Here is a 951,721-nt window from a genome sequence, read left to right as displayed (position 1 = left end):
TATCATTGTTGGGGTAGCTACAAGATAATCAGGTCAGACGGTGCCCTTGTCCCACAAAGGGGTGGTTGGGGGAGGGGGGGTAAGGGGAAGTTCATAATCTAAGTATGAGGAAAGGCGGGTATTGAATCCTCATTTCACAGGTGAAAAAACTGATGGTATCCGAGCTCAGTTTCATAAATAAATTCGTTCTGAGGTCTAGCATGAATTTTGCTCTGAAAGTTTTACTTTTAACTCCAGAAAATGTTAATGATTTGCTTTTCTGCAAACTGACACCTCTTATTTTGAAAAGTACAAGTGCTCTGTTGTCTCTCGTCAGTTTGGCTCAGAAAGTTTTACTTTTAATTCCAGATGATGTTAGTGGTTTGCTTTCTGCAATTTGACACCATTTTAAAAGTAAATCTATGAAGACGTCAGATTTCCCAACAAGTATAGCAAACATCAATGATTCTCCAGCCGTCGCTCGATTGCTTTGGCAAGCCATGTTGATCTGCAGCATGTAGTTGACAGTTCATTTTCACAGAGCGACTGGATAGAAATGTCACTTCTGCCCCCACAAAGCATAAGAAATGTGCTTTGCTCGAGACAAGGAGGAAAGTAGTTTTGGATTGAAGGTTGTCTTCCCGGTTTTAGGATGTTAGAAAAAAGACACTGCTCAACAGGCAACAAGCTGACATAAGAGGTCTGTCTAACACTAGCCGAGCTCAGTTGTATCGACTGCACCAAAAATATACAACATTAAAAGCTAGCAGAAAAATCAAAAGATCCCTGCGGTACAATGGATTCTGTCAGCCCAGGGAATGTGTCTGTTCTATTGTTACATTGTACTCTCCCAAGCGCTTAGTACAGTGTTCTGAACACACTAAGTGCTCAGTAAATACGATTGACTGAAACACACTAAGTGCTCAGTAAATACGATTGACTGATTCAAGTGTTATAAATCACTCTGATATTGAATTATTACAAAGTTATGGTGCATCAGCTACCAGACTACTCGATTCATTCATCTATGTCGGTTTGTTATTCATTCATTCATTCAATAGTATTTATTGAGCGCTTACTATGTGCAGAGCACTGTACTAAGTGGTTGGAATGGCTGTTGTGTATTCGTTAACAATTTTTGTGTTTTTGTCTTCCCCCAGACCTTCTGATTTTAAGTTCCTTATGATAGGGACTGTCTCCAATTTAGAACTTCCTGTGTCTGACCTAATTATCCTGTATCTATCCCAGTGTTTAGCACAGTGCATGGCACCTCTTAGGTGCTTCACAGATACCACAATTAATTATTCCTTGTATATTCCCAAAAACCTAGTTTGGCATATGCACGCTGTGGCCCTCAATAAAAGTTAGTAATAATAATGATGATAATAATACACTCAGTTCCAGCTCCCCCACATGCCTGCTGTGTGACCTTGGGCAAGTCACTTTACTTCTTTATGCCTCAGTTACCTCACCTAGCATGTTATTAAGAAGGGAGTGGCTCTCTTTGAGCAAAAGTTCTGTAAGAAATGAGAGACAAAGAGGCAGGAGAGAAAACAGTCCCAGGCATTAAGTATGGCAACATCACAAGGGATGATTTTTTTTGTGGACACAATGAGGCTGTGGCTGCCTTTTTGACCTTCGATCTTTTCATCCGCATTCACACTCATGGATGAACTTCACCATCAGTGGTTTCTTCAAATATGAAGGAGACAATAAACTCGTTATGGGCGGAGAACGTGCCTGCTAATTCCGCTGTATCATACTCTCCCAAGAGCTTAATACTCTGCACATGGTAAGCACTTAATAAATACCAATGATTGAACTATATGCCTAATGTGAGTTTCCACTAAACATTTTTAAAAATAATGTTTGTTAAGCGTTTACTATGTACAAGCGCTGGGGTAGATACAAGCTAATAAGATTGGACAAAGTCCCTGTTATTAATTAATTCATTCAATCATATTTATTTAGCGCTTATTGTGTGCAGAGCACTGCACTAAGCACTTGGAAAGTACAGTTCAGCAACAAAGAGAAACAATTCCTGTCCACAACAGAGGCTCACAGTCTCAATCCCCATTTTACAGATGAGGTATTTGAGGCACAGAGAAGTTAAATGAACTGCCCAAGGTCACGCAGTAGGCAAGTGGTGGTGGCAGAATTAGAACCCAGGTCCTCCTGGCCCCAGGCCCATGCTCTATCCACTAGATTATGCCACTTCTCTATTCTAGCATCTAACAATTCTGACACTGTGGCTAGAAAGCTGTTAGTGTATTAGGGAATCATTGCTTGAGAAAATGAGCCTGTTTGGGGCAGTCATTTGTATGTATGCTATAGCTCCGGCTTTGGTAAGTACTATAATGCAAGTTTTCTTTAATGTGAAGTTTTGCAAGAATGCATCCCTTGCATTTTAGACTGCACTTTAAAGCTTAGCTTCTTAATAATGGCAAGTGTGATATTTGCTAAATGTCTCAGCCTCCTTACTGACTTCCCAGCCTCCTGTCTCTCCCCACTCCAGTCCTACTTCACTTTGCTGCCAGGATCATTTCTCTACAAAAACGTTCAGAACATGTTTCCCCACTCCTTAAGAACCTCCAGTGGTTGCCCATCCACCTCCATCACCTTGCCCCCTCCTACCTCACCTTGCTCCTCTCTACTACAAAAGCCTCATTTGCCCCTTTTCCCTCTGCTCCTCCACCTCTCCCTTCCCATCCCCACAGCACCGTACTCGTCCGCTCAACTGTATATATTTTCGTTACCCTATTTATTTTGTTAATGAATCGTACATCGCCTTGATTCTATTTAGTTGCCATTGTTTTTACGAGATGTTCTTCCCCTTGACGCTGTTTATTGCCATTGTTCTTGTCTGTCCGTCTCCCCCGATTAGACCGTAAGCCCGTCAAACGGCAGGGACTGTCTCTATCTGTTGCCGACTTGTTCATCCCAAGCGCTTAGTACAGTGCTCTGCACATAGTAAGCGCTCAATAAATACTATTGAATACTACAACCCAGCCCACACGCTTTGCTTCTCTAATGATAACCTTCACTGTGCCTCCATCTTGTCTATCTCGCCTCCGACGTCATTCATTCATTCATTCAATAGTATTTATTGAGCGCTTACTATGTGCAGAGCACTGTACTAAGCGCTTGGAATGAACAAGTCACCCACACGTCTCACCCACATCATTCCTCGCTGTGCCCTTCCTCCTTAAATCTGACAGACATTACTCTCCCCGCTTCAAAGGCCTATTAAGGACACATCTCCTCCAAGAGGTCTTCTCTAAGTCCCCCTGCCCCCTTTCCTCTTCTCCCACCTGCAGCACCCTGAATTCTTGCTCCCTTTGTTCTTCCCGCCTCCCAGCCCCACTGCACTTATGTACATATCTCTCATTTATTTATTTATATTAAAGTCTCTCTCCCTCTCCCTTAGACCATTAGTTCGTTGTGGGCAGGAAATGTGTCTGTTTACAGTTGTACTCTCCCAATCGCTTAGTACAGTGCTCTTGCACAGTAAGTGCTCAATAAATACAACTGAATGAATGAATGATAGCTTCATCAGGGAAAGCCTGTTGGAGGGTGTGAGCTTTTAATGAAGTTTAGAAGGTGGGGAGAGTGATCATCTGTCAGATCTGAAGAGGGAGGGTGTTCCGGGCCAGAGGCAGGACGAGGGTGAGAGGTTGGCAGCAAGTTCGTTATGGGCAGGGAATGTGTCTGCTTATTGTTGAGTTGAAGATCTCATCTATCTTCATTCATTCATTCAGTAGTATTTATTGAGCACTTACTGTGTGCGGAGTACTGTACTAAGCGCTTGGGAGAGTACAATACTCTACACACAGTAAGCACTCAATAGATACTATTGAATGAATGAATGAAGATAGATGAGATCAAAGTTCAGTGGGTAGATTGGCAAATCCCGGCTCTGCCCTTGTCAGCTGTGTGACTGTGGGCAAGTCACTTAACTTCTCTGTGCCTCAGTTACCTCATCTGTAAAATGGGGATTAACTGTGAGCCTCATGAGGGACAACCTGATGACCCTGTATCTACCCCAGCGCTTAGAACAGTGCTCTATACATAGTAAGCATTTAACAAATACCAACATTATTATTATTATTATCATTATTAGAGGAGTGAAGTGTGTGGGCTGGATTGTAGTAGAAAAGCAATGATACAAGGAAAGAGAGGGAAGATGATTGTGTGCTTTAAAGTCAATGGTAAGGAGAGGTGGATGGGCAACCACTGGAGGTTCTTGAAGCAAAGCTTGGTCAACATATCAAGCACTTACTACAGTGGCTTTGCACAAAATACTCAGTAAATACGATTGATTGAATAAATATCTCTACTCCTCAATAATAATAGTAATAATGATAATAATGATGATGGTATTTGTTAAGCACTTACTATACGCCAAGCACTGTTCTAAGTGCTGGGGTAAATACAAGGTGATCAGGTTGTCCCACGTGGGGCTCACAGTCTTCATCCCCATTTTACAGATGAGGTAACTGAGGCACAGAAAAGTTAAGTGACTTGCCCAAAGTTACACAGCTGATAAGTGGCAGAGCCGGGATTAGAATCCATGACCTTTGACTCCCAAGCCTGTGCTCTTTCCACTAACCATGCTGCTTAACCCATTTACATCACCTCAAGAAGAAACTTCTTGCCATTGGCTTCAAGGCCTTCTCAACCTTAATTCTCTCTTTACGCACCACTCCCCGGATTTCGCGATTCAGTCCACCCAAGCACACCTTCTCACACTTCTTCACTCTCAGTGATCCCTGCTGCTAGTGTTCCCCTAGCCTGGAAACCCTTCCTCCCCACCAAGTCTGACAGACCACAGCTCTCTCCACCTTCAAAGTCCTCCTAAAAAGCTCCCTGCCTCCAACAAGTCTTCCTCAATTTAACTATTGATACTCTGTGTCAGATTAATCCACCAGTCAATTCCTCATTCACTGTTTCACCTGCTTGGAACTCTTTCCCCTTTCAAATACTCTGAGCCACAAAGCTCACTCTATCTTCAAAGCACTCCTAAAACCCAGACTTCTCTAAGACCTCCTCTAAGAAGCTTTCTCAGTTGATTTGTCATACTTCCGTTCCATCAACATAACACTCACCCGTAACACTGTCATATTTTCTTCCGAGTCCTAGCACTTGGGTGCATATAAGCATGCTCTAATTCTAATTAATTTGCCTATTTCTTTAAACATTCATTATTTATTCAGTATTTTCTCCTGATATATACTTCCCGCCTTATCCTTGCAATCCCTTATGCTCTATTGGTTTATAATCATCTGTCTCCATAATTAGATTGGCAGCTCCTTGAGGGTGAGGAATATGTGCCTCGTTCAATGATTAACATGCTTTAGACACTCAGTGAATACCATTGATTAAGTAATTGCCAGGCGAATGAAATGATCTTGTGATGAGAAACTGCTCTCTTTTCCACTGAGAATAGCATAAAAGAAGTAGGATTAAATGGGTGCAGGTGGAAATAGAGCTAGACATTAGGAGAACCTCTTGAATAGAATTGTGAGGCCCTACCAGGCTTAAGTATGGGAAGATCCCAAACCTTGTCTGTGTAAGTTTTAAGAGTCAGACAAACACATGTTCCTGGAACATTTTAGGTTCAGCAGGATTGGGAAACATTTTGCAATTTCTCCCAGCTTCCTGGGTCGGAGATTGTAAAACATTCAGTGAAGCAGTGTCAACAAGAAGAAAAAGAGTGGTTCAACATCCATATGTACCCCGGAACAGGGAGCATGGTGGACATCAGCGTAAGACAGTGGATAGCATTCGGTTGAAGGATCCAGATGCCTTGGATTTGATGATGATGATTATGGTATTTGTTAAGCTCTTACTACAATAATAATAATAATGATGGTATTTGTTAAGCACTTACTATGTGACAAGCACTGTTCTAAGTGCTGGGGTAGTAACAAGGTAATCAGGCTGTCCCATATGGGGCTCACAGTCTTAAATCCCCATTTTACAGATGAGCTAACTGAGGCACAGAGAAGTGAATGGCTTGCCCAAGGTCACACAGCAGACAAGTGGCGGATCCGGGATTAGAACCCACGTCCTCTGACTCCCAAGCTTGTGCTCTTCCCACTAAGCCACACTGCTTCCAAGCACTGTTCTAAGCATTGAGTAGGATATGAACAAATCGGGTTAGACACAGTCCCTGCCCCATGTGGGGATCACAGCCTCAATCCCCATTTTACAGACGTAACTGGGGCCCCAAGAAGTGAAGTGATTTGCCCAAGGTCACACTGGCTGACTAGTGGCAGAGCCAGGATTGGAACCCATGACCTTCTGACTCCCAGACCCGTGCTCTATCCACTACGCTATGCTGCTTCTCTTCGAGAGGGTGGGGGTAACAGCTGTTCCCCCTCAGACCCACACTAACCGCCAGTTTCCCCTCTCTCCACAACGATGCACTTTGACAGCTCCTTGTGTGAACTAGAAACCTGGAACCTGTTCTGGATCTGCTGCAACTGGATTGCTTGGGTTTTTCCTCACAGAATCTTTCCTCATGAACATTATTCCCTTTCTTTCCCCACTCCGCCGGTGTCAGCCAGGGCCTGGAAACTCTGAGACCGTGGACTGGGCGGCCTCAGTAGCACAGCGGAAGTCCCAAAAAATGTAATAATAATAATAATGTTGGTGTTTGTTAAGCGCTTACTATGTGCCAAGCACTGTTCTAAGCGCTGGGGTAGATACAGGGTAATCAGGTTGTCCCACGTGAGGGTCACAGATAATCCCCATTTTACAGATGAGGTAACTGAGACACAGAGAAGTTAAGTGACTTGCCCACAGTCACACAGCTGACAAGTGGCAGAGCCGGGAGTCGAACCCATGACCTCTGACTCCGAAGCTCGGGCTCTTTCCACTTTCTGGTGGTAGCATACACAAGGGACTAACCTCATACACCTCCCACAGAAGAGATTTTTCCATTTATTTCTGGCTCAGGGTCATCCTGAGCATTTCCAGAGACATCATGACCACTTGCTTGAAAAAGCGACTGTGGGGGCCCGGGAGGCTCTCTCAGATGTCCGGCACCAGGTCTTGTGCTGACACCCCTCAGACCTGCGGACTTCAATTCCATGAGCTTTCTCCAATCAATCGATCGATGGGTATTTTAATAATAATAATAATGGTGTCTGTTAAGCGCTTACTACATGCCAAGCACTATTCTAAGCACTGGGGTAGGTACAGGGTAATCAGGTTGTCTCATGTGGGCTCTCAGTCTTAATCCCCATTTTACCGATGAGGTAACGGAGGCACAGAGAAGCTAAGTGGCTTGCCCAAAGTTAGACAGCTCATGTGGCGGAGTCGGGATTAGAACCCACGAACTCTGTCTCCCAAGCCCGGGCTCGTTCCACTAAGCAGCCATGCTTCTCTGCGCTGTGGTTTTATCGACAACAGCGTTCAGTTCATACCTCCCCACTCCTCAGAAACCTCCAGTGGCTGCCCATCCACTTCCTCAACAAACAGAAAGGCCTCACCATTGGCTTTCAGTTCACTCCATCCTACCTCACCTCTCTGATCTCCTACTCCAGCCCAGCCTGCACGCTCCACACCTCTAGCGCCAGCTTACTCACTGTGCCCCGATCTGGTCTAGCTCATCTCCAACCTCTTTCCCACATCCTTCCTCTAGCCTGGGAGTCCCTCCCCCTCCATATGTGCCCAACTGCCAAAATTTTACTAAGGTCACGTCTCCTCCAAGAGGCCTTACCCAACAGCCCTCTTTTAATAATGATGGTATTTGTTAATAATGATGTTGGCATTTGTTAAGTGCTTACTATGTGCAGAGCACTGTTCTAAGCACTGGGGTAGACACAGGGGAATCAAGTTGTCCCACGTGGGGCTCACAGTCTTAATCCCCTTTTACAGATGAAGTAACTGAGGCACGGAGAAGTTAAGTGACTTGCCCACAGTCACACAGCTGACAAGTGGCAGAGCCGGGATTCGAACTGATTACCTCCGACTCCAAAGCCCGTGCTCTTTCCACTGAGCCACGCTGCTTAGCGCTTACTATGTGCCAAGCTCTGTTCTCTTTTCCCCGGTTCCCTCTCCCTTCTACGTCATCTAAGCTCTTGGATCTCTGACCTTGGGACATTTAATAATCACCGTCCCCTCCTTAACCCCAAAGCACTTATGTACATTGGTTTAAACTATATTATTAGATATAACTTATTCATTTATATTAATGCCTGTCTCCCCTTCTAGACTGTAAGCACTTTGTGGGCAGGGAACGTGACAGCTAATTCTGTTGTACTGTGCTCTCCCAAGCACTTGCTACAGTGCTCTGCACATAGTAAGCACTCAATAAATACGATCGATCGATCGATTGATATTTATTACTTACTGTGGGCACAACACAGAGAAGCAGTGTGGCCTAGTGGATAGAACACGGGCCTGGGTGACAGAAAGACCTGGGTTCTAATTCTGGCTCTACCACTTGTCTGCTGTGGGACCTTGGGCAAGTCGCTTCACTTCTCTGGGCCTCAGTTACCTCATCTGTCAAATGGGGATTAAGACTGTGAGCCTCATGTGGGACAGGGAATGTGCCCAACCCAATTTTTGCTTGTATCCACCCCGCTCTTAGAACAGTGCCTTGCACGCAGTAAGCGCTTAGCAAATACCACTATCATTATTATTATTATTATTAACACTGCAAGGGCTTGGAAGAGTACAGCAAAGTAGAGTTGATATACATGATCTCCTCTCTATAAAGGAGCTTCCAAGAAAGACTCTGCTTAGTACAGTGCTCTGCACACAGTAAGCACTTAATAAATACTATCGCAACTGCTACTAGCAGTCCCCAAGGGGCATAGTTAGACACTAACAAGCCAGGGTCTCCATTCCTCTTCACCTCAACCATCTTGCAACTTTGACTTGCAAGGGAACAGGATGGAGAATCTGACTCAGAGGGAAAACAATTTCATCATATATTAGTTCTCCAAAAAGATCAGCGCCGGCACCCGCCTCGCCCACCCGACTAGCAGGGTTTTCTGTGTTCTTGTTCTTTGAGTTGTTTTGGCCTGTGATAAAGGACGAATTTCTTGGAGGCTCCTGATAGTGGCAGAGTTGAAAGTCAGGTTTTATCCAATGCTCCGAGAAAAATAAACAAACCTCCAATCATAAAGAAGCTTGAACTTACAAAGGTCAGAGAACAGATGGGTATTGTTTAAAGGAAGGTTTTGCACCCCTGAGGAAACCTTTTAGGAATCCAGTGACAGGGACTGTGGATTCAACCACTATGCAAATTTTCTCCAAGAGTTGGAGCAAAAGGGGGTTGGGCTCCATATCGAAAACTTGCACTAGAGGTAGGCTGCAATAAACTTTATACACAGTAGAAGACTTGGAGAATGATTTGAACTTGGCTAAGAAATCTATTTGAAGAGTTAATGGTGATGCATATCATTTACATCGTAAAAACAGCAGAAGCTTATCTGTGCAATCATTGAGAAGCAGCATGGCCTAGTGGGTAGACCATGGGCCTGGGGGGTCAGAAGGACCTGGGTTCTAATTCTGGCTCTGCCACTTGTCCGCTGTGTGACCTTGGGCAAGTCATTTCCCTTCCTCTGTTCCTCAGTTCCCTCATCTGTAAAATGGGGATTAAGACTGTGAGCCCCATGTGGGATATGGATTGTGTCCAACCCGATTAGCTGTATGTACTCCAGAGCTTAGTACAGTGCCTGGCACATAGTAAGCACTTAACAAATGCCATAAAAAGAAATTACAGAAGCCATTCCTCCTCTCTGTCAGTCCAGCCCCAGAAGTAAACCACTGGGATTCCGGAGCGATCAATGAAAAATATTTATTGAGCACTTACTATGTCACTGTACTAAGCACTCGGTAGAACAGAATTAGCGGATGCATTCCCTGCCCATAGCAAGTTACAGTCTAGAGTAGTAGCCAGAACATTCTGTATTAATTCAGTCAATTATTTATTGAGGGTTTACTGGTTGCAAAGCACTGTATTAAGTGCTTGGGAGAGGACACTATAAAAACAGACTCCTTCCCCCTTCATATCCTTCAGTCCACCACTCCCCCCATCTTCAAAGCGCTACTGAAGTCGTATCTCCTTCAAGAAGCCTTCTCTGACTCGCTCTCATTTCCCGATCCTGTTCACCTCCCTTCTGCATCCCCTATGCACTTATCTCTGTACTCCTGAATCACTGTGATACTCACCCGACCCCCAGACTCACAGCACATATCTATTGGAAAAATTCGTTTCTCATCATAAAAATAGGAGAAGCTAGCTTGCGCAATCACTGAGAAGCCACGTGGCCTAGCGGATGGAACACAGGCCTGGGAGACAGGAGGATCTGGGTTCTAATCCTGACTCCACCACGTGTTTGCTGTATGACTTTGGGCAAGCCACTTAACATCTCTGTGCCTCAGTTACCTCATCTGTAAAATGGGAATTAAGATTGCGATCCCCAAGTGGGACAGGGACTGTGTCCAACCCAATTTGCTCAGAACAGTGCCTGACACATACTAAGTGCTTAACAAATACCACAGTCATTATTATTATTATTATCCTTATACTCTGCCACTTCCTTTATTTAGTACAGTGCTTTGCACACAGTAAGTGCTCAATAAATCTGATTATTATTACTACTACTAATAATAATAAAGTATCATTGATTGATTGATCGAAGTAGAAAAACTTAAGTTCTGGAAATTGACAGGTAATATTTCTCCTGAGGTTAATAATAGGCGTAGTGATAGTACTGAGTGTCTTGGAGAAGCAGTGTGGCTCAGTGAAAAGAGCGTGGGCTTCGGAAGCAGAGGTCATGGGTTCGAATCCCGCCTCTGGCACTTGTCAGCTGTGTGACTGTGGGCAAGTCACTTAACTTCTCTGTGCCTCAGTTACCTCATCTGTAAAATGGGGATTATCTGTGAGCCTCACGTGGGACAAACTGATTACCCTGTATCTGCCCCAGCGCTTAGAACAGTGCTCTGCACATAGTAAGCACTTAACAAATACCAACATTATTATTATTATTATTCTTTGTGTGATGCGCTGTACTAGGTGTTTGGGATGTCCGGAATAACCAAGTGTCACATTCCCTGCCCCCAAAGAGCTAATACTCAAATGGGGCTGACATAAAAGATTTACAATTCTATAATAATAATAATAATAGTAATTGTGGTATTTGTTATGCACTTACTATGTGCCTGGCACTGTTCTAGGGCCTGGGGTAAATACAAGATAACCGGGTCGAACACAGTCCCTGTCCTACGTGGGGCTCACAGTCTCAATCCCCATTTTACAGATGAGGTAACTGAGGCCGAGAGAAGTGAAGTGACTTGCCCATGGTGACACAGCAGACAAGTGTCAGAGCCAGGATTAGAACATAGGTCATTCTGTCTCCCGGGCCCAATCTCTATCTATTAGACCACACTGCTTCTCAATGCTATTTTCAGCTCATTTACACATGACCTGTAGACTGTAGATAGTAGACTTAGACTGTAAGCTCGTTATAGGCAGGGAACGTTTGTACCAATTCTGTTGATTATATTCATCCAATAGTGCTTATTGAGCGCTAACTATGTGCAGAGCACTGTACTAAGCGCTTGGAATGTACAGATCAGCAACAGATAGAGACAGTCCCTGCCCATTGATGGGCTTACAGTCTAATCGATTATATTCTCCCAAGCACTTAGTAAAGTGCTCTGTACACTGTAAGTGCTCAATAAATACCACTGACAAAATGCTAAGGTAAGTAGGTTCATAAATTGGAGGAAGGGATGAGCTGGCTTAGAACGCTGGGAAATTAGTCAGGAAAGTCTAGTCAGAGTGGGATTTTAGGTGGGATTTGAATGAAGGGAGAGTTTTGGGCTCTTTGATCTGAAGAAGGAAGGAGTTCCAAACTGGGAGAACAGTGGGAGAGAGGAGATGGAGGTGGGAGAAGTGGAAGACAAGGAGCAGCTTAGATGTGGGTTTATCAAATTTCAGTTCTCATAGAGAAGCAGCGTGGCTCAGTGGAAAGAGCACAGGCTTGGAAGTCAGAGGTCATGAGTTCTAATCCCGGCTCCGCCGTTTGTCAGCTGTGTGACTTTGGGCAAGTCACTTCACTTCTCTCTGCCTCAGTTACCTCATCTGTAAAATGGGGATTAAGACTGTGAGCCCCACTTGGGACAACCTGATCACCTTGTATCCTCCCTAGCGCTTAGAACAGTGCTTTGCACATAGTAAGTGCTTAACATGTGCTATCATTATTATATTATTATATTTTATTCTGATGATTTTGTGTGCATATACCATTTCCAAGAGAACTTTGCAAAATTTCAGGCAGTATGTTCTTATGAGAAGCAGCATGGCCTACTGGAAGCAGCATGGCTCAGTGGAAAGAGCACAGGCTTGGGAGTCAGAGGTCATGGGTTCGAATCCTGACTCTGCTACTTGGCAGCTATGTGACTGTGGGCAAGTTACTTAACTTCTCTGTGCCTCAGTTACCTCATCTGTAAAATTGGGATTAAGACTGTGAGCCTCATGTGGGACAACCTGATTACCCTGTATCCCCCCCCCAGCGCTTAGAACTGTGCTTTGCACATAGGAAGCACTTAACAAACACCAACATTATTATTACTGGAAAAAGCATGGGCCTGGGAATCAGAGGACCCGGTTCTAATTCCCACTTTGTTAAAGGTTTGCTGTGTGACCTTGGGCAAGTCACTTAACTTCTCTCTGACTCAGTTTCCTCAACTGTAAAATGAGGATTAAAACTGTGTGCCCCATGTGAACCATGGAGTATGTCCAACCTGATGAACTTGAATCTACCCCAGCACTTAGTACAGTGCCTGGCTTGTAGTAAGCATTTAGCAAATGTGATTAAAAAAAAGTACTCTTTTATTGCTTTGCTAAGACTCTTGGCAAGGCAGTCTGCACAACTTTCAAGGTAAACTCCTTGTGAGCAGGGAATATGTCTACCGACCTTTTTGGATTGAATTTTCTCCAGTGTTCTGCACACAGGAAACATTTGATAAATACCATGGTACCTTGGATGGGGGAAGGGAGAGGCTGACATGGTCCACTTGAGATGCTATTTCTGCCCGGGAGCTAAGCTCATTTTGGGCGGGCAACGTGTCTGTTTATTCTCTTGCACTGTATTCTCCCAAGCACTTAGAACAGTGTCCTGCACATAGTAAGCGCTCAATAAATAACCGTGAATTGATTGATTGATGTAAACTTGTTGTGGGCAGGAAATGTCTCTTTATTTTTGTATTGTACGCTCCCAAGCGCTTAGTACAGTGAGCGCTCAATAAATACGATCGAATGACTGAATGAGTGAATGAACCAGAGGAACTGCTTGAAGGACAAAGCATTTTACCCTCTTCCTCACATATCAATAGAGAATTGCACTTCAGTGCTGCTTGAGGCCCCTTTTGGCTCTATATTCTCTGATTTTCTCTGTCCTTGCCATAAGCAAATGATAATTTTGAAATCTTGTGATCCTCCTAACTCACAAGTAGAATTTGATACAGCACAAGTCTTACTCCCACAGAGAGCCAAAGGTTAGGCGGAGGAGAATTGTGATTTTTAATAATGTTGGAAGCAATGACTTTATATGGACACAAGACCAATCTAGATAGTAAATAAGATTAGATATTCTTGCCACTAATCTCATAATATCTCTGGAAACTAAAGCAGCGGAGAAGAGAGGAAACAGGTCAACCTCTGCATCTCATCAGAGGGTCCCATGAGTCAGTTATTTCCAGTGTTAGCTTGGCAGCAGTAACTTTAAAAGATCAGCGTCCTCTCCAATTAAGAGACCTGCATTTTCCACTCAGGAAGGAAGCCAACGGTCACAGTGGTGTCCCACATGCCTTCCTTCCGATGACTCCGGGAAAGGTTCGTGCTTTCTCGCCGACAGTGCTCGTCCCGGAAATGCAAAGAGCACCCGGCTCAATCCTAGAGAGAACCCACTGAGAACTGAACGTCGGTTACTCTATTATTTATATTAACATCTGTCTCCCGCTCTAGACTGTAAGCTCACTGTGGGGAGGGGATGTGTCTGTTTACTGTCCTATTGTACTCTCCCAAGGGCTGAGTACAGTGCTCTGCACACGGTAAGTGCTCGGTAAATACCAATGAAAGAATGAAAACTGAGGTACCTATAAACTCTAAACGTGACTTGACTGGGGTTCTCAACCCTAAATAATAATAACGACTGTGGTATTTGTTAAGCGCTTACTAAGAGTCAAGCATTGTTCTAAGCATGCGGGAAGATACAAGATAATTAGGTCAGACATGGTCCCTGTCCCACATGGGGCTCACATTCTAAGTAGGAAGGGAAAGAAGTATTGAATCCACAGCTTATAGTGAGGGAACTGAGGCACAGAGAAGTGAAGGGACTTTTTCAAGGTCGTACCGCAGACAAGTGGCAGAGCTGGATTAAAATTCAGGTCCTCTGACTCCCAGGCCTGTGCTCTATCCTCTAGGCCATATGATCAAAAGAGCTGCTGGAATTCCTTTAGGAGTTTTTAGAACATGGTCAGGCTCTGCTTGGTCTTAAACAATTAATAATAATAATAATTAGTAAGTACTTACTCTGTTCCAAGCACTGTGGTAGATACAAACGGCTATTTTACTGTTACGGGCTCTCATAATCCTGGCTGGATTATTGTGTCAGCCTGCTCTCTGATCTCCCTTCCTCCTGTCTCTCCCCGCTCCAGTTTATTCTTCACTCCACTGCCCGGCTCATCTTCCTGCAGAAATGCTCTGGGCATGTCACTCCCCTTCTTAAAAACCTCCAATGGTTGCCTATCGACCTCCGCACGAAACAAAAACTTCTCACTCTAGGCTTCAAGGCTCTCCATCACCTTGCCTCCTCCTACCTCTCCTCCCTTCTCTTTTTCTACTGCCCACCCCGCACTCTCCGCTCCTCTGCCGCCCACCTCCTCACCGTCCCCCGTTCTCAACTATCTCGCCGTCGACCCCTGGACCACGTCCTCCCGCTGTCCTGGAATGCCCTCCCTCCTCACCTCTGCCAAACTAATTCTCTTCCCTTTTTCAAAACCCTACTTAAAACTCACCTCCTCCAAGAGGCCTTCCCAGACTGAGCTTCCCCTTTTCCCTCTGCTCCCTCTGCTCCCCCTCTACCCTCCCTTCACCTACCCTCAGCTAAGCCCTCTTTTCCCCCCTTTCCCTCTGCTCTTCCCCCTCTCCCTTCCCCTCCCCTCAGCACTGTGCTCGTTCGCTCTATTGTATATATTTTCATTACCTTATTTATTTTGTTAATGAGATGTACATCACCTTGATTCTATTTATTGCTATTGTTTTGTCTATCTGTCTCCCCCGATTAGACTGTAAGCCCATCAATGGGCAGGGACTGTATCTGTTGCCGATTTGTGCATTCCAAGCGCTTAGTACAGCGCTCTGCACATAGTAAGAGCTCAATAAAAATTACTGAATGAATGAATGAATCAGATTGGACACAGGTCCTATCCCTAATGGCGCTCACAGTCCAATAGGAAGAGATAGGATTTAATCTCCACTTTACAGATGAGGTAACTGAGGCACAGAGAAGTTGAATGATTTGCCCACGGTCACATAGCAGACAAGTGGCAGAGGCAGAACTAGAACTCAGGTCCTTCTGACTTCCAGGCCCGTGGTCTTTCCACTAAGCTATGTTGCTTCTTCCAAAAGCCCTCCATTTCTCCCAGTCTTCTAATGCACGTTTTGGGGGCATCCTACTCACTGCTTCCCAAGTTCCCGCAACCCGGTCATCGCCACCACGCTAGAGCGGAAGGCCAGGCATCTCCCCAAAGGCACAGAGTTCATCGGGAACTAGTCTACCCCTCCTGGAGAAGGCCGCGGACAAAGTGCTCCGTCCCATGTCCACGGCTCCCCCAGGTCCACTTGGCTCTCTGGGAGCCGGAAGCTTCTCCTCCAGCCCCTACACAGGCAGACGCCATGATATGAGATCTCCACAATGTCTAATTGTCTCTTAACAAGAGAGAATCGAGACGCAGCATGGTGTAGTGGATAGAGCAGGGGCCTGGGCATCAGAAGGTCATGGGTTCTAATCCCAGCTCCGCCATTTGTCTGCTGTGTGACCTTAGGCAAGTGACTTTGCTTGAAGTAGCCCAGCTCACTGCCAACCCTAAGACCGGCCTCCCTTAGAACTGACTCAGTCTCCAAGCGTCCGCTCCCATTTGAACTGGTCTCTCTCTACTGGTTAGGAAATGACAACACCTTGTACTCTCCCAAGTGTTTAGTTCAGTGCTCTGCACACAGTAAGCGTTCAATAAACATGAATGACTTACTAATTGACCGACTTAGGCCTTCTGGCCTGTTTTTGGCATGGCCCTATGTCCCCATTATTCACAGGGCCTGACCTTGTGACCAAGTAAGCTGATGAGCATCTCCCCAATTCAGGTGGAATCACAGATGCAGATTCCCAAAGAGTAACACAAACAAGAGAGGATAAACAACTGCCTAAGTACAAATCCAGAAGGGTTTTTTATGGTATTTTTTAAAATAGTATTTGCTAGCTGCTTACTATGGGCCAAGTTAATCATGTTGGACACAATCCATGGCCCAGATGGGGCTCACAGTCTTAATCCCCATTTTACAAGTGAGGTAACTGACACCTAGATAAATGAAGTGACTTGCTCAAGGTCACACAGCAGACAAATAGAGGAACTCGGATTCGAACCCAGGCCCCGGGTTTCTGTGTAGCTTTCATTTCACAGTGATCTTTAACAAGTTACCACAATGACTGTAAGCTAGTTGTTGGCAGGGAACATGTCTATCAACTCGAATGTACTTTCCCTAGTGCTTAGTATAATGCTCTGCATAGAGTTAGAGCTAAATAAATATCACTGATCGATTGATTCAGTGGTGGTGAATTTCAGGAAAAATAAACCGCACAAATGGCCCGTAGGATTATGTGAAATATATGGGTGTCAGGGACAAGTGATGTGTCAGAGAGACAGAGCAAGGTCCTAGGAATCAGAAGGACCTGGGTTCCAATCCCAGTTAAAGCACTTGTCTGCTGTGTGAACTTGGACAAGTCACTTCACTTCTCTGTGCCTCAGCTAAATCATCAGTAAAATGGGGATTAAGACTATGAGCCCCATGTGGGACAGGGACTATGTCCACTTCAATTACCTCATATCTGTACTAAATACGATTGAATTTACTTCAGAGCTTAGTACAGTGCTCAGTACATAGCAAGTGCTTAACAAATACCACTATTATTATTATTATTTCTAGAGCAGTGCCAGAAGTTTAGCCTAGTAGAAAGAACATGGGACTGAGAGTCAGGATAGTTATTTTGTTAATGAGATGCACACTGCCTTGATTCTATTTATTTGCTATTGTTTTAAAGAGATGTTCATCCCCTTGATTCTATTTATTGCCATTGTTCTTGTCTGTCCGTCTCCCCCGATTAGACTGTGAGCCCGTCAAAGGGCAGGGACTGTCTCTATCTGTTACTGATTTGTATATTCCAAGTGCTTAGTACAGTGCTCTGCACATAGTAAGCGCTCAATAAATACTATTGAATGAATGAATGAAGGATATCTAGCTTCTAATCTCATCCCCACCACTTGCCTGCTGTATGACCTTCGTACGTCACTTAACTTCTCTGTGCCTCAGTTTCATCATCTGTAAAAAGGGGAGTGAAACATTTCTTCTACTCCCCTATTAGACAGTGATTTTACCTTATGTGGGAGGACTTATACCTTAACTGCCTATACTGTTTCTACTCCAACACCTGGTACAGTACTTGGAACACAGTAAACACCTAACAAGCCACAAATAGCACAATTATTATTATTATTATTACTAGTAATTATTACTAGTAATAATAATAATAATAGAAAAGAGTGCCAACAAATGCATCACCCCTAAGAACTACGGTGCTTCTACCCTAAGAGAGTTTTGGCAATAATAATTAAGCACTTAGTACAGTGCTCTACACACAGTAAGTGCTCAATAAATACAACTGAATGAATGAATAATGGTGAAATTATAAAGATCCCAAATGAAAGGAATAAAATGATTTTAAGAACAGGGCTCTGCTAGGTTAATAATTCACTTTGGATACTTTGACACGGTTTGATTGGCTCCCTGTCCACAGTGACCTTACAGTCTAGAGGAAAAGGAAAAGAGAGGCTGTTGCGTTAACAGGACGTGAAAGCCCAAGCCTTCTTGATCCCTCACACTGTGGTGCGTGCTGAAAGAGACTGCCTGTCCGCTGAGGTGGCTACAGCACGGGCCTTGGAGTGAGAAGGACCTGAGTTCTAATTCTGACTCTGCCTCTTGTCCGGTAAGTGACCTTGGGCAAGTCATTTCACTTCCTCTGTGCCTCAGTTACCTCATTTGTAAAATGGGAATTGAGACTGTGAGCCCCAGGTGGGACAGGAACAGCGTCCAACCCAATTTGCTTATATCCACTCCGGCGCTTAGTACAGTACCCAGCACAGAGTAAGTGCTTAACAAATACAATTATTATAATAATAATTATTATTATAATCTGTGGTATTTTTAAGTGCCTACTATGCGTCAAGCAATTTGCTAAGCGTTGCACTATTCTGCTTCATCAAAAAAAAAAAAAGTAAAGCCCATACCATAGCAATGACATCCCTAGGGCATGTCAGATTCTCAAATAATTTAAAAAATATTAATCATAACACTTTATCTGCCCTCATAATAATTGTGATATTTGTTCAGCACATACTATGTGTCAAGCACCGTACTAAGTCCTGGGATAGATATAAGGTAATCGTGTCTCATGAGGGGCTGACAGTCTAAGAAGGATGGAGAACAGGGATTGAATCCCTACTTTGCAGAAGAGGGAACGGAGACTCAGAGAAATGAAGTGACTTGCCCAAGGTCACACAGTAGACAGGTGGCAGAGCTGGATTAGAACCCAGGTCCTCTGGCTCCTAGACCTGTGCTCTTTCCACTGGGCATGCTGCTTCCCTTGGTAATTTCTGAAAGGACAGTGAAAACAGGATATGAGATCGCTCGGTCTTTGTGTTTAATGACATCTTGGATCGAGGACTTTGGAAACTCTAGGCAGTAATTTTGCTTCTAAAGATATTTAAGAGGCTACATTAGGTATCACGTCAGTGGAGCTCACGGTTGAAGCATTTCATTGGAAATCCAAATAGCTGTTGGGTATCTGCTTACTGTGGTCAGGGAATGTGTCAGCCAACTCTGCTATATTGTACTCTCCCAAGGGCTTAGTACAGTGCTCTGCATACAGTAAGTGCTCAATAAAGATGACCGATTGCTACAGTTTGTTAAAAGTGAGCACATACCTGGTAACATTTGATTCTCGGGGCTTCCTTCTTTCCTTAGGAATATTTTCCTGAAGAAGGTTCACTGGAAAAGAAAGACGGGGAAGCCATTTTCTGTACGTTTCACAAGCAGGTAGTGAATAATATAACTTCAGAGGAAAAATGTTAATACTCATCTGATTAGGAAATTGTTGAACACGAGTATTTCTGGATCCAAAACAGTACCCAGGAGCAACATAGGAAAGGGAGTAATATTTTTTTAATAGTTATCAATCATACAATTGCACATGACTGAAACCAACAGAAAAAATGGTATTTGTTAAGAATAATAATTATGGGTCTTGTTAAGCACTTCCTATGTGCCACATACTGCACTAAGTCTAGAGGTCTTGTCTTGTTTTATGCTGTCGAGTCGTCTCCGACCCATAGTGACGCCATGGACACATCTCTCCCAAGACGTCCCACCTCCACCTGCAATCATTTGGGTAGTAGATCCACAAAGTTTCCCTGGTAAAAATATGGAAGTGGCTTACCACTGCCTCCTTCTGCGCAGTAAACTTGAGTCTCCGCCCTCGATTCTCTCCCTTGCCACTGCTGCCCAGTACAGGTGAGTTTTGACTTGTAGCAGGTTGCCTACCACTAGCTAGCCACTGGCCAATGGACAGGCCTCTGCGTAACTCTCCCTCCCGTACCCGAGACTGGTAGAATACTGGAAATTCTCCAAATGCGACCCTGATAGGAGAAGGGAAGGGATAGATACAAGATAATCAGGTTGAGCACAGTTCTTGTCCCATATGGGGCTCACAGCCTAGGTAGGAGGGATTAGGATTTTTCAGATGAGGAAACTGAGGCACAGAGAAGTTGTGACCTGCCCGAAATCCCACAGCAGACAAGTGGTAGAGTAGCATTAGAACCCAGGTTCTCTGACTTCCAGGACCGTGCTTTTTCCAACAAGCCACGCTGCTGCTCATAGAAACAATCCACTTAGATGAGGATACTGAAGAGGTTTTATAATTTTGTTTATCATTCTTGGCACACAGGCCTAGAGAGTCAATTAACCAAGTAGCCACTTCCAATAAGCAATCAGTCAATGGTATTATTTACTGAGCACTTACTGTATGCAGAGTACTGTACTTACAAACTTGGGAAAGTACAATACAAGGAGTCAGTAGACATGTTCCCTGCCCACAAGGAGTTTACAGTCTAGCAGGGGAGACAGACATGAAAATAAATTCTGTATATGTGCATAAGTGCTGTGGTGCTGAGGATAGGGTGACTATCTGAATAATCTGTTCTTCTTTTCCAACCTTGGGCTTCTAGTCTTGTCAAAGTGACTTCTGACTGAAAACTGGAAAATTCTGGATTCATCCGTCACTTAAGCTCTTAGTACAGTGCTTTGTACACAGTAAGTGTTCAATAAATTTCATTAATAATTAGTAATAATCCCTTCCCACACCCAGCCGCCTGTCTCTTGCCACCCATAACTTTGCTCTGGGGAACAAAGCAGTTTTTCTGAATCCTTGCCCAGCAATCTGTTATGGGTGGAAAGTTGATTGATGAGATATAAGACAGGAAAAAATACTAATAAATAAAATAAATTTAAAAAGGTCATCTTAAAAGAAAGGTTTATTGGCTAGAGATGTTTTTTCTTCTAACAACTCACAAGTATGTAGTTTGATTTTCAGAATGAAATATAGAAATCAATTATTCATTCCACTGAATGACATAACTTGTTTTTAAATTATGTTTAGAGAGGCTGATGGCCTGACTTGCTGAGTTAAGAGCTAGCGTTGCATAACTTAAACAGTTTTGCCATTTCAAAATCCCCTGCACAATGTTAGGAAGGAAGAAATCGCTTTCTGCTCTCCTGGAGGGAGCTCTGTTTAACACTAATATTTGGACAGTAATTCCGACCCAACCCCTTCCAAAAGTACCTCTGATATACACAATGCAGTTCGCAAGTTTTAGGCAGCGTTTTTACTGGAACAGCTCTTGAGAGTTAAACAATAGGATTCTCCTCAAAACACCTGAAGTAATTTAAGCAGAGAAGCAGGAATGCTCAGACTAATGGATTCTTCTTTCCCCGAATAACCCTCCCCTCCCTTTAATCGACTATATTTTTTGAGCACTTATTGTGTGCAGAGCATTTTTTCATTCATTCAGTGGTATTTATTGAGCTCTTACTGTGTGCAGAGCACTGCATTAAGTGCTTGGGAGAGTACAGTACAACAATAAACAGACACATTCCCTCCCCGTAAGGAGCTTACAGTCTAGGGGAAGGGGAGAGAGAAAAACTGTACTAAGTGCTTGGGAGAGTACAATATAACAATATAAGAGAGTAGATAAAAACATTCCCTGCCCACTTTGAGCTTAAAAATGGGCATTTCCTGCCATTACACGCTTTGAAAAGCCCAGCCATCTGGCTGAAGGGTGGCAGGAGGCTGCTTTTCAAAGAGATGGTCCATTCTACCCTTGATTCAGCAGAGAAGAGAGCTCACCTAGAGACACAAGCTTCCAGGTCCACTGCCCTAGGGGCTGAATGAACAGCCACTGTACCTCTTCCCTCAGCTGGGCCTAGTGGAAAGAGCACGGGCCTGGGAATCAGAGGGCGTGGGTTCTAATCCTGACTCTGGCACATGTCTGTTGTGTGACCTAGGGTAAGACACTTAACTTCCCTGGGCCTCAGTTACCTCATCTGTAAAAGAGGGATTAATCTGTGAGCCTCAGGTGGGACAGGGACTGGGTCTAATCTGATTGCCTTCTATCTACCCCAGAGTTTAGAATAGTGCTTCACACATAGTAAGCGCTTGATAAATACCATTATTATTATTATTATCCTGCTGATTTCAGAAATGGAAACCAGTCTAAATTTCAAACACCTTCTCTCCTGAGCAGCATTTCTGCATTCACGGCCTAGCTAGTTCTCAAACAACCTTTAATAATAATAATAATAATATTTGTTAAATACTTACCATGTGCCAAGCACTTTTCTAAGCACTGGGGTGGATATAAGTTAATCAAGTTGGACACAGTCCCTGTCTCACATGGAGCTCACAGTCTTAATCCCCATTTTCCAGATGACGTGACTGAGGTCCAGAGAAGTGAAGTGACTTGCACAAGGTCATAGAGCAGACAAGTGGTGGAGCTGGGATTAGAACTCAGGTCCTTCTGGCTCCCAGGCCCCTACTCTACCTACTAAACCATTGTGCTTTTCCATACATATTGAAACCCTCTAAGAGAGGTTCGGGATGGGGCCTGGGTGTTGGGATAATAAAGAAGTTTTATAAAAAGGAATGAAACTGTGAAATGCCATGGGTGGAAAGTCAGATTTTAGAACTTTTTCAGTGATATTTGTTAAACACTTACTATGTGCCAGGCACTGTACTAAGCACTGGGGTAGATATAAGATAACAATAATTATAATAATATAGATTTAAGATAATCAGAGTCCCACACAGGGCTCACAGTCTTAATCCCCATTTTACAGAAGTAGCTGAGATACAGAGAAGCAAAGTGACTTCTATTACACAGAATACAAGTGGTGGAGCTGGGATTAGGACCCAGATCCTTCTGAGTCCCAGGCCTGCGAGTTTATCCACTGGGTCAGAAGCATTGGAAAAGGGTGTCAAATTAAAATTAACTGGACAAACTGAAGCTACACATGGGTAGACACACCTATTCAAACATATGCTATGCACACACACACACACACCCTACATACTTTCTCTACCTTTCTGTTCTCAATCACTAAATCAATCAGTAGAATTTACTGAGTGCTTATTGTGTGGAGAACTCCTACTAGGCACTTGGGAAACTACAGTACAATAGATTAGTAGACACAATCCCTACCCACAAGGAGTTTACAGACTACAGTCTACACTCTTTACACCCTCAAGGCTTTGCAGATATCAAGAGTTGTAAAAGCTTCTTAATAATGGCAATTGTGATATTTGTTAAAAGTATCAGCCTTCTTGATGACCACCCAGCCTCCTGTCTCTCCCCACTCCAGTCCATACTTCATTCTGCTTCCAGGATTATTTTTCTACAAAAACATTCAGGACATGTTTCCCCACTCCTCAAGAAACTCCAGTGATTGCCCATCCACCTCCAAATCATACAAAAACTCCTTACCATTGGTTTCAAAGTACTCAATCACCTTGCCCCTTCCTACCTCACTTAGCTACTCTCCTACTATATCTCAGCCCTCAAGCAGCGTGGCTCAGTGGAAAGAGCACGGGCTTTGGAGTCAGAGGTCATGGGTTCGACTCCCCGCTCTGCCACTTGTCAGCTGTGTGACTGTGGGCAAGTCACTTCACTTCTCTGGGCCTCAGTGACCTCATCTGTAAAATGGGGATTAAGACTGTGAGCCCCACGTGGAACAACCTGATTCCCCCGTGTCTACCCCAGCGCTTAGAACAGTGCTCTGCACATAGTAAGCGCTTAACAAATACTACTTCTAATATTACTTCTTTTGAGATACTTCTCACTCTACCACGATTCTGTTTATCTCGTCATCGTGCCCTCGCCCATGCCTCTAGCCTGGTACTCTCCTCCTCCTCAAATCTGACAGACATTACCCTCCCCCTCTTCAAAGCCTTATTGAAGGCACATCTCCTCCAAGAGGTCTTCCCTGACTAAGCCCTCCTTTCCTCCTATCCCACTGCCTTCTTTGTCTCACCGTAATTTATTTACATTAATGTCTGTCTTCCCCTCTAGACTGTAAAGTCGGTGTGGGCAGGGAATATGTCTGTTTATTGTTATTTTGCACTCTTCCAAGCGCTTAATACAGTGCTCGGCACTCAGTAAGTGCTCAATACATATGATTGAATAAATGATTACTATGTGCCACAGACTACTAAACCATGTTTAGGTAATTAGGTCAGGTTACCATTCCAGTCCCATATGGAGCTCACCGTCTAAGTAGCGGGGAGAACAGGTATTTCATCCCCATTTTACAAATGAGGAAATGGAGACCCGGGTAGGTTAAGTGACTTGCCAAGGTTACCCAGCAGGCAGGTGGAAGAGCGGGCATTAGAGTGCAGGTCCTCTGACTCCTGGGCCCTTGTTCTTTTCACTGTCACATTGCTTCTCATTTCCAGTGTTTTCCTGGTGTTGGTGAACTCCATGTGGCCAGGAACTGTCACTGTTTATTGTTGTACTGTACCTTCCCAAGTGCTAGGTACAGTGCTCTGCACACAGTAAACACTTAATAAATACATCGCCTTGATTCTATTTAGTTGCCATTGTTTTTACCAGATGTTCTTCCCCTTGACTCTCTTTATTGCCATTGTTCTTGTCTGTCCGTCTCCCCCGATTAGACTGTAAGCCCGTCAAACGGCAGGGACTGTCTCTATCTGTTGCCGACTTGTTCATCCCAAGCGCTTAGTACAGTGCTCTGCACATAGTAAGCGCTCAATAAATACTATTGAATGAATGAATGAATGAAATACGATTGAACGATTGAGTGAATGAATGAATGCTGCCAGTTGCATAACTCTAGGTGACATTTTATGTAGATTCCATAGGCCCCAAAGGTTCCCACCATCCTGAAGATTTCAACTGAAACCTCGATGACCTGAAGCAGCTCACAAAGAAACACTTGTTGTATACACTGACCAATTATGAATTTTCTTATATATTTGTGCTTGACTGCTTTATGCTATACAAATACAAGGAGAGAGAGAGAGAGATGACCTACTTTGTATCTAAGCCCCATGTGGGACAAGGCCTGTGCCTGACCTGATTTTTAAAAAAAAAGGTATTTGTTAAGCACTTACTGTGTGCCAGGCACTGTACTAAGTGCTGGAGTAGATCCAAGCTTATCAGGTTGGACACAGATCCTGTCCCACATGGGACTCACAGGCTTATTCCCCAATTTTACAGATGAGGTAATTGAGGCACAGAGAGGTTAAGTGACTTGTCCAAGGTTACACAGCAGACAAATGGCGGAGCTGGGATTAGAATCTGATTTTCTTGGATCTACTCCAGTGCTTAATACAGTGCTTGGCACATAAATTCTTAACCAAATATGGTTATTGTTACTGTTAATATTTTCATGTGTGGGTGAAGAAGAAAGGCCAATGCATAACCGCCAACATTTCCCTCTTTCTGTAGACTACAATCTGTCAGTCTCCCAAAAGACTCAAGTGGCCTTCTTAGTTCAGTTACATACTTGTCTCCTCATGTATCTTTTTTTTTTAATGGCATTTGTTAAGGCTTTACTATGTGTCAGGCACTGTTCTAAGCACTGAGATAGATACAGGGTAATCAAGTTGGCTACAGTTTCCTGTCCCACATGGGGCTCACAGTCTTAACCCCCCATTTTACAGATGAGGCACCTGAGATCCAAAGAAGTGAAGTGACTTGTCCAAGGTCACACAGCAGACAGGTGGAGGAGCCGGAATTAGAACCCAGGTCCTCCTGACTCCCAAGCCCATGCTCGATCCACTAATAATAATAATAATGATGTTGGTATTTGTTAAGCGCTTACTATGTGCAGAGCACTGTTCTAAGTGCTGGGGTAATAATAATAATAATAATGGTGGTAATTGTTAAGCGCTTACTATGTGCAAAGCACTGTTCTAAGCTCTGGGGGGGGATACAAGGTGATCAGGATGTCCCAAGTGGGGCTCACAGTCTCAATCCCATTTTACATATGAAGTAGCTGAGGCACAGAGAAGTTAAGTGACTTGTCCACAGTCACACAGCCAAGTGGCAGAGCCGAGATTCGAACCCATCACCTCTGACTCCCAAGCCCGTGCTCTTTCCACTGAGCTACGCTACTTCTCTTTATTCTCATACTACAGCAGAATTCAGTGACAACTTCCAGCTTTGCATCATTAATGAAAACCTTCAGTGATGAACAGGTTTTCCCAAGTGCAGGCAGACTCACAATCCCATCTTCTTTAGGCTCAGAACCTGAGTATGCCTCACTGATTCTGTGACCCAATCATCTAAATGTTTTCTTGCATAGGTGTTTCCAGAGCACCATCATCAATTTATAGGGAAGAAGCATGGTCTAGTGGAAAGAGCAAGGGCCTACGAGTCAGAGGACCTGGGTTCTAAACCCCAATTCCACCACCTTCTTCTGAACCTCAGTTTCCTCAGCTGTGAAGAGGGGATTCAATACATGTTCTTCCTCCTCCTTAGCTTGCGAGCTCCCTATGGGATAGGAATCATGTCCAACCCTGATTATCTGGGTTATCTACCCCAGCCTTTAATACAGTGCTTGGCACAGAGTAAGCACTTAACAAATGCCACAATTATTATTATTGTTATTATCATTATTCTTATTAGTCACTCCTTTTTGGCTGATTTAAACATGACCGGCATGACTTTTCATGACACTTGTAACCTGTTCAGATCTGAGACATTCCTGGAGGACTGGAAACATTATCAGCAGCATGGCATAATGGATAGAACATGGGCTTGGGAGTCAGAAGGTCATGAGTTCTAATCCTGGCTCTGCCACTTGTCTACTCTGTGACCTTGGGCAAGTTACTTCACTTCTCTGTGCCTCAGTTACCTCATCTGTAAAATGTGGAATGAGACTGTGAGCCCCACATGGGACAGAGACTGTGTCCAACCCAATTTGCTTGTATCCACCCTAGAACTTAGTACAGTGCCTGGCACAAAGTAAACACTTAACAAATACCATTATTATTATTATTATTCCTCAGGTATGTCAATCTAGAACAAGTTCAATCAGAGCAAAACTATTATCAATGAACAAATCAATGGCATTTATTGAGCATTTAATATGTGCAGCACACTATATTAAACACTTGAGAGAGTGCAATACAATAGAGTTTGTAGACAAAGCTACACTGGTAATAGAGTTCTATAACCATGAAAATTCAGCGGATTTGCAGGAAAAGAGAAAGGAGGTTCTGACAGGAAAGACAACTATATACCCTAGAGTAGGTGCATATAGCTAGGTAGCCCAGGGAGGTAAATAGATGGGGACAGAGAGAATCTCTGGACCAGGATTTTTCTGGAATGGGATAAATATCCCTAAGGAGTATCTCAGAGCATTGAAGGAATGGGTAAATCCTAAGCAGAAAGTGACAGAAGGATAACGATTGAGGTAAGAGCTTGAGAGACTATCTTGGGCCTTCCTCCAGTCAGGCAGGACCACTCACTTCCACCATCTCAACAAGGTGTGATATGAACCTCAGGATGGTCAGCAAGAATGGTGTCATATCCCCAAATTAACCTTCTAGAGGGTAACAGAAAAAATGTATCTAGGTGACCAGAGGTCTCAAAACATAGACAGTCAACTCAATCGTTCATGATTAAAGCATTCATATGGATTAACCAGGCCTTGGTTTCCCATTCTTCTTGCTTTGACCATCCTTTGGCCATTTCACCATGAGTTACTGTTGACATCCAGTAAAGTAATTGAGAATTAATTCAGTTGGCTAAATGGCTAATTGTCTGGCTGATTCACAGGACCATGTCTAATACTCAGCTGTATATTCTTTTCCAGCACTTAGGATGGCACTCTGAAAACTGTAAATGCTTAATAAATACTACTATCTACTACTATTATACATTCATTCACTTGTATTTATTGAGAACTTACTGTGTGCACAGCACTGTATTAAGCGCCTGCGAGAGTACAATAAACAGACACATCCCTGCCCACAGTAAGCGCACAGTCTAGAGGGGGATTCAGACATTAATATAAATAAGTAAATTTCAGATATGTACATAAGCGTTGTGGGGCTGGGGGCGGGGGTGACGAATGAAGGGAGCAATTCAGGGTGATGCAGAAGAGGGAGAAGAGGAAAGAAGAGCTTAGTCTGGGAAGGCCTCTTGGAGGAGGTGTGCCTTCAATAAGGTTTTGAAGCGGGAGAGAGTAATTGTTGTCAGATTTGAGGTGGGAGGGTGCTCCGGGCCAGGGATTGGTGGTGAGATAGACATTAGACGATGTTTTTGGGTTGGGTTATAGTAGGAGAGTAGCGACGTACGGTAGGAGGGTGCAAGGTGGTGGAATGCTTTAAAGCCAATGGTGAGGAATTTTTGTTTGATGCGGAAGTGGACGGGCAACCAATGGAGTTTCTTGAGGAGTGGGAAAACATGGCCTGAATGTTTTTGTAGAGAAATGACCTGGACAGCAGAGTGAAGTATGGATTGGAGTGGAGTGAAGTATGGACAGGAAGCAGGGAGGTCAGCAAGAACTGATACGGTAATCGAGGCGGGGTAGGATAAGTGATTCGATTAATGTGGTAGCCATTTGGATGGAGAGGAAAGAATGGATTTTAGCAATGTGGTGGAGGTGGAATCGACAGGATTTAGTGATAGACTGAATATGTGTATTGAATGAGACAGCGGAGTCAAGGATAATGCCAAGGTTATGGGCTTGTGACACAGGAAGGATGGTAGTGCTGTCTATGGTGATGGAAAAGTGAGGGGGAGGACAGGATTTGGGTGGGAAGATAAGTTCAGCTTTAGACACATTAAGGTTGAGGCGACGGGAGGACATCCGAGTAGAGACGTCTTGAAGGCGGGAGGAAATGCCAGATTGTAGAGAGGGAGAGAGCTCGGGGCAACTATTACTGATTGAATAGCTCTTCCAGCGGGGGCAGGCCGTGGAAGGAAGAGGAGATGAAATTCAAAGTCCTCAATGAATGGTTTAGACAATTCTTCATCTATTTTGGTCAACATTTTAGAGCAATTACCTGTCTGTCAACTATGCTTTTTAGGCTACAGACGCTGCAGTTTTCTATCACACCAGATTATTTTTGAAAAGTCTTATAGAGCGCATTCCTTTCAAACACCTTCACATGCTAATGATTAAAACTTCAATCGTTTCTTCTGTTGATTTTCCTGTGGTTTTCAGCAACCTCAGACCATCTTTCTCCCATTTCCACAAATGAGCAAGAGATGTCTGAAAGTGTTGATGGTTTCAAAGTGTGTCCTGAAGCAAATCGACTGCCAGAACGTACCCGTGGCAGAGGACTCTCTAAAACTAATGGTTGGGGCTGAAATGGAGACCAATATCCTTTCTCCCTCCTATTAAGACTGTGAGCCCCATGTGGGACAGGACTATTATTGAAAATGCACTTGATGATCCAGTTAAAGGGTCTCTATCAGGGCTTAAATCTGCCAGATCCTACTGGATTTCAGAGCTAGTCCATTTTTATTGGGAAGAGTTAGACAAAAGAGTCTAGCTGACAATCCAGAACTCAGGGATAACCTCAAAATGCATCAAAAGTCCAGATTCAGCTACACAAGGATGTGCTTGAGATGAATAGGGTGGTTGAGTCCCACCAAAGCAATCAATGTATGAGGAAAAGTATCACATGCTAAAAACTGCCCTTTGACTCCAGAATCTCAGAGATAATGGCAAGAAAAGTCTTTATTGCTCTCCAGATATTTTTTGAAACAGTCTAGAAGTAAATCCAGTCTAGGAGTAAATCCATGAATGGTATTTATTGAGTTCTTCCTGTGTGCAGAGCAAGACCAACCTAGGTTATGCTAAAAAAAAATAAATAATTAAAAAAAAATCTGGGGTATGGAACAGATTCTTGGAATGTATGCTGGATTCTCAGAAATTTGGTACTTATGGTACTTTTGGTGATTTTCCTTAAGTCTAATGAAAAAAGCTGATGATCTGCAAAGACAATGAGTGCATATATGCTGATAAGGGATGTTATCGTGAACTAGATCTATACTTTAACACCATTTTTGCTTGAAGGTCAATTGCTCGGAATTCAAAGTATGTTTTATTTTTCATCTGGGACTCTCATCTGAGTAGACATTATTTAGTTTAACCAGACTGCCTTCCCCACTTATCCAATTGCAGCAAGATAACCCAATTATGCTTATAAGGAAAGGAAGAAAGGAAAATAACTTAAATTTAAAGTCTACTAAATAATTGGGATGGACTGTTTTTGTTTTCTCTTTTAGAAAAGGAGCTTCTTGAAGGGAGAGTCTGTACATTTAGTATTTTGAATTATACCAAGGATTGCAAAACCACCCAAACCAGCAGCCATGGAAATTACATTTGCGCTAGCCCAATGTTATAGCACCTAGAGAATACCAATTAATGAAGACCACTAGGTAAACAATTCTATTCTTTATTTTAGGGATAAGTAAACTGGGAATGACATAAATTAGGGACATGTCGGAAAAGAATGGGTGAGTATTGCTTTTTGATTCCTCGTCTAACCACTAGAAGGCACTCTAGATAATTAATAATAATCGTGCTATTTGTTAATCGCTTACTGTGTTCCAAGGATCATATTAAGCGTTGGGGTGGATACGAGTTAGGAGACACGGTCCCTGTCCCATACGGGGCTCACAATCTAAGTAGGAGGGAGAACAGGTACTGAGTTCCCTTTTTACAAATGAAGAAACTGAAACACCCAGAAGGTAAGTGACCCATCCAAGGTCACACAGCAGGCAAGTGGTGGAGCAGGAATTAGAACTCAGGTTCCCTGGTAATTATCATTAACAGTAATAATACTACAAATTAATTAAGGATTTATAACACTAAGAGCAATTTTCAGAACACACAAAGATATAACTTCTCATTTTCTTGGAATCTTAATTCTCTTCTTCCTCTTTTTTTGAGTGGTATAGGGTAAGCACTTACTATGTACCAGGCACTGTACTAAGTGCTGAGGTCTTGTCTTGTTTTATGCCATCAAGTCACCTCTGACCCATTGCAATACTACGGGCGCATCTCTCCCAGAACGTCCCACCTCCATCGGCAGTTGTTCTGGTCAGGTATCCATTGAGGTTTCTTGGTAAAAATACGGAAGTGGTTTACCAGTGCCTCTTTCCACATAGTAAACTTGAGTCTCCACCCTTGACTCTCTCCCATGCTGCTGCTGCTCAGCACAGGGGAGTTTTGACTTGTAGCAGACTGACTTCCATTTGTTAACCACTGCCCAAGCTAGGAATGGAATGGACAGGCCTCTGCTTGACTCTCCTTCCTGTACTCAAGACTGGTAGAGGACTGGAAACTCTCCAGGTGCAGCCCTGAGAGGGGAAGTGCTGAGGGAGATAAAGGTTAATCAGCTTGGACACAGTCTCTGTCCTGCATAGGACTCACAGTATTATTCCCCATTTTACAGATGAGAAGCAGAGTGGCCCAGTGGATAGAGCATGGGCCTGTGCTTCGGAAGGACCTGGATTCTAATCCCAGCTCCTCCACTCGTCTGCTGCGTGATCTTGGACAAGTCACTTAACTTCTCTATGCCTCAGTTCCCTCATCTGCAAAATGGGAATTAAGAATATGAGTGCCACGTGGGACAGGGACTGTGTCCAACCCAATTATGCTTATAATAATAATAATAGTAATGGTATTTGTTAAGCACTTACTTTGTGCCAAGCACTGTTCTAACCACTGGGGGTAGTCACAAGGTAATCAGTTTGTCCCACGTGGTGCTCGCACTCTTAATCCCCATTTTACAGATGAGGTAACTGAGGCACAGAGAAGTCGATTTGCCCAAGAGCACAAGGAGACATATGGCAGAGCAGGGAGCCGGGATTAGAACCCAGCTCCTCCTGACTCCCAAGCCCATGCTCTGTACACTAGTCCACCCAGCTTTTCATAGTGCCTCGATATCTCCTGCCCACAAGTTATTATTACAGTTCCTCATGCCTCAAGATTGAAGTTAGAGGCATCCTGTTGGAAAGTTAATACCAATCTCTTCCAGTGCCTCCTCCTTTCTCTTATATAAAAAGAAACATGGTTAACCTTGAAGGTTGTTCCTTAGTTCTATCTGCAATTAGAAGGAATCAATTGTGAACCCAAAGGGCAGCATTTTTCAAACCAAGGTTTATGGATCACTGCAGTCTCTGAGCTGATTTCAAATTGGTAGCCAAAAGATCCCAGGGGAAAAAGTTGTGACAGCTTTCCATTCTTTGTAATGGTCAATTAACTTAAAGATCAAAGTGTATCTTCCCACTTCCCCTTTCCCCTCCATCCTGCTTCCCCACTCTCTCCTCTGGCCATTTTCTTTTTCTTCTCTGTTCTAGAAATAAGAGACGAACAAAGGAAAAAATCCAAGCAAACGAGCCCCAGTGAAGTCAATGGGCAGGGCACAAGTACAAATCCATAGGCAAGATCAGAAAACTGGGAGCATGTTATGTAGAGCCTGCCAATCACTTCTGTCAATCAACCTTATAATCTTTAATCTTCTATCTACGCCAGGTCTTAGTATAGTGTTTGGCACGTTGTAAGTATTTAACCAATACCATAAATAATAATAATAACTGTGGTATTTGTTAAACACTTTTTATGTTTCAGGCACTGTACTATGCACTGGAGTGGATACATGCAAGTCAGATTGGGCACAGTCTCTGTCCCACATGGGGCTCACAGTCTCAATCCCCATTTTCCAGATGAGGTAACTGAGGCACAAAGAAGTGAAATGACTTGCTCAAGATCATTCAACAGGCAACTGGTGGAGCTGGGATTAGAACCCATGACCTTCTGACTTCCAGGACCGTGCTCTTTCCAGTAGGCCAATGATGACATATAGACAAAGGATGTGTGTTTCCAGAAAATGTTTCCCAAGACTCTTCTTACAAATAGCAAATTGGATGCTGAAAGTTGGGATAGACATGGGAAAATTTAAATTAAAAAAAAGACCTTGCCTCAAGCCAACCTAGTAATAACAACAAAAATAATAAAATAATAATAATAGTAATCGTGGTATTTGTTTAACAGTATGTGCCAAGCACTGTACTAAGCACTGGGGTAGACACAGGCTAAATGGGTGGGACACGATTCACGGGGGACTCGCAATCTAAGTAGGAAGGAGAATAGGTTCTTATTCCGCATTTTACAGATGAGAAAACCGAGGCACAGAGAAGTTAACTGACTTGCCCAGTGATTGGTTTTTAAAGGTATGTATCTTTGGAAGAGATCTTGGCAACTGTAGTCTAAAATTTGAAGATCATAAGCCTGCGTCAAGCCAAAGATCCTCTTCAGACATTGAGAGCTGAAAGTTGTCAATGCTTTCTTTTACCTTGGCAGTATACTGACGGAATGATGTTTAATTTAACCAAGAAAGCTGACATTCCACTGGGATATTGACAAACAGGGGAGAAGGGGTCTTCCAACCCACTAGTACCAAACAGCCAGGACTCCACTCCAAGGCTAGATAAGGTGCTCTGAGCATCATCTTGAATCAGTTTCTCACCACTGTTCATGTAGATTTCAATGCCTCAGAGGTGGTGCAAAAAAATCATGAAGGGCAACTGGGATTTGGGAGGTGGTTTTTCTGTTTTGGTTGCATTTTTTTTTTTTTTCACTTTTAAAAACACACAGTGAGCCAATGGAGATTTCAGTGGGTTTGTGGCAACACGCTGCCAAAGAAAAAGTCATTCATATTGTGAAAACAATCCCATGTTTGCCAACAAATGGACCTGGAGAGGGAGGACTCCTCTGGGCCTGTGTGTTGGTTGGGGGACTGAAGCTGGCAAGACAAGATGGTCTCAACGATGGTTGCCAGCTACATTTGCAGGTGCCAGAATGGCTGCAAACTCCCTGCCAGAACAGACTTGAGCAGCTGCTCCGGAGGTTGGCGGTTTGTACTGTGTGCTGTGTACTCACACGCATTCAGTCAGTCGTATTTATTGAGCGCTTACTGTGTGCCCAGACACAAGGACCCGCTGGGTTATTGAAGGCGCATCTCCTCCAAGAGGCCTTCCCAGTCTAAGCCCCACTTTTCCTCCTCTCCCACTCCCTTCTGCGTCGCCCTGACCTGCCCCCTTTCCTCTCCACCTGACCCCCCAGCTCCACAGTTCTTCTGTATATATCTGTCATTTCATTTATTTGTATTGATATCTGTCTCCCCCCGCCCCCAGACTGTGAGCTTGCTGTGGACAGGGATTGCCAATGTTTATTGTTCTATTGTTCATTCAATTGTATTTATTAAGCACTATGTGCACAGCACTGTACTTCTTTCCCAACTGCTTAGTACATTCATTCATTCATTCGATAGTATTTATTGAGCGCTTACTATGTGCAGAGCACTGTACTAAAGCGCTTGGAATATACAAATCGGTAACAGATAGAGACAGTCCCTGTCCCTTGATGGGCTTACAGTCTAATGGGGGAGTGCTAATCGGGGGAGTACAGTGCTCTGCACAAAGTATGTGCTGAGTAAATACAATTGAATGAATGAGAGTGGCACTTTGGCTGCAGCAGTAGCTAGCTCGGTGGCTCTGGACCGGTCGGCATGCCCAGGGGGTGGGTCAAGGGTCCAATCGGAACTGGCCTGAGAGCCATATTAGTGGATTATGTCAGGTTCTCCTATAATAATAATTGTGGTATTTGTTAAGCGTTTACTATGTACCAGGCGCTGTACTAAGCGCTGGGGTGGATACAAGAAATTCGGGCCGGACACGGTCCCTTGCCCCATGTGGGGCTCACAGTCTCAACCCCCATTTTACAAGTGAGGGAACTGAGGAAGTGAAGTGACTTGCCCAAGGTCACACAACAGACAAGGGGTTGAGCTGGGATCAGAACCCATGACCTTCTGACTCCCAGGCCAATGGTCTATAGTATGGCTCAGTGGAAAGAGCCCGGGCTGGGGAGTCAGAGGTCATGAGTTCCAATGCCCACTGTGCTACTTGGTCAGCTGGGTGACCTTGGGCAAGTCACTTCACTTCTCTGGGCCTCAATTACCTCATCTGTTAAATGGGGATTGAGATTGTGACCCCATGTGGGACAGGGACTGTGTCCAACCTGATCTGCCTGTATCCACTCCAACGCTTAGTACAGTGCCTGGCACATAGTTCAGCACTTAACAAATACCATAATTATTATTATTGTTATTATTATTACTATCCACTGAGAAGCGGTGTGGCTTAGTGGCAAGAGCAGGGGTTTGGGAGTCAGAGCTCCATCTCTGCTGTGTGACCTCGGGCATGTCACTTCACTTCTCTGAACCTCAGTTACCTCATCTGGAAAATGGGGATTGAGACTGTGAGCCCCATAAGGGACATGGACTGTGTCCAACCTGATTATCTTGTTTCTACCCCAGCACCTAGTACAGTGCTTGGCACATAGTAAGCATTTAACAAATACCATTAAAATAATAATAATTATCACTGTTATTATTATTACTACCTTTCGGGGACCAGACTGGAGATTCTGGGCTCCCCACGTGAGGGTTGGCTAGCAGATTCTGGGCTTCCTCACATGAAGGTTGGCTATGCACAGTGAGCTGGGATTAAGACAGGGGTAATTTCTCTGGCTCTAGTATTACCAAACCTTTGAACCAGGAATTGCATGGCAAGGAATGTCAATTAATCAAAAATCACAAGGAAACGTCTGTGGATGGTTTGCCGAATCCATGATTCCTAAACAAAGGAAATGAGTTCAGAAGAAGGACTGGAGAGGAAACTACAACACAGTTGGCTGGTTTCACCCATGGCAAACAGATGGCCCCTATACTGGAAAATGTCAAAATCTATAAACACAGAGAAGATCCAGCAAAATGATCAGTTCAGTTCCCCGCCTGGGTAAAGCTGTGAATTAGAGAGACAGGATGAAGTGGGATACTGTTCAATTTATTTCCAGGAGGAACTGAAACATTCCACTACCTTCTAGAGGCTTGAAACCCACAAGGACCTTTAACAGCTTCTGAGGACCACCCTGGTTTTATTTATATTTTACGCCTACCCGTGGCTGTTCAGGCACTGACCATCATAGCCGTTCCTTTTAAGCCAGAGAATTTCTTTCCTGTGTGTGTTGCTCCTGAAAATATTCAGGCATATTTCAAGTAATTAGCAAAAGATAGCTGGGGGGGGGTCGAAAACAAACCAAACCTATAATTAGGGGTGGAGAGTGGACCAGTATTAGCTAATACTGGTAGCCCAGGTATAAGTGAATAATGTGCTCCATGGGGCAAACACTCTTATCAGTCCCTGCTGGACTGAGATTGGCACGGGAGACTAGCGTGGGGGGTGGGAGAGGGTTCTCACCAGGCATTTATCTCAGAGCCCCACAGTCCCCAAAAGAGTGGATAAAGCCCAGGCCTGGGAGTCAGAGGGACCTCGGTCCTGATCCTGGCTCTGTTACCTGTCTGCCGTGTGTCCTTGGGCAAGTCGCTTCACTTCTCTGGGCCTCATTTCCCTCATCTGGACAATGGAGATTAAGACTGTGAGCCCTCTGTGGGAAAGGGACTGTGTCCAACCTGATTAGATTGTATCTACCCCAGTGGTTAGAACACTGCCTGGCGCATAGTAAGCACTTAACAAATACCATAAAATAAAAATGGGCCTTGGATTCAGACATAGATATACACACACATAAGGGAACACACAAAGTACACACACACACACACACACACACACACACACCCCCGAAGTGGATAGATCACAGGCCTGAGAATCAGAAGGGCATGGGTCCTGATCCCGGCTCTTGCCACTTTTCTGTTGCGTGACCTTGGGCAAATCACTTTGCTTCTCTGTGCCTCAGTTACCTCATCTGTAAAATGAGGATTAAGACTGAGAGTCCCATGTGGGACAAAGACTATGTCCAAGCCGATTTGCTTGTATCCGCCCCAGCACTTAGTACAATGCCTGGCACATAGTAAGTGCTTAACAAATATCATCATTATTGTTATTATTATTACCTGGGCCAGAGGCCAGCCCTGACTGCAAACTTCTCCAAGTCAACAAGAGTGCACCAAATTCTGTAACGCCTCTAAAATCCACCCTTTCCTCTCTGTCCAAAATGCTGTCACATTAATCAAGGCATTTATTCTGTCCTGCCTTGATTACTGCATCAACCTCCCTGCCTCCTGTCTCTCCCTTCTCTGGTCATTCATTCATTTATTCAATTGTATTTATTGAGTGCTTACTGTGTGCAGGGCACTGTACTAAGCTCTCGGAAAGTACAATTCGGCAACGGATAGAGACAATCCCTACCCAACAATGGGCTCACTTGACTCCGCTGACCAGATCATTTTTCTGCAAAACCGTTCAGTCCACATTTCCCCACTCCTCAAGAATCTCCATTGGTTGCCCATCCACCTCCGCATTTAGCAGAAATTCCTCACCATCGACTTTAAAGCATTTATTCACCTTGTCCCCTTCCTACCTTACTTCCCTGATTTCCTACTATGACGCAGACCGCACACTTCACTCCTCGAATGCCAAACTACACACTGTAACTCGATCTTGTTTACCTCACTACCAACCTCTCACCCTGCCTCTGGCCTCAAACGCCCTCCCTCTTTGTATCTGACAGACCATCACTCTCCCCACCTTCAAAGACACAAGCCCTCCAAGAGGGCTTTCCGACTGAGCCTTCATTTCCTCTTCTCCCACTCCCCTTATTGTCTCCCTTGCACTAGAGTTTGCACTTTTTCCACCCCTTCCTCAGTGATTTAATTTATATTAATGTCTGCCTCACCCTCTAGAATGTAAACTTGTCATAAGCAGGGACTATGCCTACCAATTCTGTTATATTGTACTCTGCTAATCGTTTAGTACATTGCTGGGCACTGATTGATTGTATGTGTGTAAGTAGATGGAATTGGGAAGGAGTTTTTCCATGAGCAAGGGAGTATCTTAGATTCAGAACAAACATGGGAAGATTGTACCAGGAGCAGCATGGCCTAACGGAGATAGCACAGGCCTGGGAGTCAGAAGGACCTGAGTTCTAATCCTGGTTCTGCCACTTGTCTGCTGTGTGATGCTGGGCGAATCACTTCACTCCTCTGGGCCTCACTTCCCTCATTTGTAAAATGGGGATTAAGACTTTGAGCCCCATATGGGACAGGGACTATATCCAACCTATTCTACTCAATAGTATTCAATAGTATTTATTGAGCGCTTACTATGTGCAGAGCACTGTACTAAGCGCTTGGAATGAACAAGTCGGCAACAGATAGAGACGGTCCCTGCCGTTTGACGGGCTTACGGTCTAATCGGGGGAGACGGACAGACGAGAACGATGGCGATAAATAGAGTCGAGGGGAAGAACATCTCGTAAAAACAATGGCAACTAAATAGAATCAAGGCGATGTACATTTCATTAACAAAATAAATAGGGTAATAAATGTATGCAGTTGAGCAGACGAGTACAGTGCTGAGAGGATGGGAAGGGAGAGGAGGAGGAGCAGAGGGAAATGGGGGGAAAAGAGGGTTAAGCTGTGGAGAGGTGAAGGGGGGGTGGTAGAGGGAGTAGAGGGAGAAGAGGAGGGAGCTCAGTCTGGGAAGGCCTCTTGGAGGAGGTGAGTTTTAAGTAGGGTTTTGAAGAGGGGAAGAGAATCAGTTTGGCGGAGGTGAGGAGGGAGGGTGTTCCGGGACCGCGGGAGGACGTGGCCCAGGGGTGGACGGCGGGATAGGCGAGACCGAGGGACGGTGAGGAGGTGGGCGGCAGAGGAGCGGAGCGTGCGGGGTGGGCGGTGGAAAGAGAGAAGGGAGGAGAGGTAGGAAGGGGCAAGGTGATGTAGGTCCTCAAAGCCTAGAGTGAGGAGTTTTCGTTTGGAGCAGAGGTCGATAGGCAACCACTGGAGTTGTTTAAGAAGGGGAGTGACATGCCCAGATCGTTTCTGCAGGAAGATGAGCCGGGCAGCAGAGTGAAGAATAGACTCACCTGGATATCTTGTATCTACCCGAGCGCTTAGAATAGTGCTTGACACATAGTAAGAGCTTAACAAATACCATCATCATCACCAATATCATAATCTGTTGTATAACATAATGATGTCATGAGTGCCCTGCAGAACTGGGACTCTGGGACTCACCGGGGGATTAATTCCCCCGGTATTTACTGAGCGCTTACTATGTGCAGAGCCCTGTATTAAGATCTGAGAGAGTACAAGCTTCTTCCAGGAGCGGAAGAGCTGGGGTGGGGCAGTGACTAGCACCCATAATTAGCATTTATTTGTGTTAATCACAACCCCGCCCCAGTAGAAGGGTTAAGTGAGGCTAAGGCAGATGTTTCTGCTTCTGAGGTCAGTCAGGCCCATCTCTCAAACTGCCCCATTCCCAGTGCTATCAAGGGCAGTGTCCCCTTCAAAAGCCAGACACACAGGAATGGACTACCTATGTTGTCTTCATAATGCCCCCAGCTGGGGCTTTGCTGGTTAGGGGGTGAGATGTGGGGGCAGGTGGGAGAGACGGGGTGTCAGGTGGGACCCTTGAAAGCCCAAGGCCCTGGGCTTAACCACTTTGAGTTCCTATTTTAATCCAGCCCTGGACTACAACCATGCTCTCCAAATCCCACACTGCTCCAGTCTGGTCCATGTAGCATTATTATTCATTCATTCAATAGTATTTATTAAGCGCTTACTATGTGCAGAGCACTGTACTACACACTTGGAATGTACAAATCGGTAACAGATAGAGACAGTCCCTGCATCATTATTACTGTTATATTTGTTAACCACTTACTCCTTGCCAGCTACTGTTCTAAGTGCTGGGGTGGACGCAAGCAAATCAAGTTGGACACAGTCCCTGATCCACATGGGACTCACAGTCTCGATCCCCATTTTGCAGGTGAAGTAACTGAGGCACAGAGAAGTTAAGCTAAATTTTGGCAGGCCAGGGAGGCGGAGAAAGCAGAGTGGGGAAAGAGGAAAGGAGGAGGCCATAGCCACCAGCCCCTTCGGTTTTGCGGGCTCAGGAGATGGAGACTGCAAGGCAAGACTAGGAGCCTGGCAGTTGGATGGGGTCACCATAATGATAATGGTATTTGTTAAGCACTTACTATGTTCCAGGCACTGTACTAAGAGCTGGGGTGGATACAAACAAATCGGTTTATAACAGTCCCTGTCCTTCGTGGGGCTCCCAGTCTCAATCCCCATTTACAGAGCAGGTAACTGAGGCACAGAGAAGTAAAGTGACTTGCCCAAGGTCACACAACAGATGACTATGTGGCTCATGAAGATGGGAAATTGGTCATATCATCATGGAAACCCCCCTTCTGTTTCTGGGATCTCTGCTCTTTCTATCTATCCTGGCTTTGGATCTTTGCTCAGTGGGTCAACTTTCTAATAATAATAATAACAATAATTATGGTACTGAAGCAGTTACTATGTGTCAAGCTCTGTTCTAAACCCTGGGGTAGATACAAATTAATCTGGTTGGACACAGTCTCTGTCCCACATGGGGCTCACACTCTTAATCCCCATTAAACAGATGAAATACCTGAGAAGAAAAGTGACTTGCCCAGGATCACACAGCAGACAAATGGTAGAGCGGTGATTAGAACCCAGGTCCTTCTGACTCCCAGGCCTGGGCTCCGTCCACTAGGCAACACTGGTTCTAACGTTCACTTATCACCCTCACCCTACCAGAAAACCTCCCTCTGTACACCTCCTTATCAAAACTGAAAAGGTGGGGCCTTTGATTGATTTTGGGGGATTTTCAGACATCTAGCAGCCGGTGCCAGCTTAGATCCCAGCAGATTCAGTCATGTCAGACGGGCTCAGAAGTAGGAGAGCTTCCGGCACTAACCGAGATTAGTCACACCTGGCACTCCGCACCCTGTGACCAAGCCCTGAAGCTTTCTGCTTAGGCAGCAAATGCCTAGTTCAGTTTGGTGATGCCACTCCATCTCCCACCTGTCTCCTGTCAATTCAAAGCTGCGTGGCTTAATGGCAAGAGCAGGGGCTTGGGAGTCAGAGGACGTAGGGTCTAATACCGGCTCCGCCACTTCTCTGATCTGTGACCTTGGGCAAGCCACTTAACTTCTCGGTGCCTCAGTTACCTCACCTGTAAAATGGGGATGAAAACTGGTGAGCCCCAGGTGGGACAACCTGATTACCTTGTACCTACCCTAGAGCTTAGAACAGTGTTTGATGCATAGTAAATGCTTAATACCATAATTATTGTTATTATTATTATCAAAGGGGCCCGAATGGAGGATTGCAAGTCAGTCCCTTAGGCACAAATAGGTGTGGGAGAAGAGAAGGGGAGAGGAGTGGGATGGTTTCATTCACAAAGGAAAGAGGATAATTAAAGGGCAACTTTAATAGGCATTTTTTCACATCTCTGTGGTTCAGTCAGTCATATTTATTGAGCTCTTACTATGCGCAGAGCATTGTGCTAAGTACTGGGGAGAGTACAGTATAACAATATAATAGACACATTCCTTGCCCACAAGCTGGCAGTTTACCACTACTACTGCTAATAATAATAACAGTAATGATAACTGTGGTATTCTCTAAGCGCTTACTATGTTCCAGGCACTATACTGAGCGCTGGAGTGGATATAAGTAAATCGAGTTGGACACAGTCCCTGTCCCACATGGGGCTCACGGTCTTAATCCTCATTTTACAGATGAGGTAAATGAGGCCCAGACAATTTAAATTGACTGCCTAAGGCCACACAGCAGAGCAGTGGCCGAGTGGGGATTAGAAACCAGGACCTTCTGACTCCCAGGCCCGTGCTCTAGCCACTACACCAGTCTAATAATAATAATAATGATAATAATAATGTTGGTATTTGTTAAGCGCTTACTATGTGCCGAGCACTGTTCTAAGCGCTGGGGGAGATACAGGGTAATCAGGTTGTCCCACGTGAGGCTCACAGTTAATCCCCATTTTACAGATGAGGGAACTGAGGCACAGAGAAGTTAAGTGACTTGCCCACAGTCACACAGCTGACAAGTGGCAGAGCCGGGAGTCGAACTCATGACCTCTGACTCCGAAGCCCAGGCTCTTTTCCACTGAGCCACGCTGCTTCCCAGTCTACTTCACAGTCAAGAGCTTAGCATGGTGCTTCATGGTATGGGGCCCACAATAAATGATATTTGGATTCACTTTGACCAATTTAGATAATTCCTCATACTGTATACTCAGCTGCTCTTCCTGCCCTTCGGCCCATTGTCCATTTGCTTGACCCCTCTGGCTCTAAGGCAGCTGCTTCGCACATGAGGTCAACTTCACAGGTGCACAGAGCCTTGCCTGGAGTCCAGGCCCTATTCTTGTCTTCGAGGCTCAGTGACTCCCAAATTGGCTGACACCCATATTCCCAACTTCTCCAATTTAGGACTACTGGTGTGGGGTGAGATACATTCAGGGAGTCCCACTTTAAAACCTCTTGTCACGGCGCTCGTTGTTGTTCTGCTACATTAGAGGGCACGGTGAGGTAGGAAATAATTTACTTTGGAGTCAACATATTATTTTTTTCCTGAACCACTAACAGGCTAACTCTGTTTATATGATTTCCTAAGACAAGCAAATGACCCTCAGGCCCCCTCGTTGAAATACACCAATTACCTATTCCCTGAGCCATAGATCTCCTCAAGTTAGGCTATAATTGGATACGCTAAGAAGAACATTTCGTTATTCACTTCTTCTACCTTGGTTGAATAATTCAGTCTTTCATTTTATCAGTTATTCCAATCATCAATTCACCCATCTCCAAGACATACACCTCATGGCTACCTTACATTACAGATAATCTGCATTTGTGTTGAACTGTAAGCCATATCCGATCTTATCAATCACACTTCCTCGCCAACATCTGACATTCCTGGGAGGCGAGATGAATTTCCATGCTTAGCAATCGTGTGATCACAGGCCCCAGTGTGTGTGCCTAAGTGATGAAGTAAAGCTAGGAGGTAGGCTACGTAAGGATGATAAGGAATGGGAATAGAACACTGGCTAGACCCTTGTGACTGGAAGATGGATAAGGTAAATAATAGAAGGTGAAGGATGTCTGGAAGACAGTCAGAAAATTAAAAGCGGCTCCTGCATCACCACAATGAAATATACAAATACATTTTGTATATACAAATATAGAAGCAGTATGGCCTAGTAGATAAAGCACAGGCCTGGGAGTCAGAAGGACATGAGTTCTAATCCCAGCCCCACCACTTTTCTGCTATGTGACCCTGGACAAGTCACTTGGCTTCTTTGGGCCTCAGTTTCCTCATCGATAAATGGGGATTAATACTGAGACCCATGTGGGACAGGGACTCTGTCTAATCTGATTTGCTTGTATCCACCTCATCATTTAGTACAGTGCCTGGTGCATAGTGAGCACTTAAATACAATAGTTATTTGTCATTATTATTATTACAACAAGGAAAACAGATAACTGCATAGTCTGAGTTACTCTGACTGCCATGCTCTTCTGCTGTCAATCAATCGATCGATGAATCAATTGTATTTATTGAGCACTTACCCATAGTAGTGGGAAATCGGTGTGGTAAGGAAGGAAAGGGAGAGATGATTGAGTGCTTTAAAACCTATGGTAAGAAGTTTCTGTTTGATGAGGAGGTGGATGGGCAACCCAGAGTTTCTTGAGGAGTGGGGAAACATGGACTAAACAGTTTTATAGGAAAATGATCTTTTATAGGAAAATGATCCAGGCAGCAGAGTGAAATAAGGAATGGGGTAGGGAGAGACAGGAAGCAAGGTCAGCAAAGAGGCTGATGCAGTAGTCTAGGTGAGATAAGATAAATTATTGGATTAGTGCGGTACCAGTTTGGATGGAGAATGGTTGGATTTTGCTACTGTAATTTTCAGTGGAAATTGTGAACTAAGAGAACCCTCTATTCAGTATGCTAACATTCAGTAATGGTGGCTATCAATGAGTTTTACCATGATTGGACATACATCATATATTGTGGCCCAAATTAGCAACAGTTTGTCTAATTGGGAGAGGGAAATCTTATGCATATAAAGCAGTACATTACTAGTTAAGAAACAAAGGTCCACGTGGCTCACTATTCGGCCTCAAATAGTGGCGGCACGTTAATACTAATTAAAGTATTTGTTAAATGCTTAGTATCTGCCAAAGAATGCAGATAATCAAATTGGACACAGTCCGGGCCCTACAAGGGAGAGGGAGAACAAGTGTCCCCCGATTAGACTGAAAACCCGTCACTGGGTAGGGATTGTCTCTGTGTGTTGCCGAATTGTACATTCCAAGCACTTAGTACAGTGCTCTGCACATAGTAAGCACTCAATAAATACTATTGAATGGATGAATGAATCTTATCCCCAGTTCTACAAATGAAGAAACGAAGGCACAGAGAAGTTAAGTAACTTCCCAAAGTCACAAAGCAGGCAGTTGGCCAAATTGGGATTAGAACTCAGATCTCCTGATTCTCAGGCTCCCTAATGCTCTTTCAACTAGGCCACACTGCTTCTTGTGGAGAATTTGATGGATGGTTACTTTCCTTGACATTCGTTCTATAATTTACCATCTAATGTCCCCAACTTTTCCTCAACTAACCCAATCTGGCCCCCTCAACCAAGATTTTATCCAAGTTCCTCTTATATTTTGCCTACACATACAAATTCTCTAAGTTCACCGTCTGCTAAGAGAAGAAGGGCTTCCTTTCATTTGTTTGAAATCTATTTCCCACAGACAGCAATGGGTGGCAACTCGTTCTGGCGTGTGATTTGGTGAATAACCATGGTTGAACAGCCATCATAAATTGTGGTCCAAATTAGCAACGGTTTGTCTAATTGTCAGAGTAAAATCTTATGTGTATAAGTGATACACTACTGGTTGAAAAACAGAGGTCCACCTGGCTCACTACTCTGTCTGAGAAGTGAAGGCCCACTCCTCACCCTTTGAGATTTTGTAGACTTCAATCACACATCTTTCTAAGGACTGCACCTTCCCAGACTGACGAAAACCTAACTCTTTTAGCCTCTCCTTACATAGAAGCTTCTCAGGTCCCCCGTAAGATGGGCTACCCTTTCCTGACCCTCCTCCAGTTATAGTACATCTTTCCTATGAGGTGGCAACCAGAAACAGTGTGGCCTAGTGGACTTGGAAGCCAGGAAGACCTGGGGGTCTCATCCCGGCTCCACCACTTGTCTGCTATGTGACTTTGGGCAAGTCACTTCACTTCTCTGTGCCTCGGTTACCTCATCGGTAAAATGGAGATTAAGACTGTGAGTCCAAGAGGGACGCAGACTGTGTCCAACCCGATTAGCATGGACGTACTCCAGAGCTTAATACAGTGCCTGGCACATAGGAAGCACTTAAGAAATACCGTAAAAGAAAAGAAAACAAAAACCTGCTCTCGGCATTTCAGATGTGGGTTTTTATGTGCCCGAGAACCAATGTCTGAAGAACACAGACTTTTCTTTAGGATGGATTTCCCCATTCAGGTTTGGAAAAAGGATGCTTGGAGATGTGCTTATTCCTCAATGGCTTGATTAGGTTTAAGATGATTAAAGATGAGCCAATTTTTTATTCACACTTGTGTAGCACCACACGATAGATGATGAATCTGCCTGTAGTAAATTGGTAAAGGTCATACAGAGCCACCTAGTTTCTTTCAAACATTTTTACTTGAGTCATTGCTTGATGCCAGTGGAACATTCACTCTTTATTTTTTTTTCCTCCCTCTAGAACCCATAGCAGTTACCCTCCCGATCGGTGACTGACTCACAAAATACCAGCCTTTCCTGACATAAACGACATGGGAGTGGTAGGTAGGTTTCAAAACTTCTTCACCTGGCAAGTCGAAAGAAAGCAATCGGGTCATGTAGGGCGAGTTGTTCCTGAATTTATGTTCTTGGAATTGAAAGATCATCCAACTGCCTCCTATTTAAAAGAGATTTGAAATTCTTCCCAAACCCTCTGGAATCTAGCATTCCAGTTCTGCTTTATTAGACAACAAAGGACGATGAGCCAAAGGTGCAGGAAAGGAAAATTCTGAAACCCTAAAGATTGAAAAGAACATTTTTTACCACACATCAAAGAGATATTCATGACAAAAAACCAGCGATGGATCGGTAAAGTATGAGAGCAAAGTCATCCAGGTCATGGAGTGAGAAGAGTCCCGATGTTAATGTTTTTTAATCTTGGCACAGGGGGAGTTAAACAGGAAATTCAGGGAAGAATTCTGAAATCAGAAGACAGACAAGGAAGAAATGAAAAGTAATACTGAACCCACTGGCTAAACAAAGGAATTCGCTAGCCAAGAAGAAGTCAAAACTGAATGAGACAGACTAATTGACAATCCGTCTAAAGAAGAAAATGAACTTTAAAAAAAGGCTTTTTTCCATTAAGAATGTAAAATTCCCACTTTTCAGGATTTGAGGGTATTTAAATGTGACTAGGCTTCCTCTGAAGTAGGTCAGTTTTGGAAAATTTGACAATAACTGTACAGAACACTGAAGACTATCTGGGTACTGTAGGTCAAGCATTGGAAAACTGATGTTACGCTAATTTTTAAACTTAACCAGCAGTGTATTCTATGTATAAATCCCAGGGTACGCTGGAAAAATATTTGAAAGTTAAAGGCAAACAATTTGTTCTGTACTTAGACTGTGTACAAGGGTAACATTACTTGATTGATAATGATACATATTTTAGAATAAGTGTACAGAATATGTTCCCCCCACTGAAAAGTGAATCATTCTGTCGGTAATTTCCTTTCACACAAGAGAAGTGTCTAACAAAGAGGCACTAAAGATGTAAGTCCATCAATGGGCAGGGATCGTCTCTATCTGTTGCCGAATTGTACATTCCAAGTGCTTAGTACAGTGCAGTGCACATAGTAAGCGCTCAATAAATACTATTGAATGAATGTAGCACCCTAAATGCCAGATAAAGTATAAGCAACATCAGCATCAATTTCCCATCCTCCCGCTGATATGGCAAAGTCCCTCCATTCCTTTCTCTTTTTCCCCATCTTGACCTGAAGGAGTCAGTTCAAATCTGTGTGGCTCCTTGAGTAGTGGACGTCTTCCAGTGATAGCTTATAAAGCTTATAAAGTTACAGTCACTCATCATATCCCGAATGGATTACTGCATCAGCCTCCTTTCTGATCTCCCAACCTCCTGTCTCTCCCCCCTTCAGTCTATATTTCTCTCTGCTGCCTGGATTATCTTTCTACAGAAACGCTCTGGGCATATCCCCCCTCCTCCTCGAAAATCTCCAGTGGTTGCCTATCAACCTCTGTATCAAGCAAAAACTCCTCACTATTGGCTTCCAAGCTCTCCATGACCTTGCCCACTCCTACCTCACCTCCCTTCTCTCCTTCTACAGCCCAATCTGTCCACTCCGCTTCTCTGGCACTAACCTCCTCACTGTGCCTCCTTCTGGCCTGTCGTGCCGTCGACCCCTGGCCCACTTACTCCCTCTGTCCTGGAATGCCCTCCCTCCTCAAATCCACCAAACTAGCACATTTTCCCCCTTCAAAGCCCTACTGAAAGCTCACCTCCTCCAGGAGGCCTTCCCAGACTAAGCCACCCTTTTCCTCTGCTCCTCCTTCCCTCCCCCATTGCCTTGACTTGCTCCCTTTGCTCTACCCCTGTCCACACAGCACTTGTATATATATGTACATATTTATAATTATAATTCTATAATAATATATAGGTATATATAGCTATAATTCTTTTTATTTATAATGATGCTATTGATGCCTGTTTACTTGTTCTGATGTCTTTCTCCCTTCTTCTAGACTGTGAGCCCGTTGTGGGCAGGGATTGCCTCTATTTGTTACTGAATTGTACTTCCCAAGCACCTAGTACAGTGCTCTGCACACAGTACTCAATAAATATGATTGAATGAATGATTGAATAAAGGGCCAGTTTAGTGCCGCTTGTGATAGTTTCTACTGTTCTAGGTTGTTTCCAGTGTACAATGACAACCTGAATAAACATAAAAATAATGTCCGTCCTCCTACCCAGATCCACACATGGTACTGTTAGAGTTCATTCGACAGGAGCAAAAAGCTTTGGCAGCCAATCTATTTGGGTGGATTTGGGAAGACATTTGGAAAGGAATACTCTTTAAGAGACTGGAAAGCTGAAACACAAATAGGTAAGTATGCTGAGAGATGTGAGAATGGGAAATGGTGATCGATCCGTTAATCAGCTGTATTTATTGAGGGCTTACTGTATGCAGAGCACTGTACTAAACTCTTGGAGGAGTACAATATACCAGAGTTGAAAGATACGTTTCCTACCCACAATGAGCTTGTAAGAGTGAATGGAAGATTTACTCAACTGAAGAAGTTGAAGGAAGAAGGCTTTCGGGGCCCCAGGTTCACTCTCAAAGCAGGCTGAGCTTGGGTCAGGTTTGGTTCTTGAATCGACCACCTGCCTCTGATGAATAAAATATGTGGGTTTAAAGGTCCGATTTATTGACACTCTTAGTTGGATCCTCTGAAAAATGCCCACTCTGATTCTGTATCAGCCAACCAGGTGATGGTCCACTTCGTAAAAGTTCCAGTTTTTTAAAGTCTTATAGTGGTAAAAGTGATTATTTTCAATCACTTAATCAAGCCCAGTTAATCAGTGGGCTTGATTCAATGCTTATTCTGGTAAGAGGACTGTTCTAAGGGCTTGGGAGAGTATGATAAAACAGTTAGTAGGCGCAATATCTACTCTCAAGGAGCTTACAATTTAGCAGGGCTTCCTCTGATAGATCTTTAGCTATTTCACAAGGGACATCAGCATCCATCCCTAGGAAACAAATTTGGGTAGACTTGATTGTTAGTATAATATTCCCATTTTAGAGATGGAGAACAGGACAGGTTAGTCGGTTGGTAAACTGATATGAGAATGAACTGTTTTGTGGGGTGCTCTCATGCTGGGCTGAATGAACAAATTGCTCAAAGTATAAATCGAACTGAAGCTTCAACAACAACAGAGTCTATTGGATTTCTGAATAAAACAAATTAAAGTACGTTTCTTGAAAAGCTAGAATGCAGCTTCAGTATTGCACTAGAACCAGGATCGGAACTGTCGATTGCTGTGTCCAAAGCTGAAGAATTGTCTCTTTGGACCTTAACCAAAGTTTCCATTCTTCTTTCCCATCACTTGAGTTTCCGTGGTCTCCCTCCACTGAGTAATCCAGCCCCTAGCCCTTATCTCTGGTACAAAAAGAGGAATAGTAGGAAAGGAAGCAAAAAGAGTGGTGGAAGCAGGGGTCGGAAGTGGCAGAAGGAGTGGGCGGTGACAGGAGTAGAAGAGAGTATTAGGGAGTAGTCAGTGGCCCCACTGAAATATAACAACAACAACAGCAAAAATAATAGTACTTGTTAAGTGCTTACTATGTGTCATGCTGGGGTAGATATAAGAAAATCAGGTTGGATGCAATCCTGGCACCCACAGTCTAAAGAGGAGGGAGATCAGGTATTTAATTATCTTGTATTCATTTATTTATTCATTAATTCATACATACACACATTCAAATACGATTGAATGAATGAAAGAAAACAAGATAATCAGGTTGAAAACAGTTCCTGACACCCACAGTCTAAAGGGGAGGGAGATCAGGCATTTAATGCCCATTTTACAGATGAGGTAACTGAGGCACAGAGAAGTGAAATGACTTGCCTAAGGTCACACAGCAAGCAAGTGGCGGAGCCAAGCTTAGGACTCAGGTCCTCTGTCACTTCCCCATCTACAATTAATTTAGTGTCTGTCTGTCTCCCTTGCCAGATTGTAAACCCACTAACTCTGTTGTATCTTAATAATGTTAATAATAATGTTGGTATTTGTTAAGCGCTTACTATGTGCCGAGCACTGTTCTAAGCGCTGGGGTAGACATAGGGGAATCAGGTTGTCCCACGTGGGGCTCACAGTCTTAATTCCCATTTTACAGATGAGGGAACTGAGGCACAGAGAAGTTAAGTGACTTGCCCACAGTCACACAGCTGACAAGTGGCAGAGCTGGGATTCGAACTCATGAGCCCCGAGTCCAAAGCCCATGCTCTTTCCACTGAGCCACGCTGCTTCTCCAAGTGCTTCCCAAGTATCTTCCCAAGTATCCAAGTATCCAAGTATCTTCCCAAGTGCTTAATACTGGGCTCTGTTCATTAAAGCTCTCAATAAATAACACTGATTGGTTGATTAAATCGCTGATATTGGACTAAAATAACCGAATGGATCCAGAACATAATGGCCCCTTGAAATTTGTATTATTAAAGCTGGTGGGATACTGAGGCAATCCATGATTTAACTATTTTCTCTTTAGGGTGATAGGGTATCAACACGTTATTTAAATCTCTAGAATAGCAATACTAGAATGGTGAAAGCTAAAGAATCTTTTTTATACAGCTCTAGGCATTAAATGCTAGTGAAAATATGAAGTTAGCTAGATCTGTGGTTTAATGTGGCTCTGCCATTTCTTTCTAGATTTCCATAAGTGATCACAGATGAGTAATTTTTTTAAGTAGCATCAATATGAATCTATTGCAATCCAAGGAACATGAAAGATTGAATCAGAAACATTCCATGTTATTTATACATCCTGACAAAATACAATTAAAAAAACCAAAACAAAACCCTTTGCTAAGTGGAAAAGACAAAATATTGGAATTAAGATTAAAATGCTGCTGGATCAGAAGACGGCAACAACAAATCCTCCCTAAAGGGGAGAACTCAAACCTCCCTAAACGCTACTGTTTGTGGGATGAAATCCTATGGTTAACCAAATATCCAAGAACAAGTAATTACTATAGCATCCTTCGCGCAGCACATACTTTTCACACACACAATTTGTGGAACAAATCCACAGAGGAGCAAAGGAAACACATTATTTGAACCGAGCCTGAAATATTTTTCCAGCCACAAGAGCTCTCGGATCTCTTTATCTCTCCTCAAAAATTGTTTACCCCAGGAAGGTTGGGATGGACACAACTGAGATTTTTTCCCTCCAAATACATTTCCAATATAATATTCTCTTCCCAAGAAACTCCAACTTGGGCAAACCACTTGGAAAAACTAATGACCCAACAATACCTCAGTCAGGGCCATCAGGCCCTGAGAGATTAACTGTGAAGTCCTCAAGGAGCGGAATTATGTCTTCTCCTTCTTTTGTATTCTCCCACGTGTACTCTGCACACTAGGTGCTTCATTATGATCAGTGATTGAGTCCTGGACTGAATGAGAAAGAGAATTCTTCATGGCCAGAAACTCCCGCCCCTTCCTCCCCATCCAAACTGAGACCTCACTGGTTTGAGCTCAGGCCATATCCCACCTCGACTACTGCATCGGCAGCTCAATGTCCTCCAGCCTCCTCACTCCAGTCCATACTTCGCTCTGTGGCCCGGATCGCTTTTCTAAAAAATTACCCTGCACACATCTCCCCACTAGATTATAAACTCCTTGAGGGCAGGGCAGGTATCTTGTCTTACCACGATTTATTATACTCTCCCAACACACAGTAGAGCACTGTGGCCACCATAAGAACTCAGTAAATAGCATTGATTGATTGACTGATTGATTTAAGGCACTCAATCAGCACTCTAATCAGCACTCCTATCTAATGACACTCCCCTCCCACTACACCCCAACACACATACATACACACTTTGCTCTTCTGATCCCATCCTACTTGCTCGGAACATCTTCCGCCTTCATATCAATCAATCAATCGTATTTATCGAGTGCTTACTGTGAGCAGAGCACTGTACTAAGCACTTGGGAGAGTGTAATATAACAATATCCAAAGGACTAGCACTCTCCCCATCTTCAAAGCCCTACTAAAATCACATCTCCCCCAGGAAATCTTCCTTGACTAACCTTGGCCATTCATTCATTCATTCAATTGTATTTATCGAGCGCTTACCATGTGCAGAGCACTGTACTAAGTGCTTGAGAAGAACAATTTGGCCATAGCTTCCCTCCCTTCCATATTGCCCTTACACCTGGGTCTGTACCTCCAGAGCACTTTGATAGTCACCCACCCCTTCCATCAGTTATGTTCATAGCCTTATACCCTGTTGCTTTTCCTATCATGGCTTAGTGGATAGAGCACAGGTTTAGGAGTCCGAAGGGCATGGGTTCTAATCCTGGATCCACCACATCTGCCATGTGACCTTCGGCAAGTAACTTAACTTCTCTGGGCCTCAGTTATCTCATGTGTAAAATGACGATTAAGACTGTGAGCCCTATGTGGGATAGGGATTATGTCCACCCTGATTAACGTGTATCTAACCCAGTCCTTAGAACAGTGCTTGGCACATAGTAAGCACTTAACAAGTTTCATAATAATTATTATTGTTATCTGGAATTTATTTTAACGTCTCTCACATTAGAGTCTAAGCCCTTGAGGGTAGGGAAGTCATCAATGCTAATGTACTCTTAGAAGAGTGCTCTATGCACAGTAAGTGTTCAATACCACTGACTGACTGAGTACACATCATGGGTCAGTGAAGGATCAGACCCTTAATAGATATAAAAATTATATTATATACATTATGTATTATAACATTGCATATTATAATATATATGTATGCATGTATATGTATATATATACATATATATAAAAGACAAGTGACATGGTCTAGTGGATAAAGCACAGGCTGGGAGTCAGAAGAAACTGGGTTTTATTGCTGGCTTCACCACTTGTTTGCTGTGTGACCTTGGGCAAGTTACTTAAATGTGTCTGATCTGTAAAATGGGAATTAAGCATGTGAGCCCCATGCAGGACATGGAATGTGTCCCAGTTGATTAGCCTGTATCTACCCCAGCACTTAGAATGGTGCCTGGCACATAGTAAGCGCTTAACAAATACCACAAAAAAAGAGAATGCCTTGTCGTGGAAAGCTGTTGTGAGAACAACACCAAAAATTGACCGAGTTTTAACTAACTTTATATAAAAGTTATGCGATGCTATGAGCTTTCAGGCACAGCCACACTGAAGTAAACATCTTCCCATTCCATTTCCACATCCTTGAACCGCTGTATCTCCTTTGGATCTAAAATTAAACAAATGTCCTTGAGTGAGTCCTTGCTGCTAATAGTCCAGCAAGAAAGCAGATTTCGACACTGTCCCCAAATATTTGAGAGATGTTTCGTCAATTACACAAAAGCTTTGAAGATTAGTAAAGAAAAAGAGATGAATGGAAAGAAAAACCAAATTAGAAACACAATATTCTGTGTCCTAATAAAAGAAAAATGAATATTACACATTCCAAAAAGTTCGCATCTGGCCGATCGACTAAAATAGAAATTCGGTGATGCATAGTTTGCTAGCTCTGTCACTGAAACAATCATTTAAGAGTGACAAATAAGCTAGGATGTTAAATAAACAGATGGAAAAGGGTTATCAGTACCAAAGAATAGCCACCTATGAGGAAAGGGTACATGCACTGAATTCCTCACAGACCAAATGACTTTAGCATATGCTAAAGAATGTGGCTATTCATCCTGAGATGAGAGATATTAGGGATGAGGACCAAGATAGATACTAAATTCTACCATTAAGAGTTGTAGCTGCATAAACAGAGTAGTCCATCTTAAGCACTTTTATCCCTAAATACACTGGGGAATTTATTACGGAATGATCTTACTCCAAGGAAATGAATTCTGGGCTCAGGATCATTGTGTGTGTGTCTGTCTGTGTGTGTATTCATTCAATAGTATTTATTGAGCACTTACTATGTGCAGAGCACTATACTAAGCGCTTAGAATGTACAATTCGGCAACAGAAATACACAAACCTGGGATCTGGTTGTGGGTATATAAAAGTCAATGGGATTCAGTGGGGAGGAGGTTGCTGTAAGATAAGGGCCAGAGTATAAAATTTCAAGATTTGAGGAACTCTTGGTAGAGAAGCAGCATGGCTCAGTGAAAAGGGCATGCGCGCGCACTTGAATTTATCTAAACATTTAAAAAATAATGTATGTGTCCATACAGTGAGAGAGAGGGAAAATGAGAGAAAGAGCACACTTGACAGTAAGTGATATGCTTCGTATTTGAGGATGACACCATCGATGGTCAAATTTGCCTGCAGACCCAAATTTGCCTGCAGATCACTATTTCATGTGATTGATTTTGAAAAAAAAGTCCAACTATAAAAAAATACTAATTTGAAAATCTAAAAAAACTGACATCATTCTGTTATGATTTTATGCCTCTCTTTTTGTGAAATCACAAAATATTTTCCCTTCCCAATCAGAGCCAACAGATTCCTTTTAATTGATTTCATTTGAGTGCCGTCAAAGTTGACATGGTTCCTTTTGTTTAACAAATGCAACTTTTTCGCTGTTTTGCAACCAAATGGTTTCATTTAAATGTTGGCATCAATAGTATTGACGCATCTGGGTTGTCAGCCTCTTCCGAGGAAGAGTGGGAACTCGTGCCAACTGCTATCTGATAAACTAAAGTAAGCAAAATGTCACCTGATTTCCACTTCAGGTTTGGGATGCACCTGGCTACAGTCCCTCCCTGGTTTACACTCCCCTCTCTCCCTTCCAGGAAGCCCAGACTTCAAACCCTACAGGCCGTTGCTGCGGATATGTTGTACTGCAACAGGACAAAGAAAGGACCACCCTGGGTCAGACTGACTTTGAAAATCCTTCTGGGAAATCTTGGTTCCCTGGAATGAAAACTGGAGAAGGAGAAACAGCATGAATTAAGGGAGGCAGAAGCTGCATCGATAGAGCAGGGGCTTAGAAGTCAGAAGGTTGTGGGTTCTAACCCCGGCTCCACCACTTGTCTGCTGTGTGACCTTGGTCAAGTCAGTTATAGATACATACACATCATTAATAAAATAAATAAAATAATAAATATGTACAAATATGCACAAGTGCTGTGGGGTGGGGAAGAGGATAGAGCAGAGGGAGGGAGTATGAGCGAGGGGGAGGGGAGGAGGAGCAGAGGAAAAGGGGGGTTCAGTCTGGGAAGCTCTCCTGGAGGAGGTGAGCTCTCAGTAGTGCTTTGAAGTGGGAAGAGAGCTAGCTTGGCAGATGTGAGGAGGGAGGGCATTCCAGGACATAGATAAGACATAGGCCAGGGGTTGATGGTGGATAGGTGAGAATGAGGCAAAGTGAGGAGGTTAGCACCATAAGAGCGGATTGTGCGGGCTGGACTGTAGAAAGAGAGAAGGGAGGTGAGGTAGGAGGGGGCAAGGGGATGGAGAGCTTTGAAGCCAATGGTGAGGAGTTTTTCCTTCATGTGAAGGTTGATAGGCAACCACTGGAGATTTTTGAGGAGGGTGACATGCCCAGAGTGTTTCTGTAGAAAAATAATCCGAGAAGAGGAGTGAGGTATAGACTGAAGCAGGGAGAGGCAGGAGGATGGGAGAACAGAAAGGAAGCTGATGCAGTAATCCATTTGGGATATGATGAGAGATTGTACCAACAAGGCAGTGGTTTGGATGGAGAGGAAAGGGCGGAACTAGTACAGTGCCTGGCACATAGTAAGCACTAAATTACCATTATTATTATTATTATAATTATTACTTTCCAGAGGCTCCTGGTTTAACTCCTCAGCTGCCCCGGCCTCTGGAGTGGCTCAGTTAGGCTCCCACAGGCCTAGTTTATCTCAGTATTCCAGGAGGTCAGTCCAGACCCACCCCGAATCCCTGGCTGCAGCTGGCAGCCCTGCACACCCTCTAGCTTCTCCCCAGAACAATCTGTCCCCTTCCAAACCCCATCTCCTTGGTACCCTGGAATGCTAAATTTGGCCGGAGGGAGGACCTGGGAACAATCGTGTAGAGTGATTCTCCCTGCTTGTTTCATACAAAGCCACCTAGATTCCGGTCTCTGCCTCAGAAGAATTAGGCTCAGAGTGCCTAAGTTTTCTTCGCCTTTTATTTCAAAATAAAGTCCTGTAACCTGCTTCTGTTAGGGATGACGTGAACACTTTCTTAACCTGGAGACAACCTGAAATAAACAGTCAGAATAGTGTCCAAATGTCCCCATTAGATCGGAAGCCCCTGATGACAGTGACCACCCGTCTTCTGCCAGCAGCATGGCTTACTGGGTAGAGCACGGGCCTGGGAGTCAGAAGGACCTGGGTTCCAATCCCGGCTCTGCCACTTGTCTGCTTTGTGACTTTGGGCAAATTGCTTCACTTCTCTGGGCCTTAGTTACCACATCTATCAAATGGGGATTAAGACCGTGAGCCCCACGAGAGACAGGGACTGTGTCCTATCCGACTAGTTTGTATCTGCCTCAGCTTGGTGCCATGCCTGGCCCACAGTAAGTGCTTAACATATACTGTTAGTATTATTATTTCTATTATTCTGGTGCTTCTCCTAACTGGTCATCGCAGTGCTCTGCACACAGAAGGCACTTGACAAAACCACCGATAACTTGATTGAGGTCCCAACTCTGCCATTACCATATGTGACCCTGGATAGGTCACCCCATCCCCTCTCTGCTTTGGTTATCCAATTCTATCTTACCTTATTATATCCCACCTTAACTACTGCTGCAGCCTCCTTGCTGACCTCCCTGTCTTCAGTCTCTTCCCACTCCAGTTCCTTCTTCACTCTGCTGTCTGGATGATTTTTCTAAAAAAATGTTCAATCCATATTTCCCCATTCCTCAAAAACCTCTGGTGGCTGCCCTTCCACCTCCTCAGTGAACAGAAACGCCTTACCATTGGCTTAAAGCATTTAATCACCTGGCCCCCTCCTATCTTACCTTACTCACTGACTTACTGCTATGACACAGAAGGACTCATTTTGCTCCTCGAACATCAGCCTACTCACTATACCTCAGTATCGTCTATCTCACCACCGACCCCTCGTCCACTTCCTGCTTTGGGCCTGGAATTCTCTCCCCCTTCATATCAGACGGACCATCGCTCTCCCCTCCTTCAAAGCCTTCTTTAAAACACATCTCCTCCCAGAGGCCTTCTCTGATTTCCCCAACTACGCTTACATTTCCTCTACTCCCTCCACCATCTGTGTCTGTGGATTTGTAACCTTTATTCACCCCATCCTCAGCCCCACAACCCTTAGGCACTTTATTTCATTTATTTTATCCATAATTTATTTTAATGTCTGTTCCCCCCTCTAGAATGTAAGCTTCTTGAGGGCAGGGACCATGCCTATTAACTCTGTTATAGCGTACTCTCCCATGGAGTTAGTACAGTGTTCTGCACCCAATAAGCACTCAATAAATATGAGAGATTATTATTGTTATTATAATGGTATTTGTTAAGTGCTTACTCTGTGCCGTGCACTGTTCTGAGCGCTGGGGTAGATACAAGGACATTGGGTTGTCTCACGTGGGGCTCACAGTATTAATCCCCTTTTTACAGGTAACTGAGGCTCAGAGAAGTTAAATGACTCGCCCAAAGTCACACAGCTGATAAGTAGTGGGCTAAAGTAAATGATTCTTGTACCCTCAGAAAATGAATATAAAATGAGAAATCCTTTGGTATCGTCCATGTATCTGTATACATTATTCAGCATGGCTAATAAATTAGCTATTTAAAATACTTTGGGAAAAGTCATTAATAAGAATGAGAAGTCCTTTAGTGTATTCTAGATTCAGTAGACCAACCACAAAGTTTCCCAGGCGTTCCTGCCACATGAATGGGTCCCCAAGTTAGATATAGATGGAATGTAAGGCTTCCCAGGGATGGCCTAGCATCAGTTTCTATTTATAAAGAGCCTTTCATCCAAGGATATGAACTTGAGGGACTTATGCCCCCTTCAGAGAATCATTTTAGGAGAATGAGTTGCCTGATGAGATCACCATTGAATACTGCCTGTATCACCCCATCTTGAGTCAGCAGTTGGTAATGCTGTGCAGGATAAACTAATTTTAGTCATCTGTGGGATCCTGGCAAACCCTCCACAGCTCTCCTCGGAAAAATCAGCATGAACTGGCCACCCTGTCCGCATTTCCTGTTGGAAAAAAAGTCCTCCGGGAGTTTTTTCAGGAGACGATGCAGCACAGAACTTTCTAGGTGAACTTCCTTGTTGGGATTTACAAGTATTACTCCATATTCATTCAATAGTATTTATTGAACGCTATGTGCAGAGCACTGTACTAAGCGCTTGGAATGTACAAATCGGTAACAGATAGAGACAGTCCGTGCCCTTTGACGGGCTTACACCATATTCCTAATGGGGACCCAGACCCAGGATTTGAAAGAACTATCCTGCTGTTTCTTCAAACCAATCTGATAGACTTCCCAAGTGACTAAAGATGATCCTCAAAAACACTTTGGCAAATATAAAGGATGAAGCATGCTTAAGGGAAGCAGTGCAGCCCAGTGGATAGACCCCAGGCCTGGGAGTCAGAAGTGCCTGGGTTCTAATTCTGGTTCCACCACTCATCTCTTGTGTGACCTTTGGCAATTCACTTCACTTCTCTGTGCCTTGGTTCCCTTATTTGTAAAATGGGGATTACCACTGTAGTCCCAAATGGGACGTGGACCGTGGTCCAACCTGATTACCTTGGCTCTACCCCAATGCTTAGTATAGTTTCTGGCACATAAAAATAATAATAATAATATTTATTAAGTGCTTACTATGTGTCAAGCACTATTCTAAGCACTGGGGTAGAAACAAGTTAATTGGGTTGGACATAGTTGCTGTCTCACATGGGGCTCACAGTCTTAATCCCCATTTTACACATATGGTAACTGAGGCTCAGAGAAGTGACTTGCCCGAGGTCGCAGAGCAGACAAGGGGCAGAGCCGGGATTAGAACCAGGTCCTCCTGAGTTCCGGTCCTATGCTCTATCTACCAGGCCACACTGCTTTTTAATAGTAAGGGTTCAACGAATATCATAAAAAACAACTGTTGTCTCAATTTTAATAGTAAGCTGCAGAGCTGCTAAGGAGGAAAGGAGGTCCTCAGGCTGGTCAGAGGCCCGGATCGGGTCGGGAGGAGAAGGAAAAAGTAGAGTCCCTAGAAGTTCCCACATTTTGAGTCTGAAAGGCCACCCGGCCAGATCTGCATGCTGAATTGCTCACAGTGGTGGATTTCATGACCCTGAGTTATGTTCCAAACACAGGCACACACTGAATACAAATCACCCCCTAATCCACTCGGTATCTTTTGGATCACTTAAAAAACGTCCGATGACAGCCCCCAACTACTGTTCAGAACAGTCCGAATCTGGGTTTATTATCACAGCTTGGAACGCTTGACCCAGGGATCTGGCTAGAAGGTACATCTGATGCAGACAGCATTCCTTTCAAGACCTTGCATCAAGGTTTCAGGTTTCTATGAAAGATGCTGATTTTGGCTGTATATTTTCAGGAATGTAATAGTCTGGAGGGGGGGATTGGGAAAGAAGGGAGGAAAGAAAGATTCCAGGCAAGTTAAAATGCCTGCTGCTGTCTGTGAGCGTCCCGTGAGCCATGAAGAACGTGAAAGGATTCAGTCCTATGTGAAAGAAATTCCAGTTTTTTCCTCAGCTCTTGGCCCCAGACACCCTGAATCCAGGGTTGTTTTTAACATCTTTGCTCTGATTTGCAAGGAGATATTGTTCAGAAAATACTAGGAGGGAGACAGGGAAAGAGAGAGAAGGAGAGAAAGGGAGAAAGAAAAGGGGAGAGAGAGGGGAGAGACATAAAGAGGGAGACAGAAGGAAAGACTGAGTAAGAGATGAAGAGATAGAGAAGGAAAAAATCAGAGAGATGGGAGAAAGGAAGGAGAAATATGGAAAGCAAGAGAGAAAGAAAAGAGAAGAGCGAGAAAAACAAAGAAGGAGAGAGAAAAAGAAAGATAGAGGATAAGGGAGTGGAAGACAAAAGAGATGTATTTCCAAATATCATTCATGAGAAAGACAGATTATCAGGCTAAGTCATCTAATTGACTCCTTGGATGTTTTAGTAAACTTATTCAGGAAGGGCTCAATAAATACCATTGATGATGACCACTAATGTAAACCATACCAAGAACAACAAACACATATGCAGCTGACTGTCTTGGTAGTGAGATGGCAAATTTCCTTATTCTGTGGTAATTTTAAACCAAAGCTCTCTGTCAATCCTTCATGAAACAGAGAGGCTGCAGACAGGAGGTTTAGAGAAGACTGTCACTGCAGAAAGAATCACCCTCCTAACTCTGAGAAAGAATCAGGCAGTGTGTTCCTGCAGGATCCTAAGTAACCAATCTTTTGAGGGAAGCTGTGCTCAGAAATGTCTGGAATGCTCTGAGGCTGGAAAGGACCAGGAAGCCCTGATGGCCAATGATAAGGAGATGGGCAAGGGAGCATTATTACTGTGTTCAGCAAGACTGGTCCTGATCCGAGAAGGATTAGGATCAAAAAACTACAAGGTTGAGGGATCCGACTGAATCTTCCTCAAACTATCTGTGGGGTTTTAGAAAATCTGCTCAGGTTCCAACTGCATCTTACCAACTATTATCCCCCTGGGTTAATGAAAGGTTGGTTGAGGCTAAATAGCCCCAAAGCAGAGCTGACTCGGTAGCTTTGTACTTATTTATTTATTTATTTTTTTTTTTCAGAGCCAGTTTTACTCCGAGAGAATGAATGGGATACACAGTATAGTACCCAAGTTAAATACCAGCATAATTGCAGTTTTATTCGGCACCATTAAAAAATGCTGTTTTGGAATCAGAAAGGAATGTTTCCAATTACAATTTTCAAAGCATTTTAAATGCATATTTGCAAGTTTTTAATACACAGATCTATGATACATCAACAGACTTTCTGTTTATTACTGCAGGTAAAATATGGCTGAAGGCATTGCAATATGCAGTTAATTATATCTAAAGCTTTATTTTATTGTAGAAAGTAAATGCATGTTAAACATGGATATTGAATAATCCTCATCTCACTTTCCAGATACTTGAATGATTCTACTTACAGAAATACATGCTACCATGTAGTTTAAATACAGTGAAGTGTCCACTAACAATTTTAATATGTGTATCTATTTGCAAAGTGGAATAACCGATGAAATACTGTTTAATCTTCCTGTAGTCTATTTAAAATTTCATTTTAGCTTCTGGGAAGGTCATTTTTAGTAGTAACAGTAATAGTAACACCATAATAATAATGGTGATAGTACATTTGGTTCTGCCATACTGCATGTTTCCACTACACACTTTGGTTAGAATGTTATTGAGAAATTAAAAAATATTCATCTAAAAGGGTGAACCTCTTTGTGTTCAGTATGTTTTGGCTTTGAAAGAAACTGTTTGTGCACATCCGTGTAGCAATGGACACACTGAACATCAACATGTGGTTGATTGGACTTTCAATGTATTTATTCAGATAACCTTATTTGTAAATATCTTTGCATTTTTTATGGTATTTGTTAAGCAACTTTCTATGTGTCAGGCACTGTACTATGTGCTCAGGTAGATACAGGCTAATCAGGTTGGACGTAGTCCTTGTCCCACATAGGGATCACAGCCTTTATCCCCATTTTACAAATGAGGTAACTGAGGCCCAGAAAAGTAAAGTGCCTGCCCAAGATCCTAGAGCAGTCAAGAGGTGGAGTTGAGATTAGAACCTTAGAGTCTTTCTGACTCCCAGGCCCGTGCTCTATCCACTAGGCCACACCGCTTCTCCCATTAGAGTGTAACCTCCTTGTGGGCAGGGAATGTGTCCAATGCACAGTTTATTACAACTCGGGAATGCTCAATAAATACTTTACCTTACTTCCTCTCTAGACTGTAAGCTCATTGTGGGCAGGAAATGTGTCTACCAACTCTGTTGCATTCTCCCAAGAGCTTCGACCAATTCTCTGCAACAGTGGGTGCTCAATAAGTACCACTTATTGATAAATTGATTAACTACTACGATGACTACTACTATGAGAAGCAACATAGTATAACGGATAGAGCAAGGGCCCGGGAGTCAGAAGGACAAGGGTTCTAATCCCCGCTCCACCACTTATCTGCTCTGTGACCTTGCTTGGGCAAGTCACTTCACTTCTCTGTGCCTCCGTTACCTCATCTGTAAAATGGGGATTAAGACCGTGAGCCCTTTGCGGGACAGGGACTGTGTCCATCACAAATTGCTCGTATCCACCCCAGCATTTAGTACAGTGTGTGGCACACAGTAAATGCTTAACAAATACCACAATTATTATTACTACTATTACTGTTACCCGATAAGTATTACCATGAGGGTTTTCTTTAATTTAGGGTTTCGCAAAAATGTAACCCCCAATAAAGGAGTACTGGCTGTATTTATGAAGTGCTTCTAGGTGTCTCTGGGAAGGAGACAATGTAACCATATCAGCCAGAATTCCTGTCCACATGGAGTTCACAGTCTAAGAGGGAGAACGAGCAGGCATCTTATCCCCATTTTACAAATGAGAAAACCGGGGCCCAGAGAGATTAAGTGACTTGCCCATAGTCACACAGCAGACCAGTGGCAGGGCTGGGATTAGAACCTGAGTCTTCTGACTCCCAAGCCCAGGCTTTGCACACTAGGCTCTGTTGTTGCCTCTGAAGAAAGAGTAAGACCATGTAATATTAATGTTATCCCACAGAGTTTCCTTTCTGCCGTTGTTCAACCTTTGTCCTTTTCTTTTAAATTTTTCTACCTTCCTCTTCCTTCCTCTATTTCTGTGGTTTCCTTAAGGACTAACTGTTTACTGGGGAAACCCCGAGTTAGGAAGTTAGGCCGTTTGAAATTCAATACCCAGCTCTTTTATCATTTTTCTTGGATATAATGGGTGAACTATCAATTCTTTGGCCATCAATGTACATCTGCAAGGCAGAGATAACAAGCTGTTATGCTTAAAAAAACCTAATGGAGTTTTGGTGCTTTCCCCCTTCTTATTGTCTTTTTTGGTCTCTGTTCTTCCCTATGCCCATTTCCTGACATATCCCTCTGGGTTTCCCGTCTCTCCCTTCAATTCTCTCCAGTTCCTCTATTTATTGTTCTGCTTCCAGTTGGGATTTCTCTGGGATCGCTAATAACCATGCTGACCCATCCAAACATTGAAAATTCCATACTGGAGTTTTGTCCGGAAACATGAGTCAATTGAATGGCATTAACATCTCTCAAAGCTTTCACGTTTGCCAACAAGTGGCAATGGAGAGATGCCTAGTGGAGGCCCATGAGCAGGTGTGGCTGTTAAATTTGACAAAATGTTGCTGAAGGTGGATGAGGCAACACCAAGTCGCTGACATTTTGAGATGCTGCTACTCTCCCACGGGAGGAGGTGGATGGGCTCGTTGGATCCTTCCCTGCTTGGAATCCCTCCCAGTGAGTGGGACCGAGAGGATGATAATAATAATAATTATGGTATTTGTTAAGCACTTGCTATGTGCCAGGCACAAAACTAAGTCCTGAGATAGACACAAGGTAATCAAATTGGACACAGTCCCTGTCCCATATGGGGCTCGCAATCTTAATCCTCATTCTCCAGGTGAGGGAACTGAGGAACGGAAAGTGAAGTGACTTGCCCAAGATGACGCAGCAGACAAGTGGTGGAGCTGGAATGTGATAATGATTATTAATAGTATTATTAATAGTAATCATCATTATCATAATAAAAATAATAGCGGTATTAAGAGCTTTCTATGTGCCAGGCACTGTGCTAAGGGCTGGGGTGGATACAAGCAAATCGGGTTGGACATGATCCCTGACCATGGGGCTCAAAGTCCTTCCAGCTCTATCCACTAGGCCACACTGGTTGGTGAAGGGGCGGGAGGGATGGAAAGGGGAGGGAGGAGAAGGAAGAGCAAGGGAGGATGATGATCTGTAGGGAAGGGGAACAGTAGGAGGGAGAAGAGTGACCATTTTATGGGGCTAAGGTTCTCTACTGAGAAGTAGCGTGGCTCAGTGGAAAGAGCCCGGGCTTTGGAGTCAGAGGTCATGGGTTCGAATCACAGCTCTGCCACTTGTCAGCTGTGTGACTGTGGGCAAGTCACTTAACTTCTCTGTGCCTCATTTACCTCATCTGTAAAATGGGGATTAAGACTGTGAGCCCCACGCGGGACAACCTGATTCCCTTGTGTCTTCCCCAGCGCTTAGAACAGTGCTCTGCACATAGTAAGCGCTTAACAAATACCAATATTATTATTACTGGATGTTTTGTCCCCCTCCCCAACTCCTTCTGTCCCTCATCTCTCTTCTTCCTTTTGTTCTTCTTTCCCCCATCCTACCTCTACTCAAGAAGGAGTATGGCTTAGTGGATAGAACAAGGACCTGGGAGTCATAAGGACTAATCCCAACTCCACCACCTGCCTGCTTTGTGACCTTGGGCAAGTCACTTATCTTCTCGGGACCTCAGTTCCCTCATATGTGAAATGGGGAATAAGAATGTAAGCCTCATGTGAGGCAAGGACTATGTCCAACCTGCCCAACTTGTATCTGCCCCCAGTGCTTAAAGCAGTGCTCAGCGTGGCTCACTGGAAACAGCGCGGGCTTTGGAGTCAGAGGTCATGGGTTCGAACCCTGGCTCTGCCACTTTGTCAGCTGTGTGACTTTGGGCAAGTCACTTCACTTCTCGGTGCCTCAGTTACCTCATCTGTAAAATGGGGATTAACTGTGAGCCTCACGTGGGACAACCTGATCACCCTGTATCTACCCCAGCGCTTAGAACAGTGCTCTGCACATAGTAAGTGCTTAACAAGTGCCAACATTATTATTATTATTATTAAATGGAGAACCGAAGGGGATCCAGAACTGAACCCTGAGGTTCAGTTAGGGGGTGGGAGACAGAGGAGGAGCCCACGAAGGAGACTGAGAATGAACGGCCAGAGACATGAGAGGAGAACCAGGAGGGGACAGAGTCAGTGAAGCCAAGGTTGGATAACGTTTCCAGGAGAAGGGGGTGGTCCACAGTTTCAAAGGCATTCAGCCTAAGCCCTACAGTATCTGTTTATTGTTATAATTGTACTCTCCCAAGCTCTTAGTTCAGTGCTTTGCACACAGTAAGTGTTCAGTAAATACAATTGACTAGCTGACTGACCAACCAACCCAGGAGACACACACACACACAGAGGAAATCCGAGAGACAGAAAATCCATCCATGCTGGGGTTTGGGCAAGACTAGCTGGGCGGCATTAATGGGAACCAGAGGAAGCAGAGATGCCCCCCACCCCCAGTTTTGATCCTGCCACAACAGACACCCTTTTTGGGTCAGTGAGATTGGCTGTTTGGGTTCCTGGTGTCCTTTATATCTGCCTCACTTAAGCCCCCCCACCCCCAGTTTTGATCTTGCCACAACAGACACCCTTTTTGGGTCAGTGAGATTGGCTGTTTGGGTTCCTGGTGTCCTTCATATCTGCCTCACTTAGGCCTGCCCTCAGGAGGCTGGGCAAGGAGAAGCCCTGCCTGGAAATTGTTCTCAGCCATTAATGTGCAGAGCTCGTTAATCAAAAGTATTTAGTGATCTATAGATCAAAGCACTCAGAGGGGATACACAGCCAAGCGCATAACTGTCGCAGAGGGGATGGTGGATAGTGGAAATGAGGGCTTAGTCAAGGGAGGCCTCTTGGAGGAGGTGTGTTTTGGGAGGGTTTCACAGGTAGGGAGACTGGTGGTCTGTCATATATGTAGGGGGAGAGAGTTCCAGGCCACAGGAGGGATGTGGCTGAGTGGCTAGTGGGGAGATAGAGATCAAGAAATTTTGAGTAGGTTGGTATTAGAGAAGCAGATTGTATGGGTTGGACTGTAGTAATAGATCAGTGAGGTAAGGTGATGGAAGAGAGTTGATTGAGTTCCTGAAAGCCACTGGTAAGGAGATTCTGTTTGATGTGAAGGTGGATGGGCAACCATTGGAGGTTTCTGAGGAGTGGGGAGATACAGAGTGATGCTTTTTTCAGAAAAATGATTCAGGCAGTTGAGTGAAGTGACTGGACAGGGGAGAGACAAAAGACAAGGAGATCCGTGAAGAGGCTGAAGCAGCAGTCAAGGTGAGATGATAAATGCTTGGATCAGCATTGTAGCAGCTTGGATGGAGAGGAAAGGGTGGATTCTAGGGATGATGTGAGGGCAGAACCAACATGATTTTGTTGCAGATTGGCTATGTTGGTTAAATGAGAGAGATGAGTCAAGCATAGCACCAGGATTGTGAGACAGGGAGGATGGTGATGCCAACCACAGTTATAGGAAAGTTATCGGGAGAACAGGATTTAAGTAGGATGATGAAGAGCTTTGTTTTGGTCATATTAAATCTGAGGTATAATAACAATAATAATAATAATGTTGGTATTTGTTAAGCACTTACTATGTGCCAAACACTGTTCAATGGGACAGCTGAGTAGGGATGTTCTGTAAGCAGGAAGAAATGCAAAACTGCAGAGAAGGAAGGGGGTCAGAGCTGGTTGATTTGATGATGATAATAATAACAGTAATAATAATAAAAATAATGAAAGATGATACATGGGGGAATTTTGAGGGTGGTTTGAACTGCTCTAAAATGCAAGGAGAGATTCCTTTACTGCTGGCCAGGTAAACCTCCTGCTGAACTCTAGCTAAACAGAGGAAGAAGTCTTCCTCCAAATAGCACTAGGAACCTTGATCTTGGAAAGAGAAGGAAGAGAAGGCAAAGTGATCTAAACGAGTCAGAGGAGAAAGGAAAACTGAATCAATGAAAAGAAAAAGTTGCTGTAGCAATTGGAGAAAGCTCTGATCATGCCTGAAGCTTTTTATTGGTAAAATCCAGCTGGTGCTTGGAATGAGGATTTGGGATTTCATGCCGGTAAAAAATCATGGGAACCGACAAATCACATGATAATCTGTGAAAGACAGAACAGTTGGGCTTAGGCAACTCAAAGAAATGTTTTTGAGGACACATTACTAAGAAGCCAAAGCCGGAATTGAGGCTGAGATCAGTAGAGAAGCCTTTTTGTTTGATATTTACTGTGCCTGCTACGGTGAGCTTCTCTGTGATGCCTTTCCATCAGAGAGCAGATATTCTGAGTTACTGAAAACCTTTCAAAATATTGCACTGAATCCATCCCTGGGAACAGTCATTCTATAAGAAAGTTATTTTTTTTAAGAGACGGGAATCTATCCAGATGCCACTGTGTGAAAGCCCGAATCCATTTCACCTATGTCTTCAAGGAGGTGAAAACTCTACTCAATCATTTTTTAATGGTACTTTTTAGGCGCTTACTATGTTCTAGGCACTATACTAAGCACTGGGTTAGATAAAAGCTTATCAGGTTGGACACAGCCAATGTGCCACATGAGGTTTACAGTCTTAATCCCCACTTTACAGATGAGGCAACTGAGGTACAGGGAAATTAAGTTACTTGCCCAAAGTCACACAGCAGACAAGTGGTGGAGCTCGGATTAGAACCCATAACCTTCTGGCTCCCAGGCCTGTGCTTTATCCATTAGCCCAAGTTGCTTCTCACATTCCATATGGGACAGGGTCTGATTCTCACCTGAATAACTTGTATCTACTCCAGTGCTTAGAACAGGGCTTGACACCATAGTAAGCACTTAAATACCATTCAAAAAGAAAAAAATGAATGAAGGTGAACCACAAATCTAGCAGCATTTTTGGAAAGAGAAGTCCCTAGCCCAGCTGCATCCTAGTTATCCTCTTCACAAGAAAATCCCACTGGCCACTGCTAGCAAGAGGCAGTGGGGTCTTGTGGATAAAGCTTGGGTCTGGGAGGAGCTGGGTTCTGATCCCAGCTCTACCACATGCCTGCTGTGTGACCTTGGCCAAACCACTTCACTTCTCTGGGCCTCAGTTACATCTTCTGTAAAATGGGGGATAAAAGTGTGAGCCCCAAGTGGGACAGGGACTGTGTCCAACCTGATAAACTTGTACCTACTCTGGTGCTTAGAATACAGTAAGTTCTAACATCATATAATATAGCATAGTAACAGTGCTTGGCACATAGTACGTGCTTTGCTAGTGCCATAATTATTAAGTCAAGGTACACTCTAGGTAACCCTCTCAGGGTTACACCAGAAGAGTTTCCAGTACTCTTCCTGTCTCAACTACGGGAGGGAGAGTCGAGCAGAGGCCTGTCCATTCCATTCCTAGCTTGGCCAGTGGCTAGCGAGTGGAAGGCAACCTGCTACAAGTCAAAACTCACCCGTGCTGGGCGGCAGCGGCATGCGAGAGAGTCAAGGGTGGAGACTCAAGTTGACTGTGTGGAAGGAGGAGATGGTAAACCGCTTCGGATTTTTACCAAGAAAACTCTGTAGATCCACTACCAGAACTATTGCGGTGGTTGTTATTTTTATGTTTGCTGAAGAGTCTGTTCTGTTCTTTTCAACAGAAAAGGGATGTGTCCACGGTGCCGCTATGGGTCGGAGACGACTCGACAGCATAAGAACAGACAAGACCTCAGTGTTTAGAACACAGCAAGTTCTAACATAGTATAGTAACAGTGCTTGACACATAGTAAGTGCTTTACAAGTACCATAATTATTAAGTCAAGGTACAGTCTAGGTTGGGCAATCTGACGAAATTCAATCTTCATTTAGTCACTTACCCCAGCAAAACACAGTTTTTCATTCTGCTGCTTTCCCGAGCTGTAATTTATTTTAGCACTTGGCTCCCCTTTCATTCAATCGTATTTACTGAATGCTTACAAAGCACTGTACTATGTGCAAAGCACTGTACTAAGCACTTGGGAGAGTACAGTATAACATCAGACACATTCCCTGCCCACAGTGAGCTCACAGTTAGGACTGTAAATTCCTTGAGGGCAGGAATCCAGTCTATCAACTCTATTGTACCCTCCCAAGTGCTTAATATAATGTTCAGCATACAGTCAGTGCTCAGTAATTGCCATCAGTTGATTGACTGATCATATGTGTTGCCGTTATCAGGACTTTGAACCCATTATCATATTTTCTAAAAGGTATTTGTTAAGTTGCTCTCTATGTGCCAGGCACTGGATTAAGCGCTATAGTAGATACCAGCTAATCAGGTTGGACACAGCCCTTGCCCACATAGGGCTCAGTCTTAATTACCATTTTACAGGTGTGGTAACTGATGCACAGAGAAGTTAAATGGCTTGTCCAAGGTCACACAGCAGGTATATGCCAGAGCTTGGATTAGAACCCGGGTCCTCCGACTCCCAGGCCCATGCTCTTTCCACTAGGGCACGCTGCTTCTTATAATGTCTTCACAACGTCAAACGGATGCTGTCAAAGTTGGATGGGATCATATTGTTCACCACTTTAGCTCATCAAACCTCCTGAGATGGAGGGGAAAATTTTGGCCCTATTCTCTTCATTCTTCCCGCTCTGTGACGTTACCTTTGAAGCCACCACTGGGGAATAGAGAGTAAGACTAGAAATACTAGAAAATGTTTTGAGGACTCTAGATGAAAGAGGGATCTGTGAGTGTTTTGTAAAATTGTTTATCCTTGGGGAATCTCCTGGATCTGTCAGTTGGAATAAGCTTCAGGAGGGAAAAAGTCTTGAAAACTTAAAATGATACGTGATGGTATGTTGGTCTGGCAGATCTGGCTCTCCATAAAAGGATCATTTTGTAACTGGATAATATGGTGTTTAAAGAAACATGATTCCCCTTCTCAGTGGTTGTTATTTTTATGTTTGCTGAAGATTCTGTTCTGTTCTTTTCCTGTATGTCAGTTCACCCTAGAGCCTCACAAAGCTTGGCATGCCCTGTTTGCTCCCACCAATAAGGATTGTGTTTCCTTCTACCTATTCTGCAGTAAAATATACGCTTTTATGCCATTTTTATGGTATTTGTTAAGTGCTTACTATGTGCCAGGCACTGGCCTAAGTGATGGGGTAGATACAAGTTGATCAGATAGGACACAGTCCCTGTCCCACATAGGGCTCACAGTCTTAATCCCTATTTTACAGGTGAAGGAACTGAGGCCCAGAGAAGTAAAGTTGACTTGCCCAAGGTCACGGAGCAAATAAGTGGAGGATACAGGATTAGAACCCATGTCCTTCTGACTCCCAGGCTTGTGGTCTATCCACTAGACACTTGTAGGATTCCATTTCATATTACTCTTCATAAAGGTTTTTAATGGATTGGATCCCATTATTCAAAATAATAATGATGATGATAATATTTCTTGCACACTGTTCTAAGTGCTGGAGTCGGTACAAGTTAATCAGGTTGCATGCAGTCCCTGTCCCACAGGGGGCTCACACTCTAAGTAGCCTTGGATCCCCATTTTACAGATGAAGAAACTGAGGCACAGAGCAGTTAAGTGACTTGCCCAAGGTCACAAAGCAGAGAAGGGACAGAGGCAGGATTAGAACCCAGGTCCTCTGACTCTCAGGCCCGTGCTCTTTCCCCTAGACCACACTGCTTTGGACAATTAGATGGCAATTTTTGAAAATCACGTTTAGGAAAAGGGAGAATTTGAACTGTTGTGACTCAGATTTGCATTCTTTCTTTCACCTTATTTTGCAAACAAGGGTAAGTGGAGTGCAAATAAAACGTGACATGGCTTTAATGCAGCATTAGATCATCCAGAATAGTTTACTGACACTGGAAGCCATTAACTCAAAAGCCATAGTCTGTTTAAAAAGCAGAAATGGAAAAATACCATTTTCAGAGCTGCTTCTGCAGCTGGAGGGCTATGTCAAGTTGGTAAAGTGGCCTAGAGAGAACAGCACGGACTTGGAAGTCAGAGGACCTGGGTTCTAATCTCAGCTCTGCCACTTGTATCCTCTGTGACCTTGGGTAAGTCACTTCGCTGCTCTATGCCTGTGTTCCCTCATATGCAAAATGGGAATTCAATATCGGTTCTCCCTGCTACTTAGACAGTGAGCCCGTTGTTGAGTAAGGATTGTCTCTATCTGTTGCCGAATTGTACTTTCCCAGCACTTCTTAGTACAGTGCTCTGCACACAGTAAGTGCTCAGTAAATATGATTGAATGAATGACTGAATGAATATGGCACCTGATTATCTTGTATCTACCCCAGCACTTAGTAAAGTCCCTGGCACATAGTAAGAGCATAACAAAAAAACAAAACAAACATGGATGCGTGCACACAAACACACACAAGGCTAATCATAGGTTCCACTTCAGGTGGGCTTGGGAAGAAACCTCTTATCAAAAAACTAAAGACCTAATACTTAGGTCCTGCCTTGCCCAGATTTAGGATCTGGGCGAGGAAGTTTGATTAGCTTGTCTTATCCCACCTTAAGATCCTGGAGTGGGAATGAGTAAACAGTAGGAGTAAATACCAAAGAAAGATAGAGAAGCACACAGTTCCCCGAAAGTAGTTTGAAAAGGCTTGAGGAGAAAAACATCTGTTTACCATTTCACAAATAACAGGGAAGGTTGTGCTTTAGAACCCTCTCAGGATCACACCTGGAGAGTTTCCAGTCCTCTACCAGTCTCAGTTATGGGAGAGAGAGTCAAGCAGAGGCCTACCCATTCCATTCCAAGCTTGGGCAGTGGCTAGCAAGTGGAAGGCCATCTACTACAAGTCAGAACTCAACTGTGCTGGGCAGCAGCAGCATGGGAGAGAGTCAAGGGCAGAGACTCAAGTTTACCTCGCAGAAGAAGGCAATGGTAAATGACTTCTGTATTTTTACTAAGAAAACTCTACAGGTCCCTCACCAGATGGATCCAAAAACGGACCTGCACAATGCAGATGGAGGCGGGGCGTTCTGGGAGAGATGTGGCCATGGAGTCGCTATGGGTTGGAGACCACCCGACAGCATAAGACAAGTTGGTCAGACAGGAGTTCAGAACAGGAGGGGAAATCCGGGGATGTGGAGATGGAAGTCAGTGAGGATTTCAATGGGGTATTAGCCAGGATGGTGAGATTGGTTAGGAGACTCTGTGGGTGAAGCCTTTGGTTCCCACTACCCAAAGAGGGTCACTACTGCTCCTCCTCATTTTCTTTCAGGTGCCAATAAAAAGTCCCTCCCTATTACCCATTTGTCCCCTTGCAGGGTCACACCTGGAGAGTTTCCAGTACTCTACCAGTCTTGTCTATGGAAGGGAGAGTCAAGCAGAGGCCTACCCATTCCATTCCTAGCTTGGGCAGTGGCTAGCCAGGGGAAGGCAATCTGCTACAAGTCAAAACTCACCTGTGCTGGGCAGCAGCGGTACGGGAGAGAATCAAGGGTGGAGACTCAAGTTGGCTGTGCGGAAGGAGGCAACGGTAAACCGCTTCCATATTTTTACCAAGAAAAGTCTAAGGATCCACTACCGGCACGATTGCAGACAGAGGTGGGGCGTTCTGGGAGAGACGGGTTCCCGGCGTCGCTATGGATAGGAGATGACTCGACGGCGTAAGACAAGACAAGACTCCCCATTTGACCTGCGTGCAGTAGTGTGGCTAATGTAAATCTTGTTAATACAAAGAGCACATTTTAGACGGATCGTGCATACCAACTCTGTCGTATCATCCTCTCTCGAGCGCTCAGTACAGTGCTCTGCATGCAGTAAGCGCTCAATAAATATACTGATTGATTCGTTTGGTGCCCTCAGGTTTTTTAATGAGGTCTTGCTGGATGGACAGCGCAGACTATATATGCTACAAAGGGAAACGTGGTGGAAACATTCGATCAGGGTTTCTGGTAGGTGTGGGAGAAAGGTGCTATTATTTTATCCTTGTTAGGTTTCGTACATTCAGAAATTATTTGCTTCTTTCCATTTCTGTCCTATGTGCAGAATCACAAACCCATTCAACAACAATATGTTCCTCTTGTGTAAATGTCTCTTCTAGGCCACATACATAATTAAAATCCTGTTGAGTCAGTAATAAAATCTCAGAACTGAATGTCCAAACTCTATAACTTGCTTCCTTTTCTAACCAGACAGCACAGCTGCCAAGAGATTCTGGGCCCTCTGCCCTTCTCTTCATATATATAATTATTATACATTATATGGTCTATATTCCATTCACAGAGGTTGCCAAAAGTATTCTCTAGGACTACTTATTTAAACCTGGATATGCATACAAGTGACAGAAAACACAGAGCACCAAAGCAAACACACACAAAAAAACTCGCTTTTTGTGAAACCCCAGGTAAATGAAAGCTTTTGGTAAAAAAAAGAATAAAAGATGCTGATTATATTACTGAAAAGAATAATTCCAAATTCACGCAAGGTGAAGAAATACAGGCCAAAATTAGCATGCCTATAAAAGTTTTGACATTTGAAAAATGGAGGAGTTAAATATGCAGAAAAAGGTGTTTCTAAATGCTTGTGAGGCCTGGAATTAAGCATTCGGCATCATACAATTTTAGGGCTAGAAGAAATCTTCAGATATAATATAGTTCATTCTCTTACCCCAGGACCCTATTAGTTACCTCACATAGAAGCATGTGTAACAACTCGCAAATCTTCTATACAGTAAAAGTTACAGGACTTTTTGTATCTGGAAAACTCCATTTTTCAAACTGATGGAGCCTATTTTGTTCTAACAGCAGACAGGCACGCAGGATAAATTTAGCCCATTTGCTTCTCCGATGTTGACAGATAAATAGAAAACTTAATTAGACAAAATAACCAGATACTTTATTTGTGCTGGCTATGATCCTGTAGTTCTCAGATTAGTGGGACTTTTACCATGCTATCTCATAGACCTCCAGAGGAGATTTCAGTATTTCCTTAAGGAACCTATTTCAATGTTTAAAAATCTTCACTGTCAGGAAATTCCACTTTATATCTTACCTAAATCTATTGTGCTACAATTTATGCCTTTTTTTCTTTGGATTGCCTTTAGGAGAGATGAATTTTTTGTTTTTCCAAAAATTATCCAATTTAAAAATGGATAAAGCTAAATGACATTTTAAAAGCTTAAAATACAAACATACTGTTTAACCTTATCTTGGATCATTTTTTCAGACATTCTCCCACTGTCTTTTTTTCAAGTCCATACCAATCATTTTACCTCCGACTCAAGAATTTCGTCTTTCCCAAAGAGCACTGAGCAAGCTTTAAGTCCAGCTAATAATTCCTTGTTTTCAAGGTGTCTTTCCTTGCCCCATTTCTAGTTCCCCTAAATCTTTGGCCCAGATGGTCTAAAAGCCTTTGGACCCCTGACCCTTATAATAATAATAATGGTATTTGTTAAGCACTTACTCTGTGCCAAGCACTATGGTAGATACAAGATAATCAGGTTGTCCCCACGAGGAGCTCACAGTCTTAATCCCCATTTTACAGATAACTGAGGCACAGATAAATTAAGTGACTTGCCCAAGGTCACACAGCAGACAAGTGGGAGAGCCAGCATTAGAATCCACATCCTCTGACTCCCCCAAACCAGTGCTCTTTCCACTAAACCACACTGTTTCTCACCTTCTCTCGTTGCTTTTACACCTTCTCCATTCTTATGGACACCCATGCCCACTGACCGTGCAAATTGCTCCAGCTGTTTTAACTCCCTCCTCAAACTCCCTGTTTCCCTGCCACTCCCATCTCTTGCCCCTAATGACCTGGCCACCTGGTTTATTAAGAAAATTGAAACTGTCAGGTGTGATCTCCCGAAAATCTCCAGTCCCTCCCTTCTCCTGCCCCTTCTTCGACTCTCCCATCTTTCCCAGCAGTATCCCTCAAATTCCACACCCTCCACCCACGCATCTGACTCAATAAATACTACTGAATGAATGAATGAATCTGACTCCATATCTTCACACCTTATCAAAGCACTTGCCCCCTCTCTGTTTCCTTCTCTGACCACCATCTACAATTTTTTGCTCTCCAGTGGCTTCTTCCCCCCAGTTTTGAAATATGCTCTTGTCTCCTCTACCCTAAATAAACCCCTTCCTGACTCCACAGCTCCCTCCAGTCATCGCTCTGTCTCCCTCCTGCCATTCCTCTCCAAACTCCTTGAGTGAGTTGTCTACAATTGTTGTCTCAAGTTCCTCTCCTTCAAATCTCTCCTTGACCCACTCCAATCTGACTTCCATTGCCTGCACTCCATAGAAATTGCCAAATCCAATGGCCTCTATGCCATCAGAGGTCATGGGTTCTAATCCCGACTCTGCCACTTGTCAGCTGTGTGACCTTGGGCAAGTCACTTAACTTCTCTGTGCCTCAGTTACCTCATCTGTAAAATGGCAATGAAGACTGTGAGTCCCACATGGGACAACCTGATTACCTTGTATCTACCCCAGCGCTTAGAACAGTGCTTGGCACATAGTAAGCGCTTAACAAATACCAACATTATTATTCTCCTAATCCTCTTCAACCTCTCATCTACCTTTGACACTGTCGATCATCCCCTTCTCCTGGAATCATTATCCAACCTTGACTTCACTGATTCTCCTCCTATCTCTCTGGTCCCTCATTCTCAGCGTCTTTCACGGGCTCCTCCTCTGCCTCCCATTATCTAACTGTGGGAATTCTTCAAGGATCAGTTCTGAGCCCTTCTATTCTCCATCTACACCCACTTCCTCTATGCGAATGATTCCCAAATCTAAATTTCCAGCCCTCCTCTCTCTCTCCCTCTCTACAGTCTCACATTTCCTCCTGCCTTCAAGACATATTTACTTGGATATACCTCACTTAAACATCTCCAAAACAGAGCTCCCTATCTTCCCACCCAAACCCAGTCCTACCCTGATTTTCCCATCACTGTAGACAGCACCATTCTTGCTGTCTCTCAAACCCAAGGTCTGTGGCTTAGTGGGCTGAGCCCCGTCCTGGGAATCAGCAGGTCATGGGTTCTAATCCCGGCTCCACCATTTGTCTGATGTGTGACCTTTGGCAATTCATTTCACATCTCTGGGCCTCAGTAACCTCATCTGTAAAATGAGGATGAAGATTGTGAGCAACATGTGTGACAACCTGATGATCTTGCAGTCACTCCAGTGCTTAGAACAGTGCTCGGCACATAGTAAGTGCCTAACAAGTACCATCATCATCCTCCTTGACTTTTTTCTTTCATTCAACCACATATTTAATCACTAAATCATGTCATTTCAACCTTCACAATATTGCTAAAATCCGTCCTTTCCTCTCCATCCAAACTGTTACCTCATTAATCTAATCACTTATCCATTCTGCCTTGACTACTACATCAGCCTCCTTGCTGACCTCCCTGTCTTCTTTATCTCCCCTCTCCAGGCCATACTTCACTCTGCTGCCTTGGTCATTTTTCTACAGTGATCTTTCAGGCTATGTTTCCCCATTCCACGAGAACCTCCAGTGGTTACCCATCCACCTCCAAAAACAGAAACCCCTTACCATCTGCTTGAAAGTAATCAATCACCTTGCCCGTTCTTATCTCAATTTTCTTCTAATACAACCCAGTCTGCGAACTTCACTACTCTACTCGATTAGACTGTACCTCAATCTCGTTCATCTCGCCATTGGCCTCTCACCCACATCCTGCCTCCGATCTGGAACACCCTCCTTCTTCAAATCTGACAGACAATTACTCTCTCCACTTTCAGAGGCTTATTGAAGGCAATCTTCTCCAAGAGACCATCCCTGACTAAGGCCTCATTTCTCCTACTCCCTTTCCCTCCTGCGTCACTCTGATTTGCTTCCTTTTTTCACCCCTCCCTCAGCCCCACAGCACTTATGTACGTATCTGTAATATTTTAATTTCTATTATTGTCTGTCTCCCTTCTAGACTGTAAGCTCATTGTGGGCAGAGAATGTGTCTGTTTACTGTTACACTGTACTAACCCATGTGCTAAGTACAGTGCTCTGCACACAGTAAGTGCTCAGTAAATATGACTGATTGATAATAATACTAATTGTGGTATTGTTAAGCACTTACTATGTGCCAAGCACTGTTCTAAGCTCTGAAGTAGATACAGGTTAGACACAGTCTTTGTCCCTCAAGGGGCTCAAAATCTTGATCCCCATATTACAGTTGAAGTAACTGAGGCACAGAGAAGCAAAGTGCCTTGCCCAAGGTCACACAAGGAAGCAGGAAAGCTAGGTCTCAGACAACACGGTGGCCCAGATGAAAACTTGGGGAAGGCAGATGTACCAGCGAGGAGCACTGCAGTGATAAGAAAGGAGCCGCTCTTTTTGAGCAGGAGCTCCCAGGAGGCTCGTCAGACAAAACCAGAGACAGAAACATTAGTTACATGTTTCAAATCCATGAGAAATTTTTCAGGATAAGAAACAGCTGAACACCTATATAGTGACTTTACTTTTGTGGTATAGGTATAGGTGATCAGCTGTTTCTTTGCTTAGATCCAAACTATGAAAAGTATTCTTATATCATATTTTGGGGGAGGACGTGCTGCAATACATGGAAATTTTGTTAATTAGCAATTTGGGGGAGGATCATGGAGTAATTCAAACTGCGCCAACATAAAACTGTGATTGACTTGGTACAGAAGGCATTAATATTGAATACTCTGAGACTTTAAATATTAAACCTCCTTAATATTAAACCCACTACTAAACCTAGATACTAAACCTAAATTTTAAACCTACTAAATATTGACTGACTTTGTATCCAGTCTCTGCAACTACTGAGAAAGTTTAGTTGCTACAGAAAGTTTAGACCCAGCTCTGTCCCACCTCATCTACGATGCCATGCTTGCGGATTCAGTGAAGGACCTGGAAGCTGGTTTTAGAATATGACTCCGATCTTCTGGGAAACTCTTTAATAATAATAAATAATGATAGTATTTGTTAACCACTTACTATGTGCAAACACTGTTTTAAGCCCTGGGGGAGATACAAGGTATTGAGGTTGTCCCACACAGAGGTCACAGTCTTAATCCTCATTTTACAGACTAGGTAACTGAGGCACAGAGAAGTGAAATGACTTGCCCAAAGTCACACAGCTGACAGGCAGCAGAGCCGGGTTTAGAACCCACAACCTCTGACTCCCAAGCCCCTGCTCTTTCTACTGAGCCACACTGCTTTTTTCTCCTCAATAGATGGAGAACATTTTCAAGAATCCCTGATTCAATTACACGGGAGTTTCCGGAAGTCAATGACTGTGCTTTGGAAGCATGCACCCATACACAAACACACAGACCACATACACTCACACGCATAAGCTCGCAAGCAGATGACTTTGAACTACTTCACAGAGTGAGTAATGCACGATTTTCTTGAAGATAACTGACCTTACTGACCTTATCTTCTCTTTAGACTGTAAGCTCATTGGCAGGGACTCTGTCTAGCGACTGTTACACTGTATTCTCCTAAGTGTTTACTATGGTGCTCTTCCCATATTAAGTGCTCAGTAAATGCAAATGATTAATCGGTACAGATGATTGATCAATGGACTGAAGAAGAATGAGATTATGGATTGATTAACAACAGCAAGCCAAGGTGCAACTTCGGCAACGTAGTTAAATGCTGTCTCTGAATTCTGGATAGCAAATTGTCCAGAGATTTAAGGAGAAATAGGGAGGTAGAAAAATGGAACCAAGAAGGCTACAGAAACCTTGGAGAGACTGAATGGCGTGAAGATGCACATCAAACCAAAGATGTTAAGGGTAATTATTATTATTTGTAATAATAATAATAATGATAAATTGAAGTGCTTGCTATTATTAGTGGGTGAGTGAGTTCCGGACAGAAGCGATGTTCTCATCCTCACTGCTCTGGGGAGACTCTGGCCGGCCTCTCTCACCTCATTGTTCCCCTGCCCTCCTGCACCCTGAACTCTCTACCCAACCCAAACTGCCATGAATAGCAGTATGGTATAGTGGATAGAGCAAGGGGCTGGGAGTCAGAAGGTAATGGGTTCTAATCCTGGCTCAGCCACTTGTCTGCTGTATGGGCAGGTCATATCACTTCTATAGGCTTCAGTTACCTCATCTTTCAAATGGGAATTGAGATTGTGAGCCCCACATGGGACAGGGACTGTGTCCTACCCGATTTGCTTATATCCACCAGCGCTTATTCATTCATTCATTCAATAGTATTTATTGAGCGCCTGCTATGTGCAGAGCCCTGTATTAAGTGCTTGGAATGTACAATTCGGCAACAGATAGAGACAATCCCTGCCCATTGACGGGCTTACAGTCTAGACGAGGGAGACAGATGGACAAAAACAAGACAACTTAATAGCAATAAATAGAATCAAGGGGATGTACACCTCATTAACAAAATTAATAGGGGAATAAAAATATATACAAATGAGCACAGTGCTGGGGGGGCGGGGGGAGGGAGAGGAGAGGAGCAGAGGAAAAGGGGGTTTAGCTGAGGGGAAGTGAAGAGGGGGGCAGAGAGGCAGCAGAGGGATCAGAGGGAAAAGGGGAAGCTCAGTCTGGGAAGGCCTCTTGGAGGAGGTGAGCTCTCAGTAAGCCTAGTGCTATGCCTGGCACATAGTAAGTGCTTAACAAATGCCACTATTATTATTACTACTATTAATAATAATAAACCTGTCCTCTCCTCCCTCCAATGATTCCAGGGGGCTGGAGGGGCTGGGAGGGGATGAAGAGGAAAGATTAGTATAGTGCTCTGCCCACAGTATGCGCTCACTAAATACAATTGATTGAATGAATGAGAGAACCAATGCAGTAGGAAAGTGGAGAGAGGTGAGGAGGACAAATTAAAAACATGAAAACCAGTAAGGGAGGGTTGGAGGTGGGGAGAGTGGGGTGAGTAAAACTAAAAATTGCCTACTTGCCCTGAGATGACTGACATAAAGAGTTTCCCAAAGGGAGTGGCAGAGTATCTGGTGAGTTAGCAGGTGTGACCTAGTTCTTGCCCATCCCAGTCACCCCTAGGGGCTAGGGGACACCTGACAACTTTCTGAATCTTAGCACAGTCAAAAGATAAGAGGATACCAGGGAGAAAAACAAAGAATTATATCAGAAGGTAACAAAATGAAGTCAAGAGGCACAGACACGACAGGTAGAAACTGCAGGAAGTGGATGGTGTTAGGAAAGAAATAGGTAAATGAAGTCAAACCGAAGTAGCTTGGGCTAGTGGAAAGAGCACGGGCCTGGGAATCAGAGGTCCTGGGTTCTAATTCTGGCTCTGCCATTTGTTTGGTGCGTGACCTTGGGCAAGTCACTTCTCTTCTTTGGGTCTCAGTTCCTTCATCTGCAAACTGGGGATTCCATACCGGTTCTGCTTCCTACTTTAAACCATGAGCACTATGTGGGACCTAATTACAATACTTGGCATATAGTAAACTCTACAAATACTAAATGAAAACTACAATTATAACTAAAACTGAGGAGTCCAATAAAGAGTCCTCTCACCTATGTATTGAATGTATGTGTGTATACACTTACGTATTCATCAGTGGATTTATGATATATAAAGTATTGATATACACTGTACTAACTCCTTGGGAAAGTAATAATAATAATATTAAGCACTTACTATGTGCCAGGCACTGTACTAAGTTCTGGGGTGGATACAAGTTAAACATGTTGGACACAGTCCCCCGTCCCATGTGGGGCTCACAGTCTCAATCCCCATTTTAAAGATGAGGTAACTGAGGCACAGAAAAGTGAAGTTACTTGCCCAAGGTCACACAGCAGACAAGTGGAGGAGCCAGGATTAGAACCCATGACTCTCTGACTCCCAGGCCTGTGCTCTATCCACTATGCCATGCTGCTTCCCTTCTTAGTTGGGGAAGACCTCTTGGAGGAAAAGTGAATTTTAGGTGAGATACACATTATCATAAATGAAGACTGCAATCAGCACATGTTTTATCAGTGTGTTCCTCAACTAGGAGAGATAAAATTATTTCATGATTGTCATAACTCCTAATTACTCCTGACTGGAGAGTAAGTTCCTAGAAGAAACACTGCTGCAATCATTTAGTTCAGGGCTAAGAGTTCTACAAAGTCTCTTAGACATGAGAATGAAACACTACAAAGAACTTGCTCCTCACTTCGTGGAGTTTTCTCCACAAAGTGAGGAAAACGTAAAGCAATGCCATTCTAAGTCAGGTCAATGATCCATCTTTCCCAGCAGCTGCCCTCTTCTAAAGAAAGTATTCCCTTCGCTTTCTGACGAAGCCAAAATATATATAAGGAAATTCTTAGCAACACAAGACTGAGTCCACTTTTTCAGTTTAAAATATGGGATCCTTGCAAACACAAATAAGCCTGGAGGAAAGTCCTGTATATTGACAGAAAAGCGCCTTTACCCTCTCAGGTGATTTTGTTTCAGGAATGTCACCTAGATATTTTGGGCCCAATTCTGTTATCGCTCAGAATGTTTCATATTCAGTGTTATTTCTGGTGGTGGTGAGTGGTGGGGGGTGGCAGGAGGGTGGTTATGCAATGCATACTTTGTGGGTTTCTGCTAATTCAATGAGGCATCATTAAAAGAGGCTTTCTTTGGGACCCCTAAACTCAAGGTAGGAGTCAAAGGGTGGGAAACTCTGTGTTCCAGAGGAGAGGGCTGTTTAAAGAGAATTTTACAATCCACTCTATTTTTTCATGTCTTTTGCTAAGATCCTATTTATCCCTCTACTGAAAAAAGATAGGTTTGTCAGTGATCAAATGCATAATTGTCTCAGGTAGCAGGATCAATTCCATGACTTAATAATAATAAAAATAATATCTGTTAATCACTTACTATGTCAAGCACTGCTGACACATAGTCAACATAGGACTGCTTCTCACTGCCTAGAGAAGCAGCACAGCTCAGTAGAAAGAGCAAGAGCTTAGGAGTCAGAGGTCATGGGTTCGAATCCCGGCTCTGCCACTTGTCAGCTGTGTGACTGTGGGCAAGTCACTTTACTTCTCTGTGCCTCAGTTACCTCATCTGTAAAATGGGGATGAAGACTGTGAGCCCCACGTGGGACAACCTGCTTACCCTGTATCTACCCCAGCGCTTAGAACAGTGCTCTGCACATAGTAAGCACTTAACAAATACCAACATTATTATTATCTTCTGTAAAATGGGGATTAAGCCTGTGAGCCTCACGTGGGACAACCTGATTACCCTGTATCTAATCCAGTGCTTAGAATAGTGCTCGGCACATAGGAAGTGCTTCTTAGTTTGCCTTTCACTTTCAAGAAGGGAGACAGATAAAAAAGTGGAGGAGGATCATCAAATACATAGTCACTAAGAACGTCCCACACGTTTTTATTTATTATAAAAACATCATCGCTGTTCTAAGCTCTAGGGTAGTTACAAACAAATTAGGTTGGAAAGAGTCCCTTATCCCACATGGGGCTCAGTCTTTATCCCCATTTACAGAAGAGGTAACAGACACAGAGAACTGAAGTGACTTGTCCAAGGTCACACTGCAGACAAGTGGTGGAGCCGGGATTAGAACCCAGGTCATTCTGAGTCCCAGGCCTGTGCTCTATTCACTAGGCCACACTGCTCCCCTTGTCCTGCCAGGTGTCAAGCCCTGATTCAAGAAAGGCACTTGTGGGAAGATCCTGACCCTCCATTTTGTCTCTTCGGTCCCCAGTCTTCACAAAGGCCTTGTGAGGAATAGTAAGAGACCTAATCCCAGAAGGGAAGAGATGCTGGGCAAGATAATGCTAGAGACAGCCATGCTAATCTTTTTCAGCAATTATTCCATAAAATACATTTCTCAGGCCCCCAACAACTTGCAATTCCTCAAATGCCAAAAGGCTTTCACTTTCAAGAAGGGAGACAGATAAAAAAGTGGAGGAGGATCATCAAATACATAGTCACTAAGAACGTCCCACACGTTTAGAATTCAGCCAATTAAAAAAAAACATCTTCATGGCTAGAGGAATCAGAGGGTTTTGTTTTTTCTAAAATTTATGTGATGGATGATCTGGGCTTACCTACACCGTGTGCCCTGGTGGCTCAGAAGATCTTCACGAGTCCCAGCTCAGGGCAGGTAGAGTATCGAAGGGAAGGTGAGGCTCCCTACCAGCTATGTAACTTCATTCTCGGATTCGCAGGGTCAATGATCACGGAGAAGACGATGGGGATGGTGATGAGGAGGATGCAGTTTCCCACTGTGTTTGGCAGAAAGGACAACACTTAATTTATTTCTATTAATGTCTGTCCTCCCTCTAAACTGTAAATTCATTGGGGCCAGGGTACCTGTCTACCAACTCTGTTGTATTGTACATGCCCAAGCACTTAGGCCAGTGGTCTGCACACAGTAAGTGCTCAATAAATGGCTTAGTGGAAAGAGCACGGGCTTAGGAGGCAGAAGAGGTGGGTTCTAATTCCGGCTCCACCATTTGCCTGCTGTGTGACTTTGGGCAAGTCACTTAACTTCTCTGGGCTTCAGTTCCCTCATCTGTAAAATGGGGATTAAAGACTGTAAGCCCCACTTGGGACAACCTGATTATCTTGTATCTACCCCAATGCTTAGAACAGTGCTTGGCACATAGTAAGCACTTAACAAATACCAATATTGAATATAATTCATTGATCGATTGATTGATGATAGCTATGGTGAGGGAGTGAGTAAATTGGGGAAGCACTTCCTCTTCATAGAATCTTGTTTGCTGCTGGGATCCGGAAGCATGGTTAATCCTAAACATGGGGATTAATTTGAGGTCACTGAGGCACAGAGAAGTGAAGTTATATGCCCAAGGTCAGACAGCAGACAAGCTGTAAAGGAGGAATTAGAACCCAGGTCTTTCTGGCTCCCAGGCCCATGCTCCATCAGGGAGGGCTTGAAAGTCCTACATACTCACTGACTACCTAGTTTCTGTACAGATTGTGCTTAATTCTAGCGCCAATGCAGGATATTGTTAAAACCCTCACCACTTTAAGTTCACTTTTTCCTTCTTAGGTATTAGTAGAACAAAGTTATCTGTTAAAGAAGCAATGCAGAGTAGTGGATTACAGGCCTGGGTGTCAGAAGGGTATGGGTTCAATCCCAGCTCTGCCACTTGTCTGCTGTGTGACTTAGACCAGTCACTTTACTTCTCTGGGCCTCAGCTCATCTATAAATGGAGATTGAGACTGTGAGACTCACTTAGGATAGGGACTTTATCCACCCCAATTGCATGTATCTACCCCAGCACAAGCAATTGGTACAAAGAAAGCGCTTAACAAATACCACAATTATTATTTATGAGAGACTCACTGATGCACACATTAATGTTATACATCTAATAATGACTGTGGTATTTGTTAAGTACTTACTATATGCCAACCAATGGGCTAGATACCAGATAATCAGGTCCGACATGAGGTTCACAGTCAAAGTAGGAAGGAGAACAGATATGGAATCGCCATTTGGCAGATGAGGGAACTGAGGCCCAGGAAAGTGAACTGACACACAGCAGACAAGGGACGGATCCAGAATTAGAACCCAGGTCCTCTAATGGTTAGGCCCATGCTGTTTCCACTAGGCCACACTGCTTCTAGCCTGCACAAGACGTCTCCACCACCAGTAAATTACTTACAAAGACAAAAGTTTCTCTACGCGGAGAATCCCTGCATTCTTTCGGGAACAGGGAACATGTATACCAACTCTGTGACGTTATACTCTCATAAAAACTTAGAAAAATACTCCGCACACAGTACGCGCTCCCTAAACACCACTGATTGATAACATAGAGAATCCCATCCATGTGTCTGCAAGTGCAATAAACTCTAAGGAGTGTAGAGTTCCTAGAGGGACAGGGCTCTCATCTTGGCGTAGTGGACGGACCGTGGGCCTGGGAGCCAGAAGGACCTGGGTTCTAATCCCAGCTCTACCGCTCGTCTGCTGTTTGACCTAGGGCAAATCACTTCACTTCTCTGTGCCTCAGTGACCTCAACTGAAAAATGGGGATTAAGACTGTGAGGCTCATGTGGGACAGGGACTGCATCCAAGCTGATAACCTTCTATCTACCACAACACTAAGAACTGTTCTTGGCATATAGTAAGCATTTAAATACCATCATATTTCATATCGAATATATATATGTGCATGTATAGAGAAGCAGCGTGACTCAATGGAAAGAGCACGGGCTTTGGAGTCAGAGATCATGGGTTCGAATCACGGCTCTGCCACTTGTCAGCTGTGTGACTGTGGGCAAGTCACTTAACTTCTCTATGCCTCAGTTACCTCATCTGTAAAATGGGGATTAAGACTGTGAGCCCCACGTGGGACAACCTGATTCCCCTGTCTACCCCAGTGCTTAGAACAGTGCTCTGCACATAGTAAGTGCTTAACAAATACCAATATTATTATTATTATATATATGATGGTATTTGTTAACAGCTATGGGTCCAAGTAGTACTATATATATATATATATATAAATTATACTGAGTCTATTCTTCTCTCCCAAATGGATAGCATAATTGCTCTGCTTACAGTAGGGCCTCAGTAAATTCTATTGACTGATTGATGAGAGCACTTAATATTCTTCCTCCCGACCTCACTGAATACAGGAATTCCCTTCTTCTTGGGAGTATCTGTCACTTACCAGTGCAGATGGGTTTAAGACGTGCTCCTATAATGCTTTCAGTCAAACGTTCAGGAGACTGGAAGAATGGGGGATTTATAAACAAGGTTCATCTGGGGATAAAGAGGCTGGAAACAAGGGTCTGTCAAAGAGAGGCCTCAGAATAGAGATCAGCTGAGGTAAAGGAAGCCTAGAGTCCCAACAGCTGCATGAAGCAGCGTGGGCTAGTGGACGGAGCATGGGCCTGGGAGTTAGTGGGGCCTGGGTTCTAATACTGTTCCACCACTTTTTTATGGTATTTGGTGAGCGCTTACTTTGGGTCAAATACTGTTTTAAGATCTTGGGTAGGTACAAGTTGTTTTGGTCAGACACGGTCCCTGTCCTACATGAGGCTACAGGTTAAATGGGAGGGAGAACAGGTATCTCTACTTTACAGTTGAGGAAACTGAGACACAGAGAAGTTAAGTGACCTGTCCAAGGTCACAAAGCAAGCAGTTGGCAGATATGGGATTATAACCTACGTCCTTCTTACTCACAGGGCCGTGCTCTCTCTACTAGGCCATGCTGCAAGTCACTACACTTCTCTGTGCCTCAGTTCCCTCATCTATAAAATAAGAATGAAGACTGTAAGCCCCATAGTGGCCATGGAATGTCCAACTTGATTACCTGGTAAATATACCAGGAAGCAGAATGAAGGAGCGGATGGAGCATGGGGCTTGGGAGTCAGAAGGTTATGGGTTCCAATCCCAGCTCTGCCACATGTCTGCTTTGTGACCTTGGGCAAATCACTTCACTTTTCTGTGCCTCAATTACCTCATCTGTAAAATGGGGATCGAGACTGGGAGCCCCACATGGGATCGGAACTGTGTCCAGCTTGATTTGATTGTATCTAGCCCAGCGCTTAGAACAGTGCCTGGCACATAGTAAGCCCTTAACAAATACCATTATTATTATTATTATTGTTATTATTATCATTAGCGCTTAACAAATACCATGAAAAAAAAGCAGTGTGCGTTAGGTGAGACGCAGGAGGAATGCAGCCAGGAGCTCATCAATTGAAGAGTTCTTTGCCATTAACATGGAGTTTATTTCCTCAATTAACGTGTGGTTTGAGGTGGAAATACCAGGTTGGGGTGTTTTTTCCGTTTTCCCCCCTCTTCAGTTCACCTAAATATATATTTCAAGGATGCACAAACAAGGACCCTATTAAGCTGATCTGGCCTACGTGATGCCAGAGTTATGTGGAGTGCGCATAAGCACAAGACGGATGAAGTTCTAACCCTAGGGCAACCCTCCAGATTCCTCCTTGTGGACCAACTGACGTTTGTCCAGCTGCACACACACAAACACACACAAGGAATTCAAGCTTGAAGGGGAGGTGGGGGTCGGGGGAAGGGGAATGTTCTTTCCAGGGTTCCTGGCCTCTCTCAGATTCATTCATTCATTCAGTTGTATTTATTAAGCGCTTACTGTGTGTGGACCACTGTAACAAGCACTTGGGAAAGTACAAGACAAGTCCATACTTCGCTCATAATCTAGAGGTGGGGAGGCAGACATCAGTACAAATAAATAAAATTATGTTGCAGGGAGTCATGAGCAGAACCTGGAGACACAAACTACATATCAATCAATGGTATTTGAGGGCCTACGTTGTGCAGGACGCTGTACTAAGTGCTCGGAGGAGCGCAGTACGGTTGGTAGGCACAATCCTTGTCCTCGAGGAGTCTATGGTCTCATGGACGACACTGTAATAATCATCATCATCATCATAATTATGGCATTTCTTAAGAATTTACTATGTGCCGGGCACTGTACTGGGCACTGGGGTGGATACAAGCAAATGGGTTGGACACAGACCCTGTCCCCTGTGGGGCTCACAGTCTAAATCCCCATCTTAAGAGGAGGTAACTGAGGCACAGAGAAGTGAAGTGACTCACCCAACATCACACAGAGACAAGGGTTAGAACCCATGACCTTCTTACTCCCAGGCCCGAGCTCTATCCACTATGCCAATGTTGCTTCTCGCTGTGCCAAGCTGCTTCTCTGCTAGACACTGTGGGTCAGTGGAAAGAGCCCGGACCTGGGAGTCAGAGATCATGGGTTCGAATTCTGGCTCTACCACTTGCCAGCTGTGTGACCGTGGGCAAGTTACTTAACTTCTCTGTGCCTCAGTAACCGCATCTGTAAAATGGGGATGAAGACTGTGAGCCCCACATGGGACAACCTGATTCCCGTGTCTACCCCAGCACTTAGAACAGTGCTCTGCACATAGTAAGCGCTTAACAAATACCAACATTATTATTAGACCGATATCTGCTATATTGTACTCACCCAAATCAATTGATGGTATTTATTGAGAACTTACTATGTGCATAGCACTGTACTAAGTTCTTGGAAGAGTACAATATAACAGTACAGCAGAGTTAGTGGACATGTTCCCTGCTCTCGATGAGTTTACAGTGTAGAGGGGAGACAGCCATTAATATAAATAAAAATACATTACAGATACACGTCAGTGCTGTGGGGCTGAGTGGGGCGGTGAATGAAGGGAGCAAATCCAATGCAAAGGTGTAATGCGGAGGGAGTGGGAAAAGAGGAAATGAGGGCTTAGTCAGGGAAGGCCCCTTAGACAAGGTGTGCCTTCAATAGGCTTTGAAGGGGGGGAGAATAACTGTTTGTCGGATATGAAGAGGGAAGGCGTTCCTTGCCAGATGCAGGAACAGGACGAGGGGTCGGTGGCGAGATAGATGAGACCGAGGTACAGTAAGTAGGTTGGCATGACAGTAGCGAAGTGTGTGTGCTAGGTCGTAGGAGAGCAGGGAGGAGAGGTCGGAGGGGGCAAGGTGACTGAGTGCTTTAAAGCCAATGGCAAGGAGTTTCTGTTTGATGTGGAGGTAGATGGGCAACCACTGGCGCTCCTTGAGGAGTAAACGATTTTGAAGAAAAACGATCCAGGTAGCAGACTGAAATATGAACTGGAGTGAGGAGAGACAGGAGGCAGGGAGATCAGCAAAGAGAATGATAGAGTAATCGAGGCAGGATACGATAAGTACTTAGATTAACCCAGTAGCAGTTTGGATGGAGACGAAACGGCACATTTTAGCAAAAGTTTTGAAGGTTGAACGGAGAGGATTCAGTGATAGATTGAATATGTGGGTTGAATGAGAGAGGAATAAAGGATAACACCAAGATTGCAAGCTTTGGAAATAGGAAGGATGGTAGTGCTGTCTACGGGGATGGGAAAATCATGGGGAGGACAGAGTTCCAGTGGGAAGATAAGGAGCTCTGTTGTGGACCTGTTTAAGTGAGGCGTCAGTAGGACATCCAAGTAGAGATATCATGAAGGCAGGAGGAAGGGCGCGACGGCAGACAGGAAGAGAGATGAGGGCTGCAGATACAGATTAGGGAATCATCCACATAGAGTTGGTAGTTGAAGCCATGTGAGCGAATGAGTTCTCCAAGGGAGTGGGTGTAGATGGAGAATAGAAGCGCTTGTACAGTACTCTGCACATAGAAAGCACTCAATAAATATGACTGACTGATTGATGGATGAATTGATAGAATACAGTAGCTGGCCAACGGGAAACTGCCTGTGGCCTGGTTAGATTCACCACACTGTTTACACAGCTGAGGAAAAGGAAGGTTCTCCCAGAGGCAGATATTTGGCTCCAGAGGATCCCCCCCCCCACGCAGCCCCCAAAGGACCTATTCACCCTTTCACACCCACACGTTTCATTCTCCCATAGATGACAACAGCGGGGTGTTTTTTTCCTAGCTCACCTCAGGCCGTGACTGTGTCTCTCCTTTTCTATTTAAGGGAGAAAAAAGGTTCTACAAAACCCAACATTATTCAGGAGATTTTTCACGAAGTATTTTTAAGCAGTGTCAACAAAGGTCCCCTTTTTGTTTTCACTCACACATTCCTAGGCCGCATTCACCATGTTAAACACTTGCCCCATTGTGTTTAGGCAGGAGGACTTCGATGTGGCCGCAGACAGAGAGAGCTCCTTTCCTAAGTCCGAGGAGGAAAGAGCAGAGAGCCAACAGACCACAGAGGCAGAGAGAAGCAAAGGAAAGCAAAGTTTTCAAAATTCTTTTGGCCTCAATCATCCAAAACTTTACTAGAAGCAAAGAGAAGGAGCCTTTCTGAACTACAGTTTTAATCCGTCGCTGTTCCCTGAAGGATTTTCATGCCTTCATGGTGCTAAAGAAGGAAACCAGATTTTTCTTATAGTCATGGGCAGGAACGGTTCTTGTTTCCTTTTTTTAAGGAAAAGATCAGCATTGATTTGAGTATTTTTTTCTCCTACAGTAGTGCCCTGCGTTTCAAAAGTTTTAACACATTACATCTGTAAATTCAACTGTCCTTTTCCCCAATAATGATGTTCACGATGAAATCCAAAAATGAATAATTTGAACTTTGGGAAGATTGCTTTTGACACTTAGTTGGAATTTACCCTTAATTTCATTCCAGTTTTCTTCTTTCTCCCGGATACCAGGCTAAGCAATGACCATCTTTGCATTAGGTCAGTTGCCTGCCGTGACTTGACTGAACAAAAAAGACCCTTCCTCCACACCCCACTCCCAATCTGCCTCCTAATGGCAGTGAGAAAACCTCCAGAGACTCGTCTAAAGTGGGTATGCTCTGGAGAGGGAGCTTGCCATCATACTAGATTTCTACCACACCCTTCTGTTTCAATTCTGCACTTGGATTTACTCCCTCTTTTCACCTCTCCCTCGGCACCACAGCACCTATGTATACATCCATAATTTATGTATTACTATTAATGTCTGTCTCCCTCTCTAGACTGTAAATTCACTGTGGGTAGGGAGTGTGCCTACCATCTCTGTATATTGCACTCTCCCAAGTGCTCACTAAAGTTCTCTGCACACAGTAAGCAATCAATAAACATGATTGATTGACTATTTTGCAAATGAAAGACTTCCACGGTGATAAGAAAGACCTGGTTTGAAAGACTTTGAATGAGCAGGTCACTTGATAGGTACGATCTGGTTTAACATGATTGAGGTTTTTGCAGCCTGTAGATATCTCCTGTGGATTTTTTAATCTTATTGACAGATTTGAAAATGTACTTATCTAGGCAGTAGTGAAGACCCTATTTATTAGCTAAAATACAGCTGAAAGGTAGGTCAATGGGTGGGATAAATCACGCTTGAAAGGAGAGGGTCTACTTCCCTTAGTTCTGGTATGCAGAGTATCCTTGTTCTGCTCTTTCCTCTGGGTTCAGAGAGAGAGAGAGTGAGCTGTAGTAGAGTGCTCTGCACAGAGTAAGCACTCAGTAAATACCACTGGCTGATTGCTCTGCACACAGCATGAGCTCAGTAAACACCGTTGATGAATAGTCACACGTACAACTATAATCAATTAACCAATGGTATTTGTTGAGCACTTACTGTGTGCAGAGCACTGTACTAAGAGCACTATACTCTGTTGGTAGGCACATTCCCTGCACACAAGGACCTATACTTGTCCTCCAGTTTTTGATTTTTTTATGATATTTGTTAAGCACTTAATATGTGCCAGACATTGTATTAAGCCCTGGGGTAGATACAAGCTAATTAGGTTGGGCACAGTCCATGTCTCACGTGGGGTTTACAGTAGTAATCCTCAATTTACAGATGAAAGAACTGAGGCACAGAGAAGTTAAGTGACTTGCCCAAGGTCACATAGAAGACAAGTGGCAGAGCCAGAATTAGAACCCTGGTCCTTCTGACTCCCAGGCTTGTACTCTATCCACTAGATCACACTATTTCTACAGTTATTTGTATTTATTGAGCACTTACTGTGTGCAGAGCACTGTACTAAGTGCTTGAGAGAGTATTCATTCATTCATTCAATTTATTCAATCATATTTTTTGAGCGCTTATTGTGTGCAGAGTACTGCACTAAGTATTTGGGAGGGTACAATGCAAAATAAACAGACACAATCCCTGTTCACAATGAGATTTCAGTCTAAAGAGGGAGACAGACATTAATATAAATGAATAAATTACAGATATGTACGTAAATACGGTGGGGCTGGGAGCGGGGATAAATGAAGGGACTAAGTCAGGGTGACAGAGAAGGGAGTGGGAGAAAAGGAAAGGAGAGCTCAGTCAGGGAAGACCTCTTGGAGGAGAGGTGTCTTCAAATGGGGGAGAGTCATTGTCTGTTAGATGTGAGAAGGAAGGGCATTCCAGGCCAGAAGCAGGAAGTGGGCAAGAGGTTGGTGACAAGATAGATGAGATCAAGGCACAGTGAGAGGGTAAGCATTAAAGTCACAAAGTGTGTGGGCTGGGTGTAATAGGAGAGTAGTGAGGTGAGATAGGAGAGGGCAAGGTGATTGAGTGTTTTAAAGCCAATGTTCGATGCAGAGGTGGGTGGGCAACAAGTGTGGAAGCAAGGCCTGAATGTTTTTGTAGAAAATTGATCCGGGCAGCAGAGCTGGAGTGGGAGGAGACAGGAGGCTGGGAGGTCAGCAAGGAGGCTGAGACAGTAATCAGGGTGGGATAGGTTAAGTGCTTGGATTAATGTCGTAGCAGTTTGGATGGTAAGGAAAGGGCGGATTTTAAAATGAGTTGTGAAGGTTGAACTGACAGCATTTAGTGATGGATCGAATATGTGGATCGAATGAGAGGAGTCAAGCATAATGCCAAGGTTACAGGCTTGTGACACAGGAAGGATGGAGGTGCCTTCTACAGTGATGGGAAAGTCAGGGGGAGAACAAGGTTTGTGTGGGAAGATAAGAAGTTCCATTTTAGACATATTAAGTTTGAGGTGACAGGAGGACATCCAAGTAAAGATGTCTTGAAGGCAGGAAGAAATGAGAGGTTGCAGGGAGGGAGAGAAATCAGGACTGGAGATGTAGATTTGTGAATCATCCATATAGAGGTGGTAGATTGAAACCATCTGAGCAAATGAGTTCTCCAAGGGATGGAGAATAGCAGGGTACTCAGAACTGAATCTTGAAGGACCCCCACAGTTAGGGGGTGGAGGCAAGGTTGGAGCCCACGAAAGAGACTGAGACAGAGAGGCCAGAGAAATAGGAGGGGAATGAAGAGAACCAGCAGAGGACAAAGTCAGTGAAGCTGAGGTTGGATAATGTTTCCAGGAGAAGGGGGTGGTCGACAGCGTCGAAAGCAGCTGAGAGGTCGAGGAGGATTAAGAAGGTATTCTACTGAGGCCGTTGGATTTAGCAAGAAGGAGATCATCGGTGACCTTTGAGAGGGAGGTTTCTGTAGAATAAAGGGGACCGAAGCCAGATTGGAGGGGGTCAAGGAGAGAACTGGAGAAGAGGAACTCGAGACAGCGGGTGTAGACAGAGTGTGTAGACAACTCATTCAAGGAGTTTGGAGAGGAATGCTAGGAAGGAGATGGGGTGATAACTGGAGGAAACCAGAGGGGTCAAAAGAGGTGGGGTTTTTTTAGAATAGCAGAAACATCGGCATGCTTGAAGGCAGTGGGGAAGAAACCATTGGAGAGCAAACAGTTGAAAATGAAAGTTAGGGAGGGAAAGAGGGAGGAGGCAAATGATTTGATAAAGTGTTTTGAAGGAATGGAGTTGGGCAGAGTTGGTAGACACGTTCCCTGACCACAACACACTTCCTTTTTTCCCATCGTTTTTACTTTGCATCTATTTTCGTCTGTCATAACCTGTTTACTTGTTTTGATGTCTGTCTCCCCGCCTCTAGACTGTGAGCTCGTTGTGGGCAGGGACTGTCTCTGTTTATTGCTGAACTGTACTTTCCAAGTGCTTAGTACAGTGCTCTGCACACAGTAAGCACTCAATAAGTATGATTGAATGACTTCACTTCTCTGTGTCTCAGTTCCCTCCTCTGTAAAATAGGGCTTAAGACTGTGAGGCACATGTGAGAAGCAGCGTGGCTCAGTGGAAAGAACACGGGCTTGAAGTCAGAGGTCATGGGTTCGAATCCCAGCTGACACTTGTCAGCTGTGTGACTGTGGGCAGGTCACTTCACTTCTCTGTGCCTCAGTTACCTCATCTGTAAAATGGGGATTAGGACTGTGAGCCTCACGTGGGACAATCTGATAACCCTGTATCTACCCCAGCACTTAGAACAGTGCTCTGCACATAGTAAGCGCTTAACAAATACCATCATTATTATTATTATGTGGGACATGGATTGGGATTGTCCTCTCCCAAGTGCTTAGTGCACACAGTAAATCCTCAATAAATATCACTGCTCAATTGATTGATTGATTGATCTCTTGATTATCCCTGGATTTAGTGACTTCCATCCGCTCAGTATTGTACACCCTAAGATCATGGCTCATCTCCCCATAATTTCTTTAGAGGTAACTGATTTTTCTTTTACTTAGAATATTAGATTTTTTGGACCATGAACCTAAGGTTGAATAAATGTAAATGTTCCTTTCAAGGATCTGCATTTCCTTCCTTACATTTCTGGGGAACTCATTAACTATGGGTGAGGGAACATGGTCACAGCAATAGCAGTTAACTCCTGTGCAATAAATCAAGAAAAGCATTCCTCTTCCATTGTATCCCAACAATTTCTCTTTGAGGGCCATAATTAAGATCTTTTATCATGATACTAACCTGCTACTGTCTGAATGAGGCATATGTGCTGTGGCATGAATAGGTATTCTTGCTCTCAACATTTTTCCCTGAAACAGAAACTATGCAGTTTAGCTTTCTAAGACAGCGTCTCTGGGGCAAGCTAGCTAGTGCTGTGCTAAATTTTTCCAGATATTTTTTGACTCCACAGCTCTGAGGGATTGTCAGAAAAACAGTCCACAACTGCACTGTGGTTTGCATTAAAAATTGGTTTTGTTGTTGCGAAACCCCCCAAATTTTATCATTTTTCAAAATAGTAATATTGCACATTTCCTGTGTATTCTGCTCTTTTTCATGAGTCAAGTAATAGGAATTATTTCATGTCCATTTGAAAGCCACTGTTATTGAAGTCCTTCGGAGAAGGGTTTTAATTAATCGATCAATCACTTGAATTTATTGAGTGCTTACTGTGTGCAGAACACTGTACTAAGCACTTGGGAGAGTACAATACAACAGAGTGAATCAACTAAGGCCCATGCGGGACAGGGACTGTGTCCAATCTGATTATTTTGTATCTAGTCAGTGCTTTTTTTTTTTTTTGTGGGATTTGTGAAGTGCTTACTTTGGGCCGGGCACTATACTAAGCACTAGGGTAAATACAAGCTAGTCAGATTGGACACAGTCCATGTCCCACACATGGGGCTCACAGTCTTAATTCCCCATTTTACATATGAGGTAACAGAGGTGCAGAGAAGTTAAGTAACTTGTCTAAAGTCACACAGTAGCTGAGGCAGATCTTGGAGACCCAGGTCCTCTGACTTCCAGGACCATGCTCTATCCACTAGGACATGCTTCTTCTCTTAGTACAGTGCATTATCAATAGTATTTATCGAGCACTTACTGTGTGAAGAGTACTGTACTAAGTATTTGGGAGAGTACAATGCAGCAGAGTTGGTAGACACAGTCCATGTCCACAAGGAACTTAGACCCTAGAGAGCAAGGCATAGTAAGTGCTTTAAAAGTACCATTATTGTTTTTATCATCATTATTATCAACGCTAAATGGAAGATGGGTTAGGATCTCCGAAGCTCACAACAACAAAACTAATTTTAATGCAAAACCACAGTGAGGTTGCGGACTGTTTTTCTGAGGATCCCTCAGAGCTGTGGAGTCACAAAATATTTGGAAAATATTAGCACAGCACTAAGCTAGCTAGCCCCAGAGTCGCTGTCTTAGAAAGCTAAATTGCACAATTTCTGTTTCAGGGAAAAATGTTGAGAGCAAGAGAGTTGTCCCTTGCTTATCAATCATTCAATAAATGGTATTTATTGAGCTCTTACTGAAGCCAGAGCTGACATAAGGCGATCTCGCAAACAGGAGCAGCTTCAGAGGGCAAATAAGATAAGCACTGGGCAAGGGATAAGAGGGTAGCAGGGGTGAAGTGATGAGGTCAAAATAGGGAGGGTGGTGGAAGCAGTCGAGGAGGGGAGGGAGGATCAGTAGTAGCAGATAAAAATTTTAAAAGTGCACACACTAAGCCTTACTCTCCTCTTCTCTTAACACCCTTCTGCATCTCCCTGACTTGCTCCCTTTACTCATCTCCCTCCCCCGCCAGCACTTATGTACTGATCTGTAATTTATTTATATATCTGTCTCCAAGATATTTGGCCATAAACTCAAATGTGGGCAGGGAATGTCTGCTATTTTGCTATGTTGTACTTTCCCAAGCGCTTAGTACAGTGCTCTGTACACAGTAAGAGCTCAATAAATACGATTGAGTGAATGAATGAATGAGAAGTAGTGTCTGTGTGAATTGGGATCCGGGAGGGGAATGCAATGATTCTGGAGCAAAAATGATGGTCGGAGGTCTGCCCAGAGAAATGCGATATTTTCAGGCGTGTGAATGGACTTCCATATGACATCATTGCTTATCCTGTGAGCACACTCAGAATAACAGCATGATGCCTTAGTAAGGGGGAGGGGAAGTGAATTCTCTCTGTCTCAGGAGGGACAAATGTCTGAAGTCGGGCCCCGGATACAGATTAGCAGGAACTCACATGTTCAGAGTTCTTCAGCTTTTCTAATAATTATGACACTTATTAAGTGCTTAGCATGTGCTAAACACGGGGGTGGATATAAGATAATGATAATAATGGTATTTGCTGAGAGCTTACTACGCAGGGAATGTGTCTACCAATTGGATCGTACTCTTCCAAGTGCTTACTTAATACAGTGATCTGCTTCCAGTAAGCTCTCAAGATTGATTGATTGATACAAGATCATCAGGTCCCACATGGGGCTCACAGCCTAAGTAGGAGGAAGAACAGTTATTGAATCCCCATTTTACAGATGAGGGAACTGAGGCACAGAGAAGTTAAGTGACTTGCCCAAAGGCACACAGCAGGCAAGTGGCGGAGCCAGGATTAGACTCCAGGTCCTCTGACTCCCAAGTCTGTGATCTTTCCACTAGGCCATGCTGCTTCCAGATCAGACACTGTCCCTTTCCCAAACAGGGCTCACAGTCTAAAAGGGAGACGAGCAGCTATTGTATCCCTAGTTTACTCTGCCTCTTGTCAGCTGTGTGACTGTGGGCAAGTCACTTAACTTCTCTGTGCCTCAGTTCCCTCATCTGGAAAATGGGGATTAACTGTGAGCCTCACATGGGACAACCTGACTACCCTGTATCTACCCCAGCACTTAGAACAGTGCTCTGCACATAGTAAGCGCTTAACAAATACCAACATTATTATTATTATTAGATGAGGGAACCGAGTCACAGAGAGGATTAGTGACTTCCCAAGGTCTCACGGCATGCCAGTGGCCGAGTTGGGATTAGAACCCACACGTTCTGTGCTCTTTCCACTAAGCCATGCTGCTTCCGTCCTTATTTCTATATCTAAACATTTCAGAACATAGTGGGTATTTTGAATACTAAATGCTGTATTTGGAAACCACTGCAATGTTAAGCTTCAATGCTATGGTGTAGTTTACACATCATTTATAAGTGAGAGTTACATGGATCTAATTTTTGTTATTCAGTTACTGTCATAGTAGATAGAGCAACCAGCCTGGGAGTCAGAAGGTCATGGGTTCTAATACTGGCTCTACCACTTGTCTACTGTGTGGCCTTGGGAAAGTCACTTCACTTCTCTGTGCCTCAGTTCTCTCACCTGTAAAAATGGGAATTGAGGCTGTGAGCCCCATGTGGGACAGGGGCTGTGCCCAACCTGATTTGCTTGTATCCACCCCAGCACTTAAGTACAGTGCCAGACACATCGTAAGTGCTAAACAAATACTACAATTATTATTATTATTATTATCATTATTGTAATCCATGGCAGAAAACACATCATTGTGTTCCTCCTACCTCATAGGGCTCCACTCCCCATCTATCTAATCCTGCATTTTGAGGGTTCAGCTGTGTGTGGCCCGCTGGAGAAAAAAAAAGGCAGGGTTATCTCAGTGGAGATTTACTCTTTTTTTGTCTGTGCCAGATCCAGAAAAGAACTACCACTGCTCTTAGCTCTTTGATTGTCATCTCCCTGCATTTAGCACCCTCTCTTTATTCATTCCGCCAGCTTATTTTTGACTTATGATCAAATTTCTTTTCAAGTTGGAAAAGCATCATGGCCTGGTAGAAAGAGCATGGTCCTGGGAGTCAGAGGATCTGGGTGCTAATTCCGGCTCCGCCAATTGCTTGCTGGGTGACTTTGGGCAAGTCACTTCACTTTTCTGTACCCCAGTTTCCTCAACCGTAATATGAGCGTTAAATACCTTTCATTCATTCATTCAATAGTATTTATTGAGCGCTTACTATGTGCAGAGCACTGTACTAAGCGCTTGGAATGTACAAATCGGTAACAGATAGAGACAGTCCCTGTCCTTTGACGGGCTTACAGTCTAATCGGGGGAGACGGATAGACAAGAACAATAGCAATAAATAGAATCAGGAGCAATTCTCCCTCCTGCTTAGACTGCGAGCCGCATGCAGGACAGGGACTGTGTCCAACCTAATTATCTTGTACACACCCCAGAGCTCAGAACAGTCTGTGACACACAATAAGTACTTAATAAATATCATTAAAAAATGAATAGAAAGAACATCTAATAGAGTATATATTAAAGTATCTCCAGGGCAGCAGTTGCTTCACCCAAAGACTAAGTTTCAATATCCACTGCCTCACAAGTTAGAGGTAGGAGGAATATTCGAAAACCCCCATCTCCCAGCTTGATGGTCAAATGGCCCTTCTCTATTTGAAAGGAACAAGTTGAAATTCAAAGTCTCACTGAGTGTTACACAGTTTGGATGGAGAAGGCAAAGATAAACTGCAAGACTTTCAATCCAATTCACTGGAGAAGCAGGATGGCCCAGCGAAAAGAGCACAGGCCTGAGAGTCAAAGGACCTGGGTTCTAATTCCCACTCCACTAGGTGCCAGCTGTGTGACCTTGGGGAAGTCACTTAACTTCTCAGTTTCCTTCAGTTTTCCTATCCGTAAACTGGGGATTCACTACCTGTTCTCCTTTCTCCTTAGACTGTGAGCCCCGAGTGGGACAGAGATTGTGTCCAAACTGATTATCTTCTAATAATGTTGGTATTTGTTAAGCGCTGACTATGTGCAGAGCACTGTTCTAAGCGCTGGGGTAGACACAGGGGAATCAGGTTGTCCCACGTGGGGCTCACAGTCTTAATCTCCATTTTACAGATGAGGTAACAGAGGCACAGAGAAGTTAAGTGACTTGCCCACAGTCACACAGCTGACAAGTGGCAGAGCTGGGATTCGAACCCATGACCTCCGACTCCAAAGCCCGTGCTCCTTCCACTGAGCCACGATCTTCTACCTACTCCAGCACTTAGTGCACTGCTTGGAGCAAAGCAAGTACTTAATAAATACCATAAAAAAGTCCAATGAGTCAAATCACGATAGAGGGTGGTTCACCTCAGCATACACTAGCTGACTAGTTTTAGGATTTTTCCTCCCTTAGTGGAATGTCAAACTATTGTGAAGCAGCATGGACTAGTGGATAGAGCACGGGCCTGGGAGTCAGAGTTCATGGGTTCTAATCTCAGCTCCTCCACTTCCCTGCTGTGTGACCTTGGACAAGCCACTTCACTTCTCTGGGCCTCAGTTACCTCATCTGTAAAATGGGGATTAAGATTGGGAGCCCCCTGTGTCCAACCTGATTTGTTTGTATCTACCCCAGCACAATGTGTTTGGCACAGAGTAAGCATTTAACAAATATCTTTATAAAAATATATTCTCTCGCCAACCTCTATCCTTGAAGAGTACCAGATGGAGATATTTGGGGCTAGTTTCACCAAACATGACAGTTCATAGTCAAATCTACATTTCCCTGGATTTTTCATTCTGTAAGGTGTCTTCTGTGTATTTTTAAAATACATAATCACAAGCAACGCAATTACTGCTGGTACGTGCTATTTCAGTCTGTGGTGCCAAACTGAAAATAGTAATTAGAAGCAGCAGGTGAACCGCATATTAGCGAGATGGAAGAAAAGAGCCTACTGTACAAAAAAAGCACAGTAAATTTAAAATGCACCTCATCTATTACCTTTTGAAAAAAGATCTTATAAGTCCTATCAAAGGAAAGCATTTTGACTAAGAATATATTTAATCTTACTGAACTTTAAGTTATTAGTTTAGAAGCCTGAAATTCAATTTTACTTCTCCATTGATTTTGTTGTTCTCTCTCCAAAACACACACTCATGGATGTAGTTTTATTGACAGTGTCGTGTTCGAAACCAAAGGACAGCTTCAGTCGACAATACTTTGTTTTAAGTTTCTACCTATTTTTATCACTCCTTGCACTGTCCTCTAGGATAAATAGCATCATTTATACTTCACATCTCTTCACATGTGTTTCCTGTGGATTAAATAAATAGAAATATTCTCATTCTATAGAGTCAAGATTTTAAAATGGGGGACTGAGTCACAATGAGCTAGCAAGTGACTTGATCATTTGATTTATTGAATCACTGGCAAACTCATGATTGGAACTCAGAGAGCCGTGACCCTAAATAATAATAATGTTGGTATTTGTTAAGCACTTCTATGTGCAGAGCACTGTTCTAAGCATTACAGGGTAATCAGGTTGTCCCACGTGAGGCTCACAGTTCATCCCCATTTTACAGATGAGGTAACAGAGGCACAGAGAAGTTAAGTGACTTGCCCACAGTCACACAGCTGACAAGTGGCAGAGCCGGGAGTCGAACCCATGACCTCTGACTCCTAAGCCCAGGCCTTCCACTGAGCCACGCTGCTTGGACATGCTTCTGTCATTAATGATGTTAACTCTAGAAGTAAATTTGGGAGGAAGCAGTGTGACCTAGTGGATAGAGCACGGGCCTGGGGGCCAGAAGGTCCTGGGTTCTAATCCCAGCTCTGTCACTTATCTATGAAACCTTGGGCAAGTCACTTAACTGTACCTCACTTACCTCATCTGTAAAATGGGGATTATGACTGGGATCTCCCTGTAGGACATGGACTGTGTCCAATTTGATTAGTTTGTATCTACCTCAGGGCTTAGTACAGTGCCAGGCACATAGTAAGCGCTTAACAAATACTTTAAAAAAGTGCTGAAGAGTTGAATGACTAGCTTGTTGCTCTTTTGGATTCTTAAAATAAAATGAATTGAACTTGAGGAAATACCTATTTAGTGTGTTTTCTCTTTTCTTCATCTATCAAATAATAAGGATTAAATGTACTTAAGTGCCTGATTTTCAACTGTAAAGGAGATACTACTTTTTAGTCAAGTTGAGGATTTTTTTTATTTAGGACCCTGCTGTATATGCAAAATGCTTCCATAGGCCCCAGGTAAGCCCATATGTATATAATTTTATGAGGAAAGAGAAAACACATTAAACAACTGTGCCGAGCACTATACTAAGAATGAACTAGACAAAATGCAGTCAATCAGACACAGTCCCTGTCCCACATGGAGCTCACAGTTTAAATAGGAGAACAAACATTGAATCCCCATTTGGAAGAAGAGAAAACAGAGGTACGCAGAAGTTAAGTGACTTGCCCAAGGTCACACAGCAGACTCTAATCCTGGCTCCATCACTAATCTGCTGTGTGATCTTGGCCAAGTGACTTAACTTCTCGGTGCCTCAGTTACCTCATCTGTAAAATGGGGACTGAAACTGAGTGAAATAGTAGACATGATTCCTACTTCTAAGAATGTACGAATAAATGAATGAATTCCTACTTTTACGAATGGACACTCTATCATCTACCATCCACGGAAGCAGTGTCATCTAGTGGAAAGAACACGGGCCTAGGAGTCAGAGAAGCTGGGTTCCAATTCCAGCTCTGCCAGTGGTCTGCTGGGCAAACTTGGGCGAGTCACTTAACTATCCTGAGGCTCAGTTTTCTCATCTGTAAAATGGAATCATATCCTACTCCCTCCTACTTAGACTGCGACCACCATGTGGGACAGGGAACTGTGATCCCCATGTGGGACAGGGACTCTATCCAAACTGATTATCTTATATCTACTCCAGCACCTAGTACAGTGTTGGGCACATAGTAGACACACAATAAATAGCATAGCTATTACTATTATCATCATCCACAAATATCTAATTGCTTTACCAACAAAAATCAGTTCTCAGAACACTCAAAGTATAATGTTAACCATCAGAGATGGAAAACTTGAGGCATAACAGAGGTTAGAACACACAGGGTGAGTGGCTCTCAAAGACCAAAGACACCTAGGATTGTGATCCATGTGAGAAAGAGACTCTCAGCGATCTTCACAGCTTCACTTGGTCATGAGATCATTACAAGCAAACATTGCTGGAACTTGTTACAGGAAATTATAGTGCAAGCACAACAGAGATTTTGTTTATGGATTGGTGAAGAGAAGAGGGAGGACTCAGGGTTGTAGCCTGAAAGATAGAAAGGATGGGAGTGTTATTAACTATGATGGGAAAATGAGCTGGAGGAGAGGATTTGGGGAGGAAGACGAAGAGTTTAATTTGAGACATATTGCACTTGAGGTAATACAGCCCTGTAGGAAATATCCTGGAGGCAAGAGAAAACATGAGATTACCAAAAGGAGAGAGGAGAAGCAGCGTGGCTCAATGGAAAGAGCACAGGCTTTGGAGTCGGAGGTCATGGGTTCGAATCCCAGCTCTGCCACTTGTCAGCTGTGTGACTGTGGGCAAGTCACTTCACTTCTCTGTGCCTCAGTTACCTCATCTGTAAAATGGAGATTGAGACTGTGAGCCCCACGTGGGACAATCTGATTCTCCTGTGTCTACCCCAGTGCTTAGATGAGTGCTCTGCACATAGTAAGCGCTTAACAAATACCAACATTATTATTAGATAGATTTGGGAGTCAGCTGCAGGAAGGTGGTAGTTGAGGCTGTGGGAGTGGATGAGCTCTCTGTTGGGGGAAGGGAAGCATAAGGCTCTTTTCTGAGTCCCTTTCTTTTCTCAAGGAATCAGAAGAACCTTGAGCTCCTCATCCCTGCACAGAGAGAGGATGAGAGGCAGAGGAAGAGCCAGCTAAAGAGCTGGAGAAGGATCAGCCAGAGAGGAAAGAGAAGCAGGACAGAAGTGGGTCAGAAAAACCAGGATTAAATAGTATTTCTTTTTTTAATGGTATCTGTTAAGCACTTACTATGTGCCAAACACTGTTCTAAGCACTGGGATAGATACAAAATAATCAGGTTGGGCACAGTCCCTGTCCCATATGGGGCTCACAGTCATGATCCCCATTTTACAGGTGAGGTGACTGAGGCCCAGAGAAGTGAAGTGACTTGCCCAAGGCCATACAGCAGACAAGTGGCAGAGCTGGGACTAGAACCCAGGCCCATGCTTTATCCACTAGGCCAGGCTGCTCCTGAAAAAGGGAGAGGTTCACAGTGTTAAAGGCCAGAGAAAGGTGGAGGAGGATTAAGATAGAATAGAGTCCATTCTATTTGTCAAGAAGGAGGATCACTCTGTGATGGAACACAGTAGTCCACAAAACGCAGAGCAGACGGTGAGAATCTTTTTCCCTAATTCCTCTCAATCAATCAATTCTATTTATTGAGCAATTACTACGTGCAGAGGATTGTAGTAAACACTTGGGAGAGGATGACAGAATTAGCAGACATGTTCCCCACCCATAATGACTTTATAGTCTAGAGGGAGAGACAGACATTAATATAGTTTATAATATATAATTTAACAATATGCACAGAAGCAGCATGGCATAGTGTACAGAGCACGGGACTGGGAGTCAGAAGGTCAAGGGTTCTAATCCCGGCTCTGTATTTGTCTGCTGTGTGACCTTGGGCAAGTCACTTCACTTCTCTGGGCCTCAGTTACTTCAGCTGTAAAATGGGGATTGAGACTGAGCGCCCCACGTGGGAAAGGGACAGAGTCCAACCCAATATAATAATAATGTTGGTATTTGTTAAGCGCTTATTATGTGCAGAGCACTGTTCAAAGTGCTGGGGTAGATCCAGGGTAATCAGGTTGTCCCACGTGAGGCTCACAGTTAATTCCCATTTTACAGATGAGGCAACTGAGGCACAGAGAAGTGAAGTGACTTGCTCACAGTCACTCAGCTGACAAGTGGCAGAGCCGGGATTTGAACCTATGACCTCTGACTCCCAAGCCCGGGTTCTTTCCACTGAGCCACACTGCTTCTCATGTTTGTATCCACCCCAGCGCTTAGTACAGTGCCTGGCACATAGTTAAGCACTTAACAAATACCATCATCATCATCATCATCATCATATCCCATTTAGTCCTTCTTCTAACTCTGTAGTGAAGCACGTTATGTAGAGAATTTGAACCTCTCACATTGGGTAGATACAAGCTAATCAGGTTGGATACAGTCCATTTCTCACATGAGGCTCACAGTCTTGATCCTCATTTTACAGATGAGCAAACTGAGGCACATAGAAGCTAGGTGACTGGCCCAAAGTCAGAAAGCTGACAAGTGGCAGATTTGGGATTAGAAATCTGTGTTCTATTCACTAGGCCAGGCTGCTTTCCCATTAAACCTTAAATTATTAATTCTGACTCCATTTCTGCATTACTGAGTTTTTGGATGAGCCCCAAATTCTCTGTTTGTCATCTGTAAAGCAGATCATTCAAGAAGCAGGATGGATTAGTTAGTTAACAACTTTAAATGGAGTTCATAAAAAAAGCTAAACACTCAGGAGGAGTTTGGGCTCAAGATGACAATCTAATCAAGCTAATCAAAGCAATTTCATCAGAATTCCTATTTTGGCAAAAAGTATGCCACCTAATTCAAAGGCAAAATCAACAGAAACTTATTAGTTTTGCTTTTGGGTTTTGATTTAAACAAAAATAAATAAATAAATCCTCAAAGGTAGGTGAAACAAGAAATGAATCAGAAATGCCACAACCCCTTCACCACAGGCACTTAAAACTGGGATGGGTGGTGAACTGGAAATTCTCAAGAAGGGAGTCCTGTATCTAATAATACTCCAAAGGTTTCTACAAGGGCTCTTGGCTGCTTAAATTCATTCCTGTCTGCAGGGATGTCATTGTCTCTAATTATCAGTTTGCTTCTATCAAGCTGGTAATGGGGTTGGTTCAACAGGGCGTGGTGTGATGTGCTGAGGTGATGTTTCTTTCTCTTCAGGAATCTGCTGTTGGGGCAGGCCCCAGCCCAGATGATACCACCCCACCACAAGAATCACACACAGAGGCATGCTTTTATTGGTCCAAAGCAAAATGACCTACCCGACCTTAGAATCTCTGACGAACCTAGCCTAGTCTACCTGGAGTTAAACCTTTTTTAATGCATAGAGATGGATAGATAGATATAGATAGATAGATAGATAGATAGATAGATAGATAGATAGATAGATGGTAGATAGATAGATAGATCCATCTCTATGTATCTCTATGCATTGGGGAAGCAGCATGGCTCAGTGGAAAGAGCCCAGGCTTGGGAGCCAGAGGTCATGGGTTCAAATCCCGGCTCTGCCACTCGTCAGCTGAGTGACCGTGGGCAAGTCACTTAACTTCTCTGTGCCTCAGTTACCTCATCTGTAAAATGGGGATTAACTGTGAGCCTCAAGTGGGACAACTTGATTACCCTGTATCTACCCCAGCACTTAGAACAGTGCTCTGCACATAGTAAGCACTTAACAAATACCAACATTATTATTATTATTAAAGAAGGTAAGTGAACCAAAAAATGAATCAGAAATGCCACAGACCCTTCACCACAGGCACTTAAAACTGGGATGCGTTGCAGATTGAAAATTCTCAAGAAGGGAATATATATATATTCAATAGTATTCATTGAGCGCTTACTTTGTGCAGAGTGTATATAGACATATATACATGAGAGGGGAATATATAATATATATATGAGAAGCAGTAATCCATCTGGATTTGTGGTCAGGGAATGTGTCTACTAACTCTGTCATATTGTACTTTCCCAAGCGCTTGGTTAAATGCTCTGCATACAGTAAGTGCTCAATAAATACAATTGATTGATACTCATTTCTTGAGTATTAGGTAACGACATTCTCCTTGAATATTCTTGTCTCTACACTCTTTTGATACGTGCGTTACATATATGATATATACTGCCTCTCATATATATATATATGTGTGTATATGTTTCTATATATACATACTGCTTCTCATAAAAGTGCGTATGTATTACATATATATAGGAGAAGCAGTCAGGCAATGGTATTTATTGAGTGCTATGTTCAGAACACTTTATTAAGCTCTTGAGAGAGTACAATATAACAATAGAACAAACACATTCCCTGCCCACAACAAGCTTACAGTCTAGAGGGGGGAACAGACATTAGCAGCAATAAATAAATTTCAGATCTGGACATAAGTGCTGTGGGGCTGGGAGAGCGGGGGGAATGAATAAAGGGAGCAAGTCAGGGAGGTGATGAAAAGAAAAAGAGGGCTTAGTCAGGGAAGGCCTTTTGGAGGAGTTATGCCTTCAATAAGGCTTTGAAGCGGGGGAGAGTTACTGTCTGTTGAGTAAGCAGCATGGCCGAGTGGAAAGAGCTTTGATTACTAAATCATCTATCTTGCTGACCTCTCTGCCTCCTGTCCCTCCCCACTTCGGTCCATACTTCACTCTGCTGTTGGGATCATTTTTCTACAGAACCATTCAGTCCATGTTTCCCTATTCCTCAAAACATCCAGTTGTTTCCACCTGCATCAAACTGAAACTCCTTACCATAGGCTATAAAGCACTCAATGACCTTGTACGCTCCCACCTTACTTCCCTGATTTCCTACTACAACCCAGCCTGCACGCTTCACTCCTCTACTGCCAACTTATTCACCGTATTTTCACCTCACCTATCTCATCACTGGCCTCTCGCCCACTTCCTGTCTCTGATCTCGAACTCTCTCCCTCTTTATATCTGGCAAACGGTCACTCTCTCCACCTGCAAGGCCTTATTAAAAGTACATCTCCTCCAAGAGGCCTTCCCAGACTAGGACATAATTTCCTCTTCTCCCACTCCCTTTGGCATCACCTTTCCACTTTGATTGGTACCCTTTATCCACCCCTCCCTCAGCCCCTACAGCACTTATGTACCTATCTGTAATTCAATGTATTTATTTATAGTAATATCTGCCTCCCCATCTGGATTTGTGGTCAGGGAATGTGTCAACCAACTCTGTTATATTTTACTCTCCCAAGCGCTTGGCTCAATGGTATGCACACAGTAAGTGCTCGATAAATACGATTGATTGATTGATACTCAATTCCTGAGTATTAGGTCATGACATTCTTCTTAAATGTTCTTATCTCTGCACCCTTCTGATCTATGTAAGGGCCATTTACAGTGTACAGTTCATTTGTAAGACTGTGAGCTCATTGTGGGCAGGGAATGTCACTGTTTATTGTTGTATTGTACTTTCCCAAGTGCTTAGTACAGTGCTCAGCACACAGTAAGCGCTCAATAACTATGATTGAGTGAATGAATGAAAAAGCCACACCTAATTTTCTGCCTTACATAAACTGTGATGTTTATTTCCTGGGCAGTTAACTGTGCATTGGGTTGTCCATGGGCAAGACTTTCTCTAAGGCAAAATAATGAAGGTGGAAACATGGAGGAATTGGGTTATAATGCATACCTACAGGCAGGAAGCCGTGCACCTCTGACAGACCTGAAGCAGAGACAGAGTATCTCTCACTTAGCATTCATCAGTTAGCACTTGGGCAGAAAAGAAGAGCCAAATACCAAGCAAGGCACATCTAATTCGTCACAACGACTCCTAGAACATAAACTTCTAAGCGTCAGCAATTCTGCCATTGCTGAATTTATCGATCACAATTTTACCTTTCTCACCCTAAGGTTCATGATGTCATATTTACCTTTTCACAGTTGTTTTATGATGACTCAATTCATCAGCCTTTGACAGTAACAATGGAATCTCCCATCATAAACCATAGATGAGCCTTGGTCCAGTCACGAAGACTTCAGGACGGATAATCCGCAGGCTGGAATTGAGTTATACCCTCCCAAGAGTCTAGTACAGTGCTCCACACACAGTAAGAGCTCAATAAATACCATTGATAATGATGATGATGATAATTACAGTACTAGTGATTTGCAAAGCACCACTTATATTTCATCTCCGCCGATCAATGTCCCACTACTATTCATTCATACTATTTATACTATTCATTCCTTCAATCGCATTTGAATGCTTACTGTGTGCAGAGCATTGTACAGAGGACTTGTGATAATTCAATATAACAATAAAGACACATTCCCTCACCACAACAAGCAGTCTAGCGGGGAGACAGTCATTAATACAAATAAATTACAGATATGAATATAAGTGCTATGGGGCTTGGAGAGGGGATGAATAAAGGGAGCAAATCAGGGCAATGCAGAAGGGAGTGGGAGAAGAGCAGCATGGCTCAGTGGAAAGAACACGCGCTTCAGAGTCAGAAGTCATGGGTTCAAATCCCGGCTCAGACGCTTGTCAGTTGTGTGACTTTGGGCAAGTCACTTAATTTCTCTATGCCTCAGTTACCTCATCTGTGAAATGGGGATTAAGACTGTGAGCCCCTTGTGGGACAACCTGATCACCTTATATCCGCCCCAGCGCTTAGAACAGTGCTTTGCACGTAGTATGCACTTAACAAATGTCATTATTATTATTAAGAGGAAAGGGAGCTTAGTCAGGGAAGGCCTCTTGAAGGAGATGTGCCTTCAATAAGCCTTTGAATAGAGGGAGAATAATTGTCTGTAGGATTTGAGGAGGGAGGGTGTTCCAGGCCAGAGGGAGGAAGTGGGCCAGGGGTCAGCGGTGAGGCAGGTGAGATCGAGGTACAGTGAGAAGGTCCTCACTGTATTTGAGGTACTTGAGGAACATAGAAAAATAATGTGTTCTGTCCTGGAAGCAGTGTGTCCTAGGGGATAAAGCACGGGTCTGGGAAACAGAGGACCTGGGATCTAATCTTGACTCTGCCACTTGCCAGCTGTGTGACCTTGGGCAAGTCACATAACATCTCTCTACCTCAGTTCCCTTAACTGAAAAATGGGGATTTAGTACCTATTCTCCCTTCTACTTACACTCTGAGTCCCATGTGGAACAGGGACTCTATCTGATCTGATTAAATTATCTACTCCAGTGCTTAGAACAGCGCTTGACACATAGTGAACACTTTAATAAATACCATAAATAAATGTAATTCTTGCCTTTGAGGACTTCATAAAGCAATGGGGAACATAAGCAAGTATTCTTGACTTCCTCTTCCTGTTAGCATGATGGTAGTTTGGAGGGGATTTGAAATTCTGGCAGTAGTAAAACTTAGCACAAGAATTGCACTGCACAGTTAGTTTCCTCTGTTGAATAATATTCAAGGCTTCTACATCAGCAAATGCACATAGTATTTGTAGTCGTGCTAGTTAGTCCACCTAAAATACTGAACCGATTTTAAAAGTAAAAAGGATGATAGTAAAATGCACCTCTTCTAAATTTAACAATTGTTGAATACATCCCACCACCTTCTCCAATCACAAAATCACAGAGCCTATTAACCAGCAAACTGGCAAATATCTGGAAATCCTAGGAAGCAGGAGATCCCTTTTAGGGATCATCATTCCACACACAAAGTCCTGGAAACTCAGGTTCCAGCATTACCAGCTTTGATATTCTGAAAATTCCTGCTCATTTATCAGATGGCTGATGTAATTTTCACCTTCTTCCCTTTCTGTTTTCCCTTCCTTACTTTCTGCTTTTCTTTGAGTGCCCCAGCCTCAGTTGCTCTGGCCTAGGACTTGTGCCATTCTCTTTGTTGGCTTCTGTCTCTAAGATGATGGTGATGAGGGGAAGGAGGAAATGGAAGGGAAGTAGGAGGAGAAGGAGGAGAAGGGAGAAGAGGAAAAATTCATGAATAGAACGAGTTCTTTGGTGTTTTTCAATAATAATAATATTCAATCATTCATTCAATTGCATTTATTGAGCACCTACTGTGTGCAGAGCACTGTATTAAGTGCTTGAGAAAGTACAATATAACAATAAACAATGACATTCCCTGCCCACATGAGCTTACAGTCTAGAGAATAATTATGTATTTGTGAAGCGCTTACTGTGTGCCAAGCACTGTTCTAAACACTGGGTTATATACAAAGTGTTCAGGTTGGACACAGTCTCTGCCCCACAGGGGGCTCATAGTCTAAATCCCCATTTTGCAGATGAGGTAACTGAGGCACAGAGAAGTTGAGTGTCTTGCCCAAGGTCACACAGCAGGCAAGAGGCAAAGCTGGGATTTGAACCCACGTCCTCTGACTCCCAAGCCCGTACTTTTGCCACTAGGCCATGCTGCTTCACACTCATAATAATAGTATTTATTAAGTACTTACTATGTGCCAAGCACTGTACTAAATACTGGGGTAGATTCAAGATAATCAGGTCAGACACAGCGCCTGTTCCACATGGGGTTCACAGTCTAAATAAGAGGGAGAGCAGGTATTTAATTTCCATTCTACAGATGTGGAACCTGGGCCATAGAAAAGTTAAGTGGCTTGCCCAAAGTCACACAGCAGGCAGGTGGTTGAGAGAGACCTGGGAGAAATCCTGGGAGAAACAGTCAAATACAGAATGTTGCACCTTGGATTAGGCTAGGGACCTTGGGCAAGTCACTTAACTTCTCTGTGCCTCAGTTTTCTCATGTGTAAAATGGAGATTAAATGCTTGTTCTCTTTGCTACTAAGAACTGTGAACCCCACGTGGGCCAGGGACTGTGTCCAATCTGATTGGCATGTAATATCACTTAGAAAGTGATATTACAAATACACAAATACTACAATTACTAATTACTGTAATTTCACTTTCACTTATTTGAACTTCCCCAAACTGAGAGGGAAGGGGAAAGTGAAGACAACTCTTCAACTAGTTATTTTGCTAATTCCGAAATTTTCGGGAACATTTGAAACCACATAGCGTTCACTTGGGAAGGGGTGTTCCATCCGGTAATCATGAAGACACTAAGAAATTTCCTTCTGAATTTACATACTGTACTCTCCCAAGAGCTTAGTACAGTGCTCTGCACATAATCCCCCAATTAGACTGTAAGCGCGTCAATGGGCAGGGACTGTCTCTATCTGTCAAACTGTACATTCCAAGCGCTTAGTACAATGCTCTGCACATAGTAAGTGCTCAGTAAATACTACTGAATATTAAGTGCTCAATAAATACCACTGTAAATGATGATGATGATGATGATGAAGCTCCAAAGGATCCAAGCCAGAGAATACGTTCAGTAACCATGAAACCACCTTATTCTGGAAACAAAATGCTAACCCAAAGCATTATTTCCCTACAAAAGTACTCTTCATTAGGGCTTAAGACTGCAAATAAATCATATCACTCTTCTTTTCTGTGGCACTGCATCTGGAGATTTTGAATGTAAGTGAGACTTTGAATATAAGTCCACGCTGGGATGCTGAGCAGAGTTTACAAGCTTAAAAGAGATAAAAACAAATCAGAGCCGCCTGTATAATGGAGGTTTAATAAAAAAAAAGTGAATTTCAGGCACAACATTAGAAAATTGGTTTGAAAAGTGCCATGTCAACCAGATCAGAGGGATGAGAATGTGTCTAATTTTCACCAGTGTATTCTCTTTGAAAGCTTAATACACTGCTTTGCACAGAGTAAGCACTCTGTATATACTATTACTACTATTATTGCTAGAAAAAATAATATCCCCTTTAAGGTGGTTCCTCTTAATGGACAACACACATCACTCACTAATTCTGGAAGAGAACTGGTGAGTGAGAAGCAGTGTGACCTAGTGGTTAGAGCAAAGGCCTGGGGGTCAAAAGGATCTGGGTTCAAATCCCAGATCTATCACTTGTTTGCTGGGTGATGGTGGGCAAGTCACTTCACTTCTTTGTGACTCAATTACCTCACCTGAAAAATGGGGATTAAGACTGTGAGGCCCACGTGGGGCAGGGATTGTATCCAACCTGCTTGGCTTGTATCCATCCCAGAATTTGATAGTGTGGCACATACAAAAACCATAATTATTATTATTTTTCTGGAATGCAGCCATCCCAAAGTTGAAGCAGTGGACCAATCTCCTGTCACTGTACCCTGTTTGTAGATCACCAGCCAAAGGAAGGGTCATATTAGCTTTAGGTTAAAGTGTACCTGGCGAAGTTCCAGCTCCATCCTGCTGTCATTGTACAATTCCTTGTGAATCCTGGAACTCTTAAAAACATACAAACGGCTATTGTTGTCCAAAAGGAATCCTGAAATGAGGTTAAAGGAACACTCATAAATGCTCGCTGGAAAATACTCTGGCCCCAAAATTGTCTATGACTTCGGAAGATTTCCCAGCATTTGTGTCAGAGTGGGATGGATCACAGAGCTGTCCAGAAATGTTGGAGGAAAGAGATTCCAAGATTTATAGGAAGAGGAAATGGAAGATTTGCTGGAGTCCCACCAAAAGAATTGAGCAATGAAAAATGTGCAGAGCTTTTGAGGTTGAGATTTCTGTGAGTTGTGATTTCTCAGGCTTTCATTTCTCCTCATCCTATTTCTCCCTTGACTAAAAAGGGAATAGTAAGAGGCTGAAAAATCACCATTCTCAGTAAGGGGAATAAGCAGTAGTCTAATAATAATTGTATTATCATGGTATTTGTCAAGTGCTTACTATGTGCCAAGCACTGTACTAAGCACTGGGGTGGATACAAGCAAATCGGGTTGGACACGGTCCCTGTCCCGCTTGGGGCTCACCGTCTCAATCCTCATTTTACAGATGAAGAAAATGAGGCCCAGAGAAGTGAAGTGACTTGCCGAAGGTGATATAGCTGACAAGTGGAGGAACCGGTATTAGAATCCATGACCTAAAAAAATGGTAGACTGACTGAAAGCAGGCCACGAACGTCAATGTAAGTGGGAAGAAACATTGATTTTGTCAAAGCTTTCTGAAACTGACAATGATAACTATAAAGAAATGATGCAAAACCACATAATTTCTTTTGGTATTTTCTCTCGCTACCCCTTCCTCGACCCCACCCCCTGGCTACCTCTGAACGAATTTTCCACCCTGCTTCTCTTCTTGTCCATCCTGTCCTTCGCCTTGATCCCAGAGCCCGGACAGACATCATGCTGGCGGTGGAGTAAGGTTGGGGGTATGTGGAGAGGAAGCCTAGGGCAGGAAGCACCCCAAACTTTCTGGGCAGACCAAATACCCTTCAGGAAACACCCACATGGAAATCCTACTATGGAGCAATCGCTCCAGACTCTAAAGGCACTAGCCAATCAATCAGTCGTATTTATTATTTACTGTGTGCAGAGCACTGTATTAAGTGCTTGGTAGAGTACAATATAACAGAGTTAATAGACATGTTCCCTGCCCACAGGGACAACAAGCTTACAGTAGAGGAGGAAACAGACTTAAATACAAATCAATCAATTATGACTATGTATATAAGTGTTGTGGGGCTGAGGGATGGGAGAATAAAGAGAACAAAATCCCAATTCAAGAGTGATGCAGAAGTTTCTATTTGGCTCTTTTTTTGCCAAAGTAAGTTACATCAGTGATTTTAATTTGCTCCCACAACACCCCTGCAAGGGAGGGGTCAGCTATTATCCCCATTTTATAGATGGGGGAACTGAGGCACGGGGAGGTGAAGTGACTTGCCCAAGGTCACACTATAAACAGATGGCAGAGGCTGGAGTAGAACCAGAGACCTCCGATTTCCAGGGCCGCAGCTCTCCCACTATGTCACACTGTCTCCCCAATGCCTTTAAGGCAGCTGCTCTGATATATAATGCAAAATACTATGGGTGGGCCAGTGCTCTTTTTGCCAACGGGTCATGAGTCTGTTTTTTTTTTTTTTTTGGTATCTGTTAAATACTTAATGTGTGCCAGGCACCGCATTAAGCCGTGGAATAGACACAAGTTAATGAGGTTGGACACAGTCCGTGCCCCAAGTGGGGCTCAATCTTAATCCCCATTTTACAGACGAGGTAAATGAGGTGCAGACTTACCCAAGGTCACATAGCAGACAAGTGGCAGAGTCTGAATTAGAACCCAGGTCCTCTGATTCCCAGGCCTGTGGTCTAGCCACTAGACTAGGTTGCCTCTTAACCCGAGGTTAGGGTTATAATGGGGAGGGAATGTGTCTGCTAATTCTGTTGCATTGTACCAAGGCTTAGTACAGTGCTCTGCACATAGTAAGCACTCAATAAATACCATTGAGTGATTGATTTAGGAAATATCTGTGGACTTTTACTAGTCTGACATTAAGATGGCCCCAGGCAGACACGAGTGATGATTGAGGGCAGGAATCATGTCTACTAACTCTATTGCACTCTCCCAATCACGTAGAATGGTGCTCTGCACAGAGTGAACATCCAATAAATACTATCAGTAATCGATTGCAAATTGCCCATTAACAACTATGCAAACCCAGCAACTATTAATTATCAAGCGAAAGTCGAATGGCTTTCAAAAGAGCTCTGTTTGTACTACAGACTGTACAGCAGTCTGTAGTAGGTTCTAATCTTGGCTCTGCCACTTGTCTGCTGTGTGACCTTGGGCAAGTCACTTCACTTCTCTGTGTCTCAGTTACCTCATCTGTAGAATAGACTGTGAGTCCTATGCGGGCCAGGGACCGTGTCCAACCCGATTAGCTCATATCTACCCCAGTGCGTAGAACAGTGGCTGACATATAAGGAAGCACTTAACAAATATCACAATTATTATTTTTAGTAGTAGTGTAGTAATGGCACTTATTGAGCACCCCCTTGGTGCTTGGAAAGAACAGAACAATGAAGTGACACTTTTCCTACCCACAAGGATCTTACTTTCCAATTGGGGGAATCAAACATAAAAATATTTACAACTAGAGTGGTCAGAATAAATAATTGAACAGGCATGCACATAAGCACTGAAGAGGGATTAAATTAATTCAAAAGGGCTGGAAGGGATCGAGGGGATGACATGGCTCAAAGTGCTGGGAAACTAATTAAGGGAAACATATTGAGGGGGTGGAATTTTAGGAGGGATTTGAATATGGGAAGAGCTGTGTGTGTATTTTTGTCCTGTGTGGAGAGGAAGAGGGTTCCTGGCTGGGAGAGCAGTGTGAGGGAGGGGATGAAGCGGGGAAAGTTGAGAGCGAAGAACAACTAGGAGGCTGCTGGGGAATAGAAGGTGAAACAAGCTGATCCATATTCATTCATTAATTCAATTGTATTCATGGAGTGCTTACTTTGTGCAGAACACAGTACTAAGCGCTTGGGAGAGTACAACAACAAACACATTCCCTGCCCACAACGAGATTACAGTCGAGAAGGGGAGACAGACAATAAACAGATGTAAATAAATGACAAATATATACATAAGTGCTGTGGGGCTAGGAGCGAGGATGAATAAAGGGAGCAAGTCAGGGTGACGCAGAGGGGAGGGAGAGAAGAGGAAAGGGGGGCTTAGTCAGGGAAGACCTTTTGGAGGAGATGTGCCTTCAGTAAGAGCTTGAAGCAGTCGGGGGCCGGGGGAGAAGGATTTGAGGAGGAAGGGCATTCCAGGCCAGAGGCAGGATGTGGGTGAGGAGTAGCCAGTGAGATAGACGAGATGGAGGTACAGTGAGAAGGTTAGTATTAGAGGAGCAAAGTGTGAGGGTCAGGATGTAGTAGGAGAGTAATGAGGTGAGGTAGGAGGAGGCAAGGTGATTGAAAGCTTTGAAGCCAGTGGTGAGGAATTTCTGTTTGATGTGGCGGTGGATGGGAAACCACTGGAGGTCCTTGAGGAGCGGGTTGACATATCCTTAATGCTTTTGTAGAAAAATTAATTGGACAGCCAAGTGAAGTATGGATTGGAGTGGGGAGAGACAGGAGGCAGGGTGGTCATCAAGAAGGTGATACAGTAATCGAGGCAGGGGAGGATAAGTGAGGGGTGAATTGGTGGACAGCCTTGAAGCTGATTATGAGGAGTTTTTGTCTGATGCAAAGAGCTACAGGGAGCCATTGGAGATATGGACCAAGTGATGATCGATGCAGCAGTGGAGAGAGGTTGGAGGCTGATTGCCTCGTGTTGGATGACCTTTGAAGGGTGAAGGGTCATGCTGATTCCAGTTATCTGTTCAGTTAACTCTTCAGGAAATCCAAACTGGAAACACAAATCCCTTGAAAAACTGCAGAGCTCCATTACTTAAGGGGCGGTATTTGAGTGTGCACCCCAGGAACTAAATTTGGAAGGCATGATAGGATGCTTTGTTGTCCAAGTCCAGAATCTAGCTGGGGTTGGGGGTTCGGGGAGAGAATAGATTTGATCCCAGATGTTAAAATCCAGCTCTGCTAAAACTGCCTTGGAATTACTGAAACTGAATTAGATGTAATTCTGGATCTCCGATGATTTTTTTAATGCTATATCCTAGATAATATTAGTGAGTAATCCCTTAATGTTGGAGTTTCAGTTGGGGATCTTATGTCTTCCTAAGCATTTCAGGGTTTGAAAGCTCTTAAGTGATCCAACTTCAATTTTCAACTTCATTACTGGGGTTTGATGGGGTTTGATGGAGTTGAAATCGTCACTGGATTTTTTTTTTCCACTCTCAGGGGAAACTTTGGGATTCAGATTTTTTTCTTTTAATTTTTTTTTAAAGCTAAACTTTTTCAGAGCTTAAAAACATTTGGACTTGTTTCCAGTTTGCAATGAAAGTCTGGGTGGGTCCTTGTTCAGATAAATCTAAACGAGTTTGCCCATCCCCTGAGACAACAGAAGGCAAAGGATTGGTGATAGATGACTCATGAAATGTAGAAGTTCTACTTAACTTTCTAAATGCTAAAATTAACTCAGCCCCCAAAAGGAAAGCTGCCTTAGACTCTGAAAGACAGTACAAATTAATTGTCTAGATTACTAAACCTCTAAATATGCATCTAAATAAACAGTACTTGATTCTTGGTGGTATCACTGCAGTCTGCCTCTTCCTCCAAACTCCAAAATAGCAATAAATGCTATTAAATCATTTCAATTTTAGTATTTGAGTGCTGACTATGTGCAGAGCACTATAGTAGGTGCTAGGAACTTAAGAAAGGTGTAAAAAAGTGAATAAACAGCGTGGCAAAGTGGCTAGAGCTCGGGCCTGGGAATCAGAAGGTCATGGGTTCTGATCCCAGCTCCGCCATTTGTCTGCTGTGTGGCCTTGGGCAAGTCACTTAACTCCTCTGTGCCTCGATTACTTCATCTGTCAAACGGGGATTGAGATCGTAAGCCCCATGTGGGACAGGGACTGTGTCCAACTCGATCTGCTTGTAGCCACCCCAGCACTTAGTACAATGCCTGGCAAACAGTAAGCGTTTAACAAACATCCGTCATTATTATTATTATCCCTTCTGCCTAGGCACTACTGCTTCAGGAAGTAAAACAAATGATTTTTAAGGACTATAAGGTCAGGCCATGCTTTCGGTCCCTTTCCTGGTCCTCTACCTTCAGGATTTTTCATTGGTTTATGGGTCATCAGTGGTAAGCTACATTCAAGGAAATGGAGATACCAACTCTGGGGAAACAGAATGACCAAAGAAGAGAAAATAGACTTGGGGAGATACTACAGTTTCATAATAGCCATTACTCTTTCTATTCTGCTGATGTTCCGCCTGGTTGAATTTGTCCAGTGAATTTATCCCTTCCCTCAGAGGCTAATACACAGCAGGAACTGGCAAAACAGCATCGGGATAAAGTATGAAGCTTATTCTAAGGCAAACATTTGGTACTGAAAGTAAAAAAACACTTTTAATCTTAAAGCCGGTGGCCCCTGCCACCCCCACCGCTCCAGAGGCAAGTGGGATATTGTTGGGGAGATACAGAAAGCGGGGGACAGTCCCAGGGTGTGGAGGCAGAGTGAAATAGGAGAGGCAGGGCCGCAGTTCCTGGGGAGCTAAAGAGTCAGCAGGCTGGGGAGGGCGGTGACCCATCACCCACCCTCACCCCAGAACTCCCGTCCCAGATTTTTCTCCCCTACCAGAGCCATGTTCTGACCGGTTCCAGGTGACTCCAGCACTGCAAACCTTAGAAATGAAAAGGGCAAGGGAGGGCAGGTAAGGAGGGAAAAAGTATAGAAATTGACAGGAGAAAACAAAGAAAACCATCATCTCCTGGACCCGGATCACAGATGGGACTTCTTGCAGGAGGTCTCGATCTTTGATTGAATGTAACCAAAGAAAGGCCATTGCTCACTGCAAAAACTCCAAAGGACCAAGGCGTGGAAAACCTGGGAGGGACTGGTTACAGATCAAGAGAAATTTCTACAGTTCACAAAGCACTAATCTTTTGATGTTCTCTGATCCTCAGACCTTTCACTGAAAACACTAGCTTCAAAGGGGGAAAAAAAATCCGTGTGGGTCCTTCCTACCCAAGAAAGTGTTTAAAACTACCGAACCCTAAAAGGGTGGGCCCATTTGCCCATCTGGTCATCCATAAACATTTATTGAGGGCCCAAGAGTGCATTGCATGTGGTCTTTCCCCTCAAAGAGCTTTATAGTCTATCTCAACTGAGAGATTTTCCTGGCTACATCAGCTGAGCAAGTGAAAAGTTAGGCTAAAGAGAACCAAAAAACCAGAGAAACACAGAGGGGTAACTAGGTGCTAGTTTTCCTCCATCCCCGAAGAGCCCAAAGTCTGCTTTCTATCAACCACATCAGGGCTTCCTCTACAGGGTTCATCATTCATTCAATCATATTGAGCGCTTACTGGGTGCAGAGCACTGTACTAAACGCTTGAAAAGTACAATACAGCAATAAAGAGAGACAATTCCTGCCCACAGCGGGCTCACAGTCTACAGGGGTGGAGACAGATGTCAATACAAGTAGACGGACATCAGTATAAATAGATTAAGTGCTGTGGGGCGAAGAGAGGGGTCTCCAAATCCTCCAGCTCCTCCTGATTCTGGAACAAACCAGGCTGGGGTGGCTTCCCACCGGGTGTCCTCCTGAAGCCCCCTCCAGCCCCAACACTGTTCAATTCCCCCTCAACTAACACTTGCTCTCCTATTCCATACTCTGACCCCGGCTGTCCCCGCAATGCGGCTCAGCCTGGTGTGGCGATGTTTAGCAGTTCGGACAAGGGGCCTGATTATCTCGTCTCTATTCCAGTGCTTAGTACGGTGTGTGGCACTTTGTAAGTGGTTAATAAATACTCCAGTTATTATTCTCTGTCGTGTGTGTGGGATTGCAGGCTGTGGGGACCTGTACCATACATTCTGCCTCAGGTAACACAAATGGTAGATCTAACTGGGTTACAGTAAAAAGTGTTTTTGAACAGGCTTTTTTCCTCTGTTCTGACACATCTCTTGTCCCCGCTGCAGGTCTCAGAGGAAGTTAGGAACAAGCTGAGGCGAGGCCTGCAGGGAGGAAACTTGGATAGCATTTGTGGCTCTCCAGCTCTTTAACACATTCAGTCCTGCTGGCACATATGGAAGCCTAGGGTAACAATAATAATAATAATAAAAATAATAATTATGGTATTGGTTAAGTGCTTACTATGTGCTGGGCACTGTACTAAGCACTGGGGTAGATAGAAGCAGATTGGGTTGGTCGCAGTCCCTGCCCCACGGGGGGCTCAGAGTCTCAATCCCTATTTTACAGATGAGAGAACTGAGGCATGGAGAAGTGAAGTGACTTGCCCAAGATCGCACAGCAGACAAAGTGGCACAGCCAGGATTAGAACCTTTGACCTTCTGACTTCCAGGCTCGTGCTCTATCCACCACAGCATGCTGCTTCTCAATTACAATGGTGCCATTTGTTAAGTACTTACTATGTGTCGAACACTGTACTAAGCACTGAGGTAGACACAAGACAATCAAGTTGGTCATAGGGCTCAGATAGTAAGGGGGGAGGGAGAAGGGGTATTTAATTTCCACTCTACAGCTGAGGAAACTAAGGCATAGAGAAATTATGTGACTTGCCCAAGGTCCTGGAGTAGGCAAATGGAAGAGTTGGGATTACAATCCAGATCCTCTATCAGGCCCATGCTTTTTCCACTAGGCCATGTCAAATCTCTAACCTCATCCACTGAAATGTCACCAAGATGTGAAATTAAAACCATTTTCGGTCAAACAATTGCATTTACTGAGCAGTTACTGTGTGCATAGCACTGTACTAAGTGCTTGGGAGAGTAGCATATAACAGAGTTGGTAGTCATTCTTGATGAATCTGTGGGGAGCGACTAGAAATCCTCCTCTGGCATTTCACCTTGAAAATCCACAAAACCTACTCCTGAGCCCCCAGTAACAATCTTTCAAGTGTTTTGTTTTGGGTTTTTTTTTTAAAAAAAGGAAAAATTAGAGGTACAGGGGAGCTCAGGAGATTGGTTTTAAGAAATCAATTCTCAAAATCTCCAAGCAGAATCCAACCAAATTGGTAGTGACGTAGAACTATTATCACTTAATATTGCTCAATGGACCCCTGGAAGATGGATTGCTGGGTGGGTGGGGAGGGGTGTCTCAGTCATTTCCTAGGAGACATTTCTACGTATCACAAAACAAGAAGTTCTTTAAGGCGAGGGATCGAGCCAGTAATGCCCGGTTTCCTATGGACTCCGGCCAGGAAAAGGAAATAAACAGCCAGATACAGTTCGCATTGGAGACAGATGTCCAGAAAATGTGTCCTGTAAAGTTGCCAAGGTAACGCCAGCTGCTTATGACATCATGGGGAGAGCCTTTGGGGTTGGGAGGGGGTGGCGGTAGGAGGGGATAAGATAAGGCCTGATTGAGGAAAGACATACTACAGCCTGTTCAAAGGTTTGACACTTTGGGATTTTCATTCACCAAGAGCTGAGGTCAGTGCTGGTTCTCAGACAAATAAAAATTAAAAAAAAAAAATTGCGACGGGGAAGTCCGGGAGGATTAGGGAATGGAAACGGGGAGCCTGAATGAAGAAGTTCAGGGTGCTCCTGATTGAAGATTGTTACCATGTGATGCTGGGGGAGAGGAAGGGGCTGCCTCTGCCCTTTCACCACCAGAAGTGGCTCCCTTCTTGGCTAGGAGCAGGAAGGTGGCCTCCGGTTGAATGAGCTAGCCCGGATCCCCTGCTGGGCCCCCAGACCCTGTGGAGGGAGGGGGCTTGGGAGAGTTGGCAGACACAGTCATTTCCACCTTTTCTGTTCCTGAAGCCCTCCCTCTCCCCAAATGCCCTTCAAACAGGACAACGAGGGGACATAAACAATGACAACAGTAAACAAACACTATTGACCAGCGGGGCAGGAGGCCCGAGCTCCAGATGGGCCGTGGAAGGTGGTAATCAATCATTCAATCAATGGCATTTATTGGGCACTTACGGTGGGAAGAGCACTGTGCTCCACTCCTCGGGCTGGTAGCCCCCGGGCCAGTGGGAGCCCACAGGACACCCCCAGGGCCGGGTCGGGCTGGGTTGGGCTGGGTTCCTCCCCCCACGTGTGACTTCCCTCCTGGAAACCCGCAGAACAAACATTTGGTTCCAAACAACTTGGGGAAGAAACCACCTTTCCCTTCCCGGGTAGGGGCATCCAAGCATCCCCATCAATGGTACTTATTGAGCACTGTGCTGAGCGCTGAGCACTGTGCTGAGCACTTGGGAGAGGACACTACAGCAGAGCTGGTGGACACGTTCCCTGAAAGAGAAGATGGTCTGCATGTGTCGGTTGCTTGTTGCACTGTCTTCTCCCAAGTGCTGAGTAAGAAGCAGATTGGTTTAGTGGAAAGAGCCCAGGTTTGGGAGTCAGAGGTCGCGGGTTCTAATCCCGGCTTCGCCACTTGTCAGCTGGGTGACTTTGGGCAAGTCACTTAACTGCTCTGTGCCTCAGTTACCTGTACAATGGGGATAAGACTGTGAGCCCAACATGGGACAAACTGATTGCCTTGTATCTACCCCTGTGCTTAGAACAGTGCTTGGCACATAATAAGCACTTAAAAAAATACCAGCATTATTATTATTAAGAAGCAGTGTGGCTTAATGGAAAGAGCAGGGGCTTCGGAGTCAGAGGACATGGGTTCTAATCCCGGCTCCGCTTGACTGCTGCGTGACCTTGGACAACTCACTTCACTATTCCTCAGTTCCCTCATCTGTAAAATGGAGATTAAGACTGTGAGCCCCACGTGGGACAATCACCTTGTATCCTCCCCAGCACTGAGAACAGTGCTGCTCACATAGTAAGCGCTTAACAAATACTACATCATCATCATTATTATTACCCCAGTGCTGAGAACAGTGCTTAGCACATAGTAAGCGCTTAACAAATACTACATTATCATCATTATTATTATTATTATTACCCCAGCACTGAGAACACTGCTTGGCACATAGTAAGCCCTTAACATAGACTACATCATCATTATTATTATTACCCTAGCGCTGAGAACAGTGCTTGGCACATAGTAAGTGCTTAACAAATACTACATCATCATTATTATTATTACCCCAGCGCTGAGAAGAGTGCATGGTACATAGTAAGTGCTTAACAAATAGTACATCATCATTATTATTATTACTCCAGCACAGAGAACAGTGCTTGGCTCATAGTAAGCGCTTAATACTACATCAGTATTATTATTATTATTATTACCCCAGCATTGAGAACAGTGCTTGGCACATAGTAAGTGCTTAACAAATACTACATCATCATCATTATTATTATTATTACCCCAGTGCTGAGAACACTGCTTGGCACATAGTAAGCCCTTAACATATACTACATCATCATTATTATTATTATTACCCCAGCGCTGAGAACAGTGCTTGGCACATAGTAAGTGCTTAACAAATACTACATCATCATTATTATTATTACCCCAGCGCCGAGAACAGTGCTTGGCACATAGCGCTTAACAAATACTACATCATCATCATCATTATTATTATTATTATCACCCCAGCGCTGAGAACAGTGCATGGCACATAGTAAGTGCTTAACAAATACTACATCATCATTATTATTACCCCAGTGCTGAGAACAGTGCTTGGCACATAGCGCTTAACAAATACTACATCATCATCATCATTATTATTATTATTACCCCAGCGCTGAGAACAGTGCATGGCACATAGTAAGTGCTTAACAAATACTACATCATCATCATTACTATTATTATTACCCCAGCATTGAGAACACTGCTTGGCACATAGTAAGCCCTTAACATATACTACATCATCATTATTATTACCCCAGCGCTGAGAACAGTGCTTGGCACATAGTAAGTGCTTAACAAATACTACATCATCATTATTATTATTACCCCAGCGCTGAGAACAGTGCTTGGCACATAGCGCTTAACAAATACTACATCATCATCATCATCATTATTATTACCCCAGTGCTGAGAACAGTGCATGGCACAAAGTAAGCGCTTAACAAATACTACATCATCATTATTATTATTAGCCCAGCGCTGAGAACACTGGTTGACACATAGTAAGCGCTTAATAAATACGCTTATAATAAATACGTATAATAAATAAATACGTATAATGATGATGATGATGTAGTTTTGTTAAGTACCATGTACCCCATCGTTGAGAACAGTGCTTGGCACATAGTAAGCGCTTAACAGACACCATCATAATCATAATAGAGTGCTCCTCACACTGTCAACTCTGCATAGATCTCCCGGCCTAGGGGTGGCTCTCCCCTCTGGGAAGGAGGGGGCAATTCCCGGTCCGGTGCCGGCCTCTCCTGGATGAGCAGGGATTTAGGAATGAGGCGGGGGGGAGGGGGTGGTGCTTCTGGAGGGAGGACGAGCTGGGCAAGACCTGCTGCAAATAGGAACCGGGGTCCGGGCTCCCACGGGGCCCAGGGGGCTGGACAAATCCGGCTCCGCCCCCCTCGCCACCTGCAGCAGCAGGAGACCACCGGCTGCAGCATTGCAGCTGCAGGAACCCCAGGAGGAGGAGCTGCAGCAGAGACAGGAGCAGGAATTGCAGCAGCAGGAGGAGCTGCACCAGCTGCAGGAGCAGCAGCGGGAACAGGAACTGCAGCGGGAGGAGGAGCAGCAGCATAGGCAGGAGCAGGAATTGCAGCAGGAGCAGGAATTGCAGCAAGAGGAGGAGCTGCAGGAGCAGTAGCTCCAGCAGGAACAGGGGCTGCAGCGGGAGGAGGAGCAGGGGCTGCAGCATAGGCAGGAACAGGAATTGCAGCAGAAGGAAGAGCTGCAGCAGAGGCAGGAGCGGGAATTGCAGCAGAAGGAGGAGCTACAGCAGAAACAGGGGCTGCAGTGGGAGGAGGAGCAGCTGCAGGAGCAGGGGCTGCAGCATAGGCAGGAGCAGGAATTGCAGCAGAAGGAGGAGCTGCAGTAGAAGCAGGAGCTGCAGGAGCAGGAATTGCAGCATGAGGAGGAGCTGCAGCAGCTGCAGGAGCAGCAGCTACAGCAGGAACAGGGGCTGCAGCAGGAGCTGCAGCAGCTGCAGCGTCTTTTCGGTGGAACAGGGGTGGTGGACGGCCTCCGGGGCCTCCCCCGCTGCAGGCCTCCCTCCAACCCCCTAGGGTGGCTTGTCTTTCCCAACCCAAACAGACCCCCCACCCCCTGGAAGAAACCATGCATTTCACTGCCGCAAACACCTCCAAGAAGGCCTGGAAGGCCCGGACCATCTTCCAGCGAAAGCTGGGTGTGCTTCCCTCTAATATTATTCCACATCCTGCCTTCTGGGATCATCATTAGCGGTCTTTATTGAGCTCTATGTGCACCGCACTATACTAGTCGCTTTTTTAAAAACAGAATTTATAAGCGCTTAAGGTGTGCCACGCACTGTATGAAGCGCGGGGGTTGACACCGACTGTGACCTACATGGGGCTCACAGATCGATCCCCATTTTACAGCTGAGGTGACTGAGGCACAGAGAAGTGACTTGCCTAAGGTCACACAGCAGACAGTGCACTGTAAGCACTTTTTTTTAAAAAAAAGTCGCATCTGTTAAGCACTTACTATGTGCCATGCACTGTTCTAAGCGCTGGGATTGAAGCTAATCACGTTGGACACTGCCTGTGTCCTACATGGGGCTCACAGATCGATTCCCATTTTACAGATTAGGTGACTGAGAAACAGGTGAAATGATTTGCCTAGGGTCACACAGCAGACCAGTAACTGCTGAATTGCCCATTCAAGGTACTTAGTACAGTGCTCTGCACACAGTAAGCGCTCAATGAAGGTGATTGAATGAATGAAAGTAAGGGAGCCAGGATTGGGAGAGTACATACGACGGAGTTGGCAGATAGGTTCCTGGCCCACAGTGAGGATGTTTCTGACGGAACCGTCTGCTAGCATCTAGGTTGGACTCGGGGTTTCCTTCTGGTGCAGGCTGAAAGGGACGGGACCACCCCAGGTGGATTTTGGCCACCAGGACCCAGATCTTTTCCTTGGGGGTTTAGAGCAGTACCAACTCAAAAGTGGGTGGTGTGAAATGGGAGAGCCAGGGAGGCGTAGGTCAAAAATAGGTGTTTGCAGACTTGAATTCAAGGTTTGAGATCTTGGTACGAACTCATTCCGATCAGACTCGGTGGCCCCCATCTTCCTGTCGCCTCTCTGGCACGTCTCTGCCAACAGGGCCGGGCATGTAGCGTCCCAGTAGTCTAGTTCAAAGCCGGGAGAGCCACAAGACAACAATGAGTCCCTCTCTGTGGCTCCAGCCCAAGGAAACAAGGCTGCCTGTTATTCCTGCAGTGGCACCGTATGCAAAAGAAGGAAAGAAAGAAGAAAAGAAAGAAAGAGGCAGAGTTAACATCCGAAGCAACACTTACCCATAAACATTTGCACATTTCCCCCCACAATCCGTCAACATGAAATGCTCTTCTCTAACTCTCAGCGGTGGGAATGAGGAGGAGACCAGACGTCTGGGGTTTCTGGACCATCTTTCAGGCGGGATGTGTGGAGCTGCTGTTAGCTCTCCTCAGTGCAAAACCTTTATAGGCAACAGCAGACACAGGACCCACTGTATGGAAATGTCCGGCAACCAGGTTAATGGGAGTTCTCCCCCAAACTCTTCCATCCCCATCATGTCTCACTCCCGTCTGCCCCCTCTCCCTCTCCCCATCCCTCCTCCCCCGATTCCCTCCACTAGCTGCCCTTCCTACTTTTCCTGGGCCACTAGCTGGAGTTGGTTCATTGTCCTCCAGGGTTTCCTTGCTGAAGTAAAGAATCCCACACATTCTGTTAGAAACTATAATCTGATTTTAAAAAAAAAGAATCTGCGGAATGGAACTTGTTTTAAGGCAGATGCATGGCAGTCTGGACTGCTTTGCTTTCTTTCAATAAATGAACAAGCTGTATAAGGCCAGTTGGATCATCCTCTGTAATTTTATTTTAAATCATGATAGACAGATTGCGTGAAAAACAAGGAATTCCAAAGAATTTCCTGCCCTGGGAGCAGAAGTTAAGTCTATATTTAACAACATTCGAAGCTGTCAAGAATGCTTTGTGGTTGGATAACAGAGGCAGAAAAATGTTAAAAACGCAGGCTACTGCTATACCAAATATGGAAATATTGTTACGTCTGGTGTCTGATTCACCATCTGGAAATACTTACGGCCATGAAGTCAAATAGAAAAGACGCCACAACAGAAGCTAGGCGCTTTTCTCCCCACTCTCAATTTTCTCCAACTCCAACTCCGACCTCCCCTGGCCCCATCCCCCACTTTCTCCAGTACACCCTCCTCCAAAGTGTTTAGGAAATATTAAAGAAATCCTCGTGCTAGAGATGAACGTTTTGTCCACACCATAATGAGAGCCAAATCGGAGAGGGTGAGAACCCAGGCCCTCACCTTCAGGGAATCTCAGTAAAACTAGACGCATCTGATGGATTGAACATATTCCCTGTTCCAGTCATTCCAGGGACATGTGACTTGACCTTTGGGGGGGGGGGAGCATAGATGGAAAAGGGATCGTTTTTGTACATGAAACTGAAATAATCACCACTTTAATTGATCATCTCTGAGGAATGGGAAGTGTTGGGTTCATTTCAATAGCTTATCATGGTCTGCTCTAGCGAGGGTCAGGAAGAGTTCGATATTTCGTAGAAACTAGAGCTTTCAAAGCCCTCTGGAGCTGCTCTGCTATATTGGATGGCTTATTTTTCTAAGCAGAAGTCCCTTAATATGAAAAAAAGATTACCTGCTCTTCATTAACATACCAGATAAAGGTAGTTGGCTCAATCAGCCAAGCATGAACCAGATGGGTGACATATTTTCACTGAAACTATGTAGTTGATAACTGAAATCTGGGGAAATAACCATGACTTTCTCTTCAGATACTGATAATGCATTTCTGAAGGTGTCTTTTCTGGAGCAGTTAGAATGTGATCTGCATTTCTGCGACTGGGCTGTCAACATTTTCAATATTTTAAACATTTGCGCTTAGTACAGTGCTTTGTGCACAGTAAAAATCCAATAAATATGATGGCTGGTTGATTTTTTTAAATCAGAGATACTTACATAGTGGCAGTCCAATTAAAATCAATTTCGTTTCCCAACACCACCTTTAAAGGCTATGTTCAGCCAAGGGTCGGAGGAATTCCCTTACAGGCGGAAGTTCCAAAATGTTTCCGGAGCAGTGGGTTAATCATCCTGTTGAAACTTCAACTTTATAGAAAAAGCCTTTCGTGTGGGGGCTAGGGGAGTTTTCCCAGGGAGGTGTGGCCTAGTGGATATTGCTTGATCCTGGGAGTCAAAAGGACCTGGATTCTAATTTCAACTCCACCACTTGTCTGCTGGGCAAATCACTTCACTTCTCTGTGCCTCAGTTACCTCATCATAAAATGGGGATTGAGACTGTGAGCCCCACATAGGACAGGGACTGTGCCTGACTCAATTTGCTTCTATCCACCCCAGCACTTAGTAATAATAATAATAATGATGGCACTTGTTAAGCGCTTACTATGTTCCAGGCACTGTTCCAGTTGCTGGGGTAGATAGAGGGTCATCAGAGTGTCCCACGTAGGGCTCAGAGGTTTCATCCCCATTTTACAGATGAGGTCACTGAGGCCCAGAGAAGTTAAGTGACTTGCCCAAATTCACACAGCTGACAAGTGGCAGAATCAGGATTAGAACCCACGCCCTCTGATTCCCAAGCCCGGGCTCTTTCCACTCTGCCTGGCACACAGTAAGTGCTTAACAAATACCATTATTATTATTATTATTATTACAATACCTGGAGGTGTTTGAAGCCAAAGTTATGAACCAGGTCATAACCTGAGATCCTGGCTAGCTGCTTATCACCTAAAACGAAACACAGGTGTCTAGGAAGTGCTAGGGGAATGTATTCCATAGACTGCATTCTTAGGGAAGTGGGAAAAAAACCCCAGCTTCCCAGAGGAACATTCTGGGTTTTCTTTAGGGCTCCCAACCCAAGCACTGAGCTGGAACAAAAGTGGAAACCTAAAACAAACAAGCAAACAACAACAACAAAAGAAAAAAAACCCAAACTTTGGCCTGTGCAGTTGCCACATCATAGGGAACGGCTTTATTTTTTGCTCTCATTCATAAATGCCACAGAGAGGATCCGCTTTCAATACACACCCTTTGCCTTAACTAGCGCCCTTCACATCCCAACTTTGGGGCTGGATGGGAACGGGGGCATCCCCGGAGCCTCAGCCGGAGTTCCAAGGATCACACAGATCCTTATTCTTCCCTCCCACCCCCGTGACCTTCCTCGTCTAGGCAGTGTCCAGCCTGATTAACTTAGATCCACCCCAGCGCTTAGAGCAGTGCTTGGCACATAGTAAGCGCTTAAAAGCACCAAGGGCTTCTGCACGCCACCTTTCCCCCGTCAACTCCACCTTCTGTGTTTCCCCGGGGTTTTTGGCTCCGGTCTGCTAAAATCACAATCACAAACAACACTGCATTTGTCTCTCCCTGGTGGGCCTTCCCACTTCCACTTCTCCCTCCCTTCTAATATTATTACTTTTTTTGGAGGTGGGAGTACTTATGCCTCCCAATTCCCCTTCCCTGGTGAGCCTTCTCACTTCCACTCTCACTTCTCCCTCCTTTCTATTATTTTTTTTGGGGGGGGGATGGGGAGCCCCTCCACGCCCCAGGTCCCCCCTCCCTGGACAGACTTCCCAATTCTACTCCCACTTCTCCCTCCTATTATTATTATTTTGAGGGGGATAGGAGGGGGTGGGGAGTACCTTCACCTCCCCAAGGTTCCCCCTCCCTAGTCAGCCTTCCCATTTCCACTCCCACTTCTCCCTCCTTTCTAGTATTATTATTATTTTCTTGGGGGGGGGAGTACCTCCACCCCCCAGGTTCCCCCTCCCTGGTCAGACTTCCACTTCTACTTATCCCTCCGTTCTATTATTATTATTTTTTTGGGGGGGGAGAACTGCCCTCCAATTCTCCCTCCCTGGTGGGCCTTCCCACTTCCACTTCTCCCTCCTTTCTATTTTTTGGGAGTGGGGAGTAATTCACCCCCCCCCCCCAGGTTTCCCCTCCCTGGTCGGCTTTCCCACTTCCACTCTCACGTCTCCCTCCTTTCTATTATTATTATTTGGAGGTGGGGGGGAGAGTACCTCCACCCCAGATCCCCCCACATGGGAGCGGTTATTTCAAGTGGAAAAAACGGACTGTTTTCTTGATAGGTCTGGGACAAAAAAAAAAAAAGGTGCAATGGAGTCAGGGGAGGTACTTGGATGAAGCCCGCGCCAAAGAAACATTCCTGGGATGTTTGAGAATTCTGGAACGCTCAGACAATCCCACGTCACTGCAGCCGCAACACGCGCCCTCGCTGCCTATAAAGGGCCCTGGGCCCCGGCTCCTCTTCAGTCGCCCAGAGGAACCCCCGAGGAGAGCATCCCCCCCTCCCCCAAACCCCGGACCCCCACCACCCCCGGCAGCCGAAAACCGCTCCTGAAAAAGCGGACAGCAGCAGCTCCCTCTCCGCCCTTCTTCCCCCGGAGGCAGAGAAAAGAGGAGGAAGAGTCTCCCCCGCTCCAGGATTTTGGACCCCTTCATCCCTTTGCACCCAAAGGAAGACCCGGGACCTGAAAGTTGCGGCTTAAAGAGTCGCCTCTCTGCACCCCCCACCCCGCCCCTCCCCAAGTTTTTTTTTTCCATATCGCGACAGGATCGGGGGCAACCATGCGGTCCCTGATTGCCGGATCGGTCGCCTTGGCTGTTACCCTCCTCCATGCTGCTCGGCTGGTAAGTTTTTAGGGGGTGTTGTCTTTTTTTTTATTTTTCTGTTACTGTCCCTTCCTCTCTTTGACCCCAGGCTCCCTCCCTAGCTCCAAACTTACTCAGCTCAGCTGGTAAGTTTTTGGGGGGTTGTCTGTTTTTATTTCCCTGTTAGTATCCCTTCCTCCCCTTGACCCCAGCCTCCCTCCCTAGCTCCAAACTAGCTCAGCTGGTAAGTTTTGGGGGGGTTGCCTGTTTTTATTTCCCTGTTACTATCCCTTCCTCCCCTTGACCCCAGCCTCCCTCCCAAGCTCCAAACTAGCTCAGCTGGTAAGTTTTTGGGGGGGTTGTCTGTTTTTATTTCCCTGTTACTATCCCTTGCTCCCCTTGACTCCAGGCCCCCTCCTTAGCTCCAAACTTATGCAGCTCAACTGGAAAGTTTTTTGGGGGGTTGTCTTTTCTTTCCCATTACTATTACTTTCTCCCCTTGACCCCAGTCTCCCTAGCTCCAAACTTACGACCCCCAATAAAACCCACCAGTGTCTGGGGGAGTCTTTCCCAACCACCCAAAGGCCCCCCCTCCCCCAGAAAGTGACACAAGGAACAGCCCCTTGTCCCTGGAGTGTGATGTTTCCAAATGCTTTTTTTTCCTCCCCACTTTTGGGGAGCCAGTCTGTGGTTCCCGGGTTCTGATGGGCTTGGGATGTGTCCGTTTCCTCCCGCAGGTCCATTCCACCTGCTCAGCCGCCTGCCAGTGTCCTCTGGCGGTTCCCAAGTGTGCCCCGGGCGTCGGTCTGGTTTTGGACGGTTGCGGATGCTGCAAAGTGTGCGCCAAACAACTCAACGAGGACTGCAGCAAAATGCACCCCTGTGATCACACCAAGGGCCTGGAATGCAATTTCGGCGCCAGTTCCGTTGCTCTGAAGGGAATCTGTCGAGGTAAGATCCCTGTTTTCTATTTTTGGGGGGCCCCCTTTGGAAAAAGAAGAGTCCCCGTAGTCCAGAAGTTTAGTAATTTTGAGTCCATGTACGGTTATGCTTTGTTGTTGGTAGCTTGGCAGAAAGACATATGATTTCAGCGGTCTGGAATGCAATTCAGTATGTCTGGGCTCAACTAAAAGCGCATAAGGAAAAGTGATTCCTGACTAACTTATTGTTCTAGCCTAGAATCTCTAGGGGATTGGAGGGAACTTTACCATAAATTGAATTTAACTGAGCAGAAAATATGTATGAGTTTCGAGCAGAGGTCCTGAATCCCGATTCTCAACTCTTCTTTTTTTTTTTCTTGCTGTTCTTTGCAGCTCAGTCAGAGGGGAGACCCTGTGAATATAACTCCAGGATCTACCAGAATGGTGAGAGTTTCCAGCCCAACTGCAAACACCAGTGCACATGCATTGACGGAGCTGTGGGTTGTATTCCGCTCTGTCCACAAGAATTATCTCTCCCGAACCTGGGCTGCCCAAATCCTCGGCTGGTCAAAGTTTCCGGACAGTGCTGCGAAGAGTGGGTCTGTGACGACGAGAGTGCCAAAGGGCCTGTGGTGGAGATGGAAGGCTTCATCACAAAGGAGTTTGGACTGGATGTTTCAGAAGGGGAGCTAACCAGAAACAATGAACTGATTGCTATGGTGAAAGGAAGCCCATTAAAGCAGTTACCTGGTAAGTGAGGGCTGAGTTATGGGAGACCCATGTCCTCGGTTCGAAAGCTCTCAGATTCGAAACGCGTAAAGCTGTTTACTTTTCAGTGCGTACTGAACGATTGGAAACTTATAAGGGGCCTCTTTTTTTTTTCTCTTCTCCGTAGTTTTTGGATCGGAGCCACGCATCATCTACAATCCATCCTTTGATAGCCAGAAGTGCATTGTTCAAACAACTTCGTGGTCTCAGTGCTCAAAGACCTGTGGAACTGGTATCTCCACCAGGGTCACCAATGACAACCCGGAATGCCGACTGGTTAAAGAAACAAGGATCTGTGAAGTGCGGCCTTGTGGACAAACGGCATATAGCACCCTCAAGGTAAATAAATGACTTTCTAGAGAAGCAAAAATCCACTTCTCTTGGATTTGATGGGGTGGAGGGAAGGCGTCCGAGTCCGGTACCAGCCCCCTTCCAAAATAAATCGCCTCCTCTTCCCCCCCCCCCCTTTTACCTACAGAAGGGAAAGAAATGCAGCAAAACTAAAAAATCCCAAGCCCCCGTGAAGTTTACTTACGCCGGATGCTCAAGCGTGAAGAAGTACCGTCCTAAATACTGCGGCTCCTGCGTAGACGGAAGATGCTGTAGCCCTCAGCAGACCAGGACTGTCAAGATCAGATTCCGCTGTGAGGATGGGGAGACATTCACGAAGAATGTCATGATGATCCAGTCCTGCAGATGCAACTACAACTGCCCGCATGCCAATGAAGCGGTTTTCCCCTTCTACAGGCTGTTCAATGATATTCACAAATTTAGGGACTGAGTTTTTCTTGGGCCGGGTTTGGAGTGGGTGGGAAACCTTGGGAGAGAGTCTGAATTTGCATTAACGAGACAGGGGAGGGGAGGGCGGGTGAAAGAAGTCTATTGTAGAAGTGATGCATTGCTTGTTCCCCAAGCAATCCTAAAGTATTTTGAAACTACACAGTGCAGTGTGTGGACGGACACTAATGCAACCCAGTTTTGAGAATACTTAATGCTTCATAATATTGGAGCAATGTTACTGCTTCATTTTGGAGCTTGGTTTTGTTTATGACATTCTGTTTTCTGTTTGTAAATGATCCGAAGTGAACTCTTTGGGGGCGTTGTTCTTTTTTGGGTCTGTAATTTAAAAGTTGTTATGTGATGAGTGGGATTCCTAAACACTTTCTTCCTTTCGCAAAGTCAAATTGGGAGGAGATTCCAGACCTCTCTGATGCGGCCCACTCTGAGAGTGGGCGCTAGTGGCAGCTACTATGTACCAACCGCATCCTAACTGCAAACAGAAATCAGCTGTTTTAAGACTGAATGTTTTATTTATCAAAGTGTAGCTTTTTGGAAAAAAAATGTAATACTGGAATAAGTTGTAAATGATTTTAATTTTATATTCAGTGAAAAAGAATTTATTTATGGAATTAATCATTAAATAAAGAAATATTTACCTAATTTCAGTCTGGGTTTGGCCACCATTGAATCTCTTGGATTAATCTGGGGGGGAAAAATCCTTCCAGAGTAAAATGTTCACTTGTTACAGAAAGGGGATTGTTGAATGTACGTAGTGGGAAGGACTCAAAAAGCTGTATTTTTTCCTTCGGGCTCAAAGCACAAAATAATTGTGGTATTTGAAGCACTTGCCATGTGCCAAGCAAGGGATTGAATCGAGATGATCGGTTGAGATACTGCAGTCGCACTATCCCACATGGGGCTCCTAGTCTTAAGTAGAAGGGAGAACAGATATTGAATCCCCATTTGCCAGATGAGGAAACTGAAACACACAGAAGTTAAGTGACTTACCCAAGGACACTCAGCAGGCAAGCATGGCAGAGCTGGGATCAGAACCCAGTTCCTCTGACTTCCGGGCCCCTGTTCTTTCCACCAGGCCACGCTGCTTCTCTCCTTGAGTCACTCGGTAAGCTCAAGAGTCAGTCTGAATCCATCCAACTGCTGTCCTTGGCAGTAGAGAGAAATCCTTTTACGAAAAAGCAGCCATTCCAGAACCAGGGTTTTCACTCAGGTAAATTCAGTCTAGTCGATTAGTTGGTGGGGTCACATTTAGAACAACAATTTGTTGCCTATAGCCTCATTCTTTTTCAGGAGGGGAAAAAGCACTTCATTGATATGCAGCAGGAGTCTCCACTTAGCTGAATGATGGGATTAATAGGATAGAGCCATTGTTTTCTATAATAATTTCTTGCAAATTAATAGATCTAGGAAGAAAGGAGAAAGAACCGTGGAGTCTTTAAGAGGCAGTTTGCTTTCACTAAATGAGTTTGAAGCAATGACGTGTTAATTCTAATAATCCAGCGATTAAGTAAACACGCTCTTAGATGGAGAGGAATGCCAGGAATTTCAAGTGCTTTTCCAACAGAGTCAACACCCCCCCTTCTTTTATAATTACACTTTATATTTTGGGGACTTGAATGAAGTTTGGCTATCCAGGGGGTCAAAGGCTGGATGACTGGCATTCTTGAAGAAAAAGACCTGTTTAATCGGTCTATGGAAAGCCGAGGAGGCTGCATCAACATCTGTGAAAATGTTGGTTACCCGTGGCTGAAAAATCTGCATCCCTAGAAAGAGTTAACAATAAACCTTTCATGGAGAGACTTTCCTTTTATCGTGCCTCCGTTCTTGGCTCCGGTTCAATTCTATAGTGAAATATTTCAGCCAGCTCTTAGGTAAGAGAGTGCTTCAGTTTTCAGGTGGCAAATGAAGGTGATCTTTTTGGAGTGGGTGGAGGGAGACGGATTTTTCCAGCAGAGGGTATTGATAGCTATAAGTAGCCCGACAGGAAGCTACTGAATAAATTCCAGGCTTTAAGCCTGATTCAAATCTATGGTGCTTAAGAATAAGCACTAGAAAAATTATGGCCAAAAGCCTTAGCCACTCATGTCTTTTACAGCTAACATCTTGCCTGAAAAAATTACCACCTGTGTCTTCTGAGCTATCCAGTTTTTGCCCAAGGCATTCAAAACTTCACTTATTTTGGAATTTAAGTACCATCTGGCATCAGTCATGAACACAGTTAAACTTGTCCATGCAGCGTAACAGAGTGAACTTAGTGAAGGTGTGGGATTTGGGGGTGCATTCTTGTTAGACATATGTCAAAATCCAGGGCAAATCAAGAAACCTATTCAGAAATGATAACCGTGCTATTTGTTAAGTGCTTACTATGTGCCAAGCACTGTACTAAACACAGAGGTAGATATGAGATACTTAAGTTCCACATGGGGCTCACAGGCTAAGTAGAAGGGTATTAAATCCCTATTTTGCAGATGAGGAAACCGAGGCACAGAGAAATTAAACGTCTTGCCCCAAGTCACCCAGCAGAGATTAGAACTCAGATACTCTGGCTCCAAGGCCGATGCTGTTGCCACTAGACCACACTGCTTCCTGAGGATAGCTGTCCTTTGTTTTTGAAGCTGACACTATGTTCCTAATAACTGTGGTATTTATTAAGTGCTTACTATTTGTCAGCACTGTACTAAGCGCTGGGGTAGATACAAGATAATTGGGTACGACATAGTTCCTATCCACATGGAGCTCACAGTCTTAATCCCTATTTTACAGGTGAAGGTAACTCAGGCACAGAGAAGGTAAGTGACTTGTCCAAGGTCACACAGCAGACAAGTGGCAGACCTGGGATTAAAACCCAGGATCTCTGACTCTCTTGCCCGGACTCTTTCTATTAGGCCATGCTGCTCCTAGCCATGTGGCAAGATAAAGGATAACTAGGTCTGATCCTCTGGTGATTCCGGTTTGAGTTTGGTTAAACAGGCATTGTTAGGGAACTTTTTTCTAGCCCACATCCCATTTGGTGTGGGGGTGGAGGGGATGTGGGGAGGGAGGCCAGGGAGTGGGGATGTCAGTGCATCCCTAAATAAACTAAGCGGTCTTTTCACGAAAAGAAGTAATGTGTCCTAGTGGAAAGGTTGTGGTCTTGTGAGTCAGAGGACCAGGGGTCTAGTCCTGGCTCTGCCACTCGTCTGCTGGGTGACCTCAGACAAATCACTGAACTTCTCTGTGGTTCAGTTTCCACATTTATTAAAGTAAGGTCAATTACCTGTTCTCCTTCCCTCTTAGGCTGTGGGATAAGGATTGTGCCTAACTGCTTACATTGTATCAACCCCAGGGCTTAGTAGAGTGCCTGACGCATAGTAAGCACTTAACAATTACCACGATTAGATGCAATATCCCATAACTTACTTTCACTAAGTAAGCAGATGGTCTTTCCAAGGCCATTTTAACCTCCAGTTAGACCGTTTCTTGCCAAGAGGTGCGATTTTGAAGTGAAATCTGGAAGAACTTGAAGATTAATACAAGTACCGTCACTTCAAATGGAGGCGCATTTGGGGCTTTAAAATGCAGTGCACTGCAGAGTCTAAAAGGATGCTCTACAATACCTGCTTCTGTAAAAAGTGAAGGTGTACAGTTTGTCGCTTAGGCTCAGGAAAAAAAAAAATTATTTTCATTTCACATAGCTATAAGAGAAGAGAGTGGAAAAGGAGAGCAGTTAAGAAACAAAATATGATTGTTAGGAAAACATTGGTTTCATCTGATGCAGAATTCAGTTCTAAGCATGGTGTGGAATTCCTCTAATTCCACCTCTAATAAGGTTGAAAAAAACCCCTCACTTTTCTATCAGAAAACTGGGAAATGATCTGTACAGTAAAGGCCTTGTTTAATTCTTACTTTGCAATTCCGAAACCCCGGTGGTCTCGGTCTGTTTCTTAGCTGAGATTTAAGAGCTGAGAACTGAATGGTGGTCTTAGGTTCTTAGGTCTTGGTGAATTTTGCAAAACATACTCCAGGATATTTACTAGCAGAGTAATAATAGTGCCATAAAGCACATTTTGAGTTACAGTTGCCGTAGTAGACATGCCTGTCCCTGAATAGATTTATTCATACGCTCAGAAAAAGTTGGAATTCAACTGTGGGGATATTGGTTATTGGTGCAATTTAGCTAAATTCTGACTCAGACTGGGATTTTTTTTCATTGTTCAAAAGGCAAATTCTTTTCCACACTCCACCCTCAAATTGTACGTTTTTGATAATGTTCCTTATTCGGACACAGGATAAACACACGCCCATAAAGATCGCCTCATGAAGTAGCAGTCAAGAAATGTATTAAGCCATATCTGTGGAATGGTTTGAGAATTCGGTCAAAGCAAAAGCAGACAGATTGATGGAGAGCAGATGTGTGAAAAGAACAGCTAGAGATGATCACTTCAAAAATCTAGGTTCCTGCTAAAAATAGAGTAATCCCAGAACACCTCCTTTACTACGGAACATTTTAGTAACCCACGCTATGAAAGAAGCTCCATGTTACATGGAGAAATGAAACTGGAAAGGGACAGAGAACACTTAGTTTCAAATTGACCTGTAAACAGTCCTTTTTCTGGCTCTCTTCTAATGATCACATCTCATTTAATTGGGGAGACCTGCTTCACCTAATCCATTTATAGTTGTGTTCCGTTTCCCAAGGGTCTTCCAACTAGGGTCCAGGTAAGTGATTCAAAAAGGTACTTTGCATCTTGAGACTTTTGGACATTTCTGCAAATGACCACTTTCCAGTAGTTTTTAAATTTACTCTGCCCCGTCCTCCAACTGCTGTTAAACAGGGTCCATTATACCCACTTAATAGGACACTCCCACAAGGCCAAAAGGAGATTGAGCAACTTGCCTGAGGCTGTGGAGGTGGTTTATAGAAGTACTGAAAATAATACAGTACCTACAAGATTCCAATTTCTAAACTCATCTCTTGCCAGGATCCATTGTCCAAACCCGGAAAAACATTCAGGTTTGTGCAAAGCTCCAGTGTTTTCCTACGGAGAACGTGACTATTTAAGAAAACGGAAGGTCACCGCTAAAATCAAAGATTCGGTCAATGTGAAGTCATGCCGGGTGAAAAAAGTCAACGCTTCTCCCCTAGCTCAAAACTCTACTGTTAGTTCCCCATCTCTTGAAGGGCCGTCGAGACCAGGAGTACTATGACTAAATATGTATTACAGCTACTTTCAGAACTACAACCCAAGGTAGCTGCAGGATTGAAGATGGAGAGTTCCTGAACAAAAGCCAGCAAATGATTTCCACGTTGTCCAAAATGCTGCTGTGCGTGTCTCTGTAGGTCGTAAGACCCAACAGTTGCACGCGACGGGCCTAACCAGAGTTTGCAACTTGTAAGGGTTGGGCAAGCCTGAATCTCACACTATCTGTAAAAGGGACTATCTGTGTAAATTCCCCATCCTCTTGGAGGAATTAGCCAATTGCTGTTCCCCTCCAGGAAGCAGAGGTGAGGAGAAAAGGCAAATCAGTCAATCAATGGTATTTATTGAGCACTTATTTCATGCAAAGCACTGCAGTAAATGCTTGGGGAAGGATGATAGAGTTGGTAGATATGACACCTACCCACAAGGTGCTTACAGTCTAATGGGAGGGACAGACTGCTAAATAATTACAGACAGGGGAAGGGGAAGATATGCTTATAGGTATTTGGGGGCTGGGAGTACACAAAGTCATATGACCCAGAGGACATTAGGAAAACAGTTCTTTAGTCCTCAAATATTGATCTCCAAATGCTCTGGTCACACATTGAAATATTGGAATTTTAAGGTTTAGAAATAAATGGGGTTCCAATCCCTTTAAAAAAACTCCACAGGAAAGGGAGAGGATTGATTGGTTTAGAGGATTTGACTTTCTAGAGAGATGAATTTTTCTTAAGCCTCTTTCCTCGTGTCACCTTGAGCACATATATGCATGTACAACAAATGCACTGTCTCACAAACTTAATCATCACCGTACACACACACGCACACCCACCCTCACACAAACATACATTCATACATATATTCATCCATTATCTATATACAAATACAGAAATTACAAATTAGAAAACCTAAGATGGGTTAACAGCTCCTAGCTTTCCAATTAGCTGGTAGACTTCCAGTTCATTTCTTGCCTTCTGATTGGTGAGCCCTGGATTTGGGCACTGCACAGGGTGCTAACACCTGTGACCAGGGGAAAGGGGCATCTTTTCACAAATGCTGTACCCTAAGGAGATTGCCCAGAGCCTGCCCACTTGCTCACCCAAACGGACAGACTGGTGAGTCTTCCAGAGAAGAGGTAATTGTGATTAGATAGTAATTGTGGCATCCGTTAAGCATTTACTATGTGATAGGCACACTACTAAGCGCTGGGGTGAATATAATCAAATCAGGTTGGACATAGCCCTGGACCCACATGGGGTTTACAGTCTTAATCCCCATTCTGCAGCTGAGGTAACTGAGGCACAGAGAAGTTAAGAAGCTTGTCCCAGGTCACACACCAGACAAGTGGCAGAGCAGGGATTAGAACCCAGATCCTTCTGAATCCCAGACCCTTGCTCTATCCACTACGCCATCCTCCCCCGTTTAGACTGTGAGCCCGTTATTGGGCAGGGATTGTTTCTCTCTGTTGCCGAATTGTACATTCCAAGCGCTTAGTACAGTGTTCTGCACAGAGTAAGTGCTCAGTAAATACTATTGAATGAATGAATGAATGCTGCTTCACATCTCCTCCAAGAGCCTTCTCTGAGCTCTCATTTCCCCTTCTCCCTTTCCCTTCCACATCACCCTTGCTTTTAGATTTACTCCCTTTATACACCCCTCCGTCAGCCCCACGACACTCAAGTACATATCCAGAATTTATTTATATATTAATGTCTGTCCTCTAGACTGTAAACTCACTATGGGGAGGGAATGTGTCTACAAACACTGTTATACCGTACTCTTCCAAGTGCTTAGTACAGTGCTCTGCACACAGTAAGCGCTCAGTAAATTCAATTGATTGATTGACTGATGATACCTGGGCTCAGGAGCCATGCAGTGGCTAGATCGGTGGCTACCTTTGCTGTGGCTAGTTCAACCTTGCTAGGGACTGAGCCACCGTGGCTTGCCTGAGGACAGGACTATCATGGTTTGTGGTTGCTTGAGAGAACCAGCTGTGAAGGGGCACGTTGAGCTGTCACTGCCATCAACATGGCCATTGCCACCCAAACGGAAATGGCATCTAACCTGGCTCACTGGGCTCATCTTGTGCCGGACGACACGGGGGATAATGGAGGGCAGAAGAGAGCAGCACTGGCAGAGGGTCAATTTCCTCACCAAGCAACATGACCTAGTGGATAGAGCATAGGCCTGGGAGTCAGAAGGTCATGGGTTCTAAACGCCACTTGTCTATGTGACCTTGGGCAAGTCGCTTCACTTCCCTGGGCCTCAGGTACCTCATCTGTAAAATGGGGATTAAGACTGTGAGCCCTATGCGAGACAGGAACTATCCCCGACCCGATTTGCTTGTATCCAACCCAGGGCTTAATACAGTGCCTGGCACATAGTAAGTTCTTAACAAACACCCTAATTATTATTATCATTATTATTATTATTCTTTCTTCCTTGATTTCCCCCTCTTTCCTCCTCTTCTCCATTTTCTCCCTCTTGCTTCCCCTTTCTCTTTTCCTCTCTCTGCCCTCCATCCTATATGCTTCTTCTGTGGAGCATGGCCTAGTGGGAAGAGCACAGGCCTGGGAGTCAGAGGACCTGTGTTCTAATCCCAGTGCTGTCACTTGCCTGCTCTGTGACCTTGGGAACGTCACTTCACTTCTCTGGGCCTCAGTTTCCTCATCCACTAAATTGAGATTCAATGCCTGATCACCCTCTTACTTAGACTGTGAGCCCCAAGTGGGACCTGATTATCTTGTACCTACCCCAGTGCTTAGTAGAGTGTTCAGCACATAGTGAGCTCATTGTGGGCAGGGACTTTGTCATCTTCGTCCCCTTTGAAGTTCTGTCCAGTGGCACCTATGGCCACCAGAGTTCTGAAACATGGACTGTAGCCAGCTCTTGACTGTCTGTGCTGGGCCCATAAAGGAGCAATGGTGAGCACAGAAAAAAACAGAAGACGATACAGGCCCTGACTAGGAAGTGGGCTGAACTGTCTGGACATATCTGTTAAACGCTTACTATGTGCCAGGCACTGTAGTAAGCTCTGGGGTGGATTCAAGCAAGCCAAGTTGGTCACAATCCCTGTCCCATATCTCAGTCCCCATTTTACAGATGAAGGAGCTGAAGCACAAAGAAGTGAAGTGACTTGCCCAAGGTCACCCAACAGACAAGTGGCAGAGACAGGATTAGAACTGTTGACCTTCTAGCTGCCAGGTCCCTGCTCTATCCACTAGGTCCATTAAGCAGAGAGGTAAAAATGAGGCCAATTAGTATCCCGACAACTTGTTTTTGGGGCCCTGGGGTACCAAATGAAAAATCGGGCTGTTGCGGTCAAACAGGTGGCTGGGCCTCCTAGTCTAGGACTCCTGGAGACGGACACTGTCGAGGGGTTGGGAGGTGCCCCATCGTAGGTAGAGCCAAGATGGGCAGGTGGGCCTGCAGCTGCTCAGTCAAAGTCTGCTGCAAGTAATCTGCTTGTCAATAATAGCAGACTAAATGTTCAAGTTCTTTTCCCTCTATACCATTTCAGTAGCTGAGATCAGAGGAAAAGCCTCTGGACAGTTTTATCAGCTGACCTTTTAGAGGCCCCAGGCCCAAGGCTTTCCAGTAACCACCTAACATGCTCCCTCCATCGACTTTATTGGCAGGGAGGCCAGGAGGCCACCCCTCATTCTTTTTCCTGCCCTAAACTGGGATGCAGCATGGTGTAGTGGCTAGAGCACTGGCCTGGGAGTTAGAAGGTCGTGGAATCTAAACCCAGCTCTGCCACTTTTCTGCTGCATAACCTTGGGCAAGTCACTTTACTTTTCTGTACCTCAGTTCCCTCATCTGTAAAATGGGGTTTGAGACTTGTGAGCCCCACATGGGTCAGGGACTGAGGCCAACCCGATTTGCTTGTATCCACCCCAGCACTTAGTATAGTACCTGGCACAGAATAAGCGCTTAACAAATACCACAATTATTATTATTATTATTATTATTATTAATTGCTTGGGGTGTGATCTTGGGCAAGTCCCTTAACTTCTCTGGGCCACAGTTTCCTCAACTGTAAAATGGGGGTTAAATACCTGTTCTCACTCCTACTCAGCCTCATGCAGGATAGGGACTGTGACTGACCTAATTAAATTGTTCTTACCCCAGCCCTTAGAATAGTGTTTGACACAGACTAAGCACTTTAATACCATAAAAAGAGTCTGGACGGGTAAGGGGTTCCCTTGGTGGAGACATTGGGATAAGTACGTCCCTCTCATCTCACTGCAAGAATACAGAGGCTGCTAGGAGGAGAGCCTTAGTAAAGGATTTTCTGGGGAAAATCTCTCTACAATTTTAGAAAGCACTCAATAAATATGATTGAATGAATGAATGAACAAAGGAATCAAAAAAAAAAAATTAAGCCTGAGTGCTTAAATCTAATTTTGTTTTTACTTTTACTCAAAGCTAATTATCCAGAGTGGAGAAGCGATCTAAGGAGAGCTGAAGTATTCAAAGTTAGCAAATTTATCTATTTAGATGGCAGTGTGTCTATATAAAACTTTGTTAAAGCAAATTTTGAATTTACAGACTCTATTGCAGCCGGGCTGCTTTAATCTCTAGGCTAATCAGGCTCAAAGTAGAGAGCTATGCTTTTTTCTTTATCTACTCTGGTAGATGATTAAACCCCCTTCTTGCTGAGGGGAGATTAGCAACCAACTGGGGGTTTAGGAGGAGGGCTCCAGGTGTGACAAGATGGGGGGGTAGGAGGGGAGAGGGAGAGAAAGAGAGACAGACAGAGACAGAGAGACAGTGCCTGATGTGTGTAGAGTGCATCTTTGAAATAAAGACTGTAGCAAGAAACATGGTGACTACTGTAAAATACCTTCTTGTCTTATGCCATTCAGTTGTTTCTGATCCATAGCGACACCACCGAAACATCTCTCCCAGAATGCCCCACTTTCCATCTGCAATTATTCTGGTAGTGTATCCATAGAGTTTTCTTGGTAAAAATACAGAAGCGGTTTACCACTGCCTCCTTCCGCACAGTAAACTTGAGTCTCCACCCTCGACTCTCTCCCATGCCGCCGCTGCCCAACATAGGTGAGTTTTGACTTGTAGCAGATTGCCTTCCACTGGTTAGCCACTGCTCAAGGTAGGAATGGAATGGATAGGCCTCTGCTCGACTCTTCTTCCCGTAGCTGAGACTGGTAGAGGACTGGAAACTCTACAGGTGAGACCTTGAGAGTTGATGGTAAGACACTGGTTGGGGCCAAAATCAGCCCCAGGAAGCTGGGACATGGTTAGAGACAAACAAGGACTGTCACACTGTCATACTTTCAAGACCTGCACCTCCTTCGCCTTGGTTCCCCTCATTTTCCCTTGCCCATCCCACCAGGAGCTCCCCAGTATGGGTCAGAAATTCCTGCAGCAAACCCAGGCGTTTTGGATATCCAACTGACATGCTTGACACTTTAATAGAGGAGCTAGAGTAGATAGATTGCTGCTGGCTTTATTGGCAGATCTCAGGGATGGAGGCCTGCCAGAGGAAAAGCAAATACTACTTCTTGAGCCAGAAGAGACATGGAACTGTTTGGATAAGGGAAGGAAGAGAAGGTGGAGGACTGGATCCTGGTTATAGGCCTGGAATGGACTTTGAGAGGACAGATCCGCAAAGAGTTTTCAAAAATCAAATCAAGTTTTTGAGAAGACAACGGTACAGGGAATTGGTATTGCCACTGCCCATATTGATCAGTGCCAACCACTCTGTCTCTTAGCTCAGCCTTCTGCTTCCTAATACTCCACAGGACACTGTTAGAACATGAGGTTCTGACTGCAGCAAACACTCAGTTTCCCTACAGTTCCATAAAACCAAGTGCAAAGGAAAGAGACAGGAGAGGCAGAGTAGCTTATATTTCTTTTTGGGTCCTCTGCCAGATTCTCGTTAAACCCATCCTGATTTATTATTTTTTTTAATGTTCTGAACACAGGAGCCAATTTTTATTTTCACAGTTCTTTCAACCCCTAATCTTGGGCAGGACACACCTAAACTATCCCAGAAAGATAAAAATCTATTCTGCCCTTCACAACCCCCAGAGCAGGAAACCCAAGATACATTTTTTATCAGAAATTTGAGTTGGTGCTTGAGAAAAGGGAGACAGGTGCTTTCACTTTTCTCTTTTGAATCTTCTTTTTTGTTGTTGCTTTCCTATCCTTATTTCCCTAGCAGAGTTACTTAAGGATTTTATTTCACACTTACTAAATGTTAAGCGTGAGGGTAATAATAATAATAACGGTATTGTTAAGCACTTACTATGTGCCAAGCACTGTTCTAAATACTCGAATAGATACAGGGTTATCAGAATGTCCCATGTGGGGCTCCCAGTCTTAATCTCTATTTTACAGGTGAGGTAACTGAGGCATAGAGAAGATAAGTGACTTGCCCAAAGCCACAGAGCTGACAAATGGCAGAGGTGGGATTAGAACCCATGACCTCTGACTCCCAAACCCGTGCTTTTTCCACTAATCCATGTTGCTTCTCTTAGGGTAGACACAAGATCATCAGATTGGACAAGTCTCTGCCTGCCATGGGGATCACCGTCTGAGAGAGAGGGAGACCAGGTAAGTATCTTATCCCCATATTGCAGATGACGGGACTGAGACACAAGAGGTTAAGTGACTTTACCAACATGCCAATGCCAGAGCTGGGATTAAAACACAAGGACTTCCAATTCCTAGATCCATGTTCCACAAAGTCACTCTGCCTGACACTCTCTCTCTAATCTCCCCCATCTTCCCTCCTCACATTTTCCTTTTCTCCCTTCTACTTCCTTTCTCTTCTTATTCCTTCAGGATTGGTTCCCTGGTTGGAACAGTCCTAGTCTAAATACCCCTTTTTATAGTCACACTGATATTTGAGTCTGTAAACTTCTAGAGACCAATAATAATAATAATGATGATGATAATGATTGTGGTATTTTTAAAGTTCACATTACGTGCCAAGCACTTGAAGAAGCAGAACAATCAGATTGGATACAGTCTCTGTTTCCCATGGGGTTCACAGGCTAAGACGGAGGGAGACCAGGTATTCAATCCCCATCAAAGATGAAGAAACTAAGGCACTGAGAAGTTGTGACTTAAGATGGAGCCAGGATAAGAACCCAGGTCTCCTGACTTCCATTCATTCATTCATTCATTCATATATATTGAGCGCTTACTATGTGCAGAGCATTGTGCCAAACACTTGGAATGTACAATTCAGGAACAGATAGAGACAATCCCTGCTCAAAACAGGCTCACAGTCTAAATGGGGCAGACAGACAACAAAACAAAACAGAACAAAACAAGTAGTCTGGCGACAATATCATCAAGATAAATAGAATCATAGATATATGCACATCATTAACAAAATAAATAGAGTAATAAATAATACGTACAAATATGCACAGTGCTGTGGGGAGGGGAAGGGGGACGAGCAGAGGGCGGGAGAAGGGGGAATGGGGAGGGGAAGAGGAGCAGAGGGAAAGTGAGGGCTCAGTCTGGGAAGGCCTCTTGGAGGAGGTGAGCTCTCAGTAGGGCTTTGAAGAGGGGAAGAGAGTTAGTTTGGCGGAGGTGAGGAGGGAGGACATTCCAGGTCAATGGTAAGATGTGGGCCAGGGGTCAATGGCGGGACAGGCGGGAACAAGGGACCGTGAGGAGGTGAGCGGCAGAGGAACGGAGTGTACTGGGTGGGCAGTAGAAAGAGAGAAGGGAGGTGAGGTAGGAGGGGGCAAGGTGATGTCTCCATGATGTCTCCTTGAAGCCAAGAGTGAGGAGTTTTTGTTTCACATGAAGGTTGATAGGCAACCACTGGAGCTTTTTGAGGAGGGGAGTGACATGCCCAGAGAGTTTCTGTAGGAAGATGATCCGGGCAGCGGAATGAAGAATAAACTGGAGTGGGGAGAGACAGGAGGATGGGAGATCCGAGAGGAGGCTGACACAATAATCCAGTCGGGATACTATGAGAGCTTGTACCAGAAAGGTAGCAGTTTGGATGGAGAGGAAAGGGAGGATCTTGGCAATATTGTGAAGGTGACAGATCCGGCAGGTGTTGGTGACCGATTGGAGGTGTGGGGTGAATGAGAGAGCCAAGTCAAGGATGACACCAAGGTTGCAGGCCTGTGAGACGGGAAGGATGGTAGTGCCGCCCTCAGTGACGGGCAAATCAGGGAGAGGACAGGGTTTGGGAGGGAAGATAAGCAGCTCAATCTTGGACATGTTGAGTTTTAACGTTGGTATTTGTTAAGCGCTTACTATGTGCAGAGCACTGTTCTATGCGCTGGGGTAGACACAAGGGAATCAGGTTGTCCCACGTGGGGCTCACAGTCTTAATCCCCATTTTACAGATGAGGTAACTTAGGCACAGAGAAGCTAAGTGACTTGCCCACAGTCACACAGCCGCCAAGTGGCGGAGCCGGGATTCGAACCCATGACCTCTGACTCCAAAGCCCGTGCTCTTTCCACTGAGCCACGCTGCTTCTCATTGGTGGCGGGCAGACATCCAGCTGGAAATGTCCTGAAGACAGGAGGAGATATGAGCCTGGAGGGAGGGGGAGAGAACAGGGGAGAAGATGTAGAGGTGTGCTAACTATTAGACCATGTTGCCTCTGTCTGCTTTTATTCATTTGTTCATTCAATCATATTTATTGAGTGCTTACTGTGTGCAGAGCCCTGTACTACCTGCTTGGAAAGTACAATTCACCAAAAAAAGAGACAATCCCTAACCAACAATGGACCTTTATGGTTTAGCACCCATCAAAGTGTCAGCTGCCTGAGAGTGCTGCATAAATAACACCTGACAAAAATCAGGCTGGTTGTGGTCTAGAAGAATCCAGTAGCAGCAGGTTCCCTGGAGATGGGTGTAATTCAAGGTGTCTACCCTGGGGGTAAATCCCCCCAACTCTCCCCCACCGTGGCCAGTGATCCGCTGGCTGGTGATCTGCCTAGTGCTAGCCACCCCTGAGGCTCTAATCGGGCCACTGAGCCCCCCCCCATCCCTGCTGAGCCCCAAGTGAGCTGAGAGTCACGGAAGCCGTCCCAGGAGCTCGGGCTAGTGCTGTGACTCACCCTGGCCCTCAGCCACCATTCGGGGAGCAGTCGGCTAGGGAAACTGAGGAGCTTTTTAAACACTTCCTCCAGACCTAGAAAACTACAACCTGTTACCTAAAACCTCAACTTATTAACTTGCCCGTTCGGTTTGCATGTGAAAGTAAGAATGATAATAATAGCTTGCATTTATATAACTCCCATATTTTCCCAAGACCTTGGTTCTAAACCCAGCTTCACCACTTGCCTGCTGCATGTGGCCTTGGCCAAGTTGCTTCATTCATTCATTCATTCAATAGGCTTCACACCTCCGTGCCTCAGTTTTCTCAACTACAAAATGGGGATTTGATACCTGTTCTCCCTCCTACTTGGATTGTGATAAACAGGGGACAGGGACTGTGTCTGACCTGATTAACTTGTATCCACCCAGGCATTTAGAATAGTGATTAAGACATAGTAAGGGCTTAACAATCAGTCAATCGTATGTATAAAGTGCTTATAGTGTGCAGAGCACTGTATTAAGTGTTTGGGAGAGTATATTATAGCAACATAACAAATCCATTCCCTACCCACAGTGAGTTTTATGTGCTAGAGAGACATATTGATATAAATAAAATTACACCTCCAAATGGGCCCCCATAAGAGCCTAAGAGTCTTCCTGAACTGTTTCTGACAGTTTCTTCACAGGCCTTCACAATATCCTTGTGAGTCAAGGAAGAGTAAAAAATATTCCCAATTTACAGGTAATGAAACAGGATCAGGAAGTTGAAATGACTTGCCCAAAGTCACAAAGGACATGAGAATAGAACCCAAGCTTGATGACAGCCAATTCTGTGCTCTTTCCATTTGCCAATTTTGTCCCCCAGAGAGCTCTGTTGAGGCTGTAAGGTGAAAAGATACTTTGAAATAGCCCCATCAGTGGTTCTGGGTTTGCCCATATTTGAAATATGCAGAGGATGGTTGGGGAGGGGCTTGTCCTCTGCTTTATGACCAGGAAACCTTAGGACTCCATTTACTCCAAGTCAGAAACTGTCAGGCACTTAACCCCAGGAGCCTTCTGGCTCAGCACTCCCCACAGCGGGTGGAGGAGGGAGGATAAAGAGAGAGGAGAGGATAGATATTTGTTTTATGCCCCACTCACCAACTTTTTTAAATAGTATTTGTTAAGCGCTATGTGCCAGGCACTGTACCAAGCACTGGGTTAGATACAAGATAAACAGGTTGGACATAGTTCATCTCCCATACAAGGCATATAGTCTTAATCCTTATTTTACATAAGAGGTTTCTGAGGCACAGAGAAGTCAAGTAAGTTGCCCAAGGTCACACAACAGACAAGTGGCAGATCTGGGATTAGAACCCAGGTCCTCTGATGGCCAGGCCCATGCTGCATCCACTAGGACATTCTTCAGCTCTGTATTACAATCAACTTTTACTGTACTATCTTCCACATTTCTTGGAGGAAACACATTTCCACAGCAAAGGTGATGGACAGGCTGCTGTTTTTCTTCATTAATTTATGTGTGCTGTCTAGCGTGGCTCAGTGGAAAGAGCCTGGGCTTCAGAGTCAGAGGTCATGGGTTCGACTCCCGGCTCTGCCACTTGTCAGCTGTGTGACTGTGGGCAAGTCACTTCACTTCTCTGTGCCTCAGTTACCTCATCTGTAAAATGGGGATTAACTGTGAGCCTCATGTGGAACAACCTGATTACCCTGTATCTACCCCAGTGCTTAGAACAGTGCTCTGCACATAGTGTTTAACAAATACCAACATTATTATTATTCAGATTATGAGTTTCTTGAAGGTGGTTCCTTTTACTGTTCTCTACACTTAGTAGGCGCTCAATACTACATCACCGTTGTATTGCTTGGGCCATTACTATCAATCTTGCCCCCCAGAGAGCTCTGTTGAGGCTGAAAGGTGAAAAGACATTTTGAAAGAGCCTAATCAGTGGTTCTGGTATTTCTGGTATTTTTTGAGAGCTTACTGTGTGCAGAGCCCTGCGGTAAGTGCTTGGGAGAGTACAGTATAATAGAGTTGGGAGGCAAGTTCCCTGCACACAAGAAGCTTACAGTCTACATATTAAGCAGTGGGATAGATTCTGTACAATCAGATCAGAGCAGTCCCTTTCCTCTATGAGGGCTCTCAGAACAAAGGGGAAGGAGACTAGGTATTCAAAACCTCATATTACAGATAAGGAAACTGAGGCACAAGTGATTTGCCCAAGGTCACACAGCAGGCAAATAGTAGAGCTGGGATTAGAACCCAGGTTTCTCTCCACCAGCATACGCTGCTAATATTGGTATGTTTGCACTAGATTTGGGACCTTAGAATTCCAACTTTCCTAGCTACTTTTTTGTCCTAAGATGATGTTCATCACTCTAGTTAGCAATCTCACTCCTTGACTGATGGATGGAGGACAGAAGGGAGGCAAGCTGGAATTCTGGAGTTGCTAGAAAGGGAATCCAATCTGAAGCCGCTGTTGTCATCTCAGCTTTCCTATCTCTATGGGGTAGTTAATGATGGTGACCCTGACCCTTTTTCAGAAGATTCTCCACAGTTGCTGAGATAAAATGTGTGAAGTGCCTTTGAAGGAAAGTACTCTTGACAATCCATGATACTATTATGATTTATAGCCAACAGGGCCCTAAAGCAAACATACCCTATCTTGGCCGGCTTAGGGAGTATGATGGGTTTTAGGCAGGGCAGCACAGGTGCTTAAGAAGAGGGTCATGAACTAGGGGATGGGGTGAAATTGGAGGTGGGGGGACTGAAGTCTCAGCAACAGGTTTTACAAATCCTGAAGGGGAAGAACTAGGCAAACAGAATTGTTTACATAGAACCATTACTCACAGAGTGGTCTAGTGGTTAGAGCCCAGGACGGAGAGCCAGAGGACCTGGGTTCTAATTCTGATTCTGCCACTTGTCAGCTGTGTGATCTTGGGCAAGACACTTGACTTCACTGGGCTTCCATTCCCTCACCTGCAAAATGGGGATTCAATTCCTTTTCTCCTTCCTACTTAGACTGTGAGCCCCTTGAGGGACCTGATGAACTAGTATCTATCCCAGTTAATAATAATAATGTTATTTGTTAAGCTCTCACTACACGTATTGAGCACTGGAGTGGATACAAGCAAATCGAGTTAGACACTGTCCCTGTCCCACTTGGGGCTCACAGTCTCAACCCCCATTTTAGAGATGAGGTAAATGAGGCACAGAGAAGTGAAGCGACTTGCCCAAGGTTACACAGGAGACAAGTGGTGGAACCAGGATTAGAACCCATGACCTTTTGACTCCAAGGCCTGTGCTCTATCCACTAGGTCATGCTGCTTCTCTGAGAAGCAGCGTGGCTCAGTGGAAAGAGCACGGGCTTTGGAGTCAGAGGTCATGAGTTCGAATCCCGGCTCGGCCACTTGTCAGCTGTGTGACTGTGGGCAAGTCACTTAACTTCTCTGGGCCTCAGTTACCTCATCTGTAAAATGGGGATTAAGACTGTGAGCCCCATGTGGGACAACCTGATTCCCCTATGTCTACCCCAGCGCTTAGAACAGTGCTCTGCACATAGTAAGCGCTTAACAAATACCAACATTAATTAATTAGTTCTTAGTAGAGTACTTGGCACATAGTAAGCTCCTAACAAAAACCACCATTATCATTATTATTATTATTACTCTCTGAAGCTTAGAAGATGGAGGTTTAGAACAAAGGGAAACAGCATTCAGTCCATGTCTTTCCACAAAATCAATCAATCGGTCAAAATTATTGATCCCTTCCTGTGTGTAGAGCACTGTACTGAGTGCTTGGGAGAGAACAATACAACAGAGTTTGTTGACATGTTCTCTGCCCACAAAGAGCAAACTACTCGAAAACTTTCAGTGGATGCCCACCCACTTCCGCATCAAACAGACACTCCTTAAATTCAGCTTTAAGGCGCTCAACCAGTTCTCCCCCTACTCTTTGACCTCCTCCATTTCCTACTAATACCCGGCCTGGGCATTTGGCTCCTCTAACACCACCGCTACCCTCTGAACCGTCATCTTGTCTATCCTGCCTTTGACCCCTTGCCCACACCCTCCCTGTGGCCTGGAACTCCCCCTTCATATCTAACAGTCCACCACTCTCTCCAGCTTCAAAGCCTCTCTAAAATCACCCTGCCTCATTTCCCCTATTTGCTGATCCTTTTGCGTCATCTTGAATGCACTTGGATCTGTGCTCCTTAAGCACTTCTGATATTCATTCCACCCCCAGACCCACAACACTTTAGTGGCTTAGTGGACAGAGCACGGTCCTGCGAGTCAGAAGGTCATGGGTTCTAATCCCGGCTCTGCCACATGTCTGCTGTATGACTTTGGGCAAGTCACTTCACTTCTCTGTGCCTCAGTTACCTTATCTTTAAAATGGGGGTTGAGACTATGAACCCCATGTGGGTCAGGGACTGTGTCCAACCTGATTAACTTGCATCTACCCCAATGCTTAAAACAGTGCTTGGGAAATAGTAAGCACTTAACAAGTACCATAATTATTATTCTTTACCTTGCCCTTTAGCCTATCTGTAATTTATTTTAATGTCTGTGTCTTCCTCTGCACAGGAAGCTCCTCTGGTCTGAAACTGTATCTATCAACTCTGTTGTATTGTATTTGCCCAAGTGCTTAGTACAGTGCTCTGAACCCAGTAAATTCCCAGTAAATACCATTAATTTACAGACTGATACTTCTTAAGCACTTATTTTGTACCAAGCACTATACTAAATGCTGGGAGAGATAGAAGATAATCAGGGCAGGCACAGTCCCTGTCCCACCTGGACCTCACACTGTGGAGGTGGAGAAGAGATATTGAATCTCCATTTTACAGATGAGGAACCAGACCCCCAGAGAAGCTAAGTGACTTTCCCGAGTCACACATTGGGCAAGTGGCAGAAATAGGATTAGTACCAGGTCCTCTGACTCCCAAGTTTCAAAACAGTGGGTGGTAAGCATATGGGATTTTTTTTTTATTACCACAGGGCATGTTATATACCAAATATATAGGCAAGTTTAAAAAGGATTTGGATAAATTTGTGGGTTTGTGTGAAGACTATTTTAGATTCTTAGAAGGAAAAGTTAGGGGTTGGTAGAAAAAGAAAAATTCAATATCAAGAATGTATCCAGTCTGTTGTTTAACAAATGCTGTAATGATGATACTAAAGATTGGTCACCATCGTGTAGTCATCCAAGGTGCCATTGCCCTTGTTCAAATCCCGGTTTGGCTGGATTATCAGTTTTATGATATTCTCTAGTTAGAGTAGTTGCTATCCCTCATCACCCACATTCATGCCCTGGACCACCCCTGGAAGACATTGTTATTTATATTAATGTCTGTCTTCCCCTCTAGACTAACGAACTTAGTAAGGGGCAAGGAACGTTCCTGCCAACTCTTTTATTTGGTACTATCTCAAAGCTGAGTACATTGCTCTGTGCATGGTAAGCGCTCAATAAATAGCACTGATGATTATGATGATGAAGACACGAGATGGTAAAGAGATCATCTAGATGGTCTTCCCATTCTGAGTGCCCTTGAACAGGTCAGGTCTGTTCTGGGGTTTGAAAATACTCTCATTTTCACCAGGCTCTGAAGTCATTCTAAAAATGACTCGAGTAAATAGTTCTCTTCACTGTGCTTAAAGCAACATGAAATTCCCAAAGTCCCATATTTCCTTTATTATGTCTTATTCAAACATTAACCCCACATGAGTCAGGGATGTAGATAACAGGAAGAAATCCAAATAGAGGTTAATGATACATTTTTCATCAAGATGTGAAGGAAGACAAAGAGCTGAAGAAAGACATGAGACAGCTGCTCTGGGCACTAGGCCTTGAGTGCAGAGAAGAACGAAAAAGATGGAAAGTAGGAAAAATAAGCAAATGTTTAATGTGCAAAGAACACTGGGAAAGGTACGGGTTGCTATGAGGCCAGTCTGACACGGTTCAACTGGAGCCTGAAATGAACAACCTGTGGAATTTCTGATTTCTAGACCTCTTGGTAGATGTGAGAAATGGACATACAAGAGATGGTATTTGTTAAGCACTTACTATCAGCCAAGTTCTAAGCACTGGGGGAGACACGAGATAATCAGGTTGGACACAGTCCCTGTCCCACATAGGGCTCACAGTCCTAATTCCCATTTTATAGATGAGGTCACTGAGGCACTGAGAAGGGGCTTGCCTGAGATCACACAGCAGACAAGTGGAGGATCCAGGATTAGAATACAGGTCCTCTGGCTCCCGGGCCTGTGCTCTTTCCATTAGACCGTGCTGCTTCAATTCATTCATTCCTTTCTTCCTTCATTCATCTACTTAGGCCAGACAGAACATTGTATTTTTTTCCCCTAGTGCTTAAACAGGGTCCCAAGCGATCAAAGGAGGCTCTCAGATGAGAGAAGTGGCAAAGGACAAGCAAAGAAAAGTTTAAATCATAATAAAAATATCCAAACAACATAACAACAAGAACCAAGAATGAGTAATTCACAACCTTCAACAAGAATCAAGAATGAGTAATCCCTATGAGGTCCAGGATCCTGCCTACCAACTCTACTGAATTGTACTCTCCCAAAAGCTTAGTCCAGTGCTCCACACACAGGAAGCGCTCAATAATTGCCAGTAATTGAACAGTGTTAATGAACAATTAGGGCTAATGGAGGTGTTTGGGAGCTCGTAGCCATCTCAGGAGGCTGGTCCAAAGTCCAACAGCTCCCTTCTTCCAAGCAAACACACACTTGGATATATTTCCCTTTTTCATCCCTCCCTCAGATCCACAGCACTTATGTACCTATACATAATTTATTAATTTGTATTAATATGTTTCTACTCTAGAGTGTAAGTATATTGTGGGCGAGGAACATGTCTGCCAACTCTCTCATCTATAGTCTGTCTGCTGGGTACCGCTGCTGTTTCTTCCTGCTCCGGTACAGTGGAATGGGCTGGGTCCCTTCTGGGAGGGCTTGGAGGTGTGAGGCAGACCCTCACCCAGGAAGCTTTGTTCTGTGCTCAGGTAGAGGAAGAGCGGCGGAGACCATGTGCCCCAGATTCCTCATTTGTAAAATGGGGTTTAATAATACTGATGATGTTAATAATAATGATGGCTTTTGTTAAGCACTTACCATGTGCCGGGCACTGTTCTAAGCACTGGGATGGATAGAAGCAAATCGAGTTGGACGCAGTCCCTGGGCCATGTGGGGCTCACAGTCTCAATTCCCATTTTACAGATGGGTTAACTGAGGCACAGAGAAGTGACTTGTTCAAAGTCACACAGCAGACAAGTGGCAGAGCCGGTTAGAACCCATGACCTTCTGATTCCCAGGCCCGTGCTCTATCCACTACACCATCCTGTTTCAAGGCCTGTTCTCCCTCCTACTTAGACTGTGAGCCTCATATGAGGTAGGGGACATAACTGAACAGATTGTATTACCTCTCCCTCAGTGCTTAGTACAGTGCTTGGCCCAGAGTAAGTGCTTAACAAATGCTATGGTTGCTTTTATTAACCGCTATTGCTTCTCGCCCACCTCTGGTGAGATGGGCTGGGATACTGGGCTGTGTCCTGGATAATAATAATAATAATTATAGTACTTGGATAAGCACTTACTATGTGCCAGGCACCGTATGTACTAAGCGCTGGGGTGGATACAAGTAAATTGGGTTGGATGGCGTGGTTGGGAGGGCCAGAAGGAGGCATGGAGGTCAAACAGCATCTCTCCCAGGTGGCCCAGCTCAGCGCTGAGGGGAAGGTAGAGTGGCTAAGGCCACACGTTGCTGTGGCTGCTGCTGGAAAAGTTTCACCTCTTCTCCCTTGTGTGACCTTGGACAAGTCACTTGACTTCTCTGTGCCTCAAGTACCTCATCTTTAAAAATAGGGATTAAGATTGTGAGCTCCACGTGGGACATGGACCATGTCCAACCCGATGAGCTTGTATCTCCCTCCGCTTAGTAGAGTGTCTGGTACATAGTAAATGCTTAACAAATGACATGAAAACAAACAAAAAAAATTCTAGGGAGCTAGGATATTGTTGGGGCAGAGAGAAGAAGTGTGTAAATGAGAAACTGTCAAGATTCCGCTGAGGAAAGAGTTGGAGTGGGGGTGGCCAAAGAGTCAACACATAATTCACACACTACAGATGGTCGAAGAAAAGGAGAGGACAGAAGATGAAACATATAAATAGATTAGGGATAGGGGAAATATTGATTAAATTAAATGAATGTCACATCCTGCTTGATGAAAGGTATCTGAAGACTGACACGAGGGAAGGTCGACAGATTCCTTTCTATTATTGCAATCGATTTTCTTTTTAACAAAGTATCTTCCACTTGCCAAAGGCACTTGTGTTTGCTGCAGGCATGTGACCACCATATATGCTGCAGTCTTCCTGCTTAATAGGATTGTATGGTTTCTTTCAACCTCTTCCTTCTTTTCCCAAGTTGGTGGTTCAAAAATGGCTCTTGAAAATTTCCACATCCACGTCGCCAAAGTTCACCTCAGGATGAAACTGAACAGGAGAAATTATAGCCCCCCTGAGGGATCTGTGGAGAAAGTTCTATAGCAGTGAAAATAGGGATTAGAATGAAAAGCTTCCTTTCTTCATCAGCCTCTTCACTACTGTGACTCAGTAATCAGTTCCCAAACAGATTTCATAAGGTCTCTGTCACATTCACTCATTCGAGAGCTCAGATCTTCACTCCAGAAAACACTAGGAATCATGACAAAGCACTGTTCTGCGTTCCCTTTTAAATTGTAACTCTCTGAAATCGAGCAGTCGTAAAGTCTCGCTGAAGAGCAAAACAGCTCTAACTAATATTGCCAAACAAAGGGGCTAAGAGAAAACCTAAATACTGGTAATGTATTCCATGTGTCTGGGAAGCATTCTTTTGCCACAGAACTCAGAGAAAACACATTTGGAAAAGAAGAATACTAGGTAAGCGGGACAGCATCAAAATCTTCATACCTCTCTTAGTTGTCCTTGTGCCATTTTCAAAAATCAAACTGGAAAATTAATTTTTTCCTCATTTTGGCAGTCACGGGAGTATCCATTTTCCTATATAAACTGTTGAGCAGAAGGATAATTCCATGCATGCATGTGGGTACCAATCATCTGTGCCCTGATTGGCTCATTAGGCACAAACATAATTACATTTTTGTGGTTCTCCTTCCAGGCAGACCTTACCCAGAGACCCCAGGCTTCCTTGACTAGGAAAGTCTAGCAGATGCACAGGGAAGGGAGGTAAGGAAAGGAGGTTGAAAGGGGAACAGAGGGTAGGAGGAGGGGAGAGAGGGTTGGGAAGAAGGGAGAGGATGTTGTGAAGAATGAAGGAAGGTGGTGGGAGGAGAGAGGGAGTTGGGAGGAGAGGAAGAAGCAGTAATTGTCTAGGGGATAGAGCATGAGCCTGGGAGTCAGAGGACCTGGGTTCTAATCCCTGTTTTGCCACTTGTGTTCATGGGACCTTAGGCACTTCCCTGCGGATCAGTTACCTCCTCTATAAAATAGGGATGAAATACCTGTTCTCCCTCCTTCGACTGTGAGCCCCACGTAGGGGAAGGACAGTGTCTGATTTGCCTATAATGTAGCAATCCCAACGCTTAGTACAGCACTTTGCACATACCACAGTACTAATAAAAAGTATTATTATTTGGGGAAAAGAACTAAGAGGAGAGAAAGTAGGAGAAGGGGAGTGGGGTTTGGGTTGAGGGAAAAGGCATTGGGAGGATGGTAGAAGAGTTGGAAGGAGGGAAGGGGGAAGTAGGAGAAGGGGAAGAGGAGGAAGGAAGAGATGGGGGGAATTGGGGGAGAGGAGGAGAAAGAAGCTGGGGGAAGAGTTGGAGTGAGGGAAGAATAGACCACTATGCCAACGTGTTCTGAGAGCCATTTGAAGTATGTGATCCCTGTTTTGCCATCTGAAAAGACTGAGGGAAGCCTACTTCATCTAAGCAAAATTTAATTTAAGAAAGATTCAAATACACCCCATAAAAAGCTCAGCAGTTGCATAGCGTTTAGTTCAGTATTTTCTAAAGACTTTAAAAATCCATTATCAGTTCAGAAAACCAATGAGGTTGGAAAGCATCGTGGCTTAGTAGACAGAGCCCGGGCCTGGGAGTCAGAGGGTCATGGGTTCTAATCTGAACTCCACCCCTTGTCTTCTGGGTGACCTTGGGCAAGTCACTTCATTTCTCTGGGCCTCAGTTATCTCATCTGTAAAATGGGGATTGAGGCGGTGAGCCCCAAGTGGGACAGGGACTGTGTCCAACCTGATTAACTTTACCTCAGTGCTTAGAATAGTGCTTGGCACATAGTAAGCGCTTAACAAGTACCATCAATGAGTCAGAATTAGCTCAGAGACTGATCTCACTTGGAGCAGGTGTTACTGTTTCTATGAACGTTATCCATTTGACAAGACCACTGAACTCTAACTGGAGTAAATATTTGTAAGCAGCAAACTGCCCTAAATGGACCACTTTACAGTCCTCGAGACTGTAAGCTCATTATGGGCAGGGAAATTGTGCTAATTCGGTTGTATTTTACTCTTCCAAGTGCTCTGCACATAGTAAGCTCTCAGTACCATGATTTGTTAGTACTCTGTGTTTCAAACCACTGAACAATAAATAGGTAATACTACCTTGCCAGATTGTTGGCCATTTTACGAAACTAGCACAGGGGAGATCTGGCGTTCCTCAGATGGGGTACTGGGAAATATCTTAGGACAAGTTTACAGCTATCGATTTCAAAACAGTCCCAAAACTCAATTGGTTGAAATCTAAAAAGAACCTGGAAGTGGCATTTGAATTAATCCCATCAGAGAGACGTGATAGAAGACAGGAGTCATTGTTAACACTTACGTATTTGTTTATATCCATCTTCAAAACTTTTGTTTATACTTATATTCAACTGCACATTCAATAATCACTGATTTTGATTATTCTATTTGCAAATACTCTTTTTATAGGTGTTTGTTAAGTGCTTACTATGTGCCAGGCATTTTACAGAGAAGCAGCATGGCATAGTGGATAGAGCACAGGGCTGGGAGATAGAAGGTCATGGGTTCTAATCCCGACTCCACCACTTGTCTGCTGTGTGCCCTTGGGCAAGTTACTTCACTTCTCTGTGCCCCAGTTACCTCATCTGCAAAATGGGAATTGAGACTGTGAGCCCCACATGGAACAGGGACTGTGTCCAACCCAATTTGCTTGTATCCAACCTGTGCTTAGTACAGTGCCTGGCACATAGTAAGCGCTTAACAAATACCACAATTATTATTATTTTATTATAGTCACGCTTGAGAAGCAGCATTGCTTAGTGAGAAACAGCATGGCTTAGTGGAAAGAGCACGGGCTTGAGAGTCAGAGGTCATGGGTTCTAATCCCCGCTCTGCCACTCGTCAGCTGTGTGACTTTGGCCAACTCATCTCACTTCTCTGTTCCTTCATCTGTAAAATGGGGATTAAGACTGTGAGCCCCCCATGGGACAACCTGACTGCGCTTTATCTCATCCAGCGCTTAGAACTGTGCTTGGCACATGGTAAGTGTTTAACAAATACCATTATTATTATTATTATTATTTTTGTCACTAAGTGCTGGTGGATAAATGCTTATCAAGTTGGACACAGTCCCCATTTTACAAATGAGGTAACTGAGGCACAGAAGTGAAGTGACTTGCCCGAGGTCACACAGAAGAAGTATAACTGCCTCTCCCATTAGAGTATAAGCTCCTTATGGGCAGGGAACATGGTATTGTTTTGTTTAGTACTTCCAGGTGCTTGGTACAGAGAATTACACCAAGTGGGAGCTCAGTAAATATTATTACCACGGGAAAATGTGATGTGCTGAAAAGGACCAAGCAGTATTTCTTGGGGGAGAATCCCTCTGCCCCTGGGCCTTTGAAATGGACCTATGATTAAGTAAAGCTAACAGGACTGCTCAGTGGAAGAGAAGAATGTGTATTACGAAAGGGGTGACTCTCAAAGGCTCAGCGGAGGAGCAAATTCCAAGATTCAACAGTAGCCGGCAGCAGACACCCTCGTCTGGACGTTCTGACTGCAGGTGCCCAACGGCCCTGTTGTGTTTGCATTTTCTGGGTAAAGTAAATTCGGAATGCAACCGAGGGAAAGAGAATCCCCCAACCAACCAACATTTGCCAGGACTGAAGTGGCATCTGCAGGTTTTAAAACCAACTGGATCCAGATGTTGGAAACATATCTCTAGGCCTCCATTTTCAGCAGTCCTGTAGGCCGGACTCGAAGATTATTGATTTCCGAGAAGTATTGATTCCAAAGCACAGTTCTTGGGCAATAATAATAATGGTATTTGTTAAATGCTATGTGTCAAGCACTTTCTAAGCGCTAGGGTAATAATAATGTTGGTATTTGTTAAGCGCTTACTATGTGCAGAGCACTGTTCTAAGCGCTGGGGGAGATACAGGGTCATCAGTTTGTCCCACGTGAGGCTCACAGTTAATCCCCATTTTCCAGATGAGGTAACTGAGGCAAAGAGAAGTTAAGTGACTCGCCCACAGTGACACAGCTGACAAGTGGCAGAGCCGGGAGTCGAACCCATGACCCCTGACTCCGAAGCCCAGGCTCTTTCCACTGAGCCACGCTGAAGCTATTCCCACTGTCCCCGTCCCAAATGGGGCTCACAATCTTAACCCCCATTTTCCAGATGAGGTAACTGGGCCCAGAGAAGTGAAGTGACTTGCCCTAGGTCACACAGCAGATGTGTGGCAGAGCCGGGATTAGAACCCAGATCCTTCTGACTCTGCAAGGCCACACTGCTTCTCAAAACAAATTCAACTTTATTGACCCCTTTTAACACAACCTCTTTAAACATGGTTCCACTTCCCATTTATAAAACAGGGTTGAAAAGGCATTTGTTCTGCTATTTGGAGTGTAAACAAATATGGTTTCCATACTTCAAGAAGCCCTACTATTTCAGCAAGAATGTCGCTGGGCTGATCCCCCCTGTGGAGAAATTTATATATCAGAACTCCATAGGCCACTTCCACCTCACTTCAAAATTCAGCTCTTAACCAAGAAGCCAACTTTTTTATTTTATTTTATTCATTTATTTATTTTCCCTCAGAACCACATTTCTTTCAAATGGCCCACATCAAGAGTTTGGCAAGTGCTGAAAAAGAAGGTCGATTTCCTAGTTCCATGAGCGGTTTCTTCAGGAAAGCCACAGAACATTTGGAATGTCAATTTTAAATGAACACAAACTAATTAGCAGGTTACACTAACTGGTATTCGTTTGGATTTACAGTGGCTTGAATTCTTCCAATCAATCAAGGGTATTTACTGAGCACTTAACAATAATAATTTTAGTATTTGTTAAGTGCTTACTATGTACTGGGCACTATACTAAACGCTGGGGGTAGATACAAGCAAATCGGGTTGGACAGAGTCCCTGTCCCATGTAGGGCTCACATTTTCAAATGAGGCACAGAGAAGTTAAGTCACTTGCCCAAGGTCACACAGCAGACAAGTGGCAGAGCCGGGATTAGAAGCCATGACTTTCTGACTCCCAGGCCCATTGTTTACCCACTATACCATACTGCTTCCCTGAACACTTACTGTGTGCTGAGCACTGTACTAAGTTCTTGGGAGAGTACGATAAAATGGAGTTGATAGATATGATTCCAGTCCAAAAGGAGTTTAGATCCCAGAGCAGAAGTCAGACTACTAACTGCTGGCTAGCTAGGAAAGTTTATTGCCATTTTTCTTTGCCATCAATATAAGGACTCAGAACCGAATGTGCCGAGAATGCTATACGGTATCGCTTCCAGGGAACAAGTCTGCTAATTCAATCATATTTATTCAGCACTTACTGTGTGCAGAGCACTGTACTAAATGCTAATTCTGTTGTATTATACTCTCCCAAGTGCTTAGTACAGTGCTCTGAAACATACTAAGCACTCAATAAATACCACTGATTGATTGACTCCACTGTAGTAACTCTCTGAGGTCTGCAAGGGTGGGATTTCCTGAAATCAAACAATCAGTGGTATTTAATGAGCACTTGTTGGGTGCAAAACACTGTACTAAGCTTCTGGGAGAGTTAGAATGAAATATCATGGGTAAAAACAATCCCTGCCCAAAAAGAGTTTATAGTGTGGAGAAGGAGCTTGCAGTCTGAAGGAGGCACTTACAGTCTGGAGGAGAATTGTACTTTCCAAGCGCTTATTACAGTGTTCGGCAAACAGTAAGCGCTCAATAAATACGATTGATTGAATGAATGAATGAACTTATCTTCCCATGTAAACCCTGTCTTCCCCTGACTTTCCCATCACCGTAGACAGCACCGCCATCCTCCCTGTCTCACGAGTTCGCATTCTTGGTGCTATCCTCAACTCATTTCTCTCATTCAACCCACATATTCAATCTGTTACCAAGTTTTGTGGGTTCAATGTTCACAGCACGGCTAAAATCCGCCCTTTCCTCTCCATCCAGACCACTCCCGCTTTAATCCAGGCACTTAGCCTAACCCACCTTGACTACTGCCATCAGCCTCCTTGCTGACTTCTGTCTCTCCCGCTCCGGTCCATAGTTCGCTCCGCTGACCGGATGATTTTTCTACAGAAATGTTCAGTCCGTGTTTCCCCATTCCTCAAGAACTGCCAGTTGTTGCCCATCCACTCCCACATAAAGCAGAAACTCCTTACCATTGGCTTTAAATCACTCAATCACCTTGCCCCCTCCTACCTTACCTCCATTTTCTACTACTACCCAACCCTCACATTTCGCTCCTCTAACGCCCCGCTATTTACTGTACCTCAGTCTCATCTATCTCGCCACCGACCTCTCACCAACGTCCTGCCTCTGGCCTGGAACGTCTTCATTCTTCACTTTCTACACACAATCCCTCTGCCCACCTTCGAAGCCATATTAAAAACACATCTCCTCCAAGAGGTCTTCCCCGACTAGGCCCTCATTTCCTCTCTCACACTCTCTTCTGTGCTGCCCTTGATTCTGGATTTGCACCCTTTAGCTCCACAGCAATTATGTACTTATCCATTATTTATTTATATTAAATGCCTGCCTCCACCACTAGATTGTAATAGTAATAATAATAATTATAATGATGGTTGGTATTTGTTAAGCACTTACTATGTGCCAACCACTCTTCTAAGCACTGGGATAGATACGAGGTTACGCGGTTGGTCCACGTGGGACTCAGAGTTTAAATCCCCATTTTACAGATGAGGTAACTGAGGCACAGAGAAGATAATGACTTGCCCAAAGTCACACAGCTGTCAAGTGTCAGAGGGGGGTTTCCAACTCACGACCTCTGACTCCGCAGCCCGTGCTCTTGCCACTAAGCCACACTGCATCTCTGCTGCTGCTGTAAGCTTGTTGTGGGCAAAGAATGTGTCTACCAACTCTGTTATACTTAACTCTCCCAAGCGCGTAGTACAGTGCTCTGCACACTTACCTTGTAAACAACTTACAGCCTAGAGGAGGAGCTTCAGTCTGGAAGACTGTTAGCTAAAACTGAGCAACAACAAAGCCAATTCCACTCCATTTTCTCACCCCAGTGGCTTGGTGTCAGATGAGCATGAGATAATACATGAGAATTTTCTCTCTAAATGAGATAATGCATATTATATCACCTTATATTCCTTTCAAAATATCTCTACATCTATTCTTTGTGGAGCCAATGAACATAGTCCATGTTTTGCTGAAAAAGCACGAACAGCTAATCTTTTAAAATAAAGAGAGAAAAATTATTCATTTTCTAAGTAGCTGACAAGATTTAATTTTTGGCTGAGGCAAACAAAAGTGTTGGACGTTTTCTTTTTAAAGTGAATTTAGTCCTTCTGTGAGATACCTATTATGCCAGAGTGATGTCTTAAGTCCCCTACGTGTCAAAGGATATATAGAATCAACCAGATCAAGCAGAGACTTATTCTAGGTGAGCACTACGAGATGTGAAGTTCATCTTTTTCAATCTTATTTTTTAAGTATTTGTTAAGCGCTTATTATGTGCCAGGCACTGTTCTAAGTGCTGGGATAGATACAAGATACTGAGGTTGGACGCAGTCCCTGTCCCACATGGAAACTTATTCATATTCCTCATTTTACAGATGAGATAACTGAGAACCAGAGAAGTGATTTGACTTTCCCAAGGTCACACAGCAGACAAGAGACAGAGCCAGGATTAGAACCCAGATCTTTCCCAGGCCTGGGCTCTATCCACTAGGTACCCTAGATACTAGGGTATCTACCTAGGGTATCTATCTATCTAGGGTATCTATCTAGGGTATCTACCTAGATACTAGGTATCTGTGGGCTGTGTGACTGTGGGCAAGTCACTTCACTTCTCTATGCATCAGTTCCCTCATCTGTAAAATGGGGATTAAGACTGTGAGCCCCACGTGGGACAACCTGATTACCCTATATCTACCCCAGCTCTTAGAACAGTGCTCTGCACATAGTAAGAGCTTAACAAATACCAACATTTTTATTATTATTACCCTTCTGGCAATCATATACAACTGGTAATCTTAAATGGCAATTAAATTATACTCAAAAAATATCATTTTTAGTGAGGGTTTATTGCTAGAAAATATACTGACTGTATGATCATTGTGCCTCTCTCAAGTTCTTGTGGTTAACTGCACTTTCATTTCTAAGGAATGCTTACTCTGTGCAGAGAGTACAGTATAGCAGGGTTGAGAGAAATGTTCCCTGCCCACTGTGAGCTTCCAGTCTCATGGTGGAGACAGACATTAATATAAATCAATTAGGGGATTCCACCTCAGGGCTTAGTACAGTTCTTGGCACTTAGTAAGCACATAACAAATGCAATAATAATAATAATAATATTCATTCAATCATATTTATTGAGTGCTTACTGTGTGCAGAGCACTCTACGAAGTACTTGGAAGAGTACAATAGCAATAATAATACTGTGGTATTTGTTAAGCACTTACTACATGTCAGGCACTGTGTTAAGCTATCCTCAGAACTCCACTGTCTCCCTGTGTCACTTCACAACAAAGGATGGGGAAGCAGCGTGGCTCAGTGAAAAGAGCCTGGGCTTCGGAGTCAGAGGTCATGGGTTCGACTTCCGGCTCTGCCACTTGTCAGCTGTGTGACTGTGGGCAAGTCACTTCACTTCTCTATGCATCAGTTCCCTCATCTGTAAAATGGGGATTAAGACTGTGAGCCCCACGTGGGACAACCTGATTACCCTATATCTACCCCAGCTCTTAGAACAGTGCTCTGCACATAGTAAGAGCTTAACAAATACCAACATTTTTATTATTATTACCCTTCTGGCAATCATATACAACTGGTAATCTTAAATGGCAATTAAATTATACTCAAAAAATATCATTTTTAGTGAGGGTTTATTGCTAGAAAATATACTGACTGTATGATCATTGTGCCTCTCTCAAGTTCTTGTGGTTAACTGCACTTTCATTTCTAAGGAATGCTTACTCTGTGCAGAGAGTACAGTATAGCAGGGTTGAGAGAAATGTTCCCTGCCCACTGTGAGCTTCCAGTCTCATGGTGGAGACAGACATTAATATAAATCAATTAGGGGATTCCACCTCAGTGCTTAGTACAGTTCTTGGCACTTAGTAAGCACATAACAAATGCAATAATAATAATAATAATATTCATTCAATCATATTTATTGAGTGCTTACTGTGTGCAGAGCACTCTACGAAGTACTTGGAAGAGTACAATAGCAATAATAATACTGTGGTATTTGTTAAGCACTTACTACATGTCAGGCACTGTGTTAAGCTATCCTCAGAACTCCACTGTCTCCCTGTGTCACTTCACAACAAAGGATGGGGAAGCAGCGTGGCTCAGTGAAAAGAGCCTGGGCTTCGGAGTCAGAGGTCATGGGTTCGACTTCCGGCTCTGCCACTTGTCAGCTGTGTGACTGTGGGCAAGTCACTTCACTTCTCTGTGCCTCAGTTACCTCATCTGTAAAATGGGGATGAAGACTGTGAGCCTCACGTGGGACAATCTCATTACCCTGTATCTCCCCCAGCGCTTAGAACAGTGCTCTGCATATAGTAAGCGCTTAACAAATACCAACATTTTTTTTCCCAGTCATCTTCAAGGCTGTCCACCATCTGTTTCCCTTACCTATCTGCACACTTGTGGCAAATTCCCCAACTTGCTGCCTTTGCTCTTCCTTAGCCAACCTCCTAGCTGTACGTCTCTCTCGACTCTCCCGTCTCCGTCCCTTCCCTCAAATGATCCAGTCAATCCATCTGTCAACTGAATTTGTTGAGAGTTTACAGTATGCAGAGCACTGTAGTAAGTGCTTGGGAGACTTCAATACAACAGAGTTGGTAGACACGTTCCCCGCTCACAAGGAGCTTAACAGTCTAGAGGGGGCAATAGGTATTAATATAAATAATTATGGACATGAACAAAAGCGCTGTTGAGTTGAGGGTGGAGTGAATATGAAGTGCTTAAACTGCTTACTCCATTAGCTTGGAACCCCCTTCCTCCCCACATCAGACGTACCACAGCTCTCCCTTCATTCAAATCCCTTCTAAAATTCCACCTCCTCCAACAAGCTGTCTCTAATTAATTCTCCGCCACTTTGAACCACATCGATCAATGACATTTATTAAGTGCTTCCAGGAACTTAGAGTCTAAAATCATAACATCCCTTCAGCCAACTCTAACACTTATGAACTTATTTACATCCTCCTTAGCACTCATGTACATGTCTGCTAAATTGATTTGTTTTTGTCTCCTCTTGTAAATACTTTTATGTCCATTTCCACTGTTTAGAATGTAAGCTCCTTGGGGGCAGGGAACAGGTCAATTCATCATTCTGCACTTGCCAAGCGTCTAGTACAATCCGGCTCTGCCACCTGTCTGCTGTGTGACCTTGGGCAAACCACTTAACTTCTCTGGGCCTCAGTTCCCTCATCTGTAAAATGGGGATTGAGACTGTGAGCCCCATGTGGGACAGGGACTGAGTCCAATCTATCTTGTATCTACCCCAGTGCTTAGAACAGTGCCTGGCACATAGTAAGCGCTTAACAAATAACACTAGTAGTAGTACAGTACACCGTATTCAGTAAGTATTTCCACAACTACTAGTTCTTCTTCTTAGAGGTCATCCAAAAACAGACCTCCTCCAGAGGTATTCTCAGATTTCTCTCTCCATAGCGTTCCTAGACACCTTAGCAATCCTACCCCAAGTTAAAGGTCTATAAAGCCGTTGCGTGTGCCCAATTTTCTAGATGATTAGAAAACCTGGGGCCAATAAAGAGGACAGCTGTCTACTTGAACAGTTCCACCAGTGTCACCTATAAACCACACTTGGGATCAAGTGGCAAGACAAGATAACCAACAACAAAGTCCTAGAATAAGTCCTCGAGAAGGAGCGTGGCCTAGTAGATAGAGCACAGGCCGGGGGGGTCAGAAGGACCTGGGTTCTAATCCTGACTCCCCCTATAGACCGTAAACTCTTTACGGACAGGGAACGTGTCTGCTAATTCTGTCGTACTGTACTCCACGCATAGTAAGTTCTCAGTAGACACCACTATTGACTGGCTCTGCCACTTGTCTGCTGTGTGACTTTGGGCAAGTCGCTTCACTTCTCTGTGTCTCATTTACCTCAGCTGTAAAATGAGTATAAGATTGTGACCTTCATGTGGGACAGGGACTGAATCTAATCTGATTAGCTCCTATAAACCCCAGTGCTTAGTAGAGTGCCTGGCACATATTAAGCGCTTAGCAAATACCATTAAAAAACAAACAAACCACCAGCATTGAAATCATGCTCAGAGCAACATGGTTCCTTCTCCCGGGCAGAACTCGTGAGGAGAACAGACACCAGACACCCGAACAACTGCCAGATGGGTGAACTGAAAGAGGGCACATCCCTGATGGGCCGAATCAATCAGTCAGTTGTGTTTACATCTGTAATTTATGTTGGTATGTATTTATCTATGTATTGATTTATATTAATACCTGTCTCTAGACTGTGTATAGAGTCTAGACTGTGACTCTAGACTGTCTCTAGACTCTAGACTGTGAACTCTTAATCCCCATTGTACAGATGAGGTAGCTGAGGCACAGAGAAGTAAGGTGACCTGCCCAAGGTCACACAGCAGACAAGTTGAGGGATAGCGGCTCTTTTAGGGAAAATAGCGGTGAATTAACTGGAGATTTAGAACAGACCCAGAAGGCCACGGTCTCCACTTCCCTGGTCCGCCCCCACGGCCAAGGCGAACCTGGTCCCTTCCTCCTGGTTCGGTTCATGCCTCCCTTCGTCGGTGGTGTGGAGTTTGGTCGTTCTGTTCAGCCTTGAGTCGGTACCGTCATCCTCCAGTAAACGATAGCGGCTTAGGAATTAAACACTTAGCCTTGTTAACTAAGCCAAGGATAATGTTTGCATCTAGATGGTTCCTCATAGGGGAGGTGGTTGAGTAAGCTGCTTGTGGACAGAGGACAGTCTACCATCTCTGTGTTGTATGCTCACCCAAGGTCTTAGTACGGTGCTCTGTACACAGTAAGCACTCAATAAATACCACTGATTGATTGTTCGATTGGAGACCGACCCCATGTAAGGTCTACACTAACGATGTACCACTTGGACGATGCCCAGGATGGCCTCCATCTCCTTGGGCTTCCGTTTGCTTTGCTCACTTGTGTGTGCGAGGAAAGATGAACGTAACTAACTCCTATTAGGGATTTGAAGACATCTCTCTCTCTTCCGCTCTCTCCTGTCTCTTCTTCCTCTCTCTTCCCCTCCCTTTTCTTCCTCTCTCTTTTCTTTTTCTCTCTCTCATTTCTCACTCACACACACTCTCTCTTCCTCTCTTTTCTCCCCCCACTCCACACTTCTTCTTCTTCTAGAAGCAGCGTGGCTCAGTGGAAAGAGCACGGGCTTTGGAGTCAGAGGTCATGGGTTCGAACCCCGGCTCTGCCACTTGTCAGCTGTGTGACTGTGGGCAAGTCACTTCACTTCTCTGTGCCTCAGTTACCTCATCTGTAAAATGGGGATGAAGACTGTGAGCCCCACGTGGGACAACCTGATTCCCCTGTGTCTACCCCAGCGCTTAGAACAGTGCTCGGCACATAGTAAGCGCTTAACAAATACCAACATTATTATTATTATTAACTCTTTGTGAGCAGGGAATGTGCCTGTTACATTGTACTCTCCCAAGTGCCTAGTACAGTGCTTTGCACACAGTAAGCACTCATTGAGTACTACTGATGATTGAAAGGTTATTCAGAGCTTACTAAAGAGATGGCAAAGTGTGATCCCAAGCAATATGAATTAGCTGGGGGATCCCTGCAACAGACAAACAGGTGGACAGGAATTAGGAGCAACGTTGCTGTTTTGGAGCAAAAGCTATGTGAAGATTGGAATACCAGGAAGCAGACTCAGAATCACCATATGGAACCTGTGCGTTGGTTTCCTAGAGAAATGCTCTGGGCACGTCACTCCCCTCCTCAAAACCCTCCAGTGGTTGCCTATCAACCTCCGCATGAAACAAAAACTCCTCACTCTTGGCTTCAAAGATCTCCATCACCTTGCCCCCTCCTACCTCACTTCCCTCCTCTCTTTCTACTTCCCACCCTGTATATTCTGCTCCTCTGCCACTCACCTCCTCACTATTCCCCGTTCACGCCTATCCCACTGTCGACCCCCGGCCCCCGTCTTACCGCTGTCCTGGAATGCCCTCCCTCCACACCTCCACCAAACTAACTCTCTTCCCCTCTTCAAAGCCCTACTGAGAGCTCACCTCCTCCAGGAGGTCTTCCCAGACTGAGCCTGTTCCCCCTTCCCTCCCCTCACCACCCTCTGCTCTTCCCCCTTCCCCTCCCCTCAGCACTGTGCTCATTTGTATATATTATTTATTACCCCATTTATTTTAATGAGGTATACATCTCCTTGATCCTATTTATCTTGATGAAGTTCTCTTGTTTTGTTTTGTTCTGTTTTGTTTTGCTGTCTCCCCCGTTTAGACTCTGAGCCCATCATTAGGCAGAGATTGTCTCTATCTGTTGCCAAATTGTACATTCCAAGCGCTTAGTACAGTACTCTGCACATAGTAAGCGCTCAATAAATACTATTGAATGAATGAATGAATCACATTAATGTAACAAGAAACAATCTTTAAAGGAGCACTATACAAAAAGAAGTATCAGTTACACTTTTTTCGGTCTTTATCACACATGATTATCATATGAAGTTCTTAGTAGGTGCAAAAGCACTGAATTAAGTGTGAGGTAGATACAAGCCACCTCTTTCATTCATTCATTTAATAGTGTTTATTGAGGACTGCACCTGGAGAGTTTCTAGTACTCTAGTAGTCTCGACTATGGGAGGGAGAGTCAAGAAAGGCCTGTCCATTCCATTCCTAGCTTGGCCAGTGGCTAGTGAGTGGAAGGCAATCTGCTACAAGTCAAAACTCACCCGTGCTGGTCAGCAGCAGCGTGGGAGAGAGTCGAGGGCAGAGACTCAAGTTTACGGCATGGAAGGAGGCAATGGAAAGCCATTTCCAGATTTTTACCAAGAACACTCTGTGGATCCACTACCTGAACGATTGCAGATGGAGGAGGAACGTTCTGGGAGAGATGTGGGCTTGGAGTCATCGTGGGTCGGAAACGACTCCATAGCGCAAGACAAGATACAAGATGATCATACTGGACACAGTCTCTGTCCCACATCAGGCTCACACATGTCAGGATCATATTGTCGATAGTGTCATCCTCACAAACGCTCATCTCTCTCCCCTCTCTCCACCTTCCCCTCCCCCCTCCTTTTCCCCAGCCCCAACACGAATATTTTTCCTCAAGCTGCTCTTACATTGCACTGTGCCCAGAAAGCTCCCAATAAATACAGGTACTGATATTATGTAGCACATGATTTGCTCCTCTTCAAATCAAAGCATACTTTCCTGAATTCCGAAATATTGGTAGCATAATGTAGAAGTAAAGTCCTTGCTGTATGCATCAGTGCCATAATGGGGCATAATAAAATGCTAGTGTAATGGTCTTGAAAAAAAAAAAGACGCTGAAACAAAGAACCCAGTACAGAAGTACATCTCATCTGGGATGTCATTCTGAATTTCGTTTTAAATTATTTTCAACTGCCCTTTCAGTTTCAATATTTATTTGGAGGCCTATTTTCTGCAATTTATTTTTTGTTTGTCTTGCATACATATGACTTCCTTCAATTTTACCACAAATTTCCACCAAATTAAACCATATGCACTACCATAGCAACATTATAATACAAACATAGTGTAATCTCTGTCCACCAGAGTACACAGTTTAGGTTTTTTTTTTTAACAGAAACTGCATCTGCATACAGTTGAACCAAATTCCATAGCAACAATACAAATATAAACTCATGTTTTGTGTGTCTTTCTTTTCCCCCTTTTCTTTCAGGGTAATAGCTCAGAACTTCTAAAACTGAGCTGCAACATTTTTGACCAAGCAAAGATTGAATTAAGTAACTCCATTAGCTGTCAGTTTGGCTCTCCTCCGGCATCTGTATAAATCCAGCAAGGATAAATGCCATAGGCCGTCACAAACGCGAGCCATCGTGGGGGGTGGGGGGGGAAGGGGGAGGTTTAAAGGTCCCTAACGGGGTTCCTTGAAAACTGCTTTTTCCACTTGACGCAGTCTGAAGCCTCAGGGCCACGGGGCCTTGACCTTGTGGAAATGGAAAGCGGCTCTGGGAAGGAATGGAGCCATGAGCAGTCTAAAGGAGGCTACTACAGTTTGAAACTTGGTTGGTCTGACACGATTCCCTCTGTTGCAAATCTGGCACGGCAATACCCCTCCCCTGAAGTCTCTTTGGGGTTCTCAATCAAATCAGTCAATCGATCAATGACATTTGTTAAGCGCTTAACTATGTGCCAGTTGCTCTACTGAACAGTGGGGTAGATCCAAGCCAATCATGTTGGACACAATCCCTGTCCCACAGGGAGCTCACAATCTTAATCCTCATTTTACAGATGAGGTGACTGAGGCACAGAGAATAATAATAATGATTATGGTACTTCTTAAGCGCTTACTATGTGTCAAGCACCATTCTAAGCGCTGGAGAAGATACAGGTTGGACGCAGTCCCCGTCCCACATGAGGCCCAGAGAAGTGAAGTGACTTGCCCAAGGTCACGCAGAAGACATGTGGTGGAGGCAGGATTAGAACACAGGTCCTTCTGACTCTCAGGCCCATGCTCTATCCCAAAAGCCAGGCTGTTTCTTATCTGTTTCTTGCCTAAAGTCACACAACAGAAAAGTGCTGGGGGGGTGGGTCTATCAATCAGTGGCATCTATTGACCCTTTACTATGTGCAGAGCACTGTACTAGCTTTTGGGAGGGTACATCACGGAGGAATTAGGGGGCACATTCCCTGCCCATAACGAGCCTATAGTCTAGAGGGGGTTTCCTTTCAGCAGAGTGTCTTCTCTTGCCTTTATCCTGCTAAAGTTTCCTCTTTCCTCTCCCTCTTCCTTCAGTTCTTACCAGACCTTTGGCTCCGTTCCATTTCCTCCCAAGCCCCTCCTCTGTCTGAGGTGCCAAGCAGGCTGGAGAAGGCTCTCCATAACCAGCACCGCATTACCTCTGCCCGAGACCCAGAGTCTGAGGAGAGAGCTTCACGTGGTGCTTTAGAATGTCTAATGAGAATCCCTGCTCCGGGGGGGTGGTTCATGTATCGCATTCTATGTGAATGAAATAACCTGAATTCATTAAGATTCTTCCAGGGCAGACATTCTGCACCGCTATATTAGGACAGATTGGAATTCAGGAAAACAGATTGTCAGTCGTCGATTCATTTCCCCCCAAGCACCTTTCTCTCCTCCCTCTATTAGACGGTTCGATAATTCCTTCGCTCCTTTCCCGAGAAGCCACAAATTTGGAGTCATCAGCCCTCAAGCCAGTTGCCAAACGGGGAGAGTCCGTTTAAATCATCTAAGGATCCGAGCACCTGGAGAGGCCACGGGCGGCTTGGGTTTGACAGGCATTTCCCTTTCATGCCAAGTCAGTGATTACCTTCCAGGACGTCTAGCTCACAGGCAGTAGTTTTGAAACGGGCCGAAAGGCACAGTCTCACGCTGGAACAATGTGGATTTCTGGTTTTCATATTCAATAAAGCTGATGAAGCGTGTTTACCACCAGGGGCTTAAAACCTGATGAATATTCAAACGGCAGACTGTATCAGATCCGACTGCGTCGATTCCGCCTCAGGGTTTAGCACAGTGCTGGGTACGTGGCAAGCGCTTGACAAATACAAGATTATTAATACTGCTATTATTATTTGACGTATTTCCATGATAGTGAACAGCCTGGCCCAGTGAAGAGAGCACCAGCCTGGGTTCCAAACCAGGCTCTGCCACTTGTCTGCTTGTTGTGACCTAGGACAAGTCACTTCACTTCTCTGTGCCTCAGTTACCTCATCTGTAAAATGGAGATTAAGACTGTGAGCCCCACGTGGGACAGGGACTGTGTCCAACCCGATTAGCTCACATCTACCCCAGCACTTAGTATCCTGTCTGACAAATAGTAAGCACTTAACAAATATGTGAATGAAATAACCTGAATTCAGTAGCATATAGTGTCTTAACAGATACATAAATGAAATAACCTGAATTCACTAAGATTTAAATACTAAAGTTAAATACTACACTTATTACTATTATTATTATTATTATTATTACAGTCAGGCCTTGTGGCACAAGGCCTGAAAATAAGAGAAAGGGCATTTGCCAAGCACTTCTGCTTGAGGTAATATTAATAGTGGCAATAGTGAGGTCACAGAGGTATTAATTAAGTGCTTACTGTATGTAGAATGTTGTTCTAGGGTCTGGGAAAGAATACAGAGGTGGGAATTAGACCCGGCTCCTTTCCCTTGAGGGGCTCATGATTTGAAAATAAAAAGGGGGAGAGGAGAAAGGTGACACACCCACAAGGAGAGACGAAACAGCTCACTGTGGGCAGGGAATGTGTCTGTTAGTTGTTCTATTCTACTTTCTCAAGTGCTCGGTACAGTGCTTTGCACACAGTAAGCGCTCAATAAATACAATCGAATGAATAAATGAATGAACACTAAGACAACATGGAGACAAAAGTCAAAATAGGTAGGGCACCATGGCTAGAGGAGCAGAATTTCAGACTCCTTGCGACTCAGAGTACAGTCCTAACTGTGGTTACAATGAATGCTCTGGGAAAAATAATAATAATGATGCTATTTGTTAAGCTCTTACTATGTGCCAAGCACTGTTCTAATCACTGAGGGCAGCCATCGCCGGTCTTCGCGATGTTCAGTGGAGGTGGTGCTTTCTGTGCCACTACATTAGGACAGACTGGAATTTAGGAAAAGAGACCGTCACTTGTCAATTCATTTCCCCCTAAGCACCCTTCTTTCCTTCCCCTATTAGCTGGTTCGATAATTCCTTCGCCTCTTTTCCCGAGAAGCCGTAAGTTTCAAGTCGTAATCACTCTGCTGGGATGGTGCCCAGCCAGGCTGGAAAGGAGGCAGACAGAGTGGTACCCAAGCCCAATTATTAATAATAACTTTAATAATAATAATAGTAATTATAGTATTTAAATGCTTAGGGTATACTAAGCACTGGGATCAATATGAGATAAAATTAGGTCCCCCATAGGGCTCACAGTCTAAGTAGGAGGACGAACAGATATCGAATGCCTTTTTGCAGATGAGGGAACGGAGGCCCAGAGAAGTGAAGTGACTTGCCCAAGGTCACAGAGCAGGTCAGTGGTGGAGTTGAGGTGAGAACCCAGGTCCAAATGGGATAAGTAAGATGACTCTTACATGGGCTCATAGGGGCAACACTTTTCCACAGAGAGAAGGTCGTGTGGCCCAGTGGACAGAGCACCGGCTGGGAGCCGAAAGGACCTGTGTTCTAATCCCGGCTCGGCCACTCGTCTGCTGTATGACCTTGGGCAAGTCACTTGGCTTCTCTGGGCCTCGGTTACCTCATCTGTAAGATGAAGACCGTGAGCCCCACGTGGGGCGGGGACTGCGTCCAACCTGATAACCTTGTATCTACCCCAGTGCTTAGAACCGTGTTTGGCACATAGCAAGTGCTTAACAAATATCATGACTATTATGATTAGGGGATCTGCGAATAAATGGGAACCCCCTGATTCATCCTGAAGAGAACCAAGATGGGGCAGCCCAGCCTACTCAACCCGCTGCGGCTTGTTCACTGCATGCGAAGTGTAAGGGAGCCAGTCTGGCTCACTCTGCTTCCTCAAAGTACTTGGCCAAAGACACTTGGGTGCTCTGCCCCCCTGCAGATAAAAGCTCTCCCCACCAGCAGCCCATTAGGACATTCCACTGAGGAAGCTGCTGCGCTGGGCCTGCTCCGAAGACACATTTTGAGGGACCGTGTCCTTCCGGGGAGGGCGAAAGGCCGATGTCAAGTGCCAAGTCATTCTTCTATAAATGTAAAGAAGCATCAGGGCTGGTATGTGCGCAAAAGCTGGTCTGAAGATGCACAGATGCTGTTTTGGCCCGGCTGCAATTGGAATGATCTAATGCTTTCTGGCCTCTCCTTGCTATGCTTTTATAATTTGGTTGGAATATTTGCATTGCTGTAGGGTTTTTTTTTTCCCGTACGATTGCTGTCTGGCTTTTTTTTTTTCGGTTTCAGTTGGGTCATTTCCCTCCCTGGCCGAAGGGACACTGAAAACTTCAGAAAGGTTCCATCTCGTAAGGGGCCACTTTCCATCCTTCGTCTGTCATCGCCGAGTACAACACATTCGACCTATGCAAACACTGTATCTCCGCAGTTTAATCTAGGTCATCCAACTGAGTGGAAATAACGACAGCGTCCCTTTGTAATGGTGGGTTAGAACATCTTGATCCTATCAAATGCAAAGTTTAGGGCTAGCCCGTTGACCTAATATAGCATTGCAGAGGCCGAATCTGGGCTTAATCTCGCTACGCTAGATGTAGGATTTCTGCTTTCTACCCCTTTTGCCCCGCAGGCCTTTGGAAGTTCTGCACTTCATCATCGTGGGAATACGCTAGATCTCATCTCTAGACAAATATTTCATCTCTAATCCCACCAACTCCAGCTGACCACAAAGTCCTGACCTGCCATCACATAATAATAATAATAATAATGATAATAATTGTGGTATTTGTTGCCAGGCACTGTTCTAAGTACTGGGGTAGATACAAGCTAATCGGGTTGGACACAGTCCCTGTCCCACATGGAGCTCACAGTCTTCATCCCCATATTACAGATCAGAGAACGGAGGCCCAGAGAAGTGAAGTGGCTTGCCCGAGGTCACACGGCAGACATCTGGCGGAGGCAGGATTAGAATCCAGATCCTTCTGACTCTTAGGAGCGGTGCTTCTCACCACTCCCTTTACCTCCAAACTCCGCCCACACTTTGCTCTGTGACTCTGATTTTTGGATCCAGTCAACCTGCCTGAGGTCAAGTTGATAATGATGATAATAACAATGGTATGTGTTCACTCATTCATTAATTCAATCCTACTTACTGAGCACTTACAGTGTGCAGAGCACTGTGCTAAGCGCTTGGGACAGTACAACAATATACAGACGCATTCCCTGCCCACAGTGAGCTGACAGTTTACTATGGTCCAAGCACTATATTAAGTGCTAGGGTAGATTCAAGATAGGTTAAGTGCAAAACAGCATGGCATACTCGATAGTCAGTCTACCCTACCATGGAGTCAAAAGGTCATGAGTTCTAATCCCGGCTCCTCCACTTGTCTGCTGTGTGACCTTGGGCAAGTCACTTAACTTCTTTGAGCCAGTTACCTCATTTGTAAAATGGGGATTGAAATTGTGAGCCCCACAATGGGCAAGAGACTGTCTCCAACCCAATCTGCCTGAATTCACCCCAGTGCTTAATACAGTACCTGGTACATAGTAAGCACTTAACAAATACCATCATAGAGAAGCAGTATGTCTTAGTAGTCAGAGCACGGGCTTGGGAGTCAGAGGTCGTGGGTTCTAATCCCAGCTCCGCCACTCGTCTGCTCTGTGGCCTTGGACAAGCCATTTAACTTCTCTGTGCCTCAGTTACCTCGTTTGTAAAATGGGGATGAAGATGTGAGCCCCACGTGGGAAATCTGGTCACCAGCGCTTAGAACAGGGCTTGGCACATAGTAAGCGCTGAACAAATACCGTCATCGTCAACATCACACAGGGATCTAAGTAGGAGGGAGAACATGCATTGAATCCCCATTTTATATAAGAGGCAACTGAGACATAGAGAAGTTGCTCAAGGTCACACCAGACAAGCGGCAGAGCTGAAATGAGACCTCAGGTCTTCTGTCTCCCGGGCCTGTGTTCTCTCCACTATGACACATTGCTATCCCACCCCTCCCCGACTCCCTTCTAGCCGTCCTCTCTCATCACACCTAAGATCATGTCTCAATTCTGATCTGTCCCCACTCCACTGGCACTCTCGCCCCCCACCAAAATTCGCTTCCTCCACTCAGGTCATTAAGCACTGCTGGTAAAAATCCAGGCCTCGCTCTGAATTCTGCCACTTCGAATTCAATCCTTCAAGCTCTTTCTTTTAATCGAGAACATCCTATTCTTTGCACATCGTCTCCCAGAATGAGAGTTGTAATGACGCAACCCTCATCAACCATCCCAGACCTTCAACTCTTCCTTTAATTCCCCAAAGAATCCACTACCTTCCCCTAATAATAATAGTGGTATTTGTTAAGCACTTACCCTACGCCAGCTGCTGGGGTAGATACAAGGTAATAACAACAGTATCTGTTAATCACTTAATAATAATAATAACGTTGGTATTTGTTAAGCACTTACTATGTGCAGAGCACTGTTCTAAGCGCTGGGGTACATACAGGGTAATCAGGTTGTCCCACATGAGGCTCACAGTCTTAATCCCCATTTTATAGATGAGGGGACTGAGGCACAGAGAAGTGAAGTGACTTGCCCACAGTCACACAGCTGCCAAGTGGCAGAGCCGGGATTCGAACCCATGACCTCTGGCTCCCAATCCCGAGCTCTTTCCCCTGAGCCACGCTGCTTCACGCTGCTGTCACTTACTAGGTGCCAGGCACTGTACCAAACGCTGGGGTGGATACAAGCATATTGGGTTAGATGCAGTCCTTGTCCCACATGGGGCTCACAGTCTCAATCCCCATTTTACAAATGAGGTAACTAAGGCCCAGAGAAGTGAAACGACTTGCCCAAGGCCACGCAGCAGACGAGTGGCGCAGCTGGGCTTAGAACCCACGGCCTTCTGGCTCCCAGGTCCGTGCTCTATCCACTATGCCATGCTGCTTCTCTTCAGGTTGAATACGATCCTGTCCCACATAGGGCTCACAGTACAGTCTCAATCCCCATTTTACAGATGACATAACTGAGGTAATGATAATAATAATGATGGTATGTTAAGCATTTACTCTGAGCAAAGCACTGGGGGGGATACAAGGTCATCAGGTTGTCCTGTGTGGGGCTCACAGTCTTCATCCCCATTTTAGAGATGAGGGAATTGAGGCCCAGAGAAGTGAAGTGACTTGCCCAAAGTCACACAGGTGACAAGTGGCAGAGCACAGGCCTGGCGGTTGTCTGCTGGGTGACCTTGGGCAAGTCACTTCACTCCTCTGTGCCTCTCAGTTACCTCATCTGTAAAGTGAGCATTATGACTGTGAGCCCCATGTGTGACATGGACTGTGTACAACCTGATTACTTTGTATCTACCCCAACTCTTAGAACAGTGCCTGGCACTTAGTAAGTGCCCAACAAATACCTTAAAAAAAATAAATCCTCAGGTGCACACTTCCCCAAATCCCTCCAACTCCTTCAAGTCACTCTACTACTACTACTAATAATAATGATTATGGTATTTGTTAAGAGCTTACTCTGTGCCAGGCACTGTACTAAATGCCAGTGTGAATACAAGCAGATTGGGTTGGACACAGTCCCTGTCCCACTTGGGGCTCACAGTCTCAATCCCCATTTTACGAATGAGGTAACTGAGGCACAGAGAAGTAAAATGACTTGCCCTAGGTCACACAGCTAAGTGGTGGAGTCAGGATTAGAACCCATGCCCTTCCCGCTATGCCATACCACCCCCACCTTCTCATTTCTTCCTTCTGCTCTCTCCCACTGGCTCTCTAAATCTATTCCTCTCCCTGCCCCTCGGACCCCATTTTCTACCATTTCTTAAAACACTTTCATTCTCCTCTCCCCTTCCTTTCTCTTATCTTCAATCTCTCTCCCATTCATTCAATCACATTTATTGAGCACTTACTGTGTGCAGAGCACCTAACTAAGCATTTGGGAAAATACTCTCTCTAGATCTCTCTCAGATGGCTTCTCTCCCTCTACCTGCAAGCATGCTCAAGTCTGCCCTGTATTAAGAAAGCCTTCTTGGTATTCCACGGTCCCCCTGCTAGACTATAAACTCTTTGTGGGCAGGGATCATGCCTACCAACTCTACTGTATTGTACTCTCCCATGTGCTTAGTGCTTTATTTATTCATATTAATGTCCATCTCCCCCTCTAGACTGAGCTCGTTGTGGGGCAGTGTTATATTGCATCTCCCAAGCACTTAGAACAGTGCTTTTCCCACATTAGGCACTCAATAAATACAAGTGAATGAATGAACGCTCTGCACACAGTAAATATTCAATAAATACCATTAATTGACCATCAGCCCAATTCCCATTCCTGCCTGGTCTTCTAGAATGGGTTTTTCACCACTGCATTCACACCCTATCCATCATCTCTCTCTCTCTCTCTCCTGGATCACTGTGACTGTCAATCTAGCTGTTATATGGCAGCAGAAAGAAACACTGTAGTTTTCTGCCCCGGTCATGAGGGGTGGAACATCTGTAAGATCTTTCGGCCAATCTTCGAAGAGCTGACGATAAGCATCGGTTGGGGTCTAGCTTATCCCAAGGAGGAATCAGATAAAGGGGAGGAGAGAAGAGGTTATAAACCAGAGATAGAGAACCTATTTCTTTCTGACTTGCTGCTCTGGAAACTAAAGGGGTGGGTGGGGGTGTTGTTCATCACCATCCTTGTCCCACATTGGGCTCACCGTTTAATGGGGAGGGAGAACGGATTTTGAATCCCCATTTTATGGAAGAGGAAACTGAGGCCCAGAAAAATGAAGAGACTTGCCCGAGGACTCGCAGCAGGCAAGTGGAGGAACTGGGTTTAGAACCCAGGTCCTCTACCTCCCAATCTCTTTCCACTAGGCCATACTGCTGCCCTTTGTTTTAAGGCTTCAGAAACATCAAGGCCCAGACAGTGTTGCCTCCAAGTTGAGAGCTGCATGTCAGCGGCTGTTCTTAGATCAGCAAGGCGTTCTGTCATCTTTTCCTTTTTTTCTTTATGGTATTTCCTAAGCACTTACTATGAGCCACCCCCTGTTCTGAACACTGGGGTAGATAAAAAGTAAGCATGTTGGACACAGTCCCTGTCCTACATGGGTCTCACAGTCTTCATCCCCATTTTACAGCTGAGGTAACTGAGGCCTAGAGAAGTGAAGTGTCTTGCCCAAGGTCATACAGCAGACAAGTGGGGGTGGTGTCAGGATTAGAATTCAGGTCATCAGTCTCTCAGGCCTGTGCTCTATCCACTAGGCAACGCTGTTGGAGGTGAGGTCAGGGAGCCCGGAGACAAGGTCAGACTGAGTGAAGGAGACCAAGATGTCTTCATATGGTCAGAACTGAGGTACGAGGCCCCTTCAGGAATGAAGATGGGAACTGCCTGAACATCCAGTCATGGTGGGTCTGGGGTTGTTGATGGTGTGACTGGTAAGAATGGGCACAACCTGTGGTGGCCAGATAATAAAAATAATAAAATAATGGTATTTGTTAAGTACTTACTACATGCCAGAGACTGTACTAAGTCCTGGGGTGAATACAACAAGCAAATTGTATTGGACACAGTCCCCGTCACATATAGGGCTCACAGTCTTACATTTTACAGATGAGGTAACTGAGGTTCAGAGTAGCTAAGTGACTTGCCCAAGGTCACACAACAGATAAGAGGTGGAGCTGGAATTAGAACCCATGCCCGCTGACTCCTAGGCCCGTGCTCAATCCACTATGCCATGTTGCATTCATTCATTCATTCATTCATTCATTCATTCGTATTTATTGAGCACTTACTGTGCTTACTATGTGCAGAGCACTGTACTAAGCGCTTGGAATGGACAATTTGGCAACAGATAGAGACAATCCCTGCCCACTGACGGGCTTACAGTCTAATGGGGGGAGTCAGAAGGACAAAAACAAGACAACTTAATCTCAATAAACTGAATCAAGGGGATGGACACCTCATTAACAAAATAAATAGGGTAATAAAAATCTATACAAATGAGCACAGTGCTGAGGGGAGGGCAAGGGAGAGGGGGAGGAGCAGAAGGAAAGGAGGGAAAGGGGGTTTAGCTGAGGGGAGGTGAAGGGGAGAATGAGGCACCCATATGAGGTGGAAGCAGGGGAATAGGCAGAACGGAAATCCAAACTGGGTCAGAAATGGGATTTGGAGAAAGTCGGGGCACGCTTTTGCAATGATGGATGGACACACACAAGGAAATACAGCATGGAATCCAGTCCATTAATCAATCATATTTATCTAGCGCTTACTATATGCAGAGCACTGTGCTAAACACTTGGGAGTGTACACTAGAACGATAGCACATTCCCCGCCCCACAACAAGCTTACTCTTTAAAGGGGTGGTGGGAGGAGGGGAGGGATATTATCTATTGTTTTTCCCCCTAAATTTAATCCACACTCTCCTTTGGTGCAGATCTTGCCCGGTGCCTGTGAGAAGCTTGACAGTCGTACCCCTCTGGGATCAGGGCCCTCTCCAGAACGGCTTTGGCATCTGGTTACGACGAGCCGAGGAAGTAACCTTCTACCTTAAAGAGGTCATGGAAAATACGCTTCCGTCCCAGTGGGAAAAACAAGGCTGGAAAGCATGCATGACGTTCAGGAGTTAGGCATGGGGAGGGGAGAGAAGCTTCTGCTCTGCTGACCTATGAAAGAGCTCAGACTCCCTTCTCTGGGGTTTTAGAAAGAGGAGAGGCCGGAGTCTGACGCACCAGTGGATAAGAAGTAAGAGGAGTACCCAACATGAGGCAACAACTTTAAAATGCAATTGCATTACATCAGCAAAAGAGAATCCCCCAAGGAGGACATAAACAAAGGGTATCGTATTATAGAAAAATACATGAATCTCATCCCATGGTCTCTGACATACACCACTGTGGAAACAAAATTATGTCAAAAATGACTGCGGTTGAACTTGAAACCACTTGATAGGCGTTTTAGAAAATTCCGAAAGGGAAGGTAGAGATTCTAACTAGGCCTCCTCCTTCTTCAGATGATCGCTCGGAAGCAAGTGACCGAAGCTCCTAAAGATGGAAGGCAGCATTTTCTTAGTGATCTATTCCAGTCCCTTTATTTTAAATGCATTAAATATATTCGATTAAATATACTGGAAAAGATACTGCAAGGGTTTCACAGTGATATTCCAGGTCCCCAATGTACCGGCCTTTAACTCTCCTGAATTATTTATGCTCAAACTACTCAACCCAACCAAACCAAAAAAAACACGTTTTCAGGTTACAAAATGAAATCCCGCTTAGATTTGTGACCGTGAGCACTGGAGATTTTAATGACTCCTGCAGGGACTGTTAGAGTTGAAGCGACTCCAAACTTACTCCAGAATGAATACAACACCAAAGTAGGAAACGCCACCCTTCTCGAGAGCAATTCAGAGGATGGAAAAGGTGAGGTTTACATGAGAAGCATTTTTGAAGTATTTTCCCCTTCGCATCAGCATACCATAGTGTTTAGAGCACAGTCCTGGAAGTCAGAAGGTCGTGGGTTCTAACCCTGGCCCCGCCACTTGTCTACTGTGTGACCTGGGGTGAGTCACTTCACTTCCTCTGTGCCTGAGTTGTAAAATGGAGATTGAAACTGGGAGCCCCATGTGGGACAGTGACTGTGTCCTACCTGATTCGCTTGCATCCACCCACCCCAGTGCTTAGTACAGTGCCTGGCCCACAGTAAAGCACTTAACAAATACCACTGTTACATCATCTATGCACTTGGATCTGTGACCCTTGGACATTTGCTTTGTCCTGCCCCGACCCCAAAACAGTTAACATTAGATTGTATATAGCATGAATTATTTATATTAATGTCTGTCTCCCCCTCTACACTGTGAGCTCACTGTGGGCAGGGAATGTGTCCACTGATCCTGTTGGATTGTCCTTTCCCAGATGCTCAGGACAGTGCTCTGCAAATGGTAAGCATTTAGTAAATTCCACTGACTGATTTAAAATGAATTATGGGGATTCCCAGTGCAGCCCACTGATCAGGCCAGAGAGGAAAGTGTTACGAGTGATCTACCAGGATCCCTGGAAGAGAGTCCCCTTCCCCTTCCCCGAGTCCCCTCAAAGGCCCAACCCACCCCACCTTCCCAGCAGTTACCTCAAAAACAAACTCATTCATGAGGGGCATGAAGCGATGCCGTTTTCTGGAGCAGGTGTGTGGAGAACGGCCACCCAACACTGATACCCTGACGTATGATCTTCTTGATCCGCAGAGAAGGTTGAGAAGTGCCACAGTTATGAAGAAGCATGGCCATGTGGATAGAGCATGGGCCTGGGAGACAGGAGGTCTCCCAGCTCTACCACTTGGTGGCTGTGTGACTGTGGGCAAGTCACTTAACTTCTCTGTGCCTCAGTTCCCTCATCTGTAAAATGGGGATTAAGACTGTGAGCCCCACGTGGGACAACGTGATTCCCCTATGTCTACCCCAGCGCTTAGAACAGTGCTCTGCACATAGTAAGCGCTTAACAAATACAAATACCAACATTATTAGGAGGTCATGGGTTCTAATCTCCACTCCACCACTTGTCTGCTGTGTGACCTTGGGCAAGTCACTTCACTTCTCTGGGCCTCAGTTACCTCAACTGTAAAATGGGGATGAAGACTGCGAGCTCCACATGGGACAGGGACTGTTTCCATCCCGATTTGCTTGTATCCACCCCAGCTGTTAGTACAGTGCCTGGCACATAGTAAGTGATTAACAAATACCAACATCTTCATTATCACCACCACACTAATACCCAACATCCTGCACTTTTTCCCTTTCTGCCCCACAGGTGGGTCTCCCCATCTCTGACATCATTTCCTGGGTGGTCTGGGCTGTTTCCCAGCTGAAGGTCATCAAGGATTTGGCCAGGGACCTTTCATCAACTCACCTGGCTCAGTACCTTTTAGATACCTTTTACAGAGAAGCAGTGTGGCTCAGTGGAAAGAGCACGGGCTTTGGAGTCAGGGCTCATGAGTTTGAATCCCAGCTCTGCCACTTGTCAGCAGTGTGACTGTGGGCAAGTCATTTAACTTCTCTGTGCCTCAGTTCCCTCATCTGTAAAATGGGGATGAAGACTGTGAGCCCCACATGGGACAACCCGATTCCCCTGTGTCTACCCCAGCGCTTAGAACAGTGCTCTGCACATAGTAAGTGCTTAACAAATGCCAACATTATTATTATTATCATATATATATACAGTATTTTTAAGTGCTTAATATGTGTCACGCACTGTACACAGAGAAGCAGCATGGCTCAGTGAAAAGAGCAGGGGCTTTGGAGTCAGAGGTCATGGATTCAAATCCCAGCTCCACCACCTATCAGCTGTGTGACTTTGGGCAAATCACTTAACTTCTCGGTGCCTCAGGTCCCTCATCTGTAAAATGGGGATGAAGACTGTGAGCCTCACGTGGGACAACCTGATTACCCTGTATCTACCCCAGCGCTTAGAACAGTGCTCGGCACATAGTAAGCGCTCAATAAATACTATTGAATGAATTGAATGAATACCCATAGTGACGCCATGGACACATCTCTCCCAGAACGCTCCACCTCCAATCGTTGTGGTAGTCTTATCCTTAGAATTTTCTTGATTAAAAATACAGAAGTGATTTTTCACTGACCCCTTCCACACAGTAAACTCAAGTCTCCACCCTCGAATCTGTCCCTTGACTTTGCTGTCCAACACAGATGAATTTTGACTTGTAGCAGATTGCCTTCCACTCGCTAGCCACTGCCCAAGCTAGGAACGGAATGAGTAGGCCTTTCCTTGACTCTCCCTCCCGTAGTTGAGACTGGTAAAGTACTGGAAACTCTCCAGATGCAATCCTGAGAGGGGCCCCATATCTTTATACTCTACTATATTCCCTCCACGCAATGGATTTTAACGTCAGTCTTTCCCTGCAGACTTACTGTAAGCTCCCTGTGGGCAGAGATCATTATCTACCAACTAGTGTATTATCCTCTCCCAACCACTTAGTAATCATAGAAATAACTGTGGCATTTGCTAAGTGTTTACTATGTGCCAGGCACTGTACTAACTGTACTAACTGCTGGGTTGGATACAGTCCCTGTCCCACATGGGGCTCACGGTCTCAATCCCCATTTTACAGATGAGGTATCTGAGGCCAAGAGAAGTGAAGTTGCCCAAAGTCACACAGCTGATAAGTGGCGGAGCTGGGATTAGAACCCATGACCTCGGACCCCCAAACCCAGGTTCTTTCCACTAAGCCACGCTGCTTCTAACAGATATGAGAGACAAGTTCCCTGCCCACAATAAGCTTATAGTCTAGAGGGGGTTATAGATGTTAACATAAATAAATCAATTTCAGCTATATAGGTTTGTGCTGTGGAGCTGAGGGAAGGTGGGATAGAGGCTACAAATTCAAGTGAAAAGGCGATGCAGAAGGGAATGGGAGAAGAGGAAATGAGGGCTTACCCTGGGAACGTCTCTTGGAGGAGATGTGCGTCGTCCTGACTTGCTCCTTTTGTTCACCGCCCCCCCCCCCGCCCTTCCCAGCCCACACCACTTATGTACATATCTTTCATTTATTGATTTCTATTAACGTCTGTCTCCCCTCCTCTAGACTGTAAGCTTGTTGTGGGGCAGGGAATGTGTCTGTTCAATAATATTGGTATTTGTTAAGCGCTTACTATGTGCAGAGCCCTCTTCTAAGCACTGGGGTAGATACAGCATAATCAGGTTGTCCTAATGAGGCTCACAGTCTTAATCCCCATTTTACAGATGAGGTCACTGAGGCACAGAGAAGTTAAGTGACTTGCCCACAGTCACACAGCTGGCAAGCAGCAGAGCTGGGATTTGAACTCGTGACCTCTGACTCCCAAGCCCGTGATCTTTCCACTGAGCCACGCACTGTTGTAGTGTACTCTCCCAAGTGCTTAGTACAGTGCTCTGCACACAGTAAGCTCTCACTAAATATGATTGACTGACTGATTGACACTGTACTAAGCGCTTGGGAGAGTACAATTACAGGGGAGATGGTAGACATGTTCCCTGCCCACAGCACACTTAAAACCTACAGAACGACTGTCCTCCTGGTCGCACGATTGTGAGTCCAACTCAGGATGGGTTTCTTGGCCAGCAAAGGGCAACTTCAAAATGGTTCAAGCTTGAACAGTCGCTTGTAAGCAGTAGGGGCTAGACAGAGAGGGGCCCCCCAAAAAGCACACCCCTCTCACCTCTATCATTTCTATTATTCTTCAGCCTGAGCATGGGAGAATGGGGCCAGAAGTCTAGACTGAACATTTTTAAAGCAGGCCCCCTGGGTAATTTGGTTTTGAAAGACTGAACTTCCCCTTTCCTCTGGGGGAGAAGAGAGGGAGATCTTCCACTCTTCTCCTCACATATCATACTTCTTTCTCACAATCGTCTGCAGCAATCAGTCTCTACAGTAAACTATTTCTCTTCCCCTCTTCAAAACCCTACTTAAAGCTCACCTCCTCCAAGAGGCCTTCCCAGACTGAAATCCCCATTTCCCTCTGCTCCCTCCCTACCCCCCTTCACCTCTCCTCAGCTAAGCCCTCTTTTCCCCCCTTTCCCTCTGCTCCTCCCCCTCTCCCTTCCCCTCCCCTCAGCACTATACTCGTCCGCTCGACTGTATATATCTTCATCACCCTATTTATTTTGTTAATGAGATGTCCATCACCTTGATTCTATTTATTTGCTATTGTTTTAATGAGATGTTCATCCCCTCGATTCTATTTATTGCCATTGCTCTTGTCTGTCCGTCTCCCCCGATTCGACTGTAAGCCCGTCAAAGGGCAGGGACTGTCTCTATCTGTTACCGATTTGTACATTCCAAGCGCTTAGTACAGTGCTCTGCACATAGTAAACGCTCAATAAACACTATTGAATGAATGAATAACCTTTCTTCATTCCTTCCTCTGGCCACAGAGGTGAATGGTCACGGGGTTAAATTGACTCTGTCTACTGATAACAAAACATAAAACTCTGTGTGTGTGTGTGTATGTATAGGGAGGCCTTTCTCCTTAGAGATCAATCAATGATTATGGAACTAAGTGTAGTAAGTGCTCACTCTGTGCTAAGCACTGGGATACTCATTCAATCATATTCATTCAATCATTTAGAGTGCTTACTGTGTACAGAGCACAGTACTAAGCATTTGGGAGGGTACAACGTCAGAATGGCCACAGTTCCTGTCCCACATGGGCTACAGAATCTAAAATGAGGTCTCCTCATTTTACAGATGAAGAAACTGAGGGCCAGAGAGGTTAAATGACTTACCTAAAGTCACGCAACAGGTCAGTGGCTGAGCTGGGATTAGAACCTGGGTGTCTTGACGTTGTCCTCCGGGCCAGGCTGCCTCCCTAAATACTTACTTCTACACAGGAATTTCATGGAAGGGAGCAAAATTGGCTCCACACACACACCTGCCATTGAAAGCCATGCATAATTTTATTAATGGGCGAAGTTGAAAACGTTGGCAAAGACCAACTCTTTCAAACTGCGCCACCCCCTTTCCAGCTGCCAGTTAGTGCCAGGAATTGCTGGACCTGAACGGTGTCATTTGCTCCTCCACTAAGGCTCCCTGAGTCTGAGGGAGTCCTAATCATTTGAAGCTTGGCATAGAGGGTAGAACATGGGCCTGGGAGTCAGAAAGTCATGGGTTCTAATCCCAGCTCTGCCGCTTGTCTGCCGTGTGACCCTGGGCAAGTCAATTCGCTTCTCTTTGCCTCATTTACCTCATCTGTAAAATGAAGATTGAGACTGTGAGCCCCACATGGGACAGGGACTGTGTCCAACTCGATTTGTTTGTATCCACCCCTGTACTTAGTACGGTGCCCGGCACATAGTAATAACAATGTTGGTATTTGTTAAGCGCTTACTATGCGCAGAGCACTGTTCTAAGCGCTGGGGGAGATACAGGATAATCAGGTTGTCCCACGTGAGGCTCACAGTCCCCATTTTACAGATGAGGGAACTGAGGCACAGAGAAGTGAAGTGATTTGCCCACAGTGACACAGCTAAGAGGCAGAGCGGGAATTCGAACCCGTGACCTCTGACTCCCAAGCCCGTGCTCTTTCCACTGAGCCACGCTGCTTCTCTCATAAGCACTTAACAAATACCATCATTATTGTTATTAGGGCCGTCCTGAAATGACACACTCTCTCCGTTGTGGAGACAGGATGCTTCCTGGGATAGATAGTCGACCTGAGTGAGCTGTCTTTTCCTGCCGAGGTGGGCTTTCGGTTCTCGGAGAGCAAGGTTTTCCGGGAGGGTCAGCTTGGCGGCCAAGTTTCCCCACGCCAACGGTGTGAAATCAAACGGCAACCCTCATTTGTTTGATTTAAATCGAGAGAAATTTCACTCCCGCCCCCGATCCGTCTGCTTCGCTCTCCCGAACACAGAGAGGCTGTGTTGTTTTTGTTTTTTTCAAATGCTCATGACTCCAGCTAGGCAGGGAGCACAACCACAGCAATTTTGAAGGTTTGGGCTCTGAAGAGGAAATGCCATCCAAAGTTCTGGCAGCCAGGCTGGGCAGCCCGAAAAGAGGTATGGAGAATTAGGGGACAACCAAAGAAAGGACAGATGGAGAAGGCAGGCAAAAGCCAAAAAGAGAAGACAGAAGCAACATGGACTAATGAAAAGAGCCCGGGGCCCGTAAGTCAGAAGGACCTGGGTTCTAATCCCGACTCCGCCACTTCTCTGCTGGGTGCCCTTGGGCAAATCACTACGCTTCGAGGAAGGAAATGTTTCTTTCGTAGGGGATGAGTGCCACCTGTTTGTTGTGTGACCTTGGGCAAGTCACCTCACTTCTCCGTGCCTCAGTTACATCTGTAAAATGGGGATTGAGACTGTGAGCCCCACGTGGGACAGGGACTGCGTCCAATCCGATTTGTTTGTATCCACCCCAGCGCTTAGTACAGTGCCTGGCACATAGTAAGCACCTAACAAATACCAGGGTTAGTATTATTATTATTGTTTACACCACCCTCGTGGGTGGCTACGGTTTTCACCACCCCTGGTAGCCGGCTGTTTCTCGGGATTCCTACTGGCTCTGTCTACTCGGGCACTGCCGTGGGCGGTTCATCAGTTGGACACCTTCGCCCCCAGCGAAGGGGCCCCAGCAGAAAGCACTGACATTAGAACCCAGGACTCCTGAGTCATTCATTCAATCGTATTTATTATGTGCTTACTGTGTGCAGAGCACTGTACTAAGCGCTCGGGTAGTACAATACAGTAGTAAAGAGAGACGATCCTGAGTCTCAGAGCAGGGCTCTTCCCATTAGACCATCAGAGTCAGTCTCAGCCTGTAAACTCTGCACGGGCAGGAACCCTGTGTAATAATAATAATGTTGGTATTTGTTAAGCGCTTACTATGTGCAGAGCACTGTTCTAAGCACTGGGGTAGACACAGGGGAATCAGGTTGTCCCACGTGGGGCTCACAGTCTTAATCCCCATTTTTACAGATGAGGTAACTGCGGCACAGAGAAGTGAAGTGACTTGGCCAAAGTCACACAGCTGAAGAACGGTAATAATAAAATTTATAATAAGTATATTTGTTAAGTGTTTACAATGTGCCAGGCACTGTTTTCAGAGCTGGGATGGATACCAGCAAATCGAGTTGAGCAGAGTCCCTATCCCATGTGGGGCTCACAGTCTCACATCCCCATTTTACAGATGAGGTAACTGAGACCCAGTGAAGTGACTTACCCAAAGTCACGCAGCAGACAAGTAGCGGAGCCAGGACTAGAACCCATGACCTTCTGACTCCCAGGCCCCTGCTCTATCCACTATACCACGTTGCTTCTCAACCAACCCTACCAACTACCAACTCTATTGTAATGGACTCTTCTAAACATTTAGTTCAGTGCTCTGCGCACTGTAATAATAATTATAATTATGGTACTTGTTAAACACTTACTATGTGCCAAGCACCGTTCTAAGTGCTGGGGTGGATACAAGTTAATCAGGTTCGACACTGTCCCTGTCCCCCACTGGGCTTGCACTCTTGATCCCCATTTTTTACAGATGAGGTCACTGGGGCACAGAACAGTAAAGCGACCTGCCCAAGGTGACCCAGCAGACGGGTGGTGGAGCCTGGATTAGAACCCATGACCTTGTGACTCCTAGGCCCATGCTCTATCCTACTACACTGTGCTGTTCAATAAATACGACTGCCTGGGGTGGGCAGAATTGTGTATTTATAATGATGCTACCGATGCCTGTTTACTTGTTTTGATGTCTGTCTCCTCCCTTCTAGACCGTGAGCCCTTTGTGGGCAGGGATTGTCCCCGTTGCCGAATCGTACTTTCCAACCGCTTAGTACAGTGCTCTGCACACAGTAAGCGCTCAATAAATACAATTGAATCGAATGAATGAATTTACCTGGCGCTGTCAATATGGATAGTCCCTGAAGAAAGCTCTGAATGCTAATAGAAAACGAGTTTGCGTCAGACACCATGATGTGGGCAGGGAATGTGTCTGTTATAGAGTTATACTGTACTCTCCCAAGGGCTTAGTACAGTGCTCAGGAGACAATAAGTGCTCCATAAATATGATTGACTAACACTCAAGACCAGCTGGACACAGCACATCACAATATTAGAAGGAAACAGATTGTGCACCTGAGACTTGTTTCATAAGGGGAGTATACTGAAAAAAAATTCTCCTCAATGTAGGCTTTGAAAAAAAGCAACGTGGCCTAGTGGAAAGAGCACTGGTAGTCAAAGGACCTGGGTTTTAATCCCAGCTCCACCATTTGTCTGCTGTGTGACCTTGGGCAAGTCACTTAGCTTCTCTGTGCCCGTGTTCTCATCTTAAATGGGGATTAAATCCTACTTTCCTCCTTCTTAGACCGTGAGCCCCATGTGAGACTGGGACTGTGTCCAATCTGATTATCTTGTATCTACTTCAGCGCTTAGTAGAGTGCTTGCCACATAATAAGTGTTTTAAAAATACCACTAAAATAATAAAGAATAAAGGCAGCTTCCACAATATAGGAGGAGGAGGTGACACATTTACTAAGCATTGCCACGTGCGAGGCATCGTATTGAGCTCTTGGGACCGTACCATAGAAAAAATAGATTTAGCCCCTGCTCTTGAGGTACTGACAATCCAGTGGAGGAGTTGACCAGCCAACCATCGCTAAAGTCCGCCCTTTCTTCTCCGTGCAAACTGCTAGGATACCGATCCAAGCACATACTCTCTCCCTCCTTGACTGCTGCATCTGCCTGCTCGCTGACCTCCTGGCTGCCTGTCTCTTCCCCCTCCTTTCACTCTGCTGCCGGATCATTTTCCAAAAACCAGTTCAGTCCAAGTTTTCCTGCTCCTCAACAACCTCCAGTGGTTGCCCATCCACCTCCACATCAAACCGAAACTCTTTACTATCGGCTTTAAAGCACTCATCTTTAATAATAATAATAATAATAATGGTATTTGTTAAGCACAGACTATGTGCCAAGCACTGTTCTCAGCGCTAGCATAGATACAAGGTAATCATGTTGTCGCACGGGGACCTCACAGTCTTCATCACCATTCATTCATTCATTCATTCAATAGTATTTATTGAGTGCTTACTATGTGCAGAGCGCTGTACTAAGCGCTTGGGATGAACAAGTCGGCAACAGATAGAGACGGTCCCTGCCGTTTGACGGGCTTACGGTCTGATCGGGGGAGACGGACAGACGAGAATAATGGCGATAAATAGAGTCGAGGGGAAGAACATCTCGTAAAAACAATGGCAACTAAACAGAATCAAGGCGACGTACAATTCATTAACAAAATCACCATTTTATAGATGAGATAACTGAAGCACAGAGAAGTTAAGTGGCTTGCCCAAGGTAACACAGCAGACAGGTGGCAGACCCGGGATTAGAATCCACGTCCTCTGACTCCCAAGCCTGGGCTCTTTCCACTAAGCCAAGCTGTTTCTACCCTTCCTATCTTACCTCCTACCTACGCTGTGCCCTGATTTTGCGTATCTCATCACCGACCCCTTTTCCACATCCTCACTTTAACCTGGAACTCCCTTCCCCTCCACATATGTCAGACCACCACTCTCTCTACCTTCAAAGTCTTATTGAGGTCACATCTCCTCCAAGAAGCCTTCCCCGATTAAGCCTTCTTATCCCAGGCTCCCGCTCCCCAGTGCATCATCTGGGCGTTCGGTATGCTCCCACAGCACAGCAAAGCTAACTCTCACGGCACGTATGTACATATTCATAATCCATTTATATTAATGTCCGCCTTCCATTCTAGACTGTAAGCTCACTGTGGGAAGGGAACCTGTCTACCAATTCTTGTCCTGTACTCTCCCAGTCGATCAGTACAGTGCTCTGCCCACCAAGGCGTCCGATAAGCTCCGCTGATTGACTGACAGGTGTTATTGGGAAAAACCGATTTGAAATGGAAGGGAAAAATAATAACAGGCGAATCGTTCCAATCACAAAGAGGAGAATGTACGCACCTCTAAGCTGGCTTGAACCTTTGTAGGTCTATCGGAAGATTTTAATAGCTGGGTTACAGCTGCATTAGCAATGGGACGGTTGGGAAAATATGAATATCATGAGGGGAGGGAGGGCATGGGCAAGGGGTCGATGTCACAAAGTCATTCATATTTATTGAGCGCTTACTGTGCGCAGAGCACTGTACTGAGCATTGGGGAGAACACAGTAAACAATATAGCTGACACATTCCCTGCCCGCAGAGAGCTTCCAGTCTAGAGGGGCAAAGGGCATGTAGATGATGAGACTGTACGATTAGACTGTAAGCCAGTCAATGGGCAGGGATGGTCTCTGTTGCCGAATTGTCCATTCCAAGCGCTTAGTACAGTGCTCTGCACATAGTAAGCGCTCAATAAATACTATTGAATGAATGATAATGATAATGTTGGTATTTGTTAAGTGCTTACTATGTGCCGAGCACCGTTCTAAGCGCTGAAGGAAGGGAACAGAGCTGAAAAGAGGCAGACTTTCTCCTATATTGCAAAGGAGAATCCACACAGCTTTTCAGCCTGGGCCAAAGGCAACTCTTCAGTGTCAATGATTCCTGCAGGTTTGCTAAAAGCCGTCATGAAAAGGACAGAGAACAAAAGCCACCTATTTCCACAGGGCAGAGCTTCAGGGGAAAACCAGGTGTTTTCCGGATTTTTAAGAATCTGGGATTTAATCGGAACTTCCCCCAGCCACCCCACATGAATCCCCACCCAATTTTGGCAAGCCCAGTGCTCGAAAGCAAAATCCCAAGAGAGCTGTGCCTGCCCAGACAGATTTTCCAGGCAATTCCTTCAAAATCACTAACATGCTGAGGTGGGTGCTGAGGAGCAGCTGGTGAAATGAGATGAAGCACTCGCTCCTCAACACTCCAACTCCAGTCAACGAAACAGTGGGACTGAGGTGTTCCTGTGAAGAAATAATAATAATAATAATAATGATTGTGGTATTTATTAAGCGCTTACTATGTGCCAGTTACTCTTCAAAGCACTGGGGTAGATACAAGGTAATCGGGTTGGACACAGTCCCTGTCCCACATAGGGCTCATATTATCAATCCCCATTGTACAGATGAGGGAACTGAGGCACAGAGAAGTGACTTGCCCAGGGTCACGCAGCAGACAAGTGGCAGATCCGGGATTAGAACCCATGACCTTCTGACTCCCAGACTCATACTCTATCCACTGGGCCATGCTGCTCTGTGAGGCAGGAGAGGCAGAAGCAGCGTGGCTTAGTGGAAAGAGCATGGGCTTGGGAGTCAGAGGTCGTGGGTTCTAATCCCGGCTCCTCCACTTGTCTGCTCTGTGACCTTGGGCAAGTCATTTAACTTCTCTGTGCCTCAGTTACCTTATCTGTAAAAATGGGGATTAAAAAATGTGAGCCCCACGTGGGACAATCTGATTACCCTGTAGCTACCTCAGCGCTTAGAACAGTGCTCTGCACATAGTAAGCGCTTAACAAATACCATCATTTTTAATTATTATTATTATCCCTATTCTGTAGGGGTAAGGGGCCACAGCTTTCACTCATTCATTCATTCGATCACATCTATTCATTCATTCAATCGCATTTATTGAGTGCTTACTGTTTGCAAAGAACTGTACTAAGCACTTGGGAGAGTACATGCTTACTGTGTGCAGAGCACTGTACTAAGCACTTGGGAGAGTACAATATAATAATCAAGAGACACATTCCCTGCCCACAACGAGCTTACAGTCTAGTGGGGCCCACGGCTCAGTACCCACTGCCCACTGGATTGCGCCCATGCTGGGGGTGGGATGGGGGCAGAGATGTGAAGCTATTAGTTTTTAGTTACTAGTTCGGAAGCAGCGTGGCCTAGCGGAAAGAGCACAGGCCTGGAAGGCAGAGGCCAGGGGTTCTAATCACAGCTCTGCAACATGTCTGCTGGGTGACCTTGGATAAGTCACTTAACTTCTCTGTGCCTCAGTTACCTTATTTGTAAAATGGAGATCAAGACTGTGAGCCACATGTGGGACAGGGACTTTGTCTGACCTGATTACCTTGTATCTATCCCAGCACTTAGAACAATGTTTGGCACATAGTAAGTGCTTAACAAATACCACTATTACTATTATTCAAACTGCCCTCCCCATTCCCAGCTGAGAAGACTTGGAATTGTGACAGGACTCCTGGCTGGGGTTCTATGGCCCCAGCCCAGAAGGGCTTTCTTGCCCTTTATGCCAGTGCCTAGCAGAGTGCTTGGCATAGAATAAGTGCTTCAGAAATACCATCATTATTATGTAGTTCATTCGATGTAAATCTGCTTATCGAAGGATTTAGAAGACAGGGATTATTCAAGAGAAAACCTATGTTGGTGGTGGAATAATTTATCACAGAGATAAGCACATTTGGAAAAAAAATGTGAATTGTAGAATGAGAGAGTGCTTTGATTACTCTCCAAATGAATCTCCTCTGCCAAGGATTTTTCCCTAATGTCCTCACTCTTGCTTATCATTTGTGGGACCCTACTTAACCCTTCCTTTCAATTCGTGAGATATTTATTTTCAAATACTTGTGGACTGTCCCTCAGCCACTGAAGAGTACAAGGACAGGTTCAACTATAGCCCATTTAGACTGTGAGCCCGTTATTGAGCAGGGATTGTCTTTATCTGTTGCCAAATTGCACACTCCAAGCGCTTAGCACAGTGCTCTGCACACAGTAAGTGCTCAATAAATACTATTGAATGAATGAATGAATGAATAATAATGATAGCATTCGTTAAGCGTTTACTATGTGCCAAGCACTGTTCTAAGCACTGGGGAAGATACAAGGTAATCAGGTTGTCCCCTGTGGAGCTCACAGTCTTCAACGCCATTTTACAGTTGAAGTAACTGAAGCACAGAGAAGTTAAGTGACTTGCCCAAAGTCACACGGCTGACAAGTGGCGGAGACGGGATTAGAAACCCATGACCTCTGACTCTTAAACCCGTGCTCTTTCCACTAAGCTACGCTGCTTCTCCTCTTTGGGTTGGGAACAAAGTGAAGGGGTTGAGAAATACCTCCATAACTGGCATAGAATGGACTAGTAATAGTAGTAATAATAGTATATTTATATTAATGCCTGTTTCCCCCCAGACTGTAAATTCATTGTGCTCAGAGAATTTCTCTGTTTATTGTTATACTGTATTCTCCCAAGCTCTTAATAAAGTGTTCTGAACACAGTAAGCGCTCAATAAATACGACTATTTTTTTTACTGGTATTTGTTAGGTGCTTATTATGTATCGCACACTGTACTAAGCAAGGGAGTAGATAAGAGCTAGTCAGGTTAGACACAGTCCATGTCCCACATGGGCTCACGGTGTTAATCCCCATTTTACAGATGAGGGAACTGAGGCAGGAGAAGTAAAATAACTTGCCTAAAGTTTCACAGTGGCAGAGCTGGGTTTAGAACCCCGATCCTTCTGATGCCCCGGCCTGTGCTGTATTCATTAGGACATGCCGCTTCTCATTATTCACTGCATCTCGGTATTTTTTAAGCACTTATTGTGCATAAATTCTGGGAAAGGCTCCCCGGGTGGGAATTGGACATTGTGCCTGGCTTCTGCTTGGATGTCCTTTCACTTCAAGCTTAATATGTTCAAAACAGAACTCTTTATCTTCCCACCCAAACCCTGTCCTCCCCAACTTTCCCGTCACTGTAGATGGGTCACCATCCTTCCTGTCTCACAAGCCTGTAACCTTGGTGTTATCCTTGACTCCTCCCTCTCATTCAACCCATGTATTCAATCCACCACTAAACTGTCAGCCCCACCTTCAAAATATCACAAAAAGCCGCCCTTTCCTCTCCATCCAAACTGCTGCCATCTTAATACAATCATTCATCCTATCCCACTTGGATCGCTGCATCAGCCTCCTTGCTGACCTCCCAGCCTCCTATCTCTCCCTACTCCAGACCATACTTCACTCTGCTGCCCAGACCATTTTTCTACAGAGATGTTCAGGACATGCCTCCCCACTCCTCCCGGAACTCCAGGGGTTGCCCATCAACCTCCAAACAGAAACTCCTCACCATTAGCTTTAAAGCATTCAATCACCTCGCTCCTTCCTACCTCACCTCACTACTCTCCTACTACAACCCAGCGTAAGCACTTCGCTCCTCTAACGTTAATCTTCTCACTGCGCCTCGATCTTGTCTATCTCGCCGCCAACCCCTCGCCCACATCCTGCCTCTGGCCTGGAATGACCTTCCTCCTCAAATTCTCCCCCCTGCTTCAAAGCCTTATTGAAGGCACATCTCCTCCAAGAGGTCTTCCCAGACTAAGCCCCCTATTTCTTCTTCTCCCACTCTCTTCTGAGTCTCCCTGACTTGCTCTCTTTGTTCATCCCTCCCCCAGCCCCACAGAACTTATATACATATCTGTAACTTTATTTATATTGATGTTTGTCTCCCCTCCTTTAGACTGTAAGCTCGTCGCGCGCAGGGAATGTGTCTGTTTATTGTTGTACTCTCCCAAGTGCTCGGTACAGTGCTCTGCACACAGTAAGCGCTCAATAAATACGATTGCATGAATGAATGAATGAATGAATGAATGAATGAATGAAAGGTCCTCATAAGGTAGAAAAGCGGAGAGAGGGGACTGGAGACAGATGCTAAAGCAACGGAAGTTGTGAATATGGACTCTGGTGGCATAATTGGGTTGAGGTATGTGGGGGAGCTTAACCCTTGAAAAGTGATGCTCCGACACTTTAATAATAATAATAATAATAATTGTGGTATGTGTTAAGGGCTTACTATGTGCCAAGTACCATACTAAGTGCTTGGTGGACACAAGTAAATCGGGTTGGACGCAGTCCTTGTCTCACGTGGGGCACGGTCTCAATCCCCATTTTACAGACGAGATAACCGAGGCACAGAGAAGTGAAGTGACTTGCCCAAGGCCACACAGCAGGCAAGTTCAGAAGACCCTCACCAGCTAGGGTAGAAGGGAAAACCCACGTCCCAATATTTTCTCCTTTAGAAATGTCCGGCTGCAAGCTACTACGACACAGCGGCTGCATTCTCACCCACGGGCTGTCCATTCAACTATACCTGTGAGAGTAAATGCACGTTCTCATTCAGCTCTGCTTGCGGTCTGGATTTTTCCCTTTCCGGGGCTGAGAAACTTCGACTGTCAAGGTCCGATGCGACAGAAAGGATTTACAAGCTTCTGAACGATGTAGGTCTGAAAGGCCATTGGCTGAGCAGCTTATCCAGGGAGAGGTTTGGAATTCAGAGCCACGATAGAAAAACTCCCTCCCGGTCTGCCTGGGCTATGGAATGAACTTCAGGCTATTCTGGGCTGCAGAAAGCCCTCACTGCACAACATCATCAGCAGTGGTTAACCATCTATCAGAGACATCTATGCTATTTTCTTCAGGCACACCCACGGTACAATAAAGAGAAGGACCACAAGCTCTGTGAAAAATAATAAGTTATTGGACTTCGGGGACTTTTTTACCACAGCAAATTGAGACCATATGGGCCCTAATGGTACTAACTGTCCAAGGAACAAAAAAAGAAAAGCAGTTCACAGTCACCGAGCGTGGTGGTGCTAATCACCGACATGATTTTTCCCTTCCTCTCTTGCCTGCTCCTACCTCCACCCCCTGAGCAAGATAGTAAAGCACTTTTAAAGAAAATATAACTTACTTGTGGACGGTGAGATTCTCATTCCTAAAAGACCATGGGGATTAAACACCCTTTCTCTCTCCTCATTAGACTGTGAGCCCTGTCCGGGACAGGGATTGGGTCTGAGCTGATTGTTGTGTATCTTTCTCAGGATTTAGCACAGTGCTTGCCACACAGTAACCAATACCCAAAATTATTATTACTCTTATAGATCTGAAGAGAAATTCTCATTCTCTAATTCCAGGCCTTCTTTAAATCCAGACTATCTCTCTTCCTTGGCCCTCCTGTCCCTTTGCTCCTCTAGTAATAGGCCAAATATGTTACTTAGAAACCTCTCTTTTCAGGTGGAAAGCTCTTTCCCTTCCACTAAACAGCTTCTAAAATTCCATCACCCTGTTAAGGCCTCTTCAAACCTTTCATTCTGCTCTCCCCACCCCTTTGTCATCAATCGATCAACCTGTAATTTATATAATTTATTCATATTAATGTCTGTCTCCCCCTCTCGACTGTAAGCTTGTTGTGGGCAAGGAATGTGTCTGTTTATTGCTATATTATACTCTTCCAAGCGCTTAGTACAGTGCTCTGTACACAGTAAGCACGCAATAAATACGATTTACTGACTGTGACTGATCAATCAGTCAATCGATGGCATTTATTGAGCTCTTAATGTGTGCAGAGCACTGGGGAGAGTACGATATAACAATATAACAGAGTTGGTAGTCATGTTCCCTGCTCACTACGAGCCTCTCTTTCCCTGGATACTTTCTGACTGGGATGTCTTGGAAAAAAAGCTCCAGAACGGGAACGGAGAGCCTGGAATCAACTCCCCACTCTGTCCCTCCTCTGCTGCATTACTTCAGGCAAGTCGCTCAACCTCTCTGCGTTTTAGCTTCTTCCTCTGTAAAATGGGATAATAAAACCTGCTTCTCCCTTCCTCACAAGAATACCGTAAAGACGAAATAACATTAAATAATAATGGTGAAAGCATTTAGGAAAAATAAAGTGTTCTACAAATTCAAGCTAGTCGTTTCTGCTATAACACGGGGGCTATGTTCCTGACAAGACCTGTGCTGAGGAAAACTCACATTATTATTTACGCACTCCTTAACCGATGCCGGAACATAGACACAATCACTTCTTCTGGCACTCCAATTTAACTCCACAGACAGGTCTTGTTGGAAGAATATGGCCTAATTCCCCAACAGAGTTCCATCCCAAACCCGGGAGAACCGATGGTATTATTATTACATAAAATATATTAGATAAATATTGAAGATCAGCACAGTTTCCCTATGTCACAATACCCTTCATGTATTTGTCCACACCAGAGCTTCCAAGAAGGCTACCGAAAGGTAGGGCTTCTGGTCTACCTAACTCAGCTCTGTTGGATGCTCAAATATCTTTGATGATGCTCTGATTCATTCTTTCAAGTAATCCAAGATCAACCTTTGAAAGAACCCTCTGTACTATTTAAACAATGGATAGGGGTTGGTGCATGAAGCAGTTGTACGGCAGATGTTAAAATCATCGGAAGGAAACCAGGGGTGAAGACCCCAACAACAACAACAACAAAAACCTCAAAGAAAGGTTTCCCCAGGCATCCAGATCCCTCCCTTCCGATTCTTCAAATAAAGGGGATCAGACAAAAACAAAATTACCACAGTCACCGCCAACATTCGTTCGGAATAACAACTGTTCCGTGTACTAAAGCCAAGCCATCAAAAGGTGTAGAATACCTCTGTAACATCGGGTGAGGCGGGCAAAGCAGATTTTGAATGGCTTCCATCTCCGAACTCTGATCTGAGCCCGTAGAGCTGTGTTCAAAGACAAACACAAATTCGTAAAGAAAATGGTGACTAAAGCAGCATAGGGTATTCAAACCTTCACTAAATCCTGTGGGTCCCACCTTCACATCACTAAAATCCTCCCTTTCCTCTCCTTCCAAACTGCTACCGTGTTTATGCAATCCGTCATCCTATCCCCCCTGGATTATTACATCAGCCTTGCTGACCTCCCATCCTCCTGTCCATACTTCACTCTGCTGCCCGGATGATTTTTCTACAGAAACATTCAGGACATCACCTCGCTCCTCAGAAAAGTCCACTGGCTGCCTATCTGCATGGCTCAGTGGAAAGAGCCCGGGCTTGGGTGTCAGAGGTCATGGGTTCGAATCCCGGCTCTGCCACTTGGCAGCTGTGTGACTGTGGGCAGGTCACTTCACTTCTCTGTGCCTCATCTGTAAAATGGGGATTAAGACTGTGACCCTCACGTGGGACAACCTGATTACACTGTATCTCCCCCGGCGCTTAGCACAGTGCTCTCCACATAGTAAGCGCTTAACAAATACCAACATTATTATTACCTCCGAATCAAACAAAAACTCCTCACCTTTGGCTTTAAAGCAGTCCACCACCTTGCCCCCTCCTACCTCACCTCACCATGCTACTCTCCTACTACAACCCAGCCCGCACACTTGGCTCCTCCAATGCTAACCTTCTCTTTTTACCTCGATATCTCCCATCTCATCGCCGACCCCCGGCCCACATCCTATCTCTGGCCTGGAACGCCATCCCCGCTCAAATCACCCCCACTGTTCCCCACATCAAACACTTATTGAAGGCACATCTCCTCCAGGAGGCCTTCCCTGACTAAGCCCCCTCTTCCCTCATTCTCTCTGCATTGCTCCCTTTGCTCTTCCCCACCTCCCCTGAGCCGCACAGCACTTATGTACAGATCTGTAATTGACTTATTTATATTAATATCCGTCTTCCTGCTTCTAGACTGTCATCTCGTTGCGGGCAGGGATTGTGTCTGTTTATTGTTGTACTGTACTCTCCCAAGCCCTCTCAGGGCCGTACCTGGAGAGTTTCCAGGACTCTACCGGATTCGACTATGGGAGGGAGAGTCAAGCAGAGGCCTACCCATTCCATTCCTAGCTTGGGCAGTGGCAAGCCAGGGGAAGGCAATCTGCTACAAGTCAAAACTCACCCGTGCTGGGCAGCGGCGGCCTGGGAGCGAGTCGAGGGCAGAGGCTCAAGTTGACTGCGCGGAAGGCGGCAATGGTAAACCAATTCCGCATTTTGACCAAGAAAACTCTACGGATCCACTACCAGAACGATGGCAGTTGGAGGTGGGGCGCTCTAGGAGAGATATGTCCATGGTGTCGTCATGGATCGGAAGTGACTTGACAGTTTAAGGTGAGACTCTCCCAAGTGCTTAGTACTTAGTACTCTGTGCCCAGTAAGCACTTAATGAATACGACTGAATGAATGAATGGATGAAAGAGCAGGAAGCTGGGAGTCAGAGCACCTGGGTTCTATTACCGGCTCTGTCACCTGTTTGCTGTGTGACCTTGGGCAAGTTATTGGGTAGTATCTCTGTGCCTCGGCTTTCTCATCTGTCAAATGGGGATTAAATCCTATTCCTTCCTATTTAGACTGTGAGCCCCATGTGGGACAGGGCCTGTGTCCAATCTGATTTTCTTGTACTTGATGTCTTGAATCTCCTTAAAACATCCAACCTTGGTTTCGCTAACACTCTTCTCTCCTGATTCTCCTCCTATCTCTCTGATGGCTCCTTCTCAGTTTCATTTGCAGGCTCCTCCTCTGCCTCCCACTCCTACAGTGGGGAAATCTCTCAAAGGGTCAGTTCTGAATTCCCCTCTACTCTCCATCTATACCCAGTTCCTTGGAGAACTTGTTTGCTTCCATAGCTTCAGCCTTCCTTACGTGGATGATTCCCAAATTTACTTCTTCATCCCTGACCTCTCCCCTTCTCTGCAGTCTTGTATTTTCTCCTGCCTTCAGAGCATTTCTATCTGGGTATATGTTGTCATCTCTAACTATGTCCAAAACAGAACTCCTTATCTTCCCTCCCAAACCCGATCCTCCCATCATCTTTACAATCACTGTAGACAATACTATATCCTCCCTATCTCACAAATGCACAATCTGGACATTATCCTTGATTCATCCCTCTCATTTTTTTTGGGTGTTTGTTAAGCGATCGCTATGTGCCAGGCATGGTAACCAGCACAGAGATACAGTCGTAGATACAAGCCTAATCAGGTTGGATACAGTCCATGTCCCACGTGGGGCTCAGTCTCAATCCCCATTTTACAGATGAGGTAATTGAGGCCCAGAGAAGTTAAGTGACTCGCCTAAGGTCGCTCAAAAGACAAGTGACGGAGTCAAGGTTAGAACCCAGGCCCTACTGACTTCTGGGCCCGTGGTCTATGCACTAGACACCGCTGCTTCTCAACCCACGTATTCAATCTGTCACTAAATCCTGTCGGTTCTACATTTACAACATTGCTAAAATTCTCCCTTTCCTTTCCATCCCAATTGCTACTATGCTGATTCAAACACTTATCCTACCCCACCCTGACTACTGCTTCGGGCACCTCGCTGAATTCCCAGCCTCCTGTCTCTCCCCACTCCAATCCATATTTCACTGTTGCCCAGATCATTTTTCTACAAAAGTGTTCTGTCCATGTCTACCCACTCCAGAACTTCCAGTTATTACCCACCCACCTCCACATCAAACAGGAACTCCTTACCAACATCTTTAAAGCCCTCGGTGAGCTCTCCACCTTGTACTTTTCCTCACTCACTTCCTACCACCGTGCCTATTTACCGTCCCTTAATCTCGTCTACCTCATCACTGACCCCTTACCCGAATCCTCCCTCTGACCTGGAACTCCCTCCCCCTCCATATATGCCTGACCACCACTCTCTCCACCTTTGGAACCTTAGTAAGGTCACATCTCCTCCAAGCAGCCTTCCCTGATTAAGCCCTCTTTTCTCCCACTCCCTCTCCCTTCTGCATTGTCTGTGCATCTGAACTGTACCCAGAGCATAGATACATATCCATAATTTATTTATATTAATTTCTGTCTTCCCCTCTAGACTGTAAGCTCATTATGGGCATGAAACATATTTACCGACTCTTTTATACTGTATCTTCCCAAGTTCTTTACACAGTGCTCCGCATCCAGTAAGTGCTCAGTAAATATCACCGACTGTTCTACACTAGCACTTAGTAAGCATTTAGCAAGAACCATTAAAAGAAAAGCAAGGCCTTTTTCTTTGTAGTTAATGGATCATCCTTCCCTCTTACCGGTGTGGAACAAATTCTCCAATTATAAGAATCTTTAGTTCAGAATGCTGACCGAAGAATGAATCCTGGAACGTGTGGGTGTGTATCTTTTTTTAATGGTATTTGCTAAGCGCTTACTCTTTGCCATGCACCGTACTAAGCAATGGGATAGATACAACATTGGATTGGACACACTGGGCTCACGGTCCTATTAATTCCATTTCATGATGAAATAACTGAGGCAGAGAAGTTGTGACTTGCCCGAGGTCACATAACAGACAATACAAAAAGCGATAGCCACCCCCACTCCACTCTAAGAAAATGTGCTTGAACCACAGCCTTTTTCAAAAAATATATGTTACCCATGCCTTGGATTTCTTCCACTCCTCACAAATTTTAGGAGTTCCTTTGAAATGGAGTATTGAATCCCAGTGATTTACATAAGGGAGTGTTTTTTTATTTGCCTTTAAGTGGTCTTCATTCTGGAGGATGTTTTGCTCAGTGGGGCTCAGATTTCAAAATAAACAAGCTTCTCCGGCATTGATGAAACTGGAAAAAAATGCTTTCCAACTTGTGATGGAAAAATTTGGTGCCATGAGTAACCGTTCAGACCAGTAGCGACATTATGCCAAGCATAAGTGGAAAGGATTAAAGTAAAGGAAGCCCAGAAGGAAAACTCGAAACAGCTATAAGCCAGAATTCTGATCTGTATTTGGTTAAAGCCTTGATGATTTGCAGGTAACTCCAAATTTTACTCGTAATCACTTTAAGAAGTATTTCTAACCGTAAGAAAATCTTTCGCCGCTTTATTTTATGCCAGTAAATTATTTGCTTCATATAAAATCTATGTACCATTTTCAGCATATTAAATCAGTTTCTGGAGGAATCATTCAATAAAAGGGAGACCCATGAAAATAATTCATCTCTAGCCAGTGAATTAATGAAAATTTAGATGAGGAGAATAAAAAGCAGGTGGGAGATTCAACGCGTCACTGAAACCTCATCATAAAATTTTAAATGAGGCATGTTTCCATTAGAATTGCTTTGTACACCGATACTTTGCATTTTAATTTCCAGAAAGAACTTTAAATCATTGTATCTGTTAGCGGTTCAATTCAATTCAATTCAATTGTATTTATTGAGCACTGTGTGCAGAACACTATACTAAGCGCTTGGAAAGTACCATACAGAAATAGAGACAGAGGTGAAACAAAAGGACTGTGAACTCAGGTGTGTAATCAGAATATCTGTTCAAATGATCATCTGAAGATCTTTAATTTCTATTTATAATCAGAGCAGGTGTGGGACTTGTTTTCAGTAATTTGTGGCTATTAAGCCTATCTGTAATAATTAGCGATTATGAAAAAGCTACTTCTGCTTTGAGCTCCTTGTTTATAAAAACATTGAAAATTCAGTTGGCCTCCTTTGGTGGTTTGGATGTGATTCATGAATGAGATGCAGTATGCAAAGTTTGATGGGGATCAATGAGAATTTGATGAACGGGACCAGTTAAGGATCCAAAAATGGGCTGGGGGGGGAAATGAAGGGCAAAAATATTAACAATAGCTTACAATAGCTTATAAAAACCCCCAGCCCTGATAATCTGCTATTCATCCAGTGTGAATTCCCCAAAGCATCAAGTGCTTTTTCTCTCTCTCTCTCCACTATATATCTTCACTCCTTTCCCCAGACTTTGTTCCTCTCATCTATCGCACCACCAACCTCTTGCCCACAACCTGCCTCTGGCCTGGGACTCCCTCTCTCTTCATATCTTTCATTCATTCAGTCGTATTTATTGAGCGCTTACTGTGTGCTGAGCACTGTACTGAGCTCTTGGAAAGTACAGTTTGGCAACCGATACAATTCCTACCCAACAACAGGCTCACAATCTAGAAGGGGGGAGACAGACAACAAAACGGAACAAAACAAGTAGACAGGAATCAATATAAAGAAAAAGAATTATAGACATACACACATTAATAAAATTAATAGAATAATAAATGTGTACATATTTGTACAAGTGCTGTGGAGCAGGGAGGTGGGTAGCAGCGTGGCTCGGTGGAAAGAGCACGGGCTTTGGAGTCAGGGCTCATGAGTTCGAATCCCAGCTCTGCCACTTGTCGGCTGTGTGACTGTGGGCAAGTCACTTCACTTCTCTGTGCCTCAGTTCCCTAATCTGTAAAATGGGGATTAAGACTGTGAGCCCCACGTGGGACAACCTGATTCCCTTATGTCTACCCCAGCGCTTAGAACAGTGCTCGGCACATAGTAAGCGCTTAACAAATACCAACATTATTATTATTATTAGAGCAGGGGGAGGGAGTTGGGGCGATGGGGAGGGGAGGAGGAGCAGAGGAAAAGGGGGGCTCAGTTTGAGAAGGCTCACAGACAATTACTCTCCCCCTTCTTCAAAGCCTTATTGAAGGCACACCTCCTCCAAGAGGCTTTCCCAGATTAAGCCCTCCTTTCCTCTTCTCCTTCTCCCTTCTGTGTCACCCTGACTTGTTCCCTTTATTCATCCCCCATCCCAGATACACATTACTTATGTACATATCTGAAATTTATTTACTTCTATTAAGCTCCATATCACTTTTGTACATATCTGACATTTATTGCTATTAATATCTGTCTCTCTCTCTGGACTGTAAGCTTGTTCATTCATTCATTCGATCATATTTATTGAGCAAATCATTGTACTAAGTGCTTGGAAAGTACAATTTGGCTGTGTGCAAATCACTGTACTAAGTGCTTGGAAAGTACAATTTGGCTGTGTGCAAATCACTGTACTAAGCGCTTGGAAAGTACCATTTGGTGAAAAAGAGAGACAATCCCTGCCCACACCGGGTTTACAATCTAGGAGACAGATATCAAAACAGGTAAATGGGCATCAATATAAATAAATAGAATTATAGATATGTACCTTCCTACCTCTCCTCCCTTCTCTCTTTCTACCGCCCACCCTGCACGCTCCGCTCCTCCGCCGCCCACCTCCTCACCGTCCCTCGGTCTCGCCTATCCCGCCGTCGACCCCCGGGTCACGTCCTCCCGCGGTCCCGGAACGCCCTCCCTCCTCACCTCCGCCAAACTGATTCTCTTTCCCTCTTCAAAACCCTACTTAAAAATCACCTCCTCCAAGAGGCCTTCCCAGACTGAGCTCCTCTTCCCCCTCTACTCCCTCTGCCATCCCCCCTTTACCTCTCCGCAGCTAAAGCCTCATTTTCCCCTTTTCCCTCTGCTCCTCCACCTCTCCCTTCCCATCCCCACAGCACCGTACTCGTCCGCTCAACTGTATATATTTTCGTTACCCTATTTATTTTGTTAATGAATTGTACATCGCCTCGATTCTATTTAGTTGCCATCGGTTTTTACGAGATGTTCTTCCCCTTGACGCTGTTTAGTGCCATTGTTCTTGTCTGTCCGTCTCCCCCGATTAGACCGTAAGCCCGTCAAACGGCAGGGACTGTCTCTATCTGTTGCCGACTTGTTCATCCCAAGCGCTTAGTACAGTGCTCTGCACATAGTAAGCGCTCAATAAATACTATTGAATGAATGAACATATATACACAAGTACTGTTGGGGATGGGGAGAGGTGGGAGAGCAAAGGGAATGAGTGAGGCGACACGGAGGGGAGGGAGAGCTGAGGAAAAGGGGGGCTTAGTCTGGGAAGGCCTCTTGGAGGAGGTGAGCCTTCAATAAGGCTTTGAAGGGGGAAGTGTGCTAGTTTGGCAGATGTGAGGAGGGAGGGCGTTCTAGGCCAGAGGCGGGACGTGGGCCAGGGGTCGATGGCAGGACAGTTGAGATGGAGGCACAGTGAGAAGTTTAGCCCCAGAGGAGCGGAGTGTGCGGGCTGGGCTGTAGAAGGAGAGAAGGGAGGTGAGGTAGGAGGGGGCGAGGGGATGGAGAGCTGTGAAGCCAAGAGTGAGGAGCTTTTGTTTGATACGGGGATTGATAGGCAACCACTGAAGATTTTTGAGGAGGTGGGTGACGTGCCCAGAACGTTTCTGTAGAAAGATAATCCGGGCAGCAGAGCAAAGTATGGACTGAAATGGGGAGAGACAGGAGGTTGGGAGGTCAGAAAGGAGGCTGATTCATTCATTCAATAGTATTTATTGAGCGCTTACTGTACTAAGTGGCTGGAATGAACAAGTCGGCAACAGATAGAGACAGTCCCTGACGTTTGACGGGCTTTACAGTCTAATCGGGGGAGACGGACAGACAAGAACAATGGCAATAAATAGAATCGAGGGGAAGAACATAAAAACAATGGCAACTATATAGAATCAAGTGGGCAGGGAATGTGCCCATTATATTATTATATTGTACTTGCCCAAGTGCTTAGTACGATGCTCCGCACACAGTAATCAAGCACTCAATAAATAGGATCGTCTGACTCTCATGTCAACCTACTCAAAGTGCCTCGATCTCACCTCTCTCTCCGCTGACTTCTTGAGGATGCTCTCGCTTCTGTCTAGAACCCTCTCCCGCTTCACAGCTGGAAGACCACTGCTCTCCTCATTTTCAAGATCCTTTTGAAATCTTACATCTATCTCCTCCAGAAGCCCCTTCCTTGATTAATCTCTCACTGCCTATTCTATTTCCACGTAACAGCCACTTCAGCACTTTTGGGCTACCTGAACACTCGGGTACTTAGTTGAACCGTCATACGTACCTTCAAACTTTCATGCTTTTTATGGTATTTGTTAGGTCTCTACTATGGTTTGAGCATTGTTCTAAATGCTGAGGTAGTTACAAGTTAATCAGGTCAAACATAATCGCTGTCCTAAATGGGGCTCACTGTCTAAGTAGGAGGGAGAACAGATATGCTCACCTCCATTTTACAGTTGAGGAATCCCTATTTTACAGTTGAGGAATCCCCATTTTACAGTTGAGAAAACTGAAGCACAGAACACTGGAGACAAATGGCAGAGTTAGAAGTAGAATTCAGGTCCTCTCACTCCTTGTCCTAAAATGTCCAGGGCTTAGAACAGTGCTTGGCACAGAGTAAGCGCTTAACAAATCCCATCATCATTATTATAACTATTAGTCATCTCCAACCCATAGCGCTACCACGGATCCATCTCTTCCAGAACGCCCCACTTCCATCTGCAATCGTTCCGGCAGTGGATCCATAGAGTTTTCTTGGGAAAAATCCAGAAGCGGTTTACCACTGCCTCCTTCCACCCAGTAAAATTTGAGTCTCCGTCCTCGACCCTCTCCCATGCCGCTGCTGCCCAGCACAGGGGAGTTTTCACTTGTAGCAGATTGCCTTCCACTCACTAGCCACTGCCCAAGCGAGGATATAATAATAATAATAATGTTGGTATTTAAGCGCTTACCATGTGCAGAGCACTGTTCTAAGCGCTGGGGTAGATACAGGGTAATCGGGTTGTCCCATGTGAGGCTTACAGTTAATCCCCATTTTACAGATGAGCTAACTGAGGCACAGAGAAGTTGTGACTTGCCCAAAGTCACAGAGCTGACAAGTGGCCGAGCTGGGATTTGAACCCATGACCTCTGACTCCCAAGCCCGGGCCCTTTCCACTGAGCCAGGCTGCTTCTCTGTTCTACCCCGGTGCTTAGAACAGTGCTCGGCACATAGTAAGTGCTTAACAAATACCAACATTATTATTATTTTTATACTAAGCACTTGGGAGAGTGCAATACAATTTAAGTGATAGACACGTTCCCTGCCCTGATGGAGCTTACAGCCTAGAGGGGGAGGTAGACATAAAATAAATGATAAATAAGTAAATTATGGATATATACGGATACAAGTCGTGACTTGCTCAGGTTAAGTGACTTACCCGAGGTCATGGAGCGGGCAAATTAGCAGCGCTGGGATTAGAATCCCTGGGAAACTGATTCCCAGGTTTGTGCTCTAACATGGCTGCTGATTTAACATCGCTAAAATCCGCCCTTTCCTCTCCATCCAAAATGCTACCACATAAATGCAATCACTCATCCTATTCTACCTAGATTACTACAGCAGCCTCCTTCTTGACCTCCCAATCTCCTGCCTCTCCCCACTCCACTCCATACTTCACTCTTCTGGCCGGATTATCTTTCTACTGAAACGTTCAGATCATGTCACCTCCCTCCTCAAAAATCTCCAGTGGATGCCCATCCACCTCTGCTATTTGTTTTGATGTCTGTCTCCCCACCTCTAGACTGTGAGCCTCACTGTGGGCAGGGATTGCCACTCTTTACTTTTGTATTGTACTTTCCCAGGCGCTTACTACAGCGCTCTGCACACAGTAAGTGCTTAATAAATATGATTGAATGGATGAATGAATGAATTTTGAAAAAAAACACACAAAAACAGGTAGCGGCCAGAGCGAATGTGCTCCTTCTTCCCTTCGCACCTGCCCGTCCCGGTGACCCTCCCGTTTCCCAGACGGCCTCTCCAGACTCACCCTCTGCTCACCCACTCCCTCCCACCCTGAAAGAGCAGCTGGGATGGGCAGGGTGGGGAGGGGGCTGATTCATCCTAATTTTAAACCGGATTTAGATCCAGAGAGGCCGATGCGTCACCTGACCACGTCCCTATAATCTCCTCCCTCTCTCTGATCAATCCATCCCTGCCCTTGCTTCTTCCTAGCACCCACCCTATCCCTCTCCATCCAATCCCTCCCCACCATGTTCCATCACAGGCAGTCAATAATATTTATTGAGCACTTACTGTGTACTAATGCTTGGGAGAGGAAAGTATAACACTAAAACACATTCCCTGCCCACAACCAGTTTACAGTCTAGAAGGGAGGAGACAGACATGAATATAAATGAATTATGGCTACGTAGATAAGCGCTGTGGGGTTGGGAGGGGGATGAATAAAGGGTGCAAGTCAGGGTGACTTTCTCATTCCTATCTTTCTTTCCCAACTCCTTCTTTCCCCCACCTCTCCCAGCCTGGGCCCTTGTCACCTCACGCCCAACCAACCTCTCCCTACCCTACACGGTCCCCCCACTTCGACCCAGTCCCAGCTGGTGGAAGCCCCTCTCTATCTTGGCAAAGTTTCCCTTCATCCTTAACCCCTTCCTGACTCAGTCATTGCTTGTCCTTGCCATCGCTGAAACACCATCGCTTTCCCCTCGTGACACTATCTCCCCTGTTGCCCCCTCATCTGCCGCTCGTTTCCTCCCCCTCAAGCCCACTGACCACCCAGCTGTCCCCCGACCTCGCCCACTCGCCAATTTGGACACACACTCAATCTCATCATCGTTAGTCACTGTATTATCTCTACCCTCATCAACTGGGAAATCCCTCTATCCAACCACAACCTCCTCTCCCACTCACCCGCTCCCCACGAAACTGTGTCATTCTCCCTCGGGGACTCCAATCTTTTCAGCCCCTCCAATTTTCTAAAGTCATCATGCCCCGATTGGCCTCCCTACCCCAACTTCCTTCTCTTGACGCATAAATCGACGCCCTCGAACTGCCCTCTCCATTGAACTCAACTCCCTCGCTCCCCTCTCCCTTTGTCGATTTTGTGCCAATAAGGCGCAGGCCTGGATCCCCTCCACAGAACACTTCCTCCTCTGCTCCTGCTCATGAGCTGCAGAGCGCTGATCAGCGGAAATCCAGACATCAGACTGACTTCATCCACCTTGAATTCTCCTCACCTGCTTTAATTTTGTCCTCCTCACCTGACATTACTTCCCCATCCTTATTGACTCCCATACCCACTGCCTGCACCTGCCTGTTCCAGACATTTAACTATCTCCTCAACCCCCCTCATAATAATAATAATTACGGCATTTGTTAAGTGCTTCCTATGGGCCAGGCACTGTACTAAGCGCTGGGGTGGACACAAGCAAAATGGGTTGGACACAGTCCCTGTCCCCATTTTACAGATGAGGTAACTGAGGTCCAGAGAAGTGAAGTGACTTGCCCAAGATCACACAGCAGACAAGTGGCAGAGCCGGAATTAGAGCCCATGACCCTCTGACTCTCAGGTTTGTGCTCTTGCCATTACGCCATGCTGCCGCTCACCCCCTCCATCTCTTCTTGCCCCTAATGATGTAGCTACATACTTTATGGGAAAAAAAAGTGAAAAACCATGAGGTGTGATCTCTCTAAAATCTCCCCATCTCCTCTCCAGTCCCTCCCTCCTCCTGCCCCTTCTTTGACTTTCCCATCTGTCCCGACAGTATCTCAAGAAACCTCCTTTCTCCTCTCAAAATCTACTCCCTCCTCTTGAGCTTCTGAGCCCCTTCCTTCTTCCTTTCCTGATCATCATCTTCAACCTTTCACTTTCCGATAGCATCTTCCCCACTGCTCTCAAACAAGCTAAAGTATCCCCTATCCTAAAAATACCCTCCCTTGACCTAACAGCTGGCTCCCTCCTCCTCCGTCCAGTTATCACCCCATCTCTGTCCTAGCCTTCCTCTCCCATCTACTTAAGCGCGTTGATTACACCCAACTCTGCCTCCACTTCCTTGCCTCCAATTCCCTCCTTGAATCCCTCCAGTCTGGCTTCCACTCCCTTCACTTCACGGAAACTGCCCTTTCTAAAGTCATCAGTGAATTTCTTGCCAAATCCGATAGGCTCTATTCCATCCTAATCCTCCCAGGCCTCTCGGCTGCCTTCTATACCGTGGACCACCCTCTTCTCCTGGAAGCATTATCTAATCTTGGCTCACACCCTGACACTGTCCTCTTCTGGTTCTGGTTTTCCTCCAATCTCTCATCCCCAGTCTCTCTCACGGGCTCCTCCTCTGCCTCTCACCCCCCATCTATTCTGGATCACTTCTCAGTTCTGGGTCCCCTTCTATTCTCCACCTACACTCATTCCCTTGGAGAACTCACTGGCTCCCACGGCTTCAACTACCATCTTTAGGCGGATGATTCCCAAATCTACCTATCCGGCCCTCACTTCCTTCCTTATTTCCAGTTTCACATTCCCCCCTGCCTTTAGGACATCTCTACTTGAATGTCTTTTTGACCCTTCAAATTTAACACATCCAAAACAGAACTTACCTTCCCAAGCAAACCCTGTGTCCCCTTGACTTTCCCATCACTGTAGACAGCACCACCATCCTCCCTGTCTCACTAGCCTGTAACCTTCGACTCATCTCACGCAGCCCATATATTAGATGTCACCAAATCTGTCAGGTCTAATTTCATAACGTGGTTAAAATCTGCCCTTTCCTCTTCATCCAAAATGAGACTATGCTGTTCCAACCACTTGTCATAACTGCCTTGACTACTGCATCAGCCTCCTCGCTGACCTCCCTGCCTCCTCACCCCACTCCAGTCCTTACTTTCCCTCTTTCTTCTCCCTTGTGTCACCCTTGCATCCGACTTGTACCCTCAAGGAACTTGATATTCACATTCTTAGCCCCATGGCACTTATGTACCCATCTGTAATTTATTCTAATGTCTGAGCAGCGTGGCTTAGGGAAAAGAGCACGGGCTTGGGAATCACACTTCCCCCTGCCCCCTTCAAAGCCTTATTGAAGGCTCACCTCCTCCAGGAGGCCTTCCTCGACTAAGCCCCCTTTTCCTCCGCTCCTCCTCCCCTCCCCATCGCCCTGACTCACTCCCTTTGCTCTCTCCCTCTTCCCACAACAGCGCTTGTGTATATACGTACATATGAGAAGCAGCGTGGCTCAGTGGAAAGAGCACGGGCTTTCGTCAGAGGTCATGGGTTCGAATCCCGACTCGGCCACTTGTCAGCTGTGTGACTTGGGGCAAGTCACTTAACTTCTCGGTGCCTCAGTTACCTCATCTGTAAAATGGGGATTAAGACTGTGAGCCCCACGTGGGACAACCTGATTCCCCTGTGTCTACCTCAGCGCTTAGAACGGTGCTCGGCACATAGTAAGCGCTTAACAAATACCAACATTATTATTATTATTTATAATTCTATTTATATTAATGATGTGTATGTATCTATACTTCTATTTATTTGTATCGATGCTATTGATGCCTGTTTACTTGTTTTGATGCCTGTCTCCACCCTTCTAGACAGTGAGCCTGTTGGTTAGGGATCGTCTCTGTTGCCGAATTGCACTTTCCAAGCGCTTAGTACAGTGCTCTGCACACAGTAAGCGCTCAATAAATACGATTGAATGAATGATTCGGGCTGTTTCCCGTTCTGACATGGTGAAGGGAGGGTGAAGGGAGGGCCGGCCCTCTGGTTCAGCTTTGGTCTCTACCCTGGTGCTTAGAACAGTGCTTGCCGAATTGTACTTTCCAAGTGCTTAATACAGTGCTCTGCACACAGTAAGCGCTCAGTAAATACGACTGAATGAATGGCACATGGTAAATGATCATCAAATACCATAATTATTATTATTACTAGACTAAGCTCCCGGTGGGCAGGGAACGTGTCTACCAACTCTGTTGTATTGTACTCTCCAGGGTTTAGTACAGTGCTCTTCACGCTGTAAGCACTATTACACCCATAACTGACTGAATGCAGAGCACTGTACTAGGTGCCTGGGAGAGTACAGTACAATAGTTTGTAGACGAGATCCCTACCCTAAAGGCGTTAACGGTCTAGTTGAGGAAACAGACATTCAAATAAGCTACAGATAGGGAAAAGAGCAGAGTAGAAAGTTAAATGCACGGGAGCTGGGAGTGGGGTAAGCATAGGAGGGTTTAAAGGTGCAGACCCAAGGGCGTAAGCGATGCAGAGGCGAGGAGGAATAGGGTGAGGAAATGAGAGCTTAGTCAGGGAAGTCTTCTGGGAAAACCCCCCCGGATAGAATTCTTGAAATGAGAGACGACAGACATGTATTCATCCCTAGAATCCGGGTCATGTTACCGAAGATGAAGCACACCTTTTGCTGCTGCTGGAAGTGGAAAATCACTTCTCCGGTGGTGGACTGCAGGGCTTTAATTTATTTATTCCAAAGGCCTCCTCAGAGGTGTTCACCACATTTGGAAACATTCCATGATTCTGTTTTTGACTGTGGTTTTTGTTTTTTTTTAATATTGGTTATGTGCCAGGCACTGTACAAAGCACGGGGGGAGATCAGGTTGAACTCAGGCCATGTTCCACTTGGGGCTCACAGTTTTAATCCCCATTTTACAGATGAGGTAACTGAGGCGCAGAGAAGGGAAGTGACTTGTCTACGGTCACATGGGGGACAGGTGGTGGAGCCGGGGTTAGAACCCAGGTCCTTCTGACTCCCAGGCCCGTAGTCTTTCCTTAGGCCATGTTCCCCTGACCCTCCTTGGGCTCAGGCACCTTGGCAGAGCGGTAATAATAATGATAATTCTGGTATTTGTTAAGCGCTCACTATGTGCCAAGCACTGTTCTAAGCGCCGAGGTAGAGACAAGGTAATGAGGTTGTCCCAGGAATGAATGAATTGAATGAACATCAAGTAGAGATGGAGGAAATGCAAAACTGCAAAGGAAAGGGATCAGGGCTGGAGATGAAGGTTTGGGAATCATCCGCACAGACATGGCAGTTGAAGCCTTGGGACTGAATGAGATCTCCAAGGGAATCGGTGTAAATGGACAATGGAAGGGAATCTCTCAATTTTTTTAACTATTTCCATTTTCAACTATTTATCAGCTCGCCTTTGCGACCGAGGCAGGGGATCACAAACCGCGGAAGGCGTCGCCGGCAGGAGCAGTCGGGACAGAAGCAGCAGTCAGTCCATCCCATTTATTAAGCGTTTACTATGTGCAGAATACCGTACTAAGTGCTTGGGAGAGTACAGTGAAACAATACATTCATTCATTCAATCGTATTTATTGAGCGCTGACCGTGTGCAGAGTAATAATAATAATAATGTTGGTATTTGGTAAGCGCTTACTATGTGCAGAGCACTGTTCTAAGCGCTGGGGTGGATACAGGGTCATCAGGTTGTCCCACATGAGGCTCACAGTTAATCCCCATTTTACAGATGAGGTAACTGAGGCACAGAGAAGTCAAGTGACTTGCCCACAGTCACCCAGCCGACAAGTGGTACTGTTCTAAGCGCTTGGGAGAGTACAACAGACACGTTCCCTACCCAGAGCAGTGGCTAAACAATGGAGTCGAAGAAAAGAAAGAAAAAGTTGAAGAGGAGGCACGGGGGAAATCGGTGAGACTCAAGCAAATTTGGGATACAGAAACTGTGAGGGGGCGGTGTGCTTACATACCTCGACGGGAAACAGGTTGTTTCTCTTAGCTGCACGAAGTCCCTGTGCTGATGAGCGTCTCTTTCCTCTTCTTCCTTCCACCTGGACGCTCCTTAGATGTGGCTCCACACGAGTCTCGTTGGAAGTTTCTTTCCCCTCTCCCTTTCCTCACCCAGCCCGGCTGACAGGGCCTGAACAGTTGGCAGTGAAAGAGCCCCATCACCCCCTTAGGAAGGGCCGAGAAGGTCCCTGGCCCCACGTCAGTGCGGCCACGCGCATCCACTCGGGAACGCTGCTGCCTTCCCCCCCCGCCGCCCAAGGTCCCGACTCCCGACGGGCTCTGCTGCCCTGGGCGTCCCCTGACCCCGACAGCCCCACTGGTCCCCCAGGAACCTGCGCCAACCCAGGCCATCGATCGAGGAGCTTCGATCCCACCCTCCCTTCCACCATCCTGACAGGAACGGGAAAAGTACCCGTAGCAAGAGGCCTCCGCACAACCGCGGAAAGACCGGTGACTGCCCTAACGGTTGCTGTCGCTACGGTTGTACCTTTGACTCCTAACCTCGAGGGGCCTGGAATTCTGCTCTCCTGCTACCGCACCCTCATTTTGATTGTGTCTGTCCTTGTCTGGAATGCTGCTTTAATCGACTGAAGCATCTACTGTGTGCAAAGCACCGCACAACGTGCTTGGGAGATACAATACGACAGAGTTAGCAGACACATTCCCTGCCCTCAACGAGCTTACAGTCCAGAGGGGGAGACGGAGACTTAGTGTTTTCTTGTTCTATCTCTTCCCCTGCATCTTTCACCGCTCCTCTTTTACATTCTCAGACTCTAAGCCCCTTGAGGGACGGAGACTCTAATTCCCACCTCTGTATACTTTTCCAGTATTAGGTACGATGCTCCGCACTGACTCTGACTCGGGCCGGAAACCTCCTTCCCGCTCACTGTCTACAGAAATAAGCTTGCGGATGCAATATGGAGATTACCAATTTTTTAATTGACAGAACCATTTGGAATGCTAGAAATGCTAGTAAAATGAAGAAAGGCGCAAGTATAATCTTTAGGCCTCCTGAGACGACATAAAACTTTCACATTCACATATAGAAATATGCATGGAACTTTTCCAAGGAGTCCAAAGCCCCACATATGTATACAACACCCCGCTTAGGTAGGCAAAGAGGCTGGGATAAAACACTCGAGAGTCCCTGTAATTCGGAAGCAAGGTCTGGCGCAGAAATCAAACTGGCATTCATGACTCGTCACATGCATTAGCTGCTGCTATGCCTGACCTTCTAGAATGATTTGATTTTATCTTCCTGGTCATCAGGTACTTAATGAGTGACCGTGATGGGCTTCTGGGTGCTGAATAGGAGATTCTGCCAGCCATGTGTCCTCCAGATTGGTGCAGGCAAGCAAGAAATCCTCTCCAGGCCAACCCATGCGAGGCTGGATTCCTTGTGCCAAGTGATCCCTCCGGGTGAGATACCAAATCGTGGGCGTTTTGGGGCTGTCAGAATGTGACTTTTGGGACTCATTCTATCGTGATGAAAAGATCCCAAGAAGGACCAGACTGTTATTTTCAATGTGCTACATTAAGCACTTCGAGGGATAGAGATTAATACGAGAACCGGTGTCGGGAAGAGTAAGTTACGATGACCGTCGTGCCTGTGAACCCTGCCAATAATATTTCTCAAGAAACGTCGGCTGGAAAGAAGACGTTCTTGCATTAAAGACATTTCCGAAGTTGAAGATGAAAAGACGCACATCCGAACACCCGGGTGCCTTCTGGCTCCCGGTCGAGGTCAGCTAATGGAGAGTTTTCAGGAATACTTGTGAATTTCACCCTCTTCCTCAGAAGAAAGCGCTGGCTGCTCGGTGCTACAATTTGCATCACATCTGCTTCTTTCTGGAAAAACAAGCACAGACACAGTTAAGTGCTTTCACTGCTTTTGGTTTAGCCTGGCCTGTCACTTGGTCTCCAACGTCTTGGGCTCCCTGGAGCCCGGCAGCTGGGATTCACGGTTTGCCCGCAGTCCACTGGCCGGGGTCCGCAAGTGGCAATTATTCTGTGAGGTAACATCCTTTCTGACTACGTGGAGCGCTTTCACTTCGGAGTGTGGTTATGATCCCATGTTAGTGGCATCGAGCACATCGCTATTATTATATCGAACCCTGAACTACGGTTGGAATAAATGTTTCCATGACTTATTCCTTCTCCCTTACAGACCAAGTTCAGTGCAACCCGAAGAACGAGAGTATACTTAGCCCCTAAGTCGTCCAACGCTTTCCACTCATTGATTCAACCGTATTTATTGAGCACTTACTGTGTGCAAAGCACCATACTAAGCGTTTTTTCACGACAAAGACAGCCAGCAGCAGTTGGGTAACCCCAACCTCGCCACACACAAAGAGAATTAGGTTGAGGATCCCAGTGGCCGAGGATTCTGCGGCTTTAGAACCAGCGGAGGAGGCGGGGAGGAGTGGGCCCCGTCTGTTGTTGAGTTCTGGGTAGGGGAGAAGACACGTTGGAGGCAACCTGTCCTCCAGATGGTTGTCCCTGTGATGTCACAGGAGGATGCTCAACTTAAAGGAAGTGTCAGGGCTGGGCACAGAGCAGCTGCTGTGGTTCCGTGGCATCTTCCCTACTTTCAAACATCCAGTTTTTGACTTGAATGATCGCCCCCCCGTTTTGCTATTGGGATAGAAGGGTTGGGAGGCTTTCGGGTTAACGGTACTTCTGCCTGTTTGCACGGTGGTTTGGTTGAGCACATTTCCACGGAGTCTCCGTACATTCTCTCTCTCTCTGTCCCTCTCTCCTGAGGTTTTCCAGCTTCTCTTTTTAATTGGCCTCAGTCTATTTTCCTGGCTTGCTTTATCAGGACAAAATGTGGCACGCGATTACTAAACACACTTAAGACCCTTTACTTTTGCCAAATAGGGCCGAAAGAGTACAACATAAAAACCCAAACCACTTCTTCGTTCAGTTGTTTTTCATTTCACATACATCCTGAAAGGCTGTCCGGGCCACGCTGTATTTGACTAACGTCCCTTTCAATGGTTACTTTCTCTCTCTTGGTTACAAAGAAGAAAAAAAAAAATCCATTGCTTTAATAGGGCCACTCAATAAATGCAGAAGTTTCAAAAGAAAACTATGACAATGTATGATCTTAATAAACATCGTAACAACAACAAAGTGTGAAAGCCACTGGATCCCAGCCCAGAAGCACATTCCCCCCCCCCCCCCCCCTTGAACTAGCCAGGGTGAAACTGAAGAGAGACACCTTGTACTGCAAACTCAACACCAACAAACTGGCATTTTGTCTTAGAAGAGAGGAGGAATTCTAAAGAGCCTCCAAAGAAAATGACCTGCCTCTCTAAGGCTCCCAAGTTCCAGTCTCGGGGCCACTGGCAGGAATGACGTGATTCATTTAAAGCGGCGAGGTCTAAACACCTAGACCAAACATTCTCCCGGAGAATGGGCCGCCTCCACGTTAAAATGGCCACCACTGTCCCGCTGTCCATCTGTGCCCGCGGCGGAGAGCTGATTTGCAAAGACCTGCCTGGCAGGGAAAGGTAGCCAGTTCCCTCTGCCGGCTCCTGCTCTTCATTCATTCATTCAATAGCATTTATTGAGCACTTACTGTGTGCAGAGCACTGTACTAAGTGCTTGGAAAGTACAATACAGCAATCAACAGAGACAATCCCTGCCCACCAGGAGCTCACAATATGGCAGGGGGGTGAGAAGACAGACATCAGTACAAGTAAACAGGCATCAATATAAATAAAGGTACAGATATATACATAAGGGACTACGAGGCGGGGAGAAGGGGGAAGAGCAAAGGGAGCGAGTCAGGGTGACATGGAAGGGAGTGGGAGGTGAGGAAAAGCGAGGCTCAGTCTGGGAAGGCCTCTCGGAGGAGATGCATCTTCAGCAGGGCTCTGAAGGAGGGGGAGAGCGATTGGCAGATTTGAGGGGGGAGAGTGTTCCAGGCCGGAGGTAGGATAATAATAATACTAATGATGATGGTATTTGTTAAGCGCTCACTATGTGCCACGCACCGTTCTAAGCGCTGGGGTAGAGACAAGGTAATGAGGTTGTCCCACATGGGGCACAACAGTCTTCGTCCCCCTTTTACAGATGAGGTAACCCAAGCACAGGGGAGGTGAAGTGACGTGCCCCGAGTCACACGGCGGATTAAGTGGCGGAGCGGGATTAGAACCCACGACCTCTGACTCCCAAACCCGGACTCTTGCCACTAAGCCACGCTGCTTCTCAAGGAGGTGAAGCACGTGGAAGGATGTGGGCCAGGTGAAGCTGGGGCAGCTCGGAGAAGTCTCGGGTCCATATTTCCCTGCCAGACCTCACTGGCAACTGTAAGCCCGTCACAGGGCAGGGATCGTCTCTATCGGTTACCGATTTGTCCATTCCAAGCGCTTCGTACAGTGCTCTGCACATAGTAAGCGCTCAATAAATACTATTGAATGAATGGCAAAGGGAAGTATCCCTCCAATTATTTGAAATGGCATTTGTTAACCGCTTATTATATGCCAGGCATCCTTCTAAGCACTGGGGTAGATACAGGGTAATCAGATTGGACACACTCCATGTCCTAATCCTTTTTTTTTTTTACAGATGACGTGACTGAACTGAGTTGCCCAAGGTCACACAGTGGCGGAGCTGGGATTAGAACCCAGGTCCTTCCGACTCCCAGGCCTGTGCTCTATCCGTTACGCCGCACTGCTTCTCAGTGGTCCCCTGCCTCACTCTGACGATCACCCATGACTCGATCTGGAAGTCTCCCTTCGGACTGCGTCTACCAACCCAGTCAGTAGAATTTATCGAGTGCTTACCGTGGGCAGAGCACTGTACTACACACTTGGGGGAGTACAATAAGTCACTCGATATAAAAGACACCATATTCCCAGCCTACAGTGAGCTTACATTCTAGAGTATTGAGGAGAGAAAGCATGTTGTAGTGGACGGAGAACGGGCCTGCTGGTCAGAAGGTCGGGGTTCTAATCCCGGCTCCGCCACTTGTCTGCTGAGTGACCTTGGGCAAGTCACTTCACTTCTCTGGGCCTCAGTCACCTCATCTGTAAAATAGGAATTGAGACTTTGAGAACCACGTGGGACAGGGGCTGTGTCCAACCTGATTTGCTTGTATCCACCGCTTAGCAGAGTGCCTGGTACATAGCAAGCGCTTAACAAATACCATCGTTATTACAGTAAGCACTTAGTCTAGTTCTCTCTCTCTGCCCCCAGCAAGCGCTCAACAAATACTCCCGATCGATCGACTGACCGACGGAACGGAAGCATCTACACGTACGAAAGAGCCGTACCAGAGGTTCGGCAGAGCCGGATTCCACGCTCAAGGGCTGGGGGTGGGGTAGGGACAAGGGCAGGCTGAGAGGGACCCTCGTTCTAATAATGTTAATAATGTTGGTATTTGTTAAGCGCTTACTATGTGCAGAGCACTGTTCTAAGCGCTGGGGGAGATACAGGGTCATCAGGTGGTCCCAGGTGAGGCTCACACTCTTAATCCCCATTTTACAGATGAGGTAACACAGAGAGGTTAAGTGACTTGCCCAAGGTCACACAGCTGACAAGCGTTGGAGCCGGGATTCGAACCCATGAGCTATGACTCCCAAGCCCAGGCTCTTTCCACTGAGCCTTGCTGGTCTGGGGCTAGTGACTTTTGTTAATGATGATATCTGCTAAGAACTTATTTTGTGCCAGCACCGTACTAAGCGCTGAACCAAAGGGCCAGCTATCCCTTCGCCCTCCCCTCACCGTGTCCCAAGGGGGCACAGCCCGAGTCACTCATTCAATCGTATTTATTGAGCGCTTACTGTGTGCGGAGCACCGAACTAAGCGCTTGGAAACTAGAGAAGCAGCATGGCTCAGTGGAAAGAGCCCAGGCTTGGGAGTCAGAGGGCATGGGTTCGAATCCCAGATCAGCCACTTGTCAGCTGTGTGACTGTGGGCAAGTCACTTCACTTCTCTGTGCCTCAGCTACCTCATCTGTAAAATGGGGATTAACTGTGAGCCTCAAGTGGGACAACCTGATTACCGTGGATATACTCCAGCGCTTAGAACAGTGCTCTCGGCACATAGTAAGCGCTTAACAAATACCAACATTGTTATTATTATTATTTCGATCTGGCAACAAATAGAGACAATGGCCTCACCAGGTTGGTCCCAAGGACGCTAGCCCTGAAAAGATGCTGACCGGAGGGCTAAATCGGGGGCGCCTCTCCTCGGGCCCAGGCTAAGCTGCGATTTCATTCGTTCAATAGTATTTATTGAGCGCTTACTATGTGCAGAGCACTGTACTAAGCGCTTGGAATGTACGATTCCGCAACAGATAGAGACCATCCCTGCCCACTGACCGGCTTACAGTCGAATCGACACCATCAAGCATCATCCCCTAGGCTGTAAACTCGTTGTGGACAGGGACTGTGTCTGTGAATGTGAATGAATGAATCGATGGTATTTATTTTATTTTTACACGGCATCTTTTAAGCACTTACTAGGTGCCAGGCGCCGTATCAAGCGCTGGGGTAGGCACAAGCTAATCAGGTTGGACGCAGTCCTTGACCCACGGGGGGCTCACAGCCAATCCCCAATTTACAGATTAGGGAACGGAAGTGAAATGACTTGCCCGGGGTCACAGAGCGGACAAGAGGTGGAGCCGGGATTAGAACCCAGCTCTTTCTGGGGGCACGTTTCATGGACAACACTGTATGGGGGAGTACTATACAAGAGAGTTGACAGACACGCTCCCTGTCCACAACGAATTTTCAAACCGGAGGGGGGGGACAGACATTAACAGGAATAGTTTTTTTTATATATAATTTAAAGATATATAGAAAAGTGCCGTGGGGTTGGGAGCGGAGCGAGTATCGGATGGCCAAGGGTCAGAGATCCAAGTGCGTAGGTGATGCAGAAGGAAGAGGGAGCCGGGGGAAAGAGAACTTAATCGGGGAAGGCCTCTTGACGGAGCTGTGATCTTAGGTACAGGAAGTGGCCGCGCTACCTACGTTCCCAGCTCCTCCCCGCAAACCGGGTGCTTTGCACAGAGTAAGCGCTCAATAAATACGAGTGAATGAATTAATGAACGAATAAGTAATAACAGCAATGTTGGTATCTGTTAAGCGCTTACTACGTGCAGAGCACTGTTCTAAGCGCTGGGGGAGATACAGGGTCATCAGGTTGTCCCACGTGAGGCTCACAGTCTTCATCCCCATTTTACAGATGAGGTCACTGAGGCCCAGAGAAGTGAAGTGACTTGCCCACGGTCACACAGCTGACAAGTGGCAGAGCCGGAATTCGAACCCGTGACCTCTGACTCCCAAGCCCGGGCTCTTTCCACCTAGCCACGCTGCTGTACCACGTAGGCGGCTTGGAGGAGTTGTCCAATGCAACAGAAATAGGTAGTGCCCTGTGCTCGTCCCCCTCTAATCTCAATAGAGTCTTCCTCCTTAAAATTATCTCAACGCTTCGCCAGGTGAAGCGCCGGTACTTTTGCTACTTGTTCGGAAAGAGGGAAAAATACTGGATCCGTTAGTTGGCTGTAGAAATAAGCTGCTTCCCAGGCTGAGCCGTAGTCAAAAACTATTCACCAAAGGCACTTGGAATGAAATCTGGAATAGCATTTCTTTGACAAAATTTGGTTGGGGGTAAGTTTCTCATGAACTTCGGCTTATCTCTTTTTCCCCCCCAAAAGCATTCTAAATAAGAAGGGTTAAATTCCCATGAAAACTCTCCTGAACTTTTGTTTACTTCAAATATAAACACCTCACTACGCTGAAAGCACAGGACTCCATTTCTTCTTCCGAAGTAAAGGACCCCCCAGGAAAATTCGTGACTCATACCTCTGAGGTTACATCTAGAGAAACTTTTACTACAGAAGTGATCTTTCATTTTCACATAAAACCGTACTTCAGTGTTGGTTCCAAAACACGGTGAAAATAATTACGAATGCTGCGTTGGTTTATTTAGACAGCGTGTGGGCCGGTTAGGCAACCCACATTATTGTAGCAGGGCTTCAGCCCGCATTTAGAAAGAACGGCCTGGAACTCCCTCACCTATCAGAGTTGTGAAATCACACCCCTTCCCACTTTTAAATATCTCCTTAAAAACCCTTCCTCCAGGAGGCAAGCTGGGACTGAGCCTCACCTACTCCGCTCAAGACATCCCATAAGTCATCCGAGCAGCCGCGCTCAGGGGAAAGAGCCCGGGCTTGGGAGTCAGAGGTCATGGGTTCTAATCCCGGCTCCGCCGCTTGCCAGCGGCGTGACTTCGGGCAAGTCACTTTACTTCTCTGTGCCTCAGTTACCTCATCTGTAAAATGGGGATAAAAACTGTGAGCCCCACGAGGGACAACCTGATTACCTTGTATCCCCCCCCCCAGCGCTTAGAACAGTGCTTTGCACATAGTAAGCGCTCAACAAATACCAACATTATTACTATTACTTTAGTTTACTCATTTATTGCTCAGTTTGGCTTTTGTAGTTACTGTTTGTATTTATGCTTTCCCTTAGTTTCCATCATTTAATACGCCATCTATGTCTATTTCCCTATTTAGATTGTAAGCCCCCCCGGGGCAGGGACAGTGTCTTTCCTAAATTTCTAATACGGCATTCTGCCCAGATCCGATTCTCGACGAATGCGGGAATAATTACAAATCGTAAAGTACCACGATTCCGCCGCAACGGGCACTTCCCATCTGGTTTTTAAACAGAACACAATTAGGAAATTTTCCTGCGATACCGTGATCCCATTCGGGCCTGCTGCGTTATCCAAGAGCTTGGGCACACGGATGGGTTGGTGATGGGAAGCAGCGTGGCTCAGTGGAAAGAGCCCTGGGCTACGGAGTCAGAGGTCATGGGTTCGATTCCCGGCTCTTCCACTTGTCAGCTGTGGGACTGTGGGCGAGTCACTTCACTTCTCTGGGCCTCAGTGACCTCATCTGGAAAATGGGGATGAAGACTGGGAGCCTCACTGGGACAACCTGATGACCCTGTATCTCCCCCAGCGCTTTGAACAGGGCTCAGCACATAGTAAGCGCTTAACAAATACCAACATTATTATTACGGGGTGTTCTCAAATACGAGATTTTGCAAGACAAAACCCTCAGGGGACTGGAGAAGGGGGGGAACCCTATATTATGACTGAAGGTATGTCGACATGACACTGGCTGCTTGAAGCTGTAGTTATTACACACACAGCATTTGATGGAGGATTAAAATAATAATGTTGGTATTTAAGCGCTTACTATGTGCAGAGCACTGTTCTAAGCGCTGGGGTAGATACAGGGGAATCAGGTGGTCCCACGTGAGGCTCACAGTCTTAATCCCCATTTTACAGATGAGGCAACTGAGGCCCAGAGAAGTGAAGTGACTTGCCCACGGTCACACAGCTGACAAGTGGCAGATCCGGGATTAGAGTCTCTCTTCAGAGGGTAGGGTACATGTGTACCAGCTCCCATATACTCAGGATAGTGCTATGTACACAGAAAGGTTCAATAAATACCAGTGATTAATCAAACTAGCTCTCTTCCTCCCTTCAAAGCCCTACTGAGAGCTCACCTCCTCCAGGAGGCCTTCCCAGACTAAGCCCCCCTTTTCCTCTGCTCCTACTCCCCCATCCCATCACCCCCTTCCCCGCCCTACAGCACTGGTGTATATTTGTACATATTTATTATTATTCTATTAATTTTATTAATGATGTGTCTATATCTATAATTCTATTTCTTTATATTGACACTCTTGATGCCTGTCTACTTGTTTTGTTTTGTTGTCCGTCTCCCCCGTCTACACTGTGAGCCCGTCGTTGGCTAGGGCTTGTCTCTATTTGTTGCCAATTTGTACTTTCCAAGCCCTTAGTACAGTGCTCTGCACCCAGTAAATGCTCAATAGATACGACTGAATGAATCGACTGTATTTATTCATTCATTCAATAGTATTTATTGAGCGCTTACTATGTGCACAGCACCGGACTAAGTGCTTGGAATGAAAAAGTCGGCAACAGATAGAGACGGTCCCTGCCCTTTGACGGGCTCACGGTCTAATCGGGGGAGTCGGGCAGACGAGAACGATGGCGATAAACAGAGTCGAGGGGAAGAACGTCTCGTAAAAACAATGGCAACTAAATAGAATCGAGGCGATGTACATCTCATTAACGAAATAAATAGGGTAACGAAAATATATACAGTCGAGCGGACGAGTACAGTGCTGAGGGGAGGGGAAGGGAGAGGGGGAGGAGCAGAGGGAGATGGGGGGAAAAGAGGGTTAAGCTGCGGAGAGGTGAAGGGGGAGGGGCGGTAGAGGGAGTAGAGGGAGAAGGGGAGCTCAGTATGGGAAGGCCTCCTGGAGGAGGTGAGTTTTAAGTAGGGTTTTGAAGAGGGGAAGAGAATCAGTTTGGCGGAGGTGAAGAGGGAGGGCGTTCCAGGACCACGGGAGGATGTGGCCCGGGGATCGCCGGTGTGTGACTACCTATAAAAAGACTTTTAAACTCAGCATGTGCAATTTTTTCAAACAGTAAGGAACTAATAAATACAGAAGGCAAACATTATATAAAAAAAATTCCCTTTATAATGAACAAGAGACCACCCGGATTTATTTGTTTATTGTCTCTACCTGGATACTGGAACTTAGAAGTTGCAGTTGGTTGGATTCTGGCCACCGAACAGAACTAGCAGTGTGGCCTAGTAGAAAGTGCACAGGCCTCGGAGTCAGAGGATCTGGGTTCCAATCCCGGTTCTACCACTCATCTTGTGTGTGACCACGGGCAAGTCACTTCTCTGTGCCTCAGTTACCTCATCTGTAAAATGGGGAATAAATCCTCCTCCCTTTGAATGTGAGCCCTGTATGGGATAGAGACTGCGACCAACCTGATTAACTTGTATCTACCCTGGCGCTTAGAACAGTACTTGCCATATTTTAAGCACTTAACAAATACCATTTAAAAAAAAATACTCAAGCTTCTTTCAGCAATTCTACCTGGATGCTGCAGAAGTCAATTTCTCCTGGTTAAGTCAGGTTGCCTACTCCAAAATGGGCAAACAGAAAAGGCTTCAAAACACCTGGTTCTGAGATCCCAACCGGAAGCAGACTTGGATGGGGTTTTTCTTGTACTTCATTTTCACTTGGTTGCCATTTAGTCATTTATTTCTCTGACGGCAGAACTGGAGAAGGGAGGAGGACCGCAGCACCATCATCCAATCAATGGTATTCAAGGATGCTCGCTCTACCCGTACTATGCGCTCGAGTACGATACGCTAAAATTAGTCTGACGCTTCCTCCAAGAGGCCTTCCCTGACCGAGCCCTCATCTGCTCTTCTCCCACTCTCTTCTGCATCACCCTGATCTGCTCCCTTTAGCCATCGCTTCCTCAGCCCCACCACAGTTACATCCATAGCCATAATTTACTTTTTATAATCATGTCCGCCTCCCCCTCTAGACTGGAAGCTTGTGGGGTGCCTACCAACTCTGTTTTATTACTATATTGTACTCTTCCAAGCGCTTAGTAGAGTGCTCTGCACACGATAAGCGCTCGATGAGTGCGATCAATTGACGGACTTCAGGAAACCATCCTCCTGTCCCCCTCCTCTAGGGATAGAGGGTGAGGGGGGCCAAGCACAACTTTTATAGCTGAGCCCCGCGAGTATGAGCTAGCTGACGTGGCTTCTACTGTAACCACCTCTGGAGGGCTGTTATGGGTAAGCAACCCTGGCAAAGGTTAGAAAAGGGTGAATCCTTTGGGGATTGGGGAGAAATCAAAGAGAGGGTGGGAAAGAGGAGCTTTGGGGGGTACAAAAAGGACGGGGTGTCAGGTGGGGAGAGCAGAGTGGTCCTACCGACCATGAAAGTGGGCGGCTATCTGATTTTTTTTTTTAATCCAACACAGTCTTCAGAATGAGCCGCTTTGCGAAGCTCTACATTTCGGCATAAATCATGGAGCTCTGCATGCCTCGGAATACCCCATTCCGAGCTGTGACTTCAACAGGAAGACTGACAGATGGGAGTTGATTAATAAGGCAGAGTAGTCCCTGCCCTTTAATACAGAAAGATTTCTGCACTCTTAGCACATAAATGCTTACCATTCAAATGACTAAACAGAAATGGAAAGATCGCTAGGGCAGGAGACGTGGAAGAAAAAGAACTGCTTAGTTTGCGTGTTAGAGAAAGGGGAAAGGAATTCCAGAGGACCAGTGAGTTAAACAGAGTGGGCAGGTAGTTTTTGATGTTTCTTAGGGATGTGGCTGCTTTTTGAACCCCTTAGGTCCCTGGACCCAGTTTGGGCTTGGCTCCAGGGGGGTAGATTTTCATTGCCACCTGGCAACCGAATTGAGAATTAACCAAATCAACCAAGAATAATTAATTCATTCAATAGTATTTCTTAAGAGCCTCTTGTGTGCAGAGCACTGTACTAGCGCTTGGTAAAGTCCCTTCAGGCTCGCATCTCCTCCTGCCTCCAGAATGTCTCCACCTGGATGTCGGCCCGCCATCTAAAACTCAACATGAGCAAGACTGAGTCCTCATCTTCCCTCCCGAGCCCGGTCCTCTCCCAGACTTCCCTATCACCATGGATGGCACGACCATCCTTCCCGTCTCTCGGGCCCGCGATCTCGGTGTCATCCTTGACTCGTCTCTCTCGTTCACCCCATGCGTCCTATCCGTTACCGAGACCTGCTGGTTTCACCTTTACAATATCGCCAAGATCCGCCCTTTCCTCTCCACCCAGACGGCTACCTTACTGCTATGGGCTCTCGTTATATCCCGGCTAGACTACTGTGTCGGCCTTCTCTCTGATCTCCCTTCCCCCTCTCTCGCCCCGCTCCGGTCTATTCTTCACTCCGCTGCCCGGCTCGTCTTCCCGCAGAAACGCTCTGGGCATGTCACTCCCCTTCTTAAACACCTCCAGTGGTTGCCTATCGACCTCCGCTCCAAACGAAAACTCCTCACTCTAGGCTTCGAGGCTCTCCGTCACCTTGCCCCTTCCTACCTCTCCTCCCTTCTCTCTTTCTACCGCCCACCCCGCACGCTCCGCTCCTCCGCCGCCCACCTCCTCACCGTCCCTCGGTCTCGCCTGTCCCGCCGTCGACCCCTGGCCCATGTCCTCCAGTTGACCTGGAACGCCCTCCCTCCTCACCTCCGCCAAACTCATTCTCTTCCCCTCTTCAAAACCCTACTTAAAACTCACCTCGTCCAAGAGGCCTTCCCAGACTGAGCTCCCCTTCTCCCTCTACTCCACCGCCCCCCCTTCACCTCTCTGCAGCTTAACCCTCTTTTCCCCCCATCTCCCTCTGCTCCTCACCCTCTCCCTTCCCCTCAGCACTGTACTCGTCCGCTCAACTGTATATATTTTCATTACCCTATTTATTTGGTTAATGAAATGTCCATCGCCTTGATTCTATTTAGTTGCCATTGTTTTTACGAGATGTTCTTCCCCTCGGCTCTATTTATTGCCATTGTTCTCGTCTGTCCGTCTCCCCCGATCAGACCGTGAGCCCATCAAACGGCAGGGACCGTCTCTATCTGTTGCCGACTTGTTCATTCCAAGCTCTTAGTACAGTGCTCTGCACATAGTAAGCGCTCAATAAATACTATTGAATGAATAAAGTGTAATACAACAATAAACAGTGACATTCCCTGCCCACAACAAGCTCACAGTCTACAGTGGGGAAGACAAACGTCAATACAAATAAATAACACTACAGAAATATGCACAAATGCTGTGGGGCTGGAAGGCGGGAAGGGCAAAGGGAGCAAGTCAGGGTGACGCAGAAGGGCATGGGAGATGAGGAAAAGTGGGGCTTAGTCTGGGAAGGCTTCCTGGAGGAGATGTGCCTTCAATAAGGCTTTGAAGGGGGGGAAAGTAACTGTATGTCAGGTTTGAGGAGGGAGGGTGTTCCAGGCCAGAAGCAGGAAGTGGCCCGGGGTGGGAGGCGAGACAGGTGAGATGGAGGTGCAGTGAGAAGGTTAGCACCAGAGGAGCGGAGTGTGTGGGCTGGGTTGAAGAAGGAGAGAAGTGAGTTGAGGTAGGAGGGGACAAGGGGATGGACTGTTTTAAAGCCAATGGTGAGGGGTTTTTGCTTGACACGGACGTGGATAGGCAAGCACTGGAGAGTTTTGAAGAGAAGGGTGACATGTCCTGAACGTTTCTGTAGAAGTATGGACTGGAGTGGGGAGTGATGGGATGTTGGGAGGTCAGCAAGGAGGCTGATGCAGTAATCTAGGTGGGATAGATGGCAAGGCATCTAATCACATGGCAAGGCAAGATCCCCGACCAGGAAAGTCTAAGGGAGTCAGTCTATCGGCCTGGAGGCAAAATTTAGTGCAAAAAGGTTTTTCTGGGGAAGAATGGGTGAAGGGAGGAAGGCCAAGTGCTCCTGACACATGGTGAGTTGAAACCTGGTAAGGAAGGCTGAATAAACTTTAGAAACACACAAACAAGATAGGGAAGGATAAATGTTTTAAAGACAGAGCGATGTCTAGGACTTAATATGAGGTGATAAAGCAGTAATAAGAGGCTTGGGCCAGTGCATTTTGAGGTTTCCTCTCCCCGAGCAAAGGCTCAGGGAAAGCAAGACAGAGGACGCAGAGGAGGCAGAGGAAGGAGAGGAGGCAGATCACGGGGACCAAATCGCATGCAGACAACGCTTCAGCGTGGTCAAGGCCTCTCCTCATGTGCAGAGTGTGTGGAATGGATTGTCAGGCACTCACGGATCTTTCCTGTCATCCTCCTGCCTGGACACGGTCTCATCGAACGAGTGCCTTATGGGAAGGACTCTTTTCCCTCTAGACCGTAAGCTCGTTGTGGGCCGGGTATGTGTCTGCTCATTGTTATACTGTACTCTCCCAAGTGCAGAGTACAGTGCTCTGCACACAGTTAGCGCTCAACAAATATGATTGAATGAATTCTACATAAAGGCTCCAGGCAGTTGTCAGTCCATCGTATTTACTGAGTACTTACTGTGTGCAGAGCGCTGTACTAAGCACTTGGGAGAGTACAACGGAACAGAGTTGGTAGACAAGTTCCCTGCCCACAACAGGCTTACAGGCTAGAAGAGAATTGCTCGGTTGGGAAAGAGAACTTAACTCTTCTTCCCTCTCATCTCTCTCCCTTGATCAATGCCTCTCTGAAAAGAACTAAGGGATTGCAGCACAAAACATCTTCACTAGAATGACAGTTCCTGCAGATGTTTATTTGGCACTGGAGGTCTGTTTTGCCCAATAGGGAATCGGGTCAAAAATGGTTATTTCCACCGGAAAAATCCTTTTAAAAAATATGCCAATCCCATAAGACTCAAACACAGGGCCATCTTATACAAACTGAGGTATTTCCTTGGAGCAGACTACTAATGTTCCAGTGTACTTTATTGAGATCTGGCTCTGTTTTTTTTTTTTTTTAAAAAAAACCCCTCAAAAGTAGAATTTTAAGAAAATTCCCAAAAGTAAGTTTTATTTTTGTGCCATTAAATTACCTAGTAGCTTAAAAAATTCCTCTAAAAAAAAAATAAGATCCTCTGACATATGGGCAGTTTTTATAGATTCTAGGTCTCTGAAAATTATAAGTACCGTATAAATCATTAAGATTGCAAAAGAACAAAGAGAAGACTAGGAAATCTGTCTAACCTGCTTGTTCTAAAGTGCAAATAATTACTATTAAGCTTCCTGAAGTTATCCGTTTTTATTTTGAGAATTTAGTTGCTAATGTATTTAGTCATTTCAATCGATTATGATTAAAAAATCATTTTAATTAAATTGACACCGGGCAAAGATTGTATTAGGATCCTGACTAAAACCACAAAACCCATTATAATTCATTCAAGTTAACGGACTGCTTAGAATCAAGAACATGTGCTGAAAGATTTAGTATATTAACACTGGAGATGATTCTATAGACACGAAGCCAAACTAAACCATATTCAAACTACTGTTTTCAGAATCCCACTTTGGAGAGCGTTGAATATGCTAAAATTACACAAAACCCAAACACCCTAAATCTCTCCTAGAAGGCAATGTATTTTTAGAGTTAAGAGATTTGAAAAAAAAAATTGTATTTCAAACAAATAACCACCTAAGGACATGCTCATAAATCTGAAAATTGAGGGTTTGCTTCACCTTATCTTTATGAAGCTCTGAAAAGATAACAAAAACAGTATTACTTATAGGACGTTACGTTGCCGGTAACGATACATTTCAAAACCAAACTTAACGTCTTCCCTCCTATACTTACACTTCCTCCCAACATTTGCATCCCGCCTGCCCTTCAACTCCTTGCAACTTCAACTCCTCATTGTCTTTCAACTCTCCCTTCCCAGCAACAGCGCTCTGCACACGGTAAGCGCTCAATAAATACGGCTGAATGAATTAACTGCTATACCGTGCTGATTTTCGCTACATGATACCTTCCGCATTCACCCTGTCCCACCACCACCTTGGTTGAAAGTGCTACACCTGACCCAGGCTACTGTACTAGACACCTCAAAGGTCTCTCTGCCTTCAGACTCTCCCCACTCTAATATACACTACTCGCTCCTGCCGAGATCATCTTCCTTAAGCGCCACTCATCTTACATCTCCCTTCTCTTCCAAGCCCCGATGGCTTCCTCAGGTCCCGCCGCTTCAAGGAAAAACTCCTCAGGACTAGGTTCGAACCCCTCCACCACCTCTCCCTATTTTCTACATCAGAATGCAACTCCTGCTTGCTCTCATCATTCCCCCCACGCTACGCTTCTAGATCTACCTTGGTCTCAACACTGTTGCCTCAGTGCTCTTTTTCATACTGGTCCTCCAGCCTGGAAATCCCTCCCAACTCTCATCCAGCAGATCACAGCCTCTCCCAAATCCGAAGGTCCCATAAAATCCCATCTCTTCCACCAAGGCTTTCCCAAATAACTGCCAAAATCCCACTTCACATCGACCTGTCAACCACCTCTAACACTTCCGTGTTCATTATATTTCCAGTCCTTAGGTATGATCAGTGCTACTTTGATAACCCCACTGATAAATATTTTCAGACCTGTCTCCTCCCTTAAAGAGTGTAAGCTCCCTGTGATCAGGGATCATGTCCTGCATTTGAAATAACCCTCTCTGCCAAGAATTTGGGCAGCGTCGCTTAGTGGAAAGAGCCCGGGCTTGGGAGTCAGAGGTTGTCGGCTATGTGACTTTGGGCAAGTCACTTCGCTTCTCTGGGCCTCAGTTCATCTGGAAAATGGGAATGAAGACCGAGAGCCCCAGTGAGACAACCTGATTACCTTGTATCTACCCCAGCGCTTAGAACAGTGCTTGGCACATAGTAAGCGCTTAAATACCACCATCATTATTATTATTATTAATAAACCCCATCGTGTGAATTACTGTGAGCTCCTTCCGAGAAAAACTTCAACTTGGCAACGCTTTTGTACTAAATTGGTGTGATAGATCTTTAAGCACGTCAACGCTACTCCAGAAACTGAATTTAAGGCTCCAAACTACCGGCCAAGAAAAAACTCAAGGCCAGATGGTAATACCAAAAAATTAAGGATTGGGGGCGGGGGGGGAGGGGAGGGGATATTTCAGTTAAGCAATAGAGGGCTTGAGAAATTCTGAGTTGAAAACAAAAACAATCATGCCTTGTGTTTGGCACAAAGGGAAAGTGAAGCATTAAAGCTAGTAAGGAATCCCTCAAAGTTAGCTATGAAAAGGAATTGGACAAGATCAAGTGCATTCACCAAAAGATATCCAACAGTCAGTGTCCTTCCAACATAAAACCTAGCTGAACCCAAACAAACTTATTACACAGACATTTTAAGCGTTGCATGAACGAGAGCAACGGAAGAAGCTGAGTTCTAGAGGTCCTGCTCTAGACTGTACTCTCACTGTGGGCAGGCAACATGCCAACCGACGCTGTTACGCTGTACTTTCCCGAGATCTTAGTCCAGTGCTCTACACCCCTAAGTGCTCAACCAATACAGTGGATGGATTGACGGATTATGTGCCTACCAATGCCTCTCTCGGTCTACCCTGTCATGAAAGCCATTAAACCTTCTGAACTTGTGTGTCCTCACGCCTAGGTTGGGAGAGCTGACAGACACGACTGTTTTACCTATTAAGGAAAGGAAGCCCTCTTTCATCCCCACGATTCTTTCGTTCATTCACTGACTGAACTGGAGAGCACTGAATATGCTAAAATTAAACACCCCCCCCAAATCTCTCCTAGAAGGCAAAGTATTTTTAGAGTCAAGAGATTTGAAAAAATTGTATTTCAAACAAATAACCACCTTTGCTCTCCTAAGGACATGCTCATAAATCCGAAATTGAGCGTTTACTGTGTGCAAAACACCTAGCGCGTGGGAGAGCAGAATCTACTCCCGCCGTCTAAACCACCGTCTGAGAAGCAGCGTGGCTCAGTGGAAAGAGCACGGGCTTGGGAGTCAGAGGTCATGAGTTCGAATCCCGGCTCTGCCACTTGTCAGTTGTGTGCCTTTGGGCAAGCCAATTCACTGCTCTGTGCCTCAGTTACCTCATCTGTAAAATGGGGATGAAGACTGTGAGCCCCAAGTGGGACAACCCGATTCCCCTGTATCTACCCCAGCGCTTAGAACAGTGCTCGGCACATAGTAAGTGCTTAACAAATGCCAACATTATTATTATTATTATTAATAAACACATACCCCACCTTCTCCTTACTCTTTTCTTCACCGTGGTCACCGCTAGCCTAAAATCTGCCCTGGCAGTGTTGGTGGAGAAATAATAATAATAATAATGATGGTATTTGTTAAGCGCTTACCATGTGCAGAGCACTGTTCTAAGCGCTGGGGGAGATACAGGGTCATCAGGTTGTCCCTCACGAGGCTCACAGTCTTAATCCCCATTTTACAGATGAGGTAACTGAGGCCCAGAGAAGCGAAGTGACTTGCCCACAGTCACACAGCTGACAAGTAGGGGAGCCGGGATTCGAACCCATGAGCTATGACTCCCAAGCCCAGGCTCTTTCCACTGAGCCAGAGAAATGGACATCTTTTTGAGAAAGCTGAAGGGATTTCCTTCAGATTTCCACTACCGTGGGCCCGACACAGCCTTAATCTGACCTTGCTCCCAGCTGGTAAATGGGATTAACTGGTAAGGTTACACATATTCAGAAAGGTCACAGAGGATATCAAAACGGGCCAGGGCAGTGGACCCGATGTTTAGGAGGATACTCTAGAAGCAAAAGAGACCAAAAGCTCGTTGAGGGCAGGGAATGTGTCTGTTACATTGTTATATTGTACTCTCCCAAGCTCTTAGTACAGTGCTCGGCACACAATAAGCGCTCAATAAATACGATTGGCTGGTTGACTGACATAGATAGTCCTGCCCTCAGGGAGCTTATGATCCGACTCTGACAGTAGCTACAAAGAATGATTGGAGGGACAAGTTAGGGTTGCCCTACTTCGCCCCATCCAAATAATTATGGATGAACCATCTAACATCCCTAACTTTTCTTCATAATAATAATAATAATTACTATTATTTTCCTCTACAGATTTACTGTCCTTGGACCTACGCCAGCCCTTATTGAGCCTTCTAAAATTCTTAACTTCATCTACCAACCTGTTATGAAAACAACGATGAAAATATGTTAACATTAAAGTTTCTCCACAGTCTTACCCCTCTAAAATACATTCCACTCAGTATTAAATTTGGATATAGATTAAATTTAGGGGCTAAAGTGGAAAAATATATGTATTAAGAGATTAGAGAAGATATTTCACTGCTGTGGTTACAGTACACAAATATACCAAGAAGTAGAAGAGTAGAAAAATATACAGCACACATTGAGGTCATATATACTTAATAGAATTATTGTAGAATACTCACAAAATCCGCAACAGATTTTTTTTTGGCAACACTCATCCAGATTTTAAAGGCAAATACAAAACATGCCGTATATTCTTGGCATTAATAAGGGGTGTACCCTTAATTATTGTTTATTTAGCTAAACTATCTAAGTAAAGCATAACAGGAACTAAACTCGTACTTACCTTGGCCAAGAACCACCATGTCATTCTTGGATCCCTTCAATACCACGTGCAATGTTGGGTACTCAATTACCACTTTATTTTTCAAATTGTCGAGGAGACTTTTACTAGAATCCAGTTCACAATACCTTAAAAAGAATATAAACAATTAAAAATACATTTCTGAAATCAGGTATTTGGATATAAAACAAAAACTCTGGGTCCAAAACCTCCAAACTGTCTTATTTTATATTAAGACACAGCTCGTTTTCATAATAAAAGCCGGATGACAATGACCACAGATGGAGATTATTGTTCTTAAATATTAATATTTCAGAGATCAAGATGCTTGCTATTTTCAACATCAGACTGACAGCCTCTCTGTGCCTCAGTTACCTCATCTGTAAAAACGGGGATTAAAACTGTGAGTCCCACGTGGGACAACCTGATGACCTTGTAACTACCCCAGTGCTTACAACAGTACTTCGCACATAGTAAGCGCTTAACAAATACCATAATTTTTTTTTAACAAGCATACCAATCTCATTAGGGTCCAGGAAATCTTCAGAATATTAGGAAAGTAGTGTGGCTTAGTGGAAAGAGGACGGGTTTGGGAATCAGTTGTCGTGGGTTCTAATCCCAGTTCTGCCACTTATCAATTGTGTGACTCTGGGCAAGTCACTTAACTTCTCTGTGCCTCAGTTACCCCATTTGTAAAAATGGGGATTAAGACTGTGAGCCCCAAGTGGGACAACCTGATTACCTTGTATCTTCCCCAGCACTTAGAACAGGGCTTAGCACATAAGTAAGTGCTTAACAAATACCATAATAATAATATTATTATTATTATTATTATTAACAACCCTATTAATATTTAACACAAGCTCCACAATGGATCATGGAATGCTAAAACGGTCCTCAATAATTGATCAATTAATCAAACAACGGTAAATGAGCATCCAGACCAACCAAAGATCAGTTAGTTTTGAATCTTTTCTCTTGCTATGTTAAACAAAGATGTTAAAACTCCTGGATAAGGGCAGGGAATTTCAGTTTAATTATTCAAAGGCATAATTATGAATTTCCTTACATTTAATACCAGGAGTTGTCTTTTTGCTATTTCAGAAAGTCGGAGGCAGACATGTCATTTGTAAAATACCAGGGAAGCAGGACGGCCTACTTGAAAGATCATGAGCCTCAGAGTCAGAAGGCCCAAGTTTAATTCCATTTCCACCACTCGCCTGCTGTGCGATTTTGGGCAAGTGACTTAACTTCTTGGTGCCTCAGTGTCCTCATCTGAAAAATGGAGAGTCAATACCTTTTCTGCCTCCTACTCAGACTGCGAGTACCATCTGAGACAGGTACTATGTCGGAGCTGATGACCTTGCATCTACCCCAGCAGTGAGTACAGTGCTTGGCACATAGTAATTAACAAATACCACTACGATTATTATCACCATAATCTGTTTTGAGTAATCCACGTTACTTACTGCATATTGATTGGAGAATTACAAAAACATCCCCCAAAACCTAACAACAGCATCTTTATGTTTTAAGTGAAGAGAGCTGGGAGGAGCTTTAAAAACCAGAAGTGTGCCTACCTTTGCCTGAGAAGATACAGGAGGGAAAAGCTTTTGGGGTTAAATTCCTTATTATAAAATTAAATGTTCAAGTGGTTTCCCTAACCAAATGCTCTTCATACCCATACGAAATTCTACCTCCATACAGATTCTACCTTCTTTCTAATGGAATACAGATGTGCTTATAAAGTAACACATTTAGAAATGTTTTTCACAGTTCAGATCGCATCTCCTCCAAGAGGCCTTCCCTGATTAAGCCCCCCTTTCCCCGACTCCTCCTCCCTTCTGCATCAAGTATGTACTTGGATCTATACCTTCTGGGCATGTGGTATTCACGCAATCCCCAGCCCCACGACATTTATGTACGTAACCGTAATTTATGTATTTACACTGATGTCTGTCTTCCCCTCTAGTCTGTAAGCTCACTGTGGGCAGAGTAAAATCTCCACCAATTGTCGTATTGAACTCTCCCAAGCGATTAGTAATCAGCCGATCGATCGTATTTATCGAGGGCTTACTGTGAGCAGAGAAATGTACTGAGCATTTGGGAGAGTACGATATAACAGTCGCACAAGGTAGGCACTGAATAAATACTACTGACTGATTGATTTACACACGCTTCACATCGTTTTAACTAAACAGCTGCCTGTCTCAACATCCCACACAGGAAAAAAAATAAAGGGCAAAAGGGAGTTAATGTTATCTTGATTAAGAAATTAAAATGTACCTTAGGGTCCCGCAATTTTTCTTTGAGAGATCACACCATGTGGCGCGAGGCCTCGGTTACAAACAGCATCCCAGTAAATATTTCAATTTAGTCACGAGTAGTCCAACTGGGATCGCGTGACTTAAGTCATTAATTAACTGTGGTATTTGTTAAGTGCTCACTATGTGCCGGACACTGTAAATTCCCATCCCACATCAGGCTCACAGTCGTAATCCCCATTTTACAGATGAGGAAACAAGACGCCGAGAAGCGACTTGCCCGAGGACACACAGTAGACAAGTGGCGGAGCTGGGATTAGAAGCCAGGTCATCCTGATTCCCAGGCTCGTGTTCTTGAATTAGTAGACCTTTCCCATATGGGGGGTATATTTTAAATCTCCTTCAATTTCTAGGAAGGACATTCAAGTTTGCTGATTTATGAAAAACATACTTCCACAGTAAAGGATAATTTACCCTAAATTTAAATCTAAAAAGCAGCTTCTCTATATTACCAAATTAAAAAACAGAAATAAAAGGATAGTGACAGATGTTCCAAAGCCACTTGGAAGATAATCCCCATATTCTTGACAATTGAATCTAATTTGGGTTCTTAATAGAGAAGTGTTCATAGAGGATGATGTCTTATTTTTGATTTCCATTCAACAACCATTCTACGGCTCCTCTTGCGCCAAACTAATTCATTTAAAACATGCAAAGATCAAATCCCACTAAAAGCAGATAAATATTATGGGAGTTCTTCTTTTCCCTTTGTGGCATGACTCTGAACTACCGTTCTTTGTCCGTGACAACAGAGCAATGCAGATAAAACATTCTTATTTAACCAGTGACAATACATGATTGATAATGTTAGAGCATAAAATTTGTTGCACAGAAAGCACAACAAGGATAAACAGGAGCTCTACCTTCCGGGTTTAAAGGATATTTAAACTAAAGCAAAAGCCCTTTATCCTTCTCATTCTGCTTAATCATCGAGAAAACATCTGGTTTCATGTTTCTCTCAACCAAAGTAATTACAACCTGTTCTTACAGAAACTCTTTAGCTAAGGAAAAAACCACATTTAACTTTTTAGTCTATAAAGGACATGAAAAACTCAGGCACTCATTATAGGAAAAACACACATTCGACGCTTTATATATTTTGAGCGTGGCTCGATCGTCCTTTTCGCAAGGACTTCAAACCCATATTTTTCCTTCGCATTTACCACCGCGAGGCTAAAAAGTAATTCAAATGCCATGTTACTCTTTCCATTATCTCATGTTTTAGACAAAACATTTTTACGGGGTCCAGCTTGGCATGGCCTAAAACACTTGTGCCTCAACTGCTTTATAATAATAAATGATTAAACCATTAGGTCATTGAATCAGCTTTATCTTCTTGAAATTTCTGGGAACCCTGCAGCTTCGATGAGTGTGAGGCAAACCACTCGGGTTTAGAACGCTGGAGATTCCGACAAATCCTCCTCTCCTCCGTGTGCCTCTGCTCTGATTTGTCCTTCCTGTAATTTTGGGTTTCCCTCTCCAAGTTAGTTAGTTGTCACGGTTCCAGGTAACTGCGGACATCAGCAGTGTAGGCAGTCACCAGGTTCTCTGGTGCCCAGAGGTCTGTAACCACAACCTTCCCATCCGTGGGCGTGTCTCCAACTCTGGCAAACCATCACCTTTCTCCTTCAGGGATTTAAGCTTAGGCTGCCTCCTGGCATTTGGAAACAACCTCTGGGGGAGGAGAGGACACTGCCATTTCGAAAAGCGGGTGTGTACATAAGCGGAAGGGTGCGCGAGACCCTTGGTGAGCAAGAGTTTCTAACAACAATAATAATGTTGGTATTTGTTAAAGTGCTTACTATGTGCCAACCAGTGTTCAAAGCACTGGGGTAGATACAAGGCAATCAGGTTGTCCCACATGGGGCTCACAGTCTCAATCCCCATAGATGAGGTAACTGAGGCAGAGAGAAATTAAGTGACTTGCCCACAGTCACACAGCTGACAAGTGGCAGAGCTGGGATTCGAACCCATGACCTCTGACTCCCAAGCCTGTGCTCTTTCCACTGAGCCTCGCTGCTTCTCAAGAGTTCTAGCCTACTTTCTTTCTTTCTAGGCCCTCACCTCCTTACTGGCTGAGAGGAGGAGGAGCTCTTTTTTTCACTCCCCGCCTCCCTCCAATCTGCTTTGAATAATGAGGTGAGTGGAGGGCTGGAAGCAAGGAGACCGGAGAGAAGCCTGTCATCGCCACATCCAAAATATCCCCCATCACCTGCCCTCCAAATTCAAAGCTTTCGCCCCTGGTGAAAAGCAATATTTATAATGGTGACCTAGAAACTCAGGGTGAGCTTCAATCTTGGCTCTATTATTACATTCTTGAAAGACTTTGGTAAAATGACTTAATCTCTCTCCTCGTTTGATTCATTTTCAACTGTGGTTGGTTTTCTTTCCCAATTCATGGCGTGGCTGGGGACACAATTTCAATGACATGTAAAGCACTTCCATTTCGATTTTGCCTACTCTGACAAACTACCGAATACTTCTTTCTGCCTCTGATCTGAGGTAGTATCTCTAGCCACTCGCTCTGAATACGGTCCTATTACTTGACCGAGAAGCAGAATGGCATGGGGGAAAACTCACCTCCTCCAAGAGGCCTTCCCAGATGAGCTCCCCCCTCTTCCCTCTGTTCCCCCTCCACCCTCTGCTCCCCCCCCTTCCCCTTCACCTCCCCTCAGCTGAGCCCCTCTTCCCTCTGCTCCCCCTCCACCCTCTACTCCTCCCCCTTTCCCCTTCCCCTCAGCACTGTGCTCATTTGTATATATTATTTATTACCCTATTTATTTTGTTAAGAAGGTGTACATGCCCTTGATTCTATTTATCGTGATAATGTTGCTTTGTTTTTGTTTCGTTCTGTTTTGCTCTGCTGTCTTTCGCCGCCGATTAGACTGTGAGCCCATCATTGGGCAGGTGAATACCCACCCTTAATGCTATTATTAATTAATAATACTACTAATAAATACTATTGAATGAAATCCTAGGATACAGGCCTAGGAGTCAGGAGACCTAGTTCTAATCCCAATTCTATTTTATTAATGAAATGTACATCGCCTTGATTCTATTTATTTGCTATTGTTTTAATGAGATGTTCATCCCCTTGATTCTATTTATTGCTATTGTTCTTGTCTGTCCATCTCCCCCGATTAGACTGTAAGCCCGTCAAACGGCAGGGACTGTATCTGTTAACGATTTGTACACTCCAAGCGCTTAGTACAGTGCTCTGCACATAGTAAGCGCTCAATAAATACTATTGAATGAATGAATGAATGAATGCTCACTTGCTCTGCAACCTTGGACAAGTCAGTTCGCTTCTCTGACCCCGATTCCTCATCTGTAAAATGAGGATTAAATGCCTGTTCTCCCTTTCCCTTAGACGGTACCCCATGTGGGACAGGGACTCTGTCTGACCTGATTTTCCTTCTATCAACCCAAGCAATTAGCTCAGGGCTTGGCATGTAGTGCCGCTTAACAAATACCACAACTCTTATAATTACTGATCAAGATTTCTGAGTTATCATCTCTCTCGACTAGAAAGCACCCAAAGGAGCCTCAGCTCCTTCCTCCTTCTTCTGACTAAATGAGAGACAGTTTCATTCATTCAGTAGTATTGATTGAATGCTTACTATGTGCAGAGCACTGTACTAAGCGCTTGGAATGTACAATTTGGCAACAGATAGAGACAATCCCTGCCCAATGACGGGCTCACAGTCTAAACGGGGGAGACAGACAGCAAAGCAAAACAGAACAAAACGAAACAAGACAACATGACAGTTTCTACACTGAGGTTTAACCAATATAACCAATAAACTGTTAGCAGAAAGCAGATATCTTGGAAAATCTGGAGTCTTTAGGACAGGGAGGTAAACAGTGCCCTAACATCCACTGCCTGAACCATGATTTAAATCAGGGTAACACGCCAAGAGGATAGATGATCTATCGCTCACATAAAGAAAAGATTAGTCAAACCTGCTTGCTCTAGAAGGAAAATTAAGTAGACAAAAATGGTTAAGCTCAACTGGCCTAGATGTTGGTAGAAGAAAGAAGGAAAACAGACTGTATCCAAAGACAAAAGTAGGAGAGAGCACATTTGGTTAACTACTAATCGAAACAATATAAAATAAAACTAAATGCAGAAGAAATAGGTCAGATGCATTTTTCATTAATCTGTTCCAAAACTGGGGTTTTTTTTTCCCTCTACTTTGTCTAAAATCCCTACACTCCTGTGACAATTTTTGGAACTCATAATATCCAATGCATATTAGAAACAGATCTAGTCTTGGAGCAAAGCTAGAATTCTTCTTAACCCATCTCTTTTGTATTCCATTTCTTAAAACGCAATGATTTGATTAGCGATTTGCCTCATTTTTTATTTTTGGATTTTTTCTTGATCACGTAACCACTATTACACACATGTTTAACAGGGGACTTCTGAAGCAAAGCTTTTCCTCATGACATTTGGTTGAGCTCAAGCAGGAAAATGAAAAAAGTTGGAAAGTCAACTTTTTCCACTACTGTCATTTTTAAGCTGCAATACACTACATCGGATCTAAGTGCCTTAACTTACTTTAATAGGACCAAAGAAACAATGTAGCATTTAAAAGATAGAGCATCTCTTAAAGTCACCAATACTAAAGCCCATTGGCAGTCTCCAATTCCTTTCATTCATTCAATCATATTTATTGAGCTCTTACTGTGTGCAAAGCATAAAGCATAATTGTGATATTTGTGAAGCGCTTACTATGAGCCAAACACTGTTCTAAGTACTGGGGTAGATGCAAGGTAATCAGGTTGGACACAGTCCCGGTCCTACATGGGGCTAACACTCTTAATCCCCATTTTACAGATAAGGTAACTGAGGCACAGAGAAGTTAGGTAATTTGCCCAAGATCACACAGCAGACTTGTGGTTGAGGCAGCATTAGAACCCACATCTGATTCCCTTTTTTCACTAGACTGGCTGCTGCTCTAGTGGAACTGCACTGTACTAAGCGCTTGGGAGAATACAATATAACAAGAAACAGACCCATTCCCTACCCTCAATGAGCTTACAGTCTAGAGGGGGAGATAGACATTAATATAAATGAACAAACAACTGGTTTTACTGCCTCAGTTTTTAAATTTCTTAAAACAAATTATTTTAAAATGTTACGTACTGGGTCTATAACACTCGGGAGACTTTTGTGGCAACCGATCACAATATTTCTGACGTGCGGTCCTATCAGAAACTTACCATATTTACCAATGCCTATCTTCCTTGCTCAGATTTCACACAGTGTATAAAATCTTACTCGATACTGAAAGTTTTCTATAAGCACATTACTCCAGGTCATTAATTTTCTGGCCTTGTGAATTTGTCCTACCATCACATGGAGTCTGCATTCCGTTTACCTCTAAAATGGAAGAAAAAATCCCCTTTCATGGTCATAATTCCTTGCTATTTCAGTAAGTGCGTTAACAACTGCTTTGAGAGTAATCCTAGAGATGTGCTAACTAGCAAGTTACAGCTCCTGCCTAGAGGTGAGTGCTCAATTCTTACCATATAACCATTTCAAGGAGAATATTTGGACATGCTAAATCCAAGCCATCGCCGGATGGTGGCCCACCCCAAGGAGGACAAAGCCTTTACTAGGCTGGGTAAAATGTTCTTTAACGCAATGCAAAGTGCTTCAAAACTCCTCCTTTTTGTACCTTGTTAAAAGACCTGATCCGGGCTAACTACAAATAACTATATTGATTTCACTTTATCTTCACTTCTGATAATTACTTTTCCCCCCCGAAGATCTCCACGGGACCCTCTCCCCGAGGGGATCCAACCCCATCAATCTAACAGTGGCCTAAACCATTCCACGGTCTAATTCAACGTGGTCTGTAAGGGACTCATTGGATTGTAAGCACCGTGAGGGGCAAAAGTAATGTCTATTACGCTGACTGTATTCTCCCCTTAGAACAAGCCCAAGCAATAAATGTTCAATAAATACAACTGATAGTTTGATTGATGCCTCCCCCAGCTGCCATGAATGGGCTCTAAGCCAAACTGATTCAGGAGGCCTTCCCAGATTGAGCCCTCCCTTTCCCTCTGCTCCTCCTCCCCTCCCCATTGACCCTATTCCCTCCCTCTGCTCTACCCCCTTCTCCTCCCCACAGCACTTTTATATGTCTGTACATATTACCCTATTTATTTTATTAATGATGAGTATATATCTATGATTCTATTGATCTATTTTGATGGTATCGATGCCTGCCTCCTGGTTTTGCTTTGTTGACTGTTTCCCCCTTCTAGACTGTGAGCCCGTTGTTGGGTTGGGGTTGCCTCTATCTGTTGCCGAATTGTACTTTCCAAGTGCAGTGCTCTGCACACGGTAAACGCTCAATCTGTCTGACCCTACTTAAAGCTCACCTCCTCCAAGAGGCCTTCCCAGACTGAGCTCCCCTTCTCCCTCTACCCGCCCCTCACCTCTCCGCAGCTAAACCCTCTTCTCCCCCCTTTCCCTCTGCTCCTCCCCCTTCCCCTCAGCACTGTGCTCGTCTGCTCAACTGTATATATTTTCATTACCCTATTTATTTTGCTAATGAGATGTACTTCACCTTGATTCTATTTATTTGCTATTGTTTTAATGAGATGTTCTTCCCCTCGATTCTATTTATTGCTATTGTTTTTGTCTGTCCGTCTCCCCCGATTAGACCGTAAGCCCGTCAAAGGGCAAATCTGTTGCCGATTTGTACATTCCAAACGCTTAGTACAGTGCTCTGCACACAGTAAGTGCTCAGTAAATACTATTGAATGAATGAATGACCCCGTAGATTGTAAGCTCCCCATGGGGAGAGAGCATATCTACCAACTCTATTGCACTGTACTTTCCCAAGCGCTCGGTCCAGATATCCGCAGGCAATAAGCACTCAGTAAATACTATTGTACTCTCCCAATCGTTTAGTACAGTGCTCTGTACACATTAGGCACTTAATAAAAAATGACTGACTGATTCAAGACCATGCTACTGGAATGTTATTTACACCAGGTCTCATTTTAAGTAGCCAATATGAAACCCCAGTAAGATCTTTCCTATTTAGCACATTCATTTTAAAATTAGAAGTCTCACGCTTTACAAGTATTGGAAGTAGTGTGGCCTCGTGGATAGAGCACAGGCCTGGACGTCAAAAGGACCTGAATTCTACTCCCAGTTCTGCCATCCGTCTGCTGCGTGACCTTAGGCAAGTCACTTCACTTCTCCGGGCCTCAGTTACCTCACCTGTAAAATGGGGATTAAGACTGTGAGCCTTATGTGGGCCAGGGACTGCGCCCACCCCGATTAACTTGTATCTACCCCAATGCTTAGTTCGCTGCCTGGCACCAAGTAACAAATGATACCATTTTAAAAAAAAAAATCTTTGATGTCTTCTGAAACACAATTTTTCTTTTAATAATACATCACTGTAAATATGAATGGCATATTCCGAGAAGGCTAGCTTTATCCTAAAAATACAGGCGGAATTTCAGAAACAAGCGTAGCCTGAACATTCTTTGGATTTTAAAATCCCAGCTATTGACTTCCAAAATGATTACAGGCCCAATCCCACTGGTGGGGGAGAAGGGGGTCCCTTCCATCCCCCCCCCAAAACCCAAAACTTCATGTGAGGTTTGGGAACGGGACTGGCAAATCACCGGAAAGAAGTCCCGCAGAGCTGGCTCAGCGGGGCTTGCTCATTTCCTCGCTCACCTCACCGACTGCTATAATGAGTGAGACTCAATCCAAACGCAGGTTATCTTCAGCCAGAGCCTGAGGAGGGGGCAAGGACAGATCCCACAGAAACGAGCGGCACGAATAACGAATGCGACTTCCATCGACGACTAACCTGACCCTATTAGAAACTGAAAGGTTGTTAGGGAGAGGAAATGAGAAATGGGGATAGGAGTTGAGAACACCCTTCACAGGGGTCAGAAAGGCAGCCCGGCTCAGCAGAAAGAGCCCGGGTTTGGGAGTCAGAGGACGTGGGTTCTAATCCCGCCTCCGCCACTTGTCGGCTGTGTGACCTCGGGAAAGCCACCTAACTTCTCTGGGCCTCGGTTACCTCATTTGTAAAATGGGGAATAAGACTGTGAGCCCCACGTGGGACAACTCGATTACCTTGTACCTCCCCCAGCACTTAGAACAGTGCTTGGCACGTCGTAAGTGCTTAACAATTACCATCATTATTACTAGTATTATTATAAAGGCAAGAGGGACGTTGAGGTGAGCCAGGGATAGTTAAGACGCAGCACGGCCTAGTGGATAGAACACGGGCCTGGGAGTCGGAAGGACCTGGGATCTAATCTCGGCTCCGCCACCTGTCTGCTGTGTGACCTTGGGTAAGCCACTTAACTTCTCTGGGCCTCAGTTACCACATCTGTAAAATGGGGATGGAGACTGTGAGCCCCATGTGGGACAAGCTGATTACCTTATATCCACCCCAGTGCTTAGAACACTGTTTGGCACATAGTAAGCACTTAAATACCATTATCATTATTATTATTATAAAGGCAGGAGGGACCATGAGGTGAGCCATGGGTAGTTAAGAAGCAGCATGGCCTAGTGGATACAGCACAAGCCTGGGAATCAGAAGAACCTGGGTTCTAATCTTGGCTCCGCCACTTGTCTGCTGTGTGACCGCGGGAGAGTCACTTCACTTCTCTGGGCCTCTGCTACCGCATCTGTAAAATGGGGATTATGACTGAGCTCCATGTGGGACAGGGACTGTGTCCGGCCTAATTAGCTTGTCTCCGCCCCAGCACTTAGCACAGTGCCTGACACATAGTAAGTGCTTAACAAATGCCATTAAAAAAATTCCTTTGTATTTAATTCTAGAACCTGGTTTTCGCTCTTACGCAATTGGCAACCTGGAAAAAAAAAGAAGTCAATTCATTTTTAGCAAAGTAAAGATGGTGAGAGAAAAAAAATGAAAATAAAACGAGTTTGGATCGCCAAAACTGAAGTTGCTGCCTATCCTAACTCCAGTTTCCCCATCTCCAGATCCACCTGGGACTTGGGCTTCCCTTTAATTCCCAAGCAGAACTGCAAGAGGGAATCTCCTCATTCACAGATACGAAGCTATTGTTTCCCTGAGTCTTACTTTAGGCCGATGCTACTGTAAATACCAGGCAAATATATATAGGATGTGGAACAATGCTTTTTTTTATTTAACAACACGCCCCAACTTTACCTCCAGCACTACACAGCTACTTTGTCGCAGTTCAACTTTCTGATGACGACAGTAATAACAATAATAATAATTCTGGTACTTGTTAAGCGCTTACTGTGTGCCAAGCACTGTTCTAAGCGCTGGGCCGGATACAAGGTAATCAGCTTGTCCCACGTGGGGCTCACAGTCTTCATCCCCATTTTACAGATGAGGGAACTGAGGCACAGAGGAGTGAAGTGACTTGCCCAAGGTCACACACAGCAGACAAGTGGCAGAGGCGGGATTACAACCCACGTCCTCTGACTCCCAAACCCGTGCTCTTTCCACTAAGCCACGTTGCTTCTCATGAAGCACTCGATATTCTTCCCAGCCTCTGGCATACGGCACTTACATACGTGTCCAAATTCTCTTCCATTTCATCTACCTTTGCTTTATTTCCAAGTCTATTTCTCCCTCTAGGCTCTAACCAAGTTCTTTGTGGGCAGGGATCATATCTACCATCTCTATTGTACTGTACTCTCCCAAGTGCCTCGTACGGTCTTCGGCACACACTAAGCGGGCAATGAATAAACGATCAATAAATAGCCCCCCGCTGATTACTGATCGAATATTATCGATGAGCTGCTATCCAGCTCATTTCTCCTGAACGTTGTCCGTGCACCTCGCCCCATGCCTTCGAAACCTCTGTTTCCCAGTCCTCTCCACATCGAGCAGAAACTCTCAACCACTAGACCTACGGTACCCGATCGCCTCTGCTTCCCCACCACGCCCCAGCTCACACACTTCATTCCCCTCAAGCCAACCTACTCACTCTGCCTTGTTCCCATCTCTCTTGCTCACGTCCTCCCTCCTACCTGAGAAGCAGCGTGGCTCTGTGGAAAAAGCCCGGGCTTGGGAGTCAGAAGGCATGAGTTCAAATCCCGGCTCTGTCACTTGTCAGCTGTGTGACTGTGGGCAAGTCCCTTAACTTCTCTGTGCCTCAGTTCCCTCATCTATAAAATGGGGATTAAGACTGTGAGCCTCACGTGGGACAACCTGATTACCCTGTATCTACCCCAGTGCTTAGAACAGTGCTCTGCACATAGTAAGTGCTTTACAAATACCAACATTATTATTATTACCTGGAAATCCCCACCCCTTCACAGCCAGAGACCACTGTTCTCCCCCTCTTCAAAGCCCTTCTGAGAAACCACACCTGCTCCAGGAAGCTGTCCCTGATTAACCTCTCATTTCCCTGTCCTCCGTTCCAGTGCCGCTTTGGTACTTTTGCATGATCTACGCCCTTGGGTACTCAGATGCGCGGCGCTTACATGCATATAATAATTAATGATAATGTTGGTGTTTGTTAAGCACTTACTATGTGCCAAGCACCGTTCTAGGCGCTGGCTAGATACAAGGTAAACATGTTGTCCCACATGAGGCTCACAGTCTTAATCCCCATTTCACAGAGAAGTGAAGTGACTTGCCCAAAGTCACACAGATAAGTGGCGGGGGGCCGGGATCAGAACCCACGACCTCTGACTCCCAAGCCCAGGCTCGTTTCACTGAGCCACGCTGCTTCTCTTGCATCTTATAGCTTTATATTCTACTATTTCCTCTTATCAGTGATTACTTGAGTAATTTTAGTAATTTATTCCCACTAGACTGTGAGCTCATTGTGGACTCTCTTATACTGTGTACTCTTCCAAGCCCTTAATACAGTGCTCTTAGCACAGTAAGATAATAATAATAATACTGGCATTTGTTAAGTGCTTACTATGTGCAGAGCACTGTACTAAGCGCTGGGGTAGATAGAGGGTAATCAGGTTGTCCCACGTGAGGCTCATAGTTAATCCCCATTTTACAGATGAGGTAACTAAGACCCAGAGAAGTGAAATGACTTGCCCACAGTCCCACAACTGACAAGTGGCAGAGCCGGGATTTGAACCCATGACCTCTGACTCCCAAGCCCGGGCTCTTTCCACTGAGCCACACTGCTTCTCAATAAATACCACTGATTGATTTAGTGTCGACCTCCCCCGCTAGCTTCTAAGCTCTTTAGGGGCAGGGTTCGAGTATTAATTCCACTGCCCTCTCCCAAACACCTGACGCTGTCTTCTCCACGCAGTAGGTTGGTCAAGAGTCAGTCGTATTTACTGAGCCCTTACTGTGTGCAGAGCACTGTACTAAGCGCTTGGGAGTGTACAATGAAACAGAGTAACAGCCATGGGCCCTCAATACATACTATTAATTAATTCCTATAGCGGCTTCTTTCTGTTTCTCATCCTACCGTTCTTAATGTTCATTCATTCATTAGTATTTATTGAGCGCTTACTATGTGCAGAGCACTGTACTAAGCGCTTGGCATGTACAAATCAGCAAAAGATAGAGACAGTCCCTGCCCTTTGACGGGCTTACAGTCTAATCGGGGGAGACAGGCGGACAAGAACAATGGAAATAGAGTCAAGGGGAAGAACATCTCATTAAAACAATGGCAAATAAATAGAATCAGATTAGAATAATGTCTCCTTTGCATCCATTTTCTGGACTTTCCTTCTTTCCTTCCTCCTCTTGCCTAAAACTGCCTCACAGTCTCTGGGTTAGTTACTCAGGCGATCTGCCTCCGACTCCCTACTTTTCAGTCCCCTTTACACATCCTGGGGTGTTGGGCAGCGGCGTGGCTTAGTGGAAAGAGCCCGGGCTTGGGAGTGGGAGGTCATGGGTTCGAATCCCGGCTCTGCCACTTGGCAGCTGTGTGACTGTGGGCAAGTCGCTTCACTTCTCTGGGCCTCAGTTACCTCATCTCTAAAATGGGGATTGACTGTGAGCCTCACGTGGGACAACCTGATTCCCCTGTGTCTACCCCAGCGCTTGGAACAGTGCTCTGCACATAGCGAGCGCTTAACAAATACTAACATTATTATAATCCCCGTTCCTGGGCCCCTGCCTCACCCACTCATCGTGGCTTTTCCTGAGCGAGCTGGCCTCTGGTGTTTTTGGTTTGCCTGCTCTCTTCAGAACTCCAACTGCCCTGCCACGCTGCCAGCTGAATGCTAATTTGTCTGCCTCCTGCCCTTTCATCAATCCTCTACCTTCAAAAGTTGAATAGAGTCCGGAGGCCTGCTCGGTTCCCAGACAGCTCAGCATTTAGGCCAGTCTAGCAACAGCGGCGACTCCAGAATACGCAGGCTGATTGGCACGGGAGAGGAGTTAAGGGAAGTATGGGAAAAATAAGAGGGTAGAGGTCACCGGGTGAGGGAAACAGGAACAGAAGACAGAGGCAGAGGAGAGACGACGGCAGGACTCTCCCACATACATTAGAGAAGCGGCGTGGCTCAGTTGGTATTTGTTGGTATTTGTTAAGTGCTTACTATGTGCCGAGCACTGTTCTAAGCGCTGGGGTAAACACAGGGGAATCAGGTTGTCCCACGTGGGGCTCACAGTCTTAATCCCCATTTTACAGATGAGGGAACTGAGGCCCAGAGAAGTTAAGTGACTTGCCCACAGTCACACAGCCGACAAGTGGCAGAGCTGGGATTCGAACTCATGGGCCCTGACTCCAAAGCCCGTGGTCTTTCCACTGCGCCACGCTGCTTCTCTGTGGAAAGAGCCCGGGCTTGGGAATCAGAGGTCATGGGTTCTAATCCCGGCTCCGCCACTTGTCAGCTGTGTGACTCCGGGCAAGTTACTTCAGGGTGCCTCAGTTCCCTCATCTGTAAAATGGGGATGAAGACTGGGACAACCTGATCACCTTGTATCTCCCCAGCGCTTAGAAGAGTGCTTTGCACATAGAAAGTGCTTAACAAATACCATCATTATTATCATTATTATTATTAACGACTACGCTTACATACTTGAAAATTTTGGGTACAAAAAAGCAATCGATTCCCCAGTTTCCCTGGATTCAGTGATCTGTAGGAAGTGATATTGCCATTGTTCTTGTCTGTTTGTCTCCCCCGATTAGACTGTAAGCCTGTCAAAGGGCAGGGACTGTCTCTGTTACCCATTTGTCCAAGCGCTTAGTACAGTGCTCTGCACATAGTAAGCGCTCAATAAGTACTATTGAATGGATGAATGAATTTTCAAAGACTCGGTGTACTCCGGGAAGCATACCTACAATACTACTTGGTATATTCATTTAATAGTATTTATTCATTCAATAGTATTTATTGAGCGCTTACTGTGTGCAGAGCACTGTACTAAGCGCTTGGAATGAACAAGTCGGCAACAGATACAGTCCCTGCCGTTTGACGGGCTTACGATCTAATCGGGGGAGAGGGACAGACAAGAACAATGGCAGTAAATAGAGTCAAGGGGAAGAACATCTCATAAAAACAATGGCAACTAAATAGAATCAAGGCGATGTACATTTCCTTAACAAAATAAATAGGGTATACTAGTCTACGAGATTGGAGTCGCTTTCAATTGTTCCGAGATGTCACGGAGGACAAGGAAAAAGCCATCTGTAGATGTAGTAGAAAATAATTCCCCTAGACTCATGCAGACTTTCAGATTTTTGTCAATGGCAAACCTGACTAGGGTGAGGCCTGAACACCGTTAGTTCTTTTCAAGGACCTGGGAGTCAGAAGGAGCTGGGTTCTGATCCCGGCTCCGCCACCTGTCTGCTCCGTGACCTTGGGCGACTCGCTTCACTTCTCCGGGCCTCTGGGATTGAGACTTGCGAGCCCTACGTGGGACAAGGACGGTGTCCAACCTGATGAGCTTGGATCTACCCCAGTGCTTAGTACAGTGGCTGGAACCAACAAACGGCACACTTACTACTATTAAATTAGGCTTCCAGCCGTGGTTCTTAGAGTTTACATTTCAACAGTGTGCACATGATTTTCTTGGACTGAACCCATGGTCACATGTTAATTATTACGATTGCTTAGAAAACAATGGGCAAAATCCTACGGGTCTGACTTTTTATTTTTCAAAGACAAATAACAATTGACCCTCAGACTACTGAAGTGGAAAACAGCTTTTCCTAAACAGTAATAATAATAATAATATTTGTTAAGCGCTTACTACGCGCCAAGCCCTGTTCTAAGCACTGGGATAGATATAAGGTTATTGGGTCGTCCCATGTGGGGTTCACAGTCTTAATCCCCATTTTACAGATGAGGTAACTGAGGCACTGAGAAGTGAAGCGACTTGCCCAGAGTCACACAGCTGACAAGTGGTGTAGCCGGAATTAGAACCCATGACCTCTGACTCCCAAGCCCGGGCTCTTTCCACTGAGCCACGCTGCTTCTCTAAATGAAAGATTGATAACTTTGAACATGTACAGAAGTCTAATTTAGGCAAACCAGTAAAGCCATTTTAATAATAGTGCCTTCCCTCTCCCCTAGGGATTTCACGCTGCTTATTTGAAGGGAATTCCGACCGCTTCGCTCTGGTCGTAACCCAATTTCCTGACCTTCAAGCACACTGCACGGTTTAGGTTTTTAATGGGAATTGTCTGGTAGGGTGTTATTTTAATGTTTTTAATACTGGATCTCATTTGCTGCTGTCCTAATTAGTGCTGGGTGACATTCTAACTTCGTACTTGTCCTCTAAGGTAATTTGACAAAAGTGCCATTTTAAAAAGAGATACAAACTAAAACATAAAAAAGCATAGTTCACAGAAATAGCATCAGACAATAAACATCCAGCTAAAGACCTAGAAAGCCGGGCTTTTGCAAAAAACCAGATATCCATTACCTGACTAAATTCTGCTGCATATTTTCTATCTTCATTAAAATCTGTATATCTGCCTGAGACAAAGTGTAGGCTTTCAATCTGAAAGACAAAATGCAACATCGGAATGCTTAATGAAACCCTGTCACATGGAGAAACCGAAATCTGACTTCTAGTTGCTTTTATGGGGGAAGACTATGCCTTCTGCAGCTGCCGATAAAATCATCAACCTGGTCACGTGGATACCTCCTGGCACCTCGGGAGGCAAAAGCAGTAGCGTAAAACCGGGGCCACATTGTCTACTCCAGAACCTTGATTAAAAAATATCTTTCTCTTCACTGTCGCATTTTAAAGCTTCCCAATTTTGCATCTTAAAAAGATACACCGATTCAACCCACCGGTGACTTCGTTAATCGTTCCGATTCTCTCCGAATCGCTTGAGCCTTCTAGGTTTGGCTGGGATTGGAAGGTTTCCAACCCAAGGCCGGTTGCCGGCAAAACGGTCTGTTTTTGCTCCGTAAGCCACCTGGGTCCCGGAGTGAGGGTCGGGCACGGCTTGGGGAGAGGGCCCGTCTGCTGACCCTCCAAGCCTGTAGCCGGTGACACGGCCGACTGGGACGTGGGGTGGTGAGGGAAGAAGCCAGAGGAGGAGGACTGCTGACCTAAGTAAGGAGCGGATCCTAGATACGGGGCAGAGGGCCGGGCTGAGCTGGTATGAGAGGATGGATGAACTCAGCAGAAGGGGACCATATTAAAGAAGGTCTAAAGCGGGCCCCGAAGGTACGTTTTTCTCTGCCGTGTATTTACTGTACCGAAGCGGAAGGCAGGGGAAGCGGGAAGAGTGCACGGAGGATCTGTGGCTGCTTGAGGGGAGGCCAGGGTGGGCCGGGATGGGGGGTAGGGATTGAGAAGCAAAATCGAATCCCAGAGAGGTGGGATGGGCAACGGCGGTCGTGGCTGCCGGTTGACATGCAGGATAGAGAAGATGGCCTCGAGAAGCAGCGTAGCGTAGTGGATAGGGCACGGGCCCGGGAGTCGGCAGGTCATGGGTTCCAAACCCAGCTCCGCCACTTGTCTGCCGTGTGGCCTTGGGCCAGTCACTTCACTTCTCTGAGCCTCGGTTACCTCATCTATAAAATGGGGATTAAGAATGTGAGCCCTATGCGGGACAGGGACTCGGTCCAACTCGATTTACTTGTATACACCCCAGCGTTTAGTACGGCGCTTGGCCCACAGTAAGTGCTTAACATCATTATTATTAATATTAATGGTCTAAGGGACAATCTTCTGTCAAGTGGGCCGAGTTTGCTACCCTAGATGGGAGAGCCCTCAGATGGAGAAGAATTAAGGAGGTGACATATCTAGTTATCTTGGCCGATAAGGATACCAGGAGATTCATTCATTCAATCCTATTTATTGAGCGCTTACTGTGTGCACAGCACTGTACTAAGTGCTTGGAAAGTACAATTCTCATGAGCCATCACGTCGAGTTATTGAAAATGGCTTAAAATTGAATTACGGTGGGTTATTCGATTTTTCTTTTATTTTGCACTTTCTTCATTGTTAGTGATTCTTTTAAAGCAAGATGACCTCCCACATACGTGGACTGAAGAAAATCTTCCCTTTGATTCCATTCTAAGGGTGGAAGGTCACACTACCTTCCGCCTCCCCTAAATGTGGTCAAATGAAACGTGCATGGGGCTGAGAATCCCAGCAGCCTCCTAGTTGTCTTGGGTAGGCGTCGGGATAACCCACGCCTCTCCCTACCTCACGAAGGGAGGTGGTGAGCGAGTACAAGGAGATAACTGAGTTGAAAGCGCTCTGGAAACCGGAAAGCACTAGGCAAAATGAGATCATGGTAGCAATTCTTTCAGGACGGGGCCAGGTCTTTATTTTGATTACATTCTGAAGCACTTAGTCCAGTGTTCTTCAGAGAATCGCCCTCAATGGTAGAGTCAAAGAGGCAGAGGCAGTCGGGGGAGAAATGGCAAGGGGACAGGGAAAATTCAGGGGTGGAGAGGTGGCGGCCGCACAGACCCCCTCCCACCTGACTTGCTCCTCCTCCTCCAAGTTCTGTTGGTCTGCTTCTCCCTCTCTGCCATTTTTCCCTCTCTGGTTTCTGCTTTCTCTACCTGAGGCCCTTTCCCCTCCCTTCCTTTTCCATCCCCTCTCTCCTCCCCTTTCCTCCCTCCCCGCACCTATCACTAGGTTTTCAAGAAGCGGGAAGCCCTTGTGTCTTGAACCTGACTGGGAAGAGGTACACAGCAGGTTCAGCCTGCAGCCTTTTGCTTTGGGGAAGACCTGGCCGTCAAATAAAAATCTTATAAAAAAAAATTAAAGTTGCCAGACCCAAAGGTACCATAAGTGGAGAGCACAGAACGGGGTAAAGCTCAAATCGTTCTAAAATCTATTAAAGTAGGAACTCCAGCCCCAATATAACCTGACCCGCTGTAATCTTCGAGTTTTGGGTATGGCTGTCAATGGCTGAACGGTAGCAATGGGAACGCCTTGATTAACGAGCGTCATTGTACCCTGAGACGACGAATACTGTGCCGATTGGAATGCTAAAATAGATTAATGCCTAGGATTGAGGTGAAATTAGGCTGCCATTCAGCATAAAATCGGAATGGAGCAGAAGTCAGAGAAGCTAGTTTCAAAGCCACGGTAACTAAGAGTGAAAGGTTTGGAATCATACCTCTGACGGATCACTGGATCAGATTTTTCAGGATCAATGTAGGTCCTTAGGATTTCATGAAGCGTTTTATCTTCGGGCACTCTGTTCCCCCAAGGAGAAAAAGACAACAGAGATCATTTATGATCGTCTTTTAAGGATACTGCATTTAGAATTCATTTAAATTCTGCGATTCTGAAGCTGGATCTCAAACATAGATCTTAAGGGGTTTGAATTAGTTTACTTTTAGCAAAGTGCCACATCCTGTTTCTAAGAAAACATATTTAGAAAAAGAAGTCTTAAAGCATCAACATGATCTTTCCAAACTGTGTTTTGACAACTTCACGGTAAACAAGCCAGAAAAATACAGACCGAGTTTCTCCTGAAGCACACCTGGGCTTTAAAGTGAAAGGAAACAGAGCAAGACAGAATGAAATTTGGAGTCTGCTGAAGCCAGGTCATTTGAAAAATGGTTTCAGATGATGCCCAATGAACCCAAAACAGAGCTAGAATGTATCCACTCCAACTGCCAGGGCCAGATGAAAGAATTACTACTCACTTCCTCGTAAGTCTGTTTCTCAACTTTTTATGGCCTTAACAAAAGTCTTACAAGTTTCCAACTTGGTCCACATGTGTGTACATGATTTGAAACCGCAAAGCTACTGAAGCAAACGCTTGAGACAAGTGCTCTGGAAAAATGACTTTTCTCGATTTCTTTTCGTACATGCCCACGGTTTGTGACTGTGTACCTATGCACGCAGAATATTTACACAGTTTCTCCCCACTGAGCTGAGGTTTGACTTCAAATAAAAGCAAGTTCGAACAAAGTCCTTGGCAGAAGCTGAAGTGGTCCGATATGCCCAGCAACTACCGGACACACTCTCGGAGGCAGTGCGATGCCGTTTTCCGGAAGAAATGTATCGATTTTCAGAGTCCCATTATGCCCACGTGTGACTGTGGGCAAGTCACTTAACTTCTCTGTGCCTCAGTTCCCTCATCTGTAAAATGGGGATTAAGACTGTGAGCCCCATGTGGGACATCCTAATTCCCCCGTGTCTACTCCAGCGCTTAGAAGAGTGCTTGGCACATAGTAAGCGCTTAACAGATACCAACATTATTATTATAATATAGGATACGGAGGAATGGAGGGGCCAAGGAGAACACAGCTTCTCTGCATCCCACTCTTCATACACTGGCTGAGGCAGGGCACATGCTGGTATACGCTGGTAAGTGCTGAGAAGCAGCGTGACCTAGTGGATAGAGCACGGGCCTGGGAGTCAGAAGGACCTGGGTTCTAATCCCGGCTCCGCCTCTTGCCTGCTAGGTGACCTGGGGGCAGGTCGCTTCACTTCTCTGGGCCTCAGTTCCCTCATCTGGAAAATGGAGATGGAGACTGTGAGCCCCATGTGGGACAGGGACTATGACCAAACCCATTTGCTTGTGTCCACCCCAATACTTTAGTACAGTGCCTGGCACACAGTAAGTGCTTACCGTATACTACAATTATAATAATAATAATGTTGGTATTTGTTAAGTGCTTACTATGTGCAGAGCACTGTTCTAAGCGCTGGGGTAGATACAGGGTAATCAGGTTGTCCCACGTGAGGCTCACAGTTAATCCCCATTTGACAGATGAGGTAACAGGCACAGAGAAATTAAGTGACTTGCCCACAGTCACAGAGCTGACAAGTGGCAGAGCCGGGAGTCGAACCCATGACCTCTGACTCCGAAGCCCAGGCCCTTTCCACTGAGCCACGCTTTTGGGCTCTCCGTTCTGTGGGAAAGCGTGCAAAGCACGGGCTCAGCCATATTCCCAAACTCCGGGGCCAGCAGGTCTGAGTGTTGTAGGGCCTCAGGGGTTCAGAGCCCCGTAAGGGGAGAGAAGGTTCTAGAATCCTCCCAGATTCCCCTGTACGGAGCCATGCTCCATTCCTGCAGGCCCCCTGAGACGGGCATTTTTTTAAAATGGTATTTTTTACGGTATTTATGACCGTGTACCTATGCACGCAGAATATTTGGTCTTTGGAAGGCCAAATAACTCGATTTAGATCATCACATTTTGGACATACAAATCAGAAGGACTAACTCTCTGGAGAAGACACTAATGCTAGGAAAAGTCTGGGGAAAATGTGGAAGAGGCAGACGGGCAGCTTCACGGATAGAGACCCTAACGATAACGGAAGAATCGTTAGAAAGGTTGCGGATTATGGCAGAAGACAGGATGTTCTGGAGAAAATATATCCACAGGGTCGCTATGAATCGGAAACGACTCGATGGCCCTTGATAATAATGATAATTATTTATTAAGCATTTACTATGTGTCAGGCACTATACTAGGCACTGGGGTAGATATAAGCTAATCAGGTTGGACCCAATCCAAGTCCCACATGGGGCTCACAGCCTTAATCCCTGTTTTACAGATGAGGGAACTGAGGCACTGAGAAGCAAAGTGTCTTGCCCAAGGTCACGCAGCAGATAAGTGGCGGAGCCGGGATTAGAACCCAGGGCCTCTGACTCCGCCCCTTCGGCCAAGTGTTTTTCACATGCTAAATAAGCTGGAGAGCGCAATGGGCTTCCAAGAGGGGCCGAGGAAGGCCCGACTGGTGTGCCATCCCCAGACCCAATGACACCCGCTTCCTCCCCAAAAGCCCGTCCCTTTTTCAGCCCTGCCCTTCAAAAAGAAAAGTTGGCCCTTATACCTTGGATACCCTGCCTACGACGAGTCCTCCTCCTCGCTGAGCTGCTTTAAACATTCACAGCCTTCTCAAGTGCTCTCACCTTTCTCTGGCCTCTGTCCTCCTCTTCACCCGGCCACCGGGCACCCCACCCGCCCCGCCAATTCTTCCACGCACCTGCCAGAGTCCTGGGCGCTGCTTTCTCGGAAGGGATACTCTCTGGAGCGCTAAGGGGTCCGGCCTGGTCCGCCCATATAGCGGGAGCACAACCGAGCCAGCGGCTCCACCTCTATTCCTTCCACAAACGGTCCTGATGCCGCCGGGGGGAACGCCACGGGCCCGGTGAGGGTCTGGGGCCAAGTTTCTCGCCTTGTGGTCACTGAGGGGGCCTCCTCTTTGGGGACAGATACCTTAAATCCTTCTCTATTCCCACCTCGGTGGGGGGAAAAAAGGATGCAATCTTCTACAGAACTGCACTTCCCATAGGAAGAAGAATGCAAATAAGAAGCTTGCCGGTGCTCGGGAAGAGCCAATATATTGCTTCTTGTTTATAAAAAATAAATGGGCTGAGGAACTTGAAGTCTCTGCTGCTTTTGAGGATGACAGCTTCTCTCTCTCTCTCCCTTTTCTCTTCCTCCCTCCCTCTCATCAAACGTATTGAGTGCTTACTGTGTGCAGGGCACTGTATTAAGCACCGGGAGAGTACAGCACGACAATATAATAGACACATTCCCTAACCAAAATGAGTCCTTCTCCTCCCTGAGCTGCTTTAACCATTCACAGACTTCTCAAGTGCTCTCACCTTTCTCCAGCCTCGGTCCTTCTCATCACCCATCCGCCATCCCGCCCCCACCCTCCTGCCCCCGCCCCACCCCCGGATAATTAATTAATTCAATCGTACTTATTGAGCACTTACTGTGTGCCGAGCACTGTACTAAGTGCTTGGAAAGTACAATTCAGTACTAAAGAGGAACAATTCCTGCCCAAATGGGGCTTACAGTCTAGAAGGGGGGAGACAGACATCAGAACAAGTAAACAGGCAGCAGTATAAATAGAATTTCAGTTATATACATATATACCTAAGTGATGTGGGGAGAGGGAAGAGCAAAGGGAGCGAGTCAAGGTGATGCGGAAGGGAGGGAGAGGTGAGGAAAAGGGGGGCTTAGTTTGGAAAGGCTTCTTGGAGGAGGTGTGCCTTCAAATACGGCTTTGAAGGGGGAAGAGTGATCGTTTGGCGGATTTGAGGAGGGAGGGTGTTCCAGGCCAGAGGTGGGACGTGGGCCGGGTGTCGACGGTGGGGCAGGCGAGAATGAGGCACAGTGAGAAGGTTAGCACCAGAGGAGCGGAGTGTGTGGGCTGGGATTGAAAAGGAGAGAAGGGAGGTAGGAAGGGGCAAGGTGATGGAGCGCTCTGAAACCAATAGTGAGGAGTTTTTATTTGATAAGGAGGTGGATAGACAACCACTGGAGATTTTTGAGGAGGGAGGTGACACGCCCAGAACGTTTCTGTAGAAAGATAATCCGGGCACAAGAGTGAAATATGGACTGAAGTGGGGAGAGACAGGAGGTTGGGAGGTCAGAAAGGAGGCCGATACATTAATCCAGTCGGGATGGGATGCTTCTAGGTCCCGCAGCTACCCCACCTCTCTTCTCAGTGTCCCGCTCACACCTGCACACTTTCTTTCCCCCTTTTCTCCTCTCCACTGCCCTTACTACTATTAGGGTAGGAGGTCGGCTTTGCTGGCGGGATTCGGCTTGGAGTAGGAACTGGGGTCACACGGAAAACCACTCACTGCCGGTAAAGAGTTCCCGAAAGTGACTCGGCCCACACCTGACCACCAATAAGCTGCAGGGCCTTCAGGAAACAGCTCTTTCTCTGTGCAGAGAAATGACGTTATTTATTGTCGCTCAAGACTCTGAATGTGGTAAATCTTCATTTTGGAGCTTCAGCAATACTAACCCTCCCCACCACCACACACACACTGTTTTACAACTAATTTAAGTTGAGAGGATGGAATTGTTTTTGGCCAAATGCAAAATCGGCCTCAAAGCTCAAATGAAATTCATTTTTTAAACACAGACCGTCTCGGGGGCGGGGAGGTGTGTCTGGTACGGTACCTTTTTTCTGTGTATTCAGCATTACTCTGAGGAAACAGGAGCTTCAAGTGCCAGTAGAACCGCTGCTCCCTAAACAGAAGAGAAACAGGGTTGCTGTTAGAGAACCTAGGCAGGCAACGACTCCACTTTAAGCCTGATGTCAAAACAAAACCCCTGGATTCTGCATTGAAAATCTTAGTTCTTTCTTCTCTTCCAAGATATTTATACGCTGGAGCCTTTTCTGTGCTTTTTATAAAAGAGATTTTTATAAGAAACAGGAAATTTAAAATGAGACACTCTCCAATTCCACTAAAAGACCTAACGTTCCTGAACTAGAAGACAACTTCCTGGAATGCTGGGGCTTTTGAGAATCAGTTTGCAACTTCGAGAGACATGGGAATCTTTGCAACAACCAAGACCGGGAGCAGTTTTTTTTTCTAAAAAAAAAAAGAACACACACAAAAGTCCTGATATTAGGATTCAAAACAATGAGCTGATGTCTAGGGGAGCTAGTCTGGAAATACGACAGTTGAAATATTGTCCAGTTGGGTCCAGCTGGATGGAGATGGATTTCTCAGGCATGTGTACATGCAACCAGTAGTAAAACAGTAGACAACAAATTGGTTGCTAAGTACCATTAACTGGATTGGAGTTGTCCTCTGGACTCCTGAATTTAAAATGCCTACTGAAATAATCACTGGCGATTATTGAAGCAAGGCACTTATTTAGCAAGGTTATAGGTCCAATTAAAAGTATTCCCTAGTTCTCGCTCTTTCTCTCCCTCTTTTTTGAAAAAAGACACTTCACGGAACCATCTGTATTCACTGAGCACTTATCAGCAGGGCATTGTCCTAGATGCTCAGGAGCACTTAACAGATGCTATTATTATTATTATTATTATATAATCAAAGCTCCCACCTAGAGGAAAGAGCACAGGCCAGGGGGTTAGAGGCCCTGGGTTCTAATCTCGGTTCTGTCACTTGTCAGCTGTGTGACCTTCACTTCTTTTTACCTCAGTTTCCTCATTTGCAATCTGGGGACTGAATACCTGTTCTCCCTCCTACTACTCCCTCCTCCTCCTCCTACATGGGGACTGTGAGCCCCCATGCCCGATTACCTTTTATCTATTCCAGCGCTTTAGTACAGTGCTTGGAACATAGCAGGCGCTTAATAAATACCAGTATTACTGTTGTTGTCATTAAAACAGAAGGCCCAGACCCTGCCTTCCAAATTGTACTTTCATGACCCTGATACTTTCCAACATGCTTCCATCCTCAGAATGAATTTCTAACACCGTGACTACTCAGGCTTAACGCAGCATCCTTCACCTGCAATGCATTTTGGCAGGCTCGGGGTCCTCGAGGTCAGTCTGTAGCAAGAAAAGTTGCTGTACAATACATGGCCGATCATTTTCCACCACAGTCTGTGCTGGCAGGACTTCCTCTACTTTCATTTATATGTTCGGGTCTGATCCGCGATGGGAGATATGTTTACGAAGCACTAATAAAGTTGAGCGATTGAGCAACCAGGGTTGAAATTCTTCCATGCCATTAAGCCACCACAGATCTCCACTTGGTAGTTTGCTTGAATACCAAGTCAGTGACTTGATGGCTTTGGATAAAGACACCATATTTTTTCTTCATGTCAAAATGGGCAAACGCGCTAACCATGCCAGAAAGGATCATTTCAATTGCACATCTTAGGTTTTCGTTACGGATATAATAAAACCTACTCGTGAAACCGATTCCACCAAATGTAGTCGAAGACAAATGCCTAAGACCGTCTTTTACCTCAAATGAGACACTACTTTCTGCTGTAAAAACTTTCAAAGGCAAACTCAACGGTCGCTAGCTTTAAACAAACAAAAACATTCTTTCAGGAGGCGACTCTGCAAAATAACTAACTGCATAAAGGCCGTGGCAGCAAGAATGCTGAAAAATGGTATGCGAAAAATAAACGTTTGGGCAATTCCACATGATAATTATGGTATGTGTTAAGCGCTTACTATGTGCCCAGTGCTGGTCTGAGCACCGGACGGATACAAGCCGATCAGGTTGGATACAGCTCCAGTCCCACATGGGGCTCAGAGTCTCAATCCCCATTTTACAGATGAGGTAACTGAGGCACAGAGAAGTGAAATGACTTGCTCGAGGTCACCCAGCAGGCACGTGGTGGAACAGGGTCGCCGGGGCCTGTGCTCTTTCCACGAGGCCACGCTACGCTAATTGAAAATTTAGGGTTTGAGCTCTTATTCCCTTCATCTGAACTCCAAAATAAATCTCCATCAGATGCCTGTTTTTCCAAACCGAAATGTAGGAAAGGGGTTCCCCCTGCCTATCCTCTCCTGGAATGATAAGACACACTCAGTTACTACTTGGATCATTTCAAGAGCCTCTAGCCTGAAGCTCTTAACACTCATCAGATCCTAATCACCTACTGAGAGCACTTCAAATTCCAGAGAGGTAGAAAGAAAGGGAGGGAGTCCTTGGAAATGAATACTGTTGGCTGGGGTTAAATACAGTTAACGTTATAGAGTAAGCAGCCCTTATCATTTGGCTTCGGTTTGCTCTTAGCCTTCTGGATTAGGACTGTGGGGATGAAGCTGACCTTCGCTTTCCGTTCTTTAGGTAGTTTTTAGGAACAAGAGTGCGTGGGAATGATTCCGATCCCCGTTCCTTACAGGGGAAGCGGCGTGGCTCAGTGGAAAGAGCCTGGGCTTCGGAGTCAGAGGTCATGGGTTCGACTCCCGGCTCTGCTGTGTGATTGTGGGCAAGTCACTTCACTTCTCTGGGCCTCAGTTACCTCATCTGTAAAATGGGGATAAGCCGTGAGCCTTACGTGGGACGACCTGATTACCCTGTTATCTCCCCCAGCGCTTAGAACAGTGCTCTGCACATAGTAAGCGCTTGACAAATACCAACAATTATTATTATTATTATAAAGAACCGATAATTTTCTGTTTGTTTCGTGCGTAGTGCTACATCAGAGCCCGGGCTTGGTAGTCAGAGGTCATGGGTTCGTATCCCAGCTCCACCACTTGCCAGCTGTGTGACTGTGGGCAAGTCACTTCACTTCCTCTGTGTCTCAGTTACCTCATCTGGAAAATGGGGATTAAGACTGGGAGCCTCGTGTGGGACAACCTGATTACCCTGTATAATAATAATTATAATAATGTTGGTATTTGTTAAGCGCTTACTATGTGCCGAGCACTGTTCTAAGCGCTGGGGTAGACATAGGGGAATCAGGTTGTCCCACGTGGGGCTCACAGTTTTCATCCCCATTTTACAGATGAGGGAACTGAGGCACCGAGAAGTTAAGTGACTTGCCCACAGTCACACAGCCGACAAGTGGCAGAGCTGGGATTCGAACTCATGAGCCCTGACTCCAAAGCCCATGCTCTTTCCACTGAGCCACGCTGCTTCTCCTGTATCTCCCCCAGTGCTTAGAACAGTGCTCTGCACATAGTAAGCGCTTAACAAATACCAGCATTATTATTCACTTCACTGTGCCTCAATTACTCATCTGTAAAAATGGGGATTAAGACTGTGAGCCCCATGGGGGACCGGGACTGTGTTCAACTCGGTTTATTTGAATTCCCCCCCAGGGTGTAGTACAGTGCCTGGCACATAGCGCTTAACAAATACCACAGTTGATATTATTATTGTTAGATGGGAAGAGTTGGAAGAGAGTGCTCTGAAGTTGATGGGGAAAATTTTTCCTGCTCCTTGTGAGCAGGGATCGTGTCTACCAAACCTAGTGTATGTACTTTCCCATGGGCTAGTAAAGTGCTCTGCACACAACGGGTACTCAAAATATACCATTAATTGATATGGAGGGAAATGGGAAGTTACTGAAGGATTTTTAGGAGGGGAAAAGAGGAGATGAGCAATGCTTCATTCATTCATTCAATAGTATTTATTGAGCGCTTACTATGTGCAGAGCACTGTACTAAGCGCTTGGAATGGACAAGTCGGCAACAGATAGAGACGGTCCCTGCCCTTTGACGGGCTTACATCCTAATCGGGGGAGACGGGCAGATAAGAATAATGGCAATAAACAGAGTCGAGGGGGAGAACATCTCATTAAAACAATGGCAACTAAATAGAATCAGGGTGATGTACATCTCATTAAACAAAATAAATAGGGTGATGAAGATATATACAGTTGAGCGGACAGTACCGTGCTGAGGGGGTGGGACGGGAGAGGGGGAGGAGCAGAGGGAAATGGGGGGAAGAGAGGGTTAAACTGCGGAGAGGTGAAGGGGAAGGGAGATAATCTGCACAGTAATCTGTCCTGTAGAAGGATAGGGACCAGATCTAATTCTCATGGGTGCATTTTTCCCCAGTATTTAGTACAGAAAGCAAATGCTTAATAAATACTACCACTACTAATTATGGTATTTGGTATGCGCTTACTATGTGCCAGGCCCCGTACTAAGCGGTGGGGTGGAATACAAGCGAATCGGGTTGGACACGGTCCCTGTCCCGCATCCTACGTGGGGCTCGCAGTCTCGATCCCCATCTTACAGATGAGGTAACTGAGGCACAGAGAAGCAAAGTGACTTGCTCAAGGTCACACAGCAGCTAAGTGGCAGAGCCGGGATTAGAACCTGAGTCCTTCTGACTTCCAGGTCCGTGCTCTATCCACTCCACCACGCTGCTTCTATCACTATCTTCATCACCCTATTTATTTTGTTAATGAGATGTACATCACCTTGATTCTATTTATTTGCTATTGTTTTAATGAGATGTTCTTCCCCTCGATTCTATTTATTGCCATTGCTCTTGTCTGTCCGTCTCCCCCGATTAGAGTGTAAGCCCATCAAAGGGCAGGGACTGTCTCTGTCTGATACTGATTTGTACTTTCCAAGCGCTTAGTACAGTGTTCTGCACATAGTAAGCGCTCAATAAATACTATTGAATGAATGAACTACTCTTCTACCATGACTATTCCTTCTATTATATTATTATATTATAGACTGGAAATAGCAAAGGAGGCTGACAAAGCAGAGCTGCAACGTGACTATAACTTGGACTAAAGAAGAACGGCCAAACTGTTCACAGAACACACGCCTCGGGCTTCCGTCCTACTTTTCAAGCACTGTGCTAAGCGCCGGGGTTGATACACGACCATCAGATACGGCACAGTTCCCCCTCCACACGACGCTCACAGTCGAAAAAGTGTGGGCGAGTCGGTAACTCTATTCCCATTTAACAGATGTGGAAATTAAGGGACTTGCCCAAGGTCATACAGCAGGCATGAGGCAGAGCTGGGACTAAACCCCATGTTCTTTCCATTATCCCGGTGCACTGTGCTTATTTGCAAGCGATACAGAGCTTTATTTCCAGGTTACTGCTGTAGCTTGAGTCTAGTTTTATTGATCTGAAAAGTAAATTATAATAACCTCTCTTTCCAAAAGAGTGATTAATCTTGGCTAAAGGTTCAAGCATTCAATACTCTATCACATCAAACCATCAATGTTCTTGACTGAGTGCTTTCTGTGTGTAGAGCATTGAACTAAGTGCTTGTAAATGTTCTGAAAAAGGTAATTCTCAATATGGAAAACTAGTTTAATAAAATTTTGGATCTTATTACCAAAACATATAACGAAACAGGATATAATAATAATAATAATTATTATTATTATTATGGTATTTGCTTGCTCTTACTATGTGCCAAGCACCGATCTAAGCAAGGTAATCAGGTTGACCCACGTGGGGCTCACGATCTTACTCCCCATTTTACAGATGAGGTAACTGAGGCCCAGAGAAGTTTAGCGGCTTGCCCAAGGTCACACAGCGACAGGTGGCGGAGCTGGGATTAGAACCCACGTCCTCAGATTCCCAAACCCCTGCTCTTCCCCCTAAGCCACGCCGCTGCTCTAAGACTGCGGCTGAAGATAAAAAGGCATTGGAACCACCCAAGCTATTTAGTGCTGCGGTCGCAAGGACAAATCCAATCATATTCTGCGGCTACACACCACCTTTACATGAACATTAATAATAATGTTGGTATTTGTTAAGCATTTACTGTGTGCCGAGCACTGTTCTAAGCGCTGGAGTGGATACAGGGTAATCAAGGTGTCCCACGTGAGGCTCACAGTCTTAATCCCCATTTTACAGATGAGGTAACTGAGGCACCGAGAAGCGAAGTGACTCGCCCGAAGTCACACAGCTGATAGGTGGCGGAGCCGGGATTAGAACCCATGACTTCTGACTCCTAAATCCATGCTCTTTCCATTGAGCCACACTGCTTCTCTAAGGATTAAGGATTCCCATCCCTTTAATTACACCCGAGGGTCTTCCCTAGCCCTCTATCACTTTTAAGTCGTGGTCTCGCTCAGGTGATTTAGTCCATCAATCAACAGCATTGAGTGCTGACTGTGTGCCGAGCATTGTACTAAGCACTTGGGAGAGTACAGGGTAGCTTGGTTCAGTGGAAAGAGCCCGGGCTTGGTAGTTGGAGGTCATGGGTTCTAATCCCGACTCCACCACCTGTCAGCTGTGTGACTTCGGGCAAGTCACTTCACTTCTCTCGGCGAAAAGACCGCGAGCCCCACGTGGGACAACCTGCTTACCTTCTATCTGCCCCAGCGCTTAGAACAGTGCTGGGCACGTAATAAGCGCGAAGCAGCGTGGCTCAGTGGAAAGAGCGCGGGCTTGGGAGTCAGAGGTCATGGGTTCGAATCCAGATCTGCCACTTGTCAGTTGTGTGACTGTGGGCAAGTCACTTCACTTTGGAGAAGCAGCCTGGCTCAGTGGAAAGAGCATGGGCTTTGGAGTCAGGGCTCATGAGTTCGAATCCCAGCTCTGCCACTTGTCGGCTGTGTGACTGTGGGCAAGTCACTTAACTTCTCTGGGCCTCAGTTCCCTCATCTGTAAAATGGGGATTAAGACTGTGAGCCCCACGAGGGATAACCTGATTCCCCTATGTCTACCCCAGCGCTTAGAACAGTGCTCGGCACATAGTAAGCGCTTAACAAATACCAACATTATAACAAATACCATTATTGTTATTATTACAATACAGAAGAGTCGGTAGATACGTTCCCTGCCCGCAACGAGCTTACGGTCTACAGAGGCCACTAAATCTTCCGATACACTTCTGCTTTTCTTAAACGAGACTCGAAAAATCAATCGCGCAATGATGGCGGTTGAGGAAACGCACTGAACGTTGTAAGTCCCGCGGTCCCGGAACGCCCTCCCTCCTCACCTCCGCCAAACTAATTCTCTTCCCCTCTTCAAAACCCTACTTAAAGCTCACCTCCTCCAAGAGGCCTTCCCAGACTGAGCTCCCCTTTTCCCTCTGCTCCCTCTACCCCCCCTTCACCTCTCCGCAGCTAAACCCTCTTCTCCCCCCTTTCCCTCTCCTCCTCCCCCTCTCCCTTCCCTCAGCACTTTACTCGTCTGCTCAACTGTATATATCTTCATCACGCTATTTATTTTGTTAATGAGATGTACATCACCCTGATTCTATTTATTTGCTATTGTTTTAATGAGATGTTCTTCCCCTCGATTCTATTTATTGTTACTGTTCTTGTCTAGACCGATTAGACCGTAAGCCCGTCAAAGGGCAGGGACCGTCTCTATCTGTTACCGATTTGTCCATTCCAAGCGCTTAGTACAGTGTTCTGCACCTAGTAAACGCTCAATAAATACTATTGAATAAATACTATTGAATGAAAGTCCTTCCCATACGCCCCGCCACAAGGAAAGCTTTACCGAACCAGCTTCCTCCCAGGGCTCGCCGAGAGCTGAATGACGGTTCCCATTTACAGTAGGGGTTTTTGTAAAGCCCACAGATCTGCTAACAGCACTAACCAGGAAGAAATACCTCAAAATGCACTTACGGTTTAACTACTTTTATAAGTTTCCAACACTGCCAGGTCTTTATGTACATTTCCACAGACCACTGGTTTCACTGAATCATTTTAATTAACAGTTTTCTACTGTGTTCGGGGAACAAAAGGGCATTCGATCAGGCCTTCGGGCGGACAAATAGGATTCAGTGTTGCCGTTTTAATATCTCCGCAGAAAAGCCGGGAAACTAGGCACCTTTTAGTAGACATAATAACTGTGGTATTGGTATTTGTTAAGCGCTTAATATGTGCCAGGCACTGTACTAACCTCTGGGGTGGATACAAGCAAATCGGGTTGGGCACAGTCCCCTTCCTACGTGGGGCTCACGGTCTCAACCCCGCTATACAGATGAAGTAACTGAGGCCCAGAGAGGTTTAAGCGACTTGTCCGAGGCCTCAAAGCAGACAAGAGGCGGAGCCGGGATTAGAACCCGTGACCTTCTGACTTCCGGGCCCGTGCTCTCTCCACTACGCCATACTGCTTCTCAGGGAAGACACGATTTTAACTGTACACTATGTTCTCAGTCGATCAATACCCATCACTCATTACTTATCATTCTTACTTTCACTTATGCTACATTACATTGCAGAGAAGCACCATGGCTCAGTGGAAAGAGCCCGGGCTTGGGAGTCAGAGGTCATGGGTTCGAATTCCGCTCTGCCACTTAGCTGTGCGACTGCGGTCAAGTCACTTAACTTCTCTGGTGCCTCAGTTCCCTCAGCCAAAATGGGGATGAAGACCGTGAGCCCGACGTGGGACAACCTAATAATGCTGGTATTTGTTAAGCGCTTACTATGTGCAGAGCACTGTTCTAAGCGCTGGGGGAGATACAGGGTAATCAGGTTGTCCCACGTGAGGCTCACAGTTAATCCCCATTTTACAGATGAGGTAACTTAGGCACAGAGAAGTTAAGTGACTTGCCCACAGTCACACCGCTGACAAGTGGCAGAGCCGGGAGTCGAACTCATGACCTCTGACTCCGATTCCCCTGTATCTCCCCCAGTACTTAGAACAGTGCTCCGCACATAGTAAGCGCTTAACAAATACCAACATTATTATTATTCCCAATTAGACCGTAAGCCCGTCAGAGGGCAGGGACTGTCTCTATCTGTTACCAATTTGTACATTCCAAGCGCTTAGTACAGTGCTCTGCACATAGTAGGTGCTCAATAAATACTATTGAATGAATCTGCACAACCTATCCCTAAACACTACGATCAACCAATTGAAGGTATCTGAGAACTTATTGCGAGCAGAGCATTCCTTGGAAAAGTACAAGAGCCTAGGTAGACGTGATCCCCGTCCACAGGGACCTTACGAGAAAAGGGATCCACGTTCATTCACTCAATCGTATTTGTTGAGCCCTTACTGTGTGCAGAGCACTGTACTAAGACTTCAGGACTGAGAACCTGTGCAGTGCTCTGCACCTAGTAAGCGCTCAATAAATACTACTGAATGAATGAAAAGGAGATGATTATATCGGGGTAGCCGCTAATGAATAGTCAGAAATGAATCTTCCAATATGGGACAGAAACGAATTCAGCAACAGCACATTATTAAGAAGCCTCCGCTTCAGTGACTCGCTTCACGTTTATGACCGTCAGTTCTCCGAGAACTTCAAAAACCCCCCCAGCACGGAAAAGTCACGTCACGCTATTCACCGGAGTCTGCCGCTAACGCACAGTCGTTTCCCCCCCAACTGCACTGGCTCGATTCGGACAGCGGCACACAGTGAGCACGCAATAAATATCTTTAACGGAAATGTAAACTGTCAGGGGAACGTTTCCTAATTCAGCCCAAAACATGTAACTGAAACACGTGTTACGGACGACCTGGCTTATATGAGCACCTCAAGTTTTTTTTTGCTAAGGAACCGACAAGTCCGACGTGAAGTGGAATTGGGGGACCAGTCAAATTTAAAGGCATCCATTAGGAGTATTCACTATCTTCAGGGTGGAATGGTAAGGATAGGAAAAGTTGTCTGGGGCGATGGACACACACGACATCAAGTATTTTTGGTATTGAGGAGTGTGCAGAGAGCACTGTTCTGAGCACTTGGGAGAGTATGATATAAAAGAGTTGGTAAACATGTTCCCTGCCCGCAACGAGCTAGAGAGGGAGACAGATATTAATATAAATAAACGAATATCTGTCTTCATATCTGACAATTACTCTTCCTTCCTTCAAAGTCTTACCGAAGGCACATCTCCTCCAAGAGGCCTTCCCTGACTAAGCCTTCTTTTCCTTTTCTGCAACTCCTTTCTGCACCACCCTGACCTGCCCCCTTTTTATTCATCCCCCTCCCAGCATCACAGCACTTGGCTACGTATCTGTAATTTATTTATATTAATGTCTATCTCCCCCTCCAGACTGTAAGCTCGTTGTGGGCAGCAGGGAATGCGTCTGCTCTATTACGTTGTACTCTCCCAAGCACCTAGTAAAGTGCTCTGCACACAGTAAACGCTCAATAAATATAACTGACTGACAAGTACAACAAGATGAACTTCTAAAACTAAAATTACATTGTTAATCATAGAATAGTCTTTTTTTTAGCCTCTTCAAAGGAGGCCGGTACAATTTAACTAGTGTACCATGACGCTGTGTCACATAGAGAGAGGTTACGGAAATACAGCAATGTTACCGTAATAAGCCTTCAAGTTTAACCTATCCTCAAAGATTATTGCTCGCCAAATTTTCACGTTCGAAAGCAGAAATCAGTCAGTCGTATTTCTGCCTCGCTCCCTGCCTCTTCCTAACTGGGAGCCAACTGCCCTCCCTATCTTCAAAGCCCTTCTGAAATCCCATCCCATCCACCTGATCTCCCTTGGTATCACCCGATATCCGCTCCCCTCGTTGCCACTTTGGTATTTCCACATCACTTAAGCTCTTGAGAACACCTCCTCCCATCTCGCACAGCTCTTACGTGCAGATGGTTAAACACAGTTGCTTTCCCGACTTGTAATTTAGTGTCTGTCTCCCCCAGTAGATTCTGAAGGGCAGGGATTGTCTCTATCTGTTACCCATTAGTACATTCCAAGCGCTTAGTACAGTGCTCTGCCCATACTAAGCGCTCAATAAATACTACTGAATGAATGAATGAGCTACTTGAGGGATGTAATGATGTTTATTCATTCATTCGTATTTATTGAGTACTTACTGTGTGCGGAGCACTGTACTAAGCGCTTGAAAAGTACAATTCAGCAACAAATAATGAAAGAGGAGATGAAGCAGCATGGCTGAGTGGAAAGAGCACGGGCTTGGGAGTCAGAGGTCATGAGTTCGAATCCCGGCTCTGCCACCTGTCAGCTGTGTGTCCGTGGGCAAGTCACTTAACTTCTCTGTGCCTCAGTTACCTCATCTGTAAAATGGGGGATTAACTGTGAGCCCCACGTGGGACAACCTGACTCCCCCAGCGCTTAGAACAGTGCTCGGCACATAGTAAGCGCTTAACAAATACCAACATCATTATTATCTGCAAGAAACCAATTTTTCCTTTTGATTAATTCTACTTTTGTAATAGCACTTATTAAGGACTTAATGTGTGCAGAGCACCGTGCTGCGTGCTGGGAAAGAGTATACCAGAAGAAATTACACAAGACCCTGTCCCTTGAGGGGCTGAGAATCTATGACGCTAATAGAATGGTCAAACTGAAGGATATACGCACTTGTCAGGCATATTCTATTGACCGATCTTGATGGATCTTCGGGTTTGCAAAGTGTCGAACTTCCAACCAAGAGGTAGGATGAGCTGCCTTCAAAGTGCCCAGTCCCTGCCCCAGCCGGACCAAGGGCGTTGGGGGACCAGCTAGGATGTGATGCGACGGTGAAAGGATGAATAGGGAAATAAGAACTGTGCCACCTGCTAAGCACTTACAATTTGTCCAACACCGTCCTAAGCACTGGGAGATGATATCTTTAAATTATATATTATAAATCATTTATTTCCTCATCTTAAAGCCTGTCTCCCCCTCTTGATTATAAGCCGGGCAGGGATGGGCAGGGAACATGTCTGATTAGCTTGCATCTACCTCTTCGCTTAGAACAGTGTTTGACACACAGTATGCGCTTAACAAATACCATCATTAATAATAATAGTAGTAATAATAGTAACGGCATCTGTTAAGCACTTACTACGTGCCAGGCACTGTACTAAACTCTGGGGTAGATACAAGGTAATCAGGTTGTCCCACGTGGGGTTCACAGTCTTAATCCCCATTTTACGGATGAGGGAATTGAAGCCCAGAGAATAATAATAATAATCGTGGTATTTGTTAAGCGCTTACTACGTGCAAAGCACTGTACTAAGCGCTGGGGGGATACAAGGTGATCAGGTGGTCCCACGTGGGGCTCACAGTCTTAATCCCCATTTAACAGATGAGGTAACTGAGACACAGAGAAGTTAAGTGACTTGCCCAGAGTCACACAGCTGGCAAGTGGCGGAGCAGCGACTTGCCCGAGGCCACACAACAGGCAAGTGACGGAGCTAAGATTAAAATCCACGACCTTCTGACTCCCAGGCCTGAGCTCTATCCACTACATCATGCTGCTTCCCATTATTTTCATTATTATTATAACTCCCAAGTCTTGACCCTATATGCCCAAGGTTTTTCACCACCAAAACATGATTACCGATCAATCCATAGCATGTACTGAGTGCTTATCGCACTAAGCATTTAGGAAGTACAAAAGAACTGACAGACACGATCCCTGCCTTCCAAGAGCTTACAGTCTAAAGGAGGAGCTTCCGATCAAAGCTGGGAATGCCAATCAACTAATAACTAATAAAAACAACTGATGCATTTGTCCATTCATCTTAAACACAGCAGTGTGGCCTAGTGGGTAGAGCTCGAGCCTGGGAGTCAGAAGGACCTGGGTTCCAATTCTGACTCCGCTCCCTGTGTGGGACCTCTGTCAAGACACCTAGCTTCTCCGGGCCTCAGCTCCCTCGTCTGTAAAAATGGGGTTTAAAACTGTGAGCCCCACGCGGGACAAGGACTGTGTCCAACCTGATGAGCTCGCGTCTACCCCGGCGCTTAGTACGCTGCCTGGCACATAGTAAGCACTTAACAGATGCCATTTAAAAGAAAATAAGTAAAGGAAATGGGTTAACTTGCCCTTTCGCTTTTCCTGTGAGACGCAGCCTGCTGAATCGCTTGCTGTTTCAGAACGGTCGGCAGCTGACCAGTTTAGATCCTCCCTCGGCCTCGAAGCGGAACCTGGTTCCTCCCTTGGGTCTGAGGCCTCAGCTGTCCACTCGGCCCAAGTCGAACCCAATCGACATAGGCAGTGTTTCCCCCACTGCACCCCGGTTAAATCGCTGATTTTCAAACGTTCATTCATTCAATCGTATTTATTGAGTGCTTACTGTGTGTGAAACACTGTACTAAGCACTTGGGAGAGTACGCTATAACAAACAGACACATTCCTGCCCACAACGAACTCGCAGTCTAGAGGGGGAGACAGACCTTAATATAGATTAATAAATAAATTGCATGTATATACATACGTGCTGTGGGGATTGGGGGGGAGGATGGATGAAAGAGCAAGAAAAAGCGGAGAAGGGAGCGGGAGAAGAGGAAAGCGGGGGCTTAGGCGGGGAAGGCTTCTTGGAGGAGATGTGCCTTCGATGAGGTTTTGAAATGGGGGAGAGCAGTTAATAATAATAATAATAATGTTGGTATTTGTTAAGCGCTTACTATGTGCCGAGCACCGTTCTAAGCACTGGGGTAGACACAGGGGAATCAGGTTGTCCCACGTGGGGCTCACAGTCTTCATCCCCATTTTACAGATGAGGTAACTGAGGCCCAGAGAAGTTAAGTGACTTGCCCAAAGTCACACAGCTGACAAGTGGCCTAGCCGGGATTCGAACCCATGACCTCTGACTCCAAAGCCCGTGCTCTTTCCACTGAGCCACGCTGCTTCTCTGATTAAGACTGTGAGCCCTATGTGGGTCAGGGACTGTGTCCAACCTGGTTATCTTGTATCGACCCCAGTGCTTGAACAGTCCCTGCCACAGAGTGAGTACTTAACATACACCACAATTATTAAGTGATTCTATTTATTTGCTATTGTTTTAATGAGATGTTCTTCCCCTCGATTCTATTTATTGCCACTGTTCTTGTCTGTCTCCCCCGATCAGACTGTAAGCCCGTCAAAGGGCAGGGACCGTCTCTATCTGTTACCGATTTGTCCATTCCAAGCGCTTAGTACAGTGCTCTGCACATAGTAAGCGCTCAATGAATACTACTGAATGAATAGTATTAACAATCTTTCTACTCAATAACCAGCACGGTTCACTAGTTTTCATTTATTGCAGGACTCTATGTGGTCTTTCAGAGGCTTTTTGCAAGCTAACCACATTCTTAGAGGCTGAGCACCCAATGAGTTACAGGTGAGGAGACTGGAGGACAGGGGAAAAAAAAAGCCCTTCATGATCAGCAGCCTTGAGAGAAAGATTCCCTTCTTACAGATCTCTTTCACTCAATCATTCTTCAGGTTTCAATTTTTGTTTGGGGTTCGGGGAGAGGAAGGGGGCGATGAGTGGGTGGGCGTGTCTGTGTATTGATTAATCAGGAGTGAACTTAATTCCTGGTGATGTTCTTATTTAGGAAGAGGGGACGGAGGGATCAGAGTTGACTCAGTGAAGTTCTAACTGAACCGTATTTTAGGTATTGACATTAAAAGGACTTGCTAACGGCATTTTTAAGAGTCACCACTCCAACTTGGCTGTCCCCCTCTAGACCGTAAACTCCTCGTGGGAAGGAAACATGTCCATCAAATCTGTTATACTTTACTCTCCCAAGTGCCCCACTAAAGTGTGCAACCACACGGTAAGTGCTCAGTGATAGGATTGACTACTTGTGTTCCTGGTTACTACGAGGTCCAGGTGCTTAGCTGAAGAAGGAGAGGTTTTGGGAGCAGGGTTTCCCAAGGAGAAAGGGGTGGGGAACGAGGGAACGAGGGAACGCGGAAGGGATTCCGGCTAGGCGAGCCGGGCTTCAGTGGAGGGGCTGGGAAGGATTCATTCATTCAATAGTATTTATTGAGCGCTTACTATGTGCAGAGCACTGTACTAAGCGCTTGGAATGAACAAGTCGGCAACAGATAGAGACGGTCCCGGAGGTTTGACGGGCTTACGGTCTAATCGGCGGGACGGACAGACGAGAACAATGGCAATAAATCTCCGCCCGAAATGGGTGGGGAAGAGAATTTACTTTCAAATGAATGCCTTCTCCCCCAAGAAAAAAAATCCCTAGGGGCTCTGGGGTCTCATGAGGGCTTCTGGCACCTGAAAATCGTCTTTTACAAGGTGGGCAGCCCCACATCTGGACTGAGGTGGGCTGCAGGGCAGGAGGATACTGCTGAATTGTACTTAATGCTTAGTACAGTGCTCTGCACACGAAGAGCTCAATAAATATGATTGAATGAATGACCACTGCTTCATCCATTCATGCATTCATTCGATCATATTTATTGAGGGCTTCCTGTGTGCAGAGCACTGTACTAAACGCTTGGGAGAGTACAATTCAACAATAAACAGATTTCCTGCCCACAAAGAGCTTACAGTCTAGACTGGAAGAGACAAGTATCAGTACAAATAAATTACAGATACGGGTTGCGGGGGTGGGAGCGGGGAAGAACATTCATTCATTCAATAGTATTTATTGAGCGTTTACTATGTGCTGAGCACTGTACTAAGCGGTTGGAATGGACGATTCGGCAACAGATAGAGACAATCCCTGCCCACTGAAGGGCTCACAGTCTAATCGGTGGGTGCAAGTCAGGGTGACACAGAAGGGAGAGGGAGAAGAGGAAAGCGGGGGCTTAATCTGGGAAGGCATCTTGGAGGAGACGTGCCTTCAATAAATCCTGACCTTCCAGCTTAGCAGTCCCAAGGCCCAGCAGCACAAATGACACGACCTGACAGATGAAATATAGTACTTGGGTGACAGAAATTTCTCTGTACCTTGGGTCTAGACCCATGGGAGGCAACAGGGATAATAAAGCTCACCTCCTCCAAGAGGCTTTCCCAGACTGAGCTCCCCTTTTCCCTCTGCTCCCTCTACCCCTCCTTCACCTCCCCTCAGCTAAGCCCTCTTTTCCCCCCTTTCCCTCTGCTCCTCCCCCTCTCCCTTCCCCTCCCCTCAGCACCGTACTCGTCCGCTCGACTGTATATATCTTCATCACCCTATTTATTTTGTTAATGAGATGTCCATCACCTTGATTCTATTTATTTGCTATTGTTTTAATGAGATGTTCATCCCCTCGATCCTATTTATTGCTATTCTTGTCTGTCCGTCTCCCCCGATTAGACCGTAAGCCCGTCAAAGGGCAGGGACCGTCTCTATCTGTTACCCATTTGGCCATTCCAAGCGCTTAGGACAGTGCTCTGCACATAGTAAGCGTTCAATAAATGCTACTGAATGAATGAATTACGCAGAGGACAGCGTGGGGGGCGAGGAGATACGGCGTGAGTATGGCGAGAGAGAACGAGACAACTGTGAAGATGGTGGAGGGAAGGTTGCATAATGTGAATTTTTGTAAACCGGGTATCAGAGTTGGATTAGATGCTATAGTCCCATCCTGAAACAAGGTGGCCGTTCAGAAACGTTCTCAACGCCGACTGTCATAACTCAGACTTCCTGGAGTACTCGTCGTGCTTGAAGCCGGGCAAACGTGCACAAATCGTTCCTTCCCAAACGGGGGCCCACCGTACAGGCCCGTGTTATCGGACAAACGGTCCCTAATTCCCCAACGGCGTTTTATCCCTCCAAGTGAGGCAATGTTTGTCCGTCTCCCCCGATTAGACCGTAAGCCAGTCAAACGGCAGGGACTGTCTCTATCTGTTGCCGACTTGTTCATTCCAAGCGCTTAGTACAGTGCTCTGCACAGAGTAAGCGCTCAATAAATACTATTGAATGAATGAATGAATGAATGAATGAGTCGGGAACTACACTCGCATCCGGGGTCTCATCGACAGAACCGTGCCTGGTGCCGGAGCACGCTAAAGGATCGATTACCCAACAAGCCGTTCAGAGAAGCCTTTGCTTTGAGTCACTTAGATGATGAGTCCATGAGGACCGTGTCCAGCCCGGATTAACGCGGCTCTACAGTTAGTTAATCGTATTTATGAAGCGCTAACTGTGCGCAGAGCACCAATTCCACATCCCCTGCCCACAGCGAGTTTACACCCTAGCACTCTACCCCAGTGCTCCCAACAGTGCTTCACACATAGTAAGCACTTAAGTATTAGCGTGGCTCAGTGGAAAGAGCCCGGGCTTGGGAGTCAGAGATCGTGGGTTCGAATTCCGGCTCTGCCACTTGTCAGCTGTATGACTGTGGGCACGTCACTTCACTTCTCTGTGCCTCAGCTACCTCCTCTGTAAAATGGGGATTAAGACTGTGAGCCTCACGTGGGACAACCTGATCACTTTGTATCCCCCCAGTGCTTCGAAGAGTGCTCTGCACATAGTGAGCACTTAAACACCGACATTATTATTATTATCATTATACCCCACAGGCATGGTCACGTCGAGCTCCACGCCAGGTTCTGACACATGACCTGTGCTATCGAATCAAACACAGCGCAAGCCAAATATTAATATTCTATTTCTGACAGCTCTAGGATTTCATTCATCCAAACCAATTTATTAAGCGCTTACTGTGTGCAGAGCACTGTACTAAGCGCTTGGGAAAGTACCATACCACAGTGAAGAGTGACAATCGCTGCCCACAACGAGCTCGCAGTCTGGGGAGGGATGGGGGGTTATAAATCGATGCTGCTGGAGTGAGAATGGCATTGTTTGATATTATAAATTAAATTTATCGTTTTGCAAAACATCTGCTAGTTCTTTACAAGAGGGACACCTAGTGGATTGTTTGCAGAAACTGACAAAGGGGGAGGTTATCTTGGGATGTCTTCCCAGGACTTTCCTCAAAAGGGGAAATTCTGAAGGCATACTCTTCACAGGACTTTCCTCAAAATACGAAATATCGAAGGAATCCTGAAGGCACCACCATCTTCAAAAAACACAAAAAAACCCAACCAAACCAAAAACCGCCCCCGAAACAGGGAGAAAACTGGTTGAGAGGGCTACTAACCGTCCTCTACTGCTGGCGATCTTCCGGAACGTATTTGTTAAGCGCTTACTGTGTGCCGAGCACTTTTCTAAGCGCTGGGGTAGATACAAGGTTATCAGGTTGTCCCACCTGGGGCTCGCAGCCTTCATCCCCATTTTACAGATGAGGTGACTGAGACACCGTCCCGGGTTCTCGCCTATCCTGCCATCGACCCCCGGGCCACGCCCTCCCGCGGTCCCGGGACGCCCTCCCTCCTCACCTCCGCCAAACTAACTCTCTTCCCCTCTTCAAAACCCTACTTAGAGCTCACCTCCTCCAAGAGGCCTTCCCAGACTGAGCTCCCCTTTTCCCTCTGCTCTCCCTCTACCTCCCCCTTCACCTCCCCCAGCTAAGCCCTCTTTTCCCCCCTTTCCCTCTGCTCCTCCCCCCTCCCTTCCCATCCCCTCAGCACTGTACTCGTCCGCTCAACTGTATATAATTTAATTACCCTATTTATTTTGTTAATGAGATGTACATCACCCTGATTCTATTTATTTGCTATTGTTTTAATGAGATGTTCATCCATCCCCTTGATTCTAACACTGTCAGCTTGTTGTGGGCAGTGATTGTTGTTTACTGTATTATACTCTTCCAAGTGCTTTGCACACCGTACGCGCTCAATAACAGCGTGGCTTAGTGAACACAGCAAGGGCCTGGAAGTCAGAAGGCCCTGGGTTCTAATCCCGGCTCTGCCAGGCGTCTGCTGTGTGAACTCGGGCAAGTCGCGTAACTTTTCTGGGCCTCAGTTACCTCATCCGTAAAACGGGCATTAAGAGTGTGAGCCCCGTGTGGGACGGGGACTGTGTCCAACCCGATTATCTTCTATCTACCCCAGCACTTAGAAGAGTGCTCGGCACACAGCAAGTGCCTTACAAGTACCGCAAATATTTATTATTATTACGACCGAACTGATGAATGGTATGTGGATGTTGTGGATATTAAACAAGCAGGGCTGCTCCATGATGTTCACCAAGTTTGCTGACTCTTCGGCCAACACTAGAGATAAGTGCTTAGTAATAATAATGATAATGATGGTATTTAAGCGCTTACTATGTGCAAAACACTGTTACCCCGCACACAGTAAGCGCTCAATAAATACGACTGAATGAACCCAGATGCTGGAGATCAATTTTGCTTCTGATTCACCGAGAGTTCTTCCAACTGAAAAGGCTACTGTCTCACAAAAAGTTCTTGAGGCGATTACCCAGGAGCTGCTGTGCGCTAATGCCCGTCCTCGTGGAAGAAAACGAGCAAAATAATCCATCCCAAACCGTCTGGCATGTTCCCCGCGATGCTGAGGCAGATTCATATATTAATATGAAAATCACAAGGAATCAATTCATCGTATTCACCGAGTGCTTACGGGGTACAGAGCACTGCACTGTTCGGGAGAGCAGGCTGTGAGAGTCGATAGACCCTTTTCCCCTCCCCAGAGCGAGTTTACAGCCTAGACCGGGAGACGGACATTAATGTGAATAAATTAGACGTGTTGTGTAAGTGCTGAGGGAGGGAATAGAGCGATAATTTATTTATAACTTATAATTAAGGAATAAAGGGAGCAAATCCAAGTGCAAAGGCGACACCGAAAGGGAGTGGGAGAAGAGGAAATGAGGGAAGGTCTCTTGGAGGAGCCCTGGCACCATAAAGTCAGTCCGTCGGTCAAGCGTATTTATTGAGCGCTTTCTGTGTGCAGAGCACTGTACTAAGCGCCTGGGATGGTACACTAAAACACACACATTCCCTGCCCACAGCGAGCTCACGGGACTGAGGGAAAAAGTCATTCTATTCCGAATAATTCGACAGCTACCTCACAAGTCTTTAGAGAGGAGACTCAAAACTCGCACTCCTTGTCTTGGTTGGACAACATACTTCTCCATCCATTCAACAGTATTTACTGAGCACTTGCTATGTGCAGAGCACTGTACTAAGCGCTTGGAATGTCCAATTCGGCAACAGATAGAGACCATCCCTGCCCACTGATGGGCTTACAGTCTAATCGGGGGGAGACGGACAGACAAAAACAATAGCAATAAATAGAATCAAGGGGATGGATGAACATCTCATTAAAACAATAGCAAATAAATAGAATCAAGGTGATGTACATCTCATTAACAAAATAAATAAGGGAATAAAAATATATACAGTTGAGTGGACGAGCACAGTGCTGAGGGGAAGGGAGGGAGGAGGAGCAGAGGGAAAGGGGGCTTAGCTGAGGGGAGGTGAAGGGGGGATAGAGGAGGAGCAGAGGGTAAAGGGGAAGCTCAGTCTGGGAAGGCCTCTCGGAGGAGGTGAGCTCTCAGTAGGGCTTTGAAGATATCCTTGTCCTCTTTGCAGCTCTCCTCATCTGGCCTAAAACCCCAGTGCCCGTGAGCTCTTGTGGCCAATCAATCAATGGCATTTATTGAGTGCTTAATATGTGCAGAGAACTGAACTAAGCACTTGGGAGAATGCATCAGAATTAGCAGACACGTTCCCTGCCCTGAGTTCACAGTCTAGTGGGAGTATATGCGTGCAGGAAGCAGCATGGCCTAGTGGATAGAGCACAAACCTGGGGGTCAAGAGGCCCTGAGTTCTAATCCTGGCTCTGCCACTTGTCTGCTGCATGATCTCGGGCAAGTACGTGAGTCATTTAACTTCTCTGTGCCTCAGTGACCCCATCTGTAAAATGGGGATTACGACTGTGAGCCCCACATGAGACGTGGACTGTGACCAACCTGATTAACGTGCATCCACCCCCACGCTTAGACAGTGCTTGACAAAGTCTCAGTGTTTAACAAATATTCATTCAACAGTATTTGTTGAGCGCTATGTGCAGAGCCCTGTACTAAGCACTTGGAATGGACAAATCAGTAACAGACAGAGACAGTCCCTGCCCTTTGACGGGCGCACAGTCTAATCGGGGGAGAATAATTCGACAGACAACTCACAAGTCTTTAGAGAGGAGACTCAAAACTTGCAATCCCTGTCTTGGTTGGACACATACTTCTCATTCATTCAATAGTATTTACTGTGCGCTTACTATATGATAACTATATGATTACTATATGATGGTATACAAATACCACCATCATTAGAGAAGCAGTGGGGCTTAGTGGAAAGAATCCTGGCTTGGGAGTCAGAGGTTGTGGGTTCTAATCCCGGCTCTGCCACTTGTCAGTTGGGTGATCTTGGGAAAGCTACTTCACTTCTCTGTGCCTCAGTTACCTCACTTGTAAAGTGGGGATGAAGACAATGAGCCCCAAGTGGGACAACCCGACGACCTGGTATCTACTCCGGTGCTTAGAACAGTGCTTGGCACGTAGTAAGCACTTAACAAATACCAACATGTTATTATTATTCATTCAATCATATTTACTGAGTGATTAGTGTGTACAGAGCACTGTACTAAGCGCTTGGAAGAGTACAATATAATAATAAACAGACATTTCCTGCCCACAACAAGCCTACTCTCTAGAGAAAAAAGCCCACGTGGCCCGTATGGGGAAATGAACCCATGACCTTGGAGTTACTGGCACCAAACTCTAACCCACTGAGCTGTGTCTCACTCAGTTGGGAACCTTTGACGGTGTGTCCATATTTATGTGACTATCTACGGGAGGCGTAGAGAAGCAGCATGGCGTAGTGGAAAGAGCACGGGCCGGGGAGTCAGAAGGTCATGGGTTCTAATCCCAGCTCTGCCACTCGTCTGCTGGGTGACCTTGGGCAAGTCACCTCACTTCTCCGTGCCTCAGTTACATCTGTAAAATGGGGGTTGAGACTGCGAGCCCCAAGTGGGACAGGGACCGGGTCCAACCCGATTTGCTTGTATTCACCCCAGGGCTTAGTACAGTGCCTGACACAGAGTAAGTGCTTAACAAATACCATTATTATTATTATTATTTTTTAAAAAGGGAGTGCTGAGGTGTCAATCCTCCCCTCATAGACTAGCCAGGGGATTGAGAAGCCTGGATAGCTCTCATTCTCCGGCCCACTTCTCGCTCTGGCAAAGTTTCAAAGCTCCAAGGTCAACGGCAAGGTGACAGGTGTGTTAAGTAAATGTATGCCTCCCCCTCTAGACCGTAAGCTCTTGAGGGCAGGGAACCTGTCTACCAACTCGGTTACACTGTACTCTCCCGAGCGCCCAATACAGTGCTCTGCACACAGTAAGAACTCAATAAATACCATCCATCGGAAAAGAGTGGAAGGCAGGAAAGGTCGTGGAAGACGGGAAAGGTCGTGGAAGACTAAGGAGAAATGGGTACTCAGGATTTTTCCACCCCTGACTGATGAGTCAATTGGGCAGGTAAAAGAAAATTCTAGCTTTATAGAATTTAAGCTGCAAAGTTAAGTGCAATCAATCGGTGGTATTTACTGAATGCTTCCTATGTGCAGAATACTACACCACTTCTCCATTTCTAAGCACTGAAAAATGATATATGCTGGAAAAATCCTGACTACACATTCCTCCTTAGTCTTCCACAACCTTTCCTGCCTTCCGCTCTCCCAATCAATGATATTTATTGAGCGCTTACTGTGTGCACGGCACTGTACTAGGTGCTTGGGGGAGTACAGTGTAGCAGAGTTGGAAGACACATTCCCTGTCCTCAACAAGCAGCGGGAAGCAGCGTGGCTCAGTGGAAAGAGCCTGGGCTTTGGAGTCAGAGGTTATGAGTTCGACTCCCAGCTCTGCCACTTGTCAGCTGTGTGACTGTGGGCAAGTCACTTCACTTCTCTGGGCCTCAGTGACCTCATCTGTAAAATGGGGATTAACTGTGAGCCTCACGTGGGACGACCTGATTACCCTGTATCTACCCCAGCGCTTAGAACAGTGCTCTGCACATAGTAAGCGCTTAACAAATACCAACATTATTATTAACAAGCTTACAGCACATCCCATTCTATCCAGACAGACCCCCATTGTTGAAAGAGGTTTCCTTAATTCCACAGCTGTGGTTCGTCCTACTCATTTTAGATTATTACGGGTGATGAGAGACCTGCTGGACAACCTCAAAAAACAACGGCCCTCGGCCCCACCGGAATGATAACAACAACAATGTTTGTTAAGCATTTACTATGCACCGTTTTAAGCACTAGGGGAGATGCAAGTTAATCAGGTTGTCCCACGTGGGGCTCGCAGTCTTAATCCCCATTTTACAGATGAGGGAACTGACAGAGAGAAGTGAAGTGATTTGCCCAAGGTCACACAGCAGACAAGGGGCAGAGCCGGGATTAGAACCCAAGTCCTCTGACTCCCAAGCCCGGGCTCTTGCCACTAAGCCACGCTGCTTCTCTCAAGCAGCAAGTGCTGCTCCTGATACCGACAGGGATGTATGAGGAAAAAAAAAAACATTGGGAGGCAGGTGGTCTGGTGGAGAGAGCCCTGGACTGCTTCGCTGTCCTCCCGATACAACCCAACCCACACATTCCACTCTTCTATTGCCAATTTCCTCCCTACACCTCCATCTCGTTTCTCCCACGACTGAGCTCTGGCCCCCATTCAATCATTCATTCAATAGTATTTACTGAGCGCTTACTATGTGCAGAGCACTGTACTAAGCTCTTGGAGTGTACAAATCGGCAACAGATACAGTCCCTGCCCACTGACGGGCTTACCGTCTAATCGGGGGAGACGGACGGACAAAAACAATGGCAATAAATAGAATCAAGGTGAGGTACATCTCATTAACAAAATAAATAGGGGAATAAAAATATATACAATCATTCAATTGTATGTATTGATCGCTTATGTGTGCAGAGCACTGTACTAAGCACTTGGGAGAGTACAATATTGTGGGCAAGTCACTTAACTTCTCTGTGCCTCAGTTACCTCATCTGTAAAATGGGGATTAAGACTGTGAGCCTCACGTGGGACAACCTGATTACCCTGTATCTACCCCAGCGCTTAGAACAGTGCTCTGCACATAGTAAGCGCTTAACAAATACCAACATTATTAATAAACAGACACATTCCCTGCCCGGAATGCCCTTCCCCTTTATGGCTAACAGCCTACCACTTTCTCCACCTCCAAGATTCTCCTGAAATGACATCTCCTCTAGGAGGGCTCCCCTATTCCCTCCACGCCATGTCGACTACGTGCTTGGCTTTGTAGCCCTTGAGTATTCTGTCACTCACCCCAGCCTCTCAGCACTTATATATTCCTCTACTCTTTCCCTTATCCATAATTTATTTTTATGCTAATCTCCCCCGTAGACTGTAAGCTCGTCGGAGGCGGGCGATATGTCCACCGACTGTTATACTGTACTTTCCCAAGAGCTCAGTACAGCGCTCCGCACTCGGGAAGCACTCGATAAATACCGTTCATTCATTCAATCGTATTTATTGAGCGCTTACTTTGTGCAGAGCACTGTACTAAGTGCCTGGAATGTACAATTCGGCAACAGATAGAGACAATCTCTGCCCAGTGACGGGCTCACAGTCTAAACACTGACTGCAAGGGAGGATTGAGGCCAGGATGGGTGAGGAGGGCCTAATAAATGAGCTAAAAGGCCAAGCAGACAAGTAGAGGAGTCTGTGCTCTGTATTTTGGTCAGAAAGAACAACTTGAGAGTAATGATGATGATGGTCACTTGTTAAACTCTTACTATGTGCCAAGCACCGTTCTAAATGCTAGGACAGAGAGAAGTTTATCAGGTTGGACACAGTCCCTTTCCCGCATGGGGTTCACATTCTTAATCCCCATTTTATAGAGGAGGTAAAGGAGGCCCAGGGAAGTGAAGTGACTTGCCCAAGGTCACGTGGACAAATGGCAGATCTGGGATTAGCACCCATGTCCTTCTGACGGCTGGCTCTAAGAGAGACTTGTGGGTGGTGTGACCACTGAGAAAGGGAGGGAAGTCCGCCAAAGGAAGCCGAGAAGCGTTATGTGGAGCCAAATATTGCGGGCTCGTTCATTCATTCATTCAGTAGTATTTATTGAGCGCTTACTATGTGCAGAGCACTGGACTAAGCACTTGGAATGGACAATTCTGCAACAGAGACAATCCCTGCCCAACGACAGGCTCACAGACTAAGCGGGGGAGACAGACGGACAAAAACAAGACAACATAATCACGATAAATAGAATCGAGGGGACGGACACCTCATTAACAAAATAAATAGGGGAATAAAAATACATACAAATGAGCACAGTGCTGAGGGGAGGGGAAGGGAGAGGGGGAGGAGCAGAGGGAAAGGGGGCTTAGCTGAGGGGAGGTGAAGGGGGGTTAAAGACGCGGTTTAGTTTGCAATCGCTCCAAGATCTGGTCTGAGACTTGAGCTGGCCAAACGGCTGTTGTGGAAGCCTTGGTACCAAAATACATTCAGTTCTTACAGAACAGATGTTTTCACTACATGCTTTGGGTAGAACATTTTAGGGAAAAATTAAGGAATGTTCTTCCAACAACCCTATCTGAGGGAAAAAAAAAAAAAACCCACTATAATAATGGTGTTATCTGCTCGGCACATATCACGCGCTAAGGACTGTACTAAGCAGCCGAGGTACCGACAGATTATCAGGTTGGACAGAGGCCCCGACCCACGTGGGGATCGCAGCCTAAACCCGACGCAAAAGATCTACGAAACCCCCCGTTTTATAGATGAGGGAACTGTAGGCCTGGAGAAGTTAAAAGTTCAAGGTCACACAGCAGGCAAGAGGAGTCAGAATTAGAAACCAGATCCTCTGAGTTCCGGGCCCGTGCTCTTTCTCCTTGGGCCCGTGTTGTCGGGAAAAATGGTTGTGTGCTCTCACAGCCTCCTAGCCGTTCCTTAACGGTTGGGGGTGGGGAGGGAAGGAAGGGGAGAAGAGTGGAAGTGCACACGCTGCACCTGAAGGATCTGTACACTGATCCACAAATACACATGTACGTACTAGCTAACACACACTTTCATTCATTCATTCACTAGTATTTACTGAGCGCTTACTATGTGCAGAGCACTGTACTAAGCGCTTGGAATGGACAAATGGGTAACAGAGACGGTCCCTGCCCTTTGACGGGCTCACGGTCTAATCGGGGGAGACGGACGGACAAGAACGACGGCGATAGAATCGAGGGGAAGAGCATCTCATTAAAACAATAGCAAATAAATAGAATCAGGGTGATGGACATCTCATTAAACAAAATAAATAGGGTGATGAAGATATATAGAGTCGAGCGGACGAGTTCAGTGCTGAGGGGAGGGGAAGGGAGAGGGGGAGGAAGAGAGGGAAACGGGGGAGAAGAGGGTTTAGCTGCGGAGAGGTGAAGGGGGGGTAGAGGGAGCAGAGGGAAAAAAAGGGGGGAGCTCAGTCTGGGAAGGCCTCTTGGAGGAGGTGAGCTTTAAGCAGGGTTTTGAAGAGGAGAAGAGAATTAGTTTGGCGGGTGCCAATAATCATAATGGTACTCGTTAAGCACTTACTATGTACCAAGCACTGCTCTAAGCGCCGATGTGATCCATATACCGGGAACCCGGCCGACTCCCAGAGAAACAGTGCGGCCCACTGGAAAAAGTGCGGGTCTTGGAGTCGGAGGACGGCTCCACCAGTCGCCTGCCGTGTTACCTTGACGGCTCTGCCCCTCAGTTTCCCCACCTGCTCTCCCTCCTACTTTAGGTCGAGCCCCACGTGGGACGGGGAGGGTGTCCAACCTAATCAGCGTGGCTCAGTGGAAAGAGCCCGGGTTTGGGAGTCAGAGGTCGTGGGTTTTAATCCCGGCTCCGCCACCTGTCAGCTGGGTTACTTTAAGCAAGTCACTTCACTTTTCTGTGCCTCAGTTACCTCATCTGTAATAATAATAATAATGTTGGTATTTGTTAGCGCTTACTATGTGCAGAGCACTGTTCTAAGCGCTGGGATAGATACAGGGTAATCAGGTCGTCCCACGGGAGGCTCACAGTCTTCATCCCTATTTTACAGATGAGGTAACTGAGGCACAGAGAAGTGAAGTGACTTGCCCACAGTCACCCAGCTGACAAGTGGCAGAGCTGGGATTCGACGGGCATGAAGAGTGTGAGCTCCATGTAGGTACCCCAGTGCTTAAGACAGAGCTTGGCACATAGTAAGTGCTTAACAAATACCATCATCATCATCATCATTATTATTATTATTATTATTAATCACTTTGTTTCTATACCAGTGCTCGGGGAAGCAGCGTGGCTCAGTGGAAAGAGCCTGGACTTCGGAGTCAGAGGTCGTGGGTTCGACTCCCGGCTCTGCCACTTGTCAGCTGTGTGACTGTGGGCAGGTCACTTAATTTCTCTGGGCCTCAGTTCCCTCATCTGTCAAATGGGGATGAACTGTGAGCCTCACGTGGGACAACCTGATTCCCCTGTATCTCCCCCAGCGCTTAGAACAGTGCTCTGCACATAGTAAGCGCTTAACAAATACCAACATTATTACAGAGCTTGGCATATAGTAGGCACTTAAATGCCACAAGGCGTGATTATTACTATGATTATTTCTATTGAAAGGAGCGGGTTGGGCATTGGCATTCCCTCCCAGAGCCACTGTGGGCCCTGCTGGGCACAGGACTGGCCAGCTGAAACCCAACGGGCTTCCCACGCCTTCCCAGGGGACAAATCTGAAACACAGGGGAGAACGGCAGCAACCAAGGAGCCTTTGGAGGAGTAGAGACTTTTTTTTAAGGTATTCGTTAAATGCTTACTACGCGCCACCTTTGTCTTAAGTGCTGGAGTAGACGCAAGCTAAATCGGGTCGACCCAGTCCCTGTGGAAGCTCGGTCTTAATCCTCATTTTACCGATGAGGGAACTGAGGCCCAGAGCGGCAGCGAGGCTCAGTGGAAGGAGCACGGAGTCAGAGGACGTGACTTCTAATTCCGCTCCGCCACTTTATAATAATATGAGCGACCTGCTGGACAACCTCAAAAAAATAAAATCAGTGGTCCTCAGTCTCACCACAATAAAAACAACGACAGTATTTGTTAAGCGCTTCCTATGTGCCAAGCACTGTTCTAAGCGCTGGGGGAGATACAAGGGAATCAAGTTGTCCCAAGTGGGGCTCACAGTCTTAATCCCCATTTTGTAAAGGAGGGAGATGAGGCACACAGAAGTCAAGTGGCTTGCCCAAGGTCACCCAGCAGACAAGTGGCGGAGCCGGGATTAGAACCCACGTCCTCTGACTCCCAAGCTCGTGCTCTTGCCACTAAGCCATGCTGCTTCTCACCTGTCTGCTGGGTGACCTTGGGCAAGCCACTTCACTTCTCCGTGTCTCAGTTACCTCATCTGTAAAATGGGGATTAAGCTATGGGCGCCATATGGGACAACCTGATGATCTTGTATCTACCCCAGTCTCTAGAAGAGTGCTAGGCACATAGTAAGCGCTTAACAAATACCGTAATTATTATTATTATTATTATTATTATTAACCAGAGAGGTGAAGTGACTTGCCCGAGGTCACAGAGCAGTCGATTAGACTGTGAGCCCATCACTGGGCAGGGATTGTCTCTGTTTCCGAATTGTACATTCCAAGCGCTTAGTACAGTGCTCTCCACATAGTAAGCGCTCAATAAATACTATTGAATGAATGAATGAATAAATACGATCGAAATACTATTGAAAGTGGCGGAGCCGGGATTAGAACACAGAACATTCTGACTCCTAGGTCCGTGCGCTATCTACTAGACCACACCGATTCTACATTACTGATGATGTGGAGACAACGGGAAGCGCCGAGAGTCATTGTTTTTTCTGTTTGGCTCTGCCGTCCATCTCATTCAATAGTATTTATTTAATGCAATAGTATTTATTGAGCGCTTACTATGTGCAGAGCACTGTACTAAGCGCTTGGAACGTACAAATCGGTAACAGAGACAATCCCTACCTTTGATGGGCTTACAGTCTAATGGATGGGCTTAGTCTAATCGATGGGCACCGATTAGACTGTGAGCCCGACGTTGGGCAGGGATGGTGTCTATCTGTTGCCGAATTGAACACTCCAAGCGCTTAGTACAGTGCTCTGCACATAGTAAGCGGTCGATAGATACTACTGAATCAATGAATCCCTTCAGTGACTGTGCAACACTGTGCACAACACCCTCCAAAGAGGGCCGGAATTTTCCCCTCACAAAAGGAGCTTGGACAGACTTCATGTTAATTAATTAATTAATGTTGGTATTTAAGCGCTTACTATGTGAAGAGCACTGTTCTAAGCGCTGGGGTAGACACAGGGGAATCAGGTTGTCCCCCGTGAGGCTCACAGTCTTCATCCCCATTTTACAGATGAGGTAACTGAGGCACAGAGTAGTTAAGTGACCCAGCTGACAAGTGGCAGAGCTGGGATTCGAACTCATGACCTCTGACTCCAAAGCCCGGGCTCTTTCCACTGAGCCCCGCTGCTTCTCTAGTAATGCCCGATTAAATGGAGGCGGCATCTGGCTGGGGATATTTTTATCCGGCTACTAGACTAGCAACTTTCACCGCTCAACCCAATCGCTAGCATCTGTTCAGTGCCCACTGGGTGCAGAGCTCTGTACGTGGCGCTTGAGAAATTACGAGACCTAAGAGGCACGATCCCTGCCTTCAGAGAGTTTACAGTCTAGCAGGGGAGACAGACTCTTTAAATTACAGACAGGGAGGAGAATAGAATATATAAACTATGTATGCTACGGGTACTGTGGGAACTTAGGGATTTTAGTGCCTAGGTGGGCCGAAGCAGCGGTTGAGGGACGTGCGGTCGGGAGATTAAAGATTAACCCTAGAAAGCCTCTCGAGACACTTCCTTCTCCTGTCTAAATTCTTTTTGGAACACTGAAAATGCCTTTAGCAGAGCCCGCTTGACTTCATAAGGAAAAAATGCAAGATGTCGAAGGAATCCAGATTCTCCGACCGTAAATACGGGGTTTTTTAAAAACGATTATTTAGAATGGGATTTCTGATGAAATGCAAATGTTCCGCAATGAATTTAACATCCTCTCGGCGCCCCCGCACACTCGAACACGCTCTCTGGAGTTGACATGCCGCTCGGCTCTCAGATCGCCTCATATCGTACTCCCGCAAGCGCTTAGCCTTGCACACAGCAAACGCTCAGTAAATATCGATCGCGGGCAATCGCGTTATGGATCTTCTTCCTTTTTAAATCTCTTGAACATAGTCTAACTTTCAAGTAAATTAACCAAATCTATAGGAATGTACAAATCCGTTAGCCAGGTTTAAACTCTAGAATTCTTATTTCAGGTACTCAACACAGTGATCGAGTTTCGCTTCACACGAATCGGGAATACTCGCGGCGTTCTCATAACCTTCAGGTTCTGAATTATTACAGCGTTTTGGCATCGGCCTGTTGAAACCGAACGGGCAACCTTAATCATAAGCAACTTCCACAGCTAGTTGAACTCTTGGGGAATCCCGTCCGTTCACGTATTTGAGATAAAGGGATGTTCTGATAGTCTCGGGGATTCCCATTTCGAAAACTGCTTCACGCGACGTGATCGATTCATCTCAGGCCAGAGGCCGGGCCATTTGTCGCGTGGGCGGCAAAGGGTGGCAGGTCATGCCATCCTGACTGAAACAACAGTCTCTGGGCAAGGTGAAGATCGTCATTTTCTGTTTGGGGCAGCCACCCCCCTCCCTCTCCGTTCCCTATTCTCCCCTTTACAGATCGGCACGTTACCGGTGCCGGTCTGAAATCGAGCGACCAGAAATAAAAGTGTCCAAATGAAAAGAGCAAAACTTCAAAAAACTTACTTCTTATTGAACATCGTTGAATTCTCTCTCCTTTTGGTGAACCCAACAGGTAAAATTTTCAGGTCAATGTTGAGCCTTCGGGCCCGGTTTTTCATATAATTTAACTAACAGTTTAAAAAAAAAAAAAAAAGAAAAAGAAGGGTTGAAATACTAATTTAAATGAACTCAAAATTGAATGATAACTCCAGTTATTTAATGCAGGTGCTCTACACACAAACACACATCCATTAGGTGCAGAGGAAGGAAAACAAAAAGAAGTGAAAGTCCAAGTTAATTGTCAATTTGGGGCAGTTCTAATAGAAGCGATGATGGAAGATAAGGTTGAAACTATTGGCTGAGCAAAATTATGTTTCCAGCTAACCCTGGATCCCAACTGTGCACAGCCCCAAGACAGAAAAGACATGGCTGCACAATACATTGTGCTTTCAAGTAATTCACAGAAATAGGTGGCTGGGCAGAAAGCAACAATTCCTGATTTTCATCATTCTACTCCACCATCTGCAGAATTTAATAGAAAATAATTGCAAAAGACAAACCTAGAGCTTCTTATTTGTACTCATGACAGCTACCAGACGGAAACACAGCAGCAGTCACACACAATGGCTGGAAATGGGGAAAAAGTCGTGTGGAAGTGGGATGTGGTATTTATTAAGCGCTCATTACGTGCCAGGCAGCGTGGCTCGGCGGAAAGAGCCGGGGCTTGGGAGTCAGAGGTCACGAGTTCGAATCCCGGCTCTGCCACTTGTCAGCTTTGTGACTGTGGGCAAGTCACTTAACTTCGCTGTGCCTCAGTTAACTCATCTGTAAAATGGGGATTAACTGTGAGTCTCACGTGGGACAACCCGATTACCCTGTATCTAGCCCAGCTCTTAGAACAGTGCTCTGCACATAGTAAGCGCTTAACAAATACCAACATTATTCTTACTAAGCGCTGGGGTGGCTACAAGAAAATTGGGTCGGACCCAATCCCTGTCCCACCTGGGGTTCACAGCCTCCACCTCCATTTTCCAGATGAGGTAACTGACGCCTAGAGAAGTGATCAGTGGAAAGAGCCCCAGGCTTAGGAGTCAGAGGTCCTGGGTTCTAATCCCGGCTACGCCGCTTGTCAGCTGTGTGACTTTGGGCAAGTCACTTCACTTCGCCTCGGTTACCTCATCTGTAAAATGGGGATTAAGACTGTGAGCCCCACGTGGGACAACTTAATCACCTTGTAACCCCCCAGTGCTAAAAACAGTCCTTTGCACACAGTAAGCGCATAACAAATACCATCATTATTATTAAGGTCACACAGCAGACAAGTGGTGGAGCTGGGATTAGAACCCAACGCCCGACGCCCGGGTCTGTGCTCTTTCCACTAGGCCACGCTGCTTCTCAAGGCTTCTAAAATAGACATTGTGGGAGAAGCCGGTGCTGTAGGCGCTCAAGGAAGCCTTAGATTTAATCCCATAAAATGACAAACTCCCGGTGTCGCCAGGACGAGAAGCTACGACACCTGGAAGACTGTCTCAGTTGAGGATTCCACTCTCTTTGGAGTACACGGCACTTGTGTACATATCTGTAATTTATCTGATGTCCGTGTCCACATCTAGACTGTAAGCTCTTTGTGGGCAGGAAATGTGTCTGTCATACGGGTCTACTGTATTGTCCCCTAAACGCTTAGTATCTTACTACGCACACAGTACGCGCTCAGTAAAAACCACCGAGCGATAACCACGATTCACTCTAATGTCTGCCTCCCTCTCTAGACTGTAAGCTCGTCATGGCCAAGGAATATATCTGTTATATTTGTTCTACTGTACTCTCTCAAGCGCTCAGTAGCGTACTATGCACACGGTAAGCGTTCAATAAATACCACTGATAGCTACGATTCATTCATTCATGTCTGGTTCGCTCTCTAGACTGTGAGCTCATCGTGGACAGGCATCAAATATACAAATTCTGTTGTACTGTACTTTCCCAAGCGCTTACTAGAGTGCCCTGCATATAGTTTGCACTCAATATTATTGATCGATTTGGGAGAAAGATAAAAGCTGCCTTGGGAAATGAAAATTAGGAAAGAGTCCTTTCCAAATAGTGTGCTGTACTCTTCCAAGCGCTTAGAACAGTGTTCTGCATTCAGTAAGCGCTCAATAAATACCAATGATGGACTGATTTTAGGGTTTTTTTTTTAGTTGTAATAGTATTTACTGAGAGCCTGGGTGCAAAGAACTACGTTAAGCGTATATTTTGAATACTAAGAGTACATCTGCTCTTTTTTTAGGCCACTGGTTTGCTGAGAAATCGTAAGACCCAAAAGTAACTAACTAGTGAATTTAAGTAATTAAGACATGGACCACCTCTCTCCCTTGCTAGACCAGCCAACACTAAGACGGTATCTATGATTTCAGAACACTTATTTAGAAAGATTGACTGAATATACTGATGAAATTCTTTTTATAATAATGTTGGTATTTGTTCAGTGCTTACTATGTGCAGAGCACTGTTCTAAGCACTGGGGGAGATACAGGGTCATCAGGTTGTCCCACGTGAGGCTCACAGTTAACCCCCCACTTTACAGATGAGGGAACTGAGGCCCAGAGAAGTGAAGTGACTTGCCCACAGTCACCCAGCTGACAAGTGGCAGAGGTGGGAGTCGAACTCAGGACCTCTGACTCCCAAGCCTGGGCTCTTTCCACTGAGCCACGCTTTGAAAATTTAAAAGTCATTCTTACAGATAAGCCGTCATTTTACACAGCCTCTAAGGAAAAACTTGAAAAAACTGTTTGAGTGTACTACATTTATATTCCGATAACGTTATTACTTCTGCTCAAATCAGTCTAAAAGCTCACAAGCTAATAACCGGAATGGAAACTTACAAATTTGTGTGTTGACGGTCTTCTCAAGAAAATATCTCTAGCAGCACAGTCAGCTGACCTTCCGGCATCTTCCAAAAATCGATAGTCTGAATTTGAAAAACAAACCAAGAATCATTCACCATAAATCAAAGCGGAGGTAGGCTGAAGCACCTATAAAAAGAAACTATTACTCTCTTACCACTCAGAAGATTCATATCAGTGAATTCCTTTTTGGAAACAAATGCAGTCTTATCTCGAATTCCACTGCATACGAGGTCTGTTTTATGTTTCTTCACGCAGGCTAAACTAAAAAGACACACAGAAGAATTAGCATTCAGGTGTTGAGGTCGGTAGATAATGAGAGGGGAAAATAACAACCTTAAGGGAAATATCATACCTGCAAGAACATTTTAAACAACGGGGACATCTATATTTCGCTTCTTCTGAGCCACAAGTTTCACAGCTTGAGAAAACAAAAGAAGAGACATTAATTACATTAATAATGTTGGTATTTGTTAAGCGATTACTACGTGCAGAGCACTGTTCTAAGTGCTGGGGGAGATACAGGGGAATCAGGTTGTCCAATGTGAGGCTCACAGTCTTCATCCCCATTTTATAGATGAGGGAACTGAGGCACAGAAGAGTGAAGTGACTTGCCCACAGTCACCCAGCTGACAAGTGGCGGAGCCGGGATTCGAACCCATGACCCCCGACTCCCAAGGCCGGGCTCTTTCCACTGAGCCACGCTGCTTCTCTGCTAGAGTCATTCCTCTCTATAAAGGTACAATAATGTTGGTATTTGTTAACGTTTACTATGTGCAAAGCACTGTTCGCTCCTCTTCTCCCTCTACTGCTCCTCTTCTCCCTCTACTCCCTCTGCCAGCCCCCCTTTACCTCTCCGCAGCTAAACCCTCTTTTTCCCCTTTTCCCTCTGCTCCTCCACCTCTCCCTTCCCATCCCCACAGCACTGTACTCGACCGCTCGACTGTATATATTTCCGTTACCCTATTTATTTTGTTAATGAATTGTACATCGCCTCGATTCTATTTAGTTGCCATCGGTTTTTACGAGACGTTCTTCCCCTCGACTCTATTTATCGCCATCGTTCTCGTCTGTCCGTCTCCCCCGATTAGACCGTAAGCCCGTCAAACGACAGGGACCGTCTCTATCTGTTGCCGACTTGTTCAACCCAAGCTCTTAGTACAGTGCTCTGCACATAGTAAGCGCTCAATAAATACTATTGAATGAATGAACTGTTCTAAGCGCTGCGGGGAGAGTACAAGGTGATCACGTGGTCCCTCATGGGGCTCAGTCTTCATCCCCATTTTACAGATGCGGTAACTGAGGCCCAGAGAAGTGACCTGCCCAAAGTCACACAGCTGATAAGTGGCGGAGCCAGGATTAGAACCCATGACTTCTTACTCCCAAGCCCGGGCTCTTTCCACCGAGCCATGGTTGCGCCAACATCTTCTCTATGAATTTCAGACATTATTCCTAATTAAAGTAGTAATTCATATGAACGCTCTTTCGATCCCTCCTCTGGAAAACCTTCCCCGATTAATAAAGATTTCACCAAAGATTTCTAAGAAGCCTAAGCTCATTGCGTGCAGGGAACATGGCTACCCATACCGTAGTAATGAACTATCCCAAGCGCTCAGTATAGCGTTCTGCACTCAGTAAATGCTCCATAAATTCCACTGGAAGTGAGATTGCTCCTCACTTTCAGTTATCCATGCTTAAATTCCTAGGTCACTCACCTACTTTTTAAACTTAGCACTCCTGGTCATCCTTCAAGTGACCCTCCTCACAAACCCATACTATCAACTGAAGGGGGTGGGAACTGTACTCGTCCGCTCTACTGTATATATCTTCATCATCCTATTTATTTTGTTAATGAGATGTCCATCACCCTGATTCGATTTATTTGCCATTGTTTTTAGGAGATGTTCTTCCCCTCGACTCTATTTATTGCCATCGTTCTTGTCCGTCCGTCTCCCCCGATCAGACCGTAAGCCCGTCAAAGGGCAGGGACTGTCTCTATCTGTTGCCGATTTGTCCATTCCAAGCGCTTAGGACAGTGCTCTGCACATAGTAAGCGCTCAATAAATACTACTGAATGAATGGATGAAAATAAAAACGGAGAGATGTCTCATAAAAAGGTGAAGGCCTGCGCTCTTTGTCCCTCCTCCTAGCACATGCCCAGCCAAGGTCAGTGAAGCAGAGCTAAACTTGTTCTCCCAATCCCATGCCAAAACTGGAAGTACGGATCCTTTGAAAGAATAAATGTAACATCAGCCGGATTGGCCCAGAATTCTCCTCGAAAGCAGAATCGGGAGATACTTGGAAGAACACCTTGATCTCAACGAGGTTGTCCTCATTGACATCCTGCTCCATGATTGAGGTTACACCACTTAAATCCCCAATTTTTCACCGTAATTCAAAGGTGGACAAATATATGATGATGATGGTGGTATCTGTTAAGCGCTTACTATGTGCAAAGCACTGTTCTAAGCGCTGGGGGATACAAGGTGATCAGGTTGTCCCACGTGGGGCTCACAGTTTTAATCCCTATTTTCCAGATGAGGTAACTGAGGCACAGAGAAGTTAAGTGACTTGCCCAGAGTCACACAGCTGGCAAGCGGCGGAGCCGGGATTAGAACCCATGACCTCTCATTCCCAAGCCCAGGCCTTTTCCACTGAGCCACGCTGCTTCTTAATAAATAAGAAGCTGCTTCTTAATAAATAAGAAGCTGCTTCTTAATAATGAAGAGTATCCCGGGGCAGCCTCTGGTCGCACCGCGTGACTCTAGCCAGCCCATTTCTATGTCCACCAAAGGAAAAATCAGATCGTTGGTGGTTATAAATCTTGCAAGTTTGTGGGGAAAGCATACGGAGGATTTTTAAAATCATAAATGCAAGAACTATTTTAAGAGGCACTATGAAAACCGAAGAATTTGTGTCCAGCCCTCAACAAAATAATGGCTCACCCTGTTAGAATTCTTAATCACGGGAGGTGCTCAATAGCATGGATTGATAAATTTTATTGAGGAGTCTATTCTTGTACTTTCCTAAAAATCAATCAATGGTTTGTACCTAGTGCTCACTGCATGCAGAGCGTTGTGCTCAAGCCCTTAGGGTAGGACGGTATTCCACAGTGTGATCCAGCGTGGCTCAGTGGAAAGAGCGCGGCCTTGGGAGTCAGAGGTCACGGGTTCTAATCCCCGCTCTGCTGCTAGTCAGCTTCTCCCTCTCTTCTCCCTCTACTCCCTCTACCACCCCCCCTTCACCTCTCCGCAGCTAAATCCTCTTTTCCCCCCATCTTCCTCTGCTCCTCCCCCTCTCCCTTCCCATCCCCTCGGCACTGTACTCGTCCGCTCGACTGTTTATATCTTCATTACCCTATTTATTTCGTTAATGAAATGTACATCGCCTCGATTCTATTTAGTTGCCATTGTTTTTACGAGACGTTCTTCCCCTCGACTCTATTTATCGCCATCGTTCTCGTCTGCCCGTCTCCCCCGATCAGACTGTAAGCCCGTCAAATGGCAGGGACCGTCTCTATCTGTTGCCGACTCGTTCATTCCAAGCGCTTAGTAGAGTGCTCTGTACATAGTAAGCGCTCAATACTATTGAATGAATGAATGAATCAAGAAGGAGAGCTGCGGTTGGTCCTGTTTGCCCTGAACACAGCAGACTTTCACCTCCGGCAAAATGCTGCGCACTGCTAGGAGAAAAAGGAAATCTGTGGGCCTGGCCTCCGGACGTAGGGGTCCAATATACGGCCCCCCTCCAAATATACAAAAGTGTTCATTCATTCAATAGTATTTATAGAGCGCTTACTCTGTGCAGAGCACTGTACTAAGCGCTTGGAATGGACAATTCGGCAACAGGTAGAGATCATCCCTGCCCAATAACGGGATAACCCAGAGGTTCACAAATACCTCAGCCCACAAACACCCACACGTGATCTCACGCTGGAAAAAGAGACACGGAAAAAGGCATGTTATAACGTGAGCGGGCGCCCGTACGCAAACACGCAAATGTTCACAAGAAAATAAACCGACGAGAGGGAAAGCGACGTGACCCAGAGGAAAGAGCACAGGCCTGGGAGTGAGAGGACCTGGGTTCCTATCCCGGATCCGCCACCTGTCCGCTGTGTGACCGTGGTTATGTACTCACTTCCATCTGTAAAATGGGGATTAAATGGTATTTCTTAAGTGCTTACTAGGTGCTGGGGTGGATACAGGGTCATCAGGTTGTCCCACGGGAGGCTCACAGTTTTAATCCCCATTTTACAGCTGAGGTAACTGAGGCCCAGAGAAATGAAGTGACTTGCCCACAGTCACACAGCTGACAAGTGGCAGAGCCGGGATTCAAACCCATGACCTCTGCCTCCGAAGCCCAGGCTCTTTCCACTGAGCCACACTGCTTCTCCAGCGGGTGAGCTGTGAGCCCCATGTGGGACAGAGACCGTGTCCCACCTGATTATCCAGTAGCTACTCCGGCACTCAGTACAGCGCCTGCCTCAGAGTAGATGCTTAATAAGTATCATTTTAAAACCCCATTGTTGGGTCAAACCAAAGGTTTTTCAAATTCAGCATTGGGCCTCTTGACAAAGCAACAACAGGGGCGAGCTGGAAAGCTACAGGGATGCAGTATGGCCTAGTGGATAGAGCCCGGGCTTGGGAGTCAGAAGGCCATAGGTTCTAATCCCGGCTCCGCCACTCGTCTGTGTGGCCTTGGGCAAGTCATTTCACTTCTCTGGGCTCTGTGACCTCATCTGTAAAATGGGGATTGAGACTGTGAGCCCCACATGGGAGCTCCCCGCCCCCTCCACCCCAGGCCCCTAGCGCTTAGAACAGTGCTTGACAAATAGTAAGCGCTTAACAAATACCATCATTATTATTATTATCAATATTATTATTATCAATAATATTATTATTACCACCCTCCATTCCCAAGGCTTTGACCCCTAAAATGCCACCCTGACAAGCTTCTCAATGGGTCCAGATCACCAGCTCCCCCAAACCCCACTTATTCCCATGTTCCCCAGTCCCAGGTGGCCATCTACTAAATAATGATGGCATTTGTTAAGCGTTTACTATGTGCCAAGCACTGTTCTAAGCACTGGGGGAGATATGAGGTAATCAGGGTGTCCCATGTGGGGCTCACAGTCTTCATCCCCATTTTAATCATAATAATAACGTTGGTATTCATTAAGCACTTTACTATGTGCCGAGCACTGTTCTAAGCGCTGGGGTAGATACAGAGTCATCAGGTTGTCCCACGTGAGGCTCACAGTCTTCATACAGATGCGGTCACTGAGGCCCAGTGAAGTGACTTGCCCACAGTCACACAGCTGACAAGTGGCAGAGCTGGGATTCGAACCCATGACCTCTGACTCCCAAGCCCGGGCTCTTTCCACTGAGCCGTGCTGCAGATTTTCCAGGTGAGGGAACTGAGGCCCAGAGAAGTGAAGTGACCTGCCCACAGTCACACAGCTGATAAGGGGCAGAGCCGGGATTCGAACCTACAACCTCTGACTCCCAAGCCCGGGCTCCTTCCACTGAGCCACGCCGCTTCGCTACAGCACAGGCCCGGGAGCGAGAAGGACCCGGGTTCTAGTCCCGGCTCCGCCGCTTGCCCACTGCGCCACTTCCCGGGCCTCGGTTTTCCCATCTGTCAAACGGGGATGAAGACCGCGCGCCCCACGTGGGACGGGGACTGCGTCCAGCCCCAATCTCCGTCATCGACCCCAGCGCTTGGCCCAGCGCTCGGCGGGCAGTAAGCGCTGAAGAAGTTCTCTCGTTCTTCCTATTGCCGCCGGTTGTGGTGAGCCCACCTGGTCAGGGCCATTTTCCTTTTGCCGTTGGGCGGGGGCTCGGGCTTCGGCCCGTGGGCCGGGCCGCCGTCTTCTGCCACCTCGGTCGGTCCTTCTTTCGCCCGGCCACGGCCGCCGGCCCCCTCGGCCTGCCCCCGGGGGGCTTCTCCTCCCGCCCCGCCGCCTTCCCCGCCCTTCGACGCCTCCATCCGAGGCCCCGGGACCACATCTTCTTCCCCGACCGCCCTGTCCATCCTTCTCCCGCCCCGACCTTTCCTCCCTCCTCTGCCCTGCCTCGACTCCCTCGCGACGCGCTCCCCTCACTGGCTCTTCTCTCTTTCCAAGCTCTTCCCCCTCGGCGCTCTTTCCTCACAGACTCTTCTCTCCCAGCACGCTCTCTTTACAAGCTCCTTCCTCACAACGCTCTCCCTTTATAAGCTCTCCCCTCACAGCGATCTCCCTTTACAGCGCTCTCCCTTTACAAGTTCTCCCTGCACAGCGCTCTCCCTTTATTAAGCTGTCCCCCGCACAGCGCTCTCCCTTTATAAGCTCTTCCTTCACAGCGCGCTCCCTTCAGAGTCTTCCCTCACAACGCTCTCCCTTTACAAACTCTTCTCTCACCACGCTCTCCCTTTACAATCTCTCCCCCGCACAGCGCTCTCCCTTTACAAGCTCCCCCCCGCACAGCGCTCTCTCTCCCCTGCACAGCGCTCTCCCTTTACAAGCTCCCCCCCGCACAGCGCTCTCTCTCCCCTGCACAGCGCTCTCCCTTTACAAGCTCCCCCCCCGCACAGCGCTCTCCTCCCCGCTCAGCGCTCTCCCTTTACAAGCTCCCTCCCCGCACAACGCTCTCTCCCCCGCACAGCGCTCTCCCTTTACAAGCTCCCCCCGCCGCACAGCGCTCTCCTCCCCGCTCAGCGCTCTCGCTTTACAAGCTCCCTCCCCGCACAGCGCTCTCCCCCCCCGCACAGCGCTCTCTCTCCCCTGCACAGCGCTCTCCCTTTACAAGCTCCCCCCCCCGCACAGCGCTCTCTCTCCCCCGCACAGCGCTCTCCCTTTACAAGCTCTCCCCGCTCAGCGCTCTTTCCCCCCGCACAGCGCTCTGCCCCTCCCCCCCGGCGCCTCCACGTGCAGCCCCCGCCGGCAAAGCGCTGGGGCCCAGCCGTAATCCAAGCCGCGGCGGCCGGCTCGCACGCACGCCGTTTTACGACGCCGAAAGTCTTTACGGCGCCGCCCCCTCTGCTGGCCGAAGGCGGAGGGGAGGGAGGGGTGGAGCGTGATTACGTCACAGGGGGCGGGGCTACGTCGCAGAGGGGCGGGGCAAGAGCGAAGCTGCCCCCCCCCCCCCCGCCGCCGCCTTTCTCCCTTCTGCGCCTGCGCCGTGGCCCTCAGGCCTTGGGCCTGGGCCCCAATGGTTAGAGCAGGGGCCTGGGAAGCAGGAGGATCTGGGTTCTAATCCCGCCTCTGTCACTTGTCTGCTCTGTGACCAGAGCCAGAGAAGCAGCTTGGTGCCCTGGAAAGAGCCCGGGCTTGGGAGTCAGAGGTCAGGGGTTCGAATCCCCGCTCCGCCACTGAGTCACTTCGCTTCTCTGGGCCTCAGTTATCTCATCTGTGAAATGGGGATTAATGATGATGTTGGTATTTGTTAAGCGTTTACTAGGTGCCGAGCACTGTTCTAAGCGCTGGGGGAGATACAGGGTCATCAGGTCGTCCCACGTGAGGCTCACAGTTAATCCCCATTTTACAGATGAAGGAACTGAGGCCCAGAGAAGGGAAGTGACTTGCCCACAGTCACCCAGCTGACAAGTGGCAGAGCGGGAATTCGAACCCATGACCTCTGACTCCAAAGCCCAGGCTCTTTCCACTGAGCCACGCTACTTCTCTAAGACTGTGAGCCCCATGTGGAACAACCTGATGACCCTGTATCTACCCCAGCGCTTAAAACAGTGCTTTGCACATAGTAAGCGCTTAACAAATACCATCATCGTCACTTCACTTCTCTGGGCCTCAGTGACCTCATCTGTACAATGGGGATTAACAATAATAATAATCATTCATTCAATCGTATTTATTGAGCGCTTACTATGTGCAGAGCACTGGACTAAGCGCTTGGAATGGACAATTCGACAACAAAGACAATCCCTGCCCTATTACAGGCTCATAGTCTATAATAATGATGGCGTTTGTTAAGCGCTTACCATGTGTGAAGCACTGTTCTAAGCGCTGGGGGGGATACAAGGTGATCAGGTTGTCCCACGTGGGGCTCACAGTCTTAATCCCCATTTTCCAGATGAGGGAACTGAGGCCCAGAGAAGTGAAGTGACTTGCCCAAAGTCACCCAGCTGACAAGTGGCAGAGCTGGATTAGAACCCACAACCTCTGACTCCCAAGCCCGGGCTCTTTCCCCTGAGCCGGCTTGCCTCTCTAAATACAAAAGCAGCATGGCTTAGTGGAAAGAGCACAGGCTGGGGAGTCAGAAGTCATGGGTTCAAATTCCAGCTTCGCCACTTGTCAGCTGGGTGACTCTGGGCAAGTCACTTCACTTCTCTGGGCCTCAGTTAGCCCCAATTAATAATAATAATAATGTTGGTATTTGTTAAGTGCTTACTATGTGCAGAGCACTGTTCTAAGCGCTGGGGGAGACACAAGGGAATGAGGTTGTCCCACGTGGGGCTCACAGTCTTAATCCCCATTGTACAGATGAGGTAACTGAGGCACAGAGAAGTGAAATGACTCGCCCACAGTCACACGGCTGACAAGTGGCAGAGCAGGGATACGAACCCATGATCCCTGAATCCAAAGCCCGTGCTCTTTCCACTGAGCCACGCTGCTTCTCTGTAAGCAGAGAAGATTAGACTGTAAACCCGTCAAAGGGCAGGGACTCTTTCTATCTGTTACCGATTTATCCATTCCAAGCGCTTAGTACAGTGCTCTGCACATAGTGAGCACTCAATAAATACTATTAAATGAATGAATGAATAAATTGGAGATGAAGACTGTGAGCCCCACGTGGGACAACCTGATCACCTTGTATCCCCCCCCAGCGCTTAGAACAGTGCCTGGCACAGAGTAAGCGCTTGACAAATACCAGCATAAAGCGGCTCATGGGGGATTTGAACCCAGGATCTCTTGCACCTGAAGCACGAATTGTACCTCCTAGACCGACGAGACCGTCAACGACTGTACCTCCCTCATCCTACACATGGTTAAGACCGTGAGCCCCACGGGGGACAACCTGATTACCTTGTATTTACCCCAGTGCTTAGAACAGTGCTTGGCACATAGTAAGCGCTTAATAAATACCATCATTATTATTATTTCCTTGTGACCTTGGGCAAGTCGCAGCCGACCCCTGGCCCACATCCTACCTCCATCCCGGAACGCCCTCCCTCCTCAAATCCGTCAAACGATCACACTTCCCCCCTTCAAAGCCCTACTGAAGGCTCACCTCCTCCAGGAGGCCTTCCCAGACTGACCCCACCCGAGAAGCAGCGTGGCTCAGTGGAAAGAGCCCTGGCTTGGGGGTCAGAGGTCATGGGTTCGAATCCGGGCTCTGCCACTTGTCAGCCGTTTGACTGTGGACAAGTCACTTCACTTCTCTGGGCCTCAGTTCCCTCATCTATAAAATGGGGATTAAGACTGTGAGCCCCACGAGGGACAACCTGATTCCCCTGTGTCTACCCCAGCGCTTAGAACAGTGCTCTGCACATAGTAAGCGCTTAACAAATACCAACATTATTATTATGAGTTCGAATCCCACCTCCGCCACTTGCCAGCTGTGTGACTTTGGGCAAACCACTTAGCTTCTCTGTGCCTCAGTTCCTTCATCTGTCAAATGGGGATGAAGACTGTGAGCCCCACGCGGGACGATCTGATCACCTTGTGTCCTCCGCAGTGTTTAGAACAGTGCTTTGCACATAGTAAGTGCTTAACAAATGCCATCATCATTACTATTATTATTATTAATCCCAGCTCCTCCACTTACCAGCTGTGTCACTTTGGGCAAGTCACTTAACTTCTCTGTGCCTCAGTGATCTCATCTGTAAAATGGGGATTAAGCGTGAGCCCCAGGTGGGACAACTTGATTACTAAGCAAGCGCTTAGTACAGTGCTCTGCACATAGTAAACGCTCAATACATACTATTGAATGAATGAATACCTGGTATCTATCCCAGCGATTAGAACAGTGCTTGGCACATAGTAAGAGCTTTACAAATACCATCATTATTATTATTATTTTTCTCTGCCCCCCCTTCCCTCCTCCTCATCATCCTGAATCTCTCCCTCTGCTCTATCCCCTCACCACAGCACTACGCTCATATCTGTAATTCTATTTTATTTCTATTAATGCCTGTTTACTTGTTTTGATGTATATATATCTACAATTCTATTTATTTATATTGATGCTATTCATGCCTGTTGTTTTGATGTCTGTCTCCCCCCTTCTAGACTGTGAACCTGTTGTGGGCAGGGATTGTTTCTCTCTTATAGAAACAACGTGGCTCCGTGGAAAGAGCCCGGGCTTTGGAGTCTGGGGTCATGAATTCAAATCCCAGCTCTGCCACTTGTCAGCTGTGTGACTGTGGGCAAGTCACTTAACTTCTCTGGGCCTCAGTTCCCTCATCTGTAAAATGGGGATGAAGACTGTGAGCCCCACGTGGGACAACCTGATTTCCCTGTGTCTACCCCAGCGCTTACAACAGTGCTCTGCGCATAGTAAGCGCTGAACAAATACCAACATTATTATTATTTGCTGCTGAATTGTACTTCCCGAGCACTTAGTACAGTGCTCTGCACACAATAAGCGCTGAGTTCAATCATTCATTCAATCGTATTTATTGAGTGCTTGGAATGTACTGTACTAAGCGCTTGGAATGTACAATTCGGCAACAGATAGAGACAATCCCTGCCCAACGATGGGCTCACGATCTAAACGGGGGAGACGGGCAACAAAACAAAACAAGTAGTCAGGCGTCAATACCATCAAGATAAATAGAATCATAGATCTATGCACATCATTAATAAAATAAATAGAATAATAAGTAATATATGTAAATATACCTAAGTGCTGTGAAGAGGGGAAGGGGGAAGAGCAGAGGGAGAGAGTAGGGGGGATGGGGGAGAGGAGGGGCGGATTGAATGAATGAATGAATGAATGAATGAATGAATGAATGAATGAATGAATGAATGAATGAACTTCTATGGTCCTCCCTGAGCCCCACGTGGGACAACCTGGTTACCTTGTATCTCCCCCAGCGCTTAGAACAGTGCTTGGCACATAGGAAGCGCTTAACCAACACCACAATCACCATTAGAGTCACTATCATCGCTGCTTCCAGAAGCAGCCTGGCCTAGTGGATAGAGCCCGGGGGCCTGGGAGTCAGAAGGTCATGGGTTCTAATCTCCATCTGCCACTTGTCAGCTGCGTGCCCTTGGGCAAGTCACTTCACTTCTCTGTGCCTCAGTTATCTCCTCTGCTTTGCGCACAGTAAGCGCTTAACAAATACCACCAGGATTATTAAAATGGGGATGAAGACCGTGAGCCCTACGTGGGACAACCTGATCACCTTGTATCTACCCCAGCGCTTAGAACGGTGCTGAAGTGGGTCGGGGGTTCTAATCCGCCACTTGTCTGCTGTGTGACTTTGGGCAAACCAGTTAACTTCCCTGAGCCTCAGTGACCTTATCTGTAAAATGGGGATGAAGACTGTGAGCCCCACGTGGGACAACCTGATTACTGTCTATCCACCCCAGCACCTAGAATGGTGCTTGGCACATAGTAAGCGCTTAACAAATACCATAATAGTAATTATTATTACTATAAGGTAATCAGGTTGCCTCACGGTCCCGGTCCCCATTTTACAGATGAGGTAACTGAGGCCCAGAGAAGTGAAGTGATTTGCCCAAGGCCACACAGCTGACGAGTATAGACTGCGAGCCCGTCGTTGGGCAGGGATTGTCTCTACCTGTTGCCGAATTGTCCATTCCAAGCGCTTAGTACAGTGCTCTGCACAGAGTAAGCGCTCCAAAAATACGATTGAATGAAAGGGGCAGAGTCGGGATTAGAACCCATGATCTTCCACCTCCCAAGCCCGTGCTTTATCCAGTAGGCCGTACAGTTTCCCTGTCTGAACTGATCTGCTTAGGTTGAATCCACCCCAGTGCTTGGCACAAAGCGAGAACTTAAATCCGATTATTATTATTAAAATTCACAATCACATACAAATACGAAGCTTATTTGGGCTTCATATCCACAACAGTTCCAATCTGGGGGCTCATTCTGCCGCTTTATACTCTCCCAGGCGCTTAGTACAGTACTCTGCACACAGTAAGCGCTCAATAGATATGATGGATTGATTGATTTTCATTCCAATGTAGTTAGTGAAATGTTTGTCTTTTCCATTCATACACAAAAAGTCCCACTTTAAGAACCCTCTGTGCTAAGCGGGGCTCACCACACCCTTTCCTTATCACCTCATTATGGTACCTGAAAACAATTCACATTTCTTTCACAATTACCATGTTTTCAAACGGTTTGGATGGGAGTAAACACGGCCTCTAACACGGTAACAAGTCGATGTCATTTAAATTCATTCATTCAAAAGCATTTATTGAGCGCTTGCTATGTGCAGAGCACTGTACTAAGCGCTTGGAATGGACAATACGGCAACAGATAGAGACAATCCTCGCCCAATGACGGGCTCACAGTCTAAAAGAAAAGCCAAGCAAAACAGAACAGAACATCACAAGATAAATAGAATCATGGCGATATATACCTCATTAACAAAATAAATAGGGTAATAAATAATATATACGAATTCATTCACTACAAATAAGCACAGTGCTGAGGGGAAGAGGAGTCGAGGAGGAGCAGAGGGAAAGAGGAGGCGCTCAGTCTGGGAATTTAAATAATATATTTAATATGTGATTAGCTCTTTGGGACATTTGACCGACACACATTTTTTGGTCACTAACTTCCTGTGCGTAATAATAATAATGTTGGTATTTGTTAAGCGCTTACTACGTGCAGAGCACTGTTCTAAGCGCTGGGGGAGATACAGGGTCATCAGGTTGTCCCACATGAGGCTCACAGTCTTCACCCCCATTTTACAGATGAGGGAATTGAGGCACAGGGAAGGTAAGTGACTTGCCCACAGTCACACAGCTGACAAGGGGCAGAGTCGGGAACGGGGTAATAATAATGTTGGTATTTATTAAGCACTTACTACGTGCAGAGCACTGTTCTAAGCGCTGGGGAGATACAGGGTCATCAGGTTGTCCCACATGAGGCTCACAGTCTTCATCCCCATTTTACAGATGAGGGAACTGAAGCACAGAGAAGTGAAGTGACTTGCCCACAGTCACCCAGCTGACAAGTGGTGGAGGCGGGATTCGAACCCATGATCTCTGACTCCGAAGCCCAGGCTCTTTCCACTGAGCCACGCTGCTTCCCCAGGGACATGACCTGGAGAAAGCGAATGCCTTTGTTTCAGTGCAAGAAAAGGCCTTCAAATTTTGTTACATTGGTGTTGAGCTGTTGAAAAAACAGCAGAATATTTAAAATGTGGGAAAATACGAGATGCCTTAAGATTTGTAATATTAGCGTGGGTGACGGAACAGAAGTTAATTAATTTCCCTGACCGTCCTACATAAGATCGGAAGAAACGTTTGCTCTGTGTTTTTGAAAGACAGTTGCTTCCACGCTTCACTTCCACACAAAAGCTTTTATCTTCAACCATTCTGGTCACCCTGCTTAATCTTATTTCTATTTCACTTGCTATTTCTTTCCATTTTTAAATGGTGATTTTATTCATTCATTCATTCAATAGTATTTATTGAGCGCTCACTATGTGCAGAGCACTGTACTAAGCGCTTGGAATGGACAAATGGGTAACAGATAGAGACGGTCCCTGCCCTTTGACGGGCTTACGGTCTAATCGGGGGAGACGGACAGACAAGAATAGCAATAAATAGGATCGAGGGGATGAGCATCTCATCACCTTTTACTTAGCTCTTGAATTTAAAATGTCTGTAAATAGGATCCGAGGGAATTTCTCGCTCCATTTAACATTAGGATACATTATAAATATTTTCCTCTCGAAGATTCATGTCTTCTTTTGCAGCAGTATGTTGTTTAGTTGTTAGTCGTTATTAACGTACATTTTCTGACATTTGCACGGATAGTCATCCAGATGCTTGGAAATGGCTCAGGCCCGTTATAGTAAATCAATAATAATAACAATAATAATAATGGTATTTGTTAAGCGCTTACTATGGGCCAAGCACTGTTCTAAGCGCTGGGATAGCTACAAGGTGATCAGATTGTCCCACGTGGGGGTCCCGCTCTTAATCCCCATTTTACAGATGAGGGAACTGAGGATACTGAGGTAATTGAAGGTACTTTTGGGGTCAGGAAAGATAGTTTGGCAGGAGTATGACTTCTTATTTCTCATCATTCACTGCTTCACACAGTCAAGCCTGAATAAAGCTCCCTTTTGCAATGGCAAAATAGTGCTGCCCGTTAGCGGGCTTTATTTTGAGTGGGAGTAAAAAATGGTGATGTATAATGATGATAATTATAGTAATAATAACAATAATAATAGTATTTGTTAAACATTTAGTATGTGCCAAGCACTTCCAAGCGCTAGGGTGGATACGAGCTAATTATTCAGTCATTCATTTGATTGTATTTGTTGAGTGCTTACTGTGTGCAGAGCACTGTACTAAGCGCCTGGAAAGAACAATTCAGCAACAAAGAGAGACAATCCCTGCCCACAAAGGACTCACGGTCGAGAAGGGGGGGGACAGACATCAAAACAAGTAAACGGGCATCGATATAAATAGAATTAGAGATGTATCTACACATAAGAACAAGTAAAACAGGCATTAATATTAATAAATAGAATTATAGATATGTACATATATACACAAGTGCTGCGGTGCAGGGATGGGGGCGGATAGAGCAAAGGGAGCCAGTCAGGGAGGGAGGGGGGAGCTGAGGAAAAGGGGGGCTCAGTCTGGGAAGGCCTCCTGGAGGAGGTGAGCCTTCAGTAGGGCTTTGAAGGGGGGAAGAGAGTTAGCTGGGCGGAGGTGAGGAGGGAGGGCGTTCCAGGCCAGAGGTGGGATGTGGGCCGGGGGTCGACGGCGGGGCAGGCGAGAAGAAGGCACAGTGAGGAGGTGAGAGGCAGAGGAGCGGAGTGTGCGGGGTGGGATGGAGAAGGAGAGAAGGGAGGTGAGGTAGGAAGGGGCAAGGGGATGGACAGCTTTGAAGCCAATAGTGAGAACTGCTAGGCAAGATTTCTGCCTTCACGGAATTTACAGGCTAGTGCTTATTCCAATGATAATAATATTGTTGGTATTTGTTAAGCGCTTACTATGTGCAGAGCACTGTTCTAAGCGCTGGGGGAGATACAGGGGAATCAGATTGTCCCACATGAGGCTCACGGTCTTAATTCCCCATTTTACAGACGAGGTAACTGAGGCACGGAGAAGTGAAGTCACTTGCCCACTGTCAGCTGACAAGAGGCAGAGCCGGAATTTGAACCCGTGACCTCTGACTCCCAAGCCCGGGCTCTTTCCACCGAGTCACGCTGCTTCCGATGAGGTAACTGAGGCCCAGAGAAGTGAAGTGACTTGCCCACAGTCACACGGCTGGCAAGCGGCGGAGCCGGGATTCGAACCCATGACCTCTGCCAAAGCTGGGCTCTTTCATTCATTCATTCAGTAGTATTTATTGAGCGCTTACTATGTGCAGAGCACTGTACTAAGCGCTTGGAATGGACAAATCGGTAACAGATAGAGGCGGTCCCTGCCCTCTGACGGGCTTACGGTCTGATCGGGGGAGACGGACAGACGAGAACGATGGCAATAAATAGAATCGAGGGGAAGAACGTCTCATTAAAACAATAGCAAATAAATAGCTACAGTAGAGTCGGTGGACACAACCACTGCCTTCTGGGAGTCTACAATCTAGGCTGCTGCATTCTCTTGGACAGGCCATTTAGCTACCCTATGCCTCAGTTCCCTCATCTGTAAAATGGGGATTTAACACCTGTTCTCCCTCCCCCTTAGAGCCTGACATAGGAGAGGGACTGAGTTCTATTCGACTAGATTGTTTGTATTCCAGATCTTCAAACGCTTAGTACAGTGCTCCGCACAGGGTAAGCGTTCTAATAAACACGACCGATTGAATGAATGAACGAAAGCAAGCGCTCAACCAATACCCCCGATGATTGCTCTTACCATTCATTCAATAGTATTTATTGAGCGCTTACTATGTGCAGAGCACTGTACTAAGCGCTTGGAATGGACAAGTCGGCCACAGATAGAGACAGTCCCTGCCCTTTGACGGGCTTACAGTGGTACTTGGCAAATAGTAAGCGCTTAACCAAACACCAGTTAAAAGGATCGATGGATGAATGGAGAAAAATGACAATTTCTAAGCAAGAGATCGTTGTGAACGAGCTCCTGTGGGACCGGGAGAAGAAAACTGAGGAAATAATAACAGTGGAGAGAACAACCTGCAATACACAAGTGAAACGGTGTGGCCTAGTGGAAAGAGCTCTGGCTTGGGAGTCAGAAGATGTGGGTTCTAATCCCGTCTCTGCTACGTGTCTGCTGGGTGATCTTGGGCAAGTCACTTAATTTCTCGGTGCCTCAGTTACCTCATCTGTAAAATGGGGATTAAGACTGTGAGCCCCACGTGGGACATCCTGATTCCTCTGTGTCTACCCCAGCGCTTAGGACAGTGCTCGGCACATAGTAAGCGCTTAACAAAGACCAACATTATTATTATTATTATTCTCTGGGCCTCAGTTCCCTCTTCTGTAAAATGGGGATTAAAGCTGCGAGCCCCATGCGGGACAGGGCCTGTGTCTGTCCTTATTACCTCGTATCTACCTCGGTGCTTAGAATAGTGCTTGGCACATAGTAAGCGCTTAACAAATACCACAGTTCAAAAGCAAGTTGCTCTTCCCGGAGGAGCCTAGGTCTGTTGCCCACCAATGATCCCGGCTCACGAAAGGCCCCAATTTCCCCCGATGTGTTAACGTTTTCCCTTCGTTATGGTGAAAAAAATAATCCGTCGATCAATGTTAATAAATGTCCATCTGAAACTTGAAACCCCTCTGATTGCCTCCATATTCTGGTTACTCACTTGAAGGAAACGCTAACACCGAATGTAAAGTTGATATAGCTGAAATCATTTTTTTTACTTCCCCAGTTGAGTCAGCTCCATGTCCCTTCATGCAAAATATCCTTTTCATAAAACTTAAGTTTCTCAGTGTTCTCCTGTAAAAAGAAAAAAAAAAGGAGACGCTTTCTTACATTTTAGGTTCTAAATTTGTCATGAATGGGACACGTAGTAAAATTATTTTTTTAACGGATTGTTACTATGATTTTTCGGTACCGTTGTGCCGACAGAAAGGTTCCACCGCTGGGAACTGCCGGGGCAGCAGCTCGGGTTTCACATCAGTTTCTGCTCTCTCTAGATAGCAACACTGGGGCCATTTTTCAAACCTGGCTTGGAAACACCAGGGACTCTGAATCCAAAGAACACAGATTGCATAATTGTATATGCAAAAGTAGGTGACCGGGACTTTATGACACCCAGGGCCACCACCAACCTTTAAGGTCATGAGGAAAACGTTAGACTTTTAGCCTTTCAGAGGAACATGGGGGAACTAACCCGCTCCTTGTTACAAGTGCCATTGGTCTGGGATGGGAGTGGTAAATTACATTTTTTTAAAAAATCAGTCTGTTTAGAATATGAGCTGCGTCCGCATATCTGCTGCTTCTCGTCCTTCTGCTCTTCAGTTTCCTGTGGTTGCCCTCTAGACAACTTGGTTCGCAACATAATCCGACTCCTCTGCCTCGGCAGGAAGCGTCTTAAAAAGATTAGGAAAGAAGCCCAATCCATGCTATATTTTCACTTTGTGGACCAGCGCTGGATTTTGTTCCTCCTTGGATGCTCTCTTTCACGGTCTCATTTGCCAGTAGGAAAAGATTCTACGGGATAGTCTGCCAATTTGGATTTCTTTCTTGGACGATCGCTCTTTAGTGTCCTGTTATTTGGCTTAGACGTGTTTGCCAGTACAGACATTTTGTAATTTTGTCCCGGAGAGGATGCTTTGTGGTGATACAGTCGGAGTCAGCCTCTCTCGACCCTGAAGCGCCACGCTGTCCATGAGCCACTTGTAGATCGATGCGCAATCGGGAATCGATCGATAGATCAAGGATATTTACTGAGCTTTTACTGTGAACAGAGCACTGTACGAGGCCTTCCCAGACTGAGCTTCCCCCTTTTTCCCTCTGCTCCCTCTACCCCCCCCTTCACCTCTCCGCAGCTAAACCCTCTTCTCCCCCCTTTCCCTCTCCTCCTCCCCCTCTCCCATCCCACCCCCTCAGCACTGTACTCGTCCGCTCGACTCTATATATCTTCATCACCCTATTGATTTTGTTTAATGAGATGTCCATCACCCTGATTCTATTTAGTTGCCATTGTTTTATGAGATGTTCTTCCCCTCGACTCTATTTATTGCCATCGTTCTTGTCTGTCCGTCTCCCCCCATTAGACTGTAAGCCCATCAAAGGGCAGGGACTGTCTCTATCTGTTGCCGATTTGTCCATTCCAAGCGCTTAGTCCAGTGCTCTGCACATAGTAAGCGCTCAATGAATACTGTTGAATGAATGAATGAATGAATGAATGACTTGGGCGAGTACAAGACAGTAGAGTTGGTAGCCACGATCCCTACCCACAAAAAGCTCACCGTCTTGAGGAAAGAGGGTCCTTTCATTTGCAAGCATCGCCAATATCCAGAAGATTTTTTTCCAGGTGATAATGTCAACATAGCACTTCTCACACTTTTTCACCCGGCAAATCCATCAAACCTCCAGAACTTCATCAACAGTATTTGAATGTCTACGTTGAATTTTTATCCTTTAAACTGGAGGGGCTAGGAAATGGAAAATCCACTTTCCTCAGCCTTCGTGATGCTGGGCATTTCCTGTGGGGAATTTGGACCCATAATTAATTTTTTTCATTCATTCATTCATTCATTCGTGTTTATTGAGTGCTTACTATGTGCAGAGCACTGTACTAAGCCGTTGGAATGTACAAATCGGTAACCGATAGAGACAGTCCTTGCCCTCTGGACCCATAATTAATCTTTTCATTCATTCATTCATTCATTCAATAGTATTTACTGAGCGCTTACTATGTGCAGAGCACTGTACTAACCGCTTGGAATGTACAAATCGGTAACAGATAGAGACAGTCCCTGGCCTCTGATGGGCTTACAGTCTAATCGGGGGAGACGGACAGACAAGAACCATAGCAATAAATAGAATCAAGGGGATAAATATCTCATTAAAACAATAGCAAATAAATAATAATAATAATGTTGGTATTTTTTAAGCGCTTACTATGTGCAGAGCACTGTTCTAAGCGCTGGGGTAGACACAGGGGAATCAGGTTGTCCCACATGGGGCTCACAGACCTAATCCCCATTTTACAGATGAGGTAACTGAGGCACAGAGAAGTGAAGTGACTTGCCCACAGTCACACAGCTGACAAGTGGCAGAGCTGGGATTCGAAGCCACGACCTCTGACTCCAAAGCCCGTGCTCCTTCCACTGAGCCACGCTGCTTAGAATCAAGGTTATGTACATCTCATTAACAAAATAATAGAATCAAGGTAAGTTACATCTCATTAACAAAATAAATAGGGTAATGAAAATATATACAGTTGAGCGGACGAGTACAGTGCTGAGGGAGGGGAAGGGAGAGGAGGAGGAGGAGACTCGTTAGGGGCAGGGAATGTGTCTGTTGATTCTGTTGTGCTTTTCCAAGCGCTCAGTACAGTGTTCTGCACACAGTAAGTGTTCAATAAATACCATTCGTTGATGAGTTGATTAATAATGTTGGTATTTGTTAAGCGCTTACTATGTGCGGAACACTGTTCTAAGCGCTGGGGCAAATACAGGGTAATCAGGTTGTCCCACGTGAGGCTCACAGTCTTAATCCCCATTTTACAGATGAGGGAACTGAGGCCCAGAGAAGTGAAATGACTTGCCCACAGTCACACAGCTGACAAGTGGCAGAGCCGGGATTTGAACCCATGATCTCTGACTCCCAAGCCCGGGCTCTTTCCACTGAGCCACACTGATGTCCCACTGCAGTGGGAGGGGGTATAGGAAGGCGAGAGCACATTTGACCAAGTCCGTGCAGGCCTAGTGTTGGCGAATTACAGATTCGTCCTTCGTGTTTGAAGAAGCTACCAGTGAGTGAAATTCCACTATGTGCATTTGTATGACGGAACAGGCCAATGCAAAACCCACAGTTATGTGTTACCAGCTTAGTATTTTCCACATCCTGGAGTAGATGCAGAATAATCAGGTCTGGGACACTTTTCTCACATGGGAATCATAAGTCTAAGAAGGAGGAAAACAGATATTGAATGCCCATTCATTCATTCATTCATTCATTCAATAGTATTTATTGAGCACTTACTATGTGCAGAGCACTGGACTAACCGCTTGGAATGTACAATTGGGCAACAGATAGAGACAATCCCTGCCCAGTAATGAGCTCACTGTCTAAATGGGGGAGACAGACGGCAGAGCGAAACAGAACAAAACAAAAACGAGACGTCATCAAGATAGATAGAATCATGGAGATATACACCTCATTGACAAAATAAATAGGGTAATAAATAATATATATAAATATGCACAGTGCTGAGGGGAGGGGAAGGGGGAAGAGCAGAGGGTGGGGGGTGGGAAGGGGAGGAGAGGGGAGGAGCAGAGGGAAAGGAGGGCTCAGTCTGGGAAGGCCTCCTGGAGGAGGTGAGCTCTCAGTAGGGCTTCGAAGAGGGGAGGAGAGTTAGTTTGACAGATGTGAGGAGGGAGGGCGTTCCAGGCCGGCGGTAGGATGTGGGCCAGGGGTCGAAGGCGGGATAGGCGTGAACGGGGGACCGTGAAGAGGTGAGCGGCAGAGGAGCAGAGTGTGGCAGTGGAAAGAGAGAAGGGAGGTGAGGTAGGAGGGAGCAAGGTGATAGAGCGCTCTGAAGCCATTTTGAATGCTTCGAAGCTTTGAATGCCCATTTGACAGATGAAGAAACTGAGGCACGGAGACATCACCTGACTTTCCCAAGGTCACACCACTCACCGATCCCGGTGTTGCGTGAATTATCAATATGCTAAAGTCCATCACTTTTTTTTTTAAATCACCAAATGAGGTTTGCTGCATTTAAATGAAGTAAAACTCTGAGCTCTAGTCTTCACTGTGGGCAGGGGACGTGTCCACCAACTCTGCTATATTGTACTCGCCCAACCTGTTAGTACAGTGTTCTGCACCCAGCCAATGCTCAATAAATATGACTGATTTGAACTGTGGTACTTGTTAAGTCATAATGTTGGTATTTGTTAAGCGCTTACTATGTGCCGAGCACTGTTCTAAGCGCTGGGGGAGATACAGGGTCATCGGGTTGTCCCACGTGAGGCTCACAGTCTTCATCCCCGTTTGACAGATGAGGGAACTGAGGCCCAGAGAAGTGAAGTGACTTGCCCACGGTCCCACAGCTGACAAGTGGCAGAGTTGGGATAAGTGCTTACTAAGTGCCAGGCACCGTACTAAATGCTGGGGTAGATACAAGCAAATCAGATTGGACCCAATCCCTGTCCCATATGGGGGCTCAGTCTTTATCCCCATTTCACAGATGCGGTAACTGAGGCCCAGACAAGTGAAGTGACTCGTCTAAAATCACTCAGCAGACAAGTGGCAGAGCCGGGATTAGAACCCAGGTCTTTCTGACTCCCAGGCCTGTGCTCTATCCACTAGGCCACGCTGTTGCTGAATGAAACAGAGAGGCAGCGTGGCTCAGTGGAAAGAGCACGGGCTCTGGAGTCAGAGGTCATGGGTTCGAACCCCTGCTCGGCCACATGTCAGCCGTGTGACTCTGGGCAAGTCACTTAACTTCCCGGCGCCTCAGTTCCCTCATCTGGAAAATGGGGATGAAGATTGTGAGCCCCACGTGGGACAACCTCATTCCCCTGTGTCTCCCCCGGCGCTTAGAACGGTGCTCGGCACATAGTGAGCGCTTAACAAATACCGACATTATTAATGAAAACCACACAGGAAATACTCTCGATAAAAAAAGTAGTGCGGTACATAAAACTCCAAAATTGGGGTAGAAAGGAACGTTACCATATTCGAGATATTTAACGGGAGGTGCGAAAGCCGCTCTGAAGCCACGTCCCCGGTTTCGCCTTCAGAGGGGAGGATGGGCCGGGAAGCTGAGGGAGAAGGATTTCTTCAGAAAAGTAGTCTTTGGGTCAGCCTGGGTGGAGGAAAGGCCAGATCTTTCACTCCCGCAGAACAGAGCTGGAATGATAGCAAGAAGGATGAATACCACAGTGTCAGGATGATAAATAGAGCCCCGCCGGCTCCACGCTCGTTAAAATCACGTTAAATCTCGTCGTTAAAAGATCGATGAAATCTTTCGTGGGACCTTGTCGCTAAGACAAAGTGTCAGTGGGGTGGGGGGCAAGGAGCCCGGGGGGGCATTTAAATGGGGGTGAAGGCTGGGGCTGCTTTCCTTCTATAACGATGTTGGTATTTGTTAAGCGCTTACTATGTGCAGAGCACTGTTCTAAGCGCTGGGGGAGATACAGGGTCATCACAGTCTTCATGCCCATTTTACAGAGGAGGTAACTGAGGCACAGAGAAGTGAAGTGACTGGGCCACGGTTCTATCCCTCTCCTAACCGTGGAGCGAGGCCGTGCTGGCGCTCAGCTCCGAGTCGAGTGTGACGCCGCCCTGACACGTACGTGCCGGATTGGTCCGCGGGGAGCCAGGAGGTCCCGGGTTCTAATCCCGGCTCCGCCACCTGTCTGCTGTGTGACCTTGTGCGAGTCACTTCACTTCTCTGGGCCTCAGTTACCTCCTCTGGAAAATGGGGATTGAGACCGCGAGCCCCACGTGGGGCAGGGACTGTGTTCAACCCGATTCGCTTGCGTCCACCCCAGCGCTTAGGACAGCGCCTGGCACGCAGTAGGTGCTTAACAAACACCCTCGTTAATATCATTACTATATTCACAGTATTTGGCGGGTGTTCATGCGATCACTCGTTTGTATTTAGCGAGTGCTTACCGTGTGCAGAACACCGTGTGCAGAACACTGTGCTAAGCCTCTGGGAGAGTACAGTACAACAGTGAGCAGACACGTTCCTTGCCCATAATGAGCTTACAGTCTAGAGGGGGAGACGGACGTTAATATAAATAAATAGGGGCTGTTGTGTCTGTGTTGTGGGGGACAGTCAGGTTCGCACTGTAAAGCCCATTCCCTCCAGATTGTGAGCTCGTTGTGGGCAGAGATTATCTCTCTTTATTAATAATGATAATAATAATGTTGATATTTGTTAAGCCCTTACTATGGGCAGAGCACTGTTCTAAGCGCTGGGGGAGATACAGGGTCATCGGGTCGTCCCGCGTGAGGCTCACAGTGAATTCCCATTTTACAGAAGAGGTAAATGAGGCCCAGAGAAGTGAAGTGACTCGCCCACAGTCACCCAGCTGACAAGTGGCAGAGCCGGGAGTCGAACCCATGACCTCTGACTCCCGAGCCCAGCCTCTTTCCGTTCACTCATTCATTCAATAGTACTTACTGAGCGCTTACTATGTGCAGAGCACTGGACTAAGCGCTCGGAATGGACAAATCGGCGACAGATAGAGACGGTCCCTGCCCTTTGCCGGGCTCACGGTCTGATCGGGGGAATTCCACTGAGCCACGGTATTGTACTCTCCAAGTGCTTAGTACAGCGCTCCGCACACAGCAAGCTCTCGTTAAATTCGATGGAATGAATTTCCCTCCCACTGATTGAGGGCTGCACACTGTACTAAGAGCCGAGCGGATACGAGCTAATCAGGTTGGACACAGTGTGTGACCAACCCTCCCTGCCTTCAAGGAGTTTATAGACTAGATTAGGAAGCAGCACGGCCTAATGGCGGGAGCCCGGGCCTGGGAGCCAGAGCAGCGTGGCCCAGGGGAAAGAGCCCGGGCTTGGGAGTCGGAGGTCGTGGGTTCGAATCCGGGCTCTGCCACTCGTCTGCTGTGTGACTTTGGGCAAGACACTTCGCTTCTCTGGGCCTCAGTTACCCCACCTGTACAATGGAGATTAAGACCGTGAGCCCCACGTGGGACAACCTGATCACCTTGCATCCTCCCCAGCGCTTAGAACGGTGCTTTGCACATAGTAAGCGCTTAACAGATGCCAGCATTATTATAGAGAAGCGGCGTGGCTCAGGGGAAAGAGCCCGGGCTTGGGAGTCAGAGGTCGTGGGTTCGAATCTGGACTCTGCCACTTGTCTGCTGTGTGACTTTGGGCAAGTCACTTTGCTTCTCTGTGCCTCAGTTCCCTCATCTGTAAAGTAGGGATTAACTGGGAACCTCACGTGGGACAACCTGATGACCCTGTATCTCCCCCGGCGCTTAGAACAGTGCTCTGCACATCGTAAGTGCTTAACAAATACCAACGATATTATTCTAATCCCGGCTCCGCCGCTTGCTGCCGTGTGACCTTGGGTAAGTCACTTCGCTTCTCTGGGCCTCAGTTATCCCATCTATAAAAGGGGGATGAAGACATGGGAGCCCCATGTCGGACAGGGACCGTGTCCGACCCGATTAATAACGATAATGATAATGATAGCGGTGTTTGTTAAGCGCATACTACGTGCAGAGCACCGTTCTAAGCACTGGGGTAGATGCAGGGTAATCAGGTTGTCCCACGGGAGGCTCACAATCTTCATCCCCATTTGACAGATGAGGGAACTGAGGCCCAGAGAAGTGAAGTGACTTGCCCACAGTAACGCGGAGATCGAACCCATGACCTCTGACTCCCAAGTCCGTGGTCTTTCCACTGAGCCACGCTGCTTCTCTAGTTACTAATACTAACGGAGGCATCTATCAAATACTTACGGTGGGCCAAACATTGTCCTAATCCCTGGAGTGGAAAACTGCAAGCTCACTGTGGGCAGGGAATGTGTCTATCTTGCATTTTCCCAAGCACTTAGCAGTGCAGCTTAGCGGATAGAGCAAGGGCCTAGGAGTCATAAGGACCTGGGTTCTAATCCCTGCTCTGCCACATGTCTTCTGTGATCTCTTGGCAAGTCACTTCACTTCTGGTGAAGCAGCATGGCTCATGGAAAGAGCATGGGCTTGGGAGTCAGAAGTTGTGAGTTCTAATCCCGGCTCCGTCACTTGTCAGCCGTGTGACTTTGGCCAAATCACTTCACTTCTCTGTGCCTCAGTTACCTCATATACAAAATGGGGATTAACTGTGAGCCTCACGTGGGACGACCTGATTACCCTGTATCTACCCCGGCGCTTAGAACAGTGCTTGGCACATAATAAGTACTTACCAAAGCGGCGTGGCGCAGTGGAGAGAGCACGGACTTGAGAGTCAGAGGTCATGGGTTCGAATCCCGGCTCCGCCACTTGTCAGCTGTGTGACTGTGGGCAAGTCACTTCACTTCTCTGGGCCTCAGTTCCCTCATCTTAAAATGGGGATTGAAACTGTGAGCCCCACGTGGGACAACCTGATCACTTTGTATCCTCCCTAGCACTTAGAACAGTGCTCTGCACATAGTAAGCACTTAACAAATGCCAACATTATTAACAAATACCATTATTATCATTATCCTCTGCACCTCAGTTACCTCATCTGTCAAATGGGGATTAAGAGTGTGAACCCCACATGGGTTAGGGACTGTGTCCAATCTGATTAATTTGTATCCACACCAGTACTTAGAATAGTGCTTGGCACAGAGTAAGAGCATAATGGCTACCATAATTATTATTATTATTATTAATACGGTGGTCGGAACACAGTAAACACTCAATAAATACCCGTGACGGACTGACAACGCAATCAGGTCAGACACAGCTTGGGTTCCACAGGGGGCTCACAGCGTAAAGAGGAGAGAGAACAGGAATTGAATCCCCATTTGAAGAAGCAGAGAAGCAGCGTGGCTCAGTGGAAAGAGCCCGGCCTTGGGAGTCAGAGGTCATGGGTTCGAATCCCGGCCCCACTACTTGTCACCTGTGTGACTGTGGGCAAGTCACTTCACTTCTCTGGGCCTCAGTTCCCTCATCTGTCAAATGGGGATGAAGACTGTGAGCCTCACGTGGGACAACCCAATTCCCCTGTATCTCCCCCAGCGCTTAGAACAGTGGTCTGCACATAGTAAGCGCCTAACAAATACCAACATTATTATTATGAAGCACAGAGAAGTTGTGACTTTGTTTTAATGGTATTTTTTATGTGCTTACTATGTCCCCGGCACAGTCTTCCCCATTTTCTAGGTGAGATAACCGAATTACGGAGATGTGAAGGGACTTGCCCAAGGTCACACAGCAGACAAGTGGGGGAGTCGGAAGTAGAACCCAGATCCTTCTGACTCCGAGGCCCGTGTTCTTCCCATTAGGCCTCGCTGCTTCTCCACGTTTCTTGCCTCCCAAACTCTTAGAAGACATTCAGTCCTGAAAGAATAAGAGCGTCGAGTGAAAGGCCCAGGATGTTTTGTAAAAATGAAGTATTTTTTTTCTAAAACCACCACTGAGCCTTCTGTTTTGAGAGCAATCTACTTTTTTTGATTACATTTCCAGTACAGTAGCCAATTCTGTCCAGAAATGATTGCAATATAATTAGTATGGTCCAGGATTTAAAACCTCTTGTCAGAAGAAGCAGGTTTGGACAACATCTCTCACTACCCTCCCAGTGGGATTCCTTTATTTTATGGTATTTATTAAGCTCTTGCAATGCGCCAGCCGCTGTATTAAGCAGTGGATGGATACAAGCTAATTAAGCTGGACACAGTCCCCGTCCCACAGGGGGCTCGGACTCTTAATCCCATTTCACAGATGAGGTAGCTGAGGCAGAGAGAAGTTGAAGTGACTCGTCTAAAATCACTCGGCAGACAAGTGGCGGAGCCGGGATTAGAACCCAGGTCCTTCTGACTCCCAGGCCCGTGCTCTATCCACTAGGCCACACTGCTTTTGTAGTTTTAGTCTAGACTGGACAGATGTGCATGAACCCTGCGGACTCCCATGCTGGATGCCAGATAATAATAACAATGTTGGTATTTGTTAAGCGCTTACTCCGTGCAGAGCACTGTTCTAAGCGCTGGGGGAGATACAGGGTCATCGGGTTGTCCCACGTGAGGCTCACGGTCTTAATCCCCATTTTACAGATGAGGGAACTGAGGCCCAGAGAAGTGAAGTGACTTGCCCACAGTCCCACAGCTGACAAGTGGCAGAGTTGGGTTAATAATAATAATAATGATAATATTAGTGATAATAGTGATGGTATTTGTGAAACGCTTACTATGTGCAAAGCACTGTTCTAAGCGCTGCGGGGGATTCAAGGTGATCAGGTTGTCCCACGTTTGGCTCACAGTCTTCATCCCCATTTTACAGATGAGGTAACTGAGGCATAGAGAAGTTAAGTGACTTGCCCACAGTCACACAGCTGACAAGTGGCAGAGTTGGGTTAATAATAATAATAATAATAATATTAATATTAGTAATAATAGTGATGGTATTTGTGAAACACTTACTATGTGCAAAGCACTGTTCTAAGCGCCGGGGAGGGATTCAAGGTGATCAGGTTGTCCCACGTTTGGCTCACAGTCTTCATCCCCATTTTACAGATGAGGTCACTGAGGCAAAGAGAAGTTAAGAGACTTGCTCAAAGTCACATAGCGGACAAGCGGTGGAGCCGGGATTAGAACCCATGACCTCCGACTCCCAAGCCCGGGCTCTTTCCACTGAGCAGATCTTTGCAGTCCAGTGCAACTAAAACTGACTCACTTGTTTTCTTTCTTGTTTTTTTTATGGTTTTAGTAATGATAATAATGAAAATGGTAGTATCTCTTAAGCGCTTACTCTGTGCCAAGCACTGTTCTAAGCGCTGGGGTAGATACAAGGTAATCAGGTTGACCCACGTGGGGCTCACAGTCTTAATCCCCATTTTACAGTTGTAAATTGGAGAAGCAGCGTGGCTCAGTGGCAAGAGCTCGGGCTTGGGAGTCAGAGGTCGTGGATTCTAATCCCGGCTCTGCCACTTGTCTGCTGTGTGACCTTGGGCACGTCACTTAACTTCTCTGAGCCTCAGCGACCTCATCTGTAAAAATGTGGATTAAAAAAAAAAAATGTGAGCCCCACGTGGAACAATCTGACGACCCTGTATCTACCCCAGTGTTTAGAACAGTGCTCTGCACATAGTAAGCGCTTAACAAATACCATAATTATTATTATTAAAATGATTCTCAGATTCTCTGAGGCACAGAGGAGTTTAGTGACTTGCCCAAAGTCACACAGCTGATAAGTGGCCGAGCTGGGATTAGAACCCACGACCTCTGACATTTCTTAAGAGCTTCCTATGTATCAAACACTGTTCTAGGTAATAATGACAATAATAATGTTGGTATCTGTTAAGCGCTTACTATGTGCAGAGCACTGTTCTAAGCGCTGGGGGAGATCGAGGGCAATCAGGTCGTCCCACGTGAGGCTCACAGTTAATCCCCATTTTACAGATGAGGGAACTGAGGCCCAGAGAAGTGAAGTGACTCGCCCACAGTCACACGGCTGACAAGTGGCAGAGCCGGGAGTCGAACCCATGACCTCTGACTCCGAAGCCCGGGCTCTTTCCACTGAGCCCCGCTGCACTGGGGTAGATACTAGTTTATCATGATGGACATAATCCCTGCCCCACATGGGGCTCACAGTCTAAACAGGAGGGAGTAGGGTTTCATCCCCATTTTACATTTGAGGAAACTGAGGCACAGACAAGAGAAGTGACTTGCCCAAGGTCACACAGCAGACAAGTGGTGGAACGAGGATTAGAAACCACGTCCTCTGACTCCCAGTCCTGGGCTCTGCTCACTCTGGGCAGGGAATGTGTCTGTTATACTGTTGAGTTGTACTCTTCCAAACGCTTAGTACAGCGCTCTGTGCGCTCAAAAAAATACAACTGATTGATTGATTGATTGATTGATTTCCACTCGGTCCCACTGCTTCTCCTCTCTCTCTCTTGAGCTTGTAAACCCAAGATGAGCAGTGTGTTTGAAATGTTGGGCCCAACAAGTTGGGAATTTGATATTCACCCCGCCCTCAACCCCTCGGGCCTTAGGTACATATCTTTATTAATAATAATTGTGATATTTACTAAGCACTCTCTGTGCGATAAGCACTATTCCTTGCGGTAAACTTGAGTCTCCGTCCTCGACTCTCTCGCGTGCCTCCGCTGACCAGCCCGAGTTAATAACGTCGGTATTCGTGAAGCGCTTACTATGCGCCGAGCACTGTTCTAAGCGCTGGGGTAGATACGAGGTCATCAGGTTGTCCCACGTGAGGCTCACAGTCTTCATCCTGTGAAGCATTCATAGAGAAGCAGCGTGGCTCAGTGGAAAGAGCCCGGGCTTTGGATTCAGAGGTCATGGGTTCAAATCCCGGCTCGGCCATTGGTCAGCTGTGTGACTTTGGGCAAGTCACTTAACTTCTCGGTGCCTCAGTTACCTCATCTGTAAAATGGGGATTAAGACTGTGAGCCCCATGTGGGACAACCTGACTCCCTTGTGTCTACCCCAGCGTTTAGAACAGTGCTTGGCAGATAGTAAGCGCTTAACAAATACCAACATTATTATTATTATCCCCATTTTACAGCTGAGTTAGTTTACTTGTAGTAGCTCTTAAGAGATTCTACCATTTTCATTATCATCATTACTAAATACCATAAGAAAAAACAACAAAAAAGAAAACAAGTGAGTCGATTTTAGTCGCACTGGACTGCAAAGATCCGCTCAGCGGAAAGGGCCCGGGCTTGGGAGTCGGAGGTCATGGGTTAATGTTGGTATTTGTTAAGCGCTTACCATGTGCAGAGCACCGTTCTAAGCGCTGGGGGAGATACAGGGTCATCGGGTTGTCCCACGTGAGGCTCACGGTTAATCCCCATGTTACGGATGAGGTAACTGAGGCCCAGAGAAGTGAAATGACTTGCCCACAGTCACCCAGCTGACAAGCGGCAGAGGCGGGATTCGAACCCACGACCTCTGACTCCCAAGCCCGGGCTCTCGCCACTGAGCCACGCTGCTTCTCTAATGGGTTCTAATCCCGGTTCCAACGCTTGTCGGCCGTGCCACTTTGGGCGAGTCTCTTCTCTTTGCTTCGGTTCCCTCATCTGTAAAATGGGGATTAAGACTGCGAGTCGAACGCGGGACAACCTGATCACCCTGGATCCCTCCCCGGCGCTTAGAACAGTGCTTTGCACACAGCAAGCGCTTAACAGATACTAATCTAGGAATGGAATGGACAGGCCTCTGCTTGAGCTTGACTCTCCGTCCCATGGCCGAGCTGGGCAGAGGACTGGAAACTCTCCAGGTGGCATCCTGAGAGGGGAAAAGAAGAATTCTTCCGAAGGAAGAATGTGCTCGCTATCGTGATGCGCCATCCCGTATTCGACGCAGGCGAGGCTTTCGCCTCAGGAGAATGATTAGACCGTAAGCCCGTCAAACGGCAGGGACCGTCTCTATCTGTTGCCGACTTGTTCATCCCAAGCGCTCAGTACAGTGCTCTGCACATAGTAAGCGCTCAATAAATACTATTGAATGAATGAATGAATGAAATCAGGGCCACTCGGCTGGATATTCCCAAATTTGGGCTGACATTAGCCATCCTGCAGTAAGGGCTCCTGAGAGAAGATATGAACTCCGGGAGCAGCGTGGCTCAGTGGAAAGAGCCCGGGCTTGGGAGCCGGAGGTCGTGGGTTCGACTCCCGGCTCTGCCGCTTGTCAGCTGTTGTGACTGTGGGCAGGTCACTTCACTTCTCTGGGCCTCGGCTCCCTCGTCTGTAAAATGGGGATTAGCTGTGAGCCTCACGTGGGACGACCCGATGGCCCTGTATCTCCCCCAGCGCTTAGAACAGTGCTCTGCACATAGTAAGCGCTTAACAAATGCCAACATTATTAACTTCAGTCAGGATCCAGTTGTTAGGTCTGTGTAGGCTCTTGTGTTGCTGAACCTGATTCCAACCCAAGATGATGACCAGTCCTCTAAACTGGAAGCTCACTGTGGGCAGGGACCACGCCTTCCAACCCCAAGTGCTCAGTACAGTGCTCCGCACAGAGTAAGTCGCTGATGACGGCGATGATGGAAAGAGCCCGGGCTTGGGAGTCAGAGGTCATGAGTTCGACTCCCGGCTCTGCCACTTGTCAGCTGGGTGACCGTGGGCGAGTCACTTGACTTCTCTGGGCCTCAGTTCCCTCATCTGTAAAATGGGGATTAACTGTGAGCCTCACGTGGGACGACCCGATTCCCCTGTATCTCCCCCAGCGCTTAGAACAGTGCTCTGCGCAGAGTAAGCGCTTGACAAATACCAACATTATTATTATTATCAGGATTTAGTGGAAAGAGCACGGGTCTGGGAGCCAGAGGACCCGGGTAGTGATCCCAGCTCTGCCATTCGTCTGCTGTGTGACCACGCGCAAGTCACGCAATGTCTCTGGGCCTCGGTTTCTTCATCTGTCAATGGGGGCATTAATAATAATGATGGCATTTGTCAAGCGCTTACTATAGGTCAAACACTGTTCTAAGCACTGGGGTAGAAACAGACTGATCAGGTTGGACACAGCCCTTGCCATTCATTCATTCAATCGTATTTATTGAGCGCTTACTGTGTGCACAGCACTGTTCCACATGGGGCTCACAGCGTTCATCCCCATTTTATGGATGAGGACACACTGAGGCCCAGAGAAGTGAAGTGACTTGCCCCGGGTCATTCCTCTTCCCCTCCTTCTTAGACTGTGAGTCCCACGTGGGACCTGATTATCTTGTATCTACACCAGCGCTTAGTACAGTGCCTGGCACAAAATAAGCACTTAATAATAATCATGGTATTTGGTAAGCGCTTACTGAGTGCCAGGCACTGTACTAAGCGCTGGGCCACAGTCATTATTATCACTACAAGCTGGAAAAGATCCCAACCGAAAATTCAGAGGTAGAAGTTTTCAAGGCAATATTCAAGTCACTGAAATTCAAATTGAGGATCTGTTAACAGAAGCCAGACACTGAGTGCTTCGTCGAGGGTGAGGCTGACCTAAAGCCTAGCTCGGAGAAAACATCGGAAATAAGATTTGCCTAAAATAACCTCCGGATAATAATAATAATAGTAATGTCGGTATTTGTTAAGCGCTTACTATGTGCCGAGCACTGTTCTAAGCGCTGGGGTAGATACAAGGCAATCAGGTTGTCCCACATGGGGCTCACAGACTTCATCCCCATTTTACAGATGAGGGAACTGAGGCCCAGAGAAGTTAAGTGCCTTGCCCAAGGTCACCCAGCTGACAAGCGGCAGAGCCGGGATTAGAACCCATGACCTCTGACTCCCAAGCCCGGGGTCTTTCCACTGAGCCACCATGATACAGTCATTCATTCAATAGTATTTACTGAGTGCTTACTATGTGCAGAGCACTGTACTAAGCGCTTGGAATGGACAAATCGATGACGACCAAATTCACTTACCCTAACTTCCTTTTAACTCTAGGCACAGTTCAAGTAGAGAAGCCGAGAAGCAGCTTGGCTATAGAGAAGCAGGGTGGCTCAGTGGAAAGATCCCGGGCTTGGCGATCGGAGGTCGTGGGTTCTAATCCCGGCTCCGCCGCTTGTCAGCTGTGTGACTGTGGGCAGGTCGCTTAGCTTCTCGGTGCCTCGGCGACCTCATCTGGAAAATGGGGATGAAGACTGCGAGCCCCACGTGGGCCAACCTGATCGCCTTGTATCTCCCCCAGAGCTTAGAACAGTGCTTTGCACATAGTAAGCGCTTAACAAATACCATTATTATTATTATTATTATTAGAGAGAAATGAATCCCTCTTCTGGTGGGTCTGGGGAGAGTAGGCTGGAGCCACACAGCACAGTCAACAGGAAGCTTCAAAGTACCTTGCCCTCTCCTTCCTCACCTCACTACTCCTCTACTCCAACCCAGCCCACACACTTTGCTCCTCTAATGCCAACCTTCTCACTGAACCTCTCTCTCGTCTCTCACCGCCGACCTCTCGCCCACTTCATTAATTAATTAATGTTGGCATTTGTTAAGCGCTTACTATGTGCACAGCCCACTTCCTACCTCCGGCCTGGAACGCCCTCTCTCCTCGTAGCCGACAGCCGACTCTCCCCTTCAAAGCCTTATCGAAGGCCCACCTCCTCCAAGAGGCCTTCCCTGCCTAAACCCTCCTTTCCTCTTCTCCCATTCCCTTTTGCGTCACCCTCTATTCATCCCCCCGACCCCCAGCCCCGCAGCACTTACGTAATAATAATAATGCTGGTATTTGTTAAGCGCTTACTAAGTGCAGAGCACTGTTCTAAGCGCTGGGGTAGATTCAGGGGAATCAGGTTGTCCCACGTGAGGTTCGCAGTTAATCCCCATTTTACAGATGCCCAGAGAAGTGAAGTGACTTGCCCACAGTCACACGGCTGACAAGTGGCAGAGCCGGGAGTCGAACTCATGACCTCTGACTCTCAAGCCCGGGCTCTTTCCACTGAGCCACGCTGCTCTACGTATCTCTTACGTATTTATTTATATTAAATGTCTGTCTCCCCTTTCAGACTGTAAGCTCATTGTGGGGAGGAAAGGTTATGTTATTATATTCTTGTTATATATTATTATTATATATATGTCTGTTATTATATCGTACTCTCCCAAGCGCTTAGTACAGTGCTCTGCACAGAGTAAGCGCTTGCTAAATTGGACTGACTCCAACTTCTGACTTCCCCTTGCTGTCCTCAGGAATCACTTGGTCTCGTCCCCGGGGAGGAGAGAGCTTTCCTACTACTTAATAATAACGTTGGTATTTGTTAAGCGCTTACTGTGTGCCGAGCACCGTTCTAAGCGCTGGGGTGGACGCAGGGGAATGAGGTTGTCCCACGTGGGGCTCACAGTCTTCATCCCCATTTTCCAGATGAGGTAACTGAGGCACCGAGAAGTGAAGCGACTTGCCCAAAGTCCCACAGCTGACAAGTGGCCGAGCCGGGATTCGAACCCATGACCTCTGACTCCCAAACCCGGGCTCTTCCCACTGAGCCACGCTGCTTTTCAACTTGCAGAGGAGAGCAGCCTCCCACTCCTAGAATGCCTCAGGGAGGCTCCGCAGGGGAAGTGAGAGGAGGTTCCCCTCCCTCGCGTCTGCACTCTTGCTCCCTAATAACGAGAGAGGGTCACAAGCATCGGAACACATATTTTGATGCGCTAACGAAAGAGGAAGAACAAACTAGAATGGTTTGAATCGCTTTTCCTTTTTTTTATTACAGTTGGGTAAGTGTGATTTGCTGTGGCTTAATGTATGTCCAAAATGTATGAGCACATTTTTTCCAAACACAGAGAGGTTATAATCTTTTTTCTGGTACCGCTGAGTGAACATTTCTTCTGACAAGGCTTAGGGCTCGCTTAGCCTATTTTTGAATGGTAAGAACCTTCCTTTCCCTGGACGCTGCTTAAAAAAGCCGGAGACTTGGAAACTTTTAGGCCCAAAAGCCTTAAATAATAATAAAAAAAAAAGTGAAATGGAATCTTCTCATACAAAGAAAACACGGACTTTCTAATATGCTGAAGTATTTATGGTGGTTATAATTTAAAACAGCAGCAATTCAAAAGTTATGCTATATTAAAATCTTCAAAAAGTTACAAAATATATATACAAAACATCATCTCAGATGACCACGAATGTTTAAAACAGTCAACTCTCTCCCAGTCGCTACAAACCCAAATCTACTACTGCCAAGAAGCGGTTCTACAACAAATTTCTGCAACGATTAAAAAAGTAACCTTAACCGAAAAACAAACCGTGCTGTGTATCAGCACCAGATACAACGTGCTGACTTTTATTCCACGCCCGCAAAAAGAAAATAAAAAAGAACAAGGGCTTCACATAAATAATGTTTTACTGATAATGAATTATGTGACCAAACAATTTAAAATAAGTTCTCGAACAACCCAAACGTATCTCGATGTAACCAGTACATACAGCCTTAAAGAACGACAACGACGAAAAGGGAATCAAATACTTTCTACCAATGCCACAGAGCACCGCATATCAGGAGGAGCACCAAGCGAACACAAACAGGCGACACGTAAGAGGTAGTGTACCGTCGGCTAAGATGTACTTGCCCGCGAGGGAGCGGGATACAGCTTAGTATTTGGGGGAAAAAAAGATGTACTGAACTGTGGCTTAATTTTTTCTCAGACAGAAGCTATTGCACATTTGGGAGCACTAACCAGTATGCTCCAGAGTACTGCACGTCTCTAGCTGTCTGTAGGGTGTCTTGGATAGCGCTGAAAAATAGGTTCAGGACCCACGAGATCTTGGAGGATTCCACTTGCAAGACGCGGCTCTCAGTTCCAGGATATTCTACCGATCGATATCAAGCACCGATCAATATTTAAATACTTTATCCACGTTACGGTCCTACTTTTTTTTTTTTTAAAAAAAATGCCATTTCTCCTTCTTAGGAGGAAGTCTTTTTCTTCCTGAGATACTTTGAAGATTTCGCCTTCGCTCATTTTCCACAGTTCCATAACGATGACGCTGTCAGGTTTTTCTTTTTACTCAACTTGATTAGACACCGCAGCAGTTCCCCAATCATGGCAGGGAATCCCGACCCGGTTCGGAAATCTCACAGAAAGCACACAGAACTGCTTTCAACGTAGTTCCGCTGTCCTGCTTTGAGATGAGGAATTTTGCGCACTTCAGTAACTGGGAGTTGTTGAGGGTCCTGAGTGTGAAAAAGAAATTTTGCCTTACGCCAGCTGCCGTCTTGGATCTGCAACGCACAGAGGGAAATGGTTTCTCGTGAAACGGCTTTATTGACAGGTGTGCTTACATGGCAGCGCGGCTCAGTGGAGAGAGCCTGGGCTTCGGAGTCAGAGGTCATGGGTTCGACTCCCTGCCCTGCCACTTGTCAGCTGTGTGACTGTGGGCAGGTCGCTTCACTTCTCTGGGCCTCGGTTCCCTCATCTGTAAAATGGGGATTAACTGCCAGCCTCACGTTGGACAACCTGATGACCCTGTATCTACCCCACCGCTTAGAACGGTGCTCTGCACGTAGTAAGCGCTAAACAAATACCAACATTATTATGGTGGAGAGGGAATAATTTTAGGTCATTTTGTTAGGATAGCTTACATCAACTCGGATCCGAATAACAAAACTGTGAGTTTTATTTTTTCTCTGCCAGAGTTTCAAAGTAACAGTGACCGGGAAGCTGCTGCCTAGTCCATATTCTCACCTGCTTCTAGATCAAAAGGCCTGATTTCTTGACTCTATGACGACGCCATGAGAAGGTCACCTGGCCACCAGATCGCACTTTAAAGGCAGCAGGGTTAATTGCTCTCTTCCACCCTATCTCCCTCTTGCTCTTTCTCCCTCCTGCTCTCTTCTCCCTGTTTCCCCTTCTGTATTTTGCCGTGGGGAATGTGGCATTTGTCACCGGCTCACAATCCTCGACCTCGTCGTTCCCTTAATTATAACAGGAATAATAACCGTAACGATATTAAACGCTCACTATGTTCCAGACACTGTTGTAAGCACTGGCATAGATACAAGCTACTCCCCATTTTACAGATGAGGTAACTGAATCGCAGAGAAATTCATTCATTCATTCAATCGTATTTACTGAGCGCTTACTATGTGCAGAGCACTGTACTAAGCACTTGGAATGTACAATTCGGCAACAGATAGAGACAATCCCTGCCCAACGACGGGCTCAGAGTCGAAACAGGGGAGACACACAACAAAACGAAACAAGTAGTCAGGTGTCAATACCATTGAGATAAATAGAATCCTCGTTATATAGACATCATTAATAAAATAGAGTAATAAATAATATATACTAATATGCACAAGTGCTGTGGGGAGGGGAAGAGGGAAGAGCAGAGGGAGGGAGCAGGGGGAATGAGGACGGGAGGAGGAGCAGAGGGAAAGGGAGGGCTCAGTCTGGGAAGGCCTCCTGGAGGAGGTGAGCTCTCAGTAGGGCTGTGAAGAGGGGAATAATAATGTTGGTATTTGTTAAGCGCTTACTATGTGCCGAGCACTGTTCTAAGCACTGGGGTAGTCACAGGGGAATTAGGTTGTCCCACGTGGGGCTCACAGTCTTAATCCTCATTTTACAGATGAGGTAACTGAGGCACCGAGAAGTTGTGACTTGCCCAAAGTCACACAGCTGACAAGTGGCCGAGCCGGGATTCGAACCCATGATCTCTGACTCCAAAGCCCGTGCTCTTTCCGCTGAGCCACGCTGCTTCTCGAGAAGAGAGTTAGTTTGGCGGAGGTGAGGAGGGAGGGCGTTCCAGGTCAACGGGAGGACGTGGGCCAGGGGTCGACGGCGGGATAGGCAAGAACGGGGGACGGTGAGGAGGTGGGCGGCGGAGGAGCGGAGCGTGCGGGGTGGGCGGTAGACAGGGAGAAGGGAGGAGAGGTAGGAAGGGGCAAGGTGACGGAGAGCCTCGAAGCCTAGAGTGAGGAGTTTTTGTTTTGAGCAGAGGTCGATAGGCAACCACCGGAGGTGTTTAAGAAGGGGAGTGACAGGCCCAGAGCGTTTCTGCGGGAAGATGAGCCGGGCAGCGGAATGGAGAATAGACCGGAGCGGGGAGAGACAGGAGGATGGGAGATCAGAGAGGAGGCTGATGCAGTAATCCAGTCGGGATATTATGAGAGCTTGTATCAGCAAGGTAGCAGTTCGGATGGAGAGGAAAGGGCGGATCTTAGTGATGTTGTGAAGGTGAGACCGGCAGGTTTTGGTGACGATATGGATGTGTGGGGTGAACGAGAGAGCAGAGTCAAGGATGACACCGAGGTTGAGGGCCTGTGAGACGGGAAGGATGGTGGTGCCGTCCACAGTGACGGGAAAGTCAGGGAGAGGACAGGGTTTGGGAGGGAAGATGAGGAGCTCAGTTTTAGACATGTTGAGTTTTCGGTGGCGGGCAGACATCCACGTGGAGACGTCCCGGAAGCAGGAGGAGACATGAGCCCGGAGGGAGGGGGAGAGAACAGGGGAGGAGATGTAGATTTGGCTGTCATCTGCGTAGAGATGATAGTTGTAGCCCTGGGAGCAGATGAGTTCACCTAGAGAGTGAGTATAGATGGAGAACAGAAGGGGGCCCAAGAAATGACCCTTGAGGAACCCCTACAGTTAGGGGATGGGAGGGGGAGGAGGAGCCCGCGAAGGAGACCGAGAATGAACGTCCAGAGGATAAGATGAGAACCGGGAGAGGACGTAGTCCGTGAAGCCAAGGTTGGATAAAGTGTTGAGGAGAAGGGGATAGTCGACAGTGTCAAAGGCAGCTGAGAGGTCAAGGATTAGGATAGAGTAGGAGCCCAAGGTCATACAGCAGACAAGTGGTGGAGCCGGGTTTAGAATCCAGGCCCTTCTGACTTCTAGGCCCGTGCTCTATCCACTAGGCCATGTTGCTTCCCTGCTTCACGGCAACCTTTCCCCAGTAGCTGATGCTCAGACCAGAGTATTTATAGCAGAGAAACAAGTCTGCTTGGATGGACATTCTTTACAGAAAGAGCAGGCACTGAATGCCAAAAAAAAACCCAGATTTGTGGTTTCTGTGACACTCCTTTGAAAAGATTACATGAATAGTTCAACCTCTTGAAGGTTCGGTTTCTCCTCTCAAAAGCTTCCGTGATTCTCCTCATCTGGAAACCTCGCTCTCATGGATCACACAAAAGCCGACACAAGACAAACACCAAGGCTCAGACTTCATATTACATTATTTGCTCTCCTCTACCGTCAGCTCACACCTGAACTCTTTAACGTGAGCAATTCCAAAAATGACATTCATTCATTCAATAGTATTTATTGAGCTCTTACTATGTGCAGAGCACTGTACTAAGCGCTTGGAATGAACGAGTCGGCAACAGATAGAGACGGTCCCTGCCGTTTGACGGGCTCACGGTCCGATCGGGGGAGACGGACAGACGAGAACGATGGCAGTAAATAGAGTCGAGGGGAAGAACATCTCGTAAAAACCGATGGCAACTAAATAGAATCGAGGCGATGTACAATTCATTAACAAAATAAATAGGGTAACGGAAATATATACAGTCGAGCGGATGAGTACAGTGCCGTGGGGATGGGAAGGGAGAGGTGGAAGAGCAGAGGGAAAAGGGGAAAAAGAGGGTTTAGCTGCGGAGAGGTAAAGGGGGGGGTGGCAGAGGGAGTAGAGGGAGAAGAGGAGCTCAGTCTGGGAAGGCCTCTCGGAGGAGGTGAGTTTTAAGTAGGGTTTTGAAGAGGGAAAGAGAATCAGTTTGGCGGAGGGGAGGAGGGAGGGCGTTCCGGGACCGCGGGAGGACGTGGCCCCGGGGTCGACGGCGGGATAGGCGAGACCGAGGGAGGGTGAGGAGGTGGGCGGCGGAGGAGCGGAGCGTGCGGGGTGGGCGGTGGAAAGAGAGAAGGGAGGAGAGGTAGGAAGGGGCAAGGTGATGGAGAGCCTCGAAGCCTAGAGTGAGGAGTTTTCGTTTGGAGCGGAGGTCGATAGGCAACCACTGGAGTTGTTTAAGAAGGGGAGTGACATGCCCAGATGGTTTCTGCGGGAAGATGAGCCGGGCAGCGGAGTGAAGAATAGACCGGAGCGGGGCGAGAGAGGAGGAAGGGAGGTCAGAGAGAAGGCCGACACGGTAGTCTAGCCGGGATATAACGAGAGCCCGTAGCAGTAAGGTAGCCATTTGGGTGGAGAGGAGAGGGCGGATCTCGGCGATATCGTAGAGGTGAAACCGGCAAGTCTCGGTAACGGATAGGACGCGTGGGGTGAACGAGAGAGACGAGTCAAGGATGACACCGAGATCACGGGCCCGAGAGACGGGAAGGACGGTCGTGCCATCCACGGTGATAGAGAAGAATGGGAGAGGACAGGGTTTGGGAGGGAAGATGAGGATACGGCTTTACCTTGCATTCGTTGAAAAGCACCTCTGGTTCAAGTAGACTGTTGGCTTCAAACATCTGACCATTCCATCCCTTGAAGCTTACAGACATTCCCGGAGCACTCGCCCTCTTGGTTGTCCAGACTGATGTGTTCAGGCAGTGAATGGTGATGGCATGGATCGCTTCCGAGCTCAGTAAATGAAGGAAATTCATCTGAACTCTTCCAACTCCAAACTCCAACTGATTTCACAAAACAACACACATTGCGTTATAGGATGTGGAAACCGAGTAATCTGCAACATTACAAGCAGGGCTTTTAAGAAGTGTCTAAGGACAAACCCTGCCTTCTGAGGATATTATTCATTCAAACCTATTTTTTGAACGCTTATTATGTACAGAGCACAGTATTAAGAGCTTGGGAAAGTAAAATACAACAATAAGCAATGACATTCAGCATGGCTCAGTGGAGTCAGAGGTCATGGGTTCGAATCCCAACTCTGCCACTTGTCAGCTGTGAGACCGTGGGCTTCACTTCACTTCTCGGTAACTCAGTTCCCTCATCTGTAAAATGAGGATGAAGACCGTGAGCCTCACGTGGGACAATCTGATTACCCTGCATCTCCCCCTGCGCTTAGAACAGTGCTCTGCACAGAGTAAGCGCTTAACAAATACCAACATTATTATTATTATTATTCCCTACCCACGACCAACTCACAATCTAGAGTGGGGGAGAAGACATCAATATAAATAAGTAAAAGACAGATATGTACATAAGTGCTTTGGGGCTGGGAGGGGGGAAGAGCAAATGGAGCAAGTCAGGGCGACATGAAAGGGAATGGGAGTTGAGAAAAAGCGGGGCTTAGTCTGGGAAGGCCTCTTGGAGGAGATGGGCTTTCAGTAAGGCTTTGAAGCCGGGGAGAGTGGTTGTCGGTTGGATTTGAGGAGGGAGGGCATTCCAGGACAGAGGCAGGACGTGGCCTAGGGGTCGGCGGGGAGACGGGTGAGACTGAGGCACAGTGAGAAGGTTAGCACTAGAGGAGCGAAGTGTGTGGGCAGGGTTGGGTCACTGCATATTGAAAGTATTGTACTTTCCCAAGCGCTTAGTACAGTGCTCCGCCCATAGTAAGTGTTCAGTACATACCACTGACTGATTGATTGACTTGATCTTGAAGATGACTTCCCCATATCTACGACTTGAAATGTTAAAACGCTCACATCTGGACGGTGAGCGGCCGTCTGCCTCATAAGTTTACAGTTCATCTTTGCGTCCGCGATTACGTTCCGAGCCGGGTTGCAGTTAAGTTGAGCAATTGTTGACCGATTTGCCAATTGACCTGTGCTGTAATTGGGATGGGGGTGGGGGTTGCACAGATCTCATCCAAGTATGACGAGGGAGCGGAAACCATCTTTGGAAAAAAGGGCTGAGCTCTGGTTGAGAACTATTCTTAATCTGTTTTTCTGCAGCCCGATTTAAATTGGAACCAGGCCATAAATCAGTGGACATCCCTGTAAATCTTGATCATGAATAAGTTGTGTAGGAGGGGACCCCAAAGTCGGGTAACAAGAAATGGATATTTTGACTGGGGTGCATAGTGCTGGAACGGTCATGGTTCTCTCCGCCTTTGTGTACAGTAGCAATCAAGATCTTGAGCAGGAAGTCAACAAGTGTGCTTGGGGGGCAAGAGACAGCAAAGGAGCAGGTGATGTTCATCCAGGTGCTTGTATATTCCAGAAGGAAAACAAGGTTTGATAGACGTAGCAGAGCCTAGTGGATAGGGCCTGGGCCTGGGAGCCAGAAGGACCTGGGTTCTAATCCTGCTTCGCCATTTTGAGGTAACTGACTTAGCCTCGGGCAAGTCGCTTCACATAATAATAATTTCTTTTTTAAAAGTGGCATTTGTTAAGCACTTATTATATGCCAGGCACTGTATGGATACAAGGTAATTAGGCTGGACCCAGTCTCTGATCCATATGGTGCCTAGAGTCTTGATCTTCCTTTTACAGATGTTGTAACTGAGGCACAGAGAAGTGAAGTGACTAGCCCAAGGTCCCACAGCAGATGTGCGTGCTCTCGCCTATCCCCCGCTCTCGCCTATCCCGCCCTCGACCTCTGGCCCACGTCCTCCCGCTGTCCCGGAACGCCCTCCCTCCTCACCTCCGCCAAACTCATTCTCTTCCCCTCTTCAAAGCCCTATTTAGAGCTCACCTCCTCCAAGAGGCCTTCCCACACTGAGCTCCCCCTTTCCCTCTGCTCCCTCTGCTGCCCCTCTACCCCCCCACCTCCCCTCAGCTAAGCCCCCTTTCCCTCCCTTTTCCTTCTGCTCCTCCCCCTCTCCCTTCCCCTCAGCACTGTGCTCGTCCACTCAATTGTATATATTTTTATTATCCTATTTATTCTGTTAATGAGATGTACATCGCCTTGATTCCATTTATTGCTACTGTTTTAATGAGATGCTCATCCCCTTGATTCTATTTATTGCTATTGTTTTTGTCCGTCCGTCTCCCCCGATTAGACTGTAAGCCCATCAATGGGCAGGGACTATCTCTATCTGTTGCTGATTTGTACATTCCAGGCGCTTAGTACAGTGCTCTGTACATAGTAAGCGCTCAATAAATACTATTGAATGAATGAATGAATGAATGTGGCGGAGTTGGGATTAGAACCCACATCCCCCGGCTCCCAGGCCCGTGCTCTTTCCACTAGACCATGCTGCTTCTCTTTGCCTCAGTTACCTCAACTGTAAAATGGGGATTAGGACTGTGAACCCCTTATGGGACATGTACTGTGTCCAACCTGATTAGCTTCTATTTTCCCAAGAGCCTAGAAATAATAATAATAATTGTGGTATTTGTTAAGCACTTACTGTGTGCCAGGCACTGTACTGAGCACTGGGGTGGATAGAGAAGCAATGTGGCTCAGTGGAAAGATCCCGGGCTTGGGAGTCGGAGGTGATGGGTTCGACTCCCGGCTCTGCCACTTGTCAGCTGTGTGACTGTGGGCAAGTCACTTCACTTCTCTGGGCCTCAGTTACCTCATCTGTAAAATGGGGATTAACTGTGAGCCTCACAAGGGACAACCTGATTCCCCTGTATCTCCCCCAGTGCTTAGAACACTGCTCTGCTCATAATAAGCGCTTAACAAATACCAACATCATCATTATTATTATTATTATACGCAAATCGGGTTGGACGCAGTCCCTGTCCCACATGGGGCTCACAGTCTCAATCCTTATTTTCCAGATGATGTAACTGAGGTCCGGAAAAGTCGGGTGAGTTGCCCAAGGTCACACAGCAGACGAGTGGCGGAACGGAGATTAGAACTCACGACCTCTGACTCTCAGGCCTGGGCTCCAGGCACTATGCGATGCTGCTTCTACAGTCTCTGGCACATAGGAAGCACTTGACGCCATTTTTTTTTAATAAAAGAGGGCAGGGGAAATCCTTATGGTTATGTTCTTGCTTTGGGATCTAATAGTGACATTGTATCTTCAAGAACAGTGAGTGGAGCCCATGTATCAGGACTGGCACACAGAATGATGCTCGTTGTGGGCAGGGAATGTGCCTGCTTATTGTTATATTTTACTCTCCCAAGCACTCAGTACAGTGCTCTGCACACAGTTAGTGCTCAATAAATACGACTGACTGAATAAATAAATACGAGGAGATTAATCAGTCTTAGACCTTGCACACCGAAAGGCGGTTGGGGAGGACAGAGGAAAAGAAGGAGAAACGGACATGGTTTGAATGTTTCTTTTGAGTTAAATGCCACATACCTTCACACTATTGTGCTCATCTTCTAAATGATTCCTTGGATTCGTATCGACTAAGCCGCGTGTCCCAGGAAAGCACTAAAAAGGGACTTGTATGGTATCTGTTAAGTGCTTGTTATGTGTCAGGCGCTGTACTAAGTACTGGGTTAGATACAAAATCATCAGGATGGACACGGTCCCTGACCCCATTTTACAGATGAGGTTACTGAGGCACAGAAAATTGAAGTGACTTGTCCAAGGTCAAACTTTAGAAAAGCGGCAGAGACGTGATTACAGCATAGGTCCTTTGATTTCCAGGTCTGTGCTCTACCTGCTCTGGTTCTCAGTTTTTCTAGTGAGAAACCCATAGTTATAATAATGTTGGTATTTGTTAAGCGCTTACTATGTGCAGAGCAGTGTTCTAAGCGCTGGGGGAGATACAGGGTAATCAGGTCGTCCCATGTGAGGCTCACAGTTAATCCCCATTTTACAGATGAGGTAACTGAGGCACAGAGAAGTGAAGTGACTTGCCCACAGTCACACAGCTGACAAGTGGCAGAGCCGGGAGTCGAACTCATGACCTCTGACTCCGAAGCCCGGGCTCTTTCCACTGAGCCACGCTAGTTATGCCAAGACTGATCTGTGATAAAAGCCCAAGAGTCCATTTTATTCTCTTCAAGCAAGAGATGTATTAGATGAATACTCAATGTGGAGTAAACTTTCAATTTCATAAATAGTTTTAAAACAGATGAAAAGATAAAGATAAAGGAACCTCCTGGGAGATATAACCTTTATTATATGAGTTATAAGAAGAAATATATTAATGAAATATTATTTAAAATGGACATGTCTTCAGTGAGACCGAAGGAAAGCCATCTTAAACCTGTTTGTCGAAGTCAACATTTAAAAATATTGTGTTATTTGTTTTGCTTATTATGAAGATTTTTAGAGGATTTTCTCGTACAAACCCGTTGGATAATTAAATAAGCAAATATAAACTTCACTGGCAGAGCAAGCAAAAGTTAAATGATGTTCAAGTATCACATGAACACCGTGATACTTGGACGAGACGTTGCCCTAACATATTTTACTACGTATGTCTATCACACAATAAAGTATTGTCGCATTTACAAATTTCGAATTTCAAGTGATGTGTGAATGTGCTAAGTAAATTCACTGATTTTTGAAGTGAGCATAGAAATATATTCTAAAGAGTATCACCGTCATTTATTTTTATGTCTGCCTTCCCGATGAGACTGTAAGCTTCTTGAGGAGAAGGATTGTTTACCAACTCTACTATAGTGTATCCTCCCAAGCTCTTAGTACAAAAGTACACAAAGTAAGTACTCAATAAATAGCACTGAATGATTGATTCAAAAAAATACACACCTTTGTCACTGATACAGGAGATAGGCAGGTCTGACCACCGGCACTAAAATTGCAGAAAACTTCAATGGCATCTGAAGGACATCCAAGATTTGGATCAATCCAGTATTTCCCTATAAAGTTATAAAGGAAGTAAAAGAGTTTTAAATCCAGTATCAAATATTTTTGAAAAATTCTTGCAGATCTCCTCAAATGTATTATTGTTTCGCATTATTACATTTCTGCTCTTGGAAAGTCTACATTCCACTCCCCAAGCTAAGAGGTTTATAAATTCTATCACTACTAGCTAGAGATAAAAACTTGCCAATATTTTTAAAAAGGGATTTTCCTTGAATTCTGTCTTTTAGTAACATGGCCTAGTGGATAGAAGGCCTAGGAGTTAGAAGGACCTGGGCTTTAATCCCAGCTCTGCCACTTGTCTGCAGTGTGATCTTGGGCAAGTCACTTGAACTCTCAGTGCCTCAGTTCCCTTATCTGTAAAATGGGGGTTAAGACTGTGAGCCCCATGTGTCCCACCTGGTTTGCTTGTATCCACCCCAGCGCAGAGTACAGTGATTGGCACATAGTAAATGCTTAAGCAATACCCCAATTATTATCGTTATTATTTTTGGAAAGAATACAGGACTTGGAGTCAAAGGAGTTGGGCTCTAGGCCCAGCTCTGCCACTTGCCTGCCATATGTATATATCTTCATCACCCTATTTATTTTGCTAACGAGATGTACTTCGCCTTGATTCTATTTATTTGCTATTGTTTTAATGAGATGTTCTTCCCCTCGATTCTATTCATTGCTATCGTTTTTGTCTGTCCGTCTCCCCCGATTAGACCGTAAGCCCGTCAAAGGGCAGGCACTGTGTCTATCTGTTGCTGATTTGTACATTCCAAGCGCTTAGTCCAGTGCTCTGCACATAGTAAGCGCTCAATAAATACTATTGAATGAATGAATGAATATGACCACAGGCAAGTCACTTCATTCTCTGTGCCTCAGTTTTCTTAACTGTAAAATGGGCATTAATTAACCAATCAATCATATTTGTTGAGTGCTTACTCTGTGCAGAACACTGCACTAAGTACTTGGAAGAGTACAATATAACAGAGTCGGTAGACGTTCCCCGCCCACAAGGAGCTGACAGTCTAGAGTCTATTATTCATTCATTCATTCAATTACATTTATTGAGTGCTTACTGTGTGCAGAGCACTGTACTAAGTGCTTGGAAGAGTATAGTATAATAATAAACACATTCCCTGCCCACATCCAGCTTACAGTTTAGAGTGCTTAGTATAGTGCTTGGCACATAGTGAACTCTTAACAAATTATTCTTCCAGTTATCATCATCATCATCATCATTTTATTATGAGGAAGAAGGTATCTGCCTTGTGTAGATTTAATGGAAGGTGCTTCAACCTCAAAAGCTCACTCTAATATCTCGCGATATACTTCCCTCCTGGACCCACTCACCCACAGATCATTGGAAAAACAAGAGCGATAATGAGGAGGAGGGATTAAAAGAACGATGCTAAGGGGAAATACACCTCTCAGGGTCACATCTGGAGAGTTTCCAGTCCTCTACCAGTCTCGGCTACAAGAGGGAGAGTCAAGCAGAGGTCTGTCCACTCCTAGCTGGGCCAGTGGCTAGCGAGCGGAAGGGAATCAGCTCCAAGTCAAAACTCCCCCGTGCTGGGCAGCAGCGGCACGGGAGAGAGTCGAGGGCGGAGACTCAAGTTTATCCCGTGCAAGGCGGCGACGGTAAACCACTTCTGTATTTTTACCAAGAAAACCCTATGGATAAGCTACCAGAATGAATGCATATGGAGAGCAGGACGTTCTGGGGAGAGATGTGGCTCAGTGGAAAGAGCCCGGGCTTGGGAGTCAGAGGTCATGAGTTCGAATCCTGGGTCCGCCACTTATCAGCTGTGTGACTGTGGGCGAGTCACTTCACTTCTCTGGACCTCATCTGTAAAATGGGGATTTACTGTGAGCCCCATGTGGGACAACCTGATGACCCTGTATCTACCCCAGCACTTAGAACAGTGCTCTGCACACAGTAAGCGCTTAACAGATACCAACATTATTATTATTGTTATGTGTACGTGTTGTCACTATGGGTCTGAAACGACTCGATGGAATAAGACAAAGGGGAAATAAGGAGAGATACAAGAGGAGAACGAAAGCATCAGAAAGAAGGGTTAAGAGTAGAGAGATAAATAAGGTAGAGAAAACAGGTGAAGGCCAGAGAAAGTGAGTCACAGCACAACAAAAATGTAGAAAAGGAAAAGGGGAGGAAATACAGAAAGCTTGAGAATCACCATAGTGTAACCGAGGGAAGTGAAAAAAGGGGAAGTAATATGGCCTGGTGAAAAAAGCATGAACCTGGGTCTCAATCCCAGCTCAGCCACTGGGATTTTAGGTGATCTTGGACAAGAAACCTGACCTCACTGTACCTCAGTTCCGTCATCTGAAAAAAGGAGGTCTAATACTTATCTCCCTCGCTTAGAACATGCTTGACACATAGTAAGTGCTTAACAAGTATCGTAATCATTATTATAATCTCTCCCCTTAGTTTCTGAGCCCCCGTAGAACAGAGAATGGTTCTGATCTGATTTTCTTATATCTACGTCGGTGCGTGGGACTTGGTAACATTTAATAAATATGATGATTCTTATTCTAAATATAGCAAAGGACCAGGAAATGGGGGGTTGAAGAAGGAGGAGATGAGAGTCAAAAAGTACCCAGGAATATATCGAGAAACAAGGAGAGAGGAGGGAAGAGGACGAAGAGGAGAGGAAAAGGAAGAAGGAAGAGATAGATGAGTAAAAAGACATTACAAAAGATACAAAACTACAGAACAATGTGCATAGCAGAGAGTGAAAAAGAAAAGAAGACTAGGGGAAAGATGAAAGGAGGAACAGAAGGACAGGGAGAGCAGGAGAGAACGAAAGTATCAGAAGGAAGGGTTAAGAGTAGAGAGAGAAATAAGGTAAACAGGTGAAGGCCAAAGAAAGTGAGTCATAGCACAACAAAAATGTAGAGAAGAAAAAGGGGAGGAAATACAGAAAGCTTGGGAATGACCATAGTCTAACTGAGGGAAGTGAAAAAAGGGGAAGTAATGTGGTCTGGTGAAAAGAACATGAACCTGGACATCAGGAGACCTGGGTCTCAATACAGCAGCAGCAGCAGCAGCAAGACCTTTGCCTAAGTTGACCTGGGCAAAGATCCTATATTTCTTCAAGTAATCAAAGAGCCTGGATTTATTTCGGTAATCAGTCGATCAGTGGGATTTTTTGAGCACTTACTGTACCCAAAACACCATACTAAGAGCTTGGGACAACACAGTAGAGCAAAGCAGCTAGACATGTTCCCTGCCCACCTTGAGTTTACAGTCTAGAAGGAGCTTACGATCTAGAATTTAGAGTTTAGCTCTTTGCAGTACTTCCAAGCCTGCAACCTTGGTGTTATCCTTGACTCATCTCTCTCTTTCAGCCCACATATTCAAACTATCACCAAATCCCGTCAGTTCAACCTTCACGACATTGCTAAAATATGTCTACTGCTCTCCTTTCGAACTTGTCTTACGCCGTCGAGTCATCTCACCAAATCCCGTCAGTTCAACCTTCGCAACATTGCTAAAATATGTCTTTTCCTCTCCTTTCGAACTTGTCTTGTCTTATGCCGTCGGGTCATCTCCGACCCAGAGCGACACCGCGGACACATCTCCCCCAGAACACCCCACTCTCCATCTGCAATCATTCTGGTAGCGTATCCATAGATTTTTCTGGCTAAGAATCCGGAAGCGGTTTACCATTACCTCCTTCCGTGAAGTAAACTTGAGTCTCCACCCTCGACTCTAGTCCATGCTGCTCTAGCCCAGCAAGGATGAGTTTTAGCTTGTAGCAGATTGCTTTCCACTTGCTGGCCACTGGCCGAGCTAGGAATGAAGTGGACAGGCCTCTGTTTGACTCTCCCTCCCCTAGCCGAGATTGGTAGAGGACTGGAAACTCTCCAGGTGCCACCCTGAGAGGGGCCCTTTCGAACTGGTACCATGTTAATCCGAGCACTGATCCTATCCCACTTTGATTATTGCATCAACCTCCTTGCTCACCTCCCTGTCTCCTGTTTCTCCCCACTTCAGTCCATACTCCATTTTGCTGCCAGGATCATTCTTCTACAGAACTGTTCTCTGCGTGTTCTGTGTTCCTCCACTCCTCAAGCACCTCCAATCTTTGTCCATCCACTTCCACATTAAACAGGAACTCCTTATCATAGGCTTTTAAGCACTCAATCGACTTTCCCCCTCCTAATTTAGCTCACTGGTTTCCTACTACAGCCCAGCCCTCACACTTCACTCCACTAACGCCATCCTACTCTTTGTACTTCGACCTCATCTCTCTTGTCACTCTCCCCCTTGCATCCTGCCGCTAGCCTGCAATAATAATGTTGGTATTTGGTAAGCGCTTACTCTGTGCAGAGCACCGTTCTAAGCGCCGGGGGAGATACAGGGGAATCAGGTTGCCCCACGTGAGGCTCACAGTCTTCATCCCCATTTTACAGATGAGGTAACTGAGGCCCAGAGAAGTGAAGTGACTTGCCCACAGTCACACAGCTGACAAGCGGCGGAGCCGGGATTCGAACCCATGACCTCTGACTTGCAAGCCCGTGCTCTTTCCACTGAGCCACCACTCCCTCCCTTGCCTCCCCCCACCCCGCTTCATATCTGATGGACGATCACCCTACCCACTTTCAAAGCCTTATTAAAATCCCATCTCCTCCAAGAGGACTTCCCTGACTAAGCCCTCCTTTCCTTCCTGTCCCACTCATTCATTCATTCATTCAATAGTATTTATTGAGCGCTTACTATGTGCAGAGCAGTGTACTAAGCGCTTGGAATGGACAAATCGGCAACAGATAGAGACAGTCCCTGCCTTTTGACGGGCTCACGGTCTGATCGGGGGAGACGGACGGACAAGAACGATGGCAGTAAATAGAATCGAGGGGAAGAACATCTCAGAGAAACAATGGCAAATAAATAGAATCATTAAACAAAATAAATAGGGTGATGAAGATATATACAGTTGAGCGGACGAGTGCAACACTCCTTTCTATATCACCCTTTCCCTTGGATTTGCAACCTTCATTCACCTTTCCTTCAGCCCCACAGCTTTATGTACCTCTCTGCAATTTATTAATTTATATTAATGTCTGTCTCCCCATTTAGACAGTGAACTGTTTGTGGGAAACTTAGCTACTACCTCAATTATATTGCACTCTCCAAAGCGCTTAGTACAGTGCTCCGTACATAGTAAATACCACTGACTGATAATAACAATGTTGGTATTTGTTAAGCGCTTACTATGTGCAGAGCACTGTTCTAAGCGCTGAGGGAGATACAGGGTCATCAGGTTGTCCCACGTGAGGCTCACAGTCTTCATCCCCATTTGACGGATGAGGGAACTGAGGCCCAGAGTAGTGAAGTGACTTGCCCACGGTCACCCGGCCGACAAGTGGCAGAGTGGGGATTCGAACCCATGACCTCTGACTCCCAAGCCTGTGCTTTTTCCACTGAGCCAAACTGGGAAGCAGCATGATAAATTGATACATTGTAGATTGATAAATCGGATTGGCAGGAGATCGTTTCCAGAGCACATGCTGATTTCGTGACAGCAGGTAAAAGGGTTGGAAATGGGAGACGGCCTCCATTAGGCTGGATCAAGCAATGAATCGATCAGTTATTCAGTTGTATTTATCGAACACTTCACGCAGTATAACAGTCGGTAGACGCATTCCCTGCCCACAGTGAATTTACAGTCTAAAGTGGCATCCACATGTCGTCTTCAAGCTGGTGTGTTCTGTTGACTTGAGTCCCCTGAGCGCAGTAAATGCTCAATAAACATCTTTGATCGATGGATTGTTTTACAGCGCTGTTATTTTTTCCCAAAGGGATTTCACATGTATTAGCTCATTTTTCACTTAGAACATCTCTCGGGGTAGGGAGAGGCCGGGATTATTATCCCCATTTTGCAGATGAGGAAACTGAAGGTCAGAGAGATTAATTGACTTGCTAAAGCAAAACTAGCAGAGCAGAGGCAGAGTTGGGACTAGAATCCAGATCTCCTGCTGTTCGGCCCCATCTGCTTCCTCTTAGATCACATCAGACTTGACTTGGTGTAGCCCCGCGGGAGGTAAATGGATCATGTGGAAATGATAAATGAGAGGACGGAACTGGGGAAGAAACTCTAGACGGTTTAACTGGAAACTGGGAAGCAACGTGGCCCAGTGGAAAAAGCACGGGCCTGGGATCCAGAGGACCTGGGTTCTAACCCCGGCTCTTCCACTTACCTGCGACCACGGGCAAGTCGCTTCACTTCTCTGTGTCTCAGTTTTCTCGTCTGTAAAATGGGGACTAAATACTTGTCGTTCATTCATGTACTCGCTCATTCGTATTTATTGAGCCCTTCCTGGGTGCAGAGCACTGTACTAAGCGCTTGGGAGAGTTCAATCCAACGATCAACAGCCACATTCCTCCTTCGTACAAAGACTGTGAGCCCCAAAGAGGGACTGAGTCTGACCTGGTTATCTTGTCTCTATTCTAGTGCTTATTATACCACTTGAACTATGCAAGAGCTTAATAAATTCAACCACCGTCATTATTATTCCCTACCTGGTCCCTTCTAAGACTGAGCTCCGTCTCGGCCTTTTCTTCAAAGCTTACTTTGCACGCCGAATAGACAAATGATTCAGAGGTGGGGAAAAAAGTGGACCTCTTACCTCATATCGACCACCTCGCTCACTTCCTAGGGGCTCGAAATGTCTGACTAAACCGACCAACGTGGGAGTGTGGGAAGAAGAGGAGAATTCCCGCCCAGACAATATTGAGCAAAAAAGAGTCCTATTGATAGACATTGTGTGAGGACCCAATCTTGCTAATAATAATGTTGGTATTTGTTAAGTGCTTACTATGTGCAAAGCACTGCTCTAAGCACTGGGGGGATACAAGGTGATCAGGTTGTCCCTCATGGGGCTCACAGTCTTCATCCCCATTTTACAGATGAGGCAACTGAGGCCCAGAGAAGTTAAGTGACTTGTCCACAGTCACACAGCTGACAAGTGGCGGAGCCGGGATTAGAACCCACGACCTCTGACTCCCAAACCCGGGCTCTTTCCACCGAGCCACGCTGCTTCTCTAGATCTTCCTGCAGAAACGATCTGGGCATGTCACTCTCCTTCTTAAACAACTCCAGTGGTTGCCTATCGACCTCCGCTCCAAACAAAAACTCCTCACTCTAGGCTTCAAGGCTCTCCATCACCTTGCCCCTTCCTACCTCTCCTCCCTTCTCTCTTTCTACCGCCCACCCCGCACGCTCCGCTCCTCTGCCGCCCACCTCCTCGCCGTCCCTCGGTCTCGCCTATCCCGCCGTCGACCCCTGGGTCACGTCCTCCCGCGGTCCCGGAACGCCCTCCCTCCTCACCTCCGCCAAACTGATTCTCTTTCCCTCTTCAAAACCTTACTTAAAAATCACCTCCTCCAAGAGGCCTTCCCAGACTGAGCTCCTCTTCCCCCTCTACTCCCTCTGCCATCCCCCCTTTACCTCTCCGCAGCTAAAGCCTCATTTTCCCCTTTTCCCTCTGCTCCTCCACCTCTCCCTTCCCATCCCCACGGCACTGTACCCGTCCGCTCAACTGTATATATTTTCGTTACCCTATTTATTTTGTTAATGAATTGTACATCGCCTTGATTCTATTTAGTTGCCATTGTTTTTACGAGATGTTCTTCCCCTTGACGCTGTTTAGTGCCATTGTTCTTGTCTGTCCGTCTCCCCCGATTAGACTGTAAGCCCGTCAAACGGCAGGGACTGTCTCTATCTGTTGCCGACTTGTTCATCCCAAGCGCTTAGTACAGTGCTCTGCACATAGTAAGCGCTCAATAAATACTATTGAATGAATCTTAGAAGTCACCACTTTTTGAAGACAAACATTTCTCATCCCAAACGTGCCGATAACCAGAGGGAATAAGACATTTACGAGTGGAGGAAATCAGCCACGTACCGTCCGACACTTTGCGTTCACAGTTGAGCAAATCCCTGCAGATACGTGCCGGGTTTTCTCGAGTGCCTAGCGGGTTCTTGATACTGTGCAGTAAGTTGCTCAGGTAGTGCAGGGTTTTGACTATCTCAGCACTGTGGTCGAATAAAGTCACTTCGGTATTCTGGTAGGCCTGCCAACGTGCCACAGAAAATCATATTTTAGCAAGGAGAAAAATACAAGCGTTTTCCAATGCCCAACCGAGATCATACTCCGTGCGTAGTATTGGTAGAAAACCTAGAAGGCATTAAATCATTAAAATTTGTATGCCATGGTGAACAAATTTTTTCCATTTTTACCTCCAAGAAGTCAGACTGTGAAACCTGCTATGTCTGCTGCGTGACCTTAGGCAAGTCACTTCACTTCCCCGTGCCTCAGTTACCTTAACTGTAAAATGGGGAGTAAGACTGTGAGCTCCACGTGGGACAGGGAGTGTGCCCAACCTGATTAGCTCGAATCTACTCCGGCACTTAGTACAGTGCCTGGCACATAATAAGTGCCTCACGCATATCATTTAAGAAAAAAACACAAACGTATGTTGGGATAGGGACGATAAAGTGAAGCAACGCGGTTCAGTGGAAAGAGCGCGGCCTTGGGAATCAGAAGTCTGCGTTCTAATCCCGGCTCTGCCACTTGTCACCTGTGTGACTTGGGGCAAGTCACTTAACTTCTCTGGGCCTCAGTTCCCTCAGCTGTAAAATGGGGATGAAGACTGTGAGCCCTATGTGGGACAACCTGATTACCTCGTCTCTACCCCAGCGCTTAGAACAGTGCTCGGCACATAGTAAGCTCTAAACAAATACCAACATTATTATTATTATTATCGGTTCCAATTATTTTGTATCTACCCCAGTGCTCAGCACAGTGCTTGGTAATTAAGAAGTTAGGTTAAAATTACTGTCAAAAAACAAATGCTAAATTTCATGTTGACAGGAATTTTAAGGAAACAAAGAGACAAAGGAGAAATTGTGAATCTAATGCTGAAGTTCTATTGCTTTGGCATGGTAAGAGAGATGACTTTATTGTTCGATATTTTTCTCACTGCAGTATCGCTCCCTATAATGACTGAATATGCTTCTTTTATTCTGTTCTACTGATTTTCTTGGAAATGAATCATAGCATAACATAAAGCTTTAAATTTCTTCCTTCAAATGCATCCTCTGATTCAATTTATGTTTAATCATACTCAAAATGCTTATTTTTTCTTTGGAAAGCACATATTTCAGTCTCTTGAATACAATCTTTGTGACGAAGCCATATCATGGCCCTCAAAAGCCTCTAGAATTTGTAAACTTTTATGCCAACGTAAACGAAGCAAAATATTTTACCTCCATCTGTAGTGCAGCATTTGATTTAATCAAGGCTTGAATAGCAGCATTGATATCCATTTGTTTCTGTATAACACAAGACCGGTTTCAGATCAGCGACAAGATCAACACTGAGTGCCCTAAAGTGAAGATTGTAAATTCTAAAAGCATTGCCGTAAAATGATCCCAACCATATCACCTGGTGAGAGACTTGTGCCTTTCTCGGCTATTACGCATCTCACAGGACTGCATAATTTTCTGGAAGAACAAAACACGCCCTTCACCCAAATCTCAGAGGTCCCCTAATTATTATAGTAGCAAAAGCACAGTCCTTGAAAGAAAAAACCTGTTTGTATCTCTGCTGTAGGAAAGAAGAAAAATTCTTTATTCAAATGCAAGATGAATGAAACGTGACCCCCGCCCCCCTTATTTTAATGAATTATAAAGTGAAGAATAAATAACTAGAGTGACTTAACAGCTACGTCCTTGGAAGGAAAACGGAATAAAATACTACTGTCCTGAGGTAGTCACCACACTAGTAGAATCTGATACTTCTGTGGTCTCGGGAACGATTTATGTGTGAGGGAAAATGTGCCATTTCTCCCAAAAGAAATAATTCAGAAAAGAACTCGATCTACTCCTGCATTTAATAAAGGATATTTTTAGAGAGAGACCGTAGCAAAAAGTAAGCCCTTCCAGCCTGTCTTAATCGGCTCAGAAACCAAGATGGTAATGAAAGAGCTGGGAGGTAGAACGGCATTCCGTAGGCACGCGCTACTGAAGAGATTAGAAGCAGCGTGGCTCAGTGGAAAGAGCCCGGGCTAGGGAGTCAGAGGTCATGGGTTCTAATTCCGGCTCTGCCACTTGTCAGCTGTGTGACTGTGGGCAAGTCACTTCACTTCTCTGGGCCTCAGTGACCTCATCTGTAAAATGGGGTGAGCCCCACGTGGGACAACTTGATTACCTAGTATTCCCCCCCACCCCATTGCTTAGAATGGTGCTTGGCACATAGCGCTTAACAAATACCATGATTATTATTACTATTATTATTAGATCAGCTGTGCGATTTTGTTTTAGATCGACGGTACTTCTCGGGTGTTCATGGTGAATGTCGTTTTACTGTTTTCTGCACAGTAAGCATCAGGTAAAATGTTTTCATTTATGACTCTCCCATATCCTCTGTCGAACCGTGTCTCTCCCTCTTTATAGACACTGCTCAAGAATTTCTTTCGCAGACTATTTGTGTACCACTGCACTGGGTTACGTACATATTCAATTTTATTATACATATGTACTCTGCTTTTTGGTTGGTCTTTTCTATTTTCTTTTTTTTTAAATGTTATTTGTTAACTGCTTAGTATGCTCCCGGCCCTGTTCTGGGTCCTGGGGTAGATACCAGGTAATCAGGTTGGACACAGGCCCTGTCTCACACGGGGAGCACAGTCTTCATCCCCATTTTACAGATGAGGTAACTGAGGCACAGAGAAGGGAAGCGACTTGCCTAAGGTCCATAGCAGACGGGTGGCAGAGCTGGGATTAGAACCTGTGTCCTCTGACTCGCGGGCCCGTGCTCTTTCCACCAAGCCATGCTGCCTCTGTTTTGTGTGGGCAGGGGTTGTGTCCACCAGCAGCGTGGCTCAGTGGAAAGAGCCCGGGCTTGGGAGTCAGAGGTCATGGGTTCGACTCCCGGCTCTGCCGCTTGTCAGCTGTGTGACTGTGGGCAAGTCACTTCACTTCTCTGTGCCTCAGTTACCTCACCTGTAAAATGGGGATTAACTACGAGCCTCACGTGGGACGACCCGATTACCCTATATCTACTCCAGCGCTTAGAACAGTGCTCGGCACATAGTAAGCGCTTACCAAATACCAACATTATTATTAGTCTCCCAAGCACTTAGTACAGCGCTCTGTACACAGTAAGCATTCAGTAATTACGATCGATTGATTGATTCACCGTCGGAGGTTACCCTCACACTGCAAGGCTCAGTAAACTACCCTTTTTGGGAGGTTCCCCGATATACGGTGTGTTCTGACTGAACCTAAGCAAAATTTACTGTCAGAACCTAAAACACAGTTTTTCCGTCGGAACAGAGGTTGCTTGTGGGCAGATGTGTTTTTCTAAAGATGCACTGGACCTCCTTGTCAATCGATCGATCGTTCAATCCATCTTATTTACTGAGGGCTTACAGTGGACAGAACACTACTAAATGCTTGGGAGAGTACAGTGCGATAGAGATGGTAGACACGAACCCTGTCATTCATTCATTCCTTCAATCGCATTTACTGAGCGCTTACTGTGTGCAGAGCACTGTGCTAAGCACTTGGGAAGTACAGTTCAGCAACAGATAGAGACGATCCCCGCCCTCCAGCCTATAGCTAAAAATCTAGTTCGGATGGGCACATTTGGTCTTAGAGTATGTCCCAGTGAAGGTCTTCATTCAGGGAGCCCAGTTTGGGTTAGCGTTAAAAATTGAAAAAGTAACTTTGTTGATTTAATAAACACTCATATTTTGCAGCCTGCTTCCAGGGTTTGTATGAAGGAACCTTGGCCTGTGAACTCCGATGAGAGGTAGTCATTCATTCAATCACATTTATTGAGTGTTTACTGTGTGCAGAGCACTGTACTAAATATTTGGAAAGTACAATCACCAACAAATAGAAACAATCCCTGTCCACAACGAGCTCACAGGTATTCTTTATGAGGAGTTGTTTTCTCATCAGCAGGTATGTATGTGCATCAGACAAGAGAGGCGTGGTCATTTTACATCGTACAAACGTGACCTGTGAATGACGTTTCATCCTGAATGAAATCTAGTGTGTCCTCATTTGTATTTTGGCTAAGACAACACGTGCAAAGTTTCCTGAGACAGGATGGAAACCCCAGAATGCCAGCATTTCAGAAATCCTAGTTCCCGTCGGACACCTCTCTTATTTGCTAATGATATATGGTCCCTTGGAACTTGTTTTCTCTCTGATGTGAAATGAGGATATGTAACCAACTCGGTATACGATGGGAATGCAACCCCGTAAGGAATTCACGCTCCGACGATTGTGCTCACGAACTGGGCCAGGTGAGGCACACTGCGAAAGTCTCAGCAGAAGTCGTAAAACAAGAACAGCGTGCAAATTACACAACAGCCATGAAACTCACTCTTGGACCACGTGCTCCCGGTGGGCCCTAGACAAAAGAAGAGATTCTTGGTTGACACTGAAGATTTCTCAAACCAGGAATGTACGCAGTACCTTTTATTCCCAAAGTACCTCAACGTGACTTAGAATATTTCTATTCCCACAACATTCTCGTCGTGAAGGGAAAGCCACATATTATTATGCCCACTTTGAAGGTGGGGAAATAGGGAATGAAGAAGATAATGCTAATCATCATCATCATCATCATCATCATCATCATCATAATAGTGAAGTGCTTACTGTGTTCAAGCACTATACTAAGCACAGGGTTAAATATAAAATCATCAGGTCCCACAAAGTAGGAGGGAGAACAAGTTTTGAATTCCCATTTTGCAGAGGAAGGAACTGAGGCACAAAGAAGTTAATGACTTGCCTAAGGTCACACAGCAGCTAAGTGGTAGAGCCAGGATTAGAATCCAGGTCCTCTTCCTCCCTGGCCCACGCTCTTTCCGGTAAAATAAATGGATAATCCGAAGCCACTCTACTCTTACCCAGATGGACTCGATCATAAATAGAACTTACCGGAGGTCCTGGATGACCTGGAGGTCCTTGTGGGCCCTGGGAAGGAAAGAGACAAAAGCACAACATGAAGAACGCATTTTTGCTTTGGAAAAAAAGCAAAGAATAAAGATTCAACCTCTGCCTCCATTTCTCTCCCTTGCAATTGTAAGAAGAATCGAGAGGAAAATCCAGTACTATGAAATATTGCATTTACACATCTTCGTTGATTTAGCTTGAGTCTCTCCTATTTTGAAGGGCGTGTTAAATCCAGCTTCACGGGGCTGAATGTGGAAAGGACATGTAAACACAAATTCCTACTGGGTTCTAGTCTGCGACCCTCGAGTCGCACATAATTCTGAGCCCAAAATGGGAAGGACACCTAGATTCTTCCGGAGGGCCTGAAAGTCGTTGTCACCCTTCACGAACAATGTAAAAATCTTTTGAGGTGGGCAAGAGACCACGAAATCATAAGAGCTAGAAAAGGGCTAAGAAATGGCTTGACTCCCCAGGTGGTGGAGGGACAATAGGGATAATAATAATGTTGGTATTTGTTAAGCGCTTACCATGTGCAGAGCACTGTTCTAAGCACTGGGGTACAGGGTAATCAGGCTGTCCCACGTGAGGCTCACATTCTTAATCCCCATTTTACAGATGAGGGAACTGAGGCCCAGAGAAGTGAAGTGACTTGCCCACAGTCACCCAGCTGACGAGTGGCAGAGCCGGGATTCGAACCCATGACCTCTGACTCCCAAGCCCGGTCTCTTTCCACTGAGCCAAGCTAGGGATCAGTTAGACCGCTCTATCTGCTCGGCCTCTACACTGTAAGCTCGCTGTGGGCAGGGAATGTGTCCGTTTGTGGTTCAACTGTACTCTCCCAAGCGCTTGGTGCAGCGCACTGCACACGGTAAGCGCTCAATAAATACGACTGAACGAACGAATGAATCGCCTCTCTGATTTTTCACACCGAGCAGGTGGGGTTCCATGACAGTGTGGCCAACTTCAATTAATCAATCTTATTTATTGAGAGCTTACTGTGAGCAGAGCACTGTGCTAAAAGTTTGGAAGAGTATAGTATAACAGAGTTCATAGACAAGTTCCCTGCCCACAGTAAGTTTACAGTCCAGAGGGGGAGACAGTAATATAAATAAATAAGATGCGGCACCTAAAGTGCAGTGGATAAATGCTGTGGGGCTGATGGAGGGGTGGATTCATTCATTCATTCAGTAGTATTTATTGAGCGCTTACTGTGTGCAGAGCACTGTACTAAGCGCTTGGAATGGACAAATCGGCAACAGATAGAGACGGTCCCTGCCCTTTGACGGGCTTACGGTCTAATCGGGGGAGACGGACAGACGAGAACGATGGCAGTGAATAGAATCAAGATAAATGGAATAAGATAAATAGAATCAAGATAAATAGCATCAAGACTGAGGGGAGCAAATCTGAATCTTTCTACACAAAGGGAAATTATTGGGTCCCCATCCGTGCTGGGAAGCAGCCTGGTGTAGTGGGAAGCAGCATGGTGTAATAGATAGAGCCCGGGCCTGGGAGTCAGAAGGTCATAGGTTCGAACCCCGCTTCTGCCACTTGTCTGCTGTGTGACCTTGGGCAAGTCACTTCAATTCTCTGGGCCTCAGTTACCTCATCTGTAAAATGGGGATTAAGACTGTGAGCCCATCTGGGACAGGGACTGGGTCCAATCAGATTAGACTGTATCTACCCCAGTGCTTAGAACAGGGCTTGACACATAGTAAGTGCTTAACAAATACCGTCATCATTATTAATATTAGGAGAAAGCAGAGCCAAGGTGGACCTCAGTACTACATATAGGACCTTGTCTACAGCTAAGTGCAATGGAAGGTTTTCTCATTTTTGGATTTTTTCCTTTTTTTATCTAAACAGACTCAGATACAATGGCAGGTATTCAACTAGGTCTCAACTAGGTTTTACGTGATATTTCCCATAATACACAGGTGACATAGTTCATCCATTTATGAGGATTTCAGATTTATTGCAAAAACTATTCTGCCATTCTTTCTTTTCGACGGTGTTTTTTCAGTGTGTTAGACACTCTACTGAACTCTGAGATAGACATAAGATAATTGGGGTGGACAGAATTCCTGTCCCACATGGGGTTCCCAGTCTTCATCCCCATTTAACAGATGAGGTAACTGAGGCACAGAGAAGCGAAGTGACTTGCCCAAAGTCTCACAGCTGACAAGTGGCAGAGCTACAATTAGAACCCACGTCCTCCGACTCCCAGGCCTGTGCTCTTTCCATCAGGCCGTGCAGCTTCGTTTTAGAATGTCTAAAATGGCCGTGTCATTTTTCCTTTTTCAAAAACGTTTTCCAGAAGAGGAAGAAGTTTTTGCTGCTAACAGTGTCACTGTTAGGTAGCACCATTCCTGCCACCACCAAACTGAAAAATATTTACTAGACAAGATAAGATTAGGCAATACTTTCTTCCTTAGAATGGGGGAAAATTAAGAAAAACAAAATACGATTTTGATAATAAATCACTTCTTCTCTCCATCACACCAGCAATGAGTAATTCACTCATGATACTAAGAATATTCTAATTTCTACTCAGATCAGTAAGTAATGCCAAATTACAGGAGGTTTCAACATCTTGAGTTATGGAAGTCTCACATTTGGTGGGAACTGTCACTTCAAGAATTCCCTAGTTTCTCTCAGATCCACCTTGTGATTTATAGATCCAAGTCATTTTGGGCCAAGAGAGTCTGGCATGTCACTGTTTTTAACATGTGGGAAAAAAGCACAAATCAAACCTCAGAGCATACGAGGCTTTGACCTCATGAAAAGGCAATTTTGATTCAAATTCTGGGGTTTTCTCCACATCTCTGCATCACAACTGAGAATCCGTGTCGAAGGATGAGAGGAACGGGAAGTTATACCTGATTCATTTCTGGATTTTCCTCCTTGATTTTAAATGAAGCAGTGAATTGCAGTGTGGCTGAGTGGAAAGAGCATGATTCTGGAAGTCAGAGGACCTGGGTTCTAATCCCAGCTCTGCCACTGGTGTGCTGTGTGACTTGGGGCAAGTTATTTTAACATCTCTGCACCTTAGTTACCTCATCTGTAAAATGGGGATTAAGACTGTGAATTGCTTGTATCCACCCCAGTACTTAGTACAGTCCCTGGTACATAGTAAGCGCTTAACAAACACCGCAAACGCTATTACTAGCAGTAGTAGGAACAGCAGATGTCCCTATAGTGAAGTCCCCAAACAAATACTGTATTTGCATGTTTTCAATCTACACTGAAAGTAAAATTCATTTACATTTCGTGTTGTAAAGTTTTCTAAATTTCGAGTTTGGACTTGAGAGAACTGCATCTGGAGAAACGCCATTTTGTTTTTTAAATGGCAATTGTTAAGTGCTTAATACGTCTCAGGCACTCTACCGAGTTCTGGGGTAGGTACGGGATAACTGGGTTGGACACAGATGAGGTAACTGAGACACAGAGAAGTTAAGTGACTTGCCCAAGGTCTCTCAGCAGACAAATGGGACTTGTCAGCAGTAGCATCTTGCCAAATGCCTCTAGTCCAGCTGCCTTCAACCTTGACCTCTCAGCTGCCTTCACAACGGTGGACCACCCTTTTCTCCTGGAAACAATTAGCCAACCTTGGCTTAACTGACACTGTCCTCTCCTGGTTCTCTTCCTATCTCTCTGGCTGCTTTTTCTCAGTCTCTTTCATGGGCGCCTCCTCTGCCTCCCGCCCCTTAACTGTGGGGGTCCCTAAAAGTTTAGTTCTGGGTCCCCTCCTATTCTCTATTTACATTCACTCCCTCGGAGAAGTCATTTGCTCCCGTGGCTTCTACTACCAACTCTGTGCAGATGATTCCCAAATCTAGGTCTCCATTTGCAGTATCATATTTTCCCCTGCTTTCAAGACATCTGATGATGTTGGTATTTGTTAAGCGCTTACTAGGTGCCGAGCACTGTTCTAAGCGCTGGGGTAGAGTCAGGGTAATCAGGTTGTCCCACGTGAGGCTCACAGTTAACCCCCATTTTACAGATGAGGTAACTGAGGCCCAGAGAAGTGAAGTGACTTGCCCACAGTCACACAGCTGACAAGTGGCAGAGGCGCGGTTCGAACTCGTGACCTCTGACTCCCAAGCCCGGGCTCTTTCCACTGAGCCACGCTGCTTCTTGGATGTCCTCCCGTGACCTCAAATTTAAGATGTCTAAAGCTGACACTTATCTTCCCACCCAAACCCTGTCCTCCCCCTGACTTTCCCATCACCGTTGATGGCACCACCATCCTTCCTGTCTCACAAGCCCGTAACCTTGGTTTTATTCTTGACTCTTCCCTCTCATTCAACCCACATATTCAGTCCATCATTAAATCTTGTCAACTGCACCTTCGCAACATCTCTAAAATCCGCCCCTGCCTCTCCATCCAAAATACTACCACATTAATGCAATCACTCAGACGGGATTACTGCATCAGCCTCCTTGCTGACCTCCCCAGCCTCCTGTCTCTCCGCACTCCAGTCCATACTTCACTCTGCAGCCCGGATCATTTTTCTACAAGAACGTTCAGTCCACGTTCCCCCACTCAAGAAAGTCCAGTGGTTGCCCATCCACCTCCACATTAAGCGAAAACTCCTCACCACTTACTTAAAAGCAGTCAATCGACTTGCCCCCTTCCTACCTCACCGCTCTCGTACTACCGTCCAGCCCGAACACTTCACTCCTCTAAAGCTAAACTTCTCACTGTACCTCAATCCCGTCTATCTCGCTGTTAACCTCTCGCCCACGTCCTAACTCTGGCCTGGAACTCCCTCCTACTATACCAGGAAAATCCTCCTAGTATCTCTCCCCCTTCTATGCCTTATTGAAAGCACATCTCCTCCAAGAGGCTTTCCCTGACTAAGCCCTCTTTTCCTCTTCTTCCTCTCCCTTCTGTGTCACCCTGACGTGCTCTCTTCATTCATCCCCCCACCTCCCAGCCCACAGCATTTATGTAATAATAAGAATAATGTTGGTATTTGTTAAGCGCTTACTATGTGCAGGGCACCGTTCTAAGCGCTGGGGGAGATACAGGGTCATCAGGTTGTCCCACGTGAGGCTCACCGTCTTCATTTCCATTTTACAGATGAGGGAACTGACGCACAGAGAGGTTGTGACTTGCCTACAGTCATACAGCTGACAAGTGGCAGAGCTGGGATTCGAATCCATGACCTCTGACTCGCAAGCCCGGGCTCTTTCCACTGAGCCACACTGCTTCCCCTATATTATATCAATGTCTGTCTCCTCTTCTATGCTGTAAGCTCAATTGTGGGCAGGGAATGTGTCTGTTTACTGTCATAATGCACTCTCCCAAGCACTTAGTACAGTGCTCTGCACATAGTAAGCACTCCAATATGTTGAATGAATGATTGCATGAATGAATCCAGATATTTCTAACTCCAAGGCCTGTGCTCTTTCCACTAGGCCAAACTTCTTCTCCACACTACGACTAGCTCCTACATTACCTAAGTTTCCCTTTTAATGGTTAAATCACTTCTCTTCCTTTCTCAACTTTTTAAGATTAGAAGGTCTAATTTGGGAACTGTGCATTCTCGGAAGTTGAGTCTTAGCCTTTTGATCTTCAGGTTCATCTGCCAGCATCAACCCCCCTCTCTGATTTACAAGTCTTATTCTCTCCCGTTTCATCTCCATTTATATTAGAAAATTCTTGGCCCTGACTTGAGAAGAGATGAAAGGAGAGTATAATTATTACTAAATTTAGGGAAATGATATTATCCTACATATCTGCTTCATCTTCTCTATGGAATATTTTTTAATTGAATATCCAAAAATCTGATCCCCAGTTTTACTGGGGCTGAATTGCCTCGTTTCATTCTCTGCTTACCGCAAGACTCGGGAAAATCATATCAGATGATATAGAATTTCCAAGACATCCATTCTCAGAGATGATGCTTGAAAAAGCACCTGCTGACATCGACTGAACAGCAACTATAAAAATTCAACGGCAAAATATACTTATCTCTGCTGTGATGGTTTCTTCTTTTATTTTCCCCCCATTTACGCATCTATTTTTAACCACTTCAGGTTTTCCAGTTCTCTTCCCTGATAACTGTGAAATAAATCAGTCCCGGCCGATAACACTGTTTTCTGTTTACTAGGTTAAATTTCACGTTTCTTATTGCTACTGTATCTTTCATTTCTTTTGCAGCGTGGCTCAGTGGAAAGAACACGGGCTTGGGAGTCAGAGGTCATGGATTCTAATCCCGGCTCCTCCACTTGTCAGCTGTGTGACCTTGGGCAAGTCACTTAACTTCTCTCTGCCTCGGTTACCTCATCTGTAAAATGGGGATGAAGACTGTGAGCCCCGTGTGGGACAACCTGATTACCTTGTATCTACCCCAGTGCTTAGAACAGTGCTTGGCACATAGTAAGTACTTGAATGCCAACGTTATTATCATTATTATTATTATTGAAAGTTCCATCAGTGTTAGATGTAGGCATTACCCCATGCCCTGTGGACGCTGAACCGCGGATGCATATTAAGCTGTGAGCTTACATTTTTTTTAAAATGATATTTCTTAAATGCTTATTCTATGCCAAGCACTGTTCTAAGCGCGGAGCAGTGATCTAAGCTTGTAGACTGTCACTCTTCAACGAACTCAGAGGTCTAAGGTGATGCCTTAAAACATGATTAAATGCTCCCAAGGCCTGCCCCAGTTCCCACTTTACCGTCAGAAAGTATGTCATGGGCCTGGGAGTCAGAAGGTCATGGGTTTGAATCCTGGATCTGCCACTTATCTGTTGTGTGACCTTGGGCAAATCACTTAACTTCACCGGGCCTCAGTTCTCTCATGTGTAAACTGGGGATTAAGACTGAGCCCCGTGCGGGATGGGGACAGTGTCCAACCCAATTATCTGTATCTACCCAGAACTTAGAATGGTGCCTAGCACATAGTAAGCGTTTAGCAAATATTATTATTAACAATGATGATGGGATTTGTTAAGCGCTTATTGCGTGCCAAGCAATGTTCCAAGCACTGGGGTAGCTACAAGATAATTGGGTTGTCCCACGTAATATTATTATGATGTCACCAGCTTCCCTCTTAGTGGGACTGACTATGTCATATCCAGGAATGAGGCCTGGCTGTGGCTCACTCTAAGCCTCTCATAGGTTGAGCAAAATTTTTGATATGGCAGATTATCACAGTAATAATCGTCATCGTAATAATTGTGGTTTTTGTTAAGTGTTTACTATATGCTGAGCACTGTACTAGGCACTGGGGTAGACACAAGATAATCATGTCCCACATGGGGCTCACAGTCTAAATAGGAGGGAGAACAGGTATTGAATCACCATTTTGGCAGATAAAGGAACTGAGGCACAGAGCAGGGAAGTGGCTCACCCAAGGTCACACGGCAGCTAAGTGGAGGAGCTGGGATGAGAAACCAGGCTCTGACTTAATCAAGGGTATTTATTGAGGACCTACTGTGTGCAGAAAACCGTACTAAACGCTAGGGAGAGCACGGTATAACAGAGTTGGTAGGCACGTTCCCTGCCCGCAAAGAACTTTCCACACCTGTGCCCTTCCCACTTGGCCATGCTGCTTCCTGTGGATATAACGTTCTGTGGAGGCTTTTGTGAAGCTGCAGTGGCCATCATCCTGTCCTTCTCCCACTCAACCGGCAATCTTTGCTTGCCACAGTATTTGGAAGAGGGGCAAAGGATATTTTACTAGGTACTTTTCATTCATTCAACAGTATTTATTGAGCGCTTACTATGTACAGAGTACTGGACTAAGCGCTTGGAATATACAATTCGGCAACAGATAGAGACAATCTCTGCCCAACGACAGAAGCAGTGTGGCTCAGTGGAAAGAGCCTGGGCTTGGGAGTCAGAGGTCATGGGTTCGAATCCTGGCTCCGCCATTTGTCAGCTGTGTGACTGTGGGCAAGTCACTTCACTTCTCTGGGCCTCAGTTCCCTCATCTGTAAAATGGGGATTAACTGTGAGCCTCACGTGGGACGACCTGATTCCCCTGTATCTCCCCCAGCTCTTAGAACAGTGCTCTGCTCATAGTAAGCGCTTAACAAATACCAACATTATTATTATTATTATTATTAACGACGGGCTCACAGTCTAATCGGGGGAGAGGTACTTCCAGCACCTCTCTAGCATTTACCAATAGCACACACATGCTTTTTTTTTAAATCTACAGTTTAATTTTTTTATGGCATTTGTTCAGCCCTCACTATATGCCAGCTAGTGTACTAAGGGGTAGGGCAGATACCAGCTAATCCGGTTGGATACAGTTCCTTTTCCTCATAGGGCTCACAGTCCTAATCCCCATTTCACCGATGAGGTAACTGCGGCACAGAGAAGTAAAGTGACTTGTCCAAGGTCACACAGCAAACAAGTGGCTGAGCTAGGACTAGAACCCAGGTCTTCCTGACTCCCAAGCCCGAGCTTCCTCCTTCAGGCAATGATACTTCTCAATTTTCTATTACTATTACTACTGCTATTTCAGTTTGACGCTCAGTTTTCGATTACTTCCATCAACCTGTAATTTATTTTGGGGTGTGTGTCTGCCTGTGTCCGTGTATGTGTGCGTGTTTATTTCCCAATCGATGGCAAACTTTTTGAGGACAGGGAAAGCGTCGACTAAGTCAGTTGAACTCATTCGAGCGCTCAGTGCCCCTCTAGACTCTACGCTCGTTGTGGGCAGGGAATGTATCTGTTTTTTGCTATAACGTCCTCTCCCAAGCGCTTAGTACAGTGCTCTGCATACGGTAAGCGCTCGAGAAATACGACTGACTCAATACGGCGTTCTGCACCCAACAGAGCTCAATAAGTACGACTGATCGATGGAATCCAGTATAAAAGGAGGCTTGTGGGGAGTTTTCGTGCTTTCGATTGTATTTATTGAGCGCTTACTATGTGCAGAGCACTGTACTAAGCGCTTGGAATGGACAAATCGGTAACAGATAGACAGTCCCTGCCCTTTGACGGGCTTACGGTCTAATCGGGAGTTTTGTGTGCTTGTGTGGGGTAGAGTGGAGGCCTACTCCTTCGAGCGTCTCTCGGTAGGAGCTTATTTCATTTCATAGGCAGGAAGGAGCTTTAGCAAACAATCGGTGGTATTCACTGAAAGCTTACTCTGCACAGAGCATTGTCCTCTACGCTAGGAAAAAACCAATATAATACATTTGCCAGACCCGCTCCTGGACCATAAGGAGCTTGCAGTCCACGGCAGGAGACTGACATGAAAATCACACGTAGGGGAAATAGTACAGGGTAAGGATAAATACAAGAGTGCCGTGTGTCCGGGGTGATTATCAAGTTGCTTAGGGGGTAGTTCTTTAAGTAGAGAAACAGCATGTCCTCGCGGAAAGAGCACCGGTCTGGGATTTAGAGGACCTGGGCTGTAATCAGTAATCCTACTGCGAACTCACCTCCTCCAGGAGGCCTTCCCAGACTGAGCCCCCTTTTCCCTCTGCTCCTCCTCCTCCTCTCTCCCGCCCTCTGCTCTCCCCCCTTCCCCTCCCCTCAGCCCTGTGCATACTTTTATATATTATTTATTACCCTATTTATTTTGTTAATGAAGTGTACATCCCCTTGATTCTACTTATTGCGATTAGGTTGTCTTGTTCTGTTCTGTTTCGCTTTGCTTTTCGTTTAGACTGTGAGCCCGTCATCGGGCAGGGGTTGTCTCTATCTGTTGCCCAGTTGTCCATTCCAAGCGCTTAGTACAGTGCCCTGCACATAGTAAGCGCTCAATAAATACTATTGAATGAATGAATAATCCCACCTCTGCCACTCACCCACTGTGGGACTTGGGGCAAGTCATTTCACTTCTCTGGGCCTCAATTTTCTCATCCATAAAATAGGAATTAAATATCTGTGTCCCTTCCTTCTAAGAGTGTGAGCTCCATGTGGGGCAGGCACTGTGTCCCACCCGATTAACTCGGATCTATCCCAGGGCACAAAACAACGCTGGACACATAGAAAGCGCTTAACAGATGCAATAATAATCCTTAGGAGCTTAGAAAGCCCTAATTCAATAGTATTCAATAGTATTTATTGAGCGCCTCCTATGTGCAGAGCACTGTACTAAGCGCTCGGAATGGACAAGTCGGCAACAGATGGAGACGGTCCCTGCCCTTTGACGGGCTCACGGTCTGATCGGGGGAGACGGGCAGACGAGAACAGTGGCGATAAATAGAGTGGAGGGGAAGAACGTCTCGTAAAAACAATGGCAACTAAATAGAATCAGGGTGATGGACATCTCATTAAACAGAATAAATAGGGCGATGACGATATATAGAGTCGAGCGGCCGAGTACAGTGCCGAGGGGGGTGGGACGGGAGGGGGGGAGGAGGAGGGGGGAAGGGGGGAGAAGGGGGTTTTAGCTGCGGAGAGGTGAAGGGAGGGGTAGAGGGAGCAGAGGGAAAAAGGGGGGAGCTCAGTCTGGGAAGGCCTCTTGGAGGAGGTGAGGAGCCTAATGCAGGTCAGGGTGCGCTGAATGGTTGTAAACTCTCTAGAGTCACGCTTCTTTGAACAAGCCAGTCAGAGAAATATCCCTAGAAGGAAAAGCAGAGAAGCAGCATAGCCTAGTGAATAGAGCACAGGCCTGGCAGTCAGAAAGATCTGGGTTCTAATCCTGCCTCCGCCACTTGCCTGCTATGCGATCTCGGGCAAGTCATTTCACTTCCTCTCTGGTTCAGTTACCTCTTCGGTAAAACGGGGATTGAGTGTGAGCTCCATGTGGGGCGGGGACTGTGTCCTACCTGATTAGCTTGTATCTACTGCAGCGTTCAGGACAGCGTCTGGCATGTAGTAAATGCTTAACAAATGTTATAAAAGAAAACAAGGAAAAAAACTCCCAGGGGCACGAGATCCAGAAGTTCTAAATACCGCTTCCCTTTCATTCGATCAGTTGTATTTACTGAGTGCTTACTTTGTGCGGAATACTGTACTAAACACTGGGGAGAGTACAATGGAACGACGTCAGAGAAGCGGCGTGGCTCAGTGGAAAGAGCACGGGCCGGGGAGTCAGAGGTCATGGGTTCTAATCCCGGCTCTGCCGCTTGTCAGCCGTGTGACTTTGGGCGAATCACTTCACTTCTCTATGCCTCGGTTTCCCTCAACTGTAAAATGGGGATGAAGACTGTGAGCCCCACGTGGGACAACCTGATCACCCTGTATCCTCCCCAGTGCTTAGAACAGTGCTTTGCACATAGTAAGCGCTTAACAAATGCCATCATTATAATTATTAATATAATAGAGTTGGTAGACACATTCGCTGCCCACAACAGATTTATAGTTTGGAGGGGAAGACAGACATTAATATCAATGAATAAATTACAGGTATGTACGAAAGTGCTGCGGGGCTGAGGGAGGAGTAAGGAAATAAAAGGAGCAAATCAGGGTGATGCAGAAGGGAGTGGAGAAAGAGGAAATGAGGGTTTAGTCAGGGAAGGCCTTACTCTCCCGTCTGTGGATTAAAATATTTATTAAAGCATTTGAAACATTATCTCATTAACGCATTATCCTTATCCAGCATGGGCTCCTCCCACAAGCACGGGATTTTGTCAAACCAACGGAACTGTCGCCTGGCGGCAAGATGTGTTTGGGATTTCTTGAGCACCTATGGGGTACAGAACACTGTAATGTTAATGTTGGTGTTAAGCGCTTATCATGTGCCGAGCACCGTTCTAAGCGCTGGGGTAGACACAGGGGAATCAGGTTGTCCCACGTGGGGCTCACGGTCTTAATCCCCATTTTCCAGATGAGGGAACTGAGGCACCGAGAAGTGAAGTGACTTGCCCACAGTCACACAGCTGACAAGTGGCCGAGCCGGGATTCGAACCCATGACCTCTGACCCCAAAGCCCGTGCTCTTTCCACTGAGCCACGCTGCTAATCAATCAAGAGAAGCAACTGAGCACTTTGTGCAGATTAATGTACTCGACATTTGGAAAAGTACAGGAGAATTAGTAGACGCATTCCTGCCTGCAGTTATCTTACAGTCTAGCAGAGATGCAGACACTAAAATAAATTAGTAGAGAGAAGCAACAGAGTTTAAAAGACATATATAATTGCTACAGGAATGATTACCCAAGTGCCTACTCGATGCAGAAGTGTTCAAGTGGCAATAGTGAGAGAAATACAGTGAGGAGATGAGTGATTAATCAGGGAAAGCCTCCTGGAGGAGGCATACTCTCCCTAGCGACTCGGTGGAAAGAGCCTGGGCTTCGGAGTCAGCGGTCATGGGTTCGACTCCCGGCTCTGCCACTTGTCAGCTGTGGGACTGTGGGCAGGTCACTTCACTTCTCTGGGCCTCGGTTCCCTCATCTGTAAAATGGGGATTAACTGCCAGCCTCACGTGGGACGACCCGATGACCCTGTATCTACCCCCGCGTTTAGAACAGTGCTCTGCACATAGTAAGCGCTTAACACATACCAACATTATTATTATTAATCCCTTGGCAGAGTATAATAGAGTCAGAAAAAAGCCCTCAAGGAGCTTAGAGTCTACCAGGAGAGCCGGAGGAAAAAATAATTTACAGATAGACTGCAAATCTGTGAGGCCTACCATATTTTTAGTGTTAATAAAATCTCTTCCGCGACATCTTCCTTAAGGAAGCCCTCATTTCCTCATCTCCCTCTATCTTCTGTGTTGCCCTTGGATTTGGATCTGTACCCTTTAAGCACTTGATATACGCGCCACCCTGAAGCAGCGTGGCTCAGTGGAAAGAGCCCGGGCTTGGGAGTCAGATGTCATGGGTTCGAATCCCAGCTCTGCCACTTGTCAGCTGTATGACTGTAGGCAAGTCACAACCTCTCTGTGCGTCAGTTCCCTCATCTGTAAAATGGAAATGAAGACGGTGAGCCTCACGTGGGACAACCGATTACCCTGTATCTATCCCAGCGCTTAGAACAGTGCTGTGCACATAGTAAGCGCTTAACAAATAGCACCACCATTATTATTTTTTTTTAAATGGCATTTCATTCAATAGTATTTATTGAGTGCTTACTATGGGCAGAGCACTGTACTAAGCGCTTGGAATGCACAACTGGGCAACAGATAGAGACCATGCCTGCCCAACGACGGGCTCACGGTCTAAACGGGGGAGACGGACGGCAGAGTCAAACAGAAAGAAACAAAAACAAGACAACATCATCAAGATAAATGATAATGTCGGTATTTGTTAAGCGCTCACTATGGGCAGAGCACTGTTCTAAGCGCTGGGGTAGATACAGGGTAATCAGGTTGTCCCACATGAGGCTCACAGTTAATCTCCATTTTCCAGATGAGGGAACTGAGGCCCAGAGAAGCGAAGTGACCTGCCCACAGTCCCCCAGCTGACAAGTGGCATTTGGTAAGCTCTTAGTATATGCGAGGCACTGTACTAAGTGCTAGAGGAGATACATGTAAATCAAGTCAGACACAGTGCCCGCCCCACACAGAGCTCACAGACTTCATTCATTCATTCAGTTCTATTTACCGAGCGCTTACTGCGTGCAAAGCACTTCACTAAATGCTAGGGCGAGGTCAATACAACGACAAACGGACACATTCCCAGCCCACAGTGAGCCCACGGACTCAATCCCTGTTTTACGGATGAAGAAACTCAGGCAGTTAAGTGACTTGCCCGGGGTCACACAGGAGACCCGTGGTGGAGCCGGGATTAAGACCCGTGGCGGAGCCGGGATTAAGACCCGTGGCGGAGCCGGGATTAAAATTCAGGTCCTTCTGACTCCCAGAAGGAGTTCTATCTCTTGGGCAACTCTGCCTCTCTGGGGATAGGTATGCTTATGTACCTATCCGTATTTATTATTAAATTAATGTCTGTACACTAGGCTCCTTGTGGACAATAATAATTGTGGTATTTGTTAAACACTTACTATGTGCAAAGCACTGTTCTAAGCGCTGGGGGATACAAGGTGATCAGGTTGTCCCACGTGGGGCTCACGGTTTTGTTTTTTTTAATCCTCATTTGACGGATGAGGTAACTGAGGCCCGGAGAATAATGATGTTGGTATTTATTAAGCGCTTACTATGTGCAGAGCACTGTTCTAAGCGCTGGGGGGGATACGGGGTCATCAGGTTGTCTCACCCAAGGCTCACAGTTTTAATCCCCATTTTACAGATGAGGGAACTGAGGCACAGAGAAGTGAAGCGACTTGCCCAAGGTCACCCAGCTGACTAGCGGCGGAGTCGGGATTAGAACCCGTGACCTCTGACTCCCAAGCCCGCGCTCTTTCCACTGAGCCACCCTGCTTCTCTGTGGTAGAAACCTATCTACCGACTCTGTTGTACTGCACCCTCCCAAGAATTTACCACAGGGCTCTTCATCCGGTAAATTATCATCGATTGACCGATAGACGAGAAAGGAAAAAACGGTTGCTGGTAAGCGCTTAAGCAGTAGGGATGTAAGTCATCGTGTACGGGAGTGGTGAGGTTGGATTTGGAGTACGTAAGTGCATATTTGCTGCAAAATACATACATCTTTCTGCTTTGGATATAATTCAGGATTAATAATAATAATAATAATGTTGGTATTTGTTAAGCGCTTACTATGTGCCGAGCACCGTTCTAAGCGCTGGGGTAGATACAGGGTCCTCGGGTTGTCCCCCGTGAGGCTCACAGTCTTAATCCCCATTTTACAGATGAGGTAACTGAAGCACAGAGAAGTGAAGTGACTTGCCCACGGTCACACAGCCGACAAGTGGCAGAGGCAGGATTCGAACCTATGACCTCTGACTCCCAAGCCCGGGCTCTTTCCATTGAGCCACGCTGCTTCTCGATTAAGAGCTGGATTAGTGGAAGGGGAATTTTCCTTCTGTTTTCCATGCGTTCGCCTCTGGATCGAAGCAGCACAGACCTTGAAGGATCTTCAAACGTGTTAACACCGTTTCCTCACGGAGAAGAGATTCCCGAACTTTTCCCGAAATCACTTGGCCGATAATCCTGCCCGTTCAAAGAACTGTCTAGATATTTCTAGAAGCAGAGAAGCAGGCTGGCTCAGAGAGGCAGCGTGGCTCAGTGGAAAGAGCACGGGCTTGGGAGGCAGAGGTCATGGGTTTGAATCCCGGCTCTGCTCCCTGTCAGGTGTGTGACTGTGGGCGAGTCACTTTACTTCTCTGTGTCTCAGTTGCCTCATCTGTAAAATGGGGATGAAGACCGTGAGCCTCATGTGGGACAACTTGATTTCCCTGTGTCTATCCCAGTGCTTAGAATAGTGCTCTGCACACAGTAAGGGCTTAACAAATACCAACATTATTATTATTATTGTGGGCTCTAATCCCGGTTCTGCCACTTATCGGCTGTGTGACTTTGGGCAAGTCACTTCACTTCTCTGCGCCTCAGTTACCTCATCTGTAAAACGGGGATTAAGACCGTGAGCCCTACGTGGGACAACCCGATTACCTTGTATCTACCCCAATACTTAAAATGGTGTGCTTGGCAAATAGGCACTTAACGAATACCATTATTATTATTATTATCATGATTATTCTTGTAATAGATATTTTATGCAAGTTTTTCTGGGTGGTCACTTGACTGCCTAGAAACAAGAAAGGGAATGTCTGTCTCTGCGATACACACACACACATACACACACACACACAGGCATTTATACATACATACATATGGACATATGTAGTATATAACATTTTATATACATATGATATCGCTTCCAGAGACTCGTTTTCCAAGAAAGCCGACAGGCACGTTCAGAGTCGAAAGGAAGAGAATACTTTCCAAAGATGAGGAAAGGAGGCAAGGATATTAATGATGGAAAAGTCCCGTTCTGGATCAAGATTAGGTTCCACAAATGTCAAATTGGAAAAGGTGTGAAGCTTCGTTGGTTTCTATCCAAAACCCCCCAAATTTCCGACGAATGGGTGCTTTCGTCTAGAGGGCACTGAGCTAGAATTTTCACTGTATTTTTCATGTCACATTGAATCATACCGATGCCTCATTTGGCATGTACGACACAGATGTTTTATAAATCTTATACATTTAGCAAAATTGTAAAAGCTGTATTTATAAAACACGATTTAACGAAACACTGACATTTCGATGCATTTAAATGTTCTCCAAGGGGGTGATGTTTCTCAATTTACCTTAATTCAGGAGTGTTTTGGCTAAAAATGAAAATCAATTGCATTTGAAAAAGTCAACCGGTTGAACTACTGTCTATGGCAGACCCCACTCAAACTGGGGAGTCATTAGTCAGTGATTTTCCTGTTTCAAATATAACAAATTTATTGTATTGTACTCTCCCAAGCACACAGTACAGTGCTCTGCACACAGTAAGCGCTTAATAAATAGCTTTGATTGATGGACAAGTGACAATCCCTACTGGGGCCCTAGTGCCTTTTCAAGGAATCACATTATCCAGTCCAGAAGCTCGTTTTATGCCTGCAAAATATTCACCGGAAATATACTGAGTAACCCGCGTGACCCTGTTTAAACTGTTACACAATCAAAGGAATAGAGTTGAGACAAGGCTGTGTAATGATCATTAAAGTAGGAGGTTAAATTCATTGTTTTGTGTCCTCATTAATCCTTTTAAGCAGCTAATTAAAAACAAAAGGCTCAAAACCCGAAGAACTCCAACCCTGTGGTTCCTCATTCCTTCCAGAGGTTTCTTAATGGAAACCATTATGTCTAACAGCTGAGGGAAAAGCCTAACAAAATGAAAAAAACCCCACAATTGTACTTCTTTTTTTTAAAAAATGGTATCTGTTAGGCCTTTACTCTGGGCCAGGCACTGTACTAAACTCTGGGGTTCATTCAAGCTAATCAGGTTGGACACAGTCTCTGTGCCATTTGGGGCTCACAGTCTTAATTCCCATTTTACAGATGAGGAAACTGAGGCAGAGAGTAGTAAAATGACTTGCCCAAGAGTTGAAAAGTAGCCGAGCTGGGATTAGAACCTAGGTTCTTCTGCCTCCCAGGTCTGTGCTCTATCCACTAGGCCATGCTCCTCTTCTTGGACTCGTTGAAGGTGGGGAGAGTGAGAGACAATTTGAGCAATTTGACAATTTGCACGGAGTAAGGGCTCGATCAATGGGTCATTTATCAGTGTTGGTATTTGTTCAGCGCTTACTATGTGCCGAGCACTGTTCTAAGCGCTGGGGTAGATACAGGGTCATCGGGTCGTCCCCCGTGAGGCTCACAGTTAATTCCCATTTTCCAGATGAGGGAACTGAGGCACAGAGAAGGGAAGTGACCTGCCCACAGTCCCACAGCTGACAAGTGGCAGAGCCGGGAGTGGAACCCATGACCTCTGACTCCCAAGCCCGGGCTCTCTCGAGCACTATGTGCAGAGTACTGTACTAAGCACTTGGAGGAGTGCAATACGCACGATTCGTTGGACGTGTGGGTGTTCTTGGAAAACCGTGAGCTTTTTGTCTAGTTATACAATGGTGATTAGTGGAAGATGATTTCCCAACTTTCACAAACAATATCCAAGCCAGCTTCCTGGGGATTAAGTACCAAAGTCAAGAGGTCTCAGCACAGAAAATTACATCTCTACTCCCAAACAGCCTCTTTCCAGCGACAGAGACTTCCTAATAATTATCATAATAATGATGGTCCCTGTTAAGTAGTTACTAAGTGCCAAGCACTGTTCTAAACCCTGGGGTAGATTTAAATTAGATTGGACACAGTCCCTGTCCCACATAGGGCTCACAGTCTTAATCCCCATTTTACAGATGAGGGGACTGAGGCACAGAGAAGTGAAGTGACATGCCCAACGTCACACAGCAGACGTAATAATCTTGGTATTTGTTAAGCACTTACTACGTGCCAAGAACTGTTCTAAGCGCTGGGGGAGGTACAAGGTCATCAGGTTGTCCCACGTAGGGCTCACGGTCTTCACCCCCATTTTACAGCTGAGGTCACTGAGGCACAGAGAAGTGAAGTGGCTTGCCCACGGTCACACAGCCGACAAGTGGCGGAGCCGGGATTAGGACCCACGGCCTCTGACTCCCAAGCCCGGGCTCTTTCCACGGAGCCACGCCGCTTCTCATGTAGTGGAGGCAGGATTAGAACCCACGACCTTCTAACTCTCAGGCCCGTGCTCTATCCATTAAGCCACGGTGCTTCTCCGCTTCCCGTGCATATCCTTGCGTAGAGCCTGAGCCCGCTGTGGAACAGGGCCTGGGTCCAATCTGATTAACTCGCTTTTACCCCAGGGCTTAGAACAGTGCTTGACACATAGTGAGCACCTAAGAAATACCATTACTAGGATCATTAACTTTAATAGTAAAAATCATATCCTCAGTAAAACTATCAGCTGGGTGTGGAGCTTGAGTTGAAACTGATGATAATAATAGTATTTGTTAATAATAATGATGGTATTTGTTAAGCGCTTACTTTGTACCAAACACCATTCCAAGTTCTGGGGTAGATACAATAATAATGTTGGTATTTGTTAAGCGCTTACTATGTGTAGAGCACCATTCTAAGCGCTGGGGTAGATACAGGGTAATCGGGTTGGCCCACGTGGGGCTCACAGTCTTCATCCCCATTTTACAGATGAGGGAACTGAGGCCCAGAGAAGTGAAGTGACTTGCCCAAGTCACACAGCGGCCAAGTGGCCGAGCCGGGACTAGAACCCAGGCCCTTCTGACTTCCAGATCTGTGTTCTGTCAACTAGGACATGCTGCTTCTCAATAAATATCAATGATTGATTGACTGAGTGATTGCAAGACCAGCTCTGTCTCTTCTGTCAATTCAAAAGTATTTATTGAGCGCTTACTATGTGCAGAGCACGGTACTAAACGCTTGGAATGTACAAATAGGCTCGCCCCGCCAAATGGCTTCCCTTTCTTCTGTCAAACTAACCGGCGACTTCACCGATTTCTTCCCCTCAAAGAGAAGTTTCTTCCTGAGCTGGTATGGGACAAACCCATGACCGTAATAATAATGTTAGTATCTGTTAAGCGCTTACTATGGGCAGAGCACCGTTCTAAGCGCTGGGGTAGGTACAGGGTCATCGGGTTGTCCCACGTGAGGCTCACGGTTAACCCCCATTTTCCAGATGAGGTCACTGAGGCACAGAGAAGTGAAGTGACTTGCCCACGGTCGCACAGCTGACAGGTGGCGGAGCCGGGAGTCCAACTCATGACCTCTGACTCCGAAGCCCGGGCTCTTTCCACTGAGCCACGCTGCAGGATATAACGATAGTGGTATTTGTTAAGCGCTTACTATGTGCCAAGCATTATACTAATCGCTGGAGTAGAGATAAGAGAGTCAGGCTGGACCCAGTCTTTCATGAAGCTCACATTCTAAGTCGGGGCGGGAAAACAGGATTGAATCGCAGATGAGGAAACTGAGGCACAGAGAAGTTGAGTGACTTGCCCAAGGTCCCACAGCAGGCCAGTGGCGAGGGAGAATTAGAACCCAGGTCCTCTGACTTGCAGGTCCATGTGCTTTCCACAAGGCCGTGCTCTTCCTCTAATCAGTCGATCAAACGATCGTATTTATCGAGTGCTTATTATGTTCAGAGCACTGTACTAAGTGCTTGGAAGGGTACAGTTTAACGGTTGTTCATTCCAAGCACTTAGTACAGTGCTCTGCACATAGTAAGCGCTCAATAAATACTATCGAATGAGTTAGTGGACATGTTCCTTGCCCACGATGAGCTTACAGTCTAATATAATTGACATGATACACTCTGGAGAATTTGGGAAGCTTGGACAATACGGTGTAATTTTTTTCCACCTACGTTTATACAGTATTTAATATTCGAAGTTATACTCCTAAATAAGATTTAGGGGCACCAAATACGAGATCATACCGAAGACCAATGGACTGAGAAATAAACTTACAATTTCACCCCTCTGGCCTTTTTCACCTCTGGGTCCCTGAAAGGAAATAAAGAGAAGATGTAGATGAGCCTGTAGATTTCAGCTCCTATTGTTGCAAAAGACATTACGGGACCTTTACAATACTTTTGGGATTTCTGCTAGTTTGATATCTTTTCATTAGACTGTGTCAATTTTCGGTGCTTAGTCTTTTTTTTTTTTTAAGTTAACTGTTGCAACGCCTCAGCCTCCGGTTGCATATTTAACTTAACTCCTGTAGTTTACCTTGCAATTGCAGGAGTGGGTGTGCAGAAGATAATCTCGGAGATCAAATTTTCCTCCTCTCTCTCCCTCCCCCCCTCCTCTACTTTTGAACTTCCACTTCAAAGGCAGCTTTTTCTTACGAAGAATAAATAAACTACCGGAGAATTGTCTCGGAGAAAGCCTATCTGATTTCACCACCACATAATTTGTTTAAAGACGCATATGCTTAGTATTATGAACGCGTATCGGTCCTGTAAGCAATGGCTGCGAGCGGAATTTAGCAGATTTATCTTAATCGATTGATCATTTCTTCGTGGCATTTTCTTGGTCAATTAAGGATTTCACAATTCCCGGGAGAAGGGCAACCTTTCAGTAATCAGTCCGGCACGTAGACAACTCTTCCATTTCTTCGGCGTGATGAACGGGCATCTCCCCAGACAATGCCTTTTAAGTGGGGAAGGCTAAGGAGTGTTAGAGAGGGAGGGTCCGGGGATAAAAATGATTCGAGAATTGGAAACAAGGCCCCGTGATGAAAGTTTGAAGGGATCGCTGTTCTTTCACCTACAGGAGAGAAGACTAAGGGATGATTTAATCATTGTCTTATCAGAGGATGTTCTGCACGTCTCCTTGAGTACCAGACACGAGGAAATGGACTTGAATGTACAACAGAATAGGTTGTTTGGGCATAAAGAGGAATTTCTAGGCCCTTGGGGTGATAAAACACTGGAACAGGCTCCCGAGGGAGGTGGTGACGTTCCTATCGCTGTAGATATTTCAGGGCAGACAGACACCATCAATCCTGAATGATTTAGCTATCTACCTGTCCGGTGGTGGCTGGAAAATAAACAGATGGTCTCGCGAGAATCCTGCCTATGATTCTAAGATTCCACGATTCTGATGTTGGGTTGGTTTTCTGACTGCAAATTCACTCATTCATTCATTCGGTGATATTTCTTGAGCACTGACTGTGTGCGGAGCACTACACTAAGCGCTTGGAAAAGTACAGTTCAGCAACAGAGACAATCTCTACCCAACGACGGGCTCACAGTCTAGAAATTCCCCTATTTCAATGTGGCACCCATCTTTTCTTTTCAACAAACGACAGAATGACTTCTTGAACTCTAGAAGCATTCTTTTCTCCTTCTTCATACTATATGCCCTCTAATTAAAAATTAAAATCCACTCTAAATGATTCCCCCAGACCATAAGCGATGCCATTTGTAATGGTGTTTGTTCAGTGCTTACTATGTGTCAGATACCGTACTTAGCGCTGGAGTAATAGCGATGGTATTTGTTAAGCGCTCACTACGTGCAGAGCACTGTTCTAAGCGCTGGGGTAGACACAGGGGAATCAGGTTGTCCCACGTGGGGCTCACAGTCTTAATCCCCATTTTCCAGATGAGGTCACTGAGGCCCAGAGAAGTGAAGTGACTCGCCCACAGTCACAGAGCTGACGAGCGGCGGAGCTGGGATTCGAACCCATGACCTCTGACTCCAAAGCCCGGGCTCTTTCCACTGAGCCACGCTGAGTAGACACAAGCTATTTGGGACGGGCACAGTCTGTGTCCCACGCGGGGCTCAGTCTTATTCCTTACCTTACCCATGAGGTGACTGAGGTGCAGAGAAGTTAAATGACTCTCCCAAGGTCACACAGCAAACTAGTGGCAGAGTCGGGATGAGAACCTTAGTTCCGTCTCGCTCCGGGCCTGTGCTCTATCTACTAGACCACATTGCTTCTCTACTGAGGCAGTCCAATATTCTGTTTCCGACAGTGGCCCCTGGACCAACCAATCAGTTGTATTGATTGAACGCTTACTGTGTGCAGAGCACTCTACTGAGATCTTCGGAGAGTGCAACACAGTAAGAATGTTGGTATTTGTTAAGCGCTTACGATGTGCAGAGCACTGTTCTAAGCGCTGGGGGAGATACAGGGTCATCCGGGTTGTGTAGACACATTCCCCTCCTACAACAAGCCGGATGGTCGTCTCCCTGATGGCGGCGGATACGCCGCCTCTCATTCGAGGGTTTTCCCCCTAAATCTCAAACTTTTTCTCCATTTTCCCATTATGGACTTATATTTGTCCAAATCCCTGACACTTTCAGGCTCAGAACTTCCCACGCGAACACATTCCGTATGCTCACATCCCGTGGTGATCAAATGTTTCCTTTTGTTCCAAGTTATTAACTGTGAGGCTGTGAATCCCTTGCTGGGCAGGCACTGTGTCCATCTCGATTTGCTTGTATCCATCCCAGTGCTTAGTACAGTGCCTGGCACGTAGTAAGTGCTTAATAAATACTATTATTAGTAGTAGTATTAGGTAGACATTGAGAAGCAGCATGGCTAGGGGCTAGAGCTTGGGCTTGGGAATCAGAAGGACCCGGGCAGCGTGGCTTAGTGGAAAGAGCTCGGGCTTGGGAGTCAGAGGTTGTGGGTTCTAATCCCGGCTCCGCCGCTTATCAGATGTGTGACTATGGACTAGTCATTTCATTCTCCGTGCCTCAGTTACCTCCTCTGTAAAATGGGGATGAAGACTGTGAGCCCCACGTGGGACAACCTGATTACCTTGGATCTCCCCCGGCGCTTAGAACAGTGCTCGGCACATAGTAGGCACTTCACAAATACCAGCATTATTGTTGTTATTATTATTATTATTATTATATGAAACCTGGCTCTGCCACTCATCTGCTGTGTGACCTTGGGAAAGTACCTTTACTTCTCTGTGCATCAATTACCTCATCTATAAAATGGGGATTAACCTAGTAAGTGCTTATCCAATAATAATAATGTTGGTATTTGTTAAGCGCTTACTATGCGGTAAGCCCTGTTCTGAGCGCTGGGGTAGATACGAGGTAATCAGATTGTTCCACGTGGGGCTCACGGTCTTCACCCCCATTTTAGAGATGAGGGAACTGAGGCACAGAGAAGTTCCCGGCTCCGCCACTTGTCAGCTGTGTGACCTTGGGCAAGTCACTTCACTTCTCTGTCCCTCAGTTCCCTCATCTGGAAAATGGGGATGAAGACTGTGAGCCCTAAGTGGGGCAACCTGATTACCTCGGATCTTCCCCAGCGCTTACGGACAAGTACACAGACAAGTGATGGAGCCGGGATTAGAACCCATGACCTCTGACTCCCAAGCCCGGGCTCTTTCCACTGAGCCACGCTGCTTCTACAACTCTAACTGCCTCCACCCAAAACAAAGAGCCCACAGTGTCCATAATATTGAATTTTGTAGGTGTGCGGAATGTGTATAGCTGATTGTCATGCATGATAGGCGTGGTCTGGTGGAAAGAACAAGGGTTTGGGAGTCACAGGACCTGGATTATAATCCTGGCTCTACCACTTTCCAGCTGTGTGACTTTAGACAAGTCACTTAGATGCTCTGTGCCTCAATTTCCTCATCTGTAAAATGGGGATTATACAATACCCATTCTCCCTCCAGAGAATGTGAGCCTTAGGTTGGATGGGGACTGTGTTTGCTCTCTGATTATCTTGTATCAGGTGTGATCCGGATCTCAGAACGGGACTCGGCGCTTAGAACGGCGCTCAGTGCTTAGAACAGTGCTTGGCACATAGTAAGCACTTAACAAATATCATTATTATTACCTAAAATCTCCCCTGCTCCTCTCTAGTCCCTCCTTTCTCCAACCCCTTCTTCAACTCTTCCTTCTTTCCCTGCAGTATCTCAACACTTTCACTTACGCCTCTGACTCCATCCTCCCACACCTTAACGAAACACAGCTCCTCCCCTCTTCCCTCCCTGACCGCTATCTTCAGCTGTTCACTCTCCAGTGGCTTCTTCCCACAGCTTTAAAACACGCTCATTTATTCCCTATATTAAAACAAAAATAACCTCCCTTAACTCCATGGCGACCTCCAGTTATCGCCTCATCCTTCCTCCTGCCATTCCTCTCCAAACTCCTCGGGCCAGTCGTCTACACCCACTGTTTTAAGTTCCTCTCGTCCAATTCTCTCCTGGACCTCCTCCGATCTGGCTTCCCCCCCTTTCGTTCCACCGAAACTGCCCTCCTAAAGATCACCAATGATCTCCTTCTTGCCAAATCCAACCGCCTACACCCCATCCTACTCCTCCTCAACTCCTCGGCTGCCTTCGACTCTGTCGGCCACCCCCTTCTCCTGGAGACATTATCTGGCCTCGACTTCGCCGACGCTTCCTTCCCCTGGGTCTCCTCACCTCTCCGGCCTTTCATTCTCAGTCTCCTCCGCGGACTCCTCCTCCCCCTCCCGTGCCCTAACTGTGGGGGTCCGTCAAGGGTCGGTTCTTGGTCTCCTTCTGTTCTCCATCTACACCCATTCTCTTGGAGAACTCATTCGCTCCCTTGAATTCAACTATCATCTCTATGTGGATGATTCCCAAATCCACATCTCCAGGCTCCACCTCTCTCCTTCTTCACAGTTATTCATCCCCTTCTGCCTTCAGGACATGGCTACTTGGGTGTCCCACTAACACCTCAAATTTAACACGTCCAAAACAGAACTCCTCGTCTTCCCACCCAAACCCTACCTCCCTCTGACTTTCCCATCACGGTAGACAGCACCACTGTAGACTTTCCCTGTTTCACAAGGAGTTACACTTGACTCATCTCATTCAAGCCACATATTTAATATCTGACCCATTTCTGTGATTTCATCCTTCACGACGACTCTAAAATCCACCTTTTCCTCTCCATCCTGCTATCACATGAATCCGAGCACCTCTCCTCTCCTGTCTTGATTACTGCATCAGCTTCCCGGCCAACCTCTCTGCCCTCTGTCTCTCCCCGCTTCAGTTCAGACACTGTTCTGCTGCCCGGATTATTCTGCTACGGATCCATTCGGTTCATGTCTCCCCACTCCTCAAGAACCTCCAGTGGTTGCCCATCCATCCCTGCGTCAAACAGAAAGTCCTTACGGTGGGCTATGAAACGCTCAATCCTTCCTTCCTTCCTTCCTTCCTTCCTTCCTTCCTTCCTTCCTTCCTTCCTTCCTTCCTTCCTTCCTTCCTTCCTTCCTTCCTTCCTTCCTTCCTTCCTTCCTTCCTTCCTTCCTTCCTTCCTTCCTTCCTTCCTTCCTTCCTTCCTTCCTTCCTTCCTTCCTTCCTTCCCTCCTTCCTTCCCTCCTTCCCTCCCTCCCTCCCTCCCTTCCTTCCATCTTCCCCTCTAGACTGTAAGCCTGTTATAGGCAGGGAACATGTCAACCAACTCTGTTATATTGTACTCTCTCCCAAGTGCTTAGTACAGTGCTCTGCACACAGTAAGTGCTCAATAAATATGATGGATCGATTAATTGATTGTATCCACCCAAGCCCTCAGTAGAGTCCTTGGCATGTATTTAGTGCTTAACAAATACTATTATTGTTATATTATTATGAATAATAATGATAAATTGTCAGTTTAAATGCAGCGGGGTTGGGAACGAATGACCACGGGCATCTTCTCAAGACTCATTATCACACTAAATATTGGTGAAAGAATAAAATTTTAAGAATTCCCATCTGCCAGATTGTTCCCATGTCATGGCAATCAATTTCCCCAGACTTTATCTCTGTCCTGTCAAAGAATCGCCCTCTTCTCTTTTCATTTTCCAACTTCCAATGTCTTAGCAATATCTCTATACAATTTGGTTTGGAAAATGACTTTGCTGTAAAAGTGACATTTTATATATATTCAGCTTAAGGCGACTAGCGATAAACACCCTCTGCCCTTCAACCTAGGAAGTCCACGGGGATTTTCCCTATCTTGCTGCGGGTCAGCTTTAAGAATAATAATGATGGTATTTGTTGAGGGCTTACTATGTGCCAAGCACCGTCCTAAGCGCTGGGCACCGTTCTACGAAGCCCTTCACTGTTCCCTGCCTCAGATCTGAGAGGTGGGTTGGATTCTTGGCGGAGGTGGCGTCGTTGGCAAATTTTATCCGGCCCGGTCTGCGAGGACAACTTCAGCCTCCTACTCGGCTCCTCGGAAAAAGCCAGGTTAGCCGAAGAGGCACAAGAAAACGAGAAAGAAGATGGCCTCTCCTCGTCCTTCCCACCTCTTCCCTCCTCCTCCCCACAACGTTCTGATAGGGCAGCTGCGGAGGTATAGACGAGTCCTATTTATACTTCATCCGGCCCAGCGAAAGTGTATTGGACAACGTATCGACTTCATCCAACAGAAATTGGATTCGGGGAGAAAAGAAAAAGGGAAAGAGTGAGTTGAACTTACAGGTTTTCCTACTGGGCCTATGAAGCCTTCTCTTCCAGTACGACCAGTGTATCCCTGTGAGGGGAAAAGAAGTAACAGAGTTCGATTTTAAACTGTGAAAATCTCTGTGGGAAAACACTGACGATTAAATGAGGGATCGGTTTTGTACTTTTACTACTCCAAAAGTGGGGAGAAATGGAGTGTCTTTAGTCCCCGAATTTGACACGTGTATTGTGAAATGCGTCTCCCCTCGTAAGAACAGGACAGATATAATGTATCGTCGCCGAATGCGCCTCCCAAACCATGGGGTTTGCCCGGGGCAGGCTGGGAGCGATGAAGTGATGCCATCAGCACTGCAGCTGGGCGAATTTTTCTCTGCCACACTCTTTCAGTGTGGTTCTGGGTTGAGAGACTATCCATCTATCAATGGTCAGTCAGCGGTATCTATTGAGCGCTTACCGTGGACTGAGCACTGTACTATAAGCACTTGAGCGAGTACAAGCAGCGTGGCTTAGTGGAAAGGGCCCGGGCTTGGGAGTCAGAGGTCGTGAGTTCTAATCCCGCCTCCACCACTGATCAGCTGCGTGACTCTGGGTAAGTCACTTCACTTCTCTGGGCCTCAGTGACCTCATCTGTAAAATGGGCATCATGACCGTGAGCCCCACGTGAGACACCCTGATTTCCCCGTATCTACCCCAGAGCTCAGAACGGTGTTCGGAACACAGTAAACGCTTCATACCACCATGATTGTTATTATTATTACAGTATAACAGAGTTGGTAGACATGTTCCCTGACCGCGACAAGTACCTAAGTGCTGTCGGCTTGGGGGTTTGCGGGGGGAAGCGTGTAACAATGAATAAAGGGAGGAATGAATAAAGGGAGCAAGTCAGTGTGATGCAGAAGGGAGTGGGAGAAGAGGAGAGGGGAGCTTAGTCAGGGAAGGCCTCTTGGAAACTATTGATTGCTGACAGTGTGAGGAGAACTATAATAATAATAATAATAATAATGTTGGTATTTGTTAAGCGCTTACTATGTGCAGAGCACTGTTCTAAGCACCGGGGGAGACACAGGGTGATCAGGTTGTCCCACGTGAGGCTCACAGTCTTCATCCCCATTTTCCAGATGAGGTAACCGAGGCCCAGAGAAGTGAAGCGACTTGCCCACAGTCACACAGCTGACATGTGGCAGAGGCGGGATTCGAGCCCATGAGCTCTGACTCCTAAGCCCGTACTCTTTTCCCTGAGCCACGCTGCTTAGAGTATAATAATGATGTTGGCATTTGTTAAGCGCTTACTACGTGCAGAGCACTGTTCTAAGCGCTGGGGTAGACACAGGGGAATCAGGTTGGCCCACGTGGGGCTCACTGTCTTCATCCCCACTGTACAGATGAGGTAACTGAGGCACAGAGAAGTGAGGTGATTTGCCCACAGTCACACAGCTGACAAGCAGATAATAAGCACTGTGTCCAACCTAATTAACTTGCATCTATCCCGGCTCTGAGAACAGTGTCTTATAGACAGTAGCCTTTAACAAATAACATTTTCAAAAAAAGAAGAGAGAGGATCGGCGGGGCATTATTCCGTTCAATTGCTTCAGTGGCAAGAGAGCAGGAGTTGTAGGGAAGAGGGGAGGAAAGGGAGGGAGGAAGAGGGGGAGGGAACTTCCAATTGAGTGCAAGCTTGTATGGGCTGAGAACGTGTCTCCCAACTCTGTTATACCCTACTCTCCCAAACTCTTAGTAATGCTCTGCACAGTGTTAAGCGCTCCGTAGATACGACTGATTGATTGCAGCCCCGAAGGACCTGATTTTGAAGATACGCTCTTGGGTTGTATGACATCGTTACCTCATCTATAAAATGGGGATTGAGATGGTGAGCCCCACGTGGGACAGGGACGATGCCCAATTTGAGTTGCTTGTATCCACCCCAGGGCTCAGTACAGTGCTTGGCACATAGTGAGCGCTTAGCAAATACCATAATTATTATTATTATATCCTGCTTCTCGTTAACTGATTGCAGGAGTGCAAGCTAAGCTGATAGAGGGCAGGGAATGTTTATGTCTATTGTTATATTGTACTCTTCCAAGCGCTTAGAACAGTGCTCTGTACATAGTAAGCGTTCAGTAGATACAACTGAATGAACGAATGAATGGCTTTGAAATCCAAATGACTGGGATTGAATATCTTCAGTGAAAAAATTCCTCGTTTTTTTTCGAATCTCTCATTTTGGAGAGATAAATACCCTTCGGACTCCCATCTAAATAGTAATTCTAATAAACAAAGGGGGGCAGTATGGTCTAATGGAAAGATCTGATTTCTAATTCCTGCTCTTCCACTGGCCTGTTGTATGACTTCAGACAATAATAATGTTGGTACTTGTTAAGTGCTTACTATGTGCAGAGCACTGTTCTAAGCGCCGGGGGAGATACAGGGTAATCAGGTTGCCTTATGTGGGGCTCACAGTCTTAATCCCCATTTTACAGAGGAGGTAACTGAGGCACAGAGAAGTGAAGTGACTTACCCACTGTCACACAGCTGACAAGTGGCAGAGCCGGGATTTGAACCCATGACCTCTGACTCCCAAGCCCGGGCTTTTTCCACTGAGCTGCTTCTCTAAGTCACCTGCCCTCTCTGTGCCTAAGTTTTCTTCTCTGTAAAATGGAGATAAGATACCCTCTAGACCGTAAACTCCTTGAGGGTAGGAATGGTGTCTACCGACGCAACTGGACTGGGTTTTCCCAAATGCTTAGTACAGTGCTCTGCACATAGTAAACCCTCAATAAATATGATTGATTGATTGAAAATACCTCTCTTCCTATCTCTGAAAATGTGACCCCAGGCTGAAACATGGATTGCCTCCCATCTGACTGTTTTCTTTACCCCAGGACTTAGTGCTGTGCATCACGCATAGTGAGGCCATCAGGGAAGTCCAAATTATTATAACAATACATAAAATTTAATCGTAGTTATTATAATTATAAAGATCAATAACTACCTCAGCAAACTTTTGATTCTAAAGAATTTCAAAATTGTGTTTGTCTGCCAAGGAGAGACAATTATAAGAGATTTTCATATCGTAAATGATTTTAGATATTCAATTCAATTGTATTTATTGAGCGCTTACTGTGTACAAAGCACTGTACTAAGCACTAAGGAGAGTACAGTATAACGATAGACAGACACATTCCCTCCCCACAACGAGCTTACATCCTCGGGGTTCATTAAATGAGAATTTACTATACAAACCAAGGGTCTATAGCCAATGTGAAACGAATCGAACGGAATTTCCCAAAATGAAAAATTAAAATTACACTTACCATTTGGCCATTAGGACCTTTAGGACCTAATATTCCAACTAAACCAACATCTCCATCGGGACCCTGGAAATACATTTTAAAAGACACGCAACAATCAAGTGGTTGACGAACACCGGCGTACGAAACAATGTCACTACTCCCGTTAGAAACGAGTTCTTCAGAGATAGATCGGGCAATAGTTTTTTTTGCTGTTTTTGAGGCTATTATTTTTATAAAAGAAAAGGTGCTAGGATCAGGTCAGTGAACGTATTTTTTAAGCTAGGAGGATTTCAAAGTCAAGTTCCATGGGAAATGGCGTGAGGTAGCACTTTTAACCAATTAGCATTAAAATGGATTCAACACGACATTTTCAACATCTTTTTTTCCTCCACATTCTAGAAGACCGGTAGAAAATATGCACACATACTTTCGGTCCCGGGAATCCTGGAAAACCCATCAAACCTTGATCACCAGGGTCCCCCTGCAATGCGAACAGACACACGACGGTTATCATTCCGCTCCGACGCTAACCGGTGGCTGGGACGTGGGCTGAGGGCAATAGCGAGTTCAAACACACCGGTTGCCCTCTCAGTCCAGGATCACCACGCAGTCCTTGATCTCCTGGTGCTCCGGGATGACCACGCTCACCTTGCTTCCCAGGGTGTCCCGGCAATCCTTGCTCACCCTGCAGACCAAGGGGGAACCTTATTTAGTCCTATTAACGTCTGTCTCCCCGTACTAGTCTCTAAACTCATCGCGGGCAGGGACCGTGTCTACTATTCTACTGTACTCGCCCAAGTGCTTTAGTACAGTGCTCTGCACACAGTAAGTGCTCAATAAATACGACTGAATGAATGAATCCAAATCCACGACCAGTGTGACTCAAATAATATGGGCCAGTCACCACCTTGTGGATAATGAAGTTCAGCTATATTATACTCTGGGCTCCTTTGACGTAAACGTTTCCTCTTTCACTTGTCGTGAACTGACTTTCGGAATATAATCAAAGTCTTTTAAAATATCGAGAAGCCAGGTGGACTAGAGGATAGGGCACGGTCTGGATGTCATAAGGACCTGGGTTCTAATCCTGGCTCTGACACTTGTCTGCTGGGTGACCTTGGGCAGGTCATTTCACTTCTCGGGGGCCTCAGTTACCACATCTCTAAAACGGGGATTAAATTCATTCAATAGTATTTATTGAGCGCTTACTATGTGCAGAGCACTGTATGGAACTGAGGCACGGAGAAGTTAAGTGTCTTCTCTGTGACTCAGTTCCCTCATCTGTAAAATGGGGATTAAGACTGTGAGCCCCACGTGGGGCAACCTGATGACCCTGTATCTACCCCAGCGCTTAGACCAGTGCTCGGCACATAGTAAGCGCTTAACAGATACCAACATTATTATTATTAGAACAGTGCTCTGCACATAGTAAGCGCTTAACAAATACCAACATTATTATCTGTGAGGCCCAAGATGGACATGGATTGGGTCCAACCCGATTACCTTGTATCCAACTCAGTGCTTAGTACAGTGCCTGGTACGTAGTAAGAGCTTAACAAATACCCTAAAAAAAATCCAACCTGATACTTCTTAACTTTTCTAGACTGTAAATTCATCCTCTAGATTGTAAGCTCGCTGTAGGCAGGGGACGGGTCTGTTTACTGTTCTATTGTACTCTCCCCAGTGCTTAGTACAGTACTCTGCACACAGTAAGAGCTCAATAGATACAACTGACTGACTGACTGACTAAATTGGTTCGGGGGGAGGCTCAGAATTCTGTACACTGCCAAAGTCCCAAAGGGGAGAGAAGGAGCAGAATGGGTCGGTGGGATGTGGGACCATTGCGGCAGTTTCGGCCGGGATTATCGCGATGCTGTCGCTGGCTGAGAGAACTTGGCTTGCTTTAGATCTTATCCCCGATGCCTGCCAGGGCTAAAAACGGTGGTGGGGAGGGACCACTCTATCTGTTGCCGACTTGTTCATCCCAAGCGCTTAGTACGGTGCTCTGCACATAGTAAGCGCTCAATAAATACTATTGAATGAATGAACCACTGGTGGAAGATGGAGGCCCTGGCTCTACTAAGGTTTCCTCACCCCTCAAGAAACTCCAGGGGTTGCCCATCCACCTTTGCATCAAACAAAAACGCCGCACGGTTGGATTTAAAGCGCTCATTCACCTTGCCCCCTCTTACCTCACCTTGCTGCTCTCCAACCATAACCCAGCTCACACTTCGTTCCTCTAATGTTTAGCTTCTCTCTGGACCTCAGTCTCGTCTATCTCGCCACCGACCTCTCCCTTATAATCTGCCTCCGGCCTGGAACGCCTTCCCTCCTCATATCCGAGAGTCAATTTCTCTCCCGCACTTCAAAATCTTGTTGAGGGCACATCTCCTCCAAGAAGCCTTTCCTAACTAAGCCCTCTTCTTCTCTTCTCCCACTCCCTTCTGTGTCACCCAGATCTGCTCCCTTCATTCATCCCCCTTCCCAGCCCCATGGCCCTTATGTATATACATGTAATTTATTTTGTTATTAATTTGTTTATTTATAATAATGATGGTATTTGTTTAAGCGCTTACTATGTGCAAAGCACTGTTCTAAGCGCTGGGGAGGATACAAGATCATCAGGTAGTCCAACAGGGGTCACAGTTTTAATCCCCATTTTATAGTAATAATAATGTTGGTATTTGTTAAGTGCTTACTATGTGCCGAGCACTGTTCTAAGCGCCGGGGTAGACACGGGGGAATCGGGATGTCCCACGTGGGGCTCACAGTCTTAATCCCCATTTTCCAGATGAGGTCACTGAGGCCCAGAGAAGTTAAGTGACTTGACCAAAGCCACACAGCTGACGAGTGGCGGAGCCGGGATTCGAACCCATGACCTCTGACTCCTAAGCCCGGGCTCTTTCCACTGAGCCACGCTGCTTCTCTACTGATGTCTGTCTCTCCCTCCTCACTGTGGATAGGGAATGTGTCTGTTTATCGTTATAGCGTACTTTCCCAAGCTCTTAGTACAGTGCTTTGCACACAGTAAGCATTCAATGAATACGAACGAATAAATGCGTGAATGAACAATTTCCGGGCCCGGGGACTCGGTGCTGGCAGAGAGAGGGTGGCTACATGAGCCCAGGACTCCTGAGCCAGTTTTCTGGGAAGCCAAATCTCCTTCCCTCCTCCCTTTTCCACTCCACAGAGAGGGAGAACAGAGCCAACATGAGAGCCAGATAGAACGTGGGCCTGAGAGTTAGAAGGACCTGGGTTCTAATTCCACCTCTGAAGCAGGAAGCAGCGGGAAGCAGCGTGGCTCGGTGGAAAGAGCCCGGGCTTTGGAGTCAGAGGTCATGGGTTCGAACCCCGGCTCCGCCACTCGTCAGCTGTGTGACTTTGGGCAAGTCACTTAACTTCTCGGTGCCTCAGCGACCTCATCTGGAAAATGGGGATTAAGACTGTGAGCCCCACGTGGGACAACCTGATTCCCCCATGTCTACCCCGGCGCTTAGAACAGTGCTCGGCACATGGTAAGCGCTTAACAAATACCAACATTATCATTATCATTATTATTATTATTACTGGTCTGCTGTGTGACCTCGGACAAGTCACTTCACTTCTCTGTGCTGCAAAATGGAAACTAAGACCGTGAGCCCCATGAGGGCCCGTGTCCACCCCAATTTGTTTGTATCCACCCCAGCGCTTAATACAGTGCCTGGCGCACAGTAACTGCATAACAAATACCACAGTTATTATTGCTATTGTTATGAGATAATCATAATGATAATTGTGGCATTTGGTAAGCGCTTATTTGGTCCAACTACATTACTAAACGCTGGAGTCTTTTCCTGTTTTAAGCCGTTGAGTCATTTCCAACCCATAGCGACACCGCAGACACATCTGTCCCAGAAGGCCCCGCTCTCCCTCTGCAATCGTTCTGGTAGTGGATCCGTACAGTTTTCTTGGTAAAAATCTGGAAGTGGTTTACCATGCCCGCCTTCCCCGCAGGAAAACTGAGCCTCCACCCTCGACTCTCTTCCCTACTGCTGCTGCCCAGCATGGGTGAGTTTTGACCTGTAGGAGACCGCGTTCCACTCACTAGTCACCGGCCAAGCTACGAACGGAACGGACGGGCCCCTGCTTGACTCTCCCTTCCGTGGCCGAGACTGGTAGAGGACTGGAAACTCTTCAGGTGCCACCCTGAGAGGGGTAAATCCTGGAGTAGATCCAAGTTAATCAGCTCAGAGAGAGATGCAGACACATCCTGGAACTTTTAGGACCACCTCGCCGACATCAGGACCAGTAATAATAATAATGATGTTGGTATTTGTTAAGCACTTACTATGTGCAGAGCACTGTTCTAAGCGCTGGGGTAGGCCCGGGGGAATCAGGCTGTCCCACGTGGGGCTCACCGTCTTAATCCCCATTGTACAGATGAGGTAACTGAGGCCCGGAGAAGTGAAGTGACTTGCCCACAGTCACACAGCTGACGAGTGGCAGAGCCGGGATTCGAACCCATGACCTCTGACTCCAAAGCCCGGGCTCTTTTCACTGAGCCACGCTGCTGCTGGGCCGGCACTTTGCTGCATGACTCTTTCCCTTTGGCTACCGTTGCCTGCTGCTCTCCAGTAGCCCCCGTGACCGTCAGATCCCATCCGTCCCCCACCCGTCGACAACGGGACTCTAATGGGACCCAGTGGGCATCTCCCTGGTGTCAGGGCCGAACCCGTAGCACAGTGGATAGAGCACAGGCCTGGGAGTCAGAAGGTCACGCGTTCTAAATCTGACAGGGCCACTTCTCTGCCACATGACTTTAGGCAAATCACTTCACTTCTCTGGCTCTCAGTTACCTCCTCTGGAAAATGGGGATTGAGACCGTGAGCTCCACATGGGCAGGGACCGCGTCCAACCCGATTCGCTTGAATCCACTCCGGCGCTTAGTACAGTGCCTGGCGCGCGGTAAGGGATTAACAGATACCGTAATTATTATATTAACCCTCATTCTGTGTCTGTTCCTCTCAAGCTGGTTATCCGGTCCACGACTGCCCCAAAGATTTCAATTTTCAAATTGGCCGAAGCTGGCCTGGCGAGATGGCAGCCCTAAAAAACCTATCGGGGAAATCCACCTGCTGCTGAGTGAATTCTAACCTGAGACGAGCTCTTCGCCCCATCCCTAAGAAATCATTTAGGTGGCATTCTCTGTTATTGGTCCAAATAACCTGCTGCTTGTATTCAGGTTGGAAAGAACAGGATGTACTCCGGAGGAGATGGACCTTACGAAGTCTTTGAAAAATTCAGTCAACAAGTCCCTGAAACAGGACAAGATTACCTGTCTGGGGAGGCTTGAACGGATTACCGAGGATTAAATCACGAACTGTGTTTCCAGCCTCGGAGCACGCATCGCAAAGAGGATCAGCTAATGGCCTCTGGCACAGGCAGGCTGAGGTATTTCTTTCGGCCCCTCCCCGAACACGTTTTAAATCTTAAATTTATACAACCGAAGGAACAGTAATCGTATCCAGGCTATCTAGTTCTTTCCTTTCTAAAGCCACTTCGCTTCAAAGCGCCAGTAATATTCCAATCGTTGATCCTATTATCCCGTGATCTGACCATTAATTGTGCGAACAGTCGGAGTGGTCTGCGATTCTCATCAGATGGAACAAAACTGCAAAGTACCTTCAGTCCTGGGGCTCCGGTGTTCCCTGGCACACCGGATAATCCCTTCGCTCCCTGAGGCCCTGGAGATCCAGTCAGTCCGGCTCTTCCAGTGCTGCCTTTGTTGCCCTAAAAAGAGCACGCAACAAAAGGATTAAAACCGACAGTCCCTGGAACCGGTCCTAGTCGTCCCAAATCCCCCACTGGGGCAGCCCGACCACATATTTGTGTTTTCTTTTGCATGCAGTTGTGCCACAATCAGGAATGCGCGAATCAAAGCCGTATCAGGCCACAGTTCCTCCCTTTCTTTCACATTTCATTATTTCCTCTATCACCATGTGATCACCATCTTTTCATTTCTGAAGTTCTTCCCTTATTCGCATGAGTTCTTTTAAACGCAATTGAAAAATGACTTTCAGGAGGCAGAACTCACTCATGAATGCATCCCCGACTCGATTGAATCAATCAGCGAGCGTGCCCATTTCCAAATATCCATGTTTTGTCGACGTTTACAAGCAGGTCAGACTCTAAGGGCCATACGGTGATCGGCCTAACCCCTTTTTAAGAGATCATCCTGCCGTCGGTTCATTCGAAAGAGTCTTGTTCTGGGAATCAGGCTCTGACTTCAATCAATCAATCAAGCAAGCAAGCAAGCAATCAATGGTATTGAGTTCTCACTACAGGTAGAACTTTGTACAACTGAACTGCAACACTTCGGGGAGAACACAAGGATTCTTAGACCTGAACCTTATCCTCAGTGAGTTTCCAATCTGGTGGGGAATCAATTCATCAATGGTATCTATTGACTACTTACTGCGACTAGAGCAATGTACTAAGTGCTTGGGGATAACAATGTACGATATAACAAAATTGGTAGACATGTTTCCTGCCCACAATGAGCTTACAGTCTAGAGGGGAAAGAAACTAGACTGTAGTCTAGGCTGTAAGCTCCTCTGGTCTGTAAGTTCGTCGTGGGCAGGGAAGCTTCGGTTGGTCGTTATATTGTACTCTCCCAAGTGCTTAGTACAGCTCTCTGCACACAGTGAGTGCTCAGTAAATGCATCAAACCAATGATTGAGAAACACTGAGATAAATTCCTAGTAGTCCCCTAGTCGAGGAGGTTGACTAGTCACCGCTCTGCCAATAGCTGGTAATATAATAATTATGGTATTTGTTAAGCGCTTAACTGTTCTAAGCGCGTGGGTAGATACAAGCTAATGAGGTGGGACACAATCCAAGTCCTACGTGGGGCTCACGGTCTTAATCCCCATTCTACAGATGAGGTAATGAGGCACAGAGAAGTGAAATGACTCGCCCAAGTTCACACAGCAGACAGGTGGCGGGGCCGGGATTAGAACCCATGACCTTCTGACTCCCAGGCCTAGGCTCCATCCACTGTGCCATGCTACTTCTGGCAGTAAGCTGCACCTTTGGCCATTCACTGTACTCTGTTCCCCAGCGGGTATATGACCGGCAGGGCCCAGAGCGTGTGAGTGACACAGTGCAGGGCCTTAGGGCTCTAATTAATTCCTCTCGGTCCTCTAATCTCAGGACTGAGGCTCATCAGTTGTTCTTGATGGAGGTCTCCATTAATTTAAAGTATCGGTTTGTTACCATCTTAAAAATAGCGCCGTTGTATTTGGCAAAGAATGGCCTTCAGTATTCTCCGCCTCCCAAGAATCTGGACTGTTATAGAAGTCAGTCAGTCAGTCGTATCTATTGAGTGCTTACTGTGTGAACTTATTTATTGAGTGCTTTCTGCGGGAGAGCATGATGCAAGAAGAGACTGACACATTCCCTGCCTACAAAAGCTTACAGTCTCAGGCTGTTATTATGTTACAGGACCTTATTTTCCATTTGGTGTTTTCATTTCTCCAAAAAGGTTTTCATATGAATGATTCATATCTATACCTATCCATAATTGATTTTAATGTCTATCTCCTTCTCTAAACTATAAACACCTTACAGTGATGACAATACCCTATTTTTCATTTGGTGTTTTCATTTCTCCAAAAAGGCTTTCATATCAATGATTCATATCCATACCTATCCATAATTGATTTTAATGTCTATCTCTCTCTAGATTGTAAACACCTGGTGGGCAAAGAACAAGTTTACTTAGTCTTTTATATTGCATGTACTCTCCCAAGAGATTAGTTCAGTGCTCTGTACACAGTATGTGTTCAATAAATACCACCCTCATGTAGCCACCCTCACTCTGCCAGCACTGAGTCCCCGGGCATTTATTGAAAATAAATTAATTTTCCCCTCATGATAAAAGTTATTGTGTGTCAAGAACCGAACTAAGTACTGGGGCAGATACAACATAATGATAATTATACTGTGGTATTTGTTTAGTGCTTACTATGTGCCAGGCACTGTAATAAATTGGAGTGGGTACAGGAAAATCAGGTTAGACAGAGTCCCTGTCCCACGTGGGGCTCACTGTCTCAAACCCCATTTTACAGATGAGGGAACTGAGGCACAGAGAAGTGAAGTGACTTGCCCAACTTAACCAACATAACCAGGTTGGACACAGTGTCTGTACCAAATGAGCCTCCCAGGCTAGAAGGGAAAGTAAAAAAGCATCAAATCCTCATTTTACAGATGAGGAACCCAAAGCACAGAAAACTCAAGTTACTTGCTCAAGGTCACACCCTGCAGACAAGTGATAGAGCTGGGATTAGAACCCGGATCCTCTGTACTCTTTCTATTAGGCCTTGTTGCTTCACAAATCCCTGCAGAGGTAGGGAGAGACAGCTCTCTTAATTCACATTTAAAAGATGCAGTAACGGAGGCCCACAGGGATTAAGTGACTCGCCGGAGGCCAGACAGTAGGCCAAGGGCAGAACCAGGATTAGAACCCAGGTCTCCTGATTCCCAGCCCCCTGTCCTTTCCACTAGAAGGACCTGACTCAGAAACAGAGACCTTCTACTAAAAGACCAACAAAATAGGAGACAGATCAAGAACACAAGGTACATTTCCAGTATATTCAGTAATTCTCTATATTCAGTTTAATTTATTGTACACTCGTTGTATAGTGGACACTAAGTAAGGTAGGGAGCTACAAAGGAAGAATCAGACAAAGTCCCCGTCCTCAATGGACTTGAAATCTAAGGGGCTGTTCCCGAGGATAGCGCCCAGTTGTACGTGATTTTTGAATAACGGGTTGAGAAACCGCAGAGGGTCTAGAAGAAAGAAATTAAAACCGATCCATGTGTTGGAAATCATGACCTATCAGGAAAACACAACACGTCAATATTATTTAGTTAGGAAGAAAGGTTTATAGATTGATTGCTAATTTTGAAATCTATGCAGGCTTATTATAAGACAGAAATAGCCATTTCCATCACTGCTGGAGGACAGAACAGGAAGATATTAGCGGGATAGCAGCAAGAACAATTTTCAGAAGATGTAAGTCAGACACAAGAAATTTCTGACTCTAAAGAAGAGAAATGGACCAATCAATCAACTAAAGAGCAGGGAATGGGTGAGGTGAAATGTTATTTGATTTCTTCCAATGCGTTCTATTTCTATGCAATTTACTTCAGATGGAGATTTATAAATCTCAAAAAGGGACAATTCAGGGAAATCTACTTCAGAGAATCATAATCCCGTAGCAAACAAGTCTTTTCCTAGTTTTAAATTTATATGTGGGGAAATCCCTCACCCATCCTGCTTCTCCCAATAATGGGAGAAAGCTTTATTGCGTTGTGAGTTTTCATAAACAAAGGCAGAGAGGATACTTTTTTCTTTTAATGGTATTTATCAAGTGCTTTCTATATGCCTTACTGAGGTAGATAATACATGGTAATAAGTTTGGACACAGTTCATGACCTACATGAGGCTCACAGCTTTAATCCCCATTTTACAGAGGAGGGAACTGAGGCCCAGAGAATAATAATAATAATTATGATGATGATAATAAGCCTGGACCTGGGAGTCAGAGGACCTGGGTTCTAATCCCACCTCTACCAACTTGTCATTCACTCATTAATTAATTAATTAATTCATTCATTCAATCATATTTACTGAACACTTATTGTGTGCAGAGCAATGTACTAAGTGCTTGGAAAGTATAATTCAGCAACAAAGAGAGACGATCCCTGCCCACACCTGGCTTACAGTCTAGAAGCGGGGGGGACGGATATGGAAACAAATAAACCGGCATCAATATAAATAAGTAGAATTATAGATATATACACATCAAAACAAGGAAATCGGCATCAATATAAATGAATAGAATTATAGGTAGGTACATATATACATAATAATAATAATGTTGGTATTTGTTAAGCGCTTACTATGTGCAGAGCACTGTTCTATGCGCTGGGGGAGATACAGGGTAATCGGGTTGTCCCACGGGAGGCTCACTGTTAATCCCCATTTTACAGATGAGGGAACTGAGGCACAGAGACGTGAAGTCACTTGCCCACAGTCACACAGCTGACAAGTGGCAGAGCCGGGATTCGAACCCATGACCTCTGAACCTCTTTCCACTGAGCCACGCTGCTTCTCTAGCATAAGCACTCTAACATAAGTGCTGTGGGGTGGGGAGAGGGGGGTAGAGCAAAGGGAGAATGTTGGGGCGATGCGGAGGGGAGGGGGAGCTGAGGAAAAGGAGACCTTAGTCTGGGAAGGCCTCTTGGAGGAGGAGAGCCTTCAGGAGGGCTTCGAAGGGGGGAAGTGTGATTGTTTGGCGGATTTGAGGAGGGAGGGCATTCTAGGCCAGAGGTGGGACGTGGGCCGGGGGCAACAGTGGGACAGGCGAGGACGAGGCGCAGTGAGGAGGTTAGTGGCAGAGGAGCGGAGTGTGCGGGCTGGGCTTTAGGAGGAGAGAAGGGAGGTGAGGTAGGAGGGGGCGAGGGGATGGAGAGCTGTGAAGCCAAGAGTGAGGAGTTTCTGTTTGATACGGGGATTGATAGGCAACCACTGGAGATTTTTGAGGAGGTGGGTGACGTGCCCAGAACATTTCTGTAGAAAGATAATCCGGGCAGCAGAGCAAAGTATGGACTTAAGTGGGGAGAGACAGGAGGTCGGGAGGTCAGAAAGGAGGCCGATGCAGTAATCCAGTCGGGATAGGATGAGTGATGGTACTAACGTGGCCGCCGTTTGGATAGAGAGGAAAGGGCGGATCTTGGCGATGTTCCGAAGGTGAGACCGGCGGGTGTTGGCGACGGATCGGATGTGTGGGGTGAATGAGAGAGCGGAGTCGAGGATGACACCGAGGTTGCGGGCTCGTGAGACGGGAAGGAGGGTTGTGCCTGCTGTGTGACCTTGGGCAAGTCACTTGACTTCTCTGTATCTCAGTTGCCTCATTTGTAAAATGGGGATTAAGACTGTGAGACCCGTGTGGGACATGGACTCTGCCCAGCTCAATTCGTTGTATCCACCCCAGCGCTTAGTTCAGTGCCAGGCACACAGTAAGCACTTAACAGAAACCAGAATTATTATTATTATTTGTTCAGTGCTTTCTATGTGCCAGGTACTGGGATAGATTCAAGGGAATTGGGTTGGACCTAGCCCCTGTCCCAGAGGGGACTCACAGCTTTAATCTCCATTTCACAGAGGAGGGAACTGAGGCCCAAAGAGGCAAATTTACTTACTCAAGGTCACAGAGCAGACAAGTGGAGGAGCCAGGATTAGAAGCTAGCTCTTCTGACCCCCAGGCCCCCACTTTTTCCACCAGGTCACGCTGCTTGAAATGCTATTTGCTTGGCTGGGAATCCCTGCCTGGTGTATGAAGCCATTTTAATTGATTCCTGCGGGTCGATATTCCACAGTAACCGTCCTGGACCGGATAGCGTTCCCACTGAGCAGGGTGTTTTATATCATTACACGTTCCCCTAAATGAATTCACCGTGCCCGCAGCCCAGGGTGGATTGGCTGCCCTTTAAAGATGGGTTGCGACATGACTTAACCTGGGCTTGGCAATGTAGTGAGGGGTCTGCCAGCCTTTAAAAGGGAGATTGGGAATTTGGAGAGGGAGAAGGGGTGTGATAGCAATCAGAGAGAGGGAGAGCCTGGTCATTAAAAGACAAAACCTGACCTCTTTGTTTCTTCGCTGAAGGACCAGGCTGGGAGCTACGGTGAAGGAGAGAGGCTGAGGAGATCAGATCCTCATGAGGGGTGGTGGGAAAGGAGCAAAAAAAATGAGCCAGTAACAGGGCGTGCTGAGGCTAAGAGGAGCTTAGTTGCTGTTGCGGTTACACTTTGGCTACCACCGCTCTTCTGATGCTGCAGCTGTCTGGCTAAATACAGAAATGATGGAATGGAAGTCCTTTAAGAGGCTTATAAACTTGGTCATTTATAAATGTGTACTATATGCCTTTGCCTGTGCTCCTTCTCCAATTTGAACCACTAAGCCAGTTCCATTTTACAGTATCCTTTTCAGTCTGTCACAAAATATACATTAATTCTTTTTTTACCCCTGACTTACCTTTGCCTGAGGAAAATTGTTTGCAAATCGTCGGGCGTAAAGATCTGAAATGGTTTTGCGATTAATAGTCGCTGATTTTCAGGTGGAACTCAAAATCCTTTTTATTCAGGGAGTTTTTCTTTCCTCTGGCATGGAGACACCTTATACCCTAAAGACCATTCTCTAGACTGTAAACTCCTCTCTAGGCTGTAAGCTTATCGTGGACAGGGAATATGTCTGTTTATTGTTATACTGTCCACTCTTAAGCGCTTAGAGAAGTGGCACGGCTCAATGGAAAGAGCACCGTCTTGAGGGTAGAGGTCATGGGTTCTAATCCCGGATCCACCACTTGTCAGCTGTGTGACTTTGGGCAAGTCACTTTTAACTTCTCTGGGCCTCAGATACCTTATCTGTAAAATGGGGATTAAGATTAAGCCCCACGTGGGATAACCTGATTACCTTGTATCTACCCCAGCACTTAGAGCCGTGCTTGGCATGTAGTAAGCGCTTAACAAATACCATCATTATCATTATTATTATTAGCATAGTGCTTTGAACACAGAAACAGTTCAATAAATATGATTGAATGAATAAATGAACTAGATCAATCGATGGCATTTATTGAGCTCTTACTGTGTGAACTCCATAATAACAAATAATAATTATGGTATCTGTCAAGCGCTTACTACGTGCCAAGCACTGTTCTAATTACTGGGGTAATCAGGTTGGACACATTCCCTGGTCCCACATGGGGCTCACCGTCTTAAATCCTCATTTTACAGATGAGGTAACTGAGGCCCAGAGGAGCTAAGTGACTTGCCCAAAGTCACTCAGGAGTCAAGTGGAAGAGCTGGGCTTAGAACCCACGTCCTCTGACTCCCAAGCCCACGCTCTATTCACTAAGCCAAGCTGCTTTCTTTACTAAGTGCTAAAGAGAGTCCCTGACAATCAATCAAACACTTGTACCTAATGGGTGACTACTGTGTGCAGAGCACTGCATTAAGTAGTTGGGAGAGTCTAACACAACAATATAAAAGACCCGATCCCCGCCCAGGACGTACGTACAGTCTAGATTGAACCTTAGTCCCAGAACCTCCTCCTCCTCGTTCCATTTGGAAAGTCTCAGAGATTGCGGGTGGGGAGGGAGGACGGAAATATACAGAATGAAAATGCTCAGACCCGATATCGGGGCTATAAACTAGCACACATGTCCAGGCCAAAACACATTTTAACTCATGCGGCCTCTGTTTCCCTTGTCTCCTCTCTGAAAGGTTTTCAAGAAAATTCGTGTTTGGAGAAGCTCTGGGTGGATCTAATGTGGAGCAGTGTTCTTTCGGCCAGCGTTACGGGGTCAGCGAGAGGGTGTCACGATTGGAAGGGGAGGGAAGAGGGGTTGGAAAGCATGAGCAAGGTCAATGTGACATTTCTGGAAGCCTGACACTATTTTCAAGGTAGCTACCCACAGGCGGTAAAGCAAAGTCAGATCAAATTTCGAGTAGTCGTGCAGTAATATTAAATTAGAAGCAGCATAGCCCCGTGGCTAGAGCACAGGCCCGGGAGTCAGAAGGACCTGGGTTCCAATTCTGGCTCCTCCCCTTGTCTACTGTTTGACCGTGGGCGAGCCACTTCACTTCTCTGTGCCTCAGTTACTTCATCTGTAAAATGGGGATTGAGACCGTGAGCTCATTAGGGACATGAACTGCGTCCAACCTAATTAGCTTGCATCAACCCTGGCATTTAGTACAGTGCCCGCCACATGGTGTTTAAACAATATCATAAAAATATATATTATTGACCTTCAAATGATTCCCACTGTCTTTTCTTTCAAAATACAGATGCCAATTCATCTACTAAAAATATGAGAAAATACAAAATGATGGCACTAGGGATAATTGAGATGTACAATGACACCTAATAATGCTAACGATAACTACGGAACTTGTTAAGCGCTTACTAAATGCCAAGCACAGTTCTAAGCACTGGGGTGGATACAAGCTAATGAAGTTGGATACAGACCCTGTCCTGTATGGGGCTCTCACTCCTAATCCCCATTTTACAGATGAGGTAACTGAGGCTCAGAAAAGTCAAGTAACCTGCCCAAGTCACACAACAGACATGCAGCGGAGCCGGAATTAAACTCAGGTCCTTCTGACTTGTAAGCCTGTGCCCTATCCACAAAGCTACATTGCTTTTCTAGCACCTGCACACCCATTTAATTCTGAGGGAAATAGACAAGCATCTCAGTCTTCAAGATTCTTCAGTCCTCATCTTCATCGCATTTATTCAATCGTATTTATTGAGCGCTTGCTGCAAGCAGAGCACTACTCTAAGGGCTTGGATGAGTACAAGATAACAATATACAGACACATTCCCCGCCCACAACGAGCTTGCAGTCTAGAGGACAAGTTTTCAGGCTGGAGGACGAGCTTTTTTTTTTTTAACGTATTAATATCTTCCAGGAAAGAGCCGAACTTCACTATTGTCGGTAGAAACCCCACAGGGTCCAGATAATTTTACACCATCAACAGTGACTTTAGTCCCACTGTTTTGTCTGCCAGCAGAACGCCCCACGGGGGTCAAGGGGAACTGTCGCCAGGGTACGAACCCAAGGCGCGGCCCTGTTCGTGTGTGCTGGAGACGTTCATTTTACCCGTGGTGCCGTTTGAAGTTTTATCCAGCAGGATGAATGTGTTCCAAGTCATCTGCTGCCGAATCTGGTTTCTCACAGCTGAGGGAAACTTGAAGAAAAGTAGCAAAATGTTCTGGACAAAATTCCAAACAGTGCTAGGGGCAAGAGCAAACATTTCTGATGGAGAACTCAGTAGAAGAGGAATTTTGCTTTCAAGAGAAACAGCCAAACTGAAGACAGAACAAATTGTTAACCCCCTTGGCATGGGACAATACATTTTTTCACTCTGTTAGAACACTTTCTTAAATAACCAGGATAAAAATTCTAAATCACTTCAGTATTTGTAGGAAAAATAAAAGATGTAAGGACAATCACTTAAAATTCTTTCAAGAATAATTAGACACATAAAAACCTTGTTTTATATATATATATATGTGTGTGTGTGTGTATATATATATACATATATATGTATATATAATTGTTTCAGTAATGGTTTTACCATGTTAATCTTTCTCACTCTCTACCTGTATAATCATACCCTTAATAAGAAGAAGCACTGTGGCCTACTGGATAGATCACCGGCCTGGGAGTCAAAAGACCTGGGTGCTAATCCCAACTCCACCATGTCTGATTTGGGAACTTGGGAAAGACACTTAACTTCTCTGTGCCTCAGTTCCCTCATCAGTAAAAAATGGAGATTAAGACTGGGAGCCCCATGTGGGCTACAGACCGGATGCCGTGGTGACCCCACAACAGGCTGCCTTGTTAGAGACTGTTTGTGATCCCATAAACAACAACAAGGAACAGACTTTGCGAAGCCACCGATGCGCTCTACCTGAGATAGGGGATTCCTGGCCTGTGGGAGGGGAGCGGGGAGGGAGGTGGGGTCTTCTCTCCTTGTTCTCCCCAGTTATGGGCCTGGACCAATCAGTGATTATCACATAGGGACACAGATGCCATGCCTAAAGCAGATAAAAGGTGTTCATTTTGAATGGGGGAGAGGGCATCTGGAGGCACCTTCTGAGGCATGTTGAGCTGTGGAGAGAAGCAAGCATTAGAGCTGCAGTTGGAGGCCGAAAGAAGAAACATTGGCAGAATGGGCTCCTCTGACCACAGGCGGGTACTGGGCCCTTGGCATAGTGGAGTGAAGTGAGTGTGTGTAAATGTCACTGGTAAAACTAAGTAAAGACCTTTCCACGTTAACCTTGGTAATCAGAGGTGTGGTTTGATTTCTACTATGTGTCACTGAGGCCACCCCGGTCCTGGTTGGTACTAATCGGGGGCTGGTGACAGATCCAACTTTAAAAGCTTATGTCCACCCCAGTGTTAAGTACGGTGCCTGGCACACAGTAAGAGCTTAACAAATACCATTAAAGAAAATGAAGGACCGCAACTGCTGTTCTGTAATCAAAAACTTGGTAAAATAGCAAGTTAAACCTTGCAAAAGAATTCTAACAAAACTTCTTGGATGTGACTACTGATCCTGAACAATGAAAATGCCATGTTCTTTTACAGATCCAATTATTCATGAAAACAGCAGCTAAATTCCCATAAGTGGTATTTTCCTTAAAATGTGATTGTGGAAGTTTTCTAAATGACTAGTTCTTTGGTTAGTCATCCTGAGGCAAAGTCTCTTCATTATTTGAACCATCTGTTTTAAAGCACTCAATCATTTTGCCCCCTCCGACCTCACCTCCCTACTCTCCTACTAAACCCAGCACTCACCTTTTGCTCCTCTAATGCCAACTTACTCACTATCTCATCTATCTCACTGTCAACCTCTCGCCCACAACCCGCCTCTGAATTGGAATGCTCTCCCTCTTTTTATCTGACAATTACTCCCCAAGGTTTCAAAGCCTTATATTGAGGGTCTATCTCCTTCAAGAGGTCTTCCTTGACTAAGCCCTCCTTTCCTTTTCTTCCACTCCTTTCTGTGTCACCCTGACTTGCTAAAACTCACCTCCTCCAAGAGGCCTTCCCAGACTGAGCTCCCCTTTTCCCTCTGTTCCCTCTACCTGCCCCCTTTCACCTCTCCGCAGCTAAACCCTCTTCTCCCCCCTTTCCTTCTGCCCTTCCCCCTCTCCTGTCCCATCCCCTCAGCACTGTACTCATCCGCTCAACTGTATATATCTTCATCACCCTATTTATTTTGTTAATGAGATATATATCACCCTGATTCTATTTATTTGCTATTGTTTTAATGAGATGTTCTTCCCCTCGATTCTATTTATTGCCACTGTTCTTGTCTGTCCGTCTCCCCCGATCAGACTGTAAGCCCGTCAAAGGGCAGGGACTGTCTCTATCTGTTACCGATTTGTACATTCCAAGCGCTTAGTACAGTGCTCTGCACAGAGTAAGTGCTCAATAAATACTATTGAATGAATGGATCAATGAATCCTCCACCCCCCCCCCCCAGCTCCACAACACTTTGTGTACATATATGTAATTTGGTCATTCATTTGATTTTATTTAGTGAGCACTTACTGTGTGCAGAGCACCATACCATGGTGTATGGAAGAGTATAATGCAACAATAAATGGACGTATTCCATTTATTTATATTAATGTCAGTCTCCCCCTCTAGACTGTAAGATCACGGTGGGCAGGGAATGTGTCTGTTATTTTGTACTTCCCAAGTGCTTAGTATAGTGCTCTGCATACAGTAAACCCTCAATATATGTGATTGATTGAAAGCGAATACAGTTGGGTAGCTGAAATTTTATTCAGCATTCGCACTGGGGCAGCTGCCTGAAGCACCCTGGCCTCCTCCATTATTGACTCCGCTTTTTTCTCCGCATCCTCTGGGAGTACATCATCATGTTACTTACGGTACTGAAAAGATAAAATAGTAAACTCTCCCCCAAATTTGGGTCAGTATGACTGTCAGTAGATCATTTTTCTACAGAAATGTTCAGTCCATGTATCCCCACTCTTCAAGACCCTCCAGTGGTTGCCCATCCAACTCCACATCAAACAGAAACTCCTTACCAATGGCTTTAAAGCACTCAATCATCCTGCCCCTCCTACCTCGCTTCCCTAATTTCCTACTACAACCCACCCCACAGTCACCCCATAAGGCCCCACTATCCTCTCTGTCTTCCAAGCCTACATTATTATTAAATTTAGTAAGTACTATGTGTCAAACACTGTCCTAAGGGCTGGGTTGGATCAATTCAAGCAGGTTGGATACAGTCCCTGTCCCACATGGGTCTAAGTAGGAAGGAGGACAGAGATTGAATCCCCATTTTACAGATGAGGAAACTAAGGCGGAGAAGTTAGTGATTTGCCCAAGATCATACAGTAGGCAACTGGCAGAGCTGGGATTAGAACCCAGGTCCTCTGACATCCAGACCTGGACTCTTTCCACTAGGCCCCTATGCTTCTCAGATCCTGGCATTATCCTCAACTCATTTCTCTCACTGAATCAATGAGTCAATCAAGTGGATATATTGAACGCTTACCTTGTGCAGAGCACTAAACCAGGCACTTGGGAGAGTTTAATATTATAAGAGTTATTAGACATATTCCCTGCCCACAAGGGGCTTTCTATCTACGGGGGAGGCCGAGATTAAAATAAATTAGGGATACGTACAGAGGTGCTGTGGGGCTGAGGGTGGAGTGAATAGTAAGTGCTTAAAGGATACAAATCTAAGTGCAAGGGCGAAGCAGAAGGGAAGAGAATAGGGCGAATGAGGGCTTATTTGGGGAAAGCCTCTTTGGTTTTAGTAAAGCTCTGAAGGTGGGGAGACTGGTCTGTTGGATATGCAGGGGAGGAAGTTACAGGCCAGAGGCAGGACATGGGTGGCAGTTGGTGGTGAGAGAGATGAGATCAAAGTAGAATGAGTAGGTTGGCATTAGTGGAACAAAACGAGCACGTGTCTGTCTGTTGTTACATCGTACCCTCCCAAGTGCTTAGAATAGTGCTTTGCCCACGGTAAGAGCTCAATAAATACAACTGAATGAATGCTAGGTTGTACTAGGAAATCAGTGAGGTAAGATAGGAGGGAGCAAGGTGATTAAATACTTAACGCATATACTATCTATTACCAAATACTATCGGTTCAACCTTCACAATGTTGCTAAAATCTGTCCTTTCCCCTCCATCCACAAAGCTAATATGTTAATCGAAGCACACATCCTATCGCTCTGCCACTTGTCAGCTGTGTGACTGTGGGCAAGTCACTTAACTTCTCTGTGCCTCAGTTACCTCATCTGCAAAATGGGGATTAGGACTGTGAGCTTCACATGGGGACAACCTGATTACCCTGTGTCTACCTCAGCGCTTAGAACAGTGCTCTGCACATAGTAAGCGCTTAACAAATAACAACATTATTATTATCGTTCTGCCTTGATTATCGTATCAGCCTTTTTACTGACCTCCCTACCTCCTGTCTGTCCTCACTCCAGGTCATACTTCACTCTGCTGCCTGGATCATTTTTCTACAGAAATGTTCACTCCATGTATCCCCACTCTTCAAGAACCTCCAGGGGTTGCCCATCCAACTCCACATCAAACAGAAACTCCTTACCAATGGCTTTAAAGCACTCAATCATCTTGCCCCTCCAACCTTGCTTCCCTAATTTCCTACTACAACCCACCCCACACACTTCGCTCCTCTAATGCCAACCTACTCACTGTACTCTCATCTATCTCGCCTCCAACCTCTCGCCCACATCCTGCCTCTGACCTGGAATGACCTCCTTCTTCGTATCTGACAGATAATAATAAGAATTATGGTATTTGGTAAGCACTTACTATGTGCCAGGCACTGTACTAAGCTCTGGTGTGAATACAAGCAAATCGGGTTGGACATAGTACCTGTCCCACGTGGGACTCATTCTCAATCCCCATTTTATTCATTCGTTCAATCGCATTTATCGAGCGCTTGGGAAATACAGTTCAGCAGATGAGGTTACAGATGAAGTAACCGAGGCACAGAAGAAGTATAGTGGCTTGTCCGAGGTCACACAGCAGACAAGTGGGGGACCACATAGAGATGATCTTTGAAGCCATGGGAGCGAGTGAGTTCTCCAAGGGCTTGAACTGTGCCATGAGAGACGCCCCCGGTTAGGGGGTGGGATGCAGAGGAGGAGCCCACAGAAGGGACTGAGAATGAGTGATCCAAGAGTTGGGTGGAGAAACAAGAGAGCAGCGTGTCAGCGAAGCCAAGGCTAGAAAATGTATCCGGGAGAAAGGGGTGGTTCACAATATTGAAGGCAGCTAAGATTGAGGAAGATTAGGATGAATAGAGGTATTTGGATTTGGCAAGAAAGAGGTCATTGGTGACCTTTGAGAGGGCAATTTCTCTGGAGGGAAGGGGGTGGAAGCCAGATGGGAGGGGGTCAAGGAGAGTACTGGAGGAGATGAAGTGGAACCCGACGTGCTTGTATTCACACCAGAGCATAGAAGAGTGCCTGGCACTTAATAATTTCTTGTCTGTCCGTCTCCCCCGATTAGACCGTAAGCCCGTCAAACGGCAGGGACCGTCTCTATCTGTTGCCGACTTGTTCATCCCAAGCGCTTAGTACAGTGCTCTGCACATAGTAAGCGTTCAATAAATACTATTGAACGAATGAATAATGGTGGTATTGGTTAAGCGCTTACTATGTGCAAAGCACTGTTCTAAGCGCTGGGGGGATAGAAGGTGATCAGGTTGTCCTACGTAGGGCTCACAGTTTGAATCCTCATTTTACAGATGAGGTAACTGAGGCACAGAGAAGTTTAAGTTACTTGCCCAAAGTCACACAGCTGGCAAGCGCTGGAGCCGGGATAAATAATAATAACAATGTTGGTATTTGTTAAGCTCTTACTACGTGCAGAGCACTGTTCTAAGTGCTGGGATAGATACAGGGGAATGAGGTTGTCCCACGTGAGGCTCACAGTCTTCACCCCCATTTTACAGATGAGGGAACTGAGGCCCAGAGAAGTGAAGTGACTTGCCCACAGTCACACAGCTGACAAGGGGCAGAGTCGGGGTTCGAACCCACGACCTCTGACTCCCAAGCCCGGGCTCTTTCCACGGAGCCACGCTGCTTCTCCGCTGCTTCTCCATATAGTAAGTGCTTAACAAATACACACCAGAGCTTACTGACACATAGTAAGTGCTTAATAAATACCATTATTATTATTATTATTATTATCTGTCGGATATAAAGATCAGTCCAGGTCAGAGGCAGGATGTGGGTAAGAGGTTGGAGGCGAGATAGATGAGATCAAGGTACAGTGAGTAGGTTGGCATTAGAGAAGTGAAGTGCATGGTGTTGGGTTGTAGTAGGAAATTAGGGCCACGCTGGTTTGTATCCCTTAAGCCCTTTGATTTTTACCCCACCCTCACAACACTTATGTACACATCCATCTGTAATTTATTTTAATGTTTGCCTTGTATCTACCTACTCTATTGTATTTTAGTCTTCTCTCATGATTGATACAGTCCTCTGCTCACAGTAAGCTCTAAATAGATACCACTGATGGAGTCATTAAAAAATATCAAGCAAATTCTGTTATTTTGAAATATCTTAATGGGTAGAGTTTTCAAAAATCTGCTTTTCCAAGTAAGTTGAAGAAAGAGATTCTAAATTAGAATGTAAATTTTCCTCTTGAAAGCATCTCCTGGGCTCTCTTAAAAACTTCTGGAGTAAAATGATCAGGAGAACTAAGTTTAGGGATCTGACTAAAGAGGTCATGGGTCCGAATCCCGGCTCTGCCGCTTGGCAGCTGTGTGACTGTGGGCAAGTCACTTTACTTCTCTGTGCCTCAGTTACCTCATCTGGAAAATGGGGATGAAGACCGTGAGCCCCACGGCGGACAACCTGATTACCCTGTATCTACCCAAGCGCTTAGAACAGTGCTCTGCACATAGTAAGCGCTTACCAAATACCAACATTATTATTATTAATTTTGAGGCTCCATTTCCTCTCTCCCCGCCTGGCATCCACCAAAATTCTGGGGTGTCCTCTGAATCAGCCCAGGCTAAGTCCAAAGTATCGGGGGAGTCAATCCCTGACTGACCTTTGTGACTGAGCCCAACACAACCTCCTGGTGACAGGCAGGTTTATACCCAAGAAAACCTCTAATACAAACACGGTACCTTTCTCTGGCACCCGGATGGAGGTCGAGGCAGCAGGAACCTGGTCACTGTGTTTGTTCATTTATTCATTCAATGCTACTTATTGAGCTCTTACTGTGTGCAGAGAACTTGGGAGAGTACAATATAACAATAAATAGACACATTCCCTACCCAAAAGGAGCTTATAGTCTAGAGGGGGAGACGGACAGTAATATAAATAAATAAATTACAGATATGTACATAATTCCTGAGGGACTGGGAAGGGGGGTTGAATAAAGGGATCAAGTCAGGGTGACGCTGGGGGAGTGGAAGAAGAGGAAAGGAGGGCTTAGTTAGGGAAGGCCTCTTGGAGGACATGTGCCTTCATTACGGCTCTGAAGGGGACGAGAGTAACTGTCTGTTGGATTTGAGGAGGGAAGGCGTTTCAGGCCAGGGGGAGGATGTGGGTGAGGGGTCTGTGGCGAGACACCTGAGATTGAGGTTCAGTGAGAAGTTTAGCATTAGAGGAGCCAAGTGTGTAAGCTGGGTGGTACTAGGAGAGTAGTGAGGTGAAGTAGGAGGGGGCAAGGTGATTGAGTACCTTGAAGCCAAAGGAGGAGTTTTTGTTTGATGCAGAGGTGGATGGGCAACTTTTTTGAGGAGTGGGGAAACATGTCCTGTACGTTTCTGTAGAAAAATGACCTGGGTAACAGAGTGAAGTATAGACTAAAGAAGGTAGAGATCAGAAGCAACTCAGAAGTGAGGGTGCATTTAATGTTTGTGTAAGTACCGTGCATGTTTGTGGCAGCCTGTATCTGCAATTCATCATCCTTTCAATACTTTGAAAATAGAAAATGTGGTTGCATGTGGTTGCCGCTTGAGCAGCACGGCTTAGTGGATAGATCACGGGCCTGGGAGTCGGAAGGACCTGGCTCCTAATCTCAGCTCTGCCGTATGTCTGCCCTGTGACCTTGGGCAAGTCGCTTCACTTCTCTGGACCTCAGTTACCTCATCTGTAAAATGGGGATTAAGATGGTGAGCTCCATGCGGGACGGGAACTGTGTCCAAACTGATCCATTTGCATCTATCCCAGTGTTTAGAACTGTGGTTGGCACGTAGTGAGCATTTAACAAGTACCATTAGTATTATTATTGTTCTCCCACTCTTCTACTCCATCTACTTGTCACTGCGCTTTCCTAGGCGAGGTGGCAGTGACTCTTTACTTTTGGGTTGGCAGGAATCCTTTCCAAACCCTCCACCGTCCTGCTGAGGACTTGTGGGTAGGTTCTGCAATCCCTAGACCTACAGCCGCCCCAGCGCGACGACATACACTAAAAGGCAGGGCGGGAAGCAATCGTTATTTGCAAATATCTGCAACGGGGTTGAATAATTTTCCTGGACCTAAACAATGATCCCTGGGCTCGTGGCCACATCATAAAAACGATGACTGTGGGAATGTCTCTTTGTCTATCCATGTCTCTGGCGCTGACGTTCTACTCCATTGTCTAAAGAGCAGCTGAGTTGTTTGTAGAAGAACCAGTGGATTGTTGATAATCTCAAATTTAGCCATGTAATTACTACCACACTTCATCTGCGCAATCTGAGCTTTGGCACAGGACCGACAGGGAATAGCTAACTCATGGGCCGTATTAGCTCATGCTAGAAATTGTGCATTAGTGGAGACCCCGAGTATGACGATTACCAAAAACTGACTTCCAGATTCTCTATTTTGAATTTTTTTACAGCTCCTTTCAAGGAACACAAAGAGCTTTCACATTTACTAGTTCACTGCTATTGATTCCTGGGGAGTAGATAGGAGTGGCTACTGTGATTCTACATTTTGAATTTTTTTAATAGTCCCTTTCTTTCAAGGGATTCAAAGGGCTTATTGTCTGGTCTTATGCTGTCGTGTTGTCTCTGACCCATAGCGACTCTATGGACACATCTCTCCCAGAACGCCCCACCTCCATCTGCAATCGTTCTGGTGGTGTATCCGTAGAGTTTTCTTGGTAAAAAATATGGAAGTGGTTTACCATTGCCTTCTTCTGCTCAGGAAAATTGAGTCTCTGCCCTCGACTCTCTCCCGGGCCACTGCTGCCCAGCACAGGGGAGTTTGGACCTGTAGCAGATTGCCTTCCACTCGCTAGCTACTGGTCAAGCTAGGAATGGAATGAATAGGCCTCTGCTTGACTCTCCCTCCGTAACCGAGACGGGTAGGGTCCTGGAGACTCTAGGTGCGATCCTGAGAGGGGTCCTTCATTTATTAGCTCATTGCTATTCGTGTCTGTGGAATAGATAGGATTAGGTACTATAATTCTCATTTTACAGGTGACGAGAGTGAGAGATTGAGTGACTACTCAAGTGGCATTGGATGACAGAATTAGAAACCACCTCAAAAGACTTCCGGCCCCAACCCCTAGGTGATACAACCCAATCCCCCTATTGGATTATTTTACCAGCAAAGATACCAAGTAGCTAAGATTTGAGCTTCTCATCCCCACCCTCTGTTAGAGAACAAAAGTACCCAGCAGGCAAGCAGAAGGAGGCAAGGAAGTGGAAAGGCAAGAAGCCCGGGTAATTGACACTGTGGCTAATGGCTCCCCGAATAATCAAGAATCAACTGTGTTTACCTAGCATAGGACTGGCCAAAGCAAACAAGTTTCTTTTCCAAATACTAGCTTGAAAAAGAGACTGTTTTTTCTCAGAAACCGAGTTTGCCCTAGTGTTACGATTCCTGTTTTTCAGTAAGAGGACAAGCCCATCCCTGCTGGGATGCACGATTTTTGTGTTCCCGATAGATGCTTGCACGGTGGTCCCGCTATTCCATTTGAAACAAGCCAAGTGCATGTAGCGCGATGATGGGCTTACCCCCTGCGCACAGCCTGGATGGACTCCAAAATGCAAAAATTCAAGATTTCCAAGATTCCCTTAAGATGAGCAGCGTATGTGTGGCAATGCTCCTGCCTGGACTCACAGGACAAAGTAATTAATCTGCGAAGTGGGCATGTGACTGAAAAACCTTGCCGAAGGTCAAAGAGTAAACTTGTCCTCCCAGTAAGTTTTATTAATCCCTGCAAGAACAGACCCACCATTCCTGGTCAACCTTAATTTTGGATGACAAATGTATTTACGATCCTTCCTAAAAAAAAAAAAAAATGCTGTTTTTGTTTTCATTAGGCCTGGGAACTCCAGAGATCGTGAACATATGAAAAAGCCACTCATTTCAATAAAAACAGCATGGCAGCCTTATTCACTGCAGATGTGCTAAAATGATTGCCCGGCCTCAAAATGCTCATTTACGAGGAAGAAAATCTACATCGGGCAGTGATTCTCTCAATCCTACCCTTTCAAAAGCCGTAGCGTGGCGACGTTCCTATAGCCAGATCTGTAAAACCACTGTCACTACTTCACAAATATGTCAGGGAATTTTTTCATTCGTTGGCCACATCAAAAAAGGGGAGAACATTGTTTAGGCAAATAGACCAGTTTCATAAGGCTGGAAACCTTAGAATAAATATTTGTCTCAGTGGAAAAATCCAACAGCGTCTCAAGGTAAGCCAGAGAACACGGCCATAAGCTGTGAAAGGATGAACCGGTAGAAACCAACTGAGGGCATTCCAGGGAATTTAAGGAGTAAATACAAACTGCAGTTTCCCCTCCTGGCCATTTTGTGTTAGCTTAGAAGGTTTCAAAATTGTTCCTATTATATTCACTTTTTTAAAAGAAATTATTTCCTATTTCAACTCTCCTCTAAATTAAAAACAACTGAGTATATTTAAGCTCACTCATTTCAGTCCCCAATACAGCGCTAATTTTCACTTGCAAAAAAAAATAAAATCCACATTCACTGCAGTTTTCAGTGGGTAAGCTTAGGGTTTGAAAGCCCCAGTTCTCACAATCACCTGAAGTACTTTTGTACCTATCAGTGTTCATTCAATCGTATTTATTGAGTGCTTACTGTGTGCAGAGCACTGTACTAAGCGCTTGGGAGAGTACAGTGCAGACACATTCCCTGCCCACAAAGAGCTTACAGCCTGGGGATCCAAACTTTCCCCAGTGAATTCCAATACCCCAAGCCGCCTCCAGCATTTCTTTATTCTTTGGTATTCATCTTCGCCCCTGAGTACCTATGTAAATTTAATTGTCTGTTTAAATATTTATTTTGTAACCACTATTTGCAACTATGTTTATGTCTTTCTATCCCTTTAGAGTGTCAACTCCTTATGGAAAGGGAATGTGTGTTATGTTTGACTTCACTTTTTTAAGTACTTAATAAAAAATCGTTCAAATAGCATTATTACCATTTTTGAACTCTATTATTGAAGACTTTATCTATGCATTTAGCTTCCCATTCCCTTTTATCTCCTCATAAGGATTAATTTTTTTGTGACTGCCTTCCATTAGATTGTATTCATGATGTCAGCGATTGTGTCTTTTTCCTCTGGTTTTCTCACCGATACCATTAGAAGCAGCATGGCTTAGTGGAAGGAGCCCGGGCTTGGGAATCGGAGGTCATGGGTTCTAATCCCGACTCGGCCACTTAGCAGCTGTGTGACTTTGGGCAAGTCACTTAACTTCTCGGTGCCTCAGTTACCTCATCAGTAAAATGGGGATTAAGACTGTGAGCCCCGAGTGGGACAACCTGATTATCTTGTACCTACCCCACCGCTTAGAACAGTGCACGGCACATAATAAGTGCTTAACAAATGCCATTATTATTATTATTTTTTAAATGCTTAGAACAGAGCACTGCACACGGTGGGCACTGAGTCTAGATGGGGAAAGAGTTTGTTCTTCTATAGGATAGAGGTCGTTTGACCAGGATAAACACAGATGCAAAAGTTATCTGACCTGCTTTCAGGTGTTAATTCCATAGCAGACATTAATTTAGATTGAGTTAAATGATTATCAATAGCCATATCAAAGGAAGGTTTGCTTCTGGACTCGAGGAAAGAGGCTGCCAAAAATATCAAACATTTTGTATTGATTCATTTTCAGGCTCTTTCCGAACCAACTAAATCCCAAAACCTTACTGCCCTACATAAACCCGGGACACTGTCGACCTATGTGCCTTTATGTCTGTAAAAAGAAAACAGCCGACACAGTGTGGCCTAATGGGTAGAGCCTGGGCCTGGGAATCAGAGGGACTTGAGTTCTAGTCCTGACCCTGCCAATTGTCTGCTCTGTGACCTTGAGCAAGATACTTCACTTCTCTGTGCCCCAGTTACCTCATCTGTAAAATGGTGATGATGACTTTAAGCCCCATGTGGGACATGGACCGGGTCCAACCTGATTACCTTTTATCTACCCCAGCACTTAGATCAGCGTCTGACACATAGTAAGCGCTTAACAAATACCATTTAAAAGAAATGGCAGGGAGAGGTCAGAAAAAGGAGCAGTGTAGCGTCTGATGCGCTACTGCCTTATTGTTTATTGTCGAAAATTGTGTGTAGATGTCTGTATAGAGTAATTAGCACGCACTGGGGCTGTGTCATAATAATAACAGTAGTAATGGTGTTTACTGAAAGTCCACTGGTGCAATGCATTCTAGTAAGTGCTTGGAAAAGAGCCACAGAAACACAGACATGATCTTATTCCTTCCTGGAACTCTCTCCCCTGATCTACCAGACCACAAGTCTCCCTGGGTTCTTCTGAAATCTCACCTCCTCCAGAAGGCCTTCCTCTCCATTTTCTTAACCCCCTCCATCACATCCTCCCAACTCCTCGCTCAACACTTTGGTGCCACCTTTGTCCTCGTGGCACTTCCGATGACTGCGACACTTCTCTAAATTTATGTCAGTGTAAATTGTGCTTCCTTCATGCTCATGTGCTCACAACCACTTCTGTAAATTTAGCGCGTCTATTTAAGTGCTTCTTTGCCCACATATTCCTTTTTTTCCATTACCTTCTTCCTCCTTTCTGTAAATTATTTTGTGTCTGTCTCCTCTGCCCCTGCGTTACATTGTAAGCTCACTGAGAGCAGGAGTCGTGTGCGATAATAATGATAATAATCAAGTCGGTTATGGTACTGGTTAAGCAGTTGCCAGTTGCCAAGCACTCCACTAACTGCTGAGTTAGATACAACATAATCAGGTTCCACTTGGGGCTCGCAATCTATGTAGGAGGAAGAACAGGTATTAAATCTCCATTTTGTGAAGATGGAACTGAGGCATGGAGAAGTGAAGTGACTTGCCCACAGTCACACACCAGGGATTAGGACCCAGGTCTTCTGACTCCCAGACGCGTGCTCTTTCCACTAGGCGCGCTGCTCCTCTACTCCGCTGTATTCTCCCAACGACTTTTCGGTCAGTAATGATCAATACCTACTTTTGATTGAAGACCTATTCCCTACCCATCAAGAGTTTACACTCTAATGGAGCTAACAGTCAGAACAATACTTAAACAGTGGAATCAAAATAGACTACAAGGAGATTAGAATTTTAACGATATAATAATTATGGTATTTTTTAAACACTGCATGTCAAGCACTGTACTAAGCACTGGGGGGGATACAAGCAAATTGGGTTGGACACAGTCCCTGTCCCACGTGGGGCTCTGTCTCAATCCCCATTTTACAGATGAGGAAACCGAGGCCCAGAGAAATGAAGTGATTTGCCTAAGGTCGCACAGCAGACCAGTGGTGGAGGTGGGATTAGAACCCATGACCTTCCGACTCCCAGCCCCATATTATGATAGTCTGAGGATGGGGGTAAATAGATGCATGATTGCTAGGGGTAGAGCGTGGCTCAGTGGAAAGAGCCTGGGCTTCGGAGTCAGAGGTCATGAGTTCGACTCCCGGCTCTGCCACTTGTCAGCTGTGTGACTGTGGGCAAGTCACTTCACTTCTCTGTGCCTCAGTTCCCTCATCTGTCAAATGGGGATTAACTGTGAGCCTCACGTGGGACAACCTGATGACCCTGTATCTCCCCCAGCGCTTAGAACAGTGCTCGGCACATAGTAAGCGCTTAATAATAATAATAATGTTGGTATTTGTTAAGCGCTTACTATGTGCCGAGCACTGTTCTAAGCGCTGGGGTAGACATAGGGGAATCAGGTTGTCCCACGTGGGGCTCACAGTCTTGATCCCCATTTTACAGATGAGGGAACTGAGGCACAGAGAAGTTAAGTGACTTGCCCACAGTCACCCAGCCGACAAGTGGCAGAGCTGGGATTCGAACTCATGAGCCCTGACTCCAAAGCCCGTGCTCTTTCCATTGAGCCACGCTGCTTCTCGCTTAACAAATACCAACATTATTATTATTATTATAATGTGGGTTCCTTACACATACTAGTGTAAATAGATGAGCTGATGATTTCGGGCTTCAATATCTACCCTCTTTTTTTTAAGGTTAATTGTTCATTGCTTACTAAGTGCCAGGCACTTAGTACACTAAGCGTTGGGGTAGATACGAAATAGGTTGGACACACTCCATGACTTACATGGGGCTCACAGTCTTCATCCCTATTTTTACTGATGAGGGAACTGAAACACGGAAGTTTAGTGACTTGCCTAAGGTCACACACCAGACAAGTGACGGAGCTGGGATTAGAACCCAGGTCCTTTGACTCCTAGGCCCGTGCTCTATCCATGAGGCCACACTGTTTACTTTTTCCAGAAGAAGAAAGTAGCTATGTTGACTGACCAGTCCACTTAGAATGGCACCTTGGAGAGAGTCCAGAAGATCCTGATTTATTGTGTGATTTAGCTTCAAGGGCCAGGGAGACATAACAGAGGAGCAGCGTGGCTCGGTGGAAAGAGCCCAGGCTTGGGAGTCACAGGTCATGGGTTCCAATCTCAGCTCCGCCGCTTGCCAGCTGTGTGACTTTGGGCAAGTCACTTAACTTCTCGGTGCCTCAGTTACCTCATCTGTAAAATGGGGATTAAAACTGTGAGCCCCGTTTGGGACAACCTGATCAACTTGTATCCCCCAGCGCTTAGAACGGTGCTTTGCACAGAGTAAGCGCTTAACAAATAACAACATTATTATTATTATTATAACTAACGCAGAGACACTTCCCATGGTCCAGGAGCCTTGGAAATGCAGTGTTATCCTCTACGGAATCATCACCCTTCTCTCTGGTGAGCTCTTCCTTTGAAATCCGGAGCTGCTGAAGCAGAGATGGTGGGCTTTTGGAAAATACTTGTTTATTTGCAACTGTTATACCATTAGGAAATTAAATCTAAGTCACATCTCTGCTTTCATGAGAGAGAAAACATTTCACACTTAAAAAAATCCCAATCAGTGCTTTCTTCCTTCAGTCATTTTCGATTCTTTTCCTGAGAGTTTCCAGATATTATTCCCTGCAAGGAAGACGTTTCTCACAGTGAACTCTCCCAAGACCTTATGTGGTAAATGGTAAGACATCATGGGGTAATTTACTACCCGGTTGTGTGGGTGATGTTCTTTTGAACGTCCCATGTACTAGGTCTCTCAAATTTTCATTCGGCACATAAAATATGTTTAAACGGCATCCTGTTTTCCATTGTGCATATCGGAATGCATATCCGGAATGTACTCTCAAAGTCCTAGTTGGAGAAAATGCCATTTTCTAACACTGGTAATAAAATACATTCATTTCCTCCTATTAACAGCTGAAATTCACATGTGCACCATGAATAGAATCAATCATACTTATTAATCATTATGGTATTCGTTAAGCGCATACTACGTCCCAAGCAGTGTACTAAGATCTGGGGTAGATTCAAGATCGTCAGGTCCCACGTAGGGCTCACGTTGTGAGCAGGAGAGAGAACAAGTATTGGGAAGTAGGGAAGCAGCATGACCTTGTGGATAGAACACAGGCCTCGGAGTCAGAAGGTCTTGGGTTTTAATCCTGGATCTGCCACATGAATGCTGTGTGACCTTGGTCAAGTCACTCAACCTCTCTGTGCCTCAGTTCCCTCATCTGTAAAATGGCGATTAAGACTGTGAGCTGCCTGCGGGACATGAACTGTGTCCATCCTGTTTACCCCAGCACACACTACAGTGTCTGGGACATAGTAAGGGCTTAACAAATACTATAAGAAAAAAAAGAGAACCCCCATTTTACAGATGAGGGAACTGAGGCCCAGAGAAATTAAGCAACTTGCCCAAGGTCAGACAGCAGACAGGAGACAGAAGCAGGATCAGGACCCAGGTCCTCTGACTCCCAGGCCTGTGCTCTTTTCACTAGGCTGCGGTGCTTCTCAATTAATTCACAGCACTGAACTAAACTCTGGGGACAGTATGGTGTAACAGATACGTTCCCTGCCCACAAGAAGCTTACAGTCTAGAGGGACACATGCATATGCACGAACCGATGTCCAGCAGCAAGAAAATATAATACTGTGGAGGAAAATAAAGAGCAAATTCCCTATTTTCATCCCTCAAAAGAATTAGGGGACAGCTGGACGGAATGGAATATAATGACGCGGTAAGCAGCGTGGCTCGGTGGAAAGAGCACGGGCTTTGGAGTCAGAGGTCATGGGTTCGAATCCCGGCTCCGCCACTTGGCAGCTGTGTGACTGTGGGCAAGTCACTTAAGTTCTCTGTGCCTCAGTTACTTCATCTGTAAAATGGGGATTAAGACTGTGAGTCCCACGTGGGACAACCTGATTCCCTCGTGTCTACCCCAGCGCATAGAACAGTGCTCTGCACATAGTAAGCGCTTAACAAATACCAACATTATTATTATTCTGTCCACTTTCCTTGGGCAGAGGGAAGCTTTCTCCACTCAAGTCAGAGTGGCCCACACTGAGCTCTTAGGTCGCCAAAGATCACGGGGTCTCAAACAAAATTATCTTCCATCCAGATGATTATACTACCTATAGTTTGTTCTTCTTAGTTGTATTTGTTAGGCGCTGTACTAAGCATTGGGGTAGACACAAGATAATCAGGTTGGATACAGTCCATGTCCTCCCGGGCCTGACAGTCTTAATCCCCATTTTACAGATGAGGTAACTGGGGCACTGAGAAGTTAAGTGAGGGACAGTGTCACACTCTCACCTGCGTATTTTTTTCCCAGCAGGTGTTTAATAAATACTACTACTATTGTCTAATAACCCAGAGCAAATAAATCTATTAGAATCTGGGATCCTTTTTTTTTTTTTAATATACTAAGCACTGCATTCGGTACAACTTAATCCTCTTGGACACACTTCTTGTCCCACGAGGGGCTCACAGTTTTAACTCCCATCTTACAGAGGACATAACTGAGGCACAGAGACGTCAAGTGAGTTGTCCAAGATCCCACAGCAGACAAGTGGCGGAGGTTCGATTAGAACTCTCAGGCCCATGCTCTTTCCACTAGGCCGCCCTGCTTCCTGACTCCCAGTTCCATGCTCTTCAATCAATCAATCATGTAGCGGTTTGGTGTAGTGGATAGAGGACAGGTCACAGGTTCTAATTCTGATCTGCCACTCTGCTGTGTGACCTTGGGCAAGTCACTTCACTTCTCCGTGCCTCAGTTACCTCATCTGTAAAATGGGGATTGAGACTGTGAGCCCCACGAGGGACAGCGACTGTGTCCAACCCGATTTGCTTGAATCCACTCCAGTGCTTAGTAGAGTGCTCGGCACATAGTAGCTGCTTAACAGATACCATTATTATTATTATTATTACTATTAAGTTCTTACTGTGTGCAGAGCACTGTACTACGCTCTTGGGAGAATAAAATACAACAGAGTAAGCAGACTTGTTCACTTAATCCCACTTGTCAGCTGTGTGACCGTGGGCAAGTCACTTGACTTCTCTGGGCCTCAGTTCCCTCATCTGTAAAATGGGGATGAAGACTGTGAGCCTCACATGGGACAACCTAATTACCCTGTATCTCCCCCAGCGCTTAGAGCAGTGCTCGGCACATAGTAAGCGCTGAACAAATACCAGCATTATTATTAATCACCTCGCCCCCTCCTACCTCACCTTGCTACCCTCCTACTACAACAGAGTCTGCACTCTTCGTTCCTCTAACAACAACCTTCTCACGGCACCTCAGTCTCATCTATTTCACCGCCAACAACTCAGCCATGTCCTATCTCTGGCCTGGAACATCCTCCCTCCGACAGACAATCACTCTCCCCACTTTCAAAGCCTGATTGAAGGCACATCTCTTCCAAGAGGCCTTCCCTGACTGAGTCCTCCTTTCCTCTTCTCTCACTCCCTTCTATGTCACTCTGATTTGCTCCTTTTATTCATCCCTCCATCCCAGCCCCACAGCACTTCTGTACTTATCTGTAATTGTATTTAATTATATTGTCTATATCCTCCTCTAGAGTGTACCGAAGAAAGTGTTCAGCTTATGGCTAAAAAAAAGACAACTTAATTTTTAATAAGGAAGAAAAAAGGAGTACAACGTCTCCTGTACAGCCAAATGGCAGGAATTTGTTTCTTGAGTTCTTGAAAGAAAACTGGACATTTTCCTGGAGGGCATAAGTTTCCCAGTTCATCCTCATTTTTATTGGGAAGATGGTGCTATGAATGCAAGTTGAAGAGTGACAGAGAAAACAAAGATGAGAGATTCTTATAAAATGAAATATGCATTTCACATTGCTTCGCCTATCAGAGAGACAGGGCTCATAGGAAAAATGTAAGGCAGAAAGGAATGTTTTCAAAGAGTAAGAGGACAAGTAAGGAGCTAATTTTCAGAGTCTTCAAGTAGCACAGGAGCTGTGAAAGTTAAGGGAAGATGATTTTTGGCAGAACCTACTTTGAATTTTGGCCAAGGCCTAAATGTTCTAAAAGTAGTTGAAGATATTTGATAACTCCCTCAAAAACCAGCCAGAATCTGTTGCCTTTAAATTGCTTCTTTACAGTTTTTTTACTCCAAACCCTTCATGCGAGCCAAAGGCTTTCAGTTATTTACCTTGCCCGTGTTTCTAGCTACAAAATATCCAGGAGAATGTACCTAAAGACACCCTCCAGAAAGCAACTTTACCTTAGCTGCGACAGGTTTCCAGAAATAACCCTTAAAGGAACGATCAGTGAAATCTGAGACAATGCCAAAGCAAAGAAAACCATACAGTATGTCTATGTTCTCACAGTGGAATGTTTGTACAGAAGCTCTTAATGCTGAAATGAAGGACAAAGTGGTATCTAAACAACTCACGGGGAGTCCTGGGCTTCCTGGAAGTCCAGCTTTTCCAGGATTTCCTGGGAGGCCCTCTGCTCCGGGGTAGCCTGGTGTGCCTTTCTGTCCAGGTGGGCCTGCTAGTCCCTTAGAAATTTAAACAGAGTCGGAGGTTACAGACGGGTACCGTGCAGATGATCACGTCCCTTTTAGTTCACGAAAGAACACAGGACCATCCCCTTATCCCCAAGAATCAGAATTTGGAAATTACACAGTCCATCCCACCGATCAGTTCGCCGTCTTTCAATATTTCCCGGACCTAGACGGGGCTAAACCGATGATCGACTTGGTCACTGTTTCCTCTTGGGTACAGCAGGGCTGACACTGTCCCTCTCACATATTTTACTCAGCTGTGGAGAGAATGTCAACAATGTGCCAGAGTCTGTCTGGGCTGTCAGCAGGCATTCATTAATTGCAGAAATGCTACTCTGAGCAGCTGGTCAAACAAAGCCATGAATCAAACTGTGGGCCTACTCCTTGCCTGCCTTTTGAATCAACCACAGATCCAGATGGAATAACATCCAGAAGGACAAGGCCAAGCCATTTTTGCTTTTCCTCTAGAATAACTGGGACTTTTTTTCCTGTGGCTAGATCCAGTCCTTCCTAGCCATTCCCGGGCTCTGCGTCACTTTCTCCGTTATTTATAAAGAGCTTCTTTTCCACCAGGCCACCCACTGCAGCATCAAACCGCTGGCTAGGGGTGCGACTGGAAGGAAATCAACCCACATCTGCTCGGACAAGAGAGTTTACTGATGGTTGATGTGAAAATCACCTTCTGTCCTGAGAGATAGCCACTGATTTTTTTCCAAGCTCTCTTCTCTCATCCTTGGATCAGTATGTTTCTTTCTGGATAGTACCACTAGCACTTTGGGTACTGAGCGCTACATTCACTGAATTCTGGCCTTCCCCTGAGACTTCTCTGGCGTTTCGCCCAGCTCTCTGACTTCCCCGGGGCCTCTCTCTCCCTTCAGGTCTTATGGCTCATGGAGCAGCCTTAGTCGTGAGGGCACTCTAGATGGGGAGCACTGGGGCCTTGGGTCAAGTAGTCCCCATGTGTGAGGAATAATACAATTAGGAATGGCTCCTTGCTCTCCTACCCTGGGTCAACTTGCCTTGGCCCAACTGGAACAAGTCTGTGGGGACTGCGATCCCCTTTGAATCTAAAAAGTACTCAGAAGTAAGGACTTCTTCCCTTTCTTTCTTATCTCCCCCTTCTCAGAAAACCCTGTCCCTTTTTCACCATTCCCTCAACTCCCTCTTACCTCTTTATTCACTACTCTTTTCTCTGACCCTTGTTCTATCTCCCACCTCTAGCCTCTCTCCCCCCTCCATTATCCCGAGCCTCTCCTGAGCAAGCGTCTCTTCCGTGTCTCCCACCCTCCCCATCACTCCGTCTTTAAGCCTCTCTGCTCCTTCTCTTGACTCCATCTCGTCTCCTCAAGTTCCATCCAGAATACCATGCAACAGGCATTTGCCTTTTCTCCTAAAAATACCAAGGCTTTACTCCACTGAAGCGCTCATTTAAAAGAAGAACAATGCGAAGACAATCCCTGGTCTTTCCATGTGGCTGTTTATGTCACCTGTTCTTTTATTGCTCCTAGTTAAGAAGACCCCTTTCTTGAAAGTCGTTTCTCTGGATTGTTTGTCTGCCCTGGAAGGGATTTTTTCCGGTGTCCAGTCAACTGGCCTGAGACCTGATACTAAGTGCAAATGTTCACTTACTCAAAGGCAGGACTTGATTCAAATTTAGTTCCTTGGTTGAAATGATTGCAAGAGCAAGATATGTGAACACTCTGGTAAGCACACCTGTGGACTCAACAAGGAAGTTTGCAAGCAGGAATCATAGATGTCTTTCCATGGGTTGCTGGTTAATGAGAAATCTGGGGAAATCTCTTGGCTGAAATTACATTTATCTTCCCTGAGCAGAGGGGAGGTCTCCTCCACTCAAGTCAGAGCAGAGAATACTAAGCTCCAAGGATCAAACGTCCACCTTCAAGAAGAGATCACCTCTGTCCTCCATTTTGTGCTCCAGGGTGACATGAGAGTTACTTAATTTATCACATTTTTTAGTCTATCTTTAAGAATGACATTAATTAGCAGCAAAAAAACTTTCCTGCAAGCCACTAGCTCGTCTTGTGCAGTTCATAAAGAGAAAGGAAATGGGAAAACTGTATTACTTACGGGACTTCCACGTTTTCCTGGGGGACCACTTGCTCCTTTCTTGCCTTTAGGACCCTAGAAATGTCAAAGGGAGTTACGATTTGGCCAGTGTAAACACAATCAAAGGGAGGACATTGAAGACAAAAGAAATTCAAAAGGCAGGAAAGGCACCTGAGTTCTTAATTTAGCCTCTGGCCTTCAAATAGATTAATTTCTTTCTTTCTGTCTACTTCGTTGTGATTCAGAGAAAAGACTGGTGTTGTCATCCACCTAGCTCTTTCCTGAATCAAATGAGCAGCACTTTTGTTTGTTAGGAAATTTGGGTTCCACTATCCTTGTTAAAAAGAAAATCATTTTTATTGTTTTTTGAAGTAGGATGGGGTGAGATTAATGAAAATGAAAACGGGGATTTTTAAAAAAATCCTGCTTCTTGGAATCGCAGTCAGTCAATCAATCACTCAATCTTCTTGAATCCTCAGTTCAAGGAAAACAATTATTGATGAACTGCTGCCCCGACATGGGCTAAGTGTGATTTGTTTTGTTTTCATGATATTCGTTAAGCGCTTTCTATGTGTCAAACATGGTTCTAAGCACTGAGGTAGGTACAAGTCCCACATGGCGCTCGCAGCCTAAGTAGGAGGGAGAACGTGTATTGACTCCCCACTTTACAGTTGAGGAAAATGAGGCACAGAGAAGGAAAGTGATTTGCCCAAAGGTCCCCCAGCAAGCATTCAGCAGAGCCATTGGCAGATCTGGGATTAGAACCCAGGTCCTCTGACTCCCAGGCCTGGCTCTTTCCACTAGGTCACGCTGCTTCTCACGTGGGATAAGTCCAAAACGGCCTGCTCCTAAGCTCCGCGTCTGAGACCCGCCATATCACTTTGTCTTCAAAAATATTTGCATTCCTCTCCCTGTTTGCATATGCCCTGATTCATTTTAGCAGAACCAAAGATATTTGAATATTCCGTTGTCATTCTTTCTCCTCACATGTCCCACCCGGTAAAACTGGATCGCTCTGAGCCTCCCAACTGGTGAGCTCACTGTGTTCCAGGGCCCTATTGTTGATGTTCCTATTTGGCTTATAGGTGATACTGATGTAATTGCTTAAGAATCCGGATGTGCCTTCTGTGTTCATTCCAGGACACTTAGAAACATAAAAAAAAAGATTGGACAGCCCTACAGCTTTGTTAATCTTTAGTTTGGTATAAAGCTGATGCCCCGTGGTCACCAAACTTTGTCAGTCTTCCAAAGGAAGCATTCTTGGTTTAGTTTTCTACTTTGTCTAGGATAACAAAAAATGATTATTGGGCAGCAGGACAGTTCAAAAGTTTGTTCAGCACGTAGGGAAAACATGGTCTCTGCTGATCTCTAGAGGTTAAGATCAGAAAGAGAAGTACTATCCTTTTACCCAAATTACAGTCGAGATAATGAAGGGCAAGCTAGCTCCAAAGTTAATCTCTGAGGTGGTGATAGCTCCAGGTCAGGAGAAGTAAAGCAACATTCATAATGTGGTGAAATATCTTATGATAAGCATAAATATTAGCTGGTGCCAATGAAAATAAATAAAAAAGCACCGTCCAAATGAAGAAAAAAATGCAAATAGAAATGTTAGGGGCAGTCTGTGTTTCTTGTAAACTTCTTTTGGCACATTAATATTCTCTCAAAATATGCACACACCATAAATACACAGGAAAAACTTGTTGATCTCCAAAACTGACGGGGAGAGGACTTGGGGAAATATCTGGAGGAGTTCATTTACTGTATGTGAAATTGTGCTTATGTTTTCGGAGCCTAGATTTGAAATGTATTAAGTGCCAAAGCCTACATACAAAAGTCTTATTGAAAGCCTTATTTTTGTGGCACGGTTACTTTCAGTAAGGTCAGCCTGTGGCAATACTCATCTCATTTTTTCAGTTACCAGCCAAGTTTAGTTTTGCTTTTTCACTACTCATCCTCTCCACCACCACCAACTTAATGGGATTTAGCTTTTGGCTACTAATGGGTAATAAGCAGCTTCAACTTGGGAACACTCTTTTCTGGAAGATAAATCTCATTCTGTCATTATTTTCAAGCAGCTTCAAATGTCTCGGCAGTTATTCTACCACATATTTAAGACTGGGATCCAACTGAGATCTCATGTAACCCTAAAGAATTCTGTGTAAATTCAGACATACCACTGAGAAGCAGTGTGGCCTAGTAGATTCATTCATTCAATAGTATTCATTGAGCGCTTACTATGTGCAGAGCACTGTACAAAGCGCTTGAAATGTACAAAGATAGAGCCCAGCCAGGCCTAGGAGGAACTGGACTCTAAGCCCGGCTCTGCCACTTGTCTGCTGTGTGACCTTGGGCAAGTCACTTCACTTCTCTGGACCTCAGTTACCTCATCTGGAAAATGGGGGTGAAGGCTTTGAGCCCATGTGGAACAAGGAATGATCTGCTTATAGTCACCCCAGTGTTTCGTACAGTGCCTGGAATGTAGTAAGCCTTAACAAATACCACAATTATTATTATTATTATTATTAACGGTAACCAAATCAACCCCAAAACCAAACATATAAGTACTTTTCTTGGGCCATTCAAGGGCATTTTTTACTTGGTGACTATCATCTAAGTATTTTAGAGAAGTAGTAGTTTTTCTTAAAAATGATTTTTTGCTACCTCTATTTAAAAAAAATACAAATCTATCAACTCCCTGACAGCCCAACTTTTCTGTATCAGATCATTGCCAAATTGTGGTCATTTCTATATAGCACATTCAATTTTCTTCCCCCCAAAATAATCAGAGGAAAGCACTTCATTTTTCTTTTGACAGTTTCTGACTTGGGATTGAAAGACCAGGAAGCTTAACGACACCTCCTGGCCCCGTGAAAAGACAAGAAAAACAAACCTAACCCACCTACCATTATATTTCCCTTTATCCTACTCATTTGTATATATGGGTCTATAAAGATGGATCTTGTCCTTGACCCAGATAACTGGGTTCATTTGAACCGGGAGGGTAGAGAACGTGTGGAGTCCAGTCTTCTGCTGAACAAATCCTGGAAATGCTGACCTGGTCTTTCCTGCCACAAGAGCAGACCAGGTTAGAGTAAAACTCCAAGGTAACTAAATCAGATTTTATATTCTTCATCAGGCATCTTCATTAAGATTCTTAAACTGTGGTATTTGTTAAGCGCTTACTAAGTGTAAAGTACTGTATTCAGCGCTTAGATAGATATGAGATAATCACGTCCACATAGGGCTCGTTTTCTAAGTAGGAGGGAGCACAGGTATTGAATCCCCATTTTGCAGATGAGGAATCCGAGGTGCAGAGAAGTGAATTGTCAAGGTCCCCAAGCAGGTGAGTGGTGGAGCTGGGAGCTCGTTGTGGGCAGGGAATGTGACTATTTATTGGGATATTATACTCTCCCGAGCACTTAGTACAGTGCTCTGCACACAGTAGTAATAATAATAATTACGGTATTTAAGCACTTTCGATGTGCCAAACACTCTTCTAAGCGCTGGGGTAGTTGCGAGGTAATCAGGTTGTACCACGTGGGGCTCACAATCTTAATCCCCATGTGACAGATGAGGTAACTGAGGCATAGAGAAGTTAGGTGGCTTGCCCAAGGTCACACAGCTGACAAGTGGCAGAGCTGGGATTAGAACCCATGTCCTCTTACTCCCAAGCCCGTGTTCTTTTCACTAAGCCACGCTACTTCTCACAGAGCGCTCAGTAAATACAACTGACTGACTGTCTGAACCAGATCCTCTGACTTCCAGGACCACACTCTTTCCACTAGGGCAGACTGCTTTCCCAGAGGCCAAATCCAGATGTAAAAACTATCTATAATATTTATTTATAATAATAATAATAATAGTGGTATTTAAATGCTTATTATGTGCCAAGCACTGTACTAAGCGCTGAGGTGGATACAAGCAAATTGGGTTGGACAGAGAGTCCCTGCCCCATGTGGAAGTTCACAGTATTAATCCCCATTTTACAGACAAGGGAACAGAGGCACAGAGAAGCATAATGACTTGCCCAAGGTCACACAGCAGCCAAGTGACTAGAACCCATGACCTTCTGACTCCCAGGCCCGTGCCCTATCCACTATGCCACGCTGCTTCTCCATATACCAAGCTGATCACATTTCCATATGATCTGCATATATTTCACGGGTGACTCCTACCGTACTGCCTTTTCTCAAGCAATTTCAAGGTCAATTGTTTGCAACCTAATCACTTTTTCTTCTCGTTTCCTTCTCACCCTCCTACTAGCATAAACCAGTTCTCCTTCAGAACTGCAGAGCTGAGAGAAGTCAATCGTATTTATTGAGCGCTTACTGTGTGCAGAGTGCTGTACAAAGCGCTTGGAAGAGTACACTACAACAATACAAATAGACAAATTCCCTGCCCACAGCGAGCTTAAAGCCGAGAAAAGTGGCCTCTCTCAGAACCAGGAAATGTAGAATGGAGGGGTGGGAATGACTAACATGATCTGTAGAAGCAGCGTGGCTCAGTGGAAAGAGCCCGGGCTTAGGAGTCAGAGGTCATGGGTTCTAATCCCGGCCCCGCCACCTGTCAGCGGTGTGACTTTGGGCGAGTCACTTGACTTCTCGGTGCCTCAGTTCCCTCATCTGTAAAATGGGGATTAAGACTGTGAGCCTCAAGTGGGACAACCTGATTACCCTGTATCTACCCCGTGGCTTGGAACAGTGCTCGGCACATAGTAAGCGCTTAGCGAATACCAACATTATTATTATCTGTAGAGCTAGAATCTCACCGTTCAGAAAACTCTGCTCTGAAACAACATCCCCAACTGAGCTTTAAAGCCCAGAGGGAGTGTCTGATGGATCCAAAACCAGAGTTATAATGTGCTGCCTAGGCTCATGCCTGAAGTGTGCTCTAGCAGAAGTTTCCAGGTTGTCTTCCAGCCTTGGAAATGACTACAGTGAGAACTCTTTGGAGGACTGGGAGAATGTGGTCAACTCTGCGTCTGAGAGGAGAGGTATCAATCTCGGAGCCAGTAAAGCATATGGAAAAGATATTCCAAGGCTCGGCTGTATGTTTGGTGCTTGGGAGCATTTGTGGAAACAGGGACATCCTCACTTTGCAAAGGTCAATGGAAAAGGAAAAACATCCTCCTTAAAGGAACCATCGGAAAGTGTTGGGTTGAACGTCTTTTCCCAGTGAGTTTAGAACTCCATCATCGATCGGTCAATCGGTCGTATTTTTTGAGTGCTTACAGTGGGCAGAGCACTGAGCTCTCGGGAGAGTAATAATAATGCTGGGATTTGTTAAGCGCTTACTATGTGCAGAGCACTGTTCTAAGCGCTGAGGTAGGGGTACAGGGTAATCAAGTTGTCCCCCGTGAGGCTCACAGTTAATCCCCATTTTACAGATGAGGGAACTTAGGCCCAGAGAAGTTAAGTGACTTGCCCACAGTCTCACAGCTGATAAGTGGCGGAGCTGGGATTACAATATAGTAGGGTTGGTAGACACATTCCCTGCTCACAATGTGCTTACAGTTTAGCGGGAAGACACTAGAGTATAAATTGGCTATTATCACCCTGACAAAATTAAGATAACACAAATCTCCCAATTCTCTACTCCAGGATCCTTTTTTTTTTTTTTATGGTATGTGTTAAACTCTTACTATGTACCAGGCACTGTTCTAAGTGCTGGGGTAGACACAAAGTAATCGGTTGGACACAATCCACGTGAGGCTCACAGTCATAATCCCCATTTTACAGATGCAGTAATCGAGGCACAGAGAAGTGAAATGACTCGCCCAAGGTCACACAGCACACAAGTGGCAGAGCCAGGACTAGAACCCTGGTCCTTCTGACTCCCAGGCTTGTGCTCTATCCATCAGGCCATGTTGCTTCTAACGGATCCTCCTTCTATTCTCCGTTCTTGTTATTATTCTTATCGTCGTCGTTATATTAAACTTGTTAAGGGCTGACTACGCCAAGCACTGTAGTAAGCGCTGGGATAGTTAAAAGATAATCAGATTGGACACAGTCCCTGTCCCACACATGGTTTACAGTGTAAGGAGGAGGGACTTCCTCTTAACTCAGCACATTTCCACCTGGGAGGTTCTTAAAAAATGGCCTTTATTTGATCAGGGATCAAGGGAGAATCCTCACACAAAGAATTAAAGTAAATGCAGAACTAAGCCTCATCCTAAAAGTACTGTCCGATTGGCCCAAGATTCCTTTCTAACCCCTTCCGTGGCCTACACGGCCTTTTAAAGGAGAAGTAATCAGTCAATAAGTCAGTCGTATTTTACTGAGCGCTTACCGTGTGCAGAGCACTGTACTAAGCGCATGGGAGAATACAAAACAATAAACAGATACATTTCCCGCCCGTAATGAGATTAGAGTCTAGAGGAAGGACCAAGCCCAGTTGTCCCAGAAGCCGTTCTTTCGAGCCGTAGGTGGAGAGGGGACACATTTCAGAGATCTCTTTGTACCCCCAATATGCACGAAACTGAACAGGATTGAAGAGAAATAGAGCCAGGGTTCCAAGAGTGATTGAATTTCTCTTTCCCCGCCACGAGAAACAGCATGGTGTAGTGGATAGAGCAGGGACCTGGGTGTCAGAAGGTCAGGGGTTCTAATCCCAGCTCCGCCGCTTGTCTGCTGGGTGACCTTAGGAGGCTACTCACTACTTTTCTGGGCCTCAGTTCCCTCATCTGTAGAATAGGGATTGAGACTGTGAGCCCCACGTGGGACAGGAACTGTGCACAACCCGATTTGCTTGTTCCACCCCAGCGCTTAGAACAGTGTCGGCCTCTTAGAATGTTGACCTCTGGCCCACATCCTACCGCTATCTTGGAATGCCCTCCCTCCTCACCTCCACTAAACTAACTCTCTTTCCCTCTTCAAAGCCCTACTGAGAGCTCACCTCCTCCAAGAGGCCTTCCCACACTGAGCTTCCCCTTTTCCCTCTGCTCCCTCTCTGCTTCCCCTTCACCTCCCCTCAGCCAAGCCCCCTTTCCCCCCTTCTCTCTGCTCCTCCCCCTCTCCCTTCCCCTCCCCTCAGCACTCTGCTCATTCTGTATATTTATTTTGTTAATGAGGTGTACATCCCCTCGATTCTATTTATCGTGATTAAATTGTCTTGTTTTTGTCCGTCTGTCTCCCCCATTAGACTGTGAGCCCGACACTGGGCAGGGATTGTCACTATCTGTTGCCGAATTGTACGTTCCAAGCGCTTAGTACAGCGCTCCGCACATAGTAAACTCTCAATAAATACTATTGAATGAATGAATGAACAGGGCCTGGCACATGGTAAATGCTTAACAAATGCCACCATTATTATTACTAAAAAGGAGAAAGCATTAATGATGCAAGTGCTCTGCCAGGAAAGGAATCTGCCCTGCCACATAGTTGGTGCATAAGCTATGTTTGTTTTTCAGGGTAATAAATATCACAAAATCAGTCATGCAAATATAAAGATGCCCACACGCCTAAGGCACTTAGGTTGTTTCTTTTCTCCCTCGATGCCTCTGGGCCCTATCCTGTTGCTGCAGACACAAGAAGGAAGTGGAGGGAAGAATGCTGGCCTGGGCTTATTCTCCTGTCAATCTGTGAGATCCATCAATCGCATTTATTGAACACTTACTCTGCGCAGAGTAAGTGCTTAGGAGAGTACGATATAACAGAGTCGGTCAACATGTTCCATGCCCGCAAGGAGTTTACAATCTAGAGGGAAAGGGAAGAATGTTTGGTGGTTGCATGAGAGAGGGGCTGAATGGCTCTCAGGGCTGGCAAGTGGGTGCGTTCTTGTTCTTTGGCTGCTTTTTTCTCAGTGGGGGAAATTTGGGTTCTTGGGCTTCTGATTGAAGTCCTCTGATTTCCCGGGAATGACTCATTTTGTGTATCTAGGGGGTTAAGAAAGTGTTGATCCCCTGACAGCTGGGATAGATGGGAGCATATTAGCCTTGCCCAGTCTTCTGGAAAAAGGCAAAAAGGAAGCAACATTTCTGTAAGCCTGAATCCATTTTTTCCCCCCTTCTTTATGATTCCCTAAGTGTTCAGATGGCCATCTTCCCAGCCACCGCTATAACAAGCTACCTCTTCGGAATGGCAAATGTCTGGGTCAGGAACTCTAATCTGTTAAGTGAATAGAAAAGATTCCCGACAGATCTTTGTACTAAACTCCATAAGTACTAATAAGTACTTAACTCAAATGGATAGAGCACTGGCCTGGGTGTCAGAGGGACCTGAGTTCTGATCCCAGCTCCGCCACATGCCTGTTGGGTGACCTTGGGCGAATCACTTCACTTCTTTGTGCCTCAGTACCTTATCTGGAAAATGGGGATTAACACTGTAAGCTTCAGTGTGGGACAGGGACTGTGTCCAACCTGATTTGTTTGACTCCACTTCAGCACTTAGTACAGTGTTCGACATGGAGTAGGCATTTAAATGCCACAGTTATTACTATTACTGATATTATTAGTGCATTAGGCAGAGTAAGATACAGCAGAGATCAAGGCTGAGGAGCGTGAGGAGTGATATTCTGTTTCCTGGCTATGGATTGTGTCTTAAATACCAGTGACCTCTCTAGCAACATGTCTTGGTAAACCTAAGGGCCCAGGGAAGAGATGGTGGAAGGATCAGAACATCCCAGCCCTACTCTTAATAATAATAATTATAATCTTACTTGTTAAGCAGTTTCTATGTGCCAAATACTGTTCTAAGTGCTGGGGGAGATACAAGTCGATCAGGTTGGACACAGTCCCTGTCCCACACTCTTAATCCCCATTTTACAGATGAGAGAACTGGGGCACAGAAAAGTTCGGTGACTTGTCCGAGGCCGCACAGCAGACAAGTGGCGGAGCCAGGATTAGAACCTAGGTCATTCTGACTCCCAGGCCCGTACTCTACCCTTTCAGCCACGCTGCTTCCAACAAGACCAGTGCATTTTATACCGGTATTTGGGGAGCCACTAAGCTACCATGAACAAAAGCGGCATGAAAGTATGTGGGCCAAGACATTGTTTTAATTGATTATTGAAGAGTCAGAAAGAATATTCAGTAACTGCTTGGATGTTGAACTGTGCTTTTTGGGAAAGTACTGCTCCCTCCTAATGGGGAGAGAACTAGGAAGGGGATCGTGTCTGATCATCTTTAACTTTGCTCTGTCACAGTCAGTAGACAACTATCGCTTAGAAAATATCTGGATACTACACTCTAGACCGGAAGTTCGTTGTGGGCAGGGAAAGTATCTGTTGATTGTTGCATTTTGCTCTGCCAAGAGCTTAGTACAGTACTCTGCCCCTAGTAAGTGCTCAATAAACATGACTGATTGATTGAGATATCAGTAGGTTATGAAATGATGAGCCAATCATCACTTGAAAAGGAGAACTGCACTTTGTCCGTTTGATCTGATCAGACATGGAATTAATAACCCAGAACTGAGCAAAATCGGATTTTCTAATGATGCAGTTAACAGAGGCAGATGCTGGGTCTTTTCGGGAAGTTACCCCACTTCAGGGTGACTTCCTTTGGCCAGTGGATTTAAAGTCAATGGATTTTGTCTCGTGTCTCCCAAATATGCCTAGAGGCATAACAGAGTGTACCCATCAGTGTAACAATAGATGACATCTATGTGTCCGTGTCTGCTGCTCATGGGTTCTCATCCCGGCTCTGCCGCTTGTCTGCGGTTTGGCCTTGAGCAACTCACTTCACTTCTCTGTGCCTCAGTTACCTCATATGTAAGATGGGGATTGAGTACTCTCTCAAGCTCTTAAAACAGTGCTTTGCACACAGTAAGCGCTCAATAAATGTAATTGAACGAATGAATGAATGTGGGATAGGGACTGGATCCAACGCAATTTGCTTGAATCCACCCCAGCACTTAGTACAGTGCCCGGCACATAGTAACCGCTTCACAAATACCACAATTATTATTATTAATAGATTGTGGCTCACATTTTAGCCTTTTCTGATACATTTAGCATCATTAATATCTAACTATCAGCAACAATGTCAGGACAGTGAATCCCAAATTGACCATTTAATAACGATAATAATAATAATGTCGGTATTTGTTAAGCGCTTACTATGTGCAGAGCACCGTTCTAAGCACTGGGGTAGATACAGGGTCATCAGGTTGTCCCACATGAGGCTCACAGTTCATCCCCATTTTCCAGATGAGGTCACTGAGGCACCGAGAAGTGAAGTGACTCGCCCACAGTCACACAGCTGCCAAGTGGCAGAGCGGGGATTCGAACCCATGACCGCTGACTCCAAAGCCCGGGCTCTTTCCACTAAACCACGCTGGTGAGAGGCATTTAAGACATGCCTCTCCTCTACTCGCTCCCCCGTAGGTGAATGCTGCTATTTTATTCCTTTGGGCACTTGGTATTCACCCTACCTTCAACCTCACGGTACTTATGTACACATCTATAGTTTATTTATATAATGGCTGTCTCCCCTTTTCAGACTGTAAATTTGTGGGGAACAGGGAACAAGATTACCAACTCCACTGTACTCTCCTGGACCGTACAGTGCTCTGTTCACAGTAAGCATGCAATAAATGTCACTTATGGATGGATTGATCATTGGCATCTTCATCGAGTTCATACACATTCATTTATTTAATCTATTTATATTCCTATCTGTCTCGCTCCTAGACTGTGAGCTAGCTGTAGGCAGGAAGGTGACTGTTTGTTGATATATTGTATTCTCCCAAGTGCTTAGGGCACTGATTTGCACACAGTAAGTGCTCAATAAATATGATTGATTGAATGAATGAATGACTACATGCCCTGACTCTACTACTCACCTTGCCTCACTTCTCATAGGGAGAAAACTGAGTGGTGGAGTTGGAGAAGAGTGAGTTGGTAAGAGTTCATTCATTTTATTTGTATGAATGTAAAAAAGAACAATGAAACACTGTGAAATTGTTTTCTTTCCACTGTGCCCGACCAAAAGGTGAATAAAAATCAAATTGGTTCCAAGTGGAAAAGAACAAATTAGTAGAGCAAGGAATTGTGTTGTCAAGCTTCTAGAACGTAATTCCAGACTCAGATACAGGGCACAACAAATGGGAAAAAAAAACACCTAGCAGAAGAAGATCGCATTAAACAATAAACAATTTATAAAGTAAATTATTTAATTCATTTAAGAGTATCTTCATTATCTTTTAAATACGGGAAATAAAATTAATAAAGGAAGCATATACTGAAGATTTCCAGAGTATGTATTACGAGTAACTAGAACGCTTTCTACTAAATTTTCCTTTAAGAAATTCTTAGAACAATGAATCTATTTGTGCCAATTTATTAATGACCCATTATGGAAAACAGATTTAATAATAATAACGGTATTTGTTAAGCACTTACTATGTGCAAAGCACCGTTCTAAGCGCTGGGGTTGATACAAGGTAATGAGGTTGTCCCACGTGGGGCTCACAGTCTTAACCCCCATTTTCTAGAGGAGGTAACTGAGGCACAGAGAAGTGAAGTGACTTGCCCAAAGTGACACAGCTGACAAGTGGCAAAGCTGGGATTAGAACCCATGACTTCTGACTTCCAAACCAGTGCTCTTTCCACTAAGCCACGCTGCTTCTCTATGAAAGAGTGAAGAATAAAGCTGCATAACCAGCCAGTAAAAAGATCCATTTGACCCATTAGTTTTCTTTGCATTCTTCTCTACTTTCAGGATAATAATAATAATAATAATGTTGGTATTTGTTAAGCGCTTACTATGTGCAGAGCACTCAAGGGTCTTCTTAAAATGAACACTAGGCAGTCTCTGAGAAAATATCCATTTTAAATTGCCACCAACCAAACCTATCGCAAATCGGCACCACGACCCAGGGTGCGGCAGGATGATGGAGTGGAGGACAAGTGGCTTTCATTAAGTCAGTGGGATCCTGAATCTGTTATCTCAGGAAACGCAGCCCTCTGAACTCGTATTTCACGTCAACGTGGCAGTAATGACAATTTTGTTTTCTGGCAAAAATCGATGGCCAATGCAGAATTTAAAAAGTGGCCCGTTTCAGAACTCTCAGTGAAATAGAGATTTCCAATTTAGGGTTCAACAACAAAAAGAACGATTAAATGTTTAAAGTTGGAAACTTTCTACTTACTTGAGATCCTCTCTCCCCTTTCAGTCCTGGTTGACCCAGATCACCTGGTTCTCCCTATGACAGAAATCAGACAAGAGTCACTTGTGTGTTACAAGGGCCAAGCATTTTCTTTTTCAAATAGAAAATGCTAGAAGACAAATACTTGTCATCGCTTTCAGCACTTACTGGTGGGCCTTGCTGTCCAATGGCCCCTCTGTGTCCTGGCACACCTCTGTGACCCTTGGAACAGAAAAGGTTATAGCACCTTAGTAAGTACGGAATGCAAAAGTGAACTTGACTGACTGTGATTCCTTCAGAATTAAATGTCCTGAATTGTCTCATTTAGTTTTTTTTGTCAGCAAGCAATTCTGTGACCTGTTCCGCAGGATAGTAAGTCAGTCGGTCAATTGTATTTATTGCAGAATGGTGTACTAAGTGCTTGGGACAGTACAGTGTAACAATAAACTGACACATTCCCTGCCCAGAAGGGAATTCTTTCATTCGATTGCATTTGTTGAGCGCTTACTGTGTGCAGAGCACAGCATGACTTAGTGGAAAGAGCTTGGGAGTCAGAGGATGTGGGTTGTAATCCCGGCTCTGCCCCTTGTCTTCTGCGTGACCTTGGGCAAGCCACTTAACTTCTCTGGGCCTCAATTACCTCGTTTGTAAAATGGGATTAAGACGGTGAGCCCCACGTTGGACAACCTGATTATCGAGGCACATGGTAAGCGCTTAACAAAACCCATTATTATTATTACTAAGCTCTTAGAAAACACAGTTCAGCAATAAACACAATGAGATGTCCACTGACCCTCCATTCAGCCATGTTATTTTGAGAGTGGACTTGAAGGAGTAAATAATAGAGCAATACCTGACACCTACGAAGGATTAATTTTCACATTTCCCCTTTCCCTTCGCACTCCGCTCTTCTGCCTCGACTTCGTCTACCCCACGATGGACTCCTTGCTCAAGTTCTCCCTCAGGCCGGAAACTCCTCCCTCTTCCCCACCCCTTCGTGGCTCAGTGGAAAGAGCCCGGGTTTGGGAGCCAGAGGTGATGGGTTCGAATTCCGGCTCTGCCACTGGGCAGCTGTGTGACTGTGGGCGAGTCACTTCTCTGTGCCTCAGTGACCTCATCTGGAAAATGGGGATGAAGACCGTGAGCCTCACGTGGGACCACCTGATGACCCTGTATCTACCCCAGCGCTTACAACAGTGCTCGGCACATAGTAAGCGCTCAACAGATACCAACATCATCATTACTATTATTATTATCTGACAGTCCACCCCTCTTCCCAGCTTCAAAGTCCTCCTGAAATCACATCTCTTCCAAGAGGCCTTCCCTAAGCCCTTTATTTCCCCTACTGTCCCTCCCCTCTGGGGGACTATGAACTTGGCTGCGGACCCCTTTAAGCATTCTGATACTCACCCCAGTCCCACTGCACCTACGGAAAAATTTCGATACTCCATTTCTCCTGCCCCTCATCTATTTTAATATCTGTCATCCCCTATAGACTGAAAGCTCCTCCTTGTGGTCAGGGATGGCCTCTACTAACTCTCTTGAATTTATTTTCCCCGGTTCTTATTATGTTGGTATTCGTTAAGCGCTTACTCTGTGCAGAGCACCGTTCTAAGCGCTGGGGTAGACACAGGGGAATCAGGTCGTCCCACGTGGGGCTCACAGTCTTAATCCTCATTTTCCAGATGAGGTAACTGAGGCCCAGAGAAGTGAAGTGACTTGCCCACAGTCACACAGCTGACGCGTGGCAGAGCTGGGATTCGAACCCGTGACCTCTGACTCCAAAGCCCGGGCTCTTTCCACTGAGCCACGCTTCTTAGAACAGTGTTCTGCACATAGCAACTACTCAATAGATATAAGCTGATTCAAGAAAACAGGTGTGAGGATTCTCTCATTTCGCCCTAATGATGATAATCTTTATTAAATACTCTGTGCCAATCATGGTGCTAAGCACTAGGGCAGCTAGACTATAATTAGTCCTTGTCTCACATGAGGTTCACAGTCTGAGCGAACAAATATCTACCTGCATTTTACATATGAAGAAACTGAGGCCCAGAGAAGGGAAATGAATTGACCAAGGTCACACAGAAGGCAAGTGGTGGAGCCAGGATTAGAACCAGGTCTCCTGACCCCCGGTCCTGTGATCTTTCCACAAAGCCACGCTGCTTTCCACCACAATAATAACGTCGGTATTTGTTAAGCGCTTACTATAGGCAGAGCACTGTTCTAAGCGCTGGGGTGGATACAGGGTAATCAGGTTGTCCCACGTGAGGCTCACAGTGTTAATCCCCCATTTTACAGATGAGGTCACTGAGGCACCGAGAAGTGAAGTGACTTGCCCACCGTCACCCAGCTGACAAGTGGCAGAGCTGGGATACGAACCCATGACCTCGGACTCCCAAGCCCGGCTCTTTCCACTGAGCCACGCTGCTTCACAACAGCCAACTCAACTCCTTTCTTCCTCCTCCCAAGTCTATCTGCCAAATCAACCCGGGGAGTATTTTAGCAGGAATCATAGTATTCATTTAGTTTCTGCTACGCGTTTTCTTTCATTTGGGCTGAGGGAAGAGGAAGTAGGTAGAGACCTGAATATTCTCACGGGAAGCAGTGTGGCCTAGCGAATAGAGCACGGGCCCGTGAGTCAGAGGACCGGGTTCTAATTCCAGTTCCTCCACTTGTCTGCTGTGTGACCTTGGGCAAATCACTTCACTTCTCTGGACTTCTGTTACCTCATCTGTAAAATGGGGGTTGAGACTGTGAGCCCAATGGGGGGCATGGAATACGTCCAACCTGATTAACTTGTATCTACCCCAGTGTTTAGTAAAATGCCTGGCATATAATAATAATAATAATAATGGTATTTGTTAAGCACTTACTCTGTTCCAAGCACTCTTTTAAGCGCTGGGATAGATACAAGGTAATCAGGTTGTCCCACTTGGGGCTGACAGCCTTAATCCTCATTTTACAGATGAGTTAACTGAGTAAGCGCTTAACATATACCATTAAAAAATTTTAATCTGGGGGTCCCGCATGATCTGCCTTTCACAAAGCAAGCTTGTGCTTCTCACCCTGACTTTGAACTTCCTGATGTAGAAATCAGCGTGATGACTTAAGTTACCAAGTGCAGACAGGAGCCAGGAAAGAAAAACCTAGTCACGGGCCCGTTAGGGAGGCGGTTAGATCCACATACATTGCTGGATGTCATGTGGCACAACAAAGGTGACACGTGAAGAACAGGGTCAACCCATATTGGAAGAAGCGCAGGGGGACTTTGATATTGTGAATCACCCTCCCCCCTAAAGGATATCTGGAAGAACAGTCCAAGCCATCCAGGAAAATAATAATAATAATGGTATTTATTAAGCACTTACTATGTGCCAGGCACTATACTAAGCGCTGGGGTGGATACAGCAAATTGGGTTGGGCGCAGTCCCTGTCCTACGTGGGGCTCACAGTCTCAATCCCCATTTTACAGATGAGGTAACTGAGGCACGGAGAAGCGAAATGACTTGACCAAGGTCACCCAGCAGACACGTGGCAGAGCCGGCATTAGAACGCATGACCTTCTCACTTCTAGGCCTGTGCCGGAAAGGACTGCCGGAGGGAACTCTGCAGGAGCAAAGTGACGGAGGAGAGTCAGGGTGGCATCCAGACGGTGGGAAAATGAGTGGAAACTCACATCGTAGTTCTCCTGCTGGGTGACCTTGAAAGGGTTCATTGACCTCTAGGGTTTGGTCATTTGGAAATGGCCTAGGACTTATCCCAAAGGACCGCATTAAGGACAAACCGGCAAAAAACACATAAAAATGTTTGGGGAACGTTATCCAAATAGAAAAGGGCTGACAAAAATACGAATAAAATCCACTCTGGGAACTAATGAGCACAATGCCCAGAGAAAAACAAAGTAGTTACAAGATCACCCACGAAAGGCCAGAGGCTACAACAGGACCTCAAACGTAAAAACAGCCGTACCGCCCGCTCAGACTCTCCCCTCCGAATTCGACTTGTGCTTGGCTGAGAGACGGCCCTGCTCGCCTCCCGCCTTTCTGATGTCAGAGCAGTAAAGTCAACGGCCCGGCGGTCAGTCAGCTCTCTGAAGCGAGGCCACCGGTAAACAGAACGAAATGGGCACCAGAACCGAAGAGAAGGTGCAGCAAGGTCGTGTGGGTTGAGCGAATCCCTGAAATGCCACCGAGGATCCAAGATGGAATGCCGCCAGATGGCAACCAGAATGAAGAATGTTGTGGCAGGGGCAGACTCCAGGGTGGCTTGGTGGCCCCAGATGATAAATGTCAGACCTTGTGGAGTCAAGAAAAGCAAAGAGGTTTGATAATAATAATGTCGGTGTTTGTTAAGCGCTTACTATGTGCCGAGCACTGTTCGAAGCGCTGGGGGGAGATACAGGGTAATCGGGTCGTCCCACGTGAGGCTCCCAGTTAATCCCCATTTTCCAGATGAGGTCACTGAGGCACCGAGAAGTGAAGTGACTCGCCCACAGTCACACAGCTGACGAGTGGCAGAGCTGGGATTTGAACCCATGACCTCTGACTCCAAAGCCGTGCTCTTTCCACTGAGCCACGCTTAGGTTCATCCCAGGTGACATTTTCAAGGATGGTCGAAGGGAGAAGGATTTCTTTTTACCCAAAACTAAATACAAATAGAAATTTGATATGCCTTCAGTTTGAGAAATCTAAATTGTTACCCAACTCTCTCTCCATCTACCTCCTTCTTGTTCTACATAGCCCTTGTCTGACACATTTAAGTTTTGGTTTTTAGTCACCAATCCAGAAATTTTACTGCCCATCTGCTAGGTAGGGGATCTGGGGAATGCCATCAGCTGGATTTAATAACGTTGGTATTTGTTAAGCGCTTACTGTGTGCGGAGCACTGTTCTAAGCGCTGGCGTAGACACAGGGGAATCAGGATGTCCCATGTGGGGCTGACAGTCTTAATCCCCATTTTCCAGATGAGGTAACTGAGGCACAGAGAAGTTAAGTGACTCGCCCACAGTCACACAGCTGACAAGTGGCAGAGCTGGGATTCGAACTCATGACCTCTGACTCCAAAGCCCGGGCTCTTTCCACTGAGCCACGCTGCTTCAGCACCTGGCATTGCAAAATGAGAAGGAAGGTAATGACAGGTATGGAAAATTTCTCTTGACATTTGGGTTTCTGCACAAGATGGGATGACCAAGGTTAAATGTGTTCAACACAACTCGTCCCATGGCAGAGAAGCAACCGGGCTCAGTGGCAACAGCACCGGCTTGGGAGTCAGAGGACGTGGGTTCTAATCCCGGCTCTGCCACTTGTCTCTGTGTGACGCTGGGCAAGCTGCCTAACGTCTGGGCCCTCAGTCCCCTCATCTGGAAAATGGGGATGGAAACGGTGAGCCCCATGTGGAACAATCTGACTACCTTGAATCTACTCCAGTGTTTAGAATAGCGCTTGGCACACAGTAAGCACTTAACAAATACCATTATTATTATTATTATGAGGTATGTTTTCTCCAAAGGTGGAACTCGTTCAGGAATGTCACCTCTGTGGGCGTGTTTCTGAGTGTACGTAATCGCAGTTAGGTCTAGGCTAGTTAGAGGCAGTTGGGAGGAGATTAATCCATCCTGCAATCAATGGCATTTATTCAGTGCTTACTGGGTGCCGAGCACTGTACTAAGCATTTGGAAGAGTACAGTGCAACAGAGTTTAATGGTCAGAGAAGCTGCCTCACATCTTAATGGCCCCTGCCATTAGTGTACCTTACTATTCTATTTATTAATGATGTGAATCCTATTTATTTATATTGATGCTATTGATGCCCATCTACTTGTTGTCTGTCTCCCCGCTTCTAGACTGTGAGCTCGTTGTTGGGTAGGGATTGTCTCTAGCTGTTGCCAAATTGTACTTTCCAAGTGCTCAGTACAGTGCTCTGCACATAGTAAGCGCTCAATAAATATGATTGAATGAATGCTGAGGAGGACTGAATGGGCAGGTATGAAAATCCTGCCTCTTAGGCGGTAAATCCCCGCCACACCCATTGGTGAATTGCTAATAATAACAATGTATTATGATATATTATTTTATTATAATATAATAATGATAAATCATTTTTGTTAAGCGCTTACTGGGTGTTCTAAGTCTTCTGAACTATGTGTGTACTATGCACTCCGCATTTTGTCTTGTGTGTTTGTTCTGTTCTATGGATCGCTGTTCTAAATACTGGGAAGATACAAGATAATCAGGTGGGACCCAGTCCCTGTCCCACCCAGGGCTCACAGTCTAAGTAGAGATATTAAACAGATATTGAATCCCCAATTTACAAATGAGGTAACCGAGGCACAGAGAAGTGAAGTGACTTTCCCGAGGTCACTCAGCAGACAAGTGGCGGACCCAGGATTAGGAGCCAGGTCCTCTGATTCCCAGGCCAGTTCTCTTTTTCTAGGTCACATTGCTTCATCTCTGGAGTTGAGATAGGGGAGTTGTGCTCACCCCATTCCAGGTTTTCCCGCCCAGTTTTGGCCGATGCAATGTTTCTCATGAATTGTTCCAAGCCCGTTATTGGGCAAGGATTGTTCCCGAACTCCAAGCGCTTAGTACAATGCTCTTCCCTCCTTAACTTCTATTTTTAACCGCTCACTCTCCAATGGCTTCTTCCCCTCTGCCTTCAAACATGCCCGTGTCTCTCCCACCCTAAAAAACCCCTCTCTCGACCCCACTTCCCCTTCCAGTTATCGCCCTATCTCCCTCCTACCCTTCCTTTCCGAACTCCTAGAGCGAGTCGTCTACACTCGCTGCCTTGACTTCCTCAACTCCGACTCTCTCCCGGACCCCCTCCGATCTGGCTTCCGTCCCCTCCACTCTACCGAGACTGCTCTCTCAAAGGTCACCCGTGACCTCCTTCTTGCCAAATCCAACGGCTTCTACTCGATCCTTATCCTCCTCGACCTCTCGGCTGCCTCTGACAATGTCGACCATCCCCTCCTCCTCCACACCTTATCTCACCTTGGCTTCATGGACTCCGTCCTCTCCTTATCTTTCTGGCTGTCCATTCTCGGGCTCCTTCGCGGGCTCCTCCTTGGGCTCCTCCTTCCGCTCCCATCCCCCCTAACTGTAGGGGTTCCTCAAGGGTCAATTCTTGGCCCTCTTCTGTTCTCCATCTACACTCACTCCCTTGGTGAACTCATTCGCTCCCACGGCTTCAACTATCATCTCTTTGCAGATGACACCCACATCTACATCTCCTCCCCTGTTCTCTCCCCCTCCCTTCAGGCTCGTATCTCCTCCTGCCTCCGGGACGTCTCCACGTGGATGTCTGCCCGCCCCCTAAAACTCAACATGTCCAAAACTGAGCTCCTTATCTTCCTTCCCAAGCCCCGTCCTTCTCCTGGCTTCCCTGTCACTGTGGACGGTACGACCATCCGTCCCGTCTCTCAAGCCCGCAACCTCGGTGTCATCCTTGACTCGGTTCTCTCATTCGCCCCACGCTGGGGTAGATACCAGGTAATCAGGTTGTCCCCCGGGGGGCTCGCAGGCTTAATCTCCATTTTACAGATGAGGGAACTGAGGCCCAGAGAAATGAAGTGACTTGCCCAAGGTCACACAACAAGTGGCAGAGGCGGGATTAGAACCCATGACCTCTGACCCCCAAGCCCGACTGGACACTCTGCTAACCGCTCAGCTCAAAGTTCCCTCGTCGCTCAAATGGGGAGGAAGACTGTGGGCCTCACGTGGGACAACCTGCTGACCCTGTGTCTGCCCCAGCGCTGGGAGCAGTGCTCGGCACATAGTAAGCGCTTAACAGATACCAGCATTATTATTGTTATTATGAGAAGCAGCGTGGCTCAGTGGAAGGAGCCCGGGCTTTGGAGTCGGAGGTCATGGGTTCGAATCCCGGCTCAGCCACTTGTCAGCTGGGTGACTTTGGGCAAGTCACTTCACTTCTCAGTGCCTCAGTTACCTTGTCTGTAAAATGGGGATGAAGACTGTGAGCCCCACGTGGGACAACCCGATGACCCTGTATCTCCCCCAGCGCTTAGAACAGTGCTCGGCACAGAGTAAGTGCTTAACAAGTACCCACGTTATTATTAGTGGAGAGAGCAGGGGCTTTGGAGTCAGAGGTTATGAGTTCGAATCCCAGCTCTGCCACTTGTCAGCTGTGTGACTGTGGGCAAGTCACTTAACTTCTCGGTGCCTCAGTTCCCTCATCTGTAAAATGGGGATGAAGACTGTGAGCCCCACGTGGGACAACCTGATTCCCCTGTGTCTACCCCAGCGCTTAGAACAGTGCTCGGCACATAGTAAGCGCTTAACAAATACCAACATCATTATTATTATTATTACATCCGGGCCGTCACCAATGCCTGCCGGTCTCACCTTTACAATATCGCCAAGATCCGCCCTTCCCTCTTCATCCAAACAGCTATCGTACTGGTTTAAGCTCTCATAATATCCCAGCTGGATTACTGTGTCAGCCTTCTCTCGGATCGCCCTTCCCACTCTCTCGCCCCGCTCCGGTCTATTATTCACTCCGCTGCCCGGCTCATCTTCCTGCAGAAACGCTCTGGGCATGTCACTCCCCTTCTTAAAAACCTCCAGTGGTTGCCTATCGACCTTTGCGTGAAACAAAAACTTCTCACTCTGGGCTACAAGGGTCTCCATCCCCTTGCCCGCTCCTACCGCATCTCCCGTCTCTCTACTGCCCACCCCACACGCTCCGCTCCTCTGCCGCCCACCTCCTCACCGTCCTCCGTTCTCGCCTACCCAGCCGTCGACCCCTGGCCCACGTCCTCCCGCTGTCCCGGAATGCCCTCCCTCCTCACCTCCGCCAAACTAGCTCTCTTCCCCTCTTTAAAGCCCTACTGAGAGCTCACCTCCTCCAAGAAGCCTTCCCAGACTGAGCTTCCCCTTTTCCCTCTGCTCCCTCTGTGCTCCCCCCCGCCCTCTGCTCCCTCCCCTTTCCCCCCTTTACCTCCCCTCAGCTAAGCTCCCTTTCCCTCTGCTCCTCCCCCTCCCCTCAGCACTGTGCTCATTTGTATATATTTTTATTACCCTGTTTATTTTGTTAATGAGGTGTCCATCCCCTTGATTCTATTTATCGTGATTATGTTGTCTTGTTTTTGTCCGTCTGCCTCCCCGGATTAGACTGTGAGCCCATCGTTGGGCAGGGATTGTCTCTATCTGTTGCCAAATTGTCCATTCCAAGTGCTTAGTACAGTGCTCTGCACATAGTAAGTGCTCAATAAATACTACTGAATGAAGGAATGCTCTGCACATAGTAAGTGCTCCATAAATACTACTCACTGAATAATAATAATGGTACTTGTTAAGTGCTTACTTTGTGTCAAGCACTGTGTTGCCCTTTCCTTTCCATCCAACCTGCTACCAGGTTAATATAGTCACTCATCCTATCCCGCCTGGATTCCTGCATCAGCCTCCTTGCTGTCCTCCCAACCTCCTGTCTCTCCCCACTCCAGTCCATACCTCACTCCGCTGCCCGGATCACTCTTTCTACAGAAACATGCAGGGGATGTCACCCCTCTCCTCAAAAAAATCCAGCTTTTGCCCACCCACCTCCGTATCAAAAAACTCTTCACCATTAGCTTGAAAGCACTCCATCACCTTCTCCTAATTCCCCTCACTTCTTTCCTTCTACAACCCAGCCTGCACACGTCTCTCGTGCTAACCTTCTCACTGTGTCATGATCTCGCCTGTTTCGCCACCGACCACTGGCCCATATCCTGCCTCTGGCCTGGAATGCCCTCCCTCCTTCCTCAGATCTGACAGACAATGACTCTCCCCCCGCTTAAAAGCCTTACTGAAAGCCCATCTCCTCCAAGAGGCCTTCCCAGACTAAGCCCCACTTTTCCTCATCTCCTACTCCCTTCTGCGTCACCCTGCCTTACTCTCTTCGCTCTTCCCTCCTGCCAGCCCCACGGCACTTAGATGTACATATCTGTAACTTTATTTGTATTGATGTCTGCCTCCCCATCTCTAGATTGTAAGCTCTCTGTGGGAAGGGAATGTCACTGTTTATTGGTGTATTGAACTTTCCCAAGAGCTTAGTACAGTACTCTGCACACAGTACGCACTCAATAAATACAATTGAATGAATGAATGAACTAAAGAGTGGGGTAGAATCAAGATAATCAGGGTGTACACAGTCCCTGTCCCACATGAGGCTGAGTGAGAATTACTTACCATAGGACTTCAAAGTTGTTTGATACAATTGCTGAAATACTATAGAACACTTGGGTAAAAAGTATGATTTGGCATTTTTTAACAGCTGAAGCACTATCACATCTACGTACAATTAGACATAATTGATGCATTACCTTATAGCCCTCGTCTCCATGATCTCCTCTGTCTCCTCGTTCGCCTATTGGACCCTATGGAGGCCACACACAAAATTTGGTTTACAGCAGATCTCGTTATTATTGCCCTCACGGGTTGCGTTCAGGGCAGTTTTCACTTAACAAAAATATTAAGAAGTTCATACTGCACATGTTTAGGAATCTGTTCAAACCCACTCCATCAAAGTGGAACTGTTCTAAAATAATAGTTTTCAATGAGGCAGAAAACAGCATTTAAAATATGGGAAGCACCAATTCAAATAAAGAACGGAAAGTTGAAGAAAGAGAAAATTCTTATAAGCAGTGTGCCAGGATAAAGAAAACCAGAGGAAATGAGACTCGATTAAAAAGCACGGACCATCAGATAGGCAGTATTTCTGCACTTGGAAGTTTATATGTGTAACAAGATCAAAATAATTTGAAAGTACACTAGCAGAATTATGTCCAGCAACTAAGCAAGGAATTCCCTGCGGTCACAGAATGGTGCTTTTTTTTTTTAGGAATTTCACAGTTGGTCTTTCTTTATCGTTCTGACCCATCAATGCTCCTGTTTGCGCTCTAGTAGCTAGGAGTTTTTTGTAGAAGACATTGATTTTAAATCTTTCCGGGCACAAAGATAATAAGTTTCATTCCTATGAAACACTTCTCAAGTATTTCTGTCAGCTACCTTTAAACGTGACAATTTCCTTCAACATAGTATCAAACATCTCCGAATTATCAGCTATGATATGCTTATATTGTCTACTTTGAATGGTGAATGAGTACTGAGGATGAAGCCAGCTGTAATTCAACATAAAGTCTCAGCTGACAATTTTTAACTGACACCAATGTAAAGTCACCATAACCGATAGAGCTCAAAGAGGAGTGGAGTGGCTTGGGGGAGGCTTATGAAGGGCAGCAAGGCAATGATAGGAGAAGCCAGTAATCGGAGATTACGGGGAGAAAATGGCAGGAAGGGAAGGTGGAGCAAGACAGAGAAATAGGAGAAGAGACAGAGAAGAGGACTAGCTAGAAATTAAATGGGCTGGGGAAGAGACAGAGAGAGAAAGAAGGAAGGGAAAGTGGAGCAAGACAGAGAAATAGGGGAAGAGACAGAGAAGAGGACTAGCTAGAAATTAAATGGGCTGGGGAAGAGAGAGAGAGAAAGAGAGTTTAAACAGCTAGAGAGAAGACCTATCCAGCACATGTCCACATTCCCACCCACCCTTGACCCTCTTTCCTAGTCATAAACACACACACGCACACATACAAATGGGACCACCAGAAAATCTTTCTGAATGGGACAACCAAGCTAAACAGAAAGCCCACCACGCCCGTGTGGCTGCTTCTCTGTCTCTAGACTGTAAGGCCGCTGTGGGCAGGGATTGTGTCCGTTTACCATTGCGTCGTGCTCTCCCAAGATTTTAGTACAGTGCCTTGCACGCAGTTGGCGCTCAATGAATACGACTGACCGATCTGGCCAGCGGGCCTGTCTCTTGCCAGCCTGTTGCCTAGAAATGGGGGCTGTCCCACGGAGGGTCTTGTCCCCTCCCTCCGCTGCTTATGGCTTCCTGATGCCACAGGCTCCGGGTAAATGGCCACAGATACCAAAGTTCCTCAGGTTGGGGTGGCTGGAGCAGCATCAAGGAAGCCGGGACCAGTGTCCAGCAGCTACTGCTAGCAATCAAATAATCAGTCGTATTTATTGAGTGCTTGCTGTGGGCAGAGCACTGTATTCATTACAGTTGTTGGATGGACCATTGGCTCTGTTCGCTATGTTTTTCACTCAAGCCCACGTTATCTGAAATCATTCCAGGATTTAATGTGTACAATCAATCATTCAAATGTATTTATCGAGCGCTTAGTGTGTGCGGAGCACTGAAATAAGCACTTGGGAGAGTACACGATAGTAATAAGCAGGCACATTCCCTGTACTCAACGAGCTTCCAGTCTGGGGGCGGGGGCATTCCGAAAAGGGGGTAAGATTAGATAATCTAGAGATCCCTTCCATCTCTATGGTGCTATGAATAAAATGGGAAATCTTATCCAGTTAATAGGGGACCTCAAAAATGTTGATTCTTTTTGTAACTTCTCTTAGATTCTTCTGCTCGACTTTAAATTCCTTGAGGGCGGGGATCACATCTACCAACTCTACTGTGTTATATCTCCTAAATTCTTAGTACAACACTCTGCACTCATTTCCTCTTCCCCCACTCCCTAATGCACCACCCTGGCTTGCTCCCTTTGCTCTTCCCCCCTCTCAGCCCCACAGCACTTATGTACATATCTGACACTTATTTATTTATATTAACATCTGTCTCCTCCTCTAGACTTTAAGCTTGCTGTGGGCAGGGAACGTGTCTGCTAATTGTTATATTGCACTCTCCCGAGCACTTAGTACAGTGCTGTGCACACAGTAAGCGTTCAATAAATCCGACTGAATGAATTGAACGAATGCATTAAGTGCTTAGTAAATACAATTGATTGACTGATTCATAAATCCGATTGAATGAATTGAACGAATGCATTAAGTGCTTAGTAAATACGATTGATTGACTGATTCACAGGATCTTTTGGTTCCTGTACTTAATGAGCTCAAATATTCCCTTTATGCCCTGTGTGAGCTGTGAGTATGTACAATAATAATAATAATGTCGGTATCTGTTAAGCGCTTACTATGTGCCGAGCACTGTTCTAAGCGCCGGGGTAGATACAGGGTCATCAGGTTGTCCCACGTGAGGCTCACAGTCTTCATCCCCATTTTCCAGATGAGGTACCTGAGGCACCGAGAAGTGAAGTGACTTGCCCACAGTCACACAGCTGCCAAGTGGCAGAGCAGGGATTCGAACCCATGACCTCGGGCTCCCAAGCCCAGCCTCTTTCCACTGAGCCTCGCTGCTTCTCTACGCAGGCAGAGCAGGCCTATGGAAGTCCAAACTGGCAGGGCCCGGTGGGATTATGTCGGGGAGAAGAGGGAGCAGATAAGAGGGTCGGAAAGATTACGGGGTAACTGGCTGCCCATCCACTTCAGTAGCAAACGCAAACTCCTCACCATTGGCTTTAAAACACTCCATCACCTCGCCTCACTTCTCTCCTTCTACAACCCAACCCATCTGGTACACTTCGCTCTCCTAATGCTAACCTTCTCACTGTGCCTTGATCTCATCTATCTTGCCGCTGACCCCTCGCCCGCATCCTCCCTCTGTCCCGGAACGCCCTCCCTCCTCAAATCGGACAGACTCGCTTCAAAGCCTTATTAAAGGCCCATCTCCTCCAAGAGGCCTTCCCAAACCAAGCCCCATTTTCCTCTTCTCCCACTCCCTTCTGTGTTGCCCTGACTTGCTCCCTTTGTTCATGCTTCCTCCCAGCCTCACAGCACTTATGTACATATCTGCAATTTATTTATTTATGAATATTAAAATCTGTATCCCCCTCTATACTGTAAGCTCGTTATGGGCCAGTAATGTGTCTGTTTATTGTTATATTCATCTCTCCCAAGAACTTTGTACATTGTTTGATTGAATGAATGAAAGAATTGCTTCCTGTCATCTAGCCTGATCAGTAGCAGTCGGCCTAGAGAAGTGAAGTGACTTACCCAAGGTCACACAACAGACATGGGGCAGAGCCTGAGTCCAGTCTCTTTTGCTGTGGCCTGGGCAGAACTCTTCTAGCCAGGATACCTCCATTATGAAACTTTTTAAAAATCACCCCTTCACAAGGCACTAGTGGGTTTTTATTTTAAATCAGACATAAACCCCACAGATTATAGCTCTAAAATTTAATTTGGGAATTGCTTTTGGATTTGCACCCTTTATATTCCCCCACAGAATTTATGTATATACCTGCAATTTATTTATACTAATGTCTTTTTCCTCTTTAGACTGTAAGTTTACTGTGGGCAGGGAACCAGTCTACCAACGTATTTTTCTTTACTCTCCCAAGCACAGTAAGTGCCCGATAAATACAACAGATGAAGCATGGTGTAGTGGCTAGATCATGGGCCTGGGTTCTAATCCCGGCTCCACCACCTGTCTGCTGTGTGACCCGGGGCAAGCTACTTAACTTCTCTGGGCCTCAGTTTCCTCATCTGTAAAATGGGGATTGAGACTGTGTGCCCACGAGGACTGTGTCCAACCCAATTTGCTTATATCCACTCCAGCGCTCAGTACGGTGCTTGGCACATAGTAATTGCTTAACAAATACCATCATTATTATTCCAGTGCTTAGTACGGGGCCTGGCACATAGTAAGTGTTTAACAAATACCATTATTATTGTAGATTGATTGGAATTGTCAATATTTAATACATTGGTTTAGATGTTCTAAGATAAAAAAACTCCTTCTTTATTCATAACTTTTGTACAGGGACTGTACTAGCTAGTTATAAAGTTGATTTGGGAAAACATCCTTGTAAACCTTGTACTGAGCAATAAATCAATATCAGATTGCATTTCAGACCCAACTCTGAAAACACATTTGACATGGTCTATTAAGGTGATTTGATGTCACCACATTCTAGTGGGACAGTTCTGAAATTGAACAGACTGTCTCCATTGTCCTTTTTTAGGTTTTCCTGGAAATACCAGATAAATACCTGTGCCTAGGTAATAAGCTTAGCCAGCACAACCATAATAGCTGAGGGGAAGGGTGATGTAATAGAGAAATGTGGGCCTATTCAGCATGCATCCCCGTCATTCAATCTTATTTATTGAGTGCTTACTACGTACAGAGCACTGCACCGAGCAGTGCTCTGCACCTAGTAAGCGCTTAACAAATGCCAACATTATTATTATCACTTACTATGTGCAGAGCACTGTACTAAGCACCCGGGAGAGTAAAATACAAAAGAATGAGCAGCCACATTTCCAGACCATGATCCCCATAGGGGACAGGGACTGTCTCCAACCTAATTAACTTGTATCTACTCCAGTGCTTAGAACAGCGTTTGACACATAGATAAGCACTTAAAAAATACCATCAAAAGAAAAACAAGAACAACAAAGGAATACAAGCTTACAGTCTAGCGGACTCCCTTGGGGGAACAAAAGCAGGAAGAGGAAATAAAAAGACAAAGCTTGAATGAGGGCTGGAAGGGAAGAAGGGGGATCATGAAACCAGGAATCGGAATTGCAGCTACCACAAGCACTGGCCCAGTGTGGAGCTGGAACTGGAGCCCAGTAGGAGAGCGAGAGGGTCATGTCCTTATAGGCTCGGGCTCAACTTCCACATCCGTCATGAATCCAAAGCCCATGGAGGCCAAGAGCTGAGGCAGAAAGATGGCGGAAATAGAGCTTGTCTCCTCCCCCAAACCACCATTACCCTTACTTCTGTGAATTCCCCCTCTGCCTCATCTCACCTCTCATATCTCCACACTTCATATCCTCATTCTAGCCAGTAATGTCTGGAACTCATTCTCAAGAGTCATTAGACGACGATATAAAATTACTGTTGACACCCCATCCGGCCCCGGGAAGGCTACAGAGGTTGAATTGCATTTTATTTTGATGCATTAAGAAAAAAAGACCTACTGGTTCACCTAGAGCCCCAGGTGGTCCCCGTGATCCGCTGTCTTCTCCCGGGAAACCCTAGAATAGAAATGACATGACAAAAATCCTTCGTGGGCGGAATAAAACCTAGTAGGGTTTAGGGGCCGGGGAAATGGCACAATCTGGTTTGCTTTTAAGCACAGGTAATTTTATTTAAACAATAAAGGGCACATACCACTGTGTACGGGGTCTTCATGTGAACGTGTTTGGCATTAAACCTGTTAGATTTGCTCCAGTTACAGAGAAGGTAGGCAGCGGGGATGCTGTCAGTGAAGTGTCAGGTTGCTCAAACTGTCGTAAATCAATCAACTGTACTACTGTGGTTATCCCAAATGATCAGAAATCTCTGCTGTTACTGCACTGAAAATAACTTTGCAAGTCAGATTTCTGCAGACATTACTTGGTCTAATTTACTCGTGAAACTGTTCTGAATTCGTTTTGAAAAGGAGTTAGTGACTCACCATGTGCCTTTAATCCCAGCAATGGGATGATGCATGCACCTAAAATATGACCCACTGTACGTTACAGAAGGTTTTACTTCAGAGCAGTGAACAGGCATTCCTAGCTTTATTCCAAGTATATATGTTCTGCATTTTATGGTTTCTTTCCTCTCATATGTGAAATTCCTTAGTAATAGGAAAATCAGCCCCCATCCTTTTCTCTTTTGATGCTGCTGACACTTTGGGGAGATAATTTACGAATTCTCTGCCCAAACTCGACCATTTCAGAGACGAGATCTAGAAACAAAACGGAGACGAACATACTTTTTCTCCTTTAGGTCCTGGCAAGCCAGAAGGTCCCGGTTGACCCTGGTGACCCTAAGAACGAGAAAACAATTGAATGAAAATTCACATATCCCCCCTGGAAATGTCCAGTATGAGGAGAAGTAGAGCATAATACCGCAGTGGTTTAACATGTCATTAACAATAACAAAAAAATGGGACTCATTTCAATTGTGTCTTGGCTACTGCACTCGAAGAAGGATGTGGAGAAACCAGAGACAGTTCAGAAGAGAGTAACAAAAATGTTCAAAGGTTGGACAATATATCTTCTGAGGAAGGATTAAAAGACACCAAGTCAGTAAGTCAAGTGGTGAGAAGAGGAAAACACAAATAGAGAAGTTCAAAACCAGAGAGATAAAGTTCTCCTAAACAGTCCCCTTCCTTTGCTTTTTGCTATCATCCCCTACTGCTTCCTCAGGAACCTCAGGAATCCCGCCTACCAACTTTATTGTATTGTTCTCTTCCAAGTCCCCTCTCAGGGTTCTACCTGGAGAGTTTCCAGTCCTCTACCCGTCTCGCTACGGGAGATAGAGTCAAGCAGAGGCCTACCCATTCCATTCCTAGCTCGGCCAGTGGCTAGCAAGGGGAAGGCAATCTGCTACAAGTCAAAACTCAGCCATGCTGGGCCGCAGCGACATGGGAGAGTCATTCATTCAGTAGTATTTATTGAGCGCTTACTATGTGCAGAGCACTGTACTAAGCGCTTGGAATGGACAATTCGGCAACAGATAGAGACCATCCTTGCCCACTGACGGGCTCACAGTCTAATCGGGGGGGGTGCAAGTCAGGGCGACACAGAAGGGAGAGGGAGAAGAGGAAAGGGGGGGCTTAATCTGGGAAGGCATCTTGGAGGAGACGAGCCTTCAATAAATCCTGACCTTCCAGCTTAGCAGTCCCAAGGCCCAGCAGCACAAGTGATATTACGCAGAGGACAGTGTGGGGGGGCAAGGAGATACGGCGTGAGTATAGCGAGAGAGAACGAGACAACTGTGAAGATGGTGGAGGGAGGGTTCGAGGGCGGAGACTCGAGTTTACTGCGCAGAAGGCGGCAGTGGTAAACCGCTTCCAGATTTTTACCAAGAAAACTCTATGGATCCACTACCAGAAAGATTGCAGATGGGAGCGGGCGGCTCTGGGAGAGATGTGTCCATGGGGTCGCTATGGGTCGGAAACGACTCGACGGCGTAAGACGAGACAACTCTTCCAAGCACCTCGATTAGACTGTAAGCCCGTCGATTAGACTGTAAGCCCGTCGAAAGGCAAGGACTGTCTCTATCTGTTGCCGACTTGTTCATCCCAAGCGCTTAGTACAGTGCTCTGCACATAGTAAGCGCTCAATAAATACTATTGAATGAATGAATGAATGAACCTCGTACACTGCTCCGCACACAGCAAGCGTTCAATAAAAACCATCGATTGAGTGATTGATAGCACTCTTTCCCTCCCTCACTGCTTCTCACCTATTCCCCTATGTTAGCTTCACTACCCACCCACTTCCCACTTCTTTCTCACCCTTATTCACCATCCTTACCTCCCCCCATCATCTCCAGCTTCATTTACTCTTTACCCCGTGGCTCAATCAATCAGTGATATTTATTGAGCGCTTACTGTGTGCGGAGCACTGAACTAAGCACTTGGGAGTACAATACCACTGAATTAGCAAACACATTCCCTGCCCATAACCAGCTTACAGTTTACTGGGGAGACAGATTTAAATATTGATAAATGAGTATATATAATTTAAAGATACGTGCATAAGAGTTGTGGGTTTGGGGGTGGGAAAAACAGCGAATGCCCAAAGGCCACGGATCGAAGTACGTACACAATGCAGAAGGGAGACTGAGCTGGGGAAAAGACGGCTCACTCAGGGTCAGCTCCCAGACTTCACTTTCTTTCATTCGGTCATAATTCTTGAGTGTTTACCGTGTGCAGAGCGCTGCACTAAGCTCTTGGGAGAATGCAACAATAAACAGACATGTTCCCTGCTCGCAACAAGGTAATAGTCTAGAGGGGGTGAGACAGGGTATTAATATAAATAAATAAATTACAGATATGTAAATACGTGCTTTGGGTCTGGAAGGGGGGATAAGCAAAGGGAGCAAGTCAGGGTGGTTCAGAAGGGAGCGGGAGAAGAAGAAAGGGGGCCTTCATCAGGGAAGGCCTCTTGGAGGAGATGTTCTTCTGAGCAACCTCCCTATTTCACCTTGTGGCTTTATTTTCCCCTCACCCATCTCTAGGCTCCCCTCTCTTACTACTCCCCCAAAACTTACTCCCTTCACTCTCTACTCACCTCTCGGCATTACCTTCCATTCACCCCCCGCCCCTCCACTCCCTTCCTTCTCACAGCCTCATCCTCCCATTATCCTGACCCACACAATTGCTCTCCCTCCTCCTTCAGCACTTGAAGTCACCTCAAAATAGCCAAGGTTATTATTGGCACTGCTCTAAATGAGAAACCTGATTTTCTTTAAAGCAAATGGTTTGGGCCATTTGTCCACTGACCTCAAAGGAAAACCATCTCTTTGCTCGAAGAATGGGATGGGGTGGTATTTGCAGGAGAGAGGTAAAGGAGAGCCAGAGAGATTTGCCTAGGTTCACCCGGTAACCAAGCGGCGGAGCTGGGATGAGAACCCTGGTCCTTTGGACTCGGCCTGGGATCTTTCCACTAAGCCACACTGCTTCTCCAATGTAGCACAGTGCTCTGCACACAGTAAACGTTCAGTAAATACCATTGATCATTGTCAGCCAGATAACTACCTCTTCAGCAGTGACACAGAAGGCTTATGGTGACTCCTTTATTCAAGACCCTCTAGAACTGTGAGCTTGTTGTGGGCAGGGAATGTGTTTATTGTTATAGTGCATTCTCCCAAGAGCTTAGGAATGTGCTCTGCACACAGTAAGTGCTCAATAAATAAGATCGAGTGAATGAAAAATACCATGGGGAAATCATCTATATGTAGCCATGCAGCAAAGCTGCGTGGCCTAGTGGATGGAGCAGGGCCTGAGATTCAGAAGGCCCTGGATTCTAGCTCCAGGTCCACCATTTGTCTGCTGTGTGACCTTGGGCAAGTCATATCACTTCTCTGTGCTTCCGTTCCGCCATCTGTAAAATGGGGATTAAGACAGTGAGCCCCATGTGGGACTCAGTCACCTTGCCCCCTCCTCCTTCACCTCGTTACACTCCTACTACAACCCAGCCCGAACTCTTCACTCCTCTAATGTTACCCTTCTCGCCGTACCCCAATCTCACCTATCTCCCCACTGACCTCTCGCCCACCTCCTGCCTCTGGCCTGGAACACCCATCCTCCTCACGTCCGACAATTACTCTCGTCTCCTTCAAAGCCTTACTGAAGACCAAGAGGTCTTTCCTGACTAAGCCTCCATTTCTCTTCTCCACTTCTGTTTCATTGCCCTGTCATGCTCCCTTTACTCATCCCCACTTCTAGCCCCGCAGCACTCATGTACATATCTGTAATTCCTTTATTTTATTTATTCATATTAACGCCTGTCTCCCCGTCTAGACAGCAATCTCATTGTGGGCCAGGAATGTGTCTGTTTATTGTTATACTGAACTATCCCAAGTGCTTAGTATAGTGTTTTGTACACAATAATCACTCTATAAATATGATGGAACGAATGAATGACAAGGGCTCTGTCCAACCTGATCAGCTTGTGTCTACCCCAGCATTTAGTATAGTGCCTGGCACATAGTAAGCATTTAATAAAAACCATAAAAAAAATATGACCAGACCTTCCTCTTGTTTAAAATTTCAAATGGATTCTAATGAGGATTTCATGGGGCCCATACAAGTCGTTTATTTAATAGTGAAATTTTGTCCTTATGTTCCTTTCTAGGGCAGAATTACAAAAGCAAAACAATAAAAAAAAATTGGGAGAGGGAATGAACACATTGGAAATGTCAATGGATATTTCAAATCTTCATTTTAAAATAGCCACATCTATTCATAGATATTGAATAAGAATAATCTCTACCTGTGAAATTATTATTAATATCCTTTTTAAGTTCATAAATATTCACTCACTAGTTTGTAAATTTATGATAATAAAAATACTCACCCCATATCCTGGAATTCCTGGTTCTCCTTCAGGACCCATCGATCCTAAAGGCCCCTGTGAGGCAAAGTGAAAAATCAGAGCCCCATCAATACCGTTTAACTCCTCACAGAGAGTTGTCAACTCTTTTATAAAAGGTTATTTTTGAACTTTTAATGGCTTGGGATACCTACTCTGAATTGTAAAAACAACATTAATTCTTCCCCTTCATTCTTAGTTGGCAAACACTAGTCTTCTCTTCCTCCAGGGGCCAAAAAATGAGCTTTTTTGTTTACCTCTTGGGAAAATAGTATTCCGGCAACATTTTAGAATTATGGGTCTGTATGTTTCTTAAAAAATCAGATATTCCTCCATCCACAGGTTAGCAACAGCCCACGTGATTCAAACACTTTAGGGGCATGTTTTTAAGAAAGTCTTTAGGAGAGAATATTCCCTTCAAATAGTGTGTGTCCAACCGGATTTGCTTGTACCCATCCCAGCGCTTTGTACAGTGCCTGGGACGTTGTAAAGTGCTTAACAAATGCTATTAATATTATTCTTATTATGCCTTCCTAAATGTTCATTATTCAGACAGAGGAACAATGTGGAGTCATGTCTCTCCCTGTGCTAGTTGATACATTTAGTGGTGCTGTTTTTAGGGAAAATAAGATTACAGCCAAATGAAATAACTTCACAGTGATTTACAAAATACAGATACCACGTTGCTCGCTGCAAAAAAATTGAAAGAATGAAGCGTTGAGTGTGGAAGGGCCTTGGCCAAAGACATTCAGGACTTATAAGAAGAGTCGCAAGCCCAAGATAGGAAAGAAAAAGTAATTTCGGGTATAAGAAGGTATAATGCTTTGAATGTAATTTGAGATGACTCTATTCCATTACATAATGATCACTGGTGTTTAATGAAAACTTCGGAGCAAAAGCCAGCGATGTTTTGGAGAGTTTTGGAATGTTAAATGGGCCTTACCTTGTAGGCTTTCAGTCTCTCCTTCTGAGTGTATGAGCAGGGATAGGCCCGCTGAAACTGTAATACTGATTTCCGTTACCGGAGTTTAAAGGTGGATTTGAATTCTGTTGAGACCACTCGACAATAACCCCAAGAAAATAGACTTGGAGCCAAAGAATCAGGAGAAACCAGGGGTGTCGACATTTTTATATCAAGGTACGGTAGCCAATGAGAGCGCACGGCTTTTCCGACGATACTAAGATCCGTTCGTTCATTCAATCTTATTGATTGTGCACTTACTGTGTGCAGAGCACTGTAACTGAGCGCTTGGGAGAGTACAACAATAAACAGTCACATTTCCTGCCCACGGTGAGCTTACAGTACAGTGGGGAAGACAGACATTAAAATACATAAATAATTAAATAAGTGCTGTGGGGCGGGGAGGGGGGATGAATAAAGGGAGCAAGTCAGGGTGACGCAGAAGGGAGTGGGAGAAGAGGAAAGGTGGGCTCAGTCAGGGAAGGCCTCAAGATAACTCCTCTCTTAAGCCGATACTCATACTCGTGCCTCTTTCAACGTGGAATAGATCTAATTGTGTTTTACCTTAGTTTGTATTTTATTTTAAATTTTCTGAGGGCGTTCTGTTCCTTCTGCTTATCACCACCCAAAACGACTAAGCCACAGAAATAGTAAGCTAGGCGCCCAGAATTCTCAATGCCACAGAGGGGCTAATGCAAGCAGTGGAAAGACTGCCTTCCCTGCAAAGTTCATCAAGGGATGTGTTCTGGGGAGTTGGACGCACATTTTCTTTTCCATCTGTGGCTAGAGATACGCCACCCTGGAAAGTAAACACATACTAACCGCAGGGCCCCTAGTTCCTCTGGCTCCTTTTGGACCGCCTTCCCCAAGCTGGCCAGGAGGTCCTGTGCTTCCGACTTCCCCGGCTGGTCCCATCTGGCCCTTTTCTCCCTGTTTGTGCCGTTAGAGAGGGGAAATGAAAAGCGAGGAAAGATCCGTCTGTGAGTTCGAAAGCTGTTTGTATCGAGCTCCTGAATCGCTTCAGAAGATATTCCATTAATGACAATTTTATAAATAGCATCTTTGCTCTAACTCTGCTTTCAAGCACTCCCTAAAGGCAGATCAATGAAAATTCATTTGGGCAAAGCAAAGCCAGGGATGTTTGCCTGTCATTTTATTTCCAAACGGTTTTCCTGTTGCCACGGCGGTCAGGCTGCGATGGCCCCTCTTGGGTGAAGGAAAATCACATACCCATTGAGCCCTTTCCTGCAGTCACCGAGATGGACTTAATACAAAGGGATCAATTTTTCCCCAATTCGCATTCACCGATTCATTAGTCATGGGCGGCAGTGTCATCGAAGGGTTTAATGAAGGCTATTAGTGAATTCTTTCTAAAACGTTACTCATGTCATTTTATATCCCTCTGATAAATCCAGGTTCCCTCTGTTTTTCATAATGGTTTCCCGGTGTCTTGCCTGAAAATGAGACCACTCTTAGAGAGACATAAATGACGCTATTAACCTCCTGGCAGTGGGGCTCTTCCTAGCCCATTGTTGGTAATGGAATTAATACAAAGAAAAAAAATCAGAATTGGCATCAGGCAGCCGAGTAACATACAGTAGTCTCAAGCCCAGAGAGCTGTAAATCATTTCCTTTTGGATGCTGACCACAGTTTCTTTTTCCTAATCTGGCTGATTTAGGGTGCAGGCCGACTATGCTGACATTATTGGTTTCACCGCTCTCAAACGCAAAAGTACTTGGGGACTGAAGAGATCACTCATTGGTGGGGATTATTTTTCAGATTAGGAAGAGAAATTTGTTCAAATATTGGCAAGTGTTCTTTGACAGATGGGTCTAGGAAGTTAAGGGCTCCAAAAACACTGGAGATGTTCCGCCGGTGGAAGGGATACACAGCTATCCTCTTCACCAACCCACGATACCAGTAACCTAAACTTCTGGCAACATCTTTTCTAGGGCCAGTCAAAAATGCTAAAACCTAAAGCCCCTGATCCTTCTCTGAGAGATGAATTTTCATTATGGTGTCTTGAGAATAACTACCGAGCACATATGCAGATGTTATTCTTTCACCAAGTAAATGTCAAATGAGTTTAAACGTAGAGAAAAGTTCATCTGGTCTCCGTTCGGCTTGTCACCGCATGGTAAAGAGACGATTAACTTGATTAACTCCAGAGCATCTGGATGAGGAAAAATGGAAGTCATTTAAATTTAGAACTAATCCTCAAGCCTTTTTAGAGCTAACCTTATTGTCTACCAAACCTCTGAACGGGAGCAAATCGGCCAATTATTAGTATTAGCGAGTGCTTGCTCTGGGCAGAGGACTCTACTAGGTGTCTGGGAGAGCCCGGTAGCGTTAGTAGACACAGAATGGATTGATTTTAATTTAACTTTTTTCTCCCGTTCCAACCCATGCTGTGAAGGAGTTATTAGCAAGGGGAGAAATTCCCCAAAGAGGCCACAAAGAAGCACCGTGGCCTTTTCATTCATTCAATCTGGGAGTCAGCAGGACCTGGGCTCTAATCCGGGCTCTGACTCTCGTCTGCTGTGTGACCTTGGGCAAGTCCATTCATTCATTCAATCGTATTTATTGACTGCTTACCGTGCGTGAAGCACTGTCCTAAGCATTTGGGAGAGTACAATATAATACAATAAACAGACACATTCCCAGTTCCCAACGAGCTGACAGTCTGGAGACGAGCTTACAGTCAAGTCACTCAACTTCTCTGTGCCTCAGTTCCCTCATCTGTAAATTGGGATTAAGACTGTGAGCCTCATGTGGGACATGGTCCATGTTCAACCTGATTTGCTTATATCTACCACAGCGCCTGGCACACAGTAAGAGCTTAACAGATACTATTAAGAAAAGCAAAATCCCACACCCAACCCCGACTGCCCTGGCGGACATTGGACAAGGAAGTGCCCATGATGTCTCACGCTCTATTCCGGGAATGCGGAATAACATAATGACATCATTAGCACCATTATATAGCAGCCCACGCCAAGCCATATTTCTCCGGGGAGACCCTGTGCCCCCCGCTTTGCTTCAGGGACCTTGCATTCCCTTCCCAGATCCCTCTGCATAGGGGCAGCGTGTCCAAGCAGCAGAACCTGGCAGGCAACAGAACAGGATGGAGGTTTGGCACTGAAAATAAAAATCCTGGATATAAAGACCTCTGGGGCTGTAACCCTACCATCAGGGGACCAACCAGCTGGGAACCAGACTGCTTGCTGGCTGGCTACTCCGTAGGCAACAGGAGGGAATTGTCAAGAAGGGCAAATGCTGGATAAGCAGCCTCTGGAGGAGCAAAAATTAGCCCATCATCTTTAATTCCCATTAGCCCTACCAGGAATTAAACAGTCATCTACCTGCTTATTTGCCCAAACCTGCCTGGTTGGTTTTTTTTATGGTATTTGTTAAGGGCTTACCACGTGCCAGGCACTGTACTAAGCGCTGGGGTAGACACAAGCTAATCAGATTGGACCCAGTCCCTGTCCCACCTGAAGTTTACAGTCTTTATCCCCATTTTACCGATGAGGTAAAAGAAGCACAGAGAAGTTAAGTGACTCACTCAAGGTCACGCAGCAGAGAAGTGGCAGAGGCGCGATTAGAACACAGGTCTTTCTGACTCCAAGGCCCGTGCTCTATCCCCTAGGCCATGCTGCTTCCATGGGCATTCTGTGTCTACCAATAATTGTTTTCGCCTGGAATTGGTGTGTCTTTGCTTGAATGGTAAAACGTGTAGCACTCAGACCGAAAGACCAGGAAGGTGAGAAAGACATTACCTTTCTTCCTGGCCGGCCCCTTTCACCTGGATTTCCCGGGGTTCCTTCAGAGCCCTGTGAAAGGAAGAACAGATAGCTGGGATCTGATCTGAACTGCTCGCTACGATACCGAAGAAGTCCTCTTCAAGTTGTCCATCTGGAAGTCTGAAAGTTTGCTGGAAAATTTAAAAAGGGAGTCAACTTGCGGGAGAAATTTACTCAAATCGAATACCAACTCCTATCGTTGGGTCTCAAGGCATGCCACCTCACCGGACTGGCGTCATCTCATGATACGACTTACCATCCACTTCTCGCTCAATCCAGGCTCACCTTACTTGCCCTCTCCAACACATAATAATAATAATTACGGTATTTGTTAGGCACTTACTATGTGCCAAGCGCTGTTCTAAGCACAGGGGTAATAATAATAATAATGTTGGTATTTGTTAAGCGCTTACTATGTGCAGAACACTGTTCTAAGCGCTGGGGTAAACACAGGGGAGTCAGGTTGTCCCACATGGGGCTCACGGTCTTAATCCCCATTTTACAGATGAGTGAACTGAGGCACAGAGAAGTTAAGTGACTTGCCCACAGTCACACAGCTGACAAGTGGCAGAGCTGGGATTCAAACTCATGAGCCCTGACTCCAAAGCCCGTGCTCTTTCCACTGCACCACGCTGGGTAGATACAAGGTGATCAGGTTGTTCCACGTGGGGCTCACAGTCTCAACCCCCATTTTACAGATGAAGTAACTGAAGCACAGAGAAGTTAATAATAATGTTGGTATTTGTTAAGCGCTTACTATGTGCAGAGCACTGTTCTAAGCACTGGGGTCTATACAGGGTAATCAGGCTGTCCCACGTGAGGTTCACAGCCTTAATCCCCATTGTACAGGTGAGGTAACTGAGGCACAGAGAAGCGACTTGCCTACAGTCACACAGCTGACAAACGGTGGCGCCGGGATTAGAACCCATGACCTCTGACTCCCAAGCCCGGGCTCTTGCCATTAGGCCACACTGCTTCTCTGTAATCATCTGCTCCTGAGCGACTTATCGGAAAGCAACTATTGCACCACCGTCATCATCGTCACTGATGGTATTTATTGAGCATTTACTGTGTGCGTGGTACAAAGTGCTTGGGAGAGTCCAGTACAACAGAGCTGGTTTACAGTCTAGAGGGGGAGACGGACACTACTGTAATTAAATGAATTACGGATTATGGGCATAAGTGCTGTGGGACTGAGGGGCGAATGAAGAGACGCGTCTGTCCCAGAACGCCCCACCTCTATCTCCAATCCTTCCGGTAGTGTATCCACTGAGTTTTCTTGGTAAAAATCCAGAAGTGGTTTACCGACGCCTGCTTCCGCGCAGGAAACTCGAGTCTCCGCCCTCGACCTTCTCCCACGCCGCCGCTGCCCAGCATAGGGGAGTTTTGACTCGTATCAGATGGCCTGCCACTCGCTAGCCACTGGCCAAGCTAGGAATGGAATGGACAGGCCTCTGCTCGACTCTCCCTCCCGCAGTCGAGACGGGTAGAGCACTGAAAACTCCCCAGGTGCGACCCCGAGATTACTGAGCAAATACGATTGCCTTGAAAAGACCGTCAGCGCCCTGTGACTATTTCACGATGGCACGGTTGGCTAGGACAGAGCAGCGTTTGCCGGCCCATTCCATTCTATTTTGGCAGTAAAATAAAGCAGGGATGAGTAGCGCGTGCGGATCTGCTCAATTTATTCTAGGCAGTCATGCTGGAAGATGCAACAAGAGACCTGGATCCATGAGCACCCCTGGGAAACTCTTTCAACTCGGCAGACCCTGAGCATCATTCAAAGCCCTAGAAAGAATCATACAAATGACTGCACCCCAGTGGCACCCAATCAATCAATCAAAGCTACTGATGGAACATTTACTATGGGCAGAGCGCTGTACTAAGCATGTGCCAGACTACAATGCAACAAAATTAGCAGACACGTTCCCTGTTCATGATGAGCTGGATATTTGCATTTATCATTTGCCATTTGGGTCACACCCCCATTCTCCCCCTCTTCAGGGCTCTACGATACCTTTCCCGGAAAAGCTTCCCTGATTACGCTGGTTCACTCATTCGATCGTATTTATCGAGTGCTTACTGTGCGTGCAGAGCATTGTACTGAGCATTTGGGAGAGTATAATATCGGAATGTGTTGGTATTTTGGTATTTGGTACTCTCCCAAGTACTTGGCGCAGTGCTCTGCCCACAGTAAGCACTCAATAAGTGCAATTACTTGATTAACTTCTCACCCCCCTACCCTATTTTCTCTACCTTCTGCATAGCCTCGTGTCCACACCCCTCTAAGCACTTTGATACTCACCCCACCGCTGCAATGCTCCTTATACTCGGTTGCGTCCCATCTCTGTAATTTGCTTTAAACAGTGTTTTAAACAGTGCTCGAATGTCTGCCTCTCCAACTGGACTGTAAGTTCCTTGGGAGCGTGGATCATGTCTGCAAAGATTTAGTACAGTGCTCCGCACAGAGTAAGTTCTCCAAAAATAGCACTTATCGATTAATAGAGAATTAATCGAGAGACTAGAACACTCTCAGAGGATGGTGGCTGTGTAATATCAGTTTCCAGGCCTGCTGTTCCATGCTGACACAGCATAATAATAATAATAATGTTGGTATTTGTTAAGCGCTTACTATGTGCAGAGCACTGTTCTAAGCGCTGGGGGAGATACAGGTAATCAGGTTGTCCCACATGAGGCTCACAGTCTTAATCCCCATTTTACAGAGGAGGTAACTGAGGCACAGAGAAGTGAAGTGATTTACCCACAGTCACACAGCTGACATGGGGCAGAGCCGGGATTCGAACCCATGACCTCTGACTGCCAAGCTCGGGCTCTTTCCACTGAGCCACGCTGCTCCTCTAATGGCCTAGTGGATAGAGAAGGGGCTTGGGAGTCAGAAGATTATGGGTTTTAATCCCAGCTCTGCCACTTGTCTGCTGCGTAACCTTGGGCAAGTCATTTCACTTCTCTGGGCCTCAGTTCCCTCTTGACTAAAATGGGGATTGAGACTGTGAGCCCCACGTGGGACCGGAGACTGTTTCCGGCCCGATTTCCCTGTATCCGCCCCAGTGCTTAGTCCAAGGCCTCGTACATAGTAAGCGCTTAACAAATACCAGAATTATTAATGATAATAATAATAACAATGATGGTATTTGTTAAGCGCTTACTACTTGCAGAGCACTGTTCTAAGCGCTGGGGAAGATACAGGGTAATCAGGTTGTCCCACATGAGGCTCACAGTCTTCATCCCCATTTATTATCATTACAAAACTAAAGGTCGGCAGAAATAGAATGCTTTCTAACCTCTTTGACTGCGAGACGCGGAACCCACACGGGTGCCGTATCTTACTTCTTGAACTGTTTCATCAGGGTCATTTGTGGGCTTTACTCAACATCAGTGGCAAAATGGGACAATGCAGTTCTGCTCTGAAGACGGTCACTTCCACACAATTACCCTGAAAGAGACCTGGGAGGAGAATGAATAACGGCAGGATACCTAAATAACAACTCTATGGAGAGTTGAAATTGGGGAAATGAAAGCCGGGTGGGTAGAAAAAATGGTCAGCAGAGGGACGTATAATGATAATAATTATTGCATTGGGTCAGTGCGTACAGTGAGCCAAGCACTGTGTTAAGCGCTGGGGTGGATACAAACAAATCGGGTTGGACACGGTCCCTGTCCCAGGTAGGGATCACAGTCCTGATCCCCATTTTCCAGTTGAGGGAACCGAGGCCCAGCGAAATTAAGTGATTTACCCACGGTCACACAGCAGACAAGTGGCAGAGCTGGGATTAGAACCGCGATTAAAACCTTCTGACTCCCGGGCCCGTGTTCTTCCAAGAAGCCAAGCTGCTTCTCATAGCGGCACCCTGCTATCGAGAAAGGTGTGGCTCCTGAGCCAAAATTTGAAGGAAAGAGAGACAAGGAGGTAGAAGATGAAGTAGTACCGGGCACTGGAAGCATCGAACACAATAACACAACAGTGGACCCTCTTTTTGTGCGATACTATGGCCCGGCGCTGGCTTTTTCAATCACACAGAAATCCATAGGTGAATTCTACCACTGTCGTCATTTCTTCATTCTATTTATTGCTATTGTCTTTGTCCGTCTGTCTCCCCCGATTAGACGGTAAGCCCGTCGGTGGGAAGGGATCGTCTCTATCTGTTGCCGAATTGTACATTCCAAGCGCTTAGTACAGTGCTCTGCACACAGTAAGCGCTCAATAAACACTATTGAATGAATGGATTTCTTCAAATAAGGACAACGATAATAATAATGGAGGCATTTGTTAAGCGCTTACTATGTGCAAAGCACTGTCCTAAGCGCTGGGGGGATACAAGGTGATCGGGGTGTCCCACGTGGGGCTCACAATCTTAACCCCCATTTTCCAGATGAGGGAACCGAGGCCCAGAGAAGTGAAGTGACTTGCCCACAGTCACACAGCTGGCAAGCGATGCCACTCCACATCATGGATAGCAAAAATTTTCACTGGGATAGCAACTATGCTACCGAGTAATTTGTTAATTACTTCCTCTTGTCTGACTCGTGGCTCAGTGGAAAGAGCACGGGCTTGGGAGTCGAAGGTCATGGGTTCGAATCCCGACTCTGCCACCTGTCAGCTTTGTGACTGGGGGCAAGTCACTTCCCTTCTCTGGGCCTCAGTTACCTCATCTGTCAAATGGGGATGAAGACTGTGAGCCTCACGTGGGACGACCTGATGACCCCGTATCTCCCCCAGCGCTTAGAACAGTGCTCTGCACATAGTAAGCGCTTAACAAATACCAACATTATTTTTATTAACATTAAGTCGGATTCCCAATTTGAACATTAACATCTGAAGATCTGGATTCTGAATCCTTAGCGTTAGAATTGCCCTCTAGACTGTAAGCTCCTTGTGGACACTCTCCAAGCACTCTTCCAAGCAGAGAAGCGGAGTAGGCTCAAGGGTAGAGCATAGGCCTGGGTGCCGGAAGGACCCGGGTTCTAATCTTAGCTCCATCACTTGCCCGCCGTGTGACCTTGGACAGGTCACTGGTTCTAATCCCGGCTCCGCCGCTCGTCAGCTGGGTGACTTTGGGCAAGTCACTTCACTTCTCTGTGCCTCAGTTACCTCATCTGGAAAATGGGGAGTAAGACTGTGAGCCCTGCATGGGACCTGATTACCCCGTATCTGCCCCAGCGCTGAGAACAGTGCTCGGCACATAGTAAGCGCTTCACGAATACCGACATTATTATTCTCTGTGCCTCAGTTACCTCATCCGTAAAAAGGGCATCAAGACTTTAAGTCCCGTGTGGTACCTGATGATTAGAACACTGTGGGGCAAATGGCAAGCGCTTAACAAATACCACGAAGGAAACATGAAGGAGAATGTTCTGGGCACAGTAAGTACTCAATAACTACCACTGATTGATTGATTAGCTGATCCTGGATGTCAGCACCCATCTGTCCGTGTAAAGAAACAAGCAACTCCCTATGATCTGTGCTAATTTAGAAAACAGGACTCAGGCTACTCCTATGCTACGTAGTCTTTAACGAACAACTTAAAAATCTCATATAAAATAGTTGGCTTCTCAGGGTGCTTACGGCTCAAGAACGGGAAGGGGTTGGTGGGTTGATTTTTGAAGAAAGATCCATGGAAATGGCCCTGTTCTCTACAGAAAAGGAGATCACGTGGAAAACAGCTCGATATTTGCGGGCTGAGATTGCTAGGCTAACCGGTCCACGCTTTTACTGGTGCCAAATCATCCCAAGGCAAAAATCCTCCAATCGGCAAGCTCAGAATGGTGCCTGGCTTCATTCTTCCGTGCAAAGACCTCTTCTCCAAAACAATTTTTCCCTTTGGTGTTCTGCCAGAACAAAAACATTCCGATCTTCAGGTCCAAGGCACATCTGCTTTGTTTAGTCTTCGCTTGATTTTATGTGTGGGGTTAGGCCGGTTCGTTTATTTTAGCGATTGCCCAGCTTCATGAGCAAATCAGCAAGTGACATTTTGCTTGGAGGTGTGCTGCTGTTTAATTTAGTGTTAACCAGGGCCAGTCATCTACACATTTGGGGAATTTACATTTTATATGTGTGTTGTGAAGATCGCCACAGTTTCTACCTCTTAGGGGGCTGAATAATTACAAAAATAAATGTTTGCAGAAACCTAATGAAAGGTGAACTATGATGCGGTGGCATTGGAGAAGGGAGTTTCCGCCACTGCTATCGAGAAATCTATAGCGTGGCTCAGTGGAAAGAGCACGGGCTTGGGAGTCAGAGGTCATGGGTTCGAATCCCGGCTCCCCCACCTGTCAGCTGTGTGACTTTGGGCGAGTCACTTGATTTCTCGATGCCTCAGTTCCCTCATCTGTAAAATGGGGATTAAGGCTGTGAGCCTCATGTGGGACAATCTGATTACCCTGTATCTACCCCAGCGCTTAGAACAGTGCTCTGCACATAGTAAGCGCTTAACAAATACCAACATTTTTATTATATTATTACTTCAATCAGTTGTATTTATGGAGAGTTTACCACGTGCAGGGCACTGTACTGATCCCTTGGGAGAGTACATTACAATAATAAACAGACACATTCCCTGCCCACAATGAACTTAAAGCCTAGAGAAGGGGGACGAATGAAGGGAGCAAGTCGGGGTGATGCAGAAAGGAGTGGGAGAAAGAGGAATAATAATAATAATGATGTTGGTATTTGTTAAGCGCTTACTATATGCAGAGCACTGTTGCAACTGCTGGGGCGGATGAGGTAGATGAGAACCAGATGAGGTAACTGAGGCACAGAGAAGTTAAGTGACTGGCCTACAGTCACACAGCTGACAAGTGGCAGATCCAGGATTCGAACCCATGACCTCTGACTCCCAAACCCGGGCTCTTTCCACTGAGGCTTAGTCGGAGAAGGTCTCAGCTTTGAAGGCCTATGGGGATAAGTTCTCCCCCGATTAGACTGTAAGCCCCTCAGTGGGCAGGGATTGTCTCTATCTGTTGCCGAATTGTACATTCCAAGCGTTTAGTACAGTGCTCTCCACATAGTAAGCGCTCAATAAATACTATTGTTGAATGAATAAGTTCTTCGGGAAGAACTGACGGACAATAGGCAAGCAGAATTTTTTTAGATAGATAATTCTCTTGCTGTTATATTCACCCATAGAAAACTTTCATAATCTTTTCATCACTCTGTAGTCTTCCTTTGTCCCTCAGGGCTAAATTCTCTGAAATAATAATAATAATGATGGTATTTGTTAAGCGCTTATTAAGCGCCAAGCACTGTTCTAAGCGCTGGGGTAGATACAAGGTGACGACGATAGTATTTGTTGAGCACTTACTATATGCCAAGCACTGTTCTAAGCTCTGGGGTAGATACAAGGTAATCGGGTTGTCCCACATGGGGCTCACAGTCTTCATCCCCATTTTCCAGATGAGGTAACTGAGGCCCAGAGAAGTTAAGTGACTTGCCCAAAGTCACACAGCTGACAAGTGGTGGAGCTGGAATTAGAACCCACAGCCTCTGACTCCCAAGCCCGTGCTCTTTCCACTAAGCCACGCTGCTTCTCTGAAACTCAAGACGGGAATGGAGGAGAGGAGTCGATGTTCTCGGATTGGTGCTCTTCTCTTGAAGAATCCTTTCCCAAAAGATTCATTTATCCGCTGATTTGGCAGCAGCCCACACAGTGATGGAAAGGGAAAAGTAGAGTGTAGAGGCAAAAAAAGGGCAGTGATTTTAGGGGAGATGAGGATGGGGTGGGACCAGGTTTCACTGAGCAAATGCTCCAGAAGAGCCAGCATTTTAGGGCTTGTTAGCCTTGATTAGAAACTCTCAGGTCTTAATAATAATAATAATAATGTTGGTATCCGTTAAGCGCTTACTATGTGCCGAGCACTGTTCTAAGCGCTGGGGGAGACACAGGGGAATCAGGTCGTCCCACGTGGGGCTCACAGTCTTAATCCCCATCTGACAGATGAGGTAACTGAGGCGCAGAGAAGTGAAGTGACGTGCCCACAGTCACACAGCTGACAAGTGGTCTTGTCAGAGGCCTGGGATTGGCAGGTCTAGGAGCCTGACTGAGAGACCTGGCCAGAGTGGGAGGAAACTGCTACTTACAACTCCACGGAAGAGGCACCGAGGCAACCTCTGTGTAGAAGAGCAAACAGTATGAGTAGGGAGGCGGAATCGCTTCTGGATGAGGATAGACTGAAATGTTAAATGTCACACGGGCCTTGTATCTGTATGTGAATCATTCGACGTCAGATAATACATCTGGGAAGAAGTGGTTTGGCGACCAGACCTACCCAATCAATCGATGCTATTTATTGAAGCCCTATCGGGAGCTCACCTCCTCCAGGAGGCCTTCCCAGACTGAGCCTTCCCTTTCCCTCTGTCCCTCCTCTCCTCCCCATTCCCCCTACTTCCTCCCTCTGCTCTCCCCCCTTCCCCTTCCCACAGCACTTGTGCATATCTGTATATATAATAACGATGGCATTTGTTAAGCACCTACGATGTGCAAAGCACTGTTCTAAGCACTGGAGGGGGTGATGCAGGGTGATCAAGTTGTCCACGTGGGGCTCATAATCTTAATCCCCATTTTACAGATGAGGGAACTGAGGCACAGAGAAGTTACGCGACTTGCCCAAAGTCAAACAGATGACAAGCGGTGGAGCTGGGATTAGAACTCATGACTTGTGACTCCCAAACTCGTGCTCTTTCCACTGAGCCACGCTGTTTATTTATTACTCCATTTATTTTACTCATGATGTGTATATATCTATGATTCTATTTATCTTGATGGTACTGATGCCCGACTACTTGTTTTGTTTTGTTGTCTGTCTCCCCTTTTTAGACTGTGAGCCCGTTGTTGGGCAGGGATTGTCTCTGTTGCCGAACTGTACATTCCAAGCACTTAGTATAGTGCTCTGCACACAGTAAGCGTTCAATAAATACTATTGATTGAATGAGTTGACAGCTTACATTGGACAGAGCACTGTAGTAAACGCTTGGGAAGCTACAGTACAACAGGGCCGGTAGACACGATCCCTACCCATATAGAGCTTACAGTCCAAGGGGGAGACAGATTTGTGTGGCCAAGTGGCAAGGGCACGGGCTTGGGAGTTAGAGGTCGTGGGTTCTGATCCTGAATCCGCCACTTGTCTGCTCTGTGATTTTGGGCGAGTCACGTAATTCTCTCTGATCCCCCTTCCTTTCTCTCTGATCTCCCTCCCTCCTCTCTCGCCCCGCTCCAGTCTATTCTACACTCTGCTGCCCGGCTCATCTTCCTGCAGAAACACTCTGGGCATGTCACCCCCCCTTCTTAAAACACCTCCAGTGGTTGCCTATCGACCTCCGCACGAAACAAAAACTTCTCACCCTAGGCTTCGAGGCTGTCCATCACCTCGCCCCTTTCTACCTCTCCTCCCTTCTCTCTTTCTACCGCCCACCCCGCACGCTCCGCTCCTCCGCCGCCCACCTCCTCGCCGTCCCCCGTTCTCTCCTATCCCGCCGTCGACCCCCGGGCCGCGTCCTCCCGCGGTCCCGGAACGCCTTCCCTCCTCACCTCCGACGATCTGATTCTCTTCCCCTCTTCAAATCTTTACATAAAGCTCACCTCCTCTGAGAGGCCTTCCCAGACTGAGCTCCCCCCTTTTTCCCTCTGCTCCCTCTACCCACCCGCTTCACCTCTCCATGGCTAATCCCTCTTCTCCCCCCTTTCCCTCTCCTCCTCCCCCTCTCCCGTCCCACCCCCTCAGCACTGTACTCGTCCGCTCGACTCTCTATATCTTCATCACCCTGTTTATTTTGTCTAATGAGATGTACATCACCCTGATTCTATTTATTTGCCATTGTTTTTACGAGACGCTCTTCCCCTCGACTCTATTTATCGCCATCGTTCTCGTCTGCCCGTCTCCCCCGATTAGACCGTAAGCCCGTCAAAGGGCAGGGACTGCCTCTATCTGTTGTCGATTTACTACTGAATGAACGAATTCTCTGTGCCTGTCACCATAACTATAAAATGGGAATTAAGACAGTGAGTTTTGTTTTGCTGTCTTTCTCCCCCGTTTAGACTGGGAGCCCTTTGTTGGGCAGGGATTGTCTCTATCTGTTGCCGAATTGTACATTCCAAGCGCATAGTACAGCGCTCTGCACACAGTAAGCGCTCAATAAATACGACTGAACGAATGAATGGACAACCTGATTATCTTGTATCTACCCCAGTGCTTAGAACAGTGCTTGGCACATAGTAACTGCTTAACAAAGACAATCATTATTATTCACAGTGTGGAAAGGTGAAGTCTGGGGACTGGGACATGATTGCAGGTAGCAAAATCATGAAGGGTGCGGACACGGGGAGCATGGAACTGTTGCTCACTGACTCTGATGACATGAGAACTAAGGGTCACCCATCGAAGCTTGAAAGGGGAAACGAATATAAAGCAACACTTTTTCACACAACAGGTGATGAAGGTGGAATTTGTTACCACAGAAGGTTGTGCAGGTCAAAAATGTCAGCATGTATAAGAAGGGTTGGAATACACTTACGGACAAGAGGTGGACGACGGATTCCTAGAGATGGAGGGGAAATGGTTCGAGTTGATAAGTGGGCTACACCAAGATAATGAGTTACATATCAAAGAGGGCAACAATCACACTGCTCTTCCAAGGATCTTACTGCCCTTTGGGGGGATCCAAATCTGGGCTAAAAGAGACCACTGATCTGACTCAATAAAAGGACTTAACGATCATGGATTCTTAAGGGAGACTCAAAAATCTCCCTTGGAAAACCAAATTTTCAGTCTCATAAAAGTAGTTGTTTTCTCTCTTCACCTCATTTGAACAGAGGCAAATAACTGTTCCTACAGCACCTTGTCTATAAAGTCAGTGAATCAGCAATCATATTTATTGAGTGCTTACTTTGTGAAGAGCACTGTAGTAAGTGCTTGGGAGAGTACCATGTAACAATAAACAGACACGTTCCCTGCTCACAGTAAGCTTACAGCCTAGCCGGGGAGACAGATATTGATATCAATGAATAAATGACAGAAACGGGGCCGGTACAGTATCGGAAATAATTTTCTTTTCTTTCATTCCTCTGGTCGCTCTTTTGGCTGTAATCTGCTATGCCCTTGGGCTCATAGCTATGGGGCTGGCAAGGGGATGAATTCATTCATTCAACAGAGAAGCGGCGTGGCACGGTGGAAAGAGCCCGGGCTTGGGAGTCAGAGTTCGTGGGTTCGAATCCCAGCTCTGGCGCTTGCCAGCTGTGTGACTTTAGGCAAGTCACTTAACTTCTCTGTGCCTCAGTTACCTCATCTGTAAAATGGGGATTAAAAAACTGTGAGCCCCACGTGGGACAACCTGATCTCCTTGTATCCACCAGCGCTTAGAACAGTGCTTTGCACATAGTAAGCGCTGAACAAATACCACCATTTTAGTATTTATTGAGCGCTTACTATGTGCAGAGCACTTTATTAAGTGCTTGGAATGTACAATGCGGCAACAGATAGAGACAATCCCTGCCCACTGACGGGCTTACAGTCTAATCGGGGGAGACGGACGGACAAAAACAAGACGACTTAATCACGATAAATAGAATCAAGGGGATGTGAATGAAGAGAGCATGTCAGGGTGATGCAGAAAGGAGTGAGAGAAGAGGAAGAGAGGGCTTAGTCCGAGATGGCCTTTTAGGTTTTAAGGCCTAGGGAGATAAGTTCTTCAGAAAGAACTGATGGACAGTAGGCAAGGAGAAAATTTTTTGGTGAGGAACATTCAATTTCAAACTAGCACTGCTCATTTAAGCAGAAAGACCCAAAGCTGAAAGAGGCACCAAGCTGCATTATCCTGCCTTTCTTCTGCATTATCCTGCCTTTCTTCCTTCCATAAAGAGCTCTCTAAAGCCACACTGAGAATCGTAGGGCAGTGTGGAAGCTTTGCCTTGATAATAATAATAATAATACTGGGATTCGCTAAGCGCTTACTATGTGCAGAGCACTGCTCTAAGCGCTGGGGGAGATACAGGGTCATCAGGTTGTCCCACGTGAGGCTCACAGTCTTCATCCCCATTTTACAGATGAGGTAACTGAGGCACAGAGAAGTGAAGTGACTTGCCCACAGTCACACAGCTGACAAGTGGAAGAGCCGGGATTCGAACCCGTGACCTCTGACTCCCAAGCCGAGGCTCTTCTCCACTGAGCCACGATGCTTCCCTACGTTGATGTTCTGCAGGCTCCCGACTTCACTCCAGCCTGCAGCTCTATCAGAAGTACATCTCTCATTAACACTTTTGTCTATAAGGCTGTGAAACAGAACACATTGTGTCTTCACTGGAAGGTCCAGAAGACGCGTAAAGAAAGTCCGGTTTTTCGCTCCTCGATTAAGCAACAGTTCCCTGGCTCGAGACAACCTTCCCTTAAAACAATCAAATCAAATAAAAACAAACAAAAAACCCCATGGTATTTTTATTGACTTCATGAGCCCAGGGGCGTAGCAAATTGCAGCCAAAAGAGCAACCAGAGGAATGAAAGAAAAAAAAAATCACTCATGTGATTGTACCGGGACATCGAGATGGGTGTTAAGCATAGAAGGGTGAGGGGGGTTGGATCCCAAACACCACAAACCTGTGAAGGGGCAGATCCCGGTGGCAGCACGCCCCAATCAACATTCATTCATTCAATCGTATTTTCTGAGCTCTTCCTGTGGGCAAAGCACTGTACTAAGCACTTGGGAGAGTACAATGTAACAACAGACAGACATATTCCTGCCCACAACGAGCTTCCAGTCAGAGCCACGTGCTCAGACACGCCTACCCAATGGGCTTCTGGATGTTCTGGCCTTGAGGGGCTTCAGGGAATTCCCATCTTGGCTGCTAGGCCTGCTTTCCTCTTCTCCCTCCCCCTTCTGCGTCACCCTGACTTGCTCACTTTGTTCATCCCCCCTCCCGGCCCCCCAGCACTTAATCTGTAATATATTTATTTATTCATTCATTCAATAGCATTTATTGAGCGCTTACTATGTGCAGAGCACCGTACTAAGCGCTTGGAATGGACAAATCGGTAACAGATAGAGACGGTCCCTGCCCTTTGACGGGCTTACGGTCTCATTGTCTGTCTTCCCTTCTAGACAATAAGCTCATTGTGGGCAAGGAATGTGTCTGTTTATTGGTACATTGCACTCTCTCAAGCGCTTAGTATTGCGCTGAGCATACAACAGGCATGAATGAATGAATGTTGCATGCCCTGAGCTGTGGGAAAGTTGTGGGAAAACCACAGCTTCCACACCCTGGACTTCTTGAGGCTGTGAGGAAGTACAATGGGAACTGGAAAGAACATCCTGTCACGTGTCCCTCACCTCACCTGAGAAAGCTCCCTGAAGGCAGGGATCTTGTCTACCTACTCTACTGAACTGTACTCTCCTAAATATTTAGTGCCGTGCTCTGCACACGGTAAGAGCTTGATAAATACCACTGATGGATCGATCGAGCTGACTCTGGCAGCCCAGTGAAGGGGCAGAGCTGGCATTTCCCAGCAACCTCCTCATAGTTCACGGGTAATTTCATTCTGCTCCCCGGATTATTTTTCTACAACAATGGTCAGGCCACGTTTCCCCACTCCTAAAGATCCTCCAGGGGTTGCCCATCCACCTCCTCATCAAACAGAAACTCCTTACCATCGACTTTAAAGCACGCAATCCCCTTGCCCACTCCCACCTCACCTTGCTACTCTCCTACTACAGTTCAGCCCGTACACTTCGCTCCTCTAATGCCAACCCATTCGCTGTATCTCCAACTCCTCTATCTCACCACCACTCTCTCACCCATGCCCTGCCTCGGGCCCGGAACTCCCTCCCTCCTCATTGCCGACGGACAATTACTCTCCCCTCCTTCGAAGCCTTATTGAAACTCCCAGAGACCTTACTTGACTGTCAGTTTATCTCCTGACTGGATTACGCCAATTTCGACAATACTGTGAACTGCTCCAGGTTACTCAGGATACTCAGGGAGATATTACCTGTATCAGGGCCCATTAAATCACTGTCAATGTTTCCAACCCATCTCTGTTCACTGCAGCATTATTTTCACAAACAGTGTCTAACTCTCATTTTCTCTTTTCTTTTCCTCTGGGGACCCCCCAATGGGGAGTCACTTCTCTCTCTCTCTCTTTTTCTTTTTTTTTCTTTTCCTCTTTTCCTTTTCTTTCACTCTCTTCTGGTTGACCCTGACTTGCTCCCTTTATTCATCCCCTCCTCCCAGCCCCACAGCCTTTACGTACATATCTGTAATTATATGAAAAGAAGCAGCATGGCATCACGGATCGAGCACTGCCCTGGGAATCAGAAGGTCACGGGTTCTTATTCTGGCTCCGCTGCTCGTCTGCTGTGTGACCTCGGGCAAGTCACTTCACTTCTCGGTGCCTCAGTTACCTCATCTGTAAAATGGGGATCGAGCCTGGGAGCCCCACGTGGGATAGGGACTGTGTCCAATCCAATTTGCTTGTATCCACCTTAGTGTTTAGTACAGTGCCTGGCACACAGGAAGGGCTTAACAAATACCCTAATTATTATTATTAATTTATCTATTCATTAATATTAATGTCTGGCTTCCCCTCTAGACTGTAAGCTCATTGTGGGCAGGGAATGTGTCTGTTATAGTGTACTCTTCCAAACTCTTAGTATAGTGCTCTGCCACAGTAAGCGCTCAATAAATATGATTAAATGAATCAAGGAAAGGGAATGTGGTAAAGGATGAGGCTAAGATAAGGATAATGGGACACAGCGGGATATGGACAAAGAACACTGATGGGTTTGTCTTTCAGGGAAGCAGTGTGGCCTAGTGGAAAGAGCACAGGCCTGAGAGTCAGAGGACCTGGGTTCCAATCTCCACTCTTTCACATATCTGTTCTGTGACCTTGGGCAAGTTGTTTAACTTGTCTGACCACCAGTTCTCTCATCTGCAAAATGGGATTCAGTATCTGTTCCCTCTCTGATGTAGACTGTGATCCTCATATAAGATCTGATTATCTTGTATCTACCCCAGCACATCTGCCCATGTCTCCCTGATCCTAAAAAAACCCTTTCTTGACCCCACTTCCCCTTCCAGTTATCGCCCTATCTCCCTCCTACCCTTCCTTTCCGAACTCCTAGAGCGAGTCGTCTACACTCGCTGCCTTGAATTCCTCAACTCCGACTCTCTCCCGGACCCCCTCCGATCTGGCTTCCGTCCCCTCCACTCCACTTTGAGAGACTGCTCTCTCAAAGGTCACCCGTGACCTCCTTCTTGCCAAATCCAATGGCTCCTACTCGATCCTAATCCTCCTCGACCTCTCATCTGCCTTTGACACTGTCGACCATCCCCTCCTCCTGCACATTTTATCTCACCTTGGCTTCACGGACTCCGTCCTCTCCCAGTTCTCCTCTTATCTCTCTGGCCGTTCATTCTCGATCTCCTTCGCGGGCTCTTCCTCCCCCTCCCATCCACTATCTGTAGGGGTTCCTCAAGGATCAGTTCTTGGCCCTCTTCTGTTCTCCATCTACACTCACTCCCTTGGTGAGCTCATTCTCTCCCACGGCTTCAACTATCATCTCTACGCAGATGACACCCAAATCTACATCTCCTCCCCTGTTCTCTCCTCCTCCCTCCAGGCTCGTATCTCCTCCTGCCTCCGGGACGTCTCCACGTGGATGTCTGCCCGCCACCGAAAACTCAACATGTCTAAAACTGAGCTCCTTATCTTCCCTCCCAGACCTTGTCCTCTCCCTGACTTCCCCATCACTATGGACGGCACGACCATCCTTCCCGTCTCACAGGTCCCCAACCTCGGTGTCATCCTTGACTCTGCTCTCTCATTCACCCCACACATCCAATCCGTCACCGACACCTGCCGGTCTCACCTTCACAATATCGCCAAGATCCGCCCTCTCCTCTCCTTCCAAACTGCTACCGTGCTGGTACAAGCTCTCATAATATCCCGACTGGATTACTGTGTCAGCCTTCTCTGTGATCTCCCTTCCTCCTGTCTCTCCCCACTCCAGTCTATTCTTCATTCCGCTGCCCGGATCATCTTCCCGCAGAAACGTTCTGGGCACGTCACTCCCCTCCTCAAAAACCTCTAGTGGTTGACTATCAACCTTCGCATGAAACAAAAACTCATCACTCTTGGCTTCAAAGCTCTCCATCACCTTAATAATAATAATAATCATGACATTTGTTAAGCGCTTACTATGTGCCAAGCACTTTTCTAAGCACTAGGGTGATACAAGGTAATCACATTGTCCCATGTGGGGCTCACAGTCTTCATCCCCATTTTACAGATGAGGTAACTGAGGTCCAGAGAAGTGAAGTGACTTGCCCAAAGTCACACAGCTGACAAGCGGTGGAGGTGGGATTAGAACCCGTGCCTTCTGACTCCCAAGCCCGGGCTGCTTCTCCTGACCTTGCCTCCTCCTACCTCACCTCCCTTCTCTCTTTCTACTGCCTACCCCGTACGCCCCGCTCCTCGGCCGCTCAACTCCTCACTGTCCCCTGATGGCTCCTGTCCCGCCGTCGACCCCTGGCCCACATCCTACCACTGACCTGGAATGCCCTTCCTCCTCACATCTGTCAAACTACCTCTCTTCCCCTCTTCAAAGCCCTGCTGAGAGCTCACCTCCTCCAGGAGGCCTTCCCAGACTGAGCCCCCCTTTCCCTTTGCTCCTCCTCCCCTCTCCATTGCCCCCCTTCCACCCTCTGCTCTTCCCCCTCCCCCTCCCTTCAACACTGGGCATATTTGTATATATTTTTTATTACTCTATTTATTTTGTTAATGATGTGTACATCTCTATGATTTTATTTATTTTGATGATGTCTGCACCGGACTGCTTGTTTTGTTTTGTTCGGTTTCGCTTTGCTGTCTGTCTCCCCCGTTTAGACTGTGAGCCCACTATTGGGCAGGGATGGTCTCTATCTGTTGCCGAATGATACATTCCAAGTGCTTAGTACAGTGCTCTGCACATAGTAAGCGCTCCATGAATACTATTGAATGAATGAATACTTAACAAATACCACAATTATTATTTCGTTCTCTGTCTCTGTATCTCTCTCCTCGTCTCTCTGTCAGGGTCATCACAATTACTCCCACTCTGCTTCTCCAAATCATTCAATCTATGGGGTTCTTGGCAGGACCAGAGAAGAGCAGAAGATGGTGATGGTTAAGAGAGCTTCCATCCATTACCTTTCCTTCAGTTGCCTTTCCTCCTATTCCCTTTTTTTATGGCATTTGTTAAACCCTTATTATGTTTCAACACTGTCAAGCTAAACAGGCCAGATACAGTCCCTGGGGTTCATAGTCTAAGTAGGAGAGAACAGGTATTGAATCCTCGTTTAACAGTTGAGGAAACTGAGACATAGAGATGTGAAGTGAATTGCCCAACGTCACAGAAGGCAAGTGGGTGGCGTTGGGATTAGAACCCAGATCCTCTGACTCCCATATTCCCTGGTCCATGCCGCTTCCTATTCCTCACACCTTTTGAGTAACTAGGTGCTCAAACTTCATTCTAGGTCCCCTCCAGTCTCTCTTCAATCAATCGATCAATCATATTTATTGAGCACTTACTTGGTGCAAAGCACTGTATTTGGGAGAGTCCAACACAGCAGAGTTAGTAGACACATTCCCTGTCCACGGTGAGCTTTCAGCCTCGATCAAGTGACAAACAAATCTGACTGTTTCCACGCTGCCTAGACCCTTGACCCCAGGGAGGAGGAGAAGAGGAGGAGGAAGAAAAAGGTAGAACATGGCTTAACTCCTTCAACACCCCATTTTGGGGAGGAGAGTGCTGAAGGATGGTGGAAGGGAAGGGGAAGCCAGAAAATGGCAGCTTCCCCACCTTCAGTGCCCCTGGTCTGGAGAATGGAGCCGTCACTTTGGGGGATGACCAAACCTCCCTTTACCTGGGAAGCAGCGGGGCCTGATGGAAAGAGCACAGGCCCGAGATCTTGGTTCCAGTCCCGGCTGTGCCACTTGTCTGCTGTGTAACCTTGGGCAAGTCACTTCACGTCTCTCATCTTGTATCTACCCCGGCACTTTAGAACAGTGCCTGGCACTTGGTAGCGCTTAACAAATACCACGATTATCATTATTGCTCTCCGTACCTCAGTTTCCTCATCCGTAAAATCGGGTCGAATCCTCCTCCCTCCAACTTAGACCGTGAGTCCTATGTGGGACAGAGACTATGTTCAACCTGATTATCTTGAATCTGTCCCAGAGCTTAGTACAATGCCTGGCACATAGAGTTTAATGAATACCATTAAAAAACTAAAAATAAAACTACCCTGCCATGTACTCTTAGGCTCACGCACTTGCTCTCCCTCTCTTTCTCTCTTCCCCCTTGCCAGACTGCCACTAGTTACTGAGCTTTTCCAGTTGCTCTGGGCAGGGAATGTGACTACCAAATTCTCTTGTGTTGTACTCTCTCAAGCTCTTAGTACAGTGCTCTGCACACAGTCGGCGCTTAATAATCTTGTATCGGTCAGAAAATGTGTCTGCTTATTGTTATATTGTACTCTCCCAAGCACGTACTGAGTGCTCTGCACACAGTTCGGACTCAGTGAATACGAGTGAATGAATAATAATAACATCAATGATAATGGTCATAATAATGGTATCTATTAAGCACTTACTATGTACTACTCTAAGTGCTTGGGTAGATACAAGATAATCAGGTTGGACGTAGTTTCTGTCCCACATAGCGCTCACAGCCTTAATGCCCATTTTACAGATGAGGGAACTGAGGCCCAGAGAAGAGAAGTGACTTGCCCAAGGTCACACAGCAGACAAGAAGAAGAATTATGGTATTTGTTGAGTGCTTATTATGTGCCAGGCACTGTACTAAGCACTGGGGTGGTTACGAGCCATTCGGGTTGGACCCAGTGCCTTGTCCCACGTGGGGCTCACAGTGTCAATCCCCATCTGACAGATGACGTAACCGAGGCCCAGACAAGTTAAAAGACTTGCCCAAAGTCACCCAGCAGACAAGTGGCGGACCTGGGGCTACCACCCATGACCTTCTGACTCCCAAGCCTGTGCTCTAGCCACTATGCCATGCTGCTTCTCTCAATAGATATGATTGATTGATTGTCCTCCTCTCTGTCTCCCGCACGTGGTCGGACCCATCCAGGCTCCCTGGGCAGGCCACGGGGCCCGGCGCTCAAAATGCACTGGTGTACAAGTCCAGTCTAAGGCAGAAGGGGCACTTGTGTCCAGATTCAAAACTGCTTTAGTTGACGTTTAACTTTACTCACTGGGAGGCCTATTATGCCAGGTCCACCCGTTGGTCCCGAGATCCCTGGAATTCCCATCTCTCCTTTGTCTCCATCTTCTCCAGGAGGCCCTCTGTCTCCTGCATTCCCCTGCAACCCAAGAGAAGAGGAAATCGTCACTAAAGAAAGTAAAAATTGACCCTTGGCCCCACAATGCATTATGGAAGTATTCAGGAACGTTTTTCCTTTACTCAATTTCATTTCATCAGCGGGCACGACTAATTACATTCAGTGCACATGGAAAATAGATGTTATGCTTCAGCAGATAGAATCGCGCCTTGAAACAAAATTTTATATATATATATATTTGCTAAATATGTAAAGGGCAAACTACCTTAGATCCGTCTTTCCCTTGATGACCATCTTCCCCTGCTGCTCCCGGTTCACCCTAATTTAGGGGAAGAAATCATTAATAATACAAGAAGCTGATCTGCAATCTCTTTAGGGACATGGTTTTCATTTGGTGCACAGTTCCCGCTCCAAGGAGTGTGCGGGGAGGAAGAATTTGGCAGATTCGAGTAGCTTCAGTTTAAATCCACTGCGTTCAGACACATTTTATGCTGCGGTGAGAAAACTTTTATTTGTCTCAACTGCGCTACACTATGTCTCAGGAGTGAGAACACTGCAAACTCCAAACCCAGTGGATTCCCAGAAGAATGATGTCATTTCGAACAATTAAAGGTGATGTAATGCTTGTTTTGTAGCTCCCGGCACTGCTGCGGATCTACCTGGGTCCGTGTTCACGTGATTCATTACTATTCTCCATAAAGTTTGATTATTTTAGCTTAACGCATTAATGCAGTAGAGAATTCAATAAGGGTCCTCAGGCCCACTTTTTATGAGTCCAGAGAAAGACAGCAGAGGCAGGGAGTGGAGACGGTAAACGACTGAATCGAAGAAGCCTTTGTGCACAGAGCTATGAGGAACAATGTATCCAGTAACACAGTCTGTCTGTCTTTCATAATAATAATAATGTTGGTATTTGTTAAGCGCTTACTATGTGCAGAGCACTGTTCTAAGCGCTGGGGTAGACACAGGGGAATCAGGTTGTCCCACAGGGGGCTCACAGTCTTCATCCCCATTTTCCAGATGATGTAACTGAGGCACAGAGAAGTGAAATGACTTGCCCACAGTCACCCAGCTGACAAGTGGCAGAGCCTGGAGTCGAACCCATGACCTCTGACTCCAAAGCCTGGGCTCTTTCCACTGAGCCATGCTGCTTCTCTTAATAATAATGTTGGTATTTGTTAAGCGCTTACTATGTGAAGAGCACTGTTCTAAGTGCTGGGGGAGATACAGGGTAATCATGTTGTCCCACGTGAGGCCCACAGTTAATCCCCATTTTCCAGGTGAGGTAACTGAGGCACAGAGAAGTGAAGTGACTTGCCCACAGTCACACAGCTGACAAGTGGCAGAGCCGGGAGTCGAACTCATGACCTCTGACTCCGAAGCCCAGGCTCTTTTCCACTGAGCCACGCTGCTTCCTTTTCATCCTCCTGGAGTGTGTGGTTCAGCCAGTAGTCTGAACCAGTAGCCACTGGCAGGATGTGGGAGGGCACCAGTTTTGACAATCTAATTGGAATTTGGGAAAAGAAGGAGAGATCGGGGTAGGAGAAGTATCTGCAGCTTGAAATGGGAATGAACAGATTTCATCCTTTAGACTGTAAGCTCTTTGTAGGCGGGGAAGATGTCTACCAACTCTGGTATTCTCCTAAGTGCTCAGTACAGTGCTAGACGTGCAGGAAGCACTCAATAAATACCGCCGATTGACTGGTTGATTGGAAGCTCTTTGTGGGCAGGGAACGTGCTTACCAACCCTGTTGTACTGCACTCTCCTAAGAGCTTAATACAGTGCTCTTCACAAAGTAACTGCTCATTAAATGCCATTGATGGATTGGTTGGAAGCTTGCCGTGGGCAGCTACTCTGTTGTATGGCACTCTCCCAAGCGCTTAGGACAGTGCTTTACACACAGTAAGCACTCAGTAAATACTATCGATTGGGGAATATGGTCCCCTGGGTTCCAAGGCCCGGAGGATTTCAGGAATAAGGCAAGAGCTGCTCTGTCTCCCTTCAAAGTCTGTGGCTTGAGGGCTCTTTTCTCCTTCACTAGACGGGGGCAAGTTAGGACCCCTGGGGGAGTCTGGAGCCAGCTGGGAACTTTCTCTGCCCTCAGTGGATTCCCAGTGGGTCACTCTCCTCTTCGATTCTGTCTCCCTCTCTGCGTCCTGTCCCTCAGAAACCTCAGCCCTAAGCCCTATCCCCAAATCCCCCTTGCCCTCAAATAGAAAAGTTGGCACCTAAGCATAATCCTAAATGGATATGGCCTGTCTCGAATTTATGGCTTAATCGAATGAGTTTAATGGGGATACTAGAAAATGGGGCAAAGGGAACTAGAAAATGAAGAAATTCTACACAGCCCACTGGAATTTAATAGTCGTGGCTGCAGAGAAAAACAATGCAAATGAAACAGTTATAATTTAAATACCTATTGCTACAACTAGGATGTGTATTATGTACTGCCTCAGGCTACATTACCAACAAAATGATGTAGTGCTCACGCATGCACTTTTTGTTTCATTTTCCATTAATTGTTGCAGGCCTGTTTAATATCTAGCATCAATTTGGAGTTATTCAGGAGCTGGTTAGACAGATAAGGATGATAATGTTGATATTTGTTAAGCGCTTACTATGTGCAGAGCACTGGTCTAAGCGCTGGGGTAGATACAGGGTCATCAGGTTGTCCCACGTGAGGCTCCCAGTTAATCCCCATTTTACAGATGAGGTAACTGAGGCACGGAGAAGTGAAGTGACTTGCCCAGAGTCACACAGCTGACAAGCGGCAGAGCCGGGATTCGAACCTATGACCTCTGACTCTCAAGCCCGGGTTCTTTCCACTGAGCCACGCTGCTTCTCATGACCTAGGCCTGTTGCTGCTTCTCCTTCCTCCTCTGTTGGCCCAACTCTTAGTTATTCCTGGGCCCATTCGCACGGTCCTCAGGAAGGAGGCCCGAGAAAATCGAGGCTTAAATGTTTACAGAAGCAGCGTGGTGTAGTAGATAGAACACGGGCCTGGGAGTCAGAGGTCAAGGGATCTAATCGCGGCTCCACCATCCTTCCTGTCTCTCAGGCCCGCAATCTCGGTGTCATCCTTGACTCGTCTCTCTCGTTCACCCCACGCGTCCTATCCGTTACCGAGACCTGCCGGTCTCACCTTTACGATATCGCCAAGATCCGCCCTTTCCTCTCCACCCAAACGGCTACCTTACCGCTACGGGCTCTCGTTATATCCCGGCTAGACTACCGTGTCAGCCTTCTCTCTGATCTCCCTTCCTCCTCTCTCGCCCCGCTCCGGTCCATTCTTCACTCCGCTGCCCGGCTCATCTTCCCTCAGAAACGCTCTGGGCATGTCACTCCCCTTCTTAAACACCTCCAGTGGTTGTCTATCGACCTCCGCTCCAAACGAAAACTCCTCACTCTAGGCTTCGAGGCTGTCCATCACCTTGCCCCTTTCTACCTCTCCTCCCTTCTCTCTTTCTACCGCCCACCCCGCACGCTCCGGTCCTCCGCCGCCCACCTCCTCGCCGTCCCCCCGTCTCGCCTATCCCGCCGGCGACCCCCGGGCCACGTCCTCCCGCGGTCCCGGAACGCCCTCCCTCCTCCCCTCCGCCAAACTGATTCTCTTCCCCTCTTCAAAACCCTACTTAAAACTCACCTCCTCCAAGAGCCCTTCCCAGACTGAGCTCCCTCCTCTTCTCCCTCTACTCCCTCTACCACCCCCCCTTCACCTCTCCGCAGCTAAATCCTCTTTTCCCCCCATCTCCCTCTGCTCCTCCCCCTCTCCCTTCCCATCCCCTCGGCACTGTACTCGTCTGCTCGAATGTATATATCTTCATCACCCTATTTATTTTGTTAATGAAATGTACATCGCCTCGATTCTATTTAGTTGCCATTGTTTTCACGAGACGTTCTTCCCCTCGACTCTATTTATCGCCATCGTTCTCGTCTGTCCGTCTCCCCCGATCAGACCGTGAGCCCGTCAAACGGCAGGGACTGTCTCTATCTGTTGCCGACTTGTTCATTCCAAGCGCTTAGTACAGTGCTCTGCACATAGTAAGCGCTCAATAAATACTATTGAATGAATGAATGAGTGAATTTATCTGCTGTGTGACCTTGGACAAGTCACAACTTCTCTGTGCCTCAGTTACCTCATCTGTAAAAAATGGGGATTAAGAATGTGAGCCCAATATGAGACAGGGACTGTGTCCAACCTGATTCATTCAATTCATTCATTCAATCGTATTTATTGAGCGCTTACTCTGTGCAGAGCACTGTACTAAGCACTCGGAAAGTATAATTCGGCAACAGATAGAAACAATCTACCCAGTCTATCTCTGAACTCTTTTATGGTCAGGGATTAGGCCTACACCTGGAACTTTCAAGGCCTTAATCATTTTGTACTGCAGAAAAATACACTGCATTACTCTTTCACCCCCAAGTCTGTCAACGTGAATTTTTCTGTCCCTTTACTCTGAGCTCAGAGAAAAAGTAATCAAATCTAAAACCCGTTCTAGATCCTGAAAATTCTTCTGTATTTAATCCCAATAAACAACATCATAAGGATTAGAGCATTTCAAAATATGTGACTGAAGGTTCCTAAAACATGGATGTGTACTTCCAAGTTTGCTTTAGGCAAAACAAGTTAAAAATAGCATCCAAAAGGAAACCCAAATGAAATTTCTTCACAATGGCATAATGACCTCAAAATGGAAATAATCAATATCACCAAAAATATTTATTGAGTGCCTATGGGTAGAACACCATACTAAGCACCTGAGATCGTACAATAAAATCCATTCACCTAATTCATGGCTGTAAAGGGGTTCAAAATAACCCTCTACTTTGAGGAAATTTGAAGATTTAGCTCTCTGCTCAGTAAAAATAAAGAGGAGGCTTTATGGAATTAGGGTACTCATCTTCAATAGCCATTAATGACCTTAAAGTTGTTTCCTATTTAATACACAATACACATTTCTGAAGCAGCGTGGCTTAGTGGAAAGAGCCCGGGCTTGGGAGTCAGAGGACGTGTGTTCTAACTCGGCTCTGCCACTTGTCCGCTGTGTGAACTTGGGCAAGTCACTTCATTCATTCGATCATAATTTTGGAGCACTTACTGTGTGCAGAGCACTGTACTAAGTGCTTGGAACGTACAATTTGGCAACAGAGACAATCCCTGCCCGACAATGGGCTCACAGTCTAAAACTTCACTTCTCACAGTCTAAAACTTCACTTCTCTGTGCCTCAGTTATCTCATCTTTAAAATGGGGATTAAGAGGGTGAGCCCCACCTGGAACAATATGATTACCTCGTATCTACCCCAGTGCTTAGAACAGTGCATAGCACATAGCAAGCACTTAACAAATATCATAATTATTATGATTATTATCATGCAAAGTAATTATATCTTCCCCAGTACAGCCTTAAATAGACTGAGGACCTACGAACTAGGTTACTTGGATCATTGGTGCCAAAACGAAGAGCATGAGGGCCATTCTGCGAGGGGGCATAAGGGTGAATTTATCTCCACTTAAAATAGTTTCCTACGACCTTCTTTTTTATGATACAGGCCAGGACAATCTGTGATTTGTCCAGTGTTTGTTCTCTGTTCTCTCAATTGTATCCCTCTGGCTTTTCCCAGGAGACAGTCCAACCAGATCTCAAAAGGTACAGAAATCTCCAGAGAGAGAGGGGGTCTGTTGTTTCCCAAGTTACTACATATATGGCAAAGGACATAATCAATCCATCAAATTTATTGAGCACGAACTGTATACTCCGCACTTGGCAGGGATTAAACAATGTTGGTAGACATGTTCCCTGCTCACAAGGAACTAAGAATTTCTTCATAAGAATAAGACACAAGATACAAGACATAAAAACTCCTCCATTTCCTTTGAGTGAACCGTAGAACTCAGGCATTTGTCTGTTTGTTCTGCTTTTGTTTTTGGTTTTTTAATGGTGTTTTTTAAAACGGCATTTGTTAAACAGTTACAGTGTATTAGACCCCGGGGTAGATGCAAGCTAGTCAGGTTGGACATGTTCTGTGTCCCACATGGGGCTCATAGTCTTAATCCTCATTTTCACAGATGAGGGACCTGAGGCACAGAGAAGTTAAGTGACATGTCCAAGGTCTACACAGCACACAGGTGAGCCATGAAGCATCAATTTTAAGGTCATAAAAATCATGAGCACTATGTACACCTCCATAATTTATTTATATTAATGTCTCCCCCTCTATAAATTTCTTCTGGCAGAGATTGTGTCTACCAACTCTGTTATAATGTACTTTCCCAAGTATTCAGCACAGTGCTCTGCACATAGAAGCACTCAATAAATATGATTGATTGATTGAACCATCACAGAAATCCAGAGAGAAAGATTTGGAAATTTACCACAGCAGCAAACCGAGGAACAGACCTTCCTTTTATTCTCAAAAGGTCAGTAGATCATCTAGTATACAAATAAGATTTCAATTCAGCACTCACCCTCACTCCTGCTTCTCCCGGACCTCCGATACCACCTGCAAGTCCAACTTCTCCCTGGAGCACCGAATAAAATCATTTTACTCACTTTTAATGATAGAAAATCACTTAGAAGACAGCCTGCTATCAGTTCTGGATCATTTAAGGATTACTTTAATCCTGAACATCTACTTAATAAGACAAGACACCAATTTTTCGACTCCAGTGAAATATTTTTCAGTGCAGTAGAATAATTCAGAGATAGCAATATGTAATAACTCTTACTGTAGACACAACACTTATGTAGAAATAAAAATACAGAATGGTAATCACAAATGTTAAGAAGAAGAAAAAAAGGTCACTTCTGGGGTTTGCACAAGCAACTTCAAGTCATCAAGATTTTGCTCCTTTCATTTGGCCAACTGACCTTAAGTTTGGCCGGCAACAGTTTCTGCACCTTATTTCAACTCAATTTTGTCACGTTCTACCAAGAGCCTTGAAAAGAAGGGGCAAAATAGCACCCTTCTCATTTTGAGAGAGAGAAACAGATCCAGAAAGAGCCAATGACCCAGGCTGGTACCTTACAGCTTCAGAGCTCAATCTTGAAGAGCCTAACTCTAGCGGAAAAGCCTTTTGTGTTGGCTGTTCTGTTCATTTTTTGGACTCAGCTCAGGGCCCTTTGTGACTATGACTCCTATCCCCCTTCCCCTCCCCACAGCACTTATGAATATTTGTAAATATTATTTATTACCCTATTTATTTTGTTAATGTGTATATATCTATGATTCTATTTATCTTGATGATAGACTACTCGTTTTGTTTTGTTGTCTGTCTCCCCCGTTTAGACTGTGAGCCTGTTGTTGGGCAGGGATTGACTCTATCTGTTGCCCAATTGTACATTCCAAGGGCTTATTACAGTGTTCTGCACATAGTAAGTGCTCAATAAATACAATTGAATGAATGAATGGTTTCGCTGGAATTTGAAAGCCAAGTTGGCTAAGAGTGATGCACTTTGGGTCAAAGGGGAAGGGAACTGATAGACTGTCAACTGTCAAAGGTGTAGGCAATTCAGAAACCCAGTTCCTTTATTTTCTCCGATTAGCCTTTCCACGCTTAGCGACACCAGTCCAGTGGAGCGGCATGACGTAGCAGATAGAGCCCGGGCCTGGAAGTCAGAAGCTCATGGGTTCTAATCCTGGCTTCACCACTTGTCAGCTGTGTGACCTTGGGCAAGACACTTCACTTCTCTGGGCCTCAGTGACTTCATCTGGATAATGGGGATTGAGACTGTGAGCCCCAAGTGGGGCTGTGTCCCAATCCGCAGGGACCATATCCAACCCGATTTGCTAATATCCACTCCATTGCTTGGTACAGTGCTTGGTGCATAGTAAGCGCTTAACAAATACCACAGGTATTATTCTTATTATTTTGATTCACCACAAAAGCCTGAAAATGGAGGTCCCAAATTGAGGAGGTTCTGTCAAACATGGCGAACACAGTGGTGATTAGGTTTCTCTTGTTTTACCAGAGTTTCTTCTCAACCTGCGTCACCCAGGCAGCAGCACATGCCTCAGTGACCCCCACCAGATGACTCTCGCTATCTTCTCTGCCAATAGTGGTGAAAACTATTTTCGCCCATGTCCCTTTTTTTAAAAAAATTGGTATTTATTAAGCACTTTCTCTGCTTTGTCAAATGCTTTCTAAGAGCTGGGGAAGGTACGTACCACTTGGTCATTTGTATTTATTGAGTGCTTGCTGCATTCAGAGCAATGTACTAAACACTTGGGAGAATAGAATATAACAATATGATAATAATGTTGGTATTTGTTAAGCGCTTACTATGTGCAGAGCATTGTTCTAAGCGCTGGGGGAGATACAGGGTCATCAGGTTGTCCCACGTGAGGCTCACAGTCTTCATCCCCATTTTACAGATGAGGGAACTGAGGCCCAGAGAAGTGAAGTGACTTGCCCAGAGTCACACAGTTGACAAGTGGCAGAGCCGGTATTCAAATCCATGACCTCTGACTCCCAAGCCTGGGCTCTGACACATTCCCTACCCACAACGAGTTTACAGTCTAGAGGACAAGTTAATTGGATTGGACACAGTCCCTGTCCCGCCTGGGGCTCACGGTCCAAGTAGGAAGGAGAATAGGGATTTAATCCCCATTTTACCATTGAGGAAACTGAGGCACAGAGAACCCCCTTGCCTAAGTTCACACAGCAAGCTAATGGAATAGATCCCAGTTCCTCCGACTCCCAGACCTGGGCTCTTTCAACAAGGCCAGAGTTCCAGGTTCAGCTAGACCTCACTGCACACGAGAAATCCTCATGTAGGGAATCTCTATAATCTCCCCACCCCCCGCCCACCACACTCCGGTTAGCTTTTGGGAATTGTTTACTCGGGGAACAATCCATGGAGATGCCAACCCCTATGGGGAAAGATTCAGATTTCTTGCTTTTCCTCTTTGTCTCTTTGGGATAAATTACCTTTGCACCAGGCTCCCCTTGAAGACCAGCTTCTCCCTCAATGCCAGGGGGACCCTGAAAGAGAATGTTTGACAGCCCATTGAATAGATAATAATCATAATCACATGACATCTGTTAAGTGAAGTAGCATGGAGTAGTAGATAGACCACGGGACTGGGAGTTGAAAGGTTATGGGTTCTAATCCCAGATCCGCCAATTGTCTGCTGTGTGACCTCGGGCAAGTCACTTCATTTCTCTGGGCCTCAGTTCCCTCATCTGTAAAATGGGGATTGAGACTGTGAGCCTCATGTGGGACAGGAACTGAATCCAACACAATTATCTTGTATCTACTCCAGCCCTTAGAACAGTTCCTGGCACATAGTAAGCGCTTAACAAATACCATAATTATTATTATTATATGCCAGGCACGGTACTAAGCACTTGGGTAGACACAATTTCACCCCCTGCCCCACAGCTCCCATCCCACAGTCTATGGGAGAGAAAGAGAGGGTAACTTTAAAGATAGTAAACTGAGGCACAGAAAAGTGAAAAGACTTGCAAAGCAGGCAAATGACAGAGCCAGCATTAGAACTCAGTTCTCCTGGCTCCCAGGCCCTGGGCTCTATTTCCTCAAGCACAAGAAGGTAACAATAGAGAGACCTATTGTTAAATGGGACAAGTTGTTAGCCACAAAGATGCAAACAAGTTGCCCTTTAACTTCAGCCAGTCCAGCAATGACCATACAGTTGATATCTCCACTTCCTCAACATTGTGGGTAAATGAACCCAAATGGGTCCAAATCCAGCCTCCCCGGGGTAATTTACAATCTCGACTGCGTCCAACCCGATTTCCTTGTGTCCATTTCAGTGCTTAGTACAGTGTCTGGCACGTAGTAAGTGCTAACAAACACCACAATTATTAGTACTTTAGACTGAGAATGTCTTGTGGGCAGAATCATGTCAGCCAACTCTACTGTATTGAGCTCTCCCAAGCACTTAGTTAGTTCAGAGAAGCAGCGTGGCTCAGTGGAAAGAGCCCGGGCTTGGCAGTCAGAGGTCATGGGTTTGAATCCTGACTCTGCCCCTTGTCAGCGGTGTGACTGTGGGCAAGTCACTTCACTTCTCTGTGCCTCAGTTTCCTCAGCTGTAAAATGAGGATGAAGACTGTGAGCCTCACGTGGGACAACCTCATTCCCCTGTATCTACCCCAGCGCTTAGAACAGTGCTCTGCCCGTAGTAAGCGCTTAACAAATACCAACATCATTATTATTATTATTATTATTCAGTGCTCTTCGTACAGTGCGCACTCAACAAATACCATTGATCGAGTGGTAGTTGCCTCTTGCAAGAGCCAAGGGTTGACTGAGGAAAATTAACTTAATCTAACAAAGCATCGAGCCTTTAACAGGAATATCTGTGCTTGATTGCTACTCATCCTTTAGAATATCCAGTTCACTCACTGAAGAGTAACACGATGATGTATTTCCGCTGTATATGATAATGATGAACTAAGAAAACCGGGGTATAAAAACTTACTTCAACTCCCATTTCTCCTACAGGACCAGCATCTCCTTGTTGTCCCCGGGGTCCCTACATTTAAAATACAAATAAAATATGTGAGCCATCATCACTCACATAATTTTCAACACATCCATGATATTCAATATGACATGTTTAATAAAGTTTATTCTACTAACTGAATTAGATCTTTGTAACACCAGTGCTTTTGATGCGTGTTTGCTCTTAAAATGTTAATGGACCTTGAGATTTGGTTTCTTATTTATTCAGAGTGAATGTTTAACTATTACCAGGGTAAGAAGCAAGTGGGATCTGAACTGGAGTAACCGAGACAGGTCCAATTAATAATATTTAACTGTCTTTTTGGTTTGTTGGGTAGAAAAATACTTACCTGACAAATGCTTGAACTGAACAATTTCTCGGTCTCATCCATAGATTTAGTAATATTTTTACAGATTATGAAGGTGCAATGAACTGCATACTGGAGTCTTTGGGGCAAAAGCAATAACTGCGCTTCTAAAGAGTATTCTTTTAAGATAATTGAAAAACATTAAGGGGTATCAATTTTGCTACTTCAGTTCCTTACATATCATTTTTATGGATTAAGTGTTTTTTATTCTCAGCAATACGCAAAGGACAAATCAAAGCAGAGGACATAATTCCTATTCTCTAAACACTTATACTCAATTCAGGCAATGAGAAGAGCAAACATTTTCAAACAGCATTTTCAAAAAGTTTTCCCAAGAGTTGAAAGACAAATGTGGAAAGGTGATCAGTTGTTTTCTGAGGAAAATGGAAATGGTTCAGGCCAATTGATTAGGGCATGCTTCCTGGAGCGGAAAGTCAGTCAGTCCGTCAGTCAGCCAATTGTACTTATTGAGTGCTTACCGTGTTCAGAACACTGTACTAAGCGCTTGGGAGAATACAATGTGAGAATATTATAGATGCATTCCCCACCTACAGCAAGCTTACAGTCTAAAGGGAAAGGTGACTTTTAAAAAAATAAGCATATTTATAGAGTTATGTCTTTCAGAATTAATCTCTGAAAATGCAACAATTTTCTTTTTTCTCTGGTAAAAAATAAGTTTAGAATAAAATGACCCTTAATTGTAAATATACACTGTGGTCCATATTCCCACTAAAGTCTCCTTTAATAAGCTTGTTTCTTGCTTTCCATTTTACCCATCTCCTATTCTGAGTATAAATATATAGATTTTTTTGTTCTGACTTGTAAAGATCCGAATGATAATAATTGTGGTACAATAATAATTATGGTACTTGTTAAGCACTTACTATGTGCAAGCACTGTTCTAAGCAATGGGGTAGATACAAATTTATCAGTGGGTCACAGTCCCTGTCCCACGTGGGGCTCACACTCTTAATCCTCATTTTAGAGATGAGGTAACTGAGGCACAGAGAAGTGAGGTGACTTGCCCGCATTCACACAGCAGACAAATGGCGGAGCTGGGATTAGAATCCATGTCCTTCTGACTGCCAGGCCCATGCTCATGCCTGTCTCTCAAGGAAGCTGCGATTGCCAGGAGGATTTTGCAATGGGTGCAGCCTGAAATTCCAGCCCTGATTAACTACCAGACCCAAAGAATACCTTTGGATTATAACGATGATTTCAAAGACTGAGCTCCCCAGACAGAAATGACAGTCTCCTCAGAATATGAGAAACAGTGCCAAACAGTGGGTCCTGTTCAGATCCATTGTCATGAAATACAATGTGACTCATAAGTCTAACTTTTCTCAATTCTGTTTTCTAGCAGTCGGGGCTGCCAAAACGGCAACACAACTCACTGTTCTCAAACCTTCACAAAATGCCTGACAGTACCAATCCAGCAGCTTTTAAAACATCAGAGTAAGAATCAATTCCATGCCTGTCTACGTGTTTTGAGGTCTGTCACCCCCCACTAGACTGTAAACCTGTTGTTGGGTAGGGATTGTCTCTATCTGCTGCCAAATTTTACTTTCCAAGCGCTTAGTAGAGTGCACCGCACACAGTAAGCGCTCTATAAATACAACTGAATGAATGAATGAACAACTCACCATCCAGGCCTCATGCAAATGTGTTCGGCTAAAGATCAATTCTATATTGTGTGATGATTTCAAATCATTTGATAAGTTCAAGGTTTGCAGTTGAGAAAAGTCCCAGAAATCCACTCTCCTCTTCCCGAGACCCCAAGGTATTTCCAAACTCTAAATTAAATTTCATTCACGATCTTCTCTCATGACTCCTACCATATATGCCTGTCTTTCTAGATGAACTCTGGGGAAAAAAATCATGCTTTTAAAGTGTAATGCTTGGGCTAAAGTATATATATGTGGTGGTATTTGTTAAGTGCTTATTTATGTACCTGGTACTTTGCTAAGTCTTGGGGTAGATACAAGATAATCAGGTTGGACACAGACCATGTCCCACATGGGAGTCACTGTCTTAATCCCTATTTTTTTTCCACAGAAGAGATAACTGAGGCACAGAGAAACTAAGCGACTCGCCCAAGGTCATGCAGTCCCAAGTGGTGGAGCTGGGATAAGAACTCGGGTCCTTCTGACTCCCAGGCCTGTGCTCTATCCACTAGGTCACTCTGCTTCTCAAATGCAAAGAAATAGAATGGAACTGTTGAAATCAGGCAGGGAAGCTCAAGGGGTTAATGACAGGGAAAATGGACCGACTACCTCTGATATTATTTTCGGTGGAGGTGAAATGTTACGCTTTAAAGCCGATGTCCCTTCTTCTCATCTGGAGAATGCACTGACGGATTTCGTAGAATAAATGAATAGAAGAGAAAAACGAGTGCAAAATGGACCAAGAATAGTTATTTGGCCGATGGGATTTTTCCAAAGGGCAGTAAAATAATTTCTGCAATGCCACCAGGAAACTTTTATCTCAGTGATGACTAGCCCAGGCACTTGAAAGGCTACCTTGTATTTCAAATCTTGGAAGTACATTTCACGACTGATACAGTATATGTGAGCTGAAGAATGATTTCATACGCAATAAAGAACAAAATAAATAAGTCTGTCACGCATTTACCCTTTCAAAAATATCACGGCCTTCTCACAATCAGTCTTTCCAAAGAAACTCATATTACTCCATAACATATATGAAATTATGATGTAAGTTTTTGTGTTACTGATGTGACCGTGTTCTTGTTGGGTTTGCACGTTTCAAGTCATTGTGTACTCGCCCTGACTTCTCTAAACGGTCTCCTGTTAGAGTGGTAGCCACATAAAAGTCTGTGTGGCGACGTAGTAGTAATAAGAACAGCAAGCTATTCAGAAAAAAGAATTTCGGAGGTTTATGGAAACAGACCGCTCTTTGTTGTAACAGTAACACACCTAGAATGTAGTTCAGGACTACAGTACAAAACCTGGCTGTTAAATGGCAAGAAGGCACTGTTACCCTTCCAGTAAAACAGCTGCACAATGCAATTAGCTGTTGAGCACATCGCCTATGATGTAGGCTACATTTAATTACGTTTGAAAAATTTCAGGCCCCGGCAGAGTGGAGCCTATGATACCTGAAATATAAATACTGTCCATTATGGGGGGAGAAAAAGAGGTGTGTAGGAAAGTCTGTGGATAACTTACTGGTTCTCCTGTAGGCCCTCTGTCTCCAGTGCTTCCAGGGGGGCCTTGTAAACCCTTAAAAAAAAAAAAAGTGAAAGCTAGAGTAAAGTGTTGCTTCAGATTCTTTCATAAGTATTTCTCCATCCTTCCATTTTCCCTGCGCGCTCCTACGTCTAGCCCTGACTTAATAGAGCTGAATAGCTACTATTCCTCTGTAGGGAAGTTGGACCTTCTATAATGAATCATTTGTATTTATTAAGTTGGTCAGACAGTCAATTGTATTTATTGAGTGTTTACTGGGTGCAGAGCTCTGTATTAAGTGTTAGGGAGAAGACATTGTAAAGGCCACATTCCCTGCCCACGGTGAGCTCACAGTCAAGCGGGAGAGACAGATATTGATATAAATAAGATAAATTACAGATATGTACAGAGTGCTGTGCAGCTGGAAGGGGGGGATGAATAAAGAGAGCAAATCAAGGCGATGCAGATGGTGGTGGGAGAAAAGGAAAAGAGGCCTTGGTCAGGGAAGCCTTCTTAGAGGGGATGTGCCTTCAATAAGGCTTTGAAGGAGGGAAGAGTTAATGTCGGTTGATTATGAAGTGGGAGGGCGTTCCAGGCCGGAGACGGGATGTGAGTGAGTGGTGGGATATGAGATAGCTGAGATCGAGGTACTTTGAGTGGGTTAGTATTAGAGGAGCAAAGCGTGTGGGTTGGGTTGTAGTAGGAGAGTAGTGAGATGAGGTAGGAGGGGACAAGGTGATTGAGGGATTTAAAGCTGAGGGTGAGGAGTTTCTGATGCAGTGGTGGATGGGCAACCACTGGAGAAACATGGCCTGAACATTTTTCCAGAAAAATGCTCCAGTCAGCAGAGTGAAGTAAGGACTGGCGTGGGGAGAGACAGGAGGCAGGGAGGTCAGAAAGGAGGCTGATGAAGTAATCAAGGCAGGATAGGATAAGTGCTTGGATTACATGGTAGCAGTTTGGATGGAGAAGAAAGGGCAGATTTTAGCTGTGTTAAAAATCTGCCCCTAGTAAGCAACTTTGTGCTCAGTGTGCCCTGCCCCCAAGGAGCTTACAGTCTGGGGAGTTGGACTTCCCAGGAGCTACACTGAAAGGTCAGGGGCCGATGGGATGGTCACTTAATCTTGCTTTGTCTAAACAGGGGCAAGGGCTGGAGCTGGAGGGCCGGGGGAGGCCAAAGGGGTTGATTGCAGCTTTGTTACTTTGTTTCTGAATTGAAATTTCATTTTTTTGTTAACAGTATTTGTTAAGCACTTACTATATGTCAGAGACTGTACTAAGCGCTGCGGTAGATACAAGATAATTGGGTTGGATAGAGTCCCCGTCCCATATGGTGCTCATAATCTAGTATTCAGTACTAGTCTCAGACAGTTAATATTTATGAGTTACCTAAGCCCTCCTCTCCTCCCACTCCCTTCTGTGTTGCCCTGACTTGCTCTCTTCGTTGATCCTCCCAGCCCCACAACATATATGTATATATCTGTAATTTATTTATCTATTTATTTATATTAATGTCTGTCTCCCCCTCTAGACTGTGAGCTCAGTGGGAGCGGGGAATGTGTCTGCTTGCACTGGTAATGTACTCTTCCGAGTACTTAGTATAGTGCTTTGCGTACAGTGAGCGCTCAATAAATACAACTGGATGAATGAAGGAATACCTACTGGCTGTAAAGCACTGAATTAGGAGCCTGGGAAACATATATACAGAAACTGCCGACTGTTGACTTTAAAACACGCAATCCCCCTGCCCTCTCCTACCTTACAGCTCTGATTTCCTATCACAACCCAGCCTGCTCAGTTCACTCCGCTAACGCTAACCTACTCGCTTTACCTTCATCGTGTCTATCTTGCTGCCAACCTCTCACCCGCATCCTGCCTTTGGCCTGGAACTCCCTCCCTTCCTCAAGTGAGCAATGGTATTTGCTGTGTACTTCCTACGTGCAGAGCACTATACTAAGTCCTCCCTACCCCTTCAAATCCAAAAGATGAACACCGTCCCCACCTTCAAAGCCTTATTCAAATCCTATCTCCTCTAAGAGGCCTTCCCCAATTAAGCCCTCCTTTCCTCTTATCCCATTCCCTTTGGAGTTGCTCTTGCACTTGGATTTGTATCCTTTATTGACTCCACCTTCAGCCCCACAGTACTAATGTATGCAGCCAAAATTAATTTACATTAACTATTACATATGAACAATATGAATCATATCATTATTTGTATTATTATCCCCCTCTAAACTGTAAGCTCTCTGTAAGCAGGGACCGTGTCTACCAAATCTGCATATTGTACTACCCCCGGTGCTTAAGTTTGCTGTTATATTGTACTCTCCCAAGTGCCTAGTACATTGCTCTGCACACAGTAAGCACTCAAAAAAATACTATTTATTGATCGATTAGTAGAGTCCTTTGCACACAGTAAGTGTTCAATAAATACAATTGATTCCATAACCATACATTCCTCCCTGCTCTATATAGGGCTTCATGCACTGTAGGAATATAATACATAGAGAAGCGGCGTGGCTCAGTGGAAAGAGCCGGGGCTTGGGAGTCAGAGGTCATGCGTTCGAATCCCGACTCTGCCACTTGGCAGCTGTGTGACTGTGGGCAAGTCACTTAGCTTCTCTGTGCCTCAGTTCCCTCATCTGTAAAATGGGAATTAACTGTGAGCCTCACGTGGGACAACCTGATTACCCTGTGTCTACCCCAGCGCTTAGAACAGTGCTCTGCACATAGTAAGTGCTTAACAAATATCAACATTATTATATTAGTATGGACCATTTTTTTCTTTTATTAATCCAAAAACAAGATGAAAACATGTGTATCTATGGTACTGGACAATTTACAATTCTGATATACAACCAATAGTCATCTGCTGGGGAGAAACTGATTCTTTTTTTTAAAAAAAACCTATTTGTTAAAGCTCTTATTTTGTACCAGGCACTGTACTAAGAACTAGAGTTTGTACAGTGTACTCACGTTGGCAACAGTCTCTGTCCCACGTAGGCTTCACTTTAGGCCGCATTTTAAGGATGAAGTAACTGAGGTAAGTTAAGAGATATGTCTAAGGTCACACAGCAGACAACTGGCGGAGCTGGGATTAGAACCCAGGTCCTCTGACTCCCAGGCCTGTGCTGTTTCCACTGGGCCAGGCTGATTTTCTTTCCAGCTTTAAAAATTTAGCCACTAAGTCCCTTTCCCCCTCTTAAGGTTAAACCTGGGCAGGTCCCAGTACTCTACCAGTCTCAGCTATGGGAGGGAGAGTCGGCAGAGGCCTAGCCATTCCATTCCTGGCTTGGCCAGTGGCTAGCGAGTGGGAGGCCTTCTGCTACAAGTCAGAACTCTCCTGTGCTCTGAACATGGAAGAGAATGGGAGAGAATCAAGGCCGAAGACTCAAGTTTACTGCCGGAAGGAGGCAATGGTAAACCACTTCTGTATTTTTACCAAGAAAAGTCTATGGATCCACTACCAGAATGATTGCAGGTGGAGAGCGGGGCGTTCCGGGAGAGATGTGTCCGTGGCATCGCTATGGGCCGAAGACGACTCGACGATATAAGACAGGACAAGGTCCCTTTCCAGGTCACTGACCTGCCGCTGTGCCCTCTCCAGGATGGGACATTTTCTCTTCTTGCAATGTCCCAGAACATACTAGAGAAGCAGCACGGTGTAGCGGATAGAACACGGGCCTGGGAGTCAGAAAACTATGGGTTCTGATCTCAGCTCCGCCACTTGTCTGCTGTGTGGCCTCGGGCAAGTCACTTCACTTCTCTGGGCCTGTTACCTCATCTGTAAAATGGGGATTGAGACTGTGAGCCCCACGTGGGGCAGGGACTATGTTCAAGCCAATTTGCTTGTATCCACCCCAACGTTTAGTACAGTTCCTGGCACATGGTAAGCGCTTAATAAATACCATGACTATTATTATTTATAGAACACTTAAACCACCACTTTGCTGCATTAGGGAATCATAGCCCATCATACTGTGCAGGAGACAAGGGTGAAAATTATCTTGTGTCTACCCCAGAGCTTATTACATCCCTTGGCACATAATAACTGCTGAACAAATACCACTGGGAAAAAAAAAATATTTTTTTCAGTCATTCTGTCGACTTTTAGCCTGAATACACTATGCTGAATGCATCCAGTAAATGCTGAAATTTTTTAGAGTTCAACTAACAGTTGCAAAATGTTTACTAGAATATTTTGGATTAAATAGAGCCTTTCGTCCCACAATAGCAAAAACGTAGACTCCACCACACAAAGAACTGACTCAATTAATGGCCAGAAAACAAAGGAAAAAGCCTTCAGGAACTTTCCCAAAGTTACACCCTGAGTGACAGATTCACAAATGAATCTCTATTGAAGAGTTTGTCCTTCCAGTTTGGAAGTCCGATAACCCAAAGCAACCATTTTATTCTGTTTGAAAAACAAAGTAGTTAGAATCTGCAGAATATTTGGGTGAAGTGAAAATCTGAATAATAAATATCCAGACCCCGTGGTACGGGCACTGTGGAGGATTTCTCGTTAAGTTGTGTTTTGCACACACATTTCCCTTTTTCACTGAGAACTGCTCTTTTTCTACTCTTTTCATCCCTGATTGGGATGACTGCGATGCTACGGTGTGAAATAACTGGTAGAGGGCAGCAGACTTCTAGAGATGACCAAGTGAGACTGGAAAATATTAGTTTAGGTTGCTTTGGCAGTCAACATTTCTGCCTATATGGTTCCGATTCCTCACGGAACAGGGTGTCTATACATCCCATTTCCTACTACCTTCACTCTTATTTTCCCTCTCCTTCAGCCCTCAGAAACGTCATCCACTGTTCACATTATCCTAACGAGGAAAACGATTCTTTCATGGAATTAAAATCGGATTTTCTCATAGGAATTCGTGTTGGTATTTGTTAAGCGCTTACTATGTGCCGAGCACTGTTCTAAGCTCTGGGGTAGACATAGGGGAATCAGGTTATCCCACGTGGGGCTCACAGTCTTAATCCCCATTTTACAGATGAGGGAACTGAAGCACAGAGAAGTTAAGTGACTTGCCCACAGTCACACAGCCGACAAGTGGCAGAGCTGGGATTCGAACTCATGAGCCCTGACTCCAAAGCCCGTGCTCTTTCCATTGAGCCACGCTGCTTCTCAGGAATTGGCTTCAAGGCTTTCGCATCACAGTTACCAGCCATATTTTTCTATAAGAATGACAGAGAAAGTGTCCTGGTTTGTAAAAAGCGATAACATTTTTTCAAATAAGGAGAGTGTGTATGTCTGTGAGTATGTCCCAGAAGATAAGGAGAGGATAGAAAAACCTTTCTAGAAATACTACTGACAAGTTTTCCTGCCCCATTTATGAGCTGGAAGGAAGAGATTGTGGGGCTAGTGGGGCTAGTGGGTCTGAATGACATTGGATAATGAGGATGGGAATGAAAAAAAATTTAGTGGACTGAAAAGAATTTTTCCAGGGGTAATGATTGCAACCAAACTATGTAACCTCTTAGAAGCACTTTGAATTGAAAGGTGTCCAAGCACTACATGGGTTTGAGTTATTAATGACATATTTCTTATGCTTTCCACTAGGCAATTTCCAGTGACAATCCACAAATCTACAGCCAGTAAAGAGAGCAGGTTCTCAGTGTATTATCATTAGCTGCATCCTTACATCTTCTAGACAGTTGAACCATAGCAACAGACTTCCTTATGAATCAATCAATTACATTTATGTTGCTCTTACTGTGTTCTGAGCACTGTACAAAGTGTTTGGGAGAGTATGAAATAGCAGGCTTAGTAGACATGTTCCCTGTGCGTAATGACTGGACAGTAGAGAGGGGAAGATAGACATAAATACGTATAAATAAATTATGGATATGAATGTAAGTCCCTTGGGGCTGAAGGAGGGGTGAGTAAAGGGAGCAAATCCAAGTGCAGAAGGGAGTGAGAGAAAAGGAAATGAGGGCTTAGTCAGGGAAGGTCTCTTGGAGGAGATGTGCAGGGAATGTGTCTATCAAACTCTGTTACATTGTCCCCTCCTATGTGTTTATTATAGTGCTCTGCACCCAGTCAGTGCTCAATAAATATGATTGATTGTTGCGCTTTCAATAAAGCTTTGAAAGTGGCCAGAGTGATCCTCAAATATACCGATCGCACCTGTTACTGAATAAACATTGCCCTAATGGGTTTGTCCTATCCAGAGTTTGCTCTAAGATAGCTGACTAGATGCAATGACCATAAGGAGGGGAGTTTAATCAGAGAATGCATCCATCAACCAATCGATCAACCACTGGTATTTAGCACTTACTATGCGCAGAGCACTGTACTAAGCTCTTGGGAGAGTAAATACAATAGAGTTGATAGACACCTTCCCTGCCCTAAAAGATCACTGAGGAGGTCACCTTGTACAGTGACTTCGAAGGAGAAGAAAGTTAAGAACTGAAAAGTTAAACCGACTTCACTCTGCCTTTGCTAAAATCGTCTCTGCTAAATAGAGCTCAGTTGCTTGGAGCTTTCCTTTCAATTCAGTGTTCTCTTGCTAAAACAAGCCTGAAAATCAATTATATTTATTGAGAGCTTACTGGGTGCAGAACAATGTACTAAGCTCTTGGGAGAGCAAGGGAGCTTACTGCCTAGAGGGGGAGGGAGACATGAAAATAAAATCAATTACAGATATGTACACATAAGTTCTTTTGGACTGATGAGTAAAGGGTACAAATCCAAGTGCAATGGCGACATGGAAGGGAGAGAAAGTAGAGGCAATGAGGATTTAGTTGGAGAAGAGATCTTGGAGGAGATATTTTAATAAGTCTTTGAAGGTGGGTAGAGTGATGGTATGCTGTATATGAAGGGGGAGAAAAGTTCCAGCCCACAGGCAGGATAGGGGTGAGGGGTCGGGGGCAAGGTAGATGAAATGGAAGTAAAGTTAGTAAGATTATATTGGAGGCAAGGTAGATGAGATGGAGGTATAGTGAGTAGGATGATATTTGAGGAGCAAGTGACCATACCGGGTTGAAGTAGGAAATCAGCGAGATAAGAGGGGCAAGATAACTGAGCGCAAGGTAGAAGTTTCTGTTTATTGCAGAGGTGGATGGACGACCGCTGGAAGTTCTTGAAGAGTGGGGAAACACGGACTGAATTTTTTTTAGAAAAATGATTCAGGCATCAGAGTGAAGTATAGACTGAAGTGGGGTGAGGCAGGAGGGGCAGTGAGGCTGATGAAGTAGTCAAGGTGGGATAGGGCAAGTGTTTGGATCAACATAGCAACAGTTTGGATGGAGAAGAAAGGGTGGATTTTAGTGATGTTGTGAGGGTAGAACTGACAGGATTTGGTGACAGATTGAATTAGTAGGTTGAAAGAGAAAGATGAGTCAAGGGAAATGGTGAAGGTATGGGAGGATGGTAGTGCTGGCTAAAGCAATGGGCAAGCAGGGAAGCAGCATGGCCCAGTGGATAGAGCATGGGCAGGGGAATCAGGAGAACCTGGGTTCTAATCCAGCTCCACTACTTGCCTGCTGCTTGATCTTGGGCATATCACTTCACTTTTTTGTGTCTCAGTTACCCCACTGCTGAAATGGGAACTAAGACTGTTAGCCCCATATGGGACAGGGACTGTATCCACCCTGATTTGCTTGTATCACCCCAGTGCTCAGTATGGTGCCCGACACATAGTAAGTGTTTAACAAATACCACAGTTATCATTATTATTATTTATTTGGGGGAGGACAGGGTTTGGGTGGGAAGATAACAGGTTCTGTTTTGGACATTTTCAGTTTGAGGTGTTGGCAGGACATCCAAGGAGAGACGTCCTAAAGGCAGGAGGAAATATAAGACTGCAGAGAAGGAGAGAGATGAGGGCTGGAGATGTACATTTGGGAATCATCTGCATAGAGATGACAGTTGAAGCCATGGGAGTGAATGAGTTCTCCAGGGGAGTGGATGTAGATGGAGAATAGAAGGGGACCCAGAACTGAACCTTGGGCGAACCCCACAGTTAGGAGGTGAGAGGCAAAGGAGAAGCCCACGAAAGAGACTGAGAAGCAACGGCTGGACAGATAGGAGGTGAACCAGGAGAGGATTGTGTCTGTGAAGCCAAGGTCGGATAATGTTTCCGGAGAAAGGGGTGGTCCATAGTGTCAAAGGCAGCTTAGACATCCAGGAGGATTAGGATGGTGTAGAGGCCATTTAATTTGGCAAGGAGGAAATCCTCGGTGACTTTGAGAGGGCAGTTTCTATGGAGCCAAGGGGATGGAAACCAGACTGGTGGGGGTCAAGGAGAGAATTGGAGAAGAGGAAATGGAGGCAGTGGGTGTAGACAACTCACTCTAGGAGTGTGGAGAGGAAAGGTAGGAGGGAGATGGGGCGATAACTGGTAGGAGCTGTGGGATCAAGGGAGGGTTCTTTTAGAAAAGGGGAGACATGAGCATGTTTGAAAGCAGCACGGAAAATGCCACTGCAGAGTGAATTGTTGAAGATGGTGGTCAGAGAGGGAAGAAGGGAGAAGGCCAGGAACATTTGATCAAGGTGCAAAGGGATAGGGTCTGCGGCACATGTAGAGGAGGTAGATTTTTAGGGGAGACAGGAGAGCTTCTCTTGAAATACTGCTGGGGAAAGGTGGGAAACTCAAGGGGTAGGAGGAGGGAGGGACTCGAAAGGAGCAGGGTGGATTTGAGGGAGATCGTGCTGGGTGTTTCAATTTTATCAATAAAGTTCATATCCAGGTCATTAGGGGCAAGAGATGGGGGGCAGGGGACAGGAGTTTGAGGAGGGACTAAACATCTTTTTAGACTAGTGAGGGCAATGGGCATAATAGTCAAAAAGAATGGAAAAATAATGTTGTCGGGCCGGGGAGAGGGCAGAGTTAAAGCTGGCGGGGATGAATTTGAGGTTCATTCATTCATTCAATAGTATTTATTGAGCGCTTACTATGTGCAGAGCACTGTACTAAGCGCTTGGGATGAACAAGTCGGCAACAGATAGAGACGGTCCCTGCCGTTTGACGGGCTTACGGTCTAATCGGGGGAGACGGACAGACGAGAACGATGGCGATAAATAGAGTCGAGGGGAAGAACGTCTCGTAAAAACCGATGGCGACTAAATAGAATCGAGGTGATGTACAATTCATTAACAAAATAAATAGGGTAATGAAAATATACACAGTTGAGCAGACGAGTACAGTGCTGTGGGGATGGGGAGGGAGAGGTGGAGGAGCAGAGGGAAAAGGGGAAAAAGAGGGTTTAGCTGCGGAGAGGTAAAGGGGGGCTGGCAGAGGGAGTAGAGGGAGAAGAGGAGCTCAGTCTGGGAAGGCCTCTTGGAGGAGGTGAGTTTTAAGTAGGGTGGACAAGGTGGGTCTGACATCTGGATTTCCATCAGCAGCGCTCTGCCACTCAAGCACAGCAGTGAAGAGATCGGACTGAAGAAATGATCTGAGGCTGTGAATTAGTGGTACAGGATTGGCGAAGGGACAGGAGAGCGAGTGAGGTGATTTCAGTAGAGAGGGTGGTGCTGAGGGGGTCTATTTGTGCATCAAGGGAAGGCAGGTTGCGTATGAGATTATATGGGGCATGATGACTTGAAAAAATTGGTATGGGTCAAAAGACTGGAGAGGTCTGTTGGGTAACAGGGATCTGCATCAGCCTCCTTGCTGACCTTCCTGTCTCTCCCCACTTCAATCCATACTTCACTCTGCTGCCTGGGTGTGTTTTTTTGAACAAAACCATTCAGTCCACGTTTCCCTAGTCCTCAAGCATCTCTGGTGGTTTCTCATCCACTTCCGCATCAAACAGAAACTCCTTACCATTGACTTTAAAGCATGTAATTACTTTGTCCCCTCCTACGTCACACCTCTGATTTCCTATGATCCGGCCCACACCTTTCACTTCTCCAATGCCAGTCTACTCACTGTACCTCAATCTCATCTATCTCACTGTCTACCCATCGCCCACATCCTGCCTTTAGCCTGGAGCTTCCTCCCTCTTCATATTCCTTCATCTATTCGACTGTATTTACCGAGCGCTTCCCGTGTGCAAGGCACTGTATTAAGTGCTTGGGACAGTACAATATAGCAACAGACACATTCCCTGCCCACAACGAGCTTACGTTACTGATATGGGCATAAGTGCTGTGGGACTGAGGGAGGGGTGAAAAAAGGGAGCAAATTCAAGTTGTTGTATTGTACTCTCCCAAACGGTACAGTGCTCTGCACACGGTAAGTGCTCTATAAATGATTGAATGCTCAATAAATATGATTGAGTGAATAAATTAATGAAAGTGCACTAGGCATCACTGGGGAGCTTCGGGGAAGCCAGTTTTCCTTCAGAAACCCCAAGGAAGCGTTGAGGAAACATCTCCCCTTTTCCCACTGCATGTCAACTGGAAAAACCATCAGCTCTTCTGCCCCAACCCCTGCCATCAAGTCGGCCTTTCCAAAGCTCCTTCTCTGGCTGGAGTCTCAGGCTCCATCCCTGACAGGCCCTGGACAGGGATGGTATCACAATCCCTACCTTCAAAGTCTTTCTGAAGGCACAACTCTTCCAAGAGACCTTCACTAACTAAGCCCTCATTTCCTCTTCTCCCACTCTCTTCTGCATCATCCTTGCACTTGGATTTGTTCCCTTTATTCACCCCACCCTTAATCCCACAGCAGTAAAGTACACATCGATAATGTATTTATTTATATTAATGCCTGTCTCCACCTGTAGACTGAAAGTTCCCCGTGGGCAGGCATCGAGTCCACCAACTCTATCATATTGTACTCTCCCGAGCACTTAGTACAGTCCTCTGCACACGGTAAGCACTCAATAAATGTGACTGATTAGTTGATTGAACAGGATCGATTTGTGGGAAAGGAACATATGAGAAGATAGGTGAGGAAGCTGTGAGTGGATAGTGGGATTTCAGAGGTGGTGAAGGTAGAGATTCATATCTTTAATACCCTATTTATATCTCATAAGTAACTGTTGTCTATAAAGAGGGAACTTTGGAAACACTAATTTATTAGTTGTACTCGATTATGTTATTTTGGAAGTTTTATTAATTCTGCTCTGTATGAAGGCAGGGGACAAAAATGGGAACAGATGCAAATCACCATCACGTTCTTGTTTCTGACGTCTTCATTCTACTCAACGTAGTGCATTTGGATGGCCGTGCTCTTTGAAAGGAGAAGCAAGATCATCCGAATTAAACTACCCCAACTCCTTAGAGGCAATTCTTAGGTAACAAGGAGCATGGGGGAGATGATCTCCCAGGGGACAATGGGCCTTCTCATTAGGTCCACGAACCTTACTTGATTTTTAAACCCACTAGATAAAAGCTGCTGTTCTTGGGGATAGTTTGTGAATCCCTGAGGAATGGGTTCTAATTCCAACCTGTGTATTCTCTCCCAGCCCTTCAAAAACTCTATTTTGCATTTTACAGGCACCTAATTTTTTGAATTACTTACAGGTTTTCCTTGAGCACCTCGTTCTCCAGGGTTCCCAGCTTTGCCCTAAATGACCCCCCATCAAAAAAGGCAAAGAAAAGATTGAGACAGGCACAGACCACATAAGCCCAAATTGTGAACGTCAGTGCTGCGGGTGAAACATACATCTCGTTACTTACGATAACTCCGTGAAGGCCTTTTTTCCCTTGATCACCTCTTTCTCCCTAACAAATAAACATTGTTTATTTTTTTAGAAACAGAATGCAAACCATACTCAGATCCAGAAAATAAAAGGTTTTGTGCACTGGAGGTAAACACGGCTACTTGAGACAGAAATAGTGTCTCCTTGGAAGGGAACTTGATGTCAGCAAGTTCTCCTCTTTGGAAAGGAATTCTGAATGGAATTAACCTCAGAGAGTGTATCACCTTTCTAGCAGTCAGAAATATGTAGGTGGGGACTTTAGATATCACCAATATGAGGAAATCCATTTATTACCTTACAGCCCTGTATGCCTTGCTCTCCTGGGAGACCATCAGGACCTCTTGGCCCCTGAAAATAAAAACAGAAGGCAAAAATTTTTCTGTTGCTCATTAGAAAACATCCCTTTTCGTGGATTAAAGCTGCAACGGAGGCTTCCTCTAGGTGAAAAATTTCCCCATTAGAGGGTGTCAGAACTAAAATACAGCCAAAGATAAGGCTGAGTCTGTGCAGGGCCAACCTAAGGGTAATATGACCAATTGCCTTGATTTCAGTGATTGTCCTGATTTCTATGATTGTCCTGATTTCACTGATAGTCCCCAGATTTACTGCGTCACCTAGCGGAAAGAGCAAGGGGGCCGGGAGTCAGAGACTGTGGGTTCTAATCCCGGCTCTGCCATCTGTCCGCTGTGTGACCTTGGGCAAGTCACAGACTCACAGTCTCGATCCCCATTTTAGAGATGCGGTAACTGAGGCACAGAGAAGTGAAATGATTTGTCCAAGGTCACCCAGCAGACATGTGGCGGAACTGGGATTCGAACCCATGACCTCCTGACTCCCACGTCTGTGTTCTATCCACGATGCCATGCTGCCTCTCTCCTGAAGCCCGTCCTTCTGGACCACCGCTGGAGCTTGAAAGCACGTCGGCTTCAGCTTCAACACATGAGTCTGTGATACTAATAATAATGATAACGATATAAAGACAAGAGAAGAAAGACTGACAATACTTCGGGAACTCCTGAAAAATAAACCACTCAGTCTGTTGGCTGCCTATTAATCACTGGCTAAACAGGTAACATTGCCCAGGTAGCACCACTAATCCAAACTGAGTGATAAAATGCTAATTTAAAACCCATCACTTATTAAATAACGATGATTGTGGTATTTCCTAAGCCTTACTGTGAGTCAAGCATTGCGCTTAGTGCTGGGGTAGATTCAGGAAAATCTATCGGACCCATCCCTATTCCTCATGTTTAAGGGGAGGGAGAACAAGCAGTTAATTCCTCCTCCTCCTCATCTGTAAAATGGGGGTTGAATACCTGTTCGACCTCCTACTTGGACTGTGGGACAGGAGCTGTGCCCAACCTGATTAACTTGTTTGTATCTATCCCAGTGCTTATAACATAGAAAGTGCTTAATAAATACCTTATTAATAATAATGATGATGAGGAAGCTGAGGAACAGAGCAGTTAATTGACTTGTTCAAAATACACAGCAGGCAACCGACAAAGTCAGGACTAGAAACCAGGTCTCCCGAACCTCAATCTTGTCCTCCGTCCAATAGGCCACACTGCTTCGGTAATAAAAATAGTAATAATAATTGTGGCATTGGTTAAGCGCTTAGTACGTGTCGGGCATAGAGCTAAGCTCTGGGGTAGAAACAGAGCTGTGACACTGTCTCTGTCCCACAGGGAGCTCACGGTCCTAATTCCCATTTCACAGATGAGGTTACTGAGGCACTGAGAAGTTAGGTGACTTGCCCGAGGTCACATAGCAGACAAGTGACAGAGCCAGGGTTAGACCCCAGGTACCTTTCTTGTGCGGGCCCGTGCTGTATTCACTAGGCCACGCTGCTTCTCCATCTCATCAGCATCTCTACTGGACCCAATTTTAAGAAGGAGGAGGGCCTACGGACCCAGAGAAGCGTAAATGCAGACAATACTAGTGCTCTGAGGAGCGAAGGCCAGGGTTTTGTCTTGTTTGCTCAGCACTAGGCTGCGTCCTCAGCGATTGCTTCAAGGGGCCCCCCATGGATGAGATTAACAACATTTTTCCTTAGTCTCTGTGAAACTGCCCTCTGTGGGTGGGAGGCCAGTGCGAGGGGAGCGGCTGCTGGTTTTGGAAGAAGTTTAAGAAGCAGTGTAGACTACAACGAGCATATGTCTGGGAGTAAGAGGACCGAGGTTTGCCAATTGCCTGTTGTGTGGCCTTGGGCCAGTCATTTAACTTTTCGGTGCTTTGGTTTCCTCATCTGTAAAATGGGGATACAATACCTGTTCTCCCTCCCACTTAGAATGTTACCTCCATGCGGGACAGGGACTGCGAATAATAATGTTGGTATTTGTTAAGCGCTTGCTATGTGCAGAGCACTGTTCTGAGCGGTGGGGGAGATACAGGGGAATGAGGTCGTCCCACGTGAGGCTCACAGTCTTCATCCCCATTTTACAGATGAGGGAACTGAGGCACAGAGAAGTGAAGTGACTTGCCCGCAGTCACACAGCTGACAAGCGGCAGAGCTGGCATTCGAACCCAAGACCCCCGACTCCCAAGCCCTTGCTCTTTCCACTGAGCCACGCTGCAGATTACCTTGCGTTTTACTCCAGTGCTTAGAACAGTGCTTGGCACACAGTAAGCACTTAATGCTTATTATTTTTTTTTTTATAGTTTCTTTCCAATCAGGATGGATTTAAACAGAGGCTCATATTGCACAAATTACACCTTGCCTTAGACGTCTAAGACTGAAAACTCGTTGTGGGGAGGGAATGTAACTATTGTAACACTGTGCTCTACTAAGCACTTAGTACAATGTTTTGCACACAGTAAATACTCAATAAATGCGATTGAGCGACTGACCCGTGAGTGAAATCACTACTTACTGTCATCCCTGTTGGCCAACACTTCAAGAGGACACCAGCCCCTGTTTACTGAATGAATATCTTTATAGCTTGGAGCCTAAGGGTCTTCATATTCTCTTTTGGAGAAGCAGTGTGGCTGAGTGGACAAAGCACGACCCTGAGAGTCAGAGGACCTGGGTTCTAATCCCAGCTCTGCCACTTTGCTGTGTGACCTTGGGCAAGCCGCTTAACGTCTCTGTGCCTCGGTTCCCTCATCTGTAAAATGGGGATTTAGACTGTGAGCCCCACTTGGGACAAGCTGATTACCTTGTATCTATCCCAGAGCTTAGAACAGTGCTCGGCACATACATAGTAAGCACTTAACAAATACCGACATTATTCTTATCATTAATCACACACAGCATAGTTTTCTACCTGAATTGTGCAGACACTAACCCTAACCAGGTTAAAGAAGGAACTTTTCGATCCTTTATCTTCAGAATCCTGGTCAGGAAAGACCCTACTCAACACCTTGGTCCCAAGGAGCCTAATGGCAAGAGCACGGGCTTGGGAGTCAGAGAATGTGGGTTCTAATCCCAGCTGCTGTGTGACCTTGAGCAAGTCATTTAACTTCTCTGTGCCTCGGTTACCTCATCTATACAAAGGAGATTAAGACTGTGAGCCCTTCGTGGGACAACCCAATTACCTTGTATCTATCCCAGCACTTAGACCAGTGCTTGACGCATAGTAAACGCTTTACAAATACCATAATTTTTAACTATTATTATTAAGCATATAGAATACCGTATAGGCAAATATATATACCAATACCATAATTTTTAACTGTAATCATTATTAAGCATTTGAGTAGCCTGAAAGCAGGGTGAGAGTTTCCAATTCTAGTGCTTGTTATCAATCAATCACTTGTATTTCCTGAGCACTTACTACGTGCAGAGCACTGAACTGAACACTTGTGAGAGCATAACACAGCAATACAACAGTCCCTGCTCAAAACGAGCTAACAGCGTAGAGGATGAGTTTACAGTTTTCTTTTCTCTGCTTCGGGGCCCCAACCCGGGGGGGACTTAGTGGGGAGGAGGATTCATCCTCTCACGAGAGGGGGGCCTCTTCCACAGGACCTCTTTAGGGGCCTGAATTACCAAAGAAGGAAGAGGAGCGGATGGGAAGAAGGGAATGTCTGCGGTCTTGTGGGTGGGAGGAAATGGGTGGGGTGTGGAGCAAAGAGGTGGGACTTCTGGGATCGGAAGTAAGAGGTGGAACAGGGAGTTGAAAGTGATCAGGTGTTCCAAAAGGTTAGGAGGTGTTAAGGGAGCAGAATGGCGGAAATAAAGGGGGAGAGATAAAAGAGGGAGGGACCGAGTGGGGAAAATAAGGACTATTAGAGGACAAAATCGAGTGGGAAAGTGAGGGGGAAGAAAGGGAGAGGGAAATGAATTAGCAAAATAATTATAATAATGTTGGTATTTGTTAAGCGCCTACTATGTGCCGAGCACCGTTCTAAGCGCTGGGGTAGACACGGGGGAATCAGGTTGTCCCACGTGCGGCTCACAGTCTTCATCCCCATTTTACAGATGAGGGAACTGAGGCACCGAGAAGTTAAGCGACTTGCCCAAAGTCACACAGCTGACAAGCGGCCGAGCGGGGATTCGAACCCATGACCTCTGACTCCAAAGCCCGTGCTCTTTCCACTGAGCCACGCTGCTTCTCTAAGTAGCGGTAACCCATCACTCTTATTAGGCTCTTCAGGACACTCTTATTAGGCTCTTCAGAACACATTTATGTGTGTTCTGCCAGCTCGGCCACTTGTCAGCTGTGTGACTTTGGGCAAGTCACTTCACTTCTCGGTGCCTCAGTTCCCTCATCTGTAAAATGGGGATGAAGACTGTGAGCCCCACGTGGGACAACCAGATTCCCCTGTGTCTACCCCAGCGCTTAGAACAGTGCTCGGCACATAGTAGGCGCTTAACAAATACCAACATTATTATTTATGTCCTGAAAAAGCTAATTATTATCAGGGAAGCTGCTATCCTGTCAAAAATGTTCCGCCGAGATACACGATCCAGGGCAGGGGATGCAGACAGAGATCAGAAACGCGGACGGAGAAGCAGCATAGTCTGGTGGGCCTGGAAGTCAGAAGGACCGGGGTCCTAATCCCAGCTCTGCCACTTGACTGCGTCATTTCCCTTCTCTGTACCTCAGTCACTTCACCTGTAAAATGGGGTCAAGATAGTGAGGACCAGGTGGGACATGGACTGTATACAACCAGGCTAGCTTGTATCTACCCCAGCGCTTAATACGGTGCCTGGCACATAGTAAACACTTAACGAATACCTAAACAAAACAAAAAAGTGGCTTTAAATGTTCATTGTAAATGACCAGCAGAGAGAACAGGGAAATTCTGGGGTCGGCTTCCTTTCTCTTTCAGCTTTGAACCTTTCTGCTTTTAAACAGGATACTGTTGTATGGCACTCTCCCAAGCACTCAGCACAGTGCTCTGCATACAGTAGAAGCACTGTATGAGAAGCAGCGTGGCTCAGTGGAAAGAGCACGGGCTTTGGAGTCAGAGGTCATGGGTTCGAATCCCCGCTCGGCCGCTTGTCAGCTGTGTGACTTCGGGCAAGTCGCTTAACTTCTCGGTGCCTCAGTCACCTCATCTGTAAAATGGGGATTAAGACTGTGAGCCCCACGTGGGACAACCTGATTCCCCCGTGTCTCCCCCAGCGCTTAGAACGGTGCTCGGCACATAGTAAGCGCTTAACAAATACCAACATTATTATTACAGTAAAAACTCAATAAATACCACTGATTGAGGGATTGATATCCTTCAGGGGGTGGGAGGGACAAGGGAAGGGATGTCTATGAACTCCTTGTCCTCCAAACAGATTCCTTGGGTTGTCTGGAGCAGGAAGGCAGGGATGTGGCCTAAGACTCGCTGAGGCGACAGCCTCCCTGGACCCTGGAGGACAACGAGTGGTTCTGTCACCTGCATTTGGAGACTCTTCCCGCTTTCTGGAAGGTCTGGAAACAGAGCCCTAGTCAGGTTATGTCCCAGCTTCATCTGCTTTCATCATTTGGGTTTAATCTCTAAGTCGCTCCCCGGCAGCCTGGGAGTCAGAGGTCATGGGTTCGGATCCCAGCTCCGCCATTGGCCGGGTAATCTCAGGCAAATCACTTCCTCTCTCTGTGACTCAGTTACTTCATTTGTAAAATGGTGGCTGAGACTGGAAGCCCCATGTGGGCAGGGACTGAGTCCAACCCGTTTTGCTCGTAGTCACCCCAGTGCTTAGTACAGTGTCTGGAATAGTGAGTGCTTAACAAATACTATAATCATATATATCATATTATACATATTGTAATATATATATTATAGTGGCGTTAAAGCACCACATTCCTCTAGACTCTAGAGAAGCAGCGTGGCTCAGTGGCAAGAGCTCGGGCTTGGGAGTCAGAGGTCATGAGTTTGAATACCGGCTCTGCCGCTTGCCAGCTGTGTGACTTTGGGCAAGTCACTTCACTTCTCTGTGCCTCAGTTCCCTCATCTGTAAAATGGGGATTAAAACTGTGAGCCCCACGTGGGACAACATGATCACCTTGTATCCCCCCAGGGCTTAGAACGGTGCTTTGCACATAGTAAGCGCTTAACAAATACCGCCGTTATCATTACTATTTGACTGAAAGCTCCTTGTGGGAAGAGAATGTACATACCAACTCTGTTATAGTATACTCTCCCAAGTGCTCAGTACAGTGCTCTGCCCACTGTAAGTGCAGATTGCAAATGGGAGCTCCTTGTTCTGATGATCCAGAGCCCAGAGGAAGTCCCCAAGTACAATATCCACAGAGTCCTGGAACCGTGAAACATCAGTCAATCAATCACTCAGTAGTATTTACTGAACGTTTACGCAAAGCACTGTACTAAGCACTTGAGAGATTGTTACAGGGAAGGCTCTGGAGAGGGAGCCACACAATCATATTTACTGAGCACTTACTGTGTGCACAGCACTGTGTTAAGTACTTGGGAGAGTACAACAATAAACAGACACATTCCCTGCCCACAGTGAGCTTACAGTCTAGAAAACTTTCAGAAAACTTATCATAGTTTCTACTTCCCCTGTTAGACTGTAAACCCGTCACTCTTACTGCTACAGGCTCTCGTTATATCCCGGCTAGACTACCGTGTCAGCCTTCTCTCTGACCTCCCTTCCTCCTCTGTCGCCCCGCTCCGGTCTATTCTTCACTCCGCTGCCCGGCTCATCTTCCCGCAGAAACGCTCTGGGCATGTCACTCCCCTTCTTAAACACCTCCAGTGGTTGTCTATCGACCTCCGCTCCAAACGAAAACTCCTCACTCTAGGCTTCGAGGCTCTCCGTCACCTTGCCCCTTCCTATCTCTCCTCCCTTCTCTCTTTCTACCGCCCACCCCGCACGCTCCGCTCCTCCGCCGCCCACCTCCTCGCCGTCCCTCGGTCTCGCCTATCCCGCCGTCGACCCCTGGGCCACGTCCTCCCGCGGTCCCGGAATGCCCTACCTCCTCACCTCCAACAATCTACTTCTCTTCCCCTCTTCAAATCACTATTTAAAGCTCACCTCCTCCAAGAGGCCTTCCCCCTTTTTCCCTCTGCTCCCTCTACCCCCCCTTCACCTCTCCGCAGCTAAACCCTCTTCTCCCCCCTTTCCCTCTCCCATCCCACCCCCTCAGCACTGTACTCGTCCGCTCAACTGTATATATCTTTATCACCCTATTTATTTTGTTTATTTTGTTTAATGAGAGGTCCATCACCCTGATTCTATTTAGTTGCCATTGTTTTTATGAGACGTTCTTCCCCTCGACTCTATTTATCGCCATCGTTCTCGTCTGCCCGTCTCCCCCGATTAGACCGTAAGCCCGTCAAAGGGCAGGGACCGTCTCTATCTGTTGCCGACTTGTCCATTCCAAGGGCTTAGTACAGTGCTCTGCACATAGTAAGCGCTCAATAAATACTATTGAATGAATGATTGAACGAGCAGGGATTGTCTCTATCTGTTGCCGAATTGTACATTCCAAGCGTTTAGTACAGTGCTCTGCACGTAGTAAGCACTCAATAAATACTATTGAATGAATGATTATAAACTCCTTGAGGGCAGGAATCTTATTTTCTAACTCTACTGGACTCTCCTAAGCACAGTACAGTGATCTGCGCACAGTAGGTGCTTAGAAAATACCATGAATTGTCTGATCCTGCTCCTTCTCCCTCTTCTATCTGGGAATAATTGACTTTCTTGCTGTAGCAGTCACTGTGACTGCTAAGCAGCGTGACTCGGTGGAAAGAGCCCGGGCTTCGGAGTCAGAGGTCATGGGTTCGACTCCCGCCTCTGCCACTTGTCAGCTGTGTGACTGTGGGCGAGTCACTTCACTTCTCTGGGCCTCAGCTCCCTCATCTGTAAAATGGGGATTAACTGGGAGCCTCACGTGGGACAACCCGATGACCCTGTATCTACCCCAGCGCTTAGAACAGTGCTCGGCACATAGTAAGCGCTTAACAAATACCAACATTATTATTATTATTAAACTGGCCCGTCTTGGGCTCTTTATAGCAACGTCTGGCCTAGGCAGGACACCTTACCTGCTGTACCACAGACACTGGTTCAGGATGGGCCACTTCACTCCCCTTCCTCTAGACTGTAAACTCACTGTGGGCAGGGAATGTATCCACTAATTTTGTTGTATTGTACTTTCCCAAGCGGTTAGGACAGTGCTCTGCACACAGTGCTCAATAGATACCACTAATCGATTGATTGTTAGCAGAGTGGAGCTAGTTGAAAGAGCATGGGCCTACGAATCAGAAGATCAGGGTTCTAATCCCAGCTTTGCCACTTGACTGTTATATGAACCTGGGCAAGACACTTCGGTTCTTTGTGTCTTTCCTCAACTGTAAAATAAGGACTCATTTCCTATTCTCTCTCCTACTTATATTGTGAGCTCCATTAATCAATCATATTGATTGAGTCCTTACTGTGTGCAGAGAACTGCACTAAATGCTTGGAAGAGTAATAGAGTTAATAATCATAATGATGACGGTATCGATTAAGTGCTTATTATGTGCAAAGCACTGTTCTAAGCCCTGGGGGAGATACAAGGTAACCAGGTTGCCCCACGTGGTGTTGCAGTCTTAATCCCCATTTCACAATGAGGTAACTGAGGCCCTGAGAAGTAAAGTGACTTGCCCAAAGTCACAAAGCTGACAAGTGGCGGAGCCGGGATTGGAACCCATGTCCTCTGTCTCCCAAGTCTGTGCTCTTGCCACTAGGCCATTCATTCATTCAATAGTATTTATTGAGCGCTTACTATGTGCAGAGCACTGCACTAAGCGCTTGGAATGGACAAATGGGTAACAGACAGAGACAGTTCCTGTCCTTTGACGGGTTTACGGTCTAACTGGGGGAGAGAGACAAAACAATAGCAATAAATAGAATCGAGGGGATGAACATCTCATTAAAACAATAGCAAATGAATAGAATCGAGGTGCTGTATATCTCATTAACAAAATAATAGGCCATGCTGCCTCTCATTCATTCACTCATTCATTCAATCAATCGCATTTAATGATTGCTTACCGTGTGCGGAGCACTGTACTAAGCACTCGGGAGAGTACAACAGAACAATAAACAGATACATTCCCTGTCCGCAACGAGCCGAAGACCGGCTTCAGTGGAGCTTACTGGGAATCCAGGACGGACAGGAGTTGGCCAGGCCAATTTCTGGCATGTTTGGTGGGGGCCAAACCTGGGCTGGACCGGAGCGTTTCAGGTTGTCTTGGGCTCCACCCAGCCAACGTGCCTTGAAAGTAAACCCGTTGCAGACTGGGACAACCTTGCTAGCTCCGTTTGAATCGCCGTTTCACGCACGATACTGAGCTGGGTTAAAATTAAATCACAAACCTAAAATTGTTAGGAAGGCAGTGCTCTTTCAGGCACAGAGTCTTCTGAGTCCTTCTAAACTCAACCTCCTTTTTTTGCTTTTAATGGTGTTTTTGAGCGCTTACTATGAGCCAAGTACTGTACTAAGTGCTGGGGTAGATACAAGATAACCAGGTTGGACACAGTCCCTGTCCCACATGGGGATCACAGTCTAAATAGGAGAGAGTAGGATCAATTTTAGAGATGAAGAAGCACAGAGAAATTAAGTGATTTTCTCGGTCATATAATAAACAAGTACAGAATGGGGATTAAAATCCATGCCAATCAATCAATCAATGATATTTATTGAGTACTTACTGTGTGCAAAGCACTGTATCAAGTGCTTGGAAGAGTACATCATCTATTGATTGATTGATTTGAGCCTGAATGGCTTCCTTTGAAACTTTTACAGTGTGAATGTGGGGAACTCTCTCTCATCAGTCAGTCGGTGATATTTATCGAGCACTTACTGGGTGCAGAGCGCTGTACTGAGCGCTTGGGAGAGTATAATACAACAGAGTTGGTAGATACTTTACCTGCCCACAATGAGCTTACGGGCCTTCAAAATTAGTTGATTCTCCATCCATCTCTGTCCTCTTCTAGACTCTGATTGATTCAGCTCTGTGTTCCCAAGAGGATTGATTTTGATTTACCCAGTGATGGAGGCCTTTCCAGTAGGTTAGTTTTACGAATAAGCCGCTGAAGCAGCGAGATACAATGGATAAAGCATGGCCCTGGGAGCCAGAAGGTCATGGGTTCGAATCCCAGCTCTGCCATTTGCCTGCTCTGTGACTTTGGGCAAGTCACTTCACTTCTCTGGGCCTCAGTTACCTCGTCTGTAAAATAGGGTTTGAGATTGTCAGCCCCATGTGGGACAGGGACTGTATCCCACCTGATTTGCTTGTCTCCACTCCAGCGCTTAGTACAGATACCACTAGTATTATTATTATTATTATTACAATCCACACGAAACAAAAACTTCTCACTCTAGGCTTCAAGGCTCTCCATCATCTTGCCCCCTCCTACCTCTCCTCCCTTCTCTCTTTCTACCGCCCACCCCGCACGCTCCGCTCCTCCGCCGCCCACCTCCTCACCGTCCCCCGTTCTCGCCTATCGCGCCGTCGACCCCTGGCCCACGTCCTCCCGCGGTCCCGGAACGCCCTCCCTCCTCACCTCCGCCAAACTAATTCTCTTCCCCTCTTCAAAACCCTGCTTAAGGCTCACCTCCTCCAAGAGGCCTTCCCAGACTGAGCTTCCCCTTTTCCCTCTGCTCCCTCTCTGCCCCCCCCTTCACCTCCCCTCAGCTAAGGCCCTTTTTCCCCTTCCCTTCCCTCTGCTCCCCTTTCCCCTCCCCTCAGCGCTGTGCTCATCTGCTCATATGTATATATTTTTATTACCCTATTTATTTTGTTCATGAGATGTACATCCCCTTGATTCTATTTATTGCTATTGTTTTTGTCCGTCTCCCCCGATTAGACCGTAAGCCCGTCAATGGGCAGGGACTGTCTCTATCTGTTGCCGAATTGTCCGTTCCAAGCGCTTAGTACAGTGCTCTGCACATAGTAGGCGCTCAATAAATACTATTGAATGAATGAATCAATATTATTAATAAATGAAGCAATAATGAGGTCTGGCATCTTTCAGGTCGATATACTGTCTCTATTAAAAATTCTTGTGAATTTTGTCTGACTCGCAGTAGTCCACGAACTCTCTCACTTCTGCTTGCTTTACACCGTGTCTCATTAGCATTCATCCCAGACTCTTCAGAAACAATTTCATGAACAAACATATCCATTTCAAAAACCTAGGACAAACATGCCACTGCTCTTTCTCTTTGCTAAATACAAATTGCTTCCAGCTGCAAGCTTCCAAACAGTCTTTCAGTTAAAAAGTAACATCTGAGCATGAGGAATCAAGAGAGCTGCTCTATTAATCATTTCCAGGTGGTCTTCCCGGTGCTAAAACTTCACGACTGGAGGTATCTGGGAAGTGGAAAGATAAGGAGCCTTCCCCCTTTCAGGGGATCTGGGTTCTAATGCCCGCTGCTGTGTGACCTTGGGCATGTCACTGGCACTTGTCTCAGCTTCCTCATCTGTAAAATGGGGATTTAATACCTGCTCTTCCTCTTTCCTAGACCGTGCGTCCCCCGTGGGACAGGGGCTGTGTGTCCGACTTGATTATCTTGTATCTACCCCAGCGCTTAGTACAGGACTCGACACGTGGCTCAGTGGAAAGAGCATGGGCTTTGGAGTCGGAGGTCATGGGTTCGAATCCCCGCTCTGCCACTTGTCAGCTGTGTGACTGTCGGCAAGGCACTTAACTTCTCGGTGCCTCAGTTCCCTCATCTGTAAAATGGGGATGAAGACTGTGAGCCCCACGTGGGACAACCTGATTCCCCTGTGTCTACCCCAGCGCTTAGAACGGTGCTCGGCACATAGTAAGCGCTTAACAAATACCAACATTATTATTATAGTCAGGGCTTAATCAATTCCACTATTATGATTATTTGCGTTATCATTATTATTATACAAAGTTCAACTCATTTTCTCCATAATTAAATATCAAGTAGAAACTGGGATTTGAAAACAAATAGTGATTTTTCTTTTTAAGGAAGAGAGCTAAGAGTTGTCTACTGTCTTTTTGTTATTTTTATTGGGAGTGAGAAAGGAAAAGTTATTGTCGTTATCATGGGCAAGTTACTTAACTTCTCTGAGCCTCTGTTACCTCATCTGCAAAATGGGGATTAACTGTGAGCCTCAAGTGGGACAACCTGATGACCCCGTATCTACCCCAGCGCTTAGAACAGTGCTCTGCACATAGTAAGCGCTTAACAAGTACCACCATTATTTATTATATCATCAATTCTGTTACTGAATTTTCTAGGGTGGGTATTTATCCCTTAGCCACTGGCTTCTTCTTTGAGTATCTGCAATGTGGTTTAAGGGGAGCCAATAATAATAATAATAATAATTGGTATTTGTTAAGCGCTTACTACGTGTCAGTCACTGGGGAGGATACGAGCAAATCGAGTTGGATGTAGTCCCTGTCCCACGTGGGGCTCACAGAACTTAATCCTCATGTTATAGAAGAGGGAACTGAGGCCCAGAGAAGTGAAGTGACTTGCCCAAGGTCACACAGCAGACAAACAGAGGAGCCCCAGCCCCGTGCTCTATCCACTATGACATGCTGCTTTTCATTGCGTTTGCTTTGGCCATTCTGGTTATTTCTCCTAAATGCTGCACATTGAGCATTTATCTTATTGTTACACATCTTACTGGGACAAAACACGGGTGTTCTGTGAAATAGGTAGAGCTTGTCCAGGTGATCCAGGGAATCTTTGGCTAGGGAAAAAATTCTATCCCAAACTCAAAAGTTCAGGTTGCCATAACTCCCCAGGCTATGGAAAATGCATAGTTTTGGTAAGATAACACCATTTCATTAAGGATTACTATTTTACAAATGCACACTCCTCATTCAGGGTGTGTTTTCCCTTTTTTTCTTTTGGCTACAATGGAAGAAGAAATATAGGGAGTGTTTATCTGACAATCCCAGCCTGATAGGGTGCAGCACAACTGGAAAGAGCACGGGCTTTGGAGTCAGGGCTCATGAGTTCGAATCCCAGCTCTGCCACTTGTCGGCTGTGTGACTGTGGGCAAGTCACTTAACTTCTCTGTGCCTCAGTTCCCTCATCTGTAAAAGGGGGGGCTAAGTCTGTGAGCCCCACGTGGGACAACCTGATTCCCCTATGTCTACCCCAGCGCTTAGAACAGTGCTCGGCACATAGTAAGCGCTTAACAAATACCAACATTATTATTATTATTAACATGATGGAAAAAAAACTTTGAGCACCTGCACTGTTGTGGGGGACTTGGGGAGTAGTTCAGTGCAAATTTCCCGTAACGTGAGCTTTTAGAAGATTGTGTTCTGGAGAAGTGAGTGTACTTAATATATCACAAAAGCATGATATTTTTCTCTGGAGATTTTCTTGAGGGAATCCAATATATTACAGTTTTATTCCATTCCATCTGGTTTGAATAGAGTGCAAAGGATTTTTTAGTCTACATCTACTAGTCTATTTCCTATAGACCATTTGGCAAACGATTTTCAATATTAACCTTTTCTTCAGTTAAACACAAAGTTGAAATCAAAAGGAGAGAGGAACTGTTGAAGCCCAAATGTTTCATCTTACCGAAGAATTTCTTTTTTCAATTTCCATAAGCATAGTCAGTTTGTGCCCAGTTGTTAAAGAATAAACAACTTGTCAGCTTACCAAGGAGTAAAAACCGTATGCATTTTCTTCTGCCCGGGCTAGAATAACTTACGTTTTCCATCTCTGTCTCCTATCATTCTCTCTGCTATTGTGTGCATTCTGAGTCTGACCCTTATATCTCTTTAATTGGACTAAAACCTTGGTTCTCCAACTTTCCTGTAATACACTTCTTATGTTTTCTAAGCAAACCCCTCCCACAGTATAATTGGAAAACTCTAATAACCAACTATTTTTTCGTTATGACAGACTTTGAATAAATATTGATATTCTCATTTCAATTAAGCATGGAAATGTAAACTACCCATTTCTGTTTCCATTTATTTTCAAAGACTAATTTGAAGGCAAATAATAATGTTCAAAATCATGGGTCACAAGAAAGGATATGAAGTAAAGAAAAATGTTCTGAGCAATTTTATTTCTCTTAGTGAGACACATGGAACTGAGGAAATTTATTGCTGTCTTTTAACCAAACCCACTCCTATGGTTTTTTTTTTAACCTACCTGTAACCTTTTCCTACTGGTGACAGAAAATTGTACAGGATCAATTTTAAAAGAAAGAGAAGAAAAGAAGAAAAACATACCACACTCCAAATCTCTATAACTTTTCTGAATGCACCCCTCTAGACTTTGTACTCCTTATAGGCAGGGGCCATGTCTAACTCTATTGCATTGGAGTCTCCCAAGTGTTTAGTACAATGCTCTGCACACGGCAAACTCTCACTAAATACCATTGACTGAATTGACTGATTTTAAATTGAGGTGGATGCCAGTGAAACTGAGATCTGATGAGCTAATTGTGGGTAGGGAATGTCACCATTTATTGTTGTATTGTAGTTTCCCAAGCCCTTTGTACAGTGTTCTGCGCACAGTAAGCGCTTAATAAATAAGATTTAATGAAAGATCACACAAATATGCTAAAAGAAATTAGGCTTTGATGACAGACCAACACATTTGTGTCCACTGTTACATAAAAGTGGAAGTCCCTGTTTTAATCTATTCTAATTATGTAGATTTATTTGTTAATTAGGTTCTCACTATGCCATTTACCTGTGTGTTAGTTTGATGTCCCTGTTACATCCCAAGGCTAAAGCCTCATTTTTCTGGTCCTCTAACCCACTGAACTGCCAAACTACAGTTGTGGATCCTCTAAGGGTTGCACCTAATTAATATCCATTCAATCAAATTTATTGAGCACTTACGGTGTGCAGAGCACTGTATGAAGCACTTGGGAGAGTACGGGAAAACACTGAACAGATACATTCCCTGCCCACAACGAATTTACAGCCTAGACGGCCGAGCGTAGAGAGACCTCCTGCCTAAATAGGATATGACCTCCCCTCCCCCCCCGCAAAAATTCACTCTGCATACATAATACATATTTCAATATTCTAGGGACAGTGCTTGGATGTAACTATACCTTCTAATAAGAATAATATTTAAGTGCTTACTATGTGCCAGGCACTGTACTAAGCGCTGGGATGAATACACGCAAATCGGGTTGGACCCAGTCCGTGCCCCACATGGAGCTCACAGTCTCAATCCCCATTTTACAGAAGAGGTAACTGAGGCACAAAGGAAGTGAAATGACTTGCCCAAGGTCACACAGCAGACAGGTGGCAGAGCCGGGATTAGCACCCATGACCTTCTTGACTCCCAGGCCGGTGCTCTATCCACTATACCATGCTGCTTCTGGTCCTTACTGGTCTCCTAATGAAATACCACCCAAGAGATTCACTCTTTTGCCAGACCTTTTCCTGAGTAGGGAGCAAATTGATTTCCTGGAGTTTTTCAACTTCCCTACATTTGCACGTGAGGGCACTGGGGGTAGAGAAAGAATCGATAGAGCTCTCTTTGTAACAGGGGAATTCGGGATCATGGAGATGAAAAATGATGTCAAGTTAGATATTCTTTACATTTTCATTGTTTGCTCCATTTTAGTTAATACATCTAGAGTCCAGGTGCATAATGAAGCCTAAACTGGAAATATTTAAGCACAGGGGCGGGGGTTGAAGGATCTTGGGTAATTTCCCTCCCAGATTCTTGATAATAACAGTAGTAATAATAATAATAATAGTATTTCATATAAGGAAAGCACTGCTCTAAGCTCCGGGGTAGATACAAGTTTAACAGGTTGGACACAGTCTCTGTCCCAGATGGGGCTCATAGTCCAAGAAGGAGGGAGTTAGATTTAATACCTATTTTACAGATGAGGTAACTGAGGGACAGCGGAATGAAGTGACTCTCCCAAGGTCACACAGCAGACATGTGGCAGTGCTAGGGTCCTCTGAATCCCAGCTTCGTGCTCTTTCCACTAGGCCACATCACTTCTTTGCTTTAGGCTGGGGAGTAGCAGAGCAGCGTGGCTCAGCGGAAAGAGCACGGGCTTGGGAGTTAGAGGCCGTGGGTTCTAATTCTGCCTCCGCCCCTTGTCTATTGTGTGACCCTGGTCAAGTCACTTAACTTCTCTGTGCCTCAGTTACCTCATCTGGAAAATGGGAATTGAGACTGTGAGCCCCACGTGGGACAACCTGATTACCTTATCTCTACCCCTGTGCTCAGAACAGTGCTTGGCACATAGTAAGTGCTTAAATACCATAACTGTTACTATTATTATTAAAATAACAGAAATTTCATGCTAAATGGACCCCCTTTTCCCCTCTCTTTGACTATTCTTATAGAACTCTGGAAGCCCAGACCCCGTACTTGGTTGGACCCAATCTTCTTGGTTTATGGGATTCCGGGGAGCTGGTGCTGGGAGGGATGGTGGGGGCGGGAGTTGGGGGAAGGGGTTAATTGGGCTTCCATTGACTCCGGAGCCTGATCCTCCCTCTTCCCACCGCTCAGCATGGCAGCTGCGCTCCGAGGGTGGAGCCCCCTCGGCCATGGAGTTGGCCTTCCTTAGGATGGAGGCCTTGGATATACGATCTCGTCTCATCAATGAAATTAAAAAAAAATTGTGGTATTTAAGTGCTTACTTACCCTAGCACTGCCACATGCCTGTTGTGTGACCTTGGGAGAGTCACTTCACTTCTCTGTCCCTCAGTTACCTCATCTGTAAAATAGGAATTAAATCTAATTCCCTTCTACTTGGACTATGAGCCCCATATGGGACAGGGACTGTGTCCAACCTGCTAAATCTGTATCTACCCCAAAGCTTAGAGCAGTGCTTGCCACATATTAAGTACTATTATTATTATTACTCTTAAAGAATCTGGGAGGGAAATACCCTAGATCCTTCAACCCCCACCCCTGGGCTTAAATATTTCCAGTTTAGGTTTCGTTATGCACCTGGACTCTAGATGTATCAACTAAAATGGATCAAACAGTGAAAATTTGAAGCCCTGGGATAGTTTAAAGATAATCAGGTTGGACACTGTCCCATGGCTCACATGGGGGTCACAGTATTAATCCCCATTTTACGGAGGGGGTAACTGAGGCAGAGAGAAGTGAGGGAATTTGCCCAAAGTCACACAGCAGACAAGTGGCAGAGCTGGGATTAGAATCCACGTCCTTCTGACTCCCAAGCTGAGAATTTTACTATGGCTGAAGCAGTTTTCTTATTCCAGAGCTACTTACTCTCCGCCCCTTGGGACCTTGAATGCCTGGAGGTCCTCTTACTCCTACGTGACCCTAAAATAAATAAAGCAGTATATCAATCAATCAATTAATCATATTTATTGAGTACTTCCTGTAGGCAGAGCACTGTATTACCTCATCTGGAAAATGGGGATTAAAACTGTGAGCCTCACGTGGGACAACCTGACCACCCTGGATCTACTCCAGCGCTTAGAACAGTGCTCTGCACATAGTAAGCGCTTAACAAATACCAACGTTATTATTAAGCACTTGGGAGAGTACAGAACAACAGAGTTGGTAGACAGGTTCCCTGCCCACAGTGAGCTTGCAGTCTACATTTTTACAGCCAAGCAAGGAATTTTGTATTGATTTTTAGAAGTAATAAGTGATAACACTGCCTATCTGACTTTTTTTTCACAGGCATTCCAGAAGAAGTCCATCAGTTTCCTTCCTATTTGAGATCCGAACAACAGAGTGTAACCAAACTGCTTCTGCCCTAAAAGAAATTAAAGAAACTATTACTTGCTGTGAACTAAAAGGTTCTGTTCACCCTCGTTCTAGCTGTCCTTCCGTGATACGAGTTCTCTTCACCACCAGAGCCATCTCCTCGAATTTAAATTGTCACACATCTCCTCACCCACGAGGAACCACAAGAAAAACCACTTATATGTGCCATTTAAAATGGAAGGCCTGGAAGGGAGGCTGAATTGGTATCAAGTCTGAGACCAGTTAAAGTCAATTTCCTGGACTTCAGGTGACAGGCTTAATAGAACAAATGAAAAATGAAATATTGGACAGGATTAGCCCTGGGTTTAAGAAACCCAGGCTGACGTCATGAAGATCTCCAATCTGAAAAACTGTCGTGTGGGCCAGTGAAGAAAAGGCTGGACCTGTGTCCCTGATTAGTTTAGGGAAAGGAGATTTGCCGTTCCCTTCATCTGTTAGACTGTAAACTCCTTGAACGGCGGTATCTTTTAATTGTACTTATCCAAGTGCTAAGTACAGAGTGCTGCATACGGCAAGTACAGTCGGTTCTCCTATAATGTTGAGGATATGTTCCCCATGGCCCCCCATTAAAGAAAATCAAGAAGCAGTGTGGCCTAATGGAAAGAGCACGGGTCTGGGAGTCAGGAGACCTGGTTTCTAATCCCAGCTCTGCCACTTGTATGCTGTGTGACCTTAGATAAGTCAGTTAACTTCTCTGGGCCTCAGATACCTCAGCTGTAAACTGAGAATTAAGACCGTGAGCCTCATATGAGGCGTGGACTGTGTCGCCCTGATTATCTTGCATCTAATCTCAGTGCGTATTACAGTGCTTTGCACGTAATAAGTGCTCAGCTGCTACCAGAAAAAAAAGAAAACTCATGTTAAGCTGCATGAACTTTGACCAGATCTGCATTTGTGGAAATAATAATGATGAAAATGGTAATTCTTAAGTGTTTTCTTTCGGTCAAGTCCCGTACTAAGAGCTGGAATAGATACTCTTTAAGTGGATTAGACACGGTCCCTTCCCCCATGGGTCTCACAGTCTAACTGGGAATGAAAAGTATTTAATTCCCATTTTCAGATGAGGAAAGTAAGGTACAGAGAAATTAAGTGACTTGCCCAACATCCCACAACAGTCGAGGGGCAGAGCTGGAATTGGAACACAGTTCCCCTGATTTCCTCATCCGTTTCTCTTTCCTCTAGGCTACAGTGCCCTGAGTTCTATCCAGACGGATGTGCGTTGTCTGAAGAACACTGCTTAATTCCCCAATAACATTCCTTCCAAATGTCTGGTGAAAAATACCTGTTTTGGGAGAACTCGGTATTTAACAGGTGGGAGTTGACATAGAAGAAGGGGGCAAACTAGAGGTCTTTCTCCTCCAAGAGGTCTTCCCAGATTAAGTGCCCCCCTTTCCTTTTCTCCCACTCCCTTCTGCATCACCCTTTCTCCCTTTGCTCTTCCCCCTTGCCCAGCCCCACAGCAGTAAGATACATATCTTTCATGTATTTGTATCGATGTCCATCTCCCCTCCTCTAGACTTTAAGCTTGTTGTGGGCAGGGACTGTGTCTGTTTATTGTTGTAACCCTCTCACTGAGGCTCAATCTCGCCTGTCTCACCCCCGACCGCTGGCCCACGTCCTACCTCTGTCCTGGAATGCCCCCCCTCCTCAAATCCAGCAGACAATTACTCTCCCCCCGCTTCAGAACCTTACCGAAGGCCCTTCTCCTCCAAGAGGCCTTCCCAGACTAAGCCCCACTTTTCCTCCTCCCCCACTCCCTTCTGCATCACCCTGACTTTGCTCTTCCCACCCCTCCCGGCCCCACAGCACACATGTATATATCTGCAATTTGATTTATTTGTATTGATTTCTGTTTATTTGTTTTGGTGTCTGCCCTCTCCCGGTCCAGACTCCGAGCTCACTGCGGGCAGGGACTGTCACTCTTAATCGTTGTCGTGCACTTTCCCGAACGCTCAGTACAGTGCTCTGCACACAGCAAGCACTCAATAAATACAATTGAATGAATGAAGAAATCTTAGGTGAAAGCCGATCTCTACTTACAGGAAATCCAGGAGCACCTAAGGGTCCTGGAACACCTGGAGGACCTGGATACCCCTGCCATGGAAGTGAAAGAGGGAAAACCATTAAACATGTCAGACTCAGCCATTTGGGAATTAAGCAATTCACTGAAGACCCCAGATGACCAGAAATTGGCAACGGGGACACAGTGATTATCTGGCAAAAGACTTCCTTCTCAGGTGCCAGATTTTAGCAAACATCAAGAGAGATTCAGAGAGGCTACCGCAGCGCAGAGAATGACACATACACGGAGCGAGCGCTATGGCAGGGCGAGGCCGGAAAAATGTCAGCTAAGCATCATAATGCTATGTGCCTCACTTTCATTCATTCATTCAGCAGTATTTATTGAGCGCTTACTATGTGCAGAGCACTGGACTAAGCGCTTGGAACGGACAGTTCGGCAACAGATTGAGACAATCCCTGCCTAATGACGGGCTTACGGTCTAATGGGGGGAGACAGATGAAAACAATAGCAATAAATAGAATCAAGGGGATGCACATCTCATTAACAAAATAATTAGGGTAATAAAAATCTATACACATGAGCACAGTGCTGAGGGGAGGGAGAGGAGCAGAGGGAAAGGGGGGAAAAGGGGGCTTAGCTGAGGGGAGGTGAAGGGGGGGCAGAGAGGCTGCAGAGGGAGCAGAGGGAAAAGGGGAAGCTCAGTCTGGGAAGGCCTCTTGGAGGAGGTGAGCTCTCAGTAGGGCTTTGAAGAGGGGAAGAGACTCACTTCAAAGACTTCAACCCATTTTGGTGCTTGTTATTGAGAAGAGGGGTGCTCCGCTAAGGACACCGGTCTTAAAAAGCTCAGAAAGCAGTGACTAGGTGTCAGTGGGCTTGTTAAAGGGTTGGAAGAACCCCAGGATGTGACTGAGAATTGTTGTCTCTTGGTCACATGGATGATCATTGAACCTGATAATAATAATTGACAATAATTACAGTACTCATTAAGCACTAGCTAAGTGCCAGTACCAAGTGCTGTTCTAAGCGCTGGGATTGTTATAAGTTAATCAGGTTGGCTATAGTCCCTGTCCTACATGGAGCTCATATCTAAGTAGGAGCGATTTATCTATTTGTTCATTTATTTATTTTAATGTCTGTCTCCCCCTCTAAACTGAGAGCTCGTAGTGGGCTGGAATGTGTCTGTGCGTTGTACGACGTACTCTCCCAAGAGCTTAGTACAGTGCTTTGCCTTCATTCATTCCATAGTATCTATTGAGCGCTTACTATGTGCAGAGCACTGTACTAAGCGCTTGGAATGGACAATTCGGCAACAGATAGAGACAACAGATAGAGAGACGGGCTCACAGTCTAATCGGGGGAGACGGACGGACGAAAACAAGAGAACACGGTCATGATAAATAGGATCAAGGGGATGTACACCTCATTAACAAAATAAATAGGGTAATAAAAATCTATACAAATGAGCACCGTGCTGGGGGGAGGGGACGGGAGAGGGAGAGGAGTAGAGGGAAAGGGGGCTTAGCTGAGGGGAGGTGAAGGGGGGAAGGAGGAGGGAGCAGAGGGCGGAGGGGGAGCAGAGAGGGAGCAGAGGGAGCAGAGGGAAAAGGGTAGCTCAGTCTGGGAAGGCCACTTGGAGGAGGTGAGCTCTCAATACACTCTGTATCACACAATGCACACAGTAAGTGCTCAATAAATACGACTGAAAGAATGAACGAACGAGTAGGATTTAATCCCCATTTCACAGATGAGGTAACTGAGCTACAGAGAAGTTAAGTGACTTGCCCCAGGTCACACAGCAGGCCCATGGCAGAGCCAGATTTCAAACGTAGGCCTCCTGGCTCTCAAGGCTGTGCTCTTTCCAGTAGGGCACGTTGCTTCTCTATCTGATTTTAGAGGCTCACCATCTTTCTCAGCTAACAGCATAAGTGGGCATCTAGCTAGGGTTTTGCTGACTTACTGGGAAATTACTTCTGACATGAAAGAGGAGCTGCCTCTTTGGACAGAACGAGAGGTCGACCGATCCCATTTGAATATCTCATCTCGGGGACTTTATGGGAAACACCAGAGTCCAGTTTGCACGCTCTCTGGGAATCCCAGTATAACCTAGTATAAAGTCCAAACAAGAGAAACCAGAGGGGCACCATCTGATTATATTCTCTGGGTTCTTTTCTAGGTCCAAAGGATGGCATAGAGATTGCCGCTTAGTACGGTGCTCTGCACATAGTAAGCGCTCAATAAATACTATCGAATGAATTTCCAACTTCTCCACGGTGGTCTGATGAAACAGAGTCCTCTTCCATCTGGGGACTTGTACACTAGTATTAATGAGCATTCATTCATTCAATAGTATTTATTGAACGCTTAATACGTGCAGAGCACTGGACTAAGCACTTGGAATGTACAGTTCGGCAACAGATAGAGACAATCCCTGCTCAACAATGGGCTGACAGTCAAAAACCAACAAATAGATGGTTTTCCCCCAAAGGTAATTGGTGTATTGAGTAGGGATGCAGACCTACTTTTCCCCTAATTCATTCATTCATTCATTCGTATTTATTGAGCGCTTACTATGTGCAGAGCACTGTACTTTTTGTGAAGCATAAAAGCACGGGCAACTTGGAAAGCAGCATGGCCTAGTGGAAAGATATCAGGCCTGAGAGTCGGCAGACCTGGGCTCTAATCCCAGCTCTGACACTTGTTTGCTAAATGACCTTGGGAAAATGGCTTAATTTCTCTCTGCCTCCGTTTTCGCAGCTGTAAAATGGGAATTCAACGCATGTTCTCTCTCTTACTTAGACTATCAGCCCCATGTCGAAGAAGGATGGTGTCCAACCAGATTAACTTGTATCTCCCCCAGTGTTAAGAACAGTGATTGTCATATAGTAAGCCCTAAACAAATTCCATTATCATCATCATTATTATTATTATTTGTGTCATGTGTTAAGAATTACTATGTGCCGGGCACTGGACTAAGTGTCGGGGTAAATACAAGCTGATCAGGTTGAACACAATCCACGTCCATTAAGGGGCTCAAAGAATTAGTCCCCATTTTACAGATGAGGTAAGAGAGGCCCAGAGAAGTGAAGTGACTTGCCCCAAATCACACAGGAGACAAATTAATTAATAATGTTGGCATTTGTTAAGCACTTACTATATGCAGAGCACTGTTCTATGTGCTGGGGTAGATACAGGGTAATCAGGTTGTCCCCACATGAGGCTCACAGTCCTCATCCCCATTTTCCAGATGAGGTAACTGAGGCACAGAGAAGTGAAGTGACTTGCCCACAGTCACACAGCTGACAAGTGGCAGAGCCGGGATTCGAACCCATGACCGCTGACTCCCAAGCCCGGGCTCTTTCCACTGAGCCACGCTGCTTCCGGCAAAGCCTACATTAGTCCCCAGGTCCTTGTGACTCCCAGGCCTGTGCTCTATCCACTAAGATATACAGCTTCTCAATATTATTATTATTATTATTATTATCATTACTATTATCATCACTGTTTTATCCTCCCTCTCGGCCCATCAGTGGTGCTACAGTTGTCAAGCCTGAGGGTCAATTGAAGACCGGATCTGCCAGCCGACTTTGTCTAGGCAATCCCATAGGGGAGGCAAGCTGTAAAAGTCTTACTCCCATCGCACAGGGTCTACACCATGCTGGAATAACTAACTTGATAATAATAATAATGATAATAGTATTTGTTAAGCACTCGCTACATGTCAAGCACTGTTCTAAGCGCTGGGGTGGACACAGTCCCTGTCCCACATGGGGCTCACACGACCCAGGTAACGTGACTCACCTGTCAATCCTTCGTTCGTTCAGTTGTGTTTATTGAGTGCTTACTGTGTGCAGAGCACTGTACTAGGCGCTGGGGAGAGTACAATACAATAATAAACAAATTCCCCGCCAGAAATGAGCGTTATTTGATCCAACGTGCAAAGAGGACAGAACAGAGCTGGCTACTTACCGTGACGCCTTTTTCTCCAGGGGGACCCACTGGGCCCGGGCTTCCCCGCTCTCCCTTCGAGGCACAAAACGGGGGGACGACAAGGTGGCGTGTTAGTTATGACTGCAGCAGTCAGTCAATTGTATTTATTGAGCGCTTACTGTGTGCGGAGCTCTGTACTAAGCACTAGGGAGAGTACAATAATAACAATCAACCGTCACATTCCCTGCCTACAACAAGCTTAGTAAGCTCTCACATCTCAGAGTTTCTGGACCACAGTTTTCATGATACAATTTCCAAATGTAAAAATGGGTTTTTTGGTTTTTAAAAAAAGAAGGAGCGAATTTGAATGAGGGATCAGTTAGATCGGGAGAAGCAGCGTGGCTCAGTGGAAAGAGCCCGGGTTTGGGAGTCAGAGGTCGTGGGTTCTAATCCCAGCTCCGCCGCTGGGCAGCTGTGTGACCTTGGGCAAGTCATCTAACTTCTCTGTGCCTCAGTTCCCTCATCTGTAAAATGGAGATGAAGACGGTGAACCCTACGTGGGACAGCCTGATGACCTTGTATCTACCCCAGCGCTTAGAACAGTGCTTGGCACGTAGTAAGCGCTTAACAAATACCAACATTATTATTATTATTATTAGGGAATGGAAATGACATATATAAAGTTGGAATCCCCTAAATAGCAATGGGTCACATGAGAACACCTTGCTTTATAGAGTAGAATGCGCCCAATTCTACATCGCAGAATTGTACATTCCAATCGCTTAAGCCCGTCAGTGGGCAGGGACTGTCTCTATCTGTTGCCGAATTGTCCATTCCAAGCGCTTAGTACAGTGCTCTGCACCACAGTAAGCGCTCAATAAATACTATTGAATGAATACAGTGCTCTGCACATAGTAAGCGCTCAATAAATACTATTGAAAGAATGAATGAACGCAGAACGTGGGTTCTTGCGAAATCTGCATTAAAGAAATTTGTGTTGTAGTACTCAGCACATCCACTGCCGAAGGCAGACGCAAAGGCTCTCAAACAATTTTTTCCCACACCCCACTGCCTGTTTGCAAACAGGCTCGCATTTTCAAAGGAATACACTCTAATTCACTAACAGCGTTCTGGCCAAAATGCAGGCTGAAAACGCACATCATGGCAGAACTGAATGGATTTAAAACATAAAAGTGAGTGCGCAAAGCTCCAAAGGATGCAGACAGGACCACAAGATGGCCTCTGGGCTTGCAGTGTGTAATAATAACTGCGGTATTTCATTCAGTCATTCAAAAGTATTTATTGAGCGCTTACTATGTGCAGAGCACCGTACTAAGCGCTTGGAATGGACAATTCGGCAAGCGCTTACTATGTGTTCAGGCACCGATAAGCAGCGTGGCTCAGTAGAAAGAGCACGGACTTGGGAGTCAGAGATCGTGGGTTCTAGTCCCGGCTCCGCCACTTGTCAGCTGTGTGACTTTGGGCAAGTCACTTCACTTCTCTGTGCCTCAGTTACCTCATCTGGAAAATGGGGATTAAGACTGTGAGCCCCATGTGGGACAACCTGATTATCTCGTATCTATCCCAGCACTTAGAACAGTGCTTTGCACATAGTAAGCGCTTAACGGATGCCAACGTTATTATTACCTCAGAGCTTAGAACGGTGCCTGGCACATAGTAAGCGCTTAACAAATACCACTGTAAGTGCCGGGATGCATACAAGCAAATCAGGTTGGACACAGTCCCTTGTTCCACACGGGGCTCACAATCTCAATCCCCATCTGGGGTTCACAGTTTCAATCCCCACTTTACAGATGAGGTAACTGAGGCATAGAGGAGTGAATTGACTTGCCCAAGGTCACCCAGCAGACATTTGGCGGAGCCAGGATTAGAACCCATGACCTTTCGATTCCCAGCCCCGTGCTCCATCTACTGCACCATGCTGCTTCTCTGTTATGGGCAGGGAATGTGTCCGCTAATTCAGTTGTACTCTCCCAAGCACTTAGTACAGTGCTCTGCACATAGTAAGTGCTCAATAAATCCCATTCATTGATTGAATTGACTCTAAGAGTTTTCCTTCACTGAAAGAATCACATTAGTATCACAGGATCATTTTAATCCTTTTATTCGCTATCATTTTAATGAGATGTTCATCCCCTCGATCCTATTTATCGCTATTGTTCTTGTCCGTCCGTCTCCCCCGATTAGACCGTAAGCCCGTCAAAGGGCAGGGACCGTCTCTGTTACCGATTTGTACACTCCAAGCGCTTAGTACGGTGCTCTGCACGTACTAAGCGCTCAATGAATACTATCGAATGAATGAATGAATCCTTACGTCGTCCTCATCCACCGCTCAGTTAAATAACAAAGATGAAACCTATGATTTATTCCCATCCTCAGCCCTTTTGATGCGTGTCTATTCAATTGGGCATTCAATTGAGTACTCTTTTGAAAATACTTTAATGTCTGTCTTCCCCATTAGATTATAAGCTCTTAGAAGGCAGGAAGGTAAGGACTCTTTTGTTTGGAACCAATCTATCAGCGGATCAGAGGTATTTAGTATAATATATTGAGTATTTTCTGGGTACAGAACACCACGCGCTAAGTGTGTGGGCAAATAGAATCCGAGTTGGTAGATGTAATCCTTGCCCGAAGTCCAAAGGGGAAGCCAGACATTGAAATAACAACTTTCCAAGTGATCTGTACAGTGCAATGCACGTAATAGGTGCTCTATAACTACTACTATCTGTGCTAAATTTCCATAATTTAATAATAATAATAATAATGATGTTGGTATTGGTTAAGCGCTTACTCTGTGCAGAGCACTGTTCTAAGCGCTGGGGTAGACACAGGGGAATCAGGTTGTCCCACGTGGGGCTCACAGTCTTAATCGCCATTTTACAGATGAGGTAAATGAGGCCCAGAGAAGTGAAGTGACTTGCCCACAGTCACGCAGCTGACAAGTGGCAGAGCTGGGATTCGAACCCATGACCTCTGACTCCAAAGCCCGTGCTCTTTCCACTGAGCCACACGTGGCAGTCTCATACGGCATTTCGTATCACGCTGATTTCCAGTACCAATGAAATATCGCTCACTACCTCGTATCTCCACAGAGGCCTGTGGGCCAAAGATTTCCGTGCCCTGGCTTTTAACCGGAAAGTCCATAATGAAATGAAGGTCAAAGGATAGCAAAAAAAAGGAAAGATTCTGCTTCTGTCAGCCCTAAATGAAGAATCCCTCTTGCATCACTTTATCTCTTAAATCTGGAATGCTTATGGAAAATAATTTACAGGGCCAGAGTTTCTGAGTCTTTGGGCCAAACGATAGTTTCCATAACCAGAACTCATTTCACTCAAGAGTAACTGTCTTCTAATGGAAAGAAAGGGAATGTCACAAGATTACTTTTGTGACAAGTGTCCGCGGGCAATTCTCTCTTTGTGGGCAGGGATCGTTACCGTTTATTGTTTTACTGTACTTTCCCAAGCGTTTAGTACAGTGCTCTGCACACAGTAAGCCCTCAATAAATACGGTTGAATGAATGAGTTTTTCCTCACCTCATTCCAAATAATCTCAGACTCCAGACCCTTCCAAAAGCCCATGTGGTGATTCCTTTTCATTCAATTCAGTTGTATTTATTGAGCGCTTATGGTGTGCAGAGCACTGTACTGAGCGTTTGAGACAGTACAGTATATGGTACCCACCCATAAAGCTTGACTAGAGAAGCAGCATGCTGTAGTGGATAGAGCAGGGGCCTGGGATTCAGAAGGTTGAGGTTGTTCTAATGCCCACTCCACCATTTAATAATGATGGCATTTGTTAAGCATTTACTATGTGCAAAGCACTGTTCTAAGCGCTGGGGGGATACAAGGTGATCAGGTTGCCCCACTTGGGGCTCACAGTCTTCACCTCCATTTTACAGATGAGGTACCTGAGGCTCAGAGAAGTTAAGTGACTTGCCCAAAGTCACACAGCTGACAAGCGGTGCAGCCGGGATTCGAACCCATGACCTCTGACTCCCAAGCCCGGGCTCTTTCCACTGAGCCACGCTGCTCCACCATTTGTCTGCTGTGTGACCTTGAGCAAGTCACTTTACTTCTCTCTGCCTCAGTTACCTCATCTGTTGAGACTGTGAGCCCCACGTGGGACAAGGACTGGGTCTTCGCCGATTTACTTGTATCCATCCCGGCATTTACTCCAGTGCCTCGCACATAGTAAGCGCTTAACAAATGCCACAATTATTAATTGTGATTATCCTCCACTCGAGGTCTTTCCTCTTCTTTGCAGCAAAACTTAAGAGATTAACGTACTGTCGTACATGTGCTTCGTCATAATGAGTCTTTCTTTTCATTCATTCATTCATTCAATAGTATTTATTGAGCGCTTACTATGTGCAGAGCACTGTACTAAGCGCTTGGGATGAACAAGTCGGCAACAGATAGAGACGGTCCCTGCCGTTTGACGGGCTTACAGTCTAATCGGGGGGGACGGACAGACGAGAACAATGGCAATAAACAGCGTCAAGGGGAAGAACATCTCGTAAAAACCGATGACAACTAAATAGAATCGAGGCGATGTACAATTCATTAACAAAATAAATAGGGTAACGAAAATATATACAGTTGAGCGGACGAGTACGGTGCTGTGGGGATGGGAAGGGAGAGGGGGAGGAGCAGAGGGAAAAGGGGAAAATGAGGCTTCAGCTGCGGAGAGGTAAAGGGGGGATGGCAGAGGGAGTAGAGGGGGAAGAGGAGCTCAGTCTGGGAACGCCTCTTGGAGGAGGTGATTTTTAAGTAAGGTTTTGAAGAGGGAAAGAGAATCAGTTTGGCGGAGGTGAGGAGGGAGGGCGTTCCGGGACCGCGGGAGGACGTGACCCGGGGGTCGACGGCGGGACGGGCGAGACCGAGGGACGGCGAGGAGGTGGGCGGCGGAGGAGCGGAGCGTGCGGGGTGGGCGGTAGAAAGAGAGAAGGGAGGAGAGGTAGGAAGGGGCAAGGTGATGGAGAGCCTCGAAGCCTAGAGTGAGGAGTTTTTGTTTGGAGCGCAGGTCGATGGGCAACCACTGGAGTTGTTTAAGAAGGGGAGTGACAGGCCCAGATCGTTTCTGCGGGAAGATGAGCCGGACAGCGGAGTGAAGAATAGACCGGAGCGGGGCGAGAGAGGAGGAAGGGAGGTCGGAGAGAAGGCTGACACGGTAGTCTAGCCGGGATATAACGAGAGCCCGTAATAGTAAGGTAGCCGTTTGGGTGGAGAGGAAAGGGCGGATCTCGGCGATATTGTAGAGGTGAAACCGGCAGGTCTCGGTAACGGATAGGACGTGTGGGGTGAACGAGAGGGACGAGTCGAGGATGACACCGAGATTGCGGGCCCGAGAGACGGGAAGGACGGTCCTGCCATCCACGGTGATAGAGAAGTCTGGGAGAGGACCGGGTTTGGGAGGGAAGATGAGGAGCTCAGTCTCGCTCATGTCGAGTTTTAGGTGGCGGGCCGACATCCGGGCGGAGACGTCCCGGAGGCGGGAGGAGATGCGAGCCTGAAGGGAGGGGGAGAGGACAGGGGCGGAGATGTAGATCTGCGTGTCATCTGCGTAGAGATGGTAGTCAAAGCCGTGAGAGCGGATGAGTTCACCGAGGGAGTGAGTGTAAATGGAGAACAGAAGAGGGCCGAGAACTGACCCTTGAGGAACTCCAACAGTTAAAGGATGGGAGGGGGAGGAGGCTCCAGCGTAGGAGACCGAGAATGATCGGCCAGAGAGGTGAGAGGAGAACCGGGAGAGGACAGAGTCCGTGAAGCCGAGGTGAGATAAGGTATGGAGGAGGAGGGGATGGTCGACAGTGTCAAAGGCAGCGGAGAGGTCAAGGAGGATCAGAATGGAGTAGGAGCCATTGGATTTGGCAAGAAGGAGGTCACGGGTGACCTTAGAGAGAGCAGTCTCGGTAGAGTGGAGGGGACGGAAGCCAGATCGGAGGGGGTCTAGGAGAGAATGGGAGTTAAGGAATTCTAGGCATCGATTGTAGACGACTCGTTCTAGGATTTTGGAAAGGAAGGGTAGTAGGGAGATAGGACGATAACTGGAGGGGGAAGTGGGGTCAAGAGCGGGTTTTTTTAGGATGGGGGAGACGTTCTTATACACCGTTTCACGGCTTAGCATCTGGGAGCTCAGTAAAGACCGAAACAAGATCTCAGGTAGTTTTCTCTGGTGACAAATAGCTGCAAATGATCTTACCTTTTCACCCGGGTTTCCAGTTATTCCAACTTCTCCAGTTAAGCCAACAGGTCCCTGTTGGGGGAAAATAATAGGACTTAAAGTTTCTTTCAGTGGCTAAGGCCGGGACTACATTTGACTCTGCTCACATGTCTCACTCATTATCCGACGGTTTAAAGAGGAGATGATATTTTTTGCCTTGTACACCCCATCAATCATGTTTACTGAGCGCTTAGCGAGTGCGGAGCACTATTCCCCTTTTCCCTCTGCTCCCTCTCCGGTCTTCCCCCTGTCCCCTTCACCTCCCCTCAGCTAAGCCCCCTTTCCCTCTGCTCCTCCCCCTCCCCTTTCCCCTCCCCTCAGCACTGTGCTCATTTGTATAGATTATTTATTACCCTATTTATTTTGTTCATGAGGTGTAGATCCCCTTGATTCTATTTATCGTGATAATGTCTTGTTTTTGTTTCGTTCTGTTTTACTCTGCCGTCTGTCTCCCCCGATTAGACTGTGAGCCCATCACTGGGCAGGGACGGTCTCTATCTGTTGCCGAATTGTAATAATAATAATGATGTTGGTATTTGTTAAGCGCTTACTATGTGCCGAGCACTGTTCTAAGCGCCGGGGTAGACACGGGGGAATCAGGTTGTCCCACGTGGGGCTCACAGTCTTAATCCCCATTTTACAGATGAGGGAACTGAGGCACAGAGAAGTGAAGTGACTTGCCCACAGTCACACAGCCGACAAGTGGCAGAGCCGGGATTCGAACCCATGACCTCTGACTCCAAAGCCCGGGCTCTTTCCACTGAGCCACGCCGCTTCTCCAAGTGCTTAGTTCAGTGCTCTGCACATAGTAAGCGCTCAATAAATACTATTGAATGAAGTGCTTGGAAGACTACCCTGTAATAGAGTTGATAGACATGTTCCCTGCCCTCAAAGAGCTTATACAGTCGGAATCATGGGGTCTGCAGTGGCCTTTTCATTCATACACATTAACAGTTGAATTTCAACACCAGTTATATTCTCAAATACAACAAACAACTACGCACACATATATGCGGAGATTATAGGCTTCACTCACTCTAGGCTTCGAGGCTCTCCATCACCTTGCCCCTTCCCACCTCTCCTCCCTTCTCTCTTTCCACCGCCCACCCCGCACGCTCCGCTCCTCCGCCGCCCACCTCCTCGCCGTCCCCCGTTCTCGCCCGTCCCGCCGTCGACCCCCGGGCCGCGTCCTCCCGCGGTCCCAGAACGCCCTCCCTCCTCACCTCTGCCAAACTGATTCTCTTCCCCTCCTCAAAACCCTACTTAAAGCTCACCTTCTCCAACAGGCCTTCCCAGACTGAGCTCCCCTTTTCCCTCTGCTCCCTCTATCCCCCCCAACCTCTTCGCCTCTCCGCAGCTAAACCCTCTTCTCCCCCCTTTCCCTCTCCTCCTCCCCCTCTCCCGTCCCACCCCCTCAGCACTGTACTCGTCCGCTCGACTATATATATCTTCAATACCCTATTTATTTTGTTAATGAGATGTACATCACCTTGATTCTATTTATTTGCTATTGTTTTAATGAGATGTTCTTCCCCTCGATTCTATTTATTGCAATTGTTCTCGTCCGTCCGTCTCTCCCGATTAGACCGTAAGCCCGTCAAAGGGCAGGGACCGTCTCTATCTGTTACCGATTTTTACATTCCAAGCGTTTAGTACAGTGTTCTGCACATAGTAAGCGCTCAATAAATGGTATTGAATGAATATAGTAATTTCCAAATCTGAACATCTTGGAAGACTATTGGATTGTTTCTATTGAAAAGTACCTTTAAAATCTGACCATAATTTAGATTGGCGGTACCTCTTTCTGAAAATCCGAAGACACGTTTCCTTCCTTCTCTCCTACTTAGATGGTGAGCCTGATTTGGGATGGAGACCGTGTCTCACCTGATTAAAATGTATCTACTCCATGACTTAGAGCAGTGCTCGACCCACGGTAACTTCTGAACAAATACCATAATGACAAGAAGTACTATTATTTATCTTTTCCTTAGTTAAACATGAGCTCTTAGTTCAGTTGGAATGTCTCGTCTTGTCATATGCCGTCGAGTCGTCTCCGACCCGTAGCGAGACCATGGACGCATTTCTCCCAGAACGCCCGGCTCTCCATCTGCCATCATTCTGGTAGTGGATCCATAGAGTTTTCTTGGTAAAAATACAGAAGTGGTTTACCATTGCCTCCTTCCGTGCAGTAAACCCGAGTCTCCGCGCTCGAATCTCTCCCTTGCCGCTGCTGCCCAGCACGGGTGAGTTTTGACTTGTAGCAGATTGCCTGCCACTCGCTAGCCACTGCCCACGCTAGGAATGGATTGGACAGGCCTCTGCTTGACTCTCCCTCCCGTAGCCGAGACTGGTAGGGTGCTGGAAACCCTCCAGATGTGACCCTGAGATGGGGTAATGTCTCGTAGTGATATCTAATTGTGCCGCTCTATAATTCTCATGTTCTTAGAAGGGCCCTGTTCGTGTTAATAAAAAATGTGTTTTCACGATCAGGATGATAAAGGAATCGTTCACGGCAAAGGGATAATGGAATGAACAGAGAGTAAAACATCTGATTTTAGGTTAAAGGGTATATTCTTTGTTTGAATCTGTTCATTAAATCTTCTCGTATGACAGTCTTTTATAGTTGTAGAAGTATTTCTTGGTCCAACTAGAATGTTTTGATAGCATCTTCCACAAACACTATAAAGCTTCTCGAACGAATTACTCACGAAAAATAAGTCTTTCTGATGTAACCTCGGTTGCTAAGCGTCTCTCTGAAGTTTCAGAATCAATTATGCCGCAACAACTATTGGGTGTTTATTTTATGCAGAGAGCATTGCCATACACACTTGGGAGCACATGGAAGCAAACGATAGAGTTAATAGAGTAAGGGACTTACAATCCAGCAGAACAACTCATATTTCAAGTTGAGAAGAAACTATTATCCCATCGTTTTGTAAGTTTTTTGCTTTTTCAATTTTTGATGATATTTGTGAAGTGCATGCCATGTACCATACATACATACATTGTGGTATTTGTTAAGCGCTTACTATGTGCAAAGCACTGTTCTAAGCGCTGGGGGATGCAAGGTGATCAGGTTGTCCCACGTGGGGCTCACAGGTTTAAGCCCCGTTTTACAGATGAGGTGACTGAGGCACAGAGAAGTTAAGTGATTTGCCCAAAGTCACACAGCTGGCAAGTGGCGGAGCCGGGACGAGAACCCACGACCAGGCATTATACTAAGCACTGGGGTAGATTAAAGATAATCGGACTGGACACATTCCCTGTCCCACAGAGGGCTCACAGTCTTAATCCCCATTTTACAGATGAGGTAACGGAGGCACAGAGAAGTGAGGTGAAATGACTTGCCCAAGGTCACACAGCGGACAAGTGGCAGAGCCGGGATTAGAACCTCGGTGCCAACCTTGACTCCGCTCTCTCATTCACCCCACACATCCAATCCATCACCAACACCTGCCGGTCTCACCTTCACAACATCGCCAAGATCCGCCCTTTCCTCTCCATCCAAACGGCTGCCACGTTAGTACCATCACTCATCCTATCCCGACTGGATTACTGCGTCGGCCTCCTCTCTCATCACCCATCCTCCTGTCTCTCCCCGCTCCAGTCTACACTTCATTCCGCTGCCCGGCTTATCTTTCTACAGAAACGCTCTGGGCATGACACTCTCCTCCTCATAAACTCCCGGCGGTTGCCTATCAACCTTTGCACGAAACAAAAACTCCTCACTCTTGGCTTCAAAGCTCTCCATCCCCTGGCCCCCTCCTACCTCACCTCCCTTCTCTCCTTCTACAGTCCACCCCGTCCACTCCGCTCCCCTGCCACCACTAACCTCCTCACGGTGCCTCGTTCTCGCCTGTTCCACCGTCGACCCCCGGCCCCCGTCCTCCCGCTGACCTGGAACGCCCTCCCTCCTCGCCTCCGCCAAACTAACTCTCTTCCCCTCTTCAAAGCCCTACTGAGAGCTCACCTCCTCCAGGAGGCCTTCCTAGACCGAGCCCTCCCTTTCCCTCTGCTCCTCCTCCCCTCCCCATTGCCCCTATTCCCTCCCTCTGCTTTACCCCCTTCCCCTCCCCACAGCACTTGTGCATACTTATATATATTATTTATTACTCGATTTTATTAATGATGTGCATATATCTATGATTCTATTTATCTTGATGGTATTGATGCCTGACTACTTGTTTTGTTTTGTTGTCTAGCTCCTCCTTTTAGACTGCGAGCCCATTGTTGGGCAGAGCTTGTCTCTATCTGTTGCTGAATTGTACACTCCAAGCGTTTAGTACAGTGCTCTGCACACAGTAAGTGCTCCATAAACAAGATTGAACGATTGAACGAACCAAGGTCCTTCAGATTCCCTGGCCCATCCTCTATCCACTACGCCATACTACTTCTCAGTTTTACCAAGATCTGCACAGGTTGCTTTCAAAATCTCTACTGGATGTACTAGCCCTTCATACAAGCTGGGAGAACAAATTTCTTTCCTAGGCACACCCCTCTGCTCCAGAAGGTTTTTAAGACTTCAAAAAAGAGGTATGGCCGCAAGGGACTGATGAGAATCAAATGAGCTTTCTTTCAAATGGGAAGTAGCAAGGCCTAACGGAAAGATCGTGGATAGAGCCTGGGCCTGGGAGTCAGAGGTTCTGGGTTCTAATTCCAGCTCTGCAACTTGCCTGCTGTGTACCCTTAGGCAAGTCGCTAAACTTCTCCCTGCCTCAGGTCCTTAATCTGCAAAATGGGGTTTTAAATACCTATTCTTCCTCTTACTTAGATTGTGAACCCCATGTAGATTGTGAACCCCATCTTGTCTCTACCCTAGTGCTTCCTACAGTGCTTGACACACAGTAGGTGCTTAAGAAATATTAGCATCATCATCATTATTGTTATTATTTGAATTCACAAGGCGGCAGATTTAGCCTGTTCTTTCAGGGCCGGCACACCTCTCTGCTGCAGAGCTTTGCTGTTCAGCTGGGGCTCTCTTTCAGTCACACCCTTTATTACTAACTGCACTAGGATTTAAACATGTCCAGGCAGGATGGAAAAGGCCTCTGCAGAACCTGCAACCTAAAAAGCATCTCTTCTATGCCAACCCTTAAAGCGAAATACTCACCTATGAAATGTTTTAAAAAAAAAACTATATTACAAAGCAGAAACACATAGAAGAAAAGGATCTGGGCATCATGGAGAGATCCATTGCATTCACTTAATCCTGGAGTCCAAGGGTTGGAAAGGATGGAGAGGAGTCCACCTCTGCCTTCTGGCATGGCACATCCGCACACGGCAGGCAGGTGAAGATCCATTTGGACATCTCTTTGAAGGTCCAATTAGATGGTCACCAAAAGGCATTTCAATTAAGAGCACATCCAGTTGTCTTTTAATTTTACTTGATAGAAAGGAAAGGGCATCGCGAGAACCTTATATAAGGGGTGAATTAGATAGCAACGGACTATCTGTTTCTCGAGATTGTCTTTTAATTTTTACTTGATAGAAAGGAAAGGGCATCACGAGAACCTTATATAAGAGGTGAATTAGACAGCAACGGACTATCTGTTTCTCGAGATTGTCTTTTAATTTTTACTTGATAGAAAGGAAAGGGCATCGCGAGAACCTTATATAAGAGGTGAATTAGATAGCAACGGACTATCTGTTTCTCGAGATTGTCTTTTAATTTTTACTTGATAGAAAGGAAAGGGCATCGCGAGAACCTTATATAAGAGGTGAATTAGACAGCAACGGACTATCTGTTTCTCGAGATTGGCCTTGTCTTGTAAACCGCTGTCCATCTCTGTTCGGGGTGAGGCGGAGAGGACAATACCCACTCCGAGTTATCAATACTCCATTGTTTTTTCAGTCAACAAAGATTTCAGAATAAAATAAGGACGGTTTCTTGCTGTACTTGGTATTCTATTGGAATGAGATTGAGAGGAACGGGGTCTTGGTGTCTGCAGAGGGAAGAAAGAACTGGCATGTAAACTAGAATGTCAGTTCGCTTACGGGCAGGGATCCTACCAACTCTTTTACTGTCCCAAGTGCTTAGTAGAGTGCTTGGCACGTAGCAAATGCTAACAAAATACCACTGATGGATTGACTGACACGGGTAACTGAGAGTGGGAGTGGTGTGGAAAGGAGGGAATTGGTGTTCTAACTGGGCAGAGAGGCCGGAGACGCGGAACCTAATGCTTCTCCCGGGAACTGGCTGTATGACTTGGCACAAGGGCATTTAAATAATAATAATTATTATGGTATTTGTTAAGCGCTTACTATGTGCCAAGCGCTGTTCTAAGCGCTGGGTAGATACAAGATAAATCAGGTTGGACACAGTCCCCTGTCCCGTATGAGGCTCACACTCTTAATCCCTCATTTTACAGATGGGGTAACTGAGGGACTTGCCCAAGGTCACACAGCGGACAAGTGGAGGAGCCAGGATTAGAACCCACACCCTCTGACTCCCCAGCCCGTGCTCTTGCCACTAGGCCATGCTGCTTCCCATATTTAAATTGGCGTCATCTCTCTTGGAAATGATTCTTAAGGGATGAAGATACAAAACTACAAGACGCTGCTAAAATTCTGAAGATTTTTTTCCCTCATTTTTCAGAGTCAAAGAAGCCTCAGAGGGATCGTTGGTTTTGAAAAATGGGATCCCTTTCCTGACACACCCGATTTACTCTAATATGAATAATGTCAATATTCATAAAGTGCTTACTCTGAGACGAACCCTACGCTAAGCACTGGGCAGCGTGGCTCAGTGGAAAAGAGCCTGGGCTTCCGAGTCAGAGGTCATGAGTTCGACTCCCGGCTCTGCCACTTGTCAGCCGTGTGACTGTGGGCAAGTCACTTCACTTCTCTGGGCCTCAGTTACCTCATCTGGAAAATGGGGATTAACCGTGAGCCTCACGTGGGCCAACCCGATGACCCTGTATCTCCCCCAGCGCTTAGAACAGTGCTCTGCACATAGTAAGCGCTTAACAAATACCAACATTATTATTATTACAAGCAAGTGAGGTCTGATGCAGTTCCTGTCCCAAAAGGGTCTCACAGTCTTAAAGGGAGAGAGAATAGGTATTTTTTTTTGTTTTTTTATAGTCCCTTCTAGACTGTAAACTCACTGTGGGCAGGTAACATGTCTGCCCACTCTTTTATATTGTACTCTCCCATGGACTTAGTACAGAGGTACACAGTAAGTGGTCAATAAATGAAATTGATTGATTGATGGATCCCCAGGCTACAGATGAAGAGACTGAGGCTGAGAGTGGAGAAATTGATTGGCCAAGGTCAGCCCGCAGGTGAATGGCAGAAGCAGGATTAATTCACCCGTTTCCTGACCCTCAGTTCCGTGCTCTTTTCAACCAGGCCACACTGTGATTTATTCATTCATTGATTTAATAGCATTTATTGAGCGCTTACTATGTGCAGAGCACTGTACTAAGCGCTTGGAATGCACACTTTGGCAATAGATAGAGACAATCCCTGCCCAATGACGGGCTCACAGTCTAATCGATTTACTCAGTATAGGTGGGGCAAACAATCTATGTGAACTCAGAGAGAATCAGTATGGCCTAACGGCAAGAGCACGGGTGGGGAATCAGAGGATCTGGGTTCTAATCCCGCTCTGCTTTGTGACCTGGGGCAACTCACAGCTTCACTGTACCTCAGTTACCTCAACTGAGAAGCAGCGGGGCTCGGTGGAAAGAGCCTGGGCTTCGGAGTCAGAGGTCGTGGGTTCGAATCACAGCTCTGCCACTTGTCAGCTGTGCGACTGTGGGCGAGTCATTTAACTTCTCTGTGCCTCAGTTACCTCATCTGTAAAATGGGGATTAACCGTGAGCCTCACGTGGGACAACCTGATGACCCTGTATCTCCCCCAGCGCTTAGAACGGTGCTCTGCACATAGTAAGCGCTTAACAAACAAAATACCAACTGCAAAATGGGGATTAAATACCTGTTCTCCCTCCTGCTTAGACTGTGAGCCTCAAGGGGGACAGAAACTGTGTCCAAACAGAATAACTTGCATCTCTCCCAGGGCTTAGAACTGTGTTGACACATAGTAAGAGCTTAACAATCATTAAGTCATATTTATTGAGTGCTTACTGTGTGCAGTACAGTGTACTCACTCATTTGTATTTATCGAGGGCTTATTGAGTGCAGGGCACTGTGCTAAGCCCTTGGGAGAGTAAATTTCCTGCCCACAATGAGCTTACAGTCTAGAGGACTAAGCACTTAGAAGAGTAAAACAGAAGAGAGCTGGAAAGAGCACGGGCTTGAGAGTCAGAGGACGTGGGTTCTAATCTCTGCTCCGCAGCGTGGCTCAGTGGAAAGAGCCCAGGCTTGGGAGTCAGAGGTCGTGGGTTTGAACCCTGGCTCTGCCACTTGTCAGTTGTGTGACTGTGGGCAAGTCACTTCACTTCTCAGTGCCTCAGTTACCTCATCTGTAAAATGGGGATAAAGACTGTGAGCCCCACGTGGGACAATCTGATAAGCCTGTATCTACCCCAGCGCTTAGAACAGTGCTCTGTACATAGTAAGCGCTTAACAAGTACCAACATCATCCTCACTTGTCTGCTGTGTAACCTTGGGTAAGCCACTTCACTTCTCTGTGCCTCAGTTATCTCATCTGTTAAATGGGGATTGAAAATGTGAGCCTCACGTGGGACAGCCTGATTACCCTATATCTACCCTAGTGCTTTGCACGTAGTAAGTGCTTAACAAATACCATCATTATTAGACACGTTCCCTGCCGACCAAGAGTTTACAATCTCCAGCCTACGGTCTTAACAAATATCATCATCATAACTCATTTTTTCTGACCTTTTCACCTAGCAGGAGCTGCGCTTATGCAGCCGGGTGACTCGTTCATTAGAACAGAAGTGGAGCTTGGACCACCAGGCGCCAAACACGCAAGAACACGGAAAGTTGGCCAGGGCAGACGGCCCCTGACTCCGTTCCAAGTTGGAGCCTTGCTTTTTCTTTGGCAGCTAAACTGAATCATGGACGCTTGATCCATCCGCGGAAAAAGATTCCGCATCAGTAATAACGATAATAGGGACGATAATAATAACGTGGTATCTGTTAAGCGCTTACTATATTCATTCATTCGTATTTACTGAGCGTTTACTATATGCAGAGCAGCGTATTAAGTGCTTGGGGGAGTACAGTACGGCAATAAACGGACACATTCCTTGCCCACAATGAGCTTAAGTCTAGAGGGGAAGACAGGCATTAATATAAATAAATTACAGATATGTACAGATATGGGCTGGGATGGGGGATCAATAATAATAATGGTATTTGATAAGTGCTTACTATGTTCCAGGAACTGCACTAAGTGCTGGGTTGGAGATAAGTAAATCGGGGTGGACACAGTCCCTGTTCCATGTGGAGCTGACAGTCTCAACCCCCATTTTCAGATGAGGTCACTGAGGCCTAGAGAAATGGAGTGACTTGCCCAAGGTCTCACAGCAGGGCAACATAGAAGTGGGTGGGCGAAGGGGAAAGGAGGGTTTAGTCAGGGAAGGCTTTGAATGTGGGGAAAGTAAGCACTCTATGAAGCACTCTATTAACCGCTGGGGTAGATGCAAGATTCTAGTTGGTACACAGTCCCTGCCCCTCACAGTCCAAGTAGGAGGGAAAATAGACGGTGAATACCCATTTTACAAATGAGGAGACTGAGACCCAGAGAAGTAGTAAAGATAGTAATAATGGTATTTTTTTAAGCCCTACTGTGTGCAGAACATTGTGCTGAGTGCAGGGGAGAGAATACACAGAGTGACTTGCCCAAGACTGGGCAGAGCCAGGATTAGAACTCAAGTCCTCTGATTCCCAGGCCCGGGCTCTTTCCACCAGGCCACGCTGCTTCTCCGAAGCATCGCCGAAGCGCTATGCTTCTGCCTAGGTGAATGGAGAACGATGCTTCCGAAATGATTCCTTAGGATGAGGCATCTCTATGGAAAGAAGCTGGAAAGAAAACATTTTGGTACTTAGCTGCCTGGCCTAGTGGAAAGAGCCCAGACCTGGGAATCAGGAAACCTGGGTCCTAAGTCCTGCTCTGCCACTTGCCTTCTGTGTGACCACGGGCTAGTCACTTCAACTTCATTCATTCGATAGTATTCAATAGTATTTATTGAGCGCTCACCATGTGCAGAGCACCGTACTAACCGCGTGGAATGTACAAATCGGCAACAGAGACAGTCCCTGCCCATTGACGGGCTTACGGTCTGGGGCGGCGGGTCTCCTTCTCGGATTATTCAATACCTGTTCTCCCTCTTACTGAGACTATAAGCCCCGTGTAGATCCTGATCATCTCTATCTACCCCAGTGCTTAGTGCCCTTAACAAATGCCACAATTATCATTATCATTGGCTTGGATAGCAACCGACAGCAACCTCTTCTACTTCCAGAAGAGTTCAACTGCTACATGGATTCATTAGGATAAAAATGAATAGTAATAATAACGTTGGCATTTGTTAAGCGCTCACTATGTGCCGAGCACTGATCTAAGCGCCGGGGTAGATACAGGGTCATAGGGTTGTCCCACGTGAGGCTCACAGTCTTCATCCCCATTTTACAGATGAGGGAACTGAGGCACAGAGAAGTCAAGTGACTTGCCCAGAGTCACACAGCTGACAAGTGGCAGAGCTGGGATTCGAACCCATGGCCTCTGACTCCCAAGCCCGGGCTCTTTCCACTGAGCCACGCTGCTTCTCAAGCAATGAAGATCCCAAGGGCTCAGAAAGGGAATGATACATTCTACCCGGGACCAACTGATCAACGTTTACGGGCAATTCAACTGCGGAGTTAACAGATTGAGATAAACCGGGGTTCATTTTATCTTCTGAGTGGGAAAGGGTTTCTGTGGCTTTTAGAGAAACCAGCTTTGGTTTCTAAAAAGACCCTCCCTTTTGTTTTCCTTTCTATCAAATACCTGGTCTAGAGTGAAGCCTGCTATATATACATATATATATATATATATATATATATATATATATATATATACAGAAATCATTGGAAGGAGGATTTTATTGGATGTTTATTCCTGAAATAGAAGGAATATATTTTAAAGGAGAAAAATGCATAGCAGGGTCCCAGTGGATTAACTGGTGGCATCTGAATGTTAAAAAATTGAGTATTTTGTTCCAAATTTATTCAAGAAAACCACAAATCAGCAGATTAAAGATAGTCTCCCCATCACGAGAATGTCTGCTTGAACAGCCTCAAGATCAATACATCACTGCAAATTACATTTTCCTGGAAACATATGAGACGAGACCCCATTTCTAGGATTTTAAAGAACATTTTGACCTGGATTCATGCGTCGCGTTAGTAGCTGGACTATAGTCCAGTAATTGAAAACACTCATACGCTTCTTGCAAAAGTAGAGATGGTCTATTCTAAGACTTGGCCAGCTCAAAATGGCTCCGTAGTGAGCTTCCAAAACTCTAGTGTGCAAGGAATCACCTGCCAGGAGCTTAGAAACACTTTCCAGAAAGTCAGTGAAAAAAACCCTCGCTCTTTCATCGAAACTGTTCTCACACCTCGTTTTATTCCCTGGGGATTTTGGTTCAAAGCAAACTCTTCATCTACCTCTCAAATCCTCACCTCCACCTAACTGGATTCCTTTCTCTTTTTCAACCCTTTCATCCAATACTTCTGTCAGTTTTTCCTCAAAAACGTTCCCTGGATCTCCCCATCCTCTGTCAGTTTTTCCCCAACAACATTTCCCGGATCTTTCCATCCTTCTCGGATCAAATGGTCACCAAACTGGTCGGTCATATCTTGGCTTGACTACTGAGGTGGCACACTCCTCAACTGGACACACTCCCTCCAGCCTCTACTTTCTCCAGTTCAAACAGCAGTCTGCTGTTCATATCTATCAATCATATTTATTGAACGCTTATTGTGTGCAGACCATTATACTAAGCGCTTGGAAGAGTACGGTAAAACAGAGTTGCTATATATGTTCCCTGCCCAGTGAGTCATTCGGCATACATCTCACCACGTCAAAAACCTCCGATGTGCTTTTGCATCAATTCATCTTTTCACCAAACAGAAATTCCTGGCCATTAGCAATCCACTAGCCCTCTCCATTTTACCTATCCACCGTCTTCCACTACAATCCATTCTCACTCTCTGTTCTCCCAGTTTCATCTCACTCTGCCTTGTTCTTGACTCTCCCGCATCACCCCTTTCCTCCCGGTTGGAACTCCGCCTTTCTTTCAATCTGCCACATCCCAGTTTCCCCATATTCCAAATCCATTTGAAAACCCACCTACTCCAAGAAGGTTTTACTTTTGCACCGCTTAGTCCTCTCCTATGACTCAATGTCTTATCGTTGGCAGGAGAGTTTGCATACGCTGATGAAGCTTAGAGCTATTCCATATACAGTTACCCAAAATGGTAAGGTCTAAGCCGAAGGGTCAGGCAAAGTCACTTCTCCTGGGCTGGGCAACAGCGGCATGGGAAAGAGAAGCAGCGTGGCTCAGTGGAAAGAGCCCGGGCTTTGGAGTCAGAGATCATGGGTTCTCTGTGGATACATATACCAGAAAGACTCTGTGGCAGACGTTGGGAGATTCTGGAGAGGGGGTGTCCGTGGCGTCGTTATGGATCAGAAACGAATCCACGGCATTTGAAGAAGAAGAGCATTTTGGCACTCACTACTTCTTGTTTCATTTTTAAGACACATCCTTTTACATATCCTACCATCTCCCCTGCTAGATTGTTCTTGTGTCCAACCTTATTATCTACCCCAGTACTTAGTAGAGTGCTTGGCTCATAGTAAGTGCTCAAGAAATATTGCAATTATTATTATTACTATTAACGGCAGGAAAACTGTATAGAGGGATTGTGCTACTTGTTTTATGGCATTTGTTAAGCGCTTACACCGTGCCAGGCACTGTACTAAGTGGTGGGGTAGATACAAGCTAATTAGATTGGACACTGTTCATGTCCCACATGGGGCTCACAGTCTTAATCCCCATTTTATGGATGAGGTAACTGAGGCACAGAGAAGTGAAGTGACTTGCCCACAGTGATGCAACAGACAAGCGACATAGCTGGGATTGGAACCCAATCCTGGCTCTTTTATTGAATTTGCCCTTGTACATAGCAGAGGGCTCCGTAGGCGCTCGGTAAATATTATCGATAGATAGTGAAGTGGTCCCTGGAGAGCCCTGGTGGATCAAAAATCCATAGTTTCTTTTATCTTTGGTCTTCTCAGTGTTTTCTCACTCCTCCCATCAGCACACCCAGTCTTTCTATCAGCAAGCATCTGAGTGAGCAGGTGAGCAGACAAGAACCTATGAAGTCAGGGTCTCCCATCCACATCCCACCACGAATATCTCCCCTCTGCGACCTCCCTTCCATTGACCGACACGCATTTCCATGAAATGAGTTGACTGCCGCCCCGCCTCCGAGGCCTGGAAGCGATGGAATTCGAACGTCTGGAATTTCTGCTGAGCAGATGCTTCTGATCATATTTATGTTAAGGGAAGCAAAGGAGCAGAAAGGCAGATGGAGCTCAGCTCTCTCCCCTGGAATCCACCTGGCACGGCGTTCCCGTTCTCTGCTCCTTTGAATTAGCCCCGTAGAAGTAAATCAAAGGTGATTATGCATGTCAGCACAGGGCTACCACCTACCTCTTCGTTCAGCTTCTTTATGGTCTACTGCTTCATTTAAAAAAATAATAATAATTTGAAACAGAAAGAAGCACTACTCTGGTAGCGTGGGTCTTGCAGTTTTCAAGCAGCATGCGTTAAAGGGAGGAATCGGTGCTCTCAGCAGTACTTTCTCCATATCTCAGGGGTTAAATTAACCCAAGCACCCACAGGGCAGAGAACTTCTCAGACATTCAGGCCTCTTTTTACTTGTTAAGTGCTTACTATGTGCCAAGCACTGTTCTAAGCACTGGGGTAGATACAAGGTAGTCGGGTTGGACACAGTTCCTGCCCCACGCAGGGCTCATACTCTTAATCCCCCTTTTACAGATAAGGTAACCCAGGCCCAGAGAAGTGAAATGACTTGCCTGAGGTCAGGCATTAGGCATGCGGCGGAACTGGGATTAGAACCCGTGACCTTCTGACTCCCAGACCCATGCTCTATCCACTAAGCCGTGCTGCTTCAACCTGATTACCCTGTATCTCCCCCAGCACTTAAAACAGTGCTCTGCGCAGAGTAAGCGCTTAACAAATGCCAACATTATTATTATTATTCTTCTTTATGAGGAAGTGGGGCAGGCTGGTGGAAAAGACACAGACTGAGAGCCAGATCTTCTAATCCAAGATCCGCCACTGGCCTGGTGTGTGACCTGTGACAAGTCATTTACTTTCTCTGGGCCTCAGTTTCATTCATACATTCATTTGTATTTATTAAGCACTAACTGTGCGCAGAGCACCGTATTAAGCACTTGAGAAAGTACAAAATAGAGTGACATTCCTTGCCCACAAAGAGCTCACAGTCTAGAGTGGGGGAGAAAGATATCAGTACCAATAAATAAAATGACAGATTTATACCTAAGTGCTATGGGACTAGGGAGGGGGGTGGAGGGAAGAGCAAAGGGAGCAAGTCAGGGCAACGCAAAAGGGAGTGGGAGATAAGGAAAAGTGGGGCTTCGTCTGGGAAGGCCTCTTGGAGGAGGTGTGCCTTCAGTAAGGCTTTGAAGGGGAGGAGAGTAATTGTCAGATTTAAGAGGGGGAGGACGTTTCAGGCCAGAGCCAGTACGTGGGCCAGGAATCGGCGTCGAGACAGGCGAGATGGAGGCACAGTGAGAAGGTTAGCACTAGAGGAGTGAAGTATGAGGCTGGGTTGTAGAAGGAGAGAAGCGAGGAGAGGTTAGGAGGGGGCGAGGTGATGGATCTGTAAAATGGGGATTCAGTACTTTTTCTACAATCCCCTTATACTGTGAACCCCATATGGGCCAGGCACTGTGTGCAGTCTGATTTAACCGTATGTACCACAGTGCTAGGTTCAGTAAGAACTTCAAAAAAATACCACACTTACTATTTGTGCTCTTAATAATGTTGGTATTTCTTAAGCGCTTACTATGTGCTGAGCACTGTTCTAAGCACTGGGGAGAGGCAGGGTCATCAGGTCGTCCCACCTGAGGCTCACAGCTAATCCCCATTTTACAGATGAGGTAACTGAGGCCCAGAGAAGTGAAGTGACTTGCCCACAGACGCCCAGCTGACAAGTGACAGAGCCGGGAGTCGAACCCATGACCTCTGACTCCAAAGCCCGGGCTCTTTCCACTGAGCCACCCTGCTTCTCTTGTGTTTTAACTATCTCTATTTTGCCTTATATGTCTGTCACCATCTCACTTCCACCATTTACAATTAGATTATGAGCCTGCTGGGGACCAGGACCTGTGACTACTTCCTATCGTGATATTTTTGCCAGTTCTAAGTGCAATGCTTTTTTTTTTTTATGGTATTTGTTAAATTCATTCATTCAATAGTATTTATTGAGCGCTTACTATGTGCAGAGCATTGTACTAAGCTCTTGGGATGTACAAATGGGTAACAGATAGAGACAGTCCCTGCCCTTTGACGGGCTTATGCTCTGTGCCAGGCACTGTACTAAATGCTGGAGTAGATATAAGCTAATCAGGTTGGACACAGTCCATGTCCCACACGAGACTCACAGTGTTATTCCCATTTTACAGAGAAGTGAAGTGCCTTGCTCAAGGTCACACAGCAGACAAGTGGCAGAGCCGAGATTAGAACTCATGACCTCCGGCTCTATCCACTATACCGTGCTGCTTCACTGTGCTTTTCACGCAGTGTTCAATAAATGGATGAATAAATGAATGGGTAGATGGAGCCCCAATATGGAAGGATAGAGATCTTGGCTGGGTAATAGGAAAAAAAAGGCCCAATTTGGTCAAGCTGAATTATGAAATTTGCAGTGGAATGGAGCAACTCCAAATACTTCCCCTCTGGGCACACACTCATGTAAGTGGATTAGTGGATAACGACATCTACACATTATGTGAAAAATCAAAGATTCTGGAGACCCCTAAGTGTCAGTGTTCAACTACGGAACCAAACCTCAGTCATGGGATGGTCACAGCTATTAAGAGAGGGAAGTCAGTCACAATTAGATGGCTAACAAGTCAGCTGAAGTAGCCTGGCCCAGTGGAAAGAGCACTGACCTGGGAGTTAGAAGGACTTGGGTTCTAATCCCGCCTCTGCCACTTGTCTGCTGTGTGACCCTGGACATGACATTTAAGTTTCCTCTGCCTCAGTTACCTCTTTTGTAAAATGGGGATTAAGACTGGGAGCCCCATGGAGGGCAATGGACTGTGTCCAATTTCATCACTTTGTACCCACACCGGCACTTAGAACAATAATAATAATAATAATGGTGGTATTTGTTCTGACTTAATCTGTGCCAGGCTGCTGAACTAAGTGGTTACAAGCAAATTAGGTTGGACACAGTCTCTGTCCCACATCTCAAAATCTCAACCCACATTTTACAGAACAGGAAACTGAGGCATAGAGAAGTGAAATGACTTGCCCAAGGTCACCCAGCAGGCAATTGGCAAATTAGAACACACGACCAACTGATTCCCAGGCATGTGCTCTATCCACTACACCATGCTGCTTCTCAACAGTGCCTGGCATATAATTAGCACATTAAAAAGTACCATAAAAAAAGAGACAGCATGGCCCGGTGGAAAAACCTGGGAGTCAGAGGACCAAGATTCTCATACCACTTCGGTCAACTGTTTGCTCTGTCTCTTTGGGTAAGTCACTCCTCTTCTCTATGCCTAATTTTCCTCATCTGTAAAATGAGGATTAAATACCTGTTCTCCCTCCTAATTAGATGGTGAGCCCCATGTGGGACAGGGACAATGCCCAACCTGAATCACTTCTATCTACCCAAGCACTTAAAACAGTGTTTGATATATACTAGGTGCTTAACACATACCATTAAAAAAAAAAAAAGGCCAGAAAGGAAACCAAGAGGGGAGAACATGCTTAAACCAAGACCGGATGATGCAAACCAAAAAGAAATCTAGGTTGTGAAAATCGTTCTCTTCAATAGCTTAAATTACAGAAGAGGGATTGAGTTAAGTTGCTCAGTGAAAACCACTGGGAAGATGGGAATGTTGCTTCAAAGGAAGTTGACCCCGAGGTCCTAAGAGGTTATGAAAGCAAAGGGACTGATCTACAGAAGAACGAGGAAAGATTTATAGCTATCAACTGAGAAAAATTAAGCCAACAAAAACATGTAGGTTTTAGGGAAAAGGTAAAAACGAGACAAAGATGATAAATGAGACTATCCTATCCAATTCTGGTGCTGGCTGAAAAGCGAGTAATGTTGACAGTATCGAGGGGAAGAAAAAGGGAAGGATAAGAAACTTTAAGAAAATGGACTAGAGTCAGGGAACAACCCGAAAGTCTGAATGAAACCGTTTAAATTCATTAAAGAAAACCTTAGAAATATAGAAATTCTAAGGGAAAAGGTAAAAACAAGACCAAGATGATAAATGACAGTATCCTATCCAATTCTGGTGTTGGCTGAATAGCAAGTAATGTTGACAATATTGAGGGGAAGAAAATAGGGAAGGATAAGAAATTTTAAGAAAATGGACTAGAGTCAGGGAACAACTTGAAATTCTGAAAGAAGCCATTTAAATCCATCAAAGAAAACCCTTAAAATATAGAAATATTCATATTTATATTAAATAAAGAGGTTTTGGGATAGTAGACTTACTCTTCCAAGCGCTTAGTACGGTGGTCTGCACAATGCAAATGCTCAATAAACACCATTAATTGACCGGTTGATCAACTGCTTACAGGAGATAACGGAACACAAAATTCAAGCCACAGATCAAAGCATGATACAGTAACACTTGGAAATAATTAGATCCCACAAATGACCGAGTTGTTTCAATGTATCTACAGAGGCTGGTTTCCTTCTCAGTGAAAATTCTCATCACCCAAGCCTCAACGTAAACTGTGGATTTTCCATATCGCCGGAAGTCTATAATCCAGTTAAGGGGCGTGAGGCTGCACTATTTTGATCCTTTGAAAACTGTCAATCGATCAAACAGTTTTATTTATTGAGCACTTACTATGTGCAGAGCACTACTTCCGAAGAATTAACAGGAATTAACTATAAGAATTAACTTTGATTTATAGAAGCAAAATACGGGGTCCCCCTGGGCCCTATCTCACCTCTATACCCTAATTCGTTGCCAGTCAAGGATAGTTCAATGCTGTAATAATATTAATATTAATTATAATAGCAATTGTGGTATTTGTTAAGCGCTTACTATGTGCCAGGCACTGTACTAAGTAATGGGGTGGAAGCAAAGAAATCAAGTCAGACACAGTCCCTGTTCCACATGTGGCTCACAGTCATAACACCCATTTTACAGATGAGGGTACTGAGGCAAAGAAAATCATAATGATAATAATGTTGGCATTTGTTAAGCATTTACTATGTGCAGAGCACTGTTGTAAGCGCTGGGGGAGATACAGAGTAATCAGGTCGTCCCACGTGAGGCTCACAGTTAATCCCCATTTCACAGAGGAGGTCACTGAGGCACAGAGAAGTGAAATGACTTGCCCACAGTCGCACAGCTGACAAGTGGCAGAGCCGGGAGTCAAACCCATGACCTCTGACTCCAAAGCCCGGGCTCTTTCCACTGAGCCACGCTGCTTCCCAGCTTGAAGTGAGGTGAAAAGTGAAGTGACACAGCAGACAAGTGGCAAAATCAAGATTAGAACACAGATTCTCTGACTCCCAGGTCCATGCTCTATCCACTAGATCACGCTGCTTCTCTATGTACTGCTGCCAGTGTATTAGTCCTGAAAACAGTTAGCGTAGTTTCACAATCCCCGAAAACCAAATAATTAAAAATCACTTTATTTCTAGCTGTAGTCAATGGAAAAAGTCTGTAGCCTTAGAAAATTTGGCAGACAAACTACATGCTAGCAGTAGCATTTTGATGCTGTGAAATTGAACTGGAAGATAATTTAAAAATCACGCATGAAGAATTGGGGCTGCTGAGTTGTTTTGCTTTTTCTTTTTTAAAAAATGTGTGGTTCTCAAGTGCTTCTTACTAAGTGTGGTTATCCCCAGGTTTATTCCAAATTATCCCCGGAGAGTCCGTTACACAGTCTTAGGAGCAATAAAACACGAGCCAGCATTGATTAAGGTCTTGTTATTCACGACCTTCCTGCTTCTTTCTGAAATCTCCTTTTCTGCAATTTACTGTTTATTATCACCTCTGCCAGAGGATGGACGGAGGAGAAAAATAGACTGTAAAACTCCCAACTGCCAAGTTCGCTACTCAGCAGCTCTCAGTAAAAGGCTTGAGGCCACCAATTAATCAATCATATTCATCCTCTAGACCGTAAGCTCGCTGTGGGCAGGGAATGTGAATGTATCTGTTTATTGTTGAATCGTACTCTCCCAAGCGCTTAGTACAGTGCTCTCCACACAGTAAGTCCTCAATAAATACGACTGAATGGATCCCTCGCTGTGTGCAGCACACTGTACTAAGCTCTTGGGAGAGTACAATGTAACGGAGTTGGTAGACACATTCCTTTGGAGAAAGGTTGCAAATATTGGTTGAAGTAGAATTTTTAAATTATTTAGGAATTTCAATAATGTCTGCCCACCCTCTCATTACCACAATCACAGAAGCCAGCTATGTTACTTTGCTCTGATTTAAAATTTTCAAATGTTTGGAGGATTTGGACTCTTCGAAGAGTCTACCGTTTGCTTTCCGATACCCTTTCCATACCTAACCTCCTTTGCACCTAGATTTGTACCCTTTATTCACCCTACCCTCCCTAACTGGCGGAGCCTTCTTGGTGCTGTTTGAGTCTCTTTCCATTCGTTCTCTCTTCAGTGGAATAGAGAACATCTGCTCGCCGTCCCTGAGTAAGAGTCATTCGTACTGTCCTGAAGGCATTCTCGCCGGCGGCCTTCTCTTCCTCACGTATCGTCTCGGTTCTTCCCATTTCTTGCAAGGTCTATTTTCAATCCTTTATCTCACTGCCTCCAACCCCCCCTTGAGTCTTTAATAGCCCACGTGAGATACAGACCTTAGTATTCGAGGAAGGTTCTGAGCAGTGCTGATGGTATTAGGAAGAGGAATCACAAGTAAGGAAATGGCTTCATTCACAGAAAATCTAAGGGGTCTCCAATCAATCCATCAATATCCTAGCCCTTCCCCAAGGGAAGGTCTTACGAGCACCGTGGCAAGAGACAGAGAGAGATCCAACCTCGGGAAGCTGGGCTTCCTCACTGCTCACGGACTCTGGATCAGAGAAGCAGCGTGGCTCAGTGGAAAGAGCCCGGGCTTGGCAGTCAGAGGTCATGGGTTGGAATCCCGGCTCTGCCACTTGTCAGCTGTGTGACTGTGGGCAAGTCACTTCACTTCTCTGGGCCTCAGTTACCTCATCTGTAAAAGGGGGATGAAGACTGTGAGCCTCACATGGGACAACCTGATTACCCTGTATCTCCCCCAGCGCTTAGAACAGTGCTCGGCACATAGTAAGCACTTAACAAATACCAACATTATTATTATTATTACCTCTCTCCCAAGGTGGGAAAACAGAGCTGGGCTCCCTTAGTGATTTCCTCCCGTCTTGCCTGTCCTAGGCTACCACGGCTGCCATCGCCAACTCCTACAACCCCAGCTTAGGTTGTCAACACCACCACTGTCTATCCGCATTAGAGTGTGAGCGGGGAATGGGTCTACAGATTCTCCCGACAGTGCTTTTGTGGACAGTAAAACTGAACTGAAACTGAGCTTATCTTCCCACCCAAACCTTAACCTCCCCGTTCCCTTTTTCATTACCGTCGACACCTCCACCATCCGTCCCGTCTCACAAGCCCGTAACCTTGGCATTACCCTTATCGTTATCGTTCCACCCACATATTCAAGCCATCGCTAAACCCTGTCAGTTCTACCTTCACAACATCGCCAAAATCCGCCTCTTCCTCTCTGGACAAACTTCTACCATATTAGTACGAGCGCTTACCTTATCCCGCCTTGAATATTGTATCGGCCTCCTTGCTGACCTCCCTGCCTCTTGTATCTCCCCACTCCAGTCTACACTCCATTCTGCTGCCCGAATCATTTCCCTTCCAAATGTTCAGACCATGTGTCCTCATTCCTCAAGAAACTCCAGAGGTGCCCATCCACCTTCACATCAAAAACTCCTCACCATTGGGTTTAAAGCACTTAATCACCTTGCCCCCACCTACCTCCCCTCGCTACTCCCCTACTACAACCTAACCTGCACACTTGGTTCCTCTAATGCTAACCTTCTCACCGCACCTTGATCTCATCTATCTTGCCCCCGTCCTCTCACCCGCATCCTGCTGCTGGCCTGATAACGCCCTCCCTCCTCATATCAGGTAGATAATTGCTCTCCCCCACATCAAAACCTTATTGAAGGCACACATCTGCTTCAAGAAGTCTTCCCTGACAAATCCCTCCCTTCCTCTTCTCCCACTCCCTTGTGTGCTCCTCTTACTTGCTACTTCATTCATTCTAATAATGTTGGTATTTGTTAAGCGCTTACTATGTGCCGAGCACTGTTCTAAGCGCTGGGGTAGACATAGGGGAATCAGGTTGTCCCACGTGGGGCTCACAGTCTTCATCCCCATTTTACAGATGAGGGAACTGAGGCACAGAGAAGTTAAGTGACGTGCCCGCAGTCACACAGCCGACAAGTGGCAGAGCTGGGATTCGAACTCATGAGCCCTGCCTCCAAAGCCCGTGCTCTTTCCACTGAGCCACGCTGCTTAGAGGCTCCCTCCCATCCCCACAGCACATATATTTATATCCATACATAGCTGTTTGATTTATTTATTTATTTAATTTATTTACTCATTCATTTATATTTATGTCAGCCTCCCCCTTTACCCCATGAGCTCACTGTGGGCAGGAATGTGTCTGTTACTATATTGTACTCTCCCAAGCGCTTAGTACAATGCTTTGCACACAGTAAGTACTCAATAAATCCGACTGAATGAATGACAGTAAGCTCTCAATAAATACCACTGACTGACTGATTGAAAGCTCTTTGGGAGCAGGGAACCTTGTTTTCGACTTTTATTTTATGCTCCCAAGGGCCAGTTATAGTGCTCTGCACACATATCAGGTGCCCAGCAATAATATAGCCTTCTTCCCCCAGACCTTCATCAGTGCCTCCTCTCTCTGACCAACAAATCTGCTGTCGCTCTTCCCCTTCTGTCTGTCTCTCTCTCTCCCCCGGACACAAGTGGGAGCCATGTGGTCTAGGAAAAAAGAGCACGGTGTGGGAGTCAGAGGACCTAATCACATCACTTGCCTGCTGTGAGAACTTGGGCAAATCTCCTAAGTCCTCTGGGCCTCGGCTGTAAAATGAAGATGAAATCTTAGTTCTCCCTCCTAATTAGACTGTAAGTCCCAGGTGCGACAGAGGCCGTGTCTGACCTGATTATCTTTTATCTGCCCCGATGTTTGGTACAGTGCCTGGTGCGTGCTAAACTTTTAACAAAAAACACAATTACCAGCATTATTACTACTGAGCTTCCCTTCAACCCAGTCTAGCATTTCCTGAGGCCATTTTCTAGTTCAAGTGAATGGTTCCAGCCTCTGTGAATTCCTATGGTACAAACTGATGCTTAGAGTCACTTTGAATCGCTATGCCAGTTTTCAAAACAAGTTTGTGCCCAACATTTAGAAAATGTATTCAGTAATATTATGTTGCATTGTACTCTCCCAAAGCTGTGCACACAGTAAGCGCTCAATGAACATGATTGATTGATTGGTTGGTGGTATCGGGCCCCGATAATGACCTTAGGACAATTGTTTACTGAACGTGAAAGTGTCTGCATAGGATTGGAGGGGAGTTGATCTGTGGAAAATATTCAATTATTTGAATACTAAAATGCCTGAGAGGTTGTCTCAGTCCCATATTTTGACCACTGCAAACCCATTAAGTATTTTCTATGAAGTGGGCTAACAAGGAAAATAAATAGAGCACCTCACCCGCTACTGTTAGTCCAACAGAAACTGAACTAATAAAAGAGAGTCACGCTTACAAAAATTATCTTTAAAGAATGCAACTGCTGTGGCTCTGGCTAAATAAGAAACAGATTTCTCTTAATGATTTTTCCTAAAATCCAAAGCAATAAGAGAGTTAATTGGCTCCACAAATCCTTTTCCACCATGTGAGCAAAGGTTGTGGTGCCGTCTGTTGGATATAAGAAGACTGAAACAAAACAGATTGCTAAATGAAGTTGTAAACGGGATGGCAAATGCAATTCAAATGAGATTCCTTTCGAGTATTTGCCAAAGCCTGAGAAAAAGAAACTTCATTAAAATGAAACAATGGGAAGCCTAGAATATTCATGCACTAAATTGGATTCAGGGAAAATCTGTACACTATCTAGAAAATGTCCTAGTAAGCAGGTTGAGAACGGTATTCGCTGGTTACACTCTGTGTTTTTGAAGGAACAAACGATTACTTCCAGTAAAATAGTTTTGGAAGTGTTTGCGTTCTGCAATCAAACACAAAGTCAATTCGCATAATTTGCACAAAATGAACAAATGGTAGCAAAAACTACCTAAGTAGTCCCTTTTCGAAGAAGACACCACTGAAGGTGAAACGTGACGAGAAAGATCCGCAGCTCTGGCCAAAGTGCAATCAAAATAGCTGCCCCTTATGTTGTTTTCTTTAGTGTTTGTAGTACCTGGCGCTGTTTTCTTTTTTGCTCTTTGCTTTGTCTCTCCATATGAAGTTTTTGCTCTGAGAGATCCACTCTCTTCTAGGTGACAGTGCACCGAACAATACGCCCTCAAGAAATTGATTCTCAGTTTTCATCTGGTATGGAGCATTGTCTGAGGATTTATTTACCGAGTCCTTAAAAATTTTTCTCCTCCCCCTTTAATTTCTGCTTCCCAATTTCAGCTCTTTAGACTGTTCGGGTTTCCTGCCGTCACTCGCTCTCCTCACGTGTTCCACCAGGCATAGCTGCATTAGGGTTAGCGTAGTTTTGCTGCAAGGAGACTATGTACTAGAACTTCACCGGTACATGGAGCTGTCTTGTGATTTCATGGCGGGCATGACCCCAGACAGTTCGCGCAAATACCACCACTACTATATACTAGAAGCAGGCAGTCAGGAAGTCACGTAGTGCATGACCAACCAGCAGGCCGCATTAGAATCCCCTAAGTGATAGAATATTTTAGATGAGAGTTTGAATGCGCGCAAACCTATTTTAGCTTCGTTCACATCAGGAGGACTCTGACTCTTGATCATCCGCTCCTTTTAGGAGCTTCTAGTCTAGACATGTGCCTTATCTCTCTCTCCCAATCTCTGTTTCTCTCTTTCCTGACTCTTTCTCCCCTGATCCTGTTCCACTGTTTCTACCCTTAGAGATACTCTGCCCACCATCGCTGAATCTGCAAGGAATTAGTGATCAAACCCCTTTGCTTATTAGATTGCCTCGAGCTATTTCATGATCATTTATTAGGTTGCTCATTATTTTTTTTTAAAAAAACCTACGTATTGTTACTTTATGAAAGGACCACCTAAGGGACCCGTTGGCAGTAATGACTGTCGTTTGTCCTAAATTCCGGTGACCTTCTCTGATAAACGATTTAAGTAGCACCGCACTGACCCTTGGGACCTTCCCTAGATGTAATTTAGGAGACATCTGGATGATTCAACTTCATTTTTCATTGGCACGAATTTTAGTTTGGCCATTGTTAGCTGTTAATCTGGAATTGGCTAGTCACAACCCAGAAGATGAGTGACGCAGAAATAGCAGCTGTTAAGATGGTCTTGAGGCATTCTAGAAAATGTCACGCGTACCATTTATCCATATGCATAATTTACTTGAATGCTTTTCTATCTCCTCTTCTAGACTGTAAACTTCTGATAGTCAGGGAACATGTCTCCCTACTCTCCCAAGCACTTCTGCACACAACAAGCACTCAATAAATACCACTGATTGATTGATATGCCTTATTCAGTCTCTCCACATCTGTATGGACTTATTTTTTTAGACCACAATTTCCTTTATCCTTTGGTATTTTCAATTTGATCCTGATTTCCCTCTCGGGTTTCTAGAGGCTATATATACAGTTTAGTGAAAAGTATACCTCTTTTGGCAATACCTTTTTATAGACTTTCCCCCCCAAACTATGCTGTAAAAAACCCACTGAGATGCAGCAAGGACTTAATGGTTAAGGGCAAGAATTTAGGAGTCAGTGGACATGGGTTCTAGTCCTGGCTCTAACACTTTCCTACTGTATGGCCTTGAATAATTCACTTAGCTTCTCTGGGCCTCAGTTTCTTCATCTGTAATATGGGGATTCAATACCTGCTCTCCTTCCTTCTTAGACTGTGAGTGCTGAGAGGGACAGGGACTGTGTATAATAATAATAATAATAATAATGGTATTTGTTAAGTGCTTACTATAATAATGTTGGTATTTGTTAAGCGCTTACTATGTGCAGAGCACTGTTCTAAGCGCCGGGGTAGATACAGGGTAATTAGGCTGTCCCATATGAGGCTCACAGTCTTCATCCCCATTTTACAGATGAGGCAACTGAGGCACAGAGAAGTCAAGTAACTTGACTAAGGTCACACAGCTGACAAGGGGCAGAGCTGGGATTCGAACCTATGACCTCTGACTCCGAAGCCCGTGCTCTTTCCACTGAGCCAGGCTAAATGAAACTACTCAAATCTGGAATTCGTGGCGTGAAGCCAGACCCCTTTTTGCTGGCACCCAAATTTTTAAATTATTCACCCCAGTGCCCAGGCCATGCCGACCGAAATGGGAGGACTCAAATCTGGGGTTCGTGGCATGGGGCCGCTACCCTTTGTGCCAAGCACTGTTCTCAGCATTGGGGGGTGGAGATAGAAGGTAATCAGGTTGTCCCACGTGAGGCTCACAGTCTTAATCCCCATTTTACGGATGAGGTAACTGAGGCAAGGAGAAGTTAAGTGACTTGCTCAAAGTCACACAGCTGACAAGCGGAAGAGCCGGAATTGGAACCCACGACCTCTGACTCCCAAGCCTGTGCTCTTTCCACGGAGCCACGCTCCTTCTCTGGCCTGATTATCCTGCATCTATCCTAATGTTTAGTAGAACAACTGGAACTATTAAATCCTGTCAGTTCCACCTTCATAACATCACTAAAATCAGCCCTTTCCTCTCCATCCAAACTGCTACAATTTCAATCCTATCCTGCCTAGATGACTGCATCAGCCTCTCTGCTGACCTCCCAACCTCCTGTCTCTCCCCACTTCAGTCCATACTTCACTCTTCTGCCCAGATCATTTTTCTATAAAAATGTTTAAGAAATGTTTCCCCGCTCATCAAAAAACTCCAGTGATCACCCACCCACCTCTGCATCATACAAAAACTCCTCACCATCGGCTTCAAAACACTCAATCACTTTGCCCTCTCCACAGAGAAGCAGCGTGGCTCAGTGGAAAGAGCCCGGGCTTGGGAGTCAGAGGTCAAGGGTTCTAATCCCGGCTCAGCCGCTTGTCACCTGGGTGACTTTGGGCAAGTCGCTTCACTTCTCTGGGCCTCAGTTATCTCATCTGTAAAATGGGCATGAAGACCGTGAGCTCCACGGGGGACGACCTGAGCACTCTGTATCCTCCCCAGCGCTTAGAACAGTGCTTTGCATATAGTAAGCGCTTAACAAATGCCATTATTATTATTACTTCATCTCGCTTCTCTCCTTCTACGACCCAGCCCGCCCACTCCACTCCTCTGGTGCTCACCTTCTCACTGTACCTCCATCTCGCCTGTCTCGCCACCGACGTCCGGCCCACGTTCTACCTCTGGCCCGGAACACTCTCCCTCCTCAAATCCGACAGAGACGTACTAACCCTCGCTTCAAAGCCTTACTGAAGCTCCGTCTCCTCCAAGAGGCATTCCCTAACTAAACCCCATTTTTCCTCTTCTCCCGCTCCCTTCTCCACTGCCTCTTTTCCCCCCATTTCCCTCTGCTCCTCCCTTCCCCTCCCCTCAGCACTGTACTCGTCTGCTCGACTGCATATATTTCCGTTACCCTATTTATTTCGTTAATGAATTGTACATCGCCTCGATTCTATTTAGTCGCCATCGTTTTTACAAGACGTTCTTCCCCTCGACTCTATTTATCGCCATCGTTCTCGTCTGTCCGTCTCCCCCGATCGGACCGTGAGCCCGTCAAACGGCGGGGACCGTCTCTATCTGTTGCCGACTCGTTCATCCCAAGCGCTTAGTACAGTGCTCTGCACATAGTAAGCGCTCAATAAATACTATTGAATGAATGAATGCCCTGATATGCTCTCTTTAATCTACTGCAGTCGCAGTCCCAAAGTGCTTACGTACATATCCTTAATATATTCATTTATATTAAAGTCTGTCTCTCCCTCTCTGGACTGTAAACTCACTGTGGGCAGGGAATGTGTCCATTTACTCTTTTATCATACTCTCCTAAGAACTTAGTACAGTGCTCTACACACAGTAAGCACTCAATAAATACGACTGAATGAATGAGAAGCAGCGTGGTTCAGTGGAAAGAGGCCGGGCTTCGGAGTCAGAGGTCATGGGTTCGACTCCCGGCTCTGCCACTCGTCAGCTGCGTGACTGTGGGCGAGTCACTTCACTTCTCTGTGCCTCAGTTACCTCATCTGTAAAACGGGGATTGACTGTGAGCCTCACGTGGGACAACCTGATTACCCCGTATCTCCCCCAGCGCTTAGAACAGTGCTCTGCACATAGTAAGCGCTTAACAAATACCACCATTATTATGGACATAGTAAGAGTTTAACAAATATCAACATTATTCTTATTGCTATTTAAGAGTGTCTATTGTCTTTCCTCCACGTTTCCATAACTCAAAACTAGAACCACACGATGCAAATTCACTCTCGGAAAATACTTGATGGTGAGAATGATGAGGATGGTGGTGAGAAGCTGCAACGAAAGCATTATCATTTAGACGCTGCGGTCTGTCCCCTTCCTCTTAGAATAGGGTCTCATCTTGGTTTTGCCACCTCCGCAATCTTCGGGGTCCCCTCTCACATCTCTGACTGTTCCTTCCCGTTTTCACATCCCTCCCTATAGGGATGGGTATTTTTCAGGACTCTGCACTGAGTCCTCTACTTTTTCCTCTCTGTCCCTATCTTTTGGGGACCTCATCTCCTCCAGCCCCATCTCTACGTCCCAAGGGCCCAGGAATCAGAAGGCCATGGGTTATAATCGCAGCTCCGCCACTTGTCCGCTGTATGACCTCGATCCAGTCGCTTCACTTCTCTATGCCTCGGTTAACTCACGTATAAAAATGGGGATTGTGACTTGGGAGCCTCTCGTGGGAAAGGACTTTGTCCAACCCGATTTGCTTGTATCCACCCCAGGGTTTAGTACAGTGCCTGACACAAAGTAAGTGCTTAACAGATACCATAGTTATTATCAATGATGATTATTATGATTCACAAATCATAACAGATCATGAGAAGCAGCAACGATCCTGAAGAAGCATGACTGTGAGGAATCATGACGATCATGATCATGAAGCATGAAGAAGAAGATCGAGAGAAGCAACAAATACCATAGTTATTATTGATTATCATTATTATGATTCACAAATTAAAATGGATCAGGAGAAGCAGCTTGGCTTAGTGGAGAGAGCACGGGCTTGGGAGTGAGAGGTCATGGGTTATAATACTGGCTCCACCACTTAGCTGTGAGACTTTGGGCAAGTCACTTAACTTCTCTGTGCCTCAGTTACCTCAACTGTAAAATGGGAACGAAGACTGTGAGCCCCATGTGGGACAACCTGATTACCTTGAATCTACCCAGCGCTTAGAATAGTGCTTGGCCCATAGTAAGCACTTCACAAATACCATCATTATTACTATTATTGTTATTATTCAATCTACCTCTCCATCTTAACCTCCCACCTACTAGCCAATTCCCCAACTCTTCTTGCCCCCAGGACATCTCCAGTGGATGGCCTGCCAAGAGCTGTGCGACTGTGGGCAAGTCACTTGACTTCTCTGTGCCTCAGTTCCCTCATCTGTAAAATGGGGATGAAGACTGTGAGCCTCACGCGGGACAACCTCATTCCCCTGTATCTACCCCAGCGCTTAGGACAGTGCTCTGCACGTAGTAAGCGCTTAACAAATACCAACATTATTATTATTATTACCTAAAACTCAGCATATCCCAAACTGAATTTATAAGCCCTCTTCCTCATCGCCACTCGCTTCCCAAGTTATCTTGAGTTCAATTGGCTCGCCAACTTGTCCGCTTTGAGGTATCTGAGCCAGGTGCTTTGTTTTGAGACTCTCTTCCACTAGACTGTAAGCTTTTCATAGGTAGGGATCATTTCTACCAATTCTATTTTACTCTCTCGAGCACATAGTCCTGGGCTCGGCACGTGATAAACGCTCAATAGATATCAATTAAAGATATTTACTGAGCACTCACTCTAGGCTTCAAGGCTGTCCATCACCTTGCCCCTTCCTACCTCTCCTCCCTTCTCTCTTTCCATTGCCCACCCCGCACGCTCCGCTCCTCCGCCGCCCACCTCCTCGCCGTCCCTCGGTCTCGCCCGTCCCGCCGTCGACCCCCGGGCCACGTCCTCCCGCGGTCCCGGAACGCCTTCCCTCCTCACCTCTGACAATCTAATTCTCTTCCCCTCTTCAAATTCCTACTTAAAGCTCACCTCCTCCAAGAGGCCTTCCCAGACTGAGCTCCCCCCTTTTTCCCTCCGCTCCCTCTACCCCCCATCACCTCTCCGCAGTTAAACCCTCTTCTCCCCCCTTTCCCTCTGCTCCTCCCCCTCTCCCGTCCCACCCCCTCAGCACTGTACTCGTCCGCTCAACTGTATATATCTTCATCAGCCTATTTATTTTGTTTATTTTGTTTAATGAGATGTACATTACCCTGATTCTATTCATTTGCCATTGTTTTTATGAGATGTTCTTCCCCTCGACTCTATTCATCGCTATTGTTCTCGTCTGCCCGTCTCTCCCGATTAGACCGTAAACCCGTCAAAGGGCAGGGACCGTCTCTATCTGTTGCCGACTTGTACATTCCAAGCGCTTAGTACGGTGCTCTGCATGTAGTAAGCGCTCAATAAATACTATTGAATGAATGAATGAATGTGCAATAAAATGAGTGGAAAATTGTATTGGCCTCCTCGCTAGTCCCCACTGCTTCCGGGATCACACTGCTTCGATCCATCCTTCACGTTGCTGCTTGGATTATCTTCTTGAAACATCACTCGGCACTTCTCCCCTTTCATCAACCCCCTCCAGTGGTTACCCATCTCCCTCTCCACATCATCAGAAGCCCCTTACGGCTCTCCGCCGACTCTCTGTTCCCTGATCAGCTGATAATAATAATAATGTTGGTATTTGTTAAGCGCTTACTCTGTGCAGAGCACTGTTCTAAGCGCTGGGGTAGACACAAGGGAATCAGCTTGTCCCACCTGGGACTCACAGTCTTAATCCCCATTTTACAGATGAGGGAACTGAGGCACAGAGAAGCTAAGTGACTCGCCCAAAGTCACACAGCTGACAAGTGGCAGAGCCGGGATTCGAACCCATGATCTCTGACTCCCGAGCCCGGGCTCTATTCCACTGAGCCACGCTGCTTCTCGCCCCTTCAGCTCTCTTCGCCCCTCCTCCCCTACCCACACTCTTCACTCATTCTAAGCCCATCCCCTGGCCAGTCCCTACTCCCACTTGGTTTGTCTCCATAATAATAATGATAATTGCATTTGTTAATCATTTACTATGTGCCAGGTACTGTACTAAGCGCTGGGGTGGATACAAACCAGATTGGACACAGTCCCTGTCCCACGTGGGGCTCACAGTCTTGTCTCTATCTGTTGCCGAATTGTCCATTCCAAGCGCTTAGTACGGTGCCCTGCACATAGTAAGCGCTCAATAAATACTATTGAATGAATGAATGGATTTTACAGAGGCACAGAGAAGTTAAGTGACTAGTCACACAGCTGACAAGCGGCGGAGCCGGGATTAGAACCCATGACCTCTGACTCCCAAGCCCGAGCTCTTTCCGATGAGCCGCACCGCTTCTCTACTACTATCACCGCTCTTTTTTATCACGTCGCAACTTCCGGTTCAAAAAAATGGCGAATGCCGGAGACAGAAACCAAAAACCTTATGTTAAAGCCGCATTCGAGGAAAAGCAATCCTGCAAACCTCTGGGGGAAGGATGTGCACAGACCAAACTCTTTCAATTACCGTTGGGAATTCTTCACATCCCCTTTGCAAAGGAACGTTCCACTTCCGTGCTACAGCTGGAGCTCAGTGATAGTTGGATTTTTTTTTTCCTTTTAATCGTGTTTCCCGCAGCTTGTCTGCTCACAGTCAAGGATCTTTCCTGGTGTCTCACACACTTGGACGATGTCAAAACTCCTCCTCATGGCGCCTTGCCTTTTGCTATTGCCACCAAATTACACCCCCTTCTTAGGGTTGTAACTCCATGGACAGCCATACAGGAGAGGAATTCATTCAGGGTGGCTCGACTGTCTGAAAATCGAGTGCTATCAACTCATGAGAAGCAGCATTGTATAGCGGAGAGAGCACGGGCCCGGGAGTCAGTAGGACCTAGGTTTTGATCTCGGCTCGGCCACTTGCTTGCTGTGTGACCTTGGGCGAGTCACATAACTTCTCTGTGTCTCAGTCACCTCATCTGTAAAGTGGGTGTTAAGACGGGAGCCCTGTATGTTCCTTGAGGGCAGGGATCAGATCTATTTACTCTATTGTACTCTCTCAGGCTCTTAGTGTAGCCAGAACTCAATGAACAGGATGGTGATGATGATGATACTATTTGTTAAATGCCTACTATCTGCCCCAAACCGTATTAAGCTCTGGGGTAAATACAAGCTAATCAGGTTGGACAGAGTTCCTGTCGTGGCTCAGTGGAAAGAGCCTGGGCTTCGGTGTCAGAGGTCATGGGTTCGACTCCCGGCTCTGCCACTTGTCAGCGGGGTGACCGTGGGCAAGTCACTTCACTTCTCCGTGCCTCAGTTCCCTCCTCTGTAAAATGGGGATTAACCGTGAGCCTCACGTGGGACAGCCCGATTACCCTGTATCTCCCCCAGCGCTTAGAACGGTGCTCTGCACATAGTAAGCGCTTAACAGATACCAACATTATTATTACATGAGTCTCACGGTCTAAGTGGGAAGGAGAACAGCTATTGAATCCCCACTTTACAGATGAGGAAACTGAGGCTCAGAGAAATGAAGGGACTTGCCCAACGTCACACAGTAGGCAAGTTATGGATCGGGGGTTAGAACCAGGTTTTGGGACTCCCAGGCCCAAGCTCTCTCCACTAGGCTACCTTGCTTTCCATTGACTGATGGAAAAATATTGGAAAGGGCAGAATTTGATCTGTCACCACTATCCAACCCCAGCTGTCTACCCCAGCGCTTAGAACAGTGCTCGGCACATAGTAAGCGCTTAACAAATACCAACATTATTATTATTATTATTATCCCTGAACGGGTGTTTACCCAGAGCCTCCTGTGCCCTTGGAAGCTCAGAAAAGGAGAGCTGAACCTAATCAATCTAATTCTTATCTGGTGCATTCCAACGGCTTTTGATTTTTTTCCACCTTCTGAAAATATTTTCCTGTTTCCCATTCCAAATACAATAGTGTCTAGTTATTAGGCTCCTCTAGAACTGAGGAACCAATAACATTTGATAATATGTTATAATTTAATGACCAAATCTCACAGCTTGTTGGCTCAACTTGAAGGACACCAGGAAATTCTGTTCCTCTCCTTTCCAAAATATTTGCCCTAATGCCACTTGAACTGGCTAAAGGATACATATTGCAGAGGCATTATTAAGAGAGAGTCTGGATTTAAAAAAATATTTAATGTTGGTATTTGTTAAGCGCTTACTATGTGCCGAGCACTGTTCTAAGCGCTGGGGGAGATACAGGGTAATCAGGTCCCATGTGGGGCTCACAGTCTTAATCCCCATTTTCCAGATGAGATAACTGAGTCCCAGAGAAGTGAGGTGACTTGCCCCAAGTCACACAGCTGAGAAGCGGCGGAGCCGGGATTAGAACCCACGACCTCTGACTCCTAAGCCCGTGCTCTTTCCACTGAGCCACGCTGCTTCTCTAAGGGCTTACTATTTGCTAGGCACTGTTCTAAGTGCTTGGGTAAGCACGAGCTAATCGGGTTGGACAAAGTCCATGTCCCTCAAGGGGTTGACAGTCTCAGTCCCCATTTTACAGTTGCGGAACTGAGGCCCAGAGAAGTTTAGTGACCTACCCAAGGTCACACATTCACTCATTCAATAGTATTTATTGAGCGCTTACTACGTGCACAGCACCGTACTAAGCGCTTGGAATGTACAGATCGGTAACAGATAGAGACAGTCCCTGCCCTTTGACGGGCCATACATTAGACAAACGGTAGAGTAGAGATTAGAACCCAGGTCTCCGACTTCCTAGTCTGTGCTCTTCCCACAGTAATGGTAAACAAAATACCACTTAAAAGGTCTATATTGGGCAAATTGCTATCGGTAGTTATACCGATGGTAAATTCCTCCTGGTGATAGCGAACGATAATACAATTCTTCCCCAGTCCCCTCCTCCATTCAACTTGTCCATCACAATACTGCACACCGACCATGGTGCACAACTCCGAGGCCCCCAATCTTGACATTAGCAAGCGAAACATCCATCTACGGTATTTACTGAGAGCTTACTGTGTGCAGAGCACTGTAGTAAGTGCTTGGAAGAGTACAATAAAAGTGAGTTAGAAGACATTCTCTACCCACGACGAGCTTACAGTTCTCCATTTCTTGTTCTCCTTCAACTCTCCCATTGGGTCTCATTGAATCCTAGCAGTTTTTGTGTGGAGACATGATATTTTGTGGATCTGTCCTTTCTACTCCATCCACACGGCCGAGGTCCGGGCACATATAACCTTGACTATCAGTGTCCTCATCGATCTTTATGCCTTTATTCTCTCCCTTCTCCAGTTCATACTTCACTCTGCGGCTTGGTTCACCATTCGATAACAATTCTGCACGTGTCTCTCCACTCTATTAAAAACCCTCTCTTTCCATAAAAATTCCTCTCTACATCAAGCAAAAACTTCTGACCGTTAACTTTAAGGAATTCAATCAGCGTTTTCCTCTTACATACAGTAATAATTATGACATTTAGTAAGCATTTATTATTTATCATTCATTAGGTGCTAAATGCTAAGCATTTATATAATTGTATAATTTATATATTTATATAAGTGTATTATTATAAAATATATACAATATATAATAACTGCGGTATTTGTTAAGTGCTTAGTTTGTGTCAGGCTCTGTACTAAGTGCTGGGGTAGATACAAGCAAATGGGGTAAGACACAGTTCATGTAATAACGATAATAATGATGGCATTTGCTAAGCGCTTACTACTGTTCTAAGCACTGGGCTTGATATAAAGCAATCAGGTTGTCCCACATGGGGCTCACTCTTAATCCTCCTCTTACAGATGAGGTAACTGAAGCACAGAGAAGTGAAGTGACTTGCCCAAAGTCACACAGCTGATAAGTGACGGAGTTGGGATTAGAACCCACCACCTCTGACTCCCAAGCCTGCTCTTTCCACTAAGCCACACTGATTCTCTAGGTGCTTACTATGTGCCAAGCACCCATCTAAGCACTGGGGTTGATACAAAGTAATCAGGTTATCCCACGTGGGGCTCACGGTCTTAATCCACATTTTACAGATGAGGTAAATGAGGCCCAGAGAAGTAAAATGACTTGCCCAAGGTCACACAGGAGAGAAGTGGCAGAGCCGGGATTAGAACCCAGGTCTGTCTGACTCCCAGGCCCACGCTTTATCCACTAGACCATGTTACGTCTCACCTCAGACCCAGACTCTGTCCCTCACGAGGCTCGCTATCTAGCAGAAAGGATCTGAAACCGGCACATCTCCTCCAAGACGCCGTCCCTCACCAGGCCTTCATTTTTTTCCCACTCCTTTTTGTGTCACCCTGACATGCTCCTTTTATTCACCACCCCCCGCCCTCTGCCTCCAGCCCCATAGGACTTACGTACATATCCGCGATTGATTTATATTAATGCCTGCCTCCCCTCTCAGAGTCACACCTGGAGAGTTTCCAGTCCTCTACCAGTCTCGACCGTGGGAGGGACAGTCAAGCAGAGGCCTGTCCCTTGCATTCCTAGCTTGGCCAGTGGCTAGTGAGTGGAAGACAATCTGCTGCAAGTTAAAACTCCCCTGTGCTGGGAGAGAGGCGAGAGTGGAGACTCAAGTTGACTCTGTGGAAGGAGGCAGTGGTAAACCACTTCCATATTTTGACCAGGAAAACTCTAGGGATCCACTACCAGAACGATGGCAGATGGAGGTGAGGCGTTCCGGGAGAGATGCGTCCGTGGTACCGCTGTGGGTCGGATACGACTTGACAGCATAATACGTAAAATAAAAAAATAAATGGTGGTATTTGTTAAGCGCTTACTATGTGCAAAGCACTGTTCTAAGCGCTGGGGGATACAAGGTAATCAGGTTGTCCCACGTGGGGCTCACAGTTTTAATGCCCATTTTACAGATGAGGTAACTGAGGCACAGAGAAGTCGAGTGACTTGCCCCAAGTCACACAGGTGGCAAGTAGCGGAGCCGGGATTCGAACCCACGAACTCTGACTCCCAAGCCCGCGCTCTTTCCACTGTACCACGCTGCTTCTCTACATACATCAACAACAGCAATGTCCACCCCCCCCCCCCGGTAAACCGTAAGCTCGTTGTGGGCTAGGAATGTGTCTATTATGTGGTTATATTGTACTCTCCCAAAAGCTTACTACAGTACCCTGCACACAGCAAGCGCTCAATAAATACGACTGATTGAATGAAACTGAAGTTCAGAGAGATGAAGAGATTTGCCCAAGGCCACATCAGCAGACCAGTTCATTCGTTGATTTAGTCATATTTACTGTGCGCAGAACACTGTACTAAGTGCTTGGGAAAGCACAATACAACAATAAAGTGATATTCCCTGCCCACAGTGAGCATACGGTCCAGCGGAATGGGAGACAGAAATCGATACAAATCAATAAAATGACAGATATATACGTAAGTGCTGTGGGGCTGGGAGAGGGGAAGAGCAAAGGGAGCAAGTCAGGTGATGCAGAAGGGAGTGGGAGATGAGGTGAAGTGGGGCTTAGCCTGGGGAGGACTCTCGGAAGGCACGTGCCTTCAGAGAAGGCTTTGACGGGGGGAGAGTAATTGTCTGTTGGATTTGAGGAGGGAGGGTGTCCCAGGCCAGAGGCAGGACGTGGGCCAGGGGTCGGTGGCCAGACAGGTGAGATCGAGGCACAGTGAGAAGGTTAGGACCAGAGGAGCAAAGTGTGCAGGTTGGGTTATAGAAGAAGAGAAGTGAGGTAATAATAAGAATAATTTTTATTCTTATGGCATTTGTTAAGCGCTTACTATGTTCCAAGCACTGCTCTAAGCACTGGGGTAGACACAGGATAATCAGGTTGTCCCATGAGGGGCTCCCAGCTTTAATCCCCATTTTACCGATGAGGTAACTGAGGCACAGAGAAGTTAAGCGGTTTGCCCAAGGTCACACAGCAGACAAGTGGAGGAGTTGGGATTAGAACCCACGTCCTCTGACTCCCAAGGTGGTGGAGTGCTTTAAAGACAATGGTGAGGAATTTTTGCTTGTTATGAAGGTGGACAGGCAACCACTGGAGATTTTGGAGGATGGGGGGTGAGTTGTCCTGAATGTTTTTGTAGAGAGACGATCCGGGCAGCAGAGTGTAAAGTATGGACTGGAGTGGAGAGAGACAGGAGGTTGGGAGGTCAGCAAGGAGGCAAGATGGGATGAGTGACTGCATGAGCGTGGGAGCAGTTTGGATGGAGAGGAAAGGGCAGATTTTAGCGATGCCGCGAAGGTGCGACCAACAGGATATGGTGATGGACTGAATACGAAGGTTGAATGAGAGAGAGAGGGGTCAAGGATAATGCCAAAGCTTGAGAGATACGAAGGATGGTGGTGCCGACTACAGTGTTGAGAAAGTTAAGGGGAGGACAGGATTTGGGTGACGGGAGGACATCCAAGTAGAGATGCCTTGAAGGCAGGCCAAGATGCGAGACTGGAGAGAGGGAGAGAGATCGGGACCGGAGATGTAGATTTGGGAATCGTCCTCATCGAGGTGGTATTAAAGCCATGGGAGCGAACGGGTCCTCCAAAGGAGTGGGTGTAGGTGGAGAATAGAAGGGGATCAAGAAGTGAGCCTTGAGGCACCCCCACAGTTAGGGGGTGGGAGGCAGAGGAGGAGCCCATGAAAGAGGCTGAAAATGAATGGCAAGAAAGATAAGGGGAGAACCAGGAGAGGACAGAGTCAGTGAAGCCAAGTTGGGATAACATTTCCGGGAGAAGGAGATGGTCCACGGTGTCATGGGCAGCTGAGAGGTGGAGGAGGATCAGGATGGAATAGGAACTGTTGGATTTGGCAAGAAGGAGATCATCGGTGACCTTTAAGAGGGCCGTTTCTGTGGAGTTCGGGGGATAGAAGCCAGATTGGACGGGGGGCCAAGGAGAGAATTGGAGGAGAGGAAGTAGAGACAGCTGGTGTAGACAACTTGCTTACGGAGTTTGGAGAGGAAGGGTAGGAGGGAGTTGGGGCGATAACTAGAGGGATCCAATGGCACAGTTGGTACCGGAACCCAGATCTCCCAACTCCCAGTCCTGGGTTCCTCCCACAGGGTCACAGTGTCTCCCAATTATCTAGTTATATTCTTTGCACGGTATTTGTTAAGCGCTTTACTATGTGCCCGGGTCTGTTCTAAGCCCTGGCGTAGATACGAGGCAATAAGGTTGGACACAGTCCCACAGGGGGCTCACAGCCCTAATTTCCGTTTTACAGATGAAGGAACTGAGGCACAGAGATGTTAAGTGACCTGCCCAAGGTCACGCAGCGGACAAGTAGCAGGTCCGGAATTAGAACGCAGATCCTTTTGATTCCCAGGCCCGAGCTCTTTCCACTGCCTTTCCTTTCTTCCTCCTCCACCGTCTCCCTCCCCCTTCCATTGCTTGTCTGGACTCAAATGCATTTTCCACCAGAATGGGAAGAGGATGGCAAAGATGGTGAAATTCCGATCAGTCTGCTATCTGTCGGCAGCTAATACTTGGGAGGTGATGAGTTCGACAGCACAGATAAAAATGAAGTTTTAAAATGATCTCTGTTGACTATATCTTTGTCATTTCTCCCCATTAGCATGACACTTTCCTGCATCTCCCTTATTTTATATTATTTTACAGTGTGAAACTCAGTTCAGGAGTATCCCGGGGTTAGATTCAGTCACGCTTGGGAAGATATCTCAGGCGATCATTCATTCAGTCATGCAATCTTAATTATTGAGTGCTTACTGTGTGCAGAGCGCTGTACTAAGCACCTGGGAGAGTACAATATAGCAGTAAACAGGCACATTCCATCCTCCAAGAGGCCTTCCCGGACTAAGCCCTGCTTTTTCTCATCTTCCACTCCCTTCTGCATCACCCTGACTTGCTCCCTTTGCTCTTCCCCACTCCGAGCCCCACAGCACCAATGTACATATCTGTAACATTATTTGTATTGATTTCCGTTGCCCTGCCTTTAAACTGTAAGCTCGTTATGGGCAGGGAATGTATCTGTTCATTGCTATATTGTATTCTCTGAAGCACTTAGTACAGTGCTCTGCACACAGTTAGCGCTCAATAAATATGACTGAATGAAGGAACGAGTGAATAAATGAGCTTACGGTCCCTCCACCTCCACCAAATAACCACAAGTGTTTGGACTCTGACTACGATTCTCCTCCCCGCCTCAGGAGGTTTATGGGGAGGGCCTAGGTGGACAACACTAGTTGGGGAAGCAGCGTGGCTCGGTGGAAAGAGCCCGGGCTTCGGGGTCAGAGGTCATGGGTTCGACTCCCGGCTCTGCCGCCTGTCAGCTGTGTGACCGTGGGCGAGTCACTTCACTTCCTCTGTGCCTCAGTTACCTCATCTGTAAAATGGGGATTAACCGTGGGCCTCACGTGGGGCAACCTGATTACCCTGTATCTATCCCAGCGCTTAGAACAGTGCTCTGCACATAGTAAGCGCTTAATAAATACCAACAACCCGTGTTGAGAGGGAATTCCTAATGATAATAATAATAATAATTATGGTATTTGTTAAGCACTTACTATGTGCCAGGCACTGTACTACTAAGAGCAGGGTGGAAACAAGCAAATCGAGGCAATGATTTCCTCAGAGATGTTTTGAAATCCGGAGGGAAAATGAAAAGAGTCAATTCCCAAACCACAAGTCCAGGCTCTTGTTTTCCCTGACCTACCCTTCCCACAGAGCAGTAATAAGGTCATTTATTCATTCACACATTCATTCCTTCATTCAATCATATTTATTGACAACTATGTGCAGAGCACTGTACTAAGCGCTCGGGAGAGTACAACATAACACTAAACAGAAACATTCCCTACCCATACCGAGCTTTAATCTAGAGGAGGGGGGAAGACGGATAAAATTACAGATATGACTATAAGTGCTGTGGGGTTTAGGGGAGCGGGGAAATGGGGATTAAGACTGTGAGCCCTACGTGCGACAACCTGATTCCCCTGTGTCTACCCCAGCGCTTAGAACAATGCTCGGCACATAGTAAGCGCTTAACAAATACCAACATTATTATTATGTGAACAAAGGGAGCAAGCAAGGGTGATGTAGAAGGGAGTAGATTCCCAGGCCCGAGCTCTTTCCACTGCATTTCCTTTCTTCCTCCTCCACCGTCTCCCTCCCCCTTCCACTGCTTGTCATTTCTCCCCATTAGCATGACACTTTCCTGCATCTCCCTTATTTTATATTATTTTACAGTGTGAAACTCAGTTCAGGAGTATCCCGGGGTTAGATTCAGTCACGCTTGGGAAGATATCTCAGGCGATCATTCATTCAGTCATGCAATCTCATGAATTGAGAAAGAAGGAGAAAGAAGGAGAAAGGGGGAAAGATCAGTCTGTCATGCGGGCTAGGCTGGACCCAGGACAAGGAGGGGCAGATGCCAACACTCAGGACCTTCAGCTAAGAAAGAGGAAGGCTAGCCTTTCTATTCAAAATCTGTCCCCGTGCACGGAACAATCCCTTTGCTTTTCGGGAAATGCCATTCAAATTCCTTTTTTCTCTACAGTTCCTAAACCCACCTTGAAAAATAGGTCTGACTGGCTCTTTAAAAAAGCAGCACAGCCCGACCACCCTGCAGTATGTGTGTATTTCTCTTCCCCTCAAGACTGTGAGCTCTTTGTGGCCAAGGATTGTCTTTCTTTATTGCTGTATTGTACTTTCCCAAGCACTTAGTACAGTGTTCCGCACACGGTAAGCGCTCAATAAAGATGACTGAATGATGTATGACCGAACATATTGTGCAGTACTTATGAAGTCTTCCTCCACCTTAGCCAAATTCAGACAGAATCAGGCCTAGAACCAAAGCCTACGGGATTTTCAGAGCAGTACTCTTTCCACTGGACCAAGAGTAGGGCTATGCTCAAGATTCCATCAGCAGCGTGGCTCAGTGGAAAGAGCCTGGGCTTCGGAGTCAGAGGTCATGAGTTCGACTCCCGGCTCTGCCACTTGTCAGCCGTGTGACTGTGGGCAAGTCACTTCACTTCTCGGTGCCTCAGTTACCTCCTCTGTAAAATGGGGATTAACTGTGAGCCTCACGTGGGACGAACTGATTGCCCCGTATCTACCACTTGTCAGCCGTGTGACTGTGGGCAAGTCACTTCACTTCTCGGTGCCTCAGTTACCTCATCTGTAAAATGGGGATTAACTGTGAGCCTCACGTGGGACGAACCGATTACCCCGTATCTACCCCAGCGCTTAGAACGGTGCTCTGCACATAGTAAGTGCTTAACAAACACCAACATTATTATTGTTATTTATTGAGTACTTACTGTGTGCAGGACACTATACTGGGGGAGTACAATACAATAAAGTTGGCAAACTGCAAATCTGACCACCTAGTACGGAATTTGATCAAGGGTAAATGAGGTGTGAAACGGTAAAGGAGGTGATAATTGAGGTTGTTTAGGGGAAAAATCCACACAGTAGCTAAGCAGTATTTTCCTCTAGTCTCCTCTCTAAATGGGGCTTCCTGTGAAAGAAATAGGTCGTATATAAGACAGTATCTTAAATTGATATATTTAATAAGAATTAATAATTATGTCCTTTGTTTAGCACTTATGTGCCTGGCATTGTAGTAACCACTGGGTTAGATACAAGCCAATCATCACCTCATGAAACTCGTAGTCTAAGAAAGAGAGAGAACGGGTATTTAATTCCCATCTGACAGATGAGGAAACTCAGGTACAGAGATGTTAAATGACCTGCCCAAGATCTCACATCAGGCAAGTGGCAGAGTCAGGTTTAGAATCCAGGTTCTCTGAGATCAAAGGTGGCATTAGAAGTGCTGAAGTTAGTTGTTAACATCATTGCAAAATGGTTCCAATCAGTGACTATAGAAAACAGGCAAAAATTGAAAATGAGCTTACTGCTTCACCAATTTTTCCAAGGTTTCCTTGATCTCCTGCTTCTCCCTGAAACACGGAAGACAGAAAATACAAATATTGATAAATGGTGCTTTCAGTGTGACTCTCATCTTTCCATCTTCTTAGGCATTTTATCATTTCATAAATTACACTCCACATAGGCCATCTATTTACACTGGAAAGGCAAGAGAAATCTTAAATATTTTGTTCCAGTGAATTTTGGTCTTTATTACCCTTAAGTGCATAACTTTCCTTCAGCGATACATACTTCAGTGAAATGCTGTATTCCCTCTGACTCACTGTTTTATGAATGGTTAAAAGCATGTTTTTCTGGTGAATACCCTGTGTAAAGCCCTTCCCTATGCATTAGATATGTTGCAACACATGTTCTCGCTTGATTCTGCATCCCTTGAAATGATATATTAGTTGGGGATGTGAGTAGCTGCTGGTAGTTTTCTAAACAGTTTTTTACTTGAAATATGATGTTGATAAACTGAACCGATTAATATCTTCCAGCTCTTGAATTTATTTAAATGATTCTTCGGAGACACTTCATAGAACATGTCTCACTAAGGCAATGCCTTCTGACTGTTTTGCAATTTAGGGTTAAAATCTTGGTCCATCTTGAGCTCTGCTAATTGTAATTTAGCTCTATAAATTGAAATATCAATAAGACAGACAGCGGTCTCCATTCATCTGCGGGCCCTGGCCTACTTACCTGAAAGGAAGACTTACTATGTGGCCTAGTGGAGAGAGCACAGGCCTCGGAGTCCCAGGACCTGGGTTTTAATTCCAGTTAAAGCCATTAGCCTGTGCCTTAGTCTCCTCATCTTTTAAATGCAGATAAAATACATTTTCTCCCTTCCCTTAGACTGGGAGCCCCATGTGGGATAGAGACTTTGTCTGAACTGATTATCTTGTATCTGCTCCAGTGCTCAATAATGCAGTGCTTGGCACACCCATTCTCCCCCTTTTAGACTGTGAGCCCGTTGTTGGGCAGGGATGGTCTCTATCTGTTGCCGAATTGTACATCCCGAGCGCTTAGTACAGTGCTCTGCACAGGGAAAGCGCTCAATAAATACGAGCGAATGAATGAAAGGGATAACCACCTAACGGATATCACAATCGCCTCAGTCTCGCCTATCTCACTGCCAACCTCTCGTCCACGTCCTGCCTCTGGCCCGGAATGCCCTCCCTCTTCATATCTGACAGATAATTACTCTCCCCACTCTCAAAGTCTTATTAAAGGCCCATCTCCTCCAAGAGGCCTTCCCTGATTAAGCCCTCTTTTCCTCTTCCCCCACTCCCTTCTGTATCACCCTGACTTGCTCTCTTTATTCATCCCCCACCACCCAGCCCCACAGCACTTATGTGCACAGCCATAATTTTATTTCTTTTTATTATTGTCTGCCTCCCCCCAGGCCGTAAGCTCTCTACAGGCAGGAAATGTGTTTTTTATATTCTTATATTGTACTCTGTTCAGGGCTTAGTACATTGCTCTGCACATAGTAAGCACTCAATAAATACGACAATTATTCATGGTTCATTCAGTGGAATGGAGAACCATTCAGGCACAGGGAATATGAGAAGATGTTGGCTGCATCCAGATTCCATGTTTTCTACTTCACTGCTACAGCATTTTTAATCTGAGCTGTCAGGGCTCTACCATCAGGGAGTGGCAGCCAGAGAGTATGTCCCTCAGAATATATAAGACTAATAATACTAATAACAATTATTATTGTTTTTATGGTATTTAATAATTCTGGTATTTAGTAATGTTGGTATTTGTTAAGCGCTTACTATGTGCAGAGCACTGTTCTAAGCGCTGGAGTAGATACAGGGTAATCAGGATGTCCCATGTGAGGCTCACAGTTAATCCCCATTTTACAGATGAGATAACTGAGGCACAGAGAAGTTAAGTGACTTGCCCACGGTCACTATTAAGTGCTTACTATGTGCCAGGCCCCGAACTAAGCACTGGGGTAGATACAAGCAAATCAGGTTGGACACAGTCGCTTGTCCCACGTGGGGCTCACGTAATCCGAATTGATCGGTCAATCAATTAATGGTACTTACTGAGTCCTTGTGTGGAGAGTAGTAATGATAATAATGGTATTTATTAAGCACTTACTATGTGCCAGGCACTGCACTACGTGCTGGGGTGGATAGAAGCAAATCGGGTCGGACACGGTCCCTTTCCCACATGGGGCTCACAGTCTTTATCCCTATTTTACAGATGAGGGAACCGAGGCATAGAGAAGCGAAGCGACTTGCCCAAGGTCACAAAACAGACAGTTGGCGAAGCTGGGAATAGAACCCATGACCTCATGACTCCCAGGCCCGTGCTCTAACCACTAAGTGCTTGGGAGAGGCCATTACCAGAGAGTTGGTGGACACATTCCCTGCCCTTGCAGAGTTTATAGTCTTACTGGGGTAGAGAAGCATTAAAATAAATTATGGATCTGTAATAATGATAGCGGTAATTAATATTTTGGTATTTATTCAGCATTCACTATGTGCCGAGTACCGTTCTAAGCGCTGAGGTAGATACAAGGTAATCGGGTTGTTTCCTGGGGGCGCGCACAGTTTTAGCGTTACAGATGAGGTAACTGAGGCACGGAGACGTCAAGCAGCTCGCCCAAGGTCACCCAGCAGACAAGTGGCGGAGCCGGGATTAGAACTCACGTCCTCTGACTCCCAAGCCCGTGCTCTTGCCACTAAACCAAGCTGCTTCCCCACTGTACAGTGCTGTACATAAGTGCTGTGGGGTGGGGTGAATATTAGGGGCTTAAAAGGTACGAGAATCCGAGTGCACAGGAGACGCAGAAGGGAGACGGAGTAGGGGAGATAAGGGCTAGTCGGGGAAGACTTCTTGGAGTCGGAGGAGGAAGGAGAGAGATCTGGGCTTCTCAGATGGGATTTGTGCTGGGGAAAGAGCAATTCCTAAGGCGGGAAATGCAGTTGAAAGTGGAGTTTGCTCAGCAGTGGAAAGATCACTAGGAGATCACTAGGGGGTTGATCTGCCGTGTGACCCTGGACGAGTTATCTAAACTCTCTCTGCCAAAGTCATAAAGTTATACAGTTATTTATGTCTCATCTGATCCCTGCTGGGTGGTGGGGGATGAATAAAGAGAGCAAGTCAGGGTGATGCAGAAGGGAGCGGGGGAAGAGGAAAAGAGGGCTTAGTCGGGGAAGGCCTCTCGGAGGAGATGGGCCTTTAATAAGGCTTTGAGAGTGGGGAGAGAAATTACCTGTCAGATATGAAGAGGGAGGGCAGTCCGGGCCAGAGGCAGGACGTGGACGAGAGGTTGGCAGTGAGACTGGGGTGACTGTGGTATCCATTAGGTGGTTATAATAATAATAATAATGATGTTGGTATTCGTTAAGCGCTTACTAGGTGCAGAGGACTGTTCTAAGCGCTGGGGGAGATACGGGGTCATCGGGTTGTCCCACGTGAGGCACACAGTCTTCATCCCCATTTGACAGATGAGGGAACTGAGGCACAGTGAAGTGACTTGCCCAGACTCACACAGTGACAAGTGGCAGAAGCGGGATTCAAACCCATGACCTCTGACTCCCAAGCCCGGGCTCTTTCCCCTGAGCCACGCTGCTTCTCTATCACTTTCATTCATTCACTCATTCATTCAGTCGCATTTATTGAGCGCTTTCTGTGCGCGGAGCACTATACTAAGCGCTTGGAATTTACAATTCGGCAACAGATAGAGACCATCCCTGCCCAACAGGTTAAGAAAGACAGTACTCATCCTACGAGTCACGTTTTCCCATTTCATTGAAATTTTAACCGGCTCACGTCAGGGCTTCTTTGTGGTCTTGTGCTACTGCTAATCTCCGTGATTATCACAGCTGCTTCCAAAATGCATCTAAGTCCAAGTAGGTTGGAATCGATAGTTTTACCTTCAATCCATCTGGTCCTGGTTCACCGGCATAGCCCTTCCGGCCTGGTTTTCCCTAGAATTGGAAAAAGGACGGAAAGGTGGAAGAAAGAAAGGAAGTGGAGGGAGGGAAATATGTGAGAGAGCAAGAAAGAGAAAGAGAAATATTTTAGACTAAATTTTTAAATCTCGAGTTTAGTGCATTTGAACTACAATCGGATATCTCTCACCATCTCCGAAAGCTTCTTTTTGAGGTGTACACACAGATTTTTCTTGGTGAGGTAGCTAGAACGTCGCAAATGCCGTCGATTGCATTTGCATTAGGCGGTGAGTGTTTCCGTGCGGACCGACCACCGTTTTACGCCCGATCAAACCACAGAATTAAAATCACAGCTTTGGCATTTCCTTAAGAAAACTTCCCCACTCAACAGGGAGTCTGGAATAATACATGAGTGCTCAGTGAGATGTTGGGGCCGCATCGAGTCAGTCGTCTTAGGATGCAAGTTTTTTCGAGAACCTCTATTCTGTAGTTCATCCAGAATAAAAGAATATAATAATAATAATAATAATAATGTTGGTATTTGTTAAGCGCTTACTATGTGCCGAGCACCGTTCTAAGCGCTGGGGTAGACATAGGGGAATCAGGTTGTCCCACGTGGGGCTCACAGTCTTCATCCCCATTTTACAGATGAGGGAACTGAGGCCCAGAGAAGGGAAGTGACCTGCCCACAGTCACACAGCTGACAAGTGGCAGAGCGGGGATTCGAACTCACGACCTCTGACTCCAAAGCCCGTGCTCTTTTCACTATATATTTTCATTACCCTATTAATTTTGTTAATGAGATGTACATCCCCTTGATTCTATTTATTTGCTATTGTCTTAATGAGATGTTCAGCCCCTCGAGTCTATTTATTGCTATCGTTCTCGTCCGTCCGTCTCCCCCCGATTAGACCGTAAGCCCGTCACAGGGCAGGGACCGTCTCTGTCTGTTACCGATTTGTCCATTCCAAGCGCTTAGTACAGTGCTCTGCACAGAGTAAGCGCTCAAGAAATACTATCGAATGAATGAAAATGGAGCGATATCTGTTTTCAGATGTAAAATTAGCCTGCCTACAATATATCTGGACCTGAAATGTTTTCAGATAGATGGGCAGCGACAGCATTCACAAAAAATAGGCCCCCAAAGGTACTAGAAATCGCGTACATTCCTCCAGCGCGCAATGCGACATGTTGGCATCCTAAAGATGCCTTGTCTGTGAAAGTATTCCCGATTCCACCCGAACCCCAAGCGATTATCCTGCATCTTCTGAGTTTCCCAACTGCTTCAGAGCCATCAAGACGCAGCAGCCGGGCTTAGTGGACAGAGCACGGGCCTGCGAGTCAGAAGGTCATGGGTTCTTTCGTTCATTCGATAGTATTTATTGAGCGCTAACTACGTGCAGAGCACTGTACTAAGCGCTTGGAACGGACGAATTGGCCACGGATAGAGACGGTCCCCGCCCTTTGACCGGCTTACGGTCTAATCGTAATGTTGGCATTTGTTAAGCGCTTACTATGTGCCGAGCACTGCTCTAAGCGCTGGGGAGACGCGGGGTGATCAGGTCGTCCCACGTGGGGCTCACAGTCTTAATCCCCATTTTCCAGATGAGGTCGCTGAGACCCAGAGAAGTGAAGTGACTTGCCCACAGTCACACAGCTGCCAAGTGGCAGAGCCGGGATTCGAACCCATGACCTCTGACTCCCAAGCCCGGGCTCTTTCCACTGAGCCACGCTGCTTCCCGGGTTCTAATCCTGGCTCCCCGCCGCATGTCTGCTGTTTGACCTAGGGCAAGTCACTTCACTTCTCCGGGCCTCAGTTACCTCATCTGTAAAATGGGGATGAAGACTGTGAACCCTATGTTGGTCAGAGACTGTGTCCAACCTAACTTGTGTCTATCCCAGAGTTTAGAACAGCGCTTGGTATACGGTAAGCGCTTAACAAGAACCATAATTATTATTATTCATTATTGTCAAATTCTACTCTCAGGTCCCTCTAAACACAAGCTGCCGATTCTAGGATTGAGAAGCAGCGTGGCTCAGCGGAAAAAGCCCGGGCGTCGGAGTCAGAGATCGTGGGTTCGAATCCCAGATCTGCCACTTGTCGGTTGTGTGACTGTGGGCGAGTCACTTCACTTCTCTGGGCCTCAGCGACCTCATCTGCAAAATGGGGATGGAGACCGTGAGCCCCACGTGGGACAACCTGATTCCCTTGTGTCTACCCCAGCGCTTAGAACAGTGCTCTGCACAGAGTAAGCGCTTAACAAATACCAACATTATTATTATTAGGATGCTGAACTCTGCCACGGAGCAGAACACCAGAGATGCTAGATGATTGAAAGTAAACACTTGACAAATACCGTAATTATCATTATTATTATTGAGAGATGATTACGGATTATATATATTCATATACATGTATACGTAATGTATATTATTATATATATTACAGATGATTATATCAACAGAGATGCCAGATGATTGATCAAGGCATCCGGGATCGAATTCCTTTCTGGCAGGGTCAGGCCAGCTTGAAAAGTAGGCAGATGGCCACCCTACCTCAGAAACAGTTTCACCTGCTCGAGGAAAAGTAAGTTCATTAAGGGCAGGGAACGCGTCTGCTGATTCTGTTGGAGAGAAACAGCGTGGCCTAATGGGTAGCGCGCAGGCCTGGGAGTTAGACGATCCTGGGTTCTAATGTGGCTCTGCCCCTCGTCCGCTGCGTGACCTTGGGTGAGTCACTTCACTTCTCTGTGCCTCAGCTACTTCCTCTATAAAATGGGGTGGGGATTAAGACTGTGAGCCCGATGCGGGGCAGGGACTGTGTTCGACCCAATTTACTTGTCTTTACCCAGTGCTTACTACAGTACCTTGCATAGAGGAAAGCACTTGGGAAGCAGCATGGCTCAGTGGAAAGAGCCCGGGCTTCGGAGTCGGAGGTCATGGGTTCGACTCCCGGCTCTGCCACTTGTCAGCTGTGTGACCGTGGGCGAGTCACTTCACTTCTCTGGGCCTCAGTGACCTCATCTGTAAAATGGGGATTAACTGGGAGCCTCACGTGGGACCACCTGATTATCCGGATTACCCTGTATCTCCCCCAGCGCTTAGAACAGTGCTCTGCACATAGTAAGCGCTTAACAAATACCAACATTATTACTTAACGAATACCATAATTATGATTTTTTATTATTATACTCTCCCAAGTGGTTAGTACAATGCTATGGCACGTAGTAAGTGCTCAAAAATACCATTGATTGATTGATTAAGGACAGCTGGCCCCAGACTATTTCAAAGATTAAGATCGGTCCAGATTTCTTGGGATTAGCTCTTGTTTCTGGGTACTATTTATGATAATTATGGTATTTATTAAGTGCTTACTATGTGCCAAGCACTGTTCTAATAATGTTGGCATTTGTTAAGCGCTTACTGTGTGCCGAGCACCGTTCTAAGCGCTGGGGTAGACACAGGGGAATCAGGTTGTCCCACTTGGGGCTCACAATCTTAATCCCCATTTTACAGATGAGGGAACTGAGGCACAGAGGAGTGAAGTGACTTGCCCAAAGTCCCACAGCTGACAAGTGGCCGCGCCGGGATTGGGACCCATGACCTCTGACTTCAAAGCCCGGGCTCTTTCCACTGAGCCACGCTGCTTCTCTAAGCACTGGGGGAGACTCAAAGTCATCAGGTTGTCCCACGTGGGGCTCATACAGTCTTAATTCCCCATTTTACAGATGAGGTAACTGAGGCTCACTTCTCTGAGGCTCAGAGAAGTGAAGTGACTTGCCCAAAGTCACACAGCCGACAAGTGGCAGGGCCGGGATTAGAACCCAAGACCTTCTGACTCCCAGGCCCGTGCTCTACCACTACGTCACGCTGTTTCTCTAGACACCGGGTATAATAATAATAGTAATAATAATTATGGTAGTGGTTAAGCACTTACTATTTCCCACTCACTGTTCTAAACACCGGGGTAGATAGAAGTTAAAAAGGTTGGACAAAGTCCCTGTCCCACATGGGGCTCAAACTCTTAATTTGAATTTATTGTTTCCCGTTAATTATTTCCCATTAATCATTTCCCATTAATCTCAATGGGAAGCAGCATGGCTCAGTGGAAAGAGCCTGCGCTTCGGAGTCAGAGGTCATGGGTTCGACTCCCGGCTCTGCCGCTTGTCAGCTGTGTGACTGTGGGCGAGAAGCAGCGTGGCTCAGTGGAAAGAGCATGGGCTTTGGAGTCAGAAGTCATGAGTTCGAATCCCAGCTCTGCCACTTGTCAGCTGTGTGACCGTGGGCAAGTCACTTAACTTCTCTGTGCCTCAGTTACCTCATCTGTAAAATGGGGATTAAGACTGTGAGCCCCACGTGGGACATCCTGATTCCCCTGTGTCTACCCCAGCGCTTAGAACAGTGCTCGGCACCTAGTAAGCGCTTAACAAATACCAACATTATTATTATTATTACTTCACTTCTCTGGGCCTCAGTTACCACCTCTGTAAAATGGGGATTAACTGTCAGCCTCACGCGGGACAACCTGATGACCCTGTACCTGCCCCGGCGCTTAGAACAGTGCTCTGCACATAGTAAGCGCTTAACAAATCCCAACGGCATTATTCATTCCCATTCTAGAGATGAGGGAACTGAGGCACACAGAAGTGAAGTGACTTGTCCGAGGTCACACCGCAGAGAAGCGGCAGAGTTGGGATTAGAACCCAGGACCGGTGACTCCTAAGCCCATGCTATTTCCACTGAGCCACGCTGAGCCACGGTAATCATGGCATCTGTTAAGCGCTTACTATGTGCCGAGCACTGTTTTAAGCACTTACTATGTGCCTCACTACTTGTTTTGTTTTGCTGTCTGTCTCCCCCTCTTAGACTGTGAGCCCGTTGTTGGGCGGGGATTGTCTCTTATCTGTTGCGGAATTGTACATTCCAAGCGGTTAGTACAGTGCTCTGCACACAGTAAGTGCTCAATAAATATGATTGAATGAATGAAGGAACCCAGGTCCTTCTGATTCCCAGGTTCGTGTGAGACCGGATGAAATTTGGAGACTGTGAACTCCCTGTGGGCAAGAAATGTGTCTGTTGGTTGTTGTATTGTATCTTCCCAAGCTCTTAGTACAGTGCTCTGCACACAGTAAGTACTCGATAATAATAATGATAATAATTATGGTATTTGTTAAGTGTTTACTATGTTCTAAGCCCTAGGGTAGAAACAGGGTAATCAGGTTGGACACAGTCCCTGTGCTACGGGGGGCTCTCAGTCCCAATCCCCATTTTATAGATGAGGGAAACAGAGAAGTGAAATGACTTGCCCAGGGTCACACAGCAGACGAGTGACAGAGCTGGGATAAATACGACTCAATGAATGGACTGCAGTCTCAGCCCAGCAGAAAGATGCTGCCCTTTGGGGGAAAACAAGCCTTACGTCTGTAGCGTATTCATTCATTCAATAGTCTTTATTGAGCGCTTACAATGTTCTCAGCGCTTGGAATGTACGAGTCGGCAACAGATAGAGACAGTCCCTGCCCTCTGACGGGCTCACGGTCTGATCGGGGGAGACGGGCCGACGAGAACGATGGCGATAAATAGAGTCGAGGGGAAGAACGTCTCATTAGAAAAAAAAGGCAACTAAATAGAATCAGGGTGATGTACGTCTCATTAAACAAAATAAACAAAATAAATAGGGTGATGAAGATATATACAGTCGAGCGGAAGAGTACGGTGCTGAGGGGGTGGGACGGGAGACGGGGAGGAGGAGAGGGAATGATATCTTGTTAATGCCTCCAATAACAGAGGTGTTGGAAGCAGAAGTCGAATCTATTGGCTAAATGAGGTTTCTGTTGATTAACTACAGGTAGCAATCCCTCATCCTACTGAAAACAGAAAATTCAGGCTTGTCAGTCCAGGTTTGTTATCCACAGTCACTCTGAGGGAAGTTTTTCGTAAGCAAGAACTAATACAGAAGTTAATTTTCAAGGCAACTTTTTCACACCTTCAGGTAATTTATATGAAGGTGTGAGTTCGAGTGGAATGCCGCGAAAAGGTTATTAGATGCTTTATCAGTGACTTCTAAAATTGAGAATTTCCTGGAGAAATTGGAAATCTCAGTGATTTCCTAGGATTTGAGGTGGGGTAATGCCAACTCAAATTTCTTCAAAAATCTAAATATAACTTCAAAACCAAGTCTTCATTCTTCACAAATGAGATTCCATGAAAAAAGAATGGCTCAAATGTGTCTCGTTTCTCTAACATTCATTTTGGGCCATTCTTAAAAAAATCTGGAGTCCCAGCATACTACAGAAATCGCCAAAGAATTTGGCATCTTAGAATCTCTGGAGTGTTGTCAGATGTGATTTGTACAAATTACGACAGTTAATAAAGAAATAGATCAACAGCAAGCATTTTCTCTTTTAATACGTCTCTCAAGAATTCCAAATTGATGTCTTCTATTTTGATTTGTCCTTCATCGCCCCAGGCCGAGGTCCGTGATGGTTTTCGGCACTCCACTGTGAGTTATCATCATAAGGCTCATTTTAAATCTATCGGGTATTTTTGCTCTGGGAGACCCTCTTTGATTTAGGAGATACGTACCGTTGGTCCCAAACCTCCAGGTGTACCCACTGGACCTTCTTCTCCCTAAAAAAAGAAAATCAGAGCTTGCCGTGACATGCGAAAAAAACCAAACCAAAAAACCTAGAGATGAGCAAACTAGAATTCTTCCCGGTTGGAGTAAATTTTGGAAATTGTTCAGCTTTCTGGACAGCATGCTGAAAGAGGCATCTGCACTGATGGGAGACAGATTTGATAATAATATTAGCAATTATGAGGGTATTTATAAAGTGCTTACTATGTGCCAGGCACCGTATTAAGCGCTGGGGTGGATACAAGCAAATCAGGTTGGACACAGCCCCTGTCCCACGTGGGGCTCACAATCTCAAGCCCCATTTGACAGATGAGGGAACTGAGGCCCGGAGAAGTGAAGTGGCTCGCCCAAGATCCCACAGAAGACACGTGGCGGAGCCGGCATTAGAACCCATGACCTTCTGACTCCCAGGCCCCTGCTCTCTCCACTATACCATGCTGCTTGATCAAGGATCCACGTAGGCAGAAACCCGGACTGCAATGTTGGTGCACCGAAGACACGGTGGATATTTGCCTTAGTACCTGAAGGCCCGGAAACTCACTATGAGCAGAACGGTCACGTTAGTAGAACGTCACCAACTCGGTTATTTTTTTTAACGGTACTTGTTAAGTGCTTCCTGTGTGTCAGGGACGGTACTAAACACTGAGGTAGATGCAAGATAATCAGGCCCCTAGCCCACGGGGGACTCATAGTCTAAAGTGGAGGGAGAAGAGTTTAATCCCCATTTTACCGATGAGGTAACGGAGCCTCAAGGAAATTAAGTGAATTGCCCCCGGTTCATTCATTCAATCGGATTTACTGAGCGCCTGCTGTGCGCAGAGCGCTGTACTGAGCGCTTGGAAAGTGCAACTGGGCAACGGAGACAATCCCCGCCCAACAACGGGCTCACGGTCTAGAAAGCAGTGGAGCTGGAAGTAGAATCTAGTCCTGTGCTCTTTCCACTACGACATAGCGCTTCTCAGTTTCAAGTGGAATCGGGCTAACAGAGAAGTTTCCTAAGGCCTGAAATGCACTGGGCCTCAGACTCATCTGTGACCTCTAAATAGTTGGGCCGCATCCACACTTTAGAGCTTGTTCTCTTCTTCTGTCCCATCCTCATTTTTGGTGACTGCGGGGTAAAAAAGGGAAATCCTCTCTGCATATGGTAAAGCGCTCAATAAATACTACTGAATGAATGAAATCCTTCAGCAAGAAACCGGAAGGAGTCCAGGCCTGAGACTCAGAGGTTAAAAATGATGAATAATTATTATTATGGGAAGCAGCGTGGCTTAGTGGCAAGAGAAAGGGCTTGGGAGTCAGAGGTCGTGGGTTCTAATCCCGGCTCCACCACTTGTCTGCTGTGTGCGCCCTTGGGCAAATCGCTTCACTTCTCTGTGCCTCAGTTCCCTCATCTGTAAAATGAGGATTAAGACTGTGAGCCCCACATGGGACAACCTGATTGCCTTGCATTTATCCCAGCGCTTAGAACAGTGCTTGGCACATAGTTAGCACTTAACAAGTATCATAATTATTATTATTATTATCATTATTAATTACAGCACTTACTACGTGCCAAGCACTGTTCTAAATACTGGGGTAGATACAAGTTAATCAGGTTGGACACAGTCCCTATATCACATGGGGCTCACACTCTTCACCCCCACTTTACAGGTGAGGAACTGAGGCTCAGAGAAGCCAAGTCACTCCCCCAAAGTCACACAGCAGACATAATAATAATGTTGGTATTTGTTAAGCGCTTACTACGTGCAGAGCACTGTCCTAAGCGCTGGGGTAGACACTGGGGAATCAGGGCTCACAGTCTTAATCCCCATTTTACAGATGAGGTGACTGAGGCACCGAGAAGTGAAGTGACTTGCCCAAAGTCACACAGCTGACAAGTGGCCGAGCCGGGATTCGGACCCACGACCCCTGACTCCAAAGCCCAGGCTCTTTCCACTGAGCCACGCTGCAGACGTGTGGTGGAGCCGTTCTAATCCTATCTCTGCCAAGTGCTTGCTGTGTCACCTTGGGCCAGTCACAACTTCTCTGCGTCTCGATTTCCTCAGCGATAAAATGGGAATTAAATCCTACTGCTTCCTACTGCGAGCCCTGTGTGGGACAGGGACCGTGTCCAACCTGATTAACTTGTATCTACCCCAGCGTCTAGAACAGTACTTGACACATGGTAAGCACTTAATATAATAGTAACAATAATAATGATGATAATAATAATGAGGATGAGAAGGGGATCCGGAAACTTTCCTATTCATTTTTGGCCTTTAAAAATGAAAATATCAAGCATCCCATCATTATATTGTTAAATGCTCTGATTCTATTATTTTGAATTTGGATTTATAGTTCCTTACATTTGAAAGATATAGTTAGAACACAGCTCAACACTACCTAATCAGTTAGCTTATTTGATTTACAGGCATTTTTCTAAAACTAATGAACAAACATCGAGCCATAATCACTAAACGGTCAATAATACTTAACGCAGGGATTTAGATGAGATTTGGGCCCAAATTCCTGAGACCTTCCAGGGAGACCACCGAAATAAATCACTTGATAAATGCAGAGTGCTGCAAAATGAATCAAAACTCTACTCAACACCGGCCAAAATCAAATGGAAACTTGAAATCTTCCGTGGCAAAAATTGTCCATACGATTTTTAAGCAAAAGTTGCTTATGGAAAGGGAAAATCTGAAGAGAAATTGTTGAGTTGACATGATTTCCCTCATACCTCAGTTCCCTTGGGGCCTGGCAGTCCTGGAGGGCCTCGGCTACCCAAAAGTCCCTGAAAAAGAAAACATGCATCCACAGTGAAGTTTAGATCAATCGATCGATCGTTGGTATTTATTGAGCACTTACTGTACAGTCTAGCTTACGGCCTAGAAGGAGAAACAGACGATATAAATGAAAAAATGACAGCTCTGCACTTATATACGTCATGGGGCTGGGGGTAGGGTGAATACCATTCATTCATTCATTCATTCAATTGTATTTATTGAGCGATTAATATGTGCAGAGCACCGTACTGAGCGCTTGGAATGGACAAATCGGTAACAGATAGAGACGGTCCCTGCCCTTGGACGGGCTTACGGTCTAATCGCCCAAAGGGTGGGGATCCTAGAATGTAGATGGCACAGAAGGGAGCGCTCTCTAAACAACCACCTTCTCTTCAATCGGGTTTGTTTCATCTTGTTTCTACCTCTAGAGAGCTGAAGCAGCGGAGGAGAAGACACCGTTTTCCGGGTTTAATTAATAATAATAATTATTATGGTATTTGTTAAGCGCTTACTCTTTGCCAGGCACTTTATTCATTCAATAGTATTTATTGAGCGCTTACTAGGTGCAGAGCACTGTACTAAGCGCTTGGAATGAACAAGTCGGCAACGGATAGGGACGGTCCCTGCCGTCTGACGCGTTTACAAGTCTAGTCGACGGGCTTCCGGTCTAGTGAGCTCTGGGGCAGATACAAATTGGGTTGGACACAGTCCCTGTCCTTCGAGGGTCTCACAGCATTTTAGTAGAGAAACAGCACGGTGCAATGAAGTGGCCTGGTGTAGTGGATGAAGCCTGGGCCCGGGAGTCAGAAGGTCATGGGTTCTAATCCCGGCTCCACCACTTGTCTGCTGTGTGACCTTGGGAAAGTCACTTCACTTCTCCGGGTCTCAGTTACCTCATATGTGAAAAATGGGGATTAAGACTGTGAGCCCAATCTGGGACAGAGACTGTGTCCAACCTCATTAACTTGTATTTAACTCAGTGCTTAGAGCAGCGCTTGGCACAAAGTAAGTGCTTAACAAGTATAATTATCAGTAGTAGCATTTAGTGGGCAGCAACCCAACCGGGTGAGACGCTCTGTTTAGGGCCCTCGGTGTGGAAGACATCTTGGGGTTTGTGGGCTTATTCTTCCCGTGGCTCAGTGGAAAGAGCCTGGGCTTCGGAGTCAGAGGTCACGAGTTCGACTCCCGGCTCTGCCACTTGTCAGCTGTGTGACCGTGGGCGAGTCACTTCACTTCTCTGTGCCTCAGTTCCCTCATCTGGAAAATGGGGATTAACTGTGAGCCTCCCGTGGGCCGACCCGATTTCCCTGTATCTCCCCCAGCGCTTAGAACAGTGCTCTGCACATAGTAAGCGCTTAACAGATACCAACATTATTGTTATTAATCAATCTCTACCTCCCTAGGTCATGTCATACCTTCAGCCACGCTTAGCCCGGGTGTCCGTATCACTTTACGCCATCCTTCTTGAATCTTCACTCATTCAATCCTATTTATTGAGCGCTTACTGTGTGCAGAGCATTGCGCTAAGCATTCGGGGGAGTGCGATGCAAAAATGATAGACGCGTTCCCTCCCTACAGTGAGCATCAGTCAATTGTGTTTATTGAGCGCTTACTGTGTGCAGAGCACTGTACTAAGCGCTTGGGAGGGAACAATATAAAAGAAACCTTCCCCGCCCATAGTGAGCTTACAGTCTAGAGGGGTAGACAGAGCTGAATATAAATAAATGCAGATATGTATAGAAGTGCTGTGGGGATGGGAAGGGGATGAATAAAGGGAGCAAATTTTATTTGTGGCTATTGTTCTTTCCAATTGTGTCTTTTTTACTGAAAGCATCGGATTGGTCTCTCGCTCTCCGCCTCCTCCATCAGTTGGAAGTCTCATTATGCTCCCCCAAGAGCAGGGGGGTGTATCATTTGTGTACATATCTATAATTTTATCTATTTTGATGCTATTGATGTCTATCTACTTGTTTTGTTTTGTTGTCTCTCTCCCCCTTCTAGACTGTGAGCCCGCAGTTGGGTAGGGATTCTATCTGCTGTCAAATTGTACTTTCCAAGCGCTTAGTACAGTGCTCTGCGCACAGTAAACACTCAATAAATACGACTGGATGAATGAACGTTCAATTTGTACGTTCTTGGGCACCTGGTAGAGAGCTCTGCACCCAGTAACCATAATAATAATAATTATGGTATTCGTTAAGCGCTTACTAGGTGCCAGGCACCGTATTAAGCACTGGAATCGATTCATTCATTCAATAGTATTTATTGAGCGCTTACTAGGTGCGGAGCACCGGACTAAGCGCCAGGAACGAACAAGTCGGCAACAGATAGAGACGGTCCCCGCCGTTTGACGGGCTCACGGTCCGACCGGGGGAGACGGACAGACGAGAACGATGGCGAGAAATAGAGTCGAGGGGAAGGACGTCTCGTAAAAACGATGGCGACTAGATAGAATCGAGGCGATGTACATCTCATTAACGAAATAAATAGGGTAATGTAAATAAGTACAGTAAATAGAATCAAGGGGATGAACGTCTCATTAAAACAATAGTAAAGAGAATCAAGGCGATGTACATCTCATTAACAAAGAAGCAGCATGGCTCAGTGGAAAGAGCACGGGCTTGGGAGTCAGAGGTCATGAGTTCGACTCCCGGCTCTGCCACTTGTCAGCTGTGGGACTGTGGGCGAGTCACTTCCACTTCTCTGCGCCTCAGTTCCCTCATCTGTCAAATGGGGATTAACCGGGAGCCTCACGTGGGACAGCCCGATTACCCCGTATCTACCCTAGCGCTTAAGAACAGTGCTCGGCACATAGTAAGCGCTTAACAAATGCCAACATTATTAACTGATGGGCTTCTACTGGAGTGGAGAAAGTGTTTGGAGTCGAGGAACCAACAGTTGTTTTACACCTTTCTCCACAAGAGCAGGTCTGGTCCTTAACCGTCCCTTTCTGACTGCTTCCGAGCTTGGTCTGAGGGAGGCCGCGGTCGCCGAAGCTGAGAGAGCGTCGCACCAAGCACCTCTGAATAGCACAGGGTGAGAGGCGGGGATCCCTTAAAGCAAGGAGTTCTCGACTGTTTTCCTCTTTGGGTCATCGGACTTTTTGGCGAGCCTGTCTGACCCTAGCATTTGTTTCCCGTGTGACTCTGCATCTATTTTATTCCCGCCAAATGAGGTTTACACTGAGGAATGTAATCAGTAAACCCGGCATGATCTGTAGCGATTCCCTTCGAGAAGGATCATGGAATGCCCAGGCTTGTAAACTTGTTGTGGGCGGGGAATGTGTCCGTTTATTGTTATACTGTACTCGCCCCATAGAGAAGCAGCGTGGCTCAGTGGAAAGAGCCCGGGCTTGGGAGTCAGAGGTCATGGGTTCGAATCCCGGCTCCGCCACTCGGCAGCCGGGTGACTGTGGGCGAGTCATTTCACTTCTCGCTGCCTCCGTGACCTCATCTGTAAAATGGGAATTAACTGTGAGCCTCACGTGGGACAACCCGATGACCCTGTATCTACCCCGGCGCTTAGAACAGTGCTCTGCACATAGTAAGCGCTTAACAAATACCGACATTATCACAGTACAGTGCTCCCCCCACGGTAAGCAGTCAGTAAATAGGACCGACTGACTTACTGAATGCATTTGTCTTTTAATAATGACGTGGGTATTTGTTAAGCGCTTACTGTGTGCCGAGCACTGTTCTAAGCGCTCGGGCGGACACAGGGGAATCAGGTCGTCCCACGTGGGGCTCACGGTCTTAATCCCCATTTTACAGATGAGGGAACCGAGGCATAGAGAAGTGAAGTGACTCGCCCACAGTCACCCGGCTGACGAGTGGCAGAGCTGGGACTCGAACCCATGACCTCGGACTCCGAAGCCCGTGCTCTTTCCACTGAGCCACGCTGCTTCTCCACCTATCACTCCATCCAGCCCCGCAGACACTCACACAGTGCTGCTGCTCAACCATGGGCTGAAGTTCTGCTGTTGAGATCCGACCTCAAATCAGGCTTTACCTAGAAATCTTTCAGAGTCATCCCAGATGAGGTGACACTTTCATACTGGAGCCAAGCAACAACAGAGAATTTAAGAGCAATAAATGATACCCCCGTTTCCTTCAGAGCAGAATGTACTGAATACTTTCTGCCATAATTCATCAACAATGCAGTTTCTTATTAAATAACTGCGTGATATTCAACCTGACTTTACAGCTCTGAACATCTTTAGATGTATCCAAGTTTAGCTAAAAAAATAAAAGAGTCCTAGACTTCAAAATTAATAGATTAATTCTAGTTTCCCTTCCAATTTTGAGGTTTTGGTTCCATGAACAGAAAATTACGGTCTTCTTTCGTGCGTCGCCAAAGTGTCCTGGAAAAAATTCCGCGTGTCTGTAAATGGGTTACCCTGAATCTGTGACACAGTATATACAATTTCCCCAGTGATTCCCTTGTCCAAGCTCAGTAGAATTAGTAGAACTCTACAAAAATTTACACTCAGTACTAGCCAAACTACTTCTTAGCGGGTGAAGGATGTCAGGATATTTCCACGGTTCACTATATAGAACTAAAGAAACCATCTTGATAATAATGTGTCCAGGATGTCTGCCTCATTTTTTGAGTCCATTTCAATATTACCGTTCTGAAGGCTAACGTGAAGGGGAAAAAACCAAAAACTAGGACAAAACAATTGCTTCACCTCTTCCAAAACCAAAAGCATATTAACTCCAATTTCATTATGCAACAGCCTTGTTACATTGACATGTGGGACAGGATCAAAATCAGGGTTGCTACTTTAAAGTTTCATACGGTTTCGCAGACCGATCACCGTAGTTCTTAAATGGATTGATTTTAGACGGGCCGGGAATCCAGAGGGGAGAGCCCGGTTCTGTGAATTCGGGATCCTAGTTCCACCGAATCACAGAGGATATCGCCGAGGGCAGGGAATGTGTCTGTTTATCGTGACACCGTGCTCTCCCAAACACTTTGTGCAGGGCTTCGCACAGAGTAAGTGCTCATTAAACACGACCGAATGAATAATATGTGGCGAGGTGGACGGACACAGCCGGACTCCTGAAAACTGGTTGTCCCACGTGGGTGCCATTACTACGACGACGGCCTTCTTTTTCATCTTCTGCTGCAGCAGTGTCAGCAAAATGTCAGGATTGCTTTGGCTGTAGATGAGTCGTGAGCATGGAAACTATAAACGACTGTGTACCCACTGGTGGGGTGAAAAGCGGCATGACCTAGTGGAGATAGATTACGGTCCAGGGAGTCGGAAGGGCCTGGGTTTTAATCCCGACTCCACCGCTGTGTGACCTTGGGCAAGTCACTTGACTTCCCTGTGCCTCGGTTCCTCATCTGTAAAATGGGGACAAAGCCCGTGAGCTCTATGTGGGGCATGGACTTGGTCCAACCCGATCAGCTTATGTAATAATAAGGTTGGTATTTGTTAAGCGCTTACTACGTGCAGAGCACTGTTCTAAGCGCTGGGGTAGATACAGGGTCATCAGGTTGTCCCACGTGGGCCTCGCAATCGTAATCCCCATTTTACAGATGAGGTCACTGAGGCCCAGAGAAGTGAAGTGACTTGTCCACAGTCACAGAGCTGACGAGTGGCCGAGCCGGGATTCGAACCCATGATCTCTGACCCCCGAGCCCGGGCTCTTTCCACTGAGCCACGCTGCTTCTCTGCTCTTCTCTTCTCCGCTCCTCTTCCCCGCTTAGAACAGTGCCTGGCACATAATAAGGGGTTGTTATTATTATTCCTTCTCCTTGCACTCCACATTCCAGCAAGAACAGCAGGATGGGACAGTGTGAGCGGCGCTGCATCACTATAATTCATTAATTCCTTTGTGCACGCTCTCAGCACCGAAGTCTCAGACCTGAGGCTCATCCCTGGTTTCTAATGGGAGTCCTCCATCAACCTTGGAGCTCACTGAATTCAGTTCAACCTCGGTAATTCAAGTTAAATGTGAATCAGTGGAAATGCATCTTGTTAAAATTCTGTGAAGAAAGACGGTGGGGTGGGGTGAGACTTGGGGGCTGAGGACTCGGGTTGCGTAAGTGATGCGGTAACGGGGGAACCAGGATGGGGGAGTGACGGATTAATCAAGTAAGGTTTCCTGGAAGAGGTGTGATTTTAGTAGGGGTTATTTTAGTTGGGCTTCTTTATATTCTCCTGCAGTTGGTAAAAGAGGTTATATCTGTTAACCTCAGCACGGAAGAAAAGTTTCCTTCTTCAAACCAAGTTTCTTTCATTTGCCATTTGTAAAGAAAGAAGAGAGAGGAACCAAGGATATAATATCTCCTCTGTAAACTTGTTGTGGGCAGGGAATGTGTCCGTTGTATTGTTATAGTGTACTTTCCCAACCGCTTAGCACAGTGCTCTGTGCACACACAGCAAGCGCTCAATGTCAGCTGTGTGACTGTGGGCAAGTCACTTCACGTCTCTGTGCCTCAGTTACCTCATCTGTAAAAGGGGGATTAAGACTGTGAGCCCCACGTGGGACGACCTCATTCCCTTGTGTCTACCCCAGCGCTTAGAGCAGTGCTCTGCACATAGTAAGCGCTTAACAGATGCCAACATCATTAAATACGATTGACCGACCGACTGCACTAGCACAAATTCCAGATTAATGAAGTCCCAAGAACTGGCAGGCATTGGCTCTTGAGTGATTCTGGTTTATTCTTTCAGCTAGCTTTTCAACAATTGCACGATGATAAATGAACTATTTTTTCGTGTATTTCCGATCAGCTGCGTCATTTGAAACATTTCCAAAACCCAGATCGTCAGTGATTATTCTGAAAACTAACTGCTTACATCTCTTTGCTTCAATTCACGGGGCCGAAGTGAACGCTAGGATAAAACGAACAAAAACCCCAAGAGTTGAGGCAGAAATACAGAGTTCTATTCTGGCCGAGGCCCCCAGCTCCTACTGACTGGCTCTGAAGAGGCTAGAGACTCTGTGGAACAGTCCTTTGCACCAGAACCCGGCTTTTCTGAGGAACTCCTTTAACTCCTTTAACTTTAACTCCTTTAACTGTTGGAGTTCCTCAAGGGTCAGTTCTCGGCCCTCTTCTGTTCTCCATTTACACTCACTCCCTCGGTGAGCTCGTCCGCTCTCACGGCTTCGACTACCATCTCTACGCAGATGACACGCAGATCTACGTCTCCGCCCCTGTCCTCTCCCCCTCCCTTCGGGCTCGCATCTCCTCCCGCCTCCGGGAGGTCTCCACCCGGATGTCGGCCCGTCACCTAAAACTCGACATGAGCGAGACCGAGCTCCTCATCTTCCCTCCCGAACCCGGTCCTCTCCCAGACTTCTCTATCACCGTCGATGGCACGACCGTCCTTCCCGTCTCCCGGGCCCGCGATCTCGGTGTCATCCTTGACTCGTCTCTCTCGTTCACCCCACGCATCCTATCCGTTACCGAGACCTGCCGGTTTCACCTCTACGATATCGCCGAGATCCGCCCTTTCCTCTCCACCCAGACGGCTACCTTACTGTTACGGGCTCTCGTTATATCCCGGCTAGCTTACCGTGTCAGCCTTCTCTCTGACCTCCCTTCCTCCCCTCTCGCCCCGCTCCGGTCTATTCTTCACTCCGCCGCCCGGCTCATCTTCCCGCAGAAACCATCTGGGCCTGTCACTCCCCTTCTTAAACAACTCCAGTGGTTGCCTATCGACCTCCGCTCCAAACGAAAACTCCTCACTCTAGGCTTCGAGGCTCTCCGTCACCTCGCCCCTTCCTACCTCTCCTCCCTTCTCTCTTTCCACCGCCCACCCCGCACGCTCCGCTCCTCCGCCGCCCACCTCCTCGCCGTCCCTCGGTCTCGCCCGTCCCGCCGTCGACCCCCGGGTCGCGTCCTCCCGCGGTCCCGGAACGCCCTCCCTCCTCACCTCCGCCAAACTGATTCTCTTTCCCTCTTCAAAACCCTACTTAAAACTCACCTCCTCCGAGAGGCGTTCCCAGACTGAGCTCCCCTTCTCCCTCTACTCCCTCTGCCATCCCCCCTTTACCTCTCCGCAGCTTAACCCTCATTTTCCCCTTTTCCCTCTGCTCCTCCACCTCTCCCTTCCCATCCCCACAGCACTGTACTCGTCCGCTCGACCGTATATATTTTCGTCACCCTATTTATTTTGTTAATGAATTGTACATCGCCTCGATTCTATTTAGTCGCCATCGGTTTTCACGAGATGTTCTTCCCCTCGACTCTATTTATCGCCATCGTTCTCGTCTGTCCGTCTCCCCCGATCAGACCGTGAGCCCGTCAAACGGCGGGGACCGTCTCTATCTGTTGCCGACTTGTTCATCCCAAGCGCTTAGTACAGTGCTCTGCACATAGTAAGCGCTCAATAAATACTATTGAATATTTTCTGAAAGGAATACGCTGGTTCCTAGAGAGGGAGTTAGGGTACAGACTGACATCCGTCCCCTCGCCTCTGTCTATGCGGCTCATTTCCCCAGTGAAGTAAATGACCAGTGGAGTCACTGTGAAACAGTAGGGCCTAGTGGATAGAGGACGAGCCTGGAAGTCTTACGGACCTGGTTTTAATCCCGACTCCGCCGCTCGCCTGCTGTGGGACCTCGGGGAAGCCACTTCCTGGGCCCCAGCTACCTCATCAGAAAGTGGGATTAAGATGGCGAACCCTATGTGGGACAGGGACTGTGTCCGACATGGCGGGTCTGGGAGTCAAAATGTCTCCCAGCAGGAAATAGGAAATGTCTCCCACTTGTCTGCTGCGTCGCCTTGGGCAAGTCATTTCACTTCTCTGGGCCTCAGTTACCTCATCTGGAAAATGGGGACTGACACCGTGAGCCCCATGTGGGACAGGGACCGGGTCCAACCCAATTCATTTGCACCCACCCCAGTGCTGAGCACAGTGCCTGATACATAGTAAGCATTTAACAAATACCATAAAAAAAGAGGAAAGGATTACAGTTGCTGACCTCACAATTGGGAGGCTGTAATTCACATGCCTTCAAGTCCTGCATTCCTAGAAATTCAGGTCCACCCTGGTTTCTGATTGAATTGGCTCAGTTCCAACGCTATTTGACCGCACTGGGCTCCTAGTGCCTCTGAATTTACTCCTCTTGGAGCTAGAAGCAGTGTGGCTTAGTGGATAGAGCACAGGCCTGGGAGTCAGAAGGACCTGGATTCCAATCCTGGCTTTCTCTGCTGTATGACATTGGGCGAGTCACTTCACTCCTCTAGACCTCAGGTACCTCATCCAGAAAGTGGGGATTAAGACTGTGAGCCCCATGTGGGACAGGGACAGGGTCCAACGCAGTTACCTTGTATCTACCCCAGCGCTTAGTTCAGTGCCTGGCACAAAGTAAGCACTTAACAAACACCCCAGTTATTATTATTATTATTATCACCACCATGCATGCCCAATTTCTTGGGACCCTCTCGGTGGAAGAGACACTGGAAATGGTTCTCATGTAATCCCAAATTTAGCCATTTCTAGTGTGGCATTTCCTCTTCCTCCACTAAAATAAAAGGGAAACAGAGATTGGACGAAATCACCCTTCACCTGGCCCAGATGGCTTTGTGCTAACCCTGACCAGAGTCTAAGGGTTCCATATTTGGGGTACTTGAATTAAGAGACTTCCAATTTATCATCCAAAATCTGGCGGGCAGGACCCCTAAAAGTCCTTCTTTCAGCCAGCAGAGGTGTCAGGGAAGTGATGGTGGTTAAATCTATTTTTTACTCCTCTGTCGCTCACTGTCATTAATGCATAGTGAGTGCTTAACGAAAACCATAATTATTATGATCACGACTATTATTGTAAGCACAACCATCTTTAGGATGGAAGGTCAGGAGATCAGTGAGATGGATCTAGTCAATTTGCCACTACATCCCAGATCACACGCTTCAGTCCACTCAAGCCAAACTGCTCACGTTCCTCATTCTTGTCACCTTCCCTCCTGCCTGGAGCACCCTCCCCCTTCACATAGGGCAGAACACCGCTTTCCCCATCTTGAGAGTCTTCCTGAAACCGCATTTCCTACCAGACCTTCCTTGACTAACCTCTCATCTCCCCGCCTATTTCCTACCCGTCGCCATCTCAGCACTCGGGTACGGACATTCCCTTTCTCCCCCTTTCCCGCTGTGCCCACCAATTGCACTTTATATTCTGTTGCTTTTGCTACCGCTAATTCTCCCACTAGATCTTTAAACTCTCATGTCTACCAACTCTATTTCACTCTCTCAGGTGCTGAATACAGTGATCCACACAGAGCAGACGCTCAATAAATACTACCGCTAGACCGAAACTATTTTTTTCAAGAGGTGTCAGTCTAGCAATCTTGTCCTCCATATTCATTTCCGTCGATATCGTCAACGGTATTTGTTAATCGCTGTGTGCAGGGCACTGTGCTCTGCCCTTGGAAGAGTGCAATGTAACAGAGCTGGTAGATCCATTACCTTCCCACAGAGAGTCATTTTCTGATTCTGTAATGAATGGCGACTCGTTCTTTTAAAGAAAACTTTCTCTGTGGAAATAGCAGACAGGTGAGGGGAAAATAAAGAGAAACCAAGTGATAGAGAATCAAAAGTGAACCCAAGTCAAAACTTTTTCCAAGCCTGTGGTCTGAAACAGCTGGATTCTCGCATTTCCAGTCTCAAGCAGTCTTGCTCTCCCCGCTGTAATGAGCTACATAAGGAAGCTTTTGTATTTTGGTAACTCTCCATCTCAAATGTAAGCTACCAATTTTCCTTGATTAGCCTGGCCCGCTCTCTGCTGCAACTGAAGAAGTCAGTGAGCTATGGAGAATGTGGAATCCTGGAAAGTTACATGATTCTTTTATCAGATGAATCCTGGAGACTCTCAACGTCTGCAAGCTTCTTAGAATTTTCGTATTACTGTTATTTTTTTGGTCTGGGGAGATAATAGCTTTCCTTTTCATTGAAATGGAAGAAACAGGGATTATCGGCAAGGGTTTGGGTCTGAATGAGGAAATCTGGGTGTCGTGGCGGATGATATTTTGACCTGTCATTTTCCACCTCGGGGCCAGACTTGAGTCATTCATTCAGCCGTTATTTATCGAGCCCTTACTGCGGGCAGAGCACTGTCCTAAGCGCTTGGGAGAGGACAATGCAACATTAAACATATTCCCTGCCCACAGTGATTTTACAGTCTAGGTGATGCCCTGGGGACATTACCTGATACTCCAGGGACGTATTCGCCGGGCAGCTCCATTTCCTCCCCAGGTGAATACCGCCCCGATGTCTGCCTCTCAGTGTAAAAGACAGGTGATGCTCGGGGTCTTAAGCGGCCCACCTGCTAGATTCCGGCCGCCCCATTTCCTACTCTGGCCCCACTCTTCACATGCCAGCAGCTAACTCAGTTAGTTACTCTGTCGCTTGGCCCAACTCCATCTTCCCACCCGAACCCTGTTTCAGTGCTCAGAACACTGCCAGCGCTTAGATCGGTGCTTGGCACAAAGTGAGCGCTTAGTAAACACCATCGTTATTATTATTATTCTACCCCTGAGTTTACCATCGCTGTAATAGTAATAATAATCATATTAATAATGGTATTTGTAAAGGGCTTACTACACGTGCTAAGCACTGTTATAAGCTCTGGGGTAGATACTAGGTAGGTTGAACCCCGTTGGGCTCACGGTCTTAATCCCCATTTTACAGATGAGTAAAACATCATAAAACAAGTACGGGTCACACGGCAGGCAGATGGGGGAGCTGGGATTAGAATCCATGTCCTCTGACTCCCAAGCCTCTTTTCCCTAAACTATGTCCCTTCTCTGTAGACACCACCACTATTCTTCTCATCTTGTCACTTGTCACTCTCATTCAACTCAAGCATTCAACGCGTCACCGAATCCCGTCGGTTCTACCTTCACAATACCACTAGAAACTGCCCTTCCCTCTCCTAAATTGCTGCCACACTGACCCAAGCACTTATTCTACCCAGCCTTGACTACTGCCTCAGCTTCCTTGCTGACCTCCTTGCCTTCTGTCTCTCCCCAGCACAGCGTGGCCTAGTGGCTTAGAGCATGGGCCTGGGCATCAGAAAGTCGTAGGTCCTAATCCCGGCTCTGCCCACTTGTCTGCTGTGTGACCTTGGACGAGTCACTTCGCTGGGCCTCATTTACCTCATCTGTAAAGTGGGGGTTGCGACCGCGGGCCCCAGGTGGGACAGGGACTGTGTCCAACCTGATCTGCTTGTATCCACCCCGGCACTTAGTACAGTACCTGGCACATCGTAAGCGCTTAACAAATACCAGAATTATCAGTAATATTGTTGGTTGAGTGAAAGATTGGCGACTTCTAACGAACTATCTCTCTTTGTGTCTCGAAAGGATTTTCGTGAGAACTCCTTTAAGGGAACAGGGCTGCTAATACTTGGACCAAATCACTGGGGAGTATTACCCTGGGTTATACACACCTCTGTGTCTCCTCCCAGCTCTTAGTACAGTGCTCTGCGCACAGTAAGTGCTTAATAAATATTATTATTACTACCAAGAGCCCCATACCTAGATAGCGCAAGCCTGAAGGAATGATATATTTGGAATTCAGTCTCCACATGGAGATAATGCACAGTGCTGGCATGCAGAGTTTAAGGGTGAGGAGGTGCACTCCTCACTGTTTTACCTCATCAGTCCTGCGGCTCTCTACTGGTTTTGAAAAGTCTACTGTCTAAAACGAGGTGCCTTATAAAGAATGAACAAGTTTAACAAAGGTCTCACCACTGTATTTTTTAAGGTATTTTTTAAGCGATTATTATGTGTCAAGCACAGTTGTAAGCCCTGGTGTAGGTCCAGGTTAATTAAGTCAGACACAGGCACATCTCCTCCAAGTGGCCTTCCCTGACTAAGCCCTCCTTTCTTCTTCTCCTCTTCCTCCTCTTATGCGTCACCCTGACTTGCGTTATCCCCCCTCCCAGACCCATAACACCTATGTATATATCTGACATTTATTTTTTCTATTTCTATTCATGTCCGTCTCTCCCTTTAGACTGTAAGCTCACTTTGGGTAGGGAATGTGTCTGCTTATTGTATCATACTCTACCAAGTGCTCAGTTCAGTGGTCTGGACACAGTCAGCGCTCACTAAATACGACTGAATGAGTCCCTGTTCCGCCTGGGGTTTACAGTCTATGTAGGAGGGAGAACAGGTATTTAATCCCTATTTTACAGTTGAGGAAACTGAGGCACAGAGAAGTTAAGTGACTTGTCCAAGATCATACAGCAAGCAACTGGCAGAGCCAGGATTAGAACCCATGACCTCTGACTCCCCGACCCGTGATCTTGCCACTGAGCCACGCTGCTCCAATCTTCCTACGCCTCAGACCCACCTTCCGCCTTTCCACTGTCGAGCCCCCTCCTTTCTTTCCACAACTTTTCCTTTGCTCTGCATCTTTCCCTTCCCCCTGTTTTCCATTCCAGCCGGCCTCTGTACAAATCATCTGATGGTACTTTTTGAGCACTTACTGTGGGCAGAGCATTGTACTAAGCATTTGGGAGAGTAATAATAATATTTGTTAAGCACTTACTATGTGCCAGGCACTGTACGAAGTACTGGGGCGGATACAAGCAGATCTGGATGGACACAATCCCTGTCCCACGGAGGGCTCACGGTCTCGATCCCCATTTTACAGATGAGGCAACTGAGGCACAGGGAAGTGAAGTGACTTGCCCAAGGTCACACAACAGACAAACGGCAGAGCTGGGATTAGAGTACAAAAAATAGAGTTGGTAGGCAGGATCCCTGCACTCAAGGAGCTTACAATCAACAGTATCTACATCTAGATCAAGAGCCAGATTACTATTTAATAGCGTATTAAGCGATTGATAGAAGCTCAAGTGTTAACGTAGTTCATATTCTGATATTTCCGTCCGAGATGGAGTGATCAGAACTCCTCCTTTAAGCATCTGGGGCATCATTTCTTTTACGTTTCACACTGGAGGCCTAAGGAGTTTTTTGTGCGGGACGGCAGGGGGGCTACACATTTTTCCCTTTACGCAGGCGCCGAGAGTTCCGCTTCTCTGTGCCTCAGTCACCTCGTCTGTAAACTGGCGATTAAGACTCTGAGCCCCATGTGGGACAGAGACTGTGTCCAACCTGAAAACTGTGTATCTACCCCAGTGCCTAGAACAGCGCTTGGAACGTGGTAAGCACTTAACGAATCCCATAGTTATTATTATTATCCTCTTCCCTGAAATGGGCCGGGTGAGCCCGCCTCAGAGAATCTCCGCTACCTATCGGTTAGCAGAGCTGACGGGGTGGAATAGACAAGTGGGGAGAGGGAGAGAGATATTTTGTAGTTCCAAGGATCCCTGCCAAGGAACAGTAAACAAAATCTGGCCTGAATTGCCCCAGTCAGAATGCATTCCTTCCCCATGTCATCCTTTCTTTCCCCCAAATGAGGAAATGAAAAGGCAAATCCCTCAAAAGTCCCACAACCCTCTCCAAACCCCTCCAGATTTTTTTTACTGCTAGGTAGCCCCTCCAAATCCCCTTCTTCCCAGATGTGCGCATCGCAGGAGCCAAGAATATCAAATTAGGGGAATGAAAAAGGGCGTGTCTGCTTCCCCGTTGGTAGACTCCCCCCAAGACCCTCCATCTTTTAGCACTGACATCGAGGCGGAACCTGTTTTAAACCAAGTCTGGTGCCCCAGTGTGGATGTTTATTCGATTTTCAAAACTGTCTCCTCATCTGTAACGCTTTGGGATTAAAGAGAACTAGTGCTCACAATTTTGCAGCAATAACTTGCTTTTTAGATGTTTTCCTTCCATCTCTTGAGACCATCCAGAGTGGAAGTTTATCTCTTTTTTATTTTACAAACATGGCCAATCTCCTGACACCACGTGAAACCAGGAAAAAAAAAATATTCAATTAGCTGATTTTTTTTTCAATTTACAATATTTTCTAAACAGAGGGGAGCCAGCGAAGAACCAGACTTTCAAAACATTTCCTGACCATCTTGAAGCAAGCTGTACGAGGTTTGGTAAATTGTTCGCAGACGTGGCTAATCTTCCAGTATGTAAAGGGGCACTTTATCCATCCTTCAGGAATCCAAAACCCCTTCACTTTTTACGTGTCGAGAAAAATGTATAATTTTTTCTTTTACCTTTGGACCTTCAGGACCGTTCTGACCGGGAACACCAATATCTCCTGGAAAACCCTAAAGGAAAGAAAATAAGCAAATAGTTTCAACCGTACAGCAAGCACTTTGAAAATAATTTTAGTAGTATTATTTATTGAGCACCCTCTTGGTAAGGCACACTGCATATGGTGCTTGGCAGGTACAAAATAAAGAAGTGAAATCTTCCCTGCCCACAGAGAGTTTATACTCTAACAGGCAAGACAAAGAGAATTCCTAATATTGTGCTGCTTTTCACTCAGACTGTTTTAGAGCCGGGCTTGGGAGTCAGAGGTCATGGGTTCGAATTCCGACTCTGCCCCTTGTCAGCTGTGTGACTGTGGGCAAGTCACTTCACTTCTCTGTGCCTCAGTACCCTCCTCTGTAAAATGGGATTGAAGACTGTGGGCCTCACGTCCTTGGTATCTACCCCAGCGCTTAGAACAGTGCTCTGCACGTAGTAAGCGCTTAACAAATAGCAACATTAGTAAGGAACTTTTCCAGTTGAAAACATACTGTTTAGGTCTCATTAATGCCTAGATCTGCACTTGTTAGACACCAGGGGAGAAAATGTCTCGAAATACAATCCAGCTCGTTGAAGGGTTAATAATGTTGGTATTTGTTAAGCGCTTACTAGGTGCCGAGCACTGTTCTAAGCGCTGGGGGAGATACAGGGTCATCAGGTTGTCCCTCGTGGGGCTCACACACTTTTAATCCCTATTTTACAGATGAGGGAACTGAGGCACAGAGAAGTGAAGTGACTTGCCCACGGTCACACAGCTGACAAGTGGCAGAGCCGGGAGTCGAACTCATGACCTCTGACTCCGAAGCCCAGGCTCTTTCCACTGAGCCACGCTGGGTTGATCATCGTCCTCTAGACCCAGCGAACCTTCTCTGGTTGCGAGTTGGAGCATGGCCTGGTGAATACAGCATGGAAGTGGGAGTCAAGAGATCTGGGTTCCAATCCCGACTCTCCACTTACCTCCTCTGTGACCTTGGGCATGTCTCTTATCTTCTCTGTGCCTTGGTTTCCTTATATGTAAAATGGGGATGAAATACCTGTTTTTTCTCTCCCTTTCATCGGGAGCCCTTTGTGGGACAGGGACTGTGACTGATCTGAGTATTTTGTATCTATTTTAGTGCTTAGCATTGTGCTGGGCCCATGGTAAGAGCTTAATGAATATCGAAATTACTACTATTGCCATGCCACCGTAATAATAATAATATAATAATAAATAATATCTGAGGTAAGAGAAGCAGCGTGGCGCAGTGGAAAGAGCACGGGCTTTGGAGTCAGGGCTCATGAGTTCGAATCCCAGCTCTGCCACTTGTCAGCTGTGTGACTGTGGGCAAGTCACTTAACTTCTCTGGGCCTCAGTTCCCTCATCTGTAAAATGGGGATTAAGACTGTGAGCCCCACGTGGGAGAACCTGATTCCCCTGTGTTTACCCCAGCGCTTAGAACAGTGCTCTGCACATAGTAAGCGCTTAACAAATACCAACATTATTATTATTATTACTTGATAGAAGCGGTGTGGCTAGTGGATAGAGAATGGCCTGGGAATCAGAAGGACCTGGGTTCTAATCCTGACTCTGCCACTTGTCTGCTGTGTGACCTTGTCACTTCTCTTCTCTGGGCCTTAGTTACCTCATCGGGAAATGGGGATGAAGACCGTGAGCCCCACGTGGGACAACCTGAAAACCTTGTATCTACCCCAGCGCTTGGAGCAGTGCTTGGTAGATAGTAAGCGCTTAAGCAAATGCCATCTCTAGACTGTGAGCTAATCATGAGCAGGGAATATGTCTGTATACTGATGTATTGACTCTCTCAAGTGCTTAGTGCCTTGCTTTGCACACAATTAGAGCTCCATAGATGCAACTGAATGAATGATTGAATGGACCATCATTACTAGTAAGCGCTTACTATATTGGTATGTAAGCGCTTACTATGTGCAGAGCACTGTTCTAAGCGCTGGGGTAGATACCGGGTCATCAGGTTGTCCCACATGAGGTTTACAGTCTTCATCCCCATTTTACAGATGAGGCAACTGAGGCACAGAGAAGTTAAGTAATAATAATAATGTTGGTATTTGTTAAGCACTTACTATGTGCAGAACACTGTTCTAAGCGCTGGGGTAGACACAGGGGAATCAGGTTGTCCCACGTGGGGCTCACAGTCTTAATCCCCATTTTACAGATGAGGTCTCTGAGGCACAGAGAAGTGAAGTGACTTGCCCAAAGTCACCCAGCTGCCAAGTGGCAGAGCTGGGATTCGAACCCGCGGTCTCTGACTCCCAAGCCCATGCTCTTTCCACTGAGCCACGCTGCTTCCCTGTGATGACGTGCCCACAGTCACACAGCTGATAAGTGGCAGAGCTGGGTTTCGAACCCATGACCTCTGACTCCCAAGCCTGTGCTCTTTCCACCGAGCCACGCTGCTTCTCTGTGTGCCAAACACTGGGGTAGAAACAAGATAAGCATGTCTTGCAGGGGTTCACAGTTTAAGTAGAAGTGAAACAGGTGTCGTATAGTACCGTACTGAACCATTCAGTGGGGAGAATACAAGCAACTCAGTTTGGACACAGTCCCTGTCGCACGTGGGGCTCACAGTCTCATTCCCCATTTTACGGAGGAGGTAACCGAGGCACAGAGAAGTGAAGTGACAGTGTCGGAGCCGGGATTAGAACCCATGACCTTCCGACTCCCAGGCCCACGCTCTGTCCACTATACCATGCCATTGCCGGGAAGAGGCTAGAGGGAAGGGAGAGGAGGCTGCTTTAGGGGCAGGGAGTGGATGACGACTCCCATGACTTTTGAAATGATCCTTTGGTTACCGCGAAGAGGTTCCATTCGATGTCATCCTGGCAGTGAGGTGAATGCAACAAGTTACACCAGGGCCTAGCCGCCATTGCTGGGGAGGGCAGGCCATTTTCCTCCCCCAGAGGTCTCCCACTGCTGCGATTTCATGGGAGAGGGGAGAGGGAGAAGAAGCTGGCCCTTCCACAGAGGGAAAGAAAGAAAAATCCTCCTTCACACTGCCCCGATACATATGCAACCATTCTGCCTAGCAAAACAGGAGACGGTCATCGGCTAACCAAGGCCGCAAAAAATCTCTGTTTCAAATAGCCCCGTTAAAGAGAAGCACGACAAAGGACAGCAGCCTCGAAACCGTCCCAGATGAAGCCTTTGAAGCTTGAAAAGAAACCTCAAACTGTCTGGTTCGTGTTCCCTTTTAAAAATCCCAAACCTAAAATGTTGAATTTTGTTTAAAAAGAAGAAAATCACTTCCAGTCGAAGTCTCCGGATGCCAAATTTTAGCCTGAGTAGGTATTTTACTCAGGTTGTAAACTCATTTAATGAAAATATTAGCTTAGCAGAAACAACGGCAGCGGGGTGGGTAAAAGGAGTTTCCTGAAACCAGTAAACCACTACTGGTTAAAGGACCGGTCGTCACAATCCCCGCTATCGTACCTGATTTTTTTTCTTTCCTCTGTTCCGGGAGGAGAGATGGTGCTGCCGTTTACTTCCCAATAAACTGACAGTCCAGATTCTCTGGGGCCGTCACAGAAAAATAAGACCGTGCAAAGGGAGAATAAACCCAATTTTCTTTGGGAAACACATTATCCTTACCGAAGGGCAGACCAGATCTTAATAATAATAACTGGGGTTTTTGCCAAGCGCTTACTATGTGTCACTTGGGGCTCAAAGTCTAAGTAGGAGGGAAAGCAGGTATTGAATCTCTACTTTGCAGATGAGGTAGCTGAGGCCCAGAGAAGTTAAGTAACTTGCCCAAGGTCACACAGCAGACAAGGGGCAGAATTAAAACCTAAGTCCTCTGACTCCCAGGCCCACGTGCTTTCCATTAGACCTTGCTGCTTCTCAACTGCTAGAAAACTTAAGTCTGTAGAACTGCATTCACTTTAGAAAATCGATGCATCAGTAGGTTCTACACAAGCAAAGACTTATAAATTAGTTTTGTTCCCCAGAGGAAATCTGATTTATGGGTTTGAGAAGGAACAAGAAGGCCAGTGGGACCTAATCGGTCAGTTAGTCAGAACAAGCACAGGACAGGGGCGTCTGAAGACTCGGGTTTTTGCCCTAGCTCTAACACTTGTCTGCTGTGTCACCTTGGACAAGCCACTTAACTTCTCTGGGCCTCAGTTTCCTCATATGTAAAAATGGGGATTCAGTGCCTATCCCCCCCCCCCCCCGTCAAAGCAGCGTGACTCAGTGGAAAGAGCCCGGGCTTGGGAGCCAGAAGTCATGGGTTCGAATCCCAGCTCTGCCACTTGTCAGCCGCGTGACTGTGGGCGAGTCACTTCTCTGTGCCTCAGTTCCCTCATCTGTAAAATGGGGATTAAGACTGTGAGCCTCATGTGGGACAACCTGATTATCCTGTGTCTACCCCTGCGCTTAGAACAGTGCTCTGCACATGGTAAGCGCTTAACAAATACCGACATTATTATTCAAACACTGAGTCGAGCCCCACGTGGGATAGGGCCTGGGTCCGAGCTGATTATCTTCTATCTATCCAGTGCTTGACACATAAGTATTTATCATGTACTACTGTTAAAATCAATATTAACTCACAAATTATAAAATTACTGTGAAATGCCAAAGTGGAAATTAGAAATATGACTCTTCCAAAGAGCTGAGTTGATCATATTTTACTTTTATCTGTCTTCCTAATACTCCCTGTTGAGAAGTAGCATGGCCTAGTGGAAAGACCATGAATCTGGGAGTCAGAGGATCTGGGTTCTAATGTCAGCTTTGCCACTGCCTGCTGGGTGACCTTGGGCAAGTTACTTAACTTCTCTGGGCCTCAGTTTCCTCCTCCGTCAAATGGGGATAAAGTACCTGTTCTCCCTCCCGCATGGACCGTGAACGCCATGTGGGATAGGAACAATGTCTGATCACCCTGTATCTATCCCAGATCTTAGTAATACCATTAGTACTTTATCGTCATTATTATTATTACCGTAAGTCCAAGTGGTGGAAAATAGTTAAGCTATTTTTACCCTCATTTTAAAGGTTGCTAAATTGAAACACATGAAGACAAAGAGCCCTTGCCGGTGACTTAAATAATTCCATGTCAGAGTCAGTGTCCTAGCGGCTCTCAGAGAAGTATTCTACGCAACGTGTCGCCTGCCGATTAATCAGTTTAGAATTTCAGAGTCAGAGGAATATTATATATCAAGAGGTCTCCCCTTCTGGCATTTGAGTTCCCTTGGAAGACAAAACAACTCGGAATAAATAAAAATGATAATGATGGTATTTGTTAAGCACTTTCTACGTGCCAAGCACTTGTTCAGAGAAAATCAGTTGAGAGGAGTACTCGTCGCTTTATTAGTATGAACAGAAATACAGTAATCATTTATGACTAATTAGGTGTAAATTCTACGAGATTAATTACACTCCTTTAGACAGAGCCTCAAAAAAATTAGAGGGGGTTTTGTTTTTTATGAGTGGGCAGTGGCACAGTGTGTCTTAGCAACCACACATTAATTTGACATCATTCAAATGAAGAATACAATCAAAACAAAAACCAAGATGTGTGACAAGTTTCTTATATAAATGTTAACCAGAACTGGATAACGGGGGAGCATTTAAACAATGAGTGAATAGTTTCAGAACAAAAGACGGGTTTGTTCAAAGTCCCCCTACAGAGGATTTAAACGCTAATATGGTCCCTTTATTTGAAAAAGTCATCCAAAAGTCAGGACATGCAGATAGAAGTCATCCCAAAGTTCAACTTTGACTCTCCACTCTTGTTTTATGTCACAATGAAGCCTTTTGTGAAAGATATCAACATGCACATGGTATGAATAGACACAACATCTCAAATAAAGTTTTTCAGAGCAAATATTGGGCCGTTTTTTCAAAGAACAGAAAAAACCCCCCAAATTTAACTGTTTATGCCCATCCTCATGCTAGTGGTAGAAAATAACCCACCGTCTTCTACAGTTTCAAGGCTGATATGCTAATCTATTAGCATATCCATGGATGAGAGGAACAGAATCAATCAGTGTATAGAAGAATCTGGTCTGTTGCCTGCTGAATCAGTTTGCAGTTAATGGTTCCAAGACTGATTGGCACTTTTTTCTTTACAATAATAATAATAATGATTATGTTGGTATTTGTTAAGCGCTTACTATGTGCAGAGCACTGTTCTAAGCACTAGGGTAGATACAGGGTAATCGGGTTGTCCCACGTGAGGCTCACAGTGGGCTCAGTGGAAAGTGCCCGGACTTGGGAGTCAGAGGTCACGGCTTCGAATCCCGGCTCTGCCACTTGTCAGCTGTGTGACTGTGGGCAAGTCACTCTACTTCTCTGGGCCTCAGTTACCTCATCTGTAAAATGGGGATTCACTTTGAGCCTCACGTGGGACAGCCGGATTACCCTGTTTCTACTCCAGTGCTTAGAATAGTGCTCTGCACATAGTAAGCACTAAACAAACACCAAAATCATTATTATTATTATTATTATTTGTTAAGCGCTTACTATGTGCCAAGCATTGTTCTAAGCGCTGGGCTAGTTACAAGGTAAACAGTTTGTCCCACGTGGGGCTCACAGTCTTAATGCCCATTTTACAGATGAGGTAACTGAGGCACAGAGAAGTTAAATGACTTGCCCAAAGTCACACAGCTGAAAAACGGCAGAACTGGAATTAGAACCCATGTCCTCTGACTCCCAAGCCCGTGCTCTTTCCAAAGCCATGCTACCCTTCGCAGCACGCAAGGAACAGGCTGCCTAAACCTATTGTACAAGCATTTCACTTCATAATCCTGTAGAGGAGGTTAAAAGCATAGCCCAGTAGGTGTTCAATAAATAATCAACTGGCAAGAGAGGGATGCAGAAGAGCAACTGTAGAGGCTAGAAAATGTAAAAAAGTACAGGAAGGGAGGATTTTAAAATGTAGACATAACCCTTGTAACAGCTCTTCAAGTTCCATTCTCTGGAACTTGGATTAGGAGCTCCATGTGAGACAGGGATTGTATCTCACCAGAAGAACTTTTATCTACCTCAGCACTTGGAACAAAGAATTTAACAAATGCCATAAAATAAACAAACAACAAACAAAAGGCCAAGTCCATTACAGAGTTTTAAACATTCCACACTTGGATTTCTTGTCTTCAAAATCAAGTTTAGACCTAGAAATTGACGGTTCTTGAAGATTTTTGGGGGGGGGCATTGAGAAAAAACTGATTGATATAGTTCTAATTCTACGATACCATATGTGTCTCAAAAATTTAGGAGCGAATTAAAGATCCTCAGAATATTCAGCCAGTGTTTTGTGAACTCCTCTCAAGTGAAGGTCTCCTTGAGGACTTGTGAAAATTCTACTCAAGAAATGACTTCTGGTTATAAGAAATATACCAATATCTATTTCCACTAGAAGAGTAATGGAGAGCAAAAGACATGATGCGAAGATACTCACAGAAATAGACTCTGGCACGATTGTTAATAGGTGACACAGCTGTATTTGTTTCCCACAAGAGACTAGCTCAGAAGCTTGGCCAAAGAACAAAATTTCACTAGATTTTTTTTTTTTAATTCATAAGGATGGGTGCTGGTAGACATTTCCTAGTCTAAATGGTAAATTTTGCTAAAGTTTGCTAAGAATCGTCATTGTGAAGGTATCAACTTTAATGATGACATCATTTTGGACTCTCACATTTAAGGTTCGATATGTAATCTAGGTCAGGCTAAGGGATGGTCTATGGTTGCATCGGTGTCACTGAAAAAGCTTTGAAGAAACACATTTTTCAACAAGTGAACACTAAAACTGAACACTCTGCTCCCTCTACCCCTCCCTTCACCTCTCCGCAGCTAAACCCTCTTTTCCCCCCATCTCCCTCTGCTCCTCCCCCTCTCCCTTCCCCTCAGCACGGTACTCGTCCGCTCGACTGTATATATTTTCATTACCCTATTTATTTGGTTAATGAGATGTACATCGCCTTGATTCTACCATTTTGTTAATGAGATGTACATCACCTTGATTCTATTATTTTGTTAATGAGATGTACATCACCTCGATTCTATTTATTTGCTATTGTTTTAATGAGATGCTCATCCCCTCTATTCTATTTATTGCTATCGTTCTTGTCCGTCCGTCTCCCCCGATTAGACCGTAAGCCCGTCAAAGGGCAGGGACCGTCTCTATCTGTTACCGATTTGTCCATTCCAAGCGCTTGGTACAGTGTTCTGCACATGGTAAGCGCTCGATAAATACTATTGAATGAATGAATGAAAGGGCAGCCTTATTACTTATCACATAACAGGAGTGAAATATTCCTTTGCCTTCTGCACTGGGGTGACTCGGCAATCTCACTCCCAATCCCTTCTACACCCAGGCTCAGGGAAAGTAGCAGAGGACTCCCAGGCTGCCCACATCCTACCTCTGGCCTGGAACACCCTCCCTCCTCAAATCAGACAGATAATTGCTCTCTACCATTTCAAAATCTTATTCTCCTCCAAGAATCCTTGATGATGATAATGATGATGGTACTTAAGTGCTTATTATGTGCCAAGCACTGTTCTAAGATCTGCGGTAATAATAATGATAATGGTGCTATTTGTTAAGCGCTTACTAGGTGCAGAGCACTGTTCTAAGCCCTGGGGTAGATACAGGGTCATCAGGGTGATATTATTAATAATAATGATAATGTTGGTATTTAAGCGCTTACTATGTGCAGAGCACTGTTCTAAGCGCTGGGGTAGATACAGGGTGATCAGGTTGTCCCTCGTGGGGCTCACAGTCTTCATCCCCATTTTACAGATGAGGGAACTGAGGCACAGAGAAGTGACTTGCCCACAGTCACACAGCTGACAAGTGGCAGATCCGGGATTCGAACTCATGACCTCTGACTCCCAAGCCCGGGTCTTTCCACTAAGCCACACTGTTCTTCTCTTCTTCCTCCCACTGCCTTCTGGAACACACTTACTTGCTCCTTCATTCATCCTCCCCCCCAACCCCATAGCACATATCTGTAATTTATTTATCTATTTATTCATTTATATCGTCTACCTCCCCCTCTAGACCGTGAGCTCGTGGTGAGCAGAAATGTGTCTGTCTGTTGTAATATTCTCCTCTCCCAAGCGCTTATTACTGTGATTTGCACACAGTAAGCACTTAGTAAATATGATTGAATAAATGAATGAATGAAGGACCTGGATTTCGATCCCAGATCTTTCACTTGCCTACTGTGCGATTTCGGACAAGTGACTTAACTGCTCTGTGTCTCAGTTTACTCAACTGTAAAATGGGGATTCCATAACTTTGGGGAGGAAAGTTTCACTGATTTGAAAATGTTTTCTGACTAGAATTTAAATCTGAGCCTTTTGCCAAGAAACTCATTGCATTTTTCATTTTTTCTAACTAGCTTTACTTCAGGGCAGATAGGAAGGTTATTATAGTCCCTGAAAATTCCACTTTTTCTACCTTTCATCTTGAGGGCTGTCAGGGAAGCCCTGGTTAGACATTTCCGGAAGGAAGCGAACGACCAGCGTCAAAGGCAGGTGAGAGGGGGAGGAGGATGAAGATGGAGCAGTGGCCGACAGACTGGCAAGTCACCGATGACTTTAGAGGGCACTTTCCTTGCAGTGAAGGGGGTGGAAGCCAGATTGGAGGAGGTAAAGAGGAGAATTGTAAAAGAGAGAGAGTGGAGGAGGTTGGGGTGGACAATTCTCCCTCAGGATATCTCTACGAGATGGTAATATGAGCCCTCTTTCGATGAGGAAACCCCACCTTCTGTCTGTGCACCTTTCTCTCCTCTTCCTTTTCTTAAATACTAGTAAGCTTGAGAAGCAGTGTGGCTCAGTGGAAAGAGCCTGGGCTTGGGAGTCAGAGGTCATGGGTTCGAATCCCAGCTCTGCCACTGGCCAGCTATGTGACTGTGGGCAAGTCACGTAACTTTTCTGTGCCTCAGTTCCCTCATCTGTCAAATGGGGATGAAGACTGTGAGCCCCAAGTGGGACAACCTAATTACCCTGTATTTACCCCAGCACTTAGAACAGTGCTCTGCATATAGTAAGCGCTTAACAAATACCAACATTATTATTATTATTATTGATTATCAAAGGCACAACTCCTTCAAGAGGCTTTCCCTGACTAAGCCCTCCTTTCCTCGTCTCCCGTTCCCTTCTGCATCGCCTTGACTAGCTCCCATTATTCATCGCCTCCCCCCAGCACTTATGTGCTTATCTGTAACCCTATTTATTTATATTAATGTCTGTCTCCCTTTCTGGAACTTAAGTTCATTGTGGGCAGGGAATGAGACTGTTAAACTGTACTCTCCCAGCATTTGGTATGGTTCTCTGCACATAGCAAGCACTCAATAAATGCAACTGACCGACGGGTTAGTAATGATAATAATAATTGTGATTTTTGTTAAGCACTCGCTATTTAAAAAAAGCTATGTATTTTTATGCTTTTGGCCGGACAGATTGATTTGCCTCCCATTCTATTTTGAATAATGAAGCAATAAACTATCTCTGATTTGCCTTTGGCAGGAGTTACCTACCAGCTCTGGCCCTCAGCTCATACCAGCTCTGGGAATAAGGGCCAGACAACATATTTAGTCTGTAAATCCTGAGATACAAGGGCCGGGCATATTTCTGAGTTTTGAAAAGTGTCTGGCCCACTCCTGAGGCTCAGGTTTATCCAATTCAGGGGTTAAAGACAAGAGTAACTTGACCGCTTTAAGCATAAGGAGGCAAACTGGATCTGTGTTGTCTGTTCAGTGAGTTATTTTGACACAGATAGTCCAGAAATTCACCGTCAGCTGAGAATTTAGATAGTGTGAACTCCACTCTGTATCACTTGGGTACATATCTTTAAACTCTGTTATTTTCTTTTTTAAGATATTTGTTAAACACTGTGTGTCAAACACTCAGATACAAGTCAGTTAGGTTAGTCACAGTCCCTGTTCTTCATGGGGCTCAGTTTAAGTAAAAGGGAGAACAGGAAAAAGGAGCCACAGAGAAGTCAAGTGATTTGCCTAAGGTCACTCAGTCAGTAGTATTTATTGAGCGCTGTGTGCAGAGCAGTGTACTAAGTGCTTTGGAGAGTACAATACAACTTTCCCTGCCCACAAAGAGCTTAGAGTGCAGAGGACCTTAAGAGGTCACATGGCAAGCATTTGGCAGAGGTGTGATAAGAACCCAGCTACTCTGAGTTTCAGGCCTGTGCTATTTCCATTAGGCCGTGGTGCTGTTACCCACAACAATTCATTTTAATAATAATAATAATAATGTTGGCATTTGTTAAGCCCTTACTATGTGCGGAGCACTGTTCTAAGCGCTGGGGGAGATACAGGGTAATCAGGTCGTCCCACGTGAGGCTCACAGTCTTCACCCCCATTTTACAGATGAGGTAACTGAGGCACAGAAAAGTTAAGTGACTTGCCCAGAGTCACACAGTGACAAGTGGCAGAGGTGGGATTCGAACCCCTGACCTCTGACTCTCAAGCCCAGGCTCTTTCCACTGAGCCACGCTGCTTCCCTAGTGTCTGTCTCCCTCAGTAGATGGTTTGCTCCTTTGGGAGTCTTGTGTCTAACGCTATTGTACTCTCCCAAATGGCCAGTACACTGCTCGTCCAGACAGACGATTAGACCGTAAGCCCGTCGAACGGCAGGGACCGTCTCTATCTGTTGCCGACTTGTTCATCCCAAGCGCTTAGTACAGTGCTCTGCACATAGTAAGCGCTCAATAAATACTATTGAATGAATGAATGAATGCTCTGCATAGAGTATGCGCTCAATAAATCGACCGATTGATTCCTATATCACATGCTTTGTCAAATAGTTCAGAGTAGAAACACTCTGATTGGTACTGTCTACCGCTTTTTATCATTTTGTTGGTACAGACATTCCAGCTATGAATTCCCTGATATCGTGGGAATCCTGCAAATAGCAAGAACTAAATTGGGCTTTACTTTATTCCCTTAGAGTGGTTTTAAAGGCCTAAAATATAGCAGTCGATTAGACCGTAAGCCCGTCAAACGGCAGGGACCGTCTCTATCTGTTGCCGACTTGTTCATTCCAAGCGCTTAGTACAGTGCTCTGCACATAGTAAGCGCTCAATAAGTACTATTGAATGAATGGATAATTAGCCTTAGTAAGTCTTCTATCTAGGTTATTTGAAAACTCTGTGATACAGAATGATACAGACATTCCAGCTATGAATTCCCCGATCTCATGGGAACCTTACAAATAATGAGAACTAAACTGAGCTTAAGGTTATTCAATTAGAGAAGCAGCATGGCTTCATGGAAATAGCATGGATTTGGAGCCAGAGGACGTGGGTTCTAATTTTGCCTCTGACGCTTGTCTCCACTTGTCTCCTATGTGAGCGCTGCGTCAATTAGACAAGCCAGTTAACTTCTCTGTGCTTCAGTTCCCTCATCTGCAAAATGGGGATCAAGACTGTGAGCCTCACGTGGGCCGATGAGACCGTAAGCCCGTCAAACGGCAGGGACCGTCTCTATCTGTTGGCGACTTGTTCATCCCAAGCGCTTAGTACAGTGCTCTGCACATAGTAAGCGCTCAATAAATACTATGGAATGAATGACTATTTTGATGCTACTGATGCCTCTCTACTTGCTTTGTTTGTTGTCTGTCTCCCGCTTCTAGACTGTGAGCCCATTGTTGGGTAGGGATTGTCTCTATCTGTTGCCAAATTGCACTTTCTAAGCGCTTAGTACAGTGCTCTGCACACAGTAAGTGCTCAATTCATACGACTGAATGAATGAATGAACAACCTCATTACCTTGTATCTACCCCAGTGCTTAGAACAGTGCTTACATGGTAAGCGCTTAACAAATACTGTAATCATTATTATTTTTGTTATCGTTAAGAGTGGTTTTACAAGCCTAAAAATGGAATTAGCCTTAGTAGTCTTTTATCTAGCCTATTTGAAAACTGCTGAACATTTCAAGTTTTCTGGAGGAACAAGGATTATTTTTAATTAGTCCATCGATAGTTTTTATTGACTGCTTAGTGTGAGCAGAACACTGTGGTAAATGCTTGGGAGAAGCAGTGCATGAGTCTGAATTCTTCATGATATAACTGTTGACGGTCAGTGGTAAATGACTAATCTCTTCTGGCATCAGTGGTCTCCAGACACAATTCTGTGGGCAAGGTAGTGGCCACCATTTTGATTACAACATGGTGTAGGGGCCAGAGCACGGGCCTGGGACTCAGATGGTCATGGGTTCTAATCCCAGCTCTATCTCTTGTCCACTGTGTGACCTTGGGCAAGTCACTTCATTTCTCTGGGCCACAGTTACCTAATGTGGAAAACGGGGATTGAGACTGTGAGGCCCACATGGGAGAGGGACTAGGTCCAATCTCTCATGCTTGTATCCACCCCAGTGCTTAGAACAGTGCCTGACACATAGTAAGTGCTTAACAAATACAATCATGATGATGATTATTATTATTATTATGTCTCCCCCTTTAGACTGTAAGTTCCTTGTGGGCAGGGAATGTGTCCATTTATTGTTATACTGTATTCTCCCGAGTGCTTAGTACAGTACTCCGGGGAAGCAGCGTGGCTCAGTGGAAAGAGCCTGGGCTTCGGAGTCAGAGGTCATGGGTCTGACTCCCGGCTCTGCCACTGGTCAACTGTGTGACTGTGGGCAAGTCACTTCACTTCTCTGGGCCTCAGTTACCTCATCTGGAAAATGGGGATTAACCGTGAGCCTCACCTGAGCCTCACATGGGACAACCTGATGACCCCGTATCTCCCCCGGCGCTTAGAACAGTGCTCTGCACATAGTAAGCGCTTACCAAATACCAACATTATCATTACTCTGCACACTGTAAGTGCTCAATAAATGAGAAGCAGCGTGGTTCAGTGGAAGGAGCACGGGCTTTGGAGTCAGGGCTCATGAGTTCGAATCCCAGCTCTGCCACTTGTCGGCTGTGTGACTGCGGGCGAGTCACTTAACTTCTCTGTGCCTCAGTTCCCTCATCTGTAAAATGGGGATTAAGACTGTGAGCCCCACGTGGGACAACCTGATTCCCCTATGTCTACCCCAGCGCTTAGAACAGTGCTCGGCACATAGTAAGCGCTTAACAAATACCAACATTATTATTATTATTATTACGAATGGACAATTGACCGATATTAAAAAGGCAGGGTAGATTCAAATAAATCGCGTTGGACGCATCCCTCTTCCACACAGAACTAACATGGTCAAAAGAAAGGAGAGCAGGTAACGAATCCCCAATTTACAGATGAGGAAAAGGAGGCACCTCAAAGTTAAGTTTCTCAACCAAAGTCACACAACAGACAGGTAGTGGATCCGGGATTAGAACCCAGATCCTCTGTTCCCGGGCATGAGCTCTTCCCACTGTCATGCTGCTTCACAAAATCTAGGGCAGAAATGTTGGGAAGAGCCCAAAAGGCATCTTTATTTGGTCTTGTCTTGTAAGCTGTCGATTTATCACTGACCCATAACGACACCATGGGCACATCTCTCCCAGAACACACCCCTTCCATTTGCAATCATTCCAGTGGTGGAGCCACAGAGTTTTCTGGGTAAAAATACAGAAGTGGTTTACCATTGCTTGCTTCCTTCCGCCTGGCAGACTCGAGTCTCCACCCTCAACTCTCTCTATTGCTGCCCAGCACAGGAGAGTTTTGACTTGTAGAGGATCGCCTCCCATTTGCTAGCCACTGGCCAAGCTGGGAATGGAATGGATAGGCCTCTGATTGACTGTCCTTCCATAGTCAAGACTGGTAGAGGACTGGAAACTCTCCAGGTGCCATCTTGAGAGGGGCTTTATTTGGTACGCATTCCAAATAAGTGCTCAAAAGAAGCAGACCCTCAAGAAATATCACGGCGTGACTCAGTGGAAAGAGCCCGGGCTTGGGAGTCAGAGGTCACAGGTCCGAATCCTGGCTCTGCCACTTGGCAGCTGTGTGACTGTGGGCAAGTCACTTCACTTCTCTGTGGCTCAGTTACCTCATCTGTAAAATGGGGATGAAGACTGTGAGCCTCACGTGGGACAACCTGATTACCCTATATCTCCCCCAGCGCTTAGAACGGTGCTCGGCACATAGTAAGCGCTTAACAAATGCCAACATTATCATTATTATTACTTCTGCTATTAACAGTACTACTATCACTACTAGTCCTACTCCTAAATCTGACATCGCCAGTGGACTACAAACAATTAATTTCCTTTTGGCTCAGGTTAACCAAAAACAATCAATCAATCCTATTCAGTGTGTGCAGAGCACTGTACAGCACAACAAAATGACAGACACATTCCCTGTCCAAAATGAAACTTGTATCTACCCCAGCACTTAGAACGATGCTTGGTACCTAGTAAGTGCTTCACAGGTACCTAATTATTATTATTATTATTATCATTATTATGAAGTCCCATCTCCTCCAAGAGGCCTTCCCAGATAAGCCCCAATTTTCCTCATCTCCCGCTCCCTTCTGTGTCTCCCTGACTTCCTCCCTTTTCTCTCCCCCTGCCCCAGCCCCACAACACTTATTGTGATTATGGTGTCTTGTTTTTGTCCGTGTGTCTCCCCCGATTAGACTGTGAGCCCGTCATGGGGCAGGGATGGTCTCTATCTGTTGCCAAATGGTCCATTCCAAGCGCTTAGTACAGTGCTCTGCACATAGTAAGCGCTCAATAAATACTATTGAATGAATGAATGAAAGTATCCACAGCAGGCCTAAAGATCGCCTCTTTTAGGTCCTCAATGACCAGAGCCTGATTACGGGTCACATCTTCAGAAGGTTATTTTTTCGTAGGAGGATCTCGTTTGCTTGGGTAATTAAACTTCCAAAACACATATTTTCTGATGTTTGTCTGCTGAGGGCTCCAGTTCTTGTAGCCGCTGAAGCCAGGACTGTAAACTTGCATAAGCCAGTAAGAATGGATTTATTTATTTGAAGCTTCCCCAGGCCAAAGGGAGCATTTGGTTGGAGAAATGTCAGAACTCCCAGGACACAGTTGCAGGACTGTATTCTCTGGCCTTTGTAGAAGCGCCTGCCATGTCAGTAATGTGCTGAATCCAAATAGGAGAGCGATAAAAAAAGATTTAAAATGACCTTTTCTGAGGGAAGATAATCCATCCATTAGTCCATGCCAAAAATTCTAAAAAGGGCAGTAGCAATAAATTCATTTTCCCATTAACTTTAATACCCAGGCTGTGGAAAGGGACTTGAGCTCATTGTTGGGTAGGGATTGTCTCTCTCTGTGGCTGAATTTTACTTTCCAAGCGCTTAGTACAGTCTTCTGCACACAGTAAGGGCTCAATAAATACGACTGAATAAATGAATGAATGACTTCAGCCAGAGGGGTGTTACATCTCAGATACCAGACTGACAGAATGAGGAGAACGTGAATATCAGTGCTTATCCAGATCTCTGAAACTAAAGATCCCATTGATCTTTCATGACAAAATTAAAAAAAAAATTCCCATGCTTCTAGTGCATTTGAAAAATTTCAATTTTCTCCCAAATTATCAGTTTCTTCTGAGAGGCAGTAAGGTCTAGGGGCAAGAGCCCGGGCTTGAGAGTCAGAGTCAGAGGATGTGGGGCTCCACCACTTGTCTGTTTTGTGTCCTTCTTCTCTGTGCCTCAGTTACCTCATCTGTAAAATGGGGATGAAGACTGTGAGCCCCTCATAGGACAACCTGATTACCTTGTATCTACCCTAATGCTTAGAACAGTGCTCGGCACATAGTAAGCACTTAACAAATACCATGATTATTATTATTCTGTGTTCTCTTGAAAACCTAGGGTACTGTTTTGGGTTTTAGATGGATTTTTGAGGGTGTCGGGGGGGGGGTGTGTGGGCGGGGGGGGGGGGGGGCGGCTGGGGGGAACATATTGAGAAAGCCCTGGTTTTGAAGGGCCAAATTTTTCATGTTCCTGAGGGAGAATGCATTCCACATGGACTCCACCAACTGAAAGTGTCACTGCCATCCAGAGAACAAGAAATTATAATAATAATAATAATAATGTTGGTATTTGTTAAGCGCTTACTATGTGCACAGCACTGTTCTAAGCACTGGGGTAGACAGAGGGGAATCAGGTTGTCCCACATGGGGCTCACAGTCTTCATCCCCATTTTACAGATGAGGTAACTGAGGCCCAGAGAAGTGAAGTGACTTGCCCACAGTCACACAGCTGACAAGTGGCAGAGCCGGGATTCAAACCCATGACCTATGACTCCAAAGCCCGTTCTCTTTCCACTGAGCCACGCTGCTTCTCCAACAGTTCAAGAGACTAGCCCGCCTCTGCTACATGTCTGCTGTGTGAGCTGGGACAAGTTACTTAACCTCTCTGTGCCTCAGCTACCTCACCTGTTAAATGGGGATTAAGGCTGCGAGCCCCATGTGGGACAGGGACTGTGTCTAACCCAATTTGCTTGTATCCACCCCAGCATTTAATACAGTGCTTGGCACACAGAAAGACCTTAACCAGTGTCACTTTTATTATTATTTCTATTGCAGCTAAAAGACGTGGATAGCAGCAGATGGTCGCTTTCATGTTTTCTTGTCCGTGAGCCCCTTCTCCTATATGAGGCTCCCAAGGGTGCAGAGATTCCCGAGAGGAGACAGCTTCTCAATCCCTTGCTCACTCTCTGTTTGAAGCAGGGCCACCGTTGCTTCAAAAAGAGAATCCTTTTGGGGCACCCGTAGTTTTCCACTTAAGCCAGTTAATTCTCCCTCTCTAGGACTCTCTGGATCCACGACCAGAGCGACTGCAGATGGAGCTGGGACGTTCTGGGAGAGATGTGTCCAGGGAGCCGTCGCGGGTCGGAGACGACTCGACAGCGGAAGACAAGAACAAGCAAAGTGAAGGCTTTCTGCCAGAACATGCTCATGCATTTCAACAGCTTTTCTTTCGGCTATCTGTCCCAAGTACAGCAGCATGAGAATCACCTTGGCCTAGTGGATAGAGCAGGAGCCTGGGAGACAGAAGGACCTGGGTTCTAATCCTGGCTCGGCCTCTTGTCTGCCATGTGACCTTGGCTAAGGCACTTAACTTCTCTGTGCTTCACTTAACTCATCTGTAAAATGGGGATTAAGACTGAAAGCCTCATGTGGGACATGCACTGTGTCCAACCTGATTAGCTCGTATCTTCCTCAGTGTTTATTTAATACAGTGCCTGGCACCTAGTAAGTGCCTAACAAATACCATATTTTTAGAAAAAGTACAGACTTGGTGCTCAATAAATACTATTTCTACTACTATCCTCCTCCTTCCTCAAATTGAATAATAATAATAATAATGTTGGTCTTTGTTAAGCACTTACGACGTGCAGAGCCCTGTTCTCAGCGCTGGGGGAGATACAGGGTCATCAGGTTGTCCCACCTGGGCTCACAGTTAATCCCCATTTTACAGATGAGGTCACTGAGGCACAGAGAAATGAAGTGACTTGCCCACAGCCACACAGCTGACAAGTGGCAGAGCCGGGATCCGAACCCATGACCTCTGATTCCCAAGCCCAGGCTCTTTCCACTGAGCCACGCTGCTTCTCATGGCTCATAGAAACCTGAATTCTACTGTCTTTGTCTTCTGAGCTTCTCCACAGCAACCAGACTTGATGCCCGGGGACAGAAAATACACAAAACCTATCCTGGGTTTTCCAGACCTATATCAGATGTCCGAGAAAACCAAATCAGGCACAGTCAGTAATTTTGCTTAACAGATGTGGAGCTTCGGAAAGCTAAAAATCCGACACCGATTGATTCCATTGTTTGATATCATCTCCTATCATCATGGGATAAACTGAATACAACAAAAAAAAAAATCCTCTATTCTTCGATCACGACTTAGGAAAATGCTTGTAGTCTGTCAGTATTATCCAGTAGATTTCCTCCCGTACATTTATACCCCGAAACACTTCCACATGTATACCTTCCTGAAATTCAGTCCAAACAACCCACAGATGATGGTGAAATTCCATATTACATGTGACTTCTAACTACCCACATGTCATCTGTTTATGTGTACTCTTTAAGGAACATCTGAAGTGAATTCTGAAACCGAAGTCACAGCTGAAGTCCAAATTCGGTTAAAAAGAATTCACCCCTTTGGGTGTTGTAGCCCAAGATATACCTGAAATTGACCACAGGGTAACTCAATTCTCATTTTCAAACTTATTTGAGAAGCCTGGGTCACACAAGGAGAAGCCTAACGCCCACACATGGTTGGAAACACATGGTCCACTGTCTAGATCATGTGGGGAAACTCGGAGCCAAGAAGATGCTGCTGCTGAGGAGAGAAGGCCCATTCGTTCATGCATTCGTTCATTCATTCAATCGAAATCGTATTTACTGAGCGCTTACTGCGTGCAGAACACTCTACTAAGCGCTCGGGAGGGGACAATATAACAATGAAGAGACAAATTCCCTGCCCAAGGCGAGCTTACAGTCTTGAAGGCGAACTCGCAGTCCAGAGGACTAGCTTCCAGTCTAGACCACTGACTCAGTTGGAATAAGTCTCTCTGGGCAGTTCTCTAAGCAGAGTTCAGGGCTTCCCACGGTTTTGCCTGAGGCTACATCCCCAAATAAGCCTCTAGACACCAAGCTTCCCTCTACCCCTTAAAGATGTCCCGGGCTATTCCTTCCGTTCAGTGTGTTGCCCACCACTTGCATTTTCAGGTCCCTCTGTCATTTCAGAGCAATACTTGCTCTCCTCTATTCCTTTGGTTTTCCTCCATTTCTTCCCTACTGCCTCTGTTTTTCCACTATTAAAAATGATCCAAACACCACGGTCAGTAAGAAAGAAGCTGGCTGATGAGATCCAGAAGCTGGCTGATGGGATCCTTGGGATGTTTCAAAGCAAAGAATAATCTGCTACTCTTCCTAATAAATTCTATGGGAGGGACACCAGTTGTAATCTCAGAATTTAGGGTGGGAGGAGTTTAAGACGGGGTACTGGCTTCTTGGGGTGCGTCTCAGTGATGGAGGGGACCAGGTGGAGAGGGGCAGGGGTGCAGAGAAAGCCACCACCCTCAGCTTTTTCTGGGGTTTCCTTACTTCTGGAGTCAGAGGCCCTCCTTGAAGAGTTGCCATAGCCACCCCTGGTCCTGCCACAAGTTCTCAGCCCATAACATTCACTCCTCTGATGTCAACCGCCTCGTCTTGTCTTACGCTGTCGAGTCGTCTCCGACCCATAACGACGCCACGGACACACCTCTCCCAGAAACCCCCACCTCCATCCGCAATCGTCCTGGTAATTCATCTAGAGAGTTTTCTTGGTAAAAATCCGGAAGTGGTTTACCACTGCCTCCTTCTGCGCAGTAAACTGGGGTCTCCTCCCTCGACCCTCATGCTGCTGCTGCCCAGCACGGGTGAGTTTTGACTCGTAGCAGGTTGCCTGCCACTCGCTAGCCACTGCCCAAGCTAGGAATGGAACGGACAGGCCTCTGCTCGACTCTCCCTCCTGTAGTCGAGACGGGTAGAGGACTGGAAACTCTCAAGTTACATCCCTGAGAGGGGCTCAAACACCTCACTGCACCTCGGTCTTTTCTATCCCACCGTTGACCTCTCGCCCACGTCCAGACTCTGGCCTGGAATGCCTTCCCCCTTCATATCCGACAGATGATCCCTCTCCTCACCTTCAAAACTTAATTCAAAGCACGTCTCCGTCAAGAGCCCTTCCCCAACTCTTTTCCTCTTCTCCCACTCCCTTCTGCATTGGCCCTTGAACTTGGATTTGCACCCTTTATTTCCCCACCCTTCAGCCCCACGGTATTTATGTTCAAATCCATAATTTATATTAATGTCTGTCTCCCCATCTAGAGTGTAAGTTGCTCTAGGCAGGGAATGTGTCTACCAACTCCGGATATTATACTCTCCCAAATGCTTAGGACAGTGTGATCTGCACACAGTAAGCATTCAATAAATGAAAACAGTGATAATAGACCTTGTTAAGCACTTACTATGTATTAAGCACTGTTCTCAGGACTGAGGTAGATATAAATTAATCCGGTTGGACACAATCCCCGTCCCACATGGAGCTCACACACTCAGTGGAAAGAGCCCGGCCTTTGGAGTCAGAGGTCATGGGTTCAAATCGCGGCTCTGCCACTCGTCAGCTGTGTGACTCCGGGCAAGTCACTTCACTTCTCTGTGCCTCAGTTCCCTCATCGGTAAAATGGGGATTAACTGTGAGCCTCACGTGGGACAACCTGATGACCTTGTATCTCCCCCAGAGCTTAGAACAGGGCTCTGCACATAGTAAGCGCTTAACAAATACCAACATGATTAATATGGGGCTGACATTCTTAATGTGGGATCTTAATAAATAAGACCGACTGACTGATGACACGATGGTGCCACTGTGGTTATGGAAGCCTCATCTATGACTTGAGACACTTTGGACATCCCACCCCGGGATCGAGAATGCTTTTATTTTGACATTTCTTGAAAGTGTCCTCTTCAGCTAGCTCTCCTTTGTTTACTTCATTCTCTACCCTCCGTGGTTTGAAATTCCTCTGTTACCCATAAGGCAAATTGTGGTTTGTGTCCAAAATCATCAAGTCCCTTGAATTTCAATTTGCCAGAAGTTCAGTAAAAGATTTCATAATTCTTTCACAGTTAAACCATATTTTCCTAGGACAACACATTGAAGAGGGATCTATATTTCAAAGGAAGACCAATTTTGAACATTACATTAGGGGCTAAATTAACCTCTAATGAAATGAATTGCATTTGTTCATAGGGAACTGAATAAAAAGTATAACAAAGCAAACATTATTTATGCTTGTCTAAATCAAAATTTCACTAGTCTCCTCCCTTTAGTACTTCTTGCCTCAACCCCAACCTTTCCTTCCCTGTCCAACAACCTATTTTATCAACAAAGTCGCCTAACACCCGCAACAATCTTGTGCATCCTGGTGGAGGTCAATAAACCCTTGTTGAGGATGATGATGATGATGTAGTAGGAAACATTCATAAAACCAGCAGGACCTTTTGTCTCTTTCCTTTATCATTTTGTGCATTAAAATGAAATGTTATTTTATGCTATCTGCTTACTACAGTGCTGAGCACATAATAATGATAATGTTGGTATTTAAGCGCTTACTATGTGCAGAGCACTGCTCTAAGCGCTGGGGTAGATACAGGGTAATAATAATGTTGGTATTTGTTAAGCGCTTGCTATGTGCCGAGCACTGTTCTAAGCGCAGGGGTAGACACGGGGGAATCAGGTTGTCCCACGTGGGGCTCACAGTCTTAATCCCCATTTTACAGATGAGGTAACCGAGGCACCGAGAAGTTAAGTGACTCGCCCAAAGCCACACAGCTGACAAGTGGCCGAGCCGGGACTCGAACCCAGGATCTCTGACTCCAAAGCCCGTGCTCTTTCCACTGAGCCACGCTGCTCAATAAATACCCCTGATCGATTGATGTCTTGCTAAATGTCTTTATGACTATTCAAAGTAATGTGGTCAGTGAATCAATCAATGAATTATCTTGATGGAGTAAGAACAGTACTTAGGACATAGTAAGCGCTTAATAAATACCATCATTATTATTATTATTAAGTGCTTGGGAGAGTAGCCCCCAACCTGCCTCTGGCCTGGAACGCCCTCCCTCCTCGTATCATTCAGACAATCACTCTCCTCCACTTCAAAGCTTTATTGAGGGCACACCTCCTCCAAGAGGCCTTCCCAGACTAAGCCCCTCCTTTATTTATGAAGCAGCATGATCTAGCGGGAGTCAGAGGACGTGGTTTCTAATCCCCTCTCTGCCACCTGGCTGCTGTGTGAACTTGGGCAAGTCACTTCACCTCTCCGTGCCTCAGTTACGTGGCTCAGTGGAAAGAGCCCGGGCTTCGGAGTCAGAGGTCATGGGTTCGACTCCCGGCTCTGCCACTTGTCAGCTGTGTGACTGTGGGCAAGTCACTTCACTTCTCTGTGGCTCAGTGGAAAGAGCCCGGGCTTCGGAGTCAGAGGTCATGGGTTCGACTCCCGGCTCTGCCACTTGTCAGCTGTGGGACTGTGGGCAAGTCACTTCACCTCTCTGTGCCTCAGTTACTTCATCTGTAAAATGGGAATTAACTGTGAGCCTCACGTGGGATGACCTGATTACCCTGTATCTCCCCCAGCGCTTAAAACAGTGCTCTGCACATAGTAAGCGCTTAACAAATACCAACATTATTATTATTATTACCTCATCTGTAAAATGGGAATTAAGACTGTGAGCCCCATGCGGGACAACCTGATTACCTTGTAGCTACCCCAGTGCTTAGAACAGTGCTTGGCACATAGTAAGCACTTAACAAATACCAACATTATTATTCTTATTATTATTATTGTTGATTGATAGTGTGCATTATCTAATGGGAGAGGAGAATGCCTCCCCTTTAGTGGTCCCGGAATAGCACTGAACCTGGCTATATCACATTTGTGCGGTCTCTAGGATACAGGTCCCAAAGGCATAGGGGCTGGAGTATACACAAACCCTGCATTCTGTATTTTCGTGGCTCCCTCTCAAGGCTTGAGCAGAAGGCCGTTTCAAACACCCAAAATGTGTGAATAGAGATGACTTTTGCGCCAAGACATCGGACATAAGCCAGGATCTCAGCGGACTCCTACACTCCTGGCACCCAAAGTCAGAAGGAGAGTTAAAGAGGCTCTTTTCTGCAGCAAACTCAGGGAATGTGTGATTCTTGGAGTGAAGGGGATAATTGTGAGGAGTATATTAGGCTTGGGAGCACTTGAGACAGTTTACTTTTCAGAGAAGGGATGTTAGAGAGCAGTGGTGGGCTGGAAAACCACTTGAAGACTTTTACTCGTCTATGGAGCACCGCGCTCAAACTTCTCTCAGCTATCTCACCGTCTCCCTGATCCACACCATTTATTTAAATTGTATTTAATAAAGACGGTATTTGTTGAGTGCTTACTATGAGCCAGGCACTGTACTAAGTGCCGGGGTCAATACAAACTTATCACGTTGGACATAATCCTTGTCCCACATGGGGCTCACAGTCTCCATCTCCGTTTTCAGAGGAGGTAACCGAGGCACAGCAAATGAAGTCACTTGTCCAGGGTCGCATAGCAGACAAGTGGTGGAGTTGGGATTAGAACCCAGGTCCTTTGACTCCCTGGTCTGTGCTCTAGACATTAGGCCACAGTTCCTCAACTGGTTTGCCCCAGTTCTCTCTCCCCTGCCTCCAGCCACTCCTAGAGGTCTTTCTCAACTAAACCCTCATTTCTTCTACTCCATCTCCCTTCTGCGTTGCCCTGGCACTTGGATTCGTATCCTTTACTCCCCCCACCCTCAGCACCGCAGCATTTACGTCCATAGCCGTCATTTATTTTAATGTCAGCTTCACCTCTGGATAGTAAGTGCCTTAAAAAAAATTTTTTTTATGGTTTTTGTTAGGTGTTTACCATCTGCCCAGCACTGTTCTAGTGTGGGGTAGTTACACAGTTGTCAGGTTGGACACAGTCCTTTTCCCGCATGAGGCTCACAGTCTAGGTAGGGGGGAGTAGGATTTAATTCCCATTTTATAGCTGAAGAAACTGAGATGCAGAGAAGTAAAGTGACCTGACACACAAAAAACAAATGGCAGAGCCAGGGTAAAAATCCAGGTCCTCTGACTCCCAGGCTCGTGCTCCTTCCACTAAGCCACACTGCTTATCCTTGTGGACGGGGGACGTTTCTACCAACTTGGTTAATATTGCACTCTCCCAGATGCTTAGTAGAGGGCTCAGCACACAGGAAGCACTCGAGAAATACGATCGATTGATTACTAAAGTGCTGAGCTATTAGTTGGGCAGATGTTATCTGGGAAAAAAGAAGCGTTGGAGAAAGCCTCCGTTAGGAGGAGGAATTTCAGAATGGCACTGAAGATGGGAAAAGCGGTGGCCTGTCAGTGTGAAGCAGGAGGGACCCACAGGCTCCTTTTGAGAATTCATTTGCTCCCTAGCTTCAACTACTGTCTCTGTGTAGACGGTTCCCAAATGTACACCTCCAGCCCTGGCATTTCTCCTTCTCTGCTGTCTTGTATTTCCTCCTGTCTTTAGAACATCCGCATCTGGATATCCCACCAACATCTCGAACTCCTCATGTCCAAAACAGAACTCGTTTCCCCACCCAAACTCTTTGCCTCCCCCGCCCCCAATCACTGATTTTCCCATCTCTATAGACTTCGCGATCATCCTTCCTTGTATCACGAGCCCATAATCGTGGCATTGTCAATGGCTCATCTCTCTCATTCAACACACATATTCGACCCGTCACCAAACCCGGGCGGTTCCACCTTCACGCATCACTAAAATCCACGCTTCCCTCGCCGTCCAGTCTGCTGTCAGGTCAATCCAAGCACTTGTCATATCCCACCTTGATTATTGCATCGGCCTCCTTGCTGACCCTCCCAGCCTCTTGTCTCTCCTCACTCCCATCCCTACTTCACTCTGCTGTCTGGATCGTTTTCCCACAGAAACGTTCGGCCCATGTTTCCCAGCGCCTCACGAACCTCCAGGGATTGCCCATCCACCTCCACATCAAACAGAAATTCCTTACCATTTGCCATAATACACTCAATCATCTCATCCCCTCCTATCTTATGTTGCTGATTTCCTTTTTCAACTCAGCAAGCTCTCTCTGCTACTGTAACGCCAACCTACACAGTGTTTCTCAATCTCCTTTATTTCACCGCCGACCCCTGGCTGAAATGCTGCGTGTGGCCCGGGACTCCCTCCCTCTTCATATCTGACAGACCATCACTCATCCCACCTTCAAGCCTTTTTAAAATCACATCTCCTCCATAAATCGTTCCCTCAGTCCCCATTTTCCCTATTCCCTCTTGCTTCTGTATCACCTTGAGCTTGGATTTGTACCTTTTATTCACCCACCCCACTTATCCCAGCATGGCTCAGTGGAAAGAGCACAGGCTTAGGAGTCAGAGGTCATGGGGTCTTATCCTGGCTCTACAACTTATCAGCTGTGTGACTTTGGGCAAGTCACTTCACTTCTCTGGGCCTCAGCTACCTCATCTGTAAAATGGGGATTGAGACTGTGAACCCACATAATAATAATAATAATGTTGGTATTTGTTAAGCACTTACTATGTGCAGAGCACTGCTCTAAGCGCTGGGCTAGACACAGGGGAATCAGGTTGTCCCACATGGGGCTCCCAGTCTTAATCCCCATTTTACAGATGAGGTAACTGAGGTGCAGAGAAGTGAAGTGACTTGCCCACAGTCACACAGCTGACAAGTGGCAGAGTCAGGATTCGAACCCAGGACCTCTGACTCCAAAGCCCGTGCTCTCACAACCTGATTACCTTAGAGCTTAGAACAGTGCTTGACACATGGTAAGCACTTAACAAATACCATCAACATTATTATTATTGTTATTATTAGACTGTAAGATCCTTGCGGGAGGAGAACAATTCTCCCAACTTTATTACGTTGTACTTTCCCAAGTGCTTAATACAATGCTCTGCACATAGTAATCTCTCAATAAATATGATTGATCAATTGATTGAGGTACATTGAGAATGAAAGTGACATCAAATTGCCAAAAATAAGATTGGAGTCATCAACCACAAAGATGGCCTGCATTTGGACAAATCTGTTACTGCTGCAATAAAATTATTTCGCATTACTTTGTCATGCCCCGCTGCACAAATCACGAGCACAGTGATCAATTCCTTCACAGCTGTTTATGTTCTTGAAGTATGTATAACGGTGCCAAGACTCATCATTTAAATGGAAAACTCCCTCATCAATTCAATATCAGGAGGAAATGGCACCTTTTTTGATGTTGTTAAGAAAGAGGCTGTGGAAATTGGTGAATTGAAACCATTATTAATGCTGGCCATTAATCCCAAATTGATTGAAAGAATACATCAGTTGTTAGGGGAAGGTAGTGTGAAAGCTGAAGAGGCATTCGAAGACTTAAGGGACTTTTGTCTTGCTAAAATACTGATCTTCAAAGAGACTACACTGCAGCAACACATGCTCAAAGGAACATATCACTAGCTTTAAAGGAACCATTTAAAGAACTTATTAAAAATGAAAGAAATAATAGAGGAAGCATAAAGATAAGTGGAATGAATTTATTCATTAATACCGGGAAGGTAAATGAATGAATGATTAGATTGTGCGTGGACCCCAAAGAACTCTGTCAATCCAAAGTATGTATTCTGGATGCAGAACGCTCTAGTAAGGAACTGGGGGGGTACGATGAAGTTAGAAGACACAATCTTTGGTCTCGGAGAACTTAAATCTAGTACAAGAGATGGGCCCAAAATAACCAGATAGGAAGAAGAGAACGGTGTTCATCTTTAAAGCCCTATGAAGACGTGAGCTCCACGTGGGACAACCTGATTACCCTGCACCCCCCCCCAGAGTTTAGAACAGTGCTTGGCATATAGTAAGCGCTTAACAAATGCCATTATTATTATTACTAAAATCATAGCTCCTCCAAGAGGTCTTCTCCAATTTAGCCTTCGCTTCTCCCTCCTCTCTGCGCTGTCTGTGCACTTTTTTCTAAAGTCCTAAGCATTTTGATATTCACCCCACTCTCAGCCCCATGGTACACATATGGATATCCATCTTTAATTTATTTTAATATTTGTCGACCACTCAAGTCTTTAAGCTCGCTGTGGGCAGAGGGTCATGCCTACCTACTGCATTACACTGTACTCAGGAGAAGCAGCATGGCTTAGTGTAGAGAGGAGGGGCCTGGGAGTCAGAAGGTCATGGGTTCTAATTCTGGCTCCACCACTGCTCCACTGTGTGACCTTGGGCTAGTCACTTCACTTCCCTGGTCTTCAGTTACCTCATCTGGAAAATGGGGATTAAGAGTGTGAGCTTTATGTGAGACAGAGGCTGTGTCCAACCCGACTACCTTGTATCTACCCCACCGCTTAGAACAGTGCTTGGCACATAATAAGTGCTTGACAAGTACCATAATTATTACTCTCCCAAGCACTGAATACAGGGCTGTGCACACAGTAAGCACTCCGTAAACGCACTGATCGATTCGATGATTAAGTGCTTAAATAGTAAACTATGGAAGCCTGAAAGTATAGAAGTGTTACTCGTGGTTGTGAATACATAAATGAGGAAATGGCACCAAAATACTGAGGTGATAGTTGGGAAGACATGCATGACCTGAGGAGAAGAAAAATTCATCAGGGAAAGCTTTTTGGGGGAAGTGAAAATTCAGAAAGGCTTTGAAGCACTTAGGTACATATCTTTAAATTATGCATTATAAATTATGTATTTATAGTAATGTCTGTCTCCCCCCCCATCTAGACTGTCAGCTCGTTGTGGGCAGGGAATGTGAATGTATCTTTTTATTGTTGTACTGTAGTCTCCCAAGTTGTTACTAAAGTGCTCTGCACATAGTAAGCACTCAATGAATACAACTGAATGAATGAATCAATCAATCATCTGCACAAAGTAATTAATAATCATGTTGTTTATTACGGGCTTACTATATGCCAGGCACTGTCCTAAACACTGGGGTGGATACAGGCCAATCAGGTTGGGCACAGTCCCTGCCCCACGTGGGGCTCACAGTCTCAATCCCCATTATACAGATGAGGTAACTGAGGAACAGAGAAGTGATTTCCCCAAGGTCACACAGCAGACAAGTGGCAGAGCCCGAATTAGAACCTTTGACCTTCCACTGTGCCATATTAGTGCTCAGTAAATATCACCGATTGATTGACTGAAGTTGAGGAGAACTGAAGAAGGGTGAGAGAACAGGGACGGGGGCAATACCAAATAAGGATATTCAAAGGAAACATTTTCCTAAATCCGAGAAACATAAGATTTTGAATTCAATACGGAGACTGCATATTTAATAATGTCGGTATTTGTTAAGTGCTCACTATGTGCCGAGCACTGTTCTAAGCTCTGGGGGAGATACAGGGTCATCGGGTTGTCCCACGTGAGGCTCACAGTCTTAATCCTCATTTTACAGATGAGGTACCTGAGGCACAGAGAAGTTAAGTGACTGGCCCAAGGTCACACAACTGATAAGTAGCAGAGCATATTTCTCTCCAGTTACACATTCAGGCTCCTGGCAGAGTCCTTTGGAAGAAACTTGTCTGCTGAAGTGCACATTCAATATGCCATTTGAAACGAACTGTTTCCCAACTGTTTAGGTCGTTTTCTGCAACTGATACTTGCCACCAAAGCGTTCGACAAGTATTTTAGGATGAATTACCCATTTGCATCTCCGCGTGACATCTTGCTTTATGGTGCTAGAGGTGCAAGAGAAGGAGTTTTGAGCGAGAGAATGACGAGCAAGCAAAGTAGACAAGAAACTGAACCCGAGTAAATGTAAAGTGAGATGGATAAAACTGCAGATTTAGGAGAAAAAACTGTCAACGGGGAGTCTAGAATACAAGTGATTATGAACGTGACTGTGCCGAGTTGCACAAAAGGGTTACCGAAGGCAATAGGAATGTTGGAGCTCTCACCGCAAATGTGGCCCAAGATACGAGATGTTTAAGGTCTTTGGTGAAAAATACGCAGTAACGTAGGAAAGGCCTTTGATAAGCTGAGACAGTTGTGTAAACTGCACCAACAACTGAGATGACTTGATCCTGAGAGAAACCAAAATCTCAACTGCTGCTTCAGAACAAGGGCTAGGAGCGAGACTCCCATAGAAATATGATTCAAATAAGACCCGTCATCATCTAAATCTATAATCATGTCATCGAATACACAGGAGTACACTTCTAGAGAGAAGAAGGCATTAGCACTGGTCACTGCATGTAAAAACATTCATTTCTTTTCTGTGGAAGCCCATTCCTTGCAGAAATCCACCACAAATCATTAGGATTGGCCTACCTCAACAGTTAATAATGTTGGTATTTGTTAAGCGCTTACTAAGTGCAGAGCACTGTTCTAAGCGCTGGGGTAGAAGGTTAGTCTTACTACTAAAGTGGATGAGTAAATGAAGCAGCGTGGCTCAGTGGAAAGAGCCCGGGCTTGGGAGTCAGAGGTCATGGGTTCAAATGCCGGCTCTGCCACGTGTCAGCTGTGTGACTGTGGGCGAGTCACTTCACTTCTCTGGGCCTCAGTTACCTCATCTGTAAAATGGGGATTAACTGTGAGCCTCACGTGGGACAACCTGTTTACCCTGCATCTACCCCAGCTCTGCACATAGTAAGCGCTTAACAAATACCAATATTATTATTATTATTATTAAAGTTTGTAATTGCAATAGCAACAGCAGCAGAGTAGGAGACATGTTTCCCCACTCCTCGAGAAACTCCAGTGGTTGCCCGTCTGCTTCCTCCTCAGAGAAAAACTCCTCACCATTGGCTTTAAAGCAGTCAATCACCTTGCCCCCTCCTACCGCACCTCGCTACTCTCCCACTACAATCAAGTGACTGTACTTGACTCCTCTAATGCTAACCCTTTCGCTGTAGCTTCATCTCATCTATCTCGCCACTGACTCCTCGCCCACATCCCCCCTCTGCCCTGAAACACCCTCGCTCCTCAAATCTGACAGACAATTCCTCTCCCCACCTTCAAAACCTTGTTGAAGGCACATCTCCTCCAAGACGCCTTCCCCGACTAAGCTCTCCTTTCCTTTCATTCGTTCAATAGTATTTACTGAGCGCTTACTATGTGCAGAGCACTGTATTAAGCGCTTGGAATGCACAAATCGGCAACAGATAGAGACGGTCCCTGCCCTCTGACGGGCTTACGGTCTAATCGGGGGAGACGGACGGGCACTTTCCTCTTCTCTCACTCCCTTCTGCATCACCCTGACTTGCTTCCTTTATTCATCTTCGTCTCCCAGCCCCGAAGCACTTATGTATATATCTGTAATTTATTTATTTACATTAATTGTCTGTCTCCCCCTCCATTCATTCAATTCGATCCTATCTATTGAGCGCTTACTGTGTGCAGAGCACTGTACTAAGTAGCTGCAAGTACAATTCGGCAACAGATAGAGACAATCCCTATCCAACAACGGGCTCACAGTCTAGGAGGAGGAGACAGACGACAAAACAAAACAAGTAGGCATCAACAGCATCCAAGACTGTAGCTCCAGCCTGTAAGCTCACTGTGGGCAGGGAATGCATCTGTTTATTATTACGTTGCAATAATAATAATGGTATTTATTAAGCACTTACTATGTACCTAGCACTGTTCTAAGCGCTGGGGTAGATACAGGGCAATCAAGTTGTCCCAGTTGGGGCTCACACTTTTGATCCCTATTTTACAGATGAGGTAATGGAGACACAGAGAAATGAAGTGACTTGCCCAAGGTCACACAGCAGACAAGTGGCAGAGCTGGGATTAGAACCCATGTCCTCTGACTCCCAAGCCCTTGCTCCTTCCACTAGGCCACGCTGCTTCTCTCCCCAGCCCTCAGTACGGTGCTCTACACATAGTAAGTGCTCAGTAAATAATAATTATGGTACCTGTGACGAGCTTACTATGGGCCAAGTATGATGAATGAGTAAAGAGCAGCAATAGTAGAAGTAGCTGTAGAAATACCGGCAGTAGTAATAGCAGCGCGGCTCAGTGGAAAGAGCCCGGGCTTGGAGTCAGAGGTCATGGGTTCGAATCCCAGCTCCGCCACCCGTCAGCTGTGTGACTCTGGGTAAGTCACTTGACTTCTCTGGGACTCGGTTACCTCATCTGGAAAATGGGGATGAAGCCCGTGAGCCTCACGTGGGACAACCTGATTCCCCTGTATCTACCCCAGTGCTTAGAACGGTGCTCGGCACATAGTAAGTGCTTAACAAACACAAACATTATTAACAGCAGCAGTGGGAGGAGTAATAGCTGCAGTAATTCGGTGCCTGGCACATAGTAAGAGCATAACAAATACAATAATACTAAGAACTACTAACTATTCTCAAGGGTCACACGTGGAGAGTTTCCAGTCCTCTACCCGTCTCGACTACGGGAGGGAGAGTCAAGCAGAGGCCTATCCATTCCATTCCTAGCTGGGCCAGTGGCTAGCAAATGGAAGGCAATCAGCTACGTGTCTAAACTCCCCCGTGCTGGGCAGCAGCGGCACGGGAGAGAGTCAAGGGCCGAGACTCAAGTCTACTGTGTGGAAAGAGGCCGTGGTAAACCACTTCCGGATTTTACCCAGAAAACTCTATGGATCCACTACCAGAACGACGGCAGATGGAGGCAGGGTGTCCTGGGAGAGATGTGTCCATAGTGTCGCGACGGGTCGGAGACGATTCGACGGCATAAGACAAGCATTACCTGATGGAGTGCACTCTCCTCGTGTGCTTAGGAAGAACAGAATGAGAAGCGAAATGCTCCCTGCCCAGTCCAGCAGGGGAGACAAACATCAAAATATTTGTGACCCAAAACTTTATTCATCTTTTATTAGAGATGCACTACTTAGAACGTTAGAGCCAAGGGTTAAGAATGCAAGCCCAAATTAGACTCTGCAGGCAAATAGATTCAAATTATGACTATTCAGAGTCAAATCGCTCTACCAATTCTGGCGTATTGCACAGTAATCATTCAATAAATAGGACTGTTCGACATACCATCGACTGATTAATTTGTGATGAGGTAAGATATTTGTGGAGGCTACACCTGACCACCGAAAAAGTGATAAATTTAATTCATTTGGGAAGCATCACAAAGAGAATATTGCTGCCCCTTCAGGGTTTTAGTCTAGACTGTAAGCTCGTTATGGTTAGGTAATGTGTCAGCCAAGGCTGCTGTATTGTGCTCTCCCAAGTGCATAGTACAGTCCTCCTTTCCCAAGCGCAAAGTACAGGATTCTGCACATAGGAATATGACTGCGCTAAATATGATAAATTGCAGAGATGCCAACCACCGTGAATTACATATCAGGTGACTATTTGGGGGTCCACTGAGTGTGGCAAATAATAAGAGATGAGTAAAAAATAGAATTAAGAAATGCTATGCTTTGTAATGACCACAAAATAGAAAAAAGTAGAAACTCGTGAATAACGTGAACTCGGACAACCATTAATCGTGGATCCAGAAGTACTGAGACCTTGGCCAAATGCAGGGATTGAATTGGTAGTGGATGGTGGGAAAACCTGCAGTTATGAGTCAAACCCTCCAGAAATTGACATATTGAATGATTTACATCAATAAAAGTGACCACTTAAATTGATTCTCAATTTGTGAGATGTGATAAACTTTCTAACATTATCTCATACTGGGGAAGAACCTAGTACAATTGAATTATGAAATTCATACTGGAATACAAATTCCTATATTTCATTTCTAGTCCATGATATTTTCCATTAAATGGGTTAGCACAAAATGGAAATATTAACCAAGGCAAATGACTGAACCACAGCCATGGCAGTTGGGTTAATGCCAACTGAGTTACTTCTTGCTGAAGGCCTCATGGCAAGAGCGTGGAACTAGAAGTCAGGGGACCTGGAAACTCATTTCTGCTCTACCACTTGTCTGCTCTGTGACCTTGGACAGGTCACTTAACGTCTCTGTGCCTCAGTTACCTCATCTGTACAATGGGGATAAATACCTGTTCTACCTCTTCCTTACACTGTGAGCCCCGGTGAGGCAGGGACTGGTCTGATCTGCTTATATTGTACTTACTCCAGAGCTTATTACAGTGCTAAGCCTATGGTCACTGTTTAACAAACAGGATGATGATGATGATTTCCTGGTCTGAAAAGAGTGGGGAGAGGGCATTTAATAGACACCGGATGATATGAAAACAACAACAACAAAAAAACTATGATAACCCAAGTATTTTCATAGTTAACCTGATTAAAGAATCTTGATATAGTTAGGTTTTTTTAAAAGAAGACACTGGGAGAATAAGAATGTTGCCTTATTGGAAATGGCCTCAATATAGCAGTTTAAAATGAAAATAGGACCAATCCACAGAAGGAATAGGATACATTTGAAGCTAAGACTAGCTGAGGAAAATAAAGCAGTAAGTGCAGGTCAAAGAATTTGTAAAACCAGTCAATGGAAGATACACTAAGATATTCTATACAATACTGGTGTAAGGGTGAGAGCATCAAGAATAATTCAAAATTAGAAATGAGGGCATGCAGAATACTTTAATGGGATTTAGATGGTGCTGTAAGATTGACTGAAAGAGTTTAAAGACCTGAAAATGATACTACTGTTAGAAAATAAAACCCAAGAATATTTTTTTTAAAGTGTTACCTTCAAGACAGCAGATGCCAAAGACACAAGAAATCCAAGAGGATTTAGTATAGAAAGGCGAGGCGAGTAGGGTACACGAGTTCATTTGTAAACTGCTAAATTTCATGACTAGACAATACTGTTCCCAAATTCTCAAATGACTACTCAGCACCCAACTATATCTTTTAGATTATTGCCTGTGTTTTTTCCCGAACCACTAATTGAAAAATAATGACAATAATTAAGGTACCCTTTAAGCACTTACTATCCGCCAAGCTCTGTTCTGCATGCTAGGGTAGATACAAGTTAAGCAGGTTGCAAAGAGTTCCCGTCTCATATGGGGCTCACACTCTTAATCCCCATTTTACAGATGAGGTAACTGAGGCCCAGAGAAGTTAAGGGACTTGCCCAAGGTCGCACAGCAGGCACGTGGCAGAGCCAGGCTTAGAACTCAGGTCCTTCGGACTCCCAGGCCCCTGCTCTATCCACTAAGACATGCTGCTTCCCATATTCTCAACAAGCTAAAGATGAAAATGTGCAACGATGGGAGCAGAATACATTTTGCTTTCATTTAATCTCCTGCTCTTTCTTTATGTACTGACTAGATAGAATTACCTCAGTCATGGTACCAGATGTAGAGATCAGTGTTACTAAGAGAAGAGAAGCAGCGTGGCTTAGTGGAAAGAACACGGGTTTGGGAGTCAGAGGTCATGGGTTCTAATCCTGGCTCCACCACTTGTCAGCTGTATGACTTTGGGCAACTCACTTAACTTCTCGGTGCCTCAGTTCCCTCAACTGTAAAATGCGGATTAAGACTCTACGCCTCATGTGGGCCAACCTGATAGATAACCTTGTATCTACCCCAGAGCTTAGAACAGTGCTTGGCACGTAGTAGGCGCTTAACAAATACCATCATCATCATCAAGAGTCTTATCTTTGACAGTTTAGCAACCTAAGTGAAATGAGATGGAAGCCTCGATCCATTTGCTAGTAAACAGCGGTCCACATTTACAAAGGACACCATTCAGAAGGAAAGTATTTGGCCAGCTTTCTAACTCATGGACAGTAACAGCTGCATCAACATGCAGACTGAATTGTTCTCCCACCTCTCTGTACACAGACCCCTCCAAAACTGGGAGAGGTCAAATGCTGGGGCCTTCTAGAGAAGCGCAGGGCTCCTATCCGTCAGTCAGTCAATCGTATTTATAATAATTATAATTATAATTATGGTATTTGTTAAACCCTTACTATGTGCCGGGCACTGTACTAAACACTGGGGTGGATACAAGGAAATTGGGTTGGACACAGTCTCTGGCGCATTTGGGGCACAGAGTCTCAGTCTCATTCCCCATTTTACAGATGAGGTAACTTAGGCACAGAGAAGATATATATAAATGTATATAAATATATATAAATATATATATATATATGAGGTACATAATATTCTATATATCATGGTAGTTAAGGGCTTACTGTGTGCCAAGCACCGTTCTAAGTGCTGGGGTAGATACAAGGTAATCACATCGTCCCACGTGGGGCTCCCAGTCTTAAACCCCATTTTTACAGACGAGGGAACTGAGGCACAGAGAAGTACAGTGACTTACCCAAAGTCACACAGCTGACAAGTGGCAGAGCAGAATTAGAAAGCACGACCTTTGACTCAGCCGCTTGTCAGCTGTGTGACCTCGAGCAAGTCACTTAACTTCTCTGTGGCTCAGTTACTTCATCTGTAAAATGGGGATGAAGACTGTGAGCCCTACGTGGGACAACCTGATTACCTTGTATCTACCCCAGCGCTTAAAACAGTGCTTGGCACATAGTAAGCGCTTAACAAATACCAGCATTATTATTACTCCCAGGCCTGTGCTATTTCTATTATGCCATGCTGCTTACTGTATGCTTACTGTGTGCAGAGCACTGTACTCAGAGCTTGGGAGATTGTACTATAACAATATAACAGACGCAATCCCTGACCACGACGAGCTTACAGTCTGTTTGCTGCCTGTACAACAGAAACATAATAGATCTGAATGTCTGTTTCAATCCGTTTTAATATAGTACCTTGATGAATTTCACTTCTTGCTTCTACTTTACCGTATAGCATGAAATTAATCTGCCTACACTAAGCCAAACATTTGGAAGCAGAAATGTTCCGGGGAAGTAGCGTGACTCAGTGGAAAGAGCCCTGGCTTCGGAGTCAGAGGTCATGGCTTCGACTCCCGGCTCTGCCGCTTGTCAGCTGTGGGACTGTGGGCAGGTCACTCACTTCTCTGTGCCTCAGTTACCTCGTCTGTAAAATGGAGATTAACTGTGAACCTCACGTGGGACTACCTGATTACCCTATATATACCCCAGCACTTAGAACAGTGCTTTGCACATAGTAAGCGCTTAACAAATACCAACATTATTATTATTATTACAAGATTCTGAAGTGTTATTTGTTCAGAGATTTTATAGAGACGGTTATTCAGAGGACTCTACCATGGTCAACAGTCTCTCTTGAATCCTGCTGACCCAAAACCACGTGTTCTAAGATTGCACCCAAATGTTTGAAGTTTCTTTGAAAACTCAACTCTTTCTATCATTCCACGAGTGGTGCAGACTGAAATGATTTTCGATTGTTTTCTATTATCACTGCAAAATCCCAGTCACTGAGAAACACGGTCTTTTCAGACGACTGGACCTTACCCAGTCCAATCTGAAACCCAAGTGTTATGGCCCTCCAGGATGCATGACTACTAAATATAAGCCCGTCAACGGGCAGGGACTGTCTCTATCTGTTGCCGATTTGTAGATTCCAAGCGCGTGGTACAGTGCTCTGTACATAGTAAGCGCTCAATAAATACTAGTGAGTAAATAATAATAATTATTGTACTTGCTAAATGCTTACTACATGCCAAGCACTGTTTTAAGTGATGGGAAAGATACACGGCGTTTGGACTGTAACACGTGGGGATCACAGTCTCATTTTACATATGAGGTAACTGAGGCCCAGAGAAGTGAAGTGACTTGCCTAAGGTCACACAGGAGACAAGTGGCGGAGCCGGGATTAGAACCCACGTCTTCTGAATCCCAAGCCTTGGCTCTTTCCACTAAGCCACTCTGCTTCTACAGGAATCTGTGGGAATTGGTACACCTTATCTTCAGGTTTTTCTCCATACGTCTTTGTACTAGCTGCTCATCTTCGTACTAGCTGCTCACCTTCGTCAAACCCTTTTTTTTCCCCCTTTTAGCAGACAGATAGTTGCTCTCCCCCCACTTCAATACCTTACTGAAGGCACATCTCCTCCCAGAAGCCTTCCCTGACTAAGCCCTCCTCTCCTCTTCTCCCACTCCCTTCTGCGCTGCTTTTCTTTGCTCCTTCATTCATCTTCCCTCCTGTCCCCACAACACATATGTATATACATGTTATTTATTTATTTATATTAATGTCTGTCTGCCCCTCTAGACTGTGAGCTGGTTGTTGGCAGCAATGTGTCTGGCTGTTGTTTTAGTGTAGTGTCCCAAACGTTTAGTACAGTGCACTGCACTCGGTAGGTGCTCAAAAAATACGATTAAAAGAATAAATGAACTTGCCCTTTTTTCAAATGAGTTTTAAGAATATTCTCTTCAAATGTGCAATCACACAAGATCCCAAATGCAACTTCTCAGAAGCTTAAATTCTGTGTAGGCATCCAGAAAGTTAAGCAGTTCTTAATCCAACAAACAAGCCTAATTTAAGGATGTTTTATGTTCTGGTTTTTCAAACAAAGCTGACCTTGCACGGCTCCCATGATTGTATTTTTCCCAGAACATGGATAACACATGTACAGATGTACCTCAAGCCTTTGGACTATTTTGACAGTAAACATTCTTCGGGGTTGGAGCTCAGAAATGTGATTTGTGCTCCAAAAGTGCTTCGGATGGAATGTAGATTTAAGTGTGAACCAGTCAAGGTTAACTCTGTGAAACAGATCGTCCCACTAGCAGCCACTGAATAACAAAGTCTTAGAATCTCTGATATTCCTGTCTGTTTCATCAAGTGCTTAGTACAGTGCCCTGAACACTCGAGAAGTGCTCAATAAATACCACTGATTGATTGAAAATGCTAACATTCAAAATGCAGAGAAGTCAAATCACAACCAGAATGCTGTTCAACCTCCCTGTGTCAAATCTGATCAATCAATCAAAAAAAAAAATCACCTTGATCTTTAGACTGTGAGCATGTTTTGGGCAGGGAATGTGTCCGTTGTTGTATTGTACTCTCCCAAGTGCCTAGTACACTGCTTTGCACACCGTAGGTGCTCAATAAATACAAATGAATGAATTTTACCTCCGGTCCTGGAGTACCAGGTGGTCCTTGGGGGCCGGGATCACCTACTTGTCCCTAAAATCAGGAAAAGAAAATGAAGTGTAAGAATTCACACAATAAATGCCATTTTAGAAAGAAACAGATTCATTGTCAGCTAGCATTTCTTAGTGAAATTCTGTGATTTAATGCAGCATTACTTTTCCATTTAAGCAAGGATGCAATACAATTTCCACACTAGGCAAATGTAGTCCATCGGTTAGCACTATTTTTTATAAACTTTTTATGGTTTATAGTATATGGAGCTCCCCTTCTCCCCCTACTCCCTATACCGCCCCCCCCTTCACCTCTCCGCAGCTAAACCCTCTTTTCCCCCCATTTCCCTCTGCTCCTCCCCCTCCTCCTTCCCATCCCCTCAGCACTGTACTCGTCCGCTCAACTGTATATACTTTCATTACCCTATTTATTTTGTTAATGAAATGTACATCACCTTGATTCTATTTATTTGCTATTGTTTTAATGAGATGTTCATCCCCTCGATCCTATTTATTGCCATTGTTCTCATCTGTCCGTCTCCCTCCATTAGACCGTAAGCCCGTCAGAGGGCAGGGACTGTATCTGTTACCGATTTGTACATTCCAAGCGCTTAGTACAGTGCTCTGAACATAGTAAGCGCTCAATAAATACTATTGAATGAATGAATGTATTGTAATAATCACAGTAATACACTTCTGTAGTAATATAGAATGGCGGGTCCAGGAATTAGGATCATTTGGGAGACAATAAGTCACGTGAAAGACAAGAAGAAGAGATGACTTTGGCACTGAGGCATGACCTTCAGACCTATATTAAGGTCTGTAATCACTTCTGTGAGCGATTTAGCTTACGCACCACTTGATGGAGCAAAAGATTTTGAGAAGTAGTGGAGACTCAGTCCGTCAATAGCATTTACTGAGCGCTTACTGTGTGCAAAGCACTGTACGAAGTGCTTGGGAGAGGACAATATAACAATATAACAGACACTTTCCCTGCCCACAACAAGCTTACAGTCTTGAAGACTACAGAAAGAGGAGGATGGTGAATGGAAGGAAATGGGCCCACTTAACTCCCATCTTTGTTAACCTTCTCCTTCATCTCATGCCGTCCTCCTCCTCCTTCTGCTTCTTTTACCCTCCTTGATCCTTCCTGGTATTCTAGGACTAGGCTCAGCTCTGAAGGGAAGGGACTAGAAAGGGGAAATGGGAGGAGTGTGAAATTCAAAATATCAGAGCGATGAGGGAAGTATTTGGAGAAAGATGGTAAAACTTCAGGTAAGGGGGAGCCAGCGACGATGGGGAAGATTCAGAGTACTCTTCCAGGTGAGGAGGGGCTGGACAATGGGTAAAAATTGGGGGGACAGAAAGTGTGAGACCCTGGTTCCTCTTCAGCATTTTCCCCAATCTGACGCTTATTTGGAGAAGTCAAAATATCAATCCTTGCAATAGTGTACATTTTCTGGTTCGGAAATATTTGGCTCAAATGAGAGCTTGCATATAATACATTATCCAGGGAAATACCACAAGCCTCCAAAGCCTTTAGCTTTGTCTGGGGGAAGAGTGTATGGCATGTGAGTTGAGTTCTTGAGGGATTAGCTAACTTTGAAAGAGTATAGAAAAGATGGAACTGGTCAGACTGTAACGTTCTCACTTCTGTAGGTACCAAAAGCATTAACTGCCTCGTGCCGTGATACTCACTGCTGGTGTAATTGGAAAAAAGTAGAGAATGGCTCAGACTTACATTCATTCATTCATTCAATCAATCACATTCATTGAGCACTTACTGTGTGCAGTGCACTGTACTAAGCAGTTGGGAGCGTACAATACTTACAGATGGTCCCATTTTTCCCCGCATCCCTGGTGGCCCTGGCAAACCAATGCTTCCCTGAAAAGAGAAAGCAATTTGAGAAAATCTGCAAATACGTTATGCCATAATGACCCAAAAAACTTTCCTGCTTATGATTTAAGACATTCGTGAAAAATTTAGGAAGACTCGAGACATAAAAGTCTCACCCAGATGTTAGATCATGCAATACTCCAAAACCGTAGTTTGAAGAAAGCAATTTGAGAAAATCTGCAAATACGTTATGCCATAATGACCCAAAAAACTTTCCTGCTTATGATTTAAGACATTCGTGAAAAATTTAGGAAGACTCGAGACATAAAAGTCTCACCCAGATGTTAGATCATGCAATACTCCAAAACCGTAGTTTGAAGAAAGGTTTTGTGAGAGCAAAATACAATAAAAATGCCATCGATGCATCAAGGTATTTATTATTTAGATTGATTAGTGAGTCAATCGTATTTATTGAGCGCTTAGGGTGTGCAGAGCACTGTATTAAGGGCTTGGGAGGGTACAACAGAACAATACAGTAGACACATTCCCTGCCCCAAACCGAGGCATTAATCTAAATAAATCAATTACAGATATGTACATAAGGGCTGTGGGACTGGGAGGGGAAATGAATAAAGGGAGCAAGTCAAGGTGTCACAGAAGGGAGTGGGAGAAGAGGAAAGGAGGGTTTAGTCAGGGAAGGCCTCTTGGAGGAGATGTGCCTTCACTAAGGCTTTGAAATGTCGGTGGGGCATGGAGAGCAGCTGTCTGTCGGATATGAGGACAGAAGGTATTCCAGGTCAGATTAATAATTTCATATATACATCAACCTGACTTCATTTTTTTTCCCTCAGAATTTTCCCATGATATTTCACTGGCTTTTCTCTGTTTTGTTGTTGAGAAGGTCTGTTAAAAAGGTACCTTGTCTCCGGGATACCCAAGGTCTCCTGGCTCACCGATAATTCCTTGTTCCCCCTAAACAATACATCGTTACATATAGGCAGACTTCAATTGGAAATGGTGCATCTTTAAAGGTGACAACTTTATAAGACAAATGTTATTTTAAATAGAAGTGAAAAACATTGCATTTGGGCCATACGGCCACAATGCCATCTAGCAGTCTATTTGCTTAAAAAAAATGAAACAAGCATCTGCGATGTAAAAGCAAAAAAAAAAAAAGCAGTAAGATTTGAGCAGGAATGAATTAACTCTATGATAATGGAAATATTCAGATCACCTTATCACCTTTGTTTCCTGGTGGCCCAATATTTCCTGGAACACCCTAGATTGAGAAACGTTTGACGATTAACGGTGATATCACAGCAGGCACTGATGCTTAGACAGACAGCAGTAACAAGCATTTTAACAGAACCTTACCATCGACCCAGGAATCCCAGGAGGTCCGCTCGGTCCTACGGGGCCAAGAATACCCTGGGTGACAGGAGAAAAGATTCATTCATTCAATCGTATTTATTGAGCCCTTACTGGGTTCAAAGCACTGATTTAAGCTCTTGGAAAGTACAATTCAGCAATAAAGAGTAACAATCCTTGTCCACATGGGGCTTACAGTCTAGAAGAGGGCAGACAGACATCAGAACAAGTAAACAGGCATTCATATAAATAAATACAATTATAGATATATACATATATACATAAGTGCCATGGAATGGGGAGATGTGGGGAAGAGCAAAGGGAGCGAGTCGGGGTGATGCGGAAGGGACGGGGAGCTGGGGAAAATTGGGGCTTAGTCTGGGAAGGCCTCTTGGAGGAGGTGTGCCTTCAGTAGGGCTTTGAAGGGGGAGAAGAGTGATTGTTTAGCAGATCTGAGGAGGGAGGGCGTTCCAGGCTAGAGGTAGGATGTGGGCCGAGGGTACACGGCCGGACAGGTGAGAACGAGGCACAGTGAGTAGGTTAGTGGCAGAGGAGAGGAGTGTGTGGGCTGGGCTGAGGCGGAGATACCGGAGGTGAGGTCAGAAGGGTCAAGATGATGGAGAGCTTTGAAGCCAACGGTGAGGAGTTTTTGTTTGATACGGCGGTGGAGAGGCAACCACTGGAGATTTTTGAGGAGGGGGAGGTGACATGCCCAGAATGTTTCTGTAGAGAGATAATCCAGGCAGCAGAGTCAAGTATGGACTGAAGTGGGGAGAGACAGGAGGTTGGGAGGTCAGAAAGGAGGCTGATACAGTAATCCAGTCGGGATGGGATACCTCTAGGCTCCACAGGTACCCCACCTCCCTTCGCAGTGTCCCACTTTAGCCTGCGTACTTTCTTTCTCTCTTTTCTCCTCCTCTCCACTGCCCTCACTACTAGCAGGGTAGGAGGTCGGCTTTGCCGGCATCATCCGGCTTGCAGTAGGAACTAAACAGAGGTCACGTGGAAAACCATTCATTGCCAGTAAAGAGTTCCTGAAAGTGACTAGGTCCACACATGGCCGTCGATAAACTGCAGGGCCTTCAGGAAACAGCTCTTTCTCTGTGCAGAGAAATGACGTTACTTATTGTCACTCGAGACTCTGAATGTGGTACAGTTTCATTTTAAATCCTCATTTTGGATCTTTAGCAATACTGATCCTCCCCACCACCACACACACACTGTTTTTCAACTAATTTAAGCTGAGAGGATGGAATCGTTTTGGGCCAGATGCAAGATGGGCCTCAGAGCTCAAATGAAATACATTTTTTAAACACAGACTGTCTCGGAGTGTGTGTATCTGGTAGGGTACCTTTTCTTCTGTCTATTCGGCATTACTCTGAGGAAATAAGAGCTTCAAGTGCCATTAGAACCGCTGTGTAAAGTTTCTCTATCTGCCTACCAACTCAGTTGTATTGCCCTCTCCCAAGCATTTAATACAGTAAGACCTCAATAAATACCACTGATTGATTGAATCGCTGATTACATAGAACACAACGATTTGTTTCTTTGTCACTTTGAGCTCGAATACAGAGGCAGCGGGGCGGAAAGAGCGTGGGACAGGGAATCAAGAGACAAGGGTTTTAGTGTTGACTCCAAAGCTGGGTACCTGAGATAAGTCACTGAACTTCTCTGGGCCTCAGTTTCCTCATCTGTAAAATGGGGGCTAACCACTTCTTCTTTCTCCCAGTTAGATTCTGACCTCCATCCAGGTTGGGTCTATGTCTGATCTGATTATCCTGTACCTACCCCAGTGCTTAGCACATGATTGCCTATCAACCTTGGCATGAAACAAAACTCCCCACTATTGGCTTCAAAGCTGTCCATCCCCTTGCCCCCTCCTACCTCACCTCCCTTCTCTCCTTCTACAGCCCAGCTGGCACACTCTGCTCCTCTGCCACTAACCTCCTCACAGTGCCTCGTTCTTGCCTGCCCCGCCATCGACCCCTGGCCCACGTCCTCCCTCTGGCCTGGAATGCCTTCCCTCCTCACCTCTGCCAAACCAGCTCTCTTCCCCCCTTCAAAGCCCTACTGAGAGCTCACCTCCTCCAGAAGGCCTTCCCAGACTGAGACCTCCCTTTTCCTCTCTTCCTCTTCCCGTCCCCATCACCCCTACTCCCTCCCTCTGCTCTACCCCCTTCCCTGCCCCACAGCACTTGTGTATATTTGTACATATTTATTATTCTATTTATTTTATTAGTGATGTGCATATATCTATAATTCTATTTATTTTGACGCTATTGATGCCTGTCTTCTTGTTTTGTTTCGTTGTCTGTCTCCCCCTTCTAGACTGTGAGTCCGTTGTTGGGTAGGGATTGTCTCTATCTGTTGCCACATTGTACTTTCCAAGCTCTTAGTACAGTGCTCTGAATAAATAAAGTTCAAGAAAGTAAGTGCTGAATAAATGATTGAGTGAATTAATGTAGTGCTATAAATACCATCATTTCTCTTACTATGATTATTAACATTATTATCATGATTCTTCCATAACATGGCAGTTGAGTTCTTGAAGAACCTCATGCTAGGAGAAAATTGTACTATCAGAACATTAAGTCAAGGGGAATGAATGGTTTGGAAGTAAATGGCTTGACACTTTGAGATACACATTTTGATGCTATTTTTATGTCCATTTTTAGTAAAATGTTTTATACCCTTAGCATTCACTGGAATTTCACTTTTTAGATGTAAAATTGCAAACAATTCAGATCCATCAGTGGTGTCGTGTAATCAATCCATCAGCGGTATTTACTGAGCACTTGGAAGAATGCAATACAACCGACTTGGTAGTCATGTTCCTTACACGGTGAAGTCAAGATGGTAAAGAATAATCAGACCGAGGCCAGGAGGCACAACATTATCACGTCTTGTCTGAGTCTCGCACGTGTGCCCAAACATTTCCATCTACACTGAACCTACTTGCTCCAACTAGTGGATCCGATGTCCAGGACAGACTTGGTTTTGTTGCTTTTTTTAATATTTCCACTGTGCTGTGAGGAAGCAGTGTGCTCTAATAATAATAATAATGTTGGTATTTGTGAAGCGCTTACTATGTGCCAAGCACTGTTCTAAGCGCTGGGGTAGATACAAGGTAATCAGGTTGTCCCATGTGAGGCTCACAGTCTTCATCCCCATTTTCCAGATGCGGTAACTGAGCCACCGATAAGTTAAATGACAGTCACGCAGCTGACAGGTGGTGGAGCCGGGATTAGAACCTGTGACCTCTGACTCCTAAGCCTGTGCTCTTTCCACTAGAGGCCGAGGATCAAAGGTCCTGGTTTTTAATCCCAGCTCCACCATTTTTGGACTGGTTGGCCTTGGATAAACTTCTCTGAGCCTCAGTTTTTTCATCTGTGAAATGGGGATTCAAAAACTGTTCTCCCTCCTAACTAGACTGAGCAACTCACGTGGGTCCTTATTATCTGAGCTTATCCAGCTCTTAGAGCTGTCCTTGGCGCGCAGTAAGCTCTTCACAAATTCCACAACTATTACTATTATTATCTCCAAATTGTGGGTATGGTGATAAGAGAAAGGACTGCAAGTCCTGTTCTGGGAAGAAAAGATCCCTAATTCCAAAAGCAAAGGCAGAAGTAAGTCCTTCAGGATCCCTTCAGCTCTTCTGATTTAAGCAGAATTTAGACGTAGAAGCTTAATAGAAATAGATTCTACCACATTAATCCTCCAGCTCCTTAATCTTCGCTGACTGGGTCTGTACTGCAAGGGTGATGGGATTAAGGTGCCAAGCATAATAATATCCGCAGGAGAGCTGAATATTTTCTGTCCCTTTTTTGTGAATGAATAACAGTAATCCCCAGCACTATATATGGAAGAAAAGTGTTAATCTTAAAGCTGAAAAAGAAAAAAAGTTGCAAGCAAACCAGCCTCGCCTCCAGAAACAGAGAACTATTTTAACTCTGTATACAATAGAGTAATTCTCCTCGTCTTTAATTACACGAGACAGTGTTGAAGTATGGAAAACCTGACATATGTATTGAGAGAGGCCAACATAACTATGTCTCTAGTTGAGTTTTAAAGGCTGTGAAATAAAACCAAGACAGAGTGTTCCCAACATGTCTAATCCTGAACTATCTGTGACACCAGGAAGGAAGAAGGTAATAGTTTCCAGTTTGCTTTAACAATACCTAACTGAACTAACAATAGATACATTATATTAATTTATCGCTGCTGGTGACTCCAAATTTTCTCAATAGAATCCTTGTGTTCATGAAATTACAGTAGCTAGTTCATTCACAGTCCAGAATGCTTAGAAACTCGTATATTTAAATTGAAGGGAACTGAAGAAAAACAACTGCAAGCCTCCTGTTTGGAAACAAATTGGAATGCCACTCATATAAGGCTAGAAGGAAAATGTTAAGGCCATTTTAGAAAAAAAAAAATGTTTTCTCTCCCCCATTTTACTGCCTTCAGAGTCAAAACAAGATTTTTCATTTGGGTTTTACTTGGCACTATGCATAAATCAGGAATATTTAGCTCAAGGTATGGTGTTTGGGGCCTCCCCGTGTACAGTTTGATTTGTTCATTGGAACCAGGCTGTTTGCAAGAAGATGGAGAAGTTGATAGGAATAGAAGTAGCTGGTTCGAAATGGGTAGGGTCTGGACTGTAGCTGGAAACTAGCTGGGCTGTAGGGGAAGCAGCCTGGTTTAGCGGAGAGAGCAGGGGCCTGGGAGTCAGAAGGTACCTGGGTTCTAATCCTGGCTCCACCACCTGTCTGCTGTGTGACTTTGGCTAAGTCACTTAACTTCTCTAGGCCTCAGTTACCTCATCTGGAAAATGGGGATTGAAACTGTGATCTCCTTGTGGGACAATGACTGTGTCTAACCTGATTAACTCGTATCTTCCCCAGTGCTTTAAAACAGTACTTGGCACATAGAAAGCACTTAACAAGTACCATTATTATTATTATTACTAAACACACAGCAAAAGGAGGTGGAAATAAGGGGCACCACTTCAGTGAGAAAGATGTTTCTGGGATATGTAGCTGCAAGCGAACTGGATGGTTTCACTAGGACTGCTCTTCCCTGAAATTTGCGGGGGAGACTTCAAAGATAATAATAGTAATGATGGTATTTGTTAAGCACTTACTATGTGTCAAGCACTGTTTTAAAGTACTGGGGCAGATACAATCTAATCAGGTTGGACACCGTCCCTGTCTCACATGGGAATCACTGAGGCCCAATCTTAATCCCCATTCCACAGATAATGTAACTGAGACACAGAAAAGTTAAATGACTTGGCCAAGGTCACACAGCGGACAAGTGGTGGAGCTAGGATTAGAATCCAGGTCCTTCTGACTCCCAGGCCTGTGCTCCGTGCACTAGGCCATGCAGCTTCTCTACTGCTTCTCAGTTCATTCTTTACTGTCTTTTCCCTTTTTTTCCTCTCCCCACTCTTAAATCTTTCTTATGGACTTCACAACCGCTCACACAGACATGACTTAGTTACAGTAAATAAATGACAATAATTACGGTATTTCTTAAGCACTTACTATGTGCCAAGCACTGTTCTAAGCACTGGGGTAGATACAAGGTAATCAAGTTGTCCCACTTGGGGCTCACAGTCTTAATCCCGATTTACAGATGAAGTAACTGAGGCTCAGAGAAGTTAAGTGGCTTGCCCAAGGCCACATAGACAGTGGTAGAGCCGGGATTAGAACCCACATCTTCTAACTCCCAAGCCTGAGCTCTTTCCACTAAGCCATGCTGCTTCTCTAAAGGATCTGATATTCTCAATCTTTGGTAATGCTTAATGGAAGGGCATTGACAATAGGAGTCAAATGACTTGCCCAAGGTCACACAGAGCAGACAAGTGGTGGAGCTGGGATTAGAACCCAGCTTCTTCTGACTCCCAGGCCCGTGATCTATCCAGTAGGCCACACTGCTTCTATTTGAGGTTCCTCTGCCACACAAAGTTGTAATCTCGCCCAAGAAGACATGCCAATGATTGTAAACTGCTTCACGGAAACAGCCAGCCATTTCATGCTGTCTATAAGTTGGAAGAAAATCAAAATGATGGATCAGTCTGCACTTAGAAAACCATACACACAACCAAAAATTTAAATTGGAAACATAGATGTAATGCCGTTGCAGAATTCTGTTACCCACCCAGCACAGTGGCCAGTGATTCAGTGGTAGACAGTGAAGTAGAAAACCAAATCAAGAAGACCCTCACATGCTTTGGGAGAAAGTGTGGCCTAGTGGATAGAGCATGGGCTTGGGAGTCAGAAGGGCCTGGGTTCTAAATCCGGGTTCCACCACTTGTCTGCTGTGTATGACCTTGGGCAAGTCACTTCATTTCTTTGTGCCTCAGTTCTCTCATCTGCAAAATGGGGATTACGACTGTGAGCCCCATGTGGGACAGGGACCGTGTCGAACCTGATTAACTTGTACCTACCCCAGCACCTAGAACAGTGCCCAGCACATAGTTAGCACTTAATCAATACCATAAACAGAACAACAAAAACAACAAAACAGAGATGTTCAGGAACAAAGTCGGGTTCCAAGCCCTGAACTCAACACAGCTACTCTGAGTGGGAGAATTAAAGAGAACGAACGGAAGCACGATACCCCGGCAACCCACTGAATGGCGAGTGAAAATGGGAAAACTGGTAGCAAGGAGAGGAGAAGAAACACGTTAAGGAGAGAAGAAACACGTTAAGGACATGGTAAAACAAAACTTCAGACAATGCTGCATCCCATCTAAAACCAGGTGGTCAATGTCCAAGCCAAAACATGTATGGTGTACTGCTATGTAGGAAGAAATGGCTCTTAATAAATACCCCAATTATTATTATAATTATTATTTAAAATAATTATTATTTAAAGGCTTTGTAAGGAAACAGAGATAAGGAAATCCACTTTTTCCTCTCCATCCAAATGGCCAATCCAAGCACTTATCTTGCCTTATCAATCTCCCTGCCGACCTCCCTGCTTCCTGTCTCTCCCATCTCCATTCCCTACTTCACTCTGCTGCCTGGATCATTTTTTCAAAAAAAGCAGGTCAGTCCACATCTTTTCACTCCTCAAGGACTCCCAGTGGTTGCCTATCCACCTCGCATCAAAGAGAAACTCAGCTTTAAACAGTCAATTCGTTCCCTCTCTGCTATCTTACCTCACTGATTTCCTATTACGACCCAAACTGCACACGTTGCTTCCCCTACACCAACCTATTCCCTGTACCTCAGTTTCACGTATCTTGCCGCCGGCAGCTTGCCCACATCTTCCCTCTGGCCTGGAATTCCCTTCCTCCCTCTTCGTATCTCACAGATCACCACTTCCCCACTTTCAAAGCCTTACTGAAATCACATCTCCTCCAAGAGTCCTTCCCTAAGCTCTCATTTCCCCTACTCTCTCTTTCTGCTTTGTTCACTCAATCATAGCGCTTATTGTGTGCAGAGCACTGTACTAAGCGCTTTCTATACACTTGGATCTGGGCTCTTCAAGCACTTGATATTCACCTCACCCTCAGCCCTACAACACTTATACACATATCCGTAATTCATTTTAATACTTGTCTCACTCTCTAGATTGTTTTGTTGTCTATCTCCCCCTCGTAGACTGTGAGCCCATTATTGGGCAGGGATTGTCTCTATCTGTTGCCGAACTGTACATTCCAAACACTTAGTACAGTGCTCTGCACACAGTAAGTGCTCAATAAATACGATTGAATAAGAGACTCTTGGGCAGGGAACATATCTAACAAACTCAGTTGTGTTGTACTATCCCAAGCACTTAGTACAGTCCTCTGTACCCAGTAAGTGCTCAATAAATACCAATGATTTATTACAAAAAACAGAGCCAGGCGCTGCCAGCATTAAACAAAACCACACGACAAGGGACGGCCTTGTTGTAAGTGTACAACATGGCTGAAACTGTGGTTGCTGCATTAGGCTTTTTCATCACAAAGTCACTCATAGGTGGACTTCAAAATCAGTGGTGTCTTTTAATATAGAGGACAACTATGCATTTATATAATGTAACCATTAAGCATCACAGTTTAAAATATGAATGTATCCACGGTATTTTGTTATGGCGAAAGATCGTGTTTTTGATCACGAGACACTGTTGCTCAGGAAAGAGGGAATGGGAAAGGAAATAGAGATGAAACTAAAAAAAAAAAAAAATAAGCATAGATTCGGGCTATTGAGATTTGTTGGATGTGAAGGCTACTACTATTGAAATGATCAGAATTAAGATCTCAGAGATCTCAGCTTTACAGTTCACAGGCGTCTCTTCACTGTGGTAAATTCCGTGGTCCCTGCGTCATGGTTCTTGGCGTGGGCAAACAGCAAAACCATCATCAGTCCATAAATCCATGGTATTTATTGAGCACCTACTGGGTCCAGAGCACTGTACTAAGCACTTGATAGAGTACAACAGAGTTGATAGACATGTTTCTTGCCCACAACGAGCTTACACTCTAGAGGAGATAATCAGGTTGGACACAGTCCCTGTCCGACGTACAGTCTAAATAAAAGGGAGGAGGACTGAAGCTCCATTTTACAGATGACAAAGCTGAGGCCCAGAGAATTGAAGTGACTTGTCCAAGGTCACACAGCAGACAAGTGGAGGAGCTGGGATCACAACCCAGATCCTCTGACTGTCAGGCCCGTGCTCTTTCCAATGCTTTTTGCGGGGAGGGGTTGTCTCTATTGCTGTATTGTACTTTCTGAGCACTTAGTACAGTGATCTGCAGACAGTAAGTGTTCAGTAAATATGATTGAATGAATGAATGAATACTGCTATCCTTTAATGGCAAGCAATTCAAAGCTACAATTCAAAAAGCAGACTTGAGGGCTCCCTGTAACCTTGGGAGCCTGAGAGGCCTGTAGGGCTGGGAAAATGGCAGCAGTAGGGGAGGATTTTAAGCCCACTGTTACAATAAGGTGGAAATTCCTGCTGGTTATGGTTCTGCCCCTTCCTCCTCCCCCACAAAGAATTTATGATGAATCTAGTTCCAGATTCATGTCAAAAAGCTCAACTTTTCAAATTCTGGAAACACTCGCTTGGCATTGCATTAATAACTTTCTGAATAAAAAACAGGCCATTCTATGGTGATTTTAGAAAATGTGTGAATGGCAAAGGCTAGGGTTGAGGAAAAAAAAAGTTGGCATCAATCCAGTTGTGAGAAATGGAGAAAATAATGCTGTTCTTCATCACTGCTTTAGATTATACAGGAGAGGGATAACAGGAAGTAAAGGATTTATGAGAATAGTTCACAGAGGATGTTTGAACAGTCAACCTCAACCTGGAAATGGTTCCTATTTAAAAACACACTGGGCTTATTTGTATAACAGACACATTTCCTTTAGACTAACTGAAGGTTTTTTGTTTAAGAAAATTCATTTTGGAATGGGAATATTAAAAATTTTGACTTGATAGTGTTTTTTTAAACCTAGGTGACAGGTTTTTTCATGAATCATTACATCAACGCAAATATGCCGTTCATTTTAGTGACGTTGGCAAATTCTAACTTGGCCTATTTCAATACCACTCTTTCAGTTTCTTCAGGATGGTTCACTTCCCCCCAGTGATTCCCAAAAAAGCCTACTTCCAGCTTGTTCTAAATGATTTCTGAAATATTGGAAGATAGTCTGATAATGGGTCCATTTGAATCCTTTTGATCCCACCCTCAGTTCTGATCATCTAATGTTTCATTCAGTTTTTCGTTTTTGAAAGTACTGAGCTGGAAAGTTAACATGGTACTGTGGAAAAGGCATAGGCCTGGGAGTCGGGAGACCTGGGTTCTAATCCCATCCCTCTTACCTGTTGTGTGACCTTGGGCAGTCACTTCTTAACTTGTCCGTGGCTTGTCTGTACAATGGTGATTAAAAAACCGTTCTCGCTTCCCCCTTAGACTGTGAGTTTCACGTGGGGCAGGGCTTAGTAAAGTGCTTGGCACATATTGTAAGCACTTAAGAAATCCCACAACTAACATAAATGTAAAATCTTGGATGAGACCATGAATTATGAAAAAATATACTTACTCTTAGTCCAGGAAACCCAGGAGGACCAACGCCACCAACAATTCCCTTTAAAAAGAAATTTAAAAAAATTAATTTACCCTCATTGTGGGTAAATTCATTATTATCATTTACTTCAAATGATAATAGAAAAGACCTGCCCACTCTGACACTGTCAAATTTTAATGTTTCTGTCTGGCTTCTTTCGAAAACACAAAATGTCTCCTCATTTATTTATTTTTTTTAAATGTGTAAGAAAACAGTCAGTCAATCACATTTATTGAGAGTTTACTGTGTGCAGCGCACTATACTAAGCCCTTGGGAGAGTACAACACTACAATAAAACAGACACGTTCCCTGCCCACAATGAGCTTACAGTCTAGAGTGGGAGACAGAAATTAATATATATAAAATTACAGATATATACATAAGTGTTGTGGGATTGGGAGATCATAGATAATACTGTCTAGTCTGAAGTTGGGCTGATCTCCTGGGATTACTGACCAGTAATTTCTGTAACTATTATTATTATCAAGTGCCCTGGAGTCATTTGCGATTCATAGTGATTCCATGGATATACTTTCTCCAGAAGGTCCTGTCCTCTGTCATAATCCACAACCTTTCCTAACAGTTCTTCCGCTATCGTTGTTATGGTCTCTATCTAGCTGCTGGTCTGCTTCTTCCTTGTTTTCCCTGGACTTTTCCTAGAATTAGTGTCTTCTCCAGAGAATTAGTCCTCCTGATTACGTGTCCAAAATATACACATCTAAGTTGGGTTATTTGGCTTTCCAAGGATCACTTTGGTTTAATTTGCTCTAAAATCCAATTGCTTGTTATTCAAATTTCTGTATCTTCATAGAGGTAAATCGATACTATGTAAAAATCATCGAATTAAATTTAACGGAGTTTTCCACGGAAATTTCCAGCTTCATTATCCTCCTGACAGAAGTGGGGTGGTAACTAATGTTTTGTTTTACAAAAATGCAACCAGCTATGCTAGAAAACTTTCATCTGGACTCCTACAGACCAGACAGGGCTGCAGAGGTTCTCGAGATTTGCTGGCTTGAAGTGCTATATTCTCGACCTGGACCTGGTTTGACTGACACCTACAACTACGTCCTTCTTCCTCTTGCCACCAGCTTGTGTGGATTTGGTAAACTCTCTTTCATTCATTCATTCAATTGTATTTACTAAGGGCTTACTGGGTGCAAATCACTGCACTAAGCACTTGGGAGGGTACAATATAACAACAAATAGATACATTCCAGCCCACAGTGATTTCACAGTTTGGAGGGAGAGACTCCAAATTAAATTAAATAGATTAAATAAATGCCACTTCTATTTAGAAATACTACTATTATTAGTATTATTATTATAATACTACTGCAAAAATATACTTTATAATAGTATTTAATAATACTATATTAATAATAGTTACTATAATCCTCTCGTTACACTGCTCTGAACAAAGTAAGTGCTCAATAAATATTATTGATTGATTAAAAAACCAATATTCTATATCTAATCATAACTTTAGATTAGTTTGTAAAACTCAAAGAAAAATGCCATTATTATTATTAGTACTACTAGTTCAGGTATTTCCCTAGTGTCCTTTGTCTACGTGGCTCATAACTAATAATAATAATAATAATAATGATGATGTTGGTATTTGTTCAGCGCTTACTGTGTGCCAAGCACTGTTCTAAACACTGAGGTACATACAAGGTAATCAGGTTGTTCCACTTGGGGCTCACAGTCTTCATCCCCATTTTACAGATGAGGTAACTGAGGCACAGAGAAATTGAATGACTTGCCCAAGGTCACACAGCTGACAAGTGGCAAGACCAGGTTAGGACCCATGACCTCTGACCCCCAAGCCCATGCTATTTCCACTAAGCCACACAATAATATTAACTGGATTCTTAGTCTTGCTGCAAACTTCAGTGAAAATAGAATTTTCTTCTGAAAAATGATTTAACAGGGAGCATTTGTCTCATGCAGACACAGTTTGTATGTGGCTTGATTTATTCACTGGTCTCTCTTCAGAAAATAGCACTTCCCAAGTGTGAAAGTCATCAGATTGATTGCTAGTTATGATGATACACGCATGATGAAAGGAGATGAGAGAACCCTTTCTCCAGGCTCGCATCTCCTCCTGCCTTCAGAACATCTGTACTTCGATGTCCTCCCGCCACCTCAAATTCAACATGTCCAAGACGGAGCTCCTTATCTTCCCTCCCACACCTTGTCCTCTCCTGAATTTTCCCTTCGCTTTAGACGGCACAACCATCCTTCCCGTCTCACAAGCCAGGAACCTTGGTGTCACCGTTGACTCCGCTCTCTCATTCACCCCACATATCCAATCTGTCACCAAATCCTGTCAATCTCACTTTCACAACAACCTAGCTACATGATAAGGGAATCAATGAGTCCATCACTGTATTCACTGAGCGCTGTACTAAGCGCTTAATAAATACCACTGATTGATTGGCTGATCCACTGGGCAAACCTGAAAAAAGGGGCTTAACACCTCAGTGAGGAGTCCCCAGACCAGTTTTTTCCCAGTTGAAATTTCTTGTCACCAGCAGTAATATAGGGAACTGAAATTTGTAGCTCTGTTTCATAAGGAATGCTCTGATTTTCTCAAAAAAATGGAGAAACTATGACTATTGATGGTAATTAAATGTAGCTTCTGAAATCACTGCTTCCCATACTACTGTCCACACTTCACAAGAACCTTCTCCCAAAGCATTTTGTTGTTGAACAAGATCACTATAAAATGTGTAAATGATGAAATTTACCTTTTCTGCTCAAAGATCAGTTCTAATTTTCTATACCACAAATAAATGTTCTATCTCGTCTTATGTTAAGTGAGGAGAATTTTCCAGTGGGTTGGATACTTACTGTAAATCCAGATCTCAAGAGCCTTTTCTAAGGCCGAGAAGGAACAGCTACACTTTATTCTGATGGGAGGGGCAAAAGAAATCAAAACGGTCTCCTTCAACTCTGATTTGACAGTGATACCGTTATGTTGCAGCAATAGCATTTAGCGGTGTGCCTCAGGGGAGCCAGTGTTGCTTTACTGTTGCCAAAATTCAGCAAGCTAATGGAGAAGCAGCGTGGCCTAGTGAACACAGCACAGGCCTAGGACTCTGAAGGACTTTGGCTCTAATCTTGGCTCTACCACTTGCCTGCTGTGTGACCTCGGGGAAGTCACCTAACTGCTCTGTGCCTCAGTTCCCTCACACGTAAAATGGGGATTAGGATTGTGAGCCCTATGTTGGACAAGAACTGTGTCCAACCCAATTATCTTGTATCTACTCCAGTGCTTAATACTCAGTAAGCACTTAATAAATGCCAATTTGTTTTAGAATGACAAAATCTACCTAAACTCTATGAAAACGGTATGGAGGCAATGGAGTTGCTTCTTGACCTTCCGTATCCATCTTCAGGCAAAGACCCTGCAAAGGTCTGTTAGGATGTCGAGACAGAAAAATCTCCTCCCGGATGTAGATGTTTGTAAAAATGCTCACAAATTTGGATGATTTTAAATTTTTCATGGCTTTAACTATGATGCGAACTTCCTCAAGAGTTGACCCCTTTGGCACACTGCTTTATTTTGGTGGGCCCAAATATTTCGCGGACCTCTTCCTCAAAAGGGGAAGCAGCGTGAAGCAGCAGAAGCAGCGTGGCTCAGTGGAAAGAACACGGGCTTAGGAGTCAGAAGTCGTGGGTTCTAATCCCGGCTCCGCCACCTGTCAGCTGTGTGACTTTGGGCAAGTCACTTCACTTCTTGGTGCCTCAGTTACCTCATCTGTAAATGTGGGTGAAGACTGTGAGCCTCACGTGGGACAACCTGATGACCCTGTATCTACCCCAGCGCTTAGAACAGTGTTCGGCACATAGTAAGCGCTTAACAAATACCAACATTATTATTATTATTATTATTAAGGGGAAGGGGCCTACAGAAGGTTAGTAAAGCGTTGAGGCCACAGCTGCAGGATTAGATCCTCAGGTGCAGCCGTCTGCAGAATTCAGTTCCTCTATGGCAGTATGACTGAAGCCATGTAGCTTCTTCGACGATGAGTCGACATCCTCGTTTGGATGCGATAAGCAAAGCTTTGAATCTCTCCTCGCTGGCATTCCATCATTGACCGTATGTGTTTCTTAATTTGCATGTCTCATTGCAGGGATCTAAAGATCTTCCTTGTACCCTGAGCAAGCAGAGCGCAAGATGCAACCCACACTTCTTTTGCAGTAAGGAATTTTTTTAGTACTGGAGATATCTGATGGAAGCAAATCATAGTGGTGATGTAGCCTCCCAGTTTTTCTTGCAACAAATGGCGGTTTCCAGATTCAAACGAATTGGACTCCCATTGTTGTGCGGGAAAAGAGAGAGGGGCACTCAAAGAATAGCAAGCATTGGGTAGTGTAGCTCCTCAATATCGATCCTTTACATTTTAAAACAATTACTTTAGAACCCAGTTCCCCCATTTTGTTATCATCTACATTTTGAGGGGAAGGTTCTACTCTGCCTTTCATTAAATAAAACTTTGGTAAAATAGGCTTATTGTGGGTAGGGATTGGGTCTACCAACTCTAATGTATGGTACTCTCCCAAGTGCTTAGGACGGTGCTCCACATACAGCAAGTACTCAATAAATACCACTGATTGATCGATTCTCCAATGGACTTGGTCATTAATAGGGAAACACACTTCCCATTTTCCCAGAGCACTGAAGAGAAACCGACTTCTAATTTACTTCTATTTAAATGTATTCGTGACTTGCCTAAGTCTTCATGGCTAATGATTTTAGTTTAGACTGGAAGGACCTTTCACTTTTATCTCAACTCTTCTGAAAAAGGTGGTCCTTGGCAGTGGTATTGGGCAATTTCTTGACAGGCCTGGGAGGCAGTCAAATGATTTACAGAGTATTTTGATCCTGTACCAAATGATTATTTCCCGAAAGTTTGATTTTAAAGTAGAATTCAACTGAGTTCAGCATGAGACCTATTAGACTGTCGTTTGATATTTCAGCAATCTAATTAATGTTTGGCAGAAACTACTTGGTGACGCTGATTTACTGAAGAGGGCGCTATAGCCCAGCTGATAAATTTCTTCTCAATTACGTAGGCGAATGACAGGTCTAAAACTGGTCAGCAACCAATGAGAGGTCAAAATAGTCATACAGCTATTCCTGTATAATTCAACTAACTAGAAAAATGTCATTTCAAAAACCCTAGATTCATAGTCACAGCTTCAAGAAAATTTTAGATTTCTCCATGTAGCGGAGAGCATGTAAGAGCTCAATGAATACGACTGAATGAATGAACCGCTTCATTCAACAGGCCGTAGTCGTAACTGACTGTGATCAGGTTTATTTAACTGATGCTGCACTGCAAGGCTACCAAAGAGCACACTGGCATCACAACATCAGCCTTCTCCCAGACCTCCCTGCCTCCAGACTCTCCCCCCTCCAGGCCATACTTCACTCTGCGGCCTGCCTCATTTCTCTAAAACATTGTTTCTCCATCTCTCCATTCCTCAAAAATCCTCCAATACTTTCTCATCCCTTTTTTGCATCAGGCAAAACTCCTGACCATTGGCCTTCGGACATTTAATCAGGTCTTCTTCCCCTATTTAATCTTGCTCTCTTTCCACTTCAGTCCAGTTCACATTTCACCTTTCTATAGCCAAACTACCCACGGCACCTCATCTTCGTCTCTTTTGCGGTCACCCCCTTGCTTACCTCCTCCTTCCTGCTTGGAACTTCATCCACTTTCACATCCAGCAGATCCCAACTAGCCCCATTTCCAAACCCTTTCTGAAATTGCACCTTCTCCAAGAAGTCTTCCCCGATTAACCTCTCATCTTGATCCTATTTATCTCCAGATTGTCACTTCAGCACTTAAGCATCTGGGTAGTCAACAGCTCCTCACCGCTTTGTAGCACGCATGTTCATATCTTCAAACTCGGTTGCTTGCCCTCTCCCTATAGATCTTTAGATCCCTCAGTGCAGGGATGGGGTCTACTAATTCTACTGTACGCTCCCAAACGCTCAGTACAATATTCTTGCACACAGTAATCAGCCAGTAAATATCATCACTTGATTGGCAGGTACTTACCGGGCTGCCGTCTGGCCCAGGGAGACCTCTGTCCCCAAAATCACCTGGGAATCCCTAGGATGGAAAGGAGGAAAATTGTATGTCAGGCTTAAGAGAGGTAATTGGTAAGAATTTGATTCTCAAAAACTGTAGTGAGAATTTTCTTATGAAATAATAGATTTAATCCTATGAATATCAGTGGGGAGGGCGTCTTTTTTTTTTTTTTTAAAGTAACAGGTCAAACATATTTCCTCCTGGAAACCATCTTGGATTTATCTTTCATTCCCCTTCCCTATTACCTTTCCTGTGATTTAGTGCCACCCCTCAGCATTTAGATGCTTGCTTCCATCCCCACCCTCCAACAGCACTTATATATAGATCCTTCTTCTCGCTTCCTTCCCTTACTTGCAATTTCTTTTTTTAATATCTGCCTCCCCCATTAGGCTGCAACCTCCTTGAAGGCAAGGATCGTTCTATCAACTGTACTGTACCCTCTCAAGCACTTTCTATAGTCTTCTGCACAAAGTAAGCACTCAGTAAATACCACTGATTGATAGATTGACTGGCAAGCTGGGTCTCTCGGCTTTGTCTCCCTCCCAACCCTTCTTCACCCCCCCCTTTCCACCCCAATTTCATCACTGCTACTTGACATTTAAGGTTCTTTTCGTTCTTTTAATACAAAAGAAACGCAAGAAATTCATGAGTTAGCAAAGAAACACTGCTTCCTACTGTGCTTGTTTCACATCATTTTTTTTTTAAATGACAAATTCACGAACCTAGTTCACACTTAAATTTCTTCAAGCAATTTTCCAGGTACTGCTCTTGCAGGAGATTAGAAGGGTGGAGGATAGAGCTTCATTTAAAATTCCATCCCAGGAAATTCTGGAAAAGCAACTTTTGCATGCCAAAAACCACCCCTAAATTTTCATATGTACTACAATGCCATCCTCTTATTTTCCCATTACATTTCCAGAGAAGGGGCTCTGACATAACCATAAAAAATTGGATTAAACATCACTGCTTTCTTTAACTTCCTGACAAAGCAGTTTGGCTTCCAAGGACAATGAAGGCGAGATGCCTGAACCACACAAATACGTAGGAGACACTGCTTTCAGTATGTTTGACTGCACACATGGTTTTCACATTATCTTCAGATTACCGAACAAGACAAAACACCGTGAGTAAAACATGTTTCCACTACTATTTTGACCATGTTATTGAAACATCACCGGGGCAGATGAAAGAGGGTTAGCTCTCCATTTATAAAACCACCTTTCATACACAACTTCTTAGTATCGTCTGGATAAGAACTGGAATAGACATTGCTTTTAGATCCAAGACCCTGCACATTGCTTTAGCTAGCTTGAATGAAAACTGGGCGACGTGTGATTTTTAGAAAAAAATAGCCTTCGAATAGTGAATTGCTCTTCAAGTACCAAACGGAGTTCATTATATGTGTTCCACGTAAGGATGGATGGACTCTACCATCAAGGGAAGCAGTGTGGCTTAGTGGATAGAGCACGGGCTTGGGAGTCAGAGATAGAGCACGGGCTTGGGAGTCAGAAGGACCTGGGTTCTAATCTCAGATCCACCTTACGCCTGCTATGTGACCTTGGGCAAGTCACTTACTTCATTTCTCTGAGCCTCAGTTATCTCATCTGGAAAACGGGGATTAAGAGTGTGAGCCCCAGTGGGCCAGGGACTGTGTCCAACCTGATTAGCTTGTATCTATCCCAGTGCTTAAAACGGTGCGTAGAATAGTGCTTGGCACAAAGTAAGCACTTAACAAGGGCCATAATAATACGAATAATAATAAGAAGAAGAAGAAGGACAGATAAACCTCAGTCCTGAGACTTCAGGACCAAGAACGTGAGAGGAGGAATTAATTGTAGTGTTAGTGGCTTGCCCAGCTCTGCTTGTTATGGGCAGGGAATGTGTCTAGTTATTTTTGTATTGTACAGCAGCGTGGCTCAGCGGAAAGAGCAGGGGCTTTGGAGTCAGAGGTCATGAGTTCGAATCCCAGCTCTGCCAGTTGTCAGCTGTGTGACTGTGGGCAAGTCACTTAACTTCTCTGGGCCTCAGTTCCCTCATCTGGAAAATGGGGATTAAGACTGTGAGCCCCACGTGGGACAACCTGATTCCCCTCTGTCTACCCCAGCGCTGAGAATGGTGCTCTGCACATAGTAAGCACTTAACAAATACCAACATTATTATTACTCTCCCAGGTGCTTAGTACAGTGCTCTGCACACAGTAAGCACTCAGTGAATAAAACTGACTAACTGACTCACTCACTCATGCCCTCTCAACCCTGACAGTCACGTTTCTGGGGGAACAGAAGACAACAGGAGAGCAGGGAGGCACTGGAGAGCAGCACTTTGAAAAATGCATTTGCGGTCTTTGCTCACGTTGGCCAGCTACAGGCAGATCCCAAACTAGAACTCCAGGCTCCCTTTCCAAGAGCAGGGTTCTTTCCAACTGGACCAACAGCAAGGTTTATATAAAATACAGACCAAGTGTAAGTAAACATTGAAAAAAAAATAATCACTAAAGACAGAAAATTAGCGAGTCCTGAGGAAAAGCTTGTTGTGGGCAGGGAACATGCCTATCAGCTTTGTTATACTGTACTCTCCCAAGTGCTTGTACATTGTTCTACACACAGTAAGTGCTCGATAAATGCCATCACTTGGTTGATTGATTGAAACACAGTTTAAATGAAATAGATTATACAGCCTCGGCTTCCCCGTGTTCCTTACTAAGACACATTTTTACTTATATCCTTCATGGTCGACAAAGCAGAACCTTTTGTATATTTTGGCTTCGCTTTATAGTCCATTTCCACATCTGGCAGTTCCAATGTTCAATGGCGCAGCCTAATCTACTCCTGGTGTTTTCCTCAAGTACCCAGTTGGACTCCTGCCAGACATCTCCTTGACCTCGATCCACCTCCCTTCTAGGACTTGTACTAAGCCAGGTCTTGGGCTTTTCTATATTTAAGGTCTTTCCTTCACATTTTACCTTAAAAACTGCTTCACTAATTTTATTTTCAGTACCAGATGCCTAGAGTTTTTTCGATGAGTTGGTGCTCAGCACTATGGGACAATTTCCACTGTCCAGAAAGTAAGTTCTCCCACTTCCTCTCTGCCCCACCTTCTGACCCCCTGGACCATTTCTTGTTTCTATCAGATAGAATCAGTATGGCCTAGTGGCTAGAATTCAGGCCTGGGAATCAGAAGGACCAGGGCTCTAATCCCAGTACCACCACTTGTCTGGTGTATGACCCTGAGCAAGTCAGTTAACTTCTCTGTGCCTCAATTACCTCATCTGAAAAATGGGGATTAAGAGTGTGAGCACCATGGAGGAAAAGGACTGTGTCCAACCTGATTGTCTGGTATCTACCCCGGTGCTTAGTACAGTGCCTGGCTCATGGAAGCACTTAACAAATACCATAAAAAATAGAGCGTAAAGGATGATTTTTAGATTAAGCGTTGCCCACGACTGAATTAAAACAAAATTTTCTGTATAGAATAACTGATGAGATTCAAAGAATGAGCAGTTGAAAACCATCATTGATTCTAAATGGAAAATTTCAGGAGGACATCCAGCTCAGTGGGGCTAGATGAAGCAAGCAACAGTATTCACTGAACATTTTTTGTGCGCAGAGCATTGTACTAAGCGCTTGGGGAGTACAGTAGAGTTAGTAGAGTCTCCTTGCCCTCGAGAGTCTTATCATCTAGTATGGGAGGCAGAGACTAAAATAAATGATTTAACTTTAAAGAGAACTCAAATGTGATCAAAGTCGCTATAACATTCCTCAATCTGGAAGATTTACCTAACTGAAAAGTAACTTTGTTAAGCCACAGCTAAATTTTATCACTTCATACTTTATCTCTGTCTGGGCTGTAATTTCATGAAAAGAACAGTGCATACCTATTAGAAGTGTCAGTCATTGGGAATAATCAAGCTGTTTGACTAGATTCAGATCACTGTTATTTTGAAGTATGAAAGTAGTTTGACCAAAAGCAGTAAAATGCTTAGGAAATATGTTAGTTGCAGAAAAAACACACATTTTCTTTCACTTTCAGAGAATCTTGATTTCAGGTACGTTAGGACAGACTGTAAATCACGTTGAAGAGCATTAAACTGATTTATAATCTACCTCCATGGAGGAAATACTCTAGCATTAAGCAGCAAATAGTTTAGCTTGGCAAAATTTATTCCCCTCTATTTTTTGTATCGGAAAATATAAGAAGCTGCAGCTGAGTTGTCTGCAGGCCAGTGTCTGACTCTGGCCCCTCATAAATCCCTCGAATCTAAATCTGTGTTGTATTACTATTCATTTAAAAATATATATTTTTGTCTTTTTCTAGGACTTTTCAGTCCTGGGCAGTGAGAACCAGGACTTCCTCAATTGTTAAATCAACCAACCGAACCAATGCCCTATGGATTTTTTTCACTTTAGGATCTGCAAAAATGTCAGATTTTGCTAACATGCCCACAACTACCTGCAACCTAGAGATCAATCAGTGGTATTTGTTGAGAGCTTACTCTATGCAGAGCACTGTGTTGAGCTGTGGGGAGAATCCCTCTAGACTGTAAGTTCGCTGTGGGCAGGAAATGCGTCCCTTATATTGTTCTATTGTACTCTCCCAAGTACTCATTCGCTCCCATGGCTTCAACTATCATCTCTACACAGATGACACCCAAAGCTACATCTCCTCCCCGGTTCTCTCCCCCTCCCTCCAGGCTCGTAGCACCTCCTGCCTTCAGGACGTCTCCACCTGGATGTCTGCCCGCCACCTAAAACTCAACATGTCCAAGACTGAGCTCCTTATCTTCCCTCCCAAACCCTGTCCTCTCCCTGACTTCCTTGTCACTATGGACGGCACTATCATCCTTTCCATCTCACGGGCCCGCAACCTTGCTGTCATCCTTGACTCTGCTCTTTCATTCACCCCACACATCCAATCTGTCACCAACGCCTGCCGGTCTCACCTTCACAATATTGCCAAGATCCGCCCTTTCCTCTCCATCCAAACGGCTATCATACTGTTACAAACTCTCATAATATCCCGACTGGATTATTGTTTTAGCCTCCTCTCTGATCTCCCATCCTCCTGTCTCTCCCCACTCTAGTCTATACTTCACTCCACTGCCCTGATTATCTTTGTACCTAAATGCTCTGGACCTGTCACTCCCATCCTCAAAAACCTCCAGTGGTTGCCTATCAACCTTCACATGAAACAAAAACTCCTCAGTCTTGGCTTCAAAGATCTTCATCACCTAGCTCGCTCCTACCTCACCTCCCTTCTCTCCTTTTACAGCCCACTCCGTACACTCCGCTCCTCTGCCACCGCTAACCTCCTCACTGTGCGTCGTTCTTGCCTGTCCCGCCGTCGACCCCTGGCCCTCGTCCTACCTCTGGCCTGGAACGCCCTCCCTCCTCACCTCCGTCAAACTAACTCTCTTCCCCTCTTCAAAGCCCTATTGAGAGCTCACCTCCTCCAGGACGCTTTAGCAGACTGAGCCCTCCCTTTTCCTCTGCTCCTCCTCCCCTCCCCATTCCCCCTATTCCCTCCCTCTGCTCTTCCCCCTTCCTCTCCCCACAGCACTTGTGCATATTTGTATATACTATTAATTACTCTATTTATTTTGTTACTGATGTGTATATATCTATGATTCTATTTATCTTGATGATATTGACACCAGACTACTTGTTTTGTCTTGTTGTCTGTCTCCCCCGTTTAGACTGTGAGCCTGTTGTTGGGCAGGGATTATCTCTGTTGCTGAATTGTACATTCCAAGTGTTTAGTACAGTGCTCTGCACATAGTAAGCGCTAAATAATACGACTGAATAAATGAATGAACAATAAGCACTCAAGAAATACAATTGACTGAATACAGTGCAACAGTGTTCGTAGACTTACTCCCTGTCCTCTAGTAGCTTACAGTTTAGAGGGAGCTTACACCCAAGGAGGACAGTAAATGTACTAAAAACTGTCCGACATGGAGGCACTCCATATTTAAACACATTTTTAATGCTTTCAAAATATAAAAATACTTGCATTTGGACTTATTTAAACTGCCAGTAAGCCAAGAAATGTAGCAGGAGAGTTACCTGTCTCCCCTTAAGGCCTTTCTTTCCTCGTAGTCCAGAAATCCCCTGGAGAAGAGATGACATTAAATGTTACATTGTAGACTTAGTGTAGCCTAAGAAACTATGAGCCCCACGTGGGGCAACCTGAATACCTTGTATCTACCCCAGTGCTTAGAACAGTGTTGGACACATAGTAAGTGCTTAACAAATAACATTATCATCATCATAAAGTCCTAGGCTGCAGTAATTGCCCAAAGAAAATAGTAGAAACAACCAAATAGAAAATAATTTTCATATTTTATGTTTTAAAGGTATTCATTTGGCCTGGATATCTGGTTTCCTTCCATATCCATAACAATACTGACAGTAATAATAACTAGTTTCGTTGAGTACTTATTCTGCGCCACACACTGCACCAAGCATTGCAAGAGATGAATCTCTTCAGTAAGATAAGACACAGTCCCTTTCCCACATGGGATTCATAGTCTAATAAGGAGTGAGAACTGGTATCTCATCCCCATTTTACAGATGAGAAAGCTGGGGCACAGAGAAGTTACGTGACTCATCCAAAGTCATTCGGCAGGCAAGTGTCGGGGCTGGGTTTAGAACTCTTAGAAACCCTGTTGGGATGTTCTGATAAATCACATGTATCTCTGTGGATTTGGTTGTTTTAGACTCCTAGTCCTTCCCAGACAAAACTGAAAAGATTGTCGACATGAGACGATCCTTTACAAATTTAAGCTTCTGGGAAAGGTAAATTTTGAATAGTAACTGACAGGGATGGCATGCTTGATTCCTTTTTCTAAATTGCTTCCCAACATAAAAGCACATATAACTGAGTGGCCCAAGTTACACAGGCCCAAGTGGGTACACCGATAATTTTAGACATGGGGTCCAGAAACACAATGAAACTCAGCAACCGCTGCAGTGAGTTTGGAACAATGTCAACCAGATTTTCCGAGTCAGAACGGTTTATTTTTGGTCTAGCCTACATGATTGATGAGTGAAATTAAGTAACGGTTGATATCTCATCCTACAACTCACAAAGCAATAGAAACCAGAATGAAACCTCCCTTCAGATTCACACATATTTATAACAGAGCTTGATCTTCCATGGACATTTCCCTTTTGCTTTCTAAACTCCTTCAGTCTGCTCTGAGACGAAGAAGTATACAGAAAATCTTTGAGAATTAGCGGAGCTTCTTTTGGGATTAAATATAATCTCTTCCATTAGAGACATTTATTGGGTCTCTACTTTGATTGTGAGATTAAATATAATCTCTTTCATTTGGAGTTCACCTTTATTGGGTCTCTGAATAGATTGTGAGTCCCTGCCTGGACTGCCTTTAGAATACTTTTTAGCACAAAGTTCTTAATAAACCTCATAGGTACAGCTTTCCAGACTGTTTTTGGTTTGGTGTATCCTTGAAATAAAGAAATGATAGACTGGTAGTAATTGAGGAGCACTATTGCCTAGTGGATAGAGCCCGGGCCTGGGAGTCAGAAGGTCATGGGTTCTAATCCTAGCTTCGCCACCTGTCTGCTCTGTGACCTTGGGCAAGTCACTTTAAGTCTCTGTGACCCAGTTATCTCATCTGTAAAATGGGGATCGAGACAGTGAGCCCCAAGTGGGACAGGGACTGTGTCCAACCTGATTTGCTTGTATCTACCCCAGTACTTAGTGTAGTGCCTGGCAGGTAGTAAGCACTTACACACCACAATTATTATTATTAATAATGGACTGTAGTAGTGTTTGAACCATTCAACGATGCAGCTTTTAGCCACTATGCCTTTATACCTGTATGTTGGGACTGGGATAAATTGCATGATTATCAGAATTGATCAGGATTGCCAATTATCTAATTGGGCAGCCATCAACTCAATTCAGTAATATGAATTTCAGCTTTACTTTTTATTACATTGTATGTAAAATATAACACTTTCCTGTATTAGAACTCATTTAAGTGTATTTCTCTGGTCACCTGGATTTTCTTGCATCCAGAATATAACCAATCTCTACTGATCTGGATATATAAGATTGTACTGTACAATCTTACAGTACAATACAGTTCAGTAAAGAGTGTACTTTATACCTGTATGCTGGGACTGGGATAAATTGCATAATTATCAGAATTGATCAGGACTGCCAAGTATCTAATTGGGCAGCCATCAACTCAATTCAGTAATGCAAATTTCAGCTTTACTTTTTATTGCATTGTATGTAAAATAAAGCACTTTCCTGTATTAGAACTCATATAAGTGTATCTCTCTGGTTACCGGGATTTTCTTGCAGCCAGTATATAATTAATCTCTACTGATCTGGATATATAAGATTGTACTGTGCATTAATGTAATCACAAACATTTGCTTTTATAAAATATTATCAACGAAAATAGATCCCTGTATATATCTTGCATCGATACATACCTGTACATTTATGTGATCGTCACAAACATTTGCCTTTTTGAAATTAAAAATATAAATAGATCTCTGGATATCCGGATTTTCTTGCACCTAACAAATATCTAGTCTCTACTGACCTGGATATATAAAGTTGTAATATACATTAACATGAACAACACAAACATTTGCTTTTTTGAAATGAAAAATGCAAATAGAACTCTGGATAGCTGGATTTTCTTGCACCCAGCATATATTTAGTCTATCGCTCTGGATATACAAAGGTTGTACTGTACATTAATGCGATCATCACAAACATTTGCTTTTTTGAAATGAAAAATGAAATAGATGAAAGAATTAAACCTACTCTTTCTCCTTCGGGGCCAGATTGTCCAGCCAGTCCGGGAGAGCCAATGAAACCCTTAATGAATAGAAATTAAAAGTAAGTCATTTCATTCACACTTCTACCCAAAGAGCAAAGCCAGAATACCCATTTCTCTTATGATAGCATCGTAATACTGGGCTATTCCAGGACGAATGATGCTGGATTTTTACCATGAACTGCCAGACTGCCAACTGTAATGTATTAACCTATGGGTGAGGTTCTTCCTGCCTCCAGAAGAACTGTCACAAGGCCGCTGAAGGGACGGGTGAACCACTAAGCTGAAAATCAAGGTTTTGCTGTCCACTTCATGCAGGTCAATTCTAATAGAATCAGTTACATCGTTGACTCAATCCTCACTGTGGTGGCTGGTTTGAAGGTCAGAAGAAAGGGAATGTGTTTTGGAGACATGCCTGCAGTGGTGGAGGTTGTTGACTTCAGAAACACTTTCAGTATCTACTTTGAATGACAGCGTTGTGGGGAATACTGAAAATGGCTTGCTATCACGGGTGGCAAAGGCCACATCAGCTACCGAGCTTGCTAGTCTATGGCACCGAGGCATCGCATCGGCACCTTGGAGTGGTGACTTTGGATATAAAACTCTTTTATACGTAAAATTTTTTAATGCCCTGGAAAATGTGCTGCACATCTGCCTCCTACTCGCTTGCGACATTCCATCCCACAGTGAATATATGTTTGACAAAGGAGAGAGAAAGCAAATGTCATGGGCAAATCTCTATCACGGTAATGAGGTAACCTGCAGGCAGGTTCTCGATCCTGTAAACTTCAGGCCAGGACCGAGGTTCACCTGTCATTTATAAAGGGAGTTGGCATCACCCGTCTCCCCCTTCTAGACCGTGAACCCGTTGTTGCATAGGGATTGTCTCTATCTGTTGCCGAATTGTACTTTCCAATCACTTAGTATGGTGCTCTGCACACAGTAAGCGCTCAATATATACTATTCAATGAATGAATGAATGAATGACCATCATGATCTCTGAACACAATGAACCAGATAAATGATTTTTCAATCCGGTCTTTCCTACTATTTTTCTCTTTACCACATTAATAACAAAATCTGTGGGGGATCCAGATTTTTGTTAGAAGCAGTTTTGGAAGTCCTGCATTTTCTTGCAGATGACTGCGATAACTATTCAGCGAACTGAAGAAATAATTTCTCATCTCAACTCTATTGACCTCAAAAAAACTAAAGCAGCTTCTAAAATTGCCTAATGTCAATAGAATCTAAGTTTTTTTCTGTTTGTTTGTTGGTAGCTTTTTACTTACACCACGGGTTTTGTTCCTGTAGAAATACCCTGCGACAATATTTTTATACCTCCGTTAATGGAGGCGGATACAAGTACCACAGACATATCAACAGTCAACAGCGATGGGAGAGCAAACATCTAAGTTAAGAAAATTTCACTGGTGGGAAGTTTCTTCTTCGTTCATTTGTTTGTTTTTGTGGTCCAGGGACTGTATCTGACCTGATTAGAGTCTATCTGTCCTAGCATTTAGAACAGTGCTTGACATATTCATTCAATAGTATTTATTGAGCGCTTACTACTGAACTAAGTGCTTGGAAGCACTTAACAAATACTATATTATTATTATTATTTGAACTCGGCAGAGACTAGAGTTGAGTGGCTCTGAACGGTGGCTTAGTGATTCTGGAAACTGAGGGGTCGAGAAGTAGAATAACTTGGTCAAAGTAATGTATGCTCTTCAAATCAGAGACGAAAGGGAATGAGAAAGCTCATGAAATTCAAAAGCAGCATTAGACTTCAATGCCTAGCAATACCATAGCAAACAACAGCCAGGGATGGAAATGGAAAACAGAAGAGGTTGACAGGAATGAGCGCAAACCCTAACAAATCCAACTTCCATTTCCTGTTTCTAGCTGGAGAACGGCCTCTGGATGTTTTGTTCTTTATGTTGCATAGCAAGGTCTTTCTTTTATTTCCCTGGATTTTCCCTTTAGTGATAATCTCAACTCCCCAAACTTTTGCTTTAGGACACTCATGTCTCCTCAGAGGTACATGCCGATAGGATGTGGCTACTTTATGGGTGGGTGGCGGATTAATCTTTTGCATATAAGGGAGGTCGCAAATAAATACTTGGGGGTGATGATGATGTTAGGAGAGATAGCATAAATGAGAGGAACTGCATAGACCAAGAAACTGGCAAAGTTTGCAATTATTGCTAAATTCTCTAGACTGTAAAATAATTGTGGGCAGGGAATGGGTCTGTTTATTGTTGACTTGCACTCTCCCAAGCACTCAGCTCAGTGCTCTGCACATATTGAATGAATTTGCAAAACATGCTGCAGCGAGGTCTATCATGAAGAGTCCCCACAAGTTTGAACCTTGAACAAACTCACCACTCTTCCCTCTGCTAAAGCACTATTCTTTTGACACTAAGAAGTCAGATAAACAAGTCTAATTGATTAATGGAATTTATTTAGCACTTACTGAGTACAGAGCACTGTACTAAGTGCTCTGGAGAGTCTAATGCAATAGAGGTGGTAGGCATGATCCCTAGCCCTCAAGGAATTTGCAATCTATTGAGGGAAATAGACTCTAAAATAAACTGCATAGAGGAGAAGCAGCAAGGTATGAGGCTATGTACGCAGGCGCTTTGTGACCGGGGTGAGTGCTTAGGGGCTACAGATCTACGCGCGTGTCGGATACAGAAGGGAAGGATAATAGAGTAGGGAGTTGAGAGGCCAGTCGAGGAAGATTTCTTGGAGGAAGTATGGTTTTAATAGGGCTTCGATGATGAGGGGAGTGGTGGCCTGTGGGATACGCAGGGGAAGAAGTTCCAGGCAGGGGGGAAGATGTGAACAAGGGGTAACCAGAGCCCAGAGAGAGACAAGATGGAGGCCCAGTATATTAAAGGAGTTCATTCATTCATTCAATAGTATTTATTGAGCGCTTACTATGTGCAGAGCACTGTATTAAGCGCTTGGAATGAACAAGTCAGCAACAGATAGAGACGGTCCCTGCCGTTTGACGGGCTTACGGTCTAATCGGGGGAGACGGACAGACGAGAACAGTGGCAGTAAATAGAGTCAAGGGGAAGAACATCTCATAAAAACAATGGCGACTAAATAGAATCAAGGTAATGTACATTTCATTAACAAAATAAATAGGGTAATGAAAACGTATACAGTTGAGCAGGCGAGTACATTGCTGAGGGGATGGGAAGGGAGAGGGGGAGGAGCAGAGGGAAATGGGGGGAAAAGAGGGTTTAGCTGCGGAGAGGTGAAGGGGGGAGGAGGTTCTTGAGGAGTGGAGAAAAATGGACTGAATTTATAGAAAAATGATCCAAGAGGCAGAGGGAAGTATGGACTGGGAGTGGGGAGAGACAGGAGGCGAGGTATTGCTTTAATGAGATGTTCATCCCCTTGATTCTATTTACTGCTATTGTTCTTGTCTGTCCGTCTCCCCCGATTAGACTGTAAGCCCATCAGAAGGCAGGGACTGTCTCTATCTGTTACTGATTTGTACATTTCAAGCGCTTAGTACAGTGCTCTGCACAAAGTAAGTGCTCAGTAAATGCTATTGAATGAATGAATGAATGTCCATCCACCTCCACATAAAACAGAAACTCTTTACCATTTAAACCACTTAATCTCCCTCGCTACTCTCCTACTACAACTCAGGCCCCACATTTGGCTCCTCTAATGCCAACCTACTCACTGTAATTGATTTTGTGTATCTCACCTCCAACCTCTCGTCCACAACCTGCATCTGGCCTGGAATGGCCACCCTCTTCATATCCAACTGACAGTTACTCTCTCCACCTTCAAAGCCTTACTGAAGGCACATCTCTCTTAGAGGCCTTCCCTGACTAAGCCCTCATTTCCTCTTCTCCCACTCCCTTCTTCATCACCCTGGCACTTGGATTTTTTCCCTTTATTCACCTCCCCCTCAGTTCCGTAGCACTTATGTACATATCTATCATTTATTTATATTAATATCTGTCTCCCCTCGAGACTGTGAGCGGGGAACGTGTTTACAGACTCTGTCATATTGTACTTTCCCAAGCTCTTAGTACAGTGACCTGAGCACAGTAAGTGCTCAATAAACATGATTGATTAATAGATGGATGGATTGACTGAAATAGAAGTTTCTGTTCAATGTAGTGATGGATGGGTAACCGTTGGGTTTTTTGAATAATTGAGTGCTATGCAACGAGTCATTTTTAGAAAAATGATCTGGACAGCGAAGTGAAGTATCGGCTGGGGTTGGGAGAAGCTGGAGGTTGACAGGTCAAAGAGGAGGCTCCTGCAGTAGTCAAGGTGGGATGTGATAAGTACTTGAACCAGCACAGTGGATTCAATAGTATTTATTTATTTAGTATTTATTGAGCGCTTACTATGTGCAGAGCACTGTACTAAGCGCTTGGGATGAACAAGTCGGCAACAGATAGAGACAGTCCCTGCCGTTTGACGGGCTTACAGTCTAATCGGGGGAGACGGACAGACAAGAACAATGGCACTAAACAGCGTCAAGGGGAAGAACATCTCGTAAAAACAATGGCAAATAAATGTTGTGGCGGTTCAGAGGTATAGGAAGTAATGAATTCTAAATATGTTCTCAAAGTAAACCTGACAGGATTTGGTGACCGAATTCATAGCTTACTGTGGGCAGAGAATAAGTCTGTTTATTGTTACACTGTACTCTCCCAAGGGCCCCTCTAGTCTGTAAGCTCACTGTGGGCAGGGAACGTGTCTACCAACTGCGTTATGTTGGACTCTCCCAACCGCTTAGTATAGTGCTCTGCGTACAGTTAGCACTCAATAAATATGATGCATTAACGGTGAGGAGCTCAGTTTTGGACATACTAAGTTTGAAGTGTCAGCGGGACATCTGAGTAGAGATGTCTTGAAGGCAAGAGGAAATGCAAGATCCTAGAGAAGGAATGAGGAAATCTACCTTAGTCATGTATATAGAGATGGTAGTTGAAGCTCAGGGATCGATATATATTCTCCAAGGGAGTGGATGTAAATGGTCAAGAGAAGGGGACCGACAACTGAGTCTTGAGGGACCCCTCTTGCCTTTGGATGTCAGGTAAAAATGAATATTGGAAACGTAGGTGACCTAGCACAGGGACCAATGAACAATGGAAACCTGGGTGTCTGTGGCATAGGGATAATTGTGGTCACCCGCCCCACAGTTTTCAGTCCGAATCCCAGACTTGCTCATTCCAGGACTTTGATCAGATCTGAGATTTTCTAATTGGGTTAGAAAATGGAGCTCTCCAGACCTGTTAACTCATTAAAGCTTGTCATCTCCCAATCCTCACACCTTGTCCTATTCCTGTCCTTGCTTAGTCTTCAATGAAAAGTTTGAATGCCTGGTTCAAAATGCACAGTCACCGAGCCAATCTTCAGAGTAACCTAAGTGACAAATACTGACTCCTTCACCAAGAGCTCAACTGACAGGTCAAATGACTTTGATTGGTCCTAAATTCTGTAAAATACAGTGACCTCTGAGACAAAAAAACCGAGTTTACTTACTCTAACACCTTTAGGGCCTTGGTTACCCTCTGGTCCAGCTAAACCCTAGATCAAAGGCAAAATAAATAGAAAAAGATATTATTGTTTTTCCTTCTCTTTACATATTTTGTATTCTACAAAGAGACCTGTATGGAGACTGGAGGCGTACTTATCACAACTTACGCCTTATGTTGCATCTGTGCAAAGAACAGTCATAACATGCACCTAATATGGAGTGAAATGTCTGTCCCACATGGGTCTTTTCAACCTCAAAGATGCACAAGATGAAACGGTAACCACTGGCAGTGTTAATTTCTAAAATCAAAGGATGTCATACCTTGTCTCTTCCATTTATGACTTTTTTTTTTTAATCATACGTGTTAAGCACTTACTATGTGCCAGGCACTGCACTAAGCCCTGTGGTAGATACAAGATATTTGGGTTGGAAACAGTCCCTGTCCCACATGGGCCTCATCATTTTAATCCCCATTTTACAGATGAGATAAATGAGGCAAGGAGAGGTGAAATGACTTGCCCAAGGTCGCACCGCAGACAAGTGGCGGGGCCGGAAATAGAACCCAGGTCCTTCTGACTCCCAGGCCCACGTTCTATCCGTCAGGCCAGGCCGCTTCTCTTCCTGTCCCTCCCCTTCTCGTCACCGCTTCCCACTTCCACATTCTCCCACTCGATCGATCATATTTATTGAGCGTTTACTGTGTATACAGCACTGTACTGAGCACTTGAGAGAGTATAACGTAACAGAGTTGGTAAACATATTCCTTGCCCATCCTCAGGCAGGGTCCACTTGTCTGCCAATCACATGCCGGGGTTGTCACCGGTATTAACCTAGAGTTGCCGGGAAGGCTGAGGGGAGTTCTGGCATGATGGTTGGGGGAAGTGAGGCCACATTTCAATTGGTCGTGCTTTAGGGCAGCTTTGTCCGTGCTGATGATGGAGGCAACGGCAAAGCATGTGACTGGGAATAATACTAATAATAACTGTGGTATTTCTTAAGCGCTTACTATGTGCTAGGTACTGTACTAAGTGCTGGGGTAAGTATGGAGAAGCAGCGTGGCTCGGTGGAAAGAGCATGGGCTTTGGAGTCAGAGGTCATGGGTTTGAATCCCGGCTCTGCCACTTGTCAGCTGTGTGACTGTGGGCAAGTCACTTCACTTCTCTGGGCCTCAGTTACCTCATCTGTAAAATGGGGATTAAGACCGTGAGCCCCACGTGGGACCACCCGATTCCCCTGTGTCTACCCCAGCGCTTAGAACAGTGCTCTGCACATAGTAAGCACTTAACAAATACCAACATTATTATTATTATTATTACAAGCAAATCGGGTTAGACACAGCCCCTGTCCCACGTGGGGCTCCCAGTCTCAATCTCCATTTTACAGTGGAGGGAACAGAGACCCAGAGAAGTCAAGTGACTTGCCTAAGGTCACACCACAGACAGGTGGCAGGGCTGGGTTTAGAACCCATGATTTTCTGACTCCTAGACCCGTACTTTATCCACTATGTCATGCTGATTCCTAGGGAAACAGCCCTAGGCCACTAGAGAACTGTCCTGGGTCATGTTTGCTCCCTTTCCTAACTTCACTTTCTCTCCCTTCCACCTGTACGGAGCCCGTGCAACACCCCGGCCCTGAAAGTTGGGAATAGGGGTCCCACATTGGTCTCTTCAGCTCCCACAGGGGAATTTCACTCTGAATTCATCAGAGGCATCTTCAATCATGAAGGACACAAAATAATACTAATAATTACGGTACTTGTTAAGCACTTGGCACGGTTCTAAGCTCTGGGATAGATACAAGTTAGTAAGGTTGGACACGGTCCTTGTCCCATATGGGACTTACACACATCCCCATTTTACAGATGAGGTAACCGAGTCACAGAGAAGTTAAATGACTTGCCCAATGTCACACAGCAGATATGTGGAAGAGCCACACTTAGAACCCAGATCCTTCTGACTTTCCGGGCCCATGCTCTATCCACCGAGCAATGCTGGCTCTTTCTAGGAACCTAACAAAATCAAATGACCCTCTGTATAGCCACATGAAGTAGTGGACACTACATAATAAATGATTCAGTGAATATATTTTCTTTAAATTGCTTCTCTCAGGGACTATGTCTATGTCCTTCTCAAATCCCTACAACCAGAAGGAATGAACTTTTAATAAATATGAGTATAAAAACCTCTTTTCCTCATATCATTTCATAAATTACGCGTCCCTCAAGGCACAGGGTTCATGACTAATGGCAGCCTATGCTAATTCCCACCTGTGCACTCTTTCCCAGCCCTTAGTACAATGATGTGCACAGAATAATTATTGAACATTTATTCTGTTACTTTCAAAATTCCTCATTTTCAAAAAACCTTCAAAGCTTTATCATTTTATGAACTTTGAGATTGGAATCCACTAAGAGTTCATATGAAACATTTCTTTTAACTTCAAATTGTACTAAACATGTCCTCAATAAAGTGACAATAAAGAATACTTTCGTGCACAACAGTATCCTTCTGCATTTTTATCTCTCATTACTGTAAACAGAAAAAGCAGGCTTTGGAAATACTCTCATTCACTAAAGCTAATGAGACCCTAATTGTGTAGGCAGATAAAAAGCAAAGCATAAATAGGTAAAATGCAACATTATCTATTTGCAGTTGCTACAGAATATTAGCACTGAAAGGATATAAAATGTTAAATGAAAGTTTATCTCAATTTCAAAGAATATTTAAGGGTTGGTGCTCTAGTCAAGCTTAATTATTTGGGCATTAGCTAGTCAGCATCAGTGAAACACTTCTGGTTCTTCATTCCTTGGATAAAAACCACAAAAAAGAGTAACAGTCTTAATTCTCATCACCATAAGAAGCAGCGTGGCTTAGTGGAAAGAGCATGGGCTTGGGAGTCGGAAGTCATGGGTTCTAATCCCAGCTCCTCCACTTGTCAGCCATGTGACTTTGGGCAAGTCACTTAATTTCTCTGTGCCTCAGTTGCCTCATTTGTAAAATGGGGATTAAGACTGTGAGCCCCACATGGGACAACCTGATTACCTTGTATCTACCCCAGAACTTTGAACAGGGCTTGGCACATAGTAAGTGCTTAACAAATACCATCATTATTAGAGAAGCAGCGTGGCTCAGTGGAAAGAGCACGGATTTAGGACTCAGAGGTCATGGGTTCTAATTCCGGCTCCGCCACCTGTCAGCTGTGTGACTTTGGGCAAGTCACTTCACTTCTCGGTGCCCAAGTTACCTCATCTGTAAAATTGGGATTAAGACTGTGAACCTAATGTGGGACAACCTGATTACCCTGTATCTACCCCAGCGCTATGCTCATGCCCCTAAACCATTATTTTCTCCAAGAGATTTACTTGAATCAGCTTGCAGATGGCGTTTACCCCAGAACAGACCTGTGTTCCTCCATCATGTTGTACCCAAATCGTGAAATGGAAACACATATTATCATCAGACTGTATGTACCTTAAAGGAAATCCCCTGATCGGATGATTACTTGAAAATTGACTCCAGAGAGAATACAGTCAAGGCCAAAGACAACTCACTGCAGTGAGGCACTGAGAGAAGAGTGTAAATCCAGAGTATAGTTTACTGCACCTGCCTGCCAGGGTAACCGGGGGATCCCGCACTGCCAGTTGTTCCCGGAATTCCCTAAATTAGAAAAAAAAAAAAGAACAACAAAAAAACAAAACAACAGAATGCTAAAAACTAGGAAAAACGATCAATGTGCTTTTATACACTGAGAAACATCACAAAGCGCTTTCCGTGTTAGTCCAGCAATATAAGTCCAGTCCCATGCCTACCCTCTAGAAGGGAATGTGTCTGTTTATTGTTATATTGCACTCTCCCAAGTGCTTAGTACAGTGCTCCGCACAAAGTAAGTGCTCAATGAAACCACTGATTGACCCACGCATCTCCAAAACCCTCTAATCGGTCTGCCACAACACAGTTCCTACCAGGTGGAAAATGGGACCATAGTTCAAAAGCCCCAGAAGGGGCCGTGGTTCTTATTAATAATAATAATTATGGTACTTAAGTGCTGTACTAAATGTTGGGATGGATACAAGCAAATTGGGTTGGACACAGTGCCTGTCCCCCATGGGGCTCACAGTCTCAATCCTTATTTTACAGATGAGGTAACTGAGGCACAGAGAAGTAAAATGAACAGACAAGTGGCAGAGCTAGGATTAGAACCCATGACCTTCTGACTCCCAGGCCCATGCTCTATCCACTATGCCAGGCTGCTCCTCTACGCCCTGCTGCAGCACTTCATTCCAAATGAAGAGCAGTGAATTAGCCTAGGGTCTTTTACTCAGGAAAATCATGGATTGACATGGCCTGTGCCCTCCTGTCATATAATATCTGGCTCAGTGATGTTTGCTAAGGAGCAACAGAGCCGGGGCGTTCAAGTGTATTCTCTCCCCTCTTGAATGGATAGAAAAACACAAAGACACGGTGAAAGTCACTCGAGAAATTGGGCATAGTTAGTAGACTTTGATTTACTTTAGAGTTAAATCAATGCCTAATTTACTCCAGAGTTAAATCAATCTCTCTGGCTCTCTCCAAAACATTAAAATTCTGGGATTCATTTTCCAGTGACAGAGACTCACCTAAGGCTATTTCTCTAGAGAAAAGAGCTGACAAACCAAAGAACTCTCAACAAGCAGGCATTTGCATGTTGCTTCCCAATGTTTCCTCATTTAAAATATGAGGTGATTTAGTTACTTCCCCAAACTGCCAAAGTATTAGATTATTTTTCAGCTCGGAATCTGCTCCCTAGGTACTATATTTTTTTTTTTTAACAAAAACACTTCTCTCTCCACTGAAAATTAGTTGTAGACTCTCAAAATAATATGACACAGAACACAAAAATATTTACTTTAACAACATTGGCCACTGAGATTATGCAGACAAGTTGTCACTGGCCTGAGAGACATCGAGTTGTCTTCGAACGGAATCGACTCTTTACAGCTCTTTGAGCCAAAGTTATACTGGAGCAGTGATTTTTCCTCTAAGTTCCCATTTTCCCTGGTGTGCTTTTCCCACCGTAATTCAATTGCTTCTCAGCACTTGTGTTTTCCTCTGTCATTATGGGAGAGGCAACCACCTCCAACATGTCTGAATCCACTGCTTCTGATAATGAGCAACGTAAAAATTGATCTCCAGGAATTAAACAGACTTCTAGTCACAGTTCACTTGAGATCTTTGTATCCTCAGTTTTGAATCCATCTTTTACATTCCCTTTTTGGAAACCCATACAATCCCAGAAAAAAAAAAAAAATCAATGCATTCCCAGAATTAGGATATTCATTGATGTGTGACTATGGCAGAGCCAGAAAATTCCTGTTCCAGTTGCTACTTTGGGATGGGATCGAAATAATCCCCCTGTAGCTCAACTCAAGGCCCAAATCAAGAGGAGTAACTGATTCCCCTGTAGCTCTAAACTCCTGGCAGTGGGACTCTCAAACTTACCTGCTCACTGGATGTGTGACTCAGTGTTTGCTTTTCTGAAGAGAATAAGGGGGCTATTCTAATTTTAGTGGCCTATTGTGTCTCTAGCTTGGGTTCTTAGTCTAAATGATTCTCTACAAAAACTGAGAACAATGGCACTCTTCCGGGAAAGCTTTCCTCCTCTCCCTTTTTGCCTTGACCCTTTCCATACACTCCTCTGCCTCCCAGCAGCGGATTCAAGCTTCATATTCCATTTGGTCATATTTATTGAGTGCTTACTGAGGGCAGACCACTGCCCTAAATGCTTGGGAGAGTACAATATAGCAATAAACAGACAAAATCCCTGCCCACGACGCGCTTATTCTCACACACGATCCTGAAAATATCCTCTCTCAGGACACGGGAGGTTCTTCTCCCACTTGTATACCAGACTGTAGAGCAAAAGGGATGGGAGAGTCAGCAGCTGACCTGGAGAAACTCCCAATATTCCAAATAAGCCCATCAGGTTATGTTGTGAGCTCAGAGTGTTGCATGAAGAGTCACGTATGTCTGAGCATCCAGCAAGTGCCACCATGTGCCACTCTCCCCAAGACACAGTCAAGCAGCAAGGCATAGTGGATAGAGCACAGGCCTGCGAGTCAGACGGTACTGGATTCTAAACCCGCCTTCACCACTTGTCGGTTGTGTGACCTTGGGCGAGTCACTTCACTTCCTCTGTGTTCAATTACCTCATCCATGAAATAGGAATCGAGACTGTGAGCCCCATGTGGGACAGGGACTGCGTCCAACCCAATTTGCTTGTATCCACTCCAGCGCTTAGTACAGTGCCGGACACATAGGAAGTGCTTATCAAATACCATTCACTCATTCATTCAATTGTATTTATTGAGCACTTACGGTGTGCAAAGCACTTTACTAATCACTTGGGATCGTAGATTCTAACAATAGACACATTCCCTGCCCACAAGAAGCTCACATAATTGTATATTATAGTCATATATGTATTTGTATGAATACAAATAATACAGAGAAGCAGCGTGGCTCAGTGGAAAGCGCACGGGCTTTGGAGTCAGAGGTAACGAGTTCGAATCCCGGCTATGCCACTTGTCAGCTGTGTGACTGTGGGCAAGTCACTTCACTTCTCTGGGCCTCAGTTACCTCGTCTGGAAAATGGGGATGAAGACTGTGAGCCCCACGTGGGACATCCTGATTCTCCTGTGTCTACTCCAGCGCTTAGAACAGTGCTCGGCACATAGTAAGCGCTTAACAAATACCAACATTATTATTATTATTTGTCCCGGAAAAACACCCTGGAAAATCAACAGTGGTACTCATCCAAAAGGAAAACTTCTCCAAGGACTGCTCTATTGGACATGGGTTAAGAATATGGGCATCAGGAGTCTATGGCTGCCATACTTACTTGCTCACCTCGTAGACCCGGTGGTCCTGGATAACCCTTGGGACCCTGCATTTGAGAGAGATGAAAGATGCTGTGAAGAAAAAAAAACTTAGATGTGCCAAGAGCATGGCCAATTCAGTTAGAGAGCTTGCATTTCCTTTCTTCTTTCCTCAGCAAATACATGCTTCAGAGCCACGCAAGTGATTTTCTTTTAATAGTTCAAGTGTTCGTACTCACAGGGCTAGGCGAGAAAAAATACTGCTCAAACCCTTTCTCCACTCAAGCCCTGCCTTTGGAATTGAAAGCTTGATAGCTTGCTATGGGCTTATGTTGGCTGGATTTCATCGAAGATTTGTTTTGGCTCAAATATCTTGTAGATAAAACCCCCTTCAGCCACAATCTGTTTGTAATTATTGCAAAACTGGATCCCATCCAAGGAGTTCCCCTAGGCCAAATCTATGTCAAAACACACCCCTGCACAAGCCAATGTTAACGCACTGGCACTATTGCAGGGTCATTCCAAGAGACCCTTAGAAGTTCTCTAGGAAATAAGCGCTAAAAAGTAAAATATTTTCTCAATCACATTGTTAAAAAGAAATTAACATCTGTACTTATAGCATGATGGTACAAAGTTGGTGACAGTCAATAGTATTTAACTCAGGCTAAGGAAAACTTTCACCACTTGGAAAAAATCTTTCAGAGAAGCAGAAATCACTGGGGTGTTTAGGGAGGCCTGGGCAGCTTGATTTTCCTGCCTACTACTGAAGCCAGTAGTATCCGGTGGACACCGAAAAATCGAATTAGGGATGGAAATTATGACAGTCATTAAAAAATGCTAATAATAAAGTGGACTGCAAGAGTTCTTCAAAGGTCAACACTCCATTCCCCTGCCTCCAGTTAGGAATGCATCCAAACCAGCCTTGCAGTTACTGCTTTGGTCATAGAATCTGCTCAAACTTCTTTATTTGACCAAGTTTTTACATGTAGTCTCACATTCTAACACTGTATCTTCCCAACTCTTCCTGGTAGTCTCTTTTTCATATTCATCACCCTCACTATCATCCATGCCATTTTAAAATCATGTCGTCCTCTAGTCTTTCTGTCTTAATCACCTCTGCATCGTCACCACCGACAAAAATGAGAACGGCGTGGCTCAGTGGACAGAGCACAGGCCAGGGAGTCAGAAGGGCCTCTGTTGTAATTCGGGTTCGGCCACGTGTCTGCTGTGTGACCCTGGCCCAGTCACTTACGATTCTCTGTACCTCAGTTACCTCCTCTGTAAAGTAGGGTTTAAGACTGTGAGCCCCATGTGGGACAAGGAATGTGTCCAACCCGATTAGCTTGTATTTACCCCAGTACTTAGTGCAGTGCCTGCCACATAGTAAGGGCTTAACAAATACCATAAAATAAAATCAAAACCAGTCGGTATCTGTTAGGTACCTACTTTGTGCTGAGGCAGAGATATGGGAACCAAGAACAAATGTTCTTTCTCCGTTGCTAGCTTTTCCATCCTCTCATGTACACCCACCCTTTCTCTTCACCCCACCCATTCTTCCTCATGCCTACAAAGGCAGAGGGGGCAAATGGTTTTAGCAGCCCAAGAAGCAGCTGCAGCAGGGCAATACCAATTTTGGCAGCTTCAGGTTTTGACATCTCATCCCATTTTTCATTCATTACTAGCTGCTCGGCAAGTGCAAATCCTAATTTATTCCCAGAAGGTGGAAGCATTCCAATCTGCTCTAGTTTTTAACGAACAAGGCAATGGAAGCAGAATAATGGATAGAGCATGGGTCTGGGAGTCAGAAGGATCTGGGTTCTAATCCTGGTTCCACCATTTGCCTGCTGCGTGATCTTGGGCAAGTCACTTCTCTTCTCGGGGCCTCAGTTACCTCATCTGGAAAATCAGGATTAAGACTGTGAGCCCCATGTGGGACAGGAACTGTGTCCAACATGATTAGCTTGATTCCTTCCCAGGGCTTAATAGAATGGCTGACACATAGTAGGCATTTAACAAATATTTTAAAAGAAACCAAAAAACTATCAAGTTTTTCTCTGGTATCTATTAAGTACTTACTATGAACCAAACACCGTTCTAAGCATTGGGTGGGTACGAGGTTATCAGATTGGACCAAGGGCAAATATGAGGCACATTTCACCCACATGTCAATCTTACACAGGGTGTTCAAGATGACAAAAATTCCACAACAACAGAGCCTTCTCTCTCGACTGTCAAAGAAAAGCCCCAGTTTCTTGACATTTGCCCACAGGATGGCCGAGGTGGTCTGCCAGCAATACCATGGCAACCCATGTGGAGTTTATGAGGGCGTAAATTAATAGTTGGCCACTCGCTGTATTCAACGCAAAACGCTTCAGTACCGTCGTACGAAATTCAAGCCAAATCGAGCCTGATGTCTCAAAGCCTACGAAAAGGCCAAGTGTCGAATCCTGCGGAAGGTAATGGCTGGAACAAAAACATAAATCGTGTGAATTAAGCCTACTCCTTATGACGCTAATCTTGCGGTCCTCAAATGCTGGATCTTCCCCACAGACAATACCACAAACACCGCAAGACAGTGTACAGACCAGATCCTACATTTTCACCCAATGACACATGCTTCTGAAACGTTTCACTCAGCTCAATATTAAATGTGAGCCTGGGAAGTCTGTAAGTAATCAAAGTCTTCAGTTCTTAAATCTGTCACTGATTTTCCCCAAAGTCAAGTTTCTTATTTTCACTCCATCACTCTCCCTTTATTTGCAGTATCTACCCCCAACCATTTCTGGCATCGATTATTCATGATTTATCAGTAGTTTCATATAATAATTACATAATGATGATCATGATAATACTCGTAGGTTTTTAATGGTATCTGTTAAGGGTTTAGTAAGTGTCAAACCCTGCTGTGATCTCTGGGGTAGGTACAAGTTAATTAGGTTAGACACGGTCCCTGACCCGCACGGCGTTCACAGTTTAAGTAGGAGGGAGAACAGGTATTTAATCCCTATCTTGCAGTTGAGGAAACTGAGGCGCAGAGAAGTTAAGTGCCTTGCCCAGGTTCACACAGTGAGCATTTGGCAGAGCTGGGATTAGAGCCCAGGTCTTCCGCCTCCCAGGCCCGTGCTCTTTCCACTTTGTGCCAGCCACTGGTCTAAATTCAGAGGTAGATACAAGATAAATGGCTACAAGATAGAGACAAGAGCCAAAGGAGGCTCACAGTCTAAATAGGAGGAATAACAGGTTTTGAATCCCTATTCCACGGAGGAGGGAATTTAGAAATTAAGTTTCTAAGAAATTAGAAATTAAAGAAATTAAACAGAGAAATTAAAGGATTCGAGCAAGATCACACATTAGGTAAGTGGCAGAGCCGGTATTAGAACCCAGATTCTCTGATTTGCAGGCCCGTGCTCTTTCCATTAGGACACGCAGGTTTTATATGGAATTTAAGTGCTTACTACGTTCCAGACACTGTTCTAAGCACTGGGGTGGATACAAGAAGATTGGGTTGGACACAGACCCTGTGCCACATGGGGCTCACAGTCATAATCCCCATTTTACAGATAATAATAAGGATAATAATGCTGGTATTTGTTAAGCACTTACGATGTGCCAAGCACTGTTCTAAGCTCCAGGGTAGATAGGAGGAAATCAGGTTATCCCACGTGGGGCTCACAGTCTTCAACCCCATTTTACAGATGAGGGAACTGACAAAGAGAAGTGAAGTGATTTGCCTAAGGTCACACAGCAGGCAAGTGGCAGAGCCGGGATTAGAACCCAACGTCCTCTGACTCCCAAGCCCGGGCTCTTTCCACTGAGCCAAGCTGCTTCTTACAGATGAGGTAACTGAGGCACAAGGAATTTAAGGGATCTCCCCAAGGTCACACAGCAGACTAGTGGCGGAGTCGGGATTAGAACCCAGGTCCTTCTGACTCGCAGCGTGGTGCAGTGGAAAGAGCACGGGCTTTGGAGTCAGGGCTCATGAGTTCGAATCCCAGCTCTGCCACTTGTCAGCTGTGTGACTGTGGGCAAGTCACTTCACTTCTCTCTGCCTCAGTTCCCTCATCTGTAAAATGGGGATTAAGACTGTGAGCCCCATGTGGGACAGCCTGATTCCCCTGTGTTTACCCCAGCGCTTAGAACAGTGCTCTGCACATAGTAAGCGCTTAACAAATACCAACATTAATTAGTCTATCCAGTAGGCCATGATGCTTCTTGAGAGAAGCATCAGAATACATCAGAGAAGCACGATATAATAATGTGGGCATTTGTTAAGCGCTTACTATGTGCCGAGCACTGTTCTAACCGCTGGGGTAGACAGAGGGGAAATAAAGAGAAGCCCCAGAATACTGGGTAGTTTCAAATTCGAGAAGTTGGATCTCTAGGAAAACAAAATTTTCGCAATGGGTGACCAAACCTGTTGTTTTATATGATATTTGTTAAGCACTCACCATGTGCCAGGCACTGTACTAAGCTAATCACATTGTCCCTCATAATAATAATGATAATGATGATGGTATCTCTTTTTTATTTGTTAAGCGCTTACTATGTGCAGAGCACTGTTCTAAGCGCTGGGGTAGATACGGGGTAATCAGGTTGTCCCACGTGAGGCTCACAGTTAATCCCCATTTTACGGATGAGGTAACTGAGGCACAGAGAAGTTAAGCCCACAGTCACACAGCTGACAAGTGGCAGAGCTGGGAGTCGAACTCATGACCTCTGACTCCAAAGCCCAGGCTCTTTTCCACTGGGCCACGCTGCTATTTCTTAAGCACTTACTATGTGCCAAGCACTGTTCTCAAAGCACTGGGGTAGATACAAGGTAATTAGGTAGTCGCACTTGGGGCTCACAGTCTTAATCCCCATTTTACAAATGAGGGAACTGAGGCACAGAGACGTTAAGTGACTCGCCCAAAGTCACACAGCTGACAAGTGGAGGAGCCGGGATTAGAACCCATGACCTCTGACTCCCAAGCCCGTGCTCTTTCCACTAAGCCACACTGGGACTCACAGTCTTCATTCCCATTTTATGGAGGAGATAACTGAGGCACAGAGAAGTGAAGTGATGTGCCCAAGGTCACAAAGCAGACAAGTGGAGGCGTCAGGATTGGAACTCAGGCCCTTCTGACTCCAGGCCTGTGCTTTATCCACTAGATGTTACTGCTTCTTGTGGTTTTTCTGAGATTGTGAGGGAAGCAGCGCGGCTCAGTGGGAAGAGCCCGGGCTTCGGAGTCGGAGGTCATGGGTTCGAATTCCGGCTCTGCCGCTCGTCAGCTGTGTGACTGTGGGCAAGTCACTTCACTTCTCTGGGCCTCAGCTCCCTCATCTGTAAAATGGGGATAAACTGTGAGCCTCCCGTGGGACGACCCGATGGCCCTGTATCCCCCCCAGCGCTTAGAACAGTCCTCTGCACATAGTAAGCGCTTAACAAATGCCAACGTTATTATTCTGGCTAAAACTTTCACGCCTAACTGAAAACCTGGGAACGCATAATCAACTTGCAGAAATAATAAAATTTAGGAACGCATATGTGTAAGTGTGTGTGTGTTGGGTGAGGGAACAGGGGGTTGACATCTGATGAGTGGAATTCACAGACGAAGACAACTAGCTGACTTTGGACTCCAGGGAAATGTCCCCATTACTTTTTGCTTCAGTATTTTTCACGAGACCTTTCGGTCATTTTGTACATGATTTCAATGCTTCATTCATTACAGAAGCAGCGCGGCTCAGTGGAAAGAGCCCGGGCTTGGGAGTCAGAGGTCATGGGTTCGAATCCCACCTCCGCCACTTGGCAGCTGTGTGACTGTGGGCAAGTCACTTCGCTTCTCTGGGCCTCGGTTACCTCATCTGCCAAACGGGGATGAAGACTGGGAGCCTCACGTGGGACAACCTGATGACCCTGTATCCACCCCAACGCTTAGGACAGCGCTCTGCACATAGTAAGCGTTTAACAAACGCCAACATTATTATTATCTGGTTTTACTGGAGTGAGATCGCAAACAGCCCTTGGTTCACCGAAACAACCTAGCATACTCCATAGGGCCTGAAAGACATATTAATTCTAAAAACTTACTGACTTTCAAGTACTGGATTTTGTCGAAAGTCAAGGCAGCATAGATCATCTCTACCGAGTATCTACAGTTGCAGCTCATTCTTTTGCAGACGAGTCCAAAAACTTCCATTCTTTCCGATATTAACAACAAATTGCCTGCAATTAAATGCAGGAAAATTCTCTCTTAATCCTTCATATAGACTGTCAATCAATGTAACATGAGGGGGAAAATGAATGAAGCGGGGAAACTACATAATGTGGCAGTAACATGTGGAACTCCCATGAGCTTAATCCTGGCAAGGGTATTTATGGCCACACAGTTTAATCACTCCAACATGCTTTTTGCTGGAACTTTCCTGGCAGATAAGTGCATTCACCATAACTGATCCTCATTTCATTTGTCTTGAGGCAAAATCTGTTTCCCAATTTCTGAAGTTCAGAGAGTATCTTCCCTCTGTCTACTCTACGTACCGATCCCATCTGGACAGTGGGCCGTGCCGGCGTGTTCCCTGTAGAAAACTGGCTGAGGAGCGGCTAAATAATAATAACGATTATGGTATCCGTCAAGCGTTTACTATGCGCTAGGCACCGTACTAAGCACCGGGGTAGAGATAAGAAACAGCGTGGCTCAGCGGAAAGAGCCCCGGCTTGGTAGTCGGAGGTCGTGGGCTTTAATCCCGGCTTCCCCACTTGCCAGCTGTGTGACTTTGGGCAAGTCACTTGACTTCTCTGGGCCTCAGTCATCTCATCTGTAAAATGGGGATGAAGACTGTGAGCCCCACGTGGGACAATCTGATCACCTCGTATCCCTCCAGCGCTTAGAACGGTGCTCTGCACATAGTAAGCGCTTAACAAATACTGACGTTAGAGAAGCAGCGTGGCTCAGTGGAAAGGGCAAGGGCTTGGGAGTCAGAGGTCATGAGTTCGAATCCCTGCTCTGCCACTTGTCAGCTGTGTGACTGTGGGCAAGTCACTTGACTTCTCTGTGCCTCAGTTCCCTCATCTGTCAAATGGGGATGAACGGTGAGCCTCACGTGGGACGACCTGATTCCCCTGTATCTCCCCCAGCGCTTAGAACAGTGCTCGGCACATAGTAAGCGCTTAACAAACACCAACGTTATTATAGTAAGCGCTTAACAAAGACCATCGTTATTATTATTATTGTATGAGCAAATCGGGTTGGACACAGTCCCTGTCACTCACGGGGCTCACAGTCTCAATCCTCATTTTATAGAGGAGGTAACTGAGGCACAGAGAAGTAAAATGATTTGCCCGGGGTCGCACAGCAGACAAGTGGCAGATCTGGGATTAGAACCCACGACCTTCTGACTCCCAACCCCATGCTCTAGCCACTACACCATGCCGCTTCTCAGGCTTATATTTACCCCAGCACTTAGTACAGTGCCTGGCCCGTAGTACGTGCTTGACAAACACCATAGTTATTATTACGATTATTATGTAGCCGATCCGTAGCCAATCTTCTACGAAGAGTATGCTGCCGTGGCCCACGGTCTGAATGGAATCGGTACACAGAGTAGACAGAGGGATCATACCCTCTGAATTTTAGAAATTGGGAAACAGATTTTGCCTCGAGACAAGCGAGATGAGAATCAGTTACGGCGAATCTGTCCAGGGCAGACCTATTTGCTAAATACCAATTTCACGCCGGAGGGAGAGTTGCGCCACTCAAACAAACGTAACGTGGAGACACTCGTGTTCACCTGGGCATGTCGCACTGCCAACAACCGTTACGTTGACCGATGTGTTATTTCAGCCCGTACAATCCTTTGGGACGGGGATCGCGTCTACCGCCTCTATTGTACCGTACTCGCCCAAGCGCTTAGTACAGCCTGGCGTAGTGGCTAAAGCACGGGCCCGGGAGTCAGAAGGTCATGGGTAGTCGGTGAGCCCATTATTGCCTCCCACCCGTTGCTGACTGTACTTTCCAAGCACTTAGTACAGTGCTCTGCACACAGTGAGCGCTCGATAAAAGTGAGAAGCAGCGTGGCTCAGTGGAAAGAGCTTGGGCTTTAGAGTCAGAGGTCATGGGTTCGAATCCCGGCTCGGCCACCTGTCAGCCGTGTGACCGTGGGCAAGTCGCTTCACTTCTCTGTCCCTCAGTTACCTCGTCTGTAAAATGGGGACGAAGACTGTGAGCCCCACGTGGGACAACCTGATTCCCCTGTGTCTACCCCAGCGCTTGGGACAGTGCTCTGCACACAGTAAGCGCTTAACAAATACCAACGTTATTATTATTATTATTATTGTTAATAAAAATGGTTGAAAGAATCCCTGCTCTGCCACTTGTCTGCTGGGGGACCTTGGGGCAAGTCACTTCACTCCTCTGGCCCTTAATCATCTCAACTGTAAAATGGGAATTGTGACGGTTGGTCCCACGGGGGACAGAGACCGTGTCCATCCCAGGACTTAGGACCCTGCCTGGCACATAGTAAAAGCTCAAGAAGTACCACAGTTACTATTATCATTAGAGTGCTTTGCAGTCAATCACGTTTACCGAACGTTTACGGTGCGCAGAGCAATGTACTGACTGCTTGGGAGGGTCCAACGCACCGCTAGAGCGGCCACGTTCCCCGCTCAAAATGAGCCTATGTCTCTCGGTAAGTATCATTGATTAATTCAGGCTTTTTCATCGACAAGCCCCTTCTCTGCAGACTGACCCCCCTCCTTCTCTGTGGACAGAAGACTCCAACCTGAGAGTCCTCAGAATACCTACACCTGCAGACCATGTGCAGAGCACTGTACTAAGCGCTTGGGATGAACAAGTGGGCAACAGATAGAGACGGTCCCTGCCGTCTGACGGGCTCACGGTCTGATCGAAGTACTCTCCAGTCACTGAGCAGTTTTTCTCCAATCTCTGAGACAGGAGAAGGATCCAGAGCAGATATAGAGCCTCTCATCAACTGGGAAGGGTTTGGAGATGGATCCAGTAAGGCAGAATCCAACTGGGGACCAGATGGTGAAAAGAGCCCCATTTTCTTCATTCGTAATGAAGAGCTTCCAAAGTTCCTGGCCAGAAACTATCAACTAGCAGCTTTCTAGTGTTCACTCGGAACACTCATTCTCAACGCAAACAATCTCTGACTGAACCCTCCCAATCGATCAGTAGTATTTATTGAGCACTTACTGTGGGCAGAGCACTGTTCTAAATGCTTGAGAGAATAATGAAGCGGCGTGGCTCAGTGGAAAGAGCCAGGGCCTGGGAGTCAGAGGTCATGGGTTCGAATCCCTGCCCTGCCACTTGTCAGCTGCGGGGACTGTGGGCCAGTCACTTCACTTGTCTGTGCCTCAGTGACCTCATCTGGAAAATGGAGATGAAGACTGAGAGCCCCACGTGGGGCAACCTGATGACCCTGTATCTCCCCCAGCGCTTAGAACTGTGCTCTGCACATAGTAAGCGCTTAACAAATACCAACATTATAGAGAAGCAGCGCGGCTCAGTGGAAAAAGCCCAGGCTTGGGAGTCCGAGGTCATGGGTTCGAATTCCGGCTCTGCCACTTGTCAGCTGTGTGACCTTGGGCAAGTCACTTCACTTCTCTGTGCCTCAGTGACCTCATCTGTAAAATGGGGATGAAGACTGTGAGCCTCACGTGGGAAAACCTGATCACCCTGTATCTACTCCAGCGCTTAGAACAGTGCTCTGCACATAGTAAGCGCTTAACAAATACCAACATTATTATTATTATTATTATACAATATAACATTATAACAGAACATAATTCTCTTTCAGGTTACTGTGCTGAGTTGAAACTCACGGTTCTAGTATCAAATCTCCATAGCATAACTGGCAGAGTCCTTTTCTTTAAGTCTGCTTAGAGTATTCCGTGAAACTTTTCAATTTATGCCTTCCCCTAGATATAATAATAATAATAATAATAATAATAGTATTTGTTAAGCGCTTACTATGTGCCAAACACCGTTCGAAGCACTGGAATAATCCTAATGAGGGTATTTGTTAAGGGCTATGTCCCAGGCACTGTATTGAGCAAATTGGGTTGGACACAGTCCCCGTCCCACATGGGGCTCACACTCTCAATCCCCATTTTACAGATGATGCAACTGAGGCACAGAGACATGAAGTGACCCATCCAAGGTCGCACAGCAGACAAGTAGCGGAGCCAGGATTAGAACCCATCACCTTCTGACTCCCAGGTCCGTGCTCTATCCGCTATGTCATAGAGAAGCCATAAGGGTCTGACTTCTAAACCTGGCTCTGCTGCTTATCGGCTATGTGACCTTGGGCAAATCATTTAACTTCTCTGCACCTGTTTCCTCATCTGTAAAACAGGGATCGACTCCTCCCTCCTACCTGGACAACGAGCTCTGTGCAGCAGAGGGACTTGGTCCTATCTAATAATGTTGGTATTTGTTAAGCGCTTACTACGTGCAGAGCACTGTTCTAAGCGCCGGGGTAGATACAGGGTCATCGGGTTGGCCCACATGAGGCTCACAGTCTTCATCCCCATTTTCCAGATGGGGTAACTGAGGCCCAGAGAAGTGAAGTGACTTGCCCACAGTCACCCAGCTGACAAGTGGCGGAGCCGGGATTCGAACCCATGACCTCTGACTCCCAAGCCCGGGCTCTCTCCACTGAGCCACGCTGCTTCCATCTGGTAACCTTGTATCTGTACAAGGCTTAGAACAGTGCCTGGCACAGAGTAAATACTTACCAAGTACTATATAAATGGGCAATGAAATGAAGAAATTACAGTTGAACAACTTCATAACAATAGACAACATCCTTCCGGGGTCAGGTCAGTGGTCTAGCCAGTCCCATACTGTGTCTTTGTCAGTGGCCCCAAAGGTACATCTGCCTTCCATAATAATAATCATAATAATAATGATAATAATAACGGTAGTTAAATGCTTACTATGTGCCAAGGACTGCCCTAAGCACTGGCGTAGATACAAATCAATCAGGTTGGATACAGTTCCTGTTCCACGTGGAGCTCACAGTCTTAACCCCCATTTTACAGAAGAGGTAACTGAGGCACAGAGAAGTGATAAGACTTGTCCAAGATCACAGAGCAGACATGCGGAGGAACTGGGATTAAAACCCAGGTCTTTAGGACTCCCAGGGCCTTGCTCTAGCCACTGTACCGCACCGCCAGACGTAGGGTTAGAGACTTTCCCAAACTTGGAGTCCAGTGCATTGCACTCAGGAGGAGGTTATTAAATACCATCATATTCTTCCCTACCTTTTCCCTCCACTCACCAATTATCAACCTATCATGCAAGAATTTATCAAAACTTTTCTATTTTCTGATTGGGCAACGTTTTATGATATGGATTCTATATGTTCGACCCCAGCTGATGAAGTTGGAATTTATCACTTGGAAGCTTCTAAAATATCTTTGCCTTAGTACAGTGCTCTGCACATAGTAAGCGTTCAATAAATAGATGGAATGAATGAATGAAAATGTTTTAAGCCCGTGATAATTTTCAGAATATCCAGCCAAAGTGTGTCAAGAGGAGGAGTTACAAATGGTCCGTTAGGGAATTGGTTCACGTTAGTCTAGCCTCGGTTTCTCCACAATGACCCTTTAGAAATTCCTCACTGCTTTCCTGGGATATTTTTCAAGAGGCACTTTTTTACTACTTCCACATCAAGCTGATTTTTCAGGAAGCGCTGTGCACATCTCGTGGCATTTAATAAAACTTCTGGAATGATGTTTCCAGACTCTTTTCTTTGGCAGAGTTGGCTCGACAGAAGTTCTTAAAGTATCTGTGACTTAAGTATTGAGTTAAGTCCTGTAGGTCTCCTGAGAACCACTAGTGACACTTCCTCCCGGGGCTGAATCATTGCCCTTCGGGAGCAATTTCAATTTTATTTTTGAAAAAAAAAAAGGCATATGCATTTGGCCGTCGAGAGTTAAACAGGCCAACGATTCCTTGGCTGCCAGCCTTTTTGGTGAAAATTTTGAAAGTCCAGGATTTATTTAGATTTGGCTAATTTCTAAGAGTTTGGCATAAGAACACCGCTTTGAGTTTCTTGAGAGATTCAAAAATCTAAGAGGTCACAAACATTTTCACGAAATCTGCAACTCCTGTATCTGCCTCATCTATATTTACAAATGCCATTCATTACTACAGCTTCTCATTTTTAAAAAAAATCTCAGTGAATATGAGCATCCACTAAAAGATGATACATTTGAGAGCCCAGAAAAATGGTAAGAAAGTCACCCAAGAGATAAACAGAGAGGTGAGCTTAGAACACGGTGGACTCTCACACTGAGGGTTTTTGCAAGGAACTGACCCAGTGTCAGTTCTATCATTACATTGTAATTAGATTATAACTTCTCAGTTTATCTTTTACAAATTTGCATCCAATGTGGTATCACAGTCTTCTCTCAAAATTGAACTCGGTATAATTTTTGGACACGCAGCGTGGCTCAGCGGAAAGAGCCCAGGCTTGGGAGTCAGAGGTCATGAGTTCGAATTCCGGCTCTGCCACTCGTCAGCTGTGTGACTTTGGGCAAGTCACTTCACTTTGCTGTGCCCCAGTTACCTCATCTGTAAAATGGGGATTAACTGCGAGCCTCAGGTGGGACAACCCGATTACCCTGTATCTACCCCAGCGCTTAGAACGGTGCTCTGCACAGAGTAAGCGCTTGACAAATACCAACATCATCATCATCACACTGAGGGGAAGCTTGAATAGAAGGCAATGAGGAGCTTGTGCTAGAGTATTTTGAAAAGGGCAAATGGCTTGTAAATTTGAAATTCACAACTTGGAAGTGCAAGAAACAGTGTGGCCCAGTGGCAACAGCACAGGCCTGGGAGTCAGAGGATCTGGGTTCCAATTCTGGCTCTGCCATTTATCTGCTGTTTGGCCTTGGGAAAGTCGCTTAACTATTCTGTGCCTCAGTTCCCTCGTCTACAAAATAGGGAGTAAATACCAGATCTCCCTCCTAGAGTCTTGTAGCTAACGAGTGCTTAGTACATCGCGTAGTGTTTAACAAATGGAATACCACAACTATTAATAATAACATTGATAATTGTGGCATTTGTGGAATAATAATGACGATAATAATAATTACGGCATCTGTTAAATGCTTATTATGTACCAGTGGCTATAGTAAGATCTGGGGTGGATACGAGCAAACCAGGTTCACAGTCTCAATCCCCATTTTACAGATGAGGTAACTAAGGCACAGAGAAGTGAGGTGACTTGCTTAAGGGCACAGCAGACAAATGGTGGAGCCAAGATTAGAACCCATGACCTTCTGACTCCTAGGTCCGTGCTCTATCCGCCACGCCATGCTGCTTCTCATAAGCATCCCTTCCCCGAACTGCACGGTAAAGGTTCTACATAACAGGTGGGGAGATAATAATGATAATGTTAATAATATTGGTATTTATTAAGCGCTTACTATGTGCAGAGCACTGTTCTAAGCGCTGGGATATACAGGGTAATTAGGTTGTCCCACATGAGGCTCATGGTCTTAATCCCCATTTTCCAGATGAGGTCACTGAGGCCCAGAGAAGTGAAGTGACTTGCCCACAGTCACCCAGCTGACAAGTGGTAGATCTGGGATTCGAACCCATGACCTCTGACTCCCAAGCCCGGGCTCTTTCCACTGAGCCACGCTGCTTCTCTAAGATGGGAGAATGAAGACGGGTAACTCTTCCTTTCCATCCACTGGGCTTTAAGGCATAAGTGTAGGTTTTTCTTCTACAGAAAGTGTCCCAGGGAATACGGTCCACTCCTCAGACAGTGGGCAGCGTGCTGCCGCAGGCTGGATAATACACTTTATTATCTGTTAAACACACCGGGGCTCTGCCAAAACACTTCCTCTAGGCCTTCAGCCAACCGCCCAACCGTACCAACCCACTTTTTTTTTTTTTTTAACTGTATAGAATTACGGCATGCTCCTTTTATAGTCCCTTCACATATTCTGTCTCTCACGATTTACTGCCGTGTTTCAAACCTCTTAAATCATTTTGAGCTAAAAGCGAACATAAAGCAGTAGCCAAAATCTGACAGTTTGATCATTTTATGAATTTTTAATACTATGCGAGACTTGGGAGGAAAACTAATAGGGAATTTGCATTTTTCCATTCACCTGAAGCATGACATTAATCCTCAGTTTTTCGATATCGAAAAGAGTGCATAGAACTAGGTGCCCTATCTTAACCTTCGTCAAAGATTTCCAGGCGATAACACACACAACTGGTCGATTCCATTGCAAATGCAGGTCATGTGTGTGTCACTAAATGTTGAATTTTGAGATTCTATATTTGAACTGGAAAAAAAAAAACACCTGACTTGATTGACAATTAGATGGAAGGCACACATTTCTCATCAAAGTTACTCATCGTTTCTTGCTTCCCTCCCCATCTCCATGTTTTCATTCCCCCAAAGCTATAATGATAGTGATAATAATGATTATGGTATTTATTAAGTGCTTACTGTTTGCCAGGCACTCTACTTATTGCTGGGATGGATACAAGCAAATCAGGTTGTACACAGTCCCTGTCCCACTTAGGGCTCACAGTCTTAATCTCCATTTTACAGATGAGGTAACTGAGGCACGGAGGAGTGAAGTGACTTGCCCAAGCTCACACAGCAGACAAGTGGTAGAGCTGGGATTAGAGCCCAGGTCCATCCTCTATCCACTAGACCATACTGCTTCAACAAGCTTAGGGCTATTACCTTCTAGATCACTACCATTTAACTGCACCTTATTAATAATAATAATAATAATAGTAAAAATAGTAATGATATTTCTTAAGCAGTTACTATGTACCAAGCCCTGTACTAAGCGCTAAGGTAGATGCAAGATTAACCAGTCCCACATGGGACTCACAGTCTACATAGGAGGGAGACAGGTATTGAAACCCCATTTTGCAGATGAGGGAACTGAGGTACACAGAAGTTGGGTGACTTGCTCAAGGTCACACAGCAGACATGATGATTAGTATAGAGAAGCAGCATGGCTCAGTGGAAGGAGCAAGGGCTTGGGCGTCAGAGGACATGGGTTCTAATCCCAGTTCTGCCACTTGTCAGCTGTGTGACTGTGGCCAAGTCACTTCACTTCTCTGTGCCTCTGTGACCTCATCTGTAAAATGGGGATTAAGACCGTGAGCCTCACGTGGGACAACCTGATGACCCCGTATCTACCCCAGCTCTTAGAACAGTGCTCTGCACATAGTAAGCGCTTAACAAATACCAACATTATTATTATTATTACACGTGGAGCTGGGATAAGAACCCAGGTCCTCTGACTTCCAGGCCCATTCCAGGCCCAAGTGGTCATTCCACTTGGCCGTACTGCTTTTACAGACTGTTATCACCTGTTGGCTCTTAACCACTGGTAGCTGATCAACGTTTAATCCAAACAGCACAAGTCAGAAAGGGTGCCTACTGTATTTTCATACCCACGATATGTACGTGAGGGATTTTCAGTGTGAAACTCACACCCATGAATGCGATCTCATCAGCAGCAGAGTCCTCTTCTGACCAGCGGATAACTCCCTCTACATGCCCCAGCCCGCATTATCTTTTGTAATCTTTCTGACACTGCCTTCATCCTGTCCTCTCTCTTTCTGCCTCTGAGGTGCAAGCCAACCCTTCTGCACAGAACAACCTTTCTGTTCCTGATTACACGGCAGTCTCCTATCTGCCATGACCTCACAGCTCGATTTTCAGCGGCTGAGAGTTGGCTGACGGTGGGGAGAAAGCTTTCCAGAAAGGGATCAAGAGAGGCAAGTAAACTGATAATCACCTCTAATTATTTAGAGAAACAGCGTGGTTTAAAGGAAAGAGTACGGGCCCGGGGCTCAGCCGACCTGGTTCTGTCACTTGCCTGTTGTGTGATATTAGGCAAGTCACCCGCCTCTGTGAATTGGTTTCTTTAAAGATATGGATAAAGGCTGTGAACCCTGGGTGAGACAGATATTTTTTCCAACCTGATTATTTGTATCAACCCCAGCATTTAGTACAGCGTTTGGAAAATGGTACAGCACATAACAAATATTACAATTATTATTATCTCCAATTGCTTTCAGAGGATGTCTAATTCTAAAAGAGCCTGATAGAAGTTCAAATCAGAATGTTCCATTGGGCATAATTTCTGACTGTGTAATCAATCAATCAGTCAACTGTATTTATTGAGCACTTATTGTGTGCAGATCACAATACAACAGAATTTGGTAAACATCTCTCTCTACGCACAGCAAGCTTACAAAAGCGGCGTGGCTCAGTGGAAAGAGCAAGGGCTTGGGAGTCAGAGGTCACGGGTTCGGATCCCAGCCCTGCCCCTTGTCAGCTGTGTGACTGTGGGCAAGTCACTCCACTTCTCTGTGTCTCAGTTCCCTCATCTGTAAAATGGGGATTAACTGTGAGCCTCACGTGGGACAACCTGATCACCCTGTATCTCCTCCAGTGCTCTGCACATAGTAAGCGCTTAACAAATACCAACATTATTACTGTATATATTTTCATTACCCTATTTATTTTGTTAATGAGATGTACATCCCCTTGATTCTATTTATTTGCTATTGTTTTAATGAGATGTTCATCCCCTTGAGTCTATTTATTGCTATTGTTCTTGTCTGTCTGCCCCGATTAGACCGTAAGCCCGTCATAGGGCAGGGACTGTCTCTATCTGTTACCGATTTGTTCATTCCAAGCGCTTAGTACAGTGCTCTGCACAGAGTAAGCGCTCAATAAATAATACTGAATGAATGAATCTAGAGGGGGAGACAGACATTAATATAAATAAACTCAGCATATGTACAGAAGTGCTTTGGAGCTGAGGAAGGCGTGAAATAAGGGTGCATAAACAAGCACTTTATAAGCTCTTGGGAGAGTACAACTTAACAATAAACAGACACAATCCCTGCACACAATGAGCTTACAGTCTAGAGGGGGACAGACATTAATATGAAAAAAAGTTACATATATTATTATTACTAATCGTATTTATTGAGTGCTTACAGTGTGCAGAACACTGTACTAAGCACCTGGGAGAGTACAATATAACATCAAATACATTTCCTGCCCACAAGGAGCTCCCATTCTAGACGGATTGGTACATAAATGCTGAGGGGCTGAGGAGGTGGTGAATAAAGGGAACAAGTCAGGGTGATGCAAAAGGGAGTGGAAGAAGGAATGAAGGCTTCCTCGGGGAAGGCCTTTAAAGGATTTCTAATTCTAAAAGAGTCTGACAGAAGTTCAAATCAGTTTGGCAAGGCTAGAATTTGCACAGCTGACTGCAAGTGCAGTACTGCTAGGCTTTCTCACCCGATGATTTCGTGATTCAAATCCCGGAGGAGCCGTAACGTAGGTAGCCTGCATTTCGCCCTCTGTGCCAGGGGAGTCTGGGTCACAAGGGGATGGAAACCCTGAGTTTTGCCCAAAGCTGTAGTGGAGGAGGCATTAAGTTGAAGACTATTACGTACCCATGAACATTTTCTTCTTTCCTGCCATTTAGATCTTGGCCAATGCTCTCACTGCCTTTGCTGGAACCAGCATCCCATTGTATGTCTCTCTTCCCTTCTCTCCACCCAGCTAATCATTCTTGTCCTTCTTTTCCTTTTCACCAAGCCCACCCAGACAGCATGGCAGGTGAAGTGAAAGAGATGCTGGGGCATTTTGTTTTGCCTGGGTGGATCCAACAGGGGGGCTGTTCCAGTCTATCTACCTGAGATGTATACAAGGTTGGCTCTCCACTATAGTCAATTTTATCCAAGCCTTCTCTGACATGGAAAAATGGTCCTCTGTACAAGATCTTGGCACCAAAAATTGTACTTCGATACATTTAACTCTGTCAAATATGCAATCAGTGAAGCTGTCCACAAGAGGAATTCATAGACAATCTAGACTGTAGACTCCCCCTTTCGCTTGTAAGCTCATTGTGGGCAGGGAATGTGTCTGCTAATTTTGTTGTATTGTACTCCTCCAAGCATTTAGTACAGTACTCTGCAAATAGTAAAGATTAAATATGATCGATTAATTAGCAGATGAACACAAACCCCCATAACAAGAGGTACAAAGGAAACAAAGTTGATAGTCAATGTCTATTACGTGTCTGAGGATTTTAATAGCTACAGTCAAATGTTTATCCTGGGAGGTGCTTATGCTTTGGCTGGGAAGAGACTCGAGGATAATGACAAGCAGCGTGGCTCAGTGGAAAGAGCACGGGCTTGGGAGTCAGAAGTCACGGGTTCGAATCCCAGCCCTGCCACTTGTCAGCTGTGTGACTGTGGGCAAGTCACTTCACTTCTCTGTGCCTCAGTTACCTCACCTGTAAAATGGGGATTAACTGTGAGCCTCACGTGGGACAACCTGATTACCCTGTATCTACTCCAGCGCTTAGAACAGTGCTCGGCACATAGTGAGTGCTTAACAAGTACCAACATTATTATTAATATCCTAGATCCCATTTTTTTTACTTACATTTGTTTTCCTGGAGGCAGGCCACTAGGCTTCCCGAATGTGAAATTCGGTCAGTCGTATTTATTGAGCATTTAGTCTGTGCAGAGCATTATGCTAAGCACTCGGGAGAGTACAATACAACAATAAACAGAGACATTCCCTGCCCACACCTCTAACGCCAACCTACTCACCGTACCTCTTCCTCATCTGTCTTGCTGCCGACCTCTCGTCCACATCCTGCCCCTGGGCTGCATCACCCTCTCTCTTCATATCCTACAGACGATCACTCTCCCCACCTTCGAAGCCATTTTAAAAGCACATCATCTGCAAGAAGCCTTCCCTGACTAAGCCCTCCTTTCCTCTTCTCCCACTACCATTAGCATCACCCTCACTTGCACCCTTTATTCATCCCCCCTCCCAGCCCCACAGCCCTCGTGTACATATCTGTAATTCATTTATTTTTCATATCGACGTCCATCTCCCTCTCTAGACTGTGAGCTCACTGTGGGCAGGGAATGTGTCCACTTATTGTTATATTGTACTCTCCCAAGTGCTTAGTACAGTGTTTTAGACACAGTAAGTGCTCAATAAATATGACTGAATGAACTCCTTTCTGCCTCTCCCTTGCACTTGGATTTGCACCATTCGTTAACCCCTTCCTCAGCCCTAGAGCACTTATGTACGTGCCACAGTTGAATTTGTTTCTATTAATTATTATTATTAATCTGTCTTCCCCTCTAGACTGTAAACTTGTTGTGTGCCGGAAACATGTCTACCAATTCTTTTATACTCTATGTGAGGAGCAGCATGGCATAGTAGTTAGAGCCCGGGCCTGGGAGTCAGAAGGTCATGGGTTCTAATCCTAGCTCCGCCACTTGTCTGCTGTGTGACCTGGGCAAGTCATTTTACTTCTCTGTGCTTCAGTTACCTCATCTATAAAATGGGGATTGAGACTGCGAGCCCCACATGGGATAGGGACTGTGTCTAACTCGATTTGCTTAGTACAGTGCGTGACACATAGTAACAAATACCATCATCATTATTATTATTACTTCCCCTAGTGCTTAATACAGTGGTCTGCACACAATAAGTGCTCAATAAATGCAATTGAATGATTTATTACACAGTCAGAAATTATGCCCAATAACCTTTAGCCTCCGATGAATGTTTATAGTGTTGTCCAACAGAACAGATAATGGGAAGATTTTAGATTGATAGTGAAATGCCACTCCCTCAATTCCTTCCATCCTGTCCCACTTTCCACGAGATCCCTGCCTTTCCTTGGTCCCTACAGTTCTTTTTTCTGTGAATCTTTAAACTCTAAAACAATTCCATAACGCTGGCCATCTATCTCTGAAGTTGGTTTACAGAATCAATAGTAGAAGGGCCCTGATGAGGTTAAAGTCCTAATGTACCCCTATAAAGTGTGGGGGTTCAATACCTGTTGTCTTTTCTACTTTCACTGTGAACCCTATGTGGAATGGGGATTGTGTTTAGCTTAATTAATTTGTATCTGTGCCAGTGCTTAGAAAATGCTTGACATGTATTAAGCACTTATCAAATATCCTACTACTACTAAAGATGATAATGGATTTTAAACTTCTGTGATATATGTTTTTTTAAATGGTATTTTTTAAACACTTACTATGGGCCTGGCCCTGAACTAAGTGTTGAAGCAGATTGAAGCTAATCAGGGTGGACCCAGTCCGTGTCCCACATGGGGCTCACAGTCTTAATCCCCATTTTACAGATGAGATAACTGAGGCACAGAGAAGTTAAGTGACTGGCCTAAGATCACCCAACAGGCAAGTGGCGGTGGCAGGATTAGAACCCAGGTCCTTCTGACCCCTAGACCTACGCTCTCTCCATTAGGTCATACTCTCTTCGGAGCGCAACATATCCTACAAAATAGAATCAGGAACCACTTAGAGTTGATCTGGGAACAAATTATGCTATTCAAAGATCTCCCAAAACTATGGTAAGGTAGAACATCTCAATATTCAGGAAAGTCTTCTTAAATTTCACTTACGAAGTTTTCTATTTTCTCTTTAGCATCGTATTACTTAATAGGTTTAAGTTTTACATTCTTGTTGAAATGTTCTTAAGTGTTTCCATCTGGATTGCTCTCTTGACCTAAACAAGCTGTGTCGTTTGGGCCCTATTGTTAAGATTCCCGTGAATGGACATGGCAGACTTCTAATATACTAGCTGATGAGCTGCAAGTTACCAACCAAATTCAATCCACATTTAATTGTTCTTTTCCACCTGGACTCCAAACCTCAGATTGAGATGCTTGTACAAGATCCAGGCCATAATTCCTATTGGATCCTCCTCTTGTTCTTAGTGGCAAACTTTCAGTTTATCCCTCTAAAAAGCAGGACACAGGTCAGATGCACAAATTAGTGAATAGCCAATTTTCAGCACTTCGCTGGCAGCCCCAGGCCTGGAGGAAACTTTGAGGACCCTCCAGCTCTCACTTAGTAAAGTTCAATCCCGATATTATATTCTCCTAAGCGCTCATTGCAGTGCTCTGAACACGGTAAGCACTTAATCTATACCCTTGACTGACTGAAGAATTTTCTGGTAGAAATAATAGAGCATTTATTGAGAACTTACTGTGTGCAGAACACTGGGGGAGAGTACACAAGTGGGGATACGTTGATTATCAAGTGATTTCCCTTCTCTCGTCCCCATCCTGAGGAGACATTTTCCTCACCTAACACGTTGAGGGGACACCTCAGGGAAGCAGACAACAAAAACATGTATAGTAGCAATAATGATAATAGCGGTGTTTGTTAAGAGCTCACGTGTGCCAACCACTTGACTAAGCACTGAGCACAGGTAAACTGTTCCATATCTTTCTGGGATAGGTTTGATAAATTGGCAAGAAAGATAAACACTGACAAAAAGCATACAAGAAGGAGGAGAAAATACCCAAAATCTTGATCATCTAGTAAAGAAGGTTTTTCTTTCGTTCTCACTCTTTCCCCGCTTCTGGTTTTTGTGACTTTATCTGGCTTCGCCTCCCATCCACTGCCTTTTTCCCAATATTTGAGATTGCCTTGCACGCTCCATGTAACTCTCAATGTTTTAATGCTTCTTTTACTATGGTTCGAGACAGAATCACTCTGCATTTCCACAAAAATGTTGTTACGCTCCCCAGAGTCAAAAACTAACGAGGTCAAGATTATCTGGCATCTTATAACAGTATTTGTTTTCCTTGGCTTTCAGGCCAGTGCTCCTCTGGCACAAGACCTCGAGACACATCCAGTTTTGTGGTGCTGAAAGACTGAGCTCTAACTTCAATCCTGAATGACCGATTCAGCGAATGAATGGGATAATGAAGAACGGACTCAAAGCAAGTAGTTCCGCAACTGAGAATAACTTCGCGTTACCTGTCAAAGAAAGTCTCCCTCCAGTCCTAGTCAGTATAAGGCAGAATCAATGCTGACTTCCCAGAAGAAAAATTTAGAACCAGAAGTTTCTTTATCAGATCACATTTCTGGCTTCATTTCAACGGCACCAATGAGGGATGGAAAAATGGTCATAATGATAATTGTGGTATCGGTTACACAAGATAATCTGGTCCCACACGAGGCTCACAGTCTAAGGAGAGAGACAGGCATTGAATCCCTACTTTTAAGGATGAGGGAGCTGAGGATCTGAGAATTTAAGTTACTTATCCATGGTCAAAAGCAGACAGGTGGTGGAGTCAGGATTAGAACCCAGGGCTTCTGACTTCCAAACCCATGCTCTTTCTACTAGACTTCATTGGATTTCATGATAGATTAACAGTGTGGGTTGAATGAAAGAGATGAGTTGGGGATCAGGCCAAGGTTGCCAGTGCCAGTATTTTCATAAGTGTCTTACAATGCGCTCAGCTGTTTTTCATCTTGAATAAATATCCAAACCCCTAAACAACTGTCCACGCTACTTTCCCAACCTGGAACACTTTCCCTCCCCCTTCTCCAAACATCCAGGAGCAGCGTGATCTAGTGGAAAGAGGCCGGCCCTAGAAATCAGAGCACCTGGGCTGGAATTCTGGCTCACCACCTGCTTGCTGTGACATGATGCAAATCTCATAATTCCTCTGTGCTTCGGTTTTCTCATCTGTAAAATGTGGATTCAAGCCCAGTTCTCCCTCCTTCTTCTACTGTGAGCCCCATGTAGGATAGGGACTGTATCCGACTTGAATAAATTGTATCTAACTCAGAGTTTAGAACAGTGCTTGACACACAGTAAGCTCTTAGCAAAACCGTAACAATTATTATCATCAAACACCAAGTGTAGTGAGCACTCTAATGAGATGCAGTATAGCCTAGTGGATAGAGCAGGGGCCAGAGAGTCAGAGGACCTGGGTTCTAATCCCAGCTCTGTCCCTTGTCTGCTGTGTTATCTTGGGCAAATCCCTTAACTTTTCTGTGCCTCGGTTACCTCATCTGTAAAATGGGGATTAAGACTGTGAGCCCCATGTGGGATATGGACCGTGTCCAACCTAATTAGTTTGTTTCTAGCCCAGCATTTAGCACAGTACCTGTAGCCCTTACCAGTCCCATCAAAATAGACCATTACTTCTGTTACTCACCTTTCCCCTCCTTCAGTGCTCTACCCAAATTCCTCCTCTCTGAAGCTTTTTCAGATTTATTTTCCTTTGCACCCACCCTGGATGTATTAATCACTCCAGATACCTCTACATATCTTCTATAAATATTTTTATTATTTATATTTTTCCATTAAATCCCTCCATACATGTATTTTTTTAGTCTACTTCATCTCTCCTGTCTCTGCTCTTGATGTATGCATCTAATAGGAGAGACTGTCATTTCCATAGTTTTCCACAGCACCTCATACGGTGCTCTGCACAAAGAGGATGTTTAAAATATGGGATTCATGTCGCATCATGTTAGCAAATCCCCTCTTGGCCATATTAAGTTAGCATCAGTTGTTTCCCATTCCAGAACTGCAAATCTAGGAAACAACCTGAATAACTGAGGAAAAAAATCAGGCACGGCTGAGAGATTTCACTAAGGTTCCTTGAGAGAACAGTCGTTAGATGGTCTTTTTCTAATAAAAACTGTCATGGTTTAAAAATCAACCATTACCTCTTGAATCCCCCAGGGACAATAGCAACTTAATGCAGATTAAAAAATTCCCATGGAGCCTTTAAATAACTTATCAGTGTGTAGGCACTATTCAGTTTTCAAGGAACACGCTTCATAGCACTTGTTACAGTAATAATCATAAAAATAATGGTACTTGTTTATCGTTCAATCGTATTTATTGAGCGCTTGCTGTGTGCAGATTACTGTACTAAGAGCTGGTAAAGTGCAATTCAGCAATAAAGAGAGACAATCCCCACCGACACTGGGTTTACAATTGAGAAGGAGGAAGCACTTGTTTACCACTTAATGTGTACTAAGCACTGTTCTAAGCCTTGGGGTAGATGCAAATTATTTAGGTTGGACACAATCCCTATCCCACATAGAGCTCACAGTCTTAATCCCCATTTTACAGATGAGATAACCAAGGGCTAGAGAAGTCAAATGACTTGCTCAAGGTCACACAGCAGACACGTGGCCGATACGAAATTTGAACCCAGATACTTCTCATTCCTAGGCCCGCGGTCTATCCACTAAGCCACTCCTTTTCATGATTGTCTGTCAGACTTACTGTAGCCAGATATTAATTCCTTTGTGGATTTCTGTCCCCACAGAGGTCATCCTCAACCTCAGGGGAGTCACCAGCTCTTAGCTATTGCCCAATCCGATTGGAAATAAAATAATGTTGGCATTTGTTAAGCGCTTACTATGTGCTGAGCACTGTTCTAAGCGCTGGGGTAGACACAGGGGAATCAGGTTGTCCCACGTGGGGCTCACAGTCTTAATCCCCATTTTACAGATGAGGTAACTGAGGCACCGAGAAGTGAAGTGACTTCCCCAAAGTCACACAGCTGACGAGTGGCTGAGCCGGCATTCGAACCCACGACCTCTGACTCCAAAGCCCGTGCTCTTTCCACTGAGCCACGCTGCTTCTAATACATGAAATAAAATACATGTGAAGAAATTCACTGGACATACGCTCGAAGAATTCTTCAATGTCAAAAGCCTGGATCCGGTATTCACTGAACTGTGGAGTGAAAACTACAAATCGTGAAACAATCCAACTCTGGAATGGGTGCTGCAGGCCCTCGAAAGACCGAGTAGAAATGGGAACAAAATCTTACCTTTTCACCTTGAAACCCGGGGGGACCTATTAATCCGAAGTGTCCTGGATCACCCTAAAAAACAGACATAGAGGTTACCCTTCCTCTATTCTTGTGAAAGAATATTGTGTTTTGACAATTGCACATAGGATGAAATGATAAATTCCCTCTAGTTTGAATTCACACCTTACATAGTGTCCTCTCCATGGAAGGAATTGGAAACTGATGAAATAAATACTAACTTTTCAGGAAAACCAGAAACTTCTAAAACACCATGTGTTCACTTGGCACCCTTCCTTTGAGGAGGTCGGAGGAGTTCACAGGATGATTTTATTAGTTTTGAAATCTCTGCTAAATAGGGAGTAAATGTTCTGATATCAACTTGATTGCAGAGGACAGTAAAGGGATGGACCTAATTAGGTAGGGTCAGGATCAAAATTAGAATCCAAGTGTCTCCTCTCTTATTCCCATTGAAAGACCCATGGGGTCTCCCTCCAGAGAATGCTTGGTCATGCCTTAATGCCACACAGAATTGCGTTGAAACAAAACTTGCATTTTTAGACTTTGTTTACTAATTAGGGGGAAGTCAAAACAGTTTCTCTGCAATTTTTTTCAACCCTCACCACACTGGAAATACATGTTTATAAGTTTAATTTCTGCCTTAAGTCTTTTTAAACTTTATCAACTTCTAAATATTAGCACATTTCTCCTAAACTGTATTAACCAAAATCAGTAGATGGGTAAGTCAAAAGTCAGGAGGAAGCAGCATGGTCTAGTAGGTAGAGCTGCCATTGTTTTTACGAGATGTTCTTCCCCTGGACTCTATTCATTGCCATTGTTCTTGTCTGTCTGTCTCCCCCGATTAGACCGTAAGCCCGTCAAATGGCAGGGACTGTCTCTATCTATTGCCGACTTGTACATTCCAAGCACTTAGTACAGTGCTCTGCACATAGTAAGCGCTCAATAAATACTATTGAATGAATGAATAGAGCACAGACCTACAAATAAGAAGGAACTGCTTTCTAATTCCAGCTCTGCCACTTGTCTGCTGAGTGACCTTGGGTAAGTCACTTCACTTCTTTTTCTCATTTATCTCATCTGTAAAATGGGGAATTAGAGTGAGGACCCCTTGTGGGACAGGGACTCTGTCCAACCTGATTAACTTGAATCTACCCCGGGGCTTAGAACAGTGATTTTACACATAGTAAGCACTTAATAAGTACCATCTTCATCATCATGATCATTCACAATCCTCCAAATCTTGACATACCAGGAGAATCACGCTATATTTCGTGCCTCCGGAAATACCCAAGGAAAACAACTGATTTAAGTGTGGATGCTAACACACCACGTACTCTATTTTCAACAACAGATTTGACCACCTAGAATGGACTTCTCTAAGTTCCACGTTGTAAGGAAGAGGGTAAACTATATTTAAATCTCTAAAGAGAGCTCTTCTGTTTTTGACTGTGCAGATCAGCTGCATATGTGTGAGGAATGAAGCTTCAGAAATACACATCCATTCTCTTTCCCAAGTAGTCCAAGCTCGAGTTCATTACGACTAGGAAAATACAGTTCTTAAATGCCAGAAAGGAAAATTTGGTCTTTGGGAATTGCAGCTTTTTGAGGTGAATCAATAGACTCTACTAAGTCTGTTGTATTGTTCTCTCCCAACCGCTTAGTCCAGTGCTCTGTACACAGTAGTGCTCAATAAATACCACTGACTGATTGACTGAGTCCTTAAAAGGAAGTGAAATGCTGATCACCTGGTTTAAATGTAGACATTATGAAAATGTTTTTCTGCTGAAAGATCAATTTCCTGAAAGAGCAAACATAAACTCCTTCTAGAATATGGAACACATGAAATCCTGGTTTAAATAGACCAAGGTCCTCTAAGTGTTCTTTTAACAGAATCCAAATTTAAAATCATTTGATTCAACTGGGGGGGGGGTTTAGCCCATTTTCGCCAAAGGGCCAGATTTGTTCAGTCAGTCGTATTTACTGAGCACTTACTGTGTGCAGAGCACTTTACTAAGTGCTTGGGCGAGTTCAATACAACAATAAACAGACATACTCCCTTCCCACAACGAGCTAACAGTGTGTTGTACATTCCCTAGCGCTTAGTAATAATGTTGGTATTTGTTAAGCGCTTACTATGTGCAGAGCACTGTTCTAAGCGCTAGATGTGCCCTGCACCCAGCAAACTCTCAATAAATATGATTGATTGATTTGCACCCCAGGGAGGGTCGCAGAGCCTTCACCCCTCTCTGATCACCTTCTCGAAGTCCCAAGCCTCTTCTCTCCCTGCTTCAGCAGCAAGCGTGCCCGCTTCCAAGAGTACCAGACTCTCCTTCCTTGGCCCTGCTTTTGGATGGCACAGCTGGCAAAGTCCAGAGCGCTTCGCCTGGTGGGAACGTGTCTGTTTATCATTCTGTCGTACTCTCGCAAGGGCTTAGTACAGTGCTCTGCACACAGTAAGCGCTCAATAAATACGACTGAATGAAAACCAGAGGTTGAGTGCTCTGGGACTACCATCAAGGCTGCCATCCAGCAGAGGTTGGAGCAGCTCCATGAACAAATCAGCTGGATTATTTGTTCAACCCATCACTTCACTTGGGCAGGATAAGCTGTGGAGAAGACCAGCTGTTTGTCTAGCTACAGTGCTTAGCACACAGTAAGTTCTTAATGAACACCGTCATTATTATTACCCCCAGGGCGGAATTTGGAACAAGACATGGAACACCATGCCAGTGAATGCTCATACTCTATTATTTCCCCCTCCCTATTTTTATGACTGTTTACCCCTGTGGACTGTAAATTTCTGATTCATTCAATCGCATTTATTGAGCACTTACTGGGTGCAGAGCACTGTGCTAAGCAGCAAAGAGAGACAATCCCTGCCCCCACTGGGCTCGCAGTCTAGATGATGATGATGGTATTTGTTAAGCACTTACTATGTGCCAAGCACCGTTTTAAGCGCTGGGGTAGATACAGGGTAATCGGGTTGTTCCACGTGGGGCTCACAGTCTTAATCCCCATTTTACACATGAGGGAACTGAGGCACAGAGAAGTGTTGTGATTTGCCCAAAGAAACACAGCTGACAAGTGGAGGAGCAGGGATAGGAACCCATGACCTCTGATTCCGGAGGATCACATCTACCAACTCTGTTGTATTTTCCTTTTCCAAGTGCTTAGTAAAGGGCTCTGCACATAGGAAGTGCTTCATAAATCACACTGATTGACTCAGGGATTGCTGTGAAGGGGGTACAGAGTTGGTAGATGGCTGTCACCTGCCTGACTCCTGGGTCCACACCAAATAAGACAGTAGAGTCGTGCAGTGTACAACAGTGAGCCTGCCTTAGGGATATCTACCCCATCCCTGAGCCAAGATATATAGCAAGGAGGAGGAGAAGGGGTGTATCTGGCAGACATTCCTTGCAGAATATGAGCATTCGCTATACTCCCACAAGCACGTAACCCTGGCACTGTCAATCACTCATCTCTCTCAGCCTGTAACCTTGGCATTATCGACTCATTTCGCTCATACGCCCCACATATTCAATCTGTCACTAAATCCTGTTAATTCTGCCTTAACGTCGCTGAAATCCGTCCTCTCCTCTCCATCCAAACTGCCTCCTCGCGGGCCTCCCTGTCTCTCCCCACTCCCGTCCTGTCTCTCTCCACTCCAATCCAAACTGTAGACCGTAAGCCGGTTATGGGCAGGGGATGTGTCATTTCATACTCTCCCAAGAGCTCAGTACAGTGCTCTGCACAGAGTAAGCGCTCGATAAATACCATTGAATGAATGAACGGGTGCCGGCTTTCCTATTCAGCCACATAGAGGGAACAGTCTGCCTCGCCTTCGGAAGGTAAAAGGGGCTTGTTGCATTTTCATTATCTGATTATGTATTTTAATGTCTTACACAATATCTGGTAATTCTTCTATCTGGGACGTACAAAACTAGAATAAAAGAGGATAAATTAAAACTCGAACAAGCGCATCATCACCCAGTTCTTCTCAACCAAATTCAAGCATAGTAACGTCTTGTTCCCAAAAGGAGAAAAATGATGCTGAAAGACTTTGGTAGATATATATACGTATACACATATATTTAGTCACAAAGAAGCATTTACCTTTTCTCCAGGAATTGCTTGACCAGGAGATAAACCTGGGTCTCCTTTAGGACCCTAATGCACCAAAAAAAAAAAAAAAACCAATTAAAAAAAATTAACACAATGCAGAATGATATACATGGGGCGGCAATGAGGGATGGTGTAAAGAGTATGAGGCTACAGGGCAAAGGAGAACCATCTTCTAGTTCCAGCACTGCCTTTCATTTGACAAGTCACTTATAAACTTTCTGGGCCTCAGGAGTCCCCATTTGTAAAACAGGATAAGATCCCTGCTCCTTCTACCCCTTACATCGCGGACCTCGTCGGGGACAGGAGTGGTATCCAATCCGGTGAAACTGTATCTCTCCCAGAGTTTAGCACAGTGCCTGACACACGATAGGGACTTGATAAATGCCATCATCATCACTGTATCACCAAACACTGAGCAGCGTAGCCTAGTGATTGATAGTGAGAAAGAACAAGGGTCCTCGAGTCAGGGGACCTGAGTTCTAATCCCACCTCTGCCACGTGCTTGCTGTGTGACCTTGGACAAGTCACTGAACTTTTCTGGGCTTCAGTTTCCTCATCGATAAAAAGGGGATTAAACCTTAATGCCTCCAATTTAGACTGTGAGATCCGTGTGGGACAAGGACTGTGTCCAACTTGATTATCTTGTATCTACCACAGCACTTAGTACAGTTTCTAGCACGTAGTAACCACTTAATAATATATATAATATATATATAAAATGTGTATATATTATGTAATTTTAATTTTGTAAAATGTAAATTCTTGTAAAATTTTGTGAACTTAATTGTGTAATTTTTAATAGTAATTCAATATATGAATTTAATATTGTGCTGAGATTTATTTTCAAGAGTGAAAGCGCTTTCCTGAAATATTTAGCAGTGATGGTCAGTTATAACTTTCCATTCGTACGATCGTACTCTATTTCCAGGGGAAGCAGCGTGGCTCGGTGGAAAGAGCCCGGGCTTCGGAGTCAGAGGTCATGGGTTCGACTCCCGGCTCTGCCACTTGTCAGCTGTGTGACCGTGGGCAAGTCACTTCACTTCTCTGGGCCTCGGTTACCTCATCTGTAAAATGGGCATGAACTGTGAGCCTTCACGTGGGACAACCCGATGACCCTGTATCTACCCCAGCGCTTAGAACAGTGCCCTGCACCTAGTAAGCGCTTAACAAATACCAACATTATTATTATTATTCCATTATCCACAAATGGATTTTTCCACTTTGAGTATCTACAGATGTTTCTAAACTATCACCAGGCGCACCCGCCTCTAGCATTCTCCTCACCCATAGTCTGTATCAGTTCCCAGTTACCTAGGAAGTCTCTCCTCAGTCATCTCTCCGCTACCCAGTCATCACCCAGTCTCCTCCAAGAGGCCTTCCCAGACTAGTGGAAAGAGCCGGGGCTTGGGAGTCAGAGGTCGTGGGTTCTAATCCCAACTCCACCACCTGTCTGCTATGTGGCTTTGGGCAAGTCACTTCACTTCTCTGGGCCTCAGTTACCTCATCTGGAAAATGGGGATTAAGACCGTGAGTCCCACGTGGGGTAACCCGATCACCCTGTATTCCCCCTGCCCCAGCGCTTAGAACAGTGCTTTGCACATAGTAAGCGCTTAACAAACACCACCATTATTAGGCCTCACTTTTCGTCATCTCCCACTCCCTTCTGCGTCACCCTGACTTGCTCCCTCTGCTCTTCCCCCTCCCAGCACCACAGCACTTATGTACAGATCTGTCATTTTATTTATATTGATGTCTATCTCCCCCACTGTAAGCCCATTGTGGGGAGGGAATGTGACTGTTTATTGCCGTATTGTTCCCTCCCAAGCACTTAGTAAAAATAATAATAATGGTGGTATTTGTTAAGCGCTTACTATGTGCAAAGCACTGTTCTAAGCACTGGGGGGATACAAGGTGATCAGCTTGTCCCACGTGGGGCTCACAGTTTTAACCCTCATTTTACAGATGAGGGAACTGAGGCCCAGAGAAGTAAAGTGACTTGCCCAAAGTCACAGAGCTAGCAAGCGGCGGAGCCGGGATTAGAACCCATGACCTCTGACTCCCAAGCCCGGGCTCTTTCCACTGAGCCACGCTGCTTCTCTGCACACAGTAAGTGCTCAATAAATACGATTAAATGAATGAATAACGCTCTATCGGTGAATCCTCTACCTGCACCCCTTCGTTAATACAGAAAATCGGAAGCTGGCTCAGTTTCTCAGTCCTGAGAGGGCAGCAGCAGGGTAACAAGGAAGTAAGGGCAGGAGGAGGTGTCACTTCAGACCTTCTCAAGTGGGGTGAAGCTGGTCTACGCGGCTCCATTGCCCCCTGCCACCCCCCAGAAACTTTGCCAGCCTAAATTTGGAATTTCCACCTCCATGGTCCACCTCCACAGCCTCAGGTCCCTGCTGCCTCCTTGTGGGATCTGCAGCAATTAGGCAAGTGATGATACCCGATTAGCAGCCCAAAACCTTTGAGGTTGATGGGGGCTCCAGGCGGGCTCATTTGTTCGTTCAGTACTATTTATTGAGCGCTTACTACTACTAATAATAATGTTGGTATTTGTTAAGCGCTTACTACGTGCAGAGCACTGTTCTAAGCACAGGGGGTAGACACAGGGTAATCAGGTTGCCCCACGTGAGGCTCACAGTCTTCATCCCCATTTTCCGGATGAGGTAACTGAGGCACGGAGAAGTTAAGTGACTTGCCCAAAGTCACACAGCTGACAAGTGGCAGAGGTGGGATGTGCAGAGCACTGTACTAAGTGCTTGGGAGAGTACAATACAACAATAAAGAGACACATTCCCTGCCCACAGCAAGCTTACAGTCTAGAGAGGTGGGAGGCAGACGTTAATATAAACAAATTATTCATTCATTCATTCGATAGTATTTCTTGAGCACTCACCATGTGCAGAGCACCGTACTAAGCGCTTGGAATGTACAAATCGGTAACAGATAGAGACGGTCCCTGCCCTTTGACGGGCTCACGGTCTGATCGGGGGAGACGGACGGACAAGAACGATGGCAATAAATAGAATCGAGGGGAAGGACATCTCATTAAAACCATAGCAAATAAACAGAATCAAGATGATGTACATCTCATTAACAAAATAAATAGGGTGACGAAGATATACACAGTTGAGCGGACAAGTACGGTGCTGAGGGGAGGGGAAGGGAGAGGGGGAGGAGCAGAGGGAAAGGGGGGAAAGGGAGCTTAGCTGAGGGGAGGTGAAGGGGGCGTTAGAGGGGGAGCAGGGGGAGCAGAGGGAAAAGGGGGGAGCTCAGTCTGGGAATTACAGGTACGTGAATAAGTGCTGTGGGGCTGAAAGGGCGGAGGAACAAAAGGAGCAAGTCTGGGTGACTTAGAAGGGAGTGGGAGAAGAGGAAAGGGGGACTATCAGAGAAGGCCTCTTGGAGAAGCTGTCTCCTTTACGTTTTAGATGCTCCCCCTCCCACCCTCCCGGCCCTACTTTAAGGAAGAGATCTCATACGTTCTCACAACATTACGGTGAAACCATTTACAACAGTTGATCAATCGATTATATTTATTAAGCACTTCCTGTACACAGAGCACTGTAGCAGCATGGCTCAGTGGAAAGAGCATGGGTTTTGGAGTCAGAAGTCATGGGTTCTAATCCCACCTCCACCACTTGTCAGCTGTGTGACTTTGGGCAAGTCACTTAACTTCTCTGGGTCTCAGGTACCTCATCTGGAAAATGGGGATTAAGACTGTGAACGCTTCGAGGGACGGTCTGATTAGCTTGTTTCTACCCCAGTGCTTAGAACAGTGCTGGGCGCATAATAAGCGCTTAACAAATACCATCATAATAATAATAATAATTATAATGATAATAAACTCTTGGAAAGTACAATATAAGAGCTGGTAAATATGTTCCCTGTCTACAAGGAACTTACAGTCTAGGGTGGAGTTTATGGTCTAGAGTTAGTGAGCTGGTAGAGCTGATGGACACAGTCCCTGCCCTAAAGGATGTTATAGTGTAGAGGAAGAGTTTATGGTCTAAAAGGATAAAAATACATGTCCTCTCTCCTTTTTAGACTGTGAGGCCCATGTTGGAAAGGGACCATGTATAATCTGCATGTACCTAGTACAGTGCCTGAACTGTAGTAAGCGCTCATCAGAGGTCAGAGGTCGTGGGTTCTAATCCCGGCTCCGCCATTTATCACCTATGTGACTTTGGGCAAGTCACTTCACTTCTCTGTGCCTCAGTGACCTCATCCGGAAAACGGGGATGAAGACTGTGAGCCCCACGTGGGACAACCTGATGACCTTGCAACTACCCAGCGTTTAGTACAGTGCTTGGCACATAGTAAGCATTTAAATACCAAAATTATTATTATTATTATCAGATACTACAATGATTTCTTGGTATTTTTAAATGGTTGGAAGATCTTAACAACCTTCCTTTTCTCCCTTCCCTTCATTAATAATAATAATAATGTTGACATTTGTTAAGTGCTTACTATGTGCAGAACACTGTTCTAAGCACTGGGGAAGATACAGGCTAGTCAGGTTGTCCCACGTGAGGCTCACAGTCTTCATCCCCATTTTACAGATGAGGGAACTGAGGCACGGAGAAGTGAAGTGACTTGCCCACAGTCACACAGCTGACAAGTGGCAGAGCTGGGATTCAAACCCATGACCTCCTATTCCCAAGCCCGGGCTCTTTCCACTGAGCCACGCTGCTTCTCTAATCAGTCAGTGATATTTACTGAGCCCTTACTGAATGCAGAGCACTGTACTAAGTACTTGGGAAGCAGTGTAGACTAGTGGAAAGAGCACAGGACAGGGAGCCAGAAGACCTGGGTTCTAATCCTGGGTTTACCACTTACCCCCTCTTTGGTCTAGGGAAAGTCACTCAGCTCTCTATGCCTCAGTTCCCTCATCCTCAAAATGGGGATTCAATACCTCTTCTTCCTCTTACTTAAGCTGTGAGCACCATATAGGATCTGGTGGTCTTATATTTACCTCAGCGCTTAGTACAGTGCTTGGCACATAGTATGCACTTAAGACAAACTAGAATTATTACTGGGAGAGTACAGTGCCACTGAGTTGGAAGACCCATTCCCTCTTGGAGATAGGGGAGATAGGCAATAAAACAAATTATGTAACCATGCACATGAATGTTGAGGCTATCAATCATTCAATCGTATTTATTGAGCACTTACTGTGTGCAGAACACTGTACTAAGCACTTGGGAGATGCCCTGAAGGGTAATAATAGTAATGATAATGATAGTATTTGTTAAGCATTTCCTATGTGCCAAGCATTGTTCTAAGTGCTGGGGTAGATACAAGGTAATCAGGTTGTCCCACTTGGGGCTCACAGTCGTAATCCCCATCGTACAGATGAGGTAACTGAGGCACAGAGACGTTAAGTGACTTAACCAAGGTCATACAGCAGACAAGTGGTGGAGCGGGGATTAGAACCCACGTCCTCTGACTCCCAAGCCTGGGCTCTTTCCACTAAGCCACGCTGCTTCTCAGATCCAAGTGCATAGGCAGTGCAGAAGGGAGAAGGAATAGGGGAAATGAGGGCTCAGCAGGGAAGGCCTCTTGGAGGAAATGTGATTTTAATAAGAGAAGCAGCGTAGCTCAGTGGAAAGGGCCCTGGTTTGGGAATTAGAGGTCATGGGTTCTAATCCTGTCTCTGTTACTTGTCAGTCGTGTGACAAAGGTAAGTCACTTAACTTCTCTGTGCCTCAGTTACCTCATCTGTACAATGGGGATTAAGACTGTGAGCCCCATGTGGGACAACCTGATTACCTTGTATCCCCCCCCCCCCACTGCTTAGAACAGGGCTTGGCACACAGTAAGAGTTTAACAACTGCCATCAATATTATTATTAATAAGACTTTGAAGGTGGGAGAGTGGTGGTCTGTCGTATCTGAAGGGGGAGGGAGTTCCAGGCCAGCGGAAGGATGTGGACAAGAGAACAGCGATGAGATTGATGAGATCGAGTTCCGGGGTGGAGTTGGAAGACCAAAGCATGAGGGCTGGGTTGCAGTAGATTCGTGAGGTGAACTAGGAGGGGTCAAGGTGACCCAGTGCTTTGAAGTCAATGTAAAGGACTTTTGATTGGATGCTGAGCTGTGGGAGGGAATGAGTTCTCCAAGGGAGGGGGTGTAGGTGGAGAAAAGACGGGGACCCAGAAGTGAACCTTGAGGGACCCCCCACAGTTAGGGGATGGGAGGCAGAGGAGGAGCCCTTGAAAGAGACTGAGAAGAAGTGACCAGATTGATAGGAGGAGAACCGGGAGAGGACAGTGCCAACGAAGCAAATGTGACTGGTTTCCAGAAGAAAGTGTGGATGGGCCACGCCCTCCCGCGGTCCCGGACCGGCCTCCCTCCTCACCTCCGCCAAACTCATTCTCTTCCCCTCTTCAAAACCCTACTTACAGCTCACCTCCTCCAAGAGGCCTTCCCAGACTGAGCTCCCCTTCTCCCTCTACTCCCTCTACCACCCCCCCTTCACCTCTCCGCAGCTTAACCCTCTTTTCCCCCCATCTCCCTCTGCTCCTCCCCCTCTCCCTTCCCATCCCCTCAACACTGTACTCATCCGCTCGACTGTATATATTTTCATCACCCTATTTATTTTCTTAATGAAATGAACATCGCCTCGATTCTATTTATTTGCTATTGTTTTAATGAGATGTTCATCCCTTCGATTCTATTTATTGCTATTGTTCTTGTCTGTCCGTCTCCTCCGATCAGACTGTAAGCCCGTCAAGGGGCAGGGACTGTCTCTGTTACCGATTTGTACGTTCCAAGCGCTTAGTACAGTTCTCTGCACATAGTAAGCGCTCAATAAATACTATTGAATGTAAATGTAAGGTAGCTGAGCCATCTGAAAATATATACAGTTGAGCAGATGAGTACAGTGTTGAGGGGATGGGAAGGGAGGGGGGAGGAGCAGAGGGAAATGGGGGGAAAAGAGGGTTTAACTGCGGAGAGGTGAAGGGGGCCGGTAGTACTGAGCTTAGTACAGTGCTCTGCACATAGTAAGCGCTCGATAAATACTATTGAATGTAAATGTAAGGTAGCTGAGCCATCTAGGGGGATTAGGACGGAGTAGAAGCCGTTGGATTTGGCAAGAGGGAGATCATTGGTGACCCTAGAGAGCGTAGTTTCTGGAGAGCGGAAGAGGCGGGAGCCAGATTGGAGGAAGTCAAGGAGAGAGGACCCAGTTCAACAGAGTTCCAAAAATGATTTTTTCCATCTACAGGGAGTACGACATGGCACCGTTTCCTTTCACACATTCGTAGTTGTTTAAAAATAGACCTGACTCTTGGGCTAATGGAAGAGAGAAAGCAGAGATAAATTTAGCACGGCCCACAAGAGACCCCAAGGTTACTTTCCCAGTTTAGGAATGAGTCACTGCTGGCATGGAATCCCATCTTCTAGAACTAAACAAAAGGGAAAATGATTTTTTTCTAACCTGACCTCTTACTCTCCACAACCATCACCACTTTTACCACCAAGGGTATAATTTAAGATCATTAGTTCCATGACTTTTTGACCTCAAAAATTGCTCCTGAAATTTGATTTACCTCCCAAGATTCCCATTCTTACCTAAGAAGAGATCATTTAGTTTTATACTGTTAAAAAAAAACCCGCTAAAACGCAGCATGCTGAGTGGAAAGAGCATGGACTTAGAAATCAGAAGATGTGGGTTCTAATCCCGGCTCTGCCACTTGTCTGCTGTGTGACCTTGGGCAAATGACTTTACTTCTCCGTGTCTCATTTACCTCATCTGTAAAATGAGAATTAAGACTGGGAGCCCCACGTGGGACAACCTGATTATCTTGTATCAATCTCAGTGCTTATAACAGTGCTTGGAACATATTAAGTGCTTATAAGATACTATTATTACTATTATTATCATCATTATTATGCGGAGAAAAACCTCATTAATCTGGACCTCACTGAAACTCATTATAATTGTGGTAGGACATTTACCTTTATCATCTATATAGCGGCTGCAAGATTTAAAACAGAAAGGTTTTATTTACCCTGCAGTTAGCAAATCCTCAGTCAACCTTTAAGACCTACATTCTGCAGACAATATGCAGAGGTGAGGGAGAGAGACCCGGACTAATTCCTGTCAATCTGGCTGCAGTCCAGACAGATTTTAAAAGAAAGCCAGAGAAAGAATCATTATTAGCAGCAGCAGCAGCATCTGAGTTGGTTTGTTTGTTTGATGGGATTTGTCAAGCACTGTTCTAAGTGCTAGAGCAGATACAAGTTTATCAGGTTAGATGCAGTCCTTGTCCCATATGGGGCTCACAGTTTAAATAAGAAGAACAGTTATTGAATCCCTATTTTACAATTGAGGAAACTGAGGCATAGAGAAATTAAGTCACGTGCCCAAGATCACACAGCAAGCAATTGGCAGAACCCAGATCCTCTGACTCCCAGGCCCATGCCCTTTCCATTAGGCCACACTGCTCCCGAGTGCTTACTATGTGCACAAAACCTACTGGGAGCATGGGGAATATATGACAGAAGTCAAAGTTTTGGTGACTAAGGTGATGGCATGATTGTGAAGGTGGGAGAATAACTCATAGCATTTTTTATGTGCATGCCATTTACTATGCTTCGTATTTGCTCATAAACCTGATACATGCGCACTGATGATCCAGATTTCAGATTACTGGATGTAGTGAAGGGCCAGATAGCCTGACTCTGTGAGGAAGATGTTGACACCAAAGTGGATTTGCCCAGTTTGTGTTAACAAGGACTTGCACCTGCTCTTATCTGACTGTTTTGGGGACTCTGCATTCCTAGCAAGTGGCCTGCATGTAGATTAGACTTGAGCTTTGTATTTTTTCCTTCTGTGCTAGTTCTAGAGCTGCAGGCCAAGAACCACCTTGGGATAGTTTCATGCTGCCACATCTATCTCAAAAATACGATGGGTGGGTCCAGCAGTGTGGCCTAATGAAAAAAGCATCATTATTACCATATCGCCAGGCAGTGAACAGTATAGTGGTATGTGCAAGGGACCAGGAATCAGAAGACCTGAATTCTAAACCAGAATCTGTCACTTCTCTGCTGTGTGATCTTGGGCGAGTATATAAACTTCTCTATGCCTCATTAGTCCTCTGTCAAATGGGAATTCAATACCTGTCCTCCCTTTTATTTACAGTGTGAGCCTCAAGTAGGACAGGGACTTTGTCCAAACTGATTATCTTGAATCTAACCCACTGCCTAATACAATGTTTGGCATATAGTAAGTGCTTAACATATATCATTATTATTATCATTATTATTATTATCATCCTCATCCTACCCCCGGCTTAAAAACAAATGAACCATAACTCAAGGTATTTTTTATTACACTCTTTGGTTAAAAAACTGTTAGAGAGCTTTGGAACCCTCTTCTGATAATGCAAGCCTGTTGGGAAAGAGCTTATTTAGTAATAATAATGATAATGATAATTGTGGTATTTTTAAGCCCTTTTCATGTGCAGTACACTGTACTAAGCAGTGGGGTGCATATGGCAAAGAGACTGTGGGGGCTCACCGTCTCAATTCCCATTTTACAGATGAGGTAATTGAGACCGAGGAAGTAAAGTGATTTGCCCAAGGTCATACAGCAGACTAGTATCAGAGCCAGGATTAGAACCCATGAACTTCTGACTCCCAGGTCCTTGCTCTATCCATTACGCCATGCAGCTCCTCCTGAACACGTGTAGTGTGTTCTTAGTGTGGGACATAGTTTGGTACTGAAACTCGAGCTTTCCTTAACAAGGGGCTTTGCAAAAACACTCTTCCTTCTTTATAAGAGAACTAGGGGTACATGTTCAATTGAATATACTGAGACAGAGGGAGCTAGACCCACAAAAACCCGAGAGGTAGAGCTCTCTTCAACTTTCAAACGTGAAGATACAAACTCACATCCTATCCATGAGTGAAAAGATCTGTGCCTGAACATGAATCCATTTCAGAAAGTGAGGATACAACGGCAGCGTCTTGCTCTGATGCGTCACTGTCACTCGAGGGCCTACTGGATCTGGCTAATGGAATACGGACCCATCTAAAGTCTCTATTTGGGGAGACCAGTTCAACTTCCAGTTGCTGTGTGCCACCCTCGTCTGTCTACCTCTGTTGTCTCCCAGCACTCAGCTACTTTGGCATGAGACCTAATGAAAGTACAATTATTTTTCGGGGAATTCGGAGTTTGTGCGTAGTAAAATGTAATTCCCAATGACTTGGACATGGTCATTTCTCTTATCCATCATTAATCAATTAATAGTGTTTATAGAGTGTTGATTCATTATCAGGAATCGTGCCCATCAACTCTGTCGTACTTTTCCAAGCGCTTAGGACAGTGCTCTGAAAACAGTAAGTGCTCAATAAATACCGCTGATTGATCAAAAGAGTTAAATGATACAATACCAACTTACCAGGAATTTACAAACTTTGGGGGGGGGGAGTTTTAATAATTATTATATTATTAATAATATTGTTATTGATACTATTAAGATTGAGGATTATAATAATAATGATATTTGTTAGGCATCTACTATATGCCAAGCACTGTTTTAAGCACTGGGGTAGATAAAAGGTAATCAGTTTGTCCCACGTGGGGCTCACAGTCTTAATCTCCATTTTACAGATGAGGTAGCTGAGGCCCAGAGAAGTTAAGTGACTTGCCCAAAGTCACACAGCTGACAAGTGGCGGAGCCGGGATTAGAACCCACAATCTCTGACTCCCAAGTCAGTGTTCTTTCCACTAAACCACGCTGCTTCTCGAAGCCACGCTGAGGTGGGAGAAGTTGTTTTAATGCTAACCTATTCACTGTACCTCACTTCTGTTTCTCTTATCGCTGACCCCTTTTCTCCTGCCCTGTCTCTTCCCCAAAACTCCTTCTTCCTTAACCATCCAGCAGATCACTACTTTACCTTCAAAGTCCTACTAGAATCACATCTTTTCCCAGAGGGCTTCCCTGACCATTCTCTCATCTTCCATATTTAGGGAGTTCCAGGCACGAGGAAAGATGTAGGAAGGGGGTTGGTGACGAGCTTGTACTCGCCCAAGCACTTAGTAGAGTTTTCTATGCTGAGTAAGCTTGCAAAAAATACCATTGTTGAATTAAAAGACAGCAAAGATATGCACTTATGTTTGGTGGGGGGTTAGCAGCGATATGATTGGCAGTTTTTCCACATATTCACTCCTACAACCTCCCCTCAGCATTTAAGATTTTGGGAGACATCTCTGTTGAACAGAAATGAAGGGGAAGTTTCTGAATGATATCTTTTAAAAAATGCTTTGGTAACTCTATGACCTTAGCCCCCCCCCACCCCCAATCACTCACACTTTTCCATTGCTTCTGGAGCACACACCTTCTTCTGAAAATCCATTTTCATTCCAGACCGTGTTTGAATTAAAAAGCTTTTAAGTCCTGACCTTTTCGCCTGTGACAGCTATCAAAGTTGATCCACGCCCTTCCGGTGGTCTTTCTGATCGCTGAACAACTCAAGTTCCTATAAACATTTGGTTCAAATTTTGAAGTGGCAGGTCTTCAATTTTAAGTAGAATTTGGATTCAACTCAATGGGTCAGGCATGGTTTTGGAATGGAAGAGTTTTCCAAATTTAAAGTCAATTCCTACCTGATGTTATATAAGGGCCAGCTTAACTTTGAAGAGATGAAATCGATCTCTGGAGAGTATTCGGCGACTCTCAGTTGACACAACAGAGCACTGTCCTTTCAGAGTGAGTTCAAGAAAATCAAGAGACAGTTGGACTGTTTAGCATAAAGAATAGCAATACCCTACTGGAAGAAGCAGACCATATGTGACCTATTTTTTCCCCAGCCAATCGTCTGGACAGAAACATTGCCCTTCAACATGATTGAATGCAAGTGTTGTGTTCAGAAATTTGAATTATATGTGGGAAATCAATAGGGTTTTCCTTTACCCTATTTAAATCAATAATTTTGAAGAAATGTCACTACATAAAATTTAAATGACCTGTGAAACGATGGAGTCATTACATCAGCAAATGCTAAACATCTCCTACTTTATCTTCTAGATTCATTATGATTCTAGTGATTGATTCATCAATAATAGTGGTTATGATGATGAGAGCTGTGGAATTTGCTAAGTGCTTATTATGTGCCAAGCTCTGAACTAAGCACTGAATATATACAATAGAACAATGCTTGGCACAAAGTAAGCACCTCACAAGTACCAATATTATTAATCAGAAATAGTCCTTGCCCCTCATGTTGCCCGTTGTCTAAAAGGGAGAGAGGATAGACAACTTAGCCCAATTTTACAGATGATACAACTGAGTCTTAAAGAAATAATAATAATAAATAAGGTTGGTATTTGTTAAGCGCTTACTATGTGCAGAGCACTGTTCTGTTAAGCGCTGGGGTAGACACAGGGGAATCAGGTTGTTCCACGTGGGCCTCACAGTCTTAATCCCCATTTTACAGATGAGGTAAAGAAATGAATAATAATAATCATAACGTTGGTATCTGTTAAGCACTTACTATGTGCATAGCATTGTTCTAAGCGCTGGGGTAGATATAGGGTCATCAGGTTGTCCCACATGAGGCTCACAGTTAATCCCCATTTTCCAGATGAGGGAACTGAGGCACAGAGAAGTGAAGTGACTTGCCCACAGTCACACAGCTGACAAGTGGCAGAGCTGGGATTTGAGCTGGGATTGAAGACGACTCGTTCTAGGATTTTGGAAAGGAACGGTAGTAGGGAGATAGGGCGATAACCGGAAGGAGGGGAAGTGGGGTCGAGAGCGGGTTTTTTTTAGGATGGGGGAGACGTGGGCATGTTTGAAGGCAGAGGGGAAGGAGCCACTGGAGATTGAGTGGTTAAAAATAGAAGTCAAGGAAGGGAGGAGGGCAGGGGCGACGGTTTTAATAAGGTGAGAGGGAATGGGGTCTGAGGTGCAGGTGGAGGGGGTGGCACTTGCGAGGAGGGAGGAGATCTCCTCTGAGGATACTGCAGGGAAGGATGGAAAAGTCGGGGAGAGGGTTGGTTGGGGGGTTCATCACTACTCCCTCCACTCCCTCTACCGCCCCTCCCCCTTCACCTCTCCGCAGCTTAACCCTCTTTCCCCCCATCTCCCTCTGCTCCTCCCCCTCTCCCTTCCCATCCCCTCGGCACTGTACTCGTCCGCTCGACTGTATATATTTTCATTACCCTATTTATTTCGTTAATGAGATGTACATCGCCTCGATTCCGTCTAGTTGCCATTGTTTTTACGAGACGTTCTTCCCCTCGACTCTATTTATCGCCATCGTTCTCGTCTGTCCGTCTCCCCCGGTCGGACCGTGAGCCCGTCAAACGGCAGGGACCGTCTCTATCTGTTGCCGACTTGTTCGTTCCAAGCGCTTAGTCCAGTGCTCTGCACATGGTAAGCGCTCAATAAATACTACTGAATGAATGAATGAATGAATGAATGAACCCATGACCTCTGACTCCCAAGCCCGGGCTCTTTGCGCTGAGCCACGCTGCTTCTCTTGTGACTTACCCAAGGTCACACAGCAGGCAAATGGAAGAGCCGGGATTAGAATCCAGTAATCCTGACTGTCAGGATCAGGCCCTTTCCCCTCTGCCTCGATCTAGGAAGCAAAGCCTAAAAGGGCCAGCCTCAACCCTGGTTTTGCTCTTGGTCATCATTTCCAAAAACCTCTGACGTAAACAGAATTTAACCATACGTTCCTTATGGGAAGGGAAGATTTCTGTTGTAATAATAATAATAATGATGTTGGTATTTGTTAAGCGCTTACTATGTGCAGAGCACTGTTCTAAGCGCTGGGGTAGACACAGGGGAATCAGGTTGTCCCACGTGGGGCTCACAGTCTTAATCCCCATTTTATAGAAGAGGTAACTGAGGCACAGAGAAGTTAAGTGATTTGCCCAGAGTCACACAGCTGACAAGTGGCAGAGCCGGGATTCGAACCCAAGACCTCTGACTCCAAAGCCCGGACTCTTTCCACTGAGCCACGCTGCTTCTCCAACTGTACTCTCCCAAGCACTTGGGCTCAGTGGAAAGAGCCTGGGCTTCGGAGTCAGAGGTCATGAGTTCGACTCCCGGCTCTGCCCCTTGTCAGATGCGTGACTGTGGGCAAGTCACTTCACTTCTCTGTGCCTCAGTTACCTCATCTGTAAAATGGGGATTAACTGTGAGCCTCACGGGGGACGACCTGATTACCCTGTATCTACCCCAGCGCTTAGAACAGTGCTCTGCACATAGTAAGCGCTTAACAAATACCAACATTATTATTATTACAGTGCTCGGCACACAGTGAGTGCTCAATAAATAGGACTGATTGATTGAGTGACACACACTGGGGAGTGGGAGGACCATACTCTTTGTAATCACTGCCGTTGGGCTATTTGGGGCTTCCCCAGTGGTTGGGTAAGGAGGAAGGTGTGAAATGGAGAATAAAAGTCAAAGGTTTTCACCTTCCTTACAGTGGGGATGCGAGAATAATGGAGGACACAAGTCCACTGAGCTTAGAAATGTGGTTGTGCATCAAGATAAGAATATTAATTCATTCAATAGTATTTACTGAGCGCTTACTATGTGCAGAGCACTGTATTAAGCACTTGGAATGTACAAATCGGTAACAGAGACAGTGCCTGCCCTTTGACGGGCTTACGGTCTAATCGGGGGAGACGGACAGACAAGAACGATGGCAATAAATAGAATCGAGGGGATGGATGAACATCTCATTAAAACTAATAGCAAATAAATAGAATCAAGAGCAAATAAATAGAATCAAGAGCAAATAAATAGAATCAAGAGCAAATATGGGACAGCACTTTACCAGAGCCGCACAAAACTTAAGTACATGTCTTTAAATTATATTTTATAATGAGAAACAGCATGGCTCAGTGGAAAGAGCCCGGGCTCGGGCGTCAGAGGACATGGGTTCTAATCCCGTCTCTGCCACATAGCTGTGGGACTTTGGGCAAGTCACTTAACTTCTCTGTGCCTCAGTTACCTCATCTGTAAAATGGGGATTACGACTGTGAGTCCCATGTGGGACAACCTAATAACCTTGTATCTACCCAGTGCTTAGAACAGTGCTTGGCGCACAGTAAGCGCTTAACAAATACCAAAAATATTAATTATTATTATTATTATAAATTATTTACATTAATGTCCATCTCCCTCTCTAGACTGTAATCCCACCGTGGGCCGGGAAGGTATCTGCCAACTCCATTTGATTGTACTCTCCCAAGCGCTGCCACTTGTCTGCTGTGTAACTTTGGGCAAGTCACTTCCCTTCTCTGTGCCTCAGTTACCTCATCTGTAAAATGGGGAGTAAGACTGCGAGCCCCACTTGAGGCAATCTACTAACCTTGTATCTCTCCCAGCGCTTAGAACAGTACTTGGCACATAATAAGCACTTAACAAATAACATCATTATTATCATTATTAAAATGTGGATTAAGAGTGTGAGTCCCACGTGGGACAGGAATTGAAAAACCTGATTAACTTCTATCTACCCCAATGCTTAGAAGACTGCTTGGTACATAGTAAGCATGTGACAAGTACGTGGCTCAGGAGAAGCAGCGTGGCTCAGTGGAAAGAGCACGGGCTTGGGAGTCAGAGGTCATGAGTTCGAATCCCGGCTCTGCCACTTGTCAGCTGGGTGACTGTGGGCAAGTCACTTCACTTCTCTGTGCCTCAGTTACCTCATCTGGAAAATGGGGATTAATACCGTGAGCCCCATGTGGGACAACCTGATTCCCCTGTGTCTACCCCAGCGCTTAGAACAGTGCTCTGCACATAGTAAGCGCTTAACAAATACCAACATTATTATTATTATAATTATAATTATTATTACTCTGCAGGCAGTGAATGCTCAATACATTTAATTGATTGCTCTCCTCTACTTGCTTCTCAGGATGGCTTCTCCTTTTCTGACTCTCCTCTCGGATGCCCAGAGAAGACTAAGCCATTTATTTTGGTCTACCTGTTCAATGCTCCTCATTCTGGTGACGAGATTGCGAAGATCACGAAATAAGTTTCCATTCCTTTTTTCTTTTTTCTGGAATACCCCAAGAAAAACATAAAGAGAAGCAGGCTGGCCTAGTGGATGGAGCACAGGCCTGGGAGTCAGACGGTCATGGGTTCTAACCCTGGATCTGCCACTTGTCTGTTGTATAACCTTGGGCAAGTCACTTCACTTCTCTGGGCCTCAGGGAACTCACTGGTAAAATGGGAATTAAGACTGTGAGCCCCATGTGGAACAGGGACTGTGTTCACTCTGATTACCTTGTATTTACCCCAGAGCTTAGAACAGTGTCTGGCACATAGTAAGTTGTTAACAAATACCATTATGATCATCGTTATTATTTAGAGCTCTAAGGAAACAAGTGTATTTGACTTTCAATGCTCCAAGACTTACTGTAATACTTATCATTTTGGTGAATTTTTTAGGGGTTTTTTTTTCACCCTGCTCCCCAGACATGAGGACACAGCTGGCCCAGTGTGATATCATTAGCGAGAACCAGCATCTGGACCTCAGAAGATCCTTGTTATTACAAAATAGGAGGGCTTTTTTTTTTTTGCCTCAAAGGAATATTTTCTGGGAGTGAGAGTGAATGGGATCAAAACCAGAGGCTGGGGTTTGCCAGAAACTCAGAAATAATAATTTCCATCACATCACTGGAAGGAAACCCAGAAGTACTATAGTCCCTGCCTCATAATTGATCTACATAAAGCCATTGGAAATTCATTCATTCATTCATTCATTAGTATTTATTGAGAGCTTACTATGTGCAGAGCACTGTACTAAGCGCTTGGAATGTACAAATCGGCAACAGATAGAGACAATCCCTGCCCGTTGACGGCTTACAGTCTAATCGGAGGAGACAGACAAAAACAATAGCAATAAATAGAATCAAGGGGATGTACATCTCATTAACAAAATAAAAAGGGTAATAAAAATATATACAAATGAGCGGACGAGCACAGTGCTGAGGGGAGGGGAAGAGGGGGAGGAGCAGAGGGCAAGGGGTGGAAAAGGGGGCTTAGATGAGGGTAGGTGGGGGGGGTAGAAGGGGAGCAGAGGGAAAAGGGGAGCTCAGTGTGGGAAGGCCTCTTGGAGGAGGTGAGCTTTAAGTAGGGTTTTGAAGAGGGGAAGAGAATGAGTTTGGCGGGGATGAGGAGGGAGGGCGTTCCAGGACCGCGGGAGGATGTGGCTCAGGGGTCGACGGCGGGATAGGCGAGAACGGGGTACGGTGAGGAGGTGGGCGGCGGAGGAGCGGAGCGTGTGGGGTGGGCAATAGAAAGAGAGAAGGGAGGAGAGGTAGGAGGGGGCAAGGTGATGGAGAGTCTTGAAGCCTAGAGTGAGTAGTTTTTGTTTTGTGCGGAGGTCGATATGCAACCACTGGAGGTTTTTAAGAAGGGGAGTGACATGCCCAGAGCGTTTCTGCGGGAAGATGAGCCGGGCAGCGGAATGAAGAATAGACTGGAGCGGGGAGAGACGGGAGGAAGGGAGATCAGAGAGAAGGCTGACATGATAATCCAGCCGGGATATTATGAGAGCCTGTAACGGTAAAATAGCCGTTTGGGTGGAGAGGAAAGGGTGGATCTTGGTGATATTATAAATGCTATTCAACATTATTTTTCATGGTCATGGAAGTTTGCTGAGCAACAATATTTTGTAGTGAACTGGATTAAACTAGAAGAAAACTTTGTTTCTGCAGTGGAAGATGTGTTTAGATTAAGTTTTCATAAATAAGCATTTTTTTTTTTTTTTAGTCCATAGCTTTGTAATGGCTATAATTGCCCCGAACAGTAAGCACATGTCAGGTTAATGATGCCATCCCTGAATCCAGTCCTCATCTTCAAAGGACACCACAGAACTACTTGTGTATTTCACGAGCAGCAATAAAGATGATTATCTCTCTAAAAAAGAAACAAAATTCCCAAGAGCCCATATCCTATTTGGTGGCATCAGCAAAATGACTGGGAAGCAGCAAATGAAGACAGTATTTTTATTCTCAGCCTCCTGATGGGAGCTCTGAGACCTGATAATGAGACAAATGATCCCTCATCTCCATTATTTCACCTGATTCACGATTGAGAACATTGCTGGATGCTTCTAAGACCACGGTACGGTACTTTGATCTCTCCTATTCTTTAAATAGTTTAAAGACAGAGGGGACTGAAAGATGACTCATTCTAGTCTTTGCTTAAATTGTAAGTTTTCATGTGAAATCCAGAATGAGCAGATCCTAAATTGTCCCTAAGTGGTGACCTTGCATTTTCATTGTTGCTCCTCAACACACCACAAGCCTATTCATTTTGAATACATGTCTCATTGTTTTTTTTAAGGGCACTTGTTAAGCGCTTACTATGTGCCAGGCACTGGACTAAGCTTTGGGGTAGGTATAAACTAATCAAGTTGGACACAGTCCATGTCCCACAAGGGGCTCAAAGCCTTAATCCCCATTTTCCAGATGAAGGTACTGAGGCACAAGGAAGTAAAGTGATTTGCCCAAGGTCACACAGCAGACATGTGGTGTTGACTGGATTAGAAACCATGTCCTCTGATTCCCAGTTGTGCTACAAAAATGTTCAGGATACGTCACTTCCATCCTCAAAAACTCCAGGGGTTGCCCATCCATCTCTGCATCAAAGAAAAACTCCACCACTGGCTTTAAAGCGGTCCACCACTTTGCCCCCTCACCTTGCTTCTCTCCTTCTACAACCCAGGCCACACAATTCGCTTCTCTAGTGCTAACCTTCTCACTGTGCCTCAATCTCACTGCCGAACCCAGGCTCACAACCTGACTCTGGCCTTGAATGCCCTCCCTCCTAAAATTCCACAATTATTCTCCCCACTTCAATGCCTTATTGAAGGCACATCTCCTCCAAGAATTCTTCCCAGACTAAGCTCCACCTTTCCTCACCTCCCACTCCCTGAATTGTTCCTTTTGCTCTTCCCACTTCCAGCCCCACAGCACTTATCCACATATCTGTAATTTTATCTACTTGTATTGATGTCTGTCTCCCACCCTCTAGACTGTAAGCTAGAAGGCATCTGTTTATTGTTGTATTCTCCCAAGAACTTAGTACAGTGCTCTGCACATAGTAACGCTCAATAAATACGATTGCCTGAATTTCACACCAGATAAGCATGGTGATGAATGAATGAAGGGCCTGTACTCTTTCCTCTAGGCCGCCCTGCTTCACCGTAGGTGTATAAATCAAGCATAAGGTTCGATCCCAGCCATCCTCTATAAGTTCCCTGTGAGCAGGAAACATGTCTGCCAACTCTGTTGTATTGTCCTCTCCCAAGGGCTTAGTGCAGCGGGAGAAGAGGTAAGGAGGGCTTAGTCAGGGAAGGCCTCTTGGAGGAGATGTGTCCTCAATAAGGTTTTGAAACGGGGGAGAATAACTGTCTGACAGATATGAAGAGGGAGGGTGTTCCAAGCCAGAGTCAGGATCTGGGCTACAGTTTGTCGGCAAGAAGTTGCCGGCGAGACAGAAGAGATGGAGGTACCGTGAGTATCTTCCCAATAGAGGAGTGGTACGTTGGCATTAGAGGAGTGAAGTGTGCGGGCTCTTTTGTAGTAGGAGATAAGTGAGGTGAGGTTGGAGGATGGCAAGGGGATTGAGTGATTTAAAGCCTATAATAAAGAGTTTCTGTATGATGCTCAGGTGGATGGGCAATATGCCAATACCAGCAATCAATCCAACTGTTACCCAAATTATAGTTGAAATGCTAATAGAATTATACCTAAAATTAGGATTAGGAGCATTAGAACGGGGACCCTCTGGAGGGATGAAATTTGGAGACCTTCCCAGACTGAGCCTTCCCTTTCCCTCTGCTCCTCCTCCCCTCCCCATTGCCCCTACTCCCTCCCTCTGCTCTACCCCCTTCCCCTCTCCACAGCACTTGCATATATCTGTATATATTTATTGCTCAATTTGTTTTATTAATGATGTGCATTTACCTATGGTTCTATTTATTTTGATGGTATTGATGCCTGTCTACTTGTTTTGCTTGTCTGCCTCCCCCTTCTAGACTGGGAGCCCATTGGTGGGTAAGGATTGTCTCTATCTGTTGCCGAATTGTACTTTCCAAGGGTTTAGTACAGTGCTCTGCGTACAGTAAGCACTCAATAAATACGATTGAATGAATGAATGAAATCAGCCTAGAGTATAGCATTGTGAAAGGCACAAGCAGAGACTTCATTACACTGATGTCACCAAAGGGAGACATGAAAACAGGAACAGGCATCTGTGCAAAAACACACTGAGTGCTGGAGCAAATCATAATCACTAAGTTGACAAAGAGTGGGCTGAACTGTTGGTCAAACAACTTTTTGCAGCCAAACACACACTTATTGGAGAGGATCTCATCATTTAAAAGAATCACTTTCAGATAAAATTACAACTGGGGATCAGGGATCAGGCTTACCAACTCCACTGTATTATAATAATGATACTAATACCTATGGTATTCGTTCGGGGTTTACTGCATGCCAGGCACCGTTTTAAGCTCTGCAGTAGACGCAAGACAGTCGAATTGGACAGAGTACCTGTCCCACGTGGGGTTCACAGTCTTAATCTCCATTTTACAGATGAGGAAACTGAGGCACTGAGAAGTGAAGTGACGTCCAAAGTCACACAGCAGAAAGATAATGGAGCTGGGATTCGACCCAGCTCCTTCTGACTCCCAGGCCTGTGCTCTATCCACAAGGCCGTGCTGCTTCTACTTGTATTTTCCCAAGCACTTAGCACAGTGCTCCGTACACAGTAAGTCCATAAATACCATTGATTGATTGATTATAAATATATATGTATATATATATGATGTATACGTAATAATAGTGATTGCCATATCAAGCACTTATTATGCGTCAAACACTGTGCTCAGCATTTGGATAGGTAAAATACAATATCATTTGTCACATGGGGCTCTCAGATAAAGAAAGAGGGAAAACAGGTAACTCATCCCCATTTTGTCTTGTCTTATGCTGTCGAGTCGTCTCCGACCCATAGTGACGCCACGGACACATCTCTCCCAGAAGGCCCCACCTCCATCTGTAATTGTTCTGTTAGTGGATCGATAGAGTTTTCTTGATAAAAATAAGGAAGTGGTTTACCATTGCTTTCTTCTGCAGAGTAAACTCGAGTCTCCTCCCTTGGCTCTCTCTCATGCCTCTGCTGCCCAGCACAAGTGAGTTTTGACTTGTAGCAGATTGCCTTCCACTCGCTAGCCATTGCCCGAGCTAGGAATGGAATGGGCAGGCCTCTGCTTGACTTTCCCTCCTTTGGTCGAGACTGGTAGAGTCCTGGAAATTCTCCAGGTGCGTCCCAGAGAGGGGCATCCCCGTTTTACAGATGAGGAAACTGAGGCCCAGAGAAGTTACGTGGCGGGCGCATGGTAAGCGCTTAACAAATACCATAATTATTAAAAGTGGAGTTGGGATTAGAATCCAGGTCTTCTGCCTCCCACTTCCCTGCTTTGTCCACTAGACCATGTTGCTTCTTTACAAGTACTTTTCAAAGGTTTCGGCACCTTGAAAGAGCTTAATAAAAAATTGTTGACACCCTGGTAAAAGTCATATGGTGGCAGTGGGACCCAGAAGTAGGTCCGAGTTTATCAAAGGCGGTTTTAAACATTTCTTTGCCACTAAAGCTATTAGAAAACCACCGCTCTCTGTCTCCATGTAGGCATTTAGTAGAAAACAGGGTTAATGCTAGATTGTCAACTCCTTGAGGGCAGGCATTATGTATATTAATTCCATCGTACTCTTTTAAGTTCTTAGTACAGTACCCTGTACGATTAATTCAAGTGATGGATTTCATCTCTTGAAAATAGGTTCATTCATTCATTCAAATCATATTTACTGAGCTCTTACTGGAAAGTATAATGCAGCAACAAATCGAGACAATCCTTCTGAAAAATGGGCTCACGGTCTAGAAGGGGGGAGACAGGCTTCAGAACAAGTAAACAGGCATCGATAGCATCAATATAAATGGAATTGTAGATATATAAACATCATTCATATAAATAAAATTATAAATATGCACATATATACATACACAAGTGCTGTGGGACGGGGAGGAGGGGTAGAGCAAAGGGGGCAAGTCGGGGTGATGGGGAGGGGATGGGGATCTGCAGAAAAGGGGGGCGCTTAGTCTGGGAAGGCCTCCTGGAGGAGGTAAGCTTTCAGTAGGGCTTTGAAGGGGGAAAGTGGGATTGGTGTATTTGAGGAGTGAGGGCTTTCCAGGCCAGAGGTAGGATGTGAGCCAGGGGTCGATGGCGGGACAGGTGAGAACAAGGCACAGTGAGAAGGTTAGCACCAGAGGAGCGGAGTGTGCAGGCTGGGCTGTAGGAGGGAAGGGAGGTGAGGTAAGAAGGAGCAAGGAGTTGGAGAGCTTTGAAGCCAATAGTGAAGTTTGCTCCTGTACCAGGTTGGACATCAATCCTGTTTTCCTTATCAACAGCTACTTCAAATACTTTATGTGGGGCTCACAGTCTAAGTAGGAGGGAGGACAGGTATCGAACCTCCATTTTGCAGATGAAGGAACTGAGGCACAGAGAAGTTAAGAGACTCATTCAAGGCCACCCGGCAGGCAAGTGGCAGAGTCGGAATTAGAACCCAGATTCTCTGATTCCCAGGTCAGAGAGGTCCCAGGTCCCAGCTCTTTCCACAAGACCACTCTGCTTTCAACATCCTCTGGATCGTTCCCTTCCCTCTAATAATAATAATAATAATGTTGGTATTTGTTAAGCACTTACTATGTGCAGAGCACTGTTCTAAGCACTGGGGTAGATACAGGGTAATCAGGTTGTCCCACGTGAGGCTCACAGTTAATCCCCATTTTATAGATGAGATAACTGAGGCACAGAGAAGTAAAGTGACTTGCCCACAGTCACACAGCTGACAAGTGGCAGAGCTGGGATTCGAACCCATGAGCTCTGACTCCCAAGCCCGTGCTCTTTCCACTGAGCCATGCCGCTTCTTTACACTTTAAATAGCTACCACCCAGGCCCAAACCCCTCAACAGATCATGGGTATATTTAATTAATAATAATAATAATAATAATGTTGGTATTTGTTAAGCGCTTACTATGTGCCGAGCACTGTTCTAGGCTCTGGGTTAGACACAGGGGAATCAGGATGTCCCACGTGGGGCTCACAGTCTTAATCCCCATTTTACAGATGAGGGAACTGAGGCCCAGAGAAGTGAAGTGACTTGCCCACAGTCACACAGCTGACAAGTGGCAGAGCTGGGATTCAAACTCATGACCTCTGACTCCAAAGCCCATGCTCTTTCCACTGAGCCACGCTGCTTCTCAATCAACCTCCTTGCTGGTTTCACCGCCTCTGACCCCTCCCCAGTCCAAATGACACTAAACACTGTTCTGCACAGATCATCTTCTTGACTCATCATTTAACATATACCTTTCTTCAAATGCTTCACAACCTATGCTCTTTCAGTTCTGTTTCATATAAATATTATCAGAGGGCTCTAGATATTATGGCATTTGAGTTTTCTAGTAGAACTGTGCATGATAACAGGGCAACTTTCAAGCCCCAGATCATTTAGTTCCACAAGTCAAACACCGTATGCTTTATTTCATATAATTCATGCCTGATGGTAGAGTTTAACACCTGCCATTGAAGATCAGATTCCCGCCACAAGGAATCACTGTTAAAACAAATGAATCCCAGTGTTGACTTGTCCAGAGAAAAGATCAAACTGTTAAACTAAATATGAGTCGAAGGTATTTCACAACAGCAGAGATCTGTCCGAAAGTATTAAAGTGGACTCTTCCCCAGATTCAAAAGATTAGCCTACTTGAATCTGCCTAAGTGCTTAGCTCTACAACTAAATAAATAGAACAGATAAGCAAAGGCAACATGAACTTTTCCTTCATGGGCCAAACGAAGGCCCAATAGTTAAAGTCAGAAGAAAATCTTCAGTGAAACGTAGAAAGCTGCTTTCTTGGTCCCACCCGAAGGTGTGCTCAAGTGATCAGCTTTTTCTTGGGTGGGCTACTATTTTCATTTGATCAAAATATAGTTCTATAGCTTTTAATAATAATAGTGATTATGGTATTTGTTAAGCACTTACTCTGTACCAGGCACTGTTCTAAGCGCTGGGGTGGATACAAGCAAATCGGGACGGACAGAGTCCCTGTCCCTCGTGGGGCTCACATTCCCAATCCCCATTTTACAGATGAGGTAACGGAGACCTCGAGAATAATAATGTGGGTATTTGTTAAGCGCTTACTATGTGTAGAGCACTGTTCTAAGCGCTGGGTAGATACAGCGTAATCAGGTTGTCCCACGTGGGGCTCACAGTCTTCATCCCCATTTTACAGATGAGGGAACTGGGAACTGAGGCCCAGAGAAGTGAAGTGACTTGCCCACAGTCACACAGCTGACAAGTGGCAGAGCTGGCATGCGAATTCGTGACCTCTGACTCCCAAGCCCAGTCTCCTTCCACTGAGCCACGCTGCTTCCAAGTAGAGAAGTGAAGTGACTTGCCCAAAGGTCACACAGCAGACAAATGGTGGAGCCAGAATTAGAACCCATGATCTTCTGACTCCCAGGCCAGCACTTTATCCACTATTCCACTCAATAGTCTTTTCATGAGTAAACATTCAATGTCTGGATTCTAGGATAAAGATATTTAAACGACAGCATGTTTCTTTGCTTTACATCACTGTGATTTCCAGGTGCTCTTAGAACATTTTAAATGTTAACGATGCTGAAAGAGTACGCAGGGCTGGTCTGATGTCAAGCGAAGGAGAACGCAACGTTCTAAAACCCAGATATGGGGGAAGCCCTCGGGAAGAAATTCCCTAAGTCCAGACGGGAGTCTCTCAGCTCTTTATCCCTATCCTCCCTCTATCGGCTAACTGAGAGATTGGGCAAACCCTTCCATTTGTCTGCCCTCTCCCCAAACCATGAGGTCGGATGGGGACATTCTAGACCCCCGCCTTGCCTCTACACTGGCCTTGGATGCTGCTCTTCCTCATTAGAGCCCGATACTGGGGCGGTGCTTTTGAAGTCACGGGAAAGTCAAGTGATTCTTGTGCAACAGACTCACTCACCTTCAGACCGGGGGGTCCTGGCAAGCCGGGATTCCCATGTGGCCCCGGTATTCCCTGCAAAGATGGAAAGAGCCACGTTATTCATTGAACTGACCCGATACTTTTCATATTTTCCTGGGCAAATGAACTGCTGATTAATAATGATGATGATAATAATAATTATGGTATTTGTTAAGCACTTATTATAAGCCAGGGACCGTACTAAGCGCTGGGGTAGATACAAGATCATCGGGTTGGACACAGTCCTTGTCCCACATGGGGCTCACAGTCTCAATTTCCTTTAGTTGAGGAAACTGAGGCACGGATGTGAAGTGACTTGTCCAAGGCCACACAGCAGACAAGTGGCGGAGTCAGGATTTGAACACATGACCTTCTGATTCCCAGGCCCGTGCTCTCTCCACTATGCCATGCTGCATCTCAGGAGAGAGCCAGAGATAGGGCTGAGTGCAGTTTTCTGTACAGACGCTAGAATGATATAAAAAGAGTCCAACTGGAGGCCCTGCCTAATGACCGAGCTGTTAGCGAGTTCTATTTTGGTAGAAATGGACTTCATAATCTAGTCTTTCATCTACTGCTACCGTGATCATGATGTCACTGAAACTCTCAACAGATTTCTAATTGCCTAAGGAGAGACAGGCGTGGTCAGAAAGAGTGGGGTTAGAGAGAGAGAGAGAGGTAATTATGATGATAATAATAATGATGGTATTTGTTAAGCGCTTACCACGTGCCACACACTGTACTAAGTGCTGAGGTGGACACAAGCAAATATGATTGGACACAGTCCTGGTCCCATGTGGCGATCACAGCCTCATTCCCCATTCTACGGATGAGGTAACTGAGGCACAGAGAAGTAAAGTGACTTGCCCAGGGTTACATAGCAGACAAGCGACGAGCTAGGTTTAGAACCTCTGACCTTCTGACTCCCAGGCTCGTGCTCTATCCGCTTCATCGTGCTGCTTTGGGAAGGAACAAGGGAAAGGAAAAAGGAGAATAAGTGAGGCTAAAGAAGGGGCTTGAGCCCTCCAGCCAAGAGGGTTAGATTGCTTGAGGTCCCTCGGAGGATTGCCTACCATAAAATAAAACTTAAGTCCCACCCACCCACAGGAGTTCAGGAAGGTGGAACAGTGATTGGCATTTAGGGTAAATTTTCCTCTTCCTCTATTTCTCTCCCCCCGTCCACTCCTTATTTCTTCTTTCTTTTCCTTCTTCCTCCTTCATCCTTCTCTCTATCTTCTTCTTCATCTCTCCCCCACCCTATTTTTCCATCCATTTACCTTGTCCACCTTGGCTCCCTGCCCCAGGTCTCTATCAGGTCCTTTGCAGGTCACATTCCTTGGAAATTTTATGGAGGTTGACCAGAAATCTGGTCACTTTACCCACACCTGACGCCCATTCTTCCTTCCGTTCATTCCACCTTCTTCCTGGCCCATCTCGGACTCAAATCAGACTATGGCCCTATAGTCCAAAGTTTCACTTAGGTCACATTAGGCAGGAACAGATATTACTGTCTTGGCTTCACTGACACTGTCCTCTCCTGGTTCTCTTCTTATCTCGCTGGCTGCTATTTCTCAGTCTCCTCTGTGGGCTCCTCCTCTGCCTCCCACTCCCTAAATTGGGAGTCCTTCAAGTCTCAGATCTGGGTTCCCTCCTATTCTCCATCTACACCCATTCCCGTGGAGAACTCATTCGGTTTTATGGCTTCAACTACCATCTCTATGAGGACTACTCCAAAATCTACATCCCTAACCCCGATCTCGCTCCTCCTCTGCAGTCTTCATTTCCTCCTGCCTACAGGACAGCTCTACTTAGATGTCCCACCGACCCCTCAAACTTAACACGTCCCAAACGGGACTCCTTATCTTCCCATTCAAACTCTAACCTCCCTTTGACTTCCATTCATTCAATAGCGTTTATTGAGTCCTTACTGTTTTGCAGAGCACTGTACTAAGAGCTTGGAAAGTACTGCAGAGAGCACACCATCTTCCCTGTCTCACAATCCCACAGCCTTGGCATGATCCTTGAATCATCCCTCTCATTCAACCACATATGCAATCTGGCACCAAATCCTTTTGACACGACCTTTACAACTTCACTAAAATCCACCCTTTCCTTTCCGTCCAGACTGCTACCGCATGAATCCAAGCACTTATCCTATCCTGCCTCGATTACTGTAGAAGCAGCGTGGCTCAGTGGAAAGAGCCCGGGCTTTGGAGTCAGAGGTCAAGGGTTCGAATCCCAGCTCGGCCACTTGTCGGCTGTGTGACTCTGGGCAAGTCACTTAACTTCTCGGTGCCTCAGTTACCTCATCTGGAAAATGGGGATTAAGACTGTGAGCCCCACGTGGGACAATCTGATTCTCTTGTGTCTACCCCAGTGCTTAGAACAGTGCTCGGCACACAGTAAGCGCTTAACAAATACCAACATTACTATTATTATTACTGTATTAGCTTCCTTGCTGACCTCCCTGCCTCCTGTCTCTCCCCACTCCAGTCCATACTTCACGCGGCTGCCGGGATGATTTTTCTATGAAACCATTCAGTACATGATTTCCCATTCTTCAAGAACCTCCAGTGGTTACCCATCCACCTCCGCATCAAACAGAAACTCCTTACCATAGGCTTTAAAACATTCAATTATCATAACCCCTCCTACCTTAGCTCCCTGATTTCCTACAACAACCCAGCCCGCACACCTCATTTCTCTAATGCCAGCCTACTTACTGTACTTTGATCTCATCTCCCTCACTGACAATCTCTCACTCACAACCTTCCTCTGGCCTGGAATGCCCTCCCTCTTCATATCCGACAAATGATCATGCTCTCCACATTCAAAGCCTTATTGAAGGCCCATGTCTTCCAAGAAACCTTCCCCTCTTAAGGCCTCGTTTCCTCTTCTCCTACTCCCACCTATGTCACCTTTGTACTTGAATTTGCACCTTTTATTTACTCCCTCCCTCAGCCACTCAGCACTTATATACATATCCGTAATTTATATTAATGTCTGTCTCCCCCTCTATTCATTCATTCATTCGCTAGTATTTATTGAGCGCTTACTATATGCAGAGCACTGTACTAAGCACTTGGAATGTACAAATTGGCAACAGATAGAGACAGTCCCTGCCCACTGACGGGCTTACAGTCTAATCGGGGGAGACGGACAGACAAAAACAATAGCGATACATGGAATCGAGGGGATGTACACCTCATTAAATAGCAATAAATAGAATCAAGGGGCTGTACATCTCATTAACAAAATAAATAGGGTAATAAAAAATATATACAAAGGAGTGGATGAGCACAGTGCCGAGGGGAGGGGAAGGGAGAGGGGGAGGAGCAGAGGGAAAGGGGAGGGGGAGAAGGGGTTTAGCTGAGGGGAGGTGAAGGGAGGGTTGAAGGGCAGCAGAGGGAAAAGGGGAAGCTCAGTCTGGGAAGGCCTCTTGGAGGAGGTGAGCTCTAAGTAGGGCTTTAAAGAGGGGTAGAGAATGAGTTTGGCGGAGGTGAGGGGGGAGGGCGTTCCAGGACCGCCGGAGGACGTGGCCCAGGGGTCGACGGCGGGATGGGCGAGAAGGGGGGACGGTGAGGAGGTGGGCGGCAGAGAAGCAGAGCGTGCGGGGTGGGCGGTAGAAGGAGGGAAGGGAGGAGAGGGCAAGGTGATGGAGAGCCTTGTAGCCTAGAGTGAGAAGTTTCTGTTTCGTGCTGAGATCGACAGGCAACCACTGGAGGTTTTCACTGTGGACAAGGAACGTGTCTAACAACTCTGTTATACTGTACTCTCCCAAGCACTTAGTACAGTGCTCTGCACATAGTAAGCAGTCGATAAATGTGACTGATTGATTGAGGCAAGTTTCTGGGCTATGCAGGGTTTCACTCTCTACTGCCAATCCTTGGCTGATTAGACACGATAGAAAAAGTTATATAGAACATCTGGAATTCTATATTTGTTCTTTTAAAGTAAAGGAATGAAGAGTATTTTCACAGACAAAATATGCAATCTTACTCTCTTAGAATTGCTGGTTAGAATGAGACTGCATGAGTTGTCCACTAAGGATAGGGTTTGCATTATAATAGACAAGATCCCAGAGGGGAGGAATAACAAAACTGGAATAGCATCCTGTGTTTCCGACCTCTAGATGACTTTCCTTAAGCTCTCACCTTGCCTTCTGAGCTACCACACGATTCTTGCATTAGTATCTAAATTGTTTCCTGGACCTAAGACCAACGCTGTTCAAGCCTTCAAGTAAAAATGCTGAAGCCTCACACACTTTGGGAGTTCAGGTAATAACGGGGGGACTCTTCACCATGGGCTTAAAAGAAAACCGGCGTTGGCTCAGTGGAAAAAGCACGGGCTTTGGAGTCAATGGTCATGGGTTCGAATTCCGGCTCCGCCACTTGTCAGCTGTGTGACTGTGGGCAAGTCACTTCACTTCTCTGGGCCTCAGTTACCTCATCTGTAAAATGGGGATTGAGACTGTGAGCCCCACGTGGGACATCCTGATTCCCCTGTGTCTACCCCAGCGCTTAGAACAGTGCTCGGCACATAGTAAGCGCTTAACAAATACCAACATTATTATTAAAACCAAAACCAACATTTCAGAAGTTTCGTTTGGAAATGCTCTTACCTTAACCTAGCTGCCATTTTTAACCACTCGTAGATTTCCCTTCACAACTCCATCCCCAAACAACAGCAAACACGCCCAATGGAGTATGGTGTAGGCAGCTGACATGGCAAGGAGACAGGGAGACCTACCTCAAAAGTTTAATCGAAGGACATTTTCCTGGCTGCCTTAAGAGCAGACAGTTCCTACCAACGTCGGGCCTTCTCTGGTCCATCAGTGGGTACAAAGTGTCCCTCACAGAGATATTGAGCAATTAATCAATGGTACTTATCGAACACTTATTGTACTTACTGCTTGGGAGAATACGACAGGGTTGATAGACACAGTCTCTGACCACAAAGAGATTATCCAATCTCTTCCTTACTCTCCCTCTTCTTCTTGTCTTAGAATTCCTCTCAACAGCCTCCCTTTCTCTCCTCCTTCAACACAACTCCATTTCTTTATTAAAATGAAATATCTCCGTTTCCTTAGTGACATTAAAACCAGGTTTGGCTGCAGTCTCACCTTTTCAAGGGAAAGGATTGCAGAGAATTTACCTAATAACATTCAAGGGGAATCGCAGAGTCAGAGTTTGAGGTCACCTTGGGAGGTGACCCCTTTTGTTCTCACCATCCCATCCCAGGCAACAGAGAACACGCCCTAGTTTGAAAAAAACTCCAGAGTTGGGAAAATCTACAACCTACCCTTGGGAAAGCAATCTAATATTAAATCATTTTGAGGATTGAGAATTTAAAGAGAAAAATATTAAAAAGCTGCAAGTTGCATTCTTAATAATAAACAATACTTTCTTCAATCTTTTCAAAATAAAAATAACCCAGGAAAGGGGCTAATTGTAGAAAGGTAAGACTCCATATTGTAATTTTCCATGAAATTACAGGGAGAGTTTGCGACTCAAACCTCAGATACTACGCCACCACAAATAACTAGGTTAAGAATGAAGTCATTTCTTTAAATGATAATCTAAATTATTTGCCCTTCACTGTATAAATGATACCCTCAATTAAACAAACCTTGTGTCATCCTAGTTTTTTTTGTTAATCTGAAAGTGTGATAAATTAGAGTTATTTTATCTGAATTACCACCATTTCTTTTAAAATACCCTCAAGATTAAATTATTTTACTGCATATTCCAATTAGTGTTAGCTTTTTGAAGAAGGACAAAATACTATTGAGGCACCTAAGCCTTGATTTCCTCATCTGGGTCACTTGAATTCTCAAAATTCAGGATCACAGCTATCGTCCACTTTTTTTGTTGAAGGATCGGTTAAATACCTATGGAAGGGATAATTCATGCCCGAGCTTCCACCCTTGCTATTTTATAACTCTGTTATAGTTATAGGGAAGCCAGGCTGTAATTTGTTCTCTATTTTGTTAATAATAGTAATGATGGTATTTGTGAAGCACTTACTATGTGCCAAGCACTGTTCGAAGCACTGGGGTAGATACAAGGTAATCAAGTTGGCCCACTTGGGGCTCACAGTCTTAATCCCACTTTACAGATAACTGAGGTACAGAGAAGTTAAGTGACTTGCCTTAAGTTGCACAACTGATAAGTGGTGGGGCTGGGATTAGAACCCACAACCTCTGACTTCCAAGCCTGGGCTCCTTGCAATAAGCCATGCTGCTTCTCTAGTGCAAGGGGCTAGAAATTCCGGTTGAGGTTGTCACAACTGTGGAGTCGATCTCACCGTAACAGTATTGTCCTCCCACAAAAGGACAATTCTATATTTTTATAGTATTTGTCAAGGGCTTATTATGTGCCAGGACCTGCACTAATATTTGGTTCCTAATTGAGGGTTGGACAGCAAAAGTGGAGCCTAAGTTATATACGTGGATTTAATTCATCTAAGTTATTCTTTCCCTCATTACCATAAATGGTTGAGACTTGGCTGTAAAGCGGTCGTTTGTAGCTTTTTTTTAAAAAAAAATTCAATGGTATTTATTGTTTACTACATGCCAGGCATTGTCCTGGGAGTCAGAAGGTCACGGGTCCTAATCTTGGCTCTGCCATTTGTCTGCTGTGTGGCCTTGGGCAAGTCACTTCACTTCTCTGTGCCTCAGTTACCGCATCTGTAAAATGGGGATTTAAACTGAGCCCTAAACGAGACCAGGACCACGTACAACCCAATTTGCTTGTATCCACTCCATTCGTTCATTCAAGAGTATTTATTGAGCGCTTACTATGTGCAGAGCACTGTACTGAGCGCTTGGAATGTACAAATCGGCAACAGACAGAGACAGTCCTGCCCTTTGACGGGCTTACGGTCTAATCGGGGGAGAGGTTTAGTATGGTGCCTAGCACATAGTAAGCGCTTAACAAATCCCATAATTATTAATCATTTTAACTCAGCACTGGGTTAGATACAAACTAATCAGGTTGGACACAGTCTATGTCTTACGTGGGGCTCTCTGGCTTAATCCCCATTTTACATATGAGGTACAAAGAGAATTAGAATTTAAGTGACTTGCCCAAGGTCTTATAGACAAGTTGTAGGGCCAGGGTTAGAACCCAGATCCTCTGACTCCCTGGCCTGTGGTCTATCCACTGGACCACCCTGCTTCTCATGCTATTTGGAGCATATATTGAAAAGGGACCGATATTTTCAGGGAAGGCAAAATTGAAAAGAGCCAGTTCTAGCAGCACAATCAATCTTTGGTCGAATGAGTATAACGTGAGAAATGACTGCTTAATTCCCAGGGTACTTTCTTTTTCCTGTTTAACAGTCAATATTCATGTTCCAATATTTTCCACTCAGTGATCCAGAAATGCACTGTTCTAGGCAGCCCAGTCCACTCGATTCCAAAATCCAAACGAACCAATCTTGGACGCACGTGCTGCCGATGAGATCATGTTGAAGCCAAGAAGAATGTATCAAGTAGCAAGAGAGCAGTCATGCTGCAAATCAGATAATATTCCTCGGACTTGCTCGCACGGAATGCCTCCGTGGGATGTTTTCAGTCCAACAGACAGTGCACTACAAGTTTCTGAGCCTATTTTGATTTGGCCAGACTTGATTGACTTTAAAGATACAGGTTGTTTCATCGGGACACGTACCATAAATACACAGGAAAAACACAGCAGAAAGTGACAGTGGATATGAAATAATTCTTGTACAGACGAGGAAGTTTGATCTTCCTACTCACCCTTGGGCCTCTCTTCCCCGAGGGACCAGGGACACCTATGGGACCTGGTGAACCCTTGAAAGAAAGAAATCAAAGTTCAGTGGAATTGTTAAACACTCTTTTCAATTTTTTTTCAATTTTTCAATTTCTTTCCACTGGTATTTGTTAATTGCCAACTACGTGCCAGGCACCGTACTAAAAGCTGAGGTAGATACAAGATCATCAGGTCGAACACAGTCCATGTTCCACAGGAAGCTGAGAGTCTTAATCCCCATTTTACAGATGAGTGGCATGGAGAAGTGAAGTGACTTGCCTAAGGTCACACAGCAGGACCAGAACCCAGGTCCTTCTGACTCCCAGGCCCACGCGCCGTCCACTAGGCCACACTGCTTCTCTTCACAGATCTCCACATGAGTTGAATTTTGCGGTAGCCTTTTTGCTGGTTTGTAGCTCCCAAATGATGGTGACAATTTAATAGTAACAGTAGCCTTCTCACCCTGCAGAGCAGGAGCAAAAGTTCAAACTACGATGTTGCTCTGACTCTGGTCAAAAATAACGGTATGGAGTCCATCACTTATGGTTAAAGCTACTTGGTTTGGTATTTGCAAGGATGTGTAACCAGTTGTTTTGTGGCACACTTTTTACGTAAATTTACTTTTAAAACAGAAGAAAAAGACCCAATTAGGGTTTGGATACAAACAAATGTGGGCTTGTCAAATAGTTCAAAATGCGACTGCTCTTTCACAATGCTAGAAGTCTATACACCAATATGAACTGGTTGCGTTCGCTTGTGTTCAGACCAAAAATATTACACCCTTAAAAGCTACCTCACAGGAGTCAAAGTGAAGAATCAACAAAGATTTGAATTTGTGTGAGTTCTGTAAATCTTACCTTTTTTCAAAAAAGGAAAATCAACAATTATACAAAGCCATTTTAGGAAGAACCACCGTTGTCATTTTAGAAGGAGCTATTGCACCCTGTGCATTTTATTGCATGAAAAATTTCCTAAACAGTAAGATGATGATGGCAATTGTTACGCACTTACTATGTTCCGGGCACAGGCACAGTATCGCTGGGGTGGATACAAACAAATCAAGTTGGACAATAGTCCTTGTCCCCTGTGGGGGCTCACAATCTCAACCCCCATTTTACAGATGAGGTAACTGAAGACCAGTGAAGTGACTTTCCTAAGGTCACAGAGCAGACAAGTGGCAGAGTCAGGATTAGAACTCATGACCTTCTGACTCCCAGGCCCGTGCTCCATCCATTATGCCGTGCTGCTTCCAAATCTTTTCAGTGACATCGAAATAGCTTTTAGCTACTCGATCTTAAAATCTGTTAATAATTTGCAGGGAGCCTAAAGTCTTGGTTTTCCTTCATTTACTCAACCTGCCCTGTGGCACCCCTGCCTGGGGTTGTCTGTGTTTTCCTTTTTCTCTTCTGGTTCCCAGTTCCCTAGATTCCTGGACAGCTCTGCTGCTCTTCCTCTATCTTTCCTCCTCTGTTTTTCTTCTCTCGCCTGTAGTTCTCTGGAAAGAGACCTCTCTCACAGCTTCCAGACCCTCTTATTTCTCAGGTGCTGCTTAGAAAAGCAGTGTGGCTCAGTGGAAAGAGCCCAGGCTTGGGAGTCAGAGGTCATGGGTTCGAATCCCGGCTCTGCCGTTTGGCAGGTGTGTGACTGTGGGCAAGTCACTTCACTTCTCTGTGCCTCAGTGACCTCATCTGTAAAATGGGGATTAACTGTGAGCCTCACGTGGGACAACCTGATCGCCCTGTATCTACCCCGGCGCTTAGAACAGTGCTCTGCACAGAGTAAGCGCTTAACAAATACTAACGTTATTATTATTAGTTCTTTTAGAGTCACCCTGAACAGTCTTTCTTTCTCAGTCCCTCCAGAGATCTCCAGATGACAGGTGGGGGGGGGAGGGACTTTTTTTTTTTTTAAATGTTACTACGGGCAAGGCACTGTACCACTGCACAAGGGAAGATACAGATAATTGGGTCGGACATAGTCCTTGTCCCACATGGAGTTCACCATTTTAAAGACGGGTAACTGAGGCACAGAGAAATGAAGTGACTTGCCCAAGGTCACACAGCAGACAAGTGGCAGAGCTGGAATTAATACCCGGGTCCTCTGACCGCCAGGCCTGAGGTCCTCCTACTAGGCCATGCTGCTTCTTTCAGCTCCTCGTCTCTCTCTGGACAAGAAATTTCTTAGCCACTGTTCTAGTTGTCTGTCTTCAGGCTTTCTTGGCCACAGCCAGGCACAATTTTCATTCCCCCATATCTTCTCAACGAGCCATCTGGTTCTCTTCCTGTTACATCACACACATTGATATTTAGAGAGACAACTATTAAGGTGTATCATTCATTTTTCAATTTTCTAGTCCTTCCATTTTCACCTCTGACACCATCCCTGGAACCAGCGTGGCTCAGTGGAAAGAGCCCGGGCTTGGGAGTCAGAGGTCACGAGTTCGAATCCGGGCTCTGCCACTTGTCAGCTGTGTGACTATGGGCAAGTCGCTTCACTTCTCTGGGCCTCAGTTACCTCATCTGTAAAATGGGGATGAAGACTGTGAGCCCCGCGTGGGACAACCTGATTACCCTGTATCTACCCAGCGCGTAGAACAGTGCTCTGCACATAGTAAGCGCTGAACAAATACCAACATTATTATTAACAAAACAACTCCTCCCTCCCTATCCCCCTCCCTGGCCCACAGTCTACTCTCTTTTCAACATCTCCTTTCAAACATGCTCATGATTTAGCTAGCCTTAAAATCTCTCCCTCGATCCCGTGACTCCCTCCAGTTAGCATGGTGTAATGGACAGATCGTGGACCTGAGAGTCAGAAGGTCATGGGTTCTAATCCCAGCTCTGCCACTTGTTTGCTGTGTGACCTCGGGCAAGACACTTCACTTCCCTGTGCCTCACTTACCTCATCTGTAAAATGGAGATTAAGACTGTGAGCCCCATGTAGGACAGGGGCTGTGTCCAACCCGATTTATTTGTATCCACCCCAGGGCTTTGTACTGTGCTTGGCACATAGTAGGTGCTTAACAAATACCATTATCATTATTATTATTACTATTTTGCCATCTCCCTTTCACCATTCCTCATGGAGGGCATTCCTATAATCACTGCCTCTCTTCCTATTCTCTCCTTGACCTCCTGCAACCTGGCTTCTGCCCTCTTGCGGAAACAGCGCTCCCGAAGTCCGCAGATGATCTTCTTTACTCGTTTCTACCCTACCCTAATCCTCAACTTTGCTGCTGCCTTCAACACTGTGGACCACTCCTCTTTCCTGGAGACCTTATCTAACTTTGACTTTACTGACGCTTCTGGTTTTCCTATTTCTCTGGCCACTCCTTCTAAATCACTTTCTCGGGTCCTTCTTCTGCCTTCCACCCCTTTACTGTGGGGGTCCCGTAAGGCTCAGTTCCGTGTCGTCTTCCATGTTCCATCTACAGGCAGTCCCTTGGAGAACTCATTCGCTCCCACTGCACCAAATGGGCCTTCGGTCACTGGTACTACTAGTAACGCTCTAGTAACACCAATAGCTCACCATCACCTTACCCCCTCCTACGTCACCTCCCTTCTCTCTTTCTACCGCCCACCTCATACACTCCACTTCTCTGCCGCGCTCACCCCCTCACTGTCCCCCATTCACGCCTATCCCACAGTCTACCTCTGGCCCACTTCCTACCGCTGTCCTAGAATACCCTCCCTCCTCACCTCCGCCAAACTAATTCTCTTCCCCTCTTCAAAGCCCTACCGAGAGCTCACCTCCTCCAAGAGGCCTGCCCAGAGCTCCCCCCTTTTCCCTCTGCTCCTCCCCCTTCTCCCCTCCCCTCAGCACTGTGCTCAATTGTATATATTATTTATTACCCTATTTATTTTGTTCATGAGGTGTACATCCCCTTGATTCTATTTATCGTGATAATGTTGTCTTGTTTTTGTTTCGTTCTGTTTTGCTCTGCCGTCTGTCTCCCCCGATTAGACTGTGAGCCCGTCATTCGGTAGGGATCGTCTCTATCTGTTGCCAAATTGTACATTCCAAGCGCTTAGTACAATGCTCTGCACATAGTAAGCACTCAATAAATACTATTGAATGAATGAATAACACTACTCTTCAGACCTAAAATATGATCATTGGTTTTCCCTGGGATGTCTTTGGTAACTTCACAACTTTCAACCACTTTCTGTAATTTACACCAAGAAAACTGTTGCATTCCTTTCCTTCATGCCTTCTCTTCTCCCATTTTACGAAAGCAATCCTCATAATTAAATCAATTTCTTGAAACTTCCATCTGTAGTTTGGCAGCGCAAAAAGAAAAAGCAAAATACACAACTCTCTTTTCTTCTGGATCACATGAAGGGAAAATTATGGAAATGTGGTAATTAAAAGAAAAAGCTGCTTTTAGGAAAGAGGCCTGAAATTCATTCTTGTAGCAATTTTTCTCCACAGGAGACACGATAGCAAACTAGAAAACCTATTTTCTGGATCATTTCAGCAAAAGCAATTCTGATTCTGGAAGAATACAAGTGACTCAGATTTCTCTTTGCAGTTGAGAACGCTTTAAATCCTGTTCAATTTAAGATGACTCAGTTTTGTAATTTCTTTTCTTCCAGCGTCATTCAGCTAACGCTCTCCCAGATCCTCAAAGTGGCTGGATCAGTACACTAACTATCACCTCTTCCAAGAGAATCTTGGTTTGGTGCAACCAAAAGAGGCAACCACTTCTGGAAGTCTGGTTCTGCTTACTAGGCTTATAACGGACATCAAGGATTCAAATCATTGTTGGCTAAACAAAGTAGGAAAAGTGGAAAAAATAATTAGTTCATTTATCATTGTTTGGAATAAAGGTCTGCAGCATTTCACAAATGTACACCACAGTGACCGAATTCATTTTCTTACAGAGATAGTAGGGGAGTTAATGGCTTGGATATAGACCACCAAGAATCGATAGAAATTACGTTTGAGGGGAAGAAAAGACATGGATTAAATAAATAATGGCATTTGTTAAGCACTTACCTTGTACCAAGCACCGTTCTAAATACTAGGGTAGATACAAGATAGTTAGGTTGGACACAGACCCTGTTCCCACGTGGGGCTCACGATCTTAATCTCCATTTTACAGATGAGGTAACTGAGGCATAGAGAAGTGAAGTGACTTGGTCACCCAGCAGAGTTCCTCTGACCCCCTGGCCTGTGCTCTATCCAATAGGCCACATTTTCAATTATCTGCAATACTAATTGAAGTGTTTGGAAGCACTAAACTAAGCACTGAAGTGGTACAAGATGGGATGGGAAGCAGCTTGGCCTATTGACCAAAGGCCGGGAAATCGGATGACCTCTGCTGGGTCGAGAAGCAGCGTGGCTCCGTGGAAAGAGCACGGGTTTGGGAGTCAGAGTTCAGGGGTTCTAATCCCGGCTCCGCCACTTATCAGCTATATGACTTTGGGCAAGTCACTTCACTTCTCTGTGCCTGTTACCTCATCTGTCTAAATGGGGATTAAGACTATGAGCCCCATGGGGGGCAATCTGATGATCTTGTAATCCCCAGCGCTTAGAACAATGTTTGGCACACAGTAAGTGCTTAACAAATGCCATTATTATTATTATTCTAATCCCAGCTCTGCCACTTGTCAGCTGTGTGGCCTCGGGGAAGTCACTTAACTTCTCCGTGCCTCTGTGCCTCTCGTCTGTAAAATGGGTATTAGGAATCAGAATTGATTGGCACCTCTCAGACTTTTCTTGCACTGTTTTAAGAAGTTTATTCCCATTCATTTATTCAATAGTATTTACTGAGCGCTTACTGTGTGCAGAACACTGTACTAAGCGTTTGGAAAGTACAATTCAGCAATCAAGAGAGAGAATCCCCAACCACAACGGGCTTACAGTCTAGAGGACGTACAGGATCTAGTCTGAGAAGAAGTGTGGCATAATGGATAGGGCACAGTTTTGGGAGTCAGACGGACCTAATCCTGACTCTGCCACTTCTCTGTTTTGTGACCTTGGACAAGTCACTTACAACTGTGAGCCCCATCTGGGACGACGTGGAATATGTCAAACCTGATCAGTTTGTATCTACCCCAACACTCAGTTGGGGATCATACCTGGATTGTGGTAAGCACTTAATAATAATAATATTGGTATTTGTTAAGCGCTCACTATGTGCCGAGCACTGTTCTAAGCGCTGGGGTAGATACAAGGAAATCAGGTCCCACGCGGGGCTCACAGCCTTAATCCCCATTTTCCAGATGAGGTAACTGAGGCACAGCGAAGTTAGGTGACTTGCCCAAAGTCACAAAGCTGACAAGCGGCAGAGCTGGGATTAGAACCCATGACCTCTGACTTCTAAGCCCGTGCTGTTTCCACTGAGCCACGCTGCTTCTAACGCTGCTGCTAACAAATACCATAAAAAAACAATCCTACAGAGAAGCAGCATGACCTACTGGAAAAAGCACTGGCCTCGGAGTCAGGTGGCCAGGGTTTTAATTCCAACTCCATTTCTTGCCTTCTGTGTGACTTTGGGCAACTCACTTTACATTGCTGTATATGAGTTTATTCACCTGGAAAATGGGAATGAAGCTATTCTTCCCTTCTCCTTAGATTGTGAATGCTGTGTAGGACTGGGACAATGTCCTCGTCCGAGGGCCTGTCTTGGATCTATGCCAGTGCTTACACATAGTAAGAGCTTAATAAATACCATTATAATTCATCTTTTCTGTCCTTTAACTAGACTACCCAAACGTTTTAAAGGCAATGACCACATATTCTTTTGGACAAGCAACAGCTCTTTCAGGAGCCTTTTGAACTCTCTGGAAAAACTGAGATTCAAAGAGACAAGCGGGACTTTTGTCTGCCACTAGATATGTATGAAAGGAAGAATTGAAATAGGACTTTTTTTTCACTGTTTTCATCTTCCTGGGAAAACATTAACCTGGCACATTACTGGGTCAAGATTTCTGTTTGCACAATTAAGCCCTAAAGAAAGTTTCCCCTTTCCATGTGCCCAATTAATCCCACAAATCTTGAGGAAGCAACCTCCTTTGTAGCTGAAAGACAGGAGGTTTTGCAACTGGTTATTTCGTCATAGCTTCTTCCAGATGTACTGAAAGTTGATTATCGGGTGCAAGCGGATGTGGATTTTACCCTGGTGATGAGGGGCTCAGATAGGCCTCTTCATTGGCATTTAACCGCTGCAGCCCAGGAAGGATTGCTGGGAAGTCTACAGTGGCCTCCTCATCCTTCTAGTAGCCTGACTGAATGTGGGGAACTACCATCGCCACGGGCATATCCCCGGAAGCAGCATGGCACAGTGGGTAGACCACGGACCTGGGAGTCTGAAGGTCATGGGTTCTAATCCTGGCTCTGCCGCTTGTCTGCTGTGTGACCTCAGGCAAGTCGCTTCGTTTCTCTGGACCTCGGTGACTTCATCTATAAAATGGGGATTGAGACTATGACCCCCATGTGGGACAGGGACTGTATCCAACCCCACTGGTTTGTATTCTACCTCAGTGCTTAATACAGTGCCTGGTACATAGTAAGTGCTAAACAAATACCATAATCATTATTTTAATTTTATTATTTTATATCATGAATTTCAACAGGGAAAATTGGATGCCTAATCGGCATTAGTGGGGAAAATAAACGGGTATAATGAGTAGAGATACTGTGGAGAAGCATAATGGCTTAGTGGATAGAGCCCAGGCCTGGGAGTCAGAAGGTCATGGGTTCTAATCCTGCCTCTGCCACAAGTCTGTTGTGTGACCTTGAGCAAGTCACTTCACTTCTCTGGGCCTCAGTTACCTCATCTGTAAAATGGGGATTAAGAGTGTGAGGCCTATGTGGGACAGGGACCGTGTACAACCTAATTTGTATTCACCGCAGCACTTAGAACAGTGCTTGGCACATAGCAAGCGCTTAACAAGTAACATACTTACCATTATTATTATTACCATTAGCCTGTCACATGGCCAGGCTACCAGAGGATAGAATTGACTGGGTACTGGGATTGTTCAAAATGCTAACTGGTCTATGGCAGATGTGCTACCATCAGCATTCCTGCAGCAGTGCCATGGTAAAGACTAGTGAAACAAGGCTAAACAAACATTAATGATAATAGTTGTATTTGTTCAGTGCTTACTGTGTGCCAGACTCTGTACTAAGCACTGGGATAGACACAAGCAAATCGGGTCAGAGTCCCCGTCCCAGATGGGGCTAACAGTCCTAATCTCCATTTTACAGATGAGGTAACTGAGGCCCAGAGAAGCAGGTGACTTGCCCAAGGTTACACAGCAGTCAAGTGGCAGAGCTGGAATTAGAAACCGGTCCTTCTGACTCCTAGACCCGTACTCTATCCACTAAGCCATGTTGCTTCTCCGTTATGCCTTTTTAGTCATTGTACCTCTTTAATAATGTTGATATTTGTTAAGCGCATACTATGTGCAGAGCGCCGTTCTAAGCGCTGGGGTAGGTACAGGGTAATCAGGTTGCCCCTCGTGAGGCTCACAGTCTTCATCCTCATTTTACAGATGAGGTAACGGAGGCACAGAGAAGTTAAGTGACTTGCCCACGGTCACACAGCTGACAAGTGGCAGAGCCGGGAGTCGAACCCATGACCTCTGACTCCGGAGCCCAGGCTCTTTCCACTCCCCATAAATGCTGATTAGGCACCGAGTGTCATATTTTCCCTGTGCAGATTCATGATATGAAAAGGATATTCCCATGGCAGCTTCACTCTCCGCCTCCTATTTTCTCCATACATGCGTTCAGTCAGTCAATCATATCGGTTGAGTGTTTATTGTGTGCAGAACACTGCACTCAGCACTTGGGAGAGTACAATGTAAGAGGTGGTAGACACACCATCCATAAGTAGCTTACAGTCTAGGGGGACGGCTGGAGAAAGCCAGAACTAATTGAGATCCTGGCAGAAATCTGGCACAAGGGTAGGCGGTTGCGTATGGTATGTGGATATCGAGATGACCTTCGACCTTCAGTTGTCACTACTGGCCTCAACTGGGTAGGAATCTGACTCACTTTTATCCATAATTATTAAACATGATAAAATTTCCAACTCGCACCCCACCCTCTGGACAGCCACAGGCCTTCTCAAATAAACATGGAATCCAACGGTATAGTCCACTAACTGTGCTCTAGTCAGATGCATTCTGCTGTCCCCAGCGGAAGAGATGCAAAGGAATCTCATTGGTGGGAAGGAACCTGCTGTTGGAATCACCCTGATACTCCCACACAGATTGAAATAATAATAATTGTGCTATTTGTTAAGCGCTTACTGTGTGCCAAGCCCTGTACTGAGTGCTGGGATAGATGATCAGGTCCCACATGAGGCTCACAGCCGAAGTAGAAGGGAAAACAGACATTGGCTCCCCATTTTGCAGATGAGGGAACTGAGCACAGGAAGGTTAAGTGACTTGCCTTAGGTCAAACAGCAGGTAAGTGGAAGAGTTGGGATTAGAACTCAGATCCGCTCACTCCTAGGCCTGTGCTCTTTCCACTAGGCTAAAGCCAAAAGGTGTTCATGAACTCCTGAACATTAGCTTTAGGGCTCTCGATCAACTCTCTCCTTCCTATTTATCTACTCTCTTTTCCCATTACACCCCAGTTCACACTTTGTATTCCTTTCTAGCTAATCTACTCATCACGACTCGTTCCTGTCTCACCCTCGACCAATCTCTCGCTTATGCCCTTCCCTCTCCAAATCCTACAGGCCTCTGCCCTCCACATCTTCAAAGCCCTTGTGATATCACATTGCCTCCAGAAGGCCCTCCCTGATTAATTTCTAAATTCCCCAATATTCCCCATCTGCCGCTTCTGCACCAAATAATCAGAAATTCATGGCCTCTGGAAGCATTTATGTACATAATTTATAGTTTTCACTTAAGCACTAACTCCTTAAGCGTTCCCTTTTCCTTCTTTCTCCCATTTGTAAATTAGTTTGGTGACTGTCTTCCCTGCTAGATTATAAGCTCCTTGAGGGAGCGATTATGTCTATTAATTCTAGCAAACTCTCCCAATTGTTTTGTACAGTGCTCTGCATGCAGTAGGCACCCAGAAAGTATGACTGATGGCCTGATTCACTGCCTTTTTCCCCTCATCACTTAAATGGCTGTGCTTTTCCTCCCATTTTTAGAAGGGGAGAAAGGTTAGGCCCTTTCTAGCCTTTCTAGAACTGGAGTTCTAGAACTGGGTTATCCAACGATAAGAATAGTACAATAATAAAGGCATCTGTTAAGCACTTACTATTTGCCAGGCACTGTACTAAGCACTGGGGAGGGTACAAGCTAATCAAGTTGGCCACAGTCCCTGTCCTGTGTGGGGCTCACAATCTCCACCTCCATTTTACAGATGAGATAACTGAGGCCCAGAGAAATGAAGTGACTTGCCCGAGGTCACACAGCAGACAAGTGGCGGAAGAGGATTAGAACCCATGACCTGGTGACTCCCAGGCCTAGGCTCTATCGACTATACCACGCTATTTATCCATAAAACGGTGCCACTAATTCAGAGCCTTCCGGGGAAGAGGTGGATTCAATCCCAACATCATTCCTTAATTCCTTTCTCTCACAACTGGTTTTCCAAGAGTGAGAAAGATGGATTCTGCAGGAATAGCAGCCTAATGGAAAAGCCTATATATAGCCTATATATAGCCTTCTTCACCTTTTCTCCATGGCCAACAGAAGCTTTCCTTAACCTCTGTCATCCCCAAACAAGGCAAGGGAGGACGGCAATTGTCAAAGCTTCATTCAGAACGTCTACTGAAAAAAGCAAGTCTAAAATTATTCTGAAAGAATAAGATAGTTTTCTCCAAAACTGGACTCATTTTTCTTCTAATGTGCTATTGGTTAAAGAAGGAACAAACTTGAACACTGCTTACAATCCATTTTTATGGTGCGAAGTAGAATTTAAAGTCTACTGAATCTCTCAGGCTTTTAACTGCAGTTCAGTTTGTCATCTGCTAAAAAATAAAAATAAACTATATTGGCAAACTGAGGACCCTTCTGAGGAGCAAAATAGTAGGTCTACTGAAGGGTGGGTAAAAACAGTCATGTGTATTTTTAAACCGGCTCAGAAATGTAATCTACAGCATATGGTTCATATATTATACTATGTATTTATTGTTACTTTTCTCGGCCTCAAGTAATTGCCACTAACCATGTTACTAGAAAAACTTTCAAGAAATAATGTGTCTCAGCTGATCACATTATCCTTTTTAGAAGAAAGTTGACGATTTATTAATTCTTGTACTCCCTTTTCATGCCAGCAGAATCTTCACATACTCAAACTTCTGACAGAACACAGTTACTGGGTCCAGCCTGATTAACTTGAATATACCCTGGCATTTAGAACTGTACTTGACACATAGTAAGGGCTTAACAAATACCATAATTATTATAATTATCATTATGGTCTACAAGGGAGTTGGTCACAAATTACAACTACAAAAATCCAAATAAATGGAAACGATATTCCTGGATTTTAATTTTTTTCTTAGTTTTCTTTCCCTGGTTACTAAGTAATAAAAGTGAAGAACCCTTTGTGGGGGGAAATGGACAAAATCTGAGATACCTTTTAATACTTTTTAAATACATGAAAATGTTCTTAGCTTTTGACTCTTACTTGAATTGTCCATTAGTATCAATTTTTTCAGTTGCTGATGACTAGCTTTGAGAATAGGTTTTTCTTGTACTAGTAACACACAGAAAATTTGAAGGCATATACAAACCTATATTAAGGCTTTCTCAATACGGATCAAATGTCTTTCCAGTAATAACCACAAAAAAACCCCAAGCTAAGTGGCATCATCCTCTCCCTTCTGTGGTTTCTGGAACTGCCCCAAAGACTCAAAAATGTGTCAACTAGCATATTTTTCAAACAAATAGAGCATCTTAGTATATGTTGTCCATCTAAATTTAGAGGGGAAAAACCAAGTTTCTGTCTCTAAGTGGGGGTTGAATGAATAAATCCATCAATCGGCAATATTTACTGCCTACTTATTAAGTGCGTGGGAAAGTACAATAGAAAGAAAGAATACAATCCCTACCCTTGAGGAACCTCAATCTAACTGGGGAGACAAACATAAAATTGTTTTTAGTAGGAGAGAAAGGAGGAAGGAAAGATAGAGTGAATAAAGAAGTGCTGAGACAAAGAATGTAAACTGATAAGTATCGCATGTGACTGTAGCATATCATATATCCTTGAAAACTGCCTATACCACAAATCCATAATTATCTTTTATAGAATTTGTTGTCAGGGGAAGAGGAGGCAAAAGAGAACACCGCAGTGAGGAAAGTTAATTCATTATAATGTCTTCAGCACTTGGGAAGGTTCAGTAGAAATAATAGAAATAGTAGAAATAATGATAATAATAATGATGGTATTTGGTAAGTGCTTACTATGTGCCAAGCACTGTTCTAGATCCCCTGACTCTGGGGTTCCCTCAAGGTCAGTTCTGGGTCCTCTTCTATTCTCCATCTACACCCACTCCCTTGGAGATCATTTACTTTCATGGCTTCAACTACCATCACTATGCAGATGATACCCAGATCTATATCTCCAGCCCCGATCTCCCTCCCTCTCTGCAGTCTCACATTTCCTCCTGTCTTCAAGACATCTCTTCTTGGCTGTCCTCCCATCATCTCAAGCTTAACATGTCCGAAACAGAGTTCCTTACCTTCCCATCCAAACCCTACTCTCTCCCTGATTTTCCCATCACCCTAGACGGTACCACCAACCCTCCTGTCTCACAAGCCCCTAACCTTGGCATTATCCTTGGCTTCCCTTCCTCGTTCAACCCACATATTCAATCCATCACTAGATCCTCTCGGTTCCAAATTCCCAACGTCGCTAAAATCCACCCTTTCCTCTCCATCCAAACTGCTCCCACCTTAATACACTCATCCTATTCCGCCTAGATTTACTGCATCATCCTCCTTGCTGACCTTCCAGACTCCTGTCTCTCTCCACTCCAATCCATACTTCATTCTGTTGCCCAGATCATTTTTCTACAAAAACTTTCAGGACACGTTTCCCCACTTCTCAAAAAGTTCCAGTGGTTGCCCATCCAACTCCACATCAAATAAAAACTCAACATTGGCTTTAAAGCAATCTGTCACCTTACCCCGTCCTACCTCACCTCGTCCCTCTCCTACTACAAGCCAGTGTGCTCACTCTGCTCCTCTAATACTAATCTTTTCGCTGTGCCTCCATCTCAACTGCCTCGCCACCGATCTCTAGCCCACATCCTACCTCTTGCCTGGAATGCTATTCAAATAGGACAGACAATTACTCTCCCTCTCTTCAAAGCCTTATTGAAGGCACATCTCCTCCAGGAGGCCTTCTCTTACTAAGCCCCCCTTTCCTCTTCTCCAATTCCCTTCTGCATTGCACTGTCTTACTACCCTTGTTCTCTCTTGCCCCCAGTCCCACAGCACTTATGTACATATCTATAATGTATTTATTTTATAGTAATATCTGCCTTCCTCCCCCCCCCCACCTCTAGACTGTAAGCTCGATGGGGGGAGGGAATGTGTCTTTTTACTGTTATTTTGTTATAACTGTTATTACTACTGTTGGTTTTTACTCTCCTGAGCACTTAGTACAGTGCTCTGCCCACAATAAGCGCTCAATAGATACAACTGAATGAATGAAATAAGAGATTGGAGTCTTAAATGACCTCTTACCTTCCTCTTCCTTCTTCCCCCACAGACTACAATCTTCAGCTATTAACTTTCCAATGTCTCCTCTTCGCTGCTTTCAAACACGTCATGGTAACCCATCCTAAAACACCCTGAAATTATCATCCCTTTTGCCTCTTATCATTACTCTCCAAACTCCTTGAGCTCATTGTCTACACCTGCTGCTTCTACTTCCTTTCCTCCAATTCATTCCTGGACCCCTTGTAATCTGGCTCCCACCTCACTCCATGAAAACTGCCCTAAGGTACCTAAGGACCTCCCTCTTGTCAATGGCCTCTCCTCCATCCTTATCATCATAATCAATATTTATTGAGCACTTACTATGAGCAGAGCACTGAGCATAGGAAGCAGCATGGCCTAATGGATGGACCTTGAGCCTGGGAGTCAGAAGGACCTGTCTTCTAATCCCGGCTACACCGCTTGTCTACTGTGTGACCTTGGCTAAATCACTTCACTTCATTGGGCCTGTTACCTCTGTAAAATGGGGATTGAAACTGTGAGCCCCACATGGGACAGGAACTGTGTCCAACTTGATTTGCTTGTATCCATCCCAGCACTTAGTACAGTGCCTGGCACATAGCACTGAACAAATACCACAATCATTCATTGTAGTAAGCGCCTGGGAGAGTACACCACAGCAAGTATGCAGGCCAGAAGGGGAGCAGATGCCCTAGAAAGTGTTTAACAAATATCATTTAAACAAAAACAAAAATGATCTTGAAGTCTAGAGAGGAAGAGAAACATTAATATGTATAACCAATTGAAAATATATAATTCAATTAAATTTAATTCCTCCTTCAACTCTCAGGTGTCTTTGACACTGTGGACTACCCCCTTCTAGAGGAAATATAAACAAACCTTGTCTTCGCTGACACTTTCCTCGCCTGGTTTTACTATCTCACTGGTAGCAACTTCTAAATCTCTCCCAGCCCTTAACTGGGAAGGTCTTTCAAGGTTCAGTTCTCTCTTTACACCCCTCCTTTGGAGAACTCATTCGATCTCTCAGCTTCAACTATCATCTCTGTATGGATGATACCCAAATCTTCCTCTCCAGCACTGACCCCTCTCCAGGACTGACCCCTCTCTTCTGCAATCTTGCATTACCTTCTACCTTCAGGACATCTCTACTTGGATGTCCCGCTGACATCTCAAACTTAACATGTCCCTAAAAGAATTCCTTATCATCCCACCAGAATCCTGTCCTCCCACTGACTTTCCTAACTGTAGACACCACCGCCACCCACCCTGTCTCGCTATCCCATAAGTTTGGCATTCTATTTGACTCATCACTCTCATTCAACTTCTACCATGCCGATAGAAATATTTATCATACACTGCCTTGACTGGGAGTGGGGTGAGGAAAGAATGGTCAGCCTGCCTTTGGTTAGCTGATCGAGAGGCTGGGATCATGGGAGGCTAAAAGATTGGAGACTAAAGATGTCCAGTGGAAATCCATAAAGAAAGAGAAGGAGGAAGAGGAGGAGGAAGAGAAGGAGGCAGAGGGGGAGGAGGCGGAGGGAGAAGGGGTAGAGGGGGAGAAGAGGAGGAGAGAAGGAGGAAAGGGCAGAGGGAGAGGAAGAAAAGCAAGCAGAAGGGGAGGAGGAAGAGAAGAAGGAGGAGGAGGGAAGAAGAGTGGGAGGAAGAGAGGAGGAGAAGGAGCAGGATGAGGAGGAAGAGGATGAAGAAGAAGAGGAAGAAGGAAGATGAGGGAGGGGAAGGAAAAGGAGAAGCAGGAGGAGGAGGATGAAGAAGAGGAGGAAAAGGAGGAGGGAGGGGAAGGAAGAGGAGGTGGAGGAGGAAGAGGAGGAGAGATGATTAGAGTCATCCAGGATGGTGAAGAGACATGGAAAGTGGCAGGAAGAGATATTAGATGGTCCATGGCTGGCAGGTATAACATGAGGACACCAAGGAGGCAGGTGAGAAAAACAAGCACCCACCAGGACAATAAATAGAGCTTTAAAGCAGCATCTGGGAAATGAAAAATATATATGAGGAAAATAAGGACAGCTGAGCAAAAGAAAAGGGGAAGGAGAAGGTCAAAACCAATTAAAGGGAGATGAAAAGAGCATAAGAAGAGGGGAGAAATCACACATGGATTGAAAATGGTACCTAATGAAGTTTTTAATCTGACCATTTTAATTTGGAAAGCATTGTTCAGCTGAAAAGATATCACTTAATTAAAAATCTAATTGACTTTACCTATCACTTTACCAGAATTGGGCAGTTATATGCTCTTAGGTAATTACCTTTTTTTTTTTTTTTTAACAAATTCAGAATCTATTTCTATCACACATTTGGTTTAGTCTGCAGGCTCCTGCCAAAGCTCTGTCCTAAAAGCACGCTTGGTTCATTAACCCCCTAGACCAAAAGCTCACTGTGGGCAAGGAATGTGTTTATTATATACTCTCCCAAGCGCTTAGTACAGTGGTCCACGCACAGTAAACACTCAACAAGTATGACTGACAATGAATGAGTGAATAAGTCACACTACAAAGATAACTTACGGGTGGTCCAGGGTCTCCTTTGGGTCCTCTCCATATCTCCATTTCGAGCATTGCATTAAGATCCTCATAATAATGATAATCATAACTCTCAAGTTCAGTTTCATCATAATTTCCGGTGTGAAATGTATCATCAGTCTCCCAATCCCCTTCCTTCTGTGAAACAAGATGATTATGCTCTCCAGATGGTTCAGGTGTAGCCCTGTTCAGTGTTGAATTGAAACCCTGTTGCGCTTTCACAAATTCTTCCTTCTGGTGATTTGCCGAGACATCCTTCCTTTCATGTTGAAATCTAACTAACGTTATGGGAGGGAGATTAGAGGGCAGCTTATCGTGAGGCTGAGGGAGATGGACAGCACCATTGGCATCTTCGGCGCCAATGGATGAAACATTTTGGAGGGAATTTGATTTCTTTTCGGTCACCATCCTTGTCTCACTGAGTATGAGGCGGGGGACAGACAGGTTCAAATTTGGCTCGGTAGGTGATCCAGCTTTAATTTCCACGTCCCAAAATCCATTATCTTCAAGGTTTACAGAACTGGCATTTCCCGAGGAAACTGATGTACCTGGATGGTTCGATTTCCAGGGCTCCTGCACTAAATGTGTTAAACCCTGATCATTCCCAAAAAGGTTTGCATTCCCTTTTTCCTTCAAAAATGGTGTGTGTTCAGGTCGGGTTTCTTCATCAAACTGCTCGCTAGATGGAGAATTTTCCAAGACCAGGGCTGCCAGAGTTGTTGTGTGGGGAGGCTGAGATCGGTAAGTGTCGGCTTGACGACACTGCTGTTTCACATATCTACAATAGTTTGCGGAGGCTTCTGCTGAAGGAATGATATCCAGCTGACATATTACTCCTTCAAAATGGACAGAATGAGAGTGCATGCTTCCTAAAGTAAACACCCCATTGAAATCCAATGTCTGCACTTTGGAAAATATTTCCCTGCTGAAATGCTTCTTTCCACACTCAGCAAACATGGAGACAGTTGTCTCCCCGATGTGAACGGCGAACGAGTGCCACTGTTCATCATAAACACTGTAATTAAAATACGTAGGCTGTTTTCCTCCGACATATACTCCAACCTTCTTTGGCAGCAGCTGGACTCCGAGCTGCAGTCTATTTTTATTTCTAATGCTGAAGAGAAAAGCATTGTTTATTTGGAAAGAGCGCAACCCGATTATTATTGTGAAATGCTGCCCCAGACTGGGTGGTAAAATCCTCCCGACAGGTAACTCGATATGAGCATTGCTTGTTAAAATGATTCCCTGTGCTGTGATCCACAGCCCTGAAGGCGCTGGTGTAGAAGACCATGGTCTGGCGGTCATCGATGATGAATACCTTACATCGTTGCCTCCAAGGAGAAGTTGTTGAAGGACATCTATACCTAGAAAAGAAAGAAAAAGAACGTGACTAGAATATTATCCTGTTGAGTTTTTACAGTATTCGTTAAGAGCTTATTATGTGCCAGGCAATGAACTAAGTGTTGGGGTAGATAAGCTGATCGGGTCGGACGCAGTCCATTTTCCTCATGGTGCTCGAACTCCTAATCCCCATTTTACAGATGAGGTAACTGAGGCACGGAGAAGTGAAGTGCCTTGCCCAAGGTCACATTGCAGATAAGTGGCAGAGCTGGGATGAGAACCCAGTTCCTCTGACTCCCAGGCCTGTGCTCTGTTCACTAGACCACACTGCTGATGATGCAGGTAGTATAGAAGTATCAAGACCAATGCCCCCTCAACTGTTTACTTCACACAACAGAAGGTGAACTGCGATGGCCAACAGAAGGCACAAAGATTACATCATTCGATTACTCGACTACAGAATTTTGACCCACGTAAACCCAGATTCGGCTAAAGAATAAATCAGGTCCTTTATCTTTTCAAATCAGAAAATAAAATGCTTAATACCTCTGAACACCTGCTTGTGGTTTCCCAGTAAGTAAGAATTCATCAGTAGATGTACAGTTGAAGGCCAAATTCCAAATGTTTATATGCCTTGGAATGCCCTTAAGATCACTGAGTTCACAGTGTTTTAAAAGCAATTGATGGCCTCTTGCCATACAACCTCCCAAGATCACTGTTTATTACAAAAAAAAATTTCCGTCATTCAAGATAAAATGCTCTGATCCTGAAAATACATTCACTGCTCTGCTTGACATGCAACAATTACAAATTTTGCTTTGAAATTAATAGGTACATGGATGAGTTTGTATACTTAGGAACCAAAGGAAACCCCATAAATCAGGATGGGTAAAAGGTGAGTGGAAAAAGTAGAAAAATATCCGAAGGTCAACGTAGAACACAAGTCAAATATGCCTCAGCAACATAGTATAGCTGTTTAAAATTCTAATGAGGTACTTAGATGTGTGATCAAAATCATGATATGCAAGAGCATGGAAATAACCTTTCCAGCCTGTGTTTGTGTCTTAATGAAATACTCTGTCCTGCTAGGTAATCACACTTGAAAGCAGATGTAGAGAAACTGGAACAGATCCAGAGATGAACAACGAGGTGAGTAAAGGGGTACATTTCCATTGAGATGATTTAGTAATTGTCTTTGAGTGTCTACAGGGTTCTCCAGGGAGGGATCCGAGCAGTCATTCTCTGTGTTCACGGAAGAAAGACAAAGAGGAAATGTGCTGACATGGTGGTAAGAGTGAATTAGTGGGACGGAAGGAAAATCTTTCCGACTGTTAAGGTAACGAAGTACTGCGATAAGCTGTTGAAGGAGGTTGTGCAGTTTTCATGCCAGGAGAGCTTTAAGGAAAGAATAGAAATCCACCCGCTCTGGAGATTTTATTCTGCCTAGAGATCAAATTCAACATCTCAGGAAGCTTCCAACTCTGCATCCTGCGAATCCTCTGAGGGGAGTTTTGGAAGGCCATTTTTATCATTTTAAAATCATGCAAATTCATTTCTATTCTCGTTACATTTAGTACTTATTGCTAAAGTACTCATTACAGTGTTTGGCACCTAGTAAGCACTAACAAATCCCACAGTTATTATTATGACTATTGCCTAACCTCAGGGAATAAATTCAGTCTGAGTATTCAATTCTCAATTATCTAGTTTGTGAGATAATGCAGAAAACTGTTGCTTTTCCTTTCATTCAGCCCTTTTGGCCAGTTTATGGTTCACTGGTGCCTCCCCTAAGGGGTGAGCATGGGAGGGGGTCATCATGCTCTTCATACTAGGTCCTTTGAAAACTAGACAGGGAGAAATCCAGCAATTAACCATATTTATTGAGCACTATGTGCAGAGTACTGTAATAAGTGTTTTATTGAGCACTTCTATGTGCAGAGCACTGTAATAAGTGCTTGGGAGAGTACAATACCACAGAATTAGTAAACATGTTCCCTGCCCACAATGAGCTTACAGTCTAGAGGGGTGAATGTCTATTAAGAAGCTTCAGTATTATCTGAGGATTTCACTTATCCATTCTCTGCCTCTACTCAACTTCATCAAATAGTCGTGTAAGTGGGCATTACACAACACAAAATGTTTTGGGTTTTTTTCATTTGGTTTTACAAACCACTGCATATTTTCAGCTTTCTCCTTTTCCATATGCTTCGAATGTGATGTGAAGAGTTCCCAGGTTATGTAATGACAGGCAGAGAATTATTCACAAATACCATAACTCCCATTTGTGAGAAATGAACCATCGTTGTCTAAAATGATAATCTGAAACAGCTTAGTCGATGAACATCGGAGACTTGTTCTTGAGTTAGGAGCTCCCCTTTTGAATGCTGGGTTTCAAGCCTGGGTTTAATCTCTTTAACATTAAATGAATAGCTTAATGAAGCTCATTCAAAACCCTGATTGTGATGCAGGAACAGAGGCCAAAATCTTGAATGAGTGAAGGTTTTGAAGTATGCCAGGAGAAAGAGATCTTTTTTCTTGCTTTAGATTTTTCCGTCACAATCCCTAATAGTGTAGAGATATCCGAATTCTCACTCTCAACCAATGGCAAGGAGATATGTCGTCAGTCATCACAGTTCATCGGTGGATCTCTCCACACAGAAAGGCATTCGCTGGAATGTAGTTTAGGCATTATCTCTTCAAATATAATAATGATGATAATGTTGGCATTTGTTAAGCGCTTACTACGTGCAGAGCACTGTTCTAAGCGCTGGGGGAGATACAGGGTCATCAGGTTGTCCCACGTGCGGCTCACAGTCTTAATCTCCATTTTACAGATGAGGGAACCGAGGCACAGAGAAGTGAATCGACTTGCCCACAGTCACACAGCTGACAAGTGGCGGAGCTGGGAGTCGAACCCATGACTTCTGCCTCCCAAGCCCGGGCTCTTTCCACTGAGCCACACTGCTTCAAATCTTAAATCTTCTGTGATGCTCTGTTTCCATTTTGAGAGCCCTAAGTATTAAGATACTCTGGAATGTTTTACTAGGACCTTTTATATACATTATTCTGTCTCTCTTTTCTGCCAGCAGCTGGAGGATCTGGAGAGTGACAAAGAACCTTAAGTGAGCATGCTGGGCTGAGAAGAAGAGTTTGGAGGAGACGGAAGACCACAAAAAGAAGGCTCTGTGGGGTGAGGAGACCGAGAAGGGGGTTCTAAAGGATCAAGACGGAGACCTCCAAAGAAATGGGAAGGCCAGTAAGACTGTGACACAGAAAAAGAGCCGACAATGAGTAAGAAAAGCACTTTACAGTGGGCAGTGAATGTGTCTCTTTATTGTTGTATTGTACTCTCCCAAGCACAGAGTGAAGTTCTTTGCACACAGCAAACGCTCAATTAGTGCAAGTGAATAAATACAGTTGAATGGAATAATGAAATGGAGAGAGAAGCAAGGTGGCCAGTGGAAAGGACATAGACCTGGGACTCGGGGAACCTGAGTTCTGAACCTGACTCTGCCACTTGCCTGAGGTATATGACCTTGGGCAAGTCACCTAACTTCTCTGGGCCTCAATTTCCTCATCTGTAAAATGGATTTCAGTAGAGAAGCAGCGTGGCTTAGGGGAAAGAGCTCGGGCTTGAGAGTCAGAGGTCGTGGGTTCTAATCCCAGCACTGCCACTTGTCTGCTGTATGAGCTGGGGCAAGTCACTTAACTTCTCTGTGCCTCAGTTACCTCATCAGGAAAAATGGAGATTAAAAAATGTGAGCCCCACGTGGGACAATCTGATTACCCTGTGTCTACCCCAGCTCTTAGGGCTCTGAAAATACTAAGTGCTTTGCAAATACCATAATTATTATTATTATTACTTGTGCTCCCTCTCATTTGGACTGGGAGTCCCATGAGGGATGGAGACTGTGTCTGACCTGATTATCTTATATCTACCCCAAATACTTGGTGCAGTGCTTGACATATAGTAAGGGCCTCATAAATACCACTATTATTATTATTATTACTGTTTTTATTATTATTATTAGGAAGAGAGTGGGGTTGGAGAAGAGAGAAGAAGGGGGGAAGTAAGAGCACTAAAATCTTATATTGTCCACATCTATTGGTAATGGAGAAATTAAAGAAATAGCCTAATCATTTTTAAAATCATTCTATGTTTTTAAGACAATTCTTAAAACACAAAACAAGTATATGGTGAAAAATGAAGGATTTTCTAATGTATTTCCACTGTAGGCATCCTAAATCTAACCATTTTCTAATGCGACTTTCCATTGGTGGCATCCTAAAGTATAAATACCAACATTATGTCATCTTTTCCAAGGAAACATCTGTGTTTACTCCAGCATTTGATGATCAACAAGAAGGGTAAATGGCTATTTTTCACAATAATCAAGAAGTATTTTCAAATCTGGACTATCACCTGTCCTAGACCTGTAATTTAATTTAATGTGTGCTTAAAGTTCCTTTGTATTAGTATGGGCCTCTCTTTTGAGACATGTGATTGAAGATGTATGAAAGCTAAATATGGTTGTAAAGTGATGGCTTACTGTTTTATCAGGCTTCAGACAGCGTCTGCTGTGTTACCTTAGGCAAGTAACTTAACTTTGCTGTGCCTCAGTTACCTCAGCTATAAAATGGGGATTAAAGACTGTGAGCCTCAGGTATGACACAGACTGATACACTATTATAGTGTATCTACCCCTGTGCTTAGTACAGTCGGGCACATAGTAAGCGCTTAATAAATGCCATTTTTTTTAAAAAAAGAAGAATTTCTTCCCTTATTAGAAATTCAGTACAACCAGAAGATGACGCAGCCTAAAAGAGGAGGTAAATTAAATCAGCCTCTGATTACCAGATTAAACAAAACTGCACCATCCATCCTCCTGCTTATGCTTGTTCCACCAGCCCAGAGCTCCAGCAGGACCGAGCCCTGCCTGTGTGCAAAACCCTCCTAAAATCCCCCCTCCTCCCTGATTCACTCCCAAATCATGAATCATTATCAACCCAAAAGCCACTTCTCCCACCAGTTTCCATCTCTGCACTTCTGTTTGTGTATTTAGTTATGCATCCAACTTTTTATTCTGATTATTTTATTTTAAATATTGTTTACGTCTGTCTCCTCTGCTGGAATATATATTCCCTGTCCAGAAACGTGTCTCATGATCCCATTGTACTTTCCCAAGGGCTTAATAGAGTATACATCATCCAGAGGATATTCAGTAAAAGTCATTATTCTTACAACCTCTATGCTAAAATCTGGCCCATCTTCCATTGCATGTGACTCTTGCACTCAGTCTTTGCTAGAACACTTAATTGTGGTGTTGTGAAGCACTTACTATGTGCCAAGCACTGAATTAAGCCCCCACCTAGATACAAGACAATCAGGTTGGACACAGTCCCTGTTGCACTTGGGGCTCACAGTCTAAGTGTTGATGTTGGTATTTTTTGTTAAGCGCATTTCTATGTGCAGAGCACTGTTCTAAGCGCTGGGGGAGATACAGGGTAATCAGGTTGTCCCACGTGGAGCTCACAGTTAATCCCCATTTTACAGATGAAGTAACTGAGGCACAGAGAAGTGAAGTGACTTGGCCACAGTCACACAGCTGCCAAGTGGCAGAGCCGGGATTCGAACCCATGACCTCGGACTCCCAAGCCCGGACTCTTTCCACTGAGCCACGCTGCTTCTCAGTGGGAGAACTGAGTGGGAGAACAGGTGGTGAAGCTCCATTTAACAGATGAGAAAACAGAGTCAAAGAGAAGTTAGGTGTCTTGTCCAAAGGCGCAGAACAGATGAGTAGCAGAGCCGGTATTAGTACCCAGTTCAGGAGGCAGCATGGCTCAATGGAAAGAGCCCGGGCTTGGGGAGTCAGAGGTTTGGGCAAGTCACTTCACTTCTCTCTGTCTCAGTTACCTCATCTGTAAAATGGGGATTAAGACTGTGAGTGCCACGTGGGACAGACTGAACAACTTGTAACCCCCCCCTCAGCTCTTAGAACATAGTAAGTGTTTAACAAATGCCATCATTATTATTATTATCTGACTTCCAGGCCTATGCACTTTCCACTAGACCATACTGAGGGGTGGGATGAGTAAGGGTAAGGGGTGAGGAATTGGGGGATTTATTAAGCCAAACCTCCTCTAATTCCCAAAGTGAGTGCTGAAGTGCCCCGAAGTAAAGTCCACTCCCATCTACATGGATTGGCTCCTACACATCCACGCACCTGAGAGGTGCCAGGACTCTGCCCAAAAGAGCCAGGACTTTAGTGCTAATCACAGGGCTTTCATTCATTAGTATTTATTGAGTGCTTACTATGTGCAGTGCCTCCAGGTGCTCTACAAGGGCAAGCTCTGGAACTCTGGCAGGGAAGACCTTGATCGCCTGTGTCTATTTGACTTAATGTGGGAGAACTGGTCTCTTTCTACGAAATACTGTGCTTTGTAGGGGATTTAAGGTGAGATGAATAAACAAGCATTCTTTGTCTCACCACGGTGGGTTATGGCTCTACTGGAATCTAAACCTCCTAACATTAAAACTGGAAGGATATCAAGACCGGGACCCAAGAGACCGGGGTTCTGATCCAGGCTCCACCACTTGTTTGCTCTGTGTCCTCGGGCAAGTCACTTGACCTCTCTGTGATTCACTTCGCTCATCTGTAAAATCGGGATTAACATCTGTTCTTTCTCCCCTTTATACTGCGAAAACGTAGGCTGTCAGGTTTGGATCTTGTTTTGACCTCAGCACTTAGCTTATAGTAAGTGCTCGATAAATATCACAGTTATTATCGCTGTTTACTAAGGCCGAGCTAGAATTGGAAGATCTTGAAGGAAATGGGCCAGGGATTACAAACCAGGGCAGTAAAGAACCTGAAGTATTTGGAAAGTAATAAAAAACTGGGGGTTGATAGGATGTAAACTTTCTAATTTATGAGGAGGTGAACTTGGATTAGAAAATTGAAATGCAGCTCTTGAAATATAGTTAGTTGTCAAAGACAGATCTGGTCTAAGAGTTTAGGAAGCACTCAATCAATGGTATTTGTTGAGCACCTATTTTATGGAGAATAATATAGTAAGAGCTTGGGAAAGTTCAGTACAACGGAGTAGGTAGATGTGACCCTCAATGAGCTTTCAGTGTAAAAATGGAGATCACATTAAAAAAAATTATGGTGAGGAGAAATAATAGCATCTGTGGCTGTCTTTTTTTTAAATGGTATTTGTTAAATGCTATGTGCCAGGCACTGAAATAAGCTCTGGGATAGAGCCAAGTTAATCAGGTTGGACACAGTCGCTGTCCCATATGGAGTTCACAATCTTAATCCCCATTTTGCAGATGAGGGAACTGAAGCACAGAGAAGTCAAGTGACTTGCCCAAGGTCACACAGTAGACAAGTAGCAGAGCAGAGATTAGAACCCAGGTCCTCTGACTCCCAGGCCTGGGCTCTATCCATTAGGCCAGGCCACTTCTCTAAAAATGAAGTCAATTTGACTTTATTTCTAAAGTAAATATCCTCCAAATCACCCAAAGAGATTGTCAGAGAGTAGGAGCCTAGCTGTTCCTCACATTGCCCAGCCCTGGACATCGTATTAAGGGAATTTGCAGTAGTGCCAAGTTTTGGTGGCTTCCAGCCAATCATCACAGAGAACCTTGGAAAGTACATTATTGGAGAAAAGTATAGAAATGTGCCAATTCCTCAGAATACTCAGTCTCAAAACAATCCATTTACCTAAGCATGAAAACAGTCATCTGTCACAAATCAGTAGCCAAAACTTACTTGGAAAACAATGACAAAAATTTGTACGTCTGTTAATAAAGCACTATTTTTCAAGCCATTATGAAATTGCTCTCTCTAAGCATTTGTCTTGGATGAGAATGGTTTATAGGAACAGTTACTGAAGCGTCTCATTCAATAAACCAATCAGAAAGCAAACATAATTTAGTAGGACTCTGGAAAAATCTAACTTTAAAGGGATTTGAAGCTTTAAAAATATGGCATCGTCGTTTGTGGTGAATGCCGAATTATCCCAGTAGCCAGGCAAAAAGATTCTAAATTTCTTCTGAAATCCTTTCCCTAATCTTATGATTCGTAACTGCTAAACAGGCCACTGATCCTTAGCGAATGATATCCCAGAAAACCCTTAGTATCATTATATTAGGCAAAGAAAGAAGTCAAAAAGATTCCAGCCCACTCCTATCCTACTCTCACTGGTTTCCTCCTTCAACCCAGCTTACACATTTCGCTCCTCCAACGTCAATTCACTCACTGTACCTTGATCTTGTCTCTCTCACTGCCGACCCCTTGCCCAAGCCCTCCCTCTGACCTGGAATTCCCTCTTCCTTCATATATGACAGATCACACCTCTCTCCACTTCCAAAGCCTTATTAAAATCACACCTCCCCCAAGAGGACTTCCCCTCATTTTCCCATTCTCTCTCCCTTCTGCTTCACCTATTCACTTGGATCTGGACCCTTTAAGCACTTGATGTTCACCCTACCCTCAGCCCCACAGCACAAAGGTACACATCCATAATTTCATAATTTAATGTGCCTCCCCCTCTAGAATGTTAAACTCCTTGCGGTCAGGGAACGTGCCCACCAACTCCGTTATTTTTTACTCTCCCAAAGCTTAATGACCCTCTCGGGGTCACAGCTGGAGAATTTTCAGTACTCTACCAGTCTCGGCTATGGGAGGGAGAGTCAAGCAGAGGCCTACCCATTCCATTCCTAGCTTGGGCAGTGGCTAGAGAGTGGAAGACAAGCTGACACAAGTCAAAACTCACCTGCGCTGGGCAGCAGCGGCATGGGAGAGAGTCAAGGGCAGAGACTCAAGTCTACTGCGCGGAAGGAGGCAATGGTAAACCGCTTCCGGATTTTTACCAAGAAAACTCTCTTGATCCACTACCAGAATGATTGCAGATGGAGGTGGGGCGTTCTGGGACAGATGTGTCCATGGGCTCGCTATGGGTCGGAAACGACTCAAAGGCATGAGACAGGAGCTTAATACAGTGCTGTGCACCCAGTAAGTGCTCAATAAATGTCTTTCATTGATCGAATGAGTTTAGTAACCAAATGATGGGCATGTATCTTCTACCATTAACATCTTGGCAGCATTTTAATACTTGTGTTTCCTTACTTTGCAAATGCCTAAGCTATTAGGTTGATAAATTCAGGTACACGGGTTCATTTGGGACGAAAGTGTCAAAAACTAGAATATAATGGTGATTTCTGTAGGCTAAAAAACTCTTCAAAATAGAGAAAAAATCATGAAATTGTTTAGGTTTCATTTACTTATTTATTTTTTGCTAAGCCTTGAGGCATTCTGCCTTTCCACAAATTTTAGAAAGTCAAATTAGGACTTTGCAGTGGAGGAAAGCTAAAGGTCAAAGGGGAAATACAATGTCTCTATTCTACTGCCTTTTTTCTTGTTCTGTGCTTCGAAGATCTTCATTTAAAAAAACCCACAAAATTTAGCTTAATCCACTGAGGTTTAAACTGCCTGAGGAAAACAAGATGTTTCATCCCTTTACCCCTTTATTTAAACATCCCTTCCCTTCCTCACCGCCATCATCAACAGCTCACTCTCATGACTCTGTTCTCTCTTTTTAACATGATCAAGTCCCAACAATCCTCAAAAAAACCCAAACAACCTTTCGTTCCCACTGCACCATCCAGCTATTTCCCCATCTCCCTCCTACCATTCTTGTTCAAACTCCTCAAATGGGTTGTTTTCAACTGCCGTCTTTCCTTCCTCTCGTCCCACCCTCTCTCTTGACCCTCTATAATCCAGTTCCCACCCCCTCCAATGTTTCTCCGAGACAACCAACAACATCAGAAAAGACATCCTGAAGAAGATGCCATTTTAGAAGGGCTCTGAAGATGGAGAGAGCAGTGATCTTTCGGATGGGATCGGGGAAGGGACTTCCAGGCCCAAGGGAGGAAGTACACAAGCAGTCAGGGGTGAAAGATAAGAATGAAGCACAGTGAGTAGGTCGGCTTGAAAGGAGCACACTTCCTCGTGAAATCCAAATGTAGCTACTCTATTTTAATCTTCCTGAACCTCTCAACAGACAAGCCACTTGTGGTTCCCACCCATTTCCTGGAAACACTATAGAACTTTGATTTCTCCGTCAAGTCTTCTTCTGGTTCTTCTCCTACCTCTCTAGCTGCTCCTTCTTGGTCCCTTTTCAATGGGTCGTCTTCTGCGTTCCACTCCCTTGATTTGTCCCTCAAGGTTCAGTCCTGCGTCCCCTTCTGTTGTCAATCTACACTCTCTTCCTTGAGGAGTTCTTTAATTACAACCTGTATGTGGAAGATGACTCCGAAATCTACCTCACTAGCCCCAGCTTCTCTGCATTCTTCCTTTTCTTCGTTCATTCATTCATATTTACTGAGCTTTGACTGTGGGCAGAGCACTGTACCAAGCGCTTGGGAGAGTACAGTAGAGCAGAAAACAGACCCATTCTCTGCCAACAGTGAGCTTACAGTCTAGAGTTTCCAGAGTTTCTTCCTGCGTCCAGAACATCTCTCCAGGAATGTCCCGCTGGCACCTCAAGCTCAATATGTCCAAAACTGTACTCCTCATCTTCCCTCCCAAGCCCTTTATATCCTAACTTTTCAATCGTTGTTGACAATACCATGATCCTGACTGTCTCTCCAGCCCACAACCTTGTTATTATCCTTGACTTCTCTCTTTCGACCCCTCTGTTCAGTTCCAAACCAAGTCCTTTTGTTTTTTTTCTTAACAACATTTCCAGAATCAGTCCCTTACTTTCCACTGAAGTTACCATCATGCAAGACCAGGTACTTCTAATATCCTGCCGTGATCCCCACATCAAATTTCGCTCCTCTCCTGTCTGTACTTCAACTGCAACCTGGATTATTTTCCTAAAACATCTCCCCGCTTCTCAAAATCCACTGACCATTCCTCTCTGCATCAAGCAGATACTCCTAACCACTACAAACCAGTTTGTACTCTTGTCTCCTCTCAAGCCAACTTACTCACTTTGCTTCATTCTTATCTTTCACCACCGCCCTCTCGTGAACTTCCTCCCTTGGGCCTGGAATTCATTCATTCAATCGTATTTTTTGAGCGATTACTGTGTCCAGAGCGCTTGGAAGGTACAATTCAGCAACAGATAGAGACAATCCCTACCCAGCAACAGGCTCTCAGTCCCTTCCCCCATCCCATCTGAAAGATCACTGCTCTTTCCATAATAATAATAATAATAATAAAGATAGTACTTGTTAAGTGCTCACAATATGCCAAGCACTGTACTAAGCGCTGGGGGAGATACAAGGCTATCAAGTTGTCCCAGGTGGTGCTTACACTCCTAATCCGCATTTTACATATGAGGTAACTGAGACCCAGAGAAGTGAAGTGACTTGCTCAAAGTCACACAGCTGACAAGTGGCGGAGCCTGGATTAGAACCCACGACCTCTGACTCCCAAGCCCATGCTCTTTCTGCTAAGCCAAACTGCTTCCCATCTTCAAAGCTCTTCTGAAGGGACATCTCCTTCAGGTCTTCCCTCACTAAGTTTCCATCCCCCTACCCTAAGGGCAGAGAACTGAGTCACTTCACTTCTCTATGTCTCAGTTACCTCATCTGTAAAATGGGGATCAAAACGGTGAACCCCACTTGGGACAGAGACTGTCCAACCTGATTTGCTTGTATCCGCCCCAGCACCAAGTACAGTGCCTGGCATATAGTAAGTGCTTAACAAATACCAGCGTGGCTTAGTGGAAAGAGCCTGGGCTTGGGAGTCAGAGGTCATGAGTTCGAGTCCCAGCTCTGCCACTTGTCAGCTGTGTGACTGTGAGCAAGTCACTTAACTTCTCTATGCCTCAGTTACCTCATCTGTAAAATGGGGATTAACTGCGAGCCTCACGTGGGACCACCTGATGACCCTGTATCTCCCCCAGCGCTTAGAACAGTGCTCTGCACATAGTAAGCGCTTAACAAATACCAACATTATTACATTATCCTTTTTATTATTATTATTATCACTGAGCTAGGTTCTTTTCATTAAAATGGGGAAAAAAAGCCATACTGATTTCAGAATTACAGCTGAGGGTTAACTTGCAAACAGCATTTTAGATTGCATGATTGGTGCTTGGCAGAATTAGCATTAAAATTTCTCCTGCTGGAATATTAATAGTCTCCAGATGCTAACATATTTTAAAGGGTACCATCAGGACAGGATTGTAGCCAGTCTAACACCTGAGATAACTGTGCTAATAATGATAGTATTTGTTAAGTGCTACTATGTGCCAAGCCCTGTTCTAAGTGCTGAAGCCATTAGAATTTCTTTGGACTTGTCACACAGTTAGCCTGCTGATAGTGAGCTGGAATAGATAACTCCTCAAGCTACTTAAAAAAAGACTAAATTCCAAGTTACGTCATAAGAGCCTTCTTTAATCATTTATGAAATTTGTAAAAAGAAATTATGGCCATCTTTTAAAATACCCAGGGATATTTACAGAAATGTCAAGGGGCTCCTACTGAATAAGTGTTCGGGGACAGTGCATTTGGCATGTAAAAAGGGCATCACTCTATCATCATCATCATCATCAAACGGTATATATCGAGCACTGACTGTGCAGAGCACTGTAGTGAGTGCTTGGGAGAGTACAATACAAAAGAGTTGGTAGACATGACCCTGCTCACACTGAGCTTAAAGTCACTTCTTCGGGCCTCACATTTCTTCAGTTTAAACGGGCTTTTAGTTAAAACTCTTTCTGGTTAAAAAGGAGAAGAATAAGTTGTGTAAATTCCTATATTTGCTTATTACTCTTTCCACCTTGAACTCCTGAAAGAAGGGAAGGACCACAGATGCTAATAGAATGCAGGAAAAAGAACTCTTTATGTCAGTAGATTGGAGTGAAAGGTAATAGTCAATGTCGAGATGCTTTCCAAACTGAAGAGCTCTTTATTTTCTAGTGGCAGAGAAAAATTCCTCTTTAATGGCCAAATGGAGTAAGCCGTATAACTAGAGAAAACCCTTAGGAGTCTTTTGTTTACCCTGTCACTCGAGGTTCCAAAGTATTCTCCCTCTTAGAATCAGGTGCTTACACTTTAGGTTGAACATTTCCATGGGCTCAACAGATCATTACACAGTTAGATTGTAAATCCCACGAAAGGCAGAGACCGCATTTAATTTCCACCTACGTATCTTCTCCCAGTGCTTAGTACTGGGAGAAACTTGCTTAATAAATGCTATTATTATTATATAAGGTAACAACAACCTCCCTCATAGTTTCAGGGAGGAAAGGATGATTACTAAGATTGGAGCCTTTTTTACCTTATTAATAGAGTCATTTTTACCAAATGACAGGAAGGATCTGGCACCAGGACAAGTTTCTCCTTATCATTCATTCAATCGTATTTATTGAGCGCTTACTGTGTGCAGAGCACTGTACTAAGCGCTTGGAATGTACAATGCAGCAGTAAAGAGAGACAATCCCTGCCCACAATGGCCTTACAGTTTCATCAATACAATGGCATTTAAGCTAGCCTAGTGAAAAGAGCAAGGATCTGGGAGTCAAGAGATCTGAGTTCTAATCCTGCCTATGCCACTTCTGTGCTATGTGAACTTGGGCAAGCCAATTAACTTCCTTGAGCCTTAATTTCTTCATCTGTAAAATGAGAATTCTATAACCATTCTTCTTCCCACTTAGATTGTGAGTCCCATGGGGAATAAGGATTATGTCCGATCTGTTGACCTGGTAACTAACCCAATGCTCAGTGTAGTGCTTGGCAGCTAAAAAGTGCTTAAAAATATAACAGTTATTATTATTATTATAGTTGTAATTATAATTATTATCTCCAAAACACCTCCTGTGTGAAGAACCCTGTCCCAGGCTCTTCTAGTGGGAATAAAAGGAATTTACACTCTAAAGGGGAAGATAACTGGGCATAAATTGCCAAATTTACCAGAAATAAAAGAGTACAGAACATCCACCTTCAGCTTTTTCAAACCACATAATAATAATTACTGTAATATTTAAGCACTTACTATGTGAGATGCACAGTACTAAACACTGGGGTGGATACAAGCAAATTGGGTTGGACACAGTCCCTGCCCCTGATGGGGCTCCACAGTCTGACTCCCCATTTTACAGACGAAGTAACTGAGGAACAGAGAAGCGAAGTGATTTGCCAAGGTCGCACAGCAGACAAGTAGCAAATCCAGATTAGAACCCACCACCTTCTGACTCCCAGGCCCCTACTCTACCGCTCCCTCCCCACCTCACACATCTTAAAAAGTCATTTCTTCCAAGAGGCATTTTCTGACTGCCTATTTTTTGATCATGCCAACTCACCAGGCACCTCTGAAATCATGTATACACTGGTTTATCTGTTCCATCTTTATTATCTTATTTGTGTTTTTTCTTCTCTTCAGGCTACTGAAGTCAAAATCCAACACTTCCTGCTATTCTAGAGATACATCGAGCAATCAGGGGAGAAAGAACTGTAAGAATAAGAATGTACTACAGAACTCAGGGATGAGGAATTCTCTTGATACCCAACACTCTCCTGGGGCAGTGCTAAGGGGCAAGAACAATACAAATCATCATCATGAACAATGGTACTTATAGAGTGCTTATAATGTGCCTAGCACTGTACTAAGCGTCTGGGAGAGTACAATACAGCAGATTTGACAGACATGTTCCCTACCCATAACCTGCTCACAAGGCTAGAGAGGGAGAAGGACATTGAGAAGCAGCGTGGCTCAGTGGAAAGAGCCTGGGCTTTGGAATCAGAGGTCATGGGTTCGACTCCCAGCTCTGCCACTTGTCAGCTGTGGGACTGTGGGCGAGTCACTTCACTTCTCTGGGCCTCAGTTACCTCATCTGTAAAATGGGGATTAACTGGGAGCCTCACGTGGGATGACCTGATGACCCTGTATCTACCCCAGCCCTTAGAACAGTGCTCTGCACATAGTAAGCGCTTAATAAATACCAACATTATTATTATTGATATAAGAAATAATAATATATAATCTACAAATCAATGCAGCACCCAGCTAGTCTCTAACCAATCACATCTATTTTTAAAAGCCCCTAAAATGCAAATTGAGTGTATTAATAATGCAAATCTAAACTGAGTACTTATTATGTACTTGTGTCTTCCCAAGAAGTGCAAAGGTAATTCAGTTACAGTTTACCACCCCCAAGAACACCCACTTGCAGTGAAGTCACAATCAAAGCCTTTTCACTGTACAAGACTTCTCTTTTACAGAGAGCTTGCTTAAAAATGTAAGCAATTTCACAGACAGAAGATCTGAGTAATTCTCAAAGGTCACTTTTTTCCCCAAAAGTGGGTCCTTTACCCTTACATTCACAATGTACTCTATGGGATTTTGGATTGTTCTCTATGGCAAAGCTACATTTAAAGTCTGGATGATCAAAAGCGCTTTCCTTTGTTGTCTGAGTAAACGATTTGTTCAAACTGTGAAGAAAGAGGGTTTCTCACCTTGCTCCTGCACATGTACAACTCCCACAGCTATGCATAATGCAATAAGAAGGAAGAGATTTTTCCTGAAAATAAAAAAAAAGAACAGTAAAAACAGTAGCCTTGCTTAATGATCAGCACCTAAATGCCATATGGAAAATAAACTTTGTTCAGAAAATGCATTCAGCAGTAGAACAATGAAAATATACTATTGGACATAGTATTCTCAATAGCATTTCTTACAACGTAACTAAATGATCAGATGCGGCCGTGATAGGGGTGCAATTTGCATTTTAATATTTTATTTTTCAAATAATTTCACATCGATTCTATCGTTTCTCTTCTAGACATTGTTGAGAGGTGGTGGGGGTAAATGTTGATGTTTCTATTATACAGATGAAGAAACAAAGCACCAGATGGCTGAATGACTTGTCCAAGGTGATACAATAATAATAATGATGATGTTGGTATTTGTTAAGCATTTGCTACATGCACTGTTCTAAGCGCTGGGGTAGAGACAGGGTAATCAGGTTGTCCCATGTGAGGCTCACAGTTAATCCCCATTTTACAGATGAAGTAACTGAGGCCCACAGAAGTTAAGTGACTTGCCCACAGTCACACAGCTGACAAGTGGCAGAGCCAGGATTCGAACCCATGACCCCTGTCCCCCTAGCCCCGGATCTTTCCCCTGAGCCACACTGCAATAAATGCATCAGACGAGATGCATTTATCTAGGTCTTTAGTACTTCCCACTAAACTATCTTGCCTCACTTACTATCAGGGTATTCAATATTCCCCCCTATGTTCAACCCCTCGGCACTTAGGTACATATCTATTTATTACATATTGTAAACAATGTATATTAACATCTGTCCACCCCTCTAAACTGTAAGCTCACTGTGGGCAGGAAACATGTCTCATGTCTATCAACTCTGCTGCACAAGTTACTTCATTTCTCCGTGCCTCGGTTACCTCATCTGTAAAACGGGGATTTAGACTGCGAGCTCCACGTGAGACAGGGATGTGTCCAACTCGATTTGCTTGTATACACCCCAGGGCTTAGTACAGTGTTTGGCACACAGTAAGCACTTAACAAATACCATTTACTCTCTCTCATGTACTTAATACACTGCTCTTTGTAAACAGTGGGCAATCAATAAATACCACTTATGATCATGATTCTTTGCATACGATCCATCCAGAGATAATGTTTTGAGATGAGTCCCTCATGGCTCAGTTTTGGGTCCTCTTCTATTTTTCTTCTACACCTGCTCCCTTGGAGAGCTCATTCTAATTCGGGCTCCACCATTTGTCAGCTGTGTGATTTTGGGCGAGTCAAGTAACTTCTCTGTGCCTCAGTTACCTCATCTGTAAAAATGGGGTTTAAGACTTTGAGCCCCAAGTGGGACGACCCGATTACCTTGGATCTACCCCAGAGCTTAGACAGTGTTTGGCGCATAGTAAGCATTAACAAATACCATCACCATCAACTTCACCTACCATCTCTACATGGATGATTCCCAAATCTATCTCTCCATCCCTAAACTCTCCCCTTCTCTGCAGTCTCACTCTTCCGCCAGGCTTCAGGCTATTTCCATCTGGATGTCCTCCCGTCACCTGAAACTTAACATGTCGAAAATAGAACTTCTCACCTTTCCACCCAAACCCTGCCCTTTTACATCACTGTAGACATCACCACTAATCATATTTATTGTGTGCTTACTGTATGCAGGACACTGAGCTTGGAAGGACATGTGTGCAGGACATGTGCTTAGAAGAGTTCAATATACCAATGGAACAGAGTTGGTAGACAGGTTCCCTTCCTACAGCAAGCTTATGCTCTAGAGGGGATGACAGACATTAAGAAATACATCAAATATGGTTATGTACCAAAATATGGTGGGGCTGATGAAGGAGTGAATAAAGGGAGCAAATCTAATTGCAAGGGTGACACACAAGGGAGAGAGAGAAGAGAAAATGAGGGTTTACTCAGTGAAGGCCTCTTAGAGATGTGTCCTCAATAAGGCTTTGAAGGTGTTTGTTGGATAGGAAGAAGGAGGGCAATCCAGGCCAGAGGCAGGACTTGGGCTGGAGGTGAACAGATAGATGAGTTTGAGGTAAAGATAGTAGGTCGGCATTAGAAGAGTGCAGTGTGTCGGCTGGGTTGTAGTAGGAGAGCAGTGAGGTGAGGTAGGAGGGGGCAAGATGAGTGAGTGCTTTAAAGCCTGTGCTAAAAAGTTTCTGTTTGATCTGGAGCTGGATGGACAACCACTGGAGGATCTTGAGGAATGGGGAAACATGGGCTGAGCATTTTGGTAGGAAAATGATCCAGGCAGCAGAATGAAGCATGGGCTGGAGTGGGGAGAGACATGAAGCCGGGGCGTCAACCAGGAGGTCGATAAAGTAATCAGGGTGGGTTAAGATAAGTGCTTGGATTATCGCGGTAGCATCTTCCTTGCCTCACAAACCCACAACCTTGGCATTATCCTTGACTCATCTCTCTCATTTAACCCACACATTCAATCCACACCATCAATGAAATGTGCCCTTTATCCCTCTTCCAACTATGCTTAAACTGATCCAAGGGCTACATTTGTATGCTGCCCAAACTACTGCACCATCCTCCTCAATCAATCATTCAATCATATTTACTGAGTGTTTACTGTGTACAGAACAAGGTATTAAGTACTTGGAGGAACACAATATAGCCAAGCTGGCAGACCTCCCTGCCTCTTTTCTTTCCCCCCTCCCGTCCATACTTCACTCTGTTGCACAGATCATTTTTCATAAAAAAAAAAAAGCTCTGTACATATCTCCCCTCTCAAAAAACCTCCAATGGTCACCCATCACAACTGAATCAAACAGAAACTTCTTATTCTCGGCTTTAAGATGTACAGTTGGCTCCCCTCCTCCTTCCTTACCTCGCTGATCTCCTACTACAGTTCAACCCGCTCACTTTACTCCTCTAATGACCACCTTCTCGCTGTACCTCAGTTTCGCCCGTCTCGCCATCGACATCTCTCCCTCGTCCTTCCTTGGGCCTGGAACTCTGCCAACCTTCAAAGCCCTTCTAAAAACTCAACCCCTCCAAGAGGCCTTCCCACACTAGGTTTTCATTTCCCCATATTTGCCCTCCCTTCTACATTGCCTATGCCCCTGGCTGGATCTATACCCTATAAGCACTTGATACTCACCTCAACCCCTGCCTTTGGGAACTTATCCTCACACTCTACCATTTCCCTTATCTGTAATTTAAAGTTTGTGACCCTCTTTAGACTGTAAGTCCCATGTGGGCAAGGATCATGTCTGCTAACTCTACTGCACTGTTCTTTCCTCACCACGGGGTGAGGGCATGGTGTGGTGGATAGAGCCTGGGAGTCAGGAGTTCATGGGTTTTATTCCCTTCTCTGCCAACTGTCTGCTGTGTGACCTTGGGCAAGTCACTTAACTTCTCTGTGCCTCAGTTCTTTCAACTGTAAAATGGGGGTTAAGACTGTGAGCCTTATATGGAACCGGGACTGTGTCCACATGATTATCTTGTATCTACCCCAGCGCTTGGAACAGTGCCTGGCATACAGTAAGCACTTAACAAATACTACAATTATTATTATTATTTTTATCTAATACAGTGCTCAGCACACCGCTATGAGCCCCATATGTGGGACATGGACTGTGTCCATTCTGATTATCTTGTATCTACCCCAGTGCTTAGTATAATGTCTAGCACATAGTAAGCGCTTAACAAGTACCACAATTATTATTACCAATGATTGATTTTAGACTGACTTACCATTCAAAAGTAGGTACTTTGCCTTAAATATTACTGTTGGAAGGATTATATTTCGATCAGCAAGAAGAATCGTAAGGACAAGATACCAGTTTTCCCATCTTCCACCTAATCACTTACATCAATTTCATATTTTTACTGTTACCACTTCATATAGCAATCAATCAATGATACTTATTGAGTGCTTCTGTGTGCAGACCACTGTCCTAAGCATTTGGGAAAATAGAATAGATTAGGTAGACGGTAATTGGGTGTTTTACATTTTGGGTACTTCCCCAATAGCTTGTTGGTAGGTATGTGGGGTCCCCGACTTAGTAGAAAGAGCATGGATTTGGGAGTCAGAGGAAGGGTGTTCTAATCCCTGCTCTGCCATTTGTCTGCTGTGTGACCTAGGGCAAGCCACTTAACTTCCCTGTGCCTCAGTTACTTCATCTGTAAAATGGGGATTAAGGCTGTGAGCCCCACTTGGCTCTGTATCTACCCCAGCACTTAGAACTGTGCTTGGCACCTAGTAAGCGCTTAACAAATACCATCATTATTATTATTATTCTGATTTTGTGGGTCGGTACAACTGTAAGGTCACTGTGGGCAGGGAATGTGTCTGTTGATTGTTGCACTGTGTTCTCCCAAGCGCTTAGTACAGTGCTCTGCATACAGTACATCGCTCAATAAAAATGATTGGATGAATGAATACTGACTTTGCCTTTGGGGGAAGGATCTGTATTCAAGTACAGTCTATGTAAGTGTCCAGGCTGGGTTTGTGTGAGTGTATGAGAGTGTGTAGAGGCCAGGCCTATGTGTGTGTGTACTTGTGTATGGGGGTTGTGGACACGTGTTCGTGTGTGTGCTGGTTATGTTCTGGGTTGTGTGTGTCCTGTGGAATTCTTATCTGGTGCTGAACTTGGCTTTGGCAGTAGGAATTTGTGTATTCGATTTGTACTGGGGGTATGAATCCACACATGGAATTAATGTATATACATGAGGGCCTATGGAACAATGAGAGCAAGAGAAGGATAAGTGATAAAAACACGTAATTCTTTACGGAATGAGATATAGAACAAAGGAATCTGATGAAGAAAAGGAGGGAAACAGAGAGAAACGATCAAAAGGAGCGAGACCGAAAAAGGACAAGACAACATGGTGGGGAATAATCTGGATATGGGAAAGAGAAGCGGCTTGGCTTAGTGGAAAGAGCCTGGGCTTGGGAGTCAGAAGTTGTGGGTTCTAATCCCAGATCTGCCCCTTGTCAGCTGTGTGACTTTCAGAAAGTCACAACTTCTCTGTGCCTCCTTTATTTCATCTGTAAAATGCAGGCATGGGACAACCTGATTACCTTGTATCTTTCCCAGTGTGTACAACAGTTCTTGCCATACAATAAGCACTTAACAAATGCCATTATTATTATTATTATTCTTAAAAGACTTTAAACAGGGAGGTAAAAAGAGGAGATGAGAGAGAAAACATAAAAATTCCCTAAATTGCTGTTTCTCAGCTGGGAAGTGCATGTATGTTGATGGATACAAGTGCAGCCTAGATCAGAACAGAGCTCGGTCAATTCAGAGCTCCCAAGCATGCCAATAAAATTCCACTGATTGACTGATTGATTGATGATTGACTCCCCATCAAAAATATTTATTCAGCACCTACTGGGTGCAGAGCAGTGAACTAGGTGTTCGGGAGGGCATACTACTCTATCCTAATCCTCCTCGACCTCTCAGCTGCTTTTGACGCTGTTGACCGTCCCCTCCTCCTCAACAATTTATCCCACCTTGGCTTCACAAACTCCATCCTCTCCTGGTTCTCCTCTTATCTCTCTGGCCGGTCATTCTCGGTCTCCTTCGCGGGCTCCTCCTCCGCCTCCAATCCCCTAAGTGAAGGGGTTCCTCAAGGGTCAGTTCTTGGTTCCCCTTCTATTCTCCATCTATACTCACTCCTTTGGTGAACTCATTCACTCCCGTGGCTTCAACTATCAACTCTACGTGGACGACACCAAAATCTACATCGCCTCCCCGGTTCTCTCTCCCTCCCTCCAGGCTATTTCCTCCTGCCTTCAGGACATCTCCATCTGGATGTCCACCCGCCACCTAAAACTCAACAAGACTGAGCTCCTTATCTTCCCTCCCAAACCCTGTCTTCTCCCTGACTTTCCCCTCACTGAGGACGGCACTACCATCCTCCCCGTCTCACAGGCCCACAACCTGGGTGTCATCCTTGACTCTGCTCTCTTTCACCACACACATCCAATCTGTCACCAACGCCTGCCGGTCTCACCTTTACAATATTGCCAAGATCCGCCCTTTCCCCTTCATCTAAACTGCTACCGTGCTGGTACAAGCTCTCATAATATCCCGAATGGATTATTGTGTCGGCCTTCTCTCTGATCTCTCTCCCTCCCGTCTCTCCCCGCTCCAGTCTGTTCTTCACTCCGCTGCCCGGATCATCTTCCTACAGAAACGCTCGCGGCATGTCACTCCCATCCTCAAAAACCTCCAGTGGTTGCCTATCAAGCTTCACATGAAACAAAAACTCCTCACTCTTGGCTTCAAAGCTATCACCTTGCCTCCTCCTACCTCACCTCCCTTCTCTCCTTCTAGAGCCCAACCCATATACTCCGCTCCTCGGTCGCTAACTTCCTCATGGTGCCTCGTTCTCGCCTGTCCCGCCGTTGACCCCTGGCCCACAACCTACCACTGACCTGGAACGCCCTCCCTCCTCACATCTGCCAAACTCTCTTCCCCTCTTGAAAGCCCTACTGAAAGCACACCTCCTCCAGTAGGCCTTCCCAGACTGAGCCCTCCCTTTCCCTCTGCCCCTCTCTCCTCCCCCCTCCCCATTGCCCCAACACCCTTCCTCTGCTCTTCCCCCCTTCCCCACCGCTCAGCGCTTGTGCAGTTTTGTAATATTATTTATTACTCTATTTTATTAATGATTTGTATATATCTCTGATTCTATTTATCTTGATGGTATTGATTCCTGACTAATTCTTTTGTTTTGTTGTCTATCTACCCCTTTTAGAGGTGAGCCCATTGTTGGGCAGGGATTGTCTCTAACTGTTGCCAAACTGTACACTCCAAGTGTTTAGTACAGTGCTCTGCACACAGTAAGCGCTCAATAAATACAACTGAATAAATGAATGTGTACAACAGAATTAGTACGGCAGAGCAGTCCTCCGCTCAGTACCAGCAATATCTTCATCTCACGGGAAAGCACGGTTGAAATATTAGCCACTTGCAAACACTCAGAGAATCCCACACCAACTCAATGATTATTCCCCCGCTAAAGACCAAAATAAACTAAGTACAAAACGCTTGCAGGATTTGATCGATCATCCAGTGAATTCAAAGATTTTCCTTATGACCTCAAGGGCAGAAAAATAAAAAATAAAGACAGGTTCTTTCTACATAAACAGACAGGCCCATTACAGGCTCCAAGCAATAAAAACTGAAACTGTCATATGTCTGCCTGGCTTGCCTGACCCAGGTGATTTCACAGAATTATGGAAAGTCAGCCAGGCCAAGCCTTCTGTAAGTGCACGTCGGGGCTGAGTCTGATGACTAATGGAGACTAGAGACAAGCGTGGCTTGTGGAAAGAGCACGGGCTTGGGAGTCAGAGGATGTGGGTTCTAATAATGATAATAATGTTGGTATTTGTTAAGCGCTTACTATGGGCTGAGCACTGTTCTAAGCGCTGGGGTAGACACAGGGGAATCAGGTTGTCCCACATGGGGCTCACAGTCTTCATCCCCATTTTACAGATGAGGCAACTGAGGTACCGAGAAGTGAAGTGACTTGCCCAAAGTCACACAGCTGACAAGTGGCCGAGCTGGGATTTGAACCCATGACCTCCTCCGCCACTTATGAGCTGTGCAAGGCACTTAACTTCTCTGTGCCTGTTACCTCCTCTGTAAAATGGGGATGAAGACTGTGAACCCCACCTGGAACAACCTGATCTTCTCTGTGCCTCAGTTACCTCATCTGTAAAATGGGGATTAGACTGTGAGCTCCATGTGGGACAATCTGATTACCTCATATCTGCCCCAGTGCTTAGAATAGTGCTTGACACACGCTTAACAAATATCATAATTGTTACTTTTTATTATTATGTCACCCTCCCTTTCCTCTTTCGTGCCAGAAATGCCCGAGACCAGACAACAGAAGGAAAGAGGCCATAAACCAGACGCGGTCTCTGGAATAATATCTTTCGGGAAGTTGCTGCCCCTCGACCTGCTCTATTTCAACCCTCGGGATCACTCAAACTAAACACGGGCAACTCCTATAGTCCCTGGGAGCAGAACAATAAGAATTCTAGAGGACCTGATCTCAAAGGAATGGTTCTCTGACTCAATCCCCACATTGGTGCCCTTCTTTCCAGCCCTATGGTGAAGCTGCTGAAAGGTTTTTCTCAATTGGGCAGGGAATGTGTTGGTTAAATTGTAGTCTTCCATTCCCTAAGTACAGTGTTCTGCAAACAGTAAGCATCAATAAATATGATGGATGGACCGAATTGAGGATTCACACCTCAGACTAAAGAAATTCCTAATGAAATCATTAACTTCCTGAAGAGCCCGAATTTATGACTTTGAGACTCTGACATATGCTGTCAATCAATCAATAGTATTTATCTAGCACTTACTATGTGCAGAGCACTGCTAAGTGCTTGGGATGGCACAGTAGAACAGAATTAGCAGACCTGTTCCCTCCATACCATACCGACCTCACTGTGTAGAGTAAAAATTTAAGAATCTAATCTTCAAAATATGACTGATTCTTCTTAACTACAATTTTGCCTTAATCTGTTAGACGTGAAACATAATAATAATGTTGGTATTTGTTAAGCGCTTACTATGTGCAGAGCACTGCTCTAAGCGCTGGGGTAGACACAGGGGAATCAGGTCGTCCCACGTGGGGCTCACAGTCTTCATCCCCATTTTACAGATGAGGGAACTGAGGCCCAGAGACGTGAAGTGACTTGCCCACAGTCACACAGCTGACAAGTGGCAGAGCTGGGATTCGAACTCATGACCCCTGACTCCAAAGCCCGTGCTCTTTCCACTGAGCCACGCTGCTGCCATCTACCTTGATGGAAGTCATGAGAAGGATAGGGTAAGGGTGGAAAGGTAAGGAGCTCTGGAGCCAAGTGTCAGATTCTCAAGACCTGCCGCCCACTCCCGTGCCGAAACGGAGCCAACACCCGTACTAGCTGTCCGAAGGGAAGGTGGCACGGGGTGGAGGTCGGGGGGTGGCGTCTGTGTATGTGTGATGGGGTTAGCTTTTAAAACTCCATACTGAGCCTATGCTTTAAACTAAATAATGATAATAACTGTGGTATTTGTGAACTGCTTACTATGTGACAGTCACTGTACTAAGCACTGGGGTGGACACGTGGCTCAGTGGAAAGAGCCCGGGCTTGGGAGTCAGAGGTCATGGGTTCGAATCCAAGCTCTGCCACTTGTCAGCTGTGTGACTTTGGGCAAGTCACTTCTCTGTGCCTCAGTTACCTCATCTATAAAATGGGGATTAAGACTGTGAACCTCACGTGGGACAACCTGATTACCCTGTATCCACCCCAGCACTGAGAACAATGGGATGGATACAGTCTCTGTCCCACAAAGGGCTCACAGTCTTAATCCCCATTTCATAGATGAGGAAACTGAGGCACAGAGAGGTAAAGTGACTTGCCCAAGGTCATGCAGCAGATAGGTAATGGAGCCGGGATTAGAACCCAGGTCCTCTGATGCCCAGGCCCATGGTCTTTCCACTAGGCCATGCTAAATTCCATAACCAGCCTTATATTTAAAGTTCTTCTTATGTTCTAGAGCATGCAGGATACAAATCAATCTCTCCAGAGGCTACCACATGCTCTCGAATCCTCTCCACTGTGGTTGAGCAAATCATCCACAATAACTGCAGCCTGCCCTCCGCCACTGAAGAATTCATTCATTCAACCGTATGTATTGAGGGCTTACTGCGGGCAGAGCACTGTACTGAGCGCTTGGAATGTACAATTCAGCAACAGATAGAGACGATCCCTGCCCAACAATGGGCTCTCAGTCTACAAGGGGGAGATAGACAGCAAAACAAAACAGGTAGACAGACATCAATACCTTCAAAATAAATAGAGTCATAGATACATACACATCATTAATATAGTAATAAATGATACAAATATACACAAGTGCTGTGGGGAAGGGAAGGAGGTAGAGCAGAGGGAGGGAGTAGGGGCAATGAGGAGGGGAGGAGGGGCAGAGGGAGGGGGGATCAGTCTAGGAAGGCCTCCCGGAGGAGGTGAGCTCTCAGTAGGGCTTTGAAGAGGGGAAGAGAGCTCGTTTGGCGGATGTGAGGAGGGAGGGCATTCCAGGTTAGTGGTAGGACGTGGGCCAGGGGTCGACGGCGGGACAGGCGAGGACGAGGCACGGTGAGGAGGTTAGCAGTGGCAGAGGAGCGGAGTGTATGGGGTGGACTGTAGAAGGAGAGAAGGGAGAGGAGGTAGGAGGGGGTAAAGTGATAGAGAGCTTTGAAGCCAAGAGTGAGGAGTTTTTGTTTCACGCGAAGTTTGATAGGCAACCACTGGAGGTTTTTGTGGAGGGGAGTGACGTGCCCAGAGCATCTGCTTCTGGTGTGCTTTGTGAGCATTGGGCCGAGGGTAAAACTGGCCCAAAGAGCTCTCGTTGCCCCCTCCGCTGGACAGCCAGCCACACTCTGTCCCCCCACGCCACTTCTCCTCTGTGACATCAAAAACAAGTCATCCCGTCCCACCACTCTCCCGGAGGGAAAAAGAAAAACGCCCACAGCATGAGGCCTCCAAAATCTCCAGGAAGGCTGGGGGCTGCTGCAGTGGTCTCTGTGGCTATGGGCATGTCCTCATTTCTCAGCCACAACTGCTCCTGATTTTGTTTTTATTTGGGGTATTTTTCTGCGTCGTGTTTATTGTTTCATCTCACTTTACGTGTCTGTCTTCAGTCCCTTTTCCCAGTCACACTTTAGACTGTGAGCTCCTTGAAGGACACGGGTCAGATGACTAATTCTCACCTGAGCAATCTCTCTTTGAGTTACAATACTATCTGGGCTTCCACCACCACCAGCGTTTCATTCATTCATAATTTTAGTTATTGAGTGCGCTGTAGTTATTGAGTGCTTTGCGTTGCAGTTATTGAGTGCTTACTGTGTGCAGAATAATGAACTAAGTACTTAAGAGAGTGCACGATAACAATAAATAGAAACATTCCCTGCCCACGACGAGTTTACCATTGCCCGGCTGATGCTTTAACTGTGGCTCTACTGAAGCTGAAGTAACCATCGCTGTTGGCTGTGATTCGCAAGGCATGGAAGGGGTATGGCGGCCTTGGATAGCTCCCTGATCTGATCAAGGGCAGCTTCCAGCTATCATATTTATTATTATTATATACAGATGTTCTGATAATAAATAAATATGAGGTGGCTGTTGGGATGAAATGACATGGGATTTGGGGAATTAATCAGCAAAGTATTCCTGGAGAAGCCAGGATTATTTGGAAAGAGCTTCAGCTGTGGGGAACAGATGTGGGGAACTGAGCCTAGCAGATCTGTAAGGAGAGGGTAGTACACAAAGAGGAAAGAGCATGAATATGGTGTCAAACAATGATAATAACAGTACCTGTGAGGCACTTACTATGTGCCAAGCAATGTTCTAAGCACAGGGGTAGATACAACTTAATCAAGTTGGACACCATCCCTGTCCCACATGCATCTCACCCCATAGATGAGGTAACTGTGGCCCAGAGAAGTTAAGTGACTTGCTCCAGGTCACACAGCAGACACGGGGCAGAGCCGGCAATAGAACCCAGGCCTTCTGACTCTCAGGTCTGTGCTTTATCCACCAAGCCATGCTGCTTCAAAGACAGGAGATGCAGGTGCAAGGATTAGAATTAGAAGGTGAGCTGGGAAGCAGTGAAGAGTGTGAACAGGAAAATTGTGGATGAGCAGACCTAATATGCAAAATGGCAAAAGCCAGTAGAGAATGCTGAAGCCAAATGCTAAGGCATTTCTGCTTCCTGTGGAAGGAAATGGGATAGATTGTAAGCTCCCTGGGGACAGGGATCATGTCCATCAACTCTGTGTATTGTATTTTCATAAGCACTTAGAACAGTGCTCTGTATGCAGTACTCAATTAAAAAAAATGTTTGAAAGATTATGGAGATTTTGAAGAGTAGAGAGACATCTGAGGGATGGTTAGAAAGGAGATCCACTTAGCAGTGTGTAGGTATTGACTGAAGGGAGAGATTGTGAGGAGAGAGGCTAAGTCTGGGAGATCATCAGGAAGGTTAAATGGTAATCAAACTATAAAAAGATGAAAGCTCAAACCCCGGAGTGGTTGCTCTTGGATATATAGGAGAGGGTGAATCCAGGAAATGTTTTGGAGGAAGAACCAGAAGGATTTAATGGTTGGTTTACTACTAGGGCTGAAAGGAAGTGTAGAATGTAGTATCTTTAGTAATTACAGACGGGAAGCAGCGTGGCTCAGTGGAAAGAGCCTGGGCTTCGGAGTCAGAGGTCATGGGTTTGACCCCCAGCTCTGCCACTTGTCAGCTGTGTGACTGTGGGCAAGTCACTTAACTTCTCTGTGCCTCAGTTACCTCATCTGCAAAATGGGGATTAACTGTGACCCTCACGTGGGACAACCTGATTACCCTCTATCTACCTCAGCGCTTAGAACAGTGCTCTGCACATAGTAAGCGCTTAACAAATACCAACATTTTTTTTTTACATAATTCCAATCAATGGAATTTATTGAGTACTTACCATGTGAAAAGCACTGTACCAAGCGGTTGGGAGAGGACAACAGAACTAAGAGACACATTTTCTGGCCATAACAAGCTTACAGTCTAGAGTGACTGTAAAAAGATCATCACAAAAAATGTTGGACAATAAAACTGTCATCTATACATTCACTCAACCTATCCCACCTGGATTACTGCATTCGGCCTCCTTACTGACTTCCCAGGCTCCTGTCTCTCCCCACTCCAGTCCATTCTTCACTCTGCTGCCCAGATCATTTTTCTACAAAAACGATCAGGACATGTCACCCCGCGCCTCAAAAAACTCCAATGGTTGCCCCTCCACCTCCGCATCAAACAAAAACTCCTTACCCTTGGCTTTAAAGCAGTTCACCACCTTGCCCCTTCTACTTCACTTCATTTCTCTCCTTCTACAACCCAGCCCACACACTTTGCTCCTCTAATGTGAACCTTCTCACTATGCCTCGATCTCACCTGTCTTGCCACTACCCTCACCCACATCATGTCTCTGGCCTGGAAGGCCCTCCCTCCTCAAATCCAAAAGACAATCACTTTTTCCCCCGCTTCAAAGTCTTATTGAAGGCACATCTCCTCCAAGTGGCCTTCCCAGACTAAGACTCACTTTTCCTCATCCCCCACTCCCTTCTGCATCACCCTGACTTGTTCCCTTTGTTCTTCCCCCATCCCAGTCCCACAACACTTACGTACATATCTGTAATTTTATTTATGTGTATTGATGTCTGTCTCACCCTCCTCTAGACTGTAAGCTCACTGTGGGCATGGAATGTCACTATTTATTGTTGTATTATACTCTCCAAAGTCCTTAGTACACTGTTCTGCACACAGTGAGAGCTCAATAAATATGACTGAATGAATCCAATCTGGGCCAAAATTTAATGCCCCAGCGATACTATGACACTAGTTCTGACTCACACCAGATGATCTGATTTAGTTTCCTACCTCTTTTTCCTCTCCTTGTAATATTGGGTAGCAGGCTATGCCAAGAAACAGAATTTAACAGAATTCAGAGATAGTATTCAGCCCTGAGCCAGGGATCGAGAGGCATGGTTGTGGTAAAGTTTCTCAGATGTGGGCTGGTGTTCATTCTGAGTGCTCTTCAGATGATTTATACTGAAAAATAGGTTACAGTCACCTGTATGTCTTTGTATAACGACTGTGGTACTTGAGTGATTTTTTAAGGGTATCTGTTGAGTGCTTACTATGTGTCAGGCATTGTAGTAAGCGCTGGGGTAGATTAAAGCTAATCAGTTCCCACATGATGCTCACATCAATTTAGTAGGGAGAAGTATTTAATCCCCATTTTGCAGATGAGGGAACTGAAGCACAAGGAGGTTAAAGGACTTGCCAAAGGTCACACAGAAGGTACATGGCCTAGCTAGGATTAGAACCCAGGTCCTCTGACTTCCAGGCCCATACCCTTTCCACTGGGCCACACTGCTTCTCTATGTGAACGTGCATTTGCAGAGCACAGTAAATAGTATATTGAACACCTATGTCAGTGATTCAAAGACTTTTAAGGATGCTCTTAGCCTGTTGAGCTGAAAGAATTGAGTTGAAAGATATTCTGACACCAGTTTCCAGATTCTTAATTGTGTTCTTGAACTCAGCTCACAATCACCAGTGCAGCTTTTCATTTATTGAACAAAAAAAACATATCTTGGAATATTCCCAGTTTCTCAGTAGTGTCACCTGATTAGACACTGGACTGAAATGCTCAATAAATGCCATTGATTAATTGATTCCAATCCCAGGTTGATTTGTGCCTCCCATCTCCTCCTCTAGACTGGAAGCTGATTCATTCATTCATTCAATAGTATTTACTGAGCGCTTACTATGTGCAGAGCACTGTACTAAGCGCTTGGAATGTACAAATCGGTAACAGATAGAGACAGTCCCTGCCTTTTGACGGGCTTACAGTCTGATTGGGGGAGACGGACAGACAAGAACAATAGCAATAAATAGAATCAAGGCTCACTGTGGGCAGGGAAGTTGTCTACCAACTCTGTTGGATTGTACTCTCTCAAGCATATAGTATAGTGCTCTGCACACAGTAAGATCTCAATAAACACCATAGATGGACTGATTGATCCCCGCGTGATATATTCCAAACTTTCACCAACGCTAAAGCCGATATTCCCTCCAGAATGTCAATCTCCTGAGGAATGAAGAACCATAAAAATCTTTATTCTAACATCACTAGATCTATCAGGATAAGAAACAGTATCTACCTTTACCACTGTGATCATGGTTGGGGTATCTCTAAAGGAAACTTCACTGGGCAACCTTTAAAACCTTTTCCAGCATGAAATATTAAACTGGTTTGAATATAATGACTCATGGTCAGAAAGCTACTTGCAGCCAACAAGCATTTTATTAACACCTCCTTGAGATCCTCACAACTCTGACAAAATCATTATTATTGAGTTCTTTCTTGACCCTCCCTTGACCATGTGGTTCCCTTGAGTTATTAGCCCATCTCCCTCCTACCATTCTTCTCCAAATTCCATGAGTCAGTTGTCTACAACCGTTGATCCAATTGCTCTCCTTGACCCCTCCAATCTGGCTTCCGTCCCCTTCACTCCACAGAAACAGCCTTCTCAAAGGTCACCAGTGACCTCCTTCTTGCCAGATCCAACGTCCTCTACTCCATCTTCATCTTCCTCAACGTCCCAGCTGGCATCGCTGTCGACCATCTTCTCTTGGAATCATTATCCAACCCCAGCTTCGCTGACACTGTCCTCTCCCGGTTCTCCTCCTATCCCTCTGGCCGCTCATTCTCAGTCTCTTTTATGGGCTTCTCCTCTGCCCCCCCAGACCTAACTCGGGGGCTCCTTCAAGGTTCAGTTCTGGGTCCCCTTCTATTCTCCATCTATACCCACTCCCTTGGAGAACTCATTCACTCCCTCGCCTTCAACTGCTATCTCTATGCAGATAATTCCCCAAACTACACCACCAGCCCTGATCTCCTTCTCTGTAGTCTCATATTTCCTCCTGCCTTTAGGACTTCTCTTCTTGGATGTCCTAAAACTTTACATGTCCAAATAGAACTCTTCAGATTCCCACCCAAACCCTGTCCTCACCCTGGCTTTCTCATCACTCTAGACAGCATCACCTTCTTTCCTGCCTCACTTGCCCATAACCTTGGAGCTATTCTTAACTCTACTCTCTCACTCACCCCACATATTCAATCTTTCATCAAATCCTGTCAGTTCTGCCTTCATGACATTGCAAAAATCCTCCCTTTCCTCTCCATCCAAACCGTCACCATCTTCATTCACACATTTATTTTATCCACCTTGATTACTGCAACAGCCTTCTTGCTGACCTCCCTGCCTCATGCCTCTCCCCATGACATTCCATACTTCACTCTGCTGTCCACATTCTTTTTCTGCAAAAATGTCCAGTCCATCTTTCCCCACTCCTCAAGAACCTCCAGTGGCTGCCCGTACACCTCCGTATCTTACCATAGACTTTAAAGCTTGAAGCACTGAATCACCCTGCCCTCTCTTACCTTACTCTCCTACTCTGCTGCTACAACCCAGCCTGCACACTTTACTCCTCTAATGCCACCCCACTCCCTACACCTCGATCTCCCCTATCTCACCCCTGATTCCTTGCCCAGGTTTTAGCCTCTGGCCTGGAATGCCCTACCTCTTAAAATCTGTTAGATGATCACTTTCCCCACCTTCAGCACCGTTTTGAAAGCACATGTCCTCCAAGAGACCGTCCCTGACTAAGCTCTTATTCCCTTCTGCAGTGGTCTTGCACTTGGATTTGCACTCTTTATTCACTCCCTCAGTCCTATAGCACTTCTGTACATATCCGTTATTCATTTATTTGTTTATATTTACGTCTGTCTCTCCCTCTAGACTCTAAGATCATTGTGGGTATGGAATGTGTTTCCCACCTGTATGATATTGTACTTCCTCAAGCACTTAATAGAGCATTTTGCACACAGTAAGTGCTCAATAAATACAACTGATTGACGAATAAAAGCAAACGGAGTACAGAACGATCTCAAAATTTTGTGTGACAGGAGGTGGGACGTCAAAGCTGTTGTGAGACGAAGTTATGCGGCGCTAAAAAAAGGTTAATACTTCTGGGCATCACTGAAGAGCACATATAGGTCTACAGAATGACTGAAGAGTAGAGGTAACTTCATCCTCATCGCAAAGATGGAATCTTAAAAACATGGCAACTCTCCTCAATCGATCTGGGAAACTCACCTTCTGCTACTGAGGATAACACTCTATAAAGAGGAGCTCCCTCTAGATTGTAAGCTCATCGTGGCTAGGGAAGTGGTCTACCAACTCCGTAATATTCTACTCTCCCAACTGCTTAGCACAGGGGTCCACACACAGTAAGTGCTCGATAAATTCCACCGATTGAGTTGCCCGACAAGATATGAAGATATGGATTTACTCAAATACCTAATGAACTACCCAGATGACGTGTCCAACGACGCAATAATGGACAAGGAAATAGAAAAGTGAATCAAGGAAGCCAGCAGACCCTTTGGGAGACTGTCAAATAGAGTGTGGGGCTACACTCTAATCCCTCTGAGATATAGACCACCCAGTTAAAATAATAATAATAGTGGTATCTGTTAAGTACTTACTATGTGCCAAGCACTGTACTAAGCGCTGAAGTAAAAACAAGATAGTGAGGTTGGATAATCAGGTGCCTCTTTAAAAGAACAGTTCAACATCACTTTTGGGCCATATTCGAGATCAGTCCATCAGTCAATAGTATTTACTGAGAGCTTACTAAATGCAGAGCACAACATCAAATGACAGAACTATTTGACAAACAGTGAACTCTTGGAACAGACTCCTAGCATCTAAGCCTGCTCAACTGTATACATTTTCATTACCCTAATTATTTTGTTAATGAAATGTACATCGTCTTGATTCTATTTATTTGCTATTGTTTTAATGAGACGTTCATCCCCTCCATTCTATTTATTGCCATTGTTCTTGTCTGTCCGTCTCCCCCCGATTAGACCGTAAGCCCGTCAAAGGGTAGGGACTGTCTCTATCTGTTACCGATTTGTACATTCCAAGTGCTTAGTACAGTGCTCTGCACATAGTAAGCGCTCAATAAATACTACTGAATGAATGAATAAGCCTAACGTAACCACTCTGGGGGAGTGGGGAGGTGAACATTTGAAAAGAATGAGCGACAGCAGGATTCCCAAACAGATGCTCGCGTGGATGGCTGAAATTGGAAAAGAGAAAGCAAGGAGGGCAGAGGAAGTACTTTCAGGATGTGGTAAAACAAAGCTGCATCAGACAATGCTGTATCCAAACTGAAAACTGGGAGTCAACTGTTGAGGACAAACAAGCATAACGCATCAAGAAGAGAGTGACTCTCTGAGTAAAATCCTTGTGTGGGAAGAGAGAAAAGGAGGTAAAAGAGGAAACAGGGCCAGGTGTTACAAACATTAAGAAGTAGCATGGGCTAATGGATAAAGTATGGGTCAGAGTCAGAGGACCTGGGTTCTAATCTCTGCCACTTGTCTGCTGTGTGACCTTGGGCAAGTCTCTTAACTTCTCTGTGTCTCACTTATCGCATCTGTAAGGTAAGGATTAAGACTGTGATTCCTTTGTGGGACCTGGACTCTGTCCAACCTAACTTGTATCTACTCCAGCGCTGAATACTGTGCCTGCAACATAGGAGGTGCTTAGCAAATATCATTAAAAAAATTAAATAGAGCAATACAAGGGACAACCTGTTTGTGTGCCCAGTGTGACTGGGAGAGTGGATCCCACACTGGCCTTTTCAGTCACACAAACTCACACACACAAACATCATATTTTTTTCAAATGCAGAGTCGTGTGTGTATACATATCTGTGTGTCTGTATGTATATGTGTATGTATATATTATGTGTGTGTATATATATATATATATACACACACACAGACATACACACACGCATGTGTACATAAATACTTGTGTATATACACACACTTAATGAACACCATTATAGAGCTTGAAGAAGGACAAAATTCCACAGTCTGATGGAATACAAGCTGGTCTCTACAAACAGTGATGGGGGGTGCTTCTTCATCATCATCACAGCTGCTTCCTCAATATACAGAATACTGAGGATATCAAACAGGATTTCAAAGATGTCAGTGTTATGACCTTCTTCAAGAAGAAAGAAGAGGTAAGTGACCATAGAAAGGATGGTGGAATCTCATTGCTCTCAAGATGCAACCCAGAGTCCTCCTGGGCTGCTGAAGAATATCCAAGAAGCAATGTATTTCTGGACTCAGTGGACACAGAAGAAATGATCATTGTGGTGCATGAAATAAAGAAATGTGGGGAATCACTTTGAGACCTCCATCGTCTCTATCAAGACACCACCTTCCCGGTCTCTCAAGCCCTTAACTTTGGCCTTATCCTCAACACTCAATCACACGTATTCTGTCCGTCACCAAATCCTGTTGGTTCTATCCTCACATCTCTAGAATCTGCTCTTTCCTCTCCATCCAAACTACTACTGTGCTTATCGTATCCTGCACCGAATACTGCATTAGCGTCTTTCCCGACCTTCCAGCCTCCTGTCTCTCCAGTCCATATTACAGTCTGAGGCCTGGATGATTTTTCTCAAAAAATATTCGGTCCTTGTCGCCTCATTCCTCAAAAACTTCTGTTTGATCATCTGTCTCCGTATCGGAGCACTCATTCCCTCCTCCCTCCTCATTCCTTACCTAGGTGATTAGCTACGATCTGCTGATCTACTATACACTTCTCTACCCCAACGTCACCGTACACTTTGTAACTCAATAAGATCTGTCTGACCACAGACCCCTTAACTACTCCCTCCCTCCTTCATATCTGACAGACCACCACTCTCCCCTTCTTCAAAGCCCTTCAGATATCACATCTCCTTCCAAAGGCCTTCCCTGGTTAAGTCAGCACACAGTACAGTGCCTGACACAAAGTAAACACTTAACAAATACCATAAACCAAAACAAAACACACAAGTCCTTAATTCATTCAATTGTATTGATTGAGCACTTACTCTGTGCAGAGCACTGAACTAAGCACTTGGAATGTACAGTTCTGCAACGGATAGAGACAATCCCTGCCCAGTGATGGGCTCATTCCCCTTTTGGCCTTCTTTTCTGTGTTGCCTGTGAACCTCAACTCTCTGCAGCCCCACAACACTCATCAATTCTTCATCAGATGTATTTATTGAGCACTATGTGCAGAGTACTGTACTAAGCGCTTGGGAGAGTACAATAAAACAAAGTCGGTAGACACATTCCCTGCCCACTATCAGCTTACAGTCTGGAAGGGTGCAAATTTACTCATGTAAATTTCCTTACACTCTGTCAGTTCCCCTATCTGCAATTTATTTTGTTTTTCATCTTACCCTCTAGGCTGCAAGCTCCTTGTGGGAAGGGATCATGTCTACATCCTACCGCGCTGAACTCTGGCACACACTCAATTCAGTGCTCCGCATGCAATAAGAGCTTAACTACTAGGATTGATTGATAGATTAGGAGTCCAAATGTCTGCTCCTCTTGACTCAGTTCCTTTTTGCTTTATTTTACTTTTGTATTTATCCCTGTCCTTTTTATTTAGGTTGTTTCTGTGGTCTGCTTAATTTATCTTTCCTTATGACAGTCCCCTCCCCGCATATTTTTAAGACTGTGTTCCCCTTGAAGGCTAGAAATCATATTTGTCAACTTTGTATTTTTTCCAAGGGATTCGCTCCCATAACTCACGACTGCCTTCCAAGCTCTTTCAGAATCAAAGAAACAGCGTGGCTCAGTGGCAAGAGCATGGGTTTGGGAATCAGAAGGTATGCGTTATGAGAAGCAGCTTGGCTCAGTGGAAAGAGCACAGGTTTAGGAGTCAGAGGTCATGGGTTCGAATCCCGGCTCTGCCACTTGGCAGCTGTGTGACTGTGGGCAAGTCACTTCACTTCTCTGTGCCTCAGTGACCTCATCTGCAAAATGGGGATGAAGACTGTGAGCCTCACCTGGGACAACCTGATTACCCTGTATCTACCCCAGCGCTTAGAACAGTGCTCTGCACATAGTAAGCGCTTAACAAATACCAACATTATTATTATGTGTTCTAATCCCAGCTCCGCCACTTGTCTGCTGTGTGACCTTAGGCAAGTCACTTCACTTCTCTGTCCCTCAGGTCTCTCGTCTGCAAAATGGGGATTGAGACTGAGCTCCATGTGGGACAACCTGATCACCTTGTATCTACCTGAGTGCTTAGAATTGTGCTTGGCACATAGTAAGCGCTCAATAAATACTGTAATTATTATTATTATCCTTTGCACACTGCAAGTGTTTAATGAATGCTTTTACTATCAGTCAGTCGTATTCACTGAGCGCTTACTGTGTGCAAAGAATTGTACTAAGTGCTTGGGAGAGTGCAACAGAACAATGAACAGACACATTCCCTTCCCACAAGCAGCTTACATCTTACTATGTTGGTATTTGTTAAGCGCTTACTATGTGCCGAGCACTGTTCTAAGCGCTGGGGGAGACACAGGGGAATCAGGTTGTCCCACGTGGGGCTCACAGTCTTAATCCCCATTTTACAGATGAGGGAACTGAGGCACCGAGAAGTAAAGTGACTCGCCCAAAGTCACACAGCTGGCAAGTGGCAGAGCCGGGGTTTGAACCCATGACCTCTGACTCCAAAGCCCGTGCTCTTTCCAGTGAGCCACGCTGCTTACTACTATGACGACCACCACTATTACACACTACACGCTATTGAGCACCCGTACCAGAAACCAAACTCCCACCACCAATTAACAGGTGGCAATCTAAATATACTCCCCCATTCCAATGCAAAGATGGAAGTGGGGAGGAAAGGAGAGACTTGAGGAAGGTCTATCCCAGGCCAAAAAATGAGTCCTGCGTCCCCGATTATTTGTTTGACTTGGCTCTCCTCGGGGCCAAGGGGGAGCTCCGCATTAGCAAAAGTGAGAAACCCCTGAGGATTCTGTTGGTCTAAACTGTAAAAGTTACTTGTTCATTAGCAAATGCCTGAATGATCACCAAAGATTATTAAACTATTCCAGGATCCATAGATTTGGAGAGTTTGTGTATGTTTTGCTTGGATTAGCATCCAGCTTGGAAACTTGCCCCAAACCCAGGAAAAGGTCTCAATCCAATACATTTGTCCCTTGTCTGCTTCACTAAGGAGAAGAGGAGCAACTAGGTAACAGAAATTGGAGTGGAGTAGGAATGTGTTCGTTATTTCCTTAGAATTGATTCTTCTGGCAAAGGGCTAACACACACAGTGTACCCAAACCTGATTTTTTTCCCCTCTTTTAGCCCCAAAGTTTAACAAGTCATATCTCTAATTATTTTCTTGCTTTCAATCTCCTATTTCCTCTGTCCCTGATTTTCACGTGCTCTCTCACAGCACTCCTTCCAAACCTGGATCACATAAGCATCACACTCTGTTGCATGAATTAGCTCGTTGTGGGCAGGGAATGTTTCCGTTGATTGCTGCATTATACTCTCCCAAGCTATAGTACGGTGCTCTGCACACAGTAAGCGCTCAGTAAATGCAATTGACTGATTGACAAAGACCCCCTCCACTCCCAGTGTTGTTGTTTTTTTATGGCAAAAGCGAGAACCATACTCAAAAAAGCATAAAGCCAGGGATTGCATCCATAACCCTGCTGGGTCCTGGGCAATGATTTACCTTTCAAATGAAGTGATTCCCTTTCTGGCTCACCACCTCTTTGGCATAGTTCTTTACACTGAATAGGATAAGACAAAATCCTTGCTAAACTACTAATGACAAACACAGTCTCTCTCATGGATGGCCTAAACAAAAGTCAACGCCAGCGCCAGGGTACGACCTTGGCCAGCTGTGTTGCACTAAACCCAGCTAGGCCCGGGGGACTGGCACAATTTGACCCCAATCTGACTCTCCATCTCTGACACATTGTTCTGGGCCTTTTTCCCATACGGAGCTCCATCATCACTCCAAATTCACACTGAGAAGCAGCCTGGCTCAGTGGAAAGAGCCCGGGCTTGGGAGTCAGAGGACGTGGGTTCTAATTCCGGCTCCGCCACTAGTCAGCTGTGTGACCTTCGGCAAGCCACTTCACTTCTCTGTGCCTCAGTTACCTCATCTGTAAAATGGAGATTAAGATTGTGAGCTCCATGTGGGTCAATCTGATTACCTTGTATTTACCCCAGCGCTTAGAACTGTGCTTGGCACATAGTAAGCGCTTAAACAATACCATAATTAATAATAATGTTAATGTTGGTATTTGTTAAGCGCTTACTATGTGCAGAGCACTGTTCTAAGCGCTGGGGTAAACACAAGGGAATCAGGTTGTCCCACGTGGAACTCACAGTCTTAATCCCCATTTTACAGATGAGGGAACTGAGGCACAGAGAAGTGAAGTGACTTGCCCACAGTCACACAGCTGACAAGTGGCAGAGCTGGGATTCGAACTCATGAGCCCTGACTCCAGAGCCCGTGCTCTTTCCACTGCGCCACGCTGCTTCTCAGTATTATCCCTCCCCACTTTCACGTCCTCAGCTGTCTTTAGCCCTCAGAGGTACAGTTGTTCAATATTTACTTTTTCTTTGTACTGATCTCATCCTCTAGACTGTGAACTCAATGGGGGCAGGCAATATATCTGTTATATTGCACTCTCCCAAGCGCTTAGTACAGTGCTTTGCACAAGTGCTCAATAAATACGATTGAATGAACGAATGAATATTAAGAGTCTACAGAGTGCAAGGTGCTGAACTAAGTGCTTGGGATAATACAATGAAACCACAAGATACATTCCCTGCCCAAAAGGAGTTTACAGTTTAACAGGGGAGTTGGACATAAACATAGATTACAAACAGTGGAATCTGAATAATGGTCCATTCAATTGAATACACATAAAGAGAAGTACTGAGAATCACTATAATTAAATGCTAGAAGGAGCTTTTGGGTTGTTATTATTATTATTATTGTAAACAGTCAAAATATTTGACATAACAGTCATATTTGTTAAGTGCTTAACATGAGCCGAGCACTGTAGTAGTCACTCATATCTATTGAGTGCTTACTATGTGCAGTGCACTGTATTAAGCGCTTTAGGAAGTATAATGTAACAATAATAATAACAATAATAATTGTGGTATTTGTTAAGTGCTATGTGCCAAGCACTGTACTAAGCCCTGGGATAGGTTCAAGCAAATTGAGTTGGACAAAGTCCCTGTCCCGTAAGGGGCTCCAGTCTCAATCTCTATTTTACAGATGAGGGAACTGGGCCATGGAGAAGTGAAGTGACTTGCCCAAGGTCACACAGCAGACAAGTGACAGAGCCAGAATTAGATCCCATGCCCTTCTGACTCCCAGGCCCGTGCTCTTTCCACTAGGCCATGCCGCTTCTCACAGTGCTCCTCCCTGCCCACAATGAGCTAATAGTCTAGGAGGAAGAGAAAGGCAAGTGAGAAAGGAGACCTGGGGTCCCAGCCCTGTGGCTCAACCTGTAGATCAACCTGCTTTTAAGTCTGACTCACAATCAGTGACTCCATAGAAACATCTGTCCCAAAACACCCCACCTCCATCCGTAATCGTTCTGGTAGTGGATCCAGAGAGTTTTCTTTGGTAAAAATAAGGAAGTGGTTTACCATCGCTTTCTTCGGCAGAGTAAACTCAAGTCTCCTCCCTCGACTCTCTACCTCGCTGCCGCTGCCCAGAAAAGGTGAATTCTGACTTGTAGCAGATTGCCTTCCACTCGCTAGCAACTGCCCAAGCTAGGAATGGAATGGAAACGCCTCTGTTTGACTCTCCCTCCCAAAGCCAAGACTGGTAGAGCACTGGAAACTCTCCAGGTGCGATCCTGAGAGGGGTGACCCACAATTTAGAAAGACACATTTCTGGGTATTGATACAACTCAAGAGTGTCGGGATTTAATTGTGAAAGATTTTCTGCAAGAGACGGGATCTTAGGAGAGCTTCAGAGGAGGAGAGAACTGAGATCTAGAGGATTTCTGGGGAGACAGAGACTCAAGCCTGGAAAACAGCATGAGCAAGGGATCAGAGATCAGAGAGCTATTAGAAAGCTACTGCTTTCTCAGTATCTAATGATGATAATAATAATAATAGGGATATTTATTAAGTGCTTACTAAGCACAAAATGCTGTACTAAGCACTGGGAAAGAACACACTGGTGGGAATTAGATCTGGTTCCTTTCTCTCTCTAACAGTGGAGGTTCCTCCAGGTCTTCTTCTCTTCTCTCTTGATGCTCACATCCTGAAGGAGTTCTCACACTATCTCTGGGAGGCTGACTTTGAAATCTACTTTGCTAAACCCAACATTGTACCTCTCTCAGAGATTCCAATCTCTCATTGCCAGTCCATACTTCACTGAACCAGATGATCAACCTGCAGACATGTCTCTTCAAAAAACCTCAGTGGTTGTCAATGCTTCTCTGCATCAAAGTCCTGACCACTGGCTTTAATCAATAACATCTACTGAACACTTGCCGTGTGCAGAGCATTTGGGTGAGTATAATATAACAGAGTTGGTAGACATGCTCCCTGACGATGACTAGCTTACAGCTAGTAGGGGGGACTTCCAAATTATGGGTATGCACAAAAATGCTGGGGGGATGAGGGAATGGTGCAAATCCAAGTTCCGGAACTACACAGAACGGAGTGGGAGAGAGGAAATGAGGGCTTAGTCAGGGAACGCCTCTTGGAGGAGATGTGCCTTCAGTAAAGCTTTGAAGGTGGGGAAAGTGAATGTCAGATATGAAAAGGTAGGAATTTCCAGGCCAGAGGCAGGATGTGGGCAAGGAGTTGGCAGTGAGAGAAATGAGACTGAGTTGCAATGAGAAGGTTTACATTAGAAAAGAGAGGTGTGCAGGCTAGGTCGTAGTAGGAAATCGGGGAGGTAAGGTAGGAGAGGCCAGGATTATCAAGTGCTTAAAAGCCAATGGTAAGGAGCTTCTGTTTGATGCAGAGGCGGACGGGCAACCACTGAAGTTTACTGAGGAGTGAGGAAGCATGAACTGAACGATTTTGCAGAAAAATGATGTGGGAAGCAAAGTGAAGTACGGACCGGAGTAGGAAGAGACATGAGGCAGAGAAGTCAGGAAGGAGGGTGATACAGTAATGAAGGTGGGATAAGATAAGTGCTTGGATTAATTTGGTAGCAGTTTGGTTGGAGAGGAAAGGGTGGATTTTAGCGATATTGTGAAGGTAGAACTGAAAGGATTTGGTGACACTGAACATGTGGGTTGAAAGAGAGAGATGAGTCAAGGATAAGACCAAAGTTATGGGCTTGAGAGAAAGGAAGAATGGTAGTGGGAAGCAGGGTGGTCAGGTGGCTAGAGCACGGGCCCGGGAGTCAGAAGGACCTAAGTCCTAATTCTGGCTCTGCTACTTGACTGCTGTGTGACCTTGGGCAAGTCTATTCCCTTCTCTGTGCCTCACTTCCCTCATCTGTAATTTAGAGATTAAGACTATGAGCCCCAGGTGGGACAGGGACTGTGTCTCACCTGATTAGCTTGTATCTACCCCAGTGTTTAGACCAGTGCTTGACACACAGTAAGCGCTTAACAAATACTACAATTATTATCAGTAGTGTAGTAACGCTGTCTATAGTGACGGGGAATTCATGGGGAGGACAGGGATTGGGTGAGAATATGAGCAGTTATGTTTTGGGCACGTTAAATTTGAGGTGTCAGCGGGACAGACAGGTGTAGATGTCCTGAAGGCAGGAGGGAATACGAGACGGCAGGGAAGGAGAGAGATCAGCGTTCGAGAGGTAGATTTGGTAATCGTCAGCAGAAAAATGGTAGTTGAAGCCACGAGAGTGCATGAGGTCTCCTAGGGAATGGGCTTAGATGGAAAATAGAAGGGGACCCAGAACTTAGCCTTGACGGATTCCGAGAGTTAATGATAATGAAAATAATAATGATAATAGTAGTATTTAAACGCTTACTATGAGACAAGCACTGTTCTAAGCGCTGAGGTAGGTACAAGGTAATCAGGTTGAATACTGTCTCTGTCCCATATGGGGCTCACAGTCAATCCCCATTTTACAGAGGAGGTAACTGAGGCACAGAGAAATGAAGTGACTTGCCCAAGGTCAGGCAGCAAAGTCACAGGGCCAGTATTAGAACCAATGCCCTGATTCCCAAGCCTGTGCTCTTTCCACTATGCCGTGTTGGGTGGGAGGCAGAGGAGAAGCCCATAAAAGAGATTGAGAATGAGCAGCCAGAGACACAGGAAGAGAACCAGGAGAAGACAGTGTCAGTGAAGCACTCTGTCAGCTCCCTCACCCTTACCTTGCCACTATTCTACTACAGCCCAACTCACTCTATTTCTCCAAAATTCACCTCTGTGTCTTCAATTTGACTCTCCCCCGCATCCCCCTTTGGTCATGTCCCACATCCTCATTCATTCATGCATTCAATTGTATTTATTGAGTGCTTACTGTGTGCAGAGCATTGTACTTAGTGCTTGGGAGAATACAAGACAACAATTAGACACATATCCTGCCCACAATAATAATGTTAATAATGTTGGTATTTGTTAAGCGCTTACTATGTGCTGAGCACTGTTCTAAGCGCTGGGGTAGACACAGGGGAATGAGGTTGTCCCACATGGGCTCACAGTCTTCATCCCCATTTTACAGATGAGGGAACTGAGGCACAGAGAAGTTAAGTGACTTGCCCACAGTCACACAGCTGACAAGGGGCAGAGCCGGGATTTGAACTCATAACCTCTGACTCCAAAGCCTGTGCTCTTTCCGCTGAGCCACGCTGCTTCTCTGAGCCACGCTGTTAGTCTAAAGTAATTCCCAGATCTGAAATCCAGCAGACCTCAGATCTCTCTCCATCTTAATATTCCCCCATCAACTCCCCCTCCCTCAATTCATTTTCCTTCTCCCGAGTCACATCCTCCCACAGACCATCTCAGTTCTTTGCAATCACCTAAGTAATTTATGCATATAACCTCATGTCACATTTTAATCCATACCAATCCACATAATCTATGCAATCTACTATTTTACTGGTAAATTATTTGGTCTGTTTGCCTTGTTGGATTGTAAGGATTAATGGGTAGGGTTAATGTCTTCTACCTAGAGAAGCAGCGTGGCTCAGTGGAAAGAGCCCGGGCTTGGGAGTCAGAGGTCATGGGTTTGAATCCTAGCACTGCCACTTGGCAGCTGTGTGACTGTGGGCAAGTCGCTTCACTTCTCGGTGCCTCAGTTACCTCATCTGTAAAAGGGGTTTGAGACTGTGAGCTTCACGTGGGACAAGCTGATTACCCTGTATCTACCCCAGCGATTAGAACAGTGCTCTGCACATAGTCAGCGCTTAACTGATACCAACATTATTATTATTACCTTTATTGTACATTCTCTCCCAACCACATAATACAGTACCCTGTACACAGAGGGCACTCAATAAATACTGTTGATGGATTGTGAGTTTGGGAGGGGAAGAGAGTGTGAACTGGACATTATGAAAGCAGGAAGCCAATATGTCAATAAAATAAGGTCGTGGAGAGTCCCGGTTCGAATCCCGGCTCTGTCACGTCAGCTGTGTGACTGTGGGCAAGTCACTTACTTCTCTGTGCCTCATTTACCTCATCTGTAAAATGGGGATTAAGACTGTGAGCCTCATATGGGACAACCTGATTACCCTGTATACCCCAGCGCTTAGAACAGTGCTCTGCACATAGTAAGCGCTTAACAAATACCAACATTATTATTATTATTATTATTGTTAAGAACAAGGCAAATGAAAGATGGGCAGGTATTGGAGGATTCTGAGGACTGGACAGTGACATTTCAGGAAAATGACGATGATCCGGGTGCCAGTCTGTACAGTTGCCGGAAGTGCGGAGGGATCAGAGAAAGACAAATCAGTGAGGAGGCTCATACAGTAGTCTAGCCATGATACGGCGACGGCTTGAACCAGAGTGGATCTGGAAAATGTTTTAGAGGAAGAATCAGCAGGTTGTAGCTGTTGACTGGGTATGAGAGCTGAAAGACCATGAGGAATTAAGATGACATCAAAGGCGCGTGCCTCAGAGTCAGAATATATGGTGGTGGTGCAGGAGAAGGGAAAGCTGGGAGTCAAGGAGGATTTAGAAGAGAATATGCGAAGTTCCATTTTGGGACAAGATGAGCTTGAATGGTATTTCATTTACTTCTGACTTTCAGTCTTGCAGCTTCCATTCACTAGTCAGTCACACCTACACAAATAACACCTTCTGGCTTCCAAGGAGAAGTTTCGAAAAGGCTATCCTGAACACTTGCCTGGGTGGCTGAATAGAAATCTTTAAGGAAAATAAACCTTTCCTTCACCAGAGAGTCACCACAAAAGGAAGGGAAATCAAACCCCTCCCAGTTGTGATAAGGTCTCGAGGCTTGACCGGATATTATCTTCGGCGCTCCTAGTTCCCTGTGAAAACATCCCTTTCCTTCTTTGAGAAGACTGGATGCTTTTTGCCTACACGGGGGACTGCCCAACTCGAGCATCCTACCTCTCTCCTTTGTAAAACAAGGCGTGTGGGGCCGAAACATTTGAGATGACGTTTGCTCATCCTCTGCTCTAACCCTCCCGCTCTCCGAGCTGCATATAAGAAATGCATTTGGTGGCTGAGCCCGCCACAGGCTGTTTCTTCTGCTGCTGGTCCAGAACTGGAGAGCTGAAGAGGGTGAAAGAGGCAGTGAACTCATTGAGAGCCTCCTCACTCCTACTGCCATGCCCATTCCAGTTTCTTCCACTTGTCCATGCTTGGGCTAATGTCTGACATACTTCCCCCCCAACCCTCCCGCATCTTCCCTCTCAGATGTCCTCCGGTGAAAATTCAGCTTTTTCTCCTGCTTCCCCCACCCTCATCTGGACCCAATTTGCAAAAAACCCCAAACTGCCCAGGAATTTATTCGGGGCCTTTTCAGGGCGAGTCTGGGAGGGGAAGCCAACACCAGACGAGAGACACTGGGACCAGGAGAGGCTGATTTCTTCTGTGAAGTTGGTTCTGGCTACTCGGGGGGAGTGCTGGGTAGCAAATGAGAGAGAGCGAGGAAGGGGTAGGAGAAGAGGAAGAGGAGGAGGACAAAGGGAGGTGCTCCGACACCTGAGATAAGGTGATCCCTGGAGATTAGGGAGAGAGGTGGGTGGACCTTGCCAACAGAAGAGAAAAACTCTTGTGGGACAAGGTGGGTTGGGGCAGAGCAACTGATATGGAAACCACTATTGAAGCCTCCAGCTGTCTGTCTGATAAGGAAGCCAGATTTACCTTCTGCGACCATGCAGCCACAGAACTGCCTTGGCCTTATCAGGGCACCCTTCAGTAGCCTCCCTTTTTCAGTGAAAAGAGGGAATAAAGGCTCAAATCCTGAGAAAATGCACTTCCCGACAAATGCATACATACAGGGACGAGCAGCAGGGTTATCACGGTAATAATGATCATGATAATAATGGCATTTCTTAAGTGCTTACTATATGCCAGACCCTGTACTAAGCACTAGGGTGGATACAACCAAATTGTATCCCTTGTCCCACATGAGGCTCACGGTCTCAATCCCCATTTTACAGACGAGGTAACTGAGGCCCTGAGAAGTTAAATGACTTGCCCAAAGTCACCCAGCAGACAAGTGGCAGAGCTGGGATTAGAGCCCATGACCTTCTGACCCCCAGGCCCATGCTCTTTCCGCTATACCATGCTGCTTGTCTGCCATCACTGTTTGTCCATGAACTCAGGGCCAAGAAATGTTACTGCACAAAACTACCTAAGAAATCACTTGAATTTGCTCAGTTAATCGCCTGGAATCAGATTGGATTCGGATCTTGGTAGGTTCCTCCACTCCGGGTCTCCCACCTTTGACGGTAGCCAGGCCTGTTCGAAGCTCTGTTATATTATACTTTCCAAAGCGCTTAGTACAGTCCTCTGCTCACAGTCAGTTCTTAGTAAATATGATCAAGTGACCACCCTCCCCCTTCCAACAGCAGCCAGGCCTGTTTGAAGCTCTGTACTCTCCCAAGTGCAGCGTGGCTCAGTGGAAAGAGCACGGGCTTGGGAGTCAGAGGTCATGGGTTCGAATCCCAGACTCCGCCACTTGTCAGCTGTGTGACCGTGGGCAAGTCACTTAACTTCTCTGTGCCTCAGTTCCCTCATCTGTAAAATGGGGATTAAAACTGTGAGCCCCACGTGGGACAACCTGATCATCCTGTATCTACCCCAGCGCTTAGAACAGTGCTCTGCACATAGTAAGCGCTTAACAAATACCAACATTAATACAGGGAGCCTTCAATAAATGATTAATTGATTGATTGAAGCTTTCCTGCAGCCAGCTGTCTCTCCCCACCCCCAATGCACCCTTCCTACTCCCCCTGACTCCAATCCTTTGCTTAATAATCCTCTCCGTCCTTGCTCTGCTCCTTCCCATCATTCCTTGATAAAGCCACACAGACAATGCACGGCTGCAACTTCTCTTTCAGAACATTTGCTCACTGGACCGATTTACGGTGTTCGAGAGAGTGCATCGACAACAGTTTCGACTCCTTTTTCTTGCCTCTGCCTCTGTTTCGGCACGAATCCACAAGGCCAACTCTGAATCATGTCTTCCTCCTCCTGCCCCTCAATCTAAGAACTGTCAGTTGGGGGGTTGCAACTGTCACCAAGCCATTTTTGAATGAACCCATCTCCCAGAGGAGCAGCTTGAAAGGGAATGGGAAGTTCCCATTGATTTATTCCCCTCAGGTTCATTCATTCATTCAATAGTATTTATTGAGTGCTTACTATGTGCAGAGCACCGTACTAAGCGCTTGGAATGTACAAATCGGTAACAGATAGAGACAGTCCCTGCCCTTTGACGGGCTTCCGGTCTAATCGGGGGAGACAGACAAAAACGATAGCCATAAAAAGAATCGAGGGGATGAACATCTCGTTAAAACAATAGCAAATAAATAGAATCAAGGTGATGTACATCTCATTAACAAAGTAAATAGGGTGATGAAGGTATATACAGTTGAGCGGAGGAGTACAGTGCTGAGGGGAGGGGAAGGGAGAGGGGGAGGAGCAGAGGGAAAGGGGGGAAAAGAGGGCTTAGCTGAGGAGAGGTGAAGGGGGAAGTAGAGGGAGCAGAGGGAAAAGGGGAAGGTCAGTCTGGGAAGGCCTCTTGGAGGAGGTGAGCTTTCAGTAGGGTTTTGAAGAGGGGAAGAGAATCAGTTTGGCGGAGGTGAGGAGGGAGGACGTTCCGGGACAGCGGGAGGACGTGGCCCGGGGGTCGACGGCGGGATGGGCGAGAAGGGGAGACCTTGAGGAGGTGGGCGGCGGAGGAGCGGAGCGTGCGGGGTGGGCGGTGGAAAGAGAGAAGGGAGGAGAGGTAGGAGGGGGCAAAGTGATGGAGAGCCTCGAAGCCTAGAGTGAGAAGTGTTTGTTTCGTGCGGAGGTTGATAGGCAACCATTGGAGGTTTTTTAAGGTGAGTGACATGCCCAGAGCGTTCTCACTCACTGCTACACCCTCACAGCACATGTGCATATCTCTACCCTGGGTCACTTCCCCCTACCTGTAATTTATTTTGGTGTCTGTTTCCCCTGTGATATAGCAAGATTCTTGATTGACTGCAAGATTCCCCAGAGCACTTAGATACATATCTGTAATTTTTTTTTATTAACGTCTGTCTCCCCCTCTAAACTGGAAGCTCCTTGTGTACAGGGAATATGTCGACCAACTCTGTCATAGCGTGCTCTCCCAAGTGATTAGTACAGTGCCCTGCATGCCGTTAGCGCTCAATAAATACCAACATTATTATTAATAAATACAATTGATTGATTCTTGAGGACAGGGATCAGGTCTGTCTATTCTAATGTAAGGTACTCTCCTAAGCATTTAATACAGTGCTCTGCACATAGTAAGAATTCAGTGAATACAATTGATCCATTTTCTCCCTCTCTCCCTTCTTCAGTGTCCAGCCCCATCCCAGCACACACACACACACACACACACCAAACACCCTCTCCTCCTTCAACAAATTCCGGTAGCACAGACCCGGGTGCTTATGCTGGGTGCTTAAGAAAGCAGCGTGGCTCAGTGGAAAGAGCCTGGGCTTTGGAGTCAGAGGTCATGAGTTCGAATCCCAGCTCTGCCACTTGTCAGCTGTGTGACTGTGGGCAAGTCACTTAACTTCTCTGGGCCTCAGTTCCCTCATCTGTAAAATGGGGATGAAGACGGTGAGCCCCACGTGGGACAACCTGATTCCCCTGTGTCTACCCCAGCACTTAGAACAGTGCTCTGCACATAGTAAGTGCTTAACAAATACCAACATTATTATTATTATTATTATTATGCTCCTGGGTACAGAGAAGGAGATGAGAAGGGAGGAGGAGGAAGAGAAGGAAGACTAAGCCCCCCTTGTCCTCTGCTCCCACTCTCCTCCCTTTGCTCTACCCACCCTTCCCCGTTCTACAGCACTAATATATATATATGTACCTATTTATAATTATTATTCTATTTATTTTTATTAATGATGCATATATAATCTATCATTCTATTTATTTATAATGATGCTACTGATGCCTTGTTACTTGTTCTGATGTCTGTCTCTCCCCCTTCCTGACTGTGATTAGGCCGTAAGCCCGTCGATTAGACCGTAAGCCCGTCGATTAGACCGTAAGCCCGTCAAAGGGCAGGGACCGTCTCTATCTGTTGCCCACTTGTACATTCCAAGCGCTTCGTACAGTGCTCTGCACATAGTAAGCGCTCAATAAATACTATTGAATGAATGAATGTGAGCCCACCGTGGGCAGGGATTGTCTCTGTTGCTGAATTGTACTTCCCAAGTGCTTAGTACAATGCTCCGCACACAGAAAGCTCTCGATAAATATGATTGAATGAATGACAGGAGGAAGAGGAAAAGGAGGAGAAATAGGCAGGCAGTGACGGAAGGAGGGGAAAGGAGGAAGAGAGATGGGCAGGTGCGGGTAGGGAATGTGTCTGTTATACTGTTCTGTTGTACTTTCCCAAGTGCTTAGTACAGTGCTCTGCATACAATAAGCGCTCAATAAATATTGTTCTATTGTACTTTCCCAAGTGCTTAGTACAGTGCTCTGCATACAATAAGCACTCGATAAACACGACTGACCCATTGACGGGGAGGGAGAGGGGAAGGGGAAAAGGGGAGGCGGGGAAGAAGAGGAAAGAAGAAGAGGAGCAGGCATTCATTAATTCCCTCGTCTTTATTGAGCGCTCACTGTGCTCAGGACCCTGTACTAAGCACTTGGGAAAGTACAATACAGCAATATAGACACAATCCCTGCCCACAACGAGCTCCCAGTCTGGAGGAGGGGGGAGGCAGACATCAGTACAAGTAGGGAAGGAGAGGAGGGATAGCACCCACTTTTTCCTGCGCATGGCTTTAACATAAATTGTGGGAGTGAGACCCTCCGGAAGGAGACTCGCTTTCAAACACGGTTTTTTACAGATTCCCTTGGCAGAGGCAAGGGGATAATAAAGATGGGGGAAGCAGCGTGGCTCAGTGGAAAGAGCCCGGGCTTCGGAGTCAGGGGTCATGGGTTCGACTCCCGGCTCTGCCACTTGTCAGCTGTGGGACCGTGGGCGAGTCACTTCACTTCTCTGGGCCTCAGTTCCCTCATCTGTCAAATGGGGATTAAGACTGTTAGCCTCAAGTGGGACCACCCGATTCCCCTGTATCTATCCCAGCGCTTAGAACCGTGCTCTGCACATAGGAAGCGCTTACCAAATACAAACATTATTATAAAGATGGTATTTGCTATGCGCGTATTATGTGCCCAACACTGTTCTAAGCACCGAAAAGAGAGTCGACCAAGCATCCCCCCAGTGAGGATGCCTAGGGCAAGGCCCAGGGCACGGGGCCGGCCCCGATTACTTCTGTTGCCGACTTGTTCATTCCAAGCGCTTAGTAAGGTGCTCTGCACATAGTAAGCGCTCAATAAATACTATCGAATTGATCACTTACCCTTCTGCCGCGGGGGAGACCTTTCCTCGCCTTGTCCTGGGGGCTCCTAAATGCATTTGTATGCATCTGTCCGAGCAGCGAAGCGCTAACCGAAAACAGAAGCCGACTCTGCCCCGCTGGAGGTTCAGGTTCCGCCCCGTGAAAAGGAAAGAATAAAAAAAGGAATCATAATAACGATCACAGTAATGATAATAGAGCCACGGAGAGGTCTCGGCCCTCCCGGCTAAGCAGGGTGGGAAAGGAGCGGGGTATTAAAGAAGCGGGGTGGCAAAGACACAGGGTGGCAAAGAAGCAGGGTGGAAAGAAGCAGGGTGGCAAAGGAGAACGGTGGCAGAAGAGCTGGGTGGCAAAGAAGCAGGATGGGAAAGGGGCAGGGTGACAAAGGGGCAGGATGAGAAAGAAGCAGGGTGGCAAAGGGGCAGGGTGGGGAAGAGGCAGGGTGGCAAGGGAGCAGGGTGGCAAAAGAGCAGGGTGGCAAAAGAGCAGGGTGGCAAAGGAGCAGAGTGGCAAAGGAGCAGGGTGACAAAAGAGCAGGGTGGCAAAAGAGCAGGGTGGCAAAGGAGAAAGGTGGAGAGAAGCAGGGTGGCAAGGGAGCAGAGTGGTAAAGAAGCAGGGTGACAAAAGAGCAGGGTGGCAAAGGAGAAGGGTGGCAAAGGAGAAGGGTCAAAAGAAGCAGGGTGGCAAAGGAGAAGGGTCAAAGGAAGCAGGTTGGCAAAGGAGAAGGGTGGAAAGAAGCAGGGTGACAAAGAAGGGTGGAAAGAAGCAGGGTGACAAAAGAGCAGGGTGGAAAGAGGCAGGGTGGCAAAGGAGAAGGGTGGCAAAGGAGCAGGGTGAGAAAAGAGCAGGGTGGCAAAGGAGAAGGGTGGCAAAGGAGCAGGGTGAGAAAAGAGCAGGGTGGCGAAGGAGCAGAGCGGCGGAGGCGGAGGGTGGCAAGCAGGCGGGTGGAGGGCGGCGGTGGGCGCGGGGGAGAGAGGAGGGCCCGGCGGGAGGGTCGGCAGGGTGGGCAGGGCGGCCCCGCAGCGGGCCGAGGGGCAGCCCCCGGGCCCCGGCCCACACGCAGCCCGCCCACACCGGCCCGGACCAGAGGGTTGGGGCCCGCTGCGAACCGCTGGGCGCCGCCGACTGCCTCTCGCCCGGGAGAAGGGGAGCCAGGGCACAGCCCCGGCCGCTCGGTGTTAAATTTCACCGCGCAATGACATCACCAAACCGCCCTCCTCCTCCTCCTCCTCCTCCTCTCCTCCTCCTCGTCCTCCTCCTCCAAACCCCCTAATCCGTTCAGTCGGATTTAGCGGACGCTGGCTTTCATTCGTTCGGTCGTAGCGACCGATCAGTAAGTAATCAAGAACCGGTGGCACTGGTTAAGCGCTCGCTATGGGCGAGGCGCCGTTCCGAGCGCCGGGAAGGAGGCAGCCGTCGGGTCCTTCCACGTGGGGCTCACGGTCTCCGTCCCCGTTTTACAGACGAGGAGACTGAGGCGCAGGGACGCGGAGTGACTGGCCCCAAGTCACACGGCTGACCGGCGGGATTAGAACCCACGACCTCCGACTCCCAAGCCCGGGCTCTTGCCGATGAACCACGCTAATGATCATGTTGGTACTTGTTGAGCGCTTACTCTGTGCCCGGCACTGTTCTAAGCGCTGGGGGAGATACGGGATCATCAGGGGGTCCCACGCGAGGCCCACCGGGTGCAGAGCAGGGGACTAAGCGCTTGGGAGAGTCATAATAATAATGATGTTGGTATTTGTTAAGCGCTTACTATGTGCAGAGCACTGGGGTAGGTACAGGGTTGTCCCACTTGAGCCTCCCAGTTAATCCCCATTTGACGGAGGAGGGAACTGAGGCCCAGAGAATAATAATAATAATGCCGGCATTTGTTAAGCGCTTACTATGTGCCGAGCACTGTTCTAAGCGCTGGGGGAGACACGGGGGAATCAGGTTGTCCCACGTGGGGCTCACAGTCTTCATCCCCATTTTACAGGTGAGGGAACTGAGGCCCGGAGAAGTGAAGTGACTTGCCCACAGTCACCCAGCTGACGGGGGGCCGAGCCGGGATTCGAACCCATGACCTCTGACTCCCAAGCCCGGGCTCTTTCCACTGAGCCACGCTGCTTCTTCAGCAATGCAGAGACGATTCCCTGCCCAACGACGGGCTCAGCGCTTAGTACAGGGCTCCGCACAGAGTAAGCGCTCAGTAAGGACCATTGAGTGGGTGAAGGAATAGAAGGGGGGGGAGACAGACAGCTAGACAGAACAAGAAATAGGATCGTAGATTCACATCATCGATGCGATAAAGTAATAAATAATATATACAAATCATATTCATTCAATAGTATTTATTGAGCGCTTACTCTGTGCAGAGCACTGTACTAAGCGCTTGGAATGGACAAATCGGCAACAGATAGAGACAGTCCCTGCCCTCTGAGGGGCTTACGGTCTAATGGGGGGAGACAGACAAGAACAATGACAATAAATAGGATCAGGGGGAAGAACATCTCATGAAAACAATAGCAAAAAAATAATCATGATGGCATTTGTTAAACACTTACTATGCGCAAAGCATTTTTCTAAGGGCTGGGGGGGGGGGGGGATACAAAGCCATCAGGTTGTGCCACGTGGAGCTCACAGTTTTAATCCCCATTTTACAGATGAGGTAACTGAGGCACAGAGAAGTTAAGTGACTTGCCTAACGTCACACAGCTGACCAGTGGTGGAGCCGGGATTAGAACCCATGACTCCGAATCCCAAGCCCGGGCTCTTGCCACTGAGCCACCCTGCTTCTCTATGCACAATAGGCACAAGTGCTGTGGGGAGGAGAAGGGGGAAGAGCAGAGGGAGGGAGAAGAGGGAATGGGGAGGGGAGGAGAAGCAGAGGGAAAGGGGGTGCTCAGACTGGGAAGGCCTCCTGGCGTGCAGAACACTGTGCTAAGCGCTTGGAAAGTACAATTCGGCAATCAAGAGAGACACTCCCTGCCCACACCCGCTTATAGGCAAGAAGGGGAGAGACATATCATTCATTCGATCGTATTTATTGAGCACTTACTGGGTGCAGAGCACTGTACTAAGCGCTTGGAAAGTACAATTGAGCAATCAAGAGAGAGACGATCTCTGTCCACAAAGTGCTTACGGTCCAGAGCGGGAGAGACAGACATTCATTCATTCATACATTCATCCATCGTCATATTTATTGAGCGCTCACTGTGTGCGGAGCACTGTAGTAAGCGCTTGGAAAGCGCAATTCGGCAATCAACAGAGACAATCCCTGACCACACCGTGTTTACAGGCTAGAGGTCGGGGGGAGACAGACATCATTCATTCGATGGTATTTATTGAGCACTCACTGTGTGCAAAGCACCGTTCTAAGCGCTGGTACAATTCAGCAATCAAGAGAGACAATCCCTGCCCACACCGGGCTTACAGTCTAGAACGGGGGAGGCAGACATCAATACAGATTAGACCGTAAGCCCGTCAAACGGCAGGGACCGTCTCTATCTGTTGCCGACTTGTTCATTCCAAGCGCTTAGTACAGTGCTCTGCGCATAGTAAGCGCTCAATAAATACTATTGAATGAATACAGATAAACAGGCAACAATATAAATAAATAGAAGAGGCCCTCCAGACTTATCCCCACTTCTCCTCAACTCCCCCTCCTTTCTGCGTCACCCTGACTTGTTTCCTTTGCTCTCCCCCCGTTCTCCCAGCCGTGCAGCACTTAGGTCTATATTTGTCACTGGACGCAGCATGGGCCCGGGAGTCCGTAGGACCTGGATTCGAATCCAGGTTCCACCTCTTGCCTGCTGTGTGACCTTGGGCAAGTCGCTTTGCTTCTCTGGGCCTCGTTTCCCTCATCTGGAAAATGGGGATTGAGACTGCCGGCCCCACACGGGAGAGGGACTGTATCCAACCCAATTTGCTCGTATCCACCCCAGGGCTTAGTACAGTGTCTGGCACATAGTAAGCACTTAACAAATACCATGATCTTTATTACGACTTATTTGTACTGATGGCCGTCTCTCCCTCCCTCTATCCTCAGACTGTGAGCTTCCTGTGGGCATGGATTGTCACTCTTTATTGCCGCATTGTACTCTCCCACGTGCTTAGTACAGTGCTCTGTACGCAGTAAACACGTAATAAGTACGATTGGATGAGTGAATGAAAGAGGGCAGCAATGCCCTCCCTTTGTCCCCGCACCGTCTCCCTCTCTCATTCCCATTCCTCCCGTTCCACACCCTCTCCTTCCTTCTACACCTTCCCCTTGCTAAGAGAGGGTCAGCAGGGAACGTGTCTACCAACTATGTTGCATCGTATTCTCCCAAGCGCTTAGTGCAGTGCTTTGCACACGGTAAGCGCTCAGTAGGTACGACTGACTGATCGTCGGCCCACTGCAAACGCCAAAGGGATGTGAAGAAGATCTTTCGTTGCCAGCGGTGGAGAACCTGACTCCCTCGGCCTCTTCTCCTCGTCTCCTTTCGTCTCCTAGCCTCCTTTCATTTCTCTTTCCCTCGGTCCTTCCATCTCCTTCCCTTCCCAACACTCCTTTTTGACCCTCTTCTCTATCTTTTCACCTCCGATTTCCATTGCTCAACACGCTGGCACCAATTATCCAAGAAGAGTGAAACACAGCCCTTATAATAATAATGATAATATTCATAATAATAATGGTATTTAAGTGCTTACTAGGTGCCAGGCACTGTACTAAGCACTGGGGTGGGTACAGACAAATTGGGATAATAATAATAATAATAATAATAGTGGTGGCATTTGTTAAACACTATGTGCAGAGCACTGTTCTAAGCACTGGGGGATACAAGCTGATCAGGATGTCCCACGTGGGGCTCACAGTTTTAATCCCCATTTTACAGAAGAGTTAACTGAGGCACAGAGAATAATAATGTTGGTATTTGTTAGGCGCTTACTATGTGCCGAACACTGTTCTAAACGCTGGGGTAGACACAGGGGAATCAGGTTGTCCCACGGGGGGCTCACGGTCTTAATCCCCATTTTCCAGATGAGTTAATAGAGGCCCAGAGAAGTGAAGTGACTTGCCCAAAATCACACAGCTGGCAAGCGGCAGAGCGGGGATTAGAACCCGTGACCTCTGACTCCCAAGCCCGGGCTCTTTCCACTGAGCCACGCTGTTTAGACGCGGTCCCTGCCTACGTGCAGCTCACAGCCTCAATCCCCATTTTAGAGATGAGGTCACTGAGGCCAAGGGAAGCAAAGTGTCTTGCCCAATTTCACACGGCAGAGAAGTGGCAGATCCGGGGTTGGAAAGCATGACTTTCTGACTCCGAGACCCGGGCTCTCTCCACTATGTTGCGCTTCTTCTCTACCTACTTTTCCTTTGCCTTCTTTCTCCTGACCCGCTTCGGGTCAACCCAGGAGGCCTTCCCAGACTGAGCCCCACTTTTCCTCCGCTCCTCCCCTCCCCATCGCCCCGACTCCCTCCCTCTTCTCTACCCTCCTCCCCACCCCACAGCACTGTGCATATATGTACATATTCATTATTCTATTTTTTCTGAATGATATATTTATCATTCTAATCTTTTATTTTGATGCTATAAATGCCTGTCTCCTTGCTCTGTTGTCTGTCTCCCCGCTTCTAGACTGTCAGCCCACTGTGGCCACCTATTTCCTCACGAAAATCAACACGATCAGGTCTGAGCTCCCCAAAGTCACCCCTCCGCCTCTCCCCTCCCCCCCACCAACCCCCTCCCCTACTTTCCCATCCTTCCCCGCAGTATCCTCAGAGGAGATCTCCTCCCTCCTCGCATGTGCCACCCCCTCCACCTGCGCCTCGGACCCCATTCCCTCTCACCTTATTAAAACCATCGCCCCTGCCCTCCTACCTTCCTTGACTTCTATTTTTAACCACTCAATCTCCAAGGGCTCCTTCCCCTCTGCCTTCAAACACGCCCACGTCTCCCCCATCCTAAAAAAACCCGCTCTCGACCCCACTTCCCCCTCCAGTTATCGTCCTATCGCCCTACTACCCTTCCTTTCCAAAATCCTAGAACGAGTCGTCTACAATCGATGCCTAGAATTCCTTAACTCCCATTCTCTCCTAGACCCCCTCCGATCTGGCTTCCGTCCCCTCCACTCTACCGAGACTGCTCTCTCTAAGGTCACCCGTGACCTCCTTCTTGCCAAATCCGATGGCTCCTACTCCATTCTGATCCTCCTTGACCTCTCTGCTGCCTTTGACACTGTCGACCATCCCCTCCTCCTCCGTACCTTATCTCACCTCGGCTTCACGGACTCCGTCCTCTCCCGGTTCTCCTCTCACCTCTCTGGCCGGTCATTCTCGGTCTCCTTCGCTGGAGCCTCCTCCCCCTCCCATCCTTTAACTGTCGGAGTTCCTCAAGGGTCAGTTCTCGGCCCTCTTCTGTTCTCCATTTACACTCACTCCCTCGGTGAACTCGTTCGCTCTCACGGCTTCGACTACCGTCTCTACGCAGATGACACGCAGATCTACGTCTCCGCCCCTGTCCTCTCCCCCTCCCTTCGGGCTCGCATCTCCTCCCGCCTCCGGGACGTCTCCGCCCGGATGTCGGCCCGCCACCTAAAACTCGACGTGAGCGAGACTGAGCTCCTCATCTTCCCTCCCGAACCCGATCCTCTCCCAGACTTTTCTATCACCGTGGATGGCACGACCGTCCTTCCCGTCTCCCGGGCCCGCGATCTCGGTGTCATCCTTGACTCGTCTCCCTCGTTCACCCCACGCATCCTATCCGTTACCGAGACCTGCCGGTTTCACCTCTACGATATCGCCAAGATCCTTCCCTTTCCTCTCCACCCAGACGGCTACGTTACCGCTACGGGCTCTCGTTATATCCCGGCTAGACTACTGTGTCAGCCTTCTCTCCGACCTCCCTTCCTCCTCTCTCGCCCCGCTCCGGTCTATTCTTCACTCCTCTGCCCGGCTCATCTTCCCGCAGAGACGATCTGGGCCTGTCACTCCCCTTCTTAAACAACTCCAGTGGTTGCCTGTCGACCTCCGCTCCAAACGAAAACTCCTCACTCTAGGCTTCGAGGCTCTACGTCACCTTACCCCTTCCTACCTCTCCTCCCTTCTCTCTTTCCACCGCCCACCCCGCACGCTCCGCTCCTCCGCCGCCCACCTCCTCCCCGTCCCTCGGTCTCGCCCGTCCCGCCGTCGACCCCCGGGCCGCGTCCTCCCGCCGTCCCGGAACGCCCTCCCTCCTCACCTCCGCCAAACTGATTCTCTTCCCCTCTTCAAAACCCTACTTAAAAATCACCTCCTCCAAGAGGCCTTCCCAGACTGAGCTCCTCTTCCCCCTCTACTCCCTCTGCCGTCCCCCCTTTACCTCTCCGCAGCTAAAGCCTCATTTTCCCCTTTCCCTCTGCTCCTCCACCTCTCCCTTCCCATCCCCACAGCACTGTACTCGTCCGCTCGACTGTATATATTTTCGTTACCCTATTTATTTTGTTAATGAATTGTACATCGCCTTGATTCTATTTAGTCGCCATCGGTTTTTACGAGATGTTCTTCCCCTTGACGCTGTTTATTGCCATTGTTCTCGTCTGTCCGTCTCCCCCGATTAGACCGTAAGCCCGTCAAACGGCAGGGACCGTCTCTATCTGTTGCCGACTTGTTCATCCCAAGCGCTTAGTACAGTGCTCTGCACATAGTAAGCGCACAATAAATACTATTGAATGAATGAATTAGGTAGGGATTGTCTCTATCTGTTGCCGAATCGTACGTTCCAAGCGCTTAGTACAGTGCTCCGCACACGGTAAGCGCTCAGTAAATATGACTGAATGAATGAATGAGTGAGGGTCACGACCCAGGCAGGCTTCAGACTGCCAAGGGTACCGTCCCTCGTTTTCATCGTCAATGCTATGTATTAAGCATTTATTCGGTGCAGAGCCCTGTACTTGGCACTTGGGAGAGTGCAATATAACAGAGTTGGTAGACCCATTTCCTGCCCATAACAAGTTTACAGACTAAAAGGGGACAAAGTTATTAATATAAATAAATCATTCATAATCCGCCCAGGTTTGCCTCTCAGCCGCTCGCTTCACATATGAACTTGACGTGAGGAGCGGCGTAGCCGAGCGGAGAGAGCACGGGCCTGGGAGTCAGAAGGATTCTAATCCTGGTTCAGCCACTTGTCTGCTGGGTTACCTTGGGCAAGTCATTTCACTTTTCAGTTCCTTCATCTGGAAAATGGGAATTAGGACTGTGAGCCCCGTGTGAGACAGAGACTGTGTCCAACCCGATTTGCTTGCGTCTACCCCAGCGCTTAGTACAGTGCCCAGCTCATAGTGAGCCCTAAACATACCACAATTATTATTATAAGTCTAGTGGACAAATGCCAATCACGTCAGTAGTATCTCTTAGAGCTCGGGCACTCCCTGGGCTCGTCTCCCAGGGATAAATTGGTTTCCTCCCCGAGTACTGGAAATGTGTCCCTCAATGCTGTAACACTGTATTGTCCAGTCCAATTTGCTTATATCCAACCCAGTGCTAAGTACAGTGCCTGGCACATAGCAAGCGCTTAACAAATACCACTCGGTACAATACTCTGCCCATGGTAAACGCTCAGTGGTTACCACCGATTGATTGACTATAAATTAGGTTCTCCAGGCAATGTATTGACTTCTAGACGGCTTAGCGTCGGCCAATCCCAAAACTAACATTAAATGGAACTTTAATGGATTCAATCAGTCATGTTTCTTGACTGTTTACTGGGTGCAGAATACTAAATGCTTGGGAGAGGATAGTATAACAGAGTCGGAAGAAATATTCTGTGCCCACAGAGATGGCAATCATGTGAACAGCAATGAGTCAATCAACAGTATTGTTAAATGCTTACTGTGGGCAGAGCCTATACAAAGCACTTAGGAAAACACACTATAATAGAATTGGTAGATATGATCACTACCCAAAGGAAATTACAGTGTATAGGAAGAGACAGACAATAACATAAATTAGAACAATTCCATGGTCACTAAAAGTCGACAGTATCATTCATGTATGTTTCTCCCAGCCGAGGTTCTTTGACACTGCCCCATGCAACATTTTCCAACGATATGACCTTATGGAACTACATAGTTAACCAGAAGACAGGAGGAATCATGATACAGACATCCTAGGTTTGATTTCTGGATTTGGTGAGGAGGACCGTGGTCTATACTGTTAACGAGAAGTACGGTATGTGTTAAGCGCTTACTATGTGCCAGGCACTGTTCTAAATTTAGAACATATTAATGATGTGTGGATATCTATAATTCTATTTATCTATTTTGATGCTACTGATGCACGTCTACCTGTTTCGTTTTGTTGTCCGTCTCCCCCTTCTAGACTGTGAGCCCGTTGTTGGGTAGGGATTGTCTCTATCTGTTGCCGAACTGTACTTTCCAAGCATTTAGTAGAGTGCTCTGCCCACAGTAAGCGCTTAATAAATATGATTGAATAAATTCATTCATTCAATAGTATTTATTGAGCGCTTACTATGGGCAGAGCACTGTACTAAGCGCTTGGAATGAACAAGTCGGCAACAGATAGAGAAAGTCCCTGCGGTTTGACGGGCTTACAGCCTAATCATGAATGAAACCCTGGGGTAGATACAAGATATTTAGATTGGACACTGTCCCTGTCCCACATAGGGCTCACAGTCTTAATTCCCATTCTACAGATGAGGGAACTGAGGCCCAGAGAAGTTAAGTGACTTGCCCAAGGTAACACAATACCCATGTGATGGAGCCAGAATAAGAACCCATGACCTTCTGACTCCCAGGTCCATGCTCTATTCACTAGGCCATGCTGCTTCTCACTAGACCAAGCTGTTCCTCCAGGTCTACATAGGTGACAGATGGACAAGAAGATGCGTCTCCTACCCGAAGGGGGCATTACTGACTTGATATCTGTAACAGCTGTGGGAAAATATTTTGATATTACAATGGATATTTGATAAGAAACCAAACTCCCATAGACACACAAAGTTTGTACTACCAATAACTAACTTGGTTGTTTTTCTGACCTGCAGTGATTCCTTCAGGTTAAGGAGTTTTTTGTTTGTTTTTGATGGGGGTGGGGGGCGGCGGGGCACTTCTTAGTTGGGTAACGGGATTGCAATCAGCCTATGAAAGAACTTTGACCAGGATCTACAGTTAAAACTTAGTGAACAGCTATTGGCTGAATATTTCCCGAATTTAGATGGTGGATGGCCAGAGGTAAGGAGACAAGAGGGGGAAAATGAAAGATAGGAGAAGCCAAGGGAAAAAAACTGGAGGTGTGGAATTTCAAGAGGAAGAGGGACAAAGACCTCAGAAGCCTCTCTTTAGAAAATATAGATGTGACATGGGAGCATCAGAAAGCCAACCAAAATAGCGTGTGTCTTTCTTATTCCATTATGCCTCTGGTTCCATTTTTGGAGTTTTCCAACCTGTGGTCAATGACAACTTTTTCCACATATTCCATTTCATACAAACGATTGCAAAATGCTTTGCAGACTTTTTAACATTAAGGGAATCATTCATAAAAGTGGTGCAATGGCAGGGCAGGACTCCTTTAAGCAACAATTTATTAGAGCACAAGACTGGGATTCAGAAGGTCATGGGTTCCAGTCCCTGCTTCTCCACTTGTGTGCTCTGTGACCTTGGGCAATTCACTTCACTTCTCTGTGTCTCAGTTACTTCATCTGGAAAATGGGCATTGAGACTGTGAGCCCAAAGTCAGATAGGGAGTGTGTCCAGCTCGATTTGCTTGAATCTACCCCACTGCTTAGTACAGTGCCTGGCACCCAGTAAGCACTTAACAAATACCATCAGTTTTTTTTTTGGAGGTGGGGGAGAGGGGCAGATAAATTTTGCCATCCTGAGCCTGGGTAGGAGAATGTTCCTTAGCTATTGTGATTCTCCATCAAGCCCCTGAGCAAGAGATTCTCCAAATCCTACTGGATTTCATGAAAAAAAATGGCTATAAAAATACTATGAGTAGCCCAAAAGGTTGGGCATCCCTTGCATTTATACTTCTCAAGGGCAATCTCAAAGACAGAGACTTAGAAACAGAAAGCAAACACGGAGACCAGATGTTTTGAGATGTAAGGATAGAAAAAAAAAATCCAAATTATAGTATCTACCAAAGGTAGGATTTTGCAACAGTAATGGCAAGTGATGCTGCTTTAAAAAAAGATCACCCCTTAAACAAAGAGTAGAGGACGGCATGTTTGGGTTGAAGAGTTTAAGCTTCCACAACAATTTTGCCTATTCCCAGAAATGAGTGAATATCCAGTTGAAATAATACTGTATACCCCCAGTCTTTTGATTTGTTCCTCTTTTTTGAAGGAAGGGACAGCTGCCCAAGTTTGCTGCTTTTGCCTAGATTTCTCATATTTAGAAATAAATGTTAAAGGAAACTAAAACATGGCAATAGGGATGTTTGTTACAATGGACATTATGCCTGTCTAATAATAGACAGAGACAGAGGGGAATCAGGTTGTCCCACGTGGGGCTCCCAGTCTTCATCCCCATTTTACAGATGAGGTAACTGAGGCACAGAGAAGTGAAGTGACTTGCCCACAGTCACACAGCTGGCAAGTGGCAGAGTTGGGATTCGAACTCATCACCTCTGACTCCAAAGCCCGTGCTCTTTTCCACTGAGCCACGCTGCTTGATGACTTTTAGGGCTTAAAAATCAGAGCTCCAAGATTTTTGTTTGAGAAGCACGACAGGAAAATTAAAGCATTCTACCTCCAATTTTCCTGTTTTTTTTCCTCATTTGAAATCTTAGGACTCTTGACAAAGAGTAGGATAAAAGTTATTATTAGTATATATGGCAGAATTTAAGCTTAACTGATTGGACAGTTGAACCCTATGTCGCAATGGATCGATTTGTAGGGGATTTAGTCTTGAGATTCCACCTATTCTAAAGTACCCAATTTCGATCATTCTACTTTTATTCTATTGTCTTCACTTTTTCACTTTACATGAAATTCCTGGGTACATCTAAATCTTCAGCTCTCTTAATAAGGAGTACCTTGGTATGATGTTTAAAAGACCCCAGTTTATTAGTCTACAATCAATCTACTTTTATTGTAGGCCATACTAATTCATTGAATCTTAGCACTGCATGGAGTGACAACACTAAATTTATTTTAATCAAACTCCAAAATTGATATTATACTACATGAATTGCAAAAATTGCCCAGAACAGGAGGAAATTCAATGTCACCCATTGAATAATATAGAATAAAAGCATTATTTCCACTCCGGAAATACCTTTTCATTTTTATTCGGTTATCCTGTAATTTATGGTTCTTCTATTGGGTGGGGAGATTAAAAAGTCAGGAAAAAGATCAATAGTATTCTTCCTAAATCCAGGCAATTTCAATATGTCACTTCAACCGCGGTCAGCATCAAACTGGAAATTAAAAGTTCTTGAGCAGTTTTACTAACTGAGGGCAAAATTCTGAGCACACTCAAATGTGGGCTTCAACATTGTCATTTTAATTTAATTTTATATGTTCATAAGAAAACTAGTGGATTTACTGTAATTTTTGGAATTTGGGCAAAGAGGGTTTAGCATGGAGATCCAGACAGACTTTTAACTTCGGCAAATTGAATCGCACCACTAGAACGCTACTAGACTACTACTAGACTACTACTACTAGAGAAGCAGCGTGGCTCAGTGGAAAGAGCACGGGCTTTGGAGTCAGAGATCACGAGTTCGAATCCCGGCTCGGCCACTTGTCAGCTGTGTGACTGTGGGCAAGTCACTTCACTTCTCTGGGCCTCAGTTACCTCATCTGTAAAATGGGGATGAAGACTGGGAGCCCCACGTGGGACAACCTGATTCCCCTATGTCTACCCCAGCGCTTAGAACAGTGCTCCGCACATAGTAAGCGCTTAACAAATACCAACATTATTATTATTATTATTATTAACAAACTCAAAGACACAGAAAGAGAAAATGAATTCTCTCCCAATTCTGAGGACTCCTTGCTGTATGGCAATCTATCTCCTCATAGCAAACGTTCTTCTTCAGTCTCTCTCCTGTCAAGAACCGGCTTGCTTCCTGGCACCGTTGCACCTTCACTCCACCCGGAGAACATATGTGCCAAATTCTTCATATATGAAGTGATACATCTGGGAGAAATCCGATGGCTATTACCTAACTCATTCTGGTGGAAAGGACTACTAGCGGGAACAAAAAATGGCCACCCGGGCTTCTGCAGAAAAATTGCAAGTGACCGAGACAACCTGGGAGTCGGGAAGGACACAGAAACCTATTTAGATAGTTATTGACTTGAGGACTTGGGAGTTATGATAAATGACACTCACCGTTTCTAAGTGTACGCCGTATTTCAGCTTCAGTACACAGGGGTTTCTATTGTATAACTAGCCTCTTCTAAGGTAGTAGATGCCTCTTATCCACTCTCCTTTACCGCCTCACCCCAGCTCACGTCCTTCATTCTCGTCTAGTTAATGATTTAAATTGTGAGCCCCATATGGGACAGGGACAGTGTCTGACCTGGTTAACTTGTATCTCTCCCTACACTTGGAAAAGTGCGTGGCACATAGTTAGCGCTGAACGAATGCCATAATATTAGCACTCCACTCTCATACTCACCATTTATTCATTCAATTGTATTTATTAAGTGCTTACTGTGAGCAGAGCACTGTACTAAGTGCTTGGGAAAGAACTATACAACAATAAACAGTGACAATCCTTTCCTACAGTGAGTTTGCAGTCGAGCCTCTGAGTCCATGCTCACATCTTTTCTGCTTCCATAAATCCCGTCTTCCAAGCCCTTTCGAAAATCAAAGAAGTAGCGGGGCTTAGTAGAAAGACCATGAGCTTGTGAGTCAGAGGACGTGGGTTCTAATCCCAGTTCTGCTACTTGTCTCCTGTGTGATCTTAGGCAATCTATTTAACTTCTCTGTGCCCCAGTTACCTTATCTGTAAAACGGGGATTAAGACTGTGAGCCTCATGTGGGACAACCTAATTACCTTGTATCTACCCCAGAGCTTAGAACAGTGCTTGACACAAAGTGTTTAACAAATACCATTATTATTATTACTAAATGCACTGCTGAAGGTTCCCAGGGCTGTCTGCGGATATTTGGCCACGCTCAGGAGGAGAAAATTGTGTTGGCTTGATCCCTTCTGTTCAGTGTGCTAATAATAATCATAATTATAGGAATTATTAAGTGCTTACTATGTGCCTAGCACTGTTCTAAGCTCTGGGGTAGATACAAGGTCATCAGGTTGTCCTAAGTGGGGTTCATGGTCCTAATCCCCATTTTACAGATGAGAGAACTGAGGCAAAGAGAAGTTAAGTGGCTTGCCCGTGGTCACACAGCAGCCAAATGGCAGAGTGGGATTAGAACCCAAGACCTTCTGATTCCCAGGCCCGTGTTCTTTCCACTAGGCCATGCTGCTTCTCTGATCATGCCATGCTGATGTCATGTTATACTGCATGCAATACTCCAGGAATGTGGTGTAAGTCGTGCGAAAGTCTGCCCCAACGCTTAAACTGTTATATTGTCATATTGTACTCTCCCAAGCGATTAATACAGTGCTCTGCACAAAGTAAGTGCTCAATAAACACGACTGACCGACTGATTGGGAGCACATGGAGGGTTGGCAGAGCTCCATGGGTATGGGCTGGAGACAGGAGCCACAAATTGGGTTCATTCATTCAATAGTATTTACTGAGCGCTTACTATGTGCAGAGCACTGTACTAAGCGCTTGGAATGAACAAGTCGGCAACAGATAGAGACAATCCCTACCCACTGATGGGCTTACAGTCTAATCGGGGGAGAAAGACAGACAAAAACAATAGCAATAAATAGAATCAAGGTGATGTACATCTCATTAACAAAATAAATAGGGTAATAAAAAATATACACAAATGAGCAGATGAGCACCGTGCTGAGGGGAGGGAGAGAGGGGGAGGAGCAGAGGGAAAGGGGGGGAAAAGGGGTTTTAGCTGAGGGGAGGTGAAGGGAGGGTAGAGGGGCAGCAGAGGGAGCTGAGGGAATAGGGGAAGCTCAGTGTGGGAAGGCCTCTTGGAGGAGGTGAGCTCTAAGTAGGGCTTTGAAGAGGGGAAGAGAATGAGTTTGGCGGAGGTGAGGAGGGAGGGCGTTCCAGGTCAGCGGGAGGACGTGGGCCAGGGGTCGACGGCGCGATAGGCGAGAACGGGGGACGGCGAGGAGGTGGGCGGCAGAGGAGCGGAGCGTGCGGGGTGGGCGGTAGAAAGAGACAAGGGAGGAGAGGTAGGAGGGGGCGAGGTGATGGACAGGCTTGTAGCCTAGAGTGAGGAGTTTTTGTTTCGTGCGGAGGTCGATGGGCAACCACTGGAGGGTTTTAAGAAGGGGGGTGACATGCCCAGAGCGTTTCTGTGGGAAGATAATAATAATGTTGGTATTTGTTAAGCGCTTACTATGTGCAGAGCACTGTTCTAAGCGCTGGCGTAGATACAGGGTAATCAGGTCGTCCCACGTGAGGCTCACAGTTAATCCCCATTTTACAGATGAGGGAACTGAGGCACAGAGAAGTGAAGTGACTTGCCCACAGTCACACAGCTGTCTAGTGGCAGAGCCAGGAGTCGAGCCCATGACCTCTGATTCCGAAGCCCAGGCTCTTTCCACTGAGCCTCCAGATGAGCCGGGCAGCGGAGTGAAGAATAGACCGGAGCGGGGCGAGAGAGGAGGAAGGGAGATCAGAGAGAAGGCTGACACGGTAGTCTAGCCGGGATATAACGAGAGCCCGTAGCGGTAAGGTAGCCGTTCGGGTGGAGAGGAAAGGGCGGATCTTGGCCATATTATAAAGGTGAGACCGGCAGGTCTCGATGACGGATCGGATGTGTGGGGTGAACGAGAGAGCTGAGTCAAGGATGACACCGAGGTCACGGGCTTGGGAGACGGGAAGGATGGCCGTGCCATCCACGGTGATAGGGAAGTCTGGGAGACGACCGGGCTTGGGAGGGAAGACGAGGAGCTCGGTTTTGGCCAGGTTGAGTTTTCGATGGCGGGCCGACATCCAGGTGGAGACATCCCGGAGGCAGGAGGAGATACGAACCTGAAGGGAGGAGGAGAGGAAGGGGCAGAGATGTAGATCTGTGTGTCGTCTGCATAGAGATGACAGTTGAAGCCGTGAGAGCGAATGGGTTGGAAGTTGGGGGTCATTGAGAAGTTTACAGCAGGGTTACTGAGTCTAAAAACAGATCCTGGGGGCTGAGGAGAGGGAAGGGAGACCGTTATCTGGAGAAATTACAGGGGACGTTTGACAAAGAAGTGATTGATTTATCTTGTCTGTCTCCCCCTTTAGAGTATAAGCTCGTAAAAAGGTAAGCAGGAAGTGTCTACCACCTCTGCTGTATTGTACTCTCCCAAGTGCTTCATAATAATAATAATTAATGGAACATGTTAAATGCTTACTATGTGCCAAGCACTGTTCTAAGCATCGGGGTAGATACAAGTTATTAAGGTTGGACACGGTCCCTGATCCGCCCAGGGCTCCTTATCTTCTAGATGAGGTAATTGAGGCCCTGAGAAGTTCAGTGACTTGTCCAAAGTCACACAGCAAACAAGTGGCAGAGTTGGGATTAGAACCCATGTCCTTCTGACTCCCCAGACCTGGGCTCTATCCACTAAGTGACACTGCTTCCCGTGCTCTGCAAACAGTAAGTGCTTAGTAAATACTACTGATTGATGTCCGTTTCACCTCCGCCGGCAAATAGTATTAAGCATTGCTTTAAATAATGATCAAGCTATCAAAGTTGACTGAGAAAATCCGGGAAATGTAATAAATAGTATGAATCACAATTTAGTATGTCCTTCAACAACAACTGATTACATTCAGGGAGAGATGGGAGTTTTCCCTAAATCTAGTTTTAACTCCTAGCTTGAAAGTAATGCAAGTGAAACAGAATTTCCCTGGGTTTCAAGACTTACCCTTGAACATTTCAGCACTCAAAAATGTGAAATCACAAATTCTTCAGCTCCTGCTTCAAAAGAGCACATGGAATGTGATTTATGCAGTATTAAAGCATGCCTCATAGCAAAATTCAAGCTGCTGGGCTTATCATGCAAAATCAACTTTTTTTTTTTTTTTTTGCCAACGGAGGATATAAAATTCACCTAGCTATTTCAGCCTCACAAAGAAGAGCAGTGTCAGAACTCTGAGAGAAAAATCACCCGTATCCGCAACGTTTCACGAAAACATCTTTAGATTTTAAGCAGCTCTGTTTAAGGAGCATGCTGTGCTGGTGTCAAGTGCACTTAACTTAATCTCTAGATAATTTAGGCAAATCATCACTCCTTACAATGTCTGCCAAACATACATGCTCATGTAGAGAATGTAATTCAGGCTTGATAAATCATGCTTATGCAATAAATGAAATGAAGATATTTCAAACTTGGGCCGTTTTAGCCAGTGAATAGAATAGAATCCATCTCTCAATCACTGGTATTTATTGAGTGCTTACTGTGTGCAAAGCTTTGGAGAGTACAGTACTACTGAGTTGGGAGAAACATTTCCTGCCCATGTAAATCAAATGTCTAAAGTTGTAAACTGATTTTAAATTTCCTGTAGTCCACCTGTCTCTCCCCAGTATTTTTTTTTTCATGTAGACAGACACAGAAGTGATAGTGGAGCTATGATTGGAATGTGCATGAGGAAGAAATGTAATGATTGTCCTGTCTACACAATTTCAAACTGTTTGTTTCGAGGCCTTATGCCGAGAACACACCATCATTATCTGGCCAACAAGTTGCACACCATTAGCACCCTGGTGAAATCTGTTCCATTTCCTGTTAGACTAGCCCAAACCTAGCCAGGGAAGTGAAGGACTGGAAAAAAAAATGGGTGTAATCGTCCTCATCCATCTATTCATAAATCAATCCATGGTATCTATTGAGCTCTTACTATGTGCAGAGCAATGTACTAAGTGCTTGAGAAAGTGTAATCTAATAGAGTTGGCAGACCGATCCTTGTCAACAGTCAATGGGTCGTATTTACTGAGTCCTTCCTGTGTGCAGATCACTGCGCTAAGCACTTGGGAGAGTAACAATAACAACAACTACGGAATTTGTTAAGTGCTTACTATATGCCAGGCACAGTTCTAAGCGTTGGGGTGGATACATGCACATCAGGTGGGACACAGTCCATGCCCCATATGGGGCTCAGTCTCAATCCCCATTTTACAGATGAGGCAACTGAGGCTAGGAGAAGTGAAGTGACTCGCCCTGAGCCACATGGCAGACAAGTGGCGGAACTGAGATTAGAAACCATGACCTTCTGACTTCCAGGCCCATGCTCTATCCATTCGGCTGAGTTAGTAGACATATTCCTCACAGTCTAGAGGGGAAGAAAGACATTAAAATACGTTGGGAGACGTGTTCCCTGCTGCACGAAAAGCTTATGGACTAGACTCCAAATTACTTTCGGAAAATCGGTTCTCTCGCAGGTTAATTCCTCTTTGCCAGTGGATCAGCCTCACCTAGGATGGGGGTCTTTTAGAGAAGAAAAACAAGCACGGGAAATGTGACCATCAAATCATTGCACCCAATTAAATTTCGCATTTTATTATCTCAGCCCAGATTAGAGCATGGACTCTGATAGACATGGGAAGAGGCTTGCCGGAAGAACCTTATCACATAATTTAGTGTTCACCAGCAACAGACCAGGGCAGCTTGATGTATTGGTAATCCTGTGCACAACTGGGGAAATTTCTGGTTTAGGACAGACATTCCCGAGTAACACAGAGACAATATACTTTAGAAAGGGATTAATGTGATTCATACAGCGTGGCTCAGTGGAAAGAGCACAGGCTCGGGAGTCAGAGGTCATGGGTTTCAATCCCGGCTCTGCCGCTTGTCAGCTGTGTGACTGTGGGCAAGTCACTTCACTTCTCTGGGCCTCAGTTCCCTCATCTGTCAAATGGGGATGAAGACTGTGAGCCTCATGTGGGACAACCCGATGACCCTGTATCTCCCCCAGCGCTTAGAACAGTGCTCTGCACATAGTAAGCGCTTAACAAATACCAACATTATTATTATACATCCACCCTACTTTTTGCAAGGCAGTTCAGCAGCAGTGGGTTAGTAGGTAGGGGAGAAAAATTTTCAGCTGAATTTATGGTTTTGGATGAGACAAGCAAACATTTTTCTCACTGTTAGACTTAAGGGACAGGAGAGCACATCTATGAAAGTAATCAATCAATGGCATATAACATCATCATCATCGATGATATTTATTGAGAACTTACTGTGTGCAGATCACTGAACTAAGCTTAACCTCGGTAAGGAATGTGTTTGTTATATTGAATTATATATATATACGTGCATGTGTGTTTGGTATATTGAATCAATAAATGAATGAATATTGTTGTGCTGTACTCTCCCAAGCTCTTAGTACAGTACCCTGTGCCCCGGGAAGCAGCATGGCGTAGTGGATAGAGCATGGGTTCTCATCCCGGCTCCGCCAACTGTCTGCTCTGTGACCTTGGGCAAATCACTTCACTTCTCTGGGCCCCAATTACCTCATCTGTCAAAAGGGGACGAAGACTGTGACCCCCACGCAGGACAGGGACTGTGTCCAACCCGATTTGCTTGTCTCCACCCCGGCACTTAGAAAGTATCTGGTATATAGTAAGTGCTTAATAAATATCATCATTATTATTATTACCCAGTAAACACTCAATTAAATATGACTGATTGATTGATGAGCCTGGGAGAGTTCAATATAACAGAGCTGGTAGACACGTTCTCTGCCCACAAGCAGCTCACAGTTTAGGGGGAGAGAAAAACACTGCAGTAAATTAAAGCTATGCCCATTAATTAAGGCTATGTAGGGGTAAGGGTGGGGTGAATATCAAAAGGTCGTTGTGGGCAGGAAATGGGTCTGCTTATTGTTATATTGTATTTTCCCGAGCCTTAGAACATTGCTCTGCACATGGTAAGCGCTCAATAAATAGGACTGAACAAATATCAAGTCAGTTCTGATCAGCTGGAGCTCTTACCTATTTAAAAAATACTCGGCTTCAGCTGTCAAACTGAGCCTTTGCTTCTTGTTCTGAATCGCTCCGCAGCGTGCGGATTGCTTGCTGGTTGCTTTAACTCAGTTTCACATGACTAAGAGATGACATGACTTTCCTTCTCATGTCTAGTGGCAGGAACTGGGAAATGTCAACTGAGCGTATTCCTGCCCTTAAGCAACAAGCGATAACAAATATTAAGTGTAGAGAATTATGATGACTACTGGCTGCTTGGAATCCAGAAAGAGTAATTAACTTGAACTGAAACAGAAGGGATGTGAATTAGAGATAAAAAGTAGAATCTCTGCCTAGAAGGATTGTTAAGCACTTGAATGGATTTCAGGGGGAGGCTGGGGAATCTCTCTCCCTAAGGGAGAGTTGCTTCTCTGCTAACGTTTGTTTTGACAGAGACCAGATTCATCACCTTCAATGACAGAGCGGCTGCTGACTACTTACTGAGTGTCTACTGTGCTGCTTCATCACCTTCAATGACTGACTGGCTGCTGACTACTTGCTGAGTGTCTACTGCAGCGTGGCTCAGTGGAAAGAGCCCGGGCTTGGGAGTCAGAGGTCATGGGTTCGAATCCCAGCTCCGCCACTTGTCAGCTGGGTGACTGTGGACAAGTCACTTCACTTCTCTGTGCCTCAGTTACCTCATCTGTAAAATGGAGATTAACTGTGAGCCCCACAGGGGACAACCTGATTACCCTGTATCCACCCCAGTGCTTAGGACAGTGCTCTGTACATACTAAGCGCTTAATAAATACCAACGTTACTGGGGTACCATTCATTCATTCAGTCATATTTATTGAACGCTTACTGTGTGCAGAGCACTGTACTTAACACTTGGGAGAGAACAATACACCAATAAAGGGACACATTCCCAACCTTACAGTCTAGAGGATCATATCTCCCTTTGGCGGAGGAACTTGAGTTTTTTCTGTCCATTCCTATAAAGAAAAAAAACTGGATATATTCAAGCCTGTGGTTAGAGGAATGGACTCAGGGTTGTATGAGGATTCCTTGAGTTTACGCAAGGAATGCGTCTAGCAACTCTGTTGTATTCTACTCTCCCAGACGTTTAGTACGGTGCTCTGCACTCAGTAAGCACTTAATAAATAGGATTGATTGACTGATCAATTAGGGATTCTCCCTTAGTGTTGAGAGGCAGTGCTACCAATGACAAGTGCATGGGAGCAGAAGCTCTGTCACTGGCCTGCCCTGTGACCTCTGGGCAAGTTATTTAATAATTGTGGCTTTTGTTAAACGCTTCCTATGTTCCATGCACTGTAATAATAATAATAATAATGTTGGCATTTGTTAAGCGCTTACTATGTGCCGAGCACTGTTCTAAGCGCCGGGGGAGATACAGGGTAATCAGGTTGTCCCACGTGAGGCTCACAGTCTTAATCCCCATTTTCAGATGAGGGAACTGAGGCGCTGAGAAGTGAAGTGACCTGCCCACAGTCACACAGCTGACAAGTGGTGAAGCCGGGTGGAGCTGACAAGTGGTGGAGCCCACGACCTCTGCCTCCCAAATCCGTGTTCTTTCCACCGAGCCACGCTGCTTCTCAGTGCTCACTGTACTGAGCACTGAGGTGGATATTGATAATAATAATTGCGGTATTTGTTAAACGCTTACTATGGACTAGATACTGTATGAGTGCTGGGCCGGATACAAGCAAATTGGTTTGGACATAGCCCTTGTCCCACCTGGGGATCACAGTCCTAATTTTACAAATGAGGTAACTGAGGGACCAGGACGTTCAGTGACTCGCCCAAGTTCACTCAGACAAATGGTGGAGTAGGATTAGACCCCAGGCCCCTCTGACTCTCAGGCCTGTGCTGTTTCCACTAGATCATGCTGCCTCTTCTTAACCTCTTTGGGCCTCAGTTTCCTCATCTGTAAATTGGGCATAAACTAATGAGCCCCATCCGTCCCTGGCCCTGTGTCCAATCTCATAACTTGGTGTTTACCCTAGGACTCAGCACAGAGTAAATGCTTAATAAGCACCATAATAATGATTAGAAGAGTATTCCAGTGCTTAGGACAGTGTTCCAGTGCTTAGAACAGTGCTTGGCACATAGTAGGCACTTAAACGCCATTACTATTACTATTATGATGATTATCATTCCATGCTTGCATTATTTTTTAATGTGGCTCAGGGTTCTTAAACCACAAACAACTTATTATTGGATTGGGAATTCTATAGACCGAGAAGATAGGATAATATGAAATAATAATTTTTTTTTTTAAATCCTACAGTCAGATCTAATTCAGCAGACATTCAGTAAGAGCCTTTTATGTGTGGAATGGCATTTTTGCCTTGCTGTTTAGAGAAGCAGCCTGGTGCAGTGCATAGAGTACAGCCTGGGAGTCAAAAGGTTATGGGTTCTAATCCCCGCTCCACCACTTCTCTGTTGTGTGACTTTGGGTAAGTCAGTTCACTTACCTTTGCCTCAGTTCCTTCATCCGTAAAATGGGGATTGACACTCTGAACCCCTTTTGGGGGGACTGTGTCCAACCTGAGAGGTCGAGAAATTTTTTTTGATTTTTCTAACGTGGTAACGCTTGATCTGACTTCATACTTGTGCTTTACTCAGGTTTCCTAACGGCATTCATTTGCACCAGAATTTCATCTCAAACTACTGGTCCTAGTTGTTCACTTCAGTGTTTCTGCACTGCATTTTAGACCACTTTATGTCTCTGAAATGTCAGTGATAAACACACCATAACTACCACCCAAAACTGTTGTCAAATTCACTGGGAATGCTGAATAAATAGAGTTAAAGGGGTGGGTACTGAATTCCTTTAACACTATTAATTCTGCATTCCAAATACGTTTGACATTGGTTTCGCTGGAAAAGCTCAATTTTTTTCCTCAGACTCTTATAGGTAAAGAGCACATTAGTTTGCTTGCAAACCAAAAAAATCAGATTGTGTCAAAAAGTGACAGCTTTGCAGGCTGCCAAGCAGCAAGCGCTGGTAAACTGTTCCTTGAATAACTTGTGCACTGAAAGGCTCATAGGACCATAAGATGAGCTGGCAAAAGACCACGTACTGCAAACAACATAACTGATAACACAAGAGACTGCATGTGAAAAGTTGGGACTGTGGATCACCATTGGTCTGTTACTAACACATACAGACGCTCTCTCTCATTTCACAGTGTCTTCTCACATTTGCTATACAGTGATTCCGAAAGTGCCAGCCAATGTTCTTTTCCCCAGCATTTAGAACAGTGCCTGGCAATATAGTAAGTGCTTAATTAATCCCGAAAAAAAAAATGGCTCTTTAAAGGAAAATCTAAATCAGTAACTCTTTGTGTTTAATCCTTCTCTCTACCAAAATTCCTGTTGCATGGTGTTTTTTTTAGCAAAATTTGCCCAAGAGAGAGTCTCAGCTCTGACTCTTACCTGCTATGGAATCTTGTGCAAGTCATTTCTCTGTGCCTCAGTTCCCTCAGAGGTAAAATGGGCATAAAATGTCTGCACTCTTTATCTCAGACTGTGAGTCCCATAAGCACAGGTGTCTGAGCCCAATTTTTTCCTCTTGTGTGGACCCCAGCCCTCAGCACCTAGTAAGTCCTTAAAAAATTCATAATTACCTATCATTCCAGGCAATGTCAAAGTCTACTGCGTTGTGAGCACAATTGTTTAATCATCCATCAGGCTTATTTCTGTTTCTCCCAGTGAAATAATTGGCGGATAAATTATTAATGAGTTGAAATTTTAGGCTGCCAAATCGATGATTCAGTAGTAAAAGCTTTGGTATTTTCTTTAGCTGCCAAACTTGCTCTTTCAACGTTTAAGAAATGCTCTGCTTTGTGTTTGAGTAATGCCTCATCTATTTTTTCATTGTCATTACAGAGTATGTGCATCAGTTTTAGTCCCCTTAGCGCCAGACAAGAAGCATCCCATGTTTCAAAACTGGGCTACTCCACTTAACTAATAATAATGATAATGGTATTTATTAAGTGTTTATTACATGCCAAGTACTGTACTAAGCACTGGGGTAGATACCGCATATGCGGATTAGACACAGACCTTGTCCCACATGGGTTTCAGAGTTTAAGCAGGAGGGGGACAGATATTTAATCCCCATACTAGACTGTATGCTCACTGTGGGCAGGGAATATGTCTCCTTATTGGTACATTATACTCTCCCAAGTTCTGCATACAGCGCTCTGCACACAGTAGTTGCTCCATAAATGTGATTGAATGAAAGAGGCACAGAGAAATTGTGTTACTTACCCAAAATAACACAACAGGCAAAGGGCAGAGCTGTAATTAGAATCCAGATCTTCTGTTTCCCAAGTCTGTGTTCTTTCCATTAAGCTGCTTCCCAAGTCACTCCTAAACATGACCTTTTTTTTTAAAAAAAATATTTGTTAAGCGCTATGTGCCAAACACTGTTCTAAGCACTGGAGTAGATATAAAGTAACTAGGTTGGATACAGTCCATGTCTCACATGGGGCTCACAGGCTTAATCCCATTTTACAGATGAAGTACCTGAGGCCCAGAGAAGTTAAGTGACTTACTCAAGGTCTCACAACAGACAAGTGGAGGAGCAAGAATTAGAATCCAGGGCCACCTGACTCCCAGTCGCTTGCTCTATCCACTAGGCAATGCTGCCTCTCTGACTCAATCTAGATAGTTGCCTTTTAGATGGGGAGAGGTTCAAGTCTATACTGCACTGTACTCGTCCGCTCAACTGTATATATCTTCATCATCATATTTATTTAGTTTATTTTGTTTAATGAGATGTACATCACCCTGATTCTATTTATTTGCCATTGTTTTTATGAGATGTTCTTCCCCCTGACTCTATGTATTGCCATTGTTCTTGTCTGCCTGTCTCCCCCGATTAGACTGTAAGCCCGCCAAAGGGCAGGGACCGTCTATCTGTTGCCGATTTGCACATTCCAAGCGCTTAATACAGTGCTCTGCACATAGTAAGCGCTCAATAAATACTATTGAATGAATGCATGAATTGTTGTTTTAATGGAATGAGGTCCTGATCACAGGGTAATTTTTCTAAGATCCATTCATTCATTCCATCAATCGTATTAACTGAGTACTTTCTGTGTGCGGAACCCCGTCCTAAGCGATTGGGAGAGTGTGATGTAACAATAAACGGACACATTCCCTGCCCACAGTGAGCTTACAGTCTAGAGGGGGAGACAGACACTGATATAAATGAATTGCAGATATGATAGCTAAGTGGTATTTGTTAAGCGCTTACTATGTGCAGAGCACTGTTCTAAGCGCTGGGGTAGATCCAGGGTCATCGGGTTGTCCCACGTGAGGCTCACAGTTTTCATCCCCATTTTCCAGATGAGGTAACTGAGGCACAGAGAAGTGAAATGACTTGCCCACAGTCACACAGCTGACAAGCGGCCAAACCGGGATTCAAACCCATGATCTCTGACTCCCAAGCCCGGGCTCTTTCCACTGAGCCACGCTGCTTCTCAATTATGGTATTTGTTAAGCGCTTACTTTGTGCCAAGCACTGTTCTAAGCGCTGGGATTGATCCAAGGTAATCAGATTGTCCCACGTGGGGCTCACACTTAATCCCCATTTTCTAGATGAGGTAAATGAGGCACAGAGAGGTTAAGTGGCTTGCCCAGGGTCACACAGCTGACTAGTGGCAGAGCCAGGATTAGAACCCACGTCCTCTGACTCCCAAACCCGGGCTCTTTCCCTTAAGCCACGTTGCTTCTCTGAGTTTTTCTCTGAGATAAATTACAGATATGATTACATCTTTGGATGTAGGGGCCTTCCCAGACTGAGCCCTCCCTTTTCCTCTGCTCCTCCTCCCCTCCCCATTCCCCCTACTCCCTCCCTCTGCTCTACCCCCTTCCCCTCCCCGCAGCACTTGTGTATATCTGTATACATTTATTACTCTATTTTGTTAATGATGTGTATATATCCATGATTCTATTTATGTTGATGGTATTGACACCTGACTACTTGTTTTGTTTTGCTGTCTTGTCTCCCCCTTTTAGACTGTGAGCCCATTGTTGGTCAGGGATCGTCTCTATCTGTTGCCGAATTGTACATTCCAAGCGCTTAGTACAGTGCTCTGCACACAGTAAGCGCTCAATAAATACGATTGAATGAATGAATACTGCTGATTAGAAAACACCTCATTTGGAGACTGACTCTCCTGGAGATTTCAGTTTTATTTTCCCCACTTTGAGGATTCTGAGCACAGAAGCACATAATCCAGAGTGACTTTCCTATTTCCCCTCATACACTGGAATGATTCTCAGGAGAAACTGTCAGCTTGAACAGAGTAGTTCATTTCCCATAGCTTTTAGATGAGATTTCCTGATTCCAAACAACTTTTTTTTACCCCAGTTTCTTTCTGAGAGGAAAGAGCTCTCGGAGGTTGGCTCCTTGATTTAGCTTTTTTGAGATAACAAGGTCCACCTGCCCCAGTGTAGTGCGCTGACGTGCGCAGCTGCTTTTCCTCAGACAGCTTGGAGAGGGACAAACTTCCATCTCCCCTGCCTTCGGGCCTTCGGCTCCCAGGGCACAAGAAGGCTGGGATTCAGATCAGAAATGAATCTTAAACCCACACAAATCCCCTAGGAGCGGTAACCGGCTTCCCAGAAAACTGCTGGTAGTCTGGGAAACATCTCCATGTGGTAAACATGGCAGAGGAGAAGCACCGTGGCCAAGTGGAAAGAGCATGGGCCTGGGAGTCAGGAGGGTCTGAGTTCTAATCCCATCTCTGCCACTTGTCTGCTGAGTAGTGACCCTAGGCAAGTCTCTTTGTTTCTCTGTGCCTCAGTTTCCTCATTTGTAAAATGGAGATTCATACCCTGTTCTCCCTCCTGCTTAGACTGTGAGCCCCATGTCAGACAGTGAGTCAGTCGTATTTATTGAGCACTTACTGTGTGCAGAGCACTGAAGTAAGCACTGGGGAGAGTACAATGCAATAAACAGACACATTCTCTGCCCACAACAAGCTTACAGTTTAGAGAGGCTCAGATGGGGTTCACAGTCTTAATCTCCAATTACAGCTGGAAGACACAATCCTTGTCCACTATAAAAAGTATTGCTAGCGGTTTAAGTTCTAAAATGGCTTATCTCAATATAGAGGTGTGTAAAGAAAAGCTTTCTAACGACAATTCTGTCTTGACATGCTTCATAACTGTGGTCCCAGTCTTTCCCTGTATTGATGCTTTGTTTACCTAAATTAAACCAAGTTTATATTTCACATTCTGTTTTGTAAACTACAAAAATACTAAATCACAGTGTTTAAATTCAATTTAGCCCTATCTTTGTCCTGCATTGGCATGGAAACTTTCCTTCTAAATCTTAATAGGAGACAACATAGATGTCAAAAATAGGATCCAAATTTATTTCATTCTTCATATTTATAATCCCTAATTTTTTCCATGTCACTCAAAATAGCAAAGCCACTTCAGGATAAAACTAGGTTAAGACTAATAGTTTACTCCAAGCTGTATTATCTAAAGCTTGTATAACTCGGAGATATTTTCAAATCAAAATGAAATCTTCAATTTGAAATGATTTGAAGAATACTACAAGACAATTCCCCTCTTAGGGGTGCACCGGGAGAGTTTCCAGTTCTCTACCGGTCTCGGCTATGGGAGGGAGAGTCAAGCAGAGGCCTGTCCATTCCATTCCTAGCTTGGGCAGTGGCTAGCGAGTGGAAGGCAATCTGCTACAAGTCAAAACTCACCTGTGCTGGGCAGCAGCGAACATGTGAGAGAGTCAAGGGTGGAGACTCAGGTTTACTCTGCAGGAGGAGGAAATGGTAAACCGCTTCCATATTTTTACCGAAAAAAACTCTACGGATCCACTACCTGAGTGATTGCAGATGGAGGTGGGGCATTTTGTGTCCATGGCATCGCTATGAGTCGGAGGTGACTCGACAGCATGAGACAACACCACCAAAATCACATCTCCTCCAAGGGGCTTTTCTAGATTAAACCGTCCTTTCACTAAGCCCTTGCTGTGTCACCTATGCATTTGGCTCTGTCCTCCTTAAACACACTGATATTCCTCCACCCCACAGCACTTTATGTGCATGTCCATCTATAATTTTATTTTAATAGCTATGTCACTGTCTAGCCTGTAAGCACCTTGTGGGTAGGGATCATGTGCACTTACTCTTTTGAATAGCACTCTCCCAAATGCAGTTCTCTGCACGGAGTAAGTGCTCAACTGATTGACTGATTGATTAAACGAATGAATCTCATGGTATTTCCTTGTCAAACGAGTAAAATGTTGGTATCAAATATCTGGTGTACTGGGGAATTTACCAACTGGATGTATTTAGCCACTGACATGATATTCCCCAACACAAGCACGATTTACTGGATAGACTCCAGGCCTGGGAGGCAGAAGGTCATGGTTTCTAATCCTGGCTCCGCCACTTGCCTGCTGTGTGACCATGGGCAAGTCACTTCACTTCTCTAGGGCTCAGTTCCCTCATCTGTAAAATGGGCACTGAGACCGTGAGCCCCATGTGGGACAGGGACTACATCCAACTCGATTATCATGTATCTCTGTGCCTCAGTTACCTCATCTGTAAAGTGGGGATTGAGGCTGTGAGGCCCATGTATGACAGGGACTGTGTCTAACCCAATTTCCTTGTATCCACCCCAGCACTAAGTAGAGTGCCTGGCACACATAGTAAGCACTTAACAAATACCACAATTATTATCATTAGATTTGTTGAGTAGATCCTTCTCGGGCAATCCGTACTAAGAAGGAGGGGTTGGCAATGACCAGAATGCATTTGGCACTTCTCCTGAGCTAGGGAGAAGATGGATAAAGTCAATCCAGCTTCCCTAAGAACCTCTAGGAGTGTTGTCTAAAGGGTCCTAGAAGTAGCAGTAATAGCACGCATTAAGTGCTTACTACGTGCAGAGCACTCTGAATTAAACACCGTTCCTGTCCTTCAAAGGCTCACGACAGGCTGCTATAGGCAGCCAGGGGTAGGGAAGCCAAGTTTGCCTGTCTCCGCCTTCTAGACTGTGAGCCCGTTGTTGGGTAGGGATTGTCTCTATCTATTGCCAAATTGTACTTTCCAAGCACTTAGTAGAGTGCTCTGCACACAGTAAGCCCTCAATAAATATGTTTGAACATATGCATGATGCCTACCAATTAAGATTTAATCAATTATTCACATATATTGATTTACGAGAAGGAGTGTGGTCTAGTGGAAAGAGCACGGGCTCGGGAATCCAATGACTTGGGTTCTGACCCTGGCTTCCTCACTTTTCTGCAGTGTGACCTTGGGCAGGTCACTTTACTTCTCTGTGTCTCAGTGTCCTCATCTGAAAAATGGGAATTAAAACTGAGTCCCATGTAGGACAGGGATTGTGTCAACCTGATTATCTTGTATCCACCCCAGGATATTGCTTGGCACATCCTAAGTGCTTAAAGAATACTGCAATTATTAGAACTATTATGAAGTGATGCAAATTCTATGACCTGTGAACTTTTGACCTCCCTCCAGGCACCTCCTGATTTTCTTGCGAATCACAGTCCACCCCAGGAAGCTCCTTCCTGCCAGTCACACATCACCATGTTTCCACAACATTCCTTACCCCAGTGTGGGGCCGAATAGGACCACTGAAAACACCTAGAAGGCAAAAAATGCATCACTTTGCTAAAATGAAGTAGTTATGTCTTACAATTCAACTTCCTGATAATCTCTTCAAAACTCAGAAATACAAGAAGAGTTTACTCACGATTGGCTGTGAAACTAGTAGAATGAGAATGTGGTGGAGTGGTATCCAGATGATGTCCATTCCATGAGCTTTACTTTTGAGGTGTGGGACTTTATTTTCTTTTTTCCCTCTGGGAACCAAATTCTTTACCCAATTATAAAAACTTATCAAACTAGAGTTATTACACGTCATCAATATGGACCTAACCCTATCTTTGAATACACCGTCGCGGTTTTCTCATAACTTTGACAAGCACTGTGGCCTTGTGGAAAGAACATGGACCTGGGAGTCAGGGGATTTGGGTTCTAATCCTGGCTCGGCCATTTGTCTGCTGTGTGATCTTGGGCAAGTCACTTTACTTCTCTGTGCTTCAGTTCTGTAAAATGGGATTAAGATGATGAGCCCCATGGGACACGGACTGCGTTCAACCTGCTTAACTTGTATTACCCCAGCACTTGATACGGTGCATTACGCTTATCGAATACCATACCCAAAAGACCGCCAAACCAACCTTCATTAAATCTTCCAAAGGCACTGTATCTACACATCTACAGAGCTAGTCGTCCTTCATCCTGAAGGAGTGGCAATTTGGGAACCTGTGATTCAGATCAAGAGCAGCAGGCCTAAACTAGAAATAATTTTCTAAAACTGTTCCAGTCGGTCATGAAGATTTCCTGTTCTAGCTCAGCCCGCACATTTTGCCAGCAATGATCACCGTGCCTCAATCTCTTCTATCTCATTGCTGCTGACTCCTTTCTCTCAGACTGTCTCTGATCAGGAACTTCTTCCCCATCTGTATATTGCCAGGGCCAGCACTCTCCTCACTTTTAAAGGCTTACTAAAATCACATCTCCTTCAAAAGGCCTTTCCTGCTTATGCCCTCATTTCCCCTATTCCCTCTCCCTTCTGGGTAGCCTTGGATTTGTACGTTTTAAGCACTTCATATTCATGCCACCCACAGCTCCACAGCATATCCATAATTTATTTTAATATTGCTTCTCCTCTAGACTGTAAACTACAGGAAATATGTCTATCAACCCTGTGCTACTCTCCCAAGCACTTAGTCCAGTGATCTGCGTAAGGTAAGCTCTCAATAAATACCACTGATTGATTGATAACCCTTGCCTCCATGTGACAAATATATAGACACAAGAATATTAAACTAAGTCATCATTTAATCAAAGGTCTTGTTACCCTCCATTAGACTAGAATTGTTAGTGACTAACATTTCCTTGGGTGAAACATGTCTTTAACTCTAGTTTTCTGCAAACTGAAATCAGTTTGCTTTCTGCATTTCCAAAGTATTTGGGGAGATAAGAAGCAGTTTCTTTGGCAGTAGTTCAAAATATAGAGAGGTCCATCTGGCTAAAACTTCTGCATAGGGAAAATGGATTGCCAGCTAATCAATCAATAACAACATTTATTAAGCATTTATGATGTGAAAAACACTGTAGTAAACATTGAGAAAAACACATGGACATTAAATTCAGCAGGGTTCCCAGCTTTCTAGGCACTCCCAATCTAAAAGTAGGGACCAACACAGGAGAATATTAAGAAAAAAATAATAGATTCAAAACATGTCAAACATAACAGTTCCTTCATAGTATCCTCACCGGCTCCAGCCTATTCCATCTCATTCAAGATTTGAATTTTCTAGAACCACTTGAACTGTGAGTTGCTTCACTTCTCTGTGGTAAATTAGACACGGACAGGTGGTAATTCACAGAAAAAGGGTGGTAGAAAGAACATGAGCCCTAGATTCTAAACCAGGCTCTGTCACCTGCCTGCTGTGTGACCTTGGGCAAGGGACTTTACTTCTCCAGACCTCAGTTTTCTCACCTGCAAAGTAGGGATTTAGATAAAAGGTCTCCCTCCCACTTACCCTCTGAGCCCTGTGACGACAGGGACTGTGACTGACCCGATTATGCTTTATATATGATGGTGCTTTCTCAGCTCCGCCACTGGTCTATGAGATCTGGGACAAGTCATTTCACTTCTCTGTGCCTCAGTTCTCTCATCTGTAAAATAGGATTAAGACTGGGAGCCCTATGTGGGACAGGGACTGTGTCCAACTCTATTAGCTTGTATCTACCCCAGTGCTTAGAACAGTGCCCGGCAAATAGTAAGCACTTAACGGATACCACAATTATTATTGTTATTATATACTAAGTACTTAGCATATACCATGATCATTTATTATTAACAACAATTACAATAAAAATGATAATTCCAACCATTAGAAATGCCTATTCTAATTTAAATGAGGTTTCTTTGCTGACATTATATGTGAATGAGGCATGTGCAAAAATATCCTGATAAAAGAAAATTGGATCAAGAGAACCATTGCTCATGTATGGAGAGTTAGGAGTGGCCAGTTGACATGGAGAGAATGTGTCTAATATGGTGGTGTTTAAAATATTGCTTAGTAGAGGTTCTGTATGCCTTTGAGATGTAAAGACAATAAGCCTTAGAGGTGATCTTTAAATTTCACGGATCCAGATCTATTAAAAAAAAAAGCATCTGAACAATCAGTTATTAACCTTAGTGGTCAATAAATACCATTGGTTGATTGATATTTGTCCTCTCTAGTAAAACAGTTCATTTTTATATAGCTATAGTTACCCAAGCCAATTCTAGGGCATAATCAAAATGTTCTTATCATGCCTGTTCTTAGTATGCAGTTCAAGTCATTTCTTCAACTAGTGTATCCCCATTCAGTCATGACTATTGCCCTACAACAGTCAGTCCATGTTTCCCCGCTCCTCAAAAACCTCCAGTGGTTTCCCATCCATATCAAACAGAAACTCCTTACCACCAACTCTGAAACACCTTGTCCCCGCCTACCTTAACTTACTGCTCTCCTATTACAACCCAGCCTGGGCACTTCGAGGTACAGTGAGTAGGTTGCCACTAAGGGAACAATCTCATTTATCTCACTGCCAAAATCTCACCCACATCCCACCTCTGGCCTGGAAAAATAATAATAATAATAATAGCATTTGCTAAGTGCTTACTATGTGCCAAGCACTGTTCCAAGCACTAGGGGAGATACGAGGTATTCAGGTTGTCCCACGTGGGGCTTACAGTTTTAATCCCCATTTTACAGATGAGGTAACTGAGGCCCAGAGACGTTAAGTGACTTGCCCCAAGTCACATAGCTGACAAGTGGCAGAGCCAGAATTAGAATCCACAACCTCTGACTACCAAGTCCGTGCTCTTTCCATTAAGCCATGCTCCCTTTTCTTAGCTGACAATTACTCTCTCCTCCGTCAACGCCTTATTTCCCATCTCCTCCAAGAGGTCTTCCCTAGCTAAACCCTCATTTCCTCTTTTCCTACTCCCTTCTGTTTCACCCTGATTTGGTCCCTTTATTCATCTCTCCCTCAGTCCCACAGCACTTTTGGATGTATCATTCATTTCTTCATTCATATTAACGTCTGTTGGCCATGTTTACCAACTCTATAGTACGGTACTACCTTAAGTGTTTAGTACAATACTCTGCATATAATATATATAGCATATATATACTCTGAATATATGGTATAGCCCAGTAAATATGATTGATTGACTGACTGAATATTCTAACACCTCCATTAAGGCCTCTAACTGCATTGTTGAAAAGGTCCAGGCCGCCTAAAAATCCCTGCTTTACTCAGTCAGTCAGTCAGTTGAATTTACTGAGAGTTTACTGTGTGTAGAGCATTGTAAGAAATGCTTGGAAGAGTACAATATACCAGTAAACAGACGTATTCTCTGCCCACAGAGTTTACAGTTTAGAGGGAAAGACCGGCATTAATATAAATAAATTACAGATATGTACCTAAGAGTTATGGGACTGGGAAGGGGAATGAATGAAGGGAGCAAGTCAGGTTGATGGCAGAGGGAGTGGGAGAAGAGGAAAGGAGGGCTTAGTCAGGGAAGGCCTCTTGGAATTGACAATGAAGAATGGCTCCGACAGATCACCCTTGACTCAGTCCAGGCCAGCCGTGTCATCACGATTATTATTGTTATGGTACTTGTTAAGTGCTTACTATGTGCCAAGCACTGTTCTAAGCACTGAGGTAGATAGAAGGTAATCAGGCCTCTCTCGGGGCTCATGCTCTTAATCCCCATTTTAAAGATGAGGTAACTGAGGCACAGAGAAGTTAAGTGACTTGCCCAAAGTCACACAGCTGACGAGTGGCGGAGACGGAATTAGAACCCACATCCTCTGACTCCCAAGCCTACGCTCTTGCCACTAAGTCCCTCTGCTTCATCTTGAATCTTGTCTCAGACCTGAGTAACTATTCTGCATAGCTCAGTTTGCTTAGTAGTTTCGAGAATCCAGGTCTGCTGATCATGACAGCAGATAAGACAGAATTCACTTTCACGTCTCTGCAAAATTCTTCCATCTCAAAAGACAAGTGCTTTGTTTACAAGTTCTGGAAAGAGTTATTCAAGAATTACCCCAGAAGCCCACATCTAGAGAGCTGTGTATCTGACTGTAAGCCGCTCCTCTGAATCACCCAGGCTCTCCAACCTGACAAATCAAAAGAAAACTGAAGCGATGCACCATCAATCAATCCATGAATGATCTTCACTGAGCACTTCCTACATTCAGAGAACTTTTGGAAAAGTACATTACAACAGAGTTAGTGGACAGGTTCCCTGCCCATAATGAGCTTAGGGCCTAGAGGGATCCGAACACACAACCCAAAATCCATATTGGCAATACAGGATTAAAAGTTGTCACTCCCATCGATGAGCTCATTAGCACAAGGAAATAGAAAAGAAAATCAAGGAGGCCAACATATCCGTTGAAGGAATGACAATCGGTATGGAGGCAGCATAGTATCAGTTTTCAGACCAAACTAAACATCCACAGAGCCGTGGTGTCGTTCAACCTCCTCCTCACTGTGAGAGCTGGATCCTATACGGGCTGTATTCATTCAATCTCATTTATTGAGCGCTTACTGCGTGGGAAGCCCTGTAGGAAGTGCTCGGGAGAATACAATGCCATAAAAAAACAGACACGCTCCCTGCCCACAAGGAGCTCCACAGCCAGCTCCTTAAACAGTTCCATTTAAAAACAATTCTCAATATCAGATGACAAGATTAGGTCACGAACAGTGAAGATCTAGTCCATAATCAAACCCCCAAACATCGAAACAATGGTCGTCTTAACACAGTTACTCTGAGAGGAGCAGAAGAGGAAAATGAGCGACAGCAGGATACCCAAACAGCTGCTGTCCCTAAAGCTGAAATTGGAAAACAGAAAGCAAGGAAGGGAGGGGAAGCTTTTAAGGATGTGGTAAAACCAAGCCTCATTGCACTGCTGCAGCCAAGCTAAAAATTGAGAGTAAATTGCTGAGGGCAGACTAGTTCAGTGCATTGTCATCAAGAACGGAGTGGCCCTCTCAGAGACAAGGAGGAAAATGAGAAGATAACACCACTACAAACATTAAGTAGAACAACACAACAGGGATATTTTTTTCGTATGCCCAATACGGCTGGAGATGCAGGTCCCACATTGGTCTTTTCAACTACATCTGCACCTTATAGAGGAACTTCACCGTTAGTAGTGTCTTCTTCAAATCCAAAGGACAACTATATCTATATAGACACATATAAAATTATAGATAAAAAGGGCAAGGGGGAGGGAGAGAGCAGAGAGAAAGGGTGAGGGAGAGAAAGAGAGAGAAGAAAAAAAACCAGCAGCTCAGGGGAGTTTGAGAAATAAGCGAGCCAACATAAACAGGCCAGGTATGTCCTAAATCTTATTTTATTTGATTGGGAAGAAGAGAAAACATAGGAAGTCTGTGAGTCCTACATGGGACAGGAACCGTGTCCAACCCGATTTGCTTGTATACCCCCGAGAGCTTAGTACATTGCCTGGCACATAGTAAGTGCTTAACAAATACCACTGTTACCATTACTATTATTATTAGGAAGCATGGCCTATTAAAGCTGAAATCCAACAGCTTAACCTTCAGTGCCATGGTACACCTTTTGTTTGCCATCAGCTAAAAGTTTTAAGAACATCGTGTTATGTCTGGAGTGGGGATGAATTTCTGTTAAACATACTTAGGAATGGATTGAATCTTCCTGACTCTAAGAATAGGGTTTGTCGGCGTGGACATTAAATTTGATTTTTGAAATCTAAATGCTTTTTTTTTTTTTGAATTACTGAACTATGAGATGACAACCGTACCAAAAGGGGTATTTAAACATGAGGATATATTTAAGTAAGCAATACTGGTCTTTAAAGGAGGATAGCTTATACTCCTAACACTGGGAAACTTTTTTATAATGTTTGCCAGGAGGCCAGCGTTTTTGAACACTTTGTGCAGGAAACCATTATATAGGGAAAGTATGTGCATTGCTGCCTGGAAATTAGAATATAAATCTTCATTGTGGGAAAACACCAAAGTCAGAGCTAGAGGTCTGATGGCAGAGTTGAGAGGGTGCTTATGCCATAAGAAAGGAATACAGTTTGCATTCTGTTGTAATGTGCTCTCATAGGCACTTAGTAATAATAATAATGTTGGTATTTGTTAAGCGCTTACTATGTGCCGAGCACTGTTCTAAGCGCTGGGGTAAACACAGGGGAATCAGGTTGTGCCACGTGGGGCTCACAGTCTTCATCCCCATTTTACAGATGAGGGAACTGAGGCACAGAGAAGTTAAGTGACTTGCCCACAGTCACACAGCTGACAAGTGGCAGAGCTGGGATTCGAACTCATGAGCCCTGACTCCAAAGCCCGTGCTCTTTCCACTGCGCCACGTACAGTCCCCTGCATACAGTAAGCACTCAGTAAGTACTGTTGATTGATTTTAAATAATTCCTCTTTTCCTGCCTTTATTCACTCTTTACCACAATTAGAATACTTTGTGTTTGAAATGTTTCTCTCATCTGGATGTTAACATTTTGTAATTAAAACTCAAAGCACCTTGAATGATATATGTCTGTAATATAATGATGATATCTGTTAATGATGGTATTCGTTAAGTGCTTACTATGTGCCAGGCACCGTACTAAGCGATGGGGTGGATATAAGCCAATTGAGTTGGACACAGTCTCTGTCGCATTTGGGGCTCACAGTCTCAATCTCCATTTTACAGATGAGTTAACTGAGGCCCAGAGAAGTGAAGTGACTTGCCCAAAGTCACACAGCAAAGTGGCAGACTAGGGATTAGAACCCATGACCTCGGGCGCCCAGACCTGTGCTCTGTCCACTACACCATGCTGCTTCTCTTATCAATAGAGTACTTTTGTTTCCTTGGAAAATGTACCGTGTTGCAATACTTACTTCCCCTTACTTACAGAGAGATTTCTACCCTCTCTGTGTCAGTGAGGAAGCTGAAAAACTCCCAGTAGGCAAGAAGAGACTAAGAAATGGTAAGTAGGGGAGGGTGGTTTTTTAAAAAGCAGCCCACTCTTATTTCCACATCTTCCAAAAAGCTGCTCAGAGACTTCACTGCCAGGCTTTGGGAGCAACATTACCAAGGAGTTTTCCCCCTCGGTCCTCCCCATTCATTCAATAGTATTTACTGAGCGCTTACTATGTGCAGAGCACTGTACTAAGCGCTTGGAATGAACAAGTCGGCAACAGATAGAGACGGTCCCTGCGGCCAATTTATTGCTATACTCTACTCTCCCAAGTGCTTAGTAATGTGCTCTGCACATAACAAACACCCAATAAATACAATTGACTAAGTGACTCTAACCTAACTTCAGAGTAAAACTGAAGAGATCACGCCCTTCCTTGTGCCCCTAACCTCATCTCTCTCATTTTCTAATAACCACTTAGTCTCACCTTTCTTTGCTCCCTGGCTTCATAACATCATTTAAATCCTTAATCTATGTATTTGTATTAATGTCTGTCCCTCTCCTAGACTACTAAGCTTTTTGTGGGCAGGAAACATTTCTACCAACTCCATTATAGTGTACTCTCCCGAGTGTTCAGTATAGTGCTCTGCGCATCGTAAGCACTCGGTAGATGTCAGTGGTTGATTGAATGATTAATGAGCAGCCATCTTCAACCATCCAGTCTCTGGTGCCTCCTTTTACTCTGCCATCACACATCTTAAGTCTCCCCTCTATTACAAATGCCTTCTCTGAATCTTACCACATTTCCAGCTGCCTCCTCCTATTCAAGCTCTGATTCCCTTCTAAATAATAACGTTGGTATTTAAGCGCTTACTATGTGCAGAGCACTGTTCTAAGCGCTGGGGGAGATGCAGGGTCATCGGGCCGTCCCACGTGAGGCTCCCAGTTAATCCCCATTTTCCAGATGAGGTAACCGAGGCACAGAGAAGTGACTCGCCCACGGTCACACAGCTGACGAGCGGCAGAGCCGAGAGTCGAACTCACGACCTCTGACTCCGAAGCCCAGGCTCTTTCCACTGAGCCGCGCTGCTTCCCCAACACAAGTGTAGACTCACTGTAGGCAGGGGACATGTCATTCAACAGTATTACACAGTGCACACAGTAAACACTCAATAAATATGTTTCCACTCTTCTCCATCCAGTTCCCTTCTTGCTCCCTACCTTGGGTCTCCTCCCTTTTCGCTCCACCGAGACGCGTCTCCCCAAAGTCACCGATGACCTCTTCCTTGCCAACTCTAATAGGCTTAAACTGTTCTAATAGCTCTCGGCCCGTTGGCCGCCTTTGACCCCACGGATCACTGCCTCCGCCTGGAAACAGGATCCAACCGTGTCTTTCTTCTTAGTTCTCTTTTTCCCTCTCCTCCATCTCTTTTGCTGACTCCTCTTCTACCTCAAGGTAGGTGTCCCTCAGAGCTCTGTTATGGGTTGCCTATTCGTCCCACTCATTCTCACTCCCTCAGGGAGCTCATGTGCTACCTTGCCTTAAAGGTACCTCCACAGAGATGATATTTTCTCTGAATGGTATTTGTTAAGTGCTTAAACTAGGCCAAGCCTAGTACCAGGTGCTGGGGTAGATCAATCAACCTGTAGATCAATCGATCAGTGGTATTTATTGAGCGCTTACTGTGCGCAGAGCACCAGCGTGGCTCAGTGGAAAGAGCCCGGGCTTCGGAGTCAGAGGTCGTGGGTTCGACTCCCGGCTCTGCCGCTCGTCAGCTGTGCGACTGTGGGCGAGTCACTTCACTGTGCCTCAGTTCCCTCATCTGTAAAATGGGGATTAACTGTGAGCCTCACGTGGGACGGCCCGATGACCCTGTATCTCCCCCAGCGCTTAGGACAGGGCTCTGCACATAGTAAGCGCTTAACAAATACCAACATACTAAGCACTGGAGAGTACAATTTAACAATTAGTGAACACATAATCTGCACATAACCAGGGATACAAGATACTCTAGTTGGACACAATCCCTGCCCCACTTGGGGCTCACAGTCCAAGCTGGAGGAAATAAGGTAACTAAGAGAGAGAATCAGAGAAGTTCATTCATTCATTCGATCGTATTGCTTGAGCACTCACTGTGTGCAGAGCACTGCACTAAGCACTTGGAAAGTTCACTTCAGCAACAAAGAGAGTCAATCCCCGCCCACGGCGGGCTTAACTGAAGGTCTCACCGGCACACAAGTGGTTTATCTGAGATTTGAACTCAAGCCCTCTGACTCCCCAACTCGTGCTCTTTCCACTAGACCCTGCGTTTCTCCGATGACTTTTATCACCAAATCCCATCGCTTCAACCTTCACTACTTCTCTAAAATCTTCCCTTCCTTCTCCTTCCAAGCTGCGATCACGTCGATCCAAGCACTTAACCTCTCCCGCCTTGATTACTATATCAGCCCCCTGGTTGGCCTCCGGTCTCCGGAGGAGCACGTAGCAATACACAGGCGGGAATTAAACACTGACCCTGTCTTCCGTGGAGCTCACAGCCTAAAGGTTTCAACTGGGAGAAGAAACCGGATGAAATTTCCCACCTTAGTTGATATACCACCGTCCTTCTGGTCTCAGTAACATCAGCATGGCTTACTGGAAAAAGCGCGCGTTTGGGAGTCAAAGGACCTGGGTTCTAGTCCCAGCCCTGTCACTTGCCTGCTGTGTCACCTTGGGCAAATCACGTGGGCAAAGCACTTCAGCAATTCACTCCCCTTCTCTATGCCTCAGTTACCTCATCTGTAAAATGGGATTGAGACGGGGAGTCCTGTGTGGAAGAGGGACTGTATCCAGCCCCATCGTGGCTCAGTGGAAGGAGCCCGGGCTTGAGATTCAGAGGTCGTGGATTCTAACCCGGGCTCTGCCGCTTGTCAGCTGTGTGACCTTGGGCAAGTCACTTAACTTCTCTGTGCCTCAGTGACCTCATCGGTAAAATGGGGATGAAGACTGAGCCCTACGTTGGACAATCTGATTACCTTGTATTTACCCCAGAGCTTAGAACAGTGCTTGGTTCATAGTTAGCGCTTAAATACCTACATTATTATTATAATAATAATACAGAGAAGCAGCAGAGAAGCACTGTGGCTCAGTGAAAAGAGAACGGGCTTTGGAGTCAGAGGTCATGGGTTCGAATTCCTGCTCTGCCACTTGTCAGCTGCGTGACTGTGGGCAAGTCACTTCACTTCTCTGCGCCTCAGTTACCTCATCTGTAAAATGGGGCTGGAGACCGTGAGCCCCACGTGCGACAACCTGATTCTCCTGCGTCTACCCCAGCACTTAGAACAGTGCTCTGCACATAGTAAGCGCTTAACAAATACCAACATTATTATTATTAATTAAATAATAATATTCATTATTTAATTAACTAATATCAATATTATTATTATTGTCTCCACCCCAGAGCTTAATACAGTGCCTGGCACCTAGTAAGTGCATAACAAATGCTTAACCTCTCTGTATCAGTGACCTCATCTGTAAAATGGGGATTACCTGTGAGCCTCATGTGGGACAACCTGATCACTCTTTATCTCCCCCAGCGCTTAGAACAGTGCTCGGCACATAATAATAATAATGTTGGTATTTGTTAAGCGCTTACTATGTGCCGAGCACTGTTCTAAGCGCTGGGGTAGACACAGGGGAATCAGGTTGTCCCACGTGGGGCTCACAGTCTTCATCCCCATTTTACAGATGAGGGAACTGAGGTCCAGAGAAGTGAAGGGACTTGCCCAAGGTCACACAGCAGACAAGTGGCAGAACCGGGATTCGAACTCAGGACCTCTGACTCCGAAGCCCGGGCTCTTTCCACTGAGCCACGCTGCTTCTCTAAGCAGCTTAACAAATAGTAAGCGCTTAACAAATACCAACATTAAATACCATAAAAAAATTAATCAGTGCTTGCTTCAGCTCCCCCATTCAGTCTAACGCTAAACCCAATCCGTTACTCCATCCCAACGTTTCCTGGATTCATTCAATAGTATTTATTGAGCGCTTACTCTGTGCAGAGCACTGTACTAAGCGCTTGGAATGGACAATTCGGCAACAGATGGAGACAATTCCTGCCCAATAACGGGCTCACAGTCTAAACAGGGGAGACAGACAGCAAAACAAAACAAGTAGTTCACTCTTTCTCTCCATTCAAAGGGGGCAACCACCTTGGTACAGGTGGTTTTTATATCCTGGGAAGAGTACGGTATCAGCCTCCTCCCTGGCGCGTAACGTAGTCCAGCAGAGCCTCACCCACAGCTCCCTGTAGTTCTAGAATGAGCGTCCAAGACGGAGCTTTTGGGGCCAAGCAAACACCAGGGGATCCTATTTAGACAAGAAAGTGAAGCTTATTATATATCCATTGAATTGTATTTATTGTGTGCTTACCGTGTTCAGGGCACTGCACTAAACGCTTGGGTTAAAGCAGCGTGGCCTAGCGGAAAGAGCCCGGGCTTGGGAGTCAGAGGCCGTGGGTTCTAATTCCCGGCTCCGCCACTTGTCTGCCGTGTGACCTTGGGCAGTTCACTTAACTTCTCTATGCCTCAGTTACCTCATCTGGAAAAATGGGGATTAAAAAATGTGAGCCCCGCGAGGGACAATCCGATCACCCTGTATCTACCCCAGCGCTTAGAACAGTGCTCTGCGCATAGTAAGAGCTTAATAAATACCGTAATTATTGTTATAGCAATAAACAGACACATTCCCGGCCCACAGTGACCTTAGTTTACTGAACAGTTTCTCACCCTTCTCTTACCCTCACAGCTCTTCCGAACATATCTTTGTTTCACGTTCATTCAATTGTATTTATTGAGCGCTTACTGTGTGCAGAGCACTGTACCGCGCTTGGAAGAGTACACTACAATAAGAAACAGTGACATTCCCTGCCCACAAGGAGCTCACAGTCTAGAGTGGGGGAGACAGACATTAACACAAATGAATAAAATGACAGATATGTACATAAGCGCTCTGGGGTCGGGAGCGGGGAAGAATTAAGAGAACAATGCGTAATGTGTAATTCTCCTAATGTGTAATTTATTTTGGTGCCCCTCACTCTAGGATGGGGGTCATGTCAAATGACTCTACCGTACCTGGGCTTCGGAGTCAGAGGTCATGGGTTCGACTCCCGGCTCTGCCACCTGTCAGCTGTGTGACCGTGGGCAAGTCACTTCGCTTCTCTGTGCCTCAGTTACCTCATCTGTAAAATGGGGATTAACTGTGAGCCTCACGGGGGACGACCTGATTACCCTGTATCTCCCCCAGCGCTTAGAACAGTGCTCTGCACATAGTAAGCGCTTAACAAATACCAACATCACTTTCAATGAGTGGTATTTATAGACTGCTCACTGTGTACAGAGTACCGTACTAAGTATAGTACAGATACGGTGGACACTCACCTGTCAAAGGGCAGGGACTATCTCTGTTACCGATTCGTACATTCCAAGCGCTTAGTACAATGCTCTGAAACATAGTAAGCGCTCAATAAATACTATTAAATGAATTTACTGCCCACTTTTCCAAGCACTCAAGACAAATGCTATGCATACACTAAATATTCAGTAGATCTACTGATTGATTTTTCTCCTACCTCTTTTGCTCTACAGGAAACTGGAGGTAGAATGGAAGGGAAAATGAGACACCTGTGCTCTAAACGCTATTTTCCCCCATCTACAGTTTTTTTTTCCTCATGTCTTTCATGGCACAGACAGATTCAATTTAGTTCACTATATTTCATTCATTGTGAACAGAAGCAAACCACAAATGCAGATCAAGAACATCCTGTTAGTAATTCAATTTATGTGACTTACTCTAGATAATTAGTGAGAATTCAAATAGACTACAGACTGATTCTGGTTCACATGTTTGAAGTGATTATCAAAGAAGCAACACTAGCCATCCATTTTCTGGATATTAAAACACCGAATGACGTTCATGGCTCATCACTATATGAAGCATCTTACTCCTCTTCAAAAACGTTATCATAAATCTCTGTGTTCCTTGTCAATAACAGAGAATCAACAGCACAGAGCTTTTGTGGGGAGATTAAAAAGAATTAATGAAGGAATCGATAGAGCCTCATGAGAAGGACTTCTTTTCCGGGAGTTTCTGTTGGAGGTCACAGGTTTGTTTTTGTTTTGTTTTTGTTTGGTATTTTTTGCAGTGGGAGAGAGATCAAAGATGCTTTATATCAAGAAAAGCCAACTCATCCCAGCTGGGAATCCCTGTGGTCAAGCTTTTTTTAATTTTCTCTCAAGAGTTGTTTGTAGAGAATCTGAAGATAACCAGAAGGATCTTAGAAAATGACAAATTCTTTTTCTGTGGTTCCACCCCTACTCCTTGCCTAGTGAAATTTTCCTTCCTAAGAACATCCGAACCGAGGGAAAATGTAGTCTGGCAAGACTGGGCTCAATTGGCAAAATAATGAAATTAATAATGATAATAACAATAATGATAATTGTGATATTTGTTAAGCTCTTACTATGTGCCGGGGACTGTACTAAATACTTGAATAGATATGAATTAATCAGGTCAGACACTGTCCACATGGGGCTCAAAGTCTTAGCAGCGTGGAGAACAAGCATTTATAGCCTATTTTCTAGATGAGGAAACTGAGGCACAGAGAAACTAAGTGCCTAGCCCCACGTCACACAGCAGGCAATGGGGCAGAACTGGGATTAAAAACCAGGTCCTCTGCCCCCGAGAACTGTGCTCTTTCCACTTGGTCTTTATGTCTCCAAATTTTAAAAATAAACAATTATGGAATTGGTTAAGCGCTTACTATGTGCCAAGCACTGTTCTAAGCGCTGGGGTAGGTACAGGGTAATCAGGTTGTCCCACGTGGGGCTCACAGTCTTAATTCTCATTTTACAGATGAGATAACTGAAGCACAGAGAAGTTCAGCAACTTGCCCAAGGTCACCGCAGACACGTGGCAGAGTCGGGATTAAAACCCACATCCTCTGACTCCCAAGCCCATGCTCTTTCAACTAAGCCATGTTGCCTCCCTCCAGCCGACTCTTTCCTAGCCCAGATCATCACTCTCTCGGCCCTCTTTCCCTCCCCAGCCCAGTGATTATCCATTTCACAGGCAGCGGGCAACACAGTCGACACTGAGCATTCCACTCTAACCCCGGCATTTCACTCTCCCTTCTCGGAGTCCTGAACTGACGCCCTGACTCTTTAGGATCAAAATCCGACTTCTGAATATAGCCTCCAAAAGTTTCCACAAACTAGTTCCCATTTTCGATCCCACAGACTTCATCTCCCACCACTCCCCATTCCAACTCTAACTTCCTCATCATTACCCTCTCTTCCACCTCTAAACCTGTGAGCAATCCATCAGACATTAGATCTGGGCTCTCCTGTTCTCGATAGCGCATCCCAAATCTGACCCTCTCCAGATGCTCAAACTATCAATGTCAGTCAGTCAATCGTACGTATTGAATACGATAATACGGGGGAAGCAGCGTGGCTCAGTGGAAAGGGCCCGGGCTTCGGAGTCCTAGGTCATGGGTTCGACTCCCGGCTCTGCCACTTGTCAGCTGGGTGACTGTGGGCGAGTCACTTCACTTCTCTGTGCCTCAGTTCCCTCATCTCTAAAATGGGGATTAACCGTGAGCCTCACGTGGGACAACCTGATTACCCTGTATCTACCCCAGCGCTTAGAACAGTGCTCTGCACATAGAAAGCGCTTAACAAATAGCAACATTATTATTGAGTACTTACTGTGTGCAGAGCACTGTAGTAAGCGCTTGGGAGAGTACGATATAACAATATTAGCAGACATTTCAGGCCCGCAGTGAGCTTACAGTCTAGAGGGAGAGACAGACGCTAATAAGAAAAAAATAAATTACAGATATCTACATAAATGCTGGGGGGCCAGGAAGGGGATGAAGAAAGGGAGCAAGTCAGGGAAACAAAGAAGAAAGTTGAAGAAAAGGAAAAGAGGACGTAGTCAGGCAAGGCCTCTTGGAGGAGATGTGCCTTCAATAAAGGCTTTGAAGGTGAAGAAAGTAACTGTCTGTCAGATATGAGTGAGCAGAACACTCTACTAAGCGCTTGTACAATGCAATACTATCCCTAACTTCTTTGGTGCCTTTAATCCAGCTCTATCTCCAAGTGTCTGGTGTGTTCATATGTTTGCGCACATCTATAGTTCTGAGAACAGTGGCAGAGCCCGGGCTTCGGAGTCGGAGGTCATGGGTTCGGCTCCCGGCTCTGCCACTTGTCAGCTGTGGGACTGTGGGCAAGTCACCTCACTTCTCTGTGCCTCAGTTACCTCATCTGTAAAATGGGGATTACCTGGGAGCCTCACGTGGGACAACCTGATTAATCTGTATCTACCCCAGCGCTTAGAACAGTGCTCTGCACATAGTAAGCGCTTAAATACCAACATTATTATTATATGTTAATGTATCTCTACTTAGGTGCCGATATACTCTTTTCACTGAATCTGGTTTCATTTCTGTTTTTTCTGCTTCCTTTTGTTCGCGAACATGTTGAGGAGCAGCATGGCATAGTTGATAGAGCACCGGCCTGGGAGTCTGAAGGTCACGGGTGCTAATTCCTGCTCAGTAACTTGTCCCCTGTGTGAACCTTGGACAAACCACATCACTTCTCTGGCCCTCAGTTACCTCATCTGTAAAATGGGAATTGAGACCGTGAGCTCCAAGTGGGGCAGAGGCTATGTCCAACCCGTTTGCTTGTATCCACTCCGGCGCTTAGTACAGTGCCTGGCACATAATAAGCACTTAATATCACAGTCATTATTATTATTATGTGATCTCAACACTCTATAAATCAATGTTTTTTTGTTTCTGTGCAGAGAACTGTACTAAATTCTTAGGAGAGCATAATACAATCCCTTTCTCCAGGAGTTTACAGTCCAGAGGAGCAGTTTACAATCTAGAAATCTTTAAGCAGCATGGCCTAGAGGAGAGAGGATGGGGGTAGTCAGAGGACCAGGGTTCTAATTCTGGTTCTGCCAATTGCCTGCTGTGTGACTTGAGCAAGTTGCTTAATTTCTCTGTGCCTCAGTTTCCTCAACTGTAAATCGGGTATTAAATGGCTGTTTTCTCCCGTACTTAGACCGTGACCCCTATGTGGGACAAGAACTGCACCCAACCTGATTGACTGTACCACCGCAGCACTTAGAACAGTGTTTGATGCATAATAAGTGCTTAGCAATATCATAGAAAAAAAGAACTTGGCTCCTAAGGAGCGGCCATGCAAAAAAAAAAAAGTTAATAAAGATGAAAATATGACTTTGAACTCATGAGACTAAATGAAACCTTCAATTAATTTGCAGAGCAGTGCATAGATTAAAACAGAAGTGCTATCATTTGAGATATTGAATTGGTAACAGACACATTTTAATAATGTTGGTATTTGTTAAGCGCTTACTATGTGCCGAGCACTGTTCTAAGCGCTGGGGTAGACAAAGGGGAATCAGGTTGTCCCACGTGGGGCTCACAGTCTTCATCCCCATTTTACAGATGAGGTAACTGAGGCACAGAGAAGTTAAGTGACTTGCCCAAAGTCACACAGCTGACAGGTGGCCGAGTTTATGGTTTCCTATTTATGATGTGGTATTGAAAGATTGTTTGCAAAACTGAAATAACAAGCAATTCTTGAGCCATTAAGGCACAGTTATGTAGACTGTAAACTTACTGAGATCAGGGATTGCATCTAATGGCTTTATTGTACTTTCCCAAGTACTTATTGTTCTGCGCACAGTAAATGCTAAAAAAACCCCCACTACTAATATAGTTTTGATATATACTTTTTTGTGATCATCATTTTTTCTTATTTTACATGCATCTTTATCTTGCTACTTTAGTGGGGAATTAAGTTCTTCAAAAACTTCTTTTGAGATTATGAATAAGCTTGTGAAAAAATGGCACATATTTCCTCCCGACAGTGAGGGTTTCCATCAAGGTCCAAAAAATCTGATGGGTCATCACTAATCCTTTTTCTGTGAAGTTTACTTAAAATCTGCCTATTCTTGTATTTTCCACTTCCTCCCTGTGGTGTCTGGCACTGTCTTTGATTATACCATCATCTTTCCAGTCCTTTCTCTAAAAGAACCATCTCATTTCTCTCACCCACCTCCAATCTATACAACACAGTGCTGCTCAGATCATCTTTATGAAGCCTCCCACCCCGACATCTCTCCTCTTCTCAAACACACCCCTGGCTTCCTATGTCCCTTTGCCCCCCGAAATAAAAATTCCTCACAATCATCTTCGAGTTCCTCCATCTGGGCTCCCTTTATTCATTCATTCAATCATATTTACTGAGCACTTACTGTGTGCAGAGCACTGTACTAAAGCACTCGGAATGAGAAGCAGCGTGGCTCAGCGGAAAGAGCACGGGCTTGGGAGTCAGAGGTCATGGGTTCGAATCCCAGCTCTGCCACTTGTCAGCTGTGTGACTGTGGGCAAGTCACTTCACTTCTCTGTGCCTCAGGTACCTCATCTGTAAAATGGGGATTAACTGTGAGCCTCGCGTGGGACAACCTGATGACCCTGTATCTACCCCAGCGCTTAGAACGGTGCTCGGCACATAGTAAGCGCTTAACAAATACCAACATTATTATTATTTTTATTACAATTCGGCAACAGATAGAGACAGTCCCTGCCCAGCAGTCAAAAAGCGGGGGAGACAGACAGGAAAACAAAACAGGTTTTATTCTATTATACCATTTGCTAATCACTTACTATGTGTCAAACACTGTTCTAAGGGTTGGAGTTAGAGAAGCAGCGTGGCATAGTGGATAGAGCACGGGCCTGGGAGTCAGAAGATCATGGGTTCTAATCCCGGCTCCACCACTTGTCTGCTGTGTGACCTAGGGAAAGTCACTTCAGTTCTCTGTGCCTCAGTTACCTCATCTGTAAAATGGGGATCGAGAATTTGAACCACACGTGGGACAGCGACTTAGTAATAATAATGATGGCATTTGTTAAGCGATTACTATATGCCAAGCACTGCTCTAAGCGCTGATAATGATGGGATTTATTAAGAGCTATGTGCCAAGCACTGTTCTAAGCTCTTGGGGGAGATACAAGGTAATCAGTTTGTCCCACGTGGGGTTCAGCACGGCTCAGTGGAAAGAGCATGGGCTTAGGAGTCAGAGGTCATGGGTTCTATTCCTGGCTCTGCCACCTGTCAGCTGTGTGACTTTGGTCAAGTCACTTCACTTCTTGGTGCCTCAGTCACCACATCTGTAAAATGGCGATGAAGACCATGAGCCTCACGTGGGACGACCTGATTACCCTGTATCTACCCCAGCGCTTAGAACAGTGCTCGGCACATAGTAAGCGCTGAACAAATTCCAACATTATTAGTAGTAGTAGTAGTAATCACATCTTACAGATGAGGGAACTGAGGCCCAGAGAAGTGAAGTGGCTTGCCCAAGATCACGCTGCAGATGAGTGGCAGAGCTGGGATCAGAACCCATGTCCTCTGACTCCTAAACCAGGGGTCTTGCCACTAGGTCACACTGCGACTGGCACGGAGTTAGTGCTTAACAAATATCATAATCATTATCATCATTGTTAGACAAGATAATCAAGTTGGACACAGTCTCTGTGTCACAATGAGGCTCAGAATATAAGGATGAGTGAGAACAGATAGTGAATTGCCATTTTATGGATGAGGAAACTGAAGCACAGAGAAGTTAAACAACTTGCCACAAGTCACATAGTAAACAAGGGTGGAGCTGGAATTGGAACCCAGGTCCTCTGACTCCAGTCTCGTGTCCTTTCCACTAAGCCATGCTGCTTCCCGTTACTCATTTACTCTCATCTCTCACTATTCCCCAGCAAATTATCTAATCCTGGCTCCTCCACCTGTCTGCTGCGTTACCTTGGGCAAGTCACTTCGCTACTCCATGTCTGTTACCAGATTGAGCTCCCCCCTTTTTCCCTCATGCTCCCTCTACCCCCCCCCCTTCACTTCTCCACAGCCTAAACCCTCTTCTCCCCCCTTTCCCTTTCCTGTCCCACCCCTCAGCACTGTACTCGTCCGCTCAACTGTATTATCTTCATCACCCTATTTATTTTGTTTAATGAGATGGACATCACCCCTGATTCTACTTATTTGCCATTGTTTTTATGAGATGTTCTTCCCCTCGACTCTATTTATTGCCATTGTTCTCGGCTGTCCGTCGCCCCCGATTAGACCGTAAGCCCGTCAAAGGGCAGGGGACTGTCTCTATCTGTTGCCGACTTGTCCATTGCAAGCGCTTAGTCCAGTGCTCTGCACATAGTAAGCACTCAATAAATACTATTGAATGAATGAATGAATCTGCAAAATGGCGATTAAGACTGTGAGCACCCTCGTCGGGCAGGTACTAGGTCCAACCCAATTTGCTTCCTATACACCCCAGTGCCTTAGTACAGTGCGTGGCACACCAGTAAGAACTAAACAAAATACATAATTATTAATTATTTTATCTTCATTCCTATTTTCTAGCTGTTCTTGTGCTTGACTCTCCTGCCACATTTCCCTCCTCACACTATTTCCCTGCTTGAACTTCCCTCTTTTTCACAACAGACAACATGGCTCTCCCCAGATTCTTATCTTTCCTAAAATGCTACCGTCCCCTAAAAACTCTTCAAGCAATATCAGCCCTTCAGCCGATTCAATCAATCATGTCCAAAACAGATCTCCTTATCTTCTCATCTAAACCCTGTTGTTCCTCTGATTTTCCCATCACCATACACAACACTAATAACCCTTCCTGTCTCACAAGCCCATAACGTCGGGGCTACCCTCGACTCATTTCTCATTCGACCTAAATAATTCAATCTATCAATAAATAAATCCTGTCAGTTAAACCTTCACACCTCACTAAAATCTGCCTTTTCCTCTCCGTTCAAACTGCTACTAGGTTAATCCAAACGCATCCCGCTTTGCGCGTCCTAGCTGGCCTCCTTGCCCTCACGTCTCTCCCGACTCCAGTTCATATTTCACTCTGCTGCCCGGATCATTTTTCTACAAACATAGTTAGTCTGTTTCCCCACTCCTCAAGAGCCTCAGGTGGTTTTCCATCCACCTCCTCATCAAATAGAAACTCCTTACCATCAGCTTTAAAGCACTTTAAAGTCAGTTTGCCTCCTCTTACCTCACCTCACTGCTCCCTACTACAACCTAACCTTTACACTTTGCTCCTCTCATGTTAACCTCCTCACTCATTCGTTCGTTCAATGGTATTTACTGAGCGCTTACTATGTGCAGAGCACTGTACTAAGCGCTTGGAACATACCATTCGGCAACAGATAGAGACAATCCCTGCCCGATAACGGGCACTGTACCTCGATCTCATCTATCTCACTGCTGACCTCTCGCCCACATCCTGCCTCTGGCCTGGAACATTCTTCCTCTTCATATCCAACAGACAATTCCCCATTTTACAGATGAGCTAACTGAGGCAAAGAGAACTGAAGTGGCTTGCCAAAGTCACAGGGCAGACAAGTGGCGGAGCCGGGATTTAGAACCCACGTCCTCTGACTCCCAAGCCTGCGCTCTTTCCACTGAGCCACAATGTATGCAAATATGTATTATATTAGACATATGTTTAGGCTTATATATGAATACTGAAAAAGATATAAATAAGTTTAATTTCAGCTCACCAAATAGTAATCAATGATTGAGATATCTTCTACCTTTAAAGCTGTACTGCAATTAGCACTGATGATCCTCAAAGGACACGCTGGACCCCTTGAATCAGTGTTTTAACAGTAGTAAAACTGTTCGGTGGAGCAGTAATAGTAGGAGCAGAAGAAGCATTTATTGAGTGCCCGGTTGGTTCGGTGCACTGTACTAGGGAAGTAGAGAACAACGAAATGCAACATTCCCTACCGACAAGAAGATTTCACTCTAAAGGGGGAGAGTAATAGAAATGTTAATTAGATTTTAATAATAATAATAATAATGTTGGTATTTGTTAGCGCTTACTATGTGTAGAGCACTGTTCTAAGCGCTGGGGGAGATACAGGGTGATCGGGTTGTCCCACGTGAGGCTCACAGTCTTAATCCCCATTTACAGATGAGGTCACTGAGGCACAGAGAAGTGAAGTGACTTGCCACAGTCACACAGCTGGACAAGTGGGCAGATATGGGATTCGACCCACGACCTCTGGCTCCCAAGCCCGGGTTCTTTCCACTGAGCCGCGCTGCTTCTCTATTTTACCTATTCATACACCATCTGAAGGTGTATCGTTCTGGTAGCAGAATGCAATGGCTAGTCGGCTCCGTAGCCTCAATTGAAGAAGCCGGTGATTATTGGGATCTGATGCTTCTTTACGCTTACTGCTTAATATGCGGTGTTTTTCTGTTTTAGCACAACCACTTAGGCGTTGTGCGGGCTTCCAGAAACACAGGTACCAGCGCCAAGTTAGCTCCTGCAGGTAAGATTCGAGAAGTTACGGTGAAGCGAGAGTTTGTGGATCTGTAGGGTTCTCAGAGAGACACGCACATCCTATAGGCTAAGTCTTGTGGTCGTTTGTGTCTGCGAGCACAGATGCAGAGAACAGCTTGAGAAAGTCAAGACCTATTGCACAACTGCATAATTCAGACGGGAAGAAGGAAGGAAAATTTCTTGACCTCCACCTAATGTGGGATGACTGGTTACATTAGCTTCGATCCTGGATGACTGTAAGGAAAGAACCTCTTCTATGACTGCTAAATTATTTATCCCTTGACTCTTTTCCATCCTCCCTCTTCTCTGTTTTTCATTCATTCATTCGATAGTGTATCTATTGAGCGCTCACTATGTGCAGAGCACTGTACTAAGCGCTTGGAATGGACAATTCGGCAACAGATAGAGACCGTCCCTGCCCAGTGATGGGCTCACAGACTAAACGGGGGAGACGGACGGCAGAGCAAAACAGAACAAAACAGAAACAAGACATCATCATCAAGATAAATAGATAAATGTACACCTCATTAACAAAATAAATAGGGTAATAAATAATATATACAAATGAGAACAGGGCTGAAGGGAGGGGAAAGAGGAAGATCAGAGGGGGGAGGAGAGGGGGAGCAGAGGGAAAGGGGGGGGCTCAGTCTGGCTTTTCGGCCGTCACCCCTCTAGCTCCCTTCCGGTCACCTACAGCTTTCTCTGGATCAATTCACCAAAAGTCTGGGGCTGGGTGAGACATGAAGTGAAAGCGTGGTACAGCTGAAAGAGCGTGGGACTGGGATTCAAGGGCTCTGGGTTCTAATTTAATGAGAAGCAGCGTGGCTTAGTGGAAAGAGCCCAGGGTCTGGAGTCAGAGATCATGGGCTCGAATCCCAGCTCTGCCACTTGTTAGCTGTGTGACCGTGGGCAACTCACTTCACTTCGCTGTGCCTCAGTTACCTCATCTGGAAAATGGGGATGAAGACTGGGAGCCTCACGTGGGACCACCCTCTATTACCTTCTGTCTACCCCAGCGCTTAGAACAGTGCTCTGCACATAGTAAGCGCTTAACAAATACCAACATTATTATTATTATTATTAATCCCAGATCCATCACCTGCCTTCTGTGTGCCCATGGGCAAGTCATTTTACTTATCTGTCTCCTTGTCCTCATCGTTAAGTGGGGAATCCGAGGATCAAGTCCCTGTTCTCCCTCCTACTTAGACTGCGAGATCTATGGGAGACTGAGGTCTGTATCCCACCTGAATATCTTGCATCTTACCCTGGGGCTTAGTACGGTGCTTGACGCGTAATAAGTGCTTAACGAGCGCCACAGTTATTATTACTGCTATGCCAAACATACCAGAGACCATGGTTCCAGTGGAAGTTTATTATTATTACATTATTATTAGTTACTATTATTATATTGCATTTTTTAAGCACTTACTATGGGTCAAGCATTTTTCTCAGCCCTGGGGTAGATCAATCAATCAATCAATCGTATTGACTGAGTGCTTACCCTGTGGAGAGCACTTTACTGAGTACTTAGGAGAGTACATACAACAGAGCTGGCACATTCTCTGCCCACAGGGACCTTACAGTCTAGAGGGGGAGACGACAGACATTCATCCATGCGTTCAATCGTATTTATTGAGCGCCTACCATGAGCAAAGCACTGTTTTAAGTGCTTGGGAGAGTGCAGTATAACAATAAACAGGTACATTGCCTGCCCGTGATTAAAAAATATGTACTTGAGTCCTGAGGGTTGAGGGTAGAGTGAATATCAAATGCCCAAAGGTTAGAGATCCAAGTGCATAGATAGCACGGAAGAGAGAAGGAGAGCCTTGGGAAAAAGAGGCTTAGTCAGGGAAGGCCCCGTGGAGGAGATGTGATCTTAATAATGCTTTGATGGTGGAGAGAGTGGTGGTCTGGCAGTGGAAAGAGCCTGGGCTTCGGAGTCAGAGGTCATGAGTTCGACTCCCGGCTCTGCCACTTGTCAGCTGTGTGACTGTGGGCAGGTCACTTCACTTCTCTGGGCCTCAGTTCCCTCATCTGTAAAATGGGGATTAACTGTGAGCCTCACGTGGGACAACCTGATTACCCTCGATCTCCCCCAGCGCTTAGAACAGTGCTCTGCACATAGTAAAGCGCTTAACAAATACCAACATTATAGATGCAGGGGGAGGGAGTTCCATAGCGGAGATAGGGAGGAGAGTGGTACTGTCTATAGTGGTGGAAAGGATAAGGGGAGGACAGGGTTTGATGGGAAGATAAAGAGTTTGGTTTTGGAAATGCTCAGGTGGAGATTTGGGAATCATCCTCATAGAGGTGGTAATTCAAGCCTTGGTAGCGAATGAGTTCTCCAAAGAAGTGGTATAGACGGAGACCAGAAGGGGACCCAGAACTGAGCCTTGAGGGACTCCCAATATCAAAGAGTGGGAGGCAGAGGAGGAACCTACAAAGTAGATTGAGAAGGAGCAGTCAGAGAGATAGATATAACTTAGAGAAGCAGCGTGGCTTAGTGGAAAGAGCACGGGTTTGGGAGTCAGAGGTCATAAATTCTAATCCCAGGTCCGCCACTTGTCAGCTGTGTGACTTTGGGCAAGTCACTCAACTTCTCTGGGCTGGAGATTAAGACTGTGATCCTCATGTGGGACAACCCGATCACTTTGTATCCCCCCGGCGCTTGGAACAGTGGACTGCACATAGTAAGCGCTTAAAAAATGCCATCATTATTATTATGCAGTAAAAGAACAGAAACTATGTCAATAGAAGATTTGGGAATCATCCTCATAGAGGTGGTTAACAAATACCAACATTATTATTTATCAGGTTGAACACAGTCCCTTCATCAAACGGGGCTCACAATCTAAGTAGGAGGGAGAACAGGTATTTAATCCTCATTTTACAGTTGATCAAACTGAGCCACAGGGAAGCTAAGTGATTTGCCCAAGGTCACCCAGCAAGCAGTCAGCAGAGTCGGGTTTAGAATCCAGGTCCACTGACTCCTAGACACCTGCTCTTTCCACTAAGCCATCCTGCTTCTCTACTGTATTAAAATGTTTATTGTATTTAAATTGGAGGTTGAGGAACATTTCATCCTTCACCTAAGCTGAGTAGAGGGGGAACACCTGATTGGACTGGAAAGAATGACAGAGTGCAAGTGACAGTCTTAATCCCCATTTTCCAGATGAGGGAACTGAGGCACAGAGAAGTGAAGTGGCTTGCTCAAAGTCACACAGGAGACAAGTGGCAGAGCAGGGATTAGAGCCCACGTCCTCTGACGCCCAAGCCCGTGCTCTTTCCTCTAAGCCACGCTGCTTCTCTACAGCCTAGGTTTCATAAAATGTTACAGACAAGGACGCAAAGACTATGAGCCGGTTGTGGGCAGCGATTGTCTCTGTTGCTGAATTGTACTTTCCAAACACTTAGTACAGTGCTCTGCACACAATAAGTGCTTAATAAATATGATTGAATGAATGAATGAATGAAAGTAAACAGCTCCCAGAAGAGCAAACATTAAAAATAACACAACGGAGGGCAACCTTTTGGTGTAACACCGCCTAGACTTGGGATTCCACATTGGTCTTTTCAGCCACACGAGCACTCATGAGAATTTTATTCTCAGTGATGGCTTTTTAAAATATGAAGGACGACTATACATTCTAACTTACTGTCTCACTTGGGCTCTTCTGGAGATAGCTCTGACATCAGTTTCATTGTTTTCTTCCATTAGAGTCTTCCATTGCTCTTAGTAAGCTTGTTATGGGCAGGGAATGTGTCTGTTTATTCATTCATTCAATAGTATTTATTGAGCGCTTACTATGTGCAGAGCACTGTACTAAGCGCTTGGAATGGACAAATCGGTAACAGATAGAGACGGTCCCTGCCCTTTGAAGGGTTTACAGGCTAATCCGGGGAGACAGACAGATAAGAACAATGGCAATAAAGAGAATCGAGGGGAAGAACATCTCATTAAAACAATAGCAAATAAATAGAATCAGGGTGATGTACATCTCATTAACAAAATAAATAGGGTAATGAAGATATATACAGTTTATTGCTATTAATAATAATAATGGTAATAATGGTAATTATTAAGCGCTTACTATGTGCCCAGTGCTGTTCTAAGCACTGGGGTAGATACAAGGCTATCAGATTGGACACGGTTCCTCTCCCACGTGGGACTCTTAGTCTCAGTCCCCATTTTACAGATAAGGTAACTGAGGCACAGAGAAGTGAAGTGACTTGCCCAAGGTCACAGCAGACAAGCGGCAGAGCCAGGATCAGAACCCATGACCTTCTGATTCCCAGGCCCAAACTCATTCAACTATACCATGCTGCCTCTCTCTCAATATTGTTATATTGTACTCTCCCAAACCCTTAGTACAGGGCTTTGCACATAGTAAATGCTCAGTAAATATGAATAAATGAATTAGCATTTTTTCAATTTATTTACCAAAGATTAAGGATGATGATGATGATAGTAGTATTCGTTAAGTGCTTGCTATGTGCCAAACACTGGTCTAGACACTAGGGTAGATACCAGTTAATCAGATTAGAGTCAGTTCTTGTCTTAAAGGGGACTCATAATCTAATCTAGAAGCAGCGAGGCTCAGTGGAAGGAGCCCGGGCTTGGGAGTCAGAGGTCGTGGGTTCTAATCCCGACTCTGCCACTTGTCTGCTGTGTGACTTTGGGCAAGTCACTTCACTTCTCTGGGCCCGTTACCTCATCTGTAAAACTGGGGATTCAAAAAATGTGAGCCCCACGTGGGACAATCTGATTACCCTGTATCTACCCCAGCGCTTAGAACAGTGCTCTGCACATAGTAAGAACTTCAATACCATAGTTATTACTAAGTAGGAGGGAGAACATTTTACAAGTGAGGAAACTGAGGCACAGAGAAATTAAATGGCTTGCCCAACGTCATACAGCAAGCAAGAGGCAGGGCCAAAAATCAAACCCAGGTCCTCAGGCACCCAGGCCAGAGGTCTATCTACTAGACCACCTTGCTTCTTTAGGAAATGAAGATAGTTACAGGAGTTAGTGCTTAAGTAATGGAGTCCTTAGGATGTGCACATAAGTGACCCCCCCCAAAAAAGGGCAGAAGCCCGGGGGGTAGCCAGACTGTGCCCACTGACCCCCGCTCTCTTCTACACATACAGGGGGGCTCTGCCTCCTACTTTAGATCCCTTCACAGATCAGATTCAGTGGTTGCCAAGAGCTAATTAATAGGATCAGTCTATATGTAAGGAACATGATTCTAGCCAATGTGCGAGGGCCATCTCGTTTATCTTTGGTTTGTGCCAGAACTTGCTAATTTCATTTGGCCTTCGGCCCGATGTTGGCTCTGGAAATCACCAACATCTGTTTCACATCGCTGCTCATTTAGTTACATTCCACACAATCCATCACTGAGAAGCAATTAATCAATTCCTCTATTTTTCAGGCACAAAATGCACCATATAAAGGGTTCCTTATGATGCAAGGCAGACCCAGTCTTGGTGGGTCTGAACTGTCTGTGATGTCTCCCGCGATTCCCTAAGTTTCCCAAGTTTCCCTTGGCCTTCAGCAATTGTGAATGATGACTCCTTGAACAGTAATAGTAACAATGATAATAATAATAATGGTATTTGTCAAGCTCTTACTATGTGTCAGGCACTGTTCTAAGCACTGGGTTAGGGAGAAGCAAATCAGATTGGACACAGTCCCTGTCCCACATGGGGCTCACAGTCTCAATCCCATTTTACAGGTGAGGTAACAGGCACAGAGAAGCGAAGTGACTTGCCCAAAGTCACACAGCAGACAAGTGGCAGAGCCAGAATTAGAACCCATGACCTTGTGACTCCCAGGCCCTTGTTCTAGTCACTACGCCACACTGCTTCTCTTGAAAAGGAAGGTAGAAGTCAAATAGATTGCCTTGTCATCTTCTCAGTCTTCTTGATACTTAACGTGTCTCCCTAAAGTTACTTTTCTTGGATCAGGATCACTGATCTGTACGATTACTTTTTTCCCCGACGGATGAGGGGTGGTCGTTAGGAGGACAGGTTAGATTACTCATTCAGGGACCAAGATTAGGCTGATCCCCCTTTTGGGTCCTAACCGATCCTCAGTTTCCCCATCTGAAAAGGACTTCTGCAACCATTCACCCTGAATAATGGTGGGGCAAATTTCATTTCAAGGGTCTCAGATACAGGCATTGGAGAATTGACTGACTACAGCAGTCATTAAGCGCTGACTACATGCTAAGTACTGGGTGACAAACAAGGTTATGAGATTGGACACAGTCCCTGTCTCAATGGGAGCTCACAATCTTACCCCGGTTCAGTGGAAAGAGCCCGGGCTTGGCAGTCAGAGATCATGGGTTCGAATCCCGGCTCTGCCACTTGTGAGCTGGGTGACTGTGGGCGAGTCACTTCACTTCTCTGAGCCTCAGTTACCTCATCTGTAAAATGGGGATTAAGACTGTGAGCCTCATGTGGGACAACCTGATTACCTTGTATCCCCCCCAGCGCTTAGAACAGTTGGAGAAGCAGCGTGGCTCAGTGGAAAGAGCACGGGCTTTGGAGTCAGGGCTCATGAGTTCGAATCCCGGCTCTGCCACTTGTCGGCTGTGTGACCGTGGGCAAGTCACTTCACTTCTCCGTGCCTCAGTTCCCTCATCTGTAAAATGGGGATTAAGACTGTGAGCCCCACGTGGGACAACCTGATTCCCCTATGTCTATCCCAGCGCTTAGAACAGTGCTCGGCACATAGTAAGCGCTTAACAAATACCAACATTATTATTAACAGTGCTCTGCATATAGTAAGCGCTTAACAAATACCAACATCAAAGAAGCAGCGTGGCTCAGTGGAAAGAGCCCAGACCTGGGAGTCAGAGGGCATGGGTTCGAATCCTGCCTCTGCCACTTGTCAGCTGTGTGACCGTGGGCAAGTCACTTAACTTCTCAGTGCCTCAGTTACCTCATCTGTAAAATGGGGATTAACTGTAAGGCTCACATGGGACAACCCGATCACCCTGTATCTACCCCAGCACTTAGAACAATGCTCTGCACATAGTAAGCGCTTAACAAATACCAACATTATTATTATTATTCCCATTTTAGAGGATAAAACTGAGGCCAGAGAGGTTGTGACATGTCTAAGGTCCCATTGTAGCCAGAAGGAGGGTTGAGACATGAACGCTGTCCCTGCCCCGTGCTCCTTAATAATAATAATAATGTTGGTATTTGTTAAGCGCTTACTATGTGCCGAGCACTGTTCTAAGCGCTGGGGTAGACATAGGGGAATCGGGTTGCCCCACGTGGGGCTCACAGTCTTCATCCCCATTTTACAGATGAGGTAACTGAGGCACAGAGAAGTTAAGTGACTCGCCCACGGTCACACAGCCGACAAGTGGCAGAGCTGGGATTCGAACTCATGAGCCCTGACTCCAAAGTCCGTGCTCTTTCCACTGAGCCACGCTGCTTCTCCTTCCACTAGGCCTTGCTGTTGCTGGTAATAACATTTATATTATTATTCTGAGCTTTGCTTTCACGTCACTCATTTTAGTCAGCAAACAGCAGTGATTTAGTAATCACTCAATGCAGTTTCTAAAGGAAGAACAGCGTGGCCTAGTAGATAGAGCACAAGCCTTGGAGTCGGCGGACCTGGGTTCTAATCTAATCTGTCACTCGTCCGCTGGGTGACCTTGGGTAAGACACTTTATTACTTTGGACCTCAGTTACCTCATCTGTAAAATGGGGATTACGACTGTGAGCCCCATTTGGGACAGGGACTATGTCCGACCCGATTATCTCGTATCCACCCTCGTGCTTAATACAGTGCCTGGAACATAATAAACGCTTAACAAAAACCAATAAAAAAATATGAAAAGGACGCTGCAGTTCTCTCCCACTGGAAGGAAATAGAAGGGGGAGAAGCAGCCACTGTAAATGTAATTCAACCTTCAGTCATATCTCTGAAGTGAAGTGATTTCTACAGAGACTGCTTCTATGCAGGCGTGGCAGAGCAAATTATTGGCAAAAGCACTGTGTAATATGGTTCATTTCATACCAGCACGGGGAATTAATAGCATGGGTTGTGTGGTGGCCGATTTTGTTTTTCAGTTCTGTTATTAGGTTGGATTTTGTTGTATAGAATTTAATGAAGGAGTGAATCTGATTTTACGAGGGCCAACTTTTCATTTGGAGTAGAGAGGCAAATTTAGGGTGGGGCATTTAGTGGTTGAGGAAGAGATGCAGGGAGGAAGGGGAACAAGAGAGGGTAAAATGGGACGAGGAAAGGGAAAGGAAAAGAGGGGAAGAGGAAAGTGGGACTACTCGAAAACAGGGAATTTTTAAAAAATGGTATTTGTTAAGCACTTACCACGGGCCAGGCACTGTACTAAGTGCTGGGGTAAACACGGAATAATCAGGTCTGACACAGTCCCTGTCCCACATAGGGCTCACAGTCTTAATCCCCTTTTTTCAAATGAGGAACTGAGGTACAGACAAGTTAAGTGACCTGCCCAGTGTTACACAGCAGACCAGTGGAGCCAGCATTAGAACTCAGATCCTCTGACTCCCAGGCCTGTGCTCTTTCCACTAGGTCGAAGTGGCTATGGCTCCTATTTCTATTATACTCCCCCATGCAGCAAATACAGTTCCCTGCACCTGCAGGCATCCCATGAATAAAGGAATGTCAGCGCTGGGCAGCCCTGTCTTACCCTCATTTTCCTTCTCTTCTGCTTCTCTGAGCCTCACCGGTTCCCCTTTCCGCTGGCCCCGAGGGTCAGAAAGAAGAGCAGTTGAGGGGCCCTGAACGGAATAGTTTAGGGAGAAGCAGCATGGCCTAGTGGAAAGAGCCTGAGCTTCGGAGTCAGAGGTTGTGGGTTCGACTCCCGGCTCTGCCACTTGTCAGCTGACCGTGGGCAGGTCACTTAACTTCTCTGTGCCTTAGTTGCCTCATCTGTAAAATGGGGATTAACTGTGAGCCTCACGTAGGACAACCCGATGACCCTGTATCTACAGCGCTTAGAACAGTGCTCGGCACGTAGTAAGCGCTTAACAAAAACCAACATTATAATAGTTTCTGCCCTCCCTCTCACCCGCTAAACCAGTGCCCTCTCCTGGGTCACCACCCTCATCCACCAGGGAAAAGCAGCAGTTTTGGGGCTGGCCAGGGAGCGTTTCCGTTCAGGAGTTGCCTGGGACCAAGCCAGTGGCTCTGCCTACTGTGGAACCAGGACCACCGTCTCCCTAATAATAATAATTATGGTCTTTATTAAGCACTAACTACGTGCCAGGCACTAAACACTGGGGTGGATACGGGCAAATCGGGTTGGACAGGGTCCCTGTCCCACATGGGGCTCACAGTCTCAATCCCCATTTTCCAGATGAGGTAACTGAGGCCCAGAGAAGTGATTTGCCCAAGGTGATACAGGAGACAAGTGGTGGAGCCAGGGTAAGAACCCATGACCTTTTGACTCTCAGACCCAGGTTTTATACACTATGCCGTGCTGCTTCTCAGTCAGCATCTGTGACTGGTGGACACGTGGGACCCCCTTGGTCCCTCCCAAGAGTAGAGACTAGTTTAGGGTTTAAAAATCCAGTACATTGTCTAAAGGTCTTTCAAGTGCAATTTGCACAAGGAATCAAAGGCATTTAAAGGGCTATTTGAAAGAATCGGCTGTGGGGAGCTAATGATTGGATTAAGAATCACACAGATAAGTAAACCCCACTCTACAGGCAGCCCCTTTCTAAGTAGCACATTTCAAAGGAACCTCGGACTTCAAGTACAATTGCATCTGACCTTTAGTTGGAGACCACATTTTACTAGGCAACCAAAATTTGCAGGCCCCCTGATAGTTCTTTCGACAGGTTTTAGCGGTAAAGTATATGATTGGGAGCTTAAAAGTCTAGACAAAAGCCAAGAATTTTCTGGTTTCTACTGTGGAAAGAATTCACTCTTGAGTCTCGTCTCAACACCAACCCAACGCTCCAACATGCTGATATTCTGAAAATGAAATCCTCAGAAGAGAAGAGTGTATGACAGGGAGCTCCTAACCCGTTTCTCACGCTCAAGGAACAGCAACGGAAAGAACGTAATTTCAGAAAACTTCAACTTTAGAAATTCTAAGGTAATTTAGAAATTAGGAGCCCCGAAATGGATTCAACAAAGGAAGATGATGATAATGATAAAAAATATGGCATTTGTTAAGTGCTTATTATGTGTCGGGCACTGTTCTAAGTTCTGGGGTAGAAAATAATAATAATTAAAGTATTTGTTAAGCACTTACTATGTTGCCAGTCGCTGTACTAAGCGCTGGGTTGGATACAAGCAAATCAGGTTGGACTCAGTCGCCATCCCACGCGGGGCTCATGGTCTCAATCCCCATTTGCCAGATGAGGGAACTGAGGCACAGAGAAGTGAAGTGATTTGCCCAAGGTCACACAGCAGACAAGTGGCAGAGCTGGGACTAGAACCCAGGTCCTTCTGTCTCCTATGCCCGTGCTTTATCCACTAAGCCATGCTGCTTCTCATGCTTATGTAATTATAATAATCATGTTGTATCTGTTAAGCTCTTACTATGTGCAGAGCACTGTTCTAAGCGCTGGGGTAGAGACAGGATAATCAGGTTGTCCTACGTGAGGCTCACAGTCTTAATCCCCATTTTACAGATGAGGTCACTGAGGCCCAGAGACGTGAAGTGACTTGCCCACAGTCACACAGCTGACAAGTGGCAGAGCTGGGACAGAGGTGAGATGTATGTCCTGCGAGAAGAGTCAAAGAACCTGGTTCTTATCCCAGCTTCACCATTTGTCTGTGGCTTGACTTTGTGCAAGTCACTTTTCTCTTCTCTGTGCCTCAGTTCCCTCATTTGTAAAATGGGGATTCAATGCTCATTCTCCCTTTTACTTAGAGTGTGAGTCCCATGTGGGACCTGATTATCTTGTGTCTACCCAATGCTCAGTACAGTGCTTGGCACATACTAAACTCCTAAATACCAGAGTTAGAATTGCTGTTTTGGCCCATTAATCAAGAAATCAGATCATTCCTTCATTTATTCATTCATTCAACAGTATTTATTGAGTGCTTACTATGTGCAGAGCACTGTAATAAGCGCTTGGAATGTACAGTTCGGCGACAGATAGAGACAATCCCTGCCCAGTGACGGGCTCACCCGTTAGCCGGCTTTTAAAAAAGTGTCAGAGTTAGAAGACTTATGCGAAGCACAAGTGGCTTGGGAGTCCGAGGCCGTGAGTTCTAATCCCCGCTCTGCCACTTGCCTGCCTTGTGAGCTCGGGCGAGTCCCTTAACTTCTCGGTGTCTCAGTTACCTCATCTGTAAAAATGGGGATTAAAAAATGTGAGCCCCGCGTGGGGCAATCTAATTACCCTGTGTCTATCCCAGCGCTTAGAACAGTGCTCTGCCCATAGTAAGCGCTTTACAAATACCGTAATTATTTTCTCGTTTATTATTAAGACTTTTCCTTTAAGGTCTTAAAGGTGATGATCCCCCATCCTTTGAGAATTTCTGATAATGTCAAATTGATCAGGTATAGAATTTTCAGTGAATGTCCTTGATTGTCTAGTGTTGGCTTTGCTCTTTCAGGGATTTCGGCCAATAATTCCAGCAGGGGGCAGCAGGGGAAGTTCTTCTGAGCAAAGGTTTGCGTTCCTAGAAGACCTCGAAGGCCACAACTCTCCCTACCAACTTCCTTACCCTGCTCTCTCCCCAGTTCTCCTAAAATGTTCTGCACACAGAGCTCAATAAATACCACTGATTGATTCATTTGGATGGGTTAAACCACCACCGCGGCAGAAAAAGGCCTGGGAGTCTTGGACAATTCTAGCTGTGTGTGAAGCGGCGGCGTAATACCGATATTTTAAAGGTCGGCATGGGATATAATCATAGGAGTGTGTCTTTCTGGAGTCTGGAAATAAACTTTGCTCTACTCCACACTGGAAAGCCCTCTATTAGAGAAGCAACATGGTGTAGTGGATAGAGTATGGGCCCGGGAGTCAGAAGGGTTATGAGTTCTAATCTCCGCTCCACCACTTCTCTGCGGCGTGACCTTGGGCAAGTCACTTCACTTCTCCGGGCCTTAGTTACCTCATCTGTAAAGTGGGGATTGAAACTGTGAGCCCCACGTGGGACAGGGGACTGGGTCCAACCTGATCACTTTGTATCCATCCCAGTTCTTAGAATAGTGCTTGGCATATAGTAAGCTCTTAACGAACACCATAATTATTATTATTAGAATCGTATTGAATTTGGGCCCCTATATTTTTAAAGAATGCTGAGGTAATGGACCAAGTTCAAAATAGAGTAACCAAATCCCCCTCCACCCCCCTTCACCTCCCCTCAGCTAAGTCCTCTTTTCCCCACTTCCCCTCAGCTCCTCCTCCTCTCCCTTCCCCTCCCCTCAGCACTGTACTCATCTGCTCAACTGTATATATTTTCATTACCCTATTTATTTTGTTAATGAGATGTACATCACCTTGATTCTATTTATTTGCTACTGTTTTAATGAGATGTTCATCCCCTCGATTCTATTTATTGCCATTGTTCTTGTCTGTCCGTCTCCCCCGATTAGACTGTAAGCCCCTCAGAGGACAGGGACTGTCTCTATCTGTTACCGATTTGTACATTCCCAGCGCTTAGTCCAGTGCTCTGCACATAGTAAGCGCTCAATAAATACTATTGAATGAATGAATGAATAAAGGGATAGAAAATAGGCCCTTTGAGACAAGATTAAGGAAGTGTGGCTATTTAGCCTAGAGAAGATAAGACGTAAGGAGTGACTCAATAGCTGACTTCAAGTATAGCTCAAGTTAATATAGGAAACAAGGAAATGTCTTTATTAATAACTGTGGCCTTTGTTACTTACTTTGTACTTGTATTTCGTATTTGTACTTACTAAGTACCAAGAGCTATATATTCTATTGATCCCAGTGCTTAGCAATCACAGTGGGATAGAGTCTCGCAATCTAAAGGGGAGGGAGAACAGATATTTGATCCTTCTTTTACAGATGAGGAAACTGAGGTACGGAGGAGTGATTTGCCCAAGGTCTCACAGCAGGCGAGTGGCATAGCCAGTATTAGAACCCAGTTCTCCTGACTTTCAGTCCAGTACTCTTTCCACTAGACCATCCTGGAGAAGCAGCATGAAAAAGCCCAGGCCTGGGAAGCGTAAGGAACTGGGTTCTAATTCCTACTCCAACACTTCTCTGCTGTGTGACCTTGGGCAAGTCACTTCAGCTCTTTGTGGCTCTATTACCTCATTTGTAAAATGGGGTTTAAGACTGTGAACCCCATGAGGAACATGGATTGTGTCCAACTTGATTACCCTGTATCTACCCTAGTGCTTAGAATGGAATTCATTACCTGTTCCCCTTACACTGTGAGCCCCATGTGGGATAGGGATTGTATCTAATCCGATTAACCTGTATCTACCCTAATGCTTAGTTCAGTGCTTGGCATAGAGTAAGCACTTAAATATGGGGAGACCAGGAGATCTCTTGAAGTTTCTTCCAGATCTAGGATTCTTAGAGATCTCCTCACTAGAATGTGAGCTCCTAGAGGTTAGCAATTATATCACTTAACTCTACTATAATCTGACAAGTTCTTTGTTTAGTGTTCTACACACAGTCTAATACCACCAAGCTGTAGCACTGGATCACCTCTGTAGCACACTTCCTCCGTTGTTGTGTCTGAGCTGTGGAGCACTCTTGGCAGAATCCAGGCACCGGTTCTACCTTGTCCATCATGACTTCATCCTTGCCTGCTTTCATTCTGCCCTCTTTTCAGACCGGCAAGAATAGTTCTCCATCCTCTGAGCCTATTGCCCAGGCCGGCTGTTTTAGATATTCCTTCCTCCAACTCCTCATCCCTCTGCCTCCCCGATCTTTTTCCCTTAATGACTTGGCCACATATTTTATTGAGAAAACTGAATCCAACAGGTGCGATCTCCCTAAAATTCCCTTGCTCCTCTCCGGTCCCCTCCTCTTCCTGCCCCTTTTTTGTCTCATCTTTCTCAGCAATATTTCAAGAGAAGATCTCCTGCCTACTTTCAACTCCTACATTCTTCACTTGAACATGTGACCCCATCCCTGCTCACCTCATCAAAGCAATTTCCTCCTTCCCTCCCCGATTACCGACCTCAACGGTTCCCTTTCCAATGATTTCTTCCTAACTGATTTCAAATATTCCCATGCATCTTCATCCTAAATGTGCCCTCTGACCCTACAGCATTCTCTGGGCATTACCCAATCTCCCTCCTACCATTCTTCTCTGCCAATACCTCAAACTTGATATGTCCAAAACTGAATTCCTCATCTTCCCACCCAAACCCTCTCCTCCCCCTGCTTACTTTCTTATCACCGTAGACAGCCCCATCCTCCCTTTTCACAAGATCATAACCTTGGCATGGCATTATCCTAGACTCATCTATCACATTCCACCCACACATTCAGTTTGTCATGAAATCCTGTTGGTTCTGTCTTCACGCATCTCTAGAATCTGCCTTTTCCTCTCCATCTAAATTGATAGCACACTGATCCAAGCATTTATCATTTCCCACCTTGACTGGAGCATCAGCCTCCTCACTGACCTTCCTGCATTTTGTCTCTTCCTTCTCCAGTCCAAAGTTCAGTCTGTTGCCTGGACACATCATTTTTCTGAGGAAAAAAAAAAGCATTCAGGCCATATCTCCCCACTCCTCAATAACCCCTCCACTTTTTAAAAAATGATATTTCTTAAGCACTTGGTATTTTCCAGGCCCTGTACTAAGCACTATTGTGGATACAAGGATATCAGGATGGACATAATCTCTATCCTTCATGAGAATAAAAATTGTAACCCATTTTACAGATAAGGTAACTGAGGCACAGAGTAGTTCACTGTGGACAGGGGATGTGTCTGTTTATTGTTGTATTGTACTCTTCTAAGCACTTCGTGCAGTTCTCAATAAATATGATTGAGTGAATTGTATGAATGGTATTTACTGAGCGCTTACTATGTGCCAAGCACTGTTCTAAGCACTGGGGCAGACACCAGGTAATCAGGTTGTCCCACGTGAGGCTCACAGTCTTAATCCCCATTTTACAGATGAGGTAACTGAGGCTCAGAGAAGTGACTTGCCCAAGGTCACACAGCAGGCAAGTGGCGGAGCTGGGATTTAGAACCCACGTCCTCTCACTCCCAGTCCTGTGTTCTTTTCACTAGACCATGCTGCTTCAAACAGAAACTCCTTACCAAACTCTCCTAAAAATCACATCTCCAAGAATTCTTCCCTGACTAAGCCCTCATTTCCCCTATCTGCCCTCCCCTCTGCACCACCTATGCCCTTGGCTGTGCAGCTGTAAAGCACTTTGATACTCATCCCTACCTCACAGCATTTATGTAAATATCCTTAATCTCTACTCTTTCATCTATCTGTAATTTATTTTAATACAGCAGCTTGGCCTAGTGGGTAGAGGACAGGTTTGGGGGTCAGAAGAAGCTGGGCTCTAATCCCAGTTCCACCACTTGTCTGCTGTGTGACCTGGGTAGATTCACTTCATTTCTCTGGGCCTCAGTTATTTCATCTGTACAGTGAGGATTAAGACTGTGAGTCTCAGGCGGGAGATGGCCCGTGTCCAACCTGGTTAGTTTGTATCTACTCCGGTACTTAGTACAGTGCTTGACACACAGTAAGTGCTTAACAAATATCATTTGAAGAAGAGATGTGAGAAGGATCATTCCCTGCATCATGAGATTGGCTTTTTCCCTTTTCCACTAGGGACAGAAAAGACAAACCGACAAGGACCTGAGTTAGATATTAGGAAGAATGCTTTGAATTCTGTTAGGAATAACTGTTAGGGAACTGTGGGAAGGGAGAGGCTATCACAAGGGAGAGATACTTTTCCATTTGTGTACAATCTTCCCCAGAGGCAGAGGGATGATCTAGATGACCTCTGACATTCCCACTAGCCCTAGAATTCCTTGAAAGAGAATGATAACAATGATAACTATGGTATCTGTTAAGCGCTTGCTATGTGCCAGGCACTGTAATAAGGGCTGGGGTGGATACAAGCAAATTGAGTTGGACACAGTCCCTGTCCCTGGTGGGGCTCACAGTTTCAATCCCCGTTTTACAGATGAGGTAACCGAGGCACAGAGAAACTAAGTGACTTGCCCAAGGTGCACACAGCAGACAAGTGGTGGAGTAGAGATTAATAATAATAATAATAATAATGTTGGTATTTGTTAAGCGCTTACTATGTGCAGAGCTCTGTTCTAAGAGCTGGGGTAGACACAGGGGAATCAGGTTGTCCCACGTGGGGCTCACAGTCTTAATCCTCATTTTACAGATGAGGTAACTGAGGCGCAGAGAAGTTAAGTGACTTGCCCACAGTCACACAGCTGACAAGTGGCCAAGCTGGGATTCGAACCCATGACCTCTGACTCCAAAGCCCATGCTCTTTCCACTGAGCCACGCTGCTTCTCCAGTAAGTATGGAGAACAAGTCCATAAGTCCATAAGTATGGAGAACAAGTCACATCTTAATTCTAGACTTCCCAAACCCTTGACCCACTGCGCTGCACTGAGTGGACATTCAGTAAATATCACTAGTAGTAGTGGGGAATGTGTCTGTTTATTATTATATTGTACTCCCCCAAGCCCTTAGTACAGTGCTCTGCCCACGGTAAGTGCTCAATAAATACAATCGAATGAATGAAGTTGAGAGGCAAGACATATGAATCTAAGTAGTTAATAACAATTCATAATAATTATAGTATTTGTTAACCGCATTCATTCATTCAGTAGTATTTATTGAGCGCTTACTATGTGCAGAGCACTGTACTAAGTGCTTGGAATGTACAATTCTGCAACATATAGAGACAATCCCTGCCCAACGACGGGCTCACAGTCTAATCGGGGGAGACAGACGGACAAAAACAAGACAACATAATCACGATAAATAGAATCAAGGGGATGGACACCTCATTAACAAAATAAATAAGGTAATAAAAATCTATACAAATGAGCACCGTGCTGAGGGGAGGGGAAGGGAGAGGGGGAGGAGCAGAGGGAAAGGGGGGGAAAGGGGCTTAGCTGAGGAAAGGTGAAGGGGGGCAGAGAGGCAGCAGAGGGAGCAGAGGGAAAAGGGGAAGCTCAGTCTGGGAAGACCTCTCGGAGGAGGTGAGCTCTCAGTAGGGTTTGAAGAGGGGAAGAGAGTTAGTTTGGCGGATGTGAGGAGAGAGGGCATTTCGGGACAGCGGTAGGATGCGTGAATGGGGGACAGTGAGGGGGTGAGCGGCAGAGTAACGGAGCGTGCGGGGTGGGCGGTAGAAAGAGAGAAGGGAGGTGAGGTAGGAGGGGGCGAGGGGATGGAGAGCCTTGAAGCCCAGAGTGAGGAGTTTTTGTTTCGTGCGGAAGTTGATAGGCAACCATTGGAGGTTTTTAAGGAGGGGAGTGACATGCCCAGAGCGTTTCTGCAGGAAGATGAGCCGGGCAGCGGAATGAAGAATAGACCGGAGCGGGGAGAGACAGGAGGAAGGGAGATCAGAGAGAAGGCTGACACAATAATCCAGCCGGGATACATACTATGTACCAGATGCTGCACTAACTAATAATAATAATAATAATAATAATAATAATAATGTTGGTATTTGTTAAGGGCTTATTATGTGCCGAGCACTGTTCTAAGCACTGGGGTAGACATAGGGGAATCAGGTTGTCCCACGTGGGGCTCAGTCTTCATCCCCATTTTACAGATGAGGGAACTGAGGCACAGAGAAGTTAAGTGACTTGCCCACAGTCCCACAGCCGACAAGTGGCAGAGCTGGGATTCGAACTCATGAGCCCTGACTCCAAAGCCCATGCTCTTTCCACTGAGCCACGCTGCTTCTCTACTGGGTGGATACAAGCAAACTGAGTTGGACACAGTCCCCGCCTCACGTGGGACTCACAGTTTTAATCACCACTATACAGATGAGGTAGCTGAGGCACAGAGAATTTAAGTGATTTGCCCAGGGTCACACAGCAGACATTGGCGGAGCTGGGATTAGAACCCTGGTCCGTCTTATTCCCAGGGTCGTACTATATCCACTAGGCCACGCTGCTTCTCTGGGTGATGATGATGATTATGGTATTTGTTAAGTGCATACTATTTGCCAACAACTGTTCTAAGCACTGGGATAGATACAAGGTAATCAGGTTGTCCCACGTGGGGCTCACAGTCCTAATCCCCATTTTACAGGTGAGGTAACTGAGGCACAGAGAAGTTAAGTGACTTACCCAAGGTCACACAGCAGACATGCGGCAGAACTGGGATTAGAACCCATGCCTTCTGACTCCCAAGTCCGTGCTCTTTCCACTAAGCCACGCTGCTTCTCTTAAACCCGAAGCCCTGGATTTAAACCCAGGCTCCCTTGTCCTAATCTGACCCTGCTACTAGAAGACACGATTTCTGCCCCTAAAGAATTTACAGCCTGCTGGGGGAGACAGACAAAAATTAATATCAGAAAGAAGGAATATGGAAATAGCAAGAAAGAGATGTGGAAGAGTAAGTCGCTTACACAGTAAAGTACGTAAATCAAAAGGTACAGAAGGGCTGTGGGAAGTTGGAAGCGTCCTCTAGACTGTAAGCTCCTTGTGGGCCGGGAATGTGTCTGCTATAGTGTTAGAGTGTACTCTCCCAAGGGCTTAGTACAGTGTCCTGCACACAGTAAGCTTTCAATACCAGCGTGGCTCAGAGGAAAGAGCCCGGGCTTGGGAGTCAGAGGTCATGGGTTCGACTCCCGGCTCTGCCCCTTGTCAGCTGTGCGACTGTGGGCAAGTCACTTCACTTCTCTGTGCCTCAGTGACCTCATCTGTAAAATGGAGATTAACCGTGAGCCTCACGTGGGACGACCTGATGAACCTGTATCTACCCCAGCGCTTAGAACAGTGCTCTGCACGTAGTAAGCGCTTAACAAATACCAATATTATAAATACAGTTGATTGATACATGTAGAGGTGCAGCAAAATTACTAAGTTGGTAGTGGGCTGCTGTTAAGACCTGGTGTTTTAAGGAAGTTTTTCCAGATGTTACTGGTTGATTTAGAAGGTGTCTGAGGAAATACTAGAGTAGGCACAAGGAGGCTTAGATTTTACATTGAAAAATGAGAGATAGATATATAGATGTAAGCTCGTTGTGGGCAGGGAATATGTCTGTTATATTGTATTCTCCCCACTGCTTAGTACAGTGCTCCACACAGTAAGAGTTGAATATGATGATTTAATTTCACTTAAGTATTAGCAGGTCTCTTTTTTTCCTATCTAAAGAACACATAACTACTGACTTCCAGGTCCAAGTCTGAAATTTGAAACTGAAGGGCAGAAGGAGAAATCTCCCATTGAGGCTGGTGCTAGAAATCAGAGGAGGGGTTAGGGGAAGCTGGGTTGGGGAGGCGTGATGGGGGCGGGAGGGGGAAGGGCAGCATTGGCTTTTAAAGACGCCCTTCCCCCATTTACCCATCCCTTGCCTAGGGTTCACTCTCTTGTTCTGGACCGTCAATGGGTAGGGATTGTCTCTATCTGTTGCCGAATTGTACATTCCAAGCGCTTAGTACAGTGCTCTGCACATAGTAAGCGCTCAATAAATACTATTGAATGAATGAATGACTGTGAGTGTCTGCTGGATGTTCCTCACTTTCCCTATTAACCAAATTACTAGCCAGTGCATTCGTAGAGAAACAAGGTTGAAGCAAGTGAGAAATAATTATTGGCTTAACAAATACCACAATTTTCATTTCTATGCCTTTTTTCTATGCTTAAGTTGCATCCTGGGACTAATGACACATGTCCTGTGCTCTTGGACTTATTAATGTCCGCCTACCCTCTTGATGTAAACTCGTTGAGGTCAGGGAATGTGCCTGTGTGCAGAGCACCGTACTAAGTGCTTGGCAGAGTACAATATAACAATAAGCGGACACATTCCCTGCCCACGGTGAGCTTACACCAATATGCTTACACTGATATATTCATATCGCACCCAAGAGGTTCCAAAATAGGGTAGCCGACTTTCTTCGTTGGAAATGAAATGGGTACCCCCACCTCCCAGTGGATCAAGGCATCCCACTCTTCCCCATACTCGCCTGCCGCACTCTCTTTAAACTCTCCCCTCTCTATTGCCCTCACTCAGTGCACCATTTAAAATGATTCCCCTTTGGCTTCTCCCCTGCACTGTCCCAACCCACATACCCAGCCTAATTCCAAAAAGGAGGCTTGGTGCTGAAAAGTTACAACCCACATGTGGCAAAACTGAAACGGATGTAAATTTAGAAACAAAAATACCAGTCACTGTGACTAGAAAATGTCTCGAGTACTTCCTAGATTTCCTCTAATGACTGGCTTGTTTTAGGTAGCGCAGCTGCAGTCCTTTTTGCAGGAAACATGTTGAAGGGACTTCAAGATAAATGGAGCAGATCATTCCACATGCACTCAGCCAGAGCTGTAATTGTGAAAGGAGAGAAGACTGCATTTTGGGCTAACCCTTCCTGATTCCGCCTTCTCGTGTCCTTTGATTTATGTCCTGCCACTAGATCCATAAAGTTCAGGATTCTTTTGCTTGTCAATCAGTCCGGGTTCACCTATGCTAAATAAAAAATATCAGTGAAGAGGGATAAAATGAAGTGAAAAGTTACGCTCCAGGTGAGCAAGTAGATGGACCAGCTGAGAAGATTTAATGATGCTAATGAGATGGGAAAGATAAAGCTATCTCTCTCTTGATTTGCTTGCAAACTCCATGAGTGAAAATAATCGAACAGAAAGTTTGGATCTCTTTTCATTCAAAGGAAAACACTGAAAGAAGCAGTCATGTTTTTACAGAAGACATTTGTTTTTCTATAATATTAACTTTTACAAATCAAATACCTTCTGATTGGACTCCGGGAACCATGTCTCACCTAAAACAAGCAACCTTTCTATAAATCGTCTTCTAGACGAATTAAAGAGAAAGTGATCATGTGATCGAAATTGAGAATCATATAACAGCATATTTTTTCCTTAATGTGGACTGACTTCACACGATGTATTTTTTTTGGCATTTGGACAACAAAACCAGTCTTTTGTAATCTAACAATGTTTCCTGGTGAATCAGGAAGAAACTTTAGCATTGAGGGGACAAAAATGATTGCAAAAGAGCATTAACCTTGAAGGAGATATCCAGGAAAATGGCAGTGAAGTTGTCAAGGTGCCAAGGATTGTAAAATATGAATTTATGCCTTGAACATGGCCATATGAAGTCTGAGACTGTATGAATGACTGGGAACATTTTCCCAGCATGAAACAAAAAGAGGAATTCTGTTGCCTCTGGGAAAGACCAAATCATGTTTGGTGATAGGTAGAAAAGTGATATCTGGGGAAAAAGAAAGCAGAAAATTAGCATAGTGGAAAGACCACAGAAGTGGAAATCAGGAGACCTGGGTTCTAGTCCTTGCTCTACCTCTTGCCTCCTGTGACACTTTGGGCAAGTCACTTAATTTCTCTGTGCCCTCATTTTCCTCATCTGTAAAATGGGCATAAATTACCCATACTAACTCCTTCGGACTGCAAACCCCATGTGGCAGAGAGACTATTTGTGCTGATGATTTTATATCTATTCCAGCCCTCAGGGAGAAGCAACATGACTTAGAGGCTAAAGCACAGGTCTGGGAGTCAGAAGGACCTGGGTTCTGATTCTGGCTGTGCCACCTGTCTGCTGTGTGACCTTGGGTGAATCACTTATCTTCTCTGGGCACCAGTAACCTAATCTGTAAAATGGGGAATGAGACTGTGAGCCCTAAATGGGACAGGGACTGTGTCAAACCTTAGTTGCTTTGATCTTTCGCCCAGGCTTACAACAGTACTTGGCATATAGCAGTGGCTTAATGATTTACCATTATTATCATTAGTACAGTGCTTGATATACAATAAGCACTTAACATCATTATCATAATTTATAAAGTACCTATGGGACATATTTTAAGTATTATTTTAGGAACCAAACTTACACATTTAATTCTCATTCACTTTTGAATTGGGGTTATTTCATTTTGATTTCTTTTACTTGAAATTTCCTTCCCTGTTTCTATCCCTAAAAAGCAATCCAAGAAATTGTTTTTTTTTTCTTCCTGCCATCTGCAATTTTGTTCATCGTTCCACAGGTCTCTACAACATCTGTGGGGGCAAAGTTCATTTTACAAAATAAAATTATTTCAGGGTGCATTTTATTATATCATAAAAACCTATATTTTTGAGTTGGTAGGAAAATCTACTTGAAGAGCAGATGTTAGCTTCTAAAGTAGGTGCTTTGTACTTCATAGAAACTTCTTTCCTAGTAATTCCCTTACTACCTGTCCAAACACTGCTTGGAGTTTTGATTATTTATAAGACTTCCATTTGTTACATTACTTTTGCTTCTTGATAATGTAACAATTCAGGACATATTCCATTCACTGGAATTATACAACCCATAGTATTCCTTCTTCGGCATTAGCTAATGGCCCTTCTCTCTCTAGAGATTTTTTCTGTTCTGTTTTGTATCCTATGTTTTTCTTTTTTTTCCATTACGGCATGCCTTTCCCATGCTTCCTGTTTAAAGCATATGTAATTATTGAAAATCTTCCTGAATTTCTCAAAATCCTTCCAGTGCTAATTACAAAACCACCACCAGTGTCCATCCTCAAATAAGTGGTAAAAGAGAAGCTCTGTCAACTTCCAGTCAGGGTTTTCTTTAAACCATGCCAGAGAACTGACATTTTTTCCACGTCCTTGAGAGTGGTTGAGGTTCCACGGTTTGCCGATAGCCTGCTCCACCCAGGGAACATTTAAAGAGATAGTAATAACTGTGACATCTGTTAAACACTTACTATGTTTCAAGCACTATTCTAAGCACTGGTATAGATACAAGTTAGTCAGGGTCCACACGAAGCTCACATTCTTAGTAGGAGGGAGAACAGGTATTAAATCCCTATTTTGCAGGAGAGGGAACTGAGGCACAGAGAAGTTAAAAGACTTCCCCAAGATCATACAGCAGCCAGATGGTGGAGTCGGGATTAGAACCCAGCTCCTCTGACTCCCAGGCCCTTGCTTGGTCCACTAGACCATGCTGCTTTCCAAAGAGGTCCCTCGCTGTGAGGACTCATTTGCTAGCTTTAAGCAAACAAAAACCAAAGGCAGCAATTTCGGTTTGGCTTCTGGTTGTCACGATCTCACAGTATGAGAAACAGTGGGACGATTAGAACCCAGCTCCTCTGACTCCCAGGCCCTTGCTTGGTCCACTAGATCATGCCGCTTTCCAAAGAGGTCCCTCGCTGTGAGGACTCATTTGCTAGCTTTAAGCAAACAAAAACCAAAGGCAGCAATTTCGGTTTGGCTTCTGGTTGTCACGATCTCACAGTATGAGAAACAGTGGGACGATTAGAACCCAGCTCCTCTGACTCCCAGGCCCTTGCTTGGTCCACTAGATCATGCCGCTTTCCAAAGAGGTCCCTCGCTGTGAGGACTCATTTGCTAGCTTTAAGCAAACAAAAACCAAAGGCAGCAATTTCGGTTTGGCTTCTGGTTGTCACGATCTCACAGTATGAGAAACAGTGGGACGTTGCGTATAGAATGCGGGCCCGGGAGTCAGGAGGACCTGGATAACCCTGTCTCTGCCACATGTTTTGTGTGTGACCTTGGGGAAGTCCCATAACTTCTTTATGCCTCATTTACCTCATCTGTTAAATGGGGATTGAGACTGTGAACTCCAGGTGGGACAGAGTCTGTGATGAACCTGGTTATCTTGAATCTACTCCAGCACTCAGTACAGTGCTTGGCACAGAATAAGTGCTTAATAAATAGCACTGATACAAATAAACAAACAAGCAAAACTCTCCTAAAACACCTAGGATCCAATCTTAATTGCTCAACACCAGGGTGTCGCCACAGCTGACCCCGCTTCCCACTTTTCCACACCTCGGTACATTCTCTGCGGTTCCTTCTGTATTTTTCCTTTGTGGCTCTCCTCTCTCAGTTCCCCTCACAGCAACTAGGTCATTCCCCTCTCACCGACTGATCGGTGACAGGACAGTCAGTGAGAGTTGCTTTAATGGATGGTTGTCACATCCTGTAGTTTATGATTCAGACTTGCCCTTCGATGCTACGGTTCAGCAAGCAAGAGACACAGATGGAACTGTTCTGAAAGTCAGATGTGGCTTCAGGGCTAAATTCAGGCGCTCAGCTCTATACAAGTTGGACTCTACAGTGGCTTCCTGGAAGTCCTTCCCCCTTCATATATGACGGACGTTCAGTCTCCCCACCTTCAAATCTTTAACAAAAATCACATCTTCTCCAGTCAATCAATTGTATTTACTGAGCACTTACTGTGTACCTAGCACTGTACTAAGTGCTTGGGAGGGTCCCATACAACAACAGACACATTCCCTGTTCGCAACAAGCTTACAGTCTAGAGACGGGGTCCAAGAGGTCTTCCCCAACAAAGCCCTCATTTCCTCTTCTCCCTCTCCTTGCTGCGTCGTCCTTCGCGTTGGATTTCCACCCTTTATTCACCCCTCCCTCAGCCCCACAACACTTATGTACATATCCATCATTTATTTGTCTGTCTCTCCCTCTAGACTGTAAGTTCCTTTTGGACAGAGAACGTACCAACTCTATTGTATTCACTTTCCCAAGAACAGCATGGCATAGTGGATAGAGCACGGGCCTGGGAGTCAGAAGGCTATGGGTTCTAATCCTGGCTCCGCCACTTGTCTGCTGTGTGACCTTGGGCAAGTCACTTCACTTCTCTGGGTCTCAGTTGCCTCATCTAGAAAATGGGAATGGAGAACGTGAGCCCCAGGTGGGACAGGGACTGGGTCCAACCTAATTTTCTGTATCCACTCCAGTACTTAGTACAGCGCCTGGTACACAGTAAATACTTAACCAATACCATAATTATTATGTTAATAGTACAGTGCTCTGCACACAGTAAGTGCTCAATAAATACCACTGATTAATTGCTCAGCTTCAGGTGAAGCTTAATGCTATGCTGGTGTGTGAGGCTCCCATATGACATTCTACCCATCTTGATTCAGGTTTTTAATAATAATAATGGTATTAGTTAAGCATTTTCGGTGCCAGGCACCGCGCTAAGCTCTGGGGTAGAATCAATCCAATGTGATCCAACAGTCCCACATGGGACTCAGAGTCTAAGGGGGAGAGAGAAGAGATATTTCATCCCCATTTTATAGATGTGGAAACTGAGGCCTGGAAAAGTTAATGAGTTGCCCAAGGTCGGTGTGACCTTGGTGTCTTTGCTCCCAGGCCTGTCTTCTTTCCATTAGGCCATGCTACTTCCCACTCTTTTACTTTGCCTTTTTTCACACCACTGGACAAGATGCTGTTTCATCAGTATGTGCAGATGTGGTATAAATGGATAGTCTACTGTACTCTCCCAAGAGCTTAGCACAGTGCTCTGCACACAGTAAGCATTCAATTTGATTGTTTGATTTATTCAATAATGAAATCCTTTCCTGACTAATTATTTCCCCACAGCACTCTGCTGATTCTAAAAAGTAGTTCAAATTCACCTACAGGTTTTCTTGTGTTCCAGAGCACAATTATAGAGGATTGGGATTTTTAATTAGGCCTTTAGCGTTTTGAGCTGGAAGAGAAACACACTACAGTAATCTTCTTAGTCACCACTGACGATGAAGGGTTATGAAGAAAACTTAACTTGGCAACGTACGAAGATGTGGCCTTCACTGAATCAATCAAGCAATGGCACTCACTGAGCCTTTACTATGTGCAGAGCTTGGGGGAATACAACAGAGTTGGTAGACACATTCCGTGCCCATGATGAGTTTCCAGTTTGCAGTGCTATCATCATCACCGTCTTCAAAAAGAAAGGTAAACTCGTGGCATCTCACAGCTTTCTATTTCTGAAAGGATCTCAGAGTCCTCCAGCGTTAAACATTGGAGAATATCACTAACATGCCCTCCTCAAATCCTACTTCCAGAGGGGGAAAACAGACTTGATTTTACTGCCTCAGTCTCCTCACAGACCTCTCTACCTCAGGTCGCTAGCTTTTGTGTTCTGTACTTCACTCTGCAGCCCTGATCATTATCCTGAATCATCATTCTGCACAATTTCCCCCATTCCCAAAACACTTCGGTCGTTGTCTTGCATTACGCAGAAATTCCTGACTGTTGGCTTTAAAGCACTCAAGCTTTCTCCCCAGTCAATCCTATTTATTGAATGCTTACTGTGTGCAGTCTACTGTAATAGTAATGATAATAATAATGGCATTTGTTACGTGCTTACTATGTGCCAGGCACTTTACTAAGTGTCAGAGGGATTCAAGCAAATTGGGTTGGATACAGCCCCTGCCCCACATGGGGCTCACAGTCTTAATTCCCATTTTATAGGTGAGGTAACTGAGGCACAGAGAGGTTAAGTGACTTACCCAAGGCCACCCAGCAGACAAGTGGCGGAGCAGGGATTAGAACCCCAGACCTTCCGACTCCCAGGCTCGTGCTCCATTCGCTACACCAAGCTCTTTCTCAGTTGGGAGAGTACAATATAATAGAGTTGATAGACCTGTTCCCTGCCCACAATGAGCTGATGGTCTAGAGGATGAGACAGACATTAATATAAATTACAGATATGTACATAACTGCTGCTGGGCTGAAGAAGGGGTGAATAAAGGGTGCAAATCCAGGTGAAAGGGGGATACAGAAGTTAGTGGGAGAAGGAGAAATGTGGGTTTAGCTGGGAAAGGCCTCTTGGAGATGTGCTTTTAGTAAGGCTTTGAAGGAGAGCAGAATCAACGTCTGTCGGATATAAAGCGAGAAAGTGTTCCGGACCACAAACAGAACATGAGTGAGGGCCGGCGACACAGACAAGATCGAGGTACAGTGAATAGGTTGGTATTAGAAGAATCAAGTGTGCGTGCTGGATTTTATTTGCTAAGATACAAGGAGACAAGGTGATTGAGTGCTCTAAAGCCTGTGGTAAGGAGTTATTTTGGTGTGGAGGTGGATGGGCAACCAGTGGAGGCTCTTAAGAAGTGGGAAAAATTGCACTGTTTTGTAGAAAAATGATCTGAGCAGCGGAGTGAAGTACGGACTCAAGTGGAAGAGACCGAAGGCGGGGAGGTCAGCAAAGAGGCCGATCCTGTAATCAAGACCGGAGAGGATAAGTGCTTGGATTAACTTGGTAGCACTTTGGTTGGAGAGGACAGGACTGATTTTAGCGAGGTTGAAAAGGGTGAACCGACAAGATCTGGTGACAGAATGGATATGTGGGTTGAATGAGCGAGATGAGTCTAGGATAACGCCAGGTTTACAGACTTGTGAGAAATGGAGGATGGTGATGCTGTCTACAACGTTGGAAAGTCAGGTGGAAGACAGGATTTGGAAAGGAATATACTCACTCCTTCCCCACTGCCATCCTACCTCACTCCTCTTATGCCAATTTTCTCAGCATGCCTTGATCTCATCACTCCCACTGCTGACCTCTTCTGACCTGGAACTCTTTCCTCCATTCATATCTTCATTCATTCATTCAGTCATATTTACTGAGAGCTTGCTGTGTGCGCAGCACTGTATTAAGCGCTTGGAGAGTACAATTCAGCAATAAATAGAGAATCTCTGCCCACAACTGACTTACAGTCTGGCAGGTTACTGCTCTCCCTAGCTTCAAAAGCCATTCTGAAATCACATCTCCTCCCCCAGGCTTCCTTCCCTGAATAGTCTCCCATATCTCTACCCTATTTTCCCTTCCAACTTCCACTTCATCACTTCCACATCACCTGAGCGAATATGTCTGTTACAGCGTACTCTCCCGAGAGCTTAGAAGAGTTCTCTGTATACAGTAAGTTCTCAATAAATATGATTGACTGACTGACCAAAACCAAACTTCTCTCCTTTTTCCTAGCATGCTTTAGCTCCTTCCAAATAGGAACTTGTCCCCGTAGAGGTTTCCCACTCATTTTTTTATGGTATTTGTTAAGGTTCATTAAGTACCACGCTTACTGTACTAAGCACTGGGGGAGATTCATTCATTCAATCGTATTTATTGAGCACTTACTGTGTGCAGAGCACTGTACCAAGTGTTTGGCAGAGTACAGTATAACAGTGAACAGACGCATTCCCTGCCCACAACAAGCTTACAGCCTAGAGGATATAAACTAATCAGGTTGAACACGTTCCATGTTCCATATGGACGTACAGTCTGAATCCCCATTTTACAGATGAGGTAACTGAGGCCTAGAGAATAGACAGGCTGCTCAGAGAAAATTCCAAACAATTCTTAGGGAAGCTAGTCACCTTACCAGGACTGTGACTCTGGATAATTTCCTCTAGGCCACAGTCTTCCAACTGTAAAATGGAGACAATCATTCTATACAGTTACTCCACCCTCTAATTACTTACACTGACACCGTGAAGAGAAACGGGAGGATATTCAGAAGAATAGAATCAATCTGAAGAAAAGAACTTTAACACATGAAGGAGTTATGATCACCATCACCAGTGATCCAGATGACCTGCTTTAAGAGCACGGGCTTGGGAGTCAGAGGTTGTGGATTCTAATCCCACCCCACCACTTGTCAGCTGTGTGACTTTAGGCAAGTCACTTAGCTTCTCTGTGCCTCAGTTACCTCAGCTGTTAAATGGGGTTCAAGACTCTAAGTCCCACAAGGGACAACTTGATTAACTTGGATCTAACCCAGTGCTTCGAACAGTGCTTGACACATAGTAAGTGCTTAACAAATACCATCATCATCATCATATCAAAATACTCAGTTATACTTAATTCTGAAATGCAAGTTTGGAGACATGAGGTTGGCATGAGGTTTGGACACATGAGGTTGGTTGGATATATGAGTAAAGGGATAATGTAGTAATTTTTGTGCCTGCACCACCTCAGTCATTTGTAATCCTGGCAGAGATTAATTTATATTATCTTCAAAATAATAGTAGTAATATTTATTTAGTGCCCACTGTGTGCAAAGAACTGCGCTATGCAAAGAGAAAAAAATACACAGTGGAGATTTAGAAATGTCCCTGATCCTCCTGGGACATTTCTTAATAAGTAAAACCTATTCAATGAATTGTATTTCCCGAGCACTTCCTGGATGCCGAGCACTTACTAGGCAGTTGGGATATTACAGTACAACAGAGTTAGTAGACGAGATGCCTGCCCACAAGGATTTTACAGTTTATGAGGGGAGATGGATATTAAAATAGCAGAGTTGCCTAGTGGATAGAGCTCAGGTCTGGGAAGTCAGAAGAACCGAGGTTCTAGTCCCAGCTCAGCCATTTGTCTGTGTGACCTTGGGCAAGTCACTTCCGCTACTTCCACCTGCACATTTGACCCCACTTCTTCACATCTTATCAAAACACCTGCCCCATCTCTTCTTCCATCCCTGCCATCTTCAGTTGTTCACTCTCCAATGGCTTATTCCCCTCTGCTTTCAAACATGCCCACGTCTCCCCTATCCTAAAAAGAACGCTCTCTTGACCCCACGGCTCCCACCGGTTATCACCCCATTTCCCTCCTACCATTCCTCTCCAAACTCCTTGAGTGGGTTGTCTACACCCGCTGTTTCAAATTACTCTCCTCCAGTTCTCTGTTTGATCCCCTCCAATCTGGCTTCCATCCCCTTCCCTCCACAGAAACTGCCTTCTCAAAGGTCACCAATGATCTCCTTCTTGCCAAATCCAATGGCCTCTACTCCGTCCTGGAAACATTATCCAACTTCAGCTTCACTGATACTGTCCTCTCCTGGTTCTCCCCTATCTTTGTGGCCACTCATTCTCAGTCTCTTTCATGGGGTCTTCCTCTGCCTCCCATCCCCTAACTGTGGGGGTCCCTCATGGTTCAGTTCTGGGTCCCCTTATAATCTCCACCTGCACCCACTCCTTTGGAGAACTCATTGGCTCCCGTGGCTTTAATACCACCTCTACGAGGACGATTCCCAAATCTACATCTCCAGCCCTGATCTCTCTCCCTCTCTCCAGTCTCACATTTCCTCCGGCCTTCAAGACACCTACACACGAATGTGCTCCCATCAACTCAAGCTTAACATGTCTAAACAGAACATCTTCCCAACCAAACCCAATCCTCCCCTTCACTTTCCCAACACTGTAGATATCACCACCATCCTTGCTGTCTCACAATCCCCTAACCTTGGCGTCATCCTTGACTCCTCTCTCATTCAACCCACTTGGTCAATCCATCACTAAATCCCGTCGGTTCGAACTACACAATTTCGCTAAAATCTACCCTTTCCTCTCCATCCAAACTGCTACCGCGTTAATCCAAGCACTCATCCTATCCCACCTTGATTACTGTAGTAATAATAATAATAATGTTGGTATTTGTTAAGCGCTTACTAATAATGTTGGTATTTGTTAAGCGCTTATTAGGTGCCGAGCACTGTTCTAAGCGCTGGATGTGCCGAGCAGTGTTCTAAGCACTGGGGTAGGTACAGGGTAATCAGGTTGTCCCACGTGAGGCTCACAGTGAACCCCCGTTTTACAGATGAGGTAACTGAGGCGCAGAGAAGTGAAGTGACCTGCCCATAGTCACACAGCTGACAAGTGGCAGAGCCGGGATTCGAACCCATGACCTCTGTCTCCCAAGCCCAGGCTCTTTCCACCGAGCCACGCTACTGTATTAGCTTCCTTGCTGACCTCCCTGCCTCTTGTTTCTCCCCACTCCAGTCCATACTTCACACCCTCTTGCCTGCATCATTTTTTTACAAAAACATTGTCCACTTCTCAAGAAACTCCAGCGGTTGCCCATCCACCTCCGCATCAGAAACGCCTCACCGCTGGTTTTAAAAGCACGGCCTCCTGCCTCACCTCGCTACTCTCCTACTACAGCCCAGCCTGTACACTTCGCTCATCTAATGCTAACCCTGTCACGGTACCACGCTGAAGAAGCAGCGTGGCTCAGTGGAAAGAGCCTGGGTTTAGGAGTCAGAGGCCCTGGGTTCTAATCCCAGCTCCGCCACTTGTCAGCTGTGTGACTTTGGGCAAGTCACTTCACTGTGCCTCAGTAACCTCATCGGTAAAATGGGGATGAAGACTGTGAGCCCCATGTGGGACAACCTGATCACCTTGGATCCCCCCCAGTGCTTAGAACAGAGCTTTGCACATAGTAAGAGCTTAACAAATACCACCATCATTGTTATTATTATTACCTCAATCTCATCTCTCTCTCCACTGACTTCTCAACCACATCCTGACTCTGGCCTGGAATTCCCTCCCTCCTCATATTTGACAGATTATTACTCTCCTCTCCTTCAAAGCCGTATTGAAGACACATCTCCTCCAAGAGGCCTTCCCTGATTAAGTCTTCCTTTACTCTTCTCCCCTATTCCCTTCTGCCTCACCCTGAATCGCTCTTTTTATTCATTTCCCCCTCCCAGCCCCGAAGCACTTCTGTACATATCTGTAATTTATTTATCTATATTATTGTCTGTCTGCCCCTCTAGACTGTCTGCTCACTGTGGTCATTCAATAGTATTTATTTATTGAGCGCTTACTATGTGCAGAGCACTGTACTAAGCGCTTGGGATGAACAAGTCGGCAACAGATAGAGACAGTCCCTGCCGTTTGACGGGCTTACGGTCTAATCGGGGGGAGACGGACAGACAAGAACAATGGCAATAATTGTGTCTGTTTATTGCTACTTATACTCTCCCAAGGTGCTTAGTATAGGGCTCTGCGTAGAGAAATCGCTCAATAAATACAATGACTGATGATCTGCTGAGCATAACAGGCTGGACCACCATTCCTCTAGTCCACTGGGCAACCCACTCTTCTCCATGTTGGCTTAGTCCAACACTGCTCACTGGAAAAGCCTAGGTATGCAGCGTGGCTCAGTGGAAAGAGCCCGGGCTTGGGAGTTGGAGGTCATGAGTTTGAATCCCGGCTCTGCCACTTGTCAGCTGTGTGACTGTGGGCAAGTCACTTAACTTCTCTGGGCCTCAGTTACCTCATCTGTAAAATGGGGATGAAGACTGTGAGCCCCACACGGGACAACCTGATTACCCTGTATCTACCCAGCGCTTAGGACAGTGCTCTGCCCATAGTAAGCGCTTAACAAATACCAAAAAAGAAAAAAAGGCCTGCTTGCAAAGCAGGAGTTCATTCTGGAGGGTTCCCACTATCGTAACAAATGGATGTAAAAGGGAAACAGGAAAGCAATCCATTTGATTCCTACAGGAAAATATTTGAAGCATAATTAAAAGTGTCCAATTCTGCAAGCAACCGATAATTTGTGCCAGCGACCAACCTATTTTTATCCTTTCAACCCAGTATTAGGAATCCTCTTCCTCATGATCATCTACAGTATTTACTGAGAATCGATGTGGCAAGCAATCAATGTACTAGCCACTTGGGGAATCTTCAGAAGAATGAGACATCATCCCTGCTCTTGAATGAATCACTACTGAGTAACGCTACAAAAGAAATACACCAGTAAACATCCTGGTATGACTTAATGTAGATTACATTTACGAAGGAGAAACAGAAAAATGTACCAAGCAGCAAAGCAACCAGAGTGTACGTCGAGGAGTCAAAAAGCCACCACACAAAATATCTGGTGGAACGTGGACAGTAGAAATGACTTTTCCATATCATTTCCTGATCCAACCCTTTTTGAGTTATTTAACATCTTTAAAATGAACAAATTTGTCTTCTTGATGACTTTTCCAGCTTTCGGTTTTAAAAGAGGAAATGGAAAAGACTGTGGTTCAGGCATAAAGAAAGAAGGCTGTGGAAGCTACTCTTTTTTTATTCAGAGGAGGGTAAACTCAGCCGCCCCTCATCCCGTAGGTGGCCCTTGGGGAAAGTCTCATGAGAATTGACCAGACTGTAGCCTGTAAATATGCTTTCCTGGATCACTTAGGGACAACGTTCTTCCCCAAAATGTATTCTCTCTCTGACGGGGCCCATCATTAAGAAAACTGATGCAAAAGGACCTCGGTTATTCTGAGGCAGTCATAAATACAGTCTTCGCTTTTCTCTAAAATTAAGCAGAATCTGTCCATTTAAATGCGATTTTAATACATTTTGAGTGCCCGTTATTTTCTCTTCCACACATTTTCTCCCTTCATCTTCACAATCTAATAGTTTGTTGAGAAAGGAACCTGAGGGCAGAGAGCAATCTACCTTCGAGTTACGGAGAGAGCAGATGACTTTGTAGGAGCTTACTTTCAGTAATAATGCTCACCGAGTGAGAAGCATCCAGGAGCAGCATGAACACGAGCCTGTGGACTAGAATCCTTGGGTTCTATTGCTGCCTTTGAATCTCTGATTCCGAGTCAGCCCCTTAAATGACTCTACCTCAGTATTCAGCTCTGGGAAATGGTTTTGGGAAGACTCTTCCAAGCCTGTCACCATGTGAAAAGCTACCCTTGAAAATTCCATAGCTTTTCTGAATCATCTGTTCTACGCACTTGGATCTGTACCCATTAAGAATTTGATACCCACCCCACCCTCAGCCCCACAGCACATGTCCATGTCCTTTATTTAAACTAATGCCTGTCTTCCTCTCTAGACTGTAATTACTTTCATTCATTCATTCGATAGTATTTATTGAGCGCTTACTGTGTGCAGAGCACTGTACTAAGCGCTTGGGAAGTACTTTTCAGCAACAGAGACAATCCCTGCCCACAATGGGCTCACATTCTAGAAGGGGGAAGACAGGCATCAAAATAAGTAAACAGACATCAGTAACATCATTATAAATATAATTATAGATATATACACATCATTAATCAAAATAAATAGAATTATCATTATTTCCTTGTGGGCAGGGAGAGGGTCTACCAATTCTGTTGTATTTTACTCTCCCAAACACTTTGTAATAATAATAATGTTGGTATTTGTTAAGCGCTTACTATGTGCAGAGCACTGTTCTAAGCGCTGGGGTAGATACAGGGTCATCAGGTTGTCCCACATGAGGCTCACAGTTAATCCCCATTTTACAGATGAGTAACTGAGGCACAGAGAAGTGAAGTGGCTTGCCCACAGTCACACAGCTGACAAGTGGCAGAGCTCTGCCACTCTGTTAGTACTCAATAAATACCGCAGACTGATTGAGCTCACATCTACATCCCAAATGTTTTTTTTCTTCTTCTTTACACCCACACCTGAGCCCTCGTGTCCCACTAGGATCCAGAACCCTTCTTACCCCCAGGAAAGAGACCCAGACACCCAGACACTATCTCCCTTCCTCCTCTCTCGCCCCGCTCCAGTCTATTCTTCACTCCGCTGCCCGGCTCATCTTCCTGCAGAAACGATCTGGGCATGTCACTCCCCTTCTTAAACACCTCCAGCGGTTGCCTATCGACCTCCGCTCCAAACAAAAACTCCTCACTCTAGGCTTCGAGGCTGTCCGCCACCTTGCCCCTTCCTACCTCTCCTCCCTTCTCTCTTTCCACCGCCCACCCCGCACGCTCCGCTCCTCCGCCGCCCACCTCCTCACCGTCCCTCGGTCTCGCCCATCCCGCCTTCGACCTCCGGGCCACGCCCTCCCTCCTCACCTCTGCCAAACTAACTCTCTTCCCCTCTTCAAATCCCTACTTAAAGCTCACCTCCTCCAAGAGGCCTTCCCAGTCTGAGCTGCCCCTCTCCCTCTACCGCCCCCCCTTCACCTCTCCGCAGCTTAACCCTCTTTTCCCCCCATCTCCCTCTGCTCCTCCCCCTCTCCCTTCCCATCCCCTCGGCACCGTACTCGTCCGCTCGGCTGTATATATCTTCATCACCCTAATTCTTTTGTTGATGAAATGTACATCGCCTCGATTCTATTTAGTTGCCATTGTTTTTACGAGACGTTCTTCCCCTCGACTCTATTTATCGCCATCGTTCTCGTCCGCCCGTCTCCCCCGATTAGACCGTGAGCCCGTCAAACGGCAGGGACCGTCTCTATCTGTGGCCGACTTGTTCATTCCAAGCGCTTAGTACAGTGCTCTGCACATAGTAAGCGCTCAATAAATACTATTGAATGAAAGAACAGAGGCCATTATGGGGCAATGTGTTTTTCAGTGAAATTTTCTACACGGGGAAGTTCCTTCCAGCAAAGCCAAACTTCTGCGTTAAACTCAAGTTAGCACTGAGACTCTCCACCCACAAGAAATATTCACTTAACTGTTCTGTGTTTCAGTGTCCACATCTGGAAAATGGGAATTCAATCCCTGTTCTTCCTCCTACTTAGCCCCATGGCGGGCAGGGATGGTGTCCAGCTTGATTATCTTCTATCTACTCCATTTAGTACAGTGCTTGGTGCATAGTAAGCATTTATCTACCACAGTGATTATTAATTTGACAAGGTTGTTAATAACAACTCGAAATCCCCTCATATGTGAAGCAGCATGGTGTAGTGGATAGAGTAGAGGTTTGGGAGTCAGAAGGTCATGAGATCTAATACCGGCTCCACGACTTGTCTGTTGTGTGACCCTGGGGAAGTCGCAGCTTGGCTCAGTGGAAAGAGCCCGGGCTTGGGAGTCAGAGCTCGTGGGTTCGAATTCCAGTTCTGCCACTTGTCAGCTGTGTGACTGTGGGCAAGTCACTTAACTTCTCTGTGCCTCAGTTACCTCATCTGTAAAATGGGGCTGAAGACTGTGAGCCTCACGTGGGACAACCTGATGACCCTGTATCTACCCCAGCGCTTAAGACAATGCTCTGCATAGTAAGCGCTTAACAAATACCAACATTATTACTATTACTTCACTTTTCTGGACCTCGGTTACCTCATCTGTAAAGTGGGGATTGAGACTCTGAGCCCTATGTGGGACAGGGACTGTGTTCAACCCGATTTTTTGGTACCCACCCCCGTACTTCCCCATCCGACTCGTGGCTCAGTGGAAAGAGCCTGGGCTTCGGAGTCTGAGGTCATAGGTTCGAATCCCTGCTCTGCCTCTTGTCAGCTGGGTGACTGTGGGCAAGTCACTTCACTTCTCTGGGCCTCAGTGACCTCATCTGGAAAATGGGGATGAAGACTGTGAGCCTCACGTGGGACAACCTCATTACCCTGTATCTCCCCCAGCGCTTAGAACAGTGCTCTGCACATAGTAAGCGCTTAACAAATACCAACATTATTATTATTATTACTTAGTACAGTGCTCGGCACGTAGGAAGCATTTTAATTAATACCACAATTATAACATCTCAGTGGAGAAGCAAACCCAGTTAGCAGATCAGGAGAGTGTGGAATGGAATATTTTGGAGTTTTCCTTTCTCTGTTGGAGATCATAAGCTTCTTGTGAGCAGGGACCTGACCACTTCTCTGGTTTGTACCTCCCCAGTGTAATATATTGCATCCAATGGGCACTCGGTGAATACTATTATTACTTTTACTTCTATCTCTCAGGGTGGGGAATCCTGAGCATGGTTTCACCCACACAGAGCTGAGAGGGCCAGAAATAGCCCTGTAATTGCAATGATGGCAGAGATGTGTTTCTAATTGAACACCTTGAAAAGGCACCTACATTTACTACGTTTACAAGCTGAGAACACTGCAGGTCTCAACAAGGGTGAAGCAGATGAGAAAGCAAACGCTGGGAACTAAACATCTAATCAATTTTGATTTACCCTTTCTTTAAAATAAAATGGTATTTGTTAAGCTCTTACTCTGTGCCAGGCACCGTATTAAGCGCTGGGGCAGATACAAGCTAATTAGGTTGGACACCATCCGCGTCCTACATGAGGCTCACGATGTTAATCCCCATTACGTGGATGAGGTAACTGAGGCACAGAGAAACAAAGTGACTTGCCCAAGCTCACACAGCAGACAAGTGGCAGATCCAGGATTAGAATCCAGGTGCTTCTGACTCCCATGCCCATGCTTCTTGATACCTGGGGGCCAGAACTGTACATCCAGATCGGAGAAGGCTTGAGCTTCTTGGGAGAAGCAGCATGGCCTAGTGACAAGAGCACGGGCTTCCGAGTCAGAGAACTTGGGTTCTAATCCTGGCTCTGCTGCTTGTCTGCTGTGACCTTGGACAAGTCACTTAACTTCTCTGGGCCTCAGTTACCCCATCTGTAGAATGGCTTTGAGACTGTGAGCCCCACGTGCAACGGGGATTGTGTCCGGCCTGATTATCTTGTACCTACCCCAGTGCTTAGAATAGTGCTTGGCAGATAGTAAGCGCTTAACAAATACCATAATTAAATGCCATTATTATGATGATTAGTAGTAGTAATATTATTTAGGCTTGGAGAGGGAGGATGTCTCACTTGTGCTTGAGGAAAGTTGCAGTGGATGCAGCCCAGATAACCTCCAGAGAAGGGATCAAGCCAGAATTTAGCAGGTGCTTCAGATATCCTATGGGGCAGGCTGGGATCTTTGGGATTTTGAAACTACACGAATCCAACCTGAGGATCTCCTAGGGTAACCCTGACTCTGGTTCTCACCAAGTCAAACCCACATCCCCAGCCATATTTTGATTGTTAACTCCTCTAGGAAGAAACGAGTCTTTTATGTATATTGAATGCTCACGAGCAATCAGAAAAGAACTGGTGTTTAATCCATTCTACTGAACCTGACTAACCCAGCACTAGACTAGGGGAAAAGATCATCATTCGCCAGGAAATTTGGAGCCTTGTTGGATCTGAAAAATAGCCACCTGAGGCACTATCGCAGGGTTGGGCCGATTAGACCGTAAGCCCGTCAAACGGCAGGGACCGTCTCTATCTGTTGCCGACTTGTTCATCCCAAGCGCTTAGTACAGTGCTCTGCACATAGTAAGCACTCAATAAATACTATTGAATAAATACTATTCAATGAAATAGCTCCAAACCCTACCTAGGTCTGTCATGGTCAGAAATGAGAAATAGTAGGAAGGAGGCAGAGAAGCCAGAGGAAATCACCACCTACCCATTCTTTGCAATAAAATAACGGTGGTGGTTTTGGTCCGGGAACAGCTTTATATTTACTCTTCGTGGGTGTGATTTATGCCACTTTGTATAATGGAAGTATCCTTCTCAGTGCTTTATTTTTTCTTCAAAAGAAAAAAAATATATCCAGAACTATCGGCGTTGGGTCCTGAACGCATCTTGGAGAATCATTCAAACAAACAATGGCATTTACTGAGTACTTATTATATGAAGAACCGTGTATTGAGTGATTGGAAGAGTACAAAAGACTTGGTAGACACAGTCCTGCCCACAAGGAGCTTACAGTCTAGAGAACTGGACGGTATTACATTTCCTCCGTAACACTGGGTGAATTTGAACATCGCTCCTGGGAGTCTGTTACTTTTCTGGTTGCCTTAAAGATTGTACTCAATGCCCACACTCCCTCCTACTTCAACTGTGATCCCCATGGCCCAGTGGAAAGAGCATTGGTCTGGGAATCAGAGGACCTGGGTTCAAATCCTACCTCTGCCACATGTCTGCTGTGTACCTTTGGGCAAATCACTTAATTTCTCTTGGCTTCAGTTACTTCAACTGTAAAATGGGGATTCAATACCTGTTCTTCCTACTTGGATAGGAAGCCCTTTTGGACAGGAACTGAGTCTAATATGACGACCTTATTAATAATTAAAATAATAATAATGATAATTGTGGTATTTTAGTGCTTACTATGTGCCAGCCACTGTATTAAGTGCTGGAGTAGGTATAAGCAAATTATATCGGACATGGTTTCTGTCCCACATGGGGCTCACAGTCTCGATCCCCATTTTACAGATGAGGTAACTTAAGCACAGAGAATTCATTCAATAGTATTTATTGAGCACTTCCTATGTGCAGAGCACTGTACTAAGCGCTTGGGATGAACAAGTCGGCAACAGATAGAGACGGTCCCTGCCGTTTGACGGGCTTACGGTCTAATCGGGGGAGACGGACAGACGAGAACGATGGCGATAAATAGAGTCGAGGGGAAGAACATCTCGTAAAAACCGATGGCAACTAAATAGAATCGAGGCGATGTACAATTCATTAACAAAATAAATAGGGTAACGAAAATATATACAGTCGAGCGGACGAGTACAGTGCTGTGGGGATGGGAAGGGAGAAGTGGAGGAGCAGAGGGAAAAGGGGAAAATGAGGCTTTAGCTGCGGAGAGGTAAAGGGGGGATGGCAGAGGGAGTAGAGGGGGAAGAGGAGCTCAGTCTGGGAACGCCTCTTGGAGGAGGTGAGTTTTAAGTAGGGTTTTGAAGAGGGAAAGAGAATCAGTTTGGCGGAGGTGAGGAGTGACTTGCCCAAGGTGAGCAAGGTGACTTGCTTACAGCGGACTGTAAGCTTCTTTAGACTGTAATCCTGTTGTGGGCAGGGAATGGATCTCTTTATTGTTGTACTGTAGTCTCCCAAGCTCTTAGTACAGTGCTCTGCACACAGTAAGCACTCTATAAACGCGATTGAATGAATGAATGAAAGTGGTGGATCCAGGATTAGAACCCATGACCTCCTGAATCCTAAGACTGTGCTCTACCCGCTATGCCATGCTTTCCCAGTGCTGAGACCAGTGCTTGCCACATAGTTAGCACTTAAATATCACAATTATCATTATTGCTATTAGTAGTAATAGTACAATACTTGGCACATAGTAAGCACAGCTGATAAGTGGAAAAGCCAGCATTAGAACCCACCACCTCTGACTCCTCAGCCCTTGCCCTTTCCACTAGGACACGCTGCTTCTCTAACAGCCGCAGCTTTTGGCAACTGACCAAGAGACGACCCGGCAGTGGCAGTCGAGACTGGGGTTCCCCCCATCCCTGCCCCCGGGCGATCAGCTCCAGGTTTTCTGGTTCGGAGAAAAGTGGGTGCGTCCTTGTCCCTAGATCACTCCCCCTCTAGACCGTAAGCTCGATGTGGGTAGGGAATACGTCGGTTATATTGTTATATTATATCCTCCCAAGCTCCAAGTACAGTGCTCTGCAATTAATTAATTAGTGTTCAATAAACTGAATCCCCTAGCATGAATTTCTTCCTCCTGTGGAGCTTCAAGGACAGTCCTGCCTCCCTCTTCACTGGTCCTGTCCCTACTCTGGCGATTGGTTGACCTAGGGCCTTCAGCTATAAGATCAGTAGCCACTATTAAGTCCCTGTTTGTCATAGCATCTTGAAGGATTGCACCTGAGCATGGGCAGGGAATCTGTTTATTGTTATATTGTACTCTCCCAAGTGCTTAATACAGTGCTCTGTACTCAGTAAGCACTCAAAAAATATGATTGACTAAAATGTGTCAATCCGTCACTGACCGTGCTGAATAAATGTCATAATGTCATAGATTGTGAGCCCCATTAAAGGAGAGAAGCTACGTAATTCTCACCTGCTTAATACAGTGCTCTGCAGACAATAAACTTATAGTCTAGAAGGGAACAATTCTCTTCTAGACTCAAAGCTTGTTGTGACCAGGGAATGTGTCTGTTATAGAATTATCTTGTACTCTCCCGAGCACTTTGTAAACTGCTCTGCACACAGTAAGCATTCAATAAATACAATTGACTAAGCACTTAATAAATATGTTATTACCGATTGTTGTTCACCAAAGATGATTGCACCTATTTTTCAAGAGATACTTTTTACATATTGACTTTAAGTGATTCATTTTTCAGCATCACCTCAGCCACCACACATGTGGTTTTCTCAAGAAAGAGGGGGGAATCACTCCACCCGTGAGCACCCTAATTCTACAAGGAGCAGCAACTGAGGAACGTCCTAACAGGAGGTACCCAGCCACTGCTTACATTTCAAGAAGCAGCGTGGCCTAGTGGATAGAGTCCAGGCTTGGGAGGCAGAAGGTCAGGGGTTCTAATCCTGGCTCCATCACTTGTGTGCTGTGCGACTTAAGCCCAGTCACTTCACTTCTCCGTGCCTCAGTAATCTCATCTGTAAACTGGGGATTAAAACTGTGAGCCCCGTGTGGGACAGGGGCCGAGTCCAACCTGATTAAGTTGTATCTACCCCAGAGCTTAGAACAGTGCCTGGCACATAGTAATGCTTAACAAATACCGTTAACTTAAAAAAAGAAAATGACTCCCCTTCAAGTCGGTCTCCCACCAGTCACCTACCCCATAGTCCTGTTTCACGGGGTGAGGGAAGGGAGGAGGAACTGAAACGGTACCATTTTTCTCTACCTCAGCTTTAAAACAGAAACTAAGCTCCATCGACCTCCCTCCATTTGCAGCTTGATTCACACAGACACCGACACGAGGCTGAGGAGGTCCTGTCAGAGGTAATGACTTCAGAAAAGAATGAAATGGCAGCCTCTCAAAGAGACCCGAGTCCCTCAGAGCTTCATCTTCCGGTGTCAGGAAACCAAACAAGACGGTTCCGACCGTTAGCGTTATGACAGAGACGTGGGGCTCGAGAGAATAAGTGGTTGGTTGTGTGAATTCGGCACACGAGGGAGTCTCCAAACCCTCGTACTCTGCTTTTTCTACGCGTGCTCGACCCGTAGTTTCTCTTCTATCCATTTCTATAGTAGAGGAGCCAAAATTCCCAGCTAGAGGCTGAATAAATGTGGGGCTCTCTGCCAGAAATCTTTACCCATGCTTAGAATAGTTAACCACATGACTGTGGACCACAGAATGCCTGCTTCCCATGGCCCAGACTTTAGGTCCTGAAAAAACATGTCAATCCAGGATTTTTCAAGTAGTAAAATCCCAAGCAGTGGTGTAAGGAGATATAAGCAAGTTCCCAGGAACATGGAGAAAAGGAGAGGAGAGAAAAGAGAATTTTCAAGCAATCCTGAAGGGAAGATGCAGCCACCGAAGTAGGGTACACTGAACATAAGGTGCTTAATTGTGGTAGGTATTAAGCAGTTATTATATATATGTCAAACACTGGGGCATGTGTGCGACAATTAAATTGGATATGGCTCCTTTCCCAGATGGGGCTCAGAGTAAGGGATGAGCTTTTCTTTATTTTTTTTCCTTATTTTTCTCTTACTTTTCATTCATTCAATCATATTTATTGAGCGCTCACTGTGCGCAGAGTACTGTACTCAGCACTTGAGAGAGTACAGTACAACAGTAAAGTCACATTCCCTGCCCACAACAAGCGTACAGTCTAGACTGGGGAGACAGTCATCAATACAAATAATAAAATTACAAAGATAGGTACATAAGTGCTGCGAGGCTGGGGGCAGGGAGAACAAAGGGAGCAAATCAGGGTGAAACAGAAGGGAGTGGGAGAGGAGAAAAAGTGGGGCTTACTCTGGGAAGGCTTCTTGGAGAAGATGTGCCTTCAACAGGGCTGTGAAGGGGTGGAGAGTAATTGTTGGATTTGAGGAGGGAGGGTGTTACAGGCTACAGACACTTCAGCTTGATTTAGGAACAGAGCACACACAATACTCTACAGATATATGTCTTGCCCACTACATCCACTCCTAATCCAAGGGTGTTTCTGACTCAGACATTAAAAAGAAGGTGAGCAAATGCCATGGTGACCGCGAAGCCATTTTAGCAAACACCTTAGTCAAAGCATCGTTTTCACTGGAGCTATATGGAATTTTTCATAACAGACAAATTCTAGATTGTGAGTTCCTTGTGGGCAGGGAACATGTCTACCAATTCTGTTATTTTAATAATAATAATAATAATAATGTTGGTATTTGTTAAGCGCTTACTATGTGCCGAGCACTGTTCTAAGCGCTGGGGTAGACACAGGGGAATCAGGTTGTCCCACATGGGGCTCACAGTCTTAATCCCCATTTTACAGATGAGGGAACTGAGGCACCGAGATGTTAAGTGACTTGCCCAAAGTCACACAGCTGGCAAGTGGCAGAGCCGGGATTCGAACCCATGACCTCTGACTCCAAAGCCCGTGCTCTTTCCAGTGAGCCACGCTGCTTCCCAAGCACTTAGTACAGTGCTCTGCACAGAGCAAGCACTCAGTAAATACGATCAATTGATCAGAAGTGAAGAGGAATTAGCAGATTCATATGTTTCACCGCATTTCCCGGGCTACCGTATCCTTCAGGGGATCCTTGAAAGGGATGGTAGATTCAAAGCTCCTTATGGGCAGAGAATGTGTCTACCAACTCTGTTGTATTGTACTTTCACAAGCTCAGTGCTTAGAAAAGTGCTTGACACATAAGTGCTAAGTGCTTAATGGATAGATCACAGACCTGGGAGTCAGAAAGACCTGGCTTCTAATCCCAGTTTCGCCACTTGTCTGCTGTATGACCTGGGGAAAGTCACTTCATTTCTCCGTGCTTCAGTTTTCTCATCTATAAGATGTCAAAGGCAGGGCAGCCCGAGGCTCTCTCTCCATCAGGCAGCCACATGATTCCCCTGGTAATTTGGTCACACCTCCCCCTGTCCCTGCAATATCCTGGTTCCCAGGCCTCTGGCATTCTCCCGTACCAGACCACCACACGGCTTCCCCACGATCCCACGCCAGCTGTCCTCCATGCGTCGAGGAATTTCCATCCCAACCTGCCTCACACGCTGAGCCCGGTGCCACCTCCACAAAATCTCGGGGAGATTGAGAAGGCTGCTACTGTGACAGTCACTGTGGACGCAGATTTAAATGCTGTGATTTTCGTTTTTGTCTTTGTGCCTTATTTCATCTTCCCTTATGAATCTGTTGCCAGCCCCCACCTAACTCTTTAATTTTGAATTGTGAGCCCTCTGAGGGACAGGGACTACGTCTGATTCACACCAGTATATTCTCCCCCAGTTACGCGTACACTGCTCTGCTCATTTCAGCGTGGCTCAGTGGAAAGAGCTTGGGCTTCGGAGTCAGAGGTCATGGGTTCGACTCCCGGCTCTGCCGCTTGTCAGCTGTGTGACTGTGGGCAAGTCACTTCACTTCTCTGTACCTCAGTTACCTCATCTGTAAAATGGGGATTAACTGTGAGCCTCACGTGGGACAACCTGATGACCCTGTATCTACCCCAGCGCTTAGAACGGTGCTGGGCACGTAGTAAGCGCTTAAGAAATACCAACATTATTATTATTATTACTACTAACATCTCACAGTTGTTAAAAGTAGCCAAGATTCAGACAACTCTCTGAAGTCTCACTCAGAAACCTTGCAACAGGCAAGCTAATATTTGGGTAGACGTTTTGCTCTCCTCCTCCAGACTGGGTTGCCCGATCTCTTTGTTTTTTTGTGGTATTTGTTAAGAACTTAGCTATGTACCAGAAACCGTACTAAGTACTAGGGTAGATACAACATAATCAGGTTGGACAGAGTCCCTGTCCCAAATGGGGCTCACCGTCTCAATCTCCATTTTACAGATGAGGAACCGAGGCACAGAGAAGTGAAGTGACTTGGCCAAGGTCAGACATCGGACAAGTGGAAGGCAGAATTAGAACTCAGCTACTTCTGACTCTCAGGCCACTGGGCATTGCTGCTTCTCACCTTCCTCTGAATAATGCCAGTGCTGTTAATGGAGTCTGTCAAGGAGTAAACACAGGTGCTTGAGTAAATGTGACCAAATGAATCTCCACATCCCCCACACCCAAGCCATAACCACATTGGATCTGAAGAGGTGGGGGAGAGAAAGATTCCATCCTTCCTAGGTGTCTCCTTCCTTCTTTTGAAATCCACCTTTTCCATCTTCACTTCTGACCCCCAACTGCTAGCATTTTTATTAATTTGCCTCTTTCCTCCTTCACTTCCATTTTGAACTGCTCACTCCCCAGTGTCTTCACCTCTGTATTAAAGCATGCTCATTTATTCATTCAATTCTATTCATTCATTCATTCAATCGTATTTATCCAGCACTGTACTAAGAGCTTGGGAGAGTACAAAATAACAATAAACAGACACATTCTCTGCCCACAACGAGCTCACAGTCTAGAAGGGGAGAGAGACACCACTATGTCTCTCCTATCCAAAAAAACCTTCTCGACCACATTGTCACCCTCCAGTTATTAGCCCATCTCTCTCCTAATGTTCCTTCCAAGCTTTCTTTCCAAGCTCCCCAAATGAGTTCTTTACACCCTGTCGCCTCCACTTCCTTTCCTTGACCCTTTGTCATCTGGCTTCCACCATCCTCCACTCCAGAGGAGCGGCCTTCTCCAAAGTCACCAGTGATCTCCTTGTTGCCTAATCTAACGGCCGCTACTCCATCCTCATCCTCCTCAACCTCTCAGCTGCCTGCCACCACCTTCTCCTGGAAATGGAGTCTAACCTCAGCTTCACCGACACTGTCCTCTCCTCTTCTTCTTCTGTCAAGGTGGACGCTCCATGCCATTCTCTTTTGTGGACTTCTCGTCTATGTCTCAACCCTTAACTGTGTGGGAGGATCCCCTCAAGGCTCAGTTTTGAGTCCCCTTCTGCTGTCTCCATCTACAAACACTCCCTTAGGGAACTGATAGGCAGAGAAGCAGCATGGCCTAGCGGATAGAGCATGGGCCCATGAGTCAGAAGGACCAGGGATCTAATTCCAGCTCTGTCACTTGTCGGTTGTGCGACCTTGAGCAAGTCATTTCACTTCTCGGTGCCTCGGTTCCCTCATCTGTAAAATGGGGACTAAGACTGTCACCCCCATGCAGGACAGGGACTGTGTGCAACCCGACCACCTTGTATCTACCCCAGTGCTTAGTTAGCAAGTGTTTAACCAGAACCACCATTATTATAACAAATACCATAAAAAAAAACCCAAAACCCCAACAGCTACAAAAAATGTATTTTCTCCCACGGGTCCAACTACCATCTCTAGATGGATGACTCCCAAATATAACTCTCCAGTCCATATTTCTCTCCTCCCCTATGGTGTCACATTTTCTCTTAGGAATAATAACGATAATTACGGTATTTGTTAAGCTCTATGTGTCAAGCTCTGATATCAGTGCTGGGGAACATATAAGTTAATCAGGTCGGACCCAATCCCTGCCACACATGAAGCTCACGGTCTAAGTAGAAGGGAGAACAGGTATTGAATCTCAACTTTAAAGTTGAAGAAACTGAGGCACAGAAAAGTAAAGGGACCTGGCCTAGGTCACACAGCAGTTAAATGGCAAAGCTGGGATTAGAATTCAGGTCTTCCGGCTCCCAGATCCACGTTTCTTCCACTATGCTATGATTCTTCCTGAGTTCAGGTCATCTCTTCCTGGATGTCCTGCCAACAGCCACACCTACAATGTTCCAAACAGAACTTCTCATCTTCACATTCAAACCTCCTCCTCCACAAACTCTCTCATCACTGTAAACAGCACCTCTAGTTTCCCCATCTCGCAAGCCCGAAATTTTGGTAGTATTCCTGATTTATATCCCTTTTCTTCAACTCACATATTCAGTCAACAAATCCTATCAGTTCTACCTTTACATCACCTCTAGAATCCACTCCATCCTCTCCATCCAAACTGTTAACACATGTGGCGGCGGGAAAGGGGGGTGAGTGAGTTGAGATGAGTAGAGAGGGTGGAGTTGAGAGCGGTAACCTGATCATCAAGAGTGGGAAGAGATGATAGGGAGGCAAGGTGGGGAGAGGTGCTTTTGGAGAGATGGATGGGATCAAGAGAGTGGAGGTCTCTGTGGGGGAGTAATACAGATTTGCACGGGGAGAGAGAGTGAGAGGTGCCTCAACTTCTGGATCAGTTGCTTCTCTGCCCTCCCTGCCTCCAGGTTCTCCCATCTCCAGGCCCTACTTCACTTTCTACCCAGATCATTTTTCTAAAAGAAATTATTCTATTCACCTCTCCTACTCCTCCAAACCTCCAAGAGTTACCCACCCATCTCTCTATTAGATGCCTCATTATCTGCATCTCTCTCCTCCATGCCATCCTCACTTCTCTTCCAAACTGCACACTTCTCTCTTGTAACCCCAATCTACTCACCATCTTCTTTTTCAGTATCAATCCCTTGCTTACACCCTCCATTCTGTCTAGAACTCCCTCCTTCATTCATGTCCAGACCACCACTCTCCCTCTCTACAAAGCCCTACTAAAATCGTATCTCCTCCATGAAGCCTTCCCTAACTTAACCTCTCATCTCCCTCCCTTTTGCATTACCCATGCACTTTTTTTAATGATATTTGTTAAATGGTTACTATGTGCCAGGCACTAAAGTAAGCGCTGGGGTAGATATAAATTAATCAGGTTGGACTTAGTCCCTGTCCCACATATGGTTTACAGTCTTAATCCCCATTTTACAGATGAGGTAACTGGGGCACAGAAAAGTTAAGTGACTAGCCCAAGGTCACAAAGCACACAAGTGGCAAAGCTGAGATTAGAAGCCAGTTCTTTGGACTCCCAGGCCCGTGATCAATCCACTAGAACCTGCTGCTTCTCACTTGGGCTGTATCCCTTAAGCACTTTGCTACCCCACCCCAACAGTATTTGTGTACACCTCAGTTCCTCCTCCTACTTCAATTTAATTCACCCCTAAACCTAAATTTAAGAAGGAGTCAAGCCTATTGCTAACCTTCTCACTGTACCTTGATTTCATCTGTCTCACCACCGGCTTCTTGCCCACAATCTCCTTCTTTGCCTGGAATGCCCTCCTTCCACATAACTGACAATTAGTCTCTCCCTATTCGAAGCCTTATTGAAGGCACATCTCCGCCAAGAGGCCTTCCCTAAGTCCCCCCTTTCCTCTCCTCCCACTTCCTACTGTGTCTCCCTGACTTGCTCCCTTAATTCATTCCTTTCCCAGCCCCACAGGATTTATATACATATCTGTAACTTATTTATATTAATGTCTGTCTCCCCCTCTAGACTTTAAACTCACTGTGAAGAGGATGTGTCCACTTCTCATAATATCCCTACTGGATTACTGCATCAGTCTCCTTTCTGATCTCCCAGCCTCCTGTCTCTCCCCATTGCAATCTATACTTCACTCCACTGTCCGGATTATCTTTCTGCAGAAACACTCTGGACATGTCACTCCCCTCTTCAGAAATCTCCAGTGGTTGCCTATCAACCTTCGCACGAAGCAAAAACACCTCACTATTGGCTTCAAAGCTCTCCATCACCTCGCCCCCTCCTACCTCGCCTCTCTTCTCTCCTTTCATAGTCCAGCCCAGACACTTCACTCCTCTGCTGCTAACCTCCTCAATGGGCCTCATTCTTGCCTGTCCTGCCAGCGACCCCTGGCCCACGTCCTACCTCTGACCTGGAATGCCCTCCTTCCTCACATCAGCCAAACTAACTCTCTTCCCCTCTTCAAAGCCCTACTGAGAGCTCATCTCCTCCAGGAGGCTTTCCCATTCTGAGCCCTCCCTTTCCCTCTGCTCCTCCTCCCCTCCCCATTGCCCCAATTCCCTCCTTCTGCTCTACCTCCTTCCCCTTCCCACAGCACTTGTATATATTTGTACATATGTATTGCTCTATTTTATTAATGATTTGCATTTATCTATGGTTCTATTTCTCTATTTTGATGGTAGCTTTGCCTGTCTACTTGGTTTTTCTTTGTTGTTGCCTGTCTCCCCCTTCTAGACTGTGAGGCCGCTGTTGGATAGAGGTTGTCTCTATCTGTTGCCGAATTGTACTTTCCAAGATCTTAGTACAGTGCTCTGCATACAGTAAGTGCTCAATAAATACAATCGAATGTATGAATATTGTACTCCCCCAAGCACTCAGCCCAGTGCTTTGCACACAAGTGTTCAATAAATACGATTGAATGAGTATTGTACTCTCCAGAGCACTTAATATAGTCCTCTGGACAGGGGGATAGCTCATTAAACATCAAGGATTGACCTATTGAATAAAGTTGGGAAGGAAACAAAGTTTGTCTTGTTTGAACAGCTGGGAATCAACGAGGGAGAAATTGGCACCTTTGGCTTGAATGAAGAAAAAGACACTGATGGTGGCTTCGTAGATTTTCCTGGGTGGATACAAATCTGTCAATCCATCAGTGGTATTCTCTGAGCACTTACTGGGGGTAGAGCACTGGACTAAGCCCTTTGAAAAGCACAAATTCAGGGACACCCTCAAATCTCGAAGCTTTTGCAATGGGCCTTCTTTAGCTTTCCCCCTTTCACTTTTAATATCATTTTCTCATCCCGGTATTGAAATACTCTTCATTCTCACCCAGTCTCTCTCTAATGACCATCTGCTGAGCAAAAGCTGCCGTTTCAGTTCCAGTTCTGTCAGCTGGTTCGACCCTGGCCACCTGTTCATAATGAACATGTGGCTCTGTTTATGCAAAGTGAGAGGCAGGACAGGTCAGTTGCTTTTGGAGGGAATTGATTCAGGGCTGAGTTTGCATTAGCTGACTCATTTGTTTCAAAAATTCAGCTTCAACACATCAGAGAGGGCCAATTTATTCAGCATTGCTCCTGCCAGCCCACTTTGTTGGTTGGACAATATAAAAGAATCTATTGAAAATGACATTTCCTATTTGGATAGGCAGAAGACCAGCCTGATTGGATTGATGCAACAGCCATGGACAAACCTAAGTCAGACCTTTAAAATGCAGCTAGAAAGAGACTCTCTCTAAAAACCTAGGCTTTTCTATAAAACTGATATTGTCAATCAAGTCAATCATCAGTGGTATTTACTGAGCGCATACTGTGTGCAGAGCACTATATTAAGCACCTGGGAGAGTACAATAAAACCGAGTTGGCAGACACAGTCCCTTTCACCACAAGATTGCAGTCTAACAGTTGGTATTTATTGAGTGCTTATTGTGTGCAGAACAGTCAATCATAGTTATTGACCATTTACTGCTGAGCGTTTTACTAAGCTCTTGAGAGAGTACAATATAAGAGAGTTGGTAGACACATTCTCTGCCAAAGAGTTTACAGTCTAAAAAAACGTGCTAAGTTCTTGGGAGAATACAGTAGATTTGGTTGTCTCCAAACCCTATCCACAAAGAGATAATGATTTAGATGGGGAGACAGTACCCGAAATACAGTGCTAATATTCAGTGTAGTGTCCATTTCCCTATCAAAATAACAGTTAGCTGGATATGATTAAAAACAGTACATCCTCCCTGGGACAATCTCTTGACCAGCTCCATTTGGAGAAGCAGTGTTGCTTTGTGGAAAGATCACAGGATTGGGAGTCAGAGGTCACGGGTTCTAATCCCAGCTCCGCCACTTGTCTATGTGACCTCGGACAAGTCATTTAGCGTCTCTGTGGCTCAGGTCCCTCACCTGTAAAATGGGAATTAAGACTGTGAGCCCCACATGGGACAACCTGATTACCTTGTATCTACCCCAGCCCTAAGAACAGCGCTTGGCACATAGTAAGTGCTTAACAAATACCACCATTATTATTATTTATTTTCATAGTATTAGAAGCACACTGATCAGTGAACAAATCCAACTTTGGTAGGTAGTAAACAACTCATTCATAGGTGGTTTGCAAAATAAACTCCAACCAACATTCATTCACTCAATTGATTGAGCACTTACTGTGTGCAGAGCACTATACTAAGCTCTTGAACCTGAAATTGACCCTACTTTAAGTTAGTCTAGACTGTATGCTCATTCAATCAATAAATCAATGGCATTTATTGAGCCCTTATGGGCAGAGCACTCTACTAAGCTCTTGGGTGAGTACAGTACAGTTAACGGATATATACCTGGCCCATAATGAGCTTACAGTCCAAAGGGCCACGCAGACAATATGAATGAATTAGTAACTTATAACATAGCATTTAAAGATATAGCATTTAAAGATAATAATGTTGGTATTTGTTAAGTGCTTACTATGTGCAGAGGACTTTTCTAAGTGCTGGGGTAGATACAGAGTCATCAGGTTGTCCCACGTGAGGCTCACAGTCTTAATCCCCATTTTACAGATGAGGTAACTGAGGCACAGAGAAGTTAAGTGACTTGCCCACAGTCACAGCTACCAAGTGGCAAAGCCAGGATTCTAACCCCTGACCTCTGACTCCCAAGCCAGGGCTCGTACATCCTTGTGAGCAGGGTATATGTCTACCCACTCAATTTTATTGTACTCTACCCAGCTGTTAGCACAGTGCTCTGCAGCGACTTAGCTCTCAATAAATACCACTGGCTGATTGAACTATTAGGGAAAAAAATATGTCAAATATAAATTCAAATGCAAACCAGTTGGTTCCCCTGTGAATGGGGTCTATTCACCAGTGAACTGGTGGACTGTATGAACTAAGAATAGAGATGTGAATCCCATGACACCAGGCACCGGCATACTCTCTGGCTTGTTATACACTAAAGAGGATCACAAATCTTTGTTGAATTAGCATCTTAATCAAAACAAATTTAAGAAATTTGCTTGTCTATGATATATGTTGTGGGCTTGTGACTGCCATAGCATAAGGAACCACTTACTGGGCTCTTGTCGTTTGTTTTTTTTTTTTGTTTTTTTTTTTTTAAATTCCATATGGCAAACCCTAGTCACAGAGATGAATCTCTTAGAGAGACTCCCTCTAGAGCAACTCCTGCTTACAGAATAATGGAGAAGAATGATCACAATCAATAGCACTTATCGAGCACTTCCTGGGTGCAAGAGTACTGTCCTAAGAGATTGGGAGAATACAGTTGAGTTAGACATGATCCCTGCCTTTAAGGATCTTATATTATAGTAGGGGAGACAGATGCTGAAATAATTTATAGAAAGGAAGAGAGAGGAAAAAAGGGGATACAATAATGAAATAGTGCTTAAGTGAGAGGGTGTGTAAGACATTGGCATGAGTGTTACAAGAGGTTGTGAGTTCACACTTGTTCAAAGTTGCTGAAATGACAGCTCATCTTCAATTCCTTTTTTCACTGAAAAAATAATAATGATAATAATGTTGGAATTTGTTACGCGCTTACTATGTGCAGAGCACTGTTCTAAGCGCTGGGGTAGATACAGGATAATCAGGTTGTCCCACTTGAGGTTCACAGTCTTAATCCCCATTTTACAGATGAGGTAACTGAGGCCCAGAGAAGTTAAGTGACTTGCCCACAGTCACACAGCTGACAGGTGGCAGAGTCGGGCGTCGAACCCATGACCCCTGACTCCCAAGCGTGTGCTCTTTCCATTGAGCCATGATGAAGAAACTCTTATTCATTCTTCCCGCTGATTGAGGCATACCCCAAATCCACCCAAACAAGGATCTTATGCAAGACGGTGGTCCAGGAGATTCACTCTTCCTGCTGATGGTGGTACACTTCATTCAATCGTATTGAGCGGTTACTGGGTACAAAGCACTGTCCTAAACACTTGGAAGACTACAATACAACAACAAGCATAACAAACCCATAATGAACTCACAGTCTAGAAACAAGGTCACAGTCCCTAACTTTACCCACACAAGGGTCTTAAGAAAGATGGGGGTCCTGGATATTGGTTGTTCAATTGCTGTAGAGCAGCAGGGATATTCACTCATTCAATCATGTTTAATGAGTACTTACTGTGTGCAAAGCACTGTACTAAGCACTTTGGAGAGTACAATACAGCAACAAACAGACACATTCCCTGCCCACAATGAGCTCAATCACAACGTAGAGCATCTATAGACCAAAAAGGAATTCTATGCCAGTGAAAAACACCCTCGCAGCAATCTTCTAGACATGTTTCCCCCCGCTCAAGAAACCCTTAAAAATCAGAGAAAATTGGCTAAAACCTAGAGCTATGGCTTTAGATAATTATTTCCGTTGGCAAAAACACAAAAATTGGTAAACACCTGGATCTTGGGGCAGTGCTCCAGAAATCTGCAAACAAGGAGGGGACCCAAGCCTCAGATCTCAGCACACGCCCTTCCTTGACACCCGAAACTGTGAGGAAATGCCTTGGGAATTTCAAAAATGCCATCGTAATCATCAACTTCAAGAAGAACGTGGAGAGTTCAGATTGTGGAACTCTTGAGGTGTGTCTTTGCTGCATGATTTATTGGAATCTTTCCGGTCAGGCTACTGAATTGCACTGCAACACAGTCACTACTTGAAATGCAATGTGGCATCGGGTCAACAAGCAGCACAGGTAATATGTTTTGGGAAGCAACAAAAGGAGAGCAGTTCAGGGAACACCAGCAAAAGCCCCCCCCCCCCCCCAGTTTTTGCTCACAACTCAGCCAGGAAGACAGACATTAAATAAATTACAGGTTCAAGGAAGAAACATGATATAGAGATGTGAATATGAGTGCTAAGAGTCGGGGGGAGTACCCAAATGCTTAGATAAGGTACACAGGGCAGTGACTATTGAGGTGGATATTAACGATTAATCAGGGAAAATCTGGAGAGGTTGGCAGCATGGAATAATGGATAGAGCACGGGCTTGGGAGTCAGAAGGTTACGGGTCATAATCCCAGCTCTACCACCTGTCTGCTGAGTGACCTTGGGCAAATCACTTTACTTCTGTAGGCCTCAGTATCCTCATCTGTAGAAGGACACAGTCCTTGTGTCCAACTCAATTTGCTTTTATCTACCCCAGCACTTAGTACAGTCCCCTGCCCATAGTAAGTGCTTAACAAATGCCATAATCATTATTATTATTATTTCAGAAGCTGGGGAGAGCAGTGTCCTGTCAGATGAGCCATTTGTGGGCAGGGATTGTCTCTCTTTATTGCTGTATTGTACTTTCCAGCTGGATTGGGGAGAGACAGGAGGCAGGGCGGTCAGCAAGGCGCCTGAAGTAGTAATCAAGGCTGGATGGGATAAATGCTTGGATTAATGTGGAAGCAATTTGGATGGGGAGGAAAGGGTGCATTTTAGCAACGTTGTGAAGATTAAAGTGGAAGGATTTAGTGACAGATTGAATGTGTGTGTTCAATGAGACAGATGACTTGAGGAAAATACCAAGTTTAAAGGCTTGTGAGACAGAAAGAATGGTGGAGCTGTCTACAGTGATGGAAAATTCTGGGGAAGGGCAGGGTTTGGGTGGGAAGATAAGGAGTTTGGTTTGGGACATGTTAAGTTTGAAATGTCAGCCGGGCATCCAGAGAGAGTTGCTCTGAAGGCAGGAGGAGATGCGAGACTACAGAGAGGATGAAAGATGAGGGCTGGAGATTGAGATTTGAGAATCATCCTCGTAGAGGTGGTAGTTGAAGCCACGGGAGCCTGTGAGCTCTCCAAGGGAGTGGGTGTAGACGGAGAATAGATGGGGATCCAGCAGGAGGCAGAGGAGAAGCCCCCGAAAGAGACTGAGCATGAGCGGCCGGAAGGGTCAGCAGGGTTCCACGACTTTTTTCCGGACGTTTTCCGGACGATGATATGCTAATGAAGCGTGAGCTTTTGAAATGATCGCATTAATCAGCTGTTTATGGAACCACCCCACCAAATGTCAGCCAAGTTTAAATTACGAGTTCGTCAGACTTTCCAAGCAAGGGGGTGACACCGGAAAAGAGGGAAGTGGGATTCTGAGCTGAAAGTCGTGTGATGTGATGCAGACTGTCTCAGGTCCCAGAGAGAGGTGAGTCTCTTTACTCTGACTGTTTCCAGGAGAAGGGGATGATGGTCAGTGTCGAAGGCCGCTGAGAGGTGGAGGAGGATCAGGACGGAGTAGAGGCCGTTGGATTTGTCAAGAAGGAGATCACTGGGTGGTTTCTGAGGAGCGAAGGGGACGGAAGCCAGATTGGAGTGGGGGTCAAGGAGGGACTTGGAACAGAGAAAACTGAGAAAACACATGTAGACGACTCGCTCAAAGAGTTTGGAGAGGAATGGTAGGGAGACGATGGGGGCGATAACTGGAGGGAGCCGTGGGGGTCAAGGGAGGGTATTTTATGGGTGGGGAGACATGGGCGTGTTTGAAAGCCATGGGGAAAATGCTATTGGAGAGCAAACAGTTGAAGACCGAGGTTAGGGAGGGAAACTAGTGAGGTGATAATTTTAATATCTTTTTAGTATGTCATTAATAATAATGTGATAAAATTTAATATAGCTCAGTAAGATGTGAATACTCCTATTTCTAATTTATCTTAGTATCTGTCTTCCCATTAGATTATAAACTCCTTAAGGGCAAGAGTCATGTAATTTCATTGTACTTTGCGCTTAGTATAGTGTTTGGCCCACAATAAGTAACCAATGCATATTACTGATTGATTCCTTGATGTGAGCTCACACAGTAAACCAGTGAGTGGCAGAGCTGTGGTCAGACTGGAGGCCTCCTGGTTCCCAGTTCCGTCAATCATATTTATCAAGCACTTGCTGTGTGCAAAGCACTGTACTAAGCACTTGGGAGAATATAAGATAACAGACACATTCCCTGCCCACAGTGAGCTTACAGTCTAGAGAGTTCCATGCACTGTCATTCCCTTTTTCTGTTTTCTAGGACCTTCTCCCCCATTAGCCTGCTGGGTGACTTTTGGGCCTCAGTTATCGCATCTCAAAAACAGATATAAAATGCCTGTTCTCTTTCCTTCCTAGTCACCATCTCTTTCCCATGTGGAATGCACAGCCTAACTGAATTGTATCTATCCCAGTTCTTAAAACATAGGTGCTGAACAGATACTCCAATGACTATTATTTCATTATTAAGTTATTAATAGTTATTTGGTAATAACTGATATTTCTTTGAGACGCAGTATTGCTTCTCAATTTGAGAAGCAGCGTGGCTGAGTGGAAAGAGCAAGGGCTTGGGAGTCAGAGGTCGTGGGTTCTAATCCCTGCTCTGGCACTTACCAGCTGTGTGATTTGGGGCAAGTCACTTAACTTCTCTCTGCCTGTTACCTCATCTGTTAAAGGCCCCACTTGGGACAACCTGATTACCCCAGGGCTTAGAACAGTGCTTCACACATAGTAGGCGCTTAACAAATATCATCTTTATTATTATTATCATTAGTGGATAGACCACTGGCCTGGGAGTCAGAAGGACCTAGATTGATCCTCAGCCATTTACCTACTCTGTGACCTTGGGCAAATCATTTCACTTCTCTGTGCCTCAGTTACCTCATCTGTAAAATGGGGATTGAGACTTTGAGCCCTATGTGGGACAGACATTGTACCCAACTTGATTAGCTCGTATCTACCCAGTGCTTAGTACAGCGCCGGGCACATAAGTGCTTAATGAATAATGTAAAAAATTATCATTATTGATGTTTGATGTTCCCAGAAATCTTGGTGAGCAACTTTTAGAAAACTCTCCTTAGGCATTAATGGGTATTCTTCTGACACCGGGATAGGGCTAGCAATAAAGATGAGGGATGGCTAGGGTCAGGAGGGTGACATCAGCCAGCCTCAGTCAGCCCAGAGCAGAAAATGTATTGATTTAGATGTTGTAAAAACTACTTTTAGGACTGGTCTCATTGTTCTACCATCAACTGTAATAAGGATTGTCTGGGTCAGAGCCCAGCTTTCTCTCTTCCCAAGAGAAAACGCTACCAAATACAATCTACTGATTCATCAGTTCGGCATTTCAAAATACCTGATGTTCTTAAGAAGACCTTGCTTTATTCTCATTTTAATGAGAATAGCTGACCTGATTACAACACTGGATTGCAACTCCAAGAGGCAAGCTCCAGGGAAAGGGGAAATAAAGAATATCATTCCTTGGGACAATGCAATCATTTTCCATGGACCCAAACATTTCTTAGTTTTTTCACTGATAGGAGTTCTGTTCAAGATCTCGGGATCAAGAAAGGAAAGTAGAATTTTATCCTGGGAAACAATTTGTAGCTCAGGACAAATAAAGTATATCTAACTGTCCTAAGCCAAAGGTCTTATCAATTGATCAATCAATGGTATTTATAAAGTGCTTACTATGTGTAGAGCGCTGTCCTAAGAGCTTGGGAGAGTATAGTACAACAGAATTAGCAGACACGTTTCCTGCCCTTTTGGATGATCACCATCAAATACAGCTCTGTAGAGAGTTTTGCATACAGTAAGCAATCAATAAATATCATTGATTGCCTGATTGATCACTAGTACATTCCAATGAAGACAAGTCACCTAGGTGATTCTATCACAAATCATCAAACAAGAAAGTGTGACATCTAGATGATCTACAAGCAGCATAGCCTAGTAGAAAGAGCACGATCCTGGGAATCAGAGGACCTGGGTTTTAATTCCAGCTCCTCCACTCGACTACTGCGTGACCTTATGCAAGTCATTTCACTCCTCTGGAACTCCATGCCCTCATCTACCGAAGGGAGATTCAATATCTGTTCTCTCTCCTGCTTGGACTGTGAGCTCCATGTGGGTCTTGATGATCTCGGATCTACCCCATTGCTTTTGTACACAAGTGCAGTGATGCTGAGGGAGGGGTGAATGAAGGGACCAATTCAAAGTGCAAGGGTGATGCAGAAGGGAATGGGAAAAGGGGAATTGAGCCCTTAGGGAAGACTTCTTGGAGGAGATGTGCCTTGAGTGATTGTCAGATATGAAGAGAGAGGGCATTTCAGGCCAGAGGCAGGATGGGAGTGAGGAGTCAGCAGCAAGATAGACAAGATCCCAGTACAGCTGGCTTTAGAGAAGTGAACTGTGTGGATTGGGTTGCAGCAGAAAATCAGGGAGATAAGGTAGGAAGGCACAAAGTTATAGAATGCTAAGGAGCATCTGTTTATTGCAGAGGTGGATGGGCAAACACTAGAGGCTTTTAAGGAGGAGAGAAACATGGACTGAATGTTTTAGTAGAAAAATTATCAGTGCGGTAGAATGAAGTATACACTGGAGTGTGGCAGGAAGGTCAGCAAGGAGGCTGATGCAATAATCAAGGCAAAATAAGGTAAGTATTTGGATCAGGTAGCAATTTGGATCAAGAGGAAAGGACTGATTTTAGAGATGCTGTGAAGGATGAACCATCAGGTTTTAGTGACAGATTGAATACGTGGGTTGAACGAGAGAGATGAGTCTAGGACAGTGCTAACATTATGGGTTTGTGAGACAGGAAGGATGGTGATATTGTCTACTGTGACAGGAAAGTCAGGGGGAAGACAGGGTTTGGGTAAAAAGACAGAGTTCAGTTTGCTACTCAGAAAATATTTCTATAAACCATTCAGTCCATGTTTCCCCACTCCTTAAGAACTTCTAGTGGTTGCCCATCCACTTCCACATCAAACAGAAACTCCCTACCATAAACTTTAAAGCTTCAGTCAGCATGCATCCCGCCTCCAACATCTTACCTTCCTGATTTCCACCCAGCCTGCACACTTTACTCCTCTAACTATTCGTTATATTCGTTGTACTTTGATCTTGTCTGATCCCTCACCCCCATTCTGCCCCTGGCCTAAAACTCGCTCACTCTTCATATCTGACAGACATTCATTTTCTCCATCTTCAGATCCTTATTAATTAAAAGCACCTCTGCCCTCTCCTTTCCATCCAAACTGCTACCTTGCTGGTACAATCTCTCATAATATCCTGACTGGATTATTGTAACAGGCTCCTTTCTGAACTGCCATTCTCTTCTCTCTCCCTGCTTCAGTCTATACTTCAGTCTGCTGCCCAGATAATCTCTCTTCATAAATGCTCTGGACATGTCACTCCCCTCCTCAAAAACCTCCAGTGGTTGCTTATCAACCTTCACATGAAGCAAAAACTCCTCACTCTTGGCTTCAAAGCTCTCCATCACCTGGCCCCCTCCTACCTCCACCTCCCTTCTCTCCTTCTACACTCCGATCCTCTGCCGCTAACCTCCTCACGGACCCTCGTTCTCGCCTTCCTGCCGTCGACCCCTGGCCCACGTCCTATCACTGACCTGGAACGCCCTCCCTCCGCACATCTGCCAAACTAACTCTCTTCCCCTCTTCAAAGCCCTACTGACAGCTCACTTCCTCCAGGAAGCCTTCCCAGATTGAGCCCTCCCTTTCCCTCTGTCCCTCTTCCCCTCCCCATTCCCCCTCCTCCCTCCCTCTGCTCTACCCCCTTTCCCTCCCCACAGCACTTGTGTATATTTGTATATATTATTACTCTATTTTATTAATGATGTGTATAAATCTATGATTCTATTTATCTATTTTGATGGTATTGATGCTTGAGTACTTGTTTTGCTGTCTGTTTCCCCCTTTTAGACTGTGAGCCCGTTGTTGGGCAGGGATTGTCGCTATCTGTTGCCGAATTATACATTCCAAGTGCTTAGTACAGAGTTCTGCACATAGTAAGGGCTCAATAAATACTATTGAATGAATTTCTTCTTCTCCCACTTTCTTTTGCATCACCATTGCACTAGGATTTACATCATTTATCCACCCCCTCTCAGTTCCACCACACTTCTGTACATAGCCATAATTTATTCATTTATATTAATGCCTGTTTCCCTTCTAGACTGTAAGCTTGTTGTGAGAAAGAACCATGTCTTTCAACTCTGTTATAATACACTCTCCCAAGTGCTTAACATAGTGTTCTGCATACAGTAAGTGCTCAGTTACTATAACTGACTGATGTCAATGGGTAAAACCCAAAAAAGCAGCTTCATGATTTCAAACTTAAAAAAAAAATCCCTTCCCATTTGACATCTTATTCTTTCATAGAAAAGTGGAGCTTGGATTTCCAGCAATGCTCTCCATACAACACTCTGCAAGCTTTGTATTCATTACGTCATCTGACGTACATCTTTGACCTAGGCATCCAGTCATTAAAACTTTATTTGTTTACTTTCTAAACTGCTCAAATCCAAAACACAAATATAAACCTCATTGTATTTCCCCTTAAATGATTCCAACTTTGTGTCTAGGGCCACTTGGGGAAGGGAAGACTGAGCCTTCTTTGTCTCACAGTCTGAAAGTCACCAGTCTCACATGGGCAGGAGAAAGCTAGCCAAGAAGCTCCTGTGGGCCACTCACCCCATGCATTCATTAATGAATTAATATTAATGAATATTCAGAAAGCACAAGCTGTTTCCACAGAGAACCACAAACGTGACTGGAGATTCCAAAGCTGTTTAAAACAAAACATGTTACAGTCAGTATGCTCATCCAAATGCATAATGCCTGGTTCGGGCCAAATTTTATCCTTTCCCGGGAATGGAGACACAAACCCGGTAAAAGTTTGACTTGGCAAAAGGAGCAGACTAAATGCCCCAGCTGTGTCCAATACAGCAGGTGACAGGAAAACAAATACATTCTTCTCATTTGAGTTTAGAGTCCTCTGCTCCACCTACTCATATAGGATTAGAAAAAAGAGAACCTCACGCCTTGTTCCACTTGGCTCCATAGCTATGCAATTACCACATAATAATAATGTTGGTATTTGTTAAGCGCTTACTATGTGGCAGAGCACTGTTCTAAGCGCTGGGGGAGGTACAGGGTCATCAGGTGGTCCCACGTGAAGTTCGGAGTTAATCCCCATTTTACAGATGAGGTAATTGAGGCACAGAGAAGTTAAGTGACTTGCCCACAGTCACACAGCTGACAAGTGGCGGAGCTAGGATTAGAACTCATGACCGCTGACTCCCAGGCCCAGGCTCTTTCCACTAAGCCACGTTGCTTCTCTTTCTCGCTGCTCCTTATGGACAGGGGATGGGAACCTTGTTTCCCAGGGCTTAGTAAAGTGCTTTGCACTAAATACATACTTAATAAACCCCAGTGATTGTCATCTCTTGAAGCTCATAGTTGGCAGGGAATGTTTCCGTTACATAGATACACCGAACTCTCTCAAGTGCTTAGTACAGTGCTCCGCTCAAAGTAGATACTCAATAAATACGATTGACTGACTGCTTTGAGCCGACAGTGCTCTGGAAACCGGATGAGGCTTGGCCTCCTGGAAAAAGCACCAGCTCGGGAGCCAGCGGATCTGGGTTCCGATCCCAGCATTGCCACTCTTTCTGGGTGTCCTTGGGGAAGACACCTTCTCTGTGCTTCAGTTTTCGAGATTGCGAAATAGGAAATCCATACCTATTTTCCCACCTACTTAGACTGTGAGCCCCACCTGAAACAGGGACTGTATCTGGCATGATCATCTTGTAGCTATCCTCAAGACTTAGAAAAATACTTAGCATATAGTAAGCGCTCAAGTACCATAAAAAAAGTCATCAGAGATTTATCCCAGAACCATGAACTGGAAGTGGATGAAAGGAGTCCAAGAATGAATAATAATAATAATAATGATAATAACAGTGGTATTCGTTAAGCACTTACCATGTGCCAGGCACTGTACTAAGCGCTGGGGTGGACACAGCAAAATCAATTGGACACAGTCTCTGTTCCCCGTGAGGCTCACAGTTGCAATCCCCATTTTCCAGATGAGGTAACTGAGGCCCAGAGCTGTGAAGTCACGTGCCCAAGTTCACACAGCGGACAAGTGGTGGAGTCAGCATTAGAACCCATGACCATCTGACTCCCAGGCCCATGCTCTATCCACTACACCATGCTGCTTCTCTCTCTGCTTCTCTAATTCCAGGTAGTACAAGTAACAGAGCATATGGATATGAACAATAATAATAATGTTGGTATTTGTTAAGCGCTTACTATGTGCAGAGCACCATTCTAAGCACTGGGGTAGATATAGGGTCATCAGGTTGTCCCACATGAGGCTTACAGTCTTAATCCCCATTTTACAGATGAGGTAACTGAAGCACAGAGAAGTTAAGCGACTCGCCCACAGTCACCCAGCTGACAAGTGGCAGAGCCGGGAGTCGAACCCATGACCCCTGACTCCCAAGCCCGGGCTCTTTCCACTGAGTCACGCTGCTTCAACTACTCCTGTGGGACTGGGATAAGGCCAGTATCAGAGTGTTTAAGCTACCCAGAAGGGAAATAAGCGATATGCTAGGGAATCGCTTCTTGGAGGAGACATTCTTTTAGGAAGGCTTTGAAGATGGGGAGAATGGTGGTCTGTCATATGAAGAGGGAGGGAGGTCCTGTTCAGAGGCAGGCTTTGAGGAATGACTCAGCGGACAGAGAGAAGAAATAAAGGTACAATGAGTTAGTACAATCACTTATCCTATCCTGACTGGATTAATGCATCAGCCTCCTTTCTGACCGCCCAACCTCCTGCCTCTCCCCACTTCAGTCCATACTTCACTCTGCTGCCCGGATTACCTCTGTACAGAAATGCTTTGGGTACATCACCACCCGCCCCACTCAAAAATCTCCTGTGGTTGCCTATCAATCTCCATATCAAGCAAACTCATCGCTATCAGCTTCAAAGCTCTCCATCATCTTGCCCCCTCCTATCCAACCTCCCTTGTCTCCTTCTACAGCCCACCCAGTACAGTCCGCTCCTCTGCCGCTAACCTCCTCACTATGCCTCGTTCTCTCCTGTCCTGCCATCGACCCCTGACCCATGTCTGACCTCTGGCCTGGACCGTCTTCCCTCTTCAAATCCACCAATCACACTCCCCCTCACCCTACCCTCAAAGCCCTCCTGAATAATAAGAAGAATAATGATAATGTTGGTATTTGTTAAGCGCTTACTATGTGCAGAGCACTTTTCTAAGAGCTGGAGTAGACACAGGGGAATCAGGTTTTCCCACGCGGGGCTCACAGTCTTAATCCCCATCTTACAGATGAGGTAACGGAGGCACAGAGAAGTTAAGTGACTTGCCTACGGTTATGCAGCTGACAAGGGGCAGAGGTGAGATTCGAACTCATGACCTCTGACTCCCAAGCCCGTGCTCTTTCCACTGAGCCACGCTGCTGAAGGCTCACCTCCTCCAGTAGGCCTTCTCAGACTAAGCGCCACTTTTCCTCTGCTCCCCCTACCCCATCTCCCTGACTTGCTCCCTTTGCTCTACCCACCCAACGCCCCCCAAGCACTGGTGTAAAATATCTACCTATCTATAATTCTACTTATTTTTATAAATGCCCATTTATTTGTTTTGATGTGTATATATAATTTTACTTAGTTATATTGACATCTGCTTATTTGTTTTGATGTCTGTCTTCCCCCTTCTAGACTATAAGCCTGCTGTGGACAAGGATTGTCTCTTTATTGCTGAATTGCACTTTCCAAGCACTTAGTGCAATGTTTTGTACACAGGAGGCACTCAAATACGATTGAATAAATAAATGAATGAGTAGGTTGATGTTAGAGAATTGGAATATGTGGACTGGGTTATAGTAGGAGATCAGAGAGAAGCTAGGAGGGGGAAAGTTGATTGAAAGCCTTAGAGCTTATGGTAAGGAGTTTTATTTTGATGAAGGGATGGATGAGTAACCACTGGAGGTTTGTGAAGAGTGGGGAGATGGACTCAATGTTTTGGGGTTTTTTTCCCAAACTGATTAGAAGAGCAGAGTGATGTACGGGTTGGAATGTGTGTTCGGGTTGGCGGAGACTGGGAGGCTGATTAAGTGGCTGAGGCAGAAGGAAAAGGAGATTTTGAAGGTGTATTGGCCTTCTCTTCCAGGAGACCTTCTCTCCAACTGCCACTTAAGCACTTCTGCATCATCTAAGCATCGTTTCCCTACCTTCCCTCCCTCCCCACCTGGTAACATGTTCTCATCTTTGAGAAGCAATGTGACCTAGTGGAGAGACCCTGACCCCGGGAGGAGGACCACCTCGATTCCAAACCCTGCTGTTACCTGCCTGCTGTGGGACCTTACACAGTTACTTGCCTCTTCTGTTCTGCAGCTTCCTCAACTGTAAGATGGGGATGAAATACCTATTCTCCCTCCCCCTTAGATTGTGAGACCCAGATGGAAAAGGCACTGCTACTGATCTGATTGCATTATACATGCCACCACGCAAAGCACATTGTTTGACACAATCATCATTGTACAATGGCCAGAATTATCACTGTGTTTTTAGTTTTTAATGCAGTCTGGTTTCTGTCTATCCTTTTTGTGTCTTGACACGCTACTTGGGTTATTTTGATGGAGCTCTCCCACTTTAATGGAGGGAATTCTCCCTTGGGGAAGGAAGAAGAGAGGAAGTTTCCTATTATCTGATATTCCAGGTGGACTGGAAGGGAAACTGAGGCGACTGTGGGTTCAGGAAGTAACCAAAGAAAACAACTCCACCTTTACATATGGATATGAATATTTAGATATTCATTTTATACATCTATGTATATACCTACTCGGTTCTACCATCACACATCCATGCTTTATGTTTGGCTAGAATTTGGTTAGATTAAGGAATATTCATCCACAGAGAGAGCTTGTTCAGACAACGTGTGACATGCTGTCAGGAGAAATGGTTTGTGCTCCTGTGTGTGGTGTTGGGAAAACTCACGGGGTGTACTCACCCTGTAGCCAAGAAAAGAAACTCTCTTGTTAAAGTATTTACAGTGGGGGAAGTACTCTTTCCTTCCAATTATTTTCTTTAGTTAGTATGTGTCATCCACTTAGTACTTCGCTAGATAGTAACAATAATAGTAAACTACTACTGATAATAATAAAAGGTCAATACTAGTATCATCACGTGCCAAGCTCCATTCTAAGCACTGGGTAGATACAAGACAATCAGGTTAGACACAACATGGGGCTCACAGTCTAAGTAGGAGGAATAACACCACGGTGCTTAGTCCACTGTTTGGCATATAGTAAATGCTTAAATGCTACATTCAAAAAGTTATAATCCCCATTTTACAGGTAAGGAAATAGGCACAAAGAAGTAAAGTGACTTGCCCATGGTTACACGAATGATTAGTGGGATGTATCTGTTATACTGTTGTATTGTAGTATCCTAAGCACTCAGTCGTATTTACTACGAGGCAGAACACCGTACTGAGTGAAGTGGCTGAGCTGGTAACAGAACTCAGATCCTCAGACTCCAGATTTATGCGCTATAGAGTAGGCCTCCCTCCATCTCACACAGACACGGGCCTCTCCTCATCGTGAGGGAGTCCAGGATTTTGTACCACAAGAAGTGTGGTAAACCTTGGAAAAAAATCTGCTGGCCAATGCGGGTTACTGCAAACAATGAATCCTCCTGAGACACGCAAGAATAACGCTTCAGTGCAACTCAAAGCTTCCAAGAGATTCAAGCAGAAGTCACTAGATAACCAGAAACAGGACTGTTCTTTCTTTGGCCAGCGAGCCAGAGTCTCTCTATACCAGGGAGAGGCGAAGTACTGCTGATGGACCAGATCCAGCCGGGCCCCGAGGGAGCCACTTGCCAAGAATAGTGAATAGAGCACAGGCCTGGGAATCAGGAGATAGTGGGTTCTAATCCTGGCTCTGCCACTTTTCTGCTGTGCGACCTTGGGCAAGTCACTTTACTTCTCTGTGCCTCAGTTACCTCATCTGCAAAATGGAGAGTGAGACTGTGAGCCCCAGGTGGGTTAGGGAATGTGTCCAATCTGATTTGTTTGTATCCATTCCAGCACTTAATACAGTGTCTGGCAAACACTGTAAGCATTTAATACCACAGTGATTATTATTATACACCAGCAAGCTTCCAGCCTACCAGGACTTTGAGAGCAGCACGTGCCAGGAATCAGTGAGCATCTGCCATTGATTTCATTCATTCAGATGTATTTACTGACCACTTACGGTGCACAGAGCACTGTACTAAGCACTGGGGAAAGTATAATACAAAAATGAACAGTAACATTCCCTGCCCACAACGAGCTGTGTCTTTGCACCGGCTCACAATTTACATAAAGGACTCAGTGACCCACAGGCCAAATAATCATGGTATTTGTTAAGTGCTTATTTTGTGTCAAACACTGTTCTAAGCACTGGGGTAGATGCAAGCCAATCGGGTTGGACACAGCCCCTGACCCACATGGAGTTTCCTCTCTTAGTCCCCATTTTACAGATGAGGTAACTGAAGCACAGAGAATTGAAGTGACTTGCACAAGGTCACACAGCGGACAAATGGCAGGGCCGGGATTAGAACCTGGGTCCTTCTGACTTCCAGGCATTTGCCTTATCCATTTGGCAACACTGCTTCTCTCCTGTCCGTAAAGGATCTAGATGGCTTGTCGTCTCAGGAGCGTACGTCGTCTGAGAAGAGACCCAGAGTTTGAAATATGGCTCTACACCCCACCTCTCCCTCTTTTCAAATGTCTGTGGGATCATTTCTCATCATGGTTTTTCAATTTGGCCTGTAAAATGAGGAAAACCATGCCTGTCTGGGAGGTCACTGCTTTGTACACCGTAGAGTTCGCTGTGGGAATCAGATCGAGAGGGTTGTGGAGAAGAGAACACTCTCTGGGCTCTTTGTCTTTTTGAATTGTGGAGAATGACAGGATTTACGTGTTCTTAAAGAGCAAAGATGGCTTTTGGGGTCCTAAAGCCCAAGGTCACCCCAACACCAGCCCAAATGCGTGTATAAGGTCTCATGTGTTAAATGATGAGCAAGCCAGGAGCTCAGGAAACATCTGGTGTGCAGCGATGAGTTAAGTGTAAACAGATGGTCCTTTAAAACAAAAAAAAAAAGTCATCAGAATGGCTCAGTCAGGGAAAGCTTCTTCCACCGCATTTACTGGAGACACAAGCTCTGGCCTAAAGCTGGAGAATTGCCTTTTTTCCCCCTCTTCCCAGGGGCTCTGGACTGTTCTTTATGATTCTGGTATTTATTGAGCACTTTGTACAGAGCACTGTATTAAGTGCTTGGGAGCACAGAGTTCATAGTTCTCCCCTGACTTTCCCATCTTTGTAGGCGGCACCACCATCCTTGTCTCACAGGCCAGAATCTTGGTGTCATCCTCAACTCCTCTCTCTCATTTAACCCACATATGCAATCCATCGCTAAATTCTGACGGTTAGGCCTTCACAACATCACTAAAATCTACCCTTTCCTCTCCATCCAAGCACTTATTCTGCCTTGATTACCGTATCAGACTCCTTGCTGACCTCCCTGCCCCTCTCCTGGCTCCATTCCGTGCTTCACTCTGCCATCCGCATCATTTTTCTACAAAAATGCTCAGGCCATGTTTCCCCACTCCTCAAGAATCCTCAGCGGTTGTCCATCCACCTCCGCATCAAACAGAAACTCCTCAATCATCTGACCCCCTACTTCACCTCTCTTTCTCCTAATACAACCTAGCCTGTACACTTCAGTCCTTTGAATTTTAAAAGCAAAAAAATAGCATTCTACTCAGAGATTGTATGTAAATAAATGAGACTTAGGGAGAGGAAAGTCTCTGAAGAATGTGATGACTCATCCCTCTACAGAGCTGCAGCCTCCCTCCTTTGTTTTGATGTCTGTTACCCTCCTATTTATTTATATTGCTGCCTGTTTACTTGTTTTGATGTCTGTCTCCCCCCTTCTAGACTATTAGCCCGGTGTGGGGAGGGACTGTCTCTCTCTATTGCTGAATTGTACTTTCCAAGCACTTAGTACAGTGCTCTGCACACAGTAAGTGCTCAATGAATATGATTGATTGAATGAATGAATCTTCAAGACTCCTCAGGACCCTCCAGAGGGAGTAAAGGGGTGATGGAATTGTTAATTTTCGCTTGTTTTCCTGCCACTATTCAGCTACCCTGTTTCCCAGGTTCGAGTGCCTTCCTGTGAATGTCTACAAAAGGCCTTTGTGTCCACAAAAGGAAAAGCCGGAGATAAAGCAATAGTAGTAAAGCAAGATATGACACCAAATGCAAAGACAAAGAACAGTCAATTCCTGATTATCTGGAGATTTTCAGATAACCAGTGTTGCCCAGTGGGTAAAGCACAGGCCTGGGAGCCAGAGGCCCTGGATTCATTCATTCATTCAATAGTATTTATTGAGCGCTTACTATGTGCAGAGCACCATACTAAGCTCTTGGAATGTACAAGTCGGCAACAGATAGAGTCCCTGCCCATTGACGGGCTTACAGTCTAATTGGGGGAGACGGGCAGACGAGAACAATGGCAATAAATAGAGTCAAGGGGATGAACATCTCATTAAATGAATAGCAAATAAATAGAATCAAGGGGATGTACATCTCATTACTCTTGGCTCTGCCACTTGCTTGCTTGCTAAGTGACCTTGGACGAGTCACTTAGCTTCTCTGTGCCACAATTGCAAAAAAGGGCCTCAAAACCTGTACTCCTTCCTACTTAGACCATGAATCCCATGTAGAATAGGGATTGGATTGATTAACTTGTATCTATCCCAGAACCTAAAGCGGCACAGAGTAGTGGATAGAGCCCGGGCCTAGGAGTCAGAGATCATGGGTTTTAATACCGGCCCTGCCACTTGACTGCTGTGTGGCCTTCGGCAAATCACTTTACTTCTCTGTGCCTCAGTTACCTAATCTATAAAATGGGGAATAAGACTGCTAGCCCCATGTGGGACAGGGACTGTGTCCAACCTGATTTGTTTGTATCCACCCCCGTCCTTAGTACAGTGCTTGGCACAGAGTACGTGCTTAACAAATACCATAATCATTATTATTACTCACAACGTTGCTTGACACATAGTAAGCACTTAATGAATACCATCAAAAAAAAAAATACAAAATATACTTTTGTATGGCAAACAGCATGGTCTAGTGACACATGACAGAGAGTCAGGAGACTTGGGTTCTAATATCCACTCTGCCATTTGCCTGTGATTTTGGGTCAAAAAAAATCACTCAACTTCCCTATGCCTCAGTTTCCACATCAGTAAAATGAGGAGTAAATACCTGTTCTCCCTCCCCCTTAGACTATGAGTCCAGTATGGGACCAGAACTGTGTCCAGTCTGATTATCCTGTATCCAGTGCTTGGCACATAGTAAGCATTTACAAATACTATAATAATAATTATTATTATGCATCTTCCAAGTCCACTCCCAATGCCAACGGAAAAACCATTCATTCACAGAGAAACCCCATCTTTTCCAATTTGTAAAAATTTACTGTTAAACATGACCGAAAAGCTGACTTTAGAGCATGAATGCATTTGAACCTGCACCATGGAGAACGTGGTTAGATTTTAAAATTAACCTGGAAATGAATGGATGGTTTTGAGATGATAGACCTTGTTGACCATCTTTAGGAGACTAGATAGTAAGCTCATTATGGGCAGGGAAAATTTCTTCTAATTCTGTTGTGTTGTACTCTCCCGAGTGCTTAGAGCAGTACTCTGCATATAGAAAGTGCTCAATAAATACCATGGATGGAATGATTGATTGATTTCAAGGTCCGTGAAGTCGTCACCTCTCCTTTAGGACTTTTCACAACAGGTCAGAAATCCCTAGAACAGTTTCATTTGTGTCTTTGTGGGGGTTTTTTTAATAGTATTTGTTAAGCACCTATTAGATGTTGAACACTGTTCTAAGCACTGGGTTAGATACAGGTCACTTAGATTGGACGTAGTGCTTGTCCCGTATTAAGTTCGCAGTCTGAGAGAGGACAAGAGAGATGAAGCACAGAGAAATTAGGAGACTTGCCCGAGGTCACACAACAAGCAATTTGCAGAGTCAGGATTAGAACCCAGGTCCTCTGACTCCCGGGCCAGTATTCTTTCTGCTCTGCCATGCTGCTTCTCTGCCTTCCCGCTAGAGTGATCAGAGTCAAAACAACTAGCTAACAAGGGCTCTTGGTATTCACTCTGCACCTACAGCAGGCTGTTCTTGGAGCAATTGCTCCCTTTCTCACTACCTCCCTCCCATTCCTCTATCCCCTTCCCCTCCCCTGCTTTATGCCATTGCTTTTTGGTTCCATTTCTAGTCAAAGAGCCCTCCACATGCTCATTCAAGAATGCCAGAAAGGGGCAAAGGAATATGACTCGTGCAAGCAACGTGGACACATCAAACACAGACTAAATGATGATAATTTTGGTATTTTTTAAGCACTTACTATGTGCCAGGCACTGTACTAAGCACTGAGGGGGAGACAAGTAAATCGGGTTGGACACTGTCCCTGTGCCACTTGGGGTTCCCAGTCGCAATCCCCATTTTACAGATGAGGTAACAGGCTCAGAAAAGCAAAGTGACCTGCCCAGTGTCACACAGCAGACAAGTGGTGGAGCCGGGATAAGAACTCATGACCTTCTGACTCCCAGGTCCTTGCTCTATCCACTATACCCTGCTACTTCTTCAAACAACCCAGGAAGATCGCTTACTTGTACCATATGGACGAGTCGCCATTCTGAACATGGACAAGGTGAGTCCTCTAATAATGATGTAGGCATTTAAGCGCTTACTATGCGCAGACCACTGTTCTAAGCGCTGGGGGAGATACAGGGTAATCAGGTCATCCCACGTGAGGCTCACAGTTAATCCTCATTTTACAGATGAGGTCACTGAGGCACAGAGAAGTGAAGTGACTCGCCCACAGTCCCACGGCTGACAAGTGGCAGAGCCGGGAGTCGAACCCGTGACCTCCGACTCCGAAGCCCAGGCTCTTTCCACTGAGTCACGCTGCTCCCCCCTTACTCTAGACAGTAAGCCTTTTGTGGGCAGGGAATGTGTCTGTTATATTGCCATACTGTACCCTCCAAAGGGCTTAATACAGTGCTCCCCACGCAGTATGTGTTCAATAAATACAATTGACTGACTCAGCCCAAAGAAGACTTGCCCTTTGTAGTTCAATTGGATAATCGAGGCAGCATGGTCTAGTGGATAGAGCACGGGCCTGGAAATCAGCAGGGCATGGGTTTAAAAATCCTGGATCTGCCACTTGTCTGCTATGTGACCTTGGGCAAGTCACTTCACTTCGTGTCTCAGTTCCCTCTTCTGTAAAATGGGGATTAAGACTATGAGCCCCATGTGGAACAGGAGCTGTGCCCAACCCAATTATCTTGTAACTACCCCAGCACTTAGAACAATGCCTGGCAAATAATAAGCCCTTAAAAATACTATAATGATTATTATTAATAAGCCTGGGTTGTTTCTCACTGGTTACTGGTGCAGGGAAGGATTGACTTTGATATAGGCTTAAATGGAGAAAGGGGAGAAAGAAAAAGAGGAAAGAAACCCCACACACTTCTCATCAACATCGCTTCCCCAAGGAGTTTTCCTTTGTCTCTTCTTGCTCCCAAGTGGCGTAAAGCGGAGGCAAACTGGGTCAGGGATCTTGAAACAAGTCAGACAGATTCATCAGGAGATGAAGAAACAAACGGCCTCCCGGAAACTCCACCACAGATTTTTTTTTTTACTTTAAAGAGGTCTCAGTTTGTGTCTGGGGTTACGGGCATTCCTCTTCAACTAGATTCCGGGCCTGTTTGATTTAGACAGTTACTACATAACTCTCAAGGATGATTGATGGTCCATCTCCTAACAGAGGGCTCAGTATTTGGGAAAAAGATTGAAGTAGAGGGGGAAAAGGTTGACCTGCAGACCTGTGGTCATCAAGCATTGAAATCTATGAAACCCTGCAGTCCGAGCAAATCTACCATCCTTGATTGTGCCAAGATTCCTATACTGGATCAGATATTCAGGTTTTTTTTGTTGTTGTTTGATAGTATTTGTTGAGCACTTAGTACAGTACCTGGCACTATACTAAACACTGACAGAGATACAAGCTAATCAGGTTGGACAAAGTCCTTGTTCCTCATGGGGCTCACAGTCTTAATCCCCATTTTACAGATAAAGTTAACTGAGGCACCGAGAAATTAAGTGACTTGTCCGAGGTCACACGGCAGACAAATGGGTTAGAGCCAGGACTAAAACTCAGGTCTTTCTGACTCTCAGGCCAGCGCTCTGTCCATCAGGCCACACTGCTTCTCTATCGACGCTAATGTTGAAATGAAGTCAAATACAGAACAGTAGTCCTGAATCTTGTCTGCTTAGTAAGGTCATTAGCCAGAGAACAGCTCAGCACTTCACAGCTAGAGGCAGGTGCTTTCTTTTACAAGCAAGCGATTTCAATTCATTTTTGAAAAAATAATAATAGCAAAGCATGACTGTCAGGCCCATCTTCCCCTGGAGTGGCTTACTTCAACTTAGCCTCCCGAAGACACTCATTCCTGCCCGTCCATTTTATACTGCACCAACTTCTTTGTAACACTGCTATTTATTAAGCACTTATTTGGACCAGAAATGGAATAAACTCGGTCTCTCCCCGTCATAGGCTTCACAGTCTCTTAGGGAGGGGGAACAGGTGCTTTATCCCCACTTTACAGCTTAGCAAACTAAGGTTCAGAGAGATTAAGCAACTTGCCTGAAGTCCCACAGCAGGCGAGTGGCAGAGTTGGGACTAGAAGCCCATCAAAGGGCAGGGACTGTCTCTATCTCTTCCAGATTTGTACATTCCAAGCTCTTAGTACAGTGCTCTGCACATAGTAAACACTCACTAAATACTATTGAATGAACCCAGGTGCCTTAACTCCCAGAACGGGGCTGTTTTTATTAGGCCACACTGGTGTTTTAATTCCCAGAGCTTCACCACCTCACCACCTGCCAGAATCTTCCTTGCTTATTCTCAGAGCCCACTAAGGGGGACTTGAAAACCTTCAACTCCTTTCTCTAACTGCTCTTCAGAAGCTGAGAATAAAAGTGATAATTATTAACATTATCATTGATTAGTTGGCCGGGTGCTGACAAAGACAGGGCCGATAAAAAACCCCTTTTAGTAATAATAATATTGGTATTTGTTAAGTGCTTACTCTGTGCAGAGCACTGTTCTAAGCGCTGGGGCAGATACAGGGTAATCAGGTTGTCCCACATGAGGCTCACAGTTAATCCCCATTTTACAGATGAGGGAACTGAGGCACAGAGAAGTTAAGTGACATGCCCACAGTCACACAGCTAACAAGTGGCAGAGCAGGGATTCGAACCCATAAACTCTGACTCCCAAGCCCGGGCTCTTTCCACTGAGCCACGCTGTTTTAAGAAACTTGATTTTTAAATAGGATTTTTTTTTTTAAAGTGGGGCTGGTGTTAAGTTTTTATAACTTACAGACTATCTTTCCTCCATCCTTCTTCCAAAGGTTAGGCCTCTTCTTGGAGGGAGTAGGGTGGACGGGAACGGCAAACAATTTAAGGCTTCGGGGGAGAGGGGGAGTGAGAGGGTTGGCAGAAGATCGCAGGTGACCCCTTTGATACTTTCTCAGTCAGTTAAGCTTTCTAAAAAGCTGTCATATGGCAAGGATGATGCAAAAGTATTTAGGGATCAATCATATTTATTGAGCGCTTACTGTGTGCAGAGCACTGTAGTAAGCATTTGGGAGAATACAACAGTTATAGACACATGGGTAGGGAAAATGGAAGAAAGTTCCAGAGGCATTAGATGGGTGGGGAAAAGGCCTAGAGGTAGCTACATGTCTTACAATAAAAAAACAAAAACACACACAGATTCTTTTATTAGCACCTGAACTTTGGACTGAATTTACCTTTAAACTTTGGAGATTCATGAGCATAATAAAGCAAAGACAAAGTACTTCTAAACTCTATGCAGAAAGATGTCAAACTTCCTTCTAGCAAGCCCCCTTGACCATTTCGCTTTTTGTAACCGTCCTGCATTTCCAATACTTGCATTTCTTCCATGTTTTGATTATAGCTTTGGGGCAGCAACATGCAGGAACGGGAACGGAATGGCGAAACACTAACCTAGAAATTTTTTTTAGAGTTATAGAAAAATTTTTTTTTTAATTTTATACACACAGTAAGTCTGTTGCATCTATTGACTGTAAGTTCCACTGAGGAAAAATATAAATTGATTACCTACTGGATTCAAAATAATCCCAAACTAGATCCCATTTATCTTCAAATTTGTCAGACTAATTTTTCTGCATGAAACATGAATTGTTCCATGGTTACCTTCTTAAATTAAGTCCTTTTCAAAAAGAAGGCTCAGACATTCATGACTGAATGATTTATGTTTCCTAGTTAATAACAAAAACAGTACACAACTGGAATAGCCACTGAGCAGACTGGAAATATGGGAACAATTCCTAATCAAGAGCCTCTTGTGGCTTAAAAAAAAAAATGATAATCTTTGAGGAACTATGAGACAAGCTTGAAAATTCTACACCACTGGCCATTTTCAAGAAATGCTGCATTGTGACCACATTTTAAACACGGGTTTAGGGAATGATGTGTAGCTCACTTCGAAAGAAATGTACACGGTTACAAAAAGAAAAAAAAGGTCTGTTGGGAGGTTTTAGAAATGGAAAAAATGTACAAAATAATCCATGAATAAATATTTCTAACACACAGATACTTGAGCCAGACTCTCTCAAGTCTGGTTGTAAACTAGGCCTTGTGAAGTCTACTTTAACTCTCTGAGGTCGCTGAGCTATGATTCAGCATCCAAAATGATACTCCAGTGGTTTTACCAGAGGGATTGGGTCAAATATCTCTGGTAAAACCACTGGAGTATCATTTTTTGGTACTCCAACATGGTATTTGTTAAGCATTTACAATGTACCAAAGACCGATCTAAGCTCGAGCTAATCAGGTTGAACACAGTCCTTGTCCCACTTGGGACCGACGGTCTTAATCCCCATTTTACAGATGAGGTAACTGAGTCTCAGAAAAGATAAGTGACTGCCCACGCTCAAACAGCAGACAAGCGGTGGAGCTGGGATTAGAACCCAGGTCTTTCAGACTACCAGGCCCATGGTCTTTCCACTAGGTTTCTAAGGCAGACCTAATTTTGGGAGGACAAAGATACACTTGAGGAATGGAGAAAACAACCTCAGGAAATAATAATAATGGAATGTGTTAAGCGCTTACTATGTGCCAGGCACTGTACTAAGCACTGGATGCTATTACTGTCCAAAAGGGGTGTTTTTAAGAGCCTCTCAAGGCAGTGACAGTTACTGAGATTCAAAAGCACCATTCACTCAGTACCACCAGGTCAGGCTTGAAGAGAACAGTCCAAGAATCAATCAGTGGTATTTATTAGCAGATATGCTCCCTGCCCATACCAAATTTACAGTCTAGATGGGTAGACAATAATAATGATAATGTTGGTATTTGTTAAGCGCTCACTATGCGCAGAGCACTGTTCTAAGCGCTGGGGTAGATACGGGGTAATCAGGTTGTCCCACATGAGGCTCACAGTCTTAATCCCCATTTTACAGATGAGGTAACTGAAGCACAGAGAAGTTAAGTAACTTGCCCACAGTCACACAGCTGACAAGTGGCAGAGCAGGGTTTCGAACCCATGACCTCTGACTCCCAAGTCCTGGTTCTTTCCATTGAGCCACGCTGCTTCTCATGATTAGATGTCATTCATTCAATCATACTAATTGAGCGCTTACTGTGTGCAGAGAACTGTACTAAGTGCTTGGGAAAGTACAATACAACAATGGTGTAGTGGATAGAGCACTGGCCTGGGTATCAGAAGGTTGTGAGTTGTAATTCCGGCTCTGCCACTTGTCAGCTGTATGTCCTTGGGCAAGTCACTTTACTTCTCTGTGTTTGTTGCCTCATCTGTAGAATGGGGATTATTAAATAATAATAATAATAACCTTAATTGTGGTATTTAAGTGCTTACTACGTGCCAAGCACTGTACTAAGCACTGGGGTGGGTACAAGCAAGTCGGGTTGGACACAGTCCCTCTCCCACATGGGGCTGACAGTCTCAATCCCCATTTTACAGATGAAGTAACTGAGGCACAGAGATGTTAAGTAACTTGCCCTAGGTTACACAACAGGAAAGTGATGGAGCCGGGGTAAGAAACCACAACCTTCTCATTCCCGGGGCTGTGCTCTACCCACTATGATAAGTGCGTAACGAGTACCATCATTTTGTGACAGTGGATGGGAATCTACCGGAGGTTCTTGAGGAGAGGGGAAAACATGGACTGAACATGTTTTCTTTTAAGGAAAACGATCCAGACAGCAGAATAAAGGAGTGGATTGAGAAGAGAAAGGGGGAAGGGAAGTCAGCAAGGACACAGATGCAGTAGTCAAGGGAGGATAGGATAAGTGTTAGGATTAATAATGTTGGTATTTGTTAAGCGCTTACTATGTGCAGAGCACTGTTCTAAGCGCTGGGATAGATACAGGGTCATCAGGTTGTCCCACATGGGGCTCACAGTCTTAATCCCCATTTTCCAGATGAGGTAACTGAGGCCCAGAGAAGTGAAGTGACTTGCCCACAGTCACACAGCTGACGAGCGGCAGAGCCTGGATTTGAACTCGTGACCTCCGACTCCCAAGCCCGGGCTCTTTCCACTGAGCCACGCTGCTTCTCCATGCTGCTGGATTACTGTGGTAGCAATCTGGGTGGAGAGGAAAGCCTAGATTTCAGCAACACTGTGAAGGTACAAGTGACAGGATTTGGTGACAGCTGAAAAATGAAGGTTGGTGAGAGAGATGAGTTAAGGATAATGTCAAGGGTACAGTCAAGGAGGATGATAGTGCTGTCTACAGTGAGGGGAAGTCAGGGATAGAAGGGGGAAGAGGGTTTGGGTGGAAAATGAGGAGTCATATTGGACATGGTTAAGTCTGAGGTGTTGGACGGACAACCGGAGATGTCCTGAAGGCAGGAGGAAATGCGAGACTGCTGAGGAGAGAGAGATCAGGGATGGAGATGGAGATTTGGGAATCATTCATTTAGAGAGATGATGCATGAAGCCATGAAAGCGAATGAGTTCTCCAAAGGAGTGGGTGTAGACGGAGAATAGAAAGGCACCCAGAACTGAGCTTTGAGGGACTCCCACAGTTGGGGTTCGGGGGGAGGCAGAGGAGAAGCCTGCAAAAGAGACAGAGAAGGAGCAGCCAGAGAGGTAGGAAAGAAACAGTAGAGGCCGCTGAACAGAACTAAGATGGAGTAGAGGCCACTGGATTTGGCAAAGAGATGATGATGATGGTATCCGTTAAGCGCTTACTATGTGCAAAGCACTGTAAGATCATTGGTGACCTTTGAGAGGGCGGTTTCTGTGGGGTGAAGACCGAATTGGAGAGTTTCAAGGAGCCAACTGGTAGAGAGAAAGTGGAGGATTTCCTTCCCAGGAGAACTCTATATCATGATTTTGTCAGAGCTGTGAAGATTTGAAGATGGGGTTGATGCGTTGTTTGTATCACCAAAGATGGTTCTCTGATGGTGGGTCATTCTCTTCAAATCAGTTTCATGCTGGAGAAGGTTTTAAAGGCTGCCTGGTACAAAGTTTCCTGCAGACGCACCCGAACTGTGGTCATATGGGAGAGATAGATATGGTTTCTTGTTTCTTGCACTGATAGGAGAGTAAAGATTTTTGCATGTTTTTTTCATTCCTCAGACTTTGACATTTACCAAAAAGAAAGCCAATATTCTAACCCGAGAACTGAAAGTTTGGAAAGCATCACACGATTATCAGTCAGGTTGCTCTTTAGGTGCTGCTACCAAAAACCTGGGAGCATTCCAAGCGGTTTTTAGCTTTTTTTCAGTTAGCAAAAAGCTGTAATGGCAATCATGAGCTAAAGTTAGCACTTTTGCTGAGCAGCAGTAAACCACCGCTGTTTAATTTACCAATCCTGTGCTGCCTAGTGATTGTTTTCTATGTTTTAGGGTCCGTTCCTACATATGCCCTGGAATTTCCCAGAATTAGCTTGAGACACTAGTACTCTCGTGAAAGTCCGTTCGTAGCCTTACAAAATCTTTCTTGCTCCCCAGTGGTGAACAAGAGCATCAGTGAGCAACACTGCTGTATTGAACTTTCCCGAGCACTTAGTACAGCGCTCTCTGCACACAGTTAAGTGCTTAATAAATGCAACTGAATGAAGAGGAAGCGGGTGTAGACAACTCACTCAAGGAGTTTGGAGAGGAACAGTAGGAGAGGGAGGGGGCAATAGCTGGAGGGAGCCATGGAGTCAACATAAGGGTTTTTTGGGTTTTGTTTTTTTTTTTTTTCAAACAACAGGGGAGACATGAGCATGTTTGCAAGCAGTGGGCAAAAAGCCACTGGAGAAAAGACAATTGAAGATGGTGGTCAGAGAGGGGGCAAGTGGTTTGCCATGATGCAAATGGATGGGGGTCGGAGGCGCAGGGGAAGTGGGGGTAAAATTTTAAATCTTGCTTTAAGAGTCGAACCTCACTTGGGGCCAAGCCCAGATAGCACACTGAGCTATTTCTCCAGCCTCAATATGATATATAGATAAAACACGGGCCTGGGAGTCAGAAAGCCATGGGTTCTAATCCTAGCTCCACCACTTGTCTGCTGTGTGACCTTGGGCAAGTCACTTTACTTCTCTGGGCCTCAGTTACCTCATCTGTAAAATAGGGTTTGAGACTGTGAGCCCCATATGGAACAGGGACTATGTCCATCCTGATTCATTTATATCCATCCCAGTGCTAAATACAGTGCCTGGCACATAGTAAGTGCTTAACAAATACCATGATTATCATTATTATTACTATTAACTTCTCTGGGCTTCATATGCCTCATCTGTAGAATGGGGATAAGAGTGTGAGCCCCATATGGGAAAAGGGCTGTGTCCTCCCCATCACTTAGAACAGTGTTTGGCACACAGTAAGGGCTTAACAAGTATTATTATCATTATTATTATTAATCAAGTAGTGACTGAAGAGATCAGGTGCAAGAGAGGAAATGCAATATGCTGTTATGCATTTACCACAGTTTTGGGTCTACACTGAGAACCTCCCAAAAAGTCAGTCAGTCAGTTGTATTAATTGATCCCTTACTGTGTGCAGAGCACTGTTCTAAGCGCTTGGGAGACTACAACATAGACACATTCCTTGCTTACAACAAACATACAGACTAGAGGTTGTGTCTCTAAACATTATATCTCCAAATTGGAGGATAAGTAGAATGTCCACAAAATGACAAGGTGTAAGATGGACTAAGGGCTTCTATCTATACATTCCATAGAAGAAACCATGAAATATAAAGGCTAATATTGCTATTCAAATCATTATCTTCCCCACCAATTCAGTTCAGATCCCAGACATTACATGGAACTCCAAGAAGATCAACAAGCCGGACCTTAACGTTGTCAGCTCATGAAACCAAACCCTATCCAGATGGTTTTAGCATTTTCCCCCTCGTGATCTGCCCCTTTTCTTTTGCTTGGTCGGTATCCTGCAGCGTCCTTCCTTTGAGACTAGGGGGAAATGCTGCCAATTTTGCCACTGTGGTTAAGAGGGATTTTTTTTTTTCGGTTTCCATCTTCAACGCCAATCCCGAGGAAGGGGGTTGCAATTCTGCAGCTCGAATCTGGTTGGGAGTGGAGTTTGGCACCCAGGTTTTGAGTTCTAAAGCAAAATTGTTCCCCTCCCTTGTCGTTTAGGTCTTTGAGCTTTGTGGGTTCAGCAGAAGTAAAATCAAAGCCATTCATAACCCAAACTTTCAAAGGCTTAAAATTATGGCTAATTTCAAAAGAAAAAAATCTGAGAAAAGACAGGCTGATGGTGGAGAACAAAGGAACCTCATTCTTAAATATGCCTTATAATGGGAAATGAATAGAGGAAGAGCTCATTTCAGAAGCATCCATGTACTAAGTAGTTTTCCATAACATCCTCTCAACATTAATTGCATATTAAAAACCCTCTTTGGTGATATTCTCATTTTGACTTTGTGTCCTGGGGGTTAGGTAGGTCTTTTGCTTATTTTTGTGCTGGTCTTCTCTCTCATGGGGGCCTTCTTTTGCGCTGAATATTACTGTGCATTTAAATATCATTCCATTTGACCCTGTTGTATTTACAGTCCCATGGGAACTCCTCATATGTTTCTAATGGAGGCATTTTAAACTCCTTGTTGGGTGAGCAGGGAATGTGTCTGTTTGTTGGAGTGTACTCTCCCAAGTGCTTAGTACAGTGCACTGCACACAGTTAAGCACTCAGCTAAACATCAGTGGTATTTATTGAGCATTTATGTGCCGAGCACGGTACTAAACACTTGGGAGAGTACTCAAGTCACTCAACTTCTCTGTGCCTCAGTTCCCTCATCTGTCAAATGGGGATTAAGACTGTGAGCCTCATGGTGGGGCAATCTGATTACCCTGTAATAATAACGTTGGTATTTGTTAAGCGCTTACTATGTGCAGAGCACTGTTCTAAGCGCTGGGATAGACACAGGGTAATCAGGTTGTCCCACATGAGGCTCACAGTCTTAATCCCCATTTGACAGATGAGGGAACTGAGGCACAGAGAAGTTAAGTGACTTGCCCAGAGTCACACAGCTGACAAGGGGCAGAGCCGGGATTTGAAACCAAGAACTCTGACTCCCAAGCCCGTGCTCTTTCCACTGAGTCACGCTGCTTCTCAAGATTTCGATGCATTGGCCGGGAATCGAACCCGGGCCTCCCGCGTGGCAGGCGAGAATTCTACCACTGAACGCTTAGAACAGTGCTCCGCACGTAGTAAGTGCTTAACAAATACCAACATTATTATTACTCCCCACTGACCTCTCGCCCACTTCCTGCCTCTGGCCTGGAATGCCCTCCCCCCTCATATCTGATAGTCAATTACTCTCCCCCTGTTCAAAGCTTTATTGAAGGCCCATCTCCTCCAAGAGGCCTTCCCAGACTAAGCCCTCCTTTCCTCTTCTCCCACTCCCTGCTGCGTTGCTCTGACTTGTTCCCCTTTATCTGTGCCCGCCCCCCCGACCCAGCCCCACAGCACCTATGTACAGATCTGAAATTTAATTTATATCGTCTGTCCCCCTTTAGATTGTAAGCTCATTGTGGGAAGGGAATGTGTCTGCTTATTGTTATATTGTCCTCTCCCAAGGACTTAGTACAGTGCTCTGCACACAGTAAGTGCTCAATAAATATGATTGACTGACAGACTTGGCAGACATGTTACCATGCCTACGATGAGCTTACAGTCTAGAGGGGGAGACAGACATCTATTGATCGTCGAGCGGCCGTACATTCAGAAGGGGAAGGAAGGATTTCACAGACTCCGTCTGAGGCTTAATGGTGCAAACAATACCAAGCTCCTTAGCCCACCATTATAAGACTGAGTGGATAGCCTTTGCTTTGACGACAATTCAGTCCAATTAAAGCAACGTGGCCCAATGGATAGAGCACCACCCTGGGAGTCAGAAGGACCTGGATTCTAATCCCCGCTCTGCCGCTTGCCTGCTGTGCGGCACTGGGCACGTCACTTCAATTTTCTATGCCTTATTTACCTCACCTGTAAAATGGGAATGAAGACTGTGAGCCCCATGTGGGGCATGGACTGTGTCCAACCTGATTAGCTTGCATCTACCCCAGAGCTTAGTACAGTGCCTGGGATAGCATGATCTATTCAGTCATTAGTATTTATTGAGCGCTATGTGCGGAGCACTGTACTAAGCGCTTGGAATGTACAAATCGCCAACAGACAGAGACAGTCCCTGCCCTTTGACTGGCTTACGGTCTAATCGGGGGAGGGGATGTAGTGGGTCGACCACAGACCTGGGAGTTGGAAGGTCATGGGTTCTAATCCCAGCTCCACCACTTGTCTGCTGTGTGATCTTGGGCAAGTCACTTCACTTCTCTATGCTTCAGTTACCTCGTCTGTAAAATAGGGATTGCGACTGTGAGCTCCACGTGGGACAGGGACTGTGGTCAACGTGAATAACTTGTATATAGAACAGCATTTAGTAGAGTGTCTGGCACATGGTAAGGACTTCAAAAATGTCCAAAAAAAAAACTGGATGCTTGGAAGAACCGAGTGACACCCGGGTCACTGACATTCCTCCAATTGGTTACAGATGCATCCCTGAGTCGTCACTAATATCACTGAGTTCTGAGATCTCACTAAATAGTAACACTTACATATGTAGCAGTTGATTAGAGTTTTCATCTTTGTCCCACTCCCACATAGGGAGAGCAGCGGGGTTTATTCCCTGACCATGTTCCCACCAGCTACACAACTCAAAATAAACATGCCGAATTTTCACTCTTTAAAAATGACTTGTGTGACTTCTTTTATGGCATTTGTTAGGTGTTTATTATGTGCCAGGTACTGTACTAAGCACTGGGGTAGATACAAGCAAATGCGGTTGGACACAGTCCACGTCCCACATTTTGCTTACTTATCCTAGTTTTTCAGCCATTTAACATCCACCACATGCCAAGCATAGAATGAAGTTGTCTTGGGCTACTCCCTAATAGAAGAAGAAAGCCAGATTCCATTTCTGACCTTCAGCTGACTCCTGCTTGTTGAGTTCCAGGCCAGATATGTTGGGTCACACAGCCATCCCAGTGGGGGAGTGCCGGTTCTAGGCTTCGGTACTGGGACCGGCCAGAGACAGCTCTCGGCAGATGAGAGCATGGCTAGACTAGGCTCCATCCTGAGTCATGAGCGAACAGCTCCAAACCAAGGATTTGGATTCAAAAACGGCTTCTTACGGCTGGTAAGAAGTGTGCAGGTGGTGTTTGTTGGCCAACATGGTGACGAAGGAAAGCTGCCCCTTGGTCGCCCCTACCTCAATCACGTTTACCGATTGCTTACTGTATGCAGAGCACAGCACGGAGCAGTTAGGAGAGCACGACATCATACGCATTCCCCACCCACGACAAGCTTTCGATTGAGAGGGGTAGACAGACATTTACAATAATGATGATAATAATAATGTTGGTATTTGTTAAGTGTTTACTAGGTGCAGAGCACTGTTCTAAGCACTGGGGTAGATACAGGGTAATCAGGTTCTCCCACATGAGACTCACAGTTGATCCCCATTTTACAGATGAGGGAACTGAGGTGCAGAGAAGTGAAGTGACCTGCCCACCGTCACACAGCTGACAAGTGGCAGAGCCGGGATTTGAACCCATGAACTCTGACTCCCAAGCCCGGGCTCTTTCCACTGAGCCACGCTGCTGAATTGCAGGTATGTACAAACATACTGGCCCTCTCAGGATCTCACCTGGAGAGTTTCCAGTACTCTACCAGTCTCGGCTATGGGAAGGATAGTCAAGCCAAGGCCTACCCATTCCATTTCTAGCTTGGCCAGTGGCTAGCAAGTAGAAAAGAATCTGCTACAAGTCAAAAATCACCCGTTCTGGGCAGCAGTGGCATGGGAGACGGTCGAGGGTGGAGACTCCAGTTTACCGCGTGAAGGAGGCGATCAAGATGACAATGGCCACTTCACTATTTTTACCAAGAAAACTCTCTGGATCCATAACCAGAATGATCGAAGATGGAGAGTAGGGTGTTCTGGGAGAGATGGGGTGTTCTGGGAGAGATGTGTCCATGGAGTCGCTTTGGGTCGGAGATGATCAGACAGCATAAGGCAAGACATAAGCACTGTGGGGCTCATGGGGTGTGGGGGTGATTAGTGGGTGAGGCCTCAACTTTACGAGCCAGGCGGAAGGGTTAATGTGTCAAAAGGGGGAAAGTACGGTGAAGAAATGAGAGAAGAGTCGGAGAAGGCCTCCTGGAGGAGGTGTGACTTCAGAAGGTCTTTAATGTGGGGAGAGGAGTGGTCTGTCAGAAGTGAAGGGGGAGGGTGTGGGCGAGAAGTCAACGGTGAGAGAGAAGAGAGCGAGGCTCAATGTGGACGTTGGCATCAGAAGAGTCAAGTGTACAGCCTAGGTTGTACTGGGAGAGGAATATGGATTAGTACTGGGGAGAGAGCCGATAATGCCTTTGCTTCGGAGGAACGATCTGGACAACAGAGTGAAATGATGCCGAGAAGCAACGTGGCTTAGTGGAAAGAGTACGGGCCTGCCACTCTGAAAATCTGTCCCACCTGCTGTGTAACCTTGGGCAAATCACATAACTTCTCTGTGCCTTAGTGCCCTCATCTGTGAACTGGAGATTAAAACTATGAGCTCCATGTGGGACATGAACTCTGTCCGTCCTGATTAGTTTGTATCTACCCCAGAACGGTGGCTGGCACATAGTAAGGACTTAAATACCATTAACCATCTTCACTCTCTCCCTGCACCCCTGCAGAATCACCGCTTCCTTTCACTCCTCAATTCACCTTTTCATTCCCCTAATCTAGCCTCAGGAACTGCCATTCCATTCCTTGGTCAAAAAGAATGGTAGAGAGAGCACTGAAGGCATCATTATTATGTCCATGATAGCTGCTTGCCACCCCATTTCTGCAAGTCATACAGCACATGATTTATTAAGCATTTAGTAGAGAAGCAGCGTGGCTCAGTGGAAAGAGCCCGGGCTTGGGAGTCAGAGATCATGGGTTCGAATCCAGGCTCTGCCACTCGTCAGCTGTGTGACTGTGGGCAAGTCACTTCAGTTCTCTGTGCCTCAGTGACCTCATCTGTAAAATGGGGGTTAACTGTGAGCCTCACACGGGACAACTTGATTACCCTGTATCTCCCCCAGCGCTTAGAACAGTGCTCTGCACATAGTAAGCGCTTAACAAATACCAACATTACTAGTATGTGCCAATCACTGCTCTAAGCACTGGGCTACATACAAGATACTTGGTTTGGATGTAGTCCGCATCCCAATTTATGGCTATCTTAATCACCATTTTACAGGTGAAGTAACGGGCACGGAGAAGTCAAGTGACTGACCCAAATTCACACAGCAGACAAGTAGAGGAACCAGGATTAGAACCGAGATCCTCACACCCAGGACCTGGGCTATTTCTACTAGACGACGCAGCTTTTATGTAAGAGAGTATCAAGCCTCAGCATTTGGTGGGAAAAATCTACTAGATCACTGATGAATTACAAGCAGCAATTTCCTTCGTCTGCAGGGAGATGAAGGAGGGCCATGGACCCTCATCGCCCACCCTGCTGAGTAACCCTGGAGAGCCATCTCACTGCCTTGGGCTGGTGTCTTCGCTCGTGACAAGACTGGGAAGAAATAACTCTACCCTGAGATCGGGATTGGAATCTCAGTCATTTTGCAGGCCCTGCTAGCTACTCCGATTTCAGACTCGCGGCCCTGGAGCATATGGAGTTCTCCTGTCACATCTCTTCTTCCCTAGAATATTTCCCAAGATCAAATGCTCAGCCAGCCATTTTTTCTTCAGTTTCCCTCAGTGAACCGAGTTGACTCAGATCACTCAAAAACCTGAGAGTAATTCATTCAATAGTATTTATTGAGCGCTTACTATGTGCAGAGCACTGTACTAAGCGCTTGGGATGAACAAGTCGGCAACAGATAGAGACGGTCCCTGCCGTTTGACGGGCTTACGGTCTAATCGGGGGAGACGGACAGACGAGAACGATGGCGATAAACAGAGTCGAGGGGAAGAACATCTCGTAAAAACCGATGGCGACTAAATAGAATCGAGGCGATGTACAATTCATTAACAAAATAAATAGGGTAACGAAAATATATACAGTCGAGCGGACGAGTACAGTGCTGCGGGGATGGGAAGGGAGAGGTGGAGGAGCAGAGGGAAAAGGGGAAAATGAGGCTTTAGCTGCGGAGAGGTAAAGGGGGGATGGCAGAGGGAGTAGAGGGGGAAGAGGAGCTCAGTCTGGGAACGCCTCTCGGAGGAGGTGAGTTTTAAGTAGGGTTTTGAAGAGGGAAAGAGAATCAGTTTGGCGGAGGTGAGGAGGGAAGGCGTTCCGGGACCGCGGGAGGACGCGGCCCGGGGGTCGACGGCGGGACGGGCGAGACCGAGGGACGGCGAGGAGGTGGGCGGCGGAGGAGCGGAGCGTGCGGGGTGGGCGGTAGAAAGAGAGAAGGGAGGAGAGGTAGGAAGGGGCAAGGTGATGGAGAGCCTCGAAGCCTAGAGTGAGGAGTTTTTGTTTGGAGCGGAGGTCGATAGGCAACCACTGGAGTTGTTTAAGAAGGGGAGTGACATGCCCAGATCGTTTCTGCAGGAAGATGAGCCGGGCAGCGGAGTGAAGAATAGACCGGAGCGGGGCGAGAGAGGAGGAAGGGAGGTCGGAGAGAAGGCTGACACGGTAGTCTAGCCGGGATATAACGAGAGCCCGTAACGGTAAGGTAGCCGTCTGGGTGGAGAGGAAAGGGCGGATCTTGGCGATATTGTAGAGGTGAAACCGGCAGGTCTCGGTAATGGATAGGATGCGTGGGGTGAACGAGAGGGACGAGTCAAGGATGACACCGAGATCGCGGGCCTGAGAGACGGGAAGGACGGTCGTGCCATCCACGGTGATAGGGAAGTCTGGGAGAGGACCGGGTTTGGGAGGGAAGATGAGGAGCTCAGTCTTGCTCAATCCTGACGTAGGCAAAGCTCTCTGCGACTTTGGCGGGCACCCCGCGGTGGTCCGCACTGAGGCCGCACATTCTCCCACAATCACATGGTTCTTGTTTTTCTCCATCCCCTCATGTGGGGCTCATATTGCAGGGGAGGGCATAGGCTATTGAAGCGAAACGTCTGACACAATGATCTAGTAAAATGGTTTTTCCGAAAGGAAATTCCTCCTTCTAAGTACAACTAATTCAATTCGCCACGTTATGCCAAAAACTTGCAAGCATCTTTAGAGAGAACCTGTCTAAAATGATGTTGATAATTTAGGAGTTTTTTTAAGCACTTACGGTGTAATTTTTGCCATGTGTTGGATCATTAACAGTTTTAAGGTAGAACCATGACTTGTTTCATTGTGAGGTTTTTATTTTATTTTAATTCTCCCTGTAGACTCTAAGATCCTTTTGTTCAGGGATCCCATCTACCAGATGTGTGGTACGGTACATTCTGAAGCTCTTAGTACAGTGCTCTGCACACAGAAAGTGTTTAATAATTACCACTCATCTATTGACTGCAGAACTCCCATTTGACAAACGAGTTCACGTTCCTGTAATCTGACATGGGTCTGGGGAGAAGGGGTGGAAGATATATCTATCCTAATGAACAATAATAATAATAATAATAATAATGGTATTTGTTAAGCACTTACTATGTGTCAGGGACTGTGGTAAGCGCTGGGGTGGATACAAGCAAATCAGGTTGGGCACAGTCCTTGTCCCGCTTGGAGCTCACAGTCTTAATCCCCATTTTACAGATGAGGTACCTGAGGCCAGAGAAGTGGAGTGCCTTGCCCAAGGCCACACAGCAGACAAGTGGTGGATCCGGGATTAGAACCCATAACCTTCTGACTCCCAGGCCCTATTCTGTCATGCTGCTTCTAATGGTTCTAGACAGGTTTTTCTTTGATTTATTTTGTTGTTATAAAAATGAGAACTCAGGTAGAATTCAATTTGAAACTCCCCCTACCCCCCCGCTTCACCTCTCTGCAGCTAAACCCTCTTCTCCTCCCCCCTTTCCCTCTGCCCCTCCTCCTCTTCCTTCCCCTCCCCTCAGCACTGTACTCGTCCGCTCAACTGTATATATCTTCGTTACCCTATTTATTTTGTTAATGAGATGTACATCACCCTGATTCTATTTATTTGCTATTGTTTTAATGAGATGCTCTTCCCCTTGATTCTATTTATTGCCATTGTTCTTATCTGTCCGTCTCCCCCGATTAGACCGTAAGCCCGTCAGAGGGCAGGGACTGTCTCCATCTGTTACCGATTTGTCCATTCCAAGCGCTTAGTACAGTGCTCTGCACATAGTAAGCACTCAATAAATACTATTGAATGAATGAATACTTCACCGACACGAGGTGGCTTGGCTATGCTTGAAGCCTAGCAGACTCTCTTGATTCCTATGGATCAATCTGGAAATGTCTCTGGCTTGATCCACATCTAGCACAGAGTCTTTAAACTGAGGCATTTCTTGTGGAGGAAGGGGCAGTGATAATGCATTTTATTTGAAAAGTCAGAGGCCACAGCTGTGCGATGCTGACCTCTGACTCCTAACCATCGAGTTGCCAGAAATGCATTGTTGAGAAGGCCACAACACAAGCCGGGGAAATGGCTGTGTTCCCTCTTGGAGGACTCTGCTGATGAAATATGGGTTGTGCTAAAAGAGTAGGTCTCAGAGAAATGAACTAAACATAAAGTAAAAAAATAAATCCAGCCAAAATCCTTGATGTAGTAAAGAGGTAGAATATACTTGATTCCCCTTTGGTTTAACCGGAGAGTTCCAATTTCAAATGAACATCTGACGGCTCCATTTTTTGGTAATAAAACTGGGTTTTATAAGGTAGAAAGAAAATTCTCACTTCTCAACTTGTTCTGTACATTACTGAATATGGTGCTAAGCAGTCAGCCCAGAATATATGGACCTTTGCCCCAGTTCCTTCAGAAATGACTGTTCCATTGACCGTTTATGGAAGCACATGCCACCTCGAGCAATTGAAGCAAATCTGCTCTGTTAGGCAGGTCATGTGCAAAAGTGAATGGGAGTAACTGTTCACCCAACTGCTTTGTAAAAAGACTAAGCCCAAGGGATCACGTAGAGAGGACTGCAGCTATTTTCAGGGAGAAACATAGGGGAAGAGCTTCCCCACATCTTGACTTCACTCTGCATCACTGAAAATAAGTGGAAAAAAGCCAAAAGAAAGAAGGTAGAGAGGATAGAACATAGAAGTCACCAGGAAGAAAGGATGTACAGTGCCTGGTACGTAGTAAGCATTTAAATAATAATAATAATAATAATGTTGGTATTTGTTAAGCGCTTACTATGTGCCGAGCACTGTTCTAAGCGCTGGGATAGACACGAGGGAATCAGGTTGTCCCACGTGAGGCTCACAGTCTTAATCCCCATTTTACAGATGAGGTAACTGAGGCACAGAGAAGTGAAGTGACTTGCCCACAGTCACGCAGCTGACAAGTGGCGGAGCCGGAATTCAAACTCATGACCTCTGACTCCAAAGCCCCTGCTCTTTCCACTGAGCCACGCTGCTTCTCCATACCATAATTATTATAATTACTAAAAATGAAAGGGATGAATTATTATTTGGAAGCAACCACCTTCAGAAATCCGAGTGACCCGGATTCGTGAGTTTTCCTGAACCGTTCCAAAGAGCAACGGCAAGACTGATCTTGAATCTAATCCAAAATTGTATTCTTAGTAAACCAGCCATGGAAGGAGGATCATTTGGTTGGTCATTGCAGGCATAAGAGAGAGTTCTTCCGTACATATGGCCCAGTGGAAAGAGCATAGAGACCTGGGTTTTAATCTCAGCTCCTCCACTTCCCTGTTGTGTGACCTTGGGCAAAAACCTAAACTACCCTGTGACCCAGCTTCCTCACCTGTAAAATGGAGATAATATTCCTTGTCTCTCTCCCCGTTAGACTGTAAACCCCAAGTAGGATAAGAACAGTCCCCGATCTGATTATATTTTATCTAACCCAGTGCACGGTACATAGTAAGCGCTCAACAATTGTAATAACGATACTACTACGAATAAAAAATAATATTTATTTAGGAATCGGTGATGGATTAATATAAATGTTTGTGTTGATGTCTGTTTAGCTGTACTGATGTCTGTCTTCCCCCTTCTGGAATGTGAGCCCATTGTGGGCAGGGCTTGCCTCTGTTTAAGGCTGTATTGTACTTTCCAAGCATTTAGTACAGTGCTCTGCTCAGAGTAAGCACTCAATAACTGATTGAATGAGTGGATTGAATGAATGCATCAAGGACAATGCCAAGGTTATGGGCTTGTGAGACGATACCACCATCCTTTCTGTCTCACAAGCCCATAACCTTGGCGTTATCCTTGACTCATCTCTCTCATTCAACCCATCACTAAATCCTGTCGCTTCCATCTTTACCACGTTGCTAAAATCCACCCTCTCCTCTCTATCCAAACTACCACGCTAATACAATCACTCATCCTATCCCTCCTGGATTACTGCATCAGCCTCGTTGCTGACCTCCCTGACTCCTTTCTCTCCCCACTTCAGTTCATACTTCACCCTGATGCCTGGATCATTTTACTATAAAGTGTTCAGGACACATCTCCTCACTGCTCACAAACCTCCAGTGATTGTCCATCCACCTCTGCATTAAACAAAAACTCCTCACCTTTGGCTTTAAAGGACTCCATCACCTTGTCCCCTCTTATCTCACCTCGCTACTCTCCGTCTACAACCCAGCCCACACATTTTGCCCCTCTAATGTTAATCTTCTTACTGTACCTGGATCTCATCTTGCCAACTCCTCGCCCACATCCTACCACTAGCCTGGAATGCCCTCCCTCCTCAAAATGGACAGACAATTACTCTTCCCCCTACACCCTTTCTAAGCTTTATTGAAGGCACATCTCCTCCAAGGGCTCTTCTCTAAGCCCCCCTTTCATCTCCTCCCACTCCCTTTGCTTCACCCTTACTTGCTCCCTTTTTTCTTCCCTGTTCCCAACCCTACAGCAATCACGTACATATCTGTAATTTATTTAAAGTTTCGTCCATCTCCCCCTTTTTTAGACTGTAAGCTTGTTGCGGGCAGGGAATGTGTCAGTTTCCTGTTGCACTGTACTCTCCCAAGCACTTAGAACAGTGCTCTGTACACAGTAAGTGTACAATAAATAAGATTGAATGAATGAATAACAAAAACAACAATGAACATGCAATTCAGAAAGCACCCAGTTATAAAAATGGCTGATTTCACTTACTAGGAAAAAGTGGAGGGATTCGTGTGGACTAAATCAATCTCAAAATATCAACCCCATTCAGTATTTTTTCAGAACAGGTAAATCAGTTATTATCTCAATACACAATCAGGGGCAGCGCTTTGGTGGTTTGAGCATAGTTGACAACTGTAGGTAGGGAAACTATTACCCCACAGGGGCAACGACATGAGATTCACCCCCATGGGGCTAGGGCCAGGATGGGCAGCCATAGCTACCCTGTCCCATCCTTTGGAATCAACCGGTGGAGTTGACTGAGTAGTTATGATGTCCCAAGCACTGTATTAAGCAACTGAGTATAATAGAGTAGGAAGATATTACCTACATTTTTAAAAAAATGACATCTGTTAAGCATTTACTACAAGCCAGGCAATGTTCTTAATGCCGGGACAGATACAAGATAATCGGGTTGGACACAGTCCGTGTCCCACATAAGGCTCAGAGTCTTAATCCCCATTTTGTAGATGAGGGAAAGGAGGCACAGAGAAGTTAAGTGACTTGCCCAAGATGACAGAGGAGGCAAGTGGCAGAGCAGGGATTAGAACCCATGACCCTCTAACTCCCAGACTTGCGCTCTATCCACCAGGCAACACTGCTTCTCAAGCAATTTACATTCTAGTGGAGCCCAAAATGGAACAGAGGTGCAGCCAAGTTGCTACCTCTTCTTGTTACCCATTGTTGACAGGAGGAAGAAGAAGCAGCAGAAAGAGAGAGAGAAAGTGAAGAGGAAAATGGGAGTAAAAGAGAAGTTTTTCCATTGTTTTTTGGGTCCTCACTGGGCATTGGAACTGGGGGGAGTAGTTCCTCTTACCCCTAAGGTATTTAAGTGCTTACTATGTCCCAGGCGCTGTGCTGGGATGGTTACAAGCAAATCGGGTTGGACACAGTCACTGTCCCACCCAGGGCTACAGTCTTAATCTCACTTTACAGATGAGAGGACTGAGGCCCAGAGAAGCGAAGTGAATTGTCCAAAGTCACGCAGCAGACAAGTGACGGAACCAGAATTAGAACCCTGGTCCTTCTGACTCCCAGGTCCGTGGTCTATCCACTAGACCAGGCTGCTTCCCCTAGCCCCATTTCCCTGAGGGACAAATGGGAGTTAGAGCTTTGAAGATGGGGTGAAGCCTCTAAGGCCGCACAGCGACTTCGTTGGTTTTCTGCACGGGTCTGTGCCCACGGCCGTGGAGCTAAATTGTCTTCACCGTGGCTTTCTGCAGCGTGGTTTAATGGAAAGAGCACGGGTTTGGGAGCCAGAGGTCGTGGGTTCTAATCCCCGTTCACCACTTGTCTACCGTGTGACCATGGGCAAGTCACTTAACTCCTCTGTGCCTCAGTTCCCTCATCTGTAAAATGGGGATTAAGACTGTGAGCCCCCCACTGGACAACCTGATTACCTTGTATCTACCCCAGGGTTTAGAACAGTGCTTGCCACATAATAAGCGCTTAATAAATATCATCATCAGTGCTTAGAACAGCGCTTAACAAATACCATCATTATTAGCATGGCGTCACACTCGCTGTGGGCAGGGCGGTGGTTACAGGCCCTGCCTGAAGGTCAACACGGGGCTTGTGCCACCATCCCAGGGGATGAGCGTCACCCATGGGGCAGCTCCTGAGTTCTGCTTCCTCTTCCTGGCCCACATGGTGATGCAGCTTGCCTGGGCAGGTCGTGGTGGGGTGACGAGGCAGTCTTTGGGAAGAGAGAAATGGAGGAGAGGAACCATTCCCACTCAGCCCTAGTTTCAGTAATAACAATAACAAGCAATAAGCTCAACAAGCGCTTAGTACAGTGCTCTGCACACAGTAAGTGCTCATTAATTACAATCGAATGAATAGCAAGCACTTAAAAAATACTATTAGAAGCCAAGCACTACTAAGTGCTGGGGTAGATATGAGACGTTCAAATTGGATACAGTCTCTGTCCCCCATAGAGCTCACAGTTTAAGGAGAGGGAGTAGGATTTAGTCCCCATTTTATACATGAGGAAACTGAGGTACAGAGAAGTTAAGAGACTTGCCCAAGGTCACATAGACAAGGGGCAGAGCCGGGATTAGAAGCTAGATCTTCTGACTCCCGGGCTACGGTCTGTCCACTAGGCCATGCTGCTTCCCTAGGACAAGAGTGGAGACAGAGAAGGAGCAGCAACACTGCTGAGAACCTCTTCCACCCTCCCTTTTTCCCCTCTTCTGTTCCCCTCCTTCCCCCTCCTTTCTTCTTCCCTCTTCCTTCTCTCCCTCAGCTTCCGTTTGTCCCCTTGAACTCCACCTTCAGTCGTTTGTTCCCAGGCTTCAGATGAAAAAGTTGGTACTCCTGACTTTGACCCAAGGGTAAGGAACGAAAGATTGTTTCCGAGCTCTAGGTGACTACGTGGTACTGCCTCCCCTCCGATCCCATCTCCATCCCCACCACACTGCCCCGATTTTACCAAAGCTGGCAGGAGCAGAGGCAGAAGGGAAACAGAGATCCCTCTCTTTGCTTCATTATTCTTTTCCTTAACAGCCCCCAAACACTCTGAACAGAGAGGAAATTGAGGTGGGGGAGGTGTGTGTGTGTGTTTGGGGGGGCGGGGGGGGATGCGGGAATCCCTCAGCCTCAGTGTGACCTCGATCATTCAGCTGGGAAAATCTTCCCAATCCACCCTCCCCAAGACTGCCAAGCTCAAGTCTGATCCTTTAAGTCTCCCACACTTGTGTTTTTCCAGAAACGCTAATTCAATTACAGAATCCCTCAACAAAGTATGTAAAAACGGTCGTAGTTTTCGCATTACTTGGACATAATAAGCCACTACATTGTGCTAGACATTGTACAGAACCAGGCACTCGACCGCAAGATAGACAGGCATACAGATACAGATGAAATGAATTACGAATGCTTACATGTAATTACCTCATGTTTCTGGGAGAGGGTGACTCAGAGCAGAGAGGAGGGGTGGGGGGATAAACCACCACACACACTGTCTGCTTGGAGTGTTTTCATGTTGGGTCTCTCGAAAAATAATTCTGGGGGAAAAGTCTTGAATGAAGGGACAGAAGCAGTTTGACTGATATGAAATACATGGAATGTGCTCCTGATGAGGAGCATATGGGAAATAATGCCTGGGATACAAGGAGGCAGACAAGGGAATGAAGAGGGCCTGGGGAAGTTAAAGTTGACTGGAGCGACAGTTGATGGACGAGTAACAGATATCATCTGTATCCTTGAAGAACTTGTAATTCCAGGGGGGGAGACCAGCGAAGATCAATTGCCAAGCGTAGAGTCGGCACAAAATGAAAGGCATAGATACACAGGTAAGCTGGGAAATAATATCCAGATGGCCGCTTGAGGCTATGGAGGCTGATGAGGTGCTGAACAGGAAAATGGGAAGTGCGGGAATCGCTCCTAGAGGAGATATCTCATAGGAAGACGTGGAGGAATATAATAGTGATAATCTAGCAATCGATTTATTGAGAGCTTACCGTGGGCAGAGTACTAAGTGCTTGGAAAAGTACACCACAACAATACGACGGACACTGTAAGCCCGTCAGTGGGCAGGGACTGTCTATCTGTTGCCGATTTGTACATACCAAACGCTTAGTACAGTGCTCTGCACAGAGGAAGCGCTCAATAAATACTATTTAATGAACATTCCCTGCCCACGATGAGCTTACAGTCTAGAGGGGGAGACAGACATTAATGTGGCTCAGTGGAAAGAGCCCGGGCTTTGGAGTCAGAGGTCATGAGTTCCAATCCCAGCTCTGCCACTTGTCAGCTGGGTGACTGTGGGCAAGTCACTTCACTTCTCTGGGCCTCAGTTACCTCATCTGTAAAATGGGGATGAAGACTGTGAGCCCCACGTGGGACAACCTGATTCCCCTATGTCTACCCCAGCGCTTAGAACAGTGCTCTGCACATAGTAAGCGCTTAACAAATACCAACATTATTATTATGTACAAAAATGCCGTGGGGCTCGTGAGGGTGGTGGACGAAAGGAGCAAGGCAAGGCAACACAGAAGAGAGGGGAAAAAGAGGAAATGAGGGCTTAGTCAGGGAAGGCCTCTTGGAGACCATGTGCCTTCATTAAGGTTTAGAAGGTGGGGAGAGTAATTGTCTGTCGGCTATGAAAGGGGAGAGCTCTCTAGTATGAGGTCAGGGCACGCCAAAGGATAAGAGCCTGGAAGTAGAGTGAAATGAGATTTTGCTTGATATGGAGGGATACTGAAGCCAAGGGAAGATGTCTGTGAAGAAAGAAGTGTGTTAATTGTTTGTTTGTTTTTGAGTTACTTGTTTAATATTTGCCAACCACTGAACTAAGCACTGGGATAGGTATGTTAGGTTGGACAGAGTCCATGTCCAATATGGGACTCCCAAGTCTTATTCAAAGTCCTGAAGTCCTGACAAATTAAGTGACTTGCC

General features: G+C 45.4%; 3 protein-coding genes and 10 non-coding genes across 14 annotated transcripts; 8 read left to right on the top strand and 5 right to left on the bottom strand.

Moving 5' to 3' along the window:
- The first annotated feature begins 67,699 nt into the window (after nt 1-67,699).
- On the top strand, nt 67,700-67,837 carry LOC114811855. The gene has a single exon (XR_003759551.1). It is a non-coding gene; the product is annotated as a small nucleolar RNA SNORA7 (small nucleolar RNA).
- Nucleotides 67,838-71,647: 3,810 nt separating this feature from the next.
- LOC114811699 lies at nt 71,648-71,785 on the top strand. Its single transcript, XR_003759395.1, has one exon. It is a non-coding gene; the product is annotated as a small nucleolar RNA SNORA7 (small nucleolar RNA).
- A 56,980-nt stretch (nt 71,786-128,765) lies between these two features.
- On the top strand, nt 128,766-132,187 carry CCN1 (cellular communication network factor 1). The gene is made up of 5 exons (XM_001517969.5): nt 128,766-129,093; nt 129,792-130,005; nt 130,368-130,724; nt 130,870-131,081; nt 131,221-132,187. Exons 1-5 carry the CDS (start codon nt 129,031-129,033, stop codon nt 131,521-131,523), a joined length of 1,149 nt encoding a protein of 382 aa, XP_001518019.1. The 5' UTR covers nt 128,766-129,030; the 3' UTR covers nt 131,524-132,187.
- A 50,620-nt stretch (nt 132,188-182,807) lies between these two features.
- On the bottom strand, nt 182,808-182,945 carry LOC114811738. The gene has a single exon (XR_003759434.1). It is a non-coding gene; the product is annotated as a small nucleolar RNA SNORA7 (small nucleolar RNA).
- Nucleotides 182,946-199,053: 16,108 nt separating this feature from the next.
- Nucleotides 199,054-199,191, top strand: LOC114811787. Its single transcript, XR_003759483.1, has one exon. It is a non-coding gene; the product is annotated as a small nucleolar RNA SNORA7 (small nucleolar RNA).
- A 15,175-nt stretch (nt 199,192-214,366) lies between these two features.
- Nucleotides 214,367-297,988, bottom strand: ZNHIT6 (zinc finger HIT-type containing 6). The gene is made up of 10 exons (XM_029063967.2): nt 297,306-297,988; nt 291,861-291,926; nt 291,663-291,769; nt 291,485-291,570; nt 288,630-288,733; nt 258,017-258,085; nt 253,249-253,329; nt 250,578-250,655; nt 233,405-233,529; nt 214,367-215,296 (listed from the first exon to the last, which is right to left on the bottom strand). The coding sequence occupies exons 1-10, from the start codon at nt 297,536-297,538 to the stop codon at nt 215,211-215,213; spliced, it is 1,035 nt and encodes a 344-aa protein (XP_028919800.1). The 5' UTR covers nt 297,539-297,988; the 3' UTR covers nt 214,367-215,210.
- Nucleotides 297,989-325,606: 27,618 nt separating this feature from the next.
- Nucleotides 325,607-806,963, bottom strand: COL24A1 (collagen type XXIV alpha 1 chain). 2 transcript variants are annotated; one of them, XM_029063711.2, is made up of 60 exons: nt 806,108-806,963; nt 771,575-771,639; nt 754,747-756,125; nt 738,542-738,595; nt 730,783-730,836; nt 705,686-705,739; nt 701,573-701,626; nt 676,923-676,967; nt 673,649-673,702; nt 670,052-670,096; nt 664,513-664,566; nt 661,767-661,811; nt 655,672-655,725; nt 649,571-649,615; nt 639,537-639,590; nt 639,397-639,441; nt 639,081-639,134; nt 638,157-638,210; nt 636,315-636,368; nt 597,882-597,935; nt 582,747-582,800; nt 579,973-580,017; nt 573,370-573,423; nt 569,458-569,502; nt 527,887-527,940; nt 521,704-521,757; nt 517,755-517,808; nt 515,208-515,261; nt 497,872-497,925; nt 497,555-497,599; nt 497,397-497,441; nt 485,974-486,027; nt 482,395-482,448; nt 480,881-480,934; nt 478,418-478,471; nt 472,212-472,265; nt 471,860-471,967; nt 452,583-452,636; nt 449,625-449,732; nt 447,827-447,880; nt 443,731-443,784; nt 442,949-443,005; nt 437,425-437,478; nt 427,269-427,322; nt 427,104-427,157; nt 415,036-415,089; nt 412,834-412,941; nt 384,678-384,785; nt 379,594-379,701; nt 379,444-379,497; nt 379,038-379,100; nt 375,743-375,796; nt 369,302-369,337; nt 349,481-349,516; nt 348,921-348,947; nt 345,791-345,856; nt 344,427-344,595; nt 336,390-336,499; nt 331,276-331,491; nt 325,607-327,101 (listed from the first exon to the last, which is right to left on the bottom strand). In XM_029063711.2, the coding sequence occupies exons 1-60, from the start codon at nt 806,161-806,163 to the stop codon at nt 327,003-327,005; spliced, it is 5,106 nt and encodes a 1,701-aa protein (XP_028919544.1). In that variant the 5' UTR covers nt 806,164-806,963; the 3' UTR covers nt 325,607-327,002. The 2 variants fall into 2 exon arrangements, with proteins under 2 accessions (XP_028919544.1, XP_028919542.1); XM_029063709.2 differs by having other exon boundaries at nt 325,607-327,149; nt 806,108-806,962.
- On the top strand, nt 563,011-563,148 carry LOC114811935. Its single transcript, XR_003759630.1, has one exon. It is a non-coding gene; the product is annotated as a small nucleolar RNA SNORA7 (small nucleolar RNA).
- Nucleotides 726,899-727,036, bottom strand: LOC114811596. The gene has a single exon (XR_003759292.1). It is a non-coding gene; the product is annotated as a small nucleolar RNA SNORA7 (small nucleolar RNA).
- Nucleotides 764,733-764,870, top strand: LOC114811769. The gene has a single exon (XR_003759465.1). It is a non-coding gene; the product is annotated as a small nucleolar RNA SNORA7 (small nucleolar RNA).
- LOC114811584 lies at nt 795,855-795,992 on the bottom strand. Its single transcript, XR_003759280.1, has one exon. It is a non-coding gene; the product is annotated as a small nucleolar RNA SNORA7 (small nucleolar RNA).
- A 26,721-nt stretch (nt 806,964-833,684) lies between the features above and the next one.
- On the top strand, nt 833,685-833,822 carry LOC114811841. Its single transcript, XR_003759537.1, has one exon. It is a non-coding gene; the product is annotated as a small nucleolar RNA SNORA7 (small nucleolar RNA).
- A 105,949-nt stretch (nt 833,823-939,771) lies between these two features.
- On the top strand, nt 939,772-939,909 carry LOC114811457. The gene has a single exon (XR_003759160.1). It is a non-coding gene; the product is annotated as a small nucleolar RNA SNORA7 (small nucleolar RNA).
- The last annotated feature ends 11,812 nt before the right edge of the window (nt 939,910-951,721 follow it).

The sequence above is a fragment of the Ornithorhynchus anatinus genome, chromosome 4 (assembly GCF_004115215.2).
Source record: "Ornithorhynchus anatinus isolate Pmale09 chromosome 4, mOrnAna1.pri.v4, whole genome shotgun sequence".
Classification (NCBI taxonomy): Eukaryota; Metazoa; Chordata; class Mammalia; order Monotremata; family Ornithorhynchidae; genus Ornithorhynchus; species Ornithorhynchus anatinus.
This window is presented reverse-complemented; position numbering and strand designations above follow the sequence as displayed.

Excerpts from the sequence above, each read along its gene's own strand:
- COL24A1 (XM_029063709.2), bottom strand. The coding sequence starts at position 806,163 with ATGCATTTAGGAGCCCCCAGGACAAGGCGAGGAAAGGTCTCCCCCGCG. Across the intron at positions 639,591-649,570 it reads CTGGGTTTCCTGGACTAAGA|GGTATTCTTGGCCCCGTAGG; the intron begins GTAAGTATATTT and ends CCTGTCACCCAG. Across the intron at positions 437,479-442,948 it reads CTGGGGCTCTAGGTGAACCA|GGTCCAATAGGCGAACGAGG; the intron begins GTAGGTCTTTTT and ends TGGCCTCCATAG.
- ZNHIT6 (XM_029063967.2), bottom strand. The coding sequence starts at position 297,538 with ATGGACAGGGCGGTCGGGGAAGAAGATGTGGTCCCGGGGCCTCGGATG. Across the intron at positions 291,770-291,860 it reads TGTTTAAAATGTTCTTGCAG|TTTAGCCTGCGTGAAGAAAC; the intron begins GTATGATATTTC and ends GTGTCTTTTTAG. Across the intron at positions 288,734-291,484 it reads GACCGTCAACACACAAATTT|TTAAATTATATGAAAAACCG; the intron begins GTAAGTTTCCAT and ends TTAAACTGTTAG.
- CCN1 (XM_001517969.5), top strand. The coding sequence starts at position 129,031 with ATGCGGTCCCTGATTGCCGGATCGGTCGCCTTGGCTGTTACCCTCCTC. Across the intron at positions 129,094-129,791 it reads TCCTCCATGCTGCTCGGCTG|GTCCATTCCACCTGCTCAGC; the intron begins GTAAGTTTTTAG and ends TTCCTCCCGCAG. Across the intron at positions 130,006-130,367 it reads TCTGAAGGGAATCTGTCGAG|CTCAGTCAGAGGGGAGACCC; the intron begins GTAAGATCCCTG and ends TGTTCTTTGCAG.